At 40.4% G+C, this 1,040,313-nt stretch overlaps 19 protein-coding genes, 2 long non-coding RNA genes and 1 other non-coding gene across 39 annotated transcripts in view; 5 read left to right on the top strand and 17 right to left on the bottom strand.

Annotated features, from left to right (window-relative positions):
• The window catches only part of LOC119497513, a 245,220-nt gene extending 68,053 nt beyond the window's left edge, over positions 1-177,167 (bottom strand). The window contains exons 1-3 of the long non-coding RNA XR_005208939.1: positions 176,971-177,167; positions 95,702-95,832; positions 56,833-56,930 (exon numbers count right to left, since the gene is read on the bottom strand). This is a non-coding gene — a long non-coding RNA (uncharacterized LOC119497513). The remainder of the gene's footprint in view (positions 1-56,832; positions 56,931-95,701; positions 95,833-176,970) is intronic.
• Positions 177,168-189,841: 12,674 nt separating this feature from the next.
• Positions 189,842-204,576, bottom strand: rragca (Ras-related GTP binding Ca). Its single transcript, XM_037785660.1, has 7 exons — positions 203,876-204,576; positions 200,475-200,678; positions 199,294-199,493; positions 195,859-195,973; positions 193,491-193,633; positions 192,965-193,113; positions 189,842-191,812 (listed from the first exon to the last, which is right to left on the bottom strand). The coding sequence occupies exons 1-7, from the start codon at positions 204,059-204,061 to the stop codon at positions 191,658-191,660; spliced, it is 1,152 nt and encodes a 383-aa protein (XP_037641588.1). The 5' UTR covers positions 204,062-204,576; the 3' UTR covers positions 189,842-191,657.
• A 736-nt stretch (positions 204,577-205,312) lies between these two features.
• LOC119497510 (c-Myc-binding protein-like) lies at positions 205,313-208,416 on the top strand. Its single transcript, XM_037785685.1, has 5 exons — positions 205,313-205,469; positions 206,848-206,920; positions 207,476-207,524; positions 207,730-207,859; positions 207,953-208,416. The coding sequence occupies exons 1-5, from the start codon at positions 205,455-205,457 to the stop codon at positions 207,995-207,997; spliced, it is 312 nt and encodes a 103-aa protein (XP_037641613.1). The 5' UTR covers positions 205,313-205,454; the 3' UTR covers positions 207,998-208,416.
• A 749-nt stretch (positions 208,417-209,165) lies between these two features.
• Positions 209,166-212,264, bottom strand: gja9a (gap junction protein alpha 9a). Its single transcript, XM_037785646.1, has 3 exons — positions 211,779-212,264; positions 209,931-211,493; positions 209,166-209,882 (listed from the first exon to the last, which is right to left on the bottom strand). Exon 2 carries the CDS (start codon positions 211,472-211,474, stop codon positions 209,975-209,977), a length of 1,500 nt encoding a protein of 499 aa, XP_037641574.1. The 5' UTR covers positions 211,475-211,493; positions 211,779-212,264; the 3' UTR covers positions 209,166-209,882; positions 209,931-209,974.
• A 2,148-nt stretch (positions 212,265-214,412) lies between these two features.
• Positions 214,413-222,962, bottom strand: rhbdl2 (rhomboid, veinlet-like 2 (Drosophila)). Of its 2 annotated transcripts, none has more exons than XM_037785666.1 (8): positions 222,861-222,962; positions 220,252-220,489; positions 218,759-218,907; positions 217,833-217,945; positions 217,528-217,628; positions 216,713-216,773; positions 216,560-216,621; positions 214,413-215,971 (listed from the first exon to the last, which is right to left on the bottom strand). In XM_037785666.1, exons 2-8 carry the CDS (start codon positions 220,474-220,476, stop codon positions 215,792-215,794), a joined length of 891 nt encoding a protein of 296 aa, XP_037641594.1. In that variant the 5' UTR covers positions 220,477-220,489; positions 222,861-222,962; the 3' UTR covers positions 214,413-215,791. The 2 variants fall into 2 exon arrangements, with proteins under 2 accessions (XP_037641594.1, XP_037641593.1); XM_037785665.1 differs by lacking the exon at positions 222,861-222,962 and adding an exon at positions 222,448-222,849.
• A 2,417-nt stretch (positions 222,963-225,379) lies between these two features.
• akirin1 (akirin 1) lies at positions 225,380-238,307 on the bottom strand. The gene is made up of 5 exons (XM_037785678.1): positions 237,927-238,307; positions 229,864-230,010; positions 227,444-227,572; positions 226,003-226,074; positions 225,380-225,912 (listed from the first exon to the last, which is right to left on the bottom strand). Exons 1-5 carry the CDS (start codon positions 238,135-238,137, stop codon positions 225,902-225,904), a joined length of 570 nt encoding a protein of 189 aa, XP_037641606.1. The 5' UTR covers positions 238,138-238,307; the 3' UTR covers positions 225,380-225,901.
• Positions 234,044-245,801, bottom strand: cnr2 (cannabinoid receptor 2). 2 transcript variants are annotated; one of them, XM_037785663.1, is made up of 4 exons: positions 245,565-245,801; positions 242,718-242,806; positions 241,500-242,554; positions 234,044-236,560 (listed from the first exon to the last, which is right to left on the bottom strand). In XM_037785663.1, exons 2-4 carry the CDS (start codon positions 242,776-242,778, stop codon positions 236,543-236,545), a joined length of 1,134 nt encoding a protein of 377 aa, XP_037641591.1. In that variant the 5' UTR covers positions 242,779-242,806; positions 245,565-245,801; the 3' UTR covers positions 234,044-236,542. The 2 variants fall into 2 exon arrangements, with proteins under 2 accessions (XP_037641591.1, XP_037641592.1); XM_037785664.1 differs by lacking the exon at positions 245,565-245,801 and having other exon boundaries at positions 242,718-243,003.
• Positions 245,802-252,316: 6,515 nt separating this feature from the next.
• On the top strand, positions 252,317-257,523 carry pnrc2 (proline-rich nuclear receptor coactivator 2). The gene is made up of 3 exons (XM_037785681.1): positions 252,317-252,550; positions 253,806-254,040; positions 254,651-257,523. Exon 3 carries the CDS (start codon positions 254,675-254,677, stop codon positions 255,146-255,148), a length of 474 nt encoding a protein of 157 aa, XP_037641609.1. The 5' UTR covers positions 252,317-252,550; positions 253,806-254,040; positions 254,651-254,674; the 3' UTR covers positions 255,149-257,523.
• Positions 257,524-257,696: 173 nt separating this feature from the next.
• srsf10a (serine and arginine rich splicing factor 10a) lies at positions 257,697-264,894 on the bottom strand. Its single transcript, XM_037785677.1, has 6 exons — positions 264,680-264,894; positions 261,638-261,742; positions 260,704-260,807; positions 260,409-260,577; positions 259,328-259,378; positions 257,697-259,219 (listed from the first exon to the last, which is right to left on the bottom strand). The coding sequence occupies exons 1-6, from the start codon at positions 264,742-264,744 to the stop codon at positions 258,949-258,951; spliced, it is 765 nt and encodes a 254-aa protein (XP_037641605.1). The 5' UTR covers positions 264,745-264,894; the 3' UTR covers positions 257,697-258,948.
• Positions 264,895-266,755: 1,861 nt separating this feature from the next.
• On the bottom strand, positions 266,756-267,751 carry fabp10a (fatty acid binding protein 10a, liver basic). Its single transcript, XM_037785683.1, has 4 exons — positions 267,590-267,751; positions 267,301-267,473; positions 266,986-267,075; positions 266,756-266,858 (listed from the first exon to the last, which is right to left on the bottom strand). Exons 1-4 carry the CDS (start codon positions 267,654-267,656, stop codon positions 266,808-266,810), a joined length of 381 nt encoding a protein of 126 aa, XP_037641611.1. The 5' UTR covers positions 267,657-267,751; the 3' UTR covers positions 266,756-266,807.
• A 1,058-nt stretch (positions 267,752-268,809) lies between these two features.
• On the bottom strand, positions 268,810-335,195 carry myom3 (myomesin 3). The gene is made up of 37 exons (XM_037785620.1): positions 334,958-335,195; positions 332,564-332,690; positions 324,353-324,457; positions 318,405-318,552; positions 317,191-317,348; positions 315,873-315,965; positions 315,327-315,415; positions 312,209-312,253; positions 307,503-307,634; positions 307,257-307,418; positions 304,034-304,175; positions 302,131-302,330; positions 300,033-300,086; positions 297,607-297,734; positions 294,829-295,012; positions 293,162-293,336; positions 292,880-293,001; positions 291,626-291,813; positions 287,951-288,077; positions 285,394-285,575; positions 285,016-285,130; positions 283,860-284,016; positions 283,373-283,479; positions 282,981-283,025; positions 282,756-282,892; positions 279,376-279,520; positions 277,443-277,502; positions 276,822-276,889; positions 276,026-276,136; positions 275,634-275,721; positions 274,442-274,480; positions 274,120-274,225; positions 272,120-272,283; positions 271,065-271,101; positions 270,863-270,885; positions 270,696-270,751; positions 268,810-270,521 (listed from the first exon to the last, which is right to left on the bottom strand). Exons 2-37 carry the CDS (start codon positions 332,668-332,670, stop codon positions 270,237-270,239), a joined length of 4,284 nt encoding a protein of 1,427 aa, XP_037641548.1. The 5' UTR covers positions 332,671-332,690; positions 334,958-335,195; the 3' UTR covers positions 268,810-270,236.
• Positions 314,388-431,357, top strand: LOC119497511. 4 transcript variants are annotated; one of them, XR_005208935.1, is made up of 7 exons: positions 314,388-314,482; positions 394,607-394,654; positions 415,201-415,286; positions 415,766-415,809; positions 422,263-422,319; positions 422,443-422,592; positions 431,030-431,164. It is a non-coding gene; the product is annotated as an uncharacterized LOC119497511 (long non-coding RNA). The 4 variants fall into 4 exon arrangements; XR_005208934.1 differs by lacking the exon at positions 422,263-422,319; XR_005208936.1 differs by lacking the exons at positions 422,263-422,319; positions 422,443-422,592 and having other exon boundaries at positions 431,030-431,357.
• On the bottom strand, positions 345,292-355,232 carry ifnlr1 (interferon lambda receptor 1). The gene is made up of 7 exons (XM_037785645.1): positions 354,911-355,232; positions 353,439-353,565; positions 351,502-351,674; positions 351,218-351,402; positions 350,013-350,160; positions 348,665-348,795; positions 345,292-347,788 (listed from the first exon to the last, which is right to left on the bottom strand). The coding sequence occupies exons 1-7, from the start codon at positions 354,957-354,959 to the stop codon at positions 346,781-346,783; spliced, it is 1,821 nt and encodes a 606-aa protein (XP_037641573.1). The 5' UTR covers positions 354,960-355,232; the 3' UTR covers positions 345,292-346,780.
• LOC119497485 (mannosyl-oligosaccharide 1,2-alpha-mannosidase IA) lies at positions 413,775-629,916 on the bottom strand. Of its 5 annotated transcripts, none has more exons than XM_037785642.1 (13): positions 629,780-629,916; positions 626,916-628,763; positions 532,098-532,194; positions 504,014-504,129; positions 482,933-483,013; positions 436,959-437,053; positions 431,017-431,143; positions 430,733-430,826; positions 428,239-428,354; positions 424,292-424,511; positions 419,090-419,262; positions 416,550-416,665; positions 413,775-415,296 (listed from the first exon to the last, which is right to left on the bottom strand). In XM_037785642.1, the coding sequence occupies exons 2-13, from the start codon at positions 627,507-627,509 to the stop codon at positions 415,155-415,157; spliced, it is 1,971 nt and encodes a 656-aa protein (XP_037641570.1). In that variant the 5' UTR covers positions 627,510-628,763; positions 629,780-629,916; the 3' UTR covers positions 413,775-415,154. The 5 variants fall into 5 exon arrangements, with proteins under 5 accessions (XP_037641570.1, XP_037641569.1, XP_037641567.1 ...); XM_037785641.1 differs by having other exon boundaries at positions 626,916-628,767; positions 629,780-629,910; XM_037785639.1 differs by lacking the exon at positions 629,780-629,916 and adding an exon at positions 629,521-629,677 and having other exon boundaries at positions 626,916-628,767.
• Positions 629,917-643,193: 13,277 nt separating this feature from the next.
• On the bottom strand, positions 643,194-684,969 carry slc9a1a (solute carrier family 9 member A1a). 2 transcript variants are annotated; one of them, XM_037785001.1, is made up of 13 exons: positions 683,993-684,969; positions 668,946-669,418; positions 665,924-666,174; positions 663,512-663,729; positions 661,088-661,290; positions 656,788-656,877; positions 653,602-653,672; positions 653,008-653,184; positions 651,194-651,320; positions 650,651-650,752; positions 649,222-649,303; positions 648,882-648,938; positions 643,194-647,627 (listed from the first exon to the last, which is right to left on the bottom strand). In XM_037785001.1, exons 1-13 carry the CDS (start codon positions 684,273-684,275, stop codon positions 647,326-647,328), a joined length of 2,436 nt encoding a protein of 811 aa, XP_037640929.1. In that variant the 5' UTR covers positions 684,276-684,969; the 3' UTR covers positions 643,194-647,325. The 2 variants fall into 2 exon arrangements, with proteins under 2 accessions (XP_037640929.1, XP_037640930.1); XM_037785002.1 differs by lacking the exon at positions 648,882-648,938 and having other exon boundaries at positions 683,993-684,968.
• Positions 684,970-714,830: 29,861 nt separating this feature from the next.
• On the top strand, positions 714,831-736,611 carry si:ch211-107n13.1 (uncharacterized protein LOC798535 homolog). Its single transcript, XM_037785848.1, has 2 exons — positions 714,831-715,027; positions 732,173-736,611. The coding sequence occupies exon 2, from the start codon at positions 732,797-732,799 to the stop codon at positions 734,141-734,143; it is 1,347 nt and encodes a 448-aa protein (XP_037641776.1). The 5' UTR covers positions 714,831-715,027; positions 732,173-732,796; the 3' UTR covers positions 734,144-736,611.
• A 26,128-nt stretch (positions 736,612-762,739) lies between these two features.
• On the bottom strand, positions 762,740-762,811 carry trnap-agg. The gene has a single exon. It is a non-coding gene; the product is annotated as a tRNA-Pro (tRNA).
• A 4,485-nt stretch (positions 762,812-767,296) lies between these two features.
• On the bottom strand, positions 767,297-783,276 carry nt5c3a (5'-nucleotidase, cytosolic IIIA). Of its 4 annotated transcripts, none has more exons than XM_037784147.1 (9): positions 783,144-783,276; positions 782,823-783,011; positions 771,980-772,078; positions 771,244-771,313; positions 770,224-770,356; positions 770,012-770,101; positions 769,586-769,748; positions 769,275-769,475; positions 767,297-768,972 (listed from the first exon to the last, which is right to left on the bottom strand). In XM_037784147.1, exons 2-9 carry the CDS (start codon positions 782,958-782,960, stop codon positions 768,871-768,873), a joined length of 996 nt encoding a protein of 331 aa, XP_037640075.1. In that variant the 5' UTR covers positions 782,961-783,011; positions 783,144-783,276; the 3' UTR covers positions 767,297-768,870. The 4 variants fall into 4 exon arrangements, with proteins under 4 accessions (XP_037640075.1, XP_037640077.1, XP_037640076.1 ...); XM_037784149.1 differs by having other exon boundaries at positions 782,823-783,014; positions 783,144-783,263; XM_037784148.1 differs by having other exon boundaries at positions 782,823-783,034; positions 783,144-783,231.
• Positions 783,277-794,404: 11,128 nt separating this feature from the next.
• dctn3 (dynactin 3 (p22)) lies at positions 794,405-802,156 on the bottom strand. Its single transcript, XM_037784156.1, has 7 exons — positions 801,951-802,156; positions 798,818-798,902; positions 798,090-798,176; positions 797,704-797,787; positions 795,814-795,872; positions 795,664-795,723; positions 794,405-794,707 (listed from the first exon to the last, which is right to left on the bottom strand). Exons 1-7 carry the CDS (start codon positions 802,050-802,052, stop codon positions 794,621-794,623), a joined length of 564 nt encoding a protein of 187 aa, XP_037640084.1. The 5' UTR covers positions 802,053-802,156; the 3' UTR covers positions 794,405-794,620.
• Positions 802,157-803,456: 1,300 nt separating this feature from the next.
• atg5 (ATG5 autophagy related 5 homolog (S. cerevisiae)) lies at positions 803,457-845,061 on the top strand. 4 transcript variants are annotated; one of them, XM_037784152.1, is made up of 8 exons: positions 803,457-803,575; positions 805,046-805,246; positions 806,062-806,189; positions 808,160-808,238; positions 809,066-809,228; positions 813,233-813,327; positions 827,757-827,874; positions 844,002-845,061. In XM_037784152.1, exons 2-8 carry the CDS (start codon positions 805,139-805,141, stop codon positions 844,136-844,138), a joined length of 828 nt encoding a protein of 275 aa, XP_037640080.1. In that variant the 5' UTR covers positions 803,457-803,575; positions 805,046-805,138; the 3' UTR covers positions 844,139-845,061. The 4 variants fall into 4 exon arrangements, with proteins under 4 accessions (XP_037640080.1, XP_037640081.1, XP_037640082.1 ...); XM_037784153.1 differs by having other exon boundaries at positions 803,471-803,579; positions 805,049-805,246; XM_037784154.1 differs by having other exon boundaries at positions 803,490-803,668.
• Positions 845,062-868,328: 23,267 nt separating this feature from the next.
• Positions 868,329-884,386, bottom strand: prdm1a (PR domain containing 1a, with ZNF domain). Its single transcript, XM_037785898.1, has 7 exons — positions 884,169-884,386; positions 880,217-880,579; positions 877,555-877,674; positions 875,891-876,143; positions 871,408-872,480; positions 870,844-870,972; positions 868,329-870,714 (listed from the first exon to the last, which is right to left on the bottom strand). Exons 1-7 carry the CDS (start codon positions 884,193-884,195, stop codon positions 870,136-870,138), a joined length of 2,544 nt encoding a protein of 847 aa, XP_037641826.1. The 5' UTR covers positions 884,196-884,386; the 3' UTR covers positions 868,329-870,135.
• A 145,600-nt stretch (positions 884,387-1,029,986) lies between these two features.
• Positions 1,029,987-1,031,962, bottom strand: LOC119496587 (protein S100-A1-like). 2 transcript variants are annotated; one of them, XM_037783989.1, is made up of 3 exons: positions 1,031,834-1,031,962; positions 1,030,442-1,030,606; positions 1,029,987-1,030,316 (listed from the first exon to the last, which is right to left on the bottom strand). In XM_037783989.1, the coding sequence occupies exons 1-3, from the start codon at positions 1,031,837-1,031,839 to the stop codon at positions 1,030,149-1,030,151; spliced, it is 339 nt and encodes a 112-aa protein (XP_037639917.1). In that variant the 5' UTR covers positions 1,031,840-1,031,962; the 3' UTR covers positions 1,029,987-1,030,148. The 2 variants fall into 2 exon arrangements, with proteins under 2 accessions (XP_037639917.1, XP_037639916.1); XM_037783988.1 differs by lacking the exon at positions 1,031,834-1,031,962 and adding an exon at positions 1,031,062-1,031,124.
• Positions 1,031,963-1,040,313: the final 8,351 nt, after the last annotated feature.

Genomic DNA, 1,040,313 nt, shown 5'->3' with positions numbered 1-1,040,313 from the left:
TAAGGTACATTTTGAACAGATAAAAAAATGACACTTTTAGATGCAATTAGGAGAGGGATAATAATGAGGATAAATGGAAATAAAAAAGGAAAGATGAGCAATTTAAAAAAAACACAAGAAATCTCAGGAAAGAAGGAAGAAAGGGATGAAGGCAGGAGTGAAAGCAATCTGTCAGTTCCACTGGGAATGTAGGTAAATTGTGGTTCCTCTCTGTTTCGATCCGTGTCCAGCCAGGACGCCTGCTGTGTGACATGCTTCAATCATTCTTTATTGAGCCCTCAGTCTCCCTCCTGCTCTCTCTCTCCCTCCGTCTGTCTTTCTCTCTCCACCTTCAATCAGTTCTGTTGTTGTTCCCAATCAATAATCAATTTCCTTGAGAAATAATGGGCCATTGCTGTTTTGGGTCTTGCCCATAGCCCTTGACCTTATGATAGGCTAATGGTAAATTCAAGGAGGCTGGAATGAAGGGCTGGTCCTGGCCCATTAAGAATCACGACCCTGGAACGTGGAAAATCAGCGAATGAAGGGAAAAGGACAGGCGCTAAAGTGACTCCAGACCACAGTGTTTCTGTGCTATCTGATGGAACATATTCAGGAAATACTTGTTAAGACATACAGTAGCACTAACACAACTGTATGTGTCACTTAATTATGCCAAAATGTGTATTAAAATCAAGTTTACAGAATAGATTGTCAATTATATGAACAGCGCAAAACTTCTTCATGCTTTCAAAATTCAAATCAAAACTACAAACAAAAAACAGATGCTTTAGCGAGACCCGCTCTTTCACTAAACAAAAAAACAAACTGTTTTGAAAGTGACAACGAATGTGCCGAGCTAACAGCCTCCTGTGTGAAACAAAAGGTAATGAGAGCAACAGAGAAAGGTAGACAGTGAAAGAAAAACAGAGAGAGGGAAAAGCACATACAGTTTAGCAGGACATTTAAGACTCCTCGCCTCTTGTTCTGCGCTTGTTGGCGTGTTACATGAACACGCCGTCCCGTGGGACCGCCTCTGCATAAGATGAGGGAGGAGGAGGAGAGAAGAAGAGAGAGAGAAGACATGAGAAGAGGGAGGAAGGAGGGAAAGGTGGGGGGTGTGGTGGCTGAGAGGGAGGGAAGGGAAACCTAGTTAGAGGAGAAGATCGAGAGCAGCAAAAGAAAGGAGAACTCTTAGAGGTTCTAGATGAGAGAGAGACACAGGGATGCTATACTGTAACGTGTTATGACATAGTTTATAAAGTTATGTTCCAAATTTGTACAGTATAAAGCCTTTTGGGAGGATTTATATCACTTGACAGTTATCATTCTTGTCAACTGGCCTACTATCCTACTACACTCTATAATTCAGCTCAGATTCTGCTCTGCCAACCCGTTTTATTCCAAAATAATGCATATTTCATTCTGAAACAATATGCAGTATACAGTACGTACAGTATGTATGCCTGTAAAGAGAGGGGTTTTCTGCAAATCTTTTTCTCTGTCGATTTGTTTATTCAGACATCTTTGAGGAAAACAATGGAAGACTTCTTTTTAGGGCTGTCAAAGTTAACGCGGTAACACAAATTCGTTTTAACGCCACTAATTTCTTTAGCACGTTAACACAACTTGTGAATTTGAGGTTGTAGTGGGCTCAGTTTTAAAGCTATAGAGTGACGATACTGCATATGAAACTACAAAACCTAAGGAATCCATTGGTACCAACCATGTCATACTAGCTTGTCGTGTAGGAGGCTAAATAATGCTCCAAACTTATGCTACATTTTGGCGAGGAAAAACTGGCATGGCCATTTTCAAAGGGGTTCCTTGACCTCTGACCTCAAGATATGTGAATGAAAATGGGTTCTATGGGTACCCACGAGTCTCCCCTTTACAGACATGCCCACTTTATGATAATCACATGCAGTTTGGAGCAAGTCATAGTCAAGTCAGCACACTGACACACTGACAGCTGTTGTTGCCTGTTGGGCTGCAGTTTGCCATGTTATGATTTTAGCATATTTTTTCATGCTAAATGCAGTACCTGTGAGGGTTTCTGGACAATATTTGTCATTGTTTTGTGTTGTTAATTAATGTTGGTAAGAGTATTAAATACTTGACAAATCTCCCTTTAAGGTACATTTTGAACAGATAAAAAAATTTGCAATTATTTTACATTTTTTCAAACAATAGTTTTCTAGATTGTTTATTTAATTCATACCTTCACAAAACCCATTGATTTGTGTTAATCTAACAGTCTGAAATTGGAGAATTTCTAACAATTAAGGCAAACTATATAATATTTTCATTATCGACTTATCTGCCGATTATTTTCTTGGTTAATCAATTAATCATTTTATCTATAAAATCTCAGAAAATAGTACAAAATGCTGATTATAATTACCCAGAGCCCAAGGTGATGTTTACAAACTACACCTCTTGTCTGACAAACAGTCCAAAGCACAAAGATATTCAGGTTGCGATCATATATGATAGAGAAAAGTGTCAAATCCTCAAATCTGAGAAACTGACACCTGTGAACTGAGTCTATTTTGCAATGAAAAATGACTGAAACGTTTAATCAATTATCAAAAAATGTTCAATTATGTTTCTGTCAATTAACTCATTGATGAATCCACTGATTGTTTCAGCTCTACCCACAATGACAGACTAATGAATTTAAGGATGAAATGGAAATATTACTTCTAACATGGTCAGCTTTTTTTAAGTCAAATGAAACAGATTGTCTTTATTACAGGTTTAAGATAAATGTGACATTGATTTTTACACATAAAACTATATAAATAATAGCTATTACCAATATGAGACGAGCAATTTCGTCTTAGCCATTTTTTTTGTTCATGGTATTTCAATCACAATTAACTTCACAGTAATATATCAATACTTAAAACTGCTTCATGTACCACCTTTAAAGAGGAAAAGAAAACCAAGCAGACAGAGAGAGAGACAGACAGAGGTAGAAATGTGACTGACATTAGCTCAAGCTAAACTAATCAGTGGCACGGCCTTCTAATCTGCCCCCCTCTGTAGCGCCGTTAGCCGCAGCCCGACAGAGAAAGTTAAATATTCACGATACAAGGCGAGCTACTCAATGTTCAAACAAAGTGCTCTGCCAAGTTCACCCATGTATGTAGAGGAGCTGAGACGGGAGAGAGTGTGGCAGGGAGAGAGAGAGAGAGTTAGTGAAATACAGAGACGACGACGAGAGAGAGAGAGAGAGAAGGGTATTTTATTATTCACACAAGGCATAATAAACCAGGCACGCTCGGTTAGCAACACTTAAACTCCCCGTGCTGTAGTGGTTAGCCGCTAATGCGACAGCAGTGATTTGGACATGTCCTATTAATAGTGCAGGGGAGGTTTCCATGCATGCTAATGGTGGTGTGTATTAGCTATTAATAGAATCGCATAGGGGGTCCTGAGATGGGAGAACATTTCTATGTAGAGGAGAGTGTGTGTTATTTTTCAGAATGTGTGTTTGAGTGTGTGTGTGTGTGGATAAGGATACACCCGGTACCTTTCTCCAATCGTCAGCACTGATGCAAAGTCAGTGTTTGTGAGTCAATTCGGAGGGAGGGGTTCTGGAGAGACCCTGGATGGAGTGTGTAAGGATTTTGGCTGAGGTATGATTTTGTAGTTGTGCAGGTGTTTTTGTCAGTGTGTGTGTGTGTGTGTGTGCATTCCTGCCTGTGTGAGTCTCCAGAGGTTGTAAACAGTGTGTGTGTGAGACAATGGGGAAAGAAGGGGAAGGTGAGGGAAAAAACAGGGAGGAGAGCGCGAGACGGAAAGCGGATGGTGTGGCTTTCGAAGCCGGTGCGATGCGATGTGATGCAGCTGGAAGTTTGGAAGTGTTGAGCGCTCCTCCTCGGCATGGATATTTAATGACCTGAGACTTCACCCAGGCCCGATGATTTCTTCCTCTCCCTCCCTCTCAAACCGCCACATCCTTCTGGTTCTCCACCCCCCTACATCGAGATGAGGAGAGGAAGCTTCCCTTCTTTGCTCTGAGTCGATGTATGTGGCAAGAGCTTAGAAACATCAAGGAGAATATACTGTAGAGGACCATACGGTAAACTAAAGATAATAATGTCATAATTATGTCATGTATGAAACACTTAATTACCTGATTTCAGTATAATAAAATACTGTATATACACTTTGTCTCATCAATTAACAACTACCTCAACTCAGAAACCCCTGAAAAGTTTTTCATTATTTTTTCACATTGTTGATAGACATTCATTATGATCTTAATTATTTCATAGGTTAGTACATATGAAGCTCCATCTGATCTTTGATTATTATCACATAATTGTATAAATACAGTGAAACACTAGGGCTGGGACAATAAACCGATCTCCCGATTCGATACTTGAGTGCCGATTTGATATGTATTAAAATTTGTAAGTATTGCAATTCTACAAGTATTGTGATTCAATATTACGAATTATTGCGATTTTTTTTATTTTTATTAATACATTTCCCTCACAAATTAGTAGTATTTTCTTTTAATTTATAGGGGACATGTAATGTTTTCAACTACTGGTGAATATAATCTATCAATCTTATTGCTATATAGATATTTTCCATATATACAGTTCCTTTTGTTAACACCTTATTTTGAAAACCGGACGTAGTCACACGTGTATACTTGCTCTAACTTCCATAGCTCTGCAGTCAGCTCCGTTCTCTTAAAACATCCATGGTCAGCTCCATCGGGTCCGTTTGAATGCATTTAACATAAATGTCTAGCTCTGCTTTTCATGGCAATGTGTGAAACCCAAAAAGAGTTTCCATACTTTACTGTATGTGTAGTGTTTACCATGTTGTACCACATATGAGAATGCAGGTCGTATCCACGCAGAAACTCCACCGTTTTCTGCTTTGTCATTTTGGCTCTCTGCGGCCAGCCACTGTTAATTTTGGTGACGGATACGGAACGGATATGACGTCACGTTACTGTGACTACAACAATAAAAGCAGTAACTTCCTCCTACCTCCATATAGACTCAAATGAACCAAATATAAAGTATATTCTGGCATTAAAAAATCTAATTAATCCATTTTTTAATTATACAGCCTAATATTACGTATGATCATTTTAATACTAGGAGAGTTTGAGAATTTGACAAATATGCTATTGTCAACTTTGTAGTATATTTCACATTAGCAAAATTTGAATAGACGTGAGCATGTGGTCATAACATAAAAGCAACCTGCCCTTCCTTCCCCTCTCCACACACACACACACACACAAATGGCCACACCACGTTCAGAGCAACACTAAAGTCAATGTGAAACTAACCAAGGACATCACACAACAATCAGACTTCTGGAAAAAGAGAAAAAAAATAAAATACTTGAGCTCATCAGAGCACTTTGTAACATTCATACATGTGTGAACGGTGTAAACAAGGTTACTCAATACCGTCAAAGCCCAACGAGACATGGAAAAGCATTTAATCCAACAAAAAAAGGGAATATATTCATTCAGTTGTAGGAAAAGAAAATAATTCTACATTAAGTAGTAGGTGAATAATGCAGACTGACATAAGACTTTTAATGAAAAGTGATCGCAGCAGGTGTGTCAAGTGTTTTCTAGGAAAGCACATTAGTTTGACCTTAATAACTGAACTTGTAGAAGTGAATTTGTAATTTTTTTCATTTTCGCCTACCAGCTTTTCTTGAGCAGAAGTTGTACATAATGTTGTGATATCAATGTCTTCACAAAGAGCCTCGTGGCAGTGAGAGAGGGAGGGGGGTGAGCGTGTGTGTGTGTGTGTGTATGCACTGGGCAGGTGTGTGATGACAGAGGTGACTGTTTTCTCTCTCCATATTTTTACACATAACCATATCACTCCCACATTAAAAACAGGCACATACATGTGCAAACACACAAACACACACTGACATTCCTCCTCTCACTTTATTTCATACTTGAATCCTGAAATCACTGCGACTCTGACTGCCCAAATACTTAATAATCACGTATTGTGTGTGTATGCATTCGTGCATGTGTGTGTGTGCGGGCATGCGTGTCGGTGAACACGTTCATGCATGTGTGTGTGTGTGTGTGTGTGTGCATCATGCTGCTGAATAGGTATTGTTTTCCCCCGCGCTTCTGATCGGGCAATTTGGCAGCGGGCTCAGGGAGGGGAAGCTAATGCGGATCTAATGAGTCGGCGGGCCTGCAGGATTGAGAAGTGTATCGGCGCAGTAATGTGAGGAGATGGGCCCATGTCGCCTTGAGGGATTAGGCTTTTGAGCTGCAGAGGATGGGGGGACCCGAGCAAGGCCACATCCTTCCACCTCTTGCCTCCTCCCACCTTATACCTTCCCTTCTCTCTCCTAAACAGTTCCCCTAGTGGATGTATGGGCTCTCGACGACACACTCGTCCTGGGAGTAATTGATTTCTTCAGCGCTCCCTGTTATGGCGGTGATGGTGGCAATGGTGGAGGTAGCTCTTAGTCTTAGTGTTTTGTAAGTGCACACATATATGGCACTGATGCATGGGAGAATTAAACCAGGACTGACGGATTATGTTGCCAGTGAGCTAGCGCTGTCTTTACTGGTGTTGGTGGGAAAATGGTTGTAGGGGAGAAAAAAATGGCTTACATGTACATGTGGGCCAGCGATCTGTTCTCAGGTCATGAATGTAGATCATGTGGAAACGTGACTACTAAATGAGACTACTAAACGTCATCACGCCAACTCGTCCACCTTTACAGCCTTGTTGTCTATACTCACGCTCATGGGATTGTGGTGTAGTTCGTCTATAGCCTATAGCGTTAGCTTTTTACTTCTGGCGACTGCATTCACGCTTCAAAAATCATAAAAACGGTGTTCATTTGTGAAGATTATCTTGCTGAACAAAACTTGTAAGTATCATATACGTTTCTTTGCCACAGAGATTATTTTCTACAATAATCCAAAACCCATGGAAAAATCCCATTGGCTTTTTGTCGAAGGAACCAGAGTGACGCTCATTCTTGGTTGGCCTAAAAAATACGTCATTCCTGGAGAACTCTATGGGAATTAATGTGATTTTGTTTGAGGTGCTCACAGTATTGAAAAATTACACTTAAAAAATGAAACAGTAATATCTCTTTCCAGAAACAATATCTATGTTACTCTAGATAATCCACAAAATGCACCGTCTGAGTGAGAAAACAGATTTTTTCTTTTTTTTTAAATGGGTGAACCGACCCTTTAACTGCATGCGGGTCTGTATAGTGAGGCATGCATTTATGTTTAAACATGGCAGTATGTACATACATACACATACAGTAGGTGTGCACATTTGACAGATGACTGATGAGTGTTTGATCATTCCCCTTGTACTGTACCTCTAAAGGCCTGGTGGTGTGTGTGTGTGTGTGTGTGTGTGTGTGAATGTGTGCGGTGAGAGTGATGGTGAGGGTATGTGTGGTCGGGCTGTGCTAGTGGGGTGATCATGTCTCAGCATTGATATTCAAATATGCCCTGAAAATACAAACCCTTATGTCAGGGATCAAGGACTCGCCTGGTTTCAACACAATCACTTCACTGTGTATGCTTCTCTCATAAATAAAGGAGCAGCGCTCTACTTCATACCACTGTGTTTTAATTATTAAGATAGAACCATGGAGGTTATCTCTCTGTTCACTGCCAGCAACTAGAGAGACGAATAAAAATTTGAATTTTTGCCAGCACAGTGCTTCGAGAGCAACACTGTAAGGTGGCACAAATGAAGGACAACAGAATTCAAGTACTGAACTCTGAATCTTCAAAAAAAAAAAAAAAGGTAAAGAAGACCCCACTACCAACTAAACAGAGCGAGGGATGACACTTAAATAAGATTCTAAAGGTTCTCTTTACGATATCCAGAGCATTAATATAGCTGCAAACAACTATTTGCTATGTAAAGATATAGTGGAGTAATGTCTACCTGAGCAGAGAATGAAGTTGCTACCCATTTCTAGGTGTTGTAATCCAAGCTTCTCCGTGCTTTGTTGACATAGTCGGGCCGGCTTTTTAGAGTATGCCCCATTGGCTAGCTCACAGCCGCTGCTCTGGAGTGCTCTCATAATACGGTTACAGCGGATAACGCCGTCGCAACCAATGAGGCCATTATAGACACGTAGCCGTTGTTGCCGTTGTTTGTACTGTTAGTGCTGTTAGCACCGCTAGCTGCGAGCCAGTGGCTCAGGCGGTGGATCAGGCGGTGGCTCAGCCGGCGGCTCAGCCGGCGCCATGTTAAGAGCCGTGCAGAGGCAATAGATAAGGTCCAAATCTAACATTTAGCACCTTTAAAGACTTTAATTAAACAGCCATATGATACAAAAGCATAGAAAACTATTAGCTAATATTAGCTTTGACTACAATTGTGCTAAAATATATGTGTTGTGTTTGAACCTGTTCATTTTTTTCATATATATTCTTATTTTTTATTATAATTATTATTGCTTTTTCATTTTATTTAATTATGTATTTATCTTAGTAAAGTTGCCATGTTCATTTTTTGGTGTCTTTGTCTAATGTTATATTAAAGACAGTGTTAAAAAAAATCAACATATATTTATATTTATTATTCTATATATGTCTTCTCTTACGTGTTGCCATGTTGGAGAAATGCACCAATGAAACCGAGAGCAACAGGTGACTGGTTAGATTCATCTTGATGTGCGAGGCTACATGAAGTGAATTATCATTATGGGCGAACACCCACATACATGCTGTAAAGCCGGTCAGCATTATAAAAAACGAACGTTAGGCGAGGCGCATTTCTTCTCTCATTAATTTAACCGGAGGACCATTATTTGTTTTCCCTGTGTTCATTAGTCAGGTGAGGCTGACATGGCGGGCCACCACAGTTGGGAGGCGAGGACATTTCCTCCGTTTGTAACCATGCAGGCAGGAGGTGTGTCTTTGTGTTTAGAAGTGCATTACATATTGCTTGTTGCCAAAGAGGGGAGGTAGTTGGGAGAAATGGTAAAGGGTAGGGGGGAGAGGGGGCAGAGAAGAAGAAGAAGAAGAAGAAGGGGGAGGTAGTTGTGTAGTAGTTTCTACCACATCGATTGCCTGTTTTTAATCGGGCATAACAAATATAACTTCCCTTGAATCGAATTCCCCAGATAAACCGTTATAAAACTAACCTTGTTATATCTATTGACAGGGCCTTTAAATAAATATTAGAGCCATGTGGAAGAGAGGGGGGAAGGTTCCAATCCATTGATTTCTGTGAAAAAAATAAAATACCATAGTACTCATCTAACGAAGCACACCTCTACTGCTCCTCACCCTCCCTTCGCCTTCTTTTCCATCCCCCCTACCCACTCTCCTTAGCATATTAGGTGGAGAATAATGTGAAAAAATGCTTAGCACACGGGAACGAGGCCGGTGAGCGCAGACGTGGGAGTGGGTCCCCCGGGGGTGCGGTGGAGCCCCTATCCCATAAATCCCGGCTCTGGTGCAAACAATCAATTTTCAATTTTAATTATTTACCATGGCCTGCCGGACAGAGGCATTTATTTTCCCGCTCTGTCCGGATTAAAAATTAAAAATTAGGAGATTAATATTTGGTAGAGTGGGCAGAAAAGGAAAAAGACCCACTCAAAAAATTCTTTATTATCTTTCTCCCCTTTCCTTACGTGACGGGCGAAGGTTAGTGATAGCCGAACGAGTCAATCAATAACTTCATAAATTTTCACGGACCTCCATCGCCTGGCCCCTGCCACCCTTGCACCCATTGCTATTTTAGCCGGGCTCCATCTGTCGGGGGGCCAGCAACATTAAGCCTGTGTGAGGGGAGAAACTGGCAAAATGTGCTGCTCAGCACTTTCTGTCCGAGCTCTCCAGGTTTCGGCCTCTACTCTCACTGGCTTTCCGATATTTCATCTGTAAATTTAATTACAGAACCTGGAGCAATACAGCCAAGGTATCCGCTGTCAAGCTCTCATTCACACAGAGCTGGTATTACAAGTGGCAACCTGCAATAAACAGCAATGTGGAAAACACTCTGCAGGCACAACGCAAGAGCTTCAGACAAACCAAATAAAATTGGTGAAGGTTTACAACAGGATATGTCTGTTTAAATAACACATGACCATACATCACATTTTTCACGTGCCTCAAGATTTTCCGACACCTTACGGCTTGGCATAAACAAGCAACATTACCTTTTAACAAAGCCATCAAGCTTAAAATAAAAGACCTGCCCGTCATCAATTAACAAACAACAATTAAGGGTCCATAGCTCATGTCTCTGGCCTTGTTGTACACACAGAAAGCAACACACCAACACTTTATTGTCACACTTTTCACCATGATGTATCCAGTGGTCTATAGGAGGGGCTCTAATGTGTCCATAAATTCCCGCGGCTGAGCACACCGGCTTCTCTGGAGTGAAGGCTTTAATGCCGATCAATGGGGTGCTGCTGATGATCTCATGCACATGCTTGGTATTTGTGGTGAATGTTTTGTGTTTTAAAACACGTATGACGTTGTTAGATGTCAACCTCTGGTATAACCTGTATTTCCTGGTAATATTTAACTGTGCTATTGTCTTTTGTACTGTATGTTTTTATGGGAAGATAAGAAATTCAACAATAAGGGTGGGAATCACCAGAGGCCCCACGATACGATATTGTCACGATACTTAAGTTACGATACGATCTTATTGCAATTTGAAACATTTTGTGATATGCTGAGTATTGCGATAACATATATTGCGAGTGTTCACTCACATATCTTGAGGTGAGAGGTCCAGGGACCCCTTTGAAAATGGCCATGCCAGTTTTTCCTTATCAAAGTTTGTGTAATTTTGGAGAGGTATTTAGTGTTCTTCCAGACAAGCTAACATGACATGGTTGATACCAATCGATTATCATATGATATCTTCACTCTAGCTTTAAGACTGAATCCGCTACAACCTCTGAAAGACAGAATAGCCGCCGTCAGATTGTTAAAAGGTTAATAGTGTAAGGCAGGCTTCTCGCTACCTTAACTATAAACTTACTTATTACTTAATTAAACTCCTGTAGGGCTGTGGGTAAAGTAAGAGCACGGGGAGAGCTTGGTCTCTGCAACAGGATCCACTTTAATCTCTCAACTCAACGTAGGACAATTGAACACCGATAACTTAAAAGTGGCACATCACTTCTTACATCATATCACTACGCCAATCTTAATCATCACTCACCTTACAAGCACGTAAGGTGCGCCATATTATATAGTTCCATCTCTAACTTAAAGAGCAGAATACAATATGTATACTGTATAAAATATGTCTTTACAAAAATAAATCTAATCTTACAATATTTTATATAATAAAAGATCGATACTTGACGTCCGTGTATCAATACATACACAAATAATATTGCCACGCATATTATCGCGATACTATGCTGGATCGTTTTTTTCCCCACCCCCTATTCAACAGTAGTTAACATGACATGTAAGGTCAAACTATCTTTGGCAAGTGGTGAGAAGTGCCATCAAGCATTAAAAAAAAAACTATAACCAAAGGATAAAACATGCTCAGCAAGACATGTTATCACTTTTTAAAATCACTTATTCTTTTTACTGGGTCCCCTTTTAACCACCGTGGGCTCTCTGCGTGCATTAATTCAAAAATATTCAGATGCATTTGAATGGGAACAAGATTTCATTTACAAAACATTGTTTTGTTAAAGCCTGGAAAAGGATGTGTAGATGAAGTTGTGTGATAACTATTCATCTGATAATAGCAAGTAAAAGCCACATGAATTTTTGGAAGGCAAACAGGACACATGGGGAGACGGGCTTATCATCCTCTCTGGCCGGAATAATCCTTCAAGTACAGGAACAATAAATCTTTAGGAATCAATTTTTGACAAAACTGAATATCAAACTTGGTTCTTTCATATCAAGGTAATCAGCATACAGGGGGCATTTGATAGGGATCACGCTGTCACATTGAGTCGGTATCCCAGATATATACACTTTCAAAATGTGTCACCAATGCAAAAAGAGGACAAGGGCCAAAAGAGACATATATAAACATGAAAAGTACTTTTCTGCTGTTGCTGAAAAATAAGCATGAGACTGCAATCCGGGTTTTATTTTGAAACTTGCACCGCTATTTACATATTCAGTTACTTTTTTTTCTGATTCCTGAAAATTTTGCAGATATGTGGTTTCTGTACGACACAAGTGAGTCGGAAAGGTAGCGAAACCGGGTGAGGAGGAGATATTACAATTCATAGAGGAGGAAAGAAACAGCTAGCCTCTGGCTGTGTGAGGAGCTGCAGACAGGTAGACATGGAGAGCAACAAAGATACAAATAACTGTCAGGGCGCAGGAAGAGACAAAGCGAGCGATGGATGCGGCGGGGGAACGGGAGATCTGAGCAGGAAGGAGACCAAGAGACAGAGGGAGACAGAGAGTGTTTTAGTTCAGAGCAGAATGTTGTTATTTATCTGGTGGCTGCTAAACAAATAAGGAGACTCCCAGTTCTGTGATTGTCTCAGTGGGGTGCTGTCAGATTTCGGCGCATATCTTCCCGCAGCATGCAACAAACTCTCAACACTCCAGCTGCGCTCTCTCTGCTCTCTCAACATGTTCCCCAAACATTCTCCAAATTTCTTTTTTTTGATTTGTCTGTTTCAACATTCCTCAATGTCCTTCACAATGCTCCTCAAGTATTGCTTTAACATTTTTCCTGTATGGCAAAACACTAAAACAGCAGCTGAATCCCCTTAATGTCAATCACCACTTAAATCTGCATTTCTAAATTTAAGTTTTTATAGTTATGTATGTAAGGAACAGAAGAGCAATTAGCATGGAAGGAATCAACGTCTTTTATACTAACTAACATAATCTGGGTTTAACAGAACGTCATCCACAATGTCAAGCACTCGAGCTATACAAACAAGACCCCATGGCTTGGTGCCAATTAGGCCTCCCGCAGTAGTAGGTGTTACCGGTGTTACACGGTGGTTTACATTACTTGCCAACCGCCCCCACCATCGTTTTGCTTTTTTCTACAGAAATAAAACCCATTTAGTTCATTTTCACATATCAGCACCGTGTTATCAATACATAATCAGACGACAGACGCTACAAACTGAAAGTGAAAGTGTCTGCTCAGTTCGTAGTCGCAGCACAGAGTAGCAGGAGTCAGATTTACACACACGGGACGAGAGAGAGTTGACAGACAAGACGATGGCGGACGATTTGGCGTCGAAGTGAAAAGCAAAAGCGCTTATTTGGAAATATTTCGGATTTAAACCCAATGCTATAAGGAAACCATAACGTTAATGAGGTAATCGCCGTGAGGAAGATGGAGCGGTCACAGCCGGTGTGCACGGCAGAGCAGCACTGGGTGGAAACCTGCAGCCCTGCAGGGAAAGCTCTACCAGAGGGGCCAGACACACCGCCCGCCATCCAACGTTAAAGACCAAAGCAAGGGCACATATTGACCATCATCTTTTCCTGTTGAATGTCCCGTGTAATCAGTAACACCAGTGTTGTCACAAGTGTATTGACCGGTGGGAAAATTTCCTCACCGTCACATCCCTAGTGCCAATGAGGATTCAACTAGCAATGCAGAAGTGTTCAGCAGATCAGTGAAACTCCGCTACCTCTGCGTCGACACTGCCTCCTGCAGCACTCGTATAGCAGCCCGATCCAACGCATTAAAGTGGATCCCCCTTTTGCACAGAGACCTCTGACCTTTAGCTAGGACTGGGGCCTCTGACACCTGTGTGGCCAGAGGAAGCGGAGGTGAAAGCGGAGGTGGAGAAGGCTTGACCTCTCTTTCGGCCTCTCTCTGAAGTGTCCGTCCGCAGCTGAGGTCAAGGGTTTGACCTCTGGGCCAGTGGGGTTATTGAGAGCCGCTGACCCCTGCGACAGGCCACTTGACCCCGCTTACCCTTGGGCTCTGCGAGCTTTTACTTGGTCCAGGACCCTGTGGCTGCAGCCCACCCTTCCACCACGAGCCCAGAGCAAGAATCGGTCAGGGCCGAACAAACGAGGTCAGGGCAGCAGTGCTGGGAGATTTATGTCCCTCTGAAGCTCCGATAGCCTTCTGGCTGGGAGACTAAGCTCAAAGCTACGGGTTGTGTGCTGCTGATGAATGATGAATTTGTACAGCCTTGCCATGTTGTTTTTCTGCAGTTTGCCGTGGGATTGACATTGTTGCAAAGAGGAGGCTGAGCTGTAACATGGGAAGGAAATGACCTCGTCAAACATGCTGAACATTGAGTTATCACTTTTTGCTGTACACTGGATTTTCTCTTGTGGGACCAGAAACACTTACCTGCACTTGTCTTGACATGACACTACCTACAGGATAAACAAGCCGTGAGAGCAAGTGCTCAGTTAAAAATGTCTAAATTTATGATATAAGAGCTTGAGGGCATCTGATGTAACTGTTGAGACACGGCGCCAGAAATACGGACAGGAGTAGAAAACCAAGAACTGGGTGAAAAACCCTATTTTTGTCACAGTTCTTTCTTTAATTGTTGCACGCCTTGAACCGTGCTTTCTGATGATCGTTTTTTTAGGTCACCGGGAAGGAAGAATAGCAGGCAAAGATAATGACCTCACACTGCTGATCACACCGAGTCTCCGCAAGCAAGAAAGCAATAATAAGTCACCCTGCAACACTAAAACTTACTCCTCATTCTTCCTTGAGTCCCATAACATATAAATAAATAAGTGCAGAACACACATATCAATCTATCTCCCTTTCCCCGTGCACCGCCCTCTTTTAAAGCAGTGCTGCGGGCTTTTACCCAAATGGCGTCAGGGCCATCGGTATCATTTATAATGGGACGGCAGCGCTAATGCAGCGCGTGGTTCAGCCAGGATGTTTTATTCATGCTGTTTTATTATTAGGGCCCCACTTAAAAAGGTGAGGCGCTCTCCTCTCCTCTCCTCTACTCTCCTCTCCTCTGGCCGCCTCTTGCCGGGGCTGACTGAGGCACGAGCTTTATCTATCACCCTGACAAGAGCGTCTTCCCTGGGAAGTCTTTCAGAAAACTTCAAACACCCTCACTATTGATTTCTCCCCCTCTCCACCTGGGCACCGGCATACATCTTCCCCCCACCGTGCAGAGAGACAGAGAGGGTGGAGGGAGGTGGTAGTGGAAGAAGAAAGAGAAGTAAGGAAGAAAAAAAAAAAAAGGATGGAAAGTAAAAGAGACTCCGAGAGATAAAAGTAAAAGAGACGAAGCCTGGCCACTGCATAACAATATGGGTGACCTCACTTTGCTTCATTGCTCCAATTCTTGTTAGCTTCAGATAACCGCGGCTGGCAAGCCCACGAGCACAGTGATTACAGCATCCACAGTATGCTAATTATGTATTCAAATAACACTTTGTGACACATGATTGATTCAAACAGAAAGATCATATGCACATTGTACATCCTATGCCAAGTGATTGTTGGCAAAGCCTTTGTAGACAATCAAAGGTTCTTGGCCATGAAAGTAACACCTTGAAAGGAGAGAACAGTCCTTGAATCAATAGAGACAATAGAGACAGTCATTTCCTACTACAAGGTGAAGCATGAAGAGGTTGCAATTAAATCTGGAATTAATAACGCCACCACAACAATTGCCCCTTGATATCTTTTTCAAGCCACTTCTTTAAAATAACAGTCTTTTGCCATCTCTAGAGCCGGAGAGAGAGGCAGAGAGAAAACTAGAGCAGGTACAAGTGTGTAAAAAGCGAGAACTTTTATGTCATCTGCACGAGACTCTCGTCTCTATCATATCTTTTTGTCCCCATTTCAACAGGATGCACAAAAATGACAGGAATAAGGACCCTTATTATTCACTCCAATCAATGTCTCTCCTTGATAACAAAGAGACGCCACAGCATCTACGATTTGAGGTCGTTTGATGACGGGATTTATTACCTTGCCCATTTGTTGGCTCGCTGATACGGGAGAAGATATGATTTAATGAGTTGTTAATGATTTGTCCTCAGATGGTTAATGAGAAACGGCGGGCCTATGAACTATTTGAAAGTGCAGCCATATTTAAAGATTGTTTTAGAGCCCTCCGCTCACTCAAAGGGGCACACATAAATTAAATAATAGACTTGAGCTGATAAGCAAGTAATTAACACAATAAAGCCAAACAGTAAAGGAAGGATGTGAAAGCATCGGATCAATTAAATTCCTGGCATGTCATTGGGCATCCTTTTCTGACGGACACATTTGAGGGGAAGTTTTCGCTCTATAAACATCTTTAATTGCAGCGTGTCTTTGTTTAATAGTCCGTAACTGCACCATTAATCCATTCACTTACTTGGGCGGTAAAGAGCTTACAGTGTGTGTTCGGAAGATCTTTTTTCAGTGGTGTGAATCTTCTGCGTGGTTGTAAAGACCCCCTGGCACTCGAACACACTCTGAAATCAATAGCACAGGGCCCCATAGGAGAAGCTGGGAGGAAGCCATTGATTGACACGTTACTCTCATGTCAAACAGTAGAACATGGCATGGCAGCAACCACCTGCCGTCAGCTCCACCTGCCGCTCTCACCTCTCTACCAGACTTCAATACATAAATGATGCATTCCTCAAAAAAGAGCAATGTATGCTCGCTGTGTATTTTTAAAGTAGAATTTAAAAATAATACTGTGTGATGTTTGTATTTTTTTTAAGAATTGTCAAATTTAATTGTTCAGTTTCAGCTCACATCCTAATCAGGGATAGCGAATGTCTCACAGCAAACAAACTGTCACTAAACCTGACTTGTAACAAATGTCTTTATCACTTCAAAGTATTTCTGGATCCCCGACGGTCCCATCTGAGCACCGTTGTTCCGCCGGAGGTGAGGCGGAGAGAAAACAACTTACTCCGTGTTTTTTGTTGTGTTAGCTCTGACATCCGCCCCTCTCCACCATCTACCCTGTGACGCTGCATAGCCTCCAGCCATCTCACCTCGACCTAGGTGGCTTGTTTTTCTTTTTCGCGTCTCTCTTTAGTTCCATTGATTCTCGTTTGCACTTTGGTTGGGAAGAGAGAGGAAGTGCACCTGAGTGTTTACCCATGCTGCGATGTTTGCAGCACCTGGTGTTGTGCGCCCTGAAAGAAGCATAAATTAGCGCCCTCTACAATGGCACCCTGAAGCAACCTCCTGGTGCGCGACATCAATATGGAGCGAGAAGCAAGCTGCGAGCGCGTACTGTCAGAGGCCAAATGGTTGGGAGGAGATGTCACTATTCAGCAGATGCTAGACAATGGCCCACCATCTCCAAACTCTCACACAAAGTAGATCTCCAGAAATGGACACAAAAGCATCTGTATACGCACACAAATGCATGTACAAACACATGCAATTAAATCGGTCGATATAAATAGGTACACAGACACGCCAATTAGGTATATCCCTGAAGTCTTCCTCTTTCAGTTTGAATTTGCAAAGATACTTGTGAAAGTGCAAACACAGATGCATCTCCTTTTCTCACTTATGACACACCTTTTTCCTTCAACCTCACAACAAATAATGATCCTGAAATCATGACAGTTAAGATGAAGCTAATGTATTATACACAGACGAGTGATACGAAGAGCAGTCCAATGAAAGACAAAAAACAAAACAGGCCCAAATTAATATTTCATCATCAGTGAAATATTCATACGTTATTGTCAGGCTAAGACCTCTTATCAACCCTTTGTGTTGCATTAGTGTGGAAGGTGAGCAAGAGGAGGGGGCATCTAATATGTCCCACAAATGTGATGATCACCGGGACAGTAGACAAAGAAGACTCCTGAGCGTTCATTAGTGGCACTCCTGCGCATTAGAGAGAGACAGAGAGGTGCAGGGAGTGGTAGTATGTATTTTATATGGCTGTCCTCACACAAAAACACACATTCATACATTGTCTCTCTCTTTTCTCTGTGAATGTATGTGAATTAGCAATAAGAGCAAATGCAGCTTAATCTTCAGACACTTTTTTCCCCATCAGTTGCCTAACGTGAGTATGAAAGATTAGTCTACAGACATCTGACTATCATGACAGCTAGAAGTGCAACGGATCACAAAACTCATGGTTCAGATCCAGGTTTTGAGTCTAAGATCGGATCGCAACAGCAGAAAAAAAAGGAGCAAATATAACTTTTAGAGATGCCCTGATCATGTTTTTTTCGCCGCAGATACAGATTGCCGATGGTCGATGAGCCATATCGGCCGATACAGATCGTTTTAGTTGTTGTTTTTAAATTGAAATGCTATCCTTTTACATTGTTATAGTCATCTATAGTGGTTATTTACATAAAAACACACGATTCCAACAATTAGAAATAAAAGATTGTATTTTTATTGATAAAATATAATCTCGGCATTAATAGTTCTAATGATGTATTATAAGCTGCTTATAGCTAAAGTTAATCTGGTCATAATTCCCTCTCTATTATCTATTTTATAATGCTATGAAAACATCTCCTTCAAACAACTGGAATTATTCAAGTTTCTCGCCAAAAACTACATTTCATATTTGAACACATCATGATAACGTTAGAATTTACCTACGTCCAATACCCATTTTTACTGAAAAGAGCCTGAACGCACCATAATGTAACCCGATGGAACCTCCTTTTGTTAGCTACGTACGGATCACAGATCAACTACAGTCTGTTACATGGCTAATGACTTTGATGTCCAAAACAAGTGTGTTCTGTTTCTGGATGTCAAAGAAGCAGAAGCAGTTCCATGTAATGTTGCGATAGTCTGTTTTTCTGTTTGTGTGTATAATTACGACAGTGTTAAGATTTGTGATGATTCCACATCTCAAACATTACCATCACATAAAGAAAATTCTGTTGAAGATAGCAAATTAATCAATTTGGATAAAACAAAGTGTATCAAAATGCAAACTATATATTTAATAGGTTAAAACTTAAACATCTTTCAAATCTGACATGATTGTATTGTGTTTGTCAGAAATTGGAGATATGCACCACAAAAACAGTGGTTGAGCTATCATGCTGAACAGTGAGCTCCATAGAGTGAGTGAGCTCCGTAGAGTGAGTGAGCTCAGCGGTATGAGGTAAACGCTCGCTGCTGTCTTGAAAATCAATTTCTCCCTCTCTTCCTTTAAGTGGTCAATATTTTTTGTTTCTCGCAGCGAGCTCCACCGTGGCCCCTTTAATTCAATGGGCCAATTAGAGGTAGCGTCACGTCTAATTCGGACTGCAGGGATGCTTGTTTGTGTTGTTACCTCATCCCTGGTGAGAGAGTCGGGAGGGGCAGGGCGAGGGAGTAAATGGCGCACTCTGTCCAGTTTAACCCTGGCACCCGCTTGTCCCCACCCTCCACTTTATTTCTTCTTCACCCCTCCTGCTTTCTCCGTTCTTCCCGGAGTCAAGGACGAAAGCAATTGATGCGAAACTTTCAAAAATGAATTTGGCCACGTGTGTCACTTACGGAGCGGGAAGGAGGGGGTGGCTGGGGCCAGGCCACCACCACTCCACCGGGATCATTTGTTACTCAGTCCTGATTGGCCCTGACAAAACAATACCCTAAAAACTCACCAAAGTAAATTATGGTCCCGGTAAATGGCCAGCGAGGGTGGGGTGGAGAGAAAGGAAGGAAACGGACGTCGGTCGGGACAGGGCCCCTCGAGCTTTCTTGGCCCGCTGCCAGACGCAAAACAAAGTAATGCGCTTTTGATATTAATAACGGAGATGATATTGATCCGTACTGGGGCCAGAGCCACTCTGCCTCCCTTCAGGGTGGGCCCCCATCGAGAAGGGAGAGGAGGGAGGGCGGTAACGAGGAGGGGAGCTCCTTGAACAACCAATACCCCACTCCCAGCTCTCTGCCTCTCATCTACCTCCTCCTCCACAACCTCCTCCTCGCTGAAAGCCACTTTTCCTGAGGGTCCATTTCATTTGAGTGTCTTTAATTATGTGAAATGGATTCCATGGGAAAAAGAGAAATGGCGGCGGTGGTGGGCACTGACAGAAGGCGAGGTAAAAGTGAGAGAGAGGTAAAGGGGTGGCTGGTGGCTGGTGGCTGGTGGCTGTGCGCTTCCATTTTCTGTGTCAGATTCACAATTCTGTCAGCAGCCGTGTCCGTTTCATCCGCTTCCTTTTTTTTTGTCAGGATGGATTTTCTTTCTGTGTGTGCTTGTGCTATCGGGACAAATGCAGTGAGAGTGTGGAGGAAGCGCAGAGTGAGGCAGAGAAGGAGGACTGAACATGAAAATAGAAAATGGGCAACATAGTGAGTTGAAACGGTTTAAGGAATTTGGTCAAGCACACATATATGACTGGAAGGTCACTGAATTCTCCAAATTGTGGTGGACATTTTTGGGGGAGATATTGAATAAGTGATGCTCTCACTTAGCAGCCTGAGCTCACTGCCCTTGAGTAACCTTCTGCAACTACTATGAATTACTCGAAGTTGTGTTCATATATACCTTCTTTCGGTGATCTACCATGTGAATATTGGGTGTAGTACGCCCCTATTGACCCACATGGGGCTTCTAGCGACTGATAACAACTATTTAATAGCCTGACAACAGTCTAATCGGCTGGGATTAGAGTGTGGCAGCCTTGAGTGTGTGTGACCAGTGTTACTGGAAAAAGAGCATGTTCATTGAATGTGCTCATGTTTATAGTGAACGGTGAATTTAACATATCTCTTTGCAACTAAGGAACGTGAACATGAGCGTAGTTAACTCTCACACTGTGTTTTATGGGCACCTGAGGATTTACGGCACCCGGCATGGCTACTGCAATCAAAGGAGCAAGCACAGACATCAGCCAATGCCTATTCCATCCCCGCCTCCAAAGTCTCAAAAAAATGCGGGAACACATTTGTGCACAAGGAGCAGAAATGCTGCATTGCGAGGATGCTTTTCCGCTAGCGGATGCTTTTCTATGCGTTCGTGTCACATGCACGCGCCTGGTTTTTATTTGCTGGTTAAATGCTAAGGCGTTTAATTTGTTTTGAGACTAATTAAACTCTATAGCATCCGACCAGTTTGAAAAAAATGAAAACGGAAGTTTTCAAGTTTTGGGACTTTGAACTTAGTTCAAAATTGTTAACTTTGAGCTTGAACTAGTTCATTTTAATCTGTGTGAACTGAACTTTGAGCTAGCTCTTGGGAAGTGTGAACTTGCACAACACTGTGTGACCCTCCACACCATTACAAACACAACCAAGGCTGTTATTGTAAATGAGAATGTGTTGGTATTTTCAGCACATCTGTTTTTTGGGGGGTTCATTTCTGCCTCTTGTATTGATATCACTTACATTTAATTAAATGAAAATAAATGACTTGACCAGCTTCCCAGGAAAAAAAAAACTTATTCTACTCCTTCGATTTACTGAGATTTACTTTTTTCTTAGATTTGCATTGTAGAGCAATAGAACACTCAGTGTGTGTGTGACAGATAGAGGAGAGGAAGTAAAAGAGTGGGGAAAAGCACAGAACCCTCCTCTGGGTTTCTGTACAGCTTCAACCGTTCAACATGGAAACAATGTAAACAAATGAGGCAGTGCATTAAATAATTAGTGGGTCCACACTAACAGCTTTGACTCCGCCGGCAACAGTGTTGTTGGGAGCAGTGGCAAAGCCGAGCACTAACACACTGAAGTCATAAATTCCCACACAAACACAAACATGCGCACACATACACAAGCAAACAAACAGAGTGGCCGTGCGACGCTGTAGGCTGGTTTAATTTTTTAATGGAGTTTTTATTTTTTTTCTTCCACTTTGTTGTTTTTGTTCGGCGTCTCTGGTGACAGCCATCAAGCGTTGTCAATTTATGAAGCAGCACTATTTGCTGCACTGGGGGGAATTCTTCTGACAGAAAGAGAAAATTCACACAGAAACTGTGCCATGAAGCCATATTATATCTTCCTCTGGAAACGGGAACCCAGGGAGCTGTACGAGTAGAGTTGGTCAGACAGCGTTTATCTAGGTAATTTATATCACCCTGACAAAGTGATTTTAACACAACCTGAAAAATGACACTGCCTGAGGAGCTTTCTCACAAAGTGAAATAACTCTACACTGTAAGCGCAGCGTTTTGCAGTTGTGTCATCTCACAAATGACCGGAAAAGTCGTGCAATGCTGCGTAAGGCGTGAAAAAAAAAACAGACAGAAAGGGAAGAAAAGGTATGGTGAAATGAAAACAAGAATAACATCAAGACAGAAATGTACAGGAAGGAGAGATGGAGGCACTGACCAAGTGATTTAATGAGAAACAGCACGGTACACACAGGGAGTCTGAGCATCATTTGCATCTAGGTTCCTCATGGATGGTGCCTGAGCATTATTTACACTGGCTAGCTGTTTTCCCACAGGAGTCCACTGGCAAAGCAGAGAACAAGCCTCCCTCCACATCTCTCTCCCTGTATCACTCTCTCTGTTTCCTTGCTCCTTCTGTTGTCACAGGGACAGAGGTGAGCCCTGACAAGCCAGGGCCAAGTATTTGCATATAAAGAGCCTGCGTTCTTTCTACATGTCCTTCCCTTCCTTCGGCCGCAAACTAATGATACATGAGCATGACATATCTGCCAGGTTAAAAGCCATTGGTCTTAAGCCAACTGCTGCCACACCAGACTGTGATTAAAGCACCGATATATACTGTATGTGCATGTGAGCATCCACTTAAACATGCACACTCATATGTACTTATGTGTGGATGCACTGTATGTATATTTTTCGCTTCATGATTGCATACACATGTGTGGACAGGTAGAGAAAATACACAGGGGCAAACATTCCTCGCTAATTAATTGAGGATTCATTACTTCCAATGAAAAGTTAATCGAAAGTGTGATAAATATTCCACGTGAATTGGGCCCACTGTTAAAAACACTCCGAAAAAGGTGCAAATTTCCTTCTTCCTATATTTGCTGGCATAGGCGATGTTGTCTCCCAACCTGTTAACCACCTTGCAGCCTTCGCAAACAGTCACAAGGAACCTCACACACACCTTTCATTGATTTGTTTGTGTTGCATGCTATCTCAGTTTGCTAACAAATGAATATATTAGTATCCCACTGTTAAAAAAGGCATAATCTTCACTGCTCTGGAAATGCTATCGATAACAGTATAATAGATGAAATTGAATGTGAATGGAGGTCATGAAGGTCCTTTACCTGTTTGATTTCAAAGGTGAGGTTCTACCTGTGATTCTGTTCTGTTTATTTATTCTGTTTATTTAAATCCAGTGTTCCAAATGTGTCATGGTTTTCATACTTTACCTTCAATGCAAATTTAGCATTTCAATGTTGAATGGCTACTGAAATAAAAAATCTTGAACGCATCTTTAAGAACAAATCTTGCATTTTGAGTCCATTGCCAACGGCCATTTTCTAAGGCTAGATAGAGAATCCAGGATGTAAATGTGAAGTGTAAATAAGGATCATATTACATTCAAATTTAGGCCAATATATTGTGGAAAAACAGTACTGTATATGTATCTTATATGGGAGCCATGTCATGCAAGCAGAACAAATCTTGATTTGCTGATGCACTCTCAATCGCACTGTAAACAAACGTTTTAAAGGGCACATATCATGCTCATTTTCAAGTTCATACTTGTGTTTTGGGCTTCTACTAGAATATGTTTGCATGCTTTAATGTTCAAAAAACACATTATTTTTCTCACACTGTCTGTCTGAAAATACCTGTATTCACCCTCTGTCTGAAACGCTCCATTTTAGCGACTGTCTCTTTCAGACCCCTTCCCGAAAAAGCCCAGTTTGCTCTGATTGGCTAGAGAGAAAAATATTGTGCACCTTTACAAAGGTAGTTCTCAATCTCTGGGTGGAGATACTCAGATGGTGCCTCCTCTTCCGATGGACCCCATGGGACCTTCTTTCAGAAAAAATATGAACGGTAGTCAACGGCGAGATGCAAATATTTTTTTGATCCCGTTTGAATTGTGCCATGAATCACAATTTAAAACATAATTTTGCCAAGTCAAGAATGTCACAGTTTGTCAGTGAGCTACATCTCCCGTCTCGCACAATATATGTCGCCCATACTAGCAAGCTAGATATTTTAGCTAAGACCACGCACAAATGAAACGTTATCTTACCTGATGTGTTTTATCCAGCGACTGCTGTTTTTTTTATCAGCCGGGAAGCGAAAGAACGATCACACCCGTTGCGCGTGAGTACATCCCAGTACGAAACACACAGGCATCGTAGCTTCAGCGAGAGAGACGTCACTTACACATCACTTACATATCTTCACAGTCTTATCCTTCAACAGTTTTACAACAAAATGCGACTTTTTCTTGACTTAAAAAAATTATGTTTTAAATTGACAAACATCATACGTGTTATTCGTGGCCTAATTCAAACAGGATCAAAAACATATTTGTCTCCGTTGACAACCGTTCATATTTTTTCAGAAATAAGGTCCCATAGTGGTCCACCGGAAGGGGCGTGACTTTGCCCCTCTATGAGCCTGCATGTGACATAGGAAGGGGAGCCAAATCTGAATGATTTGTTGAATCACATGTTTTCTGATCTAGGCAGGCCTAAAAAAACTGACTGGGTTGTCTTATTTCAAAGTTTGTGGGTTGGTTGGCACTCCAGATACCCACATGTAAGTACACAAGCACTGAAAAGTCATGATATGCCCCATTTAAGGTTAACCACAATGGTGTGGACATAGCCTATATCATCCAATCCTGTCAGACAGCTAAACAGGATCAAGGAGTGTAAAGTAACCGCAGCGTACAGTATGATGTCCGGTAGTGCACTCTGATACTGGCCAACAATTGCTTTCTCTTTGTTTGGACAGATGAGTCTAATCTTTGACCCTGAGGTGTTGTAGAGATACTTCTGTGACAGACAAAAAAGGGAGAGTGGTGGGTGGGGTGAGGGGGGCATCGGTCCCAGCTGGCCATGTTGACAAACCAGAACTCATTCTTTTCAAGACCTTCTGTCCGTCCGTGCCAAGGCGTACAACTACCCCCCCCACCACATACATATGACCTCACACCCATCAACCCATTCACATTAACACCTCTGTTCGTTCACACGCAAGCCAGCACAACAAAAGAGAGGAGGAGGTCAAGACAAGAACCGGCAACATATTCCCGTATGTTTATGAGCTACTTCACTTCCTGTCTGCGTGTGTTCATCTACATATCAGCCCTCCAACACATCCATTTCTCACCTTTTCTAAGGCCCATGCTGCCTATGCCCCTTCTTTTTTCATTAGGCCAAAATACAAACTAACGGTAAAAAAATCAAGTGGGTGTGTGAGTATTAGAGAATCCCCTCCTTCTCCTACTGCTATATTAAATATTGAGTCAGAAATGAGCTGGAAGGTGTCTGTAAATGCTAAATAATGGAGAGGCTGCATTCGTCTGGGTCAGAGCTCTCTCTCTCCCTCTGTCTTCTCTCTGATACATTATTAAATGAGGATGCACTTCCCCATCGCAGCAGGAGAGAACAAGGGGCAGGGGGGCACCCTGTCTTCTCCACAGGAATGGTGGGGGGGTTGGGGAGGTGCAGAGGAGAAGGAGAAGGAGTGGGGGTGGCGAGGGATAGGTGCAGATTCACAGACTAGGTGTGTGTGTGTGTGTAGTGAGGATTAGGTGGGCCCGCCAAACAACGGGCAGGACGAGACATAAGCATCCTCCAGCTTGGTTCCCCCTCCCCTTCTTACATCCCCATTACACACACACTCTCACACACACACACACACACACACACAGCCTCCTTGCAGAAGTACCTTGAGCCCATTTGTACTAATGACTCTCCGTGCCTAATGCACTTTATGGAGGACGGGCCTGGATATTCATTTGGAGGGAGGGAAGAGGTGGGGGACGTGTCGGGACGAAGTGCTCTGCCATACGGCTTCCCGTCCGCCCGTTTTAGCTGGCCGATTTTTCAGCAAGGGGCTCGGCCGGCACTTGGTCCGGCGGTAATGCGATTCATCACAGGTAAAGTAGGTAGGAGCCCTGATTGTCTCAAGCCTTTCCGAGCTGTCGGGCAGCCCATATGCACGACCAGAGAAAGTGCACGGTCGATAACTAATCAAAGAATTGCAAATACAAGTTTGCTGCCCAGGGAAGGCTGAGTAAACTAAGGAAGATATTCAAGTTTGACACGTGTGTATTTAATGTATCCTGCTGCTCTTCATAGCGACTGATTTTTTATGTTTTCTTCTACTTTGCTTTGATGTTGCATTTTCAGTCTTGGCAGTAAATATAAATTGCAGTTTGAATGTTAAATTGCAGCAATTGCAAAAAACACAAGAACAACGGAGTAAAAATTTAATAAATGAGGGGGTATGAATGTTTGCTTTGGATGTTGGTGCCATGTCCGCCAGCCTTGGAAGATTTTCTCTTATCGCATTTGCCTTTGTTCTGTGACTTTTTGTATGTTCAACTCCACCAGGGGAGGGTTTCATACGTGAAGCGTTCCCAGGGTGCGTGGCATGACGCCAGTCTTGGAAATCACACTCATTCAAGGTGACAGTGCCAATAAACATCTCTCTTCCTCAGTTTTATGTGTTCCTGTGTATCTGCCTGCTCTGGGACCGTAGTTACGGCAGACGAGGGAGGTTCTCGTATCCTTTGAACACAGAGGAGGCTGGAGCACAGAGACCGGTGGGGGTCCCCAAGTTGGAGTTACAGGGACCCCCCGCTCTCCCTCGGCTCCCTTTGCTCACCGCCCAGGGAAGACGCCGCTGCAACCGGTGGCGGCGTCTCAGGACAGAATGAAAACAAACTGGCACAGATGACAAATGCACACACGCCTGTTCAAGTACGAACTCATACTCTCTCTTCTTCTTCTTCTTTCCTACACACGCGCGCGGAGTCGGTATAATAAATAAATAAGTCATAAAGAGAAGAATCGTTTGATGTTACCTTGTGCTGCCTGGGGCCAACACTACACTGGGGAGCGCTGCCACCCCTAGCACACACACACACACACACACACACACACACACTATCACACACACACTCCTGGGAGAGATAACTAATGTAAGGGGTGAAGGGAGAGGAGCAGGCTCTCCGCCCAAGAGGCCCTGCGGACCACCTTTGGATCCGGGAGGGAGTTTCAATACAGATTGGAGGCAAAAAAAGTGTGTACCAGCTCTGATGTCCCGAATGCACTGGAAAAAGCACTGGTATAATACATAACCAGGGGTGGGAATAACCAGAGGCTGCACAATATGATATTATCACGATGCTTAAGTCACAATACGATCTTAATGTGATTTTAAATATTTTGCGATATGCTGAGTATTGGGATAAGATATATTGCGATATATTGCCTTCACACTGTAAAATTAAGCAGTTAGTCAACATCGGTTTTGTCCAATAAGAAGCAGTTTCCAGTCTGTTCATCTCAGTTTTCACATATCTTGAGGTGAGAGGTCAAGGGACCCCTTTGAAAATAACCATGCCAGTTTATCCTCCAAAATTTAGCGTAACACAACATGTTTATTACCAATCCATTCCTTAGGTATTTTAGTTTCTTTTTTTTTAAGAATATTTGTAGGGCTTTTTGCCCTTTTTTTGATAGGACAGTGGATGGACTGGAAGGGGACATGCAGCTGCAACATGCAGCAAAGGGCCTCTGTAGTATAGCCTTGGTATATGGGCGCCCGCTCTACCAGGTGAGCTACCAGGGCGTCTGGTTTTCTAATTTCATATGAAACCAGTATCTTAAAACTTCTGAAAGACAGAATAGCGGCCCGACCTGCCGGCATGTAGTCGGATTGTTAAGAGGTTAATAGTTTGTATGATAAAAGATCAATACTTGATGTCCGTGTATTGACACTGGATCATCTGGCCCTTAAGCTAAACCGATAAATCCCTGGACAGATATAAAAGCCAATAATTACCTTATTGCAGATATATTCAGTGTATGTTAGCCAGTAAGTAAAAAGAAATTGAACAGAAATGCTAAAAATATGTTTGAGGTAGTTTTAAAACACTGTCGCTATGTCCACCAGAGAGGACAACTGTTAAGTGTCTCCCTCACTACATATCTTGGTCATCGTTCTTTTAAAATAAGAATTCATAAATAATACTTTTTTATTTTTTTTTATTTTGTAATCTTATGTCTTTATGTGAAAAACGGCAATTAAAACTCTCAAATACTGATATCAGTATCAGCATAAACACCCAGTGTCAGCCGGGCTACATTGCCATGATGCTTGATCTTTCCAGCAGAATCAACTGATTCATATTGCAACATACTGTACATGTTTACATAAAAAATAAAAATCTCAGTGTGACTTTATACATGAGACTTTTGTTTTGGTCAGTTACTGACGAAGTCTTGGCAAGTCAGGCACAGCATACTGGATCATATTCTTAAAATGATTGGTCTTAATATATTTGTAATCATTTTCTGCAATACTCTTCACTCCATTTTTACAATACCATTATTAGAATTTATTAGGATTTGGCTCGTAAGGAAATAACTGGAGAGATTAAGTACTTTAAATTAGGAAGGCAAGAGTAGGTACAGCGGTTCATCCTGAAGTCAACACCGCAGTAACTTTTTCCTCTTACTTTTTCAGTTTTTTTCTTCCTCCTCCTTCACCCAGTTGTTGGCCTGGACTGAGTTATTTTGGCACCTCTCCCTCAGTGAAAATGACTCTTTCCCCGGGCACTGACAACCACCTGCACCTCATTCTGTGAGTTGATGTGTATGTTTTTGCATCAGCTGCATACACACGTCAGTACATGTTCAGCTGGAATTGTATATCATGTTTTTGATTGAGACTGTACTCTGGAACAGAATGTGCAGGGAATTATTATCAATCATTATTATCATCATCACAATAGCAGATGCTATTGATCACATCAGACGTGTCTGCCACTTGTGTGTTGCCAGCTCTGAAAAGCATTTCTTCAACACACAGAGGGAGAGTCAATCAGGTGAGCAAAACAAGTTGATAAGCACCTGTAGTATTAGACTGTGATATGTAATCTCGAGGCATCATCAGAAAACAACTTCATAGTGGGGTAAAAGATGGATGGATAGAATTACTATATTTAAGACTTGAAACCGGATGGATATAGGGCTGTGTGTTGTCAAGAATCTGGCGACATGATACTAGGGCTGTCAAAGTTAACGCGATAACACGTTAACGCAAATTACTCCCCTTTACAGACACGTCCACTTTATGATAATCACATGCAGTTTGGGCAAGTCATAGTCAAGTCAGCACACTCACACACTGACAGTGTGATTAATTTGCGATTAATCGCAATTAACTACGGACAATCATGCGATTAAATGCGATTAAATATTTTAATTAATTGACAGGCTTCTACTAGTTGTTCCCTGTATAGCAACTCACCAGGTAAAGACAATAACTGTCTTGTCTGCAAATAAACCTGATAGATAAACTGCCATAATCTAATCTTAAACTACTTTTGAGTTAACAAAGCAAATTAACAATTGCTGATTAGGTTGCATTAATTGTAAACGCAAATCAATAAAGTTATGTTTAGAGCAAAGCAATGAACTCCTGCAGAGAACGCAAGCTTTCTCCAAAGCATCGTTTGACGTTTAGTCTCACAGCCCTCAAACAGAATTACTGGTAACGAAGCAAAACTCCCACAGTAGAGACACAAGGAAGCACAGAAATGTGATTAGCTCTTGACAGCTGATGACCATGAACACTTCAGCCATGTTTACAGGCTTGTTGATTGTCCACACATCAGCTGAATTTTCCCGTCACTCAGCTCTGCAGGAAATTAATGGACTTCTAGTGATTTGCTCATTGTGTTGCTTGCCCTGTCAACATGGGGTAAATTTATTCAACTAAATATTCGTATGTGATGTTTCGGTGCAAAATGTGATTAACAAAACATATTAAATATTTTTTTTTAAAGTTATATAATTTCAGTTGTACTTCCATAAAAGAATGAAGTGATACATTTCTTTTGATTTGTTAAAAAAAATTCAGCAATAGTTTTGTATGTATCTGCTCTTCCTTTCAAAGAGAGATTTTAGTCCACATTTTGTGAAATCAGTGATACCTAAATGGTGTTTAAGTAAACTTAAGGTTGTTTTTTTTAACTAAAACATAAAGAAGTGTGTGTTAAAGTCTTAGAGAGACTGAAAAACTTAAGACCAATATTCAAACAGTTGTTAATGTGCTGGTGTAGTGGCTGGCTAGTGTTGCAGGCTGCAAACAAACCCAAGGATAATGTATTCAATTCTAAGACCATTAACTATATTTTTTAGCCAATATATAATGGATTGACTTTGAGTAGTGAAGTTTGGCCTGTGGCAGACCTGCCAGCTGCCACATTTGATCACTAAATGTTAATCTGTGTTAGGCTTGATCTTCTCAAAGGGGTTAGAAAAGTATCATGAAGTACACGAGTGCTGCTTAACTGTTGTTGTTTCGGTCTGTTTTTGCCTGGTGGCTCTGGCCCACACCAGTGTTAAAGTCTTTTAGTTGGCATATGTTAGAATGTGGGGGATTTAATCTTCTATGCCTCACAGCTGGAGCCTCGTTGAATAATGTAAGACACATGGGGGCAGTCTGTGGCTCGATTTTACTTTTGCCCTCCTCAAATAGGCCTACTTGCTCATTGCCAATGGCGTTTGTCGAGAGTTTTGGGGGCAAATAATGAATGAGATGATGGAGTATTGTAGAACTGTACGATGTTATCTCTGTTCTTCATTGAAACAGGTATAATCATAATATATTTACACACTGAATGGTGTCACTATATAAGGAAGCAACCTGAGGAATGGAGGATTGGAGGTGGAAACGTGTGTGTGGAATTAAACAATTAACATTATTGTGTGCAATAAGAACCTCCCAGCATTACCATTTCTCGGTATTTTAAATGGAAATGATGAATTGTGATGCAGTGCTGTCGCTGCTGAGAGCCTGAAATGTGCTTTGAGTGCAAGTGCAACAACATGACTTTATTTAGGGGAAAGTCTTGATTTTTAATGCCAAGGATAGTAAACACTGAGTTTCTCTTTCGAGCTATGCTTTCACTGGTATTTCCAAATTCTGTGTATGGTGTTTTTTCCAGGCTGTTCTTATACACCATTCGTAGCTATAACTGCGAAAAGTAATGCACTGTAATTCATATATATCCCACGATCTTTTCCTAAGCCTAACCAAGTTGCTTCCTGTGAAGATGGAAGTTTATTTTGAAAAGACTGTATGCATGTAAAATGCGGAAATTTACACATGTTGCTGGACATTCGTAGGAAAACGCACGAAAAATGAGGAATAACTTTTCGTAAGATATCATACCAAGCGTTGTATTTTTCTCATTTTCATTCTTAGGGCTCTATTTTTTTGTCTGTGCTGGGAGTAAAACGCAGTGTCGCACTGGCGAACTAGTATTTTCATGGGACGCACTGTGGTTGTTTCCTCATCTGCGACAGTTTGGTATCTTGGTGACTCACTGTGCGCCCCAGTCTGGAAGGGAGTAGCATACTACAATCGAAGAATGTGTGTCTTGCGCCGTCTCAGAGCGGGTTGACAGCTCAACGCACTTGTGTTCCATAATAGTTTGGTCACTATATTTGGTGAAGACACACCCAAATAAACCTCCCTAAAATCACACAATCCTCTTTATTCATTTTTTATTTGTCTTTCCACTTTCATCGTATGTTTTTCAACCAGCTGGCAACGCAGACAAAAAAGTTTTTATTCTGATTTTGGCATTAATGATTCTTACCAACTCTGCAATCCACGAAAATACCAAAAGTGTGCTTGGCACGCCCATGACACATTGGGCAGGGTTGATGAAAACAGAGCCCTGAGTGTGGCAAAGAATGACGGAGAGCAGCCAGGTGATGCTTTCACTTCCAAATGTTCAAGATCCCGCTACTACACACTGCACAGCCAATGAGGGCAATCCACATACAGGTCAAAGAGTAAGGGAATATTAATGGTGTGATTACTCAGGCCCACACAAATTCAAACACACCCAAAACACAAATGAACTGCACAAATCACATGCACTTTCCACCATTTATAGTGAAGTCTGTCTTTGCACACAACCTTGCAAACCCTCAGCCACTTCATCTTACTCCCCATCTTCCAGCAGAAACTCTCCCATGTCACAGGGATGGCAGCATCTTTAAATAATCCTTCAGTTTGTTTACATGCAATGAGTGGTCGTGCTGATAGCTGGAGGGAAACGAATGGGCCTTCCATGTTTAAACAGGAGCATTAGGGTAAAGAGGTTGTTGGGATTTGCATGGATTTCATCCTTATGTGTCAGTCGGCCCATGACTAGCCATAGAGATTGGGTTAAATTCCAAACAAACACAAATACAGACAGGGAGTAATGGGCTCTGGTCTGGGATGGGATGATGTCTGTCTGGAAGCCTTGGGTTTTGGGCCAGTTAGAGTAGGAATGTTTGTTTACTGATGCATTTGGGATTGTGTGTTTGCTTGTGTGTACATTTTCTACATGTGCACGTTTACATGCAGGCATACTATGTGTGTGAATGAATGTGTGTGTGTCCGTATGGATGTGTACGTCTAAAATGTGTGAGACTGTGCTTGTGTACCATGTGTCCATTTGATGAGGGCCAAAACACACAAGTGGAAAGCTGCCCAAGGGGTGATTGAAGTTGCTGACATTTTAAAGCTATTGAAAACAAAAGCTAATAGGCAGCACCACGTGCTGGAATCGTGTCTGGTTCATGTTTAACAAAACAAGGTCACAGAGGTTGTCGGGCCATGAATTCCATAAATAACTTGATAATGGGATTTTAAAACAAGCCGTCCACCAGTCATCTCCCCTCCTCTCGCACCCTCCCTTTTGCCCGTAACGGGCCCTGCGTGTGTGTATGTGTGTGTCTTTCAGAATAGAGGGAATATTAGAATGCAAATGGATTCACACCGCATCCTCATAAACAACGGTGTTCATTTAACCCCCGACCCCTGCATTTAACTGCCCATCAAGTCATTTGTGTTGGGCAAGACACGTGGAAGTAGGCTGAGGGAGGCCAGCAGGGGTGTGCGTGCATGTGTGTGTGTGTATGTGTGTTTGTGTGTGCATGCAAGCACACTGGTGTGCATACTTGTGGGTATGTGCAGACTAATGTGTGTTTATGAACACAATATGTATGTGTCTGTACGCATATATGAGTGTCTGGGTGCGTGTTTTACGCCTGTTTGTGTGGGTATTCGCATCCGTGTGTCAACACCTGCATGTGTGTGTATCTGTGTGCATGTGAGTCTGTTTTTTTTTTTTTGAGGTGTGGGTTTCAGAGTTTACCATTTGCAATGCTCAATTAATCTTGTCAGCATGCATTTACAGGGGAATTGAACACCTTTTAAAGTGGGCCTGGCTTTGTCACTCTCCTCCTTCTCCATCCATTACAGAGACACAGTCCTTTGGAAGACCTTCTGCAGAACGCGGCTGATTAAAACATATTAGAGGCGCCTTTACCACACAGCACTGGCAAGGATAAAAAGTAACCCTCGTTTTATACCGTTTCAGGTCCATTGCCATGAAAGTCCTTGATTCCAGTGTCAATCTCTATATCTGTTTCAATCTGTCTCTCCTTTTCTGAAATTGTCTCTCCTTTTCCTTGGTTATTCTAAAAATGTAATTACATACATGCACATACTTCACATTCTTATCTCTGAATATCTTTCCTATTCTTAGATTCAGCACAAAGGGACAGCTTTTGGGCATTGCTAAAGTTTTATGACTCTCCCTCCTCTTAGCCTGAGGACTTTAACCCGCAGGCATACGGCCATCTGACCAGTTAGGCAGTAAAAACTAGCCAGAGAGGTTTAGAAAATGGACAAAAACAGTAAAAGGGAGAGCAGCTTATGGTCTAGAAACAACACATGGGAGGGGAGGTAAAAAGGGAGAATAAATAGAGACTGAACAGGTGGAGGGGACACAGAAAGAGCAGTTCACTAGAGAGAGTGAGAAAAAACTGTAGTGAAGATCAGTGGAGAAATAGGTTGACTCCTCAGGGGGGAGAAAATGTTAGATTTAGTGAGAGGAGAACATGTATCCCTGCTGGGAAGGTCTGAACGCCTCCACCCACCAGAAGTCCAGAGAGCCACATCTTTCGACTGCCTCGGAAACAAATATAGCGTACATATAGATAGACAGAAACTATAGTGAGTTATAAAAGAAAAATATGGCACTCAAGTTGTCAGACCAAAATAGACAGATGATGGAAACAATGCAGTCCGTCGTGCTGTTAAAGAGTCAGTCAAAGAGAGGCAGAGTGAGAGTGAGAGCAAACGGGGCCCATTTTAAGAGGGCACACTGTGTTCGGCCCCTGTCTCTTAATCCTGGGCGTTTGTCGCGGCTAATTATGGTGGACAAGCCTCTTTATCGAACCTGCTCCTGCCATCGGCATTAGGATGCATGAGCTGCGCCTGTTGTTTTAAACGCTCTCATTAACCACACAAATCAGTGCTGTTGACAGAGTGCTTTTGAATTAAGCGTCTCGCCCCCACCACTGCGCGCCAATGCGTGCAGGGCCCAGGACAAGGAGCAATTTATAACACCATTAGCCACACTCGCCGAGGTTACAGGCATCAAAATTGTTCCCGTCTAATTATTCTTAATGGATACAGGGAGGGAGCGACGCTCAGGACAGCTTTTTCATTAGCCCTCAATCAAGAGGGTCGGGGGAGAGAAGGGTGGGCCAAATGTACTGCTCAGGCAAACGGGAAATCAAAAATAATCGTGTTTGCTTTTTTCATAATACAACACGAACGCATAGATGGAGAGAGGGAGGGATGGAGCGAGGGAGGGAAGGCTGGGTGGAAAAAAAGAAGCTCTTGACGTTAGAAGAATTCTTACTGTTGTCTAACGAAAACACGCGCATATTGAGAAGTGACAGTTCACTTGCTTTTACTGCCTTGCCGACTAATGGCAGAGTAAAGTTATGCTGCGTAATAGATTTCTAAGACGTGGTTATTGGTTAATGAATGCAGAAGTGGAGTTCAAAAGGAAAACATTTAATTGTACAGATAGGGAGTTGCTGATGAGGTTTGCGCCCGTGTGCACTCATGTGTCATTGGTCATTGTTAATGATTATGGAATAGCTGTGGTAAAAACTGTATTTTATTAATGAAGCAGCCGGGTCTGATGAATAATTTAGTAACGGACAACTAATATTTTCTAACCTCACATATCTATTTAGCCCGTGGCTGGCCAGACAACACTCACCCTAACGAGTCACCCGTAACCAAATTATGACCACGACTGGTTTAACATTACAACATATAGCCGAGGGGCCAATCATTTACCTTCTCTCAACTATCTCACTTCAAACACAGAGGTACTCCCTGCCTGCAATTAACTTCCCCCAAAGAGTGCTCGATCATACTGTATCTGTCATGTAGCCGCGGCGGCGAGGAGAAAAAAGGAGGGAAGCCAAATAGTGAGTGTTAACCATCTTTTTACAAGCCATTAAACGGGAGGACATTACCGCACGGCGTAGTCCCTTAACGAGGACTGACATATGCGAGGGAGGCAGTTAGCACCTAACATTAAGACGCGGCGGCCCACTGATGAGATGGGACATTGTCCATGGGGGAGGTATCAGCGTTAATTAGGGGATAATCGGCTGCGCTCTACATCTCCCCTCGCCACCATAACCACCACCCTCTCCTCCTGCCTTGAAGATGATATGGTATGGGGGGGGGGGGGGATTCTGCGATTACAGTGGAGATGGGTACTCCTACTCTCTGCAGGAAGGAAAGAGAACCAGCTGGCAATACCTACCGGAGGATGCATGGTGCCAGGATGTGGCATAGGAACTGCAGTACATTAATCGCTTTCCTGCTGCACTCCATGCCAGTCCGTCTCTTATTACTGATATCAGAGACAGGGGAGGTTTCATGACGTAAAAAAAAAAGCAATAATAAAACAAAAACAGATAATTCTTCACCCTGAGGAATATTACTTTGCTTATATGTGCTGGTTATATTACTCATATTCTAAATAGTGCACCGAAGACGTTTGTACGCAACCCAATTTCAAAGAGTAATACAGTGAGGAGCAGAACATAATAATAGGAGCATGAGTGAAATAACAGGATTCCTGGTTCACTGGCAATTCATTCATTGCTCAAGAAAAACTTCACTGGAGCTCAAACATCCGAGACCATTAGCAGAGCCATAAAGCATTTAATTGATGTAGTTTTACCATTATGGACGGAGTAGCATAGTTTTGCAGTGGTAAGGGAGTTGGACTGGTCGTATATGATGGAAACAGGGCACATGGCGAAGTCTCCCGGGCCATCTTCTCAAGCCTGCAGGGCATCCGGGGGCACTGAGAGAGACAGAATCGGGCTAAGCATCCCTCGCGCTGCCCAGTTTGGCCCATAGCACTTTGTGTCACAATCGAGAAACAAAAGAGGAGCACATGCTAGAGCGCACACCGTTCGCACATATGTGTATGTGAGCGTAACGAGTTAGGGGAGGAAAGTGTGTGAGAGAGCAAGACGGAAGAAAGAGAGCTGACAGCAGGAACACGAAAGTAGAAACTCCTTGAATGAATGACAAGTAGAACATGTAGCTATGAGAGGATTTATCATCATATTGATTTTTTTTTTCAACCAATAGGCTTTTCTTTCATGGAAGTCACCGGTGTTAACTGGACCAGGATAACACGCTCCTCCCCCATTCCCACGATGCCCCTGGGCCACAGTGATGTACGGTGCTGGACAGGCCAGAATCATGCCTTCCAGCAGAGCTAGCCAATCAGGTTGAATTATCCTCTCTAGGCGCCGGAGCGACATGTCAGGGGATATTCGGGTTGGACACTGCAAAGCTTCGTTCGTGTGGTCAGCCAGTGCCCTGGAGACAAATGCCTAAGCTTCCACATGTGATAGGTTGGCAAAAATGTCCATCTCTGTGAATAGCCACAGGTAACGGATGGGTAGTGAGATTGAGAGTGAACCTTACCTTGTAAATCCACGTTAACAAGAAATATAAACCATTCAGCTTGACCTGGGCTAGATTTATCTTGTTCAAACCCTTCAAGCACAGTTCAGCATCCACAGTGTGTTCATTCAATCCTATATTTTATGTATATTATGTGCAGTATTGAAGGAAATGTGCATTCAAGGTCTTACCAATCCACTATTAAAATAGGGTTTTGATGGAGCAACAAATGGATATAGTAGATAATCAAGTATATTAGAATAAAGGCAGTGATTCAGCCATGCAGAACACTAACGGTTTTATCTGTGCACGCCCCAGAAAAGAGAAAAAAAGAGGCAACAAGCGGAAAAGCATGGTAATTAAGTGTGACTAAAAGACAACGATAAGCAGTGATTAATATTCGATTAAAGCCAGAGGAATTTCCTTTTAAAGTAATTAAGCGTTTATTAATCCGATTTGTAACCCCTGAAGTGTCACGGAATATGCTGAATGCCAAAAATGCAATTGGCTCCACACCCTCGCCGTCAAAGAAAATGTTCCACTTGTGCGCTGTTTCCCCCCCAACACCTCGTTCAACAGTCACGCTGCAGACAAGACATTCACCTACTGCATGCAACAATCCCAATCCAAAGGTCTGACCATGTGTGTCAGCTAACCACCAACTTTTCACATCAAGGTTTTAGCTCCACGCGGCACAATAGAGAGTCAGACTGAGGGTTGAATGGCTTTCCGTAGCACCTTGAAGCAGACAAAGGCGGTTCGACAGAATCAGTGGATACAGACAGAAGATAACAACAGAAAAGGTACAAGGACATGTACATATTACGTGTCTCAATACAGTACGATAACACTTTCTGTGGAGTCCATTATCTAAAAAATAAAAGGGAATTTGGAATTCTTAAAGCACATTCATTAATACTTCTTCTGCAGTCTTAATGAACTTTAAGTGGCTTTGCATGCATATTGAAGGTAGTCTGGGTAACATTTTGAATATAAAAATACAACTTATGAGCATAGGTGCAGCAGCAATAACAGACAGCATTCTATCTGTAAAACCAGTAGACTGGCTGTACTTACTCAAATGCAATTCTGACGTCACATGTAGGATCATGACACCAGAAATTTAGTACTCGATACCAATACCTGTGAAATTCCACGATTCTCCATACCAATTCGATAACACGGTAAAAAACTAAAGTAAAACAATGAATCCCATGTACTTCCGCAAACACTCCTTTATTACCATTTGCATACTGGTTTTGTTAGGAAGTTAAACAGGTCATAATTCCCTCTCTATTATCTATTTTATATTGCTGAGAAAACATCTCCTTCAAACAACCGCATTTATTCAAGTTTTCTCGCCAAAAACTACATTTTACAAGATTGCATTTGAACACATCATGATAACGTTGGAATTAACCTTCGCCCAAAAGCCCATTTTTACTGAATAAAGCCTAAACGCATCATAATGTAAATCAACGTCACCTCAACAAGCATTTGTTGCTCACAATGTAGCATTATCAGGGAAGAAATAGGGTAAGTCCCCTGGACAGGTCAATAGTGAGTTCATTGCATCTCAAACACATTTTTTATTGTGCCCGAGACGACGAGTCTCGAGCCCTGACGGTACCTACAGTAAACGAGTACCGTCACATTTGTAGAATTTTGGCATCTACTTGGTACCGGAGTATCGTTTCTTGTGACATCCCTAGTCACTTGTCATCAAATAACAGGTCTGTGTCTATGTGGTGCATTCATATGCTGGTGTGAAGCTTCCATCGTACAGTACTTAACAAATATGAAAATATAATATAATATAATATAATATATAACAAATATGTTAGAAAATCAGGGGGAACAAACAATATACATAATCAGTATGATGTGAAGTTGGTTGCCTTTTCAGTTAAAAATACAGCTGTTCATGAGACAACTGACAAGTCTTGAAAGTCAGACGTGAACAGGTGTCGCCTTTGTGTTGAAAGCAGCCAGCCGACGCACTGGTATCGTGTTAGGCAAGTCAAACATTTTAAGAGAACAATTTCATCTGGAAAATAATTAAAATTATAACGTAAATGATCCAGAGTCGGTTCCTCATCCCCAGATTGAACCAGATTTGATCAAAGGCCTGCGTTTTAATAATAACTTGATGGATGCTTTTGCCCCGAGGTAAATGAGAAGAAAACACCTGCTTTAGGTTAAGACAGCTGACACTGTTAATGCATGTTAATGCTTGTTGCTGGTTTAATGAGTAGTGCAACAGTTTGTCAGGCTGTATGATCAATGCTTCGCTGATCGATAAGCTGAGTGTCGGGCTGTATACGGAGTTTCAGTGCGGGACTTGGTGGCAGCTACGAGATGGTTGAATGAGGTGATGAATACTTATATATTTTGTTATGATTTATAGTAAAAACTGATTCACCTGTTAGCATAGAGCATGTGGTTGAGTTACCTTTACTGACAAATAACTTTATCTAACTAGTCTAACAAAAGCACCACTTTAAATCTTGTGTTTACCAGAGATATGCTCATAAGTTTCTTGGAAATAAGTCATTCAGCATGAAACAAAGCTTAAAAAACGACTAATCAACTAAAAGAGATATTAGTCGACTAGGACCAAAACAACAGATTAGTCAACTAATTGACTAAGGGGGGGGGGGCTGCCCTAATCTTTAAGTAAAGTGACAAAATAACAGTGATTTAACAAAAGTACTTCACCACACTCACCGCTAAAGTCCAATACATGTACTGAATACTTCAATTTTTGTAACTTTTAATAATTTCCATTAGGGCTGCCCCCTGAAATTAGATGAGTCAAATCATCGTTAGTGACCCGCTTTGAAATTCAAAAGTCGAGTTGCACTGTATAAATATGAATGGTAGTGACAGGGCAAAAAAGCCCCACCCAAGGATGGAAAATGAGACGGGATTCGTGTTCGTGGCGGGCGGCATTTGACTATGTTAATGTGGTTAAAATCATCACTGAAACTCAGACCAATGGATTTCCTGATTGACAAATGGTCTATTTGAAGAAAAAAAAAAAGAATGAATAGCCAAATCTGAGAATGAACAGTCAAATCTGAATCAAATAAAAAAAATCTGATTCAGATACAGCCCTAATTTCCATCAAGGGTGGACAGTAGTGAAAATAATAAAGTGCAGAAAGCAGAAATGTGTGCAAAACACTGGAGGTTAATGAGGAAGGAGATAGAGTCCATGGTTCTCTTTCCCTCATGTGCCCTTTAATCTCTCCTCTTCCCCGTAATGTGTGTTTGCGTGTGTGTGTGTGTGTGTGTGTGTGTGCGTGTGTGTGTGTGTGTGAGAGCGTCTGTGTGTGGCTGCACAATGCGGTCATGAGGCCTGACAGGGCACTCCGGGGGGCACAAACCAGTGCCACGTCCATCCGCCGCACTCTCCACAACGCCACGCCATGTCCTGACAGGGTCCCGCTATCTCCTTCTGCGTAATTTAACACTACTTTCCCAGGCTCCCCAGACGAGTGAAGTCCAGACACACAACGACACGTTAAACACTGCTCATATGTCTTGTCGGGTCTACTCGGAGATTTTCACTGCCTGACCCTTTATGTCTTCTAACTCGAATGGTTTTCGTTAAGTTTAAGTGGCGGCTGATTTCAGGAACGTAACCCGAAACACTCAAGTGCCCCGTTCATAATATAAATCAAGCCAAAATTGAGTTTAACCTAGTTTCTTAATCTGATCTTTGTGGGAATTATTTTGTGTTAAACTTTCCATTTCTTCACCTCATTGATTCTCTAGTCACACGCTATCTCGGCTCCCTTTCTCTCCCTACCTTTGACAGTTTCCTGTAAAACAACCCTGATCCTCAGCCTAAGCTCTCTGTCTCTGCTATCCGCTGAGCTTCCCTGCCTGGCCTCCATCTCCAAGCTCCCTCTCCCCATGGCTCTCTCATCTCACTGCCCTGCTTGACAGCTTCATCTGATCCACAGGACTTTCAGCTAGAATATCTGGCATTCTGCCCTACCCACAGGACTCTAAATCCCACGGTTCATCCTCTTAGGGCTACCTTCCTCCGGCTTCTTCCTCCCACTGGCTCTCAATGTGTGGCAAAGAGTTGTCGTTTCACTCCTGACTAGAGCACAGGTAAGGCTCACAGGGGTTAGCGTGCCTGTTCTCGCAATCCTGTAATACTTGGACACATAAGAGGAGGCAGAGATTGCGTCCTTCGTTTGCAGGAAATGGTGTGTCCCCATGTAAAGCGACAAAGGTTTTTTTCTAGCGGCGTCTTGATGTGACACACTGACTCACACAGTAAGACATCCATTCACGAAGGAACAGTGGATTTGTGAGGAACAATAGCCATCTGTACGTTGTCACCAACGAGAGAAAGGAAAGGCGAGGGGGTGTTTTGTAACGCTGGATAAGTTTTTCATGTTTGAATGTCTAAACTTTAAGTAATATCCAAGCTGGTGATAACAAAACTCCTATGACAAAAACTGGTATTGGTATACTTTTTATACGTCTACTTTGGTTGTAATAAGTTAAAAAAAACACATTGAAAATATGTCATGTTAACGCTATTGTAACACAAGTTGTGCAACCCAATGTCTTGCACAGCCCAGTGTACCACCTGTAGCATCACATACTGTATGTCAGCGAAAGTGAAAGCCAACCCCAGATTCACTCTCGTTTTGGAACGAGCTTTGTCCGCTTGGTGTTTCGTCTCGCTATATATGCGTCTTTTTTGCGCTGTGTCCGTCATTTTTGTAGCTTACTCTTGAAGAAAAGAAATGTCCCAGAAAACGTATGGCAAATAAACTATGGTTAGGGTATGGTTAAGGTTAGGTAACTGAAAAACCTCTGGTTAAGATCAGGAAAAGATAATGGTTACTGTTAATAAAAAGGCAATTGCAGATTTGTGACAGGACGCAAACTCTGATGGTCTCCTGCATGAGTCAGACATAACCATCCACCACCCTGAGACACTACCTAAAGGACACACCACTGAAAACGCTGGTATTGGATGTAAATCGAGAGGTCTAAATTTACCCAATATGGACATAATTTCAAGGGATGCTGGGCTGATATCAGTAATTTGTCACCATGGTGAAGAAATGTAAGTGTGGATGTAACAGAGCTGGTAGAAACATTACAATATACTAGAGGAGTTCATGTTCAAAATGCTCAAAATGTAGTATAGAGACAATTTTACAGAGCAACTTCAAGTATACGGAGTTAAGGAGTTTGTAAGCTCAGTCCAGGACAGGAGAAGCATCATGTCTGACGTCCATAGACAGCGACAGAGATCACATTACTCGGCTTGGGCTGTCCAACTCCCCCCCCTTCTGGTCAGCTAGACATACCCCCCCCCATCCAAACACACACAGACACACTCTCTCCATCTCTCTCACGTACACACACACAGCCCCCCTCCTGCTTTAGCCAGACAGCGCGGGTCCCCGCTGCCCCTAAGCCCCTGTTAAAACCACTCCTCACCTCCCATGTCACTGGGCCATGTCTGTCATTTTGAATCCGCCCATCCTTTCCCACTCTCGCACAGAGGGCCAAGAGGTTAATAGGGACCGAAACAATGGTCCAGCGCAGACACAACAAACAATGGCCCGTGGGAGCAGTTTGCCTATGGGCTGCATCATCTCCCAGCGTTCCCTGCATGTTTCCCTTTCTGCGTTTTTCCCTCTCTTTATCCCCCATCTCTCCCTCTCTTTTTTCTCCCCTCCCTCGCTCTGACAGTCCCTGCCAATACCCTTGTCTCCTGGACAGTCATTTATACCTATTTGCAAGGTTAATTGCCATTTCATTGGCTGCTATTTATATTTTAAAAAGCCTTGTTAGGAGACTAATAAAGTGACTGTGAAGATGCCGCAGAAAGGTAATTACCACATACGGTTAACAGTCGGGTGGTGTAAAGTGAAGAGGATGTCGCATTGTCATTTCAGTGGCAGAGTTGAGCGTAATTGTTTCTCTCTGCTGGTGTTGGGAGGGTGATAGGGAAGGGAAAAAGCTGTTAAATATCCAGCTAGACAGGTGTGTGAAGCAATGAGGAGGGAGGCACAAGGTCCTGGAGGTGCACTGTTATATATGAGATGTGTATGTGTGTGTGTGTTTGAGAGTTAGACTGAGAGAACATGTTTCCTCTGTCTAACTCTATTTTACCTCATTTGATTTTAATCAAATCATCCAATTAATTTAAAACCTTCATTTACGGTGATTTACAAAATAGAAGACATTAAAAACCTTGCAGAGAAATAATTGTGTATGAAAAAACAATTAGTTTATGACACCAGTAATTGAACAGTTGATTACAATATTTGATAATCCACGTTATGTCATTATACTTGAAGCTGCTAGGCATCTTGTCACACACCTAGTTAATTCTGTATAGTTCATACTGCATATTTCAGTGTGAGTGTAAGTAATCAGAAGGACGTATAGGAATACAGAGAACCTAAAACTACTTGAAGACAACTTAAACAACCGTCAGACAAGTTATTTTAAGCCAAACCATAATATTTTCCTAAACCTAACTAAGTAGCTTTTTGCCTAAACCTAAGGAAGTTGTTTCATGTGAAGACGGAAGTTTATTTTGAAAAGACTGTATGCATGTAATGAGCGGAAATTTACACGTGTTGCTGGACATTCGTAGGAAAACAAACAAAAAAGGAGGAATAACTTTTTCGTATATATCATAAACGATATCATACAAACCTTTGTATGAGAATATGTTGATACACATAATCTAAAAACACAACAAATACTTGTATATTCATTACTCCTTTATAGATAAGAGACCATTAAAAACAAGAAAAAATATGTTCATGCAAATACGTTTAGTTGTAAACATTCTTGAATTACTAAAAAACTCCTGCGCACGGTATCACTACTATTTAGTATAACGTTTCAGTCTAAATGACCTTCATCATGTAGATGTACCCCATGAAGGTTGTATCAAGTAGCCCCTATTCAGAGGGAAAGATATTGTTTTGTTTGGGGGGTTTTCGTTCAAATGTACTTTAGGAAACAACTAGAGTATCATCTTTTCGGTGGGTGTCTGTCTAATGAAGCACAAATAGCAAAAAAAAAACCTGCATGTGTTTTTAAGCTCTAACAAAAAAAAATCTCCCATTTAACTTGTTTTTGTTAAAGAAGGGAAACATCCATCTTACATAATTTCGCAGTATTAAACTGTCTATCTTCACTGTCTAAAATCAACTCTTTAAACATCAAACAGATGTGTAGCCTTTCTATGACGACACTGCTTTTATATTTATGCGGACTAGACAGAGCCCAGACGTAGACAGTGTGAGAACAGCAAAAGACAGAGAGGGGAGAGGTGAGAGAGGGAAGATGGAGAAGAATACAATGAAGTGGCTTAGCAGGCTGATGCTTCCCAAATCCTTCCATGCGCCCATACGGCGAGCTGAGGCAGAGAAAGAGTCAACTCTTTGCCTTCTGTTTGCTCAGCAACCTAACCCGGCAGGGAGGCAACGGTGAGAGAAAAGGGGCAAATGTGTCGGGCGTGTGGGATGGGATAGGAGGCTGGCATGGGGATACAGATGGGGTCGGAGGAGGTCACATTGTCCATTTCATTCTCTATTTTTTGTCAGCTCCGCTTTTCCAAGCGCCCACTGTTCTACAACTCGCCCCTCCCTACACACAAACTTGCGCAGGCTACATGAAAACACACATATATACCAATCCTCTGGATCCCCCAGAGAGATGTGATCAGGGGGTGTCCCCTCCAAACACCCCCCCTCACTTATTCTGCTCTGCCATAGCATTTTGTCAGAGTCAGCAACAAAACGGACGGTCAAGAAAAAAGATAGGGAGAAAAAAAAAAGAAAAAAGAGTATCGATTAGCCTTCAGAGCTCCACGTGGGCCACTTTCATCGATTAGGACCGAGAGAGCAGCAAAGCACCAGCCATGTTCCTCCTCTCTCTCCCTCCCTCCCTCTCCCTCTGTCTCTCCAGGGTCCTTTGTCCATGAAGAGAGTGATATAATGGCCCTTTGAGAGGGAGTGAAGGAGGGAGGCAGGAGACGGAGGAGAGAGGCAAGGGACAAGATGGAGGAGGAGGGGGGAGGAGGAAGATGAGGAGGAGGAGGAGGAGGGGGGTGACGGCTGTGGCGTCTAGAGCAGGATAGGGGAGTTCAGGCCTTGCGGCATGGGGGGAAGTGTACGGAGTGATGGTGGAAGGGGGGAGAGGAGGGAGAGAGGGGGGAGAGAGGTAAAGAAAGACACCAAGGCGAGAAGAGAAAGTCTCAATGACAAAAGGTCGGGGCAGCTGGGCTTAGGGCGACGGGGACCAAAGGGAGCAGCGGGATAATCTGCTAAAGCCCAGAAAGGAGAGATTCAGCATGCGCGCCACCCTCGTAGGGCCTAAGAGCAAATTTGCACATAAATAAGGAGCCAACTTTGCTTTGAACGGGAGGTCGAGGGAGAAAGCATCAGAAAGAGAGAGAGAGAGTCAGAGATACAGAGCGAAGTGCTGGAGCCACAGCTGCCTGCTGGCTGGTCGCAACCGGACCTAGACAAAGTTCAGCATTTCAAGCTCCGCAAGGGAAGACTTTTTTTTTTTTGTCTCATGTTTGAAAAAGTAAGCAAAGATATTTATCATTTATTCCCCCTTTACGCCTTAGTTTTTTCTTCCTCTCCTTAGCTCCCGGGCCCTGAGCTTTCTTAGTTTGGCACTCAAAGACTCCTCTGTCTTCTGTGTCGACATCCCTGGGCTCAGGGGACAAGTGTTTTTTTTTTTTGAGGGCTGCAGGCTTTGTTGTGACTGCACCTCACCTCTGAGATGCCGAGGCCATTAACGGCCACATGCAAGCACAGTGCAGAAATACAGGGATGCAGGCTAACACACATGAAACAATTAATAGCTCATTCAAGCATAAAGAATGTGTGTAAACACCTATAAAAGCAGCCAAACGCACTGTCCATATCCGCTAAATGTGAGTTTCAGCTGACTTATACGAGTAGCTCAGAATCAATAGCTCAGTTGTTGACTCAATACGTAAAAATCCCTTTTAACTGCCTCCCCTTCATCTACATCCACCCCTCATGATTCACCGTGGATTTACAGCATCAAAGACTTCACCTGAGTTCAGCTGATAAGTCGACGCCATGTAAAGTGCAGTTGTTCCTCATTTCTTTCACACCTGCTGAAAAAATATATGCACCAGTCAAACACACACCCTCGCAAATGCATGATATTTATGAATGTGCCCTCAGACACTTTCAAATCCATGCACAAATTTACACCATATAAATCACACTATGCAGACGCTTAACAGTCTTAATTGGATTGAAAAATATTCACCTGCGCAATAACCACTTGTGTATCTCCTGCTTAAAGGTCAAGTATAAATAACAGCTTCTTTTGTACTGAAGCACTTACTGTATCATTCATGATCCTAGAGAGCATATTACACAGTTTCTAGTAATGTGCTAACATCAAACATGTTCTACACAAATGATGGCTTTTCTTTTCAATCAGGTATGCTGTGCTTGAAAAAAAAGGTGCTTCATGGAGGGATGACTTCTTGGAGAGAGGAGTGATTCAGGAACGAGTTGAACTGGTGTAGGTACTTCATCGATCAGCCTTGGAAGTTATGAACTAGCTGTCATTTCCCTTTCATGAACAGCTCAATAGGTATTGACTGCAGATGAAAAGCGTGTGCAAGTATGGCCGGCCTTAAGGACAGGACAAAAAGAGGAGATAGGAGGACAGCATATGGGCCCTTGACACGCATGGTCGTCGGTGCACACAGATGGACGCACAAAGACTGAGCTCAGACAATAAATTCACACTCATGCACCGTGCTATATTATTTTGTGCAAGGTCCAAGGCTGACGTGGACACACAGGCAAACATCCTGTAAACACATCCAGCAGCACATACATCTGGCTAAGTGGCCTAGTGCGGTTCGAGACGTGATGAGATCACAGTAAGAACACATAGTCATGTGGAGAGGGAACAGGAGGGGAGATAAAGACGGGATTGGAAATGGGGGGGGGGGGTGAGAGGTGTATAGATGAGCGGCACGGTGGGAGAGTGGGGGATTTGTCGAGGTGGCGTGTGGCCACGTCACTGCGTGCGAGACCTTGAGTTGTCGTGCGTGCAGCCAGTGGACATTGACAGGCATGTGTCGCCCACTGAGCACCATCCAGATCACAGACGCCCTACAAGGCGCAGATGAAGGGAGGGCTTTGGGCCTCCCTAATCCCGGCTCATCCGTGTTCCATGTTCTGCGGCTCCCAACCATGCTTAGCAGAATTTCACGCCGGAGTCTTTCCGCAGACCTAAAACCAGCGCGCTACACTAAAGGGATAAGGCCGGGGTGGCAATAGGATGAGCAACCTTTTGTCACTGGCAGACACCTCTTGGTCTCTTTTGACTGTGGCGAACGCGGTCTTTCTTTGCTATCCTCTGTCGCATCTCCTTTTCACTTCTAGTCTTTGATCACAAATCAGTCTGATGTTTTCTTGTTTTTTACAGAATTTCTTTCTTAAATTTTATCATGTCTCGCTTCTCTATATCAATCGCTCATTCTCTAATGCGAGCAGCCTAGTTCGCTGAAGAGAAACCATCTCATTGGCCGTCCCTGAGTGTAGCCAGCAGAATGCTGTTTGTGCAGGGATGAGGCGCAGACACAGGGTGGGGGTAAAGAATGGAATTAAAGAAAATCAAAAAAGGAAGAAGAAATAAAGGAAGGGAGGTAGATAGCAACCTCCCCCAGCAATCTACTTTGCTGAACGGGAGCGCCCACAGAAAAGGGAAACCATGGTTTGAATTGCTGCCATCCGATGCCAGCTGATGCCATCCCTCTCCCAGAGACACAGGGACATCGCTGCCGGCACGATGGGAGCAAATCCACACCAGAACTAAGTCTCCCCGAAGAATGGTAAAGCAGGAAAACAACAACTAAGCATGTTAGTTTCACCTCCACGAATATGCATGTGTGTTGGCAGGGGAATGAAAGACGAGTGGCCCTTTGCAAAACCTAGACAATTACAACAGAGCAGCACTGTTGTGTGCCGCACAAATAACGCCTCCCCAGGAATCACCAGTGATGGGAAGCAAATGTGAAAGCTGCCATTGGATTTTTTTGTGATGAGCAGAAGAATGCGGGTATTTACTGCGTGTTATCTCGAAACCCAAACACATTAGGGGGCTATTCAACACATAGAGGGTTGAATCTTTCAGCCCATTCATTCTGGGCATTTTCATCATTCTGTTTGTCTTTAGGGCAATTTATCCTCTTTAGATTGGTTTTGATTCTATAAAGTCTGAGGATCTGCATGATGAAATTCTTCACTATAGTTGAAATCCTATAAGGAATGCGCCATTAGTTTAAAATCACCCAGTATATCATGTATGTATACACAGCAATGGCACACTTTGAAGCACACTGCAGGCCCCAAATCAGGCTGATCTTACCCCAGAACACTTTGCTGTTTGTGAGCCTTAAGTTACCTCCCTGTAGCCTACTCACACATCCTAATTACAAGATAGATAGGCCTTTCCTCGCAGTATAGTGTGATCGCTCGCCTGTCTCCGTCTCTGTGCTTGGGCATACAGCCGACTGCTGAGCAGTTTACTTCAGCTTTGATAGCAACAGCATCAACAGCAGGACCTAATGGGGTGCATGACCGAGAGATCTGAGCGCAGGCCTTCCATATGCATCTCCCCACTGCATCACAAATCTCATGCAGCATTACCATGGGCCTGGGAGAGAGGGGTAAGCTACGCTACGCTGGCAAAGTTCAGTCACGTAGCATCACAGTAAATGGGATTTTTCAAATTTGTGTGTGTGCATTCTTGTGTGTGTGTGCGTGTGTGCAAAATGTGAGCGCGGCCTCTTTGGGTTTGTAATTTGCGGAAGCTTCGCTAGTGTGTGTTTGAATTTCTTGTGTGTGAATGTGAGGCTGAATGTGTGTGTGTGTAGAATATCATTATGCGTGTTTGTAACCGCCTCTGTGCAAGTACATGGTGAGATGTTGTTTACTGCCTCTTCGGCGGCTAGACTGCATGACGGCAGCCAACACCGAGGGGGGGTAAAATAGCGAATGGGTGAGAGGAGACAGCGCCAGGGTTATATAGCGGCTAACTGGGGAGCTGTTAAGTTTTATGTTAATTGAAGGGGCTTACACAGAACTCTATTGACAGTTAACATGCCCTTCAAGGTGTTCTTTGTGGTTCAGCACTTCTGTCAAGACAGAGGCAGTCATTTTGCTTCACCTTTATTTATATGCTTGACTACTCAGAACATTATGGAACACTGTGGGGCCCAGTAATAGATGTAGGAGGGGGGCAGGTGTGTGTGTGTGGGAGGTCAGATGCCTCGCAGACGACCCAACCAGGTGTCTGGGCCCTCCGTGAGTCATCCAATGGCTGTCCAAGATGGGGTAACTAGGGGTAAGGGAAGAATAGAAGATAATGAATAAATAGATCGAGTGTTTCTGGATGTTTTGCAAACCTAACAAGGTGAGAAGACGAGCAAGTGAGGTTAAGGTAGATTTTTTTGTGTGAGGTTGTAAAGAGTAATGCTTGAAATAGAACCTTTTTTGACCTCTGCAAAAATCATTATTAGGGCTGTCAAATTTAACGTGATAATAACACGTTAACGCAAATTTGTTTTAATGACACTAATTTATTTAACGCATTAAAGCAACTTATGATTTTTAGGTTGTAGCGGGCTCAGTTTTAAAGCTAGAGTGAAGATACTGGTAACATATGAAACTAGAAAACCTAATTAACGGCTAAAAAATGCTCCAAACTTGCGCTAAATTTAGGCGAGGAAAAATTGTCCCGGACATTTTTAAAGAGGTCCCTTGACCTCTGACCTCAAGAAATGTGAATGAAAATGGGTTCTATGGGTACCCACGAGTCTCCCCTTTGCAGACATGCCCACTTTATGATAATCACATGCAGTTTGGGGCAAGTCATAGTCAAGTCAGCACACTGACACACTGACAGCTGTTGTTACCTGTTGGGCTGCAGTTTTTCATGTTACGATTTGAGCATATTTTTCATGCTAAATGCAGTACCTGTGAGGGTTTCTGGACAATATGTGTCATTGTTTTTTGTTGTTAATTGCAATAATAAATACATACATACAGTATATTTGCATAAAGCAAGCATATTTGCCCACGTTCTGGGCTTGGCTATTTTAATCGATTGACAGCTCTAATCATTATACATGTTGACCTAGATACAAATAATACGGACTGAACTCTGCATGTCCCTGTCTACATGTTTGAAGCAAAGACGCATATTTCATTTGAATTCATGAACACACTTGAAGACTGTTTTGATAAGTGGGGTGTGAGTGTCACTGCCATTTCATGTCTAATTGGTTGGGCATACATCTCTAGACAGCACCAGACAGGGTTTCCTACTCGAAGATCAGAGGGCTCAAATACCAGCCCAGTCTTCCATCACGCCACCAAGGTCACCTGTCACTTAGCACCCCTCGACCACTGTGCATGTTTGATTTGGTTGACACATTAACAGACAACTGTGACATTTAGTTGTGGATGCTAAGAAGACTATGCCCTTTAAACTCCATCTTCACACTCAACAACCTCGCGATTCTGCCAGAGCAGCAACAGGGCGTGCTTTAAAAGTGTAATCGCCAATTAGTAAGTGATTAAAAATGCATTGGAATCAATTAGTATTTAACATAAGGTGAAGTTAAACCACATGCCGCAGTAGCCTCTGTTGCCGTGCCGTTACCCTAGACCCTATTAATCAAATACATGTAAAACTCATTATGCAACCACCAAATTAGCATCAGCACTTTTGTGCTAAACGGAAATAAGGAGGCTCTGATACTCCAAACGTTGTCATTTTCGGTCAATAAGACAAGAAAGACCTCCCAGTAAAAGGACAGTGATGAAGTACAACGGGATGGAATGAAGTCACTATGCTAATATTAGCTTGGTTGAGAAATGTCAAGCTAGTGAGGTGCGCTATGTGGCTACAGCTAATCATTTAGGTTAATTGAGGTTTCCGGAAACCTGGGTCTGGTAGAATCTCCATCTCTGCTTCATGTGGCTGCTCCCCCACAAAGCCTCCATGTGCCAGTAGTGACAGGGAGGTACCCACTCTAATTATGTAACCCACTATTATCACGGTATGACCTACCACTAATTGGAGGGGATACCAATTGATGTTAAAGTGGGCAAGGTTAAACATTTGTTCACACACCCCTCCTACATAAACGGATAACATGGATTCATAGCCCTGAGTTTTTTTATTTGGGCATGACTTGTAAACTTGTCGATGGGACAGCAAAGTCCCTCTAATCACTGGGCCTCTTCAGACTCTATTTCACTACCATCTTGTTCACCTCTGTGCCCTGATCAGGTTGGCAAATCAATGACACAGAGGTCAAAATGCTATGACCCTGAGGTGGCTGACCAGAAGCCGAGCATACACTCCACTAACCCCACTATGGCACTGGACCCCGAGCCCGTGCGCAAACCTGCTCGTCGTGCAATAAAGATGATTTAGCACTGTAACTCTACCTGCCCGCCACCACTCTTAGGTTTGTGTGCCTTTTGATTAATCATGGGCCAAGAGGGATTTATTGTATGGGGGATATTTGCCTCAGCGATTTAATAATGGTGGAGGAGGAACACAATTAATCAGAGGGGGTCCACACGTGCCCCCCCTTCTAAAAAAATGTGTAAAATTAATGACTATGAATATGTATATTTGTTTGCGAGATGCGGTGTACAGTGTGTGTGCACAGTGCGTATACAGTGCTCGGTATAGCAGTCCTGTGCTCAGTGAATAACATAGCCCATTGTGTGCTATGAATATATATCCGTCTCATGGGTGGCCGGATATCATTGCAGTAGCATGTGCTGGCAGAACTGCTTATCATTGTGTTTTGATTCGGCATCTACGGGTCCATCAAATATCTCAACTCCTTGTACGCATGTACACACACTGACAAATTGAGAGAACACACACACACTGCCACATACCTTCCTCTTCCCTTCCCCTGTGCAGAATACGCTCTCAGGCTCTTGCAGGTATGGGAACCTCCCTCCCGCTCTCATAATCATGTACGAGCAGCCTGGCACTATAGAAAAATAATGATGTGCCGTCCTGTTGGCTCATTTATCAGCATGTTTTACAACAGGCGCCGGGTGGAAGTAATTAAACTCTGCCATCATTACAATGAGCCAGGCCCCCCTCTTAATAGACACCCAATGAGACACTAGAGGCCTGCCTGGTAATTGTAGCTCCAACTATCTCTATCTCTCTCTCTCTCTTTCTCTCTGTGTGTGTGTGTGTGCGCGTGTTTGTCTGTCTACAATCCCCTTGTTTCATGTGTGGTTTTAATTAGTGAAGAAACAGAGCTGATAAGCAATTGAGAAAAAGAGAACGAGCAAATGAATTAGAGAAAGAAGGTTAGTAGGGTCTTTGCTCTGCTGAGAGTTTCTCTGACCCCTCCATTTAACAATGGACAAGTAAAATTAATCCATTCAGTAGAAAATGTGGATTACAAGTTGACACAAAGAACGATATCAGTGAACCAACATTACCTCATAAAATATTTGATCATCCGATCATCGTCTAAAATTGCAGTGTTGAGACAGCAGGCTATTGATCAAAATAATTTCTTTATTTTCAGCATCCACATGATCAACTTAGCCACGCAAATGTAGGGTGTAAGAATATATCGATACACATGAGTATCACGATATTATGTACTTAATCAATTCTCCAAAATACTGTATTGATTTTTAATTAACCTTTTAAAAATACCCGGCTGCTATACTGTCTTTCGGAGGTTGTTGTGGGCTCTGTTTTAAAGCTAGAGTGAAGGTACTGGCATCATATGAAACTAGAAAACCATGTCATACTAGCTTGTCGTGAAGGAGGCTAAACAACGCTCCAAGGTTATGCTAAACCCTCTGACCTCTGACCTCAACATATGTGAATGAAAATGGGATCTATGGGTACCCACAAGTCTCCCTTTTACAGACATGCCCACTTTATGGTAATCACATGCAGTTTTGGGGCAACAACCATGCCGTTTTTTGCACACAAATGTTATTTTTGCCTATTCTAAAGTGGTGTATTTGAATATTTCTACATACTGGGCTCCCTAAACAGTATGGAAATTACATAAATAGGTTATCACTGTAAAGCTGAGACTCTTATGGATCCAATGAGTCCAATTGTATTCATGTGTGATGATGTTAGTCCCCATAGTAGCCATTTCATTTTAGCCAGTGAAATTTTTTTTACTCAGATTTTATACATATGGTGGTGTGTTCTTTATACTATGACAGTTTTCCTAAAATTAGATTTGAAAAATATATCGTCTTGCTTACGGTATCGCAATATATTGAATCGTTACCCCTGTATCATGATACATATTGTATCGCCAGATTCTTGCCAATACACAGCCCTACTCAAAAGAACAGAAAAAGGACAGTGAGGGAGGAAAAGAAGAGAGAGGTTATGAGCCCCAGCCATTCGATAAACAGATAAATACCTTCCGCGGCTAATCCGCCACTTATAAGATTTCCGTAATAATCTAATAAAAGCATAAATGGATCTTTTCCGGGGACCGTGCAATCCTTGAGCAATATAGAATGCATATATACTCAGTACAATGTGGAGTCTCCTCTGTACGTGCTTTTACAGCAGGGTTATTAAGAAACTGGCCTCCAAGGCTCAACACAGTAAAAACCTTCTCTGCTTGCATAAGAAAGCACCTCTGCAAATAAAATGAACGACATTTATTTGGTCTCTGCTCCTGAGACCAAATCGAATGACTCAGGCAAGTTGGCTTGGTCAGACGGGGATATTTTAAGCTCATCTGTCATGCTGATACGGGTGCTTTTCTCAAGGATGAATCAGCTATTAAGATGCCTGATTGGAGATTTACATTAGATCACTTGCCGGCTCGCTATACGCAGTAGTTCCTTTACCATACCTGCACCATTTAGTATCACTTACAGCTCTAATGGCACAATTACCCTTCACCACCAGCACTAATAGTGCTCTAAGAGAACCTTTTGACGTAGGGCTGATGTTGTGACCCTCGTACATACCCCTTCAAACCCCCATCTCGCTCCCACTCCAATGTCTGCACTCAGCCCCTCCAAAGCCCCTGATCTCTGGATATCGATTAGGCCCGCAACCCCGACTACAACTCCCACTCTCTAACACCAGTCCTCCCCCTACTTATCTGGCTCCTTCCTTTACCATGCTCTCTCCACCCAACCTAATCCCATGATAATCAAATAGGCCCAGACTGGCTCTTCAGCGCTGTACCAATTAGCCGGCGAACGGGTCTGGGGCTGGCGATAGCGGTACCCGCAGAGGTGGCGGCAAACACAGTAGTATCCAGGGAGGCTGTAAACATCCATTAGCGGTTAACCGTCCCTACTCATTTTTCCTCCCCAAAGCTCTCTCATTAGTGCAGTGAGCCCTGACAGGTAAACAGCACTAATGGGAATGGCCTATCAATAAACGCCTCGTGTGTTAACAGGAAGTGCTAGCAAGGGGACGGAAGATGTGGACCAACAGCAATAAAGAGGGTGGAAGGAGGGGAGGGGGGTGATTCACTGATATAAATAGCCATAAACATGGGGAGGTGGAGGGTTATTAGTGATAGATGTTGCATTCAGTGCTCTGATTGTGTTCCTGGGTGCTTTGCTTAGAGGTGGGGTGAATGCACTGTTGCAGAAACAACTAAGCAAGAGCAATTTTGGCCGAGAAAAGATCTAAGACGTCACCTAATAAAATACGATCTGAAGTCTTGTGAAAGTCACTTTGATGCGACTGTGGCAATGTTGGCATACAGTTGTGCTAGCGAGGGGTACTTCAAGGCGCGACCTCAGGTGTTTCCAACACTACGTTTGTGTGTGGGTATTGCGAGCTGGCAGAATGCGCAACTTCCCTTTGTGTTCATGCTTATACTTTGCCGCTCACATGAAAAGAGTGAACTGGAAGGGAGGAACAGGGGAGGGACTTAAGAGAAAAGAAAGAGAGAAAAGAGAGAGTGAGGGTATAGGAAGAAGGACTGAGGGGAGAGATGAGAGAGAGATGTTATTTATGTTTGGAGCAGGTTCACTCCGAGTTCACCTTACCATGAGACGTCCCCGGGCGGTGACAACCACACTGCTGCTGATCTGTGTGTGTCTGTGACTGTGTGGGTGTGTGCGAGCGAGCTCATGTTTGCGAGTACATCCTTGCCATTGTGTGTTTCTTTATCTTTACATAAACATGTGTGCATATGTGTGTCTGAACCGAGGGGTCAACCAGTGAGCAGTAACATCTTAGAGAGGACAACGCATGTGGGGTGGATGCACTACACGGTGTACTGTGTGTGCTCTGCGTGTGTGTGTCAGGGGCCCATTACTAAGGCTGTGGAGCACTAAATCAGCAGTGCTACTGCAGTGGATAAAGCCAATGATACACGGATTACAGCCACACTCAGTCTCCGCCGCCCGCATTTATCCACAGCCAGACAGATAAAGAGACAGCGCACGCATGTGTGTGTGTCTGTGGGTGTATGCAGGACTGCATATGGGCCTGTGTGTACATGCATCTGTGTGTGTGTGTCCATTTCTGCTTATATGCTTGGAGATGCATCTGTGTAGCTATGTTCATCCGTGTGTGTTAGGGTGCATGATTGTATGCATCACACACACACTTACTACTAACTGAGAGATAGACAGACAGATAGACATACAGAGAGACATTTAGAGCGAGCGCTAACTGCCATCATGAAGCAGAACCCCGTCTGAGCAGTGTCTGTAGCCCGCGGTTGTATGGACTCTAATCCAGCGCCAACCCACTCCAATAAACAACACCTTATCCATGTTGCACTGAGCCCACATTTACCACTTCAACTCCCGCCACACAAAACCACTGGCACAGCACTAATTTTTCTACATAAAAAAAGATATTTTTACAGCTTACCGGGGGATGGAAACTGTAGCAATTCCTGATAAAAAGTACATGGCGGACTCAGGAATCCTGAACGCAAAAGTTGAATCAAGGGATTAAAAGAAATTGTAGTTGACAGTTGGGGGAAAAATTGTTGCACAAAATGAAGTAATCATTTTAACACAGTTTTTATGGACACTGTCCACATCTGAGGTCGAAGTACGATGCTGTCTCCAGCATCCTTCACCAGCTCCAGCCCTCTCCTCTATAACACCAGCCTCATCCCCAGTTCAGCGTTAGACCTCCACTGGTCTAATTACACAGGCTGACCTCCCACAGGTCGCTTGAGTAAAGGCCCCCTAAAGATCAATATTCATTCTTTTAGATCTGTCATCCGCTTTTGACACTATCGACCACGTTGTGTGTCTGCTCTCCCCCTCTCTGTTCTTTATTCATCTATTTACCCCCCCACCTCCCAACCCCCATATCAGGGCTTGAATTGGGCCTATACTCACTGCTACGGAGCGAGCTAGGACTTTTGAATTTGCCCACTTGCTTACTGTTACTTCTAACTCTTTATTGCCACTTACAGATGGCACTAGGCGTACACCGTAGTTATATCATCAGGATGATTTCTCCTTTTTCAGCCCAAAAAACACCAAGAATAGGGTGGGGATTGTCGGGCTGCAACGATTAATCAATTAGTTGTCAACAAATAAATTAATTGCCAACTATTTTGATTATCGAGTAATCGGTTTGAGTCATTTTTTAAAGAGAAAGTCAAAATTCTAGCTTCTTAAATGGGAATATCTTTCTTTGGTCCTCTATGAGAGTAAATTAAATATCTTTGAGTTGTGGACAGAACAAGACATTTTAGGACGTCATCTTGGGCTTTAAGAAACACTGATTGACATTTTTCAAACAACTTATCTATTAATCAAGAACATAATCGACAGATTAATTAACAATGAAAATAATCGTTAGTTGCAGCCTTAGAGGGAATGTTTTTTGAGACTGAGTTCTGCCAGACACCTTGTGGAGAAAAGCACAGCCTCTTGCTCTTACCTTCACAATCCTGTAGAAATAAATGGCCGGTCGTCACGCCAAAGTGGAGACACCATGTAAGCCGTCCTTAATGGGAGTGTGGGCCAGTTTACATGTGTCTGGAAATGAGAAACAAACAAAATAACAGACCTTGTTGATCATTCATCTTAAATCACACATCTTGACATGATGAATCCAGAAAAAGTTGCATGTGATTGAGGTGCTTATTTAGTGAGTAGAGTAAAAGCACCTTTGTCATTTCAGTTTAAACTCCTCTCCACATATATTGCACCCAGACTGCAACAGACACATACATGTCAACAAATACTGTATGCAATAGGGATGCAAAACCAAACCATTAAAAAGCAAACTGTTCAATGACGTAAAATTTTTTATTTTGTTCAATTATCTGAACGTAGGTCTACTTGTCCATTAAGTAGCCTGCTTTATTTCATGTATAAAATCAATGTTATGGCTCCATATAATATAGAAATATTGTTTATTACCATCTATCAATCAATCAATCAATCTCTTTTTATTTTGGAGTTGAAACACATTGGAAATGGTTGTTTTTATTCTCCCTAATGTGTAAAATAAACCGAACCAAAACTGAAATGTTGACCCAAAAATTGCAACTGTTGCACCACTAATATGCATAAAGTAGACAAACAAAGGTATGCACGCAACAGTGTGAACTTTCTAACACTCTCTCTCTTATAATTCTACTAGTATAGTTGAAAGTTAACTTGATAGAATATACTGTATGAACTTGAAATATTTTTTATTTTTTTAATGGGGCTTTGGGGAGATTGTGGTGGTTGAGGTAATAGGGTAAAAGTCCAGCACCCTAAGCTAAATTTAGATACTCATCTTTCCACCTGTAGTGCATCATTGACTTTGGCCGGGCCCCGTGGCCTCATATTCTCCTCAGCAGTGTTATTGTAGATAAGCACCACGTGGCTAATGAACAGAGAGAGGGCTTGTTGAAGGTCAGCCTCTTCATTTAGGGGCCCTCCAATGGGCTGGCTAAACGCATCATCATAATAATGCCAAGGACCCACCGTTTTAAAACTCTTGCATCTTTTTTTTTCTCCGCCCCCCAATATTGCCCGGCGTACTTAACTTTACATCTCCGATATTCCCCTTCATCTGAATTATGTTGATTTCCCCGTTTCTTTCTGAAAGGCTTTTAAAGGTCTTGGCAATTATCCTTTTTCTGGATGTGCTTAGAGAAGGATGCTATCCATCCGGTGTCTGCTGATGTTAGGGAAACATGATTTAACACAATCAGAGATGCAAAGCCAGGCTGGATAAGGGTGCTGATGTGACCGGGTGCCAAGGCCGGCCAAGGTCATGTTCATCTGCATGATTAAGGGTGGTGAATTCTGCCCTGACCTCTGGATTATGCCAGAAGGAACTAGTGGAGGATGAGTGTGTGCGTCTATGTGTGTTTACGTGTGACCACTTGGTGTCCCTTTTTGAAGTTTGAAAATATTATTTAGAATTTATGAGATTTTCTTTTTTCCCCACTTTCATCTCATTCTTTTTAATCCAAAAAATGCCTGTTATCTTGTACCTCCATTCCTCTGCTCTACACTAACTTATATCTCCTTTCTTGGTGGCTATTGTGATGTGAAGAGGGTCTTTCTGTTCATGTTCCTCCTTCCTTTAGTCCTCCTCCTGATAAAGAGGAGGCAGATGTGGTCTCCCTGCTCTCTACTGTCCCCTCCTGGAGGGACCAGGCAGCTGGTTCCCAAACACTGACACCTGCCCATCACACTCCCAATGCAGAGAAACTCATTCATTAGGACCCTGCACTTCTGTCAATATTTATTTGCTTCTTCTTAGATATCTGATTAATATTAAAAACTACCTTCTCCGCTTTGTTCGAGGGTCTCAGTGAAGGAAATTTCACTGCAAGAAACCAGAGTTTATGTCTGCATTAATAGGAAGTGGCAAGAAAACCCAGCGCGCCAAACTTTTATTGTTTTTTGATTACCAAACTCAGAAGTGAGCTGTATATTTGTTCACACTGTGTGCTATTTTAATCTATCCGCTTTATTGTCCTTCAAATAATGAAATGTGAGTAGCATACTACAGATCTTTGCTGAAAGCATTCATTTAAGGGATAATTCTGTGTTTGCAATCAGGAGAGGGTGACAGTGCCCCCTTTTAGCATAGTACTGTATAGTGAGGCTTTACTGTAAAGTATACAGCAGATGAAGGTTGTTTCTATTAAAGCATTCTGAACCATTTTACTGTAAAGCCCCAGTTCTTCTTTCTTCCCAATACCTATACTCCTTGTTTCTGTAAGTGTCCAGTCCAGCTCTGCAGCCAGCCCCAGTATGCCAGCTGGCTAGGGGAATAGCCAGAAGCCTTATTTACCCCCCCCCACCCCACCCCCTAACACAGTCCCCCCTATGAATACTAATGCAGCAGTGCTACCAGGCCGCAGTTGAGAAAAAGATGGGAGCAAGGAAAAGGAAAGATGGACAGAGGGGAGGAAAGAAAGTGTGTGTGTGGGGAGGTAGTAGGGGGGGCTCTTGAGATTTCACATGCCTACACACTCATACACACAAACACACAGCACCCGTCTTCGCCCTCTTTGCCCTACCTCGCCAGTTAACGAGGAGCGGGGATCATTTTGTGTGAGCTTTGCCTCCTGAATTAGAATGCTCATTTGATATCATTGTTTCTAAAAAGAGCGAGGGAAGGAGGAAAATACCACCAAATTACTTTAGGCAGTTCTTAAGCCGCTACATCCCCTCGCTCCTTTTTTCCTCCCTTACCTTACTTTCCTTCCTCCCAAACTCCCAGAGACTTGTTCCTCCGATGCCCCCGATGGACACAAGAACAATGGCTGGAGAAGGGCGAGAAAGGGGGGAAGGACGGGGTGATTGGAAAGGAGGAAAACAGGAGTGAGAGGCCTCCACGGCAGAGGGCCAGGTGTCAATCACCTCCTCAGGTGGGCTTCAGAGACACGCACACATGCATGGACCGTGCACCACCAATATCTAGGGGAATTAAAAATACACTGGCAGAGAGCAGAGAGCAGAGAGAGGAAGAGGAGAGACAGTGAGATGGTAAAAGAGGGAAATGGGGGGAAAAAAAAGGTAGGAGAGCAAATGGGACAAAGGGGATGTGCAGGGAGATGGGCCTGGATGATGCAAAGGTCGGAAAAAGAATTCAAAGAGCGCAAAGTAGATTCACTGAAAGTCATTACCTGCCACAAATTACCTGGGCAACAAGCTTAAAATAAATAAATAAATCAGTTTGCATCAACAACAGAGGAGAGAGACTGGAGAGATGCAGGCGAAGAGCTAGGGGGGTGTGGGGGGGGGGGGCGAGAGGAAGAGCGGGAGGAGGAGGACGGGAAGGAGGCGGAGGGGGGGCAGCGGCTGGAGAGGGATGAAAAATCGATGGACAAACAAGTGAGAGGGCGCTTGCAAAAAGGAAGCCAAAGGGGGGGAAAATTAAGCATTTAAAGAAATTCTGTTTTGGTGGTGTGGAAGAGGATGAGAAAAGGAGAGAGGGGGGGAGGAGGAGGTGGGAGGCCGGGAGCACAAAAGCGCCTGAGGGTGGAGGGGGGCGAGTGTGGCAGAGACGGACGGACCACAATGCCCTGCAGCTCGATAGGGTTGAGTGACCACATCAGGTCTAGAGGCGAGCGTCGAGACATGGGCGAAACCCGATGGCTTTAAGTCAAGAGGATTAGATTCAGGGTCTCTCTCCCTCTCTCTTTAACCCCCTTTTTTTCTCCCCTCCACCTCTCCCCTCTCGCCGTGTCTGTTAGGTGGAGTGCCCCAGTGCAGGTCGTCCAATCAGTAACGAGAAGGACCAAAGTATTACTAATAGTCTGGTTTTAATGTTTCAAGTGGTAAACCGGAGAGCTGGCCTGTATGCTCGGCACCAAGGTAAACAGGTCAATAGTATTGATCCTGATTCTGACTCTCTCTCTCTCTCTCTTTCACACACACACACACTCACACACAAACAGCTTCTCGGCTCAGAAACATGGAATGCATTAAGAAGCTTTCTGCATTGCACCGAAGTTGAGGATGGGGAGTTGACACATGCATACGCACAGAAATGGAAACGCATGCACACTTTCTTTTTTTTTTTTTCAATATTCACACATGTAAAACAGCCAGGCACACCTTAATACTGAAATCCCACCGGCTTTGACACACTTAGATGCAAAACAAAACAGGTACACAGGAAACACATATCGACTCCCTCATATCGTCATGTCTAATTTCACTCCGTCTAGCAATACAATGAAATAATACGTGGTAGGTAGCAGCCTGCACGGCGGCAGCTGCTGCACCCAAACACGAGGACAGAGCGAGTCATTTGAATACAGATTCCTATTGTCCTTCTTATGTCAATAAAACTCAGCAGTGCTAAGGAACTAGCGTGGTCAGCAACATTATGGGACTAATTAGCATTTTCTTCTTTCTTCTGCTGGTTGATCTGTTTAAACAAGCCTGGGGGGTCTGCTGTACTTACTGTAATTAAAGCAAAAGGAGCGAATCTTGCTTTGAGAGAAGGCACACACACACAAAGGCTTCCTCACTAGGGGGACCTCCAAACTGCACAACTAAGTATCCCAGAGTGGTTTTTGTACATGGAAATACGAGGGGCTGTACAATAGGTAAAGTTGGCAGGTTAGTGCAGCGGTTAGTGAATTTTCCACCCAACGGGACTCCGATTTTGTTCCTCAATATGGCCATACCTGTAGAAGCATCCCTGAATGATACTTACTTAACCCCTAGCCACTCCGGGAGCGCTGCAAAGTTGCTGAAGCTGCACCCCGGCTAGGCAAAAGAAAATTCCTCTTGGGCGATGCATAAAGAATATCAAAAAAGATAATGAAAGGAGCGGCAATAAATACACAGTGTGAGTTGTAAAAAAAAGACTGAGGAAGGGTTTCTTGTTTGCTCTTTTTTTCCCTATACTGAGCAGAAAGGAGGTGAAATAAAAAGTATAAAAAGAAAAGTTCTTTGGGAGAAGCAGCTATTTAGGTTTTATTGGCTGAAATCAGACAGACACCTCCTCTCTCCTCTCTGATAGTCTCTCCTGGCTGTGGGCCATGTTAGCGGCAGCGGTGATCACTGAGGCATTAACAGCACAGCAATGACACCGATGTAATATAGCCACTCCGCTCTGGATTATGACACTTAGCGTGGATTGGATAACCCTTATTATGGTGTTCATTTAAGCTAACACAAGGCAAATTATAGGCTGTCATGACACAGACACCACTGCTGTTTAGACAGGAGCTGACACTAAGGAACTGCTGTTGCGTGATTTGTCCTGATGTGATTGATGCAACAATTTCTCTGATGTGAAGTATCTCTGATCTGAAGTATGTCATTATTTCATAAGTGTATAATTATTTCTGAAAAGCTTTATTTTCGAATGAATTGTCCTCAAACTTTTTTCAGACTCATTAAATAATTTTGAATACAAGCATGCCCTCTCATTTCCTGCTAAAACACACACACACACCCACAGAGCAAATGAGAGTGTCTTCTGTTTCTAACGGCTCAACGCTCTCAATCTTGGCTTCCTGCTTGTTACAGCTCTGTTCCTGCTCAAACAGAGCCCTTCAAGCATATGCAACTGCCACTGCCGGTTTCTACACACATATGCACAGAAACACTGATTATTCGCAAAGCCTTCTTCCTCGTCCAGCGAGGCACCCGGGCCTTTAGCAAATCCTGGACACAGCAGCCTCAAATCCACAACAAATCAGATACTGTAACTTCACTGATCCGGCTGATGATCATAAGAAAGCCAACAGTAAGCAGATTTACTCAGTTGATTTTTATATTCTTGAAAAGGCCCGGTAATCACAAGACCTTTTGTTTAACACTGCTTGCTTTACCATGTATCTGGTAGGAAAACTGATTACGCAAAACTACAAATTAAGAGTGCATCAAATACTGTATATTTACACGATAATAACGCGTTAACGCAAATTCGTTTTAACGCCACTAATTTCTTTAATGCATTAAAGGAACTTGCGATTTTCAGGTTGTAGCGTGCTCAGTTTTAAAGCTAGAGTAAAGATACTAGTATCATATGAAACTAGAAAAAACCTAATGAATCCATTGGTACCATGTCATACTAGCTTGTCGTGAAGCTTAATAACGCTCCAAACTTGGCATGACCATTTTCAAAGGGTTCCCTTGACCTCTGACCTCAAGATATGTGAATGAAAATGGGTTCTATGGGTACTTTATAATAATCACATGCAGTTTGTGGCAAGTCATAGTCAAGACAGCACAATGACACACTTACAGCTGTTGTTGCCTGTTGGGCTGCAGTTTGCCATGATATGAATTGAGCGTATTTTTTTATGCTAAATGCAGTACCTGTGAGGGTTTCTCAACAATATTTGTCATTGTTTTGTGTTGTTAATTGATTTCCAATAATAAATATATACATACATTTGCATAAAGCAGCGTATTTGCCCACTCCCATGTTGGTAACAGTATTAAATACTTAAATCTCCCTTTTTGAGCAGATAAAAAATACACGATCAATTTGCGATTAATCACGATTAACTATGGACAATCATGCGATTAATCGTGATTATATGTTTTAATTGATTGACATCCCTGATATATCCAAAGAAGTGATCTGGTCTTTGAAGGACACACAATCTTATAAGAGATCGTAACAGAACTATATACGCTTTACTCACAATTGAATGTATATTTTGAAGAACATGCAGTACCTTCAAACTTTTCAGTTCGGAGAGGACGGTGTAAACAGTCAAATTGGTTTAATGAAAAAAAAAAGGCTTTGAATTGTTCAATCATTTGCATCATGAACTTAATTACAGCAATGAAAGGCCTCTTAAATACAAAGGAACAGGTAATGTGTGTGCAAATTTGTTCTCCGTCATGCTGATGAACAGATTCTAACGTTTGATATTTTTGAGTTATTATTTCATTGAATATTATCTCAGGCAGTGTGGATAAGACCTTCAGGTTCTGCAGTATTTCTAAATGGAATGTGACAGAAGTAAAGCAGCAACAATTACATGTTACAAATGCGTGCACACACTCAAAGTCCTCAGACTGTCAGTCAAAGTAGTCCATAGTATGCACTGACATGTAAACAGTGTGTGTGTGTGTGTGTGTGTGTGTGTGTGTTGTGACATGTTTGTAAACACATGTGTGTGTGTGTACATTATTGTCTGTTTCCACATGCTTACATGATGCATGATGTGTATAAGTGCATGCAAGTTGTGTGTTCCTGTGTGTGTGTGTATGTGTATGTATAAGCCCTGGGGAGAAACCCCGTCTTCGGTTGTGTGTGACAGCCAGCACATCCTGCCAGATCAAGACCTGTCAGCCATGCAGCCCAGCCCCAGCCACATCCCCTCTGTTCCTCCTCCTCCTCTTCTTCTACTTCCATCCTTCCATCTCTCCCTCTCCATCCCACATCTCTCCATCCATGCTGCAGCCTTAAACAAGCAGCAGCACTTATCAGCCAGAAAAATAATTGGGAGGTCTGCCGCCTGCAATACGCTGGTCCTCCCCTCCGTCCATCCGGGTCGCTTCAGCAGTGTCAGCTCCCATTAGGGGGAACGCCGGGCGCCGGGGCAAAGTCTGACTATCTCTATCACTGACTCTCTGTTTCTGTCTGTCTACATTTCTCGTTTTTTTTTCTCTCATTCTAAGCCATTAACGCCATCTATCCATCTACCTACATACCAACCTATATATCTAGGCATCTATTAGTAAAAGTGTTACTAGTTTAGATTTTGCGACCCAACTGAGAGTTATTTCAAACTTTTGCAAACACCAAATAACTGAAAAATGTAAATTTGCCATGCATCTGTTTGTTTCTCCCCTCTGCCTCGGTGAGAGAAAGCAACAAGGATCTTCTCCCTTAGGGTCAACAGTGAGAAAAGGGAGAGGGGTGGGGGGATGTGCGGCGCAGGGTGAAGTGGACGGCGTTGTGGGCGCTCTCCGGAGCATCAGTACGTTGTCACTGTCATGTCACAAGGCCGTCTGAGCGTCTCGTGCGGTCGAGCCGCCTGGCGAGCAGGGAGACGGGGAGACGGGGAGATAGATCCAAAGGGGCCAGCGGGAGTTGATGTTGATGTTGCGCTGCTGTTGTTGGGGGGGATGCGTGTGTTTGTGTGCATGTGTGTGTTCCTACACTGAGGAGCCATGACAGGGACAGTGGTTCAGCTGTCATTCCGGGGCGCTACGATGCGATTGGCCGGGGCTGACATGTCATGGGGGTTCATGTCCAACAGAGTGGGTGCTCCTGTGTGTCCGTGTGTGCGCTGTAGTACAGAAGGGGACGCCGAGGTATTGCCTCCCAAACGTCACGATCACTGAGCTGCGTCGCTCTGGTTCTCCGCAAAAAGCATGACATGCTGTGACCTTACCCAGCCCACTGGTATTTGGGTGTAATAACCCTTTATTTATACACAGGGGAGAGTAATGGAAAAGCAGCTCCTGCACACTGAAATCAAGTCTATCTATTTACCTACGACACCCAGGGGGTAAGCGACTGCATGTGACCATCTATACATCTACACAAAACGCCTTTAGGCACTGTGAACTGTATGACCTCGTATTTATACTTTTTACTACACTGGTACTCAGTGATGTCCTATAGGACCCCTTAGATGGTCATCCGGTGCGTCACAATGAACCCTTCACAGTTGACTCTTGCATAAGCAAGGGCAGTTACCAAACCTCTGACCCATTTCTGAATACATTACACACCTAACTACTACTCCCACGCACGCGTCCTACAGTGCCTGGATACCATTTTGCCCTTGAGCCACTCTCTGCCTAAGCTTTCCTGGTGCAAGTCCAAGTGGCCGCAACTGCCTCCCACAATGCACGAGGTGACATTGAGAGGCCCCCGAGTCTCGGCGGATTTGGGGTATCCATCCGGCTGCCCGCGCACAAATAAATAATGCAATGGCCGGCTAATGCAGTGGGCCCTGACGCAGTGGCTGACGTTGCCTGCAGCTACCTTTGGGCTGGAAAATAATTACCATGCAAAAGAGGGGGGAAAAGGCCCCCATACATAGTGTAATGGGCTAAAATGGGGTGATACAATGCAGCTGCCCTCCACGCTTCGATGCCTCTCTCTCTCCTGCTCCTTCTTTTTCTCCATCTCTGCCACTCTCTTAACTCTCTCTCTCTCTCTCTTTTCTCTGCTGTACACAGTAGCCACTGCCTAGCCAACCAGTGTTGTCCATTCCTCTGAGGAGCTCAGTGAGATGAGAAGCTGTTAGTGGCACCAGCCTGATATTCATGGATCCGGGGTTTCCACTGACACACTGTCACGCTTGTTATTGTAGATACTCACAACAGGAGTTGGGGAAGCAAAGGAGTGATTGTTGTTTGTGAGGATTGTCTGCATGCTCTATTTTATATCTAAAGCATCTGAATCATTAGTATGTGCATTACTTTGTACTAGGGGTGTAAATCACCAGTTTCATCACGATACAATATTATATTTATTCTTTGGACAACGATACAATATTTGCCAATATCACAAAGTCTGCCACGATACGATTTTGATTCGATTCAATTCAGGGGTCTGCGATCTATATGAGACAATATCATTTACCCCTTTAACACAATCAGTTATATTTATATCAACTCACAAAAAGCAACTTAAATATGATTTGACACACTTGCTAATGTTAAGCCACTAGCACTGCTCGCTAATGCCGCTGGTTTCCTCGTCATGATTCCACATCAGATCATGTCCGTGCAGCCGTCCTTGCAAAAAGCATAACCATCACTGTTTGGATGTTTAGGAAGGAGGTGCGCTTGGACGTAAATGGTGAAACAGACGTGCCATGGGAATTTCAAAATAAAGGCATATCTTAAAGATGATGATAGTTATCAATGTTGTCACTTTGCATCGATGATATTGGATTGTTGATCATTGAATCAATGTATACAGTAGATCGGGATCGATGGATCGGTGCAATATTAAAAAGAGAAAATGATCATCATTTTGAGATTACAATATATTTTTATGAATAAAAAGCTCAGTATAAGTCTTTAGTTTTCATACAACCATCCCCCAACAGTGTGTCGTATTCCAATTAGGCTTTGGCATTGACATTGGCCTCGGTTTACAGTGGAGCAAACAGATGGGTCGGTATGTTGACTAATCCAGTGCAGGCAGAGACGTGCTGATCATGAATAGAGGGCTGATCAATGTACTGCTGTTTACACAGGCCTAACAGTGTTTACTGAGACACATTTAAACACAGCCCTCCTGCTCTCATCTATCAACCCGGGTAGAGGACCGAGAACGATGGTGTCATTTATCTTGGCCCCCGAAACAGACATTTACTGTAGAGTGGTTATGATGCACTCTCAGAAATACTGTGACAAGGGGAGAACATTTCTGTACTCAAGAGTACAGTGCTCACAGATTTTACCACCTCGGGTACATCTCCAGAAACCTTTTTAATTGTAGGTACAAATTTTCAAATAATGATATTTGTGTTAATATAAAAGGTGCAGCCCCAGTGATAAAAAGGCACATTTCTGCTCTTTTTCTGAGAGTGAGGATTCAGTTTTTCTTGCAAAATATGTGAGGGACCAAGTAAAAAAAAAATGTTCTAACACTAAACTGAAAAGTGATGGGAAACTGCAGTGGGAAAACAGTTATATCTGGCCTTTGCCCGAATTTGAACTTGAAAAAAGGTCCTGAGGGCTGAATTTGAGACTAAAAGACTGTGGTGTTTTGTTGCAGCAGTGCAGCTATCATTCACACTTGCTGTCCTGATTCACAGAAGAATTGCAATACTAATGCAAAATAGCAACAGGATTTATCGGGCTCCTTTAATAGCAACCACAAAAACACTTGATAGAATTGTATGCTTTTGCACATAAATGTTCATTTGGAATTCTAGCCTTCCACTTTCCTATTCAAAGGAGCCATCATGTCCTTCACACTCTTGGTCCAAGGGCAATATACCGTGAAAAACTGAGCCGTGATCTACTGCAGCCCTTCCACGCATCTTGACCCCCATCGTCTCAACCCCATTTTCTGTTGAATGCTGTGGGACGAGGGGGGTGAGCGCCATGGAGACCGCAGGGCATCCTGGGATCGGGGCATGCCGCCTGCCACCAGGTCCCCTTCACTCTAGGGGCCTGTCAGTCAAAGCAGAAAACTTCCCTTTGAAGCTCTGTCAACTCTCTGGAGTGTCTCGCTGCCCCAAACTCAGCCCCCTACTCCCAACCCCATCCGGGGCTCCACACCTCCAACACCCCCCCTCCTCCTCCCATGTGCTCTCCTCCCTTCCCCTAGTGACCCCCCTCTTGAAACTCGCTGTCCACTGTCCCCAAAAGTTATCCCCATATCCCCCCTTATCTCCGTCTCAAGCTATGCAATCCAAAAATTGAACTTGGGGAAAAAAAGAGTGGCACAGAAAGAGCTTAGTTTCACTTTTGCAAACCAAATAAGGTTTAAAATGGTAAGGCGTCATGAGAGAGTAACTCTTAAGCCCTGAGACAGACACGCAGGGTGAATCCCTACAGCTCGCTTGGCTCAATCGTGAGTGACACTGACGGCTCTGGCGTGTTGTCCCGTTCCAAAAAAAAATGAAGAAGAAGTGAAGAAAAATGAAGCTGCATTCACAATTCTGGCACATGCTGCTTGATAATCGCTGATTAAGCCATAATTTTCACGCAGATCAGGTGCCGGCGACGGAAACGGCGGCAGCTGTTGGTGTTATCAATTAGGCCATTGTTGGTTTTTTAAATCTGAATCGCAAAAATGATAAATTTGACTTGAATCAGCAGCGCCGCTTACAGTAGATGCATGATGCCGAGGTGTGGCGAGGATGTGCTAAGTGCTGATGTTTAAGAAAATGCTTTGAAGGCACATGTATCATTGAGTGCCGCTCTCCATACCAGAGCATTAGACTTGCTGATGGCTTGTTTAAGAAGTGATGAAATGCGTATTAGATTTGTTGTGACTCAAACAGCTGTGTTCACACCTCGCACTGGCTTGTTAGTGTTGCCGGTGGATTTCAGATAAGTGCTCATTGACTTCCTAGTTACCCACGCTAAACACCATAATGTGTGTGTGAAGGCGCTCATAAACATGTTTTCTGAGCGTGTATGTGTCTATTAGTGTATCCACAAGATGTGTGCACATGTGATTGGAGTCCATCTGTGGAAGTGTATTAAAGTTTATAGTGTGTCACACCTCAAAAAGAATTAATTGAAAAAAGGGGGAGACAGATAGCTCAAGCCTGGGGCTGCTGAATATGAAGTCTGAGGCTTAAAGAAAAGTCAGGAGGGACAAAGATAAAGGTGGAAGACTCAACAGTTTTCTCTCCGAGAAGCCTTGAGCCCTGTTCAGCGAGACAGAGCGCAGTTGAGGTGTTGTTCTCCATTACCCCAACTAGCCAAGACTGACCAATTAACAAACGCTGGTTGCTAATTAGCTGGATTTTAATTATCACCCCCGGCGTGACCACTAGCATCACAACTTTCCTAGAAATCCTACGGTACATCAAACCTGCACAGGAAGTTCTGACTCAGTCTTACATCAACCTCTAATGCAGTATAGTTTTTTCTGTCATTTCCCCCTTTTGAGGAAGGACCCCCCCCCCCCCCCCTCGAATGTCTGTCATATTTCATGGCGTTATGGCCGGACCATGTATGTTAAATCCAGCGATACATGTCCACCAGGTCAGGTGAGGACACTACGAGACGCGCTGCTCCACTCAATTAGCCATTCAAGCGGAAGAAAAAGGCTATGCCATCGCTGAATCTCGTTTCATTTTAGAACTAGATCGCCTTGTTTGACAGCTTGGTCGAAGTTTCGTGAGCCGGGCACGTCGCGCTGGACGGGCTCATTTGCAAAATGGACTGTTCCCACCTTATCATTTTGAAGGAGCAACGGCCAATGAGGAAACTCCAACACTCGGCCGACCAATCGTGTAACTTCATCACTCAGTCACTCAATGACAGACTTTTGCGTTTGTATGGCTGGCCCACTGCCGTCCAGCCAAAAAAAATTGAGAAATATGATTTTGGGTTATTGTGGTTATATAAATGTAAGATTGCTGCTAGACCGCCCCGTTAATACAGGTGCTTGCGGGAGAGTAAACAGTTTTTGACCGCAGTGAATATGTTGTTTTTGAAAGGCTAAACGGCAACAAATGTAGACTGAAGCAGAATATGAAGGGAATTTTTTTCCCTGTCAAATATCCGTCCAATTTGTGAACCTACAAGATCTGTCAGAATGAACACCTTTGCTAAAGCCGATTTGTTTACTGTTCCACCATGAAAAAAATTCCAACGTCAAAACACTAATTCTGTATCACATTTTCCCCCGGTCACGCATGCCCCACCTGTCATGCCTCTGCGCCCCACTAGGGGGGCGGGCCCCACACTTTGAGAACCACCGCTCTAGTACAACATTAATAATATAATGCCTGCTCCCAGTGATGACACTACCATTCTTAATCAATTTGGGGGTCTAAGATTGGACACCTAGGCCATTGCACAAACGACAAGCATCCATCAACCAACCAAGCGGATCTATGGGGCAGCACGTCACATGAAACACATAGCAAAGGCATTGTAATTTGACCCTGGGAGTTCATTTGACTGCACAGCTTCTCTCCCGCTCTCTCTCCCTCTGTCACAGTGCCGAGGTGTTGGCCCCTCATTGCCGACACGTGGCTGTCGGGCCAGCTCATGGCCACGGGGCCTGCTCCTTTGAATAACGGCAGGTTAAGACATAATCATCTTCAGCAAGGAGAAGATTCACTTTGACCTCATCACCTCCATCTCCCCATTCCCAAGTCCTGAGAGAGATGGAGGGAGAGACAGAGTAAGAGAGAAAGACAAAGAGTGAGAGAGAGAGAGAGCAAATTACAGTGTGAACCCAGAGGCCAAAAAGAGACAGAGGGAGCGATTGAGGGTGAGGATAGTTAGTTCTCGCCTTTGATGCTTAACTCTCGTCGACAGTGCAAAGACTGAGAATCATAGAGATGTGCAGCGAAAACCCTCTCTGTGGGTTGCTGCGCTACAACCCCAAGGCTGCACAATCATTCTCACATGTTAATGGGCTGCCATTTGGCTCCTAAATCAACCGAGGGCAGGAGACGGAAGTGAGCGAAGCATAAGACAAATATCCAATCCATTAAAGGAAGCCAGTGGAGTTCAAGTATGGAAACATTAAAAAAAACGACATCTGTGAAACTTTTCTATAATAAATAGACGTTTCATGAGACGAGATGGTGCACACGCAGTAGTACATTCACAAAAAAAACACACATACATGTGGCATAAAGGGGTACACAGTAGGGAGCACCACCGCAATTGATGAAGAAAATTCTTCTCATGTACCCGTCCCAGTTTTAGACTTCTCTCTCTCTCTCCCACTCTCTCTCATGCTCTCTCTATCCCTCTCTCTCTCTCTCTCTCTCATTCTTTCTCTCCCTCTCTGGTCCACTAACCCAATTTAAAAGCAAGCAGCCAGACACCTCCTCCTGCAGTTTGTCTGGGACAGTAGACAGCCCTGTTAGTAGGACTAGGCTTCTAATGACTACTTTCTGACAGTGTGTGTGTATGTGTGTGTGTGTGTGTGTGTGTGTGTACGCGCATTTATGAGTGTGCACCAGTGTAAAGCTCCAAAAACTACTTACGGATTGAGACCTCAGTTCATACACACTTGTCTGTAAACACAGCTGTATCTATATTACAGCACAGTAAATCCCTCCGCTTCCATCTGATATCATTCTAACTGGGGATGTCCCGATCAACTTTTTTCTGTACAGTCCTCAATCCAATACTTGTGTTTGCCTAAATGTTGATTAATTATGTATCTGACACATTCAGTCTTGATTTTAAACTATAAAGTTGATTAGCTAAAATTATTGACTACGTTTATATGCAAAAAATGTTCGGGTTTTTGCCTTTATTCCCAAAAAGACAATATTCCTACTAAGCTGTTCACATGGCTAATGAAAAGTAATATTCCCGTTTACATGCAGCTGCGTATACTCCGATTAACATAACCGGCGGTGGACTTGTTCAACCGCGCAAACACAGCCTCCCTCTTTCATTCCTTCAACCACCTTCTTGAAAAGGTCAGCGTTGCGATATTTGCGCTTATCCAAAAACCTGTTGATATCCAAGTCTTTGATAATGTTTAAAAGTAGGTGTGTTTCTCCTTCAGACAACAAATGTGGACTTTTCTTTTGGGCATGCATCTCTGCAAACTGCCGGCTAGTTGGTTAGCGTACAATCATGGATGTATAAAGAGAACTGGATACACCATTGGAGGCGGGCTGTCATTCCTATCAGATTTGCTCATTGGTGTATGAAGCCGAAATGGCTCGACTACCGAGTGAAAAAGTACCCGGATCTTCTTCCGCATCCATTGGGCCCATAGAGCAGGCGCAATAGCATTTCCTTTAACTCCGCCTCCCAGTCCTCGGTCCAACCGCGGTCTGGGGCTCATTCACATGAATGGAGGAAGTAAAATAACTCTGGATTCGGCTATTAGTGCATTTTAGGACCTCATGATTTAAATAAGGGCTCTAAGGACGATAACAAATTCATAATATTATCATATTCTGAATAATAGTGGAGTATTAGTGTGCATGTAAACGTATTCAATGATGTGATATGGATGAAAGTTTAAAGGGGAGAATAAGACTCCTGAAATCCGCTAGAGAGAAGAGGCATCACTCTGTTGGAGTTATTGTGACTACAGAAATACTGTACAGTGGCGTTAGAGTGATGCTTCCTTTACCTCATAAACAATCTTTGGCAGTAGCACAGACACCGGGTAGCAGAGAGCCCAAAAACCCGACAACAGCCAAGTTTAATTTTGGCCTGTCATCAAGTTACTCACTGAATTAACTTCAATTAGCAACAGTTGATTAAGACCTACCGCCTGCAACGTCTGTCATTTTAACCGGTGAAAGCAACGATTAGCGCCGGCTAAAATGAGAAGCGTGAGTACACTGCTCTTTGCTAATAAGAGAGGAGAGAGAACAGATTTGACTAGGGCTGGGCAATATATCAATATTACATCGTTATCGTGATATGAAACTAGATATCATCTTAAATTTTGGATATTGTAACATCGTAATATGGTATAAGTGTTGTCTTTGCCTGGTTTTAAAGGCTGCATTATAGTAAATAGATGTGATTTTCTGAACATCCTATGTTCATACCAGACTGTTCTAGCTGTTCTATCATTTGCCTTTACCCACTTAGTCATTATATCCACATTACTGAGGTTTATTTTTATAAAAGCACCAATGGTCAACCCTACAATATCATCAAAATATCGAAATCAAGGTATTTGGTCAAACAATATTGTGATATTTGATTTTCTCCATATCGCCCAGCCTTGCGTCAGAGCGTAGCTTATACTGAATATTATTTTATCTGATACCGATCCGTTAAAAAAAGTCTGGTTTGGTTGCGATACAAGGATCGGCCCCAGTTGGGACATCCTTAATTCTAACACATTTATAGTAAAGGTCTGCCATTATGACTCAAGTTAATTTGACCAAAAACTTAATGGATTTTTACATTCACACGAGACACCAAAGTTGTAGATGATGCCAACGTAACTGTTTGCAAATCGTAAAGCAGTATTGGGATTCTCCTGGTCAAATGAGTTGAGCTACTCAAAGTCCTCATCATTCACAGAGAGTAGTAGGTGGTTCACTCATGAATATACACACAGCCAGGCAGCGTTTAGGATTCAAGTGACTTGACTTGACATTTTATGTTTTAATTGTCTGTGAGCAGGAGGTCAATCCACCATAAACGTTGCCGCCCGTTGGTGTGCAGTTACTGTAGATGAATGCATGATAGCACTGACACAGATATATGAAGGGTAATACAACACAGTCACACACGCATACATGTGGTTAGCCACTGATGAGGGACAATTTTTAAGTTAATTGATTTTTATCCCCTTATTAATTTCCCTCAGCTTTCTCTCGCTCTCTCTCACTTTCTCTCTCTCCGGCTTCATCAGCAGTCTGTCAATAGGCTTCGCAGCCACGCTCGATCCCTTATCGCCTCAGAAACGCCTCAATCAAATCTCAATCAGTCACTCATACCGCCCATCAGCACCTAGCTCTGGCTGAGCTCTACACACACACACACAGAGAAACAGATGATAAATGAAGAATGTAAACACAACACATTTACACTCATATACACCTTTGTTATTATGGAAGTCCCTCTGGTTAATCAATAGATGCGGCGATCATATACTCATTAGACCTAATTATAGTAAAAGGGTTAGTTCCTGTTTAGACAGAGTGCAGAAAGGTGACAGGACAAGATTTACAGCATAAGACCGAAAGCACTTAAAGGGGAACTACCGCCCATTTTCAAAATTCATTCATGTTATTCCTATGGTCTGAGACAATACAAAACATATTGGTAAACATAGACAACTCTCTCCCAAATCCAAAAACGGAGGTGTTAAAACTCAAACTTGTGATGTCATAGGGTATAAAGACTGGAGCTGTTCCATAGACAGTGAATAGGGAAAGATGTACTAGATGACACTGAGAGCACCCGGGGAAATGTTTTGATTATATGGGAACATTTTCTGTTTCACAACTGAGAACTCTACAATAGAATAAAGCTCATTTGGGTATAAAAAAGAAAACAATCATTCTGTGGGTCCACAAAATCAGTCTCCCATTCATTGTCTATGGAGCAGCTCCAGACTTTATACTCTATGACATCACAAGTTTGAGACTAACTTCTCTGGTTTCTGGCTTTGTGAAAGAGTAGCTTATATTTACAAATATTGATGGAACTTTCCTAGGCGATGAAAATAGCATATTGGAATTCATAATTTAGGTAGTGTCCCCCTTTAAAATCTCAGTTTAAAAAAAAATCCAATATTTGCCCCTTTTTATCATCAAATATTTGAGTCTTTAGACTTTAGAAACTGTACTGCTCCAAGAATAATATATTTCTTGACTTAAATGTTTTTGTCCTGAACATGAGCCAAGTTTTTCTCGACATGACATGTATCATGATCATCATCATGGTTTATTCAAATACTCTTTTTTAATCTTCCTCAATGTAAAAAGATCCATTTTGTATAATTCATAAGGTCAATCAATACTTTATTTCCACACTGGAGGGTATAAAAATGTCCAGAATGTGTAGACCACTGAATGTTAGACTTCCTCCACATGCACTTCATCTTGTTTGAGCTCTAATCATAGCTACATTTATTGACACAAGATGAAAACTTAAAAATTGTTTCTTGATTGTTACAGAGAGCAAACCATAATGTATTTTTTTATATTTTGCAAATGAAAACAAATACCTGCATTCTATGTAAATACATCCTGCAGACATAAGGGCTTCCGCCCCGCCCTCTCCAGCTCCCACCTTCCCTCCCTCCGTCCACCCCTCCTCCCTCTCATGTGACATGTACCAGACATAGTGTCTTCCCCAGTATGCAGCCCCACCCATGTCCAGCTCACAGTCCCAGCCAGCATCCACCAGCCCTGTTTTGTCATCATTAAACCTCCCCTGCTCGCCCTGCTTTCCCCACTATATGTCACCTGCATGGGGTTGCCACCGCCGGCAGTGGAGGGGTTAACTCTATTTTGTCCAGGACCTCATGCCTGTGTGTGAATATGTGATTGTGTGTGTGTGTGTTTGTGTGAGTTGCACCAGTCCACTTTGTGTACATGTCCACGCGGGCATGTGTTCCTGTCCGTGCGTGCCTGTTTGTTCACTTGTGTATGTGTGTGTGTCCGTGCAGGACCGTGGTCTGCTCTGTCTGTGTGTGTGTGTGTGTGTGTGTATGTAAAGGAGAAATTTGCCTGTCCTTGCCTAAGTGAATGGCTAGGATTAAGCTGACAGCCCACCTTAGTGATGGCGAAATAATTGGTTGTTCAGCTCTGTCCTTGTCAGAGCGCTGACAGTTCTGCAGATGTCCTGTGCGGTTCTCCAAAGGTTAGGCTCAGCTGGGGCCGCCATTCATTAATCATTCCGCTCTGACAGTGCACCGAGCAGCCTGCAGCTGCCACCCCGTCCCCCTCAATTTCTGTCACCGCCTTGCACCACCACCACCACCACCACCACCACCACCAATACCCCCCCATACACACTCCCCCTTCTAGGTCTCCCTCCACCCCCATGTGTGTGTGTATGTGTTTGTGTTCCCCCATTGTACACACAAACAAGTATGCTTAAACATAAATTTGCATGAAAAGTCAAGGGATGTATACAAGCAACAGCGTGCCCCGTACATGAGAGGTGTGAACTGGACAAGCGGTGAGGTAAGGATGTAAACAAAACACACAAGCTAAGAGGGAAGTCTTCTCTGCTAATGATCTAACTTGCTCTTCTCTCAAATTTATCGCTCAGCTCCGCAGCCAGTAAATGACCAGCGCTCCTGTGCGCATGTAAATCCAGCCCGTATATGTAAATACAAGCACGCCTGCATTTCTCATGGCTTCTCCTTACGTCATTAACACAGTGCAGGACTTCACTAACCAGTATTAACCCTTATGGACTATTAACCCAGTGATTTATCATGGATAATGGTGCTCTAAGAGCAAGTCTGCCTACGCATTGTATAGTGAGACTCCAGCAGACGTTTTATGAAATATAAATAAGGGCTGTATGTATTTAACGTGTATGTGAACTTATTCAATTTCAAAGACCCGGCTGAAAATTACTATTATGATCTGTGCGAGGTCAGACACACACACTAAAATTACCTCTGGTGTGCCGCTAACAGTTCTGACCGTGTCAGCAACATTGTTCTGACCCCTTTCCCTTGCTCACTATCTAACGACCCTCTCAACCTATTTTGTCCCTCGTTCCAACCCATTCTCCTCCACCTCCACAACTCTCTCAGGAGTGGTGTTTCCATCAAGGCCTTTGGCACGGAGGGGGAGGTGAGTGGAGAGAAAATGTAAGAAGGTACAGAGAGGAGGAGGTGGTATGGAGGTGTCCACTGGGCACTAAGTGGTGTGAAGAACTGAGATAAATCCTCCATTATGGTCTACCTGCTCCTCAGCATTGATTAACAGCTAGTGGCCAGCAGCCATGAGGAAAAACTCTCTGTGGTCAGAACCATTTTGGTCGTCTAACAAACATTTGCTCAAAAAACTGACATAGTGTTAGTTAGGGTGGGTGAGTAGCATCGTAAAAGATATTCAATACGAATTACATGCAATAAAAATGTGCTATACACTGACATTTAACATGATAAATACATATTTGGTATTGAAAGCCAGTGGTGGAATGTAATGTGTATTTACTCAAGTACTGTGCTTAATTACTGTAATTAAGTTAATTTCTAGGTACTTGTACGTACTTTGCTTGAGTATTTCTATTTTATGCCACTTCATACTTCTACTTCACTACAATTCAGAAGGAAATAGTGTACTTTTTACTGAACTACATTTAAGTGACAGCTTCATTTACTAGTTATTTTTCAGATTTAAAGGAACAGTGAGTAGGATCTGGCAGTATCTAGCAGTGAAGTTGCAGATTACAAATTTGTGCCAAGCGCATAGGATTGCTACGGTGGCCGACGCAAAAATGTGAAAAAATGCTCTCTAGAGCCAGTTGTTGTAAGAGTAGTGTGCTTAGAGTGTGTGTGTACATGGGAAGTGAGTGGTGAAGCAAGAGAGAGAGTGGCGGTGACAGAAGCGAGTAATGTTATCGACTACGGTCCAAGCAGGAAAAGTTAACAGTGTTTGGTTTGTCCGTTCTGGGCTACTGTAGAAACATGGCGATGAAACATGCCGATGAAACATGGCGGACTCCATGAAGAGGGCACCCGCTCCCTATATAGATATAAACGTCTCATTCTAACGTAAAGAAAACACAGCGATTCTGATTTTCAGGTGATTATACACTAAAAACATACTTATTAATATTATATTCCATTTCTGCCAATAGATCCCCCTTAATGGTACACACTGGGCCTTTAAATAAATTAAGATTTTGCATAAAACATTTGATAAGCTTATAAAATACAGCACATTGTTAGAGATTAACAACTTGTTGTAAATTCCCAACCTTATGGATTGCGACCTTTTACAAAAAAGGTATCTGGTTGGGGGTCCTTGTCATATTTCAGATGTTTGAGTTGTTAGCTGTTCCACCAAAGACACATTTCCCCTCCAAACTTGTCACATGGTTTTATTTAAATAACTGTTTGAGGCCCAGAGACATAACATTATCCAATATTTCATAAAAAATATCAATCATTAATCATCTCATGATCCCTCAGATTTATCTTGTGAGCTTTCTGAGGGGCCCAACCTCTAGATTGGGAACCACTGGATTAAACAGAATACAGTATAAAGCAGTTAAAACTAGCTCCACCTCCAGCAGCTACAACAGCAAAATGCTGCTCAGACATAAATGCATCAGTATTAATAATGAAATCTATTATAGCAGTCATAGGAGTGAACGGAAAATATATTCTAAACAGTAATCTTAGTATTGAATTACTGTTTATCTAAATTTTCACATACATTCTTCATATTACTCTCAGAAGCTTTGGATAATGCAGCGTATGTACAACAGCCTGGTGAGATAAATGTAGGAGTGTGTGAAAGAAAACGCAGAGGTATTTTCAGCAGCTGGGCAGTAGAAGGTCAGATCAATAAATGAAAAAATGGGTGCTTACAGAATATGCTATTGCAGCCTCCCCTTTCTAATGCCTACTTAAATGTTAAAGCAACACTATAAATGCTTTAAAGTGTGCTTCGGCCTTAGAATAAATACAGGTGCATGACCTTACACTTTAACCTAGCGATATATAAAGCAGTCACTTCTGCTACCCACTTATCTGTGAATGTTTATATTTTTGAACTTCTTCATGGTGAGAAAAGCTTGTAAGACAGACAGAGTTGAGAAAGCCTGACCTCAGAAGTGCTACTCTATTTCCAGAATAAAAATGTTGCCTGGTCATAATACAGCCCACTGAGTGATGCTAATTGCCGAATATGATATTGTCTATATCACCGCAACGCCTAACACGAAAACCCATCAACAACACAAAGTATTCTATTGTTTATTCTAAAAAAAACAACAATGGGATAATTTCAAAACCCCATATTGACCCTCCACCTACACATCTGTCTACTCTTTAAATAGCAATTGTGGTCCCAGAACCATGGTGGGCTATGTGCTGACATCAGCAGAGAGAGAGAGAGAGAGGGAGAGGGCTGGTAGTTAGAAAGAGGAGGTGCCCTGTTGTGCAACTCTGAGGAAATTCCCTCTCTTAGTCCGTCAAAATAGCATTTTTCCCAGGAGACGAAGCCAGCTACAGCACATATACATGCACAAAACAAAACAGATGTGGATATAAATGGTTGTCAGTGTGTAGGAAGAGTAGACTATAGTGACAGGAGAGCCCGTCGTTTTATCGCCTCTCCTTAAAAAAGTTTTCATTAATATGCGACGATGTTGGTTATACCCCGCTGAATGAAAGAGGAATGGAGATTTATAGTATTAATATTCTATACATTATGACCATGCCAATGGGTAATATTCTGGCAATTACACTAATGAACTCTCAGCATACAGTGCCCCATGTTAACATCACAGCTTGAGGGTGGACATTCTTTTAAGCTCTAATCTATCCAAGTCTACAACCCTACATCCATCCATATCAGTCATTGTGGTTAGCACAATGTATTAAAGCACCCCTATCCAGGTGCAAGGACATTGAAAACTGGAAGACATATCACCCCTACCAATAATGGGCATGCAAAAATGACGGATTCTTCTCCAATTCAAAGGGAAACATAGCGGGGAGTATCATTGATTTGCCCCTCAGAGATTACCTATGTATCATAAGTGTATGTAGATCATCCACACCATCCCCTCCTCTCCCCCCCGCCCTCCAGTGGCTACAGCGTTGGAATAGGAGCGCAAAGGGGAGGCACATACAGTAGATGACGAGCTGCAGTCACATGGTAGAGCCCACGGAGGATCTCATCAGCCTCTATGTAGATGTGTATGCTGAGTGAGTGATTGCCCATGGTTGAAAATTGGTGTAGAGGGCTTCACGGGGGAATTGAGGGACGAGTTTTCTCTCTCAATCTCTCTCTCCCTCTCTCTGTCATACACAGCAGCGAGGAACACACTTACACAAATGCACACAAATATACACACTTATTGGAAAACACCCACCGCAAGACGCGCACGCACAACCCTGCTCGCACACACAAATCTCCCTATATGCACATGCACACCGAGCCAGGATGATTAAGGTCCTATGCAGAGGAGATTCTGAGTGGTACTGTGCCGTACGGCTGCCTGTTTTCCCTGCTGAATACAAGCCACTAGCTCAGTATTCTCCAATGGGGAGGAAACCCGTCATCACAAATGCAAGATCAGGGGTAATTACGTTGTAATATGCCACATGAAATATTTCTTTGTAGCGGAAATGGGATTCCCTTTGCTTCAAATTTAGAAAAGATATATTCCACACAGCTTGGCTGCTATTTTTTGCGAACGCGTATTTAAATTTGCTCTTTGTATTTTTAGTGCGAGGGATGTCATGGTCTATGCTGCTCATTTTGCAAACGCGCTCCTCCTGTGTCACTGTCACCCAATCCAACTGGCACGGGAGATCAATCTCTGCTACAGTATTGATCAATGATTCTGATCAGGTGAGATTATAGGTATTGCGGAGATATCAATGCGATGATGGATGATTGATAATGCGACCGCAGCGATCGATCAGTGGGATATTGCTGATAAGACTCTTGCCGTACAGCCTTGCATGGCAATTTGGATTTACTGCAGCAGTCTGTAGGTTTATCATGTAATATTTATGTAGAGTATGGGACAAATTAATATTGCAAAACAAAGACACATCTACTTGTTATTATTTGTTAGAGTACTCTCACGGTACTACAGTATATAACGTCACAGCATCTGAGAGTATTATCAGCTGATTTCTTTTTTTTTTAAATCCCAGATGAGCCCCCATATTTGATTTGTCAAACCCATGTATCTCTACAGCCCCATATTGTGACCATTGGTCCATCAAGTCCCCCCTTGGCGGATTAGGGAAAGGAGGGTGATTTGTTACCCTTTTGGGAAGCTGTCTTGGACGCTCATTTCCCCCTGCTGCATATTCTGCCCCTCTACCGCCATCCCCCACACCGCCGCCCCCTCCATGTTGATGAATAGCCGGCCGCATGAAGGCGAACAGCCGATCTCACCACCAAGGTTACGGTAACCTGGGCCCCGCATCTGGGGGCTACCTGCCTCCAATAAGCACGCCAGAGAGAGGGAGTGAGGAAGGCAGGAGGGGAGTGGAGAAGGTCTGTGCTGTGCTGGAGTGGCAGTGGGGAGAAGGAGCAGTCCAAGGATGCTCCTTTATAGGCTTTAAATCTGCATGGCAATTTCTGGAGACTGGGGCAGGATGGGATTCTGATTACTCCACCTCCATCGCCACCACGCTCATCCTGCCAGCCCCCCTCCCCTCTCCACAACTCCAGCAGGTTGATGTCTCCCTGCCTGGCTTTTGTCACTGATCACCCAGCCCATATATGCCCTGATTACTGGCTGAGCAGCATTATGGATCGCTCTGAAGGACAGGAGGGACTTGTCCCGATGAATCGCTCTCCCCTCTTTAGAGTACACGGGAGGCTGGATTTCGCGAGTGAGAATATGAATGGATTTATTTGTCTGTAGATTAGATGGATTGGAGATTGGTTTATCGGCACATTTTGAGCAATATATCTGCACGGCAAGAGGGAGGGAATGGGGTAATTAGTGTAAATGGGCTGTGTAAATGCATGACATTCATAATATATCCACTCTGATTCATAATACATGGTAAAAAGTTGGAATACCTACTCAGAACCATTTCATAATATACATGTACTGAACAAAATTAAAGTAAAAGTCTGAGCACATTAAGAAACCTGTTACAAAGCACTAGGGTTGCCGCTGAAGTTGGCGTTACCGGTGTTACACAGTGTTCAGGCAAACACCGATTACGTTTGTGCCAGCATAAATGTGTCTGTATAAGGTGATGTCTGACTTATCACACAGACTGTCTGCAGAGTTGTCTCGGCTTTATTCCGTGTTAATAAAGTCTATCAGACCCACAGGTTTGGTTCCATAGTTTGTTTCTCTCATGTGTCGTCATAATTCCACCAAAAAACCTGTTTGCCAATTATAAAGTACTAGGCTTGCCATGGTAATTGGTGTTACTGGTGTTCGGGCATACACCAATTACCTTACCTGCCCACCGCCCCCACAGTCGTTATGCTTTTTTTATCGGAATAAAACCCATTTAGTTAATTTATGTGGATCAGCGTCATATTATCTATACATAGTTAGACGACGGACGCGACAAACTGAAAGTGAAAGTGTCTGCTCCGTACGGAGTCTCAGCTCAGAGTAGCAGGAGTCAAATTTCACGCACACGGGACAAGAGAGCGTTGACAGACAAGACAATGGCGGGCGATTCGGTGTCAAAGTGAAAAGCAAAAGCACCTATTTGGCAATATTTCAGATTTAAACCCAATGCTAAGTGAACCACAATGTTAATGAGGCAATCGCCGAGCGGAGGACAGAGCGGTCACAGCGCCGAGTTGAAACCTGCAGCCCCTTAGCCTTAGCAAAAACTCGACCGGAAAGGCGAGACACACAGCCATTCAACGTTAAAGATCAAAGTAGGCGAGCTAAATATATTGACGTCATCTTTTCCTCTAAAACGTCCGGTGTGATCGGTAAAGCCGGTGTTGTCACAAGTTTATTAACCGGTGGGAAAATGTCCTCACCGTCACATCCCTACAAAGTACATTTCTCATGCCCTTCTGTGACCATCTTCTCCAACAGCCGGTGAACCCTCTAGTCTTTCCACGACACCACAACCTGCTTTCTTCACAGCCCACCGTCTGCAGGCTCCACTTTCTCACAGCCACCGACTACCGCCCTCCCTCCTCCCAACAAGTGGCCAACAAATAACCCCCATATTAAAAAAAATATCATCCATATCTAGAACTGGAGAGTGAAAACATTCTAACTCTGACACTATCTCAGGCTCCCGCTTTTGTATGCTTTTATATTTGCACACAAAGCCTGAACGCAGCAGTTTTCTTTCTCTTTTGTGGGGATGTCGGGTTTTCGTCGCAGTCCAGCGCCACTAGAGAACACCGTCTCTGCCAGCGATTAGAGCCCGAGGTACAAGAGGGCCACTTCACCTCCAAGATTAGAATGAAACAAAGACTGAAGTCTTCGCATTGTGCCAAGAACGGTAACAGACAGGAGAGGAGAATGGTAGGAGCCAAAAACAGAGTTGCTGGAGAGCTGAGTGGAGTGACTTGTCCTGAAACAATTTCAATGCCTTTCTAACAAAGCAATTTACAAAAAAAAAATAATGATAATTCAATCTCACACAGTAGAGAGAGAAAGCCCTTTATTTTAGCTTTGTGCTGAGAAATTGTGCTTGAGCTTCTAGCTACCATATCAAGTGTAACTTGAGCATACAGATCACACTGCTACACCTATGGCCTTTGTTACCTTCTGCCAGTATTGTACATTCAAAGCACTCAGCCAGTAGGGTCAAGGCCTTGCTGTGTGGAGAGGTGAAGGCAACATGACCCGCCTCTGCCTCCTCTGCCACCCGCCTCCTACTGCTCACGCTCCATCCTATTTATTCCTGGATGTTTGTAACTGTGTGTCTGCATGTCCGTGTTCCTATTTTGGTTCTCACATCTTTTGCTTGCTCAGTCAACAGGCCCTTGGCTGCCCACCACTGGTTGCTAATTGCTGCTGACATTGTTTGGCCTCTCGCTGCTTAGTTTAGGACAAACCCCTCATTCATGTGCTGCGGACAGCTCGTTAGGGCCGACCCCCACCTTCTACATCTCCCTCTCTCTCTCCGTCTCTCTATCCCTCTCTCTCTCCCTCTTTCACTGACCTCCTTAATTAACTGGTAAGGCGCTGCTGGGAAATTTGCACACAAAGGCCTGGTGTCTAGCCTGTTAGCCTCCCACTACCCAAACACCCCGTTCCGCCTCCTCCCTCTCTTCATCCCCATCCTCAGCCCGCTACTGTCTTCCTCCCGGCCCCAAACAGAGGTCATTGTACAGTCGCAGAAAAACAAAGATAAAGTGATTCAGTACACACATGGCATTCGCACACATTCACCCATTCGTTCATTCTTTTTCCTCGTCCACCACCAGCCCCTCCTGCTCTTTGCTTTTCTCTCCGTTCCTTTTTCTGTATTAATAGCGGACCTCATTAGAAAGGCTTGTTTGGAAGTGGTTCACTAGTGATACACTCTTTTAAGTTGTCTCTGTCTGTTTTGCTTGCTTTCTCTATTTAGTTTTATTGCTATTATTCTTGCTCTATCTTGCCTGTTTGTCATGCCCTCGCCTCCCCATGCACACTCCTCCCTCTCTCTCTTTCAGGAAGCCCTTCGAGGCTTCAGCTGGTTTTTGGTGGTCCCTGCGGAGGGCTCCCCAGGAGCAGTTAGCTGGCTGTCGGGAACGAGGGCCCTCTAAAGGGGCCCGCTCAAGAATGCTGGGGGCAAAGAAGTGTAAACAGGTGGAGCCTCTCCATTATATGGGACCCCCTTCTACACTCACACACTCCACCCCCGACTGTCTCTTTCTACTGTATGTCCACGTCTCTCACGCACACAGACACACACACACACACACACACACACGCTTCTGCATTCCACCACCTAACCACGGCTTTTCTGTTGTGTATGTGTGTGTGTTTCCAAAGCTACCTCTCTGTCGTCTGTGCTGCTGTTGGACCATAAGACCTCCAAACAGCATCCCACATCTCCCCAGGGTGCCTTTTTTTCATCACATACTTTGTCTGTCCATGCGCTCTCAAGTGTGTGTGTGTCAGAACTTTAGTTGGACGCCAATGGATGAGGAACGGCTGATTCGTGAAGTTAAAACGAGGAGTCATTTTTAGGGATGCGATCAAGAGATCAGCATTAATGCCTTCTAGTCGCCGAACCCTTAACGTTAGCTGTTAGTTGTTAGCAGCTGGTGGGCAGCACAGTCCTGCTTGGGCTTGGTAAAATAACGGAGGTAACAGCTAACATTAACGGAGGTTGCATTGAGTTACATTATGATGTGTTCAAGCTTTATTCAGTAAAAATGAGAGCGAAGGTGAATTATAGGCTATCGTTATCATGATGTGGGGCCAGTGCTCAAAAATATTAGCATCTATCCCTGGTTTTGAAACTCCATCAGGATCCACATCATAGCCGTTTTCTGCCCACTCTTCATTTTCCCGCTCTTACTTTGCCTGATCAACTTCACTGCATTTTTTTTTGCTTTCCATCCTTTTTTCACTCGTTCGTTTCTGTTCAAAATGGACCTTAAAGTGAGATTTGACAAGTATTTAACGCTCTTATCAACAAGGGAGTGGGCAAATATGTTTGCTTTATGGGAATGTAAGTATTTATTTATTATTGGGAATCAATTAACAACACAAAACAATGACAAATATTGTCCAGAAACCCTCACAGGTACTGCATTTAGCATAAATGTAAATATATAAATGCGCTCATACCATTATCATGACATGATTTGTACATTTGTACATTACAGCATACTCTTTTATGTAATGTGATCATTTCTGGTTTAATAGCTCACCATTAAGTAAGAAAAAATAATTATTTCTGACCTACTTGGCCACATTTTGTCTTTATCTTTGTTCTAAACAGTGTGTGTGTGTATGTGTGCGAGTGTGTGTGTATGCATGCATGTATATGTGTGTGACATGCACTCGAATTTGCCTGCAACAAACCACCGATGATGGAATCCTTTAAGGCAGAGGAGGGGTACAGGGGCAACAGTAAGAGAAAGAAAGAGAGAAACTAACTTCTGTTCGCCTGGGGAGTACGATGCAGCCCATCTGTTGAAATTGTTCCACATATTGTGACCTAGATAAAGAAAAAAACTTCACTCTTATAGGTAGCGCTGCCTTCGTCTGTGTTTGACACTTGTCTATTCATTTTAGTGGTCTAGTTGTCTCAAAATAGAAGACTTTTGCATAATTTTCACCTTAACATATGTATGATTTCAATAAATTGGTATTAGAAGAATGATCTGGTATAAGACTAAATCAAATTAAATAAAAAAGAAACGTATTTCACTTGTTTTATGTCCGAAGAGCCGCTCTTTGTTGTCCGAAGTTTAAATTTAAACATTTCACAATGAGAAAAGACTAACAGAGCAAAAAGTAATCTGCATTTTGGGGAGATGAATAGTACTAGCTGCACTCAACCAGTCAACCTCTGGCTAGCCTAGATTGCATTGCTGTCTCTCTTTATTCATTCAAAAGTGTGTTGCTATTCTTTTTTTCTCTTTTCCTCTCTTTCCAAGGACCCCTGTCATTGTCAAAAGAAGATGCCCAGGGTTTTTGTAATTGACGGGAGGATGGAGAAGCAGGGGAAAAGGTTAAAAGAGATATCCTTTGCCTGAATAAGGAGGTAAAATTGACTGGGAGAGTGTCTTTCAGAAACTCTAGCCTGACCTTGGAGGAGGACCAGGAGGAGGTTCCTACTCTCTTATGGACCAAGGATGGTAGGTTAAGTGGGGCCGTCATGGCCACACATTTACACACACATACACACCCACACACACACATACTGTAAATGCACACACTCACACAGAAGCACAAGGAAACACTGGTGAGAGTCTCCTATTGTGCACCTCTCTGACAATATTATGTTTGGGCAAGAAGAACATTAATTTGCCTTCTTTGAAGGGAAGTGCACTTCTCAGCCATCTTCAGCCCACTTGAGCTAGAATTGGAGTGGAGTCCTCCCCCCTCCCCTCAATCCTTCCCGCCGCCACCCACCCGCTCATTGTCTTGGCTGCCTCCCCAAATGAGCCCCCCCCACCACCCCAGGCCCCATGCACTCTCACCAGGGGGGGCTCCAATGCTGCATGCAAGCTTTTAGGTCGGCTGGTGGGCGATGGAGTTGTTCCATTTTCCACTGTCCTTTCTTTACTGTCAAGAAAAAGAAAATGTTTACTTGTTTAAGGATGAAGTTATGGTGCACAGTGAACTCATTTTCACGTATGTAGCCCAAAATCACTAGTCACAAATTTGACTCAAAGGGCTTTATAATGTTTAAAGCATACGGCATCCTCTGTCCATAAACCCTCAATTCAGAAAAAAAAATCCTGAAAAAAATCTTTGACCTCTTCCACTCCTTCAGAGGCTATTATCAGGCTTGGTTTTAGAGCAAGAGTGAAGGTACTGGTATCATATGGAAATAGTCCATTGGTAACAACAATGTTATGCAAGCTAGTCGCTTAGATCACTAAATAACACTACGAATCTACGCTCAATTTCGACGAGGAAAAACTGGCATGGCAATTTTCAAAGGGGTCCCTTGACCTCTGACCTCAAGATATGTGAATGAAAATGGGTTATTTGGCTACCCACGAGTGTCCCCTTCACAGACATGCCAACTTTACGATGATAAACTTTATTATTGGAAATGCATAAATCGTGAATGGCTGTAAAGCTGAGACTCTTGTGGATCAAATGAGCTAAATTGTATTTGTGTGTGATGATGTTAGTCCCCATAGTAGCAATTTTATTGTAGTGAGACCATTTTTTAAAATTTGACCTCACTGTATAAAATGAGTTGTTGTTACCTCTAGGATAATCACAGCCTCATGACACTTTACAGCCACAAACTAGAGATCTAGGGCATTCAGAGGAAGTATGGCTTTCCTAGGTAGACCGACAATAAGGGGGTTTCTGAGCAGTTTATACAACAGAAGTGCTCGCCATCCAATCGCCGAAAAATGCAATTCTTGCAGAAATCTCCAAATCGCAAAAGTTTTAGATACCAAATCACAACATGACTTCTTCTATGGTGTTCCTCAAGGTCTTGGTGTCATAATGTGGTATTTTGGAGGGATTATTGATCATTTTGATGAATTCTCGAGTGGTAAAAAAGGGTTAAATTTAGGACCAAATCTGTGTAACAAATGGTATCAACCCACAAATTGCTGCAACAACTTATGAGATATACTGTAAGTGAGCAGTTGAACGGCCATCATATACTTTTATCATAACACTTTCACAATTTATTTTAATTAAAAGACAAAAAAGGGGTCTTTGAAAAAGATGGGGAGAGTGGAAAAGGATAAAGGGAAAAAAAACACCCTCTTCCAGGATGTGCAAATCTGGACAGACATGCAAAAAAAGGTGGGATAAGATTATATGTGGGATTTATCTTTCACAACACTTGACTTATGATAAAGACTTTCTCACCCTTATGAAGATGTCAGCGTGGTCTATGTAGTCCTTTAAGCTAATTGCAACACTACATGACCTGCCCCCGGTTCCCCTTGAATCAGAAAGCACTTCCAGAGACCAAGCAAAGGCGTCACCTCAAAGTAGGAAGTACAGGAGACACGGTCATAATTACAGCGCCCTATGCCGCCTTCTCTTTGTCGGCCGCAGCGTACCAACATTAAATTTTAAGTGTGAATGTGATTATCGTGTGGCATTCATTTTTAATGGGCTTTGCCTCTATGTGTTTTAGCATGCGGCAAGGCCCGGCAAACGGCTGACTCAGGCCCTTTTCTGCTGATGGCGCATATATTTCGCATATATACATGCGCTGCTTATTCCTCCTTCCCGCCGAGCCCTCCTCGTCTTCCTCCTCCTCCTGCTCCTTTACTCCGCTCCTTCATCTCCATCCCTTTAACATTCTGGTGGGAGGAGATGGGCCAAGGGGATAGAGGGCGAGGCAGTGCCCTCAGAGGTCTAACTAGCCAATGGGGTTGGCCAAAGGTTTCACAGGCGAGGCAGTTTGTCCCTGTTGTCCTCTGAATGGATGAACTAGTAAAGAAATCAAGTCCAGCATCAGGATGAACTATTAATGACTTTTACAAAATTACACCAAGGTCGGTATTTTTACTGTATCAAGAACCAGGCCATGTCTGTGGAAATATCATTCTTTTCTATTTTAATTTGTCAGCATCTAAATCTAGGCACACTACCTGACCCCCCCTGCCCTTGATCCAATCTGTCAAAGAAAAGATGAAGGCTGACTCGGGGCCTGTAATGAGTATCCCTCCCTCATATAAAGTAACGAGTCAGACTGTAAAAAACATGTTACCTATACTCCTACAGAGACTTAATAATGCCTGTAGGGAGAGAAAAAAAAGAAAAAAGAAAAAGAAATAAAGGAAGGGTTCACGTGAATCACAGAGGGAGCGATAAGGCCTTTAAATTAAAACAGATATATAGCCAGTCCTGTATGGAAATCAATAACATATTATTAACCGAGAAGCCACCCGGAGAGATAGGTGAGGCTTAAATGCATATATATTCATAATAACAATATTGAGATATATTATAAATAAAAGGAAAAGGGGAGTAAATACCAAGCTGGCTTTTATTAGCTGCCAGTCTCCCTGCCAATATGTGCCGTGACTCCGCTGTCCAAAACTGTAACTGTCCGACGCCAGATCAAATTAGAGAGACTGACAGGCAATAAGAAATTGGTGAAGTTAAACGTGATTCCCGCAGCCGCGCACCCGGAGCTCTTTGAATATTAGAGCCACGGTGTCACAGGGTAGCAGAGGAGAGGGGGTTGGGGTGGCGTGGAGGAGGGAGACAGAGCTGAGGTAACTCCTGATAAAGTTTTATTAAAGCCATGTGCATTTTTCGTCCCCCTTTTTCTCCCCCGTCCCTCCCTCCTTTCCGCTCATTCTTTGCCCCTAGATTCTGATAAGCCTTGACAATGACACCGGCATCCCAAGGACATGCAAACAGCTCACTGTCACTCGGTTTCTCTCTTTGTGTGCCGTGTCCACAGAAAACGCTGAGGCTAACTGCCATACCAGTACAATGCTATTAAATTCACATGACAGATATTGAATCAAAATTAAATCTAATTGTAAAATAATTAGGGCTGTCAATCGATTAAAATATTTAATTTTGATTAATTGCATGATTGTCCGTCATTAATCGCACAAATATTTATCTGCTCAAAATGTACCTTAAAGGGAGATTTGGCAAGTATTTAATACTCTTATCAACATGGGAGTGGGCAAATATGCTTGCTTTATGCAAATGCATGTATATATTTATTATTGGAAATCAATTAATGACACAAAACAATGACAAATATAGTCTAGAAACCCTCACAGGTACTGCATTTAGGATAAAAAGAAAATGCTCACATATAACGTGGCAAACTCAAGCCCAACAGGCAACAACAGCTGTCAATGTGCTGACTTGACTATGACTTGCCCCAAACTGCATGTGATTATCATAAAGTGGGCATGTCTGTAAAGGGGAGACTTGTGGGTACCAATAGAACCTATTTTCATTCACATATCTTGAGGTCAGAGGTCAAGGGAGCCCTTTGAAAATGGTCATGCCAAGTTTGGAGCGTTATTTAGCCTCCTTCGCGACAAGCTGGTATGACATGGTTGGTATCAATGGATTCATATGATGCCAGTATCTTCACTCTAGCTTTAAAACTGAGCCCACAACAACCTAAAAATCGCAAGTTGCGTTAATGCATTAAAGAAATTAGTGCTGTTAAAATGAATTTGCATTAAAGCGTTATTACGTTAACTTCGACAGCCCTAAAAATAATAGAACAAACTTAAGAAAAATTGTGGGACATTTTAGCTGTAAGCGTGCATACAAGCAAAGATAAAGTCTCAAGGAAAAGGTTTAACGCGCTTCAACCGCCTCACAAGGAATTGCAGGCCTGTCCAATGTTCTCAGAATAAAGACTCATTTGCTGAATTATTTGAGTCACTGCAGCAATGGTATGACATCATCAATAGTGTATCCACTGTTCACCCTCACTTCCTTTCCCACCAACTCTCCTAATTTGTTTTTACTTGTTTCTTCACCTCCCTCCTAATTTCCCCCTTTTTGCTCTCAGACTATTCCGTCTCTCGGTCTGACTTTTAGCATGGGGCCACACATGGAGCACCGGTGGGCCTTTTTTTTTTTTTTGAGGACCAAGACAAAATCCACTCCACACCCAGATGCGCCTGCCTGTGCCGCACAGTTTGTTTTCAAATGAATAGCTGAGAAAACTCGGTGGCCTTTTGCCCAGCATATATACCAGTCCCCCTGCCCTCCCCCTACTGCTACGACTACTATACTTCCCAGCAGGTCCATCATTTCCATTCTGTCTTTCGCTCTCTTCCTCTTTCTGTATTTCTGACTGGCTCTTTGAACCAAGCATGGGGCCCGGTGCCATTGTAAGACATGCCTTCTTCCTTCCCAAGTTTTGTCTGTGTGTTCTTCAGCCCCATTGAGGGCTCCCCAGTCCTTTTCCAGTGTGCAGCTCCTTTGTAGCCTCCAGAAAGGCCTTCATCTCGCACTTGTTTTCTTCAAGCCCCCCCTCACCCCACCCACCACCCCTTTCTTTTCACCTCTCCCTCCTCCTCCCTCCCTTCCTTCGGAAAAAGACAGGAAGTGAATGCAGATGTCAGACCCACCTGAGCTCATTGCTCATTCTCTGGTTCTCTTTTCTCTCTCCCACGCGTTCTCCCTTACTCGCTCACTCTTTTTTTTTTCCTATAGACCCCCGTGGCTGAAGCAGTTGCTACATCACACACCGAACACATTGACATACTGAACCTCACAGTGGAGGCTGTCCATCACAATAGCAGCATGCTTGTTTGTTGTCTCTCTCCGTTGCCTTGCTGTCTAAACCTGTACTTGTCTATGATGCTACAGCACGCAGGCAGGTAAACGCTCTACGTCTTCAGTGTGTGCCTTCAAGTCTTTGTAAGAAGGGGAAAAATATGGATTCGCATATGTGGATGACCCAATATTATCAAATCCGTCAGTACCACAAGCATCAGGATCATGAAATTTTTCTTCACTGTTTTCTATCTGTATGATATAAAATAATGTAGGAGGTTATGCAATCAGACACTTAAGACGAGGACTGTGACGATACACCTATCTCTCGATTCGATATTATCACAATACTTGGGTACCGATTCGATATGTAATGTGATTTTTAAGTATTGTGATTCGATATTACAATTGATTGCGATTTTTGTTAACTTTTTTAACACTAGACCATGGGAAAAGTTGAATCATACACTTCTAGGGACTTTCCCTCACAAATTAGTGGTATTTTATTTTTAATTTATAAGGGACATGTAATGTTTTATACTTCTGGTGAATATAATCTAATCAATCTCATTTCCATATAATGTATTTTGTATATATAGTTCCCTTTGTCAACACCTTACTTTGAAAACCGCAGGTAGTCACACGTACGGTATATACTTCCGCTAACCTAACATGTCCGTCGCTAGCTTTCCCGTTAGCTTTGCTCTCTTTACACATCCATGGTCAGCTTCATCGGGGCCGTTTGAATGCATTTAACATAAATGTCAGTGTATGGTTGCTCTGCAACGTCGGCCGATTTGACCACAGAGATGCGAGCGGCGGCTGGCTTGACCGCACGTTACCGCAATAGGATAATGTTTCCTGTCCATGACAGAGTTAGCATGCAGCTGTAGCCATGATGTCTAGCTCTGCTTTTCCTGTCGATGTGTGAAACCGAAAGTGTTTCTATACTTTACTTTGTGTGTAATGTTTACCACTTTTGTTGCGGTTTGTTTTGGTGACGGATACGAAACGGATACGACGTCACGTTACTCTGACTACAACAATAATAGTGGTAACTTCCTTCTACCTTCCCATAGACTCAAATGAAGCAAATCATTCTTTTTTAAAAATGGATTTCAAAATAGTAAAAAAATACAAATTGCAATCATTTTTGTCCCACCCCTACTAAAGACTCTACCTCAATCAGCGCCTGTCTAGAGGTATCTACCAAAGGAGAGAGGATTCCCACAGCAGAGCCGTTACTGGAGGGCAAGAAAAACAGAGAAACAAGCCTCTCTGCCAGGATAATTCCCTGTTGAGTTGGCACTGCTGTACAACCACCGGGCCTCCTCAAAGCCCATCAGAGTGTGTGTGTACTGCGGGACATATCCGCTGCCTGGCACCACCCACAGTCCTTGGCATCTTCCGGAGAAGAGTACGGGACAGTACACACTGCCCCAGGGATCAGGGCAAGAGGGCACGCTGCCTGGTGCAGACACATGATGGGCGTCTGCCTCCTGTCACGGTGCCCACTGCCTGGGCAGGGCACAGGAGGGAATAGTGGGGGGGAGGCCTGGCACAGGGCACCGGCAACTGGTAAAGTTGGCACAGGGGGCACATAGCATTCTTTCACATGCCATTGTGGCATTCAGACAGGGCGATTTTTTGGCAGGAGCCCCTGGTCCTGCTTCTGTTGTCGTTTCAGGCGGTCCCCGGTTCCCCAAACAGCAAATGAGCCTGGAATTTAGTCGGCCGTCTTTCAGCAATGTGTTGCCATGACTTCTAATGGAGGGCAGGACAGAAGGGTCAACAAGACTTTTGTATAACAGAGCTTTAATTGAAGGGCAAAGTCAACAGAATTTCACTGCTAATTGCCATCTCTGTAGCGCTATCCACCCCGACTCCCAAAGAAACTGGCAGCAGATATGAGCCATGTGTTTGCCCTCAGCGAGAAAACAGGATCAATCAATCAGCCTGATCTGGTGCCCCCGAATACAAAGACGGACAAGCTGCAGAGCAGCGTGGGAAGCTGAGCTCAAAACTAATGTTTTTCACCGCCCTGCCGGAACCGTCCCGAAATACAACCCAAGTCGTCCGGAAATTAATGTGGACCGTTCCAAATTTAAAATCTAAAAATCATTCTTAAAAATAAATAAAACAGTGATTTTTTTTTTTTTTTCATACATTTACAATTCATTAATTTTATTTTAAGAAGTCATTTTATTGTTTTTTTATTTATAATTTGGATGTTTGTTTTTAATTTTGATGTTATGCAGCTCAGTTACATAAAATTATATTTTTAATGTGTACAAAGTTGCATTGGTGAAAAGACGAGATTTTCCCATATGAGCCCCCAAAAAGCTAGAACCAGCCCCGCTAGCTGGGGCGTCCTAAAGATGGAGAAGCTGCTGGACAAGATGTACTTGTCATGGGGAGAGTAGCAGCGTGTTGCCATGGACAAAATGCGATGGAGAGATCTCATTGCAGCCTTATTACCCATAAGGGATGAAGAGGAGTAAGTAGGTTAACATTAGTAACATGATTTGAGTTGTTGCGGTGTTTTGACACCTCGAAGTTAATGTAAGGTTATCATCAGCTCACTCACTGTAAATCTAAATGGTGCGTTAACTGTAACGTTACCGTTAACATCAAACAGTCTAACATTAGCTAACTGGTAACGTTAAAGTTAACATTAGCAAGATTACCTCATTGACTTTGGAATGATTCCCTGTTGCCACAGTGGCTGTCGTGAGGTCAGAGACCAGCAAATCGGGGGACACTGATAGTGCGTGTGCATGTGTGTGTTTATGTAGTCAGGGAGGTTTAATAAGAACTGTATGCTACACAAAACGTGCACTCATTTTCATCGCCATTCATTGTAACATTAGCAGGGTATTTGTCTTCAACTCTCGTCCCAAATGCGTCCCAAAATGTATTTTAATCCTCCCCGATCGTATTGTTTTTCGGCCCCGGGACGATGGAATGTCCTTAAGCTCGAGCCCTGGTGGAAAGTCTCCAAGAAATGTCATGAAGCACTTGTAAACACCAAATAAGCCGCATCCAATACACTTCTAAATGCACTATGAATTGTCTCGTATAAATCACAAGGCTGACAACAAGAAAATTATTTGTATTATGTTCTTGTTGATATGACTGATAATTTGACTACCATCTGAATCATTCCATGTTTGTGCCTCCTTTCACCACAACACCTGAGCGATCCCATGAGGCATTGCTGCTGCTGCTGCTATAAAAGGTAAGCATTGTGCTGTCTGGGGTGTAAAATAAATAAAGGCAGTGGACAGCAAGATGAGGTGGGGGTTGCAGAATGCCAAAGATGGGTGTGAGGAGAGAGGAAGGAGGGTGTTTATGAAAGACAGAGTAGAAGAAGAGAAAGAAAGATTGTGTACATTTGTGTGTGTGTGTGTGTGTGTGTGTGTGTCAGAAAGAGAGAGAGAGGGAGAGAGAGAGAGAAAGAGAGAGAGAGTGAGAAAAAGCAAAAGAGGGAGACAGAGAGGGAGTGTGTGCATATGTGTGTGTGTGTGTACTGGTACAGAGATGGATCACCAGCGCTTGTATCTTCTCCGCGGCCATGCCTAGCAGCACGTCAGCGGCAGCCTCCATTTACATTAGGGAGATTTAAGCTGTCTCAGGCAATGGTGACAAGTCAAGGTGTTTCACTTTAATTACACTGGGCAAGGTCACCCCCTAGCTGGCTCACCCTCACACAGGAGGAAAAAGGAGGAGGACGACTACGAGGAGGTGATGGTGGTGTTGGCGGTGGGGGGAGTTGGGTGAGCTCACGCCTGTATTTACATTCTCATTTCAGACCCCCCCCCCTCAACCCGCCATCCTTTAATACACCGCCACAGACACACCATGCAAAGTACGCACCACATGCATACACAAACACACACACTGGAGGCACACGTAAAAATAAGGTGGCCATGGATTTAAAGAGATAAATATTCTGTAGATAATACACAACAAGGCACACACACACTGTACACAAACAATACATTTTTTCCAACAACAGAATACAAGCGTACACAAACAACACACACATTCCCCGGCAAGCCCGTTTGTTCCAAATAATCCCTAGTGACAAAATAAACGCCACGGTGTATGAGGTTATAGCCTTAATGGCCCATACGCCATTGAGGTGACATAGTGTATTACACACCCTTAATATGACACCTATTGGCTACTGTGCTTTTAGCCAGGTCTCTCTGCCTTTTTTTCCTCTTTACCTCTCCACTCCAGCTTGTCTGTCCCGGGGCCATGGTGTTGTACAGTGGAACTGACAGGTCGGGAGTTCACAGAGGGCCTTAATGGTGGTAGTGGAGTTAACCCTGTCCTGAGAGGCCCGCAGAGAGGCTGGCTATAAGAGAGGGAGGAAGAACAATCACAGCCAGGCAGTGCAAAAAATTAGTTTTATTTTCTCTCCTTCACTAGTGTCTACTGTATGTCTTATTTTTTGTACTTGTGGTGGAATTTCTGAAATTCATTATTCCCTATCTGTAAGTGATAGGTAGCAATGATCGCCATGACAACTGATATTCGGGTGTCCCATCCTTGTTCTCTGTGCATCACATAATCGTTTATGCTCTTGAGGTGTGATATTGTGGCATGACAGTGTTACACACTCCCAAGAGATCCTTGTTTTGTTTTATTTTTTTTTGTTTTTCTATTTTAAAAATATGTATTTATTTATTTATTTATATTGTTTATAAATTTGTAGTTTTGTATGTTTAAATGCTGAAAAAACAATAAAATATAAAAAATATATATTATTCAACTCACCCTAACTTCCTGTCTCCTTTGTAGTTTACTATATGTTTAGTTTAGTTTAATTTATTTATGAAGGGACAGTGCAAATTAATAAATACACATGTATAAAAAATGCCAGAATTAGCCAAAAGGCTATTTTTTCATCTGTTGTCCTTGGCCAAGGTGTTTTAGAAGGCATGTATACATACAATAAAACTGCTTTTACTTTCTTACTTCAGAAGACTCACATATTAACCGTGTGGCGACAAGTAAATAAATACATTTATATGACTCAGAAATTGTTTTTATTCATCAGTACCCTTCTTATGTGCTTATAAGGAGTAATAGTACTGATATGAGTGCCAACCAGTACAAAAAACAGTTTTCATTTGTACTCTTATCTGTTAAAAGTTAAACTTGTAATGAGCATGCTTTTTCTGATTCTTAAAGATGTTTTATTTTGAGGCATACCGGAATAGATGTGTGCAACTTAATGGACTCGTATTGAAGATTTTTCTAAATTAACAAAACAACACATTGACGTGTTAAGTGGATTTTTAATACAATTTACAAAACCAACTAAATCTTATTCTAGAAAACACACTCCATAAGCCTCTGTCTGTAAGTCCACACATGCTCTTAACCCTCTACTCATTTGCGTGTGTTTTCCACAGAGATTTGATGTCAGGCTGTCAGTTAAAAGCAGCCTTTACCTTTCTTATCAGCATCACAGCTTTACCCGTGAAAACTGCAGTCATTTAAAAAAAATAGAAGAGGTAGGAGGGTGGGAGTGAATGAGAGAAAGGAGAAAAAAAGAGGAGAGAGAGGAGGGAGCGGGAGAGAAAAAGAAGGAAGTGCCTTCGGGGGAAGTTATTAAAGAAGGTGCAAGCTGGCTGGCTTGGCAGCAGTTCAAAGGGGGTGGATCCCCTTGCCTCCCTGCACCCAAATGGCAGTTGCTGGCACCACCGCTAAACACACAATGCCTTGTGGCAAAACTGTGTCTTTCATTGACAGATGAGTGGGGCAAGGAAAGGAAGGAGGGAGGAGGAGGGAACACAAAATGCTGCTATTCGCTCTCTTTTTTGAGGTGAAAAAAAAAAAGACTTAACCTGAAAGAGGTGTTAGCCCCCTAACCAGTAGTGAAAGGCAGAGCTGCACTCACACACACACACACAAAGGAAATGTGGTTCTAGTCATTGGTGGAAGCAAGTGTGGGAAGGTGTGAAGAATTATGAGAGGGAACAGTCAGTTTTGTCATCATTATAGCTGGCTAGGGGTAAAGAATCGAAAAACATTAAAAATTATAATAAAAGGAAAAAGGATGCAGCTGAGAGTCTATACAAGTTTCATCTTTACAATGATTTGCTTTACTGCACTGATTGAGGGCGACGCTAAAATTCATACGCAACATTCAATTTACTGAACACGTAATAAAACATACATGTTTTATTTATTTTTTTCCTCTGCGTCTTCCAACATGTTTGACTCCACAGTTCCTGGCAGGCACAAGGTTAACAGATTTTATTGGATACAGGCCCTTGAGCTTCAGTCAATACTGCTGGTCAATAGTTCTTATTAATAAATGGATTTCAAAGGATATATTTTATTCACCTGAATGTAAAACGTGCAGTTGAAGCGTGCCGCTAATGCTGTTAATATATGACCGTACTGTACATGAGTGACAAGGGGCTTTGGTTCGGGTGAATACTTTCAACTAGAGAAATGTAAAATGCAGTAGTGCGCCTCTGGAGGCTGAGGGGGTGATCGTCTACTATATCAGAATACAGAAAGCCAAAGAGGTGCATATGTAAACGTGCACATGCCTGCACTCGTAGTTTCACTATCTCGCTCACACCAACATGTATGGAGAAACTGCACACACACCGTCAGGCCATCTTCTAGTTAGATTTATGCATACATATATAATCAGCAGCCTATATGGCAGCCCTGACCCTGCAGGTCCAGAGCAAGGCCAGAGAGATGCATCTGAAAAGTCTAAACTCTGAAGGCATTAATAACAACCTGTCCCATCAAGCGCTGCAGGAGCTCAGGCAAAGTACAAGATGGTCGGATGGTTGGATGTTGAGATGGATGATTGAAGGTGTAGGGAAGGAGATTTGAAACATGTCAACAATCAGCCAGTTCAACATACTGTAAGAGAGATGACACTATCTGTGTTGGGAAACAAGATTTTTTGTGGCGATCAGGATTTCCGTTGGTGGCAGTCCACGCGTCCTGGAATATTTCAACGTCCCGGACAAATGGGAGAATTTCCGGTCAAATATCATCGTGTTTATTGAGCTTAAAGAGGCAGGCTATATCAGCATCAGCGGTCTCCATGACTATAGACAGTAGGTTTTTTGAACGAAAATTTTCTTATATGGTAAATAGACTTGCATTTTTATAGCATTTTTCTAGTCTTCCAATCACTCAAAGCGCTTTACACTACAAGTCAACATTCACACACACATTCTGATGGCAGAGGCTGCCGTACAAGGTGCCAACCTGCTCACCAGGATCTAATCTAAATACTCATTCACACACTAATGGCACGGCCTTCGGGAGCTATTTAGGGTTAAGTATCTTGCTCAAGGACACTTCGACATATGACCGGAGGAGCAGGGGATCGAACTGCTGACCTTCCGATTGGTGGTGGACGACCTCTCTCCACCTCCCCTGAGCCGTTTGATACAAGTAGCAAACTCCTTTAAGGAATAACTTGTGCAAAGGTTGTGTGCATCACATTAGCAAGTGTGCGGTCGAGAGAGAGAGAAAGAAAGAGAGAGCGCGTGTGGCGGTGAGTATGAAGTTAGCAGTAACGTTACAGCTCGTAGCATTCACACCTGATCAGACGTCAGGGTGGTGTGGGAGAGGGAGAGTCACTTTAATGGCCAATTAACTGCGACGATCACCGTCTTGTGTTTCCTGGCTGGATTTTACAGCTCTGGATTGCCGTTTACGTGATTTGCCAGCGCAGCGTGATGTCAGGTTGCGTTTCTCTAAGAGTTGATTCTGTTTTACTTTTTTCGCTGCAGGCCATTGCGCTTATTCGGCACCCCCCGCAGCCGCCTCAGCCGCAACCCAAAGGCACTATCCCCATTCAAAATGAATGGGAAGACTTGTGTTTTTTGCTGCACCGCCTGATCTGGTGTGAATGCAGCCTTAGGCTATTTGTCGATGAATAAAAGCTTCAATTCTTCAAGACCCCTAGTTCCCAAGTTCTTGCTGGCCACCTGCTGATTAAAGTGGGGGGGGAGGGGGTTTGGCTCACTTAAGGTGGGCTGACCTTTAAGGTTGACCAGCTATTCACATTTCAGCCGCTCCTCCAGGTTTTGTAAGCGTTTTTAAACTTACAAAACAGAATTTGGAGGCAGAAACCTAAATGTTCAGACTTTCTAAACAGAACTTACAGATACAATCTAAATATACAGGCATACAGTTATAGGATGACAATTACAAACCTCTTTAAATCTTACAGAAGCAAGGAATAACACTGCTCTCCAAGCATGAAGACTCAGTAAATCAGCGTCAGGAAGGGTACTTTCACACTAAAGGAGGCCTTCTTTACAGAGGTTAGTGCTACTACGTTTACCCAACTTTTCTTTAGGGCCTGCAGATGACAACATAGTGTCAGAAGAAAAAGTAGTGTCTACTCTTTCTGTCCCAGATCAGTCACAAGAGTCGATCCCTATATCTGCAGATTTTACATTCCTCAGTACAGAGCATGTTTCTGCCATCGTCCAAGACAGTGTGCTTATCACAAGGCAGATGGCCGCCCACCCAGAGCCTGGTTCTGCCAAAGGTTTCTACTTGTTAAAGGGGATTTTTTTTTCTTGCCACTGTCGCCCTAGTAGTGCTTGCTCATGTTGAGTACAGTCTAGACCTGCTCTATATGAAAAAGTATCTTGAGATAACTTCTCTTATGATTTGACGTTAATACAATAAATTGAATGGAATTGAAACAGTGGGCCTTATTCCAGCTCCTCCTCAAATGGAGCTTTTCTGTGATGACATGTACTGTATGACAGTGGTTTTCCAGAGCCCCCGTACTAGAGCTGCTGCTCCTGCTTCTAAGGCAGCATAACCTGCTTGCCTTTTTCTAAATTTAGCAGTACTGGCGGAAGCCAATGTAGGAGCATGGCTAAGTGAGCTACTAGTTACTCAGTGGAACTAATATAAAGGAATATTACAAATTACTTGTGTTACATATAAGCACATTTCAGCTTCATAGTGATCGATCTGTTCTTTTTTCATAGTGGACACAAAAAATATCCTAAACAACTCATGCAGTACCAAAGTGGTCCCTTTCAAATCTCCCACGGGCCAACTGTATGAGCTCCACTTCTGGTTTTGCCCGGCAGTGCCCAACAGTGGCCAATAGGCATAGGAGGCTGTGTAACTGTGGCTTACCAGCTGGCTACCCAGTGCTCGTTGTAGAGTACTATCAGGTTTGACAGCGGGAAGATGCTCAAATATGGTGAAACAAAAGTACTTTGCTGGAGTACATAACCTCCACTGTTCACTGCACTGGCAGTTCACTGGCAGTTCACTCCACTGTGGTTCTTTATACAGAAATGAAAAGAATAGTCCATTTCTGGGGATGAATGCATCTGCACAAGTGATACAAATCTGCTAAACAGGATTGCTTGCTGCTTCTTCTCCTATGGCTTTGCAGGTATGATAGGGGGGGAGTAAGGCTCTACCCAACACGTTCTCACTCCCAACTCGTCAAACACAGACGCTTGGTCAGTGGCTCTACGCTCTAGGTACCCCTCTTTTGTCAGTTTTGGACGTGTCACGGACGGCGTATCAGTTTCCCCTTGTTATATGCATAGTGTCTTTTCAAAACAAACTTCCGTGTTCATAGGAAACGTACAGTTTCCGCTCATTACATGTGTACAGTTTTTTTTCAAAATAAATTTCCAACGTTGGTTTACTTGGTTTTTAGGTTTACTTACGCAACAAAACTACTTGGTTAGGCTTAGGAAAGATTGCGGTTCTTGTTCAAAAAAGTAAGTTTGTTACGTAAAGTAAGTACTGGCGTTAAGTAGAGTGTGTAACTTAAGTAACAAAACTACAGTAAATAAGTCAATGGTTACTTTTTTTCGCACAGGACACAAACAGCGGTCTGCTGAGTGAAAGGCCTGTGTGTGTTAGACCCATCTGACCTCCCCTCGCACCCATCTTGCATGGACTTTCTCGCTCTTTATACTACGTCAGCTGCTCTGACCGTCTAATAATGACGCCGACGTGTTTACATTTGAGTTAGTGCGTCTCATACAGACGCTAAAGGGTACCATGGTGTGTCGTATCAGACGCCGAAGGGCGTATTTGACGAGTTGGGAGTGAAAACGGGTTGCTCTGCCGTGTAAGCAAAACATATTGTAATTCTAGTTCTGTCATCTAATACGTCATCTGGCTGTTCCACTAATGATCACAGAACGAGACTAACAATATGTCACAATACATCTTCACAACTCAGTCATCATTACAATACAACACTCTCCTATTCCTTTAGTAAGATGATCCAGTTATGTATGTTGTATTTATGCTTTCATTGTTTACTTTGTTTCGATTTGGATTATATGTCATGCAATGGTGGTTTTATGTCCCCGGTAAGTGAAAAGACAAATTCTCCACTGGTATACACAATAAAATTGTTTTATAACGCAATACAATGTGACACTACACCATCTGTTGTCCTGCAGGAAATTCTGTTTGTAAGGTAGCACAGTAAACACCATAGATATCATGCAGAAAAACACGCATGACAGCAGGCAACATACAACAGATTATTATATTGCTCATGAAAAGGCCAGAGCAGAAATATATTTTGATCTACACAATTCAATATTTCTGGACAACATCTTAGTCCTAACTTGGGAAAGTGAACTAGGCCACACAATGGCACACACATTCTGCCCTGTGAGTGGTGAGGGTGTCTGCATATTCTCTCCCTGTCTGTGTGAAACAGAGACAGTTGTCAAGCCGTGGCCAACTCAGTCACGCTGCCACTGAGCTCCAAACAATGACCTGAATGTAATGACAGATGACACATAGGGTGTGTGGATGCAGCACAGGGCAGAACCCAAACTCCATCTGTTACTCTGCCATATTAGAGGATGATGAGTTTTAAAAAAAAAAAAAGAGAGAGAAACACGCCACACTGTTTAAATCTGTGGGGACACATTCAGCACATTTCCTTTCAATTAAGAACTTTTTTTTTTCAAGTGATGGATATTTTAATGTTGTGACTTCAATGACAGATTGCATGCTCCAATGCAGGGTTATCGTAGTAAACTAAAACGAAAAAAAGCATTGAAAAATATTGTCAGTAAACTGAAACTAAATAAAGAATATATTGTTTAAGAAAACCTAAAACTAAACTGAAACAATTGTCCGGTTAAAAAACTAATACAAATTACATAAAAATTAAGGTACATTTTAGTTATAATATATCACTACTGAAAAAAGGAGACAGCATGAATTTCCGTCAACTCTAGGGGTGGGCGATATGACCAAAAATGTATATCACGTTTTTTCTTTTTGTTTTTGCGGTGACGGTAGTATATCATGGTATTACAAAATTAAAAAGGGGTACTCCACTCAAAACATGATTCTACATATTTTCTTGCTATTGACAATGTAAGGGCACATATCTTAAGAAAAAACAGATGTGTTTATTGGCTCCAAATTGAAAATTAGTTATAGGCCTACATGTGTTTTGGGAGGAGTGGACTACCCCATAATGTAAATGTAATGTGATTAATAACAACAGCCATGCTGTTGTCATTAAGCACTGGCTGGTAGTAGCAGCTCCGCAGCAGCAATGCTGTCGGCACTACACAAGCAATGTACGATTCGCAGCAGTTCAGTACCTGCAGCCGCACTGCTCACCCGGTCTGTGTGGCGGCTCTAACCTGTTAACATGGGCGCCGAAATGAAAAGTAAAAGGTTCCGCGACGAAACGAAACGGCGGTAGCCTGTACGTAACCATAGACAACCTGTGTGGATGTGACGTAGTTTATCAGGTGTTGTATCACCGTCGCGTATGTGTGCTAAAGCGAAACGTGTGTTTATCATGGAAATGATGGTATTGCAAAATCCATGTTGTGGCCAAGCGTGACACAGATGACGGTGATGGAACCGGTATACTACCATCCACCTCCCCTCCCGCCAGCCCTGTGTGTCTTTTCACTCTTTAAACTACATCACCCGGCCCATTTTCTCTGAGCATTTACCGTTGCCACGGATGGGTTTACATTGTAGTTAATGGAAAGCCTGGTGCGTCTCATACTGGTGTTAAAGTGTGCTTGTGCGGCGGTATCACACACCGACGGCCGTGACAAAGCCTCAGTATTTGACGCCCTGGGAATGAGAACGGGCTGAAAATGCATAAAGTCAGAAAACCTGCACACAACAAGCTGTAACTATTAGTTTTTGAATTGATTAGTTGATCGACGGATTATGTTGATAAATTGATTAATTGTATGTATCCCACTGTTTCCAGCTTCTCTTGAATTTAATTTAATATTTTTCTTAGTCTTCCATGATAGCAAATTGAATATCTTTGGCTTTTGGACTGGAATAAACAATTTGATGACGTACTGTACCTTTGGTTCTGGGAAACTGTAAATAGCATTTCACACTTGCTTCTGTCATTTTATAGACTAAAAGATTAATTGATTATTGATTAATTTATCAATAATGAAGATCATCATTAGTTGCAGCATACATGTAATGGATGTGGGCGTACCTTTTTAATTCTGTCTTTATATTTGACTTTTTGTAAAGGGCTTCCATGAAGAGATTGAGAGTAGACAAAAGAATATGTGTGCACATACTTGCATTTGTGTAGGTCCTACCCTAAAAGACCTGTCATGAGTGAGGGATTTTAACCAAATCGGCTGAGATGAGAAGCTTTTCACAGCGAGCACAGCTGCCGGTGCAGGAGGCTGGGAGGGAGGGTAACAGTGGCAGTTTTAAATGTATTTTCTACAACACTTTCTCAATTAAAGGCCCTTTTTACACATAGCACTCTGCTAATAACATAATGGCGAGTAGAATGTCATTGAGTGGTGTAATGTACCTAAATCCTTCACAAGCATTTTTAATGCTTTCATAATTGGAGCCCACTTTGGAACATAGTGGCACACGGGAGGCAGTGGTGGAAAGGCAAAGAGAAATGATTTGTAAAGATGTCCGCGCTGGAAATAATAACTAGCCTTGGTGCTAATGTAGGGCTCTTTGCAAGAGGGGAGAAAAAAAAAACATTTCGTTAATTGAGTTTGCCTGAAAAAAAGGCATTTAAAACTCATCATTTCATTTTACAGTCCTTTTTGTGGCACATTGTTTTTAGAGAGTGGAAAGGGGAACACTGGTGGTGTTTCGCATCCATTTGGAGGTTAATGGTCAAGTTTCAGGCTTTTAAATGTGGTAAAAACTACACTGAAAGGATTTACTTTAATTAATTGCAAAGTGTGATTTTTTTTTTTCCAATACTCGTGAACTCTTGCCATTGAAAACTTACCTACAGAAATCGCTCCGCTTATGCAAGATAAATACCAGTTTTAGTCTTTTTTGCTTGCAATCAGACCAACATGATCAGTTTGCCAAAACATTTTACCTGTATTTAAAGTTATTTTTGAATAATCAACACATAATTCTCAGCTAAATGACTTCTGAAACAACAAAATCACGTTCTGCTTACAGAAGTCATCTCACTTTTTACTTTTTGTTTCTTTCTCTTCTTTGTTTCCTCAAAAAAAAAAGGTGTTTGGACTGGACTGCCTCTGATTTGTGAGTCCATCCTCAGACTATACATTACCTTACACCACAATGACCCCTGGCCCTGTCTAAACACAGACCTTAATGACTCATGGTTGGTGGGCACACTCCTTGGTTAGAGGGCTCCGCAGGCTGTGGCCGGGGCAAGGAGAGGACACTAGGCACCAGGATTGAGTGGACTCCACACAGACATTAGCACCCTTGCTTCTGGGTTGTATTGCATCAATGTCAATGGGTAAAAACATGTCCTCCATCTTCAAAACCACGCCCCGAGGGATGAGAAAAGCACCTGCAGACCCCTTATCTATCAAAAGATAATGGCCAAAGTCAAATCAGTCTTTCTCTGAAAGCACTCAGCTGTTGCGCCACGGCAGAATGTGGCAAGTCGTACAAATTAGCCGAGACACCCGTTACTCGTAGATAAGCTATTGTCCTCAAACAGCACTACATCCTTTTTAGCCTTCCCTGTTTTTTCCAATAAAAAAAAAAAAAATAGGAGGTCTCCTGCAAAAATATCCCCCTCTATAAAATGAAACGAGGAAAAGGGAGCTCGGGGTGAGGGAGCAGAGAAATCATTTACAGTAGCGTGATGAAGTGTCCGTTTCTCCCGGCAACAAACAACTTAACAGGTGCCTTAAGAGAAGGAGTTGTCCTATAATCGTAAAAGCTTTTTTGATCATTTAACCCGCACATCCAATCAATCAGCAGAGAAAGCAGACATACAAGCACACACACACACAGAAACGACACAGTACATGAGCGAGTATATTACACAAAAGGTTAATAGCTCATAGAGATACTGGGGGAAGGTCGAAAAATAAGTGGAGAAGATGTATAGTAGGTACATTGGCAGCAACGCTTCACAGTGACTATGGCTCTATATACAATAATATATCCTTTTCTGTTACTTCAGCGAGAGTACATGTATTTTGAGATAGAAGTTCTCAAGTAACCCACAATGTGAGCAAAATACGGTATAAAAACATTGATATTCCTTTAAAGGGGACCTATTATGCTTTTGTGCTTTTTCCCTTTCCTTTAGTGTGTTATACATTTTTTGTGCATGTAAAAGGTCTGTAATGTTACAACGCCAAAGGGAGAAACACTGCTCCTGAACTGCCTGAAACGCCTTGCTTAAAGTCCCGCCTTTTCTTCTGTAACGTGGTGATGTCACCAAGTAACAAATTTGCAAAACGGTTAGTTTGGCACAGGGTCAAACAAAGCTAGTTAGAGCGGAGCTGGAGCGAAGTCCAAAGAGTTTGATGCGGCTGACCAATCAGAACAGCAGGAGCTCAAACAGAGCATTTCAGACAAAGGGTGAAAAGCGGTGCTACAGCAGAGCCAGTACAAGAAAAATTAATAATTTTCTGACCATTAAAGCATGTAAACATGTTCTAGTAGAAAACCAAAATACAAGTATTCACCTGAAAGTAAGCATAATAGGTCCTCTTTAAAACAACCTTTCTTACACCAGCAAAATTAATTTTACTTTGCTGCAGAACACTGCTTCTCTCCACCAATTGGTTTTAAATCAACGTTTCTATGGGTGATTTATGCTTACTCAAAGTAGCGGAGTGACACTTTCATTAAATACACATAGGAGGAGGAGGAGGAGTCGTCGGAGTTTTGACAGATGAGCCTGATGGCCCTGAGAGTGGCACAGAACCTCACCAGCTGGTAGTGGACCTGGCGCCAACTGCCCATCTAGGCTGGCAGCTTGCTCTAACATGCCAGTCGAGACCTGTGAGGGCTCAGCTCATGACCAGTATAACGCCAGAGGGGTATCAGCTGCCAAACCTTCACAGTCGGCTCTCAGATGGAGCAACTGAGGCATTAAATCTAATGAGAGGGAACTAAAAGTAATTCAATAGACAGTTTTACAAGAACTAATACAAATGAGCAGAAAAGCAATTTGGCCGTTTGTAGCATTTTTTTAAGATGAGAATGAATCAAAAGACGATTGACCTGTGAAAACTGTAAATGTTGAAAATGTGGTAAATACTGATCATTTCAGTTAATTATGTGTGGAACATTTCCCTACGGCTCTAGTCAAATTACATAGAATTACATCCCAGTCCATCAACAATGAGAAAAATGCTCTACTTTGTGTGACTTAGTAGATTGAAGGTTTCACAGAATCGTCCTCCACTCTGTCTCTATAAACATTTAACAATTTCTGCTATAAGTCCCTTAATAAATTCCATACAACTCTTATAACACAGACTGCTGGTCTGTTGCATCATGGTGCGTCAAAACATTAGTGGGAGCTGAAAGACATGGCATGTGAGTGCACGTTTGCTTGGTGGAAATTGATGGGAATGCAGTCTTTCTGCTGCAGTTCAGTGATATCGATCTACTTAATTTATATGACTTATATTATAAATGCAAATGCTTGATAATGCATTGGAGAGAATTTTGGAGGTTCGGCACTCATGATACCAAAACAGGCAAATGTACACAATTTATAATTTGTTTTCATTTAAGGCCATTTTTGGATTTTCAGGCGTCAACCCTTTAGGCCATCAAATCATCAAATTTTGCTGTTGATGAACAAACTCGTAACCAAAATAAAAAAAAGCCAATTAGATCAAATATCTAGGTCGAAATGAATAACTAGGAAGTCCTACTTTAATATGATTTAGGGCGCTTTCACAAGCCAACATTTAATCTGTTTTTAATGGTTTGTTTACGGTTTGTTTGGGCAGTTGTGAACGTAGTAACCGTGCTCTGTTGCAGACCAAAACAAACCGGTCCGAGACCGCTTCATTAGGGGGTCTCGGACTGTTTCCAAGCAAACCAAAACGCAGGCTGCCTGTGCAGGTATTCGTTGAGATGGACACAGGTAAATGACGGATTAACAGTGGGAGAGTGGGAGACGACTGACTTGGAAGTCCGACGTTTGCTTGACATCTGGGCTGAACAGAACATAACGAATATGCTAAATAAAGTCCAAAAAAATGGTGACGTTTAAAAATGTATTTGGGATAAAACGGAGGAGAAGGGATTCATGAGCACAGAGAGTTCAGGGCCGAGTCAAAGTGAAAAAACTTTGACAGCAATATTTCAAAGTCCTCAATTCCCTGCATAAAAGTGGCAGCTCTCGAAACGAAAAAAATAAGTTTGCTCCTTCGTACACGCTCTTCAGCATTTTTTTTTTGTATTTGTTCACTCTAAATCTGAACCAGATTAAATAGAAAACGAACCAAAAGTATCAATTTCACTCTGACTCGGACGAGCCAGACGGACTATGGCTCGTGAAAGCACACTTTATGACTTTTTACATCTTTCAAAACTCAACAGAGGACATTTTTAGATTTTTTTTAAGGAGCTGCAGACACCCTGCAAACAGATCGACTCACGCTGACACACGCTGGCAGAGATTCCAACTGAACTCCAGCTACACATGGGAAAGACAGACAGATCAAAAATATCGGGGTGGGGGGGGGGAATGGAGAGCAGCAGCGAAAAACAGAGACATAGAAAAAGAGAATGGGAGATCCAGAGACTTGTCAGTCATGGCAATGAACACTGACAAGCCAACTCTGTGGATAATGTTTCTGTCACTGAGCGCTCTAATCACAGTGTTCTTAGTCAAAACCAATCCCCTCGTATCTGTGCACTTGCAAAGTGCCGGGATGTTTATAGCAAACAGCTGAAAGAAGCGTACAAAGAGAGGGTGTCAAGGCAGGCAGACCCACTCACATCTCTACCATTGTCACCCGCTGTGAGTAACACATGGAGTAGAAACTGCAGGGGAAGACAAGAGAGGAGCGCAGAGACAGAGAAGAGGTAGAGAGTGTGCACCAAAGAGAACGAAAGAAAGAAAGCAAAAGGGAAAGATGGCAGTTTTAAACACACCCGACCAGGTAGTGCCTGTCAGAACACATTGCCATCCTCTAATTGGGTCATTTTTGATACCCCCCTACCACACGGTGCCAGCGTATTGATGGGGAGGTGTCATGGTGCCAAGAGCCTGCGAGGCCTCACTGGCACCGAATCAAAGCAGGCACAAACGCTGCCCGCAGACAATCTGGCAAGCCCGAGCACACACAGGCGCAAGAACATCCAAAAACATGGCCCCACAGCTCCCGCCTGTACCACCGGGGCGTAATTGGTACATGGGCATTCCGGCGCGTTTTCAAAGGAGGGAACTTAATCCACATGTGTACTATGAAATTGGCTATTTTGTACCCAGCCTCCCCCCCCCTCCTCTGACTCTCTTGCTCTCGTTCTCGCCCTCCCCCAGTTTGCAACCCCTACCAGCGATTTAGCACTCCGAAGACGTCTTGTTTCTCTCACATCCTCTCCGTCAACTATCAACTCAACTCAAGCCAGTCTATCTTTCTCTTTCTGAAATCGCCCCAGGTTTGACCACGACGTCTTAGTCTGTGAAGGCGGACAAGGATGCCTAATCTTTACTCGGTGCTCAGCTTGACAAGATTTCTCTCGTTTGAGTTTGTTTGTGTTTGCGCCCTGTATGTGTGTTGGTATGTTTGTAAGTCTGTAATGTAAGTATGCAGATCTGGAGAAGCCTAAAACAAATTGAATTTGTTCGTCGTGTACTTGCACATAAAGCTGGAGTTGGGTTTAAGGGTGTGGGTTGTGGATTGATGCTTACTGTAGGATGTGGGTGAAGCCAAAGCGAGCGCATCCCACTCCTCTCCTTAGACTCGGAATCTTAAAATCTAAATACTCCCAAACAGTAACATCCTCTCATGTGTGTCTTACGTCTGTACATTCCTACATTGAAGAACACTGTCGCATCTCCTCTTCCTTTGTGTGGTGGAGTGTGCCTTCCAGCCAGCCTGGCACTGACTGGCACACGGAGTAAACCGACTCCAGCTGCTTTCTGACCGAGGGGAACTTGTTTAATTAACCACGCTCTGGTTCCAATGAAAGGCTTGGTTTCGCCCCCAGCTGTTGACCAGTCTGTGGCACCCCGGGGCCCCGACGGGGACTGGCATATCACCCCTTGGTCCGGTCCGATCCATGTTTCCCAGACAAAGATGGACTCTGCCTGTCATGCCAGGATGTATCACGCCTGAGCCCTCCTTCATAAATTAAACATGAGATCTGGAGGAGTTCTTTTAAAAAAGGAAAAAGACCCAGAGGATGTTTCTCTGCTTAGATTCACCCACGCTGCTTTTCTTTCCTTTTTTTTTTTCTTCCTATGACTCGGACTCACTCAGACATGGAAAAAAGGAAGAATGGGGAGAAGGTATAAACAGGTGCAGAGGTGAATTAGAAAACAGTGCCCTCAAAGACTTTCTCAAGTGTGTGTTTGTGAGTACTTGTGTGTGGGCAATCCATGGTGGCCTGAAAGAGCTCTTCAAAGAGCCTTCTGATGGTTGTCTGGCCGTTTCCATGTGCTTTTGGGGACGCACTCATATGTACGAAATGAACTCCGCTTTTGAGCATTACTCATCCTGTGTTAAGACTATAGCTTTGGTGCAGGTGGATTAGTACACAAAGTTTCACCTTGAAAATATGTGTTTTGCTTTATTTAAATCGCATATGGTTCAAGCAAAATTGTCTTTCCTATTATTATCAGCATTCACTATTCTCACCATATTTGGAATAAAAGTTGAACTCACAATTTAAAAGCATAATTGAACACTTAAGATTTCTTCGTAAATCATTTCAACTGCTTCTTTGCCTAAAAGCTATCATAGTTTAAACACAAAGCACTGCAAGGTTGTGCATGCTCAATGTGACCCTTGGGGGTAAATACATGCAGATGGATGTAAACACCACATCACAACAACATCGTCTCAACCCTCTTAACCATAGTATAACCCAGCACCCCCACCTTCCAGTCTTACTACAGCCATGAATCACAGGACTGGTCGCCGCCGAAGCCATAAGGCACTGGGGGTTGTGTTTGCCTTTGTTTATCCTATGCAATCCTATCGTGGAATCAAGGTCTGACTGAACAACCACAAGCCAACACTGATAAACTTTTAGGGGTCGGCATGACGAGATGGACCAAATGAACAACTTTTAGTCGCTAGGCCTGGAAAAACAAGTGAGATGTGACCAATGCAACTCACTTGAAGGGCGGGTCCATCTGTGTTCTATTTTTTTCAAATGGAAACGCCCACTCAGCCGTTACAAAAAGCAGTGACGTATTTTTCCAAAGTAAGCTAATCATTAAGGTTATAAAATGTGAACGTGTGCTTTGGAAATAATTAAAAGTGTTGGTTCGGAGTTTTTAAGCAGGGTTGTATGTATACTCCCGCGTTCTGCGTGGTAAAATTAGTGTTTTTGTGAAACCAGACCAGACTCCATTCATGAAAACAGTCATTTTACCTCAAGGAACACGGGAGTTGCCGGTCTACCGCTGCATCAATCGGATAGTTTGTTTGTGTTATTGTGTGACTTTCGGATCCGAACTAACACGGCGTCCACAGCAGTATATTGTTTAACTTCCTCCATCTAATTTACTGTATGTAGCATTAATACGCTGACTATGAGGATGCATATATACTGTACATGTAGGAGCGTCATCATGCAGAAACCTACGTCAGATCACATGGGAAAAAGTTTTTAGAAGGGCTAGGGAAAATATACAAACTTTGACCAAAATTTGATTGCTTGGATTTTAATACATAAGGAGCTTTATAGGTTATAATTGGCGGTATAAAATATGAAATTGTAGATTCTGATATTTTCTAATGATATTCTCCTTATTACCACTTTGTTCTGCTACTCCTAAGTGCAGAATCTCAATAGTGCTAATTGTTCTGTCAGCGGGTTTCCACTCTCATCCGAAATAAATCTGGCTTTACAAGAGAAGAGGCAATGTCACCACCCAGCCACTGTGGAAGTCACTCTAAATCTAGAGAGAGCTTGAGTGCCACCGAGAGAGCTAATTTCACCAGCATCTGGATGACAAGTCGTACCGCCACCAAGCACAATTGTCACCTTTGCAAGTTGTCATCTGTCTTGTGTCCTTGATGCCATGATAATGCACACTGGAAGGGTGTCATGTCATCACCTGTACCCCTCAACAAATCACGTGTGAACACAGCAAACAGACAAAGCGTATTAACACCCAAGGAAAGCAATGCGCTTCTTCTTTTTTTATATATATATATATATGGTTTTAGTTCTGCACAACTCCCGAGAGAGCACTGTGGTTTTTAAAGATCTTTGAATCAAAGCTGGATTGGCTTTTTCTGCTCCACTCTATTGCCCGACTCGTGCAGCCTCCAACCCTCATCCCCTATCCACCTCCCCTTGTCATTTTTTTTTTTCCTGCGAGTCCAAGGCAGAGTCCACGGGAGCCCCATTTGCCGTGACATATGGCGAACAAGGCAGGCACTGCGAGCGAGTGGCCCTGTCTGGAGCTGTGACTTAGTATCGTCCCTCAGTGCCTCTGGCAGCACAGGGACAGAGGGATGAAGGGGATGGAGGAAGAGAGAGAGGAGGTAGAGAGACAGAGGAAGGGTGGGAGTTGGGGCAGAGGGGGGGGGATTCATGCAGGAGTTTTCGCCCTGGAGACACACTGGCAGTCCTAAGATTAGAGGGGTAATCAATCTCAGCGTGGAGCCGGCCAATCCCACCGCCCCACGGCCTGGCAACCTGGCCTCCTCAGGTGGGGGCAGGGCTGGGGGGGAGCAAAGGGCCACTGACAGGAGGGACGGAGAGGAGAGAGAGAGAGAGATGAGGAGAAAGAATATGCTTTATTAAGAGTCATTTGTCCTTTAACAAGCCTTGGTGCTGGACAGGTGATGAAGCATAGCACCACAAACACATATGATTACTGTCATCGTTGTTTACTGGCTTAGCTGCCTCTGTCACCTCACTAGGGAAACCTTGTTTTGGGTGCTCCTATCACAAAAACACACACACACACACACACACACACGCCCCGAGCAGTGCAGCACCACTCTTGGTCATAGTTAGAGCTGTGCTCATCCAACAGTCAGCATCTGTATCAGTCCAATTCTAGCAACAAAAAAAAACACTTGATCTGTTATCAGAAAAAAACAAGATACAAACTTTTAAATAATCCACTTAAACATCTAAATATTTCTATAGGCAAACTTTGTGCAAACTACCGCAATGAGAAGTAGCGACATGTCATGCGTTAACGACAGTAGCCACAGCAGCCTTCATTATGTCAGCTATGTTATTTTATGCTAAAGGAAGGGCGAAAAAAAGCAAGACAGACTGTCACGAGTGCAACACACAAGTGTTTTAAGGGACACAATCAGTGTCGGTTGGCTTTAACACCAACGACTCGATAAAACACTTGCAGAAGCTTCATGGAAGGGAATATGATTAGGTTTTACAAACAACAAAGGCCAAGAGGAAAGTGTGCTTTTTTTGTTTGAAGCGATGAAGAAGCATGAAAACGCTCCCTACGGATGGTAAAAATTGTGGAACATATTGTGGTGGACGACCAATCCCTTTTTCATGGTTGAAAATGTGAGCTAAAATCTCAAGCCTCACACACTGCCAAATTGAAACATGGAAAACACTACAGAGGTGAGTTTAACGGCAAACATTTGGAGCTCAAATGTGTGACCGATTACTAAGTCTGACACCACAGAATATATATATCCAATTCCAATTAAGATAAGACTGTTAAAATCATTTAGAAAAAGAGGGCAGTTTGTTTCAAATATTTTTAAGAATATTTATTCACTTATGGGTTGTCACTAGGGCTGCACAATTAAAGGAACAGTGTGTAGGATCTGGCTGTATCTAGCGGTGAGGTTGCAGCCTGCAACCAACTGAAGGCTCTCCCGTGTGCCAAGCGTGTCGGAGAACTACGGTGGCCGACACGAAAACGCAAATAGCTCTCTCTAGAACCAGTTGTTGTAAGAGTAAATAAGGTCATTTTGGAGCAGAGCCAGTGCTTAAACTGTGTTTGTATGTGGGAAGTGAATGATGAAGCAAGAGAGAGAGAGAGAGAGCGGCGACGGGAGCGAGTATTATTATCAACTCCAGCCCAAGCCGTTCTGTACTACTATAGAAACATGGCGGTGCAACATAGCGGACTCCGTGGAGATGACCCGCTCCCTATGTAGATATAAACGTCTCATTCTAAGCTAACAAAAACGCTATTCTTATTTTCTAATGATTTTACAGTAAAGAAAACATACTTATTAATTTTATGTTCCATTTCTGCCAATAGATCCCCCCTAATGTTACACACTGGTCCTTTAAATGAATATTAATCGCGATCACAATTTTGGCTTCCCACAATTAAATGAATATGATCAATTGCAATACAATCAAATGCTTCCTAAACTAACAGCCAGCCACCAGGGGGCGATCAAGATGTTTTGGTTGACTTTTGGGAGAGGTGTCATGCCGCGCACACCATACAGCGGCAGCCTGTGGAAAACTTTCCTGAATAGTGTGTCTGGAATCCAGAGTAGAAGAGTAATATACTGTTTATAACTCGTTCTGTTATACAACAGAGAGCAGACGGGCAAAACAAAAATGCAACGAATTCAGGTGAAGACGAACCATATTTGAAGTCTGATTTTAATGCAAAAATGTGTACATTAGCAGGAATGTAGCACAACCTGGAAGTGAAAGCAGTGCTCTGTTTATTTAAATTTTAAAGTGCAATAAAAATATTTTGTTACTAAAATAAATAATCGTGATCTCAATATTAATCAAAATAATCGTGATAGTCATTTTGGCCATAATCGTGCAGCCCTATAATTCATATATTTCAAGCAAACGGCATGTTGATAATTAAATAAAATAGAATAAGATTCAAAATAAAAAATGTATATTGAATTGGTATTGTTATCAGTACATACTCATACTTGATCTGTCAGCAAAAAAACAATATTGAGAAATGTCTACAGTTATATCACAGGTGTATAAGGGAGAGCTTTGGACAGAATAACCTGCTGTTATGTTGAGCCACTACAGTTAGATAGGTCATGTGAGCTAATTTACTAATCTGTTACACATTACTGTCAGAAAAATACATGTTATTTAATGTATAATTATAGTATTTAATGTGTGATCAAGGAGAGGGGTGTTCCCTTTTCCTGCCAGGGGTTTTTAGTAAAGGTCTAGAGAGCATAGCTTCAGCTAATGAGTCACACAGGACTGTGGACTAGTTTGAATTACTCGCAGTCACCTACTAATTATCATCAATGTCTCCGATATTCAATTATTGTCCTTAATACGTACTGCTAATACGAACTAGAGAAAGAGATGTAATATAATGCATTAAGGAGAAGAATGCTAAAGGTGTAAAGAGAAATTAAAATAAAGGAAGGAAACATCCTCAGGAGGGCTTTTACAGATAAATGAAATACTTAGACCCGACTCCCCAGTGGCCTATACCATTTTATTTTATTTCTAGGGATATAATTAGACTTTTTTTCTTTTCCAAAGCCTCTGTTTTTTATCTTTAATCTTTAATCAGTGCGGAACAGCTTTATGTTAAGATGTAATATTCAGTAGTTGCTTTGCATTATGAGGATGCGAGCGTCGTGTATCAACCAGTGTAAATGCCTCACCGCTGTTACCCTCTTAATCAAACTAATGCACTTATATATATGTTACAAAGCAGGTAGTACTGAAGTAGGAAAGCTTGTTTTAATTGGGCCAAGAGGTCTGAGCTGAGTCCCATCTGTGGTGTGGTAGGGACTTAATTATAAGCAAACATGGCTACCTATCGATACACCACGAAACCGCAGCGAGGAAGAGGGTTAAGAATAATCTTGACGCCCCGCGGGTCATCGCGCACTGTAAACAACATGGATTTATCCAAAAAACAAGACAGAGAAGAAACAGAACATAACAAGTTGTATGAAATCAATATGAGCCAAAGCAAGAATCAAAGCTGGAATAAGGGAAATCAGGCTAAATTGGACTTTTTGTTGTGCTTGGTCAAATATAGTGCAGCTGGAGATGAACCCCGGGAGAGAATGGCAATAACAGAGTAATACTTAAGGAGAGATCGTGGGTCCATATCTAGACAAAGTCAATTCAGGTCCTTATGACCCTACACAGTGGACGAAGGCATAGATTTGAGGCACACTCTCAGGTCCCTCTCATGAGCCCATGAAGCCATTTTAAAGTGGAGACGACCATGAGTGCTAAGCCAAACGGATTGAGAGAGAAATTCAATGGCTCAGTGTGTTGTTCGCCTCCAGTTGTGGTCCACAACATCTAGGGCTAGCTGCTCGGCTCATCTGTGATCTGCGCTTCCAGGCACTTGCATTAATTGAGCTCGTAATTGAATAGTTGTCTTCATTAGTTCCAGTCCCCTGCTTGCGAGTCTCGGTTACGGATTATTGGGGAAATGTTTGCGCTAACATCCTCTTGGAAAGCTTATAGGAGAACATTCTCGTCCTTCAGTGCTCGATCGTTGTGTTTTGTTATGTCACTGATGAGAAACAACTGTCACTCATGGCTGACCAGTCACACAATGCGTGTTCCCGTAGCAACCGTGGCTTTTTCGAGACACCAAAGAGATACAAAACAGCCACGAGGAAGCGGCTCGTTGAATGGAAACAATCGACTGGAGTCATTAATATTCTTGTGGAGATTCAGGCTGTAACACAAAAGCTTCACCTGCAGGAAGGCTCTTCCAGCACAAATGCATCACCTCACTCAATCTCATCATGAAATCTCAATAATAACTCACAAGATTTAAAGTTAATACTTCAGATTTTTAATTCAACAACATGTTATGCTTATAAAGCTTAGAGAGGCGTGAAAAAATATCCAAATATCTCGGAGGCATGGGCCAAGAAAATACCATCCCGTTTGATTGAGAAGGAAAAAACAGGTACACAAATAAACAGCATGCATAGAGACAGGCCAGACATCAGCACAGTGATGTGCTTGGGGTCGTGCAGCATGGTAGAGAAGATAAAGGGAAATTAAAGGAAAGGTCCCTGACCCTCTCCGATAGCTCTAAATGCCTTGCAATTTTCCACAGGAGACGAAAATCCTCCTCCACAAATGAAGGGCTGCGTCTGACCTCTTCCAAGAGCGCAGGAAGTTTAAGCGAGGTTGACAAAAAAAAAAAAAAAGAAAGACTCAAAGAGAGGCGAAATGGTAATTTGACTTGCGAACAGACATTTCTAACCCCTTTAAGGTGCATTTTAATAAATCCTCGGCAATTTGCATCTCCCGCGCCCAGCCAATTATTATGGCATGCGTCAGATTGAGGCAACATCTATAGAAAGTGTGACACTGTCAAACGGGCAAAACAAAATGAAGCCTAAAAAGGTGGCGTCACGGCAAGCGGGCCCCGGCTCTCACGCAAAGACTTAAGGAGAGTTGTTCCCCTCATTAGAGCATCATTTGGCAATAATTATCTTTAAGTGCTCTCAAACATCTTGGAGAGGTGAAACAAACTGTGCAGAGCTCCAAGAAAAATGATGACGGGTAACTAGAAAGAGCTACAAAAGTGCTCGTCAGACATGCAGTGCATTGACTGTCAGGGCAAATCAACATCGCCGCGGCGCCGGCGCTGAATGACATATTAAACAGATTTAATCAAATGAAATTTAGGTGCAATTTGGGTGGGAGTTGGGCTGGTGATCTAGCCACACTTTAACTATCTTTCACAGTCTGCCACAGACACCTCCCATATGTCTACCTTGGAGCACAGACACCTTTCTCCTCTCACCAAAACGGATTCGCCCATTTCCTCGTACCTAACAGCTTCGCAAATAGGAAGTGACTCCGCCGCCCTGGAACAAACAATGCCCGAAAGCATCAAAAATTGATTTTATATGAATATTCAACAAGGGAGCATAAGAAACTGAATTCCTCATTTTCACCTTCCTTCCTTTCCACCATTGCAGCTTTTTCTCGAACTGCATAATTAATGTGTGAACAGCAACGTGTGAATTTGTTTGTGTTGCAAAATATAGAATGGTGGAAATTTATAAAAAGAAGACAGCTCCATTCCTTTGTACTCTTAAGAAGAACATTAGGGTAATCAGAGAGGGAGGAGGTGGATTTGTAATCCATTGTGGCTGAAATTACAGGATATATATACATATATATTTATGTAATTCCTTCATTTATTAATTTGTAATTGCAGAAAACTACAAACTCGCTTCTGCCTTCTCTGATTGGTGTCGTGTTGGTAGTAGCTGTGATTTTGTTAATAAATTCCCACTATTCTATACTTTGTAAAAAAAAAAAAACTAGGACTGTCAATCGATATAATATAATATATTATGACTTTATTACGGCTGTCAATCGATAAAAAAAATGTAATCGTGATTAATCACATGAGTGTTCACAGTTAATTGTGGTTAACTGCAAATCGCACATTTTTTATCTGTTCAAAATGTACCTTAAAAGGGAGATTTGTCCAGTATTTAATACTCTTATCAACATGGGAGTGGGCAAATATGCTGCTTTATGCAAATGTATGTATATATTTATTATTGGAAAATCAATTAACAACACAAAACAATGACAAAGATTGTCCAGAAACCCTCACAGGTACTGCATTTAGCATAAAAACATGGCAAACTCAAGCCAGGCAACAACAGCTGTCACTGTGTCAGTGTGACTTGACTATGACTTGCCCCAAACTGCATGTGATTATCATAAAGTGGTCATGTCTGTAAAGGGGAGACTCGTGGGTACCCATAGAACCCATTTTCATTCACATATCTTGAGGTCAGAGGTCAAGGGACCCCTTTGAAAATGGTCATGCCAAGTTTGAAAATGACAATGCCAGTTTTTCCTCGCCAAAATCTAGTGCAAGGTTGGAGCGTTATTTAGCGGCTTTCACGACAAGCTAGTATGACATGGCTGGTATCAATGGATTCTTTAGGTTTTCTAGTTTCTAGTTTCTAGTTGAGCATGCTACAACCTCCAAAAGATCAATTGCGTAAATACGTTAAAGAAATTAGTGGCGTTAAAACAAATTAACCTGAACGCGTTATTATCACGTTCATTTTGACAGCCCTGGGTGAAAACTACAAACACACTTCTTCCTTCTCTTATTGGTAGCGTGTTGATATTAGCTGTGATTTTGTTCATAAATTCCCACTATTCTTTATTCTATATTATTCTACATTTAGATGCATACATATATATATTTTTATTTGTCCCAAACAGTAGCTTTACTTTTTATATCACTGGCGAAAATAAAGTTAAAGCCTGAATGTTTAGTAAATGCCTGACATTACCTCCATCCCTTGTTTTGTCAGGCTCAGCACGTATAGTGTGACGTAGGCTCGGCAAGACACGCAGCACACACACACACACAGCGCACACACACATACACACGCACACACACACTGTGTCCACCCACCAACATTATCTCCCCTGCTTGTTAATGGGGACAGCTCACACAAACGCCCTAGCAGGAGTGAAAAATCTCCAGCCCCTTGCTCAGATTTGTTCCCCTGACATCAATCGTTGATCCTGTAATTTTTCCCACCTTTCGGGGTTTTCGCCCCAGTCGCTGATGTGCTTTTAAAATGTATGTGTGCCATTTGCCTTGGAGTATACGATTGGGTATACACACATAAAACAGAGGAGGAAACCGGGTGGTAGTGAGGGGTTTTGCAAGCTAAAGGGATTTTTTTTTTCCAAAGGTACACAGATACCCTGAGGAATAGATTTACTGGCCTAGAATCGTCTGTCAAGATGTGATACATTCAGAAGTTTTGCAGAGATGAATCTGGACAAATTAATGCATTTGTGATTCCTTCCCATATGTGTGTGTGGGGGGGTTGTGTGTGTGTGTGTGTAACGGGAGGAGGGAAGTAGAGGGAGTTAGTATGCTGAAGGTAAGTCAGTGGGCCGGCAGGTAAGTAGGAGACAGAGCGGAGTAATCAGGCTGCCCACAGCCCAGTGGCACAGAAATCACACACAGACACATGCACACACACACATGCACACACACACACACACACACACACACACACACACACACAGCCCTCCAATCGTTCATTTTCCTAATGATCCGCACAGCAGCAGGAGGCAGGAAGCCATGTTGACTGGGAGACCTCTGCCTTAACCCTCACTCAGAGCAGCATTGCTAATGATACTTTGTCAGTCGTACTCCGTTGAGTGTGTTTGTCAGTTTGTAAACTTCTATTTTGTTATTTGAAACACAAGCAAAAACTTTAAACTACCTTTAACTCAAAGTCAGACACCAAATATTCACCTCTAATCTATTTGGTTTTGCTAGAACTCTTCATTTGAAAATAAAGCCTCAAACTAAACATGTTAAATGGTGTACCAATCTACCATACAACCAATTAAAACCCTGTTAACCTTGAACACCAGGAGCTCACAGTAAGTCTAATACCACATATACCCTATATGACCCTCATTCCCACCTTCTCGCTCCTCTCAGCTGACCACAAATTCTCTGTAAATATTTCTGGGATGCGTTAAAAAAAAAAAAAAAAAAAACTTTCACCAACGCGTTTAGGCAAATATCAGGGCGGCCGCGGAGGCGAGGTGGCCCTGGGTGGCCATTAGGATGCAGCGAGCAGCGTTTCCATGCAGACACCATCTCCACATGGAAAGGTCACCTCCCTCCCTTCGCGGGTAAATACGCAGACGTATACAAATGCGGTTGCGTGCTGAAATGGCTCACCTTAAGAAGGCATTAGGCTCTCTTCCACTGAACTTTACATCCCTCTCTTCCATTATCTTAACCAATGGCATTTCAACCTCTTCCAAAGTAGTGGACTGCTCCCAAACTAAGCAAAGCCATTAAGTCTGCTTCTTCAAAAACCAAGAGTGATTCTCATTTAGCTGAAGTGAAGCGAATTGAAGCAAAAAAAATGTAAATAGTTAAACTGGTTTATGGTAATATGATTTTATTACAGGCTGTCAATCGATTAAAAAACTTAATCGGGATTAATCGCATGAGTGTCCATAGTTAATTGTGGTTAATTGCAAATTAATCACATTTTTTATCTGTTCAAAATGTACTTTAAAGGGGAGATTTGTCAAGTATTTAATACTCTTAACATGGGAGTGGGCAAATATGCTTGCTTTCTGAAAATGTATGTATATATTTATTATTGGAAATCAATTAACGACACAAACAATGACAAATTGAAACCCAGAAACCCTCACAGGTACTGCATTTAGAATAAAAAAATATTCTCAAATCATAACATAACACATGTCAGTGTGCTGACTTGACTATGACTTGCCCCATAACTGCATGTGATTATCATAAAGTGTGCATGTCTGTAAAGGGGAGACTCGTGGGTACCCATAGAACCCATTTACATTCACATATCTAAAGGTCAGAGGTCAAGGGACCCCTTTGAAAATGGTCATGTCAGTTTTTCCTCGCCTAAGTTTCATTCCTTTGTGACAAGCTAGTACGACATGGTTGGTACCAATGGATTCCTATGGTTTCCTAATTTCATATATTTACTCTAGCTGTCAAACTGAGCAAACTACATTCTAAAAACCGCAACTTGCATTAATACGTTAAAGAAATTAGTGGCGTTAAAACAAATTAGTGTTGACGCGTTATCGCGTTAACTTTGACAGCCCTAGATCTTATGATTGCCATTGTTTTACGTTCTCCACTACAACATCAATTTGAAAACATCAAATGTCTATTGAAGTACACAGCGTCTGCTAAGCTGTCTGTTGTTATCATTATGAAACAGCAGAGCAATAGGGAGTGACGCTGATTGAACAACAGTTCATCCTGTTCGACTTGAGATGTGACTCAGTGCTGCTCTCTGTGCGTTTCCCCCCGTTGAGTCCTGTGTGCTGTAGGTTCACTATAAGGCCTTTAGCACCCAACCTGCCTACTGGGCCCTGCGAGCCTCACTGCTGTCAAGTCACATCTAGCCAGGAGACTAACCCATACTGTCAGTGCCCCGCGTCCACTACCAACACACCTGAGCTGGGGCACGCCTTCTACTCCAGCCCGAGGCACGCCGGGCCTCCAGTCAGCACTGACTGGTGTGCAAAGGTGCAGGAGGGTTAGGTCATACTACAGGAGGCTTTGTTTTAGAAATGATGGGTTTGGCAGAGGGAGTGGAATATTTTAGACAAGGGTTTGGCTTCTATTCCAATACTGATGTGTTTCTGTTACTCTTATCAACATGGGAGTGGACAAATATACTTGCTTTATGAAAATGTATGTATATATATATTATTTAAATTAATTAACGACAAAACAATGACAAATATTGTCCAGAAACCTTCACAGGTACTGCATTTAGCATTAAAAATATGCTCAAATCATAACATGGCAAACTCAAGCCCAACAGGCAACAACAGCTGTCAGTGTGTCAGTGTGCTGACTTGACTATGACTTGCCCCAAATTGCATGTGATTTTCACAAAGTGGGCATGTCTGTAGAGGGGAGACTCGTGGGTACCCAAAGAACCCATTTCCATTCACATATCTTGAGGTCAGAGGTCAGGTTCCTTGGGTTTCCCAGTTTCATACGATGCCAGTATCATCACTCTAGCTTTAACTGAGCCCGCTACAACATTCAAAAAGGTCAAAAAACTGCCAGCCGGATTTTTAAGAGGTTGATTTAAAAGAACAAGTTGCGTTAATGCATTAAAGAAATTAGTGGCAAATTTGCAGTCCTACCTATATCAAATGCTGGATCCTGACATAGTTCACTTATTCAGTTACACCTAGTTTTTATTTATTCTCTTTATCCAACGCTCAACTCCTGAGTTTTTCTTCTACACTGAGAATTTTTTACCTTGAGTTCTCATTCCTGTGTGTTTGTCTTCTACTTTCATCCATTGTCTGCCCCCCTTTTCCCCCTTTGTTTCTGGTCTTTCCATTTTTTCCCTTTTGTTGTCTCGACCTCGCCATCTCTTCCCGTCCCAGGGGATGGCCATCTTACCCCTGGCACCGGATCCCAGCGGACGCACGGCAGCCCCGCCGATGCTGCGCTAGCAGCTCTGCAGTTAGCTTCTCGTGCTGTGCCGAGCCTTGTTCCCGTGGTGCTCCCTCCCAAAGGGAATTCCCACCAGAGACAATGGGCAGCTTACCAGGGTAAACAACAGCCTCCTCCATGCCAGCCTGCCACAAAAGGCACAGACAGCGAAAGGGGAAGAAGAAGTGCAAATATAGTACAATACTGCATGGTAGCAGAAAAAACAGCCACAATACCCAGAGCCAAGTCAGACGCATCGCTCTCAGTGCTTTAGACATTTAGAATCAATGGCAACACAATCACACTCACAATATGTAATTGTGGCTCCAGCTGCCTCTTTGATTTAGTCAAACAATTGCTTTAGTTTGCAGGGAAAATCTATAAGAACTAATTTTCAGTATCACCAATAGGAAGAAAAAAAAGTCTCATCAAGAAAATGCAATGAATCATGGCGCAGTCGGAACCCAAGTGCAGTGAAAGAAGTAAGCCTGTCTGATGTCACGATTATGTCAATGCGTGTGTGAGAGAGCTTGATATGAAAGGATGGTTTTGTCTTGAAATTCATATCCACTTACTGCCAGGGCAGGCCTGTATACCTCTCCAAGTAATGGCTGTTTACAATATAAAAGAAGAGGAAAAATAGCCACTTTTCCTGCTCAGACATGAAATCCTCTTATGAAATTAGGCTGATAAAAGGGCCTTGTGACGTCGGCCATTTTTCCAACCTTGCCTGTGAGCATTATTAATGGCATCCTTGTGGCATGTCATTTTTCTACATCTCCAACTCGCTTCCTAACAACAACAGCAGAGGGCTGGGCCCGCTAGGCGCTTTGTCAGAACAACAGTGGAGTCACCGTGCAGCCCTGTCAAGTTCCCCGAAGCGGCTACAACCTGGGAAGAGCCACAAAACACACTTTGCTGTGTGCATAAGAGCCAAGGGTTAATTTTTGTTGGTTCCTGGTTGCCTTCAGAGGGGGAAGAGTGGAAAAATGAAGCGGCGTTGAAACAAATAGCAGCGTCGGGAGAGACGTGTGGCCTTCGCTTAAACAGAGCCATAAATCAGCGGACTGACATGGAGAGAGGGAGGGAGGGAGAGAGAGAAAGAGAGAGAGGAAGAGAGAGCAAAACCAAAAGTGAGACAACAACAGCATAACATTACCAATGTTTAGCCCCAACAACCTTAACTCTTCCTACTTCTTTTATACTGTATATATTTTCTTTCTTTCCTTTCGGGTTCTTAATACAGTGTGCATGTCTCACTTTATCTTTCCAAGAGTGTGGTCACATGCAGTTGCAGCCCCTCATTCACGAGGCCATGTTGACCCCTTACCCTTTACCTTTATTTATTCAAACATCCAGTATACCTGCAGCATTGTGTTTGAGATGCTCATGGGACATGTTTTACAGAGAAGAGAAGCAGAACAAAAACTGCCAATGGTTAAATCTCAATGCCTCGTACTAGGGGTGGGAAAAAAATCAATTCACCTTTGTATCGCGTTATGGTTAGACGGAGGTAGAAGAAAGCTACCGCTTTTATTGTTGTAGTCAGAGTAACGTGATGTAATATCCGTTCCGTATCCGTCACCAAAACAAACCGCAGCCGGCCTCAGTGAGCCTAAACGACAAAGCAGAAAAATGCCGGAGGGTCGGCGTGGATACGACCTGCACCCCCCACATGTGGTACAAACACTTTGGGTTTCACACATTGCCGACGCTACAACTGTAGCACACCCATATACTGACATTCATGTTAAATGCATTTAAATGGACCAAATCCAGCTGACACTGAGCTGACGTCGAGAACTCAGAGCTAGCGACGTACTTGGAGAAGTTAGAGGAAGTTTACACGTGTGACTACGTCCAGTTTTCAAAATAAGGTGTTAACAAAAGGAACCGTGCAGTATATACAAAATACATATATGGAAATAAAACTGGATTATATTCACCAGTAGTTTAAAACAGTATACATCCCTATAAATTAAAAGAAAATACCACTAATTTGTGAGCGAAATGTCTTAATAAATAATGCTTGACAATGACTGATATATATGACTTTAGGACATCTCTGACTACATACATGCTGAAAAACAATTTTTACTGTATTAATTTAGGTACTTTCCTAAGTAAAGGTACCTAGAAGTGTATGATTAAACTTTTTCCCATGGTCTAGTGTTAATAAATAAATCGTAATAAATCATAATATCGAATCGCAATATTTGTAAAATAGCAATACTGAAAAATCGCAATGCAAATCAAAACATCATATCAAAAACGTATGCAAAACACTGCATGTGTGCTTAAATGTGAATGTGTCTGTGTGCACAAGCGTGTGCATGTACATACAGTACGTGTGTGTGCTCATCTGGCTGTGCGCATCAGCATCTACCTCAACACAGGCGAGGATTATTAACAAGCCTCTTTGGAGTTGCAAAGCGGAAGGGGGTGAAAATGCATGTGGATTACATATAGAGAGCATCATCTTGCCGTGATGCTTTTAATGAAGTCCTGTGTGTTTAAACCTGCGTGTGTGAAAAGGCCCACATCGCGTAAGGCTCTAGCTTGCCGGGCCGCGAGGCTTGCCAGATCGCTAATACATTCCGAGTCTGTCCATAAGCCCAGGTAGGGGCAGAATCTAGGAGATATCTTATGCACGGCCGCGTGTGTTCACGCTGCGACCCACCCTGTGTCACTCATTTTGTCCTGACTTGTGAGGGATTACCGCAGTGTGGGCTTGTGCTGAGGTGGCAAAATAGAAAGGGATAAGAAGAGGAGAGGAAGCTATACCGGGCTGAACGTGTCTGTGTTTTACATACAGGCCGAATCTCCGGGAAACCTGTAGCAGTTTGATTGGATCCTGCTGTGGGAGACGTTAATGTATGTCATCTATTGCTATTAGAGTCTATAGAAAGAAGTGAATGGAAAGATGGGGGCACAGGTTTTATAGAAGTAACAGTACATCTGGTTTAGGTAAAGCTGGATAAATCAAATAGGATAGTCACGGGTATTCCAACTGCATGCTTTGAAAGTGAGCTCAATAGTGCCTTTTGCAACAACAGAGTAACAGGAAAAAGGAGATTTGGTGCGTTTGTGCGATACAGCAAAGCATGCAATTGCCTCCTGGATTTCCACAGTTTAGGCGCAAAGTATGTGCAAATTATTTCATTCACCTGACACCAAAGAACAGCGGTCGCCTGGCACTTTCAGAGAAAATTAAATTAAGCGCCCAGAAAATGTTCGAGAAAAAACTTGGAGGATATAGAATGGATTTATGGCTTTAAATCTGATGGAGCTTGATACTAATGCGGTATAAATCCTCGCCTTTCATTATAGTATTATATGAAATGCATTGGAATGGAGCGATGGATCCTATTTGACATTCCGTTACCAGAGCAGTTGTGCACAGCTTCACACTTAAGCCCTTTAAAGCTAATACATAAATGTAACATTACATATAGCTGCGGCGCTCAACAGCAGCTTTTTTTTTTTTTTTTCCTTCTTCCGACTGAATCAGCAAACACGTGAGATGATTCTCCCAAATGGTTTAATTACTCAAACAGATTGAGGAGCGTAATGATGTTTTGCCTCTCCAATGGCAACAATGCTGCTAATCGGCTCAGCTATTATTCTGACAATGAAAATGAATCATAAGATGCTTGTTCTTTTTTTTTTTACAATATGTTAATGTCGCACACTGTAATCGACTGGGCTCATGGAACGATTTAGAGGCAAGAAGTGTGCGGTGAATGTGTTCGCAGTATTTTCATGTGACATCAAGATCAAAAAAAGGATTCCACAATTTGTCTTTTTTTTATCATTTGAAGAACTTCAGTGTTTGGATGGAGCTGGAGTGACAATTCTCTTTGTCTCTCTTGTAGCACACTAAACTGATACATAGTCTAAATTATGTATTAAAAAAATGAAAATATTGAATGTAAGACTCCCTTGAGAAGAGATTTTCTTTGGCCGCTCCAAGACGAACACAAAGAGGGTTTCTAAATGTCTCTTTTTTTCCAGTGCAGGTCATCATTGATGCACCCGATTCCTCCTACTACTGAAGAAGGACTGGGCCCTTGCTGGCCGGCTTGTACTGCAGGTGTTGGGTGCTAGATGGGGTCCATTTTGTCCAGTGTCATTTGGTGAGGGGGGAGACGGGGGGGGGGGGGACGGCGGCAGATGCATTGTGCCCTATGGCGTGGCTGTGGCGGCAGCACGTATGGGCTCCATTGTGCTGCGATTATGTAGGACGAGCACGCCGCCTGCTAATCCGCCTGTGGGAGGGTGCATGCCTGTGAATTATTGCACTTTGGGAGAGAAAAAAGAAGGAAAAGAGAGAGAGAGAGAGAGAGAGAGAGGGAGATGAGGAGCACGGGAAGAAGAAGAAGTAGAAGAAGAAGAAGAGGAGGAGGAGGAGCGAGAGACAGAGAGAGAGAAGCCCCCTTGGCTGTGATTATGAAATGGTCTGTCACAGATTAAGGCTACAGGGATGCAGGCAGAGATGAGCCAGAGCCTCCCACAGACACTCTGGCTAGTCAGGCTGCTTCATTGAGCTTACCTGAGGTTATACACGCCTCGCATCCATCGGTGGATGTACAGCACACACATACACACACACACATACCGGGAAAAGAGGGAGGAGGGGAAGGCAAGAGAAAATGAGAGGGAGGGAGAGATTGAGAACGAGAGGAGAAAGCGTGAAAACAAACATGCTCCAAATAGGCTTGCAATTGAAAGAGAAGGGAAGAAAGAGGAAGAGAGGGAGAGAGAACTGTGCCCAAGGAAAAACACAAGAAAATAAAAGGGAGAAGGGAGAGAGGGAGCTTGAGAAGGCTGGCAGCCACAAAAGCCAGTGACTAAAATAAGACCTGTGTGGCTATTGTCTGTTTCCAGGAGGGCTTTGGTGATAAAAAAGCCCACGCTATTTGTCTTTCTCTTGCCTTGCCCTCCTCGAGAGCATAGATACCTGGAGATGTTTTTTAAACCGGGAGATAGAGGAGAGAGTATGTCAGGAGAGAACAGCGTGCACTATGTGTTCACAAAGTGGAGGACTGGGTGTCTTCTGCAGGTTTGTATAATTACACCGGGAGTCTTTAACCTAAGTATCTATTATTTTCACGCCTGGCAGCTTCAGAGGTGTGCAGCGTTGTGAAAAGGGTAAGAAATACTCAACTCTTCACTGATTGATTGACAACTACAGCCTGCACAGTTCTGTCCAATCACACGCTCCACTGTCAGGTTGATTCTTCCCCCGGCTTCAAGTGGGAAAGAAAAGCCGCTGCCAGAGTTTGTTACGGCGGAAACATCCGCGTTTGATTGGCAGGCCGGCCCTCTTTCAGGACAGACAGAGCCAATCAGCTTAATTAGCCCGATGGTATTTCCAGGTTTTGTATCTACAAGGCTGGGATTTGTGAGTAAGGATTTAAGTTTCAGCCTTTTGTTTAAGGATTCACCGGGGCTTGCAAGTCTCTTCCACTGTAAGTCAGACGGGAAGTAGATATGCATCAGACAAGCATTGGTAGGAGTTTCATACAGGTGTAGACAGGTGTTTTTTTTCCCTCCAGGTGTGGTGGTAACTCATCTTCTAAGTGTTAGGAAGATAGCAGAGAGGATGGTTCTGTCTACAGGCCACTGTTGCCCTGAATAAATAATGTGTAGCGTGATACTAAAGGTGTCAGTGTGGTTCAAATGAAGCACTTGTCAGATCATCGAACAGCATCTGAAACAGTTTTTTGGAACCTTTCCGAAATCCGACAAGCACAACCATTTCACACAGTGACTGGCAAGGTGTGTGGAGCAGAGAAATTATAAAGGTTTTGAATTTCTCCCTCAAACTGTACAATCAAGTACAACATCAGGAATGCACTAGAGATGAGACCGTCCGAATGTGTGCTCCATTAAACTATTTGCACGATTATCACATCTCATACCTTCCTATGAATACGTTTCCATCCATCTGTTTTCATGCACATTTTCCTGAGAGGAAACCGCAGAAATTTGGAAAGAGTCTAAATATCACAAAAAAGGCTTTTGGGGAAAAAGTGATGTATCAATTAGGGATGTCGTAATAACCGCAATATATGACAAGGCAACCGCAGGGATATGGCAAGCAACCTCTAAAACCACTATGTTCACATTGTTTTCTTTTTTAAATTCTTTGCAATGGGAGTGCCGCATTTTTGCACAGCAGCAGCGTGACGAGGTGCCGTGCATCTATTCTGCGCTGAGCGCTGCACGTATGGTGTTTGTTTCTGATCGCCAAGAGTTGAACATTTTGTTCAACTTTGGGTAAAACTCCACAAAGACCAACTGTCACATCCTACATGGAGGCTACAAGTGCTGAACAAATTTAATGGAGGATAAATGAACCCACATAGACCAGCGGGTCTGTCGTCTCTCTCTACCTGCTTCAGCGTTCCTTCATCCAGAGGAAGTTCTCTACCTTGTGCCAACATTTTGATATTCTTTGATAGTTTCATAGCAACCAGACGCAACCAAAGCCCAGCGGAAAAAAAACGTTGGGCCTCATTGCCCTTCTGTGTTCTGCATTTAACAATAAACAAGTATTCAATTCGTTTTAAAACTGTCATCTTAGTCAGTTAAAAAGCAACAATATACCTAATAATACCCTAACAATAAAGCTTATTTATATAACACTGAAATCAGGATAAAAGAAGTAATTTACAAAAAAAGAAAAGTTGCAATAATACCACATATCATGCTGTTGAGCCAATCATTATCACCGTAGGGGAAATTACTTCACCGTGACAGCCTTAGTATCAATAAAAAGCACAATGTGACAAAGTGCAATGGAAACTTTCTTAGATAAATCATGACATAATCATCCACTAAAGCTTCCGCTCAACTGAAGAGACAGAAAATAGCGGCAGACGAAACATCAGATCCGTGTGGAGCGATGAGGAGACCGTAAAGTTCCTCATATTAACACATTAAACACTCATACATGTCATATTTCCCTCACTTTTTCTTCATGGTTTTCCACCTTGTGAGGTATGACTGGCGCTCTTTTTGATTACGTCATCTCGTCATCATCTTCTGCAATAGCTTAACACCACCAGCTGTTTATCTCAATGTGCCCTACTCTTAATATCTGCATCATCGGTAGTGGATGTAAACGTGCATTGATTTGCATTTTCTTCTGCTGATTTTCTGGAAAATTTGGTTAAAAATTAGCTCTACATTTGCATGAAAACCTGATTTATGGTGACAGCCTTTCGAGTGTGGCCATTCAGAGCAGCTGTACACACTAAAGCCTTTAGATATGATTAGACGACACTTTGATAACATGTTATGTGTGCATTCATGATAAAGTGCTGTGAATAAAAGCATCATCAATTTAATAAAATGACCGAAACATAAATACAGGAGACATTATGTGGTATGACCATGTTACCTTGGAAAGTAAATGGCCACTTTTTGTTACATTTCTGTAATAACATGTTCTTCTGAGGATGTAGGAGAAGCAAATGACATTCATTTCCATATTCAGAGTGTATTTATTAGCACACAGTCTGCTGCTTACTGGCTTTGCATAGAAACTCAAGGACACAGGGCAGCACTTTCGCAACCATGTGACCCTATTGTGGTCGTACTTCTACTAACATGCTACTGCTTACCCATCAGACCGTATTAGATGAGGATAACCCTTTAAAAGTGGTGAGTTATTACAACATCTCGGCCTGACACGCCTGTGACAACCCAAGCTGATGCCAGATAATTGCCCCCGTGCTCGCCACTTAATGAACATAATTACCACATTCTTCGGTGTTCACCCCGTGATTAATTGTTACAACATTTCTTTGTTGAGTTCCGACAAATTACCCCCTCGCACCACCGTTGCCATTTTCACATCAGGCAATCATAAAGTACGCAAGCAGGCACTCATAAAAGACAGCCTAGAGCCACTTGAGAGCCATGTTGGGATTATTGAAGGAGGCAGAGGAAGTTAAGGACTCACCAATCAGTCAATTATAATCATTGGGGAAAGGTTTTTGAAGCTGTCATTCCTCTAGGAGAGGAGAAGAGGGGTGATCTCATGAGCGCTGTATCCGGCGTGTCAGTTAGCTGTACACACACACACAGCGCCCTTATGCAGACGCACACACAAATAATATGAAAGGGAGGATCTAAATAACTACAAATGCCTCAGAAATCAATGGTGCGCACACAAAATCACTTTGAGCTCCGTGACACCTGTGAACTTAAACGAAAACATGTCCGTACAAAGTCAAACGGAACAAGTTCTAATCCAATTCTTGCTCGTGTTTGGGGGCAATTAGCTCGGGCGTATTTCACAGACGACCTAATTGAGAAGCTGTCACCAAGTTAAGCAAGGCTCGTCTTAAGAGCATTTGCTTAATAAGCCATGGCCTAATGCAATAAGGTGCCTATTCCCAATCAGCCATGACAAAGCCTAATATATGCCAGGCGGAATGAGCAAGAGGAGCGGGAGTCTGGGGGCCGAGTAATGATCGCGACGATGGGAAAGTGTGATTTAAAGAGTTTGGAGAGATGAGACCTGTCCCGCCCAAAACACAGTCCTTTTCCCGGTGTGAGGAAGATGAAGTGTGTGTTCAGCATGGCCTCCTGTTGAGAGGAACGTGCTTCTTTTCTTGGCTTCGCACCTCCGTGCGCTTATATTCATGTATACACACAAACACAGCTTCACGTTCAGACACATGTATACAGTACACACAACCCACAGCGCTTCTGCGTGATTGATTCAGCGAAGCATCAGATCGCTCACTGTGACAAATAGCTGGCTGACAGACGAACACAAAAAAGCCCACACCCTAACACCTAACCTGTGAGGGGGACTGGGGCAAGGGAGGGGGCTGACCTAGCAGCAGGCCTCCACAGCTGTCTCCATCAGCTTTCCTCTTTCACCAGCCTCCTTCTCCCTCCGTCCGACTTTCTCTATCCCTCCCTCCCTGTCTTCCTTTTCAGCTTACTTTTACCTTTTTTCCGTCCCTTATCCTCATCAGTATCTCTGTAAGGTATTCTGTCCCTCCCTCTATCTCTCTCTCTCTCCCTCTCCTTCTCGGGGAGTGATAGATTCCCCCTCAGTTCATTTATCCTGGAAGCGGAGGAGACGGCAGTGTGATGTGATCCATCTCGCCGGCGATGGAGGGAGCGCGGCGTCCCTGATCACAGGCCCTATCAATCTCACTCATAGGGGCCGGATCAGCGCTGCTGTCAGACAGCAGACACACATGGCCTGTTTGCCTGCCTAGGACTTCCTACTGTACCTAGCGCACTAGCACTCACTGGGGATGTGACTGTAGTTGAAATAGGGAGACCCACAGAGGGGATGTTGCTGTTTCTCAACTCCAGAGAGGGAGATACTTTAGTCCTACTCAGATGCTGCTGGCAGGACTTGAACTTGGGGGGAAATGAGTTAAAGCCATGTTTGGAAAGTTCAGATATGTTTAAAGCAATGCTCTGATAGTGGTTTGCAATGAAAATTTTAAAAAGTTATAGCTCATATTATGAGGGAAACAATGGTTGTGTTACTGTGCAAGTCGACTAAGTTTCAGATCCGTGTTGTTGCCAGAGAACATGTCTGTTAGGGCAGCTCTCCTCGCCCTGACCCATCGAGGTGAACCCCCGGTTGAGAAGTGTAAAAATATTTTTGGTTCATTATGAAACTGATGCGGACGACATTTGACCGCATTTGACTATGTTAATTAGGGATGCACCGATCCAACTGTTTCAGTCTCAATACCGATACCTGGGCTTTGTGTTTCGGCCGATACCTGATAGCAGTGTTTAATTAATAAGCTGTATGCTTCACTATGTGGAAGTGATGGGATCATTCTTTTATGTGTAAGGCAACATCAGACTTGACTTAAACATTGCTTTCCTAACTTTGTAAAACAAAATGTGACCAATAAATGCATAGATATAAATGTATTTAATTGTTCTTTATTATTAAAATAATAAATCGTACACCAGCAACCTGGTAAAAATCTTAAAAATTAACAGGAATTACAATTTAGGTGTAAACCTTTTTAATGCAGCAAACAATTTGTCAAAACTTGAACAGGAATTAAAATTACAGTATATCATGTGTATAGTATATAAACATAAAATTGAATTGAATGGATCGGTCCCGTTGTCGCCGATATCCGATCAAGCTATTTGAGTCAGTATCGGCCCGATAGCCGATCCAGTATCGGTATCGGTGCATCCCTATCTAAAATGTAAGAATTTGCTACTGTTCACAATGTTTGGCCATTTGATAGATTACATTTTTCAAAAAGTTTGAATTCTCGTACCCTCTCAGCACTAATTTAATTTAAAATGAAATGTTTTGGTTTTAGAACGTTCTTCAGGCATAAAACTCACACAATATGAAACCGCATCTTTATAGGCTGCATCAGCTAATTAGAAAATGAGTGAAACCACAAACATCTGAGACAATTACACCATCAATAATTGACTTGAAAACACCTAAAATGAGTCTAATAATATATCGTAAGATCTAAAGAATACTAATAGAAAATACTAGACGGGCAATGCAATTAAAGGATTTTTCTTAAGTTCATAACAAGTTCAACATGGGGGAAGAGGGGAGGACGATCAGACAACAACCATAACCAAGAATAGATTAAATTATACATTTAATAACAATAAATCAGTTAATTTACTGATGAAAATAATCAGCTTTAGAGAATGAAGTGTGAACCATTCACCCAACGTGCGAGCCATAGAGAGAACTGCACATTCTTAATCAGTTTCCTACAATAAAACTAATATTATGGTATTATTTTCATACCACACACACTGCACATTTTGAGTTCTGTCAAATATTGGCAATATGAGGATTACTATTTGAGAGGCAGCATTTCAATCCATGTCTGACCATATTTCCCAATACACTTGCCATATGCTGTATCAAAACACATCAAACTCTCCTTGACACTCAAGTACACAAAATCGCCCTCGCCCGTGACATAAACCACCCTTTACACACACTCCCCTTTACACACTCTGACACCCCTCAAAAAACACTTCCCTGCTGACGTGTAACACTCTCATGCACTCATCCACAGACACTTCATAACCTGACATGCATCACCCTGACACGCACACACATGCACACATCCGCACACATCAAAAAGCAGTGGGCTGTAAAGCGCTGTCCCTATCCACCCCAGACAGCGTCGACCAATCAAATTAGGCCTGATCAAAACATGCCATTCAAAGCCAGGGCTGGGGGGTAGTGGGGGGGTGGGGGGGGCGTTCAGGGGAGCGCAGCCGACGCTCTGACCTTGGGAGCAATTAGCATGACCAGAGAGGGAGAGAGACGGAGACAGAGACTGGGAGAGAAAGAGAGAGAGGAGGGGGGGGGGGCCTGAGCGGAATAAAGAAGGAGGTAATGCAAAAAGCACCCCCACCTCACTAGATCTGCAAATAGGGGATGGAGCCCTCTGAGGGCCCACTCAGCACAAGGCCCTGGTCTTAGCAACCTCCTCCTCCCTTGCAGCCCCTTCACCCGAGCTCCTCTAACTCCCCCGCCGCCTCCCAGAGTTCCCTGGTGCGAGCCCTGGGCCCAGGTCTCCCCCTGAGGAAGCCGAGGCCTCATCTCCGTGTCTTCTTCACACTTGCTCTCATTAGATCCCGCTTGTCATATTTGATTTTGTAGGTCATTAGGTTCCATAAGGTCGCTATATGTGTTTGAGGTGAAACAATACTGTGCGGTGGATTTTTTACATACTGCGGAGTTCTTTTGCTCATTTCAACATAAAGGATGAATTAAACGGAATAAGATCAATAGTGACATTGAACTCCCTCGACACACACACACCTCCTCTACATAGAGTATACACACACCTCTCCTCTGCATACAGGTTCATTAATTATCCAGTAATATATCAAAACATCTTGTAGTGAATCAGTATTTTCAATGAAATATCTTCTATCTTTGATAATACAATATTGTCTGTCAGTGTCATCAAAAGTCTCACTTACAACTCCTCTGTTTCCTTTCAAAGGCTGCAGCATTTGTTAATGTTAACATTCGTCGGCTGTGTTTACACAACCATGTATTCCTCCAGCGTAGGGACAGCGCTCGTGACACTCCACCACCCCGATCCCCCCTCGACCCACCCACCCCCACCCACCCCCACCATCTACCTGGGAATCTAATTTCGATTGACTGCCAGACGGAGGAGGTTTGAGGTTACAACCATACAGTAAAAAGGCTGGGCAGGGCCGCCTAACTGAGGTGCACAGGTTCAAATTGTTTTCTATAAGTCACCTCTACGGGGGATTTGTGTTTATCCCTGGCCATTGATTTGTTTCTGGGGTTCATTGGGTAAGAGGGAGAGACGGTAGACCAAAGAGGGGAATCCAAGAGAGACCAAAAGAGGGCCTAGCGTCCTTCTCTCGGACCTCCAGAGAGAGGGGAGTTGAGAGAGGGAGAGAAGGTCACTGAGTTGGAGATGGAAACCATATTTATGTAGCTTTTTAAGTACAATGTATTTTATGGGATCGTATGTGGTCGGTTTTAGCATATATTACTGCTGAAACTATTAAGCGATTTGCTTAGATGAATTGAAAAAAACAAAAATGAATCACTTAAGTTGTTTATTAAGCAAAAATACCACATATGTTGATATGAGCTTCTCAAATTTGCTGCTTTTATCTGTTTTACATTATTGAATATGTAATTAATTTGCACGTCAATATATTTTTTCGAACTGTTGTTTTTGTCACTTTCACAAAGAACGCAAATATTACGCAGCAAAAAAGCAGCATACTTTTTTTCCAGATCAAGGTTGATTTTTATGAGCTTTCGCACCGCGAATAAAGGTTATCAAGTTGTGTGGAAAGGGTTGAGTTGCGCCTATATCTGTGAAACAACAACACGGAGACTCCGTAATCCAAACTAAGATGGCAAACTTTATAACTCCTTTCAACCTTGACAAAGTCAGTGCATACCAGATCCACTCCGTCCATTCTTACCTTTCACAATAAAAGACACGTAAAAATATTCCCAGGTGAGTATTTCCCATTTTTGTGTTGTTTAATTGTCACAGTCCCGGTGTGTAAAGGTCTTAAGTCACATAAAACTAGCAATTTGTGGTTTCTGAAATTGTAATTGTAATTTTTCACTTATTATTTGACATTTCATAAATGAAACAATTAATCAATTAATCATAAAATGTCCAACATAACAATCAATAATGAAAAAAATCATTTGTTGCAGCCTTAATTTGGTCTACGGTATACCTTTTGTGTGTTTAGGTTTAGGTTTATGTGCATTCTGTATTTCAAAGCTACATTTGTGAACTATAAAGTTAAAAGTTGAGTTGAGCTCAGTTTCAATTCAAATTCAAGAAGTTGATAGACAAGACTTTTAATGACATGACGCATTACCTCACAGTCAGCCAGTTCTCTCTGCCATATTATGAACATTACTGTATAATTCTCCTCTTCCTGATCTCTCTTTCACCTACGAACCCCCCACACAGGTTTAAACCTGTCTGGCTTTCATACAGTTTATAATATTCAATCATACACATATGCACCAACAAATGTCGTGCTTTCATTGCCAAACACTTTGGCATCAATCCGGCATTGTGGTATTATTTTCTTTCTTTTCTTTTTGTCTATTCTAGTTTTGTCTTTCTGTTACAATAGGATATTCCTGATGGGGGGATTTCCATTTCCCTGCATTGTTCTACCAAGCTCTTGTCATTCTGCGTCTGTTGTTCTCATCTCATAATGCTGCTGTGGCGCTCGCCCCATGACTCGCCTGTTTCAGATTCACTTAGTGGCTTAATTACCACTGAGCGTCTTCAATGTAAACGATAGACAAATGGAAAACAAATACAATCAACACACTGTCTTATTAACCAGGTTGTCTGATCCTCCCCAACAACTCTTCTGCAAGGCAATACCTCGTCTCCGTGTGTGTTCTGTACGCCGCAATGTGCTGATGGAGAGGCTGCGAAGTGAATGTAAATACAGGTTTGCATATGCACACAATATAACATTGGTTTGTAATTGGGAAAAGGTAAGGGGATATAGGGACGACGACGCAAAACATTATTAGGTCCATCACTTAGTTTGAACAAAGTAAACAACAAGAGCAGCCAAATGCAAAATGAAGTCTAATACTGTATCTCTGAATTGGTGTTTATGTTAAAAAACAAATCAAACTGTATGTATATAGTGCCTTAGGTACAATATTAGAATGGTAGTGCTTCACGACTAAATAAAAAAGATAATTAAAAAGATGATATGTAATGAATACACACTAATAAAGAAAGAAAAGAAATAGATAAAAGGTCAAATAAAATACATTAAAAGTGACAAAGAGAAATCACATGAAAGACATTTGTCAATACTTAAATAAAAAGGTATATAAAGGTTATATTTTACACTTATTTTGATGATGCAGGACCTCGTGTAACTAACAACTAAGAATTAGTTTCAATATTGATTAATCTGCCAGTTATTTTCTCCATTAATCGATTAAACATTTGGTGTGTGAAATAGCAAAAACAAAATGCACATCATGTTTTCCTCCAGCTCAAGTTGACATATTCAAATAGTTTTGTCTAACCAACTGTCTAACACCCACGGGCATTCAGTTTACTATCACAGATGTCTAAAAAACATCAGCATATATTCACATTTGAGAAGTCAGTTTGTTGGTGTTTTGCTGGAAACATGATCTAAACCATTAATTATCAAAACAGTTGACGATTATCCGTCGATTTGCTGATTGATTGATTGACTGTCTGCTTTAGCGCAAACCTCAGTTATATTAAATTCCATATATATATATTGCACAAAATACAATTCATTTGTGTTAATATATTAAATCGAAAATAAATTCCGAAGCAAAATCAACTTGAAGCGTAATCAGAGATCAAGTCCACACAACAGCAATCGTACTTCAAAACCCCAACTGCTGAGAAGTTACAGTGGTGAACCATCTATGGATGTGTTTTGGTGTATGCTTGATCACTCATGCATGCTGTGGATTTCATCAAGGAGTGTGTATTCATTTGTGTTTGCTCAGTTTGGGGAGCGAGCCTCAGCTTGACAGTCATCTTGAGGGGCCTGCTTGCTATACCCATAAACAAGACGGGTCCAAATTAGCCGCTCAGAAAGCCTGTGGCCTTGAGTGGTGCTGTCCTACCCCCCAGCTACATTATTGAGCAATGCTAATGATCCAGGCTCTACTCATTTACTCCCTCTTCAACACCATTTCGCTGGCTCTCGTATCAGATTTAGCTGGGCTGACTTTGCAGCGAGCTTTATCATTTTAGATTTCAACCATTCCCCTTCGCCGAGAGAGAGAAAAAAAACAAAAAAAACATATACCCAGTGGGAGCGGGACTCTTCACTCTGACTCTTGCTGACTGACTCTCTCTCTCAAGGTTTTGGTAAGCACTGCTGCTCCTCCAGGTTTTAATAAGCAGTGGAGCAGAGGGTGTGTGTGTGTGTGTGTGTGTGTGTGGTTTGTGTACATGCATGGCTGTTTGTATGTGTGCCAGTTTGAACGGTGAGCCGGTAACGAGACATACGCCCCCTCTACCACCACCACCACCACCACCGCAACCGGCGCCGCACCACTGTTTACTCTAGCAAATCCTGAACGAGGCCGCGGTGCTCCGAAGAGAGCTTTGCTCCTGTTAATTGGTCATTAAAAGTAGTGGTTTGTGGGCCTCACTAAATCTTTAAACAGGCCATGAAATAATAAAAGGGGAGGTTTGTCACCGCTGTTGGCTCCCCAGAGCAGGCAGCGAGGGAGAGAGGAAAGAGAAAGAGGAGCAGGACTCGGCTTTTGATCATTATCTGCGGAATTAACATGACTGATAATAATTGCTCTGTTCATTTCAGGCCTTGTAAATACATCGTGGATGTGGGGCTGCACGCCGGCAGATGAAAGGAGGTTGTCATTGATGTGTGAGGGGGTAGAAAGAGGTGGGCTGGAGGGGAAGATTGTGGCAGTAATCATGATTAGTGAGAAAAATACAAAGTCTTGTTAGACACAGGTTGAGGCAGCGATAGCTTGTTGTTCCTCGCACTGAACCTACAGCACTGCACATGTTTGACACCGGGTACTTAGATGTGTGCGGCAGCATTGTTGTATTCAGCTCTGTGAGAGGAAAATGCTACCGAAGATGCTACAGAACCAGCGATGAATATGCACGCAGACGATCCTCTCGTCTTAACACCCTAATGATATCAAAGAAAGTCAGCTTAAAAGATGACTCCAGCAGGATGGAGACAACAGGTGTCAAGGCAAACACACACACTCTGTCACGCACACACAAACCATATTGTGTATTGTACCCTCCTAAGCCCTGTGAGAGTAATGATTCTGTTATACTTGCATGGCTTCTCATATATTGATTTGGACCAGGAGGAGGCCCCTCCCGCAGGGGCCCCATTCCTCGTCTCCCCACCCGGGTCCTATTGTGCCTGCGTGTGCATGTGTGCAAAATACCAGCAGTTGGTGTGTCAACACAGGCAGTGCGTGTGTGCGTGTGTCTGTGTGTGTGTGTGTGTGTGTGTGTGTCTGCGTGTGTGTGGGTGTGTGTGTGTGGGCGGGTGGGTGAAAGAAAGAACAAAATAAAGAGACAAGTCTGGACTCAGGATCTCCCTGACATCTGTAAGACCTACCGACCAATCCCGCTCACCCTCGCGCCTTCATGCAAGCACACACAGAAAAGCATGTGCACAGACACATACATGAGCACATGCACGAACACGTGCACGCACAACACATGACCGTGAACACCCTCATTGTTGGGGTATCAGTTCAAGCCGTCAATAATGGTGCAGCGGACTGTGAAGGGACAGGCATGACCCAGACTGCCCATGGCGTGGAGTTCATGTGTGTGTGTGCGTGTAAGGATCCATACAATCCTGCAACCTCACACCAAAACACACACACACATACAGCGAGACACACACACAGATAAAGAGAGCCTGATCGCTGACCTATATGACCTTTCCCTCCTCGCTACCCTCCTTCTGTCTGTGAGTTGGCCTGTGTGTGTGCGCATGCTGTCCCGTGTGTGTGTGTGTGTGTCCTATACAGACCCTTTTCCTCCCCTAACCCCCCGTCCCTCCGTCCCTCCCCTCTCCTCAGTCGTCCACCCAAACCTCCCATTGTTTCCTCTCCTCCCCTCCATTGTCTCAGCTGAGAATGGAGGGATGAGCAGCCGGTGAAAGGAGGATGCTGATGCAGAGTTACTGTCTGCTGGAAGGTTCATCATACCGGCTGAGGCAAAATTTTTAAAACATGGTTTGCTGATGTGTTCTTTGCCAACACTTAACTTAGAAAAGTGAGATTGCAACAGTGGGTAAAATCCATCTGGGAGCAAAATTACCTGCACCACTACGATTTATTTCCTTTTTAATTGAAAAACAAAGTCACACTTTATTTAATTAGAAATTAGCATAACTATGTTGCCATTTTATTTAATGCACACAGACCTCGAGTAATTTTCATGTTTTTCCGTCATTCCCCTCTCACAAGTTTTTACATTTTCAGTGCCGAAAGTGTTGATAAAACAGCAGACATCCTCAATTTGTTTTCTACCCAATCATACAAAATGTTCTTTCTCCAGTTCTCATTGAAGCAACTACTATACTGTGTTTTCTGAATGTCATCAATCATGCTTAACCTTCCTTTTATTGCAGAACGTTGAAAATGCATCTCACTTAAAAGGTAACAAAGCTTAAATTTGTCTTATTGCTACTTTGACTGCTGGATTTCAAGTAAAAATGAACACATGCAGGTAAAACATGATTCTACACAGAAGATACATTTGACCTATGAAGTAATATTAGGAAAATGGGCCTGTAAATTCACATGGCAGCTAACTGGGTTTTGGCTGCCATCTTCAGGCTGTTGGGAGTATTACCCTCCCAACAACATAGATAGGATTTACAAGCCCTAGAGCTAAACATGGTGATTGTTCCTTCATGAAAATTAGACATCCCCACCCCTAATCTCTTCTAATTTCATTCAAGGATTTGTAGAAGCCATAACCCTAAGACTTACATTACACATAATCATTAACTGTAGCATCTGTTTACATAAATGCACCATCATCAGCTCCAATTCTTACAGATTTATACACATCTTAATCATTTTCCTCAAAAGCGTGAATGGTTTATGTGTGGGAAAATTAACAGCAGGAGAGTCACCATATAAATATATGGCAAGCTGAAGGCAAAATAATCACTGTGATTTAAGCCCACCGCGGAGATATTCACAGAAATAATGTCTCAATTCCCAGGTACCCTTTCGGACCAGTTCAGCCAAGTTTACTTTTGGAACGGCTCTGGACATATTTTTTTATGTACAAATCTATGTGGAGCATTAGGTACAGTGAAGAGATGTGTGCTCCAAATCATGCTCTGCACCCTCGGGGAGTTGTGGTATTAAATAAGACCTACCTTTGGAGCATTAGTGGAATTCAATATGTGCAATGTAATTATTCTGCTCAATAAGCCACTGGAGGAGGATATTCCATTTACTACACGCTCTAAAGCAGGTAGATTCAGATGCTGTTTTATGTTCACACAATATACGCAAACATGCTACTGGTTAAAGGGAGGAAAAGAAAAAAAAAGAAAAAAATCACATGCATTTTTAAATGGGTTTGTTGTTAGTTCACAATAAAGATGGGGCACCATTATGCATTTTAGAGCTGTTGTTAGTGAGGATGGAGGACAAGTTGAAAATCATCAAATTATAGATTTTTTTAACGTTATATGGGCGACAACGCCAATACTGCTGAAAAGATTAGTCCATTAGTTAAATCAGTAGACACCAATTTTGATAATCAACTTATTGTCATTCATCGAGCAAAACAATGAAAATAATTAGCTGGTTTCAACTTCTCAAATGTTAAGATGTGCTGCTTTTCTCTGTTTTATAACATTGTAAATTGAATATTGTTGAGTTTTTGACTGTTGGTCGGACAAAACAAGCAACCTGAGTTCTTTACCTTGGACTCCAGGAAATTATGATGGGCATTTTTACACAATTTTTGTGACATTTAATAAACTAAAGAATTAATCGAATAATCAAAAGAATAATCTCCAGACTGATCTATAATGAAAATAAGCAGTAGTTGCAGCTTTAAAAGTCATGCATCGTAGTTTATCAGGGTAGCAATACTTGCAGAATCACCATCTCAAAATACAGAGAACAGAAGAACATGTGTCAAAAGGATTAAAAGCATATCTGAGTCGTTTTAATGCAACAGAAGAAAACGCTTTAATAGGGAATGACAATGCATACAAGCACTACAGTGCTGTAGCCTGTCTGCAGTATCACCAATTCAAAACATAAAGAGCGCAAGTTTGAAAAGAGAAAGAGAGGGAGGGAGGTGTGGGGGGTGGTGGGGGGAGTGTTTCGGGGGGGGGTTACGCGTTTCATGCTGTCCCAGTTGCCTAAAGTGATTCTCTCAATAATGTATTAGAGCACTTGTTTATTATTTACTGTTTACACAGCTCAACTCATGCTGCTTTTGTGGAGTGACATTCTCACCCGCGCCGTCTGCGCAGGGCAGGCGAAAAACAAGACGCGGCGCAGACAGACAAGCCCGGCCCCGCCAGCCGAAGCAGGCAGCCAACCAAACCGGGCAGCCACGCGCTCCACGCCACGCTCAGTTGATGCAAAGGCACTGGACTGAGAAATAAAAGACATCTCGGTTCATAGGAGCCGTTGTACATGCATCCTGAGGTTGTCAAAGGAAAACACACACATGCACAGAGGGGGTTGGAAAAGGGTGGGAGTGGGTGGGGCACCTGGGGGAGAGCGGGGGGGGCACCGATATTAATATTTATGCAGACACCTAACTGGCCACAACCCCACTCATCTGTTTCTTCATTCTCATTTAATTCTCTTTTAAAGTGGTCCTTGTGTGAATTAAAGGAAGGGTATCACAAGGGGTGTGTACCCTGCATGATAACAGGTGCACAATGTGTGAAAGGGGTTTTTTGTCATGTGACATAAGAGTGTTTTCTTAGCCAAAGACTAAACGACGAATGACATAGAACTGATTTTCTTTTTCTAAGGTTATGCTAAAGTAATAATAAAAAAAACAAAAAAGGGAAAATCCCCTACCTCTACTAAATGATTGAGAATTATTTAAATTCTTCCTCGCACAGGATGGGTTTATAGCTGAAAGCAACATAATTTAAAGGCCTAATCCGAGATCCAGTATTAACAAAATGTTCCAACACACGACCAAAATTCAAAACACAGGATTCAAAACCTGCTTTCACTACATAAAATCAAAGTTATTCATGTTTTTCAGATCCTTCTAAAGGTCTGTTTAAATCGGTAAACCCAGCAGGAATACATGGCAACATATTCTAATGTAACACAAATCTGTAACTCACATTCTGCAATTATATGTGAATATATCTGTAATTGATAGGATCTACAAAATTAACCAGGAGGTATGAAAAACATACTATCGGCACTGAGAAAGCTAAATGTTTCAGTGATTACCTGCCTCTTGGATTAAATAAGTATCTTGATATTAAATATAAAAATAGAAATGATCTTCTAATTATCCTTTCATACAACGCGTAGCAGACTTTGCATCTCCTCACAGTATGTGAAGTGTTTATTGGGGGGGAAAAGCACACCGATATGAGTCTGGTAATTACAAATAAAAAAAGTCTATCTCTGGTCATAGCAGGCAATAATTACATCCTCTTGTGTAGGCATTAAAGTAAATCAGTTCCCAGGCCAATTTCTTGGGAAAAAATGTAGAGGTAGACACACGCACACACGCACACACGCACACACACACACAACAAACACTTACTGTACCCCAAAAACAAAAACAACCACACACACACACACGCAGCATTTTCAAAGTCATAAAACGAGGGGACTTCAAATGCAGCTATTTGTTTGGGGCCTGTTGTCGTGGGAATAGGCAGTGCGACTGTGCTGGTTCATTAGAATTCCTTTCAAGTTGTGGAGTGCGGCCTCCCTATGTTCCTCTCCCCATATTCCCTGACCCCGACGCATCTCCATGGGGCTGAGGTAGGGCGGGGCACACGGAGGGGAGGGGGAGGTAGGGGTTGGAAGTAAAACACAGTACATTATACTGCAAACACACACACACAAACACACTTTTGGATGCACGCATGCAGTGGGACACCGCACTGCACACACACCGGAAAGAGTACTTGAACTGGATGTGAAGTCACCAGAACTCACACAGAAAAGGAAGGAGCGACAAAGACACACACTTGCTGCAGCAGACACACACATTATTTTTAATGCGGATAAACAAATACACACACACATACCCAAAGCTCTCCTCCCTAACGGTGTCACCTCGCTGCATCACCCTCTCAGGGATGCAGGGGGGAGGTTCGCCTCAGCAGGCACAGCTCAGCACTCGGTCACAGGAGAGAACTGCGATGTTGTGTTTTTGCCACCAGAGATGGTGGCGGGGAAATTGTTTGTGTAACGCACCTGGATCTTTTCTGGCACACTAATAATTACTCCCCTCATCTGCTGCAAGAGCAGCTAAATGTTGCCTCGAAAGTCCTCGAAATGAAGATGAATTTAGAAGTGTCTCCATTTAAATGATGATTGGAAATGAGTGAGTGGCATTTGTGACTAGATTACCAGCATGTGTATGAAGATTACTACTAACTAAACTTCCTGACATCCAGGTATTATAGTACTGATGAATCAAAAAATATGTTGTAAATAAATGAGGAAACTATGTTGATGGCTGAGATGATTTCATTTGTTTTTCAATGAAAATCCAAATTTTAACATCACTATTATGACTCATCTCAGGACATTAACGTCTAGAAAATAATCTAAATACAAAATGCCAGAAGCATTCACATCTTTGTAAGGAACAAATATTATTTTAAGGCCCAATATGATGCTAAAATACAAATTTCTTTACAAGATGGCAATAACAGCAGAGAAGTATCATCCTATCATCATATAAGAGACTGACAAAATGACAATGCATTTCTATTAGAGCTGCAGAATGATGAACTTAACTTAATTTCTTGTTTTCTCTTTAAATGGATACAAAAATTGTTATATACTGTATTTTCAATAATAGAAAAGCATATACCGAGATTTACTTTTTGTGCTCTTTACGATCGCAAACCATTACTGGACCATTTTAGGATAAACTATGATAATGATCAAAAATCTTTAACAATGAACAACAAGCTAAAAAAAAGTGTTTGTGAAAGCACCAACACATAAATGATTATTCTGGCCTAAAACACAAATCAGTGGTGGCATATCAGTGAAGACTGAATGAACAGCAATATACGTAAAAAAAACATTGGTTAAATTATCTAGCAAAATGAGTCAGCGTTTTGTTCCGATATTTAATGAAGCACTTATTATTGTGAGTATAAATTATGAATTTCAACTGCAAAGTAGCCATTTGTTTGCAGCGTTGTCCACTTTGCAGAGTGAAAATGGCGTGAACCGTGGTCTGTATGAGGTTGTTTTGTTTTTTTCTCCCCTCTCAGTTGGAGTGAGGTCACTTTGGCAGGCTGGGCTCCCGGACGAGACCCCAGCGGGCGCCAGACTGCAGGGAGAGGGACGCGGAGCTGCTGCCCGTCACAGCCCACTGGTCGCCTGACGGGCCCCAAGGCCTGCCAGACTGACACCACCCCCGGCCGGGCAGGAGGCAGAGAGTGGGCAGGGGAGGGGGGCCAGGGAAAGGGGTGTACGGAGGTGGAGGTTGGCATGAAGGGACAATCAGTATCCAATGCATTTATCTATTTCACATAGTAGGGTAGAGGTGGAGAGGACACTGAGAGAAGACAGTCAATGGTGTGCCACTGTGCCCAGTGAGGTTGTTTCAGGTGTCACAGAGAGAGAGAGGATGCGATAAACAGCAATTACTCAGCATATAATAGATAGCAATACACGCAATATACTACTAGTGTACAATAGCATTGTAGTAGAGTCAGAAAAAAATCTGTCTGATAAAAAAAAAGTCATGTATTATCTACGAGAGAGAAGAAAGAATGAGATAGGTGAGAGAAAAAAGGATAAAGGAGAGTGAAAAACTAGTTGTGTGTGTCCCAGCATGTGTCTGAGGCTGGCGTGGAGGAGGGAGGAGGGCAACACTCACAGAGTCTCTCAGGCGTGTCCAGAGCATGAGCCTAGTACCTCTACTACATTCAAGTACACACACACAAACACACTCCTATACGTGCACACCTGCCGTCTCTAACACACACAGACACGGCAATGTACATGCTTGCAGTTCATCGCACCGACACACACTCAAACTTTTACCCTGCAATTATAAAGTTCATGCAAAGTCATACTAGACATGGACATTTTTCCCCAGTTGTTCCAGTAGGACAGAAAACATCCCTCTAAGGTTTCCTTTTTTTTTTACCTCGTTCAACATCTCCCCTTCACTCTGTAATAAGATGTCTTCTTTCACAGAGCAAAGAAAACACAAAGACGGCTCTATTGTCCGTGTGTACCTATGTGATATTTTCCGAAGCTGTCCTGTGCTTAAGTAAACATGACAGTTTCTGCATTCAGAGAAAGTGCTTATCCTTCGACACTGAGCCAAGTTTGCGCTGCTTTTAATATACAGTATAGCTCTAGTACTGGGGGATAGGATATCACACAGCGAAACGCAACATATATATATATGAAATGTGTAAATGCATGAGTCTAACGCTTACCTTGAAGATATTCAAATTAAAAACACACTTTTCAGGTACACATTTCAAACACACACTGGAAAGCCAGCAGACATCCTCGCACATGGAATAAAGCAGCAACTGATGAGGAGGAGCAAATTGAATCTTGTCAAAGAGGGGCTTCGTGTTCTACGGCAGAGCGTACACTGTAACTTTGCAATTAAACAGTAAATGGATCAATGTTTGTATATGTTTGCGTGTGCATGTGTGTGTTTGGGGGGCCTCAGGGGCCCGTCCTAATGAGCTATCTGTGTGCATTTCTAACAAGAGCTCGGTGCAGCGCCCACGGCACTGTCATCCTGGGCCGCAGCTGACCTTGCTCGGCTGCTAGGCTGTGTCGTTTGCTATATTTATGGCACCACCACCATCTTGCTGTGTGTTTCTGCGTGTGTGTGTGTGTCTGCGAGTGTGTACATTCACCAGTGTGTGCATTCCAGGAGGGCGGGAGTGCAGGGGGGCTCACTCAGGAAGCAAATACTGTGTATATCAGCATAATGAATCAAGTGAGAGAGAGAGAGAGAGAGAGAAATAGAGAGAGGGAGGGTGGAAGGGATGGAGAAAGCCATTTTCCCTCTGCTGTTTTCTCCCCTCTCTGCAACCAACCCCTGTGGTGTCTATTCCCTCTATTCTGCATTTGCCTTTTTTCCCCCCCTTTTATTTCTTTGCTTGGCCTGATCAGAAAGCTGCTCTCTCCTTCAGCAAATCATTCAGGCATTGCAAGTTGGACTGGGCACAACACTCAAGAGCTCATTTGATGCCTTTTATGTGTTTAATACTGTTTCTGCTAAAGGGATGTTAATAATTAACCGGTTAATCGGTTAAAAGAAATATCAAAAATTAAATAAAATGAAGAGCAAAACTCAGAGGAGCAGCTTGTCACTTAAAGGAGAATAGCTGGTCCACCTTAACAGTCCAACGTAAGTAAGTCTGTACCAGAGTTGCAAGATACATGCAGCTTGGCTTGGGTATTTAAGAGTTGTAGCATTTATTCACCGACAAATAAACCGTACACACACTGCCCTGCTACGTTCACAGCTACTACGCCACCGACAACCCCACACTCATCACAACAACACACATGTTAACGTTACGCCGCGCCGACAGACCGTGTGAGTGTGACAACGGCGAGCACGAAGCTGCACCAGCAACGCTACATCTGTGAACGCAGAACAAACACTCACGGTTTGTCGGACACTCGCTAACATTATGCAAGGCATAAACACACACAGACACACAGCTGACAACCTCGCAGCTATAAACTAAATGATGCGGTGGAGACCTTTAACTGGGAAAGTGGCTGCATGCGTCCACGACAATCGTGACAGCATCGTGGCTGCTACAGTAACTCTCCTGGTGTGGTGAACTGGGGGGACTCAGTTGTCTGTTGTGCTCATACACTGCAGCTGGTGATAAATGATGGATTTAACCTGTTTATGCGTCGGCTTATCGTTGCAGCTGGGCGGCTTGTTAGGCACTAAAAATAGCATCGCTGCATGCTGCGCACTAATCTTGTCAGTTAACGGTTAATAATAGGTTAACGAGGGTCGGTTATTGGTCAGAAAAAAAATTTAAATTAGCATCCCTAGTGTCTGGCTCTGCTCAAGTCCAGACGTACAGTATTAACCCTAACCCGATGAGAAGGGGAGTTTTGAGCGTTTACACAATGTACACACAGCTAAATGTAAGCTGGTAGCATGCATTGGTTCATGTTGAGTGCATGCACTGTGCATGCATGCACGCAGCTATATGAGTTCGGCACCAACCGAGCCAGCTGAATCGCCAATGGAATAATAACAATGCATGTGCATGGAATCAACTGGACCCCCTGTTTGTTTCTGGGCAGGGAAGACACACATACACAAACACACGCACACACACACACACTAAGATACATACACGGCCTCAATATGCAAAGCTCCCCTGTGCTGGGTTAAGGGATAGGGGCGTGCTGCTGTGAATACTCATCTGAGCCTGGCAGAGGGAGCTGTGTGTATCCCCCCATAACCTCGGGGCGAGGGGCAGGGGAGGGCGCTCCATTTGCGTGGGACACACATACACAAGTGGAAACACACACATCTGAAAACACATTTGCACGCAAACAGAAAAAAAGCCAGACACATACATGCTCATACCGCCACCACACACACACACACATACTATAACCCATGCGTACACACATTCGCACATGCAGGCGATAAGCGAAAGGAGCACTACGGGGAGGGGGCGCCGTGACCAAAAGTAAAGTTTTAATTCGGTCCTCGGGGACACTGCTTACTCATCCAACTCCCCCAAGGACCGACTTCCTCTGAAATCTATTCAAATCACATCTCTCCTCCGCCTTTTATTGCATTTCTCATATCCCCCCATCACAAAGTGACAAATCACCACACACTTCACAGAGCCAACATCACTTTCCCGGCATTTTGGGGGACAGATAGATTTGGGGGATTTTTACTTTTAAAGTGATTAGAGGAACTCACTTCCTACTGGTTTTTCCATTATTTTCCATGAGCATTACTGTACATGAGTTGTCATGTTAGGGAGTCCAGAGATACCTTCACCTGACAAAAAAAAAATGCAGCTGAAAACACCATCATTTTGAAGAAGAGGGATTATTTATCTGACAAATTTGAACCTCACTTACTACTATATATACACACATAAATGTACATCCAGTATTTTAAGTCACACCACCCTGCCAAAGGAGCTCACACACTTTCTGTCTCCCTCTCAAATACACATCAAGCACTAATTCCATCGCACACTCCCTCCCAAACATACAAACACACGAGTGTTGGAACACACTGCTACTCAAGTCCCACACTTCCTGCCAGTGTTCTCCCCTCCATTCTCAATAAAGCAGGTGATGAGAGCGTCGAGGTCTAATTAGTTTATGCAGACGTATGAAGCTGGTGGGACAGGCAGCATTGTTATTATTTCTCTGCCAGCCCACAGCAGACACACACACAACAACAGTGACACTTACAACGTCGCCTGCCGCATCCCCAACCGCGCTCATCGAAGACGGTTGAGGAGAGGGGGGGGTGAAATGGTGGAGCGGGTAAGGCTGGATGAGAAAGGGGGTGTCAGAATGAGGAGAGCCGGTGTGCGAGCGTGAGAAGAGAGGGAGAGAAGCGCCACTTGATATATTCGTAATGTTCCTTAATATTTTCATTTTGATGTAATTTGTGGCCCCGGTTTTTTAAATATCCGCTCTGTAATAATGTTTAATTTCAAGGGTCAGTCTGCCAAGGAGTATATTAAAGCTGATAAAACTCATTTTCCACAGGCCCAATATCGCGCCCAGATCAGGTTAGGAGGCCAGCCTCCCTGAATATTTCATCTTTTATCATGCCGATAATGGGAAGATGACAGAGGCGCATTATTACAATGAGAGAATTGCTCATTTTCCTGACGGGGAGGGCTGCCTGGCTGCTTGGCTGCCTGCTTCCCTGACTGCCTGCATCAATGACTGGCTGGGGCTGCCGAAAAGCCGAGGGCTCCACAGAGTGTTTGTCGCAATAAAAGAAATTCTTCCCTGGGAGAGGAGAGGTGACGAGTGGCGAGGAAGGAGAAGAGGTGCAGGGGAGGGGATTGGAGGTAGAGAGAATGAGAGAGAGGTAAGAAAGAAAGTGAGAGAGAGAGAAAAGCAACTTTCTTCAACCACCTCACTTATTTGATTGCGATGAATAATAAATGTGTGGGCTTGCAGTTGGGGGGGGGTGAGCGATGGAGTAATAGCACTGTGTGTGTGTGTGTGTGCTGGTGGTTTGGTGGTGATGTGGCAGGGTAGGGGGCTAGGTGATAATCACAGATTTGAAGAGGGTCCCCATTCCGAATTAACCCATTTAATTGAGCCATTAGGAAAGAACAAAGCTGGGGCTATGAGGCGAGACGGGGTGCAGAGTGGGGGGGTCCAGCCCATCAACAGCCTTGGGAATGGAACCTGCCCCGCACGTAAATGACTAACTGGACCGTCTCTGGCGCCAGAGCAGCTTAATAAATGGACCCAATCAAGGCTGTTCTGGGGACCACCTGTGTCCCGTACAGGTCAGAACCATTAGACCCACATTAGAGGGCCGTGATAGACGCAGGCGCCACTCCAGCCACCCCAATAATGAGGATAATAAGAGTACCATAATGGCATATTTATGGGCTGGCTAGGAAAAGAAGAGACCGGCTGCAGTGTTTTGGGTTATTCAGAAAGGAAAAGAGGAGAAGTCTGATTCAGACAGGTGACTGTGTGAGACTGTATGGCTTTAAGCAATGTACAATATCACAGCCTGCAATTTCAATTACTAACATGATTACAGGACTTAATCCTTCATATATAAAGCCCTGTAATAAAAGAAGCAGCAAACGAATAAACCAGGAGTGATCAGAATAAAATTACTCACAAGAGACCTAGTTATGATACATTTCCATTTCCACTGGCTGCGCTGTGTAAAAGATCTGTCACACACCAGGTGGGCCCATCTTGGCATTTAATATGTTAATCTGTAATCTTCCTCTTCATTCAACTATTCTACTGCATTGAAGGAAATTTTCTCCTTTTTCTGTCTTTCTCTCCAGTACTCTAATCTTGACACTTCTCACTGCGCCACAGGCACGAAGAATGTATGCTGGGAATTTCTAACCAATTAGTCATTTAAACATCCTGGTCGACCTCAAAAAACACTAGTCATTTTAAGTAAACTTTGTGTCGTCTTTGCTTTAAAAAAGAGCTTATAGAACGAGCTATGTCTCCAACTTAGCAAAGATCTGTGTGGTAGAGGGAGGGAAGGAGGGAGCCCAACAAAACCTGCAGCTATAGCAGCTGGGTAGGAATCATCTGTGCAACAAGCCTGTTCTCCATCTGTGTGGAAACTGCAATGAAATAAAGTTAAGTTTCTACTATCCCTCTTTGGTTGTCCACCTGCAATCTCCCTTTGGTTCACTTTGTCACTTCCCATCCCTATTATCCTATTTTTGTCTTCATTAATGTGCACAAATTTGACCTCCCAAGTGCTTTTGCAGTTCATGTGTACTGCTCATGCACAAAGAGCCACATGCTCAGGCACAGGTGTGCCTACATTAGCATTGTTAGGTCCCATCATCATCATCATCATCATCACTGTGAGAGACGGAGCTACTTGGCTGCTGTCCTGTACCGGTGCTCGTCCAGGACAAGAAGATCCCGCCACCTTCACTGGGTGCATATCATCCCTCCTGCAGCAACAAACAGCACCACTGAATTATTTGCTGAGAAGTTGAGACATCAACTACAGCAAGATGCTTTTTGTGTATTTCCATTGACTTAAGATGCATTTGTACCATTCAATTCAAAACACACTAGATGTGGTGTGGTGAGTGTGTGTTCAGATGATCAGCTTGTCTGCTGATCTGAGAGGACTACTACAGGAGATTTAAGTTTGTCCTGCCTTTTTTTGCTCCATCCTCCTGGTGTTGAAAAGGGCACTGGCAGGTGTGGGAAAGGTAATATGCACTTCAGAGCAATGAATTATGTATTATGTTGAACTGAAGATAAAGGAGTCAGCCAAATGATGATGTCCTGGCAAATGAATGGTTTGTGGTTGCTACACAGCAGAGAGTTCAAAGGGGGAACGAGGAGGGGGCTCTAAGATTTGGCAACAACAGTTTGGACAAAATAACATCTTTACAAGTTTAACAGCTTGTCACTGATGTCAAACCAGTGTCTTAGCTCTTGTAGAAAAAGCTTTCAAAGAAAGAAAAGGACGACCTATCCCAAAGCACAACCCACCCATTCTCCAAAAAAAAGGTGCCAGACACTTTGGGTGCATCCCTGTGGAGAGGAAGAGGAAGTGATGAGTACCCCAAAGGGCAACGGAGGTCACCGCTGACCAGCGTGACTGCCAATGACCCCAGGGAAGGGTGGGATGGAGTCAATGTGTCTGGACCCCCACCCCAATCAGAAAAAAAAAATCTGTCACCGTGTCGGGAGGGGTGTGTGGGAGGTGGCGGGTTGGGCCGGGGCGGGGGTTAGGAGGGAGTGGATGATGGTGGGTACCAGACTGGGGCACCTCGGGGGACTTTTGGGGAGGAAGAGCCATGCACCATGTCTCCTGCTACCAACCGTAGTTCCCTCATTTGATTGTGAAGCCATGAATAATGCATGGCGGATGGGACTGAAGGAGGGGGAAGGATGGAGGGGTGGGGTGTGTGGGGGGGCCTCAACCTTAAAGGGGCCCTGCCACAGTGGGAGTCATTACCGATGAACAACCACACTGATGAGCCACGGAGAGAGAGAGAGGGAGGGATAGGAGGATGAGGGAGAGAGAGAGATGTGGAATGAGTGGAGGAGAAAAACAAACAAGATATAAAAAAAGAAAGAAGGATGCCCATGAAACCAGGCTTCTCAAACATTTCAAGCATGCCGCTTATTGAGTGTTTTTCCCTCCTCTGTTTTCATCACTCTGTAGATGTTTTGTTGTTGTTTTCATCTGTTCATTCATCTATTCATAATTCAAATCGGTGAAAATACTCAACATCTTTTACCCCGTTTGTTTGTATTTGCTGCCTTGGTTCTTTGTAATAAGTTTGGTGTAGAGTAAATGTACAGTAAAAACTTTAAATACTGGGGTGCAAGTGACGTGACTACAGACTATGGCAAAGCACCCACTAGATAACAGAGCTAGGGATGTTAATGATATATCAATGATTAGTTAAAAAAGATTTAAGAATGTGATCGATCTTTTATCAAGAATAAGTCAACCGGTAATGCCACATTTGGCACATTATTATTTTTCATCCCCAGGACTTCACTTCCAGCCATGTAGGTGTTAAAAATGGCAAAACTGATGGAATAACTGTTCCATGAACAACTGTGATCAGTGTGGCTTTTCCATAAGACAGGAAGTGCAAGGTAAAAGTTGAATACCTTCATGACATGTTGGAGCTTTGAGGTTCACTCAAACTGCAGCGAGTGCCTGTCGCCAGCAGCTCCTTATCTAACCAGCTCACTGTGGCTGCGTCTTCTTGTACTATTCCTTCCTTGTAAAAACTTCATCTGCCAGATTTTCCCAACAAGGATTTACAGTGTACTTATGGTGTAACTGACTAATGTCTGTCAGTGCTCTGTTCCAGTGTTGAGACAGAAATTACAGTCACGTAATGTAAGTTGTCACCCATCTAATGTTGCCTGGTGGCTCTTTGGCCTGATACAGAGATATCATGATGACAGGAGGAAGGAAGGTTACATGATGACTAGTGACTGGGCTTAATATAGCCAATAACAATCAATTTAAATATGCCTTGATGGACTCGGATACCAATTTTACAATATGACTGTTAAACAGGACGTGGTTACTGAGTGATGAAAAGATATTGACAATATTTTAGAGCTGAAATAATTAATCAGTAAGTCAATCGACAGAAAATTAATGATTTTGATAAGCGATGAGTCAGCCAAAATCCAAAAAAGATCCAGCTTCTCCAATGTGAGGATTTGTTGCTTATTTTCATTTCATTAGAGCTGCAATGATTAATTCATTAGTTGTCAACTATTATATCAATCTCAAACTATTTTGATAATCGATTAATCGTTTGAGGGATTTCTTTTTGTTCTATAAAAAGGAAAAATTCTCTGATTCCAGCTTCCTAAATGAGAATATTTTCTGGTTTCTTTACTCCTCAATGACAGTAACCTGAATATTGTGACAAAACAAAGACATTTGAGGATGTCGTCTTGGGCTTTGGGTAACACTCATCAACATTTTCCGACATTTTATAGACGAAACAACAAATCGATTAATCGAGAAAATAATTAACAGTCTAATTGACAAAGAAAATAATCATTTGTTGCAGCCCTACATTTTATATCATTGTAAATTGAAAATTTGGGGGAGGTTTAACTGTCCAAAAGCAGTTTGAAGACTTTAGCTTGGGCTCTGACATTTTGAAGAGTAATGAATCAATCAAAAAATACATTGATCAATAATGAAAATAATGGTTAGTTGCAGCCTTATAACAATTTCTAAACATAATTAATCATTTGAACTAAATACACAATGCACACACAGACACACAGACACAGAGACATACCACACTAACACACTGTACAGTGTGCTCCCACTTTGACGACGACAAAAAAAACAAAAAAAGAGGCTCATACTTGCAAATCCATAGAAACACAATTTATTTCCGCATATGTAAGTTGCAGGAGCAGGAGGTGGGTGGGAGCGGGAAATGAGCAGAGCCATCCAGCAGTATTGCTGCTGCTAGCAATGTGTGCATGTGTGTGTCTGTGCAGGTGTGTATGTTATCTTGTGTGTGTGTGTATGTGTGCTTGAGAGCCATTCCTGCGGCAGCAGCTAAGGCGCTGTAGCAGGACGAGGTGTTATCACTCATTCTGATTCCGTATTACAGCATGACGGATGGGCCCCCGCGGGCCGGTGAGCGTCGCCGCGCGCTTATTACCGCAGCTCTTAAGTGGGAGTTGATTTAGCTTAAATAGGTTGTTTCATAAGGAGAAGACACCAGCGCTGTCACCACTGCTCTGCTCCTCGCTACAGCAAACTGCCACTCTAATTGAATAATGCCTCCTCTACATACCTATTAGGGTGCTTAGGTACATAGTGTGCCCCAATAATTGCTTATACAACCTGGCTAATTTGGCCTTCACCCCCTGCACACACACACACTTCCACACACAGCCCTCCTCTCCCCAATGTGTGATATTCATGTTGCCATAATCCTCAGTATGTGTGTGCTCTATGTGGGTGAGTGTTTTACAGTATTGAATGTTTGAAGATCGTCACTATTGCTCCGGCGTATTAGCAAAAACAAAACAAATAGGCCTATATTTGAGTCATAAATTCAGGATTTGATACTGCATATCTAATTTGATATTCCTTTAACCTGAATCCAATGGAATCACTGGATTCTGAACGCTATAAAAGTGCAAATAGGCCTACACTATAAAGGATTAGTGTTTCATTACCATATCACAGGGAGATATTTGAGCATGCATGTTCCAATAATACAAGTGCCATGGTGTTTTAGCGTGGAGGTGGTTACGATGGGAGGAGGTTGGGATAAAGGCATTTCGATTAACGAAACGTTGATCCGTTTCCCTGTCTCTGTTGGCTTTAAGAGATTATTGCTGATGCAACAGTGCGGTGGCATGTGAATTGTGCGCCGCTGTGGAGTGGAAACTGTGCCAACTCTCTGTAAGTGAACAAGGCGCCATGGATTCTTGCCAGCAACAACACACTCCCGGGGAAGCCGAAGTTGGCCGTCAATCATGAGCCCTCAAATGGAAACGCACCAATTTCTCACTAGCCCCCCCACTTCACTCAGTTTGTCAGACAGACGCACGAATATTCATACACATGCAAACACTAGCAAACACACAGATACAAAGGGGGGCAGTGAAAAGTGGAAAAAAAGAAAAGGGTAAATACTAAGTTTGATCAGCTCCCAGAATGTCGTGATTAATCCTCCTGAGGCGCCGCACTAAATCTAACTGTGATTTCAGGACCTCATGAACAGCATGGGAATTTCACCAGCTCACTGGCCTGAGGTCAGAAATGATCAGGTCGGAATATCATTTCACTCTCTGGACAGAATTCAAAATATATGGAGTTGGTATCTGCTGGACATGCTGTGCAAGCACTTGAAACCATCTGCTGTAAGTCCCAATGATGTGATGCAATTAAAACTACCTTAAATTCAGGGTTAAATCTGTATTGTATCTATATATTAGCAGAAATATGTTATCCCTTTCTGGTTGTATTGGTTATGTTATTAACCAAACATCTTTATTCTCAAGTGTCCTTTCTGGCAAAGGACTTTTATTCTGAAGTACCATTCCCACTGCAGAGTGACTAACTATAAATGTGACAAAATATATTAAACTTGGTTTGACTTTTTTTGCAAAAGAAACTTTTCTTGGTCTAATATGGACCTATCATAAATCAGCCTAACTTAATTGAAAAAAAATTCTCCCATCTCATAATTTCCAGCAAAAGCAACTGTTTCATTGCCCTGGTCCTGTAATCTTTAGACCTATTAAGACTCTATGCTGTAAAGCCGGATTAAGCCTGAATTAGTTATATTTCTATACAATGCTTTCAATGCCTAAAGCCAAGTTCACACTACAAGACTTTCAAAGTCGTCAGATCTCTATAATGTTCGCACCACACAACTTGCTGTCTTGTAATCGGGAGTCTTTAAGTCGTTGTGGTTTTCACACTACATGACTGACCGGACACAGGGGGTCACACACACTACAAGATCTTTCACCAGGAGGAATTCCCGATGAGGTCTCCAAACTACGTTTTGTCACGAAAACACGTGAGAAATCCACAGTAAATGACGCGATACCATACGCGAGACACATTGCTGATGTTGTTGTTGGCATGTTTTTACAAAATAGCCTGTTTCCACACTCTTTTTTACTATTTATTCCCCTAGGTGCAACAACAACTTTGCTCCGTGTTGCAAATGCAACAGATACAGTAAGTTCCTATTGTTACAGGCGACCTCTCCTCCCCCAAGTTTCCCCTCAACCCGTGTCTTGCGCTCTCATTGGCTGAAGCTCATGGCCGGAGTCCCTGACAGGTCCAGATATCTAACATGCTACAGAAGATATCTGGAATGGGTCTACGAGGCATCGGCGAGTGGTGGTGAGCCTCTTGGCTTGCGTCTTTCAGCAGTTCACACATGACGCTCGAGCACCAATGTGCGAGTGCCGAGCCAATGCCGATTTGCCTCTGATCTGGGGCTTTTGTCGGGGAGCACCAAACACTGTCGGGGAGCGGAAAATCAGGGCTAAAGTCGTGTAGTGTGAACTAGGCATTACTGCACATTTCTGTTGCAATACTTTTCATTTTGTTTGGTTTTAAGGCCCAAATGCACCAAATCTGTGTTGTTATTTACTGCGTGTGTGAACTCTGACTTAATAACTACAGAGAAATGAGAAAACTGAGGCTAGACCAGTTGGGAACCACTGACTGAAGAAAACATCAAATGTCGTAAAAGTACTGAATGTTAACCAAAAATGCATTGCTTGCATTTGAAATGTACTGTTACTATATTTACAATTAAAATGGTAGATATGAATAATTACAAGTCCACATTCATAGTAAGTCTTGAACACACACAACACACCCCCCACATGGACACATAATCTTACACACACAAATTTCATCCCACAAACACACTCTCATATGTACACATTCATACACACACACAAACATTCACAGAGTACACATTTGTACAAAGTATGTGCACACATGCCCACGCATGCACAGCCCTGTGGGTGCTTTGGCGTGCCACCCCGCTCTCTTTCCCATGCGTGCTTGCTGTGCCCTCTGGTTGGCGGTGATTGATGACGGCCATGGCGAGGCAGATCATTTGGGTGGCCCCATCTACACAGGACGTAAATCAAATCAGCTTCGCTAATGATTCTCAGACGCTCATCTGGCAGCCGCGGCCAGAACCCTATCGGGTCTTGCACGCAGGGACAAAAGAAACATCAATACGTCCCAGAATGATTTTTGTTTGACCATCCGTTCCAGGGATTGATGTCCATTTTCTTAAAGATTTCTAGGTGAAAGAGAGGCACCTCTGTCTGGGAAAAATCAAGATCTCATCATCTGTGCTGCATCACAAGTGTGAAATTGATGCATGTGTGGTGTGTGGGCATGTGTGTGTGAAGCTCTATGGATATGCATCTATTTAGATGTGATGCAAGGTGATGTAATATAGCTGAATAGGGAAAAGATTGCCTCATTGGAATATCTGATATCAGCTCTGCCAGGTAGAGAAACTCAAAAACAATCAAACAGGTAGCGGTGGGGAAGAGAATGGAAATTCCAGAATAAAAAATCCAGCCTCCAGACCCTCCACATGCTCTCTGGACCGGTCTGTGGATTCAACGCTGTTGCTAGCGGTGATGTGATGGATAACCCTGGCAGGTGAGACGACCTCAGCCCCTCAGGCCTCCGGGGGTGACCCATTACAACTTTTCATTAAAACGTCTGTCCGATGTACCGCCTTGATTTGTCCATAATTTATGGTGCCATTACAAGCTAATTAGTGCCAGGATCCCTCTGCCCTGCTCGGCATGCCAGGCCCTTGGCAGTTAAAAGAGGGCATACACTGCTGGCTTTAGCTCCACAAGTACTAGGAAAGGCTACTCTAACCAGTCTGGGCTTCAGTTTCCTTTTAAACTGTGGTTGTAAAGGTCGGTAAATACAGTGCACTGCCACATCAGAAACTTTATAACTTTACTGTTTACACATTGATCCTTTATGAAATTATTTTATTATTAAAATATATTTTCCAGGGCTATCAATCGATTCAATATTTAATGCCGATTAATCACATAATGGTCCATAGTTTATCACGATTAATCGCAAATTTTGGATACATTTTTTATCTGTTCAAATGTACCTTAAAAAGGGAGATTTGTCAAGTATTTAATACTCGTATCAACATTGGAGTGGGCAAATATGCTTGATTTATGCAAATGTGTGTATATATTTATTATTGGAAATCAATTACCAACACAAAACAATGACAAATATTGTCCAGAAACCCTCACAGGTACTGCATTTAGCATAAAACATATGCTTAAATGATAACATGGCAAACTGAAGCCCAGCAGGCAACAGGCAGGCTGGAGCACTATTTAGCCTTCTTTCACGACAAGCTAGTATGACATGGTTGGTACAAATGGATAGTTTCATAAGATCCTAGCATCTTCACTCTAGCTTTAACTGAGCAACCTACAACCTAAGAATCGCAAGTTGCGTTAATGCGTTATATTTCAGTTTATTGCTGCTGCGGTTGTAAATGTGCCATAGGACTCTACATTTGGAACTCTTTTTTTTCAGCTTGTTACAGGCTAAATCTCTGTTAATCAGTGATACAGAGCAACACATTATTTTACATGTTTTAGAAGTGTGATTAATAACTTTCCTTTATGAACCTGTATTTAAATCTGCAATCCTTTGTCTTTACAGTTATTTGACCCCAGCAGAGGCCCTGTAAAATTCAAAATGTGCATCATCTGCATACAGAACAAATGTTTAACAGTAGCCTAGCAGAGCAGAAAGTGACTGTCCTCAGCAGCTTGTCTATAAGATTGGAGGGGAGGGGGGTCTCATCAAAGCCAGTGCAGCCATGCATGAAAGTCAATCCACTGCTTGTGTGTGTTTTATTTATTCATTAGTGACACGCGGCTTGAAAAGGAAGAAGAAAAAAAGACAAGAAAGTTCCATTCAAATAGGCATGGCATCCCTGGAGCGGCAGTGTAAGAGAGAGAGAGAAACAAGGGGGGGAGATAAAGTGTGTGCGTATGTGTGTGTGTTTGTGTGTGTGTGTGTGTGTGTGTGTGTGTGTGTGTGTGTGGTAAACAGGGTGCTGGAGGAAAAGGGAGATGAGGGAAGAGTGGGATGACTTCTTTTAATTTGGGGAACCCCTCGGGGGAAATCGAGCCCGTGAACACGCAATTATGGCAGTCATCAGTGAAGCGCGCACGTGAGGAAGTCGGGCGTCGAGCATAAAAAGAAAATATCAGGATGGAGGAGGAGGAAATGATATGAAGTATTATTATCTCAAGTCTCAGCCGCCCCTCCCCCACTGATAATCATCCACATACACATGCAAAGTGTTCACGCACACACACGCACACATCTCCTTCTGCTTCATTTTGGAAATGATAAATGTAACTAATACACAGATAATCTATTACATATAACTGATTTAGGGGCGGGGGGAGGGGCGAGACCATCATCACTGGCCAATTATCATCTTATTATGGGTGTTAAGTGGCCTCATATTAGGGTCAGCGCCCCTCATTTCAAGGGAGAAAATAATTGTTAACCTCTGTAATAGCGATACACAGAAACTATTTAACACACCCCAGGGGGATCTCTCACACCTCGCACACACAAACTGCGTCAGAGCATTGGCCACAAGTTCAAATGATTTTCTACAAAAACGCTGCATTTCAAAACTGCTGCAGAGTTTCAGGTTGATCGTACCTTAAATTTATCCAACAGATCAGATGCATTAATGTGTATTTAACTTTTTTATCAACATCCATCCATTAAAGCGCTTATCCAATTCACGGTCGTGAGGGGTGCTGAACCCAATCCCAGCTGACATTGGGCGAAGGCAGGGTACATCCTGGACAACTTTTATCAACATGCAGGTGGGCAAATATGCTGCTGTATGCAAATGTATGTATATATTCATTACTGGAAATCAATTAACAACAAAACAATGACGAATATTGTCCAGAAACCCTCACAGGTACTGCATTTAGCATAAAAAATATGCTCAAATCATAACATGGAAAACTGCAGCCCAACAGGCAACAACAGCTGTCAGTGTGTCAGTGTGCTGACTTGACTATGACTTGCCCCAAACTTTATGTGATTACCATAAAGTGTTCATGTCTGTAAAGGGGAGACTCGTGGATACCCAAAGAAACCATTTTATTTCACATATCTTGAGGTCAGAGGTCAAGGGACTCCTTTGACAATGGCCATGCCAGTTTTTCCTTGCCAAAATGTAGGGTAAGTTTGGAGCGTTATTTAGCCTCCTTCACGACAAGTGAGTATGAAATGGTTGGTACCAATGGATTCCTTAGGTTTTTGGAGTTTCATATGATGCCAGTATCTAGTATCACTCTAGCTATAAAACTGAGCCCGCTACAACCTAAAAATCGCAAGTTGCGTTAATGCATTAAAGAAATTAGTGGCGTTAAAACAAATTTGCGTTAATGCGTAAAAAATAATCATTGGTTGCCAGCCATGCTATTATACTTTTGGTACTCATTACTACATGAAATTTCATGTGTTTCTACCTGCTCTGCCCGGCTCTTATATTTATATTTTCAGCACTTTAGTTAGTGGAGTCTTGTAATTTAAAAAAATGCCCCCCCACTCCCCGAACAAAAAAAGTTGCATTAATCTGACAGAACCTAGAGAGACACATTGTCGATAACAAAGGAGATAATATTAACTTTTCAGATTGGGAATTCAATATTGGTGAACACATGACTAAGGTAAAATTCTGATTAGACTGAATCAGAATGTTTTTAAAACAATCACATCTTTGACTCATGGCAAGTGCAATAAACTTGTAGGAAGTCTGAGATTTGGCAGCATCTTTAAAAGTTGATTCCCTTTTCAAAACAGTGTAAGCGATGAAAATGGAAAATCCTCAAAGGATACATCCAGCGCCTCGCTTCACCTCGACAGTCCACAGGAAGAGACAACAGACTCGGTAAAGTGTGTTTTCCAATAACTTTTTCTTTTGAGTCAGGTAAAACCAAATCCATTTAGCTTGTAGATAACAGTCAATCTTATATGAATGACTCTCCTAAGTCAACCTGGGGTATATCATTTTTGGATATCGCTTTTTGCAAATAACTTTCAATTCCTTTCCGGCTTAAATCAAGTTTTTCAGGAAATTCTCTTTGTGGTATATTGCATCTGGCTGAGTGGCCTTTATTGTGCTGGCTCTCAGGTGGGCTGTTATATGGGAAGGCCGGACCCTGGGGTCCTGTGTCGCCTCTGGCTTATATTGAGACAGACACCGAAGTGACGATCTCCCCCAATAGCCTGACTCCCTCACTCAGCGAATCCTCTAAGTGAGTTACCTGTCTAGGAAGGTGGCTTAGATAGAATGAAACACTCACTTGTCACTTTTATTAACCCTCTTATACCCCCTTTTCCCCTCCAACAATCCCCCCCACCCCACAACCTCCTACTATCGCTCTAACCCACCCAACAAAATCCCCATCTTTCTTTTCTTTTCTCCCCTACATTAACCCGCAATTCTCCCTATCACACCCCCTGAAGCCAAAATCATCTCCGTTTTGCATAATGCTCCATTTAAACTGATAGCGGTGACATGAGCGGGAGGGCACTCGGAGTGAGATGCAGAGAATGGGGAAGTGATGAAGCTTTGTCCTCTCTTTCTAACTCTCTTCTCTGCCTCTCTCCCTTTGTGGCTGGCTGTGACCCCTGGTGGCAGTTATTATCCACAAGGTCGCAGTTGGTCCCTTGTCCCATGAGCAGGACACAACCCCATCCTAATGTAGTCCCCCACTAGGCCTGCTCCTGTGAAGCCATACACTCACTGCAGCACCCCTCCTCATCAGCTCACACACACACACATATACACACACGGTACACAGTATACCCTGTCCATCCATCTAGGAAGCTTTACTCCCTTCTACCACCGCCTAGTGCTAGTCGAGTGTGGTTCCTGGAGGCAGGAGGAGACGTGATGTAAGGCGGGAGGTCTATTATGTGATACTGATTCATGACATAAGACATTATGCATGTGTCACGAGGTAGTGTGTCATTTTTTATTGAACACTTTGGGGTTATTTCAACATGGAATAGACATTTAACAAGCTAAAACAGCTTTGTTCGCTGCTGAAATGGTTAGTCAACTAAACAATCATTCAATTGCTCGAATTATTTTGATAATACATTAATTATTTAAGTCATTTACCGGGCAAAAAATGCCACACGTTTTTTGGTCCCAGCTTTTCAGATGTGAAGATTTGCTGCTTTTATACGTTTTCTATCACTGTACAATGAATCAAATTAATGTCGACTCTGGGAAATGATGATGGTCATTCGTCACCATGTATAGAGTGCTCCAGGGATGCTGTATTTTTGTAGGCCAAACAGGAAGTTAGCATCACCCTGGGTTCCCTCGACAAAAAGGCAATGGGATTTTTCAATTGGGTTTTGGATTACTGCAGAAAATAAGATCTGTGGCAAACACACGTTTATGATACTTACACGTTTTGTTGAGCAAGATAATCTTCACGAATGAACACCACTTCTATGATTTTTGAATTGTGAATGCAATCAGCAGAAGTAAAAAGCTAACGTTAGGCTATAAACATATTAAACCACGATCACATGACTATACACAATGAGGCTGTAAAGGCAGACGAGTCGGCGTGATGACATTTAGTAGTCTCATTTAGCCACTTGTTAGCAAACCTTCTTTTTTAAGACACGTAAAGGCTTCAAAATTAATGAGTGGGATATTTATTGATGTATTTTATGCAGTAGAACAAAACATTTTATTACACAGCTGTACTGAATACTCGATTCTGATTGGTCAATCAGGGCGTTCTGTAATTTCTTTATAACAGATCGTCGCTATGTACAGCAGACAGTTGCTATGGGCGCAGCTCTGATGTCGGACTCTGGCGGACCGTTTTTTGTGTCAAAATATTGATTTCTTAAGTAAGTAGCCGTGTAATAAGCGGGATAATGTACAGCTAGCGGGTCATTGTTGTGAAAGAATCCCCTTCAAGGCGATGAGAGACCCCTCCGCTTCGAATCGGCCTGTCGGGGATTCTTTCACAACAATGACCGGCTCGCTGTACATTACCCCTTCCATAATCTCTCAAGCTTGTGTTAACCGCAGACATTATTTCAGACATATAACCAAAAACCCATTCAAAAAACCCATTGACTTCCAGACGAGGGAACCAGAAGTGCTAAAACGCTAACTCATTTCAGGGTTTTAGGACACAGTCCTGTAGGACTCTATCGACTAAAACATTAATCAGTTAATCAAAAAAATATTTACAGATTAATTGATCATATAATCATTAGCTGGAGTCCTATGCCCCTTTGACATTCAATTAGATAACATATTAGATAAATGAATTACACAGCTCTTAAGGCTGTACTGTTTATAGTCCCTGAAAAGATAACGCTTTGGCTCACTACTAAATACTTAAATTTACTTCTGTATATTACTAATAATACATTTAAAGTATTTGTAGTACGGTTAGCAGCTCATTATATATAGCAGTTGTTTCAACATAGGGGGATGAGAGGCCACAAGATGATTAGTGGGATAAGAAAAGAAGAAATACATACTTCTGCTACACAGCTTTCAGTATAGATTAATGTCTTTTCTACTTTTTGAATAGATGTATATTAAAACACGTCAAGCCACTAAACACAGTTGAAAAGTTAAATATTTCTTTTGTACCACCTGCACTTATACGGTCCGCTTTTCACTGAAATTATTTCATTGCTGCCGACTGTCTATTTTCACTTGATCAGATAGTGTTGCCTTGATCATGAATATTATTCATTATGTACGTTTCTCCGGATGAGAGCATCTGCTAGATGTCATAAATGTGAATATAAATATTGGCAATATTGTGGATGTACAAGCTTTTCACCAGGCGGCAGCATTTTGTAAAAATCTACAAAATTCACTGCTGATCCTAAATCAACTCATCCTAGCTGTCAACATTCATTCATTGATTTATGTATCAGATATTACCAAGAAATAGAGCAAAAAACCCCAAAAGAGACTTTTAAAAGATTTCAGACAGAAAAACAATGACGGAAACAAGCTCCGTCGACATCTCTATCTATCTTTCTTCGTGTGACACATTCTTAAATATTCCAATCGAGAAAGTGGGCAGAGACGCAACACAACCTCATGAATTCAAATGGGCGATGCCCGGAATGCCAATGGTTTTAGTCTTTCCTGCTGCTACCAATTTATATTTTCCATATGGGTCCTTAAACGGCAAATGGAAGTCAGTCTGTGCCCTTCTATCCCTCCTTGCCTCCCCCCTGGGGACAAAGGCGGTCAAAAGTCAAGGAAATTCTGATTCCTCAGCGCAGCACACCAAGGGCACCTAAACACAAACCAAACAGCTCCCACAATGCCTCGCTGTTGGCAAACTTGGGTTCCCTCCCTCAGAGATCTGCTAGTATTCTAAATGGTAATTATCACACACACACACACTTGCAGGTGTGCATACGCACTACCTGGACTGTACTGATGAAATGCAAAAGACAAAGAGGAGAAAGGGAGGAGTTCAGAGAGAGGCAGAGAAGAAAATGAGGTGTAGTAAAAAAAAAAAAGAAAAAAAAAAAAATGGAGGAAGTGTAGCAAACCAGAAAAAAGAGAGAGAATGTGAGGGGTAAAAAAAAAAAGTGGTGGGTATGTAAATGTGGAGTCAGAGAGTTCAGGAGGAGAGAGGAGGTATAATGTGCTGAGCTGACCTGGGGGCCGCGGGGCTGAGTGTCCAGGGGCCGGTGGGGGACGGTGGCCAGATCTCAGTGGTTATCATTATGTTGAGGGGGAGGTGTTCTCCGTCCCTCCCCCCCCCTTCTATCTCAGACTCCATTTCTCTCCCAGGGCAAAGGTGAGGTGGCCTGGGGAGCGGCGGAAGGTGAAGGGTAACGCGGGGCGAGCTCGGGGTCGGCGGCTGTCGTTAGCGGTGCAGCTTGACCTGCTCACCTATAACTTAAAGTTTTACTCCCCAAGTTTTTTTTTTATACGCTTCTTTTTTTTTTGTCTCTCACCGCTGCCAGACCAAGCTGGGATAGATGAGATGTCCCCTCCTGAATCTTAATAGGTCAAATGTTTCATTGAGGGAACTTGTTGGGTGAAGTTTCCTAAAAAAAAGTCTCTGGTAGAATCAAAAATGTTCTTTTCTAAAGAATTCTTACAAAGGAAAAGGGTGACTTTATTCAGATTAATTTGGAAGGTCAATGTTATGCATGTTTATTTATGCATCTATAGATGCAATAAAAGAGAATATACAAACAGTGCCGTTTTGTCTATGGACAGAATATATGATGTATCCTAAGGCTTCTTGTTGCTACGGGAGTTTAGCATCACTGCTGAAATGATTAAAGATAAAAACTTTATCATTTTGATGTCATTTTATTACATCTCATCAAGGTTTTCTAGTACTAAATGATCCTAGAGACTCTATAATGGTTTTTAAAAAAAAAAGGAAAAAGGGGCAGAAAGGGAGTGGAGAAAGGAGTTCAAGTGGGAGATGAGAAGGTAGAAGGACCCTTACGCCTTAGATCTAGGAGATCAAACACACACACACACATGCCTGTCTAAAACACATGGCACTTTCCACAGATTAGAAATCATCTCAGTTTACAAAAGCCGCGCTAGCACAAAAGGTGTTCTTTTCACGGAGAGATGAGGCCGTCGGCGCAAAGAAGAGCCCCCGGCCCCTTTCATTGTCAAGCTCTTTTCTTTTCTTTTCTTTGCGCGCCAACAACACCGCCCTCTTTATCAGTGCAATTACAGCATAAACAGACTCATCATTGGCCCAACTGTCCTCTCCTATCGCCTCCATTTCCACAAGCAACCTAATTAGTCCTAAAGAGAGAGAAGCCGATGAGCTGGAGGAGAGGAGAGAGAAAAGACCAGCTATCATGTCCATTTGTGTGGGTTTGGAACAGCAATTGTATGTGTTTGTGTACGGGTGTATTTTTTCCCCCCTCTGTGTTTTTTTCCTTTCTTTCTGTTGTTGTTGTCCTCACACTCTTTCTATTTCCTTTTTTTTTCCAGAGAAAGAAAGCCTTCAAAGGAGCGATTGTGCAGAGCGGCTGAAGTGGTCTGCTGGTAAGCGGACAGCAGAGCAACACAACAAACATGGCTGGCACTAATCAGGGCCCCGGCTAATGTAAACAATGTCATTTTTTGCCCTTAATGAGCCAATTTTCCGCAGATACGAGAGGGCTAACAATTGGGGCAGCGCCTTTGATGTGATTCATCTGAAGGTTTGTTTGTGATCGCTTGGCACTTTTTGTTGGAAGCCCTGCGCCCAGCTGCTTTCATCTACCCCTGAAAAGGGAGAGCCACGGCTCACTTGGGTACAGAGGGAGGGGGGAATAAAAATAATAATTTTCTTTTCTTTCCCTTTTTTTTTTTTTTTTTTAAAAAGGACAACCACCCTCCCCCTTTTATTATAAACTAGTCCTAATCAGCTGACCGGCCCACTCCTTCTTGTCTCCCTCCCCTTTAGCCTCACACACACACATTTCTGTGAAACATACATATACAAGAGCGAAGGAGCATCGTCCACGAGGGATGAGAAAAAAAAAAAAAAAAAAAGCGTCGTTCGTGCCGGGTGTCTATAGCGATCAAATAGCGAACTCATTAAAAGGCGCCCCGGTGTGCAGGCGGTGGACACTGACAGGGCCTTCATTAACATGGTGCTGACAAAAGGTGAGGCAGACCAAAGAGGCAGCCGGTGGGCCAGGTGTGTGTGCCGCGGCGCCTTTCAAGATGGCACCATAGCCAGAGGCGGGCGGGCTGGCAAGCGCACTCCATCAAATAACATACTGACCAAGAACAAGCTGGTTCTGGTGAGAGAGAGAGAGAGAGAGAGAGATAAAGAGAGACAGAGTCAGACGGAGAGATAAAGAGTGTTTCAGTGTTCACTAAATCCTCCAAATTTCCTATCTTGCAGTGTCTTCAAGGCGAGCTAATCCTGCCGTCCTGTCAAGCAGTGATCCGTTTCATGATGCAGATCAGAAAGCAAAAATCTTTCCCATGAAGTTCCTGGACCAGGAAAAACATGTCTTGTTGCTGATTATCATAATAAAGTGAACTCTTCAAAGTTCAGTACAAGGCCACAAGAACACACAAAAACAAAACAGGAAAGAGGAAAGAGAGGGATATTGATGTAATGAAGGTAGTCAAAGGTAGTGACCAAAGGCAATACATCGCCCCGTGTCCAGGCCTATTCCAATCAATCACTGGAGCTGAAGTGAAGTCAACTCCAGGCTAGTCAGTCAGCTAGGCCCCCATTACATCCACATATACACACACACACACACACCTCTGACTGCCTCTCTGGCCATGAGTCAGGGGCCCTCTGGGGCCAAGCGCACACACACACACACACACACACACTGCACCTGCTGGGCCCTGCAGTTACCAGCTGTCAACTCCACGTGTTCTGTGCCGTCTGTTTAGTGTGTGTGTGTGTTCGTGAGTGTGTGTGCGTGTGTGTGTGTGTAAAGACTAAAGGGTTGCAGCAAAGTTACACGCCTCAGCTGGGCCATGGACAGAGAGGAAGAAAGTGATGAGGGACCTTCAAGGACATTTACCTGCATTCAACAAATGTTCAAATAAAACTACAAAACAGTTGCAAAGTTTTTAAATTACAATAAATTAAGAGTAGACATTTCCTAAACCCATAAAAAGAGCTCTGAACCCTTAAATCAAGTAAGAGCTGTCAATTGTTTTGACCGTACGGACCATCTGAGACAGTAACATGAAGGAAAGTTCCCAAAGATCAGGGCTAAATGGTATTAAATGGCCTTCCCCCCAAATCAGCGCTTCACATACTGATAAATCAATTAGTCGCTTAGTTAGTTAGTTAGTTAGTAAGTAGTCGACCTGATCAACAGAAAATTGTACTGATAATCCTTTAATTGCTAAAGTCATTTACCAAGCATAATATGTCAACCGATCAAGCATGTCAAACACTGGCTGGATCCCACTTCTCAAATGCGAGGTTTTGCTGCTTTCCTCTGTCTTAAAAACATTGCAAATGAATTATCTTTGGGTTTTGAACTGCTGTGTTTTGCCTTTTTTTTTACAATTTCCAGGAATTTTATAGACTAAATATTAAGGCTGTCAAAGTTAATGCGTTAATAATACGTTAACGCAAATTTGTTTAAACAACTAATTTCTTTAACGAATTAACGCAACTTGCGATTCTTAGGTTGTAGCGGGCTCAGTTTTAAAGCCAGAGTGAAGATACTGGCATCATATGAAACTAGAACACCTGAGGAATCCATTACCACGTCATAGTAGCTTGTCACAAAGGAGGCTAAATAACACCCCAAACACACTGGCATGGCCATTTTCAATGGGGTCCCTTGACCTCTGACCTCAAGTTATGTGAATGAAAATGGGTTCTATGGGTACCCACGAGTCTCCCCTATACAGAAATGCCCACTTTATGATAATCACATACAGTTTGGGGCAAGTCATAGTCAAGTCAGCACACTGATACACTGACAGCTGATGTTGCCTGTTGGGCTTGAGTTTGCCATGCTATCAATTAAGCATATTTCTTATGCTAAATGCAGTACCTGTGAGGGTTTCTGGACAATATTGTCATTGTTTTGTGTTGTTAATTGATTTCCAATAATAAATATATACATACATTTGCATAAATCAAGCATATTTCCCACTCCCATGTTGATAAATACTCAAGTATTAAATACTTGACAAATCTCCCTTTAAGGTACATTTTGAACAGATAAAAAATGTGCGATTAATCGCGATTAACTATGGACAATCATGCAATTAATCATGATTAAATATTTTAATCGATTGACAGCCCTACTAAATACTTAATTGATTAATTAGTTAGTTGCAGCTCTGCGTCATTGCAAGAAAAATCCCCCCAGCTGTTAGAAAATGATATACAACAAAAAAAGTGCAATCTAACAAGTGATGCACGCGGGAATGGTGACAGTAGAAAGAACCATTAATCGGTAGAATGGATAGTTTTGGTGGAAAAATACAAGACGCATTACAGTGTTTACCTCTAGGGCATGACCTTAATCCTGAGCTCCCTCCCCACCTCTGTAAGGGACAGAGAGATAGGAAACCAAGCTCAGGCAACAATGAATAACATGTCTGTTTTGGGGGGGGGAAATCAATAATGTGTTGTGATGTGAAACTGATTCCCCACTGGATTTCGCTGTGCTCTGTGCAAGCCTATTCTCTGTGTGGCCCTGAGGTAAATAGTGTACTTTGTTACAGTGTGTAGCAGTAAGCCTTGGAGACCTGTGCAGCGATTAAGCCGTATTGGAGCACATTAGCCCAGGCCATGTCATGGCAGGCTGAAACAGGCCTGGCATGGAAGGGGAAAAGGATGAAGAGAGCGGGTAACACCAGAGGGAAAGGAGAGGGAAAAATGGGATCAGAAGAGAATAAACAGGATGGGAGGGCATGGAGAGAAGAGAAATGAGAGGGGAGGAGTAGAAAAGGAACAGCGATAAAACAAGAAAGAAAATATGACGGAGAGAAAAAAGTGTGACAGAGACATGACATTTTGTGTGACTGCATCGTCATACTAGACTCCTACACGGATGCATTTTCATGTCCGGAGAAAGACAAGACGTATTGCAAAACCGAGACACTTTCGTGGTGTCACTGCTGACAGTAAAGAGGAAGACAGCGGGGATGGCTATAGCAGGAGCGTTAGAAGGGTGGAGCTAGGATAAAGAGAGGAAAACAGAGACGGGACAGGGGAGGAGAGAGTGACAAATTCCCAGCTGATGGCTATTTACAGGCTATTCCCCCTCACCGCAGAAACCTGAGGCCTCAACCCCCTTTCTCCTCTTTTATTTATCCCTCTGTGGTAAATTTGTCACTTTTGCATAATGGTGCTATACACTGGTGCGGAGTGGTTTGAGGCGATGGTGGAAGTGGGATGGCAAGATGAGCAAAGTAGGGACAGTAATGGAAGAGAGGACGGAGAGGAGTTGATAGCAGCAATTCCTTCCTCAATCTCTGAGAGGGAAAAATCTCTGACCATCTTCCTAAACCCCCCCCAACCCCCCCTTCGCTTGTTCTGTCCCCCTTTGCCCCCTGTCACCCACCTCTCCCCTCCATCCCTCCCTCTTGTACACCACCCCTCCTCTCTTTCGCTCGCTCCTTTTCTCCCCTTTCTGCCTCTGCCCACCCCTCCACCTCCCCCCCCTTGTCTCTCCAGGAGGCAGTTGTCAATCAAAGTGCGTCTCCCACAATCCCTCTGGAGCTCATTGTGCCCGCGGTCGCTGGCGGAGGCAGGCGTTGTGAGGCGGCAGTGAGCCGCAGATGGAGGGAGCGCTGTCAATCATTGTCACTAATTATTAATTTCTGTCACTCAGGCCCCCGTGGCAGCCACGTATAGCGGGGGCCTCTCACTCGCTCTCTCTCCTTTTCCTTCTCCATCCTCCTCTTCTCCTCCTCATTCAGCGAGTCAGCCTCCATCCCCTCTGTCCCTCCCATGTTCGGTCCCTCTCCACCTCCCTTGTCCCTCGTTAAAGTCTCTGCCTCTCCTTCGCCTTTGCCTCTTTCGTTCGGGTCGCCTGTTGTTCCCGTTTTCTCCTTCCTCCCTCTCTCACCCTGCCGTCCGCTCTCTCTCCGCTCTCTCTCCGCTCTCTCTCTCTCTCTCTCTCTCTCTCAACACTCCCAGGGTGAGTTGATTTGGTATGCCACCCCGGCCACAAAAAGTTCAACCTTTCATTATGTGGTGCACGTGCACTAAGAACTGCCCCCTCTCCCCTCCTCTCCTCTCCCATCACCAGGTCAGTCCCCTTGACTCTCTGCTCCTTTTTAATTGTATTCTGCCCTCCTCCACCCCTCTCAGCCTCTCATTTTCCCCATCTAACCCCCCGCCTCTCCCCCAATACACCACGTCCGACTCCTCTAATTCCTCAAGAATCCCAAAAAGACATTAAAAGGACCAGCTTGTCATTTTGTCTCTCTTTTTCTTTTTTTCTTTTTTAAAGCAAGCTCAGACCTGCCGGGTCTCTGCCGAGGTTCTGATTTGATTCGTTCGGTGAACTTGGTGTTTTTCAATTTGCACACCGGCGCTTTCGCCTGTGATGTCACTGCGATGGCGGCTAATGAGGGAGGCCTGACCCGCATGTAGTTGCGAGTGAGAACGGGGCCGGTCCACTCTGCTAAGGGTTCTGATCCACCCTCACCCTCACCTCATTACCAAAGGTGGTGGGCTGGGAGGCAAAGAAGAGAGAGAGAGAGAGTGAGAGTGAGGGAGTTGGTGATTAGGAGCTAGGGCGCACGCACACAAACACACACACACACACACAGTCATTCACATATATTCATGAAAACGCACTGCGTATACACACAGGCCCCACATCTAAATATTCCCATGCCATGTACGACGCGCACACAAATGCATGCACTGGCTCACACAGTGCTATACACACACCTATATCATTATACACACACACACACACTCAGGTGTAATCATACTAAACACACACATACCTTTCACCATACTGTATATATACACATATATTCATCTTGTAATATGCCCACACAAGCATTTTCAGTCGCACACAGAGAGTATTGCTTATCACATACACACATGCAATAAACATGCATTACTAAACACACACAGAAGTGCATTCAGTCTCCCTTACAGTCATTTCAAAATGTACACAAACACACATACAGTAATGTATGATATCATATACACATAGTCAAGGTGTACCCACTCTCTTTAAAACACACACCCCACTATATACATCTACTCCGCCGCCTCCTCCAGGATTACTATTCGCGACAGACCTGTGCTGCTCTAATGAGGGGCCGAGGAAGAGGCCAGCTGGACACCACTGATCCTTCACCTCCCTCCTCCCTCCAATCACTCCATCTATACCTCTCTCCATCCATCCACCCACACACACACACTCAATCCCTCTGCCCCCACACAACCCCCTGCATGCCCCACGGTCCTGCTCTGCATACAGCCATTAGCACCCCTCTACCCCTAAACCTTCTGTCTCTCTGCAGCCGACACCTCCTCCCGCCGCCTCCCTGTCTGCCGCTTTCCTCCCGTCTCCTCTCTTTCCCGTCGCTCTCTTTTCCTCGGCACCTGTCACTTTTCCTTTCACTTTTTCCTGTCTTCCGATCTCTGTTGTTTTTTTTTTTCCACCATCTCCTCTTTCTCATCTCCTCTTACCTGTCACTGTCTTTCTCATCCCATCTGATTGTCTCTTTACTCCCTTCATCTATCTATCCCTCTCTCTCTCTCTGTCACCAACCTCTGTTCTCTCCCTTCCTCAATGTGTGTGTGTGTGCTTGTGTGTGTGTGTGTGTGTCAGCATTCAGCACCTCAGTGGAGACAGGGTTTATTGGGGTAATGCATTTATCACTGCTGCAAGCCAGGGCCTCACCTCCTTCTTTGAGCCAGTGAGTAATGAAAATGGGATCAGTTCTGACAACACTCGGCAACACACACACACACACAGACTCACACAAATGCACTCCTGCGCACGCACACAAAACACAAAAACGCATATTCGTGCCTTGTTGCAACAAAATGCTCAGTTTTAAACACACGGCGGATATGTAACAACACCGATGCAACCCAAACCCCCCATAAATACCCAGACCTAAGTGATTCTTATGAGCACAAACATGAGCATATCTTTCACATGACTTGGCCATTTCTAATGAGATTGCCTTTTGTTTTTTTTCCTATTATATAACTGATTCTTTGTCTTTGATAAATTGAAGTGGAAGCCGTTGCTTTGTAGTTAATTGATTACTTTGAGCAGCTAATTAACAGTGTTGCTTTAATTACACAGAGATGAGAGGCACACGAGCTGGCGACTATCCATGTTAAACTGTGAGGAAGAGAAATAGTTATGATATAGCCTAAATCTCAATGAAGGGGATAAATTAAATATTTTCTAAAATGCCTGAAAATCTGAGTTACATCATCATCTCATCTACCAAGAAGTATATTGTGTATTTTATTATCTCTAGGAGTGCAGAATAAAAAAAATATAATATGGAAGCTATTAGCTATATAGGAAGCTATATAGCTTTAAATTGGGGTTGGAAAGATGCTTAACATTTCAACATATATAAAGTGATGTCATCATCAAAGAAGGACTAAATAAAGGTGAGCTGAGAAAAGAAGAAAACTGACTTTCCCAAAAAATATGGACACCGATAATGCAACTTCCATGTTTGAAACTACAGCACATCAGCAGGTTTTTCCCACATATACAGAGCTTTGATCAGTTCAGAGTGATCCAGTAATTGTATATCATGATTATGATATGATATGATATGAAATACCAATGTTGGGAACTTTTAAGAAAATCTCAATGATTGTTTTTTTGTTGGACTGTTTGTGCTACAAATTAAGCATTAATTAATTACCCCAACCCAAATCCAGATGCCCCTGATTGGCTTCAATAGCCCCTGAGCAACAATATGAAACACCTTTTCTTTTGTGCATGAATTACATCCGACTAAATGTAAAAACTATAACACTCATGCAGGATTGAAAGGCAACATGTTCAACTATTTCAGTCATGGGTTTTCTAGGGAGAAAGAAAGCAGGTAAGGATCAAGTGTTAATGGCCAGGGGTGCCTGTCTAATCCCATTTGGTCTGGCAGTGTCGGGAGGGTGGGGGAGGTCTTCGCCGGTTTAAAACGATACCATCACCACAGGTATTCCAGCTAAGCTCTGATTGGCCTTGACAGAACAAAACATCGCCGCAGCAAACGGCTCTAGCACCTCCCACCACATCAAACTCAAGAGGACAAGGTCAGATCAGCAGTGACATAAAGTTTAATCTTAGAAAACAAACTTCTCTTCAAACTGCACCCTTAAACGCAGTGTGTCGTAGCCGAGGAGAGCGTTGCTAATACACCAAGTGGTGCGTGGAGAGCCTAAGTCAAAGGACTGCTGACTAATGTGCCGAAATGGTTGGAAATACTCTGTGGTATTGCAGATGGCAGAGGTATTTGTTATTCATATGGCCCTCAAGGTGCATCCACAAGGCTTGCGTGAAAAGTGTGTGTCTGCATGTGCGCGCGTAGGATGTCTATGTGTGTACGCTTTTGTGTGTGTAGGTGTGTGTGTCTTGTGCTTCATCCACAGTGCTGAGGATGCCATTAATGCTTGCTGCTGATCGCCCTCCCACATTTAAATAACAATAGTGCAGTCAGAGAAAGCATCGGTGTGAATCCAACCCGCAAAACACCCAGGAGCTGCAGGCCCCTCTCCTACTGTGTGTGTGTGTGCGCGCATGTTTGTGTATGTGTGAGTTTAGGTGCTCAAACATCCACATACATGTGAGTCTGAGAAAAGATAGTAAGAGAGACAGGAAGGAGAGCGAGGAAGACAGCAAGAGAGAGCGAGGCAGGCTGCAGCAGTGTCTAAAATACACATAGTCACCGTGTTGTGCAGATAGGTTGTATGATGAGAAACTGCAGGGCCATGGAGCTGCCCCATTAGCATGCACTGGTGGCCTGTCTGTCTTTTAAATTAAATATAGCACTGGGCCAGAGATGGCCAGAGTACGACTGTAGGGTTTCAGTCATTTTTCCATCTCAGAAATAAATAGGCATTTCAAGTTTTCCTCTTGTTGTGGCTTCATTAAAGTCATCTACATTGACACTATATCAGGCACAGCAAGTGACAAGCACAACTTTCACTTTCAGCATTTCTGTCATTATAAAATCATTTGGACAGCACATTATGAGCATCACCAAGCGCACCAACATTCATGCAGTGAGCTCACACAAATGCAATATCAAGAGATGATGTCATGGAACAGGAATATCACATTTTTTTCAATCTAAAAAGGACCCACAGTCATCTCTCAACCTTTGTTTTTCCAGTCCGGCATCCTCAGCGTTTATTATATTAACCAATTTTAGATCGCTTTGTTTGTGTACAGACCCTTCCCTCATATTTCCATGAACTATATTCCTATAATGAAAAATTCTACAATTATTCAACTCGAAATAACTACAAACTCAGACCTCCTATGTGTCAAACATCTCAGTTACAGTTTGGTTTAATTTACAGAGGTTCAGTGATATGGAACACTCTGCCATCTCATATTTTAAAATTGGCACCAGTACAATTTAAGAAAGCCGTTAAAGGTTTGTTTTTATCCCCCCCAATGTTTTCCTTACGGATTAACTCTGTAAATTGCTTACTAATAATGAGTTTTTATTGATATAATAATGTGAATCTTAATTCTATTTCATCACTTTGTCTACTTGCATATATGGATGTCTGCTAGTGTGTGTAATCTTATCTTTTGTTTTCATCTTCTTTCTCTCTTTACCATCCTTTTTCATATTTTATTATCTTTTTACAATTGATTAAGTTTTGCACATGGAGAGTGCCCTGATCAAGCCCCTCTATGGATTTTTATGCACCTCTCCATTACAGTTGTTGATGTTGAGAAACCAGACCACCCATGCAGACACAGGGAGAACATGCAACTCCACACAGAAAGGCCCCAGCAGCACCAGCCAGTATAGGTGAAACTAACATCTAATATGACTAAAGTTAAATTATAATCCACTCCAATATATCCATAAAAACACAGACCTATAGGATTAGCCAATATTAAAGAAGCTGGTGCACATTCATAAGCACCAATTTAGCATTTTACAAAAGGCCTTTTCACAGCAGACCACAGGTGTTGCTAATGACATTAACAATGGCTTAATTGTGTGTCCCAGTAAGCCATGACAGTGAGCCAGCATGCACAATACCAGGACCATGAAACTAAAGCAGCTATCATTACTTGCACCTGTGCTTCTCCTATTGCGATCATGTCAAAACAAAAAGCGACTTCACTGACCCCTCATTATATGGATATAATTTAGCAAACAGCCACAGTGATATGCATTGAAGCTGATTGATTAACACAACAACAATGAGGACACATGAGGAAACTCATTTGAGGGTGCTTACCAAAAAATATGCATTAAGACACCTCTTTAAAGATGAATTTGGCCCATCTCTTCTTCAAGTGTTGATATGGTAATTACCTGAGTGAGTGATGGATAACGTTAGCCCAGGTGCTGCACTGTCCTCCCTGATAGTTCATGTTACATGTCCAAAACAAACATTTAATAAAGTTGCCTCAGACAAGAGTTGAAATGAACAAACTCACCAGAGTGTAACATTAATGTGGTTAGCTTCTCAGCAACAGTTCCGCAGAATTCAAGTCTATTTCAGCCGCAAATAAAAGCTGCAAAAACACGTTTGACGTCCGTTAACGCTTCATCTACACTGGGAGCGTCAGGAGCGCGTGGTGGCGGCGTCACGTGGCAGCTGCGTGATTCACGCGTCAGGTGTGTTCACAACAGCTGTGTTTCTGCTGCTCCAGCTGCTGCAACTGCTGCTGCTGCTGCTGCTGCTGTCAGGGTCAGTGTATCTTTTGGTCATGCGATTTTTTCCTTTCAGGATTTTCGTTTTAAAATACAAAAAAATAAAATTGAAATACAAGGCTTTTTTTTTTTTTATCAGGGTCAAAAAGGAATGAACTAAACTTAAAAAAAAGGGTTGATTTTCATTTTCCATTTCTAAAAAAAATAAAAAATAAAATCACTAGAAGACAGAAACATACAAACGCCCGTTTTTTTCATATTCTGCGGCCGGAAGTTGCCATTTACAAAGTAAGAGCACGTATGAGGACGGTCAGTAGACCCAGTACGTAGATTTTTTTAAACATTACGAGAGTGTGTCTCAGGAAAGAAGACATGTCACAGCACCGTCCGAAATTGCCTGTGTTGAACAATAAAATATTATAAATATAATAAGTGTTTTCAGTCCAAAATGGCGGCAGTGGCTGTTGTCAAAAAAACACCAGAGTTTTATCTCTTTGCTTCTATACTCTTTGCTGCAACCGAGGAGCCTATAAATAAACTGCAACAGGAAATAAACTGGGATACATTTGGAATGTTTACAACTATGAAATGATCTATACGGCATATGGGTTTTGTTTTCAGTATGTATCCTGCACACCTGCGAAGAAATATGTGCACCCTCATCTCTTCGCTTAATGTGTGTGACCATACAATAAATATAGCCTGCCTTATAGTTACAGTTACATAACATCTAAATTAGGAACCTTAGATTAAGAACTGTACCTCAGCCCCATCAAGCTTTATATAAAGCTGAGTCATTGTTTGTCATTTTTGTGGACTGAAAGAATGGTGCATCTGATAAAATTGATAATGTACATGCAAGAGATGTATACTTTTTGTATCTATGTGCTTGTCTATCCTGTATTCAATGCAATGCATATCCTAAAATCTAAAATGCTCTGACATTCAACTCCCTCACGTTCTACTTTAACTGCTTCCTCTCTTTATAATCAGGGAAACCATTCTGCATCAGCATCTTTCCATCCACCTTTCATCTTCCTCCATCCATCTTATACACATTCCTGGCCAACAAGCACACATACACCCAAACACACACACACACACACACACACTCCTCCTCGGTACACTCACACAGATATACAGCTGCAGGATGCTGTGTCTCTCTTCTCACCTCTCTGTTATACTTTCTGAAAATGTTGGCTGTCACAGAACACCTACGCACTGGCATGTACACACACACACACACACACAAGCTAACATACTATATTGTGTATTTATGAGCATATGCACACAGTCTGACTGATCCCATTCCGATTGTTTCAAGTAGAAGTCACTGTGAAATAAAAGATGTAACGCACTAAAATTCTCAGATGTCCCTTTGAAGGCTGTCAGCAAATAAATTAAGAATACTTATAAACTTTTCTCCACATGCGTCTTCTTTTATTCATCTTGTGATGTGCCACAAATTGATGCCTAACAGTCACAAGAGCACAGCACACAAGACAAGTAAAAGAGAGGAGGGAAGCAAAGTATAAGTGGGATGCCGCGGGTGTAGAGAGTTGTGAGAGACTTTTGCGAAGAAAAAAAAAAAAAAAAAAGACAGAGACAAAAAGAGTGAGAGGCTGAGTCTAATAAGAACCAAGAGACGGCGTGCTGATGTCTTGTGGTGCCATTTGAATACAGGGCAGCAGCAGCTGGAGTCTGTGTCGAACAGCTCTGCACTTCACACAGCATCACCATCAGGAGAGCATAGCGCTGGTAGTACTCTGCTGGAGTCTTACGCTGCTTCACACACTACCACAGACCAGCCTGTGTGCGAGCATGTGTGTGTGTGTGTGTGTGTGTGTGTGTGTGTGTGTGCATGAATGACTTGGAGCTCCATGGTTCTCATTACTCAGCCACTGTAATGTGCTCGCCTTTCTAGCTTACCGTATTGGGGCTGGTGTTCCCACTGTTGGCTTACAGAAAAGGAAAGGACCGGCCTCACCTCTGTTCTGAATGCATTAGCACACATCACATTTTCAATCTGGACCTCAGTGCAGGTTCCCCAGCAAGTCTACTGAATAGTAACAGGGTGTATGCATGCAAGTGTGTGTGTGTGCAAGAGAGAGAGAGAGAGAGGGAGAGAGAGAGAGAGGAGGGGGGCTGTAGCAGAGTTTAAAAATGCCCATACTCCTGTTCGGTGCTGATAAGTTGTGTTATGAGAAACTGCCGGGGCAGACAGCAGGGTCATTAGCATGACTGCCAGATTGAGAGGTAGAGAGGAAGGAAGCAGGGAAGGAAGGGAAGAAGGAAAGGAGGGAGGAAAAGAAAAAAAATAAATTACAAGTTTCCAAAAGTTTTCTAGGGAAACAAGCAAGTATCAGGCGTGAGTGCACATAATCATCCAAAGACAAACATGATCCTCTGACCTTTCACTTCCACACTTGATGATTGGCACCTCGTCAGTCTGCAACATCTGCCTACATTCATTATCTGCCTCCTCCGAGGTCCACTGATGTGCATAAAGGTAAACTTTCTTTTCATTTTAGTATCAGTGCCTGTTCAGTGCTGCACTTGAGTACAATTCTGAGGTTCTTGTACATTACTTAAGTATTTCCATCTTCTTCCAGCTACTTTATACTTCTACTTCACTACATTTCTTACATTTATTTTCCTGTTTCACATCCCAACAGTCAATGTTGGTTGCTTTAAACCATGACTACGATTGTCCCCTAACTTTAACAACGTGCTTATTTTAACCCGAACCATTAACCTTACCTTTATCTAAACTAACGAAGTACAAAAGTATCAAATGTTTCCCCACAAAATAAAAGAAAAATTAACACATATTTGTGTAGCAAAACATTTTTTTGTCCCTCAGATTTATGTTGTGACCTTGCAGCCCGATCTCATTCCCAGGGTGTCAAGTACAGATACTTTGTAGCAGCTGTCGGCGTTTGATTCTCCAAGGTACCATTTAGCGCCGGTATGCAACGCATTGGCCTTTCAATTAACTACAATGTAAACCCATCTGTGGTAATAGTAAACACTCAGGCAAAGTGCTGTGGTGACGTAGTTTAAAGAGCGAAAGACACACCGGTTGGGTGGGTGGGAGGTAGATGGGTCCAACAAACACAAACACTTTCATCCAGGAGACTGCTGTTCATATCCCGTGCGTTACGTTTCACTTTCACTTTACAATCAGCTATTCGTTCGTGTCCCATGTTCACAACTCAAGTCACATTTTCACTGTACAAATGTAGTAATTTTAAGCCGAACCATGTTGTTTTTCCTAAACCTAACTAAGTGGTTTTGTTGCCTAAACCTAAGCAAGTGTTTTTGTTTAATTCATATCTTTAAGCATGTGTTTACTGCAACCGAAAAGTGACGCTAAGGGGTCTGACAAAGCGTCAGTATGTGACGACCTTTTGAAGGTCCAACACTTGACCTATTTACCTTTAACTATTAGGTAAATATTAGTATATGAAGTAGTTCAAACTATCTCCACACAGTCAACTACAACAGTAAAATGATGCATGCTTATACATCACTAATTATGTCATATTCAATAATATATCAGTCACAGGGGCCACTTTTCTGTATGTACTTAGTCTGCCACAGCTGTCCAGTGGTCTCACACCTAATTGTATCAGTTTTATTGAGTGTATTAGATTTAAAACACAAACCTTTCCTTTTATGTTTAGGGGACCTGGGGATCATTGTCTCTAATGTTGTGTTACATTACAATCCCCCTCAGTCTCCATGCACGAGTCCACTCCATCATTTTTAAGTCCACTTGTGCCCCCAAAAATTCTCAGAGGCCTTTTTGACAGCTATTACAACACTATCGTACCGCCTGGCGCCGTTCAACACCAAGGAGTCTGTTTATTGTTTTAATAGCCGCTGCTTCAGTATTCTTTGTGCTGTTGTTGCTCCCTTTAGGAACAACAAATCAAGAAAAATAATACTCGGATGGCTAAAGGACATGCCTGGGCTGTAAAGAGAAACCATAAAAAAGCCAAACATTATTGGAAAGGCTAATAAAGTCTGCGTGTCCTACAGTGTTGTGAAGGACTTATTGCTGAAATATCATGAACTGGTTAAGGAGGTTTTTTTCCTCAACTTTCATTTTGAAGAAGCGTCTCCTTTTCGGTGTTGTTGACTCAGTTGTTGACCCTTCTTCTGCTGGTGGAATTAAAGCCTCCCTTGAAAAAAAAAACGTACAGATTTCAGTCTCTGACAGAGACGGACGGTACAGACAGGTGAATAAATGAGTGGAGAAACAACACATGCAAAAGCTTCCCTACAGGGTGCAAGGGGGTCACTGAATGGTTTGATGAGAATGAAAATGATGATCTTATGCTGTGGCCTTTGAAGCCACCAGATCTCAACCCCTCTGAACACCTACGGGATGTGCAAGACAGCGCTCACCTCATCAAAACACCAAATGAGGAAATGGTGTTCATCTCTCCAGTATAGAGTTCCAGAGACTTGTACAATCTATGGTAAAGACCTGCTCTGCTATTTTTGGCAAACCATTTTTTTGGACTCAATCCTCAAGCTCTTTGCTTAACAGAATTGAGTGGGCCCGCCAAAACAAGACGGAGGACAGCGTAGTCCTCGATGTACCCAGGTATCCTGACCTGTATGATCCAGCTGCAGGCAGTTATCGTGACCGAAATGTAAAGCTTGATTAGTGAAAGGGTTGATGGTAAATGTCAGGTATTTATGTGATCATGAGCCCGTCTGTAAAAAATACATTTTGGAGGAATTAAAATGTGAAAGTAGAAACTTTTAATTGTGGGGAAAAAAAGTTAAAATCGCTCTCTTTTGTCTGAATAAAGCCAGAATATTTGGTTGAAGATGTGGCTTCCACTTCCTACTTTTACTGACGGTCCGGTTTCATTATAGAGGTTGGATAAAATCCAACGTATCCGTGATCTGAAGTCCAACGGATGGATCCAACGTCCTTAAGGTGGGCAGTCGTCCGCTACTGTTCATCATTCACCCTTCCTTGGAATGAACGACTTACTGCGTTACCGAGGCACTTCATGTCGGTGTTTTAATTTGTCGCCCATCTGTATTCGTCAGTGTAATTGAGCATTAATGCTGTTTCAAAGACATTTCCCTGTCTCACCTTCAGTTTTCTAGTTGTTCCCTTGAATCTGCAAGTATTTATCCATTACCTGTAACTCTCTAAACCACCATTAGTTTTCCTTCCAGTTAAAAATGCAAACTATTCTTCAGGTGGTGTTGACTGTCTCCAAACTGGCTTAGAGTAATCAAACAAAGTTTTATTAAAATTTGCACACGTCCTCCTCCGTCCTGAAAGTGAGGATTTTATTAGCCTACTTTTTTTGTCAATCTTTAAAAATCCTTATTGAAGCACTTTATGTGTGTGTGTTTTTGTAAAAGTTGGCTCATTAGTCTTGATCTAAGAAAGCCACTAAGAAAAAAATAATAAAAATATTGCTACGCGTGTCATGTGGGGAACCATTAGAAGTAGGACATTGACCTGTTTCGAGCGCCATAAAAACTAGGAAACTCAAACCTCTCGCACCGAACACGGGTACAACAGTAGTAAGACACAACGTCATTACAACGTCACAACTGTCTGGTTTGTTCTCTAACACTAATGAGCAAGTGAGAGAGAGAGAGAGTACCCTGATTAGTCTGGCAGCATCAGTGTCAGACACTCAGCGGGGCATCCACAGCTCCGTGTGTGTGTGTGTGTGTGTGTGTTATGTGTATACTCAAGCATTTGTATGGCTGCCAGTCTTTGCTTCTTTTTTTTTTGCTTGCCATTCCTCTTTCTCACTTTCTTCATCTCGTTTCTCTAAGCTCCAAAAACTCTGATCCCTGCATTCGCTCAGTCTGGCAAATGACTGCAGGGGCTGACAATCCACTGTCAGCATGCGCCGCCACAGTCAATAACGCTGTCCCATGTCACCGCACTACACTGGTTAAAGCTCACATTTCTTATCCCTCCCAAAAACGGCTGCTTAACAGCCCTTCTCTGCCTTTGCCAATCCTGCTAAACGCGTCGCCATATCCCCCTCATATCCAACCCCACCCCTCCAAAACCACACCCTGACACGTTTTTTGGTTTCTCCAAATGACCAGAACATCCTTGGGGTGAAGTGAATGCTGCATATTTTAAGGTCAAGAGTATAGCACAAAGTGAAATCTGGGACCGAAATGCGATGCGCTTTTCACGATGCCCCTGAATTCTAAGCAAGTGATGGGTGACTGATCTAGCTGTCTCACTGTAACAAGACAGGGTCATGTGCTCAAATACACACACCAATTGCATACATATACACGCATGCATGCATGGGGCGCAGAGGAGCTCAGACAAGTGTTACCAAGAAATTGTAGTCTCCACGATAATCCACTTCTCCTCTATCGTGTTCCATTAACCTCACAGTGTACACACACACGTTCCCTCTCTTAGCCCACACAGGCCCTCCGCACACACACACACACACACACACACACTCGTGCACGTCTGTCAGTGTCGGGCCCTGTGTCGTCCGGCTCCATTGTATCTGCATGAGGCTGAGATAATGGCATCTGTCGCTGCTCCTTTTGTCAGCCCCGTCCCCGGCCCCTGCTCACTGCTGGTCCCCATTAGCTGGCTGCTGGCCCGCTGGCCTCTCCGCTCCACGCTCTGCTGCCTGACCGAGAAAATACAGGAGACGCCTGTCCCTTCCTCTAACTCCCACTTTCGTTATCCTTCCCCTCTCTCTTGTCCCCTCTCCAGCTCCTCCCTCTGCTGCACATTAAGGGTAGTCAGGTAGTTTGGTAAACTGGAAAGGTGGGAATTTAAAAAGGGGAATATCTAAAGGCAGGTGTAGTTTGGGTTTCATAATAGACTCAATTGCAATAGAAGCTATGTTGGTGTATCGGCTGTATGAGAACGTGTGGAAAGATTATTCGAAAAAATTTGATTTTATAGGCTAAATTATTTTTTCTTATACCACAATAGGCCTTAAAATTCACAATTACTTACTTAAATTTTGTGTTGCAGATAAATCAACCATATAGACTTTTATTATTAAATTATTATTTTCATTATTGATTAAGCATTTGGCCTGGAACAAGGGATTGTTTGGTATTTATGCTTAAAAAACAGTGGTGTAATGTAACTAAGTACATTTACTCAAGTTCAATTTTGAGGTACTTGTACCCTACTTGAGTATTTCCATTGTACTGCACTACATTTTTTGGAAACCAATATCGTACTCCACTACATTTATTTGACATGAGTTACTATTTACTTGACAGATTTAGATTATTAATATATAATCAACTAATGATTATGGTGTATTATTATAGGTTAAGCTACCCAGCAGTATATAAAGTAGTTGAAATTAGCTCCACCTTAACCAGCTGCGACATTAAAGTGATGAACACATTAACGCATAAATAATTACAATCCAGTGATATAATCTGAAATGGCACATTCTGCATCATGAGTACTTTTACTTTTGTACTTTTACTTAAATAAAACGTTGAATGCAAGACTTTTACTTGTAACAGAGTATTTTTACACTGAGGTATTACTAATTTTTTCTGAAGTAAAAGATCTGAGTATTTTTTCCACCACTGTTGAAAAACGATTAATTGATAGTTGACGGTTACTTATTGACTAATGCAAACAGCTCTAACACACTTCAATTAATCTGAAACAAAAAAAATCTATTTATAAAAAAGTCCTTATTAACAGGAGTAGTGGAGTAAAAAGAAATGTGTCACAGGAATTCTCCATATTCCAGCTGGAAATAGAAGCACATAAAAAAAACATCAAAACCACAAAGAGGTTTGTCTCATAATATCTCATTATGTATGTTTCTACAGCTAAAACAGAGCAGCTAAATCTGAATATCTGGCCCGTTACTGTAATATTATGTAAGTTTTACAACCCATATCTTTACCTTTGGGCATATTACTGGGTATTTGTGTTTTAGGATTTAAAAGCAACTTTGTAAATATCATAGGCTTATAATCAAAGTATGTTATCATTACATTATAAGCTTGGAAGCTTGATAATTTCTCGTTTTGCCCAGAAATAAAGAAGCAAAAACACAACATTAACTTGCTGTTGAGAGCTCTCTAAACTGTCCATCTCAGCGCCAACTTCCCTCGTCCATGCTTCATAATTACACCCACTGAAGCTGCATTACCTTACAATATATAACAAATGAAGCCTGTATTACATCCGTCACCTATCTGAGACGTCTCACTTAGTCTCATCATCTTCCCCTCGTCTCTCATAAGCATGGCTAATAAAATGTAAAGATGGGAGATAACATGCCGCTGACTGAGTTTTATTAAGAACGTAATGGCAATATCATTGTAGTAATGATACTAAGACATCTAAGATGAAGGGCGGACTGGCGAGCGGAAGTGAGCGTGACATCACAGGCAAAAGTATGTTCTGCTGGCTTTATTTCATTATTGGTTAAGCTTCCTTATTAGGGGACAGGGGGCGAAGCGGCGTTGCCTTTGATAAAGCAAGGCAATTTCAGCAGCTGCTACGCTGCCAAATTACAGTTGTACATCATGCAGCTCTCTCTCTACTGCTTCCTCAACTTCTCCTCAGTCTTCCTTTCCTCTATCTATGTGTGATGTTGATCTCCATGTTGCCTGCACTGTGAAGCAGAAAGGCTGAGAGAAGAGTGAAGGACAACAGCTGAAACAGCAGACAACAGCCCCATCTAGAGATTACATCAAGTTACTGTATTATTGAGTGGATACTAGATGATCAAGCTGCTCTAAAAGGCCATACAGTTCATATTGAGGTATAATTTCTACTAGGGCTGTCAATCGATTCAAATATTCAACCGCGATTAATCCTATGATTGTCCATAGTTAATCGCGATTAATCGCAAATGAATCACACATTTTGTATCTGTTCAAAATGTACCTCAAAGGGAGATTTGTCAGGTATTTAATACTCTTATCAACATGGGAGTGGGCCAATATGCTTGCTTTATGCAAATGCATGTATATATCTATTATTGCAAATCAATTAACAACACAAAGCAATAACAAATATTATCCAGAAAACTCTCACAGGTACTGCATTTAGTATACAAAATATACTCAAATCATAACATGGCAAACTGAAGCCCAACAGGCAACAACAGCTGTCAGTGTGTCAGTGTGCTGACTTGACTATGACTTGACCAAAACTACATGTGATTATCATAAAGTGGGCATGTCTGTAAAGGGGAGACTCGTGGGTACCCATAGAACCCATTTTCAATCACATATCTTGAGGTCAGAGGTCAAGGGACTCCTTTGAAAATTACCATGTGAGTTTTTCCTCGCTAAGATTTAGCGTAAGTTTGGAGCATTATTTTGCCTTCTTGACAACAAGCTAGTATGACATGGTTGATACCAATGGATTCATTAGGTTTTCTAGTTTCATGTGATGCCAGTCTCTTCACTCAAGCTTTACAACTGAGCTACAACCTCCAAAATCAATATCGCAAGTTGCGTTAATGTGTTAAAGAAATTAGTGGCGTCAAAACAAATTTGCGTTAACGCGTTATTGTCTATTATCGCGTTAACTTTAACAGCCCTAATTCTTTTTTTTTACCAATTTCTTGATTAGAATTTTGACTCAACTCATGTTGGACACTTTGACTCGTCTGATGAGTTTGTTATTTAAATTGCTTCAATTCAGCTCGGGTTTCTGATGTTATTTCATGACAGCTATTAAGTAAACGCTTCCATTAGGAAAGAACATACTTATGGGACAATGGTAAAAGATGCTCAGGATAAAGGCGTCTATCAAATGGTATAATTAATCTAGCATTAGTTAGTCTAAATTATATATACACTGCCATCTGTAATCTTTTGCATAACTATCTTGCATTATAAGACACACACTTTGAATACCTTGATTTTGCTAGTACTAGTGCAATAACAGTTTTTTAAGCCGGTAACACTGATATCTGCAGACAGACAACATTGTAAACATCACCCAATTTCATTCCTTCAAGTGTAATTTCTGATTAACCTTTTATTGCAACTAGAGCTGCCCCCTCTTAGTCGATTAGTCGACTAATCTGTTCTTTTGGTCGAAGTCGACTAAGATTTCTTTAGTCAATTAGTCGTTTTTTATGCTTTTTTCATGCTGAAAGACTTATTTCCAAGAAACTTATGAGCACATCTCTGGTGGACACAAGTGGTGCTTTTGTGTCATTCTTTGTGGAGAAACTCAGTTTTACAGATCTGTCGATTAAATCAACTAATCCATGTGTCCACAAAATCATACGAGAGTTAGTTGACTAAGCATTTCTTTGGTCGAGGACAGCCACCACCCAAATTCATTCCCTTAAATGTAATTTCTGATTTACTTTTTATTGCAACTTCAGTAACTTTTTTTTTATCTCAATACATTTAATAGTTACTCTTTATGTTGATGTATATATTTGGTACCTTTTATTTTTCATGCTTCACATATATAGATGTTCACAAGTACATTTTAAACAAAATGTATGCATCTGTTCGTTTACTTCTGCTGCTGTTAAAACTTGAATTCCCCCGAGTGGAAACAATAACATTGGTCTTGTTTATCTTGTTTTATCAACATTAAAAGTCCAGTGCATCGGCTCTATGGTCTGACAAAATCAGCTCCAAATGACCTTCAAAACATCATAACCATGACCTCTCCCCTCCTCCGAACATGGAGCGACTCGCAGATCAACAAACCATCAGGCTGACGGGTCTAACCTATCTGCCATTAGGCCGTCGAGATATCACACTTTGCTTTAATTCGCCATCTTTCGGGGTGTCACACTTTATATTCCTTGGCATGGGTAGTCTACATGCGGATGCATAATTTATCTCAAATTAGCGCCTATTTGAGTAAGCATCAAAGCAAGGCGGCTAAGGTTGGAGGAGAGCTTAAGGAACCGCGGGGAAACCATGGCCAGGATTAATGCGGGAGATTTTTATAAGAAATTACTGGCTTAATGAAGTGGATAAAAAAGCTGTCAGTGTTTTATTGCATCTAAATTGTGTGGAAGTGGTGTTTAGCTGTCTCGCCTACTCCCCACATAATGGGTCGTGACAGTAGCTGTGAGGCTTATTTAACTTAACTGGTGAATAACTTGCATGGCGAAGCTATTCAGAGAGTTGTTTTTATATGCACTAAACCAGTAAAGGGATTTTTTTCCCTCCCCCTTCTCACTCATTATAATGCCATAAGAACAACAGCCAACTCAAGAAAACTGACAAATAACAGCGTTTCATATTAGAGAAGGACTGAAAATACTATTTTTGCAAAGGTTAAAAAGGTCATTTAGACTGTTAACATATAGAAAACATCCACTTCTTTAGAGATGGTATATGAGCTAAAGCCTACGTTACATCAACACTGAATAATCCAATTTACGCCATTGCTATGGTCATACTGCAGGCCCAATAAATGAAATGTGTTCTCTGTGGTTACAGAAGCTGCTGACATTTATAGTCGCACTTTAACAGGCTGTATAATTCACCATGCAGGTGAAGATGATGATGCACGCTTACTGTAAATTTAACAAGTGTGAAAACAGTTATTGGGCTTGGAGAATGGTAAAAAAAAATGAGTAACAATTTACTGTGGGGGAACAATGGAGTAGTCCTACAGCGCCATCTTGTGTTTGCTTGTAGGTTTGCATCAGATTCAGGGCTGTTGGAGAGCACCAGTTCATTTTGTCTCTTAGTTACTTCCTTACAACTATAGAGATGCACGGATACTATACACAGTATTGGATATCAGGCCGATACTGACTCAAAAAATAACTGGATCGGGGATTGGTGACAATGGGGCAGATCTATTCAATTCAGTTCTATGTTTATATACTATATACATTATATACTGTAATTTTAATTCCATTTTAAGTTTTGACCAATTTGTTGCTGCATTAAAAAGGGTTACACCTGAATTATAATTCTTGTTAATTTTATAGATTTTTTACCAAGTTGCTGGTGTACAATTTACCATTATTATTATTTTTTTAATTATTTTTAAAGATGATTTTGGCATTTCTGCTTTATTTTGATAGTGAGAAACAGACAGGAAAGGTAGGGGAGAGAGTGGAGATGACATGCAGCACAGGGAGTCAAACTTGGGCCGCTGCTGTAAAGAATGAGCCTTAATGGTATGCGTTTGACCCGGTAAGCCACCAGGGCACCCCGTGATTTACAATCAATAAATTTACATCTATGTATTTATTTGCTACATTTTGTTTTACAAAGTTAGGAAAGCAATGTTGAAGTCAAATCTGATGTTTCCTTACACATAGAAGAATGATCCCAGTCACTTCTACACAGCGAGGCAAACAGCTTATTGATTAAACTCTGGTATTGGTTTCGGTACTCGGTATCGGCCGATACCCAAAGCCCAGGTATCAGCATCAGGACTGAAAATGACGGATCTGTGTATCTCTACTTACAAAAATACTAGAGACTGTTTTCAGATCGTAGTACGATTTGTTAGTTTTTTTGCCTTTATATACTGCCGAGCCAAATACAACATCGACAAAAACAAAATTTAAATTTTCATTTATTTCACATAGTATAGCATCACAATACATGAAATCAATCATCCATCACAGTTCTGATGTGCAAGTGTTTATTTTCAGGTGACTGAATAACGACTAGGTTGAGAAGATCTCGGGGCCCGTTTCAAGAAGCGCGTTCAGCGAGTTACCAGAATAACTTTGCTGAGTAAAATCCGAAAACATGAATGTTTTACAGGCATCTTACTCAGCAAATGTTATCAAGATAACATGTTAGTCCTGCTTCTTTAGATGCAGCCAGAGTTCCCACATCTCACTCCTGATACAAACAAACAGGCATGAACATATTGTGTGTCACTGTAATGGCAAAAGTAATGACATTTGGTCTTTTTCCCCTCCTGGTTTATCTGTTTAATAGTCTTGGTTAGTTTCATTCTCACTTTCTCACCTTTGAATGCAATGAGCAGTGTTACGGTTGACAACAATACAAGTTGACACAACACACCGACGGATGCATGCTTGGAATGGGTTTGCTTTTGTGAATCCTGCTGAACGGAGCCAAACTTAATACAAAACATGGGTTAATCATTTTAGGCAGGACTGAAGCTGTAGGTGGAAAGACATGCAAGTTTAAACCAGCCTCATATCATCATCCCAAAAATGTCTGAGACAGCCAATGTGGAGTGTGAACCTCTCCATCAGTCCTGCATCTCAACCCAATACATTTCTTTCTTAGGATGGCAACAAATAAGGTTTTAATCGTGACATATTTTCATTACTGTTTCTGAGTTTATTTAATGATCTTGGCAGTGCTTTTGCAAAGACCGTTTCCAAATTTCAAACCAAACTTATTTTTTTTTACAACCTATCACAAAGTCAATCAAAAGATTTTCAGTGGAGCACACACAGAGAGATTACTTTCACTGATTGAAAGGAGTTTAATTATGCTAAGCTGCTGTTATTGAGAAGAAGGACATAAACTCTTTTTGTAAAGGTCCCAGTCTGGGATCTAATCAAAACCTTTTCATTCACACACACACACACACACACATACATACATACATACATACATACATACATACATACATACATACATACATACATACATACAAGACCAAGGTAGATGGACAGCACAATCCCTTTTCAGTCTGCTCATGAAACCTTGTTTTCCCTTCACAAGTGAAACCAAAAAGCGAGTTTTGGGCAGCATTCAGGTAGCGTGAGGTGAGTGGTGGTGAGAGAAAGCTTGCACTGCAGACAAGCTTCATCTACATAAGGCCATCTCTGAAACATGTGTGGGTTAGGACTAGCAGGTCACATCCACCATCTTTATTTTATTTTTATTTTTTTTTAAATCAGCACAGAAGTGGTCGGGGGTGGGTTCATCACGAGACAGATTCCTGCAGACTGACATCACCGTTTGTCCGAGAGGTTACAACAAGGGTTTGTTTTTCCCTCCTCACATTGTTCGTTTGGAGGGACCAGCAGCGAATTATCACAGCCTTTTGACTGCTTTAGAAAATCCAAAGAAAAGATCCTGAACCTTTTTCCTGTCCAGGTGCAGTTTTACTCTCTTTGACGTCCTCACAGACGACGCGGTGCCTTGCATTCACCTGAAACGAATGCTTGAGTTTCCCTTCCATCTGAGCTTTGAGAAAGCTTGACCCCGCTGTGCTCCAGTGTCGTCTGACAGTACTTTGGGGTGCTGGGAGCAAAGGGATTGTGATTGGCGCGCCAGTGAGCTCCAGTTTAGTAGTCTTTCCTCTACAGGCTCTCTGGCCCTTCTCCACCTTTCCTTTCCTCTTCCTGTCTTTTTGAGTCTTTTTTATTTTGCATCAGTGTCTAGACAGTGTTGCGCGGCGTGCCGTTCAGTGCGACGGCCTTGGTGCAGGGCGAGCCCACCGCCTGGAGGCCCGCTGGACGCCCGGTGGAAACTCCCACCTCAAATACTTCATGGATGGCCTTCCGGAAACAGTGGAAGTTGTAGTCTATTAATCCTAAAAGAGGCAGCAAAGATACACAGATTTTGTTATGACATTGTGCGTCATGCTTTGCAACAATATCTGCACGAAGAAAGTGAGTGAAAAGTCTGAATGTTCTTGTGTTTTGCATTACTTATGTGGGATGGAAATAAAGTGGTTCAGCACATAGATCAAATGGTCATAAGTGTAATTTTGTCCCGACTATTACGAGCTAGAATGACCGCCTCGCAGATGTATGCCTCCGCCAACAAGTCAAGTTGCAATTTACATCCATGTCTGTCCAAAATGTCATCACTACATTACTTTATCCTGTTAAGCCAAGTTCAAACTACATGACTTTCAAAGTGGTCAGATCGCTGTACTGTTCACACTACACAACTTGCTGTCTTGTTATCGGGAGTCTTTAAGTCGTTGTGGCTTTCACACTACATGACTGACCGGAGACACAATAGTTTCCACACTCTTTTTTTTACTATTTATTAGCACCCACCCTTCTGGTCCCCCCCCAGGTTAACACTGTCATCTCTGTCACCACTTTCGTCATTGTTTGCACTGTTTAGCGCTGTTAGCTGCAAGCCACTGGCTTATCGTCGCCATGTTGAGAGCCGTTGAGAGGCAATAATAATGCTCACAATCCTGTATCTAGCACCTTTAAAGAGGCACTCCATCGATTTAACAAATGAAGATCAGTATACTCATCATGAAGGATAATACTAAGATTGTGTCATTTCTTCTGTGGTTTTTGAAGGAGCTTTCTAAAGTCTAAAAAAATAACCCTGACATGTCATGAGGGTCTCGCCGCAAAGAGGGTCAAACAAAATATGCTATTGAGTTTCATTAAAAGAAGTATAGGATCCAGTGTTTTTAGAGCTTGACCCAAACTAGGGGCTAAAACTCAGGATATCTCGGCCTCTGCTGCATCCATTCTTTTGAAAATCTGTCTCTTGTAAGTCCCCAAACTTCAGTGCAATACCAACCTTTAATGTACTTGTATATGCAAGACATTACAATGTATAGGTGTCCTTGTTCCTTGCTTCATACACTCTGTCTACATGTAGATACACATTCACTGCAATGCTAGAATAACTCAGAAGAAAAGCCACATCACCATGAGCCTAATTAAGCCAAATGAGCTTCAGGGCATCACAGATCTCTCTGACAGTTTACCTTTGCGCTCGAAGCTTTCTTCTCGCAGGATGCAGACAAGGGCCAGGAACTTGGTGACCTCTTTCAGGTACAGCACAGTGGTGTTGTTGAGCTTGATGATGGCCATGGACTCCTTGTCGTAGGCACTGCCGCTGCCGTCCTCCCTCAGACTGGTGTGGCACAACACAACACCACAACGTTCAGGGGGGGAATGTGAAACAAGTTGCAGTTTGTGGATGTGGATTAATTAAGCAAATAAATGCATAAATTAAGTTATGCTTCAATGAAAGCCTCTACAAAACAACACAGGGGTGAACTCTTAAATCATAATATCTTAAATCGTAAGAAATGTATGTTTTCCTCTGTATTTAATATGTAAATTTATACAGAAAGTTAATTCAAACTCAGCTCTATAGAAACTCTTCCCTATGTTCTCAATTCACTTATTATAAAGTTGAAGTCTGAAAACTGCATCTGAGTGACAGGAAGAGCTGAAAACAACTCTGACCTCCATTACTAAGTTACAAATAAATAAAAACACACTCACCCGTAGATGCAGGAGACGTCAATGACCACGTCGATCATATCGCAGCACAGTTCGTAGGACTGCATGTCTACAGGAGAGCTGTCTGTGGCGATGTAGATTTTACTGACCACATCGAACAGAAAGGCTTTCTCTATCCCTGAATTCTGTCAAGGACAAATATGAGGCGAAGATGACAGAGAGGAAGAGACAAAGAAAAGAAAGGAGGCGTTAGGAAATTATAATACGGTAAAGACACTAGATATTAAGACAGTAGGGGTGGGCGACATGATGACAAATGCTTTGAGACAATACTAATTTGGCAACTGTCAGATATTATACTGGGGCAACAACTAACGGTTTTCCCTTTATTAATCATTTGATCTATAAAATGTCAGACAATAGCAGGGTTCAACAATAAGGATTGCCCGCTTGCCCGGGGCAAGTAAAATGCCACGTCAGGCTAGCAAATCTAGCAACTCGATCAACTCGCTTGCCCGATCAGGCAAGTGGTAAGAAAGAATTAAACATGTCATTTTTTCCCCAGAGCTGATGATGAAAGTAGCTAAAGAGTGAGCCATCTCTCTTCCTTCTCATCTCTGTCGAGAGTTGCACATGCTCTTTACAGATCGAGCGCTCACGAGAATATGGCAGTGGGTCAAAGTTTATGAGCTGTTTATGAGTTAAAGCTAATGATCTTGGAACAGGAGATTAGTTGGGTTGCATTAGAGGATGTTGGTGAAACTCCAGATTCATTTACTTAAATAAAGATTAACCATGACAATTAATTAATTAAAGTCTTTGTTGTTATTTGATAACCGCTAATAAATAAAACTATTTGTATACTGACAAGTAAAAATTGACTTGTGGGTCAGAAATCGACTTGCCCGACTGGGAAAGTGAAAAAAAACATTAATGTTGAACCCTGTAATAATAAAATCACATTTTCTGAAGTGAAAAGTCCAAAACCCAAAGATACGCAGCTTCCAATCACAGAAGACTAAATTAACCAGCAAATATTTACATGCAAGAATTTGGACCTGGTGAATTTTCAGTGTTTCTAAAAAAAAAAAGGAATATTTTTTAAAATTATTTGAATGATTAATCTATTATGTAAATTTTTGCTGACTGATATCCTGACTAACGCCTAATTGATGGATTGTTTCAGCCCTTGATTCTGTATGCTTTTATGCTGTGGTAGTGACACCTTTTAATATTTTTGGGCGTACAGTATTTAGGTTTAGATTTGTATAGAGCTATAACTATTAATTGATTAATTGATTAGTTGTCAACTATTAAATTAATCTTCTTAAATGTGAATATTTTCTGGTTCCTTTACTCCTCTATGACAGTAAACTGAATATATTTCAGTTGTGGACAAAACGAGACATTTGAGGACGTCGTCTTGAGCTTTAGGAAACACTGATTGACATTTTTCACAGTTTTCTGACATTTTATAGCCCAAACAACTAATCAATTAATCGAGAAAATAATCTATAGATTAATCGGCAATGAAAAAAACAGCCCTAGATTTGTATATGGTTTTCCATTAATGTGATGAAGTACATTAATTTGTCAAGTATTGAATTTACTCGATTAGACAAAAAGAGATCTGTTTGAATATTTTATCCAAAATGTGTCATTGATTTTCCAGTATTTATAAATACACATATTGAAAGGTAAATACACTGATACTGTGATTTAAATTCCATAATACCATGACAGAGAATTGTATCCATATGACTCACCACTATAAGACAGCGAAAAACAAAAAGCACCAGGCTTCACTTTTATTCAGTTCCACAAAGCTTCTAAATGGGTTTTACTTAATGTTTTAAATGCAACTTTAATCATTCAGTCATGACATGATGTGTGCCAACAGACGACATAATACGCAAAATCAAACGTTTCAAAGCTGAATCTTGCAAGTCATTCCAAAGGCAGAGGCACTGAGTTCAATTAAATGCTCTTTGAAGTGATTTTCAGTACTTACTTGTGAAATATAACATCCAAAGAGAGAGCTGGAGCTTAACACTTTACCATTCTCAAGGAGATATTTTTGTCTGACACTGAGGACTTTTCTTAGTCTACCAGAATAGTAAGTACATTTTGGTATAATCATGTGAAGCAGGACTTCTTGTTTGGGTGTTATCAACAGCAATATAACTCAAAATGTATCACTGAGAATGTGTGTGAGTTCCGGTGCAACACCCCACAGACCGGCATAACAATGAGGGACTGTGAGGGCATTGGAGGAAACTGCTCACCATAAAGTGGCACCAGAGCTGGCAGTGACTCATTTAATGCAGGCTGTCACACATAAATCACGTTGGTCAATGACAAAACTCACACGAAGCTTCATTTACAAAGTGTTGTGCGATGTTTTACTTACAGAAATGAAGATGTTTAGGAGGTTCTCCAGAGTGGGGAGCTGCGGGATGAGCTTCTGCACCACTTTGCTGAAGGCCTCGAAGATGGAGTGGTCGTAAATACTCGTCAAGTAAAAGCTGAATGAGAAACAAACATAACAGGAAGTGAATAAGCAGTTTACGAGTAGGAAACGCTTCTCACTTCCTCAAAACAAATATGAAAGCAGGTAAAAATAACAGAGTCACAAGATCACATTAGTCATCATATGGCAAAACTGGACACACATGACTTATGGACTTTACCTAGATATATAAATAAAAAGGTCAGATCCTGAGGACGCCAGCGACTTGAGCCAAATGGAACAGTCTGCATACATTTGGCAGAAGCTCAACTTTACAATGCATTACAGTGGAGAAAGCACCAAGGCAGAGAGCCACAAGGCAGAGCAGGAAAAAAAGCTTTCTCAGCGCGGCTATATATCCGGGACTGCTCCGGCTGTCTAACCGGAATAAACAACAATCTCACCCCACATAAAACACAGTGCGGCGTGTGCCAACAGACCAAACATCAGCAGTAAAGCTGCTGCATAGCTGACCGGGATCAGCCTGTTTAATGGTGTCCACAGTGTGTCAGGGTAAAGGCTGCAATTATTGATTATTTCTATTTTTTGCTTAGGGCTGTAACAAACGATTATTTTTGAGTAATCTGTTTTTACTCACGAAACATTTGCTATAAAATGTCAACGGTGAAAAATGACATTGATATTTTTTTGTATATATATATAATAGTGTGTTTCTTTTGTTATGCTGCTCTTTTAACTGCCTTTCTTTCCCTTTTTTTTTTTTTTTTTACATAAAGCTGACTCACACAAGATTTCCAAAGTACCTGTACTGTCCTGTACTTTTGCAAATGGCAATAAATCAAACTCTACACCACAAGACAGCGAGACATTGTCTCGCTGTCTTGTGGTCTTATCTGACCAACAATTCAAAACCCTAAAATATTGAATTTACAATTACAAACAGGCATTTTGGATTGATAAAAAAACAACTTGATTGACTACATCCATTATCAAAATTGTTACCAACAAATTTTCAACTAATGGGTCATTCTTTCAGCTCTACTATGGATTAATTTATTGAAAACTCGATTTGAGGTGTGATGAATGGCTATCAAAAATATGCCAAAAGAGATTTACAGAGTCAAATGGTGAAAAGCAAACAAATCCTCACATTTAACGAGCAAATAATTACAAACATATTTTACTTTTATTTATTTATTTATTGAAACTTTATTTAACCAGGAAAGTTTCTGTCTTTTGACTAAGCTGTTAATCAAGTAGTCATTTCAGCTCTACTGAGGCCTTTTGAAGGGCTATTTCCTCAGGTTATATGACGCAGTAATATTTTCCTTAGTGATGGCGTGATCTACCGTACAGTGACATTAAGGAATATGACCCAAACGATACATGTGTTCTTAAATATGTCCGATCTTGGGGACTTGAGTCATAAGAGCTGTGATATCTGAAGCATGGGTCATTGTTTCTTCATTAGGAGGTCAAAGAGGAATCTCACAGTAACACTTAGAGTATGCAGTACACATCAACACTACTGAAGTCACACAACTAACCAACCAATAAGCTTCTGCACTGAACTACTGCGTCACACACACATAACTTCAAACGCATGTCAGTTACAGTATGTGCTCTCGAGTTCCAGCTATATTAAAGCATGTCCCTATCTAATCACAATTAGGTATTTTTTTCCCCATTGCTATCATGTTGTCTCTCATGTTACCACGGATGCACACGAGCCATCATATTTATGGCATTTACCAGAACTCTGCTGCTAAAGGAAGTTTCACATCATGTTCAAACCATCTTGATAAAAATCCTGCTCTGAGATTAAATTCAAATGCCTCTGATAATGATGATGTTGAACTACAACTACAACCGAGTCTGCTCAACTCAGGTGGAAAAAACTGTTTGTGACTGCAGCCATATTTTCACTTTCAAAATTAACAAATTTGCTGCAGTGGGAGGTGTGATTGACTCTCTCTCTGTTAACACCTGAATGCATTGTGTTGGCACAAAGTTGTTTTAATACTGAGAATTGCTAGGAAAAAGTCTGAATTAATGCATTTAACTTCGCAATACCCAAACATCATAAGATGAGCTACATTAGGGAATGAACTTCTCATTATGGAAACTGTAAGAAAGAAGTTATACATTAGACACACGTTGTTGTAACATGCAGATAAAACATCCGACACAATTTCAGCACCGTCTTTACAAAACACAGTCTGTAAGTATGAAGATCCCTTTTAGGTTTTAATCTCAATGTGACTTCCTAGTAAATAAAGGTGATGATCATGACATAATGCTTTTTATGCCTCGCTCAGAGGCCATCCTTACTATAATAACACTACTTTAGGAGCAATGAAGTCAGATGGCGGCTGGTGGTACTACGGTTTAGCACTCTGCGGCTCACATTACCGCAGTTTCACAAGCGTGTTGGAGAACTACGGTGGCCTTCAGGTAACGTAGAAACGCAAAAGGCTCTCTCTAGAGCCAGTGTTTGGTTTGTCCGTTCTGTGCAACTGTAGAAACATGGAGGAGCAACATGTCGGACTCCGTGAAGAGATATGAAGGGCTCATTCTAAGCTAATGAAAACACAACAATTCTGAGTTTCAGGTGATTATATACAAGTGTAAACATAGTTATGAATATTATACTCCATTTCTTAAGAAAGATCCCCCAAAATGTTACACACTGTTCCTTTAAAGATAATTAACCCATTAAAACCCCACTGGATTATAGGAAAAATCACAAAGCTAAAAACAGGGCCATTTTTCAAGGTCATGAAAAGTTGAAATTCTGGAGACGTGTAATGTTCACAGGACATCGACGCAGTGTTGAGTCACGGTTTCATATTGTAGAGTAACTCTTTAACTCTGACACAGAGTCTTTAATAGATCTAATTCTTTGTTGCAGGAGGTCTGTGCATGTGTGTCTTTTTGAGGCGTTAATTTAAAATGAATAGTAACATGCAGGTAGGACAACCTGTTGTCAAATGTGCCATCATGCTTTGGTGTATTTTCATAATGAATTAAGCCATTATTTATTACAGGGGTTTTATCCCACATTTCTTTTTATTAAATGTTATAATAGCATTATATTGAGGGAGTCTGGTGTTGCTAGGAGGAAGAGAAGGGTCTATTTGCATGGCTTTTATAGTCAAGCAGTAATGAGAAATGATATTGAAACTAACAATAAACATGAACAGATAACAGGTGTGTCAGTGTGTATGTGTGTGTGTGTGTGTCTGTGAGACACCATAAATTGAAATGACTCTCTAACCCAACATGTGACCGCACAGATAACAGGGATGAAATCATTTCCTCTTCAGCCTCGTTCAGATGTAGAAGTGAAATAATGAAATGTTAAATGAAGCGTACCTGAGATGCAGCTTTTCTAAGCTAGCGTCTGCCAGATCGTCGTTGGCTCTCTGATGGATGTCTCTCTGGGTTTCGATCTTGTGGTCGTCTGAGAGGCCGTCCACTTTGTGGATGAACACCTCGAAGTTGATCTCTGGATTGACTCGGTAGGCCCGCGACACGGTGAGGTGGAGCCTGCCCAGGGCCTCCACATAATCATCCTGAGAGGAAGAAAGTAACATATTAATACACATATTCAATACGCACATCTTTTCAGAGAGTGAATCATGAATCAAACGGCCAATGAATGCGTTACAAAAATCAAAACTTCAAGTATCTACAGTCCTTATTTTAGATCACAATCATCTTCTATGACTGCATTAATGCGCTTCTATTGCGTATTGTATTTTTATGTTAATATGTTTTAATGTGTCCCGTCTGGATGTGATAAATTGTAGATTTTGCACATGCAAACCAAACTCAAATGTCTACCTTTTGTGTTGCAAAAAGTAGACAAAGTATTTTCTATTCTATTTACAGCTATGCCACGGCTTATTCCCGTCAGTAAAATGAACAGGAAAATCATCAAACGCATGAATCATCTGTTGCGGGTGTGTGTTCTCATCAGCTTTACACCAGGTATGAGGAAATGGACTGCTGCATTGTCTTCCAAAAACAGCGAGACAAAAACAAGTCTCCTATAATATCCCTGTGTGACCGACTGCTGAAACTAATTGAATCTGATGCACCTCCCTGAGTACAAATAATCCCTGCAATCAGATCAGCTGTGGCTAACGTCGTAGCTGAGATTACTTCTTGAAAGCACTTAAAGCACCCGCATAAAAGCCATGCCGTGTAATTGTCTTTTATCCTGGCTACTCTGGCTGTCCATCGCTTATTCTCGAGGGCTTCAACTTGACATTACATCGAGAGTGAGCACTAAAAAAAAGTTTTCTTTATGTGTGCAGTTTCACCTTTACACAACGGAAAATATGCATGAAAGTGAGTCAGAATATTGTCAGATTTTGTATTTGTAAAATTAAGTATCCAGTTTGTCAGCATATTTGAAACATGGAACTGTTTTTTTCATGTTCACAGCAGGTTAAAACGCCACCCGAAAGTGTTTCTATGACACAACACATTCTCCACTTCCTGTATTTATAACCACTTCAAAATGAACCACTTCTTTTTCTGTTCTTCACCTGAGCATCGATGACGAATATCAGAGCCCCGGTTCCTCTGAAGATCATCTCGTAGTCGAAGGTGGGGTCGAAGAAGTCAACCTGACCCGGGAAGTCCCAAATCTGGAAGTTGACAAAGGAGCTGCTGGAGATGTCGTCCTTGTAGATCTTGTTGGTGCTCTCCAGGAACAAGGTCTCGTTGGGAGACATTTTGTGGAACACCACCTGAAACCAGAGTTGTGTTCATGTTTAGGTGGAGTAAATGCAGATAAGTTGTCTTGGTGATTATGGAATTTTATATATTACTTTAATATTTTGTTTTCATAATTTGCCACTGTGAGATTTGTGTCAAAATGTATTTGGGCATCTACCTACAGCCAAATAACTGGTGCTCGATTTGGTCACAGCCAAGAGATTTTAATGGACTGGAAATCCTCCTCACTGACTTTTAGAAGAAGTGTTTTTAGGTTCTTACAGTGTGTTGTATCATGCAAAATTGCCTGTATCAAAATAATGTAGTTTTCATGCTATGATTCAAGACATCATTCGGACGTCACATGCAATAGCGAGAGGGAAAAGGGCACAACATTGCAGACTCACTCTGATGCAACACATCACTCATTCAGCATTTTTTCAGCTGTACATGCTTTCAAACAGCTGACAGTAAGAGTGCAGCTGTATAAAGTGAAGTGTGGTTAAAGGGTGATCAGAGTCTTTGGTCTACTGAATAAAGTTACAGGTAGAAGATACGTTGCAGTGGGTGATGGTGGAGCACCTGGGAGTGTTCTCACCACCCGTAGCATTCTGAATCAGTGTGTGGGCCAACTGAGGTCACAGGCCAATGAACCAGCAAAAAGCCAAATCACATGTTTTTCAGCCCGTACTGGAGACTTACACGGAGAACATTAATCTGAGACTTGACGGTGTGTGGATTAGAGCAAACCAGTACACACTTCAGCACAGAAAACTGACACTCTTTACTTTTCTTTCTTAAAAGGCAGTGTTTAGGATAGGCTCCTGGCGAGTCACGCTATATCCAGCCTGATTCTACTTCCCCCTTGGATTTTAACATAAATAATAAAATATAGACGCCACAACTGCATCTCATCTATTATTTAACCACAGTGCCCGTCTGAAAGCGGTACACTTGAAGAACTGAGACAACCTTGCTGTAGGAGTTAGCTGGATCACGCAAAAGAGAAAGGCAAAGTAGGCAACAACTTCAAGGGGGCCCGCGAGCCCCAGGTTCATTGCATTTCTATTCTAGGTGTGTAACGATAAATCAATCTGGATCGATATATTGTGTCAATGATCAATGATTCAATATCATTGATGCAAAGTGAAAACATTTGTACATATCGTCATCTTTAAGATGCGCCTTTGTTTTGAAATTCCCATTGTACGTCTGTGTCATCATTTCCTACAGAGCCCAATAATAAAATTATCAAATCATATTTTAGTTGCTTTTTGTGAGTTGATATACATGTAAATGTGTGTAAAATAGGCATATGATATTGTGTCATAGATCACAGGACCCTGAATTGAATTGAAACGAAATTGTATCGTGGCAGACTTTGTAATATCAACAAATATTGTTTCCTTTTCAAAGAATCAATATAATATTGTATCGTGATGATTGTGATTTACATCCCTAGTCTATTGGTTGTAGTAATTTGATTAATGCAAATTTGTTAAGGCATTTACACAACTAAAGTACCATAAGGCTAATTTTGTGGATCTTATAGGTATCCTGTGTCAAAATCTTACTTTAAAAGCTTTATTATTTTATTTTATATTGTGCTCACATGATGCATATTCCTAACGATGTTGTAGTTTAAGTAAATTTCCACAAACAATCATAATTTAAATAGGATTACAGTGTAGAAATCAGGTTTTTGCTGCAGTTTTTTTATAGCATAGGTGGACCATCTCACCTGAAACAAAGAACATCACTTGCTAACATTATCATAAAAACATATTAGTTTAAGAAATAGGCTAGCACGTGCAGCTATAGGGGAAAAAAAAAAAAAAAGAGGTGCTGAAAGCCTTATGAAAAGTGTAATTATTGTTGAGTAAGTCGATCATAAGACGAGCTGCGTCAGGATCTGGGTGGCTCACCACCACAGACAGCTAGAACATTTCCTATAGTAGTTCTGGTTGCTCTGGTCTTTAATGGGAACTTGTAGGCTACAGGGCACATATATTACACATTAATCCATTTAAACACATAGTTAAAGACTATGTTGACCAGGTGCAATGACTGGTGCACTGATATTAAAACAAAAGTGTTATGACTTTGCAGACTGGGAAGGTGTGGTCGGGTTGCAAGTCATGTGAGAGCAACACACAGACCTCAGACCTGCCCCATTGAGCTCACAGCTAGGTGAGGACTAAGATATATTAGGTATGTTGGACAAACTTGTTAACCAAACATGTCACATGCTTTATGTCCATAATAACAGTAAAGAGATGCACCCACCAGCCATGATTTTAGATACATAGTTAAAGAGCATGTTGCAGGTGCAATGACTGGTGGTGCACTGATTTTAGAACAAAAAGTGTTATGACTTTGCAGACTGGGAAGGTGTGGTCGGGTTGCAAGTCATGTGAGAGCAACACACAGTCCTGAGATATATTAGGTGTGTTGGACAACATGTTAACCAAACAGTCACATGTCCATATAACAGTTTAAAGAGATGCACCCAGCTTCACCTGGTTAATAATTCACTGCTACACTAACATCAGCCAACACTGAATGGTAACTAGGGAACTTGTAAGCTACAGGGCATATATTACACATTAAATCCAGCCATGATTTAAACACATAGTTAAATAGCATGTTGACCAAACTGCATGTGCAATGACAGCTACAGGATATAGATATGATAAGATATATTAGATGTGTTGGACAACTTGTTAACCAAACATGTCACATGCTTTTATGTCCATATAACAGTAAAGACATGCACCCAGCTTCTCCTGCAGGTGCAATGACTAGTGCACTGATTTAAAAACAAAAAAGTGGTATGACTTTGCAGACTGGGAAGGTGTGGTCGGGTTGCAAGTCATGTGAGAGACCTCAGACCTGCCCCATTGCCCTCAGGACTAAGATATAGTAGGTGTGTTGGACAAACTTGTTAACCAGTCACATGCTTGTATGTCCATAATAACAGTAAAGAGATGCACCCAGCTTCATCTGGTTAATAATTTACTACTACAGCTACACTAACATGATCTAACACTGAATAATAACTACTCATTATCTGCATGGAGGAGGTTTTAATATCAGATCTCCCTCTCTCATGTAGCTGGACATGCTGCATCACTTACGACATGCTAACCTAACTTGCTACATGCTAACCTACCTAACGTGCTAGCTATGTTGAATAACGTGAGGCTACTAGTGTTACAACACTCTTTACCTTCTGTATGGATGATTTGCCACTTCTCCTCAAGCCCATGAGCAGGATCCTCGGCTTGCTGTCGGACGCCGACGGGCTGTCCTCGATGTCGGCCTCCTCTTCTTCACCGTAGCCGAAGTCTTTAGGGAAAGAGTCCGCCACTCCGTAGCTGTCAGCCAGCTGCTCCACCTCGTACTGGATCGACATTTTGACCCTAAACAACGGACCTCCCGCCTCCTTATTGTCGCTCTCCACGCCCGTGTTTTGTCGATCTGTCTACACACTAAACTACCGTCACACTATGATAAATAGTTTGTCAATAAAGCCACTTGGAAACACGGAGGAGCGTGATCCCACCACACATTTCCTCAGGATTTCCTCTCCCTTGAAAAAAATAGTCACCGTTTGTTCCCGCCCCCTTCACTCTGATTGGCTGCCTGAATTAAAACACGACACATGATTGGTCGAACCAGCCTGTCACTCAACTGGAGGTTTTTGTCGCTGTCACCTGACTAGTACTCAGACCTGTTTTGTGACCTATCACCCGATTAAAGAAGCAAAATACACACTGTTAAACACAGCTGTTTGAAGCCGTTTCAGTTTCTAATGATAATACAGCTTTTATATATTTTTTATTTGCTGTAAAACAAGTGAAAAAATGTATGAAGGTTGTTAAAAAACGAACTAAATAGGAAAGAGAGCAGCGCTGTGGTGTTCTGCGGTGTCACCACAAGATGGCGGCAGAAATCCACTAAGGTGGAGACGTTCAAGATCTTTCTAAAATGTCGGAAGTATGCATACTAGTATGGATAGTATGCAAGTTTTCATTACATGATTGCATGTGATTTTAAGATACACTTGAGTTATAGAGTGTTATATCTTCTATACATGATTATAGCCATGATAGCACTCATAGCAAATAATAAAGCCAATGACGATTTTTTGCGCTGGGCAATTCTTGTTTGTTCTTATTTTTACGAGGAACACCTGAAGGCAGCATCCGGAGGTTTTATGTTTTGTGACCTATAACCCGATTAAAGAAGCTCTTAAACACAGCCGTTTGAAGCCGTTTGAGTTTATAATGATAACACAGCGTTCATAAATGTTTTATTTGCTGTAAAACAAGTGGAAAAAATTGATAAAGGTTGTTAAAAATCAAATAGAAATTGAATGAGTTCTGCGGTGTCACCACAAGTTGGCGGCAGAAATCCAATTAAAGGGAAGACGTTCAAAGTCTTTCTAAAATGTCGGAAGTAATCCAATCCATAGTATGCAAGTTTTCATTAACATGATAGCATGTGATTTTAAGACACACTTGAGTTTATGTTTTATATCCAGGATTATAGCCATGATAACGCTCATAGCAAAAATAAAACCAACACCGCCAATGACAATTATTTTGCGCTGGGCAATCCTTGTGTTTGATACATGTTCTTGTTTTTACGAGGAACACCTGAAGGCAGCATCCGTTGCTTCCTGAAGGAGGTTTTATTTTATAAACGAAACTTAACTTAGTTTATCTCTGTTTCACAAACAGGTTTGCGTCATTAAGCAACAAAATATCTATCAGAAGAAAGACAACTTTATAGCCTGCGTCATTATGGCACATTATAAAGTAAGTGTGTTGTTGCTGCTGTGTTTATCTGACACTAATGCTATATATAATATATACTAGACTGTTGTCTACTAACTGCAAAGCTAAGCTAACATTAGCTAGCTAGGTGACCTTACCATGTGTTCATCAGTGAATCACAGGTACACCTGTGTGACAGCTCATGTTTTGGGCTGCTTGGGTGTTTTAAAATGTTTGTGGATAAACTTCATTTAAGATAATGTCAATAATAAACAAACTACAAAGTGCATTTTTGCAACATTTTCTGCTGCAAGTCATAATCTGACTGTTTATAACTGTTAACTCTGAAAATGACTATCAAGCATTCAGGCTAATTAACTACTGATGAGAAATCAAGTGTGAGTGATTGATATTGTGTCATATTGATCACAGGTGCACCTGTGTGACAGCTCATGTTTTGGGTGCCTCTCAAATGTTTGTGGATAAACTTAATTTAAGATAATGTCAATAAACAAACTACAAAGTGCATTTTGGCTAACATCTTCTGCTGAAAAGTCATAATCTGACCATTTTATAACTGTTAACTCTGAAGATGACTAACAAGCATTCAGGCTAATTAACTACTGATGAGAAATCAAGTGTAAAGTCAGGTGTAAAAAATGTGATTGTGTTAAATAGGCATTATGATATTGTGTCATATAGATCACAGGAACATTGAATTGAAACAAAATTGTATCGTGGCAGACTTTGTAATATCAACAAATATTGTTTCCTTTTCAAAGAATCAATATAATATTGTATTGTGATGATTGTGATTTACACCCCTAGTCTATTAATTGCAATTTTGTTAAGGCATTTAAACAACTAAAGTGCAATATTAACTAATTGTGTGGATCTTGTAGGTATCCTGTGTCAAAATCTTACTCTAAAAGCTTTATTATTTTACTTTATATTGTGCTCACATGATGCATATTCCCTAATTATGTTGTAGTTTAAGTAAATTTCCATAAACAATCACAATTTAAATATGATTCCAGTGTAGAAGTCAGTTGTTTTATAGCATAGGTGGACCATCTCACCTGAAACAAAGAACATCACTGCTAACATTATCATAAAAAATATTAGTTTAAGAAATAGGCTAGTACGTGCAGCTAAAAGGGGAATAAACAGAGGTGCTGAAAAGTGTAATTATTGTTTAAGGCCTTCATCTACTGAGTAAGTTGATCATAAGACGAGCTGCGTCAGGATCTGGGTGGCTTACCACCACAGCTATAACATTCTCTATGGTCGTTCAAGTTCAAGTGTAAAGTCATTTTTAACCATGCTTTTTGACATCTATTTTTCTATTCTTGTTAGCTAGACCTGACAGTTGACTGTTTTGTTGGTGATAAAATGGATGATCTTTCTCCTCCTCCTACAGGCTCCAGACCCCAAAAGGGAACAGTTTCGGAGATACTTGGAGAAAGCTGGTGTTGTTGACAGTCTTACCAGTGGTATGGCACTTTTTTTATTTATAGAGATTTTCTGTTCTGTTCACAAACTTCACTTTGTAATGAAAAGCAAAGAGCTGAAGACAAGGTTACAACTGAAACGTGCTATCTTTGAGACACATAGTCAACACAGATCCTCTTCTGACAGGACTGGGCTGAAAATATTAATGAATAGCAACATATTTTAATTGCTGTGATTAGTAATCACCAAATTATCATCCAGTGGCAACAAAGCAATACTTTTCTGAGACCTCAATTGAAGAAATACAAAATTGTTGTTATACAGAACCATTTTTTCTAACTAAACAAATACCAAACTTGTCTTAATATAAAGCAGCAGTACAATAACTCTGCATAGAGATTAAATTATTATTTAACTCAGGAAATATCTAAGCAAAGAACAAGTAAACAAGACCAAGAATCTACCCAATCATTTGCTGCCACCGGTGTTTCAGTAACAGGTTTGGTCGGTATTGACGTTTGATACCCAGCCTTCTCAGTAGTTGCCTCAATTCTTGTGCAGTTTCATTGAGCTCTTTCTTCTTCTTTTTTTTCCAGTTCTGGTGGCTTTGTATGAACAACCTGAAAAGCCCAGCAATGCTCTGGAGTATCCTTCTATACACACAACCTGAACGATCAGGTGGATGCAGAAATTGTCTCTTGGTTTAGTCGGTAGTGAGTTGAGCCTCGGACTGAAGTTCATGCCCGCATCCACCACTCCAAACATGAATAATAATAATAAAGAGAAATGTTCAGAAGTTAATTCTGGAGGCCACTGTTCGTTGTAGATTCTTTAACCAACTCCTTCCAAGATTTGTGAAGCAGCTTCTCAATGCTGTCGGTCAGACTTCACCAGACACCGAGGCTCTGCAGCAGGAGGTGGTTGACTTGACGCAGAGGTATGCACGCCTGGCAGAGGAAAACAAAGACCTCAAAACAAGGGTAAGTAAGTAAAAGTTGTTTCTGCCATTTCAGACACAAACACACTGTTTTGAAGCACCTAACGTAGATTCACTTTCTCCTCCGTCTCTTTAGCTGCTGCGTTATGAACCTGAAGATGGAGCCACCACCGCTTACTAGACCACAGCAGCGGTTTGGCTTTATTAATATAGATTTAGTTTATTTTGCTTTCATTTTCAAGACACGACAACAGTATTCAGTGAAGGCAGAGAATTTTTAGGTATATGTTTTTGTAAATGTTCTTTTCTACTATGTTTCTTAGAATTTAACTTATTCTGTACATGTATGTATATAAGTTTGTTTCTTGTTTGCTCAGCCTTTATCTTAGTTTTATAGAGAAATTGCTAATAATTTTATTTTTCTGGCATAGTTATAACCACACCTATACTGTGCAGATCCACATGATAGTGTGACTAAGACACACATATTCTTTATTTCCAAAGATCTGGTGTAAGTAAACAGTTGTAGGTCACCAGTAAAATAAAGCACAGTCTTGTTATTTTGTTGTATGATTGATTGAAATCATTTCTAAACAGCAATGTATCAATCAGGCCTTTTATTTGAGTACTCGGAGGATTTGAATACTGTAGTCAGATACAACTGAATACGTCAATATTATAACAGGCATTACTTTCTACTCTGATGCAAAATCTCATTAGGAATAAAAACCAGGTATTATAATAATAATAATAATGATAATACAAATGAAGACTTTAGGAACCAGAGTACATCTGGTTTTCCACCAGGTTTAATCATATTTAGTAATTTTACAGTCAACCAGGACAGTAATCGAACAGTATTCTTGTTGGTGAGGTCAGTGCTGCTGCTATGTTAGCTGCTTATTGATATGCTCAGTAAACGGATGAGTGTAGACTAAACCCCCCTGCTAATGCCCTAAAACATATAGAGATGAAATGAAACTGCAAACTTCAGACATCTAGATTTTCTTTTTCTTTAGTATGACTTTATGGTACAATTGTACACATTGCTATGGGACAGTTTGCCCATTATAAGTCTACCATATCATGCTACATTTGGGTAATAACTGTGACTAACTGTGTGTCATGATTGTCAGATGTAAATATTAGAGCTGCAACGATTAATCGATTAGTTGTCAACGTATAATTAATCATTAACTATTTTGATAATCGGTTTGAGTACATTTTTAAGAAGAAAAAAAAGTCTAAATTCTCTGATTCCAGTTTCATAAATGTGAATATTTTCATTTTTTTTTTGCTCCTCTATGACAGTAAACTGAATATCTTTGAGTTGTGGACAAAACAAGACATTTGAGGACGTCATCTTGGGCTTTTGGAAACACTGATCAACCCTTTTTCACCATTTTCTGACATTTTATAGACCAAACAACTAATCGATTAAACAAGAAAATAATCTACAGATTACTCGTCAATGAAAGCAATCGTTAGTTCCAGCCCTAGTGAGAAAACAAAATGTTCAACAGCCTAAAGAGCAAGTGCAGTAGCCAGAATGTACTGACAGTCCTCTTTATAGTGAAATGGTACTGGAATTTCTTTTACAATGTTTATGTCCCACTACTATGAAAAACACCACTTGAGACATCTCATCTATATTTGACTCATTGCAGGCCTACTTAATCTTGTATTAGACCATCAAGGTTAAATATATATACTTTTTCATGCTAATTGGGTAACAATACATGCATTTAATCACAATAGAAAACAGGTTTATTCCAAAAACACTTAAAAATATAAATAAAAATATAAATATATATAAAACATACAAAGTCCTCTGTTGTTTCTTATTGTAATATGTCACCACAAGCGATAATAAATGTCAATTCCATTAGTTGAACTACAATAGGGGGTTTTAAAGCATGCCACATTATTTAGACTGAATTGTTAAACAGACCAAACAAAAATATGAGCAAACTCTCACCAGGTAGAAGTCAGCTTAGAGTGCTGTTTAGTCCTTAATGTAATGTAGATATGAACAGATGCACCTGTAACATGGATTGCAGATGCACCTGTAACATGGATTGCAGATGCACCTGTAACATGGATTGCAGATGCACCTGTAACATGGATTGCTCTGAGGAAACAGTTTTGCATTTGAAGTTTAGATTTGCAGGTCCGCCGCTCGTCTGCTGCTCGCATTACTTGCCACTGATGTTTTGCGGTTGAAGGAAGGGGGTCTGGGATTGTGCCTGGACCCTGAGCTGGAGTCATCCAGTGACTCTGGGCTGGAGGGCCGACTTTGATGTTTGGCATCTGATTTTGACTGTGTTTGAGTGGGGGGATGTCCACTGCTGGCCTTTGCACCCCCATATGAGTCTGTATCGGAGCTTTTCCCCTCCAACACGGTGGAGCATTTTAAAGAGCCGTGAGCCCTCCACGGCCTCTTTGATGCGCTAACTGGCAGCGTGGGGAGGGAGGAAGCGTCAACTGTCGTCTGTGGGCATTTTGGAGAGTCTGAGCTCCCTCTTTCGCTGCCTCCGTTCTCTTTACTGTGTGGAGGAAGATGCACAAAGTCCACAGCCTCCTCCTTTGGGTTAATCAGGGAGTCGCAGCACGGAGAGCAGAGCTCGTTGGTAGTCGAGGTGCAGTTACAGTGCGGGGGGCTCTGAGCTGAACATCTGGAATCATCCAAATAATGCTGAGTGGCCAGCTCGCCCTGAAGAGGTAGAAAAGTTGAAGGTTTGATAAGGTTCGGGTACATAATTGTGCCCTGCGCCCTCTCCATCAAGAGGTTGTAGTGACTGGGTGCAGAGGCGATCGTTGCCTTTCGGGGTACGCCGGTGCATATTTGCACAACGGATTCTTTTTTATACTTGTTGGCGTAGTAGTCATCGAGTTCATCCTTCTCATCTCTCAAGTGAGGGTAGAAGTCTAACATGCCCTTTTTAATCTTCTTGTAGCTCAGATGTATGATCTCCAGGATGTTTAGGGAGAGGGAGATTCCAGCAATGCACTGCATGAACACCATGAAGACACTTTTCTCTGTCGGTCTGGAGACGTAACAGTCCACGGCGTTGGGACAAGGGTCCCGCTCACACTTGAAGAGCGGGTAGAGGTGAAAGCCGTAAAGGAGGTACTGGCCTGTCATGAAGGCCACTTCGACGACAGAGCGAGTGACGACGTGAGCCACGTAGGTTCGCAGCAGAGAGCCCCTCAGAGGAGCTTTGTTGAGCTTCCCCTGATCCAGCTGTTTCATTTCACGCTCAATCCTCTTCCTGGAATCCGGCAGCTCCACGTCCACCATCTCCAGCTCCCTCCGCAGCAGGGCCTTCTTCTTCTGCCGGGTCTTCTCCAGCGCCCGCAGCCTGTAGAGAGCGTGGCCCATGTAAACCAGCGAGGGAGAAGACACGAAAATGACCTGCAGCACCCAGTAGCGAATGAGGGAGATTGGGAAAGCGTGGTCGTAGCACACGTTCCTGCAGCCGGGCTGCTCCGTGTTGCATATGAAGTCGGCCTGCTCGTCGTTCCACACGTCCTCGGCTGCCACGCCGAGGACCAGCATACGGAAGATGAAGAGGATGGTGAGCCAGATCTTGCCTACCATGGTGGAATGGATATGCACCTCCTCCAAAATCCCCCCGAGGAAGTTCCAGTCCCCCATCTTCACTCTGCCATTATGACTGGTAGAAAGTCAGAGACAGAGAGAGAGGAAGTAATTAGGGAAGAAAATCTGCTGAAACAGTTTGAAATTGGTGTCTATAAAGATACAATGACAGGAAGTACAGTACACTTTTGAGGAAATAAGTTAAATTTTAAGACAACAAAGGCATATCGACGATATAAGCAGATTAAAAGAACACAATATAAAAGCAAAATTTGTAATAAACTACCAAAAAAAAAAAAAAAAAAAAGTGAAAATGGTCAGATTTCCCAGTAACAATGGAAGTATCAAGAAATTACAGTACCTTGCAATTGGAAAAAAATAAACATTAACTAGTAGAAAGCTTGTGCAGTAAAAATGCAGTGTCACATATTTGCAAAATAAGATGCAATAAAAGTAGACTTGTACATCCAGTGATATGTTCCCTTGGCTGGTCAGCTATCCAGTTTAGTCTTAATAAAACCATTCCCCTCAGCAGTGTCATTATATAAACCAGGGCAGTGTTTGCCGTCTTCATTTACCTTGCAGCGGCGTGGACAGACTGCCGGTGGTGACTTAAATCTCCTCGGGTCATTCATGCAGCCCTGACGCGGTCACCAAAAAAGTTTTTAAAAATCGTTAGCACCCTCCACACGAGTCCCTGAACATCACCTAAACCTCAGTGACCCGCCTTTGCTGCAGTGTTGCCAGAAACAAAGTGGGCACAACTGAGCTGTTCAGGGAATGTTGCCAACACTACTGACCAGATAAAGTCAATACCAACAGCTTCACTGATGCATTTAGACCATGGCCTCGCAGTGTAACCAGTTGTAACACGGATATTGACCTCATTATTTGCAGGTCATAATTGTTTTTTTGTGGGGGTTTTTCCAAAACTGTTGTTAACTTTCCAAACAGATATGCTGCAAGCATTCAACAGCAGAGATGCCAACATATTTTTGTGGTTCACTTGGGTGTGTACACTAGTTGTGGGTGTAAATAACCAAGCTGTTTCCACATAGATGCTTTACAAGTCAAGGCTACATGCTTAGGATGTTTTAGCACTCAATTGTTGGAGTCTATTGTCTCCATATGTGCAAACAAAGAGAAGGAAACAGTTGCTGTGGTGGGAAACCTCACATCATCAATACCAGTCAGTTATCCACACAAGCCTCGTATGATCAATAGTTTTCTACTATAGCCAAGTAATCAATGAGTCATCATGTCCGATTTCATACCCTGCTGCTCCTCTCTGGATGTAATTAAGTTTCTCGTGCACTTGACACATTATTTTATCCCATTTACAAGAAATCTATCGCAATGGTTTAGTGTGCATGCCAACTGCTGGTTACCAACTTAACACACCGTCCAAATCTAAACACCTTTAAATGTATATTAATGGTTATTTAGCCTTACAGAGCAACACAAATCTACAAGAGTAGGAATATTTGGCTGACAAGATTCCAGCCACCAGCTCAGCTCAGATGTTTTTCACCCGTCTGTTATTATGAAGCGACTCCGAACTGAACTTTTCACTTCTGACCAACTCTGAAACCTCCCGTTCTGCCCAGCAGCGTAGGATTGATTCAAACCAGTCTGGTACAAACACATTAGGGGTGCAGAAGTTCACACTGGGGTTTCCTCTTTTTTAATCAGAACAATCAATTGTCACTTGTACTTCAACCCCGGGCATCCCCCTGGCTTATTGTCTATCAACACAATTCACTGATGAAAAAATGAAAATAATTAATTTTTAGTGGATTTTAATGTCTGCGATCTCAAACAAGTCTTAAATTGTATTAAATATTTGAGAGAAAATTAATGCCTGAATTGTAAATATATGTGATCTATACAATAATACTGTATATATATATATATATAAATTACCTAACATTTTAGGCTGTCATAAAGGATTTTGGACAAATATCTCATTTGTTTTAGTTGTTGTTACTTCAGTTGGTTGTTTGACCTTTACTGTGTAGAACGTCATATGTGCAGAGTTTGATCCTAGAAGATATACAATATGCAACTTAGTGAAGTGTGATGTGGAAACTTGAACCTCCAGCACACTTTCAATGAACTTTAGTGAAGTAGCAGACATCTTGCATTCAGCAGTTAAATGTTTGAGACTTAACATGTTTATACTGTATATTCATAGATTCAACATTTGCTATGAGGGAGAATCAGTAAGTGTGCTTTTAAGAATGTATAACTAACTTTATTTGTAGGGAAACCATATCAGACAAATATTATTTTTATTTCTTAAAACATTAGTGGAGAAGATCTTTACAATTTGCTTCAGTTCTGATTTTCTCCTCTGCAAAAGTCCAGTATTTAAGGTCTAAAAGAATTAACATACAACAAGGTATTTTATTAAGATTGTCACTTTTTATGAAGTGAAAGATGTTCACCAGTTAATGCTTCCATATCTGTTGTCTTTAGGACCTTTGGGCCTTACCAAGTATTTTACAGCAACATCCTTATTAACTTTTTAATATGATAAACTACAGATAAAACACTACAGCAAAGTTGTAGTGTTTTGTAATTTCATTTAAGATACAAAAGCTCACTCCTGATGTTTCAGCAGTAATGTCCAGTGACATAAGAACTTTCGATTGCTGTACTACATAGGGCAACATACCATTTCCAACTGTTTCAGGGTCAAGGCAAACAAGCTCATGGTAATTGAATATTGATGCACTAAGTTATATTGACGAGCTGTGTTTGCATGGAAACTATAGAACTTTCCACATGCTGTAGAAAGCAGTCGCTGCCATACGGATACAACATGTAAGAGTCTCTGCAGCACCAAACAGCAGACTGCTGTACACACTAGCTGCGTTATCTGCTAGTTGGCAATGAACTGGATGACTGTTCTGGGAATGTACTGTTAATTCTGTATAAATTCATCAGACAAAATCAATACTCTTGCCCTGTTTTTGCAGAAGTTCAGACTCAATTTGACAAAATACATCAAACTTTATTAAAACATTGAGCTGTGGAAATTCAAGACCTTAGTGTAGGAGGTTCCTGTTTCGTCTTTGGTCATAGTTTACCTGAGTTTAGATCATGAAATACATTTTCTAACATAAGAGTGGTTTCTGAATTACAACCTGTACTTAATGCCCTTCTCACACCACAAGTAGACCAGTAATATCAAAGAGTTTGCATTTGTAGACTTGTGAAACAGAAAATGTACCGCCACTGAACTAAAACTTCCTAAACAACTTCCCTACAGTTCAATATGATATCAACAACTGTTAAATTTTACTAACAGTAGACGTGTTTCCAAAAGCTGGATCTTTATGTTTAAGGCCGAAGTTTTGTATTTCCAAGGTAAAAAAAACAAAACAATAAGCATGACAGAGAAATTAATCAAGCTATGTCCTGTCAACAGGAAGTGCCTAAAACAATAAGGTGGCATTAAGCCAGGGCCTGGTGGTAAACCAGCTCTTTTGCTTACAGAAGGAACGAGCAACACCAACATTTTTGACATTCGCCCACTTTTTTCCCTGAGATTTCCTTGTTAGTGTCAAGGAGGGTGAAAAGAAGAGAGGCTATCAATGCGTCAGATCTTTGGGGTACAACACATGCGCAGTAAAATCTGGTCTGCACTTGCCGAAATTGAGCCAATCGCAACGCACGACCGCAGCTCCAGTTACAACGCGCATGTGTTATACCCCATGACCCGTGTCCCAGCCTCTTTCAATAGGCCTTGGTTAGTGTTTTCTTACAGCCAATCAACATGTCTTCATCAGATTTGGTGTTTAATGTGGCACATTTCATGAATACTGAAAGTCCATAAGAGTTCACGATTCAACAGAAAATTTGCATAGTGTAGCATTAAATGATGCTATTAAACAGTCTGAGCATTAATTCCTATTAAAGAAAAATGACATGAAATAGGACCAGTGTGTTCATTCATTTCCTGATAACAACAAGTACAAAGAGATCTAAAAACTCACATACAAAATACTCAAACACAGAAATAAGAACGTAAATGACATTAAAAAAGGTACAGATAACATTTCATTCAGTTCTAAATTACTCGCTATTTAAAGGCACGTCTTGCTCCACATTGTCTAAAATGTTAAATATGCCTTCTGCAATGCTGCACATAAACAGCAGGAGGCACCCTTCCCTTTGAACTCACACATTCAGCTCTACAAAAGAGGAAAATCTGATAAAAAATAATAAAATACGCTGAACAACATTCATAAAAGTCCCTGAAAAGCAACTTTTCTCTGAAACACATCAGTGAAATGCAGCATCCTGAGTGTGACATTAAGGCGTTAAGTGTCAACTTTAAAAAAGGTTGGTGAGTGCAGCTTTATGGTCCTATGTTGCCGGAGACAGGAAGATGTTAAAGACAACAGCAAAGATCAGAAAGACAACATAGCCCGCTATACACAACCAGAAACGTGGGTCTTTGAGTAGCTTCTTGTTGTAATCGCTGAAGAAGACGTAGCCAATGGTCATCCCGGCCACGATTCCTCCAAAATGAGCCACAAAGGACACCTAGGAGAGAAGATCAAGTCAGGTTTCAGCCTGTAGGCCAAATTACCCAAATTAAATGGAACATAGACCCTCAAATATTAGCATCCGAGCTCACCTCACACCCAACAAACCTGTAAGACCAGTTTAAAAGCCAAAATAAAGAGTTGGGGAAAAGAAAGGAGATAACAAGATGGGGGAGGGAATCATGTTTTTACAGTCTGTAGTCTGGTAATCAGTTAGAAAGACAAACAAGCTTCTTCAAACGGAAAGAACAGACTGTAAGCTTTCAGTTTTATTCAAAACTGAAACTAAATGTGGATTATTGATTTAAAAAGAAGCAGGTTGTGTGAAAAGTTTATTGGTTTTTAGTCTTTGTCCGTTAGTACGTGCCCAAACAGAAAGGTATTTATCTGGGATCAAGTCCCAGCATGAGCTACTGGTGTTGCCTGTAGCCACAAGCAAATTAAATCCATCGCCAATCACTGTCAGTCTGGGGGAGGTTAGCTGGATGTCTCTCAAGGCTCTTTCCTTATATGACAAGGTTTAGCAAGACCTGTTTGTTGTTTACTCTGCTTAAGTCCTCTACTGTACAGGGGAAGGATATCTTACCTTCATACCATCCTCGTCGGTGGCAAATCTTCTGTAGAAGGCAAAGCCAAAATCTGTAAGAACTGTGGAGAAAGAAAATGTAACTAAAGTGTGATCACAGCAGTTAGAAATATAACAAAATACTGTAGGTTGAAAACATGCAGGAGAGCATACCAAATATCACTATGGCGAGGATACGAAATACTCCAAGGAGAGGAATCATCTCTCGGAAATTCTGTGAAATGAAACCATATTATAATTCACCACACATATTGTATCTTAAAAGTCCAGTGTCTAGGATCTGGCGGTATCTAGCGGTGAGATGAGGAGATTGCAACCAACTGAAGCCTCTCCTGTGTGCCAAGCGTGTTGGAGAGCTACAGTGGCCGACGCGAAAACGCGAATGTCCCTCTCCAGAGCCAGTTGGAGAAGAGCCAGTGCGTAGAGTGTGTGTGTACGTCGGACGTGAGTGGTGAAGTGAGAGAGAAAGCGGCGGCAATGGGAGAGAGTAACGTTATCGAAAAGTTAACAGTGTTTGGTTTGTGTGTTCTGGGTTACTGTCGAAACATGGCGGACTCCGTGGAGAGGGGACCCGCTCTCTATGTAGATATAAACGGCTCATTCTAAGGTAACGAAAACACAACGGCTCTATATACACTAATGAAAACATACTTATTAATATTATATTACATTTTTGACAATAGATCCCCCTAATTGTTACACACTGGCCCTTTAAAAAGTGCATAAAATTAAATATAAACCTGAAAACACAGTGAACAGAAACCATCAATGACATTTATTTTGAAAATATGAGTGAACTAACTGCTAACTTTTGGACATTTTCACAATGAATTGAACCGCCATCGAAAATTATGTTTTTTTCAAGTTAATTCTGTATATATTCTTCAGACAAAATCAAGAGTCTTGTCTCTTCTCACACATAAACAACAAAGTAAACACTTGTGACTCTGAACTGTATGTAAACTCACCACCACTGCGTTCATAAAGTAGCCTCCTATTAGGGCATAAACACCCCCAGAGGCTCCCACCAAAGCACTGAGAGGATCAAAAATGGAGCTGGCCAACGAGCCTGAGGGGAAACAGAAAGTTATCAGCTTCAAAATCAGTGGCGTTTCAGGACTCGCTCCAACACAAACAGGAAAAACTAACTTCAAGAAGAGTTTAGTGTTAGATGTCCGGCAGCATTCAGAAACGCTGATCAAGTCCAGCTAGATTAAGCTGCTTGTGTAGCGATAGTAGAGCCAACTGTACCACATTTACTGGTGATGCTGACCTGCCAGGACGCCCGCCATGTAAATCATCCCCACTTCAAATCCTTTGTGGACCAGTTCCAGCGGGATGCCCAGCAGCAGCTGCATTATCAGGTTTCCCACGATGTGCTCCACACTAGACGAGCAGAGGTGGAGAATGAGCAAGATAGACTTCTAGCATTCACCCATTCACACACTCATTCATACACTGATAGCAGAGGCTGCTATTCAATGTGTCAACCTACCTATCAGACCTGACCATCAGTTTGTTTATTGTAATAAAGGAGCATGTCAACTTGTGCAACAGTGTGGCTCATTGTTGTGTTTTGAATAGTTTGTGTTTTTTTAAAAGTAGTAGTTTTTTGCTTTATCCTTTAAGCAAATATCCTGTTGGGTGTCTTCCTGTTAGTGCTGGCCAGTGACTGTGACCACTGTTCCTCTTTGCTAATCTAGTTTTCTTATGTGCCTCTGTGTAGTCATGGTTTTGGGGTTTCCTGTGTTCTTGTGGCTTATGTACTCACATGATTTTTCTAGACTGTTTACTTGCTCACGTGACTTAGCCGTGTTTTGACAGATGTGCCGGCAACTTGGGCAACGACTGTCTGGCCTCCATGTACCTCTAAAAGCTAATAGTAGTTCGCTTCATATGACTCGCCTTTGTAACTGAATATGAAGTAATGCGGCACAGGGGGTAGTGTCAAAATCATGACGACATATACCAAACACAGAAACACTATAATAAGCCAAGAGCTACAGTGGTTACAGCCTGCAGTCTCAACAGAACTGAATCAACACCTGACAGCATAAAAAATATTATGAGCTTCCCCAAACTGATCTTTACTGCAGGGCCATGATTGTGTAAAGTGTCTGTGGGTATTTGTCCACTCCTAACAGTGACTCAAGCTTTCATTATGTAATTAAGGTATCTAAAAGGACTGCCCATGCTTACCCAGCGTGGACAAACATGTAGGAGATAAAGCGCCATGCTTCCTGCCGCCGATCAGACTTGTATGTGAGGGGGCTTTTCCAGATGCCTTCATCCAGGGTCACCCACTGCTTCTGAGGCTTCCACACAGCGTAGTAGATAAACACTCCCAGCTGATGAACAACAGAAAATACACACACAAGTTAGTCTTTAAAGCTACTCGGAGGAATTTTAATTTTGTGTTGCGGTCCCTGTGGACAAAAGTGGTAGTGTTTCCGAGCACCAGAGTCCCTTTAGAAAAACTCTCATTTTACTGCAGCAGGGTCTGACAGTCTGCTGTCATCAGTATTACATTTAGACTTGTTTCATAACAAGTTCCTCACAGTAACTTTAAGTAAGAGATTAAAAAACATCCAATAACTGTTCTTTCGTCCAAAAAAACAAAGTCTGCCTTTAGGATAGCAGCAACAGCAGCAGCAGATGTGGGGGTCGGAGCTAAATCTCAAACAGCTGAGAAAATAAAGATGGGAACAATGAATCAGAAATACAGATGCTGAAGTGTGTTTAACCGACCACTCGAAATCCCCCAGTGTGACGGTACATTGCCTGCATCTGTGGGAATATAAAGCGATGGCACGCTGAGAAAGAACACTGTAGATCAGTCGATCTTCTCTGGGTTAACAAAGTGCCTCCTCTCCCAAATCAGAAAGTAGAAGTAGACATTCAAATGCAGTGACACTGGACATCTGTGACCTACAAAGAGTGAGCTGTTCATCCCCAAGTACGAGTAGGCACAAAACACTCAGTGATAAGAAAGAGAGTTAAGCAGCAGCCAAACTGACTTTAACAGCAATTTTTTTGAGGATTTCAAAAGACTTTTAAATGTTTTAAAGCTGTAGTTTTGGGGGCAAAGCGAGGCCACAGCATCCCTCCTCTTGCTATTCCAACAAATCCCCCGCTGATCCTCCACATTCCACAATTTATTTACCTGAATCTAATGGTCAAAAAGACTCGGTGGCTTTCTGTTTACACATTCAGGGAAAAGCGTCTCTGAATCCACCAGTGAGGATCAACTGCACCAGGTCTGACCTAAAGCTACGACTCATGAAAACTAGTGTTTTCATTGACACCCTGCCCACTGCCCGCTAGTGAGGACTGCACTTTTATGAATCAGAACATTCAGAGGAGGCGGTGGAGATGCCAAAAGAGACAGAAAGAAGGAAATGCACGCTCACTGCTGCACAAGAGCTTCTCAGTTTAGAGCTTAGTCATTGTGAAAATCACTACAATTGTTTTCCTAAATGTCATGATTTAAAAATATCCCACCCAGGCTTTTATAACATCACCTCAATATCTGCTCTAATAAATGCAATCACAGCAGATCTATACAGTAATTAACACCCTGTCAGCACATAACACAAATGTAGGCTACATGTATAATTAGATGACAGAATCCATACTGATGGGGTCAGCAGTCGAGCAATATGTGTGTCGTGTACATTCAGGGCAAGACCTACCTCTGCAATACTGATGAGGATGATGAAGATGGGGGGCGGGCAGCAGTTGGCCCGTTCCAGGTACGTTTTGCGGGAGTCCGCTGGAAGCATCCATCTGGAGACCGTATCCTGGAACTTCTCACAACATCCATTCTTTTTGCCACCGTCAGGCTCGTCCGCTGAACTGCTGAGCGGTTTCCCGTCTCGGTCCAAAGGCTCCAGCTGCTCGATGTCGATGTCCTCCATCACTGCTCCGGTCCTACACAGCAAATTAAACACTCTGAGTTAAGGTTGGGTGAAATGACAGCCTCCAAATTAAAGATGTATCAACACCTTTCTAAAAGAGCTTCAACAAAAACTGAACTTTATAACCTTCATGCCCATCCCTATTCTAACTCACCAATTACTTCTCTCGTGATTTAAAATGCCTCAAAGTCAAGATCACCGTAAATGAATACAAATGCTAACACAGGGTAATCCCTCAAATACTTACGTCATACAAATATACAAATAGACAGAACTGATCACTAGAGCTGCAACTAGGGCTGTGTATTGGCAATAATCTGGTGACACAATACGTATCATGATACAGCGATTACGATTCAATATATTGCGATATTCTAAGCAAGGCGATATATTGCGATTTTTTAAAATCTAATTTTAGGAAAACTGTCATAGTATAAAAAAAACACACCACCACGTGCATAAAATCTGAGTAAAAAAAGTTTACTTTTGTATGCAGTCAGAACAGCGGGATCTGCATTTGCATTTATCACAGTCCCTGTAACATCTATCATAACACTACTTTGAGAGGACACTTAAATAAACTATTGACTGAGTTAATCTTTGCATGTAAACTATTCATTAAAAATCTATAGTGTTTTTGAGAATCAATACAGTATCACAAAACATACCGCAATATTTTCTATATTTTCTATATTTTCTTACACCCCTTAGCTACAGCTAACAATTATTTTCAGTAGGATTATTCATTTTGTCTATACAATATCAGAAAATAGTGAAAAATGCCAGTTGTAATTCCCACAGCCATCAGGTGTCCGACAAACAGTCCAAAGATATTCAGTTTATTATCATGCATCAGATTCTCACATTTTGAGATGCTGGAGCAGCAAATATTTTTAGGATTTTAACTTTATTATTACATTATGAAAATAGTTGCTGATTTAATTTTCTGTCAATTGACCAATGGAATAATTGCCAAATTGTTGCACATCTACTATATACTGTACATCCACACATCTGCACTTGTATTTTTAAAAACATGCATAACTGTCTACAATTGTCAGACCCCAGAATCCAAAGAGTAAATGTAGTGTTGAAGTGGAAGAGGTGATATCTAACTAAATAACTTTACTATTGGAAAGAAGAACATTACACTGAATGTCAGATGTCATCTAAAAAGGTTAGGAATTTACAAATTACTCTGGCTGAACGCTCACTACTAAATGACTCCTAAAATGTCCAGTATACCATTAATTATTAAATAGATGTATTTCAAGTGGAATTAAATACACTTTCAGTAATACTTTGCTCAAGTAGTTCAAACACAGTACTGCAAAAAGCAGAAGTTTTACACAAAACTACACTAAACATGAAATTGTATTACTTCATAATTCATACGACACCTTCTCACACAAAAAGTACCTCAATCATATATATATATATTATACTGTATATACTGTATATGTTCTTAATATATATGTTCTTGATGTATATTTTCTTAATATGCCTTGTACAAAGTATTTCGTATATATGTACATTCATACTTCCTGATATATATATGTTCTTAATATGCCTTGTACAAAGTATTTCCTTTTATAATTGTAATATAACTTATTATTTTTAATGGAGAATCTTGAATCTTGAAACTTCCCCTTTTAAGACTAGGCTGAGATTTGACTATTTTTTTTTTTTTTAAATAATATGTATGTGATATCACAGAGATCAGACTGGACAGAAGCTGAATACAGTTACATTATAGTACAGTCACATTGAGTTACAGCATCCTGTTAATTTCCTGTTTACTGGGCGTTGCTGATGATAATAATAATACTCTGATTTTGTAGATTACAAACTATTCTGAACAACTTAAATAAAATGCAGTTTTAAGGCTCCTCTCCATTGTAAAGTTTTCTATAGTTTGTTTTTAAAATAATTAGACTGAACTTTCTCCCATAGCCTGGCTACTATACTCACCTAAACCTTCAACAGGAAGAGTTGCAGATGTTCTCCAGCAGGTTCCCAAACGCATAAATATTGATCCGACTAAACTAGTTCAAACAGCTCAATATGTGAGCAGAAGACTGCATGAATAAGTTTATATACAGTACTAACTAGAGGTTAAAATACTGAACAGTAGCGTTTTCAACACCATTCCTCCATGTTGAGTCTCTTCTTCAGCCCGACCGTCACTGAGGGATCCGAGGGGGAAAAGAAAAGCCACTTGGAGATAATTATAGACCTTAAGTTGCTTTTCCTGCAACAAGCTTCCTTCCTCAATATGAACAACCCACTGGTGCTCCTTTCTTCCACCCAAACTACACGAGAGTTTCACACAAACACAGCCAATACTGATGTCTGTCTGCAAACCTGCAACAACAACAACCTACCTGTTTCCCTGTGCCACACCTGAGATCAGTGACGTCACAGACACATAATCCAGATCACCTCTCCTCACCTCTCCACCCACACAGCCCGGGGAAAAAAATAGGCTATATAACAGTGAGCCTCTTTGATCCACGGTGTCATATATTATTCAAATATTACACATTAATTCAGTAAAGAGCACTCAGGTTAAAGTCCCACTTTAATATGAAATGTTGCATCACCTCACATGAACCACATGGTGGAGGTAGAGTCCACACTGAGGAACAAAGGAATGGTGTTCAATGTTTACATTGGAGGTTGTTACCAAAATAAAATACTGTACTTTTATATACAATCTCATATTTTTTTTTTTTTATTTATAATATGTTTATTTGGTTTTCTTATTTTCACATGAACCACATGGTGGAAGTAGAGTCCACAATGAGGAACAAAGGAATGGTGTTATTAATGTTTACATTGGAGGTTGCTATCAAAATAAAATAGTGTACTTTTATATGCAATCTCACATTTATTTTTTTTATTTTTTATAATATGTTTATTGAGTTTTATAATTTTGACAAACACAACAGGAATAATAATAATAAAAAAAACAAAAAAACAAACTCCTTCTCCTTTCAAAGCCTCTTGGCAGGACAAAGCGACTGAGCCAAGTTAGTGTCAAGGCTTTGTCGCAGTTTGTTTTTTGTTTTTTTTATAATATGTTTATTGGGTTTTCTTATTTTCACAAAAACAATAGGAATAATATTGTTGTTTTTTTTAAAAACAGCAACAAACAAACAAACACTGGTACAGCTCAGATCACAACAAATGTATATAGGAGGTCATAGGAAATATTCCATAGTGCAGAGAAGTCCCAGGATATATGAGTTCATGTTCATGAGACTCTTTTTGAGATAATGGAGGAGAGATCAGGTCCAATATAATTCAGATAGGGCTGCCAGATATTGTGGAACTGATCTACCTTGGCATGTAGAATATTTGTAAGATATTCCAAAAGGACCATCTCAAATATCACTTTACTTTTCTCACTTTTATTGATAAACAAAATGTTTTTTTTGTTTTTTTTCATCTCTAATGTCATCAGCAGGTGGTGTAATAGCATTTCCTCATCACCCTGACATTGTAATTTGTTGAAGGCAGACATTTACTAGCATAAATGTTTTAATCAAAATTATATTGTACATTAATTATAAATTAGCAGATATGACACTGAACATGGGCCAGAATCCCTTCAAAATAACTATTGGTAAATGGTAAATGGACTTGCCTTTATATTGCACTTTTCCAGTCTTAAGACCACTCAAAGCGCTATTAACCACGACCATTACCTGTCCGGAACAGCTACTTCATGGACCTTCCTGTGAAATTACAGCTGCAACAAACAATTATTCTCACTGTTTGTTACTGAAATTCATGTTCTCGATTTATTGTTTTGTGTAGAAAATTTGACTGTCAATGGATTCAATTATTTAATCCTGATTAATCTCATGATTGTCCATAGTTAATGGTGATTAATCGCAAATGAATTGCACATTTTTAATCTGTTCACAACGTGCCTTAAAAGGGAGATTTGTCAAGTATTTAACACTCTTATCAACATGGGAGTGGGCAAATATGCTTGCTTTATGCAAATGTATATATTTATTTCTTGTAATCAATTAACACTAAACAATGACAAATATTCTCCATAAACCCTCTCAGGTACTGCATTTAGCATAAAAAATATGCTCAAATCATAACATGGCAAACTGCAGCCCAACAGGCAACAACAGCTGTCAGTGTATCAGTGTGTTGACTATGACTTGACCAAAACGGCATGCGATTATCATAAAGTGGGCATGTCTGTAAAGGGGAGACTCGTGGGTACCCATAGAACCCATTTTCATTCATATATCTAGAGGTCAGAGGTCAAGGGACCCCTTTGAAAATGCCAGTTTTTCCTTGCCAAAATTGAACATAAGTTTGGAGCGTTATTTAACCTCCATCGCTACAAGCTAGTATGACATAGATGGTACCAATGGATTCCTTAGATTTTCTAGTTTCATATGGTGCCAGTATCTATCTATCTATCTTTTAGCTTTAAAACTGAGCCTGCTACAACCTAAAAATCACAAGTTGCGTTAAAGAAATTAGTGGCATTAAAATGAATTTGCGTTAACTTTGACAGCCCTAATAGAATGTTAGAAAGTTATATTTAAAAAAAGAAAAGTCCAACTGTAGTTTTCTTTAAAACAGGAAAACTTAAACAAGGTTTGCCATTTTTGCTTGAAAAAATGTCTCAAACAATTAATAGTAATTTCATGAAAATAGTAATTTTCTGTCTATCACCCCGCTTCAGCTCTAAGTGAGATTGTCTTCGTTGAACTTCAAATTCAATTTATAAGCCAGCACGGATGAGAAGTCCTTGAGATGCTTGGGAGAAATGGAAATTCAAACATCTACAAACTTCATCTGCTGAGAAGATCGTGTGACGGGACAACAGAACAAACCATATTACTAAAAACACATCCCAGACAACAGATTTTTAAATCACAGAACTTTTATTTTCTTCAAAAGGGAGAAAAATCCACATTCTCAGGTAAAGAGTTGTGAGGAGGGGGAGAGGGGCGGTGGGCAAAAAAGGGGGACACTGTGAGAAGCAGGAGCCATTAAATACAGCTGCTGGGAGGTTATACAGAATGATCACATGAGCCAATAAGCTTTTATTTCTACAGCGCCGGCAAGAGATTTGACACAGATCTGCATTAGTCAGGATTTCCAGAAAGAGCATATGAACAAGAAAAAAAGGGGCAAAAAAAGGGTGGGCTTCATACACAGTTTATCTTTCAGATTCTTCTAAGTTTTGGCCAGCAGCAATAGTTTTGAAGTAAGAAATCAACATCTGGATTAAAATGAGGATAAACCATGGCACCCAAACAGTTTGAGATTGGTGGGGGGAGGAGAGGGGGAGGGATAGGGAAAATAAAATGAAAATTAAAGGAGGGGGGGGCAGTAGAAGAGCAGCCATCTTGTGAGAGGAAGCTGGGATCTCATCATGGTGAGTTCAAGAGACATCTGAAACACAGAAAATGATGATGCTGTAGTCAGACGCAATAACAAACAGATAATACCTTTTTAAAGGAAATGGTGGTTTAAGATACTTACAACTAGCAGGCCGGGCTCCGTATCTTCGCATGATCTGGTCTTGTGTGAATTTCACAAAAGATTCATATTGTTCTGTAAAGCGAAGAAGAGGAAGGTGAGGATGTATACTGTAGATTCAAACACTAGCTGTATTTCCATTCATGTGTCAAACAACTTTGAGGCAAACTTTTGAAATGTTGCAAAAAAGATAAATGTTAATTGGGCACGTTTCCATCGACTGGTTTGGAGCGAATAAAATTGTCTTGTCGGCTACAGAGTAGTTTGGTCAGCAGTTGGCGCTGTAGGCTACGCATGGCTGTAATCCACCGGTTAACAGAGTACAAGGAAGTAGAGGCTGCGAATGAGAACCGGAAACAAAACAAGTCGGCTTGGCAATCTAATCCATCCACTAGAGAAAGAATGGAGATATGTTTCAGGAAGTTGCATTTGTTTTTTTTAGGTCAGATAGTATGTTTCATGTTGTCAGGAGATGAACACAAGCATTCATACGTTATGGGAATACCCGGGAAGAAGCCGAAAGCAGTCAGACATGTGAGTTAAATGTTCGCTGCGTCAGAATATATTCGGCAAAGGCGTTTCTATAACACATTTGAGCGAGCGTAAAAACTTTCTCTTCTGTTTCCATAAAACTTTTCTAATGCAATACTTGCAATACTAAATGTGCCTAAAAATATGTGAATGGAAACACGGCTACTGCCTTTTTGGGAATATGTATCCATCTACTCAAACATCTGAACAACAGGAAAACTGTTAAATTTCTTCTTCTTTGTCCTCTTTTCAGGTTGCAAACAAAACTGTGCATCATTTACAATAAGTGATCACAAAAACATTAGAGGCAACAAAAGATTGTCTTCTTTAACTTCAGCCTACTCATCCACATTTCCCAAATGTGACTGAGCTGGCTTACTGTATGTCATCGTTTTGCAAAAGCTCAGTTTTCCCCGTATACACCAAAACACCAAGCCAGCTTTTCACCATTTATACTGTAGCCTACAGTATAAAAAGGGAAAAGCTCTGTTTCTGGGTAAGGAAAATGCCAGCTCAGTGGGTACGGACGGCCAAAACAAACAGGAACAGATGTATTTATTGAATTTAACCGACTTAATGTGGCCATACTCTGAGTGAATACGGTTTTGTTTCAGCTGCTAGCTGACATTCTACCATCTTTATTGCACTTGTTTCCTGCCCGTTTACAGTCTTGGCATCGAGAAGCACATATAAACTCTGTTTGAGGGAGCCATGGATGCCAGCACTGCAGACGTTATCAGTTAAGATATGAAAATATACTCCTAAAGAAGGGGGGACGGGATGTTTCTCATTACACAGGGACAATGTGTTACTGTGCTTCACTGCCAGAATAAAAAAAGTGCTGTCCAGATGAATCGTGAGTTGCTGTGGTTTTATATATTTTATTCATTTTCAAAAGAGCAATGTTTATTACCTGCGAGTTTTGTGTTAAGAATCTGTTCGTACTCCTCCCGGATCTTCTCCTCGTGGTCTTTCAGCAGCCGCTCACACAGGTAGCTCACCTGCTTCAGTGTAAACGAGGGCTGGTCCTTCCTTGAGGCACCTGAGAAACACAAAATCAGATCAGCTGTGAAAAGGCTGAATCGCTCACATCTCCGGCGCAGCGATAAGTCACAGAGACAGAAGTGTCCTTTCCCTCCAGAAATAGGTGCTTGGCCAGGTGCAAATTTACAGCTTTGCTTTCTGTCGTCCCTCACCTCTGCCAGCCAACAGGGTCATGCAGCACTAATGTGGGTTCCTTCTCTCTCTCCCCCCAATGTCTCTGTCTCAGTGCAACTGGAGCCAGCTTTAGCTAGGTGATCCTTTACCCAGTGCTCTTTGAGGTCTGCTGTGAGCCGTTTAGACTAAAGTGTTTGTAAATCACAGGAGAGGATGGCAGATCGAGGATGAAGGTTTAATGGCCGTCTCAGAGACAGAAAGAGGCCGGGTTAGTAACAGTGCAGTCAGTGTGATCTATGAGACCATCCTGCAGAGTGAGGAGGAAAAACACCAGAGCCCGAAGGCCTGGGGCTTGCATTACATCTCGCACCCAAACTGCCAAATAAATGCTAAAGGCATCAAACTGCAGCACTATTGCTGCAACATAAATGCGTTTCCAAAGAGAAGCAAAAAGCAACTGGACCATGTTTGTCAATATGAACGATTAATTATGTTGCATTTTTTTTTCAATGGTGAGTACACAGGTAAACAAAGGAGGGCTGAAACAAACCGTAAATCCAACACCATCTACATTTCAGGTGCCAGTGTAGCAAGTAATTCATGAGCTTTACATGTTTTTCAGTAAATAACTTGAATCCAAAAATTTTGAAAAGAAAAAAACTCAACCACAAACAATTTAATTACAATTTTCTTTTTTGGGTTCAATCTTCTGTGATTTAGAGGTTTACCCATAAAACATCTGGATTTATTGACTGGTATATGAAGAAAATCATCTTTATTTTGGAGCTCACATTATCACAGTATAAACTTCAAATATTCCATGACACTTTTTTGCACTTCATATCAGTTTGATTTGTCATCCTTTTCGATACGACGAAGCATGAAAGTATTGTTTTATTTGGAGTTCCATCTGAAACAAATCCATGACACATAACAGTAGTCTGAGAGAATGATAATAAAGCAGACTTTTCAGGAATTTCAACAGGATATGACTGAACTCAGAGGAGAGAGACATCTCCATTTCAGGAGTGAGTTGGATTTGGCACAAACAACTATAAATCTTTCACAAACTCACATCTGGAATCACAATCCCTCTGCCCTCGTGATGAGCAGCAGTAGCCTGCCTCTTGAGACTTGAGTTGGTCATGCAGGTCCAGGCCTTGCAGCATGAATGACCTTATCATTCGTAACTGTTACAAAGATTAGGCTTATAAAAAGGGTTGTCATTCTGTTTTATTGATGGTTTTGATGTCTGAGTTGGCTGTCACTTCGAGGACTTGCTAACCAGAACAAAACAAAGCAGACATGTTATTTAAATCACATAAGTTCTTACCTGCACAAGTACAATACTCTCCTACAGCTCTCAGCACTCAACAGCAAGAGAGTTTCTATATAAGTGGCCAGATAAATCCAGGGCTGCACGATTATGACCAAAATGATAATCACGATTATTTTTAATACAATATTTTATTAGGACTTTCACATTTAAATGAACAGAACACTGCTTTTACTCCCATGTTGTGCTACATTCCTGCTAATGTACAAATCTTTGACTCAAAACCTTATTCACAGTGCATCTCCTAGAAGCAAAATAAAATTGTACCAAAACCTTTTTTACCCAAAATGAAAACAAAATTGTTGCATCAAAATAAGACCTCAAATAATGTTCTTATTCACCTGAATTCAGTATGTTTTCATTTTTTTATACAGTTTATTACTCTTCTACTTTGGACTGCAACATTCAGGAACGTTTTTCACAGGTTGCCACTGTAGGTTGCGCACGCAGCGGCGTGACAACTCCCCAAAAGTGAAGCCGAAACATCTCGATCGTCCCCTGGTGGCTGACTGTTAGTCTACGAAGCGCTTGATTTGATATGCAGCAGAGTTTTCTATGAGTGGAGCATGCATTTTTAAATGTCATTATTGGGTAATTATGGAAACCAAAAATCGTGATCGTGATTAATATTCGATTAATTGTGCAGCTCTAGATAAATCAACAGCTGCTGTTACAAAACGCACAAATGTTTTAGCATGGTAGTTTGAATGGGGAAAAACAAACAAACAAACTGGCACAAGTAGTGTCACCCATTAGAGCTGGACATGACCGACCGGAAGACGTGGCCTTTGGAGTAAAAGCCATAAAGTGTAGGTGTGTGCAACAGTAAATTCTCCTACCTGGTGGGGAGCTGGGAGCGTTGAGGGAGGAACTGGGGCTGGGGGCATCGCTGGAGCTACAGGCCTCCGTCTGGTTGAAGGCCCCTTCCAGCTGCCGCCGCCTCTGGATCCGGCTGTACTCCTGACGGAGGTTCTGGAAGATCTGCTCTGTAGGGAGCAAACGGAAACAAGGACACAAGCTGTTTATAAACCAGGACAGAGGACACCCAAAAATGGTGGTTGCACATATTTTCCAACCCTTTGGCGGTTACGAGGGGTGCTCCCAGTGGGCTGCCAAACCAAATGCATTCCAGACTTTCTCATTTTGTTGCTTGGATGTCATTACAAGTCACATTACTGAATAATTATTGTAATGAAACCCCCATGAACTGCAAAAATGACAGGTTTCCAAAAGCATAATGTGCTGTTTTGAGTCTTTATTTTGAACGTCAAAAGGAATTATAAATCTGTCCGGTAGTGGCTGTCCCAGTTGCTTTATATTCAATGAGTGATTCATTACAGGAATGAAACTGAATGAATCAGTATTTCATCAGTTTAGTCTTTAATGTGTGTCCTTTCAATACAACGCCCACCACAACCACATTCATAGTACAATGTTGAATGTGTTCCAGCATGAATAAGGAGGACTATTATGGGAAGGCGTAATCGTCCGCAGTGCTCTTAAGATAAACTAAAGCTATGCTCACTTCCTCTGTGCCGTCTCTCATCTAACATGGGTTCCAAAAAACAATCATCGGCAGGAAGTAGAGGCGTGACAGACTGACATACCTTCTACAGCTATAACAAAAACACACACACACACACACACACACACACACACACACACACACACACACAGCTGACTTAAATACACACTTTCTGGTCTTGTGACTGTATCACTTTCACTTCTCTTCTAAAAGTTTTTCGTGACGTCGGCCGGCATCACTACAGCTGGTGAAGAGGCTTACAATAAGGCTGCAACATAAATCAACTAGGCTGTAACAAACATTCTTCTGAGGCCTCTTTAGTGGTTGAATAGATGCTTGAGGTTTTGGTGGATGTATAAAATAAACAGATTTGCGTGGAATGATCTGTGTGAGACTGCAATCCAGATGATGTAAAACAGGACATTACTTGTCTCACCAGTGCTTCTAGCCTAACATAAAGGTGTTAAGTACAGCTACGTAGTGTATAGGTACTAGCCCTGATAAATCATGTCATACAGGTACTGTAGGTGCACATGCAGAAATCTATGATGGATCAACAAAGTCGCTCACCCTTTATCATCTCAAAATATGTTCTCCTTAGGATGAAGCCTGCACTGCAGCTGCTGTAACAGCCTAAACGTGGGTCACAGCCAGCACACGCATATCTAATTATAAGCTTAAAGTTCAAAAAAGTCCTGGGAAAAACAAGAGAAACACACCATGTCCTGAAATAGAGCTGATAACCAAATGTAAGGGAGGGACGTTATCTTACTCGATTCATACAGGAGGTGAAGTCTCTAAACATGTTGCGCCTCTATCTGGGGAACCGTGCCTCATTTATCTTGGGTGGAGAGGGCTACAAGCCATGTCGCCACTTAAGCCTGCTCATCAGTGAGCTTGTTTGGATAGTGAGGAAAGTAGGATCTTCTCTGCGGAGCCATTTTAAGAAAGCCATGTTGTATGTGGTCATGATCTGTTGAACCGGTGCCTTGGTAGAGACCCCCTCCTCTTGCTGCATGTGGCCTCTGAAACCTTCCAGCATTAACAAAACAACGGGACCCTAATCTGACAGGCTGTTTGTTTAGCTACCACGGGGCTTTTCACTCGTAATAAAGCCATGTCACTGCAGAGAGAACGTCATCCTCAACCCACAAAGAGGCTGTAACAAGGACTGAAACAATAAGTAGACAGAAAACTGATCATGTTAAGTTAATCATTTATGTCACTGCTTGAGGACAAATGCCAGATATTCACAGGTTCCACTTTCTCAAGTGTGAGGAGTTGCTGTTTTTCTCTGTTTTATATGCTTTTACATGAAATATCTTTGGGTTTTTGAATGTCGGTCTGGTGAAGCAAACCACGTGAACACATGACCTTCAACTCTGGGAAACTGTGATTCCGATATTATAGAGACTAACCAATGAATTGAAAAAATAACAAGCAGATTACTCAAATTACAAGAATGATAGTGGAAGCCATGGCTGCATTTATGGATATTTTAGAAGGAGCTCAATACGAGATTGGGATCATTTCTATTGCCTCTCAACGGCTCTCAACATGGCGGACAGCAAGCCTCCGACTTGTAGCTAATGGTGCTAACAGCGCAACAATGCAAACAATGCCGAAACTGCTGACAGAGATGACAGTATTTACCGGAGGGGGAACCGGAGGGTGTGCGCTACGCTTCTGTGACGTTCCGTTATCCGTTATCAGCTGTAACCGCCGTATGAGAGCGGTGTAGAGGAGCGACTGTGAGCTAGCCAGTTAAGGCACGCTCACGTGCACTAAAAGCACACGCAGCCGGCCCGGCTTTGACAACAAAGCGCGGAGAAACTCGGATTACATCAGACACAGAGGGAGAGCAACGTCATTCTCTATTCAGGTAGACATTACTCCTCTATATCTTTACAAAGCAAATAGTATTTTGCTGTTTTAATAATGCTCTGGATATCAAATTTAGAACCTTTAATAATAGTGTATCCTACAGAGGTTTATAATGAAATGAAGTAACTGGCTAAGACAATCTCTGTAGTGTGGCCACACCAGCTGAAACCCACATTTCTTTTAATTAGATCCCATAATACTACAGTCCTTTAGGTTGTCAGTTTACCCCCACTGGTTAAGCCCGATTACAGAGTTTCAAATATTAGGGGACATTTTGTGTGCACGAAACACAGGCAGTGTGTCTTGTTTTGTTATTCGTAGGGCGGTGTGGTGTTGCAGATCTTATCACCTCCGCTTACCAGTTTCCTGGGGGAAACCCTGTATTCGAAATGGGAACTCAACGCGATTGCTGTTTAAACAAAGACTGAACAGGTGAGCAAAGTCAGCAACATGCTGGCTCCAGAGAGAACCAAAACCAACTTTATTTGGTACTATACTTTCTATCGTGTAGCATTTATTCGTATGGAACTACAGTTAGAGACTTGAGTCTCTGAACGCTGAGGGATTAACCTGTGACAGCAGTCTCAAATGATTGGGTCCAATTGGATATCACTACTCTTGGGTACGTCTGACTGACAAGTGAAAATCCTCTACCGCAGCCTGTCACTTCCAGCTCTGCCAACCACTAGTAGCTCGACTCTGGGCGTTGCTTGGCAACAATGACCCTGCCACAACCAGGCCAAGCAATCAATCACAGAGACTTCCGGGAGCCAGGGGAACACAGTGGAGAAAGCCTCGGCTAAAAAGGCTTAGGCACCGGCCAAATAGTGAATACGACAGGAGATCGGCCAGATAGATTGGACGTGGTGGTGGTGGAGGAGAGAAAACAAAGCTGACTCATTTCATTTCACCCTCCACTGCTAAAGAATTGTGGGGGGAGGTGGGTTTCGAATGTCCCGACTGCCAGGAAGTAGCTTGTGATGTATTATGGGTCAGTTGAAGTTGCCCTTCTGCACTGCAGTAGAGAAAAGTGACCGTTAAGAGTTTGAAAAAAGGCAGACATGGGAAATAGCAACTAAACAAGTGAGTATCAAAAAGTTATTACTGAAGTATAAATTATTTCCAGACATATTTGATTTTGACAAATCAAAACTGGTGAAACTCATGTGGTGTTAAGTGGTCCAGCAGTCATTGTCCTTTCACTGACTTTTAACAATTTAAGTGAAAGTAGTCAAATACAAAATTCCTCAATGCATTTGGAACACACAGCAAAACACAATAGCGTGACTACGGTTTCTAAAATTAAATCTTCTGGACAAAGAGCTTCCTGACCAGACAGCAGGCTGAGTTTAGCCCAGGAGGATAGTATGAGCAGTCTTGCTGCCTGACCCAGGTTTTTTAAGGCCTGAACTATGACCTGCCCACTTTTCTACCCGAGCTGTAGACGTGACCAAAGTCAACCAATCCAGCCTTTTAGATAACATCATATCCCAGGAAAACACCAGCCCCATCTGTCATCTGGTGGGGGATTTTACTAAAGCACAAGCCCAGACCGGCAGCCCAAGAATGAGGCAGAAGAGAACGGAGGGAGTGATCCTATCTACATTATGAAATAATTACCTAAAGATACCTTGGCAGAGTCAGATCCCCATGTCTCGCCTGCACACACACACACAGTGTCGCTCACCACAAGCAAACCTGACTAGCTGGAAAGCCTGTGTGGGTAGAGGCGGGTGGGAGGGATGACAGCTGACCTTTCGCTAAATACAAAACTGCTTTCACTTGGCAAACCACAGCAGAAAGGCAGGCTTGCGGCACCAGTCCCATGAGGGGCCTCTTTCTGGGTGAAGGTGAGTATGATACCTGGTATCTGGACCTCATGTCTGCAGCAGACAAATCTACATTACTTCACCCTTTCTGCTGCGGTGCTGTATTTCAGCAAGGCAGACGAACTCTGAAGAAGTGGAACACACAAGAGGCCTGTTGGATTCTTAACATAATGTTCAGGCTAAACATTAAGTTCAGGCTAAATAAGCAACATCAGAACAGACAACCTGGGAGAAATGATTAATTTTTTGTACTAGCATAAACATACTGTAGCGCCACTATGAATACTACTCTGCAAGGGAACCATAATAAGCAAGTCAGATTGCATAAATGGAGTGAGCAATAACAGAGGCATGAAAACATGTCTTCACCCCCAGGCATCTGCAACTGCCAGGAACTGCCCTCTACCTTCACAGAAACAAAACTACTCTCAATCACTATAAATCTTTTGCACACCAGAATGAGAATCACACAGTGCACCAGAAGCAGAAACACATGCATTTCACAGGAAGCCAGCTGTGACACCATCTCCATCATCACCTACATCTGTGTATGTGTGTGTGTTGATGCTCTCAGCAAACCCTCCCTGGCTGTTTCTATGAGTGGTGTGTGCACCGCCCCCCAGCGTCATCTTGCAATAATGTGAACCATGAAGCACATTTTTTCTTACAGTGCAAAAACAGGAACAGCCGAGAGACCATGACTTTGTCTTAATGAATGACGCAGTAGGCACATTGTGCAAAATCGGGAGCGTTGGCTCATGTTAGTTTATTGTTTTAATGAAAAATAATCTTCATTAATAGCTTACAATTCACTTTCATTTTTCAGGTAAAGTATTCACCTCCTCTGCAGGTAAATTGTCCATTGAATGTCAACTAAAATAGCGTGACTACTGTAGGTCAAGAAGCACAGAACTATAGAGGGATAACACATCATTTGCCCCAGCCTTAGTTGACTATGTTATGGGAAGAAGCAGACAATCTAGGACATTAAAAAAAGAGAACAAATAAGGAGATTTAACCACCATTTAACGGAGGTTAAGTGGCTCAACACACAGCTAGTGATTAAATATGAAGGATTGATCACTCTTAAATCACATCACATCTTCTCCAAGCCCTTCCTTGCCAATAAAAACTGGTTGTGAGGAATGCATCCGTGCATTTCAGATTTCCTCACTGTCACTACTTAGAGGCAAGATGGAAGACGGTACACTTCATAGCAACAGGAGGGCTAGCTAGCACCATGAGTAAGTAACCCTGCTCTTTATAATATGCTGTGCTATAGGCGATGGATTTCCAATCACTGGGGAGTACATAATGACAATCTAGGAGCTAATAGCCTGGCTTAGCACGGGTAGTACAGCTGTCTCCATCTTGTAATCCTCTCACATTTCACAGCAATGAAGTGGTCAAATAAATTCAAGGACGTCCAGCAATTTTTTAAATTAAAATTCAAAAAGCGTAAGGATTAGGACCTCACTGCTACCATGCTGCCCAATCTGAGTGACTGGCACATGCAATAAGCCTCACTGGATCGCAGTGCATACATCTAGGTAATTATCTTGTGTCTACTAGTGTGCCCCACACACCCAGTCCAATGCTCACAGCGGAGCTTTTCAAGTCAAAGGGAGAGTAGATGACAGACATAAAAGGAAATGAACAATGCCTTCCAGGCCTGAAGAGGAATAGAAATGGCTGTGGTGCATAATGGTAACCCCCCCACCCCTCAATGCAAGACAATTGTGGCACTAAAGCCAAGGAACATTACCCAGGCAGCTCCTAATTAGCAGCCTGCCATGATGTGCCTGCTGCTGGGATGCCATTTGTCTTCTCAGGAGTCCAGCCAACAGGCTAGATTGTCACCAATGTGTTAAAGGATCTTTTGTTTAAATCCTATCAGATAACAAATAAATGTTAATTTAATATATTAATGGGTTTAAATAGGCCATACAATAGCTGCAGATTGTACATGCTCAAATTGGCAGCAATAATAGCTATATTCAATTTCCCCTAATGCTAGAAATAGTATTGGATTTAGCTATTGCAAAGAACTTTGAAGCTAATATTTTCTGGAATCTTATTTTTAAATCTTGCTATGTATTGAGTTATTGTTTAATAGCTTTTAGCCTTAAAGTATTTGCCAGCTCTAATAAGTTGATGGGAATGAATCCTGCTCATATGTATTGAGTTGATTCTTAATCTACAGTGAAATTTGTCTGTTTTTACATCCCAAGAACGCTACCAGACACTTATCGATCTGTACAAATACTGCTTCATTTCAACTCATTTTCTGGTATTCGGCTGCATGTCACCCCTGTGTTAAAGTACAAGCAGGGATCTTTTGTTTAAAATCAGATTACAAATACATGTTAATTTAACATATTAATGGATTTAAATAGACCATACTATAGCTGCAGATTGTACATGCTAAAATTGGCAGCAATATAGCTATATTCAATTTCCCCCCCAATGCTAGAAATACTTCATTTCAACTCATTTGCTAGTATTCGGCTGCATGTCACCCATGTGTTAAAGTACAAGCAGGGATCTTTTGTTTAAAATCAGATTACAAATAAATGTTAATTTCATATATATTAATGGATTTAAATAGACCATACTACAGATTGTACAGGCTAAGATAAAAATGGCAGCAATATGGCTATATTCAAATTTCCCCCAATGCTAGAAATAGTATTTGATTTAGCTATTGCAAAGAAGCTAATATTTTCAACTCAATAGTAGCATGTGTTAAAGCACAAGCAGGGATCTTTTGTTGAAAAACAGATTACAAATAAATGTGAATTTAACATATTAATGGATATAAATAGATCATACTATAGCTGCAGATTGTACAGGCTAAAATGGCAGCAATATAGCTATATTCAATTTCCCCCCCAATGCTAGAAATAGTATTTGATATAGCTATGCAAAGCTAATATTTCCAATGTCACCCATGTGTTAAAGTACAAGCAGGGATCTTTTGTTTAAAAATCAGATTACAAATAAATGTTAATTCAATAATATTAATGGATTTAAATAGACGATACTATAGCTGCAGATTGTACAGGCTAAAACATATACCTATATTTCCCCAATGCTAGAAATAGAAATTGAAAATATTAGCTTCAAAGTTCTTTGCAATAGCTAAATCAAAGTCACCCATGTGTTACAGCATAAGCAGGGATCTTTTGTTTAAAATCAGATTACAATTTTTTTTTAATTTAATATATTAACAGATTTAAATAGACCATACTATAGCTGCAGGTTGTACAGGCTAAAAAAAATGGCAGAAATATACCTATATGTCCCCAATGCTATGAATAGTATTTGATTTAGCTATTGCAAAGAAGCTAATATTTTCAACTCAATGTATTAGCATGTGTGAGCTAACTCAGCCATAATGTGCAACAATACAATGAGCTGGCAAGATGCCACCAACGAATACATAACGTTACACAGCCACCTCTACTAAAGTGTTGGTTTATTATGATTTATAAAAATGATCTGTGTCGTCCACGACATTCTCGTTCCTGGAGGTTAGCATCGCTGAGCTACCATATTAGCCTCTCCAACCAACCCCCATCCACTAGCAGCTCTCCACTCCACCCTAAACACCCCCTCCCCCCATGACACCCACCCTGAAACGCAGACTAAAACCTGTATATACCTGGGGTGAGCCTGTGTTCGCCTCCCATGGCCGGAGGAGACATCGAGTGCGTCGGTGGGCTGTCGACTGGTGGCCGGAGATTGCTGCATCTCTGCGGGGACGGAGCTCCAGGAGTCCCCGGTAGAGGGTTGCACCTTCTCCGCTTGGGAGACTGGGGACTGAGGAGGGCCTCAAACTCCATCGACCGCTTTAACGTCGCTCCACAAGCCATGTTTAGTTAGCTTAAAAGAAAACGCGGAAAAAAGAAAGTTGGAAAAAAGAAAGACGAGCCGCGAAAACTCGTTATTTGTTCGTTAAAACGTTAATTTGTTGAGCTTTTCTTTTCGTCTCCACAATAACGGATGTTCTCCTCTGAGTAGTCACTAAGCCAACTGACGAGCCTGACTGATGGATTTTTTAAAACGTCACAATGGCGGACCGTACCATTCGTGGGAAAAAAAGGGGGGTTTGAAATATTCACAATATATTATATTGTATATTTCACCGATTTAAATTGTAATTCTCTTTAAAAACGTACTTTTTTAATGTTGTTTGTAGTACATACTGGCTTATAATGTGTTTTTGTTTTCTTTATTTGCCGTCTTTACACTACGCTTCTTTGTCGCCCAACCCCTTAGTGTTGTTGTTGATTTCTTTCCGTTGAACTCAAATTGAAGGTTCACGAGACGTCTGGTGGTGGTGGTCAGGTAAATCAGGTAAGATTACAAATGAACTCCAGATTGATGTTATACTTTAATCTCTTTAAGTAGAAGGCAGATTGTATTTATTTATTTGCCAACAACTAACAGGCTTCACATTGTATTTTCAAACTACACACAACATTTTTGGATATATGATGGATATTAGCCATATATCTATACCAGGGGTCAGCAACCTTTACTATCAAAAGAGCCATTTAAGGCAAAAACAAACAAAAAAATATGTCTGGAGCCGCAAAACATTTGATCATTGTGATGAAGGTAACACAGTTTATACTCTAAGTATATAGTATATAAGTCTAATGCAGTGAGGGCCAAAGTGCAAATGTACTATGGAGTATTAGGGCCACATTGAGGGAAAAAATTGAGATTTCCAGAATAAGGTCATAATATTACAAGAAAAAAGTTGTATTATTACGAGAATAACGTAATAACTTTACAAAACAAAACGTTGTAATATTAAAAGAATAAAGTCATAACTTTACGAGAAAAAAAGTCATAATATTACGAGAATAAAGTCATAACTTTACGAGAAAAAAGGTGTAATATTACGAGAATAAAGTCATAACTTTACGAGAAAAAAAAGTCGTAATTTTACGAGAATAAAGTCATAACTTTGCGTGAAAAAAAGAAAATTACTACTGTATAATATTATGACTTTATTCTCGTAATATGACTTTATTCTCGTAATCTCAGATTTATTTTTTTTCCCTCAATGTGGCCCTAATACTCCGTCGTACCACAGACCTACAATAATGATAAATAAAAATGGAAATGTAAACAAAAAACAGTTATTCATTTCCATTTTTAAAAATCCACAGGGAGCCACTGGAGAGGTGCTAAAGAGCTTTATGTGGCTCTGGAGCTGCAGCTTGCTGACCCCTGATCTATACAATTTTACAATAATGTTCCTTCATGGCTGTATGGTGATAATGACCAGGATAGAGTCCTTGAGCTGCCACAATGCTAAATATTTGTATTGTAAGTAGGCTAAAGATTACTTTCTGATATTATCTTGCTTTGTTTTATCAGCTACATGCACCATACCACTCCTATTGTATCGTATGCACCAACAAACAGCCACACACTCACTGCAGTCTATTGTGATGAGTAACCCACTGAAACTGGCAATGCCCAGAAATTAATCACCCATCTATTTATATGTGCTGCAATAACTACTGGATGTTCATCTGGCTGTGACAGTTAGTTTCATGTGCAAGAAGTTTCACTGCAAAATTAACTCTGTCGATCCCTGATTGGGAAAAATGCATTAATAACTGTCTCATTGGGATTAAAAAATATTTTACAGGAGTATCCTGGCTTTTTTAATGCATAATAAATGACTGTAGGTCAATACAAATTAAACTTTTTCAGTCATTATTGTTAGCAAATAACCGAGGGGAATAACTAAACATGCAGCCAGGATACTGTTATGCAGTAGTTATTGGAGCTTGCATCCAGAGTATCTTAAACGGAACTGCTAGGAAGTATTCAGCAATATCAATTAAAATGGCATTTTAGGAACCCCCTGTAAAAGACAATAAAGACATATTCTTGATTTTCCACTGAGCTGTTTCATAAAATACGACAGAGGACAAATATACTACTGTATTCTTTGTTTTTTTTCTTTTTATTATGTAGGATTTTTGAAAAATAGCATCCACTCTTTGCCAACTTTATGATAATTTCGGAGGCTGTAGTTTGAAATGCTGTTGAATTGCACTGACCACAGATTGGGTCCATGTCTCCTTCCTGTCAGCTGAACTGGGGACACATTTAATGTTTACGTGTACAGCTGTGAAATGGTCTATACTGAGAGGTGTTTCTAATATTTAGCCTATCCTCATTCATATACATGGGGTAGGCTTATATACAAAATTATACAAATCCCACCTCACAGTAGCCTATAACACATTTTATCACATAACCTTCAAGAAGATAGAATTTATTACAGGGCTGTTTTATTAAACCAAATAATAAACACGTAACTGAATGTATATAACATGTGATCATCCTGTTGTTTTTTGGGAACAGAATGTATAAAAATGCCCTGTACTCATTTTGTCCCTCGCTCTCCCCTCTGTTGCTCCTTCAAAATGATGTATTTTCTTATGGAATTTGCTTGAAAAGAAAGAGTCAATATAGAGTACGGTCAAGTATTATCTTTAATCGGTTGACATAGTGGTTGAAACAGTGTTCAGTCTACTTATGTGCACCTGTGAGTTTAAGTGAATGTCATATACAGTGTGTGCTTTACTGCAGCTGCCAGTTGTCACTTGTGCAAAGAGTGTTCTGGTGTTTGTGCTCGTTCAAATCCTGGCATGTGCTCCATTTACCTCGGCACACTGCTTGGATTCATGCTGCAAACATTGTGTGAAATCCTCCCGTGCATTGTGGGGTCCTGGCATTCATGTGTCCTCTGTCCCTGCACGCTCACGGACAAAATACTCAAACATAAACAAGCATACGAACAAAAAGTCCACCTTTCTACCATGTGGCGAACCCAAAAGTTCAGTCAGCACTTCACTTCACGGGACACACAGTAGGTCAGTGAGAGGAGTGAGAGCACTGACATGGGAGGCGGACAGGTCAAAGGTTAGAGGTTAGACGGCCACATGACATCATCTGACTTCTAGTCCAACATATACTAAACCTTTTGTCTGGCCTGAACCGAGATGAGAAGCTTCATTTCCTCTGGAATCTAACTAGTATATGGTTCTAACTATATTTTTAAATCTTACTATGTATTGAGTTATTGTTTAATAGCCTTTAGCCTTAAAGTATTTGCCAGCTCTAAAAATTTGATGGGAATGAATCCTGCTCATATGTATTGATTTGATTCTTAATCTACAGTGAAATTCTCATCTGTTATTACATTGTTGACCCCTTCTGAGATTGAGTTGAGTCGGGTGGTTCTGGTCCTGAGTATATCATCCTCAGTGATGACAGTACAGTTGATGTCTTCTGTGGAGGGTAATCCTGGGGTAAATTTTTTACACCTCCCAATCTCACACAGCCGTTGTAGCAAGTGCAGCAGAGCTACTCTCAGCTCTCGACAGCGCAGTGCATACAGCAGTGGGTTGACCGAAGAGTTGACCAGGCAGAGAGTGCTGCAAAAGGCGAACGCTCTCTGTTGGGTGCGGCTCAGTCGCACCGAGACATCAGCTAACATGAAGGAGAGTGCAGGAAGCCAACAGCCCACTAGTATGAGTACGATCAGGCCAAAGGTGCGCGCCAGACGGATATCCATCCTCATGCGGGCCTGGCCTGTCCCTGCTGCTCCCTGGAAGCTGGTCATGGAGGACTCGTGGCGGTGTGCTTTCCACAGGATGAGAGCGTAAGCCCACAAAATGAGAGCCAGAATCACCAGTATGAAGCTGGTCCAGCAGGCCAGATAGCTCGTATTGATGTAGGGAAATAGGCTTGAGCAGGGTGGAGTAAGCCCCGTGGGACACCTCCAGCCCATCAGAGGCAAGAAGGAGATGAATATGGTGGCGCTCCAGAGGACCAGCAGGCTCAGCAGGGCTCGCCGGCGGGTCAGCAGCACCTTATAGCTGAAGGCCTGGTGGATGCAAAGGTAGCGGTCCAGAGCGGTCAGCAGTAGACTCCCCACTGAGCTGGTGAAGGCCATGGTGACACCACCTAATTTGAAGAGGTAGGCAGTGGGGCCTTCCCCCTGCGGAAAGAGGTGGAAGTTCAGGAAGCTGGTGGTGAAGAAGCAGCTGGCAAAGACGTCAGCCAAAGCGAGGCTGGCAATGAACAGATACGAAGGCCGCTGCCGCAGGGATGCCGTGGCAACGATCACTCCCAACACAAGAGCGTTTTCCAGCAGCGTGACAGGACCTGCCAGGAAACAGATGGAGCCGATGGCTTTCTTCTCGGCGTCGTCGAGGACCATGTAGCATTCCAGTTTCTCACAGGACCCGTTACCTAAGAGGAAATCACAGGTTTATATCAGGACAGATTTTAGTGGACTATACAAATGCCATTATACAGTAAATACACCCTTCAATGAAAACCCACATTACCTCGAAACATTTCAGATTTGAAAGAAGATGCAAGTGAATGTATTTTTTAATTTGAGGCTACATACCTATTGGTGATGAAGAGTTCTCTTTGGCTTCTGCGGGTCCTAAAGAAGTTGTGACCTCCATTTCAACTGTTCAACTCTATGGGTCAGTGCTAGATTGTAATTAGGAAATAAATTAGGTAATTTAAATCAGTTATTGTTTATGAATTATTTCAAATAATTAACATATCTGTAGGAAAAGAACAGCAGATTGTAATTGATAGAATTAATCAAAAAATTGTTAGAATTTCTACAAAGACTTACTGGACAGAATTACAAAATAAAAATTTACTGCGTCTTTCCTTTTTTCCAGTATAACCATAACTTCTTAAGCACATAAAAAAGTTTTCATCATTAAACTTGAATTTTCAGAAAATAACAATTTTGTGTTGGAAAAAGTTGAATAAAATACAATAAGTTAACTAAGAAAACTTAAATGTGTATAAGACAAGACAGACCAAATACAGCAATATCCAAACACATACAGGAAATATAATACAAGAAAGAAATTAAATACTCTAATTTTATCCACATGGTTATTTTGTCATTATTTGATTCATAACGAGCCTTTTTTACATTAAAGGGGAACTACGCCCATTTTCAAAAAATTCATACATGTTATTCCTATGGTCTAAGATAGTCCAAAATCATTAGTAAACACGAACAACTTTCTCCCAAATCCCAAAACTAGAGTGCTAAAACTCAAAATTGTGATGTCGTAGAGTGTAAAGTGTGGAGCTGCTTCATAGACAATGAAGGAGAGATGTCATAGATGACACTGAGAGCACCCAGAGGAATGTTCCGAGTATATGGGTACATTTTGTGTTTCACAGCTGAGATCACGCTACAATAGAATAAAGCTCATTTGGGTTAAAAAAAAAAAAAAACTGTCTGTGGATCCACAAATCAGTCTCCCATTCATTGTCTATAGGGCAGCTCCAGACTTTATACCCTATGACATCACAAGTTTGAGACTTACTTCACTGGTTTCTGGCTTAGAGAGAGAGTATGTTCACAAATATTGATTGGACTTGCCTAGGCCATGGAGATAACATATTGGAATTCTTTATTTAGGTAGTGTTCCCCTTTAAGTGGATGAGACAGGCAACTTCCTGTGGAGAAACAAATAACGTAGAAAACAGGATATCTTTTTTTCTCTTTGTCAATATTGAACCTGGAGCTTAAAGGAAACATTAACATTCGTGAGTAAAGACAGAAAGTCATTTAGAGGTCAGGGCAAACAGACAACGATCATTACAGTATCTGCTGGTGCTGATGTTGAAGAGATAGTTGCAGGAAGGAGTCATGGTTTAAAGCAAACCATAAATCACTTCTTACTCGAGGAATAATGATCGAATTTGGTTTAACAATCCAAAAAAGCTTTCTCTCTGTCCTTAATATGTATAAATGTTTAATACAAACAGTGGGATCATGCTGTGTGATCTTATCACTTTCAGCTGCAGCTTTAACTGTACTCTAAAACAAGACAACTTTTTAAAGGTGCTTCTTCTTTTCATGTATTAAATAGTCCAGAGAATTAATATTTAATCCATATTTCCGCAATCACTTTGGCAGGGATTTTACTTACTGTGAGTGCATTCAGTTATCTGCAGAGATAAACACAATAGCAAACACATGTTGTTGGCCTATTATCACATTTAACAGGATGAAGACTGCCCCCTTTTGGAATTAGAGGGGATTGTATCGTAACAAATCAGTAAACCGGTGGGTGAAGGTCACCACAGAGATGAACAATCTCCTGTTGAGTGCATCACCTGTATGCAATCAATAGATTAAACCAAAGCCGATGTGAGAGGATTTGATTAAAGTAAATAATGCTGTGATAAACGGAGAGAGGCCACCGATAATTGCTTGCCCAGAGTGGCTTACACAGAAACAATATATTTTACAGGCAAAAGCATGACCCAAACACATAAAATAAATGTGAATTACAGTAATATTGAACAAAAGAAAAGATGGGGAAACACTGAGTAAATGATATAAAAAAAAACATTAAAATGGATCAAGGAAAACAGTATAGGCTTATATGAAGCAGTATAAGTGATTATAGACTTCCTCCATCAGGTCACTGTGCCCTCCAAACCACTGTCTTCCCTTTATTCTATTTCCACTGACCATTATTTCTGTTTTTCATCACAAATATGACACTGCCTTATGAAAGCAAAGACAATATATATGAGTAGAAGAGGTGGAAGTAAATTACTTTCCAGAAAGGAACTTATTGTCTTCGCAGACAATATTTCTCAATTCAACTAAGGGCCATATGGGTGCAAGCACTTGTGGATATTACACCACCTCAGGCTCTTTTTGTCCTTTGTGGTGAAAAAAACATCTTGATTGACAGTGTGAGTGCTGTGTTTTGACTCTTAAGAATTTGTCATTCTTATAAAAAAATGATTGCCTCTTCAAGGGGGCAGCAGCAGCGCACACAGGAAACTACATTTATAATAAGAAACATAAAACGGGCATCCATTTTAGTCACATCACTAAAGACATTTACACTGAACTAGTGTGGCAATAACCTCTTGAGACACTGTTGCACCATACCACATTGTTTCAAAATATCAAAACCACTTCTGGCACAAGTAGCACAAAAAAACATAATATTTCTGCATCTCTCTCTGTTTCGTAGTAGCAGCAGAAAATAAACCCATTATAAAATAGGTCAAAAGTGGCAGATCTACTGCACAAATACACATTTTGAATACAGGACAATAACAGACTATATATTTTTTCAAAAAATAAATCTCATTTCACAGAGATATCACCACAGCACCACTTTAAATCATAACTTACTACTTACTGTCACTGGATTTGAACCTGTACTAAAATAACCTTTGAAGAGCTTACCTTTTGTTCTCTCTTTTGCGTGTTTTCCTTGTTCTTTTCCTCTTTCAGAGGGTCTGAATTAGGTCTCTCAGCAGCAGCAGCAGCACAACCACGGCATGACCGTACAGACCTGCAGACCTGACTGATGGCAAAGTGCATGAGTGAAGGGAGAAGATAAGGAGGGTGACTGTGATGACACGGGGGAGAGAGAGGGCGGGAGAGAGAGTCACACACAGAGAGGCAGATAAACGAGCCCAAATGATGTATTAGACGTACAGTCTGTGATGAAACTGAGAATAAAGTAATAGCAGTAAAGTCCAGTCTTTAGATCTTTGATTATATGTATGGAGGTGAAAAGACCAAGATAAAACATTATACAGTAAAAGAGACCAACTGTATTGATCACACACTTCCTGAGTGATGTCTCTCCAGCAGAAAGGGTCAGGTTGAACTCAGGGGAGGAGAGCACTTAAGCAGGTGTGAAAAACATGTCGATAAAAAGCCCACCAAACACCCTTTATTCAAAAAAACATAAATAAAGTGACCTTAAAAAAATACTTTGCAGCTCTGAATCCATTACTTCAAACCCAAGAGTGTTTTTCTAATGCATTAAGTGAACCTTGATTAAAGATTATTGTACCAAGCTACTATCCCCAAGGTCAAGAATGAACTTTCATGCTCAAATTGACAACATCATTTGACATGTTTTTCCCAGTCAAGGTGGCCATAAAGGACATCTTGCTGCTCAATCATCCCTATTTGTGCAGCAACAGTTTTCCCTTCCACCTCTTTTGCTAATTACCTTCCACTCATCTTCATTTGACAGACAGTATCTAGCATCACATGCACGCACACACACTCCTTCATCACATGCTATTTTTAAAACATATTGCTTGAAGGATTACAACCTTAATTTGCTCGCCGTCTGTTGATAGAAAGATGATTAAAAAAAAGAGATTTTAATGATGTCTGCTTTCTTAATTTAAAGATTATAAGTGTGTGCATCAGAAAAGACAATGTAATACAATTATTTTGTTCTTGGTTTCACAATAAAGAGTTCCTCTGCAAACATTTGACAGCTTCGGTTGCTTGATTCTTGTTTGTATTTAATCCACAGTAAGTGCTGAGGTGTGCAAACCAGACTTCATTGCAAATTCACATGATTTAGATGTTTTTCTTTTACATTACATTACAGACTAATGTCAACTGAAGCCACAGTTAGTGGACGGGTCCGAGTGTAATACTGCTAACAGTACAACAGGAGGCGACGCTAAGCAACCATGAACTAGTGGACATAATGAGGGATTCAGTAACCTGCAGAGAAAGGTTGTTCTTTTAATCTTTATCATTCTGCATAGATGCAAAAGCATTTCCTGCAGCAGTTAAGGCTGTTTAATTTAGTTTATGTCCCTCTGGTGAAAATAAAGTATATTAGTAGTTCGATAACAATCCAATCAGGTCATGAAATCAATACCTGAGGCATTCTGAAATGAATCCTATTTTAGAGAAAGTATGCTAAATGAAACAGAAACTGGGACTGACAAATAAATGAAATGACAAGACAGGAAAATAGGTCAGAAAGAGATAGACAGCATTCAAGTAAATTATGATTTGAAAAAAAGAAAACAGGCTGCCCTGTAATAAGACAGCGATATCTGGTGCACTGTGTCCTCTCCTCCTCTGACCTGATAGATCCAGCAGGCCAGAAGGCAGGAAATGTGATTATAGGAGCAGACGGCACAGCCTCAATAAGATTTCTTCTCAGTCACTGTTGCTGGCCAGGTGCAGCACAAGAGCACTGGCCACAGGACAGAATAAAACCTGAAAATGTTCAATTATCAGTTGGATTACATCGTCCTGTTACACAATCCCTTTTTTAAAAATCACCCTGGAGTGGACACAAACATCAGGGCTCGCTTTGCTGTTTCAGATCGATTCGGGTTGAATCCATTAATCAGATTTCCTCTCTTCATGTCCAGATTGCCAGACCCTCAGACAGCAGGCTCAGATCACTGATGTGAAAAACACAAGAAAAAAATGAAAGGATCAAACAAAAATCCAATTATTTCACGGTAAATGCTTTAATGAGACTTAATTATTTGATTTGGTTCTTGGAATAATATAATGCAATTGTAATATGCTTGAATTTGGAAATTAAATGGGGGACTGAAAACTACAAATGTACATAGATAAATGGAAAACAAAAAATTAATAGAAGTGATCAAAACAGCCATTTGCCATTTACGATATTCATGTAGTAAACTGTAAAGTACAAGACACACGTTGACTTGCTTGTACATTTACTCGGGGTCGTCAGATTTAAAAAACAAATTCTGAGGTCATGAGTCCAAGTTCCCAATAATTGCTCAAATATTTTAATTTTTCATATATTAATGATTAAGTTAGCTGTTCAATTATGTTTATTGCAAGATTTAAATTAAACTGAGAAGTTATTTCAATGACATTCTTTTGAAAAAAAACATGTTTAAAGAGTCAAATCTCCTTAAAATAACTACCAGAGAGCATTGAGCTTATAGGACAACATTACTAGTTCTTTCTAGATAATGTCTTATGAGGAAATAGCAGACCAATAACATAAAGTGTTACATGTGTGGTAAATGCTTTTTCAAAGCCAGACTGAATGAAACATACACTAAAATACTTGAATCAAGTAAGATTTAACTGTAGAATATGAACTCCTCCCATAGTGCTAAAACTCTCACAGACAAAATACAGACGACTTGTCCTCAGTGTCCTCAGTGGTGTCTACGGCCCTGCTTATACTGATGTCCAATAAGAAACAACAACCCAGTCATGTGTTCTTAAAGCCCTGTATTTGAATGTATTCCATCACAGAGCAGTTGAAAAGAGAAATGTATTGGGTTGTTTTAAAATGTCAGTGGATTTTTGATTTAAAGGTGCTATTGATAACATTCAGCCACTAGATGTCACAGTCTCCCTCCCTCGTCACATTGCATTTACTGCAAAGCAAGGCACTTCCCGTCAATCTCAGCCATTTACCCATTTTTTTCACACTAACCGACAACCCAGAGGTACCACGTGGTACCAACGTCATTTTACTACTGGCTCACAAGCCTTGTTAGAAGTTAGACTCGATATATCTTCCACAGATATAAACAAAACATTAACTTTGGACCCGTCAAAATTTTAAAAATGATTAATTCATAATCATAATATTTTTGTTTTTCAGGAAAAACTTTTATTTAGCCCCTTTCTAAAGGCTCTGGATGTATTCGTTTTAAAAAAATATCTATTTGTCTACATAAAAATGCTATCAATAAGACCTTTAAAGACATTTTAAAGACATCTGAAGGCCAGACATTTCAGCACCTGAACAACAAAATGTTGAGTGAATGATCCAGAAAATTTATCAATGTGGGCTGCTAAAACGCTGGATTTTTCAACTGGATGGCCTGCTTGAAGGAGGGTGGAATGGGAATATAGTGTTGAATGAGAGATTAAATTAAACACATGATAATAACTTCACAATACTCTCAATTTGATATGTATTTCTTCATTTAGTTGTTCTTTCTTTTCAGCTGCCATGGGGTCAAAAATGCAGGGAATAAGGGGTAGGTTGGTATTGTATTTGTGTTGCTAATCTGCCACAATTTTCACTTTCTGATTTTTATGTTTCAAAGACGTGTAAACATGTGGAGACATGTTGTGTGTGTCTTTGACTAGACTGTATGCAGGTATTCAATAACAGCAGCGAACACTCCTTGTATGAATCCATTCAGGCTCCTTTGTGTCTTACTATACCCCTAACAAACTAGATGGGAAAAAGACATTTTAAAAAAACTAAGAGGAGGGATTTCATTTGAATGTATTCGCATGTTAAAGATCCGGGATATGGGCCAAACTCAGTGCTGAGTGGTGTGAAATGGTTACTGCTTCTGTTCTTTATCCACGTCACTTTGTGTGGGTGTGTTTCGCAATACATTTCAGACTATTCAAATTCATGTCAGCCTGTTTACACCCAGTAAATACTACAAATGGCCTCTAGAGATATAAGCGATAAAGACACTGAGAGTCTGTCTGTCTATATGTAGACTATCTGTGCTGTGTGAGAAACAAAAAAAACCCAAAAAAACAGCAGCCTTTGTACGCCACTCTTGTTTTGAATATATTTTTCATTCCAATCTCTAGGATAGTGTACATTCACACTGCAACTCTTTGCGACCGGGGGGCTTTTCCTTTACGACCAGTCAAATAAGGAGATAAGTCCACCTCCTATATTCCCGTAACACCTACAGAAGCCTATCGGTGACCTACTTTCCTTACATAGTTGACTCTTTATGGGAACGGCCCCCTTCCAAAGGTTGCTTTGCTCTGGGGGAGTGTCTCCTCATAGCCTGCAGCTGTGAGCTCTGGCTGACACAGAATGTGTTGTGCAACTCTTTTGACGCTTTAAACAAGGAGGGGAAATTTCTTTGACTGTGAACTATGTCTGACTTAATCTATCACGCGAGTTGTTATGTAATCTTTAGACTTGGACCTGTAGACTCCCATAAAACCAGCTGTAAGAGTATCATCCATGACCAATGAACCTTATAAAGATTATGGAGAAACATAATAGCTGCATTTTTCAAAAGCAAACATTAACCTTAAGTAAGTGCTGTAAGAAAATAGAAAAAACTGCCAGCCTAAAAGCTGAATGAAAATACAAGAGAAAAGTAAAATACTGAGGCCAAATTATAAGCTTTAAACAATGATTTGAAACTAAATAACGCAAAAAGTATTGTCTTAACTTTTAAAATGTATTGGTGGTAAACGGTAGGCTACTTGCCTTGTATGACCTGTAATTTTCTTACCTGCTACAACTAATCTTTTTTTTAGCAACCCCCACACATCTGCAGCATACTGGAGTACATTCATTGTAAACCATTTGAGGTGTTGTAGCTCTGGGTTTATAGGCTAACGCCCGATGACTTGTCCACATGTTACAGATTTATGACAGTAGTCTATGACTCAGGTTGTACCCTCAGGTTAGCTAGCTCTACTACCAATTTTAAATCTCTTTTAAAAACCCATTTTGATAAAAAGCCTTTTTTTAACTCCTTAAGGCAATTACAGCTTAGTGCACCTTTTCCCCACACCTTATATTGTACCTCTTTTGGTAGTAACTTATTGTTTTGATACCACTGGTTACAGGTTTTAGTTTTCTCATTATTTGTCTTTATGTTTTGTTCTTTCATTGTTTTTATTTTGTCTGTATTTAAACTATGTTTAGAAAGGTGCTATACAAATAAAGATTATTATATTATTATTATTATTACATTTATATGGTAGGCTCATTTTGCATGGTAGTGTTTTATCTCTGAATTGGGCCTTTGTATCAAAGCTCACATTGGATTATGGCACAAAGGGTAGTAACATGACACTCTGCCTTGTATATTCAATAATAAGCCTTTAATACCCAGATTTAAACATGGATCTGGATAAAAAAAGACAAGAATATCTCATTTTCCCTTTCTTTGCCTCCAGTTGGGAATAGATAAGAGGACTAAATGATTACTTATGTCAATAAACTGGTCAAGGTTTTGTTTTGGCACAAGAGGGCTGAGGTATGGGGGATGGGCAGCTCACAGTCAAGAGAGAGAGCTGTTGTTGTGTGTCATTACAGCCTGTTGCAGCTGTTTCAGCAGCACAACAGGTTTTAACCTACAAACAGGAACTGTGGAACAACATCCGATGTGACGTCGCCTTATAGAGAAAAGTATGAACTAGGTCAATAAATCTAAACTCTTGGACGTGTTTACCTTATTTACCGAGGGATTGACATTACATAACTATATATATATATATATATATATTAGTACGCCAAAACCTTATTATATTGTTTTAGTTAGTTCTTATGTAAGATAGAAAGCGGAACTGTTTTTTTATGTGTCGAAAGTCGGTTGCTTTTCCGTTATTTTCTCACTTCTTCTCTCAGGAAATACCCCGACGTCCAACAAAGAAAAGGAGATAGTCATGTGTCAGTAACGAACGAGTCGGCTCTTAGAGCCGGCTCTATTAAGTGAACGATAAGAGTCCGTCCGAGAGACGTTTTTTTTTTTTTTTTTTTTTTTTTATTAATTCAAGGCAGAATGATAGGACAATTTTCTCCGCGGCACGGGCACACCATGCACTGACTGTGACTGAATGTTGTGTTAATGTCGTCCGTGCGACCAATCAGGTGATGACAGACAAGGATCATACAAACAAGCAGGGATGGGCAGGGGTGCGCGGCGCGCTGACGGTCTACAGGTACAGAGCAGGAGGGAGAGGAGGAGAGAAAGAGAGAGAGGAGTGCGGTGCGCGAATAGAAGACAAGATGAGTGACAGTCGGAAACGAAGCAGCATGTAAAATGATGGTATTCTGGAAATTATAAGGTTTAGTATAATTGTATTGAATAATTTAAGTGATAAATCTGCACACATACTAATCATAGGTCAAACAGCGCGAAATTTGGCTGAATTATAAAAGGCAAAAGTGGTAAAATGAAGAGCCGTTTGGGAGCCGAAAGAGCCGGCTCTTCTTGGTGAGCTGAGCCAAATGATCTGGCTCACTAAAACGAGCCGTAATTCCCATCACTAAACGGAGAAGTGGAGGAGGGTCAGCATTCGATTGACGTCACCAGTCTGGCAACAGGCAGTAGAATGCGTCTGGCTGTTCTCTTCTGTGATTGGTCGTTGGGTTCGAACGCGCTCCCTGATTGGTCAGTTCTGGGTTCTAGAACGAGCTACATATCTCCGCTGTAGATTCCATTTTGTTGCAATTCAGACGGAGTCGGGAGAGAGAGAGAGAGAGAGAAGAGACGTCCTCCGGCTAACTTTAACACCACATAAACATCGAGAGGGTGACGGATTTGTAGGAAAATATAGCTTTGCTGTGCTTTCTTACTGTAGTCCGCCGACCGAAGGGGATCTCCAAAAGGCTAATTGCCATATTTTCTCGGGACGAAGGGCTTTTTATCAACAACAAAGCCTTGAGGAAGTCGGTAAGAGAATATCCGCCATGTTGGAGCTCAACGCTTCTTTGTTTTGGTTTGGTTCCAAAAACAGTGTGACAGAGGCTATAAAAGTGGTATTTTATTAACATGTAATTGGGGTTATTATTAAAAAATCCCGTCTATTGACATTATTAGTACCAAATGCTTTTTTTTAAACACCAGAATATCTCTTTGTGAACCCTCTTGACGGGACAAAGCGCTAGAGCCAAAGCTAGTATCAAAGCTATGTCGCAGTTTGTTTTTTTTGTTTGTTTTTTATGATATGGTTATTGGGTTTTCTTATTTTCACAAACACAATAATAATAATAATAAAAAAAACAACAACAAACAAACAAACAAACACTGATACAGCTCAGATTAAAAAAACAAACATATATATATATATATATGAGGTCATAGGAAGTAGTCCATAGTGCAGGGAAGTCACAGGATATATTAGTTCATGTTCAAGAGACTCCTTGTGAGATAATTGAGATCAGGTCCAATATAATTCAGATAGGGCTGCCAAATATTGTGTAACTGATCTACTTTGGCATGTAGAATATTTGTGAGATATTCCAAAGGGACCATCTCAAATATCACTTTACACCAGCCTTGGACAGAGGGTTTCTTATCACTAATCCACTGTAGTAATATATACTTTTTTTTAGCAGCAAATGTAAGAATGTTATATAACCTTTTGTTGGCTGCAGTAATTTATATTTGTACTTGGGATTCCTAAAATCAAAAATTAATTTCTAAATCAAATGTCTTTTCCATTTCACATAATATTTCAGACCACTACTTCTGTAATTTATGACACGATCGAAGGCAATGGGTTATGGCACCTAATTCTGTTTTTACATTTGAGGTACAGAGGAGAAAGTGAGGGGTCAAAAGAATGCCTTTATTTAAAATTGGATTGCTTTGGATATCTTTTTGTGCATGACTCCAAATATTTCCCCATGTCTCATCATTAATAGTCACTGACAATTCCTCCTCCCATGTCGCAGTTTGTTTATGTCATATTTTGCTGTGATAATAAGCCAGCAGCCTAATATTTATGTAACTATAATGTTATAAGGAAAGGATGGATAGCTGGTGTTTTATTGATTGTTTTTAGCTGTGCTCGGTGTAATGACGCACTATGAAATACACACATCCACATCCTGGATGGAGGAAGAAAACCTGCTGTACCAAACAAAGGAAATGTCCTTATTTAGCATCTCTAACTAAATCTATCTCTATCTCTTGTCTCTAAAAGGTATTCGGCTTCTTGGAGCTTCGTGCTGCCGGGGTGAATTGATGTTCAGCTCGGTTCCACGGGAAAACAACTCAACAACTCATTGGCACATGAAAACTTCAGACCTTGCTGGACACCGAAGTACAGCGAGAAGTAGACAGAAGATAACTACTTCGAGGACCTGGGGCCCGATTGGAGGTGAACGATTGAAGGGAGATCTCAGCTTCTTCTACTTCAACTTTCTGACAACAAAGAGGTGAGCTCTTGGTGCTGTTTTGCTCTCTCTCTCTCTGTGTGTGGGGGAGGGGTGACGCAGGCTGCTGGGCTTGTCTGGTGCTTCCTTCTGCACGTATACCTCCCTCTGTGCTTGTTTTCATTGAGACGGTGCAAGTGCGGACGTGCTTGTGTGGACGGATTAGACATTAATATAATAAGTGTTACACTGCCAATAAATTGAGTGGATCACAATACATTCCCAAGATTTCAGTGCACTTTTAGTAATAATATATTCTACCCTTGGTACAAGAGTTTGTCCACTACTTTAAAGTCAAAACTGCTTCACAAAATCAAAATCTGCTCTAAGATTGTAGGTCAACCCCTTGAGAAATTCATAATAACTGAAGCACTATTTTGTACACCAGTCAATCCTAAAACTAAATATGGAGCCTAATCCCAGATCAAATGTATGTTGAAGGTTCCTGAATATTGTCTTCTGTGATTGTAATTTTTAAATGTATGTATCCTTGTTTCATGTCTTTGTCCTTTCTGTGATGTTGCAAATGGAGCTTCTGTGATGCAAAACAAATTTCAGACCTGTCTGACAATAAAGTATTATCGTATTAATGTATCGTATTCTCATCATGTAGGTGACACCTAGTGCCAGAAGCAGTATGGGAGGTGGAGAGAGATACAACATTCCAGTTTCCCACCCTGAGCGCCCGTTGCCCAAGAAGAACCATCAACTTGGCCGGGCGAAACAGAGAAGCCGCGACCAGAACGGATCAGCGGCATCTGCAGCAGGAGTGGCAGGCGGCCTTCATCATCATGGCCACCGCCGGAGCGATAAAGTCGCAGCCTACCACAGGTCTCCAGAGGCGCGGCAGGCCGCGTCTGCAGAGAAAAATGCTTCTGTCCGCTTTGCCACCAACTATGATCAGAACTGGGAGGGCGCAGTGTCTCACCTCAACACGCTCCTGGCCGCACAGGGAAGTCCGAGCTACGCGGGGCCTAAGTTCAGCGAGCCGCCCTCGCCTAGCGTGTTGCCCAAACCCCCCAGCCACTGGGTGTCCTTCCCAATGGGCTCCTGTGACAACAGGGAGATGATGGCCTTCCAGCTCAAGAGCCTCCTCAAAGTGCAGGCCTGAGAGGGATACCCACACTTGATCGAAAAGCCCATGTATGAACTGGGACTCCCTTGAGGGCACCCACCCACCAGGAACACCTCAGTGCTGTAATATTTTTTAGCTGTTTTTAGATTGACCTCGGTGTTAGGAGGCATTTGCAGCAATGTTTGCTGTGAATGTTTATTCAGTACTAAATTTTTAAACCAATATTTTGAGATATTACAGCCTTGGAGCCTTGCTGGTCGGTAATGCCTTTAGTGGAGTCAGTTTCTGTGACTAATGACAAACTGGATATCCTTTCTACTTCTGTTTTGTTTTGTTCTTTTTAATGTTGGCTGTCAAAGCAGATTGAGTGTGTTTTTTCCCCCCCAATCAACGGTTATATTATAGGTAGTATAGGTTCAGGTAAATTCCCATCACTTTTACAGTCCATTTCTGTGGACAGACATGCTTTTTCATTTACATAAGTTTTATGATGAGCCTTTAGGGTCGCATCTAAAGCTTCAGGTGCTAAAGCAAACTCACATTTGTAGCATTTTTATTTTGACTAGGGCCCACCTTTTTTTTCTTTTATGTATTACAATCCTTGATTGGGATGGAAAACGCACTCAACTGCAATTCTGCAGGGAAAAAAGCTATCTTACTGGAGGTAATACGCTGTACAGTACAGGTCAAAAGTATAACCTCAAACTGAAGGGTAAAAAGAGACCATGGCACACAGGCCTTGGACGGTCGACTCCTGTACTTTTTTTATTGCGCTGTGCGCACATGCACTATAGGAGTTGAGCTTGTCTGAGGCCCATAACACTCTATCATAGCATTATTTTGTACAAGTCCTTTATTGTTGTGGTTGAAAGATGTATGAAGTGCTGTGTGTAACCAAAGCAATGTTTTCGCTGTATTTTATTTTACTTTTCTCTTCTTTTGGACATCCTCTGTGTGGTCGGCGTTGTTGCCATTGCCACTTTAACCTTGCCAGCCCGAGTGGTGAATGGGTCAGAGTCCCCAAAGTCACTTCTAAATGTTCATCTGTTTCAATCAGCACTGTTATTGCTCCTCAGTCTCAGCACTTATCAGGACAGTGGTGCAGCTCTAACATGCGGAAGAGGGCCGTGCTCAGTTGTGGGACTGTTGAGTTTCACTTCCTGACATGGGCCTGTTTGGCTGCACGCATTCGTAAGCAAGGTAAAGAAAGGCTGAGGAAGGTTTCTGAAGTGAAGTGGCCCCAGGGACTCAACACGAGGCAAGAGGCTGGTGTTTATGTTTACAAAATAGGTCTCAGTGGTTGACCATCCCATAATCAACAGACACTCTCTGCCTCTGCCTCTTGTTTACCCTCTTGCACTGCAATCAGACTAGTTTTTAATAAGTTACAGGCCAGGATGCTATTGAAATGATGGAGGCGTAATTGACTATCTCCCTATGGATTTTCTATTTTTGTGACTCAATCCTCTATTGAGGCTCTTTTTTGCTTTCCCCTTGCAGAATTGGAGCTGTTTATGGCCAGCTTAAAGATGACAAAACAAAGTATGAGAGCTTGTTAATGTGTTCAAGAGCCATGTAAATAATGACATGTAAAAAGTACTTGTAGCATATGTACATTTGCAGGCCAAGTTTGAGGCCTGTGGGACAAAAGTATTTTTAGTAATAACACTGAATGTATAAGACATGCTAAGGACGTGTCTTGACTTCAATGTCTTGACTTCAATACTGAAGAATATTTTTGTTAAAAAATTAAAACAGCATATAGCATTTCTCAGTACCCCTGCACTGTTATCTTTCCAGAGAACTTGCACATGTTTTTTATTGTTTTGTATTATGCAGTGTAGGGTGAAATATGCTAAGTGCAAATTAAGTAAAACTGCAAAATATCAATTAGATCCAAGAGGAGACTTGCCTATGTTATGAATTCGAGTTCTGAATGTGCTTACAGTATGTAAGCGTGATGCTTTTAATCTTGAGTTGACCTGTTTGTGCCTAAGTTGAAATCCATGCTGAAACTATTTTCATTAGGTGGCGATGCCACAAACTGACCAAATGTTTTCACCAGAACCAGCTTCAGTTCTCAGCTGTTCTTCCGCCAGCTGACAACTGAACTTGGTCCCATGCTGTTTAAGTTCTACTTACTATTGGTTGTTCATGTAAACATTTTTTTTCTTGCCCTGATTGAGTCATGCATGGCAGTCTCCTTATTCCAAATTTAAAACATGTAATGAATTGGCTGTTAATTTAATCCCCTTTGCGAAATGTCACTTAAAATGAAAAGAAAATGCCCTGTTTAAGATTGGTAATAATTGGTGTTTAAAAAAAATGCAAATGTAAAAGAATGCACTCTGTGAATTGATAACTAAATTTTTACAAAAAAAAGAAAAGAAATAAATCCCTTTCCCTTCCCCCCATTTTTGTCTGTGCTTGAGTATCTTCTAACTGTGTAGTTATATATACTTAGTGTAGTTATATATAGCCCAAGAAAATGTTGTTTATTGAAATCCGGTTCTATTATGGCTAGAGGAATTCATTCCTTGCAATCATAGTCACAGTACAAATTGTACTTAAAAAAAGAACATAATTAAAGATAATGTATGTCTTTATTGACATGCCAAGTAAACTAGGACAACAAGACCTACTAAGGAACACTTGAAATATTCAACTGACTTTGTTTCACTCACGGAACAAAGTACATGAGAAATAACTGCAGTTCAGCTTACACATCGTGACATAAAATACTGGACAAAGTATTAGTAGGTAGTAATCCACTGCATTCCATACATCAGCCAACACCAGCTACAGCTACTACAGAATACAGTTTGCTTGCTTTATAATAGCGAGCACAGCGTAGTTCAGGCCTATTCAATTACTTTTATAGAAGGGCCAGCTTTGAAAAACAGTCAAGTGCCAAGTGGACAGATGTTTACATTTCCTGTCCGAGCTGCAAAGCTATGAATTTAAATGTGAAAACAGTACATCTTTTGTAGGTTGTTTTAATAAACACAAATACAGTTAACATCTTTTTTTCAGTTTGACTCACCAAATTTCTACTTAAAAAGCCTGGGTTAAAACTTTTTTAACAAAATAAGTATTTCTGTGCTTAGCAAGACATAACTAATGAACGGGCTAATTAGCTTACTAATAAAATGATGACCTAATAATCAAACAATGTAAACACCCATAAACTTTGAATGTTAGTTATTTAAATAAAAACAATGATATTGCTTTTAACAGTCCGTAACAGTGTTGATGAATGGGAATACAATCTCTTAATGGAAGAAATTATTTTTTAAATACTTATTTCATATTTATATATATGATCAAATGGCCTGATTGAGGTCGTTAAAGGGCTGGATTCGGCCACAGGCCACCAATTGAATAGGCCTGGCGTAGATAGTAAATACTGGTAAGTCTGGGCCCAAAGTTAAACGTCATTTTTATTCATGTTTACATAATACACAAACAATAGAGCCAAATTGAGACAGGCATCATATTAACACATGTATGAATGTAAATATTTCTAACTTGAAAGTACAAAAATATTATTGGCAACGCCAAACTAACTTTTTCTAAACTTCAGCAACGCATGTTACACAAGTCCCAAAAAAAACAAAAAAACTTGCCAGGGATCAACTGTGCTTTCATGAATCACTTTTGAACAAAAACCTTTTTCACTAAAAGAAATATCTCACCTCCTGCCCCACCCCCTTTGGCAACAGACTCCTTAATGTGATGATAAACAAATGCAAATATAGAGCACAACACTGTGGTAATCATAGCTCAACAGAAACATCCTCGGAGACAGATTATCAGGGCTTTGGGGGAACAGACAGTCAGTGGCCTCCAGACTTGCGTCCAGCCCAGGACCTGGAGCGAGAGCGTGACCGGGACACGGATCTAGAGTAGGAGCGGGATGGAGAGCGTCCCGCAGGCTGATTCTGGGAGCCGGAGGTTGGGTGGAAGTCCTCAGCCGGGCTGTGGGACCTGGACTGGCTCTTTTTACCTTTGGGTGCTGGTCTGGAGGCTGAAGGGGAGCGGGACCTAGAGTGGCTGGCTGGCTCACGATGTGTCCTGTGGTGGTCACGGGGAGGACCTCTGTACCTGCTGGGATGAACATTACTTCTTAATGTTAACAACTGTGCATTGTAAAGTTTAGAATAGTACAATAGTGCTTACTTATTTTACATACTACAAGAAGACAAATTAGCCTACTTGTCATTTTCGTGGCTTCTGCTCCGCCTGTGTCGACTGTAGGACTGAGATCTGTAGAGGACAAACACAAACCAGTTTGTCAGGGTGTAACTTGGCTACTATAAAAGACTCGGTGTACCAAATTACAGCCAGGATAAAAGAACAATGAGTTCTTGTAAATAGGCATTTCATAACTTCCTGCTTCTTTAGAAACCCAACTGGTTTATACCAGCTCCAGAGAGGCTAAAAATAATCAGAATAAATAACTAACTTTTAAGTTTCAGTCTACTTTCATATTCTTTTTCTGAGTGTGTTGGGGAATAAAGAGAAAGATCACACCTGAACTAAAACATACATGCTTTTTCAAATATCACATAATGATATATCATATGTTGTTTTGTGACCTAGATGTTAGTTTACGTCACAGTTGGCTCAAGTATTGAAAATATTTGATACTGGAGCCAATGTGCCAATTACGTTGTTTCAGTACTGAAAACAAAACAATACTTTCCCTGTGACCTCAGTTTGGAGAACATAGTGTATGTTGTGTTTTTCATTTAACAAAATCTACTCCTAAGTGCTGAATGCATCAACATCAACAAGTACCTTGCCACCATAAAATATAGTAGGGCTGGGCCGATACATCTATCTCCTGATTCAATACTGTCATGATACTTTGGTGCCGATTCGATTTATATTGCGATTTTTAAGTATTGCATTGCTATATTACGATTTATTGCGATTTAGTTAACTTTTTTAACACTAGACCATGGGAAAAAGTTGAATCACACACACTTCTAGTGACTTTGACTTTGGAAAAATCTAAATTAATACAGTAAAATGTTTTGATTTTCAGCATGTAGTCAGAGATGTCCTGAAGTCATATATATCAGTTATATACACAGTTCCCTTTGTCAACGCCTTATTTTGAAAAACGGACATAGTCACACGAGTACATATCTGCTAACTTTGCCAAGTCCGTCGTTTCAACATCCATGGTCAGCTCCATCGGGGTCGTTTGAATGCATCAACTATAAATGTCAGTATATGGGTGCTCTACAGTTGTGGGGTCGGCTGATTTGACCAGTTGCCAACAACTCACTCTCTAGGGCTCTCAGACCTCCGAGGACGGCGATCATAGGAGGGGCTCCGGGACCTGCGTCGATCATGGCTGCGGCTCCGGGACCGTCTTCGGCGGCTATCCCGATCATCATCGTAGCGGGAGAAACTGCGAGGGGAATGGCTCTCCTTTGTCTTCATCTGATTAGGGGCTTGATGGAAAAATGGACATCAGAACATTAGGTGCTTAAAAACTCAATATTTCCCAAACAATGCTGAATGAGGCTTTACAGAAGTTAAATAGATGCTACTTAGATAGCAATGCCAATTGTTCTTACTCTTTCTGTCCCCCTGGGCGAACTGGATCTCGATCTGACGCCCACAAACCCATTTATGGTCCAGGTTGTGGAGAGCGTCCTCTGCATCCCGGACATCTTCAAACGTGCTGTACTGTTAAGGCCTTTTATTTCGCAATTTGGAAAGTTTTTGACAGAAAAGGCTGCACACATGCACAACAATTAAAAAAAAAGACTGCAACACAGGTTGACAGCTCCAGTCTATAAAACACAGCAGCTACTGGACTTAGATCAGTGTAGTGCAAAATTCAGTTATTTCAGTAAAATCACAGAAAATTAATGAAATTTGATTTTCTTCAGTCTGAAATTTCACAACATAAAACTCATTTGTGATCTCAAATTGCAAAGACAAGACAAATATTGATGGTGATCAGATTCAGTAGGATACAAAATGTTTTGCTTGTTACCTTTAACATGCTTGATCTTTGACCTTCAGCTTGATCTTTAATGTCTTGGCAGAAGAACTTGAGTTTTCCTGCTTGTCTTTGCCCAATAAACACTTTGCTTTTCCTCCCTTTGGTAGGGAAATGGAAGCCTGGGTGCTCTCTTTTCCCCTCTTTGTATCTTCATGCTTTTGCTCTCTCTTTATTTTCCCAATTCCACTATTTCTTGTCGCATGGGTGTCTTTGGCTTGCATCTACTCTACAACCGCCTTTCAACTTTCTTTGGTGTGGGATCTCCAGAACTGTATCTTTACCATTCTAAGGCAACAACAGAAGAAATATTGGTTAGGACTAAGTTTAAATCTGAATACAATAATTATTAGAAGCAAATAATTCTTAGAAAATAAAAAAAACATAAAAAACACATTGTCATTGTCACTGAACCAACTGCAAACAAAAAGTCAGATTTAATGCATTACAATCCCTCTGTGAAAACAACATTTCCAAATTAAAATGAAAAGAATAAAGGATATTGAATGTAAGCAAATCCTCTGGCCCGCCGTGTATAGAAGTCAAGTGGAATGTAGACATCTACAATAGGCCCATAACGACCAAACTCACGTCGTAAATCCTCTGGCCTAAAGTGTCATGAAATAAGCACATTTATTCTGCTGGCTGTCATATGAATTTAGCTGGAGCTCAATGTGTAAGGTATACACAAGAGCTGGTGCCAGCACAGCATATGACAAAACGCATTTGCAAACAAATCAAATTACTCTCCCACTTCAAAAGGAAGTTTCCTCATTTAAAAGGTGTGATAGTACAAATAAAAACCCAGTCAGCCTACTTCACACATCCATAGCAGCCATAAAAAGCTACAAATGGCATGAATTATCTCTTAACAGATGTGGCAAAGTCACAGGGGTTAGAAAATGACCACCACCTGGCTGAAGTTAATACAGTAACATTTCAAAAGCACCGATAATGTAACAGAAATACTTATTAAAGTGTGACGTGTTTGCTGTGTTCTGCCTACTATATCTCATCATAAGCAAGTAAAGTATTTTGGATATAGATACCCTACGGTTACAGAGTCAGCAATAACTAGCACATTGGTGAAACTTTCCAGTACAAGGGGAATTTATTATGTACATAAAATGATGAAAATAAATAAAAATAAAAAAATTCTGTAGAAAACTGCAGAGCAAGGTCTTTTTAGTTTTTCACATGTATTTTTTTTTCTTAAAGGGGACATATTATGCTCATTTTCAGGTTCATACTTGTATTTTGGGTTTCTACTATAACATGTTTACATGCTTTAATGTTCAAACAACACATTATTTTTCTCATACTGTCTGTCTGAATATACCTGTATTCACCCTCTATCAGAAATGCTCAGTTTTAGCGCATTTCAACAGAATGGCAATGGAATTGCATGTGCAATTCCAACTGCAACTGCTTGGATCCATGTTTACTTCCTGTCAGCGGATGTCATTCACATACACTGCAACAGGAAATAAACTGGGACACAATTAGAATGTTTATGTTTAAAACTTTTAAATTGTCGAAATATTGTAGATTTGTGACATCACAAATGTACAGAAATCTTGACGGCTTGTTTCAAACGCACAGTTTTTGAATACGGACCGTGTGTATTTCTCCTTGAATTGAGCGTTTTGATACTTCACTGTATTTATATATCATTTAAACCTGCTTTATAATATATATATATATAATACATAAAAAACAGGAAAATTTCACTTTTTATAATATGGGACCTTTAAGTATACTTTAAAAGATATAAGCACACATGCTAAATTTGCTTGATTCTTTTTTAGTATTGTATTAATAGACAATATGTCTTAATTAACAAGTAGTGAACAGTGGTGAGACAGCTCAAATAAAAGTTAATGAAGCATTTTTGTCTTCTCTTTTACGTTTTCCACATTTAAATGGACAGTAACCTTATAGCTTGACATGTTAATGGTGCCTGTCATCTATTTTCTGCTACTCAGGTAACGTTACAATAATTTCTTGCTACAGACTGAATTGGGGGGCGTAAGTTTGAAGGGAGGCTGGTGGCTAAAATAAAAATAGACTGGTGAATAAATAGACTTTCTGTTCAACATATAACGTTACCATACTTCACACAAAACACCACCGACTAGAATTGTAGTCTACATAATTAATATATGTCCTTAGCATATAATATACCTGCAGCTGTCAGACTCCACAACCAGCACTGCTCCCAGTAGACCACTTACACACCAAAAAATAGACAATAACCTTATATTTTCAGGTGGAATTTCATTCATTCATTTCATTCTCACTGTGCAATATAATTTTCCACTTGTGCAATTTTGTTAATAGTCTGTTTATTGGCAATACTGTATTTACTGCTCCTATTTTTATACTTCCTTCTATTTAAATGGTTCATATTTTGTTACACTTTGTTTAGCTCTTTTTTACTGTGTTAGCTGATGCATCTTGTTTTTGCACCATCCCCTTTGCTGCTGTACACTGCACATTTCCCCACTGCGGGACTAATAAAGGAATATCTTATCTTATAAAAAGCAACCTGCTTTTTGGAGGGAGTGACGTTAAATGCGTCATCTGTGGCCCCAATACTCTGTAGTACATTTTGCACTTTGGCCCTCACTGCATTTGACTTATATACTATATACACTTTCACTATAAACTGTGTTACCTTCATCACAATGCTCAAATGTTTTGTGGCTCCAGACAGATTTTTATTGTTGTTGTTTTTGCCTAAAATGGCTCTTTTGATATAAAGGTTGCTGACCCCTGGACTAGTGAATAAATAGACTTTCTGTTCAACATATAACGTTACGTAAGTATAAAAAGCGTTATATTTATATAATTGTTGTTATATTTATATAGTTGTTGTTACATATATATATAGTTGTTATATTGATATATAGCTCTTGTTATATTTATATAGTTGATGTTATATGTATATATATATATATATATATATATAGTTGTTGTTATATATATATATATATATATATAGTTGTTATTTTTATATAGTTGTTATATGTATATAGTTGTTATATATATTTATATAGTTTTTGTTATATATATACATATATATAAATATATGTATATATATATATATAGTTGTTATATTTATATAGTTGGTGTTATACATATAACGTTACCATACTTCACACAGAACACCACCGACTAGTATTGTAGCCTAGATGAATAATTGATGTCCTTAGTATAAAGAGCAACCTGGTTTTTGGAGGGAGTGACGTCAAACGCGTCATCAGCATCAACAACAGCCTCAGCTATTTGTTTGCCTTCTTGTTAGCTCACCTCATGCAGGTCAAATGTGTTTAATTACATGTTACAGGCAGTTATCTGAAGCAATGTGCGGTTAAACAAATAACCACCACACCTTTTTAGTCCATCCCTGATTTGGCATCCCTCCTTTAACGTTGACGTCAGTGAGTCATTTAGGTTGATGTGTGCTAACTAACTAGCATCCTGTTAGCTTTGACCATGCGTGCAGACACACACACACAGTGCAGGTTAAAATGACCACATACCTGGAGTCGTCGGCGATGTTTCTGACAAAGAGAGATGTGTTAGGCGGCCTCAGATACCTCGCCATTGTTTAGAGGGCCGGTTGCTATAATCTAGCGGCCGTGAATTGGTTTACTACAGCTTTCTTTTCTTTCTTTTCCTACAAACCCTGCTGCTTTACTGCTGCTCTACTGCTGCTACGTGGTCCGCTCTCTTCTGCTCCTCCTACTGCGCATGCGTAAAGCTGGACAGCCACTAAGGCGCATGCGCAGACACACATAACCTAACCTGGTATTCAATTATTATTTCATTTTTATATTATTCCATTGTTTTCTTGCAGACATATTTGTCACCACCCAGCTCACTCATTTTTTCACTAATATTATCATTCCCATATCCTTATTATCATGAGTACAGCTTATTTTTTCACTAATATTATCATTACCATATCCTTATTATCATAATGAGTACAGCTTATTTTTTCAACTAATATTATCATTCCCATATCATTATTATCATGTGTACAGCTTATTTTTTCAACTAATATTATCATTCCCATATCCTTATCATCATAATGAGTACAGTTTATTTTTTCCACTAATATTATCATTCCCATATCATTATTAAAAATAAAAGTACAGCTTATTTTTTCACTAATATTATCATTCCCATATCATTATTATCATAATGAGTACAGCTTATTTTTTTCACTATTATCATTCCCATATCATTATTATCATAATGAGTACAGCTTATCCTTGAATTTTTACATATTCTTGAAAAAATGTGTCCTATTTTGTGTTTCTGTTCCCCCCCAAGTGCCTCTGAAATTGTCAAATAAAGTGTTTTGAATAGAATTAAATTGATTGGCACAGAGCATCCTGAGGAGCATCATGTTGAGGGAATCAGGACACAACCTGAGGCACCACAGGCCAGAGAGCATCTCCACTCACAGAGCACCTCTGGTTTCACAACAGCTTCTTCTCAGCTACAATAAGACTGGTGGCAAAGGACGTTAAAGAGGGACACAAATAATCCACACCTCACCTCCATACCATTATTGACACACAGTACACCTGAACTGAATGGACTGTAATGCCGTGCAATATGCTGCCTTCCACTGTGTAATTGTCTGAAATATATTAATTATTTATTTTTTAAATATTTTTATGAGAGTTACAAGTTCTTTTAACATGGTCATGGAGCATATATACTGTATATTTGTATTCTGGGGGTATCGTTCCTATGCTTTTTCTACCTTTTTTCTTTTCTTAAAGCTGACTCGGTGTAAACGGCTCAGAATTCCAATGTACTTATAGGTGCAAATGGCAAATAAAACTCTTGAATCTTGAATCTTGAAAATGTGACCCCACTGTACCTGTGTAATAAATTAAGTAAATGCGTGAAAGAAAAAAACTAAATTGTTAAAAAACATAAATGTATTTTAATATATATATTTTTTAATTTAAAGATATATTCACAAGACTCTAAAAGAAAAGCAAAAAATAGGTACAGTGAGGTCACATTTTCTGACGTGTCAGTGATATGCTTTATTCCCATGTCTGCTGATAAATAGATAATAATTAGCAAATAACTTCTTTGAAATGTCTTAATTTTTTTCTTATTAGACAATAAGTCACACAACGGTGAGATTTGTGCCTGATCAGAAATGTCTTCTATTAGTTTTCCACCTTCGATGAAGACCAGCGCACAGTCACTTCTCAAGCCTAAGGGCCCTATTTTAACCATTAAATACTATTTTAGCATATAATTCTTAAATAATGTTTATACTAAAGTAATTTTTGATATATTTTGAGGTAAATATTGGGGTAATTTGGCAGTAATTCCAAAGAAATTTCAAATAAGTAACTTGCTAATTATCACCTAATTACCATGAAATTTGCAGACCTGTAAAAAGTGTTACTAAATATAGTCATGCATTAAGGTTACATGATATATTCCATAATTCTACGATCTGGTACCACTGACTCAGTGTTCACAATTTTAAAGAGTTCTACCTAGATTTCAGAAGTGGCAGACGGAAAATTAAGTAATAAGGATGTTGGGAGGAGGCCAAAAAAAGATGGTGCAAACCACACTTATCAAGCAACACTTTTATTTAAATAGATATTTGTTCCTTCGCTGCCAAGTTTACATCTTTTTGCTCTTCCTGATGAGAGTTGTTGAGCCCATGGACAAAGTCTGAAAGGGGATAAGGAAAACAATTTAAATTGTGGACAGGACATTACACATTACATTATTTAAGCTTATGGTACATTAAGGTGAAACCGAAAGAGTGAGTTCTGGTAAGATATAAAGTATACCGCACCTCAACCATCTCTCCTCCCTTGAGCTCTTGGATGTGGACGAACTTGCCGGTGTTGCAGACCAGTTTGCCACCCTCCAGATTGACAATGCACTATGGGTGACGAGAAAAAACATATCACATATAACCCCAAAACAGGCAGGAGTTCATGAGACACTGTACACTTGTAGGCTCCTTACTAACACAGTAGGACTTATACTTCAACATTTTTGAAAAAAATTCACACATTTTTGTTTGAAACATTTTTATATGTTAGAAACAGATTAAAAAAAAACACTAATGTGACATAAAAATGAAAGGTAAATTATAATTACAAACCTTGAGCATCTTGCCGTCCATGGTGTTGATATCAGCCTCCTTGCCGATGGTAAAGGAGTTGGTCACAGACTTTCCAGGGGTCTTGGAGGTGACAACAAAGTCATTGCCTTTCTGCTTGATCTCAGTAATTGGTTTGATGTCTTTGGCCATCTTGATGACCTCCTCTGGGAGTTCTGTTTTTTGTACAATATAAAATAAAACATTAGAAGGATGTAACCATATCAAAATAGCCACTTTGTCTTTAGCTACTAAAGATAATAGATGTATTTATATGATATTATATTCTCACCCATGGCCCTGAGGAACTCCTCGTAGTTCACCTGGGAGTAGACCTGCCATGTTCCGTTGAAGTCCATGTTTTCTAGAAGATCTGGGTTCTCCTTCAGGTTCCTGGAGGCTTTGACAGCTGTGTGAAGCTCAACACAATGTGGAGGATGTGACTGTCATACTACACCTTCTTATACAGGAAAGCAAGGAGGGGCCCAGCACTCTGTCTAATGAGTAACAAACCCCTCTGAAGTAATCACTGCTGTTTGAACAACCTGGAGTTCATTTACTCCTGTTAGGAAAAACCTGCAGCTCTCACCACATTTAGATGGTCGTTTTTGTCACGCGCGTTCAAGAGCCTCACTGATAAGAAATATGTACAGATTGCTTGCTTTGATTGTTTGTGTGCACAAGTGTTTTGTCTTTAAGAAGTAAAATGGCAATACATGATCTTCATTTACTGTGACAAGTGGAGTTTGAGGATGGTAACCTACATGATCAAAATCAGAAAATTATTTATTTAATACATTATCAGACATATTTACATGCATTTTATTTTAGGATTCATTCATTGAACATTAGATGAACTCTGTGCATGTCTGCAAAATTTTCCGCAGTGTGTCGTTGAACCCCTAACGTGAGTCTACCTGACCAACTGAGGCCCAGTAGGTTAATGACACTGCGAACTGTTTGCTTTTAAAGTACGAGACATAATCTCTGATTGCAAAATCATTCATAAAGAAAATCTGCAGGCCACATTTTCTTTAATACTTGGTCATAAATTAGAGTAAACGTTTAATGACTGAGAATATGAAATGTAGTATTTGTGAATGCTCATAAAAATAATACACAAGTGAAAATCACTTGAAATTGCTTTATTCACATCACACACAAACAAACAAATGACACATCTGAGAGTTTTGCAGTTTTGGTTATGACAGATTCTTAGTGAACACTTACAATGAGACAATTATCCAATAAAGGTAAATAAAAAAATGTTAGCTAATGTTTCTTATGGTAAGCTTTAATAGACATACCAGACCAAGTAAGTCTGTAGCAGCAAATCCTCTGAGTGTATTTTTTTAGATTGATTATATTGTATTTTAATTGATTAAAAGAACACTGTGTAATATTTTGGGGGATCTATTATCAGAAATGGAAAATAATATTCATAACTATGTTTTCATTAGTGTATAATCACCTGAAACTAAGAATCGTTGTGTTTTCGTTAGCTTGGAATGAGCCCTTCATATCTACATAGGGAGCTGGTCCTCTTCACAGAGTCCGCCATGTTGCTCCGCCATGTTCCTACAGTAACCCAGAACAGACAAACACTGGCTATAGAGAGAGCCTTTCACGTTTTTAAGTTAACTGAAGGCCACGGTCGTTCTCTGTCATGCTTTTTAATTTGCGGTAACGTGAGCCGCAGAGTGCAAAACCGTGTTACCGCCAGCCGCTGTTTGACTTCTGTTGCTCCTAGTGTTACCACGGCTTTGCACTCATGTTACCCCGGTCTTAGGAGGAGTGAGAGGAGGGGTACTCGGTTACAATTTGCAACCACATCACTAGATGCCACCATATCCTACACACTGTCCCTTTAATGGTGCATTTTACTGCATATGAATTTAACTTGTCATTTGGTGCAATTTCTTATTTCAAAAGTTACACAGTCTAACTAAAAGAAAGAAACAATCGTTATATCAAACATCCATGAAGTCAGCTAAATGAGTTTGACTAACAGGACTTTGCGATTCTGCATCTCCATCACAAAAGAAGCCTGAGTATGACATTTTTATGACAAAATCTGTCTAGTATTTTAAATGATATAGACAGTTTGAAGACTATAGGGCACTGGTTACCAACCTGGGGGTACCGACCCCAAATACGGGTTGCCAAAGCTTCATGGAGGGTCGCAAGGCCTTCTTGATCCAAAAATATACAGTTGGCCGATATCTCAGTATTTGATTTATTTCTGTGAAGAAAACTAAATTAACTTGTAATTTTTTAAAGTTTGTAGAATTATTTAAGATGTAAACTTAAATTCATAGGATAAGGACACGGTGAAGACCTGAACACAAGATATATTCACAGAGCCTTCCCTCTCTGCTAAACATCCTCGTCCTGCATTAGAAAAGTACGCAGTTAAAACAACCAACAAGCAAATAGAATAATAACCAAACACTGAATATGTTGAAAAAAAAGCCTATTAAGTATGTATGATTGTCAAAAATTCAGAGTAATACATAACACAGACAGATAATTGTATTAAAAGTTCATAAAAATAACTCATCTCTGATGCAATATTCAAATAATCTGCTCAAAATTCATCCAAATTTCAGAAACTTCCAGCTGTTATTGCGTTCACTATTTATGTTAATTGTACAGTATCAGTTCTTCACTACTGTTATTGCTATGCATTAAATATAATATGAAATATCCATAAAATATGTCACTTAGTCAGGGGTCATCAGTTTACTCAATGATGGAGAAGGGAAAAAGGTTGGGAAGCACTGCTATAGGGGATTACATTTTTCATTAAAACCTCAGTGGACATTTTTCAAATCGCAATAGAGTTTTCTAATACACGAACAATCCAGCATCATTCCATCTCATCACCTATCTATCCATCCACCTTCATGTTCTACTCTCTCTCTCTATGCAGACATATCTCAGCCTGGTTTATAGAAACCCATCTCCACAGCGTGTGCTGGAGGCTTATCCCCGTGCTTGTAAACACTCACGGTCACATCGACCGATTCAGAGCCGTACTGGTTGCGCACAAAGATGCTGTATTTCCCAGAATCTGCCATCTTGACGTCGTTGATGGTGATGGTGCTGATCTTGGGCTCCTTAGTGATGACAAACTGGGGCTGGTTGCCAATCTCCTTGTCGTTCCGGAGCCAGGTGATCTCTGGAGCCGGTTCACCGTCGATGAAGCACGTCAGACACAGAGACTTAAGAGAGGGTGAGGAGCAGTCAGGAAAATATGACATGACATGATAGGACAGAGAAATGATGAAACTGGTAGGCCTATAACCACTGCGTCACACAAAAGGGTGACGATAATATCACACAATAGTATAATTGTGTATGAATGTGTCTCTAATGTATTCCTGACAGTGTCATACCTTCCCTTCCATGATGGCGACCACATCAGGAAGACCCTTTAACACTCTGGCCCGATCTGAAACAAAACAAGCAGCAATGACTCCCTGCTGACCTCCACTGTAGAACCTTTTAACCTTTGTTGTGGACAGAAATATCTCACGATTTCACACGTAATCTTGCAACTCACTTTTCTCAGCGATGGCCGCTTGCCTGAGGGACAAACACAAAGGTTCAAATCAATATGACATTGCACAGTTTCAGGCAACAAGAATCTGTGCTGAGATGTTTTCAGTGTTTTCAAATAATAGTTTGTTACCTCGGACTGCTCAGTGTTTTCTGTTAGTGCCACAGCAAGCCATGCTATGCATCACATGTAGTGCAGCACTTACTTCAACCTCTGGTGCTCCAGCAAGGCATCATCAAAGGCTGTGGAAAAAAATAATAATAATCAAGATCTTATCTTATCTGCTCTGAAATCTTCTCTTAAGGCGAGACACCCCCAGGCCAAAACATTGTTTTTCATGCACTGATCAATTTTGAGATTATGGGCTATTTTGCGTCCATAACATTCTTCTTCCAGACTAGTGGAAAGAAAACATACACAATACACATTTAGGTGTTTATTTTACTACTTTGTCTATTTGTGTTTGTAGATTTCTCCTAAATTACCAAAAGTTATCATTAGAAAATGCCTCATTTGCATATTTTAACATAACATTTCCAGAAAACTTGAAATACAAAAAATAATTGCCTTAATGTAAGTAATCAACTGGGGACGTTTCATTGTGATATCTATTAGTTAAATGTCTTACCCTATTCACCTCTAGTGTCTTGTAAAATGTATGAAATTTTACAATCCATTTTTTTTAAAGGCAGTTTTCTCAAAATGAGGTTTTCCTCAGACTCTGAGTCAGAAATCTCTACTTCAGTAGTACTTACATCCACCAAACTTTCCAGTTTCATTCCTAACTATATTCTGAAGGTTTTTACAGCGGGGTTTGTTCATACATCATTCCTGATTCTGGCAATATTGTATTTCTAAAAACATGAGAAAATAGATTTTTTATGACTGTTGACAGTATTTTCTGATTTAGTTTAGTGATCAAAATAGATCCAAAATGTAAAAACCTTAAACTCTGATATGTCAACAAAATAAAACAAGAATTTTGACCTGGCTTTATCCAATGTTCACAATTATGATCTGGAAATTAATGCAAATTTGCACATATTTAATAAAATAATGCCTCATTTGCCTATTTACACATAACATTTTCAGAAAACTTGAAATACAAAAAACAATTGCCTTAATGTAAGTAATGAACTGGGGAAGTTTCATGGTGGTATCTATTAGTTAAATGTCTTACCCTATTCACCTGTTGTATATCCCCTTAATCTGAAATTGTGTTTTGAGCTAATTCAGAACAAACTAGTCATTTCCACCCACCTTGTCCGGACAGGTCAAGATACCGTTTGTGTGTCTCTTTGCCGTCGAACATCTCCAAGGTGTATTTCCCTTTATCATTCTCTGTTGGGTTACAGATGTCAATCCAGACTTGCTGCATATTGCTACCGGGCTTTCTCCTGGTATCCTGGTCAATCCTCTTGTCCCTACACGGGAGGAAGCAAATGCATTCTTACTAAAGCGAGATCCTTACCAAAAACATGTTATGGGACATACCCTTGCTATTCCCCTCGACCAAAGCATTGGTCTCAGATCTAGAAAATAAAGTGCAATAATCTGTTTGAGAGTAATCAAGAATGAAGGTTTATAAACTCAGAAAGAGTGGAAACAAAAACTCAAATTGTATGGAGATATTACAGTTCAGACTGGAGTAATTTAAAAACTAGTTCTATTCATCAGGACTCAGAACATTTGTCATTGTGCATCACACTAGTCACATCACAGTTGTTTGTTCACTGTTTTGTAAAGGCCTTCCTTAAATCTTCCAGCAGATGGTGCTAGTAGCCTTACTAAAGAAACCAGTTTCAACCTTAACCATGTAATGATCATGATCTAGTATACATGCATTGGCCCCTTTAAATAATTTCAAAAAGTATTAAATCTAATGTCACATATTCTTTCAATTTGATGAAATGCACACAAATGTTTGATTGTTTTTTAAAGACAGACTTAGAAACTGTCCTTAAACAATCCATCCACTGGAACAGCTATCTCTCTTTCTCAGTTATTTTATGTTGTTCATAATTGAATACAAAATTATCCATGCAAAACTCAGACTGATATATTCGGTATAAACTTTAGGCCTCCTCTAGAAGTTCTTTCAACAATGTTTGGTTGCACAGAATTATGTGCCGTGTGTTAACCGATTACAACAGATAATAGGATGAAACAGGTGTTTCGGTGTCCAGATGTGGCCCCAGCTGCCGAACATTTGCATGCAGACGTCACGATCCAGCTCTGCTTTCACATTTAGATCCTGAACTTTCTAAGCTGTCCGTGGTTGAACTTTAATGAGCATTTTAGAGTCTGAACTTTAGTAAAGGAGCCCCAGACGTCGCCACCATGAAGAGAAATGACACCGTCAATTAATACCTCTATCGGGGTTTGTGTGTGTGCATGTGCAGCAGTCAAGCCAGTGTGTGTGCAGTGGTGTAATGCAACGAAGTACTACAACTTTGTGACAGTACTTAAGTATTTTTTTGGAGTATCTGTACTTTACTTGAGTTTTAATACTTCTGTCAACTTTCACTTTTACTCCAATACATTTCCCATATAAGCATCTTCGTTACTCGTTACCATTTCAAGCAAGCAGGTTTGGCGAACAGTGGTCCGAGCTTGCAAGTTACATCATTCATGTGATGGGAAAGTGCAAACAAAGTGCTCTCAAAGCCTAGTTAAGTTTCAATTTCCACTCAAGTCCAGGCAGGCTGCATGTCAGATCATGCTACTGCGACTACGAGGGAAGGAAAAACTGGATTTTGCTTCATATCCTTTAAGTTGTGAAGACTTTGTTTTACAATGTTTTTCTTCAAATGTAATGTAGCCTCCATTTTTAAGGTGGTGAACATGTTAAGAGGAATAATAAGGGCACGGTCACACATGCACAAATGCAGGCGAGTGAGAAGCAAATGTTTTTTTCACACTCACGTAGAATGGATGTGAACGGGAGGCAAATATTTATTTTGCACGTGTGACTGCCCCCATGCATTTTCAGCGTTGCATTCTGTGGCTTGCAGTAAAGTGTGGTCATATTGTTTACTCAATAAACAATATGACCACACTTCTAAATGGTACTGAAGCCAAAATAAAGCTACTTTTTATTTGCTTTCCTGTGCAGGTGTTTCTGCACATTCAACATTTCTATTCAGGTCTTACTTAAAGTTGAATTTAAGTTCAGTTTGGAACACTTCCTCTTTGGTAGGCTGGTCGCAGATGCACACATGGGGTGTTAGGTCAGATAGGTGCTCTGCATGTGGACTCACTTGAAGTGCCAGCTGGTCTTCAGGTTGCTTATATAGTATTTGAGTGAGCAGTAGAGCTTGAAACCTAAAGCGGTGCTCTGAATCTTCAGTGGGCTGGCAGACAACGCTGCAGAGACGGAGAGAGAATTCTTCTGGTTATTTAATGCCGTCGTTTGCATACATTTCAGTTTCCCTGATGCATTAATATTCTGAAACAACACCACAATTAATTAACATGTCTTTCAGTTATATTACCCTCATCCCAACACAGCACACCTGCTGTAAAAACACAAGTCATTGGCACATTTCTCAAAGGTAGATCTTCCAACTGTGAATAACTCACCACACTGTTTACTCAGCTGCTGGAGAAGCTTGTCATACTCTGTAAATAAAAAAGGACAATTAAGCTCTCAGACAGTGCTTTATATTGCTTTTGGAAGTCAATAAATACTAAATGCAAGATTAGAGGTAGGTAACTGAATACTAAGGACACATAATGAGGTAAGGAATTGCCTCACTTCCATTATGGATGGAAAGTTTGTGCCAACTGAAATGTACACAAGAACAAATGAGGAGTATAGAAAGGTGAAGTCCCTCCCCGGTGGACATCCATGGGACCTTAATTCAGAAAAAATATGAACGGTAGTCAATGGCGGGAGACAAATCATGTTTTGATCCTGCTTGAATTGCCCCATGAATCACACATAAGATGTTTGTCAATTTAAAAGATCATTTTGCAAGTCAAGAAATTTCGCAGTTTGTCGTAAAATAGTATGACTGTGAAAATACGTATTTAGAAAGACTACACACCCAAAAGTCACATAAGTGATGTCTCTCGCTGAAGCTACATTGCCTGTGTATTTTACCGGTGTTACACTGAAATCTGTGACCACAGTAGAGCCAGCAACATCAGGTCACCATTTCTGACAGCTGTTGTCAGAAAATGTGACCCCACTGTACCTATCTTTTGCTTTTCTTTTAGAGTTTTGTGAATATATCTTTAAAAATATTAAAATAATTAAAAACATTTAACAATTTATTTTTGTGTGTTTTCCTTCACGTATTTATGACATATTACACAGGTAACGGAGGGGTCACATTTTCCTGACGACAGCCGTCAGAAATGGTGACCTCATATGTTGCTGGCTCCTCTACGATCACAGATTTCAATGTAACACCACGAGGTGCTCACACGAGCAGCAGGTCTTGCTCCTTCTTTTGCTAAGATAACATTACATTTGTGTGTGTGTACATAGCAGTTACCTAGCAAGCTAGTGTTGGTGACGTATGTTGTACGAGACGAGAGATGTAGTTCACTCAGCGGTTTCAAACAAAACTAAATGATACGACAAACTGAGACTTTCTTGACTTGCAAAATTGTGTTTTAAAGTGACAAACATCATGTGTAATTCATGCCACAATTCAAACAGGTTCAAAAAAATTATTGATCTGCCATACGTATTTGTTCCAAAATAAGGTGTGGGACACTGGAAGGAGAAGGTTACTTGTTCTCTGGTGACCAGGTCACGTCTCACCGTCACCCAGCAGCTCCAAGGTGCTGACATCCTCTCCTCTCCCATCTGACACCACAGCTCTGTATGAACCCGAATCTTTCTTGGTAACCTGAGGGGAATACCATCCAGCGTATTAAAATTAAACTTATTCATAGCTTCTCAAATGAAATATTGATAACTCTGGAGAAAAGCCTAATTCATCTTTTATTTAACCTTAAAATACAGTCCAGGGTGAACCTGGGAGCTTCTCACAATAACACAGAATAAGACTCAACAGAAATCATATAAACATGAACTGTCTGTCCATCTTGATTTCTCTCACTACACCATTTATAAATACTGATTCACATTTCCCTCTTAACTGCCCTCCCCACCTCTCGTAGTCTGAAAATAGAGCAGAATCATTGGGATACCTGTTGGATGGTGAGTGTGCTGACCCCTGACGACTGGTCGTGCGCGACTTGGGTCAACGCCGCGCCGTCTTTAAACCACTTCAGTGATGTGTCCTTCTTTGTATTTGTCACCTGTGTATGGAGAAATATACCATACCTGAAATAAAAGTCCTCTAAAAATGGATTGGTTTAAAATTAAATAATCAAATCTATGTAATAAATGCAACCCTGCATACTCATTAAAAGAGTTTAAAGGAGAGGTTTGACATTTTGGGGAATGCACTGATTTACTTTCTTGCAAAAAGTTAGATGAGAAGATTGATACCAGTCTAACTTAGCAGGAAACAGAGAAACAGGGGGAAACAGCTAGCCTGGATCTGTCAAAAGGTAATAAAAACTGCCTACTAGCACCTCTAAAGGTCACCAAATAAAGGTGCGACTGCGAGATAGGGATCATTTCTATGGGGGGAGGGACCAGAGTGTGGGCGCTACAGGTTATTAGCTGTAACCATCGAATGAGCGCAGTGCAGAGCGGCCAGTGGAGTGCCCTCACATGCACTAAAAGACATGAGCGGCCGTTGACATATGTCAACAAAGCTCGGAGAAGCTCTGATTACAACACACAGAGGGAGAGGGACTTCATTCTCTGCTCAGGTAGACATTACTCCTCTATATCTTTACATAGCTAATAGTAGTTCTGCTGCTATATTAATGCTCTGAATATCGTATAGAGAACGTTCCAGGTTCTTAATATGACGTTAGATTAGTTCTGTTATTGCAATTGGCGAATGTATTCTGTAAAATGTACGAAAAGTACCTTGCACTTTATTATCAGTTCACAATCCTCATTTACACTCCACGACAAGTATTCCTGGAAATACGGGCCTTTGGAAAAACAGAACACATAATTATCCATCTAGAAACAGTGATGGCCAGACAATTATTTAGTCAGAGCAACCAAATGCATCCTATTATGGCAATTTATGGCAATTATGGCTGCGTGATAAACCAGAGTACTGAGTGTGACAGGTGCCTGAAATAGGAATGGTGGGACGATTCATAACAACATGTGTTCTACTTTAATCTGTTTTGCGTCATGTTTTTTGTTCATAGACAAAATGTGTTATGTGGACTCTGAGTCTCACATGGACTTTGAATAGTAGACACGGTGTGAGACAAAATGTTTGCACAAACGGGCACTGGGACATTGGCCTCTATACACAAAAGAATTAGTATAGTATAGCTTCTGCTTATCATATCGGATGAAAACACAGAGTTCAGTGGCACAGGAAGCTTCCTCTCTTTCTTTATGTGACTCTTTAGTTTCAAGAGGTTTGGACAAGACGAAGTAGCTGGGTCATTACACACAAAGATCATCAACAAGCTACTATTAGATGTAATTGTATTAATATAGAGTATTTGTTACTGATGTTCTCACCAGACTTTCTCAGATGTTCACGTCGGTTTTTATCAGCCAGGGCCAGCGTGTCACGAAACTCTGTCAGAGACACAAACAATATCAGGCTGAGTACAAAACAGTAGAATCACACAGGTCATATGGGGAGAAGTGATGATAACCTGTTGCTCCAAAAAGGTTCTTATCTCCAAAATAATCTCAACTTCATATTAAACTGCAGAGCTAATCATAGAAGGGGTGCATGTGTGGGTGATTTTGAGTGAAAGTTGTGAAAAATAGATAGTAGAAGTAAACAAAAATAAAAATAATTGCATGAAAAAAAAGATACAAAATTACTTGTTCTGAGTTTGGCTAATTATTTTCTGTTTTAACTAATATTCTGCAAGAAACCACCGACCACCACAGTTCACAGTAGTCAAGGTCCTCCTCTGATGAAAACAGCAGAGAGAAAATGCAAATGAGCTGCTCCCTCTAGTAAGTAAGCTTTTAAAAAAACACATGGTTTTACAACAGAGTATTTGCAATGCAAATAGTATTTTTAAAGCTATTTTCACCAAGATATTGGATTGTTTTTTTCAATTATTTATTTAATATCTTCCACATTTTTCTAAAATAATGAGCCAAACATGTCTCTCCCAGGGCTGGAACTTGCATTTAAAAAATAGACACTAAAAAAAGCTTTTATTATTGTGTTTTTTGTACATTTTATTTCCCAACATGAAGAGCTAAACGTTCAAAATGCTTCTCCACTCTGCCAGGAATAAAAATGTGGTCTGAATTATTTATTTATATGTCCTTAAGCAGAAGTTTTCAAAGCGGGAGGCGGGCCTCTCCAGGGGGCCTCAGGGGAGGCTCAGTGAATGGAAGTGAAAAAATATTACATTAGTTATCAAAAGAAGATCACATAGAATAGCCTAAATATGTGTGATTTGGTTAAGAGATAGTTAAGAGATAGTTCAGCGATACAGTAGTTTGGGGGAATTTTACTCTTTTGCTAACTTTCCCCAGAGTCAGAAATTAATAAATGGGTTAGGACAGACCTTTTATTATATATTTGGTGTAGTCTGAAGTTATGTCAAACAGCAATATTATTGACCATAGACTGTGTAGTGTGTAGTCACCGTGACATATGGTGCCTTCAAATGGGGTCATGTTTACCGTGTTCACGAGAAGAGTCAATATTAACACGCCCCTCTTGTGTCAATCACAAGGTAGCCACGCCCTAAAGCATCCCCTGCTTTATGGTCTATTTGACTCTAAATGGGACCATAATTTACTAAATGAACATCATGCTGTATTGAAGAAGACTTGAAACTAGTGATTGAGACCATAAACTCATGTTTACAATGTTTACTGAGGTAATAAATCAAGTGAGAAGTAGGCTCATTTTCTCATAGACTTCTATACAATCAGACTTCTTTTTGCAACCAGAGGAGTCGCCCCCTGCTGGCTATTAGAAAGAATACAGGTTTAAGGCACTTCAGCATTAACTTCACTTTCAGAACTGGAGGTTGCCACCTGATCTTGGCTTCATTACTGAGTGTATATAGGATCAAATTACATAATCATGACTCCATAAGCATGTAGTAATTGAGCGAAAATAAGCAAGTAAACTAACTGTACTCAAATTGTAATAGTTTGACTCTAAGTTGTAGAGTTAGTTAATTGATTGCAGGATGTAGTTAAACCTGCTAACAAATTCCCTGAACAAAATACAGAGGACATGACATCAGTAGTAGCTACACTAGCTACACAAACACCCTGTTTGAAAGGAAAATATGTCACTTTCAGGAAGTAAAGATAACATTTCATCACTGTGTCCGTGTAAATTCAGCTGATTTACATTGATGCCTGTGCTGTTCTATTGTTCCTCAACATTTGTGCTCGTGTTTCATTATGATATATAACAAAAAAACAATATAACAACTTAGTGGCACCTGAATAAATGACTTACTTTGATCCACAAAGACCAAAGTGAACTGGTTCTTGGCGCGGCCGTCCTTCAGCTGAGCCGTGTACGAGCCCTCGTCCTCCGGAGAGAGCTGGTCAAACAGGATCTCCACCAGACCTTTGGCCTTGTCGAAGTTGATCTTACGGTGCTGCAGAAGAGCAAATAAGCGTTGCCACACATACAGTACACATCAGCTTGTGTGCAGACAGACGATCCCAGATGGCAGGTAGGAAGTCTCTACTATACATACTCTACTGTATAGATGGTTAGTCATACAGAGAGAATATAGTGTGACTCACAGCATGAAAAGGGTCTGAAAAGACAAAATGCACTCCTTTTTTCTAACACACACACAGAAATACAAACAAACAGGAAGCAGCCTTTGAGCTCATTTTCCTGACTTTTATGTCCATGGAGATAAGTGTACGCCTTGCATGTTGATAGGCCTCAGTGCTGGATGTGATTTGTGATGTATGGCAAGCCTGAAGGCCCTAATGAGCCAAATGGCTTTTGAATTCGCAAACCTCAGCTGTGATCATTTAGAAATAACGTGTAATCAGTACTGTTCAGATGGAGCTCTGATATTGAGAAATAATGGCGTAAATGAAAATGCAATAGAGGCGGTGAATGGAAGCTGCTGAATATAAAGCAGTCGCCCGCCTCGCACATATACGAGCAAACACAGACACATAAAATGCATCTGACAGAGTTGTGAAAGCACAATAAATGCACTGTGTGTCGTATTTGCTTTTCCCCTCTGTGGACACATCAGTGCACGGTTCAATAACCTTGACGGCAGAGCTGATTATTTTTAACGTGGTGTCATAACACATACGAGTGCTGAGGAGGTTTGTTCACATTCAGTTAGTGTTCCTTGATGATTATGCTGTTTTATTTTAGGTCATCTGAGTTCCAATTGCACTTTAAAATGGCAGGCGAAATCACTGCGTCGCTATTTTCCACATTCGTCCTTGCTATAGCATTACATTATCTTGTCAATAACATGGTAAGAATGTTTATGGAAATTGGTTGTGTTGCAAAAAGCTACGGCTTTCACTGAGCTGTTTTATGAAAGTAAATGAATTTGGAGGTCATTTTTGAGATATGTGAAACACATATTAAAGCTGGGTTAGGCAATATATTCCATAATAACCTCTCAGCATATTGTTATTCAAGTGGTCTGAGAGAAAACTAGACTTCTACACTTCCTGTGCAGCCCTCATCCTGCAGCTCTCCTCTCTCTTCTCTGTCCTAAACTCCTCCCACCAGACGATCACACACTTCATACAGTAACCTGTCTAGTACTAGTCATTCATATCAAACATCATCCTGATCGTGATCCCGATGCTGTTATATTGCAGCAATTCTATGAGAATTACCGTCCTGTTTTCTCTGTAAACTGGTGGGCCTGTAAAGCCCTTTGAGATGACCATCCCATTCTCATTCCCAGGGCGTCAAATAAATGGTAAATGGAGGGTGCCAACTTTGCCCATCAGGATCTAATCTAAATACTCATTCACACACCGATGGCTATGCCTTCCCGAGCAATTTGGGGTTAAGCGTCTTGCTCAAGGACACATCGACATGTGACTGGAGCAGCCGGGGATCGAACCCCCGACCTTCCGATTGGTAGACGACCTGCAATTGTCATGGCCGTTGATACTGTCGCACAAGGCACCCTTAAGCTTCAGTGTGAGACGCACCAGGCTTTCCATTAACTACAATGTAAACCCATCTGCGGTAACACTAAACACTCAGAGAAAGTGCTGTGGTGACGTAGTTTAAAGAGCAAAGGAGACACACAGGGTGGGAGGGGAGGTGGATGGGTCCAACAACACAAAGCTTTCATCCAGGAGACCACCGTTGGTGTCCCGTGCGTTAAGTTTCACTTTCACGTTACAATCGGCTGTTCGTTTGTGTCCCATGTTCACAACGTCCAGTTGCATTTTCACTGTACAAACGTAGTAGTTTTAAGCCCAACCATGATATTTTTTCCTAAACCTAACTATAGTGGTTTTGTTGCCTAAACCTAAGCAAGTGTTTTTGTTGAATTCCCCTGCATAAAGCACATGTTTACATGCAACAAAAAAGTGACACAGAGGGGTCTGACAAAGCTGGGATGAGAATGTGTTGAGAACAGCCAATAGGAACATTTTCTAAAGCCTGAAAACAGAGCCAAGGGGAGGTGTGGAAGTCTAGTTTTTTTCCACTTTTTTGCCCAATGATGCCAAAACTGCCAACCTCAGCTTTAAGGATAAGTATACAAATGACTTGTGCAAATGATGCCATGGGAAATACACTAAAAGAGGGGACATATGTTTATTATAAATATGTCGTAATATATTTTACATATCATGCCTTACATGTCTACAGTTTTTGATTTCAGAGAGCCACTTCAACCACTGTTAGAGACCCAAAAGTACAGTAGGTAATGATATATTATCCTGAAAAATAAAGAAAGCTGTCCAAATTGTCTATTCATTCCGCCTTTACTTTTTGTTGGCACCAAACCAAAACTGACAGATGTAACAGATGTTGGCTCCTTCTCCACCTCAGTTGATCTTTCTGTCCTCCTGACTTTGTGAAATTAGCCCAGTTCCCAGACCTTACTGCCGCCTTGCACACCTGCTCTTCAGCTTTGTTGGCAGCCTCAATTTGCCGCCTTCCAGGATGTTTATCAGAACACTAATTGCTGTTTTCGATTCACAGTGACTCGTCATAATCGCAGCTGCATGCACCTACACACTAATGTTATATAAACCTTGCATGACAGCTGTGATTTTCCTACTTTTTCAACACTAAATAGAGGAACTTTAGAACTACATTTTATGTCCCGTATTAGATATTGTGACTTTCAAAAAGGGAAAGTTTTAGCCTGATAATCAGACTGAATTGCCTTTTCATTTCAACCCAAAAAGCAATCAGATCCAAGTAGATTTTTAGTGTTGTAGCTGATTGAAGTACTTTATACAAGGTTTAGTCCAGTGGTTCCCAATATGGGGGTCAGAGCCCCTCCAGAGCGTCGCACAGGGGGTCAAGATTAATCAGGTAAGAAAGATAAAAAAAAAACGAAGTCCTGTGAAACAAATCTGTATGTATTTTTTTGACTATTCTCCAATCTTTGTTTTTCTTTTAGAAATGTTGGAAATGTTTACCTCTTTGGGCTCCAAACAGTTATTTAAAGGACACCATTTGTAAATCATTAAAAATGTGTATCCTTTCCAGAATATAAAAGCATAACATGTGCCTGGTGAATAATTTTATCCCAAATACCTTACAGTATGAAGGTTTTTTCAAACCATCTAACCCTGGTTAGAAGTTAGTGTCATGTTCGTACTTTCTGAGCTGCAGTATCACAGGATGACCTGCGCAGCGCTTCTTACCGGATCGCTGGTGATTTCTTTGTCGTTGAAGATGAGACGGAGCTCAGCATCGTCACTCAGACTCTCAGTCTGAAGCCAGAGATGTACGTCACCTTCCTCAGAGACCTCCACATGCCATCCCGACTTCAGAGCTATCACTGCCCATAAACATTAGATCATCATTTAATCAATGTAGAATACTTAATATCTTTATTCATGATACAGTGCAATGTGTTTGGTACATACATGGATTTCTGACTTGCCAGCTGAGTTCTTTGAGTCTTTCAAGGTCTGCAAAGAAGTAAAACAGTAGCTGAAGGTTAATTAAACTTTGAACTTTCTTTAATACCTACATATTGTCAAAGAACAATGGCTCGCACGGCTCAGTTATCAAGCTGAAAGTTGATTGAGAACATACGCTTAGTTGGACGGGTGACCTTGTGGAAGTGGTTGTGAGGTGCATAATTATCTGCTTGAGAGAAAAGCTTGATAACCCTTAAAATTAAAACTCCTGCTATTCATGCTGCCGTCAGCTTTTTCAATAACACAAGAGACAACTGATGTTGAACTGTGTTCTTGTGCCTGAGGTGAAGTTGTGAATCGACAGTTTCCTAACCTTCAACTCTGTTTTAGTTTACCTTCAGCAGTGAAGTCGTAGCTGGACGACAGGTCTGGGTTGTCGCTCATCTCAACTGTGTAGAGACCCAGATCGTCCTCGGAGGCGTCTGTGAAGGTGAGGACCGTCCTGGGATTGAAAAACAGACGGATGTATTTAGAGAGCACCTTGGGCTTCTTGTTTATCAGCCGTCAGACTTCACAGGGCTTTCTGTCCCAATAGTGTTATCCCAATGCCTTTCAGCCAGCTAAAATTTAAATATTGTTTTACATGATATCAATGAGTGGAACAGTGTGCAGCCAGGCTTCCCTCAAGCTAAGAGAAGGGATAATTAAAAGAGACTGGCCTTTAGTGGGAATCCCAGGGAGAAATACTCCAAAAAATGTCGCTTTACACAGCAAATTAAATCGGTATCACCTCTTGTTCCTGCAGGCTGCCACAGATTTTTTTTGGAATTCAGACAAGTGTCTTTACTTGTACAGTCCATGTTGCACATGAACAACCCATACCCGCTCTTCGTGTTTTCCGCCTGAGCTCTCTCGGGATCGATGGGCTCTACATAGTCTTTGTTCCACAGAAACTTGCTCTCGTCGTCCGTCTCATCGGCCTCGTAGCCCAGAAATATGAAACCATCGTCGTCCACTCCAATCTCAATGTCTTTGGAGCCTGAGGATGAAAGAGTCGGTTGGTACGGCTCATACTTTTTCAGTTTGTGCTGCAGACCCCATCAGCAAAATCCATAACGTTATAAAGGAGATGGAGAAATCCCACAGTGTTAGAAAATGCTACAAGAATTAAATATATATATCCCCTACACATACCTGCACATACTGCATACCTCCCTGTACTTCATACTTTCACTTATTTTTTATCCTGAATCTGCTCTCATTTTTATTTCTGATGGATTTCTTCTTTTAGCATTTTGTAGCAATTAATTGCAATCCATGCGTGTACTGAAAAGTCCCATATTCACATATTGTTTAACAACGTATGTTCCAATAGGCCTATTGCATTTAGGTTAAAACATTGTATGATGTAATGTCTTTTTGCAATATCACCACTGGATTAAACCAATGTTCCCAATGTCCGGGTGGGCATAAAAAGTAGCTGCATTTAAAGGAATAGTTTGACATTTTTGGCAATTCGCCTTCTTGCAGAGAGATGAAAAGATCGATATCACCAAAAAAAACGTTAGTTGCCAGATCTCGCGAGAGTGTGTTGCTGAGACAGAAAAAGGTTACGAACAAAGTTAATTTTCCCCTGATTTGTCTGTCTTAAAAAATGCAATTTTGGTGTCTGAATGTGCAGAAGATTTGTGGCTTGTGAAAAATGGGTTAAATGTTTACTTTGGTGACTATGGGGCGAAAGAATCGGTCATAATCTGTGTTCATGTTCACTTCACCAATTGGAGTTAATAGACTCAGGACCTGCGGCTAGTCTGCAGCTAATAAGCGTTTAATAATCCTTTAAAGGCACTTGTCATGTTTCATTTGTATGTCCAGGATTCTTACAGAAGGTCCCTGAATGCTTGTCTCACTAAATAACTTGAGTGTGTGGAGGCTTTTTCCTATTACCATATATCTTATAGGTCCAGAATCTCCAACAAACTTTGGAGGTGATTTTTTTTATTGCAATATTTGTATTTCTGGAGCAATGCTGGCTGACCTGGTCGTGTCTGAGCTGTGACTGGCTCAGTAGGAAGCGAAGGACATCCCGCTCCAGCTTCATTGACAGCCGACACACGGAGCCGGTAGGTCTGACCCTCCTCAAGGCCTGACACCTGCACGTCATAAGGAACACATCAAATATTTACCCATCATTGTGATAATTTATCATGATTATTTAAACATTTTGGACCCACAGAAACACAGAGGAATGAAATACTGGAGCAGTAATAATAATTTTACTGGCACTTATTGTAATTAAATACTCTCATACTGTATGCACCACAGGAACAGTGCAATCAGATAATGGACAAATTCTAATTATACATTTCTGTTATCTTTAACTGAAGCTTGTAAACATTTTTACCGCTTTGCTCACCTTGTAATGTGTGTCAGAGATCGGCTCTTCATTCAAAGCAGTCCAGTTGTCTGATTGGTCGCCCTTGCTGATTTCCAGCACATAGCCAGTGACGGGGCCCCGTCCTTCGTACAACGGAGCCGCCCACAGCAGGACCAGAGAGTCGTTTCTCACCTCCCTGACCTCCGCGTCATAGGGGGGACCTGAGAGAGAGGAGCAAGTGTTTAAGGCCAAAAAAATTAAATTTTGCATTGAAATAAACTACAAGAAAACCCAAGTAAATATATTCTCTCAGTGACCAACCAAACACAACTTCTTGGAAAGTCATAACAAAAGAAATCAGGAATAACAGTAAAGTCAAAATGAGTACAGTGACTTTCCTTAATCTACCCCCACTGACTCCATGCCGCCACTCGATAGTTAATTTTCTTAATGATTTTCGGTCACTTTTAAATTATTAACGGCACAGAGGAAAGCCCATTTGCCAAGATTAATGAGCTGCGCTTTAAAAGTGGCATGTGTGAGAGAGCCGCTCTCCATTTTCAATATTAATGTCACAAGAAGCTGACGGGAGCGAGGCCACATCTGCTGAACCACCACATACACTGGACTGACTGTGGGTGAGTCTGGGAGTGTACACCCATACAGTGGGTTTGTAATAATAAACAAAAATACCTCCACCTCCTTGAATATTTTTTTCTTCATGTAATCTATATTTTAATCTACAGTTAATATTCTCCTATAAAGACAATTGAATAAAACATCTATCAAAGATAAGGGAGGTGAGGACAGAGTTCCTTATTGTAAAGATGCAAAAAACTATCATTAATATCAAACTAAACAAGACTTTAAGTATACTGCAAGCATCAACAATACAGCATGGAGGGACCCTGTATTGACATTTTTTCAGGGTGAGGACAAGTGTGTTGTGTCCAATGTAACGCACCTCTAGCGCTAACGCATTTCTCCTATGCTCTCAAAATGACATAGGAATTTTATTTTTTAATATTTCATTTTTTTTTGCTATACTACCATTAATATGTAAGAAATAATATTTCATCATTATTTCTGGCGGTATCTAGTGGTGATGTTGCAGACTGCAACCAAATGAAATTTCTCCTGTGTGCCAAGCGTGTCGGAGAACTACGGTGGCCGACACGAAAACGTGAAAACGTGAAAACGTGAATATCCCTCTTTAGAGCCAGTGTTTGGTTTGTCCGTTCAGTCTGGCTCATTCTAAGGTAACGAAAACGTAACGATTGTGATTTTCAGGTATTTATACTCTAAAAGAAAACATTCTTATTAATATTATATTCCATTTCTGCCAATAGATCCCCCTTAAATGTTACACACTGTTCCTTTAAGTGCTAGATTGATTTAAGTGTAACCGTAACCAGAAATACTGGTTAAACTGTGTTTATATTTGTTCATGTGACTCTTTTCCTGACTCCTGAAGGGGGGAATCTGTTTTTGTTCGCCACCTTTCAGAGCAGCTGATTGTGGATTCGGTGTCTTGCTCAAAGGCCCTTCAGCAGCACAGACAGAGAGCCTCCAGCCAGGGCAAAATTAAAGTCATACAACTCATAATGAATTCCACAAACGACCTCTAACTCGTGGCTATCATTTCAGCTTTTATTCCAACCACTGTATTATGCACTTCACTGCTGACCTCTGCCCCTTTTTTGCACTTTAATGGCACAATATGCAAATAGACAGTTTTTATCTGCTTTGTTGTGAGATGACTGTATGCACTTTTAATGGTGTTATTTTGAATTCAAGAGAAAATGTTAGTGAGCGGTAATGGCTCCTCCAGTTGATGGATGGTCTTTTTATCTATCCAATCTCCCTTCCCGAGCCGAGGTCAATAAACTTTTAGTTCTGTGAACAAAAAGCCTTTAGAAGAAACCGCAGCTCAGGATGGTAATCGCAGAGTTTTACATTCTCAATGCTCTTAAATAATTTGGAAATGATTCATTTTTTGAAAGCTTAAATCTTATTTACACCTTATTGTCGCTTCACTTGGATGTTTGACCTTCACTGTGCAGAAAGACGATATGTGCAGAGTTTGACACTAGAAGGCTGTTTTCACATTCATCTGCTGAAGGAGGAAAGTTTCTTTCTGTGCTCACCTTAAATCTCAGTTCAACACGTGCCTGTAGAAGCACGTTTGGAAGCTAATGCTGGTCAAATATGCAACTCGCACAAGTGTGATGTGAAAAACTGAAACCTTCAGTGCACCTACAGTGGAGAAGGAAACATCTTGTGTCCAGTAGTTTGACTTATGAAATGACAAATATTTGCATTTTCATAGATTCTAGATTTTTTTAATGAGGCATGGATGTCATTTTCTAAGTTTTTGGGGAAAAACCTCAAAAGACACAAATTACTATTCGAAGCGGAGCATCTTAAACATGTTTGGAGGTGATATTTAAATAATCACACCATCAGTAAGAACTTTTATTCAAGTTGTGATGCCCTCCGATGCACCTGTCTGTCACACCTTTGGGTGTGCACTAGAGATGTCTTTTCCACTTTCTGTATGAACTGATCTGAAAGGGAAGTGACATTTCCTCCTCACCTGGCTCTGGCATCGTCCACTTCTCACACAGGAAAGCGTCGCTGGCCTCAGAGGGTTTCCCGACGCCGGCAATGTTGGCAGCAAACACACGGAATTGGTAGAAGTGTCCACTAGTCAGGTTGCAAACCTGTGGATTTACAGCAGGCACAGAAAAACTGATTAACTGAAATGATGGTTTAGTGTCCACCAGTCAGGCTGAAGACATGCAGATTACAGTTTATAAACGTACTTTTAATTTTATTAAAAGAAGACAAATGGTTTGAAAATATGTTGTCGAAACCACATGTGTTATCTCACATCTCACTCAAGCCAAAGATGTTTAGCTGCACATTTGAGAACTGGTTTTCTTTCTCTGGCCAATGAGGTCGGTAGATTCAAAAGTAGGTCTATTAAGGGGGAAAACAGATTGTGTGATCAATTTTCCCTCAACAAAACTCTGAAACACGTCAGTGTACCGATGATCAAACATGGAATGGTTATTTAATTTGGATGTTTAAGTTTGTTAACTCAAAAGCCTGGAAGAGAAGTCCAGAGGCACCATCTAATTTGTATTTATTCTGATTTCTCCAGTATAATACAGTACATGTTTTATCTGATATTTATTAATTTTGCTGTATACAATAAATATCTGACTTTAATTGGCTTTCTTTATTTTTTTGGGACTTTTTTTGTAGCATAAAAAACTTCATTCCTTCATATAAATCGAAATGCCTCACAGTGTTTTTAAGGAAAACACGGATCAGTTGGCACACCGTACAAGAGCAATACTTCCCCGGTTGTACAGTTACACCACTCCACACTCCAGCAGACCTTTTACAAGGTATTAGCTCTGCTGCTGCTGCTGCAACAGCATTTTTTGCTGAGCCCCCGAGACACTTTGGCTTTGGGAGGAGAAGGATTCAGCCTTATTGATCTGTTCATTGATCTTCCTATTCACAGCCACTTAGACTTTAAGGCCCTTATCGCCTCAGTGAACAGTTGTGAACTTGTGCTGCTGCTCTCGGCTCTCTCCCGGCAACTAATTGACACAACCAGAGGGAGCTTATTTCAAAGTAATGGCAATCGCTATCTGAAAATCAATCCCCCCCCCCACCTATACCACCTCCTTCATTATCTATAGATCCTTCTCTAACCACATTTAGATAGAATGACAACCTTCTTATCAGATCAATATACAGTCAACCCCGAGGAACGCAAAGGTTGTAAACCAAAATACAGTGGAGCAAAGTACAGCTTTCCTCCACTAGATGGCGAACAGGCTGCATTTGATTAATTTCACAGATGTTTTTCATCTTCTAGTGGGAACTTTGTTCGGGAAACATCATCAGATTTGGTTGTTGGGAGAGTGAAACCATAAATCATGACAAACTCACAATAAAACAATCCTGATACCCCATTTATATTTCCTTTTGGCAGTGATGGAGTGTAAGTGCATTTACAGAAGTACTGTTCTTAAGTACAATTTTGACTTTACTTGTCCATTTAATGCTTCTTTTACTTCTAATGTACTACATTTCACAGGGAAATGTTGTACTTTTTACTCCATTACATTTATCTGACAGCAATAGTTAGTAGTAACATTGCAGATTAAGATTTTATATTAAACAATGTGAATATCTTGTGAAATAAAACAGTGGTTCCCAACATTTTTGGCTTGTAGTTGGGCTCTTTGTTATGTTCCAGATGTCTATGAATTGTTAGCAGCTCCACCAAAATGTCTTATACAGTTTGATTTAAAAAAAAATGTTTGAGGCTCAAAGAGGTCAAATTATCCAATATTTCACAGATAAAAGTGTTTACAAAAAGTGAATAGAAAGTTGTGAAGCAGAACTTTGTTTTTTCTTCTCTTGTTCCACGTGAGTGATCTCATGAAACCTCTGATTTTGTGATGCTTCAGAGGGAACCAACCCTTAGATTGACAACCACTGGACAAAACTTAATTACATCCACTCTGACCAAATACAACAGTAAAATGGATCGATGAATTAATATTAATAGGGCTGTCCTCGACCAAAGAAATTCTGAGTCGACTAATACTGTTTACAGAGATGAGCTCATAAGTTTCTTAGAAATAAGTCATTCAGTCATTAAGTACATTTTGCTGATAAGTAGGATTTTAAATGAAGGAAGTAAATGAAATGAAGGAATACAGTGTTGTATTGGTACTTTGACATAACTAAATGATCTGTATAGTTCTAAAAAGTTTGTGGTTTGAGGTTCACATCTGTTTTTGTTCTAATGAAGCAGGATCAGTAACATCCTGACAGCTAAAGTTGTGGAAGCTTTCATTTGCCATTTTCTGCACAACTCCAACCTTTAAAAGAATCAATATTCAAATATTGATCTAATTTGCATTCAGCAACTTACAAATATACAAATAACAGCATAAAACAGCTAATGTGGGAAGTGGAGAAGCACTTTTTAAGGTTGTTGAAATTGCTCATTTACCCCAAAAGGGGGAGCTGCATGTTCTCATCAGAGGGTTCCTTCTGAGAAAGGGTTCTCCAGTCCTCAAGACTCTGCTCTTCACAACGTGTAGGGCTGATCGTCGTATACAGTAATTTTTCTTTCTAATTGGCTTTGTCTTTGTTTTTCCCTAGGAGCTAAAAACAACCACATATTTGCACAATGTCTAATTACGGAGCACCTGTAATCTCCCTGAGACAGGTTAAAGATTTAACTTTGCTCCAGGTCTCCATGGACACTGCTTGTTGCCTAGTGACACACTGTGGATGAGGGAGCTTTAGCCAATATTTCCATTATTTTGAATTCACTGCTAAATGGAGAGGTAACTTGTACCAGTATAATTATATTAAAAAAACCTCTGGGTCTGAGAAGTGAAGCCAATGTGGAAGTGCAGTAAACTTGCATTCTTTCTAATAGCCAGCAGGGGGCGACGCCTCTGATTGCAAAAAGAAGTCTGATTGTATAGAAGTCTATGAGAAAATGACCCTACTTCTCACTTGATTTATTACCTCATTAAACATTGTAAACATGAGTTTATGGTCTCAATCGCTAGTTTCAAGTCTTCTTCAATACAACATGATATTCATTTAGTAAATTATGGTCCCATTTAGAGTCAAATAGACCATAAAGCAGGGTATGCTTTAGGGCATGGCTACCTTGTGATTGACAGGTTGCTACCACAGCATTGTCCGGTCTAGGAGTTGTCCGTGTTTTTGTCGTATAACTTTAACCCTTTTGTTTTCAGTTCATCAAAGTTAATTGGAACATTTTGGTTGCCTAAAAATGGTTATTCAGCGTTCGGTTGTAGCCTACTTATACCTCCACCCTCTCGTGTCACTTCTGGTTGCAAAAAACCAAGATGGTGACGGCCAAAATGCTGAACTCAAGGATTCAAAACGGCAATTCACAAACCAATTCATTGCTAAATAAGTGATCTCACAGTGACTACGTCTTTTTTACAGTCTATGGTTCGCAATCTTAGACATTGGTAACATTTGCTAATTAGCACAAAATAGAAAGTATAGCTGAGGATGATGGGGATGTCATTAGCTTTGCAGGTATTTGGTCATAAATTCATCCTCTGGGCACCATGAATGTCTGTACAAAGTTTCATGGCAATCCATCCAATAGTTGTTTATTCATTTCAGTCTGGATCAAAGAGGGAGACTGACTCACACTCCACCATAATTGCACGAGAGCATTACTGACCTTCAACTGCCTCTCTTTGACAGGCTTGACGTTGACCTCTCTCCACGTTTCCAAGCCGTTTTCCCTCTGGTCCAGATAGTATTCACGCACAGGGGCTCCCCCTTTACGCGCGGGGGCCCTCCAGCCCAGCACCATCTCTGATCCGGTGCACAGCAGCAGGGCGATGGCAGAGGGAGCCGAGGGAACAGCTGGAGCAAGCAGAGGGAATTAAAATGATAGGTGACAGAGGAGGGAATCTCAGCAGGCACCTATTCTTGCTAAATAGACCGAGAAATGCCAATAACTCCCTGGCCGACTACAACTCCAGTCTAGGGTTGCAAATTCATAACTCTGGGCCCATTGCTGAATGAGAAGGAAAGGAATATTCATCTCATATTCTATTTGATAAAAATGTATTCCTCACAAAAGGATTGGACTGCGGCCATTTATCCTCAGGTAATGGCTGAGTGGCAGAGTAAATGTGAGAAATATTCTGGTGAGTGAGTGGCAAGAAAAATGAGTCATCGTTGTTCTTTACTGCAGGCTATAGAGAGCGCATCATCTGAGACTGCAGCACAGGAAGTAACAAGGGTCAACAGGTGCGTCTCCACACCGATACAGTATGAACCAGCCACAATGAGAGAAAGCATTCAGGCTACACACATGTGGAAGAAAGGAGCACAATGTCAGTTGAATACAATACCAGTGGCATTGACATGGTACAACATTATAAGCTCTTCTTGCCCACGCATACTTTTTTTCTTTGTCCAACTTGATGAAAGGATGTTTTTGAAAAAATGCATCTGTCTTGTGGAGGACAAACTGTGATGAAAGGCGAACGCTAAAAGTATTCTATGATGCTTACACATTTTTCAACTTCGGAGAATACACATGCATTCTCTGACAAGGCTCCTGAGGTCATGAAAGAAAACTGCACACATAGAATACATCTGTTTGGAAAGTTGTTGTGAAAATACTTTAAGATCGAGTCAAAGACTGATAGTTCAGAAGTTCAATCGCTCAGAAAATGTCTCTGATGTACCGTAAAGCATTTATTGATCTACTGTGTCAGTGTTGGGTAACAAATCTTTACAAAACCTTTAACAAAAATGCACTGATTCAACACTGAAATATACATTTTGATATTACCTGCTTTAAAAGAAACCTCTGCAAGAGTTGCTTGATTAGTTAAAGCATCAGAAAATGCTCAAGTTGTGTCCTGAAAGAAAGTTTTGTTTCCACTATTTTGGGACTCGGCTCGCGGGATGCACTTACAAATGGCTGCTTTGACGAGGATGGGGGCAGACTCGTCTGAATAGCTGCTGTTTCCTGCTCGGCTCACAGACTTCACCCTGAACACATATTCCCCTCGGTTCTTGAGGCCGTGGACTGTAAATCTGAGGAGATGAGACGAAGTTCAGACAGAGTGAATATGAGTTAGATCATGGTCAACCACGGCATCTTTAACTCAGTGTAATTACCTGGCTGTATTAATAGAGATATTTAGTGGTATTATTGTACCTGCAGATAATGTTTTAACTAATCGGCCCCTATTACCTGGTTTTGGTAACAGGCTTGTTGTTGATGGTTTTCCAGTCTTGTTTGCCACTCTCACTGTAGTACAGGTAGTAGCCCTCGATGGCGTCTGTGTCTTCAGGCTCCTTCCACTGGAGCAGCACCGAGGTGTCCGTGTCTCTCATGGCCATGACAGAGTGAGGTGGTTCTGGCACCGCTGATGGGAATCAGATGAAAATGCCATCAGGGAAAAGTTTAACTCAAATCATTAAATGGAAATTAAATAAGAAGATATCTCGAAAACTTTTCGTTTGATTTCAGAAAATTCACACCAAACTTTAAAGAGGACCTATTAAGATAATTTTCAGGTGCATACTTGTATTTCGGGTTTCTACTAGAACATGTTTACATGCTCTAATGTTAAAAAAACGCTTTACTTTTCTCATACCGGCTGTGCTGCAGCACCTCTTTTCACCCTCCGTCTGAAACGCTCTATTTGAGCTCTGATTGGTCAGCTGGCCCATTCTGTTGTGATTGGTCAACTCAACCAAACTCTTCAGATTCCACTCCAGCTCCGCTCTAACTAGCTTTGTTTAAGGGCGTGCCAAACTACCCGCCAGGCAGGTGTTATGCAAATGTGTTACTTGGTGACATCACTTCGTTACGGAAGAAAAGGCAGGACTTCAAGCAAGGCGTTTCAGGCAGTTCAGGAGCAGTGTTTCTTTTGGGGAGAGTAACTCCCTTTGGCGTAGACTTTGGGCTTTGTAACTTTTACATGCACACCAAAAAAACTATATAACACACTAAAGGAAAGGGAAAAATCACAAAAGCATAATAGGTCCTCTTTCGAATATAAGTAAGTCACATCAAGAAATGCACAGAAATGTAACCTGTGTGGAAAGTGACTAAATGATTTACTCAAGTACAACTTTAAGGTTTTCCATTTTTTGCTACTTTGTACTTCTATTCCACTAAATATTGCTCTTTAAACACCCTACATTATCTATCGTTACCAGCTACTTTGCAGACTCATCTTTAACATACATAACATATGATCCACATGATGCGTTGTTATTATTAAAACTACCCATCAGTATTTAAAATAGTTAGAAATAGCTCCACCTAAACAGCTACAACATTGAAATGTTAACATACAACATATTAACAAATCAATAATTATAATCTAATATATAATAATGTAACACTCTAAAAGCTGGCTGCAAAGGGGCATGCTGTATTATGAGTCATTTTACTTTCAATACTTTAAGCACATTTTACTGATAATACTTCTGCACTTGTACTTCAGTAAAATTTTGAGTACAGGGATTTGTCTCGTAAAGGAATATTTTTTCAAGAATCAATAATGCAGTATTATTGATTCTTCGTCCAGCCTATATTGAGTGACTATATGAAACAGGCTATGAAACATATATCAAACATACCATAGATCTATAGTTATAACTACACAAATCTCCTTCCTCCTTTTTAAACTTGAGGTATAATTGTGCTTTTTTTTTTTATCATAACACAAGCACACATTTTATCCTACAGGATGTAAATAAATCCCCAGAAGATCCAGGTGAACCTAACCTGTTATGATCCTCTATGTGTGCACAACTCCAGTAGGTGCACTCCTACAAAATCCAATTGACCTTTACAACAGGCAGAGTAATGAATTCTTACAGTACGATACACAGCACTTCTCTCACCTTGCGGATTTCCCAAGGAGATGGGTGCGCTCGGCTCAGAGGGGTCACTGACACCGTACTTGTTGATGGAGCGCACTCTGAAGCAGTACTGCTTGCCCTTGGCCAGGTCAAACACTGGGAACCTGGGAGAGTTTATCTCCACATCCAGACTGGCCAGCTCCCAGCTGCTCTGCCCTGCCAGGGACTGATCCAAGTACAACATAAAACAAAACAAAACACAGAGATAATTTCAAAAGCACCATCTACATCTATCTCAAGGACATGTTCATTATTCAGTCTCCTTCAAATACGCTGGAGGATTCAACCTGCCAAGACTGCCAAACACTCTTTAAAAAGCCACATAATTCATTCAGATTTTATACAATGAGTTACTCTGTAGTTAGCTGGCGATAGTTTTGGAGCAAACCACATGCAAACAAGGACAAAGAGGAATAACGATTGGCAGTTTGGTGTGATAGGTAGAGAAACTTCCAGGCTTTTTCAGATTCAGAAAAAACAAATGTGCAGATGGAGAAAAAAAAAAGATATGCCAAGATATAGCCAAAAAGACAGATGGACATGCAGGTAAATTGTGGACTCATCTTGACATCTCTTCTTCATCTTTATCAATTAATCGTCAGCTAACGATGCTATGTTGTACTAACTTTCTCTATTTCATAGTCTGCATTTACTTTTCCCTTCTTCTCATTATTTCCTTCTCTAACTCCCTGTTTGAGGAAGAAAACCTAACAAAAGCATACATTAAAGAGATCAGGGATTATAAAGTGCTTGCTCAAGGGTGAAAGGGATATTTGAATGTTCCCTTCATTATATAAACGGATGTGAAGCAGCAGACTTTAGTAATTTCAGATGCCTTTGACAGATTTGACAGTTTTATTACCCCGGTAACTTATAAAAGTCCAATAAAAATCTATTTCCTGTGGCAGTTTTCTGATTATTGGAGTTGGAAGCTGTTGGGTGTCTGGGTTGATATTGGAGAGCCGGAGCCCTTTATCGTTGTAATGAACAGGTCAGACCCCCACAATTTGATATGTTGGAAGAAAACATATTTGTTATTTTGGCATCCTTCTGAACAATGAAGCTTGGAAAAACTCAATATTTATTTTATAGACATTACCTTGAATGCATCATAAAAACACTGCTGAATAAGTTAAAACTAGAATTAAATATTTTAAACCAAACTAAACCATCAGATCTCAGATCTAGGTAGTTTTAAATCACCGGTTAGAAAGTATGCAAGCAAGAATCAAATCCTCAATGCCGAAGTGCAGGGCACAAAAGAGCAACATCAAGGTTTGCTCGCTTTTAATGAGTCCACAAATTCCCACTTAAACTGACACCACAGTGGTAGAAGTGTTTGTGTGTGTGTGTGTGTGTTTGTGTGTGTTTCCTCCTCTTGTCTCTTTAATTAGCGCCATGGACTGGATCCTGCTGTTAATTTGGCTCACGCTCCAGCACCAGACTGCCCAAACCCAGCGAGCAACTGGAGGAGCTGATGATGCAAGAAAATTGATCCTTGTGTTCAGCGGATGTGTAGGTATTACTAATTACAATGGTGGTGAGTGTATGAATATACTTGTATATGTGTTTTTGTGTGTTAGAGAGTGCATCTCTGTATCTGACTTCATTAGTATAGTGAATAACTCTTTGTAGGTGTGTTTTCTTGTTTTCTCCACAGTGAGGGCATTTTCCTGCTCATCACTTCTTTAAGGGGCTACTAGGGGCAAACAGTTGCCTATTTCTTTAATCCAGCATATACAGAGCAACATTAGCATTCATCTGAAGTCATGTGTCTGACAACCTGACAAATGGAAGTTCAATATGCACTCACCTTTTAGCTCTGTTTTACTCTATACCAACTCTTTAGGGAAATATTTCCACTATGTTCACTAGCTAGTCTCTAACTGTGTCTGTCTGTTGTTTGGTTTTGGGCAGGTAACAAAACATCTCCACAAATGAACATCATTTTATGATTTTTGAAGTGTGAATACAATCACAAGAAGTAAAAAGCTAACGTTAGGCTATAAACGAACATACACCATGGTCGCATGAGAGCGAGTATACACAACGCGGCTGTAAAGGCGGATGAGTTAGCATGATGGCGTATTGTAGTCTCATTTAGCCACTTGTTAGTACCTGCCTTTTTTAAGACATTAAAAAAGCTTCAAAATTCATGAGTAGGATATTTACTGACGTACTTTACATCGTAAAACAAAACGTTAAAATCTCTTAAACTTGTGTTAACCACAGACCTTATTTCAGGCATCTAACTAAAAACCCATTGACTTAGAGACGAGTGAAACGGAAGTGCTAAAATGCTAACTCATTTCCAGATTCTAGGACTCATTCCTGTAGCACTTTATAGAAATCTATGAGAAAATGACACTGTACGTAGCTCCACCCTCTCGCGCTACTTCTGGTTGCAAAAACCATGACAGCGACAGCCAAAAACCAAGATGCTGACGGCCACAATGCCGAATTTGAGGCTTTAAAACGGCAGTCAACAAACCAATGGGTGACTCACAGTGACTACGTCCACTTCTTATAATACAGTCTATGCCTTCCATGCTGTCCACAACTTTATTAGTATTAAACAATGTACTTCCACCAAAAAAAACTAATGATCTATTTTAAGCCAGTTTCAAGTCTCTGCAAGTTATCCTTTGGGAGGAAAGAGGTTATGTTTAGGTGAGGGGTAAGGGGATAACTGTCATCAACCAAGATCCCCAGAGTTATTGTAATATGAACATTTGCATGTCTATGTATGTGTGGACTGACCCGCTCCACGCAGTAGGTGAGCGGCTCCTTGCCTCTGGGTTCAGGCTCGGTCCAGCTCAGCACCACGTAGGTGTCGCTCACCTCGCAGGCGTGGACGTTTGTGGGAGGGAAAGGAGCTGTGACCTGACCTGCACAGCAGCGAAAGGAGGAGGAGGAGGAGGAGGAGGAGGACGAAATAAATAAGTTAGAACAAGGTCAGTGTGAATGAGAATGTGGAGTCCAAAAAGTGCTGGCAGAGTCTTTTTTTAGGCTCTTTTTGTTAAAATATTTGCATCAAGAAATTCAATACACTTTCTGGTGGATTTGAGTCAGACAGGCTCACAATGTGTAAGATTTACCTGGCTGCCCCAAATTTCACCTCCATAAGTATATCGGATAACATACAGTCAAATGGCTTGAGTCAGCAAACTTTCAATGACTCTCCAAGTCACTCAAGGACGATGCAAGTGTTCAGATTTAGTCAAAAGTCTCATCTCTTTGTTTGTATCCCCTGAAGAGTTACAGAGCTGCGGTGTGGATCAGAGAGGAACTCCAGAGCAAAGAGAGAGCCGTGAAATGAGAGATGCTGATCTGGTAGAAGCAGCAAGCCGGTGTGTGTCAGAGAGAGTGTGTACAGTGCAGTCTGTAAGTATATTTCATTGTAGTAGCTCTGCGCTCAAGCACATTTGATTTGAAACGAAACCATGACTATGAGGTTAAAGTGCTGATGTTTCCTTTTGAGGGTGAGGTGGTTGTTCACATCCACATTGGGTGAACAGAGTAGGACAGAGTAGGACCCTTTTTATTTTAGGACAATACAGCAGGACAATGATTCTAAACATGCAGCTAAAGAAACCAAAGAGATGTTTAAGGTCGAAAAACAAGTGTTTCTTTTTGACCATTTAAAGTTGTATTTTGTATTTTTATTAGGGCTGTCAATCACATGATTGTCCATATAGTTGATCACGATTAATCACAAATGAATGGCACATTTTTGAATCTGTTCAAAATGTACCTTAAAGGAGAATTTATTAGTAAGTATTTAATATTCTTATCAACATGGGAGTGGGCAAATATGCTTGCTTTATGCAAATGTATGCATATATTTATTATTGGAAATCAATTAACAACACAAAACAAAGTCAAATATATTGTCCAGAAACCCTCACAGGTACTGCATTTAGCATTAAAAAAATGCCCAAATCATAACATGGCAAACTCAAGCCCAACAGGCAACAACAGCTGTCAGCGTGTCAGTTTGTTGTAATCCGAGCTTCTCCATGCTATGTTGACATCGCTGGGCCGGCCGTGCATGCTTTTAGTTCATGTTGTGTGGGAGCGTGCTCCGCTGGCTAGCTCACTGCCGCCGCTCTGCACTGCTCTCATATGATAACGCCATCCCGACCGACGGCTTCTTCACGGCAGCATATCACCCTCCTCCGGTTGCAACGTTAGCTTTGAGACGCTGGCTCAGCCATCGCCATGTTGAGACCTTTGCGGAGGCAATAGAAAATGCTCCCAATCTCACATTTAGCACCTTTAACACACTGGTACGAGAGTGGAGTCGGTCCTTAATTTCAAATCCAATGTGCTGGAGTACAGAATCAAAATAACTATCACTGTCATTTTATTTTCAGACCTCACTGTATGTGTGTATACGTGTGCACACTACTGGTGTACACATGCTTGGTGACTACACTATTGTCGGCCTTTAAACAAGCCTGAGCAGTAGTCTAGTTTACAAACAACAACTACACTTTTCTGGAGTCAGGCAGCTGGTGAAATTGGCTCCACCTCAGCTGTAACAGGTGTTATGAAAATGTGCATAACCTCTGTAAATATTTAAATGCTTTCTACTTGTTATGTATTTGGTAGATTCAAATAAAATGTTTGTCACGGTAGGTGAAAAATCTCGCAAGGGTTGCTTTGTCTCTCTGTCTTTTGATAAAAAGAAAAAGCTGCACACAAACACATGTGCATGCTTTCTCTCTTTCTTTACACACTCTCTGCTCCATTAAGGAATAGGATAAAGGAAGTATGGATGCACTGTGTTTGCTACATTTATTTTCTCGTCGCCTCCTCAAACACATCTTCCTCCTCCTCTCCCTTTATCTCTGTCTTTGAGTTACATTGCACAAGGTTATCAGCCCTCTTCGCAGGCATTCAGCCATTATGTGCACTTACCAGGACACCACCAGGGACTGTTCATTCTTTTCACTTCTGCAAATGGGGGAAATGCTCATTGCCTCAGCTATACAATTACTGCAGCTCGTTGTTAAATATAATATGAAGATGCATTAAGCCACGAGCCCGAGGCGGCCAAAAGGCGAGGAGGCGGCAACCCCGTGTGCCAGTAAAACATAGATGTTATTTGGAATCACAGGTGAAAATGGCATCTTTTTATGACAAAATTATACTACAGTGAAATAAAAACATGGCATTCTCACCTTCGAGTTCATCTTTTGTGATGGTGATCGTCTTCCCTCTGCCTGCTTTGACCACTGGGAAACGGGGGGAGACAGAGAGGGAGACACATCAGGGTAATGAAGTTATATGGGCGCCCATGATAACACTATTAGCGTTAATGTTAGAGGAGCAGCCACTGGTAAGAGAGAGAGAGACAAAGAGGTGAGAGAGAGAGAGCGACATGGAAGGATGGAGAGCAGGCTGGAGGCAAGTCAACCTTCTGTCTGTCCTTCATCTGTGGTTAATGATCCACAGCATCTGACCAGAGCCCATCTGTCCTTCCTCTAACACACAGTCGCACGCACACAATGATCTACGTTACATCTGATTCGATCACTCTCATCCCTCCACTGTATTATTTAAAAAGTAACCTTTTAAGAAACAAAGTGTTCCACTCCAGGATGCTATGAGGAAGCTGTCACAGTAACCTTCGAGCTTTACAAAATGAGATTCACATCTGTTTTCTCTGGTGGTGCTGAAAGCTTCTCAGGTGTAAACACAGCAACTGAGGCAGATGAGGTAAACTAACAGCAGGAATGAGTCGCTAACACATCATTGCTGATGCTCTTTGTAGTAGCAGATGCGAATGGGGTGACAAATTAAAGGAAAAACCTGAATAAGTGAGAGAAGAATCAAAATAAATGCAGATGCTTCAATACAGGACACCAGGCAGGCATCACTGAATAGTTTGATGAGTGTGAAAATGATGTGAATCGTGTGCTATGACCTCACAGCCACCAACTCAACAGAAAGTTTTGGAGCGATCAGCGCTCTAAACTATCGTCAAAACACCAAAGGAGTATCTTTTTTAAGAATGGTGTTCATCCCATCAGTAGAGCTCTGTGTACTGTAATTTAGTTGTTACCAGTGGTTAACCTCCGGGTCTGAAAAGTGAGGCCAATGCTGAAGTTACTTAAACTTGCATTCTTTCTAACAGCCAGCAGGGGGCGACTCCTCTGGTTGCAAAAATAAGTCTGATTGTATAGAAGTCTATGAGAAAATGAGCCTACTTCTCACTTGATTTATTACCTCAGTAAACATTGTAAACATGAGTTTATGGTCTCAATCTCTAGTTTCAAGTCTTATTCAATGCAGCATGATGTTCATTTAGTAAATTATGGTCCCATTTAGACTCAAATAAACCATAAAGCAGGGTATGCTTTAGGGCGTGGCTACCTTGTGATTGACAGGTCGCTACCACGGCGTTGTCCGGTCTGGGAGTTGTCTGTGTTTTCGTCTTACAACTTTAACCCTTTCAGATTGTGTTTTCATTTCATGAAAGTTAATTGTAACATTTTGGTTGCTTAAAAATGTCTTAATCAGCTTTCAGCTGTACTTAGCTCCACCCTCTCGTGTCACTTCTGGTTGCAAAAGACCACCATGGCGACGGCCAACATGCTGAACTTGAGGCTTCAAAACCATAGTTCACAAACCAATGGGTGACGACACGGTGACTAGGTCCGTTTCTTATATACAGTCTATGGTCCCGACCAAGGAAAACATGAAGTCATGTGGACTGACAGGTTCATTTTGGGGTTTAACAGCAGGCCATGCTGCACCATGTGTTTAATTTATCTTCTCCGATGAGCTCACAAATACATAATTGAGTGTGAGCATTAATAATACAGACTACAACTGAACCTTGTATATTATTATGAACAGCTAGAAAATGGGACAAAAGAGGCATCTTGTAATGTAACATTACGGGGTAGAGGGGTATAGTTGTGTTGCCGCTTCTTATTTCACTCACTTTTTATCAGGGAGTTGGTGCGCGGTGTGGGACACAAGCTCGTCAGCACGTCTCTGTTTTTAATAGCTTTTCTGATTGAAAAGACTACGTGGTTACTAGATGATATTGCATACATTTCTCGAGAGCTCATGATCAGCATATTGATTTGATAGTGGCTCGGCTTTTGAATTCATGCTAAAATTACATATCTGCAATCACTAAATGCTTGTGGTTGGTCTGCTTTTGCTTTCATACCACAAAAAATGAAGTTTGTTTGACCCAAATAGTTTGTTTCTTTAAATGTGTCACCCCTTTGTGTTTCTCTAGGTGTGGTGATGTGACTGTGTTACCCATGGTCCTGGTGTCTTTCAGGGGGTCTGCAGTGAGGACGGGCTCTGTAGCCTTGGAGGGACGCCCAACTCCGGCCTGGTTAACAGCACGAACTCTGAACTGGTACAGAGTTCCTTCCTTTAGCCCAAACACCGGGTAGTAGCACATCTTCTGAATATGCTCATTGCAGCGCACCCACTCACCCTGAGGGAGTTCACATCTGAGAGAGAAAGAGAGAAAAGAAAGAAAGAGAAAAGACATGTGAATAAGAGGTACACAAAGAGCAAAACACATAATGTGTGAACAACTTTATATTCAGTCTGCAGGGTGTAACATTATGAAAGCAATTTTAAAGCATTTTAGGCTGCACAACAACACATCTAAGTCAGTAAATATCCCACCAAGACCCATAATTGTGAACAGAGACCATCAGTAAAAAGAGATTTTTAAAGTGGAACGCGGCTCAAATTATACAGCATACATAACAAACTGTTGCCACTTGCAATAAACAAAGACAGAAAAGAGGGCAGTTTTCTAACCATAAGGGGGTTGCTAGGGAACTAGGTATCTTACATTTTACATTTCCCTCTCCTCACGCAAAAACATTCAAGAGTTGCATCTTCTGCACTGAATAAAGAAGGTATGAAGAACACAAATATACATACTTATGTTCTATTTAGCAAAAACACACATGGAAATGCACAAATGCACATGCTTTCTCTCTCTCTACAAACACACACATGTACTGTATGTACACACAGTTACAGGACGATCCTGATTGATCGGTGTTGGTGATAAGTGCAGCACCTGTTCTCCTGCGGGAGTCTTTGACTCGGCTGTTAGCGTAGTGTCGAGGGCTGATAATTACCATGTATACCATCCATCTCATGTGAACTCTGCCAAATAGATACAACACCACTGCAGGCCGCCACTAAGCCATCTTTATCTGCCCCAATCCAGTTTCCTCACCAGCAGCATGCAGAGTAAGACAAGGTTCAGCAGGATAGTCTTGCTGTAGGTCTATTGTTGACTTGCAATACAGGAAATGGCCGTAAATACGATCTCAACTAAGACTTTTTATGGGGATTAAATCAACGTGAGTTCACTGTAAGAGATCTAATTCCTGGTAATGTAAAAATAAAATGCAGTCAAACTGAAGTTTAACTGAAGCACAAATTCTAAATACATTTTAAATCCCTGGTTAAGCAATTGGGGAATTTCTTTTGGAAGGACAGCCCACTTTTCCCACTAAATAATCAATTGACCGACACTGATAAAATTAATTGACAAATACAGATACATTTTTATGTCTCAATAATTTGACAAAGCAGATTTTGATTGATCGAACAGACAACAAATCAGCACCTATTCTGACAATTGTTTAATCTTTTTACACATTTTTCAAGCAAAATGCCAAATAATCTTTACTTCCAGCTTCTGACTTTGGAGGATTTGCTGCTTTTCTTTGTCTAATGTGTCAGCAAAGTAAATATCTTTGGGTTTTTGGTCAACTGATTGGACAAAATTGTAAATTTTTTTCATGTCAGCTTCAGCATTTTTCACCATTTTCTGATATTTTATACACCAAATGTTTACTTGGTTAATCAAGAAAATAATTGATCATAAAACTAATAATTAGTTGCTATATGATTATTAAATTTGAGATTTTTCTACTGTCTTTCTTAAATTACCTATTCTTTCAATTTCTCTGCTGATCCAAACCCTTGTCAATCATTTTCCAGATGTTATAGAAGCTGTTATTGGAAGTCTGTATTCATACTTAGCGCTCAAAATCACGATAAGTGGATAAAATTGGTCGTTTGATAACTTCAATCAATTCAACTTAATAATCAGTCTTAATTGCCAGAGAAGTGAAGAAGAAAGTCCTGAAAACTCCCAGAAGAATTTCAGGCCAATCCTCACCTTTCCACATAATAACCCTCCACAAGTGAGGCTCCATCAGCACTGGGTGGCTGCCAGGTAAGGAAGACGTAGTCCTTGTTAATGTCAGATACCTTGACCGCCAGAGGAGAGGCGGGGCCTCCTATCACTGCAGCTGATGCATCTGCAGCATGAGGAGGAGAAAGTCGGTTAACTGAGGAAGGAGATGGAGAAACTGGAGCAATGGACAATATATTTTGGGGGTAAAATTAGTAAAATGAGGAATTAGATCAATAGGAGATCTGTGAGTCTGACTATAGGGGTCTAAAAAGGAAATAGTGGCAGAGAGAAGTGATGAGAAACATGTAAGGGAAGAGCACATTATGTGAGGAAAATGTCATCGTGGAAGTATTTATGGTATAGACTGTACATAAGAAGTGGACGTAGTCACTGTGACGTCACCCATTGGTTTGTGGACTGCCGTATTGAAGCCTAGAGTTCAGCATTTTGGCCGACGTCATCTTGGTTGGCATGTTGGCTTTTTGCAGCCATAAGTGACATTAGAGGGTGGAGCTAACCACAATCGAACGCTGAATAAGACATTTTTAGGCGACCAAAAAGGTTATAATTAACTTTCATGAACTGAAAACACACTGTGAAAAGGTTAAAGTTGTAAGACGAAAACACAGACAACTCCCAAACCAGACAACGCCGTGATAGCGACCTGTCAATCAAAAGGTAGCCACGCCCTAAAGCATCCCCTGCTTTAAGGTCTATTTGACTCTAAATGGGACCATAATTTACTAAATGAACATCATGCTGCATTGAAGAAGACTTGAAACTAGCGACTGAGACCATAAACTCATGTTTACAATGTTTACTGTTTAATGTTTACTTCATACTTCTATACAATCAGACTTCTTTTTGCAACCACAGGAGTCGCCCCCTGCTGGCTATTAGAAAGAATGCAAGTTTAAAGCACTTACTCATTGGCTGAAGCAACATATTAACACATTTTACTCAACATATTCTATAAAATCAAGACCAGTGGATGTGAGGAGACAGAGGAAATGAGGAAATTATGCTAAGCGGATTGAAGTGATCGGATGTGTTTACAAACCTTTTCTTGAGGCTGGGAATACATGTTTTTTTCAACAAAAGACACGAGCCAACATCAAGCACATCTCTTTCCTGTTTTAAATTTGCACCCTCGCCCTCCCTTTCCCTCCTTCACTTTCATTTGTTTTTGCTCTCCTGTACTGCCTATTTGCAATGCAGATATGATGGATGAATGAAGGAGAAAACCCACGAGCAGGGAAGTTCACTGATTCACTAATTAGTACCTCCAGCTCTGGTAACGAAGCTCCATAATAAGAGAGAGAGAGACCAGTGCCAAGATTTTAAGGGAGCTTTGAAGGAAGATTTTGCAGTAAAGTGTTTGCGTACATGTGTGTGTTTGGACTGCTACATTTTGTAATGTATGCGCTAACCAAGTTCATAAATGATTCAGTGCACATTATACTGTGACTGTGGCAGTTAAGGTGCAATACATACATGAGTAAGCACTGGAATTATATTGAAAGATGCCAAGCTTCCTTGCAGAGCTGCCCAGACACATTTCAAATGTTTGATGAGTCAAGTGGGGGTTGTTCTCCGGTTTATTTGCATGCGGCAAACAATGTGCGAGAGAAAATAGCCGTCTGTGAAGAATATATAGTTTCACTGAACAAAATTAACAAGGCCTCTACAGCAGAACAGCTTGATTGATGGTGCAATTTCCCCGTATGAATCAGGCTAGTTTGCTGACAGGAAATGAAAGTAGACCCAAAATCTGGGGAATGCAAATAGTGTTTTGAGTGAAGGTTTCGATCAAAACACCATTTATCCAGCTTGGGACAACAAATGATGATTCCATCCGCCCAAAAAACACAGGTATTTTTATATGCAACGGTCTCGAGGTCACTCAAAAGCATCTGTCAGGTTTTTCAAACAGTAAATGGATCATTTTAGAATGAAGCATATCGTTTGAAACTTAGGTTTGCAGCCTGTTTAGAGACACCATTCAGTATTTGAGGGGGTTTCTGACGTGATCTGGTGTGACAGCTATTTACATGCCGGCTCAGGAGAGGTGTATACTTTTTAAAGAACATCCTAAAAGGAGTAGTTTGACATTGTGCGATGTGTGTGTGATGGCAAGACTCCATGACCTTTAACTCTTAACACTTTGTTTTTTTGCACGGATTAAACAAACAAGATATAACATTGTTTAGAATAATGTTAATTGGTGAGCTTTCGAGGTGCTGCTAGGTAAATTCTGTTAACTTTGGACAGTGCCAGGCTAGCTGTTTCCCCCTGTTTCCAGTCTTTCTGCTAAGCTAAGCTAACTGGTTTCATATTTAGAGACTTTCTTGGCTGGAAAGTGGATCAGCATATTTCCCTTTAATATTGACAAAATAATCTCAACACAAGGTCCACTTACCAGCCTACTCCAGGGCTTTCAACCATCTCACAGTCTTCATCGGTGATTGGAGTTTGCTCAGTTGTGACCTGGAACTTCGGTCTCCATGACAACTGTGCAAACTCCATCTGCGGATGAAGGCTTTGAGATGGTTGAAAGCCCTGGAGAAGTAAGTGGACCTTGTGTTAAGATTGTATGCCAAACTATTATTTCCAAAGTTCAAGATTGAACCTTTACCCTCAAAATCCTAAACATTTCATTGTAAAACACAATAATTACCAACATATTGTGATATAAATATTAAAAACAGCCTGATGTTTGAGAAACAACTTAATAATCACACCTTTTAAAAATGTAAAGGACCACAAAAAACAGTAGGAACAGTATTTTCTAGAGCTGCAACAATTAATCGATTAATCGTTGCAACTATTAAATTAATTGCCAAATATTTTGATAATCGATTAATCGGTTTGAGTCATTTTTTAAGAAAAAAAATGTCTAAATTCTCTGATTCCAGCTTCTTAAATGTGAATATTTTCTGGCTTCTTTACTCCTCTATGACAGTAAACTGAATATCTTTGAGTTGTGGACAAAACAAGACATTTGAGGACGTCATCTTGGGCTTTGGGAAACACTGAACAACATTTTTCTCCATTTTCTGACTTTTAATTTCTGAATGACTAATCGATTAATCGAGAAAATAATCAACAATTTAATCGCCAATGAAAATAATCGTTAGTTGCAGCCCTAGTATTTTCATCAAAACCACTTTCAAATCGATTAATCTGTTACTCTGTTGGTCCTCACCTTCAACATAGACATAAGCACTGTGTTCCTGGATGTCGTCCCAGGTCCTCAGTCGGGCCGTGTAAACCCCTTCATGCTCCTTGTGTGCAGCTTTTAAAGTGATGGAGGCCTTGTCGTCGACTCTCTTAATGTCCACATTGCTAGACGGATGCAGCTGGATTCCTAGAGAAGGAAACAATTAGCCGACAAACCTTAAGCACGCATCTAAATTTGTCAAACATCAGACTCATCTTTAAACGTACTTACCATCTCTGAACCAGGTGACCTGCTGGAAGGGCAGCAGATCTGAGCTGAAGGTACACTGCAGGGTGAGGCTGTCACCCTCTGTCACCCATGTCGGGGGGAAGGTGCTGCCAAACTGTGTTTCATGCTTCAAGGCTAGGAGAGAGAGCAAAGATGAAGGAGGAGGTGACATGATAAGAGGGACGGAGAGATAACGGGGAAGGAAGGGAGATGATTTAGAAGTAGAAGAAACACAAGAGGACTAAAAAAGAGGAAAACTGGCAGACAAATCAGTAAAATAGAAGAAAAAGAAAAAGGAGAAAAATTAAAAGTGAAGCACTTTTTTATCAATATACACACACATTCGCTTTCCTCACTGGTGCTGGGCTAAGATAGCACTGATATTGAAAAGTGGGTCCACTCCAGATATAGCCTTACAGCAGCAAAAAAAAATCATTTTGGGTGGATGCAGCACTATAAAATTGCACAGACCTCCTTTGGGCTGCTACAAAGGAAAGAAGCATGGCAGGTAAAGAGGAGAGGAATCAGGAAGCAGAGGATGTGCAGGAGGTAAGTGGCAAGCAGGAAGATGTATGCTGATTCCTGATGATAAGAAATGAGAGCTTACTCCATCATCTCCCCAGCTGTGTCTCCAAACCTGGTCAAATTAAATGTGTCTATACCATCAGTTGTGCTCAGTTTATCTTTATTCTCTGCACATTAGCAGAAACAAGCTCGTCCTTCCTCAGTTTCTCTCATTACCCTTATGAAAAAGTAGTATACTTCAAGTTTATTTTGTGAAGTATACATAAAGTAATACTAATATTAAAGTAAAGTTGAAGTATATATTTTCACAAGTATGCTTATACTAATATCGATGTACTAGTAGTATACTTGTAAGTGTACTACTTTAATACTTCTTGGGACTAAATTGGCCCACTTTTTATTTTATAAAAGTATACGTTTAAGTATACTTTAAGTGTAAGAATAATAAACATTGAGTACACAACTAGTTTACACCTAAGTCTTATTTTGTTCTGTAGCTATACTATTAGTAAACTAATAGTTTACTAGTTTTATACTTGCAGCCCACTTTTTAGTTTATGAAAGTGCACTTTAAAGTACAGTGTACACTCTCAGTAAACTACTAGTTTAATAGTTTTTATAGTGAAGTAAACTTGTAGCCCACTTTTTAGCAGAGATTCGAGTCTGCTACTCAAGGACACTTAATTATACTATTCTTAAGTATATCTCGATCAAAATATTAGTAGGCCTATAAGCAAAATTGATTTAGAGTTTCTGTATACATGTCAGTGTGAGCCAAGTATACTTAAGTCTACTTTTGTTAAGCATATCTCTGATAAGCACATAAAAAGTAAACTGAAGGTATATTCTCTTATTTTGAGTTTAAAAGAATTATATAAGAAGTATATATATATATAATTGTCTGTAAGGGTAGTGGCAGGGAGTGAAACTGAACTAAGCAACCTAGAGGGTCTTAAGAGATTTTTTATTTTACTTTGAAATTATTTTAAAGAGGCGACAAAACTGCATACAACCTACACACATCTAATCAGAACAAATACATGTACAGATCATCATTCCTTATGCAGGGATATCTTTTTTTACTCTTCTTTTAGCTGTCTTGCGATTACACTGTTGCTGCACCTGCGTCAGTAATATGTAGGTGCATAATGTAACACATTCCCCACACACTCAGAAATTAAGTGGCAATCATTTCGAATGAGGCTTCATCAGCGCGTAATGTCTGTGGGCCCTTCTTGCTGCGTGAATGTGCTGAAGTATTGCATGCTGCCATTTTAAAGTAACTGATACTTGATTATCTCATATGGAGCAGATCATATTTTACAATATCAATCACTCAATAAACAAAAGCGCAACTGTGGTGAATTTATCATAATCATCGCTGCGCTGAGGGAAGGTTTGAACGATGAGATCCAAGCGGTGCGTTTTGGATGAAGCTATTCACGTTCCTGTGATAGCCTGGAATGCTAAGCAGAACTAGATCATTATAAGAAACATCTCACAGGCTCTCAGATGCGAAATGGGATTTGACAAGACCTCGTGGCACACGTATCTCTCACTTCCAGATTGTATTGCTTCAGTGCTTTGACAAGTGAGAGAATGGCAGCTCAAGGAATTACTTGTCAGAAAGTGTTCACTTTCAAAAAAAAAAGTCACATCTTCAGCTTTTTCTGCTGTCTTCTGTTGTTCCTCCAGGGGATGCCTCTCATCACTGTCCTTTGTCTCTTCGCGCTCTTGGATGAAGCAGAGGGTCTATGTCTATTATGGCTATGCAAGTCAGCATAAGATGGCCTTTTTAGTTAATTAAAGTTGGTTCATAATTTTCATTTTAAAAGCTTAGTTTACAATCTACTCATGACTTGGCCTTGAGTCATTTAAGAGTAATAAAATGAACTATCTTTTAAAGGAAAATGTTTAAATATGTTTACCCATCAATACTTTCTTGCTGCAGACTTAAATGTGACACTGGAAGACACCGCTTTGCAAAGGAGTCCAACAAGCAACACAAATAGTCAAAGAAGCAGACAACAGTTAAACATATCCCTACTCAAATCCAATTATGTAAACCACTACTGGGTGTGGAAATGAGACAATGCACCCATAATGTGTTTTGAAAGAATTATTTTCAAGTAAAACTGTCTGATTGCACGGCTAAGCCGACAATTAGAACTGCAGATCCAAGATGAACCAGAATGAATCTCTGCAAGATTAGGAAATAACTATTTTACTTCCAAATACCAGCGAGTGGTTAAGAATATATGGTTCAACAGTGAACTCTAGCTGAGTGTCTGCTTCCAAGCAATACAGTTGTTAGTACAATGTTCATAATCATAATAAAAACTGAAAGGAATTATATGGGCTTTATTTCTTGGACTTGGGAAATCTCACAGATGTGTGTGATATGATGAGAGTGAAGATTTAATTATAAGAACTCATAAGTCTCATTCTCAACAAGAGAATATATAAAACCTCTATATGAAACAACAGATTTCATTCCTCATTAGCGTTTTCTGATCTCATGCCCCTATCTGCAGGACAACATGCTTTTCAAAATAGATATGACATTTACGATTAGAATTACCGCGTCATGGTTGTATGTCTCCGCCAACCAGTCAAGTTGCAGTTTACATCCATATCTGACAAAAATATCATTACTTCATCACTTTATCCTATTAGACATTTGTTTGAAATTGTCATATGAATTCTTGAGTTGTTGCCAAAAAACATGTTTTTTGAGGTCACAGTGACCTTGACCTTTGAACACCACATCAGTTCATCCTCGAGTCCAAGTGGATGTTTGTACCAAATTTGAAGAAATGGGCTCTAAGTGTTCCTGAGACATCAAGAGAAAGGGACGGACATAAGATCACAGTGACCTTGACCTTTGACCACCAAAATCTAATCAAGTCATCCTTGAGTCCAGGTGGACATTTGTGCCAAATTTGAAGAAATTCCCTAGGAATTCCTGAGATATTGCGTTCATGAGAATGGAGCGGACGGACAACCCGAAAACATAATGCCTCCGGCCACGGCTGTCGCCAGCATGGAGTCATAAAAATGATTCATGTGCCTCTTTTCTGACCTGCCCCTGCTATGGATACGGTTAAGGGCGGCTGTGACTCAGAAGGTAGAGCAGGCCTTCCACCAATTGAAAGACTGAGGGGTTCGATCCCCGGCTCTTCCAGTCGCATGTTGAAGCGTCCTTGGGCAAGATACTGACCCCCAAATTGCTCCCGAAAGCTGCTCCATCCATGTGTGAATGAGCGTTTAAATTATATCCTGATGGGCAGGTTGGTACCTCACATGGCAGTGTATGAAGTGTGCGCTTTGAGTGGTCGTATCCATTTACCAAATTTGAGCCCTGAAACTACTTGGTTACGGTTCGGTAAAGATAATCATTATGGTCATGATAAAAAAAGATGAATGTTGACTGTTTGAAGGAAACGGTTGACGGTGGTCTCCCCTGTCAAAATTACATTGCTGCCCCATCCATCAGCCCTGACCTTCTGCCTAAAAGATTTCGCAAAATATTGTCGTGCTACTTCTGCCTTTGCTTCTAATAGACAACAGTCATAATTCACATTGTCACAAGAGGCCCTTTTTAGGTCAACAGGTTCTTTAAAGCATGTGAACAAATGACCTATGCTGTTATTCAAAGCAAAATACCAGCTCTCATGAAGAGCTACCCGGACTAGATACTGAGCTACATGCAGGTACAGGCTGAAAATGTCATGATCCCCACACAGGGTGGAGACGAATCTAGGCCAAAGAGTGCCACCGCCAATATGTGATGCTCCACAGCTTGGAGCAAAACGGAATAAATCTCCTGCTGTCCCTGAAATGAAATATACATGACTGTCGTTTTTGCTCCTTTGGAAAAGCGAGTCTTTCTATCCCTACAGCAAACTATCCCACAAATAGTCTTACTTACATCCATGGTCACGCACACCCACACAGAAACATAAACTCCCATGGCAAACAAACGGCGTCAACGCACCGCTACCTTTCAGTGCATCCGTGTCTTTCTTTATGAAGTGCAGCATGGACAGCATGGCAGAGTGTTGTGTCACCGGCTTCAAAGCTAAACCAGCCCTCCCTCGTTCGCCGGTGGAGGGAAGAACTTCAAAGGGTGGCAGGGAAAATGAAAGGGGACACTTTTCATTAGGCCCTGGCGTGAAACTTACCGGGGGTCTGCGAATACTCTGAACCAGCCACGGCTCCTTGATATGCTGAATCGCAGGGCAGCAGAGCAGCAGAGCAGGACAGATTGGAGAGCGGCAGCGAGGGGGTCAGAGATGGAGACAGAAACAGAGACAGATGCTGTGAAACGAGATGCGGCACACAAATCAAACCTGGCCTTGCCACATTCATGCAAGTCACATCTAATATTCCCTTTCACCTATTTTTAACAACCGAAGAAAGCGTGTGAAATATAGATGACAAGGAGAAGTCTTGAAGTGCATCATTAAAGCCATAAACCATCTAATTTATGATCTACAACATTAGGGAACTTTACTGACAGGCACCGAGCAGGTCATTTAAAAGATGTAAAGAGATGTCACAATGCTGCAATGCTCACTGTAGTAGATGTTTGCCTATTAGTCACCACTGTCCTCATTATAATTCATAATGCATGCGTGCTGCAAAGAGATCTGTTTTCCTCATCATTTTAATCTGGTGCTGATTCTCATCCAAATATCAAATTTATATAGAAAAAACTTGGATGATGGGGATGAAAACTACACTGTGCACAGCGAAAAAACCCAGAAAATAGCAAAGTAGAAATCATTCCCTTTGGGCTGTGGGCAATATTGGAGGTATTAGGAGGATGGAGATATGGATAATGTGGTCAAATTTAGCCACGACGGTGTCAGCAACCTGGGGGCATTAATGAATGTCTGTGCCCCTGCAAAAGAAAGTGAAAATTGAAATGCCAATTTTAAAGCCCGATCGATATTGGTTTTCTGCAATTGTTTATCCAACGTGGCAAACCATACGGAATCTTTTAATTTGACACATTTCCCCTCATTATTACTTAAGTTAGTATTTGACAGCCTAAACAATATATAGGCACACACATTGAATAGCCTATAATAAGGCATCTGGTGTGCGAATTAGCGCGGTTTTACAATAACAGTTTATTCACTTCATTCATAAAAGTGTTTCATTTGATGTTAGCAGAGGTGTTTCAGCTTTTCAAAGGAGACTGATGAAATTCAAGTGGATTTATTCTTATAATTTGAGATCAGGGGTTGTAATTTATGCTAATTTTATGACTAAATTTTTAACCTACTCCTTTCTTGTTCCAGTCGCATGTAATTGAAATGCAGAAAACACAAAATCGGTAGTGTCTAGAAGGGAATAACCCGCAAATTGGGGAAAGTCTCGCGAGATGGTTAAGATTAGGCATTGATCTCCAATAGTTAAGGTTAGGATCGTATATGATAGGTTGTCAGGCAGTGAGTCTCGCAAGAGTTTTTGCACATTTTGCAAAATGCTTGTGCAAAATACTGCTGCTTGCTTTTTAACTAACACTTCAAGACGTGAACACATCACCCACGTACTTTACTCGCTCCATTGGCTGCCAGTTCGCTTTAGAATCAATTTTAAGCTCTTGATATTTGTTTTTAAAGCCATTAAACGGCCTCGCCCCACCTTATTTGTCCGAGATTTTAACTCTCCGTGAGCATAACAGGGTTTTGCGGTCATCGGGTCAACTTTTTTTAGAAGTCCGGAGGTTGAGACAAGCTGTGGGGTGATTGTGCTTTTTCTGTCGCTGCCCCTAAACTATGGAGCAAGTTGCCCCCTGATATACGCACTGTCACTGACCTAGCACTTTTTAAATCTAAGCTCAAGACCTTTTTATTTAAATTGGCTGTTAATACCTAGTAGCGCTGTGACATTTTTACTGTGCTTTTATGTACCTTTTTATGATTTTATGATATGTTATGTTTTTATTCCTGTTATTTCTTGATGTTAATGTAAAGCACTCCAGGTACCTTTTGGTTATTGTAAAGGGCTATACAAATAAATGTTGATTGATTGATTGATTGATTGATTGATTGATTTTTTCAGATCTCAGATCAGATTTCGCAATTTACGGGTTACCTTCTAGACACGACCATGAATATATTAAGAAAACAACACGACTGACAGGACCCACAAAATTGTTCGCCATTTTGGGAACAAGGCGACGTCAGTCATTAGTGTGAGTTGCCTAGCAACAAAACCACCTGCCAAGCTAAGGGGCGGGGCTTCGGTAACGTGGAGACGGTGGAGGATAGTAACCAGTAGCAACACCTTCACCACTAATTCAAGTAAAGTTAACTAGCTAACTTCATATTTAATTTAATTTCGTAAATTATTTTTTTTTCTTCGTTACCCAAGTCTTCACTAGCAGTAGGGAGCTGGACGCTGAAGCACATGTCGAGCAATTCGGGCCGAGTGGAGTGAAAAAAGTGAGTAAACATTTGCTAATCAGCGGCTACGTCATGTTAGACATGCGCCGCCCGTTAGCACCAATACTCTGTTTGTTTCCACGGACCGGTTCAAGTACCACCAGTCTACAACCTGGGTAACGTTTGATTTACAGCGTCAGACTGTTTATTCACTAATTAAAAGCGCTCACTTGTGATGGTGTTATAGGACAAAGACTGGTATATATATCAGCCTAATGTCAACACATTCTGCATAACGTTTGACTCAACATCCAGGAGCTTCACAGACAGATGGCCCAGCTAATGGCAGTTTTTCCCATCTAAAGTAACAATTTTTATCTGGACAGATAACGTAAGATTGATGATTTATTAACAGGAAGAGGATATTCGTAATGGCTTCAAATGCAACATATTATTTATATTATTTTTGTGTACAAAATGACTAAGCTTTGTTCTCTGTCTATGCTTGGACATGTATCAAGCCTATACAACAAAGACACTAGGGGGCAGTGTCATCAATATATAACAGTTTTTGAGTAGTGTGTGTGTGGAGTTTAAATGGACCAGTTGTGCCAAATACAGTTGCTCAATGCTGATGCTGACTGGTGTATGTAGTTGAAGGTGTGTGCACCAGGTTTGAAAAGCCTTCACATGGTGTAAATCCTGCAGTGTATATGCTCTTTGGACTGGTTATATAGCCTTTAATCTTACTGATATCCTCTCCCGGTGACACAGTGACCCATAACCAGTTTAGAGCCCGCGACAGAACTCTTGTATTTCAGCAATTGCATTGTAACCCATCTTTGTATAATACATAAAGGTTTTCCAGCAGGGTGGAGTTGATATGAAACAGGAAACTACTCACAGTTCACCACAAGTGTTCCAAATGTCATAGCTTCACCCAGGGGGCTCTTGGCTACCACTTTATACTTGCCAGCATCATCAGGAGAGCACCTAAGGATATAGACATTTATGTAACCAGAGCAGAAATAAAGATGTGTCTGTAGTGTTACAAATCTTTGCTTTCATTGCACATTTTGTAGCAGTAGTAGTAGTAGTAGTAGTAGTGTTGTGATGGCTGTTAAATTATTCCCAAATACAACATGCGACGCCTTACGATCAGACCACTCAACTTAATTGACTCTCTTCATTCTATGACGTTAATTAATGGAGCAGACTTCAGCACCAGCTTTAATTTCTGAGTTTGACAGCCACATTTTTTATCTCATAACACCACCATTTCCTAACCTTACCCACAATTTTCTTAAATTATTAATTTTATTCTAAATTAATGAATGGCAAGGTCGTGCTATGCACACATGCCCTATCTTACGCACCCCTGCCTCGTACTCGTACAGCTTCCTGCACAGAGCTTTTCAGCCTTAATTAGGGATTTAAGTTAGTGACCTACCTTCTGATCTCCAGCGAGTTAAGACCAAATTTTTGTTGAAGACCGTAATTCCATGGTTGGTCAGACATTCGCAGTGGCACACCATCCTTATACCTGAGGTAGGAAGTTAGAAATAGATCAGAGTGTGTTGAAAGTTTCTTTTTTTGAATATCATAGGAAAAGTGAACAATGGGCTTCACTTCGATGTGTAATGATCCTGCTCGCTGATTACTTATGCACGTCTTTCACTAATCAAATGTTAGTTTGGCTGAATCTATAACAGCCAGAAGGCCCTTTGATCTCTCATTCTGTCTTGTGCTGGGCACAGTTGAGGGCAGCCTTTTGCAGCTCATTGGGCTCGATGGGTCCCATATGGGATGGTGAAACCCACAAGCCAGCGAGTTATCTGGATCTCAGCTTAGGTTCATGAATACTGAGCACACGCAGTCTATTCATCAGCTAGTCTCGCAGCAGCTCAAGTATCAAGGTCGACAGTTCGGCACGTTGCCTGAATTAACACAGGTAATTTCATATTAATTCAGAGCGCAATATTCAAGTCAGGGTTCAGAAATGTAGTGTCATGACTTTTGTTTTTTGCAAGCAACTTATGGACTTTGAGTGTAACTTTGTACCTAACCTACCTCCTTACGTCTCACACTATACTTCTAATGATCGCATGACTAATTCAACAGTATTTCACTGTGTCATGTCATGGATGAATTAATGATACAATGCAGGGCTGCAATTAAGGACTATTTTATGATTGTTTTTTCTTCGATAGAGCAGTTGATCTCTTTCTCTATAGAAAGTCAGAAAATGGTGAAATAACGTCTATTAAAATTTCCCTTAATCAAAAGAGGCATTTTACAGATGTTTGTTTTATCGTCTTGACAGTCCAAATCCCAAATATATTTAATTCGCAGTGATATAAAATAGAGAAAAGCAGCAAAAGATCACAATCAAGAGGCTAATAAATAAATGAATAAATAAATGACTAAATTAATGATTTAAATGATAAATGACTTAAATGGTTATTTAAGTAGATTTTTGTAGATTGACCAATTGATTAATCGTCTGATTGTTTAGTTCAAATACGGTGTTAAAGTAAGATATATCACATCCTTATACACCTTATGTAGACGTTCCCTGAAAGCTGTAACTTTGGGCCATGACACTTTTTCTGCTAACCCTTTCCAACCAAGCGAGAAACTAAATTAAAATGACCCCAGTGTACAGTTCGACCCGAGCAATAGACTTTAATAGAAACGGCTGGAAAACAAATCACTATAGGCCAATGGCGGCTAAAAGAATGGAGTGTAGCAGAGACAGAAGTTCTTACCATGTGACCTTTGGGGGTGGACAGCCCTGAACGATACAGGAGAGTGTGACCGTCATGCCCTCCCAGACAGTGTGAGCCCTCAGGGGGACTGCAAAGTCTGGGGCCTTCTGACTCAGACGCTCCAGGTACTTCATGTGGGCAGATGCCTTCTTTTCTGCCTGGAGCACAGAAAATGATAAATATATAGATTTAGCAGAGAAGAGGAAAAGTAATGTATTCACAAATATATTATGTATCTCTTAAGTAAACTTTATTTTCTATAGCAAGAAGAAGAAGAAGAAGAAGAGAAGTGCGTCATAAGTCATTAAAACAGAATAAGAGAAACAAATAAACAGGAAACACAAAAATGAAACCGTAAATAGTCTGGATAATGTGATGCTGGAGAAACATCTTGGTAAACAAGAAGTGAAAAAAAATACATATATTTAGTACCAACCACTAAAATACATTGATATTTTTATCTCTGATATATCAAATTTGATTAAACTAGGTCACTGATGTGACCTCGTTTTTCTCAATGCTGTATTTTTTTTAACATCTGCTCTGCAGCCCATCTCAAAGACAGACTTGCTTTGTTACCTCTGCCAAGGAGGTTAGGTTTTCACCAGCGTTGGTTTGTTTGTTTGTCTGTCTGTTAACAGGTTGAGGCTGATGTCGTTTGTTTTCTTACTGAAAAAGTTCACGTGATGTTGTGTGACGAATCAGGGAAGGACACGTCATGACTGATAAGACCCAATCAAGAGGTGAACGCAGGTGTCTGTGTCATTGTTTTCAAAGATCTCTGTTTCTGTCCGTCCAGACTAAAACGCAACCCTGGAGTTTTAAAACTAAATCAAGGTCAGCAGCGTTTTCAAACATCTCCCTTTTAGGGGCTCAAAAATGCCGAAGTAGTGTGGACGCTAGGCATAAACATAGCAAAAGTTATATGTTTTAAAACAAAAACGTATTAGTGTGAATGTAGCCTAACTTAACTTGTTAAAAGTTTAAAGAGTTTTAATTACCAAACAGGATGGAATTTGCCCATAAAGAACAGGTTAGCTCACATATGATAAACCAGACAATCATCAGACAGAACAGATCCAATAGAATTTAATTGCATGGACGTCATCAGTAGTTTAGTGGTAGCATGCACTAAAGTATTATTGTTTTGACAAAGCTGAGTACAAGACAGTCCGTGTTATAGGTCATTCCTGAGACCAAAACTTGACTTTTACCTCCTTGCGAAGGGCCTTTTTGTCAACGCGTCTGCGTAATGCATGCTGGTTCCTGATCACGTCTACCTCCACCTTCTCAGCCTCATTCCCAAACCTGGTCCACTTGTCTCTGTGATACTCTTCAGCCAGAGTATCCTTCAGGATTTCCCTGGGGGAAAACGGCATACATATTTAATAAACTGTATTCAGGACTATTGTTTTTTTTCTGTTTCTTTGTAATTGTAATTAGCTAATATGGGTGGTGAATACAGGATGCAGATTCAGAACACATAGATTGTTGCAAACTTTACAACGCAGCAACATTCAAATTACCAATTCATACATAATACTGTCGAACATTTGTGGAATGTATGTTAATATGCACTTTTGAAGTGTTCATTTTCAGCCACACAATATTTTCAACAAAGATTAGACGGGAAGTAATTTGCTTCATCTGAAAATTTTGAGTAGGCTGTCAAAACAATTCAGACCGCCATCAAAGGAGGTGACAAGAGTAGAAACAGCAATTCAGACAAAGGTTTGAACACAATTTGTACACGGTTTGTAACACCGGTCGACCTCTGTGAGAAACACAACAGCAATTTTACATTGATTCCTTTTGGCACGTAAGCGTTTCTTTCTGTCCCAGTCCATTTGCAGACAAATGCTAGTTTTATATTTGGCAGTTTGTCGTTTGAAAGGCTCAGCGACGAGGTCGGTGGTTTGCTGCTCCATTTAAACCTTCGTGTCATTTCACATGAGCACCATTCTTGCACACGTTCAAAGGTTTCGAGAAGTCGTTTTTTTTATGAGCCTCGCTGCCACTGCTGATTCACATCACGTCGAGGAGACGCCGTGCTGGTACTCTAAAACTCTCACACATGATGATGTGTGCCTCTTCAGGACTCCTTCAGGTGTGGACAGGTCAAATTGTTGCTGTGTCGCCGCTTGTGTGACATCCTTGACTTGCCTTTCATCAAATCGGTTGTCATGGAGATGGCAGGCGGTTGTGATCTATTCACTCAGAAGAAACTAATTTTTATCTTTCTTTGGATGGGCAGCAAGGTGGCATAGTAAGTAGGGAAACTGGGGACTGCGGTTCGACTTGCTTTTGAATCACGTCCTCGTTATATAGGGGTCGTGTGAATCCCCACCAGCTCTATGAATGTTGAACCGGCGCTCTGAGCTCTATGTAAAGGCTGTCAAACAAAACCAGAAGGCCCTATAGTAGTCTATAATATATACACGTGTGCGGTATGTTGTAGCTGTGAATACCCTAATGTAGCCCGGCATCGCACATTCTCCTGTGAACATGCAGTTCATCCATATGCATGGAAGTATATACGTACTCCAACGCGCACCATCATGAATGTTACCTGCCTTTTAAATGCAGCGTTTTAATACTCCTCTTTCTCATCTCTAGAGGGTGTGTGTGTGTATCTTGAACCATCTTTTGATTGACAGTCCCCAGGGCTTAATTATTTGAACATGTACTTCACACACGCATTGCCACAACAAACAGAGAGACAGAATCTTAAATATTCACAAACACTTCTCTGAGCTTTGATGGCCACTAGAGCATGAATGGCCCTACAAGTGCTTGCTATAATTCAGTGAAATGCACAAACAGTATGAATAAATATGCAAATAAATACGTGCCTGCATAGATGCATATGCAGACAAGTGCGTACACACACTCACACTCCCAGGCGCTCAGTAACATGGTTTTGACTTTTTCTGCCACAGGCTCGCTTAGTAAAGTGTGTGTCTGTCAGTATTTTTAATCTCTGTGGGCTCAAAGATTTTAAGCCTTGAGGAAATGAGCCACGGGAACACACAAAGTCAGTGGGTATGAGAGGGTTTATGTCTTAATTATTGCTCCAAATGGTAATTTTGATATTGCGTATTGGTGCGAACAACAGCAAACCCCTCCTGCCAAGACAAACCAGGCATGCATGAGTCAGCTGCATCATTTACATGTTACCCCCTTACCACGAAGTAGTGGAGAAACCATTATGCGAATCACATAGCAATGTGCAATTGGAGCCAACACACAAAGATCTAGCGCATTCATTTCCACACAAATCAAAACAAATGTCATGCTCCACCATCTTGCAACACTCAGACCCTTCCAGAAATAGTGTGCCAATCCGCGAGAGCTTTCAACTTCATCCTTCCGTCCTTCCACTCTTATCCTGGGAGGAGTCAGTCATCTCCAGCATTACTAGATTTCCAGCCTCCATCCTAAAATATCCATCCACACCATGTTCGCCTCAGCGCTTCTGAGGGGAATAAGATTTGTGAAGGATTGAGGAAATTGCGCTTTTCTAAATCGACCTCGCTAGTTCAAGAGGTAGAAGGCTTTAACAGGTGGAAAAAAAATCTGAAGGCGAGACAAGACCAATGAATTAGAGATAAGCCCGTTAGCGGATAGGATAGGCACTCGATGATGAGATGGAGGGTTGTGGTGGTGGCATGGGAGAGGGCACCTAAGGAGATGCCAAGTTGGCAGGGCCACATCGCTGCAGCTGAGGCTCATTCAAGAGGGTGTGATAAGATTGCACCCTCAATAACTCCCCCCCTCTTTTCACTCTCCCTCCTTGGGAACATCTTCTCCTTCAATACTCATTGTGACCTCTGTCCGTCCATCTATTTACTGTTGCCAGCCAAAGCTTCCTCTCATGGCTTGAAGAAGAAAACATCTGTGCTATTTTTAGCATTGACAAAGAAGTCTACATACATTAGAGATGTCAAATCCTTTTTGACACAAGAGTCTAATCAATTTCTGGACGGATTAGAGAACAGGAAAGAGGCTGCCACTAAGCCTCAAAATGTGAAAGTGCTGTTGAGACCTAACACAGTGACTACGTGACCCAGACAGGACAAGGTGCCCCTACAGTAGAAAAGGGATTTTGGTAAAGCAAATCCTGTGACAAGAGGCAACAATCCCCTTGCTTCCTGTTCTCTGTGACCTAAACCTCCCTATTCTGGGATTTATTTTTAGATATATGACATCCTCTTCATGACAGCTGAGCAGTAATCCTGTCCTCGCAACATGATCATAAGACACTTAAAAAGTAAAAGATGGCTCATATATGTCATGAACAAAATCCTCTCAAAATCTGATTCACTAATAAGTTAAAGACTTTCTGTACTGGCGGGAAATTAAGTCCAGCTTCCAGCCATGTACCGATTCTTTGTAGTGTCTGGTACATTTTTCAGTCGACTTGTCACTTCTGTGGGTTAGGATTTCCTCACCTTAGTCTATTATTTGACTAATCAGTTGTTTTGGTCTTAGTCGACTAAGATTTATTTAGTCGATTAGTCATTTTTTATGCTTTTTTCATGCTGAATGATTTATTTCTAAGAAACTTATGAGCTCATCTCTGGTAAACACAAGATTTAAAGTGGTGCTTTTGTGTGATTCTTTGTGAAGAAACTAACTAATCAATTAGTTGACAAAATCGTATATATTTTAGCGCTACTGTAGCTAATAACATATAATTTATATATCCTGGATTATCAAATCATTTTGAGAGTTTGATGTTTGCAATTAGAGTCAATCGTCTAAAAGCGCAATTAACAATTACTTAATTTGTGATCAATCTGCCAATTATTTTCTTGATTAATCGATTATGAAATTGGTCTTTAAAATTTCAGAAATGTGAAATAGTGGAAATATATCCATTTCATTTAACTGCAGCCCAAAGGGATGTCTTCAAATTACTTTTCTTTTCTCTGACCAACAGTCCATAACTCAAAGATATTCGGTTTATTGTAATGAGCTGTAAATTCTCACATTTGAGCAACTACAACCAGCAAATATTAGACACTTTTGCTAGAAGAATGACTTACTGACTAATAGAATATCAAAATAGTTGCAGATTGATTTTCTATTCGTCCATTAATCGACATTCTTACAATGGGATGTGGGCTCCTTCCTCTTCCCCATCAATACAAAAAATACAAATACAAAGGTTTCCATTGTGTGACTCAGTGGTTATGGCTTATTAGCTTCAAGACATCCGTGAGACAGTAAATGATGGGAGAACTCCCCAGCTGGCCTTTTACAGACATAAGCCCTGATTTCCTGTTTATTGAGACCCTCTGTTGGCATAAGAGCTCATGTGCGGTCAATGGTTTACAGGGCAATGCACCAGTGAAACTTCACCCACTCCACTTTCTCAAACAAAGTGGAGAGAGAGGATGTGGTGGTGACTACTGATGGAGAGGCAGAGTTTTATGACAAGCACATCACATCCAGGAAGGAAGTCCTCTAGAGAAAAGTGGAGGCTTGCTTACAGTGCTTTGGTTCAGTATAAGAAGGAGAGATTAATCCAATCCAAAATGAAGAATAAAATAAGAGGGCTGCAGATGGAGGCTATTAGAAGTAGGGCTACAACCAACAATCATTTTATTATCAATTAATCTGCAGCTGCAGAGAGAGAGGACCTGAATTTGCCCAATTTGTTGTTGTTGGATATTACAAGTTTAGATTTTTTTTTTTATCATACTAATTTATTACTAGGGATGTCAAAGTTAACGCGTTAACGCAAATTTGTTTTAACAGCACTCATTTCTTTAACCAATAATGCAACTTGCAATTTTTAGGTTGTAGAGGGTTTTAAAGATAGAGTAAAGATACTGGTATCATATGAAACTAGAAAACCTAAGGAATCCATTGGTGCCAACCATGTCCTAGCTTGTCGTGAAGGAGGTTAAATAATGTTCCAAACTTACGCTAAATATTGGCGAGGAAAATCTAGCATGCCCATTTTCAAAGGGGTCCCTTGACCTCTGACCTCAAGATATGTGAATGAAAATGGGTTCTATTGGTATCCACGAGTCTCCCCTTTACAGACATGCCCACTTTATGATAATCACATGCAGTTTGGGGCGAGTCATAGTCAAGTCAGCACACTGACACACTGACAGCTGTTGTTGCCTGTTGGGCTGCAGTTTGCCATGTTGTGATTTGAGCGTATTTTTGATGCTAAATGCAGTACCTGTGAGGGTTTCTGGACAATATTGTCATTGTTTTGTGTTAATTAATTTCCAATAATAAATCTATACATATATTTGCATAAAGCAAGCATATTTACCCGTTCCCATGTTGATAAGAGTATTAAATACTTGACAAATCTCTCTACATTTTGAACAAATAAAATACATGTGTGATTAACTATGGACAGTCATGCGATTAATCACAATTAAATATTTTAACCAATTGACAGCCCTAATTTTAAGTAATTTTACTGCAGTTTCCAGCAGGGAGGTACAGATACAAATGGCTCTTAAGTATGCAATTTTGTTACCTTACCAGCTAGAGATGTCTTGAGCCGATCCTAAGGATCAATATTGGGGCATATTTTAATGGATTGGTATAGGCTAAAATAAAGTCGATCAAATGCAGATTCTTTCTTTACTGTACTCAACTGTGTTTTGTCCGCATCAGCCTGCTACATTACTTCTGCTGCCTAGTAAATATATGTATTGGATTGGGGCCAGTATCGCCATATACCCTACATTAAAAAGGACTTTGTTGGGACATCCCTACTACCAGCATATTAATCTTGTTAACGGAGGCCGATACTGTGAGACAAAATACATTTGTCAAACCTCAGATTTTTTCCATATACTGAACTCTGGAATCTATCGCCTTCCTTAACTTCTCATGGTGTATGATGCCATTGTGGGCAATGTTGCAAATCAATGAGCATGACTGCTTTATGGCAACATTTATGCATCAATGTGATGTGAAACAGACACTCATACCTGATTATTTTACGCATGAACAATTTCTTAATTGATTTTCCAATTAGTTAATCAAAATATTTATTGACTTTGTGATAGGCCGTATAATTACATGCACCATAGTTGAGGCTTTTATCCATATCATCCATCCCTCAAGTCTTGTTAATAATCAACAAAAACATCCGCCATATATTTTGCAGGATTTTATATCTCACCATGTCCTGTGGCGGGGGAAGTTGTCCATGCCCAGAATCTCCTTGACGGACATCAGGTCAGCGGGGATGATGGGAAAGAAATCGGAGTAGGAGGCTTCCTCATTGCTGTTGCATTCAGAGAACGTTGGAAAAATAAAACAAAGCCTGATTAACACAAGATATCTTGCATATCATCAAATGACACAGGTGAACGATTAAAAAATAGATATTTCCTCTTGTCATCCTTCACAGTTATTTATTCTGTTGATGAAAGGATTGAGTGTTCACATTAGCATGCCTATTCATTTTGCCATGGTCCACGGCACATTATCCAATCTCAAGTTCATCAGATCATTATTCTCCTCTGCCACTAGAAAGCAGCAGTGGTTCTCCTATTCTCTGTCTGAACAGCAGAGGTGGCCATACATCAGAGAGAGCTCCGGTTAATGTCGGCAAACATTATATACATGAGGTTTCATTTATTCAAGCACTCCGGGGATTCAGTTTAAAACTGGCAACTCTTATCTCATCTCCAGACTGGAAACAGCTTTAATGGATATTTTTCTCTGCTGTCTTCCTGTTGCGAAGAAGGTAAACATTGACAAACCAAAATCAAACAGAACAACATAAACTGTTAAGAAGTGAGAATCCATGAAAGACAGGCCCCACTTTAAAATGCAATGTCATTATAGTTTTTCGAACTAATACCCTCTGTGGATCTGTGCAGCTCAGGGGTAAGCCAGCAAGTGTGGTTCATTGTGTGGCAACGCAGATTTGTCACTGCTCAGTATAAACACGCACTACAGTGTTTTCTAAAATATTACATTGGATTTTGAGAGATGAGAGAGTTAAGAAGACATCAGTTACAATGGCAGCGCTGCCAGTGCTGGCTATTGTTTTGTGTTACACAGCTGCTGGGCATAATCTGTGTGTAGTCTCTTCGGTTTGTTTTCTTTCAGGAACGCATAGTGCAGTGTTTTTAACACTTTTAAGTAGGGGTGGGAAAGAAAATTGATTCACCTATATATCGCGTTTTTTTTTTTTTTTAAGATTTTGAAATAGATTTTTTTGATGTCAGAATCAATATATTTGCTTCATATGAGTCTATGCGGAGGTAGAAGGAAGTTACCGCTTTTATTGTTGTAGTCTGAGTAACGTGACATCATATCTGTTCCATATCCGTCACCAAAACAAACAGCAGCTGGGCGCAGCGAGCCGAAACGATAAAGTACAAAACGGCAGAGGGTGTGCATGGATACGACCTGCACCGTCACATTTTAAATCCAAATTGGTAAACACTACACATACAGTAAAATAGGGAAACACTTTGGGTTTCACACATTGCCAGGAAAAGCAGAGCTAGACATCATGGCTAAAGCTGCATGCTAACTCTGTTATGGATAGCTAACGTTCTGGTATTGCGGTAACGTGTGGTCAAGCCAGCCGCCACTCTCATCTCCATGGCCAACTCAGCCAACGTTACAACTGTAGAGTACCCATATACTGACATTTATGTTAAATGCATTCAAACTGCCCCGATGGAGCTGACCATGGATGCATAAAGGGAACGGAGCTGACGGGCGAGCTGGCGACGGACTTGGCAAAGTTAGCGGAAGTATACACGCGTGACTACGTCAGGTTTTCAAAGTAAGGTGTTAACAAAGGGAACTTTATATACAAAATACATATATGGAAATATGATCGATTGGATTATATTCACCAGAAGTATAAAACAACAACAATAAATTCAAAATAAAATACCACTAATATTTGAGGGAAATGTCTTTATTCTTTGATTTTTGGGGTGCTTGAAAAAAGGTAATAAATAATAACTGACAATGACGGATATATTTGACTTCAGGACATCTCTGACTACATACATGCTGAAATTCAAACATTTTCACTGTATAATTTAGATATTTCCTCAGTAAAAGTCCCTAAAAGTGTATGATTCAACTTTTTCCCATGGTCTAGTGTTAGAAAAGTTAACAAAAACCACAATAAATCGTAATATCCAATCGCAATACTTAAAAATCGCAATACATATCGAATTGGCACCCAAGTACTGTGATAGTATTGAATCGGGAGATAGGTGTATCATCCCAGCCCTACTTTTAAGTATTTTAACTGATTGATCTGCTAGTTGCCTCCCATGCGTGAGGTGCAAAGCCTAATCCAGCTACCCAAGCAGGACAGTGTATGACCTGTTTTCTCTCAAGTGCGAGAAATGTTATGACCATCATCAGCTGCTTCTGCTCTGTTCAGTGTTCCCCTTTTTACCCACTGGTGTACAAACACACATGCTATTGTCTGCTGTGAGCTTATATAATCAGGAAGAACAGCGGGTGATGACAATGTGGTGTTTACGAGACAAAGTTGTTTTTTGAATATGAGCCAGTAGATTGTTCATGGTACAATGACAATTGTAACTGTTTCGGCATCATAGCATGCAAGTTTCTGCATTGTACAGTCTTTAATCAACAGTGTGTCTGTGTCAACTGGTGGTAGAGCTGGGCGTTTCCCAGTTCATCAACTGGAACACAAACTAAACATGATGAACCAAACATACATAACAGAGCAGTCACTGGACACAAACAGTACAGTGATTCTAAATCAAAAGCGCTGACAGCTGCTGCCTCTTTCCGTAGGACCTTTAAATTAGTCTCTTCATCTTAGTTATGCAGACACACACGGACAGACAATACGCACATGTGTGTAAGCCTACACTAAAGCATGAGCTCTCCATTTAGAGCACCAACAATAAACTGAGCTGACCTTATCTATGTGCACCCCCATAAACAGCAGAGGGGCATTTGTTGTTAGCGACAAGGTCACTTGAGGATATGAAAGGAATTTTTGTAACAAGAGAGGCATTCATTTTTGCTCTCCAGTAATCCACGGTTGACTGTTGCTCTTTTAACAAGAGTTATACCAACTACAGAGAGAGGATATTTTAACTTTGAATGCTTTCCTTGTTTTTCATGTGTTATTAGATCCATTTACAGCATGCTTTGGCCTAATGTCGAAGTGCATTGCAGTACAACACAGCTCCAAGTTTGCGTGCCAGAACTGTATATTTACCCAGGTGTGTACTATACTACACAACCCCCCAACTACCGTCGCTGCTAACATCCAGCCTCAGGCATTACTTTCAACAAGCCGTCCTACAAATGGCAATGCAAATTGACATGACTTCTCGTTTTCTTTTGTTTATAAGCTGGGAAATTTCCCCATTTCATGGCATTCAGAGGACAACTTCTGCTTTTGCCGTCTTATTTTTCTCTTTTCCTTTGTTTAGGTTCCCTTTGAGTGTTTCTGAGAGGCTCGGGCCGTTGAATAATGCAGCGCCGAGCCTACGGCTGGGCTGTATCGCTCAAGTACAGCCCACAGATAAATACACACGCACGGCATGGGTATAAACAGGAACATGCACACACATGTGCACCCACGCAAGCAAACAAACACTTATGGAAGAGCCGATACTGCTGATGTGTGCAGGAGAATGGAAGTTGTGCATTTATGTGTTCATAAACAACAGGCTTCCTCAAAATATTAACTTGGTGTAACTAGGAAATAAAAAAGAGGAAAGCCTTTGAGAGGCACTAAATGATCTGCCCTCTTTGTTGTATGCATGTCAACAACCTGTACTAAGAATAGTCATATACCTATTGTACAAACAAGAAAAACTAAACTCTGTTGGCAAAACTGTTCTCTTCTTTAGTAGTTTTGTTTGTTAAACCTACCCAGAGGACACTTTGTTCAATATTACATGAACATAAATTTGAGTGTACTCTCACTGAGGATGTTCTAAGTATAAATTTCACCATGCACCTGTACCCCTGCCCCCCTCGCTCGCTTCTTTTTAGCAAAGAGAGATGAACTCTAAGTTTGGCTGAACTAAGCCTGGTGGAATAATTGCTTATTTTCATCATCCTTAAGGAGAAAAATGGGTCCAATTCCCTTAATTCTGCAATGGAGGTTGCAGACCCATGGGTTAACCAAATATAATAACTCACTGCAGCAGGGGGCCCTTAGAAAATGAAGGTAAATTTGACTTGAGTCTATTAGGGCAAGTCCAGAAATGATTCCTATTAGATCTCACTGGGATCATCTGGGAGCACTGGTGTACCTGCTGTGTGATTTTTTTCTTTTTGCATGTCTTCTGCCACAGTGCAACTGGACAGGCCTACTATATGCCAGTGAGTGAGTGTGTGCAGGTGTAGAAAGAGACTCAGATATCTTCATAGTATAATGGAAGAGGCTATTACTTTGCTGATATTTTATTTGGGCAATAAATCATCTTACAGCTGGCAAAGTCAGTAGCTTGAACAGCAGCACATGGGTCGACTTACAGACACATTTTAAGCTGCAATGTAACATCACGAGAGAGAGAGAATACGTCTTGGGTGAAACTCATCCAAAAGTTCATTTAGTAGCTGTCCTGGAGCTTTTAATCATACCACATAATCTTCATCAGCAGCCCAATTATCGTGGAATTGTAGAAGTTCAAATTTCCATTTTTTTTCTGAACACCTTAAAGGCCGGGTGGGTGATCTTGAGAAACTAGCAAGAGTACACTAGATTTTTTAAAAATGATCCAGATGAAAAACCCAGCCCAGTGTTGCCAATTATTTTCCAATGAATGTAGCTAGCAGCATTAGCTGCTGACTAGCTCCAAAAGTCCCTAAATCTAGAAAGTCACCAAGTCTGCAACACAAACCTATCATAATGATCGTGAACAGCGAATATGGTTATTGTTAGTACTCACAGCTGTCAAGTTAGCAGCTTGTGGAAGACTCTGGTGACGCGCAATGAGTACAAGGGCAGAGTGCGCCCAGGAATGCAGGAAGGTAGTCCGTCCAATTATTACATTCAGGCTGAATGAAATGATTGGACGGTACGGACGTTATGATGAGGAAATTATTCCACCGGTTAATAAACATGTGGTGAATCCGAATACACCGGACATTTCACAAGAAAAGATGATGGTCATTATATGTAGAGCGCTCACTTTGATCTTTAACGTCAACAGGCAAGTAATGTAATCGGTGTATGCCCAACCACCGTGTAACACAGACTACCGCGGCAATTCATTCAGCGACAGGTTTATTACAATCCTGCGACAGCCACAGATACCGGATTTGTAATTTTTTTTTTTTGTCAGAGCATTTGATTGATTGATTGCTGTCGGGATGTAATGAGGATTTCAAATAACAAAAAATGTTTCTGAAATCTTTGCCAATCCTGCCTTTAAGGACTTCTTGTCTGCTAGTTCATTCTTGATTTTGACATTGTTTTGTCAACTGCTGCTTCCAAGTTCAGGAATTAACTTTGACCATAATATCTCAGACGTCACTCCAAGACAATGTGGAGCCAGTTCATGTATCACGCTGACATTAAAAGTAAGCTGATGCTGCTGCATGTTACTTATTTGAGAGCTATTGTGTTTCAAAGTGTTTGGATTATTGCAGTCCCATTCGCTGCTGTTCATATTTGTCTTTCAAGCCACACTGGTTGACTGGAACACCTCCCATTTATTGGACTTCAGCTATTATCCATGGTACAATAACACTACTAACCACAAAGTCACTGATCAACCGTACACAAAGTCTTCATTTATTCTACGGCCAGCTCCACCTTGTAGTGTGTTTGTTCAGTCCTGATGTCAAATTAAGCTTTTGCATAGAAACACTGAAGTATAACATTATTGATATATTGTGAAACATTGTGTATAGAAGTGTGAGCTTGAGGTAGTGAATCAGGATTTGTCCATTCATCCCATCCAGAGGCATCTTAATACCAGAGAGACTGTGTTTGTGTTTGTGAATATGTATGTGTATGTGTTGCGCTAGCAGCTACCACCAGTGGTCCACAGGGTATACTTGAGTGGATGTAATGTCTCATTCAGCTCAGAATAACCAGCCTGCCATATGTTTCTCTGTAATAAATACTTTGTTATCCTTCTACTGAAAAACAAATCAGTTGTGATCAATCAGGATAACGTTGAGCAACATAATACTAACAAATTTACCTACTTTATTATTTATAAAAGTCTTTAGAGCAGAAACTGTAAACCCCACAGAAGAATATTTTTTTTCTGACGTAAATGTTCTCTGCTTTTGTGAAATTGTATTTTATGTTCATTTCAAAATCTGAACAAGTAATTTAATCTGTTAACCCTAGTTTTTTTTTTTTTTAAAACAAATGAATAAATCTGCCTATGAAGGTGAGATAATTAATCTTGGTTTCAAAATTAAACTTTTTTCATGAATTTTGTAGCCTTAAGTGCCATTTTTCTGATATTTGCAAGTCATTTCTGAAAAATGCATGAAACAAGAGATGCTGCACTGGAAACTGAATTATTTCGACTCATTGGCAGAATGTTCCTCTTGTTTTAATTAAAATCAGGTTTAAGGGCTGAATATGAGACTTGAAGAACATTATGCTTTTCAGTGTTGTAATGTTACAGGTACTACCAAATAATATTGATTATACAGCTTCTTTTTAGGCAAGAAATACTGAAGCAATGTTGTCCAAAAGGTGAGGGGAATGTGTTTGTGTTCAGTAGGCTCGCAGTTCAGATTCCCAAACAAACTATTATGTATATAAGTAAAAATAAATGAGCCAATGTCTTGTCCTACCCCCATAGTCACTTTTTATGTTACTTTTTTATGCGTCATTGACTATTGCACTTTGTCGCTGTAAATCCATCATACAGTAAATACTCTAAACTGTACTTGCAATTAAAAGTCCAGGGTTTTAATTTTGTATGCAGAGTGTTGCTTAAAGGATAAGGCTGGCAATATTTTATATTCTATTATTGTTGACAAATCTCATAAAAACACCAAAATCAGTGAATTATTCGTCTGTCCCTTAATACTTCTTGTCTGTAACACTCAACCCCAAACTCATTTGTTCCTACGGAAGACGTGCATCTGTATAAACAGGTCTTGAATACATAGTTTAATTTAAAAAAAAGAAAGAAGGTATTTTCTGAAACAGCTGCACACTGTAGCTTTTCGTAAATGTTACTCAAAGTGGAGTACATTGTATTTGTTGGGGACTATTTTCAGTTGCGGATTTGGTGCACTAGTGAGTGTTTGCAATAAGACGGTGTGCGTGCGATTGCCCATATTTATTGTAATGGAGGAACATGTCACCCATTTCAACGATGGAACTTGTTTTGGACAACAATGGATGTCTATCACAGAAGAATAAGGTATATCAGGCTTTGGCTACACAGACAATACTTGTTGATCAGTTCATGGTTGGTTTTGGTCTTTTCATGCATGTTATTGGTTCACAGTAGGAAAAATATAGAATATCACCAGACTTATCCTTTAAAAATAGCATGCATTCTCAGAAATAATAGAGGTTACAAAAACAATATTGCTATCCTGTATGTCAGGCAGTGGTGGAAAGCATGTTTACTGAAGTACTGTACTTAAGTACAATTTTGAGTTACTTGAATTTACTTGAGTATCTTAAATCTATGCTGCTTAATGCTACACTTCTACCATTACACTACCATTGAATTTATTTGACAGCTATAGTTACTAGTTTCTTTTCATGACTTGACATGAAAGTGATGATAAGCTAAAATATAACACATTGATTAAACCAGTGGTTTTCAACCTCTTACAAAAAAGCAGTGTGTATTTTGGGCCCCGTGTTCCACCATGAAGAGATCTCCCATTTAAGTTTTTTATATTGTTTATTTAAATAACTGTTTGAGGCCTAAAGAGGTAAAATGACCTGATATTTCACAAAACAAAGCAAAAATTCCACCGAAAGTCCCAAAAATATATACAAATATGTTCCGCTTTGTTCTTTTCACCTCATTAATTATTTGATTTATCTTATGACTCTTTGGAGGGGCCGTGACCCCTTGGTTGGGAACCACTGGAATAAACTTTCTAACCGTATATTAAATAGTTAAAACTATCTCCACCTCAAGCAGCTGCAACAGTAAAATGCTGCTTACACGTCCATGCATCAGTATTAAAAATCTGATAATGTCATAATAATATATCAGTTAGGGACAAAATCAGTTCTTCCACTTTGAGCCTTTAAATACATATTGCTAAAAATACTTCTGTACTTTTACTTAAGTACGATTTTTAATACAAGACTTTAACTTGTGATGGAGTATTGTTGTTGTTTTGGTAGTTAACAGTAATAGTAAATGATCTGAAAACCTCTGCCACTGAAGTCAGGAGAGCATGTTTGCACCTGGAAGTGAAGGTCTTCTTCTTGATCTGGGAGGACAGTTGCATGCTGTGAGACATCTGGGACGACTGCTCCTCCTGCTCTCGTTGCATCACCGTCCTGGTTTCCATGGTAACCCCCGAACCGGCACCTGTGGAGGGAGGGGAGGCTATGAGTGAGCATGCAGAGGTGTGTAGGAGGCAGTGCGACGAGAGTCAATGGGAGTCAGTCAGACACTAAAGGCACTGTAGCCAACTCAAAGCTGTATGTTTCATATGGAGTGCAGATGAGTTGCCAAATGAATGGCCACTTTATCAGCCTTGGTAAGAGACGCAACTATGTATATTGTGCTTTGTATTCAGATGGGACCTTATAGTTACATTTCTAGTACTTTGCTGAGTTGAGGCGGCAGAGTAATGACTGTTCCACATCGCGGTGGTGCAGGATTGTGAATCGGTATCCAGCCTCATCCCTAGAGACATTATAATTGAGCCCAAAGGGTGTTCTAAGTGTATGCAAAATGTTTATGGAACCATTTATCTCTCGAATAGATTAGCGCTATCAAAAGAGGCACGAGTCCTCTGATACTGTATCTTGACGTGTCTTGGGACTAGCAACCCAAAGACCAGACAGAGCAGGAATCAATATCTGCTGCAATTACATCTTGCATCAAAAGAATCATGCATCAAACTTACGTCACCATCTTTACTACCATTTGCAAAGAAGCACCAACTCACCCACCATAAGTGGGTTTCGATTCAAAATGTCATTTATGCACTAATGAGAGAAACTGGTGTCTGGAATACAATACTCAAAAAACAGATGTAGTCTAGATATGTAGCTATTTTTGAAAACCTTTTAGAAAATACCGACTTTTCAAAGTAACTCGGACTGCAACTTGTGATTATTTTCACTATATATTATTCTGCAGATTATCTCTTGATTAATTGACTAATGGGTTGACCCATAAAAATGTCAGAAAATAATGGAAAATACAGTCCCATTTTCCCAGAGCCCAAGGTGATGTCTTCGCATGTCTTGTTTTGTCCGGACCCCCAGTCCAAAACACAAAGATATTCAGTTTCCTTTCATAGAAGACCATGAAAAACAGCAAATATTCACATTTGATAAGGTGGATTCCGTAATATTTTGGCCCTTATATACAGTATATGTTTTTTGGATTAATTGACTTATCATGTCAGCTTTAAAAATAATCCATAATGTGATTTATTTTAATGTCAGCAGACATTTTATCCACGAGTCATTTGTTTTCACATTTTTTGTCTTTTGTCGTAGCAATTTTGAAATGAAATACTTCAAATCATATAAACGACTGTGCATGTCACTTTTTTTTTCATCGGAGTCCAGTGTGGTTTTAGGTAGGTGTGGAGAAAAGGTGTGTTTTAGTCCCACGTTACATGAATCACCCCTTTGTGGGCCGCCGAGCCACTAATAATTCATCAGTTGAGGTCCGCCATGCTGCTGCCCTCACCCTGCCCATCATTAATCATGCGGCTGCTCTGGGGAAGTGAATGCCGAACGCGCCCAACAAACAGAATCAGGTCGTGCCTGAGTGATAGCTTCATTCACCCACTCCCGATAGCAACCACCTGTGTTAGCGCCACAAACAACCGTAATGTGTTATTTCTTCTCATCTCCCTCAATTACATCGTGGAAAACAGCAGCGAGCTAGCTAACAGGCTAATAGGCTCGTGGGCCAGCTGATTCCCCTGTTGTTTCTTTTGTGGTTCACTGTAGTGCAGGGAGAGAGGGTTTGTTTGAACACTGTTAATGGAAGGTCGACCTCTGGCACATTAAAATTGATCAGTCTCCATGGGTAGGCCTGGATCCTGGGCCCCTGGAGGGAGCAAAAGCAAAGCAGTGCTCTCTTTCTACACATGGTGCAGTTTCCAGTCTCTGGAGTGAATTGAGAGCTCGGTTTCGTGGTCTCTGATAATGGAAAAAAAAAACTATCAACAGTGGAACAAGGGGACAAATGATCTACTTTTCTACTCATTGAAGGGGAAGGCGTTGTCTGAACATGACAGGAGCTTGCTTCATGCCATCCCCAGAGAGTAATTAAAAGCTACATCCACTGAGGCCATCAAAAAGTAGAGACCATTAAGAAGTTCAACAAGCTGGAGAAACGAGCAAAGACTCAAGAGTAACAACAAGAGAAAAGAAGCCTTTCTGACAATACAAAGAAAGAAGAATAATTAACAGCATTATGCAGATATACTGTAGACAGACACTGTGTGCATTTTGCTCAGGCTTAGTGTTGTGGTTTTATATTTCACGGAGGGTGATCACATATTCTAATGCGTCAGTAACCCATCCTAACTGATGAAAAGCAAAAAATGTATGTATGCCATTTGTGCTAGATCTAGATGAAGGCTGAATAAAAGGAATCTCACTCACGCTTTCTTTAAAGAAACAGGTGAAGTCCTCTGGGTGTCAAAGATCTGTAGGACGGATATATCCCACTTCCTGCTGTGTCTGCCTGTCTGTGTCTCTCCTTGAAGATCTTGTTCAGTCTTGCTGTCTCACCTCTCAGTATTACCTCTCACTGTCTGTCTATCTGCGTCTCCCTCACTCTCTCCTGTCTCTTTGCCTCTCTTGATGAAGTGGTGAGGGTGACCCTGAACACAAAGTGTCCTCCACTGCCAAGAATGTGGACAACACAATGCTGTCTCATTCTTAAGTTGGTAAATATAGACCAATGACAGCTCCCCTGTACACCACACTCACACAAAACCACCACAGGCACACACACAGACACAGACCATTGCCATCCGCTAGATCAATTTACAAACAGCTCCGAGGACAAGCGGCTAAGAGATGACACAATAGCTCCCTGTACAATAAGAGAGGCTGGACCAAATGACCTGAACAGCTGAAAGGAACAGCTGGGACGGCCTCAGGAGAACAACTGGCTGCTATGAATGTGTGCTCAACAAATGTCACTAAAAGAAATATATATTTATTTCTCTCAGCACCATCCCACCTGGGTACAAAGAATGCAAAATTAAACGCTGGGAAATGCCCAGGGGACGAGAGAGGAGACAGAGAGCTGTGGAGAGAGAAGGAAGACGTCAGAGAGAAAAGGAGAAAGAGAGGAAGATCTAATTGGAGACAAAGGGAAAGAAACAAGTCGGCTGTTAAGAAGGAGATGAAAGTGAGAGTGAGACTAGAACCATTTGGATCCTCCTTGTTAAAAATCTGACCTTGGACTCTGTAAAAAGCAAGAGGTTAATAATGGTGGAGGCAACACCTGAGCACCTGATTCTGCTGTTCTACTCTTCAACTACCTTTCATACTTCTATTTCTTTTATTCCTTTATCTCCTCTTTTCACTGCTCTTTCACTTCTCCTGTATTTTTCTGTATTGCTCCTACATATAATATCGTCTTTTTTTGGTATAAACACATTTTGGATATAACTTCTTTGTCGGGCTAGCAGTATAGCTTTGGGGATGGCAGTTTTGGTCAGTTCACCACCAGTGGGCAACTCCGGGGTCTGAAAAGTGAAGCCAATGCGGAAGTGCCTTAAACTTGCATTCTTTCCTATAGCCAGCAGGGGGCGACTCCTCTGGTTGCAAAAAGAAGTCTGATTGTATAGAAGTCTATGAGAAAATGACCCTACTTCTCACTTGATTTATTACCTCAGTAAACATTGTAAACATGAGTTCATGGTCTCAATCGCTAGTTTCAAGGCTTCTTCATTACAGCATAATGTTCAGTTAGTAAATTATGGTCCCATTTAGAGTCAAATAGGCCATAAAGCAGGGTATGCTTTAGGGCGTGGCTACCTAGTGATTGACAGGTTGCTACCATGGTGTTGTCTGAGTTTTCGTCTTACAACCTTAACCCTTTCACAGTATCTTTTTAATTCGTGAAAGCTAATTGTACCATTTTTGGTCGCCTAAAAACGTCTTATTCAGCGTTCATTTCAGTACTCAACTCCACCCTCTCATGTCACTTCTGGTTGCAAAAAGCCAAGATGGCGGCGCCCAAAATCCAAGATAGCGACGGGCAAAATGTCAAACTCAAGGCTTCAAAACAGCAGTCCACAAACCAATGGATGATGTCACAGTGAATACGTCCACTTCTTATATACAGTCTATGTTAACCACTGGTCCAGGATAAAATATTTCAACAGCTATTGGATAGATTGCGATGAAATTGTGTACAGATATTCATTGTTCCCAGAGAATGAATACCTCTGACTTTCGCGATCCCACTTTTCATCTAGCACCATCATCGGTTAAAAATTTTAATTTGCCCCATACTCTCTGACCAAACTAATGACCTTCCCATCAGCCTCAGCTGTACGTTGTTTATAGTGTTGAGTAACAAATGCAAGTATGCCAAATAAAAGACTATAATATTCTCTACTGTGCCATACATTACTGCTTAACTGTACATTGACTCAAGGTCTCTCTCAGTAACCAGTATTGTTATCATTAGTTGTTGTTGTACTTGATTTGACTTGAATTGATCCTTGCACCATTCCCTTTTCTGTATTCTCCTTCTTCTTGCTTCTCATCTCCTTTAACAGTGATTTTTGATTAGTTCTTGGAACTTGTCCACTGATCTGTCTCATTAAACAGGTTACTCGGTCTGGCAGAGTTCATTAGGGTTCATTAAGAACTGTGTGTGTTTGGGTGATATCCATTGCCTCTGAAAAGTTTTCTTTTATTTGCTCTGCTAACAAAAACTCGAAGGAAGCCCAGTTTTTAATTGAAATGATTTGTTTCGTTCTGGCTGTATGATTTTGTGTGTGTGTGTGTGTGTGTGTGTGTGTGTGTGTGTGTGTGTGTGCGTGTGCGTGTGCGTGTGCGTGTGCTGGTGCTGAAATGTTTTTTTATTCTTTCTTTCTCTACAAATAATTTGAAGGAAGCCCATATTTTCTTTTTTTTAACAACTCTTTATATTGAGGTTTTCAGAGTGAAACGTTGAACAATGGGGAGAAGTATTACGTGTAGGTAGTAAGAAGACATTAAAAATACAAATAGATAAATAAAAAAAACAGACAAAAACAGAAATAAAACAAATCAATTAGGGCTGTCAATCATTAAAATAATGTATTATTGAAAATCAATTAACAACACCAAACAATGACAAATATTGTCCAGAAACCCCACTTATTGAAGTGGTCGATAAAGGGCCAGATCTGGTGAAATTTGTCTTCACTCCCTCTCATTGAAAATTATTTTTTTCCAAATGCAGGTGCTGCATGACATCTTTCATAAGGGCAAGGTTGGAGCCTGTGTCTGCTTCCAGTTTAGTAATATCTGTCTGCGTGCTAGAAGGGTTACAAATGTTATTGTGTTATATTGAAAGGTGGTTTGCACAAGATTAGATCCTTTGACTCCAAAGACAGCCGTCAGTGGATTAGGATCAACCGGTCTTTCGTTGATGTCCGATAGTGATGGAAAAATGTTTTGCCAATATGTTGTTATTCTTGGACAGTGCCAGAACATATGGGCTAAAGAGGCTGGTCACTGCCCACATCAGTCGCAAGCACGATTTATATTTGGATACATTTTGCAGAGCTTTTTCTTTGTTAAGTGTAATCAGTGTAATACTTTAAACTGCAAAAGCCCTTGCCTGGCATCAACTCAGGACCAATGTCTAGGCTTCTGTCCATAGTTCTTCTGTGATAGATAGGATGTCATGAGAAGCGATGCTTTGGTGCCATGTCAATGCCAAAAGTGATGGACAGAGATCTTCCCTTTGGTGCCTTTGGGGCGAAAGGGATTTTTGTATTAATGTATGTATAACTATCACTTAGATAAACTGAGCGCTAAACTCACTATCGATGAGTCCAGGGTACGCACCCTTTTTTTTCACTGTTAATGCGACATTGTGAACAACAAATCTGTGTTAAAATCGGCAGGAGGAAGGCTAGTTAACGTTAGCTGTTAGCAGCCGGTGGGCAGCACAGTCCTGCTTGGCAAAATAACTGAGCTAACAGCTAATGTTAACGGAGGTTACATGGGCGAAGGTCAATTACAACATTATCATGATGTGTCCAAATGTAATCTTGTTAGTTTTGATGTATGTTGAAGTACATGGGATTTATTTATTTATTTATTTTTTTGCTTATTTTTTTTACTGTGGTATCGAATTGGGTAGAATTGTGGAATTCCGCGGTATTGGTATTGACTCCTAAATTTCTGGTATCATGACATCGCTAGTGATGGCTATTCCTAGATCGTTCACCCAGGCTGTTTTTAGATAATCCAAGGAGGTGGTGCAGCCTAAATATAAAAGTGTGTCATAAATAATAGAAGGGCCTCCTTTAATCAAAGGATTTGACAAAAATATGGACTCCATTATCGGAGAACTATTTGGAATGTTGAGAAAGGATTTAGTGTTTTGTTTGGCAAAGCTGTGCAACTGTAAATATCTGAAGAAATGTGTGTGGGGCAGATTTAGTTTGTAACTGTTTATATTATATTATAATTATCTGTGTTGTATGGTTTTGTGTGTCCAGCCTCGCTGACCGCCAGGGACTAAAAGCACACAGGGGCAGCGAGGAAAGACGACATCACTCAAGGCAACAGCAGTTGTATGGAAGGATGGGGGGTTATTTATAAGCTTTTAGCGGCTACACCTGCCTCTGGAATATCAGCACACAATACAAGCTACGTTTGCCAGGCCCTCTCTTCTCATCATACATCAGCAGTGACTGTCAGACTAAGAATAACTACAGGGACCAAGCAGCTGAGGGCCACCTTTTTATTACTTCCTTTTCTTTTATAAGACTCCTCAGCTTCCAGGTCCACCAGGAACATCTCATGTCAGCGTTGTCTTCTATTTCTTACAGTAGTTAGAAAGTGGAGGCACTGATGTGTTTTATTGAAAGCGCTGAGACAATAGAACATTTTCAACACTTTTACAGAGAAGTTTCTGAAGCACTGCCATGCTTAAAAACTCAACCAGTGCAGCTACTCTCTGTTTAGTGCCTGATTTATTTAGATCACTTATGCAAATCAATGTGGTTTCACTTTCCCAGAGCACCTGAAGCACAAAATATATAATGAATTTGTACATGTACCAGGTGAAACATGTAGGGCTAGCCAACAAGGGATAAATATTTTCCGCACACTCGGAACGACTTGTCTTGTTTTATCAATCATTAATGCTTATTCACAATTCATGCACGCTCTGTGCTTTTACTTACATAAATTATGAATAAAAGTCAGAGTCAGAGTGACTGTGTGGCAAACATTTATTCCCTGATGGATATTCTTGCATTTTATCTGCACCTCACAGATGACAAGGATATCATACTCTTCAGGTATGGGTCTCTGTGGAGAGAAGAGACATGTGATATACCGGCTGTATTTGATGCCTCTTTCAGGTCACTTTGCAGGAAGTGAGCGATTTAAAGTGGAGAATGGTGAAACAGCATTGAGGAGTTGCCATGTATAGCTTGTTGGAGAGTCGCATCTGAAATATTTTATTTATGGGTTTTAAAAAATCAACCACAAAAGAGCTGTAGCCGCTTTGAATAGAGTTGATTGTATTTCCTTGAACTGCTGCAGTGTTTGCAGCCAGAATAGTCAGTTTTGAGTACAAGCTGTGATAGAAAATCCCCACACACCCTATTTGTAATAACGACTTGGAGGGTAGTGTTAATGTTTTTCTTTCCCTCCGTTTGCAGCTCATGTTTACAGTAAATGTGGCATGACATGAGCCAGAGGCCAGGATATGAAGGGATATCACCCATTTTAATATTGTAGAAATGGCATGACTTTCTTTGATGTGGGATTCTTCTTTGTGTTTTGACAAGCAATAATATAATATTATCACTGTTTCTATATAATGAATCTGCCATTTCTATTAAGCATATCCTCCATTAGTCACTCCTAGCAGCTCTTAATTCTTTTGGCATTTGGTATGGTGAAAACTGTGAGGTATCTATCCAACAATATTGGCAAGCTCAGGCTGGACACTCTTCTCAGTGTTCAACAGCCATCTGTCAGTTTCAAGACTGAAGTGATCATTGTTCCACGGGGAATTGTCTCTGTGGAAACTAAATATCACAAAACTTTCTTTTCATCTTCTCACCTACCCGTGACGGGGCCCAGAATAGACCTTAATGGACACCAAATTCTCTTGGATGATCCATCATTTCCTGGCCGGCCTTGACAGCTGTTTTCGTGCCTTTTTCTAATCAAGGACCCATTAAGAGCTCATTAGAATGCAAGCGAGGAGAGGGCGGGGGCGACGTGATTGCATCCAATTACATGCAGACTTCAATTCATCAAATGATTTGGTCTGGGAGAGAGGTAGGTGCCTGTTCAATGGGAATTGCAAGAAAAAAGGCAGCTTGATGTGGTTCACTTATGCCACATCAAAAAATACAATAATACAATATAATAAAACCAAACACCAAATCTGTCAGCATGTTAGCGTGTCGTTCACTACCGAGCCTGTTTGTAACCGGTACCGACAATGTTATCTTCGCTTAACCTGTCTCTCCTCTGCTTGCTCTCTGTGTGTGGTGAAACAAGAGAGCAGAGGATATTAATGATTGTGTGAAATTTTAGCAGTGGTGCTCATGCAGAATAAATATAGGTGAAACACTGAGCCCTGTGAACCAAGTGATTGTTCATACTCTTGCTAGTGACATTGCCTAATATGCCTGCAACACGATCTTAAGTAGCATCTCATGCAAGCCCTCTCCTGTGGAAACACAGGAACATACTGTCCTTTGGAAGTCTTTCAATAGTCACACTTTTTCTTTCCATTATCTCATGAGAGTAAATGAGAAACGGCCGTAAAGTAACCTCATGGTGCCATATCAAACTTGGAGATCAGAGTACAAAATCATTAGCAGTGAGGCATGCATACATTTCAATGGACCCAGTTAACTCTATGCGCCTTATCAAAAAAGATAAATCTAGAAAAGAGATGGCTACCGCCAAGATAGGGTGAGTGTCGGATGATAGTTTTATGTCAAAGACACCCAAACTTATCCGTTAAGTTCTCTCAGCGTATTCAAACATTGAAGGGTTATAATTTCTTCAAAGGACTTTTTTCTTTGCTCTATCTTTCCGTGCTGGAACTTTGCCTTAAATGTGGATAGTGGCTATAATAAATTAGGCAATCATTAATGCGTATACCCCCAAAATAACCTTCTGAACGACTGCTTTGGAGTTTAAACCTCAATGGAGCCATTAAACATTAATGGGAATCTCTACCAACACACTGTATCAGAAAATTTAAGGGCATATATCAAGTTGCAAGGGCACATTGCACAGTGTGTGCTTTTTGTTATTCTGAAGGAGGAAAGAATCAAAATAAGCATATGTGGATTTTGACTAGGGATGCTAATTAAGAATTTTTTTCTAACCTATAACTGACCCTCGTTAACCGATTATTAACTGTTAACTGACAAGCATTGCATGTGTGTATTGTCAAGGACAAATGCAGCTACTTTCCCAGTAAAAGTCTCCACTGCATCATTTAGTTTAGCTGCGAGGTTATCAGCTGTGTCTGCCTGGTGTAACGATAGTGAGTGTCTGACAACAGACCGTATGTGTGTGGCGGCTGTGAGTGTGGGGTTGTTGATGGTGTTATAGCTGTGAACGTAGCAGTGCAATGTGTGTACAGTTTATTTGTCAGTGAATAAATGCTACAACTCCTCCAAGCCAAGCTCCTGTGTCTTGCAACACCGGCTCAGACTCACCTAAGGTGGGCTGTTAAGGTGAACCAGCTATTCTCCTTTCAGTGACAAGCCGCTCCTCTGAGTTTTGCTCAGCTTTTTATTTCATTTTAAATATTTCTTTTAACCGTTTAACAGCATTAATCAGTACAAATTCTTAATGTTTGTTAAGGGTTAAACGGTTAACTATTAACATCCCTAATTTTGACCCAACCTTTAACTTTTTACAAGCGTGCAACCTGGTTGCCTCCTATGTGCTCTCAGTACTGCAAATGACATAAGTGGCCATAATTACACAATTGATCCAGGGCAGGCACACACACGCTCAGCTGTGATCGAAATTCTGTTTGTACAAAAGCATTGGGTTCATCTGATCTACTATTTCCCATTCAAAGTTCTATCATGCCTGTGGCACTCAAGAGGGTTTGCCCAGCAATCTCCCATTCGATCTTCTCAGGACTTGGCGAGTTGAAAGACGAGAAAAACAGCCTTCTGGCAGACAGAAAGAAAAGAACCTGTCAGACCTGCCAGCCAAGGAAAGACTTTTTTATTTTAGACACGTCCAAAGAAGAGCAAGATGGGGGAGATAGAGGAAAAGAGCATGATGAAAAGCTGGACAACATGCCCTGTGCCATGTCTTTTCCAAACACGCCAGATACCGTAAATCCCTCTCACTCTGAAAACACTCAGTCCTTTTTCATGCAGTGTGTTGTCAGGATGATTGGCTACTAGTTAGAATCCTCTTTTGTTTCCCCGGTTCACTCCTCTTTGCCATTTTACGCCCTGTTTGATTCTCTTGGAGGTAGTTGTCCCAAATTTTTCTCGACTGGATCTAACCCAATTTCTTTGGCTATCTACCTCCCACTTACTCCCACTCACAACAGCCATTTCACCTATTCATTTCATCGCCATGCTTTTTTTGTGTTAGTTGCAACATTGAACTTTGCTGGTGCGTTGCCAATTCCATCTCTTTGCTCATGTTAAATCATCCTTTACAATGCTTATTTTTCTCCTCTACTTCTGTATCAGTCCTATTCTCAGTACAAGCACAGAGCCCACTCATATGTCAAGGGCAGCATAGCTGACTTGATCTCAAATAGCACAACAGAAGCATCGTGTTCATTGACATGCTTGAGCTTTGATGAAGAGAGGGTCACAGAATGCCTAAGGCCTATGAAATATTACGTGCGCCGTACTGGTTTATACTTTTTGTTCTGTTTGCCCAGAACGAGATATAAAAATGTATTGGCAGCCTCCAACAACATCCACTTTTACTGTAGCTATTTTCCTACAATTGAGCGAAACCTTTTCTGCTGGTGTCCTGGTCCTGTAAAAGATACCGAGCTTAACTGAACAAAGAAGCCCTCGTAAGGTGGCTGTCTACACATTTTATACCTTGATTTATCTTAGAGATGGTAGCAGACTGCGTGGATTAAAAGTGCAATTTGTTTTTATCCAAGCTTTGACTTATGAAGGAATAAATCATCAGACAATATTACTTATTTGCATTCATGCATCGGCCTAGGTTATGTGCTCCACTGTTATGCATGTGTGATAGTCTTTGATACAAATCATTTTTTTGAAGCAACCTGGCCATAAATCTGTGCTTTTGACATGTTCATAATACAAAGTTTCTTGTTGATACTTTGTCGCAGGATGTATTGATTACATTTTGCCATCATTTTTCATGGTGTTGGTTTGTTAGCATTTAGCTAATATCCTGCAAAGTGTGCTGTTCTCAGTCAGTGCAGTTTGTTGTTATGATATATGACACCTTTCCTTTTGTCACATTGAATTATTTTTTGGTTCTTGTGACTGATGCACCTGAGTTGTGGGCTATTTTTTCTCCTTGAAAACATATTTAATATAAAAAAATAAATGTCTGGATCAAGTTTTTTTTGGCCCTGGCCTGAGTTCTGAAATATTGGGTATCTGCTGATACCAAGTTTTATCCTCCTTATCCTTTAGTTCCTTACTTTAAAATATCTGTTACTTCTTCCCGGTTATCTGTGTATATGGGTCAGGCTTTTACTGTAAAATATTCCAGTACAGTATCTGGTAGCAGTTGCATAGACAAGCACACAATGGGTATTAAACCAGAAATCCACCAAAGGCTTAGGTTATCCCTTGGAAAACATCCAATGGATGCAGATAGCTGCACTGTTTCCCTCTCTGTGTTGGACAGTTAAATGGGAGGATCACTTCCTCTTCTTGCTGCTTGGAAAGAAAAGGATCTCAGTTATAAATTGTTGGAAAATCCCCTTTCAGGTTACACAAGCTGCTCTCTATTTTTGAGATGTCAAACCAGATTCAAAGGTGGGTCATCTTTCCTTAAAATTCTGCAAACATACATTGGAAAACCTAAAAGAAAATCTAAAAGAAAACACTTTTTAACCATTAATCCATATATCCTGTTTTCCACATAAAAAGACAGTTACACTTAGTACGCAGTCTGCTGTTAGATTATTGTCTTCTATATGGCCAGTTGGACATTGTAGCTTTAATTAATTAAACAGCTTATTGGATCAGTTCACCAGATTTGTACAGAGCGGACATGCAGGCAGAAATACAAAAAACTATTTTTGTCTTCCTTCCTTGATTGAAAACACACACTACTCGGCAACAGGCTGTGAAGTTGAACTTTGGATCCTTTGCGCAATGCACCTCACCAACTACTTTATCGTTTGAGACGGTGAATATGTGTGGTATGTAGCAAGGATCTTTGCTTTTTTAAATACTAAGGCTGTCTTTGTCGACTTACAGTAATACAACTTTGTCTTTGTTGACATCGATTGTCGATTAGTTGACTTAATCGACAGATCTGTAAAACTGAGTTTCTCCACAAAGAATCACACAAAAGCACCACTTAAAATCTTGTGTTTACCATTCTGTTTAGTCATTCTGGATGAAATATTTAATATGCTACACAAGTTTATTATTCTTTTATATTCACCTCACCTGGAGACTAAGGAACAGAAGTTAGAGGCTATAAGAATATTATTATTTGCCAGGAGGTGAGTGTCAACAAAGTGAAACCAATGAATACACACATCTTGACATTTATAATTGCTGTAGTTCTGTTTTGAGGAAAAGGTTCTTTAATATTCATTTTTCAGAATTTCAATAATATAAATCAAACTTTCCAACATACAGTACATTTATTAGAAATTCACGATCTGTAAATACAGAATAAAAGAAAGTTGTAACTTAATAATACATTCATTCATTACCATTCATTCGAGACACTTTTGTCCACAATACAAATGTACACATGTACAATACCATCTGTATTGTATATCTACATTGTGTCCATATGTGACTCACATCGCACTGTTTCAACACACCTGACGTTATTACTTTACAACTGTACATAAAAGTCTGCTCAGGCTATTACAAACCTAGCTGTTATCAGCGTGGCTCAGGTTGCACCGTGACCCCACCTTCTAATATATTTTTTACACACTGTATTTTCTTCCCCTGAAAGAAGAGCAAACAATGAGGATAACAAAAGGAGTTCATGAACTTTGTGAGTTAGAAAAATATGGAATATTTCTTTTTTATGTAGGCTACAGATGCAAACACTAATAATACTGAACTATGTTGATGAGTTTTAAAATAGGAATACATTCATTTCAAGTAGAAATTCAGTCATTTTAGTCCCATTTTAAACAGCTGAAAAGATGATAATAGGCGTTGGACTTTGTCTAAGGCTTTTTTCAGCCACAAAGCAATCAGGTTTGTGTTCATATCTAATCTTCAAGGTTGACTGTCCACATTGTAATTTAAAATTGACCAGATTGGCTTTGTGTGTTTTAGAAAGCGTAATAAGTTTCAATAATGTGTCGCCATAGTGATGGCACACACATGCATGTGCTGGCTGCGTGTGATTGCAGCTCTATTGAAAATGAAACACTTAAAAATGGATCTGTGTGGTCGGACTGAGTTGAATTGTAAGAAAGTAATTTAAACTACATTTCAAACCACTTAAAGTACAAACATGTAGGGATTGATCATGTGTATTCTTCATTATGTAAACAAAACAGATTTTAGCTGTCTGAACACAGCTTTAGACTACCGTAACAATGTAAATGTTGATGTGAACTATAGTGAGATATACTGTCATTAAGGGACACTTCAAACTTTATATCGTAGCTGCTATATTCCCTTCTACAGTATAAACACATAACAAGAGAAGTCCAGAATAGATTATATCAGTTATGAAAGAAGTTAACTTTGGGTTCAACCTTCAACAATTCAACATCTTTTAAAATACAAATTCTGTATATACAATAATGTCTTCAAATGTAAACTCACAATTTAAGACTATCCATACGTATTTCTAGTCTAATATTTTACAATTGTGGGTTAATAAATAAATAAAACCAGATTTACAGCAAGGCATAATATATCACATCTAAGATATGAAATGTATGTAATGGTCCAGATGTGGTTATTAAATAAGACTTAGTTCAGGATGAATTTGGTCTATGTTTAAGGAGAGTTTAAACATCTGTCTCTGCATCATCAGCCACACAGCAGATAGCAAAGATTATAGAGAGGATTACTATTCTTGAATTTGTACCATTAAACCTCCCAGAAGTGTTTGCCCCTCCTCTCCTCCTCTGTGTTCATCTTCCTCACCTTCCTCCTCCTTTTTGGGACCAGTCCAGGTCCACCGATAGTCTGTCTTTCTGTATTCACAACTGTCTTTGGTTGCAGTTTCAAGAAGGATCGCAGGCATCCAGTTTTGTTTGTAACCCAATTCAAATATGGCATCACTAGGTGGTGTGTTCTGACATCCCTGGTGGAAATAAGGACTAATTGGTTGAGATGGGCAATAATTGGTGTTGCAGTAGGGCTGGGTTGGTGTGGTTACAGTGCTATCGTCACACCCTGAGTCTGACCACTCTGAACCGTCGAAGCTCTTCAAGGATGCCAATGTTGGCCCCTCCATCTTTGAGTCTATGAGGTCAGATAAGAGGGGTTTTCTCTCTGGGTTGAGGGGTGACACTGCGTCATCTGTGCTGTTCTGTAACTGAAAAATAAGTGAAGACAACACAAGTTGTCCGTCAACATCCCGCACTGTTTGCAACTGCAGTGGCCTGGCTGGATTGCTCTCACAAGGGTCCAGATCAGGTAACGGTGGTACTCCATGCGAGATCAGCTTTGGACTTGCTTCACCTTTGTCCCAGCTTTCTCCACTGGACGACATTGGTAGGTTACTGGTTTCTCTGTCGTCATTGGTAACCTGCTGAAAGTCTTCATTCTGTTCAGCAGGGACACGGACAGCTATTACACTGTAGATTTCAGAGGACTGGGCACTCGTGTCCTCTTGATTTGGGGTCAGACTGCGTGCACCTGTTCCCACAGAGGAGCCACTGCTGTCTTGCCAGGGTTGGCAGGGGATGTCCTGGGGGGAATAACCTCCAGGCCCAACTGAGGGCATATTTGGCTTCATCCGGATCGTTGCGTAAACTGTTTGGTCACATTGAACGCAGATTTCCGCTTTGGAAATGATGAGATTGGTATCTGTAGACTGCAGTACTCTAGGTGGGCTGCTGGAAGTGGTTACCTGTTTTGAAGATAAGGAAGACAGACCCATCAGAGTCAAAATAAGTGATTGATTTTTGTAGATAACTAAACAGCTTTTTATTTGATTAGAGTAATATATGTAGAAAATCTAAATATAGGAACCATACCATGTGATAAAAATGGAAAATATGCTGATCTGCTGATGAGTTTAACATTTTACACCACAATGATGGAAAGGAAAACACATTCTCACTCCCAACTCGTCAAATATCGCTGCTTGGTCAGTGCCCCCTAGTTTTGGACGCGTCAGGAACGGCATGTCAATATACGCTCGTTACATGCATAGTGGCCTTTCAAAATAAACTTCCACTTTCACAGAAAGTTAGGTTTAGGCAACACAACCACTTACGTAGGGTTAGGAAACAGTCATGATTGACGTTAACTTCACTGACTAGCGACTCACGTGAAGTGCGTAATGACACGCGTGACTCATGGGACTAACAATACTAATGAGTCACCTGACTGACGTGACAAAAAAAGGCAATGTTTATTTTTAGTTTCGCACGAGCCATGAACACTGGTCTCCTGGTTGAAAGTCCTGTGTTATCTGGTCAAAATTCTTATTGTTGGTTAAATGGTTAAACGGTTAATTATTAACATCCCTAGTTGATAATATACATACAAGATGCATAGAATGTTTTGAAGAAACATTTCCATTCATCGCCATTCATTTGTCATCACTGAAAGCCCCATGAGTCACTGAAACTAAAACAACATATTTCAATGTCTTTAATTACTTTTAGGTTGCGGTGACACATAAGTACCTTGAACACGCGTAGAGTAATTAATGTGCCAGATGGCTTCATTTTCCAGTATGACAACATTTCCTTGTCGACACACAAAAGGAACTGCTTACCAATAGATCTGGCATGCTCTTTTTCTTTCCACCCTTCACATAGTTGCACACGAACACAACGGACGTTATGATAATGGCCGTTAGAAGGGCTGCACTCACGAGAAGCCACGGCAAAAACATCAGAGGATCACCTGAGGAAGAAGAGAGTTGCTGTCATATACTGGGAAAAACACAACTTATCAGTAAAATCAGATACCCTCAAGCGCAAGTTCTAAAAATTCCCAGTGTGACACACACAAGCTTAGGCATGTTCTCAGGGAGTATCCCTGTAGCATGCCCGTGTGACATACACTGTACATCAACCGCCCTATAAGTACTTCCCAGAAGTACTTAAATGTTGGGTAACTGGAACTTATCTCTACGGGTATATACACAGAGGTGGATTCCCCCTCTTCATGAATAGAATAGCTATGGCCTTGAGTGCATTTTGAAAGATGGATTTCCTTGTTCACCTGTTTAATATAAAAGTATAATGTTGCCTGTAATTGTTTACATCGTTATTGCCAGTTTTAGCAGTAGACAATAAGCAATAAGGCAAGCTAAGGGGAGAAGAATGTCACCTTTGCAAACGGAAAGTGAAATCTAATCTCCTGTCTCATCAGTATGACAACAACAGAGGAGGGAGAGGTCACCACCCAAGCACTTAGTTTGAGATCCTTTTTCTTGAAAAAACTATCCATTTCTTTTTACTATCATTCAACAGTTAAGAGTATTTTAAGAGGCATGTATTCACAGTATGAACAATATCACCTTTGTGGCCAATACCAATAATTTCAGTTTCACTGCAACACCAGCATCTGCCTGGTTTTAGCTATTGAGTTTACCTGTTATACTCTAGCAGTGAGGCTTGGTGCGGATGCAGGCGTCTAAAAAGATGACTGATTTATAACAAACTGTCTTGATTTATTCCCAAACACTTATTTCCAAGTGGCTGCAATCACTTGAGAAGATGAGCACAAGGTACTTCAAGTCAAACGTAGAAAAGACAACATTTTCAAGTATATTCATTCTTGCATTTTCTCCACAGCAGGTGGGTCCTTGATAGCTTCCCAGTAAGATGCTGAGTGCCACACTGTTGCCTCAAGTGAAATAAAGTTTTAGTAAATATGATAAGGGTAAATCTGCTCCATTCAGTGAAGTTTTAGAAATGTAAATATAATGTAATTATTGACTTTATACAGAAAGAGCCTATTGTGAATGAAATTTGTATCAAATCCTGGTTATATCATATGCTGAAAACACATTTCTTAGCAATTATTGCCCAATATCAATGTGCTGATCTGTTTATTGTGCGCTTTTACGAGGAGTTTGTGAGAGGTGAATAGGTTATATTCAGCATTGTCCTCACCTGGCAGTGTGGCACAGAAGTGGGCTTTCTCACTCTCTTCTTTTGAGTGACCCCATACAGGAAGCGGCTGGTAGACCACATAGCCGCAGTACTCGGTTTGGTTGTTCTTCAAGTTGATGACGAACCAGCCGGTTGTAGTTTTATTAACCTGGAGACACAGAGGGTCATATGGATGATAACTTATAAGTTAAGTCCATTGCAGGTTGCATGCGTCAGATAAACAAGAAAATCTTTTCAGCTCAATAAGAACAAACGAAAAACTTTAAGATGACAGGAAAACCTGGGGGCAGATGGATAACAGAAAACATCACAGTTTAGAGACCAAATCCTGTTATTATAATGAACTTAAGTCACATAGATAATTTAGTTTGTTTCAATAATTTGAAAAAATCATGAATTGGTATGTTTGTCAACTAATTTTAATAAAAAATACAGGCCTGTTCTTACTGCTATGTAAACAACATCATCTGAAAATGTTAACCTTTACCTTTGAATATTAACCTAAATATTATACCTTTTGGTTTTACTCAATGTATTATATTATATAGTATGTGATGGCTTGTATCATTATATGCAGGGTCCAAAATGGACACTTGCCAAGCGCCAAATGTGGCTAGATTTTCCATTTTGCGAGTCGGAACACTGGCGGGTAAATGTACAAAAATAGCCATGTAATAAAAAACTATGCTGAGTCTCTACTGCGTTTTGGTGTCATTTACGGGCGCGCTGCTTCTGTCCTCTGTTGTCTGTGTCGGAGTTGAAACACACGCACACACACTACCAGATGTGCTTTTAAGCCAGTCTAAACAGCGCCATGAAACTGATCGTCTCGAGCGCTCCACTCGGCGGCAGTTTACCGTACGGGACATCAGCTACTCTGCTAAACAATCACTTGCTGCTAGTGTGCTGCTAGCTACCGTTAGGCTAATAACCCAACCTTTAAAATGAAAACCCACTGACGAGAAGGAGGACGAAGCATGTACAAAAACTTAAGTTTTTGTTTTTATTCAACATAATACGTTATCTTAATGAAATGTACTGAAACGAATGTGACACAAAAAACAATTTATTATTTTGGCCGGTAAAAAATATTTTTTATCTACCAGTCCCCTTGGCCGGTGAGTCAAAAAGTTAATTTCGGGGGGTGATTATATGACTGACTGAATATTTGTACAGTATATACTATTGTTTAAATGGAGACTCACCTGTGCAGCCCACTCTGGTTTGGTGATTTTTAAGGTATAAACCATCTCAGTCTTGTCAGGCCCATTTCTGCTGTTGGTGATGATGTCGGCAACGGAGACTCCGTTTGGCCCCAAGGGCAGCGTGACATTAACATGCAAGGATGACACTGTTGTGAAGTTAGACAAGATGGGTGGACCAAGAATAGCTACGGAGGCAAAGAAAGGATGAATGAATTAATGTTGTAATAGAATACATCTGGCTTGGAGGAAATAAAGAAATGTATGATTAGCATGGATATACTTACTGTATTCTGTGGGTTTAAACCTTTTGGTGCTGCCATGTAAGCTACTGTTAGAGTACACCTGAGCCCGGTAGTAAACGGAATCAACTGATGGGGTTTCTGCGGTCAGGTCACAGGACAGAGCAGTGATGTTCTGACACTCCTCTTTTATCTGGAATAGCTGCTTCTCAGCATCACTGTAAAAAGTACAATGTGATCAAACTGTGATACTGGAACCACATGAACATGGCAGTGTATCTCTGTAGGTTCACTGGTACCAAACCAAAAACCAAAATGTGCTGTGTGGAGTTTAATCAAGCATTTGATATAGTAGTTTGTCATGGACTTCCAAAAAATACATTTTATCAAGCAAAGACTTGACGTGAAACAGGTCGTCCTGACCATGCCAAATCAGCCTGTCATCATTGGAACACATTTCCTTTTTGAGGGAGACAAATAAATGCTGTAACAAGGAACCGATATTGAGCGAGCATAGTTAAACCAGTCTTCCTCTGCAGCTGATTTGATGCTGGAAGTCACTCCAGCAATTCCAGTTGACAGTGGATGGGAGAAAAGTCAATAGGATAGGGGTGGCACTTGACATTTGTCTGGGAGACTGAGTCATGAGTAATTAGAGGAGATGACATTTCCACTTTGTTGAGATCATTAGTAGAGAAGGAGTGAAATGAAGAAAGAAACAAAATCTGCTTGGAACGCATGAAAAGGCTCCATGAGCATCTTCTTTCAATGAAGAGAGCAGAGTGCAGTCCATGCTGATTAATTAGTATTATACTATTTGTAGAATAAACTCTAGTGGTGGCTGCATAGGATTGTTGTGATACAAACATTTCCAATAACTCCAGAGCGTCATAAAGTCGAAAAGTAAAAATGTATTGGAAAAAGATAGATTTAATAATTTCCAAAATTCACAACAAGTTTTTATCTAACGAAATATCCATATTTGTTGGCGTTTAGCTGGAGAGTTATATTCATTAAAGAAAGTTGATTTTAATAAAAATATACTAACTCATTTAATACACTGAAACACCTTATTCAAATTTAGTTTTTTGTTCATTTTGTTTGATTCTAAGAAACAGCGTGGTACACTTAGCTGCATGCTAGTTTTTGAGCAATACAGTTATAGAGCCACTAGCCATGGAAAAACCAAAACCAACAATGACTTCCCAACTTATCTGCGGCTCTCAACCCAAAATCTATTTGTTCCTTAAATAAATAAATAGAAATAAGAAACACAAATCACAAATATATATTTTCATTTTAAAAAAAGGCAAAACAATTTCCTTAAAATCAGCTGAGCACTGTAGTTTTTATCAAGCGTTACTAGAAGAGGGGTAAATAGTGTATTTGTTGGAGACTATTTTCAGCTGTGGATTTGTTGTGCCTGTGAGTATTTACAGCCCTTGGATGGTTTATGTGGGATCGGCTCAAAATTAACTTCAGTATCCATGTACATCATAATTAATGAACATTTATGTGTTTTTGGATGGAGGTCTATGGCACAGACTAAGCTAGTACTTGTTAGGCGGATCAATTCATTGTTGCTTTGGTCTTTGTTGACAATAAGAAAACTAGAGAATATCACCGGACTAACTAAAATAATAGTCTTTGTCAGCATGAGATGTCACTATAATAACAATAAATTCAATAAAACACAATATGTGTGCTAGGGTTAGATCCAGTGTGTCCGTATGTATTGTATTCCCCCCAAGCACAGACCATCTGGTGACCATGGTTACAGTCCTAATTAGTTACAAGTCTACAAAATGCTCATTTTACACTGCAATGCCTTGACATAGACACTGACACCGAGTGTTTACTCTGCAAACACATTTTTCCTGCTTTGACCCACCTCTCCATATGGATCTCTACATGGAGCAACAAAGGTACAAGAGGGCAATGGAAGTAAAGATACAATAATCACTCATCCGTCAAGGTCTTACCTCCAGTACTTGACGCAATAGAGGACCTTTTCCCCAGGGATGGCAGGCTCCACGGGGTCCCAGTGGAGTATGTTGTAAAAGTTCTTGGAGACAAAATAAACTCTCCCATTGCCAGTTGAAAGAGAAGCTGTCGGGAAAAAAGGGGCACAAGAGCAAAAGTCTGTGAATAACTTTATGGCGGATGCTAATGTGGTGTCCTTGTTCTCATTAAGTCTGTTTTATTTTCTTAATATCCGTAAAATTCATAAATCCAAATCTTAAAAAAATGTAATTTCGCATTAATGCAACTTGCGATTTTGGAGGTTGTAGCGGGCTAATTTTTAAAGCTAGAGTGAAGATACCTAAACATAAATAACGTAACCTAAGGAATCCATTGGTAGCAACCATGTCACACAAGTTTGTCACAAAGGAGGCTAAATTATGCTCCAAAGTTACGCTCAATTCTAGTGAGGAAAAACTGGCATGGCCATTTTTAAAGGGGTCCCTTGACCTCTGAACTCAAGATATGTGAATGAAAATGGGTTCTATGGGTACCCACGAGTCTCCCCTTTATACACATGCCCACATTATGATAATCACATGCAGTTTGGGGCAAGTCATAGTCAAGTCAGCACACTGTTCTCTACTGTAACAAGAGCCATAGACAACCTTTTGCACTCGAGTTACATCTTGTTTTTATATACTCTATGATGCAGCACATACTGTAAAAAAAATGTCCCAGCATCCTAGGCCGGTGTAGCTCCCTCTATATATATGAAGTCTTGAGAGAAACACAGTCACTGAATCTTTCTAGTATAGCTGCTAAGGCCTGAGCAATACAGTGCACATGCACTGGATCCAGGACCACAAGGAGATTATGTGAGATCGACTTTGTTTCTGCTAGTGGCTGAAACTAAAAACTGTGCTTTGTTTTTTGATACAAGGAAATAGTTGCCCTCTCTCGTACTGGCATACAGGAAAAGGATGCAGAACACCACCCTGTGTTTTATAGCTTGAGTTATTCATACATAGACCACATTTTCATGATGAAAAGCCATATAAACAGAGCTAGTGATTTAACAAATCAGTGCATGTTACAATTTTAACGTTATAGCCCATGTACTGTAGTTTACTGATGACGTAAAAGACATCAAGGTTGAAATTACACACGGAGTAGTCCGTTTAAAATTAGCATTTTTATAAGCTGTGCAATGATATAGTCAATATTACATCAGACAGACTCTAAAATGAAATAGCATTTTCCATCGATCACTATCATTTAAAATGACCCAAGTCCTCATTGTAATCTGGGACTCTCCTTCATTTCAAATGAGAGGGAATCACTCTCTGTCAAATACATTATTAGGCTTTATTGCATTGGTGTTATTATTTATATCTCCTATTAGAAAACAAAAATGACTCATTAAATGTTTGCCTGCCTGTAATCATCTGTAAATCAAAACATAAATCCATATTAGCTCCTCTGTACTCACCATAGTAGAACAGAAGCAGGATGATGACCTTCATAGACCACATCTTCATTAGGTAAGTGGGCCACAAAAAAAATGCCAAAGTCCTACTCTGAGGCTGCCGCCGCTATGTTGGGAGTTCTAAACAAAAGCAACACACCACAAAGAACTAAATCTAAACCAAAACTCCCGTATCTCCAAAATCCCTCAAAAACAAAAACCAGAGTCAATATCAAAACGGCTGTAAAATATTAAAGCTGTAAAGGGTTTTAGGGCATTTTCCCGGCCTCCGCTTCTCAACCATCTCTAATGCGTCCTGGGAAAGGAGTGGCTTTACTCAGGTGTGCAGGTGTACTTTGGCACATGTTATCACTTTGTTCCTGTTTTTCTACTTTACTGTATGTCCCGCCCATTTGTCGTCTCTCTCCACACTCTCTACTTCCCTTTTCCTCCCTCCTCCTCCTCCTCCCTTCTCCACCTTGAGTCTCTCTCTCTCTGCTCGTCTATCAGGTTATTTGTGGTTTATAGAGTTTACTGGAAATGGCCGAGACAGAAAGTGAAAGAACATGCTTATACACACACGGTGTCTGAGGTGTGTATATCTGGTTTAAAGAACACTCTGTAGCTTAAACAACCTGATGTTGACTCGTAGACATTGTTATCACACAGTTTTGGTAATGAGCAAACGAACAGCTGAATGAATAAATGTATGAATGGTTATGTAATTGGTGTTCTTGTTGCAGTAATTATAGTATTAGAGCAATGATTCAAAATGAGCTGGCAATGTCTTTTGTTTTGCTTTCTTGGAAGAGAAACTCAATTGCAGACTTAATATCAGTTTTTTCTCTAATTATTAATTGGCTTGTGTACACACGAACAGAATCTAAGGCCTGTTCAGTTGTCATCAGTTGTTGTCTCATACTGGATCTGCTGATACTGTGTAGTGCTGGTACTCCAACATGTCTACTGTCCTAAAGTACAACGTTGATTTTTTGTTATAGTCAAATTGAAATGTTCTTTCCAAAGTTAATGTCAATACAGGAGCCTGTTTAGTAAGAATTATTAAATTAAATGTAACTTATAGTATAGCATGGTTGGCTGATGTAGTGTAGCAAAAGTTTGATAATGGTTGAAAATACACTTAACTTGCTGGTTGTCTGTAAGTTTTAAATATTAGATGAACACAATAAATACTATTTTAATATATTTAAAACCAGGGAAATAACAGATATATACAAATTGCTTTATGTAGTAACAATAAACATGCATACGTAAAACACATCTCAGTGATAACATGTTGAGTAATATTTTTAGTGCCTAGCTTCTTGTCCTGTTTATACGTAATCCGTTGTCATGGCAGCACATAAAAGCACTGAGCATTTGAGGAATGCCAATAGATGACTCTTATGTAAGACATTACGACTTTGATGAGCAGGAAATACAATAGTAAATTAATGATGACTGTTTCATTTAATTTTCTAAATGTGCTAGCGTACACCCAAAGCTTTGACATTCGAACACCTACTGTGAATGGAATGCTATTAATTAATTATTATTAATTATTAGATACGCGTGTCATGTTTCAACACGTCACACAGCCATGACAAAAGGGCATTGTTCAGATTTACAACTTGATAAAGTGACTCAGTTGAGGATGTTGGAACTCTCGGTAATAGGGCTGTCCTTGACCAAATACATTCTTGGAAATTGAACTCTGTGGGTGTTTTAAAATGACTACCAGCCAGTTTAAAAACTCCTGCTTGCCCTTCGATGGTCGAGGGCTGTTTTTTACGTCTTTGAAAAAGCAGTACTGTACTTAAATATTTTTTTCATAACCCTCACCCTTTCCCTGCTTTGATACAATTGGATACATTATATTTTGTTAGGGCATCAGTTTGTTCATAATGTAGCATGCCTTTTGGAATCTGTTCATTTGTAAAATCAGGACTTGGAGAAGCGAACGTGATTTTGGTTTTCCCTTTCCTTTTTCGCACTTTCTTACTGACGTACAGCAGCGGATTGAAAAATCTAGACCAAAATGTTCTTTTCTCTGTCAATAACCTATGCCTGGTAAATTTATCCCATTACCTGTTTTTTCTGTATAAGTATGTACAAGAACTCCTACAAATATGCTAAATGTATTCACAAAACTATTCTGCATTAATGTTTAGAGTTGTACCGATACCAGTATCGGACGCCTTTCCGATACTGCCCAAAATTCGGAATTGGTATCGGCGAGTACACCAGTTTATGCACCAATCCGATACTGATATTTATTAACTCAGAAAAAAATCAACTTGTTTAACCGGAAATCAATTCTAATAGTAATCATGTCACATCAATATCAATCATGCTTGTATTGGATAGTTTTTTGGTATCGGCCGATACCGCAAGTTCAGGTATTGGAATTGGTATCGGGAAGGAAAAAATGGTATCAGCGGCGGCCTGGGTTCGAGTCTGACCTGCGACCATTTCCGCATGTCGCCTCCTCTCTTTATCCCCCTTTCTAGACTATCCACTCTCCTATCAATAAAGGATTGAAAATGCCCAAAAAAAATAATCAAAAGAAAGTGTCCTCACTTTCATGTGTTTACAGCTTTCAGGTTTCTTGCAATGAAATGTTAAAAAATTGTTCTTAGTATTCCTCAATTGGGATTGTCCCCACTGGCTCATTTCCCCGAAAACGAAGCAACTTCTCTGTGACTCCTTTTATCTAATATTTCTTTGAGTTGTGAGCAGTTCAACCAAAGTGTTTTCCCTTCCCTGAATAAATGAGAAGTTGCAGTTAGGAGTTATACGGTAAAAATTGATTTTGCTGACTTTTAGTTCAGTGTTAAAACTATATATGTGGGAAAAAAAGTGGTTTTAAGCAATTTGTTGTAACTCATAATTAGGGTGCTGCTATTCCAGTGCAAAGCAATGTAATTTAAACATAGTCAGATTAAAACCATTACAAACACAAAAGAAGCGATCAATCTAATCTCAAACAGACTGGCAGACTTTAAATGGATGAAGTTCTTGTTAAATATGTCTCATAAAGGCAGCCTCTACTCGAATTGCCTTTGCAAGAATAACATGTAAAGCAGAGATTGTTCCACCAAAGCAAAGACAATCTGCTTATACTAATCTCATTTAACTCCTTATTGATTTCAGTATTTTCCTAATATTGCACATACTGATTTGTGAACACAATCTGTCTATCATCAGCTGTTGTCGGTTTTCAGTGGGTTATGGTCAGTGACACCTTATTGTAGGCAATAACATCCTGGCAGTGATTTGCTCCGATGGTTGATTTTAATTAGGCCGTTGTTTGACTACTCTTCTGTTACCGGTGTCATTACATTATGCCACCTGGCTGCAAAACAATAAAGGCCCTGCCTCACTTGTAAACCCCAGAGATTATGTTGGCTTTAAATGGAACATGTAGAATTGTTTCTGACATGGGAATTTGAGTACGTGATGTGCTTGATCTTCAAGGGGTTGAACGTGTGACAACACAGTTGTTAGAAAACAAAAATGGACACTGCGAGAGACAACTTTATTGTCTTTTGAAAACCAGGGAATTATTTGATGTTTTTCTGCATTTCAAAACCATGTTGAGGAATAACAAAAGTCCAGTTGCCAACTTTAAAAACATCAGTTATTATGAACTTCAGAAAATATTTCTGGTTTATCTCATTTCAAATGTATGAAAACCCAGTTGGACTTTGATTTGGACTCATGTGATCATGACTCCATTTGAAGGCCCCAACAGTCTTGATCAAATTAAAATGGCACCAACCTCAACCTGGCAAACTAGCACATGAAAACATTATGAGTTAACTTGGGTTTCAAGCAAAAACACAGTAATCAATTAAATCTATCTTTTGCTGCACAGTTTGACACCATCTCCAGTATGGTTCCTTGTTTTCACTCTACGCGGCAGTGAAATTCATTGTGAGAGATCCTCTCCTTTTCCTCTTGTCGCCAAAATTAATTCACAGTGGTGGCATCACTGAGAGGAGCAAAGGCTTTGATGTTGTTGGACACAAACTGAGGAGATGTGATGTACTTCTGTGGGCTCTTGCACTTCAAGAACATCATCAATGAATCATCCTTTGCTCTGTCGCAGCAAATCAAATGTATCTTGCAGCTCTCACCTCACCAGCCTGTTTGAGTCACAAAGACTGAGTGAAAACTTTGATCTTATTCAGCGAGCACAGGTTGGACTGTGCAGATGCTGGCTCCGGATCAAGTCTCAGGGTGAGACGAAACCAGATTTGTATTTGAAATCTGATGCAGAAACATTTTGTAGAATCAATCTTTCCCATTTTTGTAATTCATGTTTGATTTTGAAGCAGTTTAAAACACATATTTCTTCCCGTTGTTACTCGAAACTATAACACCCAAAGGAAATCAGCTTTTTATTAAAAGTAAATCAATGATGTCTGTCATTTGATTTTCTAAATAGGCTGGCATACACTCAGATTTTCTAAATAGGCTGGCATACACCCAGAGCTCTGACACTGGAACGCCTACTGTTAATGGAATGCAATTAGTATTAATGTTAGTAGATACACCCATGTGTCAACACCTCACACAGCCGTGAGAAAGGTGTATTGTGTGGACTGTTTAAAGAGTGGATTTACGTCTTGATGATACTACAAACTTTACACCCGTATAGGGCTGAACTGAATGCTATGAAGCTTCGAAGCTTCGACCATTGCCATGGTAATCTACCTCCAAATCAGTATCAAATGTTTGTTTTGTGTATAAATCCCCAAATAACACCTGAAATAAGGAATAATCCCACAATTCATATTCAACATTCATTATTATTACTTATTCTCAGACAGATATCGCTGTTTGTTGCATGTAAAGGTTTGTGTGTGCGGTGGTGCGACAGTGGCATTGTCCCGGGCACTGAAACGGGGGGAGATGGAGAAAAACAGGCAGAAGAACATGTCAGTCTGTCGCGCCGCAAAGCGAAGCTCCAAATACTTTCAAATATTACTCACCGTAGCTTCGAAACCCCAAAAATGGTAATCAGGACAGCCCTACCCATATAATATTGCAGAAGTGGAAGATTAAAAAAACAGAAGGAGTAGAAAATAATGACGCATTGAGCATTAGTAGCATTCTTTGTTTATCAGTCATGTAATTTGTGTATTGTGTAACAAGCCCAACAGCAAATTTACTGTAGGCATTAAGGACACAAACAGGCCAAAAGTCCAAATTTTCCTCTTTATTCTGAAACTGGGACCGGAGAGTGTGCTCATCATAGAGATTGGTTGGAGGGCATAATGGTGATCACAAAGCCTCTACTGCCTGCCATGAGTCCTGTCACCCCCCTGCTACCTCCTCCTCCACCAACAACCACCACTTTCCCTCAACTGTCCTTGAAAGTGAAATAGATAAAAGTTCATAAAAACCTGACAAATGAGTGAAGGGTTGGAAATTAGCTCAAGCCAACAGCCAAATGCGGGTAAATATGCACAGTGGCTGCTAGATTTGCTTCACTCACCAGCCAAACAAAACCAATAGTAAACTATCGAGTGGCTGGTAGATTTTGGAATCCACCAGCCACAGTGGCAGTTGGACAGATCATTTCCAACCCAGAGTGTTATTTTGAGCAACAAAGAAAAGGTGCGTTGCATGCCGTGTTTAAGAGATAGGGTTATCACTGAGCGGCTGATGGGTCACAAACAGACAAGTAGACAAACAGAGAGACGGGCAAACAGACGAGCTTCTTGGTTTACAGACAGACAGAATGAGAGCAAGATAAAAATACAGTTCTAAAGATAGGCTGAAAACACACACAGACAGGTAAACAGATCACTCCCTTAAAGACAAGCGAGAGAATTTAAATCAAGGTGATAATCTCTGACAACATAGATATTGATATGCTCCCATTAGAAGCACACCAGAGACTGCACAACCAGCTTTACCTTAAACAAAATTTAATAAAATTGTATTATTATTGCTTCTGCATTAAAGTTAATTTAAATACACAAAGCACCTACAGCATTTAGGGCCCATTGAAGACATATCACGTAGAATCTAAACATTTTAATTAACCACAACAGAGAGGTGAGGAGTTTTTTTTTATAATGAGGCAAGAATGTATAAGTCCTGAACAAGTATAGCACAAAATAGATTGATTCCTCTGAACAACACGCTCACTAATGGCAACATAATGGTATTGTGAGAGGTGCCCTTTTCATAAATTAATGAGGATTGAGTTTTTTTTTATGTAAAACTCATCTACAATGTGTCTTGAGGCTTAGACCCTTGGTCTGATCAGTAATGTGATTTGTGTGGGGCATGTTTGGCCTCATGCCGTGGCATTATCCAAACCCATCAATTAACGCCTGATCTTTATACTTTTAGCAGGGGGTGGAGGTGTTTGTAAGGGCAGCGAGTCAAAAGGGGAAACTGGAACAGCATTAATTCTCGGATGAGGAGGGAGTGCATCGATGAAATGTAAAGGCTCCAACATGGGATTGTTGATGTATATCTGCGTTCTTCATATTAATCATTCCTTCTATTTAATAATGCATTACAACTAGGGCTGTTAATCGATTGAAATATTTAATCGTGATTAATTGCATGATTGTCCATAGTTAATCACGATTAATTGCAAATTAATTGCACATTTTTTATCTTTTCAAAATGTACCTGTCACGGGTTAGCCGGTGCCCTATGAAGTAAGATGCACGCACACACACTGCAACGCCACCTCCATCATATAGTAGTGCATCAGTACTTCTTAAATGTCGGGAGGCCCGCCGACAAAGTTATACATTTCTTAACGTGGGTCATAGTGTAACAAAGCATAAATGTATTTCTGAATTACACAAAGGTACAAGTATTGTTATTGAACATTTCCATTTATTGTAAAATGTATATTCAGTAAATTGTTTGTCACCCGTAAAGGGAGATTTGTCAAGTATTTAATACTCTTCTCAACATGGGAGTGGGCAAATATGCTTTCTTTATACAAATGTATGTTTATATTTATTACTGGAAATCAATTACCAACACAAAACAATGACAAATATTGTCCAGAAACCCTCACAGGTACTGCATTTAGCATAAAAGATATGCTCAAATCATGGCAAACTGCAGCCCAACAGGCAACAACAGCTGTCAGTGTGTCAGTGTGCTGACTTGACAATGACTTGCACAAAAACAGCATGTGATTATCATAAAGTGTGCATGTAGGTTGTCTAGTTTCATATGATATCTGTATCTTAACCGGAAATGCAAAAATTATATCTAATTTCTTGGCTTTAGGACTCATTCCTGCAGCACTATATAGAGACCAGCATCAGTCTTTGAATGCAGCATGTTTCCTTATAACATTATCTCTCCTACTTAAATCACTGTAGCTCTAAAGCTGAACCTGCTACAACCTAAAAAAGGCAATTTGCATTAATGGGTTAAATAAATTAGTCATGTTATAAGGAAATTACATTAACGTGCTATCGTGTTAACTTTGACAGCCCTAATTACTACCACACATCCCTACATACCTGATCAACAGCGGTCGTGAATGAGAACACTGACTCTGCAATTAAAGAACATTTAAGACCATATCAAGAAACACTGAACACACCACTGGTTAACAGTATAATTAGTTCTAAATCACTGCTGATGGAAGCTGAGCCTCATTATGTCAGTACTCAACGCCTACTTTCGACTCCCCATCACCAATTGTATGTCTACCAGTTGAGACCAGTTCAACCACAGATACATTTTTCTTTTCTTGTTTTATTTGTGCCTAAAGAAAAAAAGGAAAGATTAGAGAAAGGTCTGACACATTATTTTGGGTAGCAGAAACACTATTTTGCTGCTCTACTATTCTGTTAATCTTCTGGCAACCCCGCAGGGTAAACCTGCCATCTCCAAGTACACAGGTTGGAAACCACTTGACTAAATTCACTTCTAGTTAAACCAGGGATGCTTAAAGTGGCCGTAGGCAGAATATTTTTGGCATCATTGGGCAAAAATTCTATAATAACCTTTCAGCATATTGTAATTCAAATGTTCTGAGAGATAACTACACTTCTGCACCTCCTCATGGCTCTGTTTTCAGGCTTTAAAAAATCCATCCAGTGACGGAAGACTTTGACAAATCACAGGTCATTTCAGAGAGAGAGCGTTCCTATTGGCTGTGCTCCGGTCATGTGACCGGTACTTGGCGTTCATTCAGGCCATTTCAACCTGATCTCAACATGGCTGCTGGGTCACAAACTTTCTCATTTTACAGCTAAACCGTACACTACAAGATGATTCTGAAAACATTTGAGGAGAGAAATAGGCATTAACGTAACATAATATTGATTCATATTTGATCAGCGCTGCCTAGTTTGACCATTTGGTCGGAGTTTGCGAGTGATTGACAGCTGGCTCTCATTGACAGCAGATGAACAGCAGATCTCAGGTCAGCTCTGAATATTTGTTCTCCTCCGGTCTGTGAAATCTTGCAGATGCCGTTAGGAGCACCGGAGGACACCGGAGGACACAGAGGCACATGATTTTTTTCATGTACTACTGTCACGATATAGCGACCGTTTTATAAAAATAACTACTAATAATCTACTTCAGCTTTAACATGTTAGTCAGGAAGTAAAAACACACCTTTGTTTTTCTAGCCACATTTCACTCTTGCAAAATGTTGTTAAACTGGTCTCTCAGAGGGAGCGCTGAGATCTGAGCATAGACAAGTCCATGGAACTAGAGCATGATGCTGCCAAAAGTAAACAATAACTTGACAGGATCCTGCCTCGCTGTGCTTGACTTGCCAAAGTGGCTACATTTTTTTGTTGTAACAAAAATACAAAGATGAAAAGAGCAGCTCATCGGGAGTGGAGGAGCGCTCTGCCCAGTAGCGAGACTATCAGCAGTGCCGGGTGTGTGACTACACAGAGGAACTGGGCCTCTAGGGTACCAACTAATATCTGCTGTCCATTCAGTCGCAAGATAGCATTATTGCATCAGTGCTAGAATTCTCAGACGACGTGCTCAAGTCTCGTGTTTGATTTCTTGACAATGCAACAACCTTTTCAACTTCCATCAAAGGTGGAGATTAAGACCTGTGTAATGGCTGCAAACAACTATTTGCTATGTGAAGATATAGTGGAATAATGTCTACCCTAGCAGAGAATGAAGTCACTCTCCCTCTGTGTGTGTTGTAGTCAGAGCTTCTCCTTGCTTTGTTGACATCTTTGTTGGGGCAGCTGTGGCTCAGGAGATAGAGCGGGTCGTCCACTAATCGGAAGACCGGTGGTTTGATCCCCGGCTCCTCTAGTTCACATGCCAAAGTGTCCTTGGGCAAGATACTGAGCTCCAAATTGCTGGCTTTGCCAATGGTGTGAGAGTGTGCGTGAGTGAGCATTAGTTTACATCCTGAGGAGCAGGTGGCATCTTGTATGGCAGCCTATGAATGTGTGTGTGTGAATGGGTAAATGTTGGCATGTAGCGTAAAGCATTTTGAGCATGCTGAGAGGCGTTGAGAGGCAATATAAATGCTCCCCATATTTAGCACCTTTAAGGCAGGCAAGAAGTAGTTGTCAAAAGGCAGGTCGATGGTCGTATAAGCAGACACAATGAAGGCTGTAACAACAAGGCAACAACTGTAAGTTGTCCTCTATAACAGGTGACTAGGAGCATAAAAAACTCATCAGTGACGGCTGGTGGACAGGTGAGGAATAGCAGGTCTGAAACAACTTGAGGGCTTCAGATAACTGTGGCAGAAGAGGGAGCAGAATAAGATAGAGAAGCTGCCTTCATAACAATGTCTTTTTAACTGTGTTGCATTACTGAAAGCCTGGTGGTTGACAATTGTGCTCACACTACCAAGTCAGAATTTCGATAGAAAAACATTTCACATGGCCACACGAATGCAATTACCCTTCAAACTGAACAGTTTTTTGGTGAAACTTTAATTAAATGATACTACTGACTGGCTCAATAGAGTGCTGCAGGGATGACGTATTTTTGTAGGCCAATCTGGAAGTTAGCATCTCACTGGTTCCCTTGACAAAAAGTAAATGGGGTTATTCTGTTAGATTTTGGATTATTGCAGAAAATAAGCTCTGTGGCAAACAAGTGTTTATGATACTTACGTGTTTTGTTCAGCAAGATAATCTTCACATCACAAATGAACACCACTTTTATGATTTTTGAAGCGTAAATGAAATCGCCAGAAGTAAAACTTCAACGTCAACACCACTAAGATTAAAGGTGGACTAGTGTTCAGCGTGATGACGTTTAGTAGTCTTGTTTAGTCACTTGTTACCAACCGCCTTTTTTAGGACACGAAAAAGCTTCAAACTTCACGAGTGAGATATTTACTGACATATTTTATGTTGTATAACAAAACGTTAAAATCACAGACCTTACGTCAGGGTTCTGAAAATAACCCATTCAAACAAACCCATTGACTTCCAGACGAGGGAACCAGAAGTGCAGAAATGCCAACTAATTTCCTGGTTTTAGGACTCATTCCTGCAGCACTCTATAGATGCCATCATCAGTCTTTAAATGTAGAGTGCTAACTTATAACACTCTCATATTGAAATAAGACCAAAAACAGATTTTCTAGTTGTAAATTACTCTGGCTCAGCTAAATATAAATATAAATCAATGAATCCATGTTAGAGCCAACTTTAATGTGTTAGGCCTCGAGTAAATCATTGATTATTAGAGTACAGACAGCCAATATCCAGTGTACTTAGCTATGAGGGTTTTAATGTCAGCCTTGCCATTTTTAACTCAACATTAGTGAGTGATGTGGATCGGCGGCAGCCACCTTGGAGAGCTTAGGATGATACAGGCTAGTGACAGAGTTTACTGCAGGCCCCATGCGTCATCCTGGCTTGACAACTACTATCCATCATTCTTCCCAGGGAAGCAGGCATATTGGACGTTTCATGCGTGGATAAAAGACAAAATACATCACAACAGAATAATGCGTAAATGAATGCAAGTCCTCTGTGGGCTTCTCTGAGGATTCACAAATCAAAATGTGACAATTTAAAGGCACAAACCAGCCTCTGGCCTGTAGCCTGTGTAATATTTTACTGATCCGTGCTTCACCTTGGGAATTGAATTATAAAGGAGTCATAAATATGCCCTCCAAAAGGTGTCCTCCAAGTCACAAGTCCATTTGTCCTTATTATTGCATTTTTCAGAGAGGACTCTGGATTCACAGGATCGGCTTTTTCTCTCTCTCAAGAGTCAACGTTGCCTGTTGTTATATTGGTTGACATTTGTCTAGGTTTGCAGTGTACTGTGACCAATTTCTCAAAACATTTGGCTTGGCTATAAATATATAATATAATAATATAAAATGATATACCCCCCTTTTAATGAACCCTAATCCTAATGAACATGTCTTTTAATCACAATCCTTCTGAACAAACACTGCAGGGGAAAGATGACAAAATGTAGAAAATGAATTGACTGTTGTAGTTCTTCAAAAAGAGTGGAACTTTGTCCCAGGGACACAGTGCAGCCCAGATACTAAGTCATTTAAAGTCCATCTTCAAAGAGGGAAAGCGTTTAGGCACATTTTCAATTTAATAACTTAATAGTTAGCTTTGCAAGGCAAAGTTCATAGTCTGTATATCAAAAGCCCTGCATACAGCGGTTCTAGTGTGGGACTTAATGTTAGTAACAGCAGTTCTCTTTCCCTAACCTGACCCGCCAGTTGTTTCACAGAACCATTTTGAGAAGTCGTCATTGGAAACTGTTTGGAAAAGGGCAGGCGCTTTCAAAAAGTACTTGACATGTGATTGGATGAACCATCTGTTAATCAAACTCTTGCTGAAGCCAGTCAGGATAAGAGCGAAAACATATTTTTCCATCGAGAAACCTTCAGTGCTGTTCTTTGCTCTTCTTGCATTGAAGAAATACTCTCCAGCTCTGATATAACTGATGCTATTGCAGCATCAACGCCAACCTCCTCAGGAGTCACCCTTGTTGTTTAGAGCAAACAGTCGTCTCTCTGGGTCGCGTCACAGACACCTAAACCATGCCTGTAGCTTTCAGTTGCTCCTCACAGGACGCTGATTGGTCCGTGCACTGGCTTGCCGGACACAAACGTATTACTTGAAGCCTGACAAGATGGATTTTCGTGCGATATGTGATCCAGCGATTCTTGCGTGATCTGTTGATATCACGAGAACCAGCTGTTGTGCAGGGTAACCCTCCCGCCCCACCTTACTTTACAACTTGTAGAACCGCTTGTGTTTCCACAAAATACATTTAGACATTATCTAGTATATCACACTCTTCTTGCATAATTCAAGCAGAAGATTATTGCAGTTAACGTTTTCAGATAAATAAGCTGCATACTCCCACACACTTGTGTCTTTTTGTTTGATCAGACATTGACCTTCATCAAGATCAGTTAGCTTAAGTGTCAGTTAAGCTTCTTATTGCAATTCAGTGAACTAAAATTATGAGGGAATGGTCTGGCACACAGTGCATTAGAGTAAGAGTCTGAAATTAGTGCCCCCTTCTCTATTTATTGAATCAAGAATCCATTTTGAATGGAAAACAATGACAAGATTCCCACCCCTTTAGCTAAAAGCTTAATTTACCACCGTGACAATCTAATGTTGACTATTTCTCAGTGGCAGAAAACCACCCTAACATTATCTGTGCTCAAAACATTGAGCTTGCTTAATGCAAATCAGTGTGAATAAAAGCATCAATAACATGACTAGAATACAAACATAATGTTAGTCTGGCTGCATCAGTCAGTATTATTATAGCCATCTGGGATGCATTTTTTTTTTTTTACCATTTCTTTTTTTTTAAAAAGGGAAGAAGAAGTCAATACAATGGAAAGTTACTCGCACAAAATAAACTGACTGTTAGAGTGCCTCCCTTTTCTATTTTCCATCTTCAAGCTAGGTTTACCACTGTGACCAAAACAAATTGTACAACACTAAGGTTGAGTCGTGTTACACAGACCTTTTTTCCACAACGTCAGCTTCATGATTGTGGGTAGTATGTTAGAGTGTACTAAACAACTTCTAGCAGGTTTTCACATCGGCGACACAAACCAGGTTGCGGTTTGTCTCCTCCCCTCAACACCAGCCTTCTTAGTCCTCATTTCAACTTTTTGTTGTTACGAAGAGAGCTTCCATGTCCTTGTGCGCAAAGCATCGTATCCTCAATTAAACTACACTCACTAAGCCGTTCAGCACCAGGATTATTCTGCATGGTAGTGACATTTTGTGTGTGGCTATATTCCCGTGGGTTTTCCTCACATTTAGAAAGCTGCTTACCCATTCTGACAGCATGGCGGACTTTAAGCCAAAGCACATAATACCACCCTTCAAAATCAGTCAACGTTGAAATGAAATTAAACAAGAGATACATAATAGAACAAAGGGTTCTAACTGGTTGGTGAGAGAAGATGGTTAAATGAAAGTATTCCTTTTTCTGAACCAGCGGCATTGGACTCACGCTTAAACTGGGATTAAGAAAGAGAGACTGCGATGCAAAGAAGGACAGAAAGGCAGCGAGGTGGAATGATGAGAAGCATAGAGAAAAGTTGAAATTAAGAAAAAGTGTGATTTGAATTTATGATAACATACAGCTGTGAAGAATATGGCACTTATTATTTAAATTAAAATAATGTAAAAAGTGACAACAAAGTGAAAATAAACTACTCAGTCATTTCATATTTTTTTTTAATCTGTGTTGTTATGAATCATTACACCACCACCCCTAGAGTAGTGTATTTGTTTTTCCTTTTGAGAACTCCTCATATGGTAATACATTAGTCCGTAAATACACAGTAAATGTCAAAGTCTGTATCGTTGTATAATAAGTTGTTGGTGTTGCCCCTCTGTTATTGTCTGCATGACAAATGTGTTGTATATGCTGTAATGCAGTGTAGGCTGACAATGGACTTTAAATAGTGAAGTGAAATAATGAGTCAATTCACAGTACATTGCATCTTTGAATACTGTTTACTCCACATGGGAGCTATAAATCTTTAGTACCACAGAGTACGTTGGATTATTTGTTGTAAACAACAAACTCATCTGCTTCATGTTTTTTAATAATTATTCTAAAGCCAGATAGAGCATTGAGCTTTATACTGTAACATGTTTTGTTTGCAAATACACAAAGTGTATGTTTTAAGGTGTGTTTGATCCTTTCAAAAATGGATGCTTTAGGAAAAAGTACATCTTCCTTAATAATGAAAGACCATTATATTTTCTCTAAAATGTTACCAATAGAAGTTGCATCTTATTAAGGAGTAACCGCCGCCCAGTAAGGTCACTCTAGCGATCTTTCTGTAAAAAATGTGGTCAATTTTGTGTTAAAACGTCTAATTTTGAAATGACTTCACTCAATACCAAAGAATTCCATAAATGTGTAAAACATAATCTTTGACCTGCCTATAATTTGATATCTTAAATTATGCACTTCAATCAAACTACTTCTGCTGCATTTTCACCACTGATAAAATCGACTTCATGTATCTAGTACTGACTAAGTTCCCAGACTAGTCATACATTCTACAAATTAAATAAAAAAGTAATCATTCATTTACTGTGGATTGATTTCAGTAATTGTGATTAAAGAGTGGTTTAGCAGAAAATATTGATATTTTACCAAAGAACGTATATTGCCAAGAAGTGAAAGTAAACGAAAGTAAACGAAAGTAAACAGCAAAGCTACGATACGCTCCCGCCATTTTGGACTGAAAGTGACAACTGGACGCCAGTAAAACACCCGCCTACAGTGCCGTACAAAAGTAAAACAAAATTATTTCTATTACATTGTCATATTCTACATGTTCTACTGTGTTGAACAATAAAATATTATAAATATAGTAAGCATTTTCAGTTCAAAATGGCGACAGTGCCTGTTGTCAAAAAAACACCAGAGTTTCGTCTCTTTGCTTCTATATTCTTTGATTCTACTATACATCTATCTATTTATCTGTCTGTCTACATTTTAGACCATTTCTTACCTCTGTTGCTTTCAGATCTCTGATCTTGTGTTTAATTTTTTCTTTCACCTCTCCTTTCTCTGTCATCTCATCTTTCTTTATAACACACACACACACACATGCACACGCACACACACACACACACACACACACACACACATCTCGGTTTCCTCTTTAGGCATCCTTGGCTCTTCACCTCCCCTCCTCCTTTCACCCTTATACTCTGTTTTGCCCTTCTCTAAAGATTTGATTAATTAATGGGTGAGAAGAGAGCACACATTAGCAACGAGGTCACCAGGAGTTCACTTTAAAGAGAAGAGAGACACATATGCATGACCTCCAGCCATGATCTGTGGATGCCTCGGCCAAATCTGTTTTGGGATTTTCATGGGTTTAATTTTCATGTGTCTGATCCAGAAATCTTAGAGCAAAATGTTTTAAAACCATCCCCATAAACTATAGAAGATACTTTAAAATTCCCTGCAAATACCTGAACTACTTTGTGCACTGTTGGATCAAACTCCATATTGAGAAATTTATCCTAAACAAGTCATTAAGTAATTAAGTAAACTTCATTAATATAACGTTTTTCCAAAAAGTAGTAAGACAAGGAGAAGAGAAAGAGAATATAAAGTACAATATGATTAAATAAAAAAAGAAATCACACTTATATACTGTGTACATAACCCACTCCATGTTCTCTCTTGTTTCCCCTTTGTAACGAGTGTTGATTCTTCAACGTGAAGCGCAATAACAACCACATTTAGACAGATATTAAAAAGTATATTTACACGGTAATGTGCCTTTTGATAGTGTTTATTGAAATGTGCTCCCTCACCAGAGGAAAATTAGTAAAACCTGCTCAGACATAAATCAAGAAATGGCAGGGTAAATTAGCAACAAAAAATAGAAAGGCTTAATCTGCAGGTAAATGCTCTCCCGAGTGCTACGCTTTTTAATTCCCCCCGTTAATTAATCTAGGATAATCAGACTCCTTATCATAGAGGAAACCAGTAGAAGGCAGCATGGTTGTAAACATTTAATCAGTCTCTTTCTCTCTCCATTTGATGCCAACTCAACGTTTAAAGGCCACAGAGAAGCTATATTCTTACATAAATTAATTTCTTAATTGTGATGATTTGAGTCTCCAACTGTGGTCTCATCAACTCAGAAACGGTTCATTTCAGGCCGGGGATAACGGGCTTGATAAATGAAAGCAGAAAGATAGACGGTGGGGTGTAGTTGTTGGGATGCAAGGAACCTTTGTTGCATGTCGTACCCCACGTTTCCTGTCTGTATCTCCACTATCAAATTAAGCTTTAAAGTGGAAGTGAAACAATCAACCAAGTTAAGCTGGTTTACTAAATGGTCAGTCTATTAAACAATTATATAACAAATGTCAGCATTTAAAAGAAATAGGGAGTTTTGTTTCATCTTTCGTGGTAAGAGTGTCGCCATGTTGCAGTACTCTATCCTGTGACGTCACGAGGTTCGTCGGCTCGACTGAGTTACACAGATACAACAGTAGAGACAGTGAAAGACGGAGACTGAGGAGACACAGAAGAAAGAGGAGGGGACACTACTGTATTGTTCCTGGATGTAAATTTGAGTTTTACAATGTTTAAAACCAAGGACAAAACAATCCATTTCATAAACTGCTGCTGAAACGGAGATCAGTAACGTTACTGCAGCACTGGCTAGTGGCACTGGAGGAGCCCACCGACGAACACTATAGACATCAGCTGTAGCCGTCTCCCCATCTTCCATCCTCTCCCCTCTCTGATCACCAGTCTCACCTCCTCTGCTGTCTCATTCAGACCGTTCAAAGACAGGGTCTCTAAGAAAATAAACGGCCAAAGCACTCATCTCCAAAGCAAACACTAGAGACATTATCGGCCTAATGTTACCAGTGTTCTCCTTTTGTTTGTTTGTTGACTGTTTCACTTCCACTTTAAAGGGTTAGACAGAGAGATGAAGTTAATGAAAGAAACTGACAAAGTGATGAAGAGAAACAGGATAAAATAACCTTAAGAGCAGATAAGGGGAAAGAATGACTAAAGTTACATCAACATGCTGTTCACACAGTTAAGTTTTTGGAAATATCTAGAATTCAAATAAGCACTGAACGATTTTTTCTTTTAGTCAGCTAATTAAGAGTGAGATTGAGATATCAACAATTTACAGTATCCGTCTCCATTTTACCCCGCTTCATAATTCTGATTAGAAGACTCTAAATATGCTATTCCATTAACCTTCTGGATAGAGTTAAGGGCAGACTTTTTCAAGCTGTCTTTTGGTTTGAAAAATAAGTTTATTTTTTAGTGCCCTTTTACTGCCAAGGTTTTCAAAAATTAAATTCATTATACATAAACATTTTAGGGATAATAAGTGAATATTGATTTCTTCTTTTTCCTGGGTGACCTTGGCACAAATGGGTGTTGAAAATGTTGTCTCCCTGAAGGTTTAAAGCTTTTTTTTTCTGTTGTTGAATATATAATAAGTCACTCCGAGTACAGTCGGTGTGTCAGCTAAATGCTCAACATTTCTATGTAAATTTGGACTTCATCTTCCCCAAGGGCTCCAAGCCATACAAATATGAAATGACTTGCTCAAGGTTATCTGGTTCTTCACACAGCCATCCACTCCCAGTCTCTGCTCTTAAATATCCATCTAGCCTCAGAAGTTGGCAAGGATGTCTGTTCCCATTTCTGAATGTCAAAGAAACATCACTGTAATCTCCGTCGCATCTCCTGCTCCTTTTACAGGCAGAATGTGCTCAATAATCTTAGCTTGTGCAATCACATCTGAGCGTTTCAGGCAAGGAGGTGTCATATTTTGAGGGTTAACGAGATAAAAACATGATGAATTGTAGTGGAGTAATGTCTACCTGAGCAGAGAATGAAGTAGCTCTCCCTCTGTGTGTGTTGTAATCAGAGCTTCTCCTTGCTTTGTTGACAAAACCGGGCCCGCCGTGCATGCTTTTAGTGCATGTTGGTGCATGTGAGCGTGCCCCACCGGCTAGCTCGCAGCCGCCGCTCTGCACAGTTTTCATATGACTGTTACAGCTGATAACGCCGCCCCGACCGACGGCACCGTTGCAGAAGTGTAGCACAGTTTTCAGCAGTTTTCACTCTTAGCACTGTTAGCTAATAGCTATGAGCCGTCGACTCAGCTGTGGTCATGTTGAGAACTACGCAGAGGCAATAGAAATGCTCCCAATATCGCATTTAGCTCCTTTTAAGAAAAAGATATGCATGTTACGTTACATTACCTTTACTATGTCTGCAAAAAGAAAACAATAAAAAAGATTTGGGGAAAAAAAGAAAATCTGCCAATGTGTGCTAAATATGCCAATTTAGAGAGCTACAACGTCTGACAAACAACAGTTTCCAGCAAAATATGCAACATGGAACAATAAATCCAAGGGGGCTTTTGTGATCTCGTTCAGTGTTATCAGCTGCTGTTTTGTAATACAAACAATTACAACTGGCATTTCAGTAAGAGTTGACTGAATGAGGGCTGCAATCTGAAGAAAGTTGTATTTTCTGTTTCCAAACTTAGTCGGATTCAACTTTCTCTCCTCATGTGACCCAGAAATACTCTACAACCCTGTGACAAATCTGTGGACTCTTAACAGCGACCAAAATACTTGGAAACGGTAGAAACGAGGTGGGAAGGAGAACTTGCCAGACTTGTTTTTAGTATTATTATTATTATTTAATGGCTGAGAATTCATGATTCCTCTGGAGCTCAGTCTCCTCTCCCTGGAAAGAAGGCAAAAACTCAGATAAGATGTGACAGGCTGATAGCTGCTCGCTGTGGCTGCTTTGGAAAGCAAGACAGGCTCTGTTTGTCTGATGAGAAATGCTCTGGAGGAAGACAGACGGGGCTGGCCGGTAGAGGAGGGGGAGAGAGAGAGAAAGAGCGAGGGGGGAGAGAAGGAGGGCGGCGCAAAATGAAAATGAAATAGCAAAGTGTTGGACTGTCTGGTGTGACCTTTTGCAAATAGATTTTTGTAAACTCCCTCGTTTTTTTTTCTGGAGAAATGAAGGGTAATGACCGTGGCATTCTGATTACAGTGTTTTTTTTTTATTTGCGGAGATGGATCTCGCTTATATGCACACACATAAATACTCGCTGAAACACATGCACACCCACAAACTCTAACAATATATGTCGTGCGTGCGGGCCAATTTTCAAAGGAAAGGTCAGAGCTGACAATGATTTGAAACCCTTTTTGCGATCTGCTGGCCATGAAAAATACACGACATTACCGAGGAATGAAGGCAGGAGAGGAAGCAGGGAAGGTAGACGAAAAGATTTACGCAACAGGTTTGACAACAAATTAATTAGCTGAGGACCAAAATCTGCACTCCTTCAATATTTTATTACTTTAATGTGTATATATACTATATGGTTAGAGACTTGTGTCAGTCATACTTTCAGGCATAAATGTCATCTTCCTTCATCCTGGAAGTGAGACTGTAAAACAGACAGAGCAAGTGGCAGTGAGATAGAGAGAGCAGCATCTATCTGACATGAGACAGACAGCTGTTGGCTAAAAGCAGCACTGAGGCCGTATGGAGATGCAAATAGACCTGACACTACACGGGAGACGGCTGCCAATCCACCCGACACGTCCTCCAGCTTCCATCTATATGACAGACTATCCATAATTACCACTTTCTGAATTAGTAAGGCTCTACAACATTGATGGCAGTAGGTACCCTCAGGTATTAACTTGTCAAATGCCAACTTTTTGTCAGGTGGTATTACAGAGCCATCATTCTGTAATACTGACATACAAGTGCCTCATACAGTATGTAGAAGTATGAAATCACACATGTATAATAGATAAAGACATACGCCTCTCTCCAATGAGCTGAATATTTTAAATATTTTGGCTCATCCTCAACAAGCCTCTTCTAAATAAATTTCAGAAGTCAGTTTCAGCATCCGTCAGAGCAGCTTTCCAGACGACTCCTAAACACTCAGAGGCAAAAACATGATGAATTCCCATCCAGAACTACTTATTGCTAAACGTTTGGTCCAGTGTGTCGTACCCTTCTGGAAATAATGTACCTGGTTGTCACTCACCTGATCAAGGCTGCACAATTAATCAGCAAATGTTTTAAATAGGGATATCAATCGATTAAAAAATTGAATCACGATTAATCGCATGATTGTCCATAGTTAATCGCGATAAATCTCAAATTTAAATCACATTTGTTATCCGTTCAAAACGTACCTTAAAGGGAGATTTGTCAAGTATTTAACACTTTTATCAACATGGTAGCGGACAAATACGATTGCTTTATGCAAATGTATGTATATATTTATTATTGGAAATCAATTAACAACACAAAACAATGACAAATATTGTCCAGAAACCCTCACAGGTACTGCATTTAGCATAAAAAATATGCTCAAATCATAACATGGCAAACTTGGTGCGTCATTGGAGCGCTGAAAAAAGTTCAAGCTCAACTTTATTTGTTGCGTGTCACGCCCGTCATGCAGCAGCAAGTGTCTGCTGTCAATTTGTAGCTTCAAAAAGTGCAAAATGACTTGTAGCCTGTTGCTGAGTCGCTCGTAGTGCGAACACAGCATTAGCTTAAAAGCTGAGGTCCACAGTTTATTCTTGACTTTGGAAACAGCAGAATTTGAACATCTACACTTTAATGAGCGCTGCAGGGCGAACTCAGTCTGCTGATGAAGCTCATGTGACATGATTGAAAGCTCCAGCCACTAAATGGATCCTGTGGTGACATTGTTTTCTCAATTTACAAATATCATCTGTCAGAAGAAGGAAGACGATTTTCCCTAAATTGGTCAAATTTAGAGCTGCAACTAACATTTGTTTCAGCATTGTTTATTCTTGTTGATTATATTCTCAAAGAACTGATTGTTTAGTCCATAAAAAATCAGAAAATAGCAAGAGATAGTGATGCTTTGTCCGACTAAGACTGTAAAACCCAAAGATATTTAGTATTCTTATTGGAGAAGCTGTCACCAGAGGATGGATGGAGCTTTATCTTAAGAAATTACTTATGCAGTTAATCAATAGTTGTCCGATTATTTCCTGTTGATTATTTCCTGATTAATCAACTAATCTAGTAAAATCAAACATATGCTGAGTCGAACTTTATTTGAGTGAAGTTAATGAGCTTCATCAACAACACTAACTGTATGGAGCTCATGTTGCAACCACATCATGTTGCAGATAGTTGAAGTACCATACACTGACATCTCATTATTTGATTGACATGTTTATCATACAGTATTTCAGACTGTGAAAGCTGAGTAGATGTCATGTTCACTCTGCTGTGTGACACTTTTAGTGCCCCTCCCTCTGTAAGACAGCGATATCAAAGGCAGTGTTTAGAGGCTGTTACATATCTGAGAGGCAGTGAATCATTCTGACACGGTCAAATGTGTCATTTGTTTTGTTTTTACGGGTAGATAAGACACTGAATCATCCGATCATTCAACTTGAGGAAAATGCAGAAGACATAATCGTCTCCAATTCTGATGTACAGTAAGCATGTCCATGTGAGTGTTTTTGTGCCAAACTGAATATGAAAGAGCCGGAAGTGAGATGACTAAGCTCAAACTGCTTACGATTCATCAGTAAGTTGCTCTAACTTTCTCTTTCTCATACTCCAGTTTTGCCCAACAAATCATCAGGCTCGGGGTGAATAATTCATGCAAGGGGCGGTTTGGTGTGTCCTAGTTAGCATTTGCTTTGCTGACACCTGCTGGTGCATTCACAACAAAAGCAATTAGATGCACGGTCCTCCAAGGAACCTCTAGCACTCTTTCATCCCCAATCAAATACATTTGCTGTGTACTCGCTCCATCTCTTTGCTCCTCTCCCGCAGTTTCAAAACCGTAACTTCCCGCTGACAGATTCCCCCCATGCTCTGCTGCCTTTTGTTGTTATCTGATTAGCCTGAGCGAGAGACCAACCAGGATTCATTTCACTGCTGTCTCTCCTAATTTAATTCCAGGCTGTTTCCGAAACAATGCCTAGAATCTTAAACTTCTCCTCGTACGTCTCCTGTTAACAACACAGAGGCACGAGGTACAGTATCTGTACCTTCAACGTATGCTCTGTGTCGGACATGCAGCTACAGCTGGCAGTACATTTTCACCAGTGCTGCCATAAAGTGAGGTATAATGTTGTCTTTGATAAATGTGACATTGACTTTGAAGAACAACTGAGGAGTACATAGTGAGTTAGGATTTTATCAGTTTTTATCAGATTAAAATATTTAATTAGGATTAATCGCATGATTATCCATAGTTAATCGCTATTAATTCCAAATTAAAAGCAATTTTTTTATCTGTTCAAAATGTATCTTAAAGGGAGATTTGTCAAGTATTTAACACTCTTATCAACATGGGAGTGGGCAAATATGCTTGCTTCATGCAAATGTATGTATACATTTATTATTGGATAAACTGCATGTGATTATCATAAAGTGGGCATGTCTATAAAGGGGAGACTCGTGGGTTCCCATTGAACCCATTTTCATTCACATATCTTGAGGTCAGAGGTCAAGAGACCCCTTTGAAAATGGCTGCGACAGTTTTTTGCGTTAATGCGTTTAAGAAATTAGTTGCATTAAAACAAATTTGCGTTATCGCGTTGACTTTGACAGACCTAGTTTTTACACGATATGTCCTTTTGAGTATCGAGTTTGTATGTTGTTTTTTTCCCCACATTTTTCATCTGAAGAAATATGACAAGTTTGTCACATGAAGAAGTTATCAATCAATACTAGTGCTAGGCATTATAGCGAAAACGAATATTGTGATATCGTATATCAAAATAAAAATGAAATTACTATTTCTGTTAAGCTAAAAGATGACAATAAGCAAATATTCAATATTGTGTTTGCAGCCAGAAAGTTTATATCTTTGGGCAGCTATGTTCATTGATTGTGTTTATGATTATCATAAAGTGGGCATGCCTGTAAAGCAGAAACTCGTGGGTACCCATAGAACCCATTTTCATTAACATATCTTGAGGTCGAGTGACCAGTTTGAAAATGCCAGTTTTTCTTCGCCAAAATGTAGCGCAAGTTTGGAGCGTTATTTAATTTCCTTCGCGTAAGACAATACAAGCTATTATTAGATGGTTGGTACCAATGGATTCCTCATGTTTTCTAATTTCATATAATGCCAGTATCTTCACTCTAGCTTTAAAGCTGAGCCCGCTACAACCTAAAAATGTAAGTTGTCCTATTGTGCTAAATAAATTAATGGCATTACGACAAATTTGCGTGAACGCGTTATCGCAATAACTTTGACAGCCTTAGTTTAAATCCTTATTTTTTATTCGTATGGACACCATGCTTTTTGCTACTGAAAAAAAAAGCAACATTTGTGTGTCTGTTATTTGTGGGAAGAGCAGGTGGTAAAATACTATTACTGTTTCTTGCAGAAATGTTTCTTTAAGTGCCATTCTGCTTGTTCCAAGGGAATTGCTGATGTTATGTACACTGTAAAAGCTGGATGTTTAAACTGTGTGGTGATTCTTTAGGTAATTAAGTTTCTTTTGTGATGTTTCTAGTCTTTGTTGGCCCAGGTTTTTGGCAGAGTTGACAATATACATCAACAATCTGTTTCGTGTTGACTTTAAGTTGCCTTGTCCCACTTTGTGACCAAACAAAGCTTTAAGTGGCCAAACTATCGCCACACCACCAACTTCTTGTTATCTTGTGTATTCACAACAGTTCTTTATGTTTATGTTTTTTGTCACTTTTGAGTCTCTTTTCTCAGAAGCATCGTGACTCTCACCTGTCTAACTGTTCCATTTTTGATACCCAAGCAAAGGCATGTTCTTTGTTTAGTTAAAGTGCTGTGCCTATTTTAGTATGTGGGCTGTCCGTTCCTAAAAGACTGCCACATGTTTGTTTAGAAATGTTTTTTTTCTCTGTGATGTGATTGGTTGTAGTACATTATGAAGCACAGCAGTTTGACAGTATATCATAGTTTTTAATTTTCCAGTTGCAGAAGTGTTTCTATAGTAATCAATAGTTATATTGTTTATGTCGCCCAATCCTAAGAATAAAATCTGTTTCAGTTAACACCAATAACAGACCAACAAAGTCCAGTGATGGTAGCTAATCCATTCTATGGATGATTTGATATGTCATTTCTAGTATCTAAATAACATAAAGTTGACATCTCAGACAGTCCTGATAATCTCCCGTTCCAAAGAGATGCCTCTCTGAAAGAGTTAAGCCAGTGTGACTGCTTTAATAAAAAAACTGTCAAGATCTGAAACCTCTCAGAAACCCCATCAAGTCCATTTAAACAAATCAAATTGATGATAATATCAGTGCTCTGTCCCTGTAGGGCAATAAAACGGCTTATTTTCTTTGCATAATTGGCCCAGAAACAATTATCACAATCTCCGTCTGACCCAAGACAAAACCCCATGGCTGGAAATGAGCACTTGCGGGTTGTAGGAGCAAGTCGTGAGGCCTTTGAAGAGTCTTTTTTTGAGCTCTAATAATTTGGCCCCAATAGGGAGTCTTCCATGTGGATTGAGTGGTACGCCTCACACTGAGCCAGGGCCTATGAGGCTTTCGAGAGATAACTCAGAATTGCTGCTAATAAAGCTCTCTGGATTAAACCATGTTAGTGTGTGTTTGTGTGACTGAGCTCTCATCTAATCCTTGATGTATTCTTTTTCATTCACCTTTGGTGGAATTTACACGAGTGTGTCGAGATGGAGGCACAATCGTCTGAAACGGAAACACAATATTACTGGAAAGAAAGGGAGGAGGAAGCCACACAACCGCCATCAACCAAACAGCAGCACGCCTTGTATTTCACGTTGATTCGTCTGTGGGATTCAAATGAGCAGGAGCACACGTCGAGTGGGCTTGATGGCTCAATCAGTGCAAGTTAATTACAGTCTCAGCTGGGAAGTGGCGCAGACAGAGAAGATCACCTCAGTGCAGATTGTGGAGCACAGTTTTAGGGGCTCCTGAAGGGCACATTATGTGAGCTGAGAGAAGGAGAGGGGGAACAAGACTATGTGGCAGTGATGGGGCGTAGAAAAAAAGCAGCAGGCACAAACAAAGCCCCTCATTAGCTATTTGCAACTGCGGGGCATAACTGGCAAGTCTCACAAAGTACAAAAACAGAATCAAAAGCGCATAAAATGGGGAACATCAATAAACAAGCCGTCTGTGTGACCAATGAAGAAATAATTAAATTGTGTTGACAAAGTGTGCCTGGTCAAAGAGACGGACTGAGAAGCCAGCAAAGTCACTTTTATCTCTGTGGTGTCAGTTAAGAGAAAGCGTGGAAAAAATGGTTAATTAGTTCCTCTTTGGCTCCGCCATTGTGCTGCACATTTCTGAAAAAAAAGGGTCTTTGATTCTGCTCCCATATTTGCGCTCAGTTTCGTCCTGGCTCAAAGGAGCAGGAACCTCCTCATGAGAACAAATAAAATGTTTGAAACAAACAATACAAAGGGGGAGATCAACTGTATGAAAATAGTGCCTGAATGCATAAATAATGCCTTCAACGGCGCAGTTTTGTGAGCTGCCATTTTTTAAACCTCTGGGTCGAGTGAATTAAAAATTGCGGTCGCTATTGACGGTACCGTGGCTATTTAAAAATTCTGAGTTGTGCGGGATGTCCCGTGTCGTACAAGTGATGGTTCTCTCTGACCAATCAGTGGTCTGCAGTGTTTTAACTCCACCTCCTTGTTTCGGCTCAGCTCGCTTGGAATCCTCGACTGAGGTGGTACCAAGATTGGAGCAGTTCTATTGGTACTATCCAAAACTTTTGCTGATGGAAACACGAAAATATCCGTTCTAATATGTAATGAACTGAACTGGACTGCTTGATGGAAACGTGGCTCTAGAAATTTGGGAAAATTACCAGCAACTTAAGTTGAGGTTTTTACAAATCGGCTGTACTGCTCTACACACAAGATTATGGTATGTTTCTCCAGTCACTTTCCACTGAGTCCAAGTCCCAGTGTGATGTTTTGGATGGGCTTCAAAAATCTGGCATTAATATGCTTTTGATGATATCTGATAAAAACGAAATTAATTCTAGTATCAGCATATAGAAATTAAAGGGAGAACACCAGATGGTTCCAGCATTTGATTAAGAGCCTGTCAAAGCTCCCCTCTGTTTACGATTTGAAAGGGATGTTGTTCAGTTGTATTGGCACCAATATTTTGTTGTATATTTTCTTTTGTTAGGATAGTAATCGAAAGGAGAAAAAAAAGATCTCATAGAATTTGCCTCCAAATATGTTGCACACAATACTAAAAGCTCATGTCATTGAGTTCACAGACGGAAAGCCTAATCCAACATAAACTAACACTTAAAATGTGTTACATTTCAGTGGCACCCAAATGCGAAAATTATGACACACTAATGTGTAGATGTTTCATCTCTAGGCATAAAAGCAAATCAATAAATACAATAAAACATCATTCAGAAATAGTTCTCTCCTTTAGCAATCAACCAGTCTCCGTGCTGAAAGGATCGGAACTAGGGCTGTTAATCAAGTAAAATATTTCATCGTGCTTAATCGAGTTATAAATAATATAAGTAATCACACATTTTTTCACAAATTTGTTAACTGTTCAAAATGTACCTTAAAGGGAGATTTGTCAAATATTTAATACTCTTATCAACATGGGAGTGGGAAAAAATGCTGCTTTATGCAAACTGCATGTACCCATAGAACCCATTTTCATTCACATATCTTTAGGTCAGAGGTCAATTGACCCCTTTGAAAATTGCTATGCCAGTTTTTCCTCGCCGAAATTTAGCGCAAGTTTGGAACGTTATATTGCCTCCTTCCCGAGCTCCCAATCCGAGCTGCCTATCAATGGATTCCTTAGGTTTTTTAGTTTCATATGATGCCAGTATCTTCACTCTAGCTTTAAAACTGAGCTCGCTATAACCTCCGAAAGATCAATTCCATTACTGCGTTAAAGAAATTAGTGGCGTTAAAACAAATTTGCGTCAACGCATTATTATATATGTAAAAACATCCACAGAGTTTGGAATTAAATAAGAACCACACACAATAACAGCCTCTACTGTATTGTGTTTTTTTTTCTATAACTAAATGCATACAGCTTGAAATCCCTGCTGGCTCTCCAAGCCTGAAGAACAGCATCAGAGTGCTTTGACAGAGCCCCACTCAGGCCTTTGGGGGAGCTCTGCCGCTTTAAAGTCCTCCATCATAGGGAGGATTTCACCACCATCAGTGCACTCTGAATCAGCAGCTGGGGCTGCTACTATGTCAAGACGACACAACTCAAAGCACTGCAGGGCACAACATGAGCAACACGCAGTATTGATCTTTTTTGCCACATACTGCGAGATAAAGTAGTTCAACCAGACTTAGAGCTGTAAACTGCTTTCACAGTCCCCCCCCACTCTCCCCTCGCTCGTAGTCTTATCAGATGTCCTTGTGTAGAAATGGGAGTTTTGAGAAAAACAAACTTTACTCCGTTACGGAGAGTTTGGCATTAGATGCAAGGGGTTAATGAAAAGTCGAACAGTGTGACCTGCTAATTACAGATGTTTAACTAAGATAATGCAACGCTATTAAGCCTGCTGCTCAGTCATATGTGAGTGTTTTCTGTCACATTGGATTTCCTTCATCAGCTTGGAAGCAATTATGGTTCTAACTATCATTGTAATGATGTAGAGTCTATTGATACAAGGAGAGAGTGGTGTGTGGTGTCTATGTGTGACAGAAAGTAGTTGACTCCAGTAGTGTTCACGTCATGCAGAGCCTCACTTGAACTCACTGCATGGGACGCGCTTCTCTGCTTCCATGAAGCTTCTGACTCATGCTGGGGTTTGACTAACCAGGAGGACTGGGTGCGAGCTCTGCAATTGGTTGGCATCAACAAGGCCGTTCTGGGCTCATTAAATCCCCAGATGGCGAGGGCGCAGGAGCAGCAGAGTGAATAGTATTATTACCCAGCAGGGTGAACCATGGACCAAATGGTGTCCTGATCTGGCTCAGGACCACCAAACCACGTCGAACCACTTCTCGCTGTGAGCTCATCTGTTAAATGGTTTATCTCCCTGGATAAGCTGTTTTACTGCTATGAGGAGACAAAAACTACGCTTTTGCTTTGAAGTCTAGAGTGTGCAACGTGTTCTTTTTCACAAACATGACCATAAGGATGGTTTTACAGTATTCATGTGTGGGGAACACAGCGAAAAAAACAAGCTTGGTGGTTGGAAATCAGGTGTGCAGATTTAAAGTTAGTGCAACCAAATCAAATCACTAGTAGAATTTCACTGCTATTATACCAGCTATAGTATTACTAACTTACACACCATAACACTTAACACATATTTGTATTACTACTACATCGTCACCACTTAAGGAGGATTTATAGTTGTGCGTTATGCAGGGCAGGAATTTCTCATGAGCCATTGGCCTTAATGCCCCTCAAAAAGCGATATGTCCTGCGGCCTGATGCTCCGCCCTGACTGCTCCAGCTGATTTCGCCATTTTCTCCGCTGCCTCTTTCTTGTCAATATGTTTCTGACATCAAAGGCCAAGTGGCCTTGCCCCTAAAATGAGGAAATTCAAGGTCTGGCGTTAAAGTGTTATGGCAAAGCTTTGTAGCCTACACATGTAGCCTCAGAAATGTAACAACACGTCGGGGCTACGATGGCTATGGCAGCTACATGTATGGCGATACCACTTGGAGACCCTACCCGTTCTTATTAACAGGTTGTCAAATACCAACGCTTTGTCATGGCTGTCGGCGTTGGGTACCACTGCACAAGGCACCCTTTAGCAATCTTCACTGTACAAACAGTAGTTTTAAGCCCAACCCCAAACCTAACTATAGTGGTGTTGTTGCCTAACCCTAAAGTGACGAAAAGGGTAACTATAGTGGTTTTGATGGAGAAAAATAAAGTGGCGCCAAAGGGCTTGACAAAGCGGAGGTATGTGACAAGTTGCAATGAGAACTTTTTGGGAGACTGCAAGAACTGTAACTCGTCCACTTGTGTTTTCTCTAAAAGTTTCAAATGCAGATAGAGAATGTTCAGAGTGAAGACAACATGAAGGAAGTTTAAAAAAGGCTCAGTATCTTCTCCTTTCCCTTCACCTTATCTATCAAAGATATCTCCACTGGAAACCTTCTACTTGCCGCGATCGCCACTCTATCACCATAGATGAAAGAATGTAAACACAGCATCTGCATGGCAGCAGTCTGTTATCCTGTAATAAGACTTCTCGAAGTGAAAGTTGACCGGATGTAACTCTCGTTCTAGAAGTACCTGCGTAGCTCTATATTGCTCTTTGCCACAAAGTGAATGATAGAATGTAAACACAGCTACTTTGGGAAATTTAATTAAAGCATGATACGGCCTGTTCATGTGCGATAACGTATCAAAACAACAATCCAAAAATCCTAAATAATAAAATAATACAACAGGAATCTGGAAACCAAGGTGCTTTAGATAAATTAATAATGGTGAATTACCTCAATAGAAACATGAAAAGCCTTCCTACCAGGTGAGGAGGATACTTTTATAATTCAGCAAAGTTCCTCCACAAGTAATTTATAGTAACCTACAAAAAAGGTTATGAGCTGGTCTAATATAAGCACTTCAGGCCGTTCAACAAGTGCAACATCAGCACATGCAGCTGCTTAGCCTTGATTAATAAAGCAAAAATATTTTTTTCACAAATTGGCTCAGCACTAAATGCTAGCCTCAGCCCTTACCTTAGTCATTAATCTAATTTTAACCATAAATCCAAGTCCTTTCCTCACGTTGAAGTCCCGTCATATTGACCTCATATGTTGCACAGATGTCCTAACCTTAAAAGTGTGAAACTCAAAATGGTAATTGCATAGATAGAAGAGAAACACACGACACACGCATTACATGAGTTGTGTCAACAGTGTGAGAGAATTCGCAAACAGATGTAGCAACCAATCCGACTGCTTAAACAGGGAGAGCTGTTCCAACAGTGCAGATGGCGTTGGCACGGACAAAATATCATCCAGAAACCCTGCTGTTTTCACAGCCTAACTCACCTCCCACTTAACACCACCCTCACATGGAACAAATAATGGAGTTGTTCTCGATCAATAGAGCGTAGAATATGAACGTGGCAATGTTCTGTCTGATGTCAGTTTTTAAAAATAAAAACATCCCCAAACAGTTGTATTGGACGTTTGCCTCCATCGCCCACAGAGTTTAATCAGCACATCAAAGTTCCACAAAAGTAAGAAATGATTTTGCATGTTTGACCTCTATTCTGAGCAAAGGCTCATTGGCAACTGGTCCTGTTTATTAAACGTATCCAGCTCATCACAAATCTTCTCCAAAGAACATCCGAGCCCTTCATGAGAGGAGAGAGTGGGAAGACGTCTGAGAAGCAGCATCTACTTTGGGTGCAAGAGAGACTCGGGAGAGAGAAAATGTTTGACTTCCTTATTATCTGTGGCAAGCATGACAGCTGGGGGAAACTGAGAGGTTTATGAGTAATAGGATGAAGGATAGAGCTGTGGGCCCTGCCTCTGTGATTAGTTTATATTTGCCAGGCTTTAGATGTGTCGCCGCGTCTGCATGGCTCTATTGCCATTTTTAACGGACTCTGATACCCAGAGGAAATTTATTTCTTACCGATAAATCTATTCAATCACATAAGAATATAGTGATCTCTTCTTATCTTATTCTTATCGCTCTCCCAGTTGTGCAACTATCGGTGTGCTAATGCAGTAGAGCCCCATGGCCTCTCAGGGGCACAAACTGCTCCTTCAATCACATCAGATACCTCCTACTCATCTATCAAACCTAACAATAAATTAAATATTGTTGTAAAAACACAACAAAATAGTATATAAAATGTATTTACATACTAAAGTTGTACAGTTTTACGTTCTATTTATTGATGCTGTAACTTTCCTCTTTTGTTTTTAAGTGAATTTACGTTACTAGAACTGTAATAATTAGTTGTTTTCAAACCATAATTTGCCATAAGTCGACCACCAATTAAAGGAGATGATATGGGTACAAAATATTTTTATAGCAGGTTTTATAAAAAATATACAAAATGTTTCTTTTTTTTGTATTTCATATGTTTTTCTGTTATTTTTAGTTAAAGCTGCTTTGATTTATTATTAACACCATAGTTGTTAAATGCAAACATGTAAGCAAAGTTGCCTGTTATTACATTGTATATATGAAATATTGATCAATGCAGCAGATTACGAGGGAAAATACAGTAAATAACAATATAATAATAAAATAATATAATAATCAAACTTTATAATTGATTATTAATACATTTTAAAACTGTATCATTCTTTTTTGAAAGGGTAATTAAACACAGTGAGATCATTTACAGCTTATGATGTTTTCAACCTAAAATATTCTTTTTAGTAAGAACTTTCTTTGAACCTGACGAAATCAACGATTCATTCACATCTCATTTTTCTGGCATGCATCTTCCAACACATCGAGAAACGGCTGGCTTTAAAGACTTTTAAGATATTGTATATAAACAGGGCTGTTTAAATCTTAGTGGATTTGGAAATATGAAAATAATCAAAACATTCACTCTGATTTAACGCCATGGGGTAAACACAGTTATTACAGGCAGGAGGCACAATGCAAAGTGTTCCCAATTATTACAAAGAACGCTCATTTAGAAGATTATAAAGCATGTGACACATCCACTAGATCAGCATGTGAACATATCAGATGCTGCATATACAAACACCTAGAAATATGATTTATCCATCAGTACATGAATAATTCATACGAGTAAGCATGCTCCAAATATCTATCGCACATTATTTATATATCTATTACAACTGCAATGCATACTAAACACTTCCTGGATACATAAAGCATTATTTTGGTTTCATTGGGATCCCATTCCAATTATATCCAATTGCTGCTGCATCTTCATTTTATATAAAATCATTAATTTCATATAAATAATGTAATAGTAACAAAATGAGTCGGATACTGCAGCAGATTTTCGAGAGCTGTGAAAAATGGAAATGGTCTCTTTTATTTTGGATTTTTTTTTTTTTCTTTCAATATGCTTTGGAGATAATTTCTCTCATTGAGCTTGTGTCCAAAAGGTCTTTGTGTTTCTCATATTTGATCCGAATGGTTCATGTCCTTGGAATCTCTAAAGCTTCAGTGAACATGGAAAATGTGAGTTTTTGTTTTAATGTTTCTTAAAGGACCAATGTTTAATCACCTGAAAATAAGAATTGTTGTGTTTTCGTTAACTTGAGCCGTTTATATCTACATAGGGAGCGGGACCTCTCTCCACAGAGTCCGCCATGTTGCACCGCCGTATTTCTACAGTAGCCCAGAATGGACACACTAAACTCTGTTAACTTTTCCTGCTTGGGCCGGAGTCGATAACGTTACTCGCTCCCGACGCTGGCGCTCTCTCTATCTTGCTCCACCACTCACTTCCCACGTACACACACACTCTACGCACTCTTATAACAACTGGCTCTAGAGAGGGACATTCACGTTTTCGTTGCGCCACCGTAGCAATCCTACACGCTTGACATACGGGAGAATTTGCAATTTGCAACCTCACCAATAGATACTGTCAGATCCTACACACTGTTCCTTTAACCTCATATCTCTCGTCAAAATTCTTTCATAACCTCGGACACAGTAAATACAGAAAATAATTGCATGTTAGATCTGTGCAGTCTAATTACTTAAATGTTTAGTCATAGATCTTTGTCAGGCTTTTTAGAAGTTCCTCCCATGAAACCAACCTAATTAGACCTGCCTTTCCATTAGTTAGGTTACTTTGAGACAAGACCACCTTTGCAAAACATTGTAGTCTGCCATACTGTTATCGTGTGTTTCTCTGAGTACAGTGACGCAAGTCTTTCGTTTCGACTGACGACATTAGGGTCCTCAACTGATGTTAAGCATGTTATTGCTTTAAGAATTACACTGATTAGCCTAAACAGGGGGCTGTATTGAAAGATCGTAATTTCAAATTTAGAGTGGTATTAACTCTGGTGTTGATTAAATTTGTCGGGTTCAACTTGGTTGTTCTTGATTAGCTCAAGGGGTGGCCGTGTCGGTTTGGCGTTTTTGTTTGCTCCTTTGCCCAGAAAGCATAACAGTTTTTATATATTTATTTTTTAATTTACTGATATCAGGCTGACACTTAATTAATAATCAGTACCCAATTACAAACTACATGAAAAAACGGTGCACAAATGAATAATAATCAGGGACTGCAAGGAAAGTTTTTCTTTTCATCTCACCAAGAGGCTTTAGATGGTCTGTTTTTTGCCAACAGAGACCCTCATGAACAGGCAGTGATTTTGTTGCATGAGCTTGTATGGAAGACAGTGAGCAGCCTTTGAAGCTGAAGATGAAAACCTGCCAGTGAGCTCTGCAGGCAACACTGGCAACATTCCTTTACTTTCCATTTCTGAAGTGCAAAAAAAAAAAGGTGTTTGCATGAAAAAAACTTTACTTCCAGAGGTGAAGTTCTCCTATGTGTGTTTTAGTGTGCATGCATGTGCAAACACACAGTATGTGTATTGGTGTATGAGCCTTTCATGGAAGAGTGAGGAGAGTACTCATGTGAAAGGAGAAAAACAACATCTTATCCCCTGAAACTCCTGAATGAATAATGAATAATGAACTCACCTCTGACATGTGCTTTCACACAGAACTTCAGCTGCACACAGAGACAGACCGACAAGTTATTATAGATTCAATGACAGTAACTGCAGAAGTATATTTACTCAAGTACTGTACTTAAACATAATTTTGACATACTTGTACTTTAATTGAGTATTTTCATTTTCTGCTACTTTATACTTCTACTCCACCACAATTCAGAGACAAATACTGTGCTTTTTATTGCACTACATGTATTTAATAACTTTAGTTACATTGCAGATTCAAATTAATAATACAAAATATAATCAAATAAAATCTGAAATATTATTTATAGATTAAGATAAGTTAAGATGAGGGAAATTCACAAGCTTGCAGTGCATAAAGTAATTAAATTCCACCCTTTACCAGCTGCAACATTAAAGTGATTATTGCATCAATAATTATAATACAATAAAATAATGTGCATTACTCTGAAATGGACCATATTGCATAATGAGTACTTTTACTTTTGGTACTTTAAAAACATGAAATATGATTATGTTTTGATTGTGATGCTTTTGTACTTTTACTTAAGTAAAATTTAGAATGCAAGACTTTTACTTGTACCACTGTATTTCTACACTGTGGTATTGCTACTTTTAATTAAGAAAAAGATCTGAGTACTTCTATTCTATCTATATTATACATGCAATTTTGTTTTTTAAAGTTACATTTCATAAAATGAAAAAAATATGGTATAATATAAATGAATAACCTAGTCATACAAATTATGATAAATGCTTATTACATTTAAAACAACAAACCTTTTTAGTATTATAACTATAGATCTACAATATAGTGCAACTCACTCTTATATTGATGTAGATTTCAACCATATTACATATAATATTGTAATCTCACTTCTCCAACTTGAATCTCCTCCTCGCTCCTCCAAGCAGCACTAGGAGAACTGAAATTAACTTAATGATGGAAAACCTCAGTCGATTTCCAGGTCACACGAGACCGGAGATTGTGGGAGATATGAAATAAGAAAAATTAGATGCATCTATGATGTATCCCCTCTCGTGTGGATTGTTGAAAGTCCTTCTGGAAACACAGTTAATCACTAACTCAGGAAGATGCAGCAAGGCAGACGGAGAGAAAAACACTTCATTATGAAATAACTCCTAGAGTGCTTCAAATATCCCATGTTGATCATGTCGTTTTGTTTTTTCTTTTTAGCCACGATGTGAATAGTGCTTATTACGAGAAGGGTTACTATTATAAGGCTAGTATAGGCTGTTAGACATGATGCTTCAACAATTAGTCTATAAACATAATCATTTGTTTAAGTAGTTTCTGTGAAACATTCTTTCGTTTTAGTTTCACAAATGTGAGGATTTGCTGCTTTTCTCTGTTTTATATTGTAAATATACCTTTGCATTTTAGACTATTAGTCAGAAAAAAGAAGCAAATTAAAGACTTGGGCCCTGGCAACATGTTACTGCATGGACATTTTACACTATTTTTTACCTTTGATGCACTAAATGATTGTCGGAATATTCGAAAAAACAAAAAAAACATAATTGAGAGATTAACCAATGATGAAAATATTCAGTAGTTGCAGCCCTACTTCAGTGACCAACGAAATGATAGTAAAATTCTTTCCTTATCTACTGTATATCTCATATGTTTATTACATTCCACTGACTAAGGTTTCAGTGATGTGTGAGATACAGTCTAACATAATTTATCGTATTTAACGACAGTGTGAAAAACGGAGCAAATACCTGAGATGAGCACTCAGAAATATGATTAAGTCCTGTGCAGTGCTTCAAATTGATGTCAGGACATTACTCACAGAGACTCCCACCACTCAATCACGTATTCTTTATTCGCCTCTTAATTGGAAGGAATGCAGTTTTTAATCCGACAAGCTGTCTTCTGTTGAGATGTCACTGCTGACTCTGTACGCTCTAAATTCTGAATGACACTGCAAACACCTGGTGATGTGGGCTGTTTAATAGAAGCTGGCAGCTCATCTGCCTGCTACCCAATCACTCGCTGCTGAAGTGCAGCCTCTGCAGTGCTGTCATAAAACCAGATGAAAAAGCAGCAGACGAGTTGTACCGATTAGCAAAGACAGATGAGTGAACTTTGTGAAAAGTGATCGAATACAAAGATGCACTCTTGTTTATTATAATTGATGGTGTGGTGACAAAATTACAAATGTTGCTGGACTTTAAAATATTGAAAATCTATCATGCAGTCTTCACCAAAGAAGGTGTAATTAAAGCCAAACAAATCGCTTTAACAAAACAGCAGCATTAAACCTGCAGTAGGCAGAATGTTTTTGGCATCATTGGGCAAAAAATCCATAATAACCTTTCAGCATTTCGTAATTCAAGTGTTCTGAGAGATAACTAGACTTCTGCACATCCTCATGGCTCTGTTTTCAGGCTTTAAAAAATGTAGCCCATGGCAGGAGAGTTTGGCCAATCACAGGACATTTCAGAGAGAGAGAACGTTCCTATTGACTGTTCATTCAACGGAGGCAGCTCTCGATCACTCACAAACTCCGGCTCCGGCTGGTGGGCGGTGCTTCAATTGATCTGAACATGGCTGCCGGGTCACAAACTTTCTCATTTTACAGCTAAACAGTACACTACAAGATGTTTCTGAAAACATTTGAGGCGAGATTTGAGGCTAATTTGACCATTTGATTGGAGTTTGCAGAGTGATTGACAGCTGCTCAGAGACGGCAGGCTCCAGCTCGGCTCTGTTTGGTTGCTTTCCTCCGGTCTGTGAATCATATTTGCTCCACTCTACCCACTGCAGCTTTAATAATGGTAATTCACATGACTAAATCCTCAGTCATGCCTGAGTCATGGTTTTTCCATGTCCATAATTAAAATGGTAATCATCATAAACAATATTTACTTATTTGGAGTTTAGTACTAGGAAAACATTTTCCAGTGCTTTAGCTTGAGACTTGATTCACATTTCAGTTGCTTCCACCTTTATTCACAGTTTGATACCAGTGGAAAAAAAGGCAAAGTACGCATTGTGTGCACAGATATCACAACAACAGCAGCAGCAGCAACAACAACAGACTGAGCTCGTACCATCCTTGTTCTTATCAGGTGTCTTAGAGCTGCGAGGCTGTTCCCACAAAGCAAACAAACATTAACCATCAGAGGAGCAAATACATTAATCTGCACAACATCGTCTCCGGCAGGCATTCGCAATCCATCTGTTATGACAGCTTACGTTGCTAATTACACTAGCAGACTCACTGCCTATTGCATTTTAATGACAATACGGCCATTCTTCTAAGGTCTGTCAGTCACAAAAAATGGTTCTTGCTTTTCGTCACGAGATTTTGATCTTTGCAGTCTGTGATTATATGCACCTGTCAAATGCATAAACTGCAAAGACATCAGATGTAGCTATCTATCTACATGCATTGACTGCTGTATTTGTGGCTCCTTGATTGAGTCTCGGACAAATTCAAAATTTACCAGGAACTCCAATAGATGATCTTATTTTCCTCTTAACTCTCCTACAGGTTCTGAATTAGGGCTGCATCTAACAATTATTTTCATTCTCATTAAATGTATCGTATATTTTCTTGATTAATCGTTTAGTTGTTTGGTCTAAAATGTAAGAAAATGGTGAAACATGTCAATCAGTGTTTCCCAAAGCCCAAGATGACGTCCTCAAATGTCTGGTTTTGTTTACAGTTCAAAGAAATTCAGTGTACTGTCATAGAGGAGTAAAGAAAGCAGAAAATATTCACATTTAAGAAGCTGAAATTGGAGAATTTTGACTTTTTAAATCAATCAAAATAGTTATTTAATAGTTGACAACTATTTGATTAATTGATTCATTGTTGCAATTCTATTCAGAACTCCAGTTGAAGCATTTTTTACTCAGGTAGATGCTTCTTCACCTCAGCGTGTCACACATACGGTGATCACTTAGCTAAATGTATTCGCGCTTCATCTTTCATCTTTCCATTGATTTTATAAAGTATGCAACTGCGCTGTCTCTAAAATCTGAACGCACCCTATCTCTAAGTGCACAGGTTTAGAAGCAGCTTTGACTGTGACCGCCCACCTTCCTTCAAAGGTGAGAGCATGCTGTGGTGGCCTCAGGTGGATCCAGGGCTATGGTTAGAATATAAATCAAACAATTTTGAAAGTTGAGGCCAAACATTTGCTGATTCCAGCTTCTCCAATGTGAGGACCTTTCCCTGCCTTACTGTATATTATTATACATTTAATATATTTGGGTTTTGGACTGTTGTTCAGACAAAACAGTTAATTTGAAGATATTGCCTTGGGCTCTAGGAAATTATGATGAACATTTTTCACAATTGTCTGTTTTGTAAACTTATTCAATTCAATAATTAATGTTAATTCTTTACAAAAATAAAGTTATTAGTTTCAGCCCTAATTTCTATTCCGTATATGTTACCTCAGTGACAGATATATGAAACATACACAAAGAGGATAGCACATTGATTGAAAAAAACAAAAAAGAGTCCACGGCAGCATATAATGTGGGAGAAACAGGGAGACAAGTATGAGGGAGCAAAAAGATGAGAAGAAGCGAGAAAGGGGAAGTGGGAGACTAACAGAAAGAGATGGAGGCAAAAATCAAAAGCAAAAGCACAATCCAGCTGCTCCTCACGGGCGTCTTTCATCTCGTCCCTTGATGCTGAAGTTGTGTTGTTGGCAAAGTCCCTTTCCTCGTTCAGCTTGATGTTTTCATACAAGTCACAATGTCCAGAGGAAATCAGAGCTTTGTAATAAGTATCTGATTGTAGATTAGACATGTATTGCTCATTATTTTTGATTGCTATTCTGCAGTATGTACGGGTATGTGCATGACGAGTCGTTTTGCAACCTACTCAAAGAGCTCTCCTAGTTAGAAATTACTGTTGTAATTGTGGTATTGACCTTTGGGTTTAAGTCTGACTTTGTTAGTTTCGTTGTCTGATGTGACATTTTTGAATATAGATCCAAAACTTGAAACACTTTAATAGAGATTTCATAGTTGAATATTTGTATATTAAAAATGACCTGTAGACAAATCAAACTTACATTAAAACCACTCAGATCAAAATAAATATACTGTCATATAAATGGGGAATAAACTAAGGCTGAAACAGTTAATTGATTAGTTCATCAACAGAATATTGATCTGCAACTATTTTGATAATGGATTCATTTTTTAGGTCATTTTTCAAGCAAAAATGTCAAATATTTGCATGTTCCAGCTTCGATTAATTGATTAATCAAGAACAATAATTAGATGAGTAATTGATAATTAGAATAGTCATTAGTTGCAGCCCTAAAAACAACAACAATGAACCAACCAACAACACACTGTAACCAACTAACAAACAAACAGCCAACCAAACAGCAACCAACCAACCAACCAATCAATCAACCAACCAATCAACCAACCAATCACAAACAACAACACAAAGCAGGAATCTTTTTATGATCACTTTTAGGAGGAATTCTCATACAATCTAATGGACCAGTTACAAATGACTAGTTCTGGAAAATATCCAGTTATTTTAACAGCCACAGGGGACAAATGGGTGAAAAAAATACAGTGACAAAGGAAAGGAAATAGGGGAGACAAGAGGAAGGAGATAATTAATTAAGGAATGTACCAAAGGAGGAAACCCAGTCTACAGTAACTGCACTAGGCACTGATGTTTTCAAACGACACCATTAATCATCATTTCATCCTTACAAAGACCCATGGGGACTGAAGCATTGATCCTTGGTGTGAAGGTAAACACCCTTTGGGATTATTATAGTGGCGCGTAGACTCAATCCTTCATTCCTGATCCCCTTTTCATCTTGGCAAGTTAGGTCTCTATCATTATTGTGCTGAAGGAGTGGCGTTGCATTCACTCTTTCTTTTGAGCCAGTACTCTCACACGCCAGCAATCTCCACAGAATCACAGGTGATTGATGACACGTCAAGGTTAAAACTGCCATCAATCTGTAACAGCCAAGAAGAAAACACTATCAAGGCGAATATTAACTTTCAACTCAACTGCCCAATCATCCCTTTTTGTCTTTTAGTTGACCGGACTGCCACACTGCTGTTCAGATGGGACTCCGACTGTAACGGTAAGTGTGCATCCTGTTCATCACACACTTCTGTTCATCAGATGACACTGATTGTCAGAGACAAATATCAGGTATTAATCATCACACAGTGTGACAAGTGAGTGTATGGCAGATAAATGATCAAAGAAAATGTGTTGTATTTTAATTACACTTTAAAACATCCCTTGTTCATATAACAGTTACAGTTACAGTGACTACTGTCAATTAAAAAGCCGCTTAGAGGCTGAAATAGGCTCTTTACTGTGTGACTCGTTCCAAAATGTCCAAAAGTCCAGATGCGTTTTACTGTTTATTGAATTAAAGGAATCACAAACAATAAGGCTAACTGGAGTAACTAAACGTGAAGTGACGGTCAACAGAAAATATCCACGCCTATCTCACCCTCTTTGTCTAACTCCCGTGGTCCAAGTGAACAGGTGAAAAATAGGTGAAACCACACCCCTGTGTCAATTACCGGAAGTGATGATAAGCAAAAGAACATGTACTGTTCTGGTAAACATAATGAGTGCAATTCCCATCCACCTGTTTAAATGCACATTTTGAATTTTTGCATAAAAAGCCTTTAATGGAAATGCTGGAAATTCTGAAAAAAGTTAACATATTGTAGAAACGTTTTTTTCTTCTTGGCTGAGGTGGAAAAGTTGGTAAATAAATAAAAACAAATAAATACATCATGACATACATGAAGCATGTGACTTACTTATTACTCAAATTTTCTGCTTTAGATCAAAAATGGTGGCAGACAAAAACATCAGATTTGAGCACTAATCATGTCATTAATCATATGTGTCACTGCAATCCAACAACAAAGTCGTGTCAGTTGTACTTGAGCGTTGTTAATGGTTATAGCTCCTTTGAATAGTTATACTTGTTGGTCTGACAGTTGAGCTACATTATTTGATTACATTTTTTGTCGATATAATATCTTCATTAGCAAGCTGATAATACATAATTTAATAATCAATTTTTTGTTCAGCAGTATTTCTTATACTGAAATGCAAGCACCTCATTCAATTTAAATAAAACTTGGGACATTTTATTTTAGGATTTTCAATTTTTCAATGATTAGTTTGAGGATAAACTTACCATGTTTTATTCATAAAAAAAAAAACACTTTTTAGAGTAAAGGAATTACTTAGAAGTAAGTAATTAAGCTGAAGTAAATGACTTCTGCCAACTGATGAAGCCATGCATGACATCTCTACACTCTACTCTGACCCACATGATTCATGGGACTCTGAAAAATAATTATCAATCACTTAAGTTGATGTAGAGTTAAACGTATCGTTTAAGATACACTGCAGGTGAAGCCAACCGTGCCTGAGAGCTACTTGCTATGTAACTGACTATTCAGTCACACATAACTGTTGGCGCGCCACAAGTCACTTCAGTAGTTAAACTGCTAAATGCTTATCATCAGGGAACAGTATTGGAATTTGATTTGTTTATCAAGGTATAATGAAGTGTCTCACGGCCCAAGGCGGCATCTCATTAAAAGTAAAAACCTCATGTCTTGCATCTTTAGCTCCATTAGGCAGCTGACGGCGGCATGTCATGAAACCCAACAGACCCCACTAGCAACAGAATTGTGCACATTGTACTGTAATTTACAAGTTTAAAGACCACAAACTACATACTACAGTAACCGCGGGTGCAATAGATGAAAACACAAGCTCGGGAGAAGCTCAGCTAAAATGGTAAACACAAATACACATTATGTAAAAAGATGTAGACGGGTGAAGAGTGAGGCATTTGCTGACATCCTAATCTGTTAATAGCAAGGAACTCGCAAACCACCGACACTTCTGTACAAGTTTATCTATTCAATTTGGATGCAATCATTTTTAATTCTACTTAATTTGAGAGTAACATCAAGGACTATTGTTAATGGAACAGTGAATTTAAATTTAATCAGAGTTTAAATGTAATCACAGTTTCTTAATTATGTTTTCAGTCACTCAGAACACTTAGGATTTTTCTTAACTCCAGTCCTTTTTAAATGTTTTCTTCAGTCTGAAGAAGTTCAAATAAACCCATTATCTCAACTTGAACATTTATGGAAGTCTTTAGCAATACTGAGAACAGTCATTTCCCGGTACACCAATATTAAATCAAACACTCTATGAAGATTAGAGACACACAGCGGGTGCTGAAGCAGAAAACAGTGGGGGACATTATGGTCAGCAGTCAAATGGACCATATCATTGCTTAATTGACTCTGCTAAATACCATCTTTGAAACTGTCCACATCAAGTTATCCCAGAAACAGTATTTTGGGTACCTCTGTACTAACACTTAGTAGTGGGGTATTCAGCTTTTTTAGCAACAGAGTGGAGCTTTTGGGTGTAATGTGCAATTTTATTTTGATGTAAGTATTTGCATCTGCAGAATACTGGCATATTTATCTCAGCATTCTGCCTTGCTTTGTTGGTCATGTACCCAACACTTTTAACAGGTCAGCAGCAAGCATCTGGTTGCATGACACTTTGTCAGAAGACTAGAAAAAGAAAGGTGAAATGGAAATGTAGCTTAAGTCATACTGTTAAACCTTTTCATTGTTTTTTTTCTACAAAGCAACCCATTAAAGTAAGCAGAATCTGTCAAGAGATCTCAGAGTCACTCACCGGTGCGCCCAAATAATTTCTCTTAATCACACACAAATTTTCACTCTGATATGCAGCATAACTCTGTGCTGTCAAGCCGGCTGTGGTAAAAGAGAGCAGCAACACTAGCAGGCTGATGTGGACAAACACAAGAAAGAATTGAATTATGATTGTTTTTATTTTAGATAACACCAGTCCATTAAAATATTCCCAGATCAGACCCGATACTGATCCTTATGATTGGCTCGGGGACATCTCCGGTCAAGACTCTGCAACCATGCCAGCTGCTCTGTGAGGCTGTACTTAAACAAACTGATGATGTCAGCATGCTATCATGTTTAACACATACTGTATAACGTTTATCATTGTCACCATCGTAGTTAAGCGGGTTAGCTTATTAAAGACACAATGAGTAGGATTTGTTGGGTTGCGATTTGTAAACCCAACCTTGGGTTGGCCCCTCAAAAAGGGTTACGGCGCTTGCCAACGGGTGAAAGCCAACCCCAGATTCACGCTCGTTTTGGAACGAGCTTTATCCGCTTGACATTTCGCCTCACTATTTATGCTTTTTCGGCACTGTGTCCGCCATTTTTGTAACTTTGTCTTGGATGTGTGCTTACGATCTTGAAAAAAAAAAAAACATGAAAAGAAAAGAGAAAATACAGGCAGAGGGCAGGGTCTCTGTAGATACACACCGCCACACACTTCTAGTGGGTCATAGGTGATGATTGAGAGGCATTATTTTTGTATGAGTCTATACATTGTTTTTTAGGAAAATTAATTGAATGGCTTTAAGCACAAAGTACAGCTGAGACTGATGGGAAAATCCTTTTTCTAGGTATAAACCAAAGTATTGGACAAATTAAAGTTTCTACCTGATGATGTCGCTAGATGAAAAGGGATATTAAGGGCTCACCAAAATTACAGTGCATTCTGAGAGGAACATGGATTTCTGTAGCACCATTTAGAGCACTTACACTAGAACCACAAATGTGAATCTCTTGGAGGCACTAGAGGAAAAGTCAGCGAAATACTAACGTCATTCCAATTCGTCCTCTGGGAACCATGAATATCTGTACACAATTTTGTTTCAATCTAGTTCCAGTAGATATTGAGATATTTCGCTAGATAAGCAAAACTTTTGACCTGATGATGATGATAGCCTTAGAAGAAAAGGCAAGGGGAACACCAAAGTCAGTAGACTTCATTCTCTGAGGACCATGAATGTCTGTACAAACTTTCATGGCAATTTATCAAATATTCATGAGATATTTCATTCCCGACCAAAATGGGTTTCTAACAGACCAACATTGCCATCTCTGAAGCGCTGATAGCATGGCTAAAAAACCTTTACCTCTCTACCTTGTTATTTGATATGATCCTGAGCTTAAGGGAATACTTTACCTGTTGAAATGATAGGTGTGTTATGAGCTGCAGAGCTGCACTTCATTTGCTTTGCGGTGGAGTATTCCAATATAAACCTGCAAGTGCCATTACTCAAAGTCACTGTGCTCATTTGATTACTCCCGTATGACAGATGGGGCCCGTGTAATAAACAGGAGCTATTATTTATGGAAATGACTTCACGGGCAATTAGCAAGATGTGAGCGTGGGCTGATAGTCATCAAAATAATTGTATTTTCTGATTCAGAGTAAACAATAATGTTTTTGCCTTCCTCCGAAAAAGACGTGAACTTGGAGTGTCATTGCAGGCTCTCTGCAGACCACATGGATAATTAGACTTATGACTGTGTATCTCAAAATGATATCGAAGGTCTCTGTAGATATTATGTCCAACTGCACATCCATATCTTGACCTACAGGCCTGGAATATTAATCAAGTACTTCACAGCTAATCAACAACATGTAGGCTAAAGGGAGGAACATTCAACAGATAAAGGGAAATTGGAACATTAAAAACCATAATAGAGAACTGAAAGGTGATTATGTACCAAGTATGTGAGGATAATTTGCTTTTGTTTTTTGCCTACAGCTCAGCTCAGATTTCAGCTTATGGATATAAAGATTTCAAGGGCGGATTCAGAGAAAACATTGTTCAATCATCGGTGCACGCAGCATGACAATCTCTATTTAAATGTAAATATCTCATAGGCAAGTATTGTTGTATTCTTGGAAAACACAATGATCATATCTGCTGGCTGTGCTCGGATTGCATATTTGAAACCAACATGATGTCTTTGTTCCTGTAATAGATCCAAAAGACTGCAAACTGCACAGAAGTAATACTGAGCAAACAGCAGGACCTCAGTATCTATCGTCACTGTAATGTAATGTAACAGGATGGGTCATCACAAGTCAGTGAGGCATGTATTGAAGTATAGATCTTCCTCCAATGGCATGTCATTTCATTTCTAAATGTGCTTTAGTCAAAGTGGACACAAAGATGATCCTTCACCTGATTCTAATGGTCAGATCAATAATTAAATATATGTAGAGTTATACATCCTGTTTGTGAGGGGGACATTTCTTTTAAAAGACACAGCCAGCTGGCTGCCTGTCGCTCTAATTGAGAACATGTTTTAAACATACCGAGGACTTCAATCGCATCTAGTGTGAAGACTAACAGAGCCAAGTTGTCACTCAACTGCAGTCTGATTCTGATAATTACCATCTGCTTTTGCAAAAGGAGTTTGGCTAAGATAAGGATACCCTTTCAATATTACTATTCATGTCTACTTGCAATTTACTGCCTGGTTTTAAGGTTGTTCATATACCGTCTGATTCTCACATAAATACTCTGTTTAAAGTTTTTGATTATCAGGCACTCGCTCTTTCTAGACTTGAAAGGTTTAAACTGGCTCCTTGGCAGAAAACAGCCGCTTTGGACATCTTAAATTCAGTCAATTATAATAGATTCAAATGATGACCAGTTTTTATGAAAAAAATTACTACAACTAACTTTTTTCATTATCGCTAAATATATATGAGAAGTTAAAACATCATACAAAATACCCTTTATCCAAGGTGCCCAAGTGACATATATCTTTTTTTGTCCAACCAACAGTCCAAAGCCCAAAGATATTTAATTTACAATAAAATACAACAAAGAAAAACCGCCAAGCGTCACATTTAAGAAGCTGGATCCAGAGGATGTGACATTTTTGCTTGCAAAATGACTGACATTATTAATTGATTATAGTTGCAGTCATGTTGACCAATCGATTAATTCACTAATCGTTTCATAAAAAAATCCATTGGAACATCTAAAGCATAATCCACCTAACCTTTCTGTCCATCCATATACCCAATATGTTGACATGTTTTGACATTTTGCCAATATACCCTAAATATAGTACAAAGAAGTGCACACACAAAGGATAGATTTTGGGTGTTATTTTTTGGTAAATCCTGAAATGTAAAGTACGTACTCAACTGTGAAATAAAATAAATTAAAAAAGCAAACCAAGCTTTGTCCTCCACTAGTAACCAGCTGTATGGTCTGCTACAGACATGTATATCCAGAGGTCAACCATAATCATTTAAAATGTATTTAAACAATCCAACCGCAGCTGTGATATCAGATCTGAAGTAGGATAAACTCTCTGTCAAGTAATTATGCCAACATTAAAAACCTATAATGCCTGTTTGGTGGATGCACAAGATAAGTTAATTATGCTGCTGTATTTTGCGGTGCTGATGGTCCCTCTGGAAATCCTCAGCTCACCATCTCAGTGCGTGAAATGGAAGCACACTCCAGTCATTTGGTAACTCTAATTAATACAGTCAATGATATTCAATTGCAAAAGCTACAAAGCAGACAAGCAGTCAATCCAAGTTAAACGTATTGCTCCACTGCTAATACATATAATCTCTCGCCAAACATATTGTAACAGCTGGAGTGCAAAGAGGAAACAATTAGAACAAATTAAAGTACTATATAACGCAGCTCCGTTAACATCCTAGCATCCTAGCAAAATGATACTTCAAATACTTTGATAATTCATCGTTTAATTCATTTAAAAAGCAAATAATCCAAACATTTGTTGGTTGTAGCTTCTTAAATGTCAGAAATTGCTCCTTTTTCTTGTCGCTTTGGCCTCTGGGAAATTGATAGGCTTTTTTCACAATTTATTTAGGCTAACATTTCATAGCCTAACTCTATGTATTTATTGGGAATATAATTTGCAGATTAAACGATAATGCACACAACTGTTAGTTGTAGCCCAGTTTTGATACTTTCTGCCTTAAAAACTGGTCACCATGGAATCCATTATAATTGACTTAATCTGATGTTTTGTAAACCAAACATTTAATCGATTAATCAAGAAAATAATCTGCAGGTTAATCGATCAATAACATTCAATTGCAGCACTAGTAAGACATTTAAAGGAACAGTGTGTAACATTTAGGGGGATCTATTGGCAGAAATGGAATATAATATTAATAAGTATGTTTTTTGTGTGTGTAATCACCTGAAAATAAAAATCATTGTGTTTTCGTTACCTTTGAATGAGCCGTTTATATCTACATACGGAGCAGCCTGATGACATGTTTCTACAGTAGCCCAGAATGGACAAACAAAACACTAGACAGGGCTATTTGCGTTTTCACATTTTCGCGTTGGTCGCAGTAGTTCTCCTTCACGCTTGGCACACAGGAGGAATTTCCGTTGCTTGCAATCTGCAACCTCACTGCTAGATGCAGCCAGATCCTACTCACTGAGCCTTTAAGGCTTTATTTTGTCATAACGTCGGACCTGAGAACAACATACGGTAGCACTGCTACAGTACCACCGCTGCTGCTACTGTAGTAGTACATTAAAGCTGTACTGGTTGTACTAATCTTCTCTGTCCTTTGGTGACTGAAACTAATCCCTTAGAGTTGTTGTTTTCTGGGGAGAGCAGCCTATTAACAGCCTCAAACTTTAAAATAGCTCTTGTTGAATCCGTTCAGTGGTTAAAAAGAAAAGCTACGCCTAATTAATGTCTCGGGTGTTCTTATGTTTTTATGGAGAGAGGGACAACAGGGAAGGGTGAGTCCTTGGAGAAGCATGGCGACATGATTAATGTAAATGTATTTCTTTCATCATACTGACACAGCAGTGAGGGAGTGCAGACAGCTTGGAGGCTCAGCGTGGGTTGGCGTGATGCCCGTTGCCTGTGTCCCGCACTGGGCATACCCATGCGAGGCCTGGCACTGCCAACCAGGCCTCGCACTTCCTGGAGGAATTTGGGCCCCCTGTAGTGGTGGAGAGGAAAAAGGACAGACGTGGTTAAGTTTACGTCCACAAAATCCGTCTTTAAAAACTGCCTTTATGAACCACCGTTGGGGATGCAGCTGTTCTAGTACTGTAGTTGTGAGCCGCTCCCAGGTGTGAATGTGTCTGACTGTAAAGTAAAACTTTTAAATGAAGGTTAAAATCATGAAGTACAGAGGAAGAGACAGCATTTGGAGGAAGCTGAGAAGAGTTGGCTGAGACCACACCTGAATTTTTCAGGTTCAGTGGTTGAGGAGGGCCGTCCAGTTTTTGGAGCAGAAATGATAGAATTGTTTTGGTAACTCTTGCTTGTTTATGGTCTGATTTATTGCCCGAGTGGACTGATGGTGAGGTAGATTGTGGAGTTTTGTGGCTTTGCTGCACTCTCTGTGTACATTTTCCTGCTTCAGAGTTCAGAATCTCTCCAGCATTAGCATATGTTTATATCCTTGTTATATTATTAGCCTTGTTTAACATATAATTGCTTCCAGTATCCACAGTCTGTTTGTATAAAATAGGGGTGTCACAATATACCTGTATTGACAATAACCGCAATATTTGAAATGTAACACGAAATATTGATACCATTTCATAATATACATAATATCCTGTTAATAATCCAGCGCCTCTTAAATGGTTACATACTCCCTCTCCACCTCCCTACACTCTTATGTTGAGTGTAATTAATTTGCCAAAAAAGAGACAAAACGCAAAATAAACAAAGTTAAAGATGAATTTGACTGACTATTGATGTTGCGATAATATTATCGTGAATTCTTTTGTCCACGATAATCGTGTAGTGAAATCTGATCTGATATGATGACAGCCCTAGTGTGATGTTTTACATCTGTTGGGTCCATTAGATAGCACACTGTGTAAATGGGACTAGGATTTGCATGAATTACAGGTTACTGTGGATGACAGTAGAGGCACTACTGTATAGACAAAAGCCAGATATTACTTAATGCTCCTTTTAATAAAATATGAATTTTCTGAGACTTACAACATTTCTGATATTAGGAAATGAAAATGCCAGAGTGTGATAAGAGATACAGATACAAACTAGCTTTGCTTCCACTTCAACTGCTCACAGTGCAGACACTTTATCTGTATCCAGCACTTCTACTTAAACTTCAACTATTCCCACCACTTCCACATCAATTGAAATTTCAGCTGCATTCATCGAGAACTCTTCAATCGATAGTTCACCTGCTCTCATATATTTTATTCACTTAACTTACACTTCGGCTACTTTCACATTTCACTCAACTTACAGTTCAACTACTTTCAGAGCTTCTTCTTCAACCGACACTTTAACACACATCCTTCAGTGCTTACCCATCAACTAATACTACTACGATTGTTTTCAGCACTTTCATCTTAACTGACACTTCAACTCCTTTCAATGCTTAAAATTCAACTGTTACTCTAACACAACACCTCAAAAGAAAATAATAAACATTTTAAATAGCTTAACTTATTTACATAGTTATATTGATTTATAAGCACCAAAGATACAGTATGTTAAGACATTTAACTATTTCAGTTACATTAATTACAGGCTATTCTTGATGATTTTGCATTTTCTTGGTAGTGCAAAGTAAAGGTATTACAGATAAACACAACAGATAAATAAGTGTTCCTTTAAAAGAAGAAGGAGATATATTTTTCTTTGACAAACAACATATCTGACACGAGGAAAGAAAAATGCCAGAGCGCAAATAGCAGATAATAAGGATACAAGCCAGCTTTTCTTTGTCTCCTCCGGTGACAAAAACAGTGAAGTGACAGGTTCAGTCTCCTTATCCTCTATCCTAAACCCACCTACCACCACCTTTGGATGATATGAAAGAGTTTGCTTCAAAATGCCTTAGATGTATTCTGGGACAACAATGTCATCTCACACAGTTCTCAAAACAGAAACCAACACATCTCACCTGAAATGTCACTATCTGACAACGGAGATATATTAAGTTAGTGAATAACTTTAAAAAACAAAAAAAAAATAGTTCAATAAGTTGGCCATCTCATGCCTGCAGTTGTTTTGTCATATTATTTCAGGTACTGAACGTCTCATTTATTGGAATGAGGACCTTTCAAATTAAGACTTAAATTTAAACTCCTGTTCCCCCCCTCCTTCTGTTCGTTTCCGCCCTCTCGGGTCTTGTCGGCACAATTTCATGGTTTGTTAAACATAGTTATTTTCTCTCGGGGTTGCTGGTAAAAAGGAAGGAAAGGGAGACAATATGGAATGATGTGCAAGATAGGTCTTCTTACTCTTTATAAATGACTCTAATTGTGCGTAAAATATCTTGGATAAAAAGTGCATTTTTCATGGTCAATTTTAGATTAAAAAAAAGAAACAAACAGATGTTTTACTAAATACTTGTTGAACTGCCACTGGACTACCAATAGCTTTAACATTTTGGGGAAATAGGTCTAGTCGCTTTCTTGAAGAGAGTTGGATGGGAAGATTAATACCACTGTCTGTGAGGTAAAAACTGTATGAAACTATCACCTACAGCTAGTTCGCTTACCTTCACGTTAAGACTGGAAACAACTAGCCTGGCTTTCTCCAAAAGAAATCTGCCTACCAACAACTCTAAAGTTCAATTATTAATGCATTAAATCTTGTTTGTTTAATCCCTGCATGACATGTCGTGGTTATACAACAACAACACGTCCTTGTGTTTCGATGTTTTTCTCTTGCTGTCGGAGCAGCAAGGCAAAGCTCTGCTCCTGGCCGGAGGAGGAGCTGCTGCATGCCAGGGAACAGAGATCTCCACCTCCCAATGGAGCAGGTTGAAGGCGGCAGCGAGGCCGGATCTGGGTCTGTCCATGGTTGAATCCGACCCGGTGGCACCGGTGTCAAGCATTGAGAATAACTTACTAGAAATAGCAAATCTTCTCGCTGATGGTCTTGTTTACTGATGTATGTCATATAGAGGCATCAGTATAAAATTGAGACTGTTTCATAACCAGTTAAAACTTCCTAGTAACTTTAAAATTATAGGGTTCGAGAACTATAGGCTATAAGATAACAACATAGGCAAAATTATTTAAAGGATTTAAAGGATTTCAGTTAAAATAACATTTATTTATCTAGGGAAAAAGCTATGCTTGAGATGATCCTAGGTAGGAATTGAAGAGCAACTGTAGGATACTTTGGAGACATGACTAATCAAAAAATGCACAATTTTATTTATACAAAAGGGGAAAGTATTACTGTGATTCATTTATAAAATATGTTAAAAGGTGCAGTTCTTGCTCTCTCTCTCTTTCTGTCTCTCACAGCTACCCAGTCCAGCGTGGCTCACGGCTCCTAACACCTTAAATCTGGAGTTTAAATAGATAGAGAAAGGCAGGTATACACAGTTACAATAAATATACACCACTTTTGTAAAAGCAATTATTCCACGGCGGACAGACCCAGACCCAGATTTGGCCTCGCTGCCACCCTCATCCTGCTCCGGCGGGAGGTGGAGAGCTCTGCGCCCGGCAGCAGCAGCACCTCCTCCGGCCAGGAGCAGAGCTTCGCCTCACTGCTTCGACAGCAATAGAAAAGCATCCAATCACAAGGGTGTGTTGAGGCAATGCGCACCAGCAATCACGGTGCGGGACTAGGCGGAACACAATGGAGTAAAAGTGTCCATGGCAATGCATTGCTCCAAATTTTACAGATGTGAAAATGACAGTTGAGTGACTTTACACCTGTCAGTGATGACAGATGAAAATTGTGATTACTGAGTGTCCGAAACCTCAATTTACTGCTCAGTATTGAGTTAAACTATTGAGTGTTTATTACAGTTTATACTGGGGAGTGAGAGAACGAGGGAGTTATCTTGGACGCAGCTAATCCCCCCATAAAACCCCAACCAGCGCTCACAATTAAGGATGTCGTGCTGTCCCAGGGACAATAAAATAGCACCGGGGACACAAAGATTCAATGTCTAGGACTATTCAGGGACAGTAGAGAAACTTTTCATTACAAATTAAATTATTACGTTGTTTACTGAGACGAAAAAAAACAGATGAGCCGTATGAAAGTTGTAAAAGCTGCCGGAGAGTAAACTTGCATAGTTTATAATTAATAGTTTATAATAATTTATTATGTAGAATGAAAAAAAAACAGTTGAAAGTAGAATTCTGGACAGTTGTGGGAACTGAGGAAAAAAGTTAATTTTGAGCGCTGACCCCAATATGTAGTTTTTACACATTTTTAAAAAAATTAAACAAACAAGATATAACATCTTAATTAGTGAAATTTAGAGGTTTTGATAAGCAGATTTTGTTACTTTTAGACAATCTGTTTTAGGTCTTAGCTAAGCTAAGCTAACTGGCCTCGGTGCTTTAATCCCATATTTACTGCACAGACATGAGAGTGCCATCAGTCTTCTTGTTTAACTCTCAGCAACAGAGTGAATATGTGTATTTTTCAAAAATGTTGAATTCTCCCTTTAAATATCTGCATTATTATTGTAGTATTGAGTATTTATCAATATTAAGGCGGAAATTAACAATTATGTGCATTATCAATTAATCAGTTATTTTTACCATTAATCTATTATGCTAACCATAAAAACTTAAATTTTTAAAAAAATGAAATAATGGCCAGCACCATTTTTCAAACCCCAAGGAGATATCTTCAAATCAACATTTTTTTCAGACTCAGAGACCCAAAGATCTGCTCTGAAAACAGCAAACATACCTGATTTTTCCTCATTAAATGACTTGATTGATTATTCAACTATCAAAATTGTTGTTTTATAATGTGTATTGACTACTTGATTAATCGGCTAATCGTTGCAGCCTTAATACACAATGAAACAATATAACAATATAATAGGTACTTTCACATCTACTACTGTATGTTCTAGGAGTAACCAGAACTACAGCCAAAGGTGATCATTCATTCAAACTCAGTTAAGAGACAGTAAAGTATGGCAGTGTTAAGACTTCATGTCAACACTTAACTGAAACTGTAAAAGGATGCGGAATGAAACATAAGAAGAGTTCAATGCTGAACAATTTCCCACCTCCCCCCACTGTCATTTCCCTACTTGAGTCTCCAGTCAGCACACTGTAGCTTTACATTGAACTCAGTCTACAGCAAGCCAAGGACAGAGAGATATGAATGAATTTGTTCTGAACAATGAACTGAAAATGGAATTCTATTCATCATTCGGGGACTCATTCATGAATCAAATTTTTTTTTTATGTTTTCAGGGATATGACAGCCTGAGGGTTGCTTTGGAACAAACTAAAATAGCTCTCTTAGATGCAGACAAATTGTTTTGGGGGGAAGAAACCCTGTAAAGCAGCACAGGTGACGCATTTGTTAGTGGAGAGATACTGTATTTAGCATGACAGACTCTCAGTCATTGTTTCCCATAGCATCTTTGACTTTGAAAAGTTTATACACTGGAAAGTGAATTAAAGTAAGTTGACTGTAATGTTCTCCTCTCTCTTTAATGGTTTTGAAAAAGTAAGGTTTAATAGATTTGATTAGCCCAAAGATTGATGATTGGATGATCCAGGCAATATGGAAACCCATGCTGCTTTGTTCCCTGCCATGATCCAATTTTATGACTATTAAAACTTTAATGTGATTACTAACTAGATTCTGATTCAGGGAAATGATACTAGTCCAGCCGTGCTGCTATTTAATATTCATATTCAATTATCGGGCTAATTAGATAAATAATAGTAATGCTAGAAGCTTATTTTTCTGATCATGAATCTTAGTAGTGGACATTTCATCAAATTTGTACTATAAATGCTGAGTGATAGAATGAGTCTACACATTGTTATTTTGGCCGTGTGCTGTTATATCAAGTCTTAGAGTGTGTGTATAGTGTGTGTTTCTGTACATAGATTCACCCATGTGTGCACTGAACAGATGCTGCAGCCCTCAGACTGGGTACTGTGCAGCTCCAGTGTGTGCTTGTCAGAACATCCCGTGCTGCTCTGCACTGCCAACACTTGAAGGTCCGCCAGGCCGGCCTCATCTGCTGCCCCAACACCTTGTTAGCGCCCGGAAGGCAACACAACTGCATAATCAGCTGCTAATACTTCTAAAAATAACACAGGCAGCTCGGGGGGTCAGAAGTAGGAGGGCTGAGAATTGACAGGTAGACCGCATGCATGTATCCATAAACACATTATACTGTAATGTTGGTTTGTTGAATTTGGCAGCTTCGAACATGAGGCTTTTTTCGTGAAGGTCACATCGGAGGTTTTTCCACAAAGCAAGCAATAGTTGATGGAGCGGCATTATAGGCTACTTTATAATGTAATAAAAAGTGGTCAAGCCATGCTGCTCTCTAAGGCACTGTGGTGAGCGAAATGCTAACATCAGCATGCTCACATGTTCATGAGTCACAGTTAAAGGTCCCATATTATAAAAAAGTGAAACCGTCAAAATGCACTAAAACGGAGCGTTTCAGACAGAGGGTAAATACAGGCATATTCAGGCAGACAGTATGAGGAAATTAAAGGTTTTTTTGAACATTACAGCATGTAAACATGTTCTAGTAGAAACACAAAATACAAGTATGAACCTGAAAATGAGCATGATATGGGACTTTTAATGACAACGCTAACATGCTGATGTTTAGTAGGTATAAAGTTTACCATGTTTACATCTTCAATGAGCCTGTCAGCATTCTAACATTAGCTTATCAGCACTAAAGACAAAGAGCAGCTAAGGCTAATGGGAATGTGAATAGCTACAACTGCTCTCCATCAGACTGTTTTGTTTTTAGTCCGATGATGAATAGTTGTGCTCGAAATGTCACCTCGGGGTAATAAATAAGTGGACATTGGTACCCTGCAGTGTGCCAGCTATGCATTTGTTAATTTCATGATCTTGTCACTTTCAGCTCAGCACCTGCCCAGTTTGGTTTGGATGTGCGTGTATACTCTTACTTGTAATGTGATTTGTTTAGCAGATTTTGACCAATTGGTGGTGGTAGATGACAAGTCAGGGGATTTCCAAATGTATTAAAGTTCATCCTGAGAGGGATATGAATGTCTGCACCAAATTACATGGTGATCCATCCAGTAGTTATCAAAACATTTCACTCAAAACCACAAATGTGAACCTCATGATGGCACTAGAGGAAAAGTCAGGGGATCACCAAAGATTTTAGGATACATCCTTTGAGCACCATGAATATCTTTAACAAATGTGATCAAACTGTTATCACGATATTTCACTAAAAAAGTAAACTTCATGGTGGTTCTAGGGAAAAGTCAGAAGACTATGCAAGTCACGCAGGTTTATCCTCTGGTGGGACATAAATGTCTTGTTGAGATATTTCAGCGTGGTGGACTGACAGACCGACAGACCAACATTGCCATCCCTAGTGGCTAAAATTAAGCACACAGGCTAGGAAGCAGCCACAGCCTCTGTAGCTGACATTGACGAGACATCAGGTGTGACCGCTTACAATCTCCAGCTGTAAGTTGTAAGCGTCCATAATTCTTTCTTCCTTCTGAATTTATTTTTGATTCTATGGGGTGATGATAAGTATTGCATTTTATTTTCCAATTTCCACCCCTACAACTCAAATATGTTAGTTTGCATACTAAATTGAGTTTTGAGCGGGCTGTAAATGAACAACATGCAATGCACAAACAGAGGAGCAACTTATAGCTGGGAAAAGCTAAAACAAGAGACAAATGGCGATTAGACGGCTTCAGAAGGTTGTTGGACGTCAAGAAAATAAACATTTTGCTAAAATATTTGTCACACTCTGTGTCACATTTAATTGGCAGTACCTTTCCAAAGGTGTAGTTTGAACTTCGGAAACACACCTTAAACCATTTCCAGTTAGCATTAAACAATGAAATACAATAATTTCTTGTTGAATTGTATTTAGTACACAGGGGCTGTAATGTTAAAATGGTTGTTACTTTAAAGACCAATCTATGGTTTAAAAAAAAATTAAACGTATGACAAGTTTATGACATTAATATTTGACAGTACTTGTGATACTGAGTGATAAATAGCAGTATTTTAAAGCACCCATGCTGATTTTGCCGTCTCTACAGCGTGATTGTTCCGTGGTGGCCCATCCTCCTTGTCAATTTAGTGTTTTAATGTTCAAAGACATTGAGGAGTCTCATGAGTGGAGTAATTTAACCCAGAAACCTGATGAAAGCTAATGCTAATTGTTATGGTTCCCACTGTCATAAATATTCATTTGTCAACACGGCCTAGCATCTGTGACACACCACTTACTGCTCTCTGCAGAGATTTACAGCTTTGAAGATGCCAGGAATTGTTAGGAGCTCTGCTTTTCTTGTACAGTACGTGAGACATTTCATCTTTTCACTGAGGTGTTGCATTATCTTAAGCTCATTAACTAACTTGTATTGTGGGTTTGGTGAATCTTACACAATACCTGCATTTATATCTGTCTTTATTGCAGTGAAGGTTAAAAATAGTGGCTATTATTATTAATAAACCTTTATATAACCAGGTTAATCTTATTGAGATTAGAAAATCTCTTTTCAAGAGAGCCCTGGCTAAGATAGCAGCAATCAAAGTACAGTACCCACAGTGAGGCTTGTGTATTATTCTGAGGACATTGTTTCTGGAAAGGCACATTGTTCTGTATTGGTACAAAGGTACAGTTGGGATTTTCAATTTCGTTTTTTGATCCTTTGAGCCCCATGAATGAAATGCCATTTTTCTCAATTGTACTATGGTGACAGCAGAGTCTCAGCAGCCATAATCCCAAAACATCTGTAAATAAAAACTATCTTCATGGTTTGACGGTGGGTGAATTTTTGTGATTTTTCTGTAAATTTTTCGGGGATTTTTGTAAGTTAACTTCTTAAGGAGACTTTTGCAGTTAGGTTTCCACACCTAAACACAAACACATTTCCACTGTGGGCTTCTTGCTGACCTCTGATTTGCAAGGACTTGGCACATGACAGCAAAGTGCACTTTGGGTTAATGAATTGTGCTGAAAATACCCCCGTATTTTGCATCCCTGCTAACATGCCATTCCAGTAAATGAAAGGTACACAAAACATGTCACAGAATTGTTAATCCAGGGTTTTTAAGTGGGTACCATTTGGGTAAAAACAGCATTGCTGCTATAAAATAGATTTTCGCTGGGAAAGTTTTATAACTATGATAAGTTTTTTCACATATGGGAGAAAATGGGCTTACACTGCAGCACAGGTGTGCAGCCATTGTTTCAACATTATGTTTTGAAGGAGGAAAGCGGTTTGTTTAGCTTTTGTTTTTGAAACAAGTCCAATCTGTTGTTCAGAAACCTGCATTTTATCTTGACTGCATCTCAGTTATAATGTGTTTTGATTCCCAAGAGATATAGATCCTCAGAATTTGATGCTCTGTTGAATACAAAAGCTGTTTACAGGTTATTATATTCAAGCTTACTTAGACAAGCAGTAGTTTACTTGACAGTGTTGAGAAAATTTAAGTTTTCAGCTGCGTTAATTTTTTTTATTTTTAGTTTGGAAGAGTGAGGTTTTTCAAAATGCAAATGAACTGAGGGTTTTTTCATTGATTTGGTCATATTTTATAGTAGGGCTGTTATGTTAACAGATTTTGAAATGAAAAAAAGTCATAGTATAGTATGTCGAAAATTTCATGAAAAAGTCATAGTATAGTATGTCGAAAAAATGTCATTGAAAAAAGACACAGTATAGTATGTCGAAAAATTTCATTAAAAAAAAGTCATAGTATGTCGAAAAGTCATAGTATAGTATGTCGAAACATTTAATGAAAAAAAGTCAGTCTGTCGAAAAATTTAATGAAAAAAAGTCATATTATAGTATGTCGAAAAATTTCATGAAAACAGTCATAGTAAAGTATGTCGAAAAATGTCATTAAAAAAATTCATAGTTTGTCGAAAAATTGAATGGAAAAAAAATCATATGGTATGTCAAAAAATGTCATTAAAATAAGTCATAGTATAGAATGTTGAAAAATGTAATGAAAAAAGTCATAATATAGCATGTCGAAAAATTATAGTATAGTATGTCGAAAAACTTCATTAGAAAAAAAGTCATAGTATAGTATGTCGAAAAATTTCATTTAAAAAATCTTAGTATAGTATGTCGAAAGATTTCATTTAAAAACTCATAGTATATGTTATCAGTTTTTCATTTTTCAAATATCACAGCTATTGTCAATATCTGTATATCGTGACACCCCTACATCACAGTGCATTGTACTTTAAAAACACACATACTGCTTTGCTCTGTTTTCTTTGGCTGGCTTGAAAACAATGTTTTATCGTTGTTTCTTTGCCCGCGATCACCGGGCAGTTATAAATGTGAGTCAAAAATGTTTTGAAATGAAGTAATATTTTGAACCAGATCTCCATGACATGCCAGTTATTCCCTGTAAAACTGCTGCCCTGGTGGGGACAGTTGGAGTATAACTGTGGCAGAGAGATAGTGATGGCTCTTCCCCCTTCGTTACACATCGATGGAAGGTCTTGCCAAGTCAGACAGCGGCCCCGACACGTCTGTTTCTGCCACCCTGCTCGGCTTGTCAGGCACTGTGGGAGCAGCAAAGGGAGAAAAAAAAACATGAGAGGGTAGCGGATTATCGGTAGTGTTTGTCCTTCACTATCAGTCTCAGGTGCATTCAAATAGACAGTGATCCTCCCATTTACGTCTCCAGGCGAGCTCACGTGTACAAATTGTGCCCTTCACTTTCGCCCTTCTTAAGAATAGTCCTGCACCGCACTGTAGCAGAGTGCTGCTGGCCTCAGCTTGGATAACATTTACACTTAGTATATAAACATTTAGTAAGATTAATGTCACTAGATCCATGACATTTAAGTAGTATTTTTTTTAAATTACTGTTAAATGTCAATAATGCATGTTGATTATATTTAAAGCAAATGAAAAATCACTTCAAGCTATCACAACGAAATTAGAATCCAGATGACAGCAGGTAGAGTCGAATCGTTTACGAAGGAAGGTATTGAATCTTGGTTTGTTGGCCTGACACCGTGAGAGAAGTGCAATGGCTAAACCTCATTAGTCATTTTCTCGTTGTGTTTGCTGGAACTTTCCACAACCCTGAGACATCCCCCTTCAATTAAATCTGTGATGAACTTCCTGGAAGCAAATACCGAAACAGATGTAAGCAGAAAATGAGTTGAGTTTCTTTCCTTTTTGTTTGTCACTGCAGGTTGTTTCCTTCAAACTTGCTGTAGCAACTTGCTGTACAAATCAAATAGACCAAACTTAGTGGAAAACAAATACCACAAACAAGGCTGATAAAAAAAACACACAACAACTGGGATTGTTTTAAATGTACAAAGTTGCACAGGTCTTTTTATCAGTATTTGAAAATATTCAACAATGAAAGTTAAATCAAACAGTAAGAATAAGTAATAATTAATATCAGCAATAACTAGACTTAAAGTCATAACTTTTTAGTTTTTTTTACTGAAACACCTGAGGGAAGCAAATAAAAAGAGAACCCAGAAAAAATAACCACTGAAGTTTAGAAAAAAAAAGAAAAGATCACAAAATAAAATCAAGACAAGCTCATACAGGGGTCACTCACTTCATCTGTATGTACAGCACATTCGCTCCACAAACTGTGCAGGACAGCAGTGATGAAAAAGAACAGTGATGAAAATGAAAACTCGTCTCCGCTCTCCGGGCTCGCAGCCTTTAACATCGGTATCGGCAGCCGTATGATTCACATGTAAAGGCAGGGTGAAGCAGAAAAACTACAACAGAAACAGGAAAACCCATTTGGAGCTGGCTAGCGAATGTATTCTTTTCCCTTTATGCATGTATTACAGCCACAGAACTGACAGTACTCCATTGTTACTTTGATTGGAAAGGCTGAGAGGACTGAGAAAGCATTGTCCTGTTCACAAAATAACCCAAGCATACAGTGGAAACTCAACATCGTTTGTTTTTTTTAAATGGTCCCTGGATGCATAAGACACTGCCACTTTCCTGACACCCCCGAACTTTTAAGAAATTCATTCAAGCTTGTTTCAGTAAGAAACATGACATCAACATTAGTTAGGAGGTGGATTTCGAGAATCACATTTTGTGTTTGTCTGTACATTAATTCATTACAATTCAAGCCTTCTAGTAAATTTTACTTTCTGTCAATTCTCACCAAAAACACATTACTGGAAAAGAGGGGGAATAGAAATGCAAAGAAACCTTTGGTCAAAGAGTGTACTCACAAAGGAAAAAATGCAATGACGAGATATAAGGAAATCATTCATCACTTAAGATCAACAAAACAACGAACTCAAAGAGCAAAACTCAAGTGGTTTTCTATGCGTTTCTCTCTCTTTCTAACAATATGGCCCATAGTTCAACCCTTCTCCCATTACATTTGGGTCTGCAAGTTATACTGGTTTCCTCACGGAGGAAAGAAGGAAAGAAAAAGGTGCTCTTTTCATGAAAGTCATGTTTGTCTTGATTGTCCACAAAAAAGAAGTGCCAGCAGGAATTAACCCCGGCGAAAGGATATACAATCACAGCGTAAAACGACAACATCCTTTACTGGAAAGGAATCGAGAGTCCATAACACGCTCCTGAAAAGACTCTGAACCTGCATTGAATTGGTGTTTTGCAATATTTGTGTGACTCTGTGTGTGCACATGAACTGTGCAAATGTGTCTGTAACTGTCTCAGTTGTTGTTCAGTCTTATTCGGAGACTGTCTTATCCTGTATCGCTTCGTCCTGCATGCAGCTCTTGCGAACGATGGGCAGCGGATGGGCTTCCGTATTGAAGACCCAGTCCTCCAGTGGGAGAAGATCGTCATCAGAGAAGAGCAGGTACAGATACCTGAGCAAACAGGAAAAAAAACATCCATTTAATGAAATCAAAACCTACAGTAGGCTCATTGAATACTTCTGCTTTCTGTAGTTCCAACAAGAGGGTTTTTCAAAATACTAAACTATGACTTTTTCTATGACATACTTTACTATTAATTTTTTTCTCCATACTATACTATGACTTATTTTTTCGACAAAGTACAATATGAGTTTTTCTAATTTTTTAGACGTACTATACTTTTTTCTTTTTTTTTTAGAAGTATTATGCTATGACTTTTAACATTTTTACGACATACTATATGACTTTTTTTGACATACTATAATATGACTTAAAAAAAAAAAATACTATGTACTATACTATGACTTTTTTGATTTTTCGACATACTATACTATGACTTATCGAGTATAGGGGGGTTCATAAATGTACTTGGTAGCAGGACAACCTGGGCCAATGATCGACTTTGTGGTTATACCGTCAGATCTGCGGCCGTATGTCTTGCTGTCAACTGATCAATATCTGGTGGTGAGTGTTTCAACATACTATACCATGACTTTTTTTTATAACTTTCTTCGACATACTATGTTTTTTTTTTTCACAATACAAGGCCTTTTTATGGCTTTTTTCAACATGCTATGTCTTTATCACTTTTTTGACACACTGTATTCTGGCCTTTTATTCCTTCTTTCAACATACTATATTGTGGCTTTTTAATTACTTTTTTTGACATACTATACAAAGACTTTTTTCATAGGGAAACCTGTTATTAAATGGGAACCACTGCTAAATAATTAAAGACCATAGTATTGATAAGCTCCGACGTTATTGGTTCTATTTTCGGTATTTAGTAGCGTTTTAGTGTAATTTATTATCACGCTGCAGCATCTCCTCTGCTCTCTGTGTGGGCGCTGAGCTCCTCCAATTACAATGCAGCACTCACACACACAGTGAAGTCAGCGAACAGCACAGCAGAGAGGCCGTGGTGGAGACAGTGAATTGCAGATAACTCGAAGATTACTTGAGTCTGTTGTTAGCACGTGATTGGCATCCGTGTTTCTTTTACAAGCGAAATGAAGAGAATCACTGGAATCACTGCAGATGACTCCTAAACACTGAAGTAGAGATTGTCTCATTCCCAGAACAGATCAAAAGGTACAGATAAATCCCAAGCATTCAGTATTGGACTCTATTATTCATTTCTATACGCATCCAGATTGTAAGATACCATTTGCCACAGGGAGATATGGTGAGGAAACAGGACTTACTTGAGTGTCTCTGAGAGGAAGAAGCTCTGTTGCATGTTATCGTGGCTCGCTGACATGGTGTAAACGTCACGGATCCCAGAGAAGCCAGACTCTACTCTGCAGTGCTGTTCCAGGGCCTGACAGGAGGAAGAGAGGGCACGTTTAAATGTGTACATGCATGTATCTCCAAAAACTTGTTTGTTTTTTCTGGACAAAGTAAAGACGACTTCTTGCAGGTTTCCAGCTTGATTGTACAAATTCAATCAATACTACTACATTCATGTTTTATTTATTCACCCACTTAATCAGCTCTCAGAGTGGCCTATTCTCTTCTGCACTGTTACAGGACGAAATATTTTACAATTTGCACAGAGGAAATCATATAGAAGACTATTCCTCCGATATATTATTACGCATAAAGAGAAAAGCCTTTACTACACAACATAAAGAAAGAAAAAAAATGACGGAACATGTCAAGCCCTTCAGCTGGCTACACAATTGAAGCCCAAGCAATGCTAAAACTGACAAGGGCTAATGGAGAGTGGCTGAGCTAGCCAAGCGGATTAGCACATTATTACCCCCGCTACAAAGGGCTGGCTTCTATGTGCTAATTAACAAAGACCTCGACGTGTTAAAGCTTGATGTTCGTGAAGAGAAGCGTTGTGCACCGCTTTCAACCTTTGTGCCCGATAATTAAAGGCCCGTCAAACTCGTCAGCCGGATCTCTCCACTTCTGTGCGCACTAAATTAATGCTAAATCTATCATGCCAGCCCTCTGCAGTTTACTACAGCTAATGTCCTGTCTATTGCCACATTAATAATGGTGCTCCCCTACACAACCTTCACCTCCTGCTAGTGGGATTGCTTGATCTACACGCTAATGTATAGTGCCACACAATATGAAGGAAGCCGGATAAGGGTAATTGAGGGTGTTAAAGGGGCTTGACATAATAGGTGAGGACAATTTATAAAATCAGAGTCCAAACTACACCTGAGAGAGAAGTATAGGGTATCAAATTATACTGTACTGTATCTCCCACTTAAATATAATGTGAAGTTATTCTTTCTACCATACTGGCCTGAATATAAGACAATAATTCTTTCTGGTTGTTACATCTGAAGAAGTGGGAGTTATTATATTCCAGGACTAGGCATTCAAGTATCACGACAGCAGATTACCTGTCTCTACATTACATTTTATAAAGAGAGTGTTGGATTATGGGTTGATTGTAGCCTTAATGTTGATAGCAATTTTCTTTTGTTATTTTTTTGTTGTAGTTTGTCTCTTGTATTTTTGTTTATATGGTCCGGACCAATTGTTTTCTTTTGGTTCTGGTCCAGTTTGTGTTCACACCGACTTTTTAAAACCAAACCAAGAGCTGTAAACATGAAGTCATATGGATCTTTGACAGAAACGGGACAAAAAAAGAGGCATTTTGTACTGCAACATTTCACAAAGGTAGTCACTGTGTGGTCGCTACGTTTCGGGAACTACTAAAATACATGGGCAAAAGGTCAACACACCTCTGACTTGCACTGTGCTTCATTTGCTGGTTGATCAGGGAAAACCCCTGCACTCACATGGTGACATGTTTTACCATGGTTACAAAATAATCTTGTCGAAATATAGGCTATCTAGCCTACATATCGAGACATCACTTCTTAACAGTACACATTCAGCAGATATATTTTTATGGTGGTTTTTAGCTTTTGAATTCAAGCTAATCTACAGTACTGTCATACTTTCATTTGGTTGGTCTACTTTGCGTTCAAGCCACTCTAAACGAACCATACTAAACTGGTAAAAGCACCAGAGTTTAACCTAACCAAACAGGTTAGGTGTGAGTTAGAGTAAGTCGGCCCTAAAAGCATTTAGTTTGCATACTGGCAGCCTAAAAAGACACACTTTAACTTTGATGTTCCATCCATTCTCTTTCGCTTATCTGGGGCCGGGTTGCGGGGTCGCTCATGACCATAGGTGAGGGTCAGAACGTAGATGGACTGGTAAATGGAGAGCTGTGCCTCCCAGCTCAGCTCCCTCTTCACCACAACCACAAAGATAGTTAAACTCCCTTGCTTGGGGCAGTGACTCACACCTGACTCACACCTACCATGAGCTATTGCCCCGGACAACACAGCCACCAGGGTCACTCGGTCACACAAACCCCTCCACCATGTTAAGGTGGCAATTCATTGGATATTCTGGTTTTGTTAATATTTAAATGTCTAGTCATGGAATATAACACGACATCCACTTCATCAAATGTAATTTCCGGAAAATAAATTGTCTTATATTCGGGCCAATAGAGTGCATGACAGGATAAACAAGATGAAAAATGATCGTAACTAAGCAAGATTAATGTGGGGTTTGTGTTCTGCTATAATGAAAAACTTTTACCAGAGAAAAGTCTTCAGAGATGAGGACTATTTTATCTTTGGACTAAAAGTATCTTGGGGAAGCTTTGCAAACAGGACTATTGCAATAAAATGTTTGTGTATAAATAAAAAAGCATTAAATGCATTTTTCAAAATGTCATCTCCTTAAAAAAAAATGGTCTCACCTCAACAGCCTCCCAACCCCACTCTCTGTACTTGGGGTCGTGGGTCAGTCTCCACATGTACATGTAGCTCTCGATGACTTCTGGTCGTAGGATGTAATATCTGTCGCCCATCCTGGTTGCTGTGGCTTCTCCTCCGCCGTCAAATCGGAACGCCTCAGGTCCCAATTTGGTGGCTGATGGACACAAAAACAAAATAAAGACAGAATAGATTTTTATTTGGGCACTTTTTCAACAGATCTGCAATCAACTTCTAAATCTAAAAATCAAAGCACACCAAATGTTTTTCTTTTTCTTTTGCAAGTGAACAAACATAACACCGCAGTGCACAAATACGATTCAATTGTTAGTTTCAAGAGAGGGGTCATGGGTAAACAATTACGACGGCCCCAGATGGTCTGTGGGCTTCTCTTTTTCTCCCTTCCACCGTATTCTTCCCCCTACTTACATTATATTTCTACCACTATTCAAGACTGAATTCTATTCATGATACAGCACAAAGGAATCTATTCTTGCCAAGGTCAGGCCAGGAGCATCGGCATAGCAACATCTCAGAAACATGCTTGAAGTGGAAGTTGTATTATGACGAGTCTGACATTTCGTTTCTACCTACTGTGCTCAGTTTGCTCCAATTTTTTTTCCTCCATCATCTGTGATTGTAGCCAACAAATGTGTAGCCGCTTGGAAAATTGGGCCATATTGGAGGAAACAAGTTCTTTGAGGTCGCTGAGGGGTTTGCAAGTAGCTGCATGCAATTGGGCCAGACAATCATCCTGAAGTAAGAGGTCACGGTGACAGACAGCAGGGCCACCTGATCAGCTAGTCCATTATAGTGTGCGTGAGTGAGCATGTTCAAGCAAGATGAGGAGAAACGCGAAAGCAGTATTTACTGCTTTATTATTACTATTATTTACGTCTACACAAACCCACAGACTTTACTGTACACATATCATTGTATGAAGCGGTAAAGTGGGAGTGAACACCAGTTGGTGGCTGAAAAGATCAGAAAGAAGGAAAAATGATTACTGAATAACCATCAAGACAGGAATATATAGTAGGTGGATCAGTGGATTCAAGTCACTCACAAGTAAATTACATGTATACACTCCAAAATCACATATACTGTATGTCAAATGGGACTTTACAATATGCTTAGACCCCCCATTCGGATAGGAAAAAAACAGGAGGAAGAAAGAATGAGAAACCCTAGGAAGAGCAACAGGAGGGATCCCTCTTCCAGGACAGACATACATACAATAGGTGTTGTAAATACAGAGGAGACAGAAGTAGCAATAGCAAAATAGCCAGCGGTGGCTGCATAGGATTGTTCCGATTTCCAATAACTTCAGCGCATTGTGAAGTCCAAAAGTCAAAAGTATTGGAATATTCACAACATGCTTTTATATAACAAAATATTCTGCTTCGATTGATATTTGTTGGCATTTAGTCTTTCAAAATCAACATTTTCACTGCAGAAAAATCACTCGCTTTTCCAATTTGCTGAATCTGCCATTTAAAGGGGAATGGGAGATGACATTCTGATTGGTTTGATTCATGTTACGCCCAAAACACAGCTATGATTAATTTAGAGACTAAGGGTGCTCTCACATTAGGGACCCGGGCCCGGATACGAGTACACTAGTCCCCAAAGTTCGGTTCGATTGATTAGTGTGAAGGCTCCGTACCGTACTCGGGCACGGTTCGTCGATCCGTACTCGAGTCCACTTGAAAAGGTGGTCGTATTCCTTGTGATGCAGACTATTGCGCACAACATTGAGGAGAGAGAGAGAGAGAGAGAGAGAGAGAGAGACACACCGTAGACGGAAGTGTAGACCTGATACAAAAACTTTCTTTGATCATGAAGCCTAATGTTACTGTCTCAGGTGTTTGATTGAAGTAGCTAAACTGCAGACTGAAGTCTCTACTAACAGTGATAAACAGAGTGACAGCTGACTCACATGAACGGGTCCAGCACGGGTTGAATGCGCATCGGCAGGTCCGTGTTATATACAGTACGTCTGGTGTATGAAACGGCTGTATCGTCACTGGACTGCATTTTTATACACTATGATAATTTGGTCATGTCTCTCATCCAGGCGCCGTCTCACTCCCTCTTCCTCTCATTGCATTTCTCACACTCATAGAACTTTTTTGCCGTGGCGGCCCAAGTTGCATTCAGGGATATTTTTATCAGCTGTGCTGTGCTGCTGTTGAATGCTATATACGGGAAACACTGTTAAAATAAGTTAACGTTTGTACAATTGATCCCAAATCAGCAGCCAGGAACAACTTGACCAGTTCTCAATAGCCAAGACAAGTACGAGTCTAACACGGCACAATTCCAAGACAAGTGCAAGAAAAAAAGTGGACTCAATACCGTTTGGCAGGATTATCCACATGGTACCTTTTAACTATTGTCTTGATGAATTAAGCACAATTTACATCTCCACAGCACCAAGTTAGCCAGCACAACATAACCATCCGTGCCACATCTGTAACTCCACGGCTCAGAGCCTCTCCTCTCCGACTGAAACACTTTTCATTACATCTATCTGATTCCTAATCAGACTTCACTTCTGGGCTCTTTCCACACTCTGTTTCCTGTCTCCTGACAGCCTGTTTTTGAACTAAATCATTCTCTGCGCTGTCGATGCTTGTGATTGGAACGCTAACGCTAATTCAACAGAGGATCCTCGGTAACTCACAGAGCAGACAAAACAATTGATTTTTCCACAGGTTCATCAGATGAATAGCACGTCTGTGTCAAACCCAATTTAGAAATTTGTCTCAGGATTTGTTTTACCTGCCTTGGGAACTGAATAGCAACCTTTTTACACCGCAACACGTTTTGGTCTCAACTATGTTAACTTTTTACCTTCCAGTTTCCTGCCCCACCTGCTTATTGCACACAAGAAAAATTCCCCAGGCAAAATCCAGTCATTCTGTTAATTCCCATCTGAACATTAATGATTACAGATCAAATATTTATTTTTTCCTATATTTGAACAGTGGTTAGAATAAGAAGTGACAGCCTTAAGTGATACATGCTGTCAGTCTCTCAAAGTTGCTCTTCTGTACATCAGCTAAACTAATACAGCTATGCATTAAAAGTCTATTACCACCTTCTCTCTGAAACCAATAACCTTTTCATCTTCCTGCGGCTTCCCATGCATCAGTCGGTTGCCGTGAAGGTGGCATTGATCCAGAGCAGCAGCAGAAGGAGAGTCTTTATGGTATCCATATTTAAGACACAGCTAGATAGCAGCCACTTAATGCACATGCAATAGCAAATCTCACTTCTCTCTCTCTCTCTCTCTCTCTCTCTCTCTCTCTCTCTCTCTGTCTCTCTCCTGCAGACAGCTAATCCAAGAGCTGCTAAGAACCATCCAGTCCCTTTTAATGAGTTAAGAGAAACCTGATGGATGATTATGAAAGAGAAAGCCAGAGAAGCCTTTTGGGCCTGCAGATCAAAAGTATTCCAAGCGTATCAAGGAACCTGTTATGTGGTGAGTCACATTATCTTACTGGAGAAGCGAAGGCGAGTGAACATTGAGGATGAATCCTTACAGCCCACCCAACAGTGGAGGGGGTGAAAGAAAAAGCTTGAAATTAGCAGAGGAGATTATTGTCAGGGCCAAGACAGGTGCCAGGGAAGAGAAGAGATCAAACAAGGGTCTTTCCAAAAAAAAAAAATGAAGGCAGGCTTGTTGCTGGCAACTATTCCTCTCCTTTTTCATTCTCCGTTGCATTTTTTCTCCCTGGTATATCTATAACAGCCCTTCTACTCTCCTTCAGTTCTAGGCTAGAGCTACAGTAAATTTGCCTGTGGACTCAGTTTTTATTACTCGTCCATACTTTATCTCCATTTTCTCTCCTTATCTCTTTTCTTTTCATTCTTTCTCCTGAATTACAACAAAATGTGATTATCAGTATCTAACAAACTTAGAGACACCGCCATGTCTGCCTACAGCTGTGAGACGTTGGAGAATAATCAAGGACTCTAATTCTTCGCTGCTCCTTATTAGACCTGTCGTCCCTCTGTTGGGGTGAAGCCACCGAGAACGATTTTTGAGTCGGGGCAAAATTAAAAAGCCTGAGGCCTTTTTAATTTACAATATTGCTCTCCTAGACTTGTAATTTTCTTACTCTGAATGCCACCATAACCTCTATTAGAAAGACAGATATAGTGTACCACAACAGTAATGAAGCATGACATTTCACTGGCTTATTTTGTATAATAGCCACCATATACTATGTCTAAAATACAGAATGAGTCTTATCCAAAGAGTAAGAACAAATAATAGAAATTACTTGTGAGTTAAATTTTCAGATGATGGGAAGCTTTAAGAAAGATAAACAATGAAATCTGTTCATGTATTTAAACAAATAATTAATCAATTGTTTTAGAGTTCAGCAACCTGGCCTGAATCTGACAACGGGTCGCATGTCATGTCTGGTCCAGGATGTTTTTTCCATAAAGCTTTGGGCTTGGGTTGGATTATTTTCAAATGCAATTTAATAAGAAAATTACTTCTCTCTTTCTGACTCTGCAAATCATCCATGCTGATGCATGTCATGTTTTGCAATCAGATACGCGAAGTTGATCTACCAACCAGTGAGTTGGAAAATGTATTATTTTGAGATGCTATAGTGTTAAATGCAGGTAGCTGACTGCAAAGTGTGTCTTTGCCACTAAACCTATAGGGCTTATCGGCTAGTAGCAGTTATTTGTTTTGTGCTGGTATTTTGGTGTGCCATATTCTGTGTTGGTCTTTTGTCAGATTACTTTTTTTTCTGTGCAAAGCAAGCATATTATTTTGTTTTTGAAGAATAAAATAAAGTCGCGTTGGGTCTGAAAGGCGCAGGTACGGGGTTAGAATCTTTTATTTCGGTTCCACTCCTAACAACTAAGTTCTATGGCAATAAGGTATTGTATCTTAATCTTTAGCCTGTGCAGAGATATATCTTGAAAAAAAAAAAATATGATATGGCTGCAGGCAATGTATAGAGTAAAATATTTATCTTTCAATTTGACATGGTATATTTATATCCAAAGCAAAATGAGCAGGAGCAGTTACTCATCTGCTGCCCTCCTCCTGGACGACACTGAGCCTCCTGAACTAAACTGTTGTGCACCCTCTCAAAGCAAAGGGTCTCTGCACACTCTAAATATCCCTCTTCAGCGTTCCTGACATTTCCACTCACCTGAGCGAGTGTAGCTCTCGTGACATGTGTGTGTGATCTCAGCAGCCAGGTCCAGGTAGTGTTGCCTCTTCTCCGGCGCTCCATCGTCAGCTCCGATGCCGATCATGCCCCCGGAGAAGCAGGCCAGGTGGCCCATCTTGTGGTCCAGGATCCCTCCCCTCCACTCGGCCATGTAGGTGAGACCACCGGGAGACTTCTGCACCAGGTTCGCTTCAATCGCCTGCAGCAACACACACGGTCAGAAATATTTAAACCAGCATTTTCTTAAGGTTACAGTAAGGGCTGTCAACGCAAATTCGTTTTAACGGCACTAATTTCTTTAACGCATTAACGCAACTTGTGATTTTTAGGTTGTAGCTCAGTTTTAAAGCTAGAGTGAAGATACTGGCATCATCTGAAACAAGAAAACCTAAAGAAAACATTGGTACTAACCATGTCATATTAGCTTGTAGCGAAGGAGGCTAAATAACGCTCAAAACTTGCGCTAAATTTTGGCAAGGAAAAACTGTCATAGCCATTTTCAAAGGGGTCCCTTGACCTCTGACCTCAAGATATGTGAATGAAAATGGGTTCTATGGGTACCCACGAGTCTCCCCTTTACAGACATGCCCACTTTATGATAATCACATGCAGTTTGGGGCAAGTCATAGTCAAGTCAGCACACTGACACACTGACAGCTGTTGTTGCCTGTTGGGCTGCAGTTTGTCATGTTAAGATTTGAGCATATTTTTTATGCTAAATGCAGTACCTGTGAGGGTTTCTGGACAATATGTGTCATTGTTCTGTCTTGTTAATTGATTTCCAGTAATAAATATATATATACATTTGCATAAAGCAGCATATTTCCCCACTCCCATGTTGATAAGAGTAATACTTTACAAATCTCCCTTTAAGGTACATTTGAACAGATAAAAAATGTGTGATTAATTTGCGATTAATCGTGATTAACTATGGACAATAATGCAGTTAATTGCAATTAAATATTTTGAATAATTGACAGCCCTAGTTACTGTATGTGGATTTACCCTTTTGTGAACTGAATATGCTTACTAAGCTTTGCAATACTTTTGTATTGACACAACAGTGCTAGCTAGTGCTAAATTAACCTAACCAATAACCACCACCTACCAAGACCTTACTGTGCTGCAATGAAGCTAGTCAACACACAAACTAGTTATGATCTGACAGCAATAATAAGAAAAGTCAGAATTGGAGGTTGAACCACCAAAGATGTAAATTCCCAATCGGAGTATCTAAACATAATGTTTTCTATACAGGCCTGTTTATGTGAACAATCTCAACACCCGAGTGATGAGTGCAATACGGCTGCTACACTGTAAATGTCTACATTTATATGTTAAATTATGTATGTGTTGTATAACAGGAAGAACCCTCTGCGGGATTTTATCTGATACCCCGTGAAGAAGAGGTCCAGTACAGACCCTTTAATAAATGATCAAAAGACAGATGGACGAGGCCGAGACAAGGAAAGGGAGATTTCTTTATCGAAGAAAGAAATCATCTTTTTCAGAGGAATCTGCAAAGTTATGTTTTGTGCATTTCTGCCTCTTTGCAGCTGTGTTTCTTGTCAGCGCTTTATGTTTTATAAGACAAAATGTAACAGAAGGACATCTCATGAGATCATTTCTGAACAACTCATCATTCCCTCTCTTTTACAGATTTTGTTTTTTTTCTCATCTCCCTCCCGTCCATTCTGTCTGGCTTGATGCTCCTTTTGCATTTGAATACTCGTTTGTGATATTCAGTGGCAACACCCCACAGGGCTGATAATTAAAAGTGTAAATTCCCCCGTGAATCCAATCAGTCATTCATTTTTGTTAACAGCTCTTTCAGGATGAGCTTGGGACAAAAAATGAGGAAATGAAGACATCCTCTTTCATATTTATATATGAAGAACATTTGGTTTGTGGAGTGGGATATTTTAATTTCACATTGCCACGTGATGGTGATAACCAGTACTGTACTATGTACACCTTTCTCCTTCATGTAGCAATTCCCTCCTACCACTCCTGTATGTGAGAAGCCTTTCCTGCTAAATGAGGGTTGATAAAGATGCAACCTGCTGACGACAAAGCGTCGTAATGTGTATAATATGAAAGCTTCTAAATACCATGTTCTCTGAAAAAAATCATTTTTCCTGAGGGCTGAGACTGATGATTTTCAAGCTAATTAGCTGTTGTTAGCAGTAATCATGGCAGAGTCTAATTGGAAAATGTTCTCTCATTCAACACTGTGTTTTAATTAGTAATCTACTTTTATTTGAATGCCAAAGATAATGAGTTGTGCTGCGCCTTCACCTTAGATCTCTGTACAAACACACAGTATATGACTTAATCTGATAGCGCGGGGGTCCATGGCCATTTAAATACCAAGTCACAGGGGAGACGGAGAGTCTGTAATTAGCAGTTATGCCTCTAGCTTGACCCTCTGATGAGAACTGAGGCAATGGCAATCTTAACGTATTGTCTGTGATACTATAATTGTAGCCGGAGGGGATGTGCTTAACTCTGACATTATCTCCACTAAAGACCAAAACAGACAGATTCTTGTGTATTTGTATGTATACTGTGGAGTGGGTTCATGTGCACAGACATGTCTATCTGCAGGTAGCGGGAGTGCTCCTATGTTACATGACAGTATATAAATACATGAATGAGTTGCCGTCTAATCAAATTACACAGTACCAGGAAGCTTTCCTTTTCGATTTTATATTCCTTCCTTTCCCCTGTGACCGTTCCACTGAGAGCATCTCTGTCATAAAAATACTCCTGCTGTATATAATCATGGTATGGTGCTTTGAATAAAAGCATCCATTAGAGCTCTACATCTACTTCTGAATGAGATCCACTGAATGCCAACAGGAGAGAGAAACATCTATACATCCCTGGTTTTGAGTGACGATAGGGCACTTTGCTTTGCACTATCACTCCATTATCTTTACCTTTAGTGCAGTATAGACATTCAGACATGCTTATTGTTATGTAAATGTAATGGCAATTTAACAGATCGGTCCAATGTCCAAATGATCACTTACGTCACTTTTAATTAAACGTGATGACAGCTCTGTTACTAGGTTGGCCGTTGCTGAAAAACTTCCCACATTGCACAAGCCTGAATTTAATGCTGTCAGATAAAAGTAAAGAACACAGCAGAACGAGATTTAAGATGCACAAAGAGAGATCAAATGCATGTCTTTTTTTCCCCCTCGGTGTGGCACAAAAACAACAACAAGACCAGCACTTACTCTCTATATTTTCAATATTCATTTATGCAGTTAATTCCACGGATGAATAAACATCCAGCAGAACCCTTTACTTACAGCATGTGAGCAAACAGGAACTAAAAAACAACTTAACGTCTTGTCACTCTCTGCATGTGTGCTGTCAGATTTTATAAAAACCGGCAGCGGGATTTGCTCTCTAATAATGTCAAATGATGAAATTGATGAGACATTTCACTGTGAGAAGGGGGGCGACCCTCATCGATCAAGCGTCCAGCAGTCACGCTCAAGATGGTCATTAATTAAGGCTTCAACTCGGAAATACTTATTAAATACAGGACAGAGAACTATCTTCTACCTTGTTATCATTTCCTTTTTTTAACTCAACGCTCCATCAAGAGAGCATTGTGGCTCTTTCCATAAAAGCCATTAGGAAAATTTGAGTAACTGACTGTGACACCTACAGACGAATGAAGCCAGTAATGTCACACAGTCCATATCTGAAAAGATGTATCCTTCAACTATCCCCTAAAACTTTAAGCAATTTACCTGCTGTCCTCTCGTTGTTTTATGTAACGCTGTCGCTTCATCTTGGGTGTAAAGCACTTTGTTTGATCGCAGGCTTATGCAAATGACTGTAACTGTTATCATTCGATCTAACGGAGCCATGCCTGAGCGTGAAATATAAGATTACAATTTCCATACCTCCAACGCGCCGTAGTACATCTTCTTTGCGCCGTCGTCCGTCTTGTCTGACATCAGATACGATTTGATCAGATACTCGTAGAAACTATCCCCGAGGCCACCGATGGAAACGTGATCTAAGAAGGGCAACAGGAGGGAAACAGAGCTGTTTGAAAATATTCAGCGGGGTCACATACAGGTCTGTATTCAGGGTATCTGCAGTTCTTGAATAGACTTAAAAAGCATTGAATACAATTTCCTCAAAAGAAAAGGTTAAATGTATTTGTATGCATTCAAGGCTGTTGGGAGACGTTTAAACTGAAAGGGGGATTATTGTGACAGTGGATTGTGTGTACGGGAGGCTGTTCAATCCTTTTTTGTGGAGTTTATGTCAGCACCATCACACCTGTAGCAAACACTGTCACTACCGTTAGCTACAGTAATTAATTGTCTCATAATGAGCAAGTGTTGATTTTAGCAAGAACTTAGATGAAATGAATGAATAAATCATTTTCATTGGTTAATCCATCCATCAATTTCATGCCGCTTATCTAGGTCGCATTACTTAATGAATTATACCATTAGAAATTATTGATATATACTCATAGACTGTATATATAAGAAGTGGACTTAGTCACCCATCGGTTTGTGGACTGCCGTTTTGAAGCTTTAAGTTCAGCATTTTGGCCGTCGCCATGTTTTTTTTTCTTTTGCAACCAGAAGTAACACGAGAGGGTGGAGCTAAGTACAACAAAATGCTGAATAAGACATTTTTAGGCAACCAAAAAGTCAAAATTAACTTGAACTGAAAACACACTGTGAAAGGGTCAAAGTTCTAAGATGAAAACACAGACAACTCCCAGACCACACAGCAACCTGTCAATCACAAGGTAGCCATGCCCTAAAGCATACCCTGCTTTATCATCTATCTTACTCCAAATGGGACCATCATTTACTAAATGAACATCATGCTGTATTGAAGAAGACTTGAAACTAGTGATTGAGACCATAAACTCATGCTTACAATGTTCACTAAGGTAATAAATCGAGTGAGAAGTAGGGCAATTTTCTCATAGACTTCTATACACTAACACTTCTTTTTGCAACCAGAGGAGTCGCCCCCTGCTGGCTATTAGGAAGAATGCAAGTTTAAGGCACTTCTGCATTGGCTTCACTTCTAAGACCTGGAGTTGCCCACTGTATATACTGCTGGGAAGCACTGAATAAATAGGATATAATGGTAAATAATTCCAAGCCATATTGTCCCTTCTGGTTTTCTATAATAGTTACTTTGGCCGGTATGATCATGAAACAGGTATTAAATGACTTTCTATATGGTATTAAAAACTCTTAAATTTAACTTGGTGAACCCTGCAAAAACCCTGTTATTTTATTCACAAACCTCACAGGCCACCATATCTGACTAACTCGCATCTGGTTTGCTGGAATCACAGTGTTACATAAGATTTATGTCTTGTGGTAAAACATCCAAAATACGCTGCATTTCTTTATTTTGTCACTCTTTCTTGGCTTTTCTGGTTAATTCGTGGCGTGCATGATCATGTACCGTGAACCCACACGCTCTCGGTTCACTGACGGTAAAATGATGTAACACACTTTAAGCTTGCGAGTGGAAATTGAAAGTCCACATTCAAATTCTTGAAGAGGAATATGATATTACAGGGGAGGCGTGCATACTGTAAGTCTTCATCTATCCACTCATGCTCATTGAATGCATTGCACACACACACTTTTTCCGACTCCCCCGCAAGGTTATCACAGTGCTGCTGTGTTTGTCCTTGACACAGACAGATGAGGGTGAGCTGTGAAGCCAAGATTTATTTTTTCCCCTTCGTGGCGATAAATATATACAGTTTTGCTTCTCTACACATCAACCCACAACAATTAGCCTCTGTAGTCATCCAGATTAACACCTTTTTCAGTCCCAGCGTCATCTTATACCCTGATTTTTTTTTTTTCCTCACCTCCTTTCAGATAAATCGGAAAGATCCAAATTTATGAAGTAATTGAATTCATTATCATTTTAATAACCCAGAGCAATGGGAGTCATATAGCCATTGCTGTGAGCCCGATATTAAAAATGAAAGGAAATAGACGGATGGGCGGGTGACACATGTGAGCAGCCCAAAGAGCTTTGACACGTGAGGTGACTCGAGGTCTGTGATAGCCAAATGAAAGAGTCAGAAATGGGGAAGGTAAAAAATGTGAAATGACATTCAATGAACTCAGTCTTTTATCGTCATCCCACATTGGGAAAACATAATTATTGTAATACTTAGTAGGTAACAGGAATGACCTTCACTGTGCAGCTCAGAGATGGATTTATCACCAAGGTCACATGTAAACCTTGTGTCTTTTTTCTAATATTGCCATAAAGCCGTTGACCTTGTCCTTCATTACAAATGAAACTCTATGACCCAAAATCTTACAATAATCTCACTCACAGATGTTTAACCAGATTGAAGGTCACAAAAACAGCTAACACAGTACTTACGTTGGACCCAGTTGCCGCTGACTGGACTGAGGAAATTGGGGTACAGGCCGTGGGGTTTTTCAATCTTGTTCAGTACTTTTCTGATGTTCATAACCTGCAAAGACACCAGGGTACAAAAGAATATCATTGCATTGCCATGGTTTCACATATGCAATTTGTATCATCACTTCAAGGCTGGAAAGCGTCTTGCAGAGAAATGGTAGAAATCCATGGTCAAAACTCCAGTAGAATAGCCGTAAATTGTCCTGCAAAGTCAAACTGGAAATGTACTGTATGTATCACACCTTCTCTGTGTAGATGGGATTCCTGGAGAGCTCCGACAGATGGACAAATTCGAGGTGAAGGGTCCCGAACTCAGCCAGGATGCTGCTCCCAGCTGAGGCCCAGCCCCAACTCCAACTGGTGCCACTGCAACAATAACCAAAGAAGTAGACTAAGTCTCATGGCTGTTACATGCCAGCATCTACATGGACAAACACTTTCATAAGATCACTGTGTATATACAGTTATGTGACTGTGGTGCAGTTCGTTTACGTTAGCTTTTTACTTCTGATTCAAAAATCATAAAGGTTGTGTTCATTTGTGAAGTTTATCTTGCTGAACAAAACATGTTAAGTATCATAAACATTTGCTTTTTGTCGAGGGAACCAGAACGATGCTAACTTTCGGGTTGGCCTACAAAAATATATCATCTCTGCAGCACTCTATAAGCAGAAGTATAATAATTTCCTCTAAAAGTGGGCGAAAAGGGAACCTGAAGAAACATAAAGATGGTCATGACCCGTTAGTCAAGAACACAGCTTAACCTTTAACTGTTATTAGATTTATGTTCTTCCTTATTTCACTCTTTGTCAGACTTAATATCATAAACAGTAGGTAGTTGCTGCTATCAATAGATTTATCACAGCCAATATTGTTTTCTTCATTACGGAGTAAAAAGTTCAAGTTGAAAATCTACTAGACCAGAGGAGTATAGTAGCTTAAATCTGACGCAATAGTACACTTAAGTAGATACAAATTTATTGAAACCGAAGGAAAACTCAAATTTACTGCCTCGCGGTTTTATGTCTCCGGTAACCAGACAAGTTGCAGTTCAAATCCATGTCCAAAATGTCTTCACTTCATCATTTTATCCATTTAGACATTTGAGCGAAATTGTCATAATTAGCATATGAATTCTTGAGTTATAGGTCCAAAAGTGTGTTTTGTGAGGTCACGGTGACCTTTGACCACCACAATCTAATCAGTTCATCCTTGAATCCAAGTGGTTGTTTGTGCCAGATGTAATACAATTCCCCCTCGGCGTTTCTGAGATATCGCTTTCACAAGAAAGGGTGCAGAGGCATAAAAACAATCACCAAAAACTACGAAAAAAGTTCCTTTTCATGCTGTGGGTAATACTGTATGACAACTGGTATGTTCCTACATTTCCAAAAATAAAGTCAAACTTAAAATAAAAGCACCAGTGGTATATGAATACACAGTCCGTGCTGTAGAACTAAATTATTCATCCAAGTACAGCACAATATCCTGAATTTCATCCTGTTTTGATGGGAAGTTCTAGTGAGAGAAAAGTTTTACAAGCAGCTTGAGCTTCATATGATCATCCGGTATCAGCAGCAGTATTACTTGTGCTTTTAGAAGTGATTCTCTCTCAGTATTACATCAAAACAAAGTTGCAGAAAGTTGCGGATTCTGAGTGCCTGGTGGACCTCTTGGCCAATTCTTCTGTCTCTGCTTAATGCATCATAACAGACAGTTCTTATTTTTATATTCCCTTTTCAGATGGAAATCAATAACCCTAATCTACTGCACATCTCCAGAGATGTGTATAATGCATTCCATCCAAAGTATATCGACCTATCTGAACATTCAGCTGTTGTCATTTTGTGGTTTTCAGAGTTGGACCATGTGTCATTCTCCCAAACTCACTCTAACTCAACTACGTGCAACACCAGAGCTGAAACGATTAGTCAATAAATGTATTCGCTTCTGACAGGAAATGTATCCGCAACAATTGTAATGGTTCCAGCTTCTAAAATGTGAAGATGTTGTTCTTTTCTTTGTGTTATGTGATAGTAAACTGCATATACAGTATTTTAAGTTTCGGACAATACATGCAGTTTGAATACAACACTTTCAGCTGTGGGACATTCTGAGGGGGATTCGTCTGCATTTTCTGACATTAAATTTACCATATAATTTATGAATTAATCAACGCTATGCAGCACTGCTGCATTATCAAACGCTGAATGAGTTAAATTAAGTTGGAAGGGCTTCAACTTTCCGTTGTCATTATTATATGTTTATGTTCATAATGATAATTTTGGGGGAGTGGCTTTGGAGGGAGGCCTGAAGTGACGAGCTGTCGGTGTTGCCGACTTGGCGACTTTCTCGCTAGATTTAGGGACTTTTGGAGCTAGTGCTGCTAATGTTAGCTACTTTCATTGGAAGAGAGTTGGACACTGGGTTGGGTTTTTCAGTTGGATCATTTTTATAATCTAGCGTCCTCTTGCTGGTTTCTCCAATGTTACCTACCCAAGCTTTAAGTGTTTATTGTAGCCTGTTGTGACTGATGTTCGTGTAGTTTCATGAACCTCAAATCGAAGCTTGCCAAATTCAGTTTTCACTGTGTAAAGACGGCTTTAAAAAGTTACCAAAAGTCCTATGAACATCAAGGTCAGAATGAGATCATTCGGTTTTATTTCCTCAAGTCAGTGTGGGTAATATCACTCTGCAAATCTAATTCTCAGTTAATGTGTGGTCTCAGAGACGGTGCACTAATGCAAGGCTGTGATTACTTGAGGCAGAATGTGCTACAAGAATGACTTTACATATCCTCTAATAGATGCTGGAGAAGATCAGACATCCGGTAATGAATTGAACTGAATTCGTAAGAAGGAGATGGAGGGAGAGAAAAAGGTGGGAGATGTGTGGTGTGTGAGTCAAAGACTTTTCCAGTCTGATGAATGCACCCATTAAAAGTTTTGGGTCTACATCATTAGTAGCTCTGGCTCGACTCACATCTGATTCGTCCTTTAAGAAGAATCAATCTAAGAATCAAAGTGGAGGTGCAGGGCGCTGGGTGGTGTGTTTATGCATGTTTGGAGAGGTGGAGGGGATGCATGGGGGCACTCATTAATCTTTTCACTGCCTTTGACAAACACACCCTCACACTCTTGCAAAGCTACCAGAAATATAATGAGGGGTAGAAAATAATGAAAAACGCAAAAATCAATATCACGTCACGCATAATATGTTGGGGAAATTGGCATTTTTGTGCATTTGTACAGAGAAGCTAAACTAATTGTAGTGTTTGATGTTGACGAGGAACATACACACAACAATAAAACTGTGACCTCTCAATATATGCATTTCTTGTATGAATGTTGATAAAATCTATATTGGGGCACGTTAATAATGCGTTACTGCAAATTTGATTTAATGCCACTAATTTCTTTAACGCATAAATGCAACTTTTTTTTTTAAAACAAGCATATTTGCCCACTCCCATGTTGATAAGAGTATTAAATACTTGACAAATTTCCCTTTAAGGTATATTTTGAACAGATAAAAATATGCAATTAATCACGATTAACTATGGACAATCATGCGATTAATCGTGATTAAGGTCATAAACATTACAAACAATTTTTTTTTTTAGTGGAGGGGAACTTTAAGAGATTCAGTTTACTGTCCAATAAGACAAATAAACTAAATCATTTAGTAATTTACGTACTTAAATGATACATTTTTGTCTCTTAACTAATCAAACAAAATCTTGTCCCGTTGCCTACAGATTCTACATGTTAATGCAGAATCTGTTTATAGAGATTACTAATTGCCTAATAAATTAATCTTTTCAGCGCTTAAAAAAAGAAATCTGGTGTGCGATGAGATTTGAACTTTCATCTAAAATGTTTCCATCTGATGTATCGTACCAGACTTAGCTTAGAGCTAAATTACCCCTGCAGATGACTGACTGATCACAATAACACAAATATGCAGGAAAGGACACCAAGTAATGCAAAACAGTACATCACTTATAAGAAAATGTGTCTCATACACTGTCAGATGCACAGGCAGCAGATCTGAACCTCCCCGTGTGCAGACTGCTGACGGCCTGCTTGTGTTGTTACACATTGCATATGTTAATCTCAAGTTACGTGTTTGTGTGTGTGTGTACTGTATAGTGGATATGCTTGTTTGTGTGTCTGCACGTCACTCCATGCACCCCACATGACCACAGTATGGGCAGCCTGGTTCCTCCAGCCCATCTGTACCACAGACCCATGTTGGTGATGTAGCAGGAATTAACTGTAGAATAAGGTAATTAAATCTGCCAGCAGCTGTCCAACTTGGCTGCTGGGTTAATTGGTAGCAGGTGGATGACAGAGTTGCCAGGAAGTATCTTATAAAATAAGATTAGGGAATGGCAGGATAGACTGTAGGATTTACTAACATCTTAAAAACAGACATAAAAGGAGTTTTGAGAGTTTAAATTGCACTAAATAACTTCCAAAAATCAAACATGGCTGTATGAGTGTAACATTTCAGATCCAGTCTCAAAGGAAACAGCATCAAACTGAATCATTAAGTAAACTTTTGTCCCCTGGTGTTCATGCATGAAACAGATATAAAGTCATGCTGTGGGTATGTGGGCTAGCGATGATAATTTGACTGTCACAGTCACCGACACACTGATGTCATCAGCATTCATCACTTTGTGCGATTTTTTTATGTCTCATTATAAAATTGTTCAATCAAAAAACAAGAGGCACATTTTTTTATTCCCACTTAAAAAGAATCAAACCCAAATCCAAATCCAGAGAGAGGAAAGTTAAAACTCATGGTCAAATTGTTCTTAAAATGAAAATAGCTTGATGTTGTGTTGCGTGACTGTGGCATTAACGAGATTGTATCAGTAAAGATTTTTAGATTAGAAAGGTAATGGTTTGGAACAGATTAAAAAATCAACACAACTCATTTAAACACATGCAAATATTATTCATATGATCCTCCAAAGTGTTTATGAACACAGATTAATTCTTATCCAAATGTTATCGTCATTGTAAAGCTCAGCCTGCAGCTGCTCCATTGTCAATAAACGGAGACTGTGGGCCCGTTTGTTTAGACATATTCTTTTTATAATTCTCTTTTCTTAATTCACTTTTTATGTGCAGAAAACTGCAGATTTGGAACTACTTTCTTCTTTTAGAACATGTACAAGTTTATTTTTATGTACCAAGTTGTCCCAAGGCATTGCAACAGCTGAAAGTTGAAATTCAGTTTCCTTGCATGTAACTTAAAAGGATAGCTTGGGTGTTATGAAGTGGGGTTGTACTGTAATGAGGTACTTATCCATAGTCAGTGTATAACCTACAGTAGATGATGGTCGATAAGCCCCCAGTTTGGAGAAACAGACAGGAGTTACCACACAGAACCAAAGCAATGTACTGCTGTGGACGGGGCCGGCAGCAAAACACATTTTAGCCACCTAAAAGAATCAATATCAGTTTAAGTGTATGTTAAATTTAGAATATTTTCACCGCTTTACCTAACTGTCTGACAGCCCTTTCCGATGGGGAAGTGAAGCTGTTCTATCCATCTTTGATCTCGCCACATCCACCAGACTCCATTAAAATCATGTAATTTTACCTTGCAGAACACGGGGGTTGCTGGTCTACCATTGCCTCAATCGGTTAGTTTGTGTTATTGTGTGACTTTGGTGAATCCGAACTAACCAAAGTCACACAATAACACCGATCAATTGAGGCAGAGGCAGACCAGCTACTCCCGCGTTCTGCAAGGTGAAATTACTGCTTTTTTTCCAATGGAGTCCGATGGCCCCGTCCACAGCAGTACATTGCTTTGGTTCTATGCGGTAACTCCTGTCTGCTTCTCCAAGCTGGGGGCGTGCCGACTGTCATCTACTGTAGGTAATACACTGACTATGGATACATCATACAACCCCACTTCAAAACACCAAAACTATCCCTTTAACTGAGGATTTAGAGGATGGTTGAATACAATATTATCATTTCGTATTTGTTGACATCTCTCACTTCAAACTCGGATCACGTTTCTGAATCATGCCCTGGCTCTGGCTGTTCAGATGAATAAAACTGCATGTGCGCTGATTAATGCCAGCCAGCGTGATAACTTGATATCCTCTTTTATCAAGGAGGGAGGACTTTTGGAGGTGAAGGCTGGCGCTGAGACTCACCTCCCCAGGTTGATGACTCCTCGGGGGATTCCTGTTGGCGTGTTGAAGGCAGGCAGCAGCTTCTCTCCCAGCTCCATTACTTTAGCCTTGTACATCTGGAAAGAAAATACAGGAGACGGCAACTTGGTAAATAAACAAACAATACACATACAACACGTGTAGAAATATAGATTTTACAAAGACAAAAACTGCCCGTCATCTTATCCGAGCTTAAAACAATCACTGTCACAGGCTAGGAATCACTGGCCTGCAAACATTTCCCCTCCAAAGCTAATTATGTGAAACATAAAGCCTGCTACAACAGAACTCCAGCAGGATTAAAAGCAATCTCATCGATGTAATCTACAACAGTCCATTTAAAGCCGCACTTCCTCCCCATCTCCAGGGGACTAGACTCTCTGAGGCCAAGGCTGTGGCAAAGTTAATGTATCATCTTATGAGCTGCATTATCAGTCACCAACTCTCCATTAGCCAGTGGGACCGAGGTTTGACAGGAAAAAAAAAAAAATGAAGACAGCGGAGAGAGATATTGAAACCCTGACAAAGAAAGAGACGTCTGAGGAGACAAAAGGTAGCCGAGCAGCAGAGGCGAGAGGAAAAGGGGAGATTCATACAAGAGACTAGAAAAGCCTTGGAGACGAGACAGAGCAGAGAAAGTGATTGAGAAGAGACAGACATGGTATACAGAGGAAAAACAGAGTCCAGACAAAGACAAAGGGCAGCCAGAAAGAGAGTTTGTGAGCACGACAGCGGTGTGGAGCAGTGACTCAGCAGAAATATTGAGGAAGATGAAGAGAAAATGGGGAAAACAAATAACAATCAGATAGGTAGAAACCACGCACCTTCACTATTAGGATTGTTATCATTGTGCAAGTAGACTGAAAAACAATTGCTTGTTTTTACCGAAGCAAAGTGAAAAAGTTAGAGCACATAGTGATGTGTCCTTTGCTGCAGTTTGGGAAAATCATTTATTGTTTCGTACCTTAAAACACAACTAGTATTTGTACATAGATCATGTACGTAAGCTATTCGGAAGACTCTCTTGTGCTTAACATGCAAATTTCACAGCAAGTAGCTGCAGTGTCCTCTTAAAACCTACCCATGAGCCTTTGCATGAAACTCTCGCGAATGTTATTGGTGTTGAGAGGGACCCCCGTGGGATCTTTACATCTTTACAAAAACACTGCATCACAGACTCTCTCACTGTCAAGAACAAGGGGTTGCAAAATAGTTGGAAAGTAAATAAATGAGTACATCGATGATTAAATGAATGAACAAACGAGACTAGATAGTGAATTGACAACTGCAGTTTCCAAATTGCAAGAGCCTGCCTCTTTCATTTTTTTGCATTTTTCAAAAGGGCCAGTGTTTCATGCTGGCTGGTAAATCAGATATTCTCACAGATGCTGTCAGAAGATTTGTTTCTGCTGCACACGCTGACCAACAAATAAAGCAGCATGTTGAATGTGATCTTCCATTACATTCAAACTGTTCACTTAAAGCAGTAAATACTTGAGTGACTAAATAAGAAACAATCAAAGTTTGGAAAAGACACCTTAAGTGTTTATTTATCTGAGTTTAACCCAGCTAATGTGCTTCATCTGAAATAACTCCATTTACTGAATAGGGCATTATAATTATGTGAGTGTTATTTGAATGTGAAATGTATCCACTCTATAGTTAACTTTCACATTTCCACAATGGAAAAAAATAAAATTGCCCATGGCATATATGCTACTTTCTACTAACAACCCTACAATATGTCACTTTTTTATAAAACACTATCACTGATATTACTAATATTACCCTGATATTGCTCTGTGAAATTGAGTTTCTTCAGAAAGAATCACACAAAAGCACCACTTTAAATCTTGTGTTCAGCATGAAAAAAGCATTAAAAAATGACTAATCGACTAAAGAAATCTTAGTCGACTAAAACCAAAACGACTGATTAGTCGAATAATAGACAAAGGGGGGGCAGCCATACTAATTAAATAGTATACATATTCTGTGTGTGTAGTGTGGAGGGGGCAACAACTGCTTATCATTGTGAAATTCTGTATTAAAGCTGGATCTTGAACAGAAAACTCTGAAACTGAACCGAAATAACTAAAACTTTTCTAATTTCAGGGCCAAAAAAAAAAAAAGTTATTGCTGGTTTCAGAAAACCTGTTTATATTTTTCAAAGTAGGTGGTGAAAAAAGCATTCAAATTCGGGTATTCGGTTTTTAGGTATCAGGTGTTAAGTTTTAGATACTCGGGGGGGAAAATAGCACTATGATATTTTTGTGTCTCTCTGTCAGAAAGTAGCGGGATGCAACCAGGGTGGCGGTACACAGTCACTTGTTAATTCTGGCAGAATAATACAGAGCAGCCTAATGTGTGTGTTTGTGTATGTGCTACACTCCCTCTCAAGTCCCCTGGCTCTCTATTTTATCAAAGAGAGCACTAATGACCCTCCGCCTGGTCCCATCTCTCCTCATCGGTCCTTTCTACCACCGCCGCCACTGCTCCAGCTAACCAGAAGCCCACAGGCACACACACACACACACATTCAAAGCAGACACACTTAGTTCAAAACAAGCACACACACACACCAACTTGCTCTCGTTTGTGCGCTGGGCTTGCATCATTTTGAGTTTCACTATAGAGATATACTTCAGTTTGTGTAATTGTGCACTTTTAAATGAAACCAACACTAAACACATGCATTCTTTGTCGAATAAACAACATACAACTAACACCTAAACACTCCCATCAAGAAGCAAGGGCAGCAGATTATATTGCACTCATTTATTCTTGTTTGCTTGTTTATAAATTACTTGATTAATTATAGTAAAACCCCTTTGGCTGGCATCTGCTCTGTGATTTACTGTACGCAGCGCACAAGCTAAATTAAGGGCCGTGTTCATAAATCTGTCTTCGCTGACACACTGCTGGTCTCTTGTGCCACACTGAGAGCCTCCTCCAGCACGCGAGCTTCATTACTGAAGTGCTGCTGTAATTACACTTTGTGTGTTTGCACCGCCTTCCCATCCATCCAATAATACAAAGCTATCAAGAAAATCCAAGATTGATTATTTTTACTTGTATTTTTCTTCTCTGCCTTTCTGATAAGATGGCAGGATGGTGGAAGTCGGCAAACACCAACATTGATCCGATGTGACAGCCGACAGGTCGCTTTCTTCCCTTTCAGTTAGAATTCCCTGCAGGATGGCGAATAGGAGGCTGGACACAAATGGCCTTTCCATCAGCTCTTAACCGCCGAAGACACGCATTGGGCATGCAGTCATCCCTCCCTTGGCTAACATCGTCAGAGGCTAGTGGAGAGACCCTGAGAAACATTTCTAGGTCTGCCACTTCTGTTTACCAGTAAAGCCTCTCAGTCCTCGCCTCGGGGAACAAAGGACACAAGAAAATGGGCCCTATGCAGTCTTCCATAGCAGCTATATGCTCACATTGTAGCTTCCCGTTCATTTGATTGTCCGTAAAATTCAGTTGCATACGACTTAATGCAACAACTGGGAAAATGAATTGTTTGTGTTTTAAGGAGCATGTTTCCCTTTTGAATTCAACAATAAGACTGTCAATATTCTACGTTTTTATTGTCAATAAATCCATGAAAAGACAAAAAACATAATGTGTTCGTCCATCTCTCAATTCGTAACGACTTCCCTGTCCCGTCTGTTGCTCTCAGCCCCAATTCCACTGATTCCTACTGAACACGTATATCTTTAAAAAGAGGTAACAAATCAGAAGAACCGATACTAATCGTGTCACTATGGGGTCTATAAGAGGAGATTGCACTATTTTGTTCAGCCTGGTCTGTCAGAGGTTCAAGAGAGTGGAATATAATTCCAAGTCACATCATACAACTACTTAAAGATCTTTCAGTAACCAAGTAATACAATGGATGATTAACACATATATTGCACGTCAGCACTAAACTCTCTTTTTGCTGTTGCTATCTAAACTGTATATCCTGCTTGTCGACAATGTCGTTAAATATATGTATAAATGTCACTACTGCTTTTAACAACTGTGTCCTTTTCCAACATTTAAACTGCGGGCCCTGTTTTATGTTTTTGTTCTGATGTATTTTAGGAAGACTTTAAACAGCATGCCTTGTTTTGGGTTTTATGTATTTTAGGAAGCCTTTTGTAACACCTTTAGCCTCGGACTACAGATGAAAAAGTGCTGATTCTGTCATTTTTTGTGTATTTATTAATTTTCCCTTCTCAAATAAACTAAACTAAACTAAAAACCTTTAGCGTCACAGGGGATGTGACAGAGTCAAGTTCTCATGCTATAAAGTATTGTAATAGTATCATCGTGATGGTGCCTCAAACTTTCGTGTAATACTATGATTGGAGCTGAAATGTAATGAATAATTTCACATCCTGGCTTGGATTCATCAAACTTAACAAACACCATGTGAACCGCATATATGCAACTGTTGGTTTCTGTAAAAGTATTGATATAAAATACAAACACAAGCAGGCTGGTTGTTAAAGGTTTAGGAAAGTTGACGGCGTTGTTGTTACCATCTGGATGTATCAAAGAGTATGTATTAAAACCAGTATACAGACACACCTTTCAACGTTACTGAGACAGCCATAAATAGTGCATTTATTGGGAACTAGTCACAGATTCGGTGCTCTAATGAGTATTTACGGCAGCAGGACAGTGTATGTTGGAACGAATAAAAATAAACTACTGTAGCCGCGTTCATGATAATGAAGCAACATGTCACCCAGTGCAACGATGTGGCTCATTGATGTGTTTTTATATGTTTTTGGACAACAAGAGGAGGTCTATGGCACAGAATAAGATTAAGATATATAAGGCTTTGGCTGCACAGGCAATACATCATTTTCATAGGATTTGTTAACAATAAGAAAAAGCTACACCATCACCTGCCATATCCTTAAAGATGAATCACAGCAAAGTGTCATGCTCATACAAAGGATCTATTTGACTCCTCTTCATGTTTCTAAGCTTGACAACCAACCTACTATCTCTCTCCAGTTTTTCCTTTCTACTTCGCATTTAGGACACATCTTCAAATCTGATTAGACTGCTGACGGACACGGTGAATATATAATGTGGCAATAAAATGACTAACTGTGTCACTGGCTGCTGATGTGGTTTAGTAGCCAGCGGAGAGCTTCATCAGCTGCACAAATCCCTCACTCGCAATGTCACTGATTCTGAGTAGAAATGCGGGCTTTAAATGTGAGAACAAAGCCCTGTCTTTTGCACCTGCCATCACCTCCTCTTTACTCACATTGCTGAGATGTGGGAGACAATGTAGACAGAAAACATGATCTGCTTAAAATGAGGAATGGATGGTAAGCAGTAGGGCTGGGCCCAAATATTCAACTACTCGATGATTATTCGCTCGTTGTGTAGGTATTCGATTTTCAATTTTGGGATGCGGATATTTGTTTTTTTGTAATCCTTTGGGATTACAAACATGACGTACTTAACATTTAAGGAAAGTGTTTTTTATTCGTTAACAAATAATAATACAAACAGCACCTACTGTAGTATAACAGAATCCTTAAAAATGAATGCCTTTAATTAAACCAAAAGACACGTGTTGCAGCGCTATGCCGTCCATCTCAGCCGAGAATAGAGAAATGTCTGGCTGGAGATTTTCCCGATGCATTGTCATGGAGACGAGCCAAGCCAGAGCCTTCTCCGCCGTTGCTTTTTCAGAGTATTCTGCAATGCAACTCGTGGAGGGGCTCGGGCCGGAGGCTGCATTACACATGGGCTTGCAGCCAGGCAACGCTGGAGAGGTGGTGCGCAATGCGGAGACATCCGCCACCATTTAGGGGGAAAGGGCCTGCAAATGTGACTTTAAGGTGTGTCTTGCACACACAAAAGGATGAGGAGCAAATGGAGGGGTCTGTGCACCGTCCACACGAGGCATAAAAACAGGAGGCAGAAGAAGCAGGAGAACAAGATCTCTCTGGTGTCTGGTGGTCCGCCAGTGACTGTAGGAGCGTAGCCCAAAATATGGTGTTCCTGACAGTCCTAATAAGCAGCAGTGTCGTGGAAAACATATCTGCAGTTTGAAGACAAATTTCATCTCAGCTACAGAGGACTGCTTGTGTTTTCCTTGATTTTGCCCTCTCGTTCTGAGACCAAAGCACATGAAGAGTGCATGCATAATGCTGTCTTTTCACAAGTCCGGCGCAGCAACCAGTTGCCTCTGCGAGAAGAGTTTATTTGAAGTCACTTCAGGTTCTTTTGCTCCAAAAATAACGACTAAATCTAAAAACTCAGCGGGTGTCATTTTGAGAATCTTTTGATGTCGCCTGGCTGAGAAAAAAAGGCGCTTTTCTTTAGACCACAGATAAATAATTCCTATTTGGCGGCTTATGAACATAGATCTGCAAACTAACCTCTTCTGCCTCCATCACTATCTCGCACCAGCATGCAAGTCCACAGTAATTTTCTCATCATCTTTTTCCCTTCGTCCTGAGCGTCGGAGGACAGCTTGATCAAAAACAAATCTATAAAGCAGCTAAAAGGCAGCAGAGTCTGGCAGTTCCGTCCACAAAGGAAGAAAAACAACTTGCGCCCTACTGTTGTGTCATTCATAGACCCAAAGCAAGCTTGTGACGACAGCGATCACCTGTGGATAAGCCACAGGAAAAGACAGAAAAGGCCGATTCTGTTTGTGCCATCACTCTGTGGGCAAAGGCAAAATATCAATCACAGCTCCCTAAAGCCCAGGGGGGTGTCTTCAAATATCTTGTTTTGTCCAACTTACAGTCCCAAAACCCAAAGACACTCAGTTTACTAGCACATAAGACAAAGAAAAACAAGCAGTCCTCAAAACGGAGCAGCTGGGAAATCATTTTAACAACTAATCAACAATCAAAAGAGCTGCGGATGATTTATCTGCCAATTGACTAATCGTTACTCAGATGTAGTAAAACTTGGATCTAGTTTACACACATTCATAATCGGTTTCAGTTATAGTTAAGAGGTGAAACCAAATAATGATTTACAAGTCAAATCTTGAGTCTTAGATTTTGGTTTTAGGCTTTTAAAAAGTGACGAGACATTTTTCAAACTGAATGCTCTTTTCTCACTGCCCCTCTTCCTCTTGACATAAATCCTAGAACCCGAACTGAATACGATCCTGGTGATATAAGATTATTCCACTCTCAGCTTCGAGTAAAGTCTTCTGTGACTTTGTCAAGTTGAGTCTGAAGTCATAAAATTTATGGCTCTATTCCACACCTCCGGCGATGTCTATATGATGAATAACTGGTGCTCAAGTGAGGGAAAAACTCAACATTGACTCATTAGAATCAACTTGTATCAAAGACTCGATCCATCATAGAGGGGCCTTGAGTAAGAAAAAAAAGGCTCCATTTACAAACTCCCAAATGCTTATAAAACTGTGTTTTATCATAAATTAACTGTCCACCTGCAGGGGCAGGTCTGCAGTCTGTGGGTGTATGATTTTTGTTATTTCTAAAAAATACTATTTCAATGGTTGGACGTTTAAACTGTGCCCACACCTGGCTGCTGCTGGCTGAAAGGTATTTGATGTTTAATTCCGCTGGGGCCATAATAAGGCGTTCATTTTCTCAGTGCAACTGGAGCAAAAAGTCAATTCTTTATAAGCAGCGGCTGCACCTGGTTTGTTTAGTTTCTCTCCCAGCGGCATTGATCATTATTAAGATCCCTTTCTCTGTATCTTCATTGATCCGTCGGGGAGGATATTCAAAAAGAAACAGATACACTTCAGGTATCTCAAACACTGGGTGTAGTCATCGCAGATTGAAAGGAATATTACAAGTCTGGGCTTCAATCATCTTCCCCCAATATTTCTACCCTTTCAGCCAGATCTGACAAGACTGACAGGAGGAGACCTTTGCTTGCACATTGATTTCGTTCTTCATTTCACAAGCTCCTGGTGCGAGCGGACTGTGAAGCAGAAGAGTCCACAGGTCGCAGCACCTTCACTCGACGGTTCAACAAGTCTGTGATCAACATTGTTGCCTTTGAGCAAGCTTTATCCTGCATTCTGGATATTCAGCTGTGGCTGTATTGAGCAGCATCAGCGGTGTGTAAAATTCATATTAAATATTCAAAGTTAACATGGACGGGATGGCAAAAAAGGCTGTCTCTATTGTAATGCAGGCTCTCTTCAAACCATTAGTATTATGAAAAGAATGCTAATGAATGCTAATTTTGAAAACCTGAATTTCCTTCCTACCATGCCACCGATTTCTTTGCTAATCTAAATTCTATTCTGTTCTATTTTATCCCACCAAGCTGTAATTCTGTGCCTGCAACACATGTTTCGACGTCTCCATCGGCAGAGCTGGCAGAGTGACATAGATGTCTTGCTAACTCGCAGCACGCATTCCCACATCAGCCTGATGTCGGAAACGAAAAAAGTACTCTGCATAATTTATGCAGCACAGCATCGCCTGAGAGCGAGTGAGCGAACATGCTAAAGCAGATCCAGTAAATTAGACATGAGGACTTCTCGGAAAACAAACGCAGCGGTAAAATGGGAGTACCCACCAAAGCCCAAATTGAAAAACAAACAAGTGGCGGCGGCTCAATCAAGCCCCCGCTGGAAAGGAGCGGCTCTAAATTAGTCCACATTACAGCTATATTGTTAAGCAATGTTTATCAGCTTCTTCTCTCAAGCACATGACCGCCCACCTACTTTCCACCCCTCCCTTTGACCCACTAAACTGGGCTTATACAAATCATTTCAGTTTGCTGACTGCCGCTACTGTATAATACAACAGTCACAGTTGCTGTTATTCCTCCCCATGCAATGATGCAATTATAGTGCATATATATCCTCTGCCTTGTGCTTCAGCTCTCTGTGTTACCCAGAGTCTAATTACCGAGTATGAAAGCACGCCATTATATCTGCCCTGTGTGTGTGTGAATGCCAGGAAAACATATTTCCTGCTGCACAGGATTATGGATGCTTGTGAAGATGTGGTTGATTGGCTGTCATAAACATAACTGCTCATTATTGGGATGTTTCTACTTCTATATAATCTTTCCATATTGCCACCGAGTGGCACTGTATGCTTCGGTTTTTTTCTCTGGGAAATCAGGTGGCACTGTTTTTCATCTGTGTGCAATGTTATCGTAATACCATGCCTGCATGAAATGAAAGAAGGGGGGGAATCCAGAGGGAAGAGTTAATCCCACCCATGTTCCACTGTTAGGAAAAACACGAGGAGACTCCATTATAAAATCTTGTTAGATTTGTGGAGCCATCTCTGAGCTGCCTGTCACAGCAAATCACTGTGAGCCATTGTCTTCGCACCTTGAGAGATAATAATGTTGGCACACTGGACCTCATCAGCTGCCCCTGTGCCACACACTGTCAATGCTCCACACTGGAAAAATAGGAAAGATTTCCTGTCACATAACAACACTCCTATACCTGTTTGCATTGACGGATGTCATACGAGATCAGCCATCGCCGTAGCAACAGACCTAGTGACCCATCAATAATTCAACCTACAATTTGCCTGGTGCCATAACCTCTCTGCCATCATTACTGGGGGAATAAGAACAGGAAGAAATGGGGGCTGATGGGATGCGGAGAGGAGCAGCGGTTGGAGAGGATGTCAGGTCCAGTTCTCATTAGGGCCGTGACAGAGTCTCCCAGGCTTGGTGTGGGAGGACAACAGGCACCTCGTGGCCCACTCAGCCAGACAGAAGAACTAACAGGTACCTTCCTGTGTGGGCAGCGGCAGACAATACTCCCCGAGAAACTGCAGGAAATCTGAGAGACCTTGTTAAAGTCTAAGAGAGAAAAACTGTCTGAGACTGGCTGTCAGTTACATGCAAATGGCTGAGACATCGCAAGACTGTGTGGGTGACGGATTCAAGTTTTCACACATACTTTTTTTTATATCCTGTCAGCAACTTGCAATCAGAAACAAAATCTAAAACTTTAAAGCCCTGCTAGATTCAGCCGGAGGCTGCAGTGTTCATTATACTCAACACAGGTACTGTACTACAGTAGTAGGGGATTAAACTCAAGTTTGTCCTTAAGGAGGTGCTAGAGGGCAGGCCATGCGGTCACTAAATGTTTGACGAGCATGAGACAGTGCACAGCATATTTCATGGAAATCCGCCCCTTGGATTGAGATATCTTTCTGTGCAAAACTGATATTTGGGAACAAGAGGAAAGCTCATTAGAATGTCCAAAATAGAAAAAAAGTTGGTAAATTTTATGGTAAAATTGTATGTCAGATTTTTTAAAGTGGCTGTTTTGGCCTGACGGAGCTACAATGTCATTTCTTTTTGTAGGTCATAAACCAAAGTATTGGACAAGTTAAAGGTGCCACATGAATGGTCAAAGGATCAAAGTTATTGAAAATCATTTTCTGGGAACCATGAACGTCTGCACAACATTTTGTGCCAATCCATCAAGTACATGTTGAGATATTTTACTGAATAACTGGAACTGCTGGTGGTGCGAGAGAAAAGTTAGAGGATCACCAAAGTCATGAGGGTTCATCCTCAGGGGACCAACATCTCATCTATCACATACTTAGAGAGAGTTATTTCAATCTGGACCGAAGTGATGGACCGACCACAGACGGACATTGCCTTTCATAGAGCCAAACAGAAAATCTTTCTCGGGCTAATTGTAGCAGAGATGACAAAGAATCACTGCAATTCTTTAGTGCAAAGGGATACCAAGGTGCAAACAAAAGTGTACAGAAAAGGAATGTCTCTGAATATATCTGTAGGAAAAGGCTCACACCTCCTCCTCCTCCTCCAAGATATCTCTGAATACTGCAAATACCTGTTGTTCATTCTCCAAAAGGGAGAAAGAAGCCAGCGGATTGCACAAGAGTGGAGTGAATGAGATTGGAGAAACACAATGCGGGAAAGGATAAAGTGTAGAGGATAGAGCAGTCGTAGCCTCAGTGGTAGAGGCAAAGATAGATAGATAGAGAGAGAGAGAGAGAGAGAGAGAGAGAGAGAGAGAGAGAGAGAGAGTGGGGGTAGTTTATGTCTGAATCTTTGACTGGGATGAGAGGAGGCAGGGCAGAGATGAGGAAGATCAGATTTGGGTTATCTGTGTGGCCTAGCATGAATCTGCAGTTCAGTTGGCGATATAAACTAGTTGTTTGTATAGTGAAAGAGAGAGAGAGAGAGAGAGAGAGAGAGAGAGAGAGAGAGAGAAGTGGGGCTTCTTTAAAAGCTCCTGATGGCAGAGCCGAGCTTCAAAGCATCGGCTGCTTCATCAAAGACTCGACTCAGCGGAGGATATGGCCACTGTGATGCCATGCATGTTGGGGAGCGAGCAAGACAGATGTTTGCTTGAGAATACGTTTATGTTTTCTTCATCTGTAAATTAGGACGTCATATAACATGCTTTCAGAGATTAATGTCGATGGCATGAATCTGTGCTTCTACAGGAGGTTATTGGGCTGTCAGCGCTGACAATGAAGAGTGCACTCGGGAGGCTACGGACGTGCTGTCATGCTTGTCAGCCCAAGCAGCACATGCTGCCATTTAACTCTACTCTGCCTCTGAAGGGCGGTGTCTTTGGAGTAAAGTTGCTGCCCTGAATGACAAAAACTCTGTGTAATCTATCCTCCTTAAAAAAAAAAAAAAAAAAGCCTACATAATCACCAAGCCTCCATAGAGTCTGTGAAGAAAAGGCAATTCAGCTTAACACAGTGCACAGGCTGCGCAGCGTAGATAACCGCCATTCAGACCCACGAAATTTCACTGCTTTTCCTAGAAAATTGAAACGAGTAAGACACTCCAAAAACTCAATTTCACAAGTTCTTCAAAAGGGGTGAGAGCGAAGGCAGCAGCTCACTCGGTATAATGATAGACATTTCATCAGCAAGCTGTAATGTCATATATTTTTAAAGAAAGAAAATAATTTGATGAAGGCGCACAAGGTCAAACTGGATTCTTCTCGATTAAAAATGGGGATACGGTAAAAACTATTTGAGATGGTAATATAGATAATTACATTGTACTTTTGCTAATACATGTTTTATCTGTCTCACATACGAGAGTGGGGGTCAGAACAAAGGTGTTACAGTGCTGCAGAGCTAATCTGGAAATGCAGAGACGGTAGTTTGTAGGGCTGTCGCGGTGAAGGAATTTCACATTTCACACATTTCACAACATTGTTATTGTTCAGCACTTGTAAACTACATGTGGGATGTAACGGTTGGTCTTTGTGGTATTTTTCCCGCCCCTTCTCAATTGTGATTGGACGGAGGGGTAAAAAAAAGTGACAGTGACGAAAGCAGCGTTTTAACCAAAGCTGAACATTTTTCAACTCTCGGCAACCAGAAGAAAAACACCATACGTGCAGTGCTCAGTGCAGAATAGACACTCAGCACCTCGTCATGCTGTTGCCGTTAGTAGCGTTGTGTAAATACGCAGCGCTCCCATTGCAAAGAGTTCAAAGACTGAAAAAAAACGTGAACATAGCGGTTGTGGCGGCTGTTTTCCATCCCCTGCGGTTGGCTTGTGAATAGCACGGTATTGCAATATTGCGGTTATTATGACAGCCCTAGTAGTTTGACAATTTTTTTTGGCACACGTAAATTCATCTCTGCCTGCACTCTTGCAGACACGCCAGCAATGAACTGTAGAAAGAAAGGGGGCATGTAGGGGTCACATTCTGCAGGCAATCCAGAACACTAGACTCACTAGGTCAAATAGACATTCTCACATTACCCCCATACTTAGATCTATTCACTGGCTCCCTGTAGCGTATAGGATCCACTTTAAAATTCTCACTCTTACTTACAGAACTTTGCACGGTCAAATTCTCTGATTCCAGCTTCTTAAATGTGAATATTTTCTGGTTTCTTTTCTCCTCTATGACAGTAAACTGAATATCTTTGAGTTGTGGACAAAACAAGACATTTGAGGACATCAGCGTAGGCTTTGCGAAACACTGATTGATATTTTTTACCATTTTCTGGCATTTTGTAAACCAGACAACCAATCGATTAACCCAGAAAATAAGGACGATGAAAATAATCGTTAATTGTAACCCCAGTAAAAAGCGTTATATAAATCAATTTGATTCACTTACATTCAGCTTCCACATCAGGACATTTGACCTTGAAACTAATAGAAAACCAGACATTTTCAATTCCATTAAGAAAGAGCAGTTTTGATGTTCACTCTTCGCAACCTTATTTTCTTTTTCCCCTACCTGTGCAATGAGAACATGTTTTATGACATTTACCTTGGCCTCCCACATTACACCACGTTCCTTCACATCTGACGGTGTGAGGCTTTTTCCCCACAGCAGAGAAAAATGAATGCCTTCCTACTCCAGGTACAGGTCAAGGATCTTGTACATCAATCCTCTAAATCTTTTAGTGAACTGAGATAAGTCCCTAACTGTAAAATCACCTTTTGACAACAAGCTGCTTGGTCAACAAGGTGGTTTACTGAGTGCAGGGAACTCAAGACTTTCATTCTGCTACGAGGCCTGAGGTCAAGTGTACCCACGTGTCCTTGAGCAAGACAATGAATCTCTATCAGCTGTAAGGTTGCTGTTGTGCAGCTGATCTTCTGCTCTGAGGAGCAAAGTGAAATGCCAGATTCCCTGCAGGCTACAGTACAGAAACACACTGTGTATGTAAACTCTCCAAAAACACATCAACCACAGACATGCCTTCAGGCTTTTGTCAGCTTCTGCTTAACAGCACTACACAGAGGCATTAGTGATGACATGCCATTTTGCCTGTGATCTAAAATGCGAGTTGTTGCAGCCGATATCAAATCATACCCTTAGGATATGAAGCATATGGTGTTATATTCCTCTCGATCTTCCACGAGCGTTATGATGGATCCTCTTGATTCTTTCAGCAGCAACCTCCATCCGTTAGGCTATCATCCTCCATGAGTCTACCTCGGGGACCTACTTAGATGGCAATGCGTTCTCCTCTCTGATTGGCCTGGCAGGATTCCTGTTGCCGCGTACATGCTGTTGCCATGGTTTTGGCTGGGGCTGCGCTGCAGTTTTCGCTAGCTCCATCTGTCTTGGGTGTCAGCTCGTCGGAAAACGCTGTGATTCCACTCATTTTCTCACCGGGGGGTGGCATCCATCCTGCTGCCACTCCTCTGTCTCCGCACTGGCACAATCAACACAATTCCCAACTCTAGTTCATACACAGTGCTCAACAGTAAAGAGGATTGTTGGTTGGGGCTGGACATGCTTCATCAATTTGAAGGCAAAATAATGTTAGGAAAGCTGAGCAGATTTGCTTGACTCCTGCCAAAAGACCCAGGTGCAGGATTCAGGCACTGGGAGTGAGAAAAACAAATAAATACTGTGGAGCTATTCTGAGCCCAAAGAGAAAGGAGGTCACTCAGATGAGCAAAATGTTAAACCGGCTTTAATTTCATAATGAAACTACTGCTGCACATTCTACAGTCCAGTTTCCTTTTTATTACCAATATGTTTGCATCGCTGCACATCATTTTTATCTGTAAAATTGGGAAGTCTGGACATGTAGTGTCTGAAGAATTCAACCTTGACTATATCAGAAAATAGCAGGACATGGGCAGTCCTGGTAACAATGGTGCAGTATTGACTGGGTGCCCACTGAGGCAATGCCAGAGCAGAGCCATGCTTGAGGGCATCTGGCTTGTAGCTTTTCCACCTGAGATTAGCACCTGTAAAACTGTGGTCATTGGCCCATCGCCATTTCTCCTGGAACAAGTCAATACGGTTCGGTCCAGTTTCTCCTCGGAGGGTTGTCGATTTTGTGCAGACTTAACTGGTGTTGCATTAGAATTCACGTTTTGGACAAACCAAGAAAAATGTAGTCAGACCACTAACTAGAAAAAGAAATTGCACTGCACCAGCTGGAGAAAAAAAAAGGCGCTACAGACATGACCACCAACATAAATAAACATGAATCATTCTGACACTGAGTGCTTCGAGTTTTGACCTATCACAAGAACTGGAATATCTTTGGGCCGAAGACGATGGGCTGAACATTCTTACAAGATGGTGAGTAATGGTGTCTGATATTCCCCAGACCCCTCGATGTGCGAGGCCCCGGGGTCATCCGAGGGATCCCTGTCTTGCCACAAATGTCACAGCTCATAGATATTGCATGGGCCTCAGCCTTTTGATGCTAATTAAATGTTACTGCTCACCAAGGGCCAAGATAAAGAGGAAGTACAGGAGATGAGGGAGTGAGAAGATGGAGGGTAAAGGAAAATGTAATGAGAAATATTTGATATGATAGAGGAAGAGAAAGGACCACATGTATAAACTATGGTATGCACTAAGAACATGCATACACCATTTCCAACACCTAAACTGTCTTTTATAGAAGAAAAACCTGCAGTGAGAATGTGTGTACCTCAAAACTAAACCATGTGTACACAAGGTGCAGCCGCAGGTGACATGATAAAGTGAAGATAAAAAATAAGTTGAGAAATGAATCACTTTATACTCTATTGTGAAGCACTTTGTAAAGTCTGTTTTCATATCTATAAATTAAATTACTGATCATATTTCTCACATTAATGATAATGATTGAGGTATAAATATCCACAGCCGTGCTTAATGACAGCTGCTCTGATATTGTTGGAGATCCTTGCCGATGTGGCACAATATCTAATATTGCACTTCTTCTTTGATTTGATTTTAACTGGCAGGTCTAACAAGTGGTGGAGCAGGTAGAAGTACTGATGTGTAAGCTATACAACACAATCAATACTGAATTTTTGAGGCCAATACAATTCAGAGAGATGCTGCACTCCTCCACTACGAGTCAGGGTGAAGCATCGCCCTGTCGTGGTTTATTTCACAACAATGACCGGCTCGCTGTACATTATCCCGCTCATTACACGGCTACTTACTTAAGAAATCAATAATTTGACACAAAAACGGTCCGCCAGAGTCCGAGATCAGAACTATGTTGGTAGCAACGGTCTGTTTTAAATAGCAACGGTCTGCTATAAAGAAATAACAGAACAATCAAAAACTAAAAAGCTTTTTATATGTGATGTAAAGAATGTGGATGCATATTTTTATCTTTGTGCTGTGAATCTACTCAGAGTTTTAGTTGTGATTCTACACAGTTTTAGGCATCAGGTTTTAAAAGAAAGAGGAAAAAGAGAAAGGCACACAGAGAGAAGAGGGTTGAATGGCTCGACACAACAAATGAAAAAATGCCAAATTGCTCAGAAAGCCAGATTTGAGTGTGATGCACTAAATCAATATCCTCTCTGGAGCAGAACATATTTGTCAGCCCGGTCAGATAAAATAAACAACAATGCCTTTTCTGCCTGAAGGTGAGCTGGCCGATCACACGGTGAAAAAAACATATTTAAAAACTGTGTGAACTGAAGTCTTTGGACCATGGACTCAGAGCTAACTGGCTAACAGAACCTAACAGCATGCTACCATTCACAGACAGCCCACCATCTGTGAGGAACATTACTGTTACTCAGCTCAGTGTAGAAATGTGCACATAAAGAGGGATCGTAATGGGGCCGACCCTGGTGGGCAACACTGAGGCAGAACAACACCAGGCGGCCATCAGCTCGCCACTCGGCTGGGAGACAGCTGTTGATCGCATCAGGAGGTCCTCAATCGATGAGCCAGCAGAACAACACTGAGCTGCAAAAAGTATGTGTGTGTGTGTGTGTGTGCTCTGGTTGGATTTGTCACATCTGAGTGCCAGTGCTGTTATGTGAATCAGTGGTTGGCCCTCGTTGGAAGTCAGATGTTTAAATGTTATTTACTGATGCGTAGAAAACAATCAGCTTAACGCGGCGCTACATTACCAATTATTTGCCATTCAGTTACAACAGAGAAAATCCTGCACAGGAGAATGTGGAAGTGTGTTTGTGAAGCTGCACTTTAAAGCGTCGGGGTAATAAATGTAAAGTGTTCGTCCATGGATAGATGTGCTTATATTCTTTGGAAAAGGACAAGTCGGAGCTTTGTGAAAGTCACCTCGGTGTGGTTATTTCGCTTATCCGAGCCAAAGTCAGCGGTATTCAAGAGGGCGCTTCATGCAGAGTGGCATTCGTTAATGTCCCAGCCCAGTCCGGACACCCGGGCTTTGCTGGGACAAGTCACAGGTTCTGTCGCCCCGAATAAGCCTGCTGTCCCCACCGAGGCTGTGAGAGCAGGCTGCCGGTCAGCTTGTATTAATTTCACAGGGCTGCAGGGGCTTGCTGTGTCCACAGTCGTGACAATAGCAGAGCCAAGGTGTCTCCTGGGAAGGCGTGCTGTCACTCCCGCCACAGTAATGTCCACACAGGAGGCTGAACATTTCTTTTCTTCTCTTTCTTTCCAGCACCACCTGGCACTGCTACGGCCTATTTCAAACAGCAGTGGCATGTGCGAAGAGCTCACCTGTCTTTGTGGGAGTATGTGCGAGAGAAGAAAAAGCAGGAGTGGTAGTTGGCAGCTCCTGCGAGCTCCCAGTTTGAGGTGGCAGATGTGTCACATTGTGAGGGCAACTACCTGCTTGGCAGCTGCGAACCGTCTCACCATGGCTCTGTTTGTCACTCGGCTTCTCTTTCTCTCTTTGTTTTTCCCTCTCAGTGCGACTCCTTAGACCACTGATCCACCAATTTGCCATTGCCTCAAACATCCCAATTAGCAGGCAGACACAGAAACAACTTAACTGCTCGCTCAAACTTAAAAAGTCAGAGTATAAAAACACTGGAGAGGCCATTAGACGTTTGGATTCAGTCGAGTGCAGAGAGGAGAAGCTGTTTTCACCTGTGGAAGGCAATTAAAGTGGTCTGAGTGTCTGGCAGTAACTGTACCTGAGTGCGCAGCTTCACAATTACAGCTTAATTATATAAAAAGAAAGCTTTTTCTCCTTTTCTCATCTTCTTAGCTTTTCTTCTTTTATTAAGTTACTCTCTCTCTTAAATATTATAGACACACTCAGACACTATTTCCACAGTTCAGAACAGAACAGTTCAGTACATTTTGCATGATTTTTTGTTCTTCTATTCAATATTTTATTTTTTACAGCGGGATTAGGCTACAATCCGCTGAGAACTATTAAAGCACTTTTAAATTTAAGTTAGTTATTGTATAGCCAACAAAACCCGCCAACCACAGGTGAAAAGTAACAGAGTACATTTTCTAAAATACTGCACTAAAAGTACTTGGACTTTTACTTTTTGGTTCCACTGTGCACTACTTTTACATTATATGACATCTATAGTTACTAGTTATTCTACAGATTAAGATTTTAAATACTGTAGACACTGTAGATCTCCATCTTAACGAGACATTTTTGTTCATTAATTAATTCTAAAAGTCTCCGTCACTGAAACATAGTGCCCATCCTTCGGTTCCCTTCCAGGTTAACATTGTTAGCTCTGTTAGCACTGCTAGCCACCGCTTTTTCGGCTCAGGGAGCCGTGTGCAGGCGATCCTTAAATTTAAACTTGATTACTGTAGTCATATATATACGTACAGGCACATAGATGAAATTCGACCTCTGCATTTAACCCATCCTAAGCAGTAGGAGCAGTGGGCTGATCTAAAGCGCCCGGGGAGCAACTTAGGGGTTCAGTGTCTTGCTCAAGGACACTAGCGACATGAAGACAGTAGGAGCCAGGGATCGAACCTGATCCACATCTATGAGGCTTGTAACAACTAATAACGCACATTTAATGGTCTCATAACAGTCTAATCAAACAACTCTGACTTCTATTGTTGTATCTTTATATTGTCCCGCTGCTACATTTACTTGAGTAAATGATCTGAACACTTCGCCCACCACACCTGAGAAAGCTACAAATGTACTGAGGGGTGGGGTCAAAAGTTTGAGGAGCATTGGAGAAGCATGAGAGGGAGCTTTTTTTTTTTTTTTTTACTTCAGTGCAATACCTTGAGCGAGAGCCAGACTCCGTGTCCGTGCTCCGTGGGCAGAATGTGAGGATATGGACGGTGCCAAAACACTGTTTGGCACAAAAAGAAAGCACTTCCCAGCCCCACTACACTGGCGCTCTGCCCAGTCACTGCTAGCCTTTGCCGGTTTCAGCCAGCTTCTCCACTTTGAAGCTGCGAGGACATTTTCTCACCGTGAACGTCTGACAGGCAAATCAAGACATGTTCCCCCCACTGAGTTACAACGCAGGTTAACTTGATCAATGCAATCACAGAGCTGGCGACAAAATCACACTAAGATGGGGTTCATTAAGGCCCAAATTAGCATGCAACTTCAAAGGGGAGCGCCCTGATTGGCTCTGATTGATATCATTATGAGAGCGATGATTGTGCAGCCACCGCTCTCTTTTAGACAGTTGGCTGTAACAAATAAAAAATCTTTTCTTCAGGAAGAGAGAGGAAGCCTTGACCTGATATGGGAGCCGGGAGCTGAGCGAAGGTCACCATGTGTTCATTTCTTGGCTGTAATGAAATGTCGTGCTGGAAGAAATTGGCCCAATCTCGGCCTCCAAAAACAGTTTGGATGATGGGAGAAGAATTGGTGGCAAATGAGCTCAAGGGGAGCAGAAACAGTGGTGGAATTGGTCGTGGAGGATTGACACGTTCTGGATTCACTGAGAAAATGATTCGGAGGAAGCAGGTGGAGTCGGGCAGAACGGCGGGGATGCTTCCTGTTGGCTCCTGGGATGTAATTACTGGGTAATGGAAAGATCATGTCTGAGGTGATGCTCATACATTTCACTTTTAATTTGAACTGACGCTGTATGAGTGGATCACAGCCTGGGCGTGAGGACACCACAGGGGGTCCTAAGATAAATCTGAGAGGACGCAAATTAACTGAAAGGATCAAAAGAAAAATATATCTCAGTTACACATAATCATGGTTATTAATTTGCTTTTTTTTTGTAACAATTTCGAATAAGTCTTACTAATAGATGCAAATAGTCCAACACTCTTCACTAGAGCTGAAATGATTAGTCAATTAATTTATTGACTGAAAATGAATTGCCACCAATCTTCATATCCGATTAATCACAGTCATTTTTCAAGCTAAAATGACAAATGTGCTGGTTCCAGCTTCTCAAATGTGACAATTTGCTGATTTTCTTTCTTTTCAATGATAGTAAAACAAACATCTTTTGATTCTGGACTGTTGGTTGGACAAAACAACAATATCAACTTGTGTTCTGGGACATTGTGATGGGCATGAGAATGATGGCAGGATGAGATTTTATAGACCAAATGATAAGAGCCCTGGATAAGCAGAAGCAAATGGATCGATGGAAGTACATTTGGCTTTATTTTAAGGGGTCACAAGCCAAAATGATTGGGAACCACTGTTCGAGAACAGAGATTTGCAACTTTTTTTGCCTCATGAGACCGAAAATTGAAGCCAAGTCTACTTGTCACACACTACATACAGTATGTCCACCAAAAGAATGGTAATTTCAATAATTTCTTCAGTCTTGACAGTCACAAGCGAATAACAAGAAGAGAGGAAAGTTAAAGAAAATACATAACTTTATGAAGCAGTTTTTTTCTAGTGATACACTGATACCGATAACGATACCTGACTCAAATAGCTGGATTGTATATCGTGACAATGGGGCAAATCTATCAAATTAAAATCTAAGTCAACCTTATCTTGCCTTACACATAAAATAATGAGCAGTCACTTCCACACAGTGAGGCATACAGCTTATTAATTAAACACTGGTATGGGATCGGTACTCTGTATCGGCCAAAACCCAAAGCCCAGGTATCGCTATCGAGACCGAAAAAGACGGATCGGTGCATCCCTTCTTTTTTTCTGCTCTCTTATTAATCATCTCACAACCCCTCAGATTTAATCCTGTAACCCACTGTGGAGCTTTGGACCCAGGGGATGGGAGTTTCACAAAGAGTGATTTTCCCTTCCAACCTCAGGTTTTTTTTTCACTTCTAAGAGCCCTTAAACTATCCAGGGTTTCACAAAGAAAAAGGTAAAGATTAGAAAGAAGTCCTGGTTCTGGCAGCAGAACATGGGTTTTACTCATTTCCCCCCGATGTAAGGGAATGGGAACTATTGTTAGATCATTTTTGTACATATCACAGAGAGATTCTGCTGACTGGATCCAACTGTAACTGTCACAGTGAACTACGGTCACGCACATCTTTTAAAGAAGCTGGCAAGTTTCATATTTCAAGGGAATAAAAACAAAACAAAGCCTGACATCAAAGAGCTTGGAGAATGTGATCTTGAATGGAGGGTACGAGAGATGAAGCGGATGCATTCTCGTTTGGGATGTTTGACGCTTTTTGAGAAATGTCACTATGCGAAGAAAAGGGAAAGTGAAGTGGCCGCTGGCAGAGAGATGTCCCAGAGCATCATGGGTAGACGCACTCAATGGCTGCCACCTTCTTTTATGCAATGTGAAGACATCAAAACAAATATGCCCCGTCTCTCGGCTTCCAGTTCCCTTAATCTCGTACAATGCTCTGCCTTCAGGTTGCCATGGATACAGGTAGAACATAGGCTGTGCCAAGCGCGAAAGAAAGAGAGGAGGAAGAGGGCTCGACTGTGAACTCACTTTCACTCCAATTTTTTACCACTTTGATCATCAGGTGATGTGAATTACAAAGACAAGTACAGTAGTTTTGGGACCATTATTATAATTGGTGGCAGAAATCAGCCTTTTGCTGCAGTAATTATGAACATGCAGACTGTCACAATGGCTGCTTTTATTATTATTTTTTTACTGCAGCTGCACAAACAAATTGTCCAATTAGAGCTTCAAAGCAGATAAACTACAGAAATGTATCCTTCTTACTGTATATATATATCTCAAGCTAAAAGATGAATCAGGGGTTTGCTGTGGGACGATGACGACTGTTTACTGATTGAAAATGTCAGCGTGAAACCGAGTTGAGCAGGTGAACCAGCTTCTGCCCTGTCAAACACTTCTTCCTGTTTAGTGAATTCATCATTCCTGTCTTAATGGGAACATTTGACTGACACCTGCCATCTCGAATCGCAGGCTCATGTCAGAAAGCACCACCGTGTTCATCAGTGTGTGTGTGTGTGTGTCAGCAGGTCTGTAAGAGGCAGAGAAAGATGGAGAGTGAGTGATGGAGAGGAGTACAAACTTTGTGTCTGGGTAAGGAGTGTGCATGTAGGTCAAATAGATCCACACAAAGTTAATTGTTATAATTATTAATCATGATTAATTATCTCAGAGCACAAGACATGTATCTGCTGTCTGTCCACACATACAAACTGAAATAGGAAAGAAAACCTTCATGTTTTCTGCTTCAGCCACCTGGAATAGTCTGCAGACGGAATTCAAATTTGTGGAGAACTCAAGACAATTGTAAGTGTTATGGTAAAAGACTCCTTTGTTAATTGTCTCTTTACTTTAGTTTTCTTATTTGAAGCAATGAACGATAACTTTCAAATGACCATCATAATTGTCTCAAAGCAAACGATGATGATAACAGATTGCTTGTTTTGTCCGGCCAACACTTCAGAGATACCTAAGATTTGTATCATAATCTTTAAAAAATGATCTTTAAGATAATTGCTTATCAAAATAGTTGTTTTGCATCGAGTTTGCTTTAGCTCAAACTCGGCTGGTTTCATTTTCTGAACAGTTTTAATGCTTTTATCTATTTTATATAATTTTAAACTGAATTTATTTGAGGTTGGTTGGACAAATAATCTTGGGCTATGGGATATTGTGATGGGCATTTTTATAGCCCTCTTTTATTGGTAACATTATATAGAGTTAGAGATTAATTGAGGAAAAAATATACATATAAGTACTGAAGGAAGATGAGCTCTAGCTCTGTATGTTTGTTTCTGTAGAGGAGAGACAGAAATGGATGGTCGGAGCTTCTGCCAGACCAATCAACTGCATCTCCACAATAAAGTGATTTGGGGTAGAGGGTGGGGGATGTAATGGCTGAGTGGCCGCGATCAGCAGCCCCTCTGTCTGCCCCTGATGGAGTGATACATCAGCCCATCTCTCTGTATTAATCAGACCCAGACCAGCTGGAAACCAAAGCTGTGTACAATCTGTCCAACAGACTGACGCTGCCCCACAACAGAAAAGACACAGATAAGAGTTATTGTTTAGATTTTATCAATTTCTATTCTGCTTATCGATTTTGATTCTCATTCATTCCTGGTTCCAATATGTTGCATATGATTGGGGGAAGAAAATAAGAAAATATAAGTTGAAGGGAAAAACTATTACATTAAACTATTTTCAACCACCACAAACAGCCAGGAGATATCCTATGATTCTGTAATGTTTCACCTTATATATCTCAACCACAACAACAATGATTGTTGCCGATTCAGGCCACATTAAACAGGAAGTAAACAAACTTTTCTCTCATCCTTTCTGCTCAGCGATATAATGAATGCGCTGTAGAGTTTCTGTTAGTGTATGTGTGTACTACAGACAGTATGTAAAGAACATTTTCGCCTTGCATTATTCTCTCTCTCTTGTTGTTGGAGAAATATTTTCAGCTAGCACAGATATGTCTTGCCCCCAAACTCCGTGCTGCCAAGAACGGATTTGCATCCTCTGTATGAAATAAAAAAAGAAGTCTAAAATTGACTTTGCGTTCTGAACACACTTCGAGGCTTTGTTTGTGAAGCAGCTATAGCTTCCTGTACTCACTGACATTAATGACTAGTGAGTAAAAATAGGGCTACACCCAAAGAAATAAACATGTTTTAAGCACTTTCCTTCAGATCACTTTGAAACTGTGCAGGGATGAATGGTAAAAGGAGAAACTGCTGATTAAAAGAAGAAAGACACTCGCAGTTTGGATGAATATCCACACTTTTTTACTGTTTATGTTGCATAAAAAACTAGGGCTGTGAATCGAATAATAAAAATAATTACAATTAATTGTCCATAGTTAATCGGAAAAATCGTTAATTAATCACGCTTTTTTAATCTGTTCAAAATGTACCTTAAAGAAAGACTGTCAAGTATTTAATACTCAACAACATGGGAGTGGGCAAATACGCTTGCTTTATGCAAATGTATGCATATATTTATAATTGGAAATCAATTAACAACACAAAGCAATGACAAATATTGTCAATAAACCCTCACAGGTACTGCATTTAGCATAAAAAATATGCTCAAATCATAACATGGCAAACTGCAGCCCAACAGGCAACAACAGCTGTCAGTGTGTCAGTGTGCTGACTTGACTATGACTTTCCCCAAACTGCATGTGATTATCATAAAGTGGGCATGTCTGTAAAGGGGAGACTCGTGGGTACCCATAGAACCTATTTTCATTCACATATTTTGAGGTCAGAGGTCAAGGGACCCCTTTGAAAATGGCCTTGCCAGTTTTTCCTCGCCAAAATTTAGCATAAGTTTGGAGCACTATTTAGCCTCCTTCACGACAAGCTAGTATGAAATGGTTGGTACTGGTGGATTCCTTAGGTTTTTTAGTTTCATATGATGCCAGTATCTTCACTCTAACTCCAGCGTTATTATCGCATTAACTTTGAAAACTCTACAAAAAAACAATCCCATTGTGAAGTTTCAGCCACACTTTTAAGCGTACTGTAAACACTTCACATATGCGTCAACATATGCAAAACCAGCAAGGTACAAGGCCTTGTGTCGCATGTCCAGACATTTAAGAATCAATAAGGATAAAGGCAAGGCCTGTTTCTTACAGCATCCTGGCTCTTAAATAGAGAGAGAAGTATGAATGCACAGTGCCCTGAAGCAGCTTGAAAATGCAGGTGAGACACAATAATTGATTTTTCTTTCTTCCAACATGTAAGGTCTTTTTATGGGCTTGTGGGTGTGTGTGTATGAATGCTTTGTGTATTTCTGCCAGTGTGTATTTAGTCTATATAAAGTCATGTCAGCGTGCACATCTACGTGCTTAAATCTGAGCCCTCACACATTCAGGTTCAATTCGTTTGTATCACATTTGTACCCACAAAGTGTGACATCTACCACCTGGATACTGTCACCTGGTGATAAAATACCTTCCTGCAAAGATGGCAGGTGTCCTACTTTACAGAAGAGACCAGTTCTGGGCTTTCAGCAGAGTTAATACCTGATCTACACACCTCTCTACTTGGTAACAGGCCCACAACCGTTAGCTTTAAGCCTGCATGCATATTAACCAATATATCAAACTCCTTTTCACCCCCGACTGTCAGAATGCAGTATAATCCTATTTCTAACCTACTCAGAGTGATGGGTTCACTATCCCAGAGCCAGCGGAGAGTGTGAATACAAAATCCTTTTTGTAAAGTCAGCATTCATCTTCACCTGCACATTACCACGGACAGCAGGAAGCAGAATATAGCCTGATGCGAATGCCATGCACATACAGCAGCACTTTTCCTAAATGTATGAAGAGGAAGGTTTCTAAGCCTGGCTTTAAAAAATGTCTCTTTAGCTGAGCAACTACCATTAAAATGTTCATGTGCATGGTTCATAACTCCCAGTTGGAGAAAGCAGGTTATACTGGGGGGCTTCCCAGGGGTAAAAGATATAATAATAAATGACCCACATGGGGAAATTAAGACAGCAGTAAAGAAAATAATAAAGAAAGACTCTGCAAAGGAAAACAAGAAAAGGACAAATGAGGGTTGTATAAACATTAAACAAGCAATTTACACATGAGAACGCACTAAATACTGTAGACATCTCAGGGTTGAGTGTGATAAATGTTTGTATTAGTGCATCGAGAGGGTATGCAAATAGCCGTAGCTGCAGTAGAACGTGCAAAAAAAAATATATATACATTTTAAGCCTGATGATTCATATAAAATAAAACACAAAATATGAATAATGACTGGATGGACACTTCACAGTGTAATGCAATCCAATATGACAGCCCTGCAATAAATAATAGCCAAGCAAGGGTTGCATTTGTTTGATTTTGGTTGATTGAGATTGTGTCAGAGAGGTGTTGATTTTGAGGCTGTAGGTTGTGTTGTAATGTGCTCCTCCTGCTCAAACACACACTCTTCTCGTGTATGGGCTAATAACAGGAACACATACCTTAACTAGGCCTGCAACCAAAGATTATTTTGTTAATGATTAACCTGCCAATTATTTACTCGATGAATTTTTGTAATTGTTTTATAGAAAATAGTAAAAAACAAAAAAAGCCTTTCGCCTTAAGCAATTTCCTACAGCCCAAGGTGACATCTAACACTAAATCTGAAACATGTTCAGATTATTATCACATAATTTAAAGAAAAGCAGCAAATTGTCACACTTGAAAAGCTGAAACTGATAAATGTTGGCATTTTTGTAAGGAAAAAAAATTACTTCAATAGTTGTATATTACATTTTAATTGAAAATTACTCATCAATTGTTTTAGCTCTACCTTAAATATACTGCAATACAGTATCACAACGCTACAAACTATAGGGCTTCAGAAAGTTGCATCAACACCTCTCTGACATTATAATATAGCTTATGTATATGCTTTTTATACTGATGTCACAGCACTGGACAGGTGTTGTTTTTATCTTATTCACACCAATATGTGCAGCACTGTGTAACACTACGAGCTGCAGCTTGTGTGAGTATGTGTACCTGTAAATGTGAAGCTGCAAATTGCTTTGAAAGAAAGAACACATGTATTGTACACTGCAGTCTTTTTCCTTGAATTATAAAGCACAGCGTGACCACACAGATATTATATTTCCTGCATGACTAGGCAGGCTGACTGTAAGCCCAGACTGTGGGTTGTGACTGATAGGCGAATGGCTTTCAAAATCCAGGCACTGCACCGACTGTTGGTTGTAAAACACTCAGGATTGATTTTTTTGAGTGTTAGCTTTTCCTAGGGAGGGCGCTTTTTTCCAACCATTAAAGTGTGATCTGTGCTTGCCATGAGTAAATGTGTTCTCTGGCTCCAATCAGACCACCCAGCGACGATACCGACAGAAGAGCGGTAATACAGGCTGCTCATGAGCCATAAGACACGACCTGCATATCAGCAATCTGCAACAGCAAGCCATCAGTCAACCGATGGCCGTACTCGGCCTCACCACGACCCAAACTGCACCGTGGGACTGTGAGTATTAAAAGCAGAGAATCAAATCAAATAGATGAATTCACAGTAGGATTCATAACTCCGACTGCCAAGCGCCTGAGCGCAATCAATCATGGGAAATCGCAGCAGAAAAGTCTATTCTTTAATCTCATCCCTTCATCCCGACGGACTGCAGCACCGCGGCAGATAACCGAGGTGAAAGAAAAAATACCAATGAGATACGTAATGGCAGATAAAGAAAGAGTTGGAGAGGAACAATATTTCATTTACATACTGGAAACAGGATTATAATTTATCGTCAGTGCACAGATGGAAGCTTTCTTAGAAAAAGCCCTGAAGAGTTTCTGTGTGAATGGTCCTGCCTCATGCAGCGACGAGGGACCATGAACTCAAGATTCAAGAAATACAATAAAAATGCTCATTGTAAAGACTGAAGGAGAGCGAAAAACTGAAAGAGGGCACAAAATTTGTCGTGTTCGGTTCATCAGTGTGAACTGTATGTTATCTTCAATTGCCTGCACAGGCTGTGAAAACAGTGAGAGATTGAGAGAACGAACTCTATCACCTGAACACGAAGATATATGAACTCCCCTTGCCGATGGCGTGCTGTGAACAGACTCTCCCACAGGCCCGAGGGGACTCTGTTTGCGTCCCCTCTTTCCTCAGATGCACAGTCAAGCGTAAAAACCTCAGGTGGAGTTTGTGAGCTGACTCCTTTATCCCAGGGCAACCTCACTTTTGTGTGCAGCTTAAGAGTTGCACCGTTCCAGGAGAATACAAAGAGAGGGGAGGCGAGAGAAGCCAAATTCAGCTGGCAGAGACATGGAGTTATGCTTCAACCAAGATAAAGAAGATAAAGCTGAGGAAGGGAAAAGGGGAGATAAAAAAAGGGAAAAAATAAAAGGGGTGAAAATAGAGTTTGAGCAAAGACAACTTAATGTTGCAAGTCATGGGCGCAACTTTGGAACAAACTCATTTTTTACACTCGACAGTATATCATCATTGCATCTCAGGAACCATGTCTGGACACGTCCTTTTGATTGACGGCTGAAGGACGTCTCAGCAGCAGCGAGACCGGGCTCCATTACTCGCACGGCGAGCAAAAGGACATGCACTGCAGCCGTAATGATACATTTGAGTCAGGGAAGGGGCTATTTGTTGGTGAGGAAGAGCGAGGAGCAGTCGGCCCGGCCCTGACAGTCGTTCATCCTCCCCAATCATCAGCTCCGAGGGGAGTGCTTCCAAATCGCTGCTCGCATGACTACTAAGAGGCCCGGCCCATTAGCCAGTTGTGTTACGCTAAATATGAAGAAACAGATCAATTACCGCCTCCGCCTGGGATCAACATAATGTTTTAATGATGTGTGTGCATGGGTGTTTCTCTATACATCCCTGTGTATGTGTTAATGTTTGCATTGTGGCCGGTGGTTTGCTGCTCCGCACACAACCCTGCAGCCGTCTGTGGTGAAGATGTTAAGCCAATAATTTACCTGAGCTGTTACACAGACGTGGAGGTTCCTCCAGGGAACAAGTGAGGACGATAAATAATTGAATTTCCCCAAGCTGCGAATGAGGAGATTTCATTCATTATTTATCATCTAATTGATTACTGCAAGTAGGCTTTCTAACCTGTCCCGCAATTAATGTGCTGCTTTTTATGTGCTTAATTAATAGCCACTGCAGCTTCATGAAAAACACACACTCAATTACATCTGGAATTGAAAAGCCGCGGCAGTTTGTCGCCGCGCTGGGGACGGCGCCGAGACATTATTCAGCCAAAATGGAATCCAATAAGACGGACTTAGTCCTCTAGACAAAATTGGACTATTTTTCATACTGTTGTCATGCTGCATCTGTGGCGATATTGCAGCTCAAGTTTTTCCTCTTGACCGAAAATCCACTTTGAATCAACTTGGCTGTCAACAATCTTGGCTGTTCAGCTCCGGCTTGTTTGTTGTGAGGCTGCGACTGTCCTGTCCCCTGTTCAGACTCCTCTGTGTGACACTGTGTTGATGTTTCTGGAGTGTGGGACATCATATTCAATGTGCTGCACCGTTCATATTTGGTGAAGAGTTATTGTTTTGTATACAAACAATACATGCACACACACACACACACAAAGATGTACAAACTCACACTGGCATGCACGTTTATCTTTCCAGCTCATGTTTAGAGAGAGGACGCCACCCAAACCAATTCCATGGGGTCTTGTTTTGAATAAAAAGCTGTTATGGCCAACACTGTCTGAATTCAAAATACCCTCTTGGCAATATGAGCCATGGTGTGTGTTTAGGCTTGCAAAACAAGTGCTATCAATTCAAATTTCCATGTTTCTCGATTTCCTTTCAGCTGCGACAAAATAATAGGAAAGACTCCTGGCAAAACTTTAATTCTCGGTTTGCTATGGGCTCTTTTCATATCTTAATTTCACACTTGATATTATACTGGCTTCTACAAAACTCACTCACAATTCACTGTGAGTTAACAAATATGCATTTTGGAAAATACAACACAATACAAATTAGAGTTCTGATACTGATACCGAATACGGAAATATCTCCGGTAAAATGCTGAGTCAGGCACAGGCGAGTATGCGAGTCTATGCTCCGATCCGATATCACCTTATTGTATCATTTATCAGCTCATTTACGTTTAAGTGTGTGCCCCATCGGTAGTACGAATGTGCAACTCTCAACACAGATGAGAAAGAATTGAGAAGGCTCACTCGTTAGCAACTTCTCTCATTCATGGTTTCATCTGTTTTAAACGCCTCGTTTCCACATAGCCTCTGTATACGTATGCGAGTCAAACGGAAGTTCATTCATTCCTACGGGAACCTCCGTGATCTCCGATGTGTTTTCGAAACTCCTTCCGTTTTTTGCCTGGGGCGCGTTGTAATAATTTAACTTTTGCAGCAGATTACGAACAGACCGTATGCACTGTGTGCATAACATGCTAACTTCCTGTGGAATAAGCAAATTAATAACTGATTGATGAATGTCATTTGGCTCTATTTCTACATTTTTTTCTAAGTGAAAAGTTTGACGGCATATTTAGCTGTTTTTTGAACTACTTTGTTAAAAGATGTTAGCTAAATATGACGTCAAACTTTTCACTTATAAAAAATGTACAAATGTGACTCGGTGAAAAACAGATATTAAAAACACTGTTTTATATCTATGCAGTAACTCTCATATCTGCGGTGGTCTATCCATCCGTAAAGAGATGCATTTCTTTGCATTGAACACTAGGGGACGTACTCCGTAAACTATACAGATTTATAGACACAAAACAAAACTGTGTGGAAACAAGGCATTACGCACTGGTATCGGATCAGATACTCTGTATCGGCTGATGCACAAGTTTAGATATCGGTATCGGACGGGAAAAAATGATATCGGAACATCTCTAATACAAATCAAAGGAAACAAGCAGAGTAGGGTTTTACACTTTGAGATGCTGCAGACGTCAAGTCTGCTATTGTTATGTAAACTCTGACTGCTAACATTTTTATTTTGTTTTGTTTTTCTTTATTTTACAGTAAACTACATGATCAGTATGTATGACTAAGTCCTCCCTCTCCAGCAACAAATCAGCCACTAGTCCCACCACTCAGACTCTCCATTTCCAGGAAGGCATTGATTGCAGCCAAAGCCACCAGGATCGATACTTTCACAGCTAAAAGCCAGCTCGTTGACCCCTTAAATAATGCTGTAAAGTGTACTGAGGCAATAATGGGGCCTCTTTTACTAAATCAAACTACTATGTCTGTGAGGGTTGAAAAACTTCCAAAAAGCGATCCTTGCCTTGGGTGAGCGAGTCAAATTTTCTAAGCTAAAAACTCTTTTTACTCCACATTTCTTTGTGTCTGCTGTCAATCAAAAGTGTATATTGAATAGTTGGATTTTGTTCAAATGTCTTCAGTTCATCCTCTGAGGCACAAAAAGACTCTTTCTCTCCTTTAATTGCAGATGGACAGAAAGGAGCAGCGAAGCTTATAAATAAGGCCCCGGGACTGTGAGCTATGCAAAGTCTGAATGAAAAGGCCTGGATGCCACAAGGCTGACATCATTAAGAACAGCCTAATGATCCCCTGGATTTGATTTGTTTGGCCTGGTCCTCGCTGACTGGCGTGACTTGTGAAAAAAAAGCACCCAAATTTCATCAGTCTCTCAACAGGGCTTCTATTGAGGTTTGGGCTCATTTGGGCCTGTGCCAAAGCTCCTCCAGGCTGAGTCCAATTACTCCAGCAAGAATGTTATGTACGGCTAAAAAAAAAAAGACTAATTGAAAGGTTTATAGAGGAGGAAAACTAATAGTTTGATTGAGAGAAAGTGGGCACACATTAATATAAAGAAAAGTGAAGGTCTTTCGTTTTTCTCGCAGCATAGAAAACACCATTCCCGTTTTTCTTAATCATGTAATAATCCAAGCAGTCACAGAAACGTATCCTTCGAAGCTCGGCTTGGCTGGTGTTCTGGCAAACAAGCTGCTAGCTTATGTTTGAATGACAGATTCGTTCAGTGAGCGAGTTATTATTACACGACTGTACAAGACACAAATATTAAATAAGCCGCACGCTCTGATGCATACAGTATAACATTTGAACAAGCTATAATGCAAGATGTGTGAGCTGCTGGTTATCGAGATGTTGTTCTTACCCAGTGCCTCTTAATTCCATAATAAAAACCGAAAGGTGTAAGAGTGGAGCGGAGCACAGTTATTCTAACTCTGCACAAATGGGATTAGGTGTTTGTACACAGAGCAGAATGAGGGTTTGGGATAGGGAGCTTTCCTTTCACGGTTAAGCCTGCGGCGGGGACTACAGAGCGCTGCAGGTTACCCTGCGATTATGATGATCCAGTTTGATCTGAGGAAATGAAATTTTCTTCTAAGACCACTCTTCGCCTCTTCAGCAAAAGGACAACAGATAAAATGCAAAGGTAGCCACAACTCACACACAGGCAGCAGAACACACACATACTGTACATGAGGGTTATACAAGCACACAGGTGTAAGTTCAGGCTCCTTTACACTCGCTGTACTTATTTATTTCCCCAGCCTCCAGTGTTAAAGCTACAGTAATGCCACAATTACAGTATGAACTAGCAGGCTTTGTGTATATGGATTTTCATTTTGCAAAGCAGAAAATTCTTAATCAGCTAACACTTGCAGAAGGCAGGCCTCATGGCATTTAAAGAAACATGAGTGAATTTGACATGAGCGCGAGCTGCAATTAAAAGGAAATGTCTGATCCTGCCAGTTCATAAAGCCTGTGAGGCACTGAGATACATCAAAAACTGAGATATGTGATATTTAAATTTACGCCATAATAACTGAACACATACATCAACTGCTAGATCACGTATTGTACCTTGTACTGTGAGATCTTTTAGTTGGTTGAGATCAGTTGCAAGCAGCTCTGAACCAAGATAAAACAAGACTAAAGGACTTTACACACTAGGGGTGTGACGAATAAATGACGCGAATATGCAAAATACATGCCTGCGAATATTTCACATCAAAAATATTCATACCGGCAGTAATGCAAATTTGTGACAGTTGCAACACCCTTTCAATAGATTCATGCAGGCAGAAGACCAACTACCAGGATCCTATTGACCCAGAGCAGCATCTGGCGCACTGTCTGAGGTTAATTGGTATATAGCCTAAACTACTGTGAGCTATTTTAGTTTCCTTTTACCAAAGTGCTCTGAGTGAGTTGGCCACTGGTTAACAGTTACGCAGTGTATATGTCTAGGGCTTTTATTGTGAAAGATAAGAACGGATCTGGTACGCGCTGCCTTTGTCAAGATTCAAAGGAGTAATGAATTTTGCCGTCTTGGTTCGGACTTCAGAGCATGCTACAGAGCTTCGGCGTTGTTATACACTACTGTACGTATTGAATATGTCACTTCCGCACAACGTGATTGGTTGATGCTGTTATTCACAGCGCGAAAGTTCAGAAAAATCTACCTCGTTCTGGAAAAAAATGACGTCCCCGGTATGTAAAAGGCCATAGTACAGCCATGTTAGCGGCTCTATAAGGCTGTACTTTTGCACACTTGAGCTAACCGCTAATGTCGGCATGGTTACATGCTCACAATGACAATGCTGATGATAGAATGTTTTCCATGTTTACCATATTAGTTTAGCATGTTAGCATGCTAAAATTTGCTAATTAGCAATAAACGTAAAAAAAGTAAAAAGTACTGAGTCTGATGGGAACGCCATTAGTTTTGCAATGTTGGACACATTACAATTTTAAACCTGATGGTGGCGCTAGAAGAAAAGTCAGGAGATCACTAATGTTAGTACAAACAATCCTGTGGGGCTCTTGAATGTCTGATAAAGAATTCATGGCAATCCCTCAGATAGTTGTTGAGCTATTTCAGACTGGACCAACAGACACACTGACATTGCCATTTATAGAGCCAAGCTGCTAGCATGATTAACTGTGGAAACAATAACAGTCTCCATCCGTATTTTTTTATCATATTTAAAGTAAAGCTACTATATCTTTCAGATGGCAGCGTGACAATTTCATTAAAATCAAACATTCCTTCACAATCACAGGAGGCACTACTCTTCTGCTACGTAATCGCCATACAAACATGCTCAGCATCATCTAGGCAATATATCATCTCCATCTACACTTTTGCCCACCTGCACTGGCTTAACCATATATATCTCCCATTTCAACCACATTTCATTTTCCCATTTTTCTTTGCCTCACAGCACGGCTTATGTAAGAGGCAGCCCGGTGTGTGATGGGGGATGGGGTGTCAGAAAAGGCACTGTACCCTTCAGCTGGCAGGAGAGTATACCCTTGTCTCTCCCTAAAGGATGGCTGATCCTCTCCTTGCCCACTCTGATGAATATCAACACCCGCTGGACCGATGAGGCTCTGATTTATTCAATTGGCTCCCGATATACAGGAACTGACTGTACCGTGGAAAAAAAATGAATCACCTGGCATAAATATATCTCCAGTACAATCTAACCCTTTCCACTGGGACACACGGTCACAGCAGGGAGGATGATATAATGTCTGTGTTGCTGTCTGCTCCAGAGGGCGATGGCAAAGAGAGAGAAACACAGGGGAAGTTAAACACAATCAGACTTGTGTAGTATGGATGTTGAACTGCATTTCTGGGCCAAACACAATATACTTCTTTAATGATTTCGAACAATGTTTTTTTAAAGAAAGTCCAAGATATATCAGAGCATGCCAGAACTGAAAAGCTATAGAGGACCTGCTGCAGTAAACAGAGACAAAATTGAAGTGTGGAATAATGTGAGACATCCTCAAAGCAAACAATGCATGCAGCCTTTCAACTTGGCCAAGGTACAAATCTGCAAGAAAGAACCGTAGACTGTATATGAAGATGGACAACATGACAGCTCCCCAAAAGTGAAGCTAAAACATCTTAATCGCCCCCTGGTGGCCGGCTGCAGTATAGGTCCTGAATCCCGCCCCCTCAATGTTCGCGGATGGGATATGGGCCAAACTAAAAAGTCAAAGTACATGAGACATAATTTTTTTCCAAAGATGGTGTCTGTCTTTTTAGGTAGTTCTTATGTACTATGTAGTTCTTACCCTGATGTATGTTCAAGTGTTAATTTTTCACCTAAGTTTGGTTTTAATAAGTTATTTGATGCTATAAAAAGGGGGCGAGATGTCATGATTGACAGCTGTGAGGCTTGGGAAATGCAGGAGAGAGGAGATGTTACTTTAACTTTCCATAACCGGCACGAGTCTTTGTATTAGAACATGCAGACAAGCTGGGGCTGTGATCGGCTCGTGATTGGCTCGGGCGGGTTTGTAGGCGGGACCTTGATACCTCAGCTCCAGTCTTCTGATCACTACTGCGCAGACTCCAAATTATGTCAAAATTACAAGAAGGCAGCCCCCGTATCTGGGATATTTTGGCTTCACTTTAATACAGTGGGAGGAAGTGGATTTGCGTCATCCATCTATATTATACAGTCTATGGAAAGAACAGGCAAACATCCAAAACTGCTTCCCCTACAAGCTGAAAAACATAACAGATGAAAAGATGTAATTGCACCCAGGTGCTTCTGCAAAGAATATATTCAGATCACATTATGTTTGTGAATCAGTGGCACAGAGTACAAAGCACACAGTCATTGTTGCATGGTGCAGGTGCATATGGCCTAGCAGCTGACAGTTGGTTAATATTGCGGCCGGGGGCGGATGGTGCAATTTCAGCGCAGTTGGAAATTAGGTCAAATTAGGATGAAACATTACCAGAAGGCGTGGCAGGGCCTGGCATCAGTCATGACTAAGCAAATTACCTGTTCCTTCTCTGATGTCCCTGAGCAGGACGTGCAGAATCACCACTGAGTACCGTAAATTAAATTAGCTTAAAGGAGATGTAGCCGACCACAGGGTCAGTTGGCAACAGAACAAGACGGCGTCCATCTTAAACATCCAGAGAAGAGGTAGCAACACCACAATTGGGCATTTAAAGCATCGGTAGGCAAGATTGGAGCAAATATGAAAAAAGTTATTTTTATAAAAAGGTCACTATATCCTGAAAGTAGTACATGAGACAGGTAATCTGAAAAAAAAAAACGCGTGTCTGTGTGTTTGCCGGTGCTCCTAATGGCATTTGAAAGATTTCACAGACCGGAGGAAAACAACCAATCAGAGCCGAGTTGGAGCCTGCCGTCTCTGAGCAGCTGTCAATCACTCACAAACTCCGATCAAATGGTCAAACTAGGCAGCGCTGATCAAATATGAATCAATATAATGTAACTGTAATGCCTATTTCTCACCTAAAATGTTTTCAGAAACATCTTGTAGTGTACTGTTTAGCTGTAAAATGAGAACGTTTGTGATCCGGCAGCTAGAGAGATAAGAGATAAGTTGAGGAAATACCAAGCACTGCCCACCAGCCGGAGCCCACTTTCTCATTTTACAGCTAAACAGTATAAGAGTAACAGAATATGAATTCATATTTGATCAGCACTGCCTAGTTTGACCCTTTGATCGGAGTTCGCGAGTGATTGACAGCTGCCTCCGTTGAATGAACAGCCAATAGGAATGCTCTCTCTCTGAAATGACCTGTGATTGGCCAAAGTCTCCCGTTACGGGCTAGATTTTTTAAAGCCTGAAAACAGAGCCAGGAGGAGGTGCAGAATTCTAGGGTTCATCTGTCCGTGAACATCTGATATTTTCTAACTACATGGATGCAGATGGGCGGAAACCATGCTGAAACCATGCTGTAGATGTGCGTTTCCGATACACTGCCCGCTAAAGTTTGGAAGGAGAAAACCGAACGGAGTATAAAAGATCCAAACGTTTCCTCGTCATGATTCATGCGTCAGGTCATGTCGGTGCGGAAAGCATAACTGGGGCTTAATGAGGAACTTCCAAGTCAAATTGGCCAACTCATCCTCAACAACACACTATTTATTTAATCTATAACAATTAGATAATTCATGATGGTGCCATAGCAGGTGGGCAGCACAAGCAAGTTTACAGTTTTTAGCAAGTCATTAAAAAATGTCAAACAGGTGACAAAACTGCAACTTTACTGGCACACATGCCCCACGATACACTATAATAAAACTGCAGCCCAGGGGGTTTAATATACATTTGAAATTTAAATATATCAATTTCATACATTTTTCAAAAATGCTTATGCGTAGTTATCATAATATATAGATATAAATTATGAAAAATAAATTCCAGTATAACCCATTTTAAATTCAGCTGCATCACTGCAGAAAATGTCAGGGGAGTTGGATATTTTTCCGGAGGTGCTGTAGGAATGAGAGACGCAGAGAGAATAAGAGAGAATAAGAGACAAAAACAGACGTGCAGGCTCATATGCAGGGACAGATGATTTTCATATTATGCCTGCGTACCAGGTTGTGATTGAGTCTTAAGACATACTGATCGACATTAGCTGCGTTATGAATATCAATTTGCTCCGCGCGGTCTCCTCAAGCAGGAGAGTAAAGGTCAAATCATCACTTTGTTCCCCCGTTAGTGCATACTGCAAACTAACATGACAACTGAGTTTCCCTCAGCGCTTAATGATGCTGTGACAGAGAAAAAGCATCCAAGTAGACAAATAAAGAAACTGTCATCTCTGAGAGGAATTTACAATTTACTGCATTTATCTCAATGTAATGTGTGAGATTATCCATATTGTCTGTGTGTGAGCGCTCTCCTGTGTTATGACCCAAAAGAAAACCATATTTGGAGACAGAAGTGGGTCACCCAAATTAGAGGGGAAAACAACATGGACTGGTGCAAAACACTAAACCCCTCAGCCACCCATCACATCCCATCACAAAGAAACATCTAAAATGATGGTATTTATATGATGTCACCAGATTTTAAAAAGAGACCTGCAGGCCATAAAGAGGTTTATGAACTTAAGCAGAGAAAAAAAAGGAATGTCACAGTACTTTAGTGTTTAGCGTTAGTGCGGCTCTAGTGCTCCAGTAAAAAAAGGTTAGATTCATGGCCCGTGCCCTTTCTCCTAACGTTCACAAACACTTCGTCCTTCATCCCAGAGACGAGTAAAAGAGGAGGATTGAAGACCACCAACTGATTATAGGCATGAATGTGACTGACCCAGAATAGAAATAAACAGGCAACAAGATGAGAAAAGTGTTTATTTCCTTCCAAGGAGAACCAGAGCGGCATTTCAATTCTCAGAAAACATACGAGTAGCTGTGTGAAGTTTATTTTTAGAATGAATGCTTTGACCTTTCTTTGTTGGCTTGACAAGATTTTGCAGGGTAAAATGAGGTTCATAATGTGGCTCTCTACAGTATCTTTCTCCTTTTTACGTTCTTTTTTTCCCTCTCTCTTCTCACTCGACTTCCTGCTATCACTATCATTTTCCCCCCGTCTCCCTCTCTGGCTTTGCATTTGTCTTTCTTTTCTCCTTCCTTTGTCTTTGTATGCGTATTTGCCTCTACTCGCTTCGCCTTACTCTCCTCCCCATCTGTCTGTCTTTCTTCGTCTCTGCCTCTGTGCATCTTTCATGGGCAGTAAACAGTCTGTCACACACGGGAGAGGACCAATTACAGGGCAGTCTACGGGCTCTTCCCCAGAAAAAACTGGAATTTTTACAAACATATTCCTCCAATTCCACTTAATTTGCCAAGGCAGTGAATATGAAAATTAACAAAACCTCTAGCTCAGATGGCAATCTAAACACAATGCATGCATTCTACCAGAATATTTAAAAGTTTACATTTTAGTGAGTGATGTTACACGTTTAGAGTTTATACTGTCGTTTGTGGAGCAATTTTGTTTTAGGCTGTTAGGGCTGCATGATTATGGCCAAAATGATAATCACAATTATATTTGAAGGCATCATGATAGTGTTATAATTTACCATCGCCCAACGCTCATTTTACTGAGTAGAGCTTGAACACACCATGATCGTCGTTCTCAGGCTGTTTATATGTATAAATAAGGCATGTGCATGTGCACCCACATGTCTGTTATATACAGAGGGTCTGACAGCTGCCTATCATCACCTGCTGCGGGATCCTACTTCTCTAAACAACAGCAGAACTACAGTTGCAAACTCCAAGATGGGAGTAGAGAAAAAAAATATATTCAAATTTGTGTCTGGCTGATGGATTGTCAATAGCCAAACAACCAGCAGTCAGCACCTGGGAACTCTTAAAAGACCAATCACCATCTTTTGACAAAGTATGCTATAAATCCAGAGTTTTTCTCCCGAGTATTTTCTGTCTTACCTTCACTCTTCCACAGCAATTTGAGGTTTAGAGTCTCGCCCAAGGACACTTTGACATGTGGACATGAGGAGCCGGGGATCAAACCATCAATCTTGCGATTAATGGATGACTCGCTCTACCTGCTGAGCCACAGCTGCCCCGTATTATTCAAGTTGTTGGCTAAATAACTATTCCACTGCCATGCTACATGCTGGTAGATGACATATTTGTACTATGCAATCACTAGAAAACCTGGGGTGTTTGACAAAAAGTTGTCTCTTTATAGAGAACAGGAAGAATGGGAAGGAGGTGCAGCTACAGTGCAGGCACACAACATTTGCGTACATTTGGAGCGTTATCCTCCTTCACGACAAGCTAGTATGACATGGTTGGTACCAATGGATTCCTTAAGTTTTGTAGTTTCATATGATACCAGTATCTTCTCTCTAGCTTTAAATGAGACGCTACAACCTCACAAATTGCGTTAATGCGTTAAAGAAAATAGTGTTGTTAAAATTAATTCACGTTAACGCGTCTTTATCACGTTAACTTTGACAGCACTGGCATTAACATGAAAACTGAGGAAATAATCTGACAGGATATTCATCATATTGAACATTACCAACCATATTTGAAAGGCCAACCAATGAAACACTATTCTTTTGGGGTTGAGTGTCTACTTCTTGCAAATACAGTCCCGACTAGATAAAGAATTTCAGCAGACGACTACAAAGCCAAGCTATTAGGAGCAGCCAGTAGAATTCATTACTGTTAATCTTTAAACTTTTTGCTCGTCTTTAACCAGAACAAGAGATCATTATTGACAAAATTAAGTCAATGAAACTTTTATTGGATGTAATTTTGCATCTTTTACTTTTGAATAGTTATATATATATATTTATATATATATATATTTATATATTTATATATATATATATATATATATATATATATATATATATTTATATATTTATATCTGTCTAAAAGTCCTACGGTGATTTTCTTGTCATCTTAAGTCTTTTGCTATACAACTTTCAACCTCTGTATTTCCAAAAAGAAAGTAGCCCTGGACTGTCAAACTAATTATATTGTATGAGAGAATAGCACAGTATTAAAGGAGATGAATTAGTTTTCTTTGAACCCTTTGTCCCCCCCTGAGAATAATACTTATGACATCTTTTCTTTCTATCTTCTCTACTCCTCCTGCCTCCATGTATCACCTTCTCATGCACTCTCAAATTTGCTGATGAGCATATGAACACACTTCTTCTCTCTTCCTCAACTCTCCTGATCCCCCCTCCCCTCTTCATCTCCTCTTTCTCTTGCTGATGAGCATATGAACACACATCTTTCTTCTCCTCTGCCGGCTGCTGCCTCCCTCTCTGCCTGCTGCTTCGGCTCAGCCCACGGGCAATTTTCACACAAGGCTGATTGAATTCACCCCCCTTTCCCTTTTTTTCCCCTTCACTGTTCTCTGTTCTTGCTAAGGGATGGAGATGACACAACAAGGTCTCACCACCACACACATTTATATGCATATAAATGGACACTGACAAATGAAACACACTCCACACACACACGGGACTGCACGTAGGCATGCAGTCGAGAAATTGAGGTCGAGTTGAGATACTGTACAAACACGCATGTTCTTATATGGAGGTGGAGATAGGGGCTCATATGATATGCATTAGCACCTGAAAAGACACGCACATGCTAATGTATGTATGTGTATATGAACTGCACACAAATGGATTCAAATATAATAGATGTACCTACGATAAAAACAAAAAGGAGTAAATCTGCACAATATTTTTGCGTTAATTTCAACTTTGATGAACTTTGACAAATACATTTGTTCCTCTGTCTGCCTCCACACAAGAGGACATTTAGAGGACAGTTATGAGAGAGGAGTTTATTGTGCAAATATGTCTTTTAAAGCTACTATGGGGAACTTTAATTTTGTGTTGATTTTGGCGGTCCCTTTGTACAAAAGCGGTAGTGTCTACGAGCACCAGATTCCCTTTGGAAAGCATCTCATTTTACTGCAGCAGGGTCTGACAGTCTTCCCCGTGCAGGTCTGGTTTTGGTTCTCCCTTGCCTCCCTTCCCTCCAGCGGGCCCAACAATACGCCCTGGGTCTCCAGCAGCGTGGTGTCTGTGTTGGCTCCCAGTGGGGGCCGGTGGAGCAGCAAGGAAAAGCGAGGAGCCGCTGCTGCTCCGTCCTGACAGAAGCGGCTCCTCCTCTTCCGGACTGCACGTCGAAGGCGGCAGCGAAGCCAGATCTCGGTCAGACCACGGCGGGTTAGTCACTGCCGGAGGCTCCGCTGAAGTCGGAGCTGAAGGAGTTTCTGATGAACCTACATGGTTTTGGCTGATTTCACGTGGAATCCGACACGGTAACACCGATGACAAGCATTAAGAATATATAGAAATAGCCACTCTCCTCGCTGATGGTCTAGTTCACTTATGTAGGTCATATAGGGGCATCAGCATTACACTGAGACTGTTTCATAACCAGTTAAAAGTTCCTCACAGTAACTTTAAAGTAACTGTGTGAACTACAACCTAAAGAGTTTTATAACTGTCAGTTAGCACAGGAGAGCTATTGTGACTGACTAGTGCCAGCCTGTTCCCAGCTGGCTAGTCTGTTCGAGATTGTTAGCAACGGCTCACTGTCTGAAAGCATCTTTAAACTGCAACAGCTATAAAACTGTGCCAGTGGTGGTTGTTATTACTGAAGCAACAGAAAGCTCAACTGCTGGTGGCAGAATAGTCACGTTGGATTCTGGGAAATTTTGATTAACGTTTTTGACGGTGTCCTAACTTTTTAAACGATTAAACAATTAATAAAAAAAACAATCAACAGAGAAATCGGTAATGCAGCCCTCAGGTATCGACAAATGGCCTTACAGGTGGGCTCATCACAGACGGACACACACACACATCGAACACCTGCAGTACGGTAATTGCCACTTCTGTGGGAGCCATTTGGCCTGGCCAGGAGTGTGTGACGATGAATGATGAAAGAGCGGCAAAAGGAGCAGCGGCCAGACCCAATTGAACAAGACATTTAACTTGGGGACATAAAGACTAACCATGATCCTCCTGGGGACCCAAGAAAACACACATATAAACAGTACACACACACGGTCAAAACAACAGGAGGTTATTAATGGTCAGGTGCTGCTACGGTTCTGCTCCAAGCATTTTACCAGCAAACTGCATCCCGCGAGGAGCCATAATCAGCACCCGCTCCCCAGCAATCATTTACAACGGCACCAGCTGCCCAATGTCCTCTGGTCAAACTGGATCCGCAATCTCGTAATAGTCTCCCAAACTGTATCTCGGTTGATTTAAGTCTGTGCAGCAGCGACAGACCTTCAATCTGTCGGTTTTATCATTCGGATGGAGCAGCAGACTCCTAGGAAAAGATCCTAATGGGGAGTCGGGGGGGAGGGGGATCAGGTAGCTATTAATCTTGCTCTCAGGGACCCTTCACAGAAAGCACACAAGTGAGCCTTGTGATGGATAACTGCGCCGGGGTAAAGGGTATTGATACGTCCGTCAGGAAACTGAGACGGTGAGCTCTATCTCATAAGAAAGATGGTGTACGAGAAACGGTAAGAAAGTCCAAACGTGAAGAAAAAGACTGCAGTCATCTGAGCAAAACTAAGTGAGCAACAGAGTTGGATGGAAAAATTTATAACAAAAACAATAACGTCTTCAGTGTGGTGAGAGGAAGAAATTAAGTAAAAAAAAAGAAGATGATAAAGGCTGTTTTCACCTGTTTGAGTCCATTCAAATTGATTCTGGTTCATTTCCCTATTTGCATGTTTTTTGGTTTGTCTAGGCTCAATCAAACTTCATAGCTAATATTTATGCAAGATAATTTGGTAACATGTATGCACATCAGAATTTCAGTGCAGGGATTCCTTGATTCATCCGAAAGTGAGTTTAAACAGAAATGTGTTGAGCTACCCAATAAAAAAAAAAGTGAGTGAAATGTAGCTACTAGGGCTGTCGATCAATTCAAATACTTAAGCGTGATTAATCACAAATTAATCGCACATTTTATATCTGTTCAAAATGTGCCTTAAAGGGAGATTTGTCAAGTATTTAATACTCTTATCAACATGGGAGTGGGCAATTATACTTGCTTTATGCAAATGTATGTATATATTTATTATTGGAAATCAATTAACAACACAAAACAATGACAAATATTGAAATTATCCTCAAATCATAACATGGCAAACTGTAGCCCAACAGGCAAAAACAGCTGTCAGCGTGTCAGTGTGCTGACTTGACTATGACTTGCCTCAAACTGCATGTGATTATCATAAAGTGTCAGTTTTTCCTTGCCAAATTTAACTTAAAGTTCAGAGCGTAATTTTGCCCCTTCCGTGAGAAGCAAGTATGACAAGGTTGGAACCAATGGATTCCTACATTTTTCTATTTTAATATGATGCCAGTATCTTCACTCTAGCTTTAGTGGCATTAAAACAAATTTGCGATAACGTGTTATTATCGCGTTAACTTTGAAAGCCCCTAAAGTATACATACGGTGTCGCAAGACCTTAACGTCTCTGGAATTTTATTTTCTGTCTGTTACCTGTCAATTAATATTACTTCATGTTTACTCCTCTTGGTTTGTTTGCTATAAATTAGTATGAATACAAAATAGACCAGAACTAAAAGGCAACGATGCATTATTTTGTGCCTTCCTTCAGATTTCTACCAAATCATCCAAACTACAGGTGTGAATCCATGCTAAAGGTGTTAAAAGGTAGCTGCTCTTTCTTTGTTACAGGTCTTCTTCACCCAGACTATTTGGCACTAATGTCCCTGTGTGTCACAGCGAGATAAGAACAAACTTCATGGATAATACAATCTTTCTTTGCACGCTGGCTCGCACACACACACTTTCATATTAGATAATGTCATTATCAATGCCAGATATAGAAATTTCCACGGACCAGTGAATAAAATAGAGGAACATTTTCTGCATGGCATTAATGGCACACAAATGTGGAATAATAATGGATAATGGAATACATTCTGCTCCAGCAATGTATTCATATTTCACTCATCCGGCGATGGTGGACAATTTAATGCTGCTCTCCCCTCAACTCGCTCGGCCTGCAAATCAATGTCCATTAAAGCGACTTGAGTGTTCATATGTCACTGGATCCTCTCTCCATTAACTCGGCTTCTGCACGGATTTTAGCCCCTTGGACTGAGTGCTGTTCAAAACAGAACAACTGCAGTGTACGGTGAGTGTACGCTCCAGGAGGCTGCTACAGGCGGATGCTCATTACGGTGACACGTTGACCTCCATTGACTTCACAATGCACTGATAATGAACTGGACCATTTGTGCTGTGTGGTTGTCACAGACAATTTTTAAACCTTTATTTAGCCAGCCAAGGCTTACAGGGTATTCATACTTCTTTTCTGGCAAGGCCGTGCTGCACGCTCATAAAGTTTCACGGCTTCACACCTGGTAGCTGTCCATCATAACCACAGGCCCTCTACGCTTGGCCACAGAGCAGCTTCACCGGAGACACTGCGGCTTCTTCAAGGACACAACGGTGGTAGTGTTTTAAACAGAAAAAAAGGGATTTTCTTTCTCTTTACCTTCCAAATGATTTAACCAAATGACCTTCCGATTCTGGGCTTTCATCCCTGGCCTCTGAGTATTATCGCTTTAATACTTTCATACTTCAATAATGCAATGAAAGCAGATTTGAAGCAATGTATGCTTTAAGATGATTAATTTCTAATATTTTCAGTTCAAACTAGAGCTGTCAAAGTTAACGCGATAATAACGTGTTAACACAAGTTCGTTTTAACGCCACTAATTACTGCAACTTGCAATTTTTAATGAACCTCTTAAAAATCCAACGGGCCGCCGATGGGCCCGGCCGCTATTCGGTCTTTCGGAAGTTGTAGCCTGCTCACTTTTAAAAGGTACAGTGAAGATACTGGCATCATATGAAATAGATAATATAAATATATACATAGATTTGCATAAAGCAAGCATATTTGCCCGCTCCCATGTAATCCTTGATAAGAGTATTAAATACTTGACAAATCTCCCTTTATGGTTCATTTTGAACAGATAAAAAATGTGCGATTAATTTGCAATTAACTACGAATAATCATGTGATTAATCGCAATTAAATATTTTAATCAATTGACAGCCCTAGTTTAAACATTTTAAAATAACTCTGAACTTTTATGTGATGTAGCTAATAACACATTTTTAAAGAGTCCTGTAACAGCCCTGTTAATGCAATAAAGTTATTAAACCCAGGTATTCTATCCATCTCTTTCTAATAACACTTCTTCTCTCCCATACTCTTTAGACATATACAGATTTGCAAAGTGTTTTCCCAATTCTGTGTACCCATTTGTTTGCTTTCAACAATGTCATCAGTGTTTTACTTAACATCGAAACACAGGACCTTCCTACATAATTTAAGTACCAATGAGACATGGTCACCGTTGCTATGGAGAGGAAGCCTCTCAGAGACCTGAATCAGAGTGGTAAAGTATTTCAACAGGCTTTCTTGTTGCAGTTGGGAACAAATCGCGGCTAAATGCAACCCAGAATCGAAAACTAAAATTGATTAAAGCAGCAGATTGTAGTCTGTTTTCTCTGCAGAGTAATCGTTAGCTTCTATCCACCTTTAGTAGAGCACGTAACAGAATTTAGCTCGGCAAGGTTGTGCTACTTAATTTGTTTCTTTTCTTTGATTTATATTCTAGCTGGAAAATGAAGGGCGCTGGAAAGGGGCTAAAGAAAAACTCTTAAAATGTGAAATTCTGTTGAAACTGTAGCACTGCATCAGACGCTGGAATCAAAATAAAATATGATATATTGTATATTACATACCCAGCAACTTATTTGCTTGTCAAAACAGGGTCTCGTTTACTGTTAACTGCAGCGAACACAACAAGGAAAAAGGTCATTTCCCAGTGAGTACTAAACCATGAGCCTTATACTGTATAAGAAAGAGATATTGCTTTGGTTGGAAAACCTGTGACGTGAAAATGCTTACGTGGTATGAGATCATTTGATGTGAGCACTACGGTGACACAACACAAAGCACACACATGAAGTCACACTCAGACGCAGCCTGTTCATCATTCATACTGTAGAGCTGGTTTGGGATACAGGAAGAAGCAGATCTCAGCAGAGTAGAGGGATAACAGACATCTATTAATCTTACCTCCTCTCCTGTCAGGTAGTACGCCGCCAGCAACCCGCCAACGTAACGGATGTTCACCTCAAAGAGGGATGCCTCCCCGTTCTGTTGAACCAAGAGAGAGAGATCAAATTGTCAAATGTCATATTCAGCCAAGGCCTCAGTCAGTGGTAAAGCAGCACAGTGGTGTTCATGAAATACACTGTAGTCATCATAAGCAGTTGTGATTACTTAGGTTGTGGGTTTTTGAGAGTAAACGTATTATAGCTATATGAATTGCCCTTTGAGGCCCCTTGGGCAGCACAGATGTGTAGATAAATACCATATTTCATCACATACTGTAAGTCTCTGTGAATCATGGGTATAGTAAAAAAAAAAAAAAATGAACATAACCTACACAGTATCTACTGCGACTGATGTTTTTGTTCACCCAGCCTGATTTTCAGTCAACACAGACGTTTTATTGGTGGCTAGGGGCATTCAGCCTCAAGTTTTCTAAAAAAATTAGAATGAACATTTGATTATATTAAAAATATTTATGTTCATTTTAGAGAAGAATCTGGTACAAAAACAGTTCTGAGATGTACAGGAGGAGAAACAATATGCATCAAATCTTTCAGATTTATTTCCACAAGTAGCGGAGGTGCCAAGTGATAGATTACACCTTTGATTACACCTGTGGAGAGAACAGAAAACATTTCTTTGCATGGTGTTGTTCTGATTAAATAGCTGTTATATTTCAAGCGATGGATTTACACAAAGCTCAACAGCTACTCTGGAAAACTCTGGAAAAGGTTATTAACCTTAGTTCCACCTACTGTAGAAAGGTACTGATTGGAAATACTTATTCACAAAACAACAGCAGACTTGTATCTTTTAATAAAACATGTGAGGTGGGCGGTGACTCAGAGGTGTGTAACCAGGCCTTGGGCAATAAAGGCTTTGAACAGCTGACTGTGTTTTTGGATATATGGTCATCTTGTCTGAATTCAATAACCATGGCGCTGTTCTACTGGTAATCCTGTCGCAACTGATCGTTTTTAATCACACCGCATGATGACAGCTTTTATACTAACATGGCATGTGTGTTGTAAAAACTGAATATAGAATAGAACATCACCAGACTTGTCATTTAACTGAGTTAATGCGACCCAAATCTGGTAAAAAACAACCTCATCAGACAACCCTACAGACTTAAGTTACACATTTTTAAAGACAATCGTTGCCATATACTGTATGTTGGCACTATTTACCCAAATACAATTCTGCAGTGAATCCCCATGACAACAGCAGATGTGGTTGCTAGGAGATGATGTGACAGAATGACTGATTGATTAACCTCATTATCCCTTATTAGGAAATTGTGGTGTATTCATAAGTCTGTGACAGTATAATACAAGAATGATAACAAGCCAATAAAGTATCAGCAATAATTGCCAACATCAGAGTGTCAATATCAATTCACTGCCAGATCATAACCCCGAAATACAGTACAGTTCAGAGGGAGGGACAGAAACATAGATCCTTAAAATCATCTTATAATATTTGCTGTACTTTTACACTTTGCTTTGGTTTTCCTTTACATTTGCTGATTGTTTGATTTAAAATTGAGAAATTCAGTGACAGTTCTCAGTGACATGTTTTCTGGCTGTTGATGGACACATTTGCCACTGTGGGAATAAAACTGGTGAACTGCTCATGAGGCGGTCTCTCTAAGCTCCCACGCTCCCCCTCCTCTCTTTGTACACCAGCTGTAGTGGAGATTCCCTCCCCAAAGAAATCAACAACTAGAGCCAGGCCAGTCTCAAAAAGTCAGGTCAAAGAGTCATAGCCATGTAATCGTGTTCCCCCAGTGTTTTGTTTCCTCAGAACCTTCTTTTGTGTGAAGTGTCTCTTACGACTGCAGGGCAATATCAATTAATGGAGAGCAAGTTTACTGGCTCGACTAGACTTTTATGCCAACCCCTTTGCTCTATGTTTTTGAAATGTCATCTTTTGCTCCTCTTTTTCTGTCATTTATAGTTTTAAATTGAAAACTGTTATGTGTGTCCCGATATTTATTTTGACTGAATACAGTAAAATACGTTATTATTAATACTGAGCAATTATTTGACAGATAACTTGGACCTTACATTTTCAAATAGTGGATGGCACCTTTATTTACCTGAACTGTCCGGATAAGTAAGTGTTTTACAAAGGGTAGCTTAACACTTATTGAAAGAAACGGCAAGTAGAAGCGATTGGAAATAACTGACCTAAAAAGAGCAACCCAAAGCAGTACATTAGTGAGTATAAGTGTATTTCCATCCACCTGTTTTCATGTGCATTATCAATTTGGGCTTAAAAAAACTGAGTGGAAACACAGGAAATTAAAAAGAAATAAAAAATCTAAAAAAAGAAATTACGTTTTTACAGTACTCTACAGTACTAAGTTGGTGAATCGATAGAAACAAAATGTGACAAAGTACAATGGAAACAGATTTTACGAAGAAATCATGATGCACATGAAGCATGTGACTTAAATGTCTTCTGGAGAGAAGAAATATAGACAAACACATCAGATCTGTGTGAGGAGACTAACATTCCTCAAATGAATACATGAAACAAAAACTTTATGTTAAATGTATCATGGTAGGTACTAGAGCACAGGCAATTGTAACCCATCCTCAATGGTTTTTATCCAGCCTCTCTTTGTTTATGGTGGCCGAAATTGTCCTAACTTGTGGGAAAGGGTTTTCCACTTAGCAATTCTGTCTTTCAACTACTGTATGAACAAGCACATATACCTGTATTTATTGAAAGCCCTTTACTTACCTCAGACATAACATTGTTTATTGTACTTTTGGAAACTTTGCAGAAATATATAATATGTCTAAACCTTATGAGGAGAGGAATTGTGCTAAGTTTCTGTTTGCCAACATTAAATGTATTTGGTCTACTTCTTTTCTACATGAAATATGAAATAAGAGGTAACACTGCATGTGTCTAAATATCTCACCATAATTATTGCCTCTTACGCTAGATCAAGGTTGAAGCAGTCGGGTACTCTTGGAGACCCATTGAGAAGGAAATTGCTATCTCAAGTGTGGATGATAAGGAAATTGTAATTGGGTGCCAGAGAGGGCAATTAGCTGCACTCTGAGGAATAGCATGGAGATGGGGAGTCACTGGCATCTCTTCAAGGGTATCATTTATCTCCATATATATCTTCTCTTTAAAATATTTATATACTTAATCCCATTTTGTATTACCATACTTAACTTAAATCAACAAATCCTCAAACGTGCATGTCTTATAATCTACATATTAGATGCTGTCTTAAAAATACTACTACAAAGACTTTTCCACGTCTCCAACTTGGCAACAACCCCATTTTGACAAACTGTGCTCTTTAAAGGAATAATTTGGAAAATAGGCTTATTCGCTATGTTGCCGAGAGTAACATGAAAAGATCAATACATCTCTCAGATGGGAAAGTGGTATCAATCTTCTCATGCAACTCTTGGCAAAATTGCAACTAAGCATATTTCCCACCCAAAATGTTGAATTGTTCCTTTAACGTGCATTGTCCTTGTCATGCAGCCCGGTCACAAGAAAAGGCGAATGAATGACACGATAATGCGCAAGGCAAAAGTGTGTAATAAGAAAGCTGTTCTTGCATTTGGCATGTCATTTGTACGGCATGAAGTCTGTACTGACTGCAATGTAAATGGATCCGCGTAAATATGCTACGCTCAGAGCTAGTGACGTAGAATAAAAAGTGATAGACTGCTTATGGCGGGCAAGAGGGGAGGTGGATGGGTCCAACAAACACAGGACTTTAAACCAGGACACCGGTGTTTTGTTTTTTAAGTTACATTGGTGATGTTTGTGACGTGTTTTCCGTACTTATGTTACGTTGTTTCCTGACGTATTGTACTTAGTTTACGTACTTATTTTAAGGCAAACCATGACATTTTTCCTAAACCTAACTAAGTGCTTCTGTTTCTTAAACCTAAGTCAGTAGTTTTGTTGCCCCCTGTTGATAATGCACCTTAATACACTTATGTAATATTCACGCCTCGGCGAATCAAAGCATAACACTGACACGCTATCCTGTGGTGGATACGCGGGTCTATTACACGCTTTGCTGTGATACCGGGTTGGTTCATGTGTTATGTAACTCTATAAATCAGGAAATAACAGCAGGACTATTGTACAACCAAGGTGCTGGCTCCATCCCTGAAGTCAGCACACTGGTGACACTTCTTGAGACAAAGCACTGATGCCGCTGGCAGGGCGGCCGAGCTGAGCTGTCTTGCCAATCCTGAAATGAGTGGCCCATTCAGTAATGGCAATAGGATGGCAGTGATTAGTAATGGAGTGTCTATTTATCACCAGGGATAGTGGCACTCGGCAGGACAGGCAGGAGATACAGTGAGGGAGGACAAGTAATGCTGACAAAGGTTTTGCTAATCAGGCTTTTACTTCCCAATACAGGCCCAATAAATCACTCAGCAAGCTTTGAACAAAACTTCCATTCATACCAGTGCACTGAAGATCCAACAAAGTGCATTTAGATACACAACAAGCCTACAGCACACTTTCTATAAAAGGTTTTGTTGATTTTTGCAATTTGAATCTGATGTATTTTTCAGGAACAACTAACACATTGTTTCAGGGAAAATGGGGCAACCGTTCCAATTTGCATCTCCATTAAATCAACTAAAAAAGCAAGGCCCGGGGGCTCAGAAAAAAAGCGCACAAAAACAATACAACTTAAACTCACACTGACATAAATCGATTCAATCATCACATCACAAGCAAGATATCAAGACAGAAGATTAAAAACGATGTCAAAGTTCTCTAAGAGGCTGTTTTCATATGAATAAATACAAATTCTGCATTCATTTTAACTGCAGAGAAGGTGAAGTTGAATAACTGCACAATAGATTGTATTTGGCTCTGACTAAGGCTCATTGCAGAACTGGTTAGAGATTGATAGCTTTTTAGAGTTTCAATTATTTATCTGTCCAAAACAAAAATACATTGCTTTATTTCTATTCATTGTCCAAGTTTAATTTACAAAATACAACTTTTCTAAGCTATTAGAGTTGTGCACATCTGGCTCATTTGGGTAACTGAAATAATGTAATATATCATTTTCTTTCCATAATTCTAATAATGTCATGACAAAAAGGGGGAAAACTGAAATGCATTATTTAATTTCAGTTCCAGTGATTAATTAAGTTCCTCGATACTTATGATAAAATGCACATTTTCATCTGGCTGAAAGCACAAAGTGAGATCCATGATGAAAAAAAAAAAAAAAAAAAATCAATGTAGAGCAGATCAAAGACAATTTGGGAAATGTCAACATGAATAATTCAGTTTCGTTTATTGTGCTATTGATTGGCCAGTTAAGTCTGAATGTGACTGGTGGTGTCATCTCACTTTAATACAGTTGGATGCAGTTTTAGGCTTCAGTTATTGGTTTTGTGTTTAATTTTCTTACACATAAATGATATATGAATCATAGAATAAGGGATTCCTAAAAGCACATCCATCCCAAAAAAGCAACTGTGAAAGTTATCCATTCCCACTGAGACACTAAATGCTGCAGCACAGAGTTCAATTTAAAATGCTGCTGTTCCTCGAGGCGCGATAAAGCATGGTAGAGCAAGCATGACAAAGAAATCAGGTATAGTGAATAACACCTGTTTTTACTCTTCTTTTTTTTCTTGCGTCTCTTCACGGTGCTCAAGCTGAGGACCTAATTAGGAGACGACACAAGGTTGTCAGAGTAAACACAGAAGCTCCCAGCACCTCTGCCACCAAGATGAAAACGAGACTTTGTGAAGGATGATTACTCAACAGCACGAACAAACCTGCATTGCAGTGCTGCAGTTTAAAGTACAAACAACCTCTTACTTGCACAAACATATTAGTAATGAAGCACTCTCACATGGCAATGGGAAAACAAGTAGAGATCTACTCTGAATACTTGAAAGGGATTTGACTGCATAGTTTATGGGCACTTTCACACCTACATGTAACCTGTTTGGTTCGGTTAAACGAACCCTGGTGCGTTTGCCCGGTTAGTATGGTTTGTTTGGTGTGGTGTGAAAGCTGTCAATCAAACCCTGGTGCTGCAGACCAAACAACTCGACTGAGAATATTTCCAAGCGGACGCTGGTTCGGTTAGTTTGTGGTGTGAAAGCAAAGAGACCAACCACGGGATTTTTTGATAGTAAATATGTGATTTGAGCTTGATTTAAAAAACTTAACTACCAGTAAATCCATCTGCTGTCCGTGGACTGTTAAGGAATCAATAAACAATCTGTATATTTAAGCGAAGCATTTAGTAACCATGGTAACATTTTGTAGACAACGACCACTACACCACTGCCAAGGGTTGTGTATTGACAACAATCCGGCGATACGATAAGTTATCAAGATACAGGGGTTATGATTCAATATATTGAGATATATTGTGATACAATAAGCAAGGTGATATATTGTGATTTGTAAATCTAATTTTAGTCATAATATAAAGAACACGCCACCATGTGCATAAAATATGAGTAAACTACTTTTTTCTTTATGCAATCAGAGCAGTGGGATCTGCATTTGCGTTTATCACAGTCCCTGTAACATCAAACATCTTAGCACCACTTTGAGAGGGCAGATACACTGAGAGGGCGCATCTCTTTTCAAATTAAATTAAGTATTGACTGAGTTGATCTTTGCCTGTAAATTATTCATTAAAAATCGATGCAGTGTTTTGGAGAATCAATACATAATCACAAAAAATAATGTTGCGATATACAATATTTTCTTACACCCCTAATTTTCCCTGACCAATCAGACAGTCAAAAGCAGTTACAACTGTGATCTGGTGTGTTTGTATCCTACTCTGTGTGCTTTGGTAGTTCATTAAGTACATTTAAAAGTGTGAGACAAGATCCCACGGTAATACCCCCCATTCTATTGGTGTAAAAAGTCAGTGTGACCACAAACCCGTACCAGAACTAAAATACAACAATGTATAATTGTTCAAATGAGCCTAAATTTCTGCCCCTCTTAGTCGATTAATCGGTCGTTTTGGTTTTAGTAAATTAAGATTTCTTTATTTTCTTTATCTTCTTTCTTTTTTTAATGCTGAATGACTTATTTCCAAGAAACCTATGAGCACATCTCTGGTAAACACAAGATTTAAAGTGGTGCTTTTTTTGTGATCTTTGTGGAGAAACTCAGTTTTATATATATCTGTCGATTAAATCAACTAATCCATTATTTAACAAAATCGTGTTAGCCGACTAAGAATTTCTTTGGTCGTGGACAACTCTAGAAACTTCCAAACAGGTTAAGTAGATCACTTAAACGAAAAAAGGCTCAAACACAGACGACTGTCATTTAACAATGCTTCAAATATTTAAAATATGCACGATACTAAAAGACAAATTTGCATTTTAATTGTTCAAGGTGATGTAATTGTTGTGCAGGAGGAGCCACGGCAGAGAGGAAAATTAATTAATGAGTGTAATGACTCCTCGGGTACATTGCTGTCATACCTTGTAGGTGTTCTGCTTCACCAGCACCATCCAATGTTTCTGACAGTGTTTGATGCTGGTTCCTCTGTTGATGAGTATTCAACAGCCATGGCAAAGATTGCTGTCGGACTCAGCCCAGATTTGCCTGGGACATGAGCCTGATTGGCATGGCTGCCGTGCTGCTGTGTGCCAAGGAGCCGAGTAGACGGTTGCCCAGTGGTGTGTCCTGCTCAGACGCTAATGTAATGATTTACTGCTAATAAAGAGGCATCATTGTCACTGGGCAGATGACTCGATCCAGGTTTGGACTGGCTCCCACATTTCAAAAGCCAAATTAGACTGATGTGCACAGAAAAAAATTCGATCCGATGAACCAATGATAAAATTAAGCAGATGATTGCCTCTCCGACCAGAGCTGGTGATTCACACTTAAGGCTGTGATTTAACTTAGCGTCGCTAATTAACATGGAGAAATCATGAAAGGGTCCAATTAGATCCTGCTACTCTAATCTTCGTCAGTCTAGCATGCTGCACACTCGAAGCTGCTGCTGCTGCCTCTGCTGAAAGGAGTTTCCCCCAGGCTGCTCGTCTCCACCCAGCTACTTTCAGGACAGAAAGCTGCGACTGGTTTTTCATTTCTTTTTTTCACAGTACAGTAATTATGGTCTTGATCAGCGTCCAAGCTGTGAGAGCGGTCTCCAACATTAGCGTTAATGACCGCTAACCTCTGGAGCATGCTAAACAGCCTTCCCTGATGGAGAGGAGAGCTCTCAACTTCATGCCAAAAAAGGGGGAACCTTACAAATGATGAGCCCACACAACTCAATATTTAGGTGGGTGACATCGACCTCGCTGTAAAGAGTGAGTGATACGAACACTATATTATTAAATTGTTTAATCAGAGTTGAAATACACTGGCCTACAAAGCTACAGAGTGTGGTGACACATTACATAATTGTGTTATATTGATATTGTGATATTTGCATTTTTAAGATCGCTTTAAAAACTTATGCAACTGAACAAAATGTTTTTTTTTTCGAAGGCTAAATTCCCAAAAATATGGATTGAAGCTGAATATTTCGATGTTTCGATGGTTACATCTACCTTTTTTTCAATACATTTTAACTTTTCGAGTGAAGACTGAGACAATTACAGAGAGGACGGAGTGCCGCGTCGCTCGCTGAAAGAAAGAGACGGTGAACTGCACGCAATGTTTCTGTAAGTTATTAATAATAATAATGTAAACATCATGAATGATATATATATATATATATATATATATATATACATATACAATTGCATAAAGCTAGCATATCTGCCCATTCCCATGTTGATAAGAGTATTAAATACTTGACAAATCTCCCTTTAAGGTACATTTTGAACGGATACATTTTTTTTTTTTTTTAAATAATTATTTAATTAAAAATAATAATTTTTAACTATGGACAATCAAGCAATTAATTGTGATTAAATATTTTAATCGATTGACAGCCCTATCAAAAACCCATCTATTTTGGTTTTCTAAATGTTAGTCAATTAATATGGCAATACATGCATGTGCAGAATTAGGAAAAGTCTGGGCAGGAGGGAAACATATCATACACAATGACGTAATAGTTCAAATTTTGGAACCACAATGTTAAATGGCGGGGGCTATGGCGGTCCTAAGAGGCTTATCCAGAGGAGTTAATGATTTTTTTTTTTTCAGTAGACGTCTATCATTACATTATATTAGCATGTTCCAAGAGACTGATGTTCCCATTTCATTTTATTACTATTCTTTGAGCTCACCCTAATGACGAATAAAATAAATAATTAAAGTAATCAAAAAGAACTTGTGAGAAGCTCCTTTTAATTGTTCAGCCAACGATCAAACCATCAGTGAGTCGTGTCTCATTTTCTGAAGCCTTTATTCATGGCGGTAATTTGAAATGGAAAGTGACTGTTTCTGATTTTTCAAATGGCATTTTAACTGACAAGACATTAGACGGTAATGGTTATCAGTCTCGATACATCAAGTTCTTTTTTTCTTTTACTCGACTGCTCCACTCTTGTTACATTCCCATGATGCATCTTTGCAAGCTGGGGCAAGATGCTTCAGTGAACACCTATTCCCATCCCAGACCAATAAACTTGGATTAAATGGTCCGAGCAGAGAGGCATTAAGATCTCATCAGGTAATGATTCACATTTTATTTCTTTGATAACACTCATCTTTTAAATTCCAGTGATTAATCAGTGCCTTACATCTCCTTAAACATTCTGAAATAGATACGTGCACACCAAAAACAGAATGTAAACATCTCCACTAAATGCATTAAATTGTAAATTAACAGCCTGCTGAATAATTAATCAAATATGCAGGAGTGATGAATTACAGCTGAATTACAACCCAGCCCATCACCCCTTCCATCTTTTCCCCTCACATCCTCCGCAACCCAGAATATTTGTCTATCTGCATCTGTCTATTTTCAGAGCTAGTCTTTGTCTTTTGATGCTCTCTCTATGCATCCACAAAAATACACATGCAAAATCAGGAGAGCAGCGTTCTGTGTACAGGTCTTTGCTGTCTCCTGGGGGATGCAGCAGCTCCCCACCGAGTCCTCTATGATAATGCTCGGGTCTCGTGGGACGTTTGCTACGCTCTCACTCTGCCATTATTATTCACCCCGCTGCAGTCCATCTTCCTTCTTCCTGACTCGGTGTGTAAGTGTCGCTCATCATACTGTATGCCTCCCACTGTATTTGGCCTTGCTGACTGAGCCACATCCTTCACTTTGTCTGAGCGGCGCTGGAGGCTGCTCCCTCCCCCAAACTGCCGACAAGAAAAAAAAGAGGCACTTGTGCTGCCTAATGTCCCGCTGTTTTCAGGTTGATATATTAATCGCTCTGTTATGTAGACGAGGTCGTTAACTGAGCTAATTAATGCATCAATTATGAACATTTCTGTCTCAATGTACTTGTTTTCATATAACGTCAGTTGTATGAGAATGAAACAGCATTCATTTGCAGATTTATGTAGGAAGGCGCTCCGAAATCTAATCACATTATTTTCTTAACAGGAGGTCCCTGTGGTGAATCTAGAAGTCTATCGTGTCCTGTTTTTAACTGTGTTAGGGCTGCAACTACATATTTTCATTATAGATGTAGATATTTTTCCCCATTAGTAGCTTAATACTTAAATCTAAAAACTGTAATGAAAAATGCCCCTGACTTATTTCCCAGAGCCCAAGGTGAGATCTTCAAATTGATTGTTTTAGCCCTGTTTTGCCCTCCAACTCCTGAGAGAAATATCTCGCTCTTTAGCTGCTAAATGCTCCAATATGTTTTGAACAAATAGTCGCTAACTTTGTGTCTCTGCTGTTTGGTGCTGTGCAGGTATATAGTAAATGGACTTGCATTCATACAGCTGCCTGCTTTGGCTATAAAGGTTGAGAGTAAAGCAAAAACGGTAAACTGTGGGCTATAAAACCAAAACAATAAGCTGAAAGCCACTCAAATGCTTCGCAGAGCTGATGGGAGCTGCAGAGTCAGGTAACAATACTCTGCAGATTCAAGTGACTTATTCCACAAAACACTGTTTAATCCATTGTTAGTATGTAATACTGATTATAGCAGCTTTAAGTCTTACACTTTACCATAGCACTACCAAGCTACTACTGTAAGTTTTTTATGGTGCAACTCAGTAGCTTTTCATAGAAATCTCAGTCTCAAAATACTCAAGGCATTTTTTACATCAACACCTGAAGTCATTCATTGATATTTTTCAATCTGCAAACTCCGTCCTCATCCTAGCATCATGTCTCTCGTGTCTTTTTGCCTGTGCCAAATGAGTCCACAGGGAGAATGTGCATGAATGATATAAAAACATGCTGGTAAATATCCGTAATGATGAAACACCCACGCAAAATGTCCTTTGCCCTCCACATCCTGAGACAGAATGTCAGCTCAGCTTGACCTCAGCTCCGGGGCACGGCGTCTTCACTGAAGCATCTCCCAGCACCGTAAAATGACATAACTTTTCCTCAGAAGCCCGCATCACTGGGAGCGAGTTGGGTCTCGTTTAGCGCAGACAGGAGGTCATCGAGGGTCAAAAAAACAGCTCTGCAGAGGTAATCATCAACCTTGCTCCAGGTCTTCTTGTTACCAACTGATGTCACTTCATCTTGTCCTCAAATGTGAGCGTACATGTAGAAAACAACTAATTAACAACTGAAAACAGGCTCATTCACAAGCTTTGAGATACAAAATATGGATGAGAATGGCCAGATGCCTCAAAAAGTATCATGGAAATAAGTAAAAAAAAAAAAAAAAGTATGAATATGTTTGGTTGCTCAAAATATTTTAGGATGATAACTACACGCGCTTTATATTTGCCTGAGGCGTATGCAGAGTTGAACTCAGTCAACATTTTTTTTCTTCAACAATTATGCTAGAAATAGTTACTGATACATTTCTCTCCATTTCCAGCGGTGTTATGCGTGTGGGTCGTGGTTCGGTACACGCACTGTATTGTTCAGTAGTTGGTGAAATGCTGCCGGCAATCTCTGAAACGATGTGACGAAGTTCCTCTCCCTCACAAGTCTACTGCTCTGTCACCAAACTTTCACTCAAAGGAGTGTGTCTAGTGTGGAAGTCTGTAAGTTCTCTCCGGCCTCTGGGCCCAGCATCCTTCTGACGTTCAACAGATTAACGGCAACAACAATGAGCGATGTATCTGCGCTCATTCTACCAAAAAGTCAATTACATCTGGATTATAACAGCACTGATAAATACGCCAGAGCTATTTTTAATCTAAATGCTTTATCTTGCTGCAAAGTTTATTTGATTGTAATGAAATTGAGACCTCAAGCTAATGCAGGCATTTTGTACTGCATACCGACATCTCGAGCTGATGGAGGTGTTGTACAGGGAGATTTGAGAGATTGTTTTTCCACTCTGGGATGTTGCAGGGGGATGATGTGTGTACAACTTCCACCACAGTTTCAAGAAAATACTACGATATTCTGCTTCATTCCGCTACTGACACTGCCCCTACTGTGCTTTTCTTCACATTTCAGCACTGTCAAGCTCACAGCAAGTGACCACAACACCAAATGGCTGCAGGGGAAAAGTAACCCAAAACAAACAAGTCTAGAGCCATGCTGTGAGGCAGCACTAAGGCACATTGGTGCACATTGGTGCACATTGGTGCACATGGTCAGTGACAACGCTAACATGCTGATGTTTAGCAGTTAAAACGTTCATCACGTTTACCATCTTAGTTTAGCATGTTGACATACAAGGTTCAGCTGAGGATGATGGGATGTAAATAATTTTGCATGTATTTGACAGAATGGAAATTTTGACCTGATGATGTAAAGTATATGAACATTTAAGGAATCACCAAAAAGGAGTACATGCATGTCTGTGCCAAATTTCCCAGCAATCCATCCAATAGTTGTTGAGACATTTCACTCAAAACCAAAAATATGAACCGCATAGTGGAGGAAAATTTCATCAGGATACATCCTCTGGTTATTACAAAGGTCTGTAAAGAATTTCACGGCAATCCATCCAGTAGCTGTTGAGATATTTTAGTCTTGACCAAAGTAATCTCTTTAAACAGATTCTGCATTCACACAAAGAATCTGTAGGCGATGGGACAAGATTTTGACATCTGAATTGTTATTGATTATTCAAATAATAAATTGTACACCAGCAACTTCTTCAACCTAATCCAATGTAGCAACAAATTGGTCAAAATGTAAACAGGAATTAAAATTCCATTATATAATGTACATGGTACATAAACATAGAATTGAACTGAATAGATTGGCCCCATTGTCACCGATACCCGATCCAGCTATTTGAGTCAGTATCGGCCCACTATCCGATCAGGTATTGGTGCCTCCCTACTCGAAATGCAATTTGTGAACCCACCGGCTATCGTCTGATTATGATTTAGCTTTTTATTGGTTTGAAATTAGCTTGTAAACTGGCTACTTGTGAAACAGTCCGGTCGTACACGTCGTCTCTCAACTCCAACTCCAGTCTCGCATCTCAAGTTGCTAATCGGAGTGTAAATAATGTGCACGGAAAAGGAAGTCTTGGTCCAGATATCCACTGGCTACAACGGGACCCCAGAAATATAGCACTTTGCCCCCAGAGGCTTATCGTCGTCAGACTGATGACCAATGGGTTCCCAGGTTGGGACCAAAGTGTTGGACCAACCAACCACCACTCTGCTAGTGTGGCTAAAAACTGTGTAATGTAACCCCGTGTAATGACACGCTGCTTTCACATCCACACTCCTGAATCGCTCACGGGTAGAAAAATACAGCAGGACCATAACAAAAACAAACACAGCTCCTTTTTTCCGTCTCTCCCAATGACGCCCACGAGACTTCACACTCACTTGAGTCTCGCCTGAGATGTGGAATTATAGGCCTGATTGTGCTAATTATCCAGTCACTTTGCCGGCCCGGTTTGGCTCAGGAGATTTTCACCGTGGAGTTATTGCCGGTGCGTGTTGCTAGTTACTCTGAAGAGGCTTCATGGGAATCATCAAGAGACACACACAGGGGGACCGTTTAATCTATAAACAGCCGCAATTGTAAAATCACAATAGATGAGATTTTCACTGAGAGAGATGCGCACACTTCTGAACAAGTTCAGTGTGACAGCAAATACAAAACATTACCATGGAGGATACCACTAAGTTACCTGAAATACTACTAATGTCCCTTAATGCTCTGTCGACAGCCTAAAGTCAGCCTGCAGGGTAATGTCACATGGCAGACTAACAAATAAATAGAAAATGCTTAAATTTTGTCTGCTGAAAATATAACAAGAACAAAGCCTTTGAGTCCCATGGTGCACCTGTACTGTAGCCTACAGGCTAAACCATCAAGAAGTTGAAAAATACTTTACATATAAATTACACATATTTTTATGAAATACCTTTTTCAGTGAAAGTATAGCTTCAACAAGCCATCAGCAAAACAACATCCACAAAACCAGTAAAAGCAGCAACTAAGTAACCTGACGCGCCAGATGGTTTGTTTCCCAGAACCATCTGAGAAGCCGTCATTGGAAACTGTTTAGAAAAGGGATGAACCATCTGTCAATCAAACTAACGAAAGCGAAACTAACTGAAGGTGAAAACATCACTATACTTTACATGTTCAGTGCTGTACTTTGCTCTTCTTACAATGAAGAAATACTCTCCAGTTCTGATATAACTGATGCCATTGCAGCATCTACTCTAACCTCTTCAGAAGCCACCACTGTCGTTTAGAAGGAACAGTCGCCTCTCCGTGTCGTCTCACGCTATGGTCTCACTGGGTCTCACACACCTAAGCCACGCCAGTAGCTACAGTAGCTCCTCACGGATCACTGATTGGTCCGTGGTCTGGCGCTCCAGACACAAACGTATTACTTGGAGCCTGAAAAGGTGGATTTTTGTTTGACTTTTGATCCCGTGATTCTCGAGTGATCCTTGTGACATTGCGAGAATCCAGCTGCTGTGCAAGGTTAGCAACTAACAATTATTTTCAATTAAGTTGAATCTGCAGATTAGATTCTCGATTCAATGATCAAACATTTGGTCAATAAAATGCTTAAACATAAAAGTAAAATAACATCACAATTTCTCAAAGTTGTCGTATTCAAATTACTTGTTTTGTCTGACGAACAGTCCCAAACCCAAAGACAGGTCCATAGAAACCAGTGCATTTTTGGCATTACTTATAAGATGAGCAATGCTAGCGACCATTAAAATAGCTGCCAATTCTAACTGCACTAATCCAATCAAGTCAAGTCAAGACAATTTTATTTGTATAGCCTAAAATCACAAATCACAAATTTGCGTCAGGGGACTTTACGATTTGTACAGGATACGACACCGTCTGTCCTTTACAGTACGACCCTCTCATCGGACATGGAAAAATCCCCCCCAAAAAATGTTTTAACAGGGAAATAAATGGAAGAAACCTCAGGAAGAGCAACAGAGGAGGGATCCCTCTTCTAGGATGGACAGACGTTCAATAGATGTTGTGTGAAAAGGGTAACAACATAATGAAAATACAACATAGACAATCGATTATTGACTAATCGTTTCATCTCAAAAACCTGTACAAACTACTTGATAATCACATCCCAGGTCTCAGACAGAACAGACTCTTACAACATTGCTAACGAGAACAAAAAGTTTCTCATCTTTTCTTATGATTAACCAATAAGCCCAGTGGACGGACTGCCTGTCAGGGTTGCAAATCAATTACAGTTGCATCTAGCGTCTATGAATGATGACAGGCTTGAGAGTTGCAGCCCATAATAGGAGTTTGTAGTGTTGTGGAATAAAAAGAATGGTCTGAATGGTATTATTTGTACTTTTGTGTTGTTATTTCCTGTTTTTCCTCCTTCAAGCTACATGTGGCTGGCCTCAGTCCTCCATGGACTCCTGAGTGAGTCATCTCAAAGGTTCATGACCCGTAACAATCCAGGTAATGTGTGCTTTGTTCCCCTCTCCTTCGTGTTTTTTTCTATGTACTTTAAACCAATTTTTTCCCTCTACAAATCCCATAAAACCTCCATACCACGAATGTAGAGAACAAATACTGAATACTCCTCTTCGCCCATGTCCATCAATAAGCCAATCACAACACCCTGATGATAGGAGATCTGTCCATGCCTGTATGAGTGTATTTAAACTACAAGAGAATGAATGAAAGTAGATGAAATCCGGAAAAGACGGATGGTTTGAGTAAAATGATCAGTGTGATCTATTCCCAATGTGTCGTTTTATCGCACACTAATTTCATACATTTCCTGATGATGCGAGAGAAGTGCTGAACCAGACAATAACTGATATGGAGAGAGTTGAAATAAGTGAGTGAAAGAGTAGAAGAAGAGGAGGAGGAGGAGGAGGAGGAGGAGGCGGAGTAGGAGGAGGAGGAGTAATAACATTTGGGAGGCGACATGAGAAAATACAATCCAATATAGAAGACGTCATTAATCACTCTTCATTACTCTCTCTTAAATGAGATCAGGTTTGATGGCCAGCCAGAGGACAAGTACTGCTGGACCACAACTCAAAAGCGATACAGCACTGACCAAACCATTGATAGAAGATCATCATAATAGAGCTACGTACTGTATAGCATGTCAGACTCAAGAACCCCCCCCCCCACCATAATGCTAATTGGCTGCGACAATGCCAACTACTTCCTCAAGCTTTATGCAACAACAGCTTGCGGAAAAATATGCCAAAAGCTACGTAGCACTGCCTGAAACATTCTGGAGCTTCTCTTGTCTTGGTAATTGGCTCTGCCGCCAGACTGGACCAGTCTGTCTGCTGAGCAGCTCGTCAGGATCTGCATCGGGAGCTTGCTGTTTGTTTTTAAGTCATATGGTCAAGATGCAATTCAAAGAATGCAATTTTGTTCACTTGGCACAGAGTTGTAAAACCTGTTGCTCCTGCTTTACCAGACCCATTAGTCGAAATCTGAATAAAAGTGGAGAATTCAGCAATCGTGTTTGGTTTAATTACCGCAGAAAGAACAAAGTTGTGTGAAAGCTGCTGATGTCCGAGCCTCCTGCTAGGAAGAGAAACCTGCTGCAAATTCTGTCATATCTGTATGATGTTGTCTGTCCTTGTTTCACTGTTAACAAGTAACAGAGCAGCTGACACTATGTGTCTAGCTCTAAATGACAGACAGGCCTGAACAGATGAATCTAACAAGCTACTTTGCAGTGTGACTGTGTCTGGTAGCATTGTCATGTAATTACAAACAATGAGTATCGCATGAAAATCCCTGTGTGTGTGCATGCATCCCTCCCCCTTTGCTTTTACTTATGCTTATGTATGTGCCTTTCTAGGGCTGTCCTCAACCAAAGAAATTCTTAGTCGACTAACACTCATATCATTTTGTCGACTAGTTTTATTTTATCCAATATCTGGGGAGAATATTCCTAATAATACACCAAAATCCCTAAAATAAAAAGCAGATCAACCAGTTATACCAGGAAGCTAAATTTGATAATAAGGGACTGTCACAAAACAGGATTTCTCGTGCACAACTAAGCAGTTCCCCAAAGACAAATGAAGACATGAGAAAGGGGAAAATGCATGAATTGTGTAAAATATAATTAATTTAATCTAAAAGAATTAAAAGATCTGCAACAAATAGAGAACAAGGCTTGGCTGGTGGAGTAGGTCTACAAACCACATTGTACACATGTACATTTTAATTATCAAATACTAGTATAACGTCTACAATCAAAATGCAAAACTGATCCCCCTCATATGGCCAAAACCTTTCATTAAAAACGAGCGGAAATGTCTGTAGTTTGGGTTTAAATAATGAGAATATTATTGAGTTCATGTGCTACATTTTCCTAGTAGTTGCTCTTACGCTGCTGAATGGATTTCCTTGAGAAGCATTTTGATAAAATCAGGACATCAGAACATATCCTTTGGCTCTTGGCAAGCTTAGTGAACCAAGTGCATCTGACAATCTGTATATTGAGCCACTGAGTTATTTTTTCTCAGGCAGGCGTATAGATGTCCAAACTGCACGAGGTAGTTCAGTATCAAAATGATGATATCCTGACACATAAATATTTGTCAAGTGTAGTGCAGACTCTCTGAGGTGTTGCAGTTATTTGATATCTAAAACACCCCTTCTGTGCACAGTAGATGTGCAGGTGAGTGTGTCAGTGTGTAACAAAGCCTCACATCTCTCACCGTCTCCCCATTTTCACAGATCAATCATGACTCCATTCACCATGCTGGCAAAAAGCTGCCATATCAAATTGATAAATGTGGGTGAATGTGCTTGAATTACTGTTAAACTGGCTGATTTATTTCCAGAGACGCTCACACTTAGCTGCAGCCTAAAGATGTCGTCCTTAGATTTTAAAACAATCTGACATCTAATAATATCTCTCAAGACAGAAAACAGCCCCTCCACCAGGACATGTTAATTATTTCCCCTTAAAATATTAAATACTTGGAGAATTAACCTAAATTGTCACTAATAAGTCATGTCTAATTGTCCCAGAGGAGATTGAGTAGCAGCCTGGTGGGTATGACCTCCCAGAGGCCACCGCTGAAGGCACGAGTTTGACGGATTGTGGCAGATCACACCCATGACAAAGTGCAGTGTAAAGTGTAAATCTGTTTTTGTTGTCTTTATGATTGGTGACAGTGTGGCTGTTTGTCAGCGGCTGGCTGCCATTACTGGCCGTCTCCACTCCCAGCCAGCAGCTACAGCTCCTCTCAAAGTTAACAGTCATCTGCATTCACCGGGCTAGACCACCGCAGGAAAATAAATATCAAATAAATACAACACTTCAGAGAAAACCTGTGTGTGAATGCGGGAGTGTTTATGTCAAACCGATCTCACGGGGACGGTGTATAAATGACATAATGTTACAAGGAGATTCCTCGTGTCGTGAGGACACATTTTAGTGTCATTTGTACGCCACGCAACAAAACTACAGTAACGTCCGCAGATAGGTTTAGGGAACAAACCCATCTAAGACTCGCCCACACTAAATGATTTTTCAAATCTTAACAGATTTTGAAAATGTGAGAGAGCCCACACATAACATGTTATGTTAAATTTAACAATTTGGTTCCTATAGTGTGTGGAGAGCAACGATTTGGCCAAAACAGCACACTAACAGATTGAATTCATGAACAACAAGAGTCCCGACTACAAAAACACAAAACTCGTAAAATGTCTCGCAATCAAACGTGACTTTAGTGTAAACAAACATGGCGGACGACGAGCAGGAAGAATTAGCGGCGTTAGTTTTTGCACTACTTTGTCCTGAAAATTCACGCAGGATTGATGTATGGAGTTATGGGGACATGTTAAATAAACACTTGTGTTGTTGCCACAAATCAACAAGTTGGTCCTCCATTTCTGAGGTCCATCTTACTACTACTTTCTGCTCTGCTTTTTGCATCAGCCTATTCATTAGCCGCTGCAGCCATGACGCTGGTGGTTGTCCTTCTGCTTCAGTCAGCTTAGTTCCCACTTGGCTATCGTTCCTTCCCACGTGACTGCGTCATCGGCTGTCCTCGGGGTTCCCCACACACAACAGGATATCCGGTCGTAAATATTGAACATGTTTATTATTTACAATTTGAATTCTGTGCGGCCACGACAAGCCTCCTGGTTGAAAGTCCTGTGTTTGTTGGACACATCCATCTCCCCATCCACCCACCATAAGAAGTCTCTCTCACATTTTATTCTACATCACTAGCCCTGAGTGTAGCACATTTATGCAGATGCATTTACATTGCAGACAATACAGACTGCATGCCGTACAAATAACACGCCAAAAGCACGTTAAATACACGTTAAAAGCCTTGCAAATTATCGTGTCATTTAAACTCCCTATTCGTGCGACCGAGCTGTATATGTATATGGATATGTGTGCGTTTGTGCCATGAGTGAGAAGCATAGTATCTGAAAACTGAGGGTTCTCTTTGATGTGTAGATGAAATTAACGCTCACTGTGAATTCTTTACGGCCTCAAAACTGCCGGTGATCATTATAAACACTCTGTTAGTGTGCTTTAGCCCTGATTATACACTGGAGCTGCTCCCCACTGGAATAAATATGCGTGCACAATGCTTGGCTTGATAATATCTATTTCCACACAATGGCGTGCTGTTAAAATGTACTGGGGGCATCATGTCCACTTTGCCACACTGTGCGAAATATAATCAGGATTGTTTTCTTAACAATAAACCCGGCATAAATAGGTGTTTTTAAATTCTAATTGAGGCAAATTTTGTCAGCAAACAAAATCTTTTCAAAGTGGAGGCATCTGACACCTTGTCATAACAGGCAGGGAATTGGTGTAATTATTGCCTAGCGTCTACAGGACGATGTTGACAGTCATAATGACATAGTCGAGTTTGGAAGCTTTGTGTAATTACACGCCATTACGTAAAAACCACACTTTATTACAACTGGTGGAAAAAGTGACCGTGAGGTGGCCCAGAAATGAACTTTCCTATCTGCAAAACCACCGACAAACTGGCACTTGACTGCTGGCAGCAAACTACACAAAAACCTGTCCTGGTTGGCACTCTATTCAGCTTCCACTCCATCCCAACATGATATCACAACTGGCAACCCGTCATTACAGACTTGCTCAATGAAAGAGCCATGGCCTCTTTTTGCCTCTCCATTTTTTTCTATCTAAAAAACATCCCTTTGACCCCTCCCCTCCTCTCTTTCTTTTATCTATCTCATTTTCTGCCCCACAGAGACCTTTCAGAGAGGCACAGAATCCCATCAGCCGGTAACACGGCGTGGCCGGCGGCCACACAGGGCGCTTTTGATTCCTGCTGGAATGTCCTGAGCTTTGGAAAACTGTCAAACTCAGTGGACACAATGTTGGTGTTAAAGCACAATAGCACTGCTTAAAATCGATCCAGCATGCACGGCCACTGCTGAATACATCATTATCTTAATGTAGTTGTTACCCATGAGCTAACTGAGACTTTAAAGTGAGTTAAAAACACATGATAAACATACAAACTGTCCACTTAGTCAAGGTTTCTTACCGAGTTTAGGTCCAGGCTGGTCTTCACCCATTCCTTGGCATCGTTATACTCTTCCATCAGTCCCATAATATAGAGTGTGTCCAGTGAGTCAATGATGGAGGCTCCTCTCAGGCCACCTGCATAATGCACAAGACAATTGATTTAGTGCCTATTCAAACAGAGACGCCGGGCTCAAGAGAAATGTTTTAAACTCTTCATTTATATCATATATAGGCAGGACATTTCATACTAAAAGCCTGAATTTGACCTGTGCTTTTGTTTTTGGAAAGGCTTTATATCACAGTATAACAGCTGTAATGATATATGATGATGTGCTGGTTGGCATACGTCCTATAGCTGTTGAAGGATTCAGTAATTACCACTTGTAATGTTGTTTTATTTGCTCACAGCTACATTATAGTGTATTTTTTATGTATGTATTAACTATTTAAAAGCAACTTATATATGCTAAATGGTGGAAGTAAGATAAAGTGTTACTATTTTGGGGAGTGTGCAAGGTGAAAACATTTAAAAAGTAAAACTTTGAGAAGCCGCAGGGACGATAACTTGTCAAACTGCAACAGGCAACCAATGATTGACAAGGAATCAGGGAAACTCATCTGTGTTTTTTCCACTGGGGTCGATCACAACACTTTCCACTAAAATGGAGCGTTTCAGACAGAGTGTGAATACAGGTTTATTCAGACAGACAGTGGGAGAAAAATAATGCGTTTTTTTTTTAACATTAAAGCATGTAAACATGTTCAAGTAGAAAACTAATATACAAGTGTAAACCTGGAAATGAGCACGATATGTCCCCTTTAAGCTGTTTTGTAAAAGTTGCAAACTGATAAAGCGCTAACAGCATGTTGTGTTTGGCTGTATTTGTTTTAACAGAGCATCACAGTGATGCTGAATTACAATATTTCAATCACTAATCCCTGAGATGGTGAGAGAACCCACCCAGATGGTGCTTCCCTTGTAGACACTTGCATAATGCAAAGACCAGATTTGTTTTTACATCAAATATGTCAAATTGAGAAGAGTTTTAAATAACACTTGTAAAAGGAAATGAAGTAGTGAGTACAAAGAATAGCTGACATAACTTGACTGTTACATAAGTTCTTGAAAGGTAAAATAAGTACTCAGATTTAACCCCGAACCTTTAACGTTCTCATCAGCAACAGTATCTTAACAGCGTCTGTGATACAAAGTAAAACATTAAAGTCCCTCGAATGCCGGGCTTCTTTAATTGCTGCAGTGATGTTGAACGATAATACTGAAACAGCTTTGTGTGGCCCAGATGAAAAGCACCAGCTACTAAGCATCAGTCACTGTGCTGTAACATGAAAGTCGAGTCATTTAGGAATCAACCACCAGAGGGGAAAAAAAGAAGTGATGCACATTGATTATAGCAAACATTTAGCAGCTGCTTCTGGATTAAACTCGGTGTATGTGTTCCCTCTGTTAACTCTGTGTGTAAATGTACACTCGTAGTAAAATCTCTCAGTGTGTGTGCAGTTACTCTGTGTGCATGAGTCTTTATGAATCTCATTTGAAGCTATTCATTTCTTTTCATAATCTAAATGAGAAATACTAAAGGGTGTTTATTCCATGATGGTGGCCTTATGAGAGATCGCATGGCCTATTTTCATTCTCATATGACCAAATATTATGCAAATGCAGATGTACCTCCCAGACACGACTCGGCACAAAGGAAAGATAAACAGTATCTTTAATGAATTACTGTAAAAGAGTTGAAGGGCAAATTGCGGAGTGGAAGTTTAATAACAAGAAACTGTGACTAAATAGACTGTGAATCAAACTGCTCAGGGGCTCAAATTGTAGATTACTGGAAAAAAATGCGTTGAAGCTGACCTGGTTAAATGAGACAGGAGGTGATGAAAATGTTTTATGTTCATCCCTGAGAATAACGTAGCTTACAGTAGATGGCTGGATTGATCTGATGCAACCGCACAGCAACCTGGCACATCAAAGTCTTCAGTTTTCATCAGGAAGTATTGTTAAAGCTCAAATATGCAAATGCCATAAAAGCGTATCTTTGGGCGACAAAAACTCTTTCCATTTTTTACGGATTCTGCTTTGTTGTACAAAATTATGCAGGGCTGCAACTAATAATTATTTTTTTGTATAGTTTAATCAGTTAGTTGTTTAGTCTATAAAATGTCAAATACTGAAAAATGCCAAACTCAAGTTCCCAAAGCCCAATGTGACATCTTCACCTTTTTTCAACCATCTGTCCAAATGCCAGAGAACCCTCTGAGACCTGCGGGATTGCTGGCAATCCCGGCCGACATTACTGTCTTTAAGAGGCTCAGTTTTAAAGCTAGAGTGAAGATACTGATACCTATCATATGAAACTAGAAAACCTAAGGAAGCCATTGGTATCAACCATGCTAGCTTGTCGGTAAGGGGGCTAAATAGCGCTGTGGCATGGCGATTTTCAAAGGGGTCCCTTAACCTCTGACATCTAGATAAGTGAATGAAAATGGGTTCTTTGGGTACCCACGAATCTCCCCTTTACAGACATGCCCACTGTATACTAATCCCATGCAGTTTTGGGTAAAAACCATGCAGTTTTTTGAATGCAGTATAAATGTGTTATTTTTACCTATTCTAAAATGGTCTGAATATTTCTGTATACTGGGGTCCCTAAAAAGTCTTGGAATTGCATAAAATGTAAAGGGTTAAGTCTAGCACCAAATCTGTGTAACAAAAGCTATCAAAAAAAAAAAAAATAATGTTGTGAATGTTATTATAATGTTGACCTGCTATCTCCCCCTAAAGACCCACAAACACACACTTTTATGGAGCGTGTAAGCAGTGTAAGCATTTTTTGCTTAATTAATGCCTCAAACGATTAATTATTTGGTCGTTGCTGCTGTTTTCATGCCGTGAAACCAATAAACAGAAAATAATGAGCTGTTGTTGAATGCTCTTCTATCTGTTAACTGATCAACTCATTTCCACTGCTCCAAATTGTTGCCTTTATAATCAAACGGCGCAGAGCTGAAGTGATCTTAACAACTTTTAACATCAAACTCCTTTACTGTCAATTGGGTTTATTTAAGTCAGTTTCAATGAACATCTCCACATCATTCTTAATCAGTATCCACTCTACAAGCCATGCTGTACATGTAGCATCTGTAGCTGCAAAAAACTCTCACCACCACTGACCTTTTACCTCATCTCCATAGTTTCATAGATTAGCTAATGAGGTTAGCCCGGATGCCAAAGGGCATGCAGGACAGGGATCAATGACATGGCTTTACTGGGCTATGGGTGCCATATGCTTAAGCCATAAACCCTGTACTATTAATAATGTCAGAGGCAGAGCAACACAAATTGAAGCTTTAAGCGCTTTCAAATCACTCTTAAAGCCACATTACGTTACTAGAAAGTCATTTCTTCTCGTTAACTTTTTCTTATTTTGTTACAGTACCTCTTACCAAGCTTGTGGTCCCGACAAGGTTGCCGCGCCATGGCTTTGACTATTCAGATTACATTTACAACACATCCCCACCCTTTGAAAGCTCATCTGCTGTAGTTTGCCTGCTGGCAGTTAACCTCATATTGTCAGCGAGAGGGCAGTGCTAGCCTGAAGCAAGACACATGTAGTCTACATAACTCTAGAGGACCATCTGCCGAGGTTGGCCTAGTCCGTACTGTATGCAGGGTCAGATGTATGTTAGTGGATCATATCAGAAAGACTTCCTGCTTCTGCTAATGTTACAATGGAAGGAAATCAAACTTTCATGTGGGAAAGGAGTCCTTTTAGTTTGCTTACTGAGCAGCCTTATCTCTCTTTGATGGCAAACAGTGACGGTGACAACTGAGAAGAAGGGTGTATTCAGATATCTAATGCACTCTGGTTATCCAACCCCTGAGGTAGCTCTCTGTGGCTGCAGGGAAAGCAGCCGAGTGTGGAAAATTCCTATTGAAAACAGCACCAAAGCTAAGATGATTGATTGACTCAGAGGATAGATGGAGCGGATCAATCCATCATGGTGTTCTCCTTCAGCGTCCATGGTATAAGACCCTATTTATTTCTGTAGCCCTTTGCTACAAATGAAAGGAGCCCTGAGGGATCCTCTATAGAGCGGGCCGATAGGTGTGTTCAACTGTGTATTTATAAAGATTGATAAACATGCACACACTGACATGCTTTAGGGTCTTCTTGTGCATTCTAATCTTGTCCATAATACATTAAGTGTAATATTTAATGTTTAATAAGACTCAAAAATAAAAAAAAAACACATTCTGATATATTTTAATAACATACATTTTGATAAGAGTGAGGATGCATCAGATAATGATTTAACAAATAAGAATGCATGGTAAGACCTACGTCTTATTGCACGATGCATCACATGGAGTATAGTCTTGGGTTTGATAAACATTTACTCGGCTCACGGCCCATGAAAGCTAAAGATACGGTAAATAAAAAGTAAAAGTATCAGCCCATAAATAATGACAAACCATCCACAGAACAAGGCTGGATTACCAACTGGTCAAAGCGGGTAACTGTCCCGGGGGCCCTGGATCCCCAGGGATCCCATGTCAATTGGTAGACATGCATAAAAACGTAGACAACACACAGACCGGACAACGCCGTGGTAGCGACCGGTCAATCACAAAGTAGCCACGCCATAAAGCATCCCCTGCTTTATGGTCTATTTGACTCTAAATGGGACCATAATTTACTAAATGAACATCATGCTGTATTGAAGAAGACTTGAAACTAGCGATTGAGACCATGAACTCATGTTTACAATGTATACTGAGGTAATAAATCAAGTGAGAAGTAGGCTCATTTTCTCATAGACTTCTATAAAATCAGACTTCTTTTTCAACCTGAGGAGTCGCCCCCTGCTGGCTATTAGAAAGAATGTAAGTGTAAGGTACTTCCGCATTGCTTTCACTTCTCAGAACCTGAGGTTGCCCACTGCTAATTATCTAATTTTAGGGTCAGGTCAGGACAAGAGATCAGAGAAAGGCAGGAAGGACAGAAAACAGTAATTAGCCAATATTAGAATATAACTAATTTATATACATAACGTACAGTACATACATACATATAACATAACTAACCCCTGTCAAACATGAGCGTGGACCATTCATTTAATTGAATTACATTCTTGCTGCTCAAAGTGTGCATGGCATGCATGTCCTTTGAGCATCCATATCAGAAAGTAGAAATTAAGTGGACAGATGTGCAAGGGAGAAGTGCGCACAAGAATGAGTGATATGTGTGCGTGTGTGTGTGTGTGTGTATGTGTGTGTGTAGGCAAGCAGAGTACATGGAAAGCCATTAGTGAGACATTGGCTGCTGGATGTTCATTTATCATGGCTGTCACAGGCCAGTCATTGTCGGTCAGGGGGTTACATTAGACGGCCAGAGTCCGCATGATCAATCACTCACTGCAGCCCGTTTGTGTGTTGTGATATTACTGGCATCGCTTTCTCTAAACGTACACACACACACACACACAGAGATACAGTCACACTACTGATATGTATGTATTAGGGTAAACCACTCCTTTATTTAATCCCCCAGGGGATAGTTGTGAAGCAACATTTCTGCTCTAATTTAATTTAACCGGCATTCACTGTGCAATGTGCATGCAAATTATATGCTGATATTCCTGAAATGCCATCTGATGTTCATTTTAAATTCCATTGACTGCGTACATTAAAGATGCACTAGAGTTAACCAGATAAGAATAATGTGATTTCAGAGATGGAATGTTTTAATACACCCCCATGGGAAAACAGGAGTTAAATCAGAGCTATATATTTCCCATTTGAGCTTGTGACACATGGCACAAACAGCCAAAGGAATAAAATATTAAACACGCGGTCAATAAGTCACCCTGTTATCGTCATCAAAGTGAATGTAATTCATGCAGACACATTAATTACACTGCCCTGTTACCAGTGGTTGCCGGTATCCAATTATCAATCGCCAGGGCCTTGAGCGTCTTGTTAGCGCTAATGCTACCTGGCACCAGAGAGACAGGGTTAGCGAGCCGGTGTCTCTATGTGATGTTAAAGATATCTCGCCGTTTGCTATTCGAGGCACGCGGTCAGCCGCGCAGATAAAGTGCACTAAGGAGATGACTCTGTAGGTGAGTGGACTTTTGATGGAGAGCGCCAACGGAACAACGGTGGGGGAGAAGATAGTGAGTTTAGAGGGAGTGGGATTAGGTGGGATTAGGCGAGCAGAACATGAAAAGGGTAGGGAGAAACAGAGTGAGAGAAATGTCATGTCCATCAGTCAAGATGGACTTTTCTGAAAGGGCTTGAATGCCAACTGTGTGCTCTAGTCTCCTTGAGGAGCAGATGTCAGATAAATCAAGAATAATCAATAAGAGGTGAGGAGGGAGGATCAACTGGATGTGCTCTAACTCATGCATATTTAAACGCTGGGCTCCTGAAACCATGACCACAACCGTTCCAAATGGTTATTATTGTAACCATGATAACTAGGGCTGTGTATTGGCAAGAATCTGGCGATACGATACGCATCATGATACTGGGGTAACGATTCAATATATTGCTGTATATTGCGGTACTGTAAGCAAGGCGATATATTGAGATTTTTTAAATTTAGTTTTAGGAATCCTGTCATAGTATGAAGAACACACCAGAAATACACAATTTTAGAATAGGCATAAATAACACATTCATACTGCATGCAAACAACTGCATGGCTTTTGCCCCAAACTTCATGGGATCATCATAAAGTGGGCATTTCTGTAAAGGGGAGACTTGGGGGGACCCATAGAATCCATTTTCCTTCACATATTTTGAGGTCAGAGGAGTCAAGGGACACCTGTGAAAATCGCCAGGCCAGTTTTTCCTCGCCAAAAGTTAGTGTAAATTTGGAGAGTTATTTAGCCTCCTTCGCAACAAGCAAATCTGAAACGGTTTGTACCAATGAATTCCTTAGGTTTTCTAGTTTCATCACTTCACTCTAGCATTAAAACTGAGCCCACTACAACATCTGAAAGATTGAATAGCAGCTGGCCCCAACAGCAGGCCGACGAGATTAATTCAAAATCTATAGTGTTTTTGAAAATCGATACAGTATTGCACAACAAGTTCGGTGAGTTGCAGGTGAAAAGATGCGTGCTTGTCTGAAAAAACTGGGCTAAATTCAGTTGAAAAGTTTCAGTTTTTGAAAAAAACTTTATTCTAATGTCACTTTGATGACTACATTTTCACCATTTTACATTTTTTTTTTAGGATCAAGTGAGATGCTATCGTAGTAATGGTAATTTGTTTACTTTACTACTGGGCTTTCATCTTGTCTATATACATTTCCAGCTGCTTGTTTACTGAGACATGTTGTTTAAATCATAAGGCTAAGGAGAGCTGACCCTGCTTCAAGGAATATGCATCGCTGTGTTGTGTGTGAGACATTGATATAGCACCCCTGTCCAGACAAGAGTAGTGGAAGATGAAGAAGGGAGGAGGTGGGACAGCTCAGAAGACAGCCCAACTCCCAGACTGTTTGCAGGCATCCCAACAAACCCCAAAGTACTTCTGACTGCAAGGCCTGAACAGCTTGCCAACCATCCAAAGATAAGCCAGCAGAAACTGACAGTGCCACTATCGGAGGGAACTTGCACTAAGACCTTCTCCTGCAGCTGCAAATATACGATCCCTACTTTCAGATCCTATCCTATCCTTGCTACAAGATGTAAGTGGGGGGAAACTAATCCCGCTGATTATCAATGTAAAGACCGCTCTACCAGTCACTTCACAGACGAAGGGTGCATACGTGGGTCTCATTAGACATGTTCAATTGAATCCTCGCTTTTACTCAAGACCGCACAATTTGTTCTCTTTACACGGGACAAATTGCAAAATATCTCCCATTCTCCAATCAGCCTTTGAGGATATCGAATCTAAAGTAATAGAGCAGAATAAGAGGTGTCTTTAAAGAGAGCCTGGAAGAGCAGCTGACAGGCACAGAGGCAGAGCTGTTTGGGGAGGTCTATTTAGTGAGAGGCATTGTGTAAATCCTGAGGCTAAGGAAAGCTGACCCTGCTTCAAGGAATATGCATCGCTGTGTTGTGTGTGAGACAGTGATGTAGCACCGCTGTCCAGACAACAGCAGTGGAAGATGAAGAGGGGAGGCGAGGTGGCAGAAAACAGGCTGCTGGATGGACCAATGACTCGTAACCTGCTAAAAACTCACTGTTTGTAGGTTTGTCAGTGAGAAATTATACATGTAAAAATTAAAGTTCCCATATATTAAAATTATTATGAGCTAAACTCGAATGCAGATCTGGAATTAGAGAAACATAGTTAATCGTAGCCTTCAAAAATCCATTTATCATCCCTGTCTCCCCTTACTGTAAATTTTAATCCATTCTGTTCTAGTTAAAAAAATGTGTGCTGCAGGAATGAGTCGTAAAACCCGTAAATTAGTTTTGAATGTGTTTTTGGTTAGAAGCCTGAAATAAGGTCTGTGTTTAACACAAACTTAAGAAACTTTAAAGTATTGTTCTATGATATAAAATACGCTAGTAAATATCCCACTCGTGAATTTTGAAGCTTTTATGCGTCTCCAAAAAGGCAGTTGCTAACAAGTGGCTCAATGAAACTTCCAAACGTTATCACGCTGAACACTAGTCCGCCTTTAGCTTAGCGGTGGTAACGTTGAAGTCATGGGACCGTGGTGTAGTTCGTTTTTAGACTAACGTTTGCTTTTTGCCTCTGGTGATTGCATTTATGCTTCAAAAACCATAAAAGTGGTGTTCATTTGTGAAGATTACCATGCTGAACCAAACGTTTCTGCGTTTGCCACAGAGCTTATTTTCTGCAATAATACAAAATCCAATGGAAAAATCCCATTGGCATTTTGTCAAAGGAACCAGGGCGATGATAACTCCCTGGTTTCCTGGTTGGCCTACAAAAATACAACATGCCTGCGATCATATCACATGATCTTCATCTGGAGATGGAGTTTGCCTTGTTGTCATAGAATTGTAAATATCCCAAATAATAAAAAAACAAAACATTATCCGAACATTTATAAAGTGCTTGTTGGCTTAAAAGCTGAGGTTCAAAGTTCATTCTTGACCTTGAAAACAAGTTGAGAAAACAATCTCAACACAAGGTCAATCTTGTTACTTTCCTATAGCTTTCAATCATTTAATATGATCATACTGAAAAGCTTTGATTGGAATTTCATTTGTATATATTTTCTGTAGTGCCCGATGCCTCAGTTAAGACACACATTGAATATTAACTATTTTACTGCTGACTTTCGTTTGTAAAAGAACATTTTGTTCTACGATTTGTTGACAGTACTGTGTGTCCGAAGATTTAAGTGGAATCCTTCCTTGTTCTGTGGATTCATCTGTATGACTGCCTTGCTGCCATGGCTACCAGTACTGTGCATATAAATCCCACTACAACACTCCTTACCCCTCGATAAAGCACCACATGTACAGAATTACAGGCAACCAGTCCTGATTGCACCCCATCTCACCCCACAGACCCCCCCCCCCCCCTTTTGAGCCCCCCTCCGTCTCTCCATTTTCACCATTATGGTAATCACACAGTCAAACTGCCCTGCAAAAAAGACTTGCTTCTAATGGTGCTTTGTGCCTTCTGATGCGATAGCACTTGTTTTGCAAGACAAAGGAAGGGACAGAGAATTGATAGATCACGGCACATTAGAGCCGGAGTCAAAATGAATTTGTTCCATTATGAGGCCCGCAGAGGAGGAGGCGACTGAGCCAGAGGCTTCGGCGAGAATCACAGACAGCGGGAATCCTTTATTTTAGAGCCCATCAGTGTTTCTCTGCATGTTGCACCAGGCAGCTGATGAATACTAGTCAAAGGGAGGCGGTATCAATCTCTCGCTGACTTTGGAGGTACTGTAATTTATTTTTGATGCAGTAAGCTTTAAGGAGAGCTGAATTTAATTTCCTTCTTATTCTACTTTTTTTCAGACAAGCCTCCATACTTGCATATAAATTGAAATGGCTCAGCATTGCTTGGTGATACATTTTGTGTTAGCTGCTTTTTTTGTCTTTTAACTTATGACTTAAGAACAATTTTACTTTTCTGTGTAATTATTGTTGGATCTATTATGGTTACTTAGATGATGATGATTACCTGCGGTAGAGGAAAGGGGTGGGACAGAGTAGGGCAACTAAAGATTATTTTCATTGTTGATTATTTTCTCAATTTCTAATGCACTATGTCCATGTACATGTCAGGATATAATTACCGTTTCATATTTCAATTCTACCCACTGCAGCTTTAAGGTGGCAGAGTTTAAAAGAAGTTTAAAGGAGCAGGCCACCACACATATTGAATATTTTAATGTAAATAGGTTTAAATGTGGGATGACTGGCTTTTACAAGGAAGTGATATCAATAAACTATCAAAGTGCCAAAGACTAAATAGCCAATCAACAGACCTTCTCACACAGTAATCTAATCACAAATAAATGCAAAATGCAGACTGTCCAGACATGATTAGTGAGGCTCCAGACTTTGAGCTGTACACACGTCAATCTAATTGCAGCAATCTAATTTGCCACTGTGAGCGAGCGTGGCATGTCAGTACAGCAGCCCTGTCTGATATGACAGCCTCTCAGATGAGATTACACACCGCACACAGTGTTATCGAACCCCTCGCCTCCTCCCTCTCTCCCCAAATGCCTCTCTTGCATTGATCAGCAGACACGCGGCGCAGCAGGCGAGGGGGGATCATACATCTGATGCTGCGTCAACCCACAAAACCTGATTGGGGATGACAGCTAAAGCTAGAGGCTCTGATTAGGCAGTTGATAAAGACACTCGGCCGCGGCGCTGCAGCAACAACTCAGCCCGCCGTTCGGTCATCCAACTTAAATCCAGAGAGTAAACTCATTTAAAACAATATTCACAGTAATTAATAATAAAACCTTCTTTTGCAGGAGGGGTTAGCAGGGTTTTCAGTCTGATGTCTCAGGTGTAACCTAGATAGAAATCCAGTTTGCAAGCTTAATCTACAATTTTTTCAAGGGCAGCAGTGCTTCCTCTCCTGTCCGCCAGACTTTCTCTCATCCGAATGGAGCTTTCTGGCTCACTGGTAGCACAAAGAAAAATGTGCAGCCTAACCAATTTGGGAGAGCTGTAATAACCTGTTGACAAAGCGCCCGTCTGCTAGAGAAATTAAACCGGCCATCTAAACAGAGCAGCCGCTTCGCATCATTTAGTGCAGCCCTGCAGGCATTCGAAGGTAGAGGAAGAACCTAGAGCTAGGAAGCTATGTGTGAGTGTGTGTGTGTGCATCTACAGTTTATTTTCATATGCATGTGGTCTTTTGCACATCTAGTTCTAGGTCTGGAGGACAGTACAACTCTATCCGGTTTCTAACAGCCAGTAAAGAAATAATCATAGCTTGTGGCATTTGTGGTCAAATGAAACTGCGGGCTTATTAAAAAAGTATTTTAATTAAGAAAAAAAGGACGTTTCCAATCAATCTGAATAACAGAGACCACTTGTCTGTACACTTAAAAGGTACTGCTGCTTTCTCACCTGCAATTTCACACCCAATTACAGCGTGAATGCAAACTTTCTAACAATATTTCCTGGAGGAATACGAGTTAGGCAACTTGAAACACCTGTCCACATTACTCAATATCCATTCCCTGTTTCACTGCTTCGCCCGTTCCTGTTTATTTCAGTGTCACCTTGTTCTGTTTCTAGGATGCCAGAGGCTGTTAGCAGCATTCACAACCCCCTCCACCACCTCGAAGTGTGGCCCAGACTGTCACGCTCAGTGTGAAAGTTCTTCTAACCCTCGCGGCGGGATACACTAGCACAAGGAATTCATTTCATACAATTTTACTTATTCATCCTGCCACCACCGCCCTCCTTCCCTCCGCACACCACTCTCGAGTCAAGAGTCACCGCCGAGAACCTGAGCCTCACCTGGCAGTAATTTGCCATGGATACCTAGCGATGAGACAGGGGAAAGGTATTTTTTTTGCAGGCGCAGATGGAGTGCAGCAGAGAGGGAGTTTGTGTGTGCATGAGCTTGAGAGACACTGCAGGCTGCAGAGGTCAACATGCGCTACCGTTAAGTCTTTTCTACACTCCGAGAGCCAGTTCTAACGCTTCGAGGTACGACGCTCACCACAGGAACAAAAACATTTCTGCTCGGTGGGATGCCAACGCCAGAGGAGCGAGACAACAGTGAGTCTGAGAGCTGCAGGAATCCAGACAGAGGATATTCAGAAATGTAAACAAAACTGTCTGTTTTCAGGGAACATAACATGAAATATCAGAAGAGCTACTGGGGAATGATGAATGAGCATGAGACAAAACTAAATGTCCCTTTACACCTGGCAGACAGGGGTCTAAAGGGAGTTTAATTGTCACTGAGAAGGCTGGAAGTCTGATGAGTCATGGTGGACAGTTTCAAAGATGATGGATGAAAAGATGGGCGGACGTGTTGGCACTTCGAGGAGGAGTTATTGCGAGACTCTTCAGCTCAGCTTAGTGAAATATTCAGGCTGAGAGTAGAGACTGCAACGAGGCAAAGCTAAAAAAAAAATAAAAGTACTATTAATAGTCGCTGAAATAAGTGAATGAAGCTAAATCTGTTCCCTTATACTGCCACGAGCTTAAGAGCTTGGCAGGAAACGCTTGTGATTAAAACTGCCAAACACTGATTACTACAACACCAAACGGCGTGTCTCAGGTTTCAGAGACGTCATCGCCAGAGTGACTCCGGCAGTACGTCACCGCAGACTGATCAGTGATCTCACAGATTACGTAAATGCAGGATCCAAACGGTACAAAACATCCAAGATGAAAAACAACATGAAGGGGTTTGGGGCTTCATCCGGATATACAGCAAATTTGACCCTGGCCCTCATAGTCATCAGCCAGCGATTGAATCGTTACAGTCGAACAATCCCTCATAATCCTCCTGCTTCGTCATACATTTTGCAACCGGTCTTTCATCAATTTGGCTTTAATCCCGGCGCAGAGGCTTGATGATGTGTTCATGCCGATTGAGGGGAACTTGTTCTAATCCGTGGAGGGGAGAAGCAGAAATTTGGTGGTGATGATAACGAACGATGGCGTCACTTTCATGTCCTGCCATCCTGCTGCAAAATGGCTTTCTTCACTAGGTCATGATAGTTTGGATTGAGAAGATGAGGAACCAAATCCTGTCAATACCTCCGAGACATATTTCTATACATCAATTTCATCATTGGTTAAGGTCATGCACTGTACATCCTTGTTGTTATTTAATCTCCGAGCCTTTTATTTCTCCTGGCTTTGCATTCTACAGTAGCAACTTATCCTTATGAAACCCCCTCAGGGTCTCAGCACAACCCATGCTTGCAGCTTTTATAACCCTGTCACTAGCTCAGCCTGCTAGCTCTTGGTACGAGCGAAGCCCTGAGCCCAGTTTGGGTGTGCTGTGATCTCCGGGGCAGTTGTCGCTGCCTCAGCGTCAGCAGATGCAGAGCTGTGCAGCCGGGGCAGTCATTACATGCAGCGGGACGAAACCTGCTCTGACAGCAAAGTGCATTATCAGAGGCTCGCTGTCAAGTTCCTCATCTGCCTGCACTTTAAAATGCTCCAGCATGGACACACAGTCAGGGTGAAATGCCTCCTCCCTTCTGCTGATCTCTAAGTTTTACTGAATTCATTGAATGAACTTCATCAACTCATCATTAACAAAAGCGGATGATGTTTATGATTATGTCTTTTTCCTAGAGCACAATGTTCTTCATAGATCTTAATTCTTAATTTTGCTCTCAACGTGAAACAGATTGATGCAGTTAACTTTAAAATGTAGCATACAACATTTTCTTTTTGCATGATGTTTCCAAAGTCAATGAGTAATCATGCTAAATAATCATGAATCGTCAATATTTTACTTCTTTGTACATAGACTGTATACTGCCTATGGTCAACTGCCATCACCACAACTGGACTCGTGAAAGCTTCCCCTCCTTTCTATAATACAGGACAAACACAACATGACTCAGTATGAGTATAATTACCATGTGATGATTAGTGGGAATCAGTGCTAACTGATCAGTGCTATTCACCCGTTTAAATTGTATTAAGGCTTAAAGTTCAGTATAATGGAGGGCGTGGTCGCTTTGAGTGACAGATGGGTGCCATACCAGGTCGCTAGCTGTCTGCTCTGGTGCGTCACCCAGGCCAGTCTTAGCTCCACCGATGATCCATCCCTTTGCTAATTTTTGGATTAGTCGGGAGTTAGGTTGTGTCGTCACTGCCAAGATGGCGACGACCAGAGCCGCCCACTTTGACCTTCACAACAGCCCTTCAGAAAGCTATGGGTGACGTCACGGAGATTATGTACATATTTTATACAGTCTGTGGTTGAATGCCTCTAAAGGGATATACTACTGGAAAATGGAAAAAAAAATGCCTTATATCAATTTTCATCTGAGAAAACACGTGAGAATCTTCAGTCAGTAGTGCTATACATCTCCTAGAAGCGAGAAAGATGCCGTGAGAAACGCCTCCCCAGAGGGCCGAAGCTCAGAAGCGGTTTCCACAAATATGTCCAAAAACTATTTTATCCTCTTGAATAAAAACTGAGCACAATGTCTGCCGCGTTATTATACTTTATAAAGTGAGTGAGGAGAGGAGATAATGTGCACATTGTTTCTCTGTGCACCGGACCCAGACCAATACATCACCGGGCCACTACTGTAACAAGCTGATATCAGGTTATCACAGATATATTGTTATAGGCGTGGATGTTGGCAGAGCAGCTAACTGCGGCAATAAATGTTTTATTGTTTTATAACTTCTTTACTCAGACTTGTTGCAATCATAAAATGTTTGTCGATGTTATCTTTATGAAAGAAAAATCAATATTGTTATCAGATATTTATCATTCTTAAGTTATGCTGTCGGTATCTAGTTCAAAATCTCCAGCATCCAACATCTTAATGACACCATAGTGTGTATAAATCATTCCCCATCCCCCCACTGCTGCTGTATATTACCACCATGATTAATGTGATTAAAGTGTTTTACGTCCCACAATTATGATAAGTCACGTGTCCTGTCAGCAGTTTCAGTTTGAGGCCTTATTGGTTCCAGATCAAACAGGCAATATTGATTGGAGGGTTGGGATGCGCTCTCCAGAGAGGTGGGAGGGACCATATTCTGATTTGTCACCTAGATCTGGTCGCTATGGAGACAGATGATTTCTACCAAGCTATGATGGAGCCCGTGGGATATAGCAGTGGATGGAGTAGAAATGGAAAGTGGGTGAATGGTGACAACCCCTCACTCCGATGTGACGGGCGATGATAGGTGCCATTTGCATAGCACTTCGTTCAACCCTAATGACAGGGGAGGTTGCCACTCCCTCCCCTTTCCTCAGACCAGGCGCAAGCCCCGTTGGGAGGTAATTGCGAAGGAGGGGAGAACCTGTCTGCTCTGCCTAGTATGTGGGCAGAAAAGAGAGCAGGCAATTGTTAGCGGAAGTGTTGCCAGTTGAATGCTTTTAATAAAAAATGTTCCTTTGATATCACAAAGAGGAGTTTGCAAATGAAAAAAGAGGAGCTCAGGGTTCTAACGGCAATGTTCATGTGTGTTTGTGCGTGCCTGAGTCCCTTATGAGTTCCTTCAAAGCAGCACTGTCTTTGCAAATGTGCTGTCTCAGCAGATATCTTCAGAAGCTCTGTCACTGCTTTGTTTGCTGCTGTGCAAGATTATAATAAAAAATGATGTATGACAGTGGAAATTCCTCATCACTTTGAGGGGTTCCAAGGATCACGAGGACCCCCGATTGCTCTTTAAAACATTTATTTCGCCTTTCACTTGCACCTCCAGCCCAGAGACGACTAAATAATAAATACCCGAGGCTTCATCATTCGGGCCATAGATCCAAGCTAAATCAGGTTTTCAAACCATCTCTTCCCTCCTCCTCTCCATCATGTAAGAGCACCTGGCAGTGCTTTACATCATCTGAAGAGCCCTTGAGATTTTCTAATAAACGCTACTGGTTTTAAATGGTCCCCGGGCATGCCATGAGACAAAAGGTTGTGGGTTCAGCCTGTGTCTCTAAAAGTATAGCTCATTTTGCATTCCAGGACAACTCTCAGCCAAAAACGGTGACCTTATGCTCTTTAATTGCACCTCTTGGGATGAGGATGGGAAAGAAAAAAATGAGGGCAAAGCGTCGAGACGGAACAAAATGGAAAAAGAAAGAATGATATAATTTGAAGATAAAAGCGGAAAGAAATAGAAAAACATTTTTCCATGCGTAGAAAGAGGTCTTTACTCTTTCATTTGTTGTAGATGTGGCCGAGAGCTGGATAGCAATTGTGAATAGCAGCATGTGGCCAATCCCCTTAACAGCCATAGAACATCTATTGTTGATGAAAAATCTCTGGAGTGAGGGAGGGGCAGCTGTGACACCTAATATAATGCTCTCTTTTCTTTTTTTTTCAGCACAATCACAAGCCTTGTCCCCAGCATCTGTTGGACGGTGGTTTTGGCTTGGCATTTAATGTGCCGTGTGCTTCAGTTACTGACCCACATATGCAAGCACGAGGGTAATGACGTTGTTCACAGTGGCATGAACATCTCTTTAATCCTCCATTTAGGCTCTGGGACTGGTTGGCTTCCTCACTTCATAGCGAGGGGAGAAAGTGATATAGTACATGAGAGCGCTAATAAGAAAGGGATATTAGTTAGTCGCGTCAAAAGAAGGAAGAAAAGGAAGTCTGGAGAGGGCATAATTGGTGTGAAATGCCTGAAAGCTCTTACTATATCTGGAATAGTAGAGATCACACAGAGTTCTAATTCTTTTCTTAATGATCACAATGCTACAAAGTATGTGATTGACCAAAACTGCTGATGTATACGTAAGGCTGGGTATCCCACGTACTACGAGGAACTACGAACTACATTACCGAAAGTTGGCACCAAGTTGTCTACTCAGATTTGTAGTCTCGTTAAAGGTATAGCTTGTTTTTTTTTTTGGGATACCCTTATTCACTTTGTTGCCAAGACGTAAAGAGTAAAGATTGATACCACTGTCATGTCTGTATGCTGAATATGAAGCTACAGCCAGCAGACGCTTAGCTTAGCTTAGCACAAAGACTGGAAACAGAGAGGAACAGGTAGTCTAGGTCCATCCAAAGGTAACAAAATCAGACTATCAGCACCTGTAAATCTCACTAATTAGCATGTTATATCTCATTTGTACAAAAAACAAAGTGTCAAATAGGGGTGTAAGAAAATATTGATACACATGAGTATCGCGATATTAGGTTTTGCGATACTGTATCGATTCTCCAAAACACAGTATTGATATTTCCAGTCTTTATGCTAAGCTGTGCTACCTGTCTTCTGGCTATAACTTCACACCTGCTGTACAGACATGAGAGTGGTATAAACCTTCTCATCTAACTTTTGGAAAGAAAGTGAATGTACCTATTTCCCAAAATGTCAAATTATTAATTTAAGGTAACAAAATAAGCAATTTTTCTACAATCTAGCAGCAATCATGTAATTTGTGAAACATATTCTTTGACCTGGAGAAAACAACACTAACTTTATCTTTGATGTTATTTCTGAAATCACTCTAAAATTATTGTCTGATGTTGCAGAATTTAAGAGATACCAAAACCACAAAGCCAACATGGTGTTTCTGGAAATTTCTATCACAAACAGAACCCAAAAGGGACCTTTGTCACCATTTCACCTTATTTTTCTTGAATGCGGTGATGCAACAAAGAAGGGATTTGATCTTGTGGTTTGTAACTGTTTGTGAGGCGTTTTTGTGCCGGTTATTCTGAAAGCCTCGTGTCAAAACCTCCACTTTACAAGAGGTTAACGCAGGAGTCCAATTAATCTCCCTCGCACATCTTTGTTGTAGCCAAACGGGAACAGAAAATACATCTAACGTCTCAAGGACGTTTGATGGGTAGACAGAGCTGTCTTGAGGGACACGATCTCGAGCTTTTTCCCAGACTGGTAACAAAGGGAAAAGAAGAATAACGCATCCCAGAGACTGTCCAATAGCCACAGAACATCTTCCTTCACAATAGAGCTCTCCTGAATCGCCTTTCTTTTCAGATCACAGAAAACAACCTCGCTTACATGGCTTTGCTGCTGATAAAAGATTAATAACATAAACAATCTGTCCAACCTGATTTGCTTCCCCTTTATACGGTAGGGAATGGTAAGCTTTAAAAAGATGCTGTAGAATAAACACATAAACAAGTCGTACAAATTTCTTAAGGTGATCCTCCGGCTACATCCTGGTTTAGTTGAAGGAAAGCTAAGTATTCAATTAAATTAAAAGAAAAGATAGCTCATCCACACATGGAATTATCTCCCTTGTGTAATAGTGATTCAGAACAAAGAGAACAAAAACACCCAAGAAGAAGGATTTTTGATTGGCTTTGCTTATCTCCATTTGGTGGGCCTGGAGAAAGTGGTTGTAAGATACGGATCAGTATTTTCTTTTGGCGAATCATGAGTGTGTCGTACTTCTACGTACCATATATTACCTTAAGGATAATGCCCTGTCTGTGTTTAACATCATCATTTAAATTCAAGGCCGACGGCTCCATTTGGTCCTGCTCTGAGATAAGCTGGAAATATAGAACCATCACTACTGACACTTTTAGTTAATGCTCTCCACCATAAAAGTAGGGCAGGAGAGCTCTGGGAGCCAAACATTGAAAATAATTCACTGCACTGAGGGCTTTGGCTTGCAAGTCTTGCACAGTTAACAAGTGTCCCAAAATGACTTTGCATCATTTTCCCACACTCTTTTAGATCTGTTCATATCAACATATGGGAGTTAAGTCTTTCCCAATAGCCTGCAGCCTTAATATCTTCACCTCTTGCTTTGCTCCAAGCTATCTGACTTTTCCTCCAAAGAGTGTCTTTACTCTTCCTGGTATGCCTCCCTGCCTGTCATCTATCTCCATATGAAATGATCCATGATGGCAAAAGCCACCTCCAGATTTCCATTCATCATCTCTTCCAAACAACAACCTCAACTGTTTTCCTTAAAGCTGCTGTAATTGGTATTTTTATAATAGCGATGTAGCAGTTATGAACCCACGGAGAATTATCACCCAAATCTGAAGCTCCCCTCGGCTTTACACAGAGCTTTATAGCGACTTTCAGTTCACTGCTTAGCTGTCCAGCCCATAACTTTACTGACAGTTAGAAACTAGCTGGTGAACATAGTGGAGCATTTACAGGGCTTGACATTAAGCTTTTTCAGCCAGTTGCCCTTTGGGCAAGTAGATGAGATGTTTTACTTGCCAAACTTACTTGTCCGAAATGGAAAATGTAGGCCTATTAAAAAATAATTAAAATCAACAGGGATTTAAGCAATTATTATAATATATTACCGTACAAAACATACAATTAATATGCTCTCCTCGAAGCCACCAGACTCTATTGACAGACACACTATTTTACCTTGCTGATGGTTGTAAAACGCATTTCATTCAAACTCAACAGAAACAAAATAAAACTCATCAAAACTGTCTTGGTCAGTCTTTCCACTGTTTCAACTGTTGCTTTCTACAAAAGCTTGGCATTAGTAGTTTTAATTGTGCATTATTATAACCTGCTTAGAGCTAGTGTTAGGAAGTTAAACAGGTCATAATTATAATAATAATAATAATAATAATAATAATAATAAAGCGTACTTTGGGCATTTGAACGAAAGCATTAAGGCTGATCTCCCGATTGCATATTTTTACTGAATATCGGATCATCTCTAGTAAAGATTCTGATTTATTTGTTATTTATTTAACTGCATGAGGCATTCCACTTGCTCCATAACTGCTGGGTGTATAAATATGCAGCTATTTGCCAACAAGTTCGCCAAATATCAACTCTAAAGCTGATGATATGTCAATGTTATGCTCACAACTTTTTTCTGCTTCCCTGATGTGGCCCTAAAATCTGCTATTGCAGGTTTAATGACTAATTTAAAACCTATCCCAGCTGCATTCTGACCCTAAAAGTTGCAGTGATTCGACAAAACCATTCCAGCTTTAGTACCAGTAAGCACCTCCAGCTTAGAAATTTATTATTGCTGAAAGTCAATAGCAGCACGCAAGGCGTCCTGCAGATCATCCAATTGACCTTCTTCAGTGATTTATGTCAGTCACGATGGGAACCGCTGATAATATCAGCACCAAATATTACAGCTAATCCTTGAAGTTATTAATACATGTAAATATGAAATAGTAAATACTGAACTAAACAAAGACAATATCCATCTGGGTCACAGCTGATTTTATCTCTAAGCTTAAGCATGAATATACTAATAGAATTTATTAATAGAAAACAAATCCCTGCATGAACCTAGCAACTCAACTGATTCCCAATTACAGCAGTATTCTGTAAACAGTGAAAACCACACGTTTTTGGGTACTTTTCCAACATAGAGGTTAGCATGCCATTAATAAATAAAATTGAGCCCTACCATTTTACTCTCCAAAGTAAGAGCATTCAACCTCTTTCACATCATGCAGTACTTCTGCTCAGGTACTGAGAATACATATTACTTTGTTGTACAGATGTTCCAATACAATGTTTTTCTTCCCGATACCGTTTCCAATACCTGAACTTACAGTATCGGCCAATAATGAGTACTAATCCGATACCAGCATGATGTGTCATGCCATGATGCATCCAGGGCGACAGCACAGCACTGTTTTGGAGCGGCGAAGAAGAATTTATTTCCAGTTAAACAAGTTGATTTGTTAATAAATAATGGTGTCAGATCGGTGCATATCGATGCAACTGTCATCAGTCATACTGCACTAGGATCTGACTATGATCTCATCACTTTGCTCTCCTTAATTCCATAATGTTCCAGGAAATTTAATATCTTGCATGATTACCCGGACATGAAGTAATCTAATGAAATCGAAGGGGAACAGGAAACACGGGGGAGATACCAGATGATCTTTGATATTTAACCAATCAGCATCCTAATAATCCTTCTGGGAAATATATTTAAGGTTTTCTAGTGCAATAGTTTAACACTGCATTTGAAAAAAAATGTGTTAACATAATGCTTACCAATCAAAAACTACGTTTTTTTTCTTGAGGAAAAAGAACATGAATGCGCATATTTTAAACTTTTCCATGAATTTCTACTCCTCGCTGTGTGAGCACTCCCACACAATCTTACAAGGCGGCAAAATTCCTGAAAGTACTGTAAATAGCCCAGTTTTCTCTTTCTAATTGCCCTAAGCTAAAAGAAACTTTTAATAAGCTCTAAAAGACATACTGTTTTTTAAATGACAAAAGGGAAATGAGAGAAAGCGTCTATCAGAACCAACTTTGGTTAAGAGGAAAGAACAAAGAGAGAGCTGCTTTCAGCCTTGAGGGTCATGGCAAAGGAAAGAAGAGAGGGATTACAGTAGAAAATAGAAAGGAATGGAGGGTTGAGAGGAAGATTATAGTAAAGTGAAAGCGTGCCAGAGAAGGAGTGAGTGCAGCAGAGGAAAACATCTCTCTCCCTCTGCTTTTCTGCAGTTTGTGTCGTGCTTCTTTGAGTGTAGAGCAGAAGGGATGTTCTGGTGACTCGCAGCATATTGACAAGCTTCTGACGCAAACGCTAACTGTAGATCCCAATCTTGCAGCATTTCTGTTTACTCCGGGGATTAAATTAAAGAACACAGCTTCCAATTTCATACCTGGCTTCCCGCACCACCCTTCACAAAGTGACATTTACTCGCTAGCATGATGCCCTTTCTCTCTTCCTCTCACTTTGACTCATAGATAATACACTCTGCAGCAAACAAGGACGGTTGAGGGCTGAAAATGATGCCAGCGTCGCACAAAATGGAAATATATTCGCTTATGGGATTAACCAGAAAGTCGTTCCCCTTCCCCCACACTTGGAGACTGGACTATTTCTCTACTGCCAGAGACAAATAGCTTATTCTGTCCCAGCTTTTACTGTTTGCATTATCGGCTGGATCTGCATTAAAGGTACACTGTTTAGCTGCGCTGCCCAGATAAAGATGGCAATTAGCTGCCAGAAGTGGAGGATTGCACTATCCATTATAATGAAACCTTTAGCCCCAACAGCAGAGTTATATCAAAAGTGTGGCTGATTCAATGTGAGATATCTGCTGTGGAAGATAATGACACTTTCTGTGACAAATTGATCCATAACACACATGCATGCACACACAAAATAGCTATTGAATCTCTATCCATAACTGTGAGTCAACCTTTTCATTTGGGATATTGTGTTGGAGAGCTTTGATGCTCTATCAAGCAACATTTTTTATATTTACATTGGATCAAACAATTTTTCTCTGATGTAAAGGTTTGCTCGTTTGATCCCAATAAGACCTGTTTGTATCTCGCTGCACGTTTTAGCTGCTTTCACCCAATTTCTCAACTCGTTGGGCCATGTTGTTGAGTCACTTTGGCTCTCACACACATTGCCCCATGTAGAATGGTATGTGTGTGTGCGCTACTGCCTCTAACTTGTAACACAAGTTATTATAATTAGGGATGCACCGATACCAATACCAGTATCGGGTATCAGGTCCGATACTGACCCGATACTGCTCATGTACTCGTAAGGTCATAAGGTTTTGTTTGCACCCTCTGACTCGCGCGTGAGTTAGACTCCTTGGTCCGTGTTTCAAGACGGGTCGGGTGGGTTGCCGACAACGCCACAGACACCTGTCGCTTTTTACGTGGGCCACGGCATGACGCGGTTGGGGCGCACCTTCACGGTGCGGTGAGGTCCCGGCGGGGAGTGCTGTAAAGCTGCGACCGCGAGCCACCTTTGCCCCAAGCCTTTCCAAGCCGACCTATAGCCGGTCGCAGCGCACCGCCTCGTATGCGGGACTCCTCAGCCTGTCGTGTGTCACTCACACCCTCCAGCTGGCTGTTAACGAAGTTTTTTTTGCTATAACATGGCGCTGATGTGCCATAATTAAATAATAATTAAAAAGGCACCAACCAATTGTACTTATGTAAAAGGCAGTATTTTTATTTTTTGTATAACTTGAACTTACTTGAGAATTTGATAATTCCTAAAACCTTTTAAGTAAAAAGTGTTCATTTGTGGTAGTTCACCATGAATAAGTGTTATCTTTTGCCTTTGTGTGTTTACATAATTATCAGTTGAGGTGCAAACAGGTCGAAGAGCAAATATGCAATGTAGCGACGGCGGCCTGGATAGAGTGTGACGTCACTGTGTGTAAAAGAATAAAACTTTTTACTCTGCGTTCGTGCCATAATTTGCCACACCGCCTTTATTAGCGCACAGGAGGCGATCCTGAAATTAGCACCCCTGAATACTGAATGTACTGAATATAGAATCGACTTTGAATCAGGAATTGTTTTGAATTGAGAATCGATTTTAGATCAAATCGTGACCCCAAGAATCAAAATTAAATCTTGAAATACCGAACTATTCACACCCGTAGTCATCACCATTCATATCTATCCAACCAATGTGTTTGATTAAATTGTTTAATAGAGCAGAAAATTGTTTACAAGAGCAAAAAGTTCTTCATAGACCTAGCCTCTAAAAAAAAAAAAAAAAAACGACGGCTTGACTCGAAGAATTTCAAGTCGCCTGAGGGGTCACTGAGGGATGATTTGACTCATTGACATGCAGGGCGCAGCCCTACCACCCACTAAGGAAAAAGTGGGAGACAGCTCAGGTAAATGAGTGTCTGGAAGAGAAAACCAAATATTTAGCAAGATAAACATACAGAGATGTTTTTCTCAGAAGCCTGTGCAATGCAAAAGGCAGGTTTCTATGGAGACACCACGTGGAGTATCCCCATGGTATCTGTGTGATTGCTCAGTTTGGGCTGTTTGTGTTTTCTCCTACAACTTTTCGATGCCTGTGGAGATTGTTGATATTGGAGGCAACACAAAACAAGTGGAAAAAAGGCTTAGTAGTGTTAGCCTTTTCAGAAACGCACATCACGCAAAGCCCTCCTAACATCACTCTGCATCTTAATACGATTACTGTGAGGAACATAAAGCGTGACACAGGCTGATCACGTACATTACAGACATCCAGCTGTGAGAACAAGCACCAATAGGATGCTGATATTGCTCCGTTTGTACAGGATCTGTAAGTAATATACAGTGATTGTTTGCTAATGTGCTTGCCAACACAATTTAATAAGCTGATATCAAGGCTCATTGCTGTGAGTCTGTTTGGAGTCTTCTTTCTGCCCTCCAGCAGTCAGACATTAATGCCGCTTTAACACAGACAAATCACAGCAACTGACTCTTCATCATCGTCTCTATCACTCCTCAAGTTTTAGTATTGACAACAGCACAGTCCATTAGTTTTCAATGTCCTTGGCTGTTATTCCTTCCTAATGATGCGTTACATCACAAGTGGTGTGAGTACAAGATGCTGGATGATAACTCACCTGGAAACTGATAGATCTCAATGCTTTATAGCATTTTGAAAAGGCCCTTCAACAACTTAGGTTTTCTGCCCAAAAGTTGATTCAATCAACAAACTGTATTACAATAAACACCAGCGAGTGGGAAAATCAATTTGGCTTCATTGTAATTTGAGCACACATTTAATTTGTTCTCTAATTAGGCTGGCGATGTATGGTGTTTGTTAGTGAAAGTAATGGATAATTAAATGTCAATAACAATGTACTCAAGTAAAAATGTTCTGTTGATTCTTAATAAATGAATTTGACATCATAGATGGATTAGATAAACTGAATAGAGTGCTCCAGGGATGACGTATTTTGAGGACAATCAGGAAGTTAGCATCGCCCTGGTTCCCTCGACAAAAAGCCAATGGGATATTTCCATTGGGTTTTGGATTATTGCAGAAAATAAACTGTGGCAAACACACGTTTATGATACTTACACGTTTTGTTCAGCAAGATAATCTCCACAAATGAACACCACTTTTATGATTTTTGAAGTGTGAATGTAATCGCCAGAAGTAAAAAGCTAACACTAGGCTATAAACGAACCACACCACGGTCGCATCATGAGTGCAAGTATACACAATGAGGCTGTTAAAGCGGACAAGTCGACTTGATGACGTTTAGTAGTCTCATTTAGCCACTTGTTAGCAACCTCCTTTTTTCAAAATTCACGAGCGGGGTATTTATTGATGTATTTTATATTTTAGAACAAAATATTAAAATCTCTTAAGCTTGTGTTAACCACAGACTTTATTTCAGGCATCTAGCTAAAAACCCATTCAAAAACCCACTGACTTTGAGACAAGGGGATCCGGAAGTGCTAAAATGCTAACTCATTTCCAGATTTTAGGACACATTTCTTGTTTATTACTCAAAACAAGGCGATGAGGATGATTTTACGTGGACACAAAATCATCTTGTGCCACTGAAGTGGTAAAATGTGTGTTTGATATTTATTTGTTTTTTTTCTATGGGCACTCCTGGGCTTCATAAGCACACCATCAACTCCTCTTATTCCTTTAACTCAAACTCATCAACAGCTTAGTTCAAAACCTCCCTCATTTTTATTGCCACATGTATAAGGTGTTTTTTTTATCTCCGTACTCTTTTGACATCTACCTGATTATCAGGGTCGAGTGAGCAAATGGATTCACTTACAAATCCTTTTATCACAAAAATTCACTTTGCATTCTTGCTGAACACAGCTGACTCACTGAATGGAGCAGTGACTTTAAAAAAAATCACTCAACTTCAGGCATAATCAGGGTGTGTACGATCCATTTCATCAGAAAATAAATCTGGATTGGTTGCTTTGAAATACAACACCTATCACATGATTTAAGGACAGTGCTTCAAAGGGATTCCTCTCAACTATGAACTCGGCAACCTCAGGGGGGACGAGAGCAGCAGAGAGATCACAAACTGGATTCTCAAGAAAGCTTGCATCATCGCCTTAATAATCCCGAGTCCCTACAGATGTGATGGAGGGAGACCTCAGGTGTGGAAGACACAACCCAACCCGTCCATGTCTTATTAAGAGCTGATCCACTTCTTATTAAAGGCTTCTTTATGGGATTTCTCTGCAGCTCAGCAGTGTGAACTGACGGATATGCTCCACTGCCGAGGACCTGAGGACCCCTCCGGATCTGCCTCTAATTAGGCTGTTGGAGACTGAGACACCGCTGGCAGGTTGTGAGGTTTCCCGTGCCGAGTGAAAGGGAAGGAAGATACGGTGACGAAAACTCACTGAGACGCAAACAGGTGCGGCGTGTTACCTTTCAACTGACAGCTCAAAACGGATGAAGAATAGAAGATTGTCTTAAAATTTAATTCATTATGATTTGTTTTAAGAAGCAGTGGAAGGATTAAAAAAATAAAATCCACAGTTTGTTTCAGCTTTACGTTTTTAGTTTTTTCCTACTTTTAACTTATAGCAAGTTAAACTATTGTTACACACATACCCAAAAAAAAACTATTGCAATTAGATTTACCACCTCATGGTTGCTTGCCTTCGCCAACCTGTCAAGTTGAAGTTTACATCCATGTCTGTCCAAAATGCCAGCACCTCATCATTTTATCCTATTAGTATCGTTTTGAAATTGGTCATATTATTAGCCACATGAATTCTTGAGTTATGGCCAAAAAAATGTTTTGTGAGATCAAAGTGACCTTGACCTTTGTCCACCAAAATCAGTCATCCTTGGGTCCAAGTGGACATTTGTGCCAAATTTGAAGAAATTCATTCAAGGCATTCCCGAGATATTACTTTACATGAATGGATGTATACTTACGGACAGACAACCCAAAAACTTAATGCCTCCGGCCACGACTGTCGCCCCGTGCAGAGGCACAACAAAAACAAGGCTATAATGCAATGACCTAAGAGATTCAAATTACCTTCAACAAAGTACCTACAGTTAAGGCTGCAACTTCTTACTTAATTTGCCGATTATTATTTTAATGAATCAATAGTCATTTCATCTGTAAAACATCAGAAAACAGTAAAAAAAATGCCATCACAATCTCCCAGAGCCCAAGTTCACATCCTGAAATGCTTTTTTGGGGCCTTTTTATTCAATAAATATTTTAAACGACTATTCAATATCAACATTGTTGTATGCAGTAAGCCAACAGTGCCAAATGAGGCAAAACAGAATCCAAGTCACAGCACAGTACAAAGAGGAATACCAAGATATAATTAATAATTCAGAGAAAATATAAATAACCTGGCTGCAGGTAGGACACAACACGCAGCTATCCGTCTTAGTGTCCTCCACAACGCTTCCCTATTGCTCTTCTCTGGATGAAAACATCCCCTTTATGCACAAACATGTCTAATTATGGAAAAAATATGTTCCACATACAACGTAGTCCACACATCAAAGATACAGGATGAAATTGCTTCGCTGATTTCTTTACCTTAAAGAGAGTTGGCTGTAAGTTTTGGTTTAAATGCAGCTTAAAGGGCAGCCTGCACTGTTCACTTGTAATTTCCTTGTGATATCCGTTATGCTCCAATAATATCAGTGTTGCTTGATGCAGAATATAACTTTTGTGCTTGAAATACCCTGCAAATCGTAGATTCTTTTTTTAAGTTTCAGGGAAAACAATATGCTTCCATTCCCCTTGAGGGAAGCAGTTTCTTTAATGTCAATTTGATCATCAGCCTCACTTTAGTTTTTGCACGTGTCTCAAATTTTTAACAGACGGCAACTCAACTAAACTTGCTCATTCCTGGCTTCTTCCTCGTTGTTGTCCAGTAAAAAAAAAGCAAAGAAAACATTTTTCTGAGCTTATTGAGTTTGTTGAAGAAAGCTTTGGTTGTTGAATTGTTGATCCCATGTCTATTTTTAATTTAATTCTACTTTTCAATACAAAATAAATCCAAAGTTTTAAGGCTGTTAGAGAATATGGTAGAGAGAGATTATTCACCTGAAATAATTAAAATGTTCAGCAACTTGTTACAATTCTTCCACGTTACATAATACAAAATATCTCCTTGTTTAGTTTTAGTCTGTTGTGCATAAAACCTTTCCAGAAAAAAAAAGGTCAACAGGTCAAGCTATATGACCTTTCTGAGCCTTTTGAGCCTCGAGCAAAACAAATTGAGCAGACACTCACCAAACATGTTGCCAATGTGCCCGTTTCTCGTCAAAGGCCGCAGCTCATTCTTGCCCCAGGCGTAGCGCTTGTAGTTGTCCCAGGAAAACTTCATCATCTGCAACATGAACAGAGAGCAGACATACTGGTCATTGGCCTGATAGCAAAGCAACTCACGTCCGAACCCAGACGTAATTAGATTGGTGTAGCTCAAAGGCAAAGGGAATGATAGCTTGTTGATCAGACGGGCTTAAGGACAGGCATGCAATTAACACACACAAACCGCACCGCTAAACAATAAGATTGACATTTCCCCTGCAGCTGCTCCTCCTAAATTAAAGATTGAACAATGCCAGTAGATGAAAAGCAACTTTACTAGATAAGAACGCATCTTGGAGAAGAAAGTATTTCTGAAATTGAAGCTCTGTACTCCTCCCCAACTGCTGCTGAAACAAAAGTGATTTGGCTGAGATTTGATGTGATGTGAAGTAGGAACCTGTCTTTGATGAAGAGAAAGCCAGATAGGGTGGTGAGAGATGAAGACAAAAAGTGTAATAATTTCAGCTGAAAAGCCCAAAGTTGAGTGAGGCGTCTGTGCCTGCAGCGACAGAGTTACAATTAGCTTAGAAGCATGTAAGAGAAAGTTGGTTTATACTAATCAAATAAATTCAGAACATCCAACAAAAAACACAGAAAAAGAGCAAGCCAATATGCTCACAATGACAATTCCAGACAAAGTGTAGAGCTATACAGGTGCTGGATCAAAAATCTAATTGAAGTCAGAAGTCAGACAAGAATCTGCACACTATACTGATAGCTCCCAGCTGATTACATTTTATCTAATGGAAAAACATTTCAATCTATCAGAGATCTTTGTCAGGTGTTTCCAAACCGATATCACATAGCAGAACAAGTAATATACAGACAGTAACAATGCTACCAGGCTCCTGTTTCGCAGGTGTAATGTTTAACACGTTCACCACTTCAGTGTGTTAACATGCTATCATTAAGCACTACATACTAGGGGTGAAACAATACATCGATCTGGATCGATGTATCGATTCAATGATCAACGATCCGATATCATCAATGCAAAGTGAAAACATTGATACATATCACCATCTTTAAGATACGCCTTTATTTTGAAATTCCCATGGCACGTCTATTTAAACATTTCCATCCAAGCCCACCTCCTTCCTACAGAGCCCAGTAATAACATTGTCAAATCATATTTTAGTTGCTTTTTGTGAGTGTATATAAATGTAATTATGTGTTAAATGGGCATATGATATCATCTCATATGTGATATCGTCACAGTAGTGCTGGGAGATATGGAAAAAATCAGATATCGCAATATTTTTGACCAAATACCTCGATATTGCAACGATATCGTAGGGTTGAACATTGGTGCCGTTAGAAAATTTAGAGATTTTTTATAAATAATCATCAGTAATGTTGATATAATGACTAAGTGCAAAGCCAGTCTGGTAAGGTAAAAAAATTGCACCCCTTTACTCTAATTCCGCCTATAAAACCAGGAAAATATACAATATTTATGATATGCAAAATCTAAGACAGTATCTATCAATAGAATATCAATATATTGCCCAGCCCTACGTTACAGGCCCCTAAATTGAATCGAATCAAAATCGTATCGTGGCAGACTTTGTGATATCAGCCAATATCTTATCGATTTAATATCGGATTGTGTTGAAACTTGTTGAAAGTACAACCAAGGCTCATGGGAATACCATTACTTTTGCAGTTACTTGGTCATAAACCAAAGTTTTGGACAAATAAAAAAGTTGACCTGACGATGGCGCTGGATTAAAAATTAAGAGATCACATTATGATTCATCCTGAGGGTGGCATGGAAATATGTACCAAATTTCTTGGCAATCCATTAAGTATTTGTTGAGCTATTTCACTAAGAATCACCTCATGGTGGCGCTAGAGGAAAAGTCAGAGGATCAGCAAAGTCATTTGGATTTAACGTCTAGGGACCATGAATTTCTTGGCAAATACATCACATGGTTGTTGAGATATTTCATCTCTGGACCAAAGTGGTGTACTGAATGAGATTGTCATCTTTAGAAAATAAGGGTTCTATAGGTGTGAAAGTATATTCTACTGTATATGTGTAGGTTTAAATATATATCTTTATATCTCACACCATCCCCTTGTTGTTATGGAAATTAATTTAGACGAAGACAGGCTTCTTGGTTCTTTATATTTGCACTGATGTCTCTCATGTATGACAGTAGAGCATTGAGCCATATTTCCTAATGATTTCAGGCTGCTATCATTACTTTGCAAGCCAAGCAGACCGAATTATTTTAAAGAATGATTGTTGTCCCTCATATCATCATCAAAGAGATGTCGTGATTCATGCGCATATGAACAATATAGCCTTGAAATAAAATGAAAAATAATTCCATCTGCGAGTACATACCTTGACGCAAGAAGTGCTTTCAAGAATGTCGACATGTTCACGAAATTCAATTGTCTACAGCACGATCAAACAGACGTGAAGAGAGTGGGTACCCTTCATGCAATCTGTGGAAAGATGGACGGATAGTCCAGGATTTGATTTTTTTTCCCCTCTCTGATAATCACAGTAACACGATGTCATCTGTATTATCAATACTACACCGGCTCTCCAGAGGTGGGCTCGTATAAGCCTGAGAGAAATAGACAACATGAATCCGATTACCTCTGACAAGGCCTCCAGCTGGAAATCCTCTCACCCTAAAAAGCTCATTATAGACACCTCAAAGAATACAGAGCTCCAGCCATTTCTCACATTAAACAACCACAGTGGCCATAAAAAGACCCAAATGTCCAAATACATTTTAACTGTCCTCAGGTTCAGGAAAGAGCGGGTCAGGGAGGTGAGATTTAATTTCAGGTGAATTATATGACATTAAACTATTTTGAAGCTACTGTGCCAGTTTAATTTGTGATTTGGCATTTGTGCGGCAACACATTAAAGCACTACGTACTGAAAAACATTCATAGATCAGAAGAAACAACACATTAGGGTCATCTTTGTTGTTTTGTGTTTTTATTTTATCTAGAGTACGGCATTAAATCTGAGAAAGCAGCATTTTAAACAGTGCTTTTTTTTCCCATTTGCAAAAACAAATACTTATAATGTATGCAGCAATCTCGCATAATGCGAAAAACAAGCACACAATATGATTAAAGGAAATAACACCAATGAATCTTATGGTGGAAATATGTTCACAAAGGTAATACTTTCTTCAGAACAACAAAATACCCGCTGCCAGTCTGATTGTGTCCCGACAGGATGTTCTGCCCTCCCAGAAATGGAAACCAGCAAATGTCTCAAGTTATATTTGAAACTTACTCCAATCTTTTATAATGTCAGCCTGTCTCGCTCGTCTGGCGGCTTTATAAGCAAGAAGAACAAAAGTAATAGGGGGAAAAAAAAGTATTTGCACAAAGTGTGGGATTTTGTAAATGTTAGAACTCCGTGTCCCTCTGCGTTTATTTGAAGGACGTTCAGTATGTCATACGGTCTTTGCCGAAATGATCAAATGGCAGTATGGAACCTGCGAGTTGAAGCAGGACTTTACGACCATCATCAAATAAGTGTTGGGGAAAACAGCAAACAGGCAGATGGTATGCTCAAACCGCATGACTGAAGGCATAGAAAATGTAAAATGGCAGCATTAATCAGCGATGACATGACTCTAAAAGAAAGGAATAAATAATGCAGCTGGCACTGAGAAATCATGGATATTTCTGTTTTATACTCTTTTATAGATGATTTATCAAAACAATAAGCAACTGATTAATCGATAATGAAAATAATCTTTAGTTGCAGCTCTGGATTGCTACATTACTTGTCACAAAGAATATCCTGACAGATATTTCCACTCTCTTAATACAAGCAGTTACATCAAGTTACACTCAAAACATCTTAAAAACTATTTAATACCTCATAGAATGCAATCTAATACCTGTTTCATGATTAAAATGGCCATGGTATTAAATTATGAATGGATAATCAGTCGGCCTAGAATTATGTATCATTATATCACTTCTTTTCAGTACTTCCCAGCAGGATATAACAATAATTCCTAATGACATAGTTAATCAAATTAAAGCAACCTAGGCCCGGATAAGCAGCATATAATTATATGGATTAATCAATTGAAATTGATTACCTAATTTATTTATTTATTTATTTTAAGTTTTTGTTCAACTTTACCCTTTCCTATTATGACATGCTGAGCTTTCTTGCTACTGTAGCTTACTGACGGTGTTTGCTACAGATCTGATTGTGCGGACTGAAACTCAACAAAGAAGAATAGAACAGCGCACAATCCACTACCGCAATAATCACACCTTCAGTTTATGGGTGTATAACGTGTCATCCCACGATCAGATATAAAATATCTATATAATATATTTATAAGGTGGAACCCAGTGATTGTTTTTGTCAAAATGCTTACCTCCCTAGACTCAATTTAGCAGTTTGTGATTAAAGATTACCATGTACCTTTAATTTGTATTTACTATGAGTTGGCGTCATTTGGAGCCAGAGTCTGCGCAGTAGTGATCGGGTGGCTGGAGCCGCGTTATCGAGGTCCCGCCCACACACCTGCCCGAGTCAATCACGAGCCGAGCACGGCCGCAGCTGGTTAGCGTTAGCCACCTAGCTGCTACGTTAGCATCACGGCAGCTTTTTGGCTAGAAAGACACAACAACTAACCATATATCTCTATAAACTACATTTATGGTCAAACTGACACATGTTCTATTACACAGACTCGTGACGGTTATGGAAAGTTAAAGTTACATCTCCTCTATCGTACAATTCCCGAACTTCTGTCTCTGGACTACTTCGCTCAGAGCAGCTGTCAATCATGACGTCTCACCCCATTTTTATAGCATCAAATAACGAATTAAAACCAAACTTATCAGAAAAATGAACACTTGAACATACATCAGTGTGATAAGAACTACCTAAAATGAGATGTTTTGGCTTCACTTTTGAGAAGCTGTCATGTCGTCCATCTTGGCTAACCCCCTTTCACTTTAATCAGCAAGTGACAAGCTAGACACGGGAACTTGGCTTGGGAGTTGTAGCCTTTATTAACTGACAGCCTAAATTGCACACACTGCACTGCTACATTCACAGCTATAACGTTACTGTTAACTTCATACTCACTGTCCTTCACACACATGCTCTCTCTGTCTCTCGACCGCACACCGACACTCACGTTAAGCACACAACCTACGCACAGTTATTCCTTAAAAGGAGTTTGCTACTTGTATAACACGTTTTATCTAACATCTTAAAAATACATAATTCCACGATGCTTAGGCCCGGCTGGGAGTCTTAGGATACTAAAAACATGTCAGGAAAAGCTTAGTCTTCATGCCAAAATGTAAGCACGATCCAACTCACACTCCATAAGAATATCTGGCTGAGCTTCCTGCTGCCACACACTGAAGATGTTTCATTCCGGTGGAGGGAAACAGATATCTGGCATTGTGTTTTCACATCCCTGCTGTTGTGCGCTGCGGAAGGTCACAGTGTGGGAGGACCGGGGGTCACGCAGCCGTAGGATTGCTGATGTAACAACCCATCATCACAGCACACAACACACACACGGCGCTAATCAATAGCTGCAGCCCGCGGCAGAGCACGCCGCCCCCAACGCTGCTCCTCCAAGAGAGCCAACAGATGAATGATTCATTTCCAGGGGCACAAAAAGCAGACGCAGACGTGCTCTGACAGGACACTGACCGTTCTTTGGTTAAACTAATTGGCTGGTTGTTGGGCAGAGGAGATCAATAACTGAACAGAGCCAGTGATTAAAATGAATCAGGGATTGACCAGGGGTACAACGTGCCAGTACCTAAAACCGTATAGGTCAGAAGTCATGCACTGCTCATAATGCAATCAAGGATGGTCACAAAACATTAACCAGATCATAAAAGTGACAGAAGCAGTTGCATAAGTGATTACATTTACGCAGCATCAACCCAAAAGCCTTCCTTGAAATCCCTGAGGTAGAGATATCACGGTTTTCATCTAATCCAACACAACACAAAACACATTATTGGTTATAAACGATTTCTTAGGTTTTCTAGTATATAATTAATTTATTTGATAAAAGATCGATAACTAACGTCCATGTATCAATACAATATAGGCTCGCAAAATATCGCGATACTATGCTATATTGATTTTTCCCCCACCCCTAACACAAACACAGGAAGAGCTTAGAAAGGCCTGAAACTGCAGCAATATTCACTTTCCTTCTCCTCTTTAAAGAAAAAAATTTAACACTCCCAGAGGAAATGGTACCACGGGGGGGGAACAATTATCTCCATGCTGGTCTTCGCCTTCTTAGAAAACCCCAGCATGGACACCGAACTGGTCTGCAGGGTTTCCTCTGCACCGTTCAGAGCAAAAGCAAGTCTCTCTGGACAGAAAACTAGAAAAGCACAGGTGTAGAACAGAAAGAAGATAAAGTGCCATCATGACCTTGATAGTCTACTGTGTCAACATTAAAAGCAAAGTAGTTTAAAGCCAGTTCACACCACTTTAGGTAAATTTGAATCTACAGTACCTGTCAGCCTAGTCACCATGGGCCACTAGAGAGGCTTTTAAAGCTCGTTTTATCCATCACTGCAGAATGAGACTTCTCCAGCACGTTGTTTAGCAATTTCAAAGGATGATGCAGAGGCAAAGAACTATGTGACAGACAGCAACAGAGACAGTCTGAACTAAGGTTTCTTTGAGGCAATGATGTATTAAAAAAAAAAGAAAAGAAGAGATGACAGGACGGTATAATGAGGATATTGCCAGAGGGAGAGGTCTGAATCTGGAGTTAGATGAAGTGATAATTCTTCTGAAGGGTAAGGGTGCTAATATTTTAATAATCTAACCAGCGGCGATCCACAGTAACCATAAAACCAAATTAAATTACTGCCATAGTCATCAGCATCAGTTTTTTTCCCATTGGGTTATTCCCAAATAGTTATAACTATGTGTTTTTTGACTTGCTGTAGAGTTGATACTGTTCATCAGCTGTTTCTATGTTTTGGTCTTACATACGAACCATTCACTGGGAAGACATGTTGCTCGGTATTTCCTCCATTGGGCTCTGAGGATTAGATTCCTTGGCTGATGATATCTGGTTTCAAGTGAAAACTAGTCTGCACAGATGTTTTTTCTCTGAGGCTGCGGCTTATTGATACTTGTGAGAAGTGCAAGTAATGGGTTACCACTTTCTACTTTCCACACAAGGACAATATATCTTTTACAGAAGAAAAAAAAAAAAGATTTGACAATTCATGTTCACTGTGGTTGTAGCTAATTACCCAACAGTGTGGCCTGAAGTGGGCTGAACCACCAGTGAAGATCACTATACTGGTTCATTGTAAACATGGTACCGCCAGCTGGGAGTCGCTGGCCCCCGCGTGGCCCAGGAGAGGTAGCTAAGCAGAGATTAACTGGTGGGCTGAACAATTTGTAGCTTATTCTGGACAACTAATTAGAGCAGATCTTCTGCTGAAGGCACAGCAACAGTCCTCAGCCCCTCACCCCCCACCCCTGATATCAACACGTCGTGTAGCTGTGTGGGTTTCTTCAAAGAACCCTGCTGTGGGAACTGAACTCTACACTGATATACTGTATACACACACAATGCAGAATTATAAAATACTAGAAAAGCCTACAGCTGCAGAGGGCTGAGCTACATCCTTCTCTTATACTTCTACATGTTTATTAGAAAATTGTGGGGAAAAAACAGCAAAAATAAGCGAAATGGGAATCCGCATATACCCAGAGTCTCACTTGTAGATAGCTTCAGACATGGTTCAGTTTTCAGTAACACTAGACATTCTTGAAAAAGGAAAGGGAAATATTTCAGTATCCTTGGTTTCTGGTGTGTTTCTGCCTTTAAAAAAAAGAGCTTCAGTGCAGTGTAGTGGTTATATAACATGAAATATACTTCCAGGGTCCGGAGTTTGATTCCCACTGGGGCCTTCCATGTTGAAAATGTACACACTCGTGGTACCGTCTGGCACGGGCATACTTCAAACAGCATGTAGTATGCAGAAGCAACCCTCTGTACGCAAGTTTCCAAGTTTCCTAAGTTGGTCATACAGCATAATGTTTCTATACCAGTGAGGGTAGGATAAAATAAAACCTAACTGATCAATCTTATTTTTGACTGCCAGAGCAACAGAAAGACATAAAACTGTATATCATACTGAATTAATACAAAAAAAAAACATAAATACACACAAGATAGAACAGTACATATCCACCAATTCATAATGCCACAGTATAACACATGGCAGTTAGCTCTAATCCATAGAGTAAATACAAACAGAATAGAAAAAAGCATGCAAGGAAGGAACGAATAAGAAGATGTTTCATGTTTGATTATGAATGAGCCACAGCTTCAACCGCCTCAGTAAAAGAAAGCTTATGGGGACTCTATTCTTCATTGTTTTTGCTAAACACACAAAGCTGTGTGCTTCTACTATTCAATTTGTAAATTGAGCCAAATACAGTCTCTCTGCTCAAAACGCTGACAAAACTCTGTGTAACCCACGCTGACCACAGTACCTCTTTCTCAGCTAAAACAACACAGATCATTTCATACCACGAGTCTTATAAATATACATAAAGCATGCCTCAAAGCACACTTGACACTTCCCCACCCTGCACGTTTTGTAATGCAGTTGTTATGTTTGCTTCTGTGAGCGAGGCATCCCTTTAATCTGAGGAGGCTTGGGTGGACCATGGGTAATAAATCATCCCAGCACCCATGGCGTGGCAGCCCCAAGACACCGCTGCGTTAACGAGGTGCTGTGTCATCACTAGAAACGAGGGGATCTTTGGCAGCGAAGATACAGAATCAGCTTTCCCCCCACCGTTTCCCCCTGAACCTTCCGACCTTAACTTGCACATTTCCCTCCCGCTCTCACACTTCCTCCAGCTTCCAGTATTAGAATTTCCTTCCTATTAAAACCACATTTACGGTGAGCGGTGACAGAGCATTGTAGGGCTCTGAAGGCCAGGGAGGTCTCATCCTGAGTCAGCACAACACCGTGGTCAATTACGAGCAAGTCCCAAACAAGAGCCAAAAGTTGGACAACCAGGCAGCCCGAGCTGCAGATCATTCATGCATGGAATTAATGAATGTCTGGAGTCAATCACAAAATCAGATGACCGTATCCATTGAATACAAGGACGTAGGTCTGGTTCAGTAGTGTGTGTGTGTAGGGGGGGGCGGTGGGCACAATGAAGTAAAATACGATTATTTAAAAATAAAACGGGTTATAGAGTGCTCCAGGGATGAACGTATTTTTGTAGGCTAACCAGGAAGTTAGCATCGCCCTGGTTCCCCCCGACAAAAAGGCAATGGGATTATTCCATATTAGATTTTGGATTATTGCAGAAAATAAGATGATAAAATGCTATAATGCTAACTCATTTCCAGGTTTTATGACTTCCTGTAGCACTCTATTATGCGTTCCATAATAATGGTAGCATAACAACAAATAGAAATGCTATGTAATAGAAATGCTATGTAAACCTCTGCATTGTTAATGCAGATATAGATATACTTTCTAACAGAGGATGTAATTCCATCTTCACACAGCTCTGTGCTGTCTCATCTTTGACGTTTAATTCCGACACATGCAGTGACAATCTGAACTAAGGTTTCTTTGAGGCAATGATGTATTTAAAAAAGAAAAGAAGACATTAACAAGCAACTTCTAAACCAAAAGTATTGTCACAGAGGAAGAGACGGTATAATGAGATTTTGCCAGAGGGAGCGGTTTGAATCTGAAGTTTAGATGAAGTGATAATTCTTCTGAAGGGTAAGGGTGCTAATATTTTAATAATCTAACCAGCGGCGATTCACAGTAACCATAAAACTAAATTAAATTACCACCATAATCATCAGCATGGGTTTTTTCCCACTTGGTTATTCCAAAAGAGTTATAACTATGTGTATTTTCTCTCATGACTTGCTGTAGTTTGGAGTTGACGCTGTTCATCAGCTGTTTCCACTCTTTGGTCTTACATATAAACTATTCCCTTGGAAGACATGCTGCTAGATATTAACTCCATTGGGCTCTAGGGGATTGACTTCCTAGGAGGACAATCTTTGGTTTCAAGTTTCATTCATCTTCCATCTTCACACAGCTCTGTGCAGTCTCACCTTTGACATTTAATTATTGTGTCTTTTAAAAATAATATTAACTGTAAATAAAAAAATATAGATTAAATGTATTTAATTTTACAAATTAAACATGATTGTTAGTACCTTTCTCAGCCATGATTAGTATATGCAGTAGGGGTTGGGGGGGAAAAATCACTACAGCATAGCAATATTTTGAGTGGCAATATTTTATCAATACACACACGTCAAGTATCAACCTTTTATTATATAAACTATTAAGCTCCTAACAATCTGACTGCTATTCTGTCTTCCAGAGGTTGTAGTGGGCTCAGTCTTAAACTAATGAAAAATACTTGTATAATATGAAACAAGAAAATCTAAGGAATCCGTTGGTACCAACCATGTCATGCTAGCTTGTCGGAAAGAACGTTAAATAATGCTCCAAAGTTAAGCAAAATTTTGGCAAAGAAGAACTGGCATGGACATTTTCAAAGGGGTCCCTCTGAAAATTCTGAGATGAACTGAGTGAAAACTGTATCTTATTAGATAAAACAGATGTTGAGAAACTGCATAATTTGCAATTAAAAAAAAAAGATAATAAATTGCAATATATCTTATCGCAATACTCAGCATATCGCAAAATGTTTCAAATCACAATAAGATCGTATCGTGACTTAAGTATTGTGATAATATCGTATTGTGTGGCCTCTGGTGATTCCCACCCCTAATCTGCAGGTATTCTTTTCAGGTTGCATTCAGCAGCAGCGGGCTCCACCAATAAGCCTGGGCAGCCTGTATGTGGCCTGAAAGGGAAAAGTTGGCAGAGCACACGCTGCAGCTCATTTATGTCATTACTGTGAGCAAATGGTAATCATTGAAGGAGACTCAGATGAGTGTATCAACATTTTTATCAACTAAAATCTTCTCTAATCTGGACTATGGCAACTGGACAGTAAGAGGAAAAACTAAAATGATAGCCTTCAGTAAAAAAAAAATCAACCTGAAAATACAAAAGCTCCTGCCCCAGTGGAAATAACACCCTTGATAGAACACATTTTTTAAATAGGGAGTTGTGTTATGAAGGAATATTCAAAACTACTACTCTTGTGTAAAGCTACAAAATATACAAAGTAACTGTACACCAAAATAACAACAGACTTCTGATTAGAATATGTCTGCACAGTCCTTGTAATTAACAATAATTGAGTCATCAAGCCTTTGTACACTCTGAAATGCTTACACCCAGCTGCAAGACACATCATTTGAGCAAAATCACTGTTACAACTGATGCGGACACCTGGATTCGAGCTGTAAAGCTTCAGATTTGTTTTTGCAGATCATACCAAGAGAACTGTCTTCCATTGTGTTTATCCAATGTGATTTTCTGGTGAATTGTTGGTAACCATCTTTTAAAATTTCTTGATTTTTAGAGCATGGAATTCAAATCAATGTTGGTCTTCATAATGTAAATTCACGCTGGTGTAATATGTGCACATATGTATTTGCCTGTATCCTGCTTTATCTCTCTGGCAGGTGTCCTCGTGGATCGCTCCAAAACGGATCATTAGGAGAGATATGTGGCCTGTGCCAAGTCGTCTCCTGAGCGTCTCCCACTGGTGGTTGAGAGTTCCAAAGCGACATGAAAGATTCATGCCAAGAGAGAGAGAATCGCCACAAGGAGCCTATTAAAATGTCTGGACTCAGGTCTTGAGTTGTTGGGGATGTAGACCTGGAGTATTAACGTGCCTAAATGGCCCCAGAAGAGCCAGATGACGATGAGCAATGGAGAACGAGAGACATGACAATAAAGTTGTGAATAGACCTTACTATGGCTTTAAACTGTATTAATGGAAGTTAGTATCAGAATAATATTAATCATTTTAGGACTTTGTCTTAAAATGGGCAGACACGGTGCATTTTTATGATCTACGGTTTATCTATTGACAATTAAAATTAAGTTTATTCAAACAAGACTACTGCATCCTCAACAATGTTAGCAAAAAGAGAGAAGGGCAGCATTACTTTCACCAAAAAGTTAGTGATTAGATATTGAACATTGTGGAGCATTAAGCAGCTAAAGAGTCAAGATATTTCCCTCAGGAGTTGGTGGAGACTATAGACTGTATAACATATGGACATATTCTCTGTGACGTCACCCACATATACGTATAAGATATACAGGGGTATAAGGTGAAAAGAATCAGAAAGTACAACTGTTTCAAGAAAGTCCTACAAAATGTTTTCAATAAGTATTAAAATATAAAGAAATTATGTAGAATTCGCTAATTTGTTTTAAATATTTTAGATACAAATGCAACATACACTGCAAAGTTTATGTCTGCATACTCAAGAGCTTCAACATCAGTCACTGTTTGGGGTGGCAACTTTGATTGAAACACTGGATTAACACTTGCTTTAGCCGAGCTGCTCTCTCTCTCTCTTTCAAGCATTCAGTGTTTGTCTGCAGAAGAGCTCTCGGGGCTCCAGTCAAACCGTTTCTCCCTCTTTCAGTTTCCTTGGATCACCGAACCGACCCAATCAATGGACCTTGCCAGAAATGTTGATGGAATCTGAAGGAGTGGAGAGCTGAGTGGTCTCTAAACTTAGTGGAGTAACAGGAACTTTCACAAGAAATATCACACACCCAATAATTCTCCAGAACACCCCTAACCTGCTGTCCTCCCCTCTCAATCATCCTGCTGACAGCAGCTCTCTCTCTTCAAAAACAAGCTAGTAATGAAATTGCAGGGATGGTGCGGGAAATGAGGGGGTTAGTGAAAGGAAATACAAACCATTACAGAGCTTCTACAGTATTATTAGAAAGAGTAAAGCAGAAGATAAAGGCACAGGGGAAAAGGGTGGTGAAAGAAGGACATACGGAGGAGAGGGAAGTAATTTGTCTGCAAGAAATTGCCAATTTGAGTGGGCTGCCTGGGGATAGGGTTCCACTCTGGGAACCACACAGTGTCTTGTGTGGATCATGATGGTGAGCCCGCTGTGCCCATTAGACTGTAGGAAGCTTCAAACAATGCCACAGGCCTCACCACCACCAACCATCTGTAGGTGTTATCACTTAGTGACAACTGGAAGAAGAGTTTTACCAGAAGTTATTTTGAGAGGAAGATGTACAAGTAGATCAGGCCTAGCTCAAATGCACCAGGGAGAGAAAAAGGGAGCACCATTAATAGATTTATCGAGGTAAGATGAGGAGAGCTGCGTGATTTTTACAAGAGATGTTCATTTCTGATGAAATGAAGTGTCACCTGACTGGTGTTCAGATTCATTTCAACATGAGTTTTCCTGATTTAGAAAAAACAACCAACCACCTCACAGTGTGCCATTGGTGAAGTGTGTCAGGCATTACGGTATGTTTTCCTGTGGTGAGTTGACCATCCTGACATTTTGCAAGTCTGCAGCACAATAGGTCAGAGAACCCTTCAGATTGCTGACTGGTTCACCCACTATACTGCTGCTGAGACAGAATCAGCTCTGACCTTCTCAATGGTTTGTTGCTACGGGAACTTATATGTGCGAAACGGGAAACAACTGAAAAACACTGTCGATGTGGGCCATTCAAATCAGCCTCCCTTCATCAGACAATTTTAGCCAACAAATTACACAGAAAGCTAAATTTATGTTCTCAAATATGAGGATTTGTGACATTTATTTGTCAGCAAATTAAAAGTTTTGGGCTATTGGTTGGACAAATTAAAACATTTCAAGGCATCACTTCGGCCTTTGCGAAGTCGTGATGGCTGATTTTCACTACTTTTGGACATTTAAAGAGGACCTATTATGCTTATTTTTAGGTGCATACTTAACATATTTACATGCTTCAATGTTCAAAAAACACTTTGCTTTTCTCATACCGGCTGTAAATTACGGAAGAAAAGGCGGGACTTCAAGCAAGGCGTTTCAGGCAGTTCAGGAGTAGTGTTTCTGTGGGGGAGAGTAACTCCCTTTGGTGTGGACTTTGGGCTTTGTAACAGTTGGAGACCATTTTTTATGCACAAAAAAACTATATAACACACTAAAGGAAAGGGAAAAGCACAAAAGCATAATAGGTCCTCTTTAATACTGACTAAATTTGTTAATCAAGAACATAATTAGCAGATTAATACATAATGAAAATAATTGTCCTATATATGGCAAGAAATATGAGTTTCTGAAAACAAGGTGCAACAGGCTCCAATTTTCAACCATTCCACGTACAATAAATTCACTTAATTCAAATATAACACTACTGCCTCTTGGTTCCCTGCAGAGCCTATTATATCATGTTATCACATGATCACAGATCCAAAAACACAGAATCTTCTTCAAGACTTTCACAGTAAAGTTCGAGCAGCATTCATTATACTCTTAATTGCTCCAGTTCACGATGGCTGACAGGAGTGGCACCAGTGGGACATTTTTCAAATACGACTGATCCCTTCCTATATGGGCTGGTAGCTTTGAAACACCTTGCTATCCCCATATGATTCTTCAAACACAGAGACAGGCCTTTGAACTCAAAGATGAACAACCTCGCAACTGCTTTCATCTTAAATGAACATGTGACTTCTCAGGAGTGAAAAAATCATTTGGATACCAAATGTTGTGGTGAATTAGTTGGGTGCATTTTTCCCTCAAAATAGCATTTCCACAGAAAATAGCAATGAAACCAATTAATTCATTACATTTTTTGTTGATAAGACTCAATTAGAATACCAAATGTGTGTTTTTGCTTAATTTGATTAGTATGATGCGGGCGTATAAGATAAAATTAATGAGAAATGAGAATTTATTGTTGCAATTCATTACTTTCCAAATACAAATGTCTCGTTTTGTGAACAGAAACAATACACCACCACCAGTAACTTATACAAATCATGAATCATGAAATAAGCACTTAATAAAATGGATAAAACAGCCTCTGCCTGCCTTCCATTAGCAAGCATGGAAACTAACAGACCTCCTATTTCTAATTTAATAACTGGGCCTGCAGACGCTACATGTACAGATAAGTAGAATAACCTCTTGAAGGAACAGTTCTTTAATCTATTATCACTTTCATACACCAGCAATTTAAAATGCAAGATGCATTTTTGCTGAGCTATGAATGCAGGTTGAGGAAAATTATATATTCCTTTTCTTTGCCTTTGAGGTAGCTGGGAGACATCAGTCACCTTGCCAGAACTGTTTGACAGCCCCATTCTTTGACTTTTAATGAAATCCCAACTCAGAAACGAGCCAATTTCAATGCTCATACAATAATAACCCTCCATTTCCTTATCCGCCGCCACATTCACACGCAGCAGAGCAGGCATCTCCCTGCCTACACCCACATCCAGTAAATCCCCGAAATATCAGCTTCAATTAAAAACAATGGGAGCCTAAGCTTTTGAGCGGATCATGACTATATTAACACATCAATAGTTCTCTCGATGTAAATTTTGAAGAAGCATGCAGTGACATCTGGCCTGCTGACATCCGACAAAGAAACAGATGATAATTCAGTGAATATGTTATTAAAGATTGAGGTCAAAATCTGGGAAATTACAACAGTCTTAGGGAGCCTAAGCTGTTGCCTCTGCACAGCTCTCAACATGGCGAAGGCGGATAGGCGGTGGCTCGTCACTAACAGTGAAAACTATGGCACTCTGCGATATAAATAGGTGGCCTGATCGATACTGAGGACAATACTAATATAATTTGGGAATTAAGGAATTTGATAACAAAATATCAGCCGATTTTCTTAGCATAAACAATAGTGCTGTCAAGGTTAACGCGATAATAATACGTTAATGCAAATTTGTTTTAACGCCACTAATTTCTTTGATGCATTAACGCAACTTGCGGTTTTTAGAATATAGCAAGCTTAGTTTTAAAACAAGAGTGAAGCTAGATGGCATCATATGAAACTAGAAAAATTAAGGAATCCATTGGTACCAACCATGTCATACTAGCTTGTCAGGAAGGAGGCTAAATAACGCTCCAGACAGTTTTTAGCAAATCATAGTCAAGTCAGCACACCGACAGCTGTTGTTGCCTGTTGGGCTTGAGTTTGTTATGATTTGAGCATATTTGTTATGCTAAATGCAGTACCTGTGAGGGTTTCTGGACAACATTTGTCATTGTTTTGTGTTGATAATTTATTTCCAATAATAAATATATACATACATTTGCATAAATCAAGCATATTTGTCCACTCCCATGTTGATAAGAGTATTAAATAGTTAGTATTAAAAAATAAATCTCTCTTTAAGGTACATTTTGAACAGACAAAAAATGTGTAATTAATTTGCGATTAATCGCGTTTAACTATGGACAATCATGCGATTAATCACAATCAAATATTTTAATCGATCGACAGCCCTGATAAACACATAACATAAACAAACAATCTTGCTATGCAGCAGAATAAAATGAGTGTGAAGGAAACGGGAGACCACTGCAGAGAAGGGAATTGAGAAAATGTTTCAGAAGTCACTTTCAAAAATAGAACAGATCTTATCACAACGCTTAAGCTTATAGAAAAAGTTTTAAATCCTGTATGAGAAATTGATAGGTTTAGTTTAACCTTCGTATTTCCAATGACAACATCTAAAACGTCTGTGCTTGTTTTCAAACCAAAGCAGCACTACCTTTACCATGGCTGCATATATTTTTAGCACAGAGCAATAAATTGTACCATTGATGTGATGTGAAAGCATTAAAACCCTTTGTAAAGCCTACAGGGGATTATCGATCACGTCTGCAGTATCATTTTTGAAACACAAACCTGGAGGGGGAAAAAAGAGATTTACCACATCGGACATTATTGTATCTGAAAAATAATGTGATCTGCTCTACGGAAAAGGCTGAATGCTCACTCAGACATCTATCTGAGGCACTCGAAAGGCCATGTTATTGGAGTGACAGGAACACTTACATGCTAAGATATCGATCCACTCCAAATGGATCAGAAAATACCAGTGAGCTCTGCTGTTCTATCATGCTGCACAACATCATGTTTGGAGGTTTTTAATCGGGGAAAAAAGCAGTTCAGCTGGAGAACAATTCAATCACAAGTTCAGGATATAAACATAGAACACAGCAGCTTAAGGTGACCCTGTAGTTGATCATAAACACAGCTTTTCGAGGCCCAGGATTAGTCCGTCTTTCTTACAGTGAACGGCACCCTCGGAAACACCAATCATAACGCCCCCGCGCCCCTCAGATAACAGCTATTACACAGAAGTTGCAGAGGACTCTGGGATGGTATTGAGAGATGGGGTGACAAAAGTTGGGGGGAAAAAGTTTCAAATACAGTGCAGTGACATCCGCGCGGTCATCTGTCAATATAATTTAGTTCTGTTTAAAGATGCTCAATACGAAATTGGGGGGGGGGGGACCAGAGGGTCAGCTATAACCGCCGTAGGAGAGTAGTGCAGAGCGGCGACCGTGAGCTTGTCGGTGGGGCATGCTCACATGCACAAACATGCACAAAAAGCCCGCGTGGCCGGTCCGCAAAGCATAGAGAAACTCAGATTACAAAACACACATAGGGAGAGCAACTTCATTCTCTGCTCAGGTAGACATTACTCCTCTACATCTTTACATAGCAAATAGTTGTTTGCTGCTATATTAATGCTCTGAATATCGTATAGAGAACCTTTAAACATGGAAGGTGAGTAGGCATGTGTAGTACACACAGAAGGCTTCATTTCACAGGCATGACGAACAAAAGCTCACACCTCAACACAGACACAGAGCAGTGGAACAAACAACGAAAATAAAATCCACAAAGGCCAGTCATGAAATGTTTGAACAGAGATTACTGGTGGTTTAAAGGGACAACTGGAGTGTTTTTTCTTTAGTTGTTATTCGAGTGAAAGGACCAACATAACATTTCAACACAAGTTGTGTCTGCAGAGTCAAAATTCCGAAAACATACATCATCCTCATAAGCATGTCAGGGTGGATCTCTGTTACCTAATGGCCTCACGACAATCACAAAAACTTTATGTAGCCTTCCTTTCCAGTGAGGTGGGACTAAACTACACTCTAGAGGGCGAGAGGATTGTTTTCGCCAACAGATACAATGACACCACCTACTCAGACCAAATAATTACCATGAAAACAATCAGATAACTATCAAAAACCATACACAAAATATATAGATTGGAGGTAAGACAAGTGTGGAAACAGTTGAGGATTCTACCTCCAGAAAACAGCTCAGACAACTAAAAGGTACAATGAGAAAAGTTCAAAACTGACAACATCTTTACACCACTAATGTCAGGGCGAAAGAAGCAAACCTTTACTCTGACATGTTGGGATGTCTTTTAGTAACCTCTTTGCAATCATATGCAATTTCTCTTTCTGGTGTTTCAACACTCAACTGGAGCAAATTCTTAATAAAAACAATATGAACATATGCCTAACTTTACAACAGCTACAGTCTCAAAGGGGTTCAAATACTTCTTTAATTTCGAAACCTACAGTATGCACTCCCAATTTTATATGTAGATGGAGCGTTATCTTCTTTCAATGCATTATATAGGCTCCTAAGGCTGTTTTCACAAGCCAATATTTAGTCCGTTTTACTCTGGTGCAGTTTGTTTGGGCAGTGGTGAATGCAGTAATTGTACTCTGCTAAGGAACAAAACAACCGGACCGTTTCCAAGCAAACCAAAACGCAGGCTGCCTGCGTGGGTATTTGTTGAGATGGGCACAGGTAAACAACAGGTTAACATGAGTGGGAGAGGACTGATCTGGTCTTCAGCAGAAGTTCGATGTTGCATAGAAGTGGAAGCTCTCAAAACAAAAAAGATAAATTTGCTCGTTCGTACACGCCCCTCAGCAAATTATTTTGTATTTGGCCCGCTTTAATTTGTGCAATGTGCACCAAACCAGACTAAACAGAAAACAAACTACAAGTATCAATTCCACTCTGATTCGGACTAGGGCTGGGACGACACACATACACACATGTACATATACACATACAGAATGGGTAAGTGGTAACGTTACTCAGACTACAACAATAAAAGCGGTAACTTCCTTCTACCTCTGCATTGACTCAAATGAAGAAAACATATCAATTCTGGCATTAAAAAATCGATTTCAAAATCGTAAAAAAAAATCACGATACATAGGTCAATCGATTTTTTTTTCCCACCCTAAATTCCGACCAGCCAAACAGAGTCTGACTGGCAAAAAATGTGAAACATTCTCATGATAAAATGGCATCCTTGATGATTTTCTGTATTTAAATTCAATTTCAGTTTTGATCCACCAAAAGCATCAAAAATGTACCTAATTAGAAGCTTGGAAACTTCCTGCTGTGTAACTTACACCCACTCCCTCCCTGGGGGGCTGCAGTCATGGAGTTGACTCACTGTGACACCACCGCTGTTTACGGCTAATAAATAGGAACACTCGCACTGGATGCAGTATATAACTTATGGTGCCATAATGAAGCAGATAAGGTGCATAAATATTGGATATGAAAAGTTTGTCTGTGTATAAAGCAGCTCCATTCCCACTAAAGCAACCCAGGCAAAAAATGTATGCAGCCATGGCAGAGTAAGGAGCTTGGATTAAAGCTTGTTGAAAAAGGCAAATGTTTCAGCATAAAACAGAAATGGCTTTAGTACACTTTAATGTGATTTAAAATATTACACATATTTCCACACAGGAATCACAAGTAAAATCAGCCTTGCCTTTATGTTAAGTTAGTGCAAAGAGAATCTCCGCCACATTTGGAGGTTGTCGGTCCCCTGTGTTCTTCAAGCGCCACAGACCAGGAACATGGTGTTAAAGCAGTTCTGTGTCTCTCCAAAAAAAGCTTTCTGTGCTCGAGTTTCAATCCATTTTACCCGCTAAAATGTGTCCTGGGAGCAGGAGGAAATGAGTTAGAGTCGGTGCAATGCCTTGCTTTTCTGAGCGTGGCCATTACAGAAGATCCGCAGAGACGACGCGAGAGGTCCGTCTTGGCAGTTTTGCGCAAGGTTATTGTTTTGCCCCTTGATCCTTTCAATTTTGTATAGCTTTTTTCATTTCTCGTTTTCCTTCGTCTCGTTTGTGCTTACCTTCCTTATCTTTTATTCTCTTTACTGTTTCTCCGTCCATTTTTTCCATCACCTCTCCCATTTTTCTGCCATCCTCCCTTATTTTCCTCTCATCTCACCTCAAATCTCCCGCTACTTTGTTTTTTTCTGATGAGCTAGTGAAGTGGTACAGTGAACAGAAAATGGAAAATTAATTTTCATGTGACAGACTATATTTGTATAAAGACAGCATCAGAGGTCTGTAACGTGCCATCTGTCGTCTGCATGAATGACTGACTTACCACAGATGGGCAACGGTTCAGACCAATAAAAGATCAACGTGGACCAATAAAACACGTATGGTCAAGTGTATTTTGGCATTTCTATGATATTTCATATTTATTTGAGTCATTTCCTAAGTTTATTACCCACACTGTTTGCCAATTTTTTTTTGACAAATTATTAATTTTGTGCTCAAAATAAAAAAAAAGAAGGTTGTTTCTAAAATGGGAATATGAGGTATGACTATGGTAGAAGCTGCAGGTCATACGTCACCCTCCAAGCTTGCGCAGGTGCACTCATGTTCGTTTGTGTCTGAGCAGCAGCAAACTGATAAATCTGTTCATCCGTCTGTCACTTTGTCTTTCTAGTTAGTCAGCTAGTTAGGTGTAGTTAGTTAGCCCAACTTGTTGCATTAGCTAACTGAGGGTTTTCATTTTATATTTAGTTTCCTCCACCTTACTTTAGTGTGTTTATTTTCACAATGGCATTTGTGTGTGTGGTGAACGGGTGAAATCAACGTAGTGGATTATACAAAATCCCACCGGCAGAACTAACACAACACACTGACCGTCTCTCTAACTCGTTGTCTTCTTTACCGTCTCCTCCTACTGGAGATAAATTAACGGAAAGCAACCGATGCCGTTTTGGAGGTCTGCCGGCCTGTAACAGGTCCAGATGATGTGGGAGCACACAACTTTCAGCCCAAAAGAAAACAAGAGAAAAGTCCCGTAAGAGATATAAACGAATCACTGAGAGCGACCGGTGCACCTCCAAAACGTCCCAAAACTGTATTTCAAACAGCGGACCTCTGCAACATGTCTATCCGTCCTCCGGTGCGCTGTGATCGGCGTGCGGCGGTGCGGCTCCTCGGTGCAGCAGCAGCCAGACGGCTGCCTCACCAGGAGGATACGGTGAAGAAGAGAGAGAGTCAGAGAGAGTCGTTGTGTTGCACTAATTCTTGTCTCATTAATTTGTGGTTTGATAAACAGTAAATTCATCTAAACTGGTTTCATCTTAACTGGGTTAAAAAACAATGCAATCTGGTTGCCATGGTAATGAATTACGTATGACTATTAACCGCAACCCCATTCTCTGTTTGAGAAAGAACGTTAAACAAAAAACAGGAAGTAACACTGGCTGGAGGGGGGCTTTAAGCTTTAAGAGTAGAGTAGGCTCAATGACACACTTTCTAGCTACAACTAGCTTCTTTAGTCAACAGATACTGTTGATTCTGATATTTGCCAAGTGCATGCAGCCCTATCCGTTGTGCTGGGATTCAAATGCTTTCTTTCCTCCTGTGTCTCTGTGTCTCTGCAAAATGCTGATAAGTCCCAGAAAGACTCATATTACACCCTTCTTTCTCTCTCCCCCTCTCGTGATCATACCCTGGGGCTTTTAGTTACTACTGTAGTGTGTGCGTGTGTGTGTGTGTGTGTGTGTATGTGTGTTTGTATGTGAGAAACAAAGAAAAGGATAGAAAGTACAAGTCTGATTGGAAATGTGAGAAAAAGCACTAAAGCAAATGGAAGAGGGGAGGAGGGAGCGTTTGTTATTAGTCTGCTCTGCGGTGGTTCGAGGCAGGTGTCTGCGTCTCTGCTCGCATTATTTACTCGGTTGGGCTGAGCGAGGCGGTGAAACCTGCAGGTAGCTGACTGTAAGCAACACAGTTTATCAAAGATGGTAAATAAGAGCCTGATAAACATGCACTCCGTCATGTCCCCTGTCTTGTGCAGAGGATGTATGCGACGGAAATGATGAAGTGCAATCAACATTAGCTGCTGCCTATGAGCAGCAGCGGGGGAGATATGAACAATCATAACCGTCTGAAAGCCGGGTCCTGAAATGGGTTTGAAACTGATGATAGCAGGATGGTGCAAGCAGATACGTAGTCGCACACACACACACACACACACACACCTTCGATTTCATTTCTCAGCTGAATTCACACATATCCCTCCCTCGTGATTTAACTTCCTGCAGCAATTCTGCCCAGTGTTGATCAATGGCCATCAAGGCCGAATCTAACCCCACCAAACACACTGTTCCAGATAGATGGTTTTCACTGACCAGACATTGATTAGAGGTGAAAATCCAGGCCTGATCCAGACCGGGTCAATATGTGGTTTTAGCCTCAAGGCTACAATAGCAGTGCTCTTTTAAATATGTCTGAAAACATTTAACCCTGTATCCCCTGTGCAGCTGCATATAAAACTTTAAGCAGCTTCTCCCTCCCCCTTAACATTCACTTCTTGATTTTAAAAATGTGGAGTTGCTTCTAGACCACTTCTGCTTTTTGTCTGCAACATCTTACTTGTGCATTCACAGAAAAAAATTGGAGCTAATGTAACCAGCAGGGCCAGATTAACCACTAGAGGGCTCTGGGGCAAAAATTAGCTGTGGGCCGAAATTTCAATAAACACAATTCTTTTGAAGGATACATACAATGTTAGCATCATATCAACAGCAACATCTACAAAACAGGGCCTTAAAGGAATAGCTCGATATTTTGAGAAACACACTTATTCGCTTTCTGTTAGGGCTGTCCTCGTCCAAAGAAATTCTTAGTCAACTAACATATGATTTTGTTGACTAATCGATTAGTTGATTTAATCGACAGATCTCCACAATCAAAAGCACCTAAATCTGTGTTTACCAGAGATGTGCTCATAAGTTTCTTGAAATAAGTCATGAAAAAGCATAAAAATATGACTAATGGACTAAAGAAATCTTAGTCGACTAAGACCAAAACGACCGATTAGTCGGTCTAATCGACTAAGAGGGGGCAGCCCTATTTTCTGGACGAGAGTCAGATGAGAAAATCAATACCAATCTCATATCAGTTCATTAAAAATATATGGCTACAGTCAGCAGCCGGCTAGTTTAGATTAGCATAAAGGTTGTAAACTAGGGGAAACAGCTAGCCTGGCTCTGTGCAAATGAAATCAAATCAGCTTACCAGCACCTCGGAAGCTCACTAATTTACATGTTTTATCTTGTTTTTTTAATCCGTACAAAGATAGAAGTGAACAAAAGACACATTTTTTTAAACAACATTACATGCCGGACTATTTCTTGGTTGGGAGCAGTTGCTAGGCAACCAGCGGAGAAGCCAAGAAATAGCCTGGCACATAAAACAGCGGATTTTTGTATGTAATCAGGCCGCGTTTTGCTTTAATTAAATCCCTCACGCTAACGGTGCTTGCAGTGTTTCACTCACATTGTGATATAGACATCACACATTAGCTACAACGTATAGCCTACAGAGGCTACATGCATAGGCTCCATAGCTACATCAAGACCCCTACATAAAAATAAACAGCTGGCAGTAGTGTCCTAGTGGGTTAAATGTTAAAAAAGGGATGCATACTGGCAGCATCTGAAGCCCATTTTAACTTCTGGCTGCTGCTGCTCCTTCTCTCCTCCCCTCCCTTCAGGTCCTCTTTGGCACAGAGGGCAGATGAAGTTAGTATTGATCTCACCCCTGTGAAAAACATATTGACAAAGACCTGAGACAAGCCCATCCTGGTCCTCTTGTCCCGGTACAAAGTCATCCCGCTTCCATTTCTCCCCAAAGTGTCCGTGAGGAGGAAAACTGAGCAGCACAATTATTCAAGTTACTGACTAATCTTAGATTTTTCTTTCCCATAAGCAAAAGGATCGCCTCCACTCCGTGTCCCAGAGGCAGGGGAAAGAAAGAAGAAAGAGAGAGATACTATAGGGAGAGGGAGAGCAGGAGATGAACTCAAAAGAAGGCACGGATATCAAGGGAAACCAGAGGAGAGCGCATAGCAGAGAGAGTAATAGAAAGAGGACAAAAGAGGAAATAAGAGAGGACGAGCAGAGACAGAGAGAGAAACAGAAAACCTCCGGGGTCCCGACTGCTTTGAATGGGATGGTGTGTTCATTCCAGTTAGCTTCAAGCATTAACACCTAAACATGTGCTGGAAGAGGATGAGGAAGCTCTACACTTCTTTGCTTTTCACCTTATGTTTATTTTCTTTGCATATCCAGGGTGTTTCTATAGAGAGGAGAGGAGATGATAGTGGCATTGAGTGGCATCATCAATGTGTGCAAAAACGTAAATGTCACAGAATGATGCATGTTTTTGGGACACAGTGTAAATATAGTACACAGCATTTTTAGCTTTATAAAATTTGTATCTATGCTGTATGTACGGAGCTGTAATGTATGCAACAAGATACAACATACTGTACAGATTTACAGTGTGGCAACTGTTGGATAATGTAAGAGCTTGTCCAAACATAATAAATTAGTTTATATTTCATTTAGTTTGCTAATTGCTTGATGATGTAATGAACTGAGACTGGGTTTGTTACTTTATAACAGATGGAACAGGCGACAGATGGATCTTTATGCAGGTGTATTTGGAAGGATAAAAAATGAAAAACAGGTAACTCTACAAACAGAACATGTGCAAACACGCTTTAAAAACAGATGCGCGTACAGCTGGCGTTACCATGTGGTGGTCAGCTTATTATTAACACGGTGTGTGTTTCCGTGTAACGCAACGGCGGATGTCTCTCTCATTCAGCAGCCTTGATATGTTCGTTTAACGTTACACTACGTTGTCCCTCACCGTCCCGTCATCTAGCGTTTTTTTCTTCCTCACCGCGGACGGTCAGGAGCTCCCGCACCTCGGCACACATGCGTGTCGTTCTCGTCCGTCGTTCACCTCCGGTGTGTCTGAAATAATTCCTGCTGCCGTCGCCCCGTTTGTTTATGAGCCACGGCGACCTGTGACAGTTGCGTGACGGACTGTACGCCCTCATTTGCAACTGAATAGGTTTGTCCCGCCCCATTTGTTAGCAACCCTGGTCTGTGCAATTCACATCAAAATCAACCCTGACCCACCTCTCGACCTGGGTCGCAAAGGCCAGTTGATCAACGCGGGTTAACCATTTCATACACACAATCGACCATGGTTCGACCCTGGTTGAGTCCTCAGTGTGAAAGGGGGTATATGAGCCTACATTTTCTTTTTCTATAATCACTTTTCATTATTCTCATGTTGATATATAAGGAGAAACAAGACTGCAAAAGCAACAGGGTGATACTTGGGAAATATGCGCAAATGCTACTATACCAGAGGGGTCCTTGAAAACAGGATCAACCCTTTTTCTACTTCATCAACCATTTGCAACCATGCAGAAAACACTGCATTGAAAAATGAGCATCAGTAAAGTCCTATATAAGTGGATACAAACAGAAAGGCACTGGAATTGGTGGGATGTTCTTGAAATGGGAAAAAGACGATCGAAAATTGGCACGGCTGAATGAAGTAGTGGTAAAAACAGTCTCTGACTATTAAGGAAAAACACTAAGCAACAGAAAGCCCACAGGAGAAAAAAAAAATGTGAGGTTAAAGCAGATAAAGAGATGTGTGATGGAGTATGGAAATGGGAAGGCACGCTGAGAAAACACATTTGTTTTTTAAACTGAATCATTTCAGCTTAACTGGCATGCAGGATCCATTATAGAGCAGTTCACACATAATATATACAGTATGTGCACGCGCACACACTCACACAAACTCATCCTAGATCACACGACCACATCAGTGCCCAATCCCATTTTATGACTACAGTGCTAATTTCCCTAATGCATGAGTAAGCGCTCGAGTAAACTGGCAGATGTCAAACCCAATCGAATTACAAACACCTGGATGGAGCGAGAAGCTGAAAATGTAAACCAAAACAAGTTCCAAAGTGCCATCGCTGGTGAAGCTGCCCCCTGTAAACAGTGCCAGGTGCGAAATCAATAAACCAACAAACTACTTGAACAGACTGATGAAGCCAGCGCTGTAACGTCTCTGGAAAATAAAATAGATGGCCTTTTTTAAGATGACAGCGTTTGATTTAGCAGCAATTTAATGGGACAACGATAAAGAAGTCTGAGAGTATTATACGACCAAATACTACGTTGGGGGACGCTTCGCGCCGACAGAGAGGGTCTCTCACCTGTCCGCTTCCTGGGCACTCTGGGTAATTTAGGGGAGGGAGGAGCGAAATTGTTGGGGAGGTAAAATTAAATTGTGCCTCTGGGACCTCAGTCTGTTAAAGACTAGAGAAAGTCAGTGAAAGGCAAATTTAATAGACTAAAGGCATATTTAATAGGCTGCGGTGCATAGACACAGAGCTGGCACTGCGAGGGAAAACATTATGCGAGAAGACAGAAGTGGGTTTCCCAAACTGTATTTGTATTTCTTGTAATCGCTGGAAAAAATCTTGGAAAACAATGATAGAACTAGATTAGTGTTGCACGGTATACCAATACTAGAAAGGTATCGCACTACCCTGCCGATAAAAACGGTACAATACCCCGTTTTATTAGTACCAGTACTTTAAGAATGACAGTGTTTTAATAAGAGCCATTGGATTTAGAGTCTAGTCGATGTGTGACAGCGGGGCTGTGTGTGTGTGTGTGTGTGTGTGTGTGTGTGTGTTCTGCTAGAGGACGGCAACTTTGCTGCTGGTGGGAGCAAGAGGTAAAAAAATAAACCGTAGCGATAACCAGAAGGATGGAGTCAACAGAAGAAGTTGAAAAGAAAAATAAAGCAGGTCATGAACTGCTCGCTAGCTGCACAGTCTCGCTCTGAGTTGGTGTCTATATCAGCAGAACTCCGTTAAAAAAAAAAAAAAAGGGAAATAACCACAGGGCTCTAATTATCGTTCAAATATACTGCTAACATTAGATTTACCATCTTTTCTGAATTTGTCCAATCATCTCCTATAATTCGGTAAACACATAATCCACTAAAGAGCACGTGTTAAAGTATTATTTTCCCCGTGTGTCTCTAACGTTGAATGGGAAGAAAAGGAAAAGCAATCTGGCGACGAGACTGACATTCTCTTCACAAGCACTACTTCAACACAACACAGCGCTTTCTACAGTTACTGTGGTGTCTTCCTGATTTTAGCCGCTTTTCCCTCATCAACTTCTCACAGAACTTCATCTGAATTTATTATCTTTTGTGGGTTTTTGTTTTGGAAGCCTCTCACAGTCTCACGTCCTGCAGTACCACTCTCCGCCTGAATGGTTACTGATGCACCAGTGGGGGCGCTGTTTTACAAAAAAACAAAGCCTTATTAAACGCTGTTTATTAAGTGAAATCTGGTTGCAAATATGAAGTTAAATCACATAAACTCAAGTATAGGGGGCATCAGATTACTGTATACATTTACATTTTTTGATTAATACATTTAAAAAAATGTAATTAATATTAAAATTATTTTAAGTTCCTTGTTCTATCATCTATTATTCCATTACTTTTCCTGATGTTTAAGACTTTTGCCGTGGTAACGTTTCAGTATCAGTATCGAGATATTTAGGCAGGGTATTGTATCAAAGTAAAAATGTTGGTATCTTGACAACACAAATATATTTCAAAATTCCTGCATACAAGTCAAACACAAATTAGAACAAATAAGTGGTGTGAGTTGAATTTTGCATATTCACTATATGCACTATACTGTATATATACAGTAGTTTATGTATCAGAAGGAACAAGACTATAGGCTAAACAGAGGCTACTTGTTGTGGGACTTGTGGGGGTCAAGTGTGTTTGTATGGCCAATGTAATGGCATTTTCAAGGCCCATAAATACACATATACCTTCCCTTGCATCCTGAGGCTGATTAACAAACACCCCAGGCCAAGACCAGCGGTCCCTACTGCCTCATAAAAGCAGCAGAATAAGTACCTGCATCCACAGCACAATTCATCTTAACTGCTTAAGGTGGTCACAGCTCTGGCTTCCTGCACTCGTCCACCCAATCCCGGCCTCACCGCCATGACTTACAGCACTGTGACCGATGAGTGTGTACGTGCACACAAGTGTATTTCTGAGTGTGTTTATGGCTAGTGGGAGACTACAGGCAGAGGGTTTCTTAAGGCATAAACAGACCCCTATCACAGTGGGGTCACCAAAGCCACTTTACATGGCCTGGAGGAGGAACATAAACTGACAAGCAGTGGAAAAGCCCGAGTGGCCTCACTGGTTGTAAAAGAAAAACAATCCTCCATGAGGGCATAATGTTAAAATAAAGGGAAAAAATATCTGGAGTGGTAGAGAAGAGTAGCTCGGCACCACATACACATACGAAAAGAATCAATGTCCGTATGCAAATTCATATTGATTATTTGTTTACTGCATGAATACAAGATGTCCTGACATGGAAATGCTAATGTCATTGATTTATCAAACATACTGTAAGCTTCAAGGCTGCTACTAGTGTACAGCATTAATTTTGACTGTATGCAGACACTTGTTATTACTATTATACATATTAGGCTTATGGCAGGATAATCTCTTTTCATGTTATTGAAATTTAAACAAAAATTAACTGATATCACCTTGAAACTTCCCCCCGTTGATTACTTACATAAAGACAATTATTTTTTGTATTACAAGTTGTCTGAAAATGTATGTTTAAATATGCAAATGAGACACTGTCTTTATCAAATATGTGCTAATTTGCATATCAGAATAGAAATATAAACATTGGATGAGGCCAGGTTCAAAATTCTTGTTTCATTTTATTGACATAGTGAAGTCAAAGGATTTTATAAAGGGGATTTTGTATGTCTCTTTTTTATCACTCTATAAATCAGAAAATACTGTCAACTGTCATAAAAAATGGAAAATAAGGAATGAAATATTATATAACTCAGACTTTGAATGATATGAACAAACCCTTCTGTAAAAACCTTCAGAATATAGAGAGGAATGAAACTGGAAAGTTTGGTTGAGACTTCTGGCTCAGAGTCTGAGAAAAAAACTCATTTTGAGAAAACAGCCTTTAAAGATATGTATTGTAATATTCCATACATTTTGAAGACACTAAAGGTGAATAGTGTAAAAAATAATTAACGAATAGATATCAGCATGAAACTTCCCCAGTTGATTACTGACATTAAGACAATTCTTTTTTTATTACAAGTTTTCTGAGATGTTATGTTTAGATATGCAAATGAGGCATTATCTGACGCTAAACTTTTGGTGAATTTAGGAGAAATCTACAGACTCAATAAAGTGTAGTAAAATAAACCCCTACATGTGTATTTTGGATGTTTTCTTTCACTAGTCTGAAAGAAGAATGTTATGGAAGCAAAATAGCCCAAAATCTCAAAATTGACTAGTGCATGAAAAACAATGTTTTGGCCTGGGGAGTCCTCCATTAACTAGTCTTAAAAGAGCAGAATGGAAAGAGCACACTAATGAGAGAATGAATCTGTACTGAAGCAGAAAACAATCAAAAAGAAGTGTAGCCTATCTGATGTCGGGCGTTGCATTAAAAACCCCAGTCCTCCAATACATGTGATAGTGGTTGGTGCGTTTGGGCGGCAGCGGTGAGGAGCGCAGGGGAGTGCAGGAAAAAAAAAAGTTGAAACAGAATCAACCTCTGGAGAAACGCAACCCGACATCATGCGGTGGCCAATCCCGTAACCGGTGATCAAGGGGACATTCAGATCAAATGGGTCTCTCAAATGGGCCATTTAAAGCTCAGTTTCCACCAAGAAGTTCCTAGTAATTTTAGTCCCGGGACTACTTTTCCTTCAGCCCATTGTTGTCTGTGTTTCCACCACGATCTAAAGACCTGCGAAGATTAGGCAAATTAGTCCACTGATGTATGAAGAATCAACGTGACATAGGACGAGGGGTTGCTGGTGGTCGTAGCCTGCAGTTTAGCGTGTCAGCCCATTTCATCTAAGAAATGCGTTTGATAAAAATAAACATTTGGTTTGTCTCACTGTGACATTTACTGCTGCATATATTTACTGATGCAACTGTAATGAATAAATTACAGAAAGTTAAAGTAAATTAAACTAAGAGTGTCTCTCTCCACAGTAAATCATCTCTTGTTGAGTGTTTGATGGTTATTTATTTGTTCTTTACAACATAACCGCCGTGAAATAATCAGAAAATGGTTTCTGCAGTTGAAACGCAAAGAGTTCCTCAAAAGGTTCCTGGTTTCGGGGGGAAAGTTCCCGTAGTCAAAACGGCGCTTAACTGACACTCCCACACAGCCACAAAACCCTGCGCTAATCGTCGCAACCCCTGATTTGGTGTGAATGCAGCCTTAATCTGCCTTTTCACATCTGCATGACTCCTTCTCAAAATCCATTACAACTACACCACAATAAATCTGTGTTGGTGTCTCACGGTTTGTAAGTTGCGTCTCAAACAAAGACGTTGATTTATAATCATTTTATCTGCCTAATTTGCTAAATGTTCACGGTTCTTTAGACACATGAAGCTGGAACGCACAAAAGGATTTTGTTGTTGCTGAATTTCCCGTGCATTGCTTGGATAACCCACTGCTGTAACACAATAATTTCCCAGTTTGGGATAAATCAATCAACAATTTCTTAGTTTGGGATCAATAAAGTAGATCTATCTATCTATCCATCTATGTATTTATCTATCTTTCTATCTATCTATCTATATTTAGTAACTTGGGTTCCTTCGTTCTTTGTTCTTTTTGTCAAAAAGAGTCATAAACTTCTATTCCTTCCTCATAGATTTTAATCCCCAATGTCACATTTAATTTCAGGAGACACTCCCCTCGTCCCATTTTTCCCAGTCCCCATCAGCCTCAGATGACCCAGCCTGGTGAAGTCAAAGGAGGGAACATCAGAGAGCATCACGCCTGTCTGAACAATAAGCCCACACATAACTGCTGCTGCTACCCTTCACTCATCTGGCCAGACATGGAGGCAATGACTGACATTGATGATACTTGTGCAATATACACAAAGTATGATCAGTCATGTAACATACGCTGACAGTGCATGTCAGTGTGTTATTCAGTCAAGGGCAAACAGACAATGATTCTGCACCGCCGCTCGACTTTGATCTCTTTGCTAACACTGTTGTTTTTGGATACGGCGACTTTCTTTGCACAAAGTGAAAGGGCTGCAGATCCTATCGATTCTGCTCCTCCATCCATCTCCAAGTAAAATGCATTAGCCCCATCTATTATTCCACTCAGGCCTCCATCGTGACAGTGCTCTATGAATAAATATGCAGTAATGTAATGTAAATGTAAATGTGATGGCTCTAGGTTTAGTATCAGACTCGCAACACAATCTGATTGTCCTCTGATTATCAGAGTGACTCCGACCTAATTCAAAGTCAAGAGGAACAAGAGGGCTTCGCTCTCCTGACAAGGACCGGCCATCTTTAAAGACACAGCCTGAAATCAAGGGACTCATCATCAAGAGAGGGTGAGGCGAGAGGTTAACATTGTGTCACTTACGTGGAGGATTTGCCTTTTGAGAGTGACACTTTTTACAAACCTAGATTTGAACAGTCTCATACCAAAATTAGATTCTTGTTTTTGCCGTTGTTGTCTGACCTTGTACCACCCTTCTGCAAAGTCTACGAGAGGAAAAATCAGTGCATATCTTAAAAAAAAAACATCTGAAAACTCACGTTGTTTTGTTTGTGTTTTCTTCACTTGATTATAACTTTATATTTTGTGGTTTATAAAGTTTGTCTGCTTGTTTTATATGTTGTCTTTTCGATCTCCTTTACACTCCCATTCTCTTTTCTTTCCTCTGAAAAAAACAGCTTTTAAACTTCTTTTTTAGATTTAGCTTCTTTGCTCGCTATTGAAGGTCATTTCTCAATAGCATACAGTCACTTTTTTTCAAAGTGACTCTGGAGCACTTTGAAACAACTCCACATTTTGATGTTTGTTTAAAAAAGAAAAAAGCATCATGATTATTCATTTTCCAATGAAGGGATGTTTGGCTCCGAAAAAGATATGTCATATACGGATTATTTCTGAGGCTTATTTATGACAGCAGCCAAATAAAGTTATTTAAGTCATACACATAAACAAATCCATATTAACAAATATTTAACATTTGGTACATTTTAGATATAAACAGATATTTTTCCTCTCTAGTCAGGGGTGGGAATCACAAGAGGCCACACGATACAATATTATCACGATACTTAAAACATGATTACGATCATATTGCGATTTTAAACATTTTGCAATATGTTGAGTATTGTGATAAGATGTATTACAATATTTACGGATATATTACCTTTTTTCAACTGTAAATTATCTGTAAATTATCTCACCACATCTGTTGTAGGACCAGGCGTTATCACGATATATATCATCTTACGATATAAAAGTGCCTGTTGTTTATATTTTTTCTATATCGTTTCTATTGTGATGTTGAAAAACCAGCAGCCGAACTGCATTACGGCAATATTTATAGTTTACATAATAAAAGATTGATACTTGTTGATACCGTGTATCAACACAATATTGCCACGCAAAATATTGTGATACTACGCTGTATCAATATTTTCCTCGATCCCTATCTCTATTGTCATCTAATCACTTTTTCAACACTGTGATACCGAGGTAGACGGGATCTGATAGTTAGGTGTAGTGGTGTTCAGGTTAGCTCAGTTGGAAATTTGAATCTGACTCACTCGCAGCGTTTTTGAAGCAGACCATTGACGTCCCCTGCTGTCTACTTTTACACTCCAGCAGAGGGATCAATGGAAAACAAGACAGGTAGCAGAACAGAATGGGTGTTGCTGTATGGTAATGCTCAAACACACCAACACATGCATAACACTGAATCCATCAAATGAATGCATGTAGCTGCAAAAACCTCTCTCACACACACACATTTATATGTAAAATTGCACACGCAGGAGGGTTTTGACAATGTCAAAATGTCCACATATAGTTAAGTCAGGGGAAATGAGCCACTCAAGTTGTCTTTTTAACCACACTGAGCTCGGAGGCAACCTGTGACACTTTCGTCTCCAGCTGCTGAATACTGATCATACTCAAGAGGACAGAGAGAGCAATATATATAGTCAGTGAGCTCAGGGGATACAGTATGGAGGAAGAGGATTGCCTCTGCTTAGCTGCCCTCTCATACATATGCAGCCAGTCGCAAAGAGAGCACACTGATTTAAATGCGCTATAGACCAAATAGTAGGGACGGAATTGGCAAGGACCTTCTGACACAACACAACTGTAGATGACTGAACAAAGAGGAGTTGACTTGAAAAAAAAGTCCCACCTCCAACATTGAAGTGTTGTGAAAGAATCACCTTGAATTAAATGCAAATTCCTCCCGGGTTTACCACACACACCCGCTAGCTCATGCTTGTGTGACTTCCACTATAATTCTTTATATACGGGAGCACAAGGTACTGTATCTCCTTTATTCAGGGCTCGGTGTCGTAGATACAACTCACCCATAGTTCCTTCTAGCTCTGCATATTTTAAAAAAAGCAAACAAACAACTACAGAAGAGCCTGACTCGTGTAGAGGTGTTCTGTACAAAAAAAATAATCTAGGAAACAGTGAAAAAGAAAAATCAACAGTTCACTGCCCTGGACCGGCACAAAACTTTTCCAGTCACGAGGGAAAAACACAAAGCTGTCAACAAACTGTTGTCCCTGATGTAAATGCAACTGTATGACATTACAAATTCATTTCCACACAGTTAACGGCATGCTCAGCAGCTTAAATTATTATCTGTATTTTGCTGCGGTGCCATTTTTCTCATCCGCACTCTATGATATGAAATATGGATTATGTATATAATCACAAAACTAATATTTTAAACACACCAGATCATTCAGGTGTGAATTGCGAAATCAAGATTTCTAGCTCTGCATTTCCAGGCAATGTGTGAAACCCAAATTGTTTCCATACTTTACTGTAGGTGTAGTGTTTATCACTTTGGATTTAAAATGTGAGGGTGCAGGTGGTATCCACGTGGACCCTCCGCCGTTTTCTGCTTTGTCGTTTCGGCTCACTGCAGCCGGCTGCTGTTGGTTTTGGTTGACGTATACGGAACGGATATGACGTCACGTTACTCTGACTACAACAATTAAAACCGTAACTTCCTTCTACCTCCACATAGACTCAAATGAAGCAAATGTATGGATTCTGGCATTAAAAAACTGATTTCAAAATTGTTAAAAAAAAAAAAGAAATCCGAATACAAACAATACATTTTTTTCCCACCCCTAATAAAATGTATCATGCATTATTGTATGCATTTAAGCCAATAGCTAAACAGCACGCAAATTGCATTATTATGATTGCATGATAAAGCCACACCAATAACTGACCATGTGGTTTAATCAACGAGACATAAACATGAACCTGAAATAAATCAAGATGTAATTTAAACTTAAAGTTTGGTCTGCATCACAGCAGATATGCTCCGCTGGTCTCGGTCCCCATCACTGTCACTGGGCAGAGAGATTGGGATTTATGACCCGTAGAAACACGGCTATTCCACCTTAGTAATTACACCTCGGGAGGGACGGGGAGAGATGACAGTCAGTCATTCAATCACTGCATTGATTCTTCCACAGCAAACCTCAGCGTGCACGCCACAGCCTTCCCTGTGATCATCTTTCAACATGACACACACGCACCAGCCCCACATCACTCCGTTTTTTCAATCACCTTTTGTGACATATGTGACGTATACCGTGCACGGGTGCACCCACACGACCCACCCACCGAGCCAATCCTATTACCGACTGGAGCTCATTGGTTCTTAACCCCTGCAACCCCCGAAGTAGACTTCACTCTGCAGCATAATTTCCTGCTCCATCACTCCATGAACTAAGAACGACAACAGCATCAAGTCTCCATTACAGAAACATGAAAACACCTCCATGCTCCTTTTCACCGTTCACAGAGTACAACAACAGGTCCACAGCTTACTGCCGTCTAGAAGAAGGTTTTGATTTCAGGTTTTGTCTTATTACAAGGTGAAGATTTCCTGCAAGAGGCCACAACCAATGACATACTATTAATCAATTTGTTCAATTAGGATCTTTAACTTCATACAAAAGAGAATGAAACTCTATTATTGAGGCCAAAATGATTGGTTTTTATGAGCCAATCTTTGCCTTCTACAAACATACTTTCGTGTAAAAACATGTAAAAAGTAGGGCTGTCAAAGTTAATGCGATAATAACGCATTAACGCAACTTTTAACACCACAAATTTTTAATTTTTATAGCTAGAGTGAAGACTGGTATCATATGAAACTAGAAAACCTAAGGAATCCATTGGTACCAACCATGACTTTTTGGTCGGACAAATCGAGCAGCTTACAAATGTCACCTTGGATTTAGGGAAAGTTTTTTTATAGAGTAAACAATCAAGAAAGTCATTGGCTATATTCGATAATGAATATAAGCGGTAGTGGCAGCCTCAACCTACAATACAATAGACTCTAAACAACACACAGGAGTTGCAGAAATAACAGATAACAACATATTGTGGAAGAGAAACCTGTGTGAATTTCGCTCAGGTTTCAGGTACAGTTATCTACAGCAGTTGTGCACTTATTTTTCACCTCTGCTGAGACAGAAAAGAATCGCTCCACAGGGGATTCCACCTACACCTCCCTGATAACACACGCACACTCAGATAACACTTTCACTTCATTAAATATGACACGCAATCTCCCTCCTCCTAATCAACGATGGCCGAGGACAGATACACTGCACACAAAGTTCCCTCTCCACTCTAGGTACAAATTCCCAAAAGACAAAAATCCTTTTTTTGTGTGAGGATCTGAGGCGACAGAGGAGAGCTGTGAAGTGAAGGGCTGCACTGTTCTTTGAGAGAGGGCAGCCGTCGAGATAAGACTGTTATCAGATAGACGAGGGAGATGAGGAGGCAGGGCCAAGACGGTGGGATATGATCCCCTAAAATACCTCCATTGTCGCTGCCAACAAGATTGAGACTCATTTAGAAAGAGGAATTCTTTGAAAGTCCTCACAATCGAAGGAAAGATACGTGGGATAATAAACGAGGAGAACCTTTTGAAGGGATTAGTGGAGAACTTATTCACGCGTTTCTTTGGAAAGAGCGTTTGGAGAATAGAAAAAAATCTGTTAACTCAACAGCACTTGATAATTGTTGCTTTATTCTAAGAAGGTCGTTTCTTACTTGTGTAGAAATATCCAGAACTAAGCCATAAAAACACAAATAATATCAAAGTATTAACACACGTGAGGTCAAAATAATAAAAACAAAGGCATGCAAAACATCTCACTACAAACCACCCATAGAAAGTAAAACGCAGAAAATACAGACTGAAATAATTGCAGAGAAAGGAGCGTTAACATTCCTCCTTTGCTGACAGAACAGGTCGCTCTGTTGGAAAGAGAGACACCTGGGAAATTTAGTCCGCACCTTCCTCCCCAACCAGCTGTTAGGTGTCCACAGCTCCCCGGAAAAAATGCTGAGCTCGATGACTGTGTGTGCCCACCGATTCTTCTTCCTCCTCCTCTCTAACACACACACACGCACTTTTATATCATACATGCTGAGACCACCGTATAAGTGACAAAAAGTGTCTCATGTTGGAGACGTGCAGTAATTGGCTGGATCGCTCATCGCCTGAGACACCCAAGGTGACACGAGGAGCATTTGTTGCTTATCAAGCGAGACTGCGAACAGACCGCGTACCTCATTGTGCCGTATGGGTATTCGTCACTATCTATAGGTGGAATATAACATAGTAAATATCATAAATCTTTCTATTGGTGGGCCTACTGTACAAAGGTATAACACTGTGGATTTCAAGGACTCGTGGCGTGAAGGAATGGGATTGCTTTGAATTCTTCGGCCCCAGGGTGTGCGCGCATGGGCCAGCTGCAGAGTGCGTCACAGACGCATGCTTTTTTTATTTTTTGCACGCGCACATAATTCATGAACAATAAATAAGACAAAAGACACACACACACAGATACACACAGACACAAATTAAACCACCCACAGGCATCTAAAAGACACGTGCAAGCATTTTAACACGAACCACCATCACCATTGCTCATATCTTCTATCCTCACACACGCACACAGCACAGCAGGCAGCGCTGTGGAAACCATTTGAACCATCACACATTTTAGTTTCATAGTGTTACATCTGCAGAGGATGAGGCCAGCAGTCTGCTTTTGCTTATTAACACACTGAGAGTGCATTCGTCAAGGAGCCGTCCTTGTTGTATAATAATGAACCTTTCAAGCCTTGAGCTCTAAGTCAGACAACACACAGGGACGACCCCTGTCCTCTCTGGAGGGTGATAGTGAGTGATTTATGGACCCAGAGTTCAGTCTTGACACTTTTGGGGGAATGTTCACACTGTTCAATTTCTCCAAGAACACCATCAAATACTAGTGTTAGACAGAGAAACTTGGCTCTACGCGCAGGCTATTTTGTGCAGAAACACACTTATGCAGTAAGTTTTAAATGAAATTTAAAGGATACACAGCCAGCCAAATTTGATAGCTAATAAAATAGATCAGAGTACATAACAGAACAAAGTGAACCAATAGCATAGTTTAAAGTTAGTTTTGTAAGGTTCTCATAATGTACAAGTCTCAAAAAAATGCACTTACTGTGAACACAACCTATTAAACAAAGGTGGGCTTAACACTGGACCCCAAAGTGCAACCATACTGGCAGAGTCGCTTCTCTTTTGGCAGCTACCTCTTTGCTGAAATCACATCTCCCCACAAGATTGAAGAAGTTTAATCTGTCTATCCCTGTCTCTTACTTTATTTATTTATTTTTTAAATGGATATCACTTGTTTCCATACTGCATCAATTAAACATGGTGTTGCATATCTGTCATGAGGCTCTCTGTGTGCAACGAGTTTTTCAGAAAATAGTTCAATGATGGTAGGGAACATGCAGTAGGCAACCTTCGGTTCCTTAAAGTGGGGCCAATGTGTAAGTGCCTTAAACTTGCATTCTCTCTAATAGCCAGCAGGGGGCAACAAGGCGTTGTCGGGTCTGGGTGTTGTACGCATTTCCGTCTTAGTACTTTACCTCTTTCACCAGTGTGTTTCAGTTCATGAAAGCTAATTGCAAGATTGTGGTCGCTTAAAACGTCTTATACAGCGTCAACTTCGTCAACTTCTTCTATGCAGTGTATGGGATAGAGTTTGCCTCTGGTGACACTGCCCATCATCACAAACAACACTGTATGACACATTTACCTCTGATAAGAAGTGACCTGGTGATCTCTAGAGCAACCGACAGCTATTACTACCTACTATTGCTATTGCTTCCTAATGCATATATATATAAAATAGACGTTGATGGCTGTCTCTCAGAAGTCCCAAGGATAGACATTGTATAACTGGATTTTTGCATTAAAGTTCCAGTCTAAAATTGAACACAAGGATTACGTAATGCCAGTTCTTTTCTTATGGAAAAGCAAAAAATGTGTTGAAACAAATGCTTGACAAGATTAAATGTTTCCTCTGACAGAATTCCCCTAACATCACACTGTTTCTTTAATCAGCTCTCTAATAAAACACAATCTTATGGCATTACAAAAACACTCCCGCCTGCCCATAAATGTTTAAACTGTTGGACTTTGTTGTTTGTTAAACTCACAACACCTGCTTACATCTAACAGTTTTTCTGCCCTCGTCATGTCTCCTGCTGAGTTGTAAAAGAAAGAAGTCCAATTATTCTGCAAGTAAATGATAGCAAGCTGAAACGGAGGACGCTGCCATCTGGTGGGCCCGGAGTGCCAGCCCCTCCAGCTACGCCGCAGGGTTCCTCCGGTGCGACATCACACGTCAATGTGACGGAAATCCTGCGCGGATGGAAAGCGGATTGCCACCCATAGGCCGCTTTATTCCCCCCATTAAGTCTGGATAATCCCAGATGCTTAGCTCACTGCCATCGCCTCTCCTTTGGCCCCCCGAAATCTTCCCCTGCAAATTAATCAGTTCATAATCTCCATCCTCCATCTAAACACTCGATCGAGGCAGAGGCGAGCTACCAGCACCCTGATTCTCCTGATTGTTGTTTGTTCAGACGACGCTAACACACGCATAAACACAAGCACAACATCCCAAAGCGCATATATACTGTATAATGCATTAGACACCAGCACTAGATAGTCATTTTTGGGTAACACAGTCTGTCACGTTATGGACATTTGGAGTGCATTAACAGTCTCCTGAGGGCAGTCATGATGCAATAACAAGAAAAATATGAGCCCGGGACAACAAAAAAAGAGGCGACATTAGAGATACATGCAGAGAGATAGGAATACTCTGTGGACAAAAATGTGGATCAGCTGCCCAAAAACTAACCTCTAGATAGCCTGTAAACAAATACAGTCAATGTCAGTCACTGCACAGTTCAGGGAACAACACAAACACACACCAAACAGACAAAAAGTCTGAAAGGCAGCTGCTTGGCGTTGGCGTATCATCTGCCACTACCCTAGAGGTTATGTGGCATCATGTCACACCCTTTAACACAGCTACATCCCACATCCCTCGAACACCGCCTGACAGACAGACAGAAAATTTTTGGACAATCTTTTCAATTATTCATCGGCTACGATGGAGGCGGACGGGAAAAACAGCGTCAGGAGAACAGGCGGGGCAACAGCAGCAGTGAAAGAGGATAAAAAAATAGGAGGGAGATGGCAAAGGATGCTAAAGAGGGAAACGGGGTCAAGAGAAACAAGTGTAAAAGGAGGAGGGCGGCTTTACAATCGCAGCCGGCTTAAGACAATGAAATGGGCGGAGTATGAATGTCAAGAGGAGGAGGAGAGAGGCAGAGAGGGAGGGACGAAAACATAAAACAACAAACACTTGGGTCGGGCAGCGGGGGCCAAGCCGGCGCGAAGGGTCGGCAGGGATTCTGAAAATATGGACGGTTGTGAACGAGGGCAGTGTGGCAGCCTCGTACACGCGCACACACACAGATATACACACACCAGGATGGGCCTCTAGGGATTAAAGCGGGGGTTATTCGTCCTCGCTGAGCTCCACACAGACCCGCAGAATCTAAACCGAGAGCTCTCTTCAATCAAAGCAGCTGCTGGAGTTAGATGTTTTCGGTTTTTTTTTGCTGTCAGACAGGCAACTCCAAAATATAATGCCTCAATAATGCTCTGGAAATTCCTGCAGCCAAGTTTACACCACTACCATGCTACTAAGTCACATTTTTTGTTGTTCTTTCAACCCACACCCTGACCCTCGACACCATTCAAAAAAAAAACATGCATCGTCTCCACAGTTTTCTTGCTCAGCATTGCACCGTGAAAGACGATTTAAGTGCAGCTCTCCAGCAGGAGATTATGTTGATAATATATATGTATTTTCCAAAGCCACAGTGAGGTCATATCTATTAAATATCTACCATTACTGATGTCTTTGACACTGTTATTGCGGGCCAGACCCTTGCAGAATAAACCACAGATGAGGCTGATAGAAAGAAGAAAGAAGAAAGAAAGAGAGAAAAAAATCACATTAACTTGTTGAAAGGCCCCGCAGAGGCAGCAATCATCGCAGCAGCAAAATGGGAAAAACAGAGGAATAAAACGCACAGGTTAGCATTTTTAGGCACACTCAAAAGCAAGGGCACTTGAATCCAAAATTGCACCATTTTCTATTTCTGCAAGAGATGCACTGTTGGGCTACTGATTGGCTCAAACGCCATTCTTCAGTACCAGTAGATATATTCACGGTCACGTTTATACAGAGGCATGCATTAAAACATTCACAGGGGCACGGGCGATTTGTTGATATAGCATTAATTAGCATATCATTGATTGTCAGCCTGAGGTCTTTTGACCTTCGTCATTGAGAGTTATGGTGGTGTGAAATCATATTGACATGGATTAATATGCAAGCACTATCTTGATTAATAAGCCAGGATGAGATATAAAACACACGCTTCCTTTCTCCTTCTCAGCTCCTCTTTAATCCTTTAGGGGACTTTTTGTCTCCAGATTTTGCATTATTATTCTAAAAATGAGATTTATTTATAATCTTCCAAACAACCATGTCACACTAGCTTGTCGGGAAGGAGGCTAAATAACGCTCCTAACTTATGATATATTTTGGCGAAGGAAAAACTGGCATGGCCATTTTCAAAAGGGGTCCCTTGACCTCTGACCTTAAGATATGTGAATGAAAATGGGTTCTATGGGTACCCACGAGTCTCCCCTTTACAGACATGCCCACTTTATGATAATCATATGCAGATTTGGGCAAGTCATAGTCAATCAGCACACTGACAGCTGTTGTTAACTGTAGGGCTTGAGTTTACCATGTTATGTTTTGAGCATATTTTTTATACTAAATGCAGTACCTGTGAGGGTTTCTGGACAATATTCGTCATTGTTTTGTGTTGTTAATTGATTTCCAATAATAAATATATACATATATTGCATAAAGCAAGCATATTTGCCCACTCCCATGTTGATAAGAAGTATTAAAAGCTTGACAAATCTCCCTTTAGGGTACATTTTTGAAACAGATAAATGATTAATTTGCGATTAATTGCAACTAACTATGGACAATCACAATATTAATTGTGATTAATATTTTAATCGATTGACAGCCTTACTACTGAAACAATTACAAACGGACACAGATTTTCTGTAGTATTCCTTTCTCTGTGCCTGGTTTTGTCCTTTCCTTTCCCTCTCTATCTCTATCAAACACACACAGGCACCGTCCCTCTTTTGCTTCTGGCATTCGTCCTTATTGACCATATTAGAGCTGTTCATGGAATATACAGTCCAGAAAGTAAATACGTGGGTCGACCGGGGCTGTTTGTGAAGTTAACACACGGCTCGGATCATAAGTAAATAACCAAAAGGACGCTGGCGGGATGTATTTCAATTAATTTCTCTGTTTCTCTGCTCTAAAAGCCGCCGCTGATTCGCACGCAGCACATTAATGAGCGGCTTCCTTAGAGAAGAAACACAGGTGGGCGTAATTGGATATAAGTAAGCACCGAACATTAAGACGTGGTATATTAAAGACATATGATTGCGCACGCAAACAACAAAACACAAATACGCACAGCATGCTTGTGTATAAATGAAACACAAATATGGAGAATAAATGGAGCTTGGCGGCCTCTCTGTGGCCTGTCTTTGGCTCTCGGTGGGAGGGTGTTTGTTTGTGCTGGATTTCAGAGCCTGAAGATGGGCCTGAATGAGGGATGAGCATGCATGAGCGCCCTCATCCCTTCAACTCCGCCGGCCTCCCTTGTTACTCGAAATGTCAAAGCGTTGGTGCCTTTGCAGTGGGCTGGACTTCTGAATCTCAAAGCTCCTGTTTGTGCCATGAGAGCCCAAACTATAAACAACTACAAATGGTTTCTCTTTGATTGTCTTTCTCAAACTCTTATCTTATTCTTTGTCTCTCCATCTGAGACTGATTTGGCTGGAGGTATACAGAGTGGGGATGCGAGCTTTCTGATCACAGAGGCAGACACGGACAACATGCCAAACATTTGGAGAGTAAAAGAGGAGTGGAAGGCTAAATGTGAATAAGCACTGAGGAATGGAATAACCGGAATGCAGGAAAATGATTTAATGCTCTGACATCAACCGTCTAATCCTGCGCGCGGCTTGCTCGCAAAGACTAACACATCTACTTTATTTGAATGACTTCATCTTCGCAAAATGAAGTGGTAACATAACAATACCTATAGGGCTGCAATTAACAATTTATTTTCATTGTCGATTCATCTGTCGATTATTTTCTCGATTAAACGATTAGTTGTTAGTAGGGGTGTAAGAAAATATCAATACACATGAGTATTGTGATATTATGTTTTGTGATACTGTGTCGATTCTCCAAAATGCTATCGATTTTTAATTAACCTATTAAAAATCCAAAGGGCATAGACGCTATTCTGTCTTTCAGATGTTGTAGCGGGCTCCGTTTTGAAGCTAGAAAGAAGCCACTGGTATCATATGAAACTATAACCTAAGGAATCCATTGGTACCAACCATGTCACTTCAGTAAATTTTGGCGAGGAAAAACTGGCATGGCCATTTTCAAAGGGGTCCCCTAACCTCTGACCTCAAGATATGTGAATGAAAATGGTTCTATGGGTACCCACGAGTCTCTCCTTTACAGAAATGCCCACTTTATGATAATCACATGCAGTTTTTTGCATACAGTATAAAAGTGTTAATGTTATTTTCACCTAATGGTGTATTTAAAAATGTATGCATTCTGGGGTCCCTAAATAGTCTTATAGTCTTAGAATTGCATAAATTGGGTATCACTGTGAAGCTGAGAGTCTTGTGGATCCAATGAGTCCAATTGTATTCACGTGTGATGATGTTAGTAGCCATTTCACATAGTGCCTTTTTCACTCCAATTTTATACATATGGTGATGTGTTTTATAATATGACAGTTTTCCTAAAGATCAAAATATATAGCCTTGCTTACTGTATCGCAATATATTGAATCGTTACCCCTGTATCATGATACGTATCGTATTGCCATATTCTTGCCAATACACGGCCCTAGTTGTTAAGTCTTTAAAATGTCCAAAAATGTCGATCAGCGTTTCCCTGAAACCCAAGATGACTCAAATGTCTTATTTTGTCCACAACTCAAAGATAAAGATATTCAGTTTTACTGTCATAGAGGAGTAAAGAAACAAGAAAATATTCACATTTAAGAAGCTGGAATCTGAGAATTTTTTTCTTTTTTCTTAAAACATTACTCAAACCGATTATTCGATTATCAAAATAGTTGGTGATTAATTTAATATTTGACAACTAATTGATTAATCTTTGCAACTTTAGTAACAACAAATATTCAAAATATGCCTCAGCCTCTTTAACCTCTTTGTGAAATCTACAACAAATGTTTCCGGGTGCAACTTGTGAAGAAAAAGCATAGAAAAATGGGAAGATCCTAGTAAATGTGTGTTTGACGCAATGACTCAAAAGTGTGTTAATTCTCAACCCACTTTTTATTCCCTTGAAATGGATATGAGAAGCGCTGCACAGCGATGGGGTGCAGGGGTGGCGGGTGGGAGTTTACACACAATAAACGAGCTCTTTCTGAATTGGCTTAATCTCATTTGGCCTACTAATACACAGCGTATGCGCCAACACACCAGCCTATAAAAGAAAAAAGATACAGAAACTCTGAGCCTCTTCAGTAGATACAACAATGGATTATTTGCCTGATTCAACTGAAATAAGAATCTCTGCGCTTCCTGTTGTTGCACTGACTCATGTCTCTGCCCCCCAGCCTCAGTTTACCTTGACTGAACTGCCGACTTATTGACAAAGGAACACACGCAAACTAATTTCACTGACAGAGTCTTTGTGTTTAATAAAGGGTCTTGTGTAAAAAGGCCTCATGCCTGTCACAAATATTTTATCGACTCACGGACTGTAACGGCCGCAGCAGCACTTATCATTTTTGGGGATTCTTTGATGTCGGCTGCAATATAAAAGATTCAGATGAAATCCAGTCAGCGAGTGCAGATGTGATTGACATATGGGGCTGGGCAACTTGTGTGGTTTCTTACTGATGCATAAACTAGACTCGGGAAGGCTGTCCAAACACGCCTCCGACAATATCGAGGGTTTCTTCGCAGCAGGAGCAGCGAGGGTTGAGCCTGATAATAGGCCTGTCATCTAAGATCTGGCAAATTCCAGCTAACTCTTTTAGTGTGGAAAGATGAGATAAACACAGCTCCAAAAAGTGACAGTTACTACTTCCTGTATTTCTGGCATTGAAGAAAAAAACCTTATCGAGGTGTCTAAGCTGGTTAATGTCTTTCATTAGACAACAATTTTCAACAAAGGCCCTAAAAACGCCTGTTAAAACTCAACTATTTCATGTAAAAAGTACACAGAGTACTGTACATCATTTCTAACTGTGCGCTCACATCACACAATTCACAAGCAACAAAAGCACCCAGCAGCCATGCGGTTCTCAACTAAAGCTGGCAAAGAGAGAAACTGTTGTTGCAGCAGTGGTGAGCAGCATGATGTGAACACCTGATGGGTTAAAGTTGAAATTAGAGATGTAAAGTCTATGCAAATTAGTGGGCACACACTGACTAGTTTCAGACACGGAAATGATTTTCTCCTCACTGCACTGTACTAAAGTTCTAAGGAAATAATGACAACGAAAAAGAAACACGTCTGGGATTTCCTTGATTATTATGATTCAGAGTTTGATGACATTATCTATTTGATGCCACCGTGCCACGCATTTTTGGAAACAGTTGGTAGTTGTTTCTAAATATTGATATGGTATATAATAAAGGCAGGAACTGTGGAGATTTGTTTATCTGATAATGCAGCTCATATTTCTTTAGCCTACTAAACTGCCTTCATATAAAGCAACCAGACAGTAATACCACTGTATCTCCCAAATCTTAGAATTTCAGAAACAAAAAACAAAATAAAAATCAAATAGTTGCTTTTGAATTTTTTTTAATATATTTTTTGAATGATCATAAAGAGGTGCCATATAAGGTTTGCACATAACAACAGTTGTTGTGAAAGGAAAGGTTTGACATTTTGGAAAATATGCTTACGGAATTCACTTTTTTTGCCAAGAGGTTAGAGAGAGAAGGTTTTAAATCACTCTCACATCTGTAAGGTACATTGAAGCTTTAGCCATCAGATGGTTAGCTTAGCTTAGTATAAAGACAGGAAATGGGGAAGACTGTCCCTGTCAAAAAGTAGGGCTGTGTTTGGCAAGAATCTGGCGATACGATATGTATCATGATACAGGGTACTTTTTTATGCAATGAGAACAGTGGGATCTGCATTTGCATTTATCACAGTCCCTGTAACATCCAACAAAGCACTACTTTGAGAGGACACATACACTGACAGAGGGCGCATATTTTTGCAAATTAAATTAAGTATTGACTGTGTTAATCTTTGCATGTAAACTAATAATTAAAAATCCATACAGTGTTTTTTGAGAATCGATACAGTATCAAAACATAATATCGCGATACTCAACATTTTCGATATTTTTGTTACACCCCTAGTCAAAAGAGAACAAAATCGACCTGCCAGCACGTTTAAAGCTCACTAATGAACACGTTTCATCTTGTTTGTTAAATCCATACAAAAACCAAAGTGTACCAAGGACAACTTGTGTCAACAAACAACTCTGGCTGGTCCTAAATACAATAAATGTTCTGTGTCCGTCCCTCCTGGATATTTACACAAACCAAATTCTGTCATCCAACAGAGAAAATTGGAGAAGAGTAGTAAGGAGCAGGGCAACAGTAAACCATTCTGCATGCGAGGGCACCGAGGATAATTTCTTCACGCTCTGTTTCTTTTTCAAGTGAACATGTGCAGTGTACATGTATGTCCCAGCTTCTTTCATGTATGATTGTTGTGGTTAGATCATGTGTGCTGTGTACATCTGAGCCCTCAAGCGCAGCAGGCATGATGCTCATCAGTCAGTGGATGACTCTGCCAAGACACAAACTACAGCCACATTCACAGAAAAGTACTAGGGATGTTAAAGTTAACACGATAATAATGCGTTAACACAAATTATTTTTAACGCCACTAATTTCTTTAACGCATTAACGCAACTTGTGATTTTTAGGTTGTAGAGGGTTTTAAAGCTAGAGTTGAATATACTGGTATCATGTGGAAACTACAAAATCGGTCACACTCACCAGTCATACTAGCCTGTCGCAAAGGATGTTAAATAACGCTCCAAACTTGGGCTCAATTTTGGCGAGAAAAAAACTGGCATGGCCATTTCAAAGGGGTCCCTTGACCTCTGACCTCAAGATATGTGTGTAATGAAAATGGGTTCTATGGGTACCACGAGTCTCCCCTTTACAGACATGCCCACTTTATGATAATCACATGCACTTTTGGGCAAGTCATAGTCAAGTCAGCACAACTGACATCAGTATTACTACAATATCTACTTTGTGTGTGTTATAATATATAATTCATATCATTTAACACTCTGTTGAAAATAGAAAGAAGTAAAACTGCAGATATCATTACCAACAGAATTTCATACTGAGAGGGAAATATTTCCCATTTATCTCAACTTTAAGTGAGAGTTGATTCCACAAATCCAAAATGCCAATAAGATAAGTAGCCCAAAAGATAAGAAATGTCGCTCTTAATCCCAACAGGCGCAAACACACTCACAGCCTTAGCCTATTAACAACCCAAATAAGCTAATGAAGGCTGGCTAAATCATGAGTTACCGACTGAGCACCTTTATAGAAGAGACTGTAATTGATCCAATAAGGCCATTAAGAGTTTGTGTGAGATGAGAAAACAAAAGCTAAGGCCATTTCACTGGCAGACTGCAGCTACTTACCCTGCCTCCATCAATAACCTGTTCTAAGGAGACACAACGGAATTCAGACAAATGCATAGTCATTGCTCGACATTAGAGCGGAGGCCTTAGCCAGCACCTGAGTGTTTACACAAAGCGCCAACGAGTGAAGTTTTTAGCAAAGCCACACAGAAAATAAATAAGTGAAAAATAGCTCGACTTCTGAGCCAAAAGTCCTGAGACAGTCCAAAAAGTACTGAAATGGGAACATTTTTGCAAAGGGATCAGTTCTCTTGCAAAACCTCGCAAAGACGACAGACACATTTTCAACATAATGTCATCTGCTCCCCCCCCACATTGTGTTTCATAACAGACAGCATGGTGTGGTGGGACTGGCAAGCTAAACCCTGAAACAAGCAAATCCTCAGCCATTAATGTTTTAAATTGTTACCATAAAAGCACCATCTTAAATTGATGACAGAAAAACACAAGGCTCTGGCTGAAAGTATACAGACTAGCAAGCCCAAGGGGACCATTAATGTTTCATCTCGTCTAATCTCCGTGTGAATATTCAGAGATTCTGTAAAAAGTCAGAGATGTAAAAAGCAAGCCGATGAGATGCGTGATTTGTTTCCAGCTCATTTTCAAACTCCAGACTCTTGAAATCTGCTCATCGCCCTCCACTGAGAGATAAAACTTCACCGACCGATACAGCCCAATATTTTCGTGCAAGGTTCTCTCCTCTCTAACCTCAGCATCCCATCCTCCCGCGGCCATAAAACATCCGCCCACAGACAAGTAGAGAGTTATCGATACTTGAGTCAATCCATCCACCTCAGCTAACTCCCCCCAAACGCAGGAAACCAACCATGTCAGCCCCTTGCAGATGGAGCAAGAGGCCATAAAGTCAATACCATATCCATCAGCTAAATAGACTGCCAGGATCATGATTGTTTATGGTGGGGGGGGGCGTTGATAGTGTGTGGATGTGTGTGTGTGCGTGTTTAGTCTGTTTAGCTGAAGAAGACTCGAGTAGTGCAAAAGTGCTCACCCCATCCCAAAGTGAGTCAATACGCTGTGTGAGGACAATAGCGATAATGCTCTGGCGAGGCACTGCCTTACAACTTCACGGTTCATCACTTGGGCTCAGAGCTGGCAAAGGTTAAATAGGTAAAGACTTCCATAGTATGCTCCAACTCACTTCCATTAACAACAATAGTTCATTCAGTGCTGCACAAAAATAATGACTCCTCTGAGCCAAAAAAGAAAAACGTGTGTGTGTGTGCCACGGCTGGGTAATCATCCTCATTTTAGCTGATAACCTCAGAGTGGCCCTTTCTCCCACATCTCTCCTCCTCCATCTCTTCCATATCCCAGTCAAATCTGACACCTCTAACCCTCCACCTCCACACCGTCGCTGGCTGACAGGACAGCTCTCAAGAGAGGAGACCCTGAGGAGGAAATGGCAGCCGAGTGACAGAGTGAGTGGCAGAGTGGAAAGCTATATCTATCCTCTGCCAGGAGGCTGCTTTAAAAGCAGAGACGCTTTCCACAGTTGCAAAAGTATGCGATGGCATTTTCACCAAGATCAAGAGAGAGATATAGATTGAAATCAAAAATGTAAACAGATATTTTCATATGCTTTATTTTCGATGCGCTAATGGCCCAGTCCCAAAGCAGAAGGTCTCCCACAGCGAAACGCCCTTGGAGCATGTTAACATTCAATAGCTCACTCAAGGGAAGTTCAGTCAGGATTGTAAGTACCCGCTGATGTAATAAACAGACAGTGATTGTCCGGCAACCTTCCTCCAGTTATCGACCTGGCTCTTTACCCTCCAGGATAGACACGGGCATGGACTGAGAATGTCTGCACAGGAGAGCTCTCCTATTATACATTAGACATATTTCTGTTGTGTATTATCTGTTGTTCATTATCTTTAGTGAAGCAAATTGAGATTTGATTATACTAGTAATGCACCGATTTATCTGCCGATTTTCTCTCTCACAAAATGTTTTCGTTGGGCTATGTAAGTACTGAAAAATAAATTCCCCTCATCGAGTAGGTAGTTGTATACAGGCTGACGGGGCATTTGAAGCAGTTATTTTTCTTGTGAAAGAAGGTTATTTTAAAGCTTGTTTCATGAATTTGTACAACTTAATTTGTGCTCATTCAAGATATGAATGAAGGGCTGTATGACTAAGAGTGAAGACAGTTCAGTTATTTTTTTTATACTGATGATGTCTTTGTTTCCCTGACATCAAAGGGGGAATACATAACAAAATAAACAACAACAAAACATCGGTATTTGTATCGGCTATCGGCCAAATTTGTATTCTAAACATCGGTATTGGCCCATAATTTTTTGCAATTGTGCATCTCTAGATTTTACAGCTCTATGTGATCTTATTATGTACTTCACTTACTATCTACTTATTATATTATCTATATCAGTCTATATGCCGGCTGATAAATACCAACAAATTCAGGGCTCAACAATAAGGATTGCCCACTTGCCCAGGGCAAGTAAATGCCACGTCGGGCTAGTACATCTTGCGACTCGCTTCCCGATCGGGAAGTGGTAAAAAAGAATGAAACATAATAATTTTCCAGCGTTTCAATTATCCCGGGAACAGGACTTTAGTTGGGTGGCGTTTAGAAGTTGTGGGCGAAACTTCAGATTAATTTATTCAAATAAACATTAAACATGACAATTAACTTTAGTCTTTGTTGTTATTGATAATAAATATGCTATTAAATAAGACAAGTTCTAGAGCGGCAAGTAAAACAAAAAAAAGATACGTTTCATAAGGTATTTTCAAAACCGTGTATCGTTTCACCAACAGAGGGCACTGACAAGTTTATTTTTCAATTCTAAAATGTCCCACTTAATACATACAGTATTGGTCAAAAATATAAGGGATTCTTATAAAAAGGTTTGTTTATATTAAAAAGGAATATTAGAGGATATATCGATATCAGATATTCTAAACTCTCAAAAATAACTACCAGCATGGGAAGTCCAGTATCCGCGGGGTCGGGCTATGATTAATAAAACTACTACTTGTTATCATAATAATAATAATAACACCAATACATCTGTGACTTAATAACTAGGCTCCCTTCTGCAATATGTAACCACCTTGTGTCTTAATTATCCCAGGCAATGATCCAAACATTTCTGTGCGTGCATTCGATCGTGCACGCACACACAAACAACACTTTTCCAATCCAGCACATATGCTCCCTCCGTACACAAACAATCTGCCACCACGCACACAAAATTACCCCCAACCATGACCTCCATTATGCTATTAATGCTGCTGGATGAGAGGGAGGTCCGCTGGCCCGCTCCAGCTAATGGGTGAACAGCAACAGAAGAGAAGCAGAGACTTGGCACAGCGGGGCCAAGCGCTGCCCCGAGGTCGGACGGATGGCTGCTGAGACGGGCGGCAGGACTCCCACTGTCATCATCCCTGACTCATCGCTGGGAGTCATATGACCAGCCGCAGCACGCTGGTCTCAGATACCGTGCTCGACAGATGACTCGCTGTCCTGACACGCACACGCACTCCGCAGATTACTGTATGTCTCATTTTATGTTTTTCCACAAGGGTGAGCTTCATCATACGCCGATATGACAAGGCTTTTCATTAGATCCACTTTAACTGCTTTTTCCCGCTCACATTTTTTTCTACTATTCAAACTGCAAAGTGGAAATAAAAAGGTTATTACAAAGTTTGATTAAGGTTTTCCACATTTGTTGGACCTCTCACTCATGAGTAATGCTTTGTAGAGGATGTAATAGACAGTTGGTCTTGCTACTTAGCAGTAAAGTTGGTGAATTTATGATTCAAAGGAATACTTTTTGGGAAATACTTATTTGCTTTCTGGTGTAGAGTTAAATGAGAAGATCAACACCACTACAGCCAGCAGCTGGTTAGCTTATATTAGCTTAGCATAAAGACTGGAAACAGGGGTTAAACAACTAGCCTGGCAATGTAGTCTTTATGCCAAGCTAAACTAAGGGGACTGGTCACGCTAGCTTTTACATTTACCATACAGACAAGAGATTGGTATCAATCTCTCTAACAGAAAAGCGAATAAATGTCAACCTATTAAGCTGCAACTATTAAGTTATTAGTTGTCAACTATGAAGTTATCGATTAATCGGTTTTAGTAATTTTTTAAAGAGAAAAAAAAGTAAATTTTCTGATTCCAGCTTCTTAAATGTGAATATGTTCCAGTTTCTTTACTCCTCTATGACAGTAAACTGAATATTTTTGAGAGGTGGACAAAACAAGACATTTGAGGATGTCATCCTTGGGCTTTGGGAAACAGTGGACATACAAAGAACTAATCGAAGAAAATAATCCACAGACTAATCAACAATGAAAATAATCGTTTACGAGATATAGCTATATGTTTATTAGTGAGCTTGAGGTTTCCAGGCTTTATGGTAAGCTAAGATAACAGGCTTTACATTATAGGATTAAATTACCATATAGAAATGACAGTGGGTATCAATGTCTCCACCAGAAGGTGAATAAGTTTCGATCTCTTCCTTTAAGATATTACACGGTGGGTTTGATTTTAAACATTTGTGAAGAAGATCTTAGATAGAACCACAGTACCCCCTGCGTTATTCTATATGTCAAAGAAAGAAAGGCACTCTCTCTCTCTCTCTCAAAGGTAGACAAACACACACACTTCCACCTCCTCGGGGGAACAGGAAAGGGAGATGGAGGGAAGAGGAACGGAGAGAGTCACAGGGCAGAACACACACAGAGTTACAGATGGACTGAAATACTGATCAGCCAGAATCAGGTAGAGGCAGGAACATATGCAAACACAATACAAATCTTTATTCAAATCTATAACGCAGACTCTATCTCTCTCTGTCTGTGTGTCTTTACATCTCTGATAGAAACACACATGCACAGACCTCCAGTCTAGTGTGTTTTGGATCATTAAAAGACATCTTGCGTGGGCACTGAGGTCAAGAGGTAGAAGGGTCAGAGTTCAGCCTTCGGTCCCCTTGAGGATGAGATTAACCATTTCTGTGCTAGCCACACTGACAACATGACATATTCTTATCTATTCTACCTCCTCCTCTCCACACAGCCTAGTACTTTGCTCCTGGTATTGTAGAAGTTTAAGGTCTGAATGTTTGGCACCCCGAGGCTACAAGAGCCCCTTACTTGGTAGAGGCCTTGATAGAAAATACGTCCTGCAGTCTGTTGTGATGGATTGCATGATATTAAACAGGTGCTTGTGTTGTTGTGTCTGTAAGCAGAGCCTTCCAGCAACAAAAAAAAAACAGACCTGCATGAATCAAACAGAGTGTGGAATGACGTTATTTTTTTTTTAAAGAAAAATAGTTTTGGTTTGTTTAGAAGTGTGTGCCAAAGTTTTAAAGACTCCTCTGCTGACCTTATCACTCCCTGGAATAGATCCCAGTCAAACAAGGGTGTGGCGTGGCAGCATAGGGGGAATTAAGTTTGGAAAAGGCTTGGAAAAAAAGAGCGTCTTAAGGGCACATCTCAGGAATGTGAAGTCCCCATCACACCATTTCCCTTCATGACAGAAGTTGTGTTTAGCCCTGAATGACCTTTGACCAGTTTGCTAGTTCCTATGCTAACAGCTTAGCCAGCCTGCGACAGGATAATAGCTGCTTTGCCGTCTGTGTCAAATGATCTGTCTCTCTAAGGGGTGACGGGCAGCTCAGCGGATGCCTCAAGGACACAGACAGCTCAAGCGATGAGGTTGCCCTAACAAGCGTCTGACAGAAATGATAATGATTACCTCAGGAGAGGTTGCTCTGTGTGGCCTCAGATTTTCCCACAGGAAGCACATTTGTAGCTATATGGCAGTAATTTGAACCTCAGCAGAGGACACAGCCCATTTATTCCAATGAGGAAGCTGCAAATTAGAGTGAGCGTTTGTTTATCTTTCATCCGCGGAGGCTTGGCTCCTCACTGAAGGGCCATCGAAGTAAATGGTAGGTTTTGCCGCCTCCCACATAAACCAATGAGCCATATGCTATTCGTTGATCTATTCGGGTTTGCGACACTGGGATGTGAAGTAATGTGCGTCGGCTGCAGACACTATTAATTGAGGGCCAACAGTTCTGGGTTATTACAGACATATGGCCAATATAAAAAAGATGATTAAAGCATTGCTGCTGTGGGTCACTGGGTGTGTCTCCAGCTCAAGTTTGTTTACAGAGCGATCGGTAGGTACTTCATCTTCGAGACTGCCATACTATCAGTTTTTGATAGGCCTTCAGTGCCTAATGCCTACCATTACACGAGGAGATTTGAAAATACTTTTACAAGACTGAAGACTGACACATCTAAACACAATGTGTCTTAAGTCACAGAGTTTTTAGTCACAGACTATAAGATTTTGCCAAAACTGGGGATCTTGTAGGGTCACTATTTATAAGACTAAAACTAGATTCCTTTTGAGATGATGTCACATCCTGCTCCTGGTGGAAATCTACAAGAAAATCTGCTGAGAAAGAAGTGGACAGAAATTGCTGCGGCACTCAAAATCCCTTGTGAGTAGGCTATATGCTATAGCTAGCTAACTAGCTAACACACACGTGTAAATACGTGCAGCCAGATTGAACGTCAAGACGAGAAAGAGACTGACTTTTAGACTGAGTTTATGGACCACCTTACACTAAACGATCAAGATCGAGAAGTTGCGCCGCAACTCTAGCAAAACTCTTGTGATTTCATTCCGACATTGGAATATGTCTGCGACAGTGAAATCGCTTGAAATGTCATTTGGTGTAAGGTCGGCATAAGTGTCTCTCGCCATTGTTGAGGACACTGACATCGAGGAACACTTCTTCTATGACAGTTTCAAAGTGCTGCTGGCCAGTCATGTACAGAGCATCCAAATCAATTCACTAGAAGCCTTTATCAGAAAGAGCAGACACCAAGTGAGTTATACCAGCCGAGGATCATACCTTGGAAATATAACACAAGTAGGTCAAATGAAAGGCAAAAGTTCCAAGGGAATTGCATATCAATGCAAAATATGCAAATCCACTTCCTTCCTAAGCATTTTTTCTATTAAATATTCACAAAGGAAAGATATGTGTTGTAGCAATAAAATGAAAAAAAAAGCCTGTCCATGGCCTTGTCCAATTATACAGAGCAGAGACAAAGACCGCATCGAGGTTGAAGTTCAAACATATGAACAGTGACCTGAATCAGGCTGAACTGCGCAAGTGCTTAGTAAAATGACATAAATTAGATGTGGTAGATTCTGTGCAATTAGGATTGATCATGCTTCATTTCAGCGAGCACTAGTACATGAACTGACAATATAAATAAATAGAATAGGTGTCTCCACGACCGAACTGCGTTAAATCGGTTGTTGACATTCACGCTCCCCTGCCTTTTGCTCCTGTCGTACGCATTTAGCTTCACAAGAGGGAGAGAAGGAGGAAAAGCAGCTTTTAAACCAGTCAACGGGAGACAAAAAGAGAGTCGGAAGATAACTAAATGTCAAAGTCTGGGACTGTTCTCCCTTTGCTGAAAGATTAAAAAAAAAAAATCCAGCACATCTTGAGCCACCGCTTGAACCCGTGGTAATTTTTTAGGTTAGTTTTTTTCTATTTTTCCCCGCTCTGTGTCGCTGAGTTTTTTGACAAGCACCATGCATCACCACCAGAGGGAAAGGGATGGAGGAAACTAGAAATAACAAACGACTCCAGACAGGATTTTTGCAAAACACAAAACAGAGTATGACCTTAAGGAAATTAAATTGCCAAACAGTATGCCGGCCGTTCCGAGCACCTGTCCAGAGGTTTTAGACAGGTCCTCTCACATCATCCACCTTGCTAATCATGCAGACTCTGGAAGTCATTTTTTTTCATGTGAAACCTCTGAGCCAAAGTCAAAGGGAAAACAATAGCTGTAGGGTTCATGGAGTAAAAGCTTCAAGCTCAGCCTTTGGCTACAAAGTCTCCACCTACATCTGGGCCAAATTACGCAATGTGGCCTGCCGACCACATACTGTCTGTATGACTAATCACTGTGACAGGGCAAGCCTCCAACCAGCACAGCCCAGTACCTACCCTTGTGAGCAAACAAAAGAAACACTCGCATGGACACAAGTACACGTTCTCCTCTGATTACTAACACAGAGCCTTGGACATTGCACAGCCACTTATTACATGACAGTACAAAAACAAGGGAACTTTCAAATCATATGTGGTCAGTTTAAAGCTATTTCTGTGCTGTATACTGTTTTATGATGTTGCCGACATAGCCTTCCAGTGGAAAAGCTTCAAAAGGGTAAATCATAGATATATATATGTAGAGGATCGTACGTCACTGTCATAGTGGGGAGTCAGGACTGGCCTGTAAACACATGCACAGTGAACGGGGGAGCTGCCGTTTTTTCTGGATAAAAAAGCACGAAAACATTTACATTTCTCAACTGACTTTCAATGAGTCATTTTATATTCAAGCTTATATAATCTACCTGGAGTACTGTAGGTTAAGATTCCCCCCACAAAAACAACTTTTTATGAAAAAATGGTTGAGTAACGTTTAGGGCTGGGATGATACACCTATCTCCCGATTTGATACTATTACGATACTTGGGTGCAGATTTGATAAGTATTGGCGATTCGATATTACGATTTATTGCGATTTTTGTTAAACTTTTTTAACACTAGACCATGGGAAAGTTGATCATATACACTTTAGTTTGGATAATATCTAAAACAATACAGTAAAAATGTTTGATTTTCAGCATGTATGTAATCAGAGAAGTCCTGAAGTCAAATATATCAGTCATTGTCTGGCATTATTTATAAAAAAAAATTCCAGCAACCAAAAAATAATCAAAGAACTAGAAACTGGCACTCGGAGAGCGCAGACCTTTGCCCCCCTCTCCGTTCAGCTTGCCCCGTCATCAACTTGTATGTTTGTTTATGTTGAGATGAACTGTATGTCGCGGCCCTCCCTCGCTGTTCAGCTTGCGCCATCATCCACATGTGTTTTTTCTTTATGTTGAGATGAGCTTTACGTCGCAAGTCGTACGCCAGAGGGTCACAACCCTAAATTGCTACCGATGGCATAGCCACCGATGTGTGAATGAGTAATTAGATCACATCCTGATGGGCAAAGTTGGCACCTTGCATAGCAGCCTCTGCCATCAGTGTGTGAAAGTATGTGTGATAGGGTAAAGCGCTTTGAGTGGTCGGAAGACTAGAAAAGCGCTATATAAATGCAAATCTATTTACCATCTACTCATAACTGCCTCCATACAGACTTGGGCCAACTCTGTTCTTCCTAACTGATGTTCTCTTTTTGTCTAATCATGTTAGGCTTTGTTCAACCAACTAAGGCTGCTCAAACAGACCTGCGGGGGGAGCACAGGGGACAAGCTAACAACAGAAGGGAGCCAAGCCGAGAACAGCTTCCTCAGTGGTGCTCTTATTTCACTCTAGCCCGGGGCTCCCCTTGGGAACCGGGCTGGGAGGGGAGGACAGACCTCTCGCTATGAATTGGCACCATCAACTCAAAAAGTCACCTCCACCATGCGGGCCACGCTGCCTGCCAGCTACCGTGAGACAAAATTGATAGATGACTACACAATGAGATGGAGCGTTTGTGTATATTTGCATGCGTGTGAGCACACATCTGTTGGGGCTCATCTTTTCCAAGGTCATCTGTAAACCAATAAATCCACTACAGCAGATCAAAAATCACAAAAAGGTCAAAAGTGCAGCGATCAATCACAGTTGCCATTTGTTCCGTTTGACCACACCTGTACAGAAAGCACAGATAGTTGATCTGGACTGCTCATGTTGTCAATAACTGAGCATGCAGCGTGACAGTTATCTTATCAGCCGACACAGTGATTACAGTTCAGGTAATGAGGGAGAGGCCTTTCTCATTTGTCATGCTTTGTGTGTGGAGCTGCTGCCGAGCAAGACCGATAGAGCCGTCTTGCAGACACAACACCAGTGAAGCTGCAGGCCGCAGTTAATTGGGGTAATGGGATGATGAAGAATGGCCAGCATGTATGTGGGTGTGTGTGTGGGTGGAAGAGAGTACTACATGCAAGCATGTAGAGTAGCAGCCTGGTCCAAGGACATGTTTTGTATAGCTAGTAAACAATAGCTTGAGGAAATGATCCAAAATGTTAACTTTTAAACCAGACTGCTTCCATATCTGGTTCAGTAGCACAGAGAATACAGACTGGCATGCTCTTCCACTGCTTTCTCAGTAGCACTAACACGTACATTCACACAAACAAACCCGTTTGCACAGTCAAACATACACATTCAGGCCCCTGGAGGAAAACCTCCACTTCTTAATTAGGGCTTAGAGTTGGGGTGTATGAGACATGCCGGCAAAGCAAAAAGAAGCTGAATTACACAGATGGAAGAGAGGGAGCTGGGGGACAGCGGCTAAACCAGGAAACACAACTGTTATCACATAACGCAGAATAAGCCGGAGTGACAACGGAGAGCCACCAACGGGCTAACAGCTACGGGAGTATCCGCTTTCCTCAAAAGTGAATTTTTGCTTAGCAGACAGTTAACATGAATAATGATTTAATTTCATATAAACATGTATCATACAAATCAAAATGTGTTTATAGATCTTGAGGAGTACTACTGCATATATGTGAGCTGTATAAAGTAGGGCTATAATATTTAATCGTGATTAATTCGCAAATTCATCACACATTTTTTATCTGTTCAAAATGTACCATAAAGGGAGATTTGTTAAGTATTTAATACCCTTATCAACTAGGAGTGGCCAAATATGCTGCTTTATGCAAATGTATGTATATATTTATTATTGGAAATCAACTTACAACACAAAACAATGACAAATAGTGTCCAGAAATCCTCATAGGTACTGCATTTAGCATAAAAAATGTGCTCAAATCATAACATGGCAAACTCAAGCCCAACAGGCAACAACAGCTGTCAGTGTGCTGACTTGACTATGACTTGCCAAATCTGCATGTGATTTTCATGAATGTTGCGCTGTTACATGCTATGACATCACGCTCTTTCCTTTACCTCATACTACAACTAGCCCAATTTCTTGTCTCTACATAACTCAGTTTTTTTCTGACAAAGGTTTGTAATGCTTCACACACAAAAAAAGCAATCCTGTGGCAGTTTGGGAACTCCTGTCATATTATCACCTCCTCAATTCCCTGATAGCTGTGAAAGAGAAGCAAGTCCCTATAATAAGATGTCAATCAGCGGTCCACTTTGCTTCACTGAGGGAGCACACAGCATCTACACACAGGAGGCCACCGTCGACAAGACCCCACAGTATATCACTCAGCAGCACGTGCTAAGTACTACTGCAGAAAATATGACACGAGGTGAAGAGTTAAGTGAAAATTAAGCAGAGGCCAGATATAGACCAGAGGTGTCACTGCACGGGTGAAATGTGCAGTGCAAATCAAACCGGTACGATCAGCAAGTATAATGTGAGTACAGGAGCTTGTCTTGTGAACTGTGTGCAGATGCATATCACGGATGTCAAGTGAAAATGGAGTACCTCATCATAATATCATATATCATAATATCAAAATTTATAGCCTATAAATGAGTGTGTAATGTGGGGCTTTTTTCTTTTGTAGTCCTTAAGGTAAAAGTCAATTTCTCCTTACAGTTAATTCCATTAGCAATTGCATCCATCTGTCGTTCGTGGGAGGGTTTGCCTGCAGCCATTTCCATTTGAAGTTTATTTGTACAGCACCTCTCAACAACAAGGCAATTCAAAGGGCGACGTAAGACAGAACGGCTTTAGGAAAAGGTATAAAAGAAACACAAGGCAATATAAAAAGACACAAATAAATAGGATTATAAAAAAGGCGAAAAACTAAATAAAATAGGAGATAAAGTCAAATAGAATAAGACAAATTAAACTAAGTAGACTAAAAATCAAAGGTGCAGTGCAAATATGAATGAATAGTCCCAAGTTTAACTTCCACTAACTCACCTTGCACTGTCTAGTGTTGTAAATTTGTGTTTTTTAACAGCTGTTTTTTTTGTTTATGGTTTATTGTTTTTAATTTATTTGTATTCTTGTAAAGCACTTTGTGAATTGTGTTCTACAGCATGAAAGGTGCTATACTAAATAAACGTATTAAGATAAAGTTATCATATAACTTTAAATAAAATCCAGTGGCAATCGTTTTAAGCCGTGATTTAAAAGAACTGAAAGGTCTCTGGGAGTTATTGTTACACAGAATTCACACCAGGCAGCGGCAAAGTGCGGCTCGCCACAATAACTGCATTTTTTCTGCGGCCAGGAGGCATGTTCATGTGTTTCAGGTGGGAAGAAATTCTTTTTAACGTAGGTCAACATGTCACAAGAGTCACAGGATCTGTTTACTGATTGGCTGCGGGTCCTCCCTGGCAACACTTTGCCACTAAACATTAAACCTTTTCCAACTTTTCCCTACTCTGGCCGCACTTTGTCGTAAAATACAACGGCCGCAGCTCGCTGACTTTCATAGACATTGCATGGCAGCTCGCCGCGACTCTGGTGTGAATTTTGGCATTAAGGTGATAGTATTTTATATTTGTCTTATATTTTTGATTTGATTTTTATTATTATTGTGTCATGCATAAATAATATGCCCACTCCAAACGGGCTTAGAAGACACAATTAGTTGGAAAATTAAAAATTAAAAAAATTATACTAAACTTACTTAAAGCTTAGCAAGGCACTACAACAATGGGACATTTTTTTGTTCCTTCTTCTATATATGTATATGTGTTTTATTTGGGTATAAAATTCAAGACACAAAGGACTGTCCACACTATTCTTGTCTTTTATGGTCAGATGCAGTACAGCTGGAAAATGGTACAAAGGGGAAGCGGCTTGACAAAAGCACTGAGGGGGAAAAAACATAAACATGTCAGCTTTGGTAAGAGGATATAAAACAAACATGTAACTATTACTTTAAAAAATGTATGAGCACCCCCCAAAGAAAGGAATTCAGCCTGGAGCTAAGATCTGAGAGGTATTCTGGAAGCTAACTGCTATGCTGGTCTTGAATAAAAGCTGACTGTACATGACGGCAAAGGGTATCCAAACAAGATGAGCAGGATGGTCGGTCATGTGATAGCATGGTTGTTTTTAGATTATCTGATTCAGAAAAAAGAACTGCTGTAAGTTTTCTTACGCTCGCTGCATCCCATCTCACAAGTTATTTTAAAGCTACAGACTCTTTGAGCAAAAACTAATTATACGATTACTGGAAAATCCCTAAGCTGGATTCCTTTTGACCTTTGTTCACGACACAAGCAGCATAGACGTATTATGACAACTCTGATTACCAACCTCTGAGCAGGGTTGACCGGTTTAACTTTAAACACTGTCAATGATTCACACTTGCCAAGGGTGGGAGCACCACAAGGCCACTGAAGCTCAATTTCAGTGCAGTTATCAAGGCCACCGAGAGAGAACGGTAGCCAATTATAACACTGCGGAGTGAGACAGTCACTCAGCTAAATGGCCTTCTGTTTGTCCACAGTAGGAAGCACGGCCATTCTGTGATAATGGAACCAAGGTGAAAGGAGATAAAGTAGCAAAACACAATGTTGTTCTTGAGACAGAAGGAGAACAGGTGTCAGGGTCCATCGACTACAAAAGGCCAGAGAGGACAACCTGTATCACCAAACAAATGCCACATTCGGCTCCTTCCCGAAGCCACAATGCGGCGTGACTGACAGTGATTGGAGGAGTCGAAAGGCTCAAGGAAGTGAGCTGGATCAACGTCTCCAGTCGACCCCCATTCAGCTGTGTGCTCTCACATCCTTCATAATCCTGCCGAGAGCTGCCATTGTAAGTGTCCTTTGAATGAGTCGCCGTCAATCCCCAGATTAGCCAAAGTCAGATGTGACTGGAGGCCACAATGAGGGATGAGGCTCCCATCATTCCTTTACCAGCGCAAACACATGCTGTGCTGTACCTGCGTTTCACTGTGGAATATTACTATGGAGCATAAAATTCAAAAAGGTGCGCTTAAAAATACTGTTTTGTAGGGGTGGGGGGAAAGAAAACAATTCACCTACGTATCGCGATTTTGAAATTTATTTTTGAATGCCAAAATCGATATAATTGCTTCATTTGACTCTATATGGAGGTACAAGGAAGTTTCAGCTTTTATTGTTGTAGTCTGAGTAACGTGACCTCATGTCCGTTTCAAAAAACAAAACAAAGCCGAAGCGAGCTATAGCGAGAAAGCTGAAAATGGAAGGTCCGCGGGTAGTGTGGGTAAACATTACACATACATTAAAGTATGGATACGCTTTGGGTTTCACACATTGCCAGGAAATGCAGAGACATTATGGCTAAAGATGCATGCTAACTTATTATGGACAGGTAACGTTATTGTACTGCGGTAACATGCGATCAAGCCAGCCGTCACTCGTATCTTCGTAGTCAAATCGGCCGATGCTACAACTGCAGAGCACCCATATATTGATATATGTTAAATTTATTCAAACGGCCCCGATGGAGCTCACCATGGATGTATAAAGAGAACGGAGCTAATGGCAGAGCTACAGAGAGCTAGCTAATTATATGTACAAATTAACCTCTAGTCTAGTCTTTGACCGTCTGCACACACACTTCACACACTTTGTAAAAGTCAGCTTGCAAGCATGAAACTGAACACACTAACTCCACACACACAAACTTAAATGTACAAAACTGTATTTATGTATGTATGTATGTATGTATTTATAAGCATCTAATCATATCTGATATTGATCCCTTTTTAATCTGTATAACTGTCTTCTAAATAAACAGAAGACCATGAGATGCTGTCATATAAACATGGTAGAGCTCAGTATGGGCGCAGCGTGGTACATAAGCAGAAAAAAAGAACTGTATGTGAGATGCATCACTTGATGTTATGCCAAACTGAACAGTTGAGCGTACAGTATGTGACAGCTTGTGCGTGTTATCACTTACTACCACACCATCCTGTTTCCTGACTGGCTGACATGTAGAGTGAACCACAAGCCAGCGAGCAAAACAAGGCTGCTGCTCGGCTGTGGAGCACAAAAGCCTGCTCTCCAGTAGCAGGCGGCGACGGGCTAATTGGTGCTCAGCGGGGGTGGAAACAAAAGCAGCAGTGATGTCACTCCAGGGCTGTGTGGGGAGGACTCTGTGTGGGGGGATGCCTCCCCCAACCTCGCACCAGCCTGTATGGCAACCCTTTCTGCCCCCATCCACCCATTCACAACCAACAACTCCACTGCAAACGAAATACTGAATGTGTATGACTTCAACCATGACAAAGAGTGATACTGTTCCCCATTTAAGAGGCTCCCTGGTCAAGACATTCTGTGAATAGCGCTCCCTCACTTCCCACAAAGTTTCCCAGAACCCCTCGCCATAATAACTGGGTTGTCATTCACCCCATTAGGTGTCAGGGCTATGCAGAGGCCTCCCTCTGATTCTTGTTTTTGAGGTATATGCCATGTTAGGCACCCCCCAAAAGCAGATGGTAAAACAATGGCAGTCTTTGTTTCTCTTCCCACTTTTCATCAACAGGCAGTTGGGTGATTCTGTCTCAGTGTCGGGCAGAAACAAGTGCAGCCTCTCCTCATTTACGTCTGTGCCAGCTAGAGATGTCTTTGGAGTGGCACAAAGAAAGCAATGCTGTCTTTTGTGAGAGACAGAGACAGGCTGTTTCTGCCTCCCCTGACCGCTCGAGTCTCGTGTCGACTCATAAATGTTGTTTCATGCGCTCAAGTCCCATTTATCACTCCATCTCTCGATACTTGTCCATTTATCTTTCTCTCCCCAAAGGATGACTTCTTGTATTCTAAAAAATGTGTCCTCTCTGTCTTACTCTGTAACTGTCACTTTTCGCAGGAACTACGAAACAGTTGTTAGACAAACGCCTCATGCACAAAACACACAAACATTGGTGGTGAAAAAAAATCCCACGCAGAAATTCACAGCGTTCAAGAAGTCTGGAAACATACAATATATCAGACAGTGCTTTTATCCTACAAGTACTAGGGGTGTAAATCACCAGTTTCATCACAATACGATAAATCGATTCTCTGGAAAATGATATGATACTTGCCGATATCACAAAATCTGCCACGATACGATTTTGATTTGATTCAATTCAATTCAGGAGCCCGCAATTGATATAAAAATATATCATATACCCATTTAACACAATCAGTTCCATTTATATCAACTCACAAAAAGAAACTAAAATATGATTTGACAATTTTATGACTGGGCTCTTCCAGAGATTTAAATTAAAAACAATCTATTCTTTTAAGTAAAGAATAAAAATATTAAAACATGACATACTACACCTTAGTGCATGTATGCCTCCAATAGTAAATTCCCATCCTCACCAACTATTTTTAGACTTGCAGTGTGAGCCAGACTTTTATTCCATGTTTTTGTGATTGATAACTTGGTGATGCTGACTGGCAGAAACTGAGACTGACAGCGTCTATTAGTGAATTTAACTGCACTCTCCATGTCACCAAATGGAGCATCTGCATCGATGCAAACTGCTCCTTTCCTCATCCCTTTTCACGCCGCCAGTTATCCCAGCTAGCTGAGCGTGCCCTGTGCGCCTCGGCAAGCAAATAGGCCACTTCACCGGCACGGCTGCTGTAATTGGAAAGAAGATGGGGCTCTGCGCTGAGAATATTTCACCTGGGCATGGCAGTCAAATCGGATGGCCCAGTGATATATCCGATGTATATTCTGCAGACTGTTTACCTAAAGCCCCTCTTCTTGACACCTGGCCTGCCTCCATTCCTGGGGATAGCCAGACCTATCGTCAGCGCTAAAGAAAGGTCTGGCTCCACACATTATCATTCTGGTATAGGGTGGAAAAAACGCACTGGCTTGTTTGTAGTGCTTTAAACCGATCATAGTCGTCTTGGGCGGCGCTAAGCACAGGATGCAGAGATGGTGGCCTTGCAAAATAGATAGCGGAAGGGGAGGAGAACATGTGGGATACAAGCTTGTTCCCACAGTCTACATCTGATGAGTCAGACTATCCCTGAGGTGACATTACATACCCGAACCCTCAGTGAGGTGCTCTGAATTCACTGTGATTACTGTGGCGTGGTACTGTTATGGGACATTAAGTCAGAGTATGTTAAAAAGTACATTTGCCAAGGTCAAAGTACAGTTTACATCAAGATACGTTTGAATAGAACTATCATTGTAATGCACTACAAACACATTTATAGCTCATAAATGATCAACTAAATGCTTGAATGGCCTACTTATCATTCAGTAGAACATCCCATGCATTTATCTGTATGTGTGAAACCACATTTGAGAAGCTTAAATAGTCACTGAGCTTCCTCTTATTGGGAAAATGTCCACTGACACCAATGTCAGAAATGATTGCGTTCATTAGTCTGAGCATCTCAGGTTTCCGTTTCACCTTGAATACATCATCACAATCTGTAATGTAGCATAAATCATCTTTTGAGCTTGAAAGCATAAAAAGGGCACTAATGTGTCTCATTTGCATGATGGACCTATTTGTGTAACTTCAGATCGTTATGTTTCACCACAGACCTCTATGATAGAGATAACCTGCTCTCTTTTACATCTGTTAAGACTCAATGAATCCAATCTTGGATTCGGTAAATATAGGATCTGATCTGTGCATAAATCTCCTGAACTCGCATCTCCCTTGGGATTTCTGTTATTCCACAGGCAACAAGAAGGGGGGCTGCGTGAGCATCCTCCGCAACACTACAGTTGCTCATTAGGGAAATCCGGGAAGTAAAAAAGGCACAGCTTCCCTCACAGAGGCTGAAGGCACATATAAGACCCCCACATAGATCAGTTAGGTTGCTCAGTTCCCTGAAGTCTTAAGCTAATCAAAAACATCACGCACTGGAATTTTCTGTTTCAGCCACAATATGTTTGTGTTGTTAGATTCCCCTCGCCGACCCCCTCTACGCCAGCTGTTTCTGCACACAGCATTTTTCAGTATGTGGCTGTTCTTTTCAGTATCAGTTACCAAAAAAATTTAAATCCCTAAACAAATACAAACTGAAACACTGAAGCTGAGACTGTCACAAAGAGATGTACTAATGAACGAAATGACACAAGTATAAGATGAGCAGAAAACGCAATGCAAAACACACAAATAAGAAGATTGAACTGCTCTTAGCATGCCAAGAAACTTGCAGTACAGTTGAGGTAACTCTTTAACTGCACAGATGGGACACTATTAGGAGTGCAACTAATGATTAGAGCTACGGTTAGTCGATTAATCGTTTAGTTGATCAACAGAATATGAATCACCAAACATTTAAATAATCGTTTGTCATTTCATTAAGTAAAAATGTAATTTGCTGGTACCAGCTTCTCAAATATGAGGACTTTCTGTTTTTCTTTGTCTAAATGATAGTAAACTGAATATCTTTGGTTTTGTTGTGTTGTCAAATAAAGCAAAACAGTCACTAAAGGCTGTGGTAAGTTATAACTGGCATTTTCCATAGATAATGGAATAATTGCAGCCCTTTCAACGATCTTTTTTTGTTATCATTTAATCTGCAGATCAATTTCCCAGAAGCCAGGGTTTCATGCATATATCGCTTGTTTTGTCCGAAATCCAAAAATATTAATTTTACTATCATATAAAATGAAGGAAACTGGCAAATATTCACATTTGAAAATTGGAACCAGAGAATTTGGGGTATGTATTCTTTAAAAAAAAATCACTTTAACAATTATCAAAATTGTTGCCAAGTAATTTTCCTTTTAATGAATTGTTCAGCTTTAGACAAGGCTATGCAGTCCAGTTAATATAGCCGTTTAACATCCCTCTCAAAAAGCTGTAGGTTAATTCTATTAGCTTTTTACCCTCAGGCAGGAAAAACTCTGAGGCCTCAAGCTAACAACACCCACATCTGAAGGAAGCTTAGTCCATGCTGGAATTACATGTACCAACTCTTAAATATGCTAATGCAATGACATAGGGAGTTGTAAAATCTCAAAAGAATCTCAGATATTCTTCATCTATAAATGAACGAAACTATGCCACAGGCGATGTAAATCTATTTAAGCTACCCAGTCGGAGGGAATAGACTGAGTGAAAGCATCTCCTGACTGTTTGAGGACATTGCAGAAGCTGTTTGTCATGATCAAAGTGTTCAGAGAGAGATTAGGTAAGCAAAGCAATATGTCTAGCAACATGCGCACTCCGCCACTAGCTTGCCTCGCCGCCCCCTCAGTGTAAATAACCTGAGTGTCAGCCGCTGACCCGACAGAAAATTGTCTTATTGATCCCCACAGCGATTTTCCAGCGTGGCCTTTTCTCTTCAGGACCCACAGCAGCAGTTTTATCAGAGGTACTGTAGGGGGAACTTTGCTGGAATAAGCCTTTGTGTGTGTGTTTGGGTAAAAAGGTTCATTGGGAATTGGGAGATTAGATGGTCCTGCTGAGTCATTTTTCCTCCGACTCTGGTGAGGCACATGGGAAATCGCTTTTGCAGATACTCAGTACCCATGGAAGGGAATACGGGGAAGGAGTATGGCATGCATGGCTCACTGAGCTGTCTCGGGGAAATACATTACCACATACCAAATCAAACACATACAAAAACAAGAGCACACACGCACTTTCTTCCTTTTTCCACTCTGTATACTTAGCTGTAATCTACAGGAGACCCCTGGGGTGAGACTGTGTCTAAAGCACAGAGGCAAAGCGAAGGCCTGTCAGTCCTCTCTTTGTGTACTCAGCCCGAGGGCACTGTTCAACACACCTCAGAGGAAACTTTCATAATATACACACATACACAAACACCAATCTGTGCTTGAACTTCTTTGCTTTGCTCTCTCCCACATTGGAGATCTTCTTTTATTTTCCTCTCTTTGCATTCAGGCTGCTCTTGTTTATGAGCCGTCAGGTGAGGAGTGTGTTGGGGAAGATGGCTGCTACGCTTGTGCCTGCCCCAAAAATACACTCTGTCAATAAAACCCCGAAACTCTTTCTTGACTCTAAATGTTTGAAGAAAAGGTAGAGCAGTGCACAATTTCATGCCTTTTTAATGCCGGGTGTACTCAAGGTGCTCATCGGCGTGCTAGGGATAACAGAGCTAAAGTGAGTTTTAGCTCGAAAGGAAAGAGAAGGTGCCTGTTCCAGCACAAGCTGGGGGGGAAACTAGGGTTTGAATTAAGTGGGCAGCTTGGGGCAACTTATATTTCTTTCCCCATATGAGAAAGAAATATGAATGTGCTATTTTACTTAACAAAATCAGACCTTCTCGACAAATTTAATGACCTGATATTAGGCCTACTAGTGCAGTGCCCGTTCAGAACGGGTTGAATGCTTGGCCTGTGGTGGTGTTGCTTGCAGCTTTCTCATGAACCGCTCATACAAACAACTTAACACTCGACACTGCACTTCCTTGGGTCCTGAGCAATACACCTGCCATGACATAGTTGCGTCATACACCCAAGTCGCGGCTACTCGCGGTCAGAAACACCAGGGAAATAAACTCTGGTTCACAGGAAAAAACACCAGGGGCATCTTTACTGTTAGGCCAGATAGGCAACTTCCTGAGGCCCCCAACTAAAAGGCCCCCAAACAGCTATAGAGTTATTATAAAGTTTAGATAGATGTGAAAAATATTGAATTATATTACTATTCTGTATACCTTATGTACACCAAAATAACTTAGAAAAGGCCCCCAAAGCACTTACAAAATATGTAACTCAACTCTATACTACATACTGTGTACTTCTACTTCAGAAAAAAAAGTTTTGACTAAGCCTTCTTCTACCACTGCCAATACCAACATTCCCTTGGGTGTATTGGGTCCCCAGCAATACACCCGCCAAGTGTGAAGTAGATCGGATGAGCCGTGCAACACTACAGTAAAAAAGAGTCACTTTGTCTTCTATGTGTACTGTATGTACAATGTCATTGTCGGTGTAAAATCTAACTGTTACTCTAACTGTTTTCTTATTATGTATAATAATCTGAGCTCACATCTTTTTAGCAAACCGAGACATTATCAGAAATTCTCTGAAAAACAAGATTATGCATGACTACTGTCAGCAAATGTTTCCTTGGCATGTTAAATCAGTTAGATCACTAACATACTAGGCTATTTGAATGAAAGTGTAAGATATTAAAAACCCTTTTATGAAGGTTTATGGAACAGTTCATTTGGTAAACTGATGTGTCCTTTGAGAGCCAAGAACTAAATTAAAACAGATGCCACAAATGACCCTGGGGACTCATAAGACCGCCTACACAATTCAAACGCTCGACGGAATGAGAAGAGGAGGCACATGAGGAGGTCGAAAGGAAAAGGCTGCAGGATTATGAGGTAAGAGTGAATGATGGAGGAAGGAGGGGAGTGAAGGAGCGCTGACTTACAGCTCGCCTTTAGCTAAGAAAGCAGAATGTTAGTGCAGACACAGCCACATGACTCATAAATCCCAATTGTTTTCCTCGTGTTGTCCAATAAAATAAAGCCGTATTCCTAGCAGACAGGGGGCGGGTGACACCGAAGTGCTGAGAGGGCACTTTCCGAGCGCTGCTCTCCCAGACCTTTGAAGTGTCAATAACAAGCTGCAGGAAATTCCTATCCCTGATTCCTGCACTGTTTTTGTTTGTGTGGATGAGTGTGGGGTGACCCCTGACCCTGATACGTCTGAATGTGCTGAGGATGGCAATGAGAAGTCAAAAAGGCAGCCAGCTGACACTGATAATGTTGATCTCTGAGGGGATGCAGCCCCTCCGTTGAGTCCACTTCCTGTTTCCTGCTTCAGTCCTGGGAAAAAAAACCTCAACCATTGTTTCCAGTTGCTCAGCCAGTTCAACTGAAGAGTTTTATCTGTCACTCAGGGTAGGTTTGGGCGGTATTATGGTATACCAGAGTATTTAGAGATCCCTACAGTATAGTATGTCATAAATACAGATGCTCCGCTTTCTGTGATGCTGTACTGATTTGATGTATTGTGCCACCAGACGTCGGTCTCTATGGTGTACCAAGCCGCAGAGCTCAGAAAGATGGCAACTGAGTGCGGTTCACGGCAACAACAGACAGTGAAAGTGATCTTTTGATGTTTTGTATTTACATCATACCAGCAGCATCACTACACTTTCAATGTCTGTATCTGTAGAATATGTCACAAACATGAAAAAAAGTAAAGATTTATTTTCAAATCAACGCTTCCGGCTTTCATTTAAAAAAAAAAAAAAAAAAGCCCAAAGAAAAACAGAATTCTTTCATTTGTTAACACAAGGCCTTTATTCTGAAATAAAATTTGCAGGACAGTGTTGTAGGAAATGCAGTGACTTGCAGGGCTCCATGAATGAATAAAGTCCCACATTTTAATTGTGAATTATTATTATTTACAAATGAGCAGATGCTTTCTAACCGTTTTCGGTCTGAAATAAATATAAATGACATTCATAATTAAATTAAATGGCCATTATGAAAGGCAAACTATTAGGTAGAAAGAAAGGGCTTGCAGTAGCAGCGCAGCAGCAGAAACGCTGCTGGTTTGGACGCCACACGTGTGACATATGCAGCAATTCAGCGAGGCAGCCATCACGCACTGCTCATGCGGGCTGTGTGGCCCGGGGCTTAGCCACAACTACAGCTCAGGCTCATAAGGTGGGCTGGCTGTAAGGTAGATCAGCTATTCTCATTTTAGTAATAAACCGCTCCTCCGCCCAAAGTTCAACATGGTTGAAGCAAAGTGTGGGCGCAGTGCTTGGCGAGCGGCATGCTGCGTTGCGCCCACACTTTGCTTGATGCTGTGAAAAGCTGTCGTCGTGTGGCGCAAGCCATTGGAAATAATGGTTTCAGAGTGCAGTGGTGCCGTTGTCACTTTCTGTGTGAAAGGCCATTAACTCAGGGTAGTTTGAGGCCACTAAGACTTACTGATGTCTCTATAGCTTATGGCAATGAATCAGTAACACCTATTGAAAGTAACATGATGAAATCAGATCCGAGATTAGACAAAGTGGGGTGCAAGACACACTTGTAATTATCCACATTTGGTCTGCAAAGAGGTGGGCCGTGAGTTGTGGGGGGACAAAACTGCTTTGCTCCACGGTATTATATATTATAAGGAAGAGCAGGATATATTGTCCATTAATGCAGGTCAGGCAAAAACACAAGAGCATGCATTTATGCGTTAGTGAGGAAGAGTGGGTGTTAATGAACTTCATCAGCCCACATGTGCGTGACTGTACAGAGGACGAGCTCATTCAGAATAGCTGGGTGCTACGGTATGCATACCAAAGTGATACACCCGAGTCACATGAGAGATGAACTGCAAAAAGACACGGCTGTCCGGGGTGTTAAGAGCATTTACAAGCTGCACTCTTTATGCTAATTCATGTCAAGAGACTGCAGGTACCCCGAGGCATTGGCACATTGACATCCATGTTCAAATGTTAAGCGGATGAAAAAAGGGCTGATTCAGCACTATTAGTACTGGAGGGGCGAGGCAAGAGAGAGGTGTATGGCAACGGGCAAAGACAAGACAGGACGAGTAAGAAGAATTAAAAGTGGAACAGGGACAAGTGTTTTCAGAAAAGCTGTGCTAATTTGACAAAGAAGAGCAATATGAAACAACCTTAACTAATCTTCAGAAGTTACACAAAAAAAAAAGGCAGAGCTAAATTACAAAATTGGCAAAAAGTAAATTATTAAATTAATATTTCAGTCATGGCGACAGCTGCTCCATCCTCCTCTGTTCCGCCTCTAGTTCATCTGATTAATCCAAGTGTGTTGTGCATACAGTGCAAACCTTCGTCGCCTTTCCAGACCCACTGATTCACACCTGCCCACCAGCCACCACTATTAAATTTCCCAGATCAACTCATCACCTGACCCAGCCATCTGCCCACTCAGCTGCTCCTCATTCCTAACATACAGTATATAAAGAGGATAGCTATCAGTTACACCATACATCACACCATCATGGTTGCCTTGGGGTTCCAGTATTTAGTCTGTTTTGACTGCCTGTATCTATTTTAATGATCTGCCTACAACTACGGCTGTCTGCCTCTGCCCCACACATTATTTAGCTGGCTCTGACAGTATTCTCCTTGCCAATCATAAGCCTGCCTTTTGACATATAAGACAAGTCCATTTTTTTTTACTCCCCTCCTGAGTCCACTTTTTAGGATCTGTGTTCAAGTGTTAATTTATCTTTGTTAAATACATAAAAGATTTTAGGTGCTGATTTATGCGTTTTAAAGATGTTGTGTTCATGCACACGCCAGCCACACTTAAAATGCAACAGGGTTTTATCAACTTCATGGTGTTAGTACTGTACTTTCTACAGTTCCTCCCTATTCAACAACATCCTATTTTAATAGGAAACATGTAAACTACAGAAGCAGAATGCCCTTGCGACAAAAAAAAACACCTGTCGAGGGAATAATAACTAAGAATAAAAAATATACAAGTAAAATATACAGTATTTAAGGGATAGTTCGGGTGTTTTGAAGTGGGGTTGTATGAGGTACTTATTCATAGTCAGTGTATTACCTACAGTAGATGGCGGTCGGTACGCCCCCAGCTTGGGAAGCAGACAGAACCAAAAGCAATGTACTGCTGTGGACGGGACCAGCAGCAAAATGTATTTTAGCCACCTAAAAGAATCCATATCAGTTTAAGTGAACGCTATATTTAGAATATTTTCACTGCTCTACCTTGCCATCAGACAGCCGTTTCTGATGGGGAACTGTATCCATCTATGCTCTCATCAAAGCCACCAAACTCCAGACAAGGAACTAACGTGTTCTCTGGGGTAAAATTACTGGGTTTTTTTCCCAATGGAGTCTGGTTGCTTTGGCGAGGGCATAGATAACGGCTTCAGTTCCCTGTCGGAAACATAGACTGTATAGCTGTATCATGGCAAGGTAAAGCAGTGAAAATGTTTTAAATATAGCGTACTTAAACTGATATTGTTTTTTCAGATGGCTAAAATACATTTTGCTGCCGGCCCCGTCCACAGCAGTACATTGCTTTGCTTCTGTGCGGTAACTCCTGTCTGTTTCTCCGAGCTGGGGGCGTGCCAACCGTCATCTACTGTCGGTAATACACTTGACAATGGATAAGTGCCCCAACTTCAAAACACCCGAACTATCCCTTTATGGCTAATTACTTTGCACAGCCCCTGTTAAATGAACCAATAAATAAATAAATAAATGTAAATAAAGATGCTGTTGTTTTTCCGCTTCCAGCCTGGTCATGATCTTGACAACAGTTAATTTGTGAGGATGCATGAGGCATGAAGTCTGAATCTCTAAACCCCTCAAGGATGTGGAAATATAGCAGGCATACTTGACCTTTTGCCATCACTTTAATCACATGGGGTGGGGCGTGTTACATTAGATTAATAGTGGGACAACCCAAGGAGATTCTGTAAAGAAAGGATAGCTTGTGATATATCCTCAGGGTTTAAGTGTTCAGGACGCTACATTAGATACGGCCATTTTTGATTAAGTAAATAAAGACTGCGTGCAAAGTCTATGGCAACAACTCATCGTGCTGCTCTTTATTTGGATTGGGTTTTTTTCCAGTAATGTTCAGTCTGTATATTATAGTGTCCAACGGTGTGGGAGTAGATGGGCTTATTAATCAGCAGCCAGCTGCCCTCTCCGAGTCGATGTGCAGCTTCCTACGCATCGGAACAGAATTAGAGATAAAGGTTAAATTTATGAATTTGGGTTGAGGATGTTGCTGTACGGCAGCGGCAGACAGAATGTGCAATTTTGGTAAAAGACTTTGTTCACTTTGCTGCCGGACTGAGAGTGGCAACTATAGAAATAGAATGAGATTAGAATCAACATTGAATCAGCATTGGACTTGTTTCCATGGTCATTTGACTAGTACAATATATGGCGCTCAGCACTGTGCATTGACCATAGAAATAGAATGAGTTAGGCTGAGGTTACCATCCAAAGTACAATATAAATACAATTTTACAGCTGCTGTGAGAATAAAGTGAATGTTTGACCCAAAACATCTTATTCACAACAGCTGACCAAAACTCGGGAGGAGTGGCTGGTCACTATAATGAGAATAGCTGATCCATCTTAAAAGGTCAGCCCACCTTAAAGACAGGGTTGGTAAATATTTCAGAAACATTTTTTGTGATATTAGATCCCAACAGCAATCAATAAATCAAATGCTCTGACAGAAAAAAAGAAAAATATCTGGTATCTGTGGCTGTCGCAGGACTGTAATAAACCCGTCCATCATTTTATTCGGCCCAAATGTAATGAATGGACGGGCTGCCTGCCTGAGTACATTCTGCCCGTGCACTCATTGCTCGTCTCCAGAGTATTCCACAAGCTGCTAGCTTGACAGCTATGAGTACACTATGTTCGCCGTTCACATTCATTATGATGTGTTTATGTTCGTAATGATAATTTTGGGGGAGTGGCTTTGGAGGGAGGCTTGAAGCGACGGACTGTCAGTGTTGACCCCTTTGCAACTTTCTCTCTAGATTTAGCAGCTTTTGGAGCTAATGCTGCTAGCTACATTCATTGGAAAATAATAATTGGCAACGCTGGGCTTGTTTTTTCAGCTGTATTATTATTAAAAATGTAGTGTACTCTTGCTCGTTTCTTAAGATCGCCCGCCCTGCCTTTCAGCAAGCAAGCCTGAGCCGCAGTTGTCGCTATCTTCAGGGCTAACCCCCTTCACTTTAATCAGCAAGTGACAAGCACGACATAAGCACTTGGCTTGGTTCTCGAGGTCTCGAGGAGTTGCATTTATTCACGGACAGCCTAAACAGTACACACCTTGCACTGCTATGTTCACAGCTATAACCTTAATATTGACTTCATACTCGTTGTCTTTCTCTCTCTCAACCGGACACGGACACTCGTTAACGTTAAGCACACAGCCTACACACTGAGGTAGGAGTTTGCTACTTGTATAAAACATTTTAGTTAAAAAAATCTTAAAAATACATAATTTCCCGGCAGGCCCCGTAGAATAGGGATGCACGATCCGACTTCTTCAGTCCCGACACCGATAGCGATACCTTGGCTTTGGGTATCGGCCAATACCGAGTACCAATATGATACCAGTGTTTAATTGATAAACTGCATGCCTCACTGTTTGGAATTGACTGGATCAGTCTTGACTTAAACATTTCATTAACTTTCCTAACTTTGTAAAAGAAAATGTAACAAATAAATACATAGATACAATTTTACTACTCGTACACCTGCAACTTGGTAAAAAAAATCTTCAAAATTAACAGGAATTACAATTCAATTGTAGACCTTTTTAATGCCGCAACAAACTGGTCAAAACTTAAATATCCCAGTAATATAGTGGTATATTGTATACAAACAAAGAATTGAAAAGATCAATCCAAGTGTCACAGATACTCGATACGGCTATTATCAGTGTCAGCCCGATATCCAATCCGGTATCTGTATATCCCTACCCTAGAACCAACCAACTCTACCAAAACTATCAGTATCACCTGAATCAGTGAATGAAATCGCTCCCAGCGATTAAATACCTCAGTTTTGCCTGAGCATGCAGCATCACACAGCCAAGCAGCCTGCCTTCACTTTCACAGCAACATGCTGGTCTGTCCTACAATTTACCCCGCTGTGTTATACATTTTCGACGGCCGCTGTATAATCAGTTTGTGTCACTGTCATCATTGGAAATTGAGCTGACAGACATCACAATGTGAGACAGCAATGACTACAGTCCAGATTATAATGTTAGAGAGTGAATCACTGTGGCCTCTAACCTACAATGCTAAACGTGTATCCTAACATGAGCACAATCTGTTTCACTGGGCAGGATGACGGGAAGTTGGGCAGACATGAGGGAAAATTATCTCTCAAAGTAAGTGAAAGGCAAAGTTCAGCAGCACAGCATTTCAAATACAGTAGGACAGTCAGAACAACAAGCTAGCAGATGAAAAAGCGGGAGCAACGGCGTGAGATTGAAAAAGACAGACGAAGACAGTAAGGAAGTGGAACAGATGGAGAGAGCGACGTGAAATTCACCTAAAATAGTGAGTGAGGAGAAATGTAACAGAACTGGAAGCGTGGAGGAGGCGATAGAAGACGAGCTCTACAAACAGAAAGCTGAGACTCCACTTCGCTCACACTCACTACAAATTATTAATGCGAGCACAGAACAAATGAGTTCAGTGGAGGGGTAGATGAAGCGCCCAGTTTGATTCCCCCTAGATAACCTCCAAAAATGGACTAGTCCCAACTCGAGTGGCACAGAGTGAACACAAGCATGAATGCTAGATATCAGCGGTAGGTCATGGTTTATCAAGATCAATGACTTCTTCTGTTTTTAGCCAAAACACTTGTAAATGTAATCAAGCTATCCAATCCTTTCAAACTAGGAAAACATGCCAAAGTAAAGGGTACAGTGTGTACTATAAAATGACTACAGAGTGTAGACAAAAGAGTGCAAGCACAGCAGGAGCAGCAAAACAAATCCCTAATTAAATCAAATCCTGAAATCATATCAATCACAGCAAAGTAATGACAATCGATTAATTTAATCCCATTTACTTAAAAGAAAAGAACAGTGTGTAACATTTCGGGGGATCTATTGGCAGAAATGGAATATAATATTAATAAGTATGTTTTCTTTAGTGTATAAATCACCTGAAAACAAGAATCGTTGTGTTTTTGTTATCTGAGAATGAGCCGTTTATATCTACATACGGTGCGGGTCCTCTTCACAGAGCCGGCCGTCATGTTTCTACAGTAGCCCAGAAGAGACAAACCAAACTGGCTCTAAGATATGGTCATTCACGTTTTTGTGTCAGCCACTGTAGTTCTCCAACACGCTTGGCACATGGGAGAAGTTTCAGTTAGTTGCAATCTGCAACCTCACCACTAGATGCCACCAGATCCCACACACTGCTCCTTTAAGTGATAAATAAACTAAAAATAATAAAGCCCATCTTCAAAAAAGGGAAATCAACAACTACTCTGATGCTATAACATTGATACATTTTTGTTCTACCGCACATTGGTCCTAATACTAGGATTAAATTGCTTTTGTCCAACCTACAAAATCCAATCCTTTGTGCTATTTTTCTGCATTTTCTGTCATTTTATTGGCCAAACGATTAATCAAAACAATAAGCAGCAGTGGGTTTAATCTATAATGAAAGAAATCTTAAATTGCAGCCCTTTTATGAACTTTATGGTCTCAAAGTCGTTTTGTTACAACTCTACCTCACAGCAGTTGTTTGAGTTTACACCGACACTTCAAGTCTCCAAAATGTTTCCAAGCAACACTCTTTCAGATGGCCTGATGAGACATGGCTGCCTGATTGGTATGTGATGCCACAGGGGGCCAGTCTATAGCTCCAAACCTCGGAAGAAACACTTTTGCATTAATATGAATGGTGCTTTTTGTCACTGTGCCAACTGCCTGCAGCCTGTGCCTAACAAGAGCCTTTTGTTTGTTTTGGTTTGGGCTTTTCTGCTCTGTTAGCTCCTTTAGCTCTGTTAGCATTGTAAGTTCACTCATGTGTCGACTTCCCTGCTAAAATAAGTCAGTTCCCCCTGGCCAACAGACCCCTGCGTGTGCGATAGCACTGCTGTTGCAGGCATTGTTTCAGATCCGAGCAAAGAGTAAAAACACACGCATCCGAATCTTGGCCAGCTGCCTCGACGAATACAAAACACAGATGAGTCTACTCTGCACGATGAAAAGCTCCTCTTGTGGTATATAAATTCATTATCACTTATGAATGTTGCATATTAAGCTCAGTGCTACTCATTAGACAATTAGTTCACGTTTGTGAACATATATTCTAATGTATTCTCTTTTAGTTGCTTTTTTGAATAGCCCCTGTGACTAAATGAAACTCCACAACCCAGAAACCATGATTCCTGCTACATCTTGCTTTACTTTTATGACACATTATGACACTGTTGGGCATGATTATTTAAACATATGCATAAAATCCCCTGACGAGGTAGACCATAAATAAAACTAATCCAATTAGTACCATTAGTTAATAGCCCACCGCCTTCTCACTTGTTTAAATTAACTGCTGCCAATCTATACGCAGGTCACAGAAAGGGCAGAAGATGTGACATGTCACCATCAGATAGGGAAGCTTTAATTTACAGCAATGATTAAAAGCACTTGCATCAGACATGTCCAGCTACACTGTAGATTATAGAAAATAATTGGTCCCTCATGCCAATCAGAGCTTTGCACCCTTCCAGTCCGGCATCTTTTCTATTTAAAACACTACACAAATGACATTTTTGCAGCATCTGCAATTTCCATCATTCCTTAGCACCTCTCGAACACACCTTTGAGCAACGCCTTGAATATCTATTTTTTAACATTGTCACGCCTGTGTCCTTTGCTCCAACAGCAAATATCTCACTATCTGATTCAATTACAGCGAAATGCTCAGACTGCAATAACCTGAGGGTTAAACAGGAAATCATTTGCAAAAATTACAGCTTATCAGGGCTTTAAGATCTGCATACAAACCAATGCCACTCAGTTACATGTATTGAATAGAAGACAGGTTGTTTCTAGGGCTGTCAATGTACAATGTAAATATAAACTATTACTGGAAATCAGTTAACAACAAAATGACAAAAATTGTCCAGAAACCCTCACAGGTACTGCATTTAGCATAAAAAATATGCTCAAATCTTAACATGGCAAACTCAAGCCCAACAGACAACAAAAGCTGTCAGTGTGCTGACTTGACTATGACTTGCCCCAAACTGCATGTGATTATCATAAAGTGGGTATGTATGTAAAGGGGAGACTCGTGGGTACCCATAGAACCCACTTTCATTCACATATCTTGAGGTCAGAGGTCATGGAACCCCTTTGAATATGGCCATGCAAAATGTTGCGTAAGTTTGGAGCATTATTTATCCTCCTTCAAGACAAGCTAGTACGACATGGTTGGTACCAATGGATTCCGTAGGTTTTTCTATTTTCATGTGATACCAGTACCTTTGATCTAGATTTAAAGCCCATTACAACCTAAAAATCGCAAGTTGCGTTAAAGTGTTAAAGAAATTAGCGGAGTTAAAACAAATTTGTATTAACATGTTATTATCACGTTCATTTTGACAGCCCTAGTTGTTTCAGATGGTGGTATGAGGAGTGGGTTAGGGAGGTATAATGACAATAACACTTTATACTCTTGACAAACAATACTGACAAAGCTAAAGAAGCAACCAAGACAGCTGCCTTAAGTTAGACTGTTTCTAAAACAGGTTGCAGCTCGCAGAAAAATGATATACCACATGAAGAGATAACACTACAACTACAGTATTCACATTTTCAGATATCCTCCTCCTCCTTTAGAGGCAGGGCTAAACAATCTGACTAAACAGGAGTTTTGCATTTAATATATTTGCATGTAAATATGTCTCCTGGGGAAAATGCCCTCACAACCTTCTGTATCTTTAAAAGGTTGACAGCTTGTTTGCCTCTGCCTCCACAAAACAACATTTCCGTGCCTCAAATGTCAACAAATAAAATCTCAAAGGTCTTTGTGTCCTATAGACGGTAATAATACAGTAAAAACACTCAAAACAAGGTGTTCACTACATTAATAGGCGGAATCCGGGACAGAAGTTGGATGGACCTGTCGGGTTTCATTCACTCTAGTCAGCATATAGTAGCCTCCTGTAAAGACTCAGTGGGCCTCAAAGGTCCACAAGCAAACTGTGTTTAAAACATCACACACGTGCATAAACACACCAGCATGCACACAAACACACACTGCATTGCTCTCATCTGCTCCAGCGTCCTGCTGCTTGATTCTGCTGGACTCAGCTCTTCAGCTAATGGTCACTGCAGAATTAATTGCAACCATCCATCTCATTTTACTTGGAAAATACAATGGCAACGCTACTTCGGCTGTCAAGCCGCAGCTTCCCACACACACACACACACACACACACACACATTTTGTTCTCTATAGCCGCTAGACATAGGTCTGTTTTCCATTTACCTTCACTAAACTTTTTCCATAAGTCATCTTTTGAGAGCAAGAATACTTAAGTTTGTGGAGGAAAGAGTGTTCAAGGATGTTTTAAATCTCACCATGACACAAAACTATGGTTTATTACTATGGGGTTTTGTTCTGTGCTGCTTTCAAACGGTCGTGTCTAGAAGGTAACCCGCAAATTGCGAAACCTGGCAAAATCTTGCAAAAAAAACTCTTGCGGGACTCGCTGCCCGACGACCTATCCTAACCTTAACCATTCAAGGTCCATGCCTAACATTAACTATTCAAGGTCAATGCCTAACCTTAACTATGCAAGGTCAATGCCTAATCTTACCCATTCGAGGTCAATAGAGAGTTTCCCAATTTGTGTCTTACCTTCTAGCAATGATCCCTTTCAAACAAAGTTGAACATGTGCTTCAAAATGGACTTCGGGCCCTCTTAGGGCTAAGAGAAGTGCCTATATTTATTTGGATGGATTACATTCAACAGAGCAGCACCTTTACCTGGCTGTTTGCTAGCATGTCTTGCTCTATAAAGATTTCTGCAGAGCCTTAGTGGAAGCCCTTATCACTTATGTGTTTCTATAATTTGTTACAGTTTATTTACAGCAGTTTCTCTTAGTGTGGCTTAACTGTATTTGGTAGTGCTTTATATTTATTCTATTAATTTATTCTGTTAGAACTAAAACACTTTCACATTTGAAAGGCACATTCAACTGATAGTTTAAATGTAATGAACATATTGGGTAACAATATTTGAGAGAAGTGAAATCTAGGCTATTTGTCAATCTATGTCAAATCCACCTCTGAGGTGGGATCCAAATTATCCTGAATTTTGGGATCAAATCCGGATTAAAGGTAGGAGGATCAGAAATCTTTGGATCTGCTTTGGAATAACCACTTTTCATATCAGAACAGAATTTAATCAAACCGAACCACTATAATCCTGTGAGATCATTTTGAAATACCAGCCCATCCAGCTAGCTGCCACTTTATTTAGGTTTTTGTAATGAAATGAGGAGGTATCGTATAGAAAACTCCTCATTTCAATTTCCCCAATCAGCCGGTCCTCATCCATTGCGGCGCTTTCAAAGCGAGCGACATGAATAAATAGAAACAGAGCGTCCGACAGTTCAGCTCAAAACAGCGTGCTGCACACTGCTGCGTAGCTCACAGTCATTTAGGACACGGTGTCACGGACATAAATGTGCAAAAATAGAAATTTGAATAATTCGAACCTATGTGTTTTTTAGAATTAATATTCAAAGTCATTGTGGGCCAATTTTGACAGCTCCATTGCAGCCTCACACTAATTAAACTCCTTAATATGGTGTCTGTCACACTTGGCAGTTAAGGAGCTAAAGCTTTTAAGACTTGCTAGTGACCTAGTAAAAATAAACTCAACTGTTGCTAAGACACAAGCCTGTGTTTAGCTTGAGAACTCTTGAAATCCTGGCACACACCCAATCTCACACTGATGGTGAACACATGTTTGACTGTGCCAATAAAATTTAGTAGAAATTCAGGTTGGGGTCAATTCATGTCACGTCAATCCAGGGAGTGAATTTTATTTAAACCTCACAGCTCAGACATACAGGGCTTTGTCATAATTAATGCTCTTGTATCAAATCTGTAATTATTGGAAATTGCTGCTTTGTCATTACCATGTGAACCGCCATTTTCAATTTGCATTTTGAATTGGAGTAGATTTAAAGTGACATGATCTCAGCCCTTGACACAATAATTGGTCCCTTGCAGGTGGAAGCCATGATCTTTGGATCTCTGGGTTATCCAGGGATGTCATTATATCACACGTCATTGTCATTTTCACTGCTCTCATTGTGACCAGGAGACCACAGCAGACATCATTATGAGAGAGCTGATGACCAGGCTCACATCTTCTGGGGGAGGTTTGGTTAGCAGCAGGTTTCCACTCTAATGGTGGGCCAAATTAACTTAAAGATGGATCGAGCTTTCGGTACGGTTAGCACATAAAAAGTCTAATTAGATCATTTGCATGACTCAGAAGCAGCAGTTTGAACAAAGGGGACAAAGGTAGAAACTGACTTGTCACAGAAATGGTGCCAATTCCTCCCCTCATTGATTGGTTTTATGACACTTATGTCTGTAGTGTGTCTGCAGTAAATTGCAATTTTGCCTGTCAATATCAAGGCTGCATACCAAATGTCAGTTGTTATCCAATTATGAGTAATGGAGCTGAAAGAATTCCTTGATTACTTGATTGAGGCCCCACGATACGATATCACTATACTTAGGTCATGCTACAAACTTTTTGCGATTTTAAACATTTCGCGATATGCTGAGTATTACGATAGGATATATTGTGATATATTATCTTTTTTTCAAATTCAGATTATTCAGTATGTCAACATCTGTTTTATCTAATAAGATACAGTTTTCACTCTGTTCATCTCAGACTTTTCATTCACATATCTTGAGATCAGAGGTCAAGGAACCCCTTTAAAAATGGCCATGGCAGTTTTACCTCGCCAAAATTTAGAGCAACTTTTGGAGCGTTATTTAGCGTCCTTCCTGACAAGCTAACATGACATGATTGGTACCAATTGATTCCTTAGGTTACCTGCTATCTTAACTCTAGCTTTAAGACTGAGCCCGCTACAACCTCTGAAAGACAGTTAGCGTTAGCGTCTAGGCCCGCTGTCAGATTGTTGATACGTTAGTTTATATAATAAAAGATTTATATTTGACGTCCATGTATCAATCTCAATACTATACTGTATTGTTTTTTTTTTCCCATCTCCTAGAGAATATTAGTTTGCAACTATTCTGATAATCAATTAATCCATTAAGTCATTCTCAGCCTCTCCAATGTGAGAATTTGTTGTTTTTCTCTATTTTATATCACTGTAAATTAAGTATATTTGGGTTTTCAACTACTGGTTAGACCTCAGAAGATGCCACCGCTGGCTCTGGGAAACTGTGATGGACAATTTTTCTGACTTTAAATCTATTAATCAAGGACATAATTGACAGATTGAATCAATAATGCAAATTAGTTGGACTGTTCCTTTTACTGAAAAAAAGTTCTGAAAAATCCTTTAAAGCTTGAAAGAGGGGAAATTCTCAAATTCCACTACCCTATTTTAGTCTCATACCAGCCAGTATCTGTTCAATATTAGTTGTGATTTCGCTTACAGTTTATAAAAGTGAAACCTACAGTGAATAACAGCTTTTTCTTTGGAAAGTCTTCCTCATACTAACCAGCAATTTATGATGCATGATGACCTGCGTCCACAAAATGAAAACAGTTACGAGAACACAGCTGGGGTTCTCCAAAAAACGGTTAACTACAATCACTTCTGAAACTAGACAGCACCCATTTCCTGTTGTTGAAACAAATTGCAAAACCATCCACCCTTCTCTGAATGAAAAAATTAAAAGACTGCAGTTCTGAGAGTGAGAGAGAAAATCCCACCATAAAAACGGGTTCTGACATGAAAGTAACGTAGACAACAGATTATGTTAAGACATTATTAAAAAACGCTTATTTTTTGGAGGATATTAAAGATTACATCCTCTAAAACAGACCTTCCTTTCAAAAAGTACAATCATTCAAGATTTAAATGACAGTTTTTTGATGTGAAGGGTTTAGCAGTACTTTTTAAGCAAATGCTTCCTGTCAATAGAATTTTGAAGAAGCTCTTAAATGTGCACACTATGACAGCTGCTTCCCTGAATGTGGGGATTTTTGAATGTTATTTCGCGGAGGACTGACATTTCATTTTGGACTGCCTTGGTTCTCTCTGGTCGAGAAAAATATCCCCAAATTTTGAAGGGCTTATTTAAGATTAAAAAAAGGCATTGCGTGTACCCATCTCTTCCATATCCAGCTGTCTCTGTCCTGTGTAATATTAGCTCTCAAGAGCCTGTCACTTACACTTTTCATCCAACTAATGATCAGCAAACTGCTTGTTCTCACATACACAAACAGTCATTAGTGGACTATCGGTTGAGTTTATTATTTGCTATTTCTCTGCCTTTCCACTGACTCTGGATGGTTGGAAATTGCAATTATCTAGCTGGCCCTTCATTCAACCTGGACGGAAACAAGAGAAATCTATATGGCTCCTTAATGAGCACTGAGCACCGTTGCTGCCATTTGATTAGGGACTTAATTGTGATAATAATGAACAAATACACCCAGCTCTGGCTAGAACGGTCTTGTAAGCATTCAGCTAATTAATGGCTATTTGCCCACTGATGCTGATGAAGGAGAAAATCACTAGGGAGACACATATTCCTCTCAGCCCACGGAAAGCTAGACAGCACTGTGTTGACCGTGAAAACGGTCTGGTAAGCTTTCCATACGAAGCTATTGTCCTCACTCTGGGGGGAAACCCGATCCTGGCCAACAAAGGCCGCTACATAAAAGATGATGTTGTCTTCCGGGGATCCGCCTAAATTGTAGGTCAAAAGCTTGACAGCATTATTCAGCCATCTTGAAAGTAGGCTGAAGCCATGTCACAACACGATAACAACAATGCAGACGGGCCGATGTGCAACGACAACGGCCGGGCAGCTCATGCTGGCTCTCTGGCGATGCAGAGGAGGGGATAGTTGGCAGAGCAGCGGCAGTAAACATGCCCGGGGCGGCATGTCTTCAAGAAGCACGGAGGAAGACAGAGAGAGAGAAGACAATAAGGAAGAGAAGAAGAAGGAGTGAAGGCGACAGAGTCGGTGACAGTCCTAAAAAAAATCACAACTAGAACCAAACAAAAGACGAGCAAGGATTGAGACGAGGAGGAAGACATATGGGGACAAGCCAGGTCCCCAGGCCCACTCTAATGTCTTGCCATTACCCTGTGAACACAGCCACGCATGTTTTCTGACCAATTAGGCAGGCATAAAGGCAGGGGGCTGAAACTCAGCTGGGGGCTCACATAGTCTGCTGGTCACATCTAGGCCACTCGCTCTCTCTCTGCACTTCTTTCGTATTTGTTGAATCTGCTCGAGCAGCGAGGCCAAAGAGAAGGTTGGGTGTTGAAGGGGTAGGGGGGGGCGATTTCATACAGCACCTAGCAAAAGATGTCAAACAGAGCCTAAAGCAAACAAGGCCATCCCTGGACCTTTCATCTTACTACGCTTTCTGCATCTGTAGCAAACACACGCAAACACCCCCCCACACACACACACTAAAATCATGTATTGGCTGAAGCTTGCAAAAACATGATTAGGCTGAGAGCATGGAGTCCACATACATTCACAGAGACACAGTTAAGGCCCAGACACAACAAGCCAATATCAAAGAACTAGCGGCGATAAGGCCGCCTCTGGTCAGATTTAGTTTCGGCCGACAAGTTGCATTTGAACACAATGCAAAGAATACAGCCGATGGCCAGTTACCACGAAATAACTCAACAAACAAAGCGCCGTTTGCTGACCATTTTCACACCACCTTTACTCACCACTCGCTTAAGCTGAACAACCAATCAGAGTGATTGCTCTCCGCCGCCAATCCAACATACTGAATCGGCCGAAAAGCCTCCAACACAAGCAGACTAGAGACGATAATGCGGGACACACCGCAAAAACTAGACCGACAGATGCTCACTGATGATCAGCCATCAGCTTGGTGTGTCAGGGCTTTTAGGGTTAGATATCAAACTCTGTATTTTTAAGGGTACCGACCAAATTACGTGGGTATAACCAAGTACCGATTCCTGTTAAATCAATCAGTGCCAAATTCCGGTACCTGAGAGCACATCTGTGTGAGGGTATGAGCAGCAGCCGAGCCGCTCCGCCAGCGTGTGTGCGGCGCTGGCAGAGGAAGAGAGAAAGTGGGACTACGTCAACCCTGCAGCTTGTTCAAGTCACAGTGAGTCAAGGCAATGTATGGAGAGTCCAAAGCGGTTGCGAGTGCGGTTACACTTTTCAAAACTTGACGCACACAATGCTCGCTGCAATATTTGTGATGCGAAATGCTAAGCTTCTAGGGCAACGAGTCTCATATGTGCTTCCTCCGAGACACACTCGACAGCATTCTCATGCTATGTTCTGTTGACAGACTGTGACGGGCCGGAGGTTGTAGGGACGAGTTTGTGAGGGGAAAGGGAGGGTTATTATTTTGTGTTGTATGTTAAATATTCTAAATAAATAACAAAATGCTCTCAATAAAGAACAATGTTGAAATTGAGAAGATTGGATTGAAATTACATTTTTGTTATAACAAAGAGAGTAAAGTACCAAAAAAGGGCCGTACCGTTGGGTACCAGTACTGAAATACAGGTTCAAATGTAAACGGTACCCAACCCTAGACACAGTCAGTCGCAAAGGTTGCTTCTCATCCTCTTTCTGTATTATTATTATAGAGCTAATAATGTCAGCAAGAGCAGTGAAAGAGTGTAGACAATGGTGTGAAAACATGGTAATTAGCTCTTTTTTATTAATGCCTGACAGTGATGCACACCAGAGGGAGAAAAAAAACAGTAAAGGAAAAAAACTATGTAGGATTCTGGGAAGTTTTGGCCTTATCAAAAAGTCATTGGCCAAGAGGGGAACACCATGGAACTTGAGAGCATCCAGTCAGGAATGAATGTGTGTTATTTTTTTCCTGTAATCATTGGCCTTTAGAAGCCAGGATTGAGAGGTATACACACAATGACCCCATTATGTCGGCAGTACGGTCAACTCAAGATAAATGTGCTTCCGAGGATTGCAACATCACAGCAATGGACGGTGCAAAAAGATTTTTGAAAGTCTGGCTGATGAAATCTGAGAAAAGTGGAAATCTAATTTCAAGAAAAACACACGACCACTGCCAAGAGCGCTGCTCACTCACAGCTCCTCTGTTCGGGAAGGTGGTCAAAAAGTGGACAAATTCGGGTTCAGGACGTGACCCTCTGCTTTTACTGGCAACTGACGCAACACCCGAAGGCTATGGTAAACACAGACAGGGGGGGTGCCACAGACAAGTACAGCAAACAAACTGACTGGGTCAGACCTGATTTTATAACTCCGCAAATATGGACGTGCAGGAGCAAACAACAAGGGGGAGTTTCAGGGAGAGGAAAAAAAGGATTTTTTATTGTGTAACGAGGAAAAACATCTGCAAACAGTTGACTAGGCCACGTCATCAGGAAAATAAAAGATATACAAGCTGTGTGTGACTTTGAAACTGCAGAGGATCATTTACCAGGCTCACAAAAGCCAAACACACACACACATACACTGTACAGCATATGTACATAAACCACACTGCTGTTAAATTCTGGACGAATAACAGGACCTTACTGGCCTCTCAGAGAGAAGGGCACTTAAGGAATTTTATTAGTTCAAGATGTGATATAATCCTCCACTTCCGCCTGTGACCCACGCCGACACACACACTACACAAAAAGCACACACCGAATTAAACAAACATGTCGGTACAAAGTGGCCTATGTTCATCTTGTAACTTGTGCCAAGAGTCGTGTATGAATGCATTTGCACAAGAGGTAGCTGCATAGACACACACCTCTTGAAGTGCATGCCTCAACAGAGAGACTTACCCTCAAGCTAGTGGCACTACCACAAAGGGAATACGGGGGGAAAACTGCGGCGAATGCAAAAAGGATGTTAACCAACATCTCCCCCTTTTTACTCACATCCTTCCTTTTCCTCTCTCCATCTCACCCGATCACTTACTTCCTGCAGTGATTGCCTGGGGGAGGAGGTCTGGTGTTGTGTGGCTTAATCAGCTTTTATCACCCACTGGAAAATACGCTTCTCTGCTGAGTTCTGAGGTTTTTACCTCACATTTCTCTGTCTTACTGTGCAACGCGAGACTTCCTGGATGCAGCCGTTTTGACCTTTAGGGTCATCTGTCCTACATTGTTTTATTTGTTATGTATTATGCCTAAGGAAACATAAAATGGGGGATGACTATGAAGGAACCAATCAATATTGCAGGTACAAATAAGCAAGATTTCATTGGTCAACACCAGGTAAGCATGTAGTCACTCAAGTGTTGCAGCAGGATGTCTAAACGTAGAGATGCAGCAACCCTCAAACTTCTGCTTTAAACAGAATGCATTAAATTAAGCTTCTTAGGTATATTCCCTTTAGTAGTAGGAAAAATATTATGTAAACAATAATTATATAAATAATAATAATAATAATTATATTGTTTGTAGTTCTGATGTATTTTAGGATGCCTTAGCAAAAAGCCCAGGTATCGCCATCAGTATCAGGACAGGAAAAGTTGGACCGGTGCCTAATAATAACCTGTGTGGGTTTTATAAGGCCATGGTCTTTTATATAATCTTGCAATTACTGTGGTTTGTAGCACGTCTGTACAGGTTCAGTGTTTGTCGTCATTCTGGAGGATTTTGTTTTGGTGACAACTGCAGAAACTAATGAGCCGTTGGAAACCGTGAGCAACAACCTTTTTATCTTTTAACATGATAACAGAGTGGGTTAATGGCGGGTATGTGTAGACCTTTTCATTGCCATCCTGTTGCTAGGGCAACAGCTTTGGTTCAAGTTTATTTCCTGTCAGCTACTGCATCAACAAACATTGCAGGAAATACAAAGGCCGCCATTTAGGATGTTTATGTTGTCAAGTTTGAAAAGGTGTATAACAAACAACATCTGTAAATAATCAATGTTCAAGACACGTACTTTGCGGGCAGTATACTAGCTTCTGAGCTTAGTTTATATTAATGTCACTTTTTATTCTCTGAGGTTTTCAAAACGTATCTACAGACTGAGCCAGAACAGGTTATGTTGTCAACTTGTATCAACCAATAATGAGATAGATACAAGTGTACTTACAGTACTGGCATGTACATTATGTAATGCTATTCTTTTTCAAGTCACACAAAGCTGTCTTTTTACTAGGGGTGGGGGAAAAAAATCGATTCACCTATGTATTTCTTTTTTTTACTATTTCAAAATCAATTTTTTAATGCCAGAATCAACATATTTGCTTCATTTGAGTCTATGCGGAGGTAGAAGGAAGTTACCGCTTTTATTGTTGTAGTCTGAGTAACATGACATCATATCCGTTCCATATCCGTCAACCAAAACAAACAGCCGGCCGCAGCGAGGAAGTACGAAACAGCAGAGGGTCTGCGTGGATACGATTTTAACCCTCACATTTTAAATCCAAAGCGGTAAACTCTAAACATACAGTAAAGTGTGGAAACACTTTGGGTTTCACACATTGCAGAAAAAGCAGAAGTAGACAGCATGGCTAAAGCTGCATGCTAATTCTGTCATGGACAGGAAATGTTATTGGAAGCGGTTAGCAGAAGTATACACGTGTGACTACATTCTGTTTTCAAAATAAGGTGTTAACAAAAGGAACTGTATATACAAAATACATATATGTAAATAGGATTGATTGGATGATATTCACCAGAAGTATAAAACATTACATGTCCCTTATGAATTAAAAAGAAAATACCACTAATTTGTGAGGGAAATGTCTCTATTCTTTGATTTTTGAGTTACTGAAAAAAATATATTTAACTTCAGGACATCTCTGAGTACATACATGCTGAAAATCAAACATTTTAATGTATTAATTTTGATATTTTCCAAAGCAAATGTCCCTAGAAGTGTACAATTCAACTCCCACAGTCTAGTGTTAGAAAAATTTACAAAAATTGCAATAAATCATAATATCGAATCGCAATACTTAAAAATCGCAAAACTTATCGAATCGGCACCCAAGAATCGTGATAGTATTGAATCGGGAGATAGGTGTATCGTCCCGGCCCTACTTTTTACATGCACCGTCACTGTTGCACGCAATGAGTCTTACAGTAGCTCATGTTCTGCACCGAAATATCCTCAGGTTTACTTACTGATGAACAGCAATGTTTGCTGGTGGCTTCACTGCAAAGTTCTGACTAGTATGAACAGTTTTGATATCACTACGGTTAGTTTGAAAGTGACGACACAAGTCTGTTGTTCTTTTAAGAGGGTAACCATGTGAAACACAGAAAGTAGCAGGAAACAAACAAACTTATGGAGGATGAAGTGAGAACAGCTCTTACAGTAAAAGAACAACACCAGGTGGTACACTCATCCCTGCCTTGCACTCATTACTGTTAGCCGCTCATAATGGTCACAACCTGGGAAGTTACTCTCCTATTGCAATTACTGTAAGTAGCCCTGGGTAAAACCCACTAAATAGCTACTATGTACATGTAAAACACGACTCAGAAAACAGATCAAAGAGTCAATGTCTTCTTGTGTGGTAGTAAAGGCCTGCATCAGTGCCTGGCAGCATTGACAGGTTGATAATATCTGCCTCCGCTGCCATTGACTTGTACAATGTATCAATATCCAGCGGGCACAGCGGCTCATTCCCCCGCATAAACAGACCAAAGACATCGATGGGCTCATACTCCAAACGCCAGCCGCTGACATTTGCACAGCATCCACAGAGGAGAGGAAAAGCACAAATGTTCCAGCTCTGTGGGAGCGATTGAAGAGTGTGAGCCTTTTCTTAAGACTTTGTTCATCTTCCGTTTCTTTCTTCTCGCTCAGCGGGCGGCCATTTTTTCCTGGCTCAGGCTGAAGGTTGTTTGGCACACCTGGTTCGTAGCGGGAGACAGCAGGGGAATGAGGGGTGGAGGGAGGTCACGGTGCTCAGAGCCGGCCAGCAGGCGCCGGCTTAACGGCAGCATTTTATTCAGACAGACACCCGGCTCACTGGTCATTACTGCTATAAGGGGATTTCAGGTCCGGCCACAAGCTCACCTATTTCTGCAGCTTTGTGTTAGGTTTGTGTGTATGTGTGTTAATGTGACAGTTCAGCTGTTATACTAGGGCCAAATTACTTGATATTTTCCACATTTAGTGACACTCCTTGCACACTGTTAAAGGAATACTTTATATGGCACTCTACCTTTAATTATTGCTCCAAAACCAACAATTCACCCCTCGGTTCTTTTGCAAAAGTTGACTCTAAAATTCCTATAGTTGGGTGTGTCTCAAGAGCAAATACAAAAATATTTAAATGCTGTCACTATACTCTATTTTTATTAAAAATCTAAATTTATGGCACAGTGGCATTGAGAAGATCTGGAGGAAAATGTCACTAAAATGTCTTTCAGCAACACACAGCTGCTCTATGGTTGCTGTTCTTTAGCTGAACCTGACCTCCTTGAGAAATTGGCCTAAATAAGTCAGAAATGTATCTCTCATAAAATCACATTCCCTCAAGGGAGGGTGGGTGCTACGCTTCTGCAACGGCGCCGTCGGCGTTATCAGCTGTAACCGTCGTATGAGAGCAGTGCAGAGCGGCGGAAGTGAGTTAGCCAGTGGGGCACGCTCACAGGCACAAACATGCACTAAAAAGCCCTCATGGCCGGCCCGGCTTTGTCAACAAAGCGAGGAGAAGCTCTGATTACAACACACACAGAGGGAGACAGACTTTATTCTCTGCTCAGGTAGACATTACTCCTCTATATCTTTATATAGCAAATGGCTGTTTGATGCTATATTAATGCTCTGAATATCGTGTAGAGCACCTTTTAAGTCAATTTTGGGGAAGTTTCCCTTGGGCTGTTTACTTAGTAAGTTAGCAGATGAGGTGTGTCTTCTGTCAGTAAAGTGAACGAGCAAACTGATGATGATTTAACCAAACTATTTCATCAGCTTTGTGCAGTTTTTGTTACAGCTTCACCGACTTTGTGGATTAAATTGTTTTGTGTTTCTTTAACCTCAGATTTTGGGTTTCCATTTCTCTAAAATAGTGCTTATTATTCTGGATTACACACACATCCATCTGACTATAAAATCAAATTGCTTCAAAAACAGAACAGATGTACCTCATTCAATTGCTGTTAGTCTACACAGCGATGCAGGTGGGCTTCAGTACTGGATGGATAAACACAGTGACAAGCCTTCCAACTGAAACTGTCAAACTCAAAATTCATCCCCAAGCACCTGATCATCGAGATAAACTATCAAGTGCACACCCACACACACACAAACACAGTTAGCAGACACACACACACACAGAACAAAGAAGCCCTAAAGACTTTTATTGCTCCACTGGAGGAGGCTCTGCCACAAGAGGCTGCAGTGTGTCTGTCCTCTCACTGCAGTACTCTTAGCTGTCAGCTGTATCTCCTGCCTGTGCTATCTACTCCCCATGTAAATGCATCATATGTTAGAGGCCACATTATTCAATGTGCTCCAATCTCCTCTAGCAAAGGCCCTCATTCGACTGCACTGGGATATCTCTCTTAATAATTCAGCGTACGAGGGAATGAACAAATTATAGAGGCCGTCCTTTAATGCTCACTTCTCTTTTGATGTATGTGATGTTGTGGAGACCAACAGAGGAGATCAATATGGAGGTTTCCGGCTTGGATTTGGCACAGAGCTCCCTTCATTCTCTGATGTCCTCTTTGCTCTGTGTTTGTTGGATGTGCTACTTCTGTGCTCAGTGTTTTATCACTACAGTCCAAGTCCTAACCTTAGTGAATGTAAAAGGACGTCAGCAACAAAATGTGCATGCAGAAAAGGACAAACCTCCTGTTGCTCCAGGCACACGTTTTTTGTGGTGCTATCCAGCCTCTTATGCTGGAGCCAATGAGGCAGCAACACAGCCACGCAGGCGACTCTGTGAGCCATGACATCACAGAATTACAAATAGGAGGCCGTTTGAAAATGACTCTTATCTTCATCCTGCTGAGGACTTTGGAGGAGAATGAACTGTCTACTAGCAGGGAGGTAAACAGCACCTTGGTGACGTTGGCAGCATTTGCTGGTATCCCGCGGGGGCCTAGCTAGTGGTGGGCTGCCTTCAAATATTTGCCTTGTGTGATCAGACTGTCATTGTCCTCGGTTTTCACCCTCACTTGGCAGTGGGTGCACACACAGAGGAAGAAGGTAGGGAGTCTGCTTTCTAGTTGTTGGCAGTTGAGAAAAACGATGCTCATTCACAGTTTGGGCATCGAGGCACTCAGTGGGCTGGACCGGACCTTTTCTGTTGGCTTTGGAAAGGGGGGATACCTTCTCTCTGCATTCCCTTACACTGAAAAAAACACTGCTTTTACAGAGCTACTCTGTCTGTACACCAAAACACGAGCTGAGAGTGACATCTAGAAATTCAATTCTGTATATGTCATGCTTCACAGAAACATACATCTAACTAACGGGGGAAAAAACATCACAACATGTTAGTTTTATTGTTACAGTTACTCAATGGTTTTACATCTGTAAACCTGGACAAAGCACAGGCTCGCAATGTGTCAGCCTGTACTGGCAGCTTGAATGTGAGCCTCCAGGAAAGAGAGAAGCCGTCTGGAGCACTGCCAGCCGGCTCGAGACGGTGGAGACTGAAGCAACAATAGCAAACCACAAAAACGCACACTGGGCTGCTACGGACATGCAAAGTAAGTGAGCAGGGCCTGTCTGCTCTTCAACGCCTTAATAAAAAGATCTTCACTCGAGGAAATTACAATTCTGCAACAGTAATTGGGAGAGGAGGGCGTGGCGGAGAAGAACTTTTCCTCGGACGACTGCGACCCCCGAGGCGAGAGCTTTGCCGAGCTCAGCTGAGCAGACCACGCAAGCAAAGTCACATTGAAATTCACTTGAAAGAGCATCAAAGTGGAATGAGTCAGTGAGAGCTCAGTGCACGAGGGCAAATAACCCTCCCAGTGCTCGGACGCCTCGGTTATCATGTAGCACATCACCTCTAGGTATGAAAGGCATGTGAGCAGCGTGAGAGGGTGACAGCAGACTGGAAGTGAGAGTGACAACGGGACTTATCCGTGTCACATGCCAAGGCTGAAACCCATCTGCACATGCTGGCCAATGGCTCCCCCCTTACCCTCTCTCCCTCCTCCCCCTCACCAGCCTCACTCGCCTTGAGTGTGTACAGATGTGTGATCCACAGACGCTCCCACTCTGGAGCCCTCATTGGACCCACAGGGCTCAACAAAAGCTGGCACACAGCTTGAAGAGCTCCTGGCCAAAGTGTCACTGCACAATGTCACATCATTTGCAGGCGATTGTGCAAGGGTGATTGAGGTGCTACAGCTAAAAGCAGGACGTTTTATCACTCAGAAATGACCTGACAAAACGCAATTTAAAAGCTCACAAAAAAACAAATAAGGCAATCTGATAAATCATATGATTACGTGCACAAAGGCAAATAATCTGAATGTATTTAGAAATGATTATTTTACAAACATAACGATGTTATAAGAAGAAAAGTATGGAATATCCTGCATTCCCGCTCAGGAAAGTGCAGCATTTATTTTAGATTATTAAAAGTTATATATCACATGGTTTCTTCTGAACACACTTTTCTTCCTATTCTGTCAACTTTATGCAATTTTAACTCCAAACATCAAAAACATTGAACTCATTTTTAACCCTGACACTGTTTCTCCATCTTCATCAATAGAAACCCAACCGAAATGCATCTACAAAAAGCCAAAGACGCCGGGTAAATTTAGACAACTCGATATGATTGAGAGGGATTTATTTTGTCTGTTTGACAGGAGCTTGGCAAACAACTGTCCCACCGCTTCTATAGAGAAGAGCGTCTGTATTGTCACACAAACACAGACAAATCAAATTCAACAGCGGAAATATAATTACTTCTTACAACTGTGCATGCCTGTTTTCTTTTTATATATCTGAATAGAGCAGACTGCCATTTATCTGTTATGTTTTGACAGCACGAACATGCTCCCATTCAAAAGACAACTGAAAGTTGATTTGCTCTGTGAAGCCAACACATTAAAAAAAACTGCTTATTTTGAGGGAGGAAGTTGACTTAGATGATTTGATCAATGTGATAGATTTAGACATTATAACATCTGTCCTGGGTTCACCCCTCACATATGTACTTCCTGTTTTTCTCTTCAATCTTGACTTCCTATAAAACGAGCAGATCATATTTCCACATAACCCCTTGAGGCTACTATGTGTCAACTATCCTGTAGAAAAAGTTAAGTATATAGTGCATGGCTGAATGCAGAGCTGTGGATTGTTTTACAGATGCTTTTAGGTTGTTTTATAATTGTATTCTCAGGTATTGTCTTATGTATTGTGGTATTTATCTAGCGTACTATTTATATATTTTAAGGGGCTAAGAGAGAGCCACGGTAAAATGCATTTCAATGTACACTGTACTTTTAACTGCATATGACAAATAAACTTGAAACTTGGGTGACTTGTCACATCATCCCTTACCTCTTTGACTTTCTCCCTGCGCTCGTCGGTCTGGGGGTCGCTCGGCTTGCCGTTGTCTCTTCCCAGCGGGGGTTTGAGCAGACATCCTTTGAACTTGTCGTAACTGAAAATATCCGAGTTGGCACCGTGGTCCGAGGAGGTGGATCTCGCCGACGCGGACTCCGTTTTGGACCTGGGCAGAGTCAAGTCCTCCTGCGCTTTCCCCCCGGCGAGCCGCTCCTCGGTGGTCTCATGAGAGACGACTGGGACTGGGGGGACCGGTAGTTTTCGGCTGGTACTCTTCAGCTTGCTGCTGGTGGTCTCTCCTTTGGCTGAGGTCATGCCCCGCGGCGGGTGCTGCTCCTGCTCCTTGATGGGTCTCTTTAAGTGCTCCCTGGCATCGTTCTCGGACCCGGACCCGGAGCCCACCGTGACGGGCTGGGTCTCCGTCTTGGACAAGAAAATGCGCTTTAGTCGGACGGAGTCGGGGAGAAAGAAAAGGGCCCCAAAACACAGCGTTACCAAACCCGACAGAAAGAGCAGAAAGACGAATTTCTGGGACAGGCGCAGACCCATGCCCGATGCCGACACGCCGGGCAACTTTCGGAAAACCATTGAAACTTTTCCTTGAAGACGTTGCTTTAACGGTATTTCCTCCACCAACACACCACAGTGTGTTTTGACAGCCTCTCTTACTGAGCAGCCTCCTCTCTGCTGCTGCGTTGGGGCATGTGTATAACTAGATATGCAGGGATTTTAAAACACACCCCCGGTGACACTTCCAGAGTATAAACTGCCTGCCACAGCTGTCTTTATCTCAGCTATCGATTGTATATCTGCATAAGCAGAAGAAGGTTAGGCCTGCCTACACAGAATAATTTACCAATCATATGGCGACACAGCTCTTTGAGGGATTTGGAGGGGGTTTATGCAGCCTACATAACGCACTAACATCAACAGACTGCAGGGTTTAAAAACCCGTAAAACAGCAGCACAGTGGCTCCAGGGCTGACAGAAAAATGTGGCGTTTACTGAAGCTATATATTCAAGAATAACAGGATTACTAGAGCTACACGCCAGGCTCTCGCAAATAAATGCACTTTTATGAGATATAATCTGTGAATAAAGTTGTGTCTCGATGCATTATTCCATTCGTCAATAACACATTGCCCTACGGTGCAAAATGAACCTCAAGCGTGCAGCAGAGCATCTTTTCCTCCGTTCAAACCGAGCCGCATTATATTATATGCTCCTGAATAAAAATCACATTTAAGATCACGCATTGTTGTTTGCATCTATCCTGTACAGCTGGTGGACGGAAACGCGTGTATATTCATGTCGTTTATCTGTCAATTTGCGCTCCTCCAGTATATAGCTTCCTCTTCTCTCTCCTCTCTCTCCACTGGCGTCAACACGCCGGGCGAAACAAATCGCTGGATGACATGAGAGAAAAAAGAAGGCGGGTTTTTGTCCCATGCGAAGTTGATCCTAATCCAGAGAATAAACAAATCCACCATCCAGTCCGCCCGGTGACCAACACAAAAGACAGACAGACACACCACCGACCGCCGCGTCGTCGTCGCTCCGGTACCCGCCGCCGCTGCCGTCGTCCGTATCCGCCTCGCCGTGCCTCTCTCTCCGCCTGTTAGTGCGCACTTGTGTCGCTGTGCCGCGAACGTCCGCTTGCGTAAAACAGCGAGGAGGGGAGAGGGGCTGGAGATGTAACATATAGAGGAGGAGAGGAGAGGAGGGGGAGATGAAGAGAGACAGTCCGCTGGTGGTGCTGCTGCTGCTGCTGGTGGTGGTGGTGGTGGGCTGGTCGGATTTCTTGATGGATATTCACAGCAGCTTATCACAACACCGTTAAGCCTGTCTGGACAAAAGCAAGAGAAGAAGTCTGAATGGCTCTCTATACATTAGAAAACCATCCACACACACCCCCACCAGAGGAAAATGAGCTCGTTTAATCCTGCAAAAGCTTTTTATACAAGCGGATAGATAGATATGTATCTGCCACAGATGTCTCAACAGTCCTCAGGAATTCAAATAAGCAACACAATGAGCTAAAAATAAAGAAAACACTTTCTAACAACCCACCATACAATATTTCACTCGTTTTCTTGGTTATTTTCAAGATACCCAGTGCCGATGAGAGGACTAATATTTATTCAATTTATATATTTCATTTTTTTTAATTTATTGTATGTAATTCCAGTTTGTGTTTTCTCCCTTAATCGTCGCTTTTCCCTATGAGAGTTTGTCATTGAAGTTAACGTTACATTCAAGCTAGTTACCTAGTTACCTAGTTACCTAGCGATAGTTACCTAGTTACCGCAAATATTAAACACAAAAAAGTATTCTTGAGCTAAAGGGTAATTTATTCACATAAATATTATTTTCCCGATAAATCCACCCGATGAGAGGACTAATATTTATTAATTCAATTTATATATTTTATTTTGTATTTATTGTGCGTTAAGTAACTCCAGTTTGTGTTTTCTCCCTTAATCGTCGCTTTTCCCTATGGGAGTTTGGCATTGAAGTTAACGTTACATTCAAGCTAGTAAGCTAGCTAGTTACCGCAAATATTAGACATAACAAGTTTGTGTCGTTTGACAACACTTACCCTAGTTTTGAAGATACTTTCCGATTCCTGGAAGACTCTTCTAATAAGCTGAATGTAACGTTACATTAAAAAGTAAGTAATTCCAGTTTGTCTCTTAATCGTCTCTTTTCCGTATGGTAGTTTGGCAAGTTGAAGTTAACGTTACATTCAAGCTAGTTACCTAGTTACCCAGTTGCCTAGTTACCAAGTTACCAAGTTACCGCAAATATTAAACACATACAACTTTGAAGAGCCCAGCAGGTCGTTTGACAACACTTACCCTGGTTTTGAAGATACTTTCCGATTCCTGGAAGACTCTTCTAACAAGCTGAAGCAAAAAATATTACCTTACATAAAAAAAAAGATGTTTAACACGGTTACCAACGTTTCAACTCTTGATTAGCCAAACTAATTTGGTAGCCGGAAGTGACGCATCTAACCGGCGCGTCACCAACATTAAAACCTTTACTTCTACTATTAAAGCTGCAGTGCGTAGAAATCCGGAAAACGCAAAATCCTGCATCCCCTCGAGCTGCTCTCTCCTCTCTCTCCTCTCTCCGCTCTCCCCTCTCTGTCCGAAGCCCCTCCCCCCACACGAGAACGGGCATATGCACGCGCTTCATACGTGCTCGCTACATCTGAGGAGGCTACCGCAGCGAGCTACACATTACCTTCTAAGGACATCAACAGTTTGGACTGTCTTTTTGAAAGTCTGTCTTTCTTTTTTTGGGTTGTTTTGAGGTGTAGGCAGTTGCTGCCAATGCTGGAATAGCAAGCTTTCCAGTAGGTTGTTCCGCCATTGACCGAGTCTTTCACTATCTGCAGAGACCAGACGTGAACGCGCATCTCCTTTTGTGGAACAGCCAATAGGAACGCTCTCTCTGAAATGCCCTGTGATTGGTCAAAGTCTGCCGTCACGGGCAAGATTTTCTAAAGCCTGTAAACAGAGCCATGAGGAGGTGCAGAGGTGTAGTTTTCTCTCAGATCACTTGAATTACAATATGCTGAAAGGTTATTATGGAATTTTTGCCAAATTATGCCAAAATATTGTTGCCTACTGCCACTTTAACTAACTAACTTTTAATTCTCGCGTAGTTCCACATTCACAAGTGTAAATTTACCAAAAAAAACAATTTCTTCCTCACGAAACAAAAAAGCAATGAAAACAATGAATGTATACAATATCTTTAAAGTTTTTAAGTGAAATTATTGTCATACTTGTCATTATTGTTTTTTTATTATTATTTATTTATTTATTGCTTTTATTGTGTTTTTTATATTTTTTATGTTGGTTTTGTTTAATTTCTGTTGTCCTTTTATGTTTGGCACAGCTCTTTGTTTATGTTTTCGCTATGCTTCTTTTGTATGTAAATGTTTTCTGCTGTTACTATGGATACTGTCATTTTGAAATAATAATAAAAAAAAAAATTTAAAAAAAAATGTTAACTAACTAACATATTCTTGAGCTACAGGGTAATTTATTCATATAAATATTATTTTTCCGACAAACCCACCTGATGAGAGCACTAATATTTATTAATTCAATTTATATATTTTATTTTTTTATTATTTCTTGTGCGTTAGGTAATTCCAGTTTCTCTCTTAATCGTCGTTTTCCCGTATGGGAGTTTGGCATTGAAGTTAACGTTACATTCAAGCTAGTTACCTAGTTACCCAGTTGCCTAGTTACCTAGTTACCGCAAATATTAAACACATACAACTTTGAAGAGCCCAGCAGGTTGTTTGACAACACTTACCCTAGTTTTGAAGATACTTTCCGATTCCTGGAAGTCTCTTCTAACAAGCTGAAACAAAAAGTATTATGTGGGATGTAACGTTACATTAAAAAAAAAAAGATGTTTGACACGGTTACACGGTTACTACGTTGAAACTCTTGATTAGCCAAACTAATGTGGTAGCCGGAAGTGACGCATTTAACCGGAGCATCACCAAAATGAAAACCTTTAGTTCTACTATTAACTAACTAACATATTCTTGAGCTACAGGGTAATTTATTTATATAAATATAATTTTTCATATGTTTTTATCGTTCTTAGCCAAACTAGTATGGTAGCCGGAAGTGACGCATCTAATCGGCGCATCACCAAAATTAAAACCTTTAAATCTGCCATTAACTCACTTATTAACTAACTAAACTTATTTTTGAGCTACAGAGTAATTTATTTATATAATTTTTTTTTTTTTTTATTTTTTATCGTTATTTCTATAATGGCGCATCACACAAAAAGCTTGGAGCAATGTCACTGAGGCTATCAATGGCTGCCACCTTTGTTTGGCTGAAGGTAATAGTCACCACACTGGCAATGGGTTGAAAAAAATATATTTTTTAATGTACAGCAGCTGGGCCATTTCTCAGACCAGTTGGGTGGAATATTATCTATAAGCAATCTGGAAATGTCTTCAAAACTCCTGCACCAAGTGTTTTCAAAGTTTGGGTTATTTCAGAAAAATAGAACTATAGCTTTTTAACTTCATGTAATCATCAGTAGTACAAAGTGTGAACTGTTGAAAATGATGATTGAGGAGTGGCATAAACTCTGAGCTAGATGCTCATGAAGGGCCACAGAGGGTCAACGGATCGCAACCCCGGCACACATTCTGTATTTCTTTATGTTGTGACCTGCATTTGGTTCATTGGGTCTGTGTTGTTGCAAAGCTTCACACTGAATCAGTGATGGAAGAAGCACTCAGATCGTTTACTTAAACCTGCAGTATAGGCAGAAAGTTTTTGGCATCGTTGGGCAAAAATTCCATAATAACCTTTCAGCATATTGTGCTCTGAGAAATAACTAAACTTCTGCACCTCCTCATGGCTCTGTTTTCAGGCTTTAAAAAATCTAGCTTATGACGGGAGTGTAGAAACACTATTATTAATAAAAGTCATGTATTAAAAATTGTACTTAAGTCTAAGTACAAAAGTATACACCCCTTACCTTTCATTTTAACATACAATCATAAACAGCGCCAGCTCTAGCCCTTTTGGTGCCCTATAGGTAAAATTCAGATTTGGAGGCCCCCCCCGCTGGCGCTGCTCTAGGGTTAGGGTTCAACCCCCCAGAACCCTAACCCTAGACCCGTACACCACAACACACATCAAACATCTTAATGGTTTTAAGACAAAAATTGAGATTTTTATTTTCATAAATAACTGTATTTATTATAATATAAACAAAGAATTGGTCCCTGATATAGTTGGCTTAAAAGTGTTTAGTCAGTTTCATTACAGTGAGTTACAGGGGTAAAAGTGTATTTCTTTCTTTCTTTCTTTATTTGTTCATTGTTACCTCAATGCAGAAAATGAGGAAGGGCGCCCACCGGCATTTTTTATTTATTTTTTATTTTATTTTTATTTATTTATTTGTTCATTTGTTACCTCAATGCAGAAAATGAGAAAGGGCGCCCACCGGCATTTTTTAATTTATTTATTTTATTTTATTTGTTCATTTGTTACCTCAATGCAGAAAATGAGGAAAGGCGCCCACCAGCATTTAAAAAAGAAAAATCAGCCCCCCAGTAGGTGGTGCCCTAGGTCCTTGGCCCTGCTCATACATTTATTTGTTGATTACATTTTGCATTAATAATTTGAATTTTCCAAGTAAGTAAAGTTATCAGATAGATGTAGAGGAGTTAAAAGTACAATACTTGCCTCTGAATTGTAGTGGTGTGGAAGTATAAAGTAGAGTACATGTACCTCAAAATGGTACTTAAGTGCAGTACTTGAGTAAATGTACTTAGATACTTTCCACCACTGCACTAAATAGACTTCATCTAAAGCTCTATCCTGTTTCCCTATGACATGTTACTTAGAGATTCATTATTAAAGTGTAGGCATTACCAATTTTGGTCTGATGGGATACATTAGTTCATGATGTATGAGCAAAAATAATAATGACTAATGATTTCAGGTTTAACAGCTGAGCATCTTATCTCAGGGTCTACTTACTAGCGTTTTCTGGGGCTTTTAGCCGTATCACACCGCCTTCATTAGCGCATGGACTTGGCTCAGTTGTCATGGAGACAAATCTGCTGACATGCAGGCTTAGTAGCTGTTAGGCTTTCAGATCCATCTCTGTGACTGAGCAAACTCTATCCGCCGATGAAGACTGCGTGATAAATAAATGATCTGGAAAAAACTAGTAAGTGAACCATGAGTTGGGATTGCTGTCAAACTATTTCCAAGGTCAAAAGTGAATTTTCATGCTTGATTTCATGTTTATTTGCTGAAATCCAACACACTGAATCACAGCTTTATTTGAATTTGTCTTCTATGCATCCCCGAGACTGAGGTGTGTTGGTACACAGGAAGTTTAGAAAATGTGTTTACATAATGTTTACATAAGCAAGATAGAAGCTAAAGTGTAAACACAGTGTTTTCTCAGCATTAAATAAGATAGATGGGCCATGAGTCGACCATTACTGAAGAGCCTGCACAGCACTATTCAGCTAATGCACCTGAAAGCAGGAAAGAGAAAATAAAGGTCTGATCGGATTCAATATTGGGCTTTAATTACAAATTACAACCCGGCAACCTCACCAAACGACCTCTACTGGTCTTTAGAGGGTTATTGTCACTCTGCTGTCCAAAAGTTGCCCCAGGATATCCTTACCAACAGTGTATTCAAGGTAGCCCATCAGTGTCATTGACTTTCCTGACAATGTCTGTGATGTCTAATGAACTGTTGATGAGCTGAAAGCACGGATCTTCCTCTCTCCTGTTCCCTCTCTCTCCTTCTCTGTTGTTGGAATAACTATTTCAAAATAAAAGTTTTTCTTCCCTCCAGGCAAAAAGGTGACTAGAATTTGAACAGCTCCTGTGCAGGTAATAAGCATTTATTATCATCGGACGCATGAGACTCCTCAGGCTCTTTTTTTTGTCAGGTGCATATGGTGGGACGAGCTCATTTTAAGGCAATTTGTACTTCATTTGACCCCACATTTTCACTGTTAAAGCCATCTCCCTCAGCCGCTCTAATTGCGTCTGACTGGTTGTCTGTAATTTACAGAACAGAGGGGGAAAAGAAGAACTGTTGAATTAGCCTTTTTAATTTCCTGATCCAAGAGCAGGTCCTCTGAAAGTAGGTAAATCTGTGAAGCCTTTTGTGGGCTTCATCGCTGACAAAAGGACAGTTTGTAGTCGGAGAGAGAGGGGCTTTGTGATGGCTCAGCATCTGTGTGGAAGGAGGCTTTAATCGTATGTGTTTTATCACTCTATGCACTACAGCATACACCCAGTGGCCACTTTATTAGGTACACCTGTATAATGCAACTGTTCTGCCATTAAGTTATGTTGCCTATAATGTTCAGTTTTTTTTGTCATAGTTAGATTATATGTTTTAGCATTGGGGTTATTGTTAGTGGTGCTGTTGTAACTATTATATTAAAGGTACAGTGTGTGTTTGGTGCCATCTGGTGGTGCGGCTGCAGATTGCAACCAACTGAGTAGCCCTCCGCTCACTCCTCCCTTTCCAAGGCTGCGGTAATGTGAGCGGCCGAGTGAAAAACCATGATAACGTTGTTCGTTTTGCTTTTCATATTTACGGAGTGCCAAACCGTAGATTTTGCACTCAGCGGCTCACGTTACCGCAGTCTTGGAAAGGGAGGAGTGAATGGAGGGGTACTCAGTTGGTTGCAATCTGCAACCACACCACTAGATGCTGCCAAATCTTACACACTGTACCTTTAAGAGGTGTTTCTAATATTCTGCCACCCTCATGCATGTAAACAGTGAGGACAAGAAAAATTTGATATGCCTCTTGACATAATGTTTACCAATACAACACCACCTTTAAATGAGACCTCAATAATAAACATCATTTAATTTAAACAATTCCGACAATGTTCGCAAAAACTGAACATGTTGTATTGGATTGCATTAGATTGCACAAGTGTACCTAATAAAGTTGCCACTGAGTGTACAAGTTGCGAATCTCCTGAAAACAGGCCTACCATTAATGTAATCACTGAGGCATTTTAAATAAATGCCACCTTATGGATTATTCATATGTTTATGCTGATTCCAGCAAAATAAAATACCAACTGCTGCCTTCTTTTTGAAAACAACTTAATAGACATATCAAGTCAGTATTTCTCAAAAGGCCAAGTTATACATGAGTCCAGTCGTTGAGCTTGCATGAAGCCGCGCCGGCCGGTGACAGCCTAGTTTATCACGAGGATAGATGAGCAAGCCAATACAGTCTCACCGCTACCAACGGGCACGGGCGGAATCAAAGCGCAGACATTTTTCACAGAAAATAAATGGTTTGTATAGGCAAATGGCTCCTATGAAGGTAATTTCTTGTGTGCTTTGCATTCACTCGCGCCACTGAAACTAACTGCTGTTGTCTGGATCGTATAGTATAGGATTTCACAGCGGAAATGTCATTTGTGGTGACTGTTGGTGCTTCATAATGCAGCACAAACACACACAGCATCCTCATCAGTTCAGTGAGGAGCACACCAGCATCCTGATCCTGCATGTACAAACATAATTTATAAGCATGGAGAAGGAGCTCTGGCGCTGCATTTGCAAGTTGTTCGCATCAGACTGAGTCACGGTTTATCAGTTGGGAAGCATTTCCACACAGAATACATTCGGGAATAGAGGCAATGATTTTGTGCTCTACTCTCAATTGGCATGTGATAATGATCAGAGAAGAGATGCACTGTAAGAAAGCATTTGATCTCTCTAAGAGATTAAGTCTCTACACTAATTACTGACATTAGGATTCGTCAGACAATTACAAACTAACTACTGAGTCTCAGTAGTATGCAGGACGTGGCCTAAAACAGCTGACTGTCTTTAAAACAGCTTCTGCAGGAGGGTCACAGACTGTAATAAGTCCTGTGATCCATAACCATTTCTGCTCTTGTATTCAAAAATTCAATTCTGTCCCAACCCGCACTGATGTTTTATTCATCAAACAAGACGCCAATGAGAAAGTCCATCTCTGTGTTCTACTCACTCCAATACATCAAACAGCAGGCAGAGATGTATTGGCTCGTGCCAGCGTGTCCAGATTAATAATGTCACCGTGCCTGCTATTTGTTTCTTTAAGCACCGCTGCAAAGCATTCTCTGACATTGGGAATCATGGCCCGGCGGGACGCTTCATGCCGAGCCGTAAATATCAGGGATGGCTTTTTTTTTGGGATGGGGTGATGACCCTGGTGCATGATGTCCTGACGAAGCATACTGTAGATGGGAGAACCCACTGTAACCCTCCATGAATTCTGGAAGATGTGACACTGGCACCTCAATCCTGATGCGTCCGATCGCCTCATCTTATTAGTGGGTGGTTTATTGAAGCGTTGTGCCTCCTGCAGTGATGGAAAAGTACTCCCTTATATCCTTTACTTAAGTAAAAGTAGCGATACCATAATGTTACAAGATTTAATCTTATATCATCTTATTTAAAGGGCCAGTGTGTAGGATTTCCAGGGGATCTACTGGCATAAATGGAATATAATAATAATCATAACTATCTTTTCATTAGTGTATAATCACCTGAAACTAATAATTTTTGTGTTTTTGTTAACTTAGATGAGCCCTTCATATCTACATAGGGAGCGAACCCTCTTCACAGTGTCCGCCATGTTGCTCCGTCTACAGTAGCCCAGAACGGACAAACCAAACACTGGCTCTAGAGAGAGTCTTTTTGTTTTTTAAGTTACCTGAAGGCAACAGTAGTTCTCCGACACACTTGTGAGACTGTGGTAATGTGAGCCACAGAGTGCAAACCGTGGTACCGCCAGCCGCCGTCTGACTTTCGTTGCTCCTAAAGTAGTGTTATTAAGGTAAGGATGGCCTCTGAGCGAAGCCAACGGCATTATCCTGTTTTGCACTCAGCGGCTCCACCAAGCTTTCCATTAACTACAATGTAAACCCATCTGCGTCAATATTACATGCGCAGGGAAAATGCGCGGCGAGTGTGATGACGTAGCTTTATGTCATTTTCTCTGTACAAATATAGTAGCTTTAAGCCCAACCATGTTGTTTTTTCCTCAACCTAACTATAGTGGTTTTATTGCCTGAACCTAAGCAAGTGTTTTTGTTTACTTCACAACATTAAGCACGTGTTTACTGCGACCGAAAAGAGTTACGCCACGGGGTCTGACAAAGTGTAAGTATATGACGAGTTGTGATGAGAACGTGTTGGCGGCTCATGTTACAGCAGTCTTGGAAAGGGAGGAGTGAGCGGAGGGGTACTCAGTTGGTTGCAATCTGCAACCACACCACTAGATGCCACTAAATCCTACACACTGTACCTGGAAGGAAAAGTACAAAAGTATTATCAGCAAAATGTACTTAAAGTTATTAAGTAATCAATATGCAGAATGTCAGTGTTTAATCTATAACGTAGCATCATCTTTTATAAGCTGATATGTTTTCTATATAAAGTCTGAATACAAAGTAAAGCTGTCAAACGTAATGTAGTGGACTAAAAAAGTACAATATGTTTCAGTGAAATGTAGTGGAATAAAATGTAAGTATAAAGTAGGATGAAATAGAAGTACAGCACAAGTTAAGTGCCGTACTTCTACAAAATGTACTTCACACCACCTGACTACAAACTTTGCTGGTGCTGTTTGTGCACTTTACTTTGCTTATTATCTGCATGAGTCCTCTAAAAAGAAGAAGTGGTCCAAAGTGGCATGTTACATTCTTCGTCTCTCTCCTCAACATAAATAGAATAGCAGCTCAGATCAGCCATCAGTGCAAATAGTATCAGTGGAACAATAATCTCAGCGTTATTGCCTCGCTGAAGTTATATTTGTCTGTTCCTTTTATAGACGAGACGAACGGCAAACTGCTGCGTGCCTGCGGCCCTCGAGTGACCCGTCTCCACCAGACTCATAATCAAAACACTTCTTGTTGTGTAACAAAACATTTTCAAAGCACATTAAGCCGAAGCTAAAAATCGGAACATTCACTTGTGAGGAGCATCGATGCAGTCGTTCAGGGGATTTTTTTTATTGCCTAAAAACAACAATTAGCCATACATTAGAAGGGGGTATATGGGCCATGTAAATGAGAGTGAATGCAATAGCAAACACACCATTAAGCTGATAGAATGGGGCCACAGAAAGCCCGACTCCCTCCCCAACACACCGATTAAACATGCCAGTATGCTTTTAGTGTACTAACCATTTCTACAGTGAAATTACAATGAAAAATTGGGAGCTTGTTCAGCGATGACAGCACTTGTTAAGGACCTGTGTACGTTTACGGCTACACAATGCCATCCGCTGGTGTTTATATGCATTGCAAGCAGAGCCCAGAGATGTCACCGAGGCTGAATTTCAGTCGGCGTAAAATTCACCTTTCAGTCATTTGCACCAACATTAAAACTGATTATATTTTAGACTGGCAAACAACCACAAAACCCTCCTTTCCTCCATGTATTTAGAGGTGACGGGGGGTCAGACTGCTCCAATATTCAAAGCAAACAGCATCATTATATGTAAAGGGCAGCCACTCTAAACATTAAAAGAGCGATCAGGAGTAAATAAACAGAAGAGCCGTCATGCAAACAAGAGCAATTTAAGCGGCTCCACTGTGGTGAGGACCCAGTTGACAGACAAATGAGACCCAGTGATTTAACTACAGCAAAAGAGAAGTAAATAAACACTCGGACCAATCCATTTGAAAAGCTTTCAGGCTCAATTCACTCCGGGGAAGGCTATTAAATATCTGGCATGAGTTTATTGTGTGTTTATTCTACTGTAAAAAGGACGTCGGAGTCAGTTAATTAAATTCTGTTTGCAGCTTCAGAATAAGACTACAGATACATTGCAATATTTCTTACTGAAAAATCTGATTTGAGCTGAAAGGTAATAGGATAAGATGAGATAGAACTTAACTCATCCCAAAGGAAAGTTTTGTGTCAAAGATGCTCAATATACATTGTAAAATGTAAGCAACACCTGTACAATATATTGCAATACAAAACCTCCACAGAGTACGGCCTCAATGTCAATTCACCACAGAGATGAATCAAGTGTTTTTTTATACAGTCTCCAAGAGACCTGATTTAAAGGACTCACTAACAGAGTATTTATTGCAGTGCTGTAGTTTTGGGTTGTATTTCAGTACATTGTGCAGGTGTGTGTCCACCTCTGCTAAGCACAGTATTCCTTGAAGAAGTGGTTCTCAATGAAGTTCAATCTGATGGGTCACAAGGACATGATATTTCTACTACACAAATTATGTCAATTTTTCAGATTTTTCTCTGATATTTCGTACTCTGATCTCTAACGCTTTATAAACTAAATGTAACAAGGAAAATAATCATCTAACAACTGATTATGGGGGTTCACAAGCCAAAAAGGTATAACCTTAAAACCACAGCCATCTTAAAGGAATAGTTTGACATTTTTGGGAAATAATCCCCTAATTTTATTTTAGCTTTTACATAGTTAACCCCTAAAAATGCACCTGCTGAATATAATTGGGCTCATTTCCAGTCATTTATGCATTTCCAAGACTGTTTGGGGACCCCTGCATGCAGAAATAGTCAAATAACCCATTTTTAGAATAGGTGAAACATTTATTCTACATTCAAACAACTGCATCTTTTTGCCCCAAACGGCATGTGATTATCATAAAGTGGGCATGTCTGTAAAGGGGGAGACTCGTGGGTCCCCATAGAACCCATTTTCATTTACATATCTTGAGGTCAGAGGTCAAGGGACCCATTTGAAAATGGCCATGCCAGTTTTTCCTCGCCAAAATTTTATGTTACTTTGGAGCGTTATTTTACCTCTAACTCTAAAACTGACCCAAAATAACATAATCTGACAGGAAGTAAACATGGACCCAAGTTGTTGCCTAGCAATGCGATTCCGTTGAAACGGCCTATGCAAACAAGAGAGTGGTGCTGATTATCATTATTTAACCCTTGGCAAGAAAGCGAATACGCGTATTTCCCAACATAACGAACTGTTCCTTTAATCTGGACTAAACATGGCAATTTGACCACAGAGTTGGAAACCCACTCGTTTCTGATATCAACCAATTTGCAGCTTAGAAATACAATATCTATAAATAAAGATGACAGTATCTGAGGACTCAAAAAACATTTCAAACACATTAACATTCATTTTGTTTCGCATCAGTGATGCCACAGATTTATTGACGGGACAAACTCTCACAAACACAATTTGGCTCTTGTTTGCTTGCACTGTTGGTGATCTGGGAATTTAAGCTCATTTGACTGTTTACTTACTGTTAATTCCTCTGGATGAGTATCAGCTAAAATTCCTACAAATGCAAATATACAACGAGGATTTTAAGCCAACAACAATGCCAGTAATTAGAGTCTCAAATTAAACTCTTCAGATGTCAAATTGACTTGGCCACCCAGAGGCTCTGGTAGAAAACGATAGAATGCAACAACTGCCAACAATTAAAACGAGTGAGTATTATAAATAGGGCATATCCATTCCAGACATATTACAGAGGAAATGTGGAGGTTCGGCCAAGCTGGTTAAGGAGCACACGAGTCGTTTGTGATTTTCCATTTACTAGAAACAGAGCGGAATAAATAAACTACCTCAGCCGGAGCGGCCACAGCTTTCTCTCTAGATATCTCACATTCATAATGCCATTACGCTTTAACAAGGCAGACAGTTCATTCTCAGTTTATTAGACTAAGAAAAGTATCCAATTATAACATATCCTCCAGATATATAAACCCAACTCCTCCCTTAATGTTTTACTTTTGGGACTCATTCTGTTTTCAGAATGCTGAATGGTTTTATTTTAATTACATTGTGCAGCACTCCCCCTTCTGGCCAAATCAGGTTATTGCAGGTGTTTCAACCACCTTTGTTGATCTTGCAGTGAAGTTGTATGCACTTTCAACTTCCTCATATTATTGCTCAAGGGCACACCAGCGGGGGAAGATGCCAGCTTGTGTACAGTGCTGCAAAGTCAATAAGTACTGGGCTTTACAATTTTGACCTGAGTATTTCCATTTTATGCCACTTTATACTTCACTTCCACTACCTTTATCAGACAGCTGTAGTCACAAGTTTTAGATTACAATTTTAAAAACCTACAAGTACAAAAAATAGAATGCATAGTATATAAAATACAAAATAATACTTAGCCCATGGAAGGAAACTGAAAAACATGCTACTGAGCACAGGCTAGCTACAACATTATATTTGCACCTTTAAGTGACTTTGCAGAGTCACATTCACAAATAACGCATCAATAAATATAATCCGATTACATAATATATAGCACTATGAAAGGGGACATTCTTCATCATGAGTACCGTTGATACTTTATTTATCATAATACCTTTACCTTTCATTTTGACTGCAGGATTTTTACTTGTAACAGTAATTTTTACATTGTGATAATGCTACTTTTACTTAAAGGAATAGTTTGGTTGTTTTGAAGTGGGGTTGTATGAGGTTCTTATCCATAGTCAGTGTATTACCTACAGTAGATGACGGTCAGCACGGAGTTACCGCATGGAAGCAAAGCAATGTACTGCTGTGGACGGGGCTGGCAGCAAAACGTATTTTAGACATTTAAAAGAAAGGCCCACCTAAAAAAAAAAAAAAAGTCAATGTCAGTTTAAAGCTGCAGTTGGTAGAAATGGATCAAATATGATTAAAAAAAGATATCTTTATAAAACGGTCACTATATCCTGACAGTAGTGCATGAGTTGGGTAATTTGAAAAAAAACATGTGCCTCTGCGTCCTCCAGTGCTCCTAATGGCATCTGCAAGATTTCACAGACCGGAGGAAAACAACCAGTCAGAGCTGATCTGGAGTCTGCTGTCCATGAGAGCCAGCTGTCAATCACTTGCGAACTCTGACCAAGCGGTCAAACTAGGCAGCACTGATCAAATAGGAAGCCAATAGGAAGGCTCTCTTTCTGAAATGACCTGTGATTGGCCAAAGTCTCCCGTCACGGGCTAGATTTTTTTAAAGCCTGAAAACAGAGCCATGATGAAGTGCAGAAGTCTTTTCTCTCAGAGCATTTGAATTACAATATACATTGTTTGCCTACTAACGCCTTAAGTGTACACTATATTTAGAACATTTCCACCACATTACCTTGCCGTCAGACAGCCCTTTCCGACGGACAACTGAAGCCGCTGTACCTATTTATGCTCATGCCGAAGCCACCAGACTCCATTGAAAAAAAAAATTTAATTTTACTTTGCAGAACGGTAGACCAGCAACTCCAGTGTTCTGCGAGATAAAATTACTGTTTTTTTTCAATAGAGTCTGGTTGCTTTAGTGAGAGCATAGACGACAGCTTAAGTTACCTGTCGGAAACATAGACTGAATAGCTGTCTCATGGCAAAGTAAATGGGCGAAAATGTTTTAAATATAGCGTACACTTAAACTGATATTGATTTTTTTAGGTGGCTAAAATATGTTTTGCTGCTGGCCCTGTCCACAGCAGTACATTAATTTGGTTCCGTCACGTAACTCCTGTTTGTTTCTCCAAGTTGGGGGCGCGCTGACCGTCATCTACTGTAGGTAATACACCGACTATGGATAAGTACCTCATACAACGCCACTTCAAAACACCCAAACTATCCCTTTTAGTAAAGGATCTGATTATTTCTTTGCTTGTATTAACACAAGTAGTTGTTTGGTCGAACAAAAGATACATCTTTCCAAAATCATGAGACATGAACGCAGCATTGCTATAAAGTAAAACTTTAATTTTGGTATATAGTTTCTGACGTCTCTGGTTGTTAGTTTTACTGGTCATTACAGGAATGGAATGCTGAAAGCTAAAGATTAATCAACAAGAAAGTGCACACTTGTTATCTCTCTGACTCTGATTTGTACATCATTATAGTAAAATTCTAATACATATATTTTTTACATTTTTATATAGATATATTCCCATTTATGTGTATATAAAATAAAAAAAACCTCTTAATTATTGCAAAATTTAAATTTGCAAACTGCAAGTAATTGACCGACTCATAAATTCAAACACATGAAGATAAAGAAAAAAAATGAATAAAAGGGAAATGTAATCCACTCTTTCATCAAGTCATAGCATGGCGTTCACTAGGCTTTAAAAGCCCAGCTTCTCCTGCTTCAGGATTAAAACACACCCCTGTTTATAAGGCCCGTCATGGAGTACATTCCTTTTCCCTATGATGTGTCACCTGATAACCATGCACAATGTGTACACTACATTAAAGCCACTTATTGCTCTCTTTAACATCGGCGTTTCAAGATAAAGGTACAGCTTCGTTAAAGTGCTCGGTGTGGTGTAAAAACGGTGGAGAGCGATGAGGTAAACGAGGGAGGGAAACAGTCTTTCGGGTGGTGGAGTAGTAATGACACCCCAGGGTGATGACGTAAGTGTGTGCGTCATACTGCGATTACTATAATTGGAGTGTCAAATGTTCATCCGCAATGTTACCGTTACTGCTAGACCGGTCAAATCTTACAGTACTTAAAAGGTGAACATGAGATGGAAAGAAAACCCCACAGTGAAGCTTAAAAACATCTGTAAAGCACATGTATCCAGATAAAGCACTTGACAAGAGAAGCAAGGGATTTATATATCCCTGTTAAGCCAAAAACATCATCGTACAATAAAGCAGTTAAACAAATAAAGCACATAATAAAGCAAACAGATGAAAAGATAAAGCTGAAGTGAATGCTGGTGAGGCAACTGTGTTGATGTAGTTCAGTCCAACACATTCAATGCAAACAATGCTACAGCGCTGTAGTAAAACATCCAGTGTGGAAATTAAGCTCAGCAAGCATTCACTTGAACACACGAAGCGATTTAAATGTAAAGATTTGCATTTGTTTTGTGCGTCGATGCGGAACAAAGGCAAACATGAAGTGTACATATGACATTATAACATATGAATACAACGAAATAGGTTCTTCTGTAGGCTGTATGGCTTCAGATTAAGGTTTCCTGCACCAAACATTTCCCTCCGAGGTGTGAGAATGTTTGCCCATAAAGATGCATTTGGTTTGAAAAAGGAAAAAGTATGAAAATAGTGTTTCTTTTCTCTTTGAGAAATTAAAAGTCTTTGGGATAACATGATGGGATTTGATGTCTCATTTTTTTTTTTTTGATTTAAATTCTTTATATTTGATCAAGTTGAAAAATACATCTGTGCAGAGCATGATGCATATCCTCTTTGAGAGACGCCCCACTTTGCATTCACACGGTTTCATGTATTCACTAGTGGGAGCTTGTTTAGAAATTCATTACGTCGCTGTAACCTTCCTGAAACCTACTTATCAGTCTCCGCAGAGTAGTTAAGGGTTAAATGAGCAACAAACTGCCGTTAAATGAAAGAGCACCTGGGAGATGATATAGGAATATTCCCAACAGCGTCCCATTAAGCGACCATTCCCAGTTCTCAGGGCTTCTGTAGCTGCAGAAGTATAAATAAATGCATGAATTCAGTGCTGCCTGTAAATATTAAGCAGCCATAAAAGTGAGGGCTTGAAGACAGGGGGAAAAGTGCCGCATGTCATTTGGCTCGTCACTCGTGGGTTTTAAACAACCCTCCTCTCTTTGACCCCGTCCTTGTTGACATTTTCAGCGGCGCAACACTCCGTCACACACGCTGACATTTCAGACAGTAAATTGAATTTGGTCGAGACAGGGAAATGAGACTCTTTAAGGTTTGACCCTCTCCGTCTCTCAGCTGCAGTTATCCTTTTAGAAATTGGGAAGCAGGAACGACTGTGCAAGCACGCTCGTATTTGCACATTTATACACCCGGATTTACATGAGTGCATTTGTGCACAGGCAAAAATATCCTCTTACCCTTGCTATACTAACCATAGCAAGCCATTTTACAGATGCTTTAGGGAAGAAGAGTTAAGGGAAATGAACAGGTTCTTCTGCTGTAATGTGAGCCTCCTGGATGTAAGAGGATCAGGAAGGATTCAATGGTCAATAACACCTAGAAGACAGCCAGAAAACTGGAGCAGTGACTCACTCGGCACACTTTAGAGAAGGTTTGCTTTCCATAGTGAGTTCTTTGGATGGCCTGTATGGAGAAACGACTCTCTTTTTGCAGTGAAGTGATAATAATAATAGACTTGGGTGAAAGATTACTTGCGTGTTTACAATCTACTGGTTGTTGGCTGTGGCACATGAGATGTTCAGCTGGATATGAAACAGCAAATCATCACAACGACAACCTAAATGTCATATTCCATTTCACCGAGCGGCTGTGTAAAAAAGATGTGCTATGTATTTTACATCTGTACAACTGTATACAGTACAGTAGAGAATGACTTGCGATATCAACAACATACAAGACTACGTTTTCGTGCCAGCGGATAACTTTTTGCAGTCTCGCTCAGATGTGCAAAAACTCTTTGTGACCGTTTATTGTAATGCCCGTGTTTTGATTTCAGCTTTGCAGCGGTTTGCCTCAATGGATTTTAGGTTAACAAGATTACGAGACTTCCATTTTAAAGGGTATTCATAAATATAGGATATTATATTCAATTTACATATTTTACACATCTATACTGCATAGAATTACTTTTTTTTTTTTGCCACAACATGCCTACAGTCTAACAGTAGAGTTCAAGAGGGTGAAGAGGTGTAGATGGATTGTACAGACTGACCTTCACTTGTCGTGTAATAAGCTGAACAGCTTCTTGTAAAGGCCTGAAGAATGTAAATATGCATGTAAAAGAAAGTGATTATTTTGTTTTGATATATTAAAATCAGCTCATGTGGTGTAAAAGTTTAAAATATGAGAAAGGTGACTGTTAGATGGGCACTTATTCATTACATCAATATTAAGAGAGACAACTACGACTAACAACTAAACTCCTACTTGAGTGAGTTTTAAAGGGTGTTCTAAAATTGAGGTAAAACAGAAAACATCTACAGAGATGAAACATGACATGTGATTTAACTTCAGAAGACTCTGATGGGGAATCAAGCATTGATCGCTGACATCAAACCATCTGTGCTACATCACCACCGCCTGTCTCACAAGCTTCCCAAACACTCGGCTTTCACTCCACATTTGTAGGTCCTTTACGCAACAGTGAGGAATTTCCCAAGTCAACATAACTCCCTCCGCAGCCGACAGGACGAGGCCGCAGGTCTGTAAGCACGACTACAAACACTGGAACACATTCTGATGTTAGTACCCCTGAAATTAAAAATATGTCTTTCAAAAAAAGACAAAGATCAAAATGCACCAAGTGAAAAGTTTTGACATAAAATAAGGCAAAATATTTTGAAACTAGCTACACTCTAAAAGTTTGAATATCCAGCAATTTCAAGTGACAGAATGAAAGTGAGATATTAGATTAAAACATGCGCCTTAAACTCAAGCGCTATGTTTGAAAAAGAATGAAGCTTTGTCGATTAGATTTAGAACGAGAGGCCCAGCATGTCTCAAAGAACGTAGCTTTGAAGACAGAAAAATTCATGATCAAACTATGCAGTCATTAAAAAAGAAAAAACACTAAAGTAAAAATGACATTATCTGACACTAAAACAGTCCAAACCTTTGGTAATGCATAGTTCTTTCCTGAATGTCTCAGACTGTCAAACATGATCTCTTCACCATCTCTCAGATAGCAGCTGTTCCAATCTGGTCTAAAAAAAAATAAAGAGCAATGATAATAACAAACAAATGGCTCTTTTTTTTTCTTCTCATCTCCTTTTGCTTTTTGTTTCTGGTTTCGTACATCATTAGCAGTTTTGGCTTGAGAGATGTCTTAGAGCAGAGCAGTGAAGCAGCCCTCTCTCCTCTAATCGGTGAAAGCGGGCATGCAGCCTGACTCCTCCATATCCAGTCTGCCACGTCAAGGCAGGAAGGGTTCGTCCTCTTCCTCGTCTGCGCTGGGACCGGGGTCGCTCAGGCACCTCGTCAGCTTCTGCGGCTCTCCGCCTCCGTCTCCCTCTCCCTTGCCCGGTTTGTGAGGTCCACCCGGTCCAGAGGGAGGCTTCATCATCAGGCCCCGGTCCTCCTCCTCGTCCTGCTTCTGGCCGGCCCGTCTGAACTCATCCATCAGGTTGACGGAGTCTGGAGACTGAGGAGAGGCAAGGTCTACCTGGATGGTCGGCACGCTGTCTGACGACGGCTTCATGCTGTAGGCTTGTGGGTCTACAGGCAGGACAAGGGTGCATTATCAGGGAAGGAGCGTTACCATAAAAAGGGATTGAGTATTAATCCGTCATTCCATCGGCGTGCATGAACATACAACGTACAAGGGGGAGGAGAATGCGATCAACAAATACTAAAGTCAACAAAGCTATCAATGTACAATCACTGCACAAACTCGAGGCTTCAAGACCTTTCCAAATATTTCACAACACAACGAAAATAATGCAATGTCACAATGATTTATAATGCAACACATGCTGGAAATAATAGCTTTTAGCTAAGGCGAGGCACTACAGGCAAAGACATCGTTTTTCATGAACTGGTTATTTTGCTTCCATAACATGTCTTCTTTCAGACTAGTGGGAAGAAAATACACATTTAGGTGTTTATTTGACTACTTTGTCTATTTGTGTCTGTAGATTTCTCCTAGATTCACCAAAAGTTAGCATTAGATAATGCCTCATTTATGTATTTAAACATACAATTTCAGAAAATTTCAAAATATAATAGTCTTAATGTAAGTAATTAACTGGGGAAGTTTCATTGTGATATATATTAGTTCATTATTATTACTCTATTCACCTTTAAAATGTACAGATTTTTTAAATACTTATCTTTAAAAGCCATATTCTCAAAATGAGGTTTTTCATCAGACTGAGCCAAAAATCTCCAATTCAGTAGCTCTTACATCCACCAAACTTTCCAGTTTCATCCATGTCTATATTCTGAAGGTTTCTAGAGCAGTTTGTTCATAAAACTCTGAATCGTCAATAAAATAAAACCAGAATTTTGAACCTGATTTAATCCAATGTTCAGATTTCTGTTCTGGAAATTAATGCAAATTAGCACATATTTAATAAGATAATGCCTGATTTACATATTTAAACATAATATTTCAGAAAACTTGTAATACAAAAAAAAAAAATTCTTAGTGTCGGTAACCAACTGGGGAAGTTTCATGGTGATACCTAATAGTTAAAACGTTTACCCTATTCACCTGTAGTGTCTCCCCTTAAAACTTAGTATGAAAAAAACAAGCTGAAATTCCAACATACATCATGCTTGACTCTGATCTGGGCTTTGCTTCTTGGCTACAATAAATCATCCAAGTTTGGCCTCTCCACTCATGAGATCCCTTCGTTAGTGATGAATCATTAATGAATGTTAACAAGCAACATGATCGACACATGCATGTTAGGATCGCTGCCGGGTTATCACAACTAAAAATGAATCTTCTCTACACTCGCTACATACCTGGACAGATTTTGTTCCCTTTCTGCTGCTGAGCAGGTTTGAAATCAGTTTCTCTGCCTAAAATGAAACCACACACTGGTTTACATGCCGGCTGCCACATGCAAACATATTTCCATCAGCGGGGGAAATATCTACAGCTGCAGGTGTGAACAGTGCTTTTCAAAGTGTTTATTGTTTTGTGAAAGCGGCTTTGTGAGCCTATAACACAATATAATGTCTCGTCCCTGTGGGTTCAGTGATATTGTGAACGTTCTCCTATTGTTTCAAGTCGTACCTTTCAGTATGATGGTGGTGGCTATTGAGTGTTTAGTGTGACTGTGGCTATGATGGATGTGTTTACCTGAGGCCAGTCTGGCTCTACACATGGTCGGGGAGTCAGGCGGAGCAGCAGGCACCGTCAGGTAGTTATTCATGTCTTTTATCTGGGAAAACACAAGGATATTGTTTGTTTATGGCATGAGTTAAGCTTCGGCATGCTATCAAAATGTAATAGGTATATAATTTCACTTCTGTAAACATTCAGTATCATTAATATATACAGGAAATATACACTCTGCCTCATTGAATTGTTTGTAGTACAGCAGCCAAACTAAAACAGTTCAGTGATTCACCATCGATCAATGTCTCTGAGAAACTTCATTCAAATTATGTGTTGCTTTGGTAGTCTCTGCAGAACTCGTCTTGGGTCTACAGTGGCTTCTAGCACATTCAATTTACCCAAAACAAGAGTCTATTTTCATTATGTAATTACAGGCTGATAAAACGGAAGTTAGTGGTAGGGCCACTCAAGCGTGCGAATAAATCAGCCCCCATTTGTGTCGAGAAAATCCAGTTAGGAGACTGGAGGTGGACTCTAATTAGAAAACAAATCATAGTTTTGGCTGAATCATTTAACTGCTTGGTGGCCTGGTATGAAATGAGAAGAGCTGCTCTTCATCTGTTGCTTTTTTTGGGGTCTACTGTGTTTCTCCTGATTTTTTGCTTCCTGCAATATAACGTCTACTTTGTTATACACCAGATTGCATAACAGGCACACTGCAATGGGGCCAGTCGCATAAAAATAGACCTAGATTAAGTCATTTTTTATAGACACTTAAATTTACCTGTTGCATAAAGCTTCCAAATGAGATAATGTGAGACTGACTTAGATAGCCTGTCGCGCAATGCATCATGGGTTAAATAAGAAACTTCACAGCAGAGAATAAATGGCGGATGCAACAACGACATAAATCAAACGGTCATTAGAACCGTTAAAGATGTTCAGAAACAATTCAAGAATATGGTACTAAAATCCAAAAAAGCAATGGATAAACTATTGAAATATTCAGCAAAACATTTGCTAAAATAATGGGTAAACTGTTGAAATAATTAACTAATAATTAGCTAAAAGTAATGGATAAACAGCTGAAATAGTTCACTAAAAATGAGCTAAAAGTAATGGATAAAAGTCGAAATATTTAGCTAACTGACCTTCTAACAGATTGTTGCCATAGCAACAAAGCTTTCACCTCCGGCGTAGCCAGGGGGAAAAGTGCCTAACTTTCCTAATTCAAATTAAGTCATTCTTAATATTTATGCAACAGCCAGGCTTACTGTAATTAGACTAGTCTACGAAATGTCTTCTTTAGTGTTGACGAATCAACAGAATGTGTTTTGTTCGATAGGGCCGTGACCGAGTGTCAATAACATTCGACAAAGCAGCAAGCTGTGCTCAGCAGACTGATTCTTGATTTAAAAGCTGTTGCTCTCGCTGAGACTGATGATCATACCTTCTTCTCCAACTCAACCATCTTTTGCTTCTTGATAAGGAAGTCACCGAAGCCGTCCTCGAATGGGTCGGCCACCAGAGTGTGTCGGTTGTAGGAGCGCAGCTGAGAGAGAAAAGACACATAAAGCAACTCGGTTCAAGAGGACAATTTAATGATTAACAAATAAAAGTTAAAGTATATGGAAAAAAGGGAAGGTTCTGGCACTGTTTGTTTATCTCAAAGACCTGCAGAAGTAATGACAGAAATGCATGAGGACCACAAGGGAACTCATAACCTGTGGAAATCAATGAGAAGTGCTCTTCTGTGTCACTAACAATTAAAGTCAGTATTAGTCAATGTATGAGTAGAGCTACTGATTTAATTCCAACTCTGTAACAATCAATATACTATAGTCTAATACCACTTTGCTTATCGGTGCAAATCAATATGGATAGTGATATATTCTGAACTCCAGGTAATACAAGACAATACATCTTAAGCTGATACGAATAACATATACACGTGTAATAATGTGTCTTATTGTTCATAATATAGCAGTGTTACCCTCTGTCGTGTCCTCTGAAGGTTACTCCTGAGGATCTTCCTGATCTCCTCCTCTCGGCCTTTAGGCAGATTGGGCAGCGCTCTATCTGCAGGCTTGGCAGGAGGAGGCTTCTTGGGCTGGATGTTCCTGAAAAATATGTAGGAGAAAGTTTATCAGAGTTGGTGTACTACAGAAACATGCACACATCAGAAATCTGTCATGTTTTTTAATTGTTTTTTTACTGCCAATGTGTGGACAGGTTGTAACCTAACCTAAAAAATTAGACCTTCCACGACTTTCTGGGTTTCCTCTGCCCGCCTGTAGACTGCTTTAAATGTGAAGAATGTGGGACGTTTGCACGCTCGCGAGTGCCTGTATTTTCAGCTACGCTTCAGGGCTAACAGTGTGCAACCATAGCTAACGTTTGGTTAGAAATGGAGTCCACTAATGCAAACAAACGACCAGCCCCCATCACAACTCAGACTCCAACACAAACTCCTCGGAAGCACAAAAAAACAAAGTTATATCTGACGAAGCACGTCTTGCAAAATAGGAATGTGACCAATCGGGGAAAACTGGGATCAACATCGGCCTGGCCTTCGATTCATTCACCTTCTGGGTATCAAAACGGACCCCGCAAAATTCCTATTGGACAGATAAGCCAACATTCCTGCCAAGCATGTGAAATATATAATGATATTGTGGTTTTAGCTGTCAATCAATCTATGTAGTGCGAGCACAAGCGCGAGCAACAGGACGCTGACTGACGTTGACTTAACAGTCACAGATATCACCGTTAACAAACAATTTCAGATTGTTACATAGAGCCCCTTTAATTATTACCTATCTAATGATCAGTAACAGCTTGCGTAATTTGGATAGGCAATGTTAGAGCATTAGCTGTTTCTGTAACAGATAGTCAATATCGACAAAGTACGTGGCTTGTTAGCTGTAAAGTGATGTTATTACTGGCACTGCTGAATTCATTTAGCTGACGGGTCTGACCTTGTGTAGCCTTGGTTTGAGAGCAGTAGAGTGAATAAAGAAAATACAGTTAATTTCTATGGTGATCAAACTAATTCTGAACTCCAACAGTGTATCCAACGGTCTCCGTCTTTTACTTACATTCAGTAAAGAATGATTCATGCACTCACACTGGGTATTAAGACTGACCAACACTGACTACTTGATACTGCAGATAGGAAATTAATGAGGCCTGTGCAGCTGCTCACAGCAGGGTGATTTTAAAGGTTACAGCGTACAAGCATTCTGAGTAATGATAAGTTACGTCCATAATGTAATATATCACATATTAGTAATTACTTGCATTTGAAATGAATACGTTTTGGTTCACTCTCACTGCTCTCATAGCGTTGTTTAGGGTGAAAAAGCTATAATAACTACCTGTACACAAACTGTTCAGCACCCAAAAAGCAGACAGACACAGTTAGTGGATACCTGGTGAACATATTGGAGCATTTAAAGGCTAAAGAGCCAGATATTTCTCCTTAGGAGTTGATGGAGACCAAAATCAGAGCTAAAAGAGAGTGAATATTGGACTAACGTTCACCAGGCGGACACAAACATGACTCCAAATGAATAATAATGTTGCTCCGTAACTGCTGGATGTGTAAATAAGTAAATATTTGCTTACAATGAAGCCAAATCAACTTAAAAAGGTGATGACATCCCAGTGTTGTGTTCACAACCTGTTTCTGCTGCCCCCAAGTGGCCAAAGCAATAATTTATTGCAGGTTTAAGGACTTAAATTTGGGACAGTTTGCTATTCTGAGTGTGGTAACTGAAGACAGAGTGAGTGTCTACTTGTACTTACTGCATGGAAACGGTGGAAGGCACACTAGCTGGCATCTTGACTCCCCCTCCGCTCTCCACCAGCTCAATGGCCTGTTTAAACTCCATCTTGTGGTAGAAGGCGATGAGCTGTGGCTCCTTGGAGCGTTCGCCTGCAATCAGGCACTTCTTCACATATTTCTTGTTGAAGCGGTTCAGTCTGAGAGGAGGAAATGAGTTACAGATGAAAACAGAGACAACAGAAAAAGAACAGCCGTGGGAGTGAGAACAGGACAGACAGAGAGATGTGAGAGGTTTGAAACACGGTGCACATTAGAGGAAAAGAAAAGTGGTTACATGAGGGAATGAATCAGCATAATTCCTCATTTATAACCACAGTTAATGTGTATTCTCTTTAAGGTTAAATCAATTAGCTGATTATGACAGAGTATTGACCAATCACAATTTCTCTCAAATATTTACTTGCTTTCTTAATTTGGGCTCGGCTAACTTGTGATGAGCATTTGTCGTCATTTTTGACATTTAATGTTAAATGATTTATCATTAATGCAAATAATGCAGTCCATATTGTCTGATGACTACAAGAATTTGGTGTCAGATAACTGTAAATCCATACTTGTCCTTCCAGTGGTGGTGTCCATAGTGTCCACAAATGTCCTCAATTCCAGTCAGTAGGTGGTCGAGGAACTGGGGACAAAAAGAGGCAGAAAATGATGTTTTAAAAAGGAGACCGACAAAGAGACAAACTAACAAACAAAAAATGACTGAATCAGACTTTCAATCTGACCATCCACCTTCTCTGTGGAGTATTTTAATTTATTATAAAACAGACTTAGTTCACAGGCATATGACATTTTGTACCTATATCTAATATACACGACTATGCAGGGGCTCATGTTATATCTGTTGTAGTACAATGTCATTTAGAGCAATTTAATTGGTCAAAGACAGATTTTTTTTAATGTTGCTTTAACTTTTTCCAGTGTCTGTATGTACAGTACACAACTTGGAGGCCAAATGTGATTTTTTGTTAAATAAATAATAATAATAATAATAATACAATTCTTTTTACAGCACTTCTCAAAACAGATGTTACAAAGTGCTTCACAAGACAATAAAAGCAGATAAATAAAGTAAAAAATAAGATAACTGTTAAAACAGAAAATATCAATTGTAATAAAGCAGTACACACACACATATATATACATATATATATACATACATAAATGTGCATAAATATATATATATATATACATATGTATATATATATATGTGTATATATATATATATATATATATATATATACACATATGTATATACATATGTATATATATATACATATATATATACATATATATATATATATAAACATACATACATAAATATATACATACATACATACATATATATATATATACACACACACATAAATGTGTATAACTATATACATGCATACACAAACAGGTGTGTACATACATATATATACCCATACACACAGGCTCTGTACACATGCTTCACCACAGAAAAATGCATATACATATACAGACATATAACATTGGGACCTTATAAGAATGCCATCCAAAAAAAATGTGTTTTCAATAGTTTTTTAAAAGTGGATACAGATTTAGATGATCGAATCTCTACAGGAAGTGCATTCCAGAGTTTGGGAGCCCTGACGGCAAAAGCATGATCCCCTCTAGTCACAAAATTAGACCTGGGAGCAGCAAGAAGTAGTCGGTGTATAGACTATCATTTATGATGAACAACGTTTTTAACTGTGATTACAGGTACACTCCACCACAGACATTACTCAGCTGCATCTTGCACCTTTTGCTGCACCACAGCCACCATTCCTCACAGTAAAAACACCCTCCCAGCCAACATCATTATCAACAACAGCAGGTGATGACAAGCTTCAAAATGGAAGACGTGGGAGAAAACCAGCAGCAGCAGCAGCAGCAGCAGCCAGGTGACTGATCGGACAGCGTTTATTAACAGTGGCTGAACGGCTGCTCACAGAACCAGACAAATGTACCGATGCAGTTGTTGTTCACACTGCAGCCGGCCGCAGGTCACCCTGGTGCTCTGACTCAGCCTGCAGATGACAGTCTGACAGGCAGCGTTGCTATGGGAACACATCATTAAGCAGAGCCACAGAATCTACTTCTGCTTTGTGAGAAGAGACGGATTTATGTAAAGACTGCGCTGCGCTGCGGGGGTGGGGGTGAAAAAGTGGCAACACTATGAAAAGTCAATATACAAATATTTAATGATATCTGTTCTTCTGGTTACACTGGCTCATAAGCCCTATTTGCAAGGGACAAGTATTAGCAGGGGACCTCATATGATTCAGAAATTATCCCCAACAGCTGTGTTTTGTGCGGCGCATTTGCATGGGGAAGTCTGTATTTTACTCAAATTCACTGACATTATCCCCCGGGATGTGATGTCAGGCTCTGCGTAACATCCGCTTATATTAAAATTATTATACTATATAATATTTTTTTAATATTATAAATATTATTATAGGCTATTATATAGGCCTATTTATGTTAATATAATATTCACAAAAACCCGTGTCAATTGGTCTCCATGCTGTGTATCCTAACCCCCCAAAAAAACACGCACGGGACTAGTATTATCGCAGACGTCCTCCGCAATTATTACAAATCACTAGAGGTCCCCAGTGCGAATAGGGTTAAAGATGCATTCTTCTTTTACTACAAACATCTCGACCCTGGAGCTTCTCCTTTCACCAGTTTACTGTATGTCTGTTTATCTTTCGAGTAATGGAACCAGTACACATGTTGCTGTTTGTGCGCTAAAAAGGACTCAGACTCAATTTTTACGCTTTTAATATATCATGATCCATACATGATAGTAGTTTATCACCTATATAGTGATACCATTGTCATTGTGAGCAACATATCTTAAATCGCACAGTGTATTGTCATGTCATTTCCACCCCAATTATTAAAATACAGCAAGTTAAATCACTAAAAAAGGTGCTTGAAAGGATCTGCTGCATCTTTTTAACAGGTGGGACAGCAACGTCACCTGGCCGCTTGCCAAAATAAATTTCACAGCCTCCAAACAGTGTGACAGTTTCCTCCTCAGCCAGCTCTGTTGACTCCAACCACTGGGGCTTTACAGCAGAGGAGAAGCCATTAGGACAGCGTGCTCTTCTAACCTTGAACACTGGAGACTTACTGCAAAGCCCCAGAGAGGAACTGTGTGTGTGCATGCATGTGTTTATCAGAGCTGTATTAATAGCTTTAAAACACTGAGGGATTGTGGAGCACGGTGGTCGCTCATGAATGTGTTTGAGTACCGAAAACTGTGGCTACAAGACGCTGTGTGTGTGTGAGACAGTGTGTTCTAGTTCTATTTAACTAAATTGGTAAAATGTTATTAATTGGGGAAACAAAACTGTCATTTTCTTTCAATAATCTTTGGATTGACCTTCACTGTGCTGTACCAGTACACTGTGCAGTAAAGTATATGAGATGAAGTTCCACTGCACAGCCAGTAGGTGGAAGCAGCACTCAAGATTTGACGACCTAATCGGCCTCAGAGGCTTATTACTAGAAAAAGGATGTCACATTTTACATAACTACTACTGAAAGGAATGTATAGAATCACATTAATGTATTGTCTCGTGGTTCAAAACATTTCAAACCATTTCATTTCGTATCAGCTGCATACCAAAAGGCTCTGGGTTATTAATATGTATAAACTCAATCAAGAAGTCATCAGCTTGTGATCATGAAGGCTGAGGATAGGTGTAGGGGAAAGGTCTTACCTGCGTGTGGATTTCCTCATTAATCGTCCGCTTGGCCTCCTGTTTCTTCTTCACTGCCAGCAGCTCCACCAGGGGTTTGATGGTCATGCCCTGCAACAGGGATGAGAGGAACAAAACATTATTCATTATTCACCTCCCGACCTTAGCTAAAGACAGAAATAGGCTCTTATCGCCAAACTCTACAGGATGCAGGAGTGAAACGAGAAGGTTTAAATTGGTTTTATAATCTTTCTGTGTGGTTTATAATGCCCTGGTTTATAATGCCATTAAAGATATCATCAAACGGAGCCACCGTGCTTTCGTTTTCATTCATTGAAGTCAAGCATCAGCTCAGTAGTATCACACTTCACTAGCTGGCACATTTCCCCATATTTTGCAAAGGCAGATTAACAAACACAGCAGGTCTTTTCACAACAACCCCGTTGATCTTGTTACTGTAAATCTCTCACCACTTTAGAGAGTGATGACATGTGGAGAGTTTCAGATTTCACCTTCAAAGATCGAAATCTTTAACAAACCCGCAAATCCACATCCTACAAGATAAACTGTGAAATCCGTCAGACATTCTTTGAAGTATACATGTGGGTAAGATGTGGTAGGAGAAAGGCAATGAGATATTTCTTGCGAGAACAAATTCAGCTCAAGAGAAATCCTGAACTGATAAAATGTTGATGTTCTGCGTACACAGAGAGTGATGTATTTTCAATTACAGCAAAGCAACGTGTTATCTTTATATCAGTAAGCTGTTAGCACAGGGTTGTTATATGTGAATGTGAAATGTGATTGTAAACACAACTGATAAGAGCGTGCAACAACAAAAACTACTTTAATTGAGTGTGTTTGTTCCTGTGTAAATGGTTGTAAAGCAACAACTGGGGGGGTTTTCGAACACTCTCATATTTATAAGCAAACAACTCAGATGAAAAGATAAAAAACATATTTATCTATTCCTCTTCCTCTTTCATTCTGGCACCAAAGCTTCTTTATATTTACTTTTATTTGAGATAGCTGAAAATGTGTCTGAAACCAAACTCTATTGTAGTTTTACTAGAAGCATTCATGTGTAATCACGTGGTCTATTTCTGGTCAGTTATCAACAGAAAGAAAGAACAGAAACCTACTACAGAATGGCTCCAGGAACGCAAAATCAAACATCAGTCTGATGTTTGGTTACTGTTGGATTATAACCAGTAGTGTTTGAGTGTGTGTGAGTGTTTGTTGTCGTGCCTGTGTGCACCTAAAAGCTGGAGCGTATCATTATGCTTCTTAAAGAGATTAAGTCGGCCATCTGGTTAACTGTAATAGTCTAAAGTGGATGACAGCATATTCCTGCTCTTTAATAATACCCAGTCCTGCTACCAGGCATGCATGCAAAGGAACTAGTGCTGTCAAAATTGACCACTGGTTTGAATATTTGTTCTAAAAAAACACATAGGTTCGAACTATTCAAATATCTTTATTGCCAGTATGTCCATGACACTGTGTCCTAACTGGCTGTGAGCTATGCAGCACTGCGCAGCGAATCGTTTTGAGCTGAACTTTTGTCGGACGCCCTGTTTCTATTTATTCCTGTTGCTCGCTTTGAAAGTGCTGCAATGGACGAGGAACGGCTGAAGTTGGACTGAGGAGTTATCCATACGATACCTCCTCATTTCACAGTAAAAACCTAAGTAAGGCTGCAGCTGGCGGGAGGGAGATTGCCAGGGAGCTGAAAGTTTCCTACTTGCTGTTGGCTATATTATAAGTCATTTCCGGTAAATGTCACAATATTAAACATGTGTTTCCTGTTTAAAAAGTACAAACGTTGGAAGATAGCAAATACTACTCACTCATCTTTTAAAGGAGCAATATGTAGGACTAACAGCCAGCGTTTTAAAATGGGTACTGCAGTCCAAATTGAAAACATTGGAGCCGTGGCCCGTCTGTTCTTCCGGTTTGACTGATAGCAGTTAGTGTGTGATAGCATCACAGCGGTAGCCTCTGGCCAGCAGCAGTGGTGGAACCACTTCACCGGCTGTGTGACTCAAATACTCGCTGCCTTGATAACCCAGCTGCAAACGGACCAGAGAGATGTGCAGAGTCTTTTCAGGTGAGGTAGAGTCTAACGTTATCTCTGTTGATCCAGTGCGTTTGCTTGCTTCCATGGCTGCAGAAGGCTGTGTTTGTATGCCAATTTGTTTCATATGTGGCAACGGGGTGTTGAAATGGGCAATTTCAAAAGGTGAACAAACTGTCTGTAGCATCGTTGTCAGAAAAGCCAGTATTTCAATTCAGCATGTTTCCTCAATCTCTGATGAAATATATAACAAATCGGTCCTTTAAGTGGTTACGTCACCAGTCTGGACTCGAGCACACAGCTGATAGGTTCGTGGTTTGTTTATATGATGTAACATAACGCTTGCTGTTAGGACACAATGTCACTGTCTCTGTAGCCGTGTTCTCTCCATCATTACAGTTGTTGAATTATTCCTTGTTCAGCTTGACATAACGTTACATGTTATTTTCAGTTAATGAAAGTGACGTTGTGTGACTCCTGTCATGTGCTGCATTGGCGCGTGCGAGGCAGACAACCATGGTAGCGTTGCTTTTTCAAATACCATTTTTTTAAATATTAAAATATATATCCATATTTAGAATATTCGTTGACAGCCCTTAAAGGAACCTACACTTTTACCACCTCATGCTTATTTCAATTCAACCACACAAAACATGACAAGGATATCCAATGACTACACTTATTCCTTCACCCTAAACAAGGGGAAGGTTAATATTTTGTGATTATTCTTGAACTATTATCCATGAATGTTTGAATCCCACTTGAGGTCAAATAATTTAATAAAATGCTAGAATGGAGCGATGAATCATCCAGAGGCATCAAAGATAACTTGCATGATGAACCACAGAATCATCCGTAGTCTGTATCATACCTCCGTTTTGCTGTGGGGGAAATATAGTCTCTTACATTCTCTCTTCTAGGACTGGATAATGAATAAAATGATGAATCTCTTTTCCAACCTAACATTACTCTGGCAATGTTTTATAAATAAATTGTCTGAATTCCATGTAATCATACGAAATAGTTACAATAACCAATGACACCTAAGCAGACGTTTCAACAAGCCAATCAGCCTACAAGCAAGTCCAGAAATCCAGAATCTTAACTGGTCGTTACTGTATTTCAGTATTCAGAAGTAAGCCAACGCAAGACAGGAAATATCCTCTATTAGGATATTTAAACAACAGCTACTCTTACATTCATCACTATCAAGTAAATCTGACAGTTTATCATGATAAAGATCTGCACTTCATATCTCCTGGACTTACTCTGTTCCAAATAAAAATAAACACTCGATCCCCACTCACAGTCATGTTTTTAAAATAACTCCACATTGCAGGTGAAAGTGGTCTCTCTGCCCTCTCCCTCCCGGTCTGCATCTGTCTCAGACTGCCAGTGCTGAGTCCAGCAGCATCAATAAAACATGTTTCTGATCTCGCCTCTGAGGAGAGAGAACACGGCTTGGGGGTTTTATTTTAGCTGCTTCCATTCTGCGTCTAATTCTCATCCAAGAATCTTCCTACAGTTTCACCAGGAGACTGGTCTATCTGACGGGATAATATATATATAGATATGATGCAGTTCACAGTGCTTAAAATGGACAACACATAATTCTTTATCTTGCCTTCATGTAATGTTTTTGTTAGTTGTGTTGATAGAAATGTGTCTCTACATAAACCATATTTTGTATTCCTTCGGCATATGTTTTACATTTGATGCATGAATTAGCCCACCTGCCTGTCAGCGTACTTCAAAGTAGAAGCTGAAATTACATTTTCCCAAACCAGCTGGAGTTGTTTACTTCAACCAAAAAGAACCAAGAAAGTCTGATCACTTGATGTGACATCAAGTGGATCTTTTTTCTAGGCAGAGTAGCAAACAGACCTCCTGCAAATACATGAGCGTTCCTTTGATGTTCCATCCTCAGCATGACCAGTGAGATTAACAACATTGAAATGAATGGTTGCGAATGAAACGTTTGTTCTGAGATAGATTGGTTTTGTTTGTGTACCGGTCCAGAAGCGGAAATTCAAACTAGTCCTACTAGGCAAATATACTGTAATGTTTTCACTGCAAGTTAAGAGTCAAAGCGAAGGAATCTCTTTGCAAAGTGCATTGACTGTGGTCATAATGACATCCTATAATAGGGGTAAGACATAAGGTAGGCTACAAAACAATAAGCCAGGCCGAACGACATGTTTTCTCCTTCTAAAGTCAGGTTAGACCAAAATAGGACAACCGTACCTGAACAAAGACAGTGAAGAAGATAACGGTGATGATGGCAGTGAGGAACATCTCTCTCATGGGAAAGTGTTCCTTTTTCAGCAGGAAGCCGAGGGAGAAGGCGATGGCCCCTCGTAGGCCACCGTAGGCCACAATGAACTGGTCCTTGGTCGTCAGCTTGACGATGCGGAACTTGTTGATGATGAAGGTCAGACCAACTACACCTAGGAAGGACAACGTAATGAGAGAGTGAGGTTAGTGACTTTGTGTGCATGTTACAGACCTAGGTCAAATAGTAGTCTTTCTAGCCTTTGAAATGCCAGTGCTTGCTGATAAGTTAATATGATAACAAGAAAGTATATCAATGTCAAAATAATACACTTTGTCATGTAATTTTTACGATTTTTCAATGTGCTTTTCCCCATCTTTCACACAGCCATGGTTTTCATTATTACAACTATAAAAAACAGCTTACTAAAACTTGACACTTGCTTGATATGGCTAGTCCATCACAGTGACAATCATATCTGCTTTTGCCTCAAAAAGCATGCGTTGGTAATGCAATGCCACCCTTTAAAATCAATCTGTACTTGCAGACCTGATGTCACTTTAATGGACTGCCCTTTACCAGCAAAGTCTGCTATTTGAATTTAATATCCCATTGAAGTAAATGGAAACCTATTGCTGCCTGGAAGAAACACAATTCAAAACACTTAAGCATAAAATGCAAAAGATATGCGATTTATAGTAAACAACCAAAAACATCGGAATGGCCCTTTGACTGACAGGACACGCACAACTGGAACTGTTTTTCATCACAAGATCTCATGTTACGCAAGTCAGATGTGCATGTTTACCAATTGCGACAATTCTGTCACAGGCAGCATGTTTGTGTTTGCAAAGTTGGCTCACAGCCTCATCAGCTCTTAAAGGGACAGTTTCAGGGTTCTGAGGGTTGTATGAGATACTTATCCATAGCCAGTGTAAAACCTACAGTAGATGACGATTGGCACGCCCCCAGCTTGGAGAAGCAGACAGGAGTTATTGCAGGGAAGCAAAGCACTGTACAGCTGTGGAAATGTATTTTAGCCATCTAAAAGAAAGGCTCACCTAAATAAATCAATATCAACTTAAGTGTATGCTATATTTAGAATATGTTCACCGCTGGTTTACCTTGCCTTGAGACAGCTATACAGTCTGTTTCCGACGGGGAACTGAAGCCGTTATCTATGCTCTCGCCAAAGCAACCAGACTCCATTGAAAAAAACCTCCAGTAATTTTACCTCGCAGAACATGAAGCTGCTGGTCTACCGGTGCCTCGATCGGTTAGTTTGTTTGTGTCATTGTGTGACTTTGGTTAGTTTGGATTCACCAAACTTACACAATAACACAAACAAACTAACCGATCGAAGCAGGGGTAGACTAGCGACACTCGTATTCTGCGAGGTAAAATTAGAGTTTTTTTCAATGGAGTCTGGTGGCTTTGGTGAGAGCATAGATGGATACAACGGCTTCAGTTCCCCGTCGGAAAGGGCTGTCTGACAGCAAGGTAAAGCTGTGAATATATTCTAAATATAGCGTACACTTAAACTGATATTGATTTTTTAGGTGGCTAAAATACGTTTTGCTGCCGGCCCCGTCCGCAGCAGTACATTGCTTTGGTTCTGTGCGTTAACTCCTTTCTGCTTCTCCAAACTGGGGGCGTGCCGGCTATCATCTACTGTAGGTAATACACTGACTATGGATAAGTGCATTATACAACCCCACTTCATAACACCCAAACTATCCCTTTAAGGCTTAGAATGTCAAATGAAGAACTCAATATTGCACGACTGAGGACACCTCATCATTCTTTCACTTTCAGTCTCTCTCTCTCAGAGAACATTAATAAATCTAGTATGACAAATCATCAACAGAAGGACTCGTGGCAGCCTGAAGTCAACACGGAAATCCTCAGCGGCACTTCCTCTCACACGCTGACAGCTGTGCGATGGCGACATTTACTCCTGTCAGTTTTTCCCAGTTCCCTTTTTGAGAAAAAGGTCTTTCACACACACATCCTTTTTGTGTAAATGTCAACTCACTTCAAAGTGTACTGTAATACATTTCTCTCCTTTGAAAATAAATACTAGGCAACTTTATTTTTGTTGCTCTTTTTGATTTGCATTTAAGCCCTGTTGATGACAAATCTGTTAACTCAAAAGCACTTCAAGCTGAAATCTGAATTGACCGTTTCATGCAAAGATTTATCGATAAAAATCAACCACATCATGAAAGAGATCTTGCACGTATTAACACAAAACCCCACAATATAACAAACTAACTGCCCTTCCTCTGTTGCAGATTAACCGTTTCCCCATCATACAGTATTGCTACACCCCCCCAGCATGGGAACCACTACATTTATTTTGAAGAAGTTGTGTGAATCACTGCAGTAGAGCTGACCTATGACCCGTGCCACCAGACACAGAATGACAGTGACGGTGACGAAGGTCCAGTTCCAGTCGTGAGGTCCGTCCACCGTGGCCACACCGAGAAAGATGAAGATTAGAGTCTCGCTGACGCTGCTCCACATTTTTAGGAAGTACTTGATGGTGGTGTGGGACTTGTGAGATATGTTGGCCTCCACATAGGGCCGCATCACTGCTCCACATGCTATTAACCTGGAAGGAGAAGAGACAAACATTTGCTCAGAGGATATATACATTTTAGGAAACATATTTTCATAGATATCATGTTTGCAAATTTGTTGTAAATGCTGGGATGTTTGTCATCCAAAATGAAACACTTTTGAACATGATTAAGTTAAGATTAATCTATAAATGTTAAAGGGACAGTGTGTAGGATTTGGCGACATCTATAGAATGTGGTTGCAGATTGCAACCAACTGAGTACCCCTCTGCTCACTCCTCCCTTTCCTAGACGGTAACGTGAGCCGTTGAGTTCACAAGCTTGTCGGAGAACAGGTGATTATACACTAATGAAAACATAGTTATGATTACTATATTCCATTTCTGCTGATCGAGCCCCCGAAATTATACACACTGTTCCTTTAAAGGGAAACGCCACCTTAGAAGAAGTGGTGGTTTTAATTGAATCGTCAGCAACAGTAACGCCAGAGTTTTCCACTAAAGGAGTGCTGTAGATAGCTTGAGTTCCACACTGATTTTTGAAACATGTGACGCAAACAAAGCTGTCTCTCTCCCTGTCTGCTGACCACTTCTCTATTCCATTCTGGTGTCATGCAATGTTTCTATGTGAAAAATGTAGAGGCCAGCCAGAAAATGAACGCCATACATGCCCCATAAGCCACAGCAGCAGCTGCTCAACATTCACCCACCCATTCCTCCTCCTTCATGTCAATATTGGTTTGGTTTTCAAGGCTTTAGGGAAACGATGAAAGGAAGTCACACTAGTAAGCTCTTTCACTTCTTTATAAACACCTTGACTAATCTAGTTTTTGATGCGAGGTGCAAGAGGACAGCCACGGGCTTTGGAAGAGACTGTCCTTGAATCTACACATCCTTCGGCCCTGACTCAGAGAGGAGACTCAGTACATCATCACTTCCTGCCTGGAACATCAATAACTCCCAGCACCTTAACCAGAAAATGGAGTGAAACGAGCTGATGAGAAATGGCACCTCAGAGAATGTTGGGATGCCAATAAATTAAGGCTTGGCTTAGGTGATGTTGGATCGGATTAATTCATTATATCACTGGTTATACAGAGTGGATCTGCCACGATGTATACATGAGATACTGTCATAGGGCAATGACTGAAATAGATCTCCCCTGCAGTGGCAAGGTTGTATATAGACCATGACACCTCATCACTGAGGGAAGATCCACATACTATAAACATGTGATGCCAGAGGGACGTCCCTGAAACAGCTGGAGTATCTCACAGATACAAAAGAGAACACATGACACACTAGATACTCAACTTAGTAGCACACAGGGTAGGCGAAGGCACCAAAACTACCAGTCTTAGGGATTCTAGGACTAACTATGCTGACAATACATGGTGTCTCTGTTATAACAGGCTTTAAAGACGTCTACTGAATGCATACGCTACATATGCAAAAGAAAGTAATTAGGACTTGTCCTCTGGGAACCATGCATGTACACAATTTCATTCCAATCCTTCCAATAGTTGCTGAGATACACACCACTAGTAGACTATGGTTAACTGCAGTCTATTACTTTGGGCAAATATGACACAAAGTTACTTTTATAAAACTGACAGTTAATCTTTGAAAAAAAAAATGTTCCTCTGCCTCCTCCTAGTGCTCCTAATGGCATTTGCAAGTTTTTACTGCACCCAAATCTGAACAACCGAGCTGGAGCCTTGCGTCTCTGAACAACTGTCAATCACTCGTGAACTCCGATCAAGCGGTCAAACTAGGCAGTGCTGATCAAATGTGAATCAATATTCTGTTACTGTAATGCCTATTTCTCTCCTCACATGTTTTCAGAAACATATTGTAGTGTACAGTTTAGCTGTACAATGAGAAAGTTTGTGACCTGGCTGCCATATTGAAAACAGTCGAGCCAAAACCAGGCACCGCCCACCGGGCGGAGCAAACTTTCTAATTTTCAGCTATACAGTGCACTACAATCATGCGATTAATCGCGATTAAATATTTTAATCGATTGACAGCCCTAGTAAAAACAGAAAATGATTAACCTTACTTGCACATCACAAGGAAAATTGTACAATGAAATGTATACAAAAAAGTGTTGGCAAAGTGACGTTTGAGTTGTACAGAAATAAAACATTGAATATGTACAGTACATTCTAAAAATGTGTAATTTTTATCTAAGTCTATCTATATAACCACCAACCACCAAACTTACGCCATGATGCCAGAGAGGTGGAACATCTCAGCTGACAGGTAGGCCATGTAGCTGTACACAAAGACAAAAAGTGGCTCTATGACACGCGTGTGGGAGGTGAAGCGTGAGGTGAAGGCGGCCAGGATCCCATAGATAGCTCCCACTAGAATGCCACCCAACGCAACCACCAGGAAGGAGATGATTCCCAGGAAACAGTCCAACACCGTCACTGTGCCAGCACCTGAATACTCCTCAAACAGGTGGTATAACACCTAGGAGAAGATGAGTAGATGGGTATGAATAGATAACATTAAAAAGCATCAAAGTGTTGATAGGATGATGACAACTCTAGTGTATTTCATACACCTATCCTACACCATGTGGCTGTACTGATTCTCTGACTGTGGCGAAAAGAGGAACACAGAATAAAGATGTCATAATGATTTGGCCTCTACAACATTGCAGAAAAAAAAACCAGGGTAAACGTCAGAGCAGAGCACAAATCCACAACCAAAGGTAAAAGATGATAGATTGGTTATTTTTAAGACTCTAATTAGCCAGCAAATTTAGAGAGTTGTTCCGATACCAGTATCGCAAATGCGTCCGATTCTGCCCAAAATTCAGTATCAGCAAGTACGCACCGATCCGATACCATAGTTTATTAACACAGATAAAAATGAACTTGTTTAACCGGAAATCAATTCTTCTTCACCACTCCAAAAAAGTAGCTTTCACTGTGCTGTCGTCCTGGATGACTACTGTTTTAGAGCAGCGAAAAAGAAATAATTGCAGGTAGTTTGTCACGATAGCAAACAACAACAGTGCAGTGCTAGTGGAGAGTGTAACGGTAACGCTAGTCAGAGCGAGGAAAATATCAGCCATTTGGCTATATTTCACAATGGAAAATCCAACGAGTAAAACGGCGATAAGTCCAGTATGTAAGGCTTCCGTTTCGAGGGGTGACAGTACCCTAGTAGGGTGTGTGAGTATCGCACCCTGCAGGACAAATTAGCACACAGGCTGTCCACTGAGGAGACAGCTAAGAGAATACAGAATTGTTATTTATTCCTAGCTTCATCTATTTATGTCCTTTGTAACTGACAAACTGAATAATAAAAGAAAGTTCTATCGCATTCATTCTCTGTATCTTTCGCTGATACTGCAAGTTCAGGTATCGGGAAGGAAAAAACGGTATCGGAACATCTCTAGTTTTCAGGTTCTTACTTACTTACTGAACATGGTTTTTGAACATGCAGAAGCTGAGCACATCCTATAACTGTTCTGCAAGGGAAAAGACAACTGCAAAATGTTGCTTGTGCCAAATGGATGAAAAAAATACTTAATGTTCTGTATCAAGCGTTTGGAAAGTATCTCACTATGGGAATATACAGACTCCTGTAATGCCAGACAGGATGATCGTCCAGATCAACTGCCAAGTGCTCCAAGGCTGATGAGCTCTGCTCTGGCTCTCACCAGAGCCTATACCCAAAACTGCCAGCTTGTTTGAGTGTACATTGAAGCCAAAGTAGGAGGTGAACATGTGACCTGGAGACAATGGCCCTTGGGGAATGAGCATACTGGGGAAGATTTATGGAAACATTTAGCACAGTATTCACTTACACAAGTCAATGTCAAAAACACTCGTTGAAACTAAAGCTGGTGCCTCGAATAGCTGTGATGCTAAAGTAACTTTATACTGTAGAAGGTGCCGTTTGTGACCAGGCCAGGTAACAGCTGGTGTGCTGTGAACTGGGGATTGTCACTGGTGTAGTGACAGGGGTAGTCAGTGGATCACTAGCTGTGTGTTGACAGGTTAACTATAAGGTATTGAATTATTCAATTCAACCTGATCTGATGATAACACCCAGTGACTGAGTTTTAAGCTGCTTCAAAGACTGCTGAGCTAAACACCAAAGTTTTAATTTGTGTCAATGAGAAGCCTTCTAGGTGGAAAGGTTTACAACTAACTTGATGGTGCTCTTCATAGAGAGACAATGTTGTTGTTTCTCTGGACACCGGAGTTACAACTGCCACCTAATTATGGCTGTAATAATGATAAAGGAGCGTCTGAGGGCTACAAACAAGTTTACACCTCAGCATTTTATATGTATTCTTGACTAAGGATGGGTACCGAAATCGGGTACTACTTCAAAACTGTAGTATCGATAAGCTCCGACATTAAACGGTTCTGTTATCGGTATTGGAGAAATTAAAAAAATTGATTTCCTATTTATTTATGCTGCATAAACTTTATCTTGTAGGTTTGATCTCACAAACTGTAACATTAAAACATTTGTCAATGATGCATTTTCCAATCCAGAGGAGAGAGAGATCTCTGTCGCCTGTGTGCTTTCTCTGCCTCTCTCCCACAGACACACAGAGGCCGAGACAAAAACAGTCGAAAGTGTGGTTATACTTCAGTCGAGTCGATGCAGACAATGCTTGTGTCAGTCTTTTGCTTGTAAGGGCGGAAACACGAGCAATCTGTCAAAACATCCAGCAAAAGTGCATCCGATTCAGGTGGAGAAATGCACCGTTTTTGACAGACTAGCTCGTAGTTCATCCCTTCTTGTCCCATCCTCCATCATCACATTATAGTTTATAATAGTGATTTGTTCAAAACATGACGATTTCTTATACTATAAAATAATTGGTTATTTTATTTATTTTACTTTTTAATTATCACATTATAAGTGATTCGTTCAAAACGATGCTGTTGCAGTTGCTACTCGAATGTTAATTTATATACAGTGTATATGACAGAATAAAGCAATGTTGATTCTGTTATAAATTTGCTTAATATTTCGTCTTAAAAACAGAAAAACGACCGTTGAGAGTACCGTTAAAGTTACGGATCGATAAGCAGTATCGGTAAGAGTAGTGGTACCATTAAAATCTCGATACCCATCCTTATTCCTGACAGAGAACTGCCTCCAATCTTCCAGTCTACCTTATTGGAGAGACAATAAATGCATTCTCTGATAACAACTGGACGCATGCAAAGTCTGCTACCAGCCACATACTTCCTGTTTTGGTTACTCACCACAGTGACGGCATCGTTGAGCAGTGATTCGCCAAACACCAGGATGTGCAGCAGTTCATTGATGTGGATCTCCTCAAACACAGCTAGCACAGCAACAGGATCCACAGCTGAGACGATGGAGCCGAACAGCAGACAGGGCAGGAGCTCTAGCTGGTGAAGGCTGCTTGGATTGGCCGGCTGGATCTGACACACGGCGTATAGCAGACCCCCGATGAAGAAGGCATTCCACAAGGTCCCTACGACAGCGAACATCAGGATGGTGCCCAGGTTCTCCATGAAGGGACGGATGGGCAGGAAGTAGCCAGCGTCCAGAATGATGGGCGGCAGTAGGCAGAGGAAGAACAATTTAGAGTCCAGCACTGGGGGGACATCTTCTCCAGCCAGTTTGATGAGCCCCCCCACCAGCAGACCCACCGTAATCAACAGGCAGCTCTCTGGCACAATACCGGACAGACGAGGAATCAGGTGGAACCCTGGGAAAAATTGATAGAAAAAAAAGATCAGATGCAATGGCATGGAGGGAGACAAAGAACAAGAATGACGGCGTCACTTACCTGGAAATCAATTTCTGGTAGCATTGCTTTAGGCCTTAACAGTGTTTGTGAGTCTGTGAACGTTACAACAGCAATAAGCTGTGAAATACCACACTTCTGTCCGTACTAGCGACACCCTGGGAACAAATTCTAACTCTCATGTAAGAAAAAGCTACTGTGTGTACCGTTTTTTTTACACATTAATGTTAATTTCAGCATAAAAAAATGGTTATTCTGCAGGGATGCATCGATCCGACTTTTCAGTTCCGATACCGAGTACCGATCCGATATTTTATTTAATAAGGTGTATGCATAACTGTGTGGAAGTCACTGTTCTTTTATGTGTAAGGAAACATCAGGCTGGACTTAAACATTGTTTTCTTAACTTTATAAAACAAAATGTAACAAATAAATATTTTTTTTATTTATTATTTAAATAATAAATAGTACACCAGTGACTTGGTAAAAAATCTTAAAAATTAACAGACGTTTTTATTTAGAAATAAAATAATAAATCTAACAAAATAAAAAAAAATAAATAAAAAATAAATAAATAATAAGAATTACAGTATTTAAGTGTAAACATTTTTAATGCCGCAAAAAAAAGGTCAAAATTTAAACAGGAATAAAAAATCCAGTATATAATGTATATGTATATGTATATAAACACAGAGTAGAATTAAATAGATCGGCCTCATAGTCACCGATACCCGATTCAGCTATTTGAGCCAGTATCGGCCTGATATCCGATCTGGTATCGGTATCTGTGCTTCCCTGGTATTCTGCAGAATAAATGTTTGGACGAAATTCAAAGGTAAACACTTCTGGGCTCTGCGGACATGTCAAAGCTTGCCTGCCCTCCTTTGCTTATTTCAACAGAAACCCCTTAATAACTGATATTGTCAGCATGTGTATAACTAAACGGTATCTCCGGTCTTGAAGTTGTAGGTTGGGGAAAGAACATGAGAAGTGTACCGTGTGTGGTGTAGTTACTGGCGTGACACATAGCTAACCCAATGGCCTTGGAAATTCTTGAATGAAAAATGGAAATAATATGCTCTCATGACATGTTCAACAAGTCAAGGCTGCCATGAACCCACATTCAGGAGATCACGAGACTTATAAAAAAAGTGCTGCAAGTGAAATGAAAAGAGAATCTTTCAACTTCTATTTGTCTTCTCGTTTACACACTAATCCAATTCTGGAGGAGTTCCACATAATTGAAATAACCATTTGCAATTATCTGCCATTGCTTGAGGCTGCATGGCTCACATATCAGAGCTCAAAGCAGCTCTGCAGGGATCCCTGATATATTGTTAATGTCTTTGCAAGCAGTAAGACTTACAAAGGCTGACAAATGACAAAAGCTGCTCGACTCTAAAAGGCTGGCCCGACAAGGCTAACTTAGTGATACCATCACTCCTGAGCTGCTGTGAAGTTTCAAATGAAACTATAAACACAGACGAGGCTGCGAATACAATATATACAGCGAGGTGACAGGACAACTGCAGCCTGTGCATAAATAGTTAACATAGGAAGCTTAAGACTTCAGAGAGACTGCGGCGTGCATTCCATAGTGAGAAGTCTTTCCCTGGCTATATTTACTGAACACTCCAGCAGCACACGAACATGTCATTCTCCAGCTGGCACTGTACCAGCTTATGACATGCTGCATTAACACTAGCACACAAACACACACAGAAATATGAACCAAATAAGGCTACATGCTCACACGCAGGCAAAACAGTCTTATAGGGGTGACTGATGATGTATATCAGTATATCATCAAATAGAAGAGAAGCTCACATGGATTCAATGCCCTTGTGAAAGGCACAAAAAGACCTGTGTTGGCACTCTGTGTGTTTATATTAAACAGAAACAGAGGGATTGACATGTTAATTGAGCCATGTCAACAAGTTGTTCCTCACATCAGCCCTCAGCTACAACTAGTACATGGAACTATGTGGTCCACCCACCTCTATAATTTTAGAACAACAGAACATTAACCCATAGTGTTGTTCCAAGGTTGGATCAAAGCACCCATGGCAGCACACATGTTAAACTATCAATAAGCACCACAGCTAGGGCTGAACTTTTTTATTTATTTTTTTTTTTAAGTTATTTTTTGGGGGCATTTTCCATTTTTATTGACAGGACAGTGGATAGAGTCTTGAAAGGGGGGAGAGAGAGAGAGTGGATGCGGAAAGGGCCACAGGCCGGATTCGAACCCGGGCCGCCGTGGTCAGGACCAAGTCTTAATACATGGACGCCCGCTCTACCAACTGAGCTAACCCAGGCGCCCAGGGCTGAACTTTTTTAAATAAAAAATGTCTAATTGCAATTATTTTGACTGATATTGTAATTGTGATATGATTTGTGATATTCGAGGGAATGATAATTTTTACACCATTATTCTCATTTTCAATGCAAAACAGATTTAAATCATTATGGTGTGATTTTTTTGCAGGGATCTGCACCAAACAAAGATGTTTTCTTAAACCTGCAGTAGGCAGAATATTTTTGGAATCATTGGGCAAAAATTCCATAATAACCTTTTAGCATATTGTAATTCAAGTGTTCTGAGAAAAAAAACTAGACTTCTGCACCTCCTCCTGGCTCTGTTTTCAGGCTTTAGAAAATCTAGGCCGTGACAGGAGACTTTGGCCAATCACAGGTCATTTCAGAGAGAGAGCGTTCCTATTGGCTGTGCTCCGGCTAATGGGCGGTGCTCGGTATTTCCTCAACAGATCTCAACCGGTTTCCGGGTCACAAACTTTCTCATTTTACAGCTAAACAGTAAACTACAAGATGTTTTTGAAAACATTATACGTGAGAAATAGGCATTACAGTAACAGAATATTGATTCATATTTGATCAGCGCTGCCTAGTTTGACAGTTTGATCAGAGTTGGCGAGTGATTGAGAGACGGCAAGGCTCCGGCTCGGCTCTGATCGGTTGCTTTCCTCCGGTCTGTGAAATCTTACAGATGCCATTAGGAGCACTAGAGGACACTGAGGCACATGATTTTATTCAAATTACCTGTTTCATGCACTACTGTCAGGATTTTTTTAATCATATTTGCTCCATTTCTACCCACTGCAGCTTTAAGTCTGTAGGATATGATGTGTGGGCCAGGACATTTCTACAGCACCACACTATTCAATTTAAAATGGTATGTTGACACACATTTCACCTTTAACAAATATTGCGATTTCAATAATAAAATTGTGATTAATTGTGCGGCCCTAACCACAGCTACAAAGTTGAAGCTCTCCAGGACAAGACTGGACGGTGCAGTGACAGCAGCACCATCTGGCACAGTAGCCACTGGGCATTTTCCCTCCTGGGTTAAGAAGGGAGGGGCAGGCAGGTGAACAGCTCAGGCCTGCTCCAATTTGCTTACATATGCATAATGAGGACAGCGGAGCAGCTAATTCACTAACTAGCACATTGCATAATGGCCAGGCTCACTGAAAGTAAATAGATAATTTATAATCATGACACAAGCCGGATATTTAACCTCCATTTCCATCATTTCAACGTCGCAGGGCTTTGTCTGAATATATAAATTCTCTGTTGGAATACAAGACATCTGAGATAGTGGGGGAGGGGTATTCATACTTGGGCAGCTTGAGGACAACACTATTCCTGTTTCAGTACACAAACTCAACAAGTGCATGTCTGTGGATTATGCAGCTGCATGCAGCTGTAGCTCTGTAGCTTTGAGGAAAGATAGTGAGGGATTCTTTGTCTTAAACCGTCCTTAAGGAGACCTAATTTCCCCACAGCGAGCTGTCAGAGACAGAGTGCTCTTCTCTTTTTTCAGTGCACTTTAATAGAAAACAGGAACCACCCACAAATCCACAGAGTCTTAGCAGCCAGGTGGGTTAATAAAAGATATTCTGTGATTGCAACTGTTTGAAACACAGTAAACAGAAACCCTATGTGACTCTGCCCCGAAGGCTTACGCGGCAAGCAGGATGTAAATTCCACAGCTAGTTCTCAGACGATCCACAGCACAGTGTCTCTTAAGAAGAAAGAGTCAATCTGCTTAATGAAGGCTTCGAAATGAAAGCTAAATTAGCACCATAAAATAGCGAATTGATGTTCCCAACATCTCAACCCCCTATAGACACTGTTACATAATTAAAAAGCTGTGTCTAAGTGTTTGAGACCTCAACACCACAGAGATCTCTGTTCAGTGTGGGAGACCACAGATTACACAAGTGGGCCTGCACACCTCCAGTAAGCTAATTGGTTCCCAGATGAACAGAATAGATTACAGTGGAAGGCCTTCCACACAAAATGTATACCCACGGTTACAAATGCCTGAAAAGAATTGCAAAGAATTTAAAGAATCCCCTCTTAACAATTTGAACACGTCATGCATGTACACAAAGCATGCCAGATACCTAATGCATTTAGCATTATCTTTAACGGAAGACAAGCAGCCTGTTGCAAGCTGGACGTCAATCCATACAACAAGGAGTTGCAGGATCCAAAAAAACACGATCTGCAAACAAAGAGCATTTACTTTCACAAGTCAGATCTCGAGGTGCCTTGTGCTCTACATTTTTGAGCAAACACATTGCATATGTTTGCGTATCGTTGCACTGCCATAGAGTGCTGCAGGGATGACGTATTTGTCCAAACAAATGGACAAATGACAACATGGTCGTATGACTTTACGTCACCACCGCTGAGCTAAAGGCGGACTAGTTTTCTGCGTGACAACGTTTAGTAGTCTCATTCAACCACTTGTTAGCAACCGCCTTTTTTAAGACGCGTAAAAAAGCTTCACGAGAGGGATAACTTCTGATGTGTTTTATATTGTAGAACAAAGCATTAAAATCTCTTAGGCTTGTGTTAACCATAGACCTTATTTCAGGCATCTAACCAAAAACCCACTCAAAAAACCCACTGACTTTGAGACGGAGGAACTGGAAGTGAAAAAATGAAAATTCATTTCCGTGTTTTAGGAGTCAATCCTTCAGCACTCTACACAAAGGTAAAATAAACATCCTCTGTAAACAGCTGACTAAAAGTGAGGGCCACCAACTGAAGGAGTTCAAGAAGACAGCAACTTACCAATATTATCTAAGAACTGATAGCCTCATGGTGTATTTTAATCCTAGTAATTGAGTTATAATAGCCTAGAGCATGTGCATGGAAACATACAGAGAATGGAATGCTCTGTACAACTTTATTCACATACTTGACCATAAACACATGCTTATTTTCAGCAATACCCACAGGGACTGTTTCCAGTGTAGACAAGGTTTTAGGAGTCCATCCATACAACCAAACACTTACACCTGGGAGCGGCCCAGTTATACAAACATCATCTGTTGTTCAACAGCCAGAGGGAGAACTTCTGGTCATGCAGAGCTATTTAATACTCAGAACTACCCATACTTCAAAGCTCTACTAAAAAGAAACAAGTATGACTGAACAGAGGGTGGCATGGGAAACCAAGTGGTGGTATTATTAGAAGACAAGGAGTCCCATGATCCCTTGTGTTAAGTGATCTTCTGAGTGACATTAAGTAATGAACCTGAGCCAGGGTACTTTTGGTTCCCTTTGCTTTCGCTGCCTGAATCATGATCCATAAATAGGCCCATACTTGCCAAAGTGTCAGAGACTTTGTTCCCTGCAATGTAGTGTCATTTTAAAGAATGAAAATAGCAAAATAGGTACACTGCAACAGCATTTTTATGTTAAATACTTTTAATTCTCAGAAAAGAACAATTTGCTACTATGGCGTGAACTTGCATGAATCTCTGACATAAACTAATATTCATCAGTTTGCATTCATTCATTCATTTTTTTGTTCCAGCTTGAGTATTTCTTTCTCTCAGTACTCTTCATCTCTCACTCACTGAAGGCCCTTTCAGACACAACACAACGGCACCACTGCGCTCTAAAACCAGTTATTTCTAATGGCTTGCGTCAGCTTTTCGCTGCGTCGAGGAAACACCAAATTTGGTTGCTGCGTGATATGATGTGCGCTGACCCAGCAGCGAGCACACCTCAAACCACATTGTGTCGCGAGCAGCTTTCTTCTGCCAGGAAACGACATTTGGTGTGGCTGTATTGTTGTTTGGGTGGAAACAGTAGGGCTTATACACGCTGTACAATGCCAGAAACGGGTTGAGATAATGAAAAGGAAAAAAAGGTGTGAAAATGTATCAGAAATCGGGAAAATATGGTAGAATTGTGACTCCGGGAGGACACCGGGAGAGGACATTGAAAAACGTGAGTCTCCCAGGAAAATCGGGAGGGTTGGCAAGTATGAATAGGCCACAACAACTGACATTTAAAGTTGAATCAGACAATTAAAAATAACAGGGATATGAAGACTGTAGGCTCATTTTTTGAAGATATGTGAGTATTAACACACCAGCTAAAGCTCTGTTGGGGTGTTCCTGTCATGCCAAATTCAATATTATCCCTTATCATCTTTTCATATCATAGCAAAGCCTCACAACTTTTATATTTCAATATAATATGAATCCTAAATCTGTCATAGCGTGAGATCTTACATCCGTGAGAGTCTGTGCCTTTTGTGAAAATGTGATATTTTAGTCTCAGCTCTCCCCAGCAGGAGCTGTTGAATAATACTCAGCAGCTCACGGGAATGTCTTTTCAATTCTCAAGGATAGGAAAATACCTAAATGCCGAAGCTCTGCAAACAAAGCCATTTACACAAAACCTATCAATAAAAAAGAAGATGGGCAGTGTAGTCCTGGAGGACAGAGCAAACAGGTCGTGACTGGATGGACTAAACGTATTACCGCTGGTGCCTCGAGCAGTGGCGCAGTCAACACTGAATCCAAGAATGACACTCTAAATGACCCGTTATCATTCACGTGTGACCAGAAGGGACAAGTGAAGACTGTGCAAAGCTGGACAACCGGGAAGAGAACGAGACAAAAAGCCATTTCAGCATCACTACAGACCCTTCTAAAAACTCTCAACACATCCAGGACCCAGGACAAAAGGCTCAGTGGAGGAAGCCTGACATGTCCGACCTAGGCTAAGTGGTGACAGTTAACACATTCTTAAATCTCTCCAGCATGACTCCAATTATGGCCTTCGGTGCTCATCAAGTGAAGAGCCGTACCACAGGAGATAAGATAAGTGAAAAGGAGGGCTGTGAACTTCAAAGAGAAGAAAGTGCTGTCAAGACATACAGTATGTATGAAAGAGATAGGCGATAAGTGCACTCAAAGGAAGAAAAAAAAAAAACAGTACGCAACCTGTGTAAGGACTTTTATGCCAGACTCTTGAACTATTAGATCATGGGGTTCATCACGGCCGCTTGTCAATGAAGGCAGGCGCTGTGTCCTTATCCCGCTCCCTCCTGAGCGCCTTTATGCAGAAAGGTTATTGAAAACCAGCAAAGGGTAACACGTCTTTTACTTCTTAATGTGTACCCAGTGTCAACGGCACAGCCTGGTACCTGCTATGCACTATCATTTCCAAAGCCAAGAGCTGTGTGCTGTTGCCAGGTGACTAATTGTACACTGCTGGCAACCAAATATGCCGGAGCAAGCGAACACAAAAGAGAGAAAACATTTAAACAGTCGCTTTGTTAAAGGAGGTGACGGATGATATGTTCATTTGATTCTTTCTGTGGAAATCGAGATGTTAAACCGGTTGGCCCGCTTTCCAACGCCATGATGATAACAGGAAGGTCAGGAAACACATTCATTTCAGAGCGGTGCAGGCCTTGTTCCTGACTACAGTGCTATGTAAAAAATAAACTTTTGTGAGTCATTGTTTGATTGTTTGATGCAGATCATTGTGCTCCTCAAGTTGCTTGTGCAAGGCCGATGTTGGTTTAAATTATTAATAATGGCCAGCTGCTGGTATATTTCGTTATGATCGCTGACGCCATATCTGCACAACAATATCACCGGCTCACATGGGTGACTCTTCCTCACACGGTTATGATTCTCAGCAATAGAAATGTTTGATCCTTACTAGAATTCACAAGCACATCATCCATAAATAACTACCGAATGGAGTACAATTCAGTGACAGTATCAAATGTCTGGCACCAGCATCACTGGACATAGGCTTTCTAGTGATCAGAGTGTCTGATGTTTAAAAGTATAAAAATGTTCAGGTTAGATACTTGTATTTCTGGTTTCTACTAGAACACGTTTGCATGTAACCTGACCCTGTCAGATAATTGGTCCGTTGTCTGTCTTGTTAGAAGTGGGAACCAAACGTCAGATATCTTCCACAGAGATAAACAAAACATTCATTTTGGACCCGCCAAAATTTTTAAAATGATTAACTCACAATCATAATATTTTTTTTTCCCGGAAAATCCATACTTTTATTCGGCACCTTTCTAAAAGCTCTGTGGATGTATTATTATTATTTTTTTCATTTAATATTTGTCCACATAAAAATGTTATCAATAACACCTTTAACATTAGCACAAACACTGTAGATACTACCAGTATATCCACCTTTATAAACTCGTCTTGTGACTAACAGGAAATGGTCTTGTTTCATGGAGGTAAAGAGTCCAAGCCACTTATACCAATGAAACAGAAAACAGTGTCAATTGCAACCACTAATTGCTGGAATGTCCTTCGCCTATGACACCTAAAATAATGATTGCTGCTTGCAACCCTGTGACGCATGCACAGAACGGAGAACCTTCAAACCAATCAATACTCTCTATTGCTTTGGAAGCTATTTATTTAAAAGTCTTGGATATTGATGATAGGAGTCATGTAATTAAATTTGAGGCAAAGACATCCATTTCTAAGTTTAAGGGCATGTACATGTTTTTCTTAAAGAAAACCTTTGTGCTAAGCCATAACCTAAATAACACATTGAAGATAAGATTGTGACACATTTACTCAAGCTTTACCAAGGGTGTGGTTTCTAATGATGTACCTGGAATCTTTCCAACACAGGCTTTATGATAAGGAATATATTAGGGCCCATATCTCTTTGTGGGTTTGCCAAATCCTGTACAATGGCCTCCAATAAATGTTATTACTTAAACTTACTCATATAAACTTAGTCATATGTCTTGTCAAAGTCTTACTCTGTAAATTCATTATAAGTCTGTTGGTTGATTCTGGCACACTGCTTCAAATTTCATCAACAAAATGTTGTGATTGAATGTTTAAAAATAATATAATAACTGTAGCAGGAGGTACTAGGAGGGACACATACTGTTCAACAATGATTATACAGGTGGATTATGGGTGAACCCAGTGGTACTGATAATGTCTCCCACCGTAGTTATCATCAGTTGTTTACTATAGATAAAGAAATCCTTTAAGGAATGGGCAGGTCTCTTAGTGAACCATTTACTCGACAAACAATAAGCTAAACAATTGCAGCATTCTTCAAACTGAGTTAATCAAAAGATAGTGGGTCTTAGAAAATTGAACCTCTATGCAGTTAAGAAACTCAACAACACACTGTGAAACTCAATTTAAGGTCACAGAGTCAAGTCTGGTAATTACTAGGCAAAAAAACAACATACAGCTTTGCAGTTCGTCAGGTTTAACAGTCAGAAAAGGGAATAGGGCAAAAATCAGATGATTATTAAAACAACTGACAGAATCTGAAAGTGGGTTTTCACTTTATCTGTTTAACACCGATAGATAACCTCCCTATGTCTACTGAAGTTACACTTCAGAATTGCCAGTGAATATGTGCTATATCTTACTACATAACATTGACAAAGGACACTTTTCACAGTTCACGCTTTATATGCCCACTCACAGTTTCACTCCCAAACATCCGGAAGCTGTGTGAACCCACGCTGTCCGAGGAATGAATGAGTACAGTCTTCTGCTTTTCCCCTTATGTCACTTCCTGCTGTCTAAATAAATGACAAAAATACAAAATAACTAATAACCTGACAGAATCCGACAGTGGGTTTTCACTGTATCTGTTTAACACGGATGGATAATCACTCTATGTCTACTGACGTTACAATTCTGGATTGCCAGTGAATATGTGCTATATCTTACTACATGCCATTGACAAAGGACACTTTTCACAAATCATGCTGTATATACCCACTCATTGTTTCACTCCCAAACCTCTGTGTGAACCCACGCTGTCCCAGGAATGAATGAGTATAGTCTTCTGCATTTCCCCTTATGTCACTTCCTGCTGTCTACATAAACAACAAAAACACAAAATAACGAATAGCCTGACTGTTTTGACTGTAAAATATCTAAATTTCCACTTAGGTACTTCTACCTACTGTATGTGCTTGAATAGCTTTCACTTTTAGACAAATGTAGTGAGTGTAGCATACAAAGTAATGTCATTCTGTGCCTTCTCCTGTAATTACAACTACTAAAAGCTGTTAATAATAAACAAAGCTTGCATTGATAACAACCAGCTCAATTCTTTATCTGCACCGCCAACACATTCTCAACAACCACGGTAATAAAACTGCAGCCCTGCTGAGAACATGGTCATGATATGGTTATTAAATCACTGCAAACCTAGAGTGGTCTGGCTGTTATTGTATTTTTTGTCTACCAATATCTGATGCAATACTCTCCATAAACATACTAGCAATCAATAATGTTTTCATATTTTCCATTCTTGTTGAACAAATCCATATCACTGAATCTCAAATTAGCTAAATAATACATTTTATTTCACTATGACTCTATTCGGCGGTTGCTCACTCCTACTCATAGGAATCAAGGATCAGGTTGCAGTCCAACTTCCACTACAACAAAAACTATACTCCGATAACAGCAGCTCTGTATGTAATGCTGTGTGGCTTTCATAGACTGCCACACTGAAGTAACACACACACCCTCTCTTCAAATTGTTTGGCCAGTTGTGAATTCTGAATGGAAGGTGAGACTAACTGGACTTGTAAGACACGTTATAAAGAAATTCGCTGGAAGGAGGGAAACACTGGAGTCGAGCAGCTTCACACACATGTAATTACCAAAAAAAGTGTGTCCCACTGCCCACTCATGTATTACTGGAGTGAATATTATCAGACCTGCCCCAATCTAAAGGTCAATATGAAAGTCGGAGCCCGGCGGATCTTTGATGAGGCTGTAAACTATTAGTAGCACTACACCCTACTACAGTGTACTCATTGTTTGTAACTGCAGGTGAGGTCTTGTTTATGAGTTTGCGGTTACATATTAAATTCGCAAAATGGAATTGGAACAAGGTCATTTAGATAATAGCTTAGCTTGCTAGCAATTTATCAAATTAACACTTCCTGATTATAACTGAACAGACCTTTCAACCTTTCAAACACACCCTTCCCCTGAACACAGTGGATCACTTGAACGGCTCAAGAAATTAATTTTCCGTTCTTTTACTCCATTGACGTTCATATATATATATATATATATATATATAAAGAGAGAGAGAGAGTTTTAAGCATGGAACCAAGCCAACCAGCTCAAGATGAAATGTGACCATAAATATTTGATTCGGAGCAAAGAAAAAGGGGAAAAAATGTACAAGAATGTGTTCATAATTATTTTAAGAGTGAAGGAACTATTTGTCCCATGAACCGTTGCAAACGACGACTCGCTGCCTCTGGAAACTCCCGAAAAATATTTAAACTAACTGTTGTCGATCTAAAATGAAGACAGATTCAGCAACAGCATGCCTTCTTTTTCACATCAGATGATTTCAGAAACATTTCGGTGAATTATTTTTATAATATACGAGACAGTTTCTAAACGAGCCGCCATGTTGGCTCGGTTTGAAATCCGGGAGCAGATTACGGAGAAGCACGTACGAGCATGTACCCTCACTAGCCGTTCGCGGGCGCGGTACACATTCCAATGGTAACAGCGAGCTCCACCAATCAGAGACGTCGCTGTCACACTTAGGATTGTGGGTAGTGTAGTTCTTCTCTATGACATTGCAAATAAAACATGTCTTTCTTAAAACAAAATTGATATCATTAGGACTTGTGGCTTCTATAGGATCATATACCATTGTTTCACAATCTGGTAGCTTGTGGTAAGTCTACCTTGGATGGTTACGACAATATGGCTAATAATCAAAACCATGATTCAGAATATGAATGGGATGCTCACTGTTGAGCTCTATGTAGTAGGATTCTAGTGCCAAATTATAGGTGTAGTCATATGTTGATAAAGAATAAAAGTGATACTGGCCTGTAGCCTAATTACAGGAGCCACAATAGAGGATGTGTCATAAATATAAGGACCTAGCCACTCACTTTAACACTGTTATGTTAGGGCATATTCTTAGAGAAATGACATCCCCTGGGTTTAGATCTATATGAAAAGCTTTTGCACTGGGTATAATCAATTCAAGAAAAGTACTCGTGTGAAAAATAAGGACAGCTACCAAGCACAGACTGACAGGGTTACTTAACAGATAAATGGACTGTGTGGATGTGCTTTTAGGCTTGTAAGATATGAGGTCCATGAACATGAACCAGACGCTGTGCCAAGGCTGAGCAGTGTAGCTGCCTCACTGAATCACCCACAGTCCATTTTCAGTCATCCTGGGATAATCAGAGGCTTAAGGTCACCAATGTCTGCTGCTGTCAGCGCACACACTCATCCTGCCTCATGTCTTTTCTGCCTCTCTGTACCTCCATCATTCCTTTAAGTCTGTCTCTCTCCTGTTCACTCCATGCCCTTGAGCTGCCTCCTAACAGAGAGCCACCCGAGCCAGGTGGTCCCTCTCTCCCCAGAGACACTGGGCTTCTCGCCCAGACAGCGAGGCAGTATCCTCCCTGGCTACAACAGGCTGGTGCTCAGTCAGGCCCCTGATGTCACAAGCTGCTGGCTCTCTGAAAAAGACACCAGGGGGACAATGCAGTGTTTTGTGGAGAAGCACAATGCGGGAAGGCATCGATGATGGAGGGAGGAACAGGACAGTATATAGAAAGAAAGGAGAGCGCCAAGGAGTGGAGAAAAGGAGGGGCAACAAAAGGGTGAGGAGGACACATAAGACACTAAAGCAACAGAGGAAAAAGTGAGGAGCTGGACAGAAGTCTTTCAGTGTGTGAACAGTCTTGAAGTGGCTCAACTCAAATTTTGCTTTTTTGAGACATCCTTCATGACAATGTCGCAAGGCTTTGGCTCACAGTAACGTATAGCAGGAGGTTCCCCCTGTGTTGAAATCTTGCCAAATAGTTGCTGTCCAACATCCAGACTGCTGCACCAAAGCTGCTTAGTCATCACTGTATCATGGAGTAAAGGACAGCACAACAGATGACCCTCTCCACACGAGGCTGACAGATCTGATGAGTAATCTGCCTGACCAGCAATATAGATCCAACCCGGTGAGTCGCCAATTAAACTGAGCTATACTAGCCCAATTTGTTATGTCAGCATAAACGGTCAACGGACTTGCATTTATATAGCACTTTTCTAGTCTTCCAACCACTCAAAGCACTTTACACTACATGTTCACCCATTCACACACACATATTCACACACTGATGGCAGAGGCTGCTAAGGTGCCAGCTTTGCCCATCAGGATTTAATCTAAATACTCATTCACACACCGATGGTTATGCTGGAGCAGTTGGGGATCGACCCACCGACCTTCCGATTGGTGGACAACCTGCTCTGCCCTCTGAGCCACAGCCGGCCCATACCATACCAGTGGCATCTTTAATTGGTATGCAGAACACAAGGGTGGACTGGAGGTCAGGGATTATCCTGTAGTGATAGGTCGTAAACCCATCAAAAGCTATGTGTTGGGGCGGCTGGGTAGCTCAGTCGGTAGAGCGAGCGCCCATGTGTCGCCAAGGCTCTGTCCCTTGCAGCGGTGGACCTGGGTTCGAATCCGGCCTGTGGTCCTTTCCGCATGTCAATTCTCTCTCTCCCCCTTTCAACACTGTCCTATCAATAAAATGCTTAAAAAATGCCCCCAAAAAAATAACATTTAAAAAAAAAAAAAAAAAAAAAAAAAAAAGCTATGTGTTGTGGCATTATTCATTCATTCTCACTGTGCAATATCATTTTCCACTTGTGCAATTTTGTTAAGAGTCTGTTTATTGTCAATACTGTATATACTGTTCCTATTTTTATACTTCCTTCTATTTAAATGGTTCATATTTTGTTACCCTTTGCTTAGCTCTTTTTTACTGTGTCAGCTGATGCATCTTGTTTTTTGCACTATATCCTCTTTGCTGCTGTACACTGCAAATGTCCCCACTAATAAAAGGTATATGTTATCTTATCTTATCTTATCTTATGTAATCCCAATCAAGGTTTAACCTACATATCAGGTGATTTATCTCTGCTGTTATCTGAACCCAGTCTTCAGGTATGATAAAAAAAAAACAGACTTGACCTTTATTTGTTTTGACATGCAGGCAAACTGTGCATATGAACAACTGGCTTTACCTGCAATGACTATACCTGTTAAACCAACCCTCTATGACCTAACCCTTAGCTAGCATTTCCTGGAAAATGCTGAACTCAAACCGCCTAGTAGCTCTGCAGGCTGACTGACACATGAGTGACATTCACATGATATACTCACCTAATTTCATTAAGGAGGCCAGCAGCACCCATAGTGAGACCTCAAAGGGCACGTGTATGTGATGGTAGTCGAGGTCGAGCACGGGGAAAGCCTTTTTAGTGATGTTGTGTTTTTCGTTCATGGAGATTTTGTGGTTGTCCGTATCCTCCGGTTGGCTGGTATCCGGAGAGCTGGAAGCTCCGAGAGGAAACACAGAGCCCTCCAGTAACACCAACACCAGCAGCAAGAGCAGACCTCGCTCCGGTATACTACTCACACTACTACCTGTCCTTGAAGAAGGCATGATGTTGAACAAACAAATGGGCAATTTAATTTGGAGAATAGTTGGTAAAAAACTCTGCTTCAAGAAACTTGTCGCCAGGTAAACAGACGCACCGACGCACAGGCCGAGGGAGGCAAAGCAGGAAACGACAAGATGCCTAAAAGAGTTTCCTTTTTACAGACAAGAAACAAGCAAACCGAGCAGCAGTGTTCCACAAGTTTCTGTGTCAGTGACTATCAATGTCCTCCTCGGTGAAAGATGTCATTGTTGACGCTGGAGACACAGCCTGCATCCCGCTCCACACCTCTTCTCCCCTCCGACTCTCCGAGATAAAACACAGGTCCGTGAAGCAGCCGCGGCGCTCAGAGACTGACCTTGAAGAGAAGATACAATGTTGCAACATTGCATTCTCACGCGCATTCTATATGTAGCAACTTTTTGATTTGAAATGTCTCCGTGTGATGCGGCAATCCACGCTGTGTCTCCCAGGAGAGGACAAGACCTTGGTCCTTGTTCTGTGGGGTGGGGGGGCTCTCAGCCCAGAGTGGAGGATGATGAAGGAGGAGGACTTTCTCTCTCCGCCCCGGCTTTAAGAGGCTTGTCCCGGGTTGCTGCTGTCAAAGCTAAAGAGGCGACTGCTCTTCTTGTCTGCGGAGGTTCGTTTAGCTTCATACAACCTTCAAAACGCACACCCTTTCGCGGAGGTTTGGTAGGATGATGGGAGGAGGAGGAGGAGGAGGAGTAGAGTGAAAAGGGTGGGGGACTATAGTGACACCTATAGGAATGGAGGGTTAAAGTGGTAGTAGTAGGCAGTATGTTTTTGGCATTAAGGCAAAAATTCCATAATGACCTTTCAGCCTAATGTAATTCAAGTGTTCTGAGAGGAAACAGCTCGTTTCAAATGCAGAGTTTCTAAATAAGGGGCTGTGTGTATTTCCCTGTGGATTGAGCGTTTCGATACTTTCACAGTATTTATATTGGACTTAAACCTGCTTTATAACAAAAAAAACATGAAAATCTCACTTTTTTTTAATAATATGGGACCTTTAAGTGTTCTGAGAGATAACTAGACTTCTGCACCTCATCATGTCTCTGTTTTCAGGCTTTAGAAAATCTAGCCTGTGATGGGAGACTTTGGTTAATCACAGGTCATTTCAGAGAGAGAGCGTTCCTATTGGCTGTGCTCCGGCTGATGGGCGGTGCTTGGTATTTCCTCAACAGATCTCAACCGGTTTCCGGGTCACAAATGTTCTCATTTTACAGCCAAACAGTACACTACAAGATGTTTTAGAGAACATTTTACGCGAGAAATAGGCATTACAGTAACAGAATATTGATTCATATTTGATCAGCGCTGCCTAGTTTGACAGTTTATTCAGAGTTGGTGAGTGATGACAGCTGGGGGATGGCAGACTATAGTGACACCTATAGGAATAGAGGGTTAAAGTGGTAGCAGTAGGTAGTATATTTTTGGCATCATTAAGGCAAAATTTCCATAATAACCTTTTTGTAATTTAAAGGTCCCATATTATGCTCATTTTTCAGGTTCATACTTGTATTTAGTGTTTCTACTAGAATATGTTTACATGCTGTAATGTAAAAAACTTTATTTTCCTCATGCTGTCGGCCTGAATGTGCCTGTAGTTATCCTTGGTGTGAAACACTCCGTTTTAGCGCATTTTGACGGATTTGCAACAGAATTGCGTTGCTAGGGGAGGTGTCCCACATTGTCCCACACAAACATACCCTTTGTCCCACATTTGGTTTGTTTGGATCTGGTCATCCTAACACTTAGGCTACGATTGATGCTCACTGTCATCCAGCCAGCCCTGATCACATGAATATAACCATGGAAGTGAGCCTTTGTCTTAATCTCAGATGATGGAAATTATGCCTGAGGACACCAGATCGCTCCATGATCTGAATACTTATTAAGCGTGATGTAACCAGGCATTATGAGCAGTGATATTCACACTGGCTGTCTGAGGTGTGGGGGTGCATACATTTGCAGAAATTGACTTTAGCTGGAATATCAAACTGGCTATAAATGTCCTTTAAGGACATTATGTTTACCTAAGAGGTCAGTTTCAATTAGCATTAGTGTGGGTGTTTTAAAGAAAATTAATCCATGAAGTCATTTTTCAAGCAAATATGCCAAACAATTGCTGGTTTCAGTTTCTCAAACGTGAGATTTGAAATCTCTTTGGGTTTTGGATCGACTGTAAGCACCGTGAGTTGCAGCTCTTAAGATCAGCTTTTGGACAGCTAGTTTTGATATTTAATAATCCAAACAGCCCATTTGTCTCTACTATGATCGAACATTAAACTACAGTAATAACTGTTGAGAAGTGTTTCCAGCTATCTTTTCTAAACTGCCTCGAGTCCCAGACAATTGGGCCAATAAAGATCGACATGGACTGATTATAGTTTAGTGCTCAAATAGCTGCCTTCTGGACTTTTAGAGAAGAGGTTGGTTAGTGAAGACAAAACTAGGGACTGAGGGGGGACATTAATAAGGTATGGTCAGTGTTGATAACAGTGCCCTGCACAGCACACATACATTTAAACACCGCCACAGAGTTCAGGCGACAAACTGTCTGTGCCGTTAGTCATTTCTGTCTCTGTCTATGTCTATGTCCTTATCACTCTTTATGACTGTAAGGTGTTTTATGTTTTACAGCCTCTTATCGCTGTTGGGTCGAATAGTTTCCGCCAGTCCTGCGGTGGGTGTAGACAGCCACGGGCCTCCTCTGATAGACAAGTCCTGATTACATTTTATATTCTTACTGTATACAGTATGTACTACATCATGATCTTCATAGTACACGTTTTTTGCCATTAGTATACAAGAAATCAACATACTTTATTGTTTCATATAATAACAGAACAGGAAATGATGCAATACGTATTTAGCAGTAAAACTGCAACTTCACTGTAAATCAAACTTCACAAAAAGAAAGCAAAATGTGTCTCTAATGATTCACTACTGATTTCCTTCGTATTTTAGCAGAGGTGTGGGCTCGAGTCACATGACTTGGACTCGAGTCAGACTTGAGGCACAAACTTGATGACTTTAGACTTGATTTGACAAATTAAAAAAAGACTTGCAACTAGACATTCATTTTAAAACCAATGAATCGGGACTTCACGCGCAACTTGAGCCTTTTGACTTGAAAATACCTTCCCCCAAGCACAAAGCCTAATATGTATGTTATTCAATAAGTTTAACGCTCTTGTTTTAACAAATAAATACAATTTTAAAAAGCATTCTTGATTTTTGTAAATTGAATATATTATTACTCTGTTGTTTAAATGGCATTACATTTGGTGAAGAGTGCATTATGGCTTGTTTAGAACTCAAAACTTAAAGTTTAGGACTTGAGACTTGACTCAGACTTTCCTGTCGACTTGGGACTTGAGTGTAAAGACTTGAAACTTGCTTGTGACTTGCAAAACAATGACTTGGTCCCACCTCTGCGTTTTAGCACTGTTCCACCACAATTTCCAATTTTCACAGAAGACATTTTGACATGTCACAGTTGGAAAAGTACAGTGTAAATAATAAAATGAGGGATGGCTGAATTTCATTTTGCTGCTTCAGTTTCAGGGTCCTGGTATTATGCTCCATGTTATTCAGCTGTGAGTATGAACATCCATTGGACTTGCCTTGTTGGACAATATAGTGTAGATCAACAGAACATACAATTTCAAGGGTTTTTAGTATGCATACCGACTGTTTTGATTCAAGTATGCTTAAACACACACTCAAAACCTGCTTCAAACTTGTATGTAGTATGGAATTGTCTGTCACCAGCCACTTCTTATCACATGATTTTTTCTATTTCACTTTGAACTTTTGTTCTCGTTCCTGTGTACTCAGCAAATGACAACTGAGTATACACTTCAACACTTTCCGTTTAGGCAGGCTAGGTTAGCCATTTTGCTGACCCACAGAAATAAAGTGAGGGGAGCTGAGGCTACTGAACTGGTGATAAGAGTTACAGCATGCCTCAGGGTTCGGTACGTGTCCTTCTATCTGAGATTTATCACAAATGCCTTTACATCTGCAGGATCAGCAGCAGTTTGCACTGTTTATTTATACTTGCCTCACTTTTATCTTGCCGGTTTATTATTGTGTATGTTTTAGTATACATGTTTTTTGTACTGGTGTCTCTTACTCTTTTTCAGATAATCTCATAAATGTCAAATGTTTCTTCCTTTCTCTCACATGAGGATGCAGAACAACTATTCCAGAGTTGCTTTCTCTTTAATTTCAGTCTATTTATATGCAGGGTTACTGCTGTACTTATTGCTATCACACTGTAGCTTTGCAACAGAATGTGTAAACCATACCAAGCATGACTTTAAGAAACAATTTGTAAATGAACCCCATACAAACAGGTGGTAACCGCAGTAGAGTCCATGTTGGAACATATATGGATAACCGCAGCCTCCCTCAGCTCTGCTGTGGTAAGGTTGTGATGCCAAGAGCTTCGCTGCAAGAACCCAGATTTCTACAACATTATTCCAAACATCATCAGAAACCCTGGAGAAAAAAATAGGAAGCATGGTTCTGTGGTTAGGGGATATGAGGGACAGAACTAAACACATCATATTTATGCTGAGACTACTTATAGCAAAATAGAATATGTGCTTCAAGGCCACATGAAGCAGAAGCTCTATGGGTTCAATGCTGCAGTCAAGGCCACTCAGCACTCTAGAGCTGAAGCCAGACGTTCAGAGTTCATCAAAGATAAATGGTACTCTACCAAAATATATCTACAGCCTGAAGAAAAATGAGTTGTGTGTCGAAAGCTTTGTCCAAGATCGGGCAAAAACTATTTTATTGAACCCCAGTGACCAAGCCTGCAGCACAAAGCTTATTTGTTTGGCTTTTGGGAGGCTTTCTTTCATATTCCTGAAGCCAAAGAAAGTCCACTCGCAGTGATAGAAGTCTGAACTGTGCAATTATACAATTTCAGATCATAAAACTCTACCAGCTCACCCTGACCCCAAAACAGGTTTTATATGTCCGCTTTGAAGTTTCTATTTCCTGCCTTTATCTGCATGGAGTTAGTCACTGTGTCTTCACCCACAAGCCACGCAATGTGGAACAAAACAAGTCAATTATTGCCAGGCAGTATTTGAAACCTACAGGGAAAAAAAGCTGGGAATAATTTTTACAATTTCCATTGGCTTTAAAAACAAGGCAATTGGCAGGCTTTGTGGTGTTTTTCTTTGTTTGTCTTTATGTTTTTGTTTCATTTGGAAAAAGTGACTCTAATATTAAAACCCTCTAGAGTGTACAGAATCACATTTATTCAGAGAAACACAACACAAACAGGTAACAGAAAAGGGAGCTTAAATCCTGCTTTCCATACTCATGCTGGTTACCAAGGGTTGGATTAAATCAATAAATCATACACCAAATTTAGAGTTTGCGTGCTAACTGCCTTTTTTCAGTCCACTGCTCCGAATGATGTGTTCCTGGCTCTTTAGAGGCTCCAGTGCTGTCAGCTCCTGGTTGATGATGACCCAGCACAAATCCACCTGGTAGCCTATAAGCTCTGTAAATGATGACGAGCTCTGACAGCATGTCTGTCAGTGGGGACAGACGCAAAATATTTTGACCGTTTTAAACACACTCTGAGCACCCTGTGGCACAGGTGGTTATTTGAGGATTCGCTGGGCAAACAGTCACTTCTGACACAGCATCTGAATAACGTCCAGCTCTCTCTCCTCTCATCATATTGCTGCAAACCTCTTCACCCCCATTTCCTCTCAGCCAATGCAAATATCACTGCTCTAACTAATGTCAGATAACATCATGCTTAATAAGCATACAATAGCTCCTGCAGACCGCTGCTGTCCGTAGGGTATAATTTCCATTGTCTCAGACAAAGGGATATTTTCACAATTATGGCCATGTGGCCATGGCACGCTATGGGTCAGACACTGATCCACATAATGTCTCTGTTGTAGTCTGGTGGCTGCTCAGAATGGACATGACCAATGAAATGTTAATGTTTTCAGCAGCTTACTGTAGCTGACTGCATGCTGTAGGCAATTAGGAGCTTTTTTCTTCGCCTAAAATATGTGTGTGCAGATAAGTGCGGTCCAATCTGTTAACTGCAAGAGTAACACTACGTAAAAATTACTTAAAAAAATTAAGATGTTTGTGCAGCATGTCATATGAGTCATAAAGTGGAACAATTTTACGCATAAAAATCTTTTTACAGGTCTTGGTGGGTACTTTTTACATATGCGAAAAAAAAGGTTATCTAAAGCCTTTTGAGGCTCCAGAGGGAGCTGCACAAAATCTGATAAACTCAAGTAATGTCACTTGAGTCAGCGTCAGTGACCTCTGTTACCCACTGCTCATCTCTGCTTGAGGCTAGTGGCTCGAGGCTACACTAGCCACATATACTGTATATAAGTGGACGTAGTCACCATGACGTCACCCATTGAAGGAATTAAAGAATTGTGGGGTGGGAATATTGAATCTCAAGAATTTATTTAGCATTGACGAAGGAAAATATAAAGAGCTTTTCTTTTCTTTTTTTTGGTCTTTTCTTTCCTACTATCCCTAAGGGAAGAGGGTAATCAGGCCCACACTCCAGCATAGTAGATGGTGGTAATGCACCTGTAACAGGTGACTAAACAGTGACCTTTTACGCGACTAAAAATGTTACAATTAACTTTATGAACTGAAAACACACTGTGAAAGGGCCCAAACGCATACCCTGCTATGTGGTTTATTTGACTCTAAATGGACCCATAATTTACTAAATGAACATGTATTGAGCTGTATTGAAGAAGACTTGAAACTAGAGATTGAGACCATAAACACATGTTTACAATGTTTACTGAGGTAATAAATCAAGTGAGAAGTAGGGTCATTTTCTCATAGACTTCTATACAATCAGACTTCTTTTTGCAGCCAGAGGAGTCGCCCCCTGCTGGCTATTAGAAAGAATACAAGTTTAAGACACTTCCGCATTGGCTTCACTTTTCAGACCCAGAGGTAGCCCACTGCTTAGCCTCTACTAGCATAACAAACCCAAATCTCTGACCAAACTGTCTGCGATCAAGCTGCATTGTGGGTAATGTAGGCGCCAGGTTTTGAGAAGGAAAAAGGGTGTGTGTAATTAAAAAAAACATTGATTCAGATCACATTGTGAGTACGACAGCATTATATGAGTGCAATGCTAAATTGGTGGAGTACTCTTATAATCACTATGAAATGTGAGTTGGGTTGTTCTGCTCTTGTTCTTCCTCTTTAATCAATGTTTCTTCCTGTCCTCGACTCAAACTGAAAAGGTAAAGATGGAGAAATGCATTGTGAAATTGACGGATTAGGGCAACAATTGATGAGAAATAAGGACATTTGGCTAACAAATAAGGAAGTTACAAAACCAAGCAAATGAATGTGGTTGATGTGATATCATGGTTACTCTGTGTTAACCCATCACAAATTAACACCCACTGCCTCTCCACTGCAGCATGATGAGATTCAATAATTAGATTGCAAGCATCCTCCTCTCATCTCCTTCCTCTATTTCTCCTTCTCGTCCTCTTGTCTCCTACTAGTGACACCTTCCTGAATGCAGGACATTTTTACCTTAAATAAAAAAAAAAACCTGACTCACTCAAACTGTCTCATGATGATGCAGCACCACCTCCCAAAGTCAACTAGATGTCATTGCTTGCAGTTGTGAAAATGTGCACGTACGGCTCTCTGCCTGAAGGTGGAGCCAGCAGTCTGGAAATATAAAATGACACAGCATGCAGGTCAAACCAAGGAAACATGGAGGTAGAAAGTAAGGTAAGAAGGGAGAAATTGTCATCATGGATTTGGAAAATCATGTTGACATAAACTGAGTTTGAACTCACTAAAATGTCTGTCAACAGGCTCCAGACACAAAAACACACAGAGGCAAAATACACATCTGTCTGAAATAGCCGTCATTGTCTATCGCGGTGGTTTAAAGTAATGACTTCAACTCCTTGAGTGAGGACAGACTTGAGTCCCTGAGCAAAGATGCACATAATATCCAAGCAGTGTAAATCAAATTCAGATGGGAGCCATGTGGCCTTATACTCAAAATGAAACATCACATGTTGTTTTCCTCTCACACACACACACTGTTTTAATAAAAGTCTGTTCAGAGTACGAGAGCCAGACTTTGCTCTGCGCTGTCAGGTCGAGGTTGCCAAGGTGTTCTTCTCTTTGTGTTCCAGGCAGACCTTTTGGCTCCGGGGGCAAACCATAACTCTTACCTCATTACTATGAAAAGGTGCGCTCGCTCAGCGATTCTGCCCAGGTCACATCTGGCACCACCCAGAATAGACGAGAGAGGATGGGGAGGGAAAACACTTTGAACTTCAAAGCAGGCGGTTAAATTTGCTTGCAGGTATTTCACTGTATACACACATGATATTGTATTCAGCATAGATTGAGCACTTGACAGGTGGGGCATCTCACATGTCGCCAATTCATATTTTAACTCTCTGCAAAATTTAGAGCACACTGGAACACTGCATTATCTTAGTGGACATGGACTATTGTAGTCAGAGAATTTGTTTTATGCCACAATTTGTCAGTTTTTGACTTAACCTGTAGAGGGCCCTATTAAATCCAAAGTGATATTTGCTGGTGAACATCTGCTAGAGTTATGACTTCATCCACAAGGCCGAGGATGAGACAACAAATGGCTTACCTCAGGCTGCACCAGCCAAGGCCAGCTGTTATATGAGCCGTATATCAGCACCTATACAAAGACATAAAAAGAGCATCAATTCTCTCTCTCTTATCCAAATACATGCACATATTGGGCATTATCTGCTGCTGTCTTCACACTTCACAGATCCACTCTCCACTCTCCCCCCACAAACACACACACATTACGCCACTCACAAAAGTTGTTGGCGTTGGTTGAACAATGTTCTGACTCAGCCTCGCGTAATCTACAAGCGTGAACACAAATCATGCTCTCAGCTAGGTGCAGCCAGCCAGGAGGAGATGTTCCAGCATGTACCTTGACATGGCGGCTCTGTAATTCACCACCACAGTATTCATGTATAATTTACCACCGCCAGAAATTCCTCTTTCGTGTGTTATTAAACGGAATAACCCGTCATTTGGACTCGTGTGGCACTCTTTTCACTGTGCAATTACATCTGCACACAGCGCTGAGAGTTGGTGAATAGTGAGAAGGACTCTAATAGTCGGATGTTATAATGTGTGAGGTCTCACTTTAGAAACAAAATGGAGTGAATTTAGCTTATAAATGCATAAAGGCTGTGTTATATGGCTTTTTATATATGGTAGTTATATGGCTTTATTTTTACTTTATCTAATTACTGTATCTGTTTATGTAGCTATAATTGGTAATTCGGAAATTTGATGCAAGAAACTTTGTTAGGAATATTGAATGATTAAAATCTGCATTTATAGACAGATTTTGCAGTTCTAATTAGATTTAAAATGAGTTATTAGGTACAAAATGAATTCAATTATAGATCACAGGCTGTGGATTGTGCTGAGAAAGGGAATTGTTGCTGGTCAGGTAGCGTATATTGTGGTTTTATCAGAGATTACATATTATTTTACATTATTTTTTTTGCTGAAAACAGCTGCTTGCTGCTGAAAATGACATTGATGAGAGTGGTGGGAGTGAACCCATAAACTGTATATATAAGAAGTGGATGTAGTCACCATGACGTCACCCATTTGTTTGGGTTTTTTTTGGCCTTCGCCATCTTGTTTATTGCAACCAGAAGTGACACAAAGGGGTGGAGCTAAGTACAACCGAACGCTAAATAAGACATTTTTAGGCAACCAAAATGTTACAATTAACTTTCATGAACTGAAAACACACTGTGAAAGGGTTAAAGTTCTAAGACGAAAACACGGACAACTCCCAGACCGGAAAAATCCGTGGTTACGACCTGTCAATCTCAAGGTAGCCACGCCCTAAAGCATCCCCTACTTTATGGTCTATTTGACTCTAAATGGGACCATAATTTACTAAATGAACATCATGCTGTGTTGAAGAAGACTTGAAACTAGTGATTGAGAACATAAACTAACACTGAGGTAATAAATCAAGTGAGAAGTAGGGTCATTTTCTCATAGACTTCTATACAATCAGACTTCTTTTTGCAACCAGAGGAGTCGCCCCCTGCTGGCTATTAGAAATAATGCAAGTTTAAGGCACTTACACATTGGCTTCACTATTCAGACCTGGAGGTAGCCCACTGGGTGAACACTGAACCAAAAGTTGTGGGTCAGAAAACCCAAATAATGAGCTGAAAAATGCTAAACTGCTCAGTAAAGCTGTGGAGAACTGCAGAGTCAGTTGATAATTCTTGATTGGATCGTCACAATAGTGACTTTATCCATTGTTATTACAAAAATATTGATCAATGCAGCTTTAAAGGAATTTCATTATATATAGTATATATATTTTTTTATTGTTAGTATAATATTATGTAAACCCTTTAAAAGGAATCATCCTTGAAGTTATTGTATTTTGACTTTTTGTTTTTTTTCTTTTGCTTATGTCAATGCAGTCATTTATATCACCAGGCATGTGTGTCTGTGCACAATTTATAGTTAGATAACGTTAACAGCAGTGTTATGCCTTGGCTTCAGTCTGTTCCCAGCGGTATTTAGTTTTTGATGTACCAAACACGAGACACTTTCTGATTGGGCTGGGAGGCTGTAATTTCCACAGAGATGAGAATTATCTCTGGATGAATGTGTGTGTGTCTTACCCACACACAAACGGTCTTGGGTCACATGTGTAGTGATACCGTGCATCCCTTTCTAAACACTGCTACTCTTAAGTAAACTGTCATTTACTTTTGCTTTGCTAAATATGTCACCACGCTCTGTCAACCTCTCTAATCAGTGCAGCAGTTCTCAGTTTTAGACCCATAACCGCTGCCACTGTGTCAGCTCAGGGTGACGAGTCAATTCCAGAGTTCACTGCCACTGTGCCTCATAGTGAAACCACATGAGAGAGACACAGTGACCACTGGGTCTATAAAGAGAGCAGCCTGTCGCAGAGAAAGAACCACTAAACTCCGTCTTCACCCCATTTTCAGCTCAGGAAAGACAAAAATAAAAGTCCTCATAAAATATGCAGGGCACTATTTCTGGGAGACAGCACGTTTATTCTAAAGGGAGCTATGGGACCTATTGGGGCATGCCTTAAACTGGTTTATGGACTCATTGTTACAGCGTGGTGACTTGTTTTATGAGTGAGAGCGTAACCCTGTAAACGTACAGTATATGGTACATGGACAGAGGCAGGAAGAGCGAGCCAGCACAGGAGAGGAGAGGAGAGGCCACATCCTTCCTGGCGCTCACTGTATCTCTGTCCACCATACTGTACATCGGAATTATACTTCCTGAGTAGAAATTATGTGGGAGTATCCACACAGCATTAACGTAGCCTATACTCATTTCAGATGAGATGGCTGCAAGGAAGAGAGCTCTGAAAAGGTGCTGAGCTGGGACAAGAACGGGTAACTCGATAAACAGCATTACTAATTTAATGAAGTCAAAGTGAGGTCATTGCACAATAGCAGATACACAGATAATCAAATCATCCCTCGCAGGAGGTTGTTGTTTTGTTATGTTAATGTGATAAGAGTTTAAGTGAAGGCCGGAGTGTAAGTCATCAACTCGTTACCTGAACTGGATGACCAAAACAACAGTAGTGAAAGAAATATTCACACATTTAAATTGAGCAAAAAAGTAGCAAAACAACAAAGGAAAAATACATGAAAAAGTCACACATTCAAAATTATATTTAAATAAAAGTGCAGGAGTATTGTGTAGAGCACAATACCACCCAAATGTACTGCGTAGTAAAAGTACTAAAGTAATCATTATGCAGATTGGCTCCTGTGAGAGTGCTATATTATTATATGATAATTCTACTGATTATGGCTGATGCTTTAACATGTAAGCAGCATTTTAATTATAGATTTAAAAGTCCAATAAACATAACGTGGAATACATAACATCAACACTTAAACTAGTTTTTATAAAGAATTGTGACCAAGATATTAACATTTTACAGTTGCAAAAAAATAATCTTCAGCGCCCTGTGGTGGACAAACTTTGTATATATATATACATAATGCTTAATTAATGCTGTACCGGTCGAGTCGGAGCTGATCTCAACTATGTTTACCTGTATACCTATTGATTTTTATTTCAATGTGTCATACGATCATGTATGTATTGTTTGTAAAATCTTAATAAGCAAGTATCTATAGCTGTTAGATAAATGTAGGGGTGTAAAAAGTGCAATATTTATCTCTGAAATATTGTGAAGTAGAAGTCTAAAGTAAAATAAAATGGAAATAGAAGAAATAAAAGAAGAAGCAGACCTATACGCATGCATTAATGGAGAGATGTCAGAGTGAAGGGTCTGCCCATGGGCCGGCGCCCCGAGCAGTTGGGGGATCAGTGCCTTGCTCAAGGGCATCTCTCCAGCTACCAGTCCACACTCTGTAATTGGTCCATATGGGGATTTTGAACTAGCAACCCCTCCGGTTCCCAAGCCAAGCCCCCACGGACTGAGCTACTGCCAGCCAAAAGTAAACTCCAGGAAGAACCTCAAAACTATATTTAAAGAGGCAATCCTTAAGATTTCAGTCCTGGTTGATTTAGAATTTCTATATAAGTGAAAACAATTGAATTGTGCTAGGAGTTTAGTAGCATGGAGTCTTTTTGTTGATACATGAGCATAGAAAAAACACATTTTCTATTTACATGAGCTTCAAGTTTTCAGAATTGTGTGCATAGCTCTATTTTTGTGAGTACACAATGGAGAAAAACTGTAATTTCCCGGGAATGTCACCACAGACATCCATTTCATAACACTGTAAATATATAAATATTGCAATACTTTCATCAGTGGGCCATAGGCTCAAGCACTGTTGTGATACCTCCTTTCACTATAGATAGTGACCTAACAGACATTTTTTTCTATTGAACATTTTTGAGATTGCCACTTGAAGTACAGCGATTGAGTAAATATATGTAGTTACTTTCCACTACTACCAAAAAGAGGCTTCACGTGGGAGTTATTTTTGTATTAAGGTCAATGTCATTATGAAAAATCATGCAATATGTACACTGTAATTCCACTGCTATTAGGACTATATATACAATGCCTATTAATCCATAATTGCACATCAAAGTGGGTCAAACAGGATGTGTGTTCACACTCATTTAGGCTGTTATAATGAAAGTGGTCAGCTTGAAGCATACAGTATGTGTGCATGTGCATGTGTAGGTGCATAAAGTGCGTGCTTGCTTACTGTATGTTTGTCTTAAAGCACATATGCGTGCAGGCATGTGTGTTTGTCCATGTTCCTGCATGTGTTTTCACCCCCGCGGCCCTCAAGCGCTACAGAGAATGTCAAGAGGCTGTGGAGGCAGCGGGGGCGTGGGGAGCGTGACTCAGCGTGGACGGTGATGAGACAGGACAGCTTTACAGCAGCGGGGCACGCTGCAGCATCAGACACAGGCTGGATTTGAATATTGCATTAGAGCAGTGGAGCTGTCTCTCTGTACCCCCCAAGGCTCTGTGGAGCTCCAGCTCAGACCTGAACCCTCATTCTGGGGGGAAGGCACCACAGAGCCTCAGCCTCAGTTGACCTGATAACTCTGGACTAGCACTCTTCCTCAGTGTGTTTTACAAAGAGTTTCCCAATGGTTGAGTGTGAGCCACAGTTTGCTGACGTGTGTCTGTCTGTTTGCGTAAATGTGATGACATGTTATGGAGGTGCTACTGTGAGGAAAGGGAAATGGAGCTACCGTTTCGTTCAGCCTGTTTAAGTAGCGGCTGACCACAGAGTTGCATTCTGGACCAAACCCAAAACCACAAAGCCCAGCAGTGTGTATAGAGTGGAGGAGGGTGGGAGCATACGGTCATGGGCTGGGCTGAACTCTGCAGTTGTAAGGATAAGGATCTGCAATTGAAAAATCAGGAAGATGTTAAGAATTCCTGAGGGGAAAACTAACATCAGTACGGGATATTCAGACCCAGAAACAAGTGAATGTGGGAGGAATAAAGATTCAAAGCTAGTTTATGCTAAATGAAAATGTCAACGTTATAGGGCTGTTGAATTAACGCCACTAATTTCTTTAATGCATTAACATAACTTGCGATTTTTAATTAACCTCTTTGACGGGCTACCGAGGTACCAACCATGTCATACTAGCTTGTTGTGAAAGAGGCTATATAACGCTCCAAACTTATGCTAAATTTTGGTGAGGAGAAACTGGCATGGCTATTTTCAAAGGGGTCCCTTGACCTCTGACCTCTAGATATGTGAATGAAAATTGGTTCTATGGGTACCCACGAGTCTCCTGCAGTTTGGGGCAAGTCAAAGTCAAGTCAGCACACTGACACACTGACAGCTTTTGTTGCCTGTTGGGCTTGAGTTTGCCATGTTATGATTTGAGCATATTTTTTATGCTAAATGCAGTACCTGGGGGTGTTTCTTGACAATATTTGTCATTGTTTTGTGTTGGTAATTGAGTTCCAATAATAAATATATACATACATTTGCATAATGCAAGCATATTTGCCCACTCCCATGTTGGTAAGAGTATTCAATAATTGACAAATCTCCCTTTAGGATACATTTTGAACAGATAAAAAAATGTGTGATTAATTTGCGATTAATCACGATTAACTATGCACAATCATGCAATTAATCACGATGTAATATTTTAATCAATTGGCAGCCCTAATACCTAGATTATATAACTAATATCTCATAGTAAGGCGCAGGAAATGAGACTGTGTTCACCACCTCTGAAATGGTAAAAGAGAGACGCTGAAGGCACATCTGGCAGCTCAGCTCAACATGATCTGACTAAACAAAAAAAGCCACAAAACACGAGTACAAAGCCCAAACTCCAGTGGATTTAACCATTAACCACAACAGGCATTGTAAAGTGCGGCGCTCACATGCGGTAATGCTTTTTAAAACAACACTGTGTTGAGTGTTCATTTGAGTCACAGCCACTAACAATGCCCGCTGGAGAACCAGACGTGTTGGCAACCAGGGGAACAATACAATAGACAAACACTGTTCTGTAATCAGCCCGGCCCACTGATGGATTCCAAATGAAGATGTCATCTACTACACAAGTCTGTGTGGAAAACAATCATGTTGACAGGAACTTATAGTCTGGTGAAAAATAGAGGAAATGTTGGCCTAAAGGTAAGAGAAACGGCCTGTGACTCGAGTAGCTGACTCAATCTAGACTGGGAAAGTAGATGATTAACACTCGACAGTCAAGGTGCTATATTTAATCCCCGAACTGTGAGGGAAAGTCATTTCAGGAAAGAAAGGTGCTATGAATAGATTTAGGCCTACAAAAAAATAGTTAGTTGGAAGTAGTTAAGAAAAACCCTTTGACAGAGTTCATCCAGATGTATTCAATCTCCGCCGCAGCAACACAGGAACCCTTCTTTTGTCTTGACCACATCGTCTGAGTCTCGTACAAGAAAGATACACTCACAGCGCCTCTTCTGAATGAGCCATTGTCTTGTGTCTCTGGTCCACGACGGCAACAACAACAACAGCAAAGGAAGACGACAGAAACAAAACACAATTGTGCTGTTTTTGGAAGAGGAGAAAAAAGTGAGCGATTGTTGGGTTTCTCCACGTCAGCGGTCATGAGGAGGGAAAAAAGGGGGGGCAGAAAGACAAAGAAACATGTCATGGTGCTCGTTTTGGGCAGAACTTGAACCGCAGTCCCTAATATTGAAGAGAGGGATGGGGGACTGTGTGATGTGGTGTGTGCATGTGTGTGGGTGGAGTGGGGGCGTGTGTGATAACTTCATTGTACGTCTGCATGCGTTTACACATAAATATAATCCAGGCTATTATACATTTTAATGGGCCTATATTTGCTTTACGTAAAAGAGAGACTGAAAATATGTGCATGTCTGTACCTCATGTCTCTATAAAGCTCAGCTAGTCTCCACTTAAAGTCACAGCATACTGAATATAGCATGCGTTTGCAGAGCTCTGGCTAAGAGTGAAGCTCTCTACCCTATTATTTATTTATAGGGACTAATTTAGGGTCAGGCCCTTTGGCTAACATAGCAGCATATTATACATGCATGCACATTATAATGCTAACTAAACTTGCTATACAGTACTTAAATATTACATGCATATCCCTGTGGGAGAAAAAACTTTTTTAGATTACAGGGTTTTACAGAATTATTAGATTAGATTCAATGTATTTGTCACTGCTATATGCAGTATACTATAAGTACTGAGGCAACAAAACCACAAGTGCAAAGTGCAGAGTAATGTGCATGTGGGTGATTAAGTAGTTGATGGTGATTAGATAGTTTTGGTGTTATGTATTCAACGCTGAGCCCTCCAGAGTTTATTCGAGGACACTTGTTCTTGTGTCACTGCTCATGTTACTCAGCCTGTGTGGGTAATAAGATCGTCAGTCCATCACAGCCTCCATCAGATACACAATTATTGATGAGCCACATCTCTCAAGTGAGTCCATGTAGGAACAGTTTTTTTTTCCAATTTCATCCTCCCATGTGATATTAATCTAAAGTGCACCACAGTGGGCCTTCAGATGTTCAGTTCAGAACACTATGTTTACATTTTGTAATCTGATACTTGATTATTTATTTTTAAATTCTTTATTGGTAGCCTCAGATAGGAATGTGGTTGTTTACACAAGCAAAACAAATTTACTGTTATATTATCTGGTCAACAAGATTGCTCTGTCTTTTTTTATTGGAGTAATATTTAACACACTGTGGCTGAAAATGAAGGGTTAATTTGCAAAAATCAATAGCTTTTTTTTAATTTATTTTCCTAAATCATGTTTTTTTGTGTGTGCAATTCAGGGAATGTCAATCAAACTAGTGTTGGGTTGTTTTGATAAAATATCTAAAATTTGAAATCCTTTTTTTCTGTATCATTATTGTGCACTCAAGGGAATATCCGTCAAACTAATGGTTTTGCAAATGAACTCTTCAAACGTAGTTTTGACTGTGTTACAGACCATATTGTCAGCATCTTCCAGCCATCTGCAGCTCCATATTTTTATTTCTTCTTCTTGCTTCCTGTTAAAAGTAGCACAAAGTAACACTGTCTGTTTCTTATTTTGTCAACATTTTTGAGGAGGCGTCCATCTTGATTGAATAAAACTGTAGAAATTGTGAATGGACAATATTGACCGGGGGTTCTGTGTTTATGTATAGTGTGACCTTACACTATGAGCATAGAAGTAGCACTTTTAACGCAGCATACAAGGTTAATAAAAGCATACAGTGTTCAAGCTTTAGAGACACACCAATCTCAGCAGCAAGCTATGCAGATGTGATGCCCGATCAGACAACCAGAGTCCATACAGCTTGAATATCCCTGCAGCTATATCTAAATCTACAGTGTATCATTCATGTTGGCCTAGTTGTCACTTGTTCCACATAAAAATGTAGAAAAAGAAAGTAATGGAAAGCACAAACACAGTCACAGCACAGTCAGACTCAGTCAGAAGATTTGTGAGTCATCATCTCACAGTTTACTGATGCCTGACAGGCGTGCTCACATCAGCCAGCAGCGACCTGTCAGTTAGAGGCACGTCATCATTCAGCATTATCAGTCCCATTAGCACCAACACTGACACACTCACTCAAAAACATGATGCAGGTACACAGAGGTGAATATACTGACTCCGTCATATACCAACATATAGTACAACATACAAACCCTCATTTACACACATGTCAAATAAAACTCCAGGGAATGAAGGAAGAGGCGGGACAACATTTCCTTTCCTCTCCTCCTCTTATCTCCTTTCATCCCTCCTTCTCTCTGTCTTTTGTTTTATCCTTTCCTGGATTTTTCCAACTCCTGCTGACACAGCTGCGAGTCTGTCATGTCAGACTCCCACTCTGATGATCCGCATCTGCATAATGGTGTGTGTTTGTCCAACTGATAGTAGCTGAAGAGGTAGGGTTTGTTAGAGAGAGACAAATTCCTCCCGATAGCAAAAGGCATTCAATCTGCCATTCGCTATCATTCAGTGGAACGTTAAAGCTGCAGTGTGTAGATTTGGAGCAAATATGATTTAAAAAAATGTATTTATTTTTATAAAATGGTCACTATATCCTGACAATAGTATATGAGAGAGGTAATCTGAATAAAATCACGTGCCTCTGTGTCCTCCGGTGTTCCTAATGGCATCTGCATGATTTCACAGACCGGAGGAAAACAACCAATCAGCTAGATTTTTGGAAGCCTGAAAACAGAGCAATGAGGAGGTGCAGAAGTCTCGTTGTCTCTCAGGACACTTGAATTACAATATGCTGAAAGGTTATTATGGAACTTTTTGCCCAATGATGCCAAAAACATTCTGCCTACTGGAGGTTTAACTTTCCAAACTTCCTAAGAAATGTGTTATCGGCATCTGTGAAGCAAATTTCCATGGGGCTTCCCAACATTATAGACTTAAAATAACTCTGTAAATCTTCCAATCAAGGCAAAGTTTCCCGCTGACTCATCGGTATTGTTAATTGTCCTTCTACCAGAATATCAGATCCAGAGAATCAAAAAGAAAACATGACTCCGACAATGTTAGAGTTAACAAGGAAGTGAAGTAGAGCTGCATTTTTTTCCACATTCGTGATTCACCAGATGTCCACAAAAGATTCCTCTCTTTCACTCCGAATTCTGATCACTGAGAAAACATCATGACCTACAGTAAGTACGTCTCATATCCATATCCGTCTCTTTCAAATAGGATTATGAATTCTTGGACTTTTCCAGGCAGGATCAATGCCGTCATGGGTAGTGACTGTAACACTTGAGGTAAATTTCCACTCACTGCGTCGACGAGTGGAGGATTAAGGTGTCAAGTATGTAAATAAAGCCTGACGTTTGATAGATGTGGAGGACTTGTGTGTGTGTGTGTGTGTTCTGGTTTGTGTCACTCACTGAAATGGGGCTGTATCTTCCTGGGAGCAGTGAGCGTCGAAACCAGAGACGGCCTCTGTTTCCTGTTTATAGCATCTTTGTTGTTAATGCTTTGTCCCTGGAGACAACACAGAAACCTCCAGCTGATAAAAAGGGCAGAAGAAGAGTTAAGAATAACAAGAAGACAAACAGATTTGAAGTTTCGATGGTGTTGTTTTTACCACAGCTAATCTCTTATTTGTTGTGATATCTGACAGTAATCTTGTAGCACTATCTGTAAACACGGTGATACTTGCCTACTAGAAATGTTTACAGTATATCTGTTATAGAGAGTGTGGGCTCGATTGCCTTTCTTTTCACAAACAAATCAATTAAAGATTAATGGGATGTGGTGCAACCGAAAACTAGTGAAACATGACTCTGTCAAGCAAAACATGCAACCTGTTGTTTGTGAAGTATAGCAAAAAGAAATACGTCCACTATTATACAAGGACTCGTGTGTGATAGTTTCAGCAGGAACAACAAGAAGAAGTGAATCCTCTGTGACTCAATTAGGGCAAAGCTCCCGCACTAAATGACAGAAGATACTGACCAAAGCAGACTCATGACCTTTGAAAACAACCTGTGAGTGGGAGGTCTGAGGAAAAAGGCAGAGATTGAGGTCAAGCTCCATTTGACATTGTTTAGAGAGCATAAAGGTCTCAGGTCTCCAACCAGGGCCTAACCTGAACTGTTTGACCCCAGAGAAGCTCTGATGGATGCTTTACAGATGAGCAGTATACAGGCTGCTGGGGATCGGCAAAAATACTTTTATATGTAGAACATACATAATTTTAAGTACGCATGGATTTAACGTCTGGGTATAAAGCAGAAATAAATATGTGGGGGCGAGTTTGTCACACCGCAGAATAATGTGTTATTAGTCGCCCCCGCCAAATTTTAATGATTAAATAAATCTCCAAATGGATAAAGTTAGTCTTCACAATCATGAAAAAAAACCAATATTCTCAGCTCTGAAATCCTGGGGGCATGTCTGCTTAAGGTGCTGAAACCACTCCCAGTCGTGGGTGAGGGTTTATTACAGTGGGCAACTCCGGGGTCTGAGAAATGAAGTTAATGCAGAAGTGCCCTAAACTTGTATTCTTTCTAACAGCCAGCAGGGGGCGACTCCTCTGGTTGCAAAAAGAAGTCTGATTGTATAGAAGTCTATGAGAAAATGACCCTACTCCTCACTTGATTTATTACCTCAGTAAACATTGTAAACATGAGTTTATGGTCTCAATCGCTAGTTTCAAGTCTTCTTCAATAAAGCATGATGTTCATTTAGTAAATTATGGTCCCATTTAGAGCCAAATAGACCATAAAGCAGGGGATGCTTTAGGGCGGGGCTACCTTGTGACTGACAGATCGCTACCATAGCGTTGTCCGGTCTTGGAGTTGTTCGTGTTTTTGTCTTTTGTCTTCTTTTGTCATCTTTTGTCAAGATGGCAACGGCCAAAATGCAGCACTTGAGGCGTGAAAACGGCAGTCCAGAAACCAATGGGTGACGTCATGGTGACTACATTCACTTATTATACACAGTCTATGGTTGATTACATATAGGCTCGTGCAGAGCCTATGATGTAAGCACAAGTTTAACTAACTTGGTTGTGATTGGCCAGCGAGCCCAGCCCTGGAACACGCAAAACAACGTAAAAACTTTATGTTTTTTTTTATGGCCCCATCGGATTTGTCTCGGTATGCCAGATGGCTAGTATACCCCTGCTTGCAAACTGTAGGCTGTGGTAAGTAAGTGTAACTCGTGATTGAGTGGGAGAACCACTGATGCTATATGCTTATATAGAAATAGGGGAAGGGTTATGCTAAGGATGGCTCCAGTGCGTCATTGAGCCATGATTTCAGGCCCGCCCAAAAAGTCCTGAACAAAAATGGAGAAAAACAGTTTAATGGTCTAACTCCACAATTCAGTACTATACAGTTCACAGTCTTATCACATGTTTTAAGCACAAATTTTCTAAAATGTGTTTAGAAAGAAATCTCCGATTTTACTTTACCCAGTGCACAAGTCCCAGTGGGAATCAAACTCTTAACCCTTTGTGTTAGTCCTAGAATCAACTCATTGAGCAAATCAGGACCCCTAGAAACATTAGACCAATGGTTCCCACCTAACCAGGAATCACTGCATTCTACACATTAAGCTATACAATTAAGTCACTGGTCAAGCGGAGTGTTTTGTAGATTTACCACTGCCCTCAAGCATTGTCAAAGTTCCCCTTTATGTCAACAACTGTGCACTGGTCACTGATCCCTGTAATGGTCACATTAAGGATGTCAGTGTTTCAGACACTGGCGTCAAAAGCAGTTGTGTCCAGTTTAACGGAGGCTCCTTGATTTAATGACCATGTGACATTAGGCATGGGAGTACCCTGAGGTTATCCTTGGCTGGAGCCAGACTGTGCGTCTGCCAATCTGGCCCTGTTTTTCTCACTCCGTCTCACCCCCTAATGCTCACACTGTGGGTCAGTCGGCTCTGTGCACCCCTCAGGGAAGCTTGGACTGGTCCACAAACTGCTGATTAGGGGGGTATTAAAGCTTCCTGCGAGAGCTTCAGCAGATCAAAGAGCAGAGGACGTTGGGCAACTCAATCCCAGGACGCAGGCTAATCAAAGCTAAATTCTGGATAAGCCTCCAAGTTCCACCGTGGGCCAATAGCTGTAGACAATGTGATTTTGATTAAGGCTGATGGCACTGGGAAAATCCATTCTCTTTGAACCTCCACAGGGTTAAAAGCTAAGACCACCTCTGTGACTGACAGCCATGAAACATGGGAGCTCACAAACTACCAGCGACATTTGCCAAAGAGTAGAATCAAAGATCTGCGAGCGCGGTGAGCTCTTGCAAGGTTGCCCCACTGGGACACATTATGAAAAGTACCCACATGTTTGAGCTGAACAAGTTAACGTGAAACATTTGCCGTCGTTTCAAGCGGCCGGGGGCCACAAACTCATTAGAGACAAACAGACATACTCTCAATAGATTTAACATCATAAAAAGTTGTAAATTCAGATGGTGTGTTTGATAAATGGCTGTCATTTCAAATCAAGCCGTACCAAATAGAAGAGTAGGACATTAAAGAGCTTCATATCCTTGGCTTTGATCCATGACTTGTGGTTTCATGGTCATTTGGACACTGGTTGAATTACATCTCACATCTTGGCACAAATGCTGGTTGCTTGTCACTGTCTTCGTCAAGAAGGCAACAAACGCTTTGGCACCTGGGTGTGAAGCCTTTGGCCTGGCAGCAAGCTGCAGCGCTCCCACACTCATTAACCGGAGCACCGTTTGGTGAACACATGGCCGATCCAAACAGACACAACGCAAGCGCTCATGAATTAAAATCTGAACTGTATTTTAACTCTACCACACGTTTCAAATTATATCAGAATGCTTGCTTGCTGACTTTAAAACCAAAAAAACATTTGAGTATGTAGAGTTCAGCTCTAAACTCTGTTAAAGATTAAATCATGAAAGACGTACTTGTGTGAACCTAATCGGGCACAAACAAGATGAGCAAACTGCGCCACGTCACCACGCCTCGCATCCCTACAAGATATGTCCACTTAGTCTCATGTTTTGGGTCAACATGGGTGTTGACAAGCATCGATTTGTCCACATCCGACCACCCCGCTGTTCAAAAAGTCGGGTGTAAAACCATGCATGTCCCCACAGGCTGGGATCCCTACATGGTAAAAGGTCTGTGTCTCCTGTTGAGGGACAAGCACAAAGGAAGGCCAAACTTCCATCCCTGAGGGGACAATAAGGCCTGTCACAGGGACACTTACCCTGCTCAACACCTCTGCCACAGGACAGGTGATGAGGCTCTTGTCTTCCTGCAGGGGACGAGGATAAATCAGAGAGGACTATGGGACCGCAGAGAGACGGACAACATCCTCTTTCATCCGAGGGTGAATTACAACAGGAAAAGCTGTTGGAGCGTGACTCTCCTTAGACGAGGCTTTGTTCGGCTTGTTCGCTAACTGTGGGATTTAGGCCCAATCTGCAAACCATCCCTAATGGTCGGTGTAGCTCATTATCTAGCCTACAGAAGCCATACATCACCAGGCATGTGGAAACCATTTTGATTTCACCTGGTCTCTCCGCTGTAGGGGTACAGTTAAGGCGGAAGTGGCCTGTTTGGGATGTGGAGCGCTCCATAATGATGCTAATTGGTGGTGTAGATGTAGAATAGGCCCAGGTTTTATAGGTTTGAGCTGGTGTGTCTTGAGAGGAAGGTAGTACTGAGGCGATTAGCCTGGATCGAGATCCACATCTGTTCTGTGCCAGCTGTTTGACAGATTCTTTTGGAGTGCATGGGCAGGCTTTCCGTCTGTGATCAAGACCTTTGAAGTCTGTCTTGCTTCCAGTAAGCACTGACTGTCCAGATTCATCCTCCATTACGGGACTTTACAGTATTTCAAAAAGAAAAACACCCTCACATGACAATGGAGTTCTTCCAAAAGCCTATCCCCTGAAAAAATGTGAAATTTGAATTGCAAGGTGGAAAAATGTGCTTTCCCAGTTCCATAGACAGTGAGATCATCAGAAGAGAAAATAGTGCATGATTAAAAAATGCATTCAGAAGCCACAACCCAAACTATTTAATTTCATAGATAAGAGTTTATACTTTTCTCTTATACGAAGTAGCACCAGCTTGAATTACTATGTTGGTTACATTAATTTCACACATTTTCTCAGCAGTAAAAATATATAAACTTCCATTGAAACATCCATCCAAAATGTACATCTCCATTGTCCACCTGTAAGCTCTCAATATCTGTCAAATTTAGTAAAAGATACTGTATACGTCTATGTCACACTATCATCATGCTGGGAAGTGAGATCATAGATTGTATATATGACATGGATGTAGTCACCGTGACGTCATCCATTGGTTTGTGGACTGCTGTTTTGAAGCCTTGAGTTTGGCATTTTGGCCGTCTCCATCTTGGTTTTTGGCTGTTGCCATCTTGTTTTTATTTGCAACCAGAAGGGATTTTTGGTGAACAAAGTGCTACAATTGACTCTAAATGGGACCATAATTCACTAAATGAACATCATGCTGTATTGAAGAAGACTTGAAACTAGCGATTGACACCATAACCTCATGTTTACAATGTTTACTGAGGTAATAAATCGTGAGAAGTAGGCTCATTTTCTCATAGACTTCTATGGAAGCAGACTTCTTTTTGCAACCAGAGGAGTCGCCCCCTGCTGGCTATTAGAAAGAATGCAAGTTTAAGGCACTTCAGCATTGGCTTCACATCTCAGAACCAGAGGTTGCCCACTGATTCAGACACAATTTAGGATGGTGTTGTATGTACAGATTGTAAATCCCTTTATAGCAAAGTTGCAATTTTGAACTTTATAAATAAAACTGACCTGACCTGATTTGTAAAAACTAGGGATTCCTTGACATATTTATTATGTTTTATGTTCAAGTCTGTGCTCTGTGTTTTACCTGGCTGCAAAAGTTCAAGCTGACAGCAGCTGCTGTTGTTTGTGATGGATCAAACTACTTTCATAGCCACATTACAAGCCTACATGACGTGAGTATCACTTTAATATCAGGACTTTAATAAGACAACATAGAAGGGCTCTTACGCCAAAATCACAACGTCCTCATTTTCAACTTGTTCCAACAAACTTTTACAGCGTTCAATATTATTGCAGGTGGCAGCGCTGCCATCTAGACATGACAACCTCTCCAGCCATCCAGCTGACAGACACTGACCCACATACAATAACTAATCCCTTATTTCCAGTGTTTGTTTTCACAGAATGCCTGAATGTGTTGGTTTGGGTTGTTTGTGTGAAAACCTTTTGGCTGTCTGACCTCTAAGTCTGACTGTAGAGGGCTTTTCATAATGCCAGCTCCTTCTCTGGCGAGGCCCTTTAACGTCTGGTGTTGTTTCACCACAGGAAGGATGTTCTGCCAAAGGCTATGAGTCTCTGAGCCAAGTGGAAATACCCAGAGAATGTCTCCTTATGTGATGAGATAGCTTCTCTCTGTACTTACACAAATATTGATCTTTAATATTAGGACATATTACACACACAGCATTCCTGCCATTCCCATCATACACTTCTCCAGGAAACAATAAGAGCAGTGAGCTGCCCAGACACATGTCAGCAGATGGCTCCGATCCACAACACAGCACGTCACACCTCGCTAGGATTTCGGCTACAACCCAGACGTCAGTCGGAGCCGTGGCATGTCAGAGCTCAAACAGAACAATGCTTCATGTACATCCAAACAACTGTGGCACCGGGTAAACAATTTGGACATATTCAGGACTTTCTGCGAACATCTTTTTCCTTCTTCTCTTTGTGAGCACTAAAACAAAACAATGTAGGGGCATGCTGTTCCTCCAGCAGATGCAACCACCAAACACAAGGCGTCGTATCTTGCAGGAGTGTGGTGGGGAGAGAGGTAAAGGTCGGCACAAAGGGCAAGATAAACAGAGGAGGACACACCAGTGTGAGCATGTTTAGGTCAACCACCAGGTCTGGGCCTTAAGTCACTACACTCATGTAGAGATGAGAGGAGGAGGAGGAGAGAAAACGATCACTGTGCGAGATCTTTCAGTGGATAAAAGCTGCACTGAAGATGAAATTACTGCAAAAGGTCAATGCTGTCTCCAAGAAATAATGTTCTTATACTTGCATTAGGAGAAATTTCGGTAAAGATCTTAGTTAAATATAAATAAAGGTAAACGTGGTCTTTTTCATTGTCTAACTTAAACCACAATCTTTCCCTAACATTAAAGCAATTTTTATGGATTTGCCACAAGGCAGAGGAACATATTTTAAAAATTGACATTATTATTATTTCATAAAGCTGATAGGGCGGCTGTGTTAGCAAACAGCTACCTGTTTATACATTCAGCAGATGCAAAGCATCATTAGCATTCAATGAATAAATGTACGTCCAACAATCACTCTTCTTTTAGCTCTGTTTTGGTCTCCACCAACTCCTGAGGGAAATATCTGGCTCTTCAGCAGCTAAATGCTTCGCTATGTTCACCAGCTAGTTGCTAACTTTGTCTGCTTGCCATTTGGTGCTGACTGTGGCATACTGCGGGTTTTTACAGTTTTTTTGTGCTGAGTTGCGGGCCGTAAAAAAACAAAACAATCATCTGAAAGATGTCAAAACACTCAAAATAGCTGAGGAGAACTTCAGAGTTGAGTGACATGATCCATTATTGATATGAAAATATTGATTTTGTTGCATCTTTAAGAGTCCTTGTAAGCCCAAACATCCACCGAACCAACTCCTTCTTAGACCTCCATAAATAGGTCACACTTCCTGGATTGGTAATAAACTTTTCCAGCGAATCTGGTCCAGGCAACAGTTTACGTTGACTTCAAAGCAAATTAAACTATTTTGTTGGAGACAAGGATGGGTGGTGACAATAGCTGATATGGGAAAATGCTGACTCAGACAGAGACAGATATTACCAGGAAGGCCCAAACACAATATCCTTATGAGAAAAATCTGTGCCAATGCACACAATGATGCATAAACAGGAAACAGGAAAACAAATAATTACTCCACAACCCTCCTCGTTTCACTGCGCTCACAATCAACCCCCGAGAAGCATTTTTCATTCCAACACAAATAGGCTCTATCAAGTTTGAGCGATACCACAACAGGTTAAGGTGCCCCAGGCCCCTTATTGTTGAACTTAACCCATAGTGCTACTACAGACGATTAACTCTGTGGCTCCAAATAGCCACCACATGGCTCACAAGGCCGTCATCAGCTACATAGATGCCAGCAAATGGTCCAAGATGGGCCGAGGCAGGAAGCTGGCCACGGTGCGGCTTCCTCCCTTTGAAGTGTCATTAATCCTCAAACGTGTGTGTGTATGTGTGTGTGTGTGCTCTTGTACTTCTATTTTTGTGAGGACAAATTTGAGTCTTAGATGTTGAGAGCGAGTACATTTTGACTGGTCATCACTTTTCCCAAGGACTGTTTGTGACCAAGACCAAAGAGAACAAAGCAATAGTTTATCCTTCATACTTCTGACTTCCCTAACCAGCCCATTGGTTCCTCCTAAAGATAAATCTAAAAAATCAGCTCACAAATATTTAGTTCAGTTTTAAAAAAAGACTGGACAACCCCCTAAAACAGCGGGGCACTGTAGTTTTCAGCAAAAGTTACTCAAACTGGAGTTAATAGTGAATTTGTTGGGAACTGTTTTCAGCTGTGGATCGATACACATTTGGTGTCCTGAGTACTTCCAGCAGTGGGACGGTGAGTGTGGGATCAGCTCAAAATAAACTACATGTATCCATGTTCATGTTACTGAAGGGAGATGTCATTCAGTTCAACGGTGAGGCTCAGTGATGTGTTTTAAAATAGTTTGTGGACAACAATGGAGCTCTATGGCACAGAGGAATACACTATATCATGCTTTGGCTACACAGGCAATACAGAACTTATTAGTAAGATTAATTTATTATAGGCATTTATTGAGGTCCTGGACCAACAGCTTGCCTCAATAACTGCAGAAACTGGAGAATTCATGCTATTCTCGTCATGATACATTAGAATATTCTTCAAAAACTTGATTTGTAATGGAAACAGATTGAAACAATAATCTGTTTTTGAGAAAACAAGATGTTCAGGACTCAACAATAGACTCACATTATTGATAAAATATGTATTTTCTTGTGGTTTAACATACTGTATCTAGAGGGGGGTTTTCTCATCTACTACCAGTCTGATCCCTCACTGTTGAAACCCTACAGATGCTGTTGGACCCTGGTTGTCTCCCTCGCCCTCTCAGTGCGTGATCTTTCACAGCTTTCACAGGATTATCGCCCCCGAGTTAACAGGGTCTTAAACAGCTGACTGGCAACAGGAATCGTGCTAGGAATTAGCCACCTGCTACAACCACATAGCAGCAGCAGAGAGGAAACTCTTGACACAGGAAGTGCCCTCCTGGGGAGCGAGAAGATGGCGTCAAACAAGGTTGAGGTCGCTCGCCACCTCGCACACAGTGCTCAGCAGGAAGTGTGGCTTCCTTGAGTCGTGGCTGAGAGGGCAGAGGTCAAGGGACGGGATCAGCAGATCGTGTTACTGCACCCAGATGTGGCAGAGGAGAGGACAGCCATGGCTCCAGTCTGGAGGTGCCCCAAATGTAGCGTGACTGCAGGAACAGGAACTTCTATTTTGAGAAATGCCGATCCTCTAATAATACAGGAGCGTATTGATCTCTTTTTTTAAAACCTGTATTCTTTCAAGGCTTTGCTGAGTGTGCTTGCTATTTTTAAACTTTCCTATCTTGAAACATCAGTTTAACACTTTTTCCTGTGAGCTACAGACAGAGCTGCCTCACAGGAGCATTGTTGGCCCATTAAGTGTGAAATGTTCTGCAGGGTCACCACAGCAGAATGAGGAAAGGTCGGAGTGTGTGCATGTGATGTATGCACTATGTATGGATCATGTGAGCCTTAGCATGGCTCTGTTTGGGAGCATGTTTATATTCTCTTTAAAATATTTCCAGTGGATCTGCGTGCGCTGTGCTTCCTCACTCGCTTGTCGACCCTGTCAAGAGTGATGAGCTTGAGAATGAGAAACAGGTGTGTGTGAAATGCGCGGATCACTCCTTTATCTCTCTTTCACTCTCGTACCCCCCCTCCTCCCCTTCTCCCGACCTCTCTGAGACGGTCGTGTTGAGCTTTGTTTTATGACACGGGGGGGTGAAGGGAGGAGGGTGAGTAGAGAAAACACAGAAGGAGAGAGGATGACCGCTGAGTACGAGCAACACATAGCTGCAAAATTTGCTTTTTTTATTCTTTGCTTTTAATCACGTATTGTAGACAACTGCATGGGACTACTAATCAACAATTGCCCACAGCTAATCAAGAAATGATTTTCACTCAGAAAGGCAGTAATAAATAGAGGACCGGAAATAAAAGCATCACATTAAGTCATACAAATGTAATGTTTTCCCAGCTGCATGGTTCAAACATAAGGAACATTTTCTGGTGTTATTTTAATCTGACTGCATCACATGTGACTGTTAACAACATCGAAGGGGATAAAGCTGCTCAGATCATTGGTGTTATGTGGTAATTGTGAGGCTATTATAAGCTGAAAGTCTGCTAAGATAATGTGTGAAGTGCACTGTTAAGATTCATTAATCAACAACAACAGAAGAACAATACTGATTAAAGCACAATCAATCAATCAATTGATTGCTGGATTGAGTTAACAAGTAGGCTAGGCTAGTATAACCAATCAGCATGAATGAAACTACTCAGTAGGCAATTAATTAATTTAGTAATTAATTCTAAAATAAAATAAAGCCAACGCTGGTGATCCTCTGAATTTTCATCTAACGCCACCAGCTGGTCAAGACTTGAATTTGTCCAATACTTTCATTTATAACCAAACATCTGTAAAAACTGTACTTTGTGTTTGGTGCCGATTAGCAAATGTTTGCAAGCTAACATGGTAAACTAGGTATGCTAAACCTTAGCATGATAGCGTTTCCAGTTGGCTTCACTTTTCAGACCCCAGAGGTTGCCCACTGACAAAACATTAATAACTTATTACTAGAGCCATTAGGTGCATGGGACTTTTAAAAGTATGCTTTATTTAGAAATAGGCTATTGCATGCTATAATCACATAGGCTATTTCAAGACAGGCTACTTTAAAGGTCCCGTATTGTAAAAAGTGAGATTTTCATGTCTTTTATATTATAAAGCAGGTTTAAGTGATATATAAATAACGTTAAACTATCAAAACGCTCAATATACGGAGAAATACACACAGTCCGTATTTAGAAATTGTGCGTTTGAAACAAGCCGTCAGGATTTCTGTCCATTTGTGATGTCACAAATATACAATATTTACACCATTACACGGTTTTAAACGTAAACACTCTAAATGTGTCACAGTTTATTTCCGGTTGCAGTGTATGTAAATGACATCAGCTGACAGGATATAAACATGGACCCAAACTGTTGCCTAGCAACGCAATTCCGTTGCAATTCCATTGAAATGCACTGAAACGGAGCGTTTCAGACACATAAAGGCAGACAGTATGAGGAAAATAAACATTTTTTAACATTACGTTATGTAAACATGTTCTACTAGAAACACAAAATACAAGTATGAACCTGAAAATGAGCACGATATGGGACCTTTAAGCTAGCCTATATGCAACTTGATTCGATTAAATGATTTGACTACCACTAATAGGCTACTACTCATACAATAATAATGTTTATGAAGCCAAATTACTTATTATGATATATTATTATATCTAACCCTGTAGTCTCCCCTCTAACCCACAACCCCCCTACTGCTCCACTCAGCTCCCTGCAGGGTGCACAGGAGTCAGTTTACACACACACACACACACACACACACACACGCACACGCACACGCACACGCACACGCACACACACACACACACACACACACACGCACGCACACACACACACACACACACACACACACAGCCTCCTGATACCTGCCCCCCCCCCCCCCCCTCTGTAGGACTCCCTCCCTCTTTACCGTGCTGCCATGCAGCGGTGCGTCAGTGTGCCAGCAGTCAGCAGTCCTCGCAGAGCACAGAGCTGCTGAAGCTCACCGTCTGTCACACACAGAGAGACACAGAGAGACACAGAGAGAGAGGATCTCCGCACCTTCACGGGATTTGAAAGACAAAAAGAGTGGATAAACTGAGCCAAGAAGGTGAGCGAGTTAGCTGACTGTCATTGTTAATGGTTCCGTTATAAGTGGATGGATGTGTGAAGTTTTTACGCGTATACCAACCTCTGACTTGATTCATCGGATCTGTGATCTTGCGCGATTATTTCCCACTTTCCTTCGTGCATGCTCTCATAACGTGGCAGCACTATATCACAGCTTTACATGGCACGGATTGCTCGCGCATTAATTGACCATTATTGTGAATTGAATAAGCTGAAATGACCAATAACCAACAGCCTGGTAACCAATCTTATAATGCTGTGTGGCACTGAGTGTATGTGGCACTCACTGGTCATTTGCTTTGAGTTCATGGGCTACTTGGTATAAAATCCCTCTATATTACTATTAGAGTTAAATCCTAAATTGGATCTCTACTACCTAGAAATAGTACACGTGTTTGACCTTTTAAAGTTTACAACAGGATCACTTCAGTTTGTCTTAAGAGTCATGCCTGCAGATCTTTATGGTGTGTTTATGGCCGGTGCCCTATAAGGCAAATTCTGCTTGGCAGTACATCTGTGTGATGGATGTCAGACTTTGTGTAGCTGGATAATCCATAAACAATCCACCAGGTTTATGGATCGACCCCAAACAGTTTTTTTTTTGAGAACTTGACAATTGCTGCAATTCATCATCTGCCATGTAAACCTGGACTCCCTGGTTTAACTCAGCCTGGACGTCCAGCAGTCAGTAATAAATAGCTGCATGTATGAATGGCATGGAGAGAGAGATGACTGACCAGTGTGCTCTGATTAAAGCAGATAACCTGGGGCAGCAGGTTTCTCCCATCTTAACTCTGCTCTACACTAAATATTTACATCTGGATGAAATCATGGGAAAATGAGGCACTGGCTTCCAGACGTCTAATCAGGGTAGAAAAGTTTTGTAATGTTGAATTAAATTAAGCATTTTTCCTACCAATCAAACAACAAAATGCATGTCTCGTTTCATACTAATGAAAACATTATAAAGACAGTGTTACCTGAGAACCTACAAAAGAACAAAAGTAAGTCGGGGACCTGAGGGCTCATTATGCAACTCTCCAAAAACTGAAAAGACTGTCTCCTCCAAGGAGACAATCACATGCCCTCGGGGGTCAACTCCACCTTGACCCGCCTCCACCCCTCCCACCCCCACCCCTGAGCCCTAACTCTCTACTGGTGTGTTTCATGCATCCTGAGTTGGTTTTAAGGAGCATATACAATTTAGGAGCCAGACTAAACAGACCACACATGTCCTGTAAACACATTCGCCCTGAGATTCATAGGTGAGCACGTGTCGGTTTGGCCTGTGTGCAGCCGCAGCAGATTTAATTCATGCTTTTTGATGCAGATCATGAACTGGCAGTGATGAAACTTTACTGTTACTTTCCAGAGGGAGATGCAATCGTTCAATTCCCTGCATGAGGCAATACAGTGGTAGAAAGGCAAGGAATAAACTGACAAAGTGCATTTCGTTGCTCAATTTTTCTGAGCACTTTAAAGAGTCCATGTTGGCTAAAAAGATAAACTTATATAGTTTAGGGTGTGATCACCCTCAGGGCACTTGTTATGCATGATGACGTATAATGAATTACTTAAACGTAGATTCAGGCCCATTATCTCCCTACCTTTCCATGATTCAACTCTTGTTTTTCCTGAAAGTTTAAATGTGATCCGGCTTGCATCCCTGCCTGAAAGCTACAATGACTCATAGATCATAAACACCTACAGCCAACATCAATCCTTCATATTTAAACGCAGGATACAAACATCCCTCTGACTGAATTCCTACTTGCAAAATTACTGAGTGCAGCAATCGTAAACAGTGCCTCTCTTTTTCTCCCCCCGATTCATGTCTCAGTGCGCTAATTTTCCAGCAGTAATACGGCTGCATCTGCGTTTGATGCTGATCCCAGCGGAGCAGACGAGAATACTTCCCCCCCGTTAGAGAGCAGAGTGCCCAGGGGCAGAGCTGCTCGCTGCAGTCTCTGTCTGGGGTGTTGACAGGACGCCTGACATCATTAACATGACTAAATGAAATGTAATTTAGGTCTTTGCCTTCCCGCTTGGCTCATAGCAACGGCAGTGATGTTGATGATGATGGTGTTGGTGGTGCAACACTTTAGAAAGCCTGGAGAGTCGTGTTGACTTTATGACTTTTGAGACACCAAACTTGCTGTCTAAACAGAAGCCAAGCAGCTACCATATTAGGGCTGGGACGATACACCTATCTCCTGATTCGATACTTGATATCACGATACTTGGGTGCCAATTCAATATGTATTGCGATTCTACAAGTCTTGTGATTCAATATTACGATTTATTGCGATTTTTCTTTTTTCTTTAAGTTGAATCACACACTTCTAGGGACTTTTACTGTGGAAAACATATAAATTGATGCAGTAAAAATGTTTGGCTGATTTGACCACGGAGATGAGAGTGACGGCTGGCTTGACTGCACGTTACCACAATACGATAACGTTTCCTGTCCATGACAGAGTTAGTATGCAGCTTTAGCCGTGATATCTAGCTCTGCTTTTCCTGACAATGAGTGAAACCCAAAGTCTTTCCATAATTTACTGTATGTGTAGTGTTTACCACTTTGGATTTAAAATGTGAGGGTGCATGTCATAACCACGCAGACCACCGTTGTTGTTTCGGCTCACTGCGGCCGGCTGCGTTTTGTTTTGGTGACGGATACGGAACGAATATGACGTCACGTTACTCAGACTACAGCAATAAAAGCAGCTTCCTTCTACCTCCGTATAGACTCAAATGAAGCAAATATATAGATTCTGGCATTAAAAATCAATTACAAAATCATAAAAAAAAAATGGTTATACGTAGATGAATCGATTTTTTCCCGCCCCTACACCATATCACTGACGTCTGCATGATCTAGCACAGGTCAAAGACGGGAATATCTTGTGGGATATAATAGCACACAAGGGTTTCACTTAGCCTTTTATTTTCCAATTTTCTCCCCTAAAAAGAAAAATGTTTTTCAACGATCTACAAGTGTATAATCTGATCGGTTTGAACCACATCAGTGCTGACTGCGGAGGACGAGCGGAAGCCGCAAGATATTTCATGGTTTTAGTTCACAATGGGCCACTCATGTGTTTCTTATCACCTAAAGTTCAGCTGTACCACAGTCACTTTCAAGGCATGGTTTTGCTTTCCTACAGAGCTTTGAAAGCATCACATTTTAAGAGGGACGTCAAACATTTGGTCTGTTTAATCCCCGTTTTGTTGCATGGTTACATGTAAAGACCCCCGAGTTATGGCGGGAAGCTCGAGTTTCTAATTAGAGAAGAAAACGTACCCTGTTAATGACATCATCTTCCCCTTGGCACTACGTGTTAGTGTGTGTTGCTGAACAGCAGCTGGTTTTAGACATTTGAGGTTCACAACAGTGTGAGACTTCAAACACACACACACACAAACTGTGAGGCTTATAATTTAGCTTTATTGCTCCTTGTCGCCTTGTTTGGGCCATTGTGGAGACGAGTCTCTGGGAACGTCCTCGCTGACTGTTTTAAGGAAGAACCATTTCAAAAAGAGGAAGAACTTGTTAAAAAAAAAAAAGTCACAGCTTTTCAGTTACATCCAGCAGAAAAACAACGTATTCAGACAGGCACCCTATGATAAAGTAATACCCACTCTTGGCTGAAACGAGAAGTAAAACCTACCATCTGCTGTATGTACCAAGCTAGTATTTCTTCTGTTTTGTAAACACCAGAGTGTGGAATCATATTCATTGAAGTGATAATTTGATGAGCAAAGACATATTTAGCTTTTTGGAGTGAAACCTTCACTTGTTGGCTTAGCTCTTTAAAGATTTATGATGATGCTGCGCTCTCAGAAAAATGCCTTTGAATACATTTCAGCTTGCTAGCAGAAATGAAAATTTGCACCAAATGTTTGTATCTAACTTTGGAAGCGATATGGTCATTACCATAATCAGTCTTGTCATCCTCTGAGGCCCGAAGTCGGCTCTTACATCACTCACATCTCTACGGGACTCATCACTCAATCCATAATTCATTGTGGGCAACGAAATCATGAAACATGATCTGACAGATCTCCATCTCCTGACAGTCCCCTGTGTTTGGGTGACAGCTGTGAGAGCAGCCCTTCTCCCCGTTTGCTCTCACATCCCCGTAATTGTTCACAGTGCGACCGGGCGCCTCTGTAGCTCTGCCACATCCCATCACACTCAACCGTGCCCGCGCTGTGTCCGCTCACCCGCGAGGAAGATGACACAGGCCTGGACATTCCCTCCGACAGAGGATGGGGGACCGTCGATGCAGCTCCGCAAACTCTTCCGGCTCCTCCAGATGTTTTCTGATTCTGACAGGAGGCGAGGGAGGAGAGGCAGGGAGGTGGAGGAGGAGCGGGGACGATTGGCGGGGGTCTCTCTCCGTGGCACTCGGGGGGCTGTTTGCCGAGAAGCAGGTCGGTCGATCGGTAATGAGAGAGGACAGCTGGCAGGTTCAGGGGAGGTTAACAGCTAAGCGTAGATGGCAGCGAGGAAAAACAGAAGAGCTCAGTCGAGGGCCTTTGTGTGAGGGATTTTTAGTGATTCTTTTCTTGTAGTCGGAGAAGTCATGCTTGTTTCAGGTTTTGTTTGGGAAGGTGGCAAAAGATGAATGCTGGATTTAAGGCCCTGAAAAACAGCTTTTTTATTAAGAGCGATGGGGCATGAACATAGTGGTTATTTTACATGACACATTTTTGTATTTATGTTCTTGTCATTGCTTTTCTCACTGGTACGAAATGGAGAGGACTCACTTGAAAAAAAGATATGATATATTTTAATTTCTGCACCAATCAGGATTCAGCAACTGTTGAATGAAACTGTGATGACAGTCGTGGAGTTGTTTGCTTATGATTTCAGCATTGTCAAATTAGATCAAAACTGAACTACACATTCCTGATGAAGCAGTTTAGCAAGAGTTTTTGACTGTTAAACTCTTTATAAATATTAACTAAAGCTTATTCTTTTAATGTTAGTTAATTAGTCATTCATATTTATAGACTGTATATAAGAAGTGGACGTAGTTACCGTGACATCATCCATTGTGTGGACTATGGTTTTGATGCCTCGAGTTTGTCATTTTGACCGTTGTCATCTTGGTTTTCTGCAACCAGAAGTGACACGAGAGGGTGGAGCTAAGTACAACCAAACGCTGAATAAGACATTTTTAGGCAACCAAAATGTTACACTTAACTTTCATGATCTGAAAACACACTGTGAAAGGGTTAAAGTTCTAAGACAAAAACGTAGACAATACCCAGATCGGACAATGCCTTGGTAACGACCTGTTAATCACAAGGTAGCCACGCCCTAAAGCCTGCTTTATGGTCCATTTGATTCTAAATGGGACCATAATTTACTAAATGAACATCATGCTGTATTGAAGAAGACTTGAAACTAGCGATTGAGACCATAAACTCATGTTTGCATGTTTACTGAGGTAATAAATCAAGTGAGAAGTAGGCTCATTTTCTCATAGACTTCTATACAATCAGACTTCTTTTTGCAACCAGAGGAGTCGCCCCCTGCTGGCTGTTAGAAAGAATGCAAGTTTAAGGCACTTCAACATTGGCGTCACTTTTCAGGAGGTTACCAACTGTTTGAAACCAAGTTTTCAGAGGCTTTAATACTTTAATTAAATGCTAGCAAGCTAAAAAAACAAACACTTTCAATTAAACGAAAGACTCAAAAAACAGGATTGGATGATGCTGACCCAATAAGCAGTATATGAATAAGAATTGTTAGTGGAGTGTTTTATTTCATCAGGAGTTAAATGAATCTGATCAAACAGTGTTCAGCTGGGCAGAAAGCAAATCAATGCTGACACATTTTAAGTGGTGGAGAGTATGTAGTAACGCAGTAGGGGGGGTTGGATGGTTGGATGGGGTTTGACACTACAGTCACAGACGACCCAGTATTTGGGGACACGGCACAGCTGGAGCAGCTTTAAGCTCTAACCAACCCCAAACAATCCCTGTCCTCACAAGTCGGTGCTACAGTATAACGTTTTACTGCTAACATCAGCAACATGTGTTCAGAATAATTCTACAAATGTTGTGTGGATGTCCTTTTGGCCTCCTGGTGTGTCTGTGTGAAAAGAGGGTTGTGTTAAACAGATGTTACACTAATTTGCTTTCTTTTTAGTCACTGTATTGAGTTCTGCTTTCCAAGAATTGAGCATCAGCCAACTCTCCTCTCTGGTGTCCAGCTTTCCATTCATCGATCCACCCTCTTTATGTACATCTATATATGTTTATCCATCAACAGTGTTGTGTGGCCTTTTATTGACCTGGTTTTTAGGAGGTTTCACTCAGCTCAAATGCGACACAGGTGTATGATTTAACACCACTTACCATGTTTTGACATTTTAGCCGCTTTTTGGGAGTCTTAACAGCCACCATCCACCGAAGCGTCTTTTATCACTTTGTTGAAGCAGACATATGCCTGACAGAGTGAGAAATGTGCCGACTTGTGTGAAATGAAACATCTGGCGGCTGGCCAGACAGTGCTGTCTTTCAGAGCGTTCTCACCAGCTGAGAGCTTAATGAGGGAGCACAGTGTGGGAGCAGGCCTTCATAATTTAAGACTCTGGGAGATTGAGGGATGTGCCCAGATTTCTGCCTATGCACTGTGCTGTATAAACAGCCTCAGGACAGGCTTTTTTAGGGGAGATCTGTGTTACCCTGAGTTGCAAAGTGCATTCCCAGTCCAGGGCTGTGCTGCACATACACACACTGCGGTTTGTACTGCTGGTCACATAAACCAGGCTGGCATGTGGAGGGAGCAGCAGCGGTGGTCATAATTTACAAAACAATGCTGTCCAGAGCCGGGACGTCTACTTGATGTAGCCCAGATCTGGACACACACCCTCTCTTACTGTCTCCTCCCACACAAACATCCATATGACACACTGCACACTGTGGCTACATTCAACCAAAGATTTTGACCAATCAGCTCAGCGATTTAAAATTAAAATTGTTGCACTAGTCTAGGCTGTTCTCATACACCTTTCGTAGCTATACCTACGAAAAGTAATGCACTGTAATTCATATATATCCCATAAAATCAATTTGTATGTAATCCATGTAATTGTGAACCAGGAAGTTTATGGTGCGACAAACGCCGCTGCATAGGGATGACAAAAAACATCAGACTTTTGTCCAGGAGACCGGTGTTCATACCCCAAACCAGAAGTCAACATTGATTTATTTGTCACGTAACTTCCATACTTAAGTTACGCCACTCCGGGAGTTATTTTAACCCAAACCACGATATTTTCCTAAACCTAACCAAAGTTGTTTCCTGTGAAGATAGAAGTTTATTTTGAAAAGACTGGAGCGGAAATGCTGGACATTCGTAGGAATACACACAAAAAATAAGGAATATGTTTTTCTAAGAATTTCATTTAAACCGTTGTTTGAGGATACATTGACTAGTATTGTCTTCTATCAAGCCCAAGGAACAGCGCTATGAGTTGTTTTTTGGCCAAGTGGCCACAGTTGGAATTGCAGGCCATGTGACATAAAAAGGATTTTGATATATACACATCAATTTCAAAAGAAACAGCTTTAAAACTAAGGAGAAAATTACCCGACCTTCATTCACATTTTCAAAAATTGCTCTTTTAAATAAACAGAACCCTCAGGTCTAAAGTTTTAAAAGCTGCACTGGACTGTACTACGTAGGGCTACAACGATTAATCTGATGATTATTGTCTTAATTAACTAATTTGGTATATAAAATGTCAGAAACTAGCAATATATGAGCCGTCTTCAAATTACTTATTTTGTCCGACCAAGAGTAACCAATAGGGGACTAAGAAAAACAGCAAATTTATATACTGTACATATTTCAGACGTCAGAACCTGTGAATTTTTGGCACTTTATCTTAAAAAGTTACTTTAACAATTATCAATATTATTTTCTGACTCGATCAAGTAAGCTCTATCAAAACATTATTTTTGCATCTGTGTAGTCAGGCAGGCTCAACCAGAAGAGACACTAATGTGCATTTAATATGAGGGGTAGAAACTGTTTTGGCATATTCTCAGAGTGAGTAGCTTTCATTGAAATGGATGAGCTGCTATTTTAGGACACATTTTCTATTGTTTAATAGATCTATGCTCCAAAGATGAGTGCAGTCGTAGAAAATATTGTCCTTATTAACAAGTTATCTCCCACCAAAGTCTTTCTGGGTGTTTGGCTTTAACAATAACACATTTTCTGTACAGTTGTTATATGCGGATCCAGGTAGACGTCATCTCCTTAAGTGCACGAGTTCACCCATTAATAGTTCACTCATCGACAGTGAGGTATCGCAGCCGGGCTGAACATTCCTGGACTGCGAGGTAGGTTCAGGTGTCTCTGTGTTACAGTGTGGGTTATTAGGTTTCCTGGCACAGTGCACCTGGTAGTGTAGAGATCATCTCAGGGACTTTGGGTCACTTATGTCAAACTTTGAGCTAAAATTTGGAATTGAATTCTAGTGATTCTCATGATCTAAAACTGAATTTTAAGATACATTTTCAAGTCAAATGTTGGTCAGACTTTCAGAGGCAAAGCTTGAGTACAGTTATTTTTGCTTGGAAAACTGTAGCTGAAAAAGTAAACACTGAGTGACTCATAAAACTTTATAGGTCAGAGCTGTTTAATTATCAACGGTACCAGCACTCTTAGCTGAGAAGAAAAAGGAACTCACGCAGCCTGTTGATAAAAACAAGAATAAATGTGAACATGTTATCTCAGCAGACGTTATCTGTGTTAGCACTGTAAGGGTGTTACAGCCAGTGTTGATAAAGGCCTGACTTACAGTATAATGGCTGTTACAGGTGGACTATGTCACACCTTAAAGCAGTCAATGAAATCTCAATTATTACTTCAAGATTAGTGGAATACAGCCAGCTAACTAGTATTTTCACTATTGATTAAGCTGATGATTTTTTTTTAAACTTATAATGTAGTCTATAATATAAAAAATCAGAGGTTACCATGGTTTTTAGCTGATTATTAGCCAGTTTACAAACCAGTTGGCCGATAAGCTACTGATTTACAAGCTAATTAGCTGTTATGTTTAAAACTGGTGTTTACTCAATTATTGTGAGTAAAATGTAAATTCAGAATTTTGTAGGCTTCTGTGTTTTCACTTTTTTATGACTTTTGGCTAATTTTACAAACCAGCTAATAGGCTTATATCACAGACTGTATATAAGAAGTGGTCATAGGCACCGTCACATCACCCATTGGTTTGTGGACTGCCGTTTTGAAGCCTCGAGTTCGGCATTTTGACCGTTGCCATCTTGTTTTTTTGCAACCAAAGTTACACAAGAGGGTGAAGTAAGACATTTTTAGGCAACCAAAAGGTTATGATTAACTTTCATGAACTAAAAACACACTGTGAAAGGGTTAAAGTTCTAAGACTGAACATCATGCTGTATTGAAGAAGACTTGAAACTTGCGATTGAGACCATAAACTCATGTTTACAATGTTTACTGAGGTCATAAATCAAGTGAGAAGTAGGATTATTTTCTCATAGACTTCTATACAATCAAACTTCTTTTTGCAACCAGAGGAGTCGCCCCCTGCTGGCTATTAGAAAGAATGCAAGTTTAAGGCACTTTCGCATTGGCTTCACTTTTCAGACCTGGAGGTTTCCCACTGGCTAATAAGCTATTAAGCTGATTATAAGCCAATTAGCCTGACTTACTTAGATTACTGGCTAACTAGCTGTTACATTTAAAGGTTTTTGGTTATTGTGAACATGTCTCGACTGTCATCTAATATTGACATGCACTTGCACACATACACCCAGCATGTTCCTGAGTAGCACGTATCTTATCACTTGTCATCTCAAAGTCTGCACAGGCATATAGCTTCTTTGGTTCGTGGCTCCAGAGCTCAGCTGTCTCTGCGATGATTTGCTTCGAATGACAAAAGAGCTGCAGCAGTGAGTTAAGAGCCCATCTCGTCCATTTTTACGGTTTGGGAGGAGGCCTATTCAGGTCGGGGGTCCCTTAAGTCGTCCCAGGTGGCCTCCTGCTGCTCCATATGTATGTGGAGCAAGCCCCTAGGTAGCCCCCCACCGTAGATCAAGCGGCTAATGGTGCTCAAGGCCTCACAATGGTGATAGGATTTACAGCTTGCTGCCAGGCTTTGTCTTTGAGGGGACAGTAGGGGACATCTCTTGCATTTTACTGTCACCATGTTGTTATTTGTCCCTTTCCCTCCCTGACTAATGAGGCAGAGCAACCAGGTCAAGACTTATCTGTAGACCTGGAGGAGGACCATTGTTGTGGCTCATTAATAATGCAAAGAAAGGCCGGTATGTCTCGTCGTTTGGATAATAGAAGAAGACACCTCCTTTTCTTTGTCCCGCCCCATAACAGACTTCTATAGGTCTGTAGTGTTGGTTACTCATGAATCGTGGCTCATTAGTGGCCATGCGGATGCTTTATATTCACACTGTAGAGAATCGATGTGCACAGATGCTTTGTCATGACATAAAGAGCTCGGGTTAACGTTTGAACATTCAGACATTTCCGTCCATTAGTGATGATTGTTAGTCCGTGTCATCCTTAAGAGCGGTGCCAGATGTTAACATAAAGAAAGTGAGGCGACAGAGAAAGAGAGGAAAGACGTTAGAGGTGGCCAGTTGGTTCCTCGTCGGCAGCAGATGCCTCTCATCTGTCCGAAGATTAATTTGACAGGTAAGCGTGCTGAATTCATTCCCAGGAGCTTCAAAGGGGGTCCTTGTGAATTTATTAACCTCTTATCTTGTGTTTACCTCGCTGAATACATAATTCACACTGAAGCTTCCTTTAACCTTCTGATCCAAGGCCAGCTGGTTTGTCTTCGGATACGCCCGGCGAGCCCAGATGAAGTTATTATTCTCTTGAAGCAAACAAACACTTCCTGGATTTTTGTTTTCGTGTTTAACTTCTTTCTGGGGCGCCGCTTTCACATCAGAAAAATAAGCATTTTTTCATTGTCAAATATGTGTACGTGACAGTGTAATCGTAAGCAATGCATAGGCATGACCTGCTTTGTGTTCTCAAGGGGTCATAACGCAAACAATGCTGTTGATTAGAAGGAAATTTGAAGTTCACGGTCCCTTCCCATGACAGGTCTCTGTCCGAGCATCTTGATATTGCACGACACAAAACATCTGGTTCCTCTTTAGCTGCATGGGGGCGCCTGGATAAGCCTCCCCTGCAGGCTGGGCCATCCGCTTCACAAGGAGGACACGGGGGAGGCAGGAAAGGAGGATAGAGGGCAGACAGACAGACAGAGGGGAGTTTTATTAAAGAATGGAGAGTTAAACAGTGTAAGAGAGCGGTCACACATTTAACGTGCTGAATTGATAATCCTGGAGTTTGTTAATGTTTGGATTCTGTTGTTGTCTTTTGCACCGCAAGTCCCAGAGATCACTTTCACAATGAGATGTTTGACATTTCTGCAGACATTTCACTTCTTTCTTTGTATGTTCACGTAGGCTTCATCTGCCGACAGTAACTATCCACTTGGTCGTGTTGTAAAAATGTTATGTATTATGTATTATAGAGCCAGAGACTGACCTTGTGCTACCTGTAATAAGGCCCACATAGAGCTGTCTAATACATATTTAGTTGTGAATGGACCAGAGTGCTTGTTGAATCGTTGAACAGTGGCTGAAACCTTCTGCCCCCATATCATTCCAACATCAGAATTGGAGGCAACTGACATTTTCTGTTCATTTCTAAGACTGATACTTGAACAAGCGTACCATTTCACGCAGAAACAGGTGGGGAAATATCCGGTGAACTTCTCTTTCTGGCTGTTGCACGTGTATGTTTGCTGAATTCACAGCTACAGGGGGAAACAAACGACGACACAGTGCCCAGATCACTTTTGTATTGTAACAAGTGGATAAAAAGAGGGAACATTTCTTTTTTTAATGGTAATGTTTGTATATGAGAGAGGATCTTTCTTTTGAAAAATCAATAAGAGTGCTTTCACAAGCCAACATTAGTCCATTTTAATTGAACTCTGGTGCGGTGGATGGGTCCAACAAACACAGGACTTTCGCCCAGGAGGCCGCCGTTTGTGTCCTGTATGAAACTAAAAATAACGTTCACTTACGTAGTCATTTAAAGCCAAATCATGATGTTTTCTTACTAAACCCAACCCAGTGATTTGGTTGCTTAGTAGTGTTGTTGCGTTTTTTGTTTTGTTTTGTTTACAACGTTAACCACATGTTTAAAACATAACTGAGAAAGCAATTTAGTTGTATGGAAATAAATTTAGTTGGAGACGGGTTTGCCTATTTTGTTGTATCACATTGTGACCCCTCCGATTTATCTTGCAACCACTGCTCCATATGAAAATGTTGTTGAAAAACAGCGTCAATATATGAACAAAATCAATCCTCATAAATAAAACATCTTGTTTGGCAAAAAGTGTTTGAAGATTGCACTCAGACGCAGGGAGTACACAGTAAATAGAGCAGGAGAGAGACAGGGTGTATACAGGAAAAGAGTGATGCAGTAGGGAGGGAAATGAGAGGGTGAGGAGGCCCTGTGGCATATACAGGAGCTGGAGAGAGATGAAGAGTGGGAAGCAGAATGAAAGACACAAGGTTAGGTAGCTTTAGGAAGGAGAAGGTGGGGGGGTTTCACTATAGAGATGAGAAAGAAGGGAAGGGTTTAGAGGTTAATGACAACCTACAGTGAGAGACGAAGAGGTCGAGAGAGAATCTACAGCCTACAGCACGTCTCACGCTTTTCACAAACCTCGAGATCACAGGAGAAGGTGCTGGGTACTAATCTGGCTCATTAAGGTCAATGGAGCTAATGGTGGCTATTGTTCTCCAGCGAATCCCAGCTGAGTCACTGGTTCACTCCGTATGTGTGTGTTGTCAAACGTAACCTTTCCATCACGCACATTTCCTTTCCCTGATGTACCAGCATCCTCTATTTTATTAATTTCTTGTGTGTGACATTGTGTCCATAACAACCGTCAGTTAGCATTGTGACTCAGATTTAGTCATATGATGTCTGAGATAGCACTTGGAGCAATGGATGACCTTCGAAAGCGACTGGTTTCCTTCAAGCTCGTAATGTCAGATTCGAGGAATGCACGCGAGTAGAGCCTTAGAAATGGGACAAATATTGTCCATATTGTTGTGGATTTCAAGGTTATGACTGTTGGGTCAGTATAGGGATTAACAGTTGCTGTATTCATATAATTTTTGCTTACCATCCCCCTCAATGGAAACATCAGGATTAATGTCTTTGTTTAGGCTCCTATGGCGATAATCCCCTTTAATGCTTCAACACAGATGGGGAACAGATTGTTCTGGAAGAAAGGTGTCTAATAAATACCCAAACCCTGGCAGCAACACACCGTCACCTCTAGTCCCACTTCCTCCTCATTTTCTACCCATGTTTCTCGTTTCATGCCCTTTCTTCCCTTTCCACACCTGTTGCGAGACATTTTTCCCGGAACTCTACCTAAACAATGGATGACGTTCCCGAGCTCTGACAGCCCGACATCTGGAAAAAAACAACTAGTTGGCTGTTGCCCCCTCGCCCCCTCCTCAGTGAATTTATAGTGGCATGCCATTTGACAGGCTGGAGCTTCTGTGTGAGCAGACTGAACGAGGTAGAGTTACATGAACGTGAAATGTCACCTTCTAATGTGTCAATAGTAGTTTAGTATTTAGTAGTAACGGACTAGAGCAGTGTTTCACAAACCTTTTTTTCTGGGTAACCAGTTTTTTAAAAATTACAAACCATTGTGACCGAATTCACAATAGGCCTTGTATCTATAAATCTTGAGAAGAGCAAATTTGTGAATGTTCCTGACTATTTTTACTGCCATTTCCACATCACCTTTTATTGTCTTGAGTAGTTAAACCAGCCATTTCTAAGAGACACGTTTCATAAATCACAACTTTGTTTTATGCACGCGTTACTGAAAACATATACACATGTTAAATACTTTATAAATGAGACCAAATAAATGCATTCAGGCAGAGTTATAAGGCTCTTGTTTTATTCCTCTCATCAAACAGAATGTACACTAGCCTTTCATATTAGATTCAGTGTTACAAATAGACTTCAATTATCAGGACGGACTTTATTGTATTTGTCATATACATACAGGTACATACATGAAATTTGACCTCTGTATTTAACTCATCCTTAGCATAGTGGGTTTCTGTAAAGCGCCTGGGAAGAAATTTGGGGTTAAGTGTCTCGCTCAAGGACACAGCCGCCGCAAAAATAGTAATAAATAAAAAAACTATGGAAGAAATTCTGCAAATTTATTTGGTGACCCTGATAAAATCTCCTGCAACCCACGTGTAGGTCCCAACCCAGTCTTTGGGAATCACTGGACTAGAGAGTAATACTAAAAGTAATACTAAAAGTGTAGAAAAATTTGAATTTTTGGAATTCCTTAGTGAAATTAATATTTCCTTAATTGCAGCTTATGGGCTTATTTTGTAAGCCAAATAAAAGATGTAAACGGACACTATTCTAATGTGAAACATGATCATTTTGCTAACTACAGTATATTTCATAAACGAATTTCCATAAACATACTGCTGGTAATTTGCTGATCTACAGATGTGTTTGAGTTTGGTTACTTTGGTTTATAACTTTGTCTTAAGCTTTACTGCACACATTATTGCAAAAAACAACTTCTCTCCACTTTATCCAGTTATTACATTTTTTATTGAGTCCTAAACTTATTTTCTTTAAACAAGAGAGAGAAATTTGCCAGGCTTTAGTTTCCGAATTCAAGAAATTGCACTGGGACTAAGTGAACTCATCTCACTTAAGTGGCAGAAAATTCAAAGTTTATTTATAGATTTATTTTCCTTTGAGAAAACAAATTTTCGTTTTGCTTATTTCAAATCGTTTTGATTCGATTTGAGTGTCAGTGGGCTAAATTCAGTCATGTTGTCTTGTGTTTGAATGTAGCTCCTGACCTTCGCTACATGCCCTTCTGTCACACTGTTATTTTACTATCTTTACAAATCAGTAATGCTTTATAAATATCGGACGGAAAACCCCGGGGTTAAGTGTTTGCTTGTGTTTGCCACTATCCGTGGGGTCATATGGTTTGCCTTAAATGATGAGACGTGGATCCTTTTTCCTGCCAAAGGAGGTTGTTCATTGTTTTACCTCATGTGAAGGAAAAGTTAAAATAGCATTTGATAACAGACCTGAGGGAACAATAAGACCCTCCTGTCGTGTAGCGCAACACACGGAGCATTTATCTCTCCATATGGACTCTTGATACTTTTTGAAGGGAAGTGAATGAGAAACAGGCTCCACTTGTGCCTCTGGGTTTACATATAACAGCTTCAAGATTAAGAGACGTGTTCTTTGTCTTCACAGTTTGCACGTGGCGAACTCGCTGCTTCTTTTTTTGTGGAAAAAAGGTGCAGAATAAGAGAAAGGCTGTGACCCTCATTCATTTGCAGGGAAGCCTCTTATTGCCTCGTGCTGACACACATACACATACATGCCTATAAGCTCAGGTGGAAAACTAGAGCAGTTACACAAATATACCCATGACTGCGTGCACATACATGCACACATACATAGACACATGATAACTGGGTTGTTTTCATGCTATAAATACTCCTCGGGTAGACCCTGTCCCATTATAGACAGCCTCCTCCCCGCTCCCAAATCCTCATATAGCAGCAAACTGTAAAAGATAAGAAACGTCTCTCTTCACAGAACACATCATAAATACAAAATGGGGCAGTCCCTTTCACCGAGTCACGCCTTATCTATGTTCGGTTTAAAGTGTCGTGTAACTTTTTTAGTGGCTTGTTAATTTGAAGAACAAGCTGTTTAACTGTGACTATGAAAGCGTTATTGCTTCTGACGTGTATTGGTTTAATTAAGCAGAACTTTAAGGTGTTAAATTACAATGAGCTCAGTCTAATTTTCAGTTGAGATGTTTATTTAGAACTTTAAAGAGGAGCTATTATGTTTATTTTCAGGTTCTTACTTGTATTTTGGGTTTCTACTAGAACTTGTTTACATGTTTAATGTTCAAAAATACTTTAATTTTCTCATACCGGCTGTGCTGCAGCACCTCTTTTCTCTTTGAAACACTCTGCCGAACCAAACTCTTCGGACTCCGCTCCAGCTCCTCTCTAACTAGCTTTGGCTGGTATAATGCAACTGTGTTACTTGGTGACATCACCGCGTTACGGAAGGAAAGGCAGGACTTCAAGCAAGGCGTTTCAGGCAGCTCAGGAGCAGTGTTTCTGTAGAGAAGAGACTTTAGACTTTGTAACTTTGCAGACCTTTTACATGCACAAAACAATTATATAACACACTAAAGCAGAGGGGAAAAACACAAAAGCATAATAGTTCCTCTTTAAAGCGGTCAGCTACACTGAAAAGATTGTTAGTTTACTTGAATTACTTGTCCTGTTATTTTGAATAAATATAAAGACGTTCATACAACAATGATTTTAAAAATGCTATCCTTTTAAAACTACAAAATAAGACTGTCTCTGCTTGCCAGGTTTTCTCTATGATCAGTCATACAGGATGTTGTATTTGTTGCCATTTCTCTTGGCCAAATCTGTCCAGAAATAAAAATAATTCAGTACAACTTCCTGTGCAGAAAACAGGTGGGAGGCAGACACGTCATCATGCGCCTGGACAACAGACATTGTTGCATCCATTCATCTTTCATCCAACACTTTCAGGATGTTGCAATACTGTCTGGACACCAGACATCTGACATTTTTAAATAAAAAAAATTAACTTGGACAGACACAAATTAGTGACAAAGGAAACACATTTTACCTCACTTCTAAGATGTTACTGGTTCACCTGCAACATGTACTGTAGTTGAACCCATTCCTGTTTACTCATTGGTTAAGATAGGAGTGTCAGCTTCTAATAATAATATGCTTCTTGTGTTTGATATGTAAGGTACACATGTCAGCTCTGCATTGCTGCCTGCTCCAGACATGTAACTCCCTCTAACTTTAAATAAGTACAATCTGAGCTGAGCCATCTGGTCTCTGTAGTTTGCCCCGGAGAGTAACACTTCCAACTAAAACCTACTCTTTCTCTCTCTGTGTCTCCCAGGAGTCCACGCAGGTGAAGCGAGGACAAGGACGAGATCTGCATCTGCCCCATCCGTCCATCAACGAGCCAAGTGCCACGGTGCCGGCCGCCCTCAGGTCACCTCAACCACATCGGGCGCCAAACAATCAAAGTCTTGACCCGGCGTCCCTCAGACAGAATTGCACAAAGCAAATATTTGAGGCCATTATATCTCATTTCTCCAGGCCGCCGTCACTGAAAAGATCAACAGTGAAGGGTGTTGTTGGGAGACGGAAGGAGAGAAGAAAAAGTGGGGGAGGAAAAAGTAACCCTTTCAAAGTGCACCCTGCCTGCTATTTCTGCTGCGGTGTGGGCAGGGAGCGTCTCATTTGGGAGTGCTCTTGGCTGACAAGAAAAGGACTTCCCTGTGCCTGTCCAAATGCCTGTGTAAATACTGGATAGAGATATCAATTTGTCTGGGCTCTGACCTTACCCAACAAAGAGACTGGAAGCTATCTATAGAAAACGTTACAACAACCTTGGACTCTGTGGTCTCCTGAATTGCTACCTTTCTATTACCCTTCAAGAGCTGTGAGAACAGGAATGAGAGCGGCCCACGTTTTCTACACTGCAGATTTGATGTCTTCCCCAGCTTACTGAATCAACATGAAGCCCCTAACGCCAATTGGATCCCCGTCTCCCCTGAGGCTCCTCAACAAGGGTCCAGACTACCTGCGCAGGCAGATAGACGGTGGAGGCTACGGCCGCTCAATCAGCGCCGTTGAGAGACTTGAGGCGGACAAAGCCAAATATGTTAAGAGCCAGCAGGTGATCAACACCAAACAGGAGCCTGTGCTGGTGCCCTGTGCCACCCCACCACCACAGCCTCGGCGAGCTATATCCATCCCCGGCAGCCTGACGCCTCGTCTTCCTCCACGCCGTTCGTCCAACACCCCCTTCTCTACCCTTTCTGGTTCATTCACCTCAAGAGATGAGAATGAAAATGAGGACTCTAGAAAGGAGAACAGACGGACTTCTGTTGACGTTGAGGCGCATAACAGGAGCAATGTGATCAAAGCACTGCCTCCCAACCCTAGGACGCCTCCTGGCATCAACGCCTTGGTAGCGCCGCACAGCGCCCCCGTGCTCAGGAGAAGCACGGGCAAACGCATGCTGAGGCCAGACTCCCTCGTCATTTACAGGCAGAAGAAAGAGTGTAAGAGCCCCGGCAGTGCAGCAGAGAACAATAACACGGAATTGAAGGGCTACAGTTTTGTCCGCCGCCTCTTCCAGGGCTCCATGAGGGAGAAGGGTAGCGGATGTGAAGGCAGGATCCAGAAGATGGTGATCGGTGAAGAGAAAGCGCCATCGCGGGATGGAGACTCCCGCATGTCTTGGAACAATGACAAAGACGCTACGGACGGAGGACCAGGGAGCAGGAGGTCTAGTAAAACTGACCAAGAACGCAGCCCAGGGTCGATCCCCAGCCCTGGGTTTAGCTGTACACTTGAACGGACTAAGAATGGATTTACAAATGGTACCACTGATGGTATCGCCAACGGCAACCACTCAAGTAACCACGATGATGAGAATGACCCATGGAAGCGGGCGTCTCCCCCACCAGTACCCAGAAGGCAGTCCGGGGAGTTGCGGCGCTCCAAGTCCGACCTGCGTCTGCGCTGCTCAGTAGCGCTATCAGAGCAGGAGCATTTCTTTGACTTCTGCGGGCTGGACGTAGACATGGTTGAGCGTCTGGGCCGAGCGAAATTCCTCTCTGGTGCCAGCTCCATAGACACGCTTTCGTTGGCCCTCCGTAGTGTAGGCGGGGATGGCTGCGGTGGCTCAGAGCCCAGCGAGTTCTCCCAGCACTCGGGAGATGGGCTGTTCCAAGAGGAGCTGGCCGAGCAGCTTCCCACTGGTGTGTCAATCATTGAGAGGAATGCTCGCGTCATCAAGTGGCTTTACGGGTGTAAGAACGCTGCTCGAGAGGGACCCAAAGAGTCTACTGTTTAGTACAGGGAACCATGTGCCGTGGAGTGCCGAGAGTCTGAAGGTGTTCTCTCTAATAGGGTTGGGGCGATACGTTAAAAATTTTCCAGCCGACCATCGTCAGCCCAACAATCCGTGATTGCCAATATACTCACACAGTGTGTGCGGCATGGGGCGAACCTCCTCTCCCCCTCCCCCACTGCTGTAGTTTCAGCTTGGAGACCAGCTGTTCTTGTGGCGGAGCAAGCACACACTTCATTCAAGCTTGACAGAAACAAAATAAAACTCACCAAGATCCTCTTGGTTAGTCTTTCCAACAATCACCAACTCTGGTTTGGTCAAAATAAATCTGAGTTAGATATGAAAATATGCCGGCTCTACGCGCTATTTTTCCCCACGATTAAATTAGCAAATTAAAATGACAAACATTGCCCAAAGAATCAGCCAAAAAAAACAGAACAACCGGCGATGTACTCGACAATCGACAATAACCGATATAGTCGTCTAATCGCCCAACCCTACTCTCTAACGAAAGAAGAGTTTGCTGGTTTCTTTTCTGATAAAAAAAAAAGTAAAAGCCAAGGCATTCATGTATCCTATCTCAGAGGGAAGGTGCAGGCCTTTACCCTTTGTGCAGAAATTTACTGGTGCACTACAGACGAAAAGACTTCGAAAAGCATTGAACCATCACTGAGTTTCACTTGAATTTCAACAGCAACATTCAGTATGGGCTGTGATCAGCTAGCAGCATTGCCACAATGCATCATAGAAGGAAAACATAAAACTTGTTTCTGTTTTTGAGCAGCTATGCATGTCAAAGCATCTAACAAAATATGATTTTTCTTTAAATTTCAAACAAATGTCTCTGACTTAGGGTTTGTTTCAGCCGCTAATGTCTGCACGTAGGGTTGGCACTCCATGGCACACGATTACCTATACTCCCTTGTTCCAAAGAGACGGTTTCTTCAAATGAGAGGACAACAACTGCTACTAGTTATCTCCGGTCGAATTGATATATTGTATTTATATATTTGATGGACGTATTGTGTGACAGAACTTTACTGGTGAATGGACTATTTCTCCCAGTGTGTGTGGCTGTGTGGAGTAGACGTTGCTGTCCTCTCCATTTGTAGTGCATTTTCAGTAAACTGATCTGAAATCAGCCCCCCATGACCCCTCACAAGGCACATGAGTGTATCTTTGTCACGATACAGTGGACACAGTTTATTGTCCTTGACACCAAACACTCTCCCCCTAATGATTAAATTAAAATGGAAAACCACTAAGCTATGTTTTTTTTCTAAACTGGAAAACTGTTGTGTGAGTGTGAAGTGAACCATGAGTACCTCATTCGGATCTGTCCCAGTTTAGTTTGTGTGTTGCTTTTTTTTTTTTACTCCTTAAAACGCAGGCGTTGGAACAAACATGCGAGGCACCCCTGTGGGGTTGTTAATGCACTGAACTGGACAGAGAGGGAGGAAATGGAAATAGAGATATAGCTTGGACTCTTTACAGGGATTCATCTCATATATGATGTTAAAACACTGAGCTGGATTCAAAGGAGCACCTGCATCGTGGAAGACCAGGAGCGGGTCATTTTCATCATTTTCATGTCATTTTCTAAACCCGAAAGAGGGTCGAATCTCACGCAGTATAAACACTGTCCAATAATCACTTGTGACACACAGTCATTGATTGCCACAGCTAATGCTTCATGTGTGTTTAGTGCTCACAGCTGTGTAAGCTATGTGGTGCAACTGGGAAAGGAACTGGACTTTTGCAAGCAAATGTAAGCACAATGAGAATTTAAATCTCACAAATGAAGTTTCAAAAATGAAGAATATTTCATGAAAATAATATATTCACCTCCAAAAGTAAAAGGAGCTTGAGTTGTCAAACTCTCACTGGGAAATGTTTTAGGATGTCACTTTTACCATCTGGCAGTTTACAGATGTTTAACCTTCCCAGCTGGCTCAGTCAGCCTGTTTCCCATCAAAACAGGCAGGGGAGGCTTCCTCTGATAACCACAGATCCTACCTCACTTCATCCATCCTTCAGTGATTCTCACTTTATCTCCATGAAAGGTCATTTCCATTGCTTGGCCTGGAGGATGCCACTGAAATATGAACTGGGGGTCTGCCGAGGTATGCGGAGGTTAGACTGAGAGGCGTTCTGGGATGAGAATTACTGAACCCAAGGGCACGATATATTACTACATGTGATAAATTAACACAATTACTTGCAGCTTTGATATGTTTGATTTTCTGTACTCATCATCAGCATGGCACACTCCTTAAATCCCTTCAACCAGGACTTTTATTTTTGTGTTTATATCTCCCTGTTGAAAACCATTTGGTTGCATGTTTACAAAGTGGCTCTATGAAATTCTGAATCTCTTTTTTTTATTTGATATATATATATGAGAGATTTAGTTTTTAATTCCAAAGAGGTTTGTGTATGATGTACACAGCAAATAAACACAAAGAATGAAATAATTGTGTGGAGGTCATTTCTTTGTGGTCTATTTTTGGGTGATAAAATTGTTTTAATTTTCCTGCGTAAATGATACTTTAAAAATGTTGTAACTTTCACTATTTGATAGAAATCCTGTAAATATTCATATATAATATATTAGCCTACATTAAACTACAGCAGCCAGTCAATATGAAAACATAAAGAGAAAGCTGTGGCTGTGTTGTTCTCTAATCTCCTTAGAGGGTAATGGTCGACTGAGTCGTTGTTGTGACGCCGTCTCGTCCTTGACTCTTTGTAGCCTCCCTCCACCACATCACGTCTCATTTTTCACATTATCTCAAGTGGCTACGCGCTAATCCTTTTAGCATTCCCTGCATGGTCTGCTCTTGAGTGAGCTGCAACAGGTTGTGTGTTTATAGACAAGGAGTCCTCTGTGTGGCCTGATGCTATGTCTACGCCGACCCTCCACCCTGTCTGCAGACTCATCCTGACACTCTTTGTCTCTTCTCTCCTTCTTAGACCTGAGTCAGCTTTTTGTTTCTGCCTGCACCAGCCCTCAGTGTATTCAAACCTCAAGGGGAAAGAAATCTGAAAGTATTTTTTTTATTTTATGCTGACAAAGTCTCCCCAGTCTCAGAGCGTGAATCTTGAAGTGAAAATTTCAGGTGACACTTTTTGGAGTTGGTCCATTAATTGTGAGTAAGTTGGTGACTGACTTAGATTTTTTTTGTTTAAAGAGAAATTCAACCTTTTGAGAAATATGCGTATTCACCTTCTTGCTGAGAGTTAATTTAGAAGATCAATACCACTCTCACATCTGTCCAAGTATGGAGCTATATGCCACTAGGCGATAAGCTTAGCTTAGCATAAAGACTGGAAGCAGGGGAAACAGATAGCCTACCGGCCCAGCCACTGTTCACCAAGAAATAATAGTATCTAATTCCTGGTAAAAAAAAAAGAAATATGGGCCAAACTAAAAAGCAAAAGTACGCGTCAAATAAATGTTTCCCAAAGATAGTTTCTGTCATTTCAGGGAGTTCTTATCACACTGATGTATAATCAGGTTTTCAGTTTTCTGATAAGTTTGGTTTTAATTAATTAGTGAGACGTCATCCATCTTTTCATCTGTGAGAAAGAAAGCAAATAAGTTTACTCCCCAACATGTCCAAACTGTTCCTTTAAGGTATCATAATGAACTTTATTTATTCCCTTACAGATGTGAATTACAAAAGGTCTCCACATCACAATAAAATCACCAAGGGTTTGTCTGAAGATGACGTCATCAGCTGTTCAGCTTGAGACTTAAAATTCACAAAGAAAAGAATATGATTAAAGAAGCCCAAAATGGTTTTAAGGACATTTAAGGATATACTTGTCTCACACATCCCCGGGGCTCTTTTATGCAGAGACTGAACAACATTTTGCTAGCTGGTTTGTTTCTTCAGATAACTCTAAAGTCTTTAAGTCTCTAACAGCAGCACATACAGTTTAACTAAACTCAGACACATCCAATTGCACCATCCCTTAACCACACTTCCCTTTCCCTCTTTCTGTCTTTCCCAAAGCAGAAGAAAACAATAGCCCTCCTGTGTGCTTGTGTCCATGTCAGTTACTCTGACCGGAGGGCCTGCTGTGACATCCTGTTTTGGGTTCATAGGACAAGGTTTAAACATATGGTCATGTTTTGGGTTTGGCCTTTCTTCCATCGGTCTGCCTGGAAATAAACAGACAACAGCTGACTGTAGAGGACAATTCAGCTTTTATTATTACAGTGTTGAAGTGGTTTAGTTTGATTTAGCTCTTCGGGGAAGCTGGTGTACCTGTTAAAGAGTTTTGGTGTGCTTGCAGAAAATGCCTGGGTTGAAAAATGGACAATAAACTGGCAGCGATCCACAACCACTCCAGGCTTTGATGCTGCTGATGTGGTTTTCCACTCACATAAAAAAATCACCACAGGGGGTCCAAAGACCTCCTGCTTTACACTTTTGCCCACCAGCAAATCCTGTCCAGCAAAGTTCTGACCCAGTTATGACTTCACAGTCCTGTTTTAACTGAATAAAGCATCTCTTGAAACTTTAATTTAATCACCCACCAATGTACTAAATTAAACTGACTTTGTTCATGATGTTTCTTTACTGCCACAAAAGCATAGCAGACTTATTTAGGGCAACAAATAAAAATGAGATTCCTTTCTTGCCTGGAGTTTAAAACTCGCTGTGGTCTTGAACGCTTCTGGCAACTGTCACAACAAGACTTTTTCAGTGTCACATCAACAGAAACATGAGCTTCTTTAGGGCTAAAAAACCTCCAGTCCAGCTGTTTGACAACAACTTTCGTCAAATACTATCACTTTGTGTCCGAGTGGCCTCAAACTGCGATGCATTTGTAGCTGGGGTTTTTCCCCTCTGTGCTCTGAGAAGCAATAATGTGTGTCAGGGTTAGCATGGGTTGTGAAGTGTGTCAAATCTGGCCTAGTTCTTCTGCGCCAGCAGCTTCAGCAGACTGTGGATGTCTCCGCTTGAGAGAAACTCGGTTCATGACTCAGGGACAGAGAGGCTGGACACATAAAACGAGCCAGAAAATTGTCTGTATGATCTGCCAGTACAAGAATAAAACATGATATGCCAATTAGCAGCTGTAACCAAGGCACCGTTTCATCACTGATAAGCTGGATACATCAAAAAACTACAAGCATGGGGGACTTTGTAGACGCAGCAGTGGTCTGGAACTGAAGTTACTGGTGAGAGCTGTGTCCCAGTTCTGTACTGCATACTGATTCTGACTAGATGTTGTAATATGTAGTCCCTAAGCACTGGAAAAGCGGCAAAATTAAGTACTCAAAGCCTGGTTTTTGATAATGCTGTCCCACATTGCAAAACAGAAACTTTACCCACAAAATGTTTTATAAATTAAGTATGCAATGTTACGAAAAAAATGTTTTCTCTTTGTTAAAAGGTATACAATGCAGGATTTTTCTGAAAAACAATGTATAGACTCATACAAAAGTAATCCTTCTTAATCATCACACTAGAAGTGTGTGGCATGTCTGTACAAACAATCCTCGTGAATGTGATATCTTAGGAACGCCTGGAGGGAATTTCATTTCCACTTGGATTATATTTTGGTGGTCAAAGGTCAATGTGACCTCACAAAACCAGTTTTTGGCCATATCAAGAATTCAAATGCTAATTATGACAATTTCACAACAAAAAAATACCTGACTTTTTCCCAGGAGTTCATGTCCCGTGTGAAACCAGAAGTCAACGTTGATGTATCTGTCACATAACTTACGTAATTAACGCAACTTCCGGAGTTATATTAAGCCAAACCACAATCTTTTCCAAAACCTAGTTTTGTTGCCTAATCCTAACCAAGTAGATCTTAAACCTAAGGAAGTTGTTTCCTGTGAAGATGGAAGTTTATTTTGAAAAGACTGTACACATGTAATGAACGGAAATTGACATGTTGCTGGGTATTTGAAAAGCGTAGGAATAACTTTTTAGTAAGATATCATACAAACCGTTGTATGAGGACACGTTGCAAGTGTGAGCCCTTATATTGCAATGTCTGACCCTGTTGTTTCTATCAGTAAACAAGGTTATTGTTGTTCTATTTCTTCACACAAAATTGAGAAAACTAGCAACGTGCTGAACGGATAAACGTGACACCAAACCATGTGAGCAGTAACGTGTTTAAACCATTTTGGATTCAACGCACATAGATGGAAAACAAATGGTGATAAAGGCAAGGCTGTTTGCTGACTTTGTTAAATTCAACTGTCATACAGTAATGTTTGCTCGTTATTCAGAGGCACCGTGAATGATCGAACGACACCAATTCTATGACAAAGTTCACCATAAGGCCACATGTGTTGTGTTCAAATTAAATCTAACAAATTACGTGTTGATTGTAATTTGTTCCAACTTTAAAATGACAGCTCTAGTTCGTACGTTAGGAACTTGAGGAGGCAAGTTGATATACGGTGTTGAATCAAGAATGAAAGAGGGCACCAGAACGTGACCTCACAGTTTGATTTGATACAGTCGCAGATTCATAGCTGAAAGACTCAAATAAAATCCTCATAAGTGAGTCCAAGGAATGACTGGAATGATCCAACACAGCAGCAGTCGAAGCAGTTATGCAACTGTGTTCCAACATCTAACAGCTGGCTTACATCTGGGAACGCAACCTACCAGAGACTCAGTCAAACGATAGCTGTGCTGTACCTGCTTATTGTCCTGACACACCACAAAGCAAATCCAGCTACTACCCCTTTTGACTCTGAATGCCAAGCTTCTCCCTCTAAATGGCTGAAATCTTAAACCAACGTTGGCAGGAGGTGCTTGGGGAATCTGCTTTGGTGTACCCCCACCTCCGTAACAAAAACCATCCCTGAGCTGAAGGTATCCTATAGCTACGTCGGGTCATAAATCAGAGGAGTGGCCCTTTTCATTCCCCTTCTCTCATGCGTGACCTCTGCTTCCCGGGGGGTCAGGGAGATGGGCTGAGCCTCGGGCTTGTGGGAAACCTGACCAGGAGCCACAGACCCTCTTCAAATAACCGTCTGACGTCAGGAAAAGACTCCAGCAGAACAACGGCAGGACTGCCGGAGGGGCTCTGGTTCAGCCCCCAATGGAAACTTACAGAAAGAGGAGACAAGAGTTTTATGTGTTTTCTTCTCAGTGAGGTCAGCTGACCCTCATTGTAGAACAAGGGCAGGGATTACTGCAGCTGGGCTGAACCGAAACTGAGAATTGAACAGTTTTCATTCAGGGAGTATTCCAGCTATTGACAGTTTCCTGGTTTAGGTGTTACATATGTTAAATAGTTTACTTTAAAGCTCATTTCCAGGTTCATACTTGTATTTTGGGTTTTTACTAGAACATATTTACATGCTTTATTGTTCAAAAAACACATTATTTTTCTCATCCTGTCCATCTGAATTTACCTGTATTCACCGTCTGTCTGAAACGCTCTGTTTTAGCTCCTGTCTCTTTAAAAAAAAAAAAGTCCAGTCTGCTCTGATTGGCTTGCGAGACAAAATATGGTTCACCTTTGCAAAGGTAGTTCAAGCTGTGGGTGATATATTCTAATAAGTCTGCATGTGACATAGGAAGGGGAGCCCACTCTGAATGGCTTGTTGAATCACATGTTTTCTGATCTAGACAGCCCACAAAAAACTGACAGGGTTGTCATATTCCACAGTTTGTGGGTTAGTAGATACTCCAGATACCCAAATGTATGTACGCAAGCACTGAAAAAGTCAGTTTTTCAAGATACGTATGTCCCCTTTAACCATTTCTGCCTTGTGCAAGAGTTCACGTTGGTATAAACACACCAATGAAGAGACTGTGCTTTTATTCCGATTGTTTTCCACATAGATTGACAGTGAAACACAAAGTTAGCAAAAGGTACACTTGCTTATCTCCTCAGCACAGGTAAGATACGTCCAGTTGCTAACAGCCAGCTAATATCTGCAGAAAAACTCAATAATCAGCTCTTTCTGGATATTTTTTTTACAACAGAAAATAAGCAAAGAAACAAAATAGACTGTCAGAAATAGTCTAAATCTCTTCAGGTAGCATCCTTTAACTGTCATAGATATATTTAGTCATCATCAAATCTAGATCTATTACGTATTTTCTTTGTTTAGATATTTCCTCCTCTTGCTCTCTACCTTTGATTTTAATAAGCCATCTGTGTCTTGACTAAACAACTGAACATAATTATGAGAATTGATTGAATAATTTATCAATAGTCATGGTTATCCTTGTCGTATCGCATATATTGACTATGCATCAAATGTTCATATTTCTCTCTGTTCATTACATGTGTACATATTGTAAATAAACTCTGTTTTGTGTGTCTTTTGATGTTTGAATCTGAAGTTTGAACCAGAAAAGCGATTTATTGTCTGGAAACACGTTTCACATATTCTCAATTCATCCTTTTGGTAAATACTATTAACTATATTAACTATACAGATACCCATAAGCATGTGTGAAAATGTGCATATACATAAAGCAAAGAGCACTATGTTTGCTTGCTACAGTAATATCAGAATAGTAGGGCAATTTTAACCATTTTTGTTTAACCCAAATGAGGTTTCTAGAGTAAGAATACTCAAACTGAATTCACTGTGCATGTATTAACAGGACAGCACTATTTTTCGGGACTATAATTTCTTTATAATGAGTCTGAACACAATGTTCTATCTCTCTGCTGTGAAAATCTACCAATGACATTAGTGGAAGTTAACGCCGGATGCTAAACATGTCACATGACATAAGTACAACTAGATGCTGTTTGCTCTGTCACTTATGATTAAGTGTTCCCTCTTATTATGAACATAAAAACACATTAACATCTTTTGGGCAGCCCACTACTGTACAGCACGCTAACATGAGGCTTTTATTTGTTGTGACAGGAAAAAGAGAAATGAATATTCTTTGTTGTGACAAGTCCAGTGTTTTGGATAGCCGGGATCGAGGCTGTGTGGTCGAGAGCTCAGCAGAGCTGTGGGCCAAATACTGGCTACAAATAATCCTCAGTGTTTGTTTTCACCTGCTAGGAGTGCAGATTAGCAGGATTAACTGCACGTTTTGCTATGAGAAAGGGGAAAATTCTCACTTTAAAGTATATTTAACCAATATTCAGACAGCGTAACCCCCTACATACTGTGGCCTTCCCATTTGGTGAAGGAGAATGAAAAGAATTTAACATACAAATTAGCAAAGATCTTGTGGTGAATGGTTTTAGTTGTTTTTTAAGAGAACTCAGTAATCTGAGATTTATATGCAGTAGCATGTTTAATGTGATTGTTATATGGTTATCTGCTGTTTTATGACATAAATTTCTAGTTTTCTGATTAAAAAAGCAAGTCACGATTCAAAAGACTATATAGGAATACGTTTATCTTTTGACAGTATACCACAAAATAAGTCAGATTTGTTTCTCATGTTGCGAAATATGTCGCACAAAAAGGCATGTGAATGACACGATCATGCGCAAGGCAAAAGCATATAATAAGAATGCTGTTCTTGCTTTTGGCGTCTCATTTTCACGCCATGTAGTCTGTACTGACTGCAATGTAATGTCATAGAATAAAAGGGGAGGAAGACCGCTAATGGCAGGTGGGGTGGGAAGGGACACAGAACTTTCAACCAGGAGACCGGCGTTTGATTTGTATGTTTGTGTTTGTTTTGTATGTTACGTTTTTTCCGTACCTATTTTACTTAGATTACGTGCTTAATTTAAGCCCAACCATGACGTTTTTCCTAATCCTAACTAAGTGGTTCTGTTGTCCCCTGTTGGTACTGCACCTTAATATACGCATGTAATATATACACGCCTCAGTGTGGCAAAGCGTGACACTGACGCGCTATCCTGAGGTTGAAATACAGCATTGCGAATTCTAGCATACTTTTGTGATTACAGGTTTATTGATTAAAAGTCACCCACACTAGTTGGAGAAGTTTGCAAGTCCCTCTGAGAGCAGATGTTCCTCATAACAAGAAGTAAACAGGTTTATTATAAAACTATGGAGGTAAATCAAAAATCCACAGTCAGCCACATGACATCTTTGACCGGTTAGATGAGGATGTTGGTTGAACAGGGCGGCAAGCAGCGATCAAAGTCAACTTTCTTTTGGTTGCAAACCAGTATTTTAACTATGCACTGCATCTAATTTGATCTGGAGTCCCACCACTGACATTAATTGTAAGACAGTTCAGTATTTTCCACAATAATCCAGGTTGAATGTGGGGTGACTCTCCAAAATCTTTATCTAAAAAATTATACTTTTATCACATTTTATAATATATTCATTGCAAATTCTCAGTTGATTTACATGCATTTAGCTGCAAATACTGCCTGATCGCTGTGTATGCAGGCAAGAGACTTGCTGAACGACTTGATGACCAAACAGCTGTCGATGGGCAAATAGCTATTCAGGAGTCAAACTTGAGAACTTGCTGTTACAGAGCAGGCAGACTCTATGATTACCACTCCGACATGCCACCCTAACAAAGTCCAAAAATATGGGTGTGTGCAGATTTTCAAAAATTAGTGTTTTTCACTCTTGCCAAAGAATTAAGTTGAAAATTATTATAATTTCAATACATTAATCCATCTTTCATCTTTTACAGTAACATTCTGCAGCGTGTTGTTCACCGTGAAACATTTTAGGTCACTGGTGTAGTGAGAAAGCAGCCTAATCACATACTCAGATCTATTCCCAGTCATGTGGGAACAAGAAACATCAGGGCGACAGCTGGCCCTCGCTCCACGTCTGTATCCATGAAAACATTCATCTACACTTCTCCGGCTCTGATATTCGACTCCCACGAGGGCGCGGAGTTCATAACCTAAACTCCTCGATACAGTCTCTTTATTGGTCACTTTATTGCACCCCTATGGTTTTCGTTTACTCTCTTTCACTTTCAGGTCTTGATGTTTTCACCAAACAGGGTAAAAGCGTCTCCTGGGACCATATGTTCACAATATGGCCGGGCTACAACCAATGACAGGCCTTTTCCTCTTTAGATGGCAGCTTTGATGTGTTCCACGGCCAGTTAAATTTGTTTGGGAAAATGTATGTTTAAAAAAGACAAATCATCCACAACTTCAAATGATCTCCCTCAGCACCTCCTCCTCCTCACACAACATCAAAAATCCTCAAACCATGCAGTTATCTTCGGGTCAATACCGAACACTGCCACACAGATTTCTGCATGGATTTCAGAGGAAGCAGCGGTAATTCGTTATAATACATGCCCGTATAGTTCACTTTAACAGCGACTGGTACAATCACAATGTGTAAAGCTCCAAAAAACACTCAACCCTCCCACAATGCAACTTGATAGCATCTATTCAGTGGGCTACCTCCGGTTCTGAGAAGTGAAGCCAATTCGGGAGTGCCTTAAACTTGCATTCTTTCTAATTGCCAGCAGGGGACGACTCTTCTGGTTGCAAAAAGAAGTCTGATTGTATAGAAGTCTATGTGTGTTTTAGATCCACTATCTCGTGTCACTTCTGGTTGCAAAAATCCAACATTGTGGCTGCCCAAAACCAAGATTTTTTTTTTTTAAGGCAACAACAGCATCTGTAAGACATGTTCAGGGGGTCAAGGTGGAAATGTTTTTCAGATGAATCTCGACTACCAATGTTCCAGCGTCCCTAATGTTAATGTTAAACAAACTAATTTGTTTTCCATTTCCTTGAAATTAATTTCCTTTTGCTGTTAATTTGTTTTAGTCAAAAACATTTCATGCTTCAAGCGTATAGGTGAAAACTTTTTCTTTGCAGCACAGATTACATTTTGAGCTCAGCTACAGTGCAGACAGACTGAGTCCAGGGTTAGACTGTAACCTTCAGGCTGTAGAAAGAGAAGAGGAATGCAGCCTTAGCAGTGGCAGACACCAAGAGAAGTATAGGACTGGAGAGTAAATCACTGTCTGCTGCTCATATCTCTCCAGATAACCGTTCGCTAAAACCCGCTCCCGTTTGTTACTGCAGTCACCCCTCGGGCTTTTCCATTCTTGTAAAACACATAAGTAGTTTAACAGTTGATGCACTGTTGATGCAGGGGACAATTTACTAGCTACATCTCCCATGCATTCTCACAGAGCCGGGGTCAAGCTGTGGCACAGACGGTGGAGGGGTTAGGGACATCAATGCTGCAAACTGTTTGCACACAAGAATGTATGGTGATGCACATGAATTAGCTTGATCTCCACATGTATGTACACAACAGGAGCAACATCAGTGTCCTGATCCGTCCTCTCAGGGTCCGTCAGGCTCCCGATGAGGAGCGTATGTCTGCTGCTCCCTCCAACCTCCACCATCATCAAAGCAGACCAGAGCATTTGACCTCGCCCTCGTCTCCGCCACAGTTCTGGGGTTAGCCTTTCCTAATTTAACCCCAGTCTGGTTGCCGGGGCGAGGGAAGGCCCATCACCACGGCGCCACGCTGGGCAGGACCTCCCCTGAGGATTCAGCCAATTACAGCCCCTCAATAACCACAGAGGATCCCCACCTGACATATCATCCTCTTGCGGGGTCTAATTGTATCGTATACGGGAGAACACATGTCAATCATTAGTGTCATTAGTGTTGTCAGAGATATCGCATTAGTTTTAGGGATTTTTGCTCTAGTTTTTCAATACTTGTTTTTGCCGTTATTATGTCATGAATAGTTTGATTTTATTTCAACAAAGTGTCACTTGACTCTTCAGTGTAAAAAAAACCCCCACAATAACCATAACTCAGTCCCATTTGTGTGATTGGTTATCTGCACAGGAATATCTAAAGACATTGTCACTTTTTATTATTTCCTTTTCTACTAACATTATCTAAACTATCATTTTCGTGCAATTAATTTGGACGTTAATATATTTTTTTGAACTGTTGTTTTTGTCATTTCACACAGAATGTGAATATTACGCTGCAAAAAAGGCGACAATTTTTTCCTGAACAAAGTTGATTTTTCTGAGCTTTCACACTGCAAATAAAGGCATCAACCAATCACATTGTGGTCCTACATATTTATGAGACAACATGGAGGCTCCGTAGTCTGAACCAGGACAGCAAACTTTATTACATTTCAATCTTGACAAATGCAGACCAGATCCACTCCTTCCATTCTTACCTTTCACAATAAAAGCCCTATAGACACATTACTTGTAAGTAGTATTGAAAGCAGTGAAAGTGGAAAAACAAAAATAAGAGTGGCATCATTGTTACAAATATAATATTGTCTTGATGTAAAAGCAAAGCAATGGACTTGCATTACATTTGATACAAAAGACCAGCAACAATTTACAGCATTTTCTAAGTGAGGAATTTTAAATGCAAGAATAAACTCATTGAAGTAATTATATCTGAAGGTAACTATCCACAATGCTGATCACAACTGACAGGTAAGAAACTTGAAAACAAATTATCGGTCAGCGAATGACATGTGAACTGCCTGTGAAGTCTAATGTGGTCTAATACAGTCTGTTTCCTCTAATTACATTCTTCAGTCCGTCAGCATGAGCTCTCATGACTTATTGCCAAGATCCTGAATTACTGAGCGATGCGTCCAGTGAGGAATGCAGCTCCATGACGTAACACACTGCAGAATATTTGAGTTATGTAAAGACAGGTTAACATTTTTGTGATTATCATTCACTGTAGGCAGAGAAGCTAAGAGGTTAAAGCAAACTCTGCAGCCTTATACAGTAGATCTATTCAGCTGTGGGAGTGTTTTTTTTTGTTCACTGAAGTCATTAACAGTAGTGTGAATCATAGTGCGGTCAAAATGACACATTGGCTGTGATGTTCAACTTTAAGCCAGACAAGCAGAAGAAATCACACAGTGTGGTCTGAAGTCGTTCTCTTCTTGCAAAACATAGAAACACAGGAAGGAGACTTCTCTCTATTGTAAAGCATTTTGCTGTAATGTGTCCGAGGCGATACATGAAGCTCTGTAACATCTTCAAACTGCATGAGTGACGGCTGCAGATGAATCTGAAATTAATTGTCTAAAACATGATGTGTTGCTTTTATCTGACTCCCAGCTTTGGGACTGGGTCATGCCCTATGACAGTGGTGTCTCCTCAAGGGGTTTGAAGCGTCAGTGATCCAGGTGTCCAACTGGCCACTTAGTGTTTCACTCACACAGGTGTGGAGGTCCTAGAAAGGAACAATTAGTCACTTCATTGAGGAAGCTCAGGAGTTGAATGGAAGGATTAGACCTGCTGTAATCTCCTAACCTGACGCACCAGATGGTTTGTTACACTGAACCATCTGAGAAGCTGTCATTGGAAACTGTTTGGAAAAGGGCATGCACTTTCAAAAAATACTTGGCAGGTGATTGGATGAACCATTTGTCAATCAAACTCTTCCCGAAACCAGTTGGGAGAAGAGTGAAAACATCTTTTCCAGTGCTGTTCTTTGCGCTTCTTTCGATGAAGAAATACTCTTTGTAATCCTGTATTGTACAATACAAAAAGGACAATAATAAATCCTTGAAACCTTAAGTAGACCATATACAAGATTTTTACACTTGATTGATTGTTTCATTGATTTATATTAGGGCTGTCAAAGTTAAAGCGATAGTAATGCTTTAACGCAAATTCGTTTTCACGCCACAACAAACTCATTTATTCAACTTGTGATTTTTAGGTTGTAGCGGGCTCCGATTTAAAGCTAGAGTGAAGATATATGGTATCATATGGAAATAAAAAAAACCTAAGGAATCCATTGGTTCAATCCAAAATCACGCTAAGTTTTGGCAAGGGAAAACTGGCTTGACCATTTTCAAAGGAGTCCCTTGACCTCTGACCTCAAGATATGTGAATGAAAATGAGTTCTATGGGTACCAACGAGTCTCCCCTTTACACACATGCCCACTTTATGATAATCACATGCAGTTTGGGGCAAGTCATAGTCAAGTCAGCACACTGACACACTGATAGCTGTTGTTGCCTGTTGGGCTTCAGTTTTCCCTGTCAAAATTTGAGCATATTTCTTATGTTACATGCAGTACCTCTGAGGGTTTCTGGACAATATTTGTCATTGTTTAATATATAATAAATAATATTTGAATCTATTGACAGCCCTAATTTATAAGTAAATCCAAGCTAATGTTATGAATTATGAAAATAATTCTGTAGCAATCTTTCCTGTTTTCATTTCACTTATCTACTTGTTAAAAATGAATTGTTTTTTGGTCCCACCTCCCACCATCAGACTTTCACTCCTTTGCAAAGTGTTTTTACTTTGTTTCACTAAGAAATGGCTTGGGCGTGATCTTACAATAGGAAATGATCGCAGAGAACAGTTTTAACATTCACACTTCATTTGGTTGTTTTACATCCACACAAACAAGTCCTCGTAAATGCCAACTCCCCACAATAGCTTCGTCCCACAATAGCTCTACCTCCTGACAGGCCTCCATCAACTCCTCATCAAGTAACACTGTCTGCTCTGTCACATCTCCTCCTCACCCCACCACCTCTACAGCCAGCCAGACAGATTCCCATGTCAGAAATAGAGATGGACAGAAGGACGACGACTCCAAAGAGAAGCAGCGTGCAACGGAAGAGAGGAATTTGTGTTGGGAGGGAAAAATGAAAGAATGACCAGCCGAAGGAGAGACGGAGGGGCTTTAATGACATCCTGATGACAGGCTGGGTGGAGGGGAGCATGGCTCCTGCAGGAGCGGAGGAAGAGGAGAGTGTAAGACGAGCCAGTCGGGCTTGTATAGCTGTGAATAGATGTGTGCTCCGCTACGCTCCAACCCTGCATGTCTCCATACCTGCACTGATCATACATGATGAGAAACAGGAGCAGTGGAGTCTCCAGCTGTGCATCAATGTGTAATTTCCGACTTGTCTGGTTATGTTACGGGCCACTGGTTCCCCCAGGCTCGATTTGCTGGGCACGGATGCATGATCAGTCTGTGGAGTACGAGGGCTGTGTGGTGGAAAAAACCCTGCAAATGTCATTTCTTTTTTCCTTTATATTTTTTTAACTGGTACAACTGTAAAGGGTTCACTCGGCTTAAACAGCCCTGTCTCCTAAAAATTACATTCCCATACAACGAGACTGCATTATGAATTACGTTTTGAGGGAAATATTTTGGCATTACATTTGTTTTTGACGTATCTCAAACACGTTTCTAATGATAGTCTGCGGAAGCCCGCATAGGGAGGAGGTCGGGGTGGTGGTTGGGTCAAGGAGATCGCCGTTTGTGTCCCTTGTGAAACCAAAATTCAACGTTCACTTATTTTAAACTTAAACTTTATTTGAATCCTGATATATATACAAATTCAACCTCTACATTTAACCCATCCTAAGCATTTTAGTAGCAGTGGGCTGTTGTAAAGCGACCGGGGAGTAACTTAGGGTTCAGTGTCTCACTCAAGGGCACTTCGACATGTAGGAGTAGGAGCTGGGGATCAAACCGCTAACCTTGTGGTTAAAAGACAATCCGCTCAACGCACTGAGCTACAGCTGCACTATTTGAATTATGTCTGTAGCTTAATAAAGTAACAAACAGTAATCTTCAGCCAAGCCATGATGTTTTTACTAATCCTAACAAAGCAGTTTTGTTGCGTTTTTGTTTTGGGATAAAATACGATCCCTCGAAACGTAATCGAGAACGCAGTTTAGTTGTATGGGAACATGATTTTGTAGGAGACAGGGTTAAAACAAACTATGTCTGAAATAAACCCTCACAGGGCGGTTTATTTCACAAAAATGACCCACTAGCTGCAAATTATCCCGCTTATTACACGGCTACTTACTTGAGAAATCAATAATTTGACATAAAAATGGTCCGCCAGAGTCCAACATCTGGTCAGTTATACATAGCAACGGTCTACTATAAAGAAATAACAGACCATAGAACACCATGATTGACCAATCAGAACTGAGTGTTCAACAAAGCCGTGTAATAATATGAAACTATCACCACATGAGATATGAATTCCCCCTTCCCTCTTACATACTAGCTCGCTCACTGTCCAACAGCTAACTTACCACATACCGTCATCAAAACAGGTAAGAAGTGGTAAAGTAGCCCGCCTCCTGCTTGATTTGATTGGCTGCGTAGGCCAAGTATGACATTGACGAGTGGTACGACCCCGCACCTGGCACTGAAAAGTTGAGAATATTTTAACTTTCATGCGCATCTAAAAACTGCTGGAAAAATGCGGCGCAAGAGAGGAGCACACAGCAGGCGCGCTGTACCATAGGAAAACAATGGTTTTGCTAGTTTCTAGCGACGCGTCTCGGTGAGATCGAAGACTTCAGGTCGAAAAGCAACCAGAATTGCTGTGCACCAAAACCAATGAAGTTTCTCAGAAAAAAAGGTAAAAAGAAGATAAAAAGATAAAAAGGCAAACCTAGTTACCTTTGACTTAGAACTCCTACTTCTAGTACTATGACATCTTAATGGATGACATAGGATCTTGATAATCTTTATAGATTCTGAAACTCATTAAAGTATAAATATACAGTACAGGAGACAGGAGTTTTTATCTCCATCTCCATCATCCTCAAAGAACTTCGTTTATTCTGACATTTTCTGAATGCCTTCTCAGTGTCTTGCTGGAGTCGGGTCGGTTCTCACGGTGAGCTCTGTGTGTGTGTGTGTGTGTGTGTGTGTTTAGGCTTAGAGGTTGTAGCTGCAGGTCGGGAGCAAAAGCAAAGAACAACGACCTTAAACAGCTGTAGCAACAGTAACTCGATCCTGACAGAGACTGCGTGGAAGGCTAAAGAATCGATTAGCATTCCAGCAACCACAACACCCAAATATACAACGTAAAGATCTCACACACGCACGCCAGCACTTTCATTGTCTGAGCGCCCACAACGACCATAACAGCAGCCTGACAATCCAGCTTTGAAAAAGCAGCATGATTGATGAAGGACTGTAACCCTCTGGCACATCGCTGCCTTAAAAATAACTCCACAAACTATAATTTCTGAGTCAGAAACATCTCAGCTGCTCAGTTATATTTTCTGTGTCATGTATGGAAATACCAAGGCTCATGTTCTACAGGCTCAGTGTTCCTCTCGGTAGGTGGCCTCCGCTACGTGGAAATGATCGATACAACCAACAAATACATACAAGAACATGAAAAAAAGCCACACATATTGACTGAAAATGTATTGACTTGTGTTCATGGGACAATCCGTTAAGCCCCGAGCTCTTGTTAGAGTGTCAATAGCTGCAGAAAAATCAATCTATTTACAGCAGAGACAGGCAGACCTACATTTGGAGATGGGTGATCAGATTTCAACAGAGATGGAGATAGATGATGGGTGGCAGGGTGTGCGTGTGTTTCTGTGTTTGCGTGCCTCTGCCTGTGTGTGTGTGTATATTTGTGTTTTTGTGGCCAGAGGGGGTGGCTTAGCCGAGAGATTACCCCTCTGCTGGGAAAAAGAGGGGGTATAGGAGGCAGGTTTTCCTTTCAAAGGGGGTCCCAAATCCGTTCCTAAAGAGCCACGAGATTACTAAACTGAGATTGAGCCTCTAGATTAAAGGGATGAAACATCATGTGAGAACCTCCTTAACGCGAGGTGAGGGACTGAGGATTGTGGGTCTTTGAATAATTCACCTCCCCGCCTCCATCCTCCTCTAAAACGCTATAAAACATTTCAGAGAGCCTCTACAGAGCCAAGCCAGTTAAATAATTACCCCCACGCTTTCTTTTAAAAAGCAAAAAAGGGGCTGATTTTATTCATAACTTGTGGTGAGTTCACTTCAAAATGAGACATCCAAAATTAAGCATCATTATAAAGCTGTCATTATTTAAGCTCCGCAACTTCAAAATAGTAACATTTTGGAGGATTATAATTATCCAGTTTGTGAATATTAAGTGACAAGCATTTCATTAAATTAAGCCAAAACCCAAACCACACTTTCACAGGGATCCACACATTATCTCTTGAGGATTAACAAGGCTACAGGCTGCAATACGGAGGTCATAATGACCCAGTAGAGAGTTAGACCTTGTTGAAAAAATCAAGTTGCCTCCTTCTTATCTCTACAGACTTAGTACAAACACTGGAGATTAACACTGACGACCGGCTTGTTTTGGGGATCTCCTGCTTTTAGCTGATAAAACTATCAGAGTGTCGTCTGGTGTAAAGTTACAGCTAATCTCTCACACTCCTCTGCATGAAAACATGACCTCTGTGCAGCAACTGTAGGTCTGAAACGTCCAGTCAGTTTAATAGGACCGCATTACTTGTGGGACATTAGCATAATTATTGTAAACAAGAAGAACCATTAGAGAAGAGCTTAGCAGCCTCTACGGATGTTTCTAGTAATGATACAACACAAATAGACATTGCTTTAAAATGCTGCATGTAGCGCCGTAAATGATGTTGAGCTTAATCTTTGAATGAAAATCAAATAAGAGGTCAGACTATTGCAGGGTTAGTCCAGGGGCCACGTTAAAGGAGCCCTGTGGAGTTTTTTTTTACGAAAATACATTGTGTCTGATGATACTGAACACATTGATTTACGCACAAAACATTTGCAAAGACGATTTTTTCAAGAATTTGAAATCTACATTATTTACATCCATGTTTGCCAGTCAGCAGTCTTTTTCTACCTTGTCTTCGTTGGTGCACTGTTACATTCCTTTACTAACAAAATGAGGACCCACTGTAAAAAAACATTGCTCCATAGCACTACTAGTGGTCATAAAGCTCCACAGGGTGCCTTTAACTACAGATTTTTTTTTTCTTTGTGGTGGCATAGAAGAATTGTCTCAGGATTAGATGTCAGGAGTCACACGTTACACCTCAGATTTATAAGCTATCTGCTGGGAGACTGCAGCAGAGCATATGTAATATTCGCAGGCTTGTGGAGTAACGGAATACATGGAACGGTGTTACGTAATTAGGATACAACAAAAAGGTAACTGCATTCCGTTACAGTTATAGAGACAAAGACAAAGTCAGGTTACTCATTTAGTAAAACTATGGATTATTAGCAGGATACAATTTTAAAATACATTTTAATATAAAGAACGTCATAATACTATTACAACACTTCACGACAGAAGTGTCACACAAAGTCTCGCATGTGTGCAAGTTGCAGCAGTTCAGCGAGGTAGCCCTCACGCACAGGTAAAGGCAGGCAGTGTAGCCAATGTTAGTGGAAAAAAAATACTTTCACTGGGTGGAAATTTCACCATTATTTTGTAACAGAAAAGGGAACAACATCAAAGTACAGTGCACGTTATCACAAAGCAGGATGGTTTGCACACTTGCCAGTTCATCGAGATTGTTCTTTTTGTCAAGAGGCATCCCAGCGTGAAAAGACTGTTTGTAGAAAATGAGCGAACCGCTTCAAATTTCTGGTCCAGCAAATATAATACAGAACAAACCAGGAAATTGAAATGTAGGTTAATTTAATTTATTTAATATGGATACTGCTGCTCCTCCAAATTCAAATCTGGCAACACTTACAGTATGTGTCAAATGATTCCAGTCTTTGGATGATGACACAGCTGGAAGGCTGAACTTGCTCTGTACTGTGATGTTGCTCCCCTTTTCTGCTTCACATACAAAATAATGGCGAAATTTCAGCATATTTCTTTTCTCGTCTTTATTTGCATATTTGGTATTGAGGTAATCCAAAAGTAATGGAAAGTAATCAATCAAGCTACGTTACTTTAATATTGTGATACTTGGATTAGGTTACTGACTACATTTTTTAGTCGGCTGGCCCGGCTACATAAACAAAGCACAGAGAAACTCAGATTACAACACACACAGAGGGAGAGTGACTTCATTCTCTGCTCAGGTAGACATTACTCCACTATATCTTTACAAAGCTAATAGTTGTTTGCTGCTATATTAATGCTCTGGATAACATATAGAGAACCTCTAATATTTGATGTCAAACTGCTCTGCTGGCCCTGTACTGCTACCATCATTACTTCTTGCTTGTTTTGAGGAACATTTGTCTTTCGTTATGCAGGTGAAATACACGCTCAGTTAAACTGAGATCAGCTTACTCGGCCAGTTAAGAAGAATGTTTGTATTTCTACAATCCTTGTCCTGGTGTATTGTCTAGAAAAAGGGGAATCCATTTATAAAGAGGGCTTACCTCTTTAAAAGTCAGCTCTTTCCACCCTCACACACTTTTCATTTCAAATAAAATGTGCTGCAGGGGAGACAAAACAATGACGAAGTGTGTCATTAATAAGTATTTTCAGACTGCACTGTACATGTTTGTGTGTGTGTACATGCTTTCCACAGACTAGTTGCCACATTCTGGCCTCAGGCAGGTGTGGCAGTTATAGGTAAGTATGTGAAAATCCTCAGACAGTGTGTTTGTGTGTACATCTCTGCACCCGCAGGTTGGTTTTCCAGATGGGACTGCTGCTGTGAGTGTGTGAGTCACCGCGTCTGTTGAGACGCAGTCGTCATACCTGAGTGCTACCAGACATGTCTGTCTGTCTATGAGGGCTTTTATGTAAGAAATGTGTGTGTGAGGTGTGAAGTCAAATATCACCTTTCCTGTTTTCCATAGCATCACCTGTAAATCTTCTCCCAGACTCACTTCTGATCTCACATTTTACAGACAAAACAAGCTGGGGGCAGACGATGAAAAGACGACACCTCAGGGACAAACTTTTATGTATGTTTCTCACTGACTGATACTATATCATAAGCTTAACAACTTCAGGACCTTTAGCTGTAATCTTGAAGACAAACTTTCCCAAACCTTGCACAGTCCGGTCACTTTGGCTGCATAATTTACGACTCGAGTTAGCCAAGAGGATGCTGGAAATACAACTTCAACTTACAACATAATCACATGGTAGTTTGACCCAAATTCATCATTCTGCACTATGTCTCTAAAAGGGACCCACTGACCTTATGTGATCTTTTTTTCTGCTTTTTTCTGCAACAAAGAAATGAGTTTTGTGGATAACCAAATTTCCCTCAGAGGAAAGCATCTATGTATAAAACAAATCTAATTTAAATTTTCTTGTGTATTTCAGCTTGTCTAAATTAAGGTACAGTGTTTATAGGATTTAGAGGCATCTAGTGGTGTGGTTTTAGATTGCAACCAACTGAGTACCCCTCCGCTCACTCCCCCCTTTCCAAGACTGCGGTAACGTGAGCCGCCGAGTGCAAAGCCGTGGTAACGCCATTTGCCTCGTTCAGAGGTCATCCTTACCATAATAACACTACTTTAAGAGCAACGGTTTTGCATTCTGCGGCTCACATTACCACAATTTCACAAACGTGTCAGATAACTACGGCGGCCTTCAGGTAATGTAAAAAACACGAAAGGCTCTCTCTAGAGTCAGTGTTTGGTTTGTTCGTTCTGGGCTACTGTAGAAACATGGCGGAGCAACATGGTGGACTCTGTGAAGAGGACCCGCTCCCTATGTAGATATGAAGGGCTCATTCTAAGCTAACGGAAACACAACGATTCTTAGTTTCAGGTGATTATACACTAATGAAGACAGTTATGAATTTTATATTCCGTCTCTACTAATAGATCCCTGAAATGTTACACATTGTTCCTTTAACTTGAAAAATGTGATAAAAAAAAAGCTCTAATCCGTCCTTTGTAGCATTAAAGCGGGTTGGTAATGAGGAAGCTGAGAAACTGAGCTGAGAAACTTGCAAGAATACGCAATAATTGACCGTTGGCTGTCTGTCCAATCGTTTCATTATTACAGTCCTGCAACAGCCCAACCCTCCTACAAAATTATGTTACCATACAATTAAACTCCATTCACAATTACGTTTTGAGGGAAACATGTTCTCTTCCATATCACGGTCGCCGTTTTAAACAGTTTTATACACATGGTTAATGTTGTAAATTGAAACAAAATAAACCAAAAAATGCAACAAACCTACTTGGTTAGGTTTAGTAAAAAAACACAAAAACAGGGTTTGGCTTAAAATGACTACGAACTGCTACTAGTGAACGTTGACTTTTAGTTTCACAGGAGACACTAACAGCAGTCTCCTGGGCGAAAGTCCGGACTAGACTATCACTAGAAACGTATTTGTGATACGTCAAAAACAAACATCATCAACGAGAAAATACGTTTTCCTCATAACATAATTCATAATGCAGTTTAAATGAATGTTTAGGAGACAGGGCTGGACAGTCACAGATACCTGTTTTTTTTTTTTGTCAGATCATTTGATTTATTGATTGCTGTCGGGATGTTAAGAGGATTTCATCAAATACAACAACAATGTTTTTGAAGAACATTACCAACCCTACCTTTAACCTGTTGCCACTATTACTGTATTGCCATATATCATCATAATTACAAATGATCCCACCACAAAAACACATTCATGGAGTACAAACAGATTTAACTTGTTATCTTCTGTAACCATCTCCTGTCCAGATGATGCCATCAGAGAGAAAGAAAAGCATTGTGGGCTGCGTGCAACAATTAACGCAGGCTCACACAGCGTTGTGGGCTGCTTTTGTTTGAAGTAATTACAGCGTGTGGAACAGAGCCCAGGGCGAGGTGTGAAGCAGTTTAGTCATCATTGTTCATCAGCAGAAAAAAAGAAAGTACTGTGTCTGACTGGAGGAGGGGGATGGGGAAATGTTTGTGCTACACCGAGAGCCAAACGTGAGCCAAATGGCAAAGGTCACTGGATCAGAGAGACAGGGTGACGCACACACCTGTTTGAAAAGACAAACGATAGCTGACACTTCTGGGGTAGTGTGTGAGCATGTGTGCATGAGAGAGTTAAAGACTTTCATTCTGATCAACGAGAGTGAAAAAGGTATGAGGGATAATGGTTTGATCCTCATGACACATATCGAAACGTCCTTGGCACTGAATGCTAAAATTGCTCCTGATGTGTGTGTGTGTGAGAGTGATGGCGCAATCAGACCGAAATTCCGTAGAATGTGGCAAGACGCATTCGCCTTCGGGTGTGAATTGATGTTTATTGGGTGTAGTGAGCTCAGCAGTGACACAGATTAATGACAGTGAAATATTTGATAAAATGCTGTGTAATTTATAACTTTGTGGACTGCTGCTGTTTTTGTTTACAAACACTATTTCTTCTCTGATGCTTTTGGCCTCACCATGAGAGTCAGTTTCAGTCTGACTGCCAATCGAGCACAGCGTCACACAGACCTGAGATGAGATCTAATCAGTCAGGTTAAGTGAAAACCCCTGTGAGGATGGACCTTTAACCCAGTTAAGGGATTTTTCAAATGCTGAAGAAGCGAAGACTTCTCTGTATAACGTTTACTTCACATGTGGTCATTGTGAAATAGCTAGAAGTTATTATTAGGCATCTTGATAATAATCATAGAATATCAATGTTAATCTCCGTCCAGAAAAGTCTGTCATTTATTGCCACTTGAGATCAAACTTGATTACTTGTTGTAATTGTGGCACAATAGCAATAATCGCAATAAGCTGCTCTTTAAAGCAGCACTAGGTGATATATTTATGGATCATATTACTATATCGTGAAAAGAAATATGTTGATCCAACACGTTCTCATCCCAACTCGTCACATACCACCGCTTTGTCACGTCCCTTGGCGTCACTTTAGTTATGGCATCAAAACCACTATAGGTAGGGTTAGGAAAGAACTACATGCTTGGGCTTAAATATACTATGTTTGTACAGTGAAAATGACACTGAATGTTGTGAACACGGGACATGAACAGCATTGTCCTGGTTGCTTGTAGTGATGAACCCACAGAGAATTATCACCCCACTCTACAGTTCCCGTTCCCAGTTAAAGCCGTTTTTTCACCAGTGCAATGCGAAAATGCAGTTTGGGCATACGGAAAATCCAAATGCGAATTTTCTGCATGACAACTATGCACATAGTGCAAATTATCTGCGTTGCCATGTTCTATTTTCATCAGTGAGGCCAAATGTGTTTCCTCCTAAATAGTGACATGCCCACTCCACACAACAAAAACCTATCCAGACAGAGATTATCTAAATGGGCTAACGTTAACTACACAATACATAAACTAATCGGACCCCAAATGTGTTGATAACGCCAGCTGTTGTGGCTAGCCTCGTACCGTGACCAACATATAACAATAGCAAGTGCATATCAGCTACATTATTATCTTCATCGTATCCCAGCTGCTGGGTGATCTCAAGCCATATATTGTCCTTTATTTGATTGTTGAGGTAGTGGTGTTTGTCATACATTATCGGGTGTTGTGAAGGGGACAGCCCATTGTTATTCCAAAACAACAAAAGGCTTAGTTAAAAAAATGTCCCATTGAACCGAAAAAAAGCCCATTTGTCTGATAGACTGTTACCCCAAACACAAACAGACATTGTTCCAAGGCCCCGAAAATACACACTCTCCCTGCTACAAAGAGAAGCACATGGCTAGAGCAGAATAACGGCAATATGTTTTAAGACATCAGGTTAAACAAAGGATTTCATTGGTCAAACATATATTTTTCCGCAGGCGGAAGGCCCTTGAAATCGAGGTTCGTCAGAATATTTTTTCCCTGCACGAATGTTCTGCAGGGTTGTGAAAGTATTCGTAAGAACCCACAAAATCATTAGCATTGTACTCCTATCACACCTGTTTACATCTAATTACAATTTACACTTAAAAACTACAATCACATTTTATTCAATGTCTTCTTATTAATCAAACAAAATATTTTTCCATTGATGATAAAAAGCAGCTCATTATTTCAGAGCCCCCTGAGACACATTTTAAAGACATGACATACTTCCCATCCACCACAGTCTCCCCCTGTACAGACTGCCAACCATAAATGTTCAGTTTCTGATGCTTTCATGCTCTACAAACCCCATTTCCACTGAGCATTGCTCACTTGGTGTCATAAAAACTGCAACATGGACCTCAGCACTGCACACAAGCATCAGAAAGTCAGCATCAGCTTTCACCCAAACAAGCCACTGTCGTGATGAAAATCAGCTTTTGTGGAATTAATTTACCTCCCTCGCTTGTTTTATGGTCTCTGACACCGAAACCGGGTGAGTTACATAAATATATCCTTAAAGCCGAGTCGTGAGTGTGGGGAGATCTGTTCTGACTCAAACTGAGACTGACAACTGTGGAAGTCTGGACAAAACTACTGAGACTCACTGAGTTTCACAGGATCCGCAATGACAGCCCTGAAATCTGACTGACACTGGCAGCACATGGAAATAATGGAGGCTGGTCAGCTTAAAAAAAAGCATGAACTCGAGCTTTGGGTGCATTTGCTCACGTAATCTTCACCTTTTATTAGGGTGTTATGTCAAATTCAAATGGAAATGTCAACAAGGGCAACTAAATTGAAAGGAAACAGTGTTGTATCTGAGGAAATACGGCACAGCGAGAGAGGAAATGGGTGTAGATTAGGGGGAAAAAACAGGAAATAAAGGTGGAGAAGGGAGTCAGAGTATTAATATGATCATATTTTTGGCTCTACAAAAAAGGATGTCTTCGGTGTGTATGTGACAGAGAGACAGGAAGTAAAACAAGACAGAGGAATAGAGGAGACAAATGTTTTACAGTCAGTAGGTAAAGGGAGCCCCCTGCTGGTTAGACACAACAACACACTGGATACAGATTAAAACCATGATCTGGCTTTTCTGCTGATTTTGTCACAATTTAAAAATAAAACCTAAAAATAGGGCTACCATACCCAAATGAAAATAAAGTAGCTACAAATAACTTGGTGTTTGCAAGAAAGCTGGTTTCACACTCACCTCCACCTGTCCTCCTTTATAGCCTGGTAGGCTATAGGTGCAACCTATTTGTCCATCGGAGACCCTGGGCATGTACAGTATTTGACAAAAAAAAGAAATACACATAAGAAAACAGAAAATATGATGTTCTGATGTTATCAATTACAAAGATGTTTCATTTTGATTTGAGATGAAAAAAATGTGAAACACTGTTTCCTGCTATTTGTGGCTATTGAAAGCATTTGAAGGCCTTTTGTAAACAAGAGTTTCGCTTTTGAGGACAAACTCATCAATGTTTTTGTAATATCATTTGTTAAAATATCAAGAAACAAAGCAAACATTTTACGATGAAACCTTTAAAATGCAGTAACTGTTTGTAGAATAGAGTGATTGAGACTATTTGCAGCACTGAAAAGTCAAACGTTAGCAGTCATAACAGATATTTTGTCTTGAAACATACAAATTACAATGAAAAAAATATGTTTTCGTTTCTGGTTTCTGAATCAAAAAATGAGAAAACAAGAGAACCGAATCTTACGCTAAATTTTTGCGAGGAAAAACTGGCATTGCCATTTTCTAAGGGGTCCCTTGACCTTTGACCTCACGATATGTGAATGAAAATGGGTTCTATGGGTACCCACGAGTCTCCCCTTTACAGACATATTCTATTTTTAAGGAATTATAATGTGACAGAAATTAACATTATTAGCTCTAGGCATATTTTTATTGGAGATATTGATATTGTGAATAAAGTGTGTAGTAACAGACATATCACCAGAATCAAGCAGACATCTGTGTATTGTTCTTCCCCTGTTTCCATTCAGCAGAAGCCAAGCCAATAAGTTACATATACGGTTACACACGGCATGGCACAGCACGGCACGGTCATAAACTGTTTGGCTTCCTGTCTCACCCACACACACACACACACACACACACACACACACTTGATCCTCATCACCTGAGAGCTAAATGTTCATATCAATGTTCCACCTTGTGGTCAATGCTAGAACTGCATGCATACATTCACTCTGTGTTATCCACAGATACAAAAATAAAACAAACAAATAGGCTCCAACAATTATATTAATAATAAAGTTAAAGAAGTATCCTTTAACATTTTTGGTGACTCTTCATTTTACAGGGCCGCAAATATCATGATAATAAGGTGATAATTAGCAAGTAACCTATTTGAATCTTTTGGAAATTACTGCCAAATTACCCCAATATTTACCTAAAAATGTATTGAAAATTACTTTATTATAAACAGTATTTACTAATTATATGCTAAAATAGCATTTAATGGTTAAAATAGGGCCCGTAGGCTTGATTATTTGTATGAATGAATGTATTTGATGTGATGTTATATTTAGTGTTCTACGAGATGGACAGCAATATTGACTATATTATTAAGCTTCTGATTATTCTTGGTACATTCCACATGGTCTGACTCCAAACCCTGCTGTCATCGGTTTATTGTTGAACTCAAGCAATATGGCACCTTACTGGAAAATGTGAAGAACAAAAAAGCAGACATGCCCACTTTATGATAATCACATGCAGTTTGGGGCGAGTGAAAGTCAAGTCAGCACACTGACACACTGACAGCTGTTGCTGGGCTGTAGTTTGCCATGTTGTGATTTGAGCACATTTTTTTTATGCCAAACGCAGCACCTGAGAGGGTTTCTGGACAATATTTGTCATTGTTTTTTTGTTGTTAATTGATTTCCAATAATGAATATATACATACATTTGCATAAAACAAGTATATTTGCCCACTCCCATGTTGATAAGAGTATTAAATACTTGCCAGTTGTCATTTAACTTCCAATGTCTATTCAGAGAAAAATAACATGTAAAATATTCGTAAATATGATTAGTTGGCATTAATAAGAGTAATGCTCTTCTTACAGACCCAGGTGAGGACTTTTGGCAATAATTTGGGCTCGTCCGGGATTTGAACCCGGGACCTCTCGCACCCTAAGCGAGAATCATACCCCTAGACCAACGAGCCACATTCATATGGAGGTAACTGACAGTTTCTGACTTCACAAAATGCCACGTTGGCTAAAACCTCTGTTTTCTCCTGCAGCTGTTTCCAGACTTCTTCAGATGAACTTCTTGTAACTTAGTGCCATCTACAGGACGTTTATGGCACTGCAGCCAAATCAACACAAACAACATTTTAAAAGGAAATTATCATCACATTTAATTAATGATGTCTAATTCTCTTTTGATATGTTTAGATATATTTCCTTTTTTTCTGTACTGTTTCTTTTGTACGTATTTCATTATTTTATCTTTCTTCCTTTTTTGTCATTGTTTTTTTTTCTCCTGGGGTTGGGGGGAAGCCTGTGACTTCTTGACCTCTCCTCACACAATTCTTGTTGTTTTTTTCATTGACTGGATTTTGTGCAGTTTTATATATGGCAAATAAATTAAAAAAAATAATAAATAATAAAAAAAAATATTACGAGAATAAAGTCATAGGTTTAAGAGAAAAAAGTGGTAACATTATGAAAATAAAGTCAGAAGTTTACGAGAAAAAAAGTCGTAATATTATGAAAATAAAGTCATAGGTTTACGAGAAAACAATCGTATATTTATAAGAATAAAGTCATAAGTTTAAGAGAAAAAAGTCGTAGTATTAGGGGAATAAAGTCATAACAATATAAAGTAGTAATTTTACGTGATATTTTCTTTTTTTCTCGTAAAGTTAATACTTTATTCTGGTAATATTACTTTTTTTTCCTCAATTAAGTTATGACTTTATCCTCGTAATATTACTACTTTTTCTCTCGTAAAGTTATGACTTTATTCTCGTAATATTACTTTTTTTCCCTCAATTAAGTTCTGACTTTATTCTCGTAATATTCTTACTTTTTTTCTCATAAAGTTATGACTTTATTCTGGTATTATTACGACTTTTTTGTCGTTAAGTTATGACTTTATTCTCGTAATATGACTTTTTTTTCTCAATTAAGTTATGACTTTATTCTGGTAATATTATGACTTTATTCTGGATATCTCAGATGTTTTTCCTCAATGTGGCCCTATAATACTCTGCAGTACATTTGCACTTTGGCCCCTCACTGCATTAGACTTAATAATGTTCAGTTAATAATGTTTTGCGGCTCCAGACAGATTTAATTTATTATGTTTGCCTAAAATGTGTCTTTTGATAGTAAAGGTTGCTGACCCCTGATCTAACGTGAACTACACAACTCATGAACTAAGACAGTCCGATACGTTACCCCGAAAACAAACGACTATTGTTCCGAAAATCCTCTCCCTCTGAGCACAAACAGAAGCACGTGGCTAATTATTATGCAGAATGACGTCAATATGTTTCTGGCATCAGTCGGAAGAAATGATTTCATTGGTCAAACAGGCGGAAATCCGCTGACATCGAGGTCCGTCCGAATATTTGTTCCCCCGCACGAATGTTCCGCAGGAGTCTGCAGGAGTCTGCAGGTCTGCAACCAAGCGTTCATAAGAATCCACTAAATCCTTTTGTTTCTATAGCTCAGCAGTTACTGTAAATATTGGTAAAAGTATTACAAATAAAAACATATCTTTCTGAGGTCCTTGTACTTGAATGTATTTGAATTGTTATTACTAATTGGCCTTTTATAATGCTCATTATAAATTATACTTATTATGTCTTTTACTCATGGATTTGACCTTGGTCTCTGTCTGAGGATGTGTGTGATTTTGTTGTCTGCAATGTTGACCTGTTTTTATTCTGCCTATGTCTGTAAAGCAGCTCATGTTGTTTTAAATGTGCTATAAAAATAAATTTGACTTGACTTGACTTGGTACCTCATTTTGTACTTTATATTCTGGCTACTTTCTTACATGGCTTCCACAAAAAATTTCAGACAGAAAGATTTTACTTTTTAAATTATGAATTGTTCTTTCTGGGTCTGTATGGAAGCCCTTCCTCTAACTGTTCTAGGTGATATGGACCAAATCTTCAATCACAGTATATGTAATCTTATATAGGACATTTGTATATTATGTTTTTGCATTTATATGAATGAATGAATGAATGAAAGACTTTATTTCGAACATATAATAAATAAAAACAGATACAAAATAATAACAAACAAAACAAGAGTTATAGTGTCCGAAAAGGAGTAGGTAGAAGAAAAACTTATATTACCCTACCCCTTTCTCACTTCTCCTCTATTAACTCATATATCATAGAATGATAATATAATATAATATAAAAACTATCCCAGATTTATTTACATCCCAAGTTGAATATATGAACAGCATCCCAAGTTTATTTACAACCCACAAATACATCCGGAGTTAAAAAGTATATAACCAACCTTTAACACAACTCTTCTTCAACCATATACCTCCCAAAAATAGCTTTCTTGTATAGCTTTTTAAATTGATTTATATTTGTGCTACCCTTCAACCCATCACCTAACCCACTCCACAAATCTATGTATATATCTATGTATAGATATATACATACATATAGTGTGATTTAGTACATTTGTGGGACGTTATGCTGAGAAGCAGTTGAATATAACATTAAGATTAATTTACCTGATGGGAATGTGTCATTGTGACGGAGTAGCCGTCACTGACTGTGGGCAGCGCACACACACACACACACACACACACACGCACGCACACGCACACGCACACACACACACGCACACACACACACGCCAAACATTTCTCTGCTCCCTTCCTGATTCACTCCTTAGTTAAAACACATCGCGACATATCCCTCTCCCCTAAACTGTTTACCAGTAGTGCGACCAAAGGTGCACACTTGATTGTTCTGCTGTTTCCTATACGCATATATTTACACAAACATTTGTGGCGGTACTGAAAAGACTGAAAAACAGTTCCCATCCACATAATATAAAATAAAATGCCTTCTTAATAATAATAATGAACAAATGCCTCTTCAATAATGAACAAATGCCTCTATATTAACAAACAATTAAGGAAACTGAAATATTGGTTTGTGTTTTTCCTTTTACCCTCCTTTAAAGTTTTCCCAAATAAAATACACTAAAAGAAATGGGTATAAAGGGTTTCATTGAAAATCAACAAATGAATAGAATACAAAAATACAGCCTGCAGGCGTTAGGCTATTGTAAGGCAAGCCAGATCGTTGCACAAATAGCACCTAATCGTCCCAGTGCAGGTAACCCAATTGGTTGGCACTTAACTTGTTTCCCCAACTAGGAGTCAACACTCTCAATAAACAAAACACAAAGATCACAGAATCCCAAAAGGGCCCAAAACAGACCAGAGTTTCTGGTAAAGCTGATAACACATGTTGCATTGAGTGAAGGAGAGATCAGAATGACACTGGGTGTGCAGTTTCCCTCCTCTTTTAAGCCCTACAGAAAGGGCGTCGTTACACCCTGATTGGCCAAGAGGGGAATGCACCAAGCTGCTCTCAACTATCATTTAAGAGCCAGTCCCCACACCCTGCGCAACAGGTGAACTGAATAACCCTCTAATCACTCAGCAACTCAACCAAAAAAACACCAGGGAAAAGGGAAACAACAGCAAGCACCAGAGAATTGGCAGCTGCCACACATTATTCTCACTCACCAGCTGCTGAAACGCTGCGTGTCCATCCTGTCATGTCCCATTCATGGGATTGACGAGCAAACAGGGCCGTAACAAACCCCCGTTATAAAGGGTGCCCTCGCACGTTTTTGAGATCATGTGATCAGTTTAAATATGTTTATTATTTGGAATTGTGATTATGTTGCAAATTAACTTGTTTTGGTTGGGGGGGAATGTTTAGACAGAGGTATATCATTTATATGTAAAATATGCCTAGGTTAAAGGGACTATAAATATCTTCTATGATGAAAAATAATGTTAATTGTTATTTTTCTGTGTAAGGAATACGCCCAGGGGAGGGGCTATTGGTTTAAAAGGGGGTCATCTTGGCCAGCTGAGGTGAGTCTGATCTTGAAGTGTTGACAGAGAAGGTCACACTCAGGAAGGTAAAATATAGATTGTATTTTTTGGTTTTTTTTGCCTATTCTGAAAGAAATCATGGAGTTATTGAGGAACTCGATTTTCAGTACTATTTGATGTTTTGTACATAGCTTATTTTCTATTTTTCACTTTTTGTAAATAGTAAGCAATGATTGCACTTTGGGAGGCCGGCATAATAAAAAGGGGATTAATACAACGTTTTCCGACTACGCCAGTGTTTTTCATGTTGCACGGAGTTTTGACATAGAACCCCGCGACAGTCAGCTAAAATGAATTGTAGTTTTTGGTGAATTAAATACCTGATAGATCAATCAGTCCTATGGTTTCTAATAAAACCATAAATATTAAAAGAGATTGATACTGTACCTCAGTAGAAACTGTATAACAAAAATCTCTGCTTGTTGAGAAATCTTTTCACGGCACATTGTAAAATGTCTACCTGCTGTACACTACGCACTGCACCTGTAAACACCATCAAACCCAGAGCTTTCAGGACTGCAAGAGGGGGTTCATGTTAGTCCAAATTTCTGTGATCCAGACAAGGCTCACAAAAAAATGACATTTTATTGCATTTTCAAATCACACCATCAAAAAAAAAGAGAAAGCCATCTGTTTATAAAAATACAACACACCTGTCTATACTTTAGGAGATCTCTCCAAATGCAATAAAACAATATACATTTCCATATAATGGCCACATATACAGTATGACATTATTCCCCGTTTTATTGATATATATATATTTATGTATTTTAGTCTCCCGTTTCTTTTACATAAACTTACCGATCAGAAAAGGCAACATGCAGGCGATAGCAGCACATTTAAAAGACAAAGAGAACATTAAACACAACTTGTCGAGACAAAGGGGAGACAGTGACATTTTAACTTTGAACCTCCCAAAAAAAACACTAAGATGAATGTGTTAGAGGTAGTGCTCAACATTTAACCACAGAATGAAAAGGTGATGAAATTAAATAGGTCTTATGCTGGATTTTTATTGAACAACAGGCAAACTATACTTATATTATATACTAGTAGATATATTGTAATATTGTAATTTTGCAGCACCTTGTATTTGGTTCAAGGAGGTTTTACTGTTGTAATTCCTGCTGATGACCACAAGAGGTCATCTTTAGTATTACTCAATACCTCTTTAACCTTCAACACTGGCATGGAGAAGTTCACAAAATGCCATGAATGTTTCAAGAGTAAAGAGTTGCTTCTTCCTCTGCGTTAATATGATGCCAAATGAAAAAAAAAAAAGCTTATGTAAACATGGCTTTTCTGTGCGAGAACGTGCTCCTACATCCACAAATCTAAATTACTGTCACAGTATGTTCATGCACAGGCTGATTCCGCCATACACAGAATATAAAGTGCGTTTCTTCTCGTCATCTTAGTTTCATGTTGACAATCTGAATCCTTCCTCCTCCCTAAAACGAGTTTCAGTGGTCTCTATATCACTGCTAGCAACAGCATTAATATGTTTTACTAGGAATTACATTTTCCCAGGTCTTTTATGCACTCAATTACTTCCATGATCTGCAAAAGCTCCAACGTAGGTTTTGCAGTTGCATGTTTTATGTATAACAACGGCTCACTGTCGCAGCCTGACCAGGTCTTGACAAACATGTTCAAAGAAAACACTGTGTCAGTCTGTGGGAAATGCTTTCTGGCATACAATTATTACCATATTTCAAAAACAACAATGGTAACAATAATGTGCAAATTATAAAGATGGAGTGAGTTTTTTTTTATCTCACTTTTGGTTATTCTTTTATCATAAAACAACTTTGAGAGAACATCAGAAACAATACAAACAGACAAAACACACCAGAGACAGGCTGCTGCTGCTGTGTGGACTTTTAAAACAGTTCATTCAGGAGATGTAAAATGTCTTTTAAAAAGGCTTTTAAAGGGTGAAGGTGGGGAGAGGGGTGGGGAGGTACAGAGTTGGAAAATGATCCAGAGATAGTGGAGGTGTTGGACCAGTGACACAGATTTAGTTTGGTGTTAGAAGTCTGACAGGCCCAAGGCTGGAAGAGGCTGATGGGAGGAGAGGAGTGGACTTGGGGGGTGGAGTTATAGAACCTTCTGGAGGATGGCGTTGGGCACTTCCAGAGTGTCGTCCCTCACCAGGACGATGTCATACGAGTCCAGATATTTGTCCAGCAGCTCATCAACCTGCAGAGTGAGACCAGAGAAAACGGTCAGGAGCGGCTTTACGGTTCATGTTGTGAATCTCCAAGCAGCCACAGTTAGCTGTCGCCGTGGAGATCCAGTGGAAAACAAGCAGCGCACAAACACTGTTTTCAGCTTTCAAACGGCAAGTAATCAGGAGCTGTACATTTTGCATTAGTAAAAAAGTGCAGCTCAAACATCACCTCCCTCCCTGGCCTCAGTTTATTGATTATTTCTAAGATTGTGAACTCAATCGACTCAATGATCGATAACATGTTTTAGGATCCATGGTTATGTGTCTGTACCTTTTCGTTGAGGTAGCCGATCTTGAGGATGTTCTCCACGTTGGGCGCGCCGTCGGCCATGGTGAGGTCCCCCAGTGAGTCACCCATCAGGATGATGTTGGAGTTTTCCTTCACCTGTTTGAAGTACTCCGTGTTCCGCAGGGCGCCGTCGTGTTTGTTGAACACGTGGATCAGCTCGCCTTTGAAACCCTTCAGGACGCCCTGTGAGATGAGGAACAGATCCGATCAGCAGAGTGAGACATTATGTTTCTTTAGTCATGATGAGGAAGATCAGAAAGAGCAGAGGTGTCTGTGTTTCCTGCAGGACTCACGTTTTCGTCGAAGTCCATGAAGTTGGACACGACCTTGACGTTGGGGTAGTAGACGTCGGCTTGGCGGATGACTTCCTCCAGGATGTCACCCAGGCCAGCAGAGAAGATGAAGACAGGGACATCGTGCTGCTGCAGGTTTTCAAAGAACTGCAAATAGCCATCCCTGAAAACAAGCAGACACAGAAAGGGACAGGTTGGTGAGAGGCGTCAGTTATTCTGTACAATTTAAAGGTGCTAATGGTAACATTGACACTTGTCTTTAGAGTATGAAACAGCCCTGAGGATCTACTGAGCCCCAATCTCCTCACTTAGTCGGGACCTTTCTAGATAAGAGCATCACCATCAGTTAATACCCATAATGCAACAGTAAACTGCAGTAACGCTGTAGTGTTTAGAGTGCCCAGACGAGCGTTGAGGAACACGTACTTGAGGACAGCGCAAGACTCTCTCACCACCTCTGTCAGTTTGTCCTTCTCTATCCGCGACTCCACAAGTAGTGTGTGAGACTTGAAATACCTGCAAACACACACACACACACACACACACATTTTTAGGAACACTGTTTAGAAAGAAAATTGCATTCTGCTGGTTGTGAGCAGAAACATAAACATGACTGTGTGTGTGTGCATGCGTCTTACCACTCCACCATAAATGGGAATTTCTCCTCCATGGTGAGATTAGAGTCGATCTCGATGGGATAATATTTATTCTTCAGCTGCAGCAGCTTCTCTTTGCAATCCTCTGCTATCAGATTGCAGTTTTCAATAATATCTGCACAAAGAAGGAGAATGACACCATTATAATTTATGTTTCAAACAGGCAAGAAAAACACATTGAAATTGGGAAATTTTAATTAAGATTCACAAAAAATGTGATCCGAAAAATAGACAAAAAACATGATACTAAAGCCCTATTCACACAGGACTAGCATTACCAGGGGACCTTCAAGGGATTTAGAAATCACCCACTACATCTGGGTATCTGTATTCTACTCAAATTTACTGACATTATCCCCAGGATATGATGTCAAAAGCTCTACGTAACATCCGAAAAAGGAGTGGAGAAAAAACAAAAAACAAAAACTAGAATTACCGCCTTGCGGTTGTCTGCTTCCACCAACCAGTCAAGTTACAGTTTACATCCATGTCTGTCCAAATATCAGCAGTTCCTCATTTTATCCTGTTAGACATTTGTGTGAAATTGTAATAATTAGCAAATTAATTCTTGAGTTATTGACAAAAAAGTGTTATCAGTTCATTCTTGATTCCAAGTGGACGTTTCTGTCAAATTTGAAGAAATTCATTCGTGGCGTACCTGACACATCACGAGGATGGACCGGACGTACGCATGTACGGATGGACGGAAAACATAATGCCTGTGACCACGGCTGTCGCCGGCGCGGAGACATAAAAAAAATCACAGAGATGCCGATTCACACACGACTAATATTATCACATGACCTGTGTTTGGTGAAATATGATAGGTCATTTGTGGTGGAATTTTTACTTGACAAATAACGGACATGGCAGATTCGCACGGGATTAAGATTACACACGACCTCCGCAATAATTATAAATTACTAGAGGTTCCCAGGTAAAACTAGTCCCTAGTGAAAAGGGCTTAAGAAACATCTCATGTTGTTTTCTTGTTGTACTTACGGTGACATGACGGACAGCGTTTGCCGTTGACAGCGAACTTGCTTAACGTCATGTCGAAGTCTGTGATGATCTGCAACAGAGCCAAGAACATTTGGTTTACCAGAAACCAGAGGAAAACATGAATCAGACACATTGGATCCTTAAAGGGCGGGTCCATTATTGTTGAGTTCTTTGTTTTTTTTTTATATCATTCTGTAGCTTCCCAGTGGTGTTCCTTATGTATTCAAATCCCAATATTCACAATTGATCAAAGTATGTATGTTTTAGTCTCAAAAATGCGATTTTCCCTTCAAGCCCTTCTAAAAACCTACATGACCCGACATAGGTTTCTGCATGATGACGCTGCTACATCCTTATAGTCACTGTATTAACGTTACATACAGGAACTTAGATGGCAGTCGGCAGAGTGAGACAGAGTGGGTGAGTGGAACCTAAAAGACTGAGTGACATATAAGACCATACACATACACAGCTGGAGGAGGGCTGGATGTTGCATCTGGATATGCTGCTTGGAATGTGGAAAAAGCTGCAAGTTCTGTGTTTGTCTCAACAAAGTGAGTCTACTTTTCCAGGTAACTTAGGACTTCAAAAATAATCAAGAGGAGCCTGTAAAGCGCTGAACCCATTCAAAGTGTTCAGCTTGTGAGAAGCTTTTCCAGTTGCAATAGGCTTGTGAGCTTCAGTACCACGAGGTGGCGCTGTTTCACCAAAACACTGACTTCATATTATGTTCTACCTGTAGTTTGGAGGCTCCTCCTTTGATGAGGCCACAGATGATCTGCTCCACCCTCTCAGGGTCCCTCATGTGGACTGTATTCTTCTCAAACTGAGGCATCTGGAGGGAGGGAGGGAAAGAGAGGTTATTATAGACAGATGTTTAACCATCAGTTTAGCATAGACTTGAAAAACAGGAAACCTGTAAAACAGCAGCATGAGAGATATTTGCTCACAGGGTCTAACTGCAGCACTTTCGCCTGCAGATAATCTGTGGTGAAAGCTCTGGTATGAAGACGAGGAGGAGGAGGAGGAGGAGGAGGAGGTGTTGACAACTAGGGTTGATTTGGATTTAGGTTGGTGTGTGTTGAGGGGTATGAACTGACTACATGTCAACCTAGAATTAATGACGTTAGTGTATTTGTTCCCTGGCCGAGACACACACACTCCTGGATGGGATTTCAGAGTCATGAAACAGCAACAACACGATGTTTGGAATCTGTCGGCGTTGTATAACAAACTGAACGGCCACACAAACAGCCACAGTAATACCTTGCAGAGAGCAGGTGAACTTCAGCCCTTGTTGTTACTTCATCTCATCGACATCAGTTCAGTACTGACTCGTGGACAAGTCTGTTCTCAAAGCTTCTCATTGCTCGACAAGAGGATTTTTTTTTTTTTATCCAAAATGTTATCTTAATGCAAGATAAAGATAAAGTCAAAAAGTACATCCCACCCCTACATAACACTAATATACAAAGGCTTAAAAGCTGATGTAACAACCTTGACAGTTGAAGGTTGCAGGAGGGGCAACAAACACTGATCTGCATATAGAAGTTGTACACTGTGCTGATGAAAAGCAAACATTTGAATAACTAAAAACACACACAAACAAACACATACAAACAAATAGCAACCTCCCCTTCCCCAAAACATAACCCCCACCCTGCACAACTTCCACCTTCTTACATAATCAGCATCCTTCAGAAACATGACACCCAGTACACAAACTAAAAATACAAACTTAGTTCCATCCTACTCTCTAATAAGCATTTCACTCACTCACAAACACACACTTATCTCAGCGTGCAAAGAGCCAAAACAACTCCCATAACTTCATATCTGCTGAGTAGAGACGAACTGTAGACGAAGAAAAATAGTCTCAGACAACCTCCCATTTGTTTTTAAATGACAGGTTTTTAGCTGTAGGGAGAACCTATGAGAACATGCTGTTCCTGTAAAGACCACAAAGCCTGTAGTGTACTAACGGGAGCAGTTTAGGCTGCAGAGTTTTACAGGGCGTCTCCCTCTGATGGCACTGGAACTCAAACCTGCTCCTTATCTGAGCAAACTGAATATTCTGACATGAAATACTGCTTCACTATCAACAATGAAAAACATCTGTACTGTCAAGATGCTAAATGTGATACTGCCAGATGTGCTGCATCACATTCCTGTGCGTTGTTTTTTTTTTAAAAATATATATATTTAGCACAATTTCTGATCCTTTCAGTGAGAGCAGGTTACAACATTACAATCTACCCAATGTAAGGTTTAGGTAAAAGCATCAATTTCTGGATTACAAACAGCAAATACTGAGGTCAAAGGTCAAAGCATCCTTATAACAGGAGAAGACATTCAGGAGGATTTCGTTACCTTTGATAGCAAGAATTTGTAGCACTAAATGTTTTTACTGTTAATATGAACCAAAAATGGCTACAGCCGGGAGTATAATCAGTTATACCCAAACACATCCACATCCACACACACACATACACACACTCTAACTTACCGCGGGTCTGTTGAGTCAGCTAAAAAAAGAGAGGAAAAGATTGTATGGCTGCAGAGGGCTTTTATACCTACAACAGTCAGGGAGGGAGGGGGCGTCAACCAAAATATCAGGCAACATAACTCCTCCCCCTAAGGAGATGCTCAAACACAAACACAAACACAAACACAAACACAATGGTAATTTCAGCTGACCCATGTCACATACACACTCAAACACACTCAAACACACACACAGATCAGTATAAATAGATGCGGAATGGGGCCAGTGGAGGAAAAGTGACAGTATCTACCCTTGTTCCAGTAATGTGACCTTTGACCCCTTGAAAAAGGAACCTTTCAAATCAATTACAGAAGGTGGAACCCCTCCAGTACTACTACTGCTGAGCACACACATTTTACACACACAACACACACCCCGCCTCACCTCCACAAACACACACATGTGGAAAATAGCTTGATGTCGCGCGGAGGGTCATGGAGGTCAAGGTTCAGTGCGAGTGTCAGGCTGTTTGGTCAGTCACACATGACTCAGCTAATGGACATGCAAACACACGCACACACGCACGCACGCACACACGCACGCACGCACGTGTCAACTCCAACATAACCCTTCTTCTATCAGTGAACCCATATTCATCCAAAGGTGTATTTTTGGAATATTTATGATGTCAGACCATGTGTGCAATGTCATGATTGTGTGAACACAAACTCCAAGCTAATAGAAGGCTTAACAGTTTATAGCAGCACAATTAACTGACTTTATAAAATTATATATTAAAGTGACTATGCATTTTTCGTAAGAAGTAGTAAGTCTTTCTTCATTTTAAACATGAAAATGTACATTTATTAACAATAAAATCATCACTTAATACAATGCACTTTTTTTTGCAGCTACAGCTTTCAGCAGCTTAAGGGGGTTAATGTTAACTAATGCTAGCAAACTTTAGCTAGATATTGCTATGTAATTTCCTATAATTGTTACCTGTGGCCAGAGTAGTCGCTGATCAGCAAAAGAGTAGTGTTAGGATTTTATTGACAATTACTCTTACTAGAAAATGCATTTCCTGCAGAAAATGCGTGTGAATGCTGAAAGCTACAATTAATTTGAAAAAGCACAAGTATTAAGTGCAATACATTATTATTATTATTATTATGATACATTATTGTGTTCTACTAATCACTGATTCAGAGAACAACAAATATTTGTGTAACATTGACACTTCGTCCCAGGCTTGTTTTTTTTGCTGAACAAGGCTCAGTTCCCTGCTGTCCTCTGTTGTCGCTGTAAGATGGCGGAGACAGGAACATGAGACAACCTCGTCCTCCTCTCCTGTCCTCTACCGGCCTCGACTGCCTCGCATACCCCGACTCCAAAAAAACTAGGTCGACACTCTCTGATTACACTTTACCACAATAACAGTGCAGGCCCCTGCTGAACGCTGGACTCAGAGAGACAGCCCCGCAGGTCCTTTCTTTCTTATCTTTCTGTTCCACTACAATCCTGTGCAATCCTTTTTTCCTGTCTTAACATGACGTGCAAATGGGTTCAGTTTGTATTGTACCAGTACATGCAAACCACAAGAAAAAGCGTTCCAAACACCTAGAAAAATTGAACTATGAGCATATGATCACTCTGAGGCGGATCTATTCACAATGTGATAGCAAAGCTGAGTGGAGCTTTGCTATCACATTATTTTCTAAAAGCTTTACATAAGGTCTTGTTTGAATACTACTTTGCATGTTGCTGGAAAACACACTATCACAGAAAATGTCTGTCTAACAGCTGTCAAATTGCCTGTTCAACCGCCTCCCAGCATTCCTCTGAAATCCCACCTCATCTGCACAAGCCTGAGCAAAGGTTACAGATAGGTTTGTGCTGCTGTGACCCAGCCTTGGCCTGCCGGGGTCAAAGGTCATCAAGGACAAAGTGCAGAGCCCCTCTGAGTGTTTCCCTCACCCCTCTCGACAGGTGACAGTTCACAAGCTGTTGGTCTTCATCTTTTGACACAACCTGAGGGATGGCTGATCCCAGCACTGTTGTTTGAACAAGATACACTTTTGACAAACAACTGTACTCATACTGATATACTGCAACGTCTGCAACCAATACCCTTACTACTACTACTACTACTACTACTACCTCTTCCATTAATACTACTGCAACTTTTGCAACTACCGCTATAGTTATTACTACCTCCACATATCGCTTACTACTACTAATGCTGCTGATCTTATTGCTACTATTGATATTACTACAGCTTCTGCTACCACTACTAGTCATACTACCACTAGTTCTAGTACAATTACTACTTTTGATGATACTACTGTTTGTTAACACTATTGCTGCTGTCGTCGCTACTTTTTTTCATCTGTTCTGATCCTCCTCCTCCTCCTCTTCCTCCTGATACTGAAACGTCTGCTAACATCACTTTTTTTACTTCTACAAAATTTTGCTACTAGTACTGCTGTTACAAATATTTGACTACTACCACTGCTGATCTTACGACTACTATTCATAGTACTACACCATATACCACTACTACTAGTCCTACGACTACTAGTTTTACTACAACTACTAATTGTACTGCAACTTCTGCTACCACCACTAGTACTACGTCTAAAAATACTACTTCAACTTTTACTATAACTAATACTGCTGATCTTAGTGCTACTACTGATACTACTGCAACTTCGGCATCAAGTGACCCTTTTGTTAGATCACATGTAGTCAGATGTTTGAGATTTCCTGCTTATATGGAGGGCACCTAATGCAGGAATGTGTTTTTATGGTTGTCTCTGTACTTCTACATAAAGCTGTATCTTTAGGACAATGGATAGGCAAATATTGTGTTTGTGCATTTTGTTGCCTCTCTCTCATCACTCTAGACAGAAGCTGATTTTAATTTGCCAAGACAGATGTTAAGACATGCCTGAGTGTTATTAATATATGACATAGTGCCTGCTTTTGCATTGAGGCCCTTCATGAGTTCCGTGTGGACCCACCCATACTGGGAACTCCTTTGGTTGTCATGGTTACAGCCATCTGTTGTCTACTGATAAAGCAGTATGGCCACTGGAAGAAGTGTTGGTCACCTCAGTAAGAGGCTGAAGCCGCCCAGAGTTCAGGTGGAGTTCAGACTTCACCCTCTAATTCATATATCCAACAGTCTGTAAAAGCCTAAATGTGCCTTGTCATCAAAGTGAATGATTATCATAGAGCACATCACAATTATATCTGTTTAGAATTTTAAAAAGGAAAGAGAAGAGACAATCAGATTTGGATAATAATGCAGATAAATTAGTTTTTAAACACAATCCACCAGGTCAATTTCTAGAAGAGACCTAGTTGTTATTGAAGATTGAAGATTAATTGAATTGTTATTCAGACTATACACAGGCTAAATGCACAGCAGAATAAAATTACATTGCATCTGGCTCATGAATGTAATATAAAAATGATAAAAAAAACCTGACTATAAATTAGTAAATTCGTTGTATTGTTCTTGTTAACTGTATTTTATGTAGTATTAATATCTGTGGATGTGTTGTGGTTGTGCCTTTTGAGTAAGGTGAGAGAGTTTTGAAGCAGAAGTGTTGCTGGAGTTTACCATCTCTACGCTTCAGTCCCATGCTTATGTGTACATTCAGGTGTCTGAATAGCTTCAGGACTTAACAGCAGTTTTCCTAATTACATTTCATGTTTACTTCCCCTGATCTCTACCTCACTATTGGTTTACCAATCAAAGCAAGGTCAACTGGGGCATCACAGTAAGTAAACATTTCTATTACATGTTATTTTGTTATATTACATTAGTATTGTATTACATGTTTACTATTGAATTATAGTATTCAGTTGAAGTACTCAGATCTTGTACTTCAGTAAAAGTAGCAATACTACCATGTAGAGAAATACTGTGCTACAAGTAAGGGTCCTGCATTCAAAATCCTTCTTAAGTAAAAGTGCAAAAATATAAGCATATGAATATACAAAAAGTAGCAAACATAAAAGTACACATTATGCAGAATAGTGTTATATTATTGGATTATACTTATTGATGCATTAATGTGCTCCTCACTTTAATGTTGCAGCTGGTAAAGGTGGAGCTCATTTTAATGACTTTATATACTGCTGGGTAGTTTAATCTATAATAATACATCATCATTTACTTGTTGAATATATTTTGTATTAATTATCTGAATCTGTAAAGTAACTAAAGTCATTAAATCAATGTAGTGGAGTGAAAAGTACAATATTTCCCTCTGAGATGTAGTGGAGTAGAAGTAGAAAGAACCATCAGAACATGGAAATGCTCAAGTAAATTACAAGTACCTCAAAATTGTACTTAAGTACAGTACTTGAGTAAATGTACTTAGTTACTTTCCACCACTGAGTACATATTATACTGTTGTATTTTTCTAAGCATTCTTTATTGCTCCTGTTGGAATAAAATAATTGTTGATTATTTAACTGCAAAGTAGCAATGTGTTTTTGATACCTTCACTTTTTTGCATTAAATCATTACGGGATGTTTGCAGAAATTGATTGGATGTGGCACAGCCCTACCTAGAATAATGTCCACCAGCCGCCACTGATCATATTATAGAAAGTACTGTGTACTGTTCTGTAGATACTGTATAAATAAAGTGAAGTACATAGCAATCCCTACATATTTGTATGTTGCTTTGGTCTCCATCCATCTTATTTTCTAAAAGAAACCCCAAGACTTGCAGTTCAAGTGTAGCTCCGTCCTGCCCTCTAGAGGTCAACAGGGTGAAACACACTCTGGACCCGAGTTTGCCCCTGATGTTCGCACAAGGGGTGAAAGTGTGAGTTGGTCTGGCATCTGCCAAATGAATGTAATGTAAAGATCAGTTTGGACTTGGAATATAACCGTTCACTTCTTATGTATGATTACTTCTAACATTTAACTAATGACAGGTTTAGGGTTTAGCCATCAAGAGGAGAACCTCAAAGAAGCACCAGCTCACAAAGCATGAAAATACAAAACATGTGTGTAGTGTGAAATGCTTTACTTCTAGTGTGCAGGCTGTGTTTTGAAAATACTTTTCTGGTAGTATGATGAGAGTCTCATTCAAGCGTTTTGAGTTTTAGGACACTCCGTTGTACAGATGGATATATTGTCAATAACATGGATGGAAAAGAGTTTTCGTTTCTGCAGTTTCAAAAATCTAACCATTTTTTTCTGGGCAGCTTTATACCATGAAATCAAGCCATGGACATTTTGTTGTTGATGTAGTTGAAAACGTGAGCAAACAAACAAACAAACATGTAACAACCAACAGTAACCAGTGAGCCAAGTCATGCTGGTAATGAGCAGGCCTGCAGTAAACACAACCCACAATGGTTTCTGGGAATGAAGAAAAGAATGTGCTTTGGTTTTCTGTGATGCCCATGTATTTCTGAAATGACCCAGCTGAGTTTGTAGGAGTCTAAGTGAGCTATGAGAGTCACAAAACTCGCTCAGTAGAGGAATGTCCCTTTAATATTTCAACACAGGACGCAAAATGAACGCCTGGCTGAGCTGCAGTCGTGTGATTTTACACTCTGGGGGTCCAGAGCGGATGTTTGTGCTTCTGTAGCATCAGGCATCATGAAAAGCAGATGGGAGAAGACGTTTTCACGCTGAGAGTCGGGACAGGAAATGAGCGAACTGTTTCTATCCAGAAGCCGCAGTGGCTATTACATCCCAAAACTACTCATCCTCCAGTGTCATTCTCTCACCACACGACTGGATTTGCAAAACAGGTGGTGGTGGAACTTAGGGGAGAAGCTGACTATGAAACTATATCACATCAGCAAGGATAGAACAAGAAACAGACAACTGAAGAGCTTTCTAGGATCTTCTCCTGCTCACTCTGGTGTAAATATATAAATGTCAGCTGATGGGTTGACTAAGTCGCTCACAGTTAGAAATACATACGGAAACCAGCACGATCAGAAATCAACTCCAAGCACAAGTTTCATGTCTCATCTCTGACCCTCCCGTTCAGAGATGAAACTGTTTGGCCTCTCAGGTTACTTTGATATAAAGTATATTCACAACTTCTACTTCTACAAACTGGCAGTTCAAAGTTTCAGCCCAAAAATCAATAATGATGCAAACAAGCAGATGTAAAAGCGGTCAAAGGTTGATGTAACGTCAAACCTGCAATAATGGACTGGAATGCAAAGAAAGGAAACATTTTACATGAACAGAGGAGATCATTGTGGAAAGTGAGTCACGAAAAACTACATGAAGCTTTTATCAAATAGACAAGTTTTCTGCCATTCAATTTGCTTTTACACAAACCAAACATGCTGCTGTAAAACCCAGCTTCACACTTCAGACTGTTGCGAGACAACGCTGATAAAAGCACACTTACAACGACATAATGAGAGGAGGTGACCTGCCAGGGAAACTACAAGCAATAAAACCATAAATGTGTGTCTGCAGCCAGAACATTTGACTGCTTTTTGAAATCTGATGGACTGTTTCTACTGTAAATGTGAAACGTGGCAGCTGAATTTGAGAGAATTCCTTTGAGGTAAATGAGCTTGTGTGTGTCTGTGTGGGTAGACAATACATACAAATATGCAGCTGTATAGGTGCAGCCAAATAACTCGGACATGAGTCATATAGATTCCAATACATAGAAACGCCCTGTAACGCTTGCAAAATTCAAAGTCTAAATTAGAATTGCAGCAAATTGTAGAGTAGTTGTGAACTATTAAATTAATCGCCAACTATTTTGATAATTGATTTATCGGTTTGAGAAATTCTTTTAAGAAAAAAAGTGTGTTAATATTTTCTGGTTTCTTTGCTCCTCTATGACAGTAAACTGAATATCTCTCAGTTGTGGAAAAAACAAGACACGTGAGGACGTCATCTTGGGCTTTGGGAAACACTGATCGTCATTTTCTGACATTTTATCGAATAAACAACTAATCGATTAATCAAGAAAATAATGGACAATGAAAATATTTGTTAGTTGCAACCGTAGTCTAAATATATTCTATAAGCCCTGGGAAAAAAATAAGTTTAACATCCATGCCGCACATATTAAAAACTATGTTATGAGAAATAAATATGTATATTCAACGATTTCTTCTTTGTTGAACTACATAAAGTATATCCTCACATGGGTATCTGAGGGATGGTGTTTAAGTTAAATAAAAATGATATAATTACGTTCATAACGCCTTAATTATCATCAAAAATCTTGAGAAAAATGCAAATGGTTATCTGGCCTGTGTGCACAGGTTCAACTAGTTTTCTTACAGATAACAATTTTGTAAAAACAAGGTTCAGTAACATTTATTTATACTTCGCAAAGTAAGAATTTAGTTGTTTTCACCTTTTTTCTGCCCAAACATATACATTTCTGAAAGCCTGTAGAAATGTTTCTAAAAACTAAACCTAACATTTGTTTTATTGTATAAAAATGACCACTGCCGTGCACTGAACAACGGAGAGTGTAGTGCTGTATTTTTTATTTATTTCTTCTAGACAATTCTATACTTGAATCACAGCAGTCTTGACATATGGCCATTTGTCTACAGTTTGTGTGGAATGTTTAGGTTTGTGCAGAAGCCTGATTCCTGTCGGACAGGTTAGAAAGCTGGACAGACTGTACTGTCCGTGCTGCTGCTTCTTGTTTAACCTCCATGCTGCCTGTTCAACACCAGACAACAGCAGCAGCAGCACAAAGCTGTTTCCAGGACAGTGAAAGAGCTGCAGAGAGCATCACTGACACACAGAGTCAGCTGCTGTCAAAAGCTTGAAAAGCTGCTGCTCTTTCTGTTGGAGAAAAGCAATCTGATGACCTCTAAAAAACAGCTGCTGTTTTAGGGGAACATCCACGCATGCGCAGAGACATCATGCAGGTCCTCTACTGTAAAGATACCAACAATAACTGTGTCACATTTCCAGACATGGTTTTCAGAATAGAGGCGCACACATGTTGCAATGTCCTGTGGGTGTTACATGGGTTAAAATACAACAGTAATACCAATGTATTTAATGCCTTGCTTGTTCTATCCAAATTCCACTTTAAACAACTGATGGTCCCTCAATGTCTACTTTATCATTCTCACATCATTATCATTATTATCATAAACTAACTAATAAATTAGCCATAAACCTCCTGAACTCTGACGTCTCCTCTGTCTGAGTTGAACACATGAAATGTGAATGTGCAATAACACGTTGGTCACTTTTGCAATGTAAATACTGTAAATATACTGTTACGAATATGTGCAATAACATGCTGATCACTGTGTGCAATAATTATATAATTATCTGACGGACACTCTGTGCAATAATCTGGCAAAACTGTCATTTCATCAATATACATATTGTATTTTTATATTTTATATTGTATTATCTTTTATATTTTTTATATTTATATTGCACTATCTCTTTTCATTAGCACATATGGGATTGTCACAATCTAATTTCGTTGTACTGACAATGACAATAAAGGGCTTGAATCTGAATAATGAGTACAGCTTATCCTTGAATTTTTTTTATACTTTATTTTTTCCCTTTTTTCAAGGTTGTTTTCATATATGCAATCTACAGTTCGTAATTACAATAGTTTATAAACCAATTTTTAAGTAGATGAGCTTATAGACAAACTCATTAAGTACACGAGAGAAAACAACTTCAAAATTGAAATAAAATTAAGAAAAGAAATATATAATAATAATGATAAATAATAATAATAATAATTATAAAAAAGAAAGAATAAAAAACACACACATAACAAAAAAGCAAAAAAAATACAAAAATAGGAGAGTAATAACAAAATTAAATTAACAAATAAGTTAATAGAAATTGAATTTATACATATTTTTTAAAATGTGTCCTATATTGTGTTTCTGTTCTCTCTATGTGCCTCTGAAATTGTCAAATAATGTGTTTTGAATAGAATTACATTGATCTAAAACATAATTAATTTATCTTATCCTAGCGCTTTTATTTTGAAGGCGCAACAGGCCCACTTCCTGTTTGCTCATCGTGTCTGCCCCTGCTCGTCTTGACGCAGCATGATGAGTGTTTGCTTTAACTCACCATCTCTATGATCCGGGTTTTCTTGCCTGCTCGCTTCTTCTTGGCGACGATGTACTGGGCCAAAACCACGCCGCCGAACAGCACGCAGACGCTGGCGCTGGCCGCGGCCCCGACCTTCACCACGGCCGTCCGGTCCATGAAGGCTCCGCTGGTGCTGTTAGTCCTCCAACCGACCGTAGAGTCAACGTCCTGCTGGACAAAGATCCTCTATACTGAAGCAGAACCAGACCACTCACTCTGTTCACGATTCACGTTTGATGCCCAACAGTTGGATGACAAAAACGTACTACACAGCGAGGCAGAAAATAAAACTAAACTCACCTTGTTATTCCTGACCTAGGAGCCCTTTTTGTGTATTTTCTTTAAAAGCTTTTTTTAAAACTCTTTATGTCTGCTTCAGAAGCGTTCCCTGCCCGATACTAGTCCCCTCTTTCACTGTTAATTTCAAAATAAAACACACTTCCGTTTGTACAGGAAATACCAAAACAAAAGTCAGACATAACATACAGGTGAAGTTCATAGTAATATTGGGAATAATTTACAAAAAAAAACATCAACTGAGATGATTACACAGAATTTGGTTGAAATATCTCAATATTGAAATCTACGTCAGGATGCCACATCGGCCCTTTCACAGTGAGCATATATGCTCTAACTAAACTCGGAAGAAGAGTTTGGAAACTTGTGTTTGGTGGATTATTTCTCTGTTGTTACAATGCTAATTGGCATTGTATGTTACATCGTTGGACAGCCTGTTTATTTACCTTCATAATGATGTCCAACTTGTAAGGATCATGCATTTGTAGGATGAGCAGCACAGCTGATTATGTAGGTAGCGCCCAAGAAAAATTTGCCAAAATGCTCTGCCAATGGTAAACAGTGTATTCTCCAGTTGGTATTGACTCTTGTTTTGAGTTGTTTGGTGGATTGGATGATTGAACTCTCTATCAGTAACAAGGAACAAACAAGACATTGGCTATTTTACACTTTATTCATTTAATACACCGTCAGGAGCCTCATTAGGGGGTGGAAGATCCATACGCAGCCACAACAGCCTGGCACCTCCTCCTCATGCTGGTCACCAACCTGGTCACACGTTGCTGTGGGATGGCGTTCCATTCCTCAACCAGGATTAGTTGTAGGTCAGCCAGCGTGCTGTAATGTGCTGTAACTATTCAGATTGGTCTTCAAAATAATTATACTTTTGTACTTTTATTTGTGTATAATTTTCAAACATGAAATCAAGTATGCAGTCAAATAACATTTTCTCTTACTTCTGAATCATCTTTCCTTGCATTCACTTTTTAACATTTAATTAAGTGGTTATAAAACCTGCATTGGGCATGTCGCTAGTGCATAAAGTAATCTTTAGAAGTTCAATCTTAATGGGTGTACTAAGCCTATATTCATAGCTTTAACATGATGTGTAAATTCCTAATAATCATCTAGAAAAGTTTTGTTGTCTGAATGGGCGTGTGTTATATACAGTCTGTGGTGTGTATCGGTTCAACATAATTTTACCAATTCTGCTAAATGGACTAATGTTTAATTCTAACATTACGAATCATGACATTAAACCTGAAATAGAATAAGATAGACTAATAACCAAAACAATACTGCAATTTTATTTTACCACACTGCTTTTCCATAGGTTTGCACAAAGGGATATTGCTTTCCAGCAGTGTCTCTGCAGGTTTTCATCTCACCAGTTCATTTCATGCTGCTGCACTGTTTGACTGGAATGAAAAACATCTGATTCTTGTGTTTCAGGTCAAATGTTTTCCAATTAAATTGTACTTGAACATAACATATTCTGGATATCATTTCCCACAGACACATGAACACAACATTATACCAAATGCAGGAAAAGTGTGCCAGTTCCGTAGTGAAGCATCCTTTTTCAATAGACAATCTTTGTCAACTGTAAGCAGTTTTTATCTGTGCCTCTGACGTCACTGGCTGGTCCCTTAAAGGGGATCCTCGTACATTTACCCCAAAGTCATCAAATTATGTATATATTATTTAGTTATGTCAACAAAGAGATGAGAGATATTTTGTCTCTACATTTATTTAATTAATTAATTAATTTATTTATTTAAGGATTCTATCTTACCACCATTAACTATACTACTGTAGTACTTATTACTTTTAATTCTAACTAACTAATTAAATTATTAAAAAAATATATTTTTATGTTATTTTCTCTGTAACTTTACCTCTAGGGCTGGGAAGAAGGCTGGACCTGTCTCTGTGTGGGAGTGGGAGGCGATGTGTATGTGTGTATTTATGTATGTACATATTAAATGTTAAACATAAGATATAATTATTTTTTTGTATTATGGCACCGGTGGTATGTTTTGTTATGTTTGTAATGCTATATTTGGAAAAAAAGGAATAAAAATAATTTTCCAAAAAAACAAACAAAGAGATGATGGATGAATACAGGAGAGAAGGTTCATGAGATTCAAATGATCAACTAAATAAATGCTGAAATATATATGGAAATAAATTAATAAATATTGGAATTAATAAATAAAAGATATATATGCATATAAAATTAAATGTTATTTTATGTCTACATTTTTGTTCATCTATGTTTTCATTACTTTTTAGCTGTTTTTAACCTTGATTTGACAGAGGCAGTGACAGCTGTGGGAGACATTGGTCTCATACAGGGAGAAACCTAGAAGAGGCAGAGAGAACAATGTATATACACCTAATCTACCTGAATCTACCTATACCTGAATCCTGGTAATCATTTATCCATTAATCGCTCAAAATGATGTTGAAACAAATGTGGGCCACAATTAAGAGGTTTGGGCCAAGGCTAGTATTCCTTGAAAGTGTAGTAATGTAATTTAATTTGCTTCAAGCGAGTGAACCGTTGAAGCCTAGAATATAAAAAATTATATCCAAGTAATTTCATTTACACATACGTCTGCAGATACACATTTTTTCAAGACATTGTCACTTAATGTTAAAGGTTAAATTAGAAGAAAGTATTAAGTTAAATTTCCTGTAATGGAAACCCTGCTTCACCTCACATCACTTTAAAAGAACAAGTCAGGTGATAGAGTTCTCATTTGAATACTAAAAGAAGGACAGTTCAGCGGAAACTTTATCAGACCAGTGTGTAAACTCTTGATTTCAATGTGCAGCCGCTTTGCTGATCATTTGTATTTTATAATATGACTTCTATATATCAGCAGGCAGTTAGCACACAATAAATGTCTTTATCTTGTACTACTGTCCTCTGAAAGGTACATTTGTCTTTTCAGTTGTTGATATAATGACCTCCATATCAACTGGCATTTAAAACTGGATTAATTTAAATGTCTTTATCATTCATAACTGACCTTTGAACAGCATCCTCCATCTCCTACTGTGATGGTACTATAGCCGGCCTTAAGAACCAAACTCAAAAAGCAAGTTAATATTAAGTTAATATGAAACACCAGATATATCTGATGTTTTGTGAGCAGAATGAAGTATGAAGTTAATTGTGAGTGTATCTCAGTATGTATATATTAGGGCTGTCAATCGATTAAAACATTTAAGCCCACTGACTATGACTTGCCCCAAACTGCATGTGATTATCATAAAGTGGGCATGTCTGTAAAGGGGAGACTCGTGGGTACCCATAGAACCCATTTTCATTCATATATCTTGAGGTCAGAGGTCAAGGGACCCCTTTGAAAATGGCCATGCCAGTTTTTTTCTCACAAAAATTTAGCCTAACTTTGGAGCGTTATTTAACCTCCTTCCAGAGAAACTAGTATGATGTGGTGTTAAAACAAATTTGCGTTAACGTGTTATTATTGCGATAACTTTGAAGCCCTAGTATATACAGTATATATGTCTGCTATATACAGTATACAGCATACAAACCGATCAGCCATTACATTAGGACAGCATGGGCACCCTGACCGGTCTGCGGCTACGCAGCCCCATACGCAACAAACTACGATGCACTGGGTGTTCTGACACCTTCCTATCGGAACCAGCATTAACGTTTTCAGCAATTTCAGCTACAGTAGCGGGCCAGCCTTCGCTCCCCACGTGCAGCAATGAGCCTTGGGTCTGACCCTGTCGCCGGTTCACCGTTTTTTTTCTTCCTTGGACCACTTTTGGTAGGTCCTGACCACTGCAGACCGGGAACATCCTACAAGAGCTGCAGTTTGGGAGATGCTCTGACCCAGTGGTCTAGCCATCTGGCCTCGTTAAAGTCGCTCACATCCTTACGCTTGCCCATTTGTTCTGCTTCCAACACAAAGTTCAAAGTTAAAAATGTTCACTTGCTGTCTAATATATCCCAACCACTGCCAGGTGTGTGACATGGATTATTGCTCATAAAAAATGTGTGCTCAGTCAAACACTGGTAGTGTAAATGTAAGAGGTGATAAGGGTTATCCTGTCGCTATACGTTGGAGCATTTAAATGAGCCAATGGGACAGCCATGGCACACGTGGGCTGAATAAGGAGATAATGTTAGCAGGTGTATTGTTCTGAATTGTATATAAGGAGATGCCTTCCTCTGCTCCAACGGGCTTCCTCCGTCTCACCGAAGAAGGTAAGACCTCTGAAACAAGCTTGGAAGAAATTTCCTTGCACTGAATTCTAACTGAGCTGTTGGTAAACTCTGCGTTATAATGACAGACAGTAAAAATTGTTTTAAGGCGAGATACCCCAGGCAAAAACATTGTTTCATGTGTACTGGTCAATTTTGAGATTTTGGGCTATTTTTCTCTCATAACATGTGTTCTTTCAGACTAGTGGAAAAAAACATCCAAAATACACATGTAGGTGTTTATTTCACTACTTTTTCTCTTAAGTTCACCAAAAGTTACCATTAGATAATGCCTCATCTGCATATTTAAACGTCACATGTCAGAAAACTTGCATAGTCTTAATGTCAGTAATCAACTGGTGAAATTTCATGGTGATACCTATTAATTTTTTTTATCCTGTTCACCTGTAGTTATCTTCAAAATATATGGAGTTCACAATTCATATGTTTCAAGGTTGTTTTCTAAAAAAATGAGTATGACTATGGGGCCAATTTAATAAGGACATGATGTACAGTATGATGGCAAGTTGCCATCAAGGGCTTTATAAATAAATTTAAAAAATGATTATAATGTCTTACTGTTAGAGAGGCCCACCCGACCTTTTCATACAAAATGCAATGATGAGTAGAATAACTGTCACCAGTAATAAATCTCAGGGGCAGTGATAAACTGAATGGCGCTTCCTACTGAAAATAGGTAAATTAGCTCTGTTTCTGTGCAAGTATCCAATTTTTTGTCATAGCTTGCTGACAAGTGTGTCAACGTGAAATTTAAACGTATGTTTTGGGTCCAGCCAGATACCAAGATATTTTTACTCTGAGACCCTGTCAATACTAAGTCCATTAAGAGTGGTAATATACTTTTTCTATACTAAACTATTGTCCACAATATCTCTGGCTCTAGAGAATAACATATATTTATATATTCTTCTCTGCATTCAGAACTAATTTCAGATTAAAAAAAAAGTTTAATTTCTTGAATCTTTAAATTCAGTGGGATGTCTAAACATTTTGAGTCAATGTTGTGTCTGTCATTCTTATCTAGAATATTTACTACCTTTGGTGCATGACATCTGACTCTTTAGGAATTTTAGAAAATGCTTTACTTGTGAAATCAAATGAGTTTAGTGAAAGAATATCTTACATTAATTAACTGTTACGTGTTCATCACAGTCCTTCACTGCTGGAACGATGAGGAACCTGATCTTGGTGGCTCTGATCCTCCAGGCGGTGCTCACAGTCGACACTAATGGAGTAAGTTATTTACTATGGAGGACGGAACCTGCCGAAATAAAAAATAAATGAATGAATGATAAATAAATGAATGAATAATTAAATGACTTGATAAATAAATAAATAGTCATTTAATGTAGCAAAAATAATATTCAAAATAAATTTTGCCATTAATTAATTAATAAATGTGACATTAATTGATATTTCTGTTTGAATTTGCTTTTTTTATGTATGTATGTATTAATTCCCTTATTTATTTACTCTTCTGTTTAATTGTCCCTTTTAATTTATCTAATATATATATTTTTTGATTTTACATTTATTCATTTAGTTTTGCATTTATGTTTTTTTTAATTATTTATTTTTGCACTTATTTTTTTTGTTTATTTTATATCTTTTGAAAATATATTAATTTATTTATGCACAATTTTCCCTTTGCATTTCACTTCAGTTGGATTGTGGTGTTCTTCTAGAACTTAAATGTTAAATTAGTAACATGCATCTCTTCCATTCACAGTTCGAGTTTGGAGATATAATTTCTTTCAAACCGAGGTGTGGACCTGCAGGTACTTCCTACATGCACTTTGCTGTTTATGTGGGCGACAAAAACTTTACTGGTAAAGAAGAAGGAAACAACATATTTGAACGTTTAAGTAAGTGTGCTTACAAACTGGAAAATGCAGTAACACTTTTCTCAATCTTACAGTGAGAGCAACAGTAAAACAAACCTCAGATGTTAGACCATCAGCACCGAAAAACCCTATTAGACACTTTGACGAAATCTTTACCATAGGGTTAGGGTTTTTTTAATTTATTTTTCATATATTTTTTTTATTTTTTTATTTTAACATTTTTAATAATGTTTTATTTTTAAGTTTAATGTTGTGTTGTTGGCACAACTGACAGCCATAACCATCATGAAATAACTGCAGTTCCTCTCTTTTGTGCCTGAGAAGCAAAACGCGTTTTTAAATTCCAGTTGAAGTTATTTTTTAATTCATTTATTTTTTTATTTATTTTCTATTTTCCATTTTTATTTTTTAATTTTTTATTTATTTGTCATATTTATTTCTTATTTATTTTTTTATTTTTAATTTTTATTTTTTTTATTTTAACATTTTAACATTTTTAATAATGTTTTATTTTTAAGTTTTAAGTTGTGTTGTTTATTCAACTGACAGCCGTAATCATGAAATAACTGCAGTTCCTCTCTTTTGTGCTAGAGAGCAGCAAAACGTGTTTTTAAATTCCAGTTGAAGTTATTTTTTATTTCATTTTATTTTTTTCTATTTTCCATTTTATTTTATTTATTTTTTAATTTATTTTTCATATATTTTTTAAAATTTTTTTTTTAATTTATTTTAACATTTTTAATAATGTTTTATTTTTAAGTTTTACACAGTTTGGCACAACTGACAGCCGTAATCATGAAATAACTGCAGTTCCTCTCTTTTGTGCCAGAGAGCAGCAAAACGCGTATTTGTTGTTTCATTTATTTTTTAATTTTTAATTTTTAATTTATTTTTCATATTTATTTTTAATTTTTTTATTTATTATTTACTTTTCTTATTTAATTTTTATTTATTTTTTATATTTATTTTTTATTTTTTATTAATATTTCATATTTATTTTTTATTTTTTTTATTTTAACATTTTTAATAATGTTTTATTTTTAAGTTTTAAATTGTGTTGTTGGCACAACTGACAGCCGTAATCATGAAACAACTGCAGTTCCTCTCTTTTGTGCCAGAGAGCAGCAAAACCTGTTTTAAATTCCAGTTGAAGTTATTTTTTATTTCATCTTTTTTTAAATTTTTTTTTCTATTTTCCATTTTTATTTTTTTTATTTTTTATTTATTTTTCATATTTTTTATTTTATTTTTTATTTATTTTTCATATTTATTTTTTATTTTTTTGTTTTAACATTTTAACATTTTTTATAATGTTTTTTTTTTAAGTTTTAAGTTGTGTTGTTGACACACTGTTTATGTGGGCGACAAAAACTTTACTGCTAAAGAAGAAGGAGACAACATATTTGAACGTTTAAGTAAGTGTGCTTACAAACTGGAAAATGCAGTAACACTTTTCTCAATCAGCAACAGTAAAACAAACCTCAGATGTTAGACCATCAGCACCGAAAAACCCTATTAGACACTTTGACGAAATCTTCACCACACAGTACATACTGTGTACTGAAGGTGCTTTTGTCATGCTCCACAACTTGGTATAACGAGGGGACATATCAACAATCATGTACTGAAATATCCACCAGCTGAGTGAGAAACATTATTAGTTGATTAGCAGTTTAGCATGTGTGTGTCGTTTTCGGCTGCAACACAGTCTCACGGCAGTTCATAAAATAGTCACGAAATTGAATCAATTTGATTTGTGTACAAAGACATGAATTTCCCTTTTTATTGTGACGTTCAGCATGACTTTTAACAACATCGTTTTCGTGCGTTTTGCTACAAATGTCTAGCAACACGTTACACACGAGTGAATTTCTGCTCCAGTTTGTTCAAAGTAAAACTACTTAGTTAGGCTTAGGAAAAGATCGACTTGGTTAGGTTTAGACAACAAAACTACTTAGTTAGGTTTAGGAAAAGATCACAGTTTGGATTAAAATAACACCGCAACGTGGCGCTCGCTGCTCTTTATACTTCCCAGTTCACAATTACATGGATTACATACAAATTGATTTTGTGCGGACCATCACGAAAGAAAAGTGAAATTTGTGTCTATATTCACAAATCAATACATTAAATTGCGTGACTATTTCACAAACTGCTGTGCGACTGGCCTGTGTTTTTACTGAGAGTCCAGAAACTGTAGTTTTTGAGGAAAGTTGCAAGGTAAAAAAAAAAAAATCCCTGTTCTATTATGGATACAAATAAAATGTTTCAGTTTCATAGACAGAGGCAGAAGAGTGGCGATTTTAATTTTTAATTTGTGCAATATTTATCTGCAAAGCTAATGACATTATAATCCCACTCAGTTGTGCTAATTAGCAAATGCTAGGATGCTAAGATGTGAACATGGGAAACATCTGCCAAACATCAGCATGTTATTGTTTTCTTAAAAACAAGAAAAGAGCTAATCAGACAGAAAGAAGTACACATTTATGGTAAATGTTTATATACTGTACCTCTGACAGTTTGTTTCCTGGTTATAGAAGTGACTTCTCCACACTGTCCTTTCTCTCAACTCAACCCCGCTGAGGAACCTAAGGTGGCCAATTACCTCGATGGATACAACGATACCAAGACAGGAAAGGCGTACAAGAAAGGATCTGATGAAGAAATAACGATCCGCATCAACGAAAAATATAAAGATTGTGGAATGTATGTACTCGTGGGCAACAACTGTGAACACCTTGCTACCTATGTGCGTTATGGAGTGAAGGTAGCACTGCAGGTAAGATTCAACAGTGGCCCATCAGCATTTTGGCTAATGCCTTGTCTGTTTGCAATAGCATGACACAATTCATCAAGTTACAACCAAAGCTCAACCAAAATAAACAGATTGTGCTGTGATTTAATTGCAATAAACAGATCAAAATGATGCCGCATTAACAACATATTAATGTTTATTTGTAAAGTCTAAATTCATGTTTTGTCAGGTTTGTCCGCAAGACGACAAGCAAACAACTTTTATGTTACGCATGAGTTGAAATATTTCTACTCCAAATTTTCTTCCAACTCACTGTTGATGCTTTGAGTTTAAAGCCGAGTTGATCTAATGAGAGCTGTATATTGAAATTATAAAAAATTTGCAAAGAGCAGTTATGGAATAGTTCTAACACATTCTGCTGACAGTATTAAGTGTATTATTTATATCGAACCACACATAGCTTGCAAGCAATTGATGTTGTCCTTTATGTGACGTGATTATCATCTCAGGAGCAACAACAAATAGAAAATGAACTGGAGGATGTTTATGTTTATTCTGTTTTTGAGAAATTCAAGGCAACTGAAAACTAATTTAAAAAAAACATGGATATTACATATCTTTTGAGATAGCAATGTATTTACCTGTCAGCAAGGTCACAATGAACTTAATCACTTTTGTTTTGTTTATAGTTCAACCTGACTGGTGAGGGCCGCTGTATTAATAACTGGAGAGTCAATACAAAAGATATGGTGAAGTACGTAAGAGAAAGTACAACGTGCGAGTTGAACCCCACTAGTGACTAAGAAGTATTCCATCAACCAACCCTCTCAGCCTGCCTTGTTCACTTCTGCTCTTATGTTACATGAAGTCTTATTTGAAATAAAAAAACATGAGCAAGCACAATGGGTGTTTTATTGTCCCTGCTGGTGTGACAAATGGCTTTACTGTCATGAAATGTAAACTATTCAGACATTCATGAGTCAAATAAGGAACAAGGCTCAATTTACAAAGCAGTCAGTGTTTTTTATTCTGAACTGGGGTTGAAAACAGGATGGTAACTTGTCATCCCCCAAGCATTACTTATTTCAGAACAGGGTGTAACAGCGTGTCTACACAGGAGGCGATTCAGTCGCATCTTTTACAGATACCCTTCCATTTTAATCAATACTGCTGTCTACAAAGGCTCACCTTGAATCTGTCTGCAGCGTTGAACAGTTTACTGTTACATGACAGACATCACACACACTGGAGAAGTCAAAGAATAAAGTAATAATATTTATTGTATTAACCACAGTCATGTTGTATGACAGGAGACATATAGAACATTTTAAAACCAGAATATTGGAAAGAATAATGAAGCTGATTTACAAATCATGTCAGGAGGCATCCAGAGGGAAAATCTAAAGCCTTGAAGAGGATATGTGTGTTTGTGTATGTGTGTGTGTGTGTGTGTGTGTGAATGAGTGAAGGGCAGGACAACAAGTCTTGTGACTGGTTGCAGTAGGGAAGCAGTCAATACACAGGCATAAACAGCTCTTTTGTCTGAAAATAAATACCAGCAGCATCTCCGAGCTGTCTGAGCCACACGTCACGTGATGGGAGCGAGTTCCTCCAGATGACTGATGAAGAGTCACATGAGCTCCTTTACATTTTACATCTCTGCCAGTCCTAATAAGATTTTTCATTTGCAACAACTGCATTTCCTGGGTTGGAACATTTTTTAAAACCAACAACATCAAGGAATGAGGCAATCAGGGTACCATTAACTACGTTTACATGCATATTAATATTCCACTATGATTCAGAATATGACAATATTGTGAATTTGATACGGGTTATGTAAACAGCATATTCATTTTGGATATTCTGAATTAGGCCTTATTCTGAACGGAGCATTTTCTGATTAAGACATGTGGGATATGCTGATATTATTCCGGTTTTAGGAGCATACTTTGGACATGTATACAGCACATTCAGAATATGCGTCTCAATTGGGTTTTTATGTCAGTTTGTGACACACGGCCTCTTGCCTGTTTACGGCCAGCTCTGTGCGTTGAACACAAACCAACTTGCCGACAGTTTGCAGAGATGCATGCCCAAAAGAGAAGCCCACATTTCTGGTTGGAAGGAGAAACACACCTACTGTTAAACATTATGAAAGGCTTGGATATTAACCGTTTTTTGGAAATGTGCAAATATCACAACGCTAACATTTTCAAGAACATGGCTGAAGGAATGAAAGAGGGAGGCTGTGTTCGCCACCAGTTACGTTAATCTGAGTATGCACGGCCGCATGTAAACGGGAATATTAGAGGAATATTCATGTTCACTAGCAACGTAAACAGCTTAGTAGGAATATTGTCTTTTCAGAATAAGGGCAAAAAACAGAATATTTTGTGCAGGTAAACATAGTTAATGTTATATTGCCTGATTTAATTAAATTCTGGTTATACATTGATAAGCAGTTAAAAAAAGTGAAATGTCATCCATTTTGTTCTGACTTATCGGGGAAGAACAAGCTACATATGAACATCTAAAGCTCTAAAACTCCCACCACAGTGCAGTCTTCATCATCATCACCATCCTCCTCAGAAGTGTGTGTGTGTAGTTACTCTACAGGCCGAATGCCCTTGGTCTCCTCCAGCTTCCTCAGGGTCTCGTCCCATTGGGTGAACTGCTTCGACAGCAGGAACATCTGCCAATCAGAGGTCAGGGGTCAGTGGGTGGAGCAGCAGCAGTTTATAGCCCCTTTCACACAGAGATTCCGCAGTACTGCCGTAAAGAAGATCCGCCGTTACGGTTTTGCGTTTTCACACTGAACGAAACAATGGGGGCATAATGGCGCCCCGGTGTGTGCACGCCGGCATCACAGGAGCAAAAGGGGCGTGCCGTTTAACACTAAGGATTGGTCCTGATTTTAGATTTTTCTAATAGTCATTCAGTTATGAACAAATCAAATAGTTTAAGCAACTATCTAACTAACTCACTTAAAAAATATATTTTGTCTTGTTTTAACCGTTGCAAGATCCGCCTGGTAGTAACCAGTAAAACGTGTATGGCACGTTCAGTTTGGCTTTTTTCTGTCTGCGCAGGTGTGTGCGCGGCGCAGAGTGGCACCCCCTTAGTTTCAGCTGGTAGATCAACTGTTCAAGCGGCGGAACATTGTAACCACAACAGCGTCAGCGTCTAGTGTGTGTGTGCAGTACCGCCGTGCCCACTGTCCCTTTCACGTAGACATCGGCTCAGCTCTGTGACTATCTCTGCCGGAAAACGGGGCAACCTTTCCACCTTGAACAGGTTGTGTGAAAGGGGCTTATGTTAGCAAGAGGTCGGTGAGACACCAGACAAAACCTGAACAGCAATCTAAATTTCTCTCTGATTTGCCGCAGTGGCTGGTGGATCCAAAACATCAGCAGTTTACCAGACAAATTAAGTTTAGGAACATAAAAGCAAAATTGATTATTTAAAGTATCTTTATATTATTATTCTGTCTCTTTTATCCCCCAAGAGATGAGAGAGTACAAGAAGACATTTGTAATGACATGACATTTAGAACTTTAACAGGTTTTATGTGTAATACTTTGTCTAGTGGTAATTTTTATTTTATTGGAAATAAAAAAAAAAATCATAAAAAAGAAAATAACAGCGTACCATTTTGTTGTATTCCTCAAAAAGCTTCTTCACTTCCAGCGACTGGGCCTCAGTTTGGTCCTGCAAAAGAGACAAACATTGTGTCAACAGATGAAACCTAACGAGATGGAGAGAGAGAGGCAGATGGAGACGGAGGGAGAGGGCGGTTACCTGCTCTTTGATGTGAATCTGTGACAGGCGCTGAAGCTTGGTGGCGTGTTCTGGTACATCTGTGGGAAAAAAAGGAAAGAAACACAAAGGCACTCACTAAAAAGGATGGAAATTCAAATAAAAAACATTGTTACATTCATTTTTCTCTAAAGCATGACAAAATGTTAGAACAGAGACATTTAGCATGCTGTCAGGGACACGTGTGGAGCTGGAGAAACACAGATCCAGTATTCTATATCCAACCAATAGAGGCTAAAAACTATGAAGCCGTATTAAGGCCATTGTAAGTAAAAAAAATTCAAAAATCTGGGCCGGGAGAGGAGGATATATCACGAAAAATAACTCAGAATTTCGAAGATTAAAGTAATAAATTAACGAGAAAAAACTCTGATATTCTCTGAGATTAAAGAGGTAAATTTACGAAGAAAAACAATTTTTTTTGCGAAAAATAACTCTGAAATTTGTGAAATTATAAAGTTGTAAATCTACGAGAAAAAAACTCAGAAAATAGTGGAGTACAAAACCATGCTAATGAAAAATAGTGGGGCATTTCTGTTTAGGAACCACATCACTTCACTTTGCAAGATTGGATCAGCTTCATTACACTCATGCCACCGTTAGATACTACAGTAACGTGCAAAATATATTATTGTTATTACTATTTTATATACATTATATATTGTAGCGGACTCTCCATTCATCCATTCTCATCCTCTTATCTGGGGCCGGTCGCGGGGGCAGCAGGCTCAACCTGGTATTCCAGACGTCCCTCTACCCAAAAAAGTCTAGAGACGTAATTCACCATAATCTGTGGTTTAACTACAGCAGTTATGTTATGTGTCTTTTTTGTGTTGTTTCCCTTCCCTTCACTAACACAGTGACAGTTAAAAGTGTCAGTTTGTAATTATGGTAACGCAGTCTATTTAGATTAACATCTCAATGGTTGTTTTTTAGTGTTAAAAATAAAAGTCACACGCCTTTGTGTATTCCATTATAGAAGTTGTTTGTCTCTACTTTCCTGTAACTTCTACAATATTAGTACTTATGTTCATAAAACAACACATTAAGAACACGAAAGAAAATGTGTATATGTATTTTTCAACACCTTTGCCTCACACAATTTTCTTTTCGTAAATTTATGACTTTATAATCTCGCAAAATTTGTGAGTTTTTTTTCACAAATGTGTCACTTTAATCTCAGAGAATATCCAAGTCAATCTCGGAAATTCTGTTTTTTTCACAAAATAAAAACCCCCTCCCCTGGCTCTGTAATTATTATTTGTATCTACCTACAATGGCCCTAATATGCTGTCGCAAAAAACACTGGTTATTGAAAAATAAAAATTACAATTCAATAACAACAACTTAACTAGCCTAAAATCATGTAAACTATAGTAGTCACAATGAACGACATGTTGCTGATAAAAGCAGCAGAATGTGTGGCTGTATGTGACAACGCTATCATCGCTACATGCAACGAATATTGTGTGGATGGAAACTGCATCCAAAGAAAAGGTATTAAAAGCATCACCGTTGTTTAAGACATTTAAAATGTGTTTGAAGTGGCTGATACTAAAGGTAGTAGTGGCGGTATTTTGTAAATGAAAAAGCAACAAAAAGGAATTTCTAAGATCAATTGAGATTTACTCTTTCATTTCCAGGCTTAAATTTAATACAAAACGAACACATTATTTGATAGATTTAGCTTTAAAAAGAAAAACAAAGACAAGCTAACATGTCCAACAAATTTCAGCAAAATCCATCCTTGACACTTGACTGTCAAACAGCAGTGAACAACATGAACTCCTTCCTACTTTGCTGTCAGGGATAAAACCACACAGAGCCGATGTTGCTTTGTCTTTGCTCACTGTCCTGCCAGGTGAAACTCACCTCTGATGTAGTTGCTGTCCAGCAGCGGCTGCAAGTTGCTGACCTGCTCCAGCAAAGCAGCCTGGGAAAGCAGGAAGTCCTCCTCTGAGCAGACAAACACACAACAGCAAGTACTGAATCAGATGCGAGTTGCTCCTTTAGTCTCTCTACAATAAAATAATTCTTGTTTATATCATAACTTACATATTATACAATATGACAACATTGAACTTTACATTTATAGCATTAAACATAAAAAATTACAACTAATTTATGGCCTCATATACAATAAATGAATAATAAATGTCTAAAATAAAGAAATTCTCTGAGATAAATTGGATTGCAGTTGTAAATATATGTTATTCTTTTATTTCATTTATCTATCCCAGGGTCCTTCTGGTTCTTACCAGCGAGAATGAACTCCAGCTTCATAGCATCAGGTACAGTGATGTGGTCGGTGAACTGGGGGTCCAGGTACTTCAGCAGGTCCTCAACTGCACCACAACAGCAATAAATATGATCAAAGACTCACCAAACACTGTCTAAAATTTGACCAGGGAATGAAATTAGCACCTGCCACCTGCCAAATGCAGGGTAAATGTTGTGCTGTGGCAGTACAATTTTATATTTATAGATATGTTGTCCTTACAGTATATTAAGCAATATCATTTAAAAAGCAATTCCTAACTAAACCTCCTTCCTCTACTGTCTGGTACCACTGAATCAATGTTTACAATTCAAACCCTTTCTATATAGATTTTAAAAGTGGCAGACAAAAAAATTGAGTAGCCGGTGGAAATGTTCAGTAACCTGCCACAGTGGCAAGTGAGGAAAAACACTTAATTTCAGACCCTTAATCTGACTACAGAAACATTCCTGCAAGCATTGAATATTTCAATATCCACGGGGCCCCAGTAGCCAAATTGTTAAGGCGCATACCACATAAAGAAGACGTCCACAGTTCGACTCCAGGCCTCCCTCCCTCTCCCCACGTTTCCGGTCTATCTCTACACTGACTATCAAATACAGGAAATAAAGGCAAAATGCCAAGAAATAAAAATCCCTATTGTAGAACAGTAACAACACGGCTGTAATCCAGGCTGTCAGGATGGATACAACGCAGCGTGTTACTCACTCTTCTTGTGCAGGATCTTCACTCGTTCTCTCTTATTGGCCGTATTGGTCAGACCTGCCTGGATCCTGGCCAACGACTCAGCACACTGCAGGACAAAGGACATTGATTAGATTTAATGTTAGTGATTAACAAGGGTATGGGAAAGTCATTACGATTTATTTAATTAATGTGTCAGAGCGGATTTTTGTGCAATATGTGGTACTATACATACAGTGCAAAAACACAAAATCTCAAGTTCAAGTGTAGCAGGGAGAAACTGTAGCCAGCTAGTATGGGGCAACACAATGAAATAATGTTTTTTAATTTGTTCACTTTCTACAGTATGACATTTTTAGGTATCATTCGGAGTACATCTAGAATAAGTATATGCACTAGTTAACAATATGTATATACCTGTAATTTAGAGTCAACTTCAGTCAACTATCAGAAACATAAAAACACTAACATCTGGCACTTTCTCCACCGCTGCAAATACAACATCTACCAGAAAACAAAGCCACCCTTTGTAAGTTAAAGGTCTTCATCAAATCATATGATGCTCTGATGATACGCTCCTTTCATTGGCTCAAAAGGTTCATACCACGTTTTTAGTCAATCTGCTACATAAGATGTACACTTGATTTTTGCTGACTGTATTATTACTTAAGCATACGCCATCATTTCAGATTGATAAATGAGATTTCCTAAATTCCTGTAAACCAGTGACTTCAGTTAATTTCAGTGCAGTATCAAACTCAACCCTCAGAGACTTAAACTTGCTTGTGATAGATAATAAATCCCTCAGCTATTCCATCGATCTATAATTTGAAGTAGTAGTGCGTAGTGAGAAAAGTCCATCAAGTTCCCAGAACCCAGTGTGGCGTCTTCAAATTGCTTGTTTTGTCAGACCAAGAGTCCAAAACCAATACTTAACGTTAATGTGCAATTATATTAAACAGGTGGAAAACATGTTTGAATGACTACAAAAGTGGCCAGCATTGTGTGATTTATAGTGACAGTTAATTGAGCTAATACTATGCCTAGTTTTTGATGCCTAGTAAATGGTGGAAGAAGTATTCAGATCATTTACTTAAGTAATCGCACTTCCACACTGTGAAAATACTTTACTACAAGTAGAAGTCCTGGATTCAAAACCTTACTTAAGGAAAAGTATGTAAGACTTACATACTAAAAGTAAAAGTACTCATCATACACAGTAAATTGTCTCAACCCTTAAAAAGGGACACTTAATCCTTCAGTTCACCAGAAACATTCAAATTTAAAAATCAATAAATTTCGACATACATGATTTTCACTGGGCAGGAAGTGTGGGAAAAATAGTAGTCTGAAAAGTAACTGAGAGCTGTCAGACAATTGTAGTGGAGTAAAATGTACAGTATTACCCTCTGAGATATAGTGGAGTAGAAGATTAAAGTCACATGAAATGGAAAAATACTCATTTATGTGTTTTTATTTATAAGATACTTTCTGGTGGGAATATTCCTGAGCAGTTCAAAACCTATTTTAAAACAAATTCTCAGGTCCATTCTTATTCAACCCAGTCAATCTCTAGATCTTCATCCTCCTAAATTCCTCAATAGTAGAGGTCAGTTTATTATAAGATTTAGGGGTAGTAAATTATGGAGTAGCCTTTCAAATCTATCAATAAACTGTTCATCTGGCAAATGTTTCAAAAGTCGCTTAAAGGGTCATTTGACTACTGTTTTGTAATTGCTTTTCCCCATGTTGTCCATGTATCTGTTTTTATGTTTTTTTTATTTTTTCCCACTCACAATGTTGTTTGGTTACGATTGCCCAGAACTCTTTATAGATATTTAAACAATATCCTCCTCACAAACACTAACCATACACTTCCACGGAACACACACACACACACACACACACACACACACACACACACACACATTTGTCTTTTTTGATATATTAACTGTATTGTTATTGTTGTTATCAAATATATATATATATATATATATATATAGTCCTAATTGTTTTGTTATCACTATTATGTAGTCATATTATTTCTTTATATTAATCTTGTCTCCAGGTAGAGGCTTCAGATAAACGCAGTGTTGTTTTTTGTTGCCTCTTCCTGCTCTTAATATTATTGATTTATTTATTTATTTTTGTTATGTTGTATAGCCTTAAATTGTGCAAAATAAATAAACAAACATAAACAAAGTAAAGTACAAGTACCTCGAATTTGAGACAGATATTTGAGACAGATATTTGAGGCTTTGGCATTTGTTGTTTACATTCCTGTCATGAATAAGACTAAAACACAGTTATGGCCTCATTACTGACAGCTAATAATGCATACAGTGCACCTTCATAGACTAAGCTACTGGAGTTCCCCTGCACTACACTCATTTTTAACAGTCTCTTCTGCACTTTTTAATAGTCGTGTATCACAGCTGTTCCCCTGCACTATATTCAGTTTTAACAGTTTTCTTCATCTCCTTGTATTTTTATATATCTGGTATATATTTTTTTGTACTTTGCACTACTAACTTTTTACTGCCTTTTTACTAACATGTTTTGCACTATGGAACTGTGATGCTGGAAACTTGAATTTCCCTCTGCATCAATAAAGTTACTATCTATCCATCCATCCATCCATCCATCCATCCATCCATCCATCCATCTATATTTATATCTATCCATCTATCTATCTATCTTTATACCTATCTATCTATCTTTATATCTATCTATCTATCTATCTATCTTTATATCTATCTATCTATCTTTATATCTTTATATCTATCTATCTATCTATCTTTATATCTTTATATCTATCTATCTATCTTTATATCTTTATATCTATCTATCTATCTTTATATCTTTATATCTATCTATTTATCTATCTATCTATCTTTATATCTATCTCTCCATCCATCTATCCAACTTGCTATCTCTTAAATAAGCACCATTAAAGCTAAGCAGCTAACCTAGCAGATGTTTAGCTGGTACATATATATATACTACATGTGTTACTGTCTTATCTGTCACAATGTCAAATAAAAGGTGTTGTTGTAGAGCCAGTGTGAAAACAATGAAAAAGGGCGTTAGCTCAGCTAGGCTAACAGCTAGCTATCTTCTTTATTATCATCAGAATAAAACATTATTCTGTACCAACCTTCACGGGTTTTCCACTTTTATTTCTCCTCTCGCCGTATATATGACTCTCCAGCGTCTGAAGACGCATCTCCAGGTTATCCGTCTCCAGTTTTGTCTCCATTGTTGAAGCTCCTAGCTAGCTAGTGATGGACACAACAGCAACAACCAAACAGCCCCAGAAATACACGTCATTCACAAGCGACGTCGCATATTGATGACGCAGTAGGTTTGCTGTTTAGTTTGTTGTGACACTGTACAGGCTTTCTTTAAAACAACTAAGAGGGTTGACACAGAAACACAACTGTTATTTTTCTTCTATTTATATATATATATGTGTGTATGTGTGTATATGTATGTATGTATGTATATATGTATATATATATATATACAGTATGTATATATATATATAGAGCTGTATATATATATATTTTAATTTGTTTTGTTTTATTTTTTTCTCTACTTCTTATTATTATTTCATGACTTATTTGTGGATACTATCCCTGTGTTGTATTCTCTACATTTTGATGTATCCATGATTGAGAATCAGTGAGGTCCTTTGTGGCCAGCTGTGGTTTTTCACATTTTCACATTTTTAATGTTTTATTTTTAAGTTTAATGTTATATAATAATGTTCTATTTTTAATTTTTTTTTTTCTACTTTCCATTTGTATTATTTTTTTTTTTTCATATTTATTTTTTATTTTTTATTTTCACATTTTCACATTTTCAATTTTTAATGTTTTATTTTTAAGTTATTTTTCATTTAATTTTTTTTTTTTTATTTTATTTTCCATTTGTATTATTTTTTTTTTCATATTTATTTTTTATTTTTTATTTTCACATTTTCACATTTTTAATTATGTTCTATTTTCAAGTTTTTTTTTTTTTTTTTCTACTTTCCATTTGTATTATTTTTTTTTTCATATTTATTTTTTATTTTTTATTTTCACATTTTCACATTTTTAATAATGTTTTATTTTTAAGTTATTTTTCATTTAATTTTTTTTTTTTTTATTTTCCTTTTTTTTTGATTTTATTTTCCATTTGTATTATTATTATTTTTTCATATTTATTTTTTATTTTCACATTTTCACATTTTTAATAATGTTTTATTTTTAAGTTTAATGTTGTGTTGTTGGCACAACTGACAACCGTAATCATCATGAAATAACTGCAGTTCCTGTCTTTTGTGCCAGAAAGCAGAAAAACGCGTTTTTAAATTCCAGTTGAAGTTATTTTTCATTTCATTTACATTTAAATTTTTCTTTCTATTTTCAATTTTTAATTTTTAACTTTTTAATTTTTAATTTTTTTTTCTGTGTGAATGTTGTTGTCAGGTATGATTGATTGATGTGTTGTGTCACGGGTGAGTGTTGTTCAGAAGAAACAAAAATGAACTTTCCCTGTATAGTGGCTGTTCTATTGATTATTGACAATTAATAAAAAGTTTATTTTGTGTGGTCGTTGTTGCAGTAACGAAATCTAACCGCTAGTTGTCGCTGTTCTGCGGGTTTTCAGCTGTTTTCCGGTGACAGCAGAGGGAATGACAACATCGACAGTCCACGGCCCTTCTCCTTCTCCTTCTTCTTCTTCCTCTTCTTCCTCTTCCATTCAAGCCGATTGCACCTAAACATCGACAACAAAGTAAGCTTTTCCTCACAGATCACCATCTCTTCCTCTCGCACACAAGACATCTCACGTTTGTGGACAATAATAACAACAACACCCAGGAAGCAAGTAAACAGATCTTACTATGTTGTAGCTTAGCTTACCTAGCACCTCAAGCTAACGTCAGTTTCTGCATTGCATCTGCGTAGTTTTGACAGGCTTGGAGTTAGTTGGGAAGTCTAGCAGGTGTCTCGATGGCTTCTCCTGCACTATAACTCAGTAATAACTCTCCTTATGAATTAATACAGACATTAATGTGGCTCACTGAGAGCTGAATTACATGATGAGCCACTGTGGTACTAGAGAAAGTGGATCAAATCAGTCCAGTTCTGAGGTCTCTACTGGCCCCCTGTCTCTAAGAGTCCCCACTAAGACCAAGAAAGTGGATCATATCAGTCCAGTATATATATATATGTATGTGTATGTCTCTACTGGCCCCCTGTCTCTAAGAGTCCTCACTAAGACCAAGAAAGTGGATCATATCAGTCCAGTATATATATATATATATGTATGTGTATGTCTCTACTGGCTCCCTGTCTCTCAGAGTCCTCACTAAGACCAAGAAAGTGGATCATATCAGTCCAGTATATATATATATATGTATGTGTATGTCTCTACTGGCCCCCTGTCTCTAAGAGTCCTCACTAAGACCAAGAAAGTGGATCATATCAGTCCAGTATATATATATATATGTATGTGTATGTCTCTACTGGCTCCCTGCCTCTCAGAGTCCCCACTGAGACCAAGAAAGTGGATCATATCAGTCCAGTTCTGAGGTCTCTACACTGGCTTCCTGTCTCTCTCAGAGAATTGATTTCAAAATACTCCAGCTGGTTTATAAAGCACTAAATGGTTTAGGGGACAAAAATACATTTCTGCTCTTCTGCTATGCTATAAACCATCCAGACCTCTCAGGTCATCTGAATCAGGTCTGCTTAGTGTCCTGCAGAGTCAGAACTAAACATGCAGAAGAAGCAATGTTCAGTTTTTATGCACCAAATATCTGGAACAACAAGCTCCCAGAAACCTGCAGGACCAACTCCAACTCTGAGTTGTTTTAAATCAAAGCTTACAACTTTCCTGTTTGCTGCTGCCTGTTATTAAACCAGATAATGATCTTATACTGCACTAGAGCTTTTACTCTTGTGTGTTATATTCTATTGTAGCTTCTATCCCAGCTTTTATTTTTAGCTTGTTTTTATTTTCTAATCTTTAATAACTGTTTTAATTATGTCTTAATGTTCTTTTGCATTTTGTCGCAATGTTCTTGAATGTTTATGTAAAGCACTTTGAATGGCCCTGTTGCTGAAATGTGCTCTACAAATAAAGCTGCCTTGCCTTACTAGCTTGTGTAGCAACTGCTCAATTCATTGTTGTTTTTGGGGGTTTGTGTTTGTTAAAAGTTTCATTAGCCTGTCTGCTCTGCTGCTTTGTTGTTGTTGACAGGAGGAAAGCTGTCATTGAAGCCATTGGACTTCGTGGTCTGTGTTTGGTGGAGTTTCTTCTATATGTGCCACTGGGAGCAGCAGCAGCAGCAGCATGGCAGATGACAAGGACGTGTTGAGAGACGTTTGGTTCGGCCGGATCCCCACCAGCTTCACTCTGAACCAGGATGAGGTGACTGAGAGAGAGGCCGAGCCCTACTATGTAAGTGCAGTTTACTCTGACTTCACATGGCCACAAAATCTTAAGGCCAGACCTAACTTTTGCTTTTGCTCTTGCCACTTATGCTAAGAGTTTCACCTCCATACTCACTGTTTAAACCCCAGCTATACTAACAGGGCAGGGCTGAATTACACACTGAAATACACTGCAAATCAAGGCGTTAACACGCTAAGTGAATTCACACATTTATAAGTCACACGTGATTGATTTCACTGCAAACAATTTGAAAACCACACCACACCTTAAGCCTGCCCTGGCTGTCTGACTGGGATTCGACCAGAGTGAGGTTATACACAATGGGGAAGCAGGCAGATTGACGAACAAAACAAACAACAAAAATAAAGAAAAGAAACTAGAAATATTGAAATATAGAAATATTGCAATTTTTTAAATCTAACTTTAGGAAAACTGTCATAGTTTAAAGAACACACATCCATATGCATCAGATCTGAAAAACGTATTATACATTTGCACGTATCACAATCCCTGTAACATCCAACATCATAGCACTACTTTGAGAGGGCAGGATGCATCTCTTTGCAAATGAGTATTGACTGAGTTAATCTTTGCATGTAAACTATTTATTAAAAATCAATACTAATCAATAATAATAGTGTTTTTGAGAATCAATACAGTATCACAAAACCTAATATTGCGATGCTCAATATTGTCAATATTTTCTTACACCCCTACTCTCTACTACAGTGACGTAAACACTTTGCTTATCAATGATAATAGTCTCTTTTTATGTAATAATTAATAGCGCGTCTCTTCCTCTCTCCTGCTGGCTCTCTCAGCTGCTGTTACCCAGGGTGAGCTACCTGACTCTGGTGACAGACAAGGTGAAGAAACACTTCCACAAAGTCATGAGGACCGACGACGTGGAGGAGATGTGGTTCGAGTATGAAGGGACGCCGCTGAAATGGTGAGAGAATGATCATTGGTTGAATTGATTCTCTCAGTGGAAACAAGGCTGACTATGTGTGCATTGTGAGGTTGGTACGCTGGTGGATTTCCAAATGTGTTACCTTGCCTCCCTACTCATATTGTTTTGCTTTCTATATGTCAAACATTTATTAGAAGTTACAAGTTACAAATTCAACTTTATTGTCATTTTTCCACATACAAAGTACACGGTTAAAACGAAATGTCGTTGCACACGGACCAAGGTGCAAACACAGACATACAAAAACAGTCACAAACGTAGAACATAACACAGTGAACAAAGTGCGATGGTGCAGCACAGTAAAAGGTGGATGATAGGATATTAACAGAGTAAAGCAGTATAAAAACAATCAGATCTTTAAAAGTGCTATATATAAAAACCGAATGACTCTCCAGAAGAGCCATTTAGTGTATTTTCATATCAGCATCTCGCTCTTTTTTCTCTTCATGAATTTACATTTTTATTTTTCCTGATTGCTCTTGAGAAATGTCCTCCAATAAAATGCTTTTGGGCTGACCCAAAATCTGCACCATATTACAACTAGCACCGTTAGCAGGAAACTGGGTCGGTGTTGGTGTTAACCATGGGCACCTAGTTGACCTAGTTGATTTACTGTGGAGACAGATGCTCTTAGTTGCGCTGCATTTCATTCATTACATCCAACGCGCATCAGTATGCAGCAGTAAATATTGTCACATTGAGACGAAACCGATTTTTTTTTTTTTTTCCAAGGTTTATTTTTTCCAACTTGTTTTTTTTTGATGAAACAGGCAGACACACTGAACTGCAGGCTGCAGAGTGTGTTTACCACTGCGACCACCAGCAGCCCTCGTCCCATGTCATGTTGCTTTTTCATACATCAGCGGACTAATTTGCCTAATCTTTGCAGGTCTTTAGACCACGGTGGAAAATAAGACAACAGTTGACTGAAGTAACCTTTTAGTTCCTGGAAAAGTAGTTCCAGAGACTAAAAGTCTAGATACTAAAAGTTGGAAACCTGGCTCTAGTTAGTTTCTAATCTGCCTGTCTGCTGAGATCAGCAGCACAGCCAGTTAACAGACTGCAGGCACAAAGTTCAGCCACAAGATGTCAGTATTGCTACACAGAACGTGGTTTACAGTAGCATCAAGGTTCCAGTAATTCCAGTGAAATACATTCAGAAAAATAATTAACAGATTTCAGTGTTGAAATATTCATTGCATTATTTGTTATCACGAAAACATATCAAACTGTTTACTGGGTTCAGCCTCTCAAATGTGAAATTCTGCTGTTTTCTTTTCTTATTTTAAATTCATAGTAAATATAATACCTTTGGATTTTTTGACAAACATAAACATTTTAAGACATTACTTCAGGGTCTGGTAACCTGTACCGGGAGTTTGTCATTAGTTTTGACAGTTTTTGAATCACAGTTTTGTACGAATTGGCTTGTTGGCTTCAGGGGAACTAGACCCAAACGACTAACATGGTCAGTAAGTGTGATTGACCATGAAAATACCTCAAAGACACTCATCTGATTTGAGGCTGCGATAAAGAAAATAATTTAATCCCTGTTGGCTGAAACACAGGAAGTGACAAATAGAAATGTTAGGAGTGAAATGTAAACTGTCTCCTGGAGTTTACACGCTGCATCCAGAGAACGCTGGACTCAAGAGCATCAGAAGAAAACAAAAAACGGACATCATTTCTTTTTGCTGGCACTTTAAAGCTTATAAAAAGTTACAGTTAAACCTTTGCTACAAAAAGTTTGTCAAAAATTAGTGGTAACATTTATCCAGAACGCATACACAGTGTTCAGGAGTGAAACATTTCCTTTGGAGGCCATATGCTGTTGTCAGTCTCTATATGGCTGATAAAACAGGCGATGCAGTTGGTCACTTTAAAAGTGACTAATGGGAGTCACACACTTTTAAATAACATTATTTCCTATTTGTGTTTCCTGTTTCCAGGCACTATCCAATTGGAGTTCTGTTTGACCTCCATGCGTCCAACACTGTCTTACCCTGGAGCATCACTGTGCACTTTAAGGTAAGATTCAACCAGACTGTGTGTTCATCTATACAATACTGTATCCCTCCTTATATTTTATCTGTAAATTGTGTGTCCAAGTGTATTCTAAATGTAGAAAAACAAATGTTGTAAAGCTCCACTTGTGAATATTTGTATATAAACGATGACACGTGTAATGTGAAATGGGAAGAAACTCACAGAGAATTATCACCAACTCTGCAGCTCTACCAACACGTTCTCATCCCACCTCGTCACATACTGACGCTTTGTCAGACCCCTCAGTGTCGCTTTCCGGTCGCAGTAAACACATGCTTAATGTTGTGAATCAAACAAAAACACTTGTTTAGGATCTGGCAACAAAACCACTTAGTTAGGTTTAGGAAAAAACAACTAGGTCGGGTTTAAATTCCTACGTTTTTACAGTTCAAATGTGACTTGACGTTGTGAACACGGGACATGAACGAACAGCTGATTGTGACGTGAAAGTGAAACGTAACGCACGGGACATTAACAGCGGTCTCCTGGATGAAAGCCTTATGTTTGTTGGACTCATCCACCTCCCCTCCCACCCCCCCTGTTTGTGTCTTTCACTCTTTAAACTACGTCACCACAGCACTTTCTGCGGATGGGTTTACATTGTAGTAAATAGAAAGCCCGGTGCTTCTCCTACCGGCGCTAAAGGGAGCCTTCTGCAGCGGTATCGAACGCCGACGGCCGTGACAAAGCATCGGTATTTGAACCCCTGGGAATGAGAACGGGCTGGCTAGCTTGTTGTGAGGCTCTTCTGCCCCTTAGTGGCCAAAAAGAAGCTTGAAATAAAATGTTTTTTCTTGTGCATGTGTCAGAATTTTCCAGATAGTGACCTGCTCCACTGCCCGTCCAACTCTATTATCGAGGCCCACTTCATGTCCGGCATCAAGGAGGCCGACGCACTCAAGCACAAGAGCCAAGTCGTCAACGACATGCAGAAGAAAGACCACAAACAGCTGTGGATGGGCCTGCAGAATGGTGAGGCACACGCACACACGCACGCACACACACACATACACACATACACACATACACATGCGTATTTCTATATAAGCAGCTGTGAATGAGCATGCTAAAAGGTGAGGAGGGCAGACACACACACACACACACACACACACACACACACACACTTCAAAGAAGAAAGACCACAAGCAGCTGTTGGGGAAGCGACACACATTCACTCATTAACACTTCGATGCACACATGTTGTCTCCCTGAAGCTCACACACCTACAGTATACGCAGATTCACTCATGCTTGCACACACACACTGTATGCATTATTCATATTTTATGGTCCAGCACACACACATATTTTTATAATTGTTTGCAAAAGATTCACTCATTTGTCGGTGTGGTGCTTTTTACAGACACAAAGAATACATCCTTCTTGCCTTCCTTCCTTGTTCCTGCTCGCGCGCACACACACACACACACACACACACACGCAAATCTCCCTTAAGTCTGATAGTCTTTGAAGCCTTCCAGAACTTCTCCCACCTTTTCCGTATCCACCCACCTGTCCAGACAGATTGATTTTTCATTGATCGTTAGTTGTGATAGAGTGCTGCAGGAATGAGTCCTAAAACCTGGAAATGAGTTCGCATATGGGTGTTTTGAATGGGCTTTTAGTTAGATGCCTGAAATAAGGCCTGTGCTTAACACAAGCTGAAGAGATTTTAACGTCTCTTAATGAGACTACTCAACGTCATCACGCCGACTCGTCCTCCTTTACAGTCTTGTTGTGTATACTCACGCTCATGTGACCGTGGTGTAGTTCATTTATAGCCTAACGTTAGCTTTTTTACTTCTGGCCATTGCAGTTGTGTTTATTTTGGAGATTATCTTGCTGAACGAAATGTGTAAGTATCATAAACTTTGTTTGCCACAGAGCTTATTTTCTGCAATAATCCAAAACCAAATGGAAAAATCCCATTGGCTTTTTGTCGAGGGAATCAGGGTGATGCTGACTTCCTGTTTGGCCTACAAAAATACGTCATCCATGGAGCACTCTATAGCAGTGGATTGTGTAGGTGAATCCGGGGCGGTGGGCCTGAAACGCTGAAAGCTTGTGATGTGGGAGTAGGAGATGGGGGGGTTGGGGGTGGTGGCACAGTGGTGGATTTGTGCTCGTCTTTAAAGCAAAACTCAAAGCGTGGCGTGAGATTCTTGGAATCACTGCAGGTCAAGTTGATCAAACACAGCAACAATAAACACTTTGGTTGATGTCGCTGCCCTCTGGGTCAGTCAGTTATATTTAACTATGTCACCTTGTTTTAATTTATAAATATATGCCTCTCCTCCTTTTGAATTAGTAGTATTAGCACACTTTAACTCTTGTTGATTGATCTGTTGGTTACTTTTGTGATTAATCAATCACACATTTAGTCTGTGAAATGATGAAATTGTGAAAAATGCCCATCAGTCCTGAAAGCCCAAGGTGAAGAAGCAAAACTCAAACATATTCATTTTAAAATGATGGAACCTGCAAATATTTGACATTTTTGCTTTATTAACAGCATAATCCAAATTTTTGCAGATTAATATTCTGTTGGAGTCAAATTTATGTATATAGCATATTTAAAACAACCACAGTTGACCAAAGTGCTGAACAGGATCAAAATACCAAGTAAATGGATATACAAGTAAATAACTAAATAAGAATACAAGAAAACAATAAACATAATATTAAAAGAATTGTGGCACAATAGAAGATGATGTTCAAGCTCAACTGGAATTGAATGCGAACGGGAAGAGGTGGGTCTTTATCAGCGACTTAACCGTTTCAAGGGTCTGAGATGCTCTTATATGAATAGGTAAGCTGCTCCAGAGATTGGGGGGCGGCCACCGCAAATACTCGGTCGCCTCTATTTTTGTGCCTGGATCTTGGAACATCTAAGAGCGTCTGGTTGGTCGACCTCAGCGCTCTAACTGGAGTTATGAAGATGCAAGAGTTCTGCGAGATAAGGTGGCACCGGCTCATTTAAAACCTTACAAACAAGCAATACTATCTTAAAATGAATCCTGAAACAGACAGGAAGCCAGTGGAGGGAGGCCAATACTGGCGTCATGTGATCACGCTTTCTTTTCCCTGTTAGAAGGCGAGCAGCTGCATTTTTAACTGTTCTACACCCACATGCAAAGAATTACAGTAGTCTAACCGAGAGGTAATAAAAGCATCACTAACTCTCTCCAGATCTTTGGAAGGGAGATGGGTTGTCAATCGACAAATCAATTAATCGACTTTCTACAAACTTATAAACCACAAAAGTACTTTCTATTGTTGAATGAACAAGCCATGCAAGCTTTTTATTATAATGTCAATAACACTCCCACATGCATGAATGCCTCAAGTTGGCTTTAGCATATATTTAAATATCTTGTTGTCATTATGCTGTATCCATCTGTGTGGTAAAACACTGAAAATAGTGTATTTGCTGCTGTAGGGGAGGCTTTTCATACTCTGCTGCTGGGTAATGCTTCATGATGTCAGAAGTATTCATAATTTTACTACTTTAGCAAATATTAAACTCTCAATCCTCAAATAATGAACACCACTGGCTCTCAAATAAAGACAGAAAGCTGTATTTGTACTATTAATTCTTTTACATAAATGTAGTTTTCACTCATTGATTATCTCCCTTCAATTTGATACTTAGCTGCTGTTTGTGAAACAGTTCCTATGTCCCAATAAACACAGGAAAGTAAACTAACTGCAATGCAAATGATGGTAGATAATTTGTTTGTATAATTGTTTGTAACTGTCAAAACTGTGCACGAGGCACCGAGAATGTTTTGAACCGGTTTGCTGACAAACCCATAAAACTTCAGCTGCGTATCTCTCTTCCACTTTCCCATGAAACTAATTCAGGGATCACTGACGCATCTTAATACAAGAAATAATAATAACAAAAAAACATTAATTTAGGAGACTAATAGATGATGCTATGGAATGAAAAGTTCATCCTGTCAAACTGTTTATAACTGCATTAAACACAGAAACAGACTTATACTAATGAACTAATCAAACAGAAGGAGTTGGCCTTACTCATGAAAGTGAGAGATGAAACCTTTTCTGAACCAAAACTTTCACGTCCAAAAGAGATCAGAAACAGAGAGAGAAACGGGGATGGCTTGTACTTTCATCCAGGAGAGAGAAAACAGAACGTTTTGCGAAGGTTCATGTGAAAGCGAGAGACGAAGGGGAGACGGAGGGATTGAAACTAGCACATGCTGGGTGGAATCATTTTTGAAGATGAGAGGTCATCCTTCAACCAAACTCATGTGTTATGTTGCATTCACACCAAGAGCGAAGCAAATTTATGCCTCGCTTTACTCGTGGGAGTTGGACCGCCGGTATCATTTGTGTTGATTCACGCTAGACGCGCTCTTATCTTCATAGATACCGACAACTTTTCTTTCCGCCATTTCTGCCATCAACCATGAAAGATATAACCACTGTTGCTGCCTTGTACATGTTGTGGAAGTCCCAGATATGTCAGAAAACCAGACGCCGTCTTGTCTGGGTTCATAACATCACGCGGAGGCGAGCTGTATTCACATACAGTGCCATTGCACTGACTTTATCTAGCAAGCCACATGTCGCTACTGCGGTATGAACCCAAAATAAACAGATTGTGCTGTGATATAATTGCAATAAAGGGATCAGAAGAATGCCGAAATAACAACATTATAATGCTGATTTGTAAAAAGTCTGAATTCATGCTTTGTCAGGTCTGTTACCAAGACGACATGCAAACAACTTTTAAATTCCTTGTTTTCTGAATGGAGTTTCAGTGCCAGGATATGCAGCTGCTCCATCAACACTCGAGATAAAGTCTAAGCAAAAATACAGAGGCTCAGAAGTTCTATTTTTATATCCCTCACTTCCTGGAGAAGGATTATACAGATACTACCAAATCAACATGTCTTATCATCAGGACATTCTACAATTGCTGAGCTGTGTGTGTTTGTGTTGTCACAGATAAGTTTGACCAGTTCTGGGCCATAAACAGGAAGCTGATGGAATATCCCACCGATGAGGGAGGCTTCAGATACATCCCCTTCAGGATATACCAGGTAACACACACACACACCAACAACCCTTCAAAGGAGCAGTATGTAGGATTTAGTGGCATCTAGTGGCAAGGTTGCAGATTACAACCAACTGAATACCCCTCCCCTCACCCTCCTTTTCCAAGCACCTATGAGAACCTACTTCGCCGTGAAACTCGCGAAAAAGGCCCTCTGTAGAGTCAGTGTTTGGTTTGTCCATTCTGGGCTACTGTAGAAACATGGCAGAGCAACATGATGGCCTCAGTGGAAGAGGACCCGCTTCCTATGTATACATGAAAGGCTCATTCTAATGCCGGGTACACACTACACGAGAATCAAGCAAATTTTGCGCCCGATTTCCCCCCCCCCCCCTGACAATTGTCAGCAAAGCCCCGATTTTTTGAAGATTCAAAAGATTATCCTTCCAGATGTTCCTGTGGTGTGAGGTATGTTAAGAGTGTTTTATTACATCACCCGATCAGCTCGGAAGTCCATCCTGGCCGTGTTCATTATTTCCGATCGGATATCCTGTTGTACGTGGGGAACCCCGAGGACAGCCCAACATGCAGTCACGTAGGAAAGAACGATAGCCAATTGGGAACCAAGTTGACTGAAGTTGAAGGACAACCACCACCGTCATGGCGGCTGCAGCTAATGCATGGGCTGATGCAAAACGCAAAGCATAAAGTAGTAGTAAGATGGACCTCAGAAATGGAGGACTAACTTGTTGATTTGTGGCAACAACGCAAGTGTGTATTTAACGTGTCTCCATGGCTTCATGGCTTCATCCATCCATCCTTTGTGAATTTTCAGTACAAAGTAGTGCAAAAACTAACTTTTTTTTAGTCGGCACTCTAGTTGTTCATGGATGGATCATGGAATGGAATCTGTTAGTGTGTGCTGTGCTGTTTTGGCCAAAATTGGTGCTCTCCACATATGATTAAAAAATGTTATTTTTATAAAACAGTCACTATATCCTGACAGTAGTGCGAGATTTCACAGACCAGAGGAAAACAACCAATCAGAGCCAAGCTGGAGCTTTGCTGTCTCTGATCAGCTGTCTATCACTCGCAAACTCCAATGGCAGCGCTGATCAAATATGAATCAATATGTGCTTACTGTAATGCCTATTTCTCGCCTCAAATGTTTTCAGAAACATCTTGTAGTTACCGTTTAGCTGTAAAATGACCCTAACCCTAGATTTTTTTAAGCCTGAAAACAGCCATGAGGAGGTGCAGAAGTCTAGTTATCTCTCAGAACACTTGAATTACAAAATGCTGAAAGGTTATTATAGAATTTTTGCCCAGTGATGCCAAAAATATACTGCCTACTGAAGCTTTAAATTTAACATAACATATCGTTATGTGTGGAGTCTCTCACATTTTCAAAATCTTTTAGTGTGCGCCAGCCTTAAGGTAACGAAAACACAACAATTCTTATTCTACACTCTGAACCTTTAAAATAACAGTTTCTCCTAACTTCATTTTTAGTTTGGTAAATTTTGAGTCTCTTGAGAGAGTAAAGCTGAAGTTTGCCCGTCAGCCCAGTAGATGTAGCCAGATGGCTGCATATGTGAAAATCCCTCTGTGTTGTCTGGTGCAGGCCCAACCATACACTGGCTCATTTTGTCTACTAAGTTATTACAGATAACAATCTATCAAAATACGCAGCTGGAAAATAAAAAGTATTGAAAATTACTTACGTCATCATTTCCGATCATGTTAGGAACCATGATGGGTACATCGTGCCCCTTCCTGGCACCCGCATATACCTACAGGCAGTCTTAATATCGGTAAAAATCATTTCATCACTCAGTCAGTCACACGTCAGTTTTCCACATTGTGCAACTGAGGAGTGTGTGACCTTCTCTTGACATATTCATCACTTGAAGAAATAACAATAGTCTCTTTATAATCGAGAAAAACAACCTTTATAATAGCCATAATACCCGCCTTGAAACTTCATGAGTCAGGTTGTTTTTTTTCCATAGTTCTTTACATATGACAGTTTAATCAAACTTGCTTTTCTGCGTCATTCTTTCAGTTGTCATCTGTATAAGTGAAACAATTAAGAGACATTCATTATGCATATATCGGGGCTGTCATAACGCTTTAACGCAAATTTGTTTTAACACCACTAATTTCTGTAACACATTAAGTCAACTTGTGATTTTTTGGTTGAAGCTGGCTCACTTTTAAAGCTAGAATGAAGATACTGGTACCATATGAAACTAAAAAACCTAATGAATCAATTGTTACCAACCATGTCATACTAGCTTGTTGCATAATAACGTTCCAAACTTGCGCTAAATTTTGGCAAGGAAAAAATGTCATGGCCATTTTCAAAGGTGTCCCTTAACCTCTGACCTCAAGATATGTGAATGAAAATGGGTTCTATGGGTACCCAGGAGTCTCCCCTTTACAGACATGCCCACTTTATGATAATCACATGCAGTTTGGGGCAAGTCATAGTCAAGTCAGCACACTGACACACTGACAGCTGTTGTTGCCTGTCTGGCTTGAGTTTGCCATGTTATGATTTGAGCATATTTTTTATGCTAAATGCAGTACCTGTGAGGATTTCTGGACAATATTTGTCATTTTTTTGTGTTGGTAATTGATTTCAAATAATAAATATATACAAACATTTTCATAAAGCAAGCATATTTCCCACTCCTATGTTGATATGAGTAATAAATACTTGACAAATCTCCCTTTTAATGTACATTTTGAACAGATAAAAAATTGTGATTAAATATTTTAATAGATTGACAGCCGTAGTATATTTGCTTGTGAATGTTTACAGCTGTTTTTTTCTCGTGACTTCTGATCAAATAAAAAGGTCTCTAAATAATAAAGGCCAAGAAACAAAACGCTGTCTGTGAGAGACGTGTGGGACCTCGCATTGCCCTGGTGCTTTTTGGAGGTTATTCATCGGTTCCGGTACATTTGATACCTGTGACTCTCCCATGTTTGTATGTAATTCCACTGAACCGAGATGAGCCAGTGGGTGAGCCTCAGGGTTAATTTCGGGATGAAGAGGCGTGGGCAGTCAGACAAGCGGCCTCGGGTCGGGTGTTTCCGCCGAGCCTCCGCAGCTTTATCCTGACTCAGGTGAAAATTCCCTTCGGAGGACAAAAAAGAAAGAAGAAGGGATGAATAAGCGAGTGATTCTCGCCTGGAAAACATTAGCACACTGCGAGCCAGACAGCAGGGGAAAAGTGCCACGCTTTGAGTCAAGTGTTGGGGTGGGGGGGTTTCTCTATGCAGATCAGGAAAGACTGGAAAAGTACGGAGAGTAAATTTGACAACATCTACGGTTTGGAACAGTTCAGAAATTGCACATAATGACTTAAGAAGTTATTTTCAACACCACATGTCATTGTGAAGGAATAATCTGAAGCAACAGTGTAATTAAATGTAATTTAAAGTAATTTTTAATCCCACTGGACACTGAAGAGTGTCAATCCAGTCAAGGAAATGAAGATTTGGAAAACATCTGGATCTTTGCAACAAAAACATGTTGACAGTCTGCTTTGAGTCTAGTGGCTGAATGTGTGTGCGTTTAGCCTTGATCTCAAATCACAGCAAACAGAAAAGGCCTCCTCGCTGCGACTGAGTCCTGTGAAGGAATTAAAACTTAAAGGCCTGTCAAGACAAGTTTGGAAAAATAATGTAAGAAAACGGAGCGGAGTAGAAAAATAGCTTCAGAGAGGAGTGTCATCTTCTGAAACAGAGAGAGATTTGTAGATGAACAGAACAGAACAGGATTGCGATGTAATGGTTAGTTGCGAGAGTGAAGCATATTTTTCTGTCACATATCTGCTGTGACTGCTGGTGATTTCCCACTGGGATGATTTATTATTGAGCGTGTCAAGTTTTTAATGAGACCTGCTGGGCTCCACATATGGCTGCATTTACATTTTGCGCAACAATGAGGGCGGGAGTACAGCTGTCAATCAACGCTGACTGCCTCGCATGAAATCCAAAAAAGCTCATAAATGCTTTTGTTTTTACTTTCACATCTTCAGCGCGTAAATAAACCATTTTACACTTAGACAAAAACATTCTTGTGTTTGGTTATAAAACGCGACTCTTTTAAAGTGGTGGACTGAAACATGCAGTCTCACCAACACTTCCCGCCCTCTCAGACATGCACTTGTCGCAGCTGTAAAAGCGTGTAAAGGCTGGCGGGTAGAAAAAAAACCCAGACTGTTCCTGTTTTGGGTGTCTTTCATGGCTGAATTGAAAGTTTCCACGGCCATTTATGAGCCGATGGTTTCATGACAATTGGAGCATCAAAGCCTGTTACAACCTCACTGTGTGATTTCCAAACATATTGGGAGAAAAAAAAAAAAAGGCATCATTCCTGAAAAGTCTGGATTGTTTTGGAGATGGTGTGGTTTCCATCTTACAAACTGCGAAATTATTTACAACCAAACGAGGCCTGGAAAGAAAAAGTGGAAACTAAATCTTTTCTTTATGATCTTGAAAATACTTGTTGTGGCAGTTTGCTGTGGCACAACTACTTTCACCGCTCAAAAGTGTCCACAGAAGTTTTGAATTTGCACGTACCAAGATCTCAACATTTAACTTTGTGTGTAATCTTAATATGACTGATGATGACCAACAACATGACACCAATTTCCCGGACAATATCCTGCGTCAGCTGTGTTGTTTTTAGGAGAAAATAGTGGGTTGTATTTACCGTAACTTCCAAAGCACTCAGAGAAGCCAAGTTAGAATTCCTTAACATCAGTTACGGGTCTTTGTCTTTGTTTCACTGCACTCTAATGCTAAAATTGAGTTAAGGTCTTTGTCTTGCTGCGCATCAAAGTGAAGTTTGCTGCGCTGGTTTGACTTCTTAGTGAATTTATTTGTACAGTGTCATATTTATTCACTATTAGAAAACTTATTCATAACATCATCAACAACAACTTTTATAACATTTTATCTGTAAATGTTTACTGTAGGGCTGTCGTTTGATTCAAATATTTAATTGCGATTAATTGCATGATTGTCCATAGTTAATCGTGATTAATCGCAAATTAATTGCAAATTAATCGCAAATTAATCGCACATTTCTTATCTGTTCAAAATGTACCTTAAAGGGAGATTTGTCAAGTATTTAATACTCTTATTAACATGGAAGTGGGAAAATATGCTGCTTTATGCAATTGTATGTATATATTTATTATTGGAAATCAATTAACAACACAAAACAATGACAAATATTGTCCAGAAACCCTCACAGGTACTACATTTAGCATTAAAAAAATGCTCAAATCATAACATGGCAAACTCAAACTCAAACTCAAGCCAGACAGGCAACAACAGCTTTCAGTGTGTCAGTGTGCTGACTTGACTATGACTTGCCCCAAACTGAATGCGATTATCATAAAGTGGGCATGTCTTGAGGTTGAAAACGGCCATGCCAGTTTTTCTTCGAAAAAATTTAGCATAAGTTTGGAGTGTTATTTAGCCTCCTTCCCGACAAGCTAGTATGGACAAGTAGTATTCCTTAGCTTTTCTAGTTTCATATGATACCAGTGTCGTCACTCTAGCTTTAAAACAGAGCCAGCTATAACTTCCGAAAGATCGGCAGTTTGTCAGATTTTTAAGATGTTAATTAAAAATTGCAAGTTGCATTAATTAATTTGCATTTTTCTCAGTTCTACACTCAAAATCAAGCAAATAACTTAAATGATAAATTAAGTTCTTAAATAATCCAAAATTCCTAGGAACTTTACGGAGATTATGTCGTTGCTAAAGAGAAAATCCAGTGTTTTGTTAGCCAGAGATGCTGCGACAAGACGAAACAGGTTGTATAAAAAAACTCAGCAAAGACGCTCAGCTTGGAGAAAAAGAAAATAGATTGAAGAGATGGAAAAAGGTGCAGAAACGCTGAGAAGAACGAAGCTGTTTGGCACTCCGAAAGTCACTGTGGTGACTTAACACAGAGGAAAGATCCCCCCTCCCACACACACACACACACACACAAACACACACATGCTCAGAGTCCTTCAAAGCCAGATTGTGGTCTTTAGTGTAAATAACATGTGCTGTGTTTGATGCAGACAGAATTAATGACAACACTCAGTCCAAATAACAGAGGGCTCATTTCCGTCTGGCCTGCACTCCTCATGGAGACAAAGACACCTCATGGGCATGGACGACACATTTATGTGTGTGTGTGTGTGTATGTCTGCCTTATGTCCTGAAGGTTAAACGTAATTTAACCACCTTCCTTGGCCTGATATAAATCTTTATATCCTTCAAATTAACAACTTTATTTTTCTTTTAATTTACTTTTTAAATGTTTTAAATGTCTTACATAATCTACATATATCCGGGACATTGATATTCTGAATAATAAGCTATTTTTGGCACGTTTCCTCTCCCTTTACATTACTTTCCATTACTTTCCATTACTTTCCATTGTTACTTTTACGTCATTTCCTTAATTAAAATTGTTCCATACATGCACCCCCGCGTTTCTGTTCGCTCGCGCACATCTGTCATCTGTCTTTGCAAGCTTCTGTTGCCCGTCTTTGCCATTTCATTTGCTTCCATTTGAGCCCTGTGCTTGTGCATGTAGTACGCATCGGCCCCGCCGCGCCCTTGGCTCCGTCTGGCGGCAGGACTCGTTTGGCTGCCAGTGCATCTTCCTGCTCCAGCAGTGACGCCACTCTGTGATTCAAAGAGCCAGAGGGGGCCGACCGTCTCGCTGCGCGGAAAGTGAAAATTACTATCCTTCTTTTAAAGACCGCTTACATTGTTGCTCTGCAGGTACACCTCTCTGTTCCCGCTCCGTGACTCACTGCTGACTCACAAACCCCCGATGCAAGAGCAGGCAGTCCACCTCTGTGTTGTGGTGCTGCGGAAGCTGCCTGCTTCGAAGAATGCAGGTTTATTGCCTCCCAGATATCTTGTAATGGCTGACTGAGACGAGGGGGAGGTGGTGACTACACAGACAATTACAAAACATGGGAATGCTGGAAACGGTTCATGCCAATGGCAACAGGTGATATGCCTGTTGTAGTGGGGAAGAACGCTCTGCCGCCTTTACAGCAATGATGTCTGGTAGAACCATGACTGTCAATGGAAAACCTTTAGGTCTTCTAATGAGTCTGCTGCTGCCAAGCAGCTTAAATGCCTACAGGTGTTTAGATTTGTGGTGTTGGCAAACCTTGCTGATCTGTGCATCATCATGCATGGAGGTTTAGTTTGATAATTAATTCCATGTCTTAGGTTTATTGCGATCTTACATTAAGGAGTCAGTTCGCCCCAAGATACAAAACAACATATTTTCTATGTTACCTAAGTGGTATAGTCATGCAGATCAGGGGTTTTCAAAGTCTGAGACTGTAGGGCTCCCCTTAGACAAAGCTTGGAAAAAGGCGCCCCCTCAGCTGTCCTTAGTTTACTTGCTTAGTTTCATTCATTCCTGGATGCCTATGGGATCATGATTATGTGATTTGATCCCATACACGAGGCCTATTCAATTGGCAGCCCGTGGGCCAAATCCGACCCTATGATCATTACAAATATAAAAGTATTAAAGAAATAAAATAATTTATTCCCATTCATCAACGTTACCACTCGCACTATTAATGCTCTTACGGACTGTTAAACGCAATATCATTGTGTGTTATTCTTTAAATAACCTGTTTATGGATTTTTACCTTGTTTGATTATTATAAGATCATACTTTTATTAGTAGGCTAATTAGCCCATTTATCAGTTATGTCTTGTTAAGCACAGAAATGCTAATTTTGTTAAAAAGTTTTAACCCGGACTGTTTAAGCAGAGGGAATTTAGGAGAGTAAAACTGATTAAAATATGTTAAATGTATTTGTTCAAACAACAACCTACTAAGATTAAAAAGATGTATTGTTTTCACATTTATATTCCTAGCTTTGCAGATCAGACATAGGAAATGGAAATGTCCAGCCCCTTGGCACTTCACTGTTTTTCAAATCTGGCTCTTCTGAAAACGTAATTGAATAGACCTGCCATAGACACTCAACAATAGAGCCAAGATAGCCTACAGACTACACCACATACAAAAGCATTTATTAGTTCTAACTCTGGGAATGTGGGAAACACAGATAAATTGCCCCAAAGTACTGAATCAAATTACACACACATCACTATTCTATGTGATCTTATTATAACTACTGTAATGACTAATATCCGTTCACTAAGCCCGCCTCCCACTTTGAAAACCTCTGACGTAGATAGTTTTGGTTCTATTCAATATAATAATTCACAGAACACGCTGTCAACATATTTCATAGAAACTACCAACACGTTCTCATTCCAACAAAACCACCATCGCAATTGCAACAAAACCACTATAGTTAGGTTTAGGAAAGAACTACATGGTTGGTCTTAAAACTACTAAGTTTGTACAGTGAAAATGACACTGAACATTGTGAACACAGGACACGAATGAACAGCTGATTGTAAGGTGATGCGCGGGACACAAACAACGGTCCCCCGGATGAAAGCCTTGTGTTTGTTGGACCCATCTACCTCCCCTCCCACTCGCCTGGTGTTGCTTTTAGCTCTTAAACCTACGTCAGCACACTCCCGGTGCACTTTATCTGAGCGTTTACTGTTGCCGGTGATGGGTTTGCATTGTATGGATGTAATGGAACGCCCAGTGCGTTTCATACTGGCGCTAAGGAGTGCCTTGTGTGTCAGTATTGAACGCCGACGGCCGTGACAAAGCCTCGATATTTGACGCTCTGGGAAAGAGAATGGGCTTAAACTACAGTGTTCCTTTGGTAGAAAGCAGTGTTGAGGTGGAAGCAGAAATCTCAGAGACAAGGATATCTGAAAAACTAGGCTGATAAAACCAAAACTGTCTACATGACTAAATACCACTATGGGTATGGCAGTACTTTAATTAAAACATCCTCATAAAGTGGATGGTGCCAAAAAGAGTTCACAATTACGTGGATTACATGCGAATTGATTTCATGAAAAAAAATTTAAAATTTGTGTCTATATACACGAATCAATACATTAAATTCCGCGACTATTTCACACACTGCTGTGCGACTGGGCTGGATAAGCACCAAAATATGGAGATGAATGGTGAAATACAAGAGATCAAGCTAGCACGCAGCACTTGATAAATAATTTAGAATTCGATTCGGTGTCCCTTGATGGAGTTTCTCCTCTACAGGTGTGCATTTCAAGTTCTGAGAAATGAAGACCGCTAAAAATGAGGTTGGAATTTTAATTTACGAATGGATGGTCTCAGAGTTCAGTGGAAACGCTTTCTCTCACCCCTTTCCATTCATGGAAACGTATATTGATTGACGTTGCTGTAACCCTGTCCATTGTTTTACCATCAATTAGGCGGATTGAATCCCCTCCCATCAATTAGGCGATGTCTTGAGTTCCGCTGCTCTTTTCACTCAGCGAGAGCGAGCCATCTCTTTTCACCTGGATCCTAATATCACCCTGCTCTCTTTGTGTCGCCATGTGCTGCTGTGCCAGCTAAGGTGTCACGCCAGCTGAAAAGAAAGTGTCTCCGTCCAAGCAATATCACGCTTCTCTCCCTAGGGATCGATAGCCGCTTCTTTGTATGGCGACCAGCTCAATTATTCATGGCTTTCTATTTAGAAATGCAATGAAGTAGCTTCACTTAGCGCACTCTCCCTGCTCTGGCTCTTGCCGAAGATCCCGCACGAAACGTCGTGCTTCCTGTCAGTGACTCAGTCTTTCTGTGTAACCCGAGCACCGGCTTCGCGCCTCCACTGCCACCTTCCTCTTGCTGCTTCGCGCCTGGCTCCGTGGTGTGTAGTTACCGCTCGGTTACTCGATCCCTGTTCTCGCCGGTTTCCTTTTCACAGCTCCATGATTAGGTCCTATTGTGTGTCAGACTCTCCGTTTGACACCTCAGCTTGGGTGTCTTCTTGCACCACGTTTCTCTATCGGACGCCGCCGTTTCTCCCATTTATTCTGAGCTTCTCAGTGGGTAAAGCAAGACTTTAACTGAGCCCACTAATGATCACTATTGACCACAACGAGGTGCTGGGCAGTATTTCAATACTGTCTTTTTTCGGCTTTCAGTGCAATCAAATGGTAATGATACGATTTAAATTGTTTTATAATTTACAAAATGATTTTGCCCAATCAGTGATTGAAAGAAAATGATAAATACATAAAAACAAAAATCATTCACTTTTTTTGTTATATATTTGCCATATTGTGATATACACCAATATTGGAAAAATAATTTAAAATAGGACTGCAACTATTATTTTTTATCATTGATTAATCTGATAATTGTTTGATAACTCAACGTATCCTCATACAATGGTTCGTATGTACGTTCCTGCAACATGAACGATTAATTACTGGTTGAATTTCTGATATGACTGATAAGTAATTGAAACGGATTCAGTTCTTTTTGGATTCTAATTTCTTCAAATGTTTGGCCTTTTTTATTTGATGAATTACTTAAAAAAACAAACCGATTATTACATGTCTTCATTTTTTAGATAGTTTCACTACCAAATCTTATTAACATTGTAATATTGATTATTTGACTGTTTTGCCTGGCCCACTACTCCTACTGATTCTACAAATTAAAACCTCTTCAGTCAACCAATTTGTAAATTAGCTGGTGTAGGGTTGAAAATGAGCATGGTCCTGAGTCACTATGGCACATTGAATTAAGGTGCTTGATTAACCAAATAGCATTATAAGTCACCACCTGACAGCAACTCCTGGTCGCTGTCCAGCGCCTGGCGCCTTGTCTCCTGCTCTGAGGACACGGGTCACCTGGTAACCAGAACCACTGAATATTTAACTTGACTTTGAAGTGATGGTGAGACTCTTGACATTAACAAAGAACATACCCGCTGACATATCAGAATCAGGTTCATTTACTGGATTTACAGGAGGTTACGGTACAACATTAAGCGTGTCAAATAAATGAATACAACAGTTAATTGTATTTACCTGTAGGAGGTGATTAACATTCATGATGTCAAAAAGGTTCACAGTATCACTTGTATTTCAGCATGCCTGTGTTGAGCAGGGTTGGAAATTAACTTTTTTGTCTACCTGCCACTGTGGCTGGTGGGTCCAAAATCTACCAGCCACTTATTGTTTATTGGCTGGTGAGTGAAGCAAATCTAGCAGCCACTTGCATATTTGACCATCATTTGGCTGGTGGCTGGTGCTAATTTCCAACCCTGGTTGATGGGTGATATGGACTGGCAGGAAAGGTTATGGGCCTTACATATGCTATAATTCATGTGTTTTTTTTAATTATCTTTTATTATCAAAAATACAAATTAACTTTCATAATTACTCAATTCTGTATACAATATTTACAAAACATTCATCATTCAAATCAATAATTCCAAAGTGTGCAAATTACATAAATAAACCAAAATGTCCCACAACTGAAGAGTAAACCCACCCATATACCAATAACTTAAAAAAAACAATACCAATAAAACCCCATAAATTAGTGTACCCAAAATAAACCAAACCCATAAATTAGAAGCCAATAAAGGAAACGAATAGTGCTTAACATCAACCAAATAAACCAAAATGTGTATAAAGGAAATCAAATCCCCAGAAAATTAGATCAAACCGGCCTGCAAACTTCCAACAACCAAAAGTGAATTAAGTACAAAAGTAAAAACAAAATTCTTAAAAAAAAATCAACTATAATTTAGTAACTTAAATCATAACCCACAAAAACCCCCCCATAAAACCCCTATGAACCCAAATGGAGAACAACTGTACTGTACAAAATAATGAAAACAGATGCTGTTCGATAAAGCTAAAAATACAACAGAAACAGAAAACAATTCCACACAAAAGTTAAAAAGAAGTGACGTTTTTGTGTATCTTCACAGAAGTGCAATTCTCAAATAACTCAGTCCATCAAAAAACGTTTGATCTTCCTCCAATAATTGCCTTAATCAGCCAATAATGAATCAATGATAAATATTGTACTTTTAAAGGTTCCGAAGAGTTTTAAGGAAGACTTTTTCATTCTGTCTGCAGAGCACCAAAAATCTCAAAATTCCTCTTCCATAATATGTGAGATAATCAGATCCAATCTGAAAATGTGTTCTCTTTAAGTCAGTCAAGGACTTCAGTGAGTTAACTGTTTTAGTATCTTCACAAAGGGCATCTCATAAAACGGGTTATATTTCGATTCTATACATTTTTCAGCAGTGCAGTGGAAAGATCCGTTTTTCTATTGAACTGCGTGCCTCAAAGGGCATACCAACAACACACTACACCCTCTGTCCTTACACTCTTGAGTCAAAGTCCATTACCAGCTCTGGACATAGTTTACTAGATTTTTGTCTGGCGTCTGGCGGTAATTTCCCACCATGTTTCCCGCACCTCTCACACATGGGATGTTTTGGCTGCAGGGTAGCAGATCAGAGCCGAACAGTCATGAGGATGTTTGCTGTGTACATCACTTATGCTTAGTTGTCCCTTCATGACTGAGACAGTTTACGTTTTAGGCATTTAGCGGTTGCTCTTACCCAGAGTGATTTGCATTGTGGTCAGCAGTAGGATAAGCTTTGGTTCCTAGATCATTACCATGATAAGTGGTGAGGAGGTCACAGGTCAGGGCTACATCATCACGCCAGTATGCCTCTGACTGTAGACGGATTGATTGAATACAGTGTGGGAAAAGATATCAGAGGAAAGATGGACGGATCTTTTTCAGAAAGGAGGATTCTGTATGCACTGATATAATTAATCTGGAGAATTTTCCAACACACATACACTTTGTTGAGTTTTTCAATTTCATTGTTTGGTTTCTAATCAAGTTTTTAGAGCTGCTGTCACTTATGGAGCAGCATAATGTCATTCTGATTATGAAAACCCTTGAGCATAAAAGCATCCACTTTACTGAAGTGTCCTTGAGCAAAACACTTGAACATTACCATCTCTTTGACCTCCCACCTCTCTGGAACGGTGAAAGAGAGAAGAGCATGAGTAGGATTTATGTTGCTTACTTGTTTGTTTGTTTGTTTGTTTACTTTTGTTGATTATATGACCTTTGTATTTGCTCATAATGCTTATTAAGGTGAGATTCCTTCTATAAACCCCTTGGGTTTTTTAATCTCACCCGCACAACTTCTTTTCTTTTCTTGGTGTATTTCTGCTGCTTTGTTTTATTGTGTGTGTATATTATGGTTTACTCCACTATTCTCTCCTTCTACAAAGGTGTTTTAGGGCCATTGTAGGTTTAGAAAAAAACATTTCGGAGCTGGGGGAGCGGGGTAATATTCCGAGAATAGACAATAGAATGACAATATGAATAGAAATAACTTTTTTTTTTTTGTATGGCCCTTTATAGGCGGATGTTTTACCGGTGTCCGGTAGTTGCTTTTAGCTAAAAATGGCAGAAGCGTAGCTCTGCTGCTGAGCGCTCTTGTTGTAATGGAAGGAACAATTGACTTTCACTTCTTAGCAATATACGTTCTTTGGTGTTTTTATGAATCCCCCTGCCTCCCTGTCAGCTCCCTCGGGGCCGTTTGCATTTACCATAAATGTCAGTATATGGGTAATCTACAATTTTAGCGTTGGCCTAGATTTGACCTCGGAGATACGAGTGACTGCTGGCTTGACCACAGTTTGATGAGGTTGATTCATTCAACATTGCAAAGTGAAGCGATGTGGTTCGTTGATCAACGCCCACACTCTTTTTCCGAGTTTTTTTCTCGTAAATGTACCTCTTTAATCTCAGACAATATCCAAGTATTTTATCTTAAATTTACGTCTTTAATCTTGTAAATTCTGAGTTGTTTCTCGGAATATTGCCCCCTTTCCGAAGCTCGGTAATTTAATTTTATGTATTTTGGTATCTACATTAGCCCTAATTCTCCATCTGAGAACCTCGAGGAGTGCCAGAGATTTTTTTGGTCTGTGTAGGAGCTGACTTATTCTGCCAAGTGCGTAGCTAAGCAGCAGTTAATAACTACCAGATAGGTTCTGGTCAGTAAATCATGTTAGCGTCTCATGTAACATCTGTTGAAATGTTGTAGATTGCTAAATATCACATTCTGAGCAGTCGGGCTCATCAAAGCACCTCATTCCCAGCTCAGCTGTGCAGACTGTTCATTCACAGCATTTGCGTGCAGAGTGGTATGGATTCTTCCCACCATTTCAACTATGTGAACTCTACTCATCACCTTCAAATTTCCCCTTCACATGGAACTGTCCCATTTACTGGATATTTTGCCTGCTTTTTTCCAGCAATCCCTTTAATTGATATCACATGTCTGATGAGTAAATTATTTAAATCCTAAATGACATTTGTTATGGCTGCACTATTACATCAGATGGAGTCTTGTAACATCTTTTGATTCACATATCACTGTGGATGCACTATGTTTGTATATTTGCGTAGCCGTGCTTGTTAATTTGCCGTGCTCTAATTCATTACAGACGATGAGCGACAGGCCGTTCATCCAGAAACTGTTCCGTCCCCTTTCACCTGAAGGCAACGTGCACACACTTGGCGACCTGCTGAAAGAGACGTACCCAGCGGCTTTACCAAACGACGGTAGGTCTGCACACACACACGCACAGTGACAGAGGGTTAAAGTACTGCATCTTAACTTCAGTTTCCTGATAATGAACAGCATCATCTTAAATAATATTGTAGCACTGCCACCCCATATAAAGGGCAGAAGAGCTGGTTTGGCACTGGAAAACTTCAAAAGGGATGTTAAAGAACCAGTTTGATGAGCAGTAGTGCAAAAAAAGTGGCATTTATTAACAAAAAGTTAACTGAAACAAAGTGCAAAAATTAAACCCAGAAATTCAACAAAACTACATCTAAAACAAGTCAAAAGAACACCAAACAACAGAAAGCTGCAGCCTCACAGCAAGCTGCCACCTCCTTCCCCCCCTCTTACTGCAGTGAATGGGATTTTATCTTCTCAGCCTCACCTAACCGGAACCTACCACCTGACCAGGTAAGTGTAGGGTGAGCTACGCTGAGCAAGCATCTAAATTCACACAGAATAATGAACAGACCATTAATACACAATCTCTAAGTTACTGCTGACATCTCAATCTATCTAGGGACACTCACACATACCAATGAGCCCATCAAACATTATAGAATATCACTTACTGCAGAACTATCTCCCCTATATCATCCTATATCTTAACAGAGCCCAGCCCCTCCCCTCTAAGAGACATTGAGGCCTTTTTGCACTTTCCTTGATTTAGCTGCTGAGCAGCTGATCTACCATACTAGGCAGAACAACATAAAACAAACTAAACAAGCTTGTGTCAGTTAGTTTATACACACTACTTGACATTGTATCAAATAAACTGAATCATTGGACTGAAATCAACAATTAAGCAGACACAAAGCACTGTTAATTTTGAGGAACAGGGCCCAGTGAAAAGGGAAAAAGGCAACCTTTTTCACAAATATCTCCTACTGTGATCACAGATGATAATATTATTAATGTCATCAAGTACAATAGTACCAAAATATCACTAACACACAAGTCTGAATTATGCCAGCAGCAGCTAACGGTGAGAAGTACAGTACAAGCCACGTTTTATTATTGGTTTCCATAGCAAATATAATGTAGGCCCCCGTCATCTTCCAGAAGCGAGAGAAGAAAAGAAGCTCTCCTCTGAGGTTTATTTTATTTACACAGGCGCACGAGGCATGTCAGAGATCCACTCTCTCAGATAATACACCCAACTGGTGGCAGAACAAGTGAACAAAGCAGTGGAGGGGGGGATGATGGGCTAGAAGATAGAAAGTGAGGAGGCATGAAGAGGAAAAGAGATTCACAACAAACCTCAGATGTGATGTAAAGTCAGAGCGCTTCAACAGGAAGAGGTGAAGAAACAGATAGATGGAGGATGTTTAGTTAGTTCAATAAATGATCAAGAGTCATTTCCAAGATCAGGTTCACTTCGAGTCAAAACCAGATCCACAATCATGTCTTTCTCTATTTAAAGAAAAGCCACCAGCAGTGCATGCTGGTTGTCTCTTGTCTCCACGTAGCGCAGGCTCTGTTTGTATCGGCACATTTTTTTCCACTGCTTTTATCGTTGATTGTATTTTCTACTTTTATTCTTAACGTCTGTGCTTTTAACTATTGTCTGCCAGGGAACTACAGATGAAAATGAGCCTTTCCGGCATATTTTCAGAAATATTATTGATATTTACTGTATCTGCAAATAAAGTAATAAACTAAAAAAAAACATTTTCAAATGTTAAAATGCATTTTAGGGGTTTAGGGATGAGCAGGTAGATAAATCAATCTGCAGAATCTCTGTATTTTATCGTTAATGTCCAGGTTTTGCAAGATTTCTGCTGACACCTCAATACAATGGATTTTTATTATCCTGCTTTTAATTATTTTATTTTATTTATTTGTACATATATATTATAAAAAAAATAAAATAAAAAAAGTGACAGGGGATCCAGAATCTGTAGGCATATATAGCCAACCTCCCTGTAATTATTAACTATATACAGAACATAAATGGATGAAAAAAATAAACGCTCATAAATGCAGACAAAATAAAGGACAGTAAGTGACACAAAATGAACAGATCAGTGCAGCACCAAGCAACTAACAATATTCATACTGTAAAAATATATGTATATAATCTTTCAACATCTAATGCTCTTAAATAGACCGCGGTGCTTTGGCAGAATAAACAAAACTGGATCAGTAACACACATATACCGTACATTACACCATATATTATCCATTAGACAGTAGGCCAAACCTTTAAATATACATATGGACAGCAGGTTTGGCATATAAGCCCTGTGTGCTCTCGTGGCATACGGTTGAGCTGCAGCTGTGGCGGAGGTGTGGTGATGATGAAAGAAGAGATGAGAGGAGAGAGAGAGAGGGCGAGCGGCAGTCTAAACAGGCCGTGTCTGCAGAGGAGGAGAGAGGAAGTAGATAAGGAGACAATAGTGTGTTAGGACAGAGGTCCCGCAGGAGACTCACCTGCATGGAGGAGACAAAACCATTAACCATTTGTTTGATTTGCAGGTCCAAAGACATTTACATGTCCACATGCACCAACAATTAGTGTTTGGTTCCATTAGTGCAGGTGGTAAAAATACCTGGATATACTAAAGCTCACAAATCTCTTCTCTCTCCTTGCATTTTTTTTATTAATAATGTGCAAAACATCCAGGTAGCAGGCTTCTCATTTTTAGCTGGTCCCGACCATCGCTTTACTTTATTATCCCACACGGGGAAATTCACACACATTAAACACCATAAGACACATTAAGACTGAGACAGAATAAACAATAAAGTCAAATAAAGTCAAATAAAGTAAAAACAGTCATCCACTTTAAAATCAAATTGCATATAAAAGTGCAAGTGACCAGCTAGGTGACCTGTTGATGAAGCTGCATGTTATACAGGCTGATGGTTTGAGGACTAAAAGAGTTCTTGTATCTACTATTTTATAGTCAGGTTGCTGCTGCAACTGAAATTAGAGAGAAAGGGAACGGGATGGGTACTATCAGAGACAGTTCAGAAAGTAGACAGTGCACCGAGAATCAGCTTCCTGTATGTGTGCCACGTGGGTTTGGCCACTGCCCCGCCCCTTTAGGACACTAGCGGTATGTCCCGAGTCTATTAACTCCAATGGGAGAAGTGAACTCAGATTATGATTGATTCTTTCGCCCCATAGTCACCAAAGCAAATATTGGACCCATTTTTCACGAGCCACATAAAAAATATAAATGTATTATGCAAATACAACCCATTCTGCTTTCATCCACGCCATGGATGTATTAAGAGAACTGGATACAGCATTGAAGGCGGGGCCCTCTTCATTCCTATGGAAGTTGCTCAGTGGCGCATGATGCCAAAATGTCTCGACTTCCGACCGGGAAAGTACCCGGATCTTGCTGCGATCTTCCGCATCCATTGGGCCCATTGAGCAGGCCCAGTAGCCAGCCTCGGCCTGAGTCTCATTCACATGAACGGAGGATGGGAAATAATTCTGTATTAAAAACAATTATCTGCTGAGTTACAGATGTCTTTTTCCCAATGTAAGTCTATGGGAAAAAATCTTTTTGGGCCCAATGGCATCATGTGATGAACACGGAAGTTGTAGTACCGTCGTTTGGCCGCTACTATTGGCATCACCAACCGGCACTCTTCCTGGGGGCTTGGGAGAGGTGAACACGCCATGACCACGCCCACTTAGGAGACTGGACGTGTATACCATTTCAAACCATTGGCGGTGCTTGTAATACGTCATCTTTGCTATAGAGAACTATCCTGTAACATTTTTGTTTCCAGTTTTTGTGGGATGAGGCTGTTTCTTGGTCAACGCCTATGATTTTTCCCGGTATCCTGATTTGTCGTTGCAGTCTGGCTTTGTCCTGTTTGCCAAACACAGATAAGATCAAAAGACAGAACACTCTGAAGTATACCAATGTATTTGCCCACTCAAATTAAAATCACTTCTGGCAGATCATATCGGCTGCAACTAAATTAAGTTAATGCAAGTTATTTGCCCAAAGGCTGCAATTAAAGTTGGTTGTTCTCTGGTGGAAGTGCTCTGCCAAAGACCATACATCATTGTTTTTGCAAGTTAATGGTGTGTGTATTTGTAGTTCAGCAAGGTCAACAGAGTGAGAGAGTGTTGGATAAATGCTGTTGATATTTATGGGCAAGGCTTTCAGTAAAAACAAATTGTTTCTTCCTCTCGGAAATATCAGAATCCATCCTTTGTAGAAGTCTTTGTCAGCCTTTAGTTGGTGCCAAGCATCTCCTTTGTTTTTGGCTTCAGCATGAATTACAGCCTGAACAATAACAGCTGCCGAGTACGAGGATGTTATTGGAGGATTCTAGTTTTTCTGGCACTGGTTTTTCAACCCAGTTGTTATAAATTCATCTAATTTGGGTTGTAGTTTTTGCCAAATTTTAAGGTTCACTTAAAGTTTGTGTGACTCGGTGTAGACAGCGATATCCTCTTACTGCCTCTTCCTCTTTTCCTGTTTTTTTTTCCTCCATAGTTTACCTGATCTAAGACTCGTTTTTTCCCTCTTTGATCCTCTATCTGTCTTTCAGGTGTAGTCTTCAACATCTTCCCTGTCTGCTCTAGACGTCTTTCATGTCTTTGACGTTTAAATCTCTGCTTTTCTCTGCTCTCCTCCCTCCCACTACAGTCTGCCTGCCTGGCTGATCAAGGTGAAAGTGGCCCTTTTGTCTCTTGTCGTTTGTTTGGTTTCCACCTCTTCCTCGGCTGGTAGATGAGTCGGATGATAGCCGGAGATTATGGCGGCGTGTTTGGATTAGAGAGACCGGGACGTGTGTTCAGGGACTGGGCGGGGCGGTGGTGTTTGGGGGGGTTTGCTGGTAGTATTGTTCAAGAGTTCAGAGGACTTTTTTTCCTTTTTCTGCCGGCACCCTAACATATAACAAAAAGAAAATCTGGGGTGCTCTGTGATCTTTCAAACATCAAATAAGGTTTTTCATACAATCCCCTCTTCTGTTATGTCTGAGAGAAGATTGGTGTTGACCCCTGTGGGACCCAGAAACCAGCCAGCAGCAAACAAATGGGGGTGGCTTGAATTAAGACTGAAGGGGATTCCCAAGTCATTCTCAAGCAATGGCCGAAAGGTCTGTGTGGCAGCGAGTCTGACGTTCCCTCCCTCCACGTTGCGGAAAACAAACCCAAAACAACATGTTACTGTAACCAGCGGACAGCTCTGACGTCTCCTTGAGATGTCTCAGTGTTTTTGTTTTTTTCAACCAGGTGTGTTATTGAGACACGTTTTGGCAGGAATCTGGTTTTGCTGCAGAAATCACAACCTGATGGGTGTTGCTGCCCACACATAACATACACGTAGTGACAGACAATTCTCGTAAGCAAAGCTTTTTTGTTTTATTTTCACGTTTTATCGGAGGTGAACCTAAACCCACGCACTGATGATTGTCTGGGAATGATCGCAGGAAACCCCCCACAACCCCACCCCAACCCCTCCCTCCTTTTTGAGTGACAAATCCACGCAGCGATACGTTGAACATCTAACCTCCCCTCCTCCTCCTCCTCCTCCTCATCCACCCACGTCCCCCCATCTCAGTCACATCTGTGGTACAGCCCACTCACTATTGGCAGCCTTCCCCATGCAGGCTGCATCAGGAGCCAATATAGCTTGTGCTGATCAAATGGGTAGGCTCACTTCAGAGACTGGAGGGGGAAGTGCAGGTTTCGGTGGCTGTTTTGATACAGCAGATAGTGGCTTGTGTTTCATGTGCGCAGGCGTGTGAGATGTTCACCAGACAGGGGAATTCAGAATGGCTCGAAAGCTGCCTGCTCCATGCCTCGGCCTATTGTTTATTAAAATGTGGTCAGCAGAGATCTTTGCTTTCTAATTCTATCCGAACATCTTTACAGTAAAAAAGGCGGCGAACCCTGTTAACCTTTTGGTTGAATTCAGAGAGACGTACTTCCTTTAAAATCAGAGGGAAGTTTGGAAAACATGTTGATATCCTCACTAACGCTGTGATACCTTTATGTATTTGTAATCCTGTTTAATTATTCTTCTATCAAGTAGTTGGTGTGAATCAAGAAATAGACTACTTTAATCTGGTTTCTTTTATTTTAAGTTCTCGTATGGCTACTTGTGTTGATCTTTTGTCAAAAGGTCAAAGGTTTTGCAGAAAACGGTTCTGAAACTTGAGTATCGTATCGCTCTAGTATCAATAAATGTCAAACAATACCCAGCCCTGGTTCCAGGATGTACAGACATGCAGTAGGTGCCGTATGTACAGAAATAACAATATTATTACATTATGAAGAAACAGAAATACAATATTAAGTAAATTTAAAAGTAAAAATATGCAATCGCAATTAATTGAAAATTAATCACACATTTTTAGGTGTTCAAAATGTACCTTAAAGGGAGATTTGTCAGGTATTTAATAATTATTATGTGTAATAAGTTCCAGACAAAGCCAGACTGCCTTCTTCATTGTTGGGCATTACACAAATTAAGAGAAATTTAACAAATGATGTGCTAGTTAGTTGTAAAAATACACTAGAAGATTAGAAAATAATGGTGCATCACTACCTTTAACTTGCACTCACCAGTACTGGTGGTGTATTTCTTTTATATCTACAGTTGGTATCGAATTTCAATTTCAGTCACGGTCAAAATTATCAACATAAAACGACTATTAGGCTCGTTTTGTCTTGTGTTATCGTCTCAGTTCTGTCGAAGAAGTATTTTTATAGTGTTCCATAGTATTTGATAGTATCGGGTGACTGTGGAGAGCTGTGGACAAGTTTATACGGGAGCATAAACAAAATACAAAAGTTTGGATGCAGTTTTCAGCCAGTAGTAACACTGGTTTGGTGGGGGCGTGCAAGCAAAATGTTGCTGCATGCAAGATGTGAGCTGCAAAATGTTGCTGAAATACGCTTTTGAGCAGCTCTGCTCACATCCCTCGCACTGGCAGCGCGAGTGCTTTCAATGAAACTGTCGGCTGTCGATCGACAGACGGTTTATTGGCAACAATTTTAACAACTGATTAATAATTAAGATTATATGAAGAAAAAATGCCGAATATTAGCTGGTGCCAGCCTCTCAAATTTGAGGATTTGTTTCTTTCTTCTCCTGTTATATAATTGTATTTGAATATATTTAGGTTTTGGATTGAAAAAACAATGAATTTGAAGATGAAGGGCTTTTGTTGACTGACTAATTGATTTATCCACAGAAATAATAAGTAAATGAATCAATAATGGAAATAATTGGTGCCTTAACAGTTTATCTCTCTCACAATGCTGCTTGCCGGTTGTACTGACCACCAGTCAGTCATTCAGTATTTTTGTCCAGCAGTCAGTCAGACTGTGTGTTTGGCTCCGAGGAGAGTGCAGCATTGCGGTCTTCCTAAATAGTGGTTGGCTTCGCTCCGCTGACAAAACATGTCGTCTTGGCCGGCGGTCGTGTACTACTCAACCACAGGGTGTGTGTGTGTCTGTGTGTGTGTGTGTGTGTGTGTGTGTGTGTGTTTCTGTCTGTTAGCGGACAAATCAGCCCATTTTTATTCAAACTGTGGCTTCTAATTTGCAATGCAAGCAAGTTATTAATAATTTCATTGTGGGAAGAACTGGCTCCATGTCTGTTCTCATCAGCTGGTGATGTTTGGATTTTCTAATGAGCAACTTTCACTTAAATATGTCATAAAATAGATTTATTTACGTATTATATTAATATGTAATAACTTGATCTAAATCCAGTAAAGGTTTTCTGGTTAGAGGTCATAATCAGAGCTGTTTAACTTGGTTGAAACAGTGAAATCTCAAGTCTCGTGAGTTTTTTTTCAGTGGCAGGTCAAAGCTCACAGTATTGAAGAATTAAACCGCATTGCGTGGTTTCAGTAAAGAAGCCCTGAACCCATGTCCCTTTAATTTGATATCTTGACAAAACGAGTGATCATAAATGAGCATTTACTTAAAGTTACTGTGAGGAACTTTTAACTGGTTATTAAACAGTCTCAATGTAATACGGATGCCTCTATATGACCCACATCAGTAAACGAGACCATCAGCGAGAAGATCGGCCATTTCTATATCGTTATTCTTAATGCTTGTCATCTGCGTTGTCGAGTCGGATTCTGGTGAAATCAGATGAAATCATGTAGGTTCAACAGAAACTCCTTCAGCTCAGACTCCAGCAGGACCTCCAGCAGGGCCTCCAGCAGGGCCTCCAGCAGGGCCTCCAGCAGGGCCTCCAGCAGGGCCTCCAGCAGCGACCAGCGCAGACAGACCCAGATCCGGCTTCACTGACACCTTTGACCTGCAGTCAGAGCTCCGGCGGGAAGTGGAGAGCTCTGCGTCGCTGCTCTGCCGGGCCCCTCTGGGAGCCACCACCAACACCACGCTGCTGGAGGCCCAGGCCGTATTGCTTGGCCCACTGGAGGGAAGGGAGGCACGGGAGAACCAGAATCGGGACTGTGCAGGGCAGACTGTCAGATCTTGCTGCAGTAAAATGAGAGGTTGGCTAAAGGGACTCTACCGCATTTGTCCACAGGGACCGCCAAAATAAATGCAAAATTAAAATTCCTCGTAGTAGCTTTAAATAAATATACGAAAAGCAGAACTTGAAACCACAGTCAGCAATGTCGTGAAATTTAATGTTTAAACGTAGTGAAGTTTAATCATGACAGAACACGCCTTCACAATAAAAGATAATTGTGGCTGATCTCGAAATAACAGGATAATAACAATAGACTGTTTATTTAACACACAAGAAACCTGATAATGTAAATATTTGTCCAGAGCTCATCTCTCTCCCGGATATCGGTTATGTTCATTCACTGTTTGTTGGCTTCAAATGCAGCTGTTCCTGCTGTTAACGGTCAACAATTTGATGCTTTAATGAATCACAGAACTGAGCATTAGTCAAAGTGGGAAAACACCTCTGTGAATTTCTAGTCCTGCATAATTATTGTCTTCTTTCACATGACAAATCTGCTGATGATTGTTGTACCTGTACTTTTGGGTTGTCCCAAGGGGAATCAAGTTTTTTCTGTAAGGGTGTAAAATGAGCGGTTACGTTACTCATTTATGTAATTGTCAATTCACTCCGAGAAAAGGTGGCAAGTATCCTTTGTGCCCACAGAAATACTAGATTCTACCTTTCGTGTTTTTCGTAAAACTTTTGTCTTATTTTGGTGAATACACATCTTCAAAACTCCACACCTTCAATTTGTAACGTAGGCTTTACAGCAAACGCTGCGTTAAGTGTCCAAGCTGAGGCAGAAATAACCCTCATGACATCATCTGACAGACCAACTGTTTTCTCACTGTTTTCTGAAGTTTAGTCATACTCATACTTGATGTGTAAGATTGGTATTTAAAAAATTATGTAAAAAAAAGTACAACAGTATGATTCTTGTAGATCTGTTTTAGAGAGTTTTAAATGCTGATTGCACTTATAGTATACTCTATAGCAGTCATTCCTGTGGGTCGCAGGAGATTTTATTAGAGTCGCCAAATAGATTTGATGAATTTCTTCCATATTCTTATTTAACATTTATATCTGCAGTGCACCTTTGAGCCACGTGCGGGAGCCTGAATGTCCGTATTGTTCTGATGATTGTAGCCTTGGATTTAATATGAAAGGCTAGCGTACATTCTGTTTGTCTTACTGATGAGAGGGAAAAAAAAAACGAGAGCCTGTTAACGTTCGTGTCCCATGTGAAACTAAAAGTATCATTTACTTTTTTTGTCACGTCAATCGTTAGTCACGTGACTCGTCGGTATCGTCAAAAACGGAAACTAAAGATATTTTGAAAGGACACTATGCATGTATGGAGCGTATACTGACACGCAGTCCCTGGTCCGTCCAAAAGTAACACAAGAGGGGTACCCCGTGCATCGGTCTCCAATGCTGAGGGGCACTGACCAAGTGGCGGTATTTGACGAGTTGGGAGTGAGAATGTGTTGATATATGTTTTAATAAGTTGTGATTTATTAAACGTATATCTCTTCGAAATGACTGGTTTACCTGTTTAAGATAATATAAGGCGATGCAGAAATGGCAGTAAAAGTGGTCAGGAACATTCATTTACACACAAATTTGCTCTTCTCACGATTTATCGATTGGGTCACGATGGTTTGTCATTTTAGAAAAGTGAGTCCACAGAAAAAGACATTGAGGAAACGCTGCTCTGTAGCATCTCCCAAAGTTCAGTGTCTTTGGACACATTTCTGTTGCATTGTGTTGCCTTCAAGTCATGTCAGAAATGTCAGAATTAAGTTGGATCACACATGAACCAGCTAACAAAGTAGTTCGATGGGAGGTGGCGTGTGAGGGACTTGAATGTTTGTCTTTAACATTACTGGAAATGGGAGGAGCCGCTCTATTTCCAACTGATAACTCAAACCTAACATCTGTCTGCCAAGTTTTTGTGAGAAAAAAAAACAGCCTTTTTTTTTTTTCTCTGCTTGCTCAAATTTGGGGCTTAATAAGTCTCAGCTGTTCTGAGGTCGCAGACATTAACAACGTGTTTACTACAGGAATTCATACCGACGATGACGACAAAAATCCGATAAATGTGATGATCTACAGTAATATAAATTTGAGTGAGTATGTGTTTGGGGGCGTTGCCCATTGTGAATTCCCCCCATTTCTCATAATGAGACTGTAAGAATACACCTACTCCACCCACGTATGCCTGCCTGTTGCCAAGCAACACCGGGGCTAAAAGTTAGAGATGAAACACCAGAAACACCACCCAGAAATGGAGTGTGTGTGGGTGCGTGTGTCTGTGTGTGTGTGTGTGAACCAGAGAAAGTGTGTTCTCATTATTGCTGTCATATAGGCAGAATCACACCTTTTACTTTCTGTGCTTCTGAGCATTTTCTCAGGATTTCACTCAAGTTGACCTCGGTGTTTATCGGCTCATTTGAACTCATCATCTGTTACACTTTCACATAATAATTTTAAAATATGTTAATATTTGTGCTGTTTTGTGGATTTTAAAAAACAAATCCAGTTCACCTTGAATTTTGCAGCATTGCTTATTATTATTATTATTTTTTTTTACATCTGATTTGCTTTCTTTACATTCACATCAAATACCAAAAAATCTGTTTCTTCTTTGTTTAAAAAACAGAAATTGAAATTAGTTATTTCAGTGCTTACACTTTAATTGAAGGTCCTACTCTGTTCAGTATACTTCAACTAATAACCATGCTTTTACATTGACTGTTTTTTTTTCTCTGCCCTTTAGTGCTGCCTTCATTTGTTTCATCATTTCCCTCTTTCAAAGTTCATGTAACGCTCCTGCTCTTCTTACAGTTCACACTCCTAAACTCTCAGATATCTTTGTTCAAAATATTCAGTCTCTAGTCTCTGACTCGAAACGGCCTTAGATATTCATAACGCTTCAAAACACATAACAAGATACTGACTCCCGTCAGTCGAGAGGAAATGGCATCAGTACAGTGATAGCTCGAATTTTAGCTGGTGTATTTTTTTTTTTCAAGCTTGTGGCTCAGTGGTTTTAGTGCAGTAAACCAACAATGCAAATTAGTACTGCACCTTGACTCCTCAATCGTCTCAACTCTTTCAACAGTTCTTAGTTAAGAATAAATTTAGAGAGTAAATTTAAGACAGAATGTTCTTTTTTTTCAATCCACCAGCACCAAAATAATTGTTACACATTTATTTTGTTTTGAATCTTTTTTTTTTTTTTTTTTTTTTTTTTAATTCTTTAAATGGACTGGTTTACTCCATGCATGGCATGTACCTTGTGGCAAATCACACAGTTAAGGTTTATTTTTTAATTCAGCAAAATAAATCAGTCCACTTTTCAACTTCTGCTTACATATCTACAGCCTGCAGTCACCAAACATCAGTTAAATCAGCTGTTAAATTAAAGTTTCCTTTTAAATCCTCCTACAGAAGCTAATCCCTTTTAGCCTCATATGATCTACTTCTGTCCCAGTACATTAAGATATCAATTCAGCTGCTAAATATTACACATTCTGGTTTATGTTGAAATCCAGCAGCCACTCTGTTATGGCTTATACATGCCAACATTTAGTTAAAAAAACCAATTGGTACAACTGATAAATTAACAATATTTACTTAATTTTCTTTTAAATTCCCACAGCTGCCAGAGGAGGCAGCCCACCTCTTACGCCCACCTCTGGCCTAAATGTGCACATCTGTAATTTTCAGAAGAAAGCCTTTGCTGAGAACATTTTTTGCATTGTTTCCTGACATTAGTTTCGTGCACGCTGCTGTTCGCCAGCCAGTCAGCAGGTGTAGGGTGGAGACACTTCTCAGACCGGCGGTTGACGCTCTGTCTCAACCGTCCTCCTGATATTACGTGGAACTATAATGTCACGCACTCGGTGGTGAATGAGCACGACCTGTGTGTGCATGTCTGTGTGTGTAAGGTCAAGAGTGATAGACGGGAAAAGGCCCATCACCTTCTTTTTCTCACGCACACATCCTGATTACATAGATAGAGTTGTCATAATTAGATAGAAGCTGAAAGCCACTTATAAATCCTAAAATATAAAAGAAATAACATAGAAATAAAAGAATATATATTTTAAACTCAACCTAACCTTAAAGCTTAAACAATATTTTTCTACCAAACAACCTGAAGACAGCTGCATTAACTGTTTTCATGTTAATGAATATGTTAAGTATAGTTTCTGTTTTACAGCCGAGCCAGACAAAACATCTGTCACCTTCCGCCCCGCTCACTGCAAAACTGCAAAAATATTTATCTTGAAACATGAATCAGTCTGGAGGTGAGATAAAATTCTTATTTGTCTTTAAACAGGTGAACGTTTGCTGAACTTTGACAGGTTTCTAGTGAAGCCAAAGTAAAATGTAAACAGAGGAAATCAGTGTTAGGTTTCTTTAAACAGACCGATTTGCATTAGAAGTTCAACTACCTCACCTGCACATTTTTCATAATAAAAATTACAATAAACAAAATAATTAGTGATTAGATTAAATTATTAATATGTATATTTTAAGTACTTTTTTATAATTTAAACTAAAAGAGGGAAACAGTCATTTAAGTCACTGTGAGTAGGAATTCACATCTGATGCTCAATACTAGAAAATGTTGATAACCTGGTCCAGGTTGTTTTTAAATGCTTCTGGCCTTTAACCTGGTTGTTAAAAAAAATTTAAATGTTTTTTAAAGGAAATTATCTTGACCTCAGCTGTTAGAGAACTGTCATATCAATTTCAGCATGAGATACCTGTGTATTTAATTGTCAAGAGCACGGAGGGAGGTCTAAATAACAATATCTGTACACCAACCAACTATTTAAATAAGTACTCTATGTAAAATATAGAAATAATACTTTTGAAAATATGTTCAACAATTATCAGGTCCTGGAAAGGTCTTAAAATGTGTGAAATTCATTATCTTAATTCAACGCCTTGGTTCTGATTACAGTAACAAGCAGCATTTTACTGCCAAATTGAATTTTAAAGGTCTTAAACATGTTGTGGTTTCTTGAAGTTCCTTCTTCTGATGCCAGAATAAACCAGTAATGTTGAATTCTGTATCCTCTAACAGGCTTTTATTTTCTAAATCTTTTTATTTATTTACTCATTATTCGTTCAACTATATTTGGGGCATTTTATGTCTCGTATTACAGTGGTTCCCAAACTGGGGCCCGGGCCCCCCCTTAGGGGGGCGCCAAAGATCACAGGGGGTGCGCCAGGATTTGTCTGCTCTGAGATTGTCAAAATTAGATTTGCAAATGTATAAGTACAATCATAATAACACACTTACTGAATAATTTATACAAAAGACTGTATATAAAACTATTTAAAAATATATATTTTTGCTACTTAGTAGGTCACATTCTGTTAAAACCCGGTATTTCCGCACAGTTGCAGATAAAGATGAGGCTAGACTAATATTATTAGTAGAATTAAAAAGCCAAAATGTATTGAAAAAAGATGGATGTAATCATTTCCGAAATTCTCAACATGTTTTTATCTAACAAAATATTCTGCTTCAATGCATATTTGTTGGCATTTAGCCTTTCAAATTTAGTTTAGTTATTCCAGCATTTAAGGACTACACTACCACAAAGTTCACAAAGTTGGAGGCCTTGACAGACACTGATTTTTTTTTCAAATCGAAGCAGCAGAGGCTGAAATATCCAGACTTTTAGTCCTTACTAATGTTAAAGCTCCAAAAACACTGGATCCTACATTTCCCATAATGCCACTCTAGTGTGTCTTTCATTTGACTCTTCCTGCTCGTGTTTTTCTGACGTTTTTACGTTAAAAGAAAGTCCTAAATCTAAGTACTGTAACTCAAAACGTGCAGGCTCCCTGAATGTCACTAAATTATCGGTGTTCTCTCTGCAAATCACACGGCTACGGAAGGTCGAGAAAGTCACTGCTTGTAACGAACGATTTGCGGTCATGGCCTCTCAGCGGTGGGCGGGGTCAGTCACAGGAGGCCATCATAGCCACACACACACATCCTGAAACTACAAACTGTCAGAGTGAAAGTTAAAAATTCGAATCCTGTCAACGACGAACACAAAAACAATCAACTGTCACTCTCTTCAAAACTGAACACATTCACACTGCTACTCTCTCTGGTTCTCACCACAGCAGTGGTATTACTATAGTGTCTGATGTGGTCTCGCTCACCTCATGTAACCATCTCTTTTCCTCTTTTCTCTCCACCATGCCTCCATCTTTGTCTTTTTATCTTTTCTTTAATCTCTCTTTTTTTGACGTTCATTTTCTACCTCTTTCCTCTTTACATGCTCTTGCCTTTCCTCCTCTCTTTTTCTTCTTTCCTTTCCTTCCCTCTGCTGTTTTTGAACTTACTCATTTCCTCCTCTTCTCTCTACCATTTTTAAAGTCTTAATTGTCTCTCATCTCCTTTTTGTTCTTATTTGCTCTTCTTTCTTTCTTTCTTTCTTTTCCTCGCTTTCTTTTTTCTATCTTTTCCTCCTTTTTTCCATATCACTCTCTTTCCCTCCAATCCTCTCTATTTCTGTGCTGTCTTTTTGTCTACCGTCTCTTCATTCTTCAATCCTTTCTTCTCTCCCATTTTATGCTTTTTCTAATCTAAATAATAATAATAAAAAAAAAAACAGTGGGCTACCTCAGGGGTCTGAAAAGTGAAGCCAATGCTGAAGTGCTTTAAACTTGCATTCTTTCTAATAGCCAGCAGGGGGCGACTCTTCTGGTTGCAAAAAGAAGTCTGATTGTATAGAAGTCTATGAGAAAATGACCCTACTTCTCACTTGATTTATTACCTCAGTAAACATTGTAAACATGAGTTTACGGTCTCAATCGCTAGTTTCAAGACTTCTTCAGTACAGCATGATGTTCATTTAGTAAATTATGGTCCCATTCAGAGTCAAATAAACCGTAAAGCAGGGGATGCTTTAGGGCTTGTTTACCTTGTGATTGACAGGTCGCTACCACGGTGTTGTCCGGTCTGGGCGTTGTCCATGTTTTCGTCTTAGAACTTTTTACCCTTTCACCGTCTTTTTTCAGTTCATGAAAGTTAATTATAACCTTTTTGGTCACCTTAAAATGTCTGGCTGCAAAAAAACATGGCGATGGCTAAAATGCCAAACTCAAGGCTTCAAAACAGTAGTCCACAAACCAATGGTGGACGCCACGGTGACTACGTCCACTTCTAGTCTATGAAAAAAATGAATAATTAACAGTAAAATAATAATAATTTAAAGTGCTTCAAGTAAAATGGAGAGAAACATGAAAATGTACTCAAATAATGAGATAAGAGAAAAATATAAAAGAACAGAAAACAGAATAAACTAGAAGGGCACTCAAAGAGGTGCAGACCTCTGCCAAGGCCTTTTCCATAAGTGAAAATTTGGATCTGCTCCAAAATGTAATTGGTTCTTCTTTGGCCCACGCTTCACCCTTCCACCAAGTTTCATGAAAATTGGGCCTGTATTGTCTCCGTAATCCTGCTGACAATCAAACAAACAAACCAACAAACCGAAAGGAAAACATAGCAAACAAGAAAACATGACGCAGCATAGTTAAGCTGTTTGAATTAGAAGTAGGCCTTCCCGTAAAAGTGAGTTTTAAGAAATTATTTAAAAGATGCTACTAGCTAATTATCATTAAATCAATTGTCCCTCCCTCCTCTCTCTCTCTCCATCCAGGTGAGCAGAAGCGTAACCAGGTGGTGATTCACGGTATCGAACCGCTGCTGGAGACGCCTCTGCAGTGGCTCAGCGAACACCTCAGCCACCCCGACAACTTCCTGCACATCTGCGTCATTCCCGTCCCCTCTGACTGAGGCCACGCCTACCGCACCTCACTGTCACCGTGACGACCGACCAGCCGACCCGCCAGCCGGCTGGGTAACTCCGGAAGCGGTAGCGCTAAACGGTGGGAACTCTGAACTAACAGACTCTTTAACAAGAAGAGCAGAATCTTATTGATGAAGATGAACAAAAGGATGTGAAGGAGGTAGTTAACAAACCTCCGGTTCCATCTTGTTGTCTATTTATATTTCTACTTCTCCTACCACCACCACCACTACTACCACAGTACTCCTCCTTTCCCCTCAGAAAACTTGTTTATAGGACGAAAGGATGAGAAGATCTTCTCATCCTCCTCTGGCTGAATGAGCAGCTCCTCTTCGAACAAACAAACATCTCCATGGGAGGAGAGGAGGTGAACGGATCCCTCGTTTTTCCATCCTGCCATACATCTTTCCTCCTTGTCTAGTCCAAGATAAAGACTGACCTGTCGACAGGGAGACACGATTGTTTGGGATTTGGGGAGAGGCGTATCTAGTCCTGCTGAAGTTGCCTTAGTTGCCACGTACATGCATTTTCACCGCCATCCTCGTCGTCCCTGCAGAAAACGTCTGGACACACACTGAGTTTACATCACAGCCTGCAAACATTTTATATTGTCATCTCCAAAAACTCTCCAGGAACTTCTGGTGCTCTGTTTTTGACTTTTCTTACAGAAGATTTCTTGTTGGTTAGGATGAGCTGTTTTGGAGCTCTGAGGGCAGTGACCGACACGTTTGATTTCCAATGATCCCAGCACACCAGAGGCTTGTACTACAAAGCAGGATTTGCGGTTAGCGAGGTAACTTCAGGGTTAACTCTGGGTTTTCAGTCCTACGACGGTGGTTCACTTCTTACTGGGGTAGATCGCCATGGTAACTTATGCTGAACACATAACCTGCTCCGGAGCAGGTTATGTGTTCGAGATAAGAGATCAACTCGTATAAAGCACACGCCTACTGGCCAATCAGAGCTCGATGTGCAGATCATATGATAATATTACACAAATACGAAGAAGTTAAAGTCATAATCCAGGCTAAAAGCAACACAGTTTAAACTAACAAGTGCAGGAAGGACAGCTGGCTGTATACTGTAGGTGCTTACCACTTTGAACCATGTTTTTATATTTATTTGTTTTACTTGCTCTCAAGTATGTTTCACACCGCCAGAGTTGTGGACGCAGCTGAAAGAAGGCTGAAAAAGTCATAAAAGCCACGTCATTGTCAAAGGGAGTAATGTATTGTAATCTATTCTTCCATTCTGTTTTGAAAGCGGCCAATATTACTGCCCCATCTAGACAAATATATCTGACTTTTGAGTATTAAATTAATAAGTCTGTTAATTTACGCATTCACACATTGGCAGTTTTTTCTTTTGCCAGCTCTGCTTCCTGCATTTGGCACCTTCAATTGTGTTACTATTAGTCTGGATTATGGGTTATTTTCGTATTTGTCTGATAATATAGTTTGCTCTTTGTTTGTAAAATGGGCAGCCCTGCAGACAGTAGACTTGTCCATGTTTGTCCAGATAACGAGAAGATACCCTGGGTATGTTGAACTCGCTTCGTAGTACAGGCCTCTGGTGTCTGGTTTGGATTGAGCACCTGGTACCACTGTTGAGATAAGCATGTCATATTTTTTTTAAGTTATTAGAAAAGGCAACTTAACAAGCAGACAAATGTGTGCTCATCTGGTACTGTTCCTGAATTAGCATTAAATTGCAGCTTTAACTCAAAAACAGCGTAACTGCATTTTTGTTTATTTTCATTTATCATCTTCATTTTAAAGAGAAATCTCAGTTTCATTGTTGAAATAAACTGGAATTGTCCTTTAATTATTACATTCTCCTCTATCTGTGAAATGTCAGACCGGCAATACGTCATCCAGAGTTAGCTCTCATGACCACGCCCCCTTTTGGGGGAAAACAATTCCATGTCCCTCATAGACGGGAACAGAAGAAGTTGAAACTTCTACTTTAAGCAAACTTGTAATAGTAATAACGCTCGGCCGAAGAGTTGCTGTGTAGTTGGTTGCACCATCAATAAATCCAAAAAAGCTGATCTCCGCAGTAATACAGTCATACATTAACGTTATAGCAGCATCAGACTGTCGTCTCCAACTAAATCTTAGTGTATAGATCAAACAGTTGGCTATTAACAGTTTGGTTATTTACAGACAACACTTAGCCTAACGGGATTCAATCATATAGGTAGAGATTTCTGGATAAACAATATCTGGCCACTGTGTTGGACGGGGGAAGACTGAAGGGACATGGCGGCGATCAACCTTCATTTATTAAGGTATCGCGAACGCTCAGGTTCAGGCAAGGTCGCTAAATAATTATTTGACATGTGTAATTTTGCGTATAAACAAACGTTTGTATAACAAGAGATTAATGCATTATGATCTTATCAAATTTACAATCCAAACATACGTCAAATTGCATTGAAGTCTATGGGCTCTTCGGTTTTCTTTCCCCCAAAAGGGGAATGTGTGTGCCGGTCTGATGTATGGGAACTGTCAAAACAAATGGATGAACTTAAGGTGTCATGATGTTCTTTGTTTTTAACTTTGTTGTTTCGCTATCTTTGCAGAAGACAGATGGAGATACAGGATTTTCACGGGCTGTCTTTTGAGAGTGAACCAGCTATTTTTATGAGACTAAAACAAAGGGGGGGTTATGGGAAAAAAAGAAAGACTCCACATGTGTTTTCAATAGCAGGTGTTGATTTCTCTCCATCAATACAACACAGTTTAACTGTTTTACTGTCTGTTTTTGTCAGGTTTGGCTCGAGCCTCTTTGTCTGCAGCCAAACTTAAATGAGCATCTGGTTTTGTTTCATTTTTAAGAACTCAGCTTCGATAATGAGACAGCAGGCACGATTAGCATCAAGTCTGCAGGCTGTTGGAGGGGGCACAGTTGTTTGACATGTCCTTCATGTGCTTTCATTGTCAGATTTGAGTTTGTGGACGGAAACAAAACTGGCAAAATCATACCTGGCTTTTGACAGAACACCAGCTGTAGTTGAGGGCTGCCCAAATTGGATTACTTTACTATTGAGACCAAAATGAATCAGTGTGTTTTTAACAAAGTTTGCAGCGTATATCAACATCTTGTCTTCTTTTTGTTTTTGTTTTTTTTACATCTGTTCATACTGAAATAAAATTACTCTGTTATCCAGAAGGACTTCAAATAAAAGTGATTCAAATATTTAATTGTCAGGGAATCTAGTTATTGATTGTGAAGACAAAAACTGTACAATATGTAGTTAAACACATTTCACAGCACCACCACCAGAAGCATTTTACTTTTCCGTTCACAGTCAAAGACACCTTTCTGTTTAAAAAGTCAAGTTGGCAGAACTCTCCTTAATCACATGGAAGTAGCTTTCATATACAGTATATATACAGTATGTTAGCGGTACTCATGTCGGCTTCTCTAAACTGGGAGCATGCCGACCGCCATCTAAGTTACTGTATGTAACGTTAATACACTGACTATAAGGATGTATATATGTCACTATGTCATCATGCAGAAACCTACTTCAGATCACATGGGGAAAAGTTTTTAGAAGAGCTTGAAGGGAAAATAGCATTTTGAAACTAAAACATACAAACTGGGACCAAAATGTACATACACACACAAATACATAAGAAACACCGCTGGGAAGCAACAGGATGATATAAAAACCTAAAAAGAACTAAAATAATGGACCCACCCTTTAAATGTTATGATGCTATTAACTTACAAACTATATATATATATATAACCTATATTCTGGTCGTGATTAGCTGGTTGGTGAAAGTTTCGATAACACTCTATAATAACCATCATTTATAAATGGTAAATTGATAGTTAATTAAACTTAGTTAATAGTTATGTTAATGTTGACAACCAACAAAGTGATAAATAATGTTCACTAATTATTTGTAATTTTATAATTTGTTATTTTAACAGTTTATTGTTGCACATATAGCATTTTTATACTATATATATATAAGTATTTGTTAATGATTAAGATATAATTTGTAAACATTAAAGAATTATTTGTAAAACATATATAAACTTTACATAGACAGATATTTGTAACTTTGCTAATGGTTAATAATTGGTTTGTAAAACCATCTATAAACATTATTTGGATGACTATTATAAAGTTGCAATTGAAGATTATAATACCTTGTTAAAAGGTTAATAATTGGTTTATGTAATGTTTATAGATGTTATACAAACAATTTCTTAAAGGTTTACAAATCATTTGGTAATTATTAACAAATACTATTTTATAATGTGTACAACAATAAACTGTTTATAAATACTAATGTAATCAGAATGTAATTGTTATTCAAATCACACAAACTAATGATAAAATAACATAAATTATATTATTACTAATAATTGTTAAACATTATTAAGTATCATTTTGTTGTTTGTTGACAGTAAAATCATTTATAAATGATGGTTATTACGAAGTGTTACAGTCTGTTCTTTGGAGTTTGAACCAACAGACAAAGTCCGCTTCCTTCCCCTCTGGTGTTTTACCGTCTTTTCACTTTATCCATCTCATAAAGTACATCTCTCTCTTATGTGTTTTACTGCTGACACTCGCCCTCCCTCTCTCTCTTCATCTCTCCTGGTTAATTATCTGTTGGCATTCCACCCGCTGCTAATGAGACCACTAAACTGTGCTGTCAGACAGGCCTCAGGCTGCCTGTGTGTGTGTGTGTGTAGGTATGTGTGTGTACGAGTGTGTTTGTCTCGATGTGAGCAAGCTCAGTTTCGCGGAATCAAACTGTACAGCAGTGTGAGTGTGTGATTTGTGTGTGTGCATAATTACAGACATCATTTATAGCCCCCCTGCAGGTGTGTGTGTGTACGAATTCTCACACACTCGTCTCTTGTCACACTGCCAGTCTGCTAATTCAAAGTGTGTGTGTGTGTGTGTGTGTGTGTGTGTGTATATATATGTTGGGTGAGTGATGTCACACATCATGTCATCACGTCAGGCTTCCTCACCGCTTATGCTGCCGCCAAGCATGATGGGACGGCGGGGTTTATGGTGTTGAGTCAAGAGCTCGGCGTGGGGTACGGTATGTGTTTGTTTGTGTGTGTGTGTGAGTGTGTGTGTGTGTGTGTGTGTGTGTGTGCGTGTGTGTGTGTTTGTATACACACTGCAGCTCTAGACGCAGTGATGAAGAGTCTGTCTCACTCTGTCATCTCGCTGACACACACTTTTTTATGGGATTTCCCGAGCCTTTCTTCCGACCCCTGAACTATACGCCACACTGAGGAGAGAGTGAGATGCTCAGTGAGGTGTTTGGATGGAATGAGTCAAAGGTAAATTGTTTGCAGGGATGCATTTGCTCTCTCCCTGAGTGTCTGTGTTGAAAAGCCGACATACGTTGGTTCATCAGACTGACCAGTTTCTAGCAAAAAAAGATCAGAATTATTGTACAGTGTTTTAGAACACACTACGTTATGATGTCTTAGTAAGTCAGCGGGTTCCCAAACTGGAGGTAGGACTGTCATTAACCAGTGCAGTACTGCGCTATTGACAAGCCACCCGCCATATCAGGTAGGTTTAAACCAGCTGCAACAATTGAAGCCAATGCCAAAGTGCCTTAAACTTGCATTCTTTCTAATAGCCAGCAGGGGGCTACTCCTCTAATTGCAAAAAGAAGTGTGATTGTATAGAAGTCTATGAGAAAATGAGCCTACTTCTCACTTGATTAATTACCTCAGTAAACATTGTAAACATGAGTTTATGGTCTCAATCACTAATTTCAAATCTTCTTCAATACAGCATGATGTTCATTTAGTAGATTATGGTCCCATTTAGAGTCAAATAAACCATAAAGCAGGGTATGATTTAGGGCATGGCTACCTTGTGATTGACAGGTAGCTACCACGGCGTTGTCCGGTCTGGGAGTTGTCTGTGTTTTCGTCTTAGAACTTTAACCCTTTCACAGTGTGTTTTCTGTTTATGAAAGTTAATTGTAACATTTCAGTCACCAAAACATGTCTTATTCAATGTTCGGTTGTACTCAGCTCCACCCTCTCGTGTCACTTCTGGTTGCAAAAAAACAACATGGAGACGGCCAAAATGCCGAACTTGAGGCTTCGGAACCGTCGTCCACAAACCAATGGGTGACGTGACCACGTCACCTTTTCATATAGACTACAGTCTTTGGTTCAAACAACAGAGGGGACAGTTGTTTAGTTTGTGTCAGAGTGTAATTAGTTTCAGGAAGGTTTTCATCAACAGTTTGTTTGCGTCTCCATAACAACTGCAAACTGTTTGTTCCAAGAATAGACAAAACTTTACCGGACAACTGATTTCCTGCAGATTCCGTGAAACCATTCTCTCTCATACACACACTTTTACCATCAGCTCAGACCGCAAACTATGCCCTCCAACTTTACTCAATCCCCTACTGTCCTGCCTGATTCCGTGAAACCACAGTCTCTCTCTCTCTCTCTCACACACACACACACACACACACACACACACACACACACACACGCAGGCACGCACACTCACACACACACACACACACACACCTTCTTCTGCTTTTAATGCGTCTCAGGGGGCCGCGGCGCTCTGCTGTGTATCAGACCGAGATCAAGAAGATCAACAGATGAGAGTGATTAGTGATGAAGAGGAAGTCATGAGTGTGTTCCCCCTCCGAAGCCGCACACAAACACACGCAGATAACACAACGCAGACTGGGACTGAGGGAACATGTGCGACGAGTGAAAATGACAACATACTGTAAGAGTGTTCCTGCTGTTAAAACATCTGAAATGTTAATATGATGATACACAGTGCAGGAAGGAGAGAGATGAAAAACAAAAGTAGAGTAATGGAGAGAAAATAAATTAGTGTTAATAACTATAACTATAACATCTTTGTCTAGACATGCTTGTTTACATGTAGTGTAACAAATAAATCACACTCATGTACCCAGAGTAAGTATTCAGGCTGTTTCCAGGCCTTTAATGTGTTTTAAAATTATGACATTTAACATTTTGTACCCTAATTTTCTCTTTGAAGTTTCTCTTAAGTAGCTTTAAAAGTGGAAAACAAAACCCCTTTCCATCACTTGGGACTTCTTTCTTTCGTTTTTCCGTCTTTGTTTGTAAAATTGGTTTTAAATTAATTTCCAGAAAGCATTAAAAAATTTGTCAAAACATTTAGTTTTGTGAAACTAAACTGCACTGATGTCCCCGATGAACCCATTTGGGCCTTGAGACTAAATGAAACATGAATCAGTGTCAGTCATCACATTCAGATGTCAAGATTCCACATCTAGTTCCTATGAGTGGGTGTGCACCCGATTTGACTGTTATCAGCTAATTAAATCTGCAGTATTGGTCGTTATAAGCATCATAGATGTGGCTCAATAGGGGCCTACTACGTCATAAAAGTGAAAAAGAAACTGAGGAGCAACACCTTCTAACACAAGCACTAAGCAACAAAACCACTACGTTAAGTTTAGGGAAACATATTGTGTTCGTTTTTTTCTAGTAAATCTTCAACTTAATTTTTGAATGTACAATTTTTTCCCGATAACATTTCAATTTTAATCTCTAAATCCCAGAATTTAACATTTTAAAAGAGTGACGGTAATTCTCAGCCATACGTTTGGATAGGTCTGTCAATGTTAACGCGATAACAATGCATTAACGCAAATTTATTTTTATGTAATTGATTTCTTTAAGGCATTATTGCGATTTTTCGTTTGTAGCGGGCTCAGTTTTAAAGCTAGAGTGAAGATACTGGTAACATATGAAACTAGAAAAGCTAAGGAATCCATTGGTACCAGCCATGTTGCAAAGGAGGCTAAATAACGCTCCAAACTTACGATAAACTTTGGTGAGGAAAAACTGGCATGCTCATTTTCAAAGGTGTCCCTTGACCTCAAGATATGTCAATGAAAATGGGTTCTATCGGTACCCACGAGTCTCCCCTTTACAGACATGCCCACTTTATGATAATCACATGCAGTTTGGAGCAAGTCATAGTCAAGTCAGCACACTGACACAATGAAAACTGTTGTTGCCTGTTGGGCTTGAGTTTGCCATCTTATGATTTGAGCATATCTTTTATGCTAAACGCAGTACCTGTGAGGGTTTCTGGACAATATTTGTCATTGTTTTGTGTTGTAAATTGATTTCCAATAATGAATACATACAGTACATACAGTACATTTGCATAAAGCAAGCATATTTGCTCACTCCCATGTTAATAAGAGTATTAAATACTTGACAAATCTCCCTTTAAGGTACATTTTGAACGGATAAAAAATGTGTGACTAATTTGCGATTAATTGTAATTAACTATGGACAATCATGCGGTTAATAACGGTTAAATATTTTGCATCTGCATTTGGTGGCTGTTTGGTTTCCTCTTCAGCTCTAAAATCTACCGGTTCAAGTTGTGTTGAACTGAGAGGTAACCTGGATAATGAGAGGGATTAGTTGTTAAACAATTTACTGGCAGTCCAGCTTTTTTTTCTTCCTGTCACTGCAGTAAACACAAGCAGGCTTCATGCTGTGGCTCCTCGCCTTTCACTTATAGATCCTCATTAAGCTGTTCAAATGTGTCACACTAATGTTTAATATTAGAGACGTTTGTATGTTTTCTAGTCGTTTTGTGTGTTTTTACTTGTTCAATTATCTTAAAAGTCTCTCAGGAACAGTGAATGGTACAGTACGGGCTATTTTTGGTTATCAAAAGTATTTTGAACCAGCAAAATACCAGGCCGTTCTCATACATTATTCATAGATATTCCTATGAAGATGGAAGCTTATTTTGAAAACAAAACAAACAATTGAGCCGAAAAACATTGTGACGTCTAGGATTAAACTGGGATAAATTTGGTTTAAAAGTGAACGTTTCAACAGTGTTTCAATGAATATTATTTCAAATAGATAGGAACCATTCATATTTAAATATAGTGGTGAAATACTGTTGAAACAACGGCATTACGGATACATGTGAACTAAATGTAAAAAAAAATTCAATCAAATTTGGCACAGTTTTAATGTCAGAGTCAGATTCTGTCTCAAGCCCACATGTTGTACATTTTAAGATAATTGATTTTTACTGTAAAAGGAGTTCAGTATCACTTCTGTCTCAACATGATTTTTTGCGTTTCACTGAAAAAAACAATCACGTTATGATTAGTCACTAAACAGATATCACTCCATCGTACCAGTGGTTACATTGGTTACACTATTAAGATTAATTGTAATGCTCATGGACAAATCTAAGTTTGTTAAAGTCTGTAATACAGCCCTCGGTCTGTAAACCGAAAGTTGAAGATACCCATCAAACGTTCTTACATGTTACAATAATGTGTATGCAGTCATTTTAACTGCTGATCGATGAGATTTCAGTCAGGAAAGAGTTTTTCTTTTCTTCCAGTAAAACCAGTAAACAATCAGCAAACCAGAAGTGTGTTTCTTTGTGTCTGTTCCTGGCAGTGTGACACACAAACACCAACCCTCCCCTCTGTGGTTCTGTCTCTCTTCTCTCTCAGCGGATGGAGGGATGGACGTCCATTTTTTAACGAGAGCGACGGTCTTTGAAGTCTGTAATGATTCAAAGGACACAGTTCACTCTCTCCCCCTCTCTCCGTTTCTCACCGCACACACACGCACGCTCATATGACACATTAAATGTCTGTTGTCTTTCTTTAACGCTCTTCTTTTTCTTGTAAAAAAGTGCAATCACTCCCTCTCTCGCTCTTCCATGTCTCTTTGTCTTCCTCTCCATCTGTCCTCCTCACTTTCTTCTTCTCTCACTCAAAGAAAAAATTTCCCCTTTGCAATAAAGCCCCTAAACCGCCCAACTTCCCCTCCAGCCTCACAGACACGAGTGCACAAGTGGCCAAAAGTTTGTGGAATTCCAACACGGCAGTCTCACGGCAGTCCGTGAAATAGTTACAAAATTAAATCTATTTGATTCGTCTACATAGACACGAATTTCCCATTATTTTCGTGTTTTTTGGCGTATAATTATCACAACATCACACATACATTACAGGCTTTTTATACTACGTCATTAACTCTTACTGTAGCATGTACACGCGGATGCGTTAACATTGCAGTCAGGACAGGATACATGCCGTACAAATGACGTGGAAATCAAGAAAGGCGTCCTTATTGCACGTTAAATGCCTTGGGCATTATCGTGACATTTGTATGCCTTTTCGTACGAATGGGCTGGTTGAAACAGGAAAAGGATGAACACAAACTGTTGACACAAAGTTGGAAGAACTTCTGAAAGAGCTCCAAATGCTGCAACATTAAGATGTCCCCTCATTGGTGCTAAGAAACCTCGGCCAAAGTATGAAAAATTCAAGCCAAGACACACAGGGGTGTCCATATACCAACATTGCATGATTGAATGCATGTACATAGAAACTCAACACACGCACGTAATCAGGGGGTCAGAACAACAAAACAACCGAAACGCTCTCTCTTTTTCCTGGAGGTGCTCTGTCGTTTCCAGTCACACACACACACACACACACACACACACACACACACACACACACACACACACACACACACACACACACACACACACACACACACACACACACACACACACACACACACACACACACACACACACACACACACACACACACACACACACACACACACACACACACACACACACACACACACACACACACACACACAGAGACCAACCTGTTATTAACCCTGCCGCCCTTTAATAGGCAGGTGCTGAAGAGAGCGAGACGGACTCACAGATAGAGAGAATGACAGGAGGATGTGGATGATGGGGTCTGGCGAGCCTTAACACTTTGATCTCACACACACACACACACGCACACACACACATACACACACACAGACTATTATTAATAAGCACTGTGTCCCTTTCCGCCGTAGCCTTAGGATTAGGACATGAAGTTCGCTATCTGGGTGTGAGTGTGTTGCTGAGCGGCTCCTGACTGGCTGGTATTTGTCTCGAACTAAGGTCGTGTTCAGACCGACATTAGCGCTTGTTTAGCATTTCTCAGGCCCGAACCAATCGACTTACATTGAGATGACATCATGACAACATTTATAATACAGCAATAAGTAAGAGCAATAATGGATCAATGTGTCTTTTACAGTTTTGCTCTACAGGTGAAATGTTTTTGTTGACTCAATCTGCAGCTTTGAGCTCTATTAACACGTTCATGTGGATTGTCTGAAAAGTTGTGATTGGACCTCCAAAACAGAGCATTTAATGTCTATTTCCATGCAAAAAACCCCCCCAATATATTATGGTGATAAATTGCCTTGAAATTAATAACCATCATACAAAAGAATTATGAGAAGACACAAGGAAAAATTATAATTTTCTTATCTCCGCCTGGCGTAAACCTGTGTGGAGATAATGTGTTTGGTCGTGTATGTGCATACATCTGTCTGTCCGCAGCTAATCTTACATTCTACTGGACCCAGTAGTATGATATTGATACTGATATTTTTTATGACTGCATGCTCAATGACCTCTCGTGGTTGTGGTGACTCACAATTTTTGAAAAACCTATTTTAATGATTTTTTTATACCGTCATTAACCGACTCCTCACTCCTCTTAACCGGCAGGTAGGGGCCGAAAGTGATCAACAACTGCTTCAGTATTTATTTGGACAGGGACAGTGCACAGCTTCTGTACCAGACTTAGCTATGAGCTCATTTCCATCTGTAGCAAAAGGCATTTCCAGCAATCGGCTGGTGCAGAATACCTGCAGGTTAATTCCACACCTGATAATTTATGATCCATGAAAGTTAGGCACGACACGAGATGAATAAATCCCTGTTTTTGTTATCTTCGCCGCCATCTTGATTGTAAGGAAGCCGGAAGGAACAACTGAGTGAGATTCAACTCTTCTTTGTTTTGGAGAGGATAGGGAGACACACCTGGCGGAGATCTGCACTCTACTGAGGATGTTTTTCTTTATTTTAAAAAAGTTTTGTATTTAATTACCATCATTATTCCTTTTAAACAGATAAGAGAAGAAAGAACTCCATGTTCACTGAGCACAGCAGTGTTGTTTTTCTTCACCTAATAAAGAAAGGAAGGGGCTTGCTTTCTGTTATTGTATGACCCCAACAGGTGGTTGCACTCAAGCACTGTGACTCAACCACCTTTAATTTGTTGTGCAGAAGCACAAATATTTAAAAGTACAATTTAATGCTGCGTGAAGACAGTTTATTTCACTCATTATTGAGATAATGCTGTTTCCTGGGATAACATAATGTTGCATAACTCGCTCGAGAAAACAAAGGAGCGAATACAGGACCTAATTTAATAGAATGAAAAAGAAAACAAACTACACACTAATGTGTATGCAACATCGCTGCTGTCAGTGACACATGGCTGCATTGAAAATGTGCTGTTACGTTGGTTTATAGTGCAGCAAAGAAACCAAACATAACCAAAGCAAACAAAAGCCAGAGGCAGAGTGGCTGCTGGTTTAAGTACTATCAGACCAGGACAGCTGAATTTCCCTGACGACCTGACTCCGACCTCCAGACACCTGCAGGGAGAGCCTGTCCATGAGGGTCGAAACAATAATCAAGCTATGAAATGTTCACAGTAGCACAATATGTACAGTGTGTTATATATGAACATTGCAATGGAAGGATATAAATTAATGCCACTGTTCATAAACCTGGTTACTGTAAAACCCACGTGTGTAATAATGTCTGAGACGACCAACTCTTAGTAGCAGTGAGCTAGTTAACGATATGCATTTAAATTACGATTTTGTGGCTGCCAAAACCAAAGCCCCCCCCCCCTGTGTTCCAGTAACCACATAAAAAACTTCCTGGGTGACCAGGTCAACACGGTGCAGAAAACAGCAAACAGCAGCAGGAATGATGTGTTCGACATGTGGACGGTCTCCAGGAAGAGACGCCGGCTGCTGCGGTTTGAAGACGAAGAGAAGAAGAACGAGGCTCCACATGTGTGAAGATACAGGAGGGGTCAGAAAGGAGGGGGATGCTGAGATGGAGGCTCTCTGCTGAGTCACTTCAGTCATCCTCCACACATGTGTGAGTGTGTGAGACAGAAACAGATCATTAAGAACGCAAACCTCCACCAAGGCCATGACCTATCTCGCAACGTTAACGAAAGTGAAAAATTATTTGTGTATCCACCGTAATGGGTTTTTCCAAAGTCCATGCTGCACCCTTCCACCAAGTTTTATGAAAATCAGCCCTCTGGTTTTTCTGTAATCCTGCTGACAGACAAACAAACCAAACTAAAAACATAACCTCCTTTGCAGAGGTATTTAGGAAGTGTGTGCATGTTTGTAAGGCAGACAAATATGAAAAACTTGAAGACAAGTGTGTGTGTGTGTATTTGTATATACAATATATATTTTAGACCCCACCCCGACCTCCTCCCTACGCGGCGTTGGTCGCTCTTTATATTTCCTTGTTGACAATTACGTTAATTACACACAAACTGATTTCATGGGCTATACGCAAATTACAAAGCCTTACATTTCGTAGGTATAGCTACGGACAGTGTTTGAGACCAGCCTGAAACAACATGTCCTCATACAACACTTCGTACAGTTATGATATCTTATGAAAAGTTATTTCTCATTTTTCATATACTCATTACATGCATGCAGTCTTTTCAAAATACAGGAAACAACTTGGTTAGGGTTTAGGCAACAAATCTACTTAGTTAGGTTTAGGAAAAGATCACGGTTAGGGTTAAAATAAGACCGGAAGTGACGTACGTGACAAATCAATCAACGTTGAACAACAGAAACGCTGCTGGGTTTTGTAGTAATCTCTTACAGGTGCCCTTTGGATCCTTCAGATGCACTGTGCTTATTCAGTCTTGTGAAGGGCTCATTGTGTGGCGGTACTGAGTTCCCCAGACTTTAGTTGTTCAGTCAGAAGACTGAAAAACAGTTCCCATCCACATAATAATATAAAATAAAATGCCTTCTTAATAATAATAATGAACAAATACCTCTTCAATAATGAACAAATGCCTCTATAATAACAAACAATTAAGGAAACTGAAATATTGGTTTTGTGTTTCCTTTTACCCTACTTTAAAGTTTTCCCAAATAAAATACACTAAAAGAAATGGGTATAAAGGGTTTCATTGAAAATCAACAAATGAATAGAATACAAAAATACAGCCTGCAGGCGTTAGGCTATTGTAAGGCAAGCCAGATCGTTGCACAAATAGTACCTAAACGTCCCAGTGCAGGTAACCCAATTGGTTGGCACTTAACTTGTTTCCCCAACTAGGAGAGTCAACACTCTCAACAAACAAAACACAAAGATCACAGAATCCCAAAAGGGTCCAAAACAGACCAGAGTTTCTGGTAAAGCTGATAACACATGTTGCATTGAGTGAAGGAGAGATCAGAATGACACTGGGTGTGCAGTTTCCCTCCTCTTTTAAGCCCTACAGAAAGGGCGTCGTTACACCCTGATTGGCCAAGAGGGGAATGCACCAAGCTGCTCTCAACTATCATTTAAGAGCCAGTCCCCACACCCTGCGCAACAGGTGAACTGAATAACCCTCTAATCACTCAGCAACTCAACCAAAAAAACACCAGGGAAAAGGGAAACAACAGCAAGCACCAGAGAATTGGCAGCTGCCACAATTGCATGGGTAGAATATGGTCTCAAAAAAGTATAAATGCAAGTTTCCACACACTGAAGAGTTTGTGCAAAATTAAAACGCCTTTATTTTACATGGCAATAATTGTTTAAAGTGACCAACACGTTCCGACCGACATGGGTCTTCTTCAGGGTCATTGTTATTTTTGAAGGAGACTTGCATTGTATACCATACAATGAGCCCTTCACAAGAATGAATAAAATCAACATTGACTTCTGTTTCACATGGGACACAAACAGCGGTCTCCTGGAGGAAATTCCATCCACCCTGACCTTCTCCCTACTCGGAGTTTGTCGCTCTTTATACTTTCTGGCACACGATTACATGGATTACATATGAATTGATTTTGTGGAATATATATGAATTACAGTGCCTTACTTTTCGTAGGTATAACTACCAATAGTGTATGAGAACAGCCTGCTATAAAGTACATCACCGTCGTCCAAGACTGACATGAAAACTGCCTCCACAACACTTTTCCTACAAAACGTGGGAAAGATGATTTTATTTCTGTAAAAATAAAACCGTTAATAACAGCAATTTGGATTGAAATCAGGATTGGCAGTGTCTTCAGATTTCCTCAATTTAGGAGCCTTTTGAAAGAGAAAACCTAAACAATAAGAATATTAAGTGTTATTATGATTATTAAAGAGAAAAGCTGTGCTATATATACATATATATCCAGGCTCAGATTCCCCATCAGAGAGAAGAAGGACTGTCTGGTAGTTTCCTCTTCTTGTTTGCATTGTCATCTGTTGAACTGAGATGACACAAATGATGCAGGAGTGTCTGTGTTTATGGAATTGTTTCATTTCTCATGTATGTGTGTGTGGGCGTGAGCTTGTGTGTATGTGTGTGTATGTGTGTGTGTGTGTTTTTAATAATATCCATGCAGTGTATGTTGAACGATGGCATGGGGGTGTTGGGTTAATAGCCGGCTGTTTTTATGAGCCACATGTTACAGAGCAGCTTATGAACTATATTATACACACACTCACTTCCTGTCCTATGCTGTAGGAGATGCCTCTTTCTGTTGTTTACACACACACACACACACACGCACACACACACACACACAAACACGAGCGCACACACATTAGGTGAAAGGTTTTCATATTTCACGCCTAATGTTTTGCTGCATAACAAAGCTGTGAACAACATGTAGACTTGTGGGACTATCACCATGGCAACTCAAAATCATACATCCACATTTATTTGCAGTATTACAATACGTCGACATGTATTCATGTTTATTATCATTCGGTATACTGACCTCAGGTCAGATCCGGTGTCAGCTGTGATGTGACCTATCACCATTGAATTATTTTTTGGCAGATGCTATTAGCACCCAGGTGTCAGTAGCCAACAATATTTGCACCCGATGCAGAATAGCCAATGTGGCTATTTACACACGAGTCTATAAAGCATGGCAGACACAAGCACCCAGGTGTCCGTGGCCAACGATGCTATTTGCATCCGGCCCGGGCACACATTACTGTATTTTTTATATGTACTGTATGTATATTTTTCCTAAACCTAACCAAGTAGTTTTGTTGCCTAAACCTAACCAAACTGCGCCTGAAAACTGAAAATAATAAATACAAATGGGTGATAGTCCTGAATTTTACACATTATTCCACCACAACCTAGTTCCTATGCATACTTTGTCATTCTTTATTTTACTACTACTACTACTACTACTAAATCTTTCTGCCAGAAAGTAGCATATTCAACTTGGTCGGGTGTAAATAGCCGAATAGCTGCCGTGTGACTGTTCATCACCTGGGTGCAAATTACGCAATTTTAAAAAAATCAACATCATTATAAAATTCAGTGTTTCCACCATCACTCACATTCATTCACCATGTAGTCCACATATAGAATGCATTTCTAGGAAGATACAGCAGCGCATTTACATTCTTCATAGATTCATATCTTTAGGAGTCAGCAGCCGGATCGTTTTTCTATTTTTTAAATCGGTGATTCAGAGTGTTATGCCTGGCTCAGCAGCCTATCTCTGAATCTTAAAACTAAAGTATACTCAAACCCAAATTTGTACAAAGATAATTGACCAACCTGTGGCACACTCCTCTCAAGCAACTCACAACAAGAGCACGCTCAGACTTGCTAACAGCATCTCTTCTGACTCTGATTTAGAGTCTCTCCATTTAAACGCAACAGGGGGAGGAATTTATACATCAGTCTATCCTGTTGCTAAAATCTGTGTGCTGCTAACTAAGATCGTAATCCAGAGGATATATTGTGATATTTTGAGTGTGACTATTGGGATTGTGGTACCTTATGCGACGGGCGTGACAAAGTTTCTGTAATTTACGCTCTGGGAATGAGAACGGGTTGCCAAAATATTGGACACATTACATTTTTGACCTGATGATGGCGCATGACAAAAAGTTAGAGAATCAATAAAGTTATTATCAATATACAGTATATACAAATACCACATACAGTATGGCAAAAATGGCTGTTGTTAAAAGGTTTCTTGTGACCAAGACCAGAGAAAAGAAATCATGTCCAACATCTTTATGTCCTCAATAAAGACAAAGAGGAACCATCAGCTGAGGAAGCAAAGCTCTTATTGGTGACAGGCTTTATGGGAAATGTGGTCTTAATTTGGAGGATTTGGCTCCAGTCGTCTCCATCATGCTCTCATTTGTTTAGAATATTTTTGAGGAGGTACTGCAGTCAATTTTATGATGACATCTTGATGTTTGATAGTGCAACTTCCACCTCTTTAAGCAGCCTCTCTCTGACTCTCTCTTATCCAATCAAAAATCTTCGACAAATCTGCACAACACCAAAAAAAATGCGGTGACTTCCTGTCACCGAGTTTTGGGAGGGAAAAGTGAATTTCGGGGAAATGGGATGACGGCGGTGGGGGGTGATTGGTCTGAGTCACCCGTCCTGACCAATGACCCTCCTCTGTTGCGTCTGAGCGACGCGATGATGGCCTGCAGCGCGTTTACGGTAAAACAGCCGCCGGGGACGCAGCTGGGTTTCCGAAAACGTCTTCAGTCACTCTGGAGTGCAGCTTGGACAAGATGGAGACTATGTTTGTGTGTGTGTTTGTGTGGGTGTTGAAGGGTTTGTTTAGTTTGTGGTTTCGCTATGATAGAAACTAATTCAAGGGAAACTGCCACAAGATCTCCCGAGAGACAAATAATGAATCATTAAATGGAGACATGAAAGAATGTTTAAATGTTTAATATGTGTCTGTATTGTATGTGTATAACTGCTGCTTGTGTTTTTCTGTGTTTGGAAATACACATGCTTTTATTTGTAACTGTACAGTAAGTGCATGTGCGTTTCCTGGTTTCCTTGTGTGTGTTTATACTTTTCTTAATAAGTGCATGTGTGTTTGCGAATGAGAATGTGTGTGGGCGTGGGTGTGTGTGTGTCTGTGCGCATAAATCAAGAGTATCTTCTCTGAAACGATGCCAGCAGTGCTGTTGCTGTTTAGTGTCAACTCTCCGCTGCAGCCTCACAGTCTGAAGAGGCATCCTGAGGAGAGAAGTCTTTGTCGAGGAGAAATGTCCGTCTGATGGCGGAGTTAAATGATACGGAGAACGGAACCTGCCAAAATAGAAAATAAATGAATAAATAAATAAATAAATAAATGACTCGATTAAATAAATGAATATGTCATTAAATGTAGCAAAAATAATATAAAAAATAATTGTGGGACATAAATAGATACTTCTGTTTTAATTTACTTCTTTATTTATTTATGTTTGTACTTATTTTTATAAATGTTTAAATGTACGTTTTTATTCATGTAATTATTTTTATTTATTTATTTATTTTTGCACTTATTTTCTTTTTCTTTTATATCATTTTTAAATGTATGGATTTACTCATGTATTTATTTATGCGCAATTTTCCCTTTGCAATTCACCCCTTATTTATTTCCGAAACTTATTTATTTCTGTATTCTTCTTTTTGCACATTTCTTTATGCATTTCTGCCTCATGCAAATGAGGGGACTGTCACTCAACATGTGTCATGGGGTCTGTTATCTATTATTTAATTATTCATTTATTTATTTTTTGGGCATGTTCTGTCCTCCATAGTTGAAAGGTCAGGAGTCACCGATATTATTGGGATTCATCCTCACAGGACCATGAATATGCACAGCTAATCTCATGGCGATCTGTCTGCCATTTGTTGAGAGATCTTACTGTGGACCAAAATGTTGGACGGCCCGTCATCACCATTGATCACAAGCCGCTCTGCTAATGAGCAAAACAACTTCCAAAGTAAAACAAGTAGAATGCACTTAGAAAAGATAAACTTCTGCTACACAATCTTCTAAATATGTTATTTTAGAACTAGAACAGGTTCTTAAATGTATCATATGCAGCAGGATCTGGACTAAAATCAGTGGGGTCTTAAACGTGAACTTGCATTCTTTCTAACAGCCAGCAGGGGGCGACTCCTCTGGTTGCAAAAATAAGTCTGATGAGAAAATGAGCCTACTTCTCACTTGATTTATTACCTCAGTAAATATTGTAAACATGAGTTTATGGTCTCAATTGCTAGTTTCAAGTCTTCTTCAATACAGCATGATGTTCATTTAGTAAATTAACGTCCCATTTAGAGTCAAATAGACCATAAAGCAGGGTATGTTTTAAGGCGTGGCTACCTTGTGATTGATAGGTCGCTACCACGGCATTGCCTGGAGTTATCCGTGTTTTATTCATAGAACTTAACCCTTTCAAAGTGTGTTTTTGAATTAAGTTCATGAAAGTTGATCGTAACCTTTTTGGTTGCCTAAAATGTCTTATTCATTATTATTCATTTGTTTACTTAGCTCCACCCTCTCATGTCACTTCTGGTGGCAAAAAAACAAGATGGTAGTAAGTGTTTTGCTATCACAGCTGCATTATAAATTATATAAAAACAAAACAAAAACCAACCCAAGCCTTACTATAACACCCACAGATAGTTCAATTAAAGGCCAACTTTGTGAGCTAGGCAAATAAAATAAGAAGAAAAGCAATACCATCACAACATCAGACTACTACATCAGACTATTTACTCACTTTACCGGCATTCCTGCTTTTACCACATAAAACAATACTTTTTGATGCCGATTCAAACTCATCTACTGGTTGATGTTTAATTGAAATGGCTGACTGACATTGTAAGCATTATTTCGTTATTGTTGCACATTAGCCGCAATTATTTAGTTTGTTTTTGTGGACCAAATCATCCTATTGGCAGTGGAGTGACTTTGTGGCAGAAACAGATGTGGTTTCGAGATGTCTATTCTCAGTGCAGCTCACTTTCCATAAAAAGTACCATCAACTTGCTTTGTGCTGCATCATTTGAATGAAGCTTGCAACTCTCCTTCCACCCCCTGGGCACCAACAGACCACACAGATCAGCAAAGCCAATTTCAAGGAAAGTAAATTACCAAACCGAGTGGCTCGTTCCGAAAATAGATCAACATATCACAAGAGTCACACGCTCTGTTCACTGATTGGCTGCGGGTCCTCTCTGGCTGCACTTCGCCAAGATCATTAGAGAATGATCACTGTCATTGCTCAGGCTGAGTTCATACTCCGTTCGTAGCTAAAAGTAGTGCACTGTAATTTGTATATATCCCACTAAATCAATTTGTAAGTAATCCATGTCACCTAACTTCTGTGCTTAAATAACGCCACTTCTGGTGTTATTTTAACCCAAACCCCGATCTTTTCCTAAACCTAACCAAGTAGTTTTGATACCAAAACCTAAGGAAGCTGTTTCCTGTGAAGACAGATGAGTATTTTGAAAAGACTGTATGCATGTAACGAACTGAAATTGACATGTGTTGCTGGATATTCGTAGGAGAACGCTTGAAAAATGAGGAATAACTTTTCGTAAGATGTTATACAAACGGTTTTATGAGGATACGTTGCATGGCTACATATATCAACATATTCTCAAATGGTTTGTATGACATTTTACGAAAAAGTTCCTCCTTTTTTGTTGGTTTTCCTAAGAATGTCCAGCAGCATGTTTAAATTTCCGCTGATAACATGCCTACAATCTTTTCAAAATAAACTTTCGTCTTCACAGGAAACAACTTCCTTAGGTTTTAAGCAACAAAACTATTTAGTTAGACTTGGGGAAAAATTGACTTGGTTAGGATTAGGCAACAAAACTACTTAGTTAGGTTTAAGAAAAGATCATGGCGTGGCTTAAAATAACTCCACAAGTGGCGTTACTTAAGTATGGAAGTTACGTGACAAATAAATCAACAACGAATTATGGTTTCACAGGAGACACCGACACCTGTCTCCTCGGTGAACATCTGGTGTTTTTTGACCCACCCTTTTACCCCGACCTCCTCCCTACGTGGTGTTCGCCGTTCTTTTTTTTTAGGATTTTGTGAATCCTACAAGATGTTTATCTGAGAAAGATGCATCACTGGGAAAAGTGGGAAAGGTCACTTTGACTCAATTCAAGTGTGTTAGCATGAGCAGAGAGAGGATAAAAAGAAGGAAGTCATCGACAAGAGTGTTTATATGACAAAATCAAATTCTCTAATGAACTAATCAAGGTGTTTACATGAGTCACTGTTATGCTGATTTACCTCTTATTCTGATCGTTAGTGAAGAGAGTCCATATAAATGCAGCCACTGTTAAAATACATATGAAATCACTGCATGATTGGGTGATTAGATATAGGCATGTAGAAAGCTCCAAAGGACACCAGTATCCTCCTCTAAGATAATCGGCGCTCAAATGGACACCAGTTTCCTTTAACTTTAAATCGTGGGCGTCCCTTTTCTTCAAAACTGTGGGTATCTCACTGAAGTTGTGCGTGTGAAAGAGAAGACAGTGTAAGATAACTTTATCAAACCCTCTGTGGAAATCGGATAGCAGATAAACAAACCTTAGCTCAGCTCAGGCGAGTGGAAGACAGGCCTGATGTTTCAGTACATGCGTCTTGGCCCGTGGGATATCCCCCCTCCTCCAGTGGTGGTAGGTGTTGTCCTCCCCCGGTCAGAAAAGTGCTGTGAAACCCCGGCGTCATGATGCTGAGGTAGTGGAACTCGCTGTGTCAGAAGTTTCCCTGGTAGTAATAATAAGATAGAACAAACAGGAAAGAGAGACACAGTGCGCAAAAGTGAAAGATGCTGAGTCAAAGGGTGGGGGCGCGCCGAGTGTTTTTAGTTGGGTGATGAGGTGACGGATTGATACTGCTTTCTCATATAGTGACTTTTTATTCTACGTGGGATCGTTAATAACATGGAGGTGGAATGTGTTTCATCACTTCCTTTCTGCCAAATGTCACTTTGTACAGCTGTCTGCTGTACAGATTAGTTTCAGAAGAAGAATTATCATCTGTGGCACATCTGACTTTAAACATTGACACATATTTGCGAGTATGTAAGTGCAATATTAGTGTAATTATAGTTCAAAAGTTGTATTCCGTGATGAACATATTAGGTTTTATTTTAACCCTTAATCTTTGACCTTCCTAATGTTTATCATCTAAGAGTTGAAACTCACGGTCAAGATTCTGAAATCCCCTTTCTACTGAGACTGCATGGTTGAGGACTGACGACTGTAGGCTCTAAAATGAGACATGTGGTCTGTATGTCTCCTGCAAGCAGGATAAAAGACAGACCACAGTTACTGCAGCCCATAGGGCACGGGGAGCTGTGTTCCCATTTCCTGCTCCAGTCCAAAAGTTTGGCATTGCACGGAAACGGACATAAAGATTCACGACTTTCCACCAGAGAGCCTGGTTTACTGCGGAGGTAGAATCAATGTGTTGGGAGTTTAAAACACGGCTCTGAATCTGTGCTTGAGAATTTGGGCCTGAGCTGGTTCGTCTGCGGTTTGTGTCTCTGTCTCTTTCTTTTAGTATACTGTCTTTTCTTTAACCCTAACCTGCCTTCACAGGTGCAACAGGAGTGTGAGGGAGATGCACATCAAGTACAGAGTCTATTCAGGCTAATTAAGTGAAAACACCTGTGTGGGTTAAGGGCCTTCCGTGTCCTAAATCCTTTTCTAATGTTGTTGGCTTTATTCTCCTAACTTCTTATTTCATTTTTACCTTTTCTTTTATTGTTTTATTGTATTACATTATGCATTATTGCTTTTTATGCACCTTTCTATGTTTTTAAATATGTTTCCCTATATTGAGGCAGATCCTAACCCGCCTGTCTCTAGTGGCAAGCAATTTGGGTCAACTCCCGTTGTTTTTAAATGTGCTATAAACTGACTTGACTTAATCATTTAACTGTAGTTTTACACACTGCAATAGTGTATCTTTTTAAATATTAACCAATGAATAATGGCAGCTTAAAAAAATATGTTCCACTTTTTTTTTCCAGCTGTCTGATGAACGACTTCCAAACTCGGGAAATGGGATCATCTGAGGAGCATGAATAAGTCTGCAGACACTACATCCAGTTATTTTCATTTGACACAATGAAGAAAGTTAGCAGAGAAAATATAGTTGAAGTGTCAGGTTATATAGTTGGCCAATAAAGGCTACAGTAATTATTGACTATGTTTACATGCAAAAAAATATTCATTTTTTTTGCCCTTATTCTGAAAAAGACAATATTCCTACTAAGCTGTTTACATGGCTAATGACAATGACTATTCCACTAATATTCCTGTTTACATGCATCTGTCCATACTCTGATTAACGTAACCGGTAGTAGACTTGTTGGACCATGCGAACACAGCCTCCCTCTTTCATTCCTTCAACCACCTTCTTTAAAAGATGGTTTAAAAATTGTGCTGTATCATTAAAAATGCATATCTACTCAAGGGGGACAATTTGCACCAATAAAATAAGCATACTGTCTCCATTACTCCCTCCCACATTAGCTGTGGGCCAATAGACACTCTGATATGATTGTGACACACAGCAATAAGTTCATTATTTTTAAGCTGAAGCACTTTATGAAAGTCAGCTTTAGACTGGTAAATTTAAATATCTGGATTTATTAGGACTATGCCAGTCTTGCTACTGTTCATTTTCTGAAAGCTTTTAAGATTAATAACTTTAAAAATATAAATGCTGTCAAGTTGAGTTCAAATGCAATTTTAATAAAATCACCCTCTGTTTAAAGGTATATTAGTAGTATTAACATAATTCAAATTTAAATGTGTTTCTGTTTATCACTATGAAACATGTCTGAAGTATTCAGTTTTAACGTTTTTAGAGTAGTTCCAATGACATCTAAGAGTACAAATGGTAGTAATTATTATGCTTAATCTGTGTTAGTATTATGAGGGGGTCCTTGGAAGTTTTACTTGTAATGGAATATTTTTTAGGCTTTGGTATTTGTACTTTTACTTAAGTAAAAGATCTGAGTACTTCTTCCACCACTGCAATATAGTAAAGTGTTTAATAATAATCTAAAGCATTATTTTTCCAGTTTTGCCAGAATGTCTGTACACTTCCATTTTAATATAAGATGACTACTATACCAAAAAGAAGAATAAAACACACAGAGCCGCAGGGTTTAGATTAGAGCAGTGAACATTTATATCATAATTTACACTTTTTTGACATTTTTGCACATAAATAACGTTATGTAAACCAGAATGTAAACAGAGACAGTCCTTTAGGGGATTCTCCTCTGGAGATAAAGCTCTGATCAGAGAAAGAGACGCTTTGGTCGAACATTAGTTAGAGAGAAAGATAATGAAACAGAAGAAAGAGAGAGAGAGAGAGAGAGAGAGAGAGAGCTACAGAGTTCAGGTTGTTGATGTACAACTGCTACAGAAAATCACAGTTGCTTTAGTAACATTAAGTTGAGCCTTAACGCCAATACGACCAGTTTTCAGTGATATTGTACACAGTGTAAATGGTGTAAGCATCGGCACTGAAGTTATAAAGTAGGAGGAGGGGGCCAGTGCATAAAAGAAGGCCGAGGTGCTTTGGTGTATGCCAGTTCAACAAGATGGCGGACGGGTGGGGTTGAAGAAAGGGCCATTTGCTTCTCAACCGAAATATTAACAAACAACAAGAACAATAACAAAACATCTACAAAACGTGAGACCACAGCGAAAGAGTGAACACTTCATCATCATCATATACACACAGTACATCTTCCCTTCGTCAGCATATTTGATTCCCCAAGTCCTTCTTTCCTTGTTTTCATTTTCCTTTCTTGTGTTTTTTTGGTTTGAAATTAAAGCCAAGTGAACTTTGGTTACTAGCGTCAAGTGTGAACCCCTCATATTTGAGGATGTTCACTTCCCTGTTGGGGCGTTGACAGTGTTGTAGAAAAATAAAACAAAAGGAGGGACGAGGGGGGGCGGCTATAGCCGGCCTCCCGAGTCCGTTATGTGCTACATGTTTCAGCGGGCTGAGCCGCTCACTTTGGACCACATGAAGAGCTGCACTCCAGTTCAGTTTGGTTTCTTCTTCTTCTTCAAGTAGCAAAACGCAAATAAATAGAAAGCTCCCACCTTTAGCTGTCCCTTTAAACACACACCCACGCACACAAACACTCATATCGTCACATGCACACTGAGGTAACCGTTGTGAAAAATATACAATAAATGCCCTTTTTTGTTTCAAATTAAATTAAGTAGGCATCAGAAAAGGACACAGACATACTTTAGGGAAGCTATCAAGCAGGGTTGAAATAAAGCTCTTCTTCGCTAAATTAACAAATTTATGTGCCGCACTTTGGCAAGTTTTTCAACCCATTTTTTTTTTTTTACCTGCTATAGTGGTTTCTAAATTTAAATAGAAAAAAACCCTGAAGAGTGGACCCCCCTGGTTCTATAGGTCAGAGGTCGCAGGACGGACGGATATAGGCATAGAGAGAGTGACTATCTACAGAGAAATGGCCACAGAGAAAAAACAAAATAAACAGAAAAATAGTACATTGATTTCACCCGTCAGTGTAACCATCCCTTCCACTTATTGCTTTTGAAGACAACAAATAAAAAGTATAATAAATTAAGGAGGTTATATAACAACTAATTGATCAAAAAAAACATTTGAAAATACAGACCAAATAATACAACAACAAATAATGATAATAGCATTATATTAATTACATTAAAGGTAAATCCTGGGTAGATGATTGTCTCTAAGTATAATAAACGCTGAAACCGCTAAGTAGTCATGGGACAGTGTCTCTTGAGCCCTGAGTACGCGAGTCCCTGATAGGTTGAAAACCTGGTGTAATCATGATGTCACTCCTGATGACAACCAGGTACAGAATTATCTATTTACAGCTGTTGCTCCTGGCAACCGAGTCCGCCGTGAGTCATACAGTCTTGACTCTATGTCCCTTTGGTTTAAAGGTCACTTATGCGTGATCCTCTGACTCCTGCTTGACGGTGACGTTGGCAGGAAGCGGCAGCATGGGGCTGCTGTGCCGCATCTTGATGACCGACGTCTCGTTCGGGGACTCGTATGAACCGTAACCCGCAGACAGAAGGTCGGTGGCGCCGCCCTTGTGGTGGGGATGGAAGTGGGAGGACTTAAGGTCGGTATCCCTCCACAGCATCCCCAAGATCTGCTTCTCCAACATGGCCTCCACCTCCACCCCTCCCTGCAGCTGCTCCAGCTGCTCGGCATGCTCGCTGACGTCAAAGCGCTCGATCTCCTCGTTGGCGCGTTGTACCTCGTCCAAGGGACCCTGGCTGGAGACAGTTGGGCAGTAGCCCTTCAGGTGAAGCCGCAGGCTGCACAGGTGGATGTAGTGGCGGTGGCAGTGGGGGCATTTGTGTGGACGCTCGCGGGAATGCAGGCGCTTGTGCAGCTTGAGGTGGACGAACTGGGTGAACTTGGCTGGGCAGAGTTTGCAGTGGTAGGGCTTTTCCCCTGAGTGGAGGCGCAGGTGAGTTTTCAGGTTGCTGGTGCTGCTGAAGCGCTTGCGACAAACCTGGAGAAGAGACAAAAGAAATATGTCAGCGGCTTGTAGCAACCTGCCAACTAACCGTCACTTGCGGTTATCAACTTATCTGTCTAGGAAATCAGTCCAATAAAAAGCATCATCGGCATTGTTTCTCACCTGGCATTCATGTGGCTTCTCCCCAGTGTGGACCAGGAAGTGCTTCTGCAGGTGAGCCAGCTGGGTGAAGCCTTTGTTACAGGTCTGACATTTGAAGGGTCTCTCTCCACTGTGGACACGAAGATGAACCTGCATGACAGAGAAGAAGAAAAGATCTGCTTAGGCATGTTCAGATATTGTAAATTATCAGGGAAACCAACAAACTAAAAGTTGTAAACAAATATTATCTTGACTGGGAAACATCCGGAGACTTAATTAGTTTGTTTTGTCTCTGTTATGTTTCTTCTGTAAAGCATTTTGTGACACTCCTTTCTCTTTCAAGTGCCGTAAACCTGCTCTGCAGCCTTATAATTGATCTGGCGGTTGATGACTTATGATTGAATCCTCCAGTTGTTCCGTGTTTGGATTTCAACATCATGTCTGCTTGTCTGATTTACTACCTTATTATCTCTAATGGGATGGCCTCATTATCATCCATTAATGATAATAACGCAGTAAATCAGACAAGCAGACATGACATTAAAAACCAAACTTGGAACAACTCGATAGTGTTCCGGGCCTCACCTTCAGGTTCGACAGCTGTCCGAAGGTCTTGCTGCACACGTTGCACTCGTATTTGATTTTGCCATTCTGCTTCTTGAGCGGGTACGGCAGCGCCTTGTAGCCCGCTGAGCCCGGGCCACGCTTCACCTTGGACAGGTTGATGGCCTCCTCATCGGAGCAATGCTCACTGGCATTGCCCAGCAGTGCTGAGGTAGGCTTGGTGGGCACCCGCTCGTTGGGAGGTGCTGTGCCTGCTGTTGGGGAGCCGCTGGAGGGCGAGTGGGCGGGTCTGTGTGGGTGACCGGGGTAATGGTGGTGAGGCCCTGCTTTGTCCTTCGGGGAGGTGGCAGCCGAGAAGGCACTGGTGGGCCTGGGAAGGAGGAAATCTCTGTGGGCAGAGATGGAGGAGTGGTGGACGTGGTCCGGAATCAGGAAGCGCCTCCCTGCTGCGTCGGAGGGCAGGAGGGGCACGTGAGGGGGCAGGAGGTTGCTGTAGATGGGGTACATCCTGGGAAAGATTCCTCCCACGGTGGGGACACCACCGCCAGGCAGAGGGTAGTGATGGGGAAGGAGGTAGCGTTGGTAAGGGGCTCCTGGAGGGTAGAAGTTTGAGGACATGGGGGTAGATGGCGGGGAGTAACCGGGGTAAGAACCCAGTCCGGTCGGGTAGAAAGAACCCGAGGGGCTCCCCTGAGGGCTGCTGTCTGGGCTGCTCCTCGCCGACGGACTGGGTGTGGCTGAAGACTGGTTGCCAGGGGAACGAGTTGCGGGGTAACCAAGCTGGCCTTGTTTGTGAGCAAGGAAGTCTTCAGGGATGTGAGGGTGGGGCCTGAGAGCCGGGTAGAGAGCGCGAGGGTACAGGGGGCGCTCCGGGCTGTCGGCGCAGCGCGGCCGGGTGGGAAGCGGCCGGCTGGGCTCCCTCTTCATGGGCGAGGAGGAGGAGGGGGTGCTGTTGGTGCCACGCAGAATGGAGAGGACACTGTGTTCCCTCTTGGGCGGGGTGGGAGTCACCGCGACAGGGGACGGGCTGGAGGCTTCGACCGAACGCTCCTCACTGCTCACCTGCTGCTGCTTGACCTCCAAGAGGGACTGCTCTGAAGAGACAAGAGAGAGAAAAGAGGTCAGTGGGAGTTCACCAGATCTAGATCTCTTTGGTTCCCCTTGAGGCCCCATTAATAAATGATTCAAATCGTTGACATTTAAAGTAGTAATCTTCTATTTAACATCACAAATTCCTTTCAAACTTCTGCAGAGATTAACCTCTGCATGTCACAAAGTTCTCTTTAGCGAAGATGTGTGTGTGTGTGTGTGTCACAGGGTTAAGGAACACCATAAGTAACTCAGTGGGCCAATTAAGGTGACAGATTTGACGAACGAGCATGAGGGACGAGGGCGGGAGGGGAAAGACAGGAAGTGAGGCGTGACAGCTGCCTTTGGGCATTGTGTGTGTTTCAATCTGTGTGTGTGTGTGTGTCTATAAAATCAAGATAAAATCAAAATGGTGGCAGACAGACGGGGCTGATGGAAAGTTTCCTGCTAAAGATATCCTCCGAAAAAGCTTGGCCTCCACCTGCCCTCCATATACACACCATGTGACAAGGTACACACACACACAGAGGCGCCTGCAGACAAAGGCCTCTGTCTGATTTGTTGACCCTTCCACTTTTGGAGAACACACACACACACACACTTTTGATCAAGCTCCTCGTCTCCTGACTTTCTTGGCCATTCGCTATTGTTTCCGGGTCAAAGGTGAGATTAAAGAGCTTCCTCCTCAGTCACTCGCACCTACTGTCTCCTCCGCATGATGAAAGAGTGGATTAGGAGGAGAGCTAACACACACACTCTCTAAAAGCCCCGGCCAGTCAGCTCGCAGCACATCTCGGCTGTTAAATGGCTGCAGACGAGCCCTTAAAACGCCGCCGTCTATTATCTATAAGCTCATTTACTGCCCAGTCAACTTTTTACCACGAGGTCACCCAGAGGGGAGTGTGTGTGTGAGCGTAAGTGTGTGTGTGTAAGAGTGTGTGTGAGAGAGATGGAGGTTGTCAAAGTTAATCCTGAGCGCCAGCACTGATGAAATTTGTTTGACTCACAGAGTCACTCAGTCGGCGACCCTTGCATCAGTAGTATAGCGGCAGTGTGTAAACATTGAGGTTATCAGTTAGCCTTCCTCCTCCTCCCTCCTTCCCTTTTCTAGAAAACAAACAGGGCGGCCATCTTGGAGATATCAATCTGTCAACACGGCCCTTCTGCCAGGAAGTTCAAGTAGTCAACAGAGGGGGTGGGAGGCGCGGCTCAACCTCCAGCACTCCCTCCTCCACCTTCTTTCTGGTCTTTTCAAGTAGCAAATATATCACAGCAAATGGCCGTCACACACACACACACACACACACACGCAGTATGTGCGAGGTAGCATGTGTTTGAGATGAAAAGAGCGGGTGTGAATGCGTTGGCATGTCACGCTTATGACTGTGTGTGTGTGTGTGTGTTTGTGAGAAGAGAGAGTGTTTTTGTCTGCAGAGCAGAGCGTCTTTGAACACAACACACACATGGCTGACAGGTGCTTTCAAGTGCCAACACTTAAAAAGAATGCTAAACGACGGCGACAAAAAAAGAGTGAGACAAAAAGAGAGAGAGGAGAAAGTGAGGGAGTGAGACACCCTCAGTCAGAGACACAGACGTCTGGTTTTGCTATGACTGCGCTGGAAAGAGCAAAAAGCAGAGAGAAAAACACAACAGTAGATATGTTGTCACACTCCTGATGGTGACCCTCTTGGGACACCGAGTGTCATTTTAAAAAGCACAGAAAATGCATCGTTGATCTCAAGTTTGATAAGTAACGGCAAAAAATATGCCGGCGCTGAAAACGGCACGATTCAGATCGACCTTTCGAGGTCAGCTAGGCGAACTTAAATCAACTTAAATAACTGCGCTGAATATTTTTCGGTCCGTAGCACGGCTACTCATCAGAGTAGCTTCCTCTTCTTTTACCTTTTGCCCTTGTAGCTGGGTTTCAGTTCAACGGAACTTAGTCAGACGAGATTGTGGTTTTCTTGGTTTTACTCAGCCGATGAGATTATTTCTAGCTCCGTTTGAAGAGCTAAAACTGCAGTCCGACAGTTAAAAGTAAAATTCGTTTTAGGAACTCAACGGAGTGAAAAAAAAAAAAAAAAAGTTAGAGCTCTGTACACCAAAAACCAAACTGCAGCCAAGTGCAGGTAAGTGTTTCTGCCGCAGGTAAACATCAAGTCACTTGCAGGTCAACAGCAGACTGTGGGGCTAAATGACAGAGGCGGCTAATTAAAGACAGCACATATACTGTATACTCTCACACACATACAGGCTTTGGAGAGGGGAGGGGATGTGGGGCAGGCAGGAGGGGGGGGCCGAGGGTACCTCCTGCCTTTCTCCCCCAGGTCATGCGCATTTTTCTCTGGGCAGTGGAGTCGCCCAGGCTGGGTCTGCTGCTTCCTCCACCACCTTAACACTGCCATTAGCCTGCAGTCACACCTGGAAACCCCTGAGCTCCCACTCTCTCTCTTTGTTTTCCTCTGAGCTCGCTCTCTCTTTGATCAGCTCAACTAAAGTGGATAAGTGCAGTTAGTCTGCCGTGTCATGAAAGGGTGACTTTCAGTACCAAATGTCCGAATTTGGGTCTCTTTGCTTCCCTGCTAAACATACAAAAAATATAAAACTACTTCTCATATACGATGTTCGTTTAAAAGTTTGGGGTTCATATTCCCAGTTAGGGGGTTAACACCGTTTGTGAAAGGTTAACAGAAGAATAGAAACGAGCATTAAGAATTATTAACTGTGTACATTAAACTCATCTCAACCTTTGTTTTTCCAGTCGGGCATCCTCAGTGTTCATCAAATTAACCAACTTCAGATCGCTTTACCTTTTTTATACGTGTAAACAAATAAAATCTAAATCTACTGTATATAGTAAAAAACATTTCTCTATGAGGACGGAGAAATCTGACGCTAACTTTTAGACGTGTTTCTCATAAAAAAGGTCACTGAAGACGCACCTACACAGTCATGCAAACACACAGTCTCGGCTCCTTTTATTGAGGTTGAGCGAGCTTGTGTGTGTGAGTGTGAGCTTTCATGTTAAAAGCGGGTCTTTAAGTGTGTAAGACTGTGGCATTAGGGGCCATATCCCCCTGTCTGTGTAATTACACTGTCACTGGCACACACACACACACACACACACAAATACAACGATGGCACTGACAGAGATGAAAGGTTGTTGGTCTTGTACTCTCGCATGTGTGTGTGTGTGTGTGTGAGATAATGACAGGCTAACGTTCAGAGAGGAAGGAGACACGGCTACACTCAAAGACACTGTGAGGCTTTAAGAGCGGCGACAGGACACACTCGAGATACACACACAAACACACACCGACATTGTCTATTGAGTTTTTTATGACAGCAGCTCAGAGCATCACACATTTAATACAAATGTGCTTTCACAATAAAAATCTGTCCTTCCACTTACTGAGTTTCTGCATCATCAGCTCTCCGGATGGCGGGTAGTGGAGACGTCGGGCGAAGTCGTGGCAGTACCAGACGAGCAGCTCAGCGCCGGCGAGGACGGGCTTCACCGTGTAGAAGTAAATCTCCATGCCGTTCTGACATGCCGCGATGTTCTGCTCTGCCGCCGAGTGGGCCGGGTTCACGTACCGCATCCAGTTAGAGCGCGTCTCATCCAGGCCGTCGACGAAGTGGTGGAACTCCCTGTCCTCGTAGATCTAGAGGAAGAAGAAATATATAAATTTGAGTATAATAATGTTTTTTTTTGTTTCAATATCACAATTTAATGTGGTTAATTTAAAAAGGAAAATATATTTATATTTTCACTCTTTATTCTGTTGATCTTTCATTTTTCTCTTGTTTCTGATCATTCTGATGGGGTAGAAGTTTTAAGCAATCAGTAATATGTAAAATCCACTATTTTCCCCTCATTTCATTCACTTCCTGTTACTGACTTTGCTGACAAACTGACTTACAATCTAGATGAAAACCAACAAAAAACAGTCAACAAAAAAAATAGAGAAAGTAATATGACAAATAAATCAACTTTGACTTCTGGTTTCACATGGGACACAAACACCGGTCTCCTGGGTTAAAGTCCTGCGTTATTTGATCCACCCATCCAACCAAACCTACTCCCTACGCTTGCCGCTCTCTCCACTTCCCGGTTCACAGTGACGTGGATTCATACAAATTGATTTCGTACTATGACGAAAATTTGTTTAAATTCATGTCTATGTACATGAATTTAAACATAAAATTCCGTGACTATTTCACAAACTGCTGTGCGACTGGGCTGAACTACGCATAGAACTAATTTAATAATTAAGAAAATAAAACAATGGATGAAAGTTTAAATACAAAAATAGTAAATAAAAAAAAAGTCAGTAAAAATAATGAGTAACTTACCAATTAAAAAGTATTAAATAACAAACTGACTAGTTTAGACTGAATACAGCCAGTTTAATAAATCACACGACATCGAACCATCTCTCTCCGTCCCTCCATCTTCTCATTCCTCACCATGTCCCTCTCTTCTCCTTCATCTTCCTCAGACAGAGACAGAGACAGTATCGCGGAGGAGGGGATCCTCTTTTATATTGAAAAGGGAAAGGAAAACTCATTTTCTACCTCACCTCCTCCTCTCTCTCTTTCACTCTCTCTCTAGCTTGACTTCTCTCGGCTCAGATCGCGTGTGTGTGTGTGTGTGTGTGTGTGTGTGAGAAAGTGAGATATGAGCATGAATGGAACACCTTTTTTGATTTAGTGTCTGCTTGTGGTTTGGAGCATCGTGAGCCGAACGCACACACGGTGTGCAGGCGGTGGTCAGGTAGGTGGTTTGTGAGCGTGTGTACTCTCACTGTCAGTTACCGGTAGTGATGGAGCGAATTCTGTCGAACGGAGTGTGCGTGCGTGTGGACTTACAGGAACCACACTGCGACATGTTATTTGTGTAAAGGTGACATCATATCCCTGTCTCTCTGTCTCATGAACACACACACACAGAAAAACAGCGAGCCCAGTTTCCTGTTCCACTGACTGACTTGTGAGTGACGTCATAGGAAGGGGTCCCTCCGGCTTCTGAGGAAGTGTGCATGTGTGTATGTGTGTGTGTGTTTTTGTACTCACCCGCCAAAAGTACTTGCGGTTGATGTCTTTGGGGACACTGTCGGCCGTGTAGATCTCGCCCACCAGGGGACCGAAACGAGTTCCTTTGGGGATGTACTCCCTGCTGCATACGCCGACCACCTGTACGAAGACACACACACGGGTTACACAAAAGATCGAAAGAGGTCTTTGAAGTTTTGTGTGTGTTGTGTGTGTATGAAGTCTGAAGACGGCCTGATTGCACTGCAAAATTCTACGTATTAACTCGCTTTTAATATTTTAAAACGCCAGATTGTAACTCGTTTTTTGCACGGAAGCTCTGTTTTGATAACACACACAAGAAACAGTTTGGTTTTGACCACATGACTTGTTGTATTTATGGAGTGTGTGTGTTTTCATGCACATCTATCAGTGATAAGTGTCATTAAGTCTAATTAAGTCTTATTATATGTACAAATACCGACTCACACAATATCAACCAGCTGTCAACACAAAACGATGATTAATGATCCAACTTCACGCTTCAGTTAATTTGTGTGCGTGTGTGGAGAAAAAAATGTAAAATCTCTTCTTTCAATTTCTCTCGTCACACCTTCACTCATCACCACATCAAACCAAAACTACTGCCACTTCAGACGCTTCAGGGGGGAAACATCCAGATTAAGAAAAAATCTTTTGTTTCTCTTTTTTTTGTTTTGTTTCTCTTCTGATTCAATCAAAGCGCAAAAAAAAAATGGGAGGAGGAGGAAGAAGAAGAGAAAAAAAGAGAGGGATTATGTGGCGACTAGACGTCAGGCTCCAGTCGTGGATGGTAGAGAAACACACACATTTCTTTCATGCATAACACACAAACAGACGCCTTTCCCTAACCCCAATGACATGGGAAATCCCCTTTCCCTGTTCCCTCTATAGGACCAGACATCAGTGTGTGTTCACATGAGTTTTTTTTTTACTTATTAACAGACTCTTACAATACTCTCTCTCTTTCTTTGACCTAAAACTCAATCTTCTTTGATCAGGGCGACAAACTCCCATCCTCAGCCTTTCCCTTCTTCCAGTCCAGATAAATATTAGCTGATAGCGTTCTTGCCTCAGTTTCCCGTTGATAAGCCCCTGATGAGAAAATCTATGCTGCTTTTAAGTTTACAGACAAACTCACAAAGTGTCAAAATTGCCAAAGTCATGACCCTTTGACCCGCAATCATGCACTTTTTTCCCCCAATTCAAATTGCTTTGAAAAACACAGCACGGATCCACCATTGCAGCAGGATATTTACTGAACCGGCTAGCCTCGAGGCTGAAGCGTCTGATGACCTTAAAATCTATGCAAAGGACAACAAATTATCATTTTTAATTTCTTTTTGTGCTCTTGGTCATTTATTTATTTTCGGATTTGTGTTTGGAGCTTCATCAAAAACTGATCGGTGTTGTTAAAGCTGTTGGAAAATGCAAATTTACAACTCATTTTTCATTTTTCAGAAGCTAAAACATCCTCGGTTTTACCAGAGAGTTATTTTGGTTCTGTGCAATACCTCACTGTTATTACACGCCTTTGTTGAATACTGGATTCTGATTGGTCAATCACAGCGTTCTACGGTCTGTAATTTCTTTATAACAGACCGTTGCTATTGGTGGAGTTCTGATGTCGGACTCTGGAGGATCGTTTTTGTGTGAAATTATTGATTTCTTAAGTAAGTACCCGTGTAATAAACCGGGGTTTATTTCACAACAATGACCGGCTCGTTGTACATTATCCCTTACTTATCCAACCTCAGTTTCAACCTATGACGCTTTGACTTTTTGACCTTTTCACCTCTGGTTCGATCAATGACTAAAACTTCATCCGGTCAGGTTTGTGAAAAAGTCACAAGGTCACTATTTGGTTAGTTGAGAAAGATTTACAGAGGAAAAGCGTCTAATTGTATAAAAAACTGACCAAAATATACACCGCAGTTATTGATTATCACCATTAAGTTAACTGTGCTTGGCTTCCAAAAGTTGCCCCAAACTTTCAGGGTTTCAAGACATCCTGAATCACATAAAGATTCATTTTTAAAGAACACAAACCTCACAGGCCAATACAGATTTATGATATGAAGAATCTGAGGGATTAAAGTTCAGAAGCAATTTTGATACGTTTGTTGGGATGTTGAACTGCGCTCCCTGCCAGCAGCCACAGGTACTGCAGCGAGTTTAATGACATGAGTCTATGAGATCTCAAACACACACACACACACACACACACACACACACGCACACGCACACACACTAACACACACACACGCACACACACTTGGGATAAGACCGTCATCATTTTCTCAGATGACGAATGAGTTTTCATGTATGGATACGAGCCCATTAAATCGCAGTGTACACACGGCTACAGTTAAAATATGTGTGTGCGTGTGTGTGTGTGTGTGTGTGTGTGTGTGTGTGTGTGTGTGTGTGTGAACTCTTGCTTCAGGCGTTTCACACACTCACACACACACACACAGACTCCTCTCTGTAATGTGTATGTGAAGTTTTATGGCGAGACACGACCCCCTCTTCATTACATGACCGACATCTGACTCACGAGTGTGTGCAGATGGCTTTCTCTGCCTGAGTGTGTGTGAAAAATTGTGAGTGGAGAGAAAGTTTGTCTGCTAGTGTGTGTGTGTATGTGTGTGTGTCTGAGACTGACCTCCTTGCTGTCAGCCGGGTGTTTGAAAGCCAGGTTTCGGGGCAGCGACGCCTCAGCTCTGGTTGCCGTCGTTGTCATGGCTTCACTGTCTGGCCCCGCCTCCCAAGCCGTGTCTTTGACGATGTACGTGCACTTCTCCTCGAACTCTGCTTCCGTCCATCGGGTCAGGTCTGCCTCCTCCATCTCTACTTCCACCTCCATGTCCACGTCCGTGTCTGTCATCGTCTCTGCCCCACCTGAGCTGGAGCTGGTGGTGGTGGTGGTGGTGGCTGTTGAAGCCATCTTGGCTCTGTGGTGCGTGTCGTCTTGCTCCATGGTGTGCGCCCCCTCACTGGTCAACATGGCCGAGCTATGAGAGGTCGCCTGGTTGAGAGACATAGGGAGAGAGAAAAAGCAATATTTTAATTTGTATTTAAGTATGTCAACCCAGTCGCACAGCAGTTCGTGAAATAGTCACGAAATGTAATTTTTTCGTGATGGTCATCACAAAATCAATTTGTATGTAATCCACATAATTGCGAACGCTGCGTAGCGAGGAGGTCAGGGTGGATGGGTAGGTCAAAAAACGTTCAGACTTTTGCCGAGGAGAAGCTGCTCATGTCCCGGGTGAAACCACAAGTCAAAGTTGATTTATTTGTCTCGTAACTTCCGTACTTAAGTAACTCCACTTGACTGTTGCAATTTAGAATAAAAGATTTACTGGAAAGAATGAAAGAAAGATAGAAGAGTGAAAGAAAGGAGGGAGAGCCGAGGGAAGAAGGAACATAATAATAAGAAAAGATAAGAAGAGGAAAAGAAAGACAAAAGGAAGGAATGACAGAATGAGACAGGAAGAATAAACCATGAGAGGCAAAGGAAGAAAAAGAAAAAAAAAGAAAAGATGAGAAAAAGAAAGGGGAAAAAGGGGAGAGAAAGAGAGAAAGGAAAAACCTGAAAGCAGAGACAGAGGACTAAGTGGAAAAAAGATACGTAAGAAAGAAGGAGATGTGGGAGGAAAAAGATAAGAAATAAAAAGAGGAAAGGAAGAAAAGGATCAGGACAAAGGTGATAAAAACGGACGGAGATGAAGGGATGAAGAGGGAGAGAAAGAAGAGAGGAAGAGCTGTTGTGTGTGTGTGGGTGACTCAGTGAGGGGGGGTCTGACTAACGCTGCTGTCACCCACACACACACACACACCCACACACACACACACACACTGACGGCAGCTTAGAAACAGACGGGAAGCAGTTTGTCTTGTCAACTATTTACAGAAAACATGAACTAATTTTGGAAAGAATTAGGGAATAAAACCTGCATTCATTCACGACAAAGTAATAATCACTATACGATAATATTATATTATTTTAACATTTTAATGTTATCCATTTGTTTAATTTTGATCCTCAGATGTAATAATAAATATTATCTGTTTATGTTTCCCATCTCCAGAATGAATTCCACTGATTTATTTCTCAGTGATCTTTTCCTTTTCTGTCTATAAAAACCAACAAAGTAAAATTGAAAATGAGTCAAGCAGAGATAGGACACTTTGATCAGAGGGGAACAAACAGGAACTGATGGGGGAACGCACCACGTGGCTCATTTATAAAGTCTTCTGCGTATATTAAGCATTGAATGAGTGAAACTGATGCATTTTTTTACAAGTTATATGTTTTTAACTAATGGCATTTAAAATAATAAAACCAAACAAATTGTGATGCTTTTACACGTCAGCATCAAGCTGAAATACTGAACAATGAATGTCAGCTGAAAATGACAAATGATTTAACATTAAGTCTGTTTATCAGCAGTCATGTTCTCTTTATTTGACTACTTTTTAGTGTAACTCAGACAGTTTCTATGTGTGAGAGGAGATTATGAAGCTCAAAGCTCTTCTGTGTCCTCCCTCTGTTTCCCCCCCTCCTCCCGTCTCTTCCTGGGGTTGAAGACAGAGGAAGGAAACGCTGTCTGTGTCTGAATGAAGCTAAAATTGGAAGCAGAGTGGCACTGCAGCGGAACCGGCAAATCATCCCAACTCCCAGCGTGTGTGTGTGTGTTGGTAATGGATGAGGGGGGCGATGAGGAAGGGAGCGCCAAAACTTTTCCATTTGGGGGGCCACAAACAAAACTTCAAACGCAATCCCACCCAAGACACACACACACACACAGGCAGATATCCACTGAGGGGAAAAAACATGCTGCTCATCCCACGCAGGCGAGCGGAAAGCAACAGATCTTTAGTGACCACACTCAGTTCTGTGAATTCTTCTGCAGCCGCAAGAAAGAAAATTATTTCACATCCAACTGGCTCCAGTCACAGCTAACCACTTCTGCCCCCAAAACAGCAGCAAGAATTGACACAAAGAGATGGACTCAAATCACCTCTGCTTACTGACATGGAGTGATTTTAAAAAATACAATCTTCACCTTTCAGGAACCACTAACACTGGATTTAATAAGTCAAGAGCCTCATCATCTCTTTATGTTTGTTTTTTGAGGTCTTGCAAATCACACAACTGACTTTCTTGTTCTAAACTTTAAAAAAAATACTCTTAAAATCTGAATCATTAAGAAAAAAGCTGATCTTCTTTGCTTCAAACATAGTCTGCGTCAGTAAAAACTCATTAGACTACAGCAAAGCAAATCATTCAAATCCCACAAAACCCATTATTTGAATTGTAAAACTTTGAAATTTCCAGCCAGAAAATGTAATTTCTCACAACAACACCTTTCCCCACAGAGAACAGAACAACAGTTTCTGCTCCATTTGCTATTTAAATGAAGCACAGTCAAAAAACTGATCATAAATGGAAATGTTTCTCAATATTTCAGCAGAATCCTTTTTTGCATAACAGCTGCAACATCGAAAACTAATAGTGAAACCAAAAACCAAGAAACAATTCACCTCTCGCACATTTAGACCAACTGAAAACACAAAAGCTGAGTCTGCACATCAGTCAGAGGAATTTCAAATGAAGGTGCAATTTAATACATCAAGTCAAGATGAAACTCTGTGAGCTGTTTAACCACATATCAGGGGGAAAAACTGCAATGAGAAATTGCACACTCTCATTTAAATCCAAGAGGAGAAAAAGTCAAATTGAGCACACTTCTTTTTTTTCACACGAAAACAACAACTCTGAGTCAAGCTGTCTTCATTAAAAAAAAAAAAATGTAAACTCCATAAAGTGTTCAACAAAAGCCTCAAATCCCAAACTGACTGTGTTGAACAAACACCTTTATAATCACTCAAAGAAATATACCTCCAAACACATAGTTAAACAATCTAAACTAATCTAAAAAAGAGCAAAACAACAACAACTCTGAGTCAAGCTGTCTACATTACAAAAAACAACTGAAAACTCCTTAAAGTGTGCAACAAAAGCCTCAAATCCCAAACTGACTATGTTGAACAAACACTTTTTAAAATCATTAAAAGAAAAACACCTCCAAACACATAGTTACACAATGTAAACTAAACCAAAAAAAAGTGCAAAGCAGCAGAATTAAAATAAAACAAAATCAGACCAAGTGAGAAATAAAAACCTCTTTGAATTTCCTGTTACAAACAAGCAACAATCTGTTTTAAAACCACCTTAAAAAAGTAGGTACATTTTGATTCAAGAAGCCAAAAAAGTAATTAATTAATAATCCAGAAATTTTAACACAAATTAAAAAAAAAAGCAAGTCAAAAGCAAACACAAAAGGAACTAAAACAAACACCAAAAAGACAATAAAATCTGGTTTAAAACCACCTTAAAAGTAGATTTACATTTTGATTCAAGAAGCCAAAAAAGTCTTTAATTTTACTTACTGGTTTTCATAATACAGAAATTTAAAAAAAGGAAAGAAAGTCAAAAGCAAAACACAAAAGGAGCTTTTTGTTAAATGAAGAAAAGTCCTTCAGAAGTCTTCTTCTCTGTTTTCAATATAAAACCTGTACAAAGTGACGAGCTGCTGCTGAGTACTCACCGTGTAACTTTGGTCCCATCCACACATAGGGACGACCGGTCAGCTCCTCTCTCTATGATGTGTGTGTCTGAGGATGCAGAGAGTGTGTGTGTGTGTGTAGGACAGGTGCAGTCTGTCTCCGAGCGCTGATACTCCACACAACGCTGCGTGTGTGTACGTGTGTGTGTGTGTTAAAGTGTGTATGATCCACTCGGTGTCCTGCGTAAAATGCCTCTCAATGCCAGACATCCATCTGACTAAAGCTGGAGAGAGAGAGAGAGGACAACCCTCTCTCTCAACAAGCCACGCCCACACAGTCCTGACCCCTCCTCCTGGCCACGCCCACCTCCTCACACACAAACACACGCACACGCACACGCACACTTTTCTTTATGGAGAAGAAGCAGCAGGCGCTTTCACCTAAGGCCATGAGCACACACGCACACACACACACACACACACACTGACAAGACAACTTTTTCTGTATCAAAATAAAGTGTTCTTGCAATGATGATTGTGTGTGTGTGTGTGTGTGTGGGGGGGGATGTCTGTTAGCAGCTTCAAACGGGTAAACAACATGTGTGTGTGTGTGTGTGTGTGTGTTGAGGAGGGAGCATTGAGTCACTGTCACAGGATGTCCCTCTCTTCCCCAGGAAAACACGCACACACACACATGCATGGACACGCACACATGCACACACACACACATGCACACACACACTGCCTCTAGGGGGCAGGACTGGTCTGCCCTTGTTTCCTTAACTTTAAAGTTCTCTCTCTCTCTTCTTATTGTCTTCTTATGTCTCTCACCCTCGCCTGGTTACTCTCTCTCTCCTCTCATTCTACATCATCCTTTAGCTCGCTCTCCCTCTTTTCCCCCTCTCCCCCACTTCGTCTCTCTCTCTCTCTCTCTTTCTCTCCTTAAAGTGACTTAATTTCAAGTTTCTAATTTAAATGTGGATGTGCTTTATTTTATTTTTTAACATGTGGATACATGTGTGTGTGAGAGTGTATGTGTGAGTGTGTGTGTCTGAGGAGAAAGGAAAAGGAACAAAAGGAAAACTGTGATTACGATCTGATGATTTAAGAAGAAAAAAATAATATCAAGAGAGAGGAGAATCAACTATGTAGAATATTATGCTCTAATGTTTATAACATGTATACATATCTGCCTATATGCATTACATTAATGCACATATTTAGGACTATATATCTGTACATCGCATATGCTTTTTACACTTCGTACTGTGAACCTTTGCACATTCCTTGGACAATTTTGCACATTTCTGCACAAAACTACCGCTTCTAAAAACCTGCACAGCGCTTTCATTTTAATTTAGATATATCGTACACATAATTTTTATAATATTCTTATTGAATTTTTCGTCTATTCTATATTTATGTTTCTTGTTGATATTTTTTATAGTATTCTTTCATATTTTTATTGTGTTTTTCTTCTTTTCTATATTTGTTTCTTGTACATATTTTTGTATTTTTATTGTATTTGTCTTCTATTCTATATTTATGTTTTGATTTTTGCAATACTTGCTTTTATTTTAATTTTTAATTTCTCTTGCTATGTTTATTTTGTGCACCAATACACCAAAGCAAATTCCTTGTATGTTTGGTAATAAACTGGATTCTGATTATAATGTACATCCGATCTGATTGTATAAATACATTATTCTCTGTATCACACCCTCTTTCTCTCTCTAAAGTTTCCGTACAGTCCTTGTCAGACATGGAATATATAACATTGCTCGCTCCATCTATCTGTCAAAGTGGAGTCTTTCTGTCAGTAAGAAATGCAATGAGCTAAAAGTTTAGTATGTTTAGTATCTAAGAGTTTTCAGTTCAGGCTGTGTTCAGGCTGTGATGGATTTGGGACAATCACCTCTTTATTTTATTGATGCTGCACGATTCTGCAAAACCACGTTATGTCAAAAAGAAAATTTGTGGTTGTGGTGAAAAACTATGATTAAGGCATGGCTAGAGTTTTAGACAACCAAAAAACGTTGTTATGGTCAGGGAAAGATTACGATTAATAAAAAGACGAACATTCCTTATTGAATGCAAATCATGGGGTGAAGAAAAATTCTAATAATTCGGAGAAAGTACAACAGCATGGAATGACGCATAAATGGCATGTATGTAAAGCCTGGATATTTATAAATTCATCCGAGCAGGTGCCATGGATCAAAATATGAGGAAGGAAATCCCCCTTTCGTCCAACACTGCAAGAGGAAAAACCTTTTTACACTGATCTGATATGAGAAATAGAAGAACCGGGATTTCAGGTTTCTTAAACCTACTTTATTTCCTTTTTTTTTACTTTAATAACTATTTTATTACTGTTTATTACTGTATTGAAAGTCACTGATGAATCATTAGTGACGTTCGTACTTTTATTACAGTATTCTTACTAAGGTGAACAGGACATGAGTGTATTTAATCTTGTACTGTTAATGTGACACAGTTCAATTCAATACGTTCTCATCTCGACTCGTAACATACCGTCGCTCCTTGGCGTCACTTTAGGATTAGGCAACAAAACCACTATAGTTAGGTTTAGGAAAGAACTACATGGTTGGGCTTAAAATTACTACGTTTGTGCAGTGAAAATGACGCTGAACGTTGTGAATGCGGGACACGAACAAACAGCTGACTGTAACGTGACGCACGGGACATGAATAGCGGTCTCCTGGATGAAAGCCTTGTGCTTGTTGGATCCATCCACCTCTTCTCCCACCCGCCTGCTGTGTCTCTTTCGCTCTTTAAACTACGTCACCACACCGTCTACTGTTGCCACCGATGGGTTTACATTATAGTTAATGGAACGCCCGGTGCGTTTCATACCAGCGCTAAAGGGTGCCTTGTGCGGTGGTACCGAACGCCAACGGCCGTGACAAAGCCTCGGTTTTTGACGCCCTGGGAATGAGAGCGGGCTTGTGTACCATGCTTGAAGTGTTACAAAAACGCTATCAGGTTGGACCTTGTAAGAATTCTGCCATAACTTACTGACTCTTAGAGACTGACATGTAAAACTGCCATAATGATGAGTTTGTGTGAAAGGGGCTTTATTCTCTCTATCTCTCTACATTTTTTTTTTTTTATATATATGTTATAATAAAACAAATGTCCTGATATCAATTCAATAGACGCATGCATCAAACAGCTCTCACTCTCCCTGTTGTAACAAAAGCTCCCTCGCTCACTAACACTGGAAATTCCCATCTAATTGTCCCCCGACTCCCTCAATTTACCTCCTACTCACTCGCTTCCCCCCTCTGCCCCCCTCTCCTACCCTCTCCTCCTTCCCTTTGATTTCCACACTGTATTTACAAAAATGATTTGCCACGCTGACCTCTCTCTCTCCAGCTTTTTCCATCACTTTTCTCTCTCTCTCTCTCTCTCTCTTTAATCCCTTGATGCCTCCCCTACAAAATAAATGAATTCAGAAAAGAATTTTGCTTTCATCATTTTGGTGTTTCTCTCACTTGATTTCCTTTGATTTACCAGATAATATAAGACACATAACTGACAAGAATATCATTACAATATGGCAGAAACAGGAACAGAAAAATATATATATATATATTTAAAAATGAGAAATGGAAAATTAAATGTGGAAATGAAAGATGAGTATCATAAGTATGTAATGGAATAATAATAATAAACAAATTTAATCTTTCTCACTTGCAGCAAGACTGACACTTGTAGATGTTTTTGTTTTTTAATTAAAAATCAGTTTGACATGAAGGACATTAGGCGGTTAAATTTATTCCATATTGAATGTAACATTAGCAAACAATGGAAACCTCTGAACCTCAGCTGATTCTCATGAGACATCTTGATTAGATTAAAAACATGAATATTATTTATTTATATTTATTTCCTGTTTCTTTTCATGTAAATTAAGTTTCTTTCCGAAACACTATCCGGTTTCCTGGCAAATTCAGCTGGCAATACTTGACAATGATTCTGTCGTCACACTGTTCCTGACATGAGTAAAAGTTGCATATTAGTAATTCTCTTTTTCCTGGCATGAAAACTGTGTCAAACTGAAAAAAAACTATGAATCTGTCCGTGTGGTATCATCGGCAGATCAACAATCATCAGCCTTCAGAGAGCCAAATGAGCCTCCGTCTGTTTGTGTTTTTTTCTTCCTCTAATGAAGAACGATGATCAAGAAAAGAAAACAAGCAACAGGAAGGAGAGGAGAAGAGAGAGAGACAGAGGACCTCCCTCTCTCTCTCTCTGGTGACAGAGGGTCTGACCACATCACTCGCTGCCCGACACACACACACACACGCACACACGCACACACACACACATACACACACACACACACACATGCAGATCTGTCCCACAGCTGTCGGACATGTTGATGCTTTGCAACCAAGCAATCCTTCCCCCTGCAAAACAACCAGAGAGAAAGAGAGATTAAAAAGAAAGAGTTGTTTCCTTTTTTAAAAACACGCTCTGGTTGTACATGATGGCAATGTCGGGACTTGTGCACACACACACACACACACACATAAGTTACAGTACACTCCGGTGCAACTGTTTTGCATAATTAAGTATATTTGGTAATACTGGACAGTGACGGCACTTTTAGATGGGTTTAGCCTGAGCCTGTGGAAGTTCATCGTGATTGTCATCCACTTTTTTTCTCCTGACTTTAAATGACTCTGAACAGCGTGTGCGATGTAAAGAAGCAGTGGCCGTGTTTACAAAAAAACCCTTTCACGCATGCACTGCAACGCTGAACATATCTAGACATTACCTGGACAAGCTGTACGTCAGAACGCAAACGTTTGAATCAGTTGAATCAGACGTTAAACGTCCTTTACCCTGCCAGCACCCGAGTACAAAGTCTGAGTAATGTCCGATTGAGCCCATATGTGAATAGAGCCGCTCATTGTCTGGAGGATTCACAGCGAGGGGGCGAGTTGATGACGTTTCTATCATGCGGTTGGCGTGAAACCGAAAGAAAACAAATATTTCAGGCAGGAAGAAGGGTCATTTACACAAAGACGACGACGGAAATGACTAACTGGAGAGACCAACGCCAATATCGCCAGACAAATTCAAGTGAATACAAGTGTATGGTGTAATCCGCGTCACGTCCTGCCTTCTGCGCGCTCTAACCAGGCATCACCCCTCGCATAAACCAAATGGAGTATTTCCAGTTGGTGAAAATGTGTCTGACACATGGCAATCTCCTGTTGTGTGCTACATGTGTGAAAGCAAAACGTTCTCATCCCAACTCGTCACATATCGACGCTTTGTCAGACCCCTCGGCCTCACTTTTCGCTCGCAGTTAATACGTGCAGTGTACAGTGAAAATGTGGCCTGGCGTTGTGAACACGGGATGCAAATAAACAGCTGATTGCAACATGAAAGTAAAATGAACCGAACAGCGGTCTCCTGGATGAAAGCCTTGTGTTTGTTGGACTCATCTACATCTCCTCCCACGCATCCTGTGTGTCTCTTTTGCTTTTTAAACTACGTCACCACAGCACTTTCCCTGAGCATTTACTGTTGCCATGGATGAGAATACATTGTAGTTAATGGAAAGCCTGGTGCGTCTCATACCTCTGCTAAAGGGTGCCTTGTTTCTGATGAGACAAAGTTTACATTTCTGAACCAAAAATATGTGCCATGAATGTATTATCATATCAGCCTCGTATCACGCTTGCAGAAATGCACAAGGCCACCGAGGTTAACGTTGTGAAAAAAATGGTTAGGTTTAGGCAACAAAAAAACTGATTTAGTTAAGGTTAGAAAAAACATCATGATTGTGTTAAAATAATAACGTAACAATGTAAATAAATAACAACCACCCTTAGCGGACTTTCTAATGAAACGTTATGTGAGTCGACATTTACTTTTGGTTTCATACGCGACATGAGTAGTGGCCTCCTGGGTGAAGGTCCTGTGTTTGTTTGACCCACTCATAGCGGACTTTCTCGCTTGTTAAACTTGTTATTATACCATGCAACTTTCAATAACAGCTGTTTGTTGTGTTACGTCACTTGCTCTCACAGAATGCAAAAACATTGACATTCAACATATTTGCTTTTGCAGAAACATACAACGCCAGCATTTTTTCCTGCCAACTTGATTGTTTCCCAAAAAAAGAAACTGCCACTGGAAAACAGTTTAATTTGAATGTAATTGGTTGGAGACACAATTGCAGAAAAAACACACACATTCACGCAGAAAATATCACCGTGTTTGCCATTCACCACACCGAATTCAAGCCAATTAGCTGGGGGGTATCTTCAGTAGGTGGGGGGTAAGGGTAGTTTACTCCCCCTGCACACAAACTGCTCTGAAGTCACATTGAAATGTGTCTTTTTGTTTCTGCGGTGGCCCAGCATGCATGCCTGCAGGAGACAGAGAGGAGAGACAAAAGAGAGCCCGGAGACCACCTGGGACTCTGTTAGTTTAACAGAGGGCCTCTATCACACACATACATACATACATGCAAGAGTGCATGGATTCACACACACACCTTTCTCTTACATAAACTTTCTATCCCGCTCTGCAGTCATAGCCAGCGAGTTCTGCTGTAGCATGCTCTGTGAGAGCTTTTCAAAATACAAGCCATGAGGAGGAGGAGGAGTAGGAAGAGGAGGGAGAGTGAAGGTGAGCGAGGAGAAAGGAGAGGGAAAAAGAGAATGAGGATGGGGACGGGTGGATGAGCTTCAGGGGCTACAGGTGGGATTAACACTTCACATTCCTTTGGATGGAAACGTAACTGGTCAGTCTGTGTTGACGCACTGTTTCATACTCTATGTGGTCAAAAGTATAGAGAGGTGAAGTCCCGCCCCTTCTGGTGGACCACCATGGGACCTTATTTCGAAAAAAATATGAACGGTAGTCAACGGCGAGAGACACATGTTTTGAGTCCCTGTTTGAATTGCGCCATGAATCACACATGTGATGTTTGTCAATTTAAAACATAATTTTGCAAGTCAAGAAAGTTGCAGTTTGACGTCTCTCTCTCTGAAGCTACGATGCCTGTGTGTTTCGTACTGGGATGTACTCACACCAGCAACGGGTTTCTCTCGTTCTTTCTCTTCCCGGCTGATAAAAAGACCACGAGTCGCTGGATAAAACACATCAGGACACCTGAACATGACATGTATCTCCTTCCAAAGCATTAATCATCATAATCATCAATTATTTTGGGCTTTAATCTGCTGCTTCAACAGCCTCCACTCTTCTGGTCATGAGACTTTCTTAACCCATTAACCCATATCACCTCCTACATTCTGCTGTGTTCATGTCTGTGTTCTTCATGTATGTCGCTGCTGGAACAGGACACTGACCTGCATGCAGCCTTTTTTGTCTGAACGTTTTTGTTCTCGGGTCTCTTTTGAATAACAGATCAGGATCTCAGTGAGACGACCTGGTTAGATAACAGATACAAAAACAGAAAGGTTTACTGCGCTCAGTGTGACATACAGTTAACGGTGTAGCACGCACGAACTGAGGTCACAAACCTCGTTCAACCCTTCTGTTTTGCACTTTATTTGGAAGAAGAGCCGACGGGGTTTTTTGGTGATACTGAGTCACTTTCCCATTCAAATAAATCAACTGCGGCAGTTGGTCCAGAGGAAGCAGACCTGCATGTGTTCCTGTCTCAGTCTAGACTTTTTTTATATCCCAATTCTGAAATTCCAGAGGAAAACACCGAATTCTTTGGATTTGGGAAACTGACTGAGCCAATAAAACATGCACAGATGCTTTAGAGAAAGCCCCGTAGAAGGAAACACAAACAAAGAGAGAGAGAGAGTTCATCCTGATAAACTTCTCCTGAGTGTTAAACTCTTTCCTCTCCTTTCTCTCCTCCTCCTCTATCTTCTCCTCCCTTCCCGTCTTCCCCCGTCCTCTCCCCTGACCCCTCTCCAGTCCTCCCCTGAGTCACAAACATTTTAATTGCAGCCCACAGGCCATTTGATGCCTCGCCAAATCACTGCGAAGAGATCAGCTATTGTCCATTTCCTTTGTGTGTGTGCGTGTGTGTGTTTGTGCGTGTGTGTGTGGGTCAGTGAGAGAGAGAGACGGTGAGTTACCAAATGACGGTTATACTGGTGGTCAATGCATGGTGGACCCTCTGCATGTGTGTGTGTGTGTGTGTGGATTTCGGGAGTTAATCCCTGAATAGAGAAGCCATTAGGGAGAATTAGGCAGGTTAGACCCAACCATGATCCCCTCTGAGTGTGTGAGTGTGTGTGTGTGTGTGTGTGTGTGTGTGGGTGGGGGACACGGGAACAGCCGTGAGCGCATGGCATGCGTCAGGGTTGAGGCCCTCAAGAAGAAGGGATGGAGGTGCGTCGGGAACGTAGGAGGAGGGGTGCGGTAGCCAACTCCTCTAATCTTGCCAATCCACCCCTGCTGCGTGCACACACACACACACACACACACACACACACACACGCACACACGAGTGGGTTCATCTTGACACTCTCTCAACAGATGGCTGTAGCAGAAAGGCTAAGGGTAAATTTGAGCAATACCCAAACCAGACAGTCCCCCACCCCCTCAATGTCTACAGCTAATCACAGTGTCCTCAGCACGCAACAATACACACTCCTCATTAAGAGGCAGCTATACACAAACACACACACTACGTTCAGGTAAAACCTGAAACCAGTTTGTAAACATGACGTTGACATGGGATGGTTCTGCGTTCTGCAGATTACAGTCAATTACCACATTTAAAAATAAAAGTATTTCAAAAATAATTTATTCGTTCAATAACAAATTAACAATAACATTATGTCAACTGTCAACCCTGTCTCCGAAAAAATACGTTCCTATACAACCTAACTGCATTCTCAATTACGTTTTTTGTCGCAGTTTTAAACACGTGGTTAATGTTGTAAATTGAAACAAAGCAAAAGAAAAACAACAACAACACCATGTAATTAGGTTTAACCAACAAAAAATACTTAGGTTTAGCAAGAAAACATCATGGGTTGGCTCAAAATGACAAAATGTTTCACAAGATACACAAACAGCGGTCTCCTGGAGGAAAGTCTTCTGTTTGTGGGACCCATCCACCTCTCCACCCGCCCGCCAGTAGTGGACTTTCTTGCTTGTTAAACTCGATATTATACCAATAACGTTATTATTCCACGTTAATTTCATTAGTTAAAAATCTGCGCATCGCTCGTTGTACTATGTCACTTGCTACACTTTCAGGAGACAGGGCTAAAATGTTCTGATATATAAAACCTTGCCTGCCAGAAGTGACACACACACCCGGTCTGGGAGTTGTCTGTGTTTCCGTCTTAGAACTTTTACCCTTTCACATTGTGTTTTCAGTTTGTGAAAGTTGTAACATTTTGGTCGCCTAAAAATGTCTTATTCAGCGTTTGGTTGTACATGGCTCCACCCTTTCTGGTCATATCCGGTGCAGGCTGGTCTCATACACCGTTCGTAGCTCTACCTACGAAAAGTAATTCACTGTAATTTGTGTATATTCAACAAAATCAATTTGTGTGTAATTCACATAATTGTGAACCAGGAAGTATTAAGAGTGACAAACGCAGAGTAGGGAGGAGGTCGGAGTGGATGGGTGGGTCAAAAGATGCTGGACTTATACCCAGGAGACTGCTGTTAGTGTCCTGTTTGAAACCAGAAGTCAGCGTTGATTTGATGTCACGTAACAAACCACGATCTTTTCCTAAACCTAACTAAGTAGTTTTGTCGCCTAAACCTAACAAAGATGTTTTCTACGAAGACGAAAGTTTTTATTTTGAAAAGATTGCATGCATGTAACGAACGGAAATTGACACGTGTTGCTTGACATTCGTAGGAAAAAAAATGGAAAAGTAAGAATGATATCATATAAACTGTTGTCGTATACATGGTTGCAAATAGCCAAGATGGCGATGGTCAAAAACCAAGATGGCGATGGCCAAAATGCCGAACTCAAGGCTTCAAAAAACGTTATCCACAAACCAATGGGTGACTTCACGGTGACTAGTGTCCACTTCTTATATACAGTCTATGGTTATACGTCACTCGCTCACTAGAAAAAACACAATATTTCAACATATCCATCTCAGAAAAGTACAACGCCAACATTTTTTCCTGGCGACCGGGCTGAGAGTTGTGTGTCAGCCTATACAACTATTTACATGACTACATTTATTTTCTGACGAAGCAGAAGCCTGCGACGTAGAAACGTGACTAGCAGAAGCCTGTGACGTAGAAACGTGACTCACTTAACATGGCTATGATGAAAACAGTCGTTAAATTTATGAGGTTGTTTTCTCCTTCTCCTCTCACATTAGTAACTGACTTCTCTTTGAGAATTGATCTTGATCCAACTGGAAGCAATAAACAACCATGCCTGAACATAAGCAAAGTTGTGCAGTGACTCTGACAGAACTTCAACTTCTAATTGTTGTGCTCGTCCTTCTATTTGTTGTTCATTTTCCGCTTCAGTCATGTGAGTCTGTTTCACTGCTGCGTACGTCACTTTAAGCCAACAACGAGCGTCAGTCCTGAGACGAGCTGAAGAAACAAAAATAAATCAACTTTTATAAAGCACTTTAGTAAGAAAAAAAGGGACCCAGAGGCTTCCCGCTCTCGCTCTCAGGTAGCCATTAAAAACTTCAGGACATAAACATGTTCCAGCAATATTCCAGTAAACAGCGGAAACGTGCAATGAGTCACCACATGCAACAGCAGCGTGGAGATAACACACACACACACACACACACACACATAAGCCTGATGTCACGTCACCCCCTGTCCTGTTAGTTTCCATTATAACAAGCCTGAGGACAAACCACTCTGGTGCAACTATTATACTTAAAGACTCACCGTGTGTATGTGGGCGAAAAAAAAAAATCTAATTAATAGTGACTTCATTCTTCTTTGTGGTGTTTTTATCTTCCAGTATGTCACTGTTAGCCTGCTACATTCCTAAAGTACCTGACTGAATATACTCACTGAAAAAAAGTGACTTACAAGATTGACAATTTAGAGTGACATTATCATACTTCTATCCTCCGTTATATCACTTTAATATTCTTAAAGTATTTGTGTTCTTATAGGAGTTACCAAGAATCATGTTCCCAAAAACTATAGATTGATTATTGATCATCCCTGAGACACTACTTGACAAAGTACAAACATTTTTTTATTTAGTGTAATAAATGTAATCATCACTAAACTCTTATAATATGATGGGCTGTAATGTACAACTAACTTTTCTTTCATTATTCACTGTTACTTTATTTATGTCTTTTAATTCTTAGTTTGCAGAATCAAAGAAACTTCTGAAAGAAATGAAGTTCTTAATGATTAATTTAGGTTATTAAAAATCAGTAATCTACTCCATTTTTTTATCTTTATTTCATTATTATCTCAAATTGTTTACAATTATTGAATGGTACTTTCCTAGGAGTTCCTAGATCGCTGACAGGATCTGTTTTGATTTCCTTTTCCTCGTAAAGGTTTTTTCCACCCGTCATCAGTTTTTAAAACTTAAATTTGATTAGATAAGATGTAAAAAGTCAAGATCAAACCTCATCAACAGTGCTGTAATGTAACAAAGTAATAATACTTCATTATTTATTTTTTTTTACTATTTTTGGGGGGTATCTGTACTTTACTTGAGTTTTTATATTTCTGTCAACTCTCCCTTTTACTCCAGTATATTTCCTAAATAAAATGTGTTCTTTTACTCTGATTTATTTCCCCTAAGCATCTTCGTTACTTTGTTACTATTGCAAGCAGGCAGGTTAGCGAATCAGTGGATCACTTTAAGACTTTTACTAAAGTAATATTCTAACAGGTGACTTTAACTTCTACTAAAGTCATTTTCTGGTTAGATATCTGTACTTTTACGCAAGTGTGGTAAGGTTTCAGGTACTTCATCCACCAATGTTGTTGGAAATGTGTAAGAAAGGCAGGATTTATGATGCTGTTAAAGATTCAACTTAGTTTGTACTACATAAACCAGAAATGCAATCGATCCCCACTCTGCCTCCACAAACCCTCCAAACACTCCAACCTGTTGCACACACTGTAGCCACTTTATTTGAACTATTTGACTTGTGAATTCAAGCATTATAATAAATAAAAATCATCCTAACAGACGCAGAGAGAGAGAATATACTAGCTGTAGTAATATTATAGGAATACATAAGACATATGGTTGCACAAAGTCCCTGCAGGCACATAATGATTAATGAGAATAGTAGTTAATTAAGTCAAATTTCATTACTTTAAACGAACACAGACATACTTTATCCTTCTGAAGATACATGGGAAGATTATAGCCAAATAAAACCAACATTTAAATACCCTAATGATAAAATACAGCCAATATAAATTGATTAACTGAGTCTTTATTGGCGACTCATACCTTATTAAAAACGCTCACAGACTGATAATACAGCAGTTAAACTAGTTTTAACAAGTGGAAAATCATTACAGCGACTAACAGCGGACTTGAGTCATGACCCATCCCCCCTTACCCTTACCCTCAAATCCACAGACCTCCCGCTGGGTCTCACCTGTTCCTGAGTCCGCCGCTAACTTGCTGCAGCGTTTTACAGCTGTTCTATAATATTCCTATAACACCAGAGCTCCTAGCTGTGTGTGTGGGTCCAACTCAACTGTTACTTTCTGTGTTTGTTTTCCTTTTCCACTCTCACCAAATAGGCTATTGTAACCCCTCCCCTCCTTTCCCTCCTTTATCATCATCCCTACCTTGTTTCTCCCATTTCCCCCAATTCTCCTCTTTCCATCCTTCCTTCCTACTCCATTTTTCTCCCCTCCTCTCCTCTCCTGTCATATTTGTTCCTTTTTCCTTCTTCCTTGCCCATATTTCCTCCTCTCTCTCTCTCTCTTTTTTCTTCTTCTTTTCCTACTTTCTGTTGCACCTCTCCATTTTCCCATTCTTCCTTCCTTCTTTCTGTCATTGGTTTCAGTTCATGTCGGTGCACTTTCAAGATTAAAGGGTAACTTTGGCATTTTTCAACCTGGACACTATTTTCTCATGTTTTTGTGTCTGAATGACTAATGGGGACAACAATTTTTGAAATTGGTCCAGTATTGAGGGAGAACACTGCAGCCGCCAGCTGCTAAACAAGCTGTAATGTAATCAATTGGGGCAACCTGGTACGTCCATTTACGTCCACTAAAAGTGTTTGTTTTTGCCGCTGACAGGCTCAGATTGTTATTATAAGTGTCTGACAATATTATTGAACGTTCCCTACAGAGAAATAAAACCCTTTTCTTACCTTTAGCTTGATTTGGTTAGCTCGTTGTTGTGTCATGTGACTTTTTGGCCAGAAGCCAACAGTGGAAACGTGAGTGAGAGTTGGAGGGAGGAGTGCCACTGGACAACAGTGTTGTCAGAGTTTGTTGTGTTGGAGTACAGAAAGCGTAGCTTAGTATTGTCTAAAAGATTTTCAATATCATGGCTGAATATTAAGATGATACCCACAATGTGGATGCAACGCAAGATTTAAGAACACGACTTCTCCGAGCGAGACACACAATAACAAACAGACTGGATCAAGCGAAAGGTAAGAAAGAAATTAATTTCTCTGTCGGGTCTTTTCCATAATGTTGTTAAAATAACAATCTGAGCCTTTCAGTGGCAAAAACAAGTACTTTTAGTACTTACTTTTTTACAGCCTGTTTAGCGGCTGGCGGCTGCAGCATTCTCCCTCAACACTGGACCAATTTCAGAAACTGTTGCCCCCATTAGTCAACAGTCGACACAAAAACATGGAAAAATAGGATCCAGGTTGAAAAATACCAAAGTTATCCTTCAACTTGCAGAGACAGGAAACTCTCATGAGGTAACAGGTAACTCCTCACAGTTGTCTTTATTTAACTTTTAGGTATTTTTGGGGCGTTTTCGTACAGACAGTAGAGAGATGACAGAAAATGATTCAGCTCAGAGAGGACATGTTTGAGGTGTGTGTGCTTACTTAAATGAAAACAAACACTCAATACACAAACCTTACGCTGTTATCTGCCTCACATTATGGTAATTTGTACCCACACCTCTGATATTAACTGTCCAATTAACACTTTCTACTTTCACTAATGTGATCACCCTGAACACACACACACAATTCCTAACAGCATGGGTAAGTAGAGGAGGGAGGACGACTGTTGACGCATCGTCGACACCCCACGTCTCCTGTCTCCTAAACCCTGAAAAGACACACAGAGACTGTTTAGCTTTCTTGTTATCTCATCCTCATCAGTTAGGAGGGAAAGACGTTCTCTAATTTCAGGGTTTGGACAAACTATCAGTCATTTTTATAGCAGCAGCAGCAGTGAAGCTCCATGAAAGTATTTATCAAATAGCAGCATATAAAGCTTTAATTCCCGATCATTTATGATTGGTTTGCACGCTACGGTGATGTGACTGCTTTTATTTACAATCATGGAGAATCATGGAGAAAATGGTACAAAAATGTAACAAAGTTGTGAGTAGTCCAGGCTGTGTTGTTATTTACTGTTTGTACTTATACATACGAAAAATATTGCGCTGTAGTTTGTATATAACCCCCGTAATAATCGTGAGCCAGGACGCCCTGCCTCTAAAAACCCTCACACACCAAGCCACCGGTCGGACAGTTTCGGGCCGTTGTGAGCATCTGTCGGCCAAGTCTTTTCTTCAGTTCTGCACTGCAGGAAGTTGCGCAGATGCCCTGATTGCTCATGTTGTTGGACATTCGCAGGAGAATGCATGAAAAATGTAAAATACCTTTTCCGCAAGATATCATACAAACCGTTGTATGAGGATACGTTGGAGTACTCAGAGCAACTTTCTTCCAGCAAATTGAATCTGGGTCCTTTTCAAATATGACGCAGACCTGTAAAAGGAAACGCTTGTTGAACATTTATTGCTACAAGTCAAAAACACACAGACACATGACACACTCTTTTGCCAAATGAAGCAGAATGAAGTGAGACAATGACCACGGTCGGCAGAAAGTGGGTCACTGTGGGGAGCCGGAGTACGTTCAACTGACAAAAGTGCAGCTCAACACGTGCACACGCACACACATGCAAAAAATACATATTTTTAAACATCGGACACAGATACAAATAATAACAAAGAAAAGAAAGAAATACACACTGACGCTTCAAAATATTTTTGTTGAGCATGTGAACCTTAATGTCAGATTGATTGTTACCAAACCAAGAGTAACCAGTGATTAGATTAGATGTGTCAGAGTCTGCAGCAGCTCAGTGCACTCAGCTGTGAAGGCTTAATTACATTATCTGTCGCTACAAGCAGCACTTTAATTGTTGCTAAGTTCATAATGTTCGTGTCTGTGCGTGTGTGTGTGTCCGTCCGTCCAGATTGAGTGACTGGTCATTAGGAGGTTAAATGGGGTCTGTTGTCCGAGTGCTCTGCTGATTAAGCTGGACTGGTCAGGACTGGTGGGCACCTGCCATAAGCAGCCTCAGCCTCATCCATCACCCGCTGACCTGGCTGCAGCCCGGCCCTTGGACGCTGCAGAGGCCCCGGGGCCCTGGAAGCTCCTCTACCCAGGAACTGACCACAACCATTACCCCCTGGACCTGGAGCCAGGATGACCCACAGAGGCCCCTTCAACCCTCGCTCTGTGACCCTCCAAGATGACCACTACCGTAACCCCCAAAAACCTGGATAAATGTAGCTTTCAGAGGTCCTTCTGAGCTCAGGGGTTGACTCTAAAATGCTGACCATGACTAACTAAACCATAGTCTTAGCCTCAGCCAGGGTCCTCTCTATCTCTGGCTCCAACCCTACTGGATCCAAACCGAAAGCTGACCAATGCTTTTAACCCCCAAACTGAGATTTAAATTCACCACCAGATGCTCCTTTCCCTCTCTAAACTAGGTCTTAGTCCCAAATCCAACCCTCCAAGCTGACTACTACCAAAGTTCGGAGACATACAAGACTTGGGAGCCCTTCTCACCCGGTGGCTTAACTCCAAAAAGCTCAAAAAGCTCATGAATTCTCCAAGCTCTGCAGTTAGTTTCAATCTCTACTTTTATCCTTCCAAATGCTGGTCCTCTGTAAGCTGACCTGCCAAACACCAACATGATTTGAAACCAAAAAACTGAAACCATGACACTGAAGAAGTGGAGCTAAGCTAACACTAAAATCGTCTTTTCCACTCTGGCTTTTGTTCCATTCTAATTAGAAACTTTGGCTTACCAGAGTTGAGATGACCTTTAAAAGCCCCTTATCCTTTCTAACCCTGGTTCAAACCTTGGTCCTAACCCTCGCATCAACCCTAAAAGCCCACCAGTGCCATAACCTCCGTGACCTGGGGCCAAGTTGCCCCCTCGGAGGGTCTTCATGGCAAAAAGCTGACCACTGTAACCTCCAAGACCTGAGGTCCAATTAGGTGTCATCTTCTTGCCCAAGCCAAAACACACAGGGCGTCTGAAGCCATTGGAAATGTCTTAAATGGGTTAAAGATGCTGCATGCTATGCTCTAACAGCAATAAATCTCATAACTCAACAAAACTCTCATAAAGGTCATAACCAAGTAAACCAGTAATAGTGGCAAAAATTTAAAAGACCAACAGCTGCAGCAAATAAGCAAAAATGGGTGAAGGAAATGGTAGATAGAGACATTTTTTCAGTTTCTTTAGTGCTAAAAAATATGTTTGCAAAGGCAACAAACCACAATAAAACACAATAAAAACAGTCGTGATGTTTAAGATCAGGCACACGTGGTTTCACATTGGTGACTTTTGGACAACTTTGACTAATCGTTATCAAACTTGAAGCCTGTATTGCATTTGTAACACATTTCATTCTTTAAAAGTGTCTTCTTGTTCATGAATCTACATTTTTTTCTCTGGCAGGTACGCAGCCACCTGAAGGCTCTGACACTACCAGACACTGGGGTTTAAGTGTTTCACATGCAGACAGTAAAGTGTGCAGACTTTTTGAATAAAAACAGGTTTAAAAACACATCCACTCCTCCAGGACAAAGCTTTAACCAGACAAAACAAGCCCAAGGCACTCACCTAACCCAGACTCAATGCTTTAATATCATCCGCCTTAAGGAAAAAAATCAATAAAAAATAATCAGCGGCCTGTGTCCTCCACAGCGCCCAGCTGTCAGCTATAAATCAGAAACAGATTAATAACCTGATTAATAACAATACATCTAAATTAAACTGCTTGTGTTCATTTTGTAATTAGGCCAAAAGGCGCCAGGGGGTCCCAACAAAAAATCTAGCAAGAGGTGAAAGTCGTGTTGACTGACAAAGACTGGACGTCACAGCAGGACGTTTGTCTTCATAATAAAAATTAATAATTGGTCACAAGAACAGTGTGTCCTGAATGGAGTTTAATAGATATCCTGGTCTCCTAAAGATTCAGGCTGGTCTCATACACTGTTTGTAGCTATACATATGAAAAGTAAAGCACTGTAATTCATGAATATCCCACAAAATCAATTTGTGTGTAATTCACATAATCGTGAACCAGGAAATATGAAGAGCAGCGGAAGCTGCATAGGAAGGAGGTCGGGTTGCATGAGCGGGTCTAAAAATACCAGTCTTTTGCCCAGGAGACCGCTGTTTGTGTCCCGTGTGAAACCAGAAGTCAACGTAGATTTATTTATCACGTAAGTTACATACTTTGTTGTACTGGCCTTTGTTGTTTCCTGTGAAGATGGAAGTTTAGTTTGAAAAGATGCATGTATGCATGTAGTGAGCGAAAATGTACACGTGTTGTTGGACATTCGTAGGAAAATGCATGAATAATGAGAAATCATTTTTTCGTAAGATATCATATCATCATATCATTGTTGTATGAGAATACGTTGAAAAATTACGTTCCCATACAACAAAACTGCGTCGTCAATAACGTTTCGAGGGAAACATGTTTTCTCTCGGATTACATTTGTTTCTGAAGTATCGCCAAAATATTTCTGATCATAGCCCGCGTAGGGAGGTTTACGGGGTGGAGGGGTGGGTCAAAAAATACCGGACTTTCGCCCAGGAGACCGCTGTTCATGTCCCGTGTGAAACCACTGCAATTTGTGTATATCCCACGAAATCAATTTGTAAACGCCACGTAGGGAGGAGGTCGGTATAGATGGGCGGGTCTATAAGGAGACTGCTGTTCATGTCCCGTGTGAATCCAGAAGTTAACGTAGACTTATTTGTCACATAACTTAATTAACTTCCTAAGTTATTTTAACCGAAACCACGATCTTTTCCTAAAGCTAACTAAGTAGTTTTTGTAACGGGACTTCTGTACTTACAAGATCTCTATTTATTGTGAAAGGCCTAAATATTACATCTTATTTAAAAAAATCTTACCAAGCGAAATCTCACTTGTTCTATTGGCAGATTTTTTTTTTACTTGTTACAAGCAAAAACAACTTGTAATCATTGTTTTTCACTTATTTTTGAAGTGGCATTTTTTTCCACCTTAAAACTGCGACCATAATGCGGAAGAAAATACATTTCCATTGAAACGTAATTGAGAATGCAGTTTAGTTGTATAGCAACCTAATTTCTTAGGAGTCTGGGTTGCAATAGGAAGGTTAGGGTTACAATTTATGTGGAAGAAGCCTTAAAACAGGACTGCTAATGGAAGTTATGAAATCTGAATAATAATTATATAATATGTTACATGCTCTTGAATGGGAATAGTGAAACTAGGTTTGGGTGTGGAAGTGTTTGTGTGCGTGAGCTATCCGATCATGGGGCTTTTTGACTGGTTCATGGCCTATCTGATCTGATATCTGAGATCTGATAGGAGCTCAGTTCACTGCTTCTTTATAAGGAGGCGCAAGCACAAGCGCATACACACACACACACACACACACACACACACACATGCATTGGCTGCCTCTTATCAGCATGCAGGGAGGCTGTAGTATTGGTAACACTAACCCAGTGATCTGCTGGCCTTGAAAAGTGAAATGCATTTACTGCTTTTCTGTTTTCAGCCTTTTCCTCTGAGATTGCTTCATTGTTGCCGTCGTCAGGTTTTATTACAACAAGCAGTGGCTGTGTGTGTGTGTGTGTGTGTAGTAAAATATACAATGGGGTTATTGGCCATTATGGGGTTTTCAAGGCCTGTGCTCAAGTTCATACATCGTAACAGTCCCAAAAGAACCCGAGATCAATCTCATAACATGGACACAATCTCACATTCTTAACAATCTTAACTCAGACATTCATTCTGTTAGGGAGTGTGTCTTTTATTTGTGTTTATCCCACAGAATCAATTTGTGTGTAATTAATGTAATTGTGAACCAGGCTATATAAAAAGTGGTGAACGCCGCGTAAAAATACCGGACTTTTGCCTAAGAGACCGACGTTGGTGTCCCGTGTGAAACCAGATGTTGATTTGTCACGTAACTTCCGTACTGAAGTAACGCCACTTCTGGAGTTATTTTAAGCCAAACCACAATCTTTTCCTAAATCCAACTAAGTCAATCTTTTCCTAAACCTAACTACTGTGAGTAGCTGTCTTGCTAAACCTAAGGAAGTTGTTTCCTGTGAAGATGGAAGTTTATTTTGAAAAGTCGCCCCCTGCCGGCTATTAGAAAGAATGCATGTTTAAGGCACTTCCTTTCTTAGCAATTTAGCAAGCTAGCCAGTTCAGAAGCTAATGTTGCCGGCTTGGTAGATAGCTTTTGACACTATGGTAGTATAATTATCAACCTTATCTAGTACTTATCAATTGTTACTATTATTTATTATTCTTTTGAGTTGTGTTTATTTTATAGTCGGGTCCATCTCAACACTTTCTCATCCCAACTCGTCACATACTGGTGCTTTGTCAGACCCCACGCCATTACTTTTCGCTCGCAGTAAACACATGCTTAATGTTGTGAATTAAACAAAAACACTTGCTTAGGATTAAGCAACAAAACCACTAAATTAGGTTTAGGAAAAAACAACATGGTTGGGTTTAAGATTACAATGTTTGTAAAGTGAACACGGGACACATACAGCGGCCTTCTGGATGAAAACCCTGTGTTGTTTCTCTGTGCGTTTACTTTTGCCGTGGATGGATTTGCATTACATTGTAGGTAATGGAAAGCATGGCGCTAACGGGCGCCTTGTGCAGTAGTATCGAACGCTAACGGGAGTGACAAAGCGGCAGTATTTGACGCCCTGGGAATGAGAACGGGCTGGTAAGTCACGAACAATTCCTATTCCCGTTTGAGTATTTTCAGATCGTATGCATCTTCAACCTTCAAATGTCTGCACCCTGTCATCTCTCACATACTTTCTCTCAGTAACACACACATTAACATACACTATAAAGGCCTCACACACCCTCGTTATCTCGGGTGAAGTCACAGCATTGCAAGGACAAGAGAGAGAAAGTAGGTGAAAGACAACTGTGACACATATTCTGCAACAAAACAGCACCATGTGTGTGTGTGTGTGTGACTCTGAAGTGGGACTCTTCTCAGCACAAAGCCACTCATCCCAGGTGCATTTGTTTACCTGTGTGTGTACTGAAATAGACACGTATTCATGGACACACACACTTATTCAGTATCACAGGAATATAAGGTGACACCTGAACTCTCACACAATGCACCGAGACACAGTTCATACCTGCACACACACACACTCTATAGGGTTCGTATCAGTCTGGTTAGACCCAAAAAGGATCACAGATTCTCCAACCCTGTCTTCTATAGATTATGTTCATATACGTTTTCATTTATTTTTCCAAATACATTTTGAAGAAAATGTAATTGCTGCCTGAAATAATGTTCACTGGCATTTTTTTTTTTTCACTGAAAGAAGCAAAACATTCTCACGCTTGGTCAGTGGCCCTACAATTCAAACTATGATGCACTACGTACCGTAGCGTCAGTTTTGGAGGGACGGCGTGTCAGTTTCCGCTCTTTACAGTGTATTTCCAAAATAAACTTCCAACGTAAGTTTACTTAGTTTTTACGTTTACCAGGTTTAGACAAACAAAACTATTTGGTTATGTTTCGGAAAAGATCGTGCTTTGGGTTAAAATAAGTATGTTTGTTGTGTAACTTACATACATGGCGTTAGATAACAACATAAGCCACATAACGAAGGCGAGGTGAAATAAGTCAACGTTGACTTGGTTTCACACAGGACATGAACAGCAGTCAGAACAGAGGAATTTAGACTCAGACCCAAGGTGGACTAGAAAATATGGAGGTGGAGGTGCCCACCTGCAGCAGCAAGAAACCGAGACACTATAAAATATAAATCTCAAGATACACACACACACACACACTAGGCTGCGGCGCGTGGCTGCTGTAGGGAGAGGTTTGGCTTCAGTTTCCCTGGCAGTCTGCCAAGCTAAACACACACACGCACACACACTGGCAACACACACACATGACCATTCACAGCTTAGCGCCAAGCTCAGATAAAGGCTTCCCCCGATCTGGCTGGGTGGTTGTTCCTGTGAGTGTGGACGGAGAGAGTGGAGAGAGAGGAGGTAAAGTTTAAGTACAGTCAGACAGGAGAGAGTAAACACTGATAAGTCCCAGCTGTGTGTGTGTGTGTGTGTGTGTGTGTGTGTGTGTGTGTGTGTGTGTGTGTGTCCATGCGACCATGTGTGCACGCCCCCCAAACACACACACACACACAAACACACTCACACACACACATTAAAACACTTCCGAGCCCCCCAACCTTTCCATCAAATCCATCGTCCCACACACACTTCCACCACTTTGATGAGGTGAAGGAGTGTGTGTCCGTCTGTGTGTGCGTGTGTGTGCGTGTGTGTGTGTGTGTGCGTGCGTGCGTGAGTGTGTGAGGGAGAGCCTGATCTGTTTCGTGTAAAGATCAGAAGATTTGGCTCATGGGCACGGCGGAAGTCGAAGCCACACAGTTTGAGGAAAACAGAGAGAGAGGAAGAGGAGGAGGAGGAGGATGAAGAGGAGTGTGGGTTAAACGGAGGAAACAGCAGCTCTATGAAATAAATTAAAGTTATCAATGATCAAACTGATCAAATAAACGGTGACTATCAAAGAAGCACTGAAATTCTGTTATTATCAGAGAGGCTCCGTCTTCTTCTTTACTCCACCACCAGCAGCATTTTTTGTTGCTAACCTAAATAAATACTGTTATACATTTCCAATTGATCTTTCCCTATTGGAATTATAAGTCATTGTTAGTTTTGAATTTTTTTTTTCTAGCCAGTAACCTGTTTGAACCTCCGACCTGTCAATCACAAAATGTCCTGTTATTTATTGTCAGTTTAATGTGTATTTAAGTAAAACAGGATCCGCAGTGAAGCATCCTATAACTGCTTCCTATATGAAGAAGCCACACACTTTGCATAAAAAGATCAAACTAAATGCCTCATATGCAAATAAAACCAGCAGTTAAAAGTGTAAGTTATCTCATCTAGGATCAGCTGATTTGTTTCTACAAATAAAAACTTGGAAAACCACAAAAAAGTCTAATCGGGATATGAACATTAGCATAACTGCTCTGTTTCTGATTTTTTTATAGATGATAACTACCTCAAAAAATTATTTTAATGCTTTTCTTACAGAGGTTTTGTCTGTTTTTAAAAATCACATTTGAGCATTTTAGGATCAGTGCCTTTGAATCAATGCAGAACTCCCACATCTGACTACATTTCTTTTCATTATAGACTTAGAAAACTTGAATGCCTCCAAAGGGGCAATTTGTGATACAGCACAGTAAACAATAAACATAAAATAGAGACAATAAAAACACAACAACAGAGTCAACAACAAAATCTATGATCAGGATCTATCAATAAAGACACATTTGTATTACATGCCCCTCAGTCTGTGAGTAACATAACGTAACATAAGTCAAGGCAACTTGCCAAACTCTTTATGTAATAACATTTACAAAATCTACAATGGACAATTCCTCATTAATACTCAGTTACTAATGAGATGAAGGATGAACGGACGGGATTAAGGCGACACACTACAGGCAAAAACATTGTTTTTCATGCACTGGCCAATTTTGAGATTTTGGGCTATTTTTCTCCCATATCGTGTCTTCTTTCAGACTAGAGGAAGGAAAACTTTGTCTATTTGCATCTGTAGATTTCCCCTAAATTCACCAAAAGTTAACATTAGGTAACGCTTCATTTGCATATTTAAAAATAAAATTTTGGAAAACTTTTGAAATAATCAACTGGGGAAGTTACATGGTGATATCTATTAGTTATTTTTTTTTACCCTATTCACCTGTAGTGTCTTCAAAATGTATGACATTTTACAATCCATATCTTTAAAGTTTCACTTCAGCAGCACTTACATAAACCAAACTTTCCGGGTTCAATCCTACCTATATTCTGAAGGTTTTGATAGAGAGGTTTGTTCATATATTATTCATAGCCTGATTTATAAAACATTGTATTCCTAAAAACATGGCAAAAATGGATTTTGTTAATGGCAGTTGACAGCGATAAAAAGAGATATCCAAAACTCCCTCTGTAAAAACCTTTGACTTTAATATGGCAACAAAATGAAACAAGAATTTTGAAGCTGCTTTAACCAACATTGAGATTTCTGGAAATGTATGCGAAGCACTTATCTAAAACGATAATGACTCATTTGCATATTTAAACTTACAAAACACAAAAAAAAAACAATTGTTTTAATGTTAGTAATCAACTGGGGAAGTTTCATGGTGATATATATGAGTTAAACATGTTTCCCTATTCCCGTGGGCTGTCTTAAGGAAGAGACAAAGAGAAGTGGGAACAAGAAGGAAAGGATGTATAAAAGTACGGAGGGAGGCCTCATCTGATTGATTCGGTTTGGAAAATGATTGCCCATAATTTGGAATATACATGATTATATATTAATGGGCAAATAAAAGGACTCGCTGACACATGACAGAGAGTACAAACTGACAGTGTTTCGTTGTGTTTATCTCCGTCGCTCGTGTTTTCAGGCTGAAGCTGGATGTCGGGCTCCATGGCGGTCGGCCTGATGACACACAGCTCTGTCTGGCCTGTGGTTTAATCTCAAGTGGTCAACAGACCCCCCCACAGCAGAGCACACACACACACATCCATTGGATACAGGAACAAACGCACACATAGAAACACACATCAAGAGATACACAGATGCAAACACACACAGGATGAAAACATGCTGCTCAAGAACAAGCTGAATCACACGTGCACACCCACACTCCCACGCACGCACACACACACACACTTACACGTATGCACAAACAGCTGTTTCCAACATGCTGAGGCGGTCTGGAAACCACTTCCTCTCAGCGGCTCAAACACATTTTATTCATTTACTGTTCGCTCAAACAGGCAGGCAGAGCACTTTCACTGCACACACATGCTCTGGGTGTGTGTGTGTGTGTGTGTGCATGTGCATGTGTGTGTGTGTGCATGAGACAGAGTAAAAAGGAAGAGAGGGATGTGTTTTTGCATGTTTGGATGAAATTGAGTGCGCTTTCAAGAGAAACAGAGTTAATCTGAGAACTTTGTATAAGTTTGAGGGAACTTTTTATGGTGTGTTTGTGTGTGTTTATATGTGTGTGTGTGTGTGTGTTTATATGTGTGTGTGTGTGAGTATCAGAGCCAATAGTTGGTCTGATATTAATTGTAAAAACGTGCTAAGTGAGTGTTACATTTTTATCTCCAGACTGCCCCGCAGAAGCGCGACGCAGCGAGTCCGAAGTGTGACTGGGATAATGTGTGTAATCACTTCACACAAACACACACAGACACACACACACAAAGATACACACTCGACACACTCCTTCATGTCATGGCTGGTGGCCAGAGTCTGCTTGGTTCAGATTGGCTGACTCTCTGTAAATATTTAGAGGAAGCGGAAGGGTCCACGGTCTGTCCTGTCGCCACGGGAGACGGATCGCCTCTCATCCCTCAGCCCCTCCCCAGACATACACACACACACACACACACAAACACACACACACATATAAAGACCAATACACACACACCCATCTCCGGTCCCTATAGGGTCTATAGCCGCAGCCACCGGGTTGGAGGGATCAATCACACACACACACACACACACACACACACACTGAGGGGTAGATATTAGACAAGGTGTTGATATCCCCCCCCCCCCCCCCCTCTTTCTCTCTCTCTTCAACCCCTGTATGACCTTTCACCTCACTTCTGTGTCGCTCCGGCCAATCAGAGGTCACCTCTCCCTCCCTCGCTCTGTCCCGTCCAGACACATGAGAACCAGTTGGTCCTTTATTCTGAATACAAACACTCACGTGTTGCTCTCATGTTTACAGACTGTAGAATGGATTTGTGTTACAACACGGAAACACATATTAAATGAACTGGTTGACTGTTTTTATGAATTGCTTAAACACAACACATGTTTAGGGCAGCAATAACCAGTTTTCATATAAATTTGTTTCTTAATTGCTTAATTTGTCGACCATTTTGCAATAGGTTTGTTATTTAGGTATAAAATGTAGGGCTGTCAAAGTTAACGGGATAATAATGCGTTAACGCAAATCAGTTTTAACGTCCTTAATTTCTAAATGCAACTCGTGGTTTTTAAACTGTAGCGGACTCAGTTTTAAAGCTAGAATGATATGGCTATCATATGTTACTAGAAAACCTAAAGAATCATCATGTCATACTAGCTTGTTGCAAAGGAGGTTAAATAAGGCTCCAAACCCCAAACGCTAAATTTTGGCGAGGAAAAACTGGCATGCTCATTTTCAAAGGGGTCCCTTGACCTCTGACCTCCAGATATGTGAATGAAAATGGGTTCTATGGGTACCCACGAGTCTCCCCTTTACAGACATGCCCACTTTATGATAATCACATGCAGTTTTGGGGCAAGTCATAGTCAAGTCAGCACACTGACACACTGACAGCTGTTGTTGCCTGTTGGGCTGCAGTTTGCCATGTTGTGATTTGAGCATATTTTTTAATGCTAAATGCAGTACCTGTGAGGGTTTCTGGACAATATTCGTCATTGTTTTGTGTTGTTAATTGATTTACAATAATAAATATATACATACATTTGCATAAAACAAGCATATTTGTCCACTCGTATGTTGATAAGAGTATTAAATACTTGACAAATCTCCCTTTAAGGTACAGTTTAATTTGCAATTGATTACGATTAACTATGAACAATCATGCGATTAATTGTGATACAATTTTTTTATGAATTAACAGCCTTAATAAAATGTAAAAAAAATAAATGAAAAATGCCTATCACAAGTCCAGAGAGCCCAAGGTAAGCTCTTCCAATCGCTTGTTTTGTCTGAGCAACAGTCATTCTAGACATAAAACAGAAAATCAGCAAAGCCTCTCATGTCAGAGGCTGTAAAACGTGCGATTCATTGACCATCATTTCAGTGCTTCACATTTTCAGATTACTCTATGACCTTTAATGCAGCCTAAGCTTTAAAAATCAACTTGCACAAACTTGCATGAGTAATCAGGCAAAAAAATAATTAAATTAAATGGAAACTATTGGACATACAGCTGTTGAAAAACAAAGATTTCAACGATACAGACTAAATTCACATGATCCTTTTCACCACATCTGTAATCCCTGTTATTTGTCTTCAGTTTTTTTTTATGCAACTTTGGCACATTTGACAAGTAAAAATAAATAGGTGTGAATTATTCAATGTGCTGGACTGGTCATCGCTGAAAGTTGGTTTTCATCAACCAATCAATACGTAGTTTTGAGTCGCTGATTTCATAAAAGAGATGAAGCCCAAAATTATTTTCGATTTTAAAAAAGATAACTGTAATCTTCATTTAAACACACAGTTTACCATCTCATTTACAAGAGTGACTGTTCCACGACGGTGGCATGTGTTTCAGTGCCAACGTAGGAACTGGTGCCCTTTAGGTAACGAGTTGCCAGATAGTCCATATAGCAAAACATTTTAAAACATTAGCAATTAACGTAGTCCAGGGTTTTGCAGAATTGTCTATGATGTTCTCATTTGGCGATTGCAAAGGCGAAGGTGGGAGATGTCCCCATGTTGGCACTTTTCACAATCTGATGTTTTTCCTCCTCACTGTTATTATACCAGGCATCACACTAGAACACTAGAAAGAGTCTCTATGTATCATACAGAGCCATTATAATGGTCTGGATGCTGTGAACTTTGACCTTTAACCTGCAGGTTGTTGTCATTCAGGAACTAAAACTTGGGTGAGCAAAAAGCAAAGTAATTAGAGAGGAAAATATAAATGGGGCAACACACACATACACACACACACACACAAAGGTCCACGCCCACGTCGAGGCCATTACCTCTCTACCTTCCGCAGTAATCTGCCTCTGTCTCTCTCTCTTCTGTCAACCAGCCATACATCTTCTGATACCAGCACACACACTTCCATTACTGCTTCATCATGCTGACCCCACATCAACCCCCCAACGTCAGCTCTGACCCCAGTCTACCCTTCCTCCACCCATCCCTCTTTTCTCCCCTCCTCCTCTACCTCCTTTCTTTCTTTACCCCCTCTCTCCTCCATCTTCCCTTTTCCACTTCATCCCTCTTTCCAGGCTCCCTTGTCCCCCCCAATCCTCCCACCTTCATCACGTTTTTATTCACTTCTTGCCCCCCTCTTTCTGTCTCTCCTCCCTCGACATGAAAGAGTCATTGTGTAGCCTCGTTGAAGGAGGAAAGAGAGGCAGAGCAGAGGGAGAGACATCAAACATGGAGGTGGAGGTGGAGGAGAGATAATGAAGGGATGAATGAGGAGCGAAGGAGAGATGGAACAGCGTTGATATTTAATGTTAAATGTCTTTTAACATCTTGGGACCATGTGGGGAATAAGTGTTATCACATTAAAATGTTATTTCTTGGACAAAATGTGTTTTGTTCAAGGTTCATTATTTGTCATTTGTCAATTCCAGTCAAGCAGTTATTGGCAAAGGAAGTCTCTGGTCTCAGGTTCCTTCAACAATGCTCATAAAATATGTATATATAAAAGGGGAAATCAGACACAAGTACATGTGAAAGCAAAATAATAATCTAAGTCATAAAATAATGCAGTTAAAATAAATATAAACATAAGTAAATATAATATAGTAATGCAAATGTAAATTTGTAATTTTCTTGACGACAGTATTTCAGATGGGAAAACTGAATGTCAATAGGATGTGCCAGATTAAACAAAATAGAGCAAAGTTGAGGAGGAGCTTGAGACACGTCATCTGTCCAAGGCGCCATCTCGCTCCATCCACTGGTGGAGCTTAAATAAATCAAATATAAAACACAATCAGTTTGTAATTCTCTCCTCGTAAAATCTGAACTATATCGTGAAAAAAATTAAAAAAATCAATTAAATTCAATATAAACCTTGACTTTATTTTGTAAATGCTGAATTTAAAAAGTAGCCTAACAACATAAGTGTTGATTTTGTTGTTTATAATACCTACACCTACCTTTTAAATTCCTAAAGGATGCACATTTATTCTATTTATTTAAAATATATATTTACAATTATTTTTATTACAATTTCAGTCCTAATTTCCTGTATTTGATGCAACATCAACACAGCATTAATATTACAGAGTATGCTATATTTATTATATAATAAATGTTAACATCCATTAGATTTTATGATTGTCAGTGTTTCTGTTATTCTCAGTTCAACCTTATTTTATTTATAAGCCAGTTATTTCCAGTTTCGTTTAATGACTATGTAAGTGATATCGACCTACATGACATTTTTTCTACATTTTCTGTCTCTCTCTGTCAGAAGTTGCCTCCCCCTCGTTTTCTTGTCTTTTCCATCCGTCCATTCATCATGGCACACTGTATGAGCAAGGAGGTTAAACCTGTTTGTTGGCGTCTCGGGGAGTTTGATGTCATTTTTACGAGCTTGTCGGGGCATTCCTGACCGCTGTTCACCAAGTTTAACACACTGCTAATTAGAGACAAAGAAAAGGACAGAGAGAAGGAGAAAGAGAGAAGAGGGGGGGAGGAGGAGGAAGGGAAGAGAGTGTTTTTGAGTAAAAGGGCGGGGAGGAGAAGAGTAAGTGTAATAGCTCCTATTAGCACATACCTTCAAAGAGCAACATGTTTTACAGACTCACGGTACATCATAACTGTCTGCAGAGGAGGAGAGATGAGACAAACAGCAATATGCAAATTACACTGTACAGTAGTTTCTTCTCAGTTTCTTAGTTTTGTCATTATAGTTGTAGTAGCTCGTAGTAGGAGAAGATTCATATTTCACTAAATCCTTTTTCTAGCTTTAATGGAAGACACCCCAGGTGAATAGGTTAAAAAAAATAATGAATAGACATCACCATGAAACTTCCCTAGTTGATTACTTACATTAAGTCAATTATTTTTTGTATTACAAGTGAAATTTTACGTTTAAATATGCCAATGAGGCATTATGTTATGATAATGGCATTATCTTTTGTCTTCCCTCAGGCCGTCACTCTGATGAACACTTAGTCAGTCATACACTGTCGATAACCCGCTAACACCGAAATATCCGATGCTGCCATTGTAGATTATAATTTACAGTCCTTAATGCACTTTTTTTTGTACATACCTGTCACTGTACATATAAATCCTGCTCACTCTACATACAGTATATAGACATCTTCACATGTACATACAGTATTATACATAATCATCCAATCCATGTTTATCCATCCAGTATTTAATTCTTTGCTATGCTATTTGTATTGTTTACAACTTCCAGAACACTTGACTTATATAGACAGTTTATTTTTATTATTGTATTTTTATTTTATTGTTGGTTGTTGTTATCTATTCTTTTGTTATTATACAGTTTGTCTCGCACCAATAATGCCAAAGAAAATTCCTAGTGTATACCTCTTACACCTGGCAATAAACACCATTCTGATTCTGATTCTGGTCATTATTGTTCCAAGCTCATATTCCTATTCTGTGTAAGTACATTGAGAGAGCTGCATACAACCGGAGTCAAATTCCATATACTTGGCAAAATAAACCTGATTCTGAAATATGTGCTAATTTGCATTCATTTTAAGAACAGGAATCTGAACATTGGATGAAGCCAGGTAAAAAATATTGTTTCATTTTGTTGACATATTCGAGTCAAAGGTTTTTATATTTTGTATATCTCTTTGGATCACTCCATAAATCAGAAAATATTGTTAATAGCCATAAAAAAACTATTTTCCAAATGAACAAACCCCTCTTTAGAAACCTTCAGAATATACAAAGGAATGAAACTAGAACATTTGGTTTATGTAAGTGCACTTACGTTAAGACAATTCTTTTTTTGTATTACAAAATAGGACAGATACTCAAAATTGACTAGTGCATGAAAAACAATGTATTTGCCTGGGATGTCTCTTGTATAAAATCAAATTTTCTGTTTTATTTTGCAGACTATCGCTGGTGGAAGAGTCTCATTTTGGTTGAATTAGGCCATTTATCACTCGTACGGAGTACTAGCATCTTAAATTTCTGTCCAACTGTTCAGAACATATTTATGTTCAAGCAAGCTGCAAGAAGAGACAACATTTATAACTCTGTTTAGATTTTTACAGCTATCAGGAGTATTTTCTTTTGACAATTTGATTTATTTTGAAGCGGAAAATATAGAAATCAGACATAGCAAGAAGAGACTTCTGAAAACTGCTGAAAATTCTTTCAAAATGTGACAGTTTCACATTAGAAGTCTTGTCTTCTTGTGAAGTGGGAGTGAATGGACCTGACGTCTTTTAAATATATATATTATATATATATAATATATAAATATGTGGTTTTGTAATGTAAAAACAGTCACTAATGATTCATAAATGGATGGGGAATTAAAAACTCAAAGAGGAGGAGGAAGAGGAGAAGAAAAGAGGGTGAGAGGAGAGGATATAATGAAGAGAAGGAAAGCTGAGAGGAGAGGAGGTGCAGGGTTTGTTTGCTGGGTTATCTGTCACATGGTGCAAACACCAAACTGTTGTTCCCTATTGGACCCTGACGTGACCTCATCTATAATGTTTAAGCACACACTCTGAATAGTTAAAGGGCCAAGAAGAACCAATAGGAGTATTCACTAATAATCGTAGAGAGTGTTGCATGAGGAATCATGGAGGTTGTGAGATCACTGATCGTGCTTCCTCGGTAGGATGTCAGTCATGTAGTGCAGCTAAAGTCTAATTTTTACATAATACATTGGTGTTGCAAATTGCTCTGGAATACTACTAGGCTATAGCCCAGGTGTGCACCTCATTGTTTTCTTTTGTGACCTTTTGTGCTTGGACCACCAGTTTGTTTAAGTGTAGATCTTCTTCTTCCTGAGAAAATCAATCAGAACAAATGCAGCATGATTCAGCTGAGTGAAGGTGAAAAGGTGAAGGAGCAGGATGCAGACACCTCCAAAAGCCCTGCTGTCACCTGACTAGAAGGTTACGGCAGTCATACAAAAAGCACACTGAAGGTAAACTGCAGGTAAAGTCAGATTAATATAAAAGCTTGGTGTCCGTGATTACAGAAAGTAAAACAAAGTATATATGAGAGACAACTGTAAGTGAAATCCCACAAGAATGTGAGGTTTGCGGACAAATGTGACACATTTTTTGCATTTTGTTATGACCTCACATATGACACTTTTCATATCAGAAAATCTAAGTATTTTGATCCCAAAAAGTATATGCATCTTAATTCAGTTGCAGGTTTTCACATGTGACATTTACAACAATAAAAAGGCAATTCATCCCTACAAAATAGTTCAGTAGCAAACAATATTATACAAAATACAAATACAAGAATAAAAACCTTAGAAATAACTAGTTACAGATAAAACTTAGAGACATGACACATGAGATAGCATACCAAACAAAACAAACACCACCGCAGCAAACCAATTACAGTCTTAAATCAAATTTCTTTTTGAACGCTGATTTTTTCACAAAACAGCCGAGACTTTAAGGCAAATTACTCCAGAGAGAAGTTGATCTATAAATAAAAGATCGTAGTAATGCATTAGTTCTAGGATGATGCAGTACAAGCTGACTATTTCTAGCCCCTTTAGTGTTATAGTCCTGCACGGTATAAAACAAATTGATTCAACGAAAAAACAGGAGTATTGCTATTAATGACTGACCTGAACGTTACAAGTGTATTGAATGATGACCTACTGGAAGCCAGGAGGGGCCCTCATGCATACGATTCACGTTGGATCTAAGTGAACAACCCAGAACCAACCGTGCTGCCCTTTTTTGTGCATCCTGGAGCTTCCTGAGCTCACAATGTGCAACAAATGACCAGACCATAGAACAATAGTCAAAGTGAGATAAAACTAGACTTTGAACGATCTGACATTGAAGGGGAAGACCAACAAAAGAAGCACATTTCCTGGAGATACCAGCTCCGGGAAATGTGTTTCTTTTATGACGTTAAGGTAAAAGTTTTTTCCAATGTGCTTCATGGCTCCATGAGTGCATCACCAACCCGTCAATATCAGTCCCATGCCCCCAAAGAGAGGGAATGAACCTCTAACCTGTTACCCAACAGAGTTTTAGTTACTCAGTAACCCCCAGCCTCACTTATCAAACACCTTCCTGAGGACGCCTATCAACACCAGTAGCGCGCTAACACTAACTACTTCCCCTCTGCCTTCCTCTTCCTCCCGTCCTGTCATCAGGTGACTCCTCCTCCTCTTCCCCCACTCCATTCCCCAGTAGACAGGCCTTATCTGACCTTTGACCTGTGATGAGCAGAGATAGAGGAGACAGTCCACACTCTCTCACTTTAAAAACAACAAATCACCTCTTGGTAGCTCCGGAGCGTCGGGTAATTGATCGCATGTTCATGTTTGTGTTAGCGTGTTCGCTAGCAGCGAGTTGGCTTTTGAGTCTTATTCTTCCTTCGACTGGAACTTATGAGCTCAATTACTTTTAATAAGGGAAGTTAAGTTCACATTAGTCACAAGTAGTATTGTAAGTGTGGTAACACTTTAAAATAACCAACATTTAAAAATGGTTAACTGATTAATTACCTTAGTTAACATGTATTATACTGTTAACAAAAAATGAAATGCCAATTAATAAGGTTTTACTATTTATTAGTAATGCTATAATTTATATTATTCCAACAATTTATTGTTGCACACATTTTACAATTATATATATACCTTGTTAAAAGGTTAATAAATACTTCAAAACCATCTATAAACATTATTTAGATACTTTATCAATGATTACCAATTGATTACTAGTCCATCTACGTATATGCAATGTTTAACAAACAATTTCTTAAAGGTTTAAATTAATTTGGTAATCACTAACAACAAGTTAATATAGTATATAAAAAGTTATAATGTGCACAATAATAAACTGTTAATACTTTACTAATGTAATCAGAATGTAACTGTAATTGTTTCCTATCATATATGATATAATATACAATTTATAGTCTAATTATTTCACATTACACAACTAATGATAAACTAACAGAAATTAAAGCAATAATTACTAATAATTAGTAAATATTATTATTTATCATGTCATTGTTTGTTAACAGTAAAATAACTATTAACTAAGTTTGATTAATTAGCAATTCAACATTGATAAATGATGGTTATTATAAATTGTTACCAAAAGAAACTTTTATGAGCTCCAACCTTTTTAAAAAAACATCAGCGTTCATACCAACTTGTGAATTCAGAGCTAGCTCCTTTTAGCCTCGTCGAGACAGTGTGTTTTCATTCATCAGACTTTATGAAGAGGCTAAACATGTTCCCTGTGTTTTCTGTCTATTAGAAAATAAATGGGTATCTACGACAGAACTGCACAGTAAAGTTGAGCATCATGCCATATTAGGAAAGATAAAATGATAGCATTTAACAACTACAGCTCAGATGAGTTTTAAAACATGTAAAAACATTACATTTTTGTATTAAACTTTAATCGAAATTGCACCAGAAAAGTACTATTCTGCAGTAAATTTCCTCTGTTTCTATCACTGGCTACATTCAATTTGTAATATCTTATAACCAGAAATATGAAAACCAAAGGACACACGAACACAACCAATAACATGACATCATTGAATAATAGCAGACAACAGTGCAATATGCTGGTAGGCACCGATCAAGGCTGTATGAAATTTTCAGTTTGCAGTCACAAATGTGGCACTTTGTTTTGGTGGCAAACTCATCACTGGGCTCTTTGTAACCAACTGCATCAAGCCTTTCAATCACATTGACAAAGAGATAAACAAAGAGTGCATTTAAGGATAGAGATAGGACAGGATATTGTTAAAATGGTCATAAAATGATTGAGCTACAGCAAGTGAAATTGTTCAAATAAACATTCAAAACAAAGTTGAGTTGCCTCGGAGACAAGTGGGATTACCTCAACACGTCATCAGATATTCACTTTTGTTAGCAGAAAATAAGATTTTATGAGTCATTAGAAGATTAAATGACTTGTTAAGGTGGATCATTTTTCTGTGGCAGAGTTTCCTAACCAAAGAGGAGGGGTGTGTCTCCATGTTCGTGTGTGTGTGTGTGTGAGGGGTGTATTTTGTTATGGTCTGATCTGACTGAGCTCTTAATGTGAAGCAACGCTAGAGGTTAAAAGGGTGGAGAGAGAAAGATAGAGAGAGGTAGTAAGAGACAGGGAGTGTGTGTGTGTGTGATCCTCTGTAATTTGTCCAGGCCTTGCACTGAGCCTGTAATTACTCTCCTGGCATGCACACGCACACACACACACACACACACCCACACACACACACACACTGCACAGGATGTGTCTCACGATAGCCCACGTGAAAGAGATAAGTGCAAAACACAGATACCACACACTGCACAAAGCAAAAGTGACACACACACACACACACTTAAACACACACATATACAGGTAACCAGATATGTCTATATATATGTGTGAAGAAGAAAACTGCAGTTATTGCGACACAAACACACACAAACCCACACACACTGTCATGGTGGTGAATAATGACTGGTGGACACACTGACACAGTGGACTGACTGTCTTCTAGCTGGTTAATATTTAGTTAACCAGCCACTCACATGACCAGAAACACACAGTGGGAGACAAGACTGATAGAGTTACAACAGTTGACAAAGTGTGTGTGTGTGTGTGTGTGTGAGTGAGAAAGAGTAGGAAGAAAATAAAAAAGAAACATAATTCAATAAAGAACAAAAGATAGAGGTGAGAAATGAACACATATTGTGTGTGTGTGTGTGTGTGTGTGTGTGTGAGAGAGAGCGTAACTGTTGATTCTCCAGAAAGCCGTCATCCCAGGACAAACAGGTGTGTTAGACTGGCTCCAGACACACACAGACATTCCTATTGTATGACATTACTCCTGTAGTACAATTACCAACTACACATGCGCATTCAGATCCAGACGCAGATTAAAAACGTATCAACATTTTCTAATAGGACAATGATTTTGTTTGCCTGATCTCTCCTATCCATTGTATTTAATCCTCAGTCTATTCAGGCTGGTCACATATGTCGTTTGTAGCCATACCTACAAAAAAATGTATTACATTCATTCATCATATACTACATACAAGTACATACATGACATTTGACGTCTGCATTTAACCCATCCTATAGGAGCAGTGAGCTGCTGTAAAGTGCCTGGGGAAAAGTAAATTCACTGCAATTTGTATAAAGCTCACAAAATCAATTTGTATGCAATCCACGCAATTATGAACAAGGAAGTATAAAGAGCAGCGAACACCGCATATACAGAGAACGTTGGGATGGATGGGTGGGTCAAAAAACACTGGACTTTCGGCCAGGAGACCGGCGTTTGTGTCCCGTGTGAAAGAAGAAGTCAAAGATGATTTATTTGTCACGTAGCTTTAAACCTAAACTGCAACCTTTTCCTAAGCCTAACTAAGTAGTTTTATTTTGAAAAGACTGGATCAGAAATTGACAAGTGTGTCACATGTTGCTGTACATTCATAGGAATAAGCATGAAAAATACGTTGTTGTGCTGAGCATCATGAACAAAAAGACTGTGACTGTGTTGAAACCTAACCTAGTTGTTTCATGTGAAGACGGAAGTTTTTTTGGAAAAGACTGGAGCAGAAACTGACGCTGGATATAGGTAGGAAAACGCACGAAAAAAATTAAGAATAACGTTTTGTAAGATATCATATGAACCGTTGTGTAAGAATACTTTGATAAATGAAAACTCATTAACCCTAGCAAACTAAGTTTTTTTTTTATTATAAGCAAATATTTGCGACACAAACCGAAATGCAGCCCTCAGGTAGTGATGCTTCAGTCATTCCTCAGGACAAAAGAGTCAACGGCAGGAAGTGCTTTTTTACAAGCCTTCTCTTGTAACACATTCAGATTGATTGTACAGACTTGAAGATTTGAGTTTAGAGTTAAACGTTTAGATCTTTTGAACAAACACTTTATTACACCGTGTTGTTATACACAGTTATACACTACATAACAGCTGTGAGTGTGTGTGTCTCTGCGCGACTGTGTTTATGTGTGTCCTGACATAACCCCCGCTCTCTCTATCAGCACTGGGTTCAAACCCACAGGAAGCCACACATACACCAAACCCTGCAATCATTAACCTGCATCACACACACACATGCACACTAACCCACATGCACACATGCAAGCGCACAAACCAGTGCATGTACACGTGCAGTGGCACAACAAAAAATATACACACATGTAGACACGCGAACACGAAAACACACATGCTGTTTAATTATCAGTGCAGGTAACTCACAGTTCCAACAAAACAAGGCAGAGTCATGCTACCGACCAAACCACCACGACTAGTCATCAGCTCGTCGACAAACACACACCACACACTACACACACGAACACACATACTACACACAATCTCAGCAGTCAGGGCCTGGAGATATGGAAGCTGCTAATGCCTCAGTTGAGGCCCGAGCAATCAATCACTGATAAAACACACCAGCTTTATGGTCCTGGAACAAGGTGAGCGCTGTTTACACACACACACACACACACACACACACACACATAGAGAGTTTGTGAAATAGAAAGTATGGAGGCCAAGGGCTGGCCATGCAACACCCTGATAAAATATGTCACCAGGTCACTATGAGCCACCACATACACACAGCTAACAATGGAGCAAACAACAGAAAAGTGGACTTAGTATCATAAACCCTTCTTTCCCCTCACAGCCCTGTTGAGCGAACCTGGCAACCTGTGACCTGTTAACCTTTAACAACAAGCATGCAGTGGTGTGGTTACCAGAAACCTTAACGGTATATTAAAGCTTCAGCAGGCAACACGTTTTTTGCATCATTGGGCAAAAAGTCCATATTAACCTTTCAGCATATTGTAATTCAAGTGTTCTGAGAGAAAACTAGACTTCTGCACCTCCTCATAGCTCTGTTTTCAGGCTTTAGAAATCTAGCCTGTGACAGTAGACTTTGACCAATCACAGGTCATTTCAGAATCAACACAAAATGTAAGTTTCTCGTAGTGGCTTTAAATTCTTTGATCACAACATAATGAATGATTTTATCTCCTGACTGACTAACAGGAGTTGAATCAGACATTATCTGACTTGCTCCAACTTGGTTTGGTCAGTTGTGACCCCAAATCATGAACCCCCACCACCACAAACACTCCACACAAACGCTCACCAAACTGACCCACACACAGTGACCAAAGGGACTCACCAGCTCTGCAATAACAAGGTAACAAGGTGACAGACACACAGACGGACGGAGTCATGGGGAAGATGGGCGGAGGGGGGTTCAAACAGCTGAGGGTACAAATTGATTCTAATTGACTTTTGCACACACACACACACATAGGAACACACAGATTGACCAAGAACACACACAGACACACCCTGACCCTAACCCCACACAGGTAATAAACAGACTGACACACAGTAGAAATGACAGAGCTGTATGGAGACAGAGTGTCTGGCTCCATATTTAAACTCCACTCTGTCACTGTGTGTTTGTGTTTCTGTATCTCTGGTTTATTACTCTGTTATTTATCAGCAGTAATGAGCTCAGAGCTTCACAGCCTCACCCAGGTTTACACATAAACACAAAACTCAAATATTTCCGTCAGTCATTTTTTATCACTTGAAGTGGGAGGGGCTGCTGGTATTTTTCCCCTACTGTAACTTTTGGTTTAATTATATTCACGATGTTCCTCAACATTGTTGACACTGTTTTATAAATGAGACGCCAGGACTTTTACTTCTGGAACCTTGGACGTCCAAAATAGCTTCTTCTGCTTGACTACTTTACAGCTGCAGCAGTTTTCTTAACGTAAGCAGCCTTCAAGTGGAGCGTTGTTTATCATGTTTACTAGAAGAGTCCATTTCAACATCCCACCGATGAGGTATTCATGACTTACTAAGTGGACATACTGATGTCAGAACCAATGAAAGTTACGTATTTTTTACAATTGCTAAACTATGACCTCAAAGCGAGCTGGACACTTGAGAACTGGGGAAATGAGGGCCTGAGACTCGACTGGTGTGGCCACTGGTTTACTTGACTTGACTCCCTAAAGATTGGAGTTTTAAACTGGTAAAATCCTGAAACAATATAAATTATACAACAGACAGCCGCACTCCCTAAATATTCAATCCGTTCTCACTCCCAACTAGCCAAATATTGACGCTTGGTCAGTGCCCCTTTGGCGTCTGATACCTACACCGAGGCACACCTTAGCGTCTGTATAAGAGGATGGACGGGTCAAACAAACAAAGGACTTTGAATCAGGAGACCGCTGTTCGTGTCCTGTGTGAAACCAAGTCAACGATGACGACATATTTTACCTTAGTTTTGTTACATAACTTACATATTTAACTAATGCCAGTTACGTAACAAACTTTCTTATTTTAGCCCAAACCATGAATGTTGTATTTCAATGGGAAACTAAAAGACTTGGCAGTGTTTCTGTAACTTGAGATCCTTGAGAAAGTCTTTGAGCTTTTTTTTCTGTTTTATCAGTTTCAGTGAATCCTCATTTCCATGTTTTCACCCGGAATTCCTCTGTTTTGCACATTAAACCGGTTTAGAAAAGACTGAGTAAACCCTGGAGGACCTTTGTATTACCCCACACACACACAATCTACTTGGTAGTGTGCCAGCAGCTTTTCCTCTGTAATGTTATCAGTCATTATTCATTACACCGGGCTGTAGTATTCACTGGAGCGCTGCCAACAAGCTTGCTGTATGTGTGTGTGTGTGTGTGTGTGTGTGTGTGCGCGCGTGTGTGTGTGTGTGTGTGTGTTGTAGAATGAAATGTCATCATATTGTCTGACTTAATCCTTCAGCAGCATAACACCATGATCAAACACCAAGTGTCACATGGAGCAGTAGATCTTTAAAGATCAGATCAGCACGTCTGTTCATGTAAATGCAAACTGTCAAATGCTCAGTAACAAAACTTTCTTCGACCAGGTGTAAACAGAGTGTTTTCATTATGCTAACGTGTCTCCTCGATTCCCTTCCTCGGCGGTCTCCTGGGTGTAAGTCCTGAGTTTCTTTGATCCACCCCAACATCCTCCTTATGCAGACTTGGACTAAGATTAATTGTGATACATCAAAAACATACGTAATCTGGGAGAAAATATGTTTCCCTCAAAATGTAATTGACGATGCTGTTTAGTTGTAAGGGAACGTCATTTTTAGGGAGACCAGACTAGAAACAACACACCCCAAAAAAACGCAACCTCTTTTGTTTTTTTTAAATGTTTTTGGACCGAACTCCCACTTTGGAAGATTTTTGAATAAAGTCCATATGAAAGTAAGTAAAGTTCATATAAAGCAGATGTAACAGGTGCTTCTCCTTAATCAATGGATAAAGACCATGATATGATTTATGTGTATTTATAGGTTTTCTACTGAGCCGGTGGATCAGTGTGTGTGTCACAGTGAGAGTGACAAAGAGGTGCAAGCCTTTTAATTACACAACTGACATATGTAGGAATGCAAGGAGTGGTGTGTGTGTATGCATGTGTGTGTGTGTGTTTGTTTCGGCCCCGACCCGGCCCTGACCTTGTGCCCCTGTGTATGTATGTACATATGAATGCTTTTAACCCTCTTTGTCGGTGGGTGAGTGTGTGTGTGAAATGCGAGGCGTCCCAGCTATCCCAGGCGGCCGTCCGTTAGCTTGCTCACCTGTCGCGCGGCACGAAGCCCAAAGCAAGCACAGCGGCAGCTGACGGGGTCAAAGTGCATCCTACATTGTGTGTGTGTGTGTGTGTGTGTGAGTATCAGCTATTGTTATTCTTTCTCCTTTTTTTTCACCCCACCTTGTGTTCAGTAACTCTAGTCTTTTTATAGCTGCTCTTTTACCACATACACACACACACACACACACACACACACACACACACACACACACTGTGATCGCAGCAGTGAAAGCTACGGTGCTGCTGTCGATTTTCAGTCCTCTCTCTCTCTTTCTCGATCAGCCACAGTGCAGATCAGCTTTCACACCCGCCTGTTCTCTGCTTAGCACTAAAGCACCTTCACTTCACACACACATACACACAACACACACACACACACAGAGACCACAAAAGTGAACAAGAACTATAACCATATCAACAAGGTAAATGATTGGTTCCCAAACCTGGGGTCCGGGCCAAAGATCACAGGGTGGTGCGCCAGGATTTGTCCGCTCTGAGGTTGAGGTTGTCAAAATTAGTTTTGATTACGGATGACTAAAATGATAATAACACACTCACTGAGACATATTTTTTTGCTGCTTCAATCAATATTTGTTGGCGTTTAGCCTTTCAAAAACAACATTTTCACCGCAATCAAAAACCTATTTGCTCTCCCGCTTGACACACACAAAAGCCCGCACCTATATTAACGGGGCGAACTACCAGTGATTTAACAGCACCATAAATTACACATATTTAACCACAATAAGAAAAAAAATTTATTCTAAGTGGTGAGTGATAGTGGTGTGAAATGGTCGGAAAATACCGCTTTGTTTCATGTACGTATCATAATAGCGGCTTGTATATCCGCCGTCCTCGGTCTTACAGTTTCCCTTTTTGAATGACGAATACAAACTACTGCTATCTGCTGGTGTGGAAAGTAATTTCCTCTCACGCAGGCACAGAACGTACAGGACGAGCTAACTGGCCGTTGGCTGTGGTCTTTTCAAGTGCAACTTGTTGACCAAGACAAAGGCGACGCGAGGTGACACAACAGATAGACAGTAGATTTCTTTGATGTCTGCTTGGTGTGTTTGGTCCTTTAGACTAGTAAAGCACCGTATAAATGCAGTCCATTTAGAAAACATGACTTTATACCGTCTCTCCAGGACTGCAAATGATTATGATCTTCATTATCCATTAAACGGTCAATTATTCTTCAGTTGTCATCAAACAGTGGATAATGCCCTTCAGAAGGTGGCATCTCTACACTGCCTGTCCAAAACCCAAAGATATTCAATATACAGTTATATAAATGATGATTTGATAGTGATTTGAGAAACCGGAACTTGTTTTACACTTCTGCTTGATAAATTATTTAAATGATAATTTGAACCGTTGGCATTCAATTTTCTGTTGATCGAATGATTGATTAGTTGACACGATGGTTTTGTTGCTACTCTATACTTTTAGCACACATGCACACACATGAACACACACAGAAAGACAAAGGACAGGGTGTGTGTGACCCCTGACAGCGTCTCTATTCCTGCCCTGTAGCCGGGGTCAAAGTTGACAGCGGTCCGCATGCTGCTTTTACAGGCAGTAAAAGGCTGCAACTGAATACACAAGTCAAGGTGAAGGGAGGGAGAGGGGGCAGGTGTGGGCGGTGTGGCACGACTTCAAGCTCCCATTTAAAGATCAGTCATACATGTTCTCTGTGTCAGGCAATAAATAATGTTGATTATAGAATTATGATCTTGACTGATTATCTGATGGATCCCATTTGTGCCCAAAGTACTATATTTAGTATGATAAGGAAAAATGACACAACATTTGTTCTGATTGGTCACAAGTCTTGAAATTTGGTAAGGACATTCTTAGGACGAGTATCTAAAGGTACAACTTTGAAATGTTTAGATCACATGAAAAAATCACACTTTAATTAATTTAATTAATAAATTAAAATTCAGGACTTTTGAAAAATGGGGAAAAACGCTAACATTGTGTTTATTAAATTCTTTTTACACAGCATATATGTGCATATCTTTGATATTCAATTTGTTATGAGTTCATAGATACCAAATATTTGATTGTGCTCCTTGTAGTTTCTGAGATACAGACAATTTTTTTTTATCACTTAACTCACTTTTCAGCCAAACGATTTGCCCGATTTTGAAGATTTTCTTCACATTTTTAGGCAAATTTTTGGAAATTTTTTCCAACTAAGGAAATAAAAAAAATTTCAGTTGCGGGCACAATTTGGTATTCTAAACTGTAATGTTATTTCTAATATTCTTTTAAACAATATGTTGAATCTTAACCTATAGAAGCCCATACAGCTGCTTTGTAAAAAGGTTTGGCATACAAATCTCAATGAAAAAAAGCTAAATATTTCTGGGAGCACTACTCAAAATATATGGCAGTATGAATTCAATTTCTTTTTTTTTTTAATTGTATATTGTGTGTTTTTCAGGTACTGAATACATACAAATGGGATTTTCCTAACATTTTAATGTGAAGTGGAGTAATGAAATGTAAGATACAGTTTTGGATATGAACAAGATTTAATGTGTTTCTGGAAACAAAGAGAAAATCCTGGAGAGAGAAAGACTGAAAGAGAGAAAAGAAGAGAGGAGGAGAGAGGGAGAGAAAATTCCCTGAGTTCTTGTCTTTCTCTTTAAGTGTGAAAGGAAGAACACACACACACACACACACACACACACACACACCTGTCTGAGCAGCAGCTGTCCTGGGAATCGATCTGTCACTCCTGGAGCGTGGCGAGGATGATCTGCCTTTGTGTGTTTGTAAAAAGAGCCTGTTATGACTTTGTGTGTGTGTGTGTGTGCCTTTCCTGTGTTAATGCGTGTTAATTTGTAAGAAGTGAAAGAGAGTGTGTATGGCCTATTTATGTGTGTGTGTTTGTGCGTGTGTCTGCTCTGGCATTCGCCTCTCGTTGGAAGCCTGAAGATCTGAGCCGGCCGACGAGACAACTGACAAAACCACATCTGTGTCAGCAAATAACTGAGAGTATTTGTGTGTGTTGTCTCCCTGATTTATAATGTGTGAGCATACCCAGAAGTGTGTGTGTCTAAATGGCATAAATGCTGCATTACCTCATGTTAGTTAAAGCGAAAAAGATAACGGATGGAACTTTTAACTGGGCTGCTGTTGGATGTTGCAGAGAGCAAACGCCATCACCGGGTCTGTTTATTTAAGGGCGTCTACATTAGCAGAAGAAAGTTACAAACTGACTCGATTATGATTTAAATTCTATCACGACACTCTGCTTCCTTGATGCCATAATATTTTCAATCTCGCTGGGTTTTTCATCGGTGAGGTGACATATTAGGCTACATCCACAGTAATCTCCGTCCAGTCGAGCGTTTTAGGGCCATTTTCAGAATTAATCTCCGTCCATACTACCACGCCTGAAAACACATATCACATGACCATTCACGTACACTGTGGGCATGCATGTGCCCGTGTAAACAGGAAGCAGCGCTGAGTAATAGCTTGCCTTCTTCGCATGTAGACAGTAGTGGTCAGCCTCGACATCAGCCTCGACCCTAGTGGTCGAGGCTGATGTCGTTTGTTTTCTGCCAGAAAAGTTTCACGTGATGTGACAAATCAGGGAAGGACACGTCATGATTGATAAAACCCAATCAAGAAGCGAACGTGGGTGTCTGCATCATCGTTTTTAAAGGTCTCTGTTTCTGTCCGTTCAGACTAAAACACAAGAGTTGTAAAACTAAAACGAGGTCAGAAGCTTTTTCAAACGTAATTTTAGGGGCTCGAAAACGCCGAAGTAGTGTGGATGCTAGGCATAAACGCAGAAAAAGTGATGGGTTTTAAAATTAAAATGTATTAGTGTGAATGTAGCCTTAGGCAAGCATTATGTCTCTTTCCTTTAAAGTCCTGTCATGTCCGAATAAAGCCATGAGAAACGTTTCCCTAAAGGATTCCTACGTCTGAAAGACAAAAAGCCATCAAAAAGCCATCACTTGAAACCAACAATGTGTTTTTGAGATAATTTGTCTTGTTTGCATAACAGAGATAGAAAAAGGAAAAAAGAGAGACAGACACTTTATGTACAAGTTGATCCATCATGTAATGTATCAGTTATTCCTCCACCTGCACACACAGAATATACCCAATGTGCGTGTGTGTGCATGTGTGTGTGTGTAAATCTATCACGTTGTGCTTTGCACACACATATTACCTGGTGAGGGATAGTAGCTGGGATGATATGTGTGTCATCTGTATTGGACCTGTCATTTATACAAGGTCACACACACACACACGCACACACACACGCGCACACAACCTGCTGTTGAACTGACAACCTGTAGCATGTAAACGGATGACAGATTACATTGGCTGACCAGATGAATGTGTGTGTGTGTGTGTGTGTGTGTGTGTGTGTGTGTGTAATGGGGTCTGATTGGGGCTCTGATCACTCCACCGACTCAGCTGAGCCCCGCCAGTAAATCACACACACACACACACACACACAAACACACTTGGCTTCCCTCAATCTCCGACAACAACACACTGATTAGTCTCATCCGACAGTCGCTAATGAAGTCTAATTAATGAGGACAGTGTGTGTGTGTGTGTGTGTGCGTGTGTGCGTGTGTGTAATGTGTGTGTTGTACTTAGAAGCCAGCTGCCCCCCCCTCCATCACCCCCTTGGGAAATCTGTCCCCCTCTCTCTCTCTCTCTCTCTCTCTCTCTCTCTCTCCTTCTGTCTTTATTCCTCGCTCGCTCTCACCCTCGTGTCCCCTTTTCATCCTGGACTTTCTCTCTCACTCTCCATCTTTCTTTCCATTCCTTCTCTCCCTTGCGTCCATCTCTCATCCTCCTCTTTGTCCTTCTCCCCTTATGCTTCACTTTCAGATCTTCTCCTTCCCTGTTTCTTTTCTTGTCGTTTACTTATTTCTCTTTCAAATCTGACTCAGTGTGGAAATTTTACTCTATTCTTGTATTTGGTTCAGTTAGATTCAGTCTGACTAATTATACGCAAATGAGGGCTTGGAAACAAACATGACTCACTTGTAGCTTGATTATCTCCTCTATTTTTCTGTATGTTCAACACGTTTTCATCCCAACTCGTCACACACTGACGCTTTGTCACGTCCCTCGGCATCACTTTAGGTTTAGGCAACAAAACCACTTAGGAAAGAACAACATGGCTGGGCTTAGAAACTACTACGTTTGTAAAGGGAAAATTAAACTGAACGTTGTGAACACGGGAAACAAATGAACAGCTGATTGCAATGTGAAAGTGAAACTTAACGCACAGGACATGAACAGCGGTCTCCTGGATGAAAGCCTTGTGTTGTTGGACCCATCCACCTCCCTTCCCGCCTGTTGGCCATCGGACAGTTTGTGGCCGTCGGTGAGTGTCTGTCGGCCTAGTTTTTGCGGTGTGTCCCGCACAGTCGTTTCTAGTCTGCCCGTGTTCGAGGATTTCTGGCAGATACAGCATGTTGAATCAGTGCCGGAGCTCGGCGGTGGGAGAAATCACTCTGATTGGCTGTTCAGCTTCATCAGCAAACGCCACTTTGTTTCATGTACGTATCATAACAACAGCTTGTATATCCGCTGTCCTCGGTCTTCAGGTTTCCCTTTTTAAATGACAAATACAGACTACCTTCGTCTGCTGGTGTAGAGAGTCGTTTCCAGTCACGCAGGCGCAGAACGTACGTGGTTGTTGGCCGTCGGCTGTAGTCTTTATAGTGTGTTCAAATGCAACTTGTCAGTCAAGACAAAGGCGACGAGAGGCGATGCGACAGTCGGCTTTTATCGCCGCTAGTTCTTTGATGTCGGCTTGGTGTGTCTGGGCCTTAAAACTACGTCTCCACAGTCACTCCCAGCGCACTTTCTCTGAGCGTTTACTGTTGTCGCAGATTGGTTTACATTGTAGTTAGTATAATGTGTCTCATACTGGTGCCAAAGGGTGCCTTGTGCGGCGGAATCACACGTCGACTGTCGCGATAAAGCCTTGGTATTTGACACCCTATGAATGAGAACGAGCTGTTCTTTTTGTCTGTGACCAAAATATCTTTAAAGCTAGAGGCCAGATTGGTATGAAATAACAACGCAACCAGCAGACTGCATGTGCTGTTAGTGAGAGAGTAGCTATACTTCAGGTTTTAGTGCTGAAGTTCACGTCCAGCTTTCTTTCTTTGTGTTGTCCTCGTCTCTCTATCCTCCATCTCATTCATATTTAGTATTATCCCTCACATATTATCCCTTTCCCTTTTCTGTGTGGAATGCATTATGAATTAGTAAAGGCAATCTGTTTTGGATGAATGTGCATTTCTGTTTTGATACAGGAGCATGTCACACGTAATTCCTGATCTGGTGAGATTTTGGCAGATGACCAGGAGAGTTGATCTCTGTTTTTAATTGGGAGGTGTTACCCAGATCAGAGTGAATGAATCAGATCATGAATGTGATGCTGCCTTGTATTTCTGAGAGGTGGAGTACAAGACAACGCCACAGATATTTTAATTTTTATTGTCTAGAGTGCAGCATTAATCGATTTTTCTAATCAATTGTTAGAAACTAATTGAAATATAAGTGGATTCAGTGTGAAGTAAACTGGACATGACTTTCCATTTAAGGAATATATGATCACTTAGGAGGCTGAAGGAGTGGAAACAGATAAAGAAATCTGGAGCGATGGGAAGAGAAACTGGGGAAAAAGAGAGAGGGAGAAGGATGGATGAGATGAAGATGTGCAGGAGGAAGAGTGTGTGTGTGTTTGATTGTAGCAGGTTAACCTTGGTGGGTTTCATTAGTGGCCCAAGGCCAGCAGGGCGAGGATGAATTAGGAGGCCGGGGGCCACAAATTTATCCTGGACAAGGCCCTCTCTGATTAAACCTGCTGGACACACACACACATACATACACACACACGCACACACACGGACAGGCAAACACATTTCCGTGTGGTCAAAAGCTGACAAAAGCAGTCATGTGAATTAAAAACACACATAAACATTAAGCAAACAATACACTGAAAAAAACAAACACACCCATTTCCATCAGTGTGGAACTTCTCAGACAGACACACACATGTACACGCGTCAACGTGCGTGTGTTTGTGTATGTAAGGGAGATCATCCTCACTCACAGTGACAGTGCCAGAAAGCCCGAAAGCCGACAGGAAGAGTAAAGCGATCACGCCGGCTTTACCAATAAAAACGCACCAATTGAGAGTTGTTGCAGCTTTACGTTGGCTCTCTCTGCCTGGAAGACGACTCGAGGGCGAGGCGAGTTCACTGAGTTTGTCCCCTGATCCCAACAAGTCCCCCACCTGCCCCACTGACACCCTTGGGAGACGCCCATGACAAGGGATCATCCCCCTGTCACTGTCTACTAACCTCAAACATTTGAGTGTTCGGTTCGGACACTTTTTGCTCCGTGAAGCCGAATGATAAAGTCTCGTTCCGTGCTTGCTGCTTTGAAAAGTTTTCTTGCTTCTACCTGGTTTTAATCTTTACTCTTTGTTGCTGTGTTTGGTACAAGGGGGTTAAAAAAATGTCTTTACCTAATTTTCATTTCAAAATAACGCACTGTAAAAAGCCATATGACTTTTTTTATGTATATATTCTTCCAATAAATTAATTTCCTTTTCCTTTTTTTAAAGTTACATATCAATAAAAAGTGTGAATGTTTTAGTAACTCATTATTTTCTGGGACCCGAATGAGCATGACTGAATTGTCTTTCCAAATCTTCACAAAATTCCGACTTTTTTAAAGGAAGAACAGATCTACAGATGGTTTTGGTAAACCTTTCAATATCCAAATTATCAAAACATTAGTTTGTCATTCTATTAAACTAGTTTAGAGCTAATTTACATCTGCAATATAATATATTGTCTCATTCTGCCAGAGTTTTATGATTTATGACAAAATGTATCACAACATTTTAGTCAAAATGTTCACTCAACCATCGAGTTATCAACCATTACACCAGCGAGACATTGCATAATGCACGCTTTGAAAGGTAGGGAGGTTATAAAAACGACCGAAGGTCACCACCCAGGGTCGTATTCACCCTCCACCCACCCAGTGTAATCTGACTGAGGAAGGGTCAGCAGGTTCTTGGGACAGTTTGCAGGGTGACTGAGGTCACACTTCTCAACCTGTAGGGTGATATTAACCTGCTAATACCCAGTACCTAAACCCTGCAAGGTCAGGGCGACTATCATGGAAGACACACACACACACACACACTCGCATATGTATTTGCACACACACATCAACACACAGGGTTGTGGAGGCCCCTAAGTATTTGGTTCCTTGAGATCTCCCAGGTTAAGCAGATAAAGGTCGGTGGTCTGATCCAGAGATGGAGATGAACCGACTGGCCTTTCTCCCAGCTGGACGCGGTCAACGCAGAGTTAACCACGTCATCATTTATCTGTTTCTGTTATGTAAAAACAGTGTTAACATGCGGTTCAACGGAGAGCTTTTTTTGAGTGAAATCGAGGAGGGTCGAGAAGGACTTCTGCTCTTAAAACGATGTAAAAATAATCCCTTTAATTACAGCAGAGGAGACTAAAAGGAAACGTTTGAGGATTCAAGTGAAATACGTGTCTCAGATCTTGTTTATGAATAAGGAGAGTGAACCAATTACAGTCTGGAGTGCAATGAACTTTACTTTCCAAATACACAGAGTCCTCCTGACCTAACGAACACAGTGAATTGCATGCGGAGCCTTTGATGAAACACAACAAATCAATGCAAGACACATGTGTCACTTGTGTTTATCACTCATCACATTGCCAGGGCGTCTTCCAGAGCAGATTGTCTGGAAGATGAAGTTGTTTAATCCTCTCAGGAGCAAATGAGTGTTGAGTGGATCTTGTTTAAAAACCGCAAAGAAATATAGAGCTTTCGTTAAAGAGGAACTCCGATTTTACACAACAAATTGAGTTTACTTGTCATGATGTAGTAGTAGTCAAGTCTGAGAAAATAATGTGCTTGGAAAATGCACCTTTTTAACATAAATCCTACAACAAACTGGGGGTTTGACATTTACCCCTCCAGGCAATCCTGTCTCCTACAATATTATGTTCCCATACAACTAAACTGCATTCTCATTTACGTTTCGAGGGAATTACGGTCACACGTACAAATAAAGGTGAGTGACCATCGCCTACTGAGGCAATATTCGCTTGAAAGTTCTCCAAAGTTGAACTCCATGCAAATTCGAAGATGCTAATTTGCCTTGCATCCGGAAGCGGTGAATGGATTTATAGAATTGAGGCGAATGTTAATTTTGCGCATGTGTGACCGTGCCTTTACGTTCACACTTTTAAACAGTTTTAAAAATGTGGTTAACGTTGTATATTGAAACAAAACAAAACAAAAAATGCAACAAAACTACTTGGTTAGGTTTAGCTAAAAAAAAAAAAAACAGTTTGGCTTAAAATCACTACAAAATTTTAACAAAACACAACAAAAATGCAACAAAACCACTTGGTTTGGCTCACGCAACAAAAGTACTTAGTTAGGATTAGTTAGGATTATTGAAAAAAAACATCATTATTAAAATAAGTGAATGTTGACTTTTAGTTTCACTTGAGACAGCTGTCTTGTGGGCAACAGTCCGGTGTTTGTTGATCCATCCACCACCCCAACCTCCTCCTTACGCGGAGTTCCGAGGATTTCCGCGGATTTCCGCGGATTTCCGAGGAATTATTAGGAAGTGGCTCAAGAAAGTCAAAGATCTGTGCGTCAGTTTTGACCATTATTTTCTTAATCAAATTATGAAAGTGCATTATCAGAAATGTTAAAAAAATGTTTTAAAGATATGGAGAATATTGAATGTTGTGGAGCTGTGGAGAACTTTGGAACTCTACCCACGCCTCCTATATGATGGGAGAGGTTAGCTAGTCACCCTAAATCAAATAGTATTGGATGAATACCAACAAAAACAAAATAAAACAAAAACAAAGACTATGATAAATGTAGGCTGATAAACCAACCCTGTCTCCTACAAAACTACTTCCCCATTTTCTCTCGGATTACGGTCGCTATTTTAAACAGTTTTAAACATGTGGTTAACGTTGTAAATTGAAACAAAACAAAAAAAGCACAACAAAACTACTTAGGTTTAGTAAAAAACATTATGGTATGTAAGTGAAAGTTGACTTTTATTTTCACACGGGACATTAACAGCGGTCTCCTGTTTGTAGGACCCATCCACCAGCACTCCCACCAACCCTTTCTCACTTGCTATTAGACCAATAACGTTTATGTTCCACGTAACTTTCATGAATGGTTGAACGATATACTACAGTATGTTACCTGCTCTGCGTGTCGCTTGTTGTACTGCTTAACTTGCTGCGGCCGTCCGCGGTTTATTTGTGATAAGTCAAAGACATACGTATAAAACAACATCCGCAACAAATACATTTTCCTCCAAACGTAATTGAGAATGCAGTTTAGCTGTATGGGAACGTAATCTGTAGGAGACAAGGCTGTATTAAACACGTGTACCTGATCAAATATAATAGCTCTCAAGAACTGCTCTCATTACAATGCAGTTCAGAGAAGTTTAAGATCGTTTACGTGGTTTTCGCCAGAGCAGCCAGAAGAAGAAACTTCAAAGTTCTTTTTAAGTTTGTTAAGTAATCAATTTGACTCAATTCAGTGACTTTTGGAGCATGGCTAATATTCCTGAACCACTTTACTTTTAATCCCATCTTCATGTGGATTTATAGCCTCTTTTCTCTGCTTTGTTGTTGGATGTTACATTTACATCAAAAGAGGGAAGAAGCCCATCAATCTCACACACTTTCCCTCTGTGTCTCTTTTTATTAGTTTCTTGTCTTTTACCATCCTTCTCCGTTCCAAACACACACTGTACAGGTCGGGTGCGTTTGATTTATCCTACTGAGTTTCCTCCATGGCTCATTTCCATAAATCACATGTCAGTGTGTTTGTAGCCAGAGGGACGTTAACAAGAGGCCGCAGTCCAAACACAGAGCGCATAAAACCCCCTGAAAACACTCCCGACACGCAGCGCCGACTGGCTCCACGGCCACATCCATCAGCGCAGAGAGGAGGTTGGAAAATTTCATGTGGAGACAGGCGAGGAAATGTTTTGTCATCTGAAGAGCGCTGTTGAAAGAAAGTGTGTGTGTGTTTGAAGTGTGTTTGTGTCCTCCACTTTCTCAGAGTTGGACCACATGCTGAGCGGAGAGGGAGATCTGCGCCAGTGATGCGTTTGCTTACACACACAAGTCCGCTGGGGTAAAAGTTCACATACAACCAGGGTTAGGGCTCGGGCGGCGGTCGTCGCTTCCATGGAAACGGCCACTTAGACGCTCCTTCCTGTGTTGTTGTCCTGAAGGCGGACTGACTGTTTGTGTGTGTGTGTGTGTGAGTGTGTGTTTCCCACGCTGCTGTGATTGAATCAGATCCTATCTACTGTCCTCCCAACCCCCTCCTGTTTACTAAGCACTTCCTCTCTGGCCTCAGGGGTCAGAGGTCACCCTGTAAACCAGGGACTGGAGTCTGGCCTTGAGTTTGGGCTGGACTGGTTTTAAATGAAAAGTCTAGTCGCTGCTTTTTAAAGTTCTCAAACAAAGATCTGAAGATGCAGACACTGTTGTAATGTCTGGTTCTGCTTCATTCCTCGCAGTAAATCAGCCTATCGAGCGCTTTGAGGCCATTTAGCTCAGCGTGTCCCAACCTTTTTACCCCTTAAAATGAAGCAGTGTCTGCTTTCCACCGATCGTGATGAAAAGCTTGAAAAAATAAGCACGCAATAAGTTGCAGTAATATGTTTTATTTAGTGTGGAACTACTGATTTAGCCCACCATTAGATGGCCATATCAGAGGTTGTCTAGTCTGTAAACATCTGCTTTTTTCTTTTTGGTATTCCTGATAGATTTTTGCATTTTTTCTTTATTTCTTTATTTACAGGCTTATGATTCATATTTTATGCCATACACTGTTATTTTCAGGATAAGTCGGACAACTCAGAAATATTTTAAACTGTTTGAGTTTTTTGCCGGTATGTTAAAAATGTTTGTATATGATATGAAGACAGTATTAGTGCTTCACACTCAGTTGCCAGTTTATTAGGCACACCTTAAACTTAAAAACAATATTAAACTTTATCACAATCATCACATACATACATACATACAGGTACAGTATAAACATGAAATTTGACCTCTGTATTTAACCCATCCTAAGCATTTAGGAGCAGTGGGCTGCTGTGAAGCGCCTGGGGATTAACTTGGGGTTCAGTGTCTCGCTCAAGGACACTTCCAACATGCAGAAAGTAGGAGCCGCGGATCAAATTGTCAAGCCTGTGGTTAACGGACAAGCCGCTCAACCCACTGAGCTACAGCCACCACCTAGCTGGAACTAATGCAGTCTAAAGCCGTTTTCTTATATGAACTCTGGAGAATCAGGTCCAGACATTGTCTGGAGTTTCCCTTTCATACATGTAGCACACAACAGGAGTCAAACACTTTCTCATTTACTGGATATACTCCGTTTGACGCGGATTACAGCGTGGTCACGTGGCCGCTTTGTAAATTGGTCATAAACAACCGAGTCTCTTGCCATTCCTTGAATTTGTCTGACGATTTCAACGTCGGCCCTTACCGAAAGAAGTTCCTGAATCTCGTCGTCTCTCCAGAGAGACATTTTCTTCGGTGTCTTCGTGTAAATGAACCTTCTTCTTCTTCTTCTTCACCCTTGGATGTTTGTTTTATTCCTGCTTCGCGCCAGCCACATGATAGAAACGTCATGAGCACGTCCACTCGCTGTGAAATCTCTGAACACTGAGCGCCTCTATTCACACGTGGGCTCAATCGGACAATACTCAGACTTTGTACTAAGGAGCCGGCAGGGTAAAGGACGTTTAATGTCCGGTCTGAATAATTCGGACATTTGCGTCCTCACATACAGCTCCCCCGGGTCAGGGTTGCAGTGCATGTGTGAAAGGGGCTTAATGAAGGTGATAATGTTCAGTTGTTGTAGAAACAGAGAAGTGTTGATTCAATTTTATGATCACTTTGAAGGCTGCATCAGTTTGTGATGGTGCTTAAATGTATTGCGTTATACTGACAGGCGTTTCTATTATATTGTCCAAACCAAGACAAGCATTGACACTTGCTTTGCCTTTTTCTTATCTCGCTCTTAAGTTCATCAAGAAGACCCCTCCAATGGCCTGTTAGACTTTAACATCATGTGTCCTTCTAGGATTGATTACACTCTCTGGTCCCCACAGGAGCTGTTCTGTGGCCCTGAGCAGTGCCAACATCTTGACTTATTAACTGTCTCTGTGACAGATGTGTGTGTGTGTGTGCGTGTGTGTGTGTGTGTGTGTGTGTGTGTTGATTGTAATCCGTGTTGCTCCGATTAGCGTCACACAATCCCTGCGTTCCCGCGAGACAAGCTGTCAACTCAGAGAGGAGGAAAAGATAGAAAAAGTGGAGAAAGAAAAAGAGGAGGGATGAAGGAGAACATGGGGAAGGACAGCTGAAGAAAAGGGCAGGAGGAGGGGAGGTGGAGGAAGAACGGCAGAAAGTGAAAAAGAGAGAGCGAGAAAAAGGACAGGTGGCATAGAGGAGAAAGGAAACAAGAAATTGTAGAGAGGTGGAGAAGATAGAAGGAATTATATGGAGGATGGAAACTGCCAAAATCAAAAATAAAATAAATAAATTACTCTGTAAATAAATAAATATGCCATTTAAAGTCGCTAAAATAATATTAAAAATAAAAAAAACTCCAGGTCGATGACGCCAGAAATGCACTATGCAGCGACAACAGCACCCTGACATCGGACACGCCGCTGAACCCGTTCTCTCCATCATATGACTTGGTGCCGTGCAGAGCGCCCAGTGTGTCACCGATCCGGGCTTTCCATCGAAACGTAATTGAGAATGCGGTTTAGTCGTATTGGAGCGTAATTTTGTGGGACACAGGGTCGCACAAAAGAGAGAACAGAATAGATGAGAGAAAGAGAAAGCAATAAAGATGAGATAGGACTGATATAGAAACAGAAAGAAAAAAAGGAAGTGATGAAGAGATAAGGAGGAAAACAGAGTGATGAAGAGATAAAAGAGGGAGAGTTTAGTCCTCTGTAAATACCAGACTTCCTTATAAACTGTCTGGTTTATATAAACACCACTTGTCTCACAGTGTTTCACAGTGGGAACAGAATGAAAACACATTTAAGACATTAAGAACAAAAGGGCAAGGTGCAGCAAAACAAGCAATTGGATATTCTACTGTATACTAATTACTCGACATCATGCAATGTTGTCAACCAGTGTGAAAAGATCTACATTGAAGGGGGAATTCAATATTTGAGTGCTGTGACAACGAAAGTGTTTTAACCCATCAAACCTGAGTAAATACCAGTGTGACTAATAGTTGACATTTAAAGAATATTGAGCAACAGCGTGACCGCAGTTTTAAGAATTTCCAAATTGAGTTTTTCCACTGAGCGGGCTGCTCCCATGTGGTGTTTTTCCATCAGATAGAGAAAAAGGGACAGACAGTACAGCAGAAGAACATTTTCAAATTATGCTTGTATGTAAGAGGAAAACATTTTTTTCTGTGTTTCAAACGTCACAAGTCAATTTTACAATCTAGTTCTGTTCACGTAAGATCAGAGTACCACCGGTTGTAAAATCGGAGATGTTCTCGCAGTTCAGTTCGCCGTCTGCTCTCTGATTAAAGAGCCAGAGGACGAGCAAAGGAACCACACCTGCCGTAAAATACCTTCAGATCCCACACTGTGTGTACGAGGGCGAGAGAGAGAAAGGGAGGGAGAGGCCTTGACCTGCTGTCTTAACTCGTTTGCCCTCAGCCATCTCACTTTCTCGCAGAATTTTGGAGATTTTTACGTTCATGTCCCGCCTCCTAAACACCTGAAAAACACTTCTGAAACCTCCTCAGTTAGGAAGGGAGGAGCCGGCAGGTGAGGGAGGAAGAGGATGGCGAGAAAATAAATTTCAATGTCATTCAAAACTGTGGGCTTTAATCCGCCTCTTCAGTCTTTCCACCGGACTCATGGGACCTGTCCCATTCAGCAACAAGAGCATTAATAAGGTCCAACGCTGGTGTTGGAGGATAAGGTCTGGCAGTTGGTGCTCCCAGTTCATCCCAAAGGTGTTGGATGGTTTAGGTCAGGGCTCTGTGCAGACCAGTCAAGTTCTTCCACACCAAACTAAAAGCATTTCTTCATAGAGCTGGTTTTAACATAAAAAGGTCTTACCCAAACTGTTGGAAGAACCTTATGGTCTAAAATATCATTGAATGCTGTGACATTATGGGTAACACTTTATAATAACCCTCATTTATAAATGGTAAATTGATAGTTGATTAGATTTGGTTAATAGTCATTTTACTGTTAACAAACAATGAAGCAATAATTAATATTATATATAATATTATATATATATATATATATATATATATATATATATATATATATATAGTATGTGTGTAACAATAAACTGTTAAAAAAACAGAAATGATGACATTACTAATAATTAGTAAACATTATTATTATTTCATTGTTTGTTAACAGTAAAAAAAACTATTAACTAAGTTTAATTAACTATTAATTCACCATTTATAAATGATGGTTATGATAAAGTGTTACCTGCATGAATACTAAAGAACAGCTTATGTGGTACAACAGGGCCTGTATGGAAAGAAAGATATAAATCGCCATGACTTTATGACATTACAAAACCAGTGTTGTTAGAAAGAGAAGCGATGACGGAGGAGGAGACAGTCAAGAGACAGAAACCCAGAACAAAAACAAAGACAGAGAGAGTGAGCCAGTCCCAGGTGATAGTTACCTGGCCATCCAGCCTGTAATTTATGCCGTGACGACAGGGCTGCTGACGACAGGGCTGCTGCTGGCGACATTTCCTCTGGGACTGTCTCCCGCAGCAATCTGACGGAGCCATGAGCCCACGCCCCCTTTCGTCCCGCTCTTTGATCTCTGACGTCTTCTACCTTTTAAATTGGCGGTGTGTGTTTGCAGCTCGGGAAAACCCCTGTTTCCAAGAGTGTATCACCTGCACAGGTAGACGACCATTCTGTGACTCAGACTCACGGGAACATGAGTCAATAAAGGTCAAAGCTTGTTGACACGGAAAGGTGCTTTTTCTAAAATTAGCGAGTGAACGAATGGTTGGATTTCCTTAATGTCAGAAATATGAAATATGTAAGTTACGGCCACCATGAATGAACATTTAAAGGATGTGAACACAAAATTTAAAAGTCAAATTTAGATAAATGTAGTAAAGACAACTGTAGGAATTTGTAGCTTCAAATTAGTGTGACATTTGGGGAAATGCGCTGTACGCGTTCTTGCCGAGAGTTAGATGAGAAGATTGATGCAACTGTTATATCTGTCTGTTAAATATGAAGTAACTAAATCTGCCCACCAGCAGCAGTTTCCCCTTCAAACCAGTTTAACCCAGTAACAATCCAGGTCAGGTATTTAGGGACAGTGTGGGCCGGCCCTTTCCCCTCCAGGGGCTAAGACCAAGCTGTCGCCTCATCCATCCATCACTGACAAGATAGACAGAGAGAGAGGATAGAAAGTTATAAGAAACACTTAGAGTAACAGATGGAAATGAATAAGGAGTCAGAGAGAGGAAGGGAAATGAAGCAGTGACAGGCAGAGGTCTTACATTTTAAAACAGGAAGAAGAGAAGAACGGGGTGAGAAGGAAGGAAGAAAAAGAGAAAAAGGGGACAGGAGGATGCATGATGACATGAAAGGATAGAAGGATGGAGAGGAGAGAGGAGGCCAAGGCCACAGGGTGAGGAGGTCAGAAGAGGAAAGTAAAACTAATAAAGCATATTCAGAAGTGTATTTCCTAAATTTACAGGAAAGCACAGATGGAGAAACAAAACAAAGGGAGCGGCGGAGCTCCTTTCTTCAGGTGAAAGCACAGGAGGAGTGGAGGGAGGTGAAGAGGCTTTACAGGCTGGACAGGGAACAACACCTGGTTTAATATGGAACATCTTATGTTATGAAAAGTTATCCTCATTTTTTGTGCGTTTTCCTACAAATATCCGGGAGCCCGTGTCAATTTACGCTCCAGTCTTTTCAAAATAAACTTACGTCTTCACAGGAAACAACTCAGTTAGGTTTACGCAACAACACTATTTAGTTAGGTTTAGGAAAAGATTGTGGTTTGGGTTAAACATAACAATGGTAGCCGTGTTACTTAAGTAAAGAAGTTATGTGATGCGTTTGAGTGTGAAAGTCTTTTCTTAGTTTTAGTTACACACCTGCATTTAAGGTTTTATAGTAGTTTCGTTACTTCTCTTCAAAAGCATAGATTAGTAATTGACTTCCGGTTTATATATTGTGTCTTTTTTTGCATTCTGCTCTGCTACAGGAGGTTTAGTTTTTAGTTGATTTTCTACTTCATCCTTACTCTTCATTGTTGTTTTAGTTCCACAGCAAGTTTAAAGGGACTGTTTGCAACTTTTTAAGCGTATAAATGTACCGGTTTGGGACACATGCGCGCTCGCATATGCGCGTTCGCGTGTGGCCGCTGCCTCTGCTCCTTTGCCTGCTCGCCTTCACTCAAGACAGCGCGCGTGTTCTCGCTCAGCTCACTCCACCTCTAGACGTGAACGCGCGCTCACTACACACTGCAGGAGAGTTAGTTTAACTCTGAGAATATCTAGTGAATGTAAAGTGGACGTTTGCTGCACCGACCGGGTGCCGCTGTCTCCCTGCTCTCTCCGGCTGCGGGCGGAGAGAGCAGGGAGACACGCTGCAGAGCCCCGCTGCCTCAGCCTGCACTGAGGCAGGAAAAGCCAACACTAGGATCAGATCTAAATCATGTTCATGGAGAGACCTTCGTCTGGTCAGCTAACATTACTGCCAAGCAGGTGAAATATAGAGTGATATTGTTGTTTTAGCTGACGTGTGTCGCCACAATGTCTTGAGCAATGCTCGTTCATGTCTATTTAGAGCGAGCAAGCGTGAGCCCGACGCTGACTTTCGTTAATTTCACAGCCACAGGTGTCGCTGTTAACAAGCATTTCTGAAAGTTACAAATAGTCCCTTTAAATTGTAAATAATGTCCTATAATAGCATTTGAAGAATCATGAGACTTTTGTGAGATGTTTTGCACAGAAAGCAGAACGAGGAAAATGGGAAATGTATTACTGTGATCATCACGACACTGCTGGTCAAACACACAGTTTTTCAGTGCAACGGTTGATTATAATTACCTTCATTTTCTCTACTTTAGGTAATACGGTTAAACTGGGGATTTATTTAAATCCCGTCTGAGTATCTGACTACTTGTGTTGCTGTGATGACCTCTGTCGTGGCCACAAACATGAGAGATGTTCTGAGGAATGATGGTCAAAACTACGCGGATAAGAAACACAAAATGTATATATGAGGCTTCTTAAGGTTCACAGGTTCTGATCTGTCTGCCACCATCCACCCTGCCTCCCACACTCTCCATCATAAAATATAAAAACAGAGAAACTGATACAGACAGGCAGAAGGGCGACACCTCCTACTGTCCTCTCTGCCTCGGAGGGAGAATTCACACACTCGGGGGTCCTCCTCCCCTCCATATTGACGCCGTGCCTCTGGCGAGCTGTAAAGCAGCAGGTTTGTGGGTTTTCAGGGTGTGGACAATCCAAACTATTGACCGGTGCAGTGCAGCACCGCCATGGCAAAATTAGCAAGATGGCCCCTCCCTGGGAGCGACATATGTTTTACTGTCTGTCTGAGTCTTCCCCCCAAACACACACACACACACACGCACACACACACACACACACACACACATAGTGTCCCCCCGCTAACACCTCCTCGGGTCAAACAAATCCCCTTTCAAATCTGGGCCTGCAGCCGCCACACAGGGGGTAAGGCGGGGTGGCTGTGAGCAGGGAGCAGTGTGTTTGTGTGTGTGTGTGTGTGTGTGTGTGTGCGTGTGTGTGTGCGTGTGTTTGCGTGAGTTAGTATGTGTGTATGAATTCCTGGATGGTCAGTAAACCCTTTAGATTCATCAAAGTCTTGTAACAAAATGTTTTAACAGCCTCCGATCTTTCTATCACATTCTACAAAATATCCTATTTTTATAACAACAATAATTATTTTTATGTAAAATTACATAGAAATTGCTTGTGCAACCATAAATATAGAGCCCAGTTATCATAGTTTTGTCCATCGTTCCTACATTGAGAGCATGATTTCACTGCATCCTCAGATCTCAGCAATTACCTGGGTGCATGAGTAAAATGTTATCATAACTGATCACTCAGAGCCACCGTCTGTGCGATTTGTAATCATCCAAAATGGCATCTGATAAGCAAAAAGCACTTTACGATGAAAAAATAAAAAAATATAGAGATGCAGAATTTAAAGACAGATAGTGGCAGGTGATCGCAAAACAGCTTGGAATCAAGGATGGATGCAAAACAAAGGATGTAGGAAAGATTAGACAGTAGTGATTGTGCTCTAGGCAGCTACGATAGCTTCTTGCAAATATCATTCATTAGTCCCGTTTTGGACTGGCGCTATCCATTGCACCCACGTAATTAATTCAGTTTTATCTTCTATTACGATTTTTTTCAAACAAATAGAATAATATAACACATTGGACTCAGTGTGCAAGATTTCTGTGCATAACAATTTTTATTGGATAGCGGATTAAAAAAACGCACACTGAAAATATGTACTTTAAGTCCTCAAAGCCAACGATTCCTGTTAGGAAGATTCAACCAACAGCAGAAGAAAAAGTGACAAAGTAGACTTATTCAAGAGGTTTTGCAGCCTCTCTCTTCTTCTATGGATAAGAACAGACTGACAACATGCTGTAATGTACACAATGTGTGTGTTGTTATAAAGTCAATCTGTCTTTTCAGGCTTTCAAAGTTTCACTGAACTGAAAGGAAAATTCAGGATGTTTGGAAGGAAGCGTGTCATTCCCCACAACACCAGTGTCATTAACCACTTTGTGTGTGTGTGTGCGTGTGTGTGTGTGTGTGTGTTAATTAGCTGAACTGAGTTAATCATCGGCAGGGAATGGGGGGACGGCCTGCAGAGCGCGGTGACGTGTCCCACATGCTTCAGCAGCCGATACAATAATCCTTCCCTCCAGACACACACACACACACACACACTGATCTTATTTACAATATCTCCCTCTCTAATATCTGTTAGTGGTTTCAGGAACAAGTAAAAATACAAAATACTAATATGATAAAACCCTAATACGTAGGTGAAAATCAGACTTCCTGCAATTTTTGACCTATTCATTTTTTATTGAGATTTTAACATTTTTTTCTACAACATAAAATATGTCCGTAAATTTTCCACTTGTGAATTTTTAAGCTTTTATGTGTCTTTAAAAAAGCGGTTGCAACAAAGCATCATCACGCCGAACACTAGTCAGAGCTAGACATAGCTTATTTTCTGTAATAATCCAAAACCCAATGGAAAAATCCCAGTGGCTTTTTGTTGAGGGAACCAAAGGCGATGCTAACTTCCTGGTTGGCCTACATCATCCCTAGAACACTCTATAAAGTATTCACTTCTTGTTCTGCATTGATTATTAATGTGAGGCACTAGATTATTCATATTACTATTGGAAACATGTTTCATTGGTAGCAAATTACTTTATTTGCGGCATCAAAACCATTATAGTTACCCTTGGCGTCCCTTTAGGAATGAGAACGGGCTGCTTAAAAACCTTCCAGGCCATGGTTGTCAGAGACAAACACAACCTTGGACAAAAAAAATTCTCAAAGTTTTCAACTGCATCTCACGGTTTTCATTATAATCTCTATCGTTTGAGTCATATACGTAGAAAAACAAAGGAAACCTGGAAGAAAGTTCAAATTCTATTTTTTTTTTTTTTTTAAGTAAGTGCACTTTGTAGACGTGGATGTTCTTTTTCTTGAAGTTTGGTGGAACGTTCTGTAACCTGCTATGGTTTTAGCTGACTTCACTCTGGAAATTGAAATAACACTGCATTATGTGTAAGAAGTTCTTAAGGTGCACTGTAAACACAGACAGATCCAGTGAATAGAAAACAATGAGAAAAGTCTTCAGTCTCATTGTCTCATTAAAGTCAGATAAACTAAATTCACAAACTAAATAAAGCAGGGAAACTCCCGTCCAAGTCTTTAAGAGACTCTGCAAAGGATTTTGGGTGGAGTTCGCTGCTCCTGTATGTTCAGCTGTTTGACTGAATTGACAGAGCGGAGCTGCACCCGGAAGGTTTTGGGTTCGGTGGAGGATTTGGGCTGTGGTCTGATTTGCCTTTGAGCTCACTAACTCACTAACTAGCTCAAAACTTTAAGACAAACAGTTTGAACAAGATTACAGCAAAGATGTAGAGGAGGTAGAGCAGGGCCATTTCTGTTTCCCTGCAACTTGAAACTACTTTTTTTTCAGTTAAAACTGCATTATTGGGTTCAACTTTAGCAACTCTTTTGCTTTTTGTTTTTGAGCAACACTGTGTGTCGTATTGGAGCCTCTAGAGGTCTTAATCTCACACTGTCCCATCTATCTGTTTGGGCTCTACGCCTTCGACAGAGAGAGTCGTCTTTGTTTTGGCGAGTCTGGCTCTCCTCGTTTATAATCTGCTGAAGCCAGTTCACTGTCTCAGACACTGGAATTAGACAGGTGGATTAAACTGGTGAAGAATTAGCCTGATGAGTTTTCTCAGCCAACACAACGGCCCCCAAAACTCCCCCAAGCTGTAAGCTGCTCACAGTCTGAAGACAGGCTCTCGTTGTCTGAGACACACACACACACACACACACACACACACACACACACGCACACACGCACGGAAAGTATTGAAATTAACCTGGATTGACGATAACGGCATTTAAAAAATTAAAGCCTTAACAAAGTCTCAGTTTCCACGGCTTCCACAGCACATTGGGCTGTAACATCCAGACATATTCACACACTGTAAGGGGAAACACATGACTTTCTGTAATCACTTATTCTCTGATGAGTTTTTCTTGTCTCATGAAAATGTAGTCATTGCAATGGATGCATTGCTGCTATCACCTTTCCCAGAGTCACCGACAAACTCCTGATTGGCTACAGGTGAAATCATTTGCCAAGATGAGCTAACTCAGATCTTCTCCTGGGTAAACACAGCTCCTCCTCCAAACCATTCCTCCATTTTTCTCAGTCCATTTTCATGAGATAAGAAGCAGAAATAATAATAGAGCATTTCTCTATTTCTCTGCTGCTGCCATAGAACCTAAAACAGTAAGCCAACAGTCAGCTGGGCCGCCTATTACCTGTACTTTTTGTGCACCTTTGACTCTCGTCAGCCCTAATCAGCGGCTGTTACAGTATGCTGATGTTGAATTGGCATCAGAAGCAGTTGGTGAGAGAGAAAGCTCTCTGATTGCAAGAAGCTTTTTGGGTAGTAACTTGACTCTTATGGTTAACGTTGTGAAACGGTTGGGGTTAACATTGGAACGCGCGGTTAATGTTGAGAAACGGTGGAAGTTAGTTTTAGGTAACAAAACCCAACAGATTCTAATCTCAACACGTCACATACTGACGCTTTGCCAGTGTCACTTTTTGGTTGCAGTAAACATGTGCTTAATGTTGAGAATTAAACAAAAACACTTTCTTAGGATTAGGTAACAAAACCACTTAGTTTGAAACTGAGCTTAAAACTACTACGTTCGTAAAGTGAAAATGCGACTGAACGTTGTGAACACAAGAAACAAACAATCAGCTGAATGTAAAGTGAAAGTGAAACGTAACGCACGGGACACGAACAGCGGTCTCCTGGATGAAAGCCTTGTGTTTGTTGGACCCATCCACCACCAATCCAACACACCCTAAGTGGACTTTTCGCTCATAATACTACGTCCTTTAAATAAGTTTAATTTCCCAAACAGGCAAGAGGCCGTGTGTCGCAAACTGCAGTAAAAACCCCAATTTAAACTCATTACATTAATAAGGCCTAATTCAGAATATCCAAGCAGAATATGCTGTTTACATGACCCCTATTGAATTCACAATATTGTCATATTCAGTATAATAGTGGAATATTAGCGTGCATGTAAACGTAGTCAACGATTTCACCCATTTAATGCATTTTCTCCTTATTTTGTGAATCTCTCTTTTGTTCTACCAGGCTCTGGCAAAGCTAAGAACATTAACATTGGTTCTTGTTGTGTCAGTGTCCTAACAACCCCTGACAAACCCCACTGTAAGTGAATGGAGCTCTATTAGCATTTGCTAATTGACTCGACAAACGTTAGTTCAGTGTCACTCAGTTGACACATCATTTCCTCAGTTTCATCAGTTAACAAACGCACATAGGATCCACTCCATTAAAATGTTTGTCATTGTGACAATTGACTTTGTATCCTTCGGGAGCTTCCTGTTGGAAAAGCAGATTTTGTTTAATTTTACACTTGTTACAGAAAGATGATTCATTTTATTTTGGAATGAAACTCTCTACTTCATGCACCGTTGGCATTATTTTTGTGGAGTGATGTTATCACATACAAATCTAGTAATTCCAGTTTAATGTCACTTTTCTCTGTTTGAGAGTTATGATTCTTTGTAGAGAGCTTCATAACCTCGGGGCAGACAGAAAAATGTAGATGAAGACATAGAATTTTGCAAGTCAAATGACAAGGTGTTAATAGTTTCCGTGAGTCCACGGTAGATATGACAATGTACATTTGCAAGCTCAACCATACAGGTTCTATATTTTTTTCTGTTCACATCCAGTGATGTAACTGATTCATGGGGTGAAAAATGGAAAATGGGAGTAATGTTCAATTATTACTCCTCACTCAAAACACATATGTCAGTAGTCAGCTGGGTTTTCGCCATATATATATATATATATATAGTGGCTTGCTTTCTGACATCACCTCGGGCCTGACAGACACTCTCAGCTGCTGTGCCTCCAAACATACACTGCTACAAGTTTATTAAAGAAAATGAATAACATTTTGCCACCCGTCAAACATCAAAAAGCAAAGTTAAAGAGCTGCAAATGAAGTGCTAATGACTCCAGCTTAGCTGACTTTGAGCTTGTTTCAATAAAAGGCAGTTGAGCGAATGCTAATACCGGCCCATTCACTGCCTTTGTTCTTTATTAGCTCATTAATACTAATGCTAGCTGTTTGGGGACAGCGGCTACGTAAACAAACCATGAAGGGGGAGCGGATTGCATTTACCTAGTGTGTGTGTGTGTGTGTGTGTGTGTGTGTGTGTGTGTTATAGCACCATGGGTCAATGGAGAGGTAAACATGTACACACTCACTTGCAATACTGTTTCCAGTCTGTGTTTTGGTTGTGACACTCAACTTCTCTTTAGCTTCTTCTCAAAAAACATCCTGAAACATCAGACTGACTAAACAACAGGAGGGAATAATGTGATCAACCATTCATATATTTAGTTGTTTGTGTTTATTCATGTATTATCTGCAGAAAAAAAACCCATTTATTCTCTGAATGAACTCAGATCATGACGTGTGTCTGTGCACAGAGCGTGCTTTGGCCTGCAGTTTCTGCACATTTTGAAACTCCAAAATTAGTTATTTCCATACAAGTAAGGTGACATTAACTGTTATGGAAATGATCCCAATGGCCCACTTTTACCACTCCAGCAGCACTGCAGTAACTGCCACTATCGTGTATGTGGAACAGGTTTTCTCCCAGGTCGTAAGTTTGCATCCAAATAACTGGATTACTGGTTTTACCCAAAAATGTATAAAACGGAGCTATTAGTGATGCAAATCAATGTGCTTTTCAGAGAGGGAGGATTTACATAGAGTCTGACTTTTGGTGAAATAACACAAAAGATGATCTGATAAGAAAGACTGAAAACACTGAAAACACTGCAAAATACCTTTTCTAATCAAGTTATCCTTTCTTTGTAATTGAGATCAATTTCTACCTTTACATTTCTACAACCAAGTTTTGTCTCTCTTAATTCTAACGCAGCAACCAGCCTTATTTATTGTTCTTTCAAGATACAGTCTCTAACTTCTAGAAAATTAACAAAAAGTAGATTTTCACGAGAAACAAGTTGAAATATTTTTCCGCACTCGAAAAGTAAGGATTTTCAGACTCAAATATATTGGAAAGATTTGATAAATAGGAGGTTTTTGCAGTGTATAAGTGAGTATAGTAGGCATCATGTACTTTCATATTAGAGACTTTATTCACAATGAGAGACAGGGTTCAGAGAGGGGGTAATTCTTGAGACGCTGACGAGGGAACGTCACCATTATTATTTTATATGTCAGTCATTTACAGTGACTTCAACTCCTCGACCACTTATATAACCAGCCACTGACAGTGAAGAGGTCAAGTGTCAAAGTCGCGGTGCCTTGACAGTAGTGACTTAACAAAGGTATTCACAGCAGTGTTTAACAACGACGGGCGACCTCTAATGATGATGGACGCTGCTGTTGTAGAGAATCACGCCATTGTTCCAGGTGACATTCCTGCCAGTCATTTGGGGCTGCGTTTGCCAGCCCTCCTCTCTGCATGACAAAGAGCTGGGTCACCTGACGCCCCAACTTCACCCGCTTCACTCAGCAGCCTCCCAGCTAAAGTAAACAAACTGTTAATTCAGGATAATTCACCATAACCTATAGCCCCGGCCGTATAAATTCCTCAACTCTGTCCCTCCCTTCCCTCTCTCTATTCCCCCTTTTCCTTTCTCCACTTTTCATTAATTAACTAAAGTTTGAGTGTTTGATGACTTTCAGGAAAAACTCTCCAACATTAGAAATACAGAACGTTAAGGTCATCAGGTCTCCAATTTGACCCACATATCATGCTTGTTGTTTTGGGGTCACTGGAACATTAGTTGATCTTTCTCATACAAAGCCAACGTTATACATTTCCAGAACATTTTGGGAAAGCGGGTCACCATTCCCATGAATCAAACATGAAATTTACTATTATATTTTAATTAATTTAAGGTTGGTGGATAGTTACCTAAATTGATACAGGAATCAGGGGATCTCTTTTCATTTTGGTTGTAGCTTAGGATGCTTTCACAAGCCATAGTATGCTTTTTTAGTCCAAATCAGAGTGACATTTCTACTTTTGGTTATTTTTCAATTTATTCTGATTCAGTTTCACAGCGCCTTAATTGAAGTGGACCAAATAAAAACATAAATTTGCTGATGGGCGTGGAAGAGGAAACAGGGCTGGAAATGTACTCGCAGAGGTCTTTGTCACATAGTTGGTTGTGGGAAATTTAAACACAGAAATGGAGAGCTGCCACTTCCATGCAGGGAATCGCAGAAATATTGCAGTCAAAGTTGTTTCATTTTGACTCAGCACAAATCTCCTCCAGTTTACCATGAATGACTTTATAAACGTCACTATTTTTGTGGACTTCATTTAACATATTCTGTATGTTCTCTTTGGCCCAGACGTCAAGCAAACATCAGACTTCAGCAGAGGTCCAGGTCAGTCCTCTCCCTCATGTTAACCTCATTTACCTGTGTCCATTTCAACAAATGCCTGCAAAGGCAGCCTGCGTTTGGTCAGATTATGATCTCACTGCAATCCAACTGCCAAAGGATTTGTTTGGAAACGGTCCGAGATCACCTCTCGCAAGCGGTCTCGGACCAGTTGTTTCGGTCCACACCAGAGTACAATTACTGTGTTCACAACTGCCCAAACGAAGAGGTGCACCAGAGTTTGATTAAAACAGACTAAAAGTTGGCTTGTGAAAGCGCCCTTAGTTACCCAAAATGTTGAAGGTAAAGTTAGCAACAAGCAACATAAGAGCCATGCCAATTTTTTGGCTACTTGAATGTTTTGGGGTGTTTGTGCAAAGAGCCAAAGGCTATGAATGCACCTATGCAGGAGTTTTGAATGATGAGATAACATATTTTTAGCCATGCTTGTTGCAGGACGGGTCAGTCCACCAAAGTCCACCACTTTGGTCCAGACTCAAATATTTCACCAAATATTGGATGGATTGCCATGAAATTTGGTTTGTGGTTCCCAGATGGTGTATGGCATCGGTGATCCCTTGTATTTAAATTTTTTTTGGGCCATTCCTCAACAGGAATGCTGTAGTGATTTCCGACCCAACTCACAAGGATCAGGAATGTTTTCCTTTTATTTTATTGTTTTGTATTTTAGACAAAAGAAGAGTTCACTTTTGAATGCTTGAGACATATTCTAATGGGACGTTTTAAAAGTGACAATAAATGAATTGAAATTACGGGTGTGTGAAGGTAAAGTAAAAGGTTATTTTTTTAGGAGGAGGAGAAGCTCATCATCCCTCTTCTTTTCTCCTCATGCCACAGTGAACGGGATCATTCATCCTCTTATCAGGTGAGTCCTCCCCCTCCCTCTCTCCCCTGGCCTTTGTCCTCTCCGACAATGGGGCGATCAGGGGTGAGGGGGGTATAAAGGGGTAAAAGGGGCAGTAAAAGAGAAAAAAAGAAAGGTGGTGTTGATCCGTCGTTCTTTACGGAGAGGTGGTTCAGGTAAATAGGGGTCTTTCTCTTCTCTTTGCTTTGTTGCAGCCTTGGAAGCATAATGAGGGGGTTTGTGTGTGTGACACTGAACCCAGCCCCCATGCATGCATCCCACACATTTTAGCTTAAAAAAAAGCCTAAACATTTGAACTGCCCACCACTCATCTGGCTACAAGACTTTTATAAGTGCTGGAAAGTCCATAACAAGTGATACATAAATGATCTTCCTCAAACTACAATATGGACACTATTTAATTACATACTTTCGGGCAAAACTGTGCCTTTTTTTCTCAATACATTTTTATTGAAAGCTTAATAAGTATTTAAAACAAGTATAACAGAATAGAATACATGAAAATAAATAAATAAAATATTAAAATGAATCACTGATAACCCTTTCCACAATATTCCTAAATGCAAGGAATTTCTAAATTGGGCTATACTTTAACTCAACTTAGAGTTTCTCTCAACTGAATTTTGACAGCCAGACAATGAAACTTTACACTTTAAGGTATTTTGTTGAGAAAATCAAACTTCAAATTTTCTAATTTTCTATTAAACACAAATAACGTGAAGCAGCTTTTTAAAGTTGTAATGCAATGCAAAACTCAAATCCCCAAAATACAGTGAAGTAGACATTTAGGACCATAACACTCGAACACACACGCTCCCTGCGGTCCAGCCTGAGGTTAGCTTTTCAGTGACCCGGGGAGGCCCTGAGCTGTCAGCGCCCCAGGGAAGAGCTCTGACTGCTGGGGGAGAGAGTCACCTGCATCCCCCCCTCCCTCCTCCCACCTCCCACCTCCCTCCTCTCCTCTGGAGGACATCAGAGAGCTGAGAGTGGAAGGTGAGGACAGAGGGCTGTTTTTCTCCCACACTACACGCTGACCTCAAACACAACCCGAAACTCTGAACTTAACGCAACACTGGAAACGATCCATTTGGAGTTTAATCCGCAACTTAAACCTCAATTTTGATGAATGGAGACTCAAATGCAACGGTGAGAGGAAGCTGTAGATCACTGACACCACAAGAAACAAACAGTGAAGAGGTCAAAGGTCACAAACGCAATCACTCAACCACAAAGTCACATGAGTGTTTCAAAAGTTCTGGTAGAAGAGTGGAAAACAAATGAATAAATAATAGTTTTAGCATGATCATTTTTAAAATGTTTTTGTGAATATCCCACATAAAAAAAGAGTAAATTAATCATCCTACTTGACAAATGCGGTATGGCAAAGGTCAGAGAGAAAGACACAGAGTGCAGGTATGTGTGTGTGTTTGTGTGTGTGTGAGCTCTGAAAGGGAAAGGCTCCATTAAAGCCCACCTGTTCTGACCCCTGCAGGTATGTTACCTTCCTTTCATTCATTCATTCTTTCATTCACTCGCTCCTCCCTTCCTCCCTCCATCAGCGGCCCGGGGCATCGCTTTGAACTCACAACTGCACCTCTGTGTGTGTATGTGTGTGTATGTGTGTGTGTGTGTGTGTGTGTGTGTGTGTGTGTTTGAGAGAGAGAGAGAGAAGCAAACAGAGCAAGAAAGAGACACATCGATGCAGAGAGGAGGATGAAGACGAAAACATGTCATTTTCACCGTAATAAATGTCTGTTTTTATGATGAATAGACTTAATATGTGTGAGTCAGTAAAGATTTATAATGTTTTGCCTGAGGTGTTGGCAAACCATTGTTCCCACTTAATGAATCTGGCATGGGATGCAGAGGCCTCTTAGCGAGCTTAGTGTGTGTGTGTGTGTGTGTGGAGGTAACATCCCCGGCAGCTACAAAGATCTTATCTCAGCCTTTGTCAGACTAGCTAAAAGGTGTGTGTGTGTGAGTGTGTGTGTGTGTTTACATCAGGCCGTGTCCACTCTAATCCAATAATGCATTTCTTTACGTGTCCATCCACTCTGAGACGACATCATCACCAACGCTCCATTCTCATGCTGTTCATTGTCTTGCCAGCTGCAAATAAGACTCATAAGGTGTCCAGAGTCACTAAATAGTTGAGAAAGGTTCAACTTTTCTAGATTCCCCCTCGAAACAGAATCACATACCGTAAAACTTAAATTATTTTTGACGATTAAATGCAGGTCTCAATTAGATGGTAGGTAACTTTTGTCATTATGGACTACACATCGTTAGATCGGTTAGATTCTCCGCAATTCAATCGTTCAGTTCATTTTATGGAAACCATTAGCACCAAAGTATAATTCATTCAGATTTATCGGCATTGTAACAAAAGAGATGAAAAATAAAGTGGTGACTCCCTACCTTTAAAGGCCATAATATATTCAGATTATTGTAATTCCTACTCCTACTGTACGAGTTGAACGTTTGCGATGTAAAACCAAAGCTCACAATTTATGAGCTCACACTCTACGGTCTGATCGTCAGCCACGACCTGAGAGCTCACACTGTACGTGTAAAATAGGAAAAAAAAACACAGCCGCGTCGGCCCATGAGGGGCCGTTCTGGCTGTTCATAGTTGTCAATAAAGATTTGTTTAAAAACTCCGAGGCAGGAAAAGTTTGTTTCCTAGCAGAGGTCTGTACGGGGCACAATGCTAACAAGGCAGAAAAAATGTGCTGCCTTGCCATCCTGTGTGCTGAAAGGTCTAAAAAAAAGAGGCGCCAACGTATATGGACTCGCCAGGTGGCTAGGAAGACGTGAAGAGTATGGCTTGTCATTACATTACATTATGTTTATACATTTCAACCACACACACATTTATTTAATAATTGTATATAGAGCCAATACAACTCAGCAACTTGCAATATCTGATGTTTAATATCTGATGTGCAATATCTTACTGTTTTTATAGGTCAAGCAAATACATATTTTTCTATTTATAATATATTGGCACTGTATATATTTTAATCTTCTTTATTGCACTGCTGATAATAGATGTGTATGCACCGTCAGAATTGTTATTTAATTTTGTTGTACTTGTTCGTTCTATTCTGTTCTACATGTGTGCAGTTTTGCACGTGTGTCCATAAGACCACCCCGACCCCCCCTCGAGCCCAACCACTGTGGTCTGATCTGATAAAGTGAGTACTGAACCTCCAGGAAGACGCCATTAAAGCTAAAAAGGTGGCGTGTGAGGTCACACCTGTCCATCCTACTAAATGAATCCATCCTTCCCATCAACTGATTATGAATCACCTCCACGGAAGCACACACACACACACATACACACACACACACACACACACGCACACACACATGTCTTGTTTCAGGGGAACAGGTTGAAGGATGGATGGGGGGGTGGGGGTTGTCTAAACAAGACAGTGAATGAAGAGGGGAAGGTGTTAATGTGCGGAAGTTCAGTGTATTTGTGGTGTGTGTGTGTGTGTGTGTGTTATTTTACATCTCTTTGTGAGGACTAAGTAGAGTTTTAGACCTTCAGATTGAAGACATTTATGGAAAGTGAGGACAGAATCTCTGTGATGTCATCTTTGTGGGGACACCTGATGAGTATTCTGCCAGTATGTGTGTGTGTGTGTGTGTGTGTACTCAGGGCTGAGGTGTGCCGTTCCTCCATTCTTATGTTAACATGGATTACTGCTGTGTCCTCCCTGCTGACGGTCCATTGTAGGAGCCGACCCGCTCAGTGGGGTTGTGTCTACACCACCCAGCAGGAGTGACTGAGTGTGTGTGTGTGCGTGTGTGTGTGTGCGTGTGTGTGCGTGTGTGTGCGTGTGTGTGTGTTACCTTGCTGTTCTCAGCAGGATGGCCCATTGGACATTGATGCTGCGAACGCGGAAGTGGACAAAGTGTGTGGCCATATTTCTACACCTGTGGGTGGGTGTAGGTGTAAATGTAAGATTTAAATTCAACAGTAGAAAGAAAGAAAGAAAGAACGAACATTGAATGTTGAAGAGTAAATGAGTGTTAACTGCAGGAAAACACTTGTAAAGAAATGACAAATTAAAAATATATAGATAAATAAGAAATAAAAAAGTTTAAAAAGTATTTAATAAAAGTGTAAAGTGTAAAAAACTCAAGTGCAAGACAACTGACAGAAAAATAGTGAACGTGAAGTACTGAGCTCAAATGTATCAACAAGAAGATGAAGACGAAAAGAAAATGACTTGAGTATCCAAAAGAGAAAAGAAAACGTAACAGAGCTGGCAAAATACATATTTAAACTTTCAATATGAAGAAATGAATGAGAAAGATTAATTATGAGAGAAAGCATACATTTGTTTAGCATGAAAATTAGAAGATAAAAGAAAAAGATGCCAAATACACAGCAGAGCTGAGCCTTAACTGTATTGATTTTGTCAGACAACGTCGTGATTATAAAATAGGGATTTTAACTTTGCAGCACAGCAGCTTGGGAAACAAAGAAATATGTAAAGGAGAACAACAATATTGTGAATTCGGTTGTATTAAAGAACAGGAGCTGTGACCACGGAGAGGAGAGTGGAGGGGACTGAACGGAGGTGTAACAGGCTGTCACTCAGCAGAGTAACTGGCTGTGTCTGTAGCCTCACTTCGTTTTCTCCAACTCCCTACAAGATGTTGGCTGTGACTCAGATTTGATGCAGAGACAAGTTGCTTTGTCACCAACTGAAAACGGTTCTTAAAAGTTAAAACCACGTCCGATGACCAAAATCCTTTATCCAGTTAAAAGATGTAGTTTAAAAGGACCAATACCTAAATGTTCATTGTAATAAATATGGAAAAAAACTATATAAAATGTCAATTTTTAACAGAGCTTCTGGGGGGTTTCCAGCACACACAATCACATTACTTTTTTCTGTGAAACAGCGGCATTCTCTGCCGACCTAATTTTACTGTCCCGCTCACGTCAACTACAATGATATGCAGTTTGCCGTCTACCTGATTCCATGTGAATGCAGAATTACAGATTTGGCCGTATTTGTATTGTTCAGGTGTTTCACTGTGGACAGAAGTCCTAGTGTAGACTAGTGTAGAGAGAGAGAGGAGGGAAAGGTAAAAAAAACACACATACACACACTCCCTGTCTCTTCTCCCTCTTTCTGTCTCTGTGTTTTATGAGTGCGTGTCTCCGTTCTGTTTACATGTTAAAAGCTCTTTAATAAGAAACTGTGGGGGAAGCGAGCAGACCGGAACCTTTCATCTCAACCTGTCCTGTCACACCCAGGGGTGGGGGGGAACTTATTTATGGTTGCGCGCAGGTTGGTTCTTTGTGTGGAGCACTTACACAGTTGTCTGAGTCAGACTGGAGGCTCCAGAGGAGGAGGAGAAGGAGGAGGAATGTAATATATTATAGATTACCTGGTAATAGCATCAGATCACCTGTAATGTACATGAACTAATAACTTTTTTCTGTTCAGTCAGAATGATTAAAATGATTGACTTTGATTTGTTCCCTTCATATAGCCTAAAATCATAGTTCTTCTATCGTTTAGGGCGTCACACACACTATAGCGATAGTGTTATTAGGAAAATACCAATACATAATAATGATTAGAATGATCTATTTATGCAGTTTAAACGTAAATAAATGAGTTATTTCATGCTCTTATATTGTTGTTACAACAAACTGCAGGTACAGTGTGAAAACTAACCGACTCCAAGAAAACCCAAAAGGAAAGAAAACTGCTCTTGTTGTTTTAACAGTAAACCTGACAGGTTCCAGTTATTGTAATCAGATTACTTTAATCTCATTCCATGTGTTGTGTCGGTTGCGTAGCTCCACCCGGCAGGGAGACAGACGGATCAAGTTCTCAGGTCGTAAATCGTGGAGGTGAATGGAGGATTTGTGTCTGATGGGAACTTGTTATTTTGGAGACGGTGACACACATCACACACACACACACACACAGGCAGCAAACCAATAACACGTACATCTCCAACTTCCTCTTTCATTCACATTCACTTGTTTTCCTAAACTGTGTGGAAACAAAGAATATCCAGCATTACACACCTAAATGTGATAAATGTGATGTGGAAACATTGAGACATCAGAGCTGAATTTTTTTTGTAAATTAATGCCAAAGATCGTAACGTCTAAATTATCAATCATTGCATGCAGAGGTACTTAAATAACTGAGCTACTGTCAGCTTTCTGCATTGCTTATTTTTTCCACCATATTTGAAGTAAGGGGTTGGAGACACCCGGTGTCCCCAGCTAGATTTCTCCTGGATAAGGCTGATTTCTTGGCAGGTTTCTGTTTCATGTACACATGTTCATGACAAAGACGTCAGATAGGGGAAGTACTGCTGTGACAGCAAAGCACGACGACAGAAAAGATCATTACAAGTAGTGATGCATCCATTTATTCAGAATTATTAATTCACAACCCAGTCGGCAGAAAAAAACGTCGGCATTGTACGTTTCCATTGTACGCATTGCCCTTTGTGGACTTTCTCGGTCTTTATACTCTATATAACGTAACTTCAATAATGGTCACTCCATATACTACGTCACTTGCTCTGACCAATGCAAAAACGTCCAAATAAAAAAAAAAAAAGGTTAACATTCCAGTCGTGGTTTGCAGAAATGTACAAGGCCAACATTTCTTCCTGGCGACTGGGCTGTAATTCAGTGTCTAACTAAAACAAATCAACTATATGAGACTGTCTTTCTGCATATCTCACATTATTTGTACCTTTTGGCACTTAGCAGAAATGTTGGATGCTGTAAATGTGTAAATGTAAACTGATTATTTAAAGTTTTTATTAAAACAAAAATCAAGGATTGAATGCAAATCAGATTTGAAAAATACAAGTTGCCGTGCAGAAGCTCTGTGATTGACATGTAACCATTAATTACTTTGAGGTAATCTGGCATATCAACAGCATCTTATTATATTTTTCTCTCAAATTTTCACTTTATTTCCTATTAAATGAAGATGGGACCTTTTTTACGATGGTGATTTTGGCTGTTGATGTGATAACCATGCATCTTCTCGCAGCAGGAAACTCAACGCTTAGATCTGTAGTTAAAAAAAGGCTCAGCGGTCGCCATGTTGAGAGCTGTGTGGAGGCAATAGAAATGCTTCCAATCTCGCATCTCACCTTTAAAAAACTCCAGGTTAAGATTTGCTGAAAAAGTGAGTCAAAACTATAACGGATGAACCTTCTTGTAAATGTTCCTCCAGTTTTCCTCCAGTAAATAGTTCACAGCTGGAACCAGCAACCAACGACTCTATCAATCAATTTAAGAAATAATGTGTTGGATGTGGATCAACACAACTGAATATAAGATGACTCACAGTTGTTCAGCAACAGTGAGTGACAGAAGCTGTCATGGAAACATTTTCTAACTTTTCCCCCGCAGCCTTCCGGACACGAACGGTCAGCTGATAAAGCTGCACACAGTCAGGTCGGTCAGGTTGCAAAACCTCCACTTCCTGATTCATGCCACACACTCTTAAAAACAGAACATATACATCAAATCTGTCAGCTCTATTTTAACACAGTTTAAAATCAATCAGATATGATAGATTATCTGAGCAACAGTTATCATCAGATGATCACCAGAATATCCTTTTCCCGGACGAATTTCTTTTCTCACAATCTGACAGACAAAGACAGAGGTTGTTGTGGAAAATGACACGTAAATATTGACCTCAGTGTTGGAGTTGGAGGTTAAATGTGACCCCATGTGTGATTGGTCAGATGATAATCCTCCTGCTGTGACCACAAACAGATGACTTCTTAACCCCACATCAGAGTGAAAAACACCAATAACCCACTTTTATTTTACAAAGATTATATTTTTTATAAAACCAGGGCAGACAGGGACACCTTCAATGACACTGGACATGAACACGCACATGATTATATCACATACTGTACCTGAAAGTAAATCTGTTTACATTATTATACCCACTATTTTTATCTCATTGTCTACTTGCAGTGTGATGCACATTTAAGTATTTGTAAGCTTGTAATTTCTAAAATTTGTAACATAGTAAAAACTTTCTGTAGAGTTTATTCATTGCATGTAATTTGTAACATTATAACCAGGACTTTACACTTTCAGGCATGCATTGCACCATTATGATTAATAGTCAGCCTGGTGTCACCAACTGGTGCATGAATGACACTCTAGTTTAAGTCCTTTGCATGCTATCATAACGTCTTTCTTGCTTTTGGCACGCTATGTAGTCTGAACTAACTGCAATGTAAACCCGTCCACATGTACTGTATATGCTACGCTCAGAGTAAGTGACAGGATAAAAACAGAGAAAGACTGCTTATGGTGGGCGGGAGGGGAGGTGCATCGGTCCAACAAACACAGGACTTTCAACCAGGAGCCCGGTATTTCCGACCGGTGTTTATGCCCCAATTGAGTTCAGGTGCGAGCCCTTTTGCATACTTGCAGCAGAACCCTGGGCTCTCTACTGGCGACAATTGTTTTGTCTGAGAGAAATGTGAGTTTCTTGGCTCTTGGTAAATTTATGTTTGCAGTTCCTTAATGTTATTTATGTTAAGTTATGATAATACATGGCACATATTTTCTGTATAGATAAAACCAGCATCGATTGTGCCAGCCTCACCTGCCCTACCACCTGTTCCATGTCTACATTAAATCACTGAAGTGGACTCTTCTGGTGTCTCAATGTGCCGGACCACACATCCATAGTGTTAATCACAGTACCCGGTAATCAGCAGAGCATAACCCCACACAGTCCTGACTGGTGAATATTCTACAAACGTAGAATAACGAGCAACGCTCAGAGCAAGTGATGTAGTGTAAAAAGTCAGAAATGTAACATAATCAATGTAACATATGATTATGTTACGTTGTTTGTGTATGTATTTTACTTAGTTTACATACTTATTTTAAGCCCGACCATGATGTTTCTTCCTAAACCTAAACAAGTAGTTTTGTTGCCTAATCAGAACTGCAATCGTTTCACGTTAACAATGTGGCGTTATATGTGCATCATGACATGCAGAATGTCCTTAAAAGTGGCATGCTATTTATACGCCTTCCCATGAGATCAGGTTGTATTATTATTATTATTACAACCGGTGTGTTGTGTTTTTTATGTAAATGTGTTTTAATGCGTCCTGTCTGGATGTGATATGTTGTGTTTTAATATACCCATTTTAATAGCACGTTTTGCACATGCAAACCAAAGACAAATTTCTGCCTTTTGAACGCGAAAAGAAGACAAACTATTTTCTATTTCTATTTATTATTGTATACATCATGATGTTCGAATCATGATGTGTAAGATTAATAATAACAAAGTGTAAAAACTCTCACTTACAGCGAGAGTTTTGACTTTAGAGATTTTGAGAAGTAGCCTCGAGTAAAGCTGAGGGCTGTCATGCTGCAACTAAAGTGCAACGTGAGCATCATCTCCTTTCTATATTGGGAGTTCTGAGATCTTCACATGACAGAACCGTCACGCAAACATGCATAAAGTGTAAGTGTGGCTATTTTTCCTTTTTGTTCTCTGACACTTTCTCGTTGTGTCCTGATCCGAGGCCAGCGGAGTGACGAGCCGCCGGCTAACTTTCCCTTCTGAGGCACGACCAACTCTGAACTCTTCACCTGGCTGGGACAGAAGCCACACACACACACACAAACACACACCTGCTTTGAGCTGTCACACACACAAAGCCCAACACTCTCCAAGGCCAAACCTGCTGTAAATCTGCCCTGACATAGCGTAGCATGCCACACACACACACACACACACACACAAAGTAAACACACACACTGGCAGCAGCATGTCTGAACAAAGGCAAGGCTGTAGAGGAGTTAAGAGTTTTATTTCTGTCTCTCTGTCTCCTTCTTTTCCTATCTTACTTTTTGTTTCTCTCAGCCTTGATCTCTTAAAGCTGCACTGAAATGAACACCAGTCTCAGAATACACACAAACTCAACATACACATCAGACAGGAGCAAACAAACTGTAATTTATTTTCAAATTTTCATCATATTAATTGATATCTAATTGATCCGTCTCTTGTCTTACGTCATGTCATCCTATTATTTAGAATGATGGGATATTGGGTGGAATAAAGAAAGGCAGAAAGTTAAAATGCTGTTTTAGTTGGACACTTTTAAAGGAATTAAGAAGTGAGAGAGTTTTTCACTTTCCTGCACATCAAGTTTAAATGACACTCACACACAAACTATTCCAAATCGGTCACTATGTGTTAAGGGGTTGGGTGGGCCTGTGGCATCATTACAGTCTCTCAAACGTGTTGTGATTGACAGCCGAAACCCCATGCAGTGTTTTTCTCTTCCTCTGTGGTCCTGCAGTCTGGTCAGCATCGTCTACAGGAGCACCCAGAAACTATTTCACACTCCATACAGGTGCACATTTGCTTCTTCCTCTTGATTGCAAAGAAAACATTGTTGGCTGCACTTTTTACTCTGTAAATTAATTCATGTTTCACTTTAAATAAATGACAAAGCGGCAGCAGTTGAGGACAGGAAATCTTGCATTGGAGGTAAAAGCTTGCAGCGCCGCAACAACCGGAAAACCCACAAAACGACCCTTCACCAGTTTGTGTCCCTGAATTCCTGACTGTAAAAACAGTGATGCAGCAGTTGCTGCAGGAGTGAAACTCTGTCATGTCCCATCAGAGCTGCCACACACACACACACACACTAATGAGACGACAATGACACCAACGCGACACGTCGTTACAAAAGGAGCCTGCTGTCCCCCGGCAGGGTGGGCTGATGGTTACACCGAGGGTCCCATAACGGAGAGGCGACAGTCTGATCCCAGCAGGTCGTCAAACTGGACCCACAGAGTGTGTGTTGATGTGGAGGAGAGCTCCATCTAAGGCTGGAGACACACACTACACCACTTTAGACACTGGATACATACTTTATAATTAACAACACACCCAGTGAGGAGACCAAAACTAACGATGAATTTCTCCTAACAAGGAATACTTAGGCGATTATACATACATACATATTGTACATAATTATGCATAGCCTTCCTTTAGTCTGCCTGTCAATCTCAATGATTGGTCCGAACATGAGCAGGGTGTTTTCTATGTATCATGAGTGTTGGCTGCTTTCATGCGGTATTGTTTTGTGAGCCTGTGGATTTATTGTCCGATAGATTGGTGATTTGCAGCGAGAGGCTTGCAATCTGCTCCGCAAAGATGTCGTCAGACACGGACACATCCTATCAACTCTTTGCCACCGCTGCCACCTCCAGCCAGTGTGAACAGTAAGTGAACTAACTGCACTTCCTCAATATCGTTTTTTAGGGTGCTTTCACAAGCCATAGTCCATTGGGTTAGACCGCATCAGAGTGAAGTTGATCATTTTGGTTTGTTTTCTGTTTCGTCTGGTTTAGTTTCACAGTGCACTAATTTAAGCGAACCAAATAGAAAATGAAGTTGCTGACGGATGTGTACAAATGAGCAGGGCCGAAATGTTTCCACTGGCACAAATCCCTTCTCTTTGAATTTATCTTGAATGGCTTTATAAACGTCACTATTTTTGTGGACTTCATTCAGCATTCGTTATCGGCCCAGATGTCAAGCAAACATCGGACTTCAGCAGAAGTCCAGGTCAGTCCTCTCCCACTCATGTTAATCTGTTGTTTGTCTATCTCAACAAATGCCGGCATCCCATAATCCCTTGCGTTTTGTTCGCTTCCTGCAATTGGGTCGGATTAAGTTCTCACTACAATTGAAGCGCACTAGGGTTCGCTTGGAAATGGACTAAATGTTTGCCTGTGAAAGCGCCCTATTGTCTACATGTCTTTTAAAGGAACAGTGTAGGATCTAGCAGTGTCTAGCAGTGAGGTTGCATATCCCAACCAACTAAAGCCTCTCCTGTGTGCCAAGCGTGGTGGAGAGCTACTGTGGCCGACGCAAAAACGTGAATGGCCCTCTCTAGAGCCAGTTGTTGTAAAAGTAGAGTTTGAAAGTGTGTGTGTACGTGGGAAGTAAGTGGTGAAGCAAGAGAGAGAGAGCGGCTGCGACGGGAGCGAGTAACGTTATCGACTCCGGCCAAAGTCGAAAGATTTATTTGTCACATACTCAACTTTACATATGCCCACATTTTCACTGCAGAATCATTTGTTGTTTGCATAAAGAAAAGGACTGAGAACTTGACTGAGTCAAACTGGAGTGTGGCCTCGGCGATGGCCAGATGTAACTGTAAGTCGGGCGGCGTGTCATCGGCCTTCAAGCTCTGGGGTATAAATCTTCAGTCAGTCATTCTCTCTTCTCCCTGCAGCCGACAACTGTGCTGAGATCTGACGGAGAGCTCGGCCTGCGCTACATTCTTCACATTGTGGAGATGGAAAATGGTATAGGATCTACCGTCTAAACATACATACACACACCCGGCCGTCTCCTCGTCTTGCTGTTCCACCTGGGCCCTTCTGTAGCCTCGAGGGCTTAAGGAGCAGAAACACACACCCTCGCTTTAAAATAACCACTGTCTTGTCCCTGTAGTAGCACTGCCGTCTGTGTTATGATAAGGCGTGTGTCTAAGATGTACCGACTCACACACACACACACATACGGAGGGTCCCTCTAATCCCCCACACGGTCTGGAGCAGCGGCCTGAATAAGCAGAGTGTGGAGGGCCAAACATTCAGCCAGCGGCGGCAGGAATGTCAGCATGTCAAATACAGTAACACACACACACACACACACACAAACACACACTGACAGAGCAACCTGAGCCCAGCAGCATTGTCCTGTAACACTGACGAGACACTGACAGCTGCCATGAAAAGAAGAAGAAAAGAGAGAGGAGAGGAGAGGAGAGGAGAGAGGGAAGTAGGAAAAATAGAAGAAGAGATGAAACAGGAGACGCTGGCTGATTCCAGACCAATTAAGGAAATGGACTGAAAGGGAAGACACCAGATCCATTAATGGAAAATCTGTTTATTGTTAGATTATTAAAACATGAGAAGCAATCAACGTACACAATCAATTTGAAGTAACATAATAAAAATCAACAACCTTCAATTGTGCTGAGAGAAAAAATCTACAAGTGGCCTCGAGAGGACAGATTGACACATATACTTTTGATTTTGCTGTATGCACATGAATGGCACGAAATAAGTTACTCATATGGCTCTTTGAGACTTTTCAAATTAGATTTGAATTAAAACAAAATCATCTCAGCTGTGTGCAGCAAGGTGGATAACATCTTCCACATTCATGTCCATAAAAAAATGCTCAGAGTCCAAGAAATTGATCAGATTTAGCATCAGTTGAATGTGGAGTCTCATTCATGAGAATGAGAAATGAAAAATCTGTCATGAGAAGCATAATGGGATTGCTGGCAGTGTGAGACGATCAAATTGAACCGAGTCCAAATTTCAAATGGATGAACTGTGATGAGATTACAGTGATAACCAATTAGACTTGACATCCAACGTATTCTCATTCAATGGTTCATATGATATCCTACGCAAAAGTTATTCCTCTTTTTTTCGGTCGTTTTGCTACGTATGTCCAGCAACACGTGTCAATTTCCGCTTGTTACATACATAGAATCTTTTCAAAAATATACTTCTGTCTTCAAAGGAAACAACTTCTTTAGGTTTAGGCAAGAGAACTACTTTTTTGGGTTTAGGAAAAGATTGTGGTTTGGCATAAAATAACTCTGGAAGTGGCATTACTTCAGTACGTAAGTTACCATGATAGATAAATCAATGTTGACTTCTGGTTTCACATGGGACACAAATAACGGTCTCCTGGGTGAAAGTCTGATATTTTTTCACCCACCCATCCACCCTGACCTCCTCCCTACGCAGCTTAACCTAACTTTATAACTTTCACCACTCTTTGTATTTCCTGGTTCACGATTTCATGAATTACACACAAATTGATTTTGTGGGGTTATATACAAATTAAAGTGCATTACTTTTAATAGCCATAGCGATGATCGTGTATGAGACCAGTCTGATTTATTGTACCTCTAATTTGCAGCTTATTTTTTTTTTTGCTGCTGAAAACAACACTTGAATCCAATGCAGCTCCTGCACTGATCTGTATCACAGTGGAAGAAGCAATACATTTGATTGGTGGTTCCTTGCGACCTCGTCACGTTCACTGTGTTTCTACACTCAGTGGTTGAACAAGGGAAAGGCAGGAGTGAGAATGTAACAAAACCTGCAGGAAGTGACCTGTAAACCTGAGGGATGAAGGAGACATATGTAGCTTCTTGTGACTGGAAAACTGCTCAACAGAACAAGTGTGGATGCTCAAATTCAGCTTTTTCTTAATGTTTTTGTCGGGACCGAATCAGCAGGTTTACAAGCCATGGTTCACTTTACGCTACTACTACTAATCAGTTTGGACTTCAATAAACCAATAAAAACAAACACCACCACCAAGTTTTCCAGTCTGATTTTAAAAGAAAAAAAACAAATTTAGGATGAGATGGCCTGAGGGAGACTTTCAGATGGAGAGAATGAGTGAGAGGCTTAAAGAAAGAGAGAGGGGGATTAGAGAGAGAGAGGGGAGGGAGAAGAAGGATTAGTGAAGGAGGACGAAGGCGTTTAGTTTCACAGCTCAGGGTGTCAGCGGTGAATATTTAATGATAGATTTCTCTTGTTTCTGTTCACGTTAATTTACTCATCTGCTCTCGTTTCACTCTACCTGCCTACTCCGTTTACACCGCAGTGGCGTTTCATATGGCTGAGCGTTAACATGGTAGTGATGCTAACGGAGCGACTGATAATGGTCAAAACCCCAAAAACATGTTTTTTTGTTTTTTTTTTGTTGGACCAGGCATCTGGGTTAAAACTAGATATGTGTGCACCAAAATGCAGAACCCTTCACTTCTTTAGCATCAAAGTGTTATCATCACTGTGCATCATTTCTTGATTGACATCCTTACATGAGCAGGATGAAGAAGAGGAGGAGAAGTGTTTGATGACAGATGTTGGTAGATGTGGAATCACTGTGATATGAGGTTGACGATAACACATCACATGATGAAGAGGTTCTTAACATAGAATATAAGTAATGACAATAAAACTAATTACATTTCTATACACACACACATATATAAAAAAAAACATTATAACACACAATATTTTGTGATGCATTTAGGAAGCCAGTGGCTTTGTTGAAAACATTTGGCAATGACGGACAAAGCATCATTTCATCTGTTTGTAAAGCCACGTGCCATGTAGGGAATATAAGGCAAACTTAAACTAAAATTGGCACCCTCTACCACTGTGGTTCCACCTGCTATTGATGGCACCACACTTTATATATGTATTAATATTTGCCTGTTAGGGCTGTCAATCGATTAACATATTTAATAGCGATTAATCGCATGATTGTCCATAGTTAATCATGATTATTCACAAATTAATCACACGTTTTTTTATCTGTTCAAAATGTACCTTAAAAGGGAGATTTGTCAAGTATTTAATACTCTTATCAACATGGGAGTGGAAAAATATGCTTGCTTTATGCACTGCATAGTATTGGCCATGTTTCATGCTGTCCGGAGATGAAGACAATCTAAATAGCGCATCATGTCTTTTTCAAAAAGTTAAAACCCACCTTGAGCGAGCATAAAACCTTTTTCTCGCAATTGAGGAAGTTATATCAAAGTTTGCTGCTTCCATACAGATTTTTGAATGCGATACTTCAAAATGTGCTTAGAAATATGTGAATTGAAACACAACTAATGTTGAATGTTTTTTTTTTTATTTTAACTGCAATGCTGTTGTGTCCCTGAATTGTCCATTTGTTCACAGAAAAAATCTTCTTTATTTATATACTTACACAACCCCCCCTCCCACACATGTTAAAGAGTATCTTTGTAATGACACTGGCCTATCTCATGTGAAATCAACATTGAGCTGAGTGACGACTGAGGCATGCTATACTTTGAAGTCTCACACATGCACACGCACATATGATCAGCTCACATTCAAAGATCAGCACACATTCAAACACTAAAATGCACCAAATACCTACATGTGTGCACATTCTGTATGCATGAATATAATGCAATCTTTCCCAAACACACACACACACACACACACACGCACGCACGCACATGCGCAGGCACACACACACACACACACACACACACACACGCACACAGTTTATAGTCTGAGTGTGTGTGAGTGAATCTTTAGTTCCTCATGTTACACTGAAGCCTTTTATCTGTGACCCAGAGAGAGAGAGAGTATCGGGAGCATCGTCCTGGTAACAGACATAAAAGATGACATGATGACAGAGGACTGCGTGTGTGTGTGTGTGTGTGTGTGCGTGCGTGCGTGCGTGCGTGAATGAAAGCGAGATAGAAAACAAGTGGATATTCAATCATTAACATGTATTTCCATACAATCTTCACTTTAACATATAGTGTCGACTTCCTGCAGTAACCTGATTTCCTAAAAAAGATGTAAACAAGAAACCAGGTTTCTGTATTCGCGGTATGAGAGAAACCTGATTTCCTGAGCTAGATTTATCCTGGTGAAAGCCATCTTCTTCACCATTTATACGTGTAACTGGGTTTCTAATCTGCTTTTTACATGTACGCATGTGCACGACAAAGACATCAGACAGATAAAGTGTTTCTGTAACAGCAGAAAGGATGAAGGGAACGACAATAATGGTTTGATTAATTGACATCTTAACATATTTATAACATACAACATATCAAACTTCTTCAGGGGTAGAACATCAAAGTCCTGGACTTATTTCTGCCATTCTCCCTGGTGTTATCACGAATACATGTAGTGTTGCATCCTTGTTATTCAATAATTCAAACACAATTTTTAAACATTTCAGCAAACAGGTCAACCTGATCTCATGGGAAGGTGTATAAATAGCATGAAATTACAAGGACATTCCACGTGTTAACACATTTTAGCCTTTTTTGTGTGTCATTTGTATGCCATGCAACAAAACTACATTAGGTTTAGGTTTCTTATACTGTAGGTTTAGGAAAAACATCATTGTTGGCCTTAAAACATCACAAGCATCACTAAAAAACACGTAACAAATGTCATTCAAAATAACTCAACAACACGTTGGGACACAAACTACAGTCTCCTGGTTTAAAGTCCTTTGTTTGTTGGACCCATCCACCTCACCAGCCGTCCGCCATCAGCAGTCTCTCACTTTTTATTTTACATCACTAGCTCTGAGCATAGCATATACACCTGGATGCGTTTACACTGCTGTCAATACAGACTACATGGCATACAAATGATATGCCAAAAGCAAGAACGGTATTCTTATTGCATATGAAATGACTTGCGATTTCCGTTCTCAATGTGTCGTTTAGTGCGAACTGGCTGAGCAGACATGTTGTAATGTAAGTTCAGTTTGACTCAAAAACATCTTGTGATGACTGTACGAAACATGCTAGAAAAAAACATTCTGCTTCATTCCTGGAAAGTTAAAACGTCCTTATATTCTCCTGAATGGTTAGTCACGCTACATCAATGATGCAGGAAACCAGTGATACATCCGCAGACTCCAAGCTCAAACTACGATAACCAGGAAAGATAATCAAAACGGGGACAAAGTATTGAATGATCCTCTGTTTGTTAATGTTTTATGTCCATATTTGGGATAAAGCCTTCTGGCTTTCAGTTCCCCAGACACGTGCACGCACACACCCACATACACACACACACAAAATGTCAAAAACATACATTGAGTAAGAGAACTTTCAGCTGTTTCTCAATAACGGACCACAGACACATATTGCACCACACATCAACACAGCCTCTGTAATGACATCATATATTCTGCATTTAGCAGCCTACAGGACATTTATACCAGGAGGTGCATTCGAGGCATCCGAACAATGGCCTTTTTGAATGGCTGCGGTCAGGGAAGCGCAGTCAAAGGGCCAGAACGGAGACACTAAAGCGGAGCTAGCATCCAAATCCTGAACAAGAACACTGCAAAGGCTCCTGACATACACCTCTGATGTTATGTCACTTACCTCCACCATTCCCCTGCTACCCTCCATATTTGCACCGTATTTAATAGCTGCACTATATTTAATATTTGCACATACTACGTTTTGTATTGTCTTATCTTTGTTGTATATAGTTTCATTGCAAAAATGTTTTTAGTCCTTCATGCAGACTATAGAGACGGCTGAATCCTTTGGGGCTTTTTTGAAGGAGTGGGAATCAAGTCAGAAACAAATCGCAGGTTTTGCCCAGGCTCTGGATTGTGATTGCAAGAGACTCCAGTTGAATACAGAGTTTAATTGATTGTTTATTCTTAACGTCATTGTTACCCACGTACCATGTCTGTATGTGTATGTTTGTGTGTGTGTGGTGACTACTGCATGAAGAAGTGCGCAGTGAGGACGTCAGCGGTAAGTTCGGTTCTTTCCACTCCTATATATTAGTCAGTCTGACCTATCAAAAAGACAGAAGTAACAGCTATGTTTATATATCGCCATGTGTGTGTGTGTTTGCACTCATTAGTCACCAACCGACCGGTTGGTCTTGGCTAAGACTCGTCTACAAACAGCTCACCATAGAAACATACAAGTGAAAAACTCCAAGTGTCGATGTGTGCAGTTTATGTGATCAGATCTGCTTTGTCATCACTAGGCACAGTGGATGATGGGAAAAGAACTGAGGGTGTTACACAATAATTTGTGTTCTGAGTCACAGCTGAAGTGAAAATCAAATGATGTATTCGATTTCGCCCCCTCATTCACTCAGTCATTAATCATCAGCGCTGCGAGAGCAAAGCATTGTGGGATTTTCTATTACAATTTTATTTTTTATTGTGTGTGAAAACACATCCACAACATCAAAAACAAAATGAATTAAATACAGATGTGAAAAAACAAAAATATAAGCAAATGTGTCAAAAAATATGACTATAATAACTTTGGTATTTTTCAACCTGGACCCTATTTTCCCATGTTGATGTGGGGACTAATGGAGGACATCTGTAGATATACGGAACATTTTGTACATTAAAATACAAACAAATGTTCATCACAACAGTGGGACTCTCTGTGCACTGTGTAGTCTTTATCCTTAGACCTTTGTCTCATATAAGGAAATATTAATAAAGACTACAAAGTGGTAAAATAATATATAGAAACAGAATATACAACAATTAACTAAAAATGTACACATCTACAAAGAAGAAGAATCAGAGAATAAAAGTGTGAGTCCCACTCTTGTGATGGACACTAGTTTGCATTTAAAAGTTCAAAATGTTCCGTATAGCTAAAGTTTGACTGAGTAACTATTTATCAGATCTTTCTCATGACAGACACAGACACAGGTGTCACAGATAACATGAATTAATGCTCCACTCAGGTGTGTTTGTTCCAGGGTTCATTCCTGCTGCTCACTGCTGTGGCCCACATCGTCAGTGTCATCAGTTACACCTGTGCTTCTCTTCCTCTGAAGCTACACCCAGAAAGCAATAATCTGAACAATAGAATATATAGAAGAGTATAAAGCTCAAGTATAGAGTAGAAAACAGACTCAAAACTGTGTTTGGAATTTAACAAATCGGACCGTGGTCTGCAAATTTCATGGTAATAATTAGCAAATAAACTATTTGAATTGGAATAACCAATACAATTTACCTCACAATTTATAAAAAAAATACTTTATCATAAACATGATTTAATAATTATATGCTAAAATAGCATATGATCATTAAAATAGGACCCTTAGGCTTGAGAAGTGGCTGTGCGCTGCTCTTCATCGGAGACGGAAAATCAAAACTAATAGAACAAATCTCACCATTGTGTGACTTATTGTCCACACAGATGTAACCTGGTAGCTAATGTAATGATTCAGGGAGTTTTTTAAGAAATTTCAAAGAAGTTATTTGCTAATTATTATCTATTTATCAGCAGTCACAGAAATAAAGCATATCGATTAACTTTGTATTCTTTTCCTGGAAATGTATTGAATAAATTACCAGCTATTTATTACTGCTTATTTGGGAAATTGCGGAAAATAATTATTAAATCATGTTTATAATAGATATGAAATAATAATAATAATAAATCAAGACAGCCAAACAAAGTCATTATTTATACATTTTGAGGTAAGTATTGGGGTAATTTGGCTGTAATTCCAAAGACATTTCTAAATTATTACTATTATAATCTAAATGTCTTTTTCAATGTATTGTGCTGCAGCGTTATTGTATACAGACTTTTTCTTTGAATAATGCTTTTATTTGTTTTACTTTATTTTTATATTGTGTATGTTGCTATATTGAATTTGAGACAAATGAGCCAACTATAAAGAAAAGAGAGAAAAGGAGCTTTAGTTTCCGACCAACACGCCCTCTCATATGTACGCCTCCACGCTTTACCGGATACACCGACCACAACAGATGGGACCCCCCACCACACACACACACATGCACATAAGCGCACACACACACACAAAAAACTATTCCAACACATGTTACCTCTTTTCGTCAGGGCGGCTTTAGACCCTTATTGCCACAGTCAATTAGCCCGTCTGACTGGACTAATCAGCTCACACACACACATGCAGAAACTACTCTTACATAAGACGTATTGTTCCTAATCGTGGGCACAGCACATGAACAGAATTTCCAACAGTAATCTGTTACTGTGTGTTTGTTTATGTTTGTGTACATGAACCCTCCCACCAAAAACTGAACGTAGCCAAAACAAACTGACGTTTTTTGGAGTGTTCACCACCTCACACATACTTAACGTCTTTGTGGTGCACATACGGAGGCTGAAGAGGAAGTGGGATTATTGGAGCAAAAACTGAAACGCATATGTGACGGTCAAGCTAATAAACTGGATATAAATAGCCACAGCCTTGGCAAAAAAATAAAATAAAATAAAAAAGCTTTGAAACTGATATAATTGCTTGCATGGCATTTTTCAGTTTTAGATAGTGAGCTGCAGACAAATGGTTTCTCACAGGCACAGATTAAAAATTAGAAAAATTGAGACTGTATACAAGTATACAGTTCACACTGTGTTCCTCAGTAGTATGCTGAATCTGTTAAAGTAATTTATTTTGCAGTATGCTAGGCCAGGCTTTAACCTTTAAACTGTGAGCATGACTGGCCGGTTCTTGAGCGAGCTGTGCCCGCAGGCAATTGTGGAGCTTTTCAACTCCGAAAAGGCAGATAACCACAGGTTCCCATTAATTTTGTAATGGACATTTGTGTTGTGATATTTAAACAAAACTATCAATAAAGAAGGAAATAAAAGCCTCTTGTCTACGAGACCGGCCTCTTGAGAGAGCTCCAGCCAGCTCATAGCGGGGTCTGTGTGTGAGCGTTCCTGCCCGGACTTTTGCAACTCCGTAAACGTTGGAGCAAATGTTCGATACACCATCGATTTTTGTAAAACTGCCAATATTCAAAATGTTCACAGTGGATTTTTTGGCATCAAAATTCTCAGAAGTGAATTTAGTGATGAAATAGCTACGAAAAATGTACAAAACTTTTTCACCATTGTTGTTGTGACCATAGATTGTGCCATTTAAGCACTTTGCATTGCGGGATAAGTCACAAGAGATTGCTGATACCTTCCGATACACACACCAACATATGAATGAGAGAGTACTGCCATTTATTTTTTTCTACTTCAAGCACTCATCCTATCCTGTCCAACTAGTACATCCATGACACATGTGGACAGTCACCCATCATGTAACATCCTGTTTCAACAGAAAATGCATAAAATGATTGGAGGGAGAAGTGCAGATTCATTGTGACTTATTGAGAAGAGTGGGATTTGTGTGTCTAACAGCCACATGGAGTGCATTTATTCTTATTTGTATTACATAAGTTAATGTTGTATTGTTGAAAGGGTTATAAGTCTATTGAATCTCTGTTAAAAGACTCTCCACCCACGCTGTTAAAGCACCACACGGAGCTGCTTTTAATCAGGTTTAGCAGCCACAGCCTGTAAAGTGGCTCGCTCACAGTCAAAGGGCTCAGTCAGCACTCAGACCACACACACACACACACACACACACAGATCTGACTTCCTCTGTTCAGGCCACTGTCTCTCTCTGCTTCCTGTGTGTCTGACAGAACGAGTGAAAACATTCACTTTCAACACTTTCACTTCGTCTTCCTGCAGGCTCTCTTGTGCTGAACAAGCGTACGGGAGAGAGAGAAAGAGAGTGGGAAAGAGGAATGAAGAGACGGATCATTAATACTGACAACAACAGAGTCATGGTCTGATTATTGTGAGCTTTAATTTACCAGGGAAGAGTTCAAGCTTTATTTTATTACTTAACTGGCCCTGCATTCATGCAGTTCTCACTGGTCGAACACCAAAACTCAGACCTGACAACCTGTACGCATTTTGCATTGCAGGCACATATTTCGGCATCAAAGTACGCTCGTACGAGCTGTTTCTTTACACACCGGGGGCGTGACGATTAAACAACACGAAAATGCTAAATACTCGCCTGTGAATATTATATGTCTAGGGCTTTTATTGTGAAAAAAATTGAAAGGAGGTTGAAGGTTGAAAGGAGTAATAAAGTTTGCTATCTCAGTTCAGACTATGGAGCCTCCGTGTTGTTGGTTCATAAATAAAGACGCAACTCAACCCGTTCCACACAACGTGATTGGTTGAAGCCTTTATTCGTGGTGCGAAAGCTCAGAAAGTCGGCCTCGTTACGGAAAATAAATCATATTGTTTTTTCGCAGCGTAATATTCACGTTCTGTGTGAAAATATTCATGACAAAAAGTTCGAAAAAAATATTGCAGTTCAAATTAATTGCACAAAAAAACGCTGCTGATGTGTAACAGCTATAGAGAGTACATGTACATAGTCAGATATGTCCACTTGTGAGATTTTATTGACTGAAATTTGACTGATAAAAACAGGCGTTCTAACCACGAATGCTTGTTGCCACGTTCCATTTTTTTATCAAGAATTTTCACATCAGTGCATCCCTCACTTTTTTGTCTGTTTGACTGCTGCATGTATGTAAAGTATGTAATTCAATACATGTGTGACAGCAGTGATTCACATCTGACACATCTAGTGGTAGTGCTAGTAAAATCTGTCCAGGGTTGACAGGTCTGCAAACTGGTAAACAATTTGATAAATCACAAAGCTATGGTGATGGAAGTGTAATTGAACTGATTTACTCTTAACCTAATCATTCCCTCAAGGATTCATCGATGCAAAGGGAGGCAAGAATGAAGTTTGATAACAACATTTTCATGAGTTTGCGGTGAGTGTTATTTGGGTTATTTTGTGGACTTAAAGATCCCATCCAGACATGTTTTGAGAAAATACTCAAATTACTACTACTACTACTACTTCAGGCTTCCACAGGTTGTGGTCTGACTGTATTATTCTGAGTTCCTCCATGTTTCTAAAAAAAGGGGCCCAATCTAATGATCCGTGGATGGAGTCTTCTCAGAGTTACATGAACTGTGGAGGAGGACGACGCCAGTGGCACGAGCAGCAGGTCGACTTGCAGGACCCCACACCCAGAACAAAATGACAGTGCAGAGCATCAAACAGAGAGAAGACTATACATACCCACTACAAATATACATTCAGCAGAGTCACTGTGCGTGGCAGTGTGGTTGGTAAACAGTCAGAGGAACAATGAAAGTGGAGCAGTGATTGGTCTGGTCAACCACACAGTTATCATAACGAGATCCATATGACAGAACTCGACACGTCAGTTACGATCAGCACAAAGAGGAGAGAAAAGAAAGTAACACAGCATCATCTTTGGATGATGATTTGGATATCAAGACACTTTTTTTGCCGGTGAAGTTTTCCAAAGTTCTGTGCACAAATCTGTGAACTTTGACATTTTTAAATTTTTTTTGTTAATGTTTCATGTCAGTGCAGGCAGGAGTGGGTGTTTTCAGATTTTTTTTCTTCTGTGTTCGCTGCAAGCAGCCTCCAATTCTGCAATGTTCATTACAATTAACAATTAACATTTTCAGTTGTATGATTTTGACCAAACAACACCGAAATGTTGTAAAAGGAGCAGATCAGTTTTTAAGTGATTTTCACTGTGAATTTGGGTCCCCACTCTAATTGTTGTGTTTCCCGCTGTTAAAAATCTATAAATTATATCCAAGAGCTAAAATGCACATTATTCGCTTTTATTGTTGTTCCAATATTAATGAGCCAATTAAACTCCAATTAAATTTCCTTTCCCACTGGACAAAAAAGCCCCACTAACATCTGGCTTTTGTCTTTAATAGGAAAGGTCACAATCCAAACTACTACGTTTGTACAGTAAAAATGAAGGTTGTGAACACAGCTGATTGTAACGTGACACACGGGACATGAACAGCAGTCTCCAGGATGAAAGCCTCGTGTTTGTTGTACATTGTTATCAATTTAGGCCTCCTTGACACCAGAAAGATTGAGAACCACTGATTTAGACAAAGCTTGTTTGAGAAATGCAAGATGGATAGCTTATAACATCATAAAGAGCCGTTTGCAACTTAAAAAAATTAGTACAAACTCCCTAATGAGATAAATGAAATGAGGACAGATGATGCATTTGCATTTAATAGAACTTGATTCTCATGTGCAAACTGTTATGTTTCTTTGGTGGAATTATTGCTCGTGTGGACAAAGGCTCACAGTGATTTTGCTGTGAAGGGAAGTGATCGATTATGCAAAAGTGAAAAGTGTTGGATTGCAGCTGCGTGCGGCTGCAGGTTGGCCAACAAGCGTGTTGAAAGTGAGTGAAGACACAGCAGAGACGTGTGAAAGACATCGCGAGTTGGTTTACAGCGTTGACACACTCTGACCCCGCTTACACAAACACCGTCGGGTACCTCGCTCTTTCCTGCACAGCGCTCACAGGAAGTGGGTCGGTCGTCTGCTTTCGCGTGAGAAGAAGAAGGAACTCTTTTCAGTGACGTTATTCACACGTGGGCAAACCGAAATAACCCGAAGTCGTATTTTTTGCCTTTTTCTCGCTCACACTCTCCATCCCCCAAAACCACAAAAAAACAGAAGTGTAAAGAAGATGTATAGTGACTAAGTGTCTGTTTGGTTAGCACTGTCTAGCATTTCTGCTATGATTAGTCTATTGTTATTTTCACCGTCATACATATATTTTTACTGTTTCTATGGAAAATGTTCCACCGCAGAAGACAAAGGAGATCTAACTCTCTAAGAACAATAACAATAGCTCAAGAGCAGTGGCTAACTCCAGATGGATGTCAAACATAATGCAATCTCATATTTAGCCTGTATGATTTCATTTGACGTGTTGCTGAAAAATAAGCATTTCATTGCAAACCAATGCAGCCTCATCTGTGCTGTGCATCAGCTAATGATTTGCTAATTTTTGCTAACTGGGCTAAATGCAAAACATTATGTTAATCCCTGGTTTATGAGTCATTGATACAGCTGATGCTCTGCTAATTGCTAAAAAAGCTAAATGCAAAATTCATGCTAATCCCCGGGCGATGAGTCATTGATACAGCTGAGGCTCCGCTAATTGCTAATCGAGCTAAATGATAAATTCATGTTAATCCTTGGCTGATGACTCGTTGGGATATTTAACACCTTACTGATTGCTAATCGAGCTAAATGCTAAATGTGTGCTAATCCTCACTGAGAAGTGTAATGAGTCATAGTGTGAGATGCTTCGCAGAAACACAAGTTGGTTAATCCATGAGAAGCAAATTAAGAAATTTTTCTGCAGCTGTTCTGTGCGTCTTAATGTGTGTGTGTGTGTGTGTGTGTGTGGGAGAGAATTGGGAAATAATCACCGCAGATTACAGACATATGCTTGGTCAACATGAATCATTTTCGGCATTAATCAGTGCTGTGACCAATGATGTAATGAAACAGAGGAGGTGGCTCGGACTCTGTCCTTTTCAAGTTAGTTATAACTTTTTTTTATCAAGATTTGTTCCGATAAAATGGTAATGCGTGCCACCATTGGCATGCGGTAGCTTAACCAATGGCACACTAGAATTAAGTGTGCAAGTGAGCTTTTTGAAAATGTTGAAGTACCCTCTCATCCGCATGCCACATTTTTGCACAGCCATTGGCAGTTACGCGGTTATTTACGGTAGTATCATTTTTTTTCCCACCCCTATTCCACGAAGACCCACCCTACTCTGCCTCTGATTGGCTAGTACTTGTTGCCTTCTTCGCAGAATTTGATGAAAAAGATTGGTGGAAGGTTGGTAGGGTTAATGATTTCAACTCCGGTGTGGACGTTTTCACAATGATGGCAGCCTTCTTGCTCTCATATACAATAACAATATCCTGATTATGGGAGAAAAATGCTTTTTAAAAATGTTGCTATGCAACATGGAATAAAATTACAGATTTCTTGGAGATTTAAATTTTTAAGTGGTGTCATAATTAAACATGATGTTAACCTTAATATTGATATGGTACACTGATTAACGAGAACATTTAAAAACGGCCCTTCATATCAAAAAGGCTGCCGACCCCTGCACTCAACTATCCCATGTGGTCAGCTCTGCAGTCCTATGTGTTCACATAGGACTGCAGAGCTGACCACATGTGATTTATAGAGCACAACTATAGCAGGTGAATCAAGCAGTTATAATCAATAGGCCTATTTTTATAATGACAATGCATCAAATAACAATGTGAATCCAATTATGTTCTGTAACAGTACAAATTTAATCTATATAAAAATAGTGTGCATTCATTATGCAGAATATGTTGGCAACGGGACAAGAGTTTGGTATCGGAAGCGCTCTGGTGTCCGTTTGTAGTATGAGTATAATTGACCAGTCCCGTTGGAGCAGGCTTTGGTTGAATGCAGGTAAATAGCTCGTGTGGAGAGCAAAAGAGGCTGAATGCATTGGCCGAAATGCAATCTCTGAACCCACCGGCTATCGTCTGATGATGATTTAGCTTTTTATTGGTTTAAAAAGAACTGGCTACTTGTGAAACAATCCGGTTGAACACGTCGTCTCTCAACTCCAACTCTAGTTTCGCATCTCAAATTGCTTATCAGACCCATGATATAACACAATTATTCAAATCTTTAGTCCCAGCATCCATCCCACCTTTTACATTTGACTTGTTTCTGTTATTGATTAAACTACATTTGTTGTATACTCCTTTTTCCATATTAAATGGTGTGTCATACTTGCTTTTGCAACAGTGGCTACAAGCCATTCATGCAAATAAAGCATATTTGAACATGAACTTGAATAAAGATCTAAAGATTTTTGGAAAGTCAAAAGTATAATTATCAGAAAAAAACACTTAAAGTGGAACAAATACTATATTTAGCTCTTTAGTTGGGCCTGCATGTATCAATGTGTGTACAGGTGAATTTCTATCTTCTGGATTAGTGCTATAACAACAGTGTGTGTTTTGTGATCTGCATTTTAGAAGACACACAAAACCGAACCAATCACTCGCAGCTTTCTCCTTCTTCAGCCTCTGCAGGCCTCCTTGGCTGTTGTGGTTGCCAGATCTGAGGGGGAAAATCCCCCCTTAAACGCAACCAGGCCATTGATGGTAAAATGGCTACCAGACCGGAGAAAAGGAAGACATGGAGGAGAGGAAGCGACGTGTCGCTCTTTGATGGCGGTGCTGAGGACAGTCTCTGCGTGTGGCATGTATATGTCTGTCTGTGTGTGTATGTATACTGTATATGTTTCTGTGTGTGTGTGTGTGGGTGTATATGTTTCTGTGTGTGCATCAATGTGGGTGAATGTGTCTGTACTGTATATGTGTGTGTTTGCACGCCTTGTTGTCTGTCATTCCGCCCGTGAGCAACCACTGTTTACATACACAAAGCTGAGCAGGGGTGGCACTATGTGTGTGTGTGTATTGGTGGGGAGGCAGGGGTGTTAGCAGTCATTGGGTTTCAGTGGTTAACCCCTAAACTTTTTATTTTTCAGAGGAGTTGGGGAGAGGTGGGGGGCATTTGAGCATCAGCACTGGTGTGTGGGCACGTTATGCTCTTTATGGGCCAGGAACAATCAGGAGGGGAGGAAGTGAAGGGTAAATAGGAGTGGGAGGAGAGCGGGTAAGGAAATAACTGCCTCCCAATACCCAACATATACCCCCTCCCTCCCACTACCCCTCTCCCAAGAACACCCTCACACCACCACCGGAGGGAGAAGAGGAGGCTGCTGGACCACAGACCACCCAGAGAGATGGAGACAGACACAGATACAGACATAAAGACAGACAGACATTAAGATATAAGATAGACCGACAGACAGCCAGCTTGAGAACAAATTTAAAGAATCAGACCAAAAAGAAAATATGAAGGAAAGAGAGAAGGATTAAAATAAAGGAAGAGAGAAATCAGTTGAAAAGAAAATGATAACAGAGAAAGAAATGGAAAAGAATAAATAACATAACTGAAGAAGAAAAGAAAGCTTTGTTTTGTTCACAATAACAATAATAACAATTCAGAGAAGACTGATTAAAACGCTTTATTTCATCTGTGGACAATCATCAATTGCCTCGAAGTTACAGTGAAAGTAAAAACTTTGTTAATGCAACCAGTGAGATCAGAAGAGATGAAAAACAAAGGGCCGATCATGCAAGAACATTTTCATATTGTTATCCTAAACCCCTCTTACCTTTTTTTCTGTGAGGCTTGTTTGCACTGATGTTCCAAGCTGGATTAGGAAAACTCTCAAACTGCACAAACTTGTCAGAAATTGTTTGTTCAGCTTAATTTGTGCCCCCAAATTGCCATAAAAGGCTACCTATTCTACCCATGTAACCCGAGAGTAAAAAGAAGAAGTTTAAACTTTAGTTTTGTCCCATGAGCAATTGGTTTTACAGCGAGGCATATTACAGTTCATGAAAGAACATCAACATACAGTATAGTAAAGGGAAGGAGAGGCGTCCTGAATACAAGTGGGCCAACAACAGTAGTCACTGGTTTACGACTCACATTTCCAGTGTGCAAAAGCACAGCAGCAATAACATCTGAAAAAAATGTCAAGTCATTAAGGAATAAATAGTGGCAGAATATGACAATATAAATGCAAATACACAGGGAGAGTAAAGTGCATCGTGACCAGACATGTTGAATACATGATCAACATGTCTGCCATCATAACATAATCGTCCAACTTGACGTTGGAGCTTGAAAACCCAGCCGATTAGACTGTTGTCAGGCTATTAAATAGGCGTTATCAGTCGTTAAAAGCACAATAGATGTGGGTCAATAGGGGCCTACAAAATCCACTAGTAGGTTTTATCATTTATTCACATGGAAACCAACAATGTGTAGTTTTCTTTGTGTTCGTAGTTATTTTAACCCAAAACACAATGTTTTTCCCTAAACTTAACTAAGTGTTTTTTTTTGCTTATACCTAAAGAACTTGTAGATGTATTGCCTAAACCTAAAGAAGTATTTTTGCTTGTGTTCAAAACGTGACGTTTCATTCAGTTTTACATGTTAGAACGTGTTAATTTTAAGTTTCAATTTCACTTCTACACCGTAGTAGGCCCCTAATGACCCACATCTATGGTGCTTATAGCGACTGATAACGCATATTTAATGGCCTGATAACAGTTGAATCGAGGGAAGACCAGCAGATGAAAGCATAACACATTTTGTGGTGTCCGAAAATATTACTGCAGCGGTCGCCGCCATGTCATCACAGAGCTGTGCTGCAAGGGAAATAAAGAAAATGACAATGAAATGACAAAAAAACACCCTGCTAAAGCAAAGCGAGCCGTCACTTAGATGGGAGGGAGTCAAAGGGACGGGATAAAGGTGGATAAGAGAATGCATTACGAGGTGCAGTCCTAGATTGCCTTCACACGCACGAGGGATTGACAGGAAAAGATATAGCGTTTAATCCAGCATCTCATTAAGCCTTTAGACTCGGACATACTTTCCGCATTCTGCGTCCATGGACAGCTGCAGATTTGCACCGGTCGTGCGGATGCGCACAGGGTCCCATTGATTCTACAATCGAGGGTCTACGTCGGTCTGGCGTTCCACGCATGAGCATCTTCTGATCTACATTCTACTCCGGTTGGTGGCGGTAATGCAGTGCTGACAGCGATCATTCATCAAAAATGTGTCTACAAAACAAGACATTGTCAATTTGGGTAAATCTTGACAGTGGATCAGTTTTATATATTGCAGTGAACTTATCAACACGGTCACATTACTCTGATGGAGAACAGAATACTATTTTTTAAGTTTTATTTTATTTATTGATTTTTTTTTTACTTAGGTGTTTTTAGTGCCGAAGAGAAAATTGTATATATAAGAACTTTGTGAGTTTCAAAGAGTTAGAACAAATCTGTTCACACAAGAGGTTCTTGAATGGGGCCTACTGAGTGAAAAGAATAAAACAAATATAGAAACACTGAATTAATTAATGATAAAAGAAAAGATATAAGGAACAGAACAAGAAGCGAGACAAAGAGACACCAGAAGGAAGTTAGACAGACAGACAAGCTGTCATGCTAGATAGGGGGACTTTGCTGTGACTTTGTTTCAATGTGCTGTTGGTCCTAGGAGGAAAAAAAAAAACCTCTGTGCTGTTGTCCTTTATTTCAAACATGTTCAGAAACAATGGAGGTCTGTCTGTCCATGAGGCCTGTTTTCATTCTCCGCTCGTTCTGGACAAGAGCTGCACTTCAGAGAAGAGACAGGACTGCAGGAAGGAGGAAGAGACGAGTGCAGGATCTCATTTATCCTCATGTCCCTCTCACATTATACAATAACAGGCATTTAAGGGCCACTTCACATTGTAGCCCATTCTCCTCCGCTGCCAGCACCAGTAATAAGCACAAGGACAGATGACTTTGCAAAGATTGTATGCTTTTGGTTTAAAAACAATTTTAGGACTCAATTCTGTTTAGTTTTATAGTCTATGTGCAGGTGATGACATGTTTGGATGTATTAATTTCATCTATTCACATTTATATCTATTTGTATGTCTGTTCATATGTGGGTAAACGATCCCTGTCTGCTGTGTAAGACTATACCTTAATATACAGTACATGGCGATGGTTTCTATATGTGCTGATGTCTATGTACTGTTGTATGTGGGTAGATGACAGAGTTTTGTGTTCACCACATCAGTGTCAGCAGTGTGTGTGTGTGGTTTCCTCCACCTCACCGCTGCCTCCTCCACTCAGCCTCACTGCTCCTCTGTTTTCTCTCTCTCTCTCTCTGACATCGTTAACATCGTTAAAGCTCTTTTCACCAGTTTGTAGGATGGATTTTGTCACGTCAACTGGTCACTGGACCGCCTGAAGATGTTTTAGTCGCTGTTGAAACAAAGCTGCCGAAGCCTCAGGCAGCACACCGGAAGTAGTGTATACAATGTGCATGTACTGTATGTGAGTACTTCTTTGATTTAGGCTGCAAACACACCAGATCAGATGTTGTGGCAATTTGCAGCAGGGTTGTAAAGCACGGTGGGAGTGTCACTTTAACGGCCCATTGACTGCACAAAGATTACTGTCTTTGTTCAAAATATACTCATACAACGACTCGTATGATATCTTAGGAAAAGTTAATGATCATTTTTCGTTCATTTTCCTACGAATGTCCAGCAACACGTGTACATTTACGCTTGTTACAGGCATACAGTCTTTTCAAAATAAACTTCCATCTTCTCAGGAATCAACTTCCTTAGGTTTAGGCAATAAAACTACTTAGTTAGGCTTAGAATAAGATCGACTTGGTTAGGATTAGGCAACAAAATTCTTAGGTTTCGGAAAATATTGTTGTTTGGCTTAAAATAACACCAGAAGTAGAGTAACATAAGTATGCAACTTATGTGATACATATTCAATGTTTACTTCTGGTTTAACATGGGACATGAACACCTACATTTGTAAAAGTAGGCTGGTCTGACGGCTGGCTAGAAATGCTTGCTTGCTTGACGGTTGCTGGTTAGAAATACTGGCTGGAAATTCTCCCCTCTTGACCCTTGTGCAAGGCACTCAATATGAGGTGCAGCCAGGGAAAATAAGAAGAGACGAAGTGCTGGCAAAGAGGGAAAGATGAAGAGAAAGCAGAGTATAAAACGGAGAATGAGTATCTAGCTTTCAGATCACGGTGATAATTGAATGGCCATAATGTTTAAATCATTTGATTTGGAAATCAACTTGAGAACTCTTTCACTAATATTGTCAAAAGAAAACTTCCATCCCAACCTCAGTTGATTAACATTAGACCTGAGCAGAATATCTTGTTTAACGGCATTTGATTTACTACAATATTTAAATTATGTTTTTGTAATTCAATTCTACAACTGCAACTGCATGTGAAAAACAACAGGGATTAATTTTGAAGAAATTGCGGCATAGCACCGTCTCCTGGAATGTCAAGATTCAATTCCTGTGATTAACCGGAATTCATGCTGCCTCCTTTTTCAGTAATGATATATTATAGTTAAAAATCAAAACTAAAATTAATTTCCATTTCCCATTTTTATTTAGTTTCAGTTTCTAACAATACTTTTCACTGCTTATTTTCTTTTTAATTTCAGTCTTAGTTTACGATAATAACCCTCTTTCAGACTCATGGGCAAGTCCGAACATCTGTAGATTTCTCAGGAATTGAAGGAAAAGTAGGGAACTTTACAAATGAGTCACTAGTGGAATGTGTTTGATTAACTTTTTACACTCATTTTGAATGATTGTTTCCTTACAAAGAAAATCAACCAACACTGACCAACTGGAAAAATGTATTGGCGATAAAAAACAAGTCATGGAAAACTCTCAACCGTTATCTTCATCAGCACTTCTCCTAACTTTCCTCTCACTCTTCCCTGTCTGACAGAAAAAAAAAAGCAGAATACTTTTTTTAGGGGGGAAGGAGGAACAAGTGAGGGAGGAAGAGATGAGGTGGAAAGTCCCTTCATGGATCCAGGTCAGTAACTTCCACATGTCCATCTGTCTGACTGTCTGACTCAGACTGCTATCATACAGCTGAGACACAAGTCAGGTGATAAACATGGCCAGTGAAATATATGCAAGTCCAAAACAGAAATGAGAAATGTTTGCTTGTGTTTACTGGAAATGGTCTTGCAAGGAACCCGTAGGAGACAACACCCTGCAGTTTTCATGTTTCAACATGCACATGGTTATCGGTTTGACATCTAACCGGAGTATAATTTGGTTCTTCCATTCACTTGCATCGCTCTCCTACTGCTGCTATGCTGATGACACCCAACTATTCATGTCATTCTCCTGATCTGACACGCAAAAGGATGCATGTTCCCTGTCAGTGTTTTACTAACATATCTGATGTTTCTGGATTAATATTACTGCTGCATTAATGTGTTTGTTGCATTTTGATGCTGTAGATGTTTTCACTCCTTTATACATTGTTGGCTAGTTTAATCTACAGCAATGTATCATATTCTATAAGATCATCATATGTTTGTAGTGTCGCTGTCCTGTGAGAATCACGTATCTGAAAAGTCATCTTTTCATGGTGTCAGAAAAACAGCCCTGTTTTCAGCTTTGTGATGATGCAGCTGATCCAAGAGGCTTTTTAAAGAGTTTATGTAGCCTAAGAAGTAGGAGGATTCTGTTAACACAGAGGAACACTTCATCCTCCAGTTTACCACAAACATTCAACATCAACACATCTGGAGATACGTGGTTTTCACTGGACAGGAAGGGAATGAAAAACTGTAATCTGAAAAGTAACTAAAGCTGTCACACAAATGTAGTGAAGTAGAAAGTACAATATTTATCTCTGAGATGTAGTGGCGTAGAAGTGTAAAGTTGCATACAAATGGAAATACTCAAGTAAAGTACAAGTACCTCAAATTTGTACTTAATAACAGTACTTAAGTAAATGTACTTAGTTACATTCCACCACTGGAGACAGCCCTGCCGATCATCCATGTACTTGTCATCTCCGACATGGACTACTGCAACGCCTGTGCGTCTGCCACCAGACCTCTGCAGTGAGTCCAAAATGCTGATGCCCATGTGGTGTTCAATGTCCACACATTTTCCTGCACACTATTCTATTGACTACACTAGCTCCCTGTTGCGGCTCACATCCAGTTCAAGTATCCGGTCCTGGTCGAAGGGGCAGTGAAGGCAACAACTCCTTACTACGAAAACCATGGTCAAACCCTACACTCAGATGTGACCATTGTGTTCCTCTAACCCAGTCGCCATCATTTTTTTTAGCATTGGACCTTTGCGCAAACCACGGATAGGTTGAATGTTGAAGTTTCTGAACCAAAAATATGTTTCATAAATATGTTTCATGTCAGCCTCGTATCACGCTCGCAGAAACGCACAATGCCACATGGTTAACCTTGTGAAACGATCGGTTTGACTTAAGCAACAAAACTACTTGTTTAAGGTTAGAAAAAAAGATCATGGTGTATGTTCAAATAATAATGTAACAACATAACAATGCAACATAACAACACAAGCCTTGTGTTTGTTGGACCCATCCACCTCCTGTCCCGCCTGCCTAGGGTGTCTGTTTTTGCTATTTAAACTACATCACTTGCTCTGACAGAATGCACAAATGTCACCAATAAATGTATCCCCGGTTTGCTGGAATTGTTAATTCTTAAGATAAAGAGGCAGACCTTCAAGGTCGGAAAATATGACAGACATGTCCGGAATGAATGTTTGATAGACACCAGTTACGTGTGGAAAGTTATAAGTGGAAAAGATGAGTGGCTGTTGGTGTGACACATGTTTTGTTCCTTACCATTCTGTAAAAAAGTGCAGGAACATTGTTTATTTAATTTTCAATTTGATCTTTTAGGGGGGAAATTCACTGTATAGTACTGTATAAATTCAGTAGACAGACTGTTTTTATATACCATAGCATTTATAGCCTGTAAAAAGGGGCAAGAGTTGAGGACCACTTTGGAATATGTATATTTTTAGTAATATTTTTAAGTGCTATCCTATGGGATTTGTTTTTGTGCCATGATACTTCTTTGAGTCATGCTTTTAAATTCCTAATAAAATTCAAATCAAAGCCTGGATGAATTTATAATGCATGTTTCTAGATGGACTCTAATAAACATATCCTTCAGAAGGGTTATATTTAGTGAAACAGGACTTCTTCCTCAAATCAGTTTGTAGGCTGAATATATACTGTATATTTTTACCACTGCCTGAAACATCTGGTAGAAGTGATCAGCTGTGGTTTTGGGTTGTTCGGATTTCTTGTAAATTAGCTTTATTTTCCCAAAAAGAGCTCTTTTAAAAACCAGCGAGTTGCACCCACATATTATGTTGTGTGTGTTTCTGTATGTGTGCCTTTGTGTGTTTGTGTGCGTTTGAACAGTGTGTTCTGTTCTTGTGTGCTGTGTGTGTGTGTTACGTGTGAGTTTCTGTGTGTAGATCAGGTTGTGTGTGTGTGCACGCACACAGACATGTGTTTGTCTGTGGTTTTTCTGACTGTGTGGGCTACACTCTGCTGTAAGTGATTGTTGTACATGATCTATGACGGCAACATCAACCTCGCGTCTCTCTCTCTATCTCTCTCTCTCTCTATTTCTCTCTCTACTCTATGTCTCTCTCTCATTAAGGGTGCGTTTGTTTCAGGTCGTCTTTAATTTTGGTCGTGATTTTACTTACCAGCTCTGATCCAACCAGAGCATTTTCCCTTGTTACCTCAACAATCTGTGATGAAGTGCTCAATTCTGCCTTCATCTCCCCCAAATAGCAATAAAACTGCAACAATCATGGATGGTGTAACAATACAGAATGTGCATGTGCAGTATATGCTTTGTATGCACATACAAGTGTATGAATCATCTTATATCACTGTGCACACTTTCAAACACATTTAAAAGATTAAAGCAGCAAGCAGCGATAAACGCCCTCACACCTTCTGATGCATTGGGGGTACTGGCGGGACGCCGGTGGACTTGGCCAGGCACAGTGATACTGGAAATCTGCTGAGTGAAATGATGCCTGCCACAAGAGTCTACGACAAACCATTCATGAGCTCTGAAAAGGGGTGTGGCTAAATGCTAGGGGTGAGGATAGCCATCTATGAAACAGGAACTATCTGCTGAATGCAATGACACCTCCCACAAGAGTCTACGACAAACGGTTCATGAGTTATGAACGGGGGTGGGGCTAACGTGTCGGGGCAGGGGTATGAGTTTATATTGGCATGTAAATAACCTCAGGCCTGAACCGTCATCATGGCTGAGAACTTTGGAGCAAATTTAACAAAGTACGCTGAAGTTACGATAACTTATATAAGTCGCTTCATTGCAAATCAAGCCCAATGGCTGTTATGTCACGGGGCGAATGTGTAGGGGGCGGGGAACACCGTCACTAATAAAAGATAATCTCCCTGCTGAGTACAATGATACCTCCCACAAGAGTCTATGACAAACGGTTCATGAGTTATGAATGGGGGCGGGGATAATTTCATTGGTATAACCATACCAATGAAACAGGAACTATCTGCTGAGTACAATAACACCTCCCACAAGAGTCTAAGACAAATGGTAGAGGCCATGTCTAACTGTTAGGTGCAGGGATACACTTTACCAATGAAACAGGAACTATTTGTTGAGTGCTTTTTTCTGCATCTCCACATGTTACATCTACCTACCAAATGTCATACATGTAGGTGAAACCTGAGCGCGGGGCTCAATTTTTCCAACTTTGTACGGGGTGCTTGCGAGCCATTTTGCAAAACCCAAACCCGAGACCCTTAAAATAATACATTTTACACCGCGTCTGAGGAGTGTGCAAAGTTCAACAACTTTTCAAGCCCTCAAAAATGCGATTCATTTTTATAAATAATAAACACTACAGTTTCAAGAGGGGCCTCACTGCCTGATGTTGTCGGTGCTCGGGCCCTGATTATACTTCAAAAATACAGTGTAGAACATAAAAGCTCTATCAAATTAAAGTGGTCATAGACATTAAAGAAAAACAGGCTGGTTATCGTGGACATAGTAAAGAAGGCGGGGAGCCAAGAAGGCGGCAGGGGACTCGGTGTGTTTTTGATGTGTCGCGTGCCGAGAAATTGATGCTCTGCTCAGTCAGTCGGCTGTGGTCCCAAACAGACATAATTAATAGAGACTGGTAGAGGGAAGAGGATGCCTCTGATCCTGATGGACAGAGAGTATGTGTGTGTGTGTGTATGTGTGTGTGTGTGTCATAGAAGCGGAGAGCAATGCGCATTTGTTGTGATTGTTGTAGCCCAAAACTAATCTGCATTGTTGTTCCTTAAGATGCGTTTTATCATTTCTTTAAATCGGGAAGGAACATTTTTTTTTTCACATACCTTATAATTGTTTCCAGTGAGAGAAGCAAAAGTTTGATTTTGTTTTTTGGTTGATGAAGAAGGTTGAATGAAGTTTATTGGTTGTTCTAAACTGATGAACTCTTCTGGGTGATGTTTTGCTCTCTTCTTCCTGCTAGTATGGACATCTTGATATTATATTTCATTACTGCTAATAGATCCCCTGAAATGCTAAACACACTGTTCCTTTAAGGTAATGGCTTTTTTTCACTCATACAAAGTTGTTTTTCTTCATTTTATCTCCTTAACAACTTCCAATTGTCTCTCTTTGGGTTTTATTAACCCGATTCAATTAAATTAAATTATTATTTTGTGCATAAGAAATAATAATTGAATGATAATTACTATGGTGAGGCGAACAAGACGTGCATGTAATCTCTCCCTCGTGCTGCAGCAGCCTTTAAAGTTAATATGCATTATGAATTGCATTCAGTTCAGACTTGTATCATGTTGGAGGTGTTTCAGAAATGCTACTATGTCCAACCAAGGTAAGCAGCTTTAATTGAAATGAATGGAGAGCCATAGCCACTTCTCTTGGTGAATCCACAGTCGCTTTCTTCCAGTCTGTGATCAACTCACAGGCCATTGTTCCTTGTGTGTTGATTCATTTCTTTTTTTATATCTGGACTTATATCAGTAGTTCTAAATAGTTTTTTTTTAGTTAGTTAATTCGTTGAGTGATTGGTAAAGTTGTTAACAACCTGCTAAAGTTGTGACAATTCTTCTGATTTCATTTGACGGTTGTTTTAATTGTTTTTAATGGGCCTGCTACCTGCACGGTGTGTGGTATGTTTGTGTATTCAGCCTGTCTTTACCTGTCTGTCTCTATCTGTTTTTCTCACTTGTTTTTGTAACGGCTACACGCACCTACTCAGGGTGTGTTAATGTGTGTGTGTTGTCTGTTCTTGCTCATTCCTTTACAATCTACTCTATGTGTGTGTTTGTCAGTGAGTGTGTGTGGAGGCTGGAGAGCAGGTTATTAGTGCTGAAATCCCTCTTGCTTTCGATTGTGTCTGTCTGAGAGTGACTAAGAGAGTACGTGGCTAATCGCTGCGGCATTAACCGATTAGTCTTCATTGTTGCTCAGGTTGGGTAACAGACGGTGGTTTTGACAGGGAAAGGAGAGGCAGCGAGACAGTCGGCTGCAGCGCGCTGAGGTCACAGAAAAATGTGATTTTTTTAACCTTGTCTGGCTCGCATCTTAATGTTTCCTAATGAGACCGCAGACTCACTTAATTGCCAAAACGAAACTCGGGTGATGGGTGTTGCCACCACGGCCACAGCAGGTGAATAATCGAAACCTAATGGAGAAATCCATTTTTAAACAAATGCTTGTAAATAGACCCAGAAAACTATTAAGAGTATCATCTATCTCCCTGTGGTTATGTTTTGGCTGCAGAAATGGTTTTAAATGTATTAGGCTTCATTTCCCTCAGTCTTTCTAGAGATACCATTTTATCATCATTAGGGGGAAATCCATCGAAGAAGGGGATAGCAATGTCGTGAAGTGCTTTGTGCTGGGAGACAAAGTGAATGTTTATCAGATGCCATTTTGGATGATGACGTTTGCACAGATGGTGGCTCTCTTTTGGCTTTTGACGGATGCTAAAAAAACGCAGAAAACCAAACCTGTTCCGAAATCTTTATTGACGGACTAAAGTTTTGGAGCCGGTGTGTAAACGTTATAGACACAACATGAGGTTCTATTTATTTTTAAACATGTAACAATTTCGGACAAAAAGACAAAATCCAACAGTTAATGTATCCACTAAGAAGCATAGTGTATCACAGCCTGATATCTCTTCTTCCTCTCCATTAAAAACACATCAGTGAAACTAACTGTTGCACTAGCTGACATGTTCCTTCATCACCATGAACACACACACTAGTTTATTTTGACTAAATCCCACGTACACCGTCCTCCTACTCACTAGAGCACCAAATGTGGATTAATCCGCTACTGAAAATAGTCCCCAACAAATGCTCTACAGTAATGACGGAGTTGGTCTTATGGGATTTAGTGACACAAATAAAACTATAGAGTATTGCTCATCTTTTAAATGATATTGTTGTCAAATCTGTAATTGTCATGGCAGCACACGCAGTGACTACTTCAGGCTCTCCAGTGTTATGTTGTCTGAATGTTGTATAAATTGTCTTCAGTTTTTTCTGTTTGTTTCCTTCACATGAACGCGGCAGTACTAAAGGAACCCCTCTATACTGAGTACTGTATATGTGAGTGACTGACAATAAATTCTACTTGGACCTTGACCTAATGATGATTTGTGACTTACCCTAAAAGCCATTTATCCAGACCACTGTTCATGCAGCAAGCTGTGACGACTACTAAATGAGTGTAAACTGGACACAGGTGTGCAGACTTTCAGTGGAAACTAGGAGGCAGTTAAAGTTTTGCCGGTTCGGGGAAAAACAAACCTTTCTTATACAATATGAAACCACACAAGTTTTAAAAGAAAGTCATAAATGTGGGATTTTCCCCATCATTCTGATCCTCTGATCCTTCAGAGGAACTAAAAGGATTACAGGCATTCCTATAAAACTCTTGGATGAAGATGAGCAGCGATGCATGAGTTGCTCAGAGGTTTGTTTGTTTGTGTTTTCAGATGGATGCTGTTTAGTATCTTATAGCAACAGCAGGGATTTCACTGGGTGGATGACGAATGAGGAGGAGGAGTTCTGAAGAAAAACCCACAGCCTAGTTTGTGCTTTCAGAGAATTAACCTTAAGCACCTTCCACACCCAAATGCTGAGCAGGGTTCACCTCAACATCGCTCAGGATTGTGCGGGGGTGTGGTTCTGTGTCTGGCCTGTCTTTTTAAACTGTCTCTACAAATCTGATGTTTTTAAGCATGTCTATTTTTAATGTGGTAACACTGTATATTTATGAATGGTAAATTGATTAATGTTAATTACATTTTAATAGTTATTTTACTGTTAACAAACAACAAAATTATAATTAATAATGTTTACTAATTATTAGTAATGCTATAAGTATTTGTTAATGATTAATATATTATTTATAAACCTTAAAGAAATTGTTTGTAAAACCTCTATAAACGTTATTTGAATGGCTATTATAAAGTTGTACCTGATGATATAATACCTTGTTAAATGGTTATTAAATACTTTGTAAACTATTTAACATTATTTAGATAGAAGTTAATACTTTGTCAATTGTTAATAATTGGTTTCTGGTCCATCTATCTACGTAATGTTTATAGATGTTTTACAAAACAATAAAACAATAAACTGTTAATAAATACTTATTAATATAATCAGAATGTAATTGTTATTGTCTCTTATCAGCTTTGATACAATATATAATTTATAAACTAAATATTTAATATTACACAAACTAATGATAAAATAACAAATTATAGCATTATTAATAATTAGTAAACATTTATTTTCATTTAATTGTGTGATAACAGTAAAATAACTATTAACCAAGTTTAATTAACTATCAATTTACCATTTATAAATTATGTTATAATAAGGTGTGAGTTCAAGAGTCAGTCATACCACACATCCATTTGTCCATCTGTAACAAGATTGGGCCTAAATGTTCAAACAAAGTGACATCTGACAATTACCGTACTTTTTACCTCAGGCTTATTTAACTTAGTAAGATAAGTTACAGGCCAGATGTGGAAAGGAGAGCACGAACATCAAATGGAAATTTTATTTTTTTATTTTGTCCGCCCCCTGTCATTGTCAGTGATGTGCCCAGATTGCAACTGAATCAATGAAGAGGTATTGTTTAGTTTGGTTTGTTGACTTGTTTTTTAATCATAACAATAGAAAACGAAAATCTGAACATGAAAAGTCTTTCTTGACCTTTGGATCAGTATGTGTGACTAAAGTGTGAGCTTTCCTTGAGAAAAAAGGCTTTAAGCTTTTTTCTTCTTGTCTTCATTAGCAAATTAAACTAACCATCAGTGCAACATAATTGTGACTGGCCCCTGTGTTTTCTTTGGTCCTCGTCCTAAACACAAGTGCAACAACTACAAACCAGCCTTTGATCAGCACCATGGACAGCAGCCGAAACGCCAAATTTATCAACGCTAATTTAACAGCCTGCCCGGGACTCAGCGGCACAATACTATCACAGACACAGATTACAAAGAGAAACCTGTACTCACCCATTAGAAGTTCATCCTACGGGCCTTGTGCTCAGCAAACCCTCTGGGACCTGCGGGACTTGTGGGTATATTAACAATAAGGGGATTTCTGAGCAGTTCCCAGAACAGAAGTGCTCGTCATCCAATCGCCGAAAAATGCAATTCTTGCAGAAATCTCAAAATGTCAAACGTTTGTGAAACCAAATCACAGCATGGCTTTTTCTATGGTGTTCCTCAAGGTCTTGGTGTCTTAATGTGGAATTTCGGAGGGATTATTGTTTAATTTTTATCAATTCTCGATTGGTAAAATATAGGTTTAATTTAGCACCAAATCTGTGTAACAAATTGTATCAACCCTAAAATTGCTGCAACAACTTATAGACATAATAGAGCTGGCTCAGGTGTCATCATGTTTATCATCTTTTTTATTTCATGTTTTTGAAGTCTGTTGTTTTATGAATGCTTATAAGTAAATCATTGATCATCTTTGTGATGTTTATATTCAATAATGAAAATAATAAACTTTATTTACATCAATCATAGCACTTTTTAAATGACAAGACTAAGTTTGCAGCCCTGATGTCCCCATGCAGGTAAGCTCTATCACCATTGTGGATGAATCTGGACCTTGGAACAATGAGGAATAACGACTGAGATCTCGCTGCCGATCATGGATTACAAGTGCATGTGACGAATTAATGATACAAGCGCTATAAATAGCCACAGCCACATGTAGTGACAACTGCTCTGGCAGCCTCACTGATGTGACACATCCACTTCATTGCTGTTTTTTTGATTGACAGTACCTGAAGAGTGATATTCAAACAGGTGATTAAAGGTGTGTCCACAATGATTGAGATTTATAAAACCAAACCATGCAGAGCAGAGATGGATGGAGGAGGCCGTTCACATCTGAACAGAGACAGGGGTTATGATCTATTGTCTAGACAAGTTAGAACCTTGAGTTGAGATTATTTAGTCACAATTCATAAGTTGACCTTTCTGTCTCTGTGTTTCCATCTTTGTTTTGTTCATTATTTGATTTGTACTTCCTCATTCACTTATCATTGCGTTATGTCCATCCACCCGTCCCTTCTTCTATCCTCCTACTCCGTCCTTACTTCCTTTCCTTTTTCCTTCCTCTCTTCTTTCATTCAGTACTAGCCCCCCCTTCCCCACTCGATTGACTTCCCGCCCTCTCTTTCTGTCTGTGTTGTGTCCTCCTGGTTCGTCCTTTCATCCGTTCAGAGGACGAGGTCGAAGGCCCGTTTGAAGTTGACGTCCGTCCCAAAATCAGTGGGCACACCTGGAGGCCAAATTGGTGGTGTTGTCTTCCAGGGACACAAACACACACTCTAATGCACGCACACACACATTTCCATCCTCACATCAAAGTGTCATGACTACAGGGCTCGGAAAGACTAAATACCGTTTACCTTCGACTCTACTGACTGATCGGCTTCCTCTGCACTCACACACCAAACACACACACACAGACACACACATCATCATGCAGATACTCAAATAAAACAAAGCCTTTTTTACAACTGAATGCCCCCCCCCCCCTTCCAGCTATGAGAAACAGTTGCATCCCGTGTGAGGGAGTGTGTTCGTCTCTGTGTCACCTTAAACATATTCACAGCGAGGTGTCTAGTTCCTCTGGTTGGGGTCAGAAGTCACTGTGTGGGTGTTGTGTACTGCTATACCATGACGGCCAAAACAGCGCTCAGCTTACCTGTGTTTACATGTGTGTGTGTGCGTGTGTGTGTGTGTGTGTGTATGAATCTTCCACGTCGTAAACATACACAGTGAGACACACGGAGATAGGGTTATTCTTCAAATAAGTTCAAATTTCCATCAAATGAGGATTTCTAAAAGTCCTCTCAACATGTTTATTGTTCACTTCATCAATTTAAAAGTTGAATTTTTATCTCTGATAACTTTGAAATAAACTTTGAAATAAACTATACTAATCCAGTATATCCATGTATTCATCCATCGTCTGGAAAATAAAGAGTTTTTATAACATCATTTTAAATCTTTGGCCTTGGGAAGGAAATTAAGTCATTCCAATTGAAAAGTCCAAATAAAGTCAGAGTGAAGTTATGAGTCATCATGTCGAGTCAAGCCGCAAATCTCTTTTGATTTTGTCAACTTGTGTCATCGGTCAAGGGAAGTCATCAGATTCTCGACTCAACAGCCCGAGTCATGGGAATCACACTCATACTTCTGAAGGGGCAGCAGTAGGTCAGTCCGTGGGGACTTGGCTTGGGAACCGGAGGGTTGCTGGTTCAAGTCACTGTAAGTAAGTCCGCTTTAGTAAGCCCCCGTACGGACCAAGTACAGACTGTTAGTACTGGTAGCTGGAGAGGTTCCAGTTCGCCTCCTCGGCTGAGATGTCCCTGAGCAAAGCACCAAACCCCTATCTGATCTGAATCTGATGCGGCTCTATTAATAGACGTGTATAAGTCCTATTTGTGCGTGTGTGTGTACAAATAACAGAGTGAAACATTTTTATTTATCTATGTCTTCTTCTGACAGACATATTTATAATATATGATATAAAGATTCATTATACAGTTACAGGTATTTTAAGTTCTCCATTTTGCTGTAACACAATGATGACGTGTGACATAATCAAAGTTTAGTACATGCGATGACCACATTTATTGTTGCTGCTTCTCCACACGAACAATAGTCTGTCTGTCAGTAATCACTGTGTTTGTTTTTATGTCTTCTGTAGAGTATGCTATACTACTGTGTAGGAGACAGATCCCATTACAGTTTGTCTTGCATCAACTGTGTCAGTTCCCTTTTGTCTCTCTGTCCCCGCATGTCAGCCAACCAGGTCACATAACATGGACACATAACATGGACCTGATGAACCTGCAGGAAGACGGCAGTAAAATTATGTCACATTAATGATGATTTTCAGTTACTCAACTGACAGCAGTCATCATTTCTCACACGGTTTCACCACAACATCACAAGTTCAAATTTAACTCATGACCTCACATGTCAGATGTCAGCCCTCACTGTGTTCCCCATCATCCCTATCTTCCTCCACCATATCGACACGTCGCACGTGCTAAAACGCCATCTGCATCCAGTAACCATAATAATAACTTTATTTTTGTAGCACTATTGAAAAAGAATATTTACACTCGTGCTTTATCTAAAAACTATGAATATGTATCGTTTAGATGTAGATAAAATAAATTAGCAACAAGTTCAATTAAATGGTTAAGGTGTTTCAACTGGCTCATGTCCTGTGTTGTCTGCTTATTATAGATCTTATAATATTTATTTTTTTTAATTTGTTTTATATCTTCCATCAACCCTGTCGCCTAAATAAAATATGCTCCCTTAAACCTAAACTGCATTCTCAGTTACATTTCAAGGGAAACATATTTTCTTCTGTGTTTTAAACAAATGGTTAATGATGTAAATTGAAACAAAGCAAAGGAAACAAAACTACTTAGCTATGTGTAATAGAAAAAATCATGATTTGGCTTAAAATGCCCACATCCCTTGTTGAAACTGCACTAGCGCAGCAAAAGTGTATTAATATGCAGCTGAAAATAGACACCAACAAATGCATTTACTCCAGTCTGAGTCACATGTGCTAAAAACTACAGTACCCAGCTGTGTAAGGAAATTACTACGCCTTCATTTTTTAGAAATTAAATATATTGAAGATATTATAATTATAGCCTGTATTTCAACATTTACATATTCATAATGAACGGGCCTGGGGCTGAGAGCTACCGACCGGGTAGGGAAGTTGGAAAGCACACAAAATCAATTCAATGGATGAGTGATGAAATGATCCGTTCACAGTCAAAGCTCCAAGACCTCCAACATGGCTGCCAGAGGGGATGTTACATCACATGAAAGGAAATAACTATATAATATCTTTTTTTTTTTTTTTTTCAAGTGAGTCATATGTTGTGGTTTTGGGTCAAATGTCAGAGTGTGGATTCCCAGCAGTGTCATGAGACCAATCGCTCTGACCTTACACGGGATGTTTGTGTCTGGCGGGTGTGTTCATGCACACACACACACACACACACACACACACACACACACAGAGAGCAGACAGCGCTGTAGGAAATGGTTTGCTGGCTGACTTTTGTTTTGTAAACATGTTGATGTTCCATCAGCCAATCAGAGGGCAGGTCTATCACACACAGGTGCAGAGGCAAGTTGTTGCGTGCTGTAGTCACATATACAAATAACCACAAACACACACACAGGTACATAATGTGCAGACACAAAAATGACACTTAGCCTAGCTGACCCAGACATAAATGCGTCAAGCCATTCTAACGTTTAACACTTAAACACCTATGACTCTTTCTCTTTTACACACACACATTCCTAGATTACGTAACTATCATGCTACTCCAACTAAGAGTGGACCTCTGATTCTGGTCATTTTGAAAAAACAAAAGTAGAATAGATTTACTTTTAAGGTCTTTTCCCAGAATATTCCTGCACGTGCTTTTTATTTTCATTTTTTAAAGAAATTGCCAAGAAGGGACTTGCATCCGTGAGTGATGCCTACCTATCAAAGAGGGGACTTCCATATACTGCAGACAGCGGAACTGTCTGTACCCATTCTTTCACCTAATGAGTGTTTGTTTACCACAAAGACTTTCTTTGTTTCTTTCAAAAGTGGATAATATTTAAACTATGGCTGCCAAGTAATTAAAATATTTATTCACGATTTATCGCAAATTAATCACACATTTTTTAATCTGTCCAAAATGTACCTTAAAAAAGAAGAAGAAGACACTGTTTAATCTTCCCCGAGGGGAAATCCTATTTTTTTACTCTTTATTATTTTACACATTACACACACAGGTCGGAAAAATACATACACACATGCACAAACAGGGAACTAAATAATAAATAAAGCTTTACAAACAGGAACTAAATAAATAAACAAAGCTTTACTAACTATACACATGTATTAATGGAGAGATGTCAGAGCGAGGGGGCTGCCCATGGACAGGCTCGCTCAGCAGTTGGGGGTTTCTTCGGCATTGCCCAGGAGACAAACTGGCACCTCTAATACTCTTATCAACATGGGAGTGGGCAAATGTGCTTGCTTTATGCAAATGTATGTTTATATTTATTATTGGAAATCAATTAACAACACAAAACAATGACAGATATTGTCTAGAAACCCTCACATGTACTGCATTTAGCATAAAAAATATGCTCAAAACATAACATGGCAAACTGAAGCAGCTGTCAGTGTGTCAGTGTGCTGACTTGACTATGACTTGCCCCAAACTGCATGTGATTATCATAAAGTGGGCATGTCTGTAAAGGGGAGACTCGTGGGTACCCATAGAACCCATTTTCAATCACATATCTTGAGGTCAGAGGTCAAGGGACCCCTTTGAAAATAGCCATACCAGCGCTAAGGTGTGCCTTGTGCAGCGGAATCGAACGCTTCGGTATTTGACACCCTAGGAATGAGAACGGACTGAGTATTAGCAACAAAATTTTACTTTATCTAGTCTTTAATTGTATCAAATCGAATGTCCCCTGTTGGTGAATGTATAAACGCCAAGTCCACTGTTGTATAGGAAGGTAAGTACACACATACACACACACACACACACACGCACACACACACATTTAAATAGTTAGCCACCGGTTGTTCCCAGAAACTAACCCAATCACAAAGCGATGACAGGCGAGGCCCTCGGGACACACAACACGCATCTTCTATAGCTGTACCTGCACAACAGACAAACTACTGCTTTCAGTGTTGCAGTCTAATTCATCTTAAATACATCTGCAACACAGTTTGCCCTCACACGACTTCTTCAAGCTGCTAATTATCACATTTAATCACGCTGTTTTCCCTTTTTCCCCATTAATCATCGCTGTGATGTTCATTCGGTTTCAGTGAAAATCAAAAACAAAGTTCAGACGCAGTGAGAAGCAGAAGCGTCTTGAATAATTACCAATAACACAAATGATTATTCATCAGCTCCAGGGATTTACTCATCTGTTTCAAAAAGGTGAAAGACCAAAACACAACCATGCACATCAAAACACGCCACACCTTTTCTGTGTAAACCCACACACTGGTGGTGACACATGGCTGCACAGGTGAACTCGCCGCACCCCGACAAAGTACAACACGGACTTATTTTCCAGAAGTTCCAGATATACAGCAAATGTTCCAAGTACACTCCCTCGTCTGAAGGCAAAACAAGTCTCAAGTTCTGACCTGATGAAATCATTAAGCCCATACATTGGAAGGACCTGAAAGTAAAACTGCTTTATTAATCTGTATCTTAATTAAACCTGCTGCCACCTATTCAAAACACAGAACACCCAAAGGTGCATAGCCTCATTAAAGGCAGGGTATATCTGCGTGCACTCTGCCCGTGCACTCATTGTGCATCACCGGAGTCTTCCACAAGCTGCTAGCTTGACAGCTGTGAGTACTAACAATAGCCATGTTCGCCATCCACGTTCATTATGACATGTTATGTTCGTGGGGGAGTGGCTTTGGAAGGAGGCCTGAAAGGACGGTCTGTCAGTGTTGCCAACTTTGCAACTTTCTCTCTAGATTTAGGGACTTTTGGAGCTAGACAGCAGCTAATGCTGCAATCTGCAACCACACCACTAGATGCCACCAAATCCTAAACACTGTACTTTGAAGAGTACTGTGATCACATCATCTCTCATGCACAAAGATAATTGGATTAGTTTAATGATCAATGAAACAAAGAGACAGTTTCAAGTAAGTGAGGAGATTCTTCTCATGTGAGATCGGTCCATAAAAATGTCCCCCCCCCCACAATACCGCTCCAAAAGAAGTAAAAAAAAACACCGTCATATAACCACAATGATAACCAGACCAGCACTCCTTGTCACCTGTCAACCTGTGTGTGTGTGTGTGTGTTTGTTTGGGTATCCACCAACAACAAGGGGCTGTCCTAATCTACCTGTAAATTATAGGGAGCACTGTGTGTCTCTTTCATAATAAACAGCACGCTGGTGTATCATATGACCACATACAGTATGTTATGTAAGTGGTCTGGCCTCATCATATTAGATCATCTATTATTGCTTAGATTTCATCAATTTCCGTTTCTGATTAAGATCTTAAATATATTGTCTGCGGTTATTGTAATGTTGTGTTATGTTATATGTATGCATCCTTGTTTCCGGTCTTTTGTCTGTGTTGACGTTGCAACTGGAGCTGCTGAGATGCAAGAAACATTTCAGATTTGATCTGAAAATAAAGTAATATCATCATTATCATCATCATCATTATGAAAGTATGTGGGTTGTGGTTCAGCCTCTACAGCCATCCGAAGACCCACAAGTAGACGACCCAACAGAGAGGACAGTCATACTCGGCTCGAGTGACCGCCGATGATGGGTAGTACTGGTAAATGATATACTGTTAAATCGAGGACAATTTATTACCACTAAACCTTTTGGCTATAAGAGCTACTAACAGGCCACAACAGCTGAAAGCTTTCAGTTGCCAACGAACAAGAAAGGATGCAGCCTGAACCCCAGAGAACTTGACTAGCTTTACATTTCATTTCACATCTTCATAACATCAACACACAAATTGACAATAATCAGATTTTAAATAAATAAAGTCTAGCAACAGTACGTGTAGTTCTCATGAAGTCTTTGTGTCTTTCGCCATGTGTGATTGTGAATGATTTAATTTGACATGTGTGTACAGTGTGACTGTGTGCGTCAGATTGGCACACACAATCTGTGTAACAGCTGTGAGTTATGTCCGTCTCTGCTGTGTTGTGTGTCAGCGTGTGTCCTTGGTGGGAGATGAGTTGTGGGAAAAGGGGGGATTTCAGCCCAATCCTGCTCATGACTGGCAACCCTTAAATCACTCAGCACTTTTGGCCCCGGGGTCATGGCAACATCAGGGCTGCCAGATTAGATGAAAACCCACTCTCTCTATCCGTCTCTCTTTATCAGTGTCTGATTAGACACGGAGGGGTCAGAGGGACGGAGGGGTGGGAAAATTAAATGAAAGAGAAAAAAATAGAGAGAGGGATGAAAGTGAAGAAAAAGGAAAGAAAGAGGAAAGACAGAGAGCGATGGGTGTGAGTAAGGATGGAGAGAACAGATTGGAATTGACAGGAAAAAACAAAAAAGGAGAAGAGGATGAGGAGAGGAAATTGTAGAGTAAAGAAAGGGAGGCTAGTGGAAGGAAAAGGTGTGGAGGAGGATGGAAGAGGGAAGAAAGAAAGGAATAAATAAGATAGAGGGATGGCGAAAATATGACAGAGGGGTGAGGGGAGAGAGGTGAACGAAAAGGAAAAGGATGGAGTGAAGGAGGAAGAGGAGGTGTAGAGAAATATTGGACGAGTGATTACAGAAGAGAAGGAAGGTCACACACACACACACACACGCGCACACACACACACACACACACACACACACACACACACAAACAAGTACATATGTCTTATTTAATACCAATCATCCTTCTCTCCTTTTTTCCCAATTTATTTCAAAAGCTTTTACTAACATGAACGGTTGTTTGTGATGTAATTAAAACAAGACAACAGTCATTCCAGTGGCTCTGTGAGGCTGTACAAAATGTTAAAATCAGCATGCTCACATGCTTACAAAACAACATATTCTCATACAAAAGTTTGTACGACATATATCTTTCCTCCTTTTTCATCTGTTCTCCTACGAATATCTTGCAACACGTGTCAATTTCCAGTTGTTACATGCTTACAGTCATAATAAACCTACGTCTTCACAGGAAACTACTTCGTTAGGTTTAGGTAAGAAAGCTACTTAGGTTTAGGAAAAGATCATGGTTTGGCTAAAAGGCATAATATGTAACCGTTGTCAGTTCCTGTTTGTAAACGCAGCACATTCAAAGTTGGCCACACCTCCACAGCTCAACGAGCCGAGAAGGAGACAGACAGCAGCGGTGGTCTAGCGAGCTATAGAGTGACTGAAGAGAGAGAGCGGCATTAGTGAGAACAAAGCAGCGAATCAGAAAAAATAAATGTTACTTTCTGATTGTTTCCTGGCGGTTACGTTCCAAAACACAAATGAACATGCAACTAACTTTGCACAACTCTGCGGGAAGGAACCAAGTTGCCGGATTTTGAATGAATGCAGGTTTCCTGTCTTCTGACTGGCTCAGCACTGCTCTCATCAAACTACAGACACACACTAATCATAGCTGCACTCACACCACAGAGACGAGCAGGGGGATTACTGGAACACATGCACATAACACAACCCGTTCTCATCTGTGAAATACAGACACTTTGTATCTAACCGAGCTAAAAGATGACTCATGAGTCGGTTTCAGAAGCAAAGCGGCGTGACAAAAGCGGTGATATTTGACCACCTGAACAGACTGCACACCCTGTGCGCTGTCATTTGCTGGGGGTTACACCCCCATGTGGGGCCTAAAGGCTGTTTGCTGACGCAGAGCTGGGTCTCTGCAGAAACAGATACAGCCACACGTTTCTTGTGGGGCATACTGTAAGTGATGATTGAGAGGGATTTAAGGGTGTAACGATTCATCTACTACATCGAAATATCGATTTATATTCCTATGATACAACTACATTGATAGGTACTCACCAAGTTGTCCTTCACGGGAGACGTCTTTCGATATAAAATCGATTTGAAACGCAAACATCAATTGTATCGATATAAAGGATTTGCATCTTGTATTTAAGACGACAAACGTTATATGAAAGTGTTTTTTAGCACTTTTATTAGCAAAGAAATGTTAAACGTTACTCCTGTTCACTCTCCAGACATGCGCGAGCTTGCCAGCTCTGCCCTCTGCAGCGCGAGCACGCATCCATGGCATGCATGCAGACGAACGGAGCACTGGACTCAAATATCGTCCTGAATCGTATCGGAACTATGGAAATCATATGGTATCGTTGTAAAAATGTATTGTTACACCCCTAGAGGGATTATTTTTCTATCAGTCTGTACATTGTTTTTTAGTTAATTCTTGCATATTATACCTTTAAATCATTAGGTCCTAAATGTTGTAGAATGCACTAATAGTCAAATTCAGAGTTATTTCCCTTCCTCTGTTCATGTGAATAAGACCCAGTCTGAGACTGGACCGATGGCTGGGAGGCGGAGTTAATGGAAACGCTGCTATGCCTGCTCTACCGGCCCAATGACTGGGAAAGATCACCTGATGATACGGGTACTTTATCACTCGGCAGTCGAGCCATTTTTGCTTCCTGCGCCACTGAGAGAAACTCTCATAGGAATGAACAGGAGCGCGCCTCAAACGCTGTATCCAGTTCTCTTTATACATCCATGGTGGATATCTGTGCCAAATGTTATGGCAATCCATCTAATAGTTGTTGATTGAATACCTGCTCAGCACCAAATGGCAGACAGACAGGGTTAGCAACTACATGTTAAACATCTACTGAAGTTGCTATAAAGAGACAGATTAACTTCTAGAGAGTCAAAAGAAAATAGCGAGTCATTTACTTTCTGTTCCCCCTAGTTAGCAGTGTGTTTTCTTGACTTCCAGTCCTCCTGCTGGTGGCCTGCTTACATCTTTGCTCTCGTTTCCAGGTGTGGCTATCAGGGAAAGCCCTGTTGATGCCAGTAGCCTGTGGCTCTCGATATCAGCTGTCAGACTGGCTGAATCACCCGATGCTTGTCTGGCTATTAATGACTCACTCCCACACACACACACACACACACACGCGCGCACACACACGCGCACACACACAGGGATGTACAACACACACAGAGCTGCACCCACACATGGGGAAATTATTTGCTAATTGCTGTGTGCAGAAGGACACAAACACATACACAGAGAAATCGAGGGCAATCCCATGTGTGGGTGACTCAGCGTCTATGAGCGAAAGACACAGACGGAGGAATGTAAACAGCAGCGGTTGCTGGTTCAAATCCCTGCAGAATGTGAAAGAACACAGTGTCGCTCTGTGGCTTTCACCCTGCGTGCACACGACTGATACCAGCTGCTGTTTACTGTTTGCACTTTATTTACCCGTGGACGCTTTTACACGCTGTCCTGCTCTTCGACACCACCCTATTGCACATTCTTCTCTCTCTCAGGTCAGACAGACAGCTACTGAGAGACAGATGAGAAACCAAATCTGACTGACAAACAACAAGCAGACAATTATGTTGTGAAAATGATACACTTCATGTAATTAGATCTGTCATTTGCTAATAGTTTCCTACGACGTTTCCTAGAAAGAACCACAGTTAGCGGTGGAATGTGGCTAAGCACATTTACTCAAGTACAAATCTCAGGTATCTGTTTTTTACTCAAGTATTGAGTGCTTGGAACTTCATACTTTCCTCTGCATTTTGGATGGAAATATTGTATTTTTTACCTCTCTACATTACTCTGAAAGACATACAGTATATTACAGCTCTACAATTGTTTGGTTCTCATTCAACAAGCTAAGCTGGAGGACTAGACACATGTTCCTGTTTGCAAGTTAGATAAGAAAGAACAGCCAACTCAGGCTCAGATGAGTTTCACTGAACCAACCAAAATTACGTTCCCATACAACTAAGCTGTTAAAACTACTTACTGTTTAATAAAACATCATAGTGTAGCTACGCACTTACGGACGTAAATTGAAATAAGTCAATGCTGAGTTTTGGTTTCACAGAGGACCAGCCCAGTCGCACAGCAGTTCATCATTCATGTATTGATTCATGTACATATAGACACAAAATAATTTTTTTTTCTGTGATGGTCATGACAAAATCAATTTTTATGTAATCCATGTAATTGTGAACCGGGAAGTATAAAGAGCGGCGTGTAGGGAGGAGGTTGTGGTGGATAGGTTGGTCAAATAGCACAGGACTTTTATTTTAACCCAAACTGCAATCTTTTCCTAAAGCTATGTAAGTAGTTTTGTTGCCTAAGCGTAACCAAGTCTTACTATTCCTAAACCTAACTGAGTAGTTTTATTTTGAAAAGACTGGAGCGGAAATTGACACGTGTGTCACGTGTTGTTGGACATTTGTAGGAAAAAGCCCCAAAAAAGGGAAATCCGTGTCTATGTACACAAATCAACTAGAATCAATTTTTTGACTATTTCATGAACTGCCGTGAGACTATGTTGACGGGACACAAATGTCGGTCTCCTGGGTAAAAGTCTGTTTTTAAGTCTGAGTTTGTTTGACCCATCCATCCACCTCCACCTGCTCACTACATAGACTTCTGTTGATTATCATTAGTAACATATTTGTGATACGCCAAAAACAAATGTAAATATGTTTTCCTCGAAACATAATTGACAGTTTTGTTTTATGGGAATGTAATTTTGTAGGAGACCAGGCTGACTGAACTCACCTGAATTTTAAAATGGTCCCTACTCACAACTACAGTACATTATCTTTCAAAGATATGGTACGAAAAAATTACTTTACATTATTCGCTGTCGCAATTGTTTTTTTTTTGGTGTATTTTTTTTCCCACCATAGTCAAAATAATGCAAAACAATGGCTTTCTGATCAGAAGGAAATCTAAAAACATGATACATTTGTATGTTCCTTTACAGGAAAATGTGAGTTTCATGTGACATAAAACAATTACTTGCATCATTTACTTCAGGTGCACAAGGATCAATGGCAACCTGCAGTTTCTCTACTAATATAGAAACTAAAATATTATCAGGCATTACACACACAACCTAACCTGCTGACTCATGTTGCTTTCAGTAACAGTGTTACTTGTCATATAGGTAAATGTAAAATAAAACCGCTAGTGGATCAGTTTGTCATTCGTGGCTCTCAGTGGCGAAATAGAGTCTCGAGGTCATTTCTGGTAAGAACGGTAGGAAGTTGGTAAGTCCTTGTTTGACACAATAAAGGCGTTTATGCAGACTAGATATTCTGTGATAGTGGTTTCAACCAAAGGGTGCTGGCATCACGAGGCTTCATAACCGGAAGAGTAAAAATTTTCATGAGTAACAGTCGCAACTAAGAAAAAAAGGAATTGCCAACTAGTAGAAATGTTTTTTTTTTCTATTCCCCAGAAAACATGTTACTTGTCACTAAATATATGGTATTTGACAGTGTTATATATTTAATCTACACCAAACAAATCTTAATAAAAGACACCCTAAATACTGTTTAACTGACCATATTAATTTGAAAAAAAGTAAGTTAAAAAGTGCTTTACAAAAGGCAGTTCAAATAATAATAAAAATGCAAGTAAACATAAATAGTTATAGGTAAATAAAATAATAGGAGAATAAAAAAAGGTAAAACAAATACCCAAATGACTTGTTGTAGACAAGTGAATGGGGAAATTAAATCATACAAAAGAAAAACAATGATTTCCCTTACACTGGTTATTTTCCGATCTCCCTCCTCCTCCTCTCCCCTTTTTGACACTCTCTTGGTCATAAAGAGACCAAGAGAGTATCACTTATTGTGCATTAACCTTCCAGTATTGTCTGATTCAGTTTCTCTATTGTATTCTGTGGATCTTGAGATACATTATTTGTCTCATATTGACTTTTCATATCAATTATTGATGTAATCTTTTTTTTTCTTTTGTGATTTGAGTTATTTCTGAGTAGTTGTTGCATCCTGTGGCTCCAGTATGAAGATGTTGTTTTGATTTTAATACCTGATAAATGTTTATGATTTTAAGTAAGGGATAATGTGCTGCGAGCCGGTCGTTGTTGTGAAATAAACCCTGTCTTGCATCGCCCTGAAGGGGTCATTTTCTCAACAATGACCCACTAGCTGTACATTATTGCACTTATTACACAGCTACTTACTCAAGTAACCAGAGTCCAAGATCAGAACTGTGTCCATAGCAACGGTCTGTTATACATAGCAACAGTCTACTATAAAGAAATAACAGACCGTAGAACGCTGTGATTGACCAATCAGAATCGAGTATTCAACAAAGCCGTGAAATAAAGTAAGAGCTGTGTGGGGAATTCATCACCTAAAACAAATACAAATAAAATAGAAATAATAATGACGATTAATTTGTAAATAAATTTAAAACCAAGATAAAATCCTGCCATGGAATACTAGTATAACGTCGTGTTGATTTGAATAAAGTTAGCTTTGATTTCAGTAGAGTTTACATTTGCAATGAGGTTGATTTTTCTGTCCAAGTTCCTGTGTGTGTTTGTGTGCTCAAACACCTGTGTGTGTGCACGTGTGTTCCCACTCATTCATTCTTCCATTCCCGTCCCTGCTGCTGCTGCAGGTGCTTCATTCAGCTCAGTCCTTCATTCACAAAAACAGGCTGTGGGGGAAAAACAAAAGGAAGGATGTTGCACTTCACTGGAGCAAAGAATGGACGCATTGTATCCCACAACACCACATTTCTCACACTTTTCATTTCAAAAGTTGTCATGAGGCTCAAGTTCACAATGTTGGGAAACGATCACTGAGTTCATTTCCACAGCGCACACTGTTTCTGTTTTGGAAAGGACACAAATCCTGACCCACGTTTTGTCATCAGTCAGCAGCTGGAAACATGTGGCACAGAGAGAGAGAGAGTCTGCAGGTTTCACTCCCATTCACTAACTATTCATTGTTGTAGTGTTGCTGTTGATCAATGGCTTCCAACCTGGGGGTCAGATACGTTTGAGTCATTAATGCTCGGTCATACAGTGTTACTTACTACCGTTATGACTAGGGGAGTAATGATTTATCATAGCGTGACATTTTGTTGTAGAAAAGAGCGTATATCTAAAATATAAAGACTTATAGAACAATCATTATAGTATAGACAGTGTGTAATTAACATAAACGTGAACCAGGCAATATAAAGATTGGCAAACGCCGTGTAGGGAGGAAGTTGGGGTGGATGGGTGGGTCTAAATATACCAGACTTTCGCCCAGGAGACCGGCATTCATGTACTGTGTGAAACCAGAAGTCAATGTTGTTTTATTTATCACCTAACGCCACTTCTGTAGATATTTGAAGCCAAACCACGTTTTTTTCCCTATAAATAAGTAGTTTTGTTGCCTAAACCTAACCAATTTGATCTTTTCTTAAGCCTAACCAGTAGTTGTTTTGCCTAAACCTAAGGAAGTTGTTTCCTGTGAAGACAAAGTTTATTTTGAAAAGACTGTATTTATGTAACAAGTGGAAATTGATATGGGTAGCTGGAAAATTGTAGGAAAACAAATGAAAAAGGAGGGATAACTTTTTCATAAGATATCATACGAATCATTGTATGAGAATACGCTGAATAAGGGCATTCTCTCGTGTTCAATTTCAAAATGAATAACAATTTGCTTGTATTCATTTATTTAAGAGTATGTTCTTTTCACTTAATTCTATGTGAGAAAACTCTCGTCAATAAAATTGTGAAACTTGTGAAAATGTTTTTTTTTTTTACACATTTAATTAAGGAATGAATTAACTAAGGAATCAATTAACAAATCTCTTTCAGTCAAACTTGTTAATATAATATAAAATGCACCTGATAAAACATAGCTACTGTTGCTGCTACTAAAACTCATGGTGGCCTATAAGACTGTTATATAACCAGAAAGTGTCAGCAGCCAGTACACTTCATTCATCCACACCTAGGTTGTGCTTGAGACATGTTCATAATGTAGAAAGCCATCTGAAAGGGTGATGGATTAAGGTGCTGTAATATGTCAATAATGACTCCACGTTGAGCCACAGAGAGCCTGACTGACTCACAGACAAACACGCAGTGTAAGTTACCTAACATCACCTGCAAGTATATTTATTTTTGCCTCTCCATTCTTCCAAAAATGACTCATTCATGTCCCAATCAGAGCCCAGGTGAGTTTGACTAATCCCCCCCCCCCGCCAATCTCCCTTTCTCCACACCCTGGGACACTCATGACCACACCGCCCGCCCTATAACCCCATCCTGAGTCACCTCGCCCTGCACTGACCACAGCTCCAGCCCCCGGCTCAGCGGCCTCGGTCCACGGCCCGCGGGACCGCCAATCCTCAGCCGCAGGCACGCTATCTTAAACTACGCTAAGCTAACAATAGCCTTGAAGATTACCCTGTGATGAAACTGTGGTTTGGAGGTATTAAGGGTATTTCTGGTGTATTTACCCCCCACCTTTCTTTTTGATGCACAAGGATTGTTTTTGAATGGTTTCAACTTGCTGATGTGCAGGCTGACTCGTGTGCGGTCAGACTCCGCGGATAACAACACTAGAAATTAGCTAACTGGGGTTTTTCGTCGCCCCTTGGTTGTTAGCGGTGGTGTGATTTCTCTTTGAATGACTGGTGAGCTGTCTCGTACACAAATACACACACTGACTAACCCTCACTCACCAACACACACGCAGATAGAAAAACTGATTCATAGAGGGTATAAAATGATCCCAATGAATCACATGTCTGGTGTCGCGTTTTCACTATATTTATTATAGTTATTGATAGTGTTTTTTTAATGAATACCATGTCAACTGAAGAACATCCTAACATCTCAAGACCAAAACAAGATACCTCTGTAAAACAGGATCAACAGTATGAACACTTAAATAGACCTCATTTAAATCATTATGTCCTAGAAGTTGTAAAATTAACTAATAGCTGGATCCACCGTTATTTTCATCGGCATAATGAATGTGCATCAGACCCTTCTGCCAGCTGCTAGCTGTATGCGGCTGTAAAAATGGATATATTGGCTGTAATTCATTACTTTTATTATCTTATAATAAACCCATGGGCTGTATGCTGTAAGTCTGTACCACGGTGGATGTATTAACGTCTCTGTTCCCAAACAACCGGCTATCGGCCAGTAGCTAGTAGTGCTAGTAGCGTGGCATAAACAGAATTTAATGTAGTTGTAGGGCAAACGCACAGGACACAACTTCTTATACATCCATGGTCTGTGGTCTATTGGACATCAATTTTGGAGGTCCTTGACATGAAAAAGTTTGACATTGCTCTCAAAATCTGTGTGCTGGATTTTTAATAACTTCCATTTATGTCCATCGCTCACTTTATGCTCCTCTGGGAAGCGACCGGGCGAAAGTTTAATCAATAAATAAGTAAGTAAGTAAATAGTTATAACAGTATGCATAGAATGTCTTTATTGTCCAACACAAGCCATTTCAGTAGAGACATTAAATATGACAATAGAATAGTTTAGTATTACTTTTGTATGTCACTTTGCAGGTGGATGTTTTACCGGCGTCCGGTAGTCGCTTTCAGTCAAAAATGGCGGAAGCGTAGATGTGTTGCTGGGCGCTGGTGTTACAATGGAACGAACAATTGGCTTCCACTTCTTAGCAATGTATGTTTTTTGATTGAAATGCAGGACTTACGGGAAGTTTGATTATACGTGTTATTAGTCCTTTTAGAATATATTCACTATCATATTTACACACAAGCACATTGGAGCCATTTGACATAACATGAAATATATCAAACAAGAACACAGAAGCATAGAAGGATGGTAACACATGTAGATAAAATAGACACACACACACACCCAGTAGACCTGTGGTAATGATAGAGCACTCATTTTGTCCAACCGTTCTCATTCATCCAGAGCTTTGACTCAGGCCCACCGTGTGTGTGTGTGTGTGTGTGTGTGTCCTTGGGTGGACCAAATTAAGCTTTGTAATGACATTTTTAGAAAGTGATGACAGTTTGTCCGGTCCTCAGTTCTTCAAAGAGCTGTTTGAGGGTAAGACTTGGGCACAGGTTTAAGGTTTAGGTTAGGTTTAGGTTTAGGTTGAGGGTTAAGGAGGAGTGCATTTTGTCAATGAGGGTCCCCACAACTATAGAAGTACAAGCAAGTTCTCTGCGTGTGGTAGGATGTCTGAATATTCCTTTCTACTTTTTACTTTGAAGTTTAAATAAAATCATCCCACTTCTCTGCTGCACACACACACACACACACACACACACGCACACACACACACACACACACACATGCAGATGTTGTGAACACACTCATTCATCAGGCTGATCAAAAGACGTGTACACACACGCGCTTGCACATGTACACCCACACATGATAAAGACTCATCCATCATGCAGCAGAAAGCGCACACAGAGACACACAACAGAATGTGTGTGTGTGTGTGTGTGTGTGTGTGCGTGTGTGTGTGTGTGTGTGTGTGTGTGTGTGGTTGTGTGTCTAATAAACAGGCCTATAAATAACTGGAGAGGCGGAGACAAACAGCGTTTCTGTTGTGGTTTGATGTTTTGTCGCTGGAGGATCCTGCAGACACACAAACATCCCCAACAGTAATTACCGTCTCCACGGACACTGATGACTGACGAGCCCCTCTCTGCCAATCGCAAGCCGAGGAGGGTAAGGGGACTTTTTAACTCCACCCCCACCCCCCGCCCTGGCTGTGGATGTTCATCACGCAATCCTAAATAAAATGTCCACAAAGTTATCTGAATATGTTTAATTTTTGTGTGTCCAATTTAGTCCCCAAAATCTAACATAGCACACAAAATGAAAACATCTCTATCAAATTAGGTGATACATCATGCAGTAAGCATATCAGAGCATCATAAGATTTATATGTTTACCACTGGATTTTAATTATTGTTGCGTTTTACAAAAGTAACCAATTCAGTGTGCCTCAAGATTATATAAAAAGCTTTTTAATGTGCAATATTTGCACATTTTAGCATCTGAAATGATGTAGGGTGACTTTTGAAAAGAGAATTATTATCTATATGGGGCTCAACAATAAAGATTGCCCGCTTGACCAGGTCAAATGCCACGTCGGGCTAGTAAATCTAGCAACTTAAACACATTGTTTTATCCACAGCTGGAAGTTGCTAAGGAGTGAGTCACCTTGCTTCTTTATCATCTCTGTTAGGAGCTGAAGCACAAGCGAGCATTTCAATTATTTTGGAAACATGAATTTAGTTGGGTGGTGTTAGAAGATGTGGGCGAAACTCCAGATTAATTTCTTTAGGTAAAGATTAAACACGACAAATAAGTGTTGTTATTTGATAACCGCTAATAAATAAAACAAGTTTTATAGCGCAATTGGCAAAAAAATTAGCATTGAACCCTGATATATGATGCTTAAGAAATCAGCCGACAGTAACCGGTAATAACCCCTTTCATTCAAGAGGTGCACATATGAGGCAGGCCTACTGACATATGTCCAATCCATTCAATTACATTAATTAACAAATACATTTTCAGTTTCACATCTCTCCAACGTATATATGACCACTCACTCACTTTCCCAGATGTGGACACTTTCTTCTTCTCTCTTGCTCTCTCTCTCTTTTTTGGGGATGTTTAAATACCAGTATCAATACATTTATGTCCATTACCAATATGTGTCGTAGGCCACGTTACATCATACAGTAAACGTCAGTCAGGTTTCTAAATGCCCACCTGATTCAAGTAACCAATTCATGCAAAACTTGACAGATGAAGAAGTCCCACCTGTATCCAGCCTTCAGGAGAATGGGCATGACGGAGATCTGGCTCACCCATTCGGGTAGTTTGCCAACACATCACTGTGTCGGTGTGAATGATGTTGCTTAATGGAGGAGAGAGTGACCATGGGGTACAATGACCTGAGGGAGGGGGACTTCTTTGTTTAATAAGGTAAACAGGAAACACTGACACATACACAATGGAAAGGATTCATCCCTTTGATTGTCAAGGCTGTGAGAAAAACTGGACTTCAAGCTGCAGTGTGTGTGTGTGTGTGTGTGATGGTATTGTTGCCATGAGGCACCTGCTGCCGTTCTTGTAATGCTCCACCCACCTCCTAAAGTCTCTTTGATGTGAAAGACACACAAACACAAACATGTATGTCCACACACACACACAGACACACATTTATACACACCTGGGTGTTTGAAAAGGAGCTGCAGAGTTTATACTGTGTATCAATAAAGTCCATCAATGTCAGATTGAACTGTGATTGGGCAGGAGGGAAAGTTAGAGGAAAAATGCTGCTTGTTAATCCAATCCATCATTAAAAAAACAGACAAAAAAACAATAAAACAATACAAAACCATAGTCAAAACTGTTTTCTAGCTTTTGTTGACACCCTGCATCCCAGTTTTCCTAAAATGCTTGAAGAATCAATAAAATTATCCACCACATGCACATTAAAATTGTACGTTCTGTTTGGCAAGATAAGCATGTTTAGCCTAACTTAGCATAAAGACTGTAAGAAAGGGCAAACTGCCAGCCTAGCTCCATGAAATAGTGAACAAAATCCAGCTCCAAAGCTGTGCATGTGGAATCCTGTTTGTTATCCAACAACATATAACCTGAGATTTGAGACTTCTTCACGTACACATATTACAGGCTTCTGTTGTATTAATTTACTTTTATTCAAATCATTAATTTTTATTATTATTACTATTATTTTTGTTATTGTTTTGATGCCATTTGATTGACATTTGCGACAGGCACACGTGCTTGGCCGTGTGCAAAACCTGATGGGCTACATTTCTGTATATGAATGTATAAACATGCATATGAATGCACGTGTGTGTGGGTGTGGGTGCGGTGGGGGCGTGGGGGTGTTTGTGTGTGTGTATGTGTGAGTGTGTCTGTGCTCTGAAAATAGCTCTGAACAGGAAGTCTAAATCCAGCCTGGACCAGGAAGAAAAGTGTGTGAGAGGAACAAACAAATCAGGAAATCCTACCCCTTCCTCCACATCACACACGCACACACACACACACACACACACACACACACACACACACATTATCTCTAAGATGCAGTCAAGGGTAACTCCGTCTCCACTCACTTTTATCGTGTCTGACTGGACACCAGCGGGCCTGTATTTAATCTATTTCATATTTAATATATTTCAAATGTATTTTCTCCAGAATGATATTGCACATGTGCAGAAGTAACTCACTGACAAGCCAACACGTTCTCATCCCAACTCGTCGCAAGCTGCCGTTTTGTCATGCCACTTGGCGTCACTTTATTTTCGGCATCAAAACCATTATAGTTACCTTGGAGTCGGATTAGGCAACAAAACCACTTAGTTAGGTTTAGGAAAGAAATACATGGATGGTCAGACAAAAAGTATGATTTATAGGATTAAACATGCAAAACCGTTAGTATGGCCTTGTTTCCATCACACTCTCACACTGTGGTGCAGAATCACTCTGTTCATAATAATAAAACACATATTTCAAAAACGCGTTGGGGGGACTTGCTTGTCAAGCGAGCTGACTGGTTGATCCAACTCCAGTCAGGAGGCGGATTTGAAATGGAAAAGAAAAAAAACATGTAAACAGGATACACAAGAATACAGGAACAGATACAAGAGCCCGGAGAAGCACGTCCCATCCTTTACTCATCTATTGTTGATATCGAAAAATGTTCAGTTACATCCTGATACGGAATCAGGTACGCTATGTGTGTTATGATATTCCATGTGTGAAATTATTATTCTTAACTGAGCCTAGCTGTTAGTACACACACCTGCAAACACACACACACACACAGAGGAGGAAGTAGGATTCGTTTTTTCCCTGAGGAAGTCTGCATGAGTGTGTGTGAGACAGGTTCTCAGGCCGGCCGGTACTTCCTCCTCCTCTTCATCCTCCTCTTCTTCTTTTGTCGTTTGTTCCTCCTCCAGCTGGACTCCAGACAGGAAACAGATGCTCTCCCTCCTCTTTCTCCCTTTTCTCTTCCTCCTCTCCTTTATAATCTCTCTTCCTCCCTTTCTCTCTCTCCATTTCTCTTTTTCCCGCTCCGTCTCTCTTCTCTCTCTTTCACTTACCCCCCCTACACAAATCCTACATCTTTTTCCTCTCTGTACTTTATGTCGTCTCACCCTCTTCCTCCCTCTCTCTTTCTTTTTCATTGTACCTTTCCAGCTCTTGGTTTTTTTTCCTCCTTTCTTCCTCCCTCTCTTCCTCTCCGGTCTGCTTTGGTTATGTTTTTATTTATTTCTCTCCTCTTTCTTTCTCTACCTTATTTGTCTTTCCTTCCTCCTTTTTAAAATCGTTTCTTACCTTCATCTCTCTCTCACAGCAGCCCTACTGTACCTGTTGTTTTTCTTTTATTGAGCTAAGTTTTTCTTCTGCCAAATACAATAAGTGTCTCAGTACACTTTGCAAATATGTAAAAAAGACAGAAAATGTAACAAACATGAAAACAATAATACAGAAAATACTATGTAATAAAAGACTCTTATTGCTTATTTACAGATTATTATTGTAAGCAATAGAAGTGATTAAAAGTATTTTCTTCATTTCTTCTTTGCAGGTCTATTTCTCCTGTTTTTAAGGGTTTACCCTTTAGTACTATTATACAATTCAATATAATTGGCTCAGTAGTTTTTTATTTAAAAACAACAAATGTTGACCATTACCAGAAAGTTTTAAGTTTCTAAAAAAATGAAAACAAATAGAGAGATAGAGAGAGAGAGAGAGAGAGAGAGAGAGAGAGAGAGTGTGTTTTTGGCAGTGTGTCGCCACCTTGTGTCCAATTGTTCTTTGCTTTAATGACCTTTTTAACTGCAGACTTGTGTTGGGACACAACAGGGAAAGCACAGGTGTAATTAATTAACATTAATGATAGCTCATGTCCCAATTAGCCATGCTAGTGATCTAGCATGTACAATATCCGGACTGGAACTGGATATCGTCATCGATGATATTATTTACACCTGTGTGTTTTCTCCTTTATGACACACTAAAATGTCTCCTGTGAAAAGGTCTGTTGTCATGACATGGAAGCGCATTTGTGATGCCATCAAGCATTTCAAGCAAGAAAACACTGGAGAAACAAACAAAATTGTCCGAAGCTCCATGTGTGTTCAGTTAAAAAAAGCTTAATTAAATATGACGTTCACGACTTGATCAAGGTTGAGAGATTATTTGTTGTCTCTTTTCCCCCAGCAGATTTTGGACAAGTGCAGAGGAAACTGATGTCTCAGTGGTTACAGATACGTGACCCTGTCTATCTGTCTAGGCTGACAGTAGCAGGTTGTGTTGACCTTCTTGTATTTAGTTTCATTTTGATGTGTCATGACTTTACAGCCTGCAAAGAGCATCCAAACTAATGAAACTTCACCAAGACAGTTAGCTTTATGCTCTGAGTGTGTGAGTGAATAGGGGAGAGAGTGAAAAAGAAAGCAAACTAAATTTATATTTGATGAAAAAGTACCGCTATTGCTGTCTGTCGCTCTGAGAAATTGAGTCAGAATTACCAGAAATTCTAATTTTAACCTCACTTTTGTAGTATTACATTGTTTTTGCGGCCTGTGTTTATTCACCCCAAACAGCCATACCGACTACATTAGCTTAAGCAAGCAATGTATCCACAAACCGTGTGTCTACCTTTTTTTGTTGTCAGCTCTGTGGTTCAGTTCACTTTGACTCACAAAGGGCGGTGTCAACTTTTTGCTCAAGTTGAAATTTTTTCAATAGCACAGACGTGTCTGCACCTCATTTCGAGCCGCTCAGGACAAATCGGTAGCCGCTCCCATAAGAGTCATTTTATATTTGGATGTTGCCAAACACATTCTCAACTCCAAATACCGATGCTTAGTCAGTGGCCCTACGCTTCAAACTATGATGCTCTTGGTGGGGTACCTCTAGCATCAGTTTTGGACATGTCAGGGACGGTGTACCAGTTTCCGCTCATTACATGCATAGTGTCTTTTCAAAATAGACTTATTACTTTGTTTTTAGGTTTACTTACGCAACAAAACTACTTGGCTATGTTTAGGCAACAATGTTTAAGAGACGTTAAGCAGCCTACGTAAGTAACGTAACAAAACTACAGTAAAATAAATCAACATTGACTTCTGGTTTCACACAGGACACGCACAGCGGTCTCCAGGGCTGTCTATGTTTGTTTGACCAGTCCATCCTTGAGTTGGGAGTGAGAACTGGTTGTCCAAAAACATCCCAACAAAAGTTCAGAGCTGTGTCCAGACCTGCAGTATAAACTGTTGAATCCAAATTTGAATCTTCCAGATCCAAATCTGCAGCGATGAGCTTCCCAGTCAGCCTTTCTCTCTCTAACAAGGTAAACTGGGGTCAAATACCCCCTGTTTGTTTACAGCTGCATGTTGCCTAAAGTGAACATGGATCACAGGGTTCAGTGCTGGGAGATGTGGGGGGTGATGTCTGCTTTTATGGTGCCGTGTAATCCTTCCAGTAAAACCAGTCCACGGTAACTACTACAACTCCACTCAATCTGAATGAATCAGAGTTTCCAAGTATCCTGCTCAAATGACCCCCCTCCTCTGCTCTCTCTCACTCACTCACACACACACACACACACACACACACACACACATACACACACACGTCTGCTCCTGAAGCCACCACAGCATTCAGAGGAAGCAGCCTGGAGCTCACGGCTGTAGTGAATTATCATCCAGCGGTGGCTGCTCTCTGCTGGATGTCCTGCCGGGATGCTTCTCTGCTTCTGTCTTCCTGAACTCTCCTTTTACCTTTAATTAACATCCTCCCTTTCTCTCTCCTTTTTATCCTCATCATGTTATTCTCTTTTTCCATCTCACTCTTTCTTGTTAAGACATAATCACAATATGAAATTGCTGACATCAAGTGAAACCCTGCTCATACAATGGCCTCTGAACCTTATTGCGTCCGCGCCTTAAAACATATGAAAACTATTCTCCTGTTTTGTGCCTGCAAGGGCAGAAACTTTAATTTAGGTGTTCACTATTAATTCTTATAATGTTGTTCTCTCTCTTTCGGACAAAAGAGTAATTTCTGCTGAACTGGAAAGAGTGCAAACTGTCTTGCATTACCATAAATATATGGTTGTATACGACATACTTATTGATCCGAAGCCAATCCTGCTCTCTGATCTGTGATATTTTGTATATTTCCTAACTTTTCTAGTAACTTCATCAAACAGATGCATTATTGATGTGTTTTGTTAGATTTATGCAACACAACTACTTGGTTATGGCCATAAAAAAAGATCATGGTTTGTGTCCAAATAATAATGTAACAACATAACAATGCAACAAAACCACGATAATTAGGTTTAGGAAAGAACTACATGGTTGGGCTTAAACTTACTATGTTTGTACATTGAAAATGAAACTGAATGTTGTGAACACAGTACACGAACGAACAGCTGATTGTAACGTGACGCATGGGACATGAAAAGGAGTCTCCTGCATGAAGGCCTTGTGTTTTTTCCCCTCCCACACACCCGTTGTGTCTCTTTTCACTATTCAAACTACGTCACTTGCTCTGACCGAATGAAAAAACATCGCCATTCAATTTTTCCCTGGTTTGCAGAAACGTCCAATGCCAACATTATTTCCTAGCGACTATAGGCTGCTTTATTCACTAGTAGTGTCAAGTAACTTTCAGTCTGCTCATTGTAAACATTACACCAGTTTTTGAGCAGTTTTTCTTTTATTTAATTTACTGCTAATTGATAAATGTGAGAATATAAAGGTTCTCTCTCTCTGAGCTCTCTCTCTCTCTCTCCTGCTGTCGGGGTTACCTGCTGGTCATCTCAGGGGCCAATCACTGCACTCATACATCACGTCTTTGTTAGGAGGAAGTCATTAGGTTTCTGCAGCGACCCAGCCTTGACCCCGCTGAAGCTGCATTAAAAACCCCGACCCAGGGGTCAGGACAGGGGGTGGGGCTTATACTAAGCTTCAGCCAATCACAGATGACCTGGGCACCCAGCCAGCACTTTGGGACAGGTTCCAAGGTTTTCTGTGTGTGTGTGTGTGTGTGTGTGTGTGTGTGTGTGTGTGTGTGTGTTCTTCTTGCCGCCCTGCTGTCTTAAAAGTTGATTTATTTGCAGTTTTTTTCCACACAAAGCTCTGCCACCAAAACCTGCCGGTCACTACAGTCTGTCAGAGTGCCAAGAGCACAAATCCTATTCATTTAATGAAATCTTCCCCATGTACTACTACATTACTCTTTTACATTCTCTGCACACAGTCCTGCTTTAACCACACAGTCAAATTCTATTTTGAAAGCTCTTTGCATCCAGGGAAGCTGAAGGAAGAGCATAATTTTAATTTCAACTTTGGATGAGACGTATGTTGGGAAACATCGAAACTGTTAAATTATTATTATAGTTTTTACTTTCACTCTTGTGGACTCTGTGATTGATTTTTCACTGGCTCAGGGGACTAATGTAACTAAACTGATGGTCTATATATTATACCGTTTCCTTGTTACTGTACTAATTCATTTTTACTAAAACTTTTTTTTTCTGATTTGTATCATTGCATTTTTGTTTTGTCCAACAGTTTTCACAGTTTCACAATTTCTAACAGTAAAGAAATTTTAAAGACCAACTCCCGTAATCAACCTTTATTTGGTCGTGTGTTTAGCCCACTGCATAGCTGTGTATATGTTGGTGCATATTGTGTTGTACCCCATTTATATCTATGAGGGACTAACCAGCTCTGGACTGTGACCTTTGACCTCTGAGATCCTTGTAGAAGTTGTGTGTCAGTGCAGTGTTTTTTTGTCTCATCAAGGAGGAACCCGTTGATGTTGAATGGTACTCACTTTCAGTGGATGATCCGATGCTTCGCCCATGGGTGGGGCAGCTTGGGGGTGTCTGTTTGATTGACAGGAGGCATAATGTGGCGCCGGGGCGTCCCTTTACCCTCCATCTCCCCTCTTCACCTCTCCTCTCAACTTCCTCTACCCGGATCCCCTTTCTGGGGGTCAAAGGTCATTCATTAGGATGCCCTCCGCTCCTGATAATACACACATACACACGCATATACATGGAGTGTGTGTGAGGGTTATAACCGACACAGGACTCTGCCAGGGGTTGCGAGGGCCGGAGAGGGTTGACAGCTACCATCAGTCTTTAAACAACCCCACACACACACACATACTTTACCCCCAGGGGTTTTAGTGTCCTCACTTTGCCCTGAAAGGGAGTTGCACTGACCGGTCACGATGATGACAGAAAATGCGACGCTTCGTCGGGTTCAGTGCCACAGCCTCAAACTGAAACATTTTACACCATTCAGGTGTTGAAGACAGGGTTTGTAAAGATTTTAGAAACCTATTTTGTATAATAGTTGAAATTCTCATTAACATCCTGACAGCAATCAGTGCTCTGACAAAAAAAGAAAAAAATCTGGTATCTGTGGCTGTCACAGGACTGTAATAAGCCAATCATTTGATTCGGCCTGAATGTCATGATTGGACGGTCTATCTACCTGCCTGCGCGCACTGTTCCACAAGCTGCTAGCTTAACAGATCACACACGCTGCCTTTAATATTTACATCTCAAAGTGATAATAAGATTTCTCTTTTGAGTATCAAACAATCCCTGCAGGTTTGAGAGGTAGCTATAAAAACATGTTGTCACGGAGCACAAAGGCTGCAGTCAGCTGGGACTCACAGCAGTTACAATTGATGGACAAAGGCCGACAGAAGCAGACTGGTAGAACTGGGAGGCTCCCAGTTGGAATGCATTGAAATCATTGAATCAGGGAGGTGCTAACGGAAACAAGTTCAATGTTTGTCGTCAGTCTTTAGTAGGTAAATAAAGGCAGAAATGTGTTCATTTACAGAAAGAAGCTGGATTTTTTTCCCGCTTTAGATAAGAAAAAGTTCAGTATGCTTGGAAATGTGCCACTATCACTGGTCACCGACAAAACACCTACTCAGGACTTTCCATAGAACCCATTTTCGAGGCATGTTAAGTCAAGAAAAGTATTTTATCATTCTTGTTGGTCAGCTCAGAGGAGGAGGAGAGGATGAAGTGATTTTACCGGTCTGATGAAAGACAACCTACAGTTCCACTGAGCAGTTTGTGGTTTCCGCCTTTAAATGGAAAAATCTCCTCAAACTCTAAAGAGCTTTGTCACACTGTTACAATAATTAGATTAAGATGTGGGATATGCCGACATTATTCAGGTTTTAGGAGCATTCTTTGGACATGTATACAGCACATTTGGAATACGCATCTATGGGAGTTTGACTCTCTTTCACGGACTGTTGCCTGCAGCTTTGTGTGTTGTACACAAACCAACATTTTGTAGAGTTGCATGCCCAAAAGAAAAGAAAGAAGAAACACACCTACTGTTAAACATTATGAAAGACTTGGATGTCAACAGGTTTTTTACGTTGTTTACTGCGCAAATATCACAACGCCGACCTTTTCAAGAAGGTGGTTGAAGGAATGAAAGAGGGAGGCTGTGTTCGTACGATCCAACAGGTTCTCCACCTCCACATTGGAGTATGCACAGCTGCATGTGAACGGGAATATTAGTGGAATATTCATTTTCAGTAGCCATGTAAACAGCTTGTAGGAATATTGTCTTTTTCAGATGAGAGGATCGATATCACTGTACATTAAATAGAAACCGTTAGCTTAGCAATGTAGGCTAAAAACAGAAGGGTTAAAATGACATGTTTTGGTCATTATGTGCACTTCCAGCCAATACGGACTCTTGAGTACTCATGGTGGTGAGTCATTATTTCCTTATTATTCTTGACTGTAGATAATCTGAATGTGTTTCTCTGGAAACGTCTGCGGTTTGGATGAAAACTGTCACAACTTTGTAACGCAGATTCAGAAGGTCTGTCTGCTGCAAGTCAGTCATTACACACATGAAGAGAAAAAAACAAACTGTTTATATTTGTCTTGTTTACACCAAGTAAACATCTAATCCAGCCCACACACACACAGTCACACACACATGTTTACAAGATGTTACTTTGATTTAAACTTTCTCTTACTATTAGGAAGTTCTCTGGAAGGATTATTGACTCAAGTTCCAGTGAAAATCCATCCACACCTCCAGAAAACAGAAATAAACACATACCATGAAATGAATACGTCATAATATATTAACATCAGGAAAGAGGACCAGGCCGGTCCAAAACTCGAACAGTCCACTCTGTAGGCTTCAGTTTCCATTACACCCAACAAAAAGAGTGAAGGCACACACTATGATGTTGGTTATTCTTAAAGTGTGTTCAGACCAAACATGAAGCCAATTTTTCGACGCAAAGAAGCGAATACGCAACACAGTCTCATAGCAGTCTGTGAAATACGACTCACGAAATTTGATCTATTTTATTTGTGTACATAGACACAAAATTCCCTTTCTTTTCGTGAACCTCAGCCCGACTTCCAACAACGCATTTTTCATGCGTTTTCCCACAAATGTCCAGCAACACGTGACACACATGTCAATTTCCACTCCGGTCTTTTCAAAATAAAACTAGTTAATTAGGTTTAGGAAAAGATTGTGGTTTGGCTTAAAATGACTCCGGAAGTGCCATGACTTAAGTACGGAAGTTACGTGACAAATAAATCAACGCTGACTTCTGGTTTTACACGGGACACGAACACTGTTTTTTGACCCATCCATCTTCCTCGCCGTCCTCCCTACACAGCGTTTGTTGCTCTTTATACTTCCTGGTTCACAATTATGTGGATTACATTAGAATTGCTTCCGTTCTGACCATCACGAAAAAAATTGGAAATTTGTGTCTATGTACACGAATCAATACTTTAAATTTCGTGACTATTTCATGAACTGCTGTGCGACTGGGCTGGAATATGCATCCGTGTGAATTGTCATGTTTCAACTTGAGCAAAAAATTCCTATCAGCGCTGAGATTCTCCTGACATCACCGAGAATTAAGTAATGGAGGACACACTCGGCGTCCTCGCTGTCACCGTCGGCGTCCGTCACCATCCGTCGCCAATGCCGGGCTCTAGGACTCAATAGCAGTAGTGTACAGAGACAGAACTAAAAGGCGACGGCTTGGAGAAAAGTGAGCAAAGTCATAGGCCTACATGGTAGTGAAAGTATGTATTTGATACTTGATTCCAGCTATTGGTTGTACATTGCTACGAACCAAGTTACCACTATGGTTAGTGTTAGCTGTCCTCCTCAAATACTCCAAAAAACTGTTCGCATGAGTCGAGACGAGGTGTTTGGTCTGAACACACCTTTAGAGTCCTACCAGTGGTGGAGTTCGTCTGAGAGGGGACAATGATCCCTTTCTCTTGGGAGCATCTCTTTCCATGAAAAACGGATATTTGTAGTGTACAAAAAGACATTTTGTAAAGTCTAGCAGCACCCAAATCTTTAGAAGTCTTTTCTGGGGAGCATGGATATTCAAAGCAAAATCCATGGCAATCTAAGTTCAGGCAATCTGTTGAGCTGTTATTGAGATATCTCTCTCTCTAGACCAAAGTGTTGGACAAACACTGAAAAGGGTCTCAACTTCTCTCCGGAGTTCAAAGTTCAAAGTTCAAAGTTCAAGTTTGATTGTCATTTTAACCATAAAAGATCCAGTTTTTTTGGGGGGGGACCAGTGCACAAAAATAAGAAAATATAAAAAGACAATATGATAATGTGAAACAAACAAGTTTAAAGACAAAGACAATATAAAAATGAAAGTACAGTATGCTTCTAAAAATCTTACTATAGCTATATTATTAGTTTTTCATCAGGCGTTCACACACATTAATCACTCCATCAGGAAAGGTTGTGCACCTTGTTGAGCAATATTGAGTGACATCCCACATCCGACTCTTTAAGTATAGCCTTTCTGTGTCTCTGTGTCTTCTTCTTCTGTGGTTGCACAGCGCTGCGTGCATTGTCTGGGCTCAATGTGACAGTTTGATGAGCCATTAGTCGACATAATTTATCTGTGTGTTCACTCTGCCTGCAGACTCTGTGTCTGCTGCGGGACGGCGTGCCTTTGTCCTGACTGCTGCAGGGCCGGGGGTTTGTCACGCACACACACACATACAGTATATACGGACACAAACAGTCATACACCACTGACGTAAAAAATAAGTTACTGTGTTTGGTAAGAATGACATGGCATGAGGTTACAAAGTGTTAAAAGTTCAAAGATTATGTAAAGTGGTGAGGAGTCAGGTCAATAAAAGATGCATCATTTGTAATGTAAAGTCTCACAGAGTTTTACGACCGAAATAAACACGTGCAATCACTTATACATACCACTTTGGGGAAGACTCAAAAAAAGACAGACGATCTTAGTTAAATATATTTATTTCATATAAATTAAATATATAGAAAATAATAGAACAAAAAAATAAATAACAAAGACTAATGCACCATTTTCATAAAAAAAATACTTGTCGTGTTTCATAACTGCTCACACCCATATTGATTGTTCAAATATACAGTAAGCATAAAAAAACTAAATTTCAATGAAATAATGGCAGAACAAGCTGTAAACACGACATAAAGTCATAGTGTTGATACACCTCACCAAACAATTGCCTATTTACTCATCCAGCAGACACAGAGCAGCATTAATGGTTTTATTTGGAGCAACGTATTGTCATAAAACTGTTTGTATGATATCTTACGAAAAGTTATTCCTCTTTTTTCATATGTTCTTCTACAAATGTCCAGCAACACGTGTCCGACTGGGTTGACATTACACAAACTCATTTCACCGTGTTGATTGATTGTGTTTTTTAAGGCCAACAGGGAGCAACTCTAACGCACATACTCTGCGTTTCCAAAAATACAGGGGACAGAAAAACATTCGGGGTCTGGAAAGCAACTTGTCTTAATACATCCATGATGCAGAAAGAGAGATGTGATGAAGGATAGATCAAGTAAGGGGCGATGGTTTTGTGGTGGGGGAGCTGAGTGTGCCCGGTGACCTCTGACCTATAGGAGATCGGGCAGCGGTCAGGGTGATAACAGATCTTCACAAAGTTTGTATGCTCTCAAAAAAGCTATAAATTAAAGTCATTTTCTGAATTAATTTCAGATCATTCACTGCATGACTACAGGGTTCTGTGTAGTTATTATTACTGATAGAAATCATGACCCAATCTGTAATAAACCATATTTATCCTTTAAGTTTTTCCTTCACCTCCTGTTAGTTTGGACGTCTTAAACAACCTGTTTACTGTTAGAGCTTCTGAAAATATCCACACATCACGCCCTCTTTTGGCCAGTTATCCACTAAACACTAAGCTACTAAATGGACATGACATGATGTTGACAGTGCTTTAAGGTGGGTTTCTCCTTCTGAATGACTACACCTGCTTTGAAAGGAAAGAAAAGAGGAAAACAGGTGGAGCAGGACGGAGGGTGAACTCGGAGGCCAAAACAAAAGATAAGAAGCACATAGTCAATGTTAGTTACATTTAGGATTAGGGTTAACCTTTCTGAAAAGGGTTAATAGTCGACAAGGCAACGCTCAGTCTTTCAAGTTCATAATACACATTCTTCCAACTCCGGCTGTGGAGTTAAACCACGTCATCGGCGTCTTGTGTTTTTGCAGTTTCGGCTCTCACAGCTCTCACTTTGTCAATGTTGTAACCGGTTTGTTGCTCAACAGCTTGAAGGTGAGAGGCGGCGATACACTGAGGGGAGAGGCGAGGGGCTTTCTGTCTGGGCGGAGGGCAAACTCCCAGCTCGATAAGAAAGGTGAGAGGTAAACATTGACCTGAGTCCTATCGCTGCTTGTCCAGGTCCATCTTTCACTGGAGAAACTATGCAAACAGCAGGGATGCACTGATAACTCTCTTTCACTCCAAGCAGTAAACTTTAAGTATCGTCTGATAACGAAGACCAGACCCCAGGCGTCACGGTTTCTACCTTTGCTTAAGGTTGTTAAGGCAAAAATGATCCATGTATTCCATCTTTCTACTTCAGAACTGTCTGTGTGAGAGGCTTGAATATTTGACCTTTTATTACCAGGTTTTTCATCTGAGCAAATTCTCAGATTTTGAGCGGATATCCAAAAACAAGACTTCCTTTTCCGTGTGCTGCTCATTGTTTACAGTCCGATTAGCAACTGTTCATTGTTTATAGTACGACTAGCAACTCGACACGCGAGAGACGACATATACGACCGGATTGTTTCACAAGTAGCCAGTTTACAAGATTATTTCACACCAATAAAAAGCTAAATCATCACCAGAAGATAGCTGGTAGGTTCAGAGATTGCATTTTATGAAATCTCTCCATACGGACTGTTTGCCTGCATTCAACCAAAGCCCACCAGAATGCTTCCGATACCAAAATCTTGTCCTGTTGCCCACAGAGATTATCCTTTCCCTAACTGTTACCAAGTAGTTTTTGGCCACGCTAGTGGAATGGCTTTAGGGAAGGAAATATCGGTGGTAACTTTGTCCAGACTGAAATATCTCAACAATAATTGGATGGATTATCATGAATTTTGGTACAGATTTCCATGGTGTCCAGAGGATGAATCCTAATGACTTTGGTGATCCCCTGACTTTCCATCTTGGAAACCGGAAAAAGAGGTCTTCACGGTGCCTAGTAACCAAGACCCAACCCAGGACCTAAGTCGGGACAGGTCCAAATTATATCCAGTGTAACCTGGTCTGTGGTGGGCTCTGCTGTGTTGCCTTAGGTCCCAACTCTGTGCGTCAATATGTCTAATACCTGAGTAGACTCGTCAACAAACACAAGGCTTTCAACCAGGAGACCGGTGTTTGTGTCCCGTGCGTCATGTTACAGATGTTCGCTCATTTCCCCCGTTCACAACGTTCAGGGTTATTTTCACTGTACAAACCCTATTGGTTTCAAGCCCAACCATGTCAGCTTTTTCCTAAACCTAACTATAGTAGTTTTATTGCCTGATCCTAAGCACGTGTTTTATGTTTAATTCACAACATTGAGCACATGTTTACTGCGACCGAAACGAGTGACGTCGAGGGGTCTGACAAGATGAGTTGGGATGAGAATGCATTGTCTGGACCCATGACGACTTTTACTGAAAAAATTAGTTACTTACTAAAAACTGGTCCCATGAAAAAGAACTACTGCTTTAAGACCGTGCTAATTGTCATGAAAGTTTGAGCTTACAGCCTGTTTCAGCCTTGTGTTGGATCAGTGTGTTGATGGTTTCTCTCCAGTAAACGTCGAGCAGCTCCAGTGGGCAGACATGTTTGAGGGAGCTGGGAAACCCAAAATGGGAGGATTAAGCAGTAAAACCACAGAAAAAGGTTTTACTTCAGTTCAAACAAAAGAAGGAAGGTAATACAAGATGACCCATCTGTTAATGTCTAACTGGATCAGTACACATGTAGACACACACACGCTGCCCTCCTACACGAGCCTCATGCAAACCTGTAAGCAAACATATGGATGTGCACATAAAGAGGCATTTGTACACAAATGCATCACCAGAAGAGTGAAATGGCCACTCCACAATGTCATTTACCAATTAGGTTGGTTTAACAACTTTCTAACAATCAATCACAATGTAAAATATAGCTGTGTTCTCACATGTTCATGTTGAAATTCTGGACCAAAGGATCATTCCAGCATCTCCAGGACCAAAATAGAAAGATTTGGTGTAAGTATATGTGTAGGTAATTGGGCCTCAAGGTTGGTTTCACATATACGACTCTATATATACAGCTTTATTACACCGTGATGTCAGAGAACACACATTCATGCGTGCGTGTGTAAACACTCTCCAACAACTGTCGCTCCAGACATGAAGTCAGGATATTGAATCCCTCGCTTACTCTCACTGTTAATAAGATCCATACAGCACATTTCCTGTCCATCTCAGTCGTAAACACTCCGCCGGCCTGCGAACACATGTACGGCACGTCATGTTTGGCTAAGGCTGTACACGATGCCAGCTATGTCCAATTTAATGATGCGTGAAACAAACAAGTAGTGGAGGGGATACGCGCTGCAAAACACTTCTCATTATAATATAGCTTGCAGAGAGATCTAGACACACAGTAACACACCATTTGCAACCATGAACCACGGGGGGGCTGAGAGATCATCAGGGGTATAAATTGTTGAATGAATCTTGTTCATGGAATTACCAAAAGATGAGAGCTCTGATGCTATCAGATTCACAAAATGTATTCAGAGAGCAAAATGACACCTAAAGTACAAGTTGGAATGCATTTGAAGGAGAAGCCTGTCATGCTTTCATGCATGAGAAACATGCTGGAGATAGATTTAACTCATGCTGGTCGTTACTAATCCCTGTGCTATCCTCCAGATCCACCAGAGGTCCCTACCTGCCTTCTTGGCTGAGAGCGGAGTCTTTGCAGCTGCCTGCAATCAGCACTCACCCAGCCCTGATCAATCAGCTCGTCAGCCTGCTGGAGTACATCTGACCCCTCTCTGCTTCAGTCTCTGTTTGACTGTAACGACTGGGACACAGAGTTCTTGCCAGAGTTTTTCATCGAGGCTTTTCTTCAGTTTATAGAGTGTTTTTTGTGGTTGCTGCTTCCCAAAGTAAAAGCTTTAAAGAGATACTACTTGTTTCCCAAAATATATTAAAAACATTCAATAGGTCATGAAAATTCATCAATATGTAGTAAGACAAAAGGCCGTAGGAATAATCCACATCCAAACCAAAAAATGGAAAATAAAGTTAATTGCACGTCAGTGGATCTGTGAGGATGTGTGGTCATCATGAAGTCTGTGTCTCCATCTGTTGCTCAGTCGCTGTACTGCGTGCTCTGTGTAATAGGCCTCTCTCACAGTACACATTTTGACTTGTCATAGTTGGAAAAGCATGGATGTTAATAGCAACACTAAAGATGGCTCTGTTAATGTGTGAGTGACTGTGAGCATGCATGCAGGATATCAGGAACCTGATATCAAAGCAGTAAAATGGAATTCAGCCATCATTCACTTCATTATTTACACATGTGCTTTTCCTACTGTGACAAGTTAAAATGTCTTCTGTGAACAATGCCTATTGGAGCCCTATACCATTGAGGATGAAGTTTTTTTTTGTTTTTTTTAAAGATTAAAAACAGGTTAACTCCAAGTGATTTGAAACACATCTCCTCATATAATAATATACCAACACGTCCACATCCCAGCTCGTCACATACTGATGCTTTGTCAGACCGTTCGGCGTCACTTTTCGCTCACAGTAAACACGTGCTTAATGTTGTGAATTAAACAAAAACATGTGCTTAGGTTTAGGCAACAAAACCACTATAGTTAGGTTTAGGAAAAAACAACATGGTTGGGCTTAAAATTACATTGATTATAGCTTGGCTATTTAAAAATGGGGAGTTTGTCCCGTATTGCCGTGTTCCCTGTTGTAACAATTATTTCTAACCAGTGAATGGTCTGCAGTGTTTTAACTCTAAATTCTAGCATTGGCTCAGCTCGCTTGGAACCTCGACTGACGTGGTACTAAAACAAATCCAAAACTTACTTGAAAATAACCGGTCTAATGTGTAACAAAGTGAACTGAACTGCTTGGTGGAAACGCGGCTATAGAGTAACAAATCAAAACAGGAGAGCTGTGGTGAACTTGAAGTCCTTTTTTTTTATCATTTTAGAATGACCCAAGTTCCTTTGTTCCTTAATTAATAAGCTACCATAATTATGGTCCATGATTATTTTTGTCTAATGCAACAGTAGACGTGTAAAACCATGTTGAGTGGCACAGTGAGGCTGAAATACTCAGCACACACCAGGAAACAAGACTGCAAAGACAGGAAAAGGACAGGCCCCTTAAATTCTGTGTTTTTTAAGCAATATCTATGTTCTTATGAATTTGTACAAACTTGTAATGACAGAAGTACCTGCAGAGAAACTTTCCGTGCAATGCAGGCAGGAAGATGATTGGACGTTTTTTGCCAAAGGTTTTAAAAAAGTTTTATACATTTGTGCTCAACCCCTTTAGTGACAACATACATTTTGAAACATGGAAACAGAAAATCAGCATGGTGTTAATCTATCAGGACAGGCAATAATACTTTGAAATAGTTACAGGTTATAATAGCTATAATCATGAACCCCTAACTAAAAATGTTGGAAAAGTAAAAATTCAGTATAATGCAGATGTATTCAAGAAGAAGGGACTTGACACTGAAGGTCACACAGACATGTGTTTCACAGATCATTTTAATGAATCACCTTCCTGATTCTTCAGATCATTTTAACACATTAAAGGGCAAAAGACATTTCATGAGTTAATTTGAGAGTTCATCTTTAATATTCAGATCAAATTACTGACAGAACAAGTTGAGCTTGCAACTGGAGTCTTTGTGACTGTACTTTGAATCACAGGTGTCAAATGTGAGTATATAACCAATCTTTAACTCGTTCACATTTATAGTTTTAGAGCTTTCTATTCATAACCACACATAAGATCACCACCGTACTTATCAAAGTAGGAGGAGGTGCACATAATGAGCTTGGTGGCCATGGAAACAAACTCTTCAAAGTTCACTTGGCCATCCAGATTCTTGTCCAGAGAAGACAAGATCTCCCCAAATTTTTGAGGGCGATTGCTTGCCTTTGAAAAAAAGAAAAAAAATGAAAGGATTATTTAAATGTAATCATATGATTCAAACATTAAATTCTTCAACACACCCGGACAAATTAGAAGTCCCAGCGAGACAGTGAGAGTGAGGTCAGTACCTCCTTCATGAGTTCTTGGAGCTCTTCGCGGAACAGATTCCTCATCTCGCTTCCACTCAGTTGCAACCTGTCGCCATGTTTTACAGCATACTTCTCGAACACTCCGAGGAGCATGTTCATGGCTTCTTCCAGTTTACTCGGCGCATATACTATTGTGCAGAATGACTGAGGAGTAAAAGTGCAAAAAAAAATCTGTGTAAGACAACAAGTAATTAAATCTCAGGTGACACATTCTAATGCATTTTCATTTGTTTCAGGACTTTCCTACAAAACATTTCCTAAAAAATAGTTACTGCTCAGATTATCTCGTCAAACTGGAACATTATGTCCCCCATTTTTCTCAAACCAGATTAAGAGTGACGTTGCCGATTATGAAAGGTCAACGAAAATGTCATGACATGATCAGTAATGTGGATCTGGCACCTTTTAAATAATCAAGCTTTAAACACCTTGTTTCTGGCTGTTTCCTGGCTGTGTCCAATAATGGTTGCTGACCAAACCCAGGATTTTGTAGCACTTTTCACATAAAAAAATGCAACAAAAAAAGTCACTTCTAGTCATATTTCTGATTTTATTTATCTAAGTTTTGTGATCGTGTCTGCGTACGATAGGTATCGTACCTGCATTCCTGTGTTTTGTGACCCAGCGTGTTGGTCAACATCAGACATCTTATGCTGTGTTTCCACTGCATGGTTCGGATCGTACCTTTGTTCCTTTTTAAATAAATAATGAACAAATAATTGTATTATGCTGTTGAAACTACATATATGCCGCTCTGTCCTTTTAGAGGAAATATCATGCTATTTTGAGTCAGTCTTAGAGTAAAGACATTAAAGCCTAATCAAATTGGTTTCATGATAATATAAGATCATATATTTCAATTCAAAAGCCATTACATTAGTTCATCAGAGAGCAGTGACAATTTTCAAGTGTAAAATGCTCTGAAAATATTTCATCAAAATAACGAAATTTAACCAACTAACAAATTTAAGAAATTCTGATTATGTCCGTTTATATTCTATTAAACAAATATTGGCTGATTTATCCTCACAAGATTTTTAAATTCTCAAATATCGATAGTGACCTCAAAAATCAATCAAAAATGTCTTTTAAGCATTTGTATTGTTATTGGTGAAGATTTGGTCACTCAGGGTAAACATTGAACTCACCATTGGGTATTTGTGACACTATTATGCTAGTTTGAAGTTTTGCATTATACTGTACTATACTTATATTGTATCAGGGCTGCAGCCTGACTTCCAGGAATGAATCGCTCCTTGTAGTAAATTATCTCATATTTATATATACATATTGTATCAGACATGATTTTGAGTCTGAAATGTTCTTAATAAAGATGCAGTTCCAAATATTACATCAGAATATTATACTCACCGTCATGATGCCGTTAACGAAGATCAGAAGATCTCAAGAAGGAGAAATGACTTTCACCTTCATCTCATGACTTTTATAGTGCTGCAAATCCAGATAAAATCTGGCTCTTCCCTCTGATGGTGCCATCAGTTTGGGAGTGGCTGCATCTGCAAACACAACAACCACTTCAGTACATCTGGGTGTCTCATTTAAGGGTTTGATATTGTAAACGCAATTCAAATTTCTGTTCATATCCCATTTTATTTCTCAGTATTAACAGTACGTGGTCACCCCAAAGGTTTGGAAATATTTCATTATGCCTGTTGTCAGAAAGAGGTGGGACAAAGTCATTGTTTTGCAAGTCACAAGTAAGTCTCAAGTCTTTGCACTCAAGTCCCAAGTCAAGTCCCAAATCCTAAACTTTGAGTTTTGACTCCTAAAAACCAGAATATGTTAAATTTATAAAAATCATGAATTCTTTTTAACTTTTTTAAAACAATTTAAAGATTTTTTGGGGGATTTTACAATTTAAAACTGTATTTATTTGTTAAAACAAGTTTGTTGCGACTGCATGTCACCATAGTTCTTCATGGTTCTCTCTGGCAACTTGATTGGCTGCTGTCGGATTGGTTCAAACAAGTGGATATGGAGAATTAAGTGTCAACTTAATAACGTTAATGTTAGCTGATTCAGGAAATGAAGGGAAATGATTCGTGGCTCACATTTTGAATACATACTTTTCAATCTCTGGGCTTGGAGGAAGGTATCAAGGATTTTCAAGGCAAAAGGCTCAAGTCCAAGTTTGATTCTGTCAAGTCGAGTCAAAATTCATCAAATCTGTGATAAGAGTCCACACCTCTGTTGTCAGATAATTCCTCCTTACTGTTGTACTGAGCAGCATCGACTTGTCACTGCATTTTACTTGCATTCACTTGAATGTTTAGTTCATGCTCAGGACATACAGGAGCATCATGAGGTGGTTTGGGATGCAACAGTACACAGTGTTTTGGTGTTGGTTTTGAGTCTATCAACCCATTTTCTCTTCTCAGTTTCACTTTTCTCTTCTCATTCTGCTTGAGAATCATTTGAAGGAAAACATTGGTTTATGACTTTCTTCTCAACTTTCTTGTAGCTGTTGGCCTGCATTCATTCTCAGCCTGCTGTTGTTGATGTCCTGATGCAACATCCTCAACGGTTTGTAGTTCTTACGAAAAGTTGTCACTTATTTTTTATGCATTTTCCAACAAATGTCCAGCAACACGTGCCAATATCCGCTCATTACATGCATATAGTCTTTTCAAAATTAGGCAGGTTTAGGCAACAAACTACTTAGTTAGGATTACTAAAAGATCACAGTTTGGTTTACAATAACTATGTGGCGTTACTTAAGTATGGAGGTTACGTGACAAATAAGTGTGGTGCCATCTGAGGTGACAGGCAGATATGGTTGGAGATCATAAAACCTTGATTAGAAGACAAGAATGCTCAGTATGTGGACTGTGCGTTGGGTGTGTTGTCTACCGAAGAGGGTCCATGCAAGTTTCCTCATGCTAGAATGACAGCAGGGTATGTAGATAGCACTCCCAATTCAAGTTTTAATCTTAACTTAGAAGCAATCTCTCTTTATGCAGACTGATTTTTCAGAGCTGCATCACAGCCACTGTCTGCTACTTTGTCAACTGCTGCAGTTAGAGCTGGAAGTGGCTATACAGTATTATAGCTTTTATATGGCATTTCCTTCAATCATTTGACATACATTAGAGCTGGATTCATCGTCAACACAAGGGGTTAACAGAAGTCCTGCTGTAGAAACCCAGTGTAGGTCTCGATTTATGGCTTAGCATCTGATTTTTCCTGTTAGCACCATCGCAACACACAAATGTATCGTACATGCTTTAATTATATTCCCCACAGTTAACTGTGTTTACAGTCTTTCATTGACCTTGTGATATGAGTTATGGTAATCCACCTTGTTTCATCACTGAATAGTCATCTGTGTTGTTTCATTCACTGTGATAAAGAGCGAGGGTCACGGTGAGCAGACGTTTTGCAGTGGAGATGACTTTGCTAGATGTGTGTGACTGAAAAGGAGAAGATAACTGACTTTCAACATGCCGGCCTCAGAAACTTGTAGGAGAAAACGTAAGCAGCCAATGCTAACTAATCACTAGCTATGATAATGGTACCATAGACTCTATATAAAAAGTGGTCATCGTGACGTCACCCATTGGTTTGTGGACTACGGTTTTGAAGCTTTGAGTTCGACATTTTGTTTTTTTGCAACCAGAAGTGACACGAGAGGGTGGAGCCTAGTACAACCGAATGCCAAATAAGACGTTTTTAGGGGATCGAAAAGGTTATAATTAACGTTCATGAACTGAAAACACACTGTGAAAGGGTTAAAGTTCCAAGACGAAAACACAGACTGGACAATGCCATGATAGCGACCTGTCAATCACAAGGTAGCCCCGCCCTAAAGCATCCCCTGCTTTATGGTCTATTTGACTCTAAATGGGACCATAATTTACTAAATGAACATCATGCTGTATTGAAGAAGACTTGAAACTGGCGATTGAGACCGTAAACTCATGTTTACAATGTTTACTGAGGTGATAAATCAGGTGAGAAGTAGGCTCATTTTCTCATAGACTTCTACACAATCAGACTTCTTTTTGCAACCAGAGGGGTCGCCAGCTGCTTTATTCTTGCTTCGCTGTTCGTTGGTAATTGTCTTTTCTTTATAACTGATCACCGTAATTTTAGATTGTGTGGACCCAGTAATATAGATGAAATGTTGCCCACTATATCTTTCGAGTAGGATGATTTCATGGCAATTGATCTAAAGCATTAACTAAAGTGGTGAACCAACTGACTAACAGACCAACAGACACAAATTGCCATCCATTGAGGCATGCTGCTAGCTGTTCATAATACAAAGCGTAATAATAATGATAATGCAAATGTCACTTTTATAATGGCTGTCTGTTGATGCTTCATTCTAAAGTCAAAGCCAGGTTGCTATGCCCAGCTCACTGGGAAATGGTTCTGTGTTGAGTGCAAAAATGCACCCTAAAATGTTGAAGAATAGAGTTTTTCTCTGACTATCCAGACAGTCTGGAGTCACGAGTGAACTTGGTGAACTTCCTTATCATCAATAATCAGCGAGCGCCATGTATCTCCAATTTTGGTGGTTTTGGATTAAGTTTTTTTCCTTTATGAGTCAAGAAAAATCTCCTCTTAACCTAATTGGAAACCCAATAGATTACTTGTAAAAATGCAATGTCACACAGCTGAAAACTGATGTTTTTAAGCTCCTGAAAAGTGGTTTTCACACGATATCTTGTTCACGTTGCATAACTTAGACACACACCTTTAATACAACAACATACTTGTGTTCAGATAAGCCTATCTGAACAGTCTTGTGACTCCAGGCCATCAGATAATACGACTGTCGGAATTTATCTTGTCTTCCTTCAAAACACGGCAGACCAACCAGAGGTGCCTATTTTTAATCCGCCACTTTCAGTCCATGCAAGCTACTGCCTTCAAGAATGCAGAAACTGCAAGTAAGTCTAAACAGTGTAGAAAAGTTCAGTTACTACCCACATATCCCACAGTAGAGACAGAGTCATAGGCCAACTGTGAGCCATTAAATGCACGCCATTCTTGCTTGACAGGTATAAAAAAAACAAAACAAAAAAAAAAACAGGTACAGCCACCAGTTTCACCTTTCAACTTGGCTGAGCTATCCTGAAGATTAAATATCAAAATAACTTTAGTCACCATAGCTACAGACCTAAGTGTATGTACAACATGGCTGTTTAGCAACATTGGGAAAATGATTCAAATCCTCCAGTAAAATGAGCAATACCACAGTCCACAGTCTGCAGGTGCCACATGCAAACACTTGATGGCACTATTTGTGCGTGGTTATAAAGCTGCTGATTGGTCGTAAAGTCCCTTGACTTTCCACCTTGTATGCCCTCTTGTCTCTATCTTGATCCAACAAACCATATCGCTGCTTTGCATTTTACAGTCTCTGCTCACGGCTGCAGTATCACGCCACCAGACCAGAGCTTGTGTTTCTGAGGAGTTTTTGCATACATTACTGTCAGACAAGCTGCTGTTACATAATTGAAGAAGACTTTGTAAGAGACCGTATTGAGTTTCTCCAGTCTGCATTGTGTGCAGACCTTTCGAGGGCTGTGTTTAACCTTAAATGCTTTTTCGCCGTGTGTGTGTGTGTGTGTGTGTGTGTGTGTGTGTGTGTGTGCGTGTGCGTGTGTGCGTGTGCGTGTGTGTGTGTGTGTGTGTGTGTGTGTGCGCGCGTGTGCGTGTGTGTGTGTGTGTGTGTGTGTGTGTGTGTGTGTGTGCGTGTGCATGTGCGTGTGTGTGTTTTAATGAAGACAAAGTATGTAAGGCTATGGTGTATCATTTTCACCTCTCAGCCTGCTGGGAATTAATCTTTTTAGATATTTTTAGAGTGAAATGTCAGCATCCTTGGTGTCTCTGGTGAGAGCTTTCCATTTTGACATTTTTGACATCCCTATCTTCGACAGATATCTTAGTATCTTATATGCTGTTAAACTGAGTCCAGTCTCAATAATTACAATATGTGCCATCTGCTAAACTTGAACCTTTAGATGTTTTTGTGTCACAGCGATGTGAGATTCAGATGGCAGATGGCTTTAGTACTCAATACTGTGACTCGTACAGGAGTGTGGGTTGGCACTCAGTCAGAAGAGAATCCGAACAGCAACAAGGACAGCAAGAGCCTGCCCCCCCCTTAGTATATATTTATAAAGCACTTATAAAACAGCTTATGGATCTTGCATCTCTACTGCAGTATATGCAGACTCTCTGCTTTAGATTTCAGGAGTGTTTCTATCTGGAGGTCCCCAAATTCAAAGCACAGCTTAGTAAAAAGGCATTTCAATTTCTTTCTGAAATGACAATTTAGCCCATCACTGACTAAAGCTGTGCATCTGCATGGAGTGAATTGCATTTATACAAGGTTAACTTGGCCTTTATCCCATATTGTTGTGTTTCAGACTTTATGTAATGCTGGTTTGATGACAATTTGTCCATGTTATCCTTATCTTTTGTTTGTTGTTTTGTAGGTTGATTTTTCTCTAAATGTTGGAGTTTTGCCTTTGCTTTTATTATCTGGTGTACATCCCTTGCGAGTGGACTTCTCCCATTGGACCATCCTTTGTAAGTAGAGAATCATCATGGAAAAACTAAATGATGATGATGTATCAATCAGTTTGGGCTGATCTCCATTGGATCCCTGCAACGTTAAGGATTGCTTTGAAATGTTACTCCTGACATACAAGGCATAACATGGTCAGGTCACTGTGTTGTGCCTTCTGACCTGTGGAAGAGCCTCACATCTTCAGAGCTAGAATTTCTGACTGTTTCATGGTCAAAGCTGAAAAGTAAAGGTGGTCATGCTTAAGATTTTGTTGCTCCTCAACAGTGAAACAGCCTCCCACAAAGTCTCAGAAAAGCCAAATCAGTTCAAGGCTATAAAAAGGACCATGACATTTATTTTGTCTGTCTTTCTCTGGATTGTATACCTTTTATTATGCGGGCTGGGGACTTTTCCTTTTCGAATATATATTCAGTCTCTGGTTTAATCTCCCTCTTTCCACTTTTACTTGTTTCCATTTTTGGGTCTGCGATTTTGAGTCATCACTATCATGCATTTGAGATACAGGAGATGATGTGATGGATGATGTAGAGTGACTCAGCAACACCTGTAAAACTGCCCTACTGGCTGTTTATGCTGCTTCAGTGGTTAGAGGCTCTTAAAGAGGAAGTGTGCTGATTTGTCTATTTAGGTATAGGGGAGTACCAGCCCGTTCTCATTCCCAGGGCATCAAATACCGACGCTTTGTCACAGCCATCAGCGTTAGGTACCAACACACAATGCACCCTTTGCACCAGATGCACCGGGCTTTCCATTAACAACAATGTAAACCCATCATATTTTAAACGCTCAGGGAAAGTACTGTTGTAACATATATAGCTTTAAGAGCAAAAGGACACACGGCGGGTGGGAGGGGAGGATGCTGGGTCCAACAAACACAGGGCTTTCATTCAGGAGACCGCTGTTCGGTTCCCGTGTTTCACGTTACAATCTGTTCGTTCGTGTCACATGTTTACAATGTTCAGTGTCATTTTTACTGTACAAACGTAGTAGTCCAACCATGATGTTTTTTTCCTAAACCTAATTGTGTTTTTTATTGCCTGAACCTAAGCAAGTGTTTTGTTTAATTCACAACATTAAGAAAGTGTTTACTGCGACTGAAAAATGACGCCGAGGGGTCTGAAAAAGCTTCAGTGACGAGTTGAGTTGGGAGTTCTACTGCACATGTGGCAAAAAGTTGCATAAAGCCTTTTGCACAAAGTCTGATAAATTGCCTCAAGTGACTTGAGTTAGCGTTGGTTGGGGCTGAAGATTACAATTTTGAAACTGAGAAAGAAGTGAGCTTACCAGACCTCTGTAGTCTGCTCCTCATCTCTGTTGGACGGCACCAGGTTTTGACAGGAAGTAGAAGAATTCGTCAAATAAAAGAACTACACAATATCTCAGATTCTGCTGCATTGATTTTGGTACTTTTTTAAAAACTGTTCATCGTGATTCTGACGGTAAAGTCTTGATGCAAGGATTGTAACAGCCAATATGTTTCAGTCAGGAAAGACACAAGTGAACAAGAATGCAGAAGCTTTATTTGAAAAAAATGAATTTAGATCCCACTAATAAATTGACCCCATTGATTAAAGATCAGATTTGGGGACAGGGCCCTACAAATAGCAACCAATATGAGCCATGAAGTTGGCCTCAATACTCGTGGCGGTGGGGTGATGAAGATTGCAATGGTGGCCGAGAGACAAAACAAGCAGGGTTGTTTAAATGAGTGTTGTCAAGTGTTAGATGAGATGAGGCCACCACTCTCATATCTGTCCATTCAATATGAAGGTACAGCCGATTATCTTGGCTTAGCATAAATACTGGAAACAGGAAAGCCTGGCTCTGTCCAAAGGCCTACCAGCACCTCTAAAGTTCACTAATTAACATGTTATATCTCGTCTACATACAAAAAAACGTAAAAACGACAAGTTGTGGTTTTACGAGGAGTTATGAATGAAACTATTTCTTGGCTGGGTGCAGTTGCCTGGCAACCTCAAAGACCAAGAAATAGTTGTTTCATATTTAACGTTTGAGAGTGGTATCCAATTGCTCATCTAACTTTTAGCAGGAAAGAACTAATTCTAGAGAAATTAGCGGATAGAAACTGAGAAGAGCCCCTGTGATGATGAATTAAAAGGAGAGTTATCCTGCTTGAACTGGCCCTTAAAGAAAAATGTTGAATCTGTGAATTGCTTTCCTAGCTATTGAAGAGAAAATGGATTGTATTCCCGTTAAATTCTGTCTTTCATAATTTATAATAAATATTTGAAATGCATCATGATCAAAATGAACCACTAGATCAGGAGTTGCAGTATGAGTGAACTATGTGTTTCTTTGGATTAATGTAATGCACTTGTAGCTCTATCCTTCTGTTTTTTTCTGACTGGTAAGGATCTCATTTCAGAGGAAATGCATTATTGAATCACTTTGCAAAATATATAAAACCAGGAGTCATCTAGCACCTGATGCAACCCTATCTACACAAAGACTAGATCCTTTCAGAGAGGAATTCAAATGGTTTGCAAATGCAAAATTGCATAAAAGCCTCTGTTGCCTGCAGCGTGTTGGTTCAATACATGTCTGTTTTATCTGCTAGTCAAAGTGACCTTATTCCTCCCCTGAAATGAACAACGATGATGTGTCTGATGAATGAAAGCTGACGTCTCAGAGCACCTGAATGCACCGCCAGCACAAAACAGAAAGAGCAGAGCAACCGGGTGAGCAGGGAGGAAGGGGTGACGTCAGGCTGACATGAATTACCCCCATCAGACACTGGGTGGTGGTGTTCAAGGTTGCCTTCATGGAGCAGGCCTATTAAGCCTGTTCCATGTGTTAACTGCTCTTTAAAATAATCAGGTTTCATAGTACTCTGCTCAACTTCTCTGCTTCATAGTATGTAAACATTGGGCAGATTTCTTTAATTTTTATCTGTGAAATAAGTTTCAAGACATTATTGAACGGTCCAGCTTGGATCCTAAAAATAAAGATATTATAAAACAGGTTTATTGAGAGGATGTCTTTCAGAAAACGAAAAAGAAATCATTCAAATCACTCAAGCACTCAAGACTGTGGGTGCAGTTTGTTGAGGTTTGATTGACAGTGGCTTGGCAATGTAGTCAAGTCAATTTTAATTATTTATAAGTTTGTTAAATCCTGATCAGTGCATGTAAATAAACAGTAAAGCCTTTTCCTAAAAGCCTGCCTACTACAAAGAGCTCAGAGAAAAACACTGAGAACACACAAAGTACTGAAATCTGTCATGTGAAATAGTCAAAACAGTTATAACTTTTAGAGCTAAGTTGGT

This window comes from Sebastes umbrosus, chromosome 11 (assembly GCF_015220745.1).
Source record: "Sebastes umbrosus isolate fSebUmb1 chromosome 11, fSebUmb1.pri, whole genome shotgun sequence".
In the NCBI taxonomy this organism is placed as follows: Eukaryota; Metazoa; Chordata; class Actinopteri; order Perciformes; family Sebastidae; genus Sebastes; species Sebastes umbrosus.
The sequence above is the reverse complement of the archived record's forward strand: the minus strand, read 5'-3'. Positions and strand labels throughout refer to the sequence as shown.

Coding starts and splice junctions, on each gene's coding strand:
- si:ch211-107n13.1 (XM_037785848.1), top strand. CDS start 732,797: ATGAAGCCCCTAACGCCAATTGGATCCCCGTCTCCCCTGAGGCTCCTC.
- cnr2 (XM_037785663.1), bottom strand. CDS start 242,778: ATGGAGGTCACAACTTCTTTAGGACCCGCAGAAGCCAAAGAGAACTCT. Junction 242,555..242,717: donor GAACTCTTCATCACCAATAG/GTATGTAGCCTC, acceptor ATTTCCTCTTAG/GTAACGGGTCCTGTGAGAAA.
- fabp10a (XM_037785683.1), bottom strand. CDS start 267,656: ATGGACTTCAACGGAACATGGCAGGTCTACTCCCAGGTGAACTACGAG. Junction 267,474..267,589: donor GGAGTTCCTCAGGGCCATGG/GTGAGAATATAA, acceptor TACAAAAAACAG/AACTCCCAGAGGAGGTCATC. Junction 267,076..267,300: donor TGGACGGCAAGATGCTCAAG/GTTTGTAATTAT, acceptor CGTCACCCATAG/TGCATTGTCAATCTGGAGGG.
- nt5c3a (XM_037784147.1), bottom strand. CDS start 782,960: ATGGACCGGACGGCCGTGGTGAAGGTCGGGGCCGCGGCCAGCGCCAGC. Junction 770,357..771,243: donor ACGCTGTCCGTCATGTCACC/GTAAGTACAACA, acceptor TTCTTTGTGCAG/ATATTATTGAAAACTGCAAT. Junction 768,973..769,274: donor TCGGCTACCTCAACGAAAAG/GTACAGACACAT, acceptor CTCACTCTGCAG/GTTGATGAGCTGCTGGACAA.
- akirin1 (XM_037785678.1), bottom strand. CDS start 238,137: ATGGCTTGTGGAGCGACGTTAAAGCGGTCGATGGAGTTTGAGGCCCTC. Junction 227,573..229,863: donor CGCTCCCAGCTCCCCACCAG/GTAGGAGAATTT, acceptor TGTGTTTCTCAG/GTGCCTCAAGGAAGGACCAG. Junction 226,075..227,443: donor TCTTAACACAAAACTCGCAG/GTAATAAACATT, acceptor TTCGCTTTACAG/AACAATATGAATCTTTTGTG.
- LOC119497485 (XM_037785642.1), bottom strand. CDS start 627,509: ATGGTTTTCCGAAAGTTGCCCGGCGTGTCGGCATCGGGCATGGGTCTG. Junction 428,355..430,732: donor CAGCGGCAACTGGGTCCAAC/GTAAGTACTGTG, acceptor TGCCCTTCTTAG/ATCACGTTTCCATCGGTGGC. Junction 415,297..416,549: donor TTCCTCTCAGAGACACTCAA/GTAAGTCCTGTT, acceptor CTGTTTGCTCAG/GTATCTGTACCTGCTCTTCT.
- rhbdl2 (XM_037785666.1), bottom strand. CDS start 220,476: ATGGAGGACATCGACATCGAGCAGCTGGAGCCTTTGGACCGAGACGGG. Junction 216,622..216,712: donor CCTCGCCATAGTGATATTTG/GTATGCTCTCCT, acceptor CTTTCTCCACAG/TTCTTACAGATTTTGGCTTT. Junction 215,972..216,559: donor CCGACGAGGATGGTATGAAG/GTAAGATATCCT, acceptor CTTCTCTCCTAG/GTGTCCTTTGTGGCTCATTT.
- srsf10a (XM_037785677.1), bottom strand. CDS start 264,744: ATGGCGAGGTATCTGAGGCCGCCTAACACATCTCTCTTTGTCAGAAAC. Junction 261,743..264,679: donor AACATCGCCGACGACTCCAG/GTATGTGGTCAT, acceptor ATGACACTTTAG/GCCAGAGGATTTACGACGTG. Junction 260,808..261,637: donor AGAGGATTTGCTTACATTCA/ATATCCTTTATT, acceptor ACAGTACAGCAC/GTTTGAAGATGTCCGGGATG.
- dctn3 (XM_037784156.1), bottom strand. CDS start 802,052: ATGGAGACAAAACTGGAGACGGATAACCTGGAGATGCGTCTTCAGACG. Junction 795,873..797,703: donor GGACAGCAACTACATCAGAG/GTGAGTTTCACC, acceptor TTTTTCCCACAG/ATGTACCAGAACACGCCACC. Junction 794,708..795,663: donor TTGAGGAATACAACAAAATG/GTACGCTGTTAT, acceptor TCTGATTGGCAG/ATGTTCCTGCTGTCGAAGCA.
- atg5 (XM_037784152.1), top strand. CDS start 805,139: ATGGCAGATGACAAGGACGTGTTGAGAGACGTTTGGTTCGGCCGGATC. Junction 808,239..809,065: donor GCATCACTGTGCACTTTAAG/GTAAGATTCAAC, acceptor TGCATGTGTCAG/AATTTTCCAGATAGTGACCT. Junction 809,229..813,232: donor GTGGATGGGCCTGCAGAATG/GTGAGGCACACG, acceptor GTGTTGTCACAG/ATAAGTTTGACCAGTTCTGG.
- myom3 (XM_037785620.1), bottom strand. CDS start 332,670: ATGGAAACCAGGACGGTGATGCAACGAGAGCAGGAGGAGCAGTCGTCC. Junction 318,553..324,352: donor TTCCCCCGCCACAGGACATG/GTGAGATATAAA, acceptor GTTTTCCCCCAG/GGAAATCCTGAAGGATACTC. Junction 293,337..294,828: donor CTCCTTGGGAAATCCGCAAG/GTGAGAGAAGTG, acceptor GATTCCCATCAG/CGGTGCCAGAACCACCTCAC.
- LOC119496587 (XM_037783988.1), bottom strand. CDS start 1,031,109: ATGTCTGATGTTGACCAACACGCTGGGTCACAAAACACAGGAATGCAG. Junction 1,030,607..1,031,061: donor CACAAAACACAGGAATGCAG/GTACGATACCTA, acceptor TTTACTCCTCAG/TCATTCTGCACAATAGTATA. Junction 1,030,317..1,030,441: donor TCCAAGAACTCATGAAGGAG/GTACTGACCTCA, acceptor TTTTTTTCAAAG/GCAAGCAATCGCCCTCAAAA.
- ifnlr1 (XM_037785645.1), bottom strand. CDS start 354,959: ATGAAGATGTGGTCTATGAAGGTCATCATCCTGCTTCTGTTCTACTAT. Junction 350,161..351,217: donor AACCAGAGTGGGCTGCACAG/GTGAGTCTCCAT, acceptor CTGTGTCTCCAG/GTTAATAAAACTACAACCGG. Junction 347,789..348,664: donor AGAGCATGCCAGATCTATTG/GTAAGCAGTTCC, acceptor TCTTCAAAACAG/GTAACCACTTCCAGCAGCCC.
- rragca (XM_037785660.1), bottom strand. CDS start 204,061: ATGTCGATCCAGTACGAGGTGGAGCAGCTGGCTGACAGCTACGGAGTG. Junction 199,494..200,474: donor TATTCGTCATCGATGCTCAG/GTGAAGAACAGA, acceptor TCTTCCTCTCAG/GATGATTATGTGGAGGCCCT. Junction 195,974..199,293: donor TTAGAAAAGCTGCATCTCAG/GTACGCTTCATT, acceptor TTTCTCATTCAG/CTTTTACTTGACGAGTATTT.
- LOC119497510 (XM_037785685.1), top strand. Junction 207,525..207,729: donor AAGCCCAGCAATGCTCTGGA/GTATCCTTCTAT, acceptor ACTCCTTCCAAG/ATTTGTGAAGCAGCTTCTCA. Junction 207,860..207,952: donor ACAAAGACCTCAAAACAAGG/GTAAGTAAGTAA, acceptor CCGTCTCTTTAG/CTGCTGCGTTATGAACCTGA.
- prdm1a (XM_037785898.1), bottom strand. CDS start 884,195: ATGTGTGGATGGGACCAAAGTTACACG. Junction 880,580..884,168: donor GATGGGACCAAAGTTACACG/GTGAGTACTCAG, acceptor TCTCTCAACCAG/GCGACCTCTCATAGCTCGGC. Junction 876,144..877,554: donor ACCGCAAGTACTTTTGGCGG/GTGAGTACAAAA, acceptor TTCTTCCTCTAG/ATCTACGAGGACAGGGAGTT.
- slc9a1a (XM_037785001.1), bottom strand. CDS start 684,275: ATGCCTTCTTCAAGGACAGGTAGTAGTGTGAGTAGTATACCGGAGCGA. Junction 663,730..665,923: donor CACCTCTCTGGCATCATGGC/GTAAGTTTGGTG, acceptor TTCTCCTTCCAG/GTTAATAGCATGTGGAGCAG. Junction 650,753..651,193: donor TTCAGAGGACACGACAGAGG/GTAACACTGCTA, acceptor TTTCTCTCTCAG/CTGCGCTCCTACAACCGACA.
- pnrc2 (XM_037785681.1), top strand. CDS start 254,675: ATGGGAGGTGGAGAGAGATACAACATTCCAGTTTCCCACCCTGAGCGC.
- gja9a (XM_037785646.1), bottom strand. CDS start 211,474: ATGGGGGACTGGAACTTCCTCGGGGGGATTTTGGAGGAGGTGCATATC.